Below are 1,153,433 nucleotides of genomic sequence, written 5' to 3'. Positions count from 1 at the left end.
GAGACATAATTAGCACAGTGTCATAAAATTATCAAGATACCTATGATCAGAATGAGCTGGGTATTTAATACATCCAAAGTATAATCCTCAGGTGCTTGAAACAGTAAGAATTAGGGCTTTTGATAACCATGCCAGCAACCAAGGGACAGATTTCCTACTATTATCTACAAATCCTAGCCTGTATTAGAATATGAAACTGGACTAAATGATTATATGCTTGCTATTCACTGAAGTATTCTTATCACAAGCAATTTAGACTACACTCTTCTCCAAATCATTTCATGAATGACACTTTCTGAGCTCAGAGATGTTATTATTGTTTTTCATTACCAGATTTTGATTTGCAGAAAATGTAGCCCATCAAATAGTGTCAAATGTGTAAAAAATGGATTTCCTGGAATTTTAGGAGGGTAGAGAGGCCTTTTTGTGTTCTGTTCAATTCTGTAACACCTATCTGAGAGGCTGGAAAAGATGAGACGTGCATGAGATATAGCAAAAGCCACTAATTACCATCCATAGTCATTTCACAAGAAGATTATGCTGTAAAGGAGGTAAAGTTGTAGAATAGATCGTTGTTTGTCTCAGATTAAGGAAAAATAATTGTGTGACACACTCATAAGGAAAGAATTGATAAAGATACAGATGTGAATACTAGGTTTTGGTGCACTCAGGGTACTGAACCAAAATTTAAAATGGAGGAAAATATGGTTTCTATGCATCTTGCAATATTATATTTGAAATTGTTGCAATAAAACATTGGGGATGTATTTTGACAGATTAAAAAAAAAATATGGTAATTTATTAATTCAGGCTAGCTATATACAGAAAATTATACACAATCCCCAAAACAATACTTATTAAATAAGCATAACATTTTTCTACTGAGTGGAAAAAAAAACCCTATTTATTGCCCTATTTATTATTTACTAACCATTTTACTTATACACATTCAGAATTTCTCCTGATAATCATAAAGAATATCAAGACTGTCTTTATTGATAACTTATGAGGAATTACAGAAATCACAAAGGGCTTTTGCCTATGTGAAATATTGATAATGATATTTCAGTCTTTTGGGAACTCTTACCTCTTCAATCCCTGGTAAAATGTCAATCCACAGACTACACTGAAAGAGACAGAGGCACTGTGTCCTGCCCGCAGCAGAGATTCACATTTGTCTGTGTCAAACCCTTCTGTTGGAGTTGAGAATGCATCGTTTTCTGGCTGATCCTTTCCTAGCGACTAATTCCATACAGCTCCAGATATCTTCTGAGAATACCTTGCAGCTGCTTTCAGTTGCTGTGTTTGAACCAAGCTGCCAACCCTTGCTTTCCACACAGGCACTAAGGTAGCTAAAATTTATGTTTTTTCCTATTCTCTCAGTTCATTTTAGAGGGCCAAAGTGAAACAGTGATATATATGGATATCAAAGCATTATAACCAATCTATTGATAGATCAGTATAGCTTCATATTACATACATATATAAGATCATATTATATTCCAGAATGCCATTACACTAACAACTGAAATTTCTATATATGTCATTTATAATTAATTCATTGCACAGAAAGTGTCTGTCACAAACTTACTAGGATAAAAGGATGAAAAATAGAATCTGGTGACACTGACTGGACAGTCTATTAATCTGAACTGTTTTTAGCTGCAAAAATTTTCCGAGCAATGGAAGGCATAACATTTGCAGTCACTGACAAAGATTACCCCTTTTCACTGGCATCTCTTTCTCAGCAGCACCTTTTTCTCTGTAGGTGTTAGGGGTAAATAGCAAAACATTCCAACCTAAATATTTTATATATGCCATACATCTCTGTATGATACCTCAGCCTCTTTTTTGCTCTATGTACTCTATAGTAGATTGCAAATTATAGAATTTCTACAAAAAATCTAAGGATGTGCTTCTAATTAAGCAGTTTTAAGAGTGTGCTAAGCACTTTATATGTCCTGCACATGATTCTGATCTATTTTTCCCCCCAACAGGATATTCTGAAGTGACATAAGTTAAGACAGAGAGGAACATAAATTGAAATAAAAATCAGAACAACTGGCAATACCTTTTTCCCTAAGATCACACACACTGTAGTGTAGCTGACAAGTAACTCTTATGTTACAATAGTGCAGGTTGACATATGAGCTGTAACTGCCAAAAAGGTTAATGGTTAAAAAAGAGTCATGGTGCTTAGTTTCTAATATAAGAAAATAATTTCTTAAGTGTCACTTCACTGAAATGAAGCATGGAGCTTCAAGCATACATATATATATGCACATACATATAATCCCACAAAACAGGTTTTTCCAAAAGCATTGGTAATGGGTCAGCTAGTTCACCCCATTAACATGGAAAGATTAACAAACTTATTCCTATTTTCTTTGCAAATATATTGTAGTCGATAGAGTGCCTCACTTCCCTTGTAGGAGAAAAGTAAAAATATGTTCATTGGTATAAAAAAGTGATTTAACAAAGTTTGGTAGGAAATAAAAGGATGGTTTATCACGACTGAATTGCTAGGTACACTTGATTATTTACCTTATAAAGGACAGGGTAAGACAAAACTGTCAGAGAAACACTCCACACACACTGAGTTATGGGATTCAGAAATATCTCTTTGTATTCTAAATTCCATCTCAGAGAAGAGTTTACATGCAGCTTAGTCCCAGACATGGTCAACATTTATGTCCAAAAGAACACATTCACAATCAATCTCCCACATCACTCACCTAAACTTCAAAGTTTAGTGTGCTATTAGTCACTCTTGCAGCAAGAAATCTGAGTCTTGAGGAACAGTCTTGAGAGATGTTGCTGCTCAAGACAAGATCCTGACATGCAGAAAAGCTCAACGAGCCCTGTGCTTACAAAAATGATAACGGCTGCTTTACTTTTAGTAAAGTCCAGTACTTTTAGGTACTGGAATAGACTGCCCAGAGAAGTTGTGGATGTCCCATTCCTGTGTGTGTTCAAAGCCAGGCTGGATGGGGCATTGAGCAACCTGGTCTAGTGGGAGGTGTCACTGCCCATGACAGGAGATTGGAACTGGATGAACCATAAGGTCCTTTCCAACTCAAACCATTCTTTGATTCTATGATTCTGTGATTGAATTATAGCCATATGTTAATACCACCAAGATATCTGGGTTCCCCATTCCACGCAGCTCTTGGCTACCACGTTGCCATTCATCTCCCAAACTATGTTGCTAATACATCTTCCAAAGTCCAGAGTAACCAGGATATAGCATCTCGGCTCCCACTGGTAGTATGGCTGAAGTGAGAAGAGCGGCAAGTGACTGCACAATGTCACAATGCTTGCAGTGATAGAGGTCATGCAGTTTCTCTAGCAAATGTGTTCTAATGATTAACTATTTTTATAGCTAAAAAAATATTAAATAAAATATCATGTAAGTAGTGCTCACTTCTTAACCTATTTACAGGTGACTTGGTGAAAACAGCTTATTACCTTCTCTTGGAAGGTATATTCTATATATAATGGCTATTATTTGATCTTTGTCTCCTTTTTTTTCTACATAAAATAACCTAATTTATTCAGTAAGTTAGACAATTATTCTCTGTCCTCATTTCATGCAGCTGATTATTTCCACCTTGCAAATGTCCTTGTAGAATTGAATCTCTTTTTCTGAAAGTTTCTCTATTTTCTCAAAATTATTCAGAATCCAACTTCATTGTGCTTGCAGATTCCAAAAGGTTGATGTCATCTGTAGATTTAATCAGTGTACTTGCCATTCTATCAGCCAAGCTGTTATTAAAACTGCTAAACATATCTAGAGCCATCATAGGCTCCCTTAGAATTCTACTCAGTCCACTCCTCAAGTTTCACAGTAAACCTTTAATAACCGTTCTTTTTGTACAGCTTTACAATCAAGGTTTTGCTCACCTGATAGGAATCCTATGGGGAAAATATAGTAGGCCATATCAAAAGAATTGCAAAAATCAAGCTATATGGTGTCTCCTACTTCTCACCTGCAATTGCTACATTTTTTATCTTATAAAATAGCCAGAGTGTGAATAGTTCTTGATGAAGGAAAGTTAGTGGCTGCTCATTCACCTGGTCATTCTTGGAATGATTAAAACTTGTGATTACTTGGGATTTGGAGTCATAGGGATGATACAATTAACCACATAATAAATAAACCTCATAACAAACCTCATAATAAATATATTTTTATATCTTGATGTTTTAACTTATAATATCTTCTAACTAAAAATACATTTTCCAAGTATATTTTTCAATAATATACTTCCAATACAACAGCTCTCCTACTTCATGTTAAAAAAAATTCCCGTTTAATGATATACATTACAAATATCTTTTCCAGTTTCTGCAGATTTGCTAATCTTCCACATTTCTATAGGTAACCATTAGGCTTCATTTTATAAAGTAGCTTTTCTACACAACATGTCATATTTGACTCTTAAAAGCATGTGGCTATAGTTCAATAATTCAAATTTTTACTACCAGAATTTTAAATGTAGCAAATGTACTTAGCTTACATATCTTGTCATTCTATTTTCTTCATTGGTCTTTGTATAAACCAGATAAATAAATAAATAAATAAATAAATAAACCACTAAAATATAAATAGGACATATATGTCATGTAGGCAGAATATTCAATTGCTCTTTTCAAATTTGCTCTGGCAAAATTAAAGTCTCTTTTGGAAAATACCAAGGTTTTTCAAGGGCATATTACCTCAGAAAATGTTAAGGTGGTTAGTTAAAACGTGTTAATTTTTTTAAACAGATCAGGTTTATGTTTGTTTTTTAGAGAATCAGTGTAAAAGTGACATAAAAAATATATTATAATATAATATATTTACATTTTAATGTGTATATTATAATGTAATGTATATATATAATATATATTATAATATAATGTATATATATTATAATGTAATAGATTTACATGTTTTAATGTTATATAATGTAGCTGAGGCATTGTTTCCAAGACTAAGAATTGGTGCATTTTCATTAGGAATTATTTATGGGGCTTAACTGTTTTTCACTTCAGTAATGTAACTTCTTCAGACTGGACTAAAGTCACTGGATCAATTTGCTTAAGTCTTTCATTTGGGATGGCGCAGGGAGGAAAAGGGTAAGACTGATATGGGAATTCTTTACCTTATGGTTTAATAAGTTTATTTTGTACCATAAGTGGCTAACCAAGCAAACAGTAGATAGAGTATTTATTTAATACACTTTACAAAAAAATTAGATAATTGATATATTATGTTCAGATTTATGCCAAAAAGGCATGCTGCATAACACAATAAATCTTAATATTTCATAAGAAAAATATCATTCATGAAATTGTCAAATTTCACCACTATAGAAAGAAAATTTGTGTGGCCAGAGATTGATTAGAGTTCAAGCTAGTCAGCAGTGCGAAGAACAGCTAAAAGCGCTTTTTAAAAATATGTTGACAGCAAAAGATCACAAATTAAATTGATCTTTTATTTTACGAAAAAATAACTAGGACAAAATTTTTGAACAAAATTTTAGGACTGTTACCTCACAAAAAAAGTACACAGACAAAGCAGAGAAGTTTAATTTTTTTCTTCATCTTTGTTTTAATACCATTTATTGGCCCTGAAGCCCAGTGTTGAAACACCATGACTGAGGGGACAATAAACTCTCAGTTAATTCTGAAATTGTTTGCGATTTGCTGCTCCAGCTGGATGTGTATACATCTGTGGGGCCCAATGAGATTCATCCCAGGGTACCAAAAAGACTGGCTGATGTCATCATGGGACCTCTTGTCATTATTTTTCAATAGTCTTGGGACTCTGGAGAGGTCCCAATTGACTGGAAGCTATGAAATAGTGTCCCAGTTTTAAGAAGGAAGACTATGGCAATTACAGGCCTATCAGTCTCATTTCAGTGTCTAGTAAAATTATGGAGAAGGTTATTTTGAGAATTAAAATCCACTTGAGAAACAACACAGCAGTTGGTCACAGACTGAATGAAAGTCCTCCTTAACCTACTCAGTTTTAGGACAAAGTTACCAATTTAAGTGACCAAGGGAAGCCAGCTGATGTGTTCTGGGGGTTTTATTTGTTTTAACAAAGCTTTTGATGCTGTCTCTCACAATATGCTTCTGGGCAAAATGTCCAGTTCACAACTCGACAAGTCTGTAGCATTTTGGGTGAGCAATTGGCTGATGGGTCAGGCTCAAAGGGTTATAGTAAATGATGCTGCATGAGGCAGACAGCCAGCTACCAAAGGGGTTCCCCAGGACTAAGATTCAGGGATAGTGCCTTTCAAAGCTTTTGTAAGTGACCCAGACACAGGAATTGAATACACAGTACATAAGTCTGATGATGATACTATGTTTGGGGGAACTGCAGAATTTGTCATGGATAGTGAGGTCTTAGAGAGAGAGCTGGGTAGACTAGAGAGCTAATCTAGCACTAAACATATGAAATTTACCAAGAGCAATACTGGATTTTTCACCTCGGATGAGGTAATTCTAATTATATGTACAAATTTTAGAATTAGAAGCTGAAGAACAGCCCTGCAGAAAAAAAATCTGGGGTTTTCAATGGATGTCAAGTTCAGAAGTAGACAGCTGTATGCCCTGTCACCCAAAAAGGCCAACCATATCTAGTGCATAAAGGACAGCATCTCCAGCCAGCTGAAGGAGGTGATTGTTCACTCTGCTCTGTGCTGCTGCAGCCTCACCTCAAGTAGTGGGTGCAGATTTGTAGTACTTCAAAATAGGAAGGAAATCAAACTATTAGAGTGTGTCCAGAAGAGGGAGACGAGCATGATAAAAGGCCTCAAAAGCAAGATTTATGAGGAGCAGCTGAATTCACTTGTTCTTTTCCAGCTTGGAGAAGGGAAAGCTGAGGAGGGACTTCATTGCAGAGTACAGATTCCCCAAGGGGGAAAAACATAGGGAGAGGTGCTGGTCTTCTCTCCCTGGTGACCAGCAGTAGTACATGGGGAAATTAAATTAAGCTGCTTCAGGGGAAGTGCTGGACATTAGAAAAAGATTCTTCACTGATAGAGTGTTCAGCCACTGGAACAGGGTCCCCATGATCACAGTTCAAGGAGCATCTGGATGATGCTCTTAGTCATGTGGCTTATTTTTAGGTAGTCATGTATGGAGTGGTGATTTGGACTCGGTGATCCTTCTGAGTCAATTTCAGGTTTAGATAGTACTGACTGATTCAACTTGAAATTTTTTAAGCAACAGTTTCAGATCACAATATAATTAAAGAAAATCAAGAACTCACTGTGCATAATGTGTATTCCATAAGTCATCTTATTGATAAGGTCCTCAATTTCATTACACGTAGCACCCCACTGCATTATTGCCTGCACCCCAAAAGTCTAACACAAGGGCATTATTTGCTTTTTTAATGTTCCACTCCTCAGGAATTTGCAACAATATATACCCTTCAAAATTTCCTTAGTATTTCCTGTCTTCATCTGAACTCTACACCAAAATGAGTTCTGTAATTGGATTTTCACTGGTGTCTTACTTTCCCTTTCCCTTCCCTTTCCTTTCCCTTTTCTAATTTCCCTAATCATGCCCTCGTTTAACCCCAGCTACCAACTAACCAAGCTGAGCACAGCCACTCACTCCCCCACCAATGGGCTCTGGGAGACAATTGGATAGGTAGAACTGAAAAACACATGGGTTGAGATAAAGCCCATTTAATTGGGAAAGCAAAAGTCATACACACAAATAAAGTGAAACAAAGAATTTAGTCACTGCTTCCGAGAGGCAGGAAGGTATTCAGCCATCTTCAGGAGAGCATGGCCCCATCACACGTAACAGTGACTTGGGAAGACAAACACCAACATTCCAAATGTCTCCCCCTTCCTCCTCCTTCCCCCATCTTGATATACTGAGCATGATTTCATGTGGTCTGGAATATCCTTTTTATCAGTTTGGGTCACCTGGCTCTTTCTCCTCCCAAACTTTAGTGTACCCCAAGTCTCCTCATCAACAAGGCAGCTGGAGAATCAGAAAAGGCTTTGACTGTGTTTAAGCCCTGCCCAGCAATAACAAAACATCTCTATATTACCAACCCTGTGTTTAATGGTAATACAAAACCTAGCCCTATATCAGCTTTGGGAAGAAAATTAACTATATACAGGGAAACTGTTAAAAAAAAAAAAGTTCTATTAGATGGTCTGCTTTTTAGTAAAAATTGGCCATTTATTTGCTAAACCTCTCAGAGACCCTCACTGTACCTCTCAGAGACCCTCACTGTACATTTGAGACCAGAACCAGCCCCTGAATACAGGCACAGGGAAAAGGATTAACTGAAGAGGTGCAAACCTCTGCACTGGTCTGTGGCAAATAATAGAATGTCTGAAAAAATGCAGTGGGTGTGAGTCATGATGGATAGTACCCTTTAAATTTTCTGCATGACAACCACTTTGCATTATAACCTAAATTAAGTTACAATAAGAAAGTTGAATTATTTCAAATTATCAGTCATTTCACTGTTCATTAAGGAAGCAGCTAGTTACATCCTCATTCTCAGTAAAATTTTGATTTTTGATCAGTATAATTTTTGACAGTTTATTTGTATTGAGAATTTTTTTGCACCAGGGCTTTGTGGTACATTTTTTACCATTCAACCAGGTTACAAAACCTTTCTGAATTATATGAGAGCTATCTTCAAGATTAAAAAGGAAACAAAATTTCAACCCTTTTCTTGAATATTACTAGTGCAGTCTTGGTAACATAAATAATGTCCATCAATTGATTCTTCAAGGTCTTCTTCCTGCTTCTTAGCTTTTTTTCCTTTGGCCACCAGCCCCTTTTAACAGTATATTTCTTATTATCATAAGAAAACACCAAAACTTATGACATCTGAGACACTAAGTGCCTGAGATTTCCAATATGTGCTAAACTCTTTGAAAACAGGAAATATTAATGCAATTGTTAAATCTTGTGAACCTCTTCAGGCATTCTGACATGTTCTAAAATTAAAGATATGGAGAAGATAACGAAAGACTGAGGACTATAATGACTGGAATAGACTGTGATGAAAAACATTTTTTAAATGAGCTGACTTAGACAACTCTGATTATATAGGATTATTCATTGTGAGCCAAAGTATCATAACGTGTTCAAAAAATAATGCACTACATTTAAAAAGTAACATTTTAAGCACTTCATAACTAAATGTAGAGGATAACTTGTGGACTGTAAATCATAAAGGATTAATTTTGTCATATCTCACGGGCATCTATTTGAAGCATTGAAAATGCTCTTTAACATGCTCTTCAGAAGTCAGTACAAAAAAAAAAATTAAAAGTCTAGAGTCACAAGAGATTCTATTGACTCATTTCCCGCTGGCCAAAATATGTCATTGTCTGAGCATCACTGAAATTCCACTATTACTATGTACTTGACAGAACAACTACCGAAAAATTAAAGCGTGCACTATACTATACACAGATATTTGATATTACCAAAGCTGAATGTTCTTTTTCTGTTCAATAATTCCTAACTTAAAAAAAAAAAAAAAAAATAGGAAACATTAAAATAGTAAAAAAAGGTGCTAACTTGCCTGCTATATTTTTCAAAAATAATTAGCATTTTAATACACATATATATATTTGCTGTTGTCTGACAGTGCCTAGATTCCAATTGTAATATAACTTTATTGCATAAAAAAACCTATTACATGAAATCTATTTCATACACTTGAAGAGTCATATAATCTCTGAGACTGAAAGGAACCTTTGGACATTCTTTAGTCCAAAAACAATGCTTAAACAGTTGGTTCCAGCAGGTTACCCAGGGAGGGCTGTGTCCAGTTGTGGTTTTAGTATCTAAGTGCAGACTCACCCCAAATTCTTTGGGGTGGTTTGACCATTCCTACAATATAAATAAATAAATAAATAAATAAATAGGTATTTTCCTGTGTTTAGACTGAATTCCATATGTTTTAATTTGTGCCCATTGATGAGAACCCCTCAAGCCTTCTCCACGCTGAGCAGGTCCGGCTTTCTCAGCCTATATTCAACTTTAAAATGCTTCAGTCCCTTCATAATTTTAATATCCTTTTGATGGACTTATTCCAGTCAATTCATGAGTCTCTTGCACTGGGGAGTCCAGATATGGACTAAGACCTCCATATGTGTCTCCACAGTGCTGAGCAGAGGAGGATCACATCATTCAAACCTTCAGACACAGCTTACCCTTATGCAGCCCAGCATGCTTTTGACCTCCTTTGCCATGAAAGGCACATTGCTGGCTCATGGTCAGCTTCTTGTTTGCCAGGATTCCCAACTTCTATTCTGCGGAGCTGCTTTCCAGCCAGTTAACCTCTAGTCTTTGTTAGTGCCTTGGATTATTCCTCTGCAGGATTAAAACTTTGCATTTTCCTGCATTGAATTTTGTGAGATTACTGGCCCAATTGCCCAGCCTGTCCAGGCTAATCTGTCTGGTACATCAATTGTATTTCCCAATTTTGTATCATCTGAAAACCTACCAAGGGTGCATTTAGTCCAAACTTCTAGGCCATTTAGCAAGATTTTAAGCAGTATTTCACCCAGTATCAGCACATGGAGTACACCACTGGTGACTGGCCTCCAGATGGTGTTTGTGCAACTAATCACAACCCTCTGGACCGAACTAGTTTTCAGGCCAGTCTCTAATGTCAAAAGTCTTACTAAAATTTATTAAACAAAATTAGATTATACTGTAGTTCTTGGATATGTGAAAACCTGTGACTATAAATATAAACATGTTAGGCTATCATGTCATCCGAAGTCATACTGAAAAGGAAAAAAGAAAAACCATCAGGATATGCTTAAACCAAGTTAAATTGCTTCTTTGACAAACCTTTTAAAAGCAATGCTAACAAAAGTTAGATAAAGCTAAGTTATGCCACATTTACATGAATTAGAAGTGACTGATAAGCTCTGGTACTCACTAGGCAGTGATAATCACTCATCTGAGCTTATTTTACAACCTATAAGATAATGTCTTCTAATATCTCCATCAAAACAAAAATGTTCTATGATGTGTTCTTTTTAAAACTCAGCAAATTAGATTTAGAACATTTATAATGTACATATCTGGAGAAATATTTGCACCTGATATTTCATATTATTACCAAATTAGATTTTGTTATAGATCTTCTTTACTTTCTGAAAGGTATACTCCATTTCAGCGCACCAGAAGTCTAAAAAATTAAATCTTTGGGATTCTCTTTTCTCAGACACCATCTGTCAGTGAAGCTATTCATTCAGTATGAATGTTTTGGGTTTTTTTTTTTTTATTTTTATTTTTATTGTTGTTGTTCCACTATGCTTTGAATTAAATAATTCATTTTAAAATAAATGTTTGGTTCACCTGAATTTTTCATAGCCATGTATAATGGAATGCACAGATTTTGGTATTCAGTATTACTTCTCCTTTAGCAATTCTTGTATACTTTCAGCTGTTTTTATAAAACAATAGATTCCACAATTTTTGAGCAGGGATGCATTGAAACATGATATATTGCTAAGTAATTAAGTTTTCATTGAAAGCTAAGATTGGAACTTTAGTGAAAAGCAAGCATTAAGAATAGAGAATTTTAGACACAATCTGCTTAACTTTTGATGACTTAAATATTTAGACTTATAGAACAGTAATCAGAAACAGGCCAGATTTTGCAGATATATTTATATATTAGTAGGCTGTGCATGTGTATATTTGGGTTGGTATCTGTTGTGGAACAGCCCAGTAGGCACTTAAGTACCACACAGCCACTCTCTCACATCCGCCCCCAGGGAGGATGGGGAAGAGAATCAGAAGGATGGAAGTGCAAAAACCTTTGGGTTGAGATAAATACAGTTTAATCGGGAAAGCAAAAGTCATGCATATAAGCAAAGGCAAATAAGGAATTAATTCACCTCTTCCCATGGGCCATCAGGTGTTCAGCCATACCCAGGAAAGCAAGGTTTCACCATGTCACTTGGGAAGAAAAACACCATCATTCCAAATTTCCTCCCTTCCTCCTCCTTTTGACCAACCTTTATTGTCAAATATGACATTATATGACATGGAATGTCCCTTTGGTCAATTTAGGTCACCTGTCAAGATGTGTTGCCTCTCAAGTTCTTGTGTGCCTCCAGTTGCTTGATTTTGGGTTCGTGTGAGGAACAGAAAAAATCTTGATGTTGTGCAATAGCTGATAAAATATCCTTATCAGCACTATTTTGGTCACAAATATAAAAGAGCATTGCAACAACTTCTATGAAGAAAATTAACTCTATTCCAGCAAAATCAGTACAGCATTCTAAGCTACATTTTTTTTTTTTGTAGCTCTTTATTTACTTTCTATATTCACTATTTAACAATCACAGGAGATCTGGGTGGTTTGAATCTGTAGTAATAGTGACATGGGAGCACACATTATCTAAATCCTTCCATTTATAAAAGCAAAAAAGCTTCCTGTTACTCTATGTGCTGTGTTAATCTGATAATTCTAATCCTTATTAATGATTATAAGGCAAACTACTGCAACAAATCTTACAAGGCAAAAACCTTCCCCTTCAAGAATTGAATAGCCCTCAAAAACACAGTCCTCTTCAAAGACCCCTTACTAAAATAATTATTTCTCCATCTGCAGCATGTGCAGAGAAGCCTATGCAGGAGCAGACTTCCTTCAAGAAATTGTGTTGCATGGAAAAGACCCATATCAGAGCAGTTCATGAAGGACAGCATCCTGTGGGAGAAACCTGATGCTGGAGCAGGGGAAGGCTGTTAGACTAAAGAAGTGGCAGAGAGAAAGCATTATGAACTGACTGCAGCTCCATTTTCTATCCACCTTGGCTGCATGATCAGAGGGAGTAGAACAGTCAGGAGTGAAGCTGAACCTGGAAAAAAACAGGAGTTGAGGTGGGAGGGGAGAGGGAGGGTGTTTTTGTTTTTCACTGTCTTACTCTATTACAAATAGAAGTCAATACATTAAACTTTTTTCCCTGTGTCTAGCTTGTTTTGTCCATGGCAGTAACTGGCAAATTATCTCCCTGAGTTTATCTCATCTTATGAGCTCTTCCATCATATTTTCTCCCTCTGTTCTGTTGAAGAGTGTAAGAGTGAGAAAGCAGCTTGGTGGGACCAGGCAGCCAGCTAAGGTCAACCCACCACACACTGAGGATCTATCCAGTTCTTATAATTCATGAGCAATGCAGACATTTACCAAGATAAAGAGATAAAAACAAAACAGTTGTTGCTAATGTGTGCTAAATGAAGGGCCTTACTGAGTACAACTAGAAGGATGAACAGCAAAGATGCCCATAGACCAGTCTGTCATAATATACTTCATTTATACAGCTATTCTGAATTTGAATTTTAATATGGTTCACTAACCATATTAAAGTTCTCCCTATATATCAGATACAGAAATTCTGACAGATAACACTACTCATAGGAGTAAAATTGCTTAGTGAGTTTTACTAGATACTACTTCTAAGTATAAATTATTACTTTTAATAGGAAAGCCTATTTTTGTTTTTGAAGATAGATTTCCTGTCTTCATCTCTGATGGTTTTCTGTCAATCTATAAAACCCTAAAAAATGTGATTAATGCTAGAAATGTAGTTTCTTTTTATTTTAGTTCCTTTGAAAATTAAACCAACCCAAAGAACATCAAAACTGAGCAAAAGCAGATGCATGTGAGAATTCTGCTGATTAACCTGGGTAATAAAACTAGTAATAAGCCAAAAGCAGGATGCATACTGATTGAGGATCTCAACAAATGGTCAACATTTTCTGAATTCTTATTTTCACTTGCGAAATTTGGACAATTGTCTGTCATTACTGCTTTTGTCAGCTTCCTGTCTGGTACCTCATTCTGGTCTCAAAGCCCTGTTCTTGCCTCTGCTCCACTGAATATCCAGTACAGCACACTAGAGTCACCATCTACAGCTAGCAGATAGGCAGGTAGCCATCAGCTGCTCTGTCTGCTCAAATGGCCATCTGGCTTCTCTGTTTCCAGATTCTGAAAAACACTGAACCTTATATTTTCCTGCAGAAAACAAAGACAGTGGAATTGTTTGAACTGGGAGCTGTATTTCTCAAGAAGATTACATGGAGAAAACATAAGGACAAAAAGAAATATACAAGACAAGAGGTGGCAAAATATGAAAGACAAAATGGCTATCCAAATAGGAATGAGGTCCAAGATTTCATGGGAGCAGCAACATGATGTTTCTTTACATATTGGTTTCTTCAAAACAATTTTAGTGTGGATATTAGTCAAGATTTCAAAGGTAAAATTCATTAAGATTTTTATATAACACACTCAAAATATCTGAAAGACAACAAAGCCCACAGGCAGAGCAGGCAACAGAAAGGATGAAGAAAAAAAATCACACTTTTGCTGTCCAATACTGGGCTCTGTTTCTGTATGAGCTACATTGATTCACTGCTGTCTCTGCCCAATTTCATGGTTCATTGTCCTTGCTAAAAGAAGACTAGTTTCAACTTCATTGTCCTATACAAAAGAATAGTCCATCCTTCCAAAGATAACAAATGGCCATTAGGCCTTACTGCGAGTACCAGCACTACAGGCACTGGCAGGTGCACTGTGGTGGAGTGATTCAAATTGTTACAGTCATCCTCTAACGGGTAGTTGTTAAATATATATTTAGTATCATTGTCAATCCTAGCTCTCTCCAGCAAATGATAAGCAGACTTAGCCTAAAAGCAAGACAACATTTTTTTATAGTTTCTCCTCTCTCTGTTTCTATTCTACCATTACATCTGCTATACGATGTATATTTTGTGCTAGAGAAATTATTGGTTTAGAAAAAGTGCAACATTTGGTTAGTTGAGATTGGGTCACCAAGGCATAATCATTATGACCATCATAAAACAGAAGAGAGTCGAGGACAGAGCATTTGAAAGAGTTCCAGTTATACCAGCAAGAACTGAATTTCTTGGATTATTTAAAGTACAGGAAAATGGACAGAACGCTGTAGTCTGGAAAGACCCTTTTCCTCTCTTGTTTGTAAAAAAAACATAGGCAGTATTAGAGAATTGAAGCAATGTTGTAAAGAAGAAATTAGAGTGTACCTGTATGAGACGCACATGAACCTGTCCCCAAATAAATGTATTCTTTCAATGAATAATCTGTTCCTTTCTGAGCAGTTTGCATAGGAATTTACAATGTGACTAATTGCCTTTTGGAAGATATTCTGGTAGTTTCCTGTATCCTAAAAAAACTCCTCAGGCTATAGAAGATGGTATCATCTCTCCCACCTTCTCATCTGTCATCTAATATAATTAAATAATTTTTAACAAAATAAGTATCATATTTTTACATGAACAGCAAAAAAAGAAAAAAAAAAAGCAGAAGAATAATGTCAATTGTTTTTTTGAGGGGAGAAGAAAATAAAATTCTTTTCAGTAAAAATTGAACAGTTTTTCAATATCAGATTCTTACACTGAGGTATCATTTTTTTCATTGTACTCTATATATTGGCAGCAAATATTTGGTGTCCTAAGATTAGAAAAAGGTTACTCCACCCTAAAAAGATATAGAAAATATAGAATAATAAGGAGACTGCTTCTTCTTGACTTCTACAGAAAGTGAAATTGCAATGTTTTTAAACTCAGTAGTGCTAGACGTTATTGCCTGGCAACAACTTTACATGGAAAATGCATTGTGTTTCATAGAATTCTAATTTTAAAAAAGGTTCCTGATTCTCTCCTTCTGGGCAGGTATTTTTTCCTGAAAAAGAAAGCAGATCCAGTCTATAGCACATCAAAATTAAATCTCTGGTTTCAAGAAAAAAGAAACAAACATGCAAACTAATTTAATTATTAAATGTGTAAACAAGGAAAATAAAGATAATTACTCCATATTTTAAAATAACCAGTTGAGAGACAAATTCTCTATTTCCTTACTTATTGCTTTGCATACTTGATAATACCAGTAAAACCAGAAGACATTCATTCTTCTTCTGGGGAGCTCCAAAAACCAGCTGATGGAGTGGAATTTGAGGTAGAACTCCTCAGATGTGAATTTATTTGCTTGGGAAATGGAATGTGACCTCAGTCAAATATTTGACCTCAGTCAAATATTTTCATGAAAAATTAATGAAAGACTTGACTTGGGATAGAGAAAGAATCATATTCATGTACCTCTGTATTTCATGTGATTAAGTAAGTTTTAGTAAGGCTTCAGAAGTAAAATAGAAGAAGGAAATGTACACACCATTGAGAGGAATTTAGATGCCCCTGGAAAACTATTGACATTTTTTTAGGAAGCATCTTTGACACATATTCGGTAGTTTGGGGAAGAAAGGGAGATGGGATAAAAATATACACTCATAAAAAGTGCCAAGACTATATTCTGATCCACAAGTCCAGAAAAAACTTGCACCCATATTCTTAATACTCCCAAACCATGCTCAGATTCCTTTGGAAGGGTGCAAGTCACCCAAGGCTGTATAAGAAACGAGCCTAAATACTGATCTCTCAGGATTAAGATGCAGCCTTACCCCAAGTCTTTGCACTGCTTAACTAATTAGGATGAAAACTTAGAGCTTACTTACCCTTCATCAATGTGATGATGTCTTTTTAAAATGTGTCCACATAACACCAGAAATGGATGATCTGAATCAAAAATAACAATTCAACATGGAGATTGCTTTTAAAATCTCACTTTAGGCAAGGGAAATATTTTAAGTGGGAAGATATTAATAAGAAAGGTGGTAAAGAGAAAAGATAAGTGAACCACAGCTCAGATAAGTCTCAGAATTAATATTAACATTAAAAACCTTATGTGATAGCTCAAAAAATTAAATATTACATGGGTTTTTTTTCTCTCATCTCTAAGGATATATCAGCAAAATTATTATAAACAGTGAGGTGTATAATGCACTGACTTGCTGCTGTATAGTACTGATACTCATATATATTCTCTTAAAAAGAAAGATCTGCTCCTAAACAAATGAAATAGAGTTTAAAAGAATCCAGCCCATGTGAGGTGATTTCAGTGTCAGCAGATAAGTGGAAGCTTCAGACTAGCCCTGCCTTAGCCTCAGGATTTGGCAACAGTTTAAATTTAAGGCATCACTCTGATCCACAAGTTCTAATAATGACAGCTCAGGTCTATTTCTAAAAATGAAATCGTTTTTAAACAGACAAAAGACAACAGGTAAAAGATCTTAATCAGAATAACTTCTCAGTATAAAACTAAAGAGCTACTAGCAGATTGCAGCATAATATAAAACAGAGAACTTTATCAAGGGATATAGCTATATTAAAGTTAACAAAATAAATAGTATTGATTAGGTGTCAAATGTAATTTACTGCTGAAATGACAATAATGTGCACAAATTCCTTCACTTAATCCCTGGGCAGTAACCATGAAGCATCCCTAGTCATGGAAGAAACTCCACATGGGAAAATGTGCATGTTGCTGCTTTGTGAAAGTTTGGTGTGATGTATATAGTTGTAAATTGAGGCATCTGTCAGTCAGAAATCTGACTTCTCTTCCCAGATCTCACACTTCTACAAAACTTCATTGGCAGCTGGGAGATGCCAGACCAGCATTAACCCCATGGTATCAACATAACTCACTACTAGACAGCTTGGCCTGCTTGAGTTACCAGACAGGTTAACTAACAACAGGTAAATTCTTGTGGGGGGTGAGATTCCCTGCTACATCCAGTCCCTGAACAAATGCAGATCTTATCTAGCAATAGAAATTAAGATTATGTAAGGAATTCTAGAATGACAATCTTATTCTGTAAGGATACACAGTACAAGGGAAAGGAGCAGGTAACTACACAGCAATTGGGAAAGTACTGAAAAAAATTTGGAAAAATGTTGTAATATGATAACCACTTTGAATTTGTAATTGAACAACTTATTCTGACTTTGTCCTCTTTTATGTTAATTCTTTCACAAATACTTAAAGAAGACGTAATTTTCTCCATATGCTTAGTTAAGCAGTCCTTCAATATCAAATTTACACTACTCTTTATTAGAATGTACCAATTACTTGCCTTAGAATCATTATTATATTATTATGCCATGAATAAAATAGTACTTAAAATTTTAACTACTTTCAGCTTTGGTTTCCATTTTTTGGTCTAAGAAACTAAAGTATATATGGCTGGAGTATAATTTTAAGAAGAAATTATATTAATAAAGTTGTCCTGCTGCTGTTATTTTCATTATATGTACATCCCTACTGAAATAATCACATTATTAAAAGAAATTACCTGTAGCTATCTATTCAGTCTATTAACATTCTGACATTATATATCTATGTTCAAATATAAGACCAACTAATAAAGAGATTAAAATTTCTCCAAGTTTAAAGTTTCTAGATTGGGTAATAGTGAACATTAATTTTGACTTACCGAGGCAATGATACAAGCTTGCAATTGGGTACAAAGTGCACAGACCTGCATAAGAGAAAAAAATTGTTCACTTATCTGTGGGTAAGGAAGGGATAATTTAATCTACTTTATAGACAGTTTTCTCTTTCTGTAACTGAGCACATAGTGAACCATAGAACTTTCAGTCACTGGGTGGAAGGACTAGTAAACTGTGAGGAAGATTAAGATAGGATGCTTTCAAAGATGAGATTAGATAAATATCAGGCAGAAATTTATAGCCAGTATTTTTGAGTGAAGAAAAATAATTATTAAAAACATTCAAACATCAAATAATCAACCAATTCTTGAAGGAAAAATTTTGCACAAATTAGATAGCCTAGGTTCATGTAACATACATGAAAAAGGTCTAATGGGAAGTAATAGTGAATAAATTATTTCTTTCAAGAAGAGACTTTATCTTTTCTTGTTTAGCACAACAAACAAATGCTGAGATGAGACAAATAATTTCTATGAAATCTGATCAAGTTCATGTATTTCTCACTACAGAAAGTGGGGATCTTATCAATACATGTAAATACCTAAAGAAAGGGAGTAAGAAGAAGTTGCCAGACTCTTTCTGCGGTTTCAGTGACAGGACAAGGGGAATGGGCACAAACTCAAACACAGGAGGGGCAGTCTAAACATAAGCAAATAACTTTTGAACTGTGATGATGACTGGGGATTGGAACAAGTTGCCCAGAGAAGGAAACTTATTCCTCAGAGAGTTTCAAAAATCATCTAGCCATGACCCTGCATAATGTGTTCTAGGTGGCCCTACTTGAGCAGAGGGATTGGGCAAGATGACCTCCAGAGGTTCCTCTCAACCTCAACCATGTTGTGATTTTGTGATAAGTTTCTAGGATGAAAAGCAACTATATAAAATATTAAAAAATAAATATTAATACTATTATTACAATAGAAGGATTGTGATGAGAAATGCAGATTGAAAGCAGTTCTCTACCAAAAAAAAAAAAAAAAAAACAACCCAAAACAAAACAGGGAGAAGTAAATTCTGGAATGATCTTCTGTACTGATAAGTACAAGCAAACTACGTACATTAATTTAAAAGAGAAAGAATTTCTTTCTTTAGGAAAGAAAATATATTATAAAAAAAGACTATTCTTTGGTTTAGAATTAAGATATCCAATATAGAATTAGCATCAATGGAATCTTTTTATTTTAGTCATAGTACCTGAAACCATGAAAGCAGGTTGTAAAAGACTAGCCATTGGTCACAGCGAGCATGAGTTCAGAAGGGGAAAGTCCTGCTTGAAAAACTCAATTTCCTTTTGCTACCCGCTCAAGGAAATACAATAGAAGAGAACAAAGCAGCACTCAGTACTGATGTACTGGATTACTTAATTTCTAGACTTAAGAATACTTCTTGTTAATAAAGTTTAATAAGCGTACTAAACTCTATTTTAAATTAATGCAGATAATTTGCTTGCACAGCTTTCTGCGGGGTACTGCTTTGTGCTCTTCTATTATATTTCCTTGACTGTAAAAGACACAGGACAACCCATTGTTTTTCCAAATAGCATATGTAATACTGAGTCTTACACTAAATGAGATAAGTTTGTTAAAAATGAAGTATCTCTGTCCAGTCTTGATATTCATATAGGAGTTTCTGTTGCACCAAAGCCTGTTGATATTGCACCATCCACACTTTTTTTTTTTGTTTGTTTCTTCCTGATCAAGAAGTTGGAGAATAAAGTTCCTTCTGGATAAGGGAAATACTGAGCAATCAACATTAAAATGATGCAATATAGTCTTACAGCTGTATAGAATTTACTGTGTTTCAGGAATGCAAAACTTACTTTGTGTTTATCTATCAAAGCACAAACTACTTTGTATCTATCAAAGATTACTTTGGATCCATCAAAGCTTGCTATGTATCTATCTATCAAAGCACAACTAGGCTCAATTTTAAATGGGAGTTATGTCATACAATTTTTAAGTATAAGGCATTAATGTTATTCAGCAAGTATCACAGTTTAGTGAACAACACAATGTCTGTGGAATGCTATCATCTAATGAATATAAAGCCAATATTGACTTACAGCTCATTGAGCTCATTGGTATTTGTCCATGGGTCATTGACGGTAAAACATTTTACGTCTACTATGATTATGTTTTGATACATATTTATACCCAACAGTTTATTGTTACAATTATATAGAAGATTTAAAATTACCCTGAATTTAAAGCAGCCATGTTAAGAAAATTCACCTTAAAGTGATATTCTCATAAAAGTCTTACAGCAGGAAGCTGGTATTATCCAATTACTGCATTGCTCCAGAAAATAGAAAATCCATCTTTTAATCAATACTTTTTTAATTGACTAAGCAAAGCTTAAAACTGATTGGACTGCTGTTAAAACCTCTGGGTGATGGACCATACTTTGCTGGATCAGCCTTTCACATATATTAAAACAGCTCCACAAAAGGCTAAAGTCTTCTGGTTCTCATTTGTTTCTCAAAGACTTTTTATAAGCCAAATTAATGTCCTTGAATATGAGGACTTATATGTGCATTGATGCTCTATTTCTAGTTGGAAAACACATTTCTGTAGAGGAAAACTTTAGCTATTCATTTATTTATTTATTTGATAGGATTTTATATCACTAAATCAGGAATATCTATTAGTTACAGTACAGTTAGGTACAAAATTCAGCCCAAACTTCAATAAGGTACAGAAAAACAAAAAGGCTACCTTCAAAATCTAATCCAAAGAAAGTGTAATGGCCTTAGGAATTGAAAACCTCTTTGATATGTAGAAAGAAATAATAAAATTATTTCAATGATGAAAACTCTTTTTTGTGTTTCTTTACCTGTTTTATGAATCAACAATACCCTGTTTTACAGGGAGACGTAGGTCTAGCCTATCAACTACCAAATGACAGAATGAAAAATACTTTCATCTCAAAAGCTGTGCTTTCAAGCTTTGAAAGGGTAACAATAGGTAAAGCTTTAGCTGTGAAAGGCCTCACTTTGTTACAGTAAAGTGACTCATTCAGTACAAATGGAATTGGAAGGAGAAAATTGGCCAATCCATTTAACTCCATCAAAAAATAAAAAAAAAGGCCTGATATCTCTGAAACATCCTCATAGTTCTTACCATAGAATTAAGACAAAAAAATTGTTGATTGAAATAAAGAAAAAATTGCTTGTTCTTTCTCTAGCTGAATAGAGTTGTTGTGAAAGTTATATCTTCATAATTAAAAGTATGGGATCTGAATTAAATTCTCCTAAATTTAATTGTTCCACTTAGATATTTAACTAAAATCCCTAATCTTAGCTGGTTTGAATATAAGTTTGGTATACATCCTTGTGTATCTTGTTTCTTCTCCTGAGATTTAGATAAAAGTAAGGTCAACATTCTCCACAGAAGCCCTCTTTTTAAAGGTTTATTCTTACAGCAAAAACACCACTAAGCTAAAACTTGGCTCAAAAGTTTTCAGTCCAGATAGGAAATTATTTTTTAGAATCTTAGCTATCACTGCTGTGGGTTTTTTTAGTCTAGAAAAAAAAGGCTAAGAAGGTATCTTATCATTATGTATAAATATCTCTAAGGCAGGTGCCAAGAGGATGGTGCCAGACACTTTTCAGTGGTGCCCAGTGACAGGATGAGGAAAAATGGCCATAAACTAAAACGTAAGAATATCTCCCTCAACATGAGGAAGAACTTCTTCACATCAAGGGTGGCAGAGCACTGAACAGGCTGCCCAGGAAGGCTCTGGAGTGTCCCTGTCTGGAGGCATTCAAAACCCACCTGGAGGTGTTCTGTGTCACTTGCTCAGGTGACCCCGCCTTGCCGGGGAGTTTGGACTGGATGATTTCCAGCGGTCCCTTCCAACCCCAACAGCTCTGTCATTCTGTGACTGCATAATCAAAGTCATTATTTTTTTTTAATGCTTAAATCCACATAGCAGAAAGAAATAGTTGTTTCAATAAACTCTATATATGCAAGGCCTCATTCTATACAGCTGCATTTTTAATGTTATAAAATAAGTTTTAACTAATAATAAGCTAACATTGGCATGGTGGCCAGTAAGTACATATCACTGATCATCGGTTAAGAATTCTTTTTCTTCCATCTATTTTAAAATGCACTTAAGTTTGCTTTGAAAGTAGATAATCAATACAATTAAATATTGAAATTAATGATGAAACTGCATAAAACAATCTTCATATTATATCAAAATTTGTCTCTGTAGTTATATTTATATTTCTATCCTTAAAGTTTTTAATTCAAACATGTAAATATATTTTATATTTATCTTTCTTAAGATCTTTATAATTAGAAAAAATATCATTTATTCAATACTGCAAACTGCATGATATACACAAAGTGATGGTGTGTACATATTTAAAGTTCTAAATTGATTGATTGATATTAGCCTGCTTTTGACCACAGATTTCTAAATCAAGCACTGGATTGCACAAACCTAATAAAAGACTGAGTTAAGCAACGAACATTTTTTGCCTAATGAGTAATTGGAAACAAGAGATGCAACTGTGTGATAATAAAATAGTGTGATAATCTCCAAATTAACACCATATTCACCATTTCTTCTGCATTAAATAACTGATGAATTTGTTACTAAATTGTTGAATGGTATAATTTGTCTATTACTTGCCATTTTTGCTTGGGTATGGTTTATAATAGGTCAAAACAGCTTAATTCAAGTAAAGCATTTTTAATGAGTATAATAAAAATTTAGTTTGGTTTTCTTTTATTTAGATGTAAGAAAAGAAGAATGTTATTATATTATCTAAAAAAAAATCTAATTACTTTTAAGTAACATGGTATGTCATGAAGTTCTTACATTTTGACCTCCCCAAAAGTAACAAACTTTCATTAATGGTAATTTATAAACATAGTGACAAAAAGTAAAGGAACTCATGTAGAAAATGCACTCTAAATATAGAATTTGCATTCCCACTCCTACTCAGGGTACCCCAGGAGACTTGTAATAAATAATATCAAAATATCTAGTCAGCAGGATTGTTTTAATATGATTGAAATGGTAATGATAAATGTATTTAAAAAATGATAGGCAGCTAACTTTAAACTCAAAAGTCAGATCACTGTAGTCAACAGGAAAGAAATGTGGACCTGTTTTGCTGTTCAGATGTCACAGGAAGGATATAAGACATGTAAAAACAATGAGTGTTTGACTTTGTTTCTGTTTGTGTGTAGGGGGGTTTCCTTTCTTTTTTTTTCACATTAACTTCAATGTCAATTATGGAATGTGCTAATACATGGAATAGTGGTGGAATGACTGAAATCAAGACTTTCTGATTTTTTTCTGCAGGACAAATTCTTCACACAGTAATGTAGCAGCTGAGTTCCTCTCCCATATATCTCTTTTTATTGTATTCTCTCATTATGAATAGTTTTAATTTGGATTGTATCAGGATTAGAGCTAACCAAGTACCAGTTTTCTGTCCTTTAAATATCTTCTCCATTTTTCTGATGTTTCTGGTTTCTTTAAGTGTGTATTAAAAATGCTTTTCTCAAGTTAGCTTTTAAAAGCTCAAATATAGAATATGTGCCACCTGTCCACACAGAATATTTTGCAGTCTAAAAGGTTTCCCTGTATTCTGGAATGTTTCCTGGTAATCAGTCTATGCTTTCCTTTGATTAAGATTATCCAGTTCATACCTAAACCACTGTTATGTTTGTAGCCAGTCTTCTTTCATCAATTATAGTGAGCTTCCAGAGTGGTCATATAATGTCAGAACGGATATGTACCTCACCAAACAAAACCAAGATTTCTAAACTTCAACATATGGAGGGAGGTTGTTTGTTTGTTTTCTTTGTTTTGTTCTTATATATTCTCACTGCATTACAGAAAGAATAACAAATGTAACTGAAATCATCTGTGTTTAATCTAAGCTATTTTATGAACTGACTCAAAGCAAGTAAATGTAAACTTAATTTATGCATATAGACAAGGTCAGGAGTTGACATTGAATTCAAGCATGTCCAGATTACTCTTTACAAAGCAGAATGTAATTTTTCATTTGTCTGCAAACTAAGGTGATTCTGTTCAACACTGTGGCCCTATAGCACTTAATAAAACTATTTAGTAGTTCCTAAAAATGAAAGTTTATGTGCAGAGAGGTATTGAGGTTGTGGGAGGGGACTTGGGAAACTGTCCCCCCGAATTACCCTGGGAGGTGACAGGTGTGTAGTTCCCCGCCTCCCCTGTTATCAATCACTATGTCTGTCATCCCTTGGTTCTAGAAAATTCTTTGTTCTTTATACCTCCATTGGTTCCTTCCCTGAAGCCGCTCTTTCCCCTTACCCTCATTGGTTATAACCCTGTCACTCGACCCTGACTCTGCCCCCGAAGCCTTCCTTCACTGAACGCTTCATGCCTGGACCCTCCCTCTCTTGTCCCAGTTATAATCCCGATTCCGCCCCCTGTTCGGCGCTCTCAGAGCGAGCGAGCTCCCGGAGAGGTTGTTTTCCCTTCGCTCCCTGAATTGCTGTTCCTCAATAAACCCTCCTGGAATTAAAGCCGCCTGTGAGTCGTCCCGCCTTCATAGAGGAAGATTTCATTACGCTATCCGGCTTCCGAGGACTCGGCTCTCTGACAAGCAGAGTGGTCAGAGACCAAGAAGCCCTCAACTGGCGCCCGAACAGACTGGCCCCTCTCAGGAGTCAGCCGCAGAGCGTCTCCTCGGCTCCCTCGGCTCTGTGATCCGGCTGCCCGAGGACTAAAAGCGCCGTTCGCCGCCAGTTCCACGAGCGGCTGCTCTTCGTTGAAGAAGATCGCCTACCTCGCGGGCTGCAGACACCTCGTCCTGGTTCGACTTCGAGTTTGGGAGCAGACTCCGAACGGGACGAGATCTGCAGTGCTTCCTCTCCCCTCAGAGGCTTTTTCGTTTTGACAGCGGTCTTCTTTGTGGTGAGTTCCTGGTGCCCTGTCTGGCACCCGACCCTGTCTCTTTTCCTTTTCGTTTCTCTCTTTGTCTCTTTGGGGATTTCCTTTTTTCTGCAGTGAGAATGGGCAATCGCCTGTCTCCTGCCCGGCGGGATTTTTACCTCCACGTTAAATCCTCCCTTGTTTCGGGGAACATTTCTTTTAAAAAGAGGGACCTTAAGGCTTTTGTTAATCTTATTTTCGATAACTTCCCTGACACCTCCAGGGATGATTTTTCTTCTCTTATTTTCTGGGGAAATATTGGGAAACTGTTATACGCATTACAAGTAAAGGGGAATTTTTCTGTGGGGCATTTTTTTCCACTTTTTCATTCTATTTACACTTTATTTAAACAAAAGGGTGAGAGTTGGGTCCCCGGTTCTCCTAACCCTCATTCCGCCCCCCCCACTCCTAACCCGGTTTCCCCTAAGGGTGGGTCGGGCAGCAGATCCTGCCATAACCAGGCACAGGGCTGCCACCGTCTCCCTGCTGCTCCCCGCCCCACTCTGTCCTCTCCTCGTCCTGGGACTGGCCATCCCAGTGCGAGTCTTTCCTCTCCCCAAAGCCCTCAAACCCCTGTACCCAGTTTAAAACCATGTTATTCGATTCCTGATCTCTGTCACCACACCTCACAAAATGGCGCCGGCCACATGGCCGAGCAGCCCGCCACCGAGGGACAAAATGGCGCCTCCTCTCCACCTCCTCACTCCCTTCGGGCCCCTGCCAGTCCCCCTCAGGCTCCACCTCCGTCGAGTGCCGCCCCTGCGTCGGGTCCCGCCCCTACCACCGCGTCGATTGTTACGTCGTCGGGACCCGCCCCTCCAGCCCCCATGGCCACACCCCTGGGTGGGCCCCCGGTGGGAGGGACCGGCCTGCAGGAAGGCCACGCCCCTGTGGGAGGGAACCCCCTGCCGGAAGGCCACGCCCCTGTGGGAGGGAACCCCCTGCCGGAAGGCCACACCCCGGTGGGTGAGCCTGGCCACGCCTCCCCTCAGGCCTCTTCTGGTTCCCAGTCCACCGGAACCGGAAGTCGGCCTGGCCGGAAGCAGGCCATCTTGGCCTGCCGGGCTTCATGCCACCGAAGCCCACCGGCCAAGGGGAAGGTCCGAGCCCTTGCCCGTCCTGCCTCATCCTCCGATGAGGATGAGGACAGCGACAGCCCCCGGCCCACACCTAGGCCGGGAGGTGGGTGGGCCCGGATCAGGGCAGAGGCAATTAAGGATGGGGATTTAGAATTCGCAAGAGATCTGGGGCCGTTCGCAGCACCTGTGGTGAGGACCAGGGGGCAGCGGCCACACTGGGAGCAACTCCCATATGTGGAGATTAAAGAACTGAGGAAGGCTGCCAAAGACTATGGTCGAGACTCTCCTTTCTTTAAGAATGTATTAGACCTCACTTTCTCGGGCCATACAGTGGTCCAGCATGACGTTAAATATATTGCCAAGTCCCTGCTCACTCCCACCGAGCTTTTATTGTGGGACATTCAATGGAGAAAGCTCCTCAAGCCTCTTCTGAAAAAACACAATTTAGCAGAGGCAATTGGAGAGGGAGAGGAAGCCATAGAAGCCCTGGCAGGGGAGGGGGAGTTCAGCCAGCCAGAGGACCAAATACTGTTACTCACGGAGGTCCTAGATGACATCAAGGAGGCTGGCCGAGCGGCACTGTTAAAAATCCCCGATGGGAAAACCCCGCTCCAGAACTTTTCAGCTATTACCCAGGGCCCAGAGGAATCTTTCATAAAATTCGTGGACCGGCTGAGGGAGGCCATCGACCGGCAGATAGACCATCCTGCAGCGAGGGAAGAGCTCCTGAGAAAGATGGCCATGACCAACGCGACAGCCGAGACAAAGAAGATATTAAGGACTTTACCTCAAGACCCCGAACCCACCATCGCACAGATGGTGGAGGCCTGCACGAAAGCCGCCTCCACCGAGACCACTGTCGCCCTTGCAGTAAGTAAGGGGATTGGGGAGGCGATGTTGACGATGAACACCATCCGGTGCTTCGGGTGTGGCCAGATGGGCCACATACAAGCCAACTGCCCATACTGGCCCCCGGAGCAACCACACTACTCGTACACACCCTCCCCAAGACCAATACCCAGGAACCCGATGCCCTACCATCAGCAGGCGGGAAACGGGTCGCGGAGCGCGGGGAGGGGCCGCGCAAGGACAACAAGTGGCCCCTCACAGCGCCCAGGCCTCCCCACCATCCGGGAGGACCGGTGGCCCAGCGGACAGTTCCGGAGGATTGGCGGAGCCACGACGACGGGCTCCGCCTCTTCCGTAGAACCCGCAACTTAAATTCAGACACTCACCGGGTCCTCAAAAGCTCCATCACTGTGACTCTCCAGGATGAGGACCTGGTGAGAGTTCCCGCTGGGTTCCTGGAACCCCCTTACCGTAATTGTGAGGTAACAGTGTTAATACTCGGAGATTGCAGGCTCACACCCGACCGTGTTACCGTCGTTCCTGAAGTGGTGTGTTTTCAGCCGGGGTCCGAGGTCACCGTCTCGGTCGTCTGCCATCAACCACCTTGCACCATCACCAAGGGGCTCCCCTTCGCTGCCATGTACTTCCTCGACGTGGCCGACCTCACCGATCCACCAGTACAGGACTATTTCGCTGGACATGACTCCGGGGAAGACAATTTTGTCTTCCTCACACAAAATGTTTGCAAATCCAGACCAATGATTGAGACTGTTTTATCGCTTCAGGGAAAGTCCATCAAACTGGACCTGATGGCAGACACCGGGGCAGACGTCACCATCATACCCCGGTCAAAGTGGCCCCGCGACTGGGAGTTGGTGCCCCCTTGTGGCACAATCTCCGGAGTGGGAGGAGCTGTCAACTCCATGCGCAGCAAACACCTGGTAAGTGTGGAGGGCCCTGAGGGACAGATTGCCACCATTCGGCCTTTTGTTGTTTCATCTAACATCATGTTATTAGGCAGGGACGTTTTGTCCCAATGGGGTGCCCGCCTCGATATCCCTAGCCCTGCATGGGATTTTTAGTATGGGCCACTGCGGAGCGCACCTCCCCACCGCTGAATTGGAAGACCGATGTTCCAGTGTGGGTGGACCAGTGGCCCCTTGTGGAGGAGAAATTAAAAGCGCTCCATGAATTAGTAGAGGAGCAGGTCCGCCTGGGGCATTTAATACCCTCCACCAGCCCCTGGAACACTCCTGTCTTTGTTATTAAAAAACCTGGCAAAGACAAATGGCGCCTGCTCCAAGACCTGCGCAGGGTCAATGAGGTAATCGAGGACATGGGCCCCCTGCAGCCTGGCCTTCCCTCACCCTCCATGCTTCCCCGGGATTGGCAGCTCGCAGTCATTGACATCAAGGACTGCTTTTTCAACATCCCATTGTATCCCGGAGATGCCCCCAGATTCGCGTTCTCCGTCCCTTCCATCAATAGGGCGGAGCCTTATAAGAGGTACCAATGGGCCACTTTGCCCCAGGGAATGAAAAATTCTCCAGTGCTCTGCCAAACTTTTGTGGCCCAGGTGCTTTCGCCGATCAGGAAGCTGTTCCCTGAAGCGATCATCCTGCATTATATGGATGATGTCTTGATCTGCGCTGAAACACAAGCTTATCTGCAGATCACACTTTCCAAGACTGTTAAGGCCATTAAAGCTGCAGGGTTTGAAATTGCCGAAGAAAAGATCCAGCTGTCAGCGCCATGGAAGTATTTGGGCTTTCACATTACGGGAAGGACTGTCGCGCCCCAATCTGTCACTGTCAAAGACGACCCACGGACCCTGCGGGATCTCCAGCAGATCTGCGGTACCATCACGTGGATCCGACCTCTCCTGGGACTCACCACGGAGGAGCTGGCGCCGCTCTTCAACCTGCTACGAGGAGATGGTGACCTAGCTTCCCCTCGCGAGCTAACACCTGCCGCCAAAGGAGCCCTGGAGAGAGTCGCCGAGGCCATACGATCCCGTCAGGCCCACCGTGTGGATCGGCTCCTTCCCGTCACCCTTGCCATACTGGGTAAGTGCCCAAACTTCCATGGTCTGCTTTTTCAATGGGACGCTGGGCGGAAGGACCCACTCCTTATCATTGAGTGGTTGTTTCTCCCGCACCAGCCAGCGAAAACTATTTCAACTCCTGCAGAGTTGATGGCTAGGATAATAATAAAGGCCAGACAACGCCTCCGGACCCTCGCAGGGTGTGACCCGGCGTGCATTTACCTACCTCTTAATTTGGAACAATTGGAATCCCTGCTTCAGACAAACGAAAGTTTGCAAATTGCTTTAGACAGTTACCCTGGACAGATTTCCATTCATTACCCTAAACATAAAATATTCAAAGACACGTTATATTTGGCCCCAAAGTCATTCAAAAATAAAACACCTATTAAAGGTGCTCTCACGGTGTTCACCGATGGGTCGGGAAAATCCCACAAATCGGTGATCACTTGGAAGGACCCGGAGAGTCAGAAGTGGGAGTCTGACATCCAACTGGTTGAGGGTTCCCCCCAGATCGCAGAACTTGCTGCGGTCGTGAGAGCATTCAAAAAATTTCAGCAACCTTTCAATCTGGTAACAGATTCGGCTTATGTTGCCGGGATAGCAGAACGGGCAGAACACGCCCTGCTCAAAGAAGTTCAAAACAAACAGTTATTCGATTTGCTCACGGAATTAATCTGGCTGATCTCCCACCGAGAGCAACTCTATTATATTATGCACGTCCGGGCTCACACAGACCTGCCAGGAGCTATTGCAGAGGGGAACCGGATGGCCGACCTCCTTGCAATGACATCTCATTACTCTGCACCTGCACTTTCATTAACCTTACCAGACATCTTTGAACAGGCAAGGCTCAGCCATGCGTTTTTCCATCAAAATGCACCTGCCCTTGCCCGACAATTTAAAATATCAAAAGAACAAGCCAAAGCCATACTAGCCACATGCCCAAGCTGTCAGTCCTTCGCCCTTCCACCGCTGCCAACGGGGATAAACCCCCGAGGGTTGGCAGCATTGGAGCTGTGGCAAACAGACATCACTCACTATAATCCTTTTGGCCGCCTGAAATACCTGCATGTGTCCATAGACACATTTTCTGGGGCCGTGTTCGCGTCACTCCACACTGGTGAAAAAACAAAAGATATCATCAAACATCTATTCATGGCATTTGCCACATTAGGAGTCCCAAAAGCCATCAAAACGGACAATGGGCCTGGATTCACCTCGACAAGATTCGCACAATTTCTACAACAATGGGGAATTGCCCATTCCACCGGCATTCCCCATAACCCCACAGGACAGGCAATAGTGGAACGCTCCCACAAAGAGTTAAAAAGGCTGCTAGAACAACAACACGATTCGGCTCTGGCCATGACACCAGTTGAAAGATTATGCAAGGCACTTTATGTTCTTAATTTCTTAAATTGTTCTGACCGGGAGCCGAATCCCCCTGCACTCAGACACTTTTGCAATAACACCAGGGCAGTTTTGAAAGAGCGTCCGCCAGTCCTCATCAGAGACCCAGAATCAAAAATCATCTCAGGGCCGTACCCTCTGATAACGTGGGGGAGAGGGTACACTTGTGTTTCCACAGCCCAGGGTCCCAAATGGATTCCTGGAAAATACGTCAAACCGTACCTGGAGAGCACTACCACGGACCCCCCAGCGAGGAGCAACCCAGCGACCCCATCACAATCACCACCAGATAATGCAGTGGCGTGGCGACGGAGAAAAAAGAAGAGGACCGGAAGACCACCCAACATCGTCTCCCAGGTCCTCATCACAAGGACATACCTACCTCTGCAAGACTTAACAACTTCCGCCACCCCATCCCCTCCTGTGCCGTTCCCTCTACCCTCATACCTAACCCGTCATCCCTTTACCCCTCCGTCCTGAAATTTATTTTTATTTTAACCCAAAAGGGGGAGCTGGGGGAGGGGAGGGAACCAAATGTATGTTGGTAATATTGTTTTGTTTAATTTTAGTACTAGGATGGCTGCCAGAACATCATTCACCCAAAAGAAACAACAGAAGATGTCCCACTGCGCCCAGCTGGTTGCAGCCACGCTTTCCATCCTCCTGTGGCTGCATGTAGCAGATGGCTGGGTGGTACCACAGCCGAAAGAAAACGTCTGGATCACGCTGGCAAAGTCCTTGCAGCAGGATAACCTATGTCTGGCCATGGGCAACGTGGACAATCCCCTGTCCACTTGCCTGGTAGGGGTCCCCTTGGTAGCTGATGATTGGCCGGTATCCAATTCCGACCTGCTCCGAACCACGGGTAGGAGGCCTAACCCGGTCGATACTTGGGATGAGTGGACCAAAATTTTGCCCAACAGCAAAGAGGAACCCCAAGAATTGGACTTACTGGGGTCCTCCACAGCTAGATATTGTGTCAAATTCTATTATAGGAGGCCAAGTCAAAATTGGCACGGAATTGACTTGGCCAAAGACACATACCGGAAAGATGTAACACCTATCAGTAAAAAATATAACAGCCAAACCTGGTGCAATTATACTAGCCAGGTGATTTCGGTTTCATCCACTCATCCCAAGACATTGCCCAGGGGGATGTTTCTTATCTGTGGGGACAGAGTATGGTCGGGAATTCCATCTCGGCTCCAGGGAGGCCCATGCAGCCTTGGCAAGCTTGCTACCCTCACTCCAAACAGAACTCAAATTCTGGATTGGAAAAAAGAGAGACAATTGGCACGCACCAAAAGATCATATGCTCAATTCGACGAAAATTGTGACTCCGAAATTTACGATTGGGGAAAAACAAAGAGGGTCGCTGTATCCATCTTTTTACCATGGTATGCAGCAGCTAAGGCCCTCGGTGAGCTTTCTCACCTGGAGTATTGGATAAGTAAGCATGCCAACGCCTCGTCTGCCGCCCTCTCCGATCTTCTGGCAGACCAGCAAACCACCAGGCAAGCCACATTACAAAACAGAGCGGCTATTGATTTCCTGCTGCTCGCCCATGGCCACAGCTGCGAGGACTTCGAAGGATTGTGTTGCTTCAATTTAACATCACAGAGCACTTCCATCCAAGCCAACATCCAGCGGATCCGGACCGAAGTACAGGACATCAAAACGGAAACTTCGGCTGTGGACCCCGTCCACAAACTATTGATGCAGTGGGGCATTCCCGGGTGGGCAGCCTCCATTTTAAAAGGACTCTTTTGGATTTTCATAATTGTCCTTCTCATTTCAGTTGCCTTAACCATCTTCAAAAAGACGCTTACCAAGACTTTGGCAAATATTTATTTAATTAACAAGAACGGGGGAGATGTGGGAGGGGACTTGGGAAACTGTCCCCCCGAATTACCCTGGGAGGTGACAGGTGTGTAGTTCCCCGCCTCCCCTGTTATCAATCAGTATGTCTGTCATCCCTTGGTTCTAGAAAATTCTTTGTTCTTTATACCTCCATTGGTTCCTTCCCTGAAGCCGCTCTTTCCCCTTACCCTCATTGGTTATAACCCTGCCACTCGACCCTGACTCTGCCCCCGAAGCCTTCCTTCACTGAACGCTTCATGCCTGGACCCTCCCTCTCTTGTCCCAGTTATAATCCCGATTCCGCCCCCTGTTCGGCGCTCTCAGAGCGAGCTCCCTCCCGGAGAGGTTGTTTTCCCTTCGCTCCCTGAATTGCTGTTCCTCAATAAACCCTCCTGGAATTAAAGCCGCCTGTGAGTCGTCCCGCCTTCATAGAGGAAGATTTCATTACGCTATCCGGCTTCCGAGGACTCGGCTCTCTGACAAGCAGAGTGGTCAGAGACCAAGAAGCCCTCAGAGGTAGAGCAGAAAAGGAAATTAAATAAAGATGATATTAATATATTACTAGTATTTTATTTACGTTACTGTTGTTGCTTTTAGGAGTACCTGGAGATCTTAACAAATTGTACTACATACACATGTTATAGTTGAATAATATGAAACAAAAATACGCAGAATGTTGGTATTTTTGTCTGGATTGAAAACATGTATTGAAGATAAAAAAAAAACAAAGAAAGTGATAGTAATGACACACCAAATCTAGCAGTCCTTACCCTGATTAAATGAAATAAAAGTCATAATTAAAAAAAAAATCAAAATTTCAATCTGATCCACTGGCCTCACAGTGGACACTGTCATTCTGTGAGTTTGACACAGTTTGTCATTTCATGAGTCTGACTGATAACTGTTGCCGTCTGCATTGCTGACAGAAGTATTGAACTATTGAATTGTTTCTTCTTAATTAACATTCATACAGATACAGGTTGAAACTTCTGTGCCAGTCTAAGATAGAATAAAGAACTTTACAATAACACAAATTAGTTTGCAGGATATTTTTATCCAGAAAGAAGCAAATATTACTCCAAAGAATTTAGAAGTTTCTCAATTATACAGTTTCCTGTTACCAATGAGTGTGCTACTTTAAGTCAATATAATAAACAGGTTGTTTGTTAACACTTGATATATATTTTATTTTACAATATGTAAAATATGTAATATAAAAGAAGTATTATTAAAGACAAGGAATGATGCCAAAAAACACATAAATTGGGGCTAAATTAATCTGTGATGACTTGGCAGTCCAGACACATTTGTCTAATCATATTTGTCTAATCACATGAGATACCCAAAACACTGTACCTGACCTTCAGGTTCTGCTTCAGGTTCTGCTTCCCAAGGGAACACTTATCCCATCAGTTCCAAGTCATGTCTGTTAGATTTCCTAGTATCTCTAATATCATATAATATTCAAAGTACCTATTAAGATTGACATTTGGGTATATGAATCAAGCTTGTTCTGTAGCCTGCACAAAAATTCTTGGGCAGAGTGCTAAGTGAACTTTTGGCTTCCTGTTATCATTGTGTGACCATTGTGACCATTGTGTGTCATCCACGGTGGGCTGTTCCCTCATGTACTCAGCTGTTGAAAGAGAGATGTCATTTGTATATCTTCTTATCAATGTGTGTAAATACATGTGGGAGGAGGTAAAAAAGATGCATCCAGACTGTATCCAGAGTTATTCAGTGACAGGACAACACACTGTGGTCACATATGGAAATACATTCCATTTAAGCATAAGAAACTGTAAGGAGGATCAAACACAAGACCAGATTGCACAAACAAGTTGTGGAGGTTTCATTAATGAAGATACAGTCCTGAGCAACCTATGGTAGCTGACCATGATTGAACAGGAATGTTAAACTAGATAATATCCTGGTATTCCTCTCAAACTTAGAGGTTCTGTGATTTTTTTTCCATTAATAGTCAATCTCTGTCAAAATTGTTAAACTTTTAACAGGTACAGTTTCCCAGAGTAAATACAGCTTGGTAACCCATGGCTTGAAACATCATGTCCTTCTGTTTTAAGCTACTCTCCTTCTGGCTTGTTCTAATGTGCATTCAGTCTTGTGTTGCAAAAAAATAATGGAAAATCAATCCCTGTCCTCTTTGTCCTCTTGCCCATAATTTGCACACTCCTATAAACCTCTGTCAGCTTCTCCTTTGCTCATATTTTACTCATAATGAAGAGTCTGAATTTATTTAGCTGTGGCTTAATCATTCCTTCTCAGATGGGTTTCATGCACTGCCTTTATTTCTGTTCTTCTGAAGCTTTCTGTTTTAATACACTTTTTTTTTTGACATATAGTTGAAATATAGAAATCCAGTATATACATCATATCTTGACCTAATTGTTTAGTCTAGTATAGGAGTTGTCTATTACTTTTAAAAATTCTTAACAGTATAATCATATGCTTGTTATCTACTCCTACTAAATACTGAACAAATGTTCATATGGAACAATTTACCTTAACCCCCAGATTTCAGATTGAGTCACAATGATCATAATTTTTTATGCAATGTGATATATTTATTTATTTCTATATTTTGGTTTAATGGATTTCTTACCCACCAGCATTGTAAGAACTTTTCATTATTATTCACAGACTGTCTTTGTACTTTCTAAAATGCATAACACAATGACTTCAGAAAATTTGTCATTTTACTGTTGTCAAAGGTCACATAAGCATATCTGGCCAGGTTGTTGGGGATCTTCCCTGTGAACTCTGACCACTATGAAAATTGATAATTTATCTTTACATTCTATTTTCTATCTCCTAACCATGCAAGGTTTTCTGTTTTCATCTAAAAATGTTCTATTTCCCTGTCAAAAGATGTTTGGTCATTAGGTTTGACCCCTATTCACAAATCTGACTGTTTGACAAGGTATGTAAGGCAAGAGATAATTTTCAAAAAGCCATGCTGATTTCTTCTACTATTCTATATTTGTGCACAGTTCTTCATCTTCCAAATTGCCTAGTATGTATTAGTCTTATAGAACTGTATGTCATTGCATGTCTTACCAAATGTTTCCTCCCAGGAATTGTTCTTGTATCTGTATAGTACATTTCCTACATATTAAGAAAGAAATATTATTAATACCATAACTGCAGCAAGCAAACTGCAGAAGAACTACAATTAAATAAAGTTTAATATGTAGCATGAGATTATTAGGTGAAGCAGAATCTTAATGGAACTTTCAGGAGCCTCAGTGGAGAAATATAATTTGAATGACCACACAGACTCCAAGTTACATTTGTAAGATATTTTTTTCTAGTGGAGAAGTGTTTCACAGATATCCTATTTTTTCAAATATCTAATAGTTTGCAATATGCAAGGTATTATTATTTAAAGATAAATGAATCATCACTACTGAATATTAAAATGCACATTTTCGTCTGTGATATCAAGGTAAATCACAGACCATCACTCTGGACCAGTTTTGCTCTAGTCTTTTTGAAAGCAAAGCCAAGTTAATCTGTACTCTACAAGCAGAAGGACAAAAAAGAAACCAGTCTTGACACACAGGGTAGCATATGTTAAGTGTCCTGATTCTTTAGAAAGAAATGCACTCCCTCCAGTAGGTTTTAAGCTATAGGTGTAATTGAATCTTGGGATTCAATTTTTTATGAAATGACAGAACAAGATTTCAGCTGTTTGGTGTGTTGCTGAATTTCTTGAATTTTTTAGTGGACTATGTAGCAATTCAAAATCTAAACCTTGTTAATATTTCCTTACATTTGACTAACCACTCTTAGAACTGTTGTGCACCAAGGTCCTTATCAAGATTGAAACCTGATTCTTCCATGTACTATGTTAATATGCAATTAAATGCACTTAATCTCAAATAGGTAGTCATATAAAGATGAAAGATAGTAGACAGATGGGAAACTGAATCTTAAATAATTGAAGAGAAGCTTTTGGCTCCTGTATTTTGGGCTAGGTACAAACCAAACACCTATATGCAATAAATCCCACTTTGCTTTAGTGTCACTGAAATCATGTAAAGCAGCTGTCCCAAAACTGTGTGACGCCTATGAAGAAAGTTAAACTGAGTATATGCACTGCTGTTTGCCTCTGACTATTACTTGCCTGGTTATTTATTTTGGGCGTAAGCTGGATATACCAGAACAGCCTTTCCAACAGACTTTTCCTTTCATAGGAATTGAGGTTTGCCCATATAAAAGAGAAAATGAAATGGAAATTTTGAATTTCAAATGTAGGGTCAGAACACGATTAGAGACCATCAGAACATGACTGGAGAACAAACACTTTTAAATTTAGCTTGATAATAGTCTAGATTTCAACAGTTTAGATACAACCATTGCAAGTTTAACTTTTGGATTGCTGTAATTTAGTGCTTTGTCTTAAAAACTCAATATTGCCTGTCCATAGCTTATTAAAGTTATTGTTTCCAATATGACAAATTCTTACCACAAATTTTCTGATTATCTGTTATATGCTGGTTTGGGTTGTTGGTTTTGGGTTTTGGTTGTTTTTCTTGTTTGTTGGGGTTTTTTGGTAGTTTTTGTTTTGTTTTTGTCCTTGTTTTTTATTTTTTTTATCAACTTAACAATAAGATTGCTTCCTGTTAGCTTGCTTGTTAGCCATTCAAAGTACCAAGTGACCACTGAAAACAGGTGCAATAGTTGAAATTTTCAGTTTGGTAGAAAAACTGAAGTAAATACACCATGCTACCTACTTATGGAAAGAAAATTATTAAAATATTATTTCAGTGAAATGTAAGTCTCATTTAATTTGGGGGTTATTTAAAATATATATGTTTTGTTCATTAGGTTATTTAAAAACAAAATGTAAAATTAATTCAAAGGTATCGAAATGCTTTGGTACTTATTGAATGAAGCTCTATTTTGAATTTACAAAAAAAAGCCCAGGTAAATACTCATTAAGTAACCCTATCCTTAGAAATAATGTCTTGCACATTATACTAGAGCTATTGACTAGAATGATCATATGTGAAGGAAGTCAAATATATTTCTCTATGCCTGAGGAACAATTTATGTTTTAGTTCACTATGAAGCCAGAGCAATTCAATTGACAGTAGATCAGAATTTGGCGCTTAGTTTGGGCATTTTCAACCCCTGGTGGCATTTTTTATTTTTCATTACAATTCTGATGAAAAATTTAATTTGAGAAAGTAATTAATTTGCTTGTTCCCTTGCCATCTGAATCTGTCATGGCTCAGCATATTCATCACAAGGGGTCAAGCATGGGTAATGAAGCAGTTACGAGCTCTCTGGCAACTACTGTGTTACAGCATTGTTACTGAAATGTAGCCCAATCCTCTCATTACAGTTTTCTATATTAGGGCACTGAATTTTTTCAGAGCCTCTGTCTAAGCTGGATCATCACAACCATCATCATCATTCTCAATACCACTACAAAGATTTTTCCTCAAATCAAGCTATGAAACTTTACTTTGTTTACATGTCAATAGATGGTCTTTGCCTCAAAGGGCATTGAGGTAAAGGGCAGAATAAAAAGTAGTTAATCTACTGAGGGTATACTGAGGCATATTCAGTTTCAACTTTCTGTTGTTTCAGAACCATTCCATCTTTTAATAATCAAGATAATTTAAAGATAATCTTCGCTTGTCTCCCTGAATAAGTTAGTTAAAAGAAACTTTTATTCTGCAGAAGTGTTAAGCAGAGAAAGACAAAAGCAGGAGATATTTTTCTTGAGATTGTCTCTCTAAGAAAAATGCTTCACAATTATCATCTCTGACATGAGGACAGTACAATGGCAGTAAAGTTTTTATTCCCTAATCCTAATACTCTTCTGAATGTTGTTTTCCTGTCATAAATGTTTTGAGAGAGGTGATATGTTTACAGAGATTTTGTAGTCTAATGTTTATAAATACTACGTATGTAGTTGTATTACAGCATTTATTAGAATTCAAATTTCCATTAGCATTTCTATACTCCACAAATTGCCACATTTTAAAATTAAGATCTTCCATCCTCCTGTATTATTATTATCTTTGACGGGAAAAGACTGTTTGAAAGACCGAGGTCATATTCAGTGCATTAAATGATACAGCATCTGACTTAACAGTTTTACTTATCCTTTTGTGAATAGTGAAATATTCATTGTGTAAGGGTTACAATGTGACAATTTTACATTAATGATGGTTGTAATAATGGCTTTATTTCATTAATTGTTTATCAAGGTATAATTGATTTAATTTCATATTGTGAATATGGTAATGTGTTTTAATTTGGCAATAACTAGTATTCTGTTAAGGCAATCAAGATGCTTAAAGGATTTTTTTAGCAGTTTCATTATCTTTTTCCTTGCATAATATAAATAAAATATACCTCAGAAAATAAATAATTATCTAATACAATTTTTCACTGAGTTTACTGACAAGCTATTGTTCATTTCAATGAAGGCAAAAGGTGTAAAGCATTGCCTTTTTTGCCTACATCTCATTCTTCAAAATCTTACTGTCAGAGACTGAAATATTATAGTTTATGACTTAAACATTTGTATTAAGGACTTTTAAAACTGTATTACAAAAGCTGCAAAGACCACCATACCTTGAATACGTCTCCTGACTGAGGCCCTACGTCTTTCACTGATTAAGACAAAGTAGCAGCTCAGATCTGGGGACATTCACAAGGGACAAGCTTAGCACCTTCAGGGAGATGTCAGCCCCAGGGCTACCAGCTGCCAGGCTGGAACAGACCCTAGAACCAAAGGGTGTGGAGAGAGGCTTTGGGGGTGTGTTGGAAAACCTCTGGTCAGAGACAGTGACCTCCCATCCTCCACTGTGCAGAAGAATCCAGCTGAGGGGCCTCTCATCCCAGGAAAAGCTTATCCACAGCAGAGGGGTGACATGGCCCATCAAAGGGCCCCCAAAGGGGTCCCCAGACCCTGCACCAGGACTCTGCAGATGATGCAACAAATCCTTAGTGTTGCAAGGGACACTGTCAAACAGGGGCCCTGCAAGGGAGGCACCTGGGCATTCTCACCTGCCCAAAGCAAGTATTAATCCATGAAATTCTGTACTCTTTGGCATGGCCCAGTGTGGTGTGTGGCACCCTGGTGCTGTGGGGCATCCTCACCACCAAGAAAACCAGATGGAGAGGAGCAATGAGACATTGCTGGGACACTCGGATGGGTGACATGCTTCCACCTAACCCCTGTCACTCTCTCCCTGTCCCCCCATCCCCACAACACTTCTTTTTCTATTTCTTTCTTTCTTTTCTCTTCCTTTCTCTTTGCCTCTTTTACTGTAAAATAAAATATATCAATCTTTTGGCACCGACATCTGGCCTCATTTGGTTTAACCACATTATTTGCATATATTTTGAACCTTCTAAGTTCTTTCCATTTTATATACAGTGACTTAATTTTCTTTCTCTTCTGGGTTTAAACTGGATTGTAACAACTATCCTCCAAATAAGCAGTTTGATTAGGAGTTATGGTTATCTGTCATGACAGTGTAGTATTTCCCTGTTCTTGATGAATATCCCTTTTTTTCCCTGATGCTTCAACTACACTATTAGCTTCCTCAGACAGCTGCAATAACTAGTCTCCTTCAATGAAGGATTCCTAAAGGAGAGAGATTCTGAGTTTCTCTTCTTCTGGGAAACTGATTTTATAATGGTGAATGTGTCAGACATAATTAAGATGAATGATTGTGTATCCAACTAAATGAATCTTATTGTTGTAAATTTGACATTTTTCCTATACTGTTCATGAGCTTAATAAGAACACACCAAATGCACATCTTAGCAGGAGTCAGAGGCAGGATAAAGTACACAACACTGTTAAATAACTGCTGAAATTGCAGAAGTCTGAATTCCTCCTTCAAACATAATCCTTTCAGTATTTTCAACACAAATGTTGCAGGAGCAAATTTCATGTTTTAATATGTAAATGTGATTTATATAAGAAATTTTGTCAGATTTCCTCATTCATTGAAGGTAGAAAAAAATAGTACATAGGCTACAATGTACTGAGTATCTCATATTTGAATCATTTTAGAGATTAGTGAATAAGACAAAAATAAGGCCCACTACTATTCTTAATCTTGTCTTTCTACCACCTTGTCCCAACAATCTTTAAACTCTTCTCATGGTTGGTTCGGGTTTTTTGTGAGGGTTTTTGGGTTTTTTTTAAGAAATAGCAGCTAATCGAGGACATTACAACAGGCTTCTCAGTAATTTAGCTTCCAAATGAATTTCAAATTCTGATGAAGATGATCACATACTCATTCTTTCAGAAGAAAACCCAAAAAACCTAAAAAAACTACAAAAAATACTTTAATGCATACCATCAGTTAGGTTGTTATCAATTATTTACAAGCAATACAAAATTTAATTTATGTCTCAGTGTACTGTAAAAAGAGAAGACATCCACATGTCTTGCCAAATTTACTGGCAGAATCTTTATTTATATTACGTATGGCTGTGACTAATTATTTCATAATAAGATGTGAGCAGCAACTATCAGTCTACAACATCCAAGGGTCCAAGACAAGATAGTGTTATCTTTTGATACTCTGACTTTTGGTAAAAAAATCAAAGCTGTTACAGAGAGAAGAAAGACAACAAAGAACAAATACCCAATGCATTTAAAGCAGAACACACATAATAAATTCAGATATCATATAGAATTGCAAGCCAATGAAGCAAATAACAAATAAGCAAATTGGTAAAGCAAGCAGCCACTCCCTGTGACCAAATGGGTCACTCTTCATTACCAGTCCTGTCACTATTAGAACAGGTAAAATCCTGAAATCCTGTAAACCTAGTAAATATTTCTACTTTTACTCAGTATCAGTCTCAAGATTCCTGTGTGCCAGGCCAATTATTCCCTTCCTTCCCAGCCTCAAAGGTTCTAGACACTTGACCAAACAAGTGTTGTTGATGACCCCATTAAAGAACAAAGAAGCATAACAACACACTATAAAATCAAGCAGCAACTTCTTAGTCCTAAGTGGTGATCTTGGATGGATAGGGGATATCTTTGGCATACCTTTCATGAAATTATAGACTTTTCAGTTCTCAGAGAAGCAAGGAGGGGAGTGAGCAGAACTGCCACCTTGGACTTCTGAAGGGCAACCTTTTATTTGTTTAGGAACGTGGCCGACAGAGGCCCTGGAAGACAGTCCTGAAGGGCAAAGGAGAGCAGGAAGGCTGGACATTCTTCAAGAAGAAAATCCTGAAGTTGGAAGAACAGGCCACTGCCATGTTCCAAAAGATGAGTCAGTGGGATACACCAGCCTGGCTGAACAGAGAGCTTTGCCTGGAACTTGGGGGAAAAAGAAAGAGGTTATGATCCTTGCATGAAGGAGCAGGCAGCTCAGAAGGATGTTGTGAGGTTATGCAGGGAGAAAATAATTAGAATGACCAATGCCCAAGTAGAACTCTGCCATAAAAGACAATAAAAATGTTTCTATAAATATATCAGCAAGAAAAGGAGGGCTAAGGAGAAACTCCATCCTTTATTGGATGCATAGGGAGACAGAGTGACAAAGGATGAGGAAGATGCAGAAATATTTAATAGTTTTTGTGCCTCAGTCTATAATAGTAAGACCTAAGAACTGTCTCTAGGTCAGCCCCCTAAGCTGAAGAACAGGGATGAGGAACAGAATGAATCCCCCACATCAGAGGGCAAAAGGTCAGTGAGCTGCTACTTAGACACAAGTAAGCCTATGGGGTCAGAAGGAATTCACCCAAGGGTACTGAGGGAGATGGTGGAAGTTCTCACCAAGCCACTTCCAAATATGTGTCAACACTCCTGACCAAACAGGTAGGTCCAAACTGATTGGAGGTTAGCAAATATTATGTCCATTCACAAAATAGATTGGAAGGAGGATCTGGGGAACTAGGCTACAGGCAGCCAGCCTGCCCTCAGTGCCAGGGAACATTATGGAACAGATCATCTCAAGTGCAGACACATGTGTGTGTGATCATATAAATTTTGTGGTATGTTTGGACTGGTACCTTTGTCTTTTAGACAAAGGTTAAAATTTTAATGTAACCAGTGGCAATATGTCATTTGACAATATGCCCTCCTGTAAGCTCCAACAGGACTCTGCTGTCCTGGAAGTGTTTTTCTTAAAGTATGGCAACTGATTTCCAGCATATAATTGGGAAGCATAACAATGACTTACATTGCAATTTGTAGTAAATGCAGTTCAATACAAAGGTTAGTTATACAGACCTGTACAACTAAAGTTATGATAGAAACAATATAAGACAAAATTGTATGCTATTGTGGTCCTGTTCCCTGGAACTTAACATAGCACAAGACATGAACAAGTGAAAACAGGGTTAAAATTAGAAAAAGAATACTTTTATCAGCTGTCATCAGTGAAAAAGAAAAAATAATTTAGTATATATCATTCAGTGTATCTTCCTCTCCCTACCTTAACAAAAGGACATCATGATTTGCTTGCTTAGTAACCATTAGAATTTTCAACATTAGAAACAGAAGAAAAATTTCTATAAGGCAAGTATTTTTAGAAAGTGTGGAATTTCAGGGTACCACTTCTGCTATAAAAAATTATCTTTAAAACGGTCTTTAAAAATATCTCACACTCAAGTATGACCAACACACTCAAGAGTGAATAATTGGAGAAATGGATCTCCACAATCAGTACCTGAATTCCACTCTTTGAAGGGAGGTCACTGTTCCCCTATACATGGCAGTGGTGAAGCCACACTTTGAGTGTAGGAAGGATCTTGAGATGTTGGAGCATGTGCAGAGGAGGGCAATGAGGCTGGTGAGGGCCTTGGAACACAAACCCTGTGAGCAATGACTGAGGGAGGTGGGGTCATTTAGCCTGGAGAAAAAGAGACTCAGAGGTGACCTTATCACCCTCTACAATTTCCTGAAAGGTGGTTACAGTCAGGTGGGGATTGGTCTCTTTCTCCAGGCAGCAACTGACAGAATAAGAGGACACAGTCTTAAGTTGTGCCAAGGAAAATATAGGAAAAAGATTTTTCAAGAAAGAGTGATAAAGTATTGGAATGGTCTGTCCAGTCACCATCCCTGGATGTGTTTAAAAAAAGACTGGGTGTGTCACTTAATGCCATGGTTTAGTTGAGGTGTTAGGGCATGGGTTGGACTCAATGATCTTGAAGGTCTCTTCCAACCTAGTTATTCTGTGATTTTAAATGCCAAAATGTTCATTTTTCCTAATTAAATCCAAGCAGAATTTCTTCAAAAATAATCACGAAAGTTAGAGGAGAGTAATGAGTCAGCATTTACCAGATGACCTGTTGTACATGCACGGGTTGTCAGTCATCGCCTGTGGTCTCAGGGAGGTTACTGAAGTCAGCCTTTGTCTCCGTGTAGGATTCCATGACTCTGATGTTTCACATTGGATCATTGTTTGATATAGACCATTAAATGATACCAACTCATGTCTTGACCATAGAATTTTTTGGCATTGATTTTTTTTCAATATCTATTGTTAGGTTGAAGTAGTCATGCCAACATAATTTTAGACTTTGTCCAGTGATCAGGAAGAAAAGAAATGTACAGAGATCTCCTAACCTAATTATTTTTTCTAGTGGATATAACTCAGAATGTGACTTAGACAGTAACAGGCTTTTCTGCTAAAGTCAAAGGCTCTAGTTTCACTTCCTGCAAAAAATTCAGCTAGGATCAGAGTTGCATTCATAAAAAGTACCTCAGAATTAGCATACTGCTTAATACTGAAAGCTTTTGCAGCTAAATAATATTGGTAGATGACAATATAAAATATTTATAATCAACTGTCATCTTGATTTCAGTGGGACAACTCACATCAAATAGATCTTGTAAGTGTTTAGGATGAGCCCCAGGCTCTGTCTCTAAACTTTTGTTAGGCATAATCAGTGTCTTACACGCAGAAACATTAAGAGGCTTTTCAACTGCCGTAATATGTGCAGTAGCATACATTATTTTTTAAATCTTGTTTCTAAGAATTATATTAAAAAATAAGGAAACATTGAAAAGTTAAAGTTTAAATACTCATTGAACAGATTGCTCAAGGTGTTTATGGGATCCCCTTAACTGAAGGATATTAAGAGTAGAAAATACAATTTTACTCTGGAGTAGGAGGACAGATTACCTAATTTCTTGAGGTCCTTTCAAGAGAAAATCCAGATGATTTGCAAAAAAGCGAAGTATTTCTTCTTTCTCTGTGGTGCTGCAAACCTTCAGTCTGTGGGACGTTGAGGAGAATAATGTCTCTTGGTCATCAAATTGTCATAAAGAAACAAACAACTATCATCTGGAATTTAATTGCAGACTGCTTCGTCCCTGCAGCAGGAAAGAAACACAAAATTAATTTAAATTCTGAATGAAAACCGATTCGCTATCCCAGTGCTGAGCTTTGGACCCATACTTATTCTTGAAAGAAACTTTCACGTTGCAACCTGTCCCCTAGAAAGGGTATAAGCAGATTGAGGATATACTATATGATGGTTCTATAAGGCTTTGTAAAGGATCAGGTAAGTATTTCATTATATCTGAAATCATATGTATGGAGATGGATGATTAGGAATTAGGATATGTACAAAGTGTGTCAATTATGGTCATTATAAGGGGAAATGCTTCTGAAATTGATTGGGCCATGACCAAATAGCATATGTCCAAAAGGTTTAAGGAAATAAGCAGAGAAATTGAAGAAGCTTTGGCAGACATTTTTATGTACTTCTGCTTTTCAAAATAGATCAAGTGAAATCTGAGATGACTGGAGAGCAGCCAGCATTATGCCATTATTTTAAAATGGCCTAAGGAGAGACAAGGGAGGTAAATACTCACTTACTCATTGGAATTCTCAGAGGATATGGCCTCTGAGACAACCTAGAAAAGGGAGATGCACATCACATGAACTTTCAGAAAGCATTCAGCAAAATTCTGCATTGTAGGTAGCCTCAGTTGCAAAGTCAAGAAACTAATTAAGAGCAGACATATTAAGTTGAATTGACTAAATCATCTGTAATAAATGCATGCTGAGAGTAGAAAATAAAGTTAATGGGGACATTTTTTATAAAGTCAGCTGCTTAAAAACCAAATGTATAAATGAGATGTAACACAGATAGACTACTAACTGTACTCCTCCATCCAAGGAGTCTTTCCAAAGGAAGTGTCTTGCTTGAGATTGACTCGTTAATGTAGATCCATTGAACTCTGACATGTTTGTAGTACTATTGTACTACTCTCTGCTGTCAGAACTTCCTCCAACATACTGCACTTCTTCACTTTAACATGAGTGAATTTTCATGTTCATGCAAACATCTTCCTGTCATCCTCAGAAAATATTTACTCTTTATATGCACCACGGGAAACTGCAGCATAAGGTTCCCACACTGTCCTTTGAGACAGAGGGTAAAAAACATAAATTCTGTGTCTATACCATTCAGTCCATGACAACTTTATTGATATTACTAGCAATGGAACGATTTTATATGTGAGGGCTGTGCCACAGGCTGAGATCACAAGTTGAACAAATATTCATATTCCATTGAATTGTTATAAGTCACAACCTTTGGTAACAAGTCAAGATAGATATCTATTTGTAGGAAAGAAAGAACTGGCTCTGATCCTGACTAGTAATTCCCTGAGCCATCCAGTCCAACGATTGTTAGTTATGTTTCTATACTGCTTTTAAAGATGGAAGAGATGAAGAAAAAACTGCAGAGGGATATGTCAAAAGCTTTTATACCTTGAGTTGGCATCACCAGTCTTCCCTATCAAATATACTGCCAACAAAGCAAGGAATTTATTATTTATTCAACCTTTTCCATAACATTAATGAAGGATTGTATAAAATATTCCTTATCACTTTTAATATTAATATGGGAATTAGTTTGGGTTATTTTACGAGGCTAATACAGTCCAAAAAGAGTAAGACATATTTAAAAAAAAAAAAAAAGAATTTCTTTTAAAGTTTTGTTTTAATGAGCAAGTGGAGGATATCCTCAGCAGTGTCTTTTTTCCCACACAGATGGCTCAAGACTGATCCAACCCACCCACTGCAGGGCACAGATGACCTTGGGATGTCTCAGGGAAAATGCATTCAAGAAAGAGTTTAAAACATTTAATAGAGGGAGGATGGAACAAAAAATATAAAAAACAACCCTGAAGACACCAAAGTCTGAGAAGGAAGAGAATAACACACCTGCAGCTTGTAGGGAGGTCCATGGTGGAGAAGATATCCATACACATGGAGCATCCTGCACCAGTGAAGTTAGATACTCCTGAAAGGCTGTGGAAAATAGAGAGCTCACTGGACAAGACTTGAGGATGAAGTGGCAGAGAGGAGTTGTTACTGATGGCTAGTTATATGTCAGTTGGGGTGGGACTGGAAGTAGAGGAGTAGGGAATGAACAGGGTGGAAATGTTCTTTGCTTGATGTTATCCAAATCTATTTTAAGTTACAAGAAGCTAAATTAAGTCTCCCAAATCTGAGACTACTTTGCCTGTGACATTAATTGGTAAGTGATCTCCCTATCTTTCCTATCCCAAGGTCTTGCATCTTATTTTCTCCCCAGTACTCTTTAAGACAGCACCTGGATATAGGTTTGGCAGCCAGCCAAGGTTGGCCTACAACATACCTATGTAGCTTAATGGGATCTTCCTTTACTGAGAGAAGCAACTCCAACCACATGAATAGGCAGAAGCAATGACTCTGAAACATTTCTATCTCTTTTCATTGTCTCTAGATGGAGCTAGGATTAAACAATCCATTTATCAAGTCTAGGGTTAGGTAAGATGAATTCTGTTGTGGTTGGCAAAACAAAAGTTTGAAAGGAAACAGAAATTACTAAAAATAATTGTTTCAGATTTACCTGATTAGATATGGTGTTATTTTCCTGTATCTGACAAACGTCATCAGATTAAGTTAATTAAGAAAACTGTGATAGGTATTGCACAGAGAAGTGTTAAAAGCAATAAACCATCAGATAAGACATCTTCAGTCAGAGAACATATGCCACATACTAGACTTTTGTGAACCTTGATCAACACCTAAAAGGTAACAGGCAGCAAGGAACTGCTTTAAATTAAGAGCAGCTTCTACTATTTCCAATGGAGAGATGTCAGATACAGGAATTCATGTGTAAAACAGAAGATTCTGTTTAAAATAGAAAATACAAGTGCACATCTCTTTCATCTTCTTTGTCATTAACTTCTTTCACTAAACATGGGTATTTTAGGAGTCTCATGTCACTACCCATGTAGTGATTTATGTATTGTCCATCAATGTTCCAACAGCATAAATGAGAAAGACCATAAAAATATTGTGTTATTTTAATTTCCTTCCCATCATTCATTTAAAAGGTTTTCTCTGGGGATCATTTGCAATATTTTCTGACCTACAGTTGTGATATCTACCTGCTTCCTTCTAATTAACAGACATGGCCCTGTCTTTTGCACCCAGTATTTCCCTGAAGATCAATTCCCCAGCCCTGAACTTTCCTAATAGAAAATCCTAACTCAGTAGTGTTACAATACAAAAATAAATACAGTGGAAGAATTGAATATGACTTTGCAAAACAGCCCACATTTCCATAGCTGCTGATATTGGCAGCTTCTAAGTTCTGACTATAAAAAACCCATTTCTATTAAAAGGGTGTATTTGAGGTATTTGACCCCAAAGAACTAGAATAACAGTAACTTCCTTCTTTTCATTTTTTATTCAAGGTACTAATAATGTTTATTTAAAACTCATTCATAAACTTGAGCTTTATGTACACAATAGCAAAAAAAAAAAAAAAAAAAAAACAAACAAAAAAACACAGCAAAGGAAAACTTCTTTTCATTTGTATATATATATATATATATATATATATATATATATATATATATAGTAAACCATTAACTCCCAAATGGTAATCTTTCATTGCTTGATTCTTGAAAATGTGTCTGAATTTCATGTGCATGTACTCTACAGAATTATTGCCCTTGATAAAACTTTACTCAATTTTAATTTTGATAAGTTATTGAATATTAAAATTAAAGTAATGGCCTAATGATGGCATCTTTATTGAAATGGAAGTAGTGGATGAAAAAATTAATTAGAAGAAAGCAAATACTACAGGAATTTATGTCAGGTATTCCTTTTGCTTTCAGCTGTGAAAGAAAAAATAGATACATGATTGCAATGTTGAAATGTTTAAGAAGAACCAGTAAAGGGACTAATTATAACATAAAACAAATATTGCAAATATTTAATAACTTATAAGTTACATTAAGACATATTCTAAAAAAATACACTTCTAAGCATTGCTTTCAGTTTTGGTTTTTAGTTTGTTTAGTTTGTTTGCCATTGTGATTATTCTTAATACATAGTAATCTTCGATTTTAAAGGATGCAGAAGATAGCTAGATTTGAGGTTTGTGGTGTTTTTTTCCCTTTCCTTTTTCAAGTAGAATTTGAAAGCTACACCTCAAGGTTATTTCTCACTTAGCTTTTTCCTAACATGAAAATAAGAATAATTTTAATGTTTCCATTTATTTTCTTTGAAGAATATTCATTTATACTAGCACAGAATTACCAGAAAATTCTCCATCCAGACCAATTAGAAAGACTTCTGAATAATGATAAGCTTTTAATAGTGCCTTTTCCAGCCCCCTTTCAGTCTTAAAGTACAGCTTTCTTGTAGCCTCACTGTCCTTGAATGTTTTCAGTTGGAGTTTTAACTTCTTTGTTTTTTTCAACAGCAGGTATAAGGGTCATTCTACAACAACGTAAAAGGTCCATGTGCACTATAAAGAACTTCTGTATCCTATTAACCTCCATGAACTGAGAGAACACTCCATGAGGCAATTAGGATATCAAGGTAAGTCAGCAGCCAGCTGAGGCTTATGTTTTTGAGGATGTTTTTCATTCAGGATTTATAGGAAAAGAAATTGATCTAATCCTTGTTTCAGGAAGCAACTAAAGACTTATGGACTCACACTGAAAACTAAACTCAAGAAAGCCTATAAGATGTCCAATTAACCATTGAATATTTTTACTATTTTGTCTCCAGTGAAGAAGTGAAACAATTCCTCCTTTATTTATACACTTAAAACTTTCAAAAAACAAATTAAAGCTCTAAAAGTTTGCCTCAAAAGACTGCACTAAAGGAAGACCACAGGACAACACATAAAAAGTAATTTATGTAGAGTATACATAAATTTGTATATATACTTTGTTTCATTTGTTCAAAATGTCTAGTAAGGTTAGTGATATGCTGTGTTAAAAGTACATTGATATTCTTAATATCTTACAAAATAAGCACTTCTTACATAGCTATAAAGTACAAAAAACAAACAAATAACTCTCCAAAAACCCAGTCATAGGTATTTCTAGCCCTTGTGTAGGTAGACTTAATTTTGTTCCAGACCTTGCTTAGTCTTTAATAACTGAGTTTTAGACAGCTAAGTGTTCATGCAGTTATTTCACTAAGGTATGATTTTTTCCAAAATTTATTTTTTCTTCTTATTGCTTCTATTACTGTCATCGTCACCTCTCCTATGATCTTTAATAAATCTTATCTTCAGCATACCTTGGGAGTCTGCTTAAGTAACCCTGAATGCCATGGGCATGGCCAGCTCATCATCTCAATGTGAAGCTGAATATCCCACTGACAATATGTTACATGTCAGATGTGAATGACAGAGGAAGCTGGAGATAGAGCTGTTGTCTGTTTCAAGCCTTTCCACTTTTGCTCTAGTTCAGCAGTTCAAATGTTTGGCTCATTATCTCCTAGTCACACTTGGCTTCTCCATACTACATCTGCCTCTGCAAAATGTTCACATACCTTGAAAGAAGTCTCACTCTTTATGTAAACAAACAACAAATAAAAGTATTGGCATGCAAGTAATAAAATGGGAAGTTAAAGAATTCAGTCATCCAGCAGCTTGAATCTAAAGATTACTTTCAGATGTTTTTCTTATGCATAATTAATGTCATACATATCTTCTTAGATGAGATTTTTACCACAAATTTTCATTTTTTTCATCTGTCTCCCATGATCTTGCTGCAGTTAATATGTGGAAAACTTCTTATTCTTACCATTATTTGTTGTTTTTAAAATTCAGGTTGCAAGCACCTGGTTGGCTGAATGAATGTTAAAGGGATTAATTGTATTTGTTAATCATGTCCTAGTAGAATATAGACCGCATGTTTCACAGACTGCTACAGAACAACACTTAATTCTTTACTTTTTTTTAACAAAATTTTGACAAAAAAATTAAGAAGTTTTCTTGACTTCCAAGTACAGGTTTCTGAAACATGGATATCATATTAAAATACCACTTCATAATACACCTGTCCTACACTAGGAACACTTTATGTAACTTCATCAAAATGAACATTTAATTCATATCTTTGTGAGCGCTCTTTTATTTTGTAAGCACAGCTATCCAACAACATTCTGAGGCCAAATAAGCTTTATAAAGGAAAATCATCCATGCCCACTTAAGATCAGCAATATAGAAGAAAATTTATCTAAGCAGAAAATAGAAAAAGAGAAAGGAATGCTACAATATTGTGGTCTCTGAGAAAAGAAGAAATAGACAGACACAAAATGCTAAATAGTATGGAAGAAAGAGAAATCCATCTAGAAAACTCTGAGAAAAATTGGAGAAATATCCCTGTTAAGCCTAATAAGTTGCTTTTAAAATTAATCCTTCTTTCACAGGAGAATTTAAGCTTCAAATTGAGAAATATTTTAAATTGCTCTGATATTTACAGGGAAAAAGTTTACACATTTTTTAAACCAACCAAAGGAACAAAAACCAGCTGTCTTTATTTTATGTGCAGTACAGAGTTGAGAGGCTAATAATTGAAAATAAACATTATTAAGAACACAACAAATTAAAATAAAGCCAAAGCCAAATCCAAAGTGTTCAAACTTAAAAGAGGAAATGATGACTAAAATATTTGAGGGTGTGTGGTAATAGATCTTATGTTTACAGGGATGGCTGGGGTTTCCTGAAGACAAATATAATATTATCAAGGGTCTATATTGCAGAAGGATGGATTTTTTTTCCTATTTCTTTTTTAACAGTTTCTATGTTCCATGATTTTAAAAGTGGAAGGTATTAGAAAAAATGAAGTTCTTCAGAGGCAAAGGAAGATTGATTCTGCTGGGAAAAAAATATGTCCCAGGGGAAAAAATTACCAAAAGTAGCAAGATATTGCCAAGTGAAAGGATCACAGCAATAGAAAAAGCAAGTCACTTGCATCTATGGATATTGCTAAGAGGAGCAGAGAAAAGGCACTTAAGTCATGAAAGTGATAGAAAACTGGAAATTAAGTCTTAATAGCAGATCTTTTGCAATTTCATGATCTCAGGATGGTATGAGTAGATGGAGACCCTGAAAACTTTATATCTTCTCTTTCAATCAAAAAAAGTATGATCTGAGTCATTACATGTCTGTATGTTTGATTTCAGTAAGACTTTGACTCCTGGGCTATTAAAAAGACTTTGAAGAAGATAAGACACAGAGGGATACAGAAATGGAGAAAATGTGTAGCACAAGTTTTAAAATGTGAATTATGACAATTATTATAACAACTCTTCCATAAAGTCATTGTTATATGGGGAAGAAAAAAAAAGTGATAAACCAAATCCACCTGAATTTCAGTATGAAATTGAGCTCTCAGTGTGCCCCTGTGAACAGGAGTGTCAAAGCTTTTGTGGGGTGCATAAGGAAGAGTGTGGCCAACAGGTTGAGGGAGGTGATCTTCTCCCTCTAAATGGACTTAGTGAGGCTACATCTGGAGACCATATAAATTCCAGTCTTCACAGTCTATCAAAAACAAAAAGCTGCTAGAGAGGGTCTACTGGAGAGCCATAAAGGTGATAAGGAATCTGGAGTACATTTCCTATGAGGAAAGATTTTGGGTCCTCTTTAACCTGGAAAAGAGAAGACTGAAATCAGATTTCATCAAGATATATATAAATACTTCAAAAGTGAGTGCCAAGAGGAAGATGACTGACTCTTTTCAACACTAGCGCATAAACTAAAACACAAGAAGATCCAACTCAAGATGCAGAAGGACTTTATATTGAGGGTGGCAGAGCACTGAATAGGCTGCCCACAGAGATTGTGGAGTGTCCCTCTCTGGAGACATTCAAAATCCACCAGGAGGTGTTCCTGTGCCACTTGCTGTAGGTGACCCTGCCTTGGCAAGGGTGCTGGACCAGATGATCTCCAGAGATCTCATCCAAACCTAACAGTTCTGTGATTTGGTGATTCAGCCAGAAGTTTAATGTGGCACAACACTGGAAATATTACAAGGGGGAAATACAGAGATTAATAGAGGAATTATAATCTTGCAATAGAGAGGATGCAAATAGGAAAAACTAAAGCAGAAAAGTATCAGATTGGCTACCAACAAATCAAAGATCAGCTGATATCATTAGTGATATTGGCATGGATATTAGAAACATAATAATGAAGTTTGCCAAATACACTATGTTGGAAACATCATCAAGCAGTGCATAGAAATAATATAGAAAGAACCTGATTACCTTGATAATCATGGTAGTAAAAATTGAATTAGATATGGGTAATACAGATATAGTCACACACTTTGTGGTTAACATACAAAACTTTTTGTCAGTAGAATTGTCAACTGAAAATTGAAAAGGAAGAGGACAAGAGTTTTAATATGGGATGTCTAGAACTGCCAGCACTTTTGATTTGTGAAAGAGAAATACAAGTGTAAGGTGCATCAGCTCATACATTTTTCAGTGTGATTAAGGAAATATGACTTCTATCAAGTATCATCAGGATACAGTCTTGGTAAACCAGGTTTGAGAATAAAGAAGTCAAAAGGAATCAAGCAGAGGAAAGAGATAATGTAATAATGAGAGCATAAGTAGTAGATCAGAAATATGCAGGTTTTTACCAAATCTCTAAAATGAATTCCAGTCAAACCAAGTGTATTGAATAAGCTTCAATTGAAAGAGTTTTTTAGAATGCACTCTGTAAACACCTCCAAGTCTCCACCTAGGAAAGCACCTTTTCAATTTACTTCATTTTGCTTTATATTTACTATGAAAAGAAAGCCAGAGAAGTATGTCAATAAGATAGGTAATGAGTTTATGAGTTTATGAGCAGAGCCATAAAGAAGATCTGTTGGGGAAAACTCATCTCAAGTGAGTTTATAGGTCTAAAATTATTCCTTTGCTAAAATTATTCAAAATGCTAAGCAATGCATTATTAACTATATTCTGCTGGGTGCTACATAAAAACATTCTTCAAGTAGAAATAGTGTTGCCCACAACACACCAGCCTGTAAATTTGCAACCAGCCTTGTGAATGTTTATATAATTTGGGAAACATGAATCCATGTTGCAATGAGTGAGTTATTATTTTCTTTTTCTGATTTAGCTAAAAAAATTTTGTATTAAAAATAAAGGTGGAAATAAATTGAGTTGAGATGGTTTAATCTGATGGGATCATCAAGACATCAAAAAAATTATGGGAGTAGAACACAAGTCAGAATTCAGTATTTTGCTAAATCTTCCAAGTGTTAGAAAAAGTCAAGTAGTCTCAGTGCTGGGTTTTTCTGGAAAACCAGATAGATTAAAGTGATAGTCTCCTGATTGAAAGTGTGGAGCATATCTAGCTTGTTTAGGTGCTGTTTTATCTGCTTAGATCCTTAAAACAATTGAAAACTGTTGAGGGAATAAGGTAACACTGTGGGAAAATTATTTTCTATTTTGTTTCATTCTGTCAAAATAGTTCTATATCAGCTACCAGAATCAGGATCTTTGATCTATACTTCTGGTCTAAACAGAAATAGAGCATTGAACAAAGCATTCAAGCCAAAGTCGAATATTTATTAAAAGAAATAGGGTGAAATTAGGGAAAAAATTGAATGATACACTTTTCTTGATGTCCCCAAGCAAATATGTTATCAAGGAGATTTTTTAACACACTTAAAAAAAACAAACAAAAAAAACAAACAAGAAACAAACAAAACCAAAAATAAACAAAACCAAACAAAAACTCCGAACAAACAAACAAACAAAAACAGGAAGAGCAAGAATGTGTACAGGATTCTGTTGATTTGACCCTTTGTTTTATGTCTTCTCTATCTTTTGTGTTAAATAATAGCCATAGATTTATTTTGAAAACACCAATGCACATTTTTGATGTATAATTTTAATGTATAATGTATAATGTATAATGTATAATGTATAATGTATAATGTATAATGTATAATGTATAATGTATAATGTATAATGTATAAAGCAGATGACAAGAGCAATACGTTGACCAATAACTAAGAGGTGGCCTGAGGGATGTCAGTTAAAGGTAAAATCTTGGACATGGCAACTCCTCTGCCAGTTACTTCTAAGAATGAGCTTGAGTTGTTTGAGAAGTGGAAGAACAGAACAGGAAGAATAAGCATGCTAGATTATTGGGTTTTTTAACAGTCTTATGACCCAAGATTAATTCATATCCAGTAGTTAAAATTCTGCAGTTACATATTGTAACACATGTATTTCAAATTGGTCATCTGATTGAAAGTACATGGTTCATCTCTGAAATAGTCAGGATAGTTTCTGTATATATAGTGATATTTCCACCTGAAAGCAGAGACCTAAATTGTATTAATCCAATGGTAAAATCAGTTATTTTTAACTTGAATACAAAAAGACTATAGAGTGCTAGACTACAATATATTTTATATTCAGTCATATGAGTCCAGGTGCTATGGACCTGTGTGTTCAAGTATTGTAGATTTCAATTCAAACCTTTATTCAGTCATACTTCTTGGTTGATACTGTGAAGAGATTTGCTCTTAAATCTAAGAATCCCTGCCTCAGCTCTTTATATAAAACAGTATAATTGATATTTTATTTACTAATTCTGGTGTGGCAACTTAAAAAAAAATAACTAGTCATATTTTTAATGTCTGCTAATATTGGAATGGATTTAGCAATGCAATGGTTATAATCTTGGAATAAGTATATGTCTACTGTTCCATTTAACATATTTGTATGAATACAAATAGAAGCAGCAATAAAGCATACACATTTTTATGATACATTGATGGTTTATGCATTTAAAGCACTACAGAAAGTTGAAAAATGCTTCTATGCATTGTTCATTTTTTCCATTATTTCAATACGATGAACACTGGATTTTCTTGTAGTAGCACTTACTTGAAACAGCCCATGATACTGTTTTTTATCCTTTTGCCTTTCACCTGAAATGCTGCTGGTGCCAGTATTGCTTCAAGCTCTTTAAAAGTAATGGTTAAGGGCCAGAAGTGCAAAGACAAGGACAAAACACCGTTGCTTCAGGGCTCTATTCAATTCTCTTTAATCAGGCAGAGTTGCCATTGAAATCAGTGACAGCTCTGCTTGAATAAGAAGGGTTGGATAGGGATTTCAGGAGTATGAGTGTGTAATTTAACAATCTGCCCTACATGGCAGGAAAGGACTAGCAAAGGAAGAACAAACAGATTTTCCCAGTTCAAAAACACTTTATATTCCTTTTGTGTGGAATTTTTAAAAAGCTGTAAGTTTTTTCAAGAAACACATTATTTTCTCTCCTACTCCTCTGTAAACATATAAACAACTGAGCTAAAATCCCTCCTTCCTATCCCTGTACATCTCTTCCAGTATCATGCCCACTTTTGTACAGGTGATCTTTCGCATCTAAGAAACTTTCCTATCATGGCCAAAAAGAGAATAAAGAACATAGGTGCACTAACAACATGACCCAATGCAACCTAGGTACTCTCATAATGTACCCCATTGTTTAAAAATCTTTAAAAATCTTTATTCTTAGCAGAAAAGTGAAAAAAGTCTGCAATATATTTTGAAATTGGAGAATTTTCCCCACCAGACTGCTTTGAAAGCCACTGAGTCATGACTTAGGTCACTTCTTTAGAAGACAATTAGTACCATGGGAATAAAATGCCAATTATTTGTTGTCAGAAAATAAAGAAAAATGGCAACTTGGTGCTTTTCTGACTTTAAAATATACATTTGTGATATCCTTTTATTTTCTCAGATATAAATTTTGGCAGAAAATATGGTAACTGTAAATCACTGCGAAACAGCCTCAAGTGTGAATTTCCATGCTGCTAAATATATTGTCCTCATTTACTGACATGAAGAGTCACTTGGCAGTCTCTGGTGGAATAGAATTATAGATTATGCAATTCTTAATCAGCTGTGTAATTCACAAGCTTTCCTCACCCAATTGTACCAGTTCAATTTAGGTCATTAAAACTGCCACAAGGCAGCTTTCCTCCTCTGGCACTGACTGTCTGGAAAGACATGATTTTCCAGCAGTACAAGTCAGCAGTCACCTGCTGAGAGAGCTGGGGTGGCTTTTAAAAGCTGGTTCAGCACAAGAAGAAAAACAGAGCTGACACTAACTATAGTTGTTAGAAAGTCAAGTACTGGGCTTTTAAACATCTTAGAAAACCAAACTGGAATGGAGAAGAAAGAAATAAAATAGGAGAATTAAACAAATTTAACAAATGGAGAAAAAATAAGCCTAGCAAAGATAACAGAAGAGAGAAAAATTAAAAGAACACAATTAGAAAAGAATGCTCAAACATTAACTCCCTATAGGAAGCTTTTGAAAAATAAACTTACAAAAAATAACTGCTCATACTTAAAAAAGAGTTCTGCTCATACCTAAAAAAGCTTAAAGTAATGAGTAATACTTCTCAATTAAAATGGATATTTTAGGTTTGACATTGTATGGAATTGATCTCTCTCCATTGAAATCATATTAATTTATTTGCTAACATTGGCCTATATTGGATGTAGTCTCAAAAAAGCACAGAACCAGAATAGTTTGACCAGAAAAAAAAAAAGCAAACCAAAAAACCACCAGAACAATAGATGAGTAAATGATTATAAATACTAATTATTTATATATACTTACGTGAATTTTTGAAGGATGCATTTGTGCTATTCACACACATTGTGTCAAAGCAATGTGTGGTGGCAAAATAGTAACTTTACACTGTATAAATAGATAGAACCTATTTTACCAAAGACCCCACACACAATATGCTAGAATTTTGCTTGAAAGCACATGTATAGAAACAAAGCACATGATAATATCCATGAGTACTGGGCATTAATCTGAGCTGACATTTTTTATCTAGGCAGGCTAAAAATATTAGTAAATATGAACAGCTTATTTGGGATGAAACAAGGAGGAACTGGTTACCATGGATGGTGGCAGAAGGGAGAGGAAGAGAAATTTATGTTTCAAAATTCAGCCTCTGAATTTAAAGCAAAACTCCTACATATCAAAGGTAATGGATGAATTCATAATTGGTCTACATTTAATTTTTTGCTAATTATTTCATAATAAGCTCTAGAAAAAATATCTTGCAAATCAATCTACTAGAATTATTTTTTAAAACAGGAACTAGGTCAAACAAATGGTTTGTGGGACACTGGTTTTCTGTGAGCAAGTTGTCCTGCCTCAAGGCTGGTATCTTAATTGCATCTGAACATTGTAGTAGTTTTCCAAGATGGAAAAAGTATGCAGCTCTTGAGAGCTCCTCTGAAGCACAACAAACTAGAATAATGTTAATTAGTAAAAGTAAAATGGATCTAAAGAGAGAATGGAATTTTTTTAATCTGATGCTGAGGATTTGTGTTAAACAGAAATAGGCAAAGATGGGATGAAGGTAGCAAAGTTGAAATAATCAGCTCTAGTGTTAGCTGTTTCAGAGGAAGAAAGAGTGAAAAATCTGGTGGATTCTTAGTTTCTGGGTCATTCTCATGTACATGCTTGAATATATAAATAATAGTTTATTCAATTCTCTGGCTTTAGCACAAGGGCATTCAGAAATAGCATGGTGTCGGTATAGAGTAAAATATCTAAGAAAAATGCATTGCATTTTTACGTAGTCTTACACTTGAAGTCAGAAATATAACAAAAGGGTTAGACTTCAAGGAGGAACTTTATCAGAGATAAATTGGTGATGGTATAATTTCTGCTGATAAGACAAAGATGCCAAGATGAAGAATATTCCAATATTTCACACTTTAAAATGTACAGACTTCTAAAGCTTCTACATGGTTTTCTTTTTCTTCCATTCTGAATAATTTGGACTTTTGGTTTGGATGAAAAAAGAAAAGCAGTTCTGGAACCAAGATACAATTTATCTGTTTCAGATTGTGAAAGTTCCTGCCTCAAGTGACCTATATTCAAACTTTGTTTTTGGCTTGGCACACACCTAGTTCTATCAACAGATTTTCAGAAGATGGTGGCTAGTTATTGCAAAGTGTTTATGTTCCAGAGTCAAGTTTCATTATCCAAAGGGAAACTCTAACTGCAACAGCCATACTGTGTCAGAACAAAGGCCCTTCTTGACACTGTCATATGCACTGGCTGATACAAATTGTCACACTAGGAAGAGCCTCTTTGGTGCCACACTTTGGCTTTCCTATAGTTGCCATCTCCAACAGTACAATACTCACTCTCTTCCCTTTCTTTCAGTTACCCTTGAGATTATTTTGCTTCCCCAATTCTATTTTTATGCTCTTCATTTGGGAACAGAAGACATTCAAATACTTTTCAGTGAAATGATTGTGTGATGCTGATTGGCATGAGTAAAAACTCTGGCCATTAGGAGTCAGACTGTCCAGGGTGCTCAGCCTAATCCCCCATGTACCTGTTTTTTGGCAGAGGGATGACAGCTTATTTTTGTCCTCTTGTAGTCATGGTTTGCCCAGCCATAAGGGAAAACCAACAGGAACAATGGTAGATGAAGTTGTCTAAGTTAATAAAACAGCTCTATAACAAAGAAGTCTGCTCTGGTCCTGTTTTCCTTTTTTTTTTTTTTTTTTTTAACTGTTTATGGTCTACCACCAAGATATCCACAGTAATCATTTAAATCTTTATCAGACTTCTATCACCTTCCGAAAGTTCAGAGACTGTCTGCATCCAGCCTTTATGGAGGAAAACTTCTGAAAATCTACAGTAGCTTTTTCATTCAAGAATGCTGAAGGCCAACATGCAAGTAAAACTGTAAAGTTACAATTCCCTAATCATCCAGCAGACTTGGAAATGTACAGCACCTCTTTGATGTTTGCAGACAATGTGCTAAACTGAAAAGAATGGGCTGAAGTACCCAAAGGAATTCAGGGTATTTATAGAGTGTTTTCTTTGCTATCTTATTTGTAATTCATTCTGCTTCATCTAGGGAATCAGTAAACATAGATTTGCTTCAATAGCCTAAAGAGAATAGAAGCTTCCCAAAGATGAGTTCTTTTATTTAGAAAAAAGTGCAATTGTAAGATCTATATGCTGTCACATCTCACAGAATCACCATAATAGCATTTTGATTGCAATAGAAAAAAAAAAAAAAACCTAATTACAATGTAGAAAATATTAAACCCAAACTTTAATAAATAACAGTGTTTAATGTAAGGGGATTCTTGGGTGATGCTATTTCTCAATACATTCAACTATTTCAAGTATATACTTGAATTTTTCTTGGCAATTAGATATTAACAATATATATAAATAGAAAAAAATATCCATAGAAGCGTGCAGCAGTATCTTGCATAACTAGCAGACTGCACTGAAGTCTATATATTTCAAATTTGCCTCATAAATGGGCAATTAACATTTATTGTAACCAAATTTATTGTTCCACAAAAGGCCTGAAGTTTGCTTACTAACAATCCTATCAATAGCAGGAGTTTATCAGGTGAAGTCATGACGTCTTCACCAGTTGTGTCTTGTAACACAAGGAGAAATTTGCTGTGAAAGGAATTAATTTGGATTCTAAAGACCAATAAACTTAAACTATTCATGAGGTAAAAATATTTATCTTGATGTCATGGTTTAATCCTTCTGACAGCTAAACACCACCCAGCTACTTATTCACTCTCCCACAGAATGATGGGGAAGAGAATTAAAAGGATAAAATGAGGAAACTCATGGGTTAAGATAAAGACACTTTCACAGGGAAAGTAGGAGCTGTATGCCCAAGCAAAGCAAAACAAGGAATTCTTTCACAAGATCCCATGGACAGGCAGATAGATGTTCAGCCATCTCCAGGAAAGCAGGACTCCATCACATGTAACTGTGAATTTCGTAGACAAATGACATCACTCCAAGGTCTCCTCACTCTTCTGAGCACAACTCCATATGGTGTGGGATACCCCTTTGGTCAGTTTGGTTCAGCTGTCCCTGCTGTGTCCCCTTTTTATGGACTGTAAGGGCTGACATCCTACACAACACATGATTAAGGCAAACTGGCACAAGACAGGGCTCTGATTGCAAACCATACAGTTCTCTCTGGTTATATCTAAGACTATTAAAAGCAAAAAGCAACCAGTAAGTCAAGAGAACTGCAGTACAGAAAAATGTGGCATTGATTCAATGGCCACAAGTAATATTTGGTTTGCTTTGTTTTAATTACTCAAAAATATATGAACTTAAACTTTCTGAAGCTCAAAGCAGGGACATAATTTTATGTATGCAATATAGAATGATAAAACTTGCTGGCAGTTGGATGTGCTCATTAGGAATTATAAGTCAGCGGCACTACTTTCAAAAACAGAAAACTGTTAATATGCAGACTTCAGCTGAAGGAATAAATCAAATAAATCAAATATTTAGCTTGATACATGTAGTCATTTTTCTATCCATGCAGTATATTTTCAGATCACAGCTTCTTTGGATTTATTAATTATTCGAATATATTCCCCTTATGAATGCCTTATGAAATTGTGTATTATATGAAGTACAAATAAAGAATCATAAGCCAGGCATATCTGATTCATAGCTACTCTATGTGTCTGAAATCCTTTGTCAAGAGAGCTGTCCTAACTCATTAATTCAAAAAGAGGTTAATAGGGAAAACAGCATCAATAAGCCAGCAAAATCCCTTTTACACTTTTCTAGAATGATCAACACCTCTGAACAATGTAATTCATTGTGAACAAAGATTGTCAGCCTACTGATGTCAAAGGCTAGGCTAAGAGAGGAAAATATCCACAAAACAACCAATGGATTAGAAACTTATATGAGTATCTGGGCACATAGAAATAATCCAGTGAAACAGATTTAATGCTTTGAATTTAAATTATCCTATTGAAAGTTATATAATTTAGATTAATATTAGAGAAATGGCAGCTGGGAAGGTAACAAAGTTAGATCTCCTATCTGTGTAATTTACTTGCATTTACAAAGCTCTCAGTCTGCACTTTACTTATAATTGGTCACTCATATTCGCTATCTAGGACACTTTCCTTGTGCTTCCTGTAAAATTATCTACTGATAAGTCAAGCATTCAGAAGCTTAATGCTGTGACAGCCAGGCTTGTATTTTCTGTTTTGCATAAGGCATTGCAGACTCCTGTCTTCAGAGATTTCTTACTTTTGAACAAACCACAGTTCAAAGTGAAATAATTTGAAATTGTAAATAAATACACCTTTAATCCACAGGTAAATTTAATTTGGTAACTACCCTGAAGTATCAATCAATAGCATTTTATCCCATTGATGATGGGACAAAATGATATATAGTTTGAAGCAGGGTTATCTGTCAAGTTACTTCATTGGGATTTCTGTGAAAAAATAAGGGGTGCCAAACATTTCAAAGTGGTCTCAGCAGGGAAGTTTGAGATTTTTGCATTAAGTGCTTGTAATATAATTCCATTATTTTCATGTAAAATGACTAATGTTAGTTAATTAAGGAATGTCCTGCACCCTTCCTTCTGCACTTTGCTTCTCTCTATGTAACTACAGTATGATGAGTAAAACTGCTGTAGCAAAGTTTGCTTTCATGATGGATCAAGATCTTTCACAGAAACCAGATTCTTCAACTGTAGAGATTCTGGTATACAATCCCTGTGCCTGAAGAAAATTATTTCCTGCATATCACCCCCTACACAAGTTGATCTGTTGTGACTGCCTTTTCTTATTAGTAATCTACATTTAAGTAGTATGTTCTCTCAACATCTGGAAAAATGTAAATTACCCTATTAAGAAAGGGAGAACAGAGACCAAACCTGGTCTGGATTAGAAACAAAAGACCTCAACTACTTACATTTATTTAATAAATGTTTGTATTTAAAGGTATTAATTTAATTTTTAATAATCTCCTATTTATTTTATTAAAGAAAAGTTCAATTACTGAACTACCTACTTGCCAATTACAGATTTAGTGTTCTAACAGTTAAGAGGACATAAGAGAATGTTGAACATTTGCATATAATTTTTTATTTCATAATGCTAATTTCATACAAGAAAATTATCCTTACCAGACATTAATACAAATATAAAGACACTTTTAGCCTACATTAAAATTTTAAGTGTTTATCTATTTCATTGGTAAGAGAGAAAGCTGTTTATGAACAGTCTGCATTACACTAATTAAGGCACTTAGAGATAATACAGAAAAACACTTCCTCTTTGGAAAAAGAAATTGTCTTCCTAAAAAAATTGTCTCTATTTACTGAAAAAAAAAAAGTTACTTAAAATGAACAGAACCAGCATTTCTCATTATAGACATTGTAGGGTAGTAAGCATGAACCATAACAAAAGGGTATTTTGTACACGTGTTCTTGTTGGTGCACTGAAGCAAATCAAAAGGAGCCTAAAGAATACTTACCAAATGGATAAGTCTTATGTAATGAAACACTGATAATTAAAATAGAGATTAAGCAAAAGAAATTAGCTGTAACACTTGCAAAATGCTCCCCAGGAAAGTACACTTCAGGACAAACTCTGTAGCCATCTTATGATCTGGGCAGGACCCTTGATTCAGAGAAATGACTTTGAAAGCGGAGAATGTTGGGGATGAGGCATCTAATGAGATTGCAGAGTATGCATTTTAAATCCCTTCCATGTTTCGTTTAACTACAACTGTGACAGGCTGTCTTGGAGTAAAAAATACAGGTCTGGAAACAAAGACCCTTTTCTAGACAGACAGAAATTGAAAAGAAAATACAGACTGCACAGCAAGTCTGTGACTTGGAAGTACTCTGAGAACATCCTGTGGCAAGCACTCCTGGAATTATTTCAGAGGGAAATAGTAACCCCTTCTCTGCTCATGGACATGTTTGAGTCATCCTAGATATATTTTGTGATACATCATGAATTACATTTTGTCAGAAGTGTAAGTTTGAAAATACCTCTGAAAGAGAAACCTACTTCACAGACTATAGCCATGAGCTATCTTGGTTTTGTTCCCTGATTGCATGACTTTAAACCTATAACAACATTTCTGTTACACTCTACAGAAGCTCCACGAGTAAAGTTGAAAACAGTAGGTCCATGAGTAGACTGCTGCACTGAAATCAGGTATCTGTACATGGTTGCTCTGTTGTCAGAACTGTTCAGTGGGTAAACAAACACATGCAAAAATAATGAATTCGATTTGATTATGCAAAGAATTGTGCCTGACTTCTACTCTGCTGTTTCATCTAAATGAGATCCTCCTGGGTTTAGTGATCATTACATTTTCAAACTGAAATGTGTATCTGTGTTTAAATGACAAAGTTAGCATTTGGAAAGATTTACCAACATTAATTACAAATGTGCGTGCACAACACTGCAATGCAGTAAATTTGAGCAAGTAAAAAAGAGAGAATGGTTCTGAATTAAAATATATTTTTGTAAAAATTTATAATTTTGACATTCTTTAAGAAGGAATACTGTTTCATTGTGCCTTGGCTTTATTAAAAAAAAGATTTTTTTATTAGTCTCAAGTTTCAGACTTCTAAAATAACTTCATTTCATCTTTTTTTTTTTTTTTATTTTCAAAAAAACCCACAGAACAGTTAGGGAGCTTTGCAAGCAGTTCTTCTTCAGTCCCTATTAAAAATATATGTGAGATCAGAAACCCTCAGCTACTATCAGCTTTATAGCCTGGAATCAAATGAGCCTCTACTAATTTTTTATGAAGGATCCTCTTCTGTGATGCCAAGTCCCTCATGATTTCAGGAGCTTCTGAAACACATGGTACTAGTCCAAAAGGCATCACAGGCACAAAGGTAAAAACAAGGACCTTAAGACCCCCCTTGGGAGCCTCAGCCTTATAGACTGTATTATGTGGATCAAGAGGCTTCTCTAGTACCCATGAATATCCCTGGTGATTTTGTGCTGTCTTAAGCCAAAGCCTTTAAACTGATTCTTTTCCACTTAACAATTACAAAAATTTGACAGTAAGAAAACCCCCACAATCTCTGCAAATTTGGTGAGAAAAACACCTTTGTCTTTTGTTCCCTGTGTGTTGGACTAGACCCAAACTAAGTCAAGTTACACAGACAAATCAGTTTCTGTTAAAAACATCAACATAGCCACCAAAAGCCTTAAAGATTATACTCATTACATTCTAGCTGGGTACAAGCCTCAGCCTTACTTTCAAAATTGTCAAAAGACTGTTATTCCCAAATATACATGTTTAAGAAACAAATTTACAAGACTGTAAATCTGGAATCATTGCATAGATTATTTACTTTATTTCACAGCAGGTTATTTTTTTCAACAAATATAATAGGTCTTATTCTTATAATGATGCTTTAAGTAAGTTGCCAACATGTAATTTAGTAGCCACTCATTATTTGCTAAAATTTAATTGATTGGACTAATGAAGAACCAGTAGTCCAACAATGTTTTTATCTGTATGATTCTTTTCCATATATGTTCTTCCATTTCTTGCCTTTTCATTGTGTATTTCTTTGCTGTGACTTGTGAGAGTCAGACTAATATTTTCAAGATGCAAACTAATAGTCAAATGACAAACAACTTATTTATTTTATCTTCTAAATTGAGATTATGCCATTATTAGAGATTATTTTCTGTGTTAGACGTATCAAATACAATATTCATGTCTTCAGCATGCTGTTTGTTTATCTGGGAAAGAATCTGGGAATTCATTTTTACTTAATGGCTTGTTCCCTCGATCATAGCAGTATATCACACACATATTTTGTTCATGCAGAACAATTCATGCATGAGACTGGACAATGGGCATAAAGGCCTGTGCAGCTGGCAGCTGAATTAAACCTCTGCATAGAAATGGGGTAACAACACTTAAGGTCTTGCAAATTATGCAATCTGCAAAATGCTGAAGAAAGGAACCTTCTGGTTGTAAGTTTATCAAACCATTCTCTCACCAAGACTTACTGTCTTATATTCTTTCCTTCTGTGCAGTTACAAAGCAATCTCTTCTAATCGTAGGACTTACAATGGACCCCAGTCTTTTGGCACTAGTAATTACTTCTGTAGACTAAAACTGGATTAATTTCTTTTTTTTTTTTTTTTTGAGGAGAAAAATCACTTTTGAAAAAAATCACTTACAAAAAAAACAACCAAAAAAGCAAGAACAAAACACCCAACCCAAAACCTCTGCAAACCTGATGCTCCCGAGAGTAATAATTGCAATTAAACATGTATACAAAAAGAGCAACAAAACTTTGGGAATAAAGGCTTCTATTTTCTTATTAATTTTTATTAGCAGAAAGCTACATAAGGCCTTAGGATGGAAAATGAATTGTACAAAATTGAAAGTATAGTTATAATAAACTTCAATATTTTAAATATTCTTGCCACCATGTGAATTTGTTCCCTAACACATTCTACCATCAACAACTGCTTGATTAAAGGAAATACAAATGTTTCAAACAAGCACAAAAGGTCAGAATTGCAAAATGTGAGCTAGGCACTTAATTTTGTGTTGACAGGTGTTAAGTGCTTAAACACTTGTGTGGATCTGAGTCTTAATTTTTGCATAGCACTCTACATTTTCAGAAAGTATGCCTCTGAATCTTCACATCCTTAACCCACAAAATACATGTATAATTCTCACTTCATACAGAGCGCAAAAAATTACAGGTAGGTAGCAGGTAGAGAATCAATACTCAAAACCTACTTATGCCTTACTAAGCCCATATTCTCCCATGTTACCCAAATTTCTTGTAATTGAAAGATAAAATGATAAGAAGTTGCAAACAGAATGATAATATCATCACTGCTTCAACAAATATTTAAGCACTACAGACTTGCACATTAACATATTTCACAATGTGTCTAATGAAACTTAGGAGTTAGAAGACAAATGGAGTGTTTTATTTCTAAGTGAATTACCTTTGATTTGGTTTATGTTTTATTTTGCCTGTCTGGCACTCAGCTTTAAAAGTCTCTCTTTGTGTTTTTTTTTTTTTTTTTCTTTTGTGTGTGTGATTATAATTGCAGCCAGGTTTTTTTTATCTGAGTCTGTATTGCAATTCAATTTACAGTTCCTAACAGAAAGGGGTGAGTTTTCTCAGTGACTAAGTAAAGATGCTGATGGATATGATTGCTTCTGGAGAGACGGGGAGATGTGATTCTGGGAATATAGTTCTGTTTGTTTCTAAGCTAGGGGAGTTATGATCAAGAAAGCTCAGCACATGAACTATAGTTATGAATAAAATAGTTTTGATCATGTTTATGAGGAGTTTTGTCTAAGACTTAGAGCACCAACGGAGAGAATCTCATAAAGTAGGAAACCAAGTTAATTGAAACAAAGAAAATTAAAGTCTTCCTTGAACAATACTAGGAACTGGAAATGGCATTTCCAGACCCCAAGAGATTTGCCTGACCTACAGTTCAGAGCAGAATGGTAGTAGACTACCTAGCATAGATATCAGGATAACTACAGCTGTAACTAAACTGAGGTTGGTAAAGGTTTCAAAACCTGACTGAATAGTGAGTAAATCATGCCCAGTCCTGTAGCGCTGTATACATATTTTTAGAGGTCACCAAGATATGTGGCTTCAGTTCAGCACTGTTAAGTTGGTGTTACACTGATTTTATTGCCCTGACTGCAGTAAGGGTATGCATGACCGTTTTTGTCATATAAATGCCTAGTTTTTTTCTGATACTTGGGTTATTGGGTTCAAACTATGCAGCATATACAGCATCATTAAATGACTGAGCAAAAATTTTCTGAGAAAATATCAGCCAAATCATCCACATTTTTAGATCCTTTTGAATATTGCATCAATTAGGCTGAAAATATAGAACTGCAGTCTTATTTTTTCTTTTTCCCAACCATAACAAAAATGCTGATCTAAAGAAGGAAAAGGGATGATCTGTGCATGACAGAAACTTTTAACAAAGATAAAGTCTTATTGCCAAATTACACTTCACAAAGAGAGCTGGGTTTGGGTTTTTTTTAAGTGATAGAATTAACAATTACAGGGCAAATTGCAGATTTCCTGATAGTTTTGTCTGTATTAAGAGACTATTTTGATTGCTTCACACACTAGTGTCTTACAGTATTTCTAGTGTAGGACAGTCCAACAACAGCAGAGTTTCTGCAGGGTGAAGTGACTGCAAGGGGAAAGTGTCAGGACAGGGAAAAAAATAGTAGTCATGCAGTCTACCATTTCACTGTGTAGACAAAATGTAATTTTTGAGCAGTAACAATCAGCATATCTAGAAGGCTATAGAAGTAATCCAATAGTTTTCTTAAGTGGATTAAAAGTAATTTAAATACCTCCTCAATGCCAAAGAATATGTTGACCCAAAGTCTTCTTTCTGGCAGTGATCAGTAACAGATGCTATGGGGAAAAAAATGGTGGAGCACAAGTACAAAAATTTCCTCAATTTTCAAATGTCCATCCTAACTAAATTGTGAAAATCATAACATCCTGCAATTAGAAATGTCATTAACTAAATTTTGAATTGCAAAACTTTCTGAACTAGTCTATGTGTATAATAACCTTACTTGATAAGACTGGTCATGTCTTATCATCTAGTGCTTGCCTAACTTCTCTTATAGTTCGGACATGACACTGTGAAAAACATACAAGGTGTCCCAATCCCAAGGGCAAACAATTTATGGCATATTCTTAGCTTATATCAAACCCACTTTGGTAGGACAGAAGCAACTCATAGAGGAAATTTTTCTAGGCATTGGTTTTGAAAGCACATTGGCTGTGAAATTACCAAGACTTTTGGACATAACATAGGACAAATTTTGCAATAATTGTGTAGTGTATTTTGAAGTTGTAAGAGACTGAAGAGCTACAGTATTTCCCCCCATCACATATACACCTACCCAGGTTTTTAGCTTGGCAACTAAGTAAACCAATCAAGTCAAATAACACATTTATTGCATGACTATAATAGAAATGGTGTTTCTTTCTATGTTAATTATATCTCAAACACACATCAGTGTTAGAACATTGATCAGAATGTGGCTGTGAGTACTTTAAGTTCATCCTTTATAACTTTACCAAGTTTTGTTTCAATTGTGAATTTATAATGCTGAAAGTCCAAGATGCTGAATACCTGTGTAAAGTAATGCATATGTCTACCCATCTGCAATGCACCAGCGAAGAGAAAATCTCTAACTTATTTCAGAATCTTCTGCAAAATATTTACTAAATTAGGGACCATAAGCCTTTTGGTCAATGGCTAAGATTCTTTACTTTAAAAAATTGAAGGTTTTAGTGGTACTTTTTCATATTTTATTCAGAAAATAAAATAAAACATTATATGCTCAGTAAAAGCTGCATATTGTAAAGCAAAACTTACTATGTAATATACTCACATAGGAATGATTCACATAGGAACGATTAGATCAAAGAAGCAAAAATGGTTCAATAATTTGACCTTTCAGTCATTTGAATTACCATCCTTCTGCCACAAAAGCCAGTATTTCTTGCACTGGAAATTAATGGAGGAAGCAGATGATCAACCTTCCTATATTCATGAGTACTGCAGTTTAGAAAGAACCCAGTGTTCCTTGGGGCAAATTAGTTGTTGCTGGCAATATGTGCTGCTGCTGTTGGTACAAAGGGCAAGGTAATGCAGTAATATTTTACTAGTGTCAGATGGTGCTGTGCAGTAAGAGGCTAGGGCAATTTAACGCAATGCCATTTATTTATAATGGAAGCCTGAATCTCCATCCACTGAGCTATAAACTTGCATTTTGTTGGATATAGTCTATTTCCCTAGATCACTGAAGCTATTAAAACCTGAAGACTAAGTTATTGATATGGAAACCTGTTGCTGAGCTGTTTAGATCTATCTAGTTTTCTAGCACATATATTTTGGAAGTCCTAGATATTTGTTTCTTTTTCAGGCTTTATGGTATACTTAAGCTTGTCACATAGTCACTGTTTATCTTATAGATGATGCAATAGGAAATATAGCTTAAATAGCCAAATGGAGCAGAAGTTCTTACATAGTATAAGCTGACTTATCTTCAAAATCAGCATATCGTCACTAACCCTTAATATTTCAAGAAAATGGTCAGGTATAATTTTACTAGAAAAATCTTCACTGTCATACTTGTGTTCTTGTCTTGGACATTGACATATAATTGTCATCACTGAGTTGAACATTTAATATAAAGTAATATCTAAAAACAATGAAAAAGACAGTAAAAATTTGTTCTTGCACTTTGTAATAATTTAGGCTATGCAACACATGTAGTGTTATCTCTCTCTTCAATACACATTGCTACATTATCCAAAGAAGATGAATTCAGATTTCTGGTTTGATAGGTCTAATATACTCATGCTCACTGGATGATTAACGATGATTACGATAAATCATATCCTGATGTGGTTGGCTAACAGAGTTCTTTTATGTCTCACCAGAATCTTAGCAATACCTACTACTTTTACAATTTTCTTTCTCACTGCCAAGGATACTCTTCTATCAGGTCAATTTTTTCCACATTTTTTAAATTCAAGGCAGGGGACACTGATTTAAAACTGCCTAAATATATCTGTGGAATTACATCTGTTTTTATCAGATAAGACCTTGTCTAATGTGCAGTGATATTTCCAAGGGTGATTACCACCTGTGAATTAAGAATGTATATTCCATTAATGAAGCACTGTGTTCCTGCAAGGAGAATTTGGGGTAGCTATGTTTTAAATACCCTCTTAATTGTTCACAAGAATTACAGTAATAATGGCATTGACAAAAAGAAAATCAGATTGAAGTGTTATTATATCCAATAGGGAAGTAAAAGGACTAGTGAGGCTTTTCATCTACTAGTTAGTAACTATCAATTCAATATTAATGGTCCCTGAAAGGTACTGTGTCTGTACTAACCAAGTTTTTCAGCTTTCTACTTCTTTTCTCATATATATTTTAACTCCATCCGCTGTGTTATAAATCATAAAATTTAGCAAAGCCACCGAAAGAGTACACAGACTTCAATCCAATAACATCCAAGCTGTGAACTGGACTGCATGATCATCATGCTCTGCACCTTTCCAATACTAACAAAGCTTAAAGACTTTCTGGTTTTAATCTGGCAGTTTCCTTGGTTTAATTTCTGAATTTAAACTCAACTCTCCAAAAGGGGTAGTGGTGAAACTCCTGGGTTTTGTACTCGATTAGCTGAAGAAAAAAGATATGCCATCACCCTATCAAAAGAGTTGAGATGAGAGATCCCATACCTTTGACAGAAGAGGATGAAGCCAGCATCCCCAGGGGTCTGTTAAAATGAAGTCATTACAACTCTGGTTAATTTAGGCCATCAGGTGATCATATATGCTCAGAGCATAGGGCAAGGTGGAGAAAAAGCACAAAGGAGCAGGGCTCAGTCTGGTGAGATACTTCCTTCTGCTGAGTGAAGAAGGCTTCAGTATTTTCTAGCATCATGAGAAGGATGTCTCAGTGGTCACAGCCAAAATGCCAGGATTCCTGCCTCTTAAGTCTCTAGACACAATGTGAGATATGACTTAGGAAATTATGTCATCAGGGCAGACCTACTTTGTATTCAGACCTCTGAAAATCAAAGGAGCTTTACCTCTGCAACTATACGATAAGACATAAATTATGCAAATAAAAATTATTCAGCATTCACTCAGAAAAATAAAATTAAAAAAAATCCCAGTTATATTCACACACACTTATTTGATACATTTCTACAGATGAAAGCCTGTAGGTAGCACATTCCCACAGGATCAAGAAATTAAAGCCATTTCTGTTCATGCTTAACTGAAAATAAATCAGTACATGCATTCTTAATTTTATTGGCAGAATGTAATAATGGTATAATCTTAAAATTTATAACATGTAATAATGCCAACTATTTAATAATAAACATCACAAATAAACTGGCATTATAAAGACCAGAGACAGATGTATTCTATCAAATTTCCTTTAGTGTACAAAGAAAGATGTTAATAAAGAAGGAAAAAAACCCTCCCAGTTTAAAATCAATGCCTGTCCAATTTTGTAAAATGGGATCCCCCAGTACTTTGTTACCTTATGCATTAAGTCACTCTAAAAGATTACAGTGCTTTTTGAAAAGTTTCAAGGGCACAGTGAAGAAGAATTAAATTATCAAGTAATGTTACTGCTTGCTCTTGTATTTACATTTATCCTGGATGAAGTTAATTTATTGTGGGGGAGGGGACAAAGAGAACCATACATCACATTAATGCAAAGTCCATGAAAAATTTGTCCTTCATGCTATGACTGGACACTGTCAAACAAGGTTTACAGCATTTTTATCTGTAGCTAAGAAAAGCTGTAGTATTTAGCTATCTCAGTTGCCACTAGATACTTTCCTTTGATTATATTTATGAGGAAAAGATGTAAAACAATTCATCTGTTATAAAGAAATAACCTCTAAAGCATAACCTCCAGAATCTGCATATTGACTCTCTCATGTTTCCCCAAGTGGTGAAACAGAACCAAGAACACCCAGAGGCAGTTGCTGCAGTTCCTGTGTATGGGACTTGAGGAAAATCAAGATTATGAGTTCATGGTCCATAATATTGTTTTGGTTCCATTTACATTATGTACATACAAATTCCCATGTGAAATCTGTGAAAAATTAGATTTAAAATAGACTGCAGTCATGAATAAAGAGCTATCAGTGAAATCCTGTAGAATAGGTACCCAGACTGAGATTGAAGTCTCACTAGTATAGAAGAGACCACTGTAGAACAGACCATTGGACAATAAGGTAATGACAAATCCATTATGCTTTGTTTTTGCAAAAAAGAGGTAATTTAAATTCAATTTGAAGTAAATTTCATGTGTGAAAGCTTAATCTTATTTTCACTCATACTCTAAGTATTGTAAAAGGTTATTGCATTACAATTCTAAGTATTGTAAAAAAAAGCCTAGAGTAGAAGCCTTGTTCAGGACAATGTATATTGTATTCTAAAACACATGAATAATCATCATTATTTGTCTTTTTGAAATTAAAGAAGTATTTTAAAGATAATGCTTACAATCTCCAGTAGTCTGAAAAGAACCAAATCAAAATTAAACTAGAGGTGAAAAACAAAAACCCAAAATCAACTCTTTGAATGAATAATAAAGTGCACAGTAATAGTTTATTCTTCCTCTAGCCACAGTATTTTCCACTGTTTTTTTGTTTTTTTTTTTTCCAGCCGTATTTCCATCTCTATCATTTCATCTCAATTTCTCTGTCTGTTTCAAAGGCAGGGATGCTGTTTTATGCCTACTGCAACACAGAACTCACAGCCATATGGATTGTCCCACAGAGACCCCTATGGGCTCCTAGAAAAGCTTTGCAACCCACATACGGTCCTTTTAAAGGTATTTTGCTCCTTTCTAGATTCATAAATCTCATAGGTAATATGATAAGATCCAAAAAAAATTTTTCTAATGGCTGCCACAGATCATAAATTAATATAAACAGACCAACTCATGAACAGCCTGTTTATTAAGAAATACAGAATCAGTATTATCAGTGCATCTACTAATGCATCTGGAAGCTTTTTTCCCTTCTAGTAGGGCAAATATAGTAGCAACAGTGAAAACATTTAGACATTATGCACTGGATAATTTTTTCTGGCCAGAATTATGACATTGCTCTAAGCAAAAACTATTAAAATGTGGGAAAAGGCCCAAAACTATTCAATATATCTTGTGAAAACACTCTGTGGAACACATAGTTTTAAAAGGTTTTTTCATTAAGATGGGATCAACTTTTATTGAAGTACCAATGCTTAGTGCACTTTTATATCTAAATTTTATTATTAACATCACCTTTGAAAATGCAGTGTGCAAATGTAGGCAAATATTGAAATGGGCAGTATAGGGAACTGCTCAAGAAGTTGGTAATTAGTGTTAGAACTTGACAGAACCCGGGACATGTGAAATTTAGTTGGTCCTCTCTTACCTTTACTTACCTTACTGGTGAGAGACAATTGATATCATCTTTTGAGGAATTGCATACTTCTCTTGCTAATTCCTTTCAGGTTGCTTCTCAAGTCAGCATTTGGCTTCCTGCTCTGTGATGTATCCTGCAACTTTTATCCCTGTTTAACAAACTTTGTGAACAGATTGTAGATATTCTGTGTGCAATTAGGCTTTTTAAAATCAAACCAAATCAAAATTGTGCCATTATATTCCGTGCTGCAAAGGTTTTCACAATTATTCAGTAAACTGTAAGAAATAACACAGTATTGATTTATTATCAGTTTAAATACTAATTATTTACCTGTAGATTACCAGAAACCTAACTATGAAAGTCAAACCAAGCTGATATGCAGGAGTCTTGTTTAAAAGATGCTGGAGCAATTCTGTGGGAAGCAACAATAATCATGCCTTGTCCTTCTGAACAGACACAGCATACACATAGAAACATACATCACAGTTTTGGTTTTTCTCATCCTGCAGCGGTAGTAAAACCATAGTTATATTAGAGGAGTACAGACTTCTTGAAGAACACCCACTTTCTCATTCCTCTTGGACCAGTTTTATTATTCTAAGTGTAAGCTGTGGCATCAAGAAATTCTGTTGCTGCAAGAGCAAATTCACCATATCTTCAAATCTTTTTATGGATTTAGATCTACCATAAATTCAGAAGATTCAGTCCACGTTCTGAATTTAATTTAAATGTAACAGTACCAGTGAAATTTTGGCTTGATATTTTTGCTGTCAAACACCTTCCAGCAAAGTCCTGATTTTCTCTATATCACTTCAGGCCCAGCACTGTTCTTTCATGGGCTATGTGCAGAATTAGTTAATGGACTGTACTCACTACTATCAAGAGACTATCTCCTTATAGAAGTGAATGTTTAGAGAGTCTTGTCATTAAAATACTGGATAGATTATACAACAGTGTATTGTAATACTGAAAATACTACATAATATACAACAATGTTTCCCATACTTACCTGCCATAAAATGTGTATGTTTGTATGTAATTTCCTGTTCACTTCCCATTGGATTTTAAAATTATGCTTTTCTGTTTGCTTCTTCATATGTGTTGAGAAGGGAAAAAATAAGCAGATCTTTTTATTCCATACCAGAAAAGCAGGGTTTTTTAGACTTCCATTCTGTAACACCAAATTATCCCCCATCTCTGTAATTTGAGACCTCAAATTGCAAGAAGCCTATGCATTAATTTATTAGCTGAAAAATTGTCTCTGAATCTCACTTAATGGCTTGAATTAATTTCTAATTACTCTTCAGAAAGGGGTAAGTTCAGATTAAATTTCAATTTTTGTAACAGATTGTTTTGGTCTGTTAATAATGCAAGAATGCTCTCTGAAAAGAAGATATAAACAATTATTGCATTGCAATAAAATTGTAAAAAACTTGTAAATATACTTCACTGTTTCCAACATATGACAAGGAGATCATGTAAGGATCTACAATATAAGATTTCAGACACTGTATTAGCAACTAAAACAAAAATAGGAACTTATTTTTCTCATAAGCATATGGTATAATTCCATCTGGCATATCTAACCTGTCTGAGAATTATAACGTCCTGTTTTTCAAATTTGTTAAGTCTTTACTAGCAACATTGGTAAAATTTCTATGTTTGCAGTGCAATTGACAAGTCTGAATTTATGTGTGAATCATGTGAAGAGTCACATGAAGTGATTTTTTCAGACATATTGTAGGTAAGAGTTTCAAAATATAACTTACACTTCTCCATAAAAAAGAGATAGATGGTTGATTATAAAAATCCATATATGATTATGCAGTCAAAGCGAGTTCTTATATATTGATGCAAAACACCAAAAAACTTGCAATATTTTTTTTCATTCTCATTTGTTATGAAGACAAGTTAACTGCAGCCAACAGAATATCAGTCCTTCAGTTTGGTGCATTGTGCACTTCCATCAGAAATGAGAACACACACATTAGCACATGTTTCAGGGCAGCGTCATTGGGTCTTTTACCAATAAGTGGTAAATTGTCCCACCTATGTGTTTTTCTCCACTAAATTAAACCATTTTGAATCCCTTGTGATATACTTTTCATTGCATAGATAAACCAACCATAGTGACACTAAATACTATCAGAGTAACAATGGAATAATTCTGGATGGGTTTATGCTGTGCATAATGCTATATGTAGAAAGGTTGCAATAATTAGGTCAGGTAAAAGGAAGAAAACATCAGAACGTTTAGATTGACTTAATAATTTATTCTGAATTTCTTCTATTCTCATTATTTTCCACATCTGAATAGGACTAACATGTAAGTTTTTGATATATAATCTTAGTGTATTGTTCAGAAATACACATAGCTAAATAATTTCTACTCTTGTCATTGAGTGAGAATATAAACCAAGTAGAGGAAACACATCCTCATTGGTTTACTGTTGTACATCAAATAATGCTGATGAATTTAATGGAAAGCATGAAAATTGCTATTAAAAAATACTATGAGGAAATATATCTTTATCTGAGGAAGCGATATTGTGTGACTGTTACGGCCACACATCTCTACTAAGAATGTCACAACCTCCATTGTGACAAAAATATAAGCTGCAAGTCCATGCATGCTGGAAGGATTTATTTGTAAAACATAGGTGAATAAGCTTTAAGGAATCCCCCAGGTATCCAAAGTCTCCGCATTGATACAGTAACAGATACATTACTTTTTAAAAGTGGCTGTTGAAAGTGACCTGAGCTGCCCTGGGCATTAGATATCCACATGTAAACACCTGAATGATTCACAAGGTGTGTGCAATGCCCAGACAACCTCCTGTACTCATAAGTTCTGTTGCAAATATACCAATTTTAAAATCTAAAATAATTCTGTACAATTGCCTGAAATTTGTCTTTATAAGCTGTAGGCCTCATAACACAAATAAATCAATTCCACCATTCCTTTAGCTAAATATTTGCCACCCTTTTTTGATTTTGAAGCAGTTTGATTAATGAAAGTGAATGCTAGACATGATAAGCTAGACAATCCCAAATTTCTCACTGAAAGTAAAAAAAAGAGCAGAGGCTTTAGAGGATTTCTTTTTTCTTTGATGCTTCTACTTTTTGCACAACTATGTAACTATTTTTTTTTTTTCCACAGCGTACACAGAACCTAGATGTATTTCATCCCTGCTATGGAACAAAGCAGTTCTTAAACACCCCATTTATCTTGCCAACTTTAAACCACTTCACTATAAAATACTCTGTCAAAAACATAGGATTTATACTCCAGTTTGCTGTCTATACTACAATTCTAATTTTATTCAGAATGTGATACCTTTATAAAGATACTAACTAAAGAAAAAGAATACAGTCTAGTTTCAGACTGAAAAAATTTCTCTAGCTCTTCTAATCATAGACAGGCTCTCTTTAAACCTGATATCTTTTTTTTTCCCAGGGTATGAAGGGTGACATATGATAAAAATTACAGCATAAGAACCGAGAATTAATGATGTATCTACCAGCCCTGTTCCAAGTCCAGTTATTGCACTTATCTTGGATATATTTAATCATTGAACTAATTATGAAGACCTTTATAAGTCTGTCTTACCAGATACGTAAGGACAGCAGGCTTTTTTCTATTAGCTTAGTGTTTACTGTAAAGAAATTACTTTTTTTTATTTTTTGCCATGTGTCCTTTTAAGTTAATGCTCATTTTTATTTATATATATATATCTTAATTCACATACAATCATTAGGAAACATTTTCTGTTTCCCTGGCATGAATTGAGTTTAATTCCTCTTGCATTAATAGATTTTTGGTATAAGTACTGTGGTGGCACAAAGAACAACATTTTGCTCAGTGACACTGTGCAGATGCTTTCAAATCTCTTCCTGTGTGAAACCAGGACAAAGGCAGAGCATTCAGCCTGCATTTGGGAGTGGAAAAATTTTGTGGTTTCTCCAGGAGATAACGTTTTAGTGCTACAGTTGAACCCACACTCCTGACTCATTTTTATGGCAGTACAGAGCTTAAAAGTGAGGAGACAACACAATAAAAATATCCAAAATATTATATGGAATATGACATGTACAAAGACTAGCCTTTGAAGATTTATTTACAAAAGAAACAGACACAAAGTTTTATTCCAAAAGAGGTGTAATTTTTTTGTTGGCCATTTTTGTGATACAAAAAGAAAGTCAAATCTAATAGGAATATCAAATCTTCCTCCAAAGCTGAAAAGTAGCAAGTTATCAGAAGACAGAAAAAGGCCCTTGAATAATTGTAAAGCAGCTACCTGCTCCACAGAGTGTTGCTCTCTTGAGGTTTTAAAATGGTAGTGAGAAATGCAACTCGTGCCAAAGAACAAGATTATGAATTTGAATTGAAATATTAAAGTTCTTGTAGAATATATATTATTGAATGTAAAATAACAATAACTTAAATAACTAAATAACTTAGTTACTGCAAACATCTACACTAGCTTTAGGATTATTCTGGTATTGTTGCTTATTCGAAAAATGCTTATGTTGCTTATGCTCATAGGATGGTGAGAAATAAAATCTAAAACACCCTAACCCCCCTCCCTTCTCCCCAGCCTCAGCGCCACTCACTTCACACCTACTCTCCACCCCTGAACAGTGCAGGGGGACAGGGAATGGGGTTGAACTCAGTTCATAACTGCTTCCCTCACTGCTCCTTCCCTCACTGCTCCTTCCCTCACACTTTCTCCCAGCTCTGACATGGGCTCCTCATGGACCACAGCTCCTTCAGGAGATCTCTGTGTGCTCCAGCATGGGGTCCTCCACAGGCTGCAGTGTGGATCTGTTAGCCATGGTCTTCTTCCCATGCTGCAGAGGAATCTCTGCTCCAGTATGGCATTACTTTTCCCTTTTTTCACAATTTTCTGCCAAGATGCCCCCACCTGGGCTGTGGGTTCAGCTATGCCCAGCACCAAATGGGTTGGAGCTGCCTGGAACTGGCTGTGCCCAGCACCAGGGAACCTGCACCCAGTACTGCCCTCAAAAACTTGACCAATTTCTTCCAATTTTAGGAATTTTTTTTTAAAGACTCCTACTTAATAAGAAACAGCTTTAAATCTGTCCCTGCCATCAGAGGATCTGCCAGGAATCTTACTGAAATTAAGGAGGGCTTAAGCACTTAAATATACACATAAAGCTGCTTCATAAAAGCTACTTAGGTTTTGACTACCACAAAAAAAAGTGTTATGTTCATTATGGTCAGCAAAGAAATTACATGAAACCATGCATGTTTCCTGCAAGTATCCCAATGGACACTTTATTTACCAAGGTTCTTCATCCCATCAGCCAAGTCATGATTGTGATTGAGAAGATGAAGTCAGGGAATTATGTGAATCCCTTAGATACACAAACTAATCTGAAAGTTCTTGGTTTTGCTGATTAATTCTAAAAATGGATCATTACATGCCATTTTTTTATTACAAACATAAAGTATAATGTTGACCTGTCATCAGAGATGAAGAAATATTTTAAGTACAACTGGACAATCACATGCTCCCTGGAAGTATTTTCTTCTTCTGACAAGTTTTCATTATGCTTTATGGCTTTAATTAGAGACAAAATATAAGAAAATATTTCAACTGTCTCAGATACTAGACAAAAGTAATATACTTTTCCCAACAATATGAGCTAACCTCTATATTGAAAGTGCCACTGGAGTGTATGATAGTACTCCTTGGACAGTCTGTGCTTCTATTTAAACAGTATAGTGTGGATTGTCACTGCTTTTCTGGATGTATGTCTTGTATTGTGGAGCAATAACCAACAACATTTTATATGGTAGATTACAAAAAAAAGTCTGAATTGTTTTGGGTGAACTTTATTCTTTTATAACAGTAGAAATCACAAAACACTAATTAAAAATAAATTTATTATAAATACTTTTAACCTGTGTTTTCTTAGAGAAATACCTCCAACTTGTGGAGACGGGGTAGTTACGGGTACAGGTAGTTTCAGTTAGAACAAGAACATGTATAAATATCTAGAAGAGCTAGTTAAAACTTCAGATACAATAGTCTTTCTCTTTAAAAAATAATTGGTCTACAGGAGTTTCTCACATTGTTAATTGTCTGGTAGCTAAGGTGAAAACATCAACAGGGCCAAAGGACTCTCTGCAATGAACACTTCAGCCTTTTGCAGCTCTCCTCAGGCTGTACCTTCAGAATAATACAACAAACTGCCATAGTCCAAGTGACCTGGATGCTGGATAGGCTCAGCCACTTATAATTGCTCTTTTTCAGCTGGAGGGCTTGGCTCATTTTTTTGCTAGGAAACATTTAGTTATTTGTGTGGCAGATTTTCTGTGGAAATTAGCTGTCGGATGATCTGGACTATGTAGCTCAGACATAAAGAGACAGAGTGTTAAAAAAAAAAAAAATAATTTTTGTGTTCTGGACACTGGGCAACTTTTGCATGGACAATGAGAATCAGTAACAGGACAGTGAGTTGCTCCGCAGATGGAAACAGAAATCTCTTTTGCATGCATTCTACCAGTAATGTCTTCAGCTGGATCACATACGTCTTCTGAAATTTTTATTCTGCTCAGTTTGTAAATTCTAGTTGGTCCCTGGTTCTGCATGGTTGCTCCAGTTATTTGCCATCTTAACTACACATAAAATCTCTCTTAACTCTCTTCCCTATATACAAAAGGCTGCCCTGCATGACTACTTCTACATCTGCTGCAACAGTCTCTATTGACCATTTTAAAGTGTCTTGTCTAAGTACAATTTTGATAAATCTACAGCAGGAAACACCCAAGGGAACTTCCTGAAGGGCCAGATTCTCCACTTGGGGTTTTAATCAACATGTTTGAGTAGATGAAATTAGTACAGCCAGAGCAGAAACTGCCTGAGGGAAATACTCCAAAAGCCTTCTTGAGGCCACTTTGAAACCTTTTACAACATTTGCTCAAATACTTTGTTGTGAAGGATGGAGTATCTCAGTCATTCAACTTGCCTCGTGTTCAATGAGTTGTCTCTGCAGAAAAGCGCCTGGGGAAATTTCTCACTCCCCAAGGAATTAATGATCCAAGTTAACTGGATGTGTAAGAGATACCACTCAGATATCCTGCAATGTAATAACTATACCATATAAACTCTATTTTATACCTTTAACTTAAAGTCTGTAGTGCTTCCCATATTTGCAATACCTCATAATATAGACTTGAAATGGCATACATATTTTAAGTTGGTTTATATACTAGATTATAAGTACTTCTCAAGCAGAAATAGAAATAAGGATGTTCAGAATTATTTCTCTACTGCATCTCCCAGAAGAATTTATCTTCCAGTTGTAGAAGATTCCTAAAGTCCCCTAAAGCCATACCTCAACAGAGGCTATATGAAGACTTTTTGCCCAAAAACAGATATAGGAGACTTTGCAAGGAGCAATGGACATTAAAGCAGCTTTATCTCATACTTTACTTCCAGCAAACTTGGTACATGCATATATATCTACAGGAACTAGTCATAACACTGCAGGTCTTTTACTTCATGTATTTTATTGAAAAGAACTGCTGCATACTGAAAACAAATTTGAGACATTTTAGTCCCAGTGCTAGTCAGGTACATAAACAAATACATAAAGTATGGAACAAACAATTGAATTCTCTTTGTTAGCATGAAGAACTCTTAGATCATGTCTAAGAAATTCTCTCTTCTGTTTTTTTTTTTTTAATTTGTTTTTATTTTCCCCAGGTTGGAAGTAGTTTTGAATTCTAAATTCAAATGCTTTGTCTGTCCCTAGTGATCTCTGTTGTCTATCTCCACAAAGAAGGTGGATCCAAGCTGACTATTAAGAACAATCTTCCACATAAGATTCACACCTGTGGGAATCCATACAACAGTCCCAGAGACTATTTAATGGCTGAATATATACAGAAGTTAAAATTAAAGAAAGTGAGTTTTCAGAAGGCTGATAAATCAGCCCAGTTTTAAATTTTCCTGGACTAGAAGTCATTAATAATACCCTTCCTGCTAGTGGCTATTTCTTAGTATGAGTCATTATATTTATCAGTATGAATTCAAAGCAGTCTGTCCTTAGCAATCACAGCTGACATCAGCTGCAAAAAATGCAGTACCAAGGACTTGATGCCACCTAATTAGCACTGATGGCAGCAGTCCTGGATATTCTTAGTCTCCATGGTAAAGGTAAGATGGATCTCCAGTGGATCTCTTCTCCCTACCCACCAAATTCTGGATCTTTCATAAGTCCAGGGAATTCTCACCCCCCAGCCTCAACTCCATTCTAGTAACTGCCTGATCCTTGGGGAATATTACTTTTCCAGGTTTTGGCAGGTTCTTTATCCTGTGTTCATCTGCTACTGCTGCTTTTCCTAGAGCAAAAAGAAATATTCTCGCAGTTCAGTAGGTTACATTTCTTCAATGAGCACTTATTATCCATTGGTGTGTTAATAGCTCTGGGGATGCTGCCCTCAACCAGTGCTCATATTTTCAAGGTCTTTGCTATTAATGGGCATTTAAACTATGCATCATAACAAGAGAGACCTGGCATCAAGTCCATGTCAACCATTTCTCATAAAAATTTGATATTCAGCCTCACAAGCCAGAGCTAGAATTTCACACTGTTTGCATCAGACATAATAAGGCCCATGGCCTGCAGTGGTAGTAACTTTTTACTGGATTATTAGGTAAAAAATGTTCACACAGTTATGCTATATTAATATGTTCCTGTTTGGGTTCAAAAAAAGCTACAATTAAAGTCTGCTTTTTGTGCTTCTTTCTACATTTATAGTTGCAGCATGCATCTGCTTTAGCTACAGATGTTTTATTAACTAATATAATTGTAGCACCAGGGACTGAAACCTACACAGGGCCAGGCAGTTTTAATAAATTTATAGCTGGATGAGTTCCCTTAGGAAAAGGAGCAACTTCCCTCTGTTTACCAGATTGGGATCCCTGACATGTATTGATGACATACTTTGGAAAAAAGTTGATCTAATTTCATATGCCTACAGAAAATCCTCCAAAAAATCAAGTTTTGATCCAAAACCCAGCACTTACTTCCAGCTTCTTCTAAACCTTTATTAAACCTTTATCTTCAACTGCCTTCTGCCTCTCCTGTTACGTCCTATTAGGCAGAAGAGCCATCAGACTCATCTTTGTACCCATTACTTGGCTTCAAGGAACATTCCTGAGTCCTCTGCCACAATTCAGTGCCATATCCAGGGTTCATACTTTACATACCCTTTTGTGACTGAGACTGTCAGTAGCTATTGAAGAAGAGAGTAATAAGCTGCTATTCTTAGATTTTGAGCTACACATACTGCATGACAGTTATGTCACCTAATTTTCAAGTATTCACTGGTTGTATCCAAGCTTTTCTCAGCCTCATATATTTAAAACTCTGTGGAATGGCTTAACAGTGTGCAGCTGCTTAGGAAAAAAATCCAAAACATCTATTTAGGGTTCTAAAAATAAGCATTTAAATGTACCTAATTACAAAGTACTAGAAACCCCACAGTATTGCAGCTATGTAACCCTGAAGCCAACAGAAATCCCCCTCTGCAGGTTAACTTAAATTCCCTCATCTGATCAGTGAGACACAAAGTATATATTGGCTCTTGAACTCTTTCTTCTGGCTTACTTACAGACCCTTTCTCTCTCTGATTTCTACATTCCAGCAAAATGACAGCCTCTCTTTCATACCCAAGTTTGAGAACATTTTTAGACATGGACTTAATTGCCTCATCACTGCATCACTGTATATAATACTTAATTTTTCTTGGTTTTACAAAGGGGATTAATGAATTAAGGATTTGTCTTCAGGAGAAGATGTCCCCCATGCTGACTTCCCAATAGACAGAAATTATTGTCTGATAACTTTTAAGGCAAGGGTCCAGGATCTGGAATCCAGTTTCTCTGAATTCAATCACACCCTGCTCTTAGTGGTCTTGGTTTCCCTGGGAAGTTTACATATCAAGAGGGACAATTAAGCTCTTAAAAGTATCTAATTGTCTTCATAAAACACACCAGGACCTGAACCACCTTATTTCATCACCCACTTGGCTAAGCTGGTGTGTTGACATTGCAATACTAAATAAAGTAGGAGGTACTAATTTTATGAATAATATCATTAAACAAGATACATGATCCCAGTAAATGCAACAACTGTAAGAAGGAATAAGCTGCAAGCAGTCTTCCCAGTAATCAAACAATGGTATGTTGCATGTTTTCCTTTGCTGATCAATTGATAGTCCATCATTATTACCTCCTATTAAGCGCTAAATAGGGGTATCTTACTCACTGTCTTATCTATACTCTCCACTAAATAAAATACCTTGGTCGTATTTTGCTAATTATGTGTGTATAAAAATTATCTTGGCTTAGTGTTGGAGTTCAGGAGATAGGTCAGAAATTCAAGAGGAACGATGATAATGCTCAGTAAAGGTAACCAAGTTAATTTTGGATATAATCACAGTCTTTTTAGTATTCACAGAGATCTAATGTCAACGTTTAGTTCACACCAGATGAAAATAAATGGATTTCAGTTAGCTTCTCAGATGCCAATCTAATCAAACAATGTAGAAAATATAAGTGACATATGTAGCAGAGCATAGAAGTATTTCTGCAGTTTATGTAGCAGATTTCAGGTGTAAAACATCAATGATTAAAGCACTCCATCATTTATTTACTCACTACAAAGCAACTGGGTTAGGTTTTATGCAAAGTAAAGGCAGACATTCCTTTTAAATTACTCTTATGGGAGTTAAGTATCACTCGATAATGACAGTAGGGAAAAAAATCTGCTAACAAAATTCAGCTGCAATTTAAACAATTCAATTATCCTTTACAATAGCTGGGACAAGACCAAGTGCTAATGGGTTCTAAATGAGAAGGTGACTTTTTCTCACTGGCTTTGTTGGTAATTTTCTGTTGCTCTTTGCACTTTGTCACTGTTAAGGGAAACTGAGGTTGATTGATGGAAAGTATTTCAGAGTTTAGGCAAAAAGGAGAGTATCTAGAATTTCAGGTCACAAGCTACCAGTCATGTAAAGTGGCACTGGATGATCTAGCCATTACTGGTTGTATTTGAGCTGGGCTATTCACACAGACATCAAACTTGGGCTCTGGAGCCCTGCATTCATATAGTTATCTTTATTGCCTGGTGGATCTGGTTTATTATTTTCTCCAGACCACTTCAGTTTGACTGATAAATGGGTGTAGGTTCCCAGCATGACCACACCGTGGTGGTTTCCATTTGAATATTCACAGCATTCTCTGGTGTTCCAGTCTGGTTAAGACTACCTCAGCCTATTGATGACTGATGGCCCTCATAGGATACCCTTCTGACTATTAAATTATATAGGATCAGTAAGCAAGTAGATAGGAGGGCCATTCAAGCTCATTTTTATTCATATTTACTACACATTACACTTTATTTTCATACTGCAGTAGTAACTCACTCAGGAACTGCTGGGAAAAGCAGCAGCATAAATTTTAATTTCTGGGGTTGATTTCTGGTGTTAAAATAATTTAAAAAGAAACTGTCACTGCAAGTATGTGATGAACAATGAAATCTTATATTTGAATCAGTTTCCTTTTTTCCTTGTGTATTGCAAACAAAGAAGTGTAAGTCTTCCTGTAGGGATTGCTTGCTTACATATTTTTGTATGTTATCATTGTGATAATTCTACATTAAATCATTCCTCTTGAAGAAGAGATCCCTGTTTTATAGCCTCATATTTTATAGCTTCTATTCATGATATTAATATATTTTTGGATTTCATGATTTTGAACTATTGTAGTTTGAAAAGAATAATTTTCATCTTAAACCTTTTCTGCTTGTTTTCATGTTAAAACCCTTCTGCTTTTTCTGATTCCACAGAAATTCTGCTTCTAATTTTTTTTACATTAAATGTTTTTTATTTGTATAGTTACCCCTGTATTTCACTCTTTCCAAGCCATTCCCATATTCCCTCAAAAGATCCTGGTTTAATTTGATTTGAGCTTTAATTCAGTCACTGTACAAAGACAATTTCTAAAGGCAGGAAAATCATGTCCTAAAAATCAAGTCTTATGGGAGATCTATAAAATGACAGTCATCTTCTTAAAATATCACAGACTTATTTTGCCAAATATATCAGTAATGAATACTTTTCTTCAATCTTTAAGCATGCTACCCAATTTCATATTTTTCTTTTAAGCCATTCATAGAATCTACTGACTGAATTATATTTCTGCTAGCTTGTCATTCAGTTATAGTACAGAAAATTTATTATTGTATCTGTGCAGTCCATTTGCTTTCTTGCTTATGCAATATAACTTTTGATGTTTTTAATACATAATTATATATACATCAGGGATTCAGTTGGGATATTGAATATATATATATATATACACACACATTATTTAGAAGTGACTGCTTCTAAAAAAGTGAGGCTAGGATTATACAGATGGGTTACTACAAAGCAAAGCTGATAAAGTATGTCTATAGTCTGAGTTATAATGGTTCCCACAAAGTAATTAAATAATTGTGATGGTGTCAGATTACTGACAGCAGCCTTCTCTTCCTTCCTTTTTTTTTTTTTTTTTTTTGTTCTCTCTGATTTACCCCAAGGCTGTACAATTACTGATCTATTCTTTCGTTGCCAATCATTAGCTAGTTCTTATTAACAACTTTTTGCACAATACAATAATGTAGATGTCACAGTGTTACACAATCCTTGTTACTGCATTTCTCCCTGCAGATTTCTTAGATTGAAATGGGCGTCGAAGTAATTTAGGCTATGGCAGCAATTAAATGGAAGGGGTGATTGTGAAGAGGTAAGTGAGTAACTTAAGGTCAGACTTACTAAATCTTAACTAAATACCCAAATAGAGAGGAAATTCAGGCACAACTCAACTTGTATTTCTGTCCTTTCCTAATTACCTTTGTATTGAATATTAATATTTTCATATGTAAGACCCAAAAAATCATTATCAAATATACATATACACTTATACATCTTTCTTTGTGTGGGTGTGTATTAAAATTTTTTATGTGCTTCTATATATGCCTGTTTCCTTTGTCAAGTTAAATTCTTCTAGTCTTCAGTGAGATACCATTCAATATTTTCACCAGTAATCTGGTAGAATAACTGAAGACTGTTCTTATTAATTATTCCACAAAATTTAAGCCAACACGGGTAGCCAGTGTGTTGCCAGATTGAAATAAAGTTAAAAAGAATTTTGAAAATTTGAACAAACAATTACATTAAATTCAACACAAGCAAGCTCCAAGAGATTAATAATTTGCATAATCTTGTTTCAAAGGCATCTGGCTAGTTAATAGGTCTGCGTAAAATCTTGTAGCGGTTCAAGTATGTAGTAGATCATGACCTGAACATGAGTCAAAATGCTGCCAAAGAAACCCTAACCAAACAACCCAAAAAAACCTGAAAAAAAACCCCACCCAAAACAAACAAACAAACAAACAAAAACAAAAAAAAAACTAAAAACAAAAACAAGAAAACACCACCCAGATATTATCATAGATATAGAGAAAGTGGCATTTTCTGTAAGATGCATTTCATTGTTTTTTCCTTCTATTACCTCTAAGGCCCCAAGGCAGAAACATTAGGTGGAGAGAGTATAGTGGAGAGCAATGGGAGTGCTTGGTGTAGAATATTGGTCTATATGAGGTCTAGAAACCATGACCTATGAGAAAAAAAATTGAAAAAATTAGAATTGTTTAGCCAGAAGACTTAGGTGGATGGAGATAGTCTTGAAAAATATAAAAGTCTGCTATTGGAAAGAAAGGAATATTTTATTTTTGACCACGGGGGATAGAATAAATAACAATTGGCTTCAGTCTTAAAAATGTATGAATTCACATTTAGAAAAACAGTGTTTCATGGTAATATTAATGAAGCTTCCTGTGAGACTGTGGCATCACCTCACTTTTTTTTCTTGTGACCTGAACTAACATCTCTTAAAAAGTACTGAGGGATCGTTGCTCCTATCTGGGATATTTAAAATATTAGGTGACCTACTGCACTTCATTCCAGCATTCTGAATAAATTATTATAAGATTTTTTATATTTTTTTAGGTTATTTCTGTTTATGCAGTAGATATAACATACAGAGATGTTCTAAGTAGAGCTGCAAAACCTTCCAAAAGTACTGCTGTGAGATGGGTAAATGGCAGCAGTATCTAGATGTTTTTTGCCAGATCAATATGTGTGAGCTTACTTTTGTCATAGCTCTTAAAAATCAAAACCATCAGGTTGCATTCAGAAGTCTGGATAGTTCACAACTTGATGCACAGCACTAGAGCATGTAAAACTTTAAACAAAATAGATTTTATGGGAAAGAAACATCAAGTCAATCCTTCCCTATATTATGAATTCTCAAGCCTTTTGGAACTTGTGGAAAACTCCAGAAGCCTTTGAGCCAGGCTTACATGGCTCCAGTTAAGTCCCTTCTGTGTTGTTCATGTCAAAATCCATTGAACTGCTGACTGCAGCTGGCTTGATATACTGAGCTGCTTATTTCTGGGAATTTTATGCATTTTCCAGTTTCAAATTTTAATGAAATATCTATGCCTTAACACAGGAGAAAACAATAAAGTAAATGGTGCTGATTCTCATACTGTTTACATCAGTTCGTGTTTGAATTAACTTCACAAATGTCAGTGGAATTTTTTCTTGATTACACTAATGAAACCAACAGAATCAGGCATGCTTATAACAACAAAATAAATATATGTTTATTTTTTAAAAAATACTTCATCTCCAAATGCTTTAAATACATAGCTAAACACCAACTTAATAGCAAACAGCATTGTTCTCCCGAGCTGTGGCTCAATTTTCTCACTCTGATTAGCTAGCAATTTGTACAATTACACCTAAATGGATGCAATGCTGATTTCACTGCTTATTTTATTACAGCACTAAAGCAGGTACAGACCTATCTGCAATGCTTGTTTACAGTACTTCTCATAAACAATTTTTTACATACTCTATTAAAATTTCCCAGCTTGATTAGCTACCAATCTGCACTAAAACACTCAAGTTAAAATGAAAAGCTAATTGCTCTGAGTTGCTCAGATCATTTTCATGCAACAGGATTTATTTGAGCTAATGAAGCTCCAGAATGGGATGGCTTCTATCTCACAGCCTTTTTCTGCTTTTCTATAAAATGCATAAAAACTGTCAATATGAGGAAGTTTTTTAGACCTGTAAGGTAACCAATTAATCTGATGATACCCTTTAAGTCTGTGAAAAACACACTGAAATCAGTGGAATTCTAGAAACTCTAACTAAAATTGTATTTCAGAACTAATTATTTAAAGAAATATATGTAGTTAAAGAAAAAATATCATTTTCCAATTCCAGCTTATTAGGTAGTTCATCCTACCAAAATTAATTTAATTCTGATGCAAATCAGGCTTGGGTTTTTTTTGTTTTTACAAAAGGGCAAGGAAATTTGGGAATTCTAAAACAAGAGCTCATGAATATAATTTCTAAATAATATAGTTGCAGTAGCTTGAAATATCACCTGATATTTTGCTGATTTTTTTTTGCTACAACACAAGCTTATTTTCACTACATAATAGTTATTTCTTTTCTCTGCCTTTTCTGATGTGCAATATTCTGCTATGTGCAACATATTTCTCCTGCACTGTTTCATATTGGTTCAAGAAAGAGGAACATAAGCCTGTCATCAACCCCAGCCCGATTCATAGCTTGAAAAGGCAAGGTTTCTGATCCTGGGAAGGCAGAGGCTGGAAAAACACAGAAATCAGATCTTGGACAAATACTCTGATTACTGAGAAACCGTGCTAAAACCTTTTTCTTGTCAGTCTTTCAACACACAAGTCTATTTGTGAATCCACAGCCTAAACCCTACAAAAGTCAAGTTAGTTTCCTAAACATTTCAGCTTGCCAGATGCAGAGTATTGATGTAATGATATAGAACACAAACCAAGTCCAAAAACATCAAAGTGCTGATCTACCTCTGAAAAGCTCTGCAAGGGAAAGAGGAGGCCACCATTTATGGGGTACAATATTTTCCTGAGAAGTGTGAGATCTGAAATCCATAATCTTCTTGGGCCAATAAAGTTAAATTACAATAACTGCTTAAAAACTCAGCTGTTAATTGTAGCTACATTCTACTTCTTCTACTGGAGATAGAATGATACAGATCAAAGTTTCTATTAATCAGGCCCAGTAAAAACATGAAAGAAATTGACTTTTGTTCTGAATCTGGCTGGGAAGGTGCTACTTTCCTTCATGGAAGCCCTTATGGTGCTGTGGTTTGAATCTATGATCAAAAGTTGCTAATGCACCAGTACTTTGGTTACTGCTGAGTAGCAGCACAGCATCAAGGCTGTTTTTGCTTCTCACAGTGCCCCTACCCCTCCAATAAAACCCACTGAAGGTATGTTTTTTCTTCCTTTTTCTCACTGCTTCCTGAGCTTGGGGACTGGGGAGGGGAAACTAGCAGACTTGGGAGGAGACACAGATGGAGCAGCTGACCCCAGCTTACCAAAGGTATATCCCATATGATATCAAGCTCTACAAAAAAAGCTGGGAGAAAAGAAGGAAGGGAGTGGTATTTGGAGTGGTAGCTTTTGTCTTCCCAAAAAAATGTTATATATGTTGAAGCCCTGGTTTTCTAGAGATGGCTGAACACCGGCCTGCTCAGGGCAACTATTCAATGAATTCTTTATTTTGCTTTGCTTGCATATGAAGCTTTTGTTTTTCCTTTAAAACTGTTGTTATGTCAAGACACAAAATTTTTCTCACTTTTGTTCTTCTGTTTCTTCTTCCCCATCCTGTTGGAGCAGAGGTGTATGGACTGCTCTGTGGGGCCTTAGCTGCTAACTGGGATCAACACACAACTTTTGAAGCCAGCTCAGGAAAGCTGAGCTGAATTTGAGAAACATAAAATAGTTTAACATAGTGATGTGAAAAAGATACATTCCTTAAGAATCACACAGATCCCTGGTGGTGTTTCAAGTCCAATAGAAAAGAAAACAGGATAGTTATAGCAAAAAATTGAAGAGTTGTAGCCTATGGGCTGGATATCAATTGGTTCTCTAAAAAAACTTTTACCAGGCAAACAAAAGTTGCTCTTCAAATAGAAAGGCCAGAGTTTTTTTCACTGATTTATTCATAAGTAGAATATGTCCCTGATATGTTAAAGTCACTGGCAAAAAGCAGATAAAAATTCACGAGTGAACTTTGTCAGAACTGGAATACAGAAGTTATCCTCTTAACATTGTTAGGGATATTTCTTAGAAAACTAGATGGAATGCATGTATCAGAAAAGAGACATTCTTTGATAAGTAGGTGATAACTAAGTGTTATGTGATAAGTGATGTGTTCATTAAGAGTTCATTGAACTCAGTAATGTTACTTTTATTTTGGCAGGAATAATACTATCAGTAACCAAATACTTATTATAACAACTGAACCCTAGAAAAAAATTCACATATTAAATTACTGTCAGTTTACAGTTTATTTTGAATTCAAAAATATCTTACTCCTCTCAGACAGATGAAATGTCAGTGGCTTTCCAAAGTGTTAAAGCTTTTCAAAAGAAATATTGTGATGACATTAGAAATTAATGTGATAAGCAAGCAGTTGCAGCAAATATCATCTTGTTAAAATGTCAGCAGTAGGCAAGAAAGACAAACTACACATTCTAACATGAATTTGTATCCAGAAGGAATCTTTACAGTGTAAAAATATTACAGAATAAATATTTTGAAGCAAAATATATTAAATTCTATTTAGAACCTTTACTTTTATTTTTCTGTCAGGATTTTTTACTCATATTAAAAGATGGTTACTCTTTTAAAACTTCGTATTCAAATTAAATAATGACAAATAAGTAAAAACTGGTTACAGATGCTGTGATAAAGAACAATATTGCAAGAAATGGGCTATTGCCTTTAGCATGGAGGATATCAAATTAGATATTCTAATTGTCCCTCCAACCTCAAAATCCTCATGATTATATAAACCTCAAAGAAAGCATAAAATGACCTTAAAGATCCCATGTGTGATATAGTTGAGGTTGTTTCAGGAAGCACACAGGCATGAAAGCAGTGGAAGATGATATTTTCTCAAATATTTTATCACAGAGAAAGCAACAAAATCAATCTGCCAGTTTTATGAAAATTGAGTCAGATGTAAGCACAATGCAATAATACTAAGACTCTAAATGTCAATAAGAAAAGCTAAAGAAGAAAAGAACATAAATAGAGAACTTGAGTCTCTGTCACAATACCTGATGTACTCATATAGGGATTTCAACTCCTTCAAATCTGAGCTTTGGTCACCAACTGTTGACTTAAGAATTGGAAAACAAATGCATGAATCATCCCCCTTCATATCTGTATACCAGGGACTTTTTTCACATATTAAAAAAATTATAATGAGAATAATTAATATCATTGAAGATTATTGAAGATTTTTTAATTTTTTGTTTCCACTTAGAAAGAGATTCTGTGAAAATATGTCTGTAACAATAGAACAAACATTTAACAGGGAAGAGTAGCAAAAGTCGTGTGCATCAAAAGCAAGCTCAGTCATATAGCACACATTCAAAAGCAGTGTTTTATCTGAGAATAGGCCTTTTCATTGTGGTATATTCCACCAAGTAAGTCAAAGTTTGTAAATGACTAAGAAAAAATATCACTTTTTATATTAATAACTCAAATAGTATAAAAGACTATATACACATGCTTTTGGGCTATTTCAGCACCCCAAGATGGAAACAGTATTATTCTAGAATCTGCAGTGCCTTTGAAGAATAAAGATCCAATTTATTCTTCAAACAGAACAAATCCAGAAGGAATACAAATCAATGCAGTTTTCTTATTAAAAAAAAAAAAAAAAAAAAAAAAGCTGTAGTCTCTGCAAGGGCTTTTCTACTTGTTTGTTTTTCATATGCCATCTCAGAATAATGCCTCTTATTTTAATAGTTTATAACATATTCAGAGACAGGGAGTACTTAATCTTCTTTTGACTATTTCACCCTGCCTGAGAGGGTGTCCACACTGCAAACAAATTAAAAGATGTGGTTTTAACTTTCAATGTCTTTTCTGCATTACATACTTTAAGCTGAATAAGGAAAAAATATTATTTCAAGCTTATAGTATTCTCAAGTATAATGAAAGAATACAAATATGGAAAAGATATTTTAAATTAACTCTAGCCATCAACCCCAGTGGATAATTCCTTAGTGAACATTTTCTCATTGTTTGTCCATTTTAATTCAAATAGTCCAAAACAAAATGAGTTTTAAATAGAATAGAGATAGTATAAAAATGTAGAGTTGTCTTCTTTTCTTAATATACACTATTGCATGGTAAAATATGTCTTCATGTATTTCAGAGGCAGTTATCTACAAAATGTGATGATTAAGAATATTTAAAAATGAAAGGAATAATGTGGAAAAGCATATCCATGTGCAGAGTATTCTGATACCACTGAGAAATCCAGCTGATCAAAATGGTTCTTATGCTACTTGATTCTCTTGCCCTTGTTTGAGTTTAATTTATAACTTTTCCCAAATCTACAAAGATTTTTTTCTCAGAACCTGTCTACCATTTACTTAGGAGATCATCAGCTGAAACTTTCTATGCATTTGCACCTAGACACTTATGTGGAGTTACATTATACTCTGATTGGGGTGCATCTTTTTGGGAAATGGTATGCCAATTCATAAAATTATAGTGTTCCTGACAATTTTATTTAGAAATAGGTCACTGAAAAACACTATGAAATGCAATGTGTGTGGTAATAAGATATATCAGAGACTTCTTGACATGATTCAGTGCACCATGAACATGGAACATAAGTCTCTTGATGTTTATCTGATATTAAATGTCACTGAATACGACTGATGTTGGAATATTAAAAATTACTATGGAAATGAACACTTATGAAAGAACTTGTCACATTCACAGAATCACAGGTTCACAAAATCACAGAATTTTTAAGGCTGAAAGAGACCACAGTGGGTCATGAGATCCAGCTTCCCTGCTCAAGCAGGGTTGTCCCAGAGCACATGGCACCAGATTATGTCCAGACAGTTCTTGAGTATCTCCAACAAGTGAGACTCCACAGCCTCTCTGGGCAATCTGGTCCACTGCTCAGTCACCCTCACAGCAAAGTTCTTCCTCATATTCAGGTGGAACTTCCTGTGCATCAGTTTCTGCCCTTTGTCTCTTCTCTCCTATTGGTTGGCACCACCAAGAAGAGCCTGGAAACCTCCTATGGATACCTTCCCTTCAGATACTGATAGACATTGATGATGTCCCCTTTTAGCCACCTCTTCTCAAGGCTGACCAGGCCCAGCTCCCTCAACCTTTAGTCATAAGAGAGATGCTCCAATCCCTTAAATGTCTTTGTTGCCCTCCCCTGGACCTGCTCCAGGAGCTCCATGTCCCTCTTCTACTGAGGAGTCCAGAACTGGACACTGCACTCAAGCTGTGGCCTCAGCAGGGCTGAGTAGAGGGGCAGGATCACATCTCTAGACCTGCTGACAATGTTCTTCTAATGCACTCCAGGACATCATTGGCCTTCTTGGCTACAAGGGCAATTCTGGCTCATGGAAAGCTTGTGGTCCACTAGGACCCCCAGGTCCTTCTCCTCAGAGTATCAGCCTGTGCTGGTGCGTGTGTTTATTCCTTCCCAGGTGCAGGACCCTGCACTTTCCTCTGTTGATTTTCAGACAGTTCTCTGCCCATCTCTTCAACCTGTCCTTGTCCTCCTGAAGGGTTGCACAGCCCTCTGGGGTATCAGCCACTCCTCTCAGCTTTGTGTCATCAGTGAACTTGCTGAGGTGTTCTCTGCTCCTTCATCTAAATCATTGAGAAATAACTGAAACAATACTCTTCTTTTAAAAAGAAGAGAGGAGAAGTTAGGAGTGGTCTTGTATTGTAATAAATCTGCTGTGCATGGATTGATACAACTACTATAGATCAAAGCCGTTTCTTTTGACATTCAATTCACTATATTTGTATTCATTTCATATTTACAGTTTTCTGATTATAATTCATATTTATAGTCCACTAGTCTATAGGTTTCATACTGGCAGGAAAGAATTGTATAAGAAAGCTTTTTGAAATCTGGACAACTGAAAATCTGGCAAGAGAGTAGAGTCATTATGGATTTTGCAAAATTGTGTTACCCAAATGGTATTCTCAAAACAACCAGCAGTAATTGACAGTACTGGCTTGCTGAGACTTTAATAGTAGCTTTGCTAGATTCCAAGTGCCCATATGCCAAATTTTTCAACCTTTTTAAAAGAAAAAAATATTTCTAGTCAACATTATACAACAAATAAATAAACTAAGCATTCCATAAGTAAATCACAGGAAGGTTAACTGATGATATTCCATTTATTGTTTTACTTTTTAAATTACTTTTTTCAGTATATTTTATACAATCAGAAAGAAATACTATATTTTCCTGATTTACAGCATTTCTGATGAGCAGATTTCTCAACAGTACAATATGTAGAAACACTCTTTCAGAATCAGAAAACTTCTATTATCCTCAGCTTAATCATTAACAGAACAAAACCAGTATAGCTGGGCAAGTCAGCAGACGTAGTTCTTGAATACAACCATTTTATAACCAGAGATGTAAACCAGGTGTTGGAAGAAGATTTTGATGGCAATTTAACATCTCAAGTTCCTATGAATTTTTTTACCTTCCTAATACTGTTTACCTGTCTCTCTCTCCAAAGGCACTATGATTGAGATTTCTCTCATCTAACATGTATATGTTTATACTGTAAGGTCATATTTCAAAATTAGCCATGTTAGAATCCTTTCCCAGTTAGTAAACAAACAAACAAACAAATAACAACAAAAAGTTGACAAAATCGTTTTTATCTCTGCTTTTGAATAACATGAGTTTTCACTTGATTTTTTTTTTTTTTTGATTTTTTTTTTTTTTTTTTGCTGGCTCTCTCTCCACTGACATAATATGAGTTTTGTGAGACTAGCTCATGCATGGAAATGTCTGCTTTTGGTCAGAATAGTATGTCCTCCCTTGATCCAAAAAACTGTAGTTTCTACATATCTAGATCCAATAGTGCTTTCAGCAATCAGTTAAAAATATATGACCATCCTTCCTCTCCAGGTTCAACAGCTCATTTTCCCTGATCCTAATAGGTGCTCCTAGTTGCAACTTTCCTTAGCAATGTGCTGCTAATCTCTGTGTGGAGAATACAGGATACTCTGTGTGGAAGACCTTCAAGAGAAGGTCACATGTTCTGTGAATACAGAAGATGGAACACAAGTAGATGGCAGAGTAAGGAAAGTGGTTATTTTATTCATAACTTTAAATGTGTTTGAGAATAGTAAATAAATAGATTATCTTTGTTTCAAAAAATAGTTTCAATTATTGATTTTGATCTATTTTGTTATAACTCTTTATGGAGTTTCTTCTTAGCAAATTTTATAGAAATTCTGGAGAGGAAGTCTTCATGAGAATAATAAATTATGTACAATAATTTTAATAATTGCAATATGACAATCACAAAGCAGTTTGGGTTGGAGGGGCCTTTCAGAGATCATGTAGTCCAACCCCTATGGTATAGACAGGGGCATATTGCATTAGACCAGGTTGTTTAATGACCCATTCATCCTGGCTATGAACACTTGCGGGGATGGGGCATCCACAGATTCCCTGGGCGACCTGTTCCAGTGACTCACCTTGTCATAAAAAATTTCTTACTATCTAAATATATATATAAATATATCCTCCTTCAATTTAAAACTGTTGCCATTTGTCCTGTCACTACAGTCCTTGGTAAAAACATTCTTTCTTTTGATTGCCCAGCATATATTTAAAGATAAGATCTCCCCATAACCTTCTCTTATGGAGGCTGAACAACCCCAGCTGCGAGACTTTCCTCATAGGAGATTTATTCCAATCTTCTAGCAATTTTTGTGGCCTTCATCTGGACCCATTCTCACAAGTCAAAGTCATTCTAGTACTGAGGATTCCTCAGCTGAACTGAGAGGAAGAGTCAACACCCTGAATTCTGCTGGTCTCACTTCCTTTGATGCAGCCCAGGATACAGCTGGCTGTCTGGGCTGCATCAGATATTGGCCAGATTTTCATCCACCAGTACCCCAAGTCCTCTGTGGGGATGCTCTCAATCCATTCAGCACTCAGCTTGTATTCATACTGGGGGTTGCCCCAGCCCAGAGGCAGAACCTTGCATTTGGCCATGTCAAAATCCATGAGGTTTACATGGGTCCACTCCTCAATCCTGTAGAATTACCTCATCAGTCTTCAAATTTCAAGAAACCAGGAGATAATTTTTTTATTTGAACAATATTGCCTAAAAACATGAGACCTAATGATAATAACAACTTCCAAATATTTTTAATTGTCCTGTGATATTATTTTCATGTTTTTCTTACTTTTTCTCTATCCAGGGGGGCAAGAAATTATTTCCTATTTCTTTTTACATAAAGCTCAGCTTTTTGCATTTTTATACAATGGCTGCAGCCATCAGCAAATGTAACTTTAGCAATATGAGAAATTATTAGCAGTGACAACATCAAATTAGACAGACTGGAGAATAAGCAATGCAAACCATTTTGTTAAATAGATACATGACTCAGTAATGACTGATGGCTTGGAGAAAAGAAAAATCTGGACAGAAAAGTCATCCAGAAACTGCCTAAGGACAAAGGTTTTAATTTCCCAGTCAGTTGCATACCCAACTAAGTTGGTTTGCTCAGGTAGCTTAAATGAAGTTAATGGAACTGTTAGTGGAAGATATAGCTGTCTGCAAGACTGGGGCCAGAGAGGGCAATTCTATTTTCTCTAATAGACAAGGGGAAAACAATTTTATGACACAAGCAGGAACTTGTTCAGAAAATAAGTGGGGCAGACTAATCTTCAGTTGCCACCAATTAAAGTATTATAAAGCATGTTGCAAGACTGGATTTATTTCCCTCTTTGCTTTTTGCAAATATTCTTTAGTTATTATTTAAGTTTTTTAAATGCCAAGCTCAGACATCTCAGTCATGGTAATTGTTGCAGAAAGGCATAAGGAGATTCAGTTTAAAGAGTGTACAGACCTATAAACTGGAGAATGAAACAGAAGAAAAAAAAAGTACAAACGTATGAGCTGATATAAAATTTCTACAACCTGCATTTAATAGATTAAAACCAGTATGTGACCGTCTGATTGAAAAAAAAAATTCTATTGGAATAATTTATTAACAGTATTTAGAATTTCAGAACTGATGCTGGAAATAGTTTGTTGCAGAATAAGCTGTAAAAACATAAGATTAATTTATATCAAATACTTTTTTTTTTTTTCCCAGAAAATTTATAAAGGAAAACCTTAGAAGAGCATTTATAAATAATTTCCCCATTGGTCACTAAAGCTGAGTCAATTCTATCAATATCTTCTGGTTTCACTTTCCAGAGAGAAAAGTGTATACATCTCACTAAATTCATTCATTATGAATGATGAGCCTCAAAACCTAAGGCTTGGAGGTAGAAGGTATGAGTAGCTAGTGCCATCTTTTACAGACTCTTCTGCTTCCTAGGAGGACTTCTGCAGCCCAGCAGTGCTGATCTCCAACAGAAATTGAATTTTGCTGAGGGGGAATAAAACATTTTTCTAAATTAAGAACCACAGAAAGGGTGAGTGTTATATTCATAGTGTCTGAGTCCTGTCCTGGTGAAAGTACATTCTGCTGTGGCAAGAGTGGATTCGTTCTTACTGGGTCTGAAGCCTGGAAAACTAAAGCAGCTGTTCCTGCTTATCACAGAGATAAAGTTGTGCAGTGTACATAACTTCACCAGTGCTGAGATGCAGCATGAGGACATATAATTGCCACTTAAGTGCTGTGCAATTGACTGCTGTGGGTGCGTTTAGTGGGAGCTGGGGAGTGCTTCTCACTGTAGGTTACTCACCAAGCATGAACAGCAGTTCAGGATGAACACCCTCCAGGTGTTACTCCCTAACACTGCAGTGACAATGTGTCAGTGTTTCTATATTCACCCATAAAACTGATCATTTGTCTGCAGACCCAGAAGTATTTTTGAAATATTTCCTGTAGGACAGATGGGCACAACATTTATGTCCAAATTAAAAAAAAAATGAGAAGATGCACCAGAGTGAAATCTGGATTTCTGAGAGTTTTGGAGAATAAAACTCCCCTAAAGCTATAAATCATTTGAGAAAATCTTGACTCATGCCTTTTTTTCCATGAATCCCAAGCAGAATCCTGGGCTTTGACACACTTAAATTCTCTAATGCTCCCTGACTTCCAGGGTCCCTCTTGGCCTTTCCAGCTGTTCACTGATTATCCTCAATGCTTGACTGCTTCTCTCAACTACTCACCCTCATCCTTTGTGACAGACCCTCTGTCTTTGATGCTGTGATTTTTTGCCATGTCTTTTTTCACCTTTGTACCTTTCTCACCATGCATAGTCTCAAGGACTAAACTTCTCTCTCAGATTCTATCAGCAGGGATTTAAGATTTGGCTTCAAAGAAAATTATGTTCAGATGAAGCTGATGCATCACTTAAGCTCTTAACAGCCTAAAACTTAGATATGTGTAAAACTATTTTCCCCCACACCACCAGATGATGCTTTTAGTAAGCACTAAAATGGCCAAGCTTAATAGGCAATGTAAGTAAAGCAGCAGAAATTATATGCTTTTGTTTCAAAGTTCCATGCAACAGTGACAGGTTAATCTTTAATGTGTTGTCCAAAAAACATCAAACTCTTATAGAAGGTATATCTTCTACTGGTTACAAAATTCTTTTCTTTCATTCTTTTGAAAGCTTCTGGAAGCCAGGAAAGAAATCAATATCTCCCTTTCTTAAATCCATTCTTTCCAAATTGTCTAAATTTTCATGATCAGGCTGCTTCCTCTGCTCAGCCTTCAAATATTGATAAGTGAAATCTGCCCCACAAAATAGTTATTACTGGGTAACCAGACTGGACCTAAGGTTACCTTAAAAATACCACGGGGAATTTGGTTTGTTTTTTCAGGAAAAGATAAGTAATTGTAACATTGTTTACTGTGCAAGGTGCCATGTCCAATCAATGTCAAAGGGAATTTTTAGGGTTGCTACAGGAAAGAAGGATTGCTTTCACTTCAGTATCCTCATAGCTGCTAGCTACAAGCTCGGTTTATTTCCCTTGTAAGTAAATACTTTATCAGTGAATGAAATTTCTTCATAAAAGACACAGAAAGGGTTTTTTTTTCCTAAACCTACTTTAGCTCTTGGGAAAATGAGCAACTTCTCTAAACATCTAATTGCCTGTGTCCTGACGAACTATTCTTGTATCTGCTAAACTTCACTCAAACTTTTTCCTGTGCCTTAGATGATGGCTACTGCTTGTGTTTGTGAGAACAAATGAAGTCCTCCACAGTATTCCTTTTTTATTTTTCTTCAACTGGGAGCAACTGGGAGATGTTTGGAGTACTATATTACATATGTAATTTGTACTGTACACAGGAATATAGATTATAACAGTGACTCCCTCTCAACCAGTTTTTTTAGAACTAACTATTTATTTCTTAAAAAGCAACACTATTGAGAGTAATTTTTATGTTTGGAACCTGATAGTATAGTGCAGTAAATTTAATCTTTGTGTCCAAAAATTCCTGCTGCTGCCATGGGAATTGTTAATATACCATGTTATCCAATGTCAGCAGTAGTAAAGAAAGGACCTCACAGAGTAAATCCTTAATTTAAATTTTCAGTCTCTAGAGATTTAAACTCTGACAGACATCTTGGGAAAATAAGCTATCCCTGAGCATGTTGAGCACGCAACAGGTTCTCCTCATCCTGACACCTTGCACCTTCTGTAACACATGCAATTATCATCAGAGATTTACTCCTCCAAGCAACACAAATGGATTTTTTTTTTCTCACTGATTGTTTTTTAAGCTTAATTTATCCACTGATACATGACTGTCATTATAGAGCATGTCAATTAGATTGCAGTTCCTTTTTAATAGGGACATATTCCTTTTGTAATATTTCAGGTTGTCTAAGATCAGAAGCTGCCCTTATTTTAGCCTAGAGGCTCCTTTATGTAGTAGATCTCGCTCTTTAAAAAGGCCACATTAATGTATGGTTATAGATTTATTTATTCTTAAGAATTTTAGCTTACAAGATTAGCTTACAAAGAACAAAAATAAAGACAAGTATGTCATCCAAGGTACTTCAAGAAAACAGATAATTAGCATAATGGTAGAGAAACATCATATTTTTAAAATGGAATGTTCTGTAATTGTTAAGAGTAGATAAGATATTTATTCTACTACAGTGTAGAATTTCTGATTCATAATGATTTGGTTCACTTTATTTCACTGCCTTGGGTCCTATAAAATAGCATCACATGTTGCTCAAATGGACCATTTTAAGATAATTACATATTGGGAGAACTTTTGGCAAAAGAAGCATTGTAAACCATTGCTAAGTCCTCAGGAAGGTCAAAAACACTGATGAAGATATGATTCTTGCCTGATCTCCAGTTTCTGTCTCAACTGCACACAGATGTAGAGAGATTTAGTCTTCAGATTCACCCTTTCTTTTCTCAGCTTCTTCCCAACATTTGTTTTAGAAGATCATCTTGACTGAGCTAGCCTCAAAAATCATTCTTGTTTTTTCTATCTTATGTCGACTTCCATCAGCCCACAGTCTTTAGTGTAGTTCTAGGCCTTAGTATCTTCTCTAATCCATGCACTTGACATTTCTCCTCTGTTCTCCAATCTCATCCCTATCTAAAGAGATGCTCCCAATTTCCATTGATAATTTGATTGTGTCTTCTTATAGAATAACTTATCTTGCTTAGGTTTTCCTCTGTGATATTCTTCCTCATTTATTTGGCTGTGTTGTAAACATTGAAATTAATTATGAAACAATATTTACCTGTGCATCCCCCATCTACTTTATGTCAAGATTTATAAAAGATTCCACTCATTCTTTTATATATTCAAACATAACAACATAACAGGGTAAAAAAAAAAAAAGTCCAAACCAAAGAAAGTCCAGAGTTTACAACATTTACTTGAGTTATAAATATTAATTGTCTTTGATAATATTTTTTTTCATTTAAATTTCACAATACAATCTGAATGATGAAGCAAGCAAGGTATAAACAAAGGAGAGTAGTACAACTCTTAATTCTGATAGCTAAGGGAAAGTAAAAACAAAAGATACATCAGTTTCTTCAGATAACTGTGGACTGTTACTCCATAATGTTTTGCTCAGTTCTGTGGATGTAGAAATATATCATGTCTAAACTCAGTGTTTCTTCTTCCATCATGGGGTTTGTGTCCAGCCTTGAAAAGAAATTAAATATGGGAATGTAATCAAAAATTGAAAAGGGAAAAGGCAAATCTTTAGTCCCCAGTTCCACATACCTCTTTTACCATGAGCTCATATAATCAGACATTGCTTTTGCTGCCTCCCTGCATTGCAACAGGCTACAGGTGACCCTTCATGGAGGTGAAGACCCCACAGACTCTGGAGACCTCTACAGTAATCTAGTGCTAGATAATTCTTTGTTTCCTTCCAAAAATAAAAAAAAAGAGAGAAAAATGAGAAAGTTCTTTCTGAAAGACTTAAAAACATACACCAAATAACTTCAAAATTAAGAATAAGTACTACAATTAATTATAATTTGTAAAATTGTGTGTATGACAAAGATTGTGATGTCAGCACAATGACTTAGTGGTACCAACACAGCTTACACTCTTATGAAAGTTCACTTCCTCAGATATAAGAATTTATTGGGGAGTTTAAAGTAATTGAAAACAGATATGCACATGCCCACATAGCCACAAACATGCATGCACATGCATATAGCCATTCCCTTCACTTACCTGTCTATTCCTGTTTTCTGAAGAAGCACTGGCTTACATCTTGTCATGGGAGGAAGAAAACAAAACGTTTAGAGGTGATGTGAGTCTTAAGTGACTTATCAGCAATGACAGCAGTATGTGTAAAGAACATTACTGTGCACCTGCAAACAAGTTTAGGTTTAGCTGTTAGTGGAGTAAAAAGGAAAGAGGGAGGCTGCAGCTCAGTGGCCTGCCAAATACAAGGCACATGTACAACTAGCAAAAAGGAGCCAAGCATGGTTGACCTACTTTATATCTGATCTGCTTTAATGCTCTCTTATATCCAGTTCTTGAAAGTATTAAAAGTATTCAGGGCCCTGAGTGCCTTCCCTACAGCCCCCAGGGTTCAGTTGCTTGAACTCAGAGAAATCTTTGATGATTCTTCCTTCTGCCTGTGAGAAATCCCAGCAGTGACTTTACCCACTGCACCTGGGAGAGGCTTTTACCCCTAGGCTCTCACCCTTGATATTCCTCTGGTATCCCAATCCTGTGCCTCCTTGACTCTGACCCAGAGCCCAGCTTGCAGGTGGCTTTGTGACTTTTTGGCTTGATGTTGGACTTGCCTCATCCCTAGGGATCTACCTGATGTTCTGGACTCTTGGCTGAACTAAATAATCACTGCAGATCTCCTTCCCTGTGTCCATCCCATGTGTCCCCTGCACCACTGCCACTGCCTGCCACCCCATCATCTACCCTGGTAAAAGCTGCCTGCTCTTGCTGCATCTTGGCATTTGTAATAGCTGACTAGCAAGTGCAACCACTTAGAGAGCAGAAATGTCCTATAAATTCCAGGTGGAAGGTTAATAATAAATAAGCACAATAAAAATAACCCTGTCTAATATATGGAGAGAACTAGATGACTTGAACTCCTCTGTGCCTACTCTGTAATGGGTGGCTGCCTGGTCAGCAGGAAGGAGGTTGGAGTGGTTTCACCTTCTTTTTGCTTCTACTTGTTGTACTGCCTAAACAAAGAAGCCTGAGTGATGGGGCTAGCACAGATATGATCTGGAGTCCCTGAAGGAGATTAGAAGGACCCCAGAATCATTTGCCATTGCCCAGTCTGTGAACAGCTGAGCTCTGAAACAGTTAGCAAACAGAGGTCCTTGCAAGCTGCTGAAAGGAGCAGCAACAGCTTTTATATTAGAAAGGCCATATGCTGCTATGCATGGCACATTCTGCATCATGCATTTATCTAACATTCAGAAAAAAATCTGAGATTTGGCAACCCCAAAATTTGGGGTATTGAAGAGCTTGTGATTAGAGAAATTAAATTAATTTTAAAAGAAAAATCTTTCTTTTGGGGAAAAAAAAGAGAAAAGCAAAAAAAAAGAAAAATAAAAGGAGTGTGTAAGTGTAGGACACTAAGTGGCTGAATTGTCTCATTATGGCTTGATCCTGCTGTATACAACTATTTGATTCTCAGGGAATTCCCTGCGTTCTCTGAACTCAAAGACTTTCAACTTGTCAGTCTTCTGCCAGCATACTGACCTGAGTTGTGTAATCTGAATATGGGCATTGGTCTTCATTTAGCTGAGATCACTGCCTGTGATCTCCACTGTTACAAAGTCACAGCGAAGAGTTCAGAGAGAGTGACAATCAACACTATGTTCAGTCTAAAATAAGAGAAAGTATGAAAGAACTCTCATAATGGGAAAAGAGTAGAGAAATATAGATAGGTGAAGCCTAAAGGGAAGGCTTTTTAGTTTCTATATTGTGTTCAGAGCCTCTTTTTGGGAGAGAAGAGAATTTTTTCTGCCTTTGGACAATGTTACAATGCTGAGTTATTAAAAAGAAAATGTAATCATTCTCATGGTGGTGATTCTGCCTAGCGGGCTGACAGGTTGAGTACACATATATAATACAGTCTCTGAAAAATAATCCATCTGATGTCAGGTCACATGAATGAGTCATGACTTCTTATCAGTGTGTCTGAATATTTATAGAAGAAAAAAAGGTTTATGCTATATGGTACCGTGGTCTGTGTCATATAAGCTTATGAACCTAATAAACAACCTAATATTCTCATTGCTGTGCATATCTAATTTTACACACCATGTACATATTATGTTATACACTAAAGATAACATTCTATTGCCTTGCTTTAGGTACAAGTTTTGTTGTAGCCTGAAACAGATCTGTAGGAAATCTGAATGTCACTTTCTTTACTCCAGCAGTAATCATAAATTATTTCATGTCAAATATCTTGAGTGTCCTCTGTGGGTTTCATTTCATTATTTGGCTGTGTATATACCTGCTGCAAAAGCAGTGTTCAGTTACCTGGGGTCATTTTCATTCATAGGTATTTCGTAGACCTGTCATTTATAAATACCTAGGGTCCTTGTATGCTCAAGCATAAACTGTTCATTATAGCTTCAATCATTTCACACTTACTGAAGTCAGTAAAACACTTTAAAAAAAATATTTTCTAACAAAAAAGTACACCACTTAAACTTATTTATAATCTCTTTTTAAACATTCAAATAAGCACTCAGTGCCTGAATTAAATATAGCTCTTGTAAAGCTTCAGAGATTTTCAGACGTCTTCATATGAAAACCAGAAAATTCTTAGTTCAATTTTATTTATGCAGAAGCTCCTATACTTGCCTTTGAGATTTTAAATCATAATCTACTAAATTATGTTCAGAAAGAGCCACTCAAAGAGAAGATTAAAGAAATCAGCTCCATCAAAAATTCCACCAAATCCTACCATTTTTCCAGTGCTAAAAGAAAATAAATTCTGAAAATCAAATAGGCTGAGGAAAATATTTAATGGACTTAGGGGAGAGATGTTCAGTTCTTGTTTGTGAAACCTATCCAAAATTCTCAGATGTTATATCACTGTTCCAGGTCTTGTTATTTGCTTTAAAAATAAAAAGAAAACCTGCACCTTCAAGCAAAAGATCATTTAAGTAGAAAAATCTATGAACAATAGTATGTGTTAAGCTTTAGACATACTGACTACAAGATATCTTAAAACACACACCCTTGTGGACTTTCCACAAATGTCTAAACAGATTATTTAAAAGGAAATAAAAAATCCCCATATTTTTATATTATAGTCATGTCTTCCTCTGGCTTAAGATAAACATTTCATGTTATACAGGTTTTATCCATGACCAGCTGCTGATAACAGCTTATTCAACCTCCCCATGCATATCATTAACCTTTTTCTCACATAAGGTGTTATCTGTAACATAAAAATTCGGGATTTATGTTTTTGTTTTAGTTTTCTTTTTCTTTTATGTGGAATGACCATGGCTAAGACATATGATCATTTATGACTTCAAAGATTCACCTGGTAAATAATTTTGTTTTTATAAGGACTATTTTAGGACATCTCATTCCTTCCACAGTAACAGATTTTGCTTATCTGTTATCATCTTCTTTCTTACTACCATAAACAAGATGCTTATCTTCTTCAAATGTCAAACTTAATGCTGCTTCAATACATGTGTCCAAACCCTGTGTTTGGATGGGAAACAATAAATTAAAGTCTGGATTTCTAAACACCATTTTTAGCATAATTTTCTTTCATCTGTGAAAGCCATTTCATAGCTCATTGCTCTGTATTTTATTTTCTTTGCTTTGGAGGATTTCCATTGAGTTTTTAATTTTAGAAAATAGAAAATGGGTGTGTAAAATTGAACACATTTTTTGTATTATTATATTAATCATAAGGAAGACTTTATATCTTGACTTTTTCTGTGATGGGGGTCAATCACAGACTGTCTTAATTCCTCTTGATCATGGCCCATCACAACTCACATAGTGATTTTCTTTCAGTTCAGGTGATATTTTTCTAGATGTTCAGTTTGCCATTGACTCTACAGAATTAACAGGCAGATGTTCGTAATATTTTTTCAAGGCTTTATGCAATATGATAATAATAAAAGAGATTGTTGCAAAGTCTTTAACACCTACTGCAAAAGTACAAAATGGTATAACCTCTTATAGGTTCCTAGAAATCCAAATAGAATTATTTGTAAAGGAGTTGAAAGGAGGGGAAAATTCTGTTTAAAGACAATTAATGTGAAAAAAAATCTGTAAACCACAGAGACTGTGTCTATTATATGTCTAGCAGCAATTGCTAAAAGGTGAAAAATTTGTTTATGTTCGTAGTCAAGATATCAGATGTGCTTGTCTGACAAAATGCGTGTGTTCCACTTTCAGGCTTGGTCTCCCTCACTGACATGAAATAAAATGAAATATGATTACTATTTTTTGAAAATGTCTCAAGGCATTTCTTAACTCTGTGTGTTATAATTTGAAAAACTTTGGCATGGTTTTTTAAATTTTCCGCTATTATTTTACTTTGCCTGCATCTCTTCTGTGTTCTGTATCTCATTGTGTCCACATTTTTATTGTAAAAGCAGGTACCACAGTCAGATTAAGATCCTAGAAAACAAGTTAACCTTACTGAAGTCTGTCTGAGCAAGGTGGGTGTATTTGGAACACAAATTAAGAGTGTGGGTCAAAATAAAGTATAACCTGTAATGATTAAATTAATACTGTTAGATTAATATCTGTAATTTAAACAGAAAGACTGAACATTAATAATAACAAACACATTTTCCTCTAGCGCTGAATACTATGAAACAGTAGAATCGTATATGTGCAGGACAAAGAATACGTCATTGAGGGTAGAAATTATTAAATTCTCTTTCACTGACATGAGGTCATTATTTATAACTGGGCATGCAAAAGAAATGAGTATGTTTAAACATCTGTGAATCCTCATATACCTATATGCACCTATTTGTATAGGTGCATTCCAAAATGGACCGATCTCCAGTCACAGCCTTCTCTCTGACTTCTGAATCCCTGAGTTTGCCTCTAGGACCATTTGAATCCTTCTTTGTTCTCTCTCCTAGTCAAAAAGCATAATTGTTTTCTGCAGGAAGGACCTTTACAGTTCTAATTCATGGCTTAACAATCACATTTTAGATGACTCCCATCACAAGCAGAAGAAACAGTTCAATTGTTCTAAGAACAAGAACTGAAGCTACTTTCAGACTCTTCTGAAGTAAACAGAAAGACAAAGAAATCTTCTGAGTCTTACAGGAATTAGGTAGGAAAATGCATTTGTTCTGTTTAGCTCCCTCTCAAGGGCAGTGCTTTCTCCAACTTCTCCTTTGATTGTAAGCTACAATTAATGTTGTTCACCCTACACATTTATACCTGTACAGAAAGAAAATTCAAGGATACCACATCAATAGCAGTTGCTTTCCAATTTACCAATAAAATAACATTTTTTCATTCCTAATTAGAATTGTTTGAAATTGAAACTTCAGTTACTTCTGTTCTCCAGTGTTTTAGATCTCAGTTAAGAGCTTGATTCTGGCTATTCCTTGCTCCTTGACTGATAGTCTTCACTAGGTAGTGTTAAGGCCAGAGGAACAGCAATTTCTTTGCAACTTTGGATCAAGTTCAATTTCTATAAAACACATTAGGATTATGATGGTCTTCTTGAGTCCATTGCTACTGTTAGGGTCTTCCAGACTGTGTTACCATGTATGCATTGCTGAACAAAATAAAAGAGGATAAGGTATCAGATAGAGACCTAAAATATCAATAATTTTTGTTGGTAGAGGGGTTAGTTTGGGGTAATTATTGTTCCTGTTGTTGTAGGGTGGATTGTTGTTGTTATTACTATTATTATTACTATCATTATTTCCTTTAAAATGTATTCTTTTTCATATTATGACTTTATGTCAGTAATTACGAAATCTAAAGAAAGAAAAGCCACAACAAAGACATCTATTGGATGCTGGTGGCTATACCATGTTCAGAATTTATTTAATATATATGTTAGACCTAGGCACTAAAATTAAATATTCCACTTGAAAGTTGCATTGTCTAAAATACCAGATTAAAAGACCAGATATTTCTGGATTTGTATGCTATTGAGAGGATCATTATTTCATTCCTGTCACTTCTTGCTACTTTATATGTTGCTACAACAATGTGGAACCTGATTTAGGAAAAGTTGTTCAACACTGTTCAGAAAAATATCTCACTAGAAGACAGTCTGAATTGAGAAATAGGCTTAGATTTCTCCTGTAGGGACAGCTGTTTACTAGCTGAACTTCATAAATCTCTGCTCTTTTCATGGGTTTCTAGCCATGCTCCACCCTAATAATTGGTTTCTAAGTAAAACTGTTCAGGAGTTTATATTACAACTGTTCCTGAAGACTGTTTTCAGGAAGAAAACTCTGTATTTCCTCTTCCTATAGTTTCTTATCTATGCAAGAAAATTTGTGTTTTCGGGAAATGGCTGTAATTTGTCTCTCAACTGACTGCAATTACCTGAAGTTTGACTGTATCTCTTAAACAAGAAGACTGCAATTATTTATTTTGACATTATCCCTCTTGTTCTGCTAAATATATCACCTTTTATCATATGTTCTTGTTAATATTTTCCTCACAGAAAGCAACCTGCATATATAAATGTATTTTCTTTCTTTGATGCTTGAAGCTGGGTTTTATATATATTGAAACTGGTGAGAATACTGACTGCCTGTCACTGAGGCTAAAAGCAGAGAGGAAAGCTTATAGAAACCATGGCTAACTTTGAAATGCTGAATGCTATCTGCTGAAACTGTTCCTGTGTGCAAAAATAATGACATAAGAACAAAGGACACACATTGATAGACAGGCTGGATATGAGCACATGTGGATTTGAATAATATCCTGAGAAAAGACCTTTGGGTTGAATGCTGGCAAGAACATGTCTTGGAATCTGAGCAAAGAAATAGTCTCCAGATATTTGATTCTTCTTATGTAAAAAGAAACAGGACTGTGTTGATATTTTTTGAAAAATTATCAAAAGCCTACCTACTTTTAGTAATTTCTTCCCAAAACAGAAGCAATGGAAAGAGCCAGAGGTGAAGATTACCACTTGAATGTAGACATAAGAATTCTTGAGGATAAATCCTATTATTCTTGCTCAGAGGGTTTGTTGTTTTTGGGGTTTGGTTTGGTTTGTTTGTTTGTTCCTTTGTTTGGGTTTTTTCATATGGATTATTTTTAACTGTTTTTAGTAGTTAATTCCATTTACCAAAGGCACATTTAAGTACTGATTAAAAGCAGATATGCAGAAAATATCATGCTAACCAATTGTCAATGTCCTCATGATCACTACAGAAGTCTAAAGGAACTGCAACTGAAAGGTGTCTATCAGTTTTTAGTGTACCTTCAACCTCAAAGACTGATGTTTTGTCCAAGATCAAAACAATAAACAAGGATCAAAGCTGCAAGGCACACATAAGAGGCATGAGGATAAAAAAATTATTGCAACTTTAACTAAGGTCTTATATTTATAATGCTCTTAATCTGAAACAAGTGAACTTAGACTCTGTATTTCAGAATAAAGCTCCATAAGGCAATGCCAAAATCCTATTTCTGATTATGCAAACAGATTGACAGCTTTGTATGAGACAGAAATAATTTTAGAAAGTGTTTCTTGTGTATGTTTGACTATTCTGTGCATCCAGTATCAGTTGGACTGATTTGAGCTGCAAATCTGACAATTTTAAAGTGCGTACAACTGACTTAGAAATTATGGATGCCTCTCAGATGCCTTATTGTTATTCTTTAGGTAGTTTAACTTCATGGATATTATTTTTGCTACCTCAAAAAAAACCCAAAAAAACCCCCAAAAAACCGAAAACAAAAAACCAGAGAATTATAGGGATTTTGTAGCAAGCACTCAGAAGTTAATAGAATATTTAAGAGCAGGAAAAAAAAATATCTCCTATTAGAAACAAGTTCAAGTCAGATAGCTGATCAACAGGAAAAGATTACTGATTTCTTTGGGTATGTGTTTTGCCTCTGTGCTATTTAAGAGCACCATAGTATATCCCAGACTTACAACAGAAAAATATTCCAGAATAACATTTTTGAATTTTAACAATAGATTGTAAAACATAGGCCACATTTGGCATGAAAAAAAATATATATATTTAAGTAGAATTATTGTGTCAGTCTACTATCCAACTAATTTAATCCAAAACTTTCTGTCTAGACTATGATGAATGGACAGTAAGGGAGGCATTAAGGACATTAAAGGTGCAAGCTTACATTTTGAAAGGCAGGAGATTCAGTCTGCCATATTAGAAATTGGACTAGTTATTGCATATACTTTGTAAAATACAATATCAGAACAGAAAAATTCAGTGTAGATGTATTAAGAAATATTTAATAGCTGAAGTTTGTCATGGTTATATGGACATAGGAGTGGCCAGCAAGACTTGTTCACCGTTTATAGTCTGATATCTCCAGTGCTTAAGTGGAGAGTGGAGCCTATGGTGGCCTGAATGAAGTAACACCATTGCTAAGTGCTGCTGAGCTGGACATGCTAGAGGCTCGGGATGAACCAGAATTCAAGACAGGAAAGTCTTGGACTTTGACACTATGGACACTGACAATTCATTCCTCTCCATTCCTCTATCAGCAGGGTGATGGCTACAGTTTGACTTTATGTGGAACTGACTGCCCCAGGGATGGAAATACAGTCCCACTACTTGCCATGGACTGATCCAGACTGCACCGGGAAAAAGTGAGGCTGTGGAAGACTTTCACTATGTACATAACATCATTGTATGGGGGAACATAGCAGAGGAAGAAAATTATTTTTTTGAGAAAAGAGAAAAGATAATCCACGTCCTCCTGAAAGCTATTCTGTCATAAAGAAAAAGTAAAGGTAAGATTAAGGGATCTGCCCAGAAAATTTAGTTTTTGGCAGCAAAATGACAAGGTGGATGTCATCATATTCCAGTGGTTAACAAAATTACAGCTATATTCCCACCAACCACAAGAAGTAAACACGAGCTTTCCTAGGCACCATGGGATTTTGGAGAATGCATATCCCAGAGAACAGACAGATTGTAAGCCTTTACCTTTTGAAACAAAAAACAACAAGCTTTTGAACAAATTAAACAGGAGATTGCCCATGAAGTAGCTTTGGGCAAGTCAGAACATGATGTGATGGAAGGCACTCTACATGGGAGCAGGGGAGAATGCAAAAAGTACCCAGGAAGACTTGAGGAGAGCCACTGGGGTACTGGAGTTTGGGATACAAAGGATATGAGGCCTGTTAAACACCGACTGAAAGAGAGTTCTTATCACCTTATGAAGGAAGCTTCAGAAGTGATTGGCATGAAAGCAAAGCTTCTCCTGGCACCTTGACTGTCAGGGGAAAGTCCCTTATACACATCATGCCATCATGTCATGTGGAGAAAGTGGATCCCTCTGATCACACAGTGAGCTCAAATAGGGATTCCCAATCACCCAGGGCTCTTGGAGATCATCACAAATTAACCTGCAGGTGAGAATTTTGTACTACCATCAAAAGAGGATGAGGAGCAAATGACAAATGCTGAGGAGACCCCACCATATAATCAGGTGCTTGAAAATGAAAAGCAGATTTTCCTCTTTACTGACAGTTACAGCTATATCATAGGAACAAATCAAAATTAAGAGCTGCTTTATGGAGTCCTATGTGGTGAGTCTCAGGAGCTGTTGGGGCACAAGGTGAATCCAGTCAGGTCACAGCTGGCTTTAGATATCAGTGAATGAGAAAAATGGCCAACACTCTACCTCTACACTGACTCCTGGATGGTGGCAAATGCTTTCTGGGTTTGGCCAGACTGATGGAAGAAGGCCAGTTGGCAACACAGAAGAAAAAGCCATCTGGGCTGTTGAATTGTGTCAAGACATCCCTGCCTGGATAGAGAAGTTGACTGTGAAAGTACATAATGTAGATGCACATGTACATTGTCCAAGAGTTGGGCTCCTGAAGAGAACAGCAACAATGGACAGGTGGATCAAGCTGCCAAGATTAAAGTGTCTCAGATGGATCTGGACTGGCAACACAAGGGTGAGTTATTTCTGGCTCAGTGGGCCCATGATTTCTCAGATCTTCAGGGAAGAGATTCAATATACAGATGGGCTCATGACTGAGGGATGCATTTGACCATGAACTCTATCTCCCAGTTTATTCATAAGTGTGAAACCTGTGTTGCAATCAAGCATGTGGGTGAAGACCCTTTGATATGGGGGACAATGGTCAAAACAAATATGGGGAAGCCTGCCAGATTGATTACATCACACTCCTGCAAACCTGCCAAGGCAAGTGTTACCTGCTGACCATGGTGGATGGCTGGAGACGTACCCTGTGTGTCACACCACTACTTCTAACACCAGCCTGGGCCTTGAAAAGCAAATCCAGCACCCAAAAAAACCCCAAAGTTGGACAATGGGACCCATTTCAAAACAGACTCATAGATATTTGGTTCAAAGAGCACAGTATTGAGTGGGTGTATCATATTCCAAATCATATTCACCAGGCACTGAAAATAGAATGGTGCAATGGACCATTAGAAAGCACGTTTAAAGCAATGGGTTCTTCAGCCATTGGAATATACATTTAGTGAATTGGGATCTACATTTACTGGTTAGTTCACACTAGATGCTTTACCAATCAAGCTGGACCTGCCCAATCAAAACCCCTCCGTACCACAGAAGGAGATAAAGTCCCTATGGCATATACTAGAAGAGTGTTAGGATGACAGTTTAGATTAGTCTTGGCTAAAGCAAGGGCAAACTCATCCATGGCACTGTTTTTACTCAAGGACTGGGGTGCACTTGGTGGGTAATACAGAGGGACAGGGAAACATTATGCATAACTCATGGGAATTTGATTTTTGGTTGAGAACAGTCTGAAATCTTTAACTGAATATGTGATATCAGTTACTAAATAACACTGCCATTGTATGCCATCAATATAATGGACAATTAGTATGGACTGCTCCAGTTACACCAGTCATGGACTAAATGAATTCAACAAATATCTTGGGTGGATTGCCAGTAACTATTGAAAAAATACTTGTGCTTGTGTATAATTATATGTCTCTGCATCTATATCTATCTATATCTATATCTATATCATCTATATCTATATCTATATCTATATCTATATCTATATCATCTATCTATATCATCTATATCTATATCTATATCTATATCTATATCTATATCTATACCATCTATATCTATATCTATACCATCTATATCTATATCTATGTGTGTGTGTGTGTGTGTGAGTTTGTGTAGTTGAATGGTATAAGATCTGGACATGACCTTGATGGTATAGAAAAAGGAGTGGATAATATCATGGTTATAGAGAAAAGGAGTGGAGTTTCTAGCACTGTTTAATTTCATACTATCCACATCATGGCAGGGGCATGGTTTAAGCAGGAAGAAGATGGAGTTGGAAGCAGAAGGGGCACTGCCTTTCAGGGCTTAAGGGATGGGGTGTTCAGGTTTCAGGGTCAAAGCTAGTCCCTCTCTGCCACTGGCAGTCCCTTTCCCATTCCTCTGAGCTGCAGCTTTCCAGCTTTGGTGCTAAAAGACAGCTTTGGCAAGCCCAAGATGCTGCTCTGAGGGAAAACAAAAGAGAGCAGGCAAGGAGCAGAGCCCAGGTGAACCATGTGGACCCCAAGGTGCAGCTGAGATGACCACAGCAGATCTGCAGGTGGTGACCAAGCTACATCGGAACTGCCAAGCACTCCAGCCCCACTCCTGTAAAGTCAGTCCCAGGAAAGGTTCCACTGACTGCCTTCAGAACCCTGTCAGGTCCCATCAAGTTTTGTCTTGTCCCTGTATTTCCATTGTGTTTGGGCTGGGGATTGGGAGAGGGAAGTTAAACCATGAGCCTCCCTGGCTTACTGCCTCTGCTTTTCTATATACAACATGGATTAGCTGAAAGCCAGTGGCTTTTTTTCACTTTTGTCTGGGAAAACCACACCTGGAGTTGTCTTTGGGAAATGTTTTCCTTTGCTGAGTGGTGAATATTCTTTTTTGAGTAAAACATTTTCTTGCATTAATAATTGCTGTGGTTATCGTGATTTTTCCAAAAATAATGATTCCAACTTACAGTCTCTCCTAGTGTTTATTCCACTATAAGAAGGGGTGGAGCGACATATTGAGTGGCTTAATTCTCCCACTGGATTTTAAGCAATCCATGTGTTAAAATGTGTATGATAGAGGAGAAAATTTGAGCAATACAGAAATTAAATTTGTGACTCTTATATGTTTTAATTTGCCAGTTAACTACTATGTATTTTTCAGCTCTGCAACTGATACTAACTTTTAGGAAAACCTATAAACCATGGTTTAACAGAATAAAAGAAAGTACTTTCATGTCTTTTGTTGTTCTTTCTTTCCCTTAGTTCCTTCTGTGCTTCCTCTGCCCGTTTGTATCAAGCTAAATTTTTTCTTCCCTTTCATTTAGATCACCCCACCAGGCTACCTCAGGCTGTCTGTCTGATGTGTTTCATTGTGTTTTTCTCCTCCTTCTTTTCCCATGAAGCCAGGCTTGACTTCTACTCCATTTCTTTTACATTAATAAGTTCACTGTGGTTTTTAGGTCATGGTTCTACTTTTGTGGCTCATAGTTCCTAAATTTTAGTTTCCCTAGCCTGTATATTTTCTTGATTAAAGTGCTCCAAAAGATGGCTTTCTAAATACTTCTTCAGGTAAAACCATAAATAATAGAATTAATTTTAATTGTATGATCAAGATGTGTGCATATTATATATGTGAGATTGTGCTGTCTTATGGATGCTGCTTGTCTTTTCACTGTGGTTCCAAAATCTCTGAACAATACTGATTCTTCCACAGGACAGATTGGCATCTTCCTACATCTATCACTGATACTATTAGCATCTTCTTCCTTTGAATCTATTTAAATTTAAGCAATGCAGATATTCATACATTTTCTAAGGAAATAGAAAATTGAAATAGAAAATTGACCAGAAAATATTAATTTATTGTTGTATTACAGTGAGAATACCTCAGCCCCAGAAACTAACCCTACCTTCATTTCAAAGTTTAGTATAACACATGAGAATAACTCAAAATGGAGACCTCCCTTACCTCCTAAGCTAAGCATGTATTTTCAGCTGGTTAAATTTCATTTTCCTTAGCTTGTGAGGATATGCTGTATCAAGTTGTGTGCTGAAAAAGCAATCAGAAGAGCAGGTGATGCAGCACAACTGGAGAGCCACATGGGGTTACATGATAAGAGAGGTTTTTAAAAGACACATGCAACCAAGTAATACGTCTTCTACAGGGATCTTTTCAGCACAGACCTTTCCCTGAAAAGCACTGCCACAGATGCTGTGCAAAGCCCTGGTTTCTTGTCCATCCCGTGACCCGTGTGCAAGGAGCAGCTGGTTACCACATTAACACACCACCAACTAACAGTCTGGCAAGTGAAATCTTGAAAAAGGAGAAAGGCCAAGGTACAACACTAGAAATACATGAGGCAATTATGAGAAGGGGCTCAACACTGTGCATCTTACAATCAGTGCATGCAGTTTGACAGGTTTTGCATTTTTGCCAGTATCACAGCTCAGTGCTCATTTCTCTGAGCAGCTGCAAAATTTGGGAAGCTTCCAGCTCACAGGAAATTCTAGATTTTTTTCTTATTTGTTCATTTTGGGCTGATTCAGAACAAAAACCCTTTAAAAAAATCTGGAAAGTGTAATGCTGCTTTTTAGCCAGCTCTGCTTTATGAACTACTACATGGCAGTATGGTACACCAATTACTGACACTCAGTTTGGCTTGAAAGTGGAATCTAAGTGCTTATAGCTATAAATGTCACTCTCAGGAAACACTGCCCAAATAAACTTATACAAACATGAACTACCCAGACCATCCACTCAATATTCATAAATTTTAATATTCTCTTCCCAATTAAAAAAATAAATAAATTGTCAAGTACCACCAAAAAAAAAAAAAGAAAAAATCTCATATTTAAAATAATGCTCCTAATCTCTTTTATGAAAGAGACAAATCTACACCTGCAAATTCAGCTTTTCTGTAAATTGATATTTTTTAAGTAAAATAAAATATTTTATTTAGCATAGATTAATTCTTTAGGTCATAGAGAAATCTAAAGCAGAAATGGAAAGTTGTCATCTTAAAATTTTTCAGGATTTTCACTGGCACATTTATCTGCAATGCAATGCTTGAAAAGCTATGGAAGAGTAGAAATACTCAACACTTCTCATATACAGGATAAATTCAGTGTACTTCATTATAATTTTAAACCAGCTTAGTTTACTATCCTTCTGAAGTCTCAGTCAGTTTGTAACACCTATGTCATATATTAATATGAGAAATCTCAAAACCCCACAGTGTTATAGCCCCAAATAACCACAACTACCACAGCACTTCTATAAAACATTGAAACTGTCAAGAGATTTTGACATGCTCACAAGAACTGAAGCAGTCAGTCATTTTCAACACAGCACCGTGAATACTGAACTGAAACAACATTTCTGAGGGCATGTCCTACAATGGAAGGGAGACTCTCTGAATGGCTGAGGCTGGAGAGCATCTCTGGAGAGCGCCTAATCCAAGCCTTTTACTCAAGTATGGTCGGGTACAGCCCAGGATCATGTCTGGTTGAGTTTTGAGAATGTACACAGAGGGTGACCCCTCAGCCTTTCAGAAGAACCTGTTCCAGTGTTCAGCCACAGTTATAGAAAGCTTTTTTGTCTTATGTTTAATGAGAATTTATATATTTCAATTTGTAGCCACTGGACACCTGTGAGTTTATCTCTTTCTTCTTTATTCCTCCCATCAGTTATTTTTACACATTTATAATGTTCCCCTGAACCCTCTTTTCTCCAGGATGAATAGTCCCATCTCTACACTCCTATGGCAGCTACTCCAGACCTTCAATGTTTAATCCAGTTTGCTGGATTCATTCTACTCCCTTGGACTTTCATTTCATACCTCCCTTGTATGGGTGGGTTTAGCACTCCAGATGTGTCTCACAAGTCTTGAGCAGAGGTAAAGGATCACTCCTTCAATCTGCAGGCAACAATCTTAAAAAGGGGTGTCACAGTTACATGTTTACTTTGTTTGGAAGCTTCTACTGATTCATTTGTTGTAAAGATGTCCCTATAGCAGAAGTTTTCAGCATCAATTTATATAAATGATTTTCATTAACTGTAAAACAAAAATCAATGCAGATGAAAAATAGGACCAAATACATTGCGAATAAACCAAACAAACATGATTTTGTTCAAGTTTGGGCTGAGACCTTGAAAACTCAGGTCTCTATGCAGACCTTTCCAATCTCTCTACTCTGCCTACTTTATTTAAGCTTTAAAAAAAAATTACCTTTGATCTTGTTTAAGAATAGAAAATTTAAATTGAATCATTAAGGTAAAATTTCATCATTCTCTTTTCATCAACTGAAGTTGTTTCTTCTACAGTCATTAAGGCATCTGAAATCTGCTCAGCAGTTCCCCTGTTCTACTGGATAATGACCCCAGAGTGTTCACATCACTAGAAAATAAAGAATCAAATACATGTGAGTCCCACTACAGCCATAATACAATGGCCACTTCTCACTCCTGATATTATCCTGGTCCCACTCCCAAGTGTGCACATGATCTCAATAATCTCCTGACTTGCTGTGGCTAAATCCAGCTGTTACATCACCAAACATACATCCCAGGTGCAAAGCAACAGGGAAGCAGAGGTGAGATGCGAGTTGTCTTTTAAACTGCCACTCAGCCATCCTATGTACAGCTTGCTTGCACTAGAACTGCTTACAATGCTTACAATGCTAGACACAGATTTGCATAACATTAAATAGCAAACATGGGACGGGGTGCTGACCCTGTCTCAGCTGTACTGAACGTAAAGACCATTTCACTCTGTTGCCAAATCAATCAGTTTTGCTTATGATGAAAGTTTTACCTAATCTGCCTTCAAAAAAAACCATTTTTCCTCTTAGAATAATAGAATCAGATAAATGTTAGGACTGGAAGGGACCTTAAAAACCATCAACTTCAAAATGTCCCTTGCCACTTTTCATTAGATCAGTTTACTGAGCGTCCCACCCAACCCAGTCTTGAAAATTTACAGGAATGGGGCATTCTGTTCCAGTGTCTTATCAACCTCATAGCAAAGAACTTCTTCCCAATATCTAAACCTACTGTCCTTAAGTCTAATATCTGAATTGTTTCCTGAAATCACCAGCTTTGTGATCTATAGCAGTTAAGGCTGCAAGCAAAAATACTAAGAGTTTTAGGAATAATAAAAAATCCAAAACATTAAGATATACTACACTGGTTTAGCTCTTTTTATAGCAAGATCTTGTATGTAGTTCTCTTCTTTCTATCTCAAAAGTAAACTCAAGAAAGTACAAAGAAAGATTACAGAGATGATCAACATCTTGATTAAGTTTTGATTAAATAAATTAAGATGAATTGTTCTGCAAAAAAAAAAATTGAAAGGTATTTATGAAAGGTTACCATACCATCATGGATGCAACTAAAAAAAAACTGAATAGGGAGTAACTACTTATTCTCTAAGGATGTCCTAGGGAAGGGGGACATTTTAAAAGAAAACAAAGAGATCCTTTATTCACACCTGATTGACAAGAAAAAAAATCACCATAAAATATAAAGGATAAAAGTACATATAGAAAAATGACCGTATTGGAATTTCATGTAACAGCAACAACAAATTAAAAATTATAATTTAATGTTGCATCAAAACATCAGCTCAGAAATCCCCAGATCTATTAGATGGGCAATGTGAGAATTATCAATGTTCCTGTAATCACTTCACAGGTTTCAAGTACACAAACCACTGTCAGAAATAGGAATATAAGATAGAATATATTTGGTACCTTCTTGAAATATCATATATTAAAAGGAAGGGACAAATGTTGTGGCTGGAACAAAGGTAATGACATGAAAATATGTGGTTTGTGTCCCCTTTGCTTGTGCTTTGCCAAACAGGCCTTGGAGAATGACTGTATGAAAACATTTTTTTCCATTTTTTTGGCATGTGTTGCTATCAAACTCTGATCAAAATTGAAGCTTTGTGGAACACTTGATCAATAAAATACTCAAAGCTGTTGTTACCAAAGAATTTGTCTTCTACTCTACTATATTTTGTTTCAATATTACAGTGAAAAAATGATTTATAAAGCATGAGCAATGTATTGGTAATGCAACCAACACTGTTTACTTGAACAAAGCACAGAGATTTTGGGTTGATTATACAATAAAAAGCAGAAGTTGCACTCAAAAAATAGAAATTCGGAAAGTAGATACTGAAAATATATCTGAGATCATGGTTATTTTTCAAACTGACATGCAAAGATCTCTGGGGCTTTTATCATCTATGGAAGCCAAGAAACCAGCTGAATAGTATTGCACTGTCACAGTGCTGCCCTCATAGCAGGTTATGTTTGAGATTTCACAGGTAAGCCAACAGAGTAGCACTTCAGACAACATGTAAAAGTGCCTGTGAGCCTACCTAAGCTCACTACTCCAAAACCCGCTAGAACAGATTACCTGAAAAGACCATGACTCTCCGTGAATGAAGATTTTTATTTTATATTATAATAAAATTACATTTTACTTACATTGTGATATAGGGAGGGCCTGTATTGCAATTTACAATCCCTTCTAAACCTATTTTTCCATGACTAGTCTTATCTGTGATTTGCTGACATCCATAAGTAGCCTTTTCTGAGACTCAGGCAAAGAAAAGGGAACTCATGCTCCATGTTTACAGCTTTTATCACCTGAAATACATAAGATATTAGTAATTCCTTTGAATGTCTAAGAAATTTTTGTAACATAAAAAGTACTTTGGAAAATAATTTCTTGACTGAAGTTTGAAAAATTCATGCCATGACTGTAATACATTTTATTGTGTATAAGTGTGACTTGTAAAAAATGGAAAAGCCAAATCACACTAATTATAGCCAATAAACTTGGATTATGAAAGATATTATTGAACATTCTTTTGAAAATTACTACTTCTTCAATGTTTTAAGAAAAGTAGGTTCATAATGTTATCTTATGTACGAATTTTCAGCACTGTTATAAACACTAATTTAAAAAAAAAAAATCAAAGGCTAATATTGATAGTGGTTTACTTGATCAAATGACTTCCAGAATCTGATTAGACATTTTGTGAAAAAAAAGAAGCAAGAAAAAATACTGGTTTATTTTATAAATTTTTCATTAATTGCTTTTCATTTCCTTTGAGAGTACTCATTTGTTCCTATTCTGCAAGAATAAATATCCAATTTGCCTCTCGGTATTTTTGTTATTTTGTGTAGTAGTACTGTCATCTCCCATTGTATACATAAAATAAACAGTCTCACTTTTTTATGAGTTGTAGAGTAATAACATTAAAACGTTATTTGCTTTTATTTCAAAATTCCATATAAGTACTTTCATATACCATCTTAGGACAACTTAAATTTGCTCTAGCACAAGGCCAGATTTTTTTTTATTTCCTTTCCTCAAAGCAGCTTTCCATAACCATATGGTGCTACAATTCAAAAGGCAGTAAATTGGGTAAAGAGACAGAAAAAACACACAGGTCTGAAACTGAGTATTCAACACAATAAACCTAATTGGTGGAAGTTAAATGAAGCAGTACTCTTGTTGTTGGTTGGTAGAAGTATTTTTTTCTTTAGAATTTTGGTATTATTCTTTGGAGTTATTATTTCATTTTCTAATATTTCAAAATCAGGGTGAAAAAAGTATTTTCACTAGGCATGATTTTACTTAGTCAGGAAAGCAGCCCCCCATTGCCTTTAAATAGACCTATTGGTTCTATTGCATGTTTCTTTTAAAAAAAAATTTAAATCCCAGAAATATTGATAAACCCTCTCAGCATTTTCAGTGCACTATAATTAAGTGTCTAAGTTCTCATTTTTCATTTGCTAAATAAAAAAAATATTTTTTTTTTATTGTGCTTGCAGTAAAAAAATTAATTGAACACCAGAAGAGCTTGCAGGTGCATATTATATATTTGACAAAGTCTAACTACACAGAAGAAGAAACCAGAAATTATATTGATTTTCTATAGAATGGTAAGACTGTTACTTTTTCATTTGAAGGTTTTGCTTTTCCACAAAAAAAAAAACACAACAAAGGAAATCCATCACATAAGAAATGTTTATCATAAAACAGCATATAATAAAAAATTAATCATTTCACAGCTAAAACAGCTAAACCATATGTCATCCTACTGCTTATAACGGAAATAAACATGTTAGGTACTTTAAAAAAGACAATTAAAGAGAAATAAATCCACATGTGTGAAATTATTAATCCTTTTTTTCTATACTGTATATCCTTTCTCTGCTTGAATTTGTAGTTGAAAATCAAAAAGAGGCTCCCAAAGTATTTAGCACCAGAATTCACCAGAACACTGAATATTAATTTTAACACCTCTAGTGTATTTCCCAGAGAAGCACTTTCTCATGATAAAGGTTTCACTAAGCTAAGGTACAGTGTCAGTGGAAAAAGAGAAGTAACATGACTCTCATGTTGGATGCCTGAGATACAAACACATGGGAGGCTGAGGATCAAGTTCTTATCCTGCTCAATTCAAAACAAGTCAAAACTCCTCACATACAAGGGGACAAGAGCACTCACCTCATGCTGAAAGTCCTGTATTTGCCCTGAATACCAATCTACTATAGTGCTCCACAAAGACTTCTGTTTTCCTTCCAGCAGAGAACAAAAGCAGATGTCAAAATCTCAGAAGTCACCAGGTAACAGAATAGTCATTGTGCCATCAGCTGCATAGGGAACAGATTTTCAAAGTCAAAAAGTGGGACACCTTATGCCATCTCCTTTTATAGTCATGAAACTCTTATGTGTTTGGTCTTCTGGCTTTTTGAGTTGGTGTAGAAAATCTCCTTCACAGCACGAAAGGCATCACAGAAATCTTAGCTCTACTACTTTTCTGTTATGGGAATAGTCATTTATAAAAACATACAAAGTTATTTTCATACTATAGCACAAGTAGCTTTATCAAACCCAGGAGTTTAGGAAACCAGTTTGTAAGCTAAACTTTGTCCTCTACCTGTTGCTTGGTCATGAGTCCTGTGGAACAGCATTTTTTTGTATTATTTTTTCATATCACTTTTTTCATAAACCCCCCAAAATTATTTTAAACTTTATTAGAGTAAATTTTCTGCATTATTTCAATTTTAAGAAATGTAAGAAAGTCAAAATATGTTTAAGTTTAAAGTTGTACATTTACAGGAAAATTTAAGGAAAAAAAAAGCAAAGAACAAAATATAAAAAGAAAAAAAGCACTGAAATGCTGCACACTAACTTGTTTTTAGAATTAGAGAACATACTGCAATTCATGCTGATATGTTTACAGACTTTTCTGTAAAACTCAGTGGCATCTGCTGAATTCTTGTAAAGATTTTGAAATCTACACTCAACAACATTTTTATCTTTAATTACACCTTTTTCACACAGAATCTATATATACCTCTATCATGTATACATACAATTTCACATACATATAGAATGTTAATTGCTCCAAAAAATGTTGTACTTTTTTGTAAGACATTTTTATACAGTCCATCAGATCAGTTGCAAATGCAATTACAAAGCAATGAGATATTTCTTTTGAGGGTTTTTATAATATTTATGAGGGATTATATAATTTGAGAGAAAAACAATGCTTGAAAAACTATGAATACTTTCCTGCCTATTCTATGTAAGTAATAAATGTTAACTACATTTTAAAATAGTGTTTTGCAATTCAGAGTTCTCTTGGACAGTTTTGAATATGAGTTGATTTTTGCCTAAAATTTAATGAGCTACATATGTACAAGGCAACTTTATGACCTTTTGCTTCTGTAACAGCTTTGTGATCTATAGCAAGCTTTAATACTTCATTCCCATGATTGTTTATTAATATTACACTCATTTTAACCTAAGTGCATATCTCAATGCTCATGCCATATGCACACAAGTGAGATAAGGTGCTTTGAGTCACCATCCCTGGAGGTATTGACATGGCACTTAGGGACATGTTTTAGAGATAGAGTTGGCAATGCTAGTCGAATGATTGAACTTGATGAACTTAAGGGTCTTTTACAGCCTTAATGACTCCATAATTCTATGATTCTCCGGGCAAAATCACCTCATATTAAGAAAGAAAGGGAACAAAATAAATGTGATCTCTTCAAGATTCTACAGTTATTGCCCTATTTCTTTTAAAAATATAGGAAATCCAATGAGCTTTCACACTTTCTGCAGAAGACCCAGAAAAGCTTAATGCTATTGTAACTAAATTGCTGTGTAAAACTTATTTTTATGCTGTTGATGCACATATTTATTCCTATTATTGAGTCACTACATGAAGAGTTATACCATGCTGTAACTGTGTATATCAACACTAAAGAAATTGTGCTGATCTTCAAGACACTCCTTATGTGTCTTGTCTTTACCTGTGAAAAGGTCTATAGTGAAGAAATCTTCTGAAGGAGAACCTTCTGACAAGCAAAAAAATTCTCTTAATTGTTAGAATTATCAAATTTAATTGAAACAGGATTTCAGATCAGGAGTTATTCTATACCAATATCTGGAAATGCACTCACTTTTGTTCACCTGAATCTAAAGTCATAAAATCCAGCTAAGTATGTAAGAGTGACAAAAGAATAAGAGAGGGATGGACTAAAAATAAAATCAATCAAAGCAGTAAAAACTAAGATTTTACAGAATTCTAGTATCAAACACTTAAAAAAGAAATGGACCTGAAAAATCTATGTCTTCTACAGAAATTCTTGTAATTTCTTAGAGAAGTGTAGAAATGGATATTATTGGATTTTAGGTAAGGCAGACTACATCACAGATGAAACTGAGATAGTTGATTTCAGAACCTTCAAAGTAATAAATAATTCTTTGAGGACTCAAATCCCAAGACCAGATAAAAAGTGCATAGAGTGAGTGAATACACATATATATAAAAATACTTGCAAAGATTCACATTTCTAGCAGGTAAACATATACAAAGTAGAGGCATTATTTTGAACTCTCTGGGTCTATGACAGGTTGCATCAGATATCTTTTCTATATTTGATTGGTATTGTTTAGATTGATATTATTTTTTCCAATGCAGAATAATGATTAATTTGAGCAGAGAACACACACCCATTATTTTCCTTAGTTTTGTGCAGAATTTCCATCACTTTTGATGGAAAAATACTTAATAAATTAATTTCTTAATACATAGGCAGATGGATGTGTGGATGGATGGGTAGATGCATACTTCTATATTCAGATGTGTGTGTTTTCGTAAAATAAAACATAATACAAGTCTTGCAATAGAAAGGTTCACTTAACATATGTTACATGTGAAAGTTACATATGAAAGAGGATCTTATCTAAGAATTATATTCAACTCAATAAATGGGGCTCTGATGAAAACATATAAATAGGTCCTTCTAAAATTTTCCAATCTCATGTTATTTTTAGTGAAAAATTGAAAAAGTGTGATCATATTTGAAAACACATATTTTGCTAAGATTTTAAGTAGCATATGGAATTTATGTGGGTCTTTTTTATACTTAATAAAAAGCAGTAGTTTTTTTTAAGAATAGTGAACATATCTTTAAGGAAAATGTACTGGAATTCTATTTTTAGGGAGACTGCCAGTATTTGGTATTATGGTTTTTTTAATAAATACGTTCAATTATTTTTTTATCAAGTCATATCTGATTCAAAAACTATTTAGGTCTGAAGAAATTACAGTAAATTGATCTTTCCTTTCCCCTTTTTATGTATGATGGGTATAAAGTTCAGCATCATAGGTTTTAGAAGTTCATCTTAAGTCAAGTACTTCATTAAAACTGTCAACCTGTTCAGGAATGAGTAATAGTTTACTCTAACTCCGGATTTTAGTAAAAAAATCGAACAATTTATAAGTTGGAATAATTTTTATAATCCTCTCTGTGTAACATGTCCATATAAAAGGTCTAAAGCTTTAAGACATAGTAAAAGAAAATATGTATAGTTATGGACTATTACCACTTGTACTTAAGCTTCATATGTTCAGTTTCAGTTAATAACTACCTATGTATTCTTTTTTTTTTAATTTAAGACACAAGAATTAGCAGAACTGCTAGGATAGTGACATGCCCTCTTCCATAACTATATTGCTCACTGGTAATTTTTTAATGTTCCCAAGAATTTATCAATTACTTATCTCAATTTCTTATCTGTTCAAAGTCCTCTGAGCGACCCAAAAAAAAAAAAAAAAAAAAAAAAATTCACTGTTAGGGTGGTCAGGCATTGGAATAGGTTGCCCAGGGACATGGTGGAGTCGCCATCCCTCGAGGTGCTCAGGAGGTGTCCGGATCTGGTGCTGGGTGATGTGGTTCAGTGGTTTAGGAGTTTCAGTGGCACTGTTGGCTAGACAGTCAGACTGGATGATTTTAAAGTTCTCTTCCACCTTTGATGATTTTATGATCCTACAGTTCTATTATATTTATCCAGTATTTATAGGAAGAACTTATGTTTTCTGATGGTGATTATGAAAGGTTTTGTCAACATTCATATGCTTGTGGAGATTGTACAAATATCAGATAAGTAATTTCAGTATTTCAGCATTTTTTCCCCTCATAAATGCATATACACCATTTTTTACAGGTTAAATAGGTGTTCCAGATCCCCTTTGACAGGATGTAGAACTCAGACCTAAAATGTATTAGTTTTTTTTATTATAACTTGACAGAACCCAGGCCCGACTCAGGGGTTCCGTATGGTGGAAAACTCCCTCCTCCAACCCGTGCTTCCAAAGAAAGGCTCAGCAGTCTCTTGTTGTTCAGTCTCAAGGCAGTTTATTATAAGCTATCTAGAAGATTGTCTTCTCAGGCTGCTGTGGTTTGCTCAGCAGCTCAGGCAAAGGCACACACACACCCTGACCCCTCTCTGACTCCCGACTGCTTCTCTCTCCCCACCCCTGGCTGCTGCTATCTTTTATATGGTACATTACGTGATAAATGTTTACAGTTTTTCCCCAATACCTACTACCTGTATTAAATGGTGCTTTTCTACTCTAAACCAATCTGTGAGTGCCAACATCACCAAAAACATGTAGGTAAAGAAGAAAGAGGAAGGACAGGACTGGCCAAATATCCCTCCATCTTAAAACCTCTGACCCCCATGTACAAAGTAAACCCCCCCATATACAGGTGTTAAAACCCCCCTGTACAACACTAAAAAATTCTTCCCTCTACTTTGTAACTACTGCTACTATAATATCTAAACTTTTGTGACTTGTTCTTCCTGCAAAATTGGTAAATCATTCCATGGCTCAAACTCAAAATCACAGCTGTTTCCAGCTGCCTGCCAGGGTCTCAAATGCTTCTGACCAGAGCCTGGAACCTCCAAAAATGTCTGAGGGACATTTTGAGTCCCAACAATAACTGTACAAATTATTTGGAATATTAGACAGAAATCTAAATGATATAAAAATTTGAACAAAAATAATCTTAGGCACTCCAGGTTTTTTAGTTCCCACATCTACATTTTATCACATCAAATTCAGGCATTTAATCTAGATTACTCACCTCTAGCTGATTACTCTCACCTCTAGGTAATGGGAATTCCATCTGCAGGTTAAATATGTTTCACAAAACTTGGCATCCTTTGAGGTTGTTACTATTCAGACAATGAACTCTTAATAATAAATAATGATATCACACCTATTTAGATATTTTGGAAAATTCATACTGTCGTGCCATTGAAACAAAGAGGAAGACAGACTTATCATAATGTAACAAAAGTCTACTGTTATGCATTTACATAGAGCATGTTGGATTCCTGGGGATTTTCCGCAGGAATATTTTCCATAATTTCTAAATACAAATGTCCCTGATACTTATCACTGTTTCTGTCTCATCTTTAACAAATATCACATAACCATATGCATCAAAGACAGTTTTAGAATTGAACTGCTTTAATAAAGTAGCAGTTAATAAATCCACATTTTCAAACAGTGAGCTAAAATGCTTGGTAAAAGAGATAATTACTCAAAAGCTACAATCATGTCTGTGGTTATGCTGGATATGAAAACTCATTTTCCTTAAGTTAGTAGTAATACCTATTTGTGTTGGTTTTGGCTGGGATAGAGGTTTTTTTCGCAGTAGCTGGAATGGGGCTGTGTTTTGGATTTGTGCTGGAAACAGTGTTAATAACAGAGATATTTTAGTCATTGCTGAGCAGTGCTTGGACAGAGTCAACCCACCAGCAAGGAGGCAGGAGGTGCACAAGGACTCAGGAGGAGACAGAGGCAGGACAGGTGACCCCAAATACCAAAGGGACAACCCATATTGTATGGGGTCATGCTCAGCATATGAAGCTAAGGAAAGAAGGAGGCGGGATTGGAAGGTGTTTCTCTTCCCAAGCCATTGTTATATGTGAGGGAGCCCCTCTTTCCTGCACATAACTGAACACCTGTCTGCTGATGGAAAGTGGTGAATGAATTCCTTGTTTTGTTTTGCTCCCATGCAAAGTTTTTGCAAATAGACTGTCAACCCATCAAGTTTTCTCACTTCTCATCTTCTGATTCTCTCCCTCATCTCACTCCCTCTCCCCACTCATGAGGGGGATGAGTGGGCACTTTTGTGGGGCTTAGTTGCAGGCTGGGGTTAAACCACAACAATATATTGGTTTGCAAATCTTCTACTCTTCTTCCCAAGGCTTGAAAATACCATTGACAGTAATATCAAAGCAGACTAAAACATTTTCTGCTTTTTCTTCATTTTCTTCAATTACTTCAGAAGACAGAGTAGGAAGAACTGTGAGGATGAGGCAGAAGATAGGTGTATTATCTGTGAGTAAAGGAGGAAATTTCTGTGTGGACCAGCAGAGCATAGGATCATTTGCTTGTTTATTTTTAACATGTTAGAAGGTATTGGTTTCAAATTGACTAAATCTTTCTTTGTTCATGGATCATTGACTGGGTAGATTGTAACAGCTCCGTTGGAACCATTATGGTACGTCATTTCAATACAGCCACTAAGAGTGTGTATGCATCCTCTCTGTTTCAACTCCACCAAAAATATCATTGAAATCATTGCCTATGTGCTGAGCATATTGTTTTTAAAGTTTCATATAATAGTTAGTTATTTTTTTAAATATCATAAGCAGTTAGACTATGCTGTAAATGAACTGTTAAAAATATATGTTCTAAAAACCAAAAATAATGGTATAAATTTAAAAAGATCCCTCTATAAGTAAAACAAAAATATTCTAGAAAACTTTTTAAAATCTTATTATATAAAAAAAAATAAAAACAAAATATTTCCAAAGTAGAAACACATCCTCAGACTACAGACTTTACCAGGATTTGTGGGTATGGAGCCAGTTGTCATTAGCATGCTGAGCACTCTATAGCTCTGTACTGTTTCCTAAACCTGAAAATAAAGTCATGATCAGATTCAACAGAGGAAGCTTAAAGTACATGCGAGAGACTTTAGAGTTGATAAGCATTTGGGAAATATCAAAAAAGGAGAATCTCAGGTAGAATTAATGCCCCACTTTAAAGCAGTGAAGGTTGTCCTCCAAAGAAGATATTTCAGTCTAAAATAGGGAAACAATATGTGCAAATCATAATGCATGTAATGATCATTTCCAATTTCAGATTTCAGGTTTCTCTTTGAAAACATCTACCCCAGTAAATTTTTCTAAGGGAAACTGGTCTAAGTTATATCACAGTCTAGCAAACTTCATGTTTTGTTAGAAAAATAAATTACAGTCCATAACTTTAATTAATATTCTCAAGTTTCAACACATGCTATTGTATGATCCTTTCATTATGATTGGGTTCAAATTCTTTATCTCATCCTAAGAAAAAGAAGGTGAAGGAAAGAGCATTCCAGAAAATATATAGTAATTTTCCTGTCCTGCATCTGTTGATTCTTCAGCTTCAGGATTCTGATTCCTAACTGACAAATACATCCAGTACAAAAAGAGACTGTGAAATTATGTTTTAAATTGCAAATGAATGTTTTCTCATAATATATGACAGCAAATAATGGAATCATATAATCAATGGCTTGGGTTGGAAGGGACCTTAATGGTCATATACTTCCAAACCCCTTGCTATGGACAGGGATGCCTTCCACTAGTTCAGGTTACTCAGAGCTCCATCCAACCTGGCCTTAAACACTTCCACACAGGCATAGTGTAATCAGTTATAGGTATAGGTAAGGCAGCCACAGGTATAGGTAAGGTAGCCACAGGATCTCTGGGAAACCTTTCCAGCATCTCACCATCTTCACAGGAGGAGAGGAATTTCCTAATATATAGGTGAGGAGTATTAGGAAATTAGGAATTTCCTAATATTTAGTCTAAACCTACTTTCTTTCTTTTTAAAGCCATTTCCCCTTTTCCTATTACTACATGCCTTTGTAAAAAGTCCTGCTCCATCTTTCTTGTCAGCCCTGTTTAGGTAGCGAAACGCCTCAATTAGGTCACCCCAAAGTCTTTTTTTCTCCAGGCTGAATAACCCCATCTCTCTCAGCCTTTCCTCACTCCAGCTCTCTTTGTTGCCCTGCTGTGGAATTGCTCTAAAATGTCCATGTTCTTCTTATATTGTGGGCACCAGAAGTGGTTGCTGTACTACAGGTGGGGTCTCTCCAGGGTGGAGTGGAGGGACAGAATCACCTCCCTCAACCTGCTGGCCATGCCATTTTTGATGCAGCCCAGGATGTATTTGACTTTCTGAAGAACAAGTACACATTGCTGGCTTATGTTGAGCTTCTCATGAACCAACACACCCAATTCCTTCTCCTCAGAGCTGCTGTAAATCCATTCTACACCCAGCTTGCAGCTGTTCTTGGCATTTCACTAATCAACATGAAGGACCATCTACTTGATTTTGTTGAACTTCATGAAGTTCACACAAGCCTGACTCTCAAGATTGCCAAGGTTCCTCTGGATGGTATCCCTTTCCTCTGGAGTGTCAGCCACACCACTCAGCTGGGCATTGCTGGCAAACTTGCTGTGGGTGCTCTCCCCCTGCCCATGCCACCAACAAAGATGATAAAAAGGGCCAGACCCAAAACCAGCCTCAAGGAAGGATGCCTTTCACTTACCTCTTGGACTTCAAGCCATTGACCTCAAGCCTTTGAGTGTGATCTACCAGCCAACTCCTAAAAACTGACTGTATTGTCTTCAATGAGGCTGAAATATAGATTTAGGGAAAAATATATTATTTCAAATTTCACAAGATTTTAAAAACAAAGTACCTCACCCCAAACACAATTCAAATTTGACTTTGAAATAGTTCATAATTTCCATCAGCTGTCTCCTTTTTTTACACCTCATAAGAATTGACTTTGTGATGTGTTTCTGAACTGCATATTTTTAAAAAATCATGTATTTTTTTTACTGATTAGAAAAAAATCTCTGAATAAAAGCTGAGTCAAAAAACCAGCAAGTGGCATAAGTGTTGTATGACCTCTCTGCTGCTTCTCTTCCTCTTGAACTTCCGAGTCCTGCAGTCTTTTGCTAAACAAAGGCAACCCCATTAGACTCATAATCAAAAGGGTTAACGGGGTACAAAATGTTATGCTCCAAAAAACTCCCAAAATCTAAAACTGCCGGGCTTTTACTTATCTAGAATTTAGAACACCATAAATGCGGCTGCGTTTCTGAAGCTATTACAGATAAAACTTCCAATATTCCTTTGAGAGTATTGCATTATTTCTGCTAGGTCTTAGAGCAGAAGCCCAGAGTCATATATCATCTCTGAATATGACATCTCTCTGACCAACAAGTCACTTAACAAAATCTTCCAGCTGGTCAGCAGTAGTATATGTAAAGAGAGCAGCAAATCCCAGGGGGAAACAGATCCTTCAGTCCCCCTTTTCTCTTGTCTAAGGAGCATAGATTGCCTGGAAAACAGTTTTCAGGCATCTATAATTGAATGTGAAATGAACTTCCTCTTTAATGAGGAGTAATATTACTGCCCAGGCAGCAGAAGTTAGTGCTCTGCTCCACGTCTCAAAATATTTCATTAATATTAACCAAGGTTTCTTACTCTCCCCAGGCACTAATGCTGTAGCAGAGAAGAAAGATGCAAATAAGTCTCACAGTCACCCAACTAATCACTGGAATAATGAGTGCAGGGATAACGAGTACATAGAAGTTATGTTTGTCAGGTGAGGGAAATAGGTCTTTCCCAGCAGGAAAAAAGCTTTGGTTACTGTGGTTGCAGGTAAAATCCTTTTGTACAGTGTTTTAGCTTTAAAAGTGTACTTTTCTATTGTTGGCTTTTGCACTTTTAAAAGCAAAAATAATTCCAAATAGTAAGAAGACATTATTATTACAAATTTTGCATTAGAGGATATAAACAATTAAAATCCTTTGTCATGGCCTGCCAAAGAATTCTGTTCAATGATAGATTATAAAAATTTCAAAATTAAATTTGATTGTAAATAGAAATACATATAAAGAAGACAGAAGTGCCATGAAGAGTGTATTGAAGGGCAACTGATCTCTCAGGGCCAGCAGAAGACCATAATTTCTAATGTAGCTGTGCAATTTAGTCAACATGAGGCTAAGACATCCTTAAGCTTGTAGAACTCAAGTACAAAACTACCATATGTAATTCATGCCATCTTTTGAATATTTCCACTCTAACCTTTGCATGTAACAATATGGATGAAAATGGAAAGGCCCAGCATGAGACCTGAGATGTATCTATCCATAGCATATGGCTTTATGTAAAGTATATATTGCTTGTGACGTGAATGTGAACATACATATACCAAAATCTGAGTATAACAGACTAATGTTTACTTCATCCTAGTCATAGAGGGCTTATTTTCTTTGGTATTGTTACCTAATAACTAACACTATTCCAGAAGGCTTGTCTGGAGTCTCATATGTAAGGATTTTAAAAATTACTTTATTTTACCCAGTTTGCTTGCCTTGGAGAAAGGAAATGGGGAACCTGCACAGCAGCTGGCCTGATTAATGGATTATTTCCAAACATGGGGGTTCTTAAGTCATTGTGAAGTTTGGCAATACTTTATAAAGATTGGTAACAAGTTATAGACTCCTACCCACAATTCCCATCTTTCAGGAGAACATACTCGATTTGCAAATAAGGAGAAAGGAAATAATTTATTACCAAAATATTCTTCAAAATTGATTAGCACATATGTTAGACTTTTCTGCCAGTTATTGTGGACCAAGAATATAAAACTAAGAGACTCTTGGGTAGAGAAGGAACAGCAGAAGGCTCTGCTAATTTTGCATCTCATTTAGGAATGGTTGCATGTCTCCCACTGCTGTAGCTGTTCCCCACCGTTCCTTTGACTCTCTGATTCCTTCTATACCCCTGAAATTCCTTCTCTTTGTCATGTTTTAGGCATATTTTCATCATTGCTTCTCCAATGGACTTCTAGGAGCTACCTAGCAGCAAGTCACCCCTGCATGACTCTGCCAATCTTCGAGGTGTATGTCTGAAAACCTTCCTACTGGAACATATATGACAAAATAATTTGTTAAAAGACAATTAGAAATGATAAATATTTAAGAATTAAAGGACATAATTTTTATCTTAAAGATATATACATTAGCAGCTTGGTCACTGCTGTAATGCCTAAAAACTAATATCTTCCCTCAGCATCTGAATTACCAGCCTTGAGTCACATGCAGAGGCATGAAGCCCATAACAACTAGAAAAGAACAATGCTGTGCTGGAATTCAAGAGTGAGGAAGAGTGTAAAGGAAAACTAGGTGCCACTCTTCTCCTTGCAGTACTTCTTCCCTCACCTTACATTTTTAACACAGAAGCAAAAAAATACATTGTCTGACTCATTCTTTTAAAGAGTCTCTCACCTGGGGAGAGGGCTGGAGGGTTGGGACACTAACTCACTTCTCCACACAAACCTACATACAAGGTTCAGTATGATGCACACTGCTCAAGCTATGCTCTCTTTCTGCAAGGTAAAATAGCTCAGTTTTCAGCAGGTCTGAAAATGTTCCAAATTTCTGAGTAGGCTGTTATCTGGAGACTGAACTATTCTCCAGAGAGTAAGGAAATATAGATTTATTTGCATATAAGATTTCAGCCATGAAAACATTTTATTTTTTCCCCTTGCCCTTTTATTCAGATTATCATTTGAATATCTCTTCCTCTCTGAACTAGCATCCTTGCCCTGTTTCAAACTACAAAATCTTTGCTCTATTCTATGCATAACATGAAACTATTTTTCCAACACCCTTAACAGCTTTTAATCTATTATTTATTATTAAACCACATAATTTTATTATTTATAGCTTTTCTTGTAAAGTGTCTTGGGATGCATTTTTATGAAGTGCTATTCAAAATAAAATTGTATTGCACTAAAGAACAGTTCTCATTTATTTTTTAATAATTATTTGATCTTGCCTTGATTTACTGAGTCACTAAGGCATCTTATTCCTGATGATTTAAGGGATGCTATGAAGTTAAAACTCATATAAACTCACATCCTCAGCTAATGTAATCGGCAAAGTTCCAATGCAATCAATGGAGGTCTGCCAATTCACACTAGTTCTGTCCTACCACAGTTTGTAAAAATCTCTTCTCGTCTATTTTAAATGACATTCTAGATGCCAAATAATTTCTTTTAATCTACATTGCTTGTCACTATATAGAGTTTATTTTTTCCATTTCATCTTACTTAGACAGGTAAATCAGACTGGTTTATTTCTAAAAGCCTTTCAGTTCTGCCTCTGATATAATACTATAACTTTGAAAGGTTTTTCACTGCTAACTCTGCAGGGAAATGCAATAAAATTGAAGCTATATGTTTTGAAAATTTTATGGAAATGCTTTTGTCAAATCATTGTCACCAAGAACTTCCTTATTAATATAACATTATAGTGATCATTTTTAAACACTGTAAGAAGAATATAAAATAATATATACATATGAAAACTTGAATTTTCAAGTGAATCGATTATTTTTGGTGCCTCCATTGTCAGACACACTACTAAGAAATCACAGACACCTGAATCATTAAGATTGGTGCTCACCAAAGTTGCTGTCCCTGTTTTCCTCAGCTCACACTCACCTATTCCTGTCAAAAGTAAAAGATAAAGCTATTGGGGAAGCTTGGGGAAAATTATTTATTGCCAAATCAGAGTAGGGCATGAGAAAAAAAATCAGATCTTAAAGCCACTTTTGCCCTACCTGTCGTGATTTACTCTACTTCATCCCCACTTCATCAGCACAAGGGCACAGTGTAGAAGCCCAGAAGATAAGGGGTTAATGTGTATATGTGTATGCCTCAGTACAATAGCCAGATAGACATGGAGCCAACCAAGGACTGTTGGCAAGAACACCTGCAAGAAAAAAATGGATATGGCTGAAGAGAGCCATATGGAGGTAGGAAAGGACTTTTATGGGACAAATATCATTGTTCTGGCTCTTGGAGAAAAGCTCAAGCACAGGAATTAAGCTGAAAAGCAGACATGAACTTTTGAGCAAAGACTGACCCAGCGGAGGTTGGGGGGAGGGGGGGAGGGGGCGGAGGAAATCAATAATCAATAGCACCAAAGATCCCCAAAGCCCTCCAACCCATTTCCAGAAAGGTCTAGAACCATGCATGATAAATAATTTGCATAGAAAATAATAGAGAAAGTAAGCTTCAGGGCGGAGGAATTTATCTATAAAAACGTAGCCTCACAATGCATGGTCAGCCCCTCCCAGGACCATGGATACCCCATCAGTTGGATCAATGCTGGAGCCAGAACTGGTCTTCCTCTTTTCCTTTCCCATTCCTTTCACTGTCCCTCTATTTGGTCTCTCTCTTCTCTTGCATGCTACTCCTTATTCAAAACCCAGCGCCATGTGTTTATGTTATAAGATAAGGAACTAACTTACCAAGTTAACATTCCATGCCAAGTATATAATTCACTAATAAAATATTGTAAGTTTTTGCAGACCTTCTGACTTATATTTTTCTATTCCTTCCCACTGCTACAGCATGGGTCTCTTCCACAGGGCTCTTGCCTTCAGGAAAACTTCTCAGCATGGTTCCCCCATGGGGTCAAAAGTCCTAACCAGTCTGCTCCAGGACAGACTTCCCACAGGATCACAACTTGGGCATCCACCTGCTCTAGTGTGTAGCCCTCCATGGGCTGCCTCACTCTGGTCTTCACCACAGACTGCAGAGGACTCTGCTCTAGTGCCTGGAGCATCTCTTTCCCCTCCTTCTTCACTGTCCTAGGTGTCTGAAGAGAAGTTTTTCTCATATATTCGCACTCCTTACTTCTAGTACAGTTGCACAGGTGTTTTTCTTGCTTCCTAAATATGTTATCCCACTGTTGCTGATGAGCTCAGCCTTTGCTGGCAGTGGGTCCAGCTGATATTGGCTTTATCAGACACAGAGAAAGCCTCTAACAGATTCTCACAGAAAGCAACCTGTAACTCCTCCACTACCAAAATCTTGCTATATAAATGTAAGTAAAAATTCCTTATTAGTTAAGTTGCTTCCTGGTAATCATTATTTTCAGACCTTTTATTATACTGAATTACCACAGTCAAATATAATGGAAATTCCTGGTTCAATTTAATATAAAGCAGGAAAGAAACAAAATTGTACCATATATCTTCAGATTAGCATTAATACAAAGATCTAAAAGCTGCTTACTAAATTGAAGGCATATTGTTGCCTTACATTTTGTCATGGTTTAGCTCCACCAGGAAACTGAGCTCCACACAGCTGGTTCTTGTGTGCCTCTGGTGGGATGAGAGAGAGATCAGAAGGGTAAAAGTGAGAAAACTCATGGGTGGAGATAAAGACAGTCTAACAGGTAAAGCTAAAGCCATTGCATGCAGGCAAAACAAAACAGGGAATTCATTCACCACTTCCCATGAGCAAGGAGGAATTCAGACACCTCCAGGAAAACAGGACTCCCTCACTGCCCTGGTTACAGAGAAAAGGCAGTGGAGCTTTTAATGCTGTTTATTCCACTCATGTCGTTGCTGAGAGGTCTGATTTCAGTGGGAAATGCCAGGGCCAGAAACGAGAAGTTTGTCATTCTTGCTTAGGCCACTGCAGTGCAATGAACTACCCTCTCAAACCCCAGTGCTTGGGGTTTGAAGTGTACTTGGGCCCTTCTGCTGCCAGCTAGCTTTATTGGAACTTCCTATTTTTCATCCAGAGCACTGCTATGAAGTTATGGAGTTAAAGCAGACAGTTACGGGTGTCAGAGAGCTGGAGGTGGTAGCTCAAGCAATCATAGAGGACTGAGCTCAGCCAGCAGCTGCAGAGCCCCTTTATTTGGATGTATAGGTTTTGTTTTCTCACAGATTTTCATTGGTTTTGAGCTTGAGGGGGTGGATGGGGGAAAGCATTAATCCAGAGAAGCTCTCCCCACCATATTGCCCCTATTTGGAGACCACACTAGAAACTGTCTTCAAGTGCCTTGCTCTGTTCCCAGTGGTGAATGCCCTTTTGTGCATAGGGCACCTTCTTTTTCTGTACTTTTTGCTATGCTTTGTGTACTTACTGCTGTGGTTACTTTGATTTTAGTACAATTTTTATTTTCCATTTATAAACTCTCTTTAATTTCCCTCCATTATCAGAAGAGGTGAGGGGGTGGGAGTAGCATATTGGAGTTTATTTCCTAGCTGATTGTTAAAACCATCACAATCACATATAATGGCAACTTGTGAAGACAAATTCCATCACTCTGCATGTCCTCCCTTTCCTTTTCCCTCCAGCTTTATGTGCTGAACGTGACTCCATGTAGTATGGGATGTCCCTTTGGTATTTGTGTTCAGCTGTTCTGGCTGTGTCATCTCCCAAGTCTTGTGCACCCGCCGACTCCTCACTGATGGCATGAGGAGCTGAAAAGGCATTGACATTGTGCTTGCAACAATGAAAACGCTCCTGTGTTATCAACTCTGTTTCCAGCACAAATCCAAACCTTAGCCCATTCTAGCTGCTACAAAGAAATTTAACTCTTTCCTAGCCAAAACCAGCAGAAATGGTTATTACTTTTCCATAGAATTGTAAAAAAAATATTTTGACAATTTTAATCAATTACTTCCCAAGTTTGATTTTTTTTTTTTAAACAAGAGTAATCTTCAGCTGGAAATGTTATCAATACTGAATTCTTTATTTTACTGCTTTTGTGGGAATGATTAGTTACTGCTACTATTTTGACAAGCACTTTTCAGTGGCTAATATAAAATTTAAAAGTCTGGTAAAAATTTCACTAGATCATTTTTCAAGTAATAAAACCAGCAGACAACAGAAACATCAATGAAACCAGGAGATCCTTTTGGTCTTACAAATTCAGCAAGAAAGATGTATTTTAACTTCTACTTGTCCTTGTTTCAGTTGGAAGAGTTAATTTTCCTTCTAGTAGCTGGTACAGTGCTGTGTTTTGAATTCAGTATGAGAATAATGTTGATAAAAGACTGATGTTTTGCCTTTTGCAGAGTACTGCTTGCTATAAAGGAAGAACTTTTCAGTGTCTCATGCTCTGCCAGTGAAGACATGCAAATGAAGCCAGTGTGGAGCACCGCCAGGACCTGAACAAGCCAAAGGGCTATTCCATACCACAGAACGTCATGTTCTGTGTATAAACTGGGAAGAGCTGGCCAGGAAAGGCCAATCACTGTTCAGGACAGGCTGGGCATTTGTCAGAGGGTGGTAAGCAATTCTATTGTGCATCACTTGTTTTGCTTGGGGCTTATAGCTTTCTTTTTTTTAACAGTTCTTAGCTTAGCAGACAGGTTTTACCTTTTGCCCATTCTCCTCCCCATCCAACTAGGGTAGAGGGGTGAGCAAGCAACTGCTTGGTACCCAGTTGATGTATGGAGTTGAGTAATGAACATATTTACTTTATAGCATACTAGTGCATTTGATATTGATATTAAATTTAAGATTGTGAGCAATTCTAGTCATAACAAAACTGGGTGAACTACTAACATAGTGCATTTCAGAAACTAGCAGATTATAATGGCTGAGCTAGTCACCCTTATAGTAAAAGTAAATAAATAGGTACTGCTGTCATGCACTTTAACTAATCAAAAGCAGAAGTTTGAAATGGATCTAAAATTTCCAGTCACAACAAAAGACGAGCTCAGCTGTTAGCATCCAAGATTCAGTTCAAGATTAAAATACTTATATTTAGGTTTCTATGTTAAATTGTCTAATGACATACAAGTTGTCAAGGCTTACATCATAGACAACAGAGATCTAGTAAATGCAAGTGATGAATCCAAGAGCTAATTAGTAATATGATGTTTGTTTTAGGATCTTTTTCATTGTGAGCCGAACTGCTCTCCAGTCTATTGGCGAAGCCTTTACTGACTGATATGAAAGCTTAGTTAACAAAAATATGACTACCCACTGCCACACAGGTAGTTACATACTCAGTACTTTATCTCAGATTGTATCTTGCACCTTGGCATAAGATTCAGTTACCTGGAGACGGATGTTCCCCGTCATTAAAGCACCCTCAAATATGCATTTTGCCACTATTTCTGGGTTGCAGGAAGTAACACAGGACTTGTGGAGTACTGAGACAGAGAGCAGCATCTGGAAGCCATAAAGATACCCAGTGGCATCTCAAAAGGCACTAGACATTTGGGTTTAGGCAAACTCTTAACTACATGAAAAATCTCTGTTTATTATTGATATCCCTATACTGTTGGACGAGGACTTCTAAAATCAAATAATATAATGAAAAATCTAAGTCCCCAGGCTATGGGGCTATGGAATGGGTTAACTTGCATATCTCAGAATTGAGCCTTCAGTATTATGAAAATGGTTTTATGTGTATATATATATATATATGCATATATATGTATATGTATACATGTATATAATATAAATGATGGCTAAGCTGCTGCTGTCTGTGTACAAGAGACTGAAGAAAATGAATAACTGTAGATTAACGCTGTGTCAGTCAGCCACACACACAAAACCTAGCATATTAGGGAGTTTTTTTCCTCATGTATATCACAGCATATAATTTCTGTATTTGAAATAAGTTTATATCTCATCAACCAAGTCAAACATATTTTAGCTCTTCTGCCTCTAGAGATGAAGCTAATTATAATTTCTAGAGGGGCGCAATAATGGAAAATCAAATAAAACTTGCACTGCTAGTATATTTCAGAGTTGCATATACAAAATTCATAGTGGACTGGCACAGAGTCAATTACTGGGCTGCATAAGCAAAGTGCCCTGTTACATTGGGTATAAGGCAGAAATTTTTCACTCTAGGGTCTGTATCTGTCTTTTCCTAAAGTGCTGAAAAATGATTAACAGATTACAAGGATTTTAAGGGGTTTCTGTACAGTAGCATAACTTTGAAAGTAATCTTGAAGCATGCATACATATATATATAAATATATATATACTATAGACAAAGTTACTTAGAAACTTAGAGCTAAGCATACTCTATGATAGTGTCTAAAACTGTGATACTTAAAACTGAATGTCCTGATTATAAAGATGTTTATCTAACAAAAATATGGATGAGAAAGTGTGTTTCTTGTCAAGTTTGGCCTCTACTATTCTGATTTCCATAAAGCAATTCTCTTTCAATATTTTCTACAAATAAAAAGATGCAAGATGAAACCCTTGTAGATGTGTTTGCTACCTTTCAATCAGATAACCCAGGAATCAATTACTATAAATATATCAAGGTAAATTAAATTTGACAGACTTTTAGTGGGACTAATTTTTTTTTTTAGGTAACTATCTCATGATGAGTTCTTTGCTACTGGGGAAGACTATAACTTGTACATGGACAAATTAAAAAAAAAATTAAAGATTCAGTCACACATTTGACTGGATCATAGAATCATAGAATACTTTGGGTTGGAATGGATCTTTAAAGGTAATCTAGTCCATCAATATACTTTTAATTTTTCCCACTGAATGTGTTCTTTTTTGTGTGAAGTAATTAAATAATCTTTCAGCCACATAAGGAGAACAAGGGTGAATTATTTCTTATTTATTTAGAACATCTAGCTGGCAGACAGAGCAATGGGTCCCAGTCCCTGCCACATGGACAGGCTAAGCAGTGGGAAGGCTCTTTGTGGACAGGATAGAGGCAAACACCCTGGTGCTCAGAATTTAACACCCACCTATCCAGTTTGGCATGGTTTAGATCTAGAGAGCACCTCAGTGATAATTTTAAAGTTTTATAATTTGGATTGAAAAGTTTCATCTGTACCACATAGGTCCATCTACCTCTCTTCCCCCTTTCCCCCCTCTGTCTGTCTAAACTATTTAAAAAGTAAAATTTTTCATTTAGCCAATCTTCATCACATTGATAGATATCACCACTGTAGCTAATAACAGTAAGACTTCCACTTATCTCTGAAAGAACTCTAAGCACAAAGACATAAATTTTGCCTAAAGTGACCCCAAGGTTGTCTGCAGCTTGAAATCTTAAAACAATTTTGAAAAAAAAATTAGTGTCTACCAGTTCCTACCTAATCCTTGATTAAAGCAGAAGATATAAACAGATACAGGTGGAAGCAGCATTAACACAAAATTAGTTCAGTCCAATCAATTCCTTTGCTGTGCACATAAAATGAATCCATGGTGACAAGACACTTGTTCAAAAGGTATCTCTGAAACTGACTAAAAATGTCAAGTAAACAAACAAAGCTATTTGTAAGGAGTAATGTAAAGTTTATTACTTAAAGGAAAAAATGTAAGGAGCAAAGGGCCACAGTCTACATTCAGCAATATCAGAATAAAGCCAGAGTAATTATGTCAACTTTACATGTGCTAAACTCTACTGAACTAATAACTATACTCTTCATTTCCTTATTCCAAAAATTCTAGCAATCCTTTCATGTATGCCACTTGGAGCACTGAAACACTGGCACTCCCTCAAAGGTCATTTCCAGGAACACTTCTTTTCATCCTGGAAGACTGAGCTACTTCAATGGCTCTGAGTCTGCCCATCGGTGATCCAGAGATGGAATGAGCTACACAAAATTCCATTGCACCCTATCTCACACATGGCTCACCTTCAAAAAAGTGAAATACTCATAATCATAGTGGAGATAGGATGGATGACATTAAAGTGTAGCTCCCAGTCCCATAGGCAGGCCATGATATTTTTGTCCCTCCCAAAAAAGAAAACATATATACTACAACAACTTTTTTTTCAACTATTTTCCAAAGTTTTAATAAGGGTACATTGCCTCTCACTTTCTTCAAAAAGGTATGTTTCCAGGGAAAAAGCATGATTTTTTCCAAGTCATCTGTACATCAAACAACTGAGTGTGCAAAATATTATTTGTTTACTTAGTAGAAAATTGTTTATTAATCAAAAGAAAACTTGTTTAGAAATTTCTCCATCTCCACTGTAGATTTACAGTCATCTGATAACAAGGGAAACAAAGCTAACTTAGACAAAGTTTTAATTATAACAACATTGTAAAACCCCCCACATATTTCATTAATGATGGTAATTGAAACAGTGTTTACTTTGCTCTCACTGTAATTGCACTTCTAAATCCCAAGGAGCCACAGTCATTTGGTTTGTGAAGATGTGTTTTAATAGCAAGAGAATGTAATGTCAGAAAATAGAATAATAAATATGACTTTAGATGCATAAGCCATGCTTAGAGAGCTGCCCAATTGTAGGTTTAGGCTGAGTGCTACCAAATAAACTACGCTGAAACTAACTGATTCCACCAACAGCTTATTTTAAGGACAAGTTATCTATTCTTGTATGACAGTGAGTATATTCTTTGCAATTTTGCCATAAAGTCATTTGTTAGTAATATGTTTTACACAATTTTCTGCTCCTAAAAAACTCTGATTCCAACACCACTATTATTTTCAAGATACTTATAGTTAAAGGTAATGCCATTTTCCAACGTGACTTCAAGGGTTTTTCTGTTAAGATGTTAATAAAAAATATATGTAGACGACATTTATGATTACAGAAATTCATGCCCTATTTACAGAGACTTTGAGAAGATAGTATATAAGTACATAAGGTTCAAAACTGGGGTTTTGGCTCCTCAGTCTATAATACATTTGATGCTTTGGAATCCAGTTGCTGCTTCAGACTGTAATTCAGCAAGACATAATGGAAACAGCTTTATACACTAAAGTTCATTGCAACTTTCTATACACTTAAGTATGTCTCAAAGGCTGGAATTGAAAAATGAAAGAGCTAGCTATGGAATGGAGACTTAAAAAAACCTGATGACTGTAATACTCAATGGAACACTGTTTTCTTCAGACCTCTTAATCATAATTACCCCAGGATTGCAGACCTAGTCCTACTCTTAAGTGTCAATATTTTATTGACATGTAATGGAAATCCAATCAGGTCCTAAATCTGTTGCTTAGGAGATTGGCTGGCCAATAAACAGTTTTATGGAAAACAGAGCAAAGGGATTTTCAGAGACCTAAAATACTGCCTTTCAGCATAGCACATTTTTTACTGGTTTCTGAAGGGGACTGAATCTCCAGCAAATAAAATACATAATTCTTAAAAAAGAGTGACAAATTCATGCATGGATGAAACTTAAAAGGGAGAGAACTATATTTCTTTGCTTAGTAGCTTAGTGACTGTCTCCCATATGGTTTTCTTTACGGTCATTCCCTTTTTCTTCCTTTTCAGTTCAACTAGAATATGAACTCTCAAACAAAACTCCTTCTGTTCAGATTTTCTAGATAGTAATTTTCATCCCTCTTTTTTTTTTCCTTTTAACAAAAAATATTATATTACAGGCATTCTGGCTTCTGAAGCAGCCAAATTCCAGTGAACATATGCTATACAGTACATTTAACTCAGAGTTTCTTAAAATAAGTTGAAGTTTTTGCTTTTTCTTCTGTAAAAAGCTTTCAAATATTCAGTGCTTCCAGATCTTTTTATTTTATAAAAAACAAATCATATACTTATAACATTATTCTTGCAGAAGTGGTTTCATCTTTACAGTATAAGGAACCTTCGAGCAAAAATGATGTAAACATAAAAAGATGAAGGAGCTGGAATATCTTGTCTTTTGTTTGTTTTTCCTCATGATAAATTATAAAAGAAAGGAGTATAAACTAAAACAATGTATATTCATTTGCTGATGCGCTACCAAAAAAATAATATATATTATAAATATACTTTAGTTTTGTAATATTTATTAATTCATAACAGCTTAAATTTCTTCCCGTTGCTGCTTAGGAAGTATTAGAGTAGATATTAAATTTAAAGAAGAAGAAAGACCAGCCCAACCTGACACTCAACTAATACTTTAGAAGTTATTTTCCAGTAAAGAAACATTATGCCTTTATGAGACGCCAGTTTTATTGTTTTCCCTCAGCAAGCATTCTGTCTGTTAGGCAGATACATGCACATATGTGCTCACAAAGTTGGTTCATCAGGTCACAGGTTCTAAATTTTCCAAATATATCAACAGGAGTTAGGAGTGTTAAAGCAGAGAGTTAGGAGTATTAACAGTTTTGTGTCAAGAGGTGAGGAAAATTCCATCAAAAATGGGGAGGAGTGAGGAGGGAAGACCTTATGGTGACCTCTCAGTATGTAAAGGGGGCTTACAAGGAAAATGGGGACAAATTTGCAATAAATTATATTAATAAATTTATTCCCCAAATCGAGCCTGTTTTGTCTGTGATGATAAATGGTGAGTGATCTCTCCTTGTCCTTTAGTCAGGCCATGAGCCTTTTGTTATATTTTCTCTTCCCTATCCAGCTGAGATGGGGAGTGATAGAGTGGTCTTGGTGGGCACCTGGCATCCAACCAGGAATAACCCACCACTTGATCAACTGATTCTAAACCTTCATTAGTAGTGATTGAAATTTGCATAAATTTGATTTCTTATGCTCAATGACAATACAATATTTCCTGAATACAAATTTCAAAAGACAATATTTTTCACTCCTAATGTATTGCTATTAAATTAAATCCATAATGAAATGGAATATGAGTTATGCTACCAAATCAATGTGAAAAGGGCCCAGAAAACAAAAAGGGTATGAAGACGGAAGACTGACAGGTTTGATGGCCTGACTGACATGTATTTTATTCCGAAGTTACTGCTTGCAATATCACCTGGATGTAATAGAAAATTATTCTCAAAATAGAAAGTGCATATAGTATAAATCAGTGTAAATTTTGTGGTTTCATTACATTGTTCTATACTTCAGGAACTGTACTAGTGAAATGAATGGAATTATTTGCCTAATCAAATTTTCTACAGCTGAACTATTTCAGCTGAACTATTAAGAAGATTTTAAAAGAAAAAAGAAAAATATAACTTGTAAATATAATGTATATATCAAATACACTCTTATCCAAGAAAGAATCACAAAGTACTTTACCAAAAAGCAGTCCAAAGGTTTATTAAAATACTATGTATTATTTCAGCAGCATTAATCTCATTCCATTTGCCTTGACCTTGAGAGAATTGTTTGAATTCTTGTCAAATAGGGTCATAATTCTGCATTCATGTGTAACATTAAAAATTTAGATTACAAATGTATAGTTGTAATACAGACAGGTAGATAGTAAAAAAAATCTCTGTGAAGAAGAAAGAAAGTTTTGTGGTTTAGTTAAAAATGTTGAGTTTTGCAAACATTTTCCATTTCCACACTTCCATCTGATGTGCAACTGACTCTTTGCTCTCTACAACTATACGTAGGAAGAGTACTAGACTACAGGAAGACTATCAATAACTGGTTTTTAGCCTTATGATTCATCTTCCAAAATAATTTTCAGATTTTAAATTGTTCATATAGGTGCAATGCAGATTGAAGGGTGCAAATTGCAAAGTATAAATGAAAGTAAGCATCTACTCTATAACAGAGACTGCTTCAAGCCATTATCTCTGCCATATCAATGAGAAATATTGTGTTTTCCAAACCTGTGTTGAGAAGCTGTATCAGTTGTGTAAGATGTACTCACCACCACTGCAATGCTTCTGATTCTACACTCAAAAGACCTATCTGAGAAGGGAGAACACAAAGATTATAGAGCAAATACAGATTTAAAAATGTTCATTATGATGGTCACTGAAATCTGCTGTTGTTTAGAATGGTGTTGAGAGATTGTGATACTAAATATAGAGACTGTTTTCACTCCTTCCCTAGCAACTTCCCCTGCTCATGCCTCTTCAGGAAAGGACTTATGAAATCAAGTAATAACAATACAGGGAGTGCTCCATAGGAACCCAACTGACTAATGAAGTAAAGTGCTTTTTTCAGGTAAGTGTTGAGAACGAGAAATTGATACACTGATACAGAGAAAAAGAAAGAAAAGCTTTTGTTCTTTCTGAAGCATGAAGATGTTTACTCTAGAGTTTTGTTTGCTTAACCTGCTAAGTGACTCATTGCAGCAGAGTTGAGCCCTTCACCTTAAATCATCTGCAGTGTAATAGAGTGTAAGAATTAATAGCTGGGTGCTGTGATCAAAAGTGCTACTTTTCTCTATAGTGCCTGTATAAAAAAGTGTTTTACAAGAATAGGGTTTAAAATAGCTGAAATTTTCACGTCATAAAGTCTCTGTATGTGTTTGCAGAGTACCCTAAGCACAATAGGCAGAGGATATTCCGTTATTGTTTGAATAAGAGCTCTTGACAAAGAAGAGGAAAGAATATAGAGGAAGGAAAGGTAAAACCATAATATAATCCTAATCTGTATGTTCTAAACAACAAATCAAGAAATTTTCTTTTTTAAAGACTCTGTCTATTTCCAAAAATAATAAAGAGGCCTAACTGAAAGTTTTGTTTTAAATTTAATTTTTAATTTCTGTGTTTTTTCCAGGAATTAAGTACTTCATACCTATACAACACATATGAATACATATACGAATTTGTTACTTTGTGTACAGACATATATTACAGGGAAAAACTAATATCATTCTCATATCATTTTATGAGAAGTCAGCAAAAAGTGGAGTTATTAATAATTTATGAGCATATATCTAGGAATTATATACTTCCTCATATTTACTTGATTATATATGTACAGTAGGAAAAGTATAAACAATAATAATGCCATTGAAACTACTAAATCATCTACAATTTAAAAAATCATCTGTTTATCATGAAGGCTTGACATAGAATATCACAATCAGGAACTGAACTGTCCAGGAGAAATATCCAAAATTTGTTTCCCTAGATAGCTGAGACATCTTCTTAAATTTCTATACCTGTTCCACAAAAAATTACCTTTGTTTTCATTATCTATGATTGTCTAAAATAGCTTAATAGTTTAAAATAAGTTTTTTTCTGGTTATCTGATTTTTTTTCTGATTGAGATAAGTTTTTCTGTTGGAGGACATATATTTGCTGAAGAGCCCGTGAAGAACTGAACAGATGAGCAATGAGAACAGGTGTAATTAATAGACCCACAAAAAGGAAGATTGTAGCAGTGTATTAAATTTTTAGAGACACAGAAACTTACAGACATGTACCTGTACAGTTGTAATTCGGAGTTCCTATCTCACACCTGAAATCTATCAACTCCTGTTTCTCTCTAGAAGGGACTGACAATGCAATCTTGCCTTTATTATTTCAGGTTGACACACATTACTGATGACCCGTAGCTACCCTGCTCTTAAGATACTACCAAACTGGCAGTCCATGACTGTCTTTTCTACTATTCTGGGCTCAAGTGTCAAAATGCTGGCAGTGGCAGGGGTGGAGAGCTTGTGCTGGAGCAGTGGCAAAGCAAGAAGAGGAAGTGATGGATAGGAGCTATTATGAACTCACCACAACCCACAGTGCAAACCCTTCAGTTCTGTGTGATGGAGGGACAAGCCAGAAATGAGCCTGGGAAGAGGCGAGTAAGAAGTAGGTTTTGACTTTAGCGTGATCCTATTTTATATTATCATTGATATATATTCGAACAGGCAATAAATAAAATGAATTTGCCCAAGTCAAGAAGGCTTTTCCCATGACAGTAACTGGTAAGTAATCTCTCTGTTCTTAGGTTGACCAAAAAACTTTCTTCCATCTCATTTTCTCCTCCTATCCTGTTTGAGGAGGGGGAGTGAGCAAGCAGCTGGTTGAGCACCTGAAATTAACAGTTAGCACACCAAAACTGCCCAGATACCAGAAGCTGTGAATGGTTGATGCAGATACCAAGTCAGAGAAGTGGTGCTATGGGAATCACAGTTACTTCCTGGGATTATTCTGTGATTACAGGATGCCTAATGAATAGTCGTGCTCCGAGGGAAATGCTGTCATTTTCTATGATGTGTGACTTCTCCACTTGACTTGAAGATCCACTCTCTCATTTCTTCTTCTTGTCTCTTAGCACTGAGACCCTACAACCTCCCTAGCCAGTTATCTAGGTACTTGATAAATTTATGCTAATACTAAACAAAATAATATTTTTAAAAGAAGTATATTTTTTCTTGTTCTACCATTAGTAATCATAAAGTATACTTCATCACTGTGATATTTCCTTTACATTTCACTTAGTATTTCAAACCAAATGTTACTGTTGCCTCAGTTTCTTCTTTCCCTTGATATCTTTATTTCACATCCCTAATAATTTATATTCCTGTCCTCTAAAGTGTCTCCTATTAGTCCTTTTTTCTTTTAAGTCTACTGCCCAATCCTAGAGGCAGTATGCCAGATGTCTTCCATGCCAAACAAAGCATCATAATTACCTTCTGTGTCTTACAAGCATTATTCTGCTTAATAAAGCAGAAGTTGTAGGAAAAGGTAAGATGTTTTATTAGCCCCGTGAATGTAATTTAGATTATCACAGCTGCAATAATGTCATTATGCACTTTTGTAATTCACTGCAGCATTTTCGTCTATAAAGGAATTATTCCTCATTTATTTGTGCAAATCATAAATAATGCAATTAATTTACAGTAAGTTTGCAATCCATGAAACACACAGATTTTTTCTGCCTTAAGACCATCTGCCTAGTCCTCCCTTTTATTTTACCATTGTATTGTGCATTTTTTCCCTTTCATTGCTTTTTATGTTTTTGGCTTTTGTAAGTGTTTTTAGTCTTCCCCTCTCACCTCCAGCTGTATTACTCTTTCATACTAATCCTTGTTTTCTCCTTATTTACAGATCATTAAGAGGTCCTAATGTACCATTTAGTTTCTAATTACCCTTCTTCCATGTCAACACACTTTTGTAAGTTTTCAAGTTTCTGAAACATATTTATACTTTATTAATCTGTAGTATTTGCTGATGTATTTCTTCTAGATCACTTCCAGGTAAATTATCTTCAAATTATAGTCTAATCTGGTCTGCCTTTTATTTCAGCTAATTATTCTACTTTCTGAAGAAAAATGATCTCACACAAAGTAGAAGAACTCATTGGATAATCTTTTATTATTGATATTGTCAAATTTTAGGAAGCCAGTGTACGTCCTTGGGTTGTCATCCATAGCAAATAAAGGGAGTTTAGTTAGCAATATGCCTTCTGGTTCATGTATATGGTGCATAACCATAGTGGACTAAAATGTGTTCAATTCCATTCCTTTGGGGCTATATTACTTTCCTTACAAAGATCCGTAAGTAGCAGATTTTGTACTTTGCAACCTAAAGTAAAATAAATAAATAAATTAAAGAACGTTTGCAAATATTTTAGAATATCAACTCCAGCAAAGTTTTGTTCCCAGAAGCATTTTAAGGATTTAAGAGGGAATTCGAAAGAAAGAAATAAGGAAAAACAAGCTTTAAATGAAGATTTAGATGGAACCTTGACTATGCAACCATCATGCCATCTTCCATAAAAAAAAGGATATTGAACCTTTACTGTTTGTACTGTACCCTAATTAAGGTAACCCCTTATATCCCTTTTATTCTACAATTCTATTTCCAGTTATTCTAACATAAATTATGGGGAAGAATATATTCTCACACAAGTCTGAATGAAGGTGGATTCCACTGTAATTTTACTGTGTCCCCAATATCCCAGTAAATATTTTTTGTAGTTTTCAAACTATCAGTGAAATTTCACTGAATTATTTTCAGACATTCCATCTGTTAAAGACTTTATTTGACTTTAGTTATTTAAAGGCTACAGAAGATTTCTGTCTTCTCATTGAATCTAGTATTTACAAGAGTCCTTCTGTGATCTCCCGCATTCACGTTCACTTATCCAGTCTCTGTTGGAATGTTTTTTATATTTCTGTATTAGTACTAAGTTAAAAAGTCAGTGGGTCTGGCAAGCTTTCCAGGTATAGACAAGACATTGCAAACTTCATCAGAATGACAATATCTGTTTATTATTTACCAGCTTAGAAATAGACTCCTCTGTGGCCTACTAGAGATAGTCACGATCAATTTATTGATTGTTATTTGGAAGCTACTTTCCCCAATAAAGCATGAGTGATCCCAAGCATAAATTTACTTCTATTTTCAACCCCAATGGGGGGAAAAAACCCACCACAACTCCACATGGTTATATTGCTCCTTCAATGTGAAGCATGGTGTATCCTAGTTAAAGAACACTAATCGTTCTGACAGTTACTGTGGATATTTTGCCAAACCTTAAGTCTGTTCAAAGCTGGGTGCAGTTATTGGGTGCAGATATTGTTTTGCATTGCAAATACTTAAATCATCCATGTCTGCAACTTTAAGTTTTAGTAGTTTTGTTCTGGCAGCACTCTTAAACTTCTGGGCTCAGCTGTAAATGCACTTGGAGAAAATATATTTACAAGTTTTTTTGAATGGCTCATAATTGAGATGTCTATTTTTTTTCCTCTTGGAATAATTTAGCTGTAATTTTGTACCAACCAATCTATTTTGATATTTATTCTATTTTAATACATCTTAAGAGTTTCTTATATCTGAAAAATAATTAGTGTTGTACATTTGCAATTTTTTTTAGAATGTTCAATCTGTTATGGATTTTTCCTAGTCTAAGAACAGTTTCTCACACTTGAAACTTTAGTTAGAGTTTCTCATTTTTAAAATTGAGATTTTTCTTTAATAAAATTATTTTTTCAGAGATGCTTAGAAATAAATACAAATGACTACATTTGCTGTATTAAAATTAACTTTATATTAGATAACTGTCACGGTTTGACACTGGCACTATGCCAGCGCTTTTGTGAAAATGTAACTTATCAATTGAATGCTGTGAAACGCAATTGAGAACAGAGTAAAGCAGGCCAAACTTACTAAAAAGGGGAAAACTTTATTATAATACTACTACTACTACTATAAAAGAAAAAGGGAAGAGAAAAAAACACACACAAAATTCAAAATGAAACTTTTCAAAACATTCCTCTTTTCACTACCTAACTCTGACAAAACCACAGCGAGACACATTTGGACCATTAATCAAGTCTTCACCCTTCCACATAATCAATACTGAGTCCATCAGGGGAGAGAGGAGTTTTCTTTGCACTATAGACTCCCAGGAAACACAGCTGCCACCTCGTGTGTTTCCATGTCGCACATGGCACCGCCTAAACACACCAGCCAGTGTGACACTCTCCTCTCCATGTCACAGTGCTCTCACCACCATGCATGGACAGACACTGCTTATAGGGCTCCTTTAAGGATGCTTTGCCAAGGACAAACAGGAACAATAGTTTAGTGTCTTATTTTGGGACTACAGTGCCCCCCATTTTCCCCTGGGGCCGAGGGTCCAAGAACAGAGATCGCCTTCTCTATTTCTTTGCAGATGGAGGGCATCTTCATACCTTCTTCTGCTTTTCTCTGTTCATTCCTGAACTGGTAGTTGCTGGAGGAGTTTCTTGGCTTACTATTGCATCCCCCTAAAATGCAGTCTCTCTTGGAGAAAGGATTGGTTCAATCTATGGCTGACAAAAAGAGTCCAGCCAAAAGCCACTCCATCATCTCCCCACAACATTCTTTCCCTAACATCTGAGGTCCCAGGCTGTCCCTCTTTCCTTCAAATTGAGGAGGAGCAATATTTCACAAAGCCTTCATTTCACAGGAAAGGGTTAAAATTCCCGGACTCCCTGGACAGCTGAAATCTCGGCTCAGGACTCTGTCTCCCATCTCCCACGCTGGGCATCTTCCCCCCCACTTCTCCTTCTCCTCTGCCGGCAAACTCCCAGGTGTCTGCAGGCTCTCTGTCTCTTTCCCTTTAGGCTGGGGGGGTAAACAAAGACATCTCAGACATTCTCCACCCTTCTGTCCGCAGGAGCTGGCCCAGCTCGGTTCCTGATCCTTCACCCCCTGGCCTACCTCCCCAGGCCACATGGCTTTCCCCTCTCCCACCCAGCTCACTGCTGGGCACGGGAGGTTTGCACCCTCCAATGACCGGAACCAAAGAGAGCGAGTTCTCCTGGGAATTCTGCTTTTAACCCCTCTGTGTTCTCAGAGGCACGTCCACCTTCAATTGGTTATTCTAAGTGTCAGTATCTGAACTTGACCCCTGACTGGAATGACTTCTTCCTTCCAAAAAATTATTTTTCTGTGTCAAACCATGACAATAACACATAGCTCAAGTAATATGATAATTTAAAATTAAAATACTGCTAAATAATTTATTTATATATGATTTAATATAAATATTGCACATCATTTTCCAGCGAATGGAAGTGCAGCTTGCCATCTTGTTCAGTTGTGATTATTCTGCTATTCCATTCAAAATAGCAGCTACATGGATATGAATATATTAAGCTTAAAGATATTTATATGAACTTATTTAATCTAATGTATATCTTAAAGCATATGTTGAAGAAATACACTATTTTTGAAGTTTTTAAAATTTTTTTAGTCTCACTCTTAGCAGATGAAAGGTTTTTGGATGCTTCACTTCCATTGTTTTAAAGGTAAATATCTGCTGTTGAAATTCCCTGGTTTCTGGTGACTTAATTTTCAAATTTTTATTTGTTTTTTTATTTATCTTCTAATATATGTATTGTGGTGAGCAGCCAGTCTTAATTTCTAATTGATAAACCAAACCAAAAAGCATTAGAATTTTCAGTCCTCATCTTTTTATACAAAGAGGAGGACATGTAGCATATCAGGGTTTTTCTATTATATATATTTATATTTTATATGTTTTTTATTATATATTAACCATAGAAAACTCTGTTTTCCTTTTTATTTATTTTTTTTATTTTTTTAAATTTTCAGTATAGAGATGTCTTGATTGATTTCAGTATAGAGAAAGCTATTCACTAGCTAGGGTCTTTTTAAATTCAATTTTTTAAGAAACTTCTCATACTGCAAAATTATCATCACTAACTCAACATACCTCAGTGTCCTGACACTTTAATTAAGAATAAGTCCATCTTCTATGATTATCTGTTTTTCTGTTAGCTGATATTATTTTACTGAGGCCAGCAGAAGCAACACTATTCACTAGATTAAGATCAAACACTCATTTCATGTTTGAAAAATTAATTCTATAAAATAATTCCATATGCAGGTACAGCTTCAATCCATTTTTCCTTTATTGGCTATCTTGATCTTCTACTCTTATAAAAGAGTATTTTGTACTTCTCTCATTTTATTTATTTGTTTGTTTATTTGGTTCTGTTTTCTGAAGGCAGCTTTTGAACCTGTGGGATATTTATCTCTGTCCATTACTTTGCTGCTCTTGGCTACTTTCTTCAAAATCTGGGAAACAGCAGGTTAGGAGCCCTTAATGATACAAACATTCTCTCCTGAAAATTCTGAACTATTGCACTCTCTGAAAGACTTCAAATTAATAAATTGCCTTGATAAAGGGCTAAGGAATATCTGTTGTCTGAATTTTACCTGACAAGGAGCTGAACTTCAATTCAAGGAAAAACAAGGTAAACCTTAATTTTGCCTTGTTCCAGGTTAGAGAATAATGGGAGCTGGACATTTATCTGGCAGAGATTGTTTCCCTTCCAACCTGCTTTGATGTCTGAGCTTCCTGGGGCTCTTAGAGCAGAGATGAAAATAAAGGCTAACTGCTCTCATTTCTTCCTCTGCAAAAAGAGAGGATCCCCACCATCAGAGGAGCATAACTCAAAGCAGAGTTAACAGCAGGGGCTGTGCTGGGAGCACCAAGACACTTCAGCATCTCCTGCATGCATCCTCCATTCAAGGAGTGCTTTTCACACAATCCTTCTGGTAACACATACAATCCTTTTCCAGTGATGTGTAAACACTGTAACACAGCTGTAAATTCAGAATGATGCCTGTGCAATGAGAATAATGATTTAATTTTCAAAGAATGTTTCATACTAGCATGATCTATTGGTATTTAATACAAAATTGTATTAACCTTAGTAAAAGTGGGATTATTCTCAAATTTGCTGCTTCAAATTTGCATAAAGAAAAATTTTATCTGGTAAGTTTGACATAAAGCAAAATAGACTTTTCATAAACAAAATATCTTAATTTTGAGTCACTACTTCTGTCATTAATAAATATTTAAGTGAAGAAAATTCAAAAATTGTACTTTTTCATAACATATTGGATTCCATACAATTTGGGATATATAAGAATTAACATATAAATATATCTAGTCCTGCCAAGAAACAGAGATTTATAAACATAGTCACAGTGAGAAGTAATACAATGAGAGTTAAAATTGTAACTCTGACTCACTAAAACTGATCTGTGGAGCAGAGGTTTTTCTATTGAGGCTTATTCTTTAGAAGAGAAAAGAAAATTAAGATATTGATAATGTCCACTATAAATATTCAGTCACACTTTTCTGTCTTACTTTAGAGATCTCTTATTGCCTAAACCCAGAGACCTAATCCTTTTTCAAGGTAATGGATTTTGTAAGCACTCTTCTCTTTTACCTTAGTTACAGAAAACAAATTTCAGCCTCCTATTCAATTGCCACAAAATCATATTGCCATATTTCACAAATAAATACACCAAAACAAAACCCACACTGAAAATGTAACACAAATCATCCATAAAATACCCCAGCTGGGTTTTCTTCCACTGAACAACTCAGATAGTAATGCCTGTATTTTATATAAACACCACGTGCAAAGAGAGCAGACCACCTATCATGCACAACTGAGCTACAGTGGACTTGCAGTGGACTTTTACCTTTGCAAGAGCACTTTTCACTGACATCATGACTCCATGCTTTCTGTTTCTCCGTTGAGACATCTCTCTCACTTAGACGTTGGATTACTTAATTGACAACATAAGTCTGAGAGGTATTTTCAGTACACAGCAAAATTTGCCTTTAAGTAAGTGAGAGCACAAGACATAGGAACTCTCACTCAGCTAAGGTTTAACACCGCTATTTCTTTCTCAGTCCTAAAATATTTCATGGAGTACAGAATTATCCAACAATAGAAAATGACCTTCAAATACCCAGTAGCGCTTTCCTTCCTGTCCAAAACTGGTATGATTTAACCAGTAGTCTACAGTCTGTTCTTTGTGTTTGCTCTCTGACAAGATGTATTTGCATTTCTTGTGGCATATTGACATAGTTTTATATTCAGTTGGAATAAATGGAGGTTATTAAGAAAGGCAGCAGTTAGGAAAGGGTACTTTGGTCATGAAATATACTATGTATTTGCTGCTTTTCAGTGAGAGAAATATTTGTCTACCAACTTCTGAATAAAGGTTTTAGCAAGCAGATCATAATATAAAAATGCATATTCATGCATAAATTTTTCTATTAACAAAAAATATATTACCACTGTACTAGTAAACCAAATTTTATCAGTGTGTATGAGACAGATGGTTTAAGAGATTTACCCAGTTAAGAATACTTTGCTCACTGATAACAGTGCTGTGTGATGAATATGTGACACACCTATTATGAGGATGAATTAAAGATTCTTCAGTTTACACATAATAGGAGGTTGTATGAGGAAGAAGAAATCTCAGGTGTAAACTAAGCAGCAGTGATAATGTTGGTGGAATGAGACAGTGTCAGAGGACATAGCCACTTGAAGCACTTTTCAAGTAACACTGGATCTCTTCTTCAGTAGTTGTACTGGAGAAAATAAATCAACAGCAATATAGTTACAAAATTAAAATATTAATTCATACCATGACTCTTTGGCCATGCAGAGCTGACGTGGGAGTACTGGGATTTCTGTGATATAAAAGGAGCTGTGGTATAAACTACAGAGATGTGGGTCCTTAAGAGCGCTGAGGATGAATCTCAAACACCTACTGGACCATCTCAGTCACCTGCCCCACCTCTCCCATATTCCCTCAGTCAGTGAAATTAAACTCACAACCATTCCTATAAAGATTCATGCTCTCTTTGAATAGTAAAAGAAATGCAGAAATAGAAGAAGACAATGCAAGACAAAATCAAATAGACAAGACCAAGTAAACACAAACATACATGTGCCTGGATACTGCCTTTGTGCTGTGCTTGACAGAGTTTATGGACAAAGCAGATTTTAAAATACTTGCCTTAAATTTAACATCTCTTATTTTCTTCCTGGATAGTCACTGACAGTTGCATGTGTACCCTGATTTAAGGACGAAACTCATACATAGACATGTACTGGCTCACCAGGCTGTGACCCTGCCAGCCTCAGGCAGCCCACCTTCCCTAGGAGGGACCACCTGGTCCCCAGCTGCTACTCCAGAAGGTCACAGATTTGACACAGGTGTCCTGTCTGCCAATGACACCTGAATGCCTAAGGTGCCCTTAGCTACCTCAGACAGCATTTACTCATTTTCACTCAAAAGTGAAAAGTTAGGCCTAACAACATATAGAAGTTGGTTTCCTATATCCATAGTAATAAACACAAACATGGATTATTTATAAATTTAAATAGGATTATGAGCTTCACCCTGCTAGGTATAAACCACAAACATGTTTTAAACTACAGATTAAATTATGCAAAATTATTTCCAGTGGAAATATTTTCTGCCTCCAAATCCCTTTGATTGACAATGTTTACCTCCAGCTTTCATATTGTTCATCTGGAACATTCTCTAAAGGAAACTTAAATCTTTAGAAAATTGCAAAAAAGGACACTAAGTTCAAAGAGTTTTTAAAATTAAGACTTTGGACAACCATAAGTCAATAAATGATGCTAACAAGTTAGAGAAGACATTTCGTAATATGGGTTTGGTCTTGGTAAGGATAAACAACAAGTGAGCCTATCCATTCCTGTATGTACAACATAAACCCATAGCAAAAGAGAAAAATGTCTATTGGAAATCCAATACAATATGCTTAATTTATTATAGATTTACTTTTATATTTGTAGCTGTTATATCTATAAAAATGCATGTAAAGTGTATGATCAATTAGCATAAGTGTTTACCATCATGTTTCCAGTCATAAAAAATAAAGTTTTCAGAAGAGTATAACTTCATTGTTGTTGCAGAAGTACTTCTGCAAACATACAAAGAAATGCTAAAGTGTGGTAGCAAATCCTGTATCTTACCATTTATATCCTGTCAATGTAGAAAAATAACAGTATTTTTCTTTAGAACTCTTGGTTTATCAAGAGCATATTAATTGCTCTTTTCAGAAAAAGGGAGCATTTGCATATCTACGGCAAGTTGTCAGTTTAAGACGTATCAAGGGAAGCTGTGTGAGTCATACCATGTCAAAGAACAAAGCACAAAGTAAGTTTAAGTAAATGCTGCAACCTGACATTCTATGTCAGAAGCAGATACATTATTACCAAGGTAATCCAATCTATGACAACTTCATTATCTAAAATTTTCTGTGTTGAAAAGACACGTTTGCTATGGTTTGCAAAGGTCTCTTATAATCTGAAAGCCTCTGCTTCATAAGGGCAATATTGTAAGTGATTTACATGCCATGCTCAGAGCTGCCCTTGTATGGATGGAGTAGAATTTTCTTTTCACAAACAAACTAGCTACAACAAGATAGTAAGATAAAACACTGAGATATCATAAATTTGTCATACATAGAAAAATATCAATATCAACAATACAACAGTGGGAAAGATAGGTTTGTTGTTTTTTTTTTTTAAACTGAACAATTGTGCATAGTCAAATGTGCTCAGTCTAGCATTAATAAAACAAGAAAAGATTTACCCAGTCTTTTCTGAGGTGTTTAGCTTTGCTGTTTTAAGTACCTACAACCTGTTTGAAGAGCCTCTAAGGCATCTGAAATTTGTCTAGAAATCTAAAATCTTAGTAACTTACTGTCTTTCTTAGGCTCCTAATTCAGCCACCTAGGTAGATGTTTAAGCCCTTACTAATCTCTTGTACTTGCTGGTTGTGCAGGAAGTCTTTCTAATAGCAAATTTACTAAAATTTACTAAGGTGATAAACTGTAGGATATAGGAACAACCTTACTCAAACACATGGCATTTGTCATAATTCCAAGAAAAATGCCCTTCTGTATATCTTTAAACACTTTATTTTGAGATGGTGGGTGCTGAGTACATAGTAAATTTAACATTTACAATTAATGTATCCAGGTCAAAATCTATATTTTTGAGGTTTAAAAAAACCACAAAAACTTGTGCCTGGGGAAGATAATGGAGAAGCTCCTCCTAGAAGCTGTGCTTTGGCACATGGAGGGCAGGGAGGTGATTTGGGACAGCCACTATGGCCCGATCAACCCAGTGGCCTTCTGTGATGGAGTGACTGCATCGGTGGACAAGGGAAGGGCTGCAGACGTCATTTATCTGGATTTCTGTAAAGCCTTTGATGTGGATCCCCACCAGATCCTTCCTTCTAAATTTGCAACAGAAGGATTTGATGGGGACACTGTTAGGTGGACAAGGAATTGGCTGGATAAATCCAGATAGCTGTTCATGGTTCAGAGTCCCAATCGACACTGGTGACATGTGGGGTCTCTCGGGGAATCCATTTTGGAACTGGTGTTATTTAATATTTTCAATAATATTGGAACACTTAGTGATATTAGATATAGATGAAAGGATCAAGCACACCATCAGAAAAAATGCAGATGGCACCAAGTGTCAAACTGAAAAAGAGCAGGCTAAGATTAGATGTTAGAAAGAATTTTTTTTTCTGTGAGGATGGTGAGGCACTGGAACAGGTTGAAGTTGTGGAAGCCCCATCCCTGGAAGTGTTCAAGGCCAGTTTGGATGGGACTTTGAGCAGCCTGGTCTAGTGGAAGGTGTCCCTGCCCATAGCAGAGGGTTGGAGCTAGATGATCTTCAAGGTCCCTTCCAACTCAAATAATTTAGATTCTATGATAATCCCACAACCATATCTGGTCATAATACTTATCAGCTTGCTTTGGACCATTCTTAAAATTCTATGCATTTCAGAAAGAAAACTCCTAGGAACCTGAAACATTCACAAAATCTCTTTTTGGAAATGAAATTTGAAGACAATTGTCCTCTCAGAAAAAACTTGACTTGAGAAAGACAACAGTCTTCCTACCTTTGATTGTTTGTTTGCATGTGTTTAAATTGGTTCAACAGATTATGTGGATTATATACTTTTATTTGTTATTTTGCCCATTTTAGTATAAATTGCCAGAAAATTGGTTTTTTGAGAGCACTACTGGTTGTGGGAAGACCTGTGTGAATCTAACAATATAAATCAAGCCAAAGGACAGTACACGCAGCTAAGTACACATCTTAGAAAATTTTGACTCTATGATCACAAAAAGTTTAGAAATTGCAGCATGGACAAATCATTGAAAGTTAAATTGTTTAAGTGTAGTGCTTCCCAAGTCTGTAGAACTTAGCATTAGCCAGAGAAATACAGCAAACAAGGTACTGCTCAGGAGCTCTGCAGTGTCTGGTTTAACAGCACTGGAGTTCCTTGGAAAAGGGAAAGACTCATAAGGGGATAAAGCTATCTTTGTTTTTTTTTATTTTTTTAGATTTTTTTTTTTTAATTTGAGATACACAGAGGTGCAAATTACAATTAATTTCTTTTGTTCACTATTTAGGCTACTGTCAGGTTCTTGATCCCATTGTTATGACTAGCAATGCACATGGCTCATATCCCAGGGCAGACTGCACTGTTGTATTCATACTCCTTTTTAACAGTTTAAAAATTAACTGACTCTTTTATCTGGGTACATTTTGTACATGCATCTATATCCTGTACAAACTGGTTGTCCTGTTGAGTGATGCTTACTCCCACTGACGTCTGCTGTGATAAGATGGAATGAGTCACACTAGGTGTTCGTAAAGGTTAACAAGTAATATATTCAGAGCTGTAGATAAATCACGATGCCCTTCTATGTGGCAGATGCTACAAAGAAAATTGCTGAGAAATGCCTAAAAGTAGGTAAATAAATAGGTAGAATCAGTGGCTTCAAAATAAATTTAAAGGTGCACATTCAGAGAGCTAAGCATTAGCCCTGCACGAAATAGTAACAAAATGTACTCTGAATGTTATTTCATTGTTAAAAATCTGGATTCACCATAGATAAAAACCACTTTTTTACAATCCTGTCTCTGTGTGCTGCCAGTGTTAAATGTGGTTCACATCCTGATTTTGCAGCTTTAACACCTGTCTGATCTGCACCCTCCCTAGAGGATTTTCTAGCCAAGACAAATCAGCATAACAGTTCTGCTCTAGCTCCCTGCCCCTCTGCTACGAGAGTCAAAGAGACAGTCAAAATACACTGGTGGGGTTTCTTTCTTTTTTTCCTTCTTCCTCTCTTTACTTCTATATCAAAAAAGCCAAGGAAACCATTGATCATCCCATGAAGGACTTGGTAACTCAGTACATGATATCTGTCTTCTGAAACACTACTACAGAAAGTTTTTAGCACAGTTTTGAGAATTTTACTTTGGCCAATTTTCAGAAGGCATAGAAATATATTGGTCTTGCTGCAGTCATTACAGATGACTGCATCAAATCCAAATAAAGATATTATCAAGCCAAATACTAGTTCTTACTATTTTATTCTGTCAAAAAAATGTTTTCCTCTAGTTTCTTCAAGTATGTTGCTCAATTTCCTTCCTAAAAAATTCATATAGTTCTGCCACTAGAGTAAAAGTTGATTTGTTCTGTCCTTGTGTTATCTGTATTCATTAATTAAGTAGTAGCGCTGACTCTCCTCCATTCTTCCTTGACATGGGAGTAAAAGATATATAATCACAGCTCTGGATTCTCTATGCTGATGTAATGGCCCATAGAAAATCATTGCAAATTACTAGGCATCTGTCCGGCAAAGTAAGGTCATCAGTAAATTCTGAAGGAGGAAAATTTTACTCCACACTCATATATGCTAATGCCAATATACTAAATATCTAGTGCTTTGTTATTTCCTGTGTCTAGAAAAGTCCCTGTGCAGTCTATGCGAGTATTCTATCATTCTGTGGATGTACCTATCACTGAGACTCTCTAAAATTGTTTTTCAGAGGCACCCATTTCCTCTACTGACTGGATGGGGAGTCTAAGGTGCTATAAATCAGAATGTTTAGCTAAACTGCCATGAATCAGAATGCCAAGACAGCAATCCATTCATTAGACATTGTAATATTTGCTTCAGGTGAAAATTCTGCATTTCAAAATGCATATTACTTATACTGAATATAAAAGCTTTTACCTATACTGTTATAATGTTGTTTATTGCAATATTTTATTATCTAGGGTTTCCATTCAACTACTAAGTCCCAGGATTCAAACATACATAAAACTATTTTAATCTTGACAAACTGAAACATTGCTAAACATATGATTTTCAGAAAAATTTAAAAAACGGAAATATATGGAGAGGGAAAAGTTTCAATGGTCTAACTCCATCATCACCAGCTCATCAACTTATGTCTTATTGCAGGTCTTGGTCATGGATTTCTCTGTACTTGTACTTCAAGACTCAATTCTCAATAAAAATCACTACCATTCCTGCTAATTTTGACATCATTGCTCGCTCTGTTTTGTTTTTTCTTCAGTTCCAAGGAGATGGAGCAACAGAATGCCTCACTGCTTTGCCTCTGAGGGACAGATTCTAGGCAGACAAAACCTAAATCACATAAAATTTTTAATTTGCAACAGCTTATGGATAGTATCTATTAATGTGCCTGAAAATATTAAAAAGTATTCCATTTTTTATATGAGCTTTTGGTGATGCAATCTTTCCCTTTACGTAAAACTCACAAATATATATTTTAATTCATAATATTATTATGTACCCATAATAATGATAACACAAAAATTAAAATAAAATCCTTCAGAACCCCACAGTCTTATATACCTCATGTACCTTGTGGCAAAGAAGACATTAATGTTACAATGATTTCTATGAATATTCATAAAAAGAAATTGAATAACTTTAAAATATAGTCAGCAGGCTTTGACCTTCCTTTTATTAAGGCAGTGACCATACTTCAATATTATTTAATTACTCCATTTTTAAACCTTTCTAAAAAGCATATTTTCTGCTTTGAGTAATGGTGTACAAAAGCAATCCACCTCAGCAGTTAAACATTTTAAGTGAAACAATCAATTTGAATGACAATCTGTTATTCATCCATAAAATGTGTTAACTAATGAAAAATAGACATTTCTCCACAATATTACAGTCACACATTTCAGTGAGAGACTTAAAACAACTGGGACTTCACAACCTTTTGATACAATTAGATATGTCTATGGCTAAATCAGTAGTAAAGTGTTTGAAGTCTATCAGGGTTGAGTGAAATAGCTACATAACTAGAAGCTATGAATAAAATGAAAGAAGACAAAGACTTAATCACTAGTCAATTCCTTTGTGGGTAGAGGGAAAAGAGTCTAGTTATTTGACAGCTTTTATTTATCCAAAGGCCAGAATTAAGAAATATACATTTTACAGAAGCATTCTTTCAATATATCAGGGAACCTACTCCTTCATATATTTGTGTCACAAAGCAGCATTCATAAAACATGGGCCATGATAATGAAAATGGAGAAGAAAAATATTTTGTGTAAAGGCAGATTCAGAATCAATTTCCTGTTCCAGGAAACAATTTTACCATATTTGATTTAGAACTGGATAAACAAACTCCATCCCCAGTGCTCCATCAGCGAGTGCTATAGCACAGCCATTTTGAAAGTTACAAAATCACTATTTTTAGAAGGTTCTTATAAAAACAAAAATATCCAGATTTGATATAATTTTATGTAATAAAAAGCTTTCAGTGTCATAATGTTTTAAAAGTGCTTTTTTAGAGACACTTTATAGTTTTACTTATTATTCTGAGAGACAAGTCAGGTACTGAAAGAAACAAATAGCATGGACCTGTATGAAACAGCATATCAACATACCTGTAAAAACTTTTGTGAACCCAACAGCTTTACTAGCAATGCACTGATGGGCCATTACTGGTAGAAATAAAGCACCTGTGAAGACTGCTTCTCCTTTAGGCAAGGGAGCAGCAGCCAAGCAACAGGATGAGGCAAGTGCTGCAGACTGGAAAATAATTTTTTCCTAGGTTCAGGCAGTGTGTAGCTCAGTGTGGGAGCCAAGGACTGGGAATTGACTTGAAAATCAACCACCTTGTAAAAGAACAAGAATTTTAACTTCTAATGGCTAAGAGTGAGGAGATGTTTACTTCATCTTTTTGTATTAAAGAGCTCTTGGCCTGGTCATCTGCACTGTGGTGACCAGGGACATGAAGTATTGTTGCCATCACTGCTAATTACACAGGTCAACTCAGTGCAGTTGAGTACTCAAAGCTAATGTTGGATGTGCTTGAGAATGCAATGTTAATGGTTAATAATGAGAACAAAAGATTTGCATGAAATGTGTTGCTAATTAGTACCAATCTAGAAAAGCTTTATTTTACCATTACAGTCATTATTTATAATGTTTTAAAATATACCCATTACAGTGAAATCTGATTCCTAACTTAATTTCTTTTAAGTGTACGTGTATGTATGTGTGCATATACAACAAATGGTTTCATCCCTAAAAGTAAGATGCATTGATAGAGAAATGAATGAAGGCAGGTCCATGGTAATGAAGGAAAGTTCCTACATGATGACAGGTGAGCGAGCACAAAGGAAAACTCTATTTTCATGTATATGAAAGAAAAATTATTGTAATTCTCATGGTTATCTTTGATTTCAATAACACTTGGATCAGTCATGAAATCAGTTGTGCAGCTCTTCTGCAGAAAAAGGCTGTCATAATTTCAAATTATTTCTAAATTAATTTCTTCAAATAAGCCAGGATTTTGTTAATACTTGAAGGGTATTGTGCATAGGAACCATATCTATTCATGAGGGAACAGAATCGTTATTGACAGACTTCAGCTACTGTAAACCTGTGCATGTTCACTGATTTCAGAGCAGCTGTGCCTGTTCACTATGGTTATGAATAGGGCCTAATGACTATAGGACTATTCCTGGGCCAAGAATTTGGTAAGGAGCAAAGATATGCCTGAACATAAATGGTTCAACAGAATTAAAATGCTTAACTTTTGCACTGCGCTTTCTAATGTATTTTGTCTGTTTTATGATTATCATTTCTAACTGACCATACCCAAGTAGTTTTACCCACAAAGGAATTGACTTTCTCATTCTCCTAATACTACCCTGAAACAATTTATGTTGAAGACCTTCAGATCAGAAATGGGTTTATTTTTGCAAGAAAAGAATTTATCAAAGTCATAAAATATAAAAATTATATATAATGTATAAATTATAGCAGACTTAAGACGTTCCATTGTTTAGTTTTTAATCAACATTTTTTTTATTATAAATTCTATATCTTCAACACCTTATATTGTTCTATAGTTAAACACTTAATAAAAAGATAAATTATATTTTCTACTTCTCCCATATCCAGGGAATATATTATTCTCCCAAATAAAGATGCCAAGTTATCTTGGTATTATCTATCTTCTAAAAGATGGCTTTTACTTTTCATTAATTTATATTTCTTGAATTTATACTTCCTAATTGATTTCAAAGGTTTCTATGTCTTGCATATTAAACATAGGTTCCTCTTTCTGAGGGTTATGTTTTTCTTTCTATTAATTAAAGTACAATGTTTATTATTTTACAGGTATACTTATACTACAAATTTGATAAATCAGTTACTCATCAAACTTTAAAATTGTGCCAGTTTTTCATTATTCTGCAGTGACAGTCAATAAATGTCTTGATCAGACCACATTAAACTCTGACTTCTGTTTCCTCCTCAGATGTGGTAATTCCCATTTCTATTCTGACAATGCCATTAGCCATTCTGTCTCTGCCCCTGGATACACTTTGGTCTTACTGAAAGTGGTACAAAGTTTTAATAATTTGATTATTTGCAACTTGAGTAATTTTAATCTCCTTCCAAAATTCTTTTGGTCTCAAGCTTGTGTCTTACCTTTTTATATCCATGTCTTAAAGAACTTAAACTCTCCAACATCTCTAAAGAGTAACTCACCCCTGCTAAGATAACCAGTGATATGACTCTTGGAGGAACCTACCTTTGTCTGTAAATTATTGTGAAAACCTTACTACTGCTTAATTTAACTATTAGTTGACATAAATTTATTCATAGGGATTGACTGTTTAATTAACAAATAAAAACATGGAGAATAACTGTTTACTTATAAATTTCCAGTTCTTCTTACTATAGTTGTAGTCCCAGGTATCACGGACCCCATCCAGTTGCCACTGGATTCAGTGACAAATTTTTTTAGTCAACTTCACTAGGTAGCAAATTGAGATGGAAAATAGGTATAAATTTCCCAGTGTTTCAAGTAGATTGCTACACATTCAAGGATCAAAATAGCAGAAAAAATCTCTTCAGAGTGGGACATTATTCATTACTTGAAGTAACAATTCCCTGCTGAATTTCACATGGCTCTACATAGCTACTTAGAAGATTGAATCATACATTTTGAACAAAGAATATTAATTTCTCTTTTGTCATTCATATTTTATAGAATAGTTTAGTTGCTGACAGAAAAAGTGTTTGGGGAGTAGTATAGGAACAGTAGAAGGATTTACAATTATTAACCCTATGAATTGCATTTCTAGCGTAGCCATCACTAAAAGTTGACATCACAAGTGGCACTAGGAAAATGTTACTTTTCACAGAAAAGAGTGATCACAATGCACAATTATAGAATTATTTGACCAGAAGTTGAGATTGCTTGTGCTATGGCTTGATTTGGTATTTGAATCTGAATCAGAAGGGTTCAGACTTGACAAAGAATCAATAGTATAGAAATTATTATATCTTTCCACCTAACATTTTGACCCAACATTGCAGAAGGAGGAGAATGAGGTATGTTGTTCTGGTCCATACATTGTGATTCTAGGAAAGAAGACTTTCTCAAAAAACAACCTCCACTGTAGGCCAAAAATTTGTTATTATCTGATCATTGTGATCTACTGGACAGATACATTATGGGTTAATTAATGACTATTTGTATACATTCCACTTGGAGCAGTACTCAAGAAAAACAGTGATCAGAATTAAAGGAGCTTACCATATAATCTTTTCAGGAGCTAAATTAACACTTACATAAGCCTCAGTTTTCAGCACAACTATTTCAGCACAATTACAGTAGAGAGGTTTGGAACAAGATCAGTAGAAGACAACACAAAATAGGTCAGCAGGACTAAACCAGCCCATTGTTATATTCCTTCTCCTCTGCCCAGCTCTAAAGTGTGAAGTTCAAACAGGTTTCCAGCTGGTGGAGAAAGAAGCTTCCCTTTAAGTGTTACATCTCTTAGATCCATCTCCTATGACTGTTAGAGGAACAATACATTCATCTCACCCACCCTAAAGGAAAAATAAAGAAATGCAAATAGGGCATTTGTTTTCTACTGCTGTTATTTTTCAGCACTTTTACATGTATAGATAGGATTTGTCTCATTAACTCATGGTCTTTGCTTTCTCATTAATATTTTCAACTCTTGAAAACTATATTCATTGATAGATTTCCTCAAAGGTTTACACAAAATATTTACTGGAACATCTGGATCTAAGGTAACTATTGCTTGAAAACAGCAATTTAGAATATTAACAGGCAATGGCAAAAGTATGAAATTAACTAGACATTAATGTGTACCTGCCACTTCATGTACCATTAATATTCTTCTGTGTATGCTTTAACTGAAAAATGTATGAGATTTTAGGCTATGAAAATTGAAAAGCACAGTAGATAAAAACCACAATTGGATAAATATGTGAGTATGAATTCATCCTACAGTTAATGCTAGAAAGTGAACATGAGGCATCAAAATGTTGACTATAGCAAATAGATATTAAATTCCATTTTATTTTATTCTTGGCACTTATCTAGCAGCCTCCCAAGAAGTTATCTTGCTTGTGCTGATGTAAAACTACTCTGCAACAGTCATAACTATAAAAACTGTAAGTGTAATCAAACTAAATAAAGAATAGCAAATCAAAAATAAAACATAAACAAAACACCATAAAATGATATGACTGTGTGTCATAAAAAACACATGGTATATATGCAAGCAGTCGCTGCAACAAATAGTATTATAGATGTCAATACATCTATAGTTTATAATTATCCAAAAGCCAGTACAAGTAATAATATTCTTTAAAAATTCATAAGTAAACATTTCACCTGAACAAAAAAACAACAGGAAAAAATCAATTTTCTTTGGCTTCAGGAGAGTCAGAACTTCATTTAAGAGCAAATAAATTAGATCTATTTCTATAAATAATAATTTTAACACATTTCACACATATTGAAGCAGATAGACTCATTGGTTTTCTTGACTTCACATGCCTGGTGACAGATAAAACTTAGAGGAAACAAAGGAAAAAATAATCCCAGCACAGATTATGACTATGTTAAAGACTAGAAAGCATTCATAGTTTTCTGATAAGTCTGTGCTAAATAGTAGAGCATTTCTTGTCCCATGCAGTGTATTTCAGGTATTTATTTATTTATTGCAGAAAATATTAGTACTTGTATGATTTATTCAGATACCATGGAGAAAAATAAATTCCAGTTTCTATATAGTGTTCATAGTAGCTCTGCTGGAATCTGGCATTTTTTACAATGCTGTTGTAACACCAGCATTGCAGACACCAGTCTTCAAGGATGAACAAAAGGAATTTATTTTTTCAAATCTCTCTCTATATATATACATATATATATATATATATATATATTTATTTATTTATTTATTTATTTATTTAGAAGTATAATGGTAGGCATAATGTGAAGGACACATGCATATAGACACACACACACACCTTGGCACATTCTTCTAGCCAAAAAATACTTTTGCAAGCAAATTCTGGTAAATCCATGTTATGCAACTAACTGAGGTAATCAAGGTACTCAACATCTTAAAATTGTGCCTATTGCTTCCAGAAATGATTTTCTGATTTCATTAACTTTTAGAATTAGTACTTATCTTTGACTTTCAATAGACTACAAGCTCTGTACCATGCATATAAATGTTCAGTCTGTCTGTTTAATCATTCCGTTTCAGTATTTTGCATGATGCCATATGTTCCTGTGACTAAACAATCTGCAGTTTCTATTCTGCTGGCTTTTATTTTTGAGATCTCTGGGATTTAAAATTTCTCTACCAGAAGTCCCATTCCCTCCTTACTCTGATCTGCCTCTTAGCTTTACGATCAACAATCCGTTTTATATTCCCTAAAAGAGAACATGGATGGTGTCATTTCTTCACATGATGATGTTAATTACTGTCATCCCATCACACTCATTTTTTCATAACAAAAACTGTAGAGACACATCAAATTAACTTCTTCCTCATCTGTATGCCTATTCCAAAGCCAAGAAGCTTATAAAATTTCTAAATTACCTCATCTTTGTATAAATAAATTTAAAGTATTTCAAAGAGAATGATTGAAATTTAGAATACCCTTCTTGTCCTCATAAAATTTACATCTATTTATCTCCTTCCTGGATTTTGTTTTTATTAAAATTATATGATGGTTGTATTGACCCTGGGTAGGTGCCAGGTGGACACTTCCCTCCTCAGCTGGGTGGAGGAGAGAATAATATGAGAGAAGTCTGGTGATGCAAGACAAGGACAGGAAGAGACCACTCACCAGCTACAATTATGGACAACACAGACTCAGCCTGGGAAAATTAGTTTAACTTACTTCTAATCCACTCAGAGTAGGGAATGAAAAATAAAAACCAAATCCTAAAAAAGTCCTTCTTCCCAGGCTTAACCTCACTCCTGAATCCTCTTCTGCCAGCAGTTCAGCAGTACAGGGAATGGGGGCTCTGGTCAATTCATCACACATTTTCTCTGTTGCTCTTTCCCCTGCAGGAGGACTCCTCACACTCTTCCCCTGCCACAGGAGACAGTACTGCATAAAATTCCTCAACATGAGTTCTTCCACAAGCTACAGTTCTTCATTAGGTGGTCCGTCATGGGCCCCTCCCATGGGCTGCATTCCTTCAGGAACAGAGTGCTCCAGCATATGACCCTCACTGAGTCAACACTTCTCACCAGCAGGAGCTGCTCTCTCCACAGGACCACAGGTTCTGCCAGGAACCTGCTCCAGTATGGGCTTCACATATGGTCAGTGTTCTTCAGGGTTCCATGCTCTGGTGTGGAATCCTCCAGGGGCTGTAGAGAGATTGCTCCACCATGGACCTCCATGGGCTGCAGGGGCACACCAGTCCCATCATGGTCTTTACCACAGCCTGCAAGGGAATCTCTTCTCCTGCATCTGAAACACTTCCTTCACTGACCTTGGGGTCTGCAGAGCTGTGTTCTCTTGTATTCTCACTTCTCTTTTTGCCTGCAGCTGCCCAATTGGGTTTCTCTCCTCCTTCTTGACTATCTTATTCCAGAAGAGTTACCACCATCACCGATGGACTAAATATTGGCCAGCAGTGGGTCGGTCTTGGAGCCAGCTGGTGTTGGCTCTATGACACACAGGGGAAGCTTCTAGCAGCTTCTTACAGCAGCCACACCTATAGCCCCCTCACTACCTGAGCCTTGTCACATAAAGACAATATGTATGATCACTTTAAGGAATTATAAAGCCACACAACTGTAAACAGGTTACAATCAAGTATTAATTATGTCAGAAATAGGTGTGGCACTTTAAAAATATAGAAAACACTAACAAGAAATATGTACAACAGCAACAGAGATGGCAATTTTTCTTCATACTAAGCCTGAAATGGAAAATAATTGAAAGAAATTGGACACCACTGTCTTACTGCTGTTAAAAGGCATCATTACTAATTCAAGGCATCCATAGGTTAATGACAGGTTATAGAAGCTTTCACCTATACCAGTCTTGATTCAGGCAGGAAATCAAGCTGGCTCTCAGAAATAGAAAGACACAGGGGGAGAGATGTGTAAATAAGCAGACAGCATTGAATCATTTTAGTTAGCATGTCAGGAGCAAAACAAAATGTACCTGAACTCTGTTTTGTGTTATAATGCACTTAAGGCAGAGACTACTGCCAGTTGTGACTACCACAGCAACTAGTAAGTACCTGCATTTCTTGAAAGAAAATGCATCTTAGTGATGAATTTGCTTGTCAAGTTGATAAGTTTTTCTTCAGGAGCATTCCACAGTGAAGTGGGACACCTCAGTACACTGGAGTGGGTCCTGAAATCAGAAAGCCCCAGGAGAGTGCAGGGACCTCCTAGGAGCTGGTAGCTTACACAACAAATGATGGGTGGTGGCAGAGGCAGCTCCCTTCTGAGGGGTATGAGGGCACATGCCTGGCAGCCTGACACACTCTCCAGAGGTGAGTGCTGCTTGCTGTGTGTTCATACCAGGGATGTCACTGAGAGAACACCAAGCCTTGTGCATTTCACTATTCCAGGCCACTGTTGCTCCATTTGGGCACCAGTGATAGACAGGAGCAGCCTGAAGAGGACCAGGAAGGATTAGAGAGTCCTTGGACAGAGAGTAAGGATTCCTGGAGCACAAGTTTGTTTTTTTTTTGTTGTTCAGGCTGGAAAAGAGTGGGCTCCAGGAAGACATTATTGCAGCAGTACCTAAAGGATGACTACAGGAAAGAAGAAGAGTGACTTTTCAGGAGGGCAAGCGGTGACAGGACAAGGGGGAATGGTTTTAAACTGAAAGAGAGTCAGTTTGGATTAGATATTAGAAAAAATGCTTTACTCAGAGCTGGTGAGACACTGGAACAGTTTGCCCAGAGAAGCTGTTACTGTCCTACCCCAGAAGTATTTAAGGCCAGTTTGAGTAACCTGGTCTATGGAAGGTGTCCTTGTCCATGGCAGAGGTTTGGAAATTTCAGGTCACTTCCACCTCAAGATATTCTATGATTCTATAATTCTGTGATTATTGAAAATACTTCCAAAAATATCTTCCCTCATAGATGTTTTTTTATGATTTATAGTTTTATGCAGATAAAATTAGAGGCAGGTTTATGGACCCTAAAAGGAAACAATTTCTTCATGTTCAAAAGTATCTTACTCACCAAGGGCAAAATTTACACATTTTCTTTTATGATGAAAATCAAGAACACATTATACTGGCAGTTTCTAAGGCTCATTAGACCAACTAATATGATGCTTTTCTAAATTAACACAGATTATTTCTCAATATATTTTTCTAACATTTTAACAAACTTTTTTGGTTTTCATTGTTCTATGAAATCAGCTCCTGCTTTCTGTCAATGCTTAATTCATCAACAATGTTTTCTTAAGTGTATCTTTAGTCCCCATGTCAGATTTAACAGCTTCACTTAGTGTTTTAGTTAAATTCCATGCTCAGCTACTTTGCCATTTATAGTTTCATCTGCTTCCATCTGCTCTGAATAAAGTTGCAGTAAATCTGGCCTCTTGCCTTTTCTGTCAATTTTTAAGTGAAAAAACATCTAGAGGGCAGGAGCCCCAGATTTGGAAGGCTTAGTGGAAATCCTTACTCCTTCACAGTCCTGTGTTATGCTGAATAAAACACAAACAGCCCATTAAGGGCTTAGGACCCTTAAGCTTTATTATATCTGGAGAGGACTGAGGAAAGGAAGAAAAGAACTTGTAAAAGAAATTCTGTGAGAACAGAAGATTATTTTTTACCCATGATTACAGAATTATTCACTAATTTTAGATATCTTAACCTTTCTCCAGTTGGCTTCAGTTACAGTAACAGGTGTTCCTCTCTTTGATTCATCACATACTAAAAGTTTTGAACTTACAGGTGCAACTAACTTTTGAAAAATTCAATTGAATTTTCTGAAAATTGAAATTCAAAGAAATATAAGAAAATATTTATTATTGATTCCTCTAAGAACATATACAAAACACTCTTGTCTTGAGCCAGCTTAGGGAATTATGAAAGAAGGTGAGAGCTCATTTAAATATGTATTTAATCAAGAATGGGAATCACTAAGATCTCAGGATGAAAGAGAGAAAGAATAGAGGGAAATGTCTGCCTTCAAGTATGAAACTTTTTTTTATTGAATGTTTGTATTAGTTCTCCTTCCTTTCTATACTGCACTGAGGGGGAGTGATGAAGCATCTGTGTGGTGCTTTGCTGTCTAATCACAGCAACATTAAGAAAAACAAAAAAAAGGCCACATACTGAACAGATCTATTTTACAGAGTAAATACCAGAAAACAGACAATTAAAAAGTCACCACAATGTCTTCTTGATGCAATATAGTTTGGGAGCAGGACACATAGAATAATAAAGTATTTGTCTTACTGATCATTAAGTGGCACAAGGTCAGGCAACATGAATACTAACTTTGAAATAGTACTTTCATTTAGTTGTAAGCTCCTAAATTTCCCCTCATCCAGTAGAGATCTGTTGCAAGCCAGAATTGGTTTTATATTAGAAAAGTGGATGAGTCATTACAGTGATAACATGAGAAGCTGAACTATGCCTGAAAAGCATTATGCAGCCTCTTTAAGGAGGCTGTTGAAACAGTTAACAAACAACATAACAATTTACCAGTATAAAACTCATAAAACATCACCTAATAGAGGAACAGCTTCCACCAGGGAAAGCTGGCAAGAGGAATTGGATATGAGATGCTGTGATTCAAGTAAGCACCAGAAAATTCTATTCTCCTCCAGTTTCTGAAATTCCTTTGTGCATGGCACATGGAAAACTTAAACAGCACATGGTTCCACATCCAAACCTTCTATTTTTGTCTCAAAATCACATATATAAGCTAGCCATACTTCATATTGGGCTATGTCAGTCCTAGTGATGCACCTTTGCTTTTCCTTGAAATAATCCTAAGAAGAGAGAGGCTTCTGTTCATTCTGGTAGGTCCCCAATGGTGGACAATAAAAGCATGACACTTGCGGAGTACAAAACACATCCACTTCATAATATACACAAAATTATTCACTGAGCAGCTTTATTTTCCCACTTTTTAATTAATACCTTCCTTACACAGAAAACAGAGATAATTATGCATAAGCTTTCCAGAAATGAGATCCCATTTAGTATTAAGAAAAAGTAACATGAAATTACTAAGGGTACAAGAGAGAGAAGAGAATAAAAAACAATACAAAGACCTCAATAAACAAAAAACAAAAAAAAAGTGGAAATTAATTTCTGAAAAAAATATGCGTGGGCATTGAAATGTGGGAAAATAGGCTTATGTATTGAGTTTGCATGGCTTTGGTAACAGGGGGAACTAGAAGAGTGACTTCTGTAAAAAGCTGCCAGAAGCTTCCTCCATGTCCAGCAGAGCCAATGTCAGCCAGCTCCAGGACAGATGTGATGCTGGCCAAGGCTGGGCAAATTAGAAATGGTGTTAACACCTCTGTAATAACATGCTTTAGAAGGAAAAAAGGTATTGCACAGATTTAATTACAGCCAAAGAAGTGTGGGGTGATAATATGTGAGAGGAGCAGCTCTGCAGACTCCAAGGTCAGTGCAGAGGGAGAGGCAGGAGATGCTCCAGGTGCCAGAGCAGAGATTCCCCTGCAGCCCCTAGTGCAGACCATGGTGAGGCAACTGTGCCCCTGCAATACATGGAGGGCCATGGGGATGCAGAGACACACCTGCAGCCCTTGGAGGAGCCCCACACCAGAGCAAGTGGATGCCTGAGAGGAGGCTGTGACCCCATGGGAGGCCTGTGCTGGAGCAGGCTCCTGGCAGGGACCTGTGTACCCATGGAGGGAGGAGCCCATGCTGGAGCAGTTTTTCTGGTAGGACCTGGTACCTTGTGGGAAACTCACACTGGAGCAGGCTGTGCTTGAAGGGCTGCACCCCATGGAAGAGTGACCCACACTGAAGCAGGCTGTGAACTGTTGCCCATGGGGTGGACTCATGGTGTTGAGTCTGTGTTGCCCCTGACAGTACTCAGTGAAATTCAGCACTTTCTCTGTCAACACAGGAAACTTTTGTTGTGTTTTCTCTTCTCTGCCTACTTGTGGAGGGGAGTGATAGAGCAGCTTTGGTGAGTGCCTGGCATCAGACAGGGTCAACCCACTACAGCTTAAAACCTCAAATACTAAATTCCTTATACACAGTAGTGGAGAAACTTAAAACAAATATGAGGTAGCACTACAGACCACTAGAAAAAATTGTATTAGATACCTGAATCCTACAGGAAAGGCATTTGAACTATTAGGCTTGGAATAGGTGAAGAAAAAATGCTCCTCTCCATCCCTTTTGGAAGCGGAATATGCTTTTTTCTCTTATGCATCTGAAAGATGGGATTTCAGAGAATAAAAGTGTTCATAACTGTGATTAAAAACTCTTCTTATATGATGTGCTATAATGAAATAAAGCAAAGTGTGCAACTGAAACAGCTTGTAACTCAGCGCATTTCTTACATAGAGGCAAAAGAATGAAGGTTATATAAGATTCCTTTTAAAAGATGAATGGGAGAATTTAAATACTGCAAACACATTATTAAATACTGTTGACTGCTCCAATTTTTGAGGAGTCTTTCTTACTGCAAGCTACAGAACACGCCAAAGCATGTTTGTGTCCCTTGCTTGTCCCATCTGGATCCCAGAGAAATCATTCAAAGATGCAAAAAGGAAAACAAGAGATTGAGTGCTTTGAACAGGGGGACATTGTGCTTCTCAAAAGTTAGAATTTTAAGATTTCTAAAACTAGTGTAGAAAAATTCTGTGAAGTTTCAGCCTCCAGATATGTTTTCAGCCACACTGAATCAATCTCTGCTAGCACCACTTTAATGAATCCTAACTAAGCAATGCTCTGGGGCTTTGTTTCACAGCTGAGAACACTGGTGCTTTGCTCACCTCATCTCTGGGAGGTTTCAATTGAGTACAGCAACCTGCAAACAAAACATTTGGATTAATCTTTGAGGAGACTAATTTTTTATGATGATTTTCTTTATAGACCTGTCATTTAGGCTTTTTTCACAATCTTTCTCACAGATTGCAAAAGATAAGTAGAAGAAATCAGCTAAATGTTTATTCATAGAACTAGAGTGGGATTTTTTTAATCTCAGTAGGCACATCATAAGCTAGAAGAAAAGTATCTACTTTTAAATTGGATGGCACTGAGGAAATAAATTTCAGAGAGCATGAAGATACCAAAGAACAAAGATTTTTTTTAAAGGCTGATTTTTTTTAAAGAAAAAAAGAGTAACCTGTGGAAGAGAAAAAATAAAAATCACAAAAGCTAACTTTATAAATAGTATTTCTATTTAGTCAATTTTTATAAGGAATGGCATAGATTTTTAGTAAAAATAATAAATTTGAAGAAAAGAATTGTAACAAGCAAAGGCTGATCTCTGCATACAGTAAGAGGTAAATTGGTTTACCTGTGATAGGTATAACTCTAAGAAGGAAACAAACACATGCAATCTTCAATTAGCATAACATTTTACATGTTTTCACATGTAGTGGTAGCTATCCAGAAAAGAGGGTGACATTAAACTACAAATGTTCTGTTTTGACATCTTGCTGTAGCATTGGCTCCAGGCAGCTATTAGCCTTTAAATGACCCAAGATTGACAGGTGTTTTCAGTCAGTGTTTTTTAAATTTTTAAATTTGATACATTTATATGTATAATCTGTTTCTTGCTGTTGAATATACAATAGATCAAATTTAGGTCATAATTCTTAACTGTAGCCATCTACAGAAATTAAATTCAAAGGAAAAATGAACATGGTGAGAACTAATTATCACTTAGAATTATTTGAATGACTGGATATTTTTCACATGTTATTTGTTTGATTTTCTGTTGGCATCACTAAATAAACTTTAGCCACAGAGAAAGACAAAGCTCCTGATCCAAAAACAAATTTCACAAGCTTTGACATGCTTTTCAAAGTGAAATGTGCACACCTGATGAAAAATATTCATACCGACAAGTGAATAGTTGACACTGAGGAAAATACATCCAGGTATCTTGAAGGATCATCATGAAGAAATGCACAAATTTATTTTGACAGAAAATAATGTGTCTCAGAATTGAACACTGAACAAATGAAGGAATATTTAGCCTCCATTCTAGCTATATGCAGCTATAGCTATGTGAAAAACTTACCCAGTATTTGCTGCCATGGTAGGTGGCACACTTTTAGCCAGTTGTGTTAGATGCTTTCAGTCACAGTCAAAAAGAAAATAAAGGAAAAGCAAAAATTAAGACAAATTTAATGAAACAGATATATAGATAAAGTGCAATGATATCTCAGAAGAGGCAAGATTGAAGATAATGTTTAAAAAGTAGAAAATTATTCAATGTCTTGTGGCAGAAAAGGAAGCAGTTCAGAGAAATAAAACAATGGAACTGAAAAGGTGATATCAATGAGTAAAATGCCAGGAGTGCATAAAAAAGGTAAGTGGTTATGGGACAAAGTTTATTAAGTGAGATCAGAAAAATAGATCATGATTCTGGAAATAAATTATATACTCTTTCTTGAGAGGTTAGAAATTATAAGAAACCTGAAAAAATGGTCAGAAAACAGCACTGATGTAGTTTCAGGCTTTAAGTGATCAATCACCTGGACTTGGCAAACTAGATTTGCTGAAATTTCTTAAAAAGTGCTTTTAAGAAAAAGTTACATTGATATATTCAGGAAGGAGGTCTATAGTGGGGGATGCTATTGCACTGGAAATAAAATGTCAGAGAAAAATATACTCAAATACCTTAAAAATTAAAGTGGATGAATGGGAAATATGTGCTAGATAATGATCTAAACTTCAAGGGTGCACTGAAGCTACTCATTATTGTCTACAAGCTAAAGTAGTCTGTGCTTTTATAGACAGAGACAAGGTTAGTGCTGCTGGAGGAAAAAAGAAAGTAATGACAGTGAGTGGCAATTATGAATGAAGGAGTAGAAGAGACAGAGTTTGACACCATAAATATTATTTTGCAACAATATTGGCTGTTAGAAACACTAATAGAAGGGAGAAGTAAATGCAACATGTTGTTTTCACAGACATGTCACTACAATTATGACCTTCAAACTGTTGTTTGCCACTTGGCACAATGTCTCTTTAAAAATAAATTGAAGGATTGGCCATTGTTTAATTCAACATTTCCTTAATTTAGCAGCTCTTGTCTCCAAATGAATATTATTTTCTCATAATATGCACACATATAAAAGCAAACACACATACAGATGGCATGTAATTTTGTGATGTTCCTTGTATCATAACAGTCATTGTCAAAACTCTTCTTAACACAGGGTATTATAATTACTTGATTATCCTGTTAAATTTTTGAAGATTTTTGATACTGCTTCAGGAGTGTTCCAAGCAATTAACTATTTTTGTTTTCAGCACAAAAGAGTCTTAATTCTACTTTCATGCTATTCATTCATCTGTACTGCTTGTAATATTTGTTAATTCTTTTTTGTCTAAAAATAAGAATGTGACTAAAAAAAAGATGAACAAGAGATAAATATATTGAAATAAGTATTTTAAGATGAATGTATAACCTGAATCAATCACAAACATTTCTTCACAGAAGTGTGATTATAGTATTGAAGCACAATGTATTAATTTCAACAGAAATTGAATTAGGGAAAGTTACATTGTAGAGCTGCAAAAAGAATTTCTGAACAAAACCAGATTAGGAGGGTCAAAACAGCCAGTATCCTACTGCTGAGGATTTAGCAGTAGTCTGATGAAGTACAGGGGAACAAAACAGCTAAATCCATTTTTGGCTTAATGTGGACAAGGAGCATGAATTTGAACCTTTTATATCTAAAATTATTATTCCAGAAATGTGATATTTTTTGTTATGATTAGGTTCACCCCACAGAAATAAAAGCATTACAATTAATTCAAGATGGAAAAATATATTTCATGCTAGGGCATATAAAATATTTTGCACCATCTGTCAGATCCCACAGCTTGTTTACTACAGTTTTGTGGTTGTTGTTGTCTGAAGTCTACCTACCTTATTGGCATTTTTTCCTTGTTTGAAATGAAAGGTTTGTGGTCCATCTCCTACATGTATTTTCTTGCTTACATTTGCTCTTTCCTGTACAAAGCAAAATGGTCTGTGAAAACTTTTTTATTAGAAATTCAAATAAAATTAAACTCTGACACCACATACCAAGCAAGGATGTTGGTAAAGACTCTAACCTGTCATCCTGAGGTTCAAATTTCAAAAGCTGTAATTCTTAGGAAGCTCCTGTTGGTCTTGTAATGTTCTTGGTTTCCCAAATGCTTATTTGCATGGATAAATATACAATCTGATGCTCAGACTCTATCAAAAGATAAAAAGCCATCCATGCCTCCAAAATAATGTAAATTCGATATTATTTAGGATTTCCATTGTTTTGGGTTTTTTTTATTTCACCAGAAGAACTAGGATTTAAAATTTAAGTAATCTCTAATATGTCTCAGAAATACTTTTATTCATTGTGAGGCAGAAAATAGTATCAGGGGCTGTGTTCCACAGAGGCTACACCTACACCAGCAGGGTGTGCAACCTGCCAAAAGTGACTTTGAATGTATTTAGGTTTTGCACATGCTTTGAAATTATGAATGTCCAAAATGTAAAGCACATCACAATTTTTATGACACTAAAATCATTAGAATTTCTAGTCCTGACAGCGTGTTAATACTTGTAAAGATCTTGAATTATGTTTTTCTTCTTTTTTTTAAGGATGCTCTTTAAATATGTAGGTATATATATTCTGGCAGAAACATACCACCAAAATGCATCTATAAATATATAACAATGATATGATAAATGTGTCACATGCTCTTCCTATTTAGTCTGCAGAAGAAAAGCTTTAAGATGTGAATCTTGCTTTACGAGGGGAACAGCTGCAGTGAATGTTTTCCCTACAGATTGTACCACTTAACTAAAGAAATCACAGTAAAAGAAAAAGAATGTGTTAGTTATGCTGCATGGAAATAACATAATAATAAAATCACAACACATACAACTATTGTGTTTAAGTATGGGGAACTCTCCATCTCTTTCTTCCTATGGAATACTAGAATGAGAAACAAAATTGGAGGAAAGTGATGTGATCTTTATTCCTTTTTGAGAATTTGTTTTTGATTCAGCATAGCTGCAAAAAGATTGGAAAAATGGATAAATCTGGAAATAGGTGTAATTTAAGGTCTAACCTATACCATTCTGTGATTGGGCAAACTTAAATATTCCAGTATGCCCTACCAGCATATCTGTTACATTTTTCCAGTGACTAACTATATACATATGGTACGTGTAACTTTTCAAAGTATTGTGAGCACTGCTAGGTGTGATAGGCTTGTGCTTAAACTGGGAATCATCAAATTTTGGTTATATTCCTATGCCACTAGCTTCCTGCCAGACCTAGGAGAACTCTATTAACCTTTAATTGACTCTGTCACACAGCCTGAGAAATCAGGACAATATATTTGGCTCTCTTTATAATGCACTTTGACATCAGTAAGAGGAAAAAAAGCAGGGCAGGTGCAAGACTGTTCTGTGTCTCAGAACTATCATAAATGCAAACAGCTCCAGGGACACACAAGGGAAGATACGTGACTGCTCTGTTTACTTCAGCTAAGCATTTTTCAAAACATTTGCCAATTTCTAATTATGTACTCATATGAAATATGACTGAGAGAAAACTCATAGGGTTATTCAGTCAAACTGTTCTGCCCCAGTCAGGATCAGCTGACATTTTAGCTTACAGCTTTCTGTCTTTTTTTTTTTTCCCCGGTAGACACAGAGAATTTATTACCATTCAGTATTTTGGCAGAATGATCAAAAAAGGAGCCAGCAACAAACAACTTTTTGTTAATGATATTTTGTAATTATTAAAATTATTCTCTTGCTGAAAAAAAAAGACAGGTCATTTTTCCTCAGAGTCTTGCATCAATTCTTTCATGTCCTGTGAACTTCTTTAGCAAGATGCTTAATTTACATAAATAATGAGGTAGTCCTGATATAGGTAAAATATTCTTTCCTGTTGCTTAGTATAATTTTTAAACGTAATATTTTTTTTCTGTTAAAGGACAATATTACCATTAACTCATGCAGTAAATGTAAATTAATTTCTTTAATTAATTCTTAATTAATTTCTTTACCTCCATGTCTCTTCTTTTTTTTTTTTTTCAATTTTGTATATATTGGTTTATCATGGGAAACAAAGCATTATATCTTGGCATATTTTTTCAAGTATTTAGGTGCATTATAGTCTGGTGTGATTCCTTTTGAGATTTTATACTGTCTGTACAAAAAAACAGCAGTATTTTCATGTATAGACTAGCAATGTTACTTATTTAATATTAATTGTTTCTAAGCTCAGTGATTAATCAAGTATTATATCTTAAAAAGACTAATTTGTCCTAAACTTTCATAATCTGATTTACTATTTACTTCACATCCTGTTTATCATCCTGATGCTGACCAGTTTTCCTGGAGAAAGGGGTGAAAACAAGAGTGAATGATCACTTTATTACATACTCTGAATTTTTAAATTATTATAGTAATACAACAAATGATATAACAAAATATTAAATTATAATGTCTAGGAATTCAAACTGAAACTTTATTAATCTGTTCTCTCCAGTCTGCTGTTTCTAGAGAACTTTTAATGAAAATCTCAGTTAAGAACACTAGCACAGGTGAAACATCTGTTGCTGATTAAAATAACCTTTATGAAATTCATAATAATTTTCAAATACATGGCCATAAATATCTACAGTTATGTCAGTACTTGTGGACTAGTACAAATCCCAAACTGTTGGAACAGATTTCACAAAGACAATAAAAAATAATCTTTTATCTTGTAAAAAATAAAGCACTTACTAAACCGTGTGCACCATGGCACTATTTCAAAGTATTGAAAAAAAATTATTTTGCTGCACATCAGCATTGGTAAATATTAATAAATTTTCATCACATGAAGGGAATCTGAAGCAAATGTTCTAATGTGAGTCACCTGCAGAATTCAGAAATGAAATCAATGATCTCAGAGGATGCCATCTCTAACTGTTAGGTCATCCTCACACTATAAATATTTCTGTTTCATATGCAAAAAAATTATGCAACAATTAACATTCCAAAAAAGTAACCAAAGTAAAGACAAGTTACAGGAAAGATTATTCTGTTCTTATATCTATGTATAATGCTAATTATGTAAAAGTGCTATGCAAAAAAAAAAAAAAAAAAAAAACCACAAAACTTAACTAGACTGTATTATTTTTTCCACTTCAGTTAGGAAAAAATCCCCATAATTTCATGACTAGTTACCACAGATAATGTTTTTTTTTTTTCCAAAGCATTTTCAGGGGTTGTCCTGATGTCTTCTCTTAATGTTGATTACTTAATGCATACTTTGCATGTGCTAGCAAAAAACTGAATGACCTAATCAGAATTATTTAACTAGATTTCTTTCCACAGAGTTGGAAAATGTGGAATTTGGACAAATTGTTATTATTATGAGCAGACTGTTAACAGGGTAAGTATTGTTTACATAAACAGAAATTTTACAACTGTCTGTTCAATGAGCTGAAAAGAAGCACTAAGCTATTGAAGAAAATTTATGTGCTGACATTAGTAACTGCAGGAACTTGCTTTTGAAAGTTTCCCTCATAATAGGTAACCTGAAAGAATCTTGAAGATATAGGGATTAATTCTACTGAAATCTGTTACAGCTCTAGCTGTGCAAAATTATTGAACACATAAAAGAGCACCACTAGCAGTTTTTTTCTTCTTTCATCTCATTGCTGGTCAATTGTTCATACTCAGGAAGAATCCCAAGCATTTCACTCTTTAATTTAGTTAATATCTTAATCAAATATTCTAGGCTCAGATTTCCTGTGAGCACCTCTTCTTTACCCTTCAGGCAAAGTGCTCAGCAATGGGAGACACGTCCTAAGACTGTTATAAATGATACAGCCATGTCCCAAATTCAAAAAAAATGAACAATCCAGGCTAGTCATTCAGAAACTTTTTGATCCAAGAAGGCACTCTGGTCTCTCCAGTCCATTTGCTGGCAGCCAGGCACAAGCACCCACCAGCCTATGGTCCCATGCCTGTTGCTGGCACTCAGACCCCTTCCCACAGACACTCTTTTTAACACTTTTCTGCATCCCATAATATGTCCTTGTAGTAGATAGGGACAGGCGAACGGAAGATTTCGGGATGTGATGGAAAGAAAGACCCCCATCCCCCTCTCACCCTGCAACATGTTATCCATTACCCCAAAGAATGTAACCACACCTAACCCAGTAGTTTTCCACTCCTGACTAACCCTAGAGACCCTGCCAACCCCCCCTGACGTAGCAGAGTCCCCCAAGACTATTTAAACCCATGAGATAAGATAATAAAGGCTTTCAACCGTCCACCACATTGGTGTCCAGCGCGTGTTGTTAGCCCGAGTGGCCCAGGGGAGACTGGGCTGCCGTGCTGTTCCTTGAAACCAGGTCGCTGTTGTCTTCCATAAAGGCAACATAACTGGTGCCGAAGCCCGGGAAAGATTACTCGGGTTGCGGGTGTCGCCTGGACAAGAGCAGCGGCCAGACCGGTGAGACCGTGTTCTCGGCAAGGGAGACGTCCCAGGAACCCGCGATCGTCATGGACGCCACTGCCAGGGTCGTAAGTGAGGTTCATAAGCAATGGGGAATTGAGTGTAAGCTCAAAGACTTTTATCTTGCTATAGCAAGGCTGCTTGAGCTTGGGGCAATTGAACGCCCTGTGGATGTTTTGCATCTGGAGATATGGGAAAAATGCACAGCCGCGCTGGCCGAGGACACGAAATCCTCAGGCAGCGGCAAATGCCTTAAGGCGTGGGGAAAAGTAGAGAAAGCCCTGCGCAGAGCAATAGAAGAGCAGGAGACATGGAGCGCAGCGCGTACGTGTTTATTGGTTACACCCAAGCTAGGCGTAGGAGCGGCAACGCAAACTACCCCTGAGGACGATCCGCCCGGGAGCGGGGATCCGGGGGGGCCCGGCGCGTCGCCCCCCTCCCCGGGCCGGGGCCCAGGGCCCCCCGCAGAAACCTCCCAAAAATCCGCGGCTTCCCCATCCGCCCCGCCACTGCCGGTCAGTGACCCGCTGCCGGAGGTGCAGCAGCGCGCAGAGCTCTGTCGGCGGGGACTGGCGGGGGAAGCCAGAGGCGCGGGAGCCACGGCTCGGGAGGAGATCCTACCCATGCCGCCCCCGTACCCCTTTGAAAATGGCGCCGGCAGCCAAGGGGAGGGGCGGGACGCGGGCAGTCTCGGCGCGAAGAGCCCAGAGGCGCGGAGTTTTGCTAATACGCGTGTGCGGGAGAAAGAGGAGGAGAGCGGCAGAGGGATCGGAGCCGATCGGCAGCCGCGCCTGACGCCGCTACCATGTAAGGGAGAAACCCACCCCTGCAGGAGGCAGGGCGAGCCCGGGGGGCGGCAGCGGCGCCACCCCCGGGGGGAGGAGCGGGGTCGGAGCCGCGCAAAACGGCACCGAGCCCTGGAAGTGCGCTGGCATTCGACTTCCGACTCGGAGTCCAGCAGCAGCCCCGCCAGCTCGGAAGAGCTGCCGGGAGCCGGCTGGGACTCTAAGACGAAGGGAACGGAGCCAACGCAATTTAAATCAAAAACGAATAAAGCTTTAAGCTGCACCGAAAAGCAGCCACAATACAAATCAGCCCAGTTTACCGACTGGGGAGAAATAAAAATAGCCTGCGCTGAGCTGTCCCCAGCTGGCATGGCAGCCCGCCACGGCGCCTCCACCCCAAACACGCCCGAGAGGAGCCTGTTGGGGCTGCGGGAGGAAGGGGCATCTGGCCAAGGAATGCAGGTCCCAGCTCCAGGGAAACGGGAGAGGGAGGGGGCGTGCGGGCCACACTCAGCCCCCTCCCACCGCGAATGCAAGGCGGCCCATCTATGCCAACCCCCAGTGGGGCGGGGCGCCCTTATACCCCATACCCACACAGGAGACAGCCAGCTTCGTACCCTCACCAGCGAATTTCGCAACCCAGCCTGCGGTACCTTCGTACCCACTACCACCGCAAGCAGCGCCCGTGCCGCGGGGTCAGCAGGGGACGCCCCAGAACGGGACCCCTGGGTGGCCCTGGACATGAAAATAGGGAAGGAGCCCCTGGTGCTATGGGGGACGTGCCACCTTTATGGCAGTCAGGACCCCCATGTCATAGAGCTTCAGTTTTGGGCAGACACAAGAGCAGACTGCTCGATTTTTCCCCAAGCGCTGTGGCCCCGACACTGGCAATGCAAAGAAGTCCCCCCAGTGAACGGAGTGGGAGGGCCATCCCGAGCTTGGAAAAGCACCCAATTAGTAGCCATAACGCTTCATACAAAAAAGGGACCAGAACAAACAGTAGCAATCCACCCCTACATTTTGCAAAACTCTCCACCCCTGATAGGAAGGGACATCCTTGCTATGTTAGGAGTCAAGATTACAAATTTATAATAAGGACCACTGCCGTACACCCACTGCTGCCAATCAAACTGACTTGGAAATCACCAGACCCCGTATGGGTCGAGCAGTGGCCCCTGTCAAAGCCTCGAATGGCAGCCTTGCTGGAACTAGTCGACCTCGAGCTGCAAAAAGGTCACATAGAACCCTCCACCAGCCCGTGGAACACCCCTGTGTTTATATGCTAGAAGCTACCTTTCTAACCCCAAACGAAACCAAACTGAACCTGACTAACTCCTGTTGGCTTTGTTATAATGTTAAACCCCCTTTCTACAAAGGCATTGCTTTAGACACCCCCTTCAGTTACTCCACAGCCAGTGCACCCCCACCAGTGCAGATGGGACACTCCCCACAGAGGAATCACCCTGAGTCAAATCACAAGACAAAGCAAGTATTTTAGCAATGCAACTTTAGCAAAGCAGAAAGGCAACTTCTGCACTAAAGTTGTCAAGCCCAACAGCAAAACCAATAAGTAGGTAGTCCCATCCGCATCTGGGATGTGAGTTTGCCAGCGATCCGGAGTGAATCCTTGTGTGTTCCTTGCCAAATTTAATGACTCTATTGACTTCTGTGTCCAAGTTCTGATTGTTCCTAGGGTCCTGTACCACTCAGATGAAGAAGTGTACCACCTTTTCGAAGAACCTGACAGACTGCAGAAAAGAGAAATAATCACAGGTATAACTATCGCAATGCTGCTCGGCCTGGGAGCAGCTGGTACAGCCACAGGTGTCTCAGCCATCGCAACCCAACAGCATGGACTCTCCCAGCTGCAAATGACCATCGATGAAGACCTGCAGAGGATTGAGAAATCCATCTCCTATCTAGAGAAATCAGTCTCTTCGCTTTCAGAAGTAGTTTTACAGAATAGGCGAGGACTGGACCTCTTGTTCATGCAACAAGGAGGACTGTGTGCAGCTTTGAAAGAGGAATGCTGCTTTTATGCAGATCATACAGAAGTTGTTAAAGACTCCATGGCAGAACTCCGAGATAGACTGGCTCAGAGAAAGAGAGACAGGGAAACCCAGCAGAGCTGGTTCGAATCCTGGTTCAATCAATCACCTTGGCTCACCACCTTAATTTCCGCCCTGGTAGGTCCACTGGCAATACTGCTTTTAACTGTTACCATAGGACCATGCCTGCTGAACAAGCTAGTCTCGTTTGTTCAGGCCCGTCTAGAACGGGCGAACATTCTGTTTGTGGGCCAGCAACAAATGCTGTAAACCAAAAACTGCGAACACAGTCAGCTGCAAAAGCCTTCAAAACTCACCTTGCGAGAATTACTCAGGTTTACCAAACCCCTTTTTTCCTTACCAAATTACAAGTTTGTACCTCACTCCAGTGCCTATATCTACGACTACCTCATTTTATTTATGAAAAGGAAGGGGGAGATGTAGTAGATAGGGACAGGCGAACTGAAGATTTCGGGATGTGATGGAAAGAAAGACCCCCATCCCCCTATCACCCTGCAACATGTTATCCATTACCCCAAATAATGTAACCACACCTAATCCAGTAGTTTTCCACTCCTGACTAACCCTAGAGACCCTACCAACCCCTCCTGATGTAGTAGAGTCCCCCAAGACTATTTAAACCCATGAGATAAGATAATAAACGCTTTTGACCGTCCACCACACTGGTGCCTGCGTGTGTCGTTAGCCCGAGTGGCCCAGGGGAGACTGGGATGCCGTGCTGTTCCTTGCGACCAGGTCGCTGTTGTCTTCCATGAAGGCAACAGTCCTATGCTCCAGCATTGATTCATTGTGATGGGTGTCACATGAGGACTCATCACAATGAATCAATGCTGGAGCACCTTTTGGACTCAATGGGGTGACTGCCTAGGTATATAGAACACATTATGGGATGCAGGGGAAGAGCATTTGCAGATTGCTCAAGACTCATAAGGTGATATTTAGGGAAGAGCCAAAAGTATTAAAGGGAATCCAGATGATCTGTGTAGGAACAAGATTAGGAAAACATAAGGATATGGAGACAAAAAAGTCTAGCTGCATGTAAAAAGCTTCCTGCTCAAAATATTTTTTCTGACCGTACCATGCATTTACTCAGCACAGATTTTGGTTATTTCATTCTGCAAGAAAGACTTCCTCTTCTGTGTACCTGTCTGTGGGATAGTCTGGATGCCAGCCATAGGTGTGGGACCACAGGTCAGAGGGTGCATTGGCCTGGGTGTCAGAAATTGGACTGGAGAGACCAAACTGAGTGAAACCCAAGTGCCAGTCCTGGTGTGGGACTTGGGTTAGAGGCCCATGTGTCCACAGTGCAGCGCCTGGAGTTACCCTTGATGTAGGAATGTGTGTGATCACGAGCAAAAATTCAGTCAGACAAGCCAGCAAGCAGGTGACTTCAGGGATAGGGATGGAAGAGGTATCTCCACAAGTGAGACCCTAGGAGGAAATGGGACTTTCCCAGATTTTGGGAAAGCAGAGGAGTGCCAGGAGTTTCTAGAGAGACTATAGGATCTTGAATCTCTAGGGGCAAGACCTGCTGGTGTGTGTGTCTTCAAGGGTGAGAATCTAGGGAACTTGGTACCGGGTAGCATAGGAGTCCCATCCAGCTTGGGTGTTCGAGTGTGATCATGTGTGTATTGAGTGACATGGTCTGCAGCAGCAGCCACAGAGGGGCTGTAGTGTCAGGGGCTTGTATGCCCAGGTGTGAGAAATCAGGGAGATTGGGATCCAGGCACAGCTGCTGGACAAACAGTGTCAGAGCCCAGCTTCTGAGGAAGGTCCATGTTACATGTATGTAGGTACATATTTGTATTCATGTGCCTAAATATATTTTCACTAGCAAACCTCCACCCTCCTCAGCTAGAGATGGGGGCAGTATAATGCTGTTTCTGCTCTGTGTTTGTGGGAGTGCTCTGTGTATCTGTGGTCTGTGTGGAAAACTCTGTGCTCTGTGTGTGTGTGAGTGTGTTTCACCGATGGCATGGAGCTGTAACAGCCTCAGCAGCTTCTTGGTCTGTTGGACCCAGAATGATGTATTTTTCTGTAATAATAACCTTTTTCAAAAAGAGAATTTTTGGGCATATTCTCCATGGTATCCTATTCACTATGCTTTACTCAATACTTCCTGTTAGATTTGTTTTTTTAGATCTCAAATCTGCATCTGAGACTGCTATAATTTAAAATTCCTCTCTTTGGCTGACATACATTTTGAAGGTGACCTACCCCAACAGTTGCCCCACTAATGAGTAAATAGGTTTAACACACCTTGCACACTTACGTTGTTTATCATATATTGAATATGAAGTTTGTTTTCTTTCATGACAGGATGATTTTGCAGATTCAAGTTTTACAGATTCAAGTTTATGATCCACTATAATCCCTGGAAAGGCAGGAAATTAATTTTTTCACAACCATTTGTTTTTCTTCCCACTTATGCTCTTAATTATATCTGTCTAAATGTAGTTCCTCGCACTCGTCTCTGTTGAACTGCATCTGGCTTTTTTTCCAGACCATTTCTTCGGTTTGTCAAGATCATTTTTGATTCTTATCCTATCCTCCAGTATGCCTACAGTCCCTCCCAGATATGTGTTCTCTGAAAATTTAATCATATGCTCTTGATTACATCATCCCTGTTGTTAATGAAAAAAAATGAATTAAACTCCACTCTGTACATCTTTTCATTCTGTAGTGAACTACAAATAATTCTCTGGGCACAGGTTTCCAAACATTGTTTAAGGTTTCTGTAGAAGAGACAACAAAAATCTACTTCTTTACCTCGATTGTTAAAAAAATTAAAAAATAAAAAAAAAAAGGAAAGAGAAAATAAGACATTATAGCAGTTAAAAGCATACTAAATTCCTAAATTCCCTGGGCCACTGATCTTGTGATGTAAAAAAAATTAGGTGAGTTGGACCATATTTCTTTATTTCAAGCTCAAATTAATTTCTCTGTCCATTATCTTTCAGAAGCTTGATGTAGTTTATTAATTCTGAAACTTTTCTTTGTCAGTATAAACCTCTATGCCTCTCCTATACACACTTCTTTCCCACAAGTTCTATGACACTACTGCACTGCCTTTCCTTATACTTCAAGGCAGAATATATGTCAGACAGATATATATTACTAAATTTATAAGGGTATAAGAGAATAACATTTTATCTACAAGTTTTGAAGGTGTCCAAACTCTTAATACAGAGAAAATAGAGGTCCCCCCCACCCTCCTCAGTTAGATTCAATTACACATACAAGTGTCTAGTATCATTTGAGGTCATGCAGTGTCTCCAAGACAGCCCCTGGAGATATAACACCAGATCAGTGCGAGCCCCATGTCCTCATTAGCTAGTCTGAAAACCACAAGTGGTGCTAGAGGCTTGAATTTGAGCAACCAAAATGCATTTTGTATTCTATTGACCACAGTGGGAATTTCGGATTAGCAATATCTGTTGCTATTTGAGATGTTGCAGGGTATTCTTACCCTGATTCAAGTTCCCTGTTTCAAAACAATGTTTGGTGTGAGTACATGAGGGTATTTTAATCCAGTACCTGGCATACCTTTAAACATCTATATAACAAATCTGAATTTAAGAGTTCTAATTTCAAACTGATATGCAGTCATAGGTCATTTTTGAGATGACAGTGAATTGCCCTGAGATGTTTTCAAAATTGTGGAGTTATGTAAATCATCACTAGTATAAATTTCCTACTGATGCCTAGATTCAGTTGAAATCTATAGTCTTTGGTGAGATTAACTATCTACTGCCTCTTAGATACTTCTAGGTGTGCTGACTGGCCTCCAGTTGTTTCTCCAGGAGGATTTGTGTCATAACTGCTTCAGTTCACAGAGTTCTGTGAAGCTATCACAGATATCCTAGTTAATAAAAAAACCCATTACATTCTATAGTTCAGTAATGGAACAGGTTCTCTTATTCTGCCTTCACCGGCACTGACTACCCTAGTAAGTAGCTCAAGCTAACATTTTGGGGAAGACAGAAGAAAAAAATGTATTAAACATTTTGTCCTCCTTGGTGTCATCTGTTTACAATCCACCCTCCCCAGTGAACAGTAGACCAACAATTCCATACTAATCCCCCTACAAAGTTCATTTCAATTTTTGATGACTCATAGTATTTGCATCTTGTTTTCTGTCTTAGCCTTTCCAACCCAAACCTCTTCATGTTTGTGCTACTTTTCTATGAACCTGATGGATTCTTGTTTTTACTTTCTGTAAGACTTCTGCTTAGGTTTGAGATTAATGAAGAACTTAAGGCTTAGTTGCATTTCTCTCCTACCTATGCTTTCCTGCCTTCTTCCATTATCAAGACAATTTTATTTAATGGTTTCTTTTACAGATTTGTAAAACATGTCTTTTTAAAATATCTTTTTTTCATTAAATTAGGTCAAACTAATTAGTTATAACTAATTTGAAGCAGTGTTAACAGTTTAATATATTACTTTAAATACTTCTCATTTACTTCATTCATGCAATGGTGCAGATCTTGTCTGTACTAGAGTGAAAATTGAAATAGTCTCTCAGATTTGTTTCTCTGGAAGTCAATACTCCCATATTGTATTCACGAAGTCTGAGGAAGAAAAGGCTTTTGCAGATGCATAGAATTATAGAATAACGGAGTAATTGAATAACAGAATTGCTAAGGTTGGAAAATACCTGTAAGATTATCAAGGTCATTCATCAACCTAACACCATCACTATGTCCTCAATACTATATCCACATGCTTTTTTAAGCATTCCAGGGATGGTGACTCTGCCACTTTCCTGAGCAAAGGGAAGCAATACTCTTTATGAAGACATGGGTTAAGACATTAAATACAAATTCTTCTAACAGGTAATGCCCTCCAATGACTGAAAGCCAGAACTACTTCAGTAAACAGGAAATAAATATTGCATTGTACGATTGATCCCATGACAACTCCCAGAGGGCTTCATCTGTCTCAGTGAAAAGATGGATATTGAGGGTTATTAAATCAAGTCACGCTGATCAACAATTATGTCATTAAAACATCTTAAAAGTGCCTAAGGGTACCAGGAGATAACAAACCATAACTGGCCTCATTGTTTGCAGTCCAAGACTACTTTATTTGCCTAAATTCCACAATGAAATGAATTATCTCTACATGTTTCTTTCCAGTCATAACTTCCTCTTTTAGGAAGTTAATCTGGGGTTCAATATGAGGTTAATATAGCTAAAAACCCCAGTTATGCTAACATCTACATGCACACTGTCTCCCAGCTCATACTATTGCCAACTGAGATACAGGGCTTAAATTATTCTCTAAAGGCAGGTCTCTCCTGTAATTAGAGATACAGTGGGCTATGCTGCCTGGCATTCATGTGTCATGACAGTAAGATCTTTTGTCAATAACCTTTCGTAGGCATTTTTTCTAAACTGCCAACACACACAGATACTGGGATGCTTTTGGTAATTTCAAGTGGTAATATTTAGCCAACTGAACTGAAGCCTTACTGGCTGCAACTTGGATAAAGAATAGCTCAAGCAAGTATATGAAATAAATGAAATTTTGATGTCAAAAAACAGCATTATTATTTTTCCATGAGATGGCTTATTCCCATTTTTCTACAAAACATAAACCAGTTTCAAGTTCAAGAGAAAAACTGTTAAGTTTATTCTTTCTACATCACTTTTAGAATACCTTAGACTTGATATGTTTGATTTGGAAGCCAAGTCAAACATATCAAGTTTTCTCCTTTTTTTTAAGCTCTACTTCTTTCCAACACCTCTCAGCTCTCTTGCAACATCGATTTGTTCAATATAGCCCTTTTTCATATACAATATTTTCCTCTTCTCTTAAAATGAACTACTAAATCACACAGCACCCTATAGCTTGTCATCAAGAAAGTATCTTTCAGTGGCAAGTGGTCAAGCTGAATTAAATGCATTTCTACACTCAGTGAATTACAAGTCTTTTGGGATTACATTTTAAGAGGTTCTGTTATTTTGCAGTTCATAGAAATGCATCAAGTAACTTTATTTAAACAAAAATAATTTCAGTACTGGACAATAGAATGAATTTTAGCAGAGTTGCAAATACGCCCCCGTGTATAAAAAAATAACTTCTTGATGCATTGGGAAGAATGAGCATTTATTTTTCTGACTGTGTGTACATGTTTACATTTAGTAATTAGCCAGGAAACATAAGAAACCATTAGTTCTTTTGCAAGGTTTGTTGTCTGGTTGCTCATAAAATACAAACACATTTGTTTCTCATTCTTGACACTGAAAAATGTCTGTTGGCTTTTCAGCCAGTATGTCATTTTGCCTTTTGAGGTTGCATAATATGAGATGATACACATTTTAAGTGTCCTTCATCAAGCCAAGTGCTACATATCCTTCCCAATATTTGTTCCTCCAATTTTATGCTTCAGTACCATGTTAACCCTTCACTACTTATGTTAGTTTTTCTGAGTATCTTCTGCCAGTTCTGCACTTAGACATGAAACACATTCACTGACTTTTTCCTTTATAATTTTTGTTGTTTCATCATCTATTGCAGGAATGTTTCATCAATCCACTTCAATAAGGGAAATATGTAATCTCAAACTATGTGACAACTAGAAAATACTGAAATTTTGATTAATAGGCCTGGAAATCTATAAACTAGTGAGCCTTACTGAAATGACCCACTTTAATTTGCTATCTATTCCTATTATTAATAGGAATCCATGTGAAAGTAGTCTAATTTAGTCTCTGGCTAAATTTGTAATGCTCCCATTCTTCAATTAATTTGGAAGATTTAAAATGCATCTTCATAGCAAAAATGCCTCCCAAATATATCTCATGAATACTTATTTTGTGTTTTGGTGCCAGCCCTGCAATAATCAAGGACATTTGATAGTGATGATGGATATTTTAAAACAATACACATTTAGAAATAATTGAATTCTTATAAATAGGTCTGTTTGACTGGTTGATGGAGCCAAGACTCAAAAATGATCATTTAGGGGAAACTATTATTTTCCTGACAAAGAGAAAAATAGAATTGTAATCTTAAACCCACAAGATCATATCTTCCTGTTGTTCTCTGTTAAGACAAGACTTCAGCAACATCTCCTCATCCTTCCCTCACCTGAGAGCCTTTTTCCATCATCACCTGGTCTCTCACATACCAAAATACTGACAACTATGATTCTCCCTTTTGTCTCTTTCCTATACTTCCACCAGTGAGAAACATGACTCACTCTACTTTTTAGAGTTTACCTGTCAGATTCTCTCCAGAAACACCTCAGGGCAAACACTAATTCCTGCTCTCTGAATAATCCTGATGCCTTACTGCAGCACACAGCCAAGGCAAAGAAACCAGAAGGAAACTAAAAACAGCCAAGGTACCATTCAGGCCCCCAAATACAAGCTTCACTCCCTAGGACCTGTTCATAAACCTTTATGGAATCTGGGGTATCTGCAAGGGATTTCTGCATAGGAAGTATGACCTGCAGGAAACATCTTCTGGAAAATGGAAGGCTAGACGGAATTTTACATTGAAAAAAAAGCTCCTAAAAGTCTATATTTGATGGAATCTCCTTCTGCTTTCCAAGATATTTCTATCTAGGCATCAACTGATCTTGGCCAGGCATACCTAAATTCTTATCTACTTCCCACAGGATATCCTCTGTGACTCCACACTCCTCTTCCAATCCCCCTTAACAATTGCTCACATTTTCAGTACTAAGTAAAGCTTAGAAGAGGTTTTAACTTATTATTATTTGTTATTATTTGACTTATTATTATTAATTTTGTTGCCAGACAGAACATTGTAAGTAGATGAAACAAGTTATATAGAAAAGAGAAGTAGGTGGCAAAACAATTAGCAATGTTAAGCAAAGAAATGGAAGCTTAAATTTGTAATTTATAGAACCAGTATCAGATAATAGTGATCTCTTGACATTCCAACTTGCTACATTTGAAATATATATATAAATATATATAGCTATATTGTCCATAACATTACAAAATGCCTGAGATTGCTTGAAAATACAGGGAAGTTTTCATTCTCACAATCAGTCAGAGTCCACCTGGACCTAGGGAAGCTCAGTATGCCGAAACATAGGGTAATTTTGGATAACATGATTCAGTGTCAGACCAACAGTACTTAAGCTACAACTCCAGGCTAAGTAACCTAGCTCCTACTGAAAGATGGATAATCTTTTTTTTTTTTTTTTTTTTTTGTGTTAACCATTGAATAGTATGTAATCCCAGGGAGGCAATGCATCCATAACATACCGTACTGGTACACTAAAAGAGGCAGAATATGTTCTGTTTATACTACTGGCCTAAATGTCTGAAATGCTTGATTTAATTTTTTACTGTAATAGTTATGTGAATTCCAATAAGTTATTCACTTATTTTTTTGTCACTGCTCTTTATATAGAAAATGATGGAGTAGTTATTCATAGCTATAGTTATCTCTAATTATAGAAATCCTTACACCCTATAACAGTACTTTCTGTATTTCCTACAAATGTATGAAATCTCTAGAACAAATACTGCTTCAGCTTTACCTAAGTACCACTCATGGAAGAATGAGGAGTGCAGGCGAAGGGGGATTGTAGTCAATACATTAACACTGCTTTCCAATGCTTTTTTTGTTCATGCTTTTCCCATTCTGCAGTGTGAGGTTCCACAGGCCACAGTTCTTTCATCAGATGCACACATGCTGCAGTGTATGGTCATCCACAAGCTGCAGAGTGCATATCTGCTCACCATGGTCTCTCCATGGGCTGCAGGGGAGTCTCTTCTCCTTCACCTGGAGCACCTCCTCCCCTCCTTCTTCCCTCCCCTTGGTGTACCTTCTGCTGTTTCTTTTTGTCCTTTCCTCCTCCCTCAGTGATGTTTCCCCAACTTTCTTCAATACATTTTCCCCAAGGCACCACCACCTTGGCGGCTGGGCTCAGCAGTGCCCTGCCGTGGGTGGGTTGGAGCTGGAAATTGTCTGTGTGAGTAACTGCTGAAAGAAATGTGGCCCATGTAGAGACCATGCTGGAGAGGGGGGGAAAGCATGAAAAGTACTGGAGATTACCTGCTATGGACTCTGTTCCCCCTCCCTCTCCACTGCTTTGGATGGATGGAAGAGGAAGAGTCATCAATGAAACAATGAAGTTGAGCCAGGAAAAAGGTGAGAGGGGAGAGTAATTTAGACTTTTTTTCTTACCATCCAACTCTATTTTAATTGACAATAAATTAGATCAGTATTCTCAAACTGAGTCTCTTTTGGCCCATGTTGGTACTTTATAAGTGATCTGTCTTTATCTGAAGTCACAATATACTGCATCTTATTTTTCCTTACTTCTTCTGCCCTGTTGAGGACAGAAAGTAAGATTTGCTGGGTGGGGATCTGACACCCAGCCAAAGTCAACCAGAAGAAAAAGATTTTTTTTTTTTCAATTCTCTTTTACAGAACAGTTCTAAGTACTAATAGGAACACATTTACCTTTTTTACTCACATTTCCTGGAGCTTATCTCTCGTGTGGTTTGGGGTTTTTTAAATTACTCTTCACTTCTCTCTGGGGTGGTAATATTGATGCCTTGCATCTGTTGGGGTAGAGACCAATGAGTCATCAGTGTCCCTTGTCCTTCACCAAGGATGACTATAATGCTTGTTGTTTTTCTTTCCCTTTCCAGGCTGTAGTTCAATTTAATATTTGCTAATCTGCTTTAGACCTTGGTGTTTCTTGATTGGTCAACAAGTTCACATTATACTCAAATATGCTAAATATGGTACAAGCTATTTCCTATTTGTTTTCCATTGCAGCCTGGCTCACTGGGACCCTGAGTCCAGTCTGGCAGGGGGAACATGGCAAAAATAGAGGGATGGAAACAATGGACTTACCTGAAAAAAAACAACTTGAATAGCAAAATAACAAATGCAGAAACCACATTATCTGAGGAGCAAGATCCAAAGACTGGGGGGCGTGGCAAACATAACAATATATTTGGGTATTCTGAAGGTAGGGGTCCAATCACGAACATGAATTCAGAACACGACCTTATATGTGACAGGTTCCAAACCAACTGAGAACAAGAACCAGAGACATGACCGAATAGAGAATAGTTCCATTAACATACTAACTCCCATGACCACACTCCTCTCACCATGACCTGACAAGATATCTCCCTTTCAGTATCCTGCTTTCTGTGGTCTTAGGTTGGTTCCTCCTGTATATGCCACCGAGGTTAGCCACTATTCATCCTAGCTGGTTGTGTTCCTACAGTTCTCCTTGCTACTCTTCAAACTGTTTTTGTCTAGTTATGAACTTCTCTAACTGACTGCTGGTTAATTGTTTATAAGGATGGGGTTATGACCAGTATCAAGCCTATGAACCATGTATTAATGTCCCATGCCTGTACTCCCTTATGCTGCACCTATTTTTCCACTTCTCTGGACCTCTGCTTTTATAAGAGGCATATATTTCTCCACACTACATTATCAAGTGACAGTCATAAATTTTTGATTTATAAAGAATAACTGCTTGTTACTGTTATCTGTATAAAAATAATGGTGTATCAAACAGAGATAAGCAAAAGTAACACCACTTAGACATAGACTCCTGATCACAAGAGAAGTAAGTTGCTGCTACAGCAAAACCAGGTAAGATAAAAACTCCAGACAGGTCAAGACAAGTTCAGAGTGAGCCTCACAAGCATCAGTCCTGAGGTCCTCAAAGTTAGGACTAAGCATGTGGCTTAACTTCACTCACAATCTCTCTCCCTTCTGTCCCCCAGCAGTGCAGGGAGATGGGGTACGGGGTACAGGGCTTGTGGTGGGTTCATCACAAACCTCTGCTGCTCCTTCCTTTGCTGGCGGACTACTTGTCACACTCTTCTCCTGCTCCAGTGTAGAGGTCCCTCCTGCACGAGACAGTCTTCCACAATATCTATAACACAACTCCTTCCCACAGGCTATAGCTCTTCACAGATTGCTCCATCATGGGATGCAGTACTTCAGGAGCAGAGTCCCCAGTGTGGTCACAAATCCTGCCAGCCAACCTTCTCTAGCATTGGTATCACAGTCTCCTTCACCCATCCACCTGCTCTGGCCTGAAGCCTTCCAGGTTGATCTCAGCTTCACTGTGGCCATCCAGGGGCTGCACGGGCACAGCTGCTTCACCATGGTCTGCACTACTGGCTGCAGGGAAATGTCAGCTCTGGCACTTGGAGCACCTCCTCCCCTCCTTCTGCACTGACCTTGGGGGTTGCAGAGTTGCTGCTTTTGCATATTGTCACTCCTCTCCTTTGACTTCTGCTGGTGTTGTAGCAGGGTTTTTTCCCCTTCTTGACTACATTATCCCAGAAATGCTGTCACCATCACTGATGGGCTTGGCCTTGGCCAGCAGCAGGTCCATCTTGGAGCTGGCTGGCATTGAATCTGTTAGATATGGGGAAAGCTTCTAGCAGCTTCTCACAGAACCACTCCTGTTACTTCTTCACTACAAAAATCATGTAGAAAGGGGCACAACAAATATATCAGAGGTGCACAACTGAAACTTTTGTCCTTACATTATTAGAACGATCTATGTCAGATAATAGATATTTATCACTTTGATACATGTGATGGCTGATTATGCAACTACCATGCAACTACAAAAAGGAACATAATTATTTCTCAAAAAATAAACTCTTATTTTTTATTCCAGAGTAGCTTTATATAGGGTTGTTGGCTTTTGATTGATTGTTCAGGTATTTGTACAAACTAATAAAATGACTATGCTTTTTATCTCATTAATGAGAGAGGACACAAGTGGAGAAAATAAAGTTTTTATTACCAAATGAATAGCACAGCAGGGTATGACTTGATAAATAGAACATTTCATTTTACCTCATGGGCCTTACTATCACAGTCCACATCTCCTGAGTAATTTAATGAACACTGATGGTTGAACCAGTGCCAGTTTTAATACTCAACATTTTAATCAGCTAGGAAAATAAGTTGTAACCGAGCAACACTTGAATAGCACTTCAGTGTGTAAAGGAATATGTTGCAGAGAATGATGCTTGTTAGTCTGGATGAATTAGAGAAATTGCTACCTCTGCTGGATGTAACTAGTTGGACACTGGGGGTTATTTTTTCCCCTGAACCAGGCATTTGAATTTTGCTCTTTATAATCTAACCAGGTTTATTCTTCTGTTGACCTGGTCACCCTCCATCTGTATTTTTTTTCCATTATTTTCTTACTAAGTGTTGACTTTATTTCTGCCATCCAATGTAGGTCTGGAATTGCAAGCATCACATTCATAGGTGTATATATGTCCACTGGCGTGCATGTTTATTACCTGCAATTATCCAGTTTGTAAGTGTCACAATGGCAGAAACAAAAGCCCAGTCCAAGAATGCCTATTCAACAGGAGACCTTCTTCTAAAGAAATGGGGGGAGTTGTTATGTTTGCCTCATACTCTTAGTTTCCTACAACTTGAGCTCACAGTGTCTATCCTTTCAGGGATAAGTTGAAGAAAGATGATTTCATTTTTATCTGTTGAATATTTCCAGTTCCTGCTGTGTACCCAGCTGCTGGATGGTTATATACCTATAGAGAAGTTAGGGCAGGGTGTGTGTGGCTGAGGTTGATAGATCTATTCCTAATTACAAGAAGTGGAAATAGCAAAAGAACTAAAGTATTGAAAGTCAGTGGACTTCCAGAAAATTAGACAGTAGATTTTAGTATTCTGTTCTCATCCATTCATTCAGTCCAATAATGAAAATTGTCATCAGCATGGCCTAGAGCCTGTTTAATTTGGCATAAGCATTTTACAAAAGACTGCCCTACTTTTCCTCCTTCTTGTTTTAGAGAATAATATGAAAGGAAAAAAAAAAAAAAAAAAGAACAGTGAAATGTTCTTTTTCTCTTTCCAAGCAGGAAATGAACAGAATCAATTTACACAGCTATTTTCTACTTTATTCCTTAGTCACCGCAAAAAAGAGGAGGAATGAGTATGCAAAGTGGAAGAGAGAGTTTTCATTTAAATTAAGTTAAAGGGATTATGGCAAATCTATCTATATTTGTAATGGGAAATTCATAGGACCACATTTGCTATTTAATGATAAAATAGCAATTGGGATCAAGTTTTTCCTGATGGAAAGAACAAATGCTTTCCAGGTAATCATGTACTTGCTTGTAATTTTCACACATCTCACATTTTAATCCTAAATATTTGCATTGATGAAATATTCACTCAATAATTGTTGTGATTTCTTTCATAGCTACTTTTAATAATTATTTCTTATGCATTGCAAAATTGTTGGAATGGCATATTCGGACACCTTCCTGACACCTGTAATACCATGTAATTCCTTTGTAAAGACTATGCAACCTTAGTAACTAATTCTAGAAATGCATTAAAAGAAGTTTAAAATGCATGTCATATTCACAATAGGTATTCCACAAACGCCCTTTTTGTGTAACATTGAAACTTCCACACCTATAGTAATTGTACTGTACTATTGTGCTGGCATAATCCATTATATATCTCTTCTGAATTTTCTCCTCCACTGCTTCCTCCTACCCTATTATTTGTCACTTTATTTAATTTCTATGTTTGATACAGTGTCTATTGTTCTAACGGATTGTTTCTAATAGGCTTCAGTGAGTGTTGGGTTGCACTTTGGGTCTTTCTGTCTGTACAAAAATACATATGACAAGTTTATCTGTAAATTAGTTACTTCAGAAAAAAATATTTTAAAACCTAAAATTAAAATACTTGTATTACATGCATAAATGATCATATACTCCTTATTCAGTTGCTAATATATTAGTCAAAGAAAATAGTCCTTTTTTTTGAGTATTTTCTTTGTAAATTTCAATAAGATTTAAAATATTTTAATTTATTTATTTGTTTATCAGCACTTTTAAGGGTGCATTTAACAGGAATTCTGCTGTTGATTTACCTGTACTAAAATGCTTAACTTAAAAATCTGTCAATTTCTTTAAGATACTGTATTATAGAGAATATACCATTGCTCCTCATGGTCTGATGTTTAATACCCCAGAAACTAGTATTAGCTCATTAATATTATAGGTTTTCCAATTGTTCCAGCTTTTCTCTTGAAAATCTCATGTTTAGCTAAAGTATATGTCTTGGAAAATTCTATTTTGGTAGAGAGACAGCCCACCACTTCGATAAGTTCTCCATACTTTTAGTATTTGTTAAAAAAATACCTAAATTCATTGTTTTGTTTTGTTTTAGTGAGCATTCCTAGATTGTTTTATGTCTTACTCAAGGAAAAAAAATGTCCTTTTGCACCTACATCTACTTGTATACTTGTAAAGATACTGATCATTGCAATTAACTTTGTCTTGGGTAGGCAACAAGAATTCATACCAGGAATACTCCAAAATAAGCCTCTTCAGATCAAACATAAAAACAAAACCACACCTGTGATTATCTTTTTTATCATTAACAGTATTCCTAAACTTATTCCTACTGTCTGGTCATTTTTTAAATTTCATCAAGTCTGCTTAACCAAATTTATTTCATTCAAAGCCCTATCACTCAATTTAGCACAACCTACATCCTGGTATATTTGGGGTTGTTGTTTATTTGTTTTAAACTATTATCTAAAATATTGGGCTGTATTTCAGCTGATCATCTGGTTTGTCCTTTCTTGGTACTTATTCAAAGATTGGAAGCTTTCCAGTACTGTAGATGAATTTTTTTAAGATATATTAAAAATTGATCTTGACAGGAAGATGTTTATGTAAATTACCAGGACCTGTCAATGTATAACTACAATGCTTTTTCCCAAGTTAATAGTTGTCTAGAAAGTACATCATTATGTCTTAGATATTATGAACAAGTAAACCAGTAATACATAATTGCTTTCTTGTGATCCCCATTCTGCTTTAATTATATCATTGTTGTTTATTTTTATATTTTACTGTAAACAATTTTTTTACTGGAAATAAATTTTATTCAGTGACTGTCTAATTTAAAACTTAACTGAAGAACACAAATTTTACCACAATACAAATAATAAATAATTACACAGCAAGCAAAAAAATAGAACTCAATTTCAAATAAGAGGTTCTTGCAGTGTGACTTGTAGGTACCTATGCCCCTGAACTTTTAAATGCCTTTTGTGATAATATTCATGTAGTCACTCAGGCAGATATCTGGATATTATTATTTTATTTCTAACACATCCATTAAAGGCAAACATTAAAGAAATATGAAGAACTATATAAAAGAATTTTCCAAATATGTTCTAAAAAGATTCTGGTGTACTTCAAGAAATTATAGTTTTCAAGCGTAGAAAGGTATTGCTGAGGTAGGTATCTCCTGATTGTCTATCTAGTGATCACAACAAAAAAGATTGTGTACAATTAATGTAGTGAGACAATCTCTTATTTCTGACCTGACACATTATTTTAGTAGTAACTAGGAAAGAATGAGAGGGAAGGAAGGAAGGAAGGAAGGAAGGAAGGAAGGAAGGAAGGAAGGAAGGAAGGAAGGAAGGAAGGAAGGAAGGAAGGAAGGAAGAGTTGATATGATGGGGTAATCTTAGTCAAAAGCAATCACATGTTTTGTTCCAAAATTTTATATAGCTGGCAGAGCAAAATGCCGGTAAATATTATTTTATGAAAATACATTGTGGTAAGCACTGTAAGTGATTTATCTTGAGAGAGAAAGCATGGAAGACAGATCAACAGAGAATATTGTAAAATTCCTTGCAGATTCTTTGTCTGATATAATTTGTAAGTTTTTTACTAAAATATTAAACCTTTTTATCTTTGAAGATTAAAGACGGCCAAATTAGATTCTGGCACAAAGACTTGTAGAAGAATTAGATAACTTTGTTATTGTAATGAGGTCAGAAATAATATTTATTGGGCTTTGTGAATTGCTAATTTAATTCTTGAGAGCAATTTGCATTCAAGGACACTCTACAGTTCCATTTTTAGTGAAAACAATATTTTATTATCTTTATTTAAAATACTGCTTGCAAAATATACAGCTAGTTGGCTTGCAAACAACAACCCTCACTGGGGTTACCTACCAGCTGTCAGGCACGAGTGAGGGAAGTTGATCAGTAACCTGGAAACAAAACACCATAATGTTCCTGTGAGAACTTATCATTAAGCCTAATTTTGAAAGTATTTTTGGCTATAAAACTGCTGGACAAGTAAAACACAAGCCTATCATTGAAACATGGTATCTGCATTATTTCTTCTACAATATAAGCAGTGTTCACTTGGCTATCAAGATTTTGAAATGAACATACATCCGCTTGTCCCATAACTATAAACAAACAAGTAATTGTGAAGGTTTTTTCAAATTAACATGGAGATAAGAGATCTTTTCTTCCAATGTATTAAACTGGAAAATTTCTTGGCTGTCTCCTCCCAAAAACCTCAGAGCTAGTAACCATCATGAAAATATGGCCTAAGAACTAGAAATATTAATCCAGAATGACAAAATGAATGCTACCTTTTGCGACTAAAGTCTAAGAAAGATAATCTAAACCATGTTTAATGGCACAAACTACTTGAGTTAGACAACTTAATGAGACTTTTCAGATGCTAGATCCTCAAAAATTACAGAGAATGAGAATTATCAATAAACAAGCATTATTTTCTCTCTCTCTCATAATTAATTGAAGTCAGTAAAACCTAAATTGGTTGAAAACAATAGAAAATATGATACCAAAACCACAAAAATACTTAAGCAAGTAAGGTTTGCTATATGATAAGGGATGGACTTTTAACTTATATGGTTATAGACCAGCTGGTGATCAATTGTTTTAAAAATAAGAGGCTAAATGAAACATCAGATCCATGAATCACAAGTGAGAAAACCACTTAAAGATGCTTATTTTACTGGGAATCCAGTCTTACTTTCTAAATTACGTCTCCCAGGCACAGAGATTCAGCTGTGTAAACACCTAGCAACAGGTGCTTAACAGGCACTAAGGCATCTGAAACATATCAGGTGTTTAGTTCCCAGAGGGGCTAGAGGGTGTAAATCAAGTTCTGCAGGAAGATCAGGGCTCTACGGCATGGCAGCTGGGGGTCAGGCAGGATAAAGTTAGTGCTTAGACACCTCTGTGTTTTCTCTAGTATTTTGCTTTTCCTATTTAAACACATCAGATGATGGTTTCTCAGCTGGATTATCAGCTAATGGAGAACTTCTGCAATTCAGTCTGATTTTACAATCTATGTGTTTTTTTCTTTTCCTATATTCTTACATTTTACCATTTCAGAATAAGTTTTATCCTGTTGTTTGTCCTAGACTGGATTGGATTGAAAAGACTATAAGCAATTGAAAATACCTTTCATGACAGCTGAAGGAGCCAAAAAAACTGGAAAATATAGGTACTCCTTTACCACATTAACTTCTGCACTTTTTAGGGAGAATTTTTACTTCCCGGTCTAAGCATATTTTCACATTATTATGTGTCTCTGTGTCACAGCCTCATTCTGGTGAAATCTACTTCAACCCTTTCCTTCAGGCACGCAGGTTATAATATTCTCTTTGACCTCAGATTTTAGTTAGAGAACAGTGTACATAACCAGGTCAACTGGGATACTTTTGGTGATTTAAGCTTTTTTTCCTCAAAAGACTTTTGTCACGCTGTAGCACAGGTCTTCTTTTTCTTATTTTGTTTTCTTCTGCTATCTCTCTATAAAGTGCAATTTCATTTAATTCAAAATGTTCTAACTGATTGCTAAAGTTTTGGCTTTCATATTTTCTAGATTCTGTACTGAATTAGTATGTAACTCTGAACTTCATATAATATTTTGGCAAATTATCTTCACAGTTTAGTTAGACAAAACAATCCTTTTCCAGCCTGAGAACCAAGGACACTGTTGCAGCTCTGGGCCCAAAAAGTTTAAACAATGGCAAATTGAGGAGAGCAATCTGGGAGGATGGGACTTCATAACCTGAAGCTGTAATTGGACAATTGACCCCAATAGATAAATGGACCAAAACTTCTAAAAGTGTGAAAACTTTTGATTGGTAATGCACCTTGTGTCCACCTTGGGTCCATCTTGGGCGGAGCCCTGGCCAGGCTCTTGTGCTGGCCAAGGTGTGTACTTTAAAGTCTTTTCTATAAATACCTACTTATTCCTTTAACTCTGTCCAGCCTCTGTTCCAAGTGGCCTCTTTAGGCATTAAAACAAGTTCTCACACAGATAAACAGCATGTGTAATTTATCTAAATAATACAGAACAATGCTTCATTTTACATGTATTCTAACTATTTTTTTTCCATAATTTTACTCCAGTAAATCTGCATATATAATCTAATAAAATGTTTCTACTGACCACCTTTAACTTATCCAATATGCTACAAGAATTATATGGATTTTGTGCCTTTTTTTTTTTCTGAACCACAAATTGTATATGAGGAATAGAAAAAAACAGCTCTAAAGAAAAAAAAAAATAAAGGTGATCTGTGCTGGTTTTGACTGCAATGGAGCACATTTTCTCTATATCAGATGGTAAGGGGCTGTGTTCTGGATATGTGCTGGAAACCATGTTGATAACACGGGGATGTTTTATCTATTACTGAGCAGTGCTCTCAAAGCATCAAAGCCTTTTCTGCCTCTCACTACACCCCACCAGTGAGGGGGCTGGGAGTTATGCTCAGCTTATAAAGGTGGAGGAAGAAAAGGAAGAGGGCCACATTGAGAGTGATGGCAAGTAACTGTGCATGTATAATAAAATTCTGCTTTCCTGGAAAATGGCTGAACTCTTGCCTGCCAATGAGAATTCTTAATGTAATTTCTTTCTTTCTTTCTTTCTTTTTTTTTTTTTTTTAAGCTTAAGTGCAGTTTTTGTTTTCCTTCTGAAATTTTCTTCATCTTGATTCATGAGTTCTCTCACTTTACCCCTCTGGTTCCCTCCCCCATCACACTGTGTGGGAATAAGGGAGTAGTTGTGTGGGGTTTAGGTGCCTTCCAAAGTTAACCCACAACATGATTTTTAAAAGATGGAGTGGAGTTCAAGCAATGCCAGAACTTTTGATTTATTTATCAAGAGCTTTTTACCAGAGATCTACAGAGAGTGAAAACAGGGGGAATAAACAGAGTTTCAGAACAACTCTCTGATGGATTTACTTTTATATGTCCTAGTGCCAGTGGGTGGAGGAAGAAACACCTTAAAGGAAGGGAGAAATCCAGAAGGAAACTGCTCTTTTTTGGAAGGGAGAAATAAGCCTCCTTTACTTAATGTCTAAGAAAAGTCCAGAAACTTTCTGAAGAAAAAATTAAATTGCAGTTAATCTGCATTGCCCCTTTCACAGAAAAAAACCATGACTTTCCTTTAAAAAGTTTTGTAGAAGCAGTGTGAATGGTCTCATAATGTTATCACAGTAATTTCCAAACTGTTGAATACAAGGCTTCAAGCACCAGTTCTTGGACCATAGTCCAAATGGCTTATACTAGACACTATATGATGAATAAAATACTTCCCTGGGCAGCCTCTTCTACAGCAGTAGAAACAGTGGAGTTATCTTTTCTAAAACCAAATCTAAACCTCCCCTGGTGCAACTTGAGGCCATTTCTTCTTCTTTTATCACTTTTTAATAGGGAGAAGAGATCCCCAGCTGCCCACAACATCCTTCCAGGTAGTTGTAGAGAGCAATAGAGCTCCAAACCTTTTCTGTAGGCTAAATCCCAGTTCCCTCAGCCGCACCTCACAAGACTTAGGCTCTGAAACCTTTTACAGCTTTGTTACTCTTCTCTAGACTTGTGCCAGCACCTCAACATCTTTCTGCCAGTGAGGGGTCCAGAGCTGGACACGGGAGGTATAACCTCACCAGTGCCAAGCACAGAGGGACAATCCCCACCCTGGTCCTGCTGGCCAGATCATTGCTGCTACAGGCCAGGATGCCATTGGCCTTCTTGGTCACTTGGGCATTCTGCTTATGGTAATTTTTGTTCCTATGCTTTTTCAGTTCAAATTTCTTGAAACAGCATGAAAATTGTGTTTGCTACAGGCAACAGATCTATGTTTTTATACCACAATAAAATGTACATGCTGGGTGCTCCAGCAGGTGTTACAGGGTTAGTATAGCAGCACTATCGAAGAAAGGAGCAATGAAACTAGCTCAGGCTAGTGCTAGCTTTCCTTTTTATTTTTTGCCTTTTATCTCCTTCTTTTTTTTTTTTTTTTTTTTTTTTTTTTTTTTTTTTTTTGTTAAGACCAAATGCAGAAACATCACTAGTTCTTGTCTGTCAGAAAGCTAATTGTAATGATCTGTAGAACAGCTGGGAACAAGCTGACAATTAAGCAGGATGGACAGACAGGTGTTCAGTGTCTGAGTTTACTGCCTGGTGAATATAATTGTCACTGTAGACATCTACCATCTCTCTCTAGATGATCTCTGTACAGATCTACCTCTATCAAAATCAGCGATGTGGCACCTGCCACCTCGATGGAACATACCTGCAGGGAGGGGCGGGGGAGGGTATGTAGACATAATTTAAATAGTACATTTTGTATATGAATACCCTTTTCATAGAGTCTGAAACTACAAAAATGTTGCAATTTAGTCTGTACACACTGTACCTGTCATTTTTCAATAGATTTGTACCTACTGATGTAAGATATGTCCAACTTAATCATCTGGAGCTGCTGGTGCCAAGGTGCACTTTGTTGCCATGTGATTGCTGAAATACAGAAACCTTTCCATATGGCTATCACTTAGCAACTTGCTTGGAAGTACTTCCCATTAACCCCGGGGGACAGCAGGGCTAGGAAATATTTTAGGACTTTCATCTTTTTTTCAGGTGGCTATCAGTGACAGCTTTAGATAGGAGAGTGTTCCCAGGAAAGCTTTTTCATTCAAGAGCTTGACATTTTTTTGCTCTTCCCTTAACAAAAAAATGCACTCTTGCAAGCCGTAGGCTATGTTTATTTATGCTATAGCACCCCTGGGCTACACAGCCAGCGTAGCAAATTTATGTCACATGTGTAAGTGAACATGAGGATCTTCACTAACATTGTAACAGGAATTTTTCACTCAGAATGGCAAGCTTGTTTAAAATGTGTACTATGACTTCTTTTCACTGTTAACTACTCATCTGTCATTAACTTTCACACAAAAGGATGGAGAATTGGAGAAACATATTTAAGCAGATTTGGTCACACAGACTTTTAATGAAAGCACATTCTAAGTGGTAAGGAAACACCTCAATTTTATTAAAGCAAAATTCAAATGCCTCTCTGTGATGGTGAAGGTGTAATAAGCAAAGTTATATTAATTTTCCACATACCAGAAGAACAAAACATATTTAAAAAAACCTGTTAATAATTATTCAATGGTGATTTTTAAAGTGTTGAGTTAAATAGCCCTACAGGGAAGGTTTTGTCTACTTACTGTAGAAGCTTTGCTGTATTTTTTTGTAAATATGGGTATGATCATATGACTGAATATGGTTATATTTCCATGGCTTAACAAGCTACTGCCTGAGACAGATGACCACATTCTTGATCTTAATCAGTGGCAATTATAAGTTACATTTATTAGCCTCCATTGTATTTAATTTCATAGTGTAAGATTAAAAGAAGTCTTGAGATTTTAAATGCATATGTAATACAATGAAGAAAAAGAAAAGGCATCTTATGAAAGAGGTAAAGCCATTTACTGTGCTAAGATGAATAGCCAGCTTAAAAATCTACATTTTACATCGAACAATAGCTTTTGCTTATTAAAACTGTTAAAAATATTTAATCAACATGTCTTTAGAAAGCTTGGAAAATTAGAGTGTTCTATTTTTAAGTAAGATTCATATGTGAAAGTGGGTCTAAACTTTGAAAAGGATTTATTTTACTTCCATGAGTAGTACATGACATTTTTAATGGGGTTATATACCTTCAGGAATATAGAAGAATTAGAGAATGGCAAAAATAGCATGTGATTGTTCTATTATTTTCTCCAAAAATAATAGAACATTATAGAATAGATTATTCAACAGAATAATCTAATGTAATATGTGATAATGAGAGATAAAAAATGTCTCTCATGATTACTTTTAATGAAAAGTATTCCATGGTAACATACACAGAAACTATGAAAAAGCATGGCTATGAAAGCATCCCTTGACTACATATTTAACTGAAACCAGAGAAAACCCCTCCCTTCCAGCTTCAAACATCTACTCAAAGAGATAAGATTTTCTCCAGTAAGTGGTGAATAACTACTAGAATTTTAAAAAGCAATATCTAAGGCAAATATGTAGTTGTATATATTATTTATGAAAATATTTTATCTGCCATTTAGGGATCTGTTAGTACAATGATTGTAGAACATGGGAAGGAAGTAATCATTTCTCCTGGAGGCTTTTCTATCAGGATCACTAAAACTTTAAACACAATTTGAAAGACCTTCGCTTTGCAGAAAATGTTCTCAACTATTTTAATGAAAAGAGCTTTAGCCATAAAGAGTTTACGGCACTTATTATGTCTGTGACGTGCATGGAAATTCTATGTTTTATTTTTACTTTAAAATTGCCATTGATCAACAGTATTTTCAACATACTGTGGCACATTCAATGAAAAGTCAGGGACATGAATAAGGAGAGACAATAGGACATGTAATTTGAAGGAAAAGTTATCTGTGTGAAAGGAAGTTCTTATTAAACCAGGAGGCTATGGCCTCACTCTACTTGCATTAGCCCTTTTAGCTTCTGATACACATTTTCAAATCACATTCCGTTCTCACTTCTGTACAAGCGCACCGTCAAATGGTGTGCTTGTACACTAGGGTATGCAATTACAGGGAACACATGTAATGAGTTAAAGACCTTTGTACAGAAGCAGGGCTTTGATCTTATTGGGATAGGGGAAACACGGTGAGATAGCACCCGTGACTAGTGTTGCAATGGAGGGATATGGTCTCTTTATGAATGACAATATCTGGTTCTCAAAGGGGAATTTTTACCAGCCTGTTATCTGCTGGAGGGGCAACGCAGCTGGACATAAGCAGTCCAGTTGGTTTCAGGAATGCATCAATGACAACTTTCTCCTCCAAGCTGAGCCAATGAGGAGAGGTGGTCTGCTCGTTCTCATATTGCCAACAATGAGGAACTTGTTGGGTTGTGAAGATCAAAGGCAACCCTTGCTTCAATGATCATGATAAGGCTCCTTAGGGCAGAGATGAGGTGAAAAGCAAGATCATAACTGTGAACTTCAGGAGAGCAGATTTTGGCTTCTTCAGAGATCTGCTTGTCAGAGTCCTGTGGGAGCACCTGGAGGGAAGGGGGACTCATGAGAGCTATCTAGGTTACTATTCAAGGATTACCTCATCCAAGCTCAAGTATTCTATTCTAAAAATATGGTCAGGCAAAAAATGTCAGAATGCCTGTCTGGATGAAAAAGATCACAGAGAAAGGTTGGAGTGAGAAAGATGTCAGTGAATACTTTAGCCAACTGAAAGGCTCAAGTCAGTTTCACTTAAATCCTTGTGAAGGTGATGGAACAGCTAATCCTGGAAGCCATTTCCAGGTGCATTAAAGACAATGAAATCATCAGGGGTGTCAGGAGTATGCTAAGGGAAAATCATCGTGTGTCAACTTGTTGAAATTCCACAATTAAATGACCAGCCTGGTAGACGAGGGGAGAGTAGTGAATATTATCTGCCTGGACTTCAGGAAGACCTTTAACACAATCTCCCGTAAGATCCTTATATACAAGATGTTGCTGTATGGACAGGGTAAGCAGAAAGAGAAGTGAGTTATTAACTGCTCGAATGGCCAAGTTCAGAGCATGGTGATCAGTGACAGAAAGTGTCACTGGGGTCCAATTAATAACAGTGGACCTCTGGGGTCAATTCTGGCTCAATTTTTTTTCAAAATCTTAATTATCTGGATGAAGGGGCAGAGTGTACCCTCAGCAATTTGGAGGATGGCACAAAAATGGGAGGACTGGATGATATGCCAGAGGGTTCTGCTGCCATCCAGAGGAATCTCAACAGGTTGGAGAAATGGGCTGACATGAACCTCATAAATTTTGACAAGAAAAAGCACAAAATTCTGCACCCAGGGTTGAGCAATTTCCTGCCACCCAGTTGGAATTCAGCCTTCCAGAAAAAGACCCAGGAATCCTGGCAGACACCAAATTGAATGTGAGCCAGCATTGTGCCCTTGCAGCAAAGAAGGTTACCCTAGTCTGAATTAGGCAAAGTATTGGCAGCAGGTACAGGGAGGCAATTCTTACCCTCTGTTAATTGGTGAGGCCTCTCTTGGAGTGCTGTGACCAGTTTCAAGCTCTTCAATACGAGACCAAACAAGGGGTCACAAAGATGACTAAGGTACTGGAACCTCTCACCAGTGACAAAATACTGAAAGATCTGGCACTGTTCAGCCTAAACAGAGAAGGATCAGAGGTATCTTATCAATGTATATGAATGGCTAAAGTGAAGGCACAAAGTGGGTGAAGCCAGGCTCTTTTCAGTGGTGCCCAGTGATAAGACAAGAGGCAGTAGGTACAAACTGGACCTGATGTCTAGACATCAGAGAATACTTTATCACTGTGAGGGTAGCTGAGAAATAGCACAGATTGCCTAGGGAGGCTGTGGAATATATTCAAAAGACATCTGGACATCATTGCTCTGGGCAACTAGCTCTGGTCCCACTAGATCAATCTGGGCAGCTGGACCAGATGACTTCCAGAGGTATTTCCAACACCAACCAGTTTGTAGTTCTGTGATAATTCCTTCTTCACTCATTCTACCTATTTATATAACACTACTGTCTCACACCTCAGAGACCCAAGCCTGGACACAAACTTGGATCATGACAGCTGGTAGAATACCTGGTGGCTTTTCAAAAAACTCTTTGTAGATACTTTTTTGCTGGATACTAATTTTTTGTAGATACTAATTTGCTGGACATTTGTCATTTGGTAAGTTAAAGCAGCACATATTCTGCTTTCTCAAATACTTCACTAGGTCCTAACAATGGATAACCCTAACAATGGATAACATCTATAGAGATGCTCTTGGCAGTACATATCTGTATCTCCGTGCCAAGTACACAGTGATCTAGTGGCTCACCTGAACTTCTCCAGCCAGTTCCTCTTTAACCTATCAATCAAAAAACTCAGATTGTTCTTAATGGGGGCATACCCATTTCCTCTTAGCAAAATAATCCATCTTCTCTCATTTACTAAATTTATAGCTTCACCATAAATCAGCACAATGCAGGCACTTGTTTTCTTTTTTTTCTTTAAAGCAGATGGATTTTTGCTATAATGACTTGCAACACAGACTTGTGTTTTTTGTTTTTAATTTCTGTTCCATTCCTTGGTATTCCTGCCGGGTGTTCCTTCATCCTGCAAGAGTTCTGAAAACAAGACAGCAAAAAGGTAACATGTGCAGTTCCACAGGGCACTAGAGATTACAAAGAATTCCTGCTTTATACTTCAACATAGGCAGGCAGTTTTATACTGGTAAAAACCCATGAGATGGTTTTCCACTTTTGGAAGCATGAAGATATACTCAATAGTCACAATTTGGAAGAAACATTTACAGCTGGCCATGTATTATTGGCAATGTATTATTGTCATTACATCTAATATTTCTAGTACCTCTCAGACTGTACCTTTCCTTGCAAATATTCTGGGATTTGAGCCTTACAACATCCTCATAAATCATGCAAATATCTCATTTGAAAAATGAACAACCTTAGGCACAAAGCTCTCAAATGATTTGCCCAAAGTCACACAACAAGTTAGTATCAGGGAATAAAATCTAGGAATATTGATTCTCAATTCGGTATTCTAGCCACTAAACTCACTCTTTCATTTTGATGCACCCAAACTCAAACACACTAAGACTGTTGACCTGATTAAATTTGAAAACACTCATGATAGATTTATCTTCTTCTTTATGCATAACTTTGCTCTTTCTGTGTGCATATACAAAACATCTCCTACCTTTCTGTTTATTAGCAATGCATTTATGTCCTAATATGCTACTTTTGCCAACATTAATGTTGTTGCTATCATGCTGGCATGGTAGTGTGGAGGAAGGGTTTTAGAAAGGCCTTGGGAATGGGAAACTGAGGGAAAAGATACATTTATGTATGCCCCGTTGTTTCTGGGGGGCTTCGCTTCAGCATTCCTCTGTAGACCCCCTTCTCCCCACCCCTGAGCAGTTCCCATTGGACCCGGGCCCTGGGGCGGTTCTGATGTGCCTAAGCTGGACAGTATCCCCATTGTTTAGACCTTATCTCTTATTTTTGCTGTATAAAACTGTATCTGGGCAATAGCCCAGGGCCTTTGGTCCCTGCAACGCTTCAGGCAATACAATCTCTCTGGACAAGCATACCATTGGTCTCTCTTGGTCTCTTAATCTCGACTCCTAGCAGCGACTGAGGCAGTGCTGCAGCTCGGACCGTGCTGACCCAGCCGCTGCCTGGTGAGCCCAGGGCAGCGGGACCACGGAAAACCCCGGCCCCGGAGGGGACAGCTAGCCGGAGGGTCCCGGGGGGCCGGGGAGGGACGGGGGACAGCAGTGAGGAACCCCCGAAAGCCGCATAATGTTACATAAAATTTGTTGCCAGTAGAGTCCTTTTGTGAAACGCATTCTATTAAGCATGAGAAGAATAGTGTGTCCAATCTTTTAAAGCATATAAATTAGCCACAGATATAGTTTAATTTCTGAGGGCCATTTGCTCACCACAAATATAACCCCATATTTAATGCTTCTATGTTTGCTGTGGAAAGAACCATGCCACACTTGTCTCAGTAGTAATAGCATATCACTGTGTATATTCAGATAATTATTATTTTGGAGGCATTTATTTGCTTCCTAGACATTTAAAATTATGTTCTTTGTCTTTCAACAATAAAATAGCAGGCTTATTCTTATCAGTCATTACTGATGCTTGAACAAAGAGATTTTTAGGATCAAAGTCACCAGAGACAGCCTATTGGAGAACACTAGCAAAAGCCAAGTTTATTGACACACCTAAATAGATAGAAAGACAATATTACCATTTTTCTACTGAGCTGAAGTTTAGGAATAGTTTCAACAAGATTTTCTGAGACTACCTTTTTCCCTTGCTAAGCAGCTAATATACAATCTGACTGGTTCACAAAATGCATGTCTGAGTTAGCAGTGATCTATTTTCTACAGTATCCCACCACTAGAAACAGCTAGTTTCGCCTCAACTACAGCAGAAGGAATTGGCTGCTTGAAAAAGCAGTAGAGATTATACAAGTAATTAAATCACATCTTTTTTGGTCAGATCTTTTTTCAGATCAGAGCACAAGTGGCTCAGTCCTGTGTAGTTTCTAACTTCTCACAACACCTGTGGCATAGTAAAAAATGTGTCACCTTTTTTCACATTAAAAATCTTAAGAAATTGCTGGCCATAAAATAATACACTTTGAACTAGACTAATACATGTGGCAAATTGATTTTTTTTTTTTTTTTCAGTTTTTCATTATATTGTTTTTCATTTAGTTTCCATTTATTCTATTCCCACATGGGTGAAAGACAGGGAATAAGAAGGTAATTCTCTGCAAAATTAAACCTTTTTTTCTTTTCTTTAACTTTAAGGTTTTTATGCTTTCTTTTAACTTCCTTTTACTGAGAATTTAATGTAAATGCTAACTAGGTTTATTTTTTACCATAAACCAGAAGCACACATTACCAAATTACCTCAACAGTAATTTTAATTGTTTCCCTCCTTCTATCATCTACTTCTTTGTTTCCAGGCATTTGTGACTTATCACTCATAACCTCAGGAGACTATTGTTCTTTCTTAATTCCAAGGATACTTTTATCACAGAAAATGTGCTGGTGAGCATGGTTCCTGTATTTAGGAAACTGTGATCTTTAAACTTCTAATTTACCACTAATTTTCACAGCTATCTTACTGCAAAGATTTTGCATTCTTCATCAGTAAAACTCAAGAAGAAAAAAAATGAACTTTTTCTCTTTTTTTAAAATTTGACCTAGAATAAACTCAGATTTGGCAGGAGAAACCTGTTACATTTTCATTGGTCTTACAGTTATGTGGTAAAATGTTGTTAACTTTCTGCCTTTCAGAGATGGCTATTGAGGCATTTAGGGACAAATCCCGAGAAAGCAAGTGTTAACAATTTAGAGACAAATCCTGAGAAAGCAGGTGTTAACAATCATGTATGCCAGCAGATGCCTTCTCTGTTTCATTAATGTTGCCAGCTGCAGAAGAACTTCACCAAAGGGAATCTGGGGAATTTACACTGAGAGGTGCATAATTTAAGTTTGCCACTGATTATTCCTTATGTGTGTAAGGTCAACATATAAAGTGTTTGGATAAGGGATTGTGAGATGTGGGCCACAGAACCCAGGACTATTATCCCTTAAGCACTATAGAAAGAGAAATATTGCAAGATTGGTAAACCTTCAATTCTCTTTAAATTCTCATCCTAACATAGTTAAGAGAGGATCTGTAGTTTTACTTAAGGTTGTTATTTTGTCCTTCATTTCTGTAAAATCCTACTGCATCCTGTCAGAAATAAAATATGAAACGTTTTGAGTAAGATATCCTAATACAAATTTCTATTATTTCCCAGTGCAGCATAAACATGTATGTCTGTATAGATTAAATTGTCTCACATTTTCTCCTTTCTTTACAGGGTGTGGAGAAAGTTGAAACTTAAACCTCTGAAACCAAGGGAATAAAACCTGAAGGAAATCACAGAATCAGTTGGGTTGGAAGAGACCTCAGTGGATCATGTGGACCAACCTCCTTGCTCAAGCAGGGTCATCCTAGAGTACATGGCACAGCATCGTGTCTGGATGAGGTAGGAAACCCCACAATCTCTCTGGACAATCTGTTTCAGTGTTCTATCACTCCTACAGTAAAGAAGCTCTTCCTCACATTCAGGTTGAACAACCTGTACATCAACTTCTGGTCATTGCCTTTGGTTGTATTGTTTGGCACCACCAAGAAGAGCCTGGAAATGGTCTTATGACACCCTCCCTTTAGATTCTTATGCACTTTTATGAGTTCATGTGAATAGAGATAACTGGAATATGAACAGTGTATTTTCTGCAAAACAGGCAGAAATCATCCTCAGCCATGCCTACGTCTTCTTGCTAAACCTCACTAAGATATGTCAGATTCTCTTGACCCAGGGTTAGTTGCCACTGATTACTGGTGTTTGCAGTTTCCTCCCATAAGTGTTTTAAGTTAGATGACAAACAGGCTTAAAACTTCCAGGTCTACTTTATGGTGTGGTCAGAGTAACCGAGCACACTAGGCTTTTTTGACCATAAAAATTATAAGGCTTTGAACTCTTCCTTAACATTTCCCAGAGCAGCTCTCTTCTTCATTTTCCTAGCATATCTCCACAGCATAGGGAATGCTATAATGTTATGATCTCCCAGAGGACATCCTACTCTAATGATCAAAGAAGGAAAAAATCAGAGGAAAATGTTAGAAACCATATGAAGAGTATGAAAATTAGTTAAGAAGTATAAAGTATTTAAAAGATTCCACTGCACTAGCACTGCTGTCAGTTCTATTTTTTACTTTGTTGAAAAGTTATATTTCTATAATCTGCCACAGGGAGTCATTAGGACATCACCAGATCTCTGCCTATTCACTTCCTCAATGATAAATGAGGCTTTCCCTCATTGTTCTTCTCTAAAGTTATCTCTACATGTTTGCTGACATATTCTACAAGGCAAATAACCTTTTTCCAAATAATGTTGGCAAAACCAGTATTACAGGAAGAATGGTGTTAATCAACACATAATCAACACTTATTAAATAAATTTGAAGGTTTCAGCCAATTTATTTTCTTACTGAAGAGATCTCAATAAATTAACACCACAGAAAAAAATGGCAAGGATTTATTGTAGAATTGCTATTGTATCTTATATCATTACTGCTTTTATCTATGAAACATTCAAATAAGGCTCAAAGTCCATACTGATTACATTTCTGAAATTCTGTGAGACTAAAATGGACTGACTAAAGATTTTAAACTCCTAGGTAACTAAATATTAAAGTCCTGTCTCATGATAACCAGTACAGTTATTTCAAGACTTGACAGAGGTTTTGACATTTTACAGAACCAGAAGGTAGAGAATCTATGTGATACAATGAATGTAAAATTAAAATAAGTATCCTAAAATAGCATTAATATAATTTCTATTAATGTTTTTCATATGTCTGGGGAATAATAAAACCAGATGTGTTTCCTGATAGATTTCCACCTATCTGTTCCACTTCCCCATCTTTTTTATTGGCAGATGCCCTGGTTCTCTCAGGATCAGAGGGTAAGACCTAATTTCTGATTCAGTCATCTGCCAGTTAGGTGCCAGCATACCACCCATGTTGGCATGGTGTCTGAACTCAAGTATTAGGCAGCCAGACTTATCTGATGCATGTCCTGTTGGAAGCCGTGCCCTTGAGCAGAATGGAAGGTCCCTGGAGCAGGGACAGACTGCACAGTGGAAGCATTCTATTCTCCCTGAGGAGCAGCAAAAGTTTTTCACAGTTTTGAAAAGCAAAATCAATCCATTTTATGAAGACAAATACATAGAAAGCACACTTCCCATGAAAATAATTTATGTAAAAAACTCTTCATCAGTTTACTATGGGTGATTTCTGAAGAGAAAAACTGTTTTTCCTTGTTATGACGCTAATATAAAAATGCAGACTTTAAAAAAAACAAACAAAAAAACCTAACAAAACCTAAAAAATGTAGGGTTTATGATAATTTATTGGTGACAACAACCTTATCAAGAAGATTTTGCATAAAAAAATAAATTATGAAGCTAGAGAACCTGCATGGAGAGCTAAGCCTATTTGAAGCATTCTGGACAGTAGCCCTTTGAAAAACTCATCTAAAAAGGAGGCTGTTGCTAGGATACTATGGCTGCTGTCATCAGCATAATGTGGAGGCATATATATATGTGTGTGTGTGTTTTGTGTGTTTATATATATATATATATATATATACATATAATTTTTTTTTAATGAGAGATCTTGCCCAATGAGCAGCACAGACTATAAGTAATGTTTTCAAACCTACCTGGCATATTAAAGATTGAATAGAACATTCAATTTCACGCTGAAAAGACAAAGTGGAGTTAGTCTTCAAAGTGAAGCCCATCAAAAAATGCCACAAGAAACAGCCACAATGCTTGTTAGCTGCTTAAATACAAGAACACAGACACATGGCTCAGAAGTGAGCTGGGAACAGAAGCCAGAGAAACTAAAGAAAAAGACTGAACAGATGTTGCTGCTAAAGTGAGGGAAGTGTGTAGACATTTCATTTTGCTGGAATCAAAGACAACTAAAACCATAAGGACCAAAAATGACCATAAATTGGTGCTGAATTAGTCTTCTGATTGGGAATGGCTAGTTAGCTGAAATGATCAAAACAGACAATCAAAAGAGTATATGGAAAGTATACAAATCTGAAGCCAAATTAGGTTTATGGGCAAAATTATGACTCTGTTAAGACAGCACAATATCTCCTCAAGTAGAAGACACCATTAGATAATGTCCAATACATTTTCATGTCAAAGAAATTGTCCAAGGCTCTCCAGGCTGTTCAGGTATGTATGCTATCTATTTCAGTGCAGTTTTGCCTCTGAGAGTCCAGGCCTTAAGTCAGAGCAGAACAGTTCACTAAGAAAATCAGCTTGCATGACAAATTTTGTACTCTGCCTCAGGAAGAGTGCAAAGGTATTCTCTCCTAATTAAAATATGAATGCTGTCATCTGATAATCCTCCTTGTGAGAAATAACAAGCTCACTAATTAAATGTGCAATTTCTTGACATTTAAACAGGTCAATTCTCTTTTCCATGTGTCTGATCACTTATTTGAGGTGCTACTTTCAGGCATGTTTATTATACTAACCCGAATTATTAACCAGCATAACAGACCCTTCTAAACCAGAAAGGTAAGTAATGTAGTTTTGTCCTTTTGCTCAAGTGAAGTTATTTTAATATAGAAAATATTTATAATTAAATAGAGGATAGATATTTCACTTTTTTCCTCATCATCTCTCTGGGCTTCCTGTGTATGTCTTATGATGTCTGTCTTTCATAAGGTTATATTTTTGTTTGGCTTTAATGAATAAAATGTTATTGCATAAAACGCAAAAACTCAAACACAGCTCAACTTTAATTTAGTGATATAATTTCTAAAAAGGGTGCTATTGTAGATAAATTGCTAGTTGGGGTATGGAAAGACTGGAAGACCTGTGGGCACAAATTTTTATTTTTAAGAGCTATGTGACTTCCACAACTGTAATACCTGAAAACAGATCTTGATTTTTAGTGCAATAGCGAGAATATGATAAATCATATTTTATGTGTAAGTTTCAACAAGTCAGTCTAAAATTACCTTTTCTTTTTCACAAAAAATTCAAATCTTCTTGAAATTTCATTTATTCTGAATGGGATTGAAGAGTTCAAGTTTTCAAATATTCTGCAAATTGAAATTTTAAAAGCATTCTCTTTTGAAAAAAGCAAACCCAAGTGAATTTACCAAGCTATTAATCACAGAATCATAGCATAAGATGAATTGGAAGAGGCCCTCAAGGATCAAGTCCAACACCTGTCTCTGGACAGCACCATCCCCAGGACTCACACCATGTGCCTGAGTGCATTGTCCAAACACTTGAACTCAGGTAGATTTGATGCCATGACTATACCCCTGGTTCAGCCTGTTTCAGTGCCCAGCTACCCTCTGGGTGAAGACTCTCTCTCCAGTATCCAACCTAAACTTTCCCTGACACAGCTTCAGGACACTCCCTTGGATCCTGTCTCTGGTCACCACAGAGAAGAGATCAGTGCCTGGCCCTGGTCTTCCCCTCATGAGGAAGTTCTAACTGCAATGAGGTCTCCCCTCTGTCTTAATGAAATATAAACTCCTTATTTCATAAAGTTATTAAGATGTATGAAAACGTTGTATGAGTTACAGATTTAAATATTTTGAAGTAGGGAATAGCCTTTCTCACCAGATTTCTAAAGACAATCTGGCATTTATTACCATCTGCTTTGTTCTTCAGCAGTATGAATTTAATTTATGTGATCCTTCTGCTGAAAAACAAATTCATGCCCTTCATTGCTTTGACTGTCATGGCTTGGATTTTTTTGTCTATTTTTTTCATAAGTGAGATGTCTGCCAGGGGGTTGACCTGTTATCTTTATGCTGCAATTTATGAAGAGGTTGCAGTAGTCAACTGTTTGTTGTCCTACTGCAGGGACACGGAGTAGGCAACATTTCTATTATGTAGCATTGTAGTTCTCAGACAAGGATGGTAATTGCAATTAAGGACAGTTTGAGTTCATATACCATGTTATTAACTGAAGCAGTAAGAAACAGATATACTGCCTGCTCAGGACAGAGAGGCAATAACCTCATACACTGAAGCAGTGGGAAATGGCAAAACATGTCAGAGCTCTCAGAAATTGTAATTTTCTGTGTGTAACTAAGGTCGACAGTTGACTTGTATAATGAGGAATGAATTACTCAGAATAAAAGTAGTGCTTTATCTTGATTTTTGATCGTTCTTATTTTAATATGAGATAAAAAAGTGAACACTTTAGCATCTGTGATATATTTTATTTTTTTATCTTTTCTGTCTTAAACTACCCAAACCCTAGGTATTCTGCTTTAAAGCCTTAAATTTATCTTAAACTTTTAAGGTATGAAAAGGTTTTAATTTTATAGGTCTTTCTCCATAAATTGGTGACTCCAGAAAGATTTAACAACAGCCTAAAGCAGCTACTGAAATTGGGCAGGACAAACCCAGTAGGTAACTGAACACTGAATTACACTTAGGTCTCTTTTCAACTAGGCTTCAGTAAGAATATTGGCAACTGAATTGACAAATTCAATTGCCAAAACTACACTTAGTGCCATTTGAGGTTTCCTAAATTGTCTGTCTGCACACAGATGATATATATACCATTTGACAGGGGTAAAGACCTAATTTAGGTATCAATATTGAATTGAATCCTTCTCCTGTACTTCTGATGGCTGAAGTTAAATGAAAGACAATACAGTTGTCTTCTAAAGCTAGTTGGTACTGCAATATCCTAGGGTCTCCAAGATATCTGCATCAGACTGTCAGGTATGCACAGGCCAACTCAAATTTCGGGCCAATAGCTGAAAAGCTCAAAAGAAATGTCTTGCAAAGAAGTCTTAAACAGAATTGTAAACCACCATAAATCACCTCAAATGATGCTGTCTCTAAACTACCACATGAAAAAAATATAAATATTGGTAGAAGGAGAAATGAAAATGGTGTGTTTATTATGCTGCAATTATTAAAATATTACATTTACTCTACTTGGTTTCAATAAGATGAAAGCCTGGAAGAACTACAGATTTGGAAAATAATTATTTCTTCTTAGATACCATTTGTAGTTTCAAATTTCCCTTTTTGACCTATATATTTTAGAATAAGGATTTATTGAAATCTCAGCTTTGATAGATTACAAGTGTTCCTTATGTGTTACACTGAAAATCATGACAAGGTTGTGTCATGTTACCTTACATAAAAATTCATCTTTTTCAAAATCCATAATAAGCAAAATATGTTGCTAAACTATATATATATCAATCCACTCTCCTTTATATCTAGAAAATCTTATTTTGTACAGGGTAAAAAACAATGATTTATATATATCTCAGAATGGTCACTCATTCCAGTATTTAATTTAATTTTTTAATGATAAATATTGCTATCTGAAACTTCTCATCACTGAAGAAAAATTACCAGAAAAGGAAGAGGCCTAGGACCTGTGTGAAATACATGGGTTATTATTAGCTAAGAAGACACAGACTTAAAGCTGTTAATATGCTATGGAATGCACAGGAGTGCATCCTTCCTGGACCCTGTTGGCCACGCTCCTGCTATGAAGCACAGTCTGTTGACAGGTAATGATGAGAAATGTGGTCTTTAAGATAACTGTGATTCAGCACACTGACTATTTGAAAAATAAATTGGATACAGAACTGACATGATGGTAATATACATTGGCCATTTGTTGGAATATGCAAAGGAACTGTATTAAAAACTAAGATAAAAATAAAAATAGTCTCAAAATTAGAGATAGACTCTACATGCATAGAATCATAGAATAGTTTGAGTTGGAAGGGACATTTTAAAGATAATAAAGTCTTTTTTAATCACTAAGTTCCATTTTTAAATCTTGATTTGTAATTGTCAAAGGTTTAAGATTAGAAACAATTAATTTTGTAGGATTAATTTTGAGCCAGGCATTGGTAATAAATAATTAGCTTTTGTGAAAATTAAATATACACAAACTACATAAATATACCTCCCTAAGTGCATTGTTTTTACTTATAACTTATGGTCTTTTTTCATCCTGTGACACTTCTTACTTTCTCTGCAGATCAGCCAAAGCCTAGTAATAATGAAAGCACCTTTCAGTCACTAGAGTAACACAAAACATTGCTGACACCTCTGGACCATGCTACATTGCGTAGAAGAGCACGTTCAGAGATGCATAAAACAGACACACTGCACACAAATTCTTCTAGGAAGTTAGCTCTAACTCTTCAGTGATGAACTGACATTCATCTGTGGCACCTCAAATAAAGGGATTCAAATACCTTATTCCCAGAAAAACAGCTACTGTCCCTGTTTATTTCTCATTTAGTAAAACAATAGAAAATTAACTGAAAGAAATTTAACAATGTGAGCAAGATCACACTCTATTGTGCTACCAGCCATCAGGTAATGCCAGACATTGCTTGCTAACCAATACCCCAATTTAAATGTCACACTCACCAGAATGCTGATATACAAAAAATATCAGTTTAGTTGTTAGTTGGGCTGTTTGTGCACTAGAAAGGAGAACAGGAATTGAGCGATGTAAATGAAAGTGTGCACAGCTGCAGTGATTCCCATCTCCCAGATGAAAAGAAGTCAGGCAGTGCTGTGCCAGGACTATGATTCCAGTAACAGAAATCTATTTTTTATGAGACTAAAGCCGTTCTCCATTTACTCATTATTGTCAGTATTCCAACATTGCTGATACTCACACACTTTACTATCATTAAACAAGATGCCAGAGCAGTGTTTAGAGGGAGCATCCAACATACAAAAAACACTCTATATGTGGACAATTCCTGAGCTTTCTAGCTGGAGGGTTGGAAGGTGCTGGGGCAGAGGGATTCCTTCCCTCAAAGGAATGCATGGGTGCACAGTACTGCCTCCAGTGGGCTGCAGAGCTCATTTTGGTGCTAGCCTTGGTAGGGCTGCTGCTGCTGCACTGAGAAAAGGGGGAAGCATGACTCAGAGAGATCGTGTCTAGTTACAAAATTCAGTGAGGAATGGACACCCCACAGTCAGAGCTGCCCCTCTATGCAGCAGTTCTCTAAGTGTGTGTGCATGAACACATGGGTTTGTATAGGCTGGGAAACTGTTCAGAACTGTAAAACACCTTTATGAGTTCTGATGCAATATGCAGATTTGCCAATGGATAAAAGATTTAAAAATAAAACATGTTTGGCAAGTTCCAGTTCCTGCTTGCCAACTTGGAAAGGAGAAGAGTGATCAGGGTAAAGTAATTAAACATTTTTAGTCTTCCTTTTCCATGTTATTGTCCTCATTTTATTGCTCACTGTTAAGCTAGCCTAAATATTGCTTCAAAGCATGAGCTCTGAGGTCCTCCCCTCCTTGCACTCACACGCAGGGTTCTCAGCCACAGTCTCTAGTCACCGCTTGTGAGTAATCACAGACTGGCACAACTACCACTAAACACAACAGAGCACAAATCTGGTTAGCAGAAAGCACTGCACTTTATAGCCTTTAGCTCAGCAATAAGATGTTTTTGAGATTCCTCCTTGTACAGTGCATTGTAATGGGTTTTGTGATTAACAAGCACTACTGCCAATGGAGTCAGACACCAGAGCAAAACATTTCCCTGCTCTTGCCAAGCAACAAATTTAGGGCCCAATTCAGCTTGAGTACAGCCAGTTTCCTTGCTACAGGAGCTGGCCATGATTTTTACTGAAATAAGCCCTTTGCTTTTAGAATGCAGATGAGCATTCAAGACAACCTAATTAAAAACAGCAATGATTTTTTTCCATTGCTGTTTGCTTCTGCTTGACATGATTTAATGTCAGATAGCTCTGAGCATCAGAGCTTTTCTAGATGTATGGCTGCAGCAAAGGATTCTTCATCCATCCCAGGAACAGTGTACCTTCTGCTAGATGACTTTATATTTTTTTTAATTCTAAAAATGTAAATCACTTCTTCCAAGATGATGTTCCTCTCCTATTAAGCTACTACTTTCTCAAATATTCATGTTGGCTTCCTAGCATAATAATAAAATCACCTCTTAGCCTCTACAAGATATTTTTATAGTCAGTTTGTTTGGGCATCGTTAGCCTGGCACAAAAATACTCTGCAAGCAAAATATGGATAACTCACAGGTATAAAGGAATTATTTATTGGCTAGGACACATAAAAGACAGCTGGTATTTAGTGAACTGTGAGGTTAAGCACAGGTGTGCTCACATTCCAGTACAGCAGCTGGGAAGCCTTCACCAGGCAGGCAGGTGCTGCTGAGGAGTGAGGGGTTGGTGGCCACGGCCCCCGAGAGCCACCATGGGAGCAGAGCTGCTCCTGCCTCTTACTTGGTCAGCACTGATGGATGAACCCCAACCTGGCAGCTCCTGACTGTCCCTGCCAAGACCAGCCTCCAGCTACCTTCATTTCTTTTCCTTAAGGTGTTAGCATTTCATGTCGATGTTTTCTCTGCTGAGTCCTTGTTCTCCTAGCTATCACACACCAGCAATCCTACCACTCTCTATTATTTTTTACTTTTCTTAGCCCAGTACAGACTGTCTCATAGCTCTGGCTCAGCAGTCTGAGTCAAGGTTACGCAGCCTGAGTGAACCAAAGCTGGACTCCCTACTTGAGCAGCTAAAACCCCAGCAGTGGGGGGCTACAGAGAGAGGGCAACACTCTGCCATGGCATCATATGTGATTCTTGGACACTCTTTTATTCCCCTCACTCCTCATTCCTGATTACTTCCCTGAGCCTTCTGACTTCAGTCCCTGCTTTTCTCCTCCAGTATGGAATTCTGGAAGAACAAATATGTCTACTAGCTTCCTTCAATCAGTCTTCAATTTTGTAATGCTTACTATTCAAAGTTGCCATCTACTATTGTATGTTGGCTGTCCAGTACCAATTTGCAATCTACTATTCATAGAAACAATGTTGGGCACAAGTTTCTTACTGTAGGGTTTTTTACGATACTCTTTCAGTAGGAAAAGGATATGAATCTGGACCTTTTCCCCAATGAGTGAGCAGAATTTTAGCCAAGGAAATATGTTTTCTTCTCCTTTAATCCTCTTCACAGCAAAATTTAAGAGGAACACCCAGGAAACACACCATATGCTTGAGAATATGCCATCATATACTTTGTGAGCCCTGTAGCTGCTGCTGCCCTTTAGCCATTAAAACTGCTAACAGCAGTGTTTCTAGGTAGCCAGATCATGTTTATCACAGTACGTAAATCCTGTGTGTCCAAACTGATCATGAAGTACAGCAGTCATTTCTCTGGAGCTTTCTGCAACCTTCAGCAAGTCACCAAATTCCTCTTTCCTGGGCAGGGAAAAGAAAAAAAAATCATTTAAACACAAATGATATATTTACTTACACGATAAATGGGGATCTGTGCTTGAATCTAGTTGTAGGATAACTTCCAAACTGTGTTGTGGAGTCAGCCAAGATATAACATATATTCAGACAGGGTAATATTGATCTGAAGTGGTTCACTGTGAATCCAGAAAATTGTGGCTCACTTCCAGCATTTCAAACATAGAACTACATAGGAAAAATACAACTTCTATTCAGATGCTTAATATAAGTCTAAAAATTTTCTGGACAGAAACTATATCAAAATCAATCAACTGATTTACTATTTTTCCTCAATTTCACAATATTGTCTCTGTGAAGTCTTTTACAGAATGCAAAAAGAGAAGAAAAGACATATACAATGGGAACATTAAGCTGAATTTATGACACAAATGAATGCACAGTGCATAAACATCAATCCTGATCTGACTGTTTTGCTCATCTAAGCAGAACAAAGCAGTCAGTAACACCTTTCAGGAACTATATCCATCGAATAATATAGCACACAGTTATCCCTAGGGTCTAATCTGAAGGTCATCTCCATCTGACTCAAGACACAAAATCCACATTTTTTGCATCCATTACTTTGGACCCACACTAGACTGATCCACAATCTGTTTTTCAAAGTCCTTTTAGGACTGAGCCTTCTTTCTCTGTCCTCACTTGCTCTAATCACAAGCAAAGGAAAAAGAAATAAAAGTTTTTTAAAGGCTAGAAATTATGGACCAAGAAATTGCAGAATCACCATTGCTGGATTTTCTGTAGCTATGACTTTCAATATATGGATGAATTTTATACACAGCAGGAGGGGCCAATAGACACCTCTCTTTAGCATTTGGACATTCTACATACTGCTTACTGCTGAATTTGGGGTACAGCCACCTGTTGGGGACTAGACTAAGGTAGGTTTTCATACCCAAGATAAGCAGTTATAGGCATAAACATAAATTTATTAGTAAACTTAACATTCAATATAGATGTAACTACACCCACACAGATATGTATCTTGTATTGGAGAATTGGATACAGTCTTGTATTGGAGAAGAGTTTCTTCTACAGCATATTCATTTAAACAACCTACTATTTTGTTCCCAAACTACTTGTAAATTTAACCCAAATTTCATGCATAATTTTAGGTGGAAGAAATAAGAATTTATAACATTCTGGAGGACTGAATGCTGAAAGCTCTAACATTATGTTCTCTGTTTATTCTATGAGAAGTGCATACCTTGAATAGTAGCAAATAATTTCAGTTTCTTTTTCCAACTGAGGGAATCCAAAACCACAGCTCATACTAGTTATATGAATACCTTAAATATCAACTGGTTGTTCAGTCATTGATCAGTGCAGAAAGATGAACCAGAAGTTCGTTAAGTGTGCTCACAAGGAATCTATTCTACCATTAGATGGCTTCCTCAGGCATTGAAGTAAAAACTCGTCTTCGGAAAATATTTTGAGATATATGGCAAATATTAACCTATAGCCTGGAACTTTGAAAATTTACCTTGAGCTCCAAGTTGCATTAAATAGTTAATTATTTCAGATACTCAGAGGAAGCAGGTTCTTGTTTGGAACTACTCACTACAAGTTAAGAGATTAAAGAAGCTGTTCTGCATAATTTGGTTCTGCATCAATAATTTGGTTTGTGTGTATTAATTTCAGTGTTAGTGCCAAATCTAGTAATAAATTCAAATCTTGATTTCATCATTTCAAAAGAAAATATTAATACCTAATTTTATTCTTAAATAAAAGTTTGGCATTTTGTTGTTAGAAATTCAACAGGAATAAGAGAATTCTTGGGGTTTTTAAATATATATTCTGCCAAAATATTCCATACATGCATGTATTTTAGGTTAATATATGACAATGAAATAAATCAAAATTTGAGCAGTACTGGTTTATTATTTCATTGCTGTGTGAAGAGCTGATGAAATTGAACTGTTGTGTACCATGACATTTTGCCTGCACAATGCAGTAACCACTTTATGGAAAATAAGTTGAGAATCTCATTACTTGACCAAGATTTATGATGGAACTTGTAAATGTATTTGCTTTCAATAAATCTGACAGAGATTGACCACCATCCTTGTTAACATTTTGATAGACATCCTCTTTTAATGTCACCTAATTACAAAACAGCCAGAGCAATGTGGCACTAAGATAAAAATTCAGTCTAGAAATAGTAATAACTGCCAGATTTAACTCATATATTTATTTTCTGGAGATCAGAAATAGCCCTTCTCTTTTCTGACATGCATATTAGAAAAGCTACTCAAAAAAGATCTGAACATTTTCTAAATTCTAGAATCCATCTCATTTTTTTTTTTCTGAAGTATTCCTAAAGTGTCTACTTCCATTATGTCAGTGTGAAGAGCTCCCCTGCCTGTCTCCAAAGGAAATCATATGCTTCCCGTTACTGGGTGATGCAGATCCGTGTGGTCTGCAAGGGAGCAATTCCTGGCACAGGGAAAAATAAGCTCAGGTGATATATTACCTGTAATGTAAAATATTGTATTCATTGTATATTCTGGAGATCAATCTATTTTACTTCATTTCCTCAAAATCCTTTTTCTCATTTTGTTTCAAAGTATAAAGTTGTTGTTGGAGCATACCCTCATTTCTCATTGTGGTTATTCTCTCTGTTGCTGGGATTGGTGCACAAAGATCAAAGCCATGGAATTTCCTTTGGAATTTAACTTTTTTCATAGAAAATTCTCAGTTTTATCAATACTGAGGATGCAGACATAGACAAAATTCCAAACTGGTAAACCAGATAATAAATGCTGCATAATAAATTTATTTTGGCAAGTGCCCAACAAAGCAGTGTTAAGAGAAAGTTAAATACATTTCAGCAATGTACAAAAGGTTTCTAAACAAACACCCTTTAAAATGCACTTCAGTAGCACATGTTTAAAATCCCTTATGCATCAGTTCACAGGGGAAACAGATCACTTCAATAACTGACAAGTGTTTCTTCAGGGGGAAGTTTAATTCAGATGTTTCAATTTCTTTATTCGAATGCTACAGTCATGTCTACCATGGCTCACATAGACAGAGTGATTCAGGAGTCACGCAGGTGAATACAGAAGTAATAAAATATGAGAAGTTTAAAAATGCAAAAAAATATAGAAACAAACACAGCTATTTTTGACTAAACAATATATTATGAAATTTATTTTTTAAAAAATACTTTCATATCCTCTGCTGTTTAGGGGCTGTTTTTACATTAGTCTGAAATTCATCTGTGCCATCAAGTTCCACTGGATTCTCATATTTTCATCTTAGTTAAACTCATATCACATGAATATTTTTATGCAAGTTTAAATCTTGTTTCATCAGGACAGACTCAGATTGCTAACTGAACCATGATTAATCATGTATCTAATTGCATTTCATAACATAGTGCATAGATGAAGCACCAGTGTTTTGGGGACTTTGTTCTCATCCACCATAAGTTACTTTTCTGTCTCCTTTCTGACATCTATTTTCCACAGTCTCAGGTTCAGAAAAAAAATTCTTTAATATTTTGTGGTGCGTTGACCTTGGACAGTTGCCAGGCACCCACCAAGCTACTCTATCGCTTTTCCTCCTTAACAGGACAGAGGGAAAATGACAAACACAGGATGGAAATAAGGAAGATCACTTACCAATTGTAAAAAAGTTGGGGAAAACGGACTGGACTTGGGAAAATTGAATTTATTGCCAAGAAGAATAAAATAATAGGGAATAAGAACAAATTAAAAAAAAAACCAACATATTTTCCCCACCTTTGCTTTCATCCCAGGCTCAGCTTCAATCCCAACTCTTTTAACTCCTGCACCTCAAGTGGTGCAGTAGAATGGGGAAAATGGTCAGTTACAGTCAGTTCACAACACTCCTTCTATGCTGTTCCTTCCTCCTCACTCTCTTTCCTTGCTCCATCATAAGGGCTTACCCATTGGAGACAGTGATTCATGAACTTCTCCAACATTAGTCCTTCCCACAGGCTGACTGGTCCAGTGGGGTCCTGCTGTGGAGTGCTGTCCTCAGTCACAGGTCTGACAGCAAACTTGCTCCTGTGTGGTGTCCTCCCCATGGGCTGCAGTTCCTGTCAGGAGGGCAAGCAAAGGCCCTTCATGACTCACAGCTGCTTTTAAGGGTTATTCACCTGCACTGATGTGGGGTTGTCTAAAGGCAGCAGGTGGCTATTTGCTCCATTGTGGATATCCATGGGATGCAAGGAATGTCACTATACTCTCTGCACACTGTAGGAGAATCTCTGGTTGCATGCCTGAACTACCTTCACCCTCTCTTTCTGCAATGACCTTGGGGCCTACAGAGTTGTTTCTCTTACATATTCTCACTTCTCTATCCCAGCTTCTAATGGGATTTTTCTCTTTCTTAAATATGCTACCACAGAAGTGCTCCCACTGCTTCTGATGGGCTCAGCTTTACTTAGTGGTGGGTTATCAGTTTCTCAAGGTTGAGATTGAAAGCACTTGAGATGGTGTTTCATGTTTGGACTCAGGCGTTTATTATTTATTACCTTTGTTACAGTTTCATCGCTGTGAGTTTGGCAGCTTTTTCATTAGCAAGGCACAAAATGGCTAACTAACTCTTTTTACAAGGTCTTTTAAAACTAAACGATCCAATTAAGAAAGGACACCTAGATTATTTTCCTTTTTAACCCAATAGCTCATCCCCTGAATTTCACAATGTGGTCTTTTCTATCCAAGCTTAAAACATCACCCAAACCTGTGAAGAAAAAGGAAGAAGGTGAAGAAGAACAATTTTCCTCCACCCTAAAACCTCCATCTTGCTTCATATCTATTTCTATATTCTAAAATCCCAAACTCCAAGTTTTCCACCCTGTGATATTACAGACTTCTAACCAACTATGCACCTGTAATCCCAGTGCTATTAACCAATTTTAAAAGCCTGTTCCATGACCTCAGGTCAAATGCAGTGTTCTCTTGTGGTTCTGTGCATTTAAGCACAGAAAGTTTAAAATTCTCATCATCCAGGATTCCAACAGCCTGTCTGTTTTGGAGCCAGCTGGATCCCTCTCTGACATAAGGGCAGCTCCTGATATTTCCTCACAAAGGCTGCTCACACAGCTGCCAGCTACCAAAACTTTGCCACACAGATCTAATTTGTTTTTTCAGTTTGTTTCACCTTATATAGTAAGGCAGTAGAATGAAAAAAATAAACAAACAAAACAAAACCACACAAAACTTTAGAAATATCTAAAATGCACATATTCATTGATGGCAATACTAGACAGTGCTATTTTTTCATGCAGCCTGACTACTAGTAAAAATGGTCATTTAATTTCATCCTTTGCTATGAAAACTCACATCTAGATATTGCTTAAAATTGATCTGTTTACAACTCAAACTTAACAGCTTTTTCTTTAATCACTGTACTTAACCATACTTAACTATTCACTGTGACTTCTGACAGGAAAGTTCTCAGATTCCTCTGCAAGCATGAGGAACATTTCCCATCTTGAGGAATCTAAAGCTCTTCTGTAGCTGCCATACTGCAGACAGGATTCATCTCACTTAACTTCAGCTGACTAGTCTGGTCCTGGGCAGAGACAGGAGATTGCAGGCAGGGGTTAATGTCTGAGATGCCATGTGCTTCATATACTTCTCCTTATTTTATTAAATAATCTGGGAGAATAAAATTACTGAGATTAAATCAATACTATGGATGGGGAAAAGCTTTCCTCAGTGGTAAGTGAACACTAACAAATCAGTGGTCCTTAAATTAATTTAAATCTTCCAGAAAATAGTATATTGCAAATGTATAGACCTTCATACGTTATCGTAACAGACTTCACATCAATGTCTAATGGTAAGGCAAAAATATTTTTAGCCTTATAAAAGGCTAATTTGCAAATATGAGTATACTTACAATTTAAGAGGGCCAAACAGTATTGCAGTAGATACATAGAGCAAACAGTCTGTGAAATACACATGGACAGGACTGCCCCAAAACACTACTGGAGTTACTGTTGACTATAAAAAAATTGGCTTTTTCAGTTAACATTTTTGCACTGTAAAAGTTTAAACATAAACCAGTAGGACTTCAGGTCTGTGGAAGCTGGATGTCTACTATGTGTTTTTTAGACGTGCTAGAACCTAATGTCAGCATGGATCTACTGTGTGTTTGATCGCTAAAACCCCTTAAGAGTATTAGACATAATTCCACAATTCATCTAATCTGTGCTGAAGTTTAATGTAAAGCCTGTTATGTTCAAAACATCCATCTTTTTGCAGTGCTTTGCATTTTAAAGTTAGCACTTCTATCTAACATGCAGTATAAGTAAGAAAGTTGAAATATGCAAGTGTACAGGTCATTTGCAAAGTATTTATACTAGAATATACTAACTGTTCAAAAGACAGAAACCTACTTTCTGAGATTTTACCCTTATTATGACCACAGACACTATAAAGATTTCCTTGGTATACTGCTTTTACCATTTAGGTTAAAGTTTAAAGACTAAAATCAACAAAACTATTTAGATAGCTAAATGAGCAGAGGTTATGTGCTAAAGGGGTACTCATATTTAAATATCTTGCAGATGAGACTATACCCACAATTACAACAGAAAACAATTTCCCTGGTCCCCTGAAGCTTAGAGTTGCTTTCAAAAAATGCAATTTTTGTTCCTCTTTCAAATAATCTATCTGCCTACTGAGAGGGGTATTAACTATCTCAAGACAGTCCCATTCTCCTTAGCCCTAATTATCATTTCCTATCTTCTTTCTCTAGAATTTAACCAGCTAAAACAACTCTCAGAACAAAATACTGCAGAGGCAAACTGTTTGTAATGATTTTAATGATCGCTCCCCATGCTTGCCATTTTGCTGTGAAAGCCATCATGGTAGATGCCCCCGAAGCTGCCTGATGAGGTGTTTCTGCAGGGCTTGAACTCTTTCAGTATAGAATCAGTCCCACATCGGACTCTCACAAGTTATTTATGAAAACAGTAGACAATTCAAATATAGAGTATTCTCTTCTTTTCAAGAAAACAACAGAAAACTGTGGACATTTTAGCTGAGGTACCATCAGTACCCCATGAGAGGCTATAATGTTGGAGAGGCTCCAGACTAAGAATATGGAAAGGTGTTCTTGAAAGTTCTAGCAAAAAAAGGGAAGGTGATCAGTGCACAATTACTCGTGTCCATTTTTAATGGCTTTCCCAGATTATTTTCTTTTTTTCATTTGCGTAAAATATTTAAATGAACTTATTTTCACACAGCTAATCTTCAGTTTTAAAAAAAAGTGATCAGGACAATTTTGAAAATATTTTGTTTGAAACTAAGTTAACACTGGAATTCCTCGGTCTATTTAAACTTGTCATCTTCAATTGTTCATAGTGACAGATTTCCTAATGCTCACCAGGCACTCATGCATTTTATGTTTGTTGGAGTGTGCATCTTGTAATGTTCACAGCTTCACTGATTCAATCATTCCTATTTTTGCTACTGATTTGGAAAGACTCACAGTATGAGGGAGAACAACAGGAGTGAATTGGTGATGCTGATTTCATCCAAGCATTTATCAAGATTCATAAATATACAGAAAGCCTAATTCACCATTTTCTTGGAAGTGATTTAATTTTCATCATTCTCTTATCTTATAGAAGAATCCTTTTATTTTCATAGAGCGTAGACTCAAAAAAAAAAAAAAAAGGCAAAAGAAATAAAAATAATACCAGTCTCTAAGGTCTAGATAAGCATCTGCTCAAGCTGTTCAACTTTGTCTAAATTGTTTCATACCTCTATTTCACAGAGACTTCAAAGACACCCTTTGCCTCACCCATTCAGTGAATACATAACCCCTTCTAAGAAGCAAAACAATTTCATCCAACAAAACACATGAGCTTCCAAACAGCATAAGAACTAAATAACCATTGAGAGTGACTAACCCAAATTTCAAGTCCAGAGTTTTTCAGTCCTTTTCAGTTTGTTTACCTGCATAAATTTCCCAAAGGAGATGTGGATCCTTTCAGAAATATCACGTCTGTAGACTTCTGCAGCGTACGGGAAGTTTGCATTATATTTGCTGGGGGTTTTTTTGCTGAAAACCACTGGGGTCTGCAGAGCAAAGGCTGAAAATCCCTGTTCTGGTCTAAATCAGGCATAGCAGAGATGTGAGTATGCACTTCGCCATTTACACTCCAGGGTCTTCCTCATCAAATGTTTTCACAGAAGATGCCTTATGAGGACAAGATTGTGAATCGAAGGCTGAATGGGTGGGAGGAAACTGTGATTTATGCATCAAACAAGAGGCAAGCTCCTTCCACTTTTATTTTCCTAAAAAAATTCTAAAGGCTGTAATTTCATATGATTTATGATAGGAAACTTTTAACACATTCATAGAATCCTATTTTGCATTCAATCTAGTTATGACCTTGTCACACAATTTTATTTGTTGAGAACTTAGAAACTCTGAGATCTCCAGAGACAAGAAATACATGGGCCACATTGTGGTCACAATGTAATTTAAAATATTTCTGGACATTCTTGGAACTCTCTTGCAATTTAAAAAAAAATATTTATTTATTCTACTTACAGAATTTGGGTTTTGGGGAAAAGGGATAGAAATACAGATTAGGTTAGGAAGCACATAGAAAAGTGATGGCTGAAAATAATGCAAATAAATAAAGACATCCAAACCTCATCAGTACATTTTATCATCATTTTATTCAAATCCTGACTTTAAATTAAAACAAATTGAGACTTTTTCACTTAAGATGCTTATACCTATCCTTCTTTCACCTAAAAGCATACAAATTCTTTCTTTACTGCATGCTACACATAAACATATGGGCCATATTTTGGAATGGAGCTATGAAGAAAATATTTTGCTGCTATTAACACAAATATGAAAGGAGACTATAGTGACGTGACAGCTGTTGGTGTATTACCTACCTAGAGGGCTCTCTGAAGTGTTTATTTTTCACCATTGCCCATTTGGTTCTTTCAGAATTTAGGTGAAATATAAGATTATAGAGCTCTCCAACATGCACTCACAAATCATGGAAGGTATTTTTATCTAAGTGTCTAATATAAGAGTAAGTTTCTTTCATACACATGAAACAGCACTAACATGGCCTACTAACTGTACAAAGCTCAACAGAAATAAATCTGATCAACTCCTCAGATAGCTCAAACCTCCAAATATGCTGACAGTACTAGAACAACAAATCAACAAAAGTTTAATAAATAATGCTACTAATATACAATGGAAGAACAAGTGATGATAACGTTATACCTGTCCCATGCATAATGCATATACATACTAAATTAGTAATTTTAAAATGAAAACCAATAGACTATGTTCTCTTATTTAAGAAAGTTTAAGTGAAAGGGTAAAAATATATCTTAAATTAAACTAGAGTGTTTAAAAAGTAAGCTTAGTATTCCAGGGAGCTCAGACAATATATTTTCCTCTGTATTCTTTTAGAGCATAAATCTTTAGGAGAGTTAAATGTAAAACAGCCTTTAAGGGAGCAGGACTCAGTCAATGAGATAAAGAGGCAAGTAGCTCACAAACAGGAGAGCAGTTAAAAGTAAAGATTCATCAGGGATCTTACCTAATGAAGACAGAAAAGACCTTGGAGTACCTGGAGTAGCTGCTATTTGAGATTTTCAAGGACAGGCTAGTTAGTGTCAGCATTTGTCAACAATGACTGAGATACAAATTATTCTCCTTTTTTATGAAGGTTGCATTAGTTTGTCTCCCACAGCCCCTTCCAGACCTCTTTTAGTAGGAATGCATGAATTTGGATTGGAAAATTACCTAAGAGCCTTCATAAAAATGCTGAAAACTGTGTTTGTTCTGCATCTGTTCCTGCACAGCACAAAGTATTGGAGCACTTGAGAGCTTGATTTCACACCCATTTCTCAGCAGATCTCAAGAGAAAAGGTCAGGAAACTAGTTGAAGTTCTCTGATCCCGGACCACCACCAATGTACAAGATAGGACTGAGTTTCTAGATCCAAGTTATGCATTGGCCTTGAGAGAGTATGCAAAAGCAGCATCATAGGGTGGAACATCCCTCCTCTTTAGTGGTTCTTGCACAAGATATTGTCCCTGGCATTCTCTGTCCCTGGCAGAGGGACGCAAAAGGTAGGAGAAGTAAACTACATTACCCACTACTCGGATCTTTCCTATGAATGAGAATAAACTCTTTCTGTTCCTTAATGTTTATTTTAATTTATATTTACTTTAGAACAACATCCCCATTTCTAGCCTCATTTTCCCCAGGTATTTGAATATTTATGAAGCTATATAAACAAGAGTATATGGAGATTGAATATTCCTTTATAAAAACTCAGTGGTAGGATTTACAGAATATTTGTACTTTTCATGACTGATGTTGAAAATTGAAAATATAATTTTCACAGAAGGCTTATGTGGCTCCTGAAAAACCTGTCAGTTTTATATTTTACATTTGGGGGGGGGCGGGGGGGGCGGCGGAAAGGAGCAAGAAAGAAAGAGAGAAAGCAAGAAAAGCAAGATGTATGGAAAAATGCACTAGGTACTTTGTGAGACAGCAGTTAGCACTTGCCCTTTCCCAAGCACTTCTCCTGCTGTTTGAGAAGCAGAGCCTGCACTGTGTAACAAGTCACAGTGTACACAGTTACAACAATCACCATCAGTGTCAGATGTTTTACCATGACAGCCTTACGCATCCTTTTGTGCCATCCTTGTTAGGAATAATCCGTCAGTACAGCACTGCATGGAACAGCTATGTGTATGGCAACAACACTATGATTTCATTTCTTTTTTTCCTGTGTGTCAGGCCATTAAATATCTACAGCTTCCCTGCAACTTACCCTCCAGTTCTCTATAGCACTAGGTAAAGAGTTCTGCTGCCATTAATTCTCAGAGTTGCTGCTGGCAGAAATTAAAGGACACAAATCATGTTCACTCTTGAGCTGCTCATTCAGTGCTGATACAATCCTAACAACAGGGTAAGTTCCCCTGTAGTTAGGACTCAGGAATTTTTGCACTATGCTACCACTTAGTCTTTTCCTAATAACACTGCTGAAAATTTGGCATGAGATTTGTTCATGCAGATGCAGCCACAGAGACCTTGCTTTTGTGCTTCATTATTGCTATTTTCCTTAATTCAAAAATAATTCATTCTAGATTGAACATAAATGTTTTATTCTTTGACTATGAAAACAATGAGATGACAATCCAAGACTAATCACATTTTCAGTAACAATAACTGAAATGGTTTACTCAGCATGCATACATTTTAAAAGACAGTTTCGTAACTGCATTTTACTAGAGGGCAGTAAAACCTTCTGCTTCGCTGAGCAAATCCTGTGTCCAAATCTTCATTTACATCCCTGTGTGGGCTGTTACACTGTAAACTTGGATCTGAGTGCATTTTCCTCCCACCTTCTTCTTCTTGCAGCCATTAAGTTTATTTCAAGAATAACACTGCAATCGACATTAAGCTAGAAGCACTATTGCTACGTGTGGGCATCTTCTGTTTTCTTGCAGTCCTAGTTAATCTATGTACAGAAATGCATTTTTTTATTTTGGTGATAGTTTCTGGACTTTTTTGTTCTGAGCATCTTTGTATTGAAATACCATTCAAACAAACTAGTTTTATTTATGAAAGCAAAAATATCTGTGAGCCTGCTCTAAATATCATAGATTATGGACAGGCATCAGCTTTTTTTCTGCACCATATGATGTAGTTAAAGAAATGGGGAAGCCCCTTTTCACACAGGCATCTTACTTCTATTTGCATTTTGCTTCTAAACTGCTAGGCAGTTGTATTCAAATACAGATTTTCTGATTAAGTGGCTTGTAATATGCTCCCCACATGAATGAGGCATCCTCAGTTATGCATAAAAATCTTCTATTGTTCGGGTATTTTTCCCATTATGCAATACCAGTGTTGAAATTCCAATGTAGCTGTATTAATTAGCAGAAAAACAAACCAGTTTTATTATCAAGAAAGATGTATTTTGGAAGCAGTTGGTTACTTAGCAACAACTTCAGGTATTAAAACTTCTTTTACTAACAAGCAGGGGAAAAAAAAGGATATTGCTCACTACAGTACATTAGATCAGCATGCTTTGTGTAAAGGATTTTAACAGTCAAGAGATGTGACTGTGTTTAAGATTCCTTTTTCCAGTCACTAGTTCATTGTCAGCAGCATCTACAGAGCAGCTTTATGTGCATTCAGAGACAGCCAGGAAATTAGTTCTGCATGACTGACTCAGCACTGTAGCACTGAGAAACACTCTCACCCATTTCCTTAAACAATTGTTTATATCTTGGGTGATAACAATGTTAAATATCAAAATTCTAGATGAAAAAGCTCAGATGCTTTATTTGCATTAAAGGTAAAGAAGTATTAGCACTAGTAAAGTGAAGTCCTAGCTTATTTCTGGCCTTACTAGACTTTTTTTGCAATTATTATTGAAAGTTCAGAATGATTCCTGGTAGCTTGTTTAGTATTTTCTTTGATGTTAAATGGAACTGATAAAAAAAATGCCAGCTAACTAAAATCAAATGAAAGTAATAGTGCCTTATCAAAGTGAAGAATCTAAAATGAAATAAAATCCTTAAATCAAAAATATCTATTAGACTTTTCATGATAGAAAAACAAGTCAGATCTCATGAAGACCTATATGCATTGAGAATTCAGATAATTCAAGATAAATCAAGGACTTAGGGTTCATATTATAGATATTCAGTTGTTTCTTTATGAGTTGAGTTAAGTCGAGTTGTTTCTTTTACCCAAGCTGCTTGGGACTCCCCAATGATGGGCATTTAGACATCTGCCCAAAGATAAGCACTGAAAGTTCCAAGCAGTAGTTTGGCAAATTTGAACAGGCCCTGGGAAGGCATTTTGCTGCCCTCCAAATGCAATATGAAATAGTCTGGTCTCTAAGAAAACACTGAGAACAGAGTGCAAGCAGCATATTGCCTCTTTACCCAGATGAATTTATGAAGACACATGATGTACTCAGCATTCACAGTATTGAAGCCTTCCCTGGAAATATGAACTATAACCTTGATTTCTGAGCACTATCAGGGCTTACACACTTTTTTAAAGACACATCCAGAAGAAACCTTCCATTTTCCACTACCAGGAAGTAGAGGCTTTCAAACCTTATGAAATTCCAGAGCTAAGTAGCAGCTGAGTGGTTTCTCAGCAGCACCATTTTGGATTTAGGCAATACATTCCCTCTAAGGCCTGCTGAAAGAGCATGAACCCTTTTATTGTATCCTAATAATTTCTGATTTCTTTCTAGTTATGAAGTTAATTTGAAAATACTGTCTGTCAGCATTTAGTGTTGCTCTTGTCTTAAAATGGAGAGCTCTTCAACCAGAGGTTTGCTTTCTAAGTTTCCACAATGTGTTATTGGATAGGGCTAAAGGACCTCTAAAAGCAGTGTGTTTTCCAGTAAATCTCCCGATTGCTAACACAGTTTGGCTTCAGCCATATGCAGAATATTTTTCAATTTGTTTCTTGGCTAAAGCAAAAAGTCAGCTCTTATTTATGGATTTATCTATTCAGTTGGGTACATTTGTTTCCTGTAGCAACGTGCACTGTTTATTATTAAAGAATGAAAGAATATTGCTTTCTGTTGTGATAATTTTGCATTTTCTTTGATGTCTGATAAGAGAGTATTTTTTCTTATTAACCTCTGGGACAACAAGACAATTTCATGCTGTCAGTAAAATACTGACAAGACTGGGCTCAGAGTTTCCTTTTTTGTATTAAAAAAATAAAAGCAAAATAAAATAAATCTCTGATCCATAAATATAGATTTCATGAAACATAAAAAACATTTCATATTGGTTATATGCAGGGAAGAAAGATAATGGCACATTAGTTTGTCTTTTTAATGCATTTTCCTACAATAGGTAGCGGAGTAACTTCAGTTTTCAGTCTTGAATGGGTTAGTAAGGAATTCCTAAGTGATGGAATAAGAGTGATATATGAAGGATAAATAAATGTTGTAATGTAAGAAAGATGTGTTATGTGACAGGAGCAAAGATATAAGCTTGAAATCTATATCATTCTGCCCAACCCAAAACATCTCCTCTGAAATGTGTCTGCAATGTGCTTTCATTCAGCAAAGACATATCACTACAACCAATGTGACCACCCTCACAGTTACTGTAAGTAAATGTACCTATCCAGGAGCCTGTCAATAAAAAGCCAGATGGAGTAATAAAAACTTTGTCAGATCATCATATTAAACATTAAAGCTGAAAACTGTGGACCGTGCATGGTTCATTAAGATCATGCATGCTATATAATTCCCCTGAAACTGACATCCTTTGAAAGCTTAAAAAAACCCAAAAAAACTCTGACATAAAATACAGCTTACTGTAAACAGTACTGCATATATCTCAGAACCCTCATTTCAATTTGGAAGAAAAATAGAAGTTGTTCATGAGTTTTATCACCAATCAGTAAAACATCATATTTAAATAAATTAAATTCTCAACTTAGCACCCTAGTGTAAAATCAAATTAACGAGCCAGTAATGTGCTCTGAAAGAAGATAGGTCAACAGTATCCTAAGCTGCATTAGGAAGAACATTGCCAGCAATCTTTTACCTCTGCTCAGCACCTCACTCACATCTGGAGTAATGGGTCCAGTCCTAGAGTTCCTGTACAACAGAGATGCATGCATAATAAAGCAAATCTAGTAAAGGATCACAGGAATGATCAAGGATTGGAACACCTGATGTGTGAGTGGATACTCAAGGAACTGGAACTGTTCAGCCTTCAGAAAAGAAGTCTTAATGGGGAATCTCATCAAATAAATACTTGTTTGGGAACAAGTGGAGATGAAAGAACAAGAATATTTTCCATGGTACCCATTGACAGAACAAGGGGCACTGGGCACACACTGAAATACAAGAATTTTTTATTTTCCAAAGTTGGTTTAATTCTAGAATAGGTTTCTGTCATGGTTTGACACTGGCACAATGCCAGTGCCCCCATGAAAATGTGATCCCTCCCTTGAATGCTGTGAAGTGGAATCTAGAATAGAGCAAAGCAGGCCCAAGCTTAATAACAGAAAAAAAAACTTTATTAAACTACTACTACAAAAGAAAAGAGAAAACTAAAGAAGGGAAAAAAAAAAACCACACAAAGATCAAATGAAAACCTTGCAAAACATTCCTCCCCCCACCACCCAACTCCAACAAACCACAGTGAGACACAATCTGGACCCCAATTAGGTTTCCACCCTCCAAACAACCGATACTCAGCCCATCGAGGGAACAGAGTCTCTCCTGTGCCACAGACCCCCCAAGAAACACAGCTCCACATCCTGTGTTTCCATGTCACACATGGCACCGCCCGGAGAAAAGTTTGCCATGGTGACCTTTCTCCTTTCCATGGACAGTGCTCTCACCACCAATGCATGGATGGACAGACTGCTTTTAGGATTTTTCCTTTCAAGGATGCCCTGAGGGGAGGGGAGAAAACAACAGTTCAGTTTTTCATTGTTTGGGACCACAGTGCCCCCCATTTTCCCCTGGGGCCGAGGGCTCAAGAACAGAGATCTTCTTCTCTTCTCCTTCTTTGAGGACAGGGGGCACCACCACAAACCCCCTAACTTTCTCTGTTCGCTCCATTTCTGTCTTTTCCCAGCTGAAGCAGGTCTCTCGGCTCACTGGCATCCTCCCAAAATACAGTCCCTCTTGGAGGAGAAGATTGGTTCAGGTTGTGGCTAACATGGAAAAGTCCAGCCAAAAGCCACTCCTTGTCCCCCTCCCATCTAGAATTCCTCCTTCTAACATCCCAGGGTCCAAGATGTCCCTCTTCCTCTCTTTCAAACCGAGGAGGGGAAGAAAAAATTCACAAGCTTTCATTTCTCAAGGAAGGGTTAAAAGTCTGAACTCCCAGGATGGCTCGATGCCCGGACATCCAGCAACTCCCACACAACTGGGCACCTTGCAGTTCCCCCTCTGCTCCTCCTTCCTCGTGGTGGAATTGCTGACAGAACTGCCGTTGTCTCTTTCTCTCTCCCTCTCGGGAGAGAAACTCTGGGGGGGAATGGAGACATCCCAGATTTCTTCCACCCTTCCATCTGCAGGGGCCAGCCCGGTTCCAGTCCTTCCACCACCCTTGGGGCCTACCTTTATCAGGCCATAGGGCTTCCCCTCCCCCACCCAGCTCGTTGCTGGGCAGGGGAGAGTTTTGCACTGCACGCTGACCGGAACCAAAGAGAGCGAGTTCCCCTGGGAATTCTGCTTTTAACCCCTCTGTGTTCTCAGAGGCGTGTCTACTTTCAATTGGTCAATATCTAAATTGACCTCTTCCTTCCGGAAAAAATTCTCTTTCCGTGTCAAACCACGACAGTTTCCCAGAGAGGTCTTGGGGTCTTCATCCTTTGAGATATTCAGAACAACTGAATACTAACAGAGCAATCTTGTTACAGCTGACCCTGGCTGTATGTGGAGTGGTTGCACTAGGTGATTGACCTGTTATTTGATGCAGATGGTCACCTCAGAAACAGGGACAGAGGTGAGCTGTTCAACGCTTTCTTTCCCTTCACTCTTCATCACCAGTGATGGGCTATGGGGGTCCCAGAGACCTGAGCTGAGGAACCATTGATGCCCCAGGTTTTAACTTTTATATTTTTCAGATACTATTCTGCTTTAGAGTGTAAGTCTAGGCTTCATATGGATAGTAAGCTCTCTTCACAGGATGGGTAGACAAAACAACTCCTTTTCTAACTGGGGACCCAAGGACAACCAATCCAGATCTCAGGTCCAGGAGCATAAACAACAGTGGACTGAAAAGAGAAAACAAGAAGAATGGGACTTAATGGGCTAAAGCTGTAATTGGACAATCAGCTCCAATATGCTAATGGACCAAAACTTATAAAAGTGTGAGACCCCATGACCTGTTGTCCATTTTGTGGCCATTTTGGGTTGTGCTGCCTAAGGTGGCTCTATTGAGGCTTCTTAGTAAATACCTACGTTATTCTTTAGCTCCATCTAGTCTCTGCTCTAGGTCAGCCTTCACAAGGCATCACCATGGCTGTGAGAATGATAAAATCCCAGTCACACCTGAACTTTTTCAGGAACTACTACTCTAGGTGTATCTCTATGAGTCTATGGTGCCCAATGGGATTCATCTCAGAAGACTCAAAGCTCTGGTTTATGTCATCGCAAGGCCTCTCTCAATGATTTTTGAACTGTTTTGGGTAATCTGAAGAGGTTTTAGTTGAGAGAATGGCCTGAACCTCTGTCATGGAAGGTTTAGGTTAAATGTCAGGAAAAGATTCTGCACCCAGAGGTTGGACACTGGAACAGGTTCCCTAGAAAAACAGTCATGGCATCAAAACTACCTGAGTTCAAGAAGCATTTGGACAATATTTAGTCACATGGCTTGATTCCTGGGGCTGTTCTATGCAGACTGGATGACCCTTGTGCATTCTTTCCAACCCAGGATATTCTATGATTCTATAATATCCAAAGATGCTACAGGGCTCATTGGAGACAGGTTTTTGCCAGAAAGTGTTGTAATAAGACAAAGGATAATGGTTCTAAACAAATATAGGGTAGATTCAGACTAGACAGAAGGAAGAGGGTGATGAGGGTGGTGAAACACTGGAACAGTTTTATTAAAGAGGTGGTAAATGCCCCATTGCCAGAATATCCAAAGTTAAGTTTGTATGAGGATCTGAGCACCTCAGTGTAGTTGCAGATATCTCTGCTAATTGCAAGATCATTTGACTTGGTGGCTTTTAAAAGTTCTTTCCAAACCAAACTATTTATGATTTTATGATTCCATGAGTCTGTGAAAAGGGAACCTCAGTTTAGGGTTGAATCTAGAATTCACCATCAATTTAAAAGTTACTGATACAAACACACATGTAAACAATATACCATATGAATGATGTCGCTGAAGCACTAATTTTACTAACCCAAGGAGTTGTTCTTCCATACAGTAATTACAGGAATTTATTGTCTGGGTGATATTTAAACCTTAGTCTTCCTGCTTTAATTTATATTAACAGAATAATTAATAAAATATTTGATATTATTTTATATTAATATAGAGTGATTATACTTTCTAGTTCTATTTAGTTATGAACTGATGCTGCAAAATTTAGGGTGACCTGAGGTTGCATTTGTATATACCATTATATAAAAGTGTAGTAGTTCATAGCATTATTCTTAATCCTTAAAGGCATTATTTTAATATCAGTACTTATTTTGCAGTGTGCAGGGGATGCAAGTTACCTCTTCATATTCAGAAATAGAAAGTTTTCTAAAGACATACAGAATAAAACCTCAGGCACAGGAAGGTATGCCCTTTGGTATGCTTGGCCTAGAGCGGGTGAGCAAAAGAAACATTTCAGAAAGCAAGAAGAAAAGCAAAGAGATGGAGAAGTTAGCAAAGTTCCCTATTTTTATCCAGTTCACCCAGTTGTGCAGTAAGGGGTCATACAGTGCAGTAACCTGATTCAAAGCCTTGGTCCAGACCATGATTCAATCTGTAAGTTTGGAAGCCTATATAGAGGTATATAAATATTTGACAAGATGAAAATTTATGGGAAGACACAAGTTACTCAAAGGCTAACACTCAAACCACTTATTTTTGGGGGAGGACGGGTATAATCAACATCTAAGGATCCAAAACTCAGGCTTACCAGGTATCACAAGAACCAGCTATCACAAGAACTACTGTGGGAGTCATTAGTCAAGCAATAATAGCGGATCAAGTGGAAGGAAATAGGATTTGTAATATCTCTGAGTGTGGGCCAGATGGGAAGCTGAATGAATTCAAATCCAGGAAAAAACCCCAAGCAGCTTGACTACACCACAAATAATGGTAGACAATGATCCTGAAATGTTTTTGAAACATAAAATGCTTTGGGTTGCAAGGCATCTCTCTAAGTCATTTTGTCTATATGCTTCTTAAAGTAAGATCATGAACAAAGTTAGGTCAGGCAGTTCAGGGCCCTGTCGAGTCAAGCTTTGAATATCTCCAAGGATGGACTTCTCACAGCCTGTCTGTGAAAACTGCTCTAATGCTTAATCACCCTCACTATGATTTTTGACTTTTTTTCTTTATGTATCCCGCTGGATGGTCTTTTGTTGCAATTTGTGTCTGTTGCCTCTTGTTCTTTCACTGTGAATGGTTGTCAGAAGTCTGGTTATGTCTTTTTTATAAACCCCTTTAACTTTTAGTAGTCTGCAATTAGATTTTCTTGATCTTTTCTTCTCTGACCTGAAAAACTCCTATTCAGTTTTCTTCACCTCCTGCATCATATGCTCCATTTCCTAATTGTCTTCCTAACCAAATATTGGACTTTCTGAAGCTTGTCAATCTCTTCTTTGTATAGGAAGAAACGATACTGGGAAGAGTAACATATAAATGCCCTAAAGTGTCACAGAGAAAGGAATAATTGACTCACTGACTCCACTGCTACTCAAACAGCATGCAGTTAGCTTCCATTGGTGCAGATGTTTTGTCCACCAGGGCTGCACAATCCTTTTCTGCAGTGCATCTTCCTGGCTGGGAGGTTGTAATGTTCCATGAGTTTATTCCATCTCAGATAGCAGAACTTTTTGTCTTTCCTGAATTACTGAGTTTCTGTTGGACTCTGTCTCTAGCATGTCAAGGTTTCTGTGAAAGGAAATTCTGCCATCCAGTGTATCAAGCAGTCCTCCCAGTCTGAGGCCTCACATCAACATTGTGATGAAATATTCTGTCCCCTAAGCAGACCAGATTAAGATCTTAAGTAGCATGAACTTCAGTATTACCCAAGAAACATCATTCACAATTAGTTGCCAGTTTCAAACCATTAACCTTAATGGTACATCAAATTTTTCACATTTAAAATTTGCCCATCTAGTACATATCCCCCTAGCTTGGATTCAATGATGCTATGGGCAACATTGTCAAAGTCTAGACACTACGAAAACAAACGTCATTCAATGATCTCCCTAGTGACAGCCATCTTCTCAGAGAGGGCACCATCATTGATACAGGAGTGTGCCCGTACTTGACCAATGCTAATTGTTCCAGACCACCTTCTTGACCTTTATGTGTCTTGAACTGGCTTCTAAGAGGATTTTCTTAATAATGTCCCAGGGACTGAGGGTAAAACAAGATAGCAAGGACTTCAGAAACTCTTCTGTGTCCTTCATTAGTGAAAAACCATCCAATCCATCCAACATGCCAAAATTGTTCTTTGGTTCTCCTTTTGTTTCTGATGTAGCTTTAAGAACCTCATATTCTCCTTTATAACTTATTTTCCTTCCTGTCTCCATTTGTAACTCCATCTGAATTTTTATCTTTCAGATCCATTTCAGCATGTTCAGAGGATCATTGTATATCCCTCCCTGGTATTCCAATCATACTTCCATTTTCCATATCTACTTCCATCTCCTTTTACATAGGCAAGTATATCCTGTGGTTGATGATAATATTTCAGACTAGCTTTTGGACAGCAAGATCTCAGATTATGGATCTTCTTTATAGCAGTCATGAGAAGTATGATGTCTTGCCTATCTCTCACTGCACTTGTGATTCTAGATTGCTTTTGTTCTCTGAAGAACTTCCAAACAAATGGAACAGAACACATAATTCCCTCTCAAAACACATTTACAGCTAGGCTGAAGAATCTAACTTTACCTGCAGTCACTGTAAAATTAAAAGAACAATCAGATCTTTCTCCTGGCAATTCTGACATAATATCCTTTTTAACTTTGTAACAGATGTGCTTTAAACATATCACAGGAAAAAAGAAACAAAATTTCCCAGACAAAGTTTCATTTCCCTTCATCATCACTGAGAAACAGCTGGAATGCAGATAACGTATACTTTGGTTTTCTATACACACTCATTATGGTTAATGACCTAGTCAGTACAATTTTTAACTTCATCTATACCTTACGAATGTCTAGCCAAGTCTTCATTTTCTCATCATTTCCTAAAATATCTTCTGTCTCTTTCACTTGCAAAAAAATTCTTATCTGGTCAAAGAAATATCATTTTGGGAAAACAGTCCTGTTTAGTTCCATTCTGATAAAAATATTTAGTTTAAATAAATAAGGACATTTCAATACAAGGAAGCTGAAGCTTATATATACAAGACAATTTAAATTACCTGCTTTCTTCACATCATTAGTCTCACCTCAATATTATTGTCAGGGAGCAATGATTCAAGGGGTAAGGAACAGAATTGTGAGACGCATATTGAAATAGTCATGCTCTCCCAGACAAGAGGCAGAGACACCTTCAGGTTTGTGATGTTTCCAACTTATAGATTTTTGAACAAACATGACCATTAATTCTACGGAATAAAGTTTTTCTGATTCCCTTCCAGGTCCTTTGAGACAATTTATAGCTGCAGGGAGTACTGAAGGAAAAATTCAGTGAACTGTCCAAATGCATAATTGAAACTTCATAACCATAAGATTTTGCACAGCATCACAATGGTGGTGAGATATTTTACCCCTTGGCTCTTAAGTGCTTCACTGGCTTAGATTTTATAGAATGCAAATGTTGAAAAAATGGTAAATAGAAGGAGTTGCAATTACTGTTATAGGAAGTTCAATGTTTTGACAAGGATCCAGAAGTAGCAAAATGGATATATATATAAGACCAAGAAAGTTCAGATTTAAATATCAGAAAGTTGATCTGGAAGTAATACAGAGGTCAAGAAAAGTCCTATAATCTTATACTCAGAAAGACTCTATCTTGAAAGACCAAAAGGAAAGTGAGATGCAGTCAAACAATGAAAATGAATGAGGTACATTCCTCTGAAAATGGAAGAACAGACTAATTAGAATTGAGTGTAATGATGTTTGACTTCCATACAGACTGGTTGTTCTCTGTCATAAACCAGCCAAGACTGAAATGAACAAATTAAGATGTTTTACTATAGGAAGCACTGTGGGATAGTGTAGATTAGAAAATCTGAAAATCACCATTAAATTTTTAAATAATAACAATAATAACAATAGCAATAATAATAAATTAAAAATAAATTGGAAATTAAATATTGTCATCTTTTAAAAATACACAGATAGGTAGGATTAGCTTTAAATTTGAGTATCCTAACCAAATCAAGTATTCTGAATATTTATTCAACAAAACCATATGACTTAGGTTTTATGAAAATTCAATAGTCACATTCAAAATAGCCAACAAGATCATTCCAAAGCTCATATGAATATAATAAATGGCATTCTCTCTAATGGTTCAATAAACTAGCTTGAAAAGGCTAGTTTAGCAGTTGGCTAATCTCAGCCAAAAAATTAAGAAGATTAAAATTGTTTCTTCAGAAGAAATTTGAAAGAAGCTAATAGATAACTATATATCTGTGATTCTTGTGACACGTCAAAGTAAAAAAGTAAAAAATGCAAAAGTAGGTAGTGACCAAATTATTAAGTATGGGATCCTTGTCTGTTATTCAAAAGCGAATCAATGATTTACTAAATCAGATTCAGAGACAAGATGTCTAAGTAAGTGTCTGAAGGATCAGACAAGCACGGAATGGTTTAGCAAAAGAAAAACTGAGCTACAAGGTATGTGCATTAAAAGAAAGAATATAGACTATGAGATAGTGATGAATTTTTGTACCAATTTACTATCAGCTGATCATTTTAACCATACATGTCCCACACATTTTTCAATTATTTTACTCACACGCCAAAATTGCATTTTTATGATAATACTGATGTATTCCACAGGAGTATTGAATATAAACTTAAATTGAATGTTTTCCCTTGGAAAAATAATTAAACTTCTTATTCATTTTAGAGCATACCATGCTGCATTTTAATTTGGAAAGAAAAAAGGATAACAGCAAATTACACTATTAACCAAAGTAGTGTTAATAGTTTTGAAATGAAAAAGATAAGAGTTCATTGATTGTGAGCAATTAGTCTATAACAGCAGGTGGCATGAGATTTCATTTCTTTGAAGAATTCCTATTTTTTTTTTTTTTGCCTTCAAAGGATTTAGTTTTTTATGTTTAAATGAATTAAAAAAGAATCCTGAAGTGCCATAGCATGTACACACATAATCTTACAGTAAACCTTTGCCCTTTTCCCCCATCTGGATTCCACTTCCTCCATGACCTTGACTGCATACAGCTTTTAGCTTGTATGGTTTCCAGGGAAGCCAATTTATTCTTCCTGAAACCCTTCAAGCTCACTCACACCCAGGTATATTCTTGGACCTGAACTCCCAAATAGATGAGCCAAGAGTTGCCAAGATCACATGTGGATACCTACAGTGGGTGGTGGGTTGTGGTCTGACCTTGGATGGCTGCAGACCTCCACCTCTTCTCTGTCAATCCCTCCCCTCCTCAGCAGGAGAGTGGAGAGGAAGTCAGGTGGAAAGCTCATATGTTGAAATAAGGCCAGGGAGACCATTCACCAATTGCCATCACAGGCAAAACAAACTCAGCTTGGGGAAAACTAATTTAATTTCTTACCCATTACAAAAGGGTAGGATAGTGAGAAACAAAGACAAAAACCAAACTATCTTTCCCTCACTCCCACCTCGTCCTTCTTATTATCTCACTTTGGCATTTGCTCTCTGTTTCTCACTTCTTCTGTTCCTTCCTCTTCCCTCCGTGAAGTTTTCATCTCTCCTAAACACCTTTTCTCCAAGGTGTTCCCACTGTGCTCAGCTAAGCAGTAGGAGCTGGCTGGAACAAGCTATGTCCAGCGCAGGGAAGCCCTGGCATCTCTTCACAGACACCCCACTGGCAGCACCAGCACACCTGTACCCTCTACATCTCCAGAATAAAGGCCAACTGAAATGTACCTAAATTTTGTTCCAGAATTTCTGAGGTCCAAGTGGAGAGCAAGGGCTTCCCCACCCTTCTCTGTCTGACTGCAATAGGCTTTGCTTTTACACTCAGCATTTACGCTCAGGTAGCGGTCGCACACTCCTCACCAGATGTTTCTGCAGCACAAGGCAGATGCTGTGTGGGTCTGACTGTGCAGGAGTTAATTTTCTCCACAGCAGCTCTCACTGTACTGTGCCTTGCATTGGTAGCTGGAAGGGTGTTGATTACACACCAGCGTTCTGGCCACTGCTGAATAATGCTCCCTCAGCATCAGCACTGTCCAACATTCCACCCCTTCAACAGTGAGCTGGGGACAGGCAAGAGGTTGGGGAGGGATACAACTAAGAGAGCAGACCCAAATTGACTAAAGGGATATTTCATACCATGGGACATTGGCTTAGAAATAAAAGCTAAGAGGAGGAGGAAGGGAAGGCATTCATTATTTATGCTTGCCTTCTGGAGTAACTACGGCACATGATGAAGCCCTGCTTCCCAGGAAGTAGCTAAACACAGCTTGTTGATGGGAAGTAAAGAATAAAAGTTTGGGATTTTTTTTTTCTCTGAATGTGCATGTTCAACCTTTCACTTTCGCTTTAGTAAATTGCCTTGTCTCAATCTATGAGCTGTTTTCCATGTTATTTTCTCTCCTCTATCGAGCTGAGAAGTGGGGGATGAGAGAGTGGGGGTTGTGTAGTGGGTTGGTGCTGGCTGAATGCCAGGCACCCACCAAAGCCTCCCTATCACTCCCCTTTACAGCTGGACATGGGAGAGAAAATATAATGAAAGTTTCATGAGTTGAGATAAAGACAAGGAGAGATCACAAACCAAACACTGTCACAGGCAAAACAGACTCAATTCAGGAATATGAATTGAATTTATTACTAACAAAATCAGAGCAGGACAATAAGAAGTAAAAGCAAATCTTAAAATCAATTTCTCCCTATCCTTCTCTCCTTCCCAGCTCTGCTTTCTCATTCCCAGTGGCGCAGGTAGACAGGGAAAGGGGGTTACAGTCAGTTTATTGCACATTGTTCCTCCTATTTCTGGGAGAGGAATACTTCCTCTACTCCACTGTGGGGTCCCTCCCATGAGAGAGAGTCCTGTAAACTCCTCAATCACAAGTCCACCCCACAGGCAACCATTCTCTAGGAACTGCTGTAACCTGGGTCTCTCTTCCATGGGATGAAGTCCTTCAGGCACAGCCTGGCCAGAGTGGGTCCATGACAGGGTCACAAGTTCCATCAAGAAACCTGCTCCAGCACGGGCTTCCCTGTCCATAGGTGTGCAGTCCCTGCCAGGAGCCTGCTCCAGCATGGGTTTCCCATGGGTTCACTGCCTCCTCTCAATCATTCATCTGCCCCAGAATGTCCCCCCTGTGGGTTGCAGAAGGATCTCTGCATCCCCATGGCCCTCCAAGGGCTGCAGGGGCACAGCTGCCTCACCATGGGCTGCACCAGGGGTTGCAGGCGAAACTCAGCTCTGGCATCTGGACCACCTCCTGCCCTTTCTTCTGCACTGACTTTGCTGTCTGCAGAGATGTTCCTCCCTCATATTCTCATCCCGCTTTTCTCTGCCCACCATTAAATCTGTGCAATAACTTTTGTTTCCTTCTTAAATATACTATCTGAGAGACATTACAACTATCCTGATTGGCTCAGCCTTGGCCAGAGCAGGATCTATGCTGGACCTGGCTGGAATTGGCTGTGCTAGGCATGAAGAGAACCGTCTGGCAGCTTCTAGCAAAAGACATCTCTGCAGCCCCCACACTTTGAAAACTTGCCCAGTGCAACCCATCAAGATCAACCTACAACCAGAGCACCCGCAAAGACTGTAAAGCTGCTTTGGAATTCTGTTATTTTAATTATCCAGTCTTTACTTTGTGAGATATTTTGACAAAATGTATTTGTTTTTCCTAAGGCTTCCTACAGCACTACTGTTATCCTATTCACCTGTGACATTCTGAGCTCTGCATACTGCTGTCTTTGAGTCCAGCACATACACAAGCTGCAGGAGTAGCAGAACTGATGTGCTCTCTTGCTATGTATAGTTTAATAGCTATGCTAGCAGGATGTAGGAAAATTCTGACAAACACACTGAATATTTTCTGCTTTGAAATAATTAAGAAGAATTAATTAATGCTTACAGCAAGAACATGTCATGACTTCCAATATGCAAACTGGAACACTTGAAACATGAAAGCTGAACCAAGGAGCAAGAACCACCACACGTGGTCACTTCTCCTAGAGAGGCATTTATTTGATACTCATCTCTATCAAATTCCTCAAGATATTTTAATGCTTGAACATTTCAAATGCTTCTTCCTGATCCTTGCTCCTTACAGAACTTGAAAATGTAAATAAAATTTTGCTGCATTCTTCTGTGTGGCAAGACAACATCTAATAGTTTTTTTGGTTCATCTCAGCAAGACAAATTAATTCTGCATTTTCACTACAAGTTGGACAGAAAAAAGTCTTCTTTAACACAAAATCATGCCTCTTTACATATCGTCACCAGTTGTAATACTCTGTCAATATCTCATGCAGTTGAGTCTGGAGTCCAAGCATACACACATTGGACATAAAGATTTTACATGGAGGCAGTTAGGAGGAAGAAAATAATAAAACAAAGGTTACAGGTGAATTATAAGATTTTAAGAGATATATGCCTGAGCATAACAACACTGTGTCAATAGTGAGAAGAATTACAGATGTACTGCAGTGGCTGGGAAAGAAAATTAGCTTCCTTAGGATCTAATCTGAGTACACTTGTTTGTTCTACCAGAGCTGTGTTATAAATATATTCTGAAGAGTGCCAATCACTTGTAAAGCAATCTCAGAGTGATATGCATTCAATTACAAAGCAATGTCTTGGTGTGAAATCTGGAAGGCCTTTAAGTAATTTTAAACTGGAGTATATAAATATCTACACAGCATTTTGTAGACAGAATCCTGTAGAATACCCTGAGAAAGCATTACCTTAATGACCCCATAGATGTTCTGATTTTCTAATTTGTGTAGCAGTCATCTGATAAGTGTACATAACTAGAGAGCTGTAACAAATAAATTTACTTTACCTGTTATATTTAGTAACAGCCTCTCAGACCTGCAAATATTCATTTCCATATTCTTTTGTGCTTATGAAATATTTTTCACAGTATTTCAAGGACTGTATTTGCAAATTAAGTATCTAGATCTAATCTACATTATTCCAGTGCAATTTTTTTTTTTTCACTTTTTTTGTACTAACAGCAGCATTCAAACACTTATAGAACTGTTACACTTTAACCAGTGATCATGGTCCCTAAACTTTTATAGTAAAACTGAGAAACACAGACATGGTTCGGAAAATCCAAGTAATGGCACTATGTGTGCACTTAACCAAAAATTTTCTTTCTCTTTTTGTACAGCTACATGGCTGGAAGCTTCTTCAGACTTGCACATTTCTTTGTTGTTGCAATGGCCATTGCTGGATGACAGTCCACTGCTTTTACAACTAGCAAGCAGTGGTATGCAGCAGGAGTGGGTTGGTAGAGCTAAACAGCTGGGGCTGTGGACCTGATATTAATTAAATACATGCTTCAGAGATGATTACTCGAAAAACTGCTTTGGTCCCATGAATCAGATACTTCTAAGCAGCCTGGGTGCCTGAGATAGGCACACCAGGAGCCTAACCCAACACAGCCAGCTTAATTTCATCACTTCTACACAGGGCACGTGCTCTGTGACACCAACAGATGCCCCTATGACACCAATGATATTACAGAATGGGAGCTAAGACTGGTTTCAAAAATACTTCTCCAATTTTAACTAAAATTATGATGTGAATATATCCTGTCAGAGATTCCTCACACAGTGTTTTGGGCTTCTTTTTGTTTTCTGTCACAATATAAAACACATAGTCACCACTGGCTTCTGCATTTAGTTTCTTGGAAATGTAACAATAGTTAAGGAACAAGATTCTTTTTACAAAAGAATATCCAAAATTACTTTGTTATAAGAGCTTGCTAGACTGTAAACAATTCTGAAAAAAAAAAAAAAAAAAACAATAAAAAGTAATATTAGGTGAAGTCATGTCCAAGCATATCTAAGTTTAGCACAAAAATTTTTCATGGCCCCTATGTCAAAATAATCCTCATTCTAACCTGTGCTGCTGAAACTCAAAGACTGCAATAGTGTTAGCACTGCTTGAGGGAAACATTAACAAGTGCATTCTGCCTCTAATACTCCTTCAAAGACCTTGTGAAGGAATTTTCTGTGAAATTGTGAAGTTGATCTGGAAGGGGCAGGAGATGTGCCATACAACCTTAATAAAACCTGAACTACAATTCTAGTCTGGCCAGTGTTTCCAGGTGTAAGTGAAGGGTAAGATTTGCCTCTGAAGTAATAAAATATGATGGAAAGTTACTTCATATGTCAAATGCTAGATGATGAAAGCAAAGAAGACAACAAAAGAGGAGAGGTGGGTTGGTTTGTTTATTAGTTTACATTCTATGTAAACAGAAAGAAAGGATTTTTCACATTCATTCCACAGGAATTATCAGCTCAGTTTTCAGTTATCAGCTCATATTTTTCAGATTTAAAGTAAAAGCAACAGGATTTCCTCAAATCAATAAATATAAAGAAATATATGGAAAGTAAAAAGTGTCTTAAAATTCAACATATTAAGATCCCTTTGACCTATTGGTATCTTATACTACTACATATGTGGACATACATAGCTATTAAAATACAATCAAGTACTAGAGAATTATATAATATTTTGTTCCTGTATTACAGCTTAATGACTGTAAGATGTGCCCTTTCAAAAATGTTTTGGAGTTCAAAAGCTTCAAACCCATTCCACTACTCCCCAGACTCTTTCTGTTTCATATGTAATTCTAAGTTCAATACAGTTCTAAATTCAATACAGTTCAGTTCAGTTCAATTGAAGGTTCAGTTCTAAGTCAATACAGGAATGACTTAGGGGAACAAGACCTTTCCTTGTCTTTGGAAAGAACCCAGTAGACCTGTAATAAACACCTAATCTTCACCAGGGCTGGTGTGAGATTGTGCCTTGCTTGAAAGATGCTGCATAATTCTTAATTCTGCTCTCCCATGAGTCATAATTCCTGTGTTTCCCATGTCACACAATAAAACACTTTACTATAAATGAAAACCTCTAGTAGCTGTCCAGCATAGAATTTTTGTTTTCCATTATTAATTGTCAATTTTAAAGATAATTTAAAAATTTTAAATATGCCATTTACTCAGTAAATAGTAGGAGTTGCAAAATGTGTGTAAGTTCTTTCATGTTTGTGGTTATTTATCTAGCTTAGCCATTTAGCTTAAGGGATATGGTTAATTTTGAAAAGGAGTGAGTTAGCAGTAGGCTAAATAGCTTTTAATGTTTTGCCTACATATATCTATACAGGAAAAAAATTGTCAAAAATGAAGTATAATATACAAGCCTCTTTCATTTTACATGTAGATGCAAGATTTCATTCTGAATTGCACAATATTTTTAAACTGTTAACTATAATTCCTTTCCATTCTTATAGGATAATGAAGAGTAATAAAAAAGAGAGTTCTATGAAATATTTTAATTTATGCACATTTTAGAACCAATTTGGTAAATGAGAAACAGCAAGGCATCTTTTTCAACAACTCCAGGGCAAGTTTGATGCTGTTCATCCTTAGCATTACAATTTAACACTTGATCTCTCCAACTTTCTTGTCATTTTACTGTTTTGTGTATGTACATAATCTAAGTAGTCTTGCTTTTTTTTTTCCCACTGATGCCGTTAGTCATGGCAATGAACTTATCCATGACACTAACGCCATAACATTTTCAACTTTGTTACTATAATTCCAAGTGTATCTGGGTGGAAATGTGCTAAAAATTACCACAGTTAAATTTTTTTCATTTACAACCCTTATTAATGTTTATAGGTAGTTTTTAACAGGTGGTTTCTATGGTACCAAAAATATACAAAGTGTTTCCCAGTCAAGTATCAATTGCTAAATCGTGTCTCTATGATGCATCACTATACACATTAAAATAAGTTGGCAGAATTATGAAAGAACAGATATGAACACCTATGTACAACTCTATTGTTTCTATGAAATGCTTTTTAAATACATTTTCATGACATTTGTCTACCCTTTAAAATAATCTAGAATTAAGATTTTCTTTTAAAGAAAACCTCAAAGGCTTGGTATTTATTTGAGTAAATGGTTTTTCTTAATAAAGCCAAACTTCTAATTATACCTATGCAGATTAATGATAAAAGAGGACAATATGAACATATTACCATCACAAAATTAGTTATACAAACTGCAGTTCCTACCAGGTTATTTGAAAAATCGAATAGTTCTAAAATTGCATTTGCAGCCTGTTCAAAATAGCACTAAAGGATTGTTAAATTGTATTCTTTACATGTGGATTTACAATGTGGGGGTTGAAACTGCTGTGACTATGATCATATCTTGAATTCATTAAAGACTTGATTAAAGAATAATTAGACATCATGGTGAAGACTATTATTATTTAGATTTTTGGATTGTTTTCATCTTCCAATGAAGAGGTGATTTTCCATAATGCCATATTATCCTGCATACCATTATTAATAGTATTTGGTCAAAGGTGTATGTTACAAGAGATTATATTACATGTATTCACACATTACACTGGTTCAACTCACTTCAGAAATTATTTTTCAGTTTCAGCTGTTTTTAGAATGCATCATCTCTTTTTCAACAACAAAGTAAAATCTTCTGGATGCTATGATAAATGGATAGCTGTAACAAAAGGTTAACAAATGTGAGATCCTTTTCATAAATCTCCTGATTTCCATGACATGTAAAAACATGAAAAAATCAATGGGTCAGAGAAAAGGGTCCTTTTTGTGTCCATTTAGCCTAGACTGCCAATCACCAAAGTTCTTTTCAGGGAACCAGTGAACCTGCAAATCTGTTTTTTTTTAGAAAATCAGCAATCATCCTGGATGTTTTTCTGTGTATAGTTTTCCTGCTTTGTGCAATATTGCATTAAAACTGCTTAAATGGCCACCTTCTACTGCTGGTCCTTCTCTAATGAAAGGAACAAGACTGGCTTCAGACAGTGGTGGACTCTATTGCCTGCAGTACAGTTTTAAAACCTCAGTGGAAACATACAGTGCAACTTCAAAGTTCTGAAATGGCAGAATCACAAAATCATTTAGATTGGAGAGACCTCTAATAACATCACATCCAATCTATGACTGATTACCAACTAGCCAACTAGCCCATAGTACTACATGGCATGTTAGCTGTTTCCTGAACACCTCCAGGGATGGTGACTCTACCACCTCCCTGGGCAGACCATTCCATTGTTTAACTACTCTTTCAGTGAAGAAATTTGTCCAGCCTGGCCCTTCCCTGGCTCAGCTTGAGGCTCTGTACTGTCACTTATTGCTTAGGATAAGAGACTAATTTCCTCTCCAGCTACACCCTCCTTTTAGGTAATTGTAGAGAACAATAAGGTCTGCCCAAGCCTTTTCCTTTCATCCTGTATGAACAACCCCAGATCCCTCAGTCACTCCTCACAGGACTCACCCTCTATTCACCAGCTCTATTGTCCTTCTCTGGACTTGCTCCAACCCCTCAATGTTTTTTATGCAGTGAGGGGCCTGGAACTGGACACGGGATTTGTGTTGTCACCAGTGCCATGTACAGAGGGACAATCCCAGCCCATTGTTGCTGGCCAGGACAGGATGTCATTGGTTTTCCTGGCCACTGGGCCACGTTCAGCTGCTCTCAACCAGCACCCTCAGGTCCTTTTCCACCAGGCCTCTTTACAGTCACTCTTGTCCCAGCCTGTAGTGCTGCATGGCATTGTTGTAGCCAAACTGCAGGACTTGTCACTTGGCCTTGTTGAATCTCAGGTCCTCATGCTGTCATGTCCCTGCAGTCAGAATTTCAACAGAAATGATACTGGAGAATTAAAGGATATTGGAAGTCTAGATACTGAAACAGCAAAAGAGAGATGTACAAAACCCAGTGTTTATGGCACCTAGATAAGAAAACTAAGAAGATCTCTGTGATGGTACATGCAGTGTATTAAAGAGAAGAAAATTAAGGAGAATAAATGACAGCCCACACCCTGAACAGGATGAGCAAAGGTATAAAGAGAGACAAAAGGTTCACAAAGGTACAGAGAGAAAGCAAAGCTAATCAAAATGATGCATAAATTTTGAGAGGGTTATGAAAGAATAAAACAATTTACAGAATAAAAAATATATTGAGGTCAACTCCTAAGGGATATAAAAAAAGATATCAAAAACTATCAAGGCTGCCAACATAGGAAAAAGCTGAGAGCCATGGTAATGACTCAGTATGCTCACTACCCTCCATGATATCACAGGAAATCCTGGCCAGGCGACCTCAGTACATGCCTGTTAATCCTTGAATATTGGACAGACTATTTGGGCAAACACATGCTCTACTAGTTATGAGAATGTGCGGATGAGCATGAAATTATAATAAAAACACAATTCCCTCATACAATAACTCATGAGAAACTTGTAGCAAGAAGTCAGCATTATTATCACTTAAAAGGTCTCAAGATGCAAGAAATAAGAAGGTGTAATCCCCTGGAACTAATGGAAATGCAGCAATATTTAACCTGATATTTTGCTACTGACTGCAAGGCCACAACCACAAGATCCCATAAATGAGTGTCTGTGGTGGGTAGATCCTGGCTGGATGCCATGTGCCCACCCAAGTCATTCTTATCATTCCCCTTTCTCAAATGAACTAAGGGAAAAAAATTAAAAGAGCCTCACAGATTGTGATAAGAGTAGGAAGAGATCACTGAGCTGTTACTGCCCAGGCAAAACCAGGACTTGGAGAAATTAATTTATTACCAGTCACATCAGAGCAGGGTAATGAGAAATAAAACCAAGTCTTAAAACACATTCTCCTCACCTGTCCCTTCTTCCCAAGCTCAACTTTGCTCCTGACTTTTCAGGGAATGGGCATTGTGGTCAATTCATAATACATTGTCTCTACCTTACCCTTCTCCTCTGAGAAAGAACTCTTCACACCCTTCACCTCCTGCAGTGTGATGTTTCTCCAATGGGAAACAGTCTATGAACTTCTTCAATATGAGTCCTTTCTGTGGGCTGCAGTTATTCACAAACTGCTCCAGTCTGTGTCCCTTCCACTGGGTGCAGTCCTTCAGGCACAGCCTGTTCCAGTGTGGGTTCACTGCAGGGTCACAAGTCCTGTCCAGCAAAATTACTCCAGCATGGAGTCCTCTTTCCATAGGTGCTGCCAGGAGCCTGCTCCAGCATGGGTTTTCCATGGGGTTACAGGGTCTGTTGGGCATCCATCTGCTCTGGCATGGGGATCTCCACAGGCCACAGGTGGATCTTTGCATCCCTGTGGCCTCCAAGGGCTGCAGGGCACAGCTGCCTCACTATGGGCTGCCCCAGGGCTGCAGGGGAATCTCTGCTCTGGCACCTGGAGCACCTCCTGCCCCTCCCTCTGCACTGACCTTGGGGTCTGCAGAGCTGTTCCTCCCATATATTCTTACTCCTGTCTCTGGCTGTAATTGCTCCCACGCAATAACTTTTTTCCTTGTCTTAAATACATTACCCCAGAAGTGCTAACACCTTTGCTGATGGACTTGACTTTGAACAGAGATGGGTTCATATTGGATCTGGCTGGCATTGGCTCTATTTGACATGAAGGGACCCTCTAGCAGCTTCTCACAGAAGCCACTCCTGTATCTTCCCACTACCAGAGCCTTGCCAACCCACCATATATTGTTTAAAGAAAGCCTAGACTTTTTCCATAGGGAAAGAATAATATCAATATGTAAAAATAGGAAAGAGTAGTTCTTTTCACTGCGTCCAAAAGAATTTGTAAAATTACTCATATGACAGAAAAATCAGACATGGTGCACCGAAAGTTTCATCAACTGACCATATCTGCATGCTATTTTTAAACAGTTTCTTTTTCAGTATTCAAAAGTTCTAGTATTTGGTTTTATTTTCTTATGAATCTATATAAAGTGTTTGGCACTTCAGAACAGCAAGGGCACAAATCGACTATGATTTCTTAAAAGGAACAAATGCTTCGCTACTATTTTAATGTTTTGATTAAGAACTTGTGTTTCTGTGTTATTTATTTAAAGCAAGAAAAACAATAAACACCTGCATATAAATGCCTTTCTGACCCGGAAAAAGCTAATTTTTAATTTTCACAAAACATCTCAAATGAAAATTAAATTAGTATCATATAAATAAGCATTATTCTTATATTTTACATGAACAAGGAATGGAGAATGTCTTACATTTTGACTGTTACTCCTGATACTTGATATCTTCAGACAGCTATGGATAGCCTATGTAAACATATAAAGAAGCAGTAGGACCAGTTTTGTTTCAGATGAAGGGGTCTTACACAATGATCTGTCTAATAGAATTGATGTACTTTTGAGGAGCTCCATAAAGGAGAATGTCAACAATTAAAGGTCTAGCTGCAGTGTTGTAATATGAACAAAAAGACAAATACATGCAAATAAATATTTTTAAGTGAAAAAGGGGGCAAGAATATTATACTCTAGGAGTAAGTCTCATCAACATATTGTGAGAGAGAAAATGCTTCTACAAGCATATCTTTGCCAGTACCTAGGAAAAAAGCACAAAATTCATTTATTTTTCCCTAGATTAAGGAAATAGAGTACATAAATATTGAGATCCAGGAATATGGTCGAATCTTGCATATATTAAAGCTTTCCTGAAATTTAAAAAAAAAAAAAAAGTAATAAAAGTCAAAGGTGGAGGTATTATAGTCAGTTAAACTTACACTGCAATAGAAAAACCAGAATTTCTTCAAGTGGCACAAAGCCGACAGAAATAATAAAAACATTACCTTTATCAGCCATCTGATGGTTTCCTTTATAGAAAGAGATAAGGACAGGAGAGATGTTTGCTGCTTCTAATACTTCATTGATTTCAAGTCACAAAGTATGCTTGTACCAGAGGTACAAGATGTTGTTGACCTCATCCTGCATCTGCAACTTAAACTGGAGTCAAGCAATGGGTGTCTATGGACCTCTTTAATGCATTTCCACTGAAAGTATTTTTTCCTTCAGATAATAGAATGTATGGAGATATGAGCAACTTCACAACAGCATTTTTCTCCCAGACACATGCAGGCAACCAACAAAGTACAACTATCATCTGAACAAAGCACATTTTCCTTCCTTTCTTCTAAAATTACAACCATTCATAATCACAGAGCTGGTAAGTTCAAAATATAAAAGAAATATTACATTATTTAAGCTATCCTTTTCCCAGCTCTAGACAGTGATTTTTTTCCTTTTTTTTGTTTTCATTGAAAAAAATATTTTTGTTTTAAAGTTTCAAGTGTAAGTGACATTACCATGAGAAAATAATTTGTCTTTCAGTCTAAATTTTCATTTTCTTAATTTCCCACTTTCATATTTATTTATAATTTGTGTTGTTATTTAATTTGTGTTGTGTTTTAAAATTTTTTCTATGAATTTACAAGTTGCAGACAAATAAGATGTATTTCTTCACAGCTGCCTTAAAAAAAATCCTGAACCAAATTAGTCAGTTTTGTAACAAAGTATTATTTGGCAAAGCTGTTAAATAGCAATGAACTTAAAACTATACAAAGGACTATTTCTTCAGAGTCAAGGCCTGACTGCTACAAGGCTTAATTTTTACTTTTCTTTGGTTATGAATCAAAACTTTTTGTACCTCTCTGCAAAGACTGTGTGGTTGCAGCAAATGGAGGCTTTATCAATGCATTATGAATTATATATGTTAAGATTTTTCCATTCATCTAGAACCTTCCTTTTCAAAAAACTTGGGGGAAAAATGATGATTTTATTTGATCAGAACATAGCTTATATACAAACTATTGATCCATTACATTCTTTCAGGCTCTGCAAGGCAAGGGAGTCTCTATCATCTGCATTTTCCATGGCAAATTTCTTAAAAAGCACATTATTTGACAAAAGGTAAGTGAATCGCACATAAAAATGTGTCCTTGTGATATCTTCTGAAAGAGGCAGATCTGGAACCAATTTATTGAGTGTAAATTACTGACAATTTTGCTTTGAATAACAAAATGCATCAGAGATTTCTGAGATATGTAGCTATTGGGAGCTGTCTGAGGATTTTTATATATGAGGATTTTTCTATGATTCTTTAACACATCTTTCAACTTAATCAGATACAAAACATGCAAAACCTAGCATTCAGGGAAATTATGTGTATTTGTCACACTTCCTGAAGGACTTTGGGCTCCATGAAGCAATGAATGGATCACACTGAACCATGAATGCAGTTTGTTCATCTGTAACAGAAAAAACATGGATATTTGCCACAAAAATGTTTCAAAATCCCAGAACAATAAATAATTCTAATGGAATTTAGTTTAAGTTATTCACTGAAATTATTAATATTCACTTTATTTTCCAGAACAAAGTAAGATAGCATGAGTTGTGTGTATATGAATAGGACTGTAACAGGCAGAATTGGTAAACTGTACTGCTGAATCATTATGCATTTCCTAATTGTAACAATTCAAAATCTCAGATGAAATATCAAAAGCCTTATGTGCTAAATGCCTGGTAGAAAAAAATATACTGATGGACTTCTTTCATCCTTGTAGCCCACACTGGGCATTGTTTATCACCGATTATAATTATAATCATATGCTGGTAAAAAACCAATTTAATTTAGCAGTACACATATTTTGAAAAAAAATATTGCAAATGTTTTTAAAATAGAATTTAATTGTGAGTATTTGTATGCACTGATTTGAACAAACATAAGAGGCAAGGCAAGAAAACAAAAGAAAAGGAGACATTTAGAACAAAAATAACAACAAAAAACTCTGCAAGATCAGCCCTCAGATGCTGCAAATAAGTAAACCCTGCTAAATAATTATCTGAGTCACTAATTTGTTGAAAAAATATAGCTCTTTTCAACTTGTCAGTGAATCCAACATTACCTCCCTTGGGCAGCCATCAGGTCTTAGCAGGTCAAAAGTACATCATGCAACAAATGAGAAACCAGCCATAATTTTGTAAAGCATACCAAATCCACTTGCTTATTTTGCCAAATTTAACAGTTAACAAAGTTAATCAGGTTTGCACTAAGAAAGAAGTTTTCAAGGGCTTATGTTAAAAGTTAACATGTAACAAACTGAATTGTATCAAATGTATCCTATTTTAAAAACACAAGAGCCTGAAATAACCTCAAAGACTTAAAATTGTTGTCCCTGTTAATTAAAATATGAGATCTAGTTTCTTTAAGAAACTCTCTGGCCTACTGAAAATACAATTATCTTGTTTGTTTTAACTTCGTCACTTCTACGTAGAAATCAAACTATTGGCTGCCCATGGGCAGTGAACACTGAGTAGTATCAGATGAGCAGACCAAGCTCTGTGACCATGCCCAAGGAACTGGAGGAGACCATGAGTAACCTCAGAGATGAGCTGCTAAGAGGAAGGATTGTCAGAGCCCAGCTAAAATCAGAGCTTTAACAAAACAGACACAGAGAAATCCCAGCTGCTGTAGAAATGGGATGGGGAGGTAATGGGGTGGGAACTCTATTTTTCCAGAAATCACACATTTCAAAAAGTAGGATATTTTGTGAATTTGGGGTTAAGTCATGAAACCTGAATTATAAAAATGTGTTATTTATGAATCCTTATATTAATATCACAGGCATTTTATCATATTATTTTGTCTTTTCACCTGGAATAATATTGAGTTCAGGAATTTAAATTGTGCTGCCGCCAGTAGGAAAGAATAATTAAAACTACAGAACTGAAAACTACATTGCTTCTGCAAATTTGTGTGGAGTTCAGAGCTCAACATGGGCCTGGATCCAGAAGCTCTGCCTCTTACACAAGCATGTAATTTCTGCAAAAGTAAGAAATTCATTGCTTCCAGTTACCAATTACTTTGGTACTTATAAGCCTCATGCATCCCTCTTAGACAGGATTTTACCAATGTGAAAGCAGATGTCTTGGCTCTCATCTCCTTCTGATTGCATTGGTAGCCAATTCCTGCTGAGTTTGGAGCCACACCTGCCTTTTTTTTTTTTTTTTTTTTTTTTTTTTCTGCATGCCCAGAAGATAATTCACTATTTGATCAAACCAGGCCAAAATTACTATAAAATTATCCCAAAACAAATTATGTATCAGAGCTTTTTTGTTTTTTATGAAGTAACTATACCATGACACTCTTCTTTCCTTAATTTATGAGACTGAAGTACAGAGGATGGGCTATGCAGTCTTAGATAACCTGTTGTTCATCTCAACTGGTTAAACAATGCCATCCAGGTGGTAAGTAGGGGGCCTCACTCCTGCTCTTAAAACTCTGTGTAATCATAATGACAATGCAGACATCAGAACACCCTAAAAATAGTGCTCACATCTTCAAAAGTGGTTAGGCAACCCTAGTCCTGTCTCCACTCTAAAATAATTAAAATAAGAGCAAGGGGAAAAGGGAAAGAGTTTTATTTTTTACCTGTGAGGTGTAAATATTTTCTTACTCATGTATTCTACCTGCATATTTAATTTAAAAGCTATATATTTTTATGTGTGAGCTGGGCTGTGGGGCAAAGAAAGGACTTAAAACAGTCACAGCTAATTAGAGATCCAGCAAAGTCTTTGTGTGTTGATCACCACACTTGCAACAGTTTGGGGAGAGGCTACAGATTTTTATTACAGCAGTTGAAGAATAGTTAACCATTGATTCAACAGAGAGAAGACTGCTGATTAGGGAACTGTAAAAATATTTGCTGACAGAATTTTTAGATTTTATGGGAAGGACTGAGGTGATTCTTTACTTTTCAAAATCTCATATATGCAGTTGACATATAGCACATATAAATAAGAGCTGTTTTTTAAAGGCTGAATCACATCCTTAAAAAAACTGACAAATTGTGCTTGTATATGTGTTCATAAACACACACACACAAACACATACACCTGTGAAGTCTATGTTTTAGATCCATGTAGAAATTATATATGAATGGACAGATAGATAGATAGATAGATAGATAGATAGATAGATAGATAGATAGATTAGATAGATAGAAAAACAGAGCGGAGAGGAGAGCAGACTGTGGAAAAAGAATTGATCAACTTGGTTTATCATGGTTTATCTCACCTCATTTCAGCCATCTAAAACATAGATCCAAAGTAGCTCACCATAGGCTGCTCCTACGGTGAATGGCCAAAAAAAGGAAGGGAGACATCCAGTTCTAGGACTTGTATGTAAGGGAGACATGGTGAAAAAAGAAGTGTGGGTAGGTGATACCAGACACCCAATTTTGCCTGGAGTTCTCCAGGGTGGTTCCCACCCTCTATATTGCCAGAATCATTTATTATCTAGGTTTCATTGTCATGTTTTCTGAACACACCAAATATTAACCTGTTTAATAAAATTTGCCTTGAAAACTATTATCAGCCATTTATCAGGCTTTTACCTATACAGCAGGACTTTTGCAGGACATTCTCAAATGCTGAACCACTGAACAATGCCTGCGCTATGACAGTGGGTTAAGCTGGCATGCAAGAAGAAAAAATTGTAGTAGTTTTATGACCACTGCCTTAGCAGCTCCTTGTCTCATTGCACACACCTTCAGCCTCTCTACCAGAATGGGCTGCTCCCAGAATGGATGAAGGCCTCCATCTTTCAGCTCCCAGAGCGTTCTCCCTTCATCTTCCTGTCAGCTTGTCTCCCTAAGCAGTTTGTAACAACTGACCTTCAATTTCCTAGAAATCAAAACATATAAGGGTATTTGCTAAGTGTTGTATCGCTTTGAAGACTATCTCTGTCAAACCAAAGTTTGCACCTTGTCAAAACCAGAACCGCTGACACTAAGAAATTGCAATACTGTCCTTCACTTAATGTCTTGGGAATGCTGACAGGGATGGATTGTGCACTTTGTTTACTTATTTATTTATTTTTGCTTATTTTGCACATAGCTTCCTATTAAGTTAATCAGCCAAATACTACAGGGACTGTTCATAATTCACCACAGATATAGAGAAATAGGATTTCAGTGACCAAGGCAAGAATAATATGAAATGTCAACAAAAATGCAATGTCCAAGAAATTTTGATCAGTATTTTAGATTAAACATTAATACATAGTAACTTCATATCTGTCATAACTTTCAGTGTACTTCTAAGCCTCTCATAAAAAGTGAGCTTATAAAAATCCCACTTAACCTCCTCAAAAATCCAATTTTGCAATTCTTTCATTATTATAGATGTTTATTAATAGGGTAACCTGATAGAAAAAATGCTGAGTGACTTTTACCAGTTCTTATCCCCTCAAGTACTACTAATCCCCTCAAATATTGCTATATTTTGTGTCCTACAAAAATCCCTTCTACATCTCACCAGGGGTCATAACAGAGATTCAAAATTATGCAAACTTATATACATAATTAATCATAATCAGTATTTTGAACTGGCTTGTTAATTTATGTTTTTTTGCTAATTTAACTGTGCATTAATTTTGTCATGCAATATTTTCATGGGCTTTCTTAATAACCATGTACCAGATGGTGTTCCCTTAAAACTACCCATTTTAAACCACTTACATTTAATATTTTCAAAGGTAAATTTAGTTATATCAAATTTTACCTTGAAAAATGGCTTGCAAAATATATTAAAGTAGTGCAAATAGATAAATTAGCAAAAAGACATGAGTGAGAGCTCTGCAAAAAAGCTGAGTGTTTGTGTACTTAAACCAAAACTTATCCTTTATGTAGAAGGCAGCAAAGACTTTGATGTCTTATTTGTTTTAACTGTATGCTGTAACTTTCCCATATTCATGGATTTTCATAGTGCATTTTATTTTCCAACTCACTCACTGTTTTCATCTGTTTCAGATCAAATGGCAATCACCTAGTACAGAAGACAAGGACTAGCTGTTCCCTTGTAACAGTTCCTTATGAAGGGCAGGCAATAACAAAACAAAACAAAATTTAAAAAAAAAGCAAAATTTACAATCAAAATCAAGAGTATAGGTTCAGAAAGAAAACAGAAAACAACTCTGATAATGTTAATATTATTCACAATGCTTTCATGCTGAAGGCACTTTAAACTATGCTTAACTTTATGTACCAAACGAATAACTTTATTATGTTGTGAAAAATTACTCCCATGAATAAAATCTAATGTGCATAAAGGTATAAAGAGGTCAGGGTATTCATTTTCTTTCTATTACAGATAATTTTAATTTTCTTGAATGTCATCTATGAACACATCCCAGCTTTTCTGCATCCATTGTCATGGTTCTGCACTAAAAGCACCACAGGTTGTCACTGAAGAATAGAGTAAGAAAAAGGTTCTCTGTTCTCATTTTTATTATTTATTTTATTTTCTCCTTAGTTAACTTGGCAAAGTAATTCGACATCTTTGTGTCTATGGAATATAGTTACTGGAACATCTTTTGAAACACTTCAAACCTATAGTTGAAAAAGGTATACTTATTCAATGTAGTATCATAAATACATTACATGAGAATAGAGTAAAATGGAAAAAAGGAAAAACTATTTAAAAATAAACAGATCCAAGGGTGGTGGGTATAAAATAATGCAAGTTTGCCTCATTTTGCTTCATTCACAGTGTCTGGATGTTTTCTACCTCATGAAATTGAACTTCAGTGATTTGCTTTCACTCCCCATCCCTCATTCCTATGAAAGAGATAATCATAACACAAAATAAAACAGAGAACGAAGTAACATGTACATTGGCAATGGACGTGCCAAACACGGGAACATACAAGATGTGCCAAATACTGGAAAAATAAGGAAAAAGAACATTTAATTCAAATTGAATGGCAGCCCTCAGAGAAAGCGGGTGCATATATTCATTCAAGAAACCTTGTCCATTGTGTTTCATCCCTATCCGTGCATAATCAGGGTTTTATACAGAAGAGTAAATTATCTGGGTTGTCTGTGACTATGTGATGGTATGCTTTAACCACTTCCAAAAGTCAACCCCATAAGGTGTGTTCTATTCAGGCCTCCATGATCAAACCAGCATATCCCAAGCACATCCAGAGCTTAGAAAACAAGGAGTCTTCAGACATTATACCTCTCCCATAAGCTCTCACAGCACACCTGTAAAAACCTGATCTGGGATATATCTGAGAGATCAATTCTGTATCACTGCATGGGAGATGCTGTTTAATTTTGAACCAGCATCTTTGACACCATTTGGAAACAAAGGAAAAGACCTGGGCTTGCAAGTTTTGAGTTTCCCTTCCCACTGTCTTCTAAAGGCCTGTTGGTGGTGATGTCTGAAATCAAAGGTAAGCTTTATCTAGAGACTGTAGATTCATCTCACTTGAGCTCTGGAATACTAGTTCACTCTCTACTCTTACACCTTTCATGACTAAGACACACTAAAATCTCCTGTGGTTACCTTCATTTAAATAAAGACTAGAAAGCTGCTCAATTTACAGACACCCAGAGACACACCACAGGCCATGCAGAGGAAATAGTGATGAGGCAGAAAGTCCTTTACTGGACTGGTCATGTGAATGAAGTGTGTGTCCATATATGGTCTTAGATATGCAGGAAGCAAAAGATTTAAATGAAGGCCTTCCTTCATGGTGTCAGTTTAGGAGACAGTATTGTATATTGGGTTTTTTTTTCCAAGGGTATTCAAATACAGTACAGTAAAATACCTTCACTGTGACTCATAGAGCTCATGGCCAAAGAACTAAGGGCTACTGGGATCGAGTGTTCAGCTTCTCAGTGCCCTATGATTCTTCACAGCAGCTGCTCAAGGCATTATGCAGAGGGCTCCACCAACTCATCCAGCTTCAACTCTGGAGCACTGACTGCTAAGTCAGCAGGAAGATGAAGATTGAAAGAAAGTCAGCATAATCAAAAGACAGGTTTCTCACTAGGAACCCCTTGAATTAATCTGTAGAACTGGTGTATCACCCTAAGGTTATAGAAAACCAACCAAAGATGAAATAACTAATCTGCTCCTGAAGGTAATGCTGCAAACCAAGACAGGATTTGTCCATTCAGATTTTTTACACAAAAAGAAAACTTCACAGAGTTGCCTTAAACTTTCTTTAGGAAAAAACACAAGCAAACAATTAAAATCTTTCCCCTGTGCTTAAAGATAATTTTTTGAATTTGTGGATTTTACCTCACAGTGTGTCCTGTAGCTTTGTTCCTCACCTATTATAGGGCTGGGCCTCTGAAAAGTTCACTCTGACATTGGTCCAAGACAAATCTGTAAAAGTGCATATCGGGAATGTTTACCTGAGGCAGAATGCAATCCACATCCACCTACTAATTAATACAGGGTGTTGAAGACTAACTATGGTACTGTTCAGTCCAAAGACAATTCTTGTTAATTCCCATTCCTTTGAATGAGACAGAGTGAAAAATCTGACAGGGCAGAAATCCATTTGGATTTAGGTGAAATGTACTGCTTTGAGCTTGATAACATAAGTGAAATATGCTGTTTAGTCTAGTAACTGCAGCACTAGCAAAGTCATCTTACACGGAAGACACATAAAGCTGAAAGTCAAGAATATTTTTTTTTCCCTCCATGCCATAGAATCATAAACAATGGAAACATTCAGGGTGGAAAAGTATGGAACAAGAACCTGGCCATTGTCCTGGAAGATGGCCTGGTTGATTTGCTGAATGGGAAGGGAAAGAGGGGCCAATAAACAAAATCCTGGTGCTGCAGAGTTTTCTATAAGATCCTCTTTTTGCTGTACATAGAAGGTACATGGGTATCTTTGGCACTGCATTCAAAAATGCTAAAGAGAGGAACATTGTTATAAGACAGGGCATCTGCAGTTGCAGGGAATACTTAAGAAGTCAAACAGTGCTGTGATCAGAGTAGGGTAAATATTTAGTAGTTGCCAAGACTGTTAATCCAGTGCTTTCCAGATAATTTAATTTTACGTAAGTATAGGAAATTCTTTAAAAATGTTTGTGTGTTCATCAGTGCATTATAAGCTGTTGCTATAAAATACACTACAACAATTTCCTTTAGTTTTATTTCTGACTAAAGACACCTGTGCTGTTTAGCCTTGTATGTCTTCAAGTCAAACGGTGAAGGACAATAATTAGAATTTTGTGTCATGGGCTGAATGTGCAATGTTCTCAATGGCAAAATGCTGCTGTAAGAAAAATAACTCTGACATACCTGCTTAGGTGAAATATCTCTGAACTACTTCATTTCCCTTCTCATTTCATGCAATTGTGCCTGTTTCCCTCTTCACTTATTTCTCCATCTGATTTGTCAGGAAACATAAAAACTGTGTATGTTTCACAGTCATCTTGTTACTCCAAACTCTCAGATTTTACATTTATGCTCACCTTATTACCAACCAGCTGGAATAAAAAGCAAGTAAGCAAGTGTTTTAACTTAAAACACAGTAAGTTAAGATAAAAATGGGGAAAATGCTTTCCTTAAAATGAAAAAGAAAGTCGTTGACCTGTTGGATTGACTCCATAGGAGAGACACTAAGTTTATGACAGGACTGGAATACCATTCTTATAAGGAAAGGCTGAGAGAGCTGGGGTTGTCATGGAGAAAAAAAGGCTTTGGGGAGACCTTATTGCAGTTTTCCAGTACCTTGAGGGGGCTTGAAAAAGAGGGAGTGACTTTTATACAGCAGATAGTGACATGACAAGGGGCAATAGTTCTAAACTGTAAGAGGGCAGGTTTAGATTAGATGTTAGGAAGAAACTCTTTACTCAGAGGGGGTGAGGCATTGGAACTGGTTGATTAGAGAAGTTCTGGACTCCCCATCCCTGGAAGTATTCAAGCCCAGGCTAAACAGGTCTTTGAGTAACCTGGTCTGGTGGAAGGTTCACCTAATAGTAGAAGAATTAGCGATTTTATTGTTTAAAAATGCATGTGATTAATAACTGAGCTTTACAATTTTTTTAATTTTGAGCCAATAGCAACAGATCAGATTTCTTACATGTTAAAATAAACTTGCCTCTATTCCTCTTTCTTTGTATCAACTACAATTTTAAACTCTTCTAATTAATATCCTGTGTCCAAAAATACAACAGGGAGAAAAATCCACATGAACATTTTAAAAATATGTTTTCACAAGAGACATGGTTTCTATATTAAAACCACAGAGGTAGTAGAACTTCAGTGCAAAAGTTCAACTTCATAATTAATGCCAGTTGGTAACTCACAAGACATGCCACCTACATCTTTATTTCAAAGTGCTCAGCAGCAGTTACTGTATTAAAGTTAACTGCTCAATGGCGTTTTCCATAATAAAGATCAGAATGAAGAAAATGTACATATTCAGATCCATAGAGTTAATTAATCAATAATCAATTTAGACAAGTACTCATTAATGTATCACAAACCAAACCTTTTAAACAACAACAACAACAAAAAAAAATTATGATGAAGTTCTATCAGTTACATTTAAAGTGTGAGGATTATTACTAATTATTGAATACATAGTTAACGAGCCTGACCTTTGCAGACTGTGCCCCTTGTTCTGCTCTCAAGTGTACATTTCCAACTGTGGCCATGTACGTGAGTGCAGAGTTTTATTATATCCCATATCTATATTTAAATTTCATTCTAGCATGGTAAAAATCACTTCTACACCACTTCTTAAGTTTTAACAAGACATATCCCTGGCCTCAAAGGGTTCATAGCTTTAAAGAAACTTGTTAAGACATGTTGGAAGACAAAAACTCAAGAAAGGAGACAAAGGCAGAAGAGCACTGTATTAAGGAAGACAAGCAGAGAGAAGGAGAACCTAGAATATCATCTCTGCTTTAAACAGAACAGCAGTCAAAAAAAAAACCAACAAAACATTGACTCCTGCAAGTCCTTCTACAGCACCAGTTGGTAGGGTAGGTATCAGAACCCTTCACATGAACTGGTATGTGAATTCCTGACTTTAAATGTGACACATACCTCCTGAATTCAGTAGTGTTTTTGAAGACCTTAAATCATAAAAATTCCTTCTCCCAGGTATGTGGCCAATGGCCAGTTACAATACTTTTGAGTTTTGGTAATTTACAAGCAGGACTGCAGTAGCAAATTGTTTCCAGGCATGGAGGATCCCAGAGCACAGACTGGACTGTCTGTAGGTTCCAAGCCTGTGGCTGGCAGCAGCTAGGTACAGGAACGAGGAGGTGGTTTTCAGCCATGTACCATTGCCATGCTGGAGGAGCAGGGCTGCAAGCACTCCAGCAACACAGAGATCCTGCCTGAGCATCAGCACTCCCCTGGGTTTCTGCCAGGCATAAAGCTGGCATGCAGCACCCTGCCTACATCTGTCTCCTTCCTGGGGGCAGGAGGAGTCAGAACACAGCCTACCCTTAGACATGCAGACATGCATCTTGCAGGAAGGTATGAGAGTGTGACCTCACTGCTGCAGTGATGCCTTAGTCCAACTTAGTGTGGGGTCACTGGTGGGAAGTGAAGATGGAAACAGGGTCAGAAAAACTATATGCTGCTTGAGGAAAAAGACATGGAGACAGATGTGGACATTCTTACGATTGCTTACTAGGACTTGGGAGGATATGTCCTCACCCCCAGACTGAAAGGACTGGATCTTGCATCAGAGACCTTCCTTGATGGGTTCAAAGGCATAACTTAAGTGCGTCTTGTTACAAATAGTAAGTCTCTAGCAGAGAAACTTTATAAAAGGTCTGACTTCCATTCAAATTAGACACAAAAGCAGATTTAGGGAAAGGGATACCCAAAGAAACTGGGAAGTCAAACAGAGAATTAACTTTACCAGCCCACTATGAGAGATAGCAGAAATAAGGTTTATCTCACACAGCTTCAGACATTTACATCAGAACAGGGAAAATAAAAGCTATCAGGATGTGAATCAGCCAACTTACTTCTAAAATCCACAGCAAGATTCAATGGAACACATTATTAGAATAATTTGTTTCTATTTGTTGACCATACCAGGGGAATAAGCAGCCTCTATACATATCTGCATTTAAGATGTCATCCATCTATCTGCATTTTAGCAGTCCATCCAAAATTGCGTAGATGGATTCCAATGCATATGATTTCAATGATTCCAATCCCATTAATGAGACAGTTTTCTGTGGAATGGTGGGGAAAAAAGCACTGAGAAATACTTCCATCTTGCAGGAACTGTCAAGGAAGGAATGTTGTTCTTCACTGTCAGATATTCTTGGTAACTTAAGAAAGTTCCTGTTTAAATAAGCAATATCCTAGAACTTTTATCTGTATTTCCAATAGCTGAAACAATACTTTGTGAATCAAATTCAAAGAGCAACAATAGATGATAAAATTATAATATGTAAAATAGTGTAACAATATTGATGCTCATAGGAAGCCAGTAGCACAGGAACAAGAGAAGCACGAGAAGAAATACTGAATATATAGAAGAGAAAAAAGATATAGACATACATGGTTGAGAGAGAAAAATGAGTGCAAGAACTATATAAGAAAAAAGATTAGGCAAGGCTGCATAAATGGGATGAAAGTATTGTATTAAATATATGAAGAGAGAAGACAGAGGAGGCATATAAAAGACAGGAAGGAAAGAAATTAGAACAGCTTCTTGTCAGTATATTTGAATATCATGTTTTAGTAGTTTCATCACTAAATATTTCTCAGTCTCTTTCTCTCACATATTTAAGATAGGTATAAAATAGACATATGTTCATATCTAAGCATTTCACTGGAAACAGGCTACTGTTTTTCTTTAACCGTGTGTCACTTTTTAATATACAGCACAGTGTAGTGTTTGAAACTACAGCCATTTGTTGGATTCCCTTCTGCAAGGTAATCTACTTATTATTAAAAGCCTGGTATTTAATATACAAAATATAAAGCACAGTCAAAAATAAAATATTAATAAACAAAAAATAAGTTTATGAATAATCACATTATAAATACCTTTACCAAACGTTTTTGAAGCTGAGTCGCTCTGTGTGAAGGTGACACCCTCTAAAATTAATTAAATGTATAGTTAAGGCAGTTTTAAGGAACCTATACTGAGACATCCATTCACTACTTGATTCAAGCACAAAAACGACTTTATCAATTATGACTCTCAGGACCAGAATCCATACTGATTAATTCACCATAGATCTGCTGACTTCAGTGACACTACTTACATTTACTGTGATAACAGTCAGCAATGTTCAGCAAGAACAGAACAATAAATCATTCACCAGAAATTTTTAGTTATATCACTTTAATAAAAGGTCTAGGATTCACTGGTTAACAAGAGTGAAATAACAGATTCAAGTGTTCATACAGGAAGGGAGAAAGGCAGAAGAGAGAAAGGCAAATGAGAAAAAGAAAGAGAGGAATAAAGGAGGAAAATATTTCAGTGCAATCAGACACTATTTGGCAAGAGAGGACTGAGAATATTGCCAGAATTTATGAAAGACAAAAACCTATGGCTCTTAGCAGAAGGTCTAATACATTTGGAATAGATGCCCTATACTGTGTTTGGGTTAATTCCTTTTATTTATTGGCCTTTTTGGATTCAGTGATAGATAGCTATATAAATTAGTACATCTCTGTAATTTCCTTTCACTCACTCACCCACAGTCATTAATCTTTCAAAACAACAACATAAACCTACCCTCCAAATACTCCTTCCTTGTGCCTGACAAATTGGGAACTACTTTTCTTGCAATCTCTCATATTTTGTATAGTGTTGTCAAAATGTGTCTCTTCAGAATGATGACAACCACATGTAGCTCCTAATAGTAATACCCCACATTTTCACAGAATATTTCAGTAATATAAATGTGTTTTTCTCCTCTCACTCCAGTTTGATCCCAGAGCACATATCAAGAGCATGATTCCATTCTCACATGTTTTACACTGATATCAGGCCATGGATATGAGCTGAGCTACTGCCAACATACAACCCTCTAACTCAGTAAACTTAGCTATTCCTCTAAAATTCCATGCTGGAAGACTAATACAGTGACCTGAAACACATATTTTAAAACATCCAAAAAGCTGCATTTCTTAAAATTTGAATGATACATTCACATGTGTTTTCCTCAAGCAGTTGAGCTTCACAGCACCTCCTTGCAGAAGTGTGGGCCATGAACCCCTTATTGACACTTGTATGAGAAGCCCTCACCACATCAGTAAGCAGCATTTGTCATTCATATCTTTGGCTGTTGTGGAGCCTTCCCGTTCTGAGGAGGCTGTAATCTGATTTCAAAATTCCTCCCATGCTGTCAGAATCTGTGGTATTTAAATGATCCCAACATTGTAGAAAGTCTCTGTCTTTCAATCCCGCTGCCAAAGAACTCATAATTCGTCTGTGCTGGTTTTCAAGGTTGTTTATTCCTGCTTATCTCTAACATGTTCTGCTGCCCTGCCGCAGGTCTGTCCTGCAGGGCAGCGTGTGGGGCTCTCCCCTCAGTGGGATGTTACAAACATTATATACCAGAAACTACGTGTGCTATATTTACAATAATGTGCCAATATCTATCACCTACGTTGAACAGTGTGTCCCCAGTCTAAACCAATAGAAAAATGCCAACACTACAGTGAAACATGGAGAGCATGAAGAAGAGAAAGGACAAGGCACGCCCAACTTCCTCCATCTTGTTCCCTTTGAACCCCTTCTCTAGAATCCTAAAATTCTACTTTTGCACCCATGCCACACTCATTATTACTTATATCAAACACTCAGAGCTTGTAATTCATCCTGTAAGATTGAAAACTCTTTTCCATGGACAGAGATCACAGACAGTGTCTCTTGGGGCTCTGTCCAGGGGGGTTCCTGACCCCCTGCCAGGGTCCCAGGCCTTCCAGGGCAGCCAGAGGGATGCCCTGGATTCCCACACCATGGGACACCTGATATAAAACCCCACAGCCCTGGGTCTGCTCCCTCTCTCTCCTCTCTGCTCTCAGCTTGGGGCTCTCTGGGCTCTGCTGAGGCTCCCAGGCTTCTGCCCCCCTGCTGCCCCCAGAACAGGGTTGGGGGCAGGGGAATAAAATGAACTCCCCTGCTAAACAACAGAGACTTGTCTGTTCTCCCTGTCACTGTTGGACCCTCCCTGAATCACGATCATCACTGTAGCCACACGCTGCTATAGGCTGTTACTGTCTGATGCTTCCTTTTTTTCAGATATTTTAATAATTTTTACAATACAATGTCAAAAAAAAAAAAAAACAAAAACAACCTGAGTGTTTCAGTAAAAAAAGTGTGTTTGACATATACATACACTTTTAAACAGACTACTTCAAAGAAACAATTTACTCTGGATGCCCACCATGCAGCTAAGGAAATGATTTGGTTAAGAGAGCACTTTTTTTTCTCCTCCCAAGTACTCTCTTCCAAAATTATAAAGTATATATTTTATCCCAATTCTAAAAAATTTGTTTAGCTTAAGATAAGCCTTGCCCATCCAATCAAATTTTAGATACTAGACAATTTTAGAATAGGACATAGCTTCTTCCTCCTTTAAGACATGAGGAATTGCAGATAATATGTTTACAAAACGAATTGTGTTTAGATAGAGAAAAAAGACCTTGAGAATTTTGTCCCTAGGTCTCAGCTTGATCTGAATCTGGACTATATCCTCAAATTTTTAAAGATGAGCACTCACTTGAGGCAATTATGGGTGCTCAGCCAAAGTTTTAAAACTGAAATAGATGTCTTTACATTCTGAAAAATAATGTTCAGTCCTCGCTTCCAAATTTCAACCATTTCAGGATCTCTAGAAAAAAAAATCTCAGATTTTCACCCCTGAAAATCTACCTCTCCAGTCACTATCAAAATATCCAAAAAGAGTGAAGATCAAAATGGTTGTACTACCCTAAAGTTTTATTCAGCCCCATATTCCATTTCAGTAGTGACTATAAATGCTGAAGGAGGCTTAAGATTCTCCCCTAATACATTCCCAACTTCTAATTATTTTCAGCACAGGGGAATTCCTGAAGTGGATCTGATTTTGCACACTTATTGACAACCCCCACCATCATTGAATTTCTCCTTCATATGCTTGTCCAGTTTGTCCCTGAGTCCACAAAAAATTGTATTTTATTTTTTATTATTTACAACATCCTTGGCAAGGAGTTTCAAAGGTCAGTTACTTGCTTCATGAGCAACTCTTCTGTTTTGAGCATGACTCCTTCCAGCTTTCTATGATGCCTGCTATTCTTTTGCTGGACAGCAAATTATCAATCCGGCCTATCTTTCTTTGCCAATCTTGACTCTGTAGTACCATAGTCTCATAATATGTCCCTTTCTATTTCCCAGGGTGAAGCTTCAACTAATCTTTGAATGATCTTTTCATAAAAATACTGGGTATTTGAAAAAATATCATCTGTAAAAAATATCATCTGTAAAAACTCATCGTATTAATTTATTTTTTTCTAAAAATGTAAACATTTGGATCAAAAAGTATGCAGGGGAGGACTGTGCTGAAACTTATATTCCTATTCTTTAGTACAGAATTTGGAAGGCTTAGCTAGGATGCAGCTTTTTGTTACATTAATTTTTTTGGGGAATAGCTATGTGCCTCAGAAAGACATAATTCTTAGTGAGGGGCAACATAAAGCCCCAGATAACTGGGAATATTGCTACAAAGGATATACTTGAAACCTCCCAAAAATTAATTTCAAACTATCACTTCTGGATGCACAGGATACACAGTTCTGATTCCTCTCAAATCAAGCTCACAGAAACTTTATTTTAAAGATACAGGCAGGCCATACTTGGTCAGCAGCAATAAAGCAGTAATGGTGCCACCAACTATTTGTACTTCCCCTCACCAGAACCAAAGACATAAGAGAATAAAGAGCCACTTGGATTCTGATCCTAGTTTAAAAAATTCTTTCTGTGTTTCATGCTGAATAGACATTGTGGACTGGGTGTCCCTGAATGAGGCTTAAGAGGAATAACAAAAGCTGTTGTTAGCCTTAAACAAATGCTGCTGTCCTTTTTGCTGGCTTAGAAAGTTATAACAAGGAAAAACCTCAGGTTTCAAACTCTCAAAAAATGAATTGTAACCCAAGATTTCCACTAAGAACTTATTAAACAAGATTCTGGATGGGTATCTTCATCAACATCTTAAAACACATCACAACTGAACTTGTTAGGGGACAAGCAGCATAATTTGTGCATTCCTATGCTAGTTCTGATTGGAGTAGAGCTAATTTTATTCATAATAGTAGTAAAGTGTTCGGCTGTGTTTTGGATTTGTGCTTTAAACAGTGTTGATATTTTCATTATTGATGGACACAGCTTGCACACAGCTTTTCTGCTCCTCACCCCACTCCATCAGAGCAGAGATTGGGGCTGCTCAAGGAGCTGAGGGGACACTGCTAGGACAGCTGAGCCCAGCTGACCAAAGGGACATTCCATACCATATGGGGTCATGCTCAGTAAATAAAGCTTAGGGAAGCAGAAGAAAGGGGGAAACATATCACTTTGATGGCATTTGTCTTTCCAAGCAACCATTACACCTGATGGAGCCCTGCTTTGCTGGAGACAGCTGAACCCCTGCTGGCCCATGGCAAGTTGTGAATGAATTCCTGGGTTTGCTTTCCTTGCGTGTGCAGACCTTGCTTTGTCGATTATTATCTCAACCCATGAGCTTTCTCATTTTTACTCTTCTGATTCTTTCCCCAGCATGACTGAGGAAGGAGTGAGCGAGTGGTTATTGGGGCTTAGCTGCCAGGTAGGGTTAAACCAACACCATTCTAAACACTAAACTCTTACAGCAGAAAGTTAAACTCTAAGCAGGTTTATCAGTCCTTCATTTTCATTAATGCCGGGAAAAACTCAACACAAGACATCATCTTTTAATACTGCCCTTTGTGATTAGTGGTGTTAATGACACACAAAGTACATAAAATTACTATTCTCTAGCCTACATAAGCAAAATGAGGGGCATTAAAGACAGATTCAGTATTAACTCTGAATTTCATTCCTTTTAGTAGAGTAAGCCAAAAGGACACAGGATTTGTATGTTTTTCTGTATTCATCACAGTTCAATTTGATTAATGACTAGGTAATATTTTAGAGTACATTAATAACATTGGAGATGAAAGTGCATTTTAAAAATATTTGTACTCTTCCCAGTATAAAGAGGATTTCAGTGCATTTAGATAATTAACATGAAAACTGTGGCCTTATTTTTATTTTGATCTTTGCATAAATATTCTCCAATTAATTTTTAAAAGTTTCTTATCTAGCCCACATGTAGGGACTGCAATGAGTTTCTCATAACTTTACCAGTACAGCCAGTTAGAATTTCACCACTCGACTATGTGTATACAAGAAAGAGCAGCAAGTTTATTATCAAATGACAGCAATTATATAAGCAAGACATTAAGTATTGAAAATATTTATTTCATGGATTGAAAGGCTAGAAGTTTTTTTTCAAACACCTAATATGTGGGAACTCAAAATGTCTCTCAGACATTTTTAGAGGTTCCAGGCCTTGGTCAGAAGCATTCTAGACCCTGGCAGACAGCTGAAAAACAACTGTGATTTTGAGTTTGAGCCATGGAATGAATTACCAACTTTGGAGGTGGAACTAGCAGTCACAAAAGGTTAGATAGTATAGTAAAAGTAGTTACAAAGTAGAGGGGAAATTTTTTTAGTACTGTACAGGGGGGTTTTAACACATGTACAGGGGGGTTTTCACTTTGTACGTGGGGGTCAGAAGTTCTAAGATGGAGGAAAGTGGGCTGATCCTGTTCTTCCTCCTTCTTCTTCCTTACCTCCATGTTCTTGGTGATGTTGGCACTCACAGATTGGTTTAGAATAGAAAAACACTTGGCAACGTAGGTAGTAGGTATTGGGGAATAATTGTAAACATGTTATACGTAATATATCTTATAAAAGATAGCAGCAACCCTGGGCGGAGAGAGAGACGAAGAAGACAGCAGATAGAGAGGATGTCAGTGTGTGTGTGCCTCTACCCAGGCCACTGATCAAATAGCTGCAGTCCAAGAACATAATCTGTTAGATAACTAGCAATAAACTGCCTTGAGACCGAACAGCTAAGCCTGCGGAGTTTTTCTTTGGAAGCACGGGTTGGAGGAGGAATTTCACCACCACATGAGGCCCCAAAGCAAGGCTGGGGTTCTCACACTAATAAACAGAGGCAAAGAACACCAAGTAATCTACAAATGTTACTGGTAATAAAAATACTTCTGAGTATCCTTTTAAAATGCAACCCAAGAAGCACAAATCCAGGAAATGTGCCATAGAATGACATCTGGTAAAAATTAAAGAACTTAAAATATTTATGCAAAATAAAAAATTAAATGTAAAATAAGTGAAATAGAAGGCTTTCCAATAGAAGAAGGCTTTATGATATAATTTTTTTTAAAACTTACAATGCCTTGTAAACTGCCCCAGAATAACAGAAGGAACCAGTTCTGTGAGGAATTTTGCTTTGTACATAAAAGATTCTATAAATTCCAGTGTGAAAAAACCCTCTAAGTGAAGAGGGCTGTACTTGAGAATGGAAACCCCAAGCATAAAGACACATGTCAAAAAATGGAAGTCTTAACTAAGATACTAAGGGTGCAACACAGAAAAAGTATAAAAAAGCAATAATATGTAGCAAAACAGGATAATAATAAATTTTATGCAACCCTATTACAAACAAATCAGATATGTATATGGCAAAGATTAAAAATATAGTTTCTCAGAACTATAGGAAATTGGTTCTTGAAACAGCACATAATCGAAAGAAAACTATTTTAAGAAATGAATGTCACCTTGTAAGATATGAGACAGCCTTAAATCAATGAGCTCAGCTTGATAAACTGGACACCATTATTAAAACAGAGTTGAGACATATTTTTAGACTGCAACAGCAATAAGCAGAAAGAAGTCAAGGATTAAGGATATCCAAACTAATATGTAAAGTGGTCTTAAAATAATGAGGTTAAACACATGTAACAAGATGTAAGATATATAAAAAATGTCACAACACTAACCTTTGGACAGACGCCTTCAATAGAATGTATCTTAGTCAAAATTTGGCATTTGCATTCATTCCTAAACCAAGAATATTTCCATTGATAAATGCACATATGTCGGAGGGGAGGAGATAAACAAGGAAGCTAAGTTGCAAACCAGTGGACTGAAAGTATTTGAGATGCTACTTGAGCAGGGAATTGTCATAATCTGAAAAGGCAGCTTTCAGGAAATGAGGGAAATTATCGTGGACTGTAATAGCAAAGAGGTAAAAAGGGAAAAAGTAGATAGCAAAGGTAACTCAAAAAATATGAAGTTAAAAATATAAAAACAAATTAAAAGAACCTCCTTAAATATATCAAAAGCTAGAAACTCTTAAGAGCAATTATGTCTTCTGGGAACTTCAGAGAACAGAGACAGCAATTAAGAAGAAGGACATTGCTAGGAGCACAGAAGATTTATTTGCATCAGTCTTTACAATAGAGAATGTTAGGGAATATCTACTCTTGGGTAATAAAAATCAGGTACTATCAGATGAAGAGGTGCTGGAACAAATCAATCATTTGAAAAGCAGGAAGCCACCAAGACTGAAAATCCTGAACAAGTAGTTGAGCTATGCAATCTCTAATTGAAACACAACTCCTTTACTGGAAGGTTAGAGAATAGCAAATATTTCACATACATCATAAAAGGAGTTTACAATGATTCAGGAAATCAAATATTCATAAATCTTACATTCTGTACCTAACAAATTAAAAATAACAAAACAAAAGACTCACAAAACCATGAGATGATAGATCTGTGCAGAGGATGATGATACCTCACCCATCTGCTAGAATGTTTTCCACACATCAGTGAATTACTGAAGTGGTCAATGGAGAACCAACAGACATCATTTATTTAAACTTGCTTGACAAAGTTTCTCATGGGATATTGATAAAAAGAATAGACATGGACAGAAAACAGAAGATCTCTGTTCAGTGTAGCAGCTCCGAGAAGAAGCAAAATATTAAAATGAATCAAGAAGAGATGATAAAGAAAAAAAGTGTTATAAAAATCAGAGCTGCAGCCTGGTCTGAACTGATGTGTGCAGTGCTGATTTCTACATCTTAGAAAGATATCAGGAAACTGTGAAGTGTTTAAGAGAAAAGGAACAAGAATTATAGAAGCAGGGTTTTGTGGAAACAGAGTGAAATATCTTAAAATAATATTAAATAGAGGCATGGCAAAATATGACATAAGTGCTAGAAGTAAGTCAGAATCTCACTTCTCCCTGCATTGATACAAGAATATGGTGACATATGAATATGTTGAATTAGCAATTCTAACAGAACATCAGTTTTCACTTAGTATTTATGCTGTGAGACTCATAATTTGATAATGCTGAGATAGAAAATAATTGAAGATTGAAAACAATTAGGTGCTTATATAGAAAACAAGAATGCAAGGAGTTAAACTAGCTAAATGAGTATTGCAGGGGAACTTGAAATTATTTGGAGCCTTAAAAAGAGCTCTGCATACTGGAGAGTAGGTGAAATTTTTTTGAAGCCAGACTATCAAAAGCAGTCATATTCTGGGTTTTCTGCACCTTCCTCAGGAACCTTCAAGAGCCATATGTGGTAGGATGCTGTACAGGCCTTACAAGTGATTTAGACCCCTTCTGCCCATGCTCTTAATGTCACCTATTGCATGAATTCAATATTAATTATTTATTAATCCAATAAATTAAATAACTGGCCCAGTTATTTAATTTATTGGATTGAATAACAACATCAAAATAATTAAAGCTAGTAGCAGAATTTAAAATTACTTGTGAAAACCTTTGCTGAACAAGCCATACAAATAATGAAAACAAACAAGCAAATAAATCACTGACTTTTTCAACTTGAAAATTGACAACCAACCAAAGGTTTGATTGAATTTGGCAGGTGACATTATTGATGAAAAATCAACTTCCCAAAAGTAAATTAGTATTTTTGCCAACAAAATTTTAAAATTTCAAACAAGAACATTTTATTCACTCATGCCTCCAGATATGCTATATATTCTTGAGCACCATCTACTGGTGCTGCATTATTAATTAGCTATTTATGAATATATGAATCACTTCTCTAATAAAATTAATTAGAATTGTATAATCTTTCCAAGTATATTTAAAATTGAGAAGGCAGAACATATCCTGTTATTTATTAAATTAATCTTTCCTCTTAATAACAGAGAGAAAACTAATACTGGTGAAATTCACTTAGAATCTGAAATTAATAGAGAAATGCATTAAATGGTTTGTAACATCCTGGACCAGAAAACAAGTGCAAGTCCGTGAATATTTTTTTTCCAATTTGCATTTGTTCTCAATCTGTTGGAGCTACAAAATAATTTTCTTCTCTTCTTATTTAGGTATTTAGTGAATTTTATAATACCTGTAATATGGCCAGCATCTTCCATTTTATTTCTTTGCTTCACATCAATTTACATAACATTTCTTTTGAAGTGGTCACAGCAGCTTTGGATTTAACATTTTTCCTGACTTGGAGCTGGGAAATACAGCTTGGTGTTCTACAGAAGAATATGTAATGCAGAGTAGAAAGTCTATTCTTACCAAAGGGGATTTTGAAGGGCCTTGCATATCTGCGAAAAGTGGGATGTGGGAAACAGACCAGGGGCACTTCTACATAAGCCAAGAGGCTCAGTGTAACTATCCCTCAACTCTTATCTGTAAATTGAGTCCATAAGAACATTTTCCTTTCTCGTGTACATAGAAGGACATGTCTAGATGTAATTCTGGAGTCAGTTAAACACGATTATTATGATTATGATGATAATAATAATAATGAATGAAGTCCTTGTTGAAAACAGTTTTAAGATTTTTTTTTTTTTTATTAAATGTGTGCCTTCAGTACTGGAGATAGACAGTCTCATTTGCTCAAAGGAGTGACACTGCAGGCTGCAACAGTGACCTTTACCTAAAAAGAGTCCCCGTAAGAGTGGTTAGTGGTTTAGTAAGAGAACAGTCCATGCTCCAAAGCCACTTGCTTTAAACTGTGGTCTTCCTTTCCAAATTTGCACCTAAACTGTCAGTGATAATTCCAATTGTATTGAATTTTGTGCTATGTTCACTAAAATCTGGACTGAAATCATCTCACTGCTGTCACCAAGATACTGAAGATCTCAAAGTACTTCTGCAGATCTGGGGGAAAAAACTCAACTAAACAAGCCCTTTAATTTATTCCACCCAACATATTAAATTGGGTAAGCCTCATTTTTTCTCATTAATACAGACATTACTTAAAAACACTACTTTCCTCCCTCTTTCCTTGTTTGGATCAATACCAACTTATCAGTAACAATTGCATTGAGTCTAGAAAGTAGCACTATAAATTTAGCATTCACTATGTTGTGCCTATCCCTACAACACTACTACTGAGCAACATAACACTTCTTTCAGTGCCTTGATACTTTCTTTGTAGTACAGATGGCACCACGTGCACCATGCAGGGCTGACAGCCCTCCCATGAAACACTGTGGGATTGCATTAATGCATTTACCTAGGTTTTAACAGAGGTACTCAAACAAGATTGATCTGCTCAATATTTCCAAATTATGTGCATAGGTTCATTTGCATCTGCCCTTCAGGCTGTGTAGCTTAGGAATAAATGCACACACAAAATAGGACCATTCCAAACACAAGTGATCTGCACGCCCAAATTAAACAAACATCTTGTCACATTTCTACCTATTTATATTTTGCAGACTTTAACATATCCTGACTCTCACTTCTAGATTATCAAAATAACATATATACATACAAAAGAACATATTTTCTTTTCTCTCAAATGATGCATGACACCTGGCAAACAATTTTTTTTTCTCAAATTGGCTTCAATTCCAGTAGAAAAACACCTGCAAGTGGATTGCAGATATTTGTTTACTCAGAAAAATGGTATAGCTTATTTTAGTTCCAGTCATTAAAACCTTATTCATGCAAGGCTAATCACACAAATCTTATGAAGATATTTTCAGAGTGCTCTGTGCATTCATCCCATCCCACCCTGTCCCATCGCTCCCCACCTTTCTACCCCTCAGCTGCCATAGTTAACCTAAGCATGACCTGTGCAACGCCCACCCTTTCCTTCGTTTTGTGGACAAGAGGTTAAGGAGCCTTCCATCCCAGACTCCTCTCCAGCATTGCCATATCTTCACAAAACTGAAAAGTTCAAGTTAATCACTGGATTGGAATACCTAGGAGATGTCTAAAGACAATTACTTACCATACATTGTGTATTTATTATTTTTTAATTTCCACTCACAATTAAAGGAGCTACAACTTGCCAATGCCATAGAAAACACATAAGAGTCCATTCAAGTTGTTTTATTTTGTGACTTACCTTACAGTTCTTCATTTAATGTAAATGAGATGAAAAAATTATTCAAATATTGCTTTGTATGTACACCTTTGATTTGTTCTGCTCATATCACCCTGTCAATGAACAGAAGTTCCCTTTAAGTACTTTAAGCAACATGATGATCACCCACAGGTAGTATGTAACGTCACCAAATTTGAGAGACTTTGATTACCTCTGAGCTAGTAACAGTTCAGTTTTCATTGCATTGAAATAGAACATGAACATTTCTCACATTTTCCTTGCTTTGGGTAGATATTTTTTATTTTGACAACAGGGATATAACATATTTATGAGTGTAAAAGCTAGCAGGGATGTGGTTTACACCTTATACCTATGGAAAATACAGTAAAAAGATATAACCGTGTTTTGGTTTACTTTGGTCCAAAGTGGTTTGTGACCAGCAATACCTCCGATCACAATTTGTGCAGCATTGTAATTGTAATCAAAAAAGCTCTGTGTTTCTGGAATTCAAACCTTGCAGGGGCTAGAACAGGACTGCAAGGGAGAAAACTGCTTGCTTTAAAGATTGATTGGTTTGGATGTTGTCCAGAAATTTAAACTTTCATTTCATCAGGATGGGAGGTCATGTCCAAAGCCACAAAGTCACAATTCATATGAACTTTGAGGGCTTGGAGTGGCTGTATTGCCCCACAAACTTGCAAGGGCCTTGTGCTCTCTGCAGAATGGCAGCAGTGGGAGCACACGACATCCAGGCTGAGAGCTGCTGAATGACAGCAGCATTTATTAAAATGTCATCTCCTAATTTTCACGCCGGATATCTGTTGTTGTGCAGACTGCCCCGATATCTCACGCCAGCGGGAAGAACCAGAGGACAACCCAAGTCGACCTGGGGAGCAGGAGGGACACAGCGGGAGGGGAGGGCAAAGAAAAGCATACTCAACCATAACCAGATGTACCAAAAAAAAAAAAAAAAAAAAAAAATAAAATAAAATAAAAAAACCGGAAAAGGGGAGCGCCCTGCTTATGGCAAAGCTTTTTTCATGAACCTTCCCCGTCTGACCCCACCCGCCGCCGACGGTGGCACTTCAGCCGCTGTCGCCTCGCAAACTCCGCTCTCAGCCGGGGCAGCGTCGCTCCCGCACTGGGCACCGCGCCGGGCGAGCCCCGCCGGCGCTCCATCCCTCATCCATCCCTCTCCGTGCGAAGAGGGCGGCCGGCGGCAGCCGAGGGAATGGATGCGGCTGCGATCGGGCACTGCCTTATCTCTGGCGGGGAACAAACGCGGCGTTAATTGCAGCCGCGTTGAGAAAATTGCTATTGTTTCTAGTCAGAGGCGGGCGGCAGTTTGAGAGGGTTTATCCCGGGAGCCCTGTATCAGTTAATCTGCATCGCGGGGCCGAGCCGACAGCTCCCGGGGCTGCGGCGAGGGGGAGGTTGTGCTTTGGAAGAAAAAACAAGAGGAAGGAGATCAAGTGCAGCTTCCCGCCCCGGCGCCACCGTTTCCCTCGCTGCCCGCCCGCGGGTTCTTCCTACGCCGGGGCGCAGCGGCCCCGCGCTGGGAGCGGCGGCCAGGGAGCCGCGCCGGGAGCAGCGCGCGGCGCTCCCGGGCCGCGCCTGGCGCCCCGCACCGCGGGCGCGGCTGTCGGGGCCGGGGGGCGCCGCGGACGCGCGCGGAGCGGGGCGCAGGCGCGCGCACGCAGGCGCGCCCCCCCCACTCCCCCAGCGGGCGGCCGGGGGCGCGCACGGGCGCGCGCTCCCGGCGCGGCTCCCACGGAGGCGGGCGGGCTCCGCGCGCGCGGGCGCGCAGACGGGCGCGCGCGCACGCACGGGCGGGCAGAGCCGCACGCAGCGGCACAGACGCGCTCCCGCTCCCGGGGCCGCCGCCGCTCCCGGGGCCGCCGCCGCTCCCGGGGCCGCCGCCGCCGCCGTGCTCCCTGCGCGCCCGGCGCTCGCTCCGCTCCCCGACATCGGCAGCCGAGGACCCCCCGCCGCTGTCCGGCCTTTAGTGCCTGGGGGGGAGGAGGAGGAGGAGGGAAGGAGGAATAAATCTATTAGTAATAACAACAACAACAACAACAACAAAACCCACCAACAAATCCGCACTAGCGCCTTAGTCCTTCTCTCAGACCGTCGACTGCCTGGCATCGCCGTGCATCGGGCTGCTGTGCTGAGACTTTGTTTCAAGTAAAAAAAAAAAAAAAGAAAAAAAAGAAAAAAAAAAAGAACCAAAAAAAAACAACAAAAAACCAAACAAAAAAAACCTTCGCTCGCTCAGCCACTTCCATTTTTTTCCCCTGCAGTCTCGCTGGTTTGAGGTGGTTGTTTTTTGGTTTTTTTGGGGTTTTTTTCTGTTTTCTTTCCCTTCATGTGGTTGGATTTGGTGGATCCGGAGCTAAAGCCGATTTTTTTTCCTCAGTGGGGTGTGCGAGTGGCGTGCGGGGATTTTCTCGCTGCGTTTTTTATCTTCTGCTGCTTTTTTAAATCTTGGTTTTCAACCTGAGCCGGGAAAAATGGGAAACGGTGCTTCCGTCAGAAGGGGAATCTCTCCATCACTGTTGTTGGGACGTGTGCCTGTGGTGCTAGTGTTTTAGAGAAATAGCCTGACAGCTTTCGGAGTGGAAGGTAAGGGTGCCCGGGGCATTTCCATTTCCCATTTCCAGGGATTACGACTGGAGAGCTTTCAGTTTGGGATTCCGGGGAGGAGGCGGCGGAGGAGGGGGACAGGCTGTTGCTGAAGGATAGAGAGAGAGACAGCACATACGAAATGATCTCCGCATTTACTTCAGCGCTGCAGTTTAAAAGTTAGAGAAGTCCGTTTTGCGACGGGTCTGCTTCCCTGAGAGTAATTTCCAGCGAGACCGAGAAAACCTGAGGTTTGTGCACGATTGGGGTAATTTGTATTGGGGGTGGGGGGAATTGTTAGGTTAATAGGAAGTTAAAATAAGAGAAGTCAGTGGGTCTTCTGTTGGGGGGAAAAAAAAATAAATGGAGTGATGGCGCCGTCTATGTTCGGCTAAACTACAGTGTCACCTAGAAAATCAGTTCGGGGAATATCCAAACTAAATGCCCGTTTCTTTTCAGCAGAAGAGAATTCTCCCCCTTCCCAAACAGGCAACCTTAAGCCTCTGTGGCCATCCTTTAACTCTCTCCTCCATGGAAAAGGATGATCTTTTTTATCTGTGTGTCTTAATCCTTCCAGCGAGCAGGTTCACTCTGCATCTAGCAATGCTGCAAGCTGACTGAACGCTGCCGGCACACTCAGTTCGTGTGTGTGTGCATGTGTGCGTGTGTAATGCACACAGGGAGAGAGGGATTAAGACAGTGTTCTGTTGCAGTAGCCGTGCATGAACAAATGCACAACTAAAATGAGGGCTTTACATTTCTTCATAGAAAACAGCCTAGCACTGCAGAGGTCTTTATTTTTCTAGTACAGATATTACATAGGATGGAAAAAGTCAGAGGCTTTTTTCCTTTTAAAACAGAAAAGCAAATAAGCTCCCCTTCTACTTTCCGGATTATAAAATTAATCCTTTTTCATGGGTGGAATTCTTAATTTAGACACTTATTGTCACATTGGCTTTCAACGCCTACACCATCCTGAATAACACTGCGCAGAACTGCATTGCCTGCAAAGTGCTTCAGCAAAGGGAAAATTGTTTCCAGAATTCCCAATAAGTTTATCTTTTTAAAAACCTTAAATGCTGTACCAGCCCTGTTTGGAGAAGGAGAACCATGTTGTTCATTGAGACGGATGCTTAGAAAGGAGAAAATCTGACCATGTGGATAGACCCAGCAGCAGCTCTTCTCTTTTTTTTTTTTTTTTTTTTTTTTAAACCTCTGCTATAAAGAGGGTTAGAGTTGGTGCTGCCTTTTGCCCATTTCAGGATTCAGAGTTTGCATTATAATCTAGGAGATGCAGAAATCTCTTCAAGGGAGCTTAATCCGGTGACTTGCTATGTGTTACGCAATGGGAACAGAAGATGCCTTGCTGTTTGGTGAGGAGATGAAAAGCTAGGCAAAGACACACATCAAAACTCAGTAACAGTGCCTTTGTGTATGTGTGCCCCTGCTTACAGAGCAACAGTGGAAGAGACTGCAATCTAGAGAGTTTTGAAATTAGGTTGGTATCACTTCTTTCTGCTTACATTTAAGAGCAGAGAGTGAAAAACTACTCATTTGTAAGAGATAAGCAACTTTTCAAAGGTTAATGCTGAAAACCTTCAACCTAAAATTTTTGGGATATCATTATGGTGGTAAATGTAACTCAGGTTCACCCTATGAACCCAGGCCACTGTTAAAAGAAACAGAGAATGTGGAGACTCTGAGGGTTGGCAGGTGCAGTAAAACAGCTTTATTTGGACATACTAGCAGAGAAAATGTAATATTTTCTTTCATTGTTCAAGTGCAGGGCTGCAAAACACAAGAGCTAATCAGACAGTGCAAGTAATTCATAATCAGAGGGCAAGTGCAGTCCAATAGGTGCAGAGATCATGCTGTAGCATGGCCAGTACATAGAGCTACTGATTGTAATACTAATACGGAGATCCATTTTTTTAATATCCTTAGAGGCTAAAGCACATTGAAATTATTATCTAAAAAGCTGGCATTTAGTGGTTGTGTCAGATTAGCAGTAGTTATATCCATCTGTCTTTGTTTCTTTCTTCAATACTGTCAAAAGTGTATTATGACATTAATCTCAGTATTTGCTGCTTTTTTAGAGACCTCAATATACCAGACAGCCAGGGTGAAGACATGTAGGCATATGGGAGATAATGTTCTATCTATAACAAATAGTAATTGGAGAATTTTTAAATTATAGCTGTAATAATTCAGTTACTTCTCAGACTTAAGAGAAAAATAATATATAACAAATTCTACCAGATTTCTTGTTCGATTCTGGTGAAATTCTGCAGGTGCATATCTTATATGAACGTACATAACTATAGCAGATTAATTATTTACTTTTTGAATAAATAAATAAATAAAATCTTCTCTTGATCTGTCAGGTAAGGCATCTAGGTTTTTACTTAAGTTGAACAGTTCTAGTCCACGCCATGATGACTAAATCCTAGAGAGGAGAAGACATTCCTATTAATAATCTAATAGATGTTGAGTTTTAATTTGTCTGTGGAAGACGTGTCTGTGGCGATGGCCACGTGATGGCGCTGTGCACACAGCAGCAACGCCGGCCCTTGCGTTATAAAATAAAAATTACCTGCCCTTCTTTCTGAAAGGGGCTCTAACTGCAAGCTTGAAAACAGCTGGCTCGAATATTGGAAGGAGTTTGGTGTTCTATGCCTGAAGAATTCTACTTGCATTTTTATTTCATTTCATCTCCTGCAGGCCAAATGACATAGGATGAAGGCTGTTCGTAATTTGCTGATTTATATATTTTCCACCTATCTACTGGTTATGTTTGGATTTAATGCTGCCCAAGACTTCTGGTGTTCCACGTTGGTGAAGGGGGTCATTTATGGATCGTATTCTGTAAGTGAAATGTTTCCTAAAAACTTCACAAACTGCACTTGGACGCTGGAAAATCCAGATCCAACCAAATATAGTATTTACCTGAAATTTTCCAAAAAGGACTTCAGCTGCTCCAACTTTTCCCTCTTGGCTTATCAGTTTGATCATTTTTCTCATGAAAAAATAAAGGATCTTTTAAAAAATAATCATTCTATAATGCAGCTCTGCAACTCCAAGAATGCTTTTGTATTTCTGCAGTATGATAAGAATTTTATTCAGATACGTCGTGTCTATCCTATCAACTTCCCAGGATTACACAAAAAAGAAGAAGACCAAAAATCCTTCTTTGAATTTTTGGTATTGAACAAGGTGAGCCCTAGCCAGTTTGGGTGCCATGTGTTATGCACTTGGTTGGAGAGCTGCTTGAAATCTGAAAATGGGAGAACCGAGTCCTGTGGGATCATGTATACAAAATGCACCTGCCCTCAGCATTTGGGAGAATGGGGAATAGACGACCAGTCCCTGGTGTTGCTCAATAATGTGGTGCTGCCCCTCAACGAGCAGACGGAAGGCTGCCTGACCCAGGAGCTGCAAACCACCCAGGTCTGCAATCTCACCAGAGAAGCCAAACGGCCGCCAAAAGAAGGTAGGTGCTTCTTGGAGGGGGGGCTGAATGCCATGCCAATGTGTAAGTCCTGCTGCCAGCTCTCCTTAATACTCACATTCGTTTCAGTTGCTCTCCACTCTGGCTCTCCTCTAGATGAGGCAAAAGGGCTGGAGAAGATGCACACTCCCTTAAGGGCTGCATTTTCATTTCCACACCAGCCTAACCTACAGCAAATAGTTCTGCTGAGTACTGTTGAAACTCCTCACAAGTAGGATCCATCTGTTTTAAGGCCTCACTTACAGTAATGCCCACAGGTGGTGAGCCAGAAATCACTCTCCCCCTCACCGTCTCTTTACAGCAACCACCCAACTGCAAAACCTTGGCCTTCTTGATATGATCTCTTGACTTTGCAAGGAATATATTTCCAAAGGCATGCAGGCATCCTAACCAAAAGACCAAGAAATTTACCATGTTCAGGATACCTGGTCCCTGGGCCAGACCTCAGCAACCTACAAATTAAGCAAGAGCAAATGCAATTCCTAAGGGTGAAGCCTCTGCCTGAGATGCTTGGAGAGGCAAGGCATTGCACAGGCAGAACATGCTGGTTTAACCTCCTGGGAGCTCTGGGAAGGGGCCAGTGGCTGCTCCTGCACCCATTCCCCAGGCAGTCCCAGCTCCCAGAGATGAAGGCTCAGAATCTCATTGCAGTATGAGCATGGAGGGGGTTGATGTGTCATTCCCAGCAGCTGCTTCAGTCCCAGCTGCTGCTTCATGTCCCCGCTGGAAAAAGGAGAGGGGGCTGTTGTGGAAAGGTGGGAAGTCAGGGGTCTAGCTGTTAGCATGGCAGCCTTCCACCTAGTCCCTCTGCTACATACATAAAACAGGATGGTTTAGCCTGACAACTTGGGGAGGTTGGGGCAGGAGGGTGATTTTTAGATGGATTTTGATGGGCTGTGATGCAGGGAAAGCACGGGTTGAGCATACATGGGGGCTCTGGATACAGGCTCTTGGCGAGGGGGTCCTTCAGAACTGCCATGCGGGAATGGGGGGAGGGTAAGGATAAATCATCGAGTCTGGGGTATTGCATTTTAATGCAGGAAATGTTCCCTCTCTCCTTGTTTTTTGCATAGCCACAAAGCTCTCAGTCTGTGGCGAAGCAGTGCCAAGCTCCCAGCCCCCCTAATAGAAGTTGCTTTGTGGAGGAATGTAACATTGACACGTTGTTAGGAGACGATTTTCTTTAAGGGCAGCCAAGCCCCAGTGCTGTGGGAGAAGAAAAGCTGAACCTGCTCCAGCTGCCGCGGTGCCAGCGGCCAAGGGCAGGGCCGGGGGAGGGGAAGGCTGGCGAGCGGGACGCTTGGAGCGTCCGGCGGCTCCGCGCTCCCCCGCCAGCCAGCAGCAGCCCGGGATCACAGCGGTTCTGACGGGCGGGGAGGCCCGGCTGCCGCAAAAGTCCCCTAGAGAAGCTCGTTCAGTGGCAGGGATGGTACTTAACATCCTTCAGAGCTAAGTAGCGCCCAGGGAGGCGGAGGCAGCCCCGGCCGCAGCAAGCGGAGCCCCGGGCGCTGCGCGGGTGCGGGGGGCTCGCACCGCCCGTCCGCGGCCGCTGCGCTGGGTGGGAGGCGCCGCCTCGCCCCCCCGGCCTCCGCCTGCGAGCCACGGGAACCGCGGCAGCCGAGCCCCAGGGGAGAGCACCAGCTCCGCGGAGCGGAACAGCGCAGGATGCGCGGTCGCGGTGCGCGGTCCAGCCGGCCCCAGCGGCGCGGGGCGCGGCCGCCGGGGCGGAGCGGCGCGCCCGTCCTGCCTCCCGGCGGATTCCCGACCCCCGGCTCCGGCTCCCTCGGGGGCTGGGGCGAGGCAGCGCCCGCACACTGGCTGCGCCGGCTGCCGGGGGCCCTCACATCTTTCCCCAGAATGCACCAAATTCCAAGAGGATAAGTGTATCCAGGCTAAAGCATCTGTTTCGGAAACATAGTTGAAAGGACGGAGGAAGCTTAGGGCAAGAATTTCTTTGGTTTTTATCTTCCCTTAAATTTTGAAACATGTTTCCAGCATATTTTGCTTCCAGTTTCAGACATATTTTAATTCTTGTCCCTACTCTTGAGTTTTCCTGCAGATAAGCTTGAGAAATGACATTGTTAGAGAGGGTGGAAATTTTATTTGGTAGGTGGAAGGTTTGATTTGTTTGTTTTTCACTCTATTTAGTGTTTTTTTTTTTATTGATGTACAATTTTTACACTATTAGAACTTCAATTAATGCACTTTGAAATTTTTCATCAGATTTTTACTCAAAGTTACAACCAGTTTGCAAATTAAGCCTTACAGTACTTCTCAGTTAGCAGTAAGGTTATTGTTTTTCACTCAGTGTCAAAAGTATTTTTTCCCTTTCCTCAGACGGCTAAAAATCTGCAAGGGAGGTGTGTTTAGTCTTTGTTTTTATAGATACAGTTCCATTCATTAAACACATCAGTCAAGTGTATCTGTTTGTAAAAAGCTGGCTTGTGGTTCCGCTCAAGGCCTTATTGAGGGATCAAAACTAGAGTATTCTTGCTACAAATATGAAGCAGTTCATCACATCTGTCAGCGAACATTAAGGCAAGAAATACAAATTTTGTTTTCACAGACAATCTAGTTCAAGTTAGATTGGCACAGATAGCATAAATAAGGTAGACTAATAACTAAGAAATGGTTGTCAGGATTCATATTGGCAACTGAAAGTACAGTTTTGCTAGTGTAAATTGAGTTTTAAGGGAAATGGAGTTTACTACTGAGACAGTGCTCTAGATTTTGTAAGACTGTATTTTATGAATTTGTGCATTATTTTGAGGTTTGGTACTGACGTTGCCTAGAACTGACTTTTGGAAAGGAATTGCAAAGACCTGACAGCTTTCTAAGTATTATGCAAACCTTCCCATCCATCAGATTTGCTTTCATCAAGCCTGACTGTATGAAGTGTAAAATCTTTTCCCAAAACTATTTTCAGTCACATTTTAGAACCCTTATGTAAATAGAGAGCATTAAGATTAAAGCCAACTGTTTCTATTTTGAGCCTCTGAAGACTTTACAATTTTGAATATGATAACGGGCTTAGGAAAATGGATGAAAGTGGATATTTTTCCTTTTTAAGTAGTGTTGCATTTTACAAAAGATGTGACAAGTATACAATGGATCATTGTGTTTCTAAATGTGCTGAAGTGTTGAACAATGAAAGGATCTAGGTCAAAAAAGTAGGAGCTGTAACTATTGCTTTTTAATAAAATGGTTTGGAAATATGTAGTTTATTCAGCATTTTTTCTGTAGGAAGATCATCTTTGGTGTCATTGATTACAGCAATATTGAAAATCACTATGGTTTTACTTAGACACAATTTCCTTGTATCTAGATCCCTTTCTGTGGCCTTACATTTGAGATGCTTACCCTGGATCAAAGCACTGGCAAATAGATATCAATGAGTACTTTGGTAGGCTCCAAAATTTAAGGCCTGTAGGAAATTTGTCCTCTTGATTGTCAGTGCTGTGACTGAAGTACGTCATGAAGTTTCTGTCAATAAGACAGGACTCAGTTCCAAGTCTAGTAGACAGGTAAAGACTTTGTATGTAGTCAATCCAAGAGAAAACCCATTATTGTGGCCATAATATTATTGTGGCGTTTTGTAACAGTTACTTAGACAGAAACTACACAGAGTTTCCTGTTGTGTTTACTGCCAAATCTGACAGGGTTCCTCCTAAAAGAATTGAAAGAATTTTTGATCTGTTATTACATCCAGGAGGAGAAGATAAGGGATGTTCACATTTAATAAATCTCAGCATTTGGAGCTCCAGGCTTAATCTTGTATTTTATGTTCAGATGGTCTAAAATAATTTTAGCAGGGATATTTTATAACGCTAGAAATGTAGCATTGGTCTACTTTGTCAGAAATTCTCAGAGCTCACTGTGTACCAGCATGTCAGTATTCAGCAACTGATTTTTTTTTCCTGATTCCAAGTCTGACAACACAGAGATCTTAACAGAGAATTAGTGTAATAGATGTGTCTTTAAAATAATAGTTTATGTCACACTGTTGAATAATAATAAGATGTAGGATGCAGATAGTTTTGTAGAACCTTCATTACATGTATTCATTTATTTATATGCCATTCCATGAATGCCTACTTCCTGTTGCACACATTTGAGATTAATTCATAATATTCATCACATACCCAGAGGTTACTAGCTCAATGAGTAGGCTGGACATCCCTAGTCAGGAAGTCATAGTCAGTAATAACATGTCATATCATGGCTCCATCACAGGATTTAAACTGTTAAATCAGTGTAGGATTTGTCTAGTAAGATAAAAAATTACAAAATGGAGTCTAACAACCATATACTTTGACAGGAATAGTTAATATTTCGTATGAAACAACTATTTGAAACTAAAGTAAAATTTAGAAAATCAAAAATAAATAGAACAGTTGTCCAAAATATTGAATGAGTACAGTAACATACTTGAAAGAGGCTTAATAATTTTTAAATTCTTCATTGCAGTGGCCCTTTTATTCATGAGTTCAAGGGAACTAAGGGAAAAACACACTTTTGAATTTTGAATGAAGAGTATTTTTCATTATGTTTTACAAAATATGTTTTAAAAACTTAAAACTTATATGCTGAAATAAGTGGTTACCATACAGGTTATGAGCAATTTTAAGCAGTTTTGTTATTACACTGTAATGAGCAGTTTGATCTCTGTGACAATCTAGACCATAAAGAAAAGCAATTTCACTTTAAGTATTTTTTTTTTTTTTACATAAATATTGTTCCTGCTAAAATGCTCATGGCCAAAAACATCATAGAAACATTAACAGAATCAGTTAAAGAGATTATGTTTGTGAGTCTGGTTCCCCATGGAAGGAAATATTTTTAAATATCTTATGGTTTCCCATGTGCTACATAATATGCCCTATTTTGACTTACTTTGCTAGAATAAAATGATCACCCTAAAACTTTATATTTTTAGTACATATTTGAGCCATTCTGAACCACTCATAATAGGGTGCTTTATCACAGTCATGCAAGTTTTATTTCAAATTCTTTTTTTGAAGCAGTGCACTGTAGAAAAAGCAGTTTTGATCAACACCTCCTTTAATAAGCCTTAGCTTTGTTTTATATTATCATACGTGATTATCACTAATGACTGTATTTTAGTTTGTGCTATATTGATTCTTTCCACCTGATTTAGTTCAGTAAACTACGAAGATTCATGTTTTGGCATAAAGTTTGGGAATTTGTGTGCAAAAGTAATCAGCACTTCATGTATGTGTATGGAATTCAGTGGGATTTGGGTCAATCCATAAGTGAATTGTCTGATGCTATGAAAAAGGAAAATACCCAGACCATTTCCTTTATGATACAAAAAAGCCTATATCAATGGCTTTGCTTCCAGTTATTTAAATACTTTATTAGTAAATGTACTTCTCTCTCTTTAGGTGGTTAAGTTCTTTGCTATCACAGATTTTATCAGTATTTTGTTCAGCACTTCTCACTCACTAATGAGATGGCACAATATTTTTTGGGAAAAATCTGCTGGCATCAGTCTAATATTTTCCTTAGGAGGAATCACAGGTGTCCTGTATAGGATTTGAATAGCTGTTTTTCATCAACTCAACTTCTTGTTTAAAACATTCATGGCTTCAGTTGAATAGTATGTTATAACCCAAACCAGAATTTTGGTTTCTCAACTGTCATTTTTGCTTGAATTAAACCTCTGTTTGTGAATATTATTGCACTCAGACATTGGAAGACCTGCTCTCCACTGGGTATAAATGATGCTACAAACCACCACTCTAAGAAATACAGGAAATAAAAGCCAGTGATAAAGAATGGGCAAGGTATAGAAAGAAATGAAGTGTTCAGAATGAAAGTCAAAGCAAGTATCCAAATTATGAAGAGAATTCAAACTGTCTTGCTGCTGTCTCCAGTGAACAAGTGTTTGATAATACTGAGTTCTATACCATCAGATGTTTCACACCAGTCATGCCTTCTTTGTTGGTCTTTCATACCAGTAAGATGTGCCTTTTGTCTTCAAATTCTTCCAATTACCCTTTGTCTGGGTGAAAAAGGTCCACAATATCTTTACTGTATTTTGGACCTTGCCATCTGATTTTCATGTGCTTTTGACAAATATGGAAGTCTTCTAGTAGAGAGCAGCTATTAGCAGAAGTTGATGTACATTATGCTTATGGGTGGATTTCAGTTGTGAAGTCTTAGTAACATTCCATGGAATTATATTATGACATAACACATTTTTTATTATTATGCAGTGGTTTATTCCTGCATATTTCTATTTTATGCATTTATATAATACAGTGATTATATGATGTTTTACATTCAATCTGTTCTCCTGTGCTCTTTTTAAAGCAATTTATCCTCTTCTGTTCAAATCTGTCCATATTGCTGTTTTGTTTAGTTTTCTGCTTGCAAAAGCATGGAAAAATCTGCTTTGTCTGTGGGTATTTTCTGAGGAATTTTCAGAGAAGACTTTCTTTTTCTCTTCTTAGGGAATTAAACTTGTAAAGTTTATTCAGTTGTGTTTTATCAAAGGATTCCAACTCAAAGTTGTTGTAGCACTCAAATTGGAGTTTAGTTGTTCATTTATAAATATGCAGTAATTGTAATAAAACAAAGGTCACTGCAGAATTCCATTGAGCATTATTTGCATTCACTGTTAACAAGAAATATAAAATGCTCTTTAGGACAGAGAAAGTTGTACATTATATAAAATACAAATTTACAAATTATGCATCCCCGATTTATGAATATTTCAGAGGTTCAGCCCTTTCTGATGTTAGTTTAATCTCAAGGGGAAGACAGTCAATTTTTTCAAAGTCATTCTTGGTTTTGTTAATCTTTTAGAGAAGGTATAAATAAAATTTTTGTCAAATTACTGACACAGTTTTCTGATGGACTAGCCACCATCAGAATTAATAAGCACAATCAATAGTAACAGGGTACAAGATCCATGTTGTTACTTTGCTCTGCAAAGGCCAAGTTATTGTCCTTACCCAAGACAAATTCACCATTCCATCAATATAATTTGGTCTAAATGCAGATTAGATTAGACATGACAAAAAAGGTGCAAAATAGTAATAACGTATTTGTACTACCAAAAGCAAATTACTTCATAATTTTTATTTATAAATTCTTTTTTTCTTCCCTGTAATTTTACTTTTGAAACCATCCTTGACATTTAGTAGAACAAAGAAGATATACTTTCAAGAAAGCTCACTTATGTAAATTCTTGCTGCATTTCTTTCAGTTTCAGCTGGTTAGTTGTCTCTGTGTGCTTTATTTCAGTTTCATTTTCATCATCTGGAGGGGAAAAAAGCCATATGATGCACTCAAATTAGTATTTCTTTGATGGTGTTAAAAATGCATGCAGCTGAAATTTGGAAGCAAGCTATTTTCAGTAATTAAGGCCAAATTTTATTTATATCTTCTAGAAATGGCAGAAACCACAACAAAAATATAAAATTTGAATAGCATCCATTTTCTGGTAGCTCAATAGAAAATTGGTGACAATGGGCTGAACGTCACCCACTTCTGGGCAATTTTTGCTAATTTGCTCTCTTTAATTCTTTGGGCGGTGTGAAACATTTTGGGAGCTGACTGGTACCTGTTGTTCTTCACGTACTGCTAGCTCATTTGTCAGTTATGTAGGGATTCACCTACAATATGATTATTATAATTATGTAGGAATACACATACATTACTTGTGTTAAATAGGAATTTGTTAACCCTTTTCACTTTCTGAGGTATGCTATAACATGTTGCTTGTGAGAATCTAAGGGCCCATTGTGGCTTTACTGCTTTCCCTTCACTGAGTTATTCTAGTACACCAGCCAAGTAGAAAATTATTCACCTTAGTTTTTTTAGATGTATGATCTTCATGTTGGGCAAGTGTGCTATAATGGCCCAGCTAAGCTTCCTTTGGAACCTAGAAGTGGCACAAAAAAGAGACGGGGAGAAGCAGCAACCCTGGTTCAGTGCAGTTTAAATTTGCTTAGGTAAAAATGTCTGTCAAAAACTGGTCGATACATGTTACCCTTGCCTGCTCTTTTGCACAGGTTGGCAGCCAATTAAATAATACTGTGTTTCTAGGCCGTTGCACTGTGTTTGATTACAGTATTACTGGCAGATCCTTCAAAATAGAGTCCAAGATACATGTTTATCCAGGGCTTCCCACTGACGATTGAAGAATGGTGCAGATCGCTAGGAAAGTGGGCACAGAGTGCTTGGGGATAAGTCAGCATAGCCTTTGCAGCTCATTCTACAGTACTGCAGTTAGAAAGGGTTTAAATTACAGATTAGAAAATCAGAGAATCTAATTCATGCTGTCCATTGATTATGAGAAACAATAGTGCTTCATGCAAGACTACTTTTTCTAGAAAGGATTTGGGAAAATCTTAAGTCTGAGCATTTCATGTCAACTATTTCTTTGAATCCTAAATGGTTTACTTTTTTAAAAAATTTTTTTTTAATAGTGTTTGCTTCTCTGTCCTATTCTTTTCATTCCCTTCTGTACCATACAAATGGAAGATTTGAATTGTCTGCAAAGCTGGGCACTTTAGCTTGAACTCTAACAAGTTGTGTTTTTATCCTTGGGAGTGTTTTGTTTGTTCTGCGGCATTGGCCAATACCTGCAGTAATTGGCAAACATACAGATGCTCTGTACTGGTGTGTTTGAAGGTTGATAGATGTACTTCATACTGACAAAGGAGAAGAGGGAAGATGTTCAGCACTGCAGGTATAATGTGCACAGCCTTTGTGTATGTACACAGCCTTGTCCAGCTGGTCTGTCTGCATCAAATGTCTAGGAATTCACTAATAATAGAAACATATCATAAAGTTTCACTCTCCTTGGAAGAGAGGGATGTGCCAAGGCTGGAATATTAGCCAATCCCAGAAACTGATAAAATTGTGAGAGTTGTGTATGGGGCCATAGGGCTTCAGTGGATTATGCTATTATTTAGGTTCAGAAATGCCATAGATACTGGTAATACATCTTGAAGCAGATTTTTACTCAGAAAAGTTTGATGATTATTGTCCTGGGAGAGTTTAATGTACCTAAAAATAATTGGAGCCTGCTCTGGAACCACTGTATTCCTGTCTTGTAAATGAATTTTCAATTATGTATTCACTGAATTTTTAATATTTTCATGAAAATTGGAGCAGCTTCATAATTGGGAAAAATCAATAATATTCCTATTCCTTGACCAGACAGAACCTTCTGAGAGGCAGAGCCAGGTTGCTCCAAGTGCTGCAATTGTTTATAGGACATTCAGGTCTGGGTTGACAGTTCATACACTATAAAAGGAAGGTGCCCCTATAAAAGGAGGATGCCACCTCTGGTTGTGTCTTGTGAAAAGGTTGGTCAAGCCGGTATGATCTAAGACCACCTTTTGGAATCGCTCTGCTCAGGAGTCTGCTACTTGTCACTGTGAGACAACACCCAGACCCTTGTGCGCACCTTGCTCAGGTTGCCTCGAGGCTCTTAAACACCAGTGGGTGTGGGCTGCCCTGGGATGAACATTTTGGAGGTCCTCAGTTTCCATGTGGGTCTTGAAAGTGGTGATGAGGTGTATAAACTTATTTGATTTCTTTTGTTAATGCTTTTGATGTTCCTTTCCCGTGGTCTTGTGATAATAGTACTGCCTTGCCTTCTGGTAATATTATGAGGATAAGTGCATCAAAGTTTTGCTTGGCAATCAGTGTCACAATGTTACTTAGTGTATATAGATTATGCTGTTACTACTAAACCTGAAAGTTTTTATTTCCCCTCATAGTTCTGATGAAAACAAATCCATGTTTTCCCTGAGTATTTTCTGGTGGTTGAAATGAATGTGTGAGTTTATTGGTTGCTTGGCAGATGAAACAGATGAAGAGAATTAAGGGCTTTGACATTTATCTTCTATTTCATGTTTTTAAGCTTTTGCATAATGGATTTTTGTCCATGTGAAATCTGAACTGTTGCAAAAAATAGGTTTTAGTCTGGTAACGTTGTATGTACAGTAACTTTACAATAACTGAATTTCTGGAATAAATAAGACATGACAGGGTATCCAAGTGTGCCAGGATGTAGCATCTAAATATTTTTCAGACATTACTAAATTCCTACATTTGTGTTTGCTTGTATATAAATAAATTCATTGAATCAACATCCTTATTCATGTAAATGGTATTTAATTAGAAGCAGGTTTGCTGGTAAATGCTCTCAATTGGATATGTGGGTTCCTGAAATATGTCTAATCAATATTAGAACAGGAAGCCATTATTTTATTATTAAAAATATTTTCTCTAAATATTATTAGAAATTAATCTCATCAACAAAAATAAATTGCAATCAAACAAATCAATATCAATAAATATCAATAATAACAATTAATTTGCTATATATGGACTGCCTTCCATAAGTTCAATAAATATTTTTTGCTTCTGTTACCCTGGAACTCAGTTTTGTCTAGTTTCCAGTTTTGCATGGCTTTAGATGAATATCAGTTTATTATTCATTAGCTCCAGGATCCCCAGAGCCATTTTTACCTTTCACTGGCTCTTCCAGACCTGCACTGCACCCACTGTCTCCTTCTTGGAGACCTCTGCTCTCAAATCATGTTCTTTTCCAGTACTGTGCTCCTCTGCACTGCACTGTTATTCTGGGGTAAAATACAGAACAACTGTTTGTTCTATAATATGAATATGACTCTACCAAGATAAGCAAAAGTTAAATAAATCAGGCAATAGCTGTCTGGTCATTAAACAAGCTGAATAAAGCTCCAGGAAGAACAAAACAAGTTCAGACAATACTTGACATGTCCTGAGGCCTTTTAATGACATTGCAATGCTGTATATATTGCTGTACAGGGCTAAACTAAAATAAATTTAGAATAATGAAGAATGGCAGTGGTTATGGTCATTGTACTTTTTTTTCCCCATTTCTGTTGAATGTGTCCAGAAGCTGCCATGGAATTTGTTGCAATATTTTCTCATTCTAAAACTTGCATCATTTTTTTTTTGCTAGATGAAAAGAAAAAAGTAGTGTCATATTATTGATTTGTATTTGACAAATGGTATCATACTAGATACATATGGATAAAAACAAGAATTTCTTTAGGAAAAGTTGGCTGATGTTTGACTATGACTTACAACTGCTGTAGAAATATATGCTTTTTGCTTCTTCTTTTTGTGTAAATTTGGGCTTGTATTTATCTCTAGAATACATGTCTGAGCACAAAGTTGACAGTCATTTGAGATGACAGCCACTGTTAGGGAGTTCATCCTAAGAAGAGGGCATTAAATTATGAAGTATTGGAAGATTATATTTATTACAATATGAACTTTGGAAGAATATATTCCCCTAAAGGATGTTAGGATACATAGTAGAAGTTATCAAAAATAAAACAGAATGATAATCTTAATAGAATTTTTAATTTACTCAGATGTCATGAAGTGAGAACTCTAAAACAAGCACACAAGATGTTTTGGCTCTCCACAGAAAAATTTTATAGCAATTATTAGGTTTCAGAGATTACTAACTGCCATTTAAAAAAATCCTGAGTATCTCGCAGTAATGCTGTGGCATAATTTCAAATTATTTTTTATATATCTAAGGTTTGTTTTCTATTGTGTGTCTACTTCAACCAGATGGGTATATAAAATCATGGAAAATAACTTTACATTAAAATAAATGTGGATATTTTCAAGATCTGGTTTCTATTATTATTTGGGTTAGGACTTATCTCAAAAGATGGAAGTTGTTTGGCTAGCAGAACAGAATGCTGTGAATTGCATAGCTCTATTAACATAAGTCCTTGTTACATGTCTGAGACCAAACAAGGATTTAGAAATTTTCTCCAATCTTCATCATATCTCAGTTATCATTACAAGTCCTGAGCTTATGCGTCATGACTGCTTACAGTCTTTGTATATTTTAAAGGCAAATAATAAAATGTGATCTTTTTTTTGGCAAATTAGGGAGAATCACTGTTGTAGTCTGAAGTCTATGCAGATATTTACATGGAGAAAATCAGATTTCAAATTAACTTAAAAGATAAAAATTTAGAAGTTATTTTTTGTTTTATGTGGATTAATTCAAAATGCATAAATAAATTAAACTGGTGAATTGACAGAGGGTAGACTGGAGATTTCTTTACGAAAAATACTGGAGGTGCAAAAACTCTTTTATTGAAAGACAATATTGTGATATGACACCAAGATTGTGTCTGGCATTGTGATACAGTCGGGAATTCTGCCATTTCAGGACAGGGATCCTTTTGGCATGCAGTTAAAAAGGCTCCTGGTATTCTTCTTTGTTCCTTTGGCAGACACACATTGCTCATGGTAGCAGTGATGTGCTGGCGAAGACACAAAGTGCTGTGTTGATCAGAGAATACATTATGTGCATGCTAACTTGAAGGATGATCACACACTGTTCCTCTCATAAGACAGACCCTCAGGCCACAAAGTCCATTTCAGTATATTTGTTATTTGTAACTTGTAGTTATCTGTTAGAAATTGTCACATTGCCCCTGTGGAGCTAAATAGTAAGCATGCTTCTTGGTTTGCAGCTCCTAACATGAGGTTTATACATACTTAAGCTAACCTTGAAATTATACTGGCTCTAAGCATGGTTTTTGATTTTTTTTCCTTTTGGTCACCCTGTGCTTTGTCTTGTGTCTAGGTTGTTAGCTCTTTACATTGCTCTTTCAGCTAAACTCTCAGATTTCTCAGAAGCTTGCACTTTCACAGAGCTCCAGTCTTATTAGTGCTCTAAGCATACAGTTTATCACATCTGGGGCGTAAAACAGGTGAAGTAAACAAACACAGAAGCTTCACAGAAATTTCAAATGAATAAACCCTGAAAACAAAACAAAAAACTCTTGTTTCAGCTAGCCTGAGAAGTGCACAAGCTTGAGCAAGGTAATTTAATCCCCTGTATTTAATCCCCTGCTTTTTCCTCATCACTCCAGTCACACAACTAGTTGAAGCCACTGAAGAGTCCAGTATTCCCAGTTGTAGTTTGCCCATGATTCCTCTGTGTTCTCAGCAAATCTATTCCTTTTCTCCCATTGCCCTGTGCCATCTGCTTCCACTGGTTTTTTCCATTGGTTTTATGCACAAAAAAGGTTTCAGTCACAAAAGGCAGGATATACCTTCTAGCCCATGCCTCATTCATTTCTGCAAGGCCTATTACTACTCTAATGGTAGAGAGTAGTCAGGCAACCAAATTACAGTGGGCTAAGCAGGGATGTGAATTAAACGTGTATGTGTCCCACAGCCTAGTGTTCCCTCGGTCAGGAATCACTTTAACCTCCACTACATAGTGTGTTCCCTTTGAGTTGCTTCTGCTGACCCCATAAATCTTGCTTTCTTATGTCTTGTACTTATGTACTGTAGTTTCATAGGAATTCCAGAAAATACTGACAATTAACATGAGCCCTTTGCTTGCTAGTGAGAGCCATATCCCAGAAAAACCAAGGGCTTAAGTTTCATTAGGCTACGTACAACCACAAACATGCAACTCTTCCTCCCTAAGAGATACTTTAAGTAGCATATTTATATATGAAGGGTGTATTCCATCTTCTGTGACTCTGTATCTTTCTAAGAAAGCAAAAAGTCTTTGGGATCGGCTTGATATTCTCTCAGCTATGTAGCATTGCCCAAGAGCATGTGGAGGTTTGGTCAACAGCAGGTCATGTGGGTTTTTCTGTCACACTGCAGATTCATGTTCACCAAGGTTTCTGACCAAGCTCACAGAGGGAACAAAGTTCAGTGCTCAGTCCTGGAAGCCTTTATTTAGGCCACTGGAAACAGGAGCTAATTTCAGATCATATGCACCTCTTGCTTGAAATGCAGCTTTCAATTCTGCTCAACTCTCTTTTAGCAGGTATCTAGCTCATGTGGAAATATTGTGAGTTAATCCATTTGCAGTAGCATTGAAGATTTTAACGATGTTGCTTGTCAGGCCTTGCTTGTGTTAGTATTTAATGTCTTCTGATGTCAGTAAGATTGAAGGAAAGAAGGATAGTCATGAAGTCTTTCATGTTCTTTGGTTTTGGGTGCTTATCAGCTTAAGCACAAGAACTGCTAGGAAGAACCACACGCTCCCATAGACTGAAATTCACAGTGGAATTTCTAGATTTTTTTATAGCAATCATTAATTTCTGTGTTGATATAGAAGCATAGTTACAAGCTTGTTAGTCATTAGTGTAAGTCAAAGGTACAGGTGTTGTTTAATCAAGGTCTTATTTTTCTTACTGCAGTTGTTTCACTATCACAAGTAATTACTACATTTTTAATAAATCTTTCATAGGTAAATTCACTGGAGTCTACTCAAATCTGACAATACCTTATCTAAATGACGTAAGTCTCTGAAATCACATTAATTATAAACAGCATGGAAATACTTTCATTTGTGAGTAAAAATGGGAAACAAATGACACGATTAAAACAAATAGTTCAATGTATGTTGTACATTTTGTTTTAGTTATTTTAATTTTTTTATAATAAAATTTTAAATTTAATTTATTTTTACATTTTTAAAAATTATTTATAATAAAATTATTTATAATTTAAAATTATTTATAATAAAATTCACTGTAAGTTCAGACAAATTGAAATAGTTGTCTACATAGAGACATCATTTACAATTTCATTTGGAGGACCTGGGTGATGAGAGGCCATTAAAAACAGTGCTTTTTTACTATAGAATAATATCTATGATTCTTCAAGCCCATTTTGGGCAATAACCAAAATAGAAATTCTTTAGATTGCCCCCTGGATTTTTATGAGATTGACTCTGCTTGGTTTGAGGATTATGGAATGTTAAATACTGTTAGGAGAGAGTAATCCATGTGGGCTGGTTGTCACCTCTGCCAAAGAAACAGATGGACTGATGACCTTTTCAGGGCAATGTTACATCTATGTGCTTTTGACTGGCAGTGGTGCTAGGAGACCTCTTGTTCTGGGAGCTGTCTTTATTCAGTTAATCTTCATTTTTATTACTGAATAGCTGCTTGTTTTTTATTCAAGAAAATGTTCTAAATTCCTCCTCCCTTTTTTTAGTCACCCTGTCTCTGACACATTGCCACACATAAAGTGAACATTTAGTAGCATCAAGGTGAACATTTAGTAGCATCAAGCTTGAAATCTGGCCAGATATCATACATAAATGTCTTTGTCTACACAGGTATCCCCTACAAGCATATCTGTTTCCCAAGAAATTTAATTTCTGTGTACACCACTGATCAGTCACATGATAAGCACAGCCACACAGAACTAGTTGTATAGTTCTAACAATTATTTGTTCCATTAATGTACAAATCCATGGTAACCTGTAAAAAAATCAATGCCCACTCACTGAGAAATATGCAATTGAAATGTTTAAACATATTTTCCAATGCCATTAAACTAAATTTACTTTCCCCAGAATTTGTTGTCAGTCTTACTCCTTTATATGTGCATTAGATGATTTCCTATATTTTTGCCTAAATTGTTGAAAGTCAATTTGTGCCTCCACCAATAAGTCTAGAAAGTTTATGAGAACAACAGGATCATGGTATTTGAGGCTACCTTCAAGCATTTCAGTGTTTTATAAAAATAAATTTTAAAAGTGCTGGTCTTCTTTTCAGCAGTTCTATTTCTCCATTTAGAAAAATAAAATATTTGTAAATGTAAGAGTTTTACTTTTAAGGAGTTTTTTTTTCTTTTTTTTTTTCTTTTCTCTTTTCCTTTCTTTTCTTTTCTTGTTTTGTTTCATTTTATGGGGTGTTGTTTTTTGGGGGTATTCTGGAGGGATTTGGATTGGGATTTTTTGGGGGACTTTCTGGGTGGTTTTGTTTGTTTGGTTGGTTGGTTTTTTTTTTTTTTTTTTTTTTTTGATTATACTCTGAATGGATATAAAGCATAGTTAAAATTGGGTAACTTCTGGAAAACATTGGTAAATCAGGTTGGAAGCTTGAATCATTTACAACATCAGCTGGGTGAGAACAGTTAGCTGGACATTTTCTATTGCAAGTGAGCATGTAGAACTGATGGCAATCCCTGGAAGATCACTTAAGAGTCCATATTCATGATTTTGTTATATTTTAGCATTTCCTCTGTTGTGATGTGGTGCACAGGATTCAGGTATTGAGCACTCACAGAGGAGAAGAGTTCAAGTTTTCCAGTATATGGCTGAGATATTTTAATATATGAATATATTAATATATTCATATATGAATGCATATTAAGATTTTGGGATTCTTTAATGTTTGAGAGTAGTTCACTGTATTCATATTAACAGATGAGATAATAAACTGAAGAAATCTTAAGATTGGTACCTTAAGGCTAAAATTTTATTTGTTGACCTATTTAGTGAATAGATTTTAAAAATGCTTTTGAAATTATCTGAAATAGACTCATAGGTAAATTTAGGTTTGAACAGTTCTGTTAGTCATGTAGTTGAATCCATTGATCAGGGTGAAGCTAATTGGGTTATATATTTTGTTTCAGTCTTCTCTTGAGTTCATAGTTGCTTTGATCCCCAATAGTTTGTATGTATGTCAGGATTCAGCAAATAACCAAACCCATAATCAAATCTAGTGTGCATGTTGTCAATGAATTTTGTTATTTCTGTCAGTCACTGTAATGCTTCATGGGTTTTTTCAGTTATTATTGATCATGCTTCAGGTTGTAGTATTCTAACTCCTAAAAAATTGGCCTAAACCACAATGACAGTGTGCAGAATGGCCAAAATAGTTAATCTGAAGAACAGCTAATAAAAATTCCAGAGACAGTTTTCCAAAAATAATTATTGCTATCCTTAATGTATGAATTTTTGAAACTGTTCGGTATTTAGCAAGTCAGGCTCAGTAACACCAAGAGGTTGCATAAAAAAAAAAAAAAAAATAGTTTCTCTCTCATCATTCTCACAAAGTGAGGCATGTTTGTGTGCCTTCCCTTTTGCTTGTGATATGTCACAGCTGTACTGTGCTGTTGCTAGCTTCTGGCACTGAAAGACAAGATAAGTGATCACTATTGAATAGTGTTCTGGAAAGGAGAAAGAGAAGAGGCAGCCAGACAAAAATATTCGAAGTTAAAGCTTGTAGGGCAAAGATAAGGCAGTAAAAAAAGAGAAATGGATTAATGCTAGCCAAAGGGGTTAAGATAATAAGGATTTTCTAGCAACATCATGGGGAAAAACAAATGCCAAAAAGACTGAAAGGGCTGATAATAATCTTATTTAAAATATCTAGTTAAAAACCTTCCTTTTAGAAATGAGGAATTAAGGATTAAGATTTTAGAACAATAAAAAAGTAAGGAAGAATTGACAAGTAAGAAATAGGGTCATGTGAAAAATCTGAATATACAGGAATACAGTGTTACAGGGCATGTTTATTATAGACTAATGAAGTAAATAAATAAAACAGGATAGTATAACCATCTTTTAATATTTAACAAAAAATTAGTTAACTTCAGTGTTCTACGAATCAAATTTCTAAATTAGTAAAACTATTAAAAGACCCTGAAAGGATACCACTGTGTGGAAGTAACAAAATGTTATTAATGGAATTCTGTTTTTACTTAATTCTAATACTATAAACATTACACAGCTTTTTGCGGGTGGGAGTTGTAAAATGGGTAAACTAAAGTATTAAATGAGAAGTTATGGATATTACTCATATTTCTATAAAATTTAATTCATGTTGGCTTAGGTTTTAACACATTAAAAAGTGGGCTGGAGTCTATATGAAAACTATAAATTAATATTAATAGTGTACTGAAATATGCATAAATTCATATTTGAACTTATATCTTCTGTCGTGATTTAGCAAAGAAAATAATGTAATTGATAAAACTTGGGAGTTTAGCAATGTTTTAGGAGGAAATGCAAATACTGTTTGGGACTGTGAAAAAAAAGGCTTTATATCTGTTAGAAACATGGGGAAGACATATGATAATATAATTCATAATACTATAAAATACTGTAGTACTCTGTCTTAGAAATAAATTGAAATAAAATGTGAAGGGAACATTGTGAAAGCACTCTAGTAGTGAATGGTACTTGGAGGTAATTACAGAGAGGAAGAGATGTCAAAAGTGATTTGGAACTCATAACAAAAGGTCCTTATGTAAGCAAAGAGTGAAAAGGTCTAGCTAAATTTATTGTTGTTTGTGAACTGGATGTATATTTACAAGTCTTTATTTTTAATAGAATCACAGAATAATATAATATAGTAAAGTTTCATTCAACACTTCTCGGTTTGTCCTAATCCTAAGCATTATTGCTACACATTTTTACTCAATAAATAAGCTTACCAAATTATCTCACTATTAATATAGATGTATATCAATAAAATTGATAATGTGTCTCAGAGGCTATAATATATATATTATCTATATTATACATTCCATTCAAACCTCTATGATCAGCTAGTAAAGAATTACATGATTTCATAAATAAATATCTTAATGAAAGGAAATTTCTGTCCTCTGAACATGAAGTAATTAAAATATTGTAGGCACAGTAGGCTAATTTAATTCCTAAATTTATCTGATATTTTTCATTATAGGATCATAGAATGGCTTGGGTTGAAAGAGATCTTAAAGATCATCTGGTTCCATCCCTCCCACCAAGGACAGGGACACCTTACACTAGACCAGCTTGTTTAGGGCCCCTCAGCACTTCCCAGGGTGAGCATCCACAAATTCTCTAGAGAGGCTGTTCCAGTGCTTGGGTACCCTCTGAGGTATTATTATATATTATTATTTCTTCCTAATATAAAATCTAAATCTCTCTCCTTCTAGTCTAAAGCCATTCCTACTTGTCCTGTTACTATCTGCTGGTGTAAAAAGTTGCTCTTCCCTTTAAGTAATTGTGGAAGGCCACAATTTGTCAAGTCTTTGTGGAACCTTCTCTGTTCAAGGCTGAACAAGTTCAGTTTTCTCAGCCTGTTTTAGTCAGAGAGGTGCTCCATTCTTCTGATCATCTTTGTGACCCTCCTCTGGGCTTGCTCCTGTGCATGCTGTGCTGAGGACCCCGGAGCTGGACACAGCACAGCGGGTGAGGTCCCATCAGGATGGAGTAGAGGAGCTGATTCACCTCTCTCAGCCTGCTGGTTCCTCCTCATTCAGTGCAGCCCAGGATGCAGATAATGACATCTCAGTGACAGATAAGGATGATCAATGAATGATGGAAGGACCAGTGGGCATGAATGACACAAACCTCAGTGTGGGTAGGAAGACTTAATTACTCATGAGATGGCAAATTGGACCAACCTTCACCATTGCCCCAGGGTGAGCCTTTCTGTTTGTTGAATTATGTGAGTATTAAATTGTCATTTATTTCAAAATAGAAAAACAGCTCAAGAACTGTATATTTCACTGCTTACAGCAAGACAGAAAGGAGCCTAACTTGTTTATCCAGAGTCTCTGTCGTAAGATAGACTCTATCCTAACTACCTCCAGAAAACGTTCTGGGCCTGCAAAACAAGCCTAGCCTTTCCAGGGATGTCTGTTTTCTCATTTAAAAAGCAGCTTACATCAACCTGGAGGGATTCTTACGGGGTCACACGATACTCAGAAATCCAGGGTATTTTTGCAGGACTTTTTTCTCTGCTATTCAATCAGCCTCCAGCACTTTTTCTTGTTTTTCTTCTCAATTTCTCATTGCAGGATTGATTCCTTGAAGACTAGAGAAGAATATACTCTGGGGAAAGTCTGCAATGATTTCCTATGTCACCCCTAGATTGTCTTAGGGCTAAATACACCAAGCATGTCACGCTAAAGCAAAGAATTAATTCACTGAGACCAAGATATTGGTAAAAAGGATTAGACAGATACAGGAATAAAAGAGAACATCCTCAGTTATACAAGAGAGAAATTTAATTCATTTCTTATGGCGCAGAATAAATTACTTTTTAGATATTTGGAAAAGACTTGTCTGTTTTGGATTTCTTCAGCCATCATAAGACTTGACTTAGATTTAAAGTGTCTTTAGCAGGTATATTCTTATATATTCCAAAACTCAATGTTAAAGAAAACTTAGGATTCTGACATATGTCAGCTGAGTTGTATTGAAATCTAGAAGTCTTGCTTTCTTAGTATATAGAAAGTTCAGTTCTCTAACACATTTAATTCCTTGGCAAGATGCTTCTTGTAAGAGAATACTAAATTAGGTATACCCTTTTCAGGGTATATCTACATACATCCAACATGGTATTTCCTAGGCCCCTATGAACACATGTACAGTGGGGCTGTATTTGAAGACAGAAGAAATCTTTACTAGAAAAAGCATTACAATAGATTACAGTCAAGTATTTGTTCACAAAAATCTGCCTTAAAAATTATACTTACTTTTTCCCACAAGGGAATGCCCTTTATAAGGACACAATGGCTTCAGAAATGAAATGGATATAAAAGATGGAAGTACAAGTCCTGGAAACACTTTGATATTTTAAGAGCACAGAGAGCTGCTTTCTGTGGGAAAACTTAACTTTTCTGTTATTCTTGCAGTCATTCAAAAGACCTGCATATTTTTCAGTTCTTATACACAAGAAATAAACAAACACTACTAGTTTTCTTAAAAAAAAAAAAAAACTGAAAGGAAACAGAAACAACAAAACAAAATTGGAGTCTTTTGCACGGTAGTTTGCTGGGGAGATATAAAAATAAACTTTATGCCTGAAGGAATGTGTTAGACTTTGAAAAATGTCAAGAAAATTACTTTTTCCCCCTTTTTTTTCCCCCAACATGCTGTGTTCTTTACAGAAGAACCATATAGAAAGTTCTTAATTTAAGAGAAAATAAATATTTCTGAAAGATTGGCAACAGATAAATGCCAGGTCTCATCTTTTTAGAAGATGTCATTGAAAAAACCTTTCCAAAGTATACTTTATATTGAGTATCTCATTTACATCTGTAACTCGTTAGACTAGCAGAGAAATACTTAAACACCATTTTGTGTATTTTCTTGGTTTTCATAAGACAAGTTACATTGTATTGGTTGCTCTTTGTTTATTCTTTGAGAAGGAAAATTTGAAAACAAAAATCATGGACTTTAATACAAAATATATATGCATATATATAAAAAAAAATCCAGCATTATATTTGAGAAAAAGGAATACAATTGTTCTTTTCTAGACTTAGATATTATTAAGTAAGAGCTTTTTTTTTTTTTCCTGTTTATCATGGTGGTTGTTCATAAATAGAATTCCACTTTTACATTGTTGATTTATTCTCAAATAAAATCCTGCCTTGAGTTCTTGAGATAAAATGATCAGTTACGTTTCTTCAATGATTTATCTGCAGTAAAATCCTTCCTTTCACTTTAGAGTCTGTCAGAGTCATAAAACCAACAGAGTAACAGACTTTCATACTTCAACAGGCTCAAGGCTTAAGGTGAAATGTTTTATATATATACATATATATAGTTCAATCTGAAAACATCAGTAGAGTTATTAATTTTTAACAGTTATTTCAGCATCTAGAATATAAACCTCCTGTAAAGGTCTGATTTTTGTCTATACTATTCATGATATTCAGTTCAAGAGAAGCAGGCTTTGAAACAGAGCTGAAATCTAACATTAGGTTTTATACAAGAGAATATAGATAGGCTTCGTTGCCTTTTTATTAAAGAACATATATTAAAAACACAGTAAATAAAATTAATCATCAGATTGCACAAAAACTCTAAGCTTACATAATACAATTCTGCTAACATTTTATTTTTGACAATAGTTTTTTATCAAATCTGTTGTTAAATAAATATATATCAAATGCCATCATTGCATTGATTCATAAAAAATTTATGGTAAAATTTCCATAAGCTTATGAATATATTTTTTTTTCTGAAAGGTTTTTCAACCTCCAGAAGTATTATATAACACTTTTTTGAATAAATCCCAATCCTGATGTAAACGGCGTTTTACTATTTCTTTTCCCTGTGAAGACAATGATAGTGGGATTTCATGCACTAATGTACCAGTAAATTTAGCTTCTTACAGATAATATTTATTAGCACAACTCAGGAAATGCTTTTTAATGAGCAAGTTATGCAGGTAAGTTTCACACTCCCTTCTCAAAGCAAGCTTTTGACCCTCAGGATTTTATTAAATGCACTATTTTTTAAATACTGCATTATTATTTCTATTATTTCTATTATTTTTTAATCTTTGATTTGATCCATTTGCCAATCAATGACTGCTTACATAACTAACATATATTTTTTTTGTTCCTTACTTGAAAGAGTTTTAAAACTGTTCAAAAAATAAAATCAAATAATTTAATCAAATCATTTAAAACCCATATGTGAGAATGTGTGAATCGCAGTATATGTGTAGAAGCCTATTTTCATTTCACAATCCAAATCTTCATTTTTGTGTTTGTACAACTTGTCTTTGAAAATCCTGAGACATGAATTTTCACAGCTGTCATTCAGAGTCTCTCTGACTCTGTCTTTTAAATAACCAGTTAGAAGAAAATCTTCAGGTTACCCTTGAGTCTGGTAGAAGTAAATTGCACTATGCCTTACTTTCTTTGGTATCTTGAATCCTTAGAGAGCTAGTGAAAGCAGCCCTTCTTTCTCTACTCTTGCTCCTATGAAATTCTCCTAGTCATTCTGTATAGCCCTCAAAGGCTCTAGACTTCTCGTAAGTTTGTTTCAATTTTTGCTGTTAAAGCTATTTTCTTTTATAAACAGAGTTTACATAAAGGGGAAAGACAGTAACTCTCTACTCCAATAACTGTGCAACTTACTTGCAGCAAAAAACATTAGCAATTTAGGGATGTGAATGTGATCTCCCATATTATCTGGGAGTACTGCAGTCAAACAAATTCTGTATTGTCTGTCTTTTATGGGAAATCTGTGGATGTTTAAGTAAGTCTGTCCTCGCCTCGTGCACAAGATAGGAAAAAAAAAAAAAGTTTTATTTTTGAGTTGGTTCCTTGTCTACACAATGCTCTGAATTCAGATTATGATTGCATTCTATTAAGTGACATTTCTCAGAAAGTTTATCTAATCAGTTCAAACTGACACAGTCAATCTATGTTCAGTATAACAGGTCTTGATTGTCGAAGATCTCTCAGATGCTGTATGTAGAGTTCAGAGTGAGAATAGAAAATAAGAAGGGTATTAAAATGCTTATGTTCTGAATTCCTGTACTTTTTTATTTGCTGGTTGGTTTCTAAACAGAATATCCAGTCATGTTATGAGGTGAAATATTTTATCCCTCTATCCTACTTATATTTCCTAGGGATTGGAGGAGAGAGATGTTTATGGCCTATCAGAACAAACTGTGCTTATTTCCTTTAAATGGTCATGTCTGCAGTTCTGATGTATCAGTTATTGTTATACAAAGGTGAGGTCTCACTGCACCAAAGAGCAACACAACTTTGAAGGGACTCTGTACTAGGAGAAGTGTGTCTGGAGTGTTTATGTTTTTACAAAAGATAATGTATCTTCTATGTCTGAAATTTAGTACTTTTTGTTGTATAACCTGATGTGCTTTCAGGTTGTGATGTACCTTAGTGAGTTGGTTTAAACTGAATTGTACAAAATAAATTGGGAAGACCTTGAGAAGTCACTGTATCTTTCCTCTTTCCCCCAAAAAAAATTCTGAACCTGATCTAAAACGTTCCTGAGAGATGTCCATCTAACCCATTTTTTAGATACTACCAGGAGCTAAGACTTGTCAGCTACTACATACCTGTTCTTAATAAAAGTTTTGGCTTGATTTTGTTTTTTAAAATATTTTTCTTATTAACCAGTTCTTCTATTGCTGTGAATATAAATATTCTATTATTGTGAATATAAATAAAAAATTACTTCCTTCTTCTTGATAAGTTTCTTTTATGTAACTGAAGCCTATAAACACCCTAGATATGAAAAAATGTGTTTAAATAAATCCTTCCATCCATAACTCTTCCATTTTCTAGGCTAATTATCTCCAATCTCTTTGGCATTTCCATAAAGATCACTCACTACAGCTTTATAATTCCTGTTTTTCTCTTCTGGATTGTCTCCAAATAAACCACTTTCTGCAAGAGCAATTCTCAAAGCAAGATGCAGAGATTAACCACCTGCTAGTTCAAACAGATTACTCCTCATGTCTTTCAGATTAAACAGATGACAAGTATTACATTAAGTTGAGAACTACTGCATATTGCTGTGTCTGGTTTAGTAAAAATTCCAAAGACCTCCAGATTTTCTCATAAGAACTGCTGCCTCATAAGTTGCTCCTCAAATGTCTTTGTAGGTCTTAAGAACATTGTAGTTGCTTTTATATGTCCCAAGAAATTTGGGAATTCTCATTGTTTCCTACCATCTGAGAGTTATTGCATGTAATATTTAGTGTTATCCACGTTATTAAAATATTAGTTGAACCAGAGCCCAAACAGAACACTGCAACATTCTGCTTAATAAATCTTTCTGCTCTGGAAGTGATACTGTAAGTGATGCCACTACTTCTAAGTACCTTTTCATTATGTTTGGCATTTGTTTTATCACATTTCTTTTATCATGTTAGTTTTATCTGGACCCTTTTCTTTCTTCTGCTAACTTACAGAATAGTAGAATGGTTTTGGTTGGAAGGAACCATTACCTATCATTTAGTTCCAACACCTGGCCAGACACCTTCAAACAAACCAGGTTGTTCAAGCCCCAGCCAGTCTGGCCTTGAACGATTGCAGAGATGTAACATCCACAGTGTCTTTGGAAACCTGTTCCAGTGTCTCACCACCCTCATAAGAAAAAATTTCTTCCTTATGTACAATCTGAATCTGCACTCTTTAAACAACTTAAAATGGTGGCCTCTTGTCCTGTCACTACAGGCCTTGGTAAAAAATCCCTCAGTCTTTCTTATAAGCCCCTGCCTCTAAGATCTGAAAGACCATAATAAGGTCTCTCTAGTGCCTGATCTTGTTTAGGCTGAGCAACCTCACCTCTCACAGCCTTCCTTCACAGGAGAGGTGTCCCAGATATCTGATCATCTTTTCAGCCTTCCTCTAAATATGCTTTAACAGATCCATGTCTTTTGTTTGCTGGGGGCTGCATAGCTGGACACAGTGCTCTGTGTGGGGTATTATAAGATCAGAGTAGAGGGGGAAATAGCCTCCCTCAGCCTGCTGGCCATGCATGAGTTTATGCATCCTAGGGTGTAATTGGTTTCCTAGATTGCAGGTGCCCACTGCTGTTTCACATAGAATTTTTCATTCAACAGTATCACCACATCATCCTGTGCAGGGCTGCTCTCAGTCCAGTCATCCCCCAGTCTGTAATGACATTGGGCATTGCCTTGACCCAGGTGCAGGTCCTTGCACTTGGCCCTGTTAAATTTCATAAGGTTCACATGGACTCACTCCTCAAGCCTGTCAAGATCCCCCAAGCTTCCCATTACTGAATAAATTGCACCCCTGAGATAGCCACAAACATGCTGAGAGAGTGCATTAGGAGCCACAGGCTGTGTCATTAATGAAGATACCACACCTGGTTCCTTTATAGACCACGGGAAGACATCACTTGTTATTGATCTCTATTTAGACATTGAGCCATGACTGCAAATACCAAATAGTTTTGAATACCAAGTTGGTTTTTCTTGCATGGAATGAAGGTCACTGTTTGGTGGGGTTTTTTTGTTTTTTCTTTGTTGCTGTAGATGTTGAAGACAACTCTGTTAATACATAGACTTATAGACTGGTTTGGGTTGGTAGGGACCTTAAAGATAATCTAGTTCTAAACCCCTTTTGTGGGCAGGGACACCTCCAACTTGCTTAGGGCCCATGCAGCCTGGCCTTAAACACTTGCAGGGATGGGGCATCCACAAATTCTCTGGGTAAACTTTTCCAGTGCCTCACCATCCTCACAGTAAAGAATTTATTCATAATAGCTAACCTAAACCTACTCAGTTTACAGCCATTGCACGTTGTCCTGTCACTCCCTACATGTTTGGTTGAGGTTTTTTTTGGCCATTCCTAATTGTAGTCAAACACTTGGAAAGATGTCTAAATTCCTCATTCTTACTGTTAATGTTATCAAAAAACAGTATGCAGAGCATCTTTTTTTTTATTTCTTGAGATTAACAGTATGCAATTTAATAATGTAATGTGAACTTTAAAAGAGGAGCAATAATCCTTATTAGTTGTCTATTTTTATGTAATGGATATCTATTTGTCATAGTATCCTGTTGATAAGTAATAATTAAGAGGTGATTTATTTATTAACAGTTTTACAGCCCTGAATATACTGCAATTTATGTTTTGCTGAAGCTTTTGATGTTAATTCCCATTTTCGGTTAAGTACATTATACCATAATTTAGAAGCTGTTATTGTATAGGATGTTTGTTGACCCTCTGCACTAGAATGTTATTGTACCTGAGTTGCTCTCCCATAGGAGAAAAATACAGTTGCACTGTCACAGAGCAGAAGCAGTGCAATATGATTTCAGGCACATCCACATGAATGGATGAGGGGGATCCTGAGCTTCTCTAGTTATACTCTAAACTGTATGGATATGAGCCATCTCTGATCCAAAACCAATGTGCTCATATGAGTGAATTTCTGTGCCTTTTTGTGAAGCCCTTTTGCTGGAATGTGCCATTTTTCTGATGCGACTGAATTACTTCTGGCCCAAAAAGGGCCCATGCCTGACAATGTGGAGTATGAATGGAGTTCTGTCTGCACCCATCTGTACAAACAAGACCTTAGGTAATGAACCACATACATCAAGTACCTAACTGGGAGCAGAGCAAATAATTTCCTGGTGTGTAATAAGCACAAAGTAGTTAATTGATTCCTATGAACAAAAATGAAACTTGAGAACAATGTGAGGTTTTCCAATTTCACTCAAAGAATACATTTTTGCTTATATTTGTTAGAAAATATTTTTTAATCAGGCTGCATAGATATTCAGAATATAATCAAACATGATTTTTTTTCTCCACTGATATTCCTGGGCATGGTTATGATGAGCATTTGACTCTGCTTTTTTGTTCAAGTAAGCTGTTCAGGATTGATTTCTTTATATATATGAGCTAGAGTGGAAGAAGGGGAAAATATTGGTATTTTTAAGTGCTCCTACTTGTGATACGAAATACAAAGCAATTTCTCTAACTTGCAGTTTTGATCATCACTGTATCTTGTTCTAGTAAGGATAGTTAACAATGCTGACAACTGAAATACCTATCGATCTCCATTTGGACATTGAGCCATGACTGCAAATACCAAAGAGTTTTGAACTATAGTTGTGAACAAATAGTTTTGAACTACTATATTTAACAACTTAAAGAATTCAGTGATTTGAAGGCACTTTGGTAATTCTTTCGCCCTTATCTCCTAGCATAGAGTACTGTCTTCAGCTCTGAGGCCCCCAACAAGGGCATAGACCTTTTGAAACAATTCCAGACGAGGGCCAGAGCACCTCTCCTGTGAGGAAAGGCTGGGAGAGTTGGGACTGTTCAGCCTGGAGAAGAGAAGACTTCAGGGAGATCTTAGAGCAGCCTCCCAGTACCTAGAGGGACCCTACAAGAGGGATGAAGAGGGACTTTTTAGAAGGGTGTGTGATGATAGGACAAGGGATAAGGGCTTTAAACTGAAAGAAGGTAGCTTTATATGAGATCTGAGGAAGAATTTCTTTGCTGTAAGGGTGCTGAGACACTGGCATGGGTTTCCAAGAAAAGTAAAGGATGCCTAATCCCTAGGAGTGTTCAAGGCCAGGTTGGATGGTGTCCTGAGAAACCTGGTCTAGGGGAAGATGTCCCTGCCCATGGCAGTGAGTAAAAAACCAGGAAATTGTGCCACCAGTCTGGTGGCCAGGCAATATCATTGGACTGGATGGGACGGATTATGCAATGTAACAATATTGAAGGTTTGTTTCTTGAGACCAGCTGAGACCAGCTTTTGTTCCTGGTGCCCACCATGCCAGCAAAGACTCTTGAGGTTTTTTATTGGATATGGGGAGCATATTAATACTTAGTTTGCTGGCATATTAAATCTGATCTATCTTTGGTATCTATTAGGCAATAAGTAACTATACTTTAAATCTGTATCTATCCTCCATACCATGGTTAAAGATGTCTGACCAGGACAATACAAACAAGGATTATGACACAATCTCAGGAACAAAAATCCCTACAAAGATTAGTCAACAAAAAAAAGTAAATATAATGGCTTTCATCTGCTACCATATATAAATGAGGTAACAAGTACTTTTTTCCTAGGCCTCACCTATGATTTTTACATAACATAGCAAGTTATTAAAGTTGCTTTTCTTTATTAATTTCTAATTATAACAAAATTATATTTGCAACATTATTTGTGTTATTTGTGGACCATTTAACTGAATTTATGAAAAGGACTGAAAACATCTGTCTTTCAGTCACTGCAATCTTTTCAGCCTACTTGATGAAAATAATGCTATAGTTAAATTGTTATTACTTTGTAGTTTGTACAGCATGTTGAAGGTTTTACGGAAAGTGAATTATCAATTTACTAAATGAGAAAAATTCAGAAATAAACCCCAGATTTTAAAAGTTTCATAAATTCAATTTAGTTTTTTATGTTAATTAAAAAAATAAAACACCACCAAGAAGAAGAGAACCCTGGCACTCTTTCAAGAACTCATACACAGAAAAAGAAATATGTAAAAAAATGAGAGAATCAGTGGAAGAAGTCAAAACCAGCTCTGGTGGCTTGTGCTTCATCAGGAGAGTCTGTCTCCTCATCAGGTGATCTGACAAGCATGTCAGCAGCTCACTAAAAATATCCATGGCACAAATGGGTGGGAATAAGTTCATAGCAAGACAGAAACTGATGGGCAAAATGCCACTGATGTTTAGTAGCACTGCTTTACAAGTTTAAAAAAAATCCCACTTTAAGCCTAAAATACCGATTTGGTGCAATTTACCTTATGTGAGTATCTGTTCAATAGTTTGGGAACAAGCGTTTACATAACTGTCATCTTTTCCAACCTGGTCTGCAAAATAAAAGAAAGAAGATGTCTCTATTTCATTGCTTATTCCAGTCTGGTTTGTGTTGTCTCTTTACTGGCAAATAACAAACTTAAACATTTTTCTAATACCTAAATTCACATTCTTTCTCTTGTTTATATATTAAAAGGGACATTTTCAGAAAATTCTTTCTATTACTAGAAGTATCAAAAATCCTGTCATGAAATACACTCAACGTTGTGTGTGAAAGCAAAGCATCTTAATGTATTCAGCAGAGCTATTCTTCAATAGCTTGATGACCAGAGCTGTGTCTTGGTGGAGCTTTTAACCTTGTGTCACTGTCACTTCTGTCACCATCATGGGCCCCTGATTCCTCAGCAGATTATCCCTGCTCTCCACTCCTGAATTTAATTTCTGGTAAACTAGGAGCACTTTAGATGAGGAGCTGCGTAAATGTTCGTTTAAGTTTTCCTGGAATAAATATTAAAATTGACAAGTTTATGCTGACTGTACTGGGCAGGATGATCCAGACAGCTGAGTGGTTGCTTGAGGATCTGGATGACAACTGGGAACAGTTTAATGGATGTTGACATTATTGCTTCCATCGCTTTTTTGCCACCTGCACTGCACAGATACTGGACTGCCCGTCAGTCAGTGATGAACTGTCACATCTTCCATCATGGCATTATATGCTGTGCCACTCCTGTAAGCCAGAGGTTCAGGATGTGAATGCTGGAAAAGCGTGGAGACCCCATAAAAATGTGAGGTGAAACCTCACCAGTCACTGTGAGCTAAGCTGTCCCTGATGGCCATACAGTCCTCAGTCCTGATCAGCACAGAAAAGAGTCATTCTAGACTAGAGAAAGGTGTTTTGGAGGTCAAATGAGTATTTCCGCCTTGCTTATTCATCACAGAAATAGAGACTAATGGGGTGACTTTCACAGGAGCCATTTTATCTCTTAAGAAGTTTTTAAGATATGCAAAATGGAAATCAGAAGTTAAACTATTGCTAGACTTTAATGTGAATTTAGAAACCTCATTGATAAATCTATAAATTATGAGAAAATAACAAAATATATGCAGATTTTCAAGAACTATTTATGTGAATTATTTTATCTACTACATCTAATAATTTTTATAAATTGCCATGTACTCAGAGTAAAGCCATTGGGAGGTTTAATTTTCTTTAAAAGCACAAGAGTCAATAGAAAAACTGCAGTGTCAGTAAATTTTACTTGAAAATCCTTTCAGGAGATACGATTGTAGAGAAACTAAGCAAAACTAATGGAAGATTTGGGATGGGTAAGAATGTTAGTTATATGACTCAATTTGGTAAAGTATAGTCATACAAAGAAAATGTTCAGTGATCAAATGTATTGTTGTGACTATTCAGTCTGTTCTAAGATTAATTTATATGGTGTCAGTAATTTCCATTCATTGAAAAGACAGGCCAGTCTCACACAGTCTGAGCTTTAAACTGTGATTCCTCAGGTTCTGTAAAAATTTGGTGCTTCTTTTCTGTATTACTAAAGAAATAAGGCATAGCAGTAACATATCAGATGCTGAACTGCAGTAATCATTAACAGACATTGAGTTTTTAATAGTGTCCTCTTTACAGAATAAAATGCAGTTATGTGAAAGATTTTAACCTCTTTTTATACTGCTGTTTTCTTCCCTTTATTGGCTTTAGATTACCCATAGGCTGTTCCGGGATAATTTTTAATCTTCTATTTTCTCTTATGGAAAAGCAGTGTAGCAGTTTATAATACTGTGGACTTAATTAGAAAGATGCGTTTTATTGGGGAACTTTTATTCCTATTAACAGTGACAGAGTAACAGAAGGTGGTATTTTAAAATTAGTATTTCTGTAAAGGTTGAGTTGCAGATAGTCTTCTGAATTTATGTAGAAATGTAAATGGATGTATAAAAAAGACTTGAATCCATGCCAGAAATTGAGTGGCTTTTGTGATATTCCTGGCAATTCTTCCTAGTATATGGCTGCTAGGCTTGAAAGAGCTAAAGAGGAACAGGCAGTAGTTGGGTGATTTATGTACTTTTAGATTTTATCACAACAACAGAAGCTTCTATCAAATAAGTAAACAGATATAAGAGCATGAAATTGGGAAAAAAAGCAAACCAGAAATGATAACTTAGCGTCAAGAGCTTACTGGCAATGCCTCCATTAACTGAGGTTACCATTTCCTTACAAGAGATGTTATTTATAATTAGATTTACATATTTTAACTGAAAGAAATCCCAACTAAAATGTTTCCATAAGTAACATCCAAAATCCTAAGGGGAGTGAAATGTTCCCATTACCTTTGATGGCAGTTGCACATTCTCCTGTCTCTCCAAAAGCATTGGCTAATTTATCATTTACTTGCTTTTCCTCTGAATTCTGCTTTCTGATTAAGTACAGTGTTTTATTTAGGAATGAGATTGAGCACACTATAAGAAAACTGAGAAAATCAATTTTTGTGAAGAGTGATCTACAAGGTAATTATTATGCCTAGAGCAAATCTGGATATACAGTAAATTTAATCTGAAAGTACATTGTGTACCTATATCATTATTAAATAAAATATTCTTGGTATTACAATATTAGTAATCACTATTGAAGTCTCTAATCCTAAATATCTGCTATCTTTACAATAAGTAACATTTTAAAATAGATTATTTTTTAGGGCTTTTCCTAAGAGCTGAGAGGAGAGGAGGTGTATCTTTTTATACACAAGAGCAAACAAAAGATGGTTCCATTAAGGTAGCCAGTGGGTCCACTTAAACATGAACTAAACATTACCATCTTGGTATTGTGGAGGTTGTGTGTTGATGTGACTGCTAGCTGGACTGTAAAAAAAAAATCAAAGAAACATTAAAACTACATTCTCTAACTGTTACTGAACTTTTCTTGTCTTTATGTGCTATGTAAGAACTGTAGGATTTTAACTTTCCTGTTGTGAGGTGAGCAGCAAAGACCAATGTAAGGCAAATCTATCAAAAAATAGGAACATAGAGAAGGAAGGGTAAAGAAGAAGGAGTGAGCAGTGGGCTGTACAATGCTTTGAGATCATCAGCCTATTTGCTAGAGATCACAAAAAGATAAGGGATGAATTGTATGTAATCTTATGTGATGGGCTGTCTCCAGGAGACTCCCCAGATGTATTTCTCAGTGAGCATGGGAAGCTTACAGCTAATGTAAAACAAACTGAAGGTGCATCATCAAAAATGAAAGTTTCTTCTTGTCTCCAGCTTACATTGTAAATCTCAACTCATCAATTGTTGAACCACTGAATGAAGAATAAAGAGAAGACTCATTTATTGTAGAACTTGTCAGTATAGAACAAGAAAGATGAATTAAGAGCTACCTCTAGGCAGGAAAGAGAGAGACCACTTATACCAATTATTGACATTTAGTGGCAAGGGCTCCCTGTGTGTCCAGCATGAGAATATCAGATTATCCTAATAGACACCACTTAGGATATTTTAACTTCTGGAATGCTGTTACTGTAAATTTCCTTTGACTGCATATATGGCCACAGCAACTAATTGTTTATTAACTGTAAACCCTGTAAGTGTAGGAATTTTGTCCTTCTGCCAGAGCTCAAGGGAGCTCTGGAGGTGGGTAGCAAAAAGGTTTAGTGAAAGGTCAGTGGGAAAGTTTTGAAATAATTGCTCTTGAGATAGGAAATACATAATACTGATGTGAGAGTGATGATGAATCTGTGCTACAGAATTTATTTTTTTTTAATTTGCCAAGGAGAATATGGGGAAATAATGGCTTTGGGAAGCATACATGCAATAATTAGTTGGAATTTAACAGTGTGTTTTCTAGTTCAAAGTGTAGACATATCCTCTGTAATACAAGATTTGGTTACAAAACTCTGTCTACCAGCTTGAGGAATGGTTTGTGATCGGAGGCTTGAACTCTGCTAGTCCAGGTATTACATATGTAATACATTTTTCTCAGCCATTCAAACGAAGCCATTACGTCAAATGTGCAGTTCCATTCCAGGCAGAGGTGATTCAATAACTTGGCTTAGGCAGGAAGAGAGAACCAAGCTAGTTGAATAAGTACTTGGACAGTTAGTAGACACATGAATATGTGCTTTGGGAGGAGTAACCTGGAATCTTGAAAAGGGAACTCAGGTGACATCTTATTGCTCTCTACAACTACCTGGTAGGAGGTTGTAGTGAGATGGAGGTCAGTCTCTTCTCTCAGATTACAACCGATAGGACAAGAGGAAACAGTTTCAAGTTGAATCAGGGAAGGTATAAATTAAATACCAGAAAAAAATTATTAATGAAAAAGCTTGTAAAGCACTGGAACAGGCTACACAAGGAAGTGGTTCTGTCACCATCCGTGAAGGAATTTGGAAGACACGTAGGTGTTGCATCCTAGGTACGTGGTTTAATGATGAACTTTGCAGTGCTGGTGTAACGGTTAAACTCAATGATCTTAGAGGTCTTTTCTAACTCAAATGATGCTATGATTGTATGCTGCTACATTTCTATGGAATTCTAGTTTAGTTTGCTGCATCCTAATTTGATCTGTATCTACTTGGAACAGAAAAAATCCCCACCAAACCTGAAGCTTATAGTAAGGGTTACCACCACAAAAAAAAAAAAAAAAAAAAAAAAAAAAAAAAAAGTTTCAGAGTTATGAAAAAAAGTAAGATATAAGGCTTTATGCTTTAACACTTTGGCTAACTGTTGGGTAAAGGGGACCAGGAAGATGTGAATATTGCAAGCTTCTGACACTTTCATTCTGATTGTTGGACTAAAGGGATACTTACACATGTCACAGAAACTTTCTCCTACTCTCTGATACTTTATTCCAAAGAAACACCAAGGTGTTAGACATGCAGTGACCTGTTTATGGTCAGATCATCTGGCATTACTTTCAGAGTCATGATCATGCTTTTGCTGCTTTTCTTTTGATTCCTTCAGATTCTGAGAACAGTTTTACTAAGGCAGAGCATGCCACTGTCCCTTCACAAAAGTAAGCAGACAGAAAGATCTTACCTGCCACTTTATTATTATCCTCTGTCAGTGCTCCAGAGATGAACAGTGTATTAAGCAGCTGAATGTGTCAAATGCATGTGAGCTCCCAACTTGTAAAACCCCATGTTCCTCTTTTGGGTCCTTTGCAGAATCTCACCCCTTCCTATGAAACTATGATTTCACGCTCCTGATGTGACAGACTGTGATGGTGTGAGGCTGCAGAGACGGTGTTTGTTCCTTCTGTATTTGTTCCTCTCAAATTCTTTAAGTAGCTGAGAGTTAAATAGAGTATCAAACATTAGATGTTGCAATGCCATGATAGTCTCCAGACAGCAGGGAAGCTGTGGGAATACAAGGCAGCATGCTTGTAATTCACAATAGGAGACTACGTTTTCTCTTTTGATTGTCATCTTCAGGAAAAAAATGGATAAGGGATCTCTCTGGTTGACAATTGCCACTTGCTGGCAGGCAGGGACAGAAACCTTCTCCTTCTGGAATAGAAAACACTTTTGTAGACTCAAATACAGCTTGCATTCACTGAGGTATTCTAAAACAATATTCCCACTAGATGTACTCTTGTCCTTATATTTAGTGTTTCAATAACAAGTACATGTGAAATGGTTATACTAGAATTTATTTCTATAATAAAATTAGGTATGTTTTTTTAAACTGATTAGCTTCTAGGCAAGGGTATGATTAGGAGGTACTTCAAACCCATTACAGTTTTCACATCACATCTGATATTTAGCCATCACATTTATACTGTATTCTCATTTTTTTTCTTAATTCAAAAGCTTCCATTATCTTCACCAGTTTAGGAATTTACAAAGCCTCTTCCCCTAAGGAGCATATTGTTGCGTTGCACTTTTTAATAAACCCTGCTTACAACAGGTTGGGTTTTTTTTTTAAAGGATAATTTTTTACATTTGCAAACCAATGTAAAGGACCTCCTTAGCTAATAATTATAATGATTATTTTGTTATGAAGTTATTAAGAATGTGTGCTCTCTAGGGGTATTCTAATTTTGTGTGTGACAGATTTTCATATTTATGTTTAAATTTCTTTTGATGGCATTCATTTCTTCTTAGCATTTTGTGTCTGTTTACTTTCTTAGTTTCTAATTATTTCCACTATATTTTTTTTCAGTGTGGCCTACATATGTTTATTTTCCTTGCTTTAATCTTTATACTGTTTGATGAGTTGCAACATCTAGCATTACATAAAGTTATATTATTTACATATGATAAAAGCTTATGTGATGAAAGAATATCAGAGATTAATCCTTGATCTTCATGATTAAAAATAACTGCACTTATATGAATGATGAGATCTTAAACACTTACGAATTATATACTGAGATAAAATAATATCCTGTAAAATTTTTTTCTATTATTAATTTTAATAAAAGTTTCCTGACCTCTGAATTCTAATACTGTATGTCTCATGAAAAGTAGCTGAGCATATTAAATCTACAATAGTAAATATAATTTTTTATAAAGTTCATATAAATGGTGTCTTAGGATATGAAATAGATCCTGTGAATAAAAAAAAAAAATATTTTTCTGCAGAAGGCAATATCAAAATAATATGTTCATAACAGTTCCTTAACGAAGAACATGGGACCTAAACTCTTGATAACTGGTTTAATTATTTTAAAAAAGTGAAGTTACTGACAGTATTTATACTCACATAGCACCTAGTGACACTGTTGATCCTATGCAAGGATCACTACTGTCAAATTTTCCATTTCCTCATCCTTATTCAAACTGGTAATATTTTTGTTTCACTTCATGCATTTGAATGTTTTTGTAATGCATATGCATTTTAACCATAAAGATAAGTATGAGAGCATACTGGATTTCTTTTCACTTAGTACTTTATAAACAGTATTTTAATTATCTGTGGACTTTTAACTAATTTTAAAAAGCTTCATAGCATTAGTTTTTAATTTGAAGGAAAAGTCCTTTAACATGTGACTAGATGGAGATGGATTAAAGGTACCCATACTAACTACACTTCTAATTAGCTGGGTTCACCTGTCCTTCAGTGGCACTGAGGCACCTCAGTGAGAACTGTGCTTTTGAGGTTTGCACTTATGAGCTATTGAAAGTTCTTCCCAGCTGTAGAAACATTATTTTCTTTTGGAAGGACTCCCATAAATCATCATGAGCTAAATTTACAGTGCTGCTGTACTGTGACACAAGAAGACATTTTGCATGGTAGCAGTGTAACTTCCCTTGAAAGGGGAGGCATGTAGCAGTGATCTCTAGTGCAGCAGGCCAGTGGCTATCAGTGCAAGGGCATGGCAGGCTATTGTTCCACATTTCTTTATCTTTCCTGGTTTGTATTTTGCTCTTGAGTAGAGAACTTGGCAGCAATCCATACTCCCTTGTGTGCTGGCTAGGACTGCTGCAATTCTGCATTTCATTTGCAGAGGCCTTAGAAAAAGAGGAAACTCCTTTATTCCCTTCCTACTTGAGGTTGCTTGAATGTTGGCTGGCTTCCAAATACACAAAATTAGTCGTGGTTATTGTTTAACTAATGAAGTTGACCAGACACCATGTAGCACTTCATATGTATTTGTGGTTTGGGATAATGCTTGAAGTCATCTTTACTGCAATACAACATAAATGCTATCTAATTTTACTCATATTCAGAGTACATATTTTCTTTAGGTGAGTGATCATTTAAGATGAGGGCAAAGTTGAATTGGGACTATTAGACCTGAAAGAAGTAGTACCTGACTCCAGTCCAAAAGCACTAACCCACTGCACAATAGAAAACGGGCAGGGTAGGACACCTGCCACCTCCGCACTACTGGTAAGCCTGTTTTTATGAGCTGGAACTTGCTGCAGAGTTTTTAGAACTGCATTCTGTATGTTTAGGTTCATAAGGAAATAAAACACATCAATAGAGGAAATCTGGAAGGATTAGGGAATTTGTCCTAAATGGAACTTCTTTAGTGTCTACTGTGCTCAAATCCATGGAATTTTCAGTACCTTTCTGCTTTGTTGAGTGTAGGTACATTTAGGGTGTTAAAAACAATTAAATGCAGTGAACTGTTCATGATAGAGTCTATTAACTTTCCAAATAAAGATATATCCACTGAACGTAGAACAAAACTAATTTTTTCTTGGTGTGTCTGATTAGTTCTGTCTTTGATTTGCTCTGCTTTTGACTTTTGCTTTATGCTCCATGAAGGAGACAATCTGGCTGCTTTAATAGCTTTTACTTTCTTTTAAAATTGTTTAATTTCAAGTGTAGCAGAGAGTATAAAAATATTTTAATTGACTCTATTTCAGCACTGTCCAAATATATTGTTCAGTGATTGAAAATAAAAGAAGAATTATTTTTCTGACCTTTTGAGAAGTGAAAATTAATGTTGTTGATTCTGGAAAAATGTGATAGCATTATGGCATGTTGCCTCTTGCTCTAAATATGCTCAAGCCTTCTGCTGTGCTTCAGATTTGATACAAGTTTGTAGACAACTGTGTGCATTTTGTCAGATAAGCAGGTTTGATGGGTGGGTATAATTGATTGGAAGGGCTACAGAGCTAATGACCAAGGATGCCATATGTAACTCTGACACTTCTGCCAACTCTGGCAGTTCTCACATTCTATATGTTCTATGTATGATATTTAATGGGATTGTTTAAAAAAAAAAACACCAAAAATATTACTTGCCATTGTTAATCTGTAATGCTTCAGATGCCTTAGTTTTCAAACATGCAACTGCAGACATCTCAGACGGATACATAAAAACCATTGTAAAGTTGTGTAATGTTTATAACACCGTATTTCACCGACTAAAAGTTGAATTTATGACCATTTTTAATACTGTAAGTAACTATTATATAGCTAATGCTGAAGCTGGGATATTCCATGATCGCAAGATTTCAAACCTATTTTATAAGCAATAAACGTTGTCCATTTTTTACATTTTAGTGTGGTAGCACTTTTTAATTTATTTTGGTTGCACATTTGAGTGTTGGTATTTCAGACTAGGAAAAAAAAAAAGAAGAAAACCTGTGCTATTGTTTTTCCTAAAATAGTGTATTTTTAGGATCTGCCCAGATGATTAGAGTATCAGGCATCATCCCTACAAACAGACTTCAGATAGGATAGCCAAGAATAAAAGAAAAACCATGTACATTATGCAATGTGTGTCTAGATTTTGTAATTTTCTTGGGGCAGAAATAAGATTCCAGCTATAACATGTAACAGATACTTTGTCTATTTTACTATAGGACCCCATACCACAGTATGACATGGCAATCCCATAAGTATTTGGAAGAAAGGGTGTTACTGCTCAGGGACAGCAAATCACCTCATTTAAAACTGTAGGTAGAACAGACAAAATTATAGCTAACTCTGGGTGCTCTTCCCAAGTTTCATTTTGGATTCTTTGGATTTTTTAATAAAAGAAATATCCAAATTACATATTCATTATATCTTAGCTTTTCACAGTGGGTACCTGTAGAGTAAGTGGTAAAAGTCTCCCACAGCATGTTCATTTTTAATGAGAACAAAGCACTTACACTGTGTATCACAATCAGAACACTTGTCATTCTATAACAGGACAACTACCAGCTGAGCTGTTCTCACAGAGTACCTCTTTCCTTTGGGCTAAGAGGTAAGTTGTACAAATCACTTGTCAGATCTTGGCTATGCCCTGTATACAAATTGTGATCTAGAAAACAGCAATATCATCAAGTTGGTGTTCATCTTGCCCACTATTTAAGGTTGTCTGTGTAGAAATTAGGGTTCTTGTATCAGTTTTCAGGCAAAAATCACTTTGGCTTCTCTTTCATATATGGATTGTTATTGAGTGCTTATTATGACTGCAACAAGCTCATACTTTTAATGCATGATCAAGACTAGCTTTTCACTCATCTAAATTGATATAGTTCTCCTGATATAGTAGAACAAGTTTATATAAGATGAAAAATCAAAATTTAAGGAGTTTTGTAAGATTGTGGAGTCACAAAGGATGAGACACAGCTGTGTAGCACTGTAGCACCTAACTTGTAACCTGCTGATATCTAAATCTATGCTACTATAATACAAAGAATTCCTGTAGAATGGATCAGAGTTTGGTGTCTCAGAAAAGGGTTTGGAAAAAGCATCATGCTGAGCAGTGAGACTGAATTAGCCAGTAGGAAATGCTGAACACAGAAATACATCTTAAATTAGATATCTCTTTGAGATTTAAGCATCTTACTCAGCACTACTAGGAAGCATTACCATGCTCTGGGGATTTCAGTCCTGAGTTGTTTCCTGACCTAAGTGTTTCTTCAATATATTGCATACACAAATACATAAATAAATAGTCTTAATACTTTCTTTCTGGGAGCTAATGGCATGACTTCCCATTTTTCTTCAATAGTATAATGTTTAGCTTGTTCCAGTGTAAAATTAAAAAACATGCTCCTATATTCGAGGAGAATGGCCTAATGATCAGGTATGGATGTGTCTGGGGTGGGGCTGAATTGTTTGTTCAGTACCCCTTCTGATAAAGCTGTTGCACTTTACATAAAGGGATTAAAGAACTGATGGTTCAAGAAAAAAATTCAGTAGTGTTTCAGAAGATTTGCAATCTGAGAAGACCTTTCAGTCATCTGAATGAACCAGAATTTCATTACTTTAGGTTTAAAGATCTATGATGATATTACTGTATTGTATAAGTAGTAGTGTAAATGCCAGTATTTTTCAATATCTGCTTTTACTCTTTATATAATAAAATCTGTATAATATCTAAAGAAGAAAAACTATCCTATAATATTTCTAAACCCATTTTCCATTTTCTCTATTTTAATGAGTGCAATACAAATCTTTTTACTATAGACTTTGGACAAAACCCCCTCATCTCTTGCATCCCAAGCATGTAGAATTGTTCTGCACATCCTCTTTTTTAATGTATTGTACATCAGCAGTAGGTAATTAAAACTTCTGCAGTCATTTTCTTAGCACCACTTTGATTTACTCACAGAAAGAAGTTTACAAAATGACCACAGGAAAGCAGTTTTCTGCTGAAGGCAATAGAATGAGAGTTAATAGATCTGTCACAGAAATCCTATGTAAAGACATATTGAATACTCTTTTCCCTTTTTCGTCCTGACCGCTAAATTGGATGCTTGCTGAAAATCTGCAACAATAAATGCTCAGACAATTAAGGAGCTGCTGTATTCTCAAGAGGTCATAATGTCCAGGTAACTTATGCAAACAGATGTTGGAAAGAAAGAAAGAAAAAACCTTCTCTATATGAAAGACTCTTCCTTATATGCCTTCTAATACACTTTCCATCATGAATGTCATTCTTCCAGAGTTTAGAAATACAAAAATTTGGAACATTAACATTATGAAGATTATTCTAGAAGAGTTCAGCCTTGATTTGCCTCAGTAATAAACCTTGATAGTTAACAACATAGTTTTTTTTTGACATGAGAGCTGTGCTGTGTCATTCTGCCACCTGACTGGTGGTCATGGCTGTGCCAAGGTCATTGATGTTTTGTGTTTTGGTTGAGCTGGTGTTTTCCTGCTGCTTCTTTAAACATGGAGAACTCAGAGCTGTTACTTTGCTATAGCAGTTTTATCTGGAGGACCCATGATTTTCTCATTATAGTTGAAGACATCATATAAGCAAGCCTAAAACCAAAATAAAGTTGTTACCTTGTTTAGCTTTAATTTCCTTTTTAATATTGGTAAAAATATTGTTCTAAAGACACAGTTGTTATGACAAATATAATTTAAAATGGAAGATATTTTCAGCCATTTAGGAGTGAGTAGACCAAACAAAATTATTACCATTTTCTGTGTCATTACTTTCTCACTTATCAAATGGGGCATAATGCACTAATGCAGGAATCTTAAGGGTCCTTACCCAGACAAAATTCCATTAAATATAGTGGAATTGTTTCTATGTAGGAAGTGCGTGAATCTTTTAGATGACCTTAAAGCTAAAACCATTTGATGGACCTTATATCACTGCTCATAGAACAAAATTACAACATGGGTTTTCAAAACTATCATTTCGCAAAACCTTTTTTGTTTGTTTTTGAGGACATATGATTTTCAGCAATTACCTGTGTTGTTTAATTTTAAGGCATTTTTCTACACATGGTATCTGTTATAGCCATGTAGAATGTGATTTTTAAAGAGAAAATATTCTTACTCTTAATCTGTTACTCATGCAATAACGTACTTTTTGTTTGTGTGGTTTATTCCTCCCATGATATTTGAGCAATGTAATAGCTCAAATTTTAGGAGATTAGAAAGATGATCCTTGAGCTAGGTAGAACTAATCTCAGTATGAGAAATTAAAGAAATGCTGGAGGAAAATATGGTTATCAATTACCATATTTTAGCACACATTTTCGCAATACAATTTGGTTCAACATATTTTAAGCAGACTGTGTCAAATAGGTTTTTTTTGCACTAATGTTAATTATGTATGATTATTTGCGTATACCAAAAATGCACTGATTTTTAACACATTTGTATAATTTAAGGAATAAGATATATCTATTAAAAGGAAGTATCCATTTTTCATCAGTTTTGTAGTTTAAGAAGCAGACATTGATTGCAACTTATTATAATTATATTATTAAGAATTTAGCTACAAATTCTAATGAATTTTGAGAAGGCATTGTATCTTTGTAAAGATAGGATTCTTATAAAATATGTTTTAGTATATATTACTGTAACAATCAGAATTCAGCCAGCAAACAAGGTAATGTTTATAGTCCTCTCAAAGTAAGAAATATTTTCGGTTGTCTTTTTAGTATAGAGAGTGGTTTTACTTTGAAAAGTTAATCCTATTTCTTTAGCTTCATGAAACATCCCTGGATCAGTGTTCTGACAAAACAGCCATCTTACAACATGAAAATAATTTCTTTCAAATAGCTTCTTTCCTTTTTGTCCTTGTTGGCTATAGTCTTGGGAAAAAAAATGTCTAGTGGGGTCACTGTTTCAAAGTATGGAAGACTCCTTTCAAAAGAAGTAATACAACTCTTCAATTACATTTTTCTGTGTGTAGAGAAACTTCATTATGAAAGTGGTAGTCAGGTCAAACCTCTTCTGTCATCCTGTCAGTCATTAGGATATATTGTGCTTTCAAAAACAGCTACACTAAACCAGCTACTGAATCTTTATATAAGAGCAGACTGTGGCAAATCAATGAAAATAACAAAATTCATTTTATTCTACCAAATTAACAGAAAGAAAACAATATCTCTTAGATTATATTAATTTGTTTGATATAAAACTTCCATTTATTTTTGTTTTGCTGATTCATAAACTAGCTGAGGATTGATTCCATGTAATTAACATCTCATGTTCATTTGTTTTAATTTATGGCAGCTTCATAAATATAGAGTGTTTGCAAAAGATGTGCTTAAAAATTATTTCTTTTAATTAGCTGCTGATGGCTTGCACCCTGTTCACTTTTTTAATGGTATTCCCAGCTCAGGATTTAATTTGTAGAACAGATGGAATTAGTGACAAAAGTAACATTTGGAACATATTTCAATTTAATTTTGCTCACCCCAGAAGTAAGTTTTATTCCTACATATTTATAAATTGGATCATTTCCCCTATTGCTTACCAAGAAAAGTCAGATGTTGCTTTTATTTAAGCTGCCCTTTCTTGAGAGAAATGCAATACTGATAATTCAATTAGGTTGTTTTTTTCAGAAACCATAGTATAGCTTCTGTGGTCTGCACTGGGGCCATAACTTAGAGGAAATGAGTTTCCAATGAGATCCCTACTTACATCTGCCTTTACTGAAACTCCAGCAGCAATAAATCCTATACTTCATATTAAGCTTTCTGTTTGCTGCTTATCCATTCACTGGATTTGAAAACCTCTCATGCCTTTCCTTCCTCTTCTGGTCCAGACAGGGACTCTGAGGTAGCAGCAGGTTAAGAATGTTCCTGAGAAATGTTAACCAGGCTTCTGTGGCATCCTGCCTCCTGCCAACACTATGGCAAGAGCAACCTTCATGCATGATTTGTGGAGTTATGGCTCACTGGTCATAGAATGACCATTCCTGCCGCGAGGACTGGGAGGAGAGAGCAGCTGTTGCAAATCAGGCCTCCTGCATAGCATTAAAATGCCAGCTGGAAGTTGCACTTTAGTTTTTTTTTTGTTGTTGTTGTTGTTGTTTTTGTTTTTTTTTTTTTTAAAAGAGGCAAGTGTTATTCTTGGTCTCAGTAGCAATAAGCTGGTTGTAATTTGTAATGTATCTCCTTTTTTTAAACAGTTTTTACTTCTGACTATCTATTGAAATTATGGCATAAAAATACATACACACATGCATACACACACAAAAAAAAGGGTATAAATTCTCTTAACCTCTTACAGCTTAGCTCCTGTTTCCAGATCTTCTCTAGAAGAAGGCAAGGGTTGAATTGTTTACCTTAAACAGAGGAGCTACACTTACAGTCAGATTATTGATATTAATTTCTGTTTTTGTAGTTGAAGTGAGCCGTGTAGTGATCTTTTTCCTTTTGCCACTGTTACTTATAGGATGGAAGCAATAAACAGGTATGCCCAGCTTGTAAGTGAGGGCTGGCTTTTCCAAGTTGTTCCTTAGGATGCAGGGAGGGAGAAAGAGAGAAGCAGCACTGAGTGCAAATACAATGAAAATTCATAAAATCCTAGAATCCTAGAATGGTTAGGTTTGGAAGTGACCTTAAAGATCATCTAGTTCCAAGATCCCTGCTATGGGCATGGGATGACTCTCACTAGATTGAGTTGCTCAAAGCCTCATCCAACCTGGCCTTGAACACTTCCAGGGATGGGGCATCCACAACTTCTCTGGAAAACCTGTTCCAAAGTCTCACCACCCTCCAAGTAAGCAATTTCTACCTAATACCTAATCTAAACCTGCCCTCTTCAGTTTAGAGCCCTTGCCCCTTTTTCTGTCACTATCTGCCCAGTTGCTCTCCCCTTTTCATAAGCTCTCTTAAGGTACAGGAAAGCCATCATAAGGTCTCCCCAAAGCTTTCTCTACTCCAAGTTGAACAACCTCATCTTTCTCAGCCTGTCTTTGCTCTACTCTTTGAATGTTCTTCGTGACCCTCCTTTGGACCTGCTCCAACAGATCCACATCTTTCTTGTGCTGAGGTTCTGGATGCAGCACTCCAGGTAGGGTCAGGACACTCAGATATCATAATAAAAGAGGGGATGTGCTAAATTTTGGCATGCCGCTGTTTTCCCCCACTGATTGATCTGCAAGCAGTTTTAGCAGTAGCCACAATGACAGCGTGCCAAGTCCCTGACAGCTGGTGGCTGGTGGCTGGTGGCTGACTTCTGCCAGTCTGAAACATCTCAGAGCCATGTGGTATATTTCTGCAAGAAAAACAAAACAGAACAAAACCCCGAGCAGCAGAATACTGCTTACATTTGCATTGCTCTGTCTGAAGCACCGTTTTGACCACCGCTGATGTCACTGCAGCAACAGTCACAGTTTCCATGGCAGTAAATATTACAGCTAATATTGTTAAAAATCTCATACAAAGGGAGAGACTTTAAAAAGGCTGTAATACATCTGCAGGATTCCCACTTGGTACAGTTGATGGTTTTACTTGCTTGTTTTTGCTTGTTTTCTTCAGAAAAAGGAGATGATATGGTGATTTGGTGCTTTGAGTGCTGCATAGCTACATTCAGAACTAGTGTATGCTAAGACAAAAAAAAAAGGAAAAAAAATGAAAATCTTTCATAGATTAATTAATTATTTATAAGCTCAAAGTCTTTTCTTAGGAATCAGCTGTATATAGAGACAAGAATTTATTATTAGCCTAACTGGAAAGAGAACATTCACATTGAAATACCCCAAACAGCGATTTTTTTCTAACTATAATCAAGTGGGTTCAGTACCCAAGTAACATAGTACAACTCTACTAGGAATAATACTCTCAAAATTATTGTTTAATTAGTCTTGTGAATATCTACCCCTTCTCTGTGCTGCTATGATGGTCCTTCTGGGAAACAAGGTGAAGAGCATCAGTGCTGCTGGAGAGAGAGGGCAGAGTGCCTTAGGGGGCTAGATCTTTCCCAGGAGGAGATCTGAAGACCCTTACATTCCAGCCCTGCATTCATCTGTATCTCTTATGTTCCCCTGTCAGAGCCTGCAGACACAAAGGATCTGTTGTTTGTCAGGCAGTTACCATACCACTATAATTATGTATGGTATCATGGTAGAATTGACAGCTTTTTTTTCAGGTGAGAAATACTGCTGGACAGCTGTAAATCAAAACCACGGGATATTGGCAGCAAGTAGAGAAATGAGTGTGACAACCCTTTGCAGTTTTGACATTTGACATTTTTGCCAGATTTACCCCATTCTGATTATTACTCTGGACAATTTAAGCTTGTTTTTGTAGGTTATGGATATATCTGATCCACTGCATTGCCTTTTCTTGCTAAGCAAATAAAAGGTATTCACATCATGTGCTCTTTAATTTTAGGTATTCTGAATTGCTCTCCTACAGGCACTTCTTTCTTGCTAGATGACAGTGCAGGGAATTCAAATTCCTAATTTCTCTTATACAGTCTGCAGTGAGCCAGGCAAATGCCCCTTTCTGTCCTCTTACAAGTGATTCATGCAGTTTGATAGTTTTTGAGGTAACATTGCTGAAACCTTATCACTTTTTTCAAAGAAGTTCTTGAGAATTCATTTATTACATGACAATCCTGTACAATGTTAAATCCTGACACTGCAGCCAAATAGTGTTATGGGCCTATGCATAGTTCAGTGACTTTATAATGAATTGGAAAGTGAATAAAAAATAAAAGTGAATAAAAAATAATAAAAGTTCATATTCATAGATGCAGTTTACAAACTGGAATGAAATTACTTAAATATTGGTTACTTTTATTTCTTTATGAATCTGTAACTCAAAAATGGAATTGGTAGTCTGGGGCAGAATATAGGTGTTTAGACTGTTTCAGCAGTTTGGAGACTACCACAATGAAAGTAACTTTCTAGTGTGACACATGAACTAGTAAGTTGCTGTAGCCTGTTTTTGGGGAAACAGCAAAATTACCTTAAAACAATTTTAAATAGATTACTTAGTTGAAATGTGTAGAATTTGTTCCTGTGGTTTCAGAATTAGAAGATATATGAAATTTTGTATAAGTAGCAGAAGAGGCCAATAGATGTCCAAAATATTCTTAAAAGAAATACTCTGAAATGAAGGGGGAGGGGGGGAAATAAGATGATAGATAAGAGAAGATTGCTAAAAATAAAATCTGGACACTGTTTCTGACAACATGAAAAAGATAACACCTCTTGTAATGATGTCACCTTGGGGAAACGATGCATCAGTATGCAATGTCTAACAAACTGTGGAGGAGACATTCATCCAAGAGAAATGTCATGCCCAAAGGTGCTGCAATTCTGACAGGCTGAGAAAATATTGTTAGTCAGACAGGAATGCTCACTGTTGTGGAGAAATAAACTTCTTAGTTTCTTTTCTTTATACATAATATATAATATTAAAAGTATGTAAATATTTACAATTATATGCATTTTTATTACTAATTGTTATTCCCAATTATGGTTGGAAGAAAAATTATGTTAATTGCTGAGATGCAGTTGTAGTGTCCTGGTAGATTACTGCTATTCATAAAGGTAAATGAGGTTTTGCTTTAAGCAGGCAGGAGAAAGGTGAGAGTCAACATTCTTTAGTCAGACTACGTGTCTTTACTGAAAACCATGCCACAAAGTTTTTAACATAAGCAGTGGGTCTGCACTTGTTTTGTTGTAACAACTACTTTCAGCTATTCACAAAACAAACTTTTTTGACAGTTTTTTTTTCTTATAAGAGTTTTGAAAAGGTCAAAGCTTTTTGACCTTTTCAAAATGAAAGACCTCACTTTTTTTCACCAACAAGTGACATTTTGAGAAATAAGCTAATCCTAGTGAAACAATTGTTTTAAAGGTCATAACCAAATGACCTAGACCAAATTTAAAAATAAAATGTTTTCTGAAAATTTTAAATGTTTTCTCTTTTACATTCTGTTAAAAGACAGGAAATATATTTGAAATATTTGAACCATTCACAGGATGACAAGAGAATTCATTTTCCAGTTGCACTGTAATACGTGGAAGATTCAGGTTTTAGACATGTTAAATATTTATTGTTTTTCCACCCAGGGAGACAGATTATATCAAGTTACTCAGGGATTTTTACATCTGAGCTTTTAGTATCTCCTGAGGTATATCTCTGCCACACATCTGGATACAGTGTTTGCTCACACTCGTGATGAATTTGTACATAAAGTTAGAATCGTCTGTGTTTCCTATGAAGTAGACCAGAGAGAGTCGAAAGTTGTTCATCTTGGAGAAGAAAATACTCAGGGGAGACATTTTTGTAGCCTTTCAATATATAAAAGGGTCTTGTAAGAAAGATAAAGTCTTGTTACCAAGGCCTGTAGAGGCAGGACAAAGAACAATGGTTTTAAACTGAAAAAGTATAGATTTAGATTGGATAAAATGAAGACATTTTTGATTATGAGAGTGGTGAGATGCTGGTTTTCCACAGAAATTTCCCAGAGAAGTGACAAATTCCTTTGGGACAGGTTGCCTAAGGAAGTTTTAGACGTCCCTTCCATGGAAGTGTTCAAGGCCAGGTTGGATGGGACTTTTGAATAACCTGATCTGATGAAAGGCATCCTTGACTATGGTAGGGGATTTGAAGTAGATGATCTTTGAAGATCCCTGCCAAGCCAAACCATTGTAGAAATCTATGATTCTGTGTTGCAAACTGTGTCTATTTTCGCTCATACTGCTGACCACCTCTGTCTTTGCTGTTGCCCATAAACATTTTAAGAGTTAACTCTGACCCACCCAAATGGGTGTATGCCTTACTGTCAATCCCAGAGATGCATCCAGCTGAATTTGGTACTTATAACTGCACCCTTATGAAGTCAATGCTCCAGCCAGTTTCTTTTTACCCCATTATCTAGTCCACATTTGAGTCTGTGGCTGTAGTGTTATTATGGGAGACAGTGTCAAAGGATGCCTTGTTAATATTAATGGACATGCTGTGAACTCCCATCCATGTATCATGGATCACATGATACAGTCTGTATCCAGTAGCATGATAGAATATTGTATTTCTTGCAGTAGTTTTAAAAGCATGGGGCTGCACTGAAATACCTTGGTGGAAGGCAATTCAAGCTTTTCTATGTAAATCTTTATAGCTCATTTCAGTTCTCCAAAATATATTTTTTAAATTAAATTCTTTTATAAAGGACCTCAAAGAAATAACCTTTTGATATTTAATTCAGATGCTTCTGAGAATAAGTGAACATTGGAATTATAATGAAAGTTTGTAAATTTTTGAGATATGTATTAATTTTATAACTGAATTTTTAAAGGAGAACAAAATATGTTTCTACTGCACTGAGATCTAACATATTACAAGAACTGTAGCAAGAATTTTAGTGTTCAGAGCAGTTTAACTCCACGTCTATATGGCTTTTGTGTTAGACCCCATTAGTGTCAGTGTTAATCATGATCCCAGTAAAAAATGGACTTAGGCTCTCTAAGGTCCACTTACAGCTCCACTTCTTGGAGCTAACAAAGTAAGGAAAAAGGTAATAGATAACCTCACGGTCCTTCCCATGTGAGAACTCCAAGGTGTAGAGTGTCATAGGATGCATTGCTGGTCAGGGCACAGCTCACAGATGTTTGCCAGCTTTGCAGTCTTTGTTGGTCTTCTGGCCTTTTCTTAGAGAAAGACTCTTCTGTTCACAGCTTCTACCATGAAAGAAATGGACTTTTGCGTAAGAACTTGCAGGTTCACTTTAAGGCAAAGACAAGATCACAGAAGTGAAGTAATCACCAGTACTAAGTGTGAGCTGCCTGCAGCCTCTGTTACAACCAGTCCTCTAAATTTATCCTGCAGATACAGAAAAGTAACACAACAGAAGCCTGAGGCCCTGCTGTCCATGCAATGTAGCACTGGAGAGCACAGCCTGTAACATGTATTACTAATTCCCCAGTGGATGATAGTCTTCTGAGTAGCCTCACTTTGTCTCCTATACTCCATTTCATGTTCTTTGGGTGGCTTCCAGCCTGCTGTGAAATAGGTGTCCTTCTTCCAAAAGCAGAAGAAGCACCAATTGCAGCTGAAGTACAGACAATGTACACTCTTCATCCCTCTCCTTAGATAATACTCTCATGTCATCTTATATTTGTCTTGTCTTTATGTGAAATGATAAATAAATGATAAATAAATCCAGAACAGGGTGGTTTTTGCCTGTATGGAGAAGGAATGAGCACCAAATGAATGTCCCAACTGCTTTTGTCACTTTGCTGCCTGTAGAGAGAGGAGTGTATGGCTTCTCTAAAGAATAGTGTTGAGATGAGAAAAAAATTAATTGGAAAAGTTCTGTCATTTTCTAATCTCCAACACTGGGGTGCTTACCAAGAATTCCAATAAACAGACACAGGTGAAATTCAATAAAGTAGACAAAGTGTGGGCTAAATTTTTATTCTTCTTGCAGTACTTGCAGTAATCTGCTCCTGTCAGAGTACCCACGTAAATTACAGTATATGTAGGGAATAGAAGAAGGAATAGTTGGAATCAAGTTTAGTAGGTAGCAGGTTTATTTGTCTATCTTCTCTTTTGCACCTTCCAATACACTTTTTTTTCCCAGTAATTAACTTCCGTGAGTATTTAATTTAATTCTTTCAGCATCAGCCTTTCTGGATTATTGTTTTTCCAATATTTATTCTCTGTATGATGGCAGTCCTGGCTTGTGCAACTGTCCTTAAGGGCATTTCAGTTTTTCTTACTTTTTTTGTAGTGCTTTATAGCCAAGTGCTACATGTTTGATTAAAGTGGCAGTTTGGTCTGACTCATTTATGGACTTTATGTGCATTTTACTCCAAGTGCTATGACTGAAAGCTTTTAATGATGGGCAGAAAGCTGAGAGGGGGTTCTCTATTTGTTTTGAAGTGTAAGGATTAAATTTATTCCTAATGAAGCACACAAATTTTAAGTGAGATTGATCAGTAAATACTGCATTATTTGCATCCAAATTAATGGATTTTTCATGTTGGTGCCATTGTTACCTAGTAAGAACAGTGGAATAAACTATGCTGAAAATGCAAAATCACATAAAGTATTTCATCTTCCATCCTTATGGTTCTGATATCTTATAATGCCATAAATTCCTGTCAGTGTTACTTACGAGGAAGAAATCAAGGACAGGATCGGGCTGTAGCAGTAGAATGTAGCTGCAGAAACAGCAGCATGACAAAGGCCAGCTTGAGATTCAGCAGATCACAGACTCTCCTTAGCTGTTTTTGTTGACAAATATCCTGTGTTCACACTAGAGTGAAAGCTGGTCCTTTCCATACTGTGACCCTGTAGACAGCAATCCCCCTCTGGAAAAAAAAGGTGAATTGTTAGTCTATCTCTGCAGTAGATCTTCGGAATCAAGAACACTGTGCTCAAATAAAAAAAGGCTCTAATTCTCATATAAACAGTGGCAAATGAGAAAGAATTCTGAAGAAGGAACTAGAAATGTCTGTGAGAACAGGGAAGAATTTTAGCTGTTCAACTCAATAGATACACATTAAAAGCTCGCCCTCATCACACTATGTACTTATTCTTGCTTGTTCAACTCTCACATTATATAACAAGTTTTTTAACATATTTGTGAATTTCTGATTTTATCTACCGTCTAAAAAGCCTTTCTATTGTGTAATAAATGCTGAGAATGGTCTGAAAAAAATGCTGCTTAGTTTGTGAAGGAGCAAAATCACATCTGCATATTAAGTCCAGAGGCTTAAAGTAATGACTTGGCCTTTGGTGGACAAATGTTGAATGACTGAATCATTGCCCCTTAAGTTAAATAGAGAAATACTGCAGATGTAGCTTTTGCCAGTTATGGCTTTCAGATACTCCTTGGGACTCCTGTGCCTCCAAATGCAATTGTCAATTGACCCAGAAATATCATGGCTGTTTATATAATTAGGTGGTTCACTCATGATGGTATAACTGCCACCAAATACAATAGCAAACAAAACTATTTCATTTAGTCTGCAGTTTTAGCAAAGGATCATTAGCATTTAGCAAGGGAGCAGCATATGAGAGTAGGGGGATTTTTACTTATCCAGAGATTTTTTTCCATGACATCCTCTTACAAAAGATGTATGAGCCAAGCAATATTTTGGACAGACCTCAAAGCAGAGCTTTTAGAAGTGTACAACTTAGATACCATGAAGTTCAAGGCCAGGTTGTATAAGGCCTTGAGCAACTTGGTGTAGTGGGAGCCGTCCCTGCCCCTTGCAAGGGGAGCTGGGACTAGATGATTTTTAAGGTCCCACTCCAACCCTTTAATATTGTACGATTTTATGAGTCTGTTTCTCTTGACTTCAAAGTTTGTTTGAAATCAGAGAGAAAAGAACATATCTTCTGTGAGAAAAATACTGAAAATATCTTCTGACAATTTGAAACATTCAATGTACTTTGATCTTGGTTAAAAATCTGGGCAGAAGGTAATTAAAATAAAATTGAAAAGTTTGGTTTCAAAAAATGCTTAAAAAAGAATATTTCAGAATTTTTAGTTTGTCTTTTTCTGGAAAAAATTGCAGTGACATTGCAAATCATGATTATTGTTCAGAGAATTACTTATTAAGTAGGGTAATCCTGACTGCCTTATAAAGCAAATGCAGGTAAAGGAATATTATGAAGACATAGAAAAAAAGTTGCTTCTTTATCTACTCACAATTGAAAATATAATTAATATAAAGGAAAAAATATAGAGTAGGGAATGAGATTATAAAAAAATTTAAGTAATCCTTCTAGAGGATGGCAAAGCTCGTGTACACTGAAGTGCTTCCTAATCAAATATAGAACATCAGTCTTAAAGGTGTATGTGAAAAGAAGCTGCCAGTTTTTGCTGAACATGAAATCTGAGCTAGATACAATCTGCAACTTATGTTCAGAACAAATATTCCAGTTTCTCCCATATCACCCAGGGAATAGTCTGTCATCAGAATTTATACATGTAATTATAAAAAATATTATTGATCAGCTGTGCTCTCAAACAAGACAATACTGATGAGGTATCTGTGTCAAGTGGACAGGGAAGGTAAACTAAATATATCAGAAATACAGGGGACTTTCACGGTTATACAATGTTGAATAACTGGAGCTTGTGACATCAAGGAGGACCAGCACTGGTAGTTGCGAATATTGATATTTGAAAACTTTACTAAAGATGATGACATGTCTTTGAATACTGACTGTGTTTTGTATTACTTCTATTTTGTGTATTGTTCATGCTTTCATGTTGTTTTTCATATCTAAATTTGGGTGTTATTTTTTTAAGGAGAGTTATAAGGAGTTTTAAGGAGAAAGTATTATATGAAATATGCTATAAAACTGAAAGACTTTGAGAAATAGCAGGATTAATTAATAGCCTAATTCTGATTTGTGATGGGAAGATCTATCAAAATTAATAGCACTTTTATGTTTGTTAGAGGATTTTCTAGCTAAAGATAATATATTACAGAATTACTCATGTGGACTTTTCAAAATGAAGATCAACAGAATAGCACTGGACTCTTTCTCCAGGCTCCACTGGCTGTACCAGATTCCCAAGGGCTATAATCTGAGTTTAGATGCATTACTCAAAACTAGATACTTGCATTTACATATTCGAATTTGAAGCTGAATCCTACACAAAGTGCTGAGAAATTCTAACTCCTTTTTTTATGTTTTAAATATTACAATACATTTACTCTTCCAGTGTGGGATGCAGCCTTGCTGTTCTGCTTTGTGGTAGACTTAAATCAGGCATATTTTGAAGTAGCTTCTAAAAGAAAAAAATGCCTTCTGATGGATATGAGGAAGGGATTTTTGTCCCATTCCAATTTTTAGAGATTTTTTAGCAATGAATATGGATCAAGGTTTTCCTTTTATATTTTATTAGTTTTTTGTCAAGTCTACTTTTGCAGTTCTCAGCTGTCTGAAATGACTCAAACAGAATGGCCCCTTACACAAAATAATTATTTCCTGGGTCTATGAATAGCGGGACACAGACCCTGAACAGGACTTTGACTTCAGGAGGAACTAGCACAAAGAGACTGCAAAAGTGGCATGTCTGAGACAATCCATTTTGCAAAGCACAAGGTAGTGCAGTTAAACTCTACTGTTTTGGACTAAATGGAATCTTTTGAAGAAGCTTGTCTCCATTTCTGAGTATGAGGTGCAGTAATTACAAACTAAGAACGAGTGTATCAGCATGTGAAATATTATTGCTGGGTCAGGAAAATAAGGCAAAATCCAGTATAACAAGGGCCTTTTTCTCTGCATCATGACATCTTGTCATCTCACCTTTGCTATGCTCAGGTATTTTAAGATGAAATATGTTGTAACAGTGGAATAGCTCTACCTATGTTTTGCATTTCAGCTTGTGGTATTTCATCATCTTTATTGACTCCTGCACTTATCCAACCCATCCTCCTAGTCATGAGATACACTGATCAAAACACAATCTTGAACTACCACCAAGAAAAGAGATAACTCAAAATTGTTAAATAGGAATTCAGGTGTTCTCTTCATAGAAGCTTACTGAGTTTGTGCATAAATTTTAGGGACATGCATTGTCCTCTTAGTAATTTAAACTCTTTATTTATTTTTGTTAGGAGGATATTTTCATGTATGGCTTGGTTTCTTTTCTACAGTAAGAGCATGGTGAGAACTATGTTCAGTTTAATGGTATTCAGCCAAAGTGCAACAGACTTAATCAGGGGGTAGTGAGCATCAAGTGTTTTAATTAATTAGAAAATAGGTATCTAACTGTTGATGCTGCCACTTTTGCTCCCTAAAGCACACTACCTGCACATTTTCTGCTGTGGTATCTCAGAAGTGGGAGGGAAAAGTGCATGCTGGTTTTACAATAATTAATCAAAATCTAGTAAGAAACACAGCTTATGCTGACTAACATGATGAGTAGCAATGGTCTGCTAAGTATCCCAAACCACTGTTAAAATCTCAAGATACACTATTCTGTTTATATATACTATAAAATATAATATAAAATATAATTTAAAATATATAATTCTGCTATATATTCTGATACAATATTCTGTTAATAGAATACAGTGAAATAACATCCAGGGAGAGAAACATTAAATTATTTTAAATAGGCAAAATTGAACTACAGCTTTACTACATTTGTAATTATGTTTATCAAAGAAAAGAAAAATCTGTTGGAAGAAAACACTGGTATATAGCCTATCAAAGAAACCCTTCTGAGCCTGACTGAAGAAACTGCATTTCAGTGACCCTCAGAATGCTGCCAAGGTCATCCAGTCATCCAGCCCTTTGCTTCTGTGCTACAGCCATTCATGCAAATTAAAGTTGCCTGCAGGCCTGCTGCAACTTGCAATATGCACTTAGCTCTTCAAAGAGTTCTGAATATGTGCGAGTAGATTATTTGGGTTAACTTTCTTTTCCAGTTCTTCTTTTATTTGTCAGTTTAGGATTCTTGTTACCTCTACCCTTCTTCATCTCATGCTATACATCCAATTTACACATTTTACAAGAAAGAGTGACTTTTTTTGATGTAAAGTGAGATATAGTCAAGGGGGAGAATTACATCAAGGGAGAAAGAAAGCCTGGAGAAAGCACTAGGATGTGGCTGCCACAAAAACCTAACATGAATTCTACTTTTTTTGCTTGAGCAGTTTCAGTGTTTGTTGTTGCTCTCATAATTTTGTTATCACTGCAAGCAGCAATGTAAGCAGCATTCTGAATTTCACTTGTTATGAGCTATGTTATAATTGTGTTGTTGCTCATTTGTGGCTGCATAGTGACTGAAACAGATGTGGCTCTTTGGGGTGAGCGGTGCTTAGGGGCTTATCTCTTTGCAATTGCTCATAGTGCTGATGAATTCAAAAGAGATAGTTCAATGTTATGGCAAAAAAAAAAAATCTTAAACAAGAGTGAGGACAAAGAAAAAAAATATAGCTCTGTGTGCTGGGGCTATCTACTTGATACATACTCTTTACTCTTTTATCTGTTTGTGTATTCGTTTCATTATGTCCCTGTATAGCTTCACATGTGGCAGAAAGCATCATAGGAGTTGCATTTCACAATGGAGCTGTGAGGCAGCCGAGCTCAGCCTTTTGTGTCATTTCATGGAAATTTGGGGGCTGCTTGTCAATGCATTAAACAAATCCTACCTTTCAGAGAGGGCCTGGTAAACTTAAGGGCACTCTGAGCTTTTTTAGCAGTGAATGTGCTTTCATTTTCGGCTGAATCATACAACTATAAGGACTTCCAAAGAAAAAAATCACTCTTCATCATCATTGCTTTTCCCCTTTCTTGAAAAGCTGGAAAACAAAACTGTATGAATGAACGTACCAAAGAACGGCCAAAACCAGATACATACAGTTAAAAAAACAAACTCTTGGATGGAGTTGAAGTTTATACAACCTTAAGTCTCTTGTGAGAGAAGAGGATTAATTTGATTTGGGACATCTGCTTAGAGCTTATTCTTTAGCTCATCCATCCAGACTTAGTATCTCAGGGCATCATAAGATGGAGTCTCCTTCAGTTTCTCATTTGAGACCATGATAAAAGCATTACTTGGAGCCCTGTTTCCTTTGAAATTATTTTCCTGCTTCTGATAGTTGATGCAAAGACATTTCTGAAAATATGATAAGCTGTTCCTGTGGTACTTTGCCCAAGTAATTTCCAGTGATTCTTGGCATGGCTTTATGTAAAGTGATCACTACTTACAAACATAGTCAAGAAAATGCCAGCATAACTTCACAATCTGAGCATAGATTCTGGGGTTTTTTTGTCAGTGTTTTGGAAACAAGCTCTTTTGCCTTTGCCAAGCAAGCAGGCAGCCCCTAAAGCCTGGAAACAAGTGACTGGTTCCCTCCCTGCTTCTCCTCTTGAAACTTAAGGCTTCAGGTAGCCTCCTCTCCTGACATTGTACCAAAAATTAACTTGATATCTGTCTGCTTGTAATACAAACTGTAGCTAATAATGATCCTGGAAGAAAGGGTATTCTTTTTTTTTTTTTGCCTGTATTCCTCTCTCCTTTTTAACCTCAGGTATTGCCAAACTCTAAATGAGTTGAAAAAATAGTTATTAAAAGTAAAAAGTATTGATTAGGCAAAACTAGGTTTCTCAGACAATAACATTGATTTAATTTCTTTAAATTTAAAAAGTAATTTAAAAATTTCTTCAAGTCACAAAGGAAGGCAAGTTAAATCGTTTGACCTGATATACCTGAAATGTTTTAGTTTAGATCAGTTGGTCCATTATTTAATCTTGTTTGAACAAGTATCTCATGAAAACTAGAGCTGGGGTGCCTTCCATCCCAGGACTTTATATGTCAAAATCCTCCATAGTTTTTGAGCTGGTTGAATCGCATCTGTGCATTTGTGGCAGGATATGTTTGTGACGTATCACAATTGCACTTCTTTTCCAAATATGCTGAGATCAGAGCCATAAATGGTTCACAGACTGCTTCTGCATCATTGTTAGTAACTTGCTGGCTCTTACTCTTTGTTGGAAGAAGTCTGAAGACCATTAATGGCATGAAAGAGATCTAAGGGGTTTGAGAGTTTTGAGTCTACACTAGGTAAAATGCAATGTTTTGAATTGGGAAAAAAATAATTTAAAAATATCAAAGTGGGATACTTTATAATATTCATACTGTCATTAAAAAAAAAAACAGGAAAATTTTTTATATTAAACAAAATATCAGACTGCCAGGATTTCTTACAGGATGGCAGTTTTTACTCTGTAAATTCCAATTTCAGCTCAACTTGCTGATACTAAATAAATCCAATCTTGGGAATAATATTGAACTACTAAGAATTTAATTATTGTGATTGATGCAGGCTTTTTTGGTCAATGGTGTTATACACAACACTTGAAATTCTTTCAGACAATACTTAAATCCACTGAAGCTTACATTTGCTATTGCTGATTGATGCCAAAAATACTGCAAATTGAAAAAAAAAACGTTTGTTTGTTTTGGAGTGTTTTTTTCTTTTTGTTTTATTGATCTCCCTGTCTTGGTGAGTATGCTTAGGTGACCAAATAGAGCCACTATTCATCCAAGTCTCTAGTCCTACAAATGCAACAAGGTCTGAATAGCTGGTATCTACTGCATTACTGCTAGTCTGTATAAATAATGCAGAAGACACTGTCTTCTTTAAAAAAAGAAATGACTTGACTGTTTCAATTCATGGCTTCAGCTTAAGAAAATCATATGCAGCAAGGTGTGCAAAGCCTTCACTTTAATATCTTTGGTTTTCAGTTTTTAGAGAAGGATGACACTACATACTCCACTACTGCAAGATGGAGAGACAATTGCTCTGGCCTGGGAGGCCATGTTAGGCTAAAAAAGGCCAGCAACAATACTTCTTCTTCACTAATGTAGTTCTAACAACAAGCTCATATAGACAGTCTGTTTAAAATAAATGTAACTTCACATTTTTGATTAAATGACAATTTTGTACTTTTAGGCCATAAATTTTATCTTTTAAATTTTGAGGCTTTCTTGTAGCCGTGGTTAATATTTACCTGCTTTGTAGACTTCAGCACACCTTGTAATTTAGCAACCTCCCTGGACCTATGCATGCATTATCACTGATTCACAAAATTTAATGGGTCTTTCCTATAAAGGTACAAAAACCTTTTAGGTTGTTTTTATTCTACACTCATACTGACGGATCAAGCACAATACACCCACAGCCTTTCTACACAGAGTATTTGGCTTACCATGAAAGGCAGAAAAACAAAAAAAAAAAACAAGCCACAAAGCTAGAGCAGTGCAGTGAGGGGGAGTGCTGGAGCAGCCCGGAAGAGAACTCTGTCAAATACGTGCTTCCCACACTCAGTCTGCTGCACCCATTCTGCTCCTTGCACAGGGAGAGGTGGCACAGCTATGGCCAGGAGGAGGAATGGTAATGCAAAGGAAAAGTATCTTAGTACAGTATGATAGAAGAAGGAAATATAACCAAAATGCTTTATGTTAAATATTAAGCAGTGTGCAAAACCAAATGGAAACAATGGACAGTACCTTTTTTCTAGTCTGTAAACATCCATACATTCCTGCTCTGAGGATACTCTACTCATGCATTAGTGCATTTGTGACAGAGTTACCTAGTAGTGCTTTTCAGTTGTTCCCATGTTGCCTAGGGTACTAAATGAGTCCTGCAGGATTATTCTTTGCTGTTTCATTGAGTTTCCTTTGTGAGGGAAAACTGCCCATACTCCACAAGGCAAAATACAAAGGCAAAATACAATCGTTCAGAAAGAAAAATAAGGCAAAAAAAAAAAAAAAAAAAAAAAAAAAAGCTTGATATGTAGGAAGCAAATTATGTAATCCATTTCTGCCATCTAATTTGAAGCTTTTAGAAATAAAAAAAAATAAAAATTGCTCATATAGCTAGTTATAATCAACAGTTTCTGCAACAAAATGGCCACACACTTCCAAACCTATGGGCTGATTATTGTAAGAGTGCCCATTAATGCTTTCAGATAAGAACTCCTTTAGTTTCTGGCCATATTTTTTTTAATAGGAACCGGTAAATTAACTTGAGAGAGAGAACAGTGAGTGCAGGTAGCTGGTTTCCATCTTCCTTAGGTGCATAATTGAATAAACACTCACACATTTAGCAAATAGCAGTGCTGGAGCCGAGAGGGTCTAAGTACAGAAATATGGGATGATTTGTAGAAAACATAACATTGATTTGTAAGATGTAACTGTACAAGCTAAGGGAACAAAGAGTGGGGGAAAGAGGGAGATGAACTTTCAGGCATACTGTAAGTGAAGATTGGTCCTATAAGCTCAACCTAATTAGATCGATCAGTGAGAAAGTTAACATGTACTTACATAATCATTTTAGTGTAGATTCGGTAGACAGTTTTGAATAGGGTCCCTAAATCATCTCCACTTAGAGTGCTTAATCCATGGCAAGGAATGAGCTCATAGCTTACACCATGTAGTCTTGCAGACAAAAAGAAAACCAGAAGATGAACTGTAGGAATTTAGGGCCTTCCATTTTCTGGACCATACTAAAACAAGTCCAAAGTAATCTTTAAAATGTATATAGTGTAGACACTGAGTCCATTGCATTATTTTTTTTAATAGATCAGCTTCTACTAAACTTCTTTGCAAGACAGATACAAATTTACATTTAAGTAGCTTGTTCCCATAATTTATTTTAGTTTTAAACTTACAGCTTCTGCTTCCAGACACAGCTTACATGTCTTCAAATCTCCTAAATTTAGGGTGAAAATAGTTTGCATAATAATCATCATCATCATCTGCCTATAAACCTTGCTTGCATTTTTGATTGCTAAAAAGGCATTCTTAGAAATGCTACTGGAAGTCAGTGGTGGAGGGGTTAAATATGTACTTTCACTAAAATATTGGCATTCTTCACTCTGTTCTGAGATATGCCAAGGTAAAGAAATGTGTGAATTATCTTTCACTAGCATGAAACTAGCAAGAAAAAAGAAGATAATATGTTCAAAAAATCAGTTTCACAAGATTTGGAATCACAAGCTCTGAAAATCTTAACAGAAACCAAATGGTTTCTTTGTGGTGCTACTACAGTACAAGAATTTAGATTGCATGGGTATTATGCTGTTTCTTCTGTAACATGCTTGAATTTCTTTACAGTTTAACCTTCACATTGACTTTTGGGGATATTGAAACAATTATAGTTTTTATATCATGTGCTTTATCTTAAGTTTTTGATATGCATTTGCAGCTGTAATTTTTTTTTTTTTCTCAGAGAAAGATAACGAAGGTTATAGCAGAACTGAAAAAAGAACAATTTTCATGAAGGACATATATTAGTGTGGACTAAGGGCATAATTGAAGTTGTTTTTGATGTAGTTGGAAACAGCTGAGTCTGAGACTGCTGTATGCACATGAAAGCTCTGTTTCTTACAGTTGTGCTTACTACAGCACTTCTCATTTCAGCCCTGAAGTACTGGCATATCTGAAGTACTGAGATGTCTGAATTTTGCAGCAGAGACAGAAACAGAATGAAAATTCAGTGGACATGGGATTCTGAGGTCATAGATCTCACTGCAAAAAAAAAAAAAAAGGGGGGGGGGACTGTAAGGGAAAATGTGCATTTTCCTAAAGCTTGCCTTTGCTTCGGTATTGGTAAATTGGAAATATTAATTGGAAATATTAAAATATTTTAAAATTCTTTGAAAGTATTCAAAGTAAGTATGAGGGAGTAGATACTATTGTGAATAGTTCTTTTCACATAATGTGGGCATTCTAACAAAACTGGCATAGGGAACAGCATTTGAAAAACTAGTCTGAAAGAGGAATCTAATCTTAAATTAGTTTTAATATACAAATGCACAGAAAGGCAAGAATGAAAATCCAGGATGGATGAGTAACCAAGACTAGTCAGGCATCAGCTTCCCTCCCACTATGTACAAATGACAGGAGTCCGTGCTGGGAGAAGTTATGTTTATGGAGACAGATGGCATGGAAGTATGGAAAGTGCCTCATTGCAGAGAGTTATGGTAGCATCAGGTGCAATTGAAACAAGTCAAAGAAGGATTTTGCCAAAATTTTACGTGGAAAAGATGTGGGATCAGAGAATGTCCTCAGTCCTAGAATATAAAAATTATTAAATACTCTAGACAGGAAAACATCTAGATACAACATCAAAGTCAAAGCAGAAGCAATAAGCCTCCATCAGATCAATAGGGCAATCCAGTGTGAATCCTCAAGGATGAATTTGAATGGGATACAATTTTAAAAAATCTATCAATTAAATTTAAAAAGGGGAAAACAAGCAATCAAACAATCAAACAATAAATGCTTTCTTACAGTAACAACCAAGCAGTAATTATCAAATTCTAGAGAACCCTAATGGGGAATGAATCCTAAAGAGCAGAGATTGAAGAGAACTCATGAATTCCATATGTAAAGTACAATAAATCAACTCTATACAAGCAGAAATAAGAAGCCATTTTCAGAGTAAATTGCTCTGTCCTGGAAAATCTGTGATTTGATGTCCATGAAAGACCATTACTGTAGAATCAGAAAATAATGTTACCCCATATTGACTAATCATTATGGTGGTTGTAAAACAACTGCACAGCAAATTATAGATCTAGAAACAACTGAAGGTACCGACATGGACATGGCTGTCAGTGTCTGCTTTATATATTGATGATAATCTTGTGTGACCTTTGCAGAGAGGGAATATTTATATCCTGTGGAGTCATAAATCTGGCACCTGACATTTAGTTTTTGCACATAGAGCTGGATGAAATGTTCAGTACACTGATGTCTTTGCAATGCTATTTTGTCACTACAGATGGCTCTGCACAAGCACAGAGGGAGAGAAAAATTCTAGTATCTTTATGAGGATATCAACATCCATCCAGGAGAGGTTCAGTGGGATGAAAACATTTTAACTACAATCCTTCATGTACATGTCATAAGCTGTGACAGTGAGGCAGAAAACAGCCAAGGATGGTAATACTTATAAAGAAGGAAGAACGAAGAACTAAAATTAGAGAACCTTTCTTTTTAGAATACTAGGATGTGGCATCCCATTTATCAGAATGAAGAAAGTGAACTCTAATGGGTTAGGGCAGATAAAATAATTCCTGCCTCAGAAGTGGAAGTAGAGAGCAACAGTATAGACATATTATGACACTTGTCTAAATTTTGGCCTCATTTGTGGGCAGGAGAATGTAAGTCAGTATCCAAGAAAGAATATAAAATAACAGACCCCAGTAGTGCAGCATGGAGCATTTGGAACTGCAAGACAAGTGGGTGATCCATGATCCTGTTATATTCCTGCTCTGAGCTCCTGAAGAGGTGAAAAGATAGAAAGAATACTGATGGCAGGAAAGTTAAAAGAGTAGCCAGATGTTTGTGGGAGTGTACTTTTTAGCAAGACTCAGTTGTTCTGTGGCTGTTGCCAAATATAGAAAAAGCTTTTGGCTTAATCATTCAGAATGAAGTGGTACTACCAGCTTAGCAGTGGTTATCCTGCTGTTAAAATTGAACTCTCAAATTACAAATGTTCATTAGTGAGAACTATGAGCAAAGCCTCCAAACTCTTGACATAGTATTTTGCTATATCTCAATGCTGGGAGGTTTAGAATCAAAGAACCATATCATGATAGCCTTTGTCTTTATGATAGCTCTACATCTTGGACATTCCCGGACAATGGTAAACTGCTGAAAAGGTTACTGTGCATCATCCTGATTTAATCAATTTTTCAGTTTTAAAAAATAAGCAATAATAACTCCAAATAGTTATTGAGTGACATGACTGATTAGCACAGCAGGCATAAGTCATGTAGAGCAGAATATACAAAAAGCATATTATATTTTTGGAACACAGAGCTGTACCTCTGGGATATCTTAATCAGGAGCTACTGCAAAAGCATTTATGTCCCATTGGGATTTGCAGTTTCTGCTAATAGATTCAAGGCTAGGATTAATCTGTGCAACAGTTTTTCATAGATTAAAAAAAAAAAACCAAACAAAAAAAACAGAAGAAGAAGAAGCAAGATTTATAGCAGTCGACTTGGAGAAAGGAAAACCAGGAAATGGAAAATATATTAGAGATTCAAAGGGATCTGCTACAGCTAAATATTTTAGGAAACTGTACACCAGATCTAGGCAATAACCAATAGAAACACAGAAGTGATTGAAAACAGTCTGCCAAGATTTGGGTTTTTTAGGGTCAGAGGTGGTATTGGCATATGATGTATAGACAAAATAATCACTGCGAGTCCATCACCATATTGCTTTGGTCCTCATAGATTAGTTCTGATGTAAATTCTGCAAATTTGGAAGATTATGAAATGTTACCAAATAGTAATGTTGCATGCAGTCAGAAATAGTACAGCAGAAATTCACATAAAAGTAAACTGAGATGAAAAAAAAAATTCATAAACATTATTTAGCCTGTATTTTTCTTTATTGGGTGGAAAATAGAACATGGGGAATGGATGCCAGTAAAGTCAGATGAAAAAACACTCAGGTTTCTGAAGGGAAAGTATTTGGAGGAAGGTCAAAAGTCAAAGTGTGAGCACAGCAGGAACAAAAATAATTCAGTAATTTAGTGATAACTTTGCCAAATTTTGGGGGAAGTGTTGGGAAGTTTTAAGATTATTCACCTGTGATTGTTTCTGGAAGTTCAAGGAATGAAGCACTTATACTGTAGTTCTGACTCATCTTAAACTCTGTTGAATATGTGATCATCTTACATGTGGTTAAAAAAAAACAAAACAAAGCAAAACAAAAAATATTTAAAAATTTTAAATGTTTAAAGTTTCTAATTGTCAAATAGAAATTGTCAACTTGCAAACTACCAAGCATTTCAGGCTTTTACAGGCAGCAGAAAGGGTTTAGCAAATGGTAGCAATTGGTTTTAATGCCTTAAGGCAGTCTGTAGGGAAATAACTAGTGTACTCTGAGGTGTTTGTCATAGGTTATTTAATAATGACAAAATGTTGTCAGTCACATAAAAAAAATGAATTTATTTTCTTAGGGAACATCTTATCCTGGGTTATGGATATAGGTGTTTCCGAACTATAACTTATTTATGGGGAAATGTCTCCTTGGGCTTTGGGGGATTTTTAAATCTATCAGCAGCATCATCATCCTAATAATTTATTTTAAAATTTCCAGAGAACATTTTATAATTCAAAATCAATTACAGAGAATTTAAAAAGTTGTGTTTTTTTAAAATATGTTGAAGGTACATAATCCAAAAAATATCAATTAAGACATAAAATGCTAATGTTTGTACATAGCATTATTGAAGAAGTGTTTTTTGCCATCTAGATAAATTGCAACTGTACAGAATATTTTATTAATGTACAAGAGAACTGAAGCCTTGTTGTGACACACTTTTCTTCTTTCTTTGTCCTCCAATTAAATGAGCATTTACATTTTAAATCATGGCCCGATACAGTCTAAATGGACAAATGCAGCAGAAGCACTTTTAATTAATGCCTGCATTTATTAGTGAGTTTTAACTAAAATCCACTGCAATTTGTAAAAATTATTATAAATCAATTGAGTGTATACTCTGCATTTACCAGAATGAAAATACACTTAACTTTCAGTGACCAATTTTTAAAACAGTTTGTTCTACTTTAAAGCCCAGTGTTATGGACATTTTCAACCTATTGCCTCATTAACTCTATTCATATTAAAATACCACTCCATTTCAAATGAGAAGATAATTATAATACCTTGAAGCAAATGAGATGTTATTGCAATAATTAAATCTGAAATGAGATGCAGATAGTTTGGACCTGCTGCTTTGCTGGCTCTTTAGTACTAAATACTGTTTCCATCAGTCACACTGAATTAAAATATTGCATGCCAATAGCAATATAATACCTGATAGATTAAATGTGCTTTTGCAGGCTGAGAGTTTATTAATGACTGGATTCTCCGCTCACCATTTACAATACATTTCTTATTTTCCTATGTAGCTTTTCAGTTGTATACTCCCTTTCTGCATAGAAGAGGGAAAAGAAGAAGGATTCTCAAAGTTCAGCCTCTTTCTTTAATTTCTATAATCATGGTGAAGCCCCTTTGCCTTAATAGCTGAGAATGTAGAAAAAGTCAAGGAGAAAGTCACTTACTATAGAATGTTCCCACTGTACTGTCTCAAGACTGAACATACTAATCATGTCTAGCTGAGGAAGAAGTTTTTATTGCCTTTTTTTTCCCCAGCTCTTAGAGACAGCAATGTGGGGTTCAGAGTCAGGGCCATTGCTATGGAAAAACAGTAATCTAAAAATTTTACAATCAATTACTCTCATGAACTATAAATTTGTCAGTTCATTTTGTCCATATTCTGTCTGTGTACAGCTTCTGGTTCCAGGAAAGGAAGCAACAGGAGATATTTTGCAGTTGAACTTGAGGAGGAAATTTATCTTCAGGAAAAACTGCAGCCACTCTTTTTTATCCTTTTTTTTAATACAGCATTCAGTTAAAATAAAATTTACAGACAGGCAAGTTATATTCTGTACATTAGTTGTTGATTGTAATTTTAATGCTACTGATCAGCATTAATAAAGACATGATCTAATTTTACCATCTTATTTCACACATAGCCTCATAAATGCAATATTTTTAAATGAAAATCCTACAAGCTGTAATACTAAGCACTGCAGCGGTTTGCCAATAGATAATCTTAACCTTATTTTTAAGACTAGATTTTTTTAACTTGTAGCACATATAAAACAGACACATAGAATAGAAAAAACCCAAGAGTATTTAATGTTTCTTGTTTTGTATATACCCTATTGCTGGATGTCTTTCAGCATTATCGTCTGATGCTGAGAGCATTGTTGTTTACATAAAAGGTTAAACAAACAAACAAACAAGAAACCCTGCAAAAAAAGCCCTGCAAAAAAAGCCCTGCAAACAAAACAGAATTAAAAAAAAAAAAAAAAAAAACAAAAAAAAAACCAACCAAACAAAAAAAATTACAAGGAGAGATTAAACGGACAATGCAAAAGGGGATTTTCACAACATGATTTCCATTTCTCAGAAGGCTGTTACCTTAACAAAAGATGTGATTTTCCCCAGAGGCAGTTTGCCATAAAATCAATGTTTGTAAAAGTTTTATTCCATTTTATGAATCTCAATTCATGGCAGAACTGTGACTATGCAGGTGGTATAGAAATCACATGTATTACATTTGTACAGCTTTAACTAATAGGCAATCTGGTAACTATCAAAGTGGAATTCATATCAGGTAGGCAAGTGCAGCATGTCTGAGTTCCCTGGTGGCACAGCATAAATGCCACACATTGAGACATCACAGAGAATTAGCTTTCATGTTAGAAGCCAGTTGCTCTAGGTTTAAGGCTGTATCCAGGCGATCCAAACACCCCCTGCTCAGCAGTGCCTAACCTGGGTAGTGCTTAGAAGTCATTTTGTGCCTTTCTGCTTGGCGATAAAAGCGCCTGCGGTTGGTCTGCAGCAGAGCTCTGCTCCTGCTAAAACAGAGCACCAGTGCCAGGCACAGCCACACATTCTCCTTCCACCCCAGGTGTACCAGCTCCAGGAGATGGGTAGAGGACAGCTGTTCTCCTTGGCTTCCCAACATGATGAGACTCCTCTTAAAATCCACCTGCAACTGGTTTCATGTTGCAAGTAGATTCAGAGAGAAAGGAGTTAACTCTGCCCGTGCTAAAGCAAAAGGATAAAATGTACAGTGATTGAAGGACTCCAGGGCTGAAGCAACATCTGAGAAGAAATCTGATCATGGCAGCAAGGAGCTGCTTGTGCTGTGATTTCCTCCCGCCCTGGAGAGCAAGAATGATTTCTAGAGTGACTCCAGCATTACTGAAATGAGGAGGACAGGAGAAAGCACAAGACTGTATGTCAGGTGATTTAGGACGTGTTTGGAAAGATCCACAGACCATTCTGTCTTCTGCTGCTTTTGATGTCTGTGAATATTTGTTTAGGGAATCCCACTTTTATTTCTGTTTACATGTGGGAAATTGTAATTGTTCTAATCAAAGCCAAGTGCAGGCAGTGACATGTGCCAGTTACATGGGAATATGTGCTTAGATGCCATTTGTTTTATTCTTTGTAATAATTTTACAGATCATCTTCTGATCTCTTCAGGACTAATGACATATATATGATAGATTATCACAGTACTGCACAAGGCTACAGACTTTGTTTCCTTGTCTCCATTTTTACTGTGCAAGTCTCATATTCCTTTCACCATGTTGCTACAGGTTTAACAAAAAAAAAAAAAAACAAAAAAAAAAAAAACAAAACTCCAACAAAACAAAACCTCTAAAGAAGCAAACAAAAACCCCAAACAAAAACAAAAAAAAAAAAAATAGGAGAAAGAACAAAAGAAGGCTCTTGTATGCCTAAAACCTTAGAATCCCTCGGTGGAAAGTTAGTGCAGTGGATTTACTCCTGAGTAGACAGAGACACCTTTTCTCAGCACTAGGTCAGGCACACAAACAAGGAGGAATACAAGCAGATCAAACACCTGCAGTCAGCAGTTTTACTGGCTGGTGCAGGAGAGTTTTCTCCACAGTGTTTTTTTTTCAATAAACCCTTGTGAAGCTGTTAGCACTCCCTTACCACTTTTGGAGATGCTCAGCAGGTGGCTCTGAAAGCTCAAACACACTTCACAGTTTCAGTGTCTGAGTGATTTTGCAATTTCAAACATGCAGGAAACCTTTCATTAGATTTAACTGTTTTTAGAAATAGGGTCAGCATAAATATTTCTTTCACTAGCTGGAGAGCTTAATTGGAGAATCCTTAAAGGAATAAATACATAACAGACTGAAAGAACTCTCTGAAGTCAAGTGTCATTATTTTATCCTGTGATACAGTGTGTATTGAAATTTCAGACTTTAGGGTGCAGGTAAAATTACAGGACTCTCCCAGGGAGCTTGTACTCCTTTATTTGCAGTATCTGAATAATTTGTATTGATTGGAAAGGAGTGGTAGAAAACCTCTGCAGGTTTTCTTTTGTTTCAGATATCTTTGAAACTGCTTCTTTTTGGACCTTAAAAATCTCAAGACATCAAACATAGAGGCCTGACACCTTTTTGAATACAGACTGAAATAAATGTGTTTGCAGTGAAAAATCAAACTTCAGTTTCTTTTAGCATTTTTTATCTACATTATTTATATTTAAAATAAAATATGAATGTTTAAATTGTTTTATAATTTTAATTCTGCCTAAAGGAGAACATTTGAAAAATTACGTCTTCTGAGTTTATTTCTTAAAGCTGTTTCTATGCCCAAACATAGGTAGAAAGCATAAAGGAATAAAAGCACACTTTCCTAAACTGCAAAACTGATAATGAATATTAAAAGCTGAAAGCACACAAAACATTATTTTTACAGTATATTTTTCATAATTTCAGTCTAGCATGCAGTAGGAAAATGAAGATCAGAATTAAGTTCCTAAAGGAGTTCTGGGTGGGATAATTGGTCTTTTAGTGAGAAATGGTTATGATAATAAGGCATCTTGCATTTATTCGGATGTGCCACACATCATGAAAGTTTTGATAATTCATGTACCTATTTATGTTATTTCTTTAACTCACAGTTGCCTCATCTGTGCCATTTCCAAAATTTATGTCTTAAACAGCACATGAATTAGAATCACAGAGTGCTCCCTCAGTCAAAAATCAAGTGTAAATTATTATTACTTTATAAAATAGGGTTTAAATATGTTATCATATGCCTGATACTCTCAGAAAGTAACCAGAAGGGCCTCTTAATTTTAAACCAGGCTTCCCTGTTCCTCCTTCCTCCTCCTTTTAATTCTGGCATCCTTATATTACTCAGCAGGCCGAGAGATGCTACAATAAAATGAAATTTCAAAGTAAGTTACATTAGGACTGAAATGTACTAGTTATCCATGGCAGGGAGGGTTCTTGGACTGAGTTTGACATCCTAGACTGTATCTACGTAGTGGCATGAATGCTGTCACCCAGACTTTTCCAGAGAAAATAATTGTCCCAGATCTGAATGTGCAAACAAGTAAGGATTTATGTAGTGTGAGTGACAGCAACATTAAATCTGCATTGCAGAAGTGTAAAGACTAACTTCACAGTATGGAGACACCTAACAGAGACTTACTGAGTCATTTCATAGACTTCCTGAGGCTCAGTATGTATTTTATAAGACTGTTGAGTATTCACAATGTCAAATTTCATTTTAAATATTTTTTAAATTTTTGGAAATTAGTAACCATTTTTTCTGTTGTGATTTTTAAATTAACAGAGTTTTTTTACTTTGAGTTCCAAATGAAGCTTCATGGCTGCAAAAAACATGGCAAAAATGTTACTCAGAATTTAATGCCTCAGGATACCCCAGGAGGCAAGAAAGATCCAAATTTTTTGCTTACAAGTTTGAAATGTTTAATATTTCCTGTTAAGCATCTTTACCTTTTGAAAGCTATCAGGATGAAACAGCAGTCCATAGTGTTTTTCATGGAGTTTTTTTGTTTGTTTGTTTGCTTGTTTTGTAATATTTTTTTCCCCCTAAGATGAAAACAGTAATTCATATAATTCATATGTTCTGTATATATGAGAAAATAAACCAACAGCTAAAAAAGAAAATCTTTTTTCTTTTCAAATATCAAATGCCTGTTGGCCATTGGTAATTGATTACTTTATTCCAGTCTCAGTCCTTTCTACTTAAGTCTTCTTTCACTAGCTAGTTCATCAACTGGTTTTTACTGTCACCTTTTCTTCTTGTTGCAGTCTGGTTTTTGTAGCTGAACCTCTTACTGTTCAGGATATGGCCACTTTTTTGTTTGTTTTTAGTTCTGAGACCAATAAAAGCATATTAAGGTTAATGAATGCAAAAATTCTCCAGCAGTTTCCAGAGATGAGAATGTCAGAGGTTCCAATTGGGTATGCTCCCTAGTAACGGAGACATAATAACATTCAGAATAAAATAATCTGAGGTTGAAGTCAGTAATGATAAATTCATTGCAGTGCTTTAAAGTGCAATTTTCTTCTTTCCACTAGCCTAGATTTCTTTCCTTTCTTCATCCTCCAGTTATTTGTACTTCGCTATTCATTAGTAAATCGTGACAGTACCAGTTCTTATTGCTACCTTTGTATTAATGTGATTTGAAGTTACTGCCATCTCTAAACAGATTGCTCTGGAACCTCATAATACGGAAATACTGAAATCTCAATGGCCATAGTTTCTTGCATGGTTTGAATGAATCAGATTATACCAGCTCCCTGGCCTCTATTTGCAGAAATACAGTAGCATTTTGAATAATATAAATTAGTAGGTTTTTTTTTCCGGGAGGATCCACTGAAGCAGTGCTGTAGCAATGTCGTTTTGTGGAATATGCATTGATGAGTTTAGAATTATTAGGTTTGGTCAAAAGCTTCATTTGAAAACAAAGCTTTCTTAATTGTCCTAGAAAAGGTACTCCATCTCTGTCTAGATATGTCTGATGCCACTATCCCTGCTTTCTATGCCCTAATATTTAAGAATTAATATTACTTAATTCTCAGAAATGTAGTTTTCTAATTAAAATTAGAGAGCAGTAAAGTAACCGTCCAGAAAGGCAGGAATCAGAGAGGCTGAGTTATATGCCTTAATGTATTTTTGTGTCCTGCTGGAAAAACTGTAGTGGTGTAAAACCTGTTCAACAATCTCAGAAGGATTTACATGATAAAACTACTGAAGGCTGCCTACCTACCAGGTTATTGGTGCCACCACATGGTAACAGATTTACACTGGGGTACTTTTTCTTTCCTTGTGTCGTGCACCCTTTACTCGAAGTTTGCAGTGTTAGTGTTCAGTGGTGCAGCATCACAGTCATCTGTAGACCAAAGTCCTGAAATTTGGAAAGCCTTTTTATATCGATCTAAGCCTTTAACCTTATATATGGCTGCTGGAACAGGAATGAAAAATACTAATGTTTGTGTTAGTATAATCCATGAAAACAGCGTTTTCCTAAATGCATAGTCCATTACATTCCTAGCCAAGCTGGAAAAAGAATTAAGTGGGGCTTCTCCTCCTGTGACATTCTAGAAGACCCCTTTCAAGACTAAAATGAAATTAAGCTTAAGATGTGCACAATTAAGTGGCCATATTTCACTATTTAAAAAGGAAAAATTCTGGTTTTACTTTGCACAAGCATTTCAGTATGGAAAAATAAAGGCTTGCTTTTACTGGCCTTATTTTTCTTTTGCCTCACTGTCAACAGCTGCACTGTACCTTTTGTTGTTTGTTTGTTTGACTATAAATACACTGTGAAGACATATGCCTCAGAGTAAAGATCTGTCATTAATTGTCTAATTTCACTCATGTTTATACATTAATCTCACTTAAACAAATGATGCATGGAAGGATTTTCTTTCATTTTACTTACAGGCTGTTCCTGTTATGGATGGTAGGAGGCACATTCCATTTTGTCTTCCTGTTGTCCAGGCTGACAGCATTCTATATCTAACTTTCTAGCAAACACCTTTTTTTAGATTCCTGGTAATTTATTTTGCTACATACAGTTTTAATTTATTAGAGATGGAATGGATGAACAAAGGAAATATTTTTGAAAAAGTAATTAGAGTCTTAATAGCTTAAACTAGGAAAGAAAAATTTAGTTACTGACATTTTTATTTTCTTAAAATGAAGAATAGAAAAGTCAGCTGGTTATGACAAAATCTGTTCTTCATTATTTGAGGTATTTTCAAGGTAGACTAATTAATCTACCCCTGATCTATTGCCACTCAAGTATGATACCCTAACCTTGAGCTAGAAGAAATTTTAAGCACGAAAAAATTATCGTACCATCTCAGAGTAGGGAAAAGAAATTGAATGGAATTCCATATAAAAGGCTGTATAAAAGGCTGTATAAAAGGTTCTGTTGGTCCAGAACCAGGTCAATGCCATATAGCTTTCCACCTCTTTATGACTTGGGGGCACAGAAAAGGCACATCTGATTTTGAACATCTCTTGAATCCCCTGGCCTTATGTGAGCCAGTCTGGATCTTTTACCACAACTCAAGTAATTGTCAAATACAGTCATTTGAAGTAACAAGAAAAAACAAAATGTCTTACTGTGTTTTATCAATATAATTTAATGGATAAGATTGCTTTTGTCTGGTTGAGAGGCACACCTGAATAGACAGAGTTACATTTATTTGATTTAGCTTTTCTGTGTCATTTGTAGCAGTTTGACAGCAGTGTCAGTCCACGCTGACAAGCACATGGGGCTTCAAGAATACAAGAGTTGCAATAAAAGCATCAGGGTTGCCTCAACTAGCAACTAGTTCTGACAGGGTTGCTAGTTGTGGCTGTCAGAAGAAAATATCTGACTTGGTAGTATTTAGAAGTGATGATGTTTGATTTGAATTCTCAAGAATCTGGATTATGAGAATAAACAACAATAATGGCAGTGCAAATCCACAGTACATAATACTGAACTATGATGCATATAAATTTGTAGCTGCATTATTACTATTTCACCAAAAATGTTCCTGGGAAACATTCAAGGTTATCCTAGATGGGGCTCAGGAGCCTGATCTAGTTGAAGATGTCCTTGTCTAGAGGTGGAGAGTTGGACTAGTTGACCATTGAAGATCTCTTCCATCCCAAACTATTCTATGATTCTATAATTCTATGTTATCTTTGTTGTTAAGAATCTCTTCAGAAATAAAACAACTTAGTGAATTCTAAGGGGAAGAAATTTCATCATACAGTCACAGTTTTGTTGCTTTTCCATAGCCATGATAAGTGGTTGGCTCTGGAGCTTATTCCCAAGAAAATCATTAAGATGTAACCCACCACTAAGAGCTCTGAGTATTTACATAGCATCATTGGTTTTTCCTCTGTATAATCCTTCAGTTAAAGGTCAGCTAGGTATGAACTACAAAGTCTTTAAACTGTCCCTTTCCCCAAAACATTTATTTTTCTTTCTCCATACTTGCAAAGAGGAAAAATGTTTCATAATGTTGTTAGTCAGTATTTATTATAGCTATATCCACAGTATTCTTGGTGTCTTTCAAATTAATGAAAGATCTTTTCCTTTCAATCACAAAAGAAGAAGGATTATTAATGAAAGGCAAATTTTTCTTAATGCATGCAATTTAATCTGAATACAAATATGACATTTTCTCAGCTACCGTCTTGTATTTTCTGCACAATACTATGACTCAGGATTAAAATTATTTTAGTCTTTCAGATACATTTCTTTATATTGATATGTTTACATTTCTGTAAGGGTAATCATTATTCTGCTTCATAACAGCTGGTATTGGGATTACAACATTATATTTTTTTCTTTCTAAATTAGTGACACCTTTAAACTTAATTTCATGCAAATACACATGTTTGCTGGGAATAAATTACAGGAATGAGTAGCTAGGTGAATAATCATCTCACTGGTACTCATTTGCAACATATCCTTTGTTTTCTTTTGGTTTTTCTTCCTTTTTATTTCTTCATCTATTAAACTATCTTGACCATTGAATCTTCTTACTTTTGGTCTGATTTCTCTCCTGTCTCTCTGCAGTGGGGTTGAGAGGGAGTGAAAAATCAGATGTGCCATTAATTTTAGGCTATGTGTTCCATCTAGCTTCATATAAACAGAAAATACAGAAGTATACCAAAGATGTGAAGAGATTTCCAAGTTGTTAAAAACAAACACAAAAAAAAAACCCAAACAAACCCAAACCACAAAATAAACAAAATGCTCCAAACAAAACCCCACAGCCTCCCTCCTCAAAAGCACTGAATGATAAAGGGACTAGATTTTTAGTAAATAGCAATTTTCATCAGAGCATAGCAACTGCTTGTCATCACAATTTCTAAAAATTATGACAGATGTTTGGACATCTTAATGTAGGCTTCCTATAGCATGGCTACTTTTAAGTATTTGAAAGAATGTATGAAAGAAAGTAAGTGCAAGTATTTTTCTATTATATGGAATTAAGGAATGGAGAATGAGATTCATCTCTTCAGTTCAAAAATCTGGCGTGATCCTCTGAACCCTGTTTATTGTCAATGTCTTACAGAAGAAAAGTAAATTTATAGAACCATAGAACAATCCAGGTTGGAAAGGACATCAAAAGATATCTGGTCCAACCTTTAATTTTAATGTGCCATTAATTCTGTAGTAAAGATTAATTGCACCTTAAAACAGCCTAATTTTCTTCCTTGCTTGTGAAGAAGGTCCAGGTTGGAGAGTTGAGATACAAAACACTTACTCATGTGGCTTGGGTGAATGAAATACTCAGATTTATATTGTGCCTGTGTGGAGTCATTGTTTTGTGAATATTTTTTTGTTAGCTACAAAGAGTAGTTTCTTCTTTACCTGTTCCCACATTCCTGTTTTCTGAAATAGGTCTTCCATTTTTATATACTTCCTTTTGGATTTCTAGATTTGCTTCAGCTAGAATCTACCAAATATATTATTTAGGAAGAATATTTTTAGCCTACTAAAATGCTCAATACATTGTTATTATTGAATAAAACATATTAAAAAGAAGATATAACTTTTCTTATTCAAGAGCACATTAATATAAAGTTTAAGGCATGACTAACAAGCCAAGTGACATCATAATAACTATAAAGCAGGTTGCTATCTCATTCAGAGTTCTTCAGGTGTGACTTGGTTAATTTGATGTGTCACAACTGCATTACTGGACCAACTGGAGATGTAAAAGATGGTGTTACAGATGATACTTTCTGTTAGGATGTTTAAAGAATAAAGTAAATTTAGTGGAATCAAAAGCACCTTAAAATAAAGAACAGTTTAAGACATTGATAATAATATTTGAACTATGAAACCTTTTTTTGAAACCAATTGCAGAGAAAAATAAATGTCCAGTATAAAAGATAAGGGAATAAGGATTTTTTTTTCACATTATTGTCAGTCCAAATCAAATCAAGATGCTAGAAAAGATAATTAGTGCAGAGCATAAGTTCAGATGTTTACTTTTGAAAATGCTTAAACAGTGAGGAAATCAATCCATCTGAGCCTCTGATGTTAAAAATCCATTGCTTCATTGAATTTTTCCCCGATTAAGTTGTGAGATCAATTTACAGAAACTTCAGAGCAATAACTACTCAGGGTTTTAGCTTAACTGCAAATATCCCAAATTAAAAATACTATGTGACTGTTTATACTTTGACAACTCACATAAAAAACAATACTTTTATATTTTGGATTGTGTCTAACAGTACTTTTCTAAATCCCCTCCAAATTTAAAAGACATTGTGAGGTAAATATAGAAGATAAATTGTAGGTACACCCTTCGTGATAATTGGGAGTGGAGCTGTGGCAGAGCCTCATCCCCAGTGGGCTACAGCTGTGAGAAGCAGGTGAGCAGCACTGAAAGCAATGAGACAGGGAGTGCCCAGGTGCACTGACCAAGCACCAAAGGGAGCAGAGGGCACACAGGTGCAATGCAAGAACATCAGGGGTATAAAAGGCTGGGCTGAAGAAAACAAAAGGCAGATACTTGCAGCCTTCTGGTGTGGTGTTATTCTGTAAGGGTGAATGCTTAAAGCTTTCTGAGTTCATATGTTCATACTCTGTGTTTCACAGTCTTGTCTGTGCAATATGCTGTGCTAATAAGTATGTAAGTAGAATTTATTGTTTGAGAATTTGCTTAACAATTTACAGCATTTAAAGATAGCTAAAAAGACTAAAGATATAAAAAGTTGGAAAAAGGGAAGGTTGCTATTATCTCTTTATTGTTTTTATTTTCATGTTATCTTCTAACTTAAAATTTCTTCTTGATACTGATTTCAATTGGAATGTATGCTTAGTGTCCAATGGAAGAAACCAAGCTGCTATTCCACCACAGTATGTTTGACTCAACTGTGATATGATCACAGTGAATGTACTACAGCTGTGCACAATATCCTGAAACATAGGCTAGAGGAGTCAGTTTTTCATTAGACTTCTGTTCTGAGATTCCTGTGCTATTTTTATAGTACAATGGATGGTGGCAAATGCTTTTTCCTTTATGTTGCATACATATGAATTTGGTTTTGTGCAACTTAAAGATAACTACTGGAGTGTGAGATGGTGTATCAGGCTTTGTATCTGAAGGCAAAAGTTACTGAGGTCAGAAGATGCAGAGGACACTCTACTACCCATGCATCACGTGGTCTCCTTGTTCATCTTTATAACACTTGTTGGAGCTCTTCTTTTATGAACTTTGAGGGACAGCTCCTTCCTAGGCCTGTTTCTATGCCATCAAGGGTAGCAGGGGCCATTCTCTGATGCCAAGGCTGACTGGTAGGGCACTGCCCATGTTCATGTAAGTCTCTTCCTCTGCAAAACCTATCAGTTGCATCAACACTTTGCAATGAGAATGCTTGTTCAGTTGAGACAGACTGTTCTTTGGCTTGAACCAAAACAATACCAGGCTTGGTGCTGTCAGTAGGACAGCACGGATGATTGTGACAACGTGGATAATCATGGAGATGGGGTTTTTTAGATGGAACCTTTTCTGATGGTTCGGTTTAGTTCATTATTTCAGATACCCTCTAAGAGTCCAGTGTAACCCCAGTTCTTTACATAGCATTGGCCACTCCTCTGCTGACTTGTGGCACCTTTTTTCATTGTGATTAGCATCTTTCAAATTAAGAGAAATCATTGCTACTGACAGCATTAAACCCAACAACTATCAAGTTCAAAGCACAGATTTTTCTTTCTCCTACTGAATTAGACAGGCTCAAGACTTACTTTTGTTGCCATGGTCTTTTACTGAATAATGGAGGTAATGAATATGGATTCATGTCAGTGTAAGCTATATCATGTCAACTAGATAAGAATCTTCTTAAGTCACATTAAAAAAGTCGTGCTTGTACCATGCATCATTAACAAGATTTCTAATTGTGGGTTGACTGTATGCTATGTTTTTAATTGGTTCAAATACAAAATTACTGGTTTACATAGTTGCCCTTAGTACTATTATTTTCTTATACCATAAGATGTAAATTTCTCTCTTAAACATAAATAATGAAAATTAAGTCTACTTGCAGTGATAGGCTAAGTTCTTTGTTATGCTTTTCTAAATGTTATTCTGCTTGGGGCATAGGTCTGAAACTCAGCTATTCACTACCATATAGGTATTAAATTAGATAATCAGTAGATAGTCTTAGTCTTTCATGCTTTATTGGTACATGCTGACCATCAGATGCGGAAATTAACAACGTTAGTATCCTTTTTTTATGGGCACAAGTATTGAGGCTTGTATGGCTATTTCTTCCTCAAAAAAGAGACATGACTTATGAATGAAGGTCAGCAATTACCCCCTTCACTAATCTTCTCCGTGACCTGAAATTCAAACACTTCCCCCCTCTCCTGTTCTTTTGACTTTCTAATCAACTAAAGATATGATATCACTCTCTAATCCTTTCTATTATCTATATCTCAATTCTTTCATCAGGTTTCCTTTGCCCAGCATGTAGTTTTTTTTCATTGGCTGTAGTACAGCAGATAGAATATTTGTTTTGGCATTTAGAATAAAAAAATCTGTGATGATAATATGAATATTTGATCTTGGATTACAGTCTTGTTCTGCAGCTTGTATTGACGTTAACTGACTTGCAATCTACTGAAAAATTGCTGACAGGTTCAAAATCCAAGATATCAGCCTATCTGGCCCATTTTTAGGGGTATGAACTGTATGGATCCCTAGATTTGATTGATACATCCATTCCATTAAAAAAAAGCTTCTCCCAGGCCTTTTTTTGTTCTGTATTAAATGTTGAAAAAATGTATAACCTTCCTGAGAATAGAAGATGCAAACATTGTGTCATCCCTTGGTGATTACTCCTACCCACTTGATTCAGATGCAGCCGGCTTGTTTTACACCATGGGTTTGTGTTAGGTACTTAAAAAAATTGAAAATGTTGGCTTAATCTTCAATTATAGACAGACCCCAGGGCATCTAGATCCGTAAGTCAGGCTTGAATCAAATGGATCTGGCTTGAGAAAACTGGAAAACCAAGTGTTGTTTATTTGTATGTTTGAGTAAACTTGTCCCTCACTTCAGTGGGATGGGCTTACTTGTGGAGATTGATGAATAGCGCCTAAATAAAATCTACAGTTGTAATGCTTTTGGATTTGTTCTCAGATTGCCTAGATTTAAACCACTGAATGAGGTAAACAGAATACCTTGTTTTGTAACTCCAAGTCAAATAATATAATATATAGCTGAAATGCCAGCTAAATTAGATACCGACTAATTTTTTCAGGGAATGTTTCAAAAAAAGAATGTAAGATTTGGTCCACAAGGTTGACATTGCTCTATTAAGACAGGCTAATATTTGGATTCAAAAGAAAAATATAGGTTCATGTGAAATTAATAAGTAATTCTGTTTCTCCTGACTTTAAAATTATGAGAAAAACAGTTCTTGCCTGACTGAGCATTTGTTCAAGCAATAATTTTAAAAGGCGTGTCTAGGTTACAATTCCATTCAGCCCTTATTGGTTTACCTTTAAATTACCCTGCAATTCAGGAGTTAAGGAAAGTTTTAATAGCTGCTGTGGTCTGCACTACAGTGCTGCCTGACACCCTTGGTAGAAAAAGCTGAGGTAATGAGATCTCATGCAGTAGAAATCACTTGCTTTGAGCTATTATTTCTTTTTTTTTTTCTTTGAAAAATCATACTGACAGTTTGACTCAATAGGTCAACTTGATGTGGAACTAGCTTTTCACCAAAGATCTGAAAATTCCATAAATGGCGATGAATTGGACCTCAAACTTTGCCTGTTATACCCAAAATATGTGGTCATATAGCTGAACAAGAAGAAAATCAGTACAAGTTGTGATATAATGAAGTTCTTTATAAAGAACTTAAACTTTTTTTTATGGAAAAACTCTTTTTAGGCTGATTTGGATGTTTCTCAGCAAGTGGGGACCACTAGCTGAAAAAAATTAATCAAAGCAGTGAGTCATGTGGAGCACTCATTTTCTCTGATTCAATCTTGGTCACTCTGAGAATAAATATTAGAGGTAGTAATGTTAACTAGGCAAGGGATACATAGCAACCTGTAGACTTGAATAAGAATTTAATGTGCCATGTTTTTTGTGTTATTAGTGGCTAAAACAAAAATATTTGCATTTTTCAGCTCCATTACCTTTCTTGTTCACAGAATAAAAAAGCTGTGTGAACATTCAGACTTGTCCTGTGATTTACTACCTGTGGATCAGATTCCCAGATATTTCTGTCACTATCAGTTTATTCATAAATTTCTCTGCTCTACAAATTGTCAGAGCCTTTTCTCATATGACAAGATTTCAAGTAAATTAGAATTTTAAACATCTCAGTAACCAAATAACTGTTTGTAAGCTTTAGTAGCAACTATATATTGTCCAGTATTTTGCTAGTATAAAAGATGTTTCTGTGGACAGTGACTATGCTACTTTATTTGTTCAGGGTGGGGAGGAGGAAAACTGCCCCTCTATTTAGGAAACCATTATAGAAATACAGGAAGATGCTTCTGTTTTAGGTATTTAAAATGCAGGTATTGTATATATAATTTTCCAGGAAGCTGGATATGCTAAAAAAAATGGCAGGCCTTTCTCCTGATTTTTTTTTTTTCCACAGAGTTTCTGTTGTTGCTGTTATTTTTGTGTTTTGGTTTTGTAGGGCTTTTTAAATGCACTTTTATTGATTAATTTTCAGTGTTTTCTGTACTGTACTGGTTCCTCTTTCTTCCTTTCTCCTTTTTAGTAATGTTGTTGGCCTCCACTTTAATTCTGAAATGAGTGGGAACTCTTATTTTAAGAAGGTTTTTCAATAGCAAAGTGTCTTTATATGGTTTCAGTCACTCAACTATTCAGGTGTAGTAACAGATCTGCATGCTGTTTTCTTTAGACATGTTCTGCTTTTGCATTTCTAGTGTCTTATTTTTAATCTGTATGAAATAAACCAATCCAAACCAAAGTCCAGAAGTTCTAAACTTCTGCATGCAGATTTGCTTTGAGTCTATGATTTCAGACCATGCTATCCAAAACTATTTGAGAATGACACATGAATAAACATGAATTGAGATCTTCCTTAAACATTTTAGATGTGAAAGTTTAGGAGCCTACTGGCAAAATTGGCAAAAAACTGAGCAGTGTAAGCACTGGGATTGTGCACAGATGCCTCTCCAACCATCCCATTCCATTCATCACTTTTGGAAATGGATCACTGGAATATTCAGCAATGTGAAGTCTGTCTCCAATCTGTTAAATTAAAATGTTGTGATAGTACTGTGAAGACTGCAATCAGGGAAGTAGATTAAGCACCACTGGAAGTATGCACCTATCTATCCTACTCCTGAGATCAACAATCAGCATTTATGTATCTTGGATATGCCATGATCTTTCTCATAAGTCAACAATCTTTCTTACTTGTGGTTCAGAAACCACATAATATTTTTGTAATTGTGACAGAACAAAACAAAACTGGGCATGGCACCTTTGAGTAATTCAGATTTACTAAAGAACACAATTCTGGCCATAATCACAAATATGAAGCTAAACTCAGTACAAGATTGTATAGATCAAGATGAGAAAAATACCAAATGGGGAAAGACAAGGCATAACATGCTGCAGAGACAAAAAAAAAAAAAAAAAAAAACCCACAAAGTTATCAAAAGGTAAAATCATATCTTCAGATAGTGTGAGGGATAGGATCTATGTTGCTGATTTAGCTTTGAATCACTAGCCTTCACCTCAATAATCTCCTGAGGATTCAATGTCATGTCAAGAATGCATTTGAATAACATTTAAAACATTATATAGTTCCTGTCATCCTAAGACTGTGGAGAGAAGAATCTGCAAACAGCAATCATCTCATAGAGAAAAAAATTCCCTGAAGACACTGGGAGCTTAAAGAAGAAAGAAATTTAGGGTGGGAAGCCAAGTTGAAGCTGAGGCTGCACTAACAGAAGCAGACACTGAAGGAACTGCTATACACACCTTGGAAATCATTGATGTCAAGTTATTTTCTTTTTATTCTTTCCCCTTGAACATGCTTGTCACCTACCAACTACCTATTCATTCTGATGGAGAAGCTTGTTATCCCAAACCAACATCTCATTAGACATTCTACTTTTTCTTCTTTTCTTCTCTATTCCTTTCATCTTCCTCTTTGAAGTCTTTCAGAAACATGGAGTAATTTTGGTCAAAAAGCACCTGTGAAGGTTGTTCATTACATACACACACACACTCCTGCTCCAGTACTCCAACTTTTAATTAAGTCTGTCCTCAAAAATGATCTTTGTTGAATAGTCCACACCTAGTGACTAGCAGTACCCTGAACTTTCCTGTCTCAGAGGAAATTGTGTTATGTTTAAAAGGTGAGTATCCATGTGACAATGTGTGCCTATGTTTCTTTTGCTTTTTATAATTTCATTTAACAATTGCTACACAATTTTCTCAAATTGTTCAGTAAGAAGCATATTCAATAGACCAAAATTTGATTAGTCTACATTAGACTTTGTCACATCTTTCAAAGCTTGTAAAAATCTTAAAAGATCAATATTTGCTGATAAACTTGCAGAAGGCTGTAGTGTCAATTTTAACACTAAAAGCTACATTTTTTTAAAAATTGCATTTTTCATTTTTACTTGGTGCTGTTTTTATTGGTGCTGTTGTACTCAAATTTGTGAAGGGCTGTAGTGCTGGGTAAGTCTTTTAAAATGTTAGACTTAATGTTTTAGAGCATGTAATATATCTTGAAAGGTTGTGCCTTTCGCCTATTTAGCTGTGATAGTCAAGGATAAAAGTAGTATTACAGAAGTATCACAATTGACTGTAGTTATCACTGCAAGAAAGTAACATAGTCTTTTGTAGAAGCTTCTGTATGCTTTACAGAAATATTGTGTTTATGACTAGTCAAAATTCCTGCCAAGAATTATTTAAAATGTAATAAAGCATATACATGAGAGTCATGAGTAGTAAACACAAATATGTTTACTCAGTGTTACATTAAACTGAGTGTTGTATCAACCTAGTTTCTCTCAGTTGAATGATGTGTTTGCAGATCAAAAGTTAATATGTATATACAATTTTCATAATGACTGAAACCTAAGAGATTCATCCACTGATCAAGCTAGTGGTCAGCTCCAGGAGGAATTCCCTGAAAGTGATCTGCAACAGGAATGAAGGATAGGCATCTACCTGTGTAGCTGCAGAAGAGAACTTTTGCAGTTCCCATTCTTCCTGTCAAAAAAATCTGCATGCTGCTCAGTGCTCAGTCCATTATATTTGTTGGTATTTAAAGCTAACCTTGGTGTATGTATGTTTCTTTTCCAGAAAATAGTGTCTTTGAAGAGCTTAAGATTTTGCCCCATATATTTTTACTGTCATTGAAAATATTGTCTGTCCCTACCAGCACAGACCTGAGATAAGCAAAAGCCTTTGCAAAGGAGTTTAAGAAAGTTAATTGGCTTCTACCTTTATTCTAGGCAGGTCTATATCTTCTGCCTTTAACAAAAGACATGAGTATTATGAGGCAGGAAATTGAGTATTTAAAAGAATACTGGAAGAATTATTACTGACTGGGGTGAAAATATTTTATGTCAGCAATGGTTTCTGCAAGTGAAGAGGAATATAGTCAGTGGGAGAAAAGAGGAGAGAGGGAGCAGTAACAATCTTTTGCATAACAGAAGGAAGGGCACGTAAGCCCTTCTGATAGTCCAAGTTCTACATTATTCTTCAGAATTGTGTGAGGAAAAAGTGACGTTTCTCTCAAACTGGGAAGTAGATAGATGTGGCTGGTTTAACTCTCAAGAAAACTGTAGGATTGATGAAGGCAGGTAAGTGAATGAACAGTTCTGTCCAACAGCAGATGTCTAATGAACTGGCTTGCTTCTTACACTCTAATAACCTGATGCTGGATTTAGGCAAAAGGAGCACTTTACAATAGCTGCTGTGTTTTTTTTGTGTATAATGAAGAGGATACTCCCTTTCCCCTGAACCATCATACAAAGTGAGAGCAAGAAAGGTCTATGCAATTTAGGCCAGTCATGGATGGGTTGTGGGCTGATGACAGTCCTTAATGGAGAGGATTGATGATTTGCTCTGCACAAGTTATTGCTTGCTAACCCCTAGAATTAAGTTAATAAGGTTGTGAACTTGGCTAAACCACATCTGGATATGGTGCCTGTACTTTGTGTGTCAGGCTCAGTGATTAAGTTGCCTCTAGCATTTCATAGATTTGGAGAGCCTTTCATTTTCAGCTGTTCTGTTTTCCATCAGCTGCTACAGAGTGATGCGTCTCAATGTGAAACTTGCAATGTGCTGTCTAATTAATGAATGCATGATAACCATGTATTTATTACTGTTATTTATAAGTAAAAGATTGATGAGTGGAATTCGGTAGTGATGCAGAAACACAGTGCCAGGCTTCAGTCCCAGTAAGATCTATGGCATATGCAGCGTTTCAAACATCTATGCTTTTGGTCTAGAAATTCAGTTGTTAAAACACTTGGCTATCTGGTTTTTCCTAGCATGGTGATTATCCCCCATAGTGAATGAGGAGCATTACATATTTATAAACTTTCTCCAATTGAAAATATGGAAAAAAATACTATGAAAAGAACTTCATGATTCAGAAAAATACAGCTTTAATTTATTTGAGTTGCATTTCATACTGGATTTCTACCTTTCATACTAGATTTCTGCATTTTAAATGTTTAATAATGTGTATTTTTACATATATATGTTTTTACTGGGACACTGTCATAGCTCTTTTTTGACTGCTGACAAAAGGAAATTAATCAAATATAATGTGTGTTTGTGAAAGGAAATGTCTACTTGTCCAATATATGCAAATACAGCCTACTTTAACTTAGATGTTCACTCAATTATAGTTCTTCAGCTGCCTTCCTATTCTAAAGTATCACATATACAAGAATGGCTGTTCACATACACAAGAATGCCTGTGTACCTGATAGAACAACGTTGGAGCAGGCAAGTGTGTAAGAAACTGAACTCTCCACTGCAGACCTCCTACTCCAACTCCAGAGAGCCACACCTTCTTCCAGTCTCCCAGGTCATGCATGGGGGACTGACACAAAGCTATATTCTGAATGCAAAATTGTAGGGCTCTGGTAAATCAACAAGGAAATCAAATTCCCAGATGGAGGAAATAGGATGAAGAACATCCTCCTTGTAGCACCATCCCAACAGAGCCAAAAGGCGTAAAGGGTTTGTGCTTCTCTGACTTGATGCCAGCACTGAGTGCTGCTTCAGCAACATCCTGTGCACTGCCAGTGAAAACTTCTGTAATTCATTCCTGACTTATTGCTGCAGTTCATAACAAGATGCTGTTCTCCTAATCCAAATGTGCTAGTTAATAAATTTTAGCCACAATTATATTTATTTAAAGCCCTGCACAAACAGGAAAAAAAAAAAACTTTTGTAACTTGTACTCCAGTGGCTTTCTTGTAAAATAATTACTTAAAACATATTTCTTTGTACTACATACAAAAATAATTACAGCTCATACATGCATTTTGAAAAACCTATCCACTTTAAAAAAAAAAAAAAATGGGGAAAAATGTGATTATCATGTAAAAAAAATGAAATTCTGTTTTCCATTATATATCATATCATGGCTGTTGCTATTGTTTATCTAAATAAAAAGAAAATACACTAATTCACCTTCTCTTTTCCTCCTACTCCAGCTGTCAGGTGACAAGCAATTGGGCCTTTTAAATTTTTTTGTAGTATCATAACATATTATAGAAATCTCTGAAAGTTTGTATTGTGTTAGTAGTTATAAATAGTCCAAGTCATTTTATGCCATCAAATCTGAGGAGTAAGCCAAGACAGACATATTAGTCTTCTTTGACTCTTTTGTAAAGCTTCTTGTTTAACGTGAAAATCTCAAGGACATGCATCCCCAGGGGTGGTTGTCTTATGCTCCAGTAATGGAGATTAAATTTGTGGTAGTTAGCTAGCTAGCTCTTTTTCTAACAAGGAAACTAAAATTCATTAAAAACTAATTAGGAATGTATAGGAGGTTAATACTCCATGTTAAGCCTTATTAATGTGAGATAAGTAATTCATAAAGTATCAAAGGACTGCAATGGACAGAATTAAGAAGAATTATACCACCAAAAACTACATTAAAGCAACATTAAGGGTCTTGTTTCAGCTTGAAAAACCCAGGAAATTCAGAGTGAAAGCTGAATCTCTGATGCCAGCTCACTTTTTTTATGCTGAGGTAATGCCCATGATGGTACTCCATTAAGAAGACTCAGAGTACATCATTAGACATTCCTTTTCTACCATTGAAGCTTCAGTATTAATTAAAAGAGAAATAAATCTTAAAGAATATAGATTATTGACCAAATGGTTTCACATACTTAGGATGCTTTACATGCAAATTGTTGGCTAGATCTGAGAAATGTTTCTTCAGATCATGCTGTTACAGCTGGTTTCCAAGGCACAGTGACTTGCAGTTTTAGCAGTCAAAAGGGCTATTAGGCTGTAATACTTATTTTCTAAAGTACAGTGTTTTGAATGTCACAAATTTCTAAATGAAAAAATTATTTTCATTTGTTTTGGCTTTTTTCATAAGTTTCTTTCAGTTTGACTTGACAGAAAGAAACAATTGAAACTGAAAAATATTTTACGAAATCTTACAATTTTGTGTATATAAAATAATCTTCATTGTGGTGTTCCAACTTCTACCCCTATCCAGCCCCATTCCAACTTCATCATTGCAGCTGCAGTGAAGGTATGTATGCTACTGTCCCCCCACCCCAAGCACTTCTGCCCCTTTTTAAATCACAGTAAGTGCTGATGTAAATGTCAGCCACAGTCCCATCCACTAAAGCACTTAACTAGAAAATCTTGTACAAGATTTCTTCAGCAATGTAAGAATTACTGAAATGACATTTGGGTGAAGGATTAGAAACTGGCATTTGTGGCATCCTATGCTTAGTGAAACCTTGTAGAGTGGGAGGAGATTGAAGAGGAACAGGGAAAAGAAACTATGTGTGTAGCAAACCCTTGCATATGTTCCTTACCATTCCAGTAGCAAATCGCAAAAAAGGAAAGTAGACAAATCCCAGTGATTTTTTTGACCCCAGCAAAAGGATTTTTAGATCTTAGACAGTCAAAAGAACTGCTCGCTTCTGCATGTGGCTAGAAATGCCAGGGAAAGCTGGCCTTCTGTAGCCTATATCATGACTAACATCTGAGGGGATATTTCTCCCAGGCACCTGTCTCCATTACAAATCAAGTACAAGCAATAGATTGTTAATTGAAATGAATTAGCATTTGTACATTTTGCTGTAAAAGTGAATTTTAAAGCTGATTTGAGTGATAAGAAAGTAAGAAGATTTGACAACTTAAACACTTAAGAAATACTAATACCTTACATTTTTACGTGCTTTTTATCCCAAAGGAGCTCTAAGTGCTTTATAAGCTATGTAGATGAATTACTTCAGGCATTGCTGAAATGCAGCCACCTCTCTCAGCAGAAAATGGGACTGGCTGTAGAGCACACAGCTTTATGATGCAGTATTGCTAAACAGGCAGAGGAGGATGCTGAGGCTCAGAATTATTTCAGCTCTTCTCTTTCTACTCAGATTAGAACATCTCTCATGTGTCTGCTTTTGATTCCATCTTTTAAAAAATAAAGTTCAAGGCAATTGTTTGGACACCAAAAATGATGGCTGGGCCAATAGATGAGTGCATGCCTTAAGAGGGTAATTCAAAACTGTATTTCATGAAGACCATAAGTCACAGCTGCCTGTGGAGGTATGCTCTTTGTACCAGAGAACATACATTAAATTCTCTGAACTTGTTGAAACAGAGCCTCAAGTATAGACAGTTCTGAGCTCTCTGAAAATTCTTGCACAGCTAAAGATCCTTGAGGAAGTTGTGTAGCTATTTTGATATCATATAGACAGATGAAATAAGGTTTCTTGGGGAGATTTCTGCTATTCAAAATCCTTTTCTTTGTACTGTAAAGCATTTTAGGTTTTCTTTATGTACATTGCTTAACTTTACCTGTATATATTTCAGTATATTGACAATAAGCTGTGTGAAAAATAGAAAAAGTAGTTGTCTCAGACTTAAAAGTATGGAAATCAAAATCCTACCATTATTGGTTAAAATTAGCACATTTATAGCAATTCTAACATGAAAAATGTTAGAATTATAAAATAAAGAAATGGGAATTCTTTTGCCACTGAATAGAAAAAAAAATTGATTCAGTGAATTCAAAGTGGACAAATGGATTTATTTTTCGAAATAAACATTTGACAAATTTGTCTCCTGTTACTGCAGAGATAACATCCATATGGTTTATATTAGTAATAATAAATTCACCACACCCTGTTACTTGCCTGATGTTGAACTGAAGTTCTCTCAGTGTTTAATAGAAATTCAGAAGTAATCTGCATGTTCATTTTGCATAACTTTTGCAGAGTAAAGGGCTATAGTATTTACTTGTTGCTCCTCGACAGAATCTAATAATTAGCTGCATAACTAGAGAATGCTTTGGAGGGGAAAAAGCAAAACAAAGCAAACAAAAAACCTAAACAAATACATCCTCATTTACTAATTTAATAATCAGGATATAAAAGCCCACTTCATCACATTGTGAGGTGATAAACTACAACTTCTGTTCCAGACATTCATCTAATTTCTAGAAAAAGTTTGTCTCTCATGACCTTCAAAGACCAGAGACTTCTACTTTATCCTTTTATAGAGCATGGTTGAGTAATATTTTAGGTGTCATTCCTCAATATTTTCACCTGAAGTCATTTTGTGACATTTCTCTAAACCCTGACTTATCTTTCGATATTTTTCAGCAGATCAGACCTCAGAGTAGCATACAGTGTACCAGATATGAGATTACTAACTATGCATACAGTAGTCTCTTCTCTCTGTTTATTGCCTTAGCTCTTTCAGCTTCAGTTTCACACAAAGTGATGCATTTGACACAAACAGATAAGCACATAAAACATATGCACAAACTTCTCTTTGCAATAATTGTTTTTCTCATCTTTTAGATACTGCAAACCAAGGCAAGGAGCAAATCTCAGTTTTACAAACAAGGGAGGCGCTGTTACAGTGAGCTCATGAGCACTCCACTCCCCCTTCCCCGGGACCCTGTGACTCTGATCAAGATATCCCTGGACCCCTCCTTCCTGCCCCAACAGGGTTGGTGGAGAGCCAGGGAAACCCACCCTGTCCAAAGTCTATATAGATCCCTGACATTTCCTGTTCGTCCTCTTTTGCCCCACTCTCCATTTGGACACCACAGAATAAAGAGAGCTGAACCAACATATCTCAGGGTAAGAGCCTCTTTTGGAAATCTTTGCCATCTCCTGATATTCCTCCCTCACAGCCTCAGAGTTCTGGGCTAGCCTGATATTCAGGGAGCTGTGCGAGGGGGGGAACGTCAAGGCGCTTGATTAACAACCTGCCTAAACCTTTAGGTTCTCCTGCAGAACTTGGCTGACATTTTTTCATTGTAGGACAGAGCTGTCACAACAAAAAGAGAGTATATTCCCCTTTTCCTCAGCTACATGTGTAGAGACTTGTCTTGAGGAATGGCTGAAATGACACAGCATTTTAAGAAGTCTCTTGAAACCTATTAGGTTGGTATTCCTGGAATATGGTAGGATTGTCTGTGGCATATGCAAAGTCAGACCTCATTCCAAATACATTTTTTCCTCAAGAAGCAACAAATAGTTAAAGCAGCTGATCACACTGAACAGTTCATCATCTGTATCCACTTAATATCAGAAGATTTGTAGGCAGAGGTGATCCTAAACTTGTAGATTTGAGCACAAAATGTATATTTGAATTTTTATTCTATCCTAAAAGGAACAGTTTATCCACATAAATCTTATCAAGTTTGTTTAAATTCTGGGTTTTTTTTTTTTTTTTGGTGGAATATCCAAGTAAAAAAACACCAATTATAGTTTTATTATTTTCATTAATTTCTACTAAAAAAGTACAGAAACTGGACAAAGAAAATGCAATTACCTATGAGAGCATAAGCTCCTTTGTTTCTGTTTTTTTGTCCCATTTACAAGCAGACTTGTAAAATATACTGTGGTACATCCACTGGGCACACCACTGCCCATCTACCTGAGAAACACATGAGGCAAAATACATTTAAAATGTGCTTCAAGTCCAAAACAGAGGGCTAGTTTACAGAAATATAAAGAAGCCACAGAATCACAAAATATGCTGTGTTGGAAGGGACCCATCAGGATCACTGAGTTCAACTCCTTTCCCTGCATCAGATGCTTAAGGATTCAGACAAACACGTTTGTCAGACATTCCTCAGCAGCAGTGTAGAAATTCAGAATGTTCATGGATATTTTTCAATCCTGTTTTGGTTGATCTTCATTTTCAAATGCCTCAATAACTTTGAAAACCAATTCCAGAATAAGTAAAGCTATCGTGTTAATAAAATAGAAATTTAGGAAGATTTCTTCTCCAGACTTTACTAAGTACCCAGTAGACACATTCCAGTCATTGAAATGAAAGATTTTTAGAGAGAGAATAATATGAGAAGAATATTTCAAATAAAACTTAATCTCTCCCTTGGCTCACAGAAAGCAGACAAATCAATACTTTTCTCAATTTTAAGTAAGATATACACCTCAAATTAGGTAGAACGACACACTGGGTCTTTGAAATTCTTCAAAGAGCATCATAAGATGGAATAAATATACTTTCAGGGAAAAAATGCACAACTTAAATTCTTCTGTTTTTAATGTAGAAGTCTTTACCAAAGTCACATTCTCAGGAAAAACTAAGCTGTCTCAAGAATTATTGGCTAGATGAAGACTTTGAAATTAATTTTCTGTCATGACATTCACACAGAGTATTGTGTGGGGGTGAGTGGTTCTTACTGCAAAGGGTGTTGGCAGAGCCTTGACTGTCTCATTTAAGTGCCTCTGCATCAAGGACTTTTGGTAACCCTGTCATCAAGTTGCTTTCTCTCTTATATGAAATATATCACCATTCAGTGCAACAACTCAAGTTCCAAGTCTAATGTGATTTCTTTGACATATCTATAACTAAAATTTGCACAAAATTTGAACTACACTGCAGAATTCCATGAGTGTATATCTCTAGAAATTTTTATTGGGGGCTTTCTGGTATTCATTCTAAGCTGTACTAAAGGTTCTTTTGTGCAAGGTGTGATATGCTTAGAAGTTGCTTCCTGTTTGAATGGGAATCAGTACTGATTAAGGAGGACTTAAAGTAGAAGTTGGATAAACTCAGCTTGAGGAGTTGACCGGTTAGCCAAAATATTTCACATAAAATTACCTGACATGAAGAAAGGCAGTGAAAATCTTGCATTTCTGGCAAAAGAGAAACTTCTCTATTTTCCTGGTCTTTTCTCCACTCCTGACATGCACTTTCCATCTGCTCTGTAGCTCTTCAGGCTCCTCTGGAGCTAGTTTTGTTCACTATTCTGGAAGAAAACTAAACCATCAGGAAAAGAATGACAGCTTTCTTTGAATTCTGTGAATTGAAGTAGCAAACGATGGGCTTCAGTGAAAACCAAGGCTAGTGTGAGGGAGGAGGTCTGGCAGGAGGACCAGGAGCAGAGCAGGAGGAACAGGGCTTAGTTACTGTATCAGTTTTATTTTTCTCTTCAAATACAGTCAAAGAAGAGGATAGAACAGCTGTGGTGTTGATTTATTTGGGCAAGTCAACTCTTTAACCAGGCACAGGAATACCCACTTGTACAACCTCGACTAGTTTTAGGGCATACATAGATTCCAAGTTGCAGTACCTTTTTTATTTTTTTTTAAATTATTTTCTTAAGCATTCTGCCTAAGTCCAAATTTAGCTTGCACTCACTATTTGGGTCTTGACCTTTGCTCTATTTATACCTCCCCTGAATTATAGTATAACAAAATGTAAATAGTGCAGAGGCCATTACAAGATGACAGAACAGTTCCAAATGTTTAGAAGGCATCCCCTAGCCTAGAACATGGGATTTTCTGTTGACAACTGACTGAGCAGTTCCTTCATCCTATCTATTAGATGGCTGCTGGGGGACCTAGTCACTGATCACCTGGGAGTTCCCTGTGTGAGCAAGATTGCCTTTAATTCTGAAATACTCAGTTGGATCTCTGGGTACAGGAACATACAGTTTTGGGTATATAAAGCTCAGCCTAGCATCTCCCACACTTTTAAACCCTTTTCTTAGAACTACAGGGAAGTTCAGAGCCTTTTAAGTAATGCTTTATCATTAATTTGAGTACCGTGTAGAGCTTCTAAGACCAGGATTGCTTTTACTTGAGAAAAAAGCAGAAGAGGACACAGAGCAGCAGAAAACCGAGTGTGCCTCAGTGTAGTGCCTAGAGCAGCCCAGAAGGCACCCAGACAGCCCTTTGGAGGATCAGCACAACCCTCCAGAGTGCCCTAGCTCAGTCTTTTCCCTGCAAGGTGAGATAAAAAGATAATTTCTCCCTCTACACTGAGGAAGAAAAAGAGTTGCTTCTTATCTCTGTAGACACTTGCTACATCAGATCCCTCAACTTGAGGCATAAGGGCAAATTACTGTTCCCTTATAATGATCCAATCTCCTTCAGCACGACTCCCCGATCAGCTTTCATCAAATGATAACGGGCACCTGACAGATGCTGGTTTCCAGGCAACCCCTGTGCTCATCAGCCAGCTCTCCTGGTTGAGGCTTCCTCATTATCCCAGCTGGTGACATTGCAGTGGCCTGACACCCAAGTCAGGACCTTCCCTTTGTTAGCCCTCTAGGAGGCTGTGTATTAATTTTAGTCCAAACTGGAGAGCAGGCGACATGAGGAAGGACTGATTTAGCAATCCAGGCAGAAACTGCTGCTTGCTACAGGGTGCTGTCTGCAGGCTGCTCTTCACCATGGCCAAGGTAAGAGTAAGTGGAACTTACAATCTTCCTGATTGTACAGTCCAGTTTTGGTGCCAGTTCTGTTTTAAAATAAAGCCTCAATTAAACCTATATGCAGTTAAAGAGGTAAGCATATGTTTATGCAGCTGACCTCCACATTTGTCACCTTTGGTACCTGGAATCACTCTTTGCCTGAAGTACTTTTCTCAAAAACAATTATCATATTTGGAAGACTCCAGGGATAGACAATGTTATTTATATTAGATTAGGGAGTAATTTGAATTAAGAATAATTGATGCAAAAAAGCAATAGAAAACCTGATTTAAAAATCACTAATAATCCATGTGACTCATGGATCTACAGACATTGTGTTTTGTTTAGCTTGGTATCAGGGAAATTATGTGGCAGGCTGGAAGACCATTTTTGGGTCGCTAGTTGTCTGATATTTATAAATGTATGAATTTTGCACAGGACTGTGTTGTCTCAGCCTGATCATCTCCATATCCATTCACCCTCTCAACTGAAAGAAGCTAACAAGCACCACTTGCAAAGGATTTGCATGTGATTAGTGAAAACCTGCTTCCTGAGGCCTGAGACCACAACCAGAGTTCACAACTGAACTGCCTTCTAATAAGCAATAACTTCTGATTATTACTCATGAAACCACCAGTCCAGTCAAATCTGGGAAATCTGAGTGGAGAATTAGTTTTTTGGTTTTTTTTTTTTTTTTTTTTCAGGCACAAAATTAGGCAAACTAATTCATTAAAGTGAAAAAGCTCATAATTCAGAAAAGCATACATGAAGAATTGAAACAAAGTCTAATAAGGGAGTTCTGATATAAGCAAAGCCAAGGGGGAGGAGAGAGCAAGTTTCAATTCTTCCTTTCAGCTCTGCCAGTTTAACAAAGACCACTTTATCCATGATTGTGGGGATGGGGCTGAGCTTTAGCTGCTGATTTTTTCAACTGAGTCTGAAACTTGTGCCAGCAAATGCTTCTTTTTCACAAGAAAAGTGGCTCCCAGTATTATATATGCATATTTGGAAGATTGCCAAAGCATTAGATGTCTATGAACAGATAATAAAGAAAATGTCTGTATACACTACCAACTGTAGATCTCTGTCCGTTCTTTAACTTTTGCATTTATTTTAGGGAAGGCAGAAGAGTAAGCTGAATTGTTCCCACTGCCAGTTAACCACTTTCTTAGAAAGTTATTTTCTTGTTAAGACAAACTTGTTCTCTCTTGTTTGCAGACAGCTAAACAGCTAAACCTCAGACATGTAGGGTGGTGCAAAAATTGAGAGATGGGATGAGTGGGAGAAAGGGAAAGATGGTGAATTTGGATCCTCGTCCAAATGGTGTTCATTATATAAAACAAGGACAAAAAGGAAGCTGAAAAATGCAGCTTCAGTTTTAGCATACTCACTTGTTTGTCTTTAACAAGGGAGAGCGTTTCAGGCTTTTTCTTCTCCCGTCTCAGTAATTTTTATGCATATAAACAGTTCTTGTGAAAATGCCTAAGTGCACTGTATTCCCACAGGTATCTTCAGATTTATGAATAATGTGATTAATAAATCACTCCACAGAGATAAGGCAGTGTTTTCTTAGCAACATAAAAAATATTAAAATGAAAAGTAAATAAGGAAAGCAACATATTGTAGAATCATAGAATAATTTGGGATGGAAGGGGCCCTTAAAAGTCAGCTAGTCCAATCCCCATGCCACAAGCAGGGATGTCATCAATTCAGTTAGTGGCTCAGAGCCCTGTCTAGCCTGACCTTGAATATTTCTGGGGATGAGGCATAAACCACCTCTCTGGGCAACCTGTTCCCATGTTTCATCATCCTCATTGTGAAATGTTTCTTCATACATCTAATCTAAATCTACTCTCTTCGGGTTTGAAGCCATTACCCCTTTTCCTATTGCAACAGGCCCTGCTAAAACATTTATCCTCATCTGTCTTATACACCTCCTTTAAGTACTGAAAGACTGCATGATAGAAGTAGTATCGAAATGTAATTTTTTCTGTTTATTATTTTGGTCCAAATGGAACTTTGATTTATAGTATATGTCTATTTTTTTAGGAAAAAGTTTTAAATGTTTGGCATTACTATAGTCTTTTTCACTCTTTATTGGAGTATAAATAGTCAAATAAGACATCCTGACAAAGCTATTACTTATTTATTATACCTTGTATTTGTATTTGATTTGTCATCATATTGATATAGCTACAAACACAATGAAGCATAACAAAAATATGTGAGACAAAAACTGTTCTCAAATTTAGTGACCCAGTGCCATTAATTTTGACATTAACATTGCACTGTTTTGTTTCCACAATTGCTTACCTGTTTATAAAGCAATAATTTAGATTTCTCTAAAGAATAGATTTAACATGTGAAAAAATTACCACATGTAGCTGTAAAACCTCCCACAAGGATTTTGTATGATTATACAACTTTAGATAAAGAAGGAAAGGATTGGAAGACATTATGAGAATCCTGTGTTGTTAGGCAACTAGATTGTATTTGTTGTTTCTTTCTGTTATTTTATCTCTCTTTTTTTAAATTAACATGGTTGTTCTAAGAATGAGCTGGTACCTTTGTTTACCTACCTATACATTTTTCTTATCTTGAAAATTAGGTCACTATGCTATATGCTATATAGAAATGCTATCGAAAAACTCTATAAGCTGATTGAAGGAGTACTCAGGTTTAAAAAAAGAAAAAAAAAAAAAAAACCTTGAAGATACATAGATTAAGTATTAAATTGCAAAATTAAAGCAAAATAACTCACTCCAGCTCTGTTGTGTGAAATGACAGAGAATAGAATTGCTGAGCACATCTAGTTGCTGTCTCTCTCATCAGCCATCTGAGATAACAAGCTGTAACTTCTGATTGAGTAAAATACAGAAAGTAACGATCCCTAGGTAGAATTTTGATTTTTTTGAAGATATTTATTTCTGTATTGTACAACATGAAAAAAAAAAAAGATCGAGTATTGGATTATTGTAAGACACAAATCTGTATGTGTGATTACTGAGACAATCCCTCAGTGAGATAAAATTGAAAAAAAAAATTAAAATTGGCACCTACAGTTATTAAATATCCATCTTATAATGAGGAAGGTCACTTCAAAAACAGAGAGCATATTTTCCTAAAATTCAGTTCTGTGTTACAACTGGGAAGAAACCAGAGGTAAAACAGCAAACTATACCCCTTAAAAAAAAAAAATAAAAGGAAAGGAAAGATAAAATATCAGGAGTGCAGTGTCAGGGGAAAACAGCTGTTACTTTTACTTAAAAGTCTTTTGTCTGCTTGTCTATTGCCTTGGATTTTTTGTATTTGTTCCTCCTTTCTCCACCATGTGTAAGGCATCACAGAAGGAAAACAAAGACACACTGTAGGTCTTTTCATTCAAAGTCATAGAAGGCAAAGGTAAGGTATTTCTTTTGATAAGGGAAATACAGTGTGTATAGCTGGACATGCAGAAAAAGTATGCTGCCTTTTAGCATGAAAATGTTGCAGACAGGACATCTGTCAAATATAGGAAACATTCCACATGACACATTTTAAGTGTCTTCATGAGCAGGTTCACAAACCTCCAAAATCTTGATTATGTCTGTTTGAAGATGGCATCCTTGGGTGCATTCCTCCCCTTTATCTATCCTGCTATCAGTCATTGATTCTTACCCATTATTTTTTTAAAATATGACAAAATAGAAATATGTGATATATGACTCTATAAATTGCAGCTTTTTCCCCTGATGTCTCAGGTTTGGCTGGGGCAGTGTTAATATTCTGCCCAGTAGCTGGTACAAGGCCATGGTTTGGATACAATGACAATGATGTTGATAATGAGCTGATAGTGCGCAGTTGTTGCTAAGTTGTGCTTGCTCTAAGTCAAGGACTTTTCATCTCCCAAGCTCTGCCATCAAGGCTGTGCTTGAGAGGCTGGGAGGGAGATTGAACAGCCAACCAAATCAGCCAAAGGGATATTGTATAGCTTGGAATGTCACGGCCAGTGTATAAACTGGGGGGAGCTGGCCAGGAGGCACTGGCCACTGCCTGGGAACGGGCTGGGCATCAGTCAAAGGGCAATGAGCAGTTGTCTTGTGCATCACTTGTCCTTAGTGGGTTTTATTTATTTCTTTCTCTTTGTTACTCCCCTTTTCATTATTACTATACATTATTATTATTATCATTATTATAGCTTATTTCAATTATTAAACTGTTCTTATGTCAAATCATGTGTCTGGAGGTTTTTTTCCAATTTTTATCCCCATCCCACTGGTGAGGGCAGGGGGTGAGCAAGCAGCTGCATGAGACATAGTTGCCAGCTGGAGTTAAACCATGACACTTGATTAGAAAAGAATACAAAAAAAAAAATTATTAGCAGAAGATTGAAACCAGAAGATTCTAGTGCATATATATGCACATGTTTTCTATATTTTAACAGCATATTTATGAGTTATCCTGAATATTCATTCTCCAGAAGTAAAAAATCCCTTTAGAACTAGACCAAAAGGATGCTGCAAGCTGCTAACTGACTAAGAATCAGGCAACATGACTTTCTGAACTGTTTTATTCATGTCACTTACATGGAGAATCATTGATTTTATAGTTTTCATTCATCCTTTTTCCTTCCAGAAATACAGATGTTTTCTATCACTAAAACCTATAGATAAAATTATTTTCAAATGGTTTCAAAACCACCAGCATATAAGACATGAGTAATGTTTTATTCTTCAAGAGCAGTACAATACCTCTTTTTTCATACAAGATTTTAAAAATATGAAAATAGGAACACAAATTGCTTAAATCTAGACAGAAGGCTGGAAGTCAAGCTCTTAAGTCCTTGTAAAATTAGAAGATTGTACTCATTAGGTTCTTGAATTTTGAACTGATTGAAATATTCAGTGGTATGAGAAACAAGTTGGTTTCTGATTGCAGGAATTTTGCCTACAACTGGAGAAAATCCTAAATTAAAGATATATATCACATTCGTGGAATAGCATCTGCACCAAGGTTCAATTATGCAACTTAACTGGCCTCTTTCAGGACTTCTAGAAGTATTTATTTTGAAACAGTTTTTTGGACAGATTGATTAGAATCAAGAGTACCTCCATAAACTGCCAATTTCTAATATACTTCCTAGGAGTGTGCAACATTTCTGTATCTGAGCAATTACGGATTCTATTCACAATGATTGGACTTTTCAATCAGTCAAAGGGACTTTATAATTCTGCTGTATTTGAATCTTATGGAGATATTCTCAATCATAAACCACTAGAGATACCTAAATTTAGCCTGATGAATTCCATTCCAAGAGAATCAGTGCTATTACATAAACCCACAGGTTTGTCTGTGAAGAGGTAAGGACCTTAAGCTTTCAGTCAGAAATTCTGTTCAGTTTTCATATAAATTCGCTTCTTTTGCTGAATGTTTGGTGCTAGAGATTTTAGAATCGATCTATGTTACTTTTAATGCAAGCCTTTGACACCTGCTTGGGATTATATGTCATTTAATGCCAGCTCCACACTGAAGCATAGTGAAAAAGAATAACAGGTAACATGTAAAAATTTCTTGAAGATGTAGCTGATAACTTTAAGTTTGCACATTATCATTCAGTTCCTGGAGGATGAAAGAAGATAGAACTTGCATTTAATGTTCTGTCTGAAGTGTATTCCCATCATGTAATGTATTTGGACATTTTGCTCAATAATTCTTAGAAAGGTTGCAATTCACAACTAAATCCTGGTATCAGTTTTTGAAGATTGAATGGAGACTATAGCAAGGGCTTACCTTGCTCTACTGGGTGATCTTGCAGCTTAAAAATATCCAAGCACAAAGTGAAATGCCTACCTTCATATGGTAATAATGTAGGTTTTGATATGATCATCTCTAATATATTTCATTCTTTCACTATCATATTCACTAAACACTGTATCTTTCTCTTGTTTCCTTTTTTTTTTCATTCAATTCAAACAATATATGTTGCTATGAAAAAAATTTGTGTTTTTCATTTTTCACTCTGTCTGCTAATCCTCTTGTTTTGGATAGTGTCCAATATTTATTTCTGAGTAGAAATAATTGAGTTTTGAAGCTTTACATTGCTTTAGCTTGGTGACAATTTTTTATTTGGTCTTTGTTGCTTATCAGTACAATTTCTGAGAAAGATAAGTAAATGCTAACATATTTCAGCTGTGGCATTTTAATGGTAGAAGTTCAGTGTAAAAGATTACATTTGGTAAATATTTTTTCCTAATTAAAGAAAAAAGTGCTCTCTGTTCTTTCTGTTATTAAAAATATTATGATTGTACCCCCAAAGTAGTGCTCTTCCTCTGCACTAGTTTAGAGAAAGATCTAGTTTGGTTCAGAGGTACAAATAGATTCTCAGACAACACTGTAGCTCAAATTCAACCCTGTTCTTCTTTCTCCAAGACGCAGTATTGCTCTTTAATTCAGTAAATAACTGAGTCTGATGGCTTTCTGTTTCTGTCTTATTCTTCAAACACAATAATCTATGTGTGCATATTACCTAGGATTAGAAAACTGTCCTATCAATGCTAATGCAAGCAAGGGCAGCATGTTTTCAGTTACCTTACAGTTTCAGGAGAAATTTTGTCTGCCCTTGCAATACCGATGTCTTACTTCATTTCTAAGTAAAAGCACAAAAATAGTTTTATAACACATTAGGTTTTATATGTTTATGTCAGGGAATAGCTACAGTTTTAATTACGTGTATGCCACTGCACTTTTCATTTAATTCAAAAATTCTTTAGTGTCACTTAAAACTAACTTCCATTCAATTAAGATTTTACTTCTTCTGACAAGAATTGCACTCCTCGTGCAGATCCCTGCTCCTATTTTTGAGCATTTGTTGGTCACATCATCAATCTGGAGATAGAAATATATCCTGCATTTATTCCTTTGCACACTGTAGAAGAAAGACAAAAGCAAATTGTTCTTGGCAGCTGTAGTTTCAGGAAACAGAGGTTTTTGTAATGTTACATATTTATAATGATGTGTCAGCTGGCCAGAGCGTCTGTTAGTCATGTTCATTTTTGTGATTTGATCCTACTGTCACAAAAAAGTACAGAAAAGCTCATATTGATTGAGAAGGAGTTAACTTGCTGCTGTAATGACACTTCTGGCTAAATGGCTGTGGTTAAATTATCAGAAGTAATTGGAAAGAATGAAGGAGGAAAAAAACCCATGAAAAAACATGATCCAATGAGGCAATGAGAGCTCTCCTGCAAAGTGTATCTGCCATTTTTAAGAGTTACCCTCACTCAATGCCAAAGCTCCCAGAGGTCCATTGATTTCCTCATGAATTTCAATAGTTTCTAATCACAAAGAAATTATTCAGCTTGCCTCTGTGACTAACATAAGTATGTAGGAATAAGATTAAAGCACTATATACACTGATAAAACCCAGTCAAATTTTTAAATTGCTCTTGGACCTGTAAACTAATAAGATATAGTGACCCACTTAAGCAGCTCATATGAGAAATAATCCTGCATAAAGTCAGCAAAACCTCCCTTTCTTTGCTGAGATCATAGTTGTAGTGTGCTAAGCCTGCTTTTTTTCAGCAGCACTGTCTTCTTTAAATGCATGGTTTGGAGGTGTATTTTACAGAACCTATGGAGTTAAATCACCTAGTTTACCAGCTTTGAAAATGTTTCACTGAAAGATTTGACTGTATTTGGACAGTTTATTTTTAAATGCTGAACAAACTATATATATTTTTTTAAAAGATATGATTGCACACATGAGTCAATACAACTTCAAAACACAAGAAGAATGGATTAGGAACTTTCTGTATTTAGGATAAATGAAATATATGGTTGGTGCAAATACCAAAGACAAATGAATTTTCATGTAAAATCCAAATTTTTTTCCAATATTTACTACTTTGTACCAGGGAAACTATAGCCATGGAACTGTTATGCCTGTCATTAATACATACTGCAAAAATCCACAATGAGCTGGATTTATGGCCAGAATATGGGTATAACTGTGAAAATTATCAGTTTTACAGTACGATGGTTTGAGACAAAATGAAGAAAAAAAAAAAGGTGTTGCATAGGTAAAAAAGCCCCAAGACATGACTGTCAGGTGAAATAAACCCTACTTTTCTCCTTCTATAGCCAAAGCTTGTAGGAAGTCTGGGATTAATTGCCAAGGTAATTTTTTTCTGAATGCTGATGCAGGTAAATGCTGTAGCAATGGAATACAAACAGATGCTAAATCTGTTTAAGGATGTGCAGCAAAAGTGATTGCTGAAGGCCTGAAGTTTGCACAGATTTCATAGAGATGATAGGTAGAAGCCCAAAGAGCACATGCCAGCTAGTCAGGAGTTGCAGTAGCTATCAGTAAGACCTCAGTCTTTACAGTGGACAAATGAGTGACAATGAAGTGACAGATGAGCACTGGGGGTTGTATCTGTAGGACAGATCAAATGGTCCCTCAATGAATTTGAGATGGTGACAGGATCTTGGTTTTGAGGAGCATTTGGAAAAGGAAAAGGGGAAATCTCCATAAGTGATTTAGGTGCATAAAGTAAGCACTGTAGTATCTCAGCTTGCCAGTAAGAAAGAATCTGTCCTCTATTCATATAGTAAAAATCATCTGAAAGAAAATGTCCACAAAGGCCTTCTAAATGCAGCAATGCTTTCCAGATGCTAAATTACAAGCTGAGATAACCCAAAAACTGCACAAGGATTTTAAAGACTTGTGAAATATATGCAACTTCTTTAAAGTTCATTAAAGAGGTAACACATGAGATAAACTGCTGATGTTTCTAGAACACACATAACCTCTCAAAAGTTGTATCTTGTTCTGCAGTATATGATTTGGCAACACCTTCTTGAAACAATGTTTTAAGGGTTATATCTTTTACTTGGCACATAGAGAATAAAGCATGAAAATTCCATTAACAATAATAGAAGCTGTGTGTCTAATTTCCCATTAACAGTTCTGATTAGTGTACACTTTTTAGTGCTAAGGCATGGGTTTAGCCTCCTCATTCTTTAATTACAAAATGCTCTCCAAACCTATAAAACCTTTACACCTATTAAGTGTCGTATTTTTAAAAATAATTCACACATAGATTATGCAATTTAGAATTTTTTTCCCTTGACTGGCATTAAATTATGGCTTTAGGTAATTCAAGTGGATAACATAAAGACTGATTTAGAAGGTGGCTGTGTATCAAAGCTTTGGTTTCCCTTCTTACACCTTAAGCACAAATTAATTTGCTATAATATGTTTTCTCCTATTTTCCTAAATTTTTTTTAATAATTTAAAATTCTGTTTCATATGACACAAAGACTAACATCTTTGAAGGGCAATTGTAAACCTCAATGTGTACAGAGAGGCATACATGTATGATATCTATATCCCCTTCAGCTATGTGTTTCAAAAATACTTATCTCATTTGGAAGAGGAAGGAGTACTTACAGATCTAATACAGTCTCACTTAGTCACCTATTATTTATGAGATCGCTTTAGGCAAGTGTTTTCAGACATGCCTACCTAGAGTTAGTCATAATTTTTGTATGTAGGCAATTTGACAGCAGCCTTGCTTAGATAAGTGACTGCAGTCTTCATTGCATGTATTGCATTAGATGCAGGGGAAAGTAGTAATTGTTTTGTCAAAAATGCTTGCACATGGGCTTTAGCCTTCTGTGTTCTATAGGGCCATTTATACATTTAAATATTCCTGAAAATGCCACTTTGCTTGTTAAGTGAATTCCAGAGATGATTACAAACATTTGAAATTGGAACTCCCATTTCATAATACTGACCTAATTTTTACAGCTTATAATTTTAATACTGATGTGTGAAATAGTGAAGATTATGAAATGGAGAACATCCAGTTGAAAGTTAACCAGTCAATAACAATATAAATGATGGTACTGAGCTTTCCTAAGAGAAGGGGTACATAATACTGAATGCCTTATTTTTATAACATCCACCAATATCTTTTCAGATAGGAAGCTGAGAAAGGAATTAATGTGTCAAAAGGTTATGTTTTGCAGCTGATAAAGCAACAAAGCATTTCTTCCTGGGTCAAGCTTAGCCTATATAGTAGAGAAAATTGCACTGACCTTTTATCTGTATTGACAAAGTTTTCGTTCAACAGAACTGATTTCTGACTTTTATACTTGAAAAAGTTGTATACTTCGACACCTTGGCAATCAGACCTTTTCAGCCCTGACAAAATACACAGGTAACTGGGGGAGATGTTAGAAACTCGCTTTGAAGATCAACAAAGAAAGGCACTTCAGAGAATACTGACAGGTTTCTAAGGTTTTTATACTGCTGTGGTTTTATTCCAATTGTTCTTCTCAACACTTTTTTGTCTTATTTCAAAAATGGGCATAAATATAATAGGTTTATCAAGGTTTATGTACAACTTTGAAATCTGAAGTGGATCTGATTTTCTTTTTAGGGTCTGTATGGAAATGCCTAAACATTAGTGTTTCTTATTCCTTAGATTTCTTTCTCAGGTTTTCAGATATTCTAAATGTATCAAAAGCATAATTAAATTGTGAACCAGAACAGCCAGATACTATCATCCATCAACTTGTCAGTGGATACCAAGCAGAAGTATAATCTATTTTATGTGCTGCTACCTTGTCTCTTGTCAGTCCAGTGCCTACATACCCTATATTACTCAGCAGATAAAACCCTTGATTTTACGATACCACATAATCCTTTCTATATACTTTGAAAATACATTTTAATAGTATGTGGATTGTTTGGCTTCCAAACAGTAATTAGTATATGTCAACATAGGTACTGGATTAATATCTAGGAAGCTCTATTTCTGCCTTCATCTCTTATTCACATTGGTACTTTAGATATAGAGCTGAACTACTGAATATTTCAGCTTCCCATCTTTAAAAAAGGAGAATAATTTTGGAAAACATTTGCTGCAGTAATTTAGTGTCTTTGGATTGGATCTGCCATAGAAGTACTAGATATTGGGCATGGTTTCACCTCATGAAAATGAGACTGGGCAAGCAATTTCTAAGAATATTGTTTTAAGTAAAGTGCTAAACTATAGCTAAATTATAGCAATGGAGACTTCTGAAATGTAGAAAAGTTTTTGGTCATTTAAGTGGAATTTTTTCCTTAGTCTGTCCTATCTCGGTCAAACAGTAATTGCTGCTGAGTTGCTTAAAGTCTGGGAGCAAAATCCAAGCTGTTCTCCTGATTCCCTTGTTTGATATGTTGACAAATTCATTTGGGAAAAAAAAGAAATGTTTTTATTATGTTAATATTAATTATCTCAAACGACTGTCATAATTCTGACATTTGTCTGGGCTTAGATCATTTAATACTTATGTCCATAGTTACTGGTTGATGAAGAATACTCTAGGTTGAAACTTAACTTGATATGGCAAATTGTATTAAAAAACATTTTATTAATCTAGGACTTTTAAAAAGTCAGATCCTCAGCATAAGAATATTATGTAAATCAGGTCAATTTTTTCCAAGCAGTGAAAACTAATGTCAGAAAATACATATTTTAGCATAAATTATTTAGTGAAAAGTTCAGTTCTTTTATAGTAGTGTGCCTGAAGCATTCGAATATGGGCATTTTGTCTGGTCATCATTAACACATGCCATAAGAGATTTCACTTCCTTCCAGACATTATTTTCAAGACTTTTTCCATTCAACATGGATTTTTTAGCAACACAACTTTTCTTCCATTATTCTCTCTGTCAATATTCATATATATTCTTGCAACTTGTATCAAACATGTGTAAAACATTGGCAATTGCATTTTAAAGTGTTTTTAAATTGTTTGGAAATTTTAATATTTGTTGTAAAAGCACTGTAAGTTGTAAAAGCACTGTAAGTCTTTATAGAAGAAGAGGAGGATCACTGAAGATTGCAGAAAAATTGTCTGTTCTTTCTACTGTTTCCAAGAGGAAACAGTCTTGCATATTCCAACTTCTTTCTTTCTTAAAAATATGAAATTAAGAATTACATTTTTATTTTCTCCATGCAAGTAGAGAAAACATAAAAAAGTAAGCTTTGAAATTCTAAACTGCGTACATACTTGTATCTGGGAAGTTATTTTTAGTTACAGCTGAAAAATTCAAATGACAATTTTAGCCTACCAGCAAACTTTAAAAATAAAGCTATGAGGAGGGGAAAAAAATCCTTAAATTCTTTAAAGTTTTGTACATAAGGAAAAGAAATCCTCCCAAACCAAAACCAATTAACAAATTAACATCATGTATGCATTACAGGAGGGCAGGAATAGACCATATAAAGTCATCTAGTTTATTTCTGTACTCCATGGTAGAGTCTGATAAGACACTTACTCTTGACAGGCAATTCCTGAACTTGTCCTTTATGATGACACCATCACCACCACAATCCTTTCTTAAGTGTTCATGGGTAATATATTTCAATGCTACCCAACTCTAGTTTAACTTTTTTTTTTTTTAATCCTCACTGCCACTCAATTTCCTATTATTGTAGCTGTTCCTTCTTCTATCACCTCTGGACATAGAAAAAAATATAATATTTTAGATCCTTGAAAGAATTTTTTACATCCTTGAGCATTACTATCCTATGTTCCTCTTTTTGCAGATGAGCAAATTCAGTTGTTTCAGACTTGGTTAGCAGATAAAACATTTGGTCTGATAATTCTTATTATAATCTTTTTCTTGAATTGCAGTGCCTAAAACTGTCCTACATTTCAGGTCTTACCCATCTTGAGACTATCAACAAGATGAATTCCTGTGTTGTGCAATTCATGCATTCCTGTCTAACCAAACCAGTATGGTGTGTGCATTCTTCACAGAAGTGTGATATTTTTCACCCAGGAGAATACCTACTTAGCAGTTTCTTTTACTATGTCTTGTGGTGACATGGTTGATTTTTCCATTTAGATCTTGCATTTCTCTCTTTTGAATGCATTCCTCTCTTTTAGAAAATTCTTCCAACTTTCAGTGTACTCTTGAGGTCTAATCCTGTCTTCCAGTGTATCTGAAATACCTGTGCACCTGGTTTCCATCTGCTGACTTAATAGGAACTTTAAATTTCCCATTATAAATGTGGTTATTGCTAATAGTTTTAAAAGTAGACCTAAGCTGACACCAAAGCATGTTAGCAAGCCTATGATAAATCCTTCCACATGCATAACAGAACGCTGATAATTAGTGAATATGGTTATCTTGTCAGCTTTATATCTACCTATACAGCTCCCTTAATTTTTTGTCTCTTTCCTATTAAAATTTGATTTATTCATATTCTATAAACACTTTTTTTAAATGAGCATCTGTTATTTAATTAAATCATTACCTTAATTATTCTTCATTTGCATGCCAGCATCCAAATCATCAGATTAATCACTGCTGTCTTCTTGACAAAGTCTCTGATTATGTCCCACTCTTTCTCATTTCTGGGTCCATTTCCTAGCACATGTACCTTTTACTTTAAAGACTGAGGGGACAATACAGCATATTATAAGGGTAGTATGGAACTGTAGAATCGCTATCATAGAAAAGCTGTCTGGAAGGGACCCCCAAAGATCACCTCATGTACCTGCTCCAGGCAGGAGCATCCCTGCACTAGGTCAGATGAGTCACAGCTTTATCTACCTAGAGATAAAGGTAGATAAGGCTTGGAAGCCACCAAAGATTAAGGTTCCACAGCCTTTCTGGCTGTCTGTTCCATGTTTCCGTGTAAATGTGTACTTATGGGGCTGTCTGTAACCTCCTGATGTCCAGCCTGAGACCCCTAGGCATCAAATTTTTGGCATTTTCCCCCTGGCACCAAAATAAATTTGGCTTCAGCAGCCTCGTTTTTATGTTTTGGAAAGTCATAGGTAACTATCTCTGGAAGTACTTGCATTTTTGCTAGCAGGAATGACACACCAAAATAAAAACAATTACATTTCTATATGCTACAACAGAATTGTATTGCAAAACCCTCTAAATAGACATTTTATAGTTTAGGTGTCCCTCCCATTGTATAAACCCAAAATACATGACAAACTAAACAATATTTCTGTTCCTTCCTGGACAAAGAGATAATGAAAAGCTAGGTCAAAAAATAATAATATTAAAAAATAATTGACTTCACTGAAAAATTATGCTTAAATTTCTGACTTTTTATTAAAAAGTCTTTATTTTAAATTGAATTCTCTTTCAGATGTCAGAGTACGTTTTTTAAAGTAGGAGCAGATTAATTGTAATTTCATAAACATATATAAGACTCTGCCAGTATATCTGTGGCTAAGCCATAAAAAGATTGAAGTAAAATAATGCAGTATTTAGATCTCTTATATTCAGGTTTCTGCAATTGTGATAAAAACATCACAAAATACATTATGATAAATAGCACAGGGGATTTTATTTGGCTATAGTACTGAAGTTTAAGAGTGTATATCTGCAAGCTTAAAATTAAAATCTAAAAATAAAGCTAGTAGGATATTAATATTTATATTGAACTTAATGGCAGAAAAAAATGCTCTGAGCAAATTTCCAGCTTAAACATTGATGTAGTAAAATGCCTTCAAGGTAGGATCTCAGAGAGTACTTTGAGTCCATGCTTAATGATATTAAATGTAAAAAAATTGTGTACAAACCTGTAAAAAGATAAAAATCCTGAAGTGTAATGTTGCTCTCTGTGTGATGTAAATCAGAAGAGCAGTAGACATAATTCAGTTTAAAAAGAGTGAACAAAAAGCAGAACAACTGTTTTAAGTTAGATGATAAATATTTTTGTTAGATTTTGCAGAAATGTTACTCTTACTTTGTTTTTCAAATATAATATGTAAAATAAAATATTATTTCAAATTTTCACTTACTTTTGTGTTTCTCTAAATACTTTATATGCTGTCTAAATGCAGAAGGACCACTTCACTTTGAGGATAAGATGATGGTGAAGCAAAATATTTTTCAAGAACACACAGCTATGGTATGCAATGTGAAGTGTAAAATATTTAAATTATATTATGAGAAAGATACTGATGATGGCTATTTTAAATTTAGAAAGCTGCTACAAAATCTCTGACCACATTAAAAATTATGTAGAGCAAATGGAAAGCCATTGTGAAAAATTACAGAGAAGGAGCCGAAATTTGGTCATGGTAGATGGAGCTAAATGAATGAAGCTTGAGTTCTAAAGTCTGATGATAGTGTTTAGTTGAAGTGAAATGAGTAATAAATCACACCTTCTTAGAGTGAGAGTAATTAATCATTGTAATGGTTTATTGAACAAAGTAGTAAATTCATCACTTGGAGTCTTTACCAATAAAACAATTTATTTCTAAAACTATCCACCAAGATGCTGAGCTTGATAGTATTTACTTATGTAGTAGAGTATTTCCCACTGATGCAAAATTTATGAATTAGAAATGTGTTGTGTAAAAGGTAAGTCTAAATGACTCTAGGGGATTTCCATTTCAATTCTGTTATTCCGAGTGGTTTCATCTGATATTAAGATAAAGGTAAAAAGCTGGAGGGTAGTGGGACTGGTGGTTATCACTTACTTGAGTCTTTTCTCTACGCTTACTTATGGACATTCAAGTATTTTATTGTTTTATATGTTGCATTATTTATGTACATTGTTTTTCCATGATGATTATATTCATTTCTTACATTCTTGTGAATGTCCAGACAGTAAATCATCTAACTGGTGTACCTCCCGTTTCGGTGTCCATATAGTCTTTGTCCTTTTCTTGTGTTTCAGTTCAATGATATCTCTGTCTTCCTGGCATAATTTGATAAGATCTGTCATTGCACTTTGTGTGCTTGCTTTGGAGTATGACTCAATTCTTTCATGCCTTGTGAATTAGATAAATGTTTTTATGATTGTACTGGGTCATGGATAACACTGTTTTCACTCCATGAAGGATTCTGGCAACTTCCTGTATGATTTAGAATGAAAATTTGAGATACTGATATTTTACCATATTTTATCTCAGATATTTTTTTCAATTTAGAGCTGTGACAAATCCTGCTAATTTTCTGTCATGAAAGTTCATATATACATTCAGAGTGGCTGCTCATTTGCCTTGTCATGCAAATGCAAAATTTTATATTTTAACTCTGACAGATGTTGAAGATCCCTTACTTCCTCAAGCCTGCAGCCTGAATAATTTAAGCCAAGTACACAAAGTGCAGCAACAGATCCTATCAACCACTTGGTTGAAGCAGAGTTCTGCATGATCAGTCCTTGTGGGGACCCAAAAATATTTCATGGTAGAATTGCTTTTTCACATAAAAAAAATCTTGTCACATAGTCCTTTGCTATTCTTCTTTCCTCCTGCTTTTCTTTTGTTCTTCTGTTCTTCTGTTCTTTTTATTATCCAATCCTACTGACTTATTTTTTTTGTCCAGATTTCTCCTCTGCAGTGTACCCTGTCTTCAAATAAGAAAATCATAAGATAGAGCCCTAAGAAATAACACTTGAAAATAACCTGAGATTTTCTCACACCCTAGTGGCCGTTCAAACACAAAATAGTGCTGAGAGCCCCTGTCAGATGTGATCCTGGCTTTGTGATGAAACAAACAATTCTAATTTCCCTTTGACACCTCTGGGTCAGAAGGCCCTGGTCACAGAATATCAGCAAATGGCACAGACAATCCTCTGTAGCTGAAAGAATTTTTCTATCTGAGTCATTGACAATAAGTCAGGAGTAAATGGACTCAGCTCAATTTCCCACATCTTCTAATGCAGGATACTTCATTATCCAAATTAATCTTGTTCTATAGCACAGGATGGATATAGATATATAGATGGATCTTACTAAGGGAGAATATCAATCTCTTACAGAAAGGTGCCTGTTAGCCTCAGCAAGAGTCATACTGGGCTAAATAAGCCATGTTCTTTGCCTTATCTTCCCACACACTGCTTTCCCAACAACCTTAAGTTATTGGTATTCTCCACTAGAGTAATGTGGATTTTCTTCCCTTTTTAAGGTTCCATATATCCACCTGTCATGAGCTTGTAGTTATAATTTCTATCCTGAAGTGTAAAAAGGTACTGGTTTACTTGTCCCAATAGCAATACATACCTGTTATTTTTTTTCCATCAAACTCCTTCAGCTAAGATGGTTGTTCACAATTCTCAAAGTCATAGACCAAGTATGGGCTGAAGTCTGTAATGAAATGTAGAGGAAGAAAATAATTTAGCTATCTTTTTGTATTTCCAGCTATGGCTATGGCTTTCTGAAACATGTTTTGAAGGCTGGTGTTTGTGTAGCAGATACTCAGAGCTCTTTCAGCCTTGAGTTGTGTCTGTCGATGGCATACAGAGCCGATGCAGTTCTTGATAAATTGATCCTGTAGTTGTGACTTACATAAAAAATTAAAAATAGTAATTATGGAGTAAGAAACTTCATAGTTACTGAACATATGGGAAGTACTGCTGGGAATTTCAAAAAGCTGTGGGATGGTGGTGGCCAAAAGACAGAAAAAGCATTGTATTCACCTGCTACACTGCAAGATATGTTGTTCATGTGTTGATTAACTTCTCATAATCTTTTTCCCATTCTGCTAGAGTTCTGGTTAGAATTTCTCTCTTCCATCCTGCATTTGAGCAAAAACTGAAGTGGTAGTTTCAAGTGTCTGTATGCCTCCAGAAAAGGAGGGGTTTGGACAAATCTACCTATCAATCACACATCCCAGTGAATTCTAGTAACTGGTCAATAATCTTGCTTTAGATAACATCAGTCCCCAGCTTATTCTTTTCCAATGTATTTGTAAATGCTGAGTTGAAAATTCATACTGTGTTCTGAGTTTGGAAAAAAAAGATTGGCATTATTTTACATTAATACTGTGCACCTGAATTCTTCAGACAGCTTCCAAACAACAATGTATTAATTCCTGTTGTAATATTAAAAGCTTAAATGTTAAGGTCGGATTCTGCAAGTCTATCTGATATGTCTTCAGCAAGCAATCAGATGGTCATTGCAGGATTGTAGGACCTGGCCTACAGTTACAAAACATCTCTATTGAGCAATGATACTGTTAAGAGTTATTTGGAAATATTGCTAAGGATATTAATATCTAATTATACTAAACTGATTTGTAATTAACTCCACAGGAGCACAAGAATAATGCTTGCAGAATTAATTAGGACAACATTAAGTAGAAGACATTTTTCTTTCTTATTTGTTTGGTTTTAGAAATCAATGTAGTTATTTTGGAAGGTTTTACTGGTTTTATGTCTTTTTGAGTTTCACAGGCATGCAGGCTCCTATGTAAGAAATTATTTTCTTCTTTTAATCTACTCATTTTACATATGCTCCAATTCGGAACCAAACAAGTATAAGGATTGCAAGTCAGGATTTAATCTTCACCTTAATTAAAGATTCTCCTAGTCCCTCAATAAATGTCCCTTAATTTGTCCTATGTAAGATAATGACCATTTAGGACCTTGGCAAGCTTAACGGGTTTTTTGAGCTGTTCTTTTGGGCTACTTAGCTTGATATAAATGCAGTTAGGCATGACCTCATTTACCTCTCATGGAAATAGATAATAGTGGCAAGATGTCAGTACTTTATTTAGCTGTTTTAATGCCAAGTTTTACTTCTTTTTTTCCTCTTCACTGCTGACCTTCAGGATATGCTGCAAAGCCCTACCTGTTTGCCAAGTTTCCCATAAGGGTTGAAGAAAGAATATTCAAGAAAGGAGTGGGAAGGATTTCCATTCCTTGGAAAGTTAGGAAGGGCCTAATTGGTGTTGTCTCACCTCCTTAGCTGCAGCTGGAGGGATCACAGCACACAGAAGAGGATAGATATTTAAGAGTCACTTCAAGACACTGCTGTTTTTTAAGTCCCTTATTAGCTTGTATAGTTTTTCTCAGGCCCCATGAATTTCAAGGGATGTGCACAGATGCTCTTGTTGTCTTCCAGAACCACAAATAAATTCTCAGTTTAGTGTTGCTAAGTTGCAGCTGTACAGAGAAAATAGCTGTAGAGTATCCCAAGGTCTTTGCCCCATGATGAATTTACATACACTTCATTTTGTAAAATGTGTTTTAACACCTGTTCATTAACTCAAGTCATTTCAATACAGTCTTTCCTGTAAAAATTACTTATCTGTATTACTATAGTACACAAAAGCCTAATCTTCATAGGTCCTCACTGGAATCAGTTCTTCAAGTACTAAGTTAGGTGTAATCCTCACATGACAGATTTCCCTCTCAAATAAAAAAAAAAATTTATTTAACTATGAAAATCTCTTCTGCTATCTAAGCAGGAATCCTCTCTATGTTTCTTTGCTATTTGGCAGCAGACTTTTTGTTCACACTTCTGTGCTTGAGAGATGCACAGATCAGATGTTTTCTTCATCTCTGCTTTCATTGATAGGAAAGAGAGGAGTTGTTTCCAGGCTCCACAGCTTTGCACTGAGGTACAGCTGCCTCAAGCTAATTTTGGCTGTTTAGAAAGACTTTGTCCATTTTTTGTTAAAAGCTCCTGATATTTAAACTATTATCTCTATAGTCCCAGGCTTCTTGGCTCCTTTTCTTCTGTAGAAGAGGTAGCTGTTAAATCTGGTTTTAATGCAAATTGCTCAGCAAGAAGAAGGAAACCCATAAAAAGTGGAGTAGACCAGATAAAGTGTGATTGTTGTGTCAAATCTTTTCATGAGCTTTTGAACGTCTTTCTAGCCTGCTGGCTTCAGCCCTTCTTATGGAGAACTTAATCATTGGTACTTTTAAGAAACTGTTTCTAGCATACAACCATATTTCCCTTCTTCTCAAGGGTACTTTCATTTCCAAGCCCCAGTTAGGAAATCGCACAAACTGTCTCGAATACAATGGTAGTAGCAGGTAGCAAAGTCGTTTACTTTTGGCAACTTTTAGCATAACTTTCACCACAGATTTCAAATTATACCTCAAATGCAAGGTGGTAGCATTTGCCATTCACAGATGTCAGGCATTCTGAAGTAGGTTGGATATAACTGTCCATAGCAGCCTGCAGCAGGGAGTTCTCAGAGTACAGCTTTGCTCAGTTTGCTAATACAGTTTGCTGACTACATAAGATACATGAACCAGCTAATGTAGTACATTTGTATGTTCCCCAGAACTAAAGCTTTGAGATGCTAGATATAACACCTAAAAAGAATAATTGTTTTCCATAATCAAATCCTCATTTATTCCTCCATTAACAAAATCACTGCTTGCATGACATTGCATTGCATGATCTATTAATGAGGTTAAGAGTGTGATAGAGATAAGTGTGTACAGATATAAATTTGTGTACATTCCAGACACATCCGTGTGTGAGAATACATATACATAGATGAAGGTTCACTCTATGTATGAAGGTAGAAGGTGGGAGCAGAGGAGGTACAGAACTTTCCCAGGAGCCCCCCACTGTGCTGCCCATCTGCAGTACCTGACAACTGCATCACCTCCAGAGAAGACATTTGGCCTAGATTAGAGATGAGCACCTAGTCCAGGGTGAGGCCACAAAGATAACTGAGGGCCTGAAGCACCTTGCCTGTGAGGGAAGGCTGAGACATCTGGAACTGTTCAGTCTGAAGATGAGAAGGCTCAGGGAGAACCTAACCAATTTATAAATATGTCTAAAGGGAGGGTGCACAGAAGACAGAGCCAGGATTCCTCAGTGGTGAATGGTGGCAGGACCAGAGGCAGTGAGTACAAACTGAAACACAGGAGGTTTCCTGTGAGAGTCAGGAAATGTTTTTTGTCTGGGAGGGAGGCAGAGACACAGATTGTCCAAAGAGGCTGTGGATTCTCCCTCCGTGTAGGCCATCTGGAGATGGTCCTGGGCAACTGTTTGATCTGTAAGGTTGGACTGGGCTCACCTCCAGGAGTCCTGTCCAGCCTAAATCATGTATGATTTCTGTTGTCTGGACTAAAGCTAAATTTTAGCAGAGTAATTGTTAAATGGAAGGCTGATTCTTCAGGTAACATATTTTGAGTTGAGTGCAACCATTCACATGTCTGTCCTTTACATAGTTTTATTTTTAATGTTTGTATATATTTTATTAATGTTTGTAAATAGTTGTTGTGTCAGAACCCCAGTGGTGGTGGTGCAGGTTGCACTATCTGAGGTAATTTTGACCAGTTCTAGTTCTGCAAGTGGTCTCACTTCTGATCAGAGCATAATAACTTAGAACATTATAGAAATTAGACATTGTGTGGTATTGGGAAGACCACTTTTGGTGCTTAGGTTATCAAGCTGAAGGTTGTTTCAAAGATAACTGTATTTTGCACTGCTCTTAGTGGTGCTGGCATGGAGTGGGTTTGATCACTAATTAATTTTTTTCTGGCTGTTATGCTATATGATGTCCCCTTTTGTTTTTCTGGACTGCTTTAATCTTTTGTCCTTGCCAAAGTTACTTCTTTTGCTTACCTTCTCTAAGATAGCTGTTGTCTTACTTGGAATTATTTTACCCTGCAAATCTAAAAATAGCTTGAAAAATGTTTGGAGGAGATTTGAGATCTGCAATGAGTAGCAAATTGCAGGATAGATGCTCTGTGGCCTATTTCCAGTTTAAAATGCTATTGCACAGTTGCATAACTGAAGAGCTGAACTCAATTCACTTGTCCAGTTTCCTCTGAGGCCTATGCTGATACACTGATACAGGAAAAGAAACCTACACTTTTTAATATCCTAGTAATATTAATGAACCAAAGGAAAAAAAAAAAAAAAAGATTATAGCAAGAACTTTGAAATAAAGCTAAAATTAAATTTTAAGCATCATTCTTCAAGTTTCAGTCAATAAATTGGTTAGAAAAATATAGAAACCATTCTATTATTGCAGCAGCTGTGAAGTTTGACAATTTTTTTTGTCATTTTATGGTAGTCAGATTACAGTGTGGTAGCTGAAATTAATCAGCTATAATTCATGAAGAGTAGGATCAGATCTGAGTGATATGTCACTGACATATCACTCAGTAGTTACATGGAAGAAAAAAGTGTAAGCAAAATATTTGGAATATGTATAAGCTAATTTTTCAATTAATAAAAAAAATGTATTTTTGCTCTCTGATAATTACCCCAATTTGAAAAAAAATAATCTTTAGGCCTCTAGCAGAAGTCCTTTGCTGTTTTTCTTTCTTTTTCAATCCCTTTACTCTGTATGTTTTTATCACTTTCATGTATTTTTTGAATTACTCTTTTTTTTTGGTAAATGTTTCCACAATTTCAACTAGGTCCTCTGTGGCTCCTCTTCCTCTATTCCCATTGCTTCTTGCTTTCCACTGTTATTGCTGAAACCCATGCTTTGCAGACAGCAGTCTGCATTGTTAAGGTTCTCTGTAGCACTTGTGCTCAATCTTTTTTTAATAAAACAACTTCTTCCAAAATGCCTTTTTTTAAACCAAGATTCAAGTCATACTGGTAAAAGTGAAGCCAAGGGACACGGGGTCAAGAAGAGGGCTAATAGAGTTTTAAGTTATTTTCTGCAGTGTTAAGAGAAGGGTTGGTGCTTTAGAGAAGAGTATATAATCAGAGACATTTGCTTGTGGCTGCTGGAGATGTGAAAGTTAAAACAGAGGTTGACAGGAAAAAGGAAGTATGATATTGCCTGCAGTCTGTAAGTGCAAGTATTTTTCTTCACAAGAGTTGGAGACACTACTCTAAAAGCTTATCTGATAATGGCTACTGTCAGCTGCAAACTATCCATTTACAAGCACCTCTTATCTGGTCTAAGGTAATTCTTAACATTCAGGTTTCTGAGCACTTTGTTCTCTGTGTTGCCATTTCTTAGGTGCCAAAGTATGAATTATCTGATTATGGATTTAAAAAGTGATGGGACTGGGGAGGGAGAGAAGGGTAAAGACTGAAACCAGATGGAGTAAATTGTTATTATATACTATAAACCTGGTCAGATTTATTGAAGGCCCACTCAGCAACGTCAATGACAAATTCTGAGAAATTTCATTTAATATGTTTTTAATCTATAAATGCCATTGCTAATCTGTGCTAGAATTCCTGCTCTCCAAGGATGTAACTACTTCCTTAAACCTCTCATGTATTCTTTATTTCAAATGTTTGATTCCTTAAGTTATTTTCTAAATTTTGAAACTGATAGCTGTTTATTTATCTCAGCCTGATCTGCCAGCAAACTGTGAGTTTATTCTGCTTCCTTAACCTTTCCCTCATGGCCCTCTTGGAGTTGATGTGGTAACAGCACCCTCAGGCTCCTTAATAAAATTGCAGCACCTTACCTCTAAATCAGGAAAAAATATTATTTTGGGGGAAAATTGATTGTTTGCTTAATTTGTACCTTAAAATAACAGCACTTTTATATCTGTTGATATTTTCTCAGTAATTACAGAACAAAACAAAACATAAAAAACTAAAAAGCCCACATTTTCTGATCCAGCAAGAAATTACAGCAAATTTTAAGATCTACTTGGAGAAAACAACTAATCAAATATGCATTTTAAGTTAACAGCAGAAAATATTTTGTCTTTGTCCTCTTTATTAGTTTATTATTTCATTGAGGAAAATAACTAGTTTAAGAATAGCTTGTTGTTTAAGTACTTTCATTTCCTTGACTATGTATGTGCCAGTAAATGAGAGAAAAAGAGAACACTCTCTGACTGGCTCGTAAAGCACAGCTTAAATCTAAAGTTGGTTTTACCACCCAAAATGGAGCAGTCACATCTAAATTGACTGTTGGAAATGAACCTTATCCCACAGTGACATTCAAGCCTTGCTCTGGACTCTGGACCGAACTGGTCTTCCAGATGATCCAAGCTACATCTTTGCTAGAGATGTAAAAGCAGGGACAGCTGAATTACAGAGTTTGAGCCCTGGTTAGGTTATTGGTGCAGACATGGATTCTATTGCACACAGAGCTTTTAGCAGGGACAACTGCAAATACGTATCTTCCTCTTTTTTTCAGTACTTTTTTTTCCTTCCAAACTGGTGCAGCAGTGATATGAAAGCAATTCCTTACAGTATTAGTTGTCTAAGGCCTGTTTCAGAACACCATCATTATAAATTAATGTTATGGATGCCATAAGAAGACTTAATACATTTAATCTGAAAGGGTATCCTGATTCTCTTAAAAATGAATGTATCCATCATTGTTCTGACAGTACAAAGCTATATTACAGCCTAAGTGATAACTTCTCACAGTACCTTTTTGTGCATGCTTCTCAGGTATGGATTGCAAATGTGAAATCAGAGCACTGTTTGTCTGGCTGGTATGCAGTATTGTCATGATCAAAATTCCTGCTGGGCTGCAGAGAAGTACTTGTACAGTGATATGCTTATTTTTTTCCATATAGTGATTTTCTGAGGTACAAAGAAATTTCTTAGGTCTTTGTCCATATGTCTGAGGACCAAAAATAGTGCTTAATAGAATTGTTTTCTGAACAGAATGTATAATCTAACCAGAAAATGTCTTACCTTGCTGTTTCTGAACCTTAGTACACTTTTTCAAAACCATTAGATGGCTTGAGAACTCATATACAGCTGTAGCAAATTGCTTTAACCTCTGCTTTTTAGAGAGTGTGTTCACCCCAAAATCCCAAATCATAAATACAGGATGAGTGAGAAGAAAACCAAAGAGTAGCTAATCTGTTGAAGGGAGGATGATTACTGTGTGAACAAAGGGTTGGAAGGAACCTTGAGACTGTCAAATTCAATCGCTATCTCCAAGCAAGGCCAGCTTCAAAGCTACATCAGATTGTTCAGGGTCTTATCCTGTCAACTTTCCACACTCTTCCAGACCTGATGTTCCACAGCATCTCTGATCCATCTGTTTTAAGGCTTTCCAGATGTATGTCAGACGCTGGAATAACTCAGAGTTATTCAGATACTAATATAGATATTTCTTTGTGAAACAAGAGAGGCAAATTCTGTCTCTAAATATCCTTTAACTGACAAATAGGAGAATGATGTACTCAGATATAAAAAAAGAAAAGTTGTGATACGCTTTGTTTTTAATTGAAAAAAATAAACATTCTCATAGGGAAAGAAATTTTCATTGTGATACACTTAAAACATAGGGAATTATATTCATACCTATGCACAAAGATTATTTGTTTATATTTCTCTTCATTAGAATAAGGCAGGTAATTAAAAAAGAAGAGCACTGCTTTCAAAGAGAATATAATGTTAAATTTCTCTCTTTTAACATTTTTTGAAAGAGAAAGTATAAAAGGCCTTTTTTACTCCTTATGCTGTTACTATAAAACAGCGTTAATGAAGAAAAAAACAGATATATTTTTATAAAGCATTCCACACTACCTTCTAGACTCAGGCAGTAATGCTCATGCTAGCAGATTCTGTATAAACAGGTTGAAGAAAAATTATGAGAAAAGTTTTAGCTTACTGTAATTTTCACATACAGTCAAAATTACATTGAACAATTTACCCTTGTAATAAAATTTCAGTAAAATTAAGGCATAAATTGAAATTGAGTATCTCTTTTGTTTATTTAAACTTTATATGAAAATTCCTATGCCATATACATTGTATTGTTAACATCTTCAAATACTTCTTTGCATGTTGAATACACTCTAACACTTGGTATTTCTGTAAAATATTCAATGCTAATTTTAATGGGTTTTTTGTCATATATGCATATGCATCTGCAATATATATAATAATATATTACTATATATATTCTGAAGGCAAGTTCAGAATAGCAAAAGGGGTTTTTGGGATTGGGGTTTTTTTCTCCTGCTTAGAGCAGAACATTGCAAGTCCATTTGTGTTCCTCTTTGCTTTCTCTGGGACGTAACATGCTCAATTTTAGGATGGACCTGCAGAAAGAATCTATTGTAAAAGAATTCATGCTGTCCTTCATATCTCTTTTTTATGATCAATTGTAACTAGTGGTTGATGAAACTGATTTTATTTAAATAAAAAGAACCTCTTTATGAAATTGACCATAAGTGAAAGCTGAGGCAAAAATGTGTTGGAAGTAGTACTGCTCCATGTCTTTAATTAGAATGGAACACAAAAGTTCTATTATATTTGTCCAAAGTACAAAAAAACATGGGAAAAAATTTACTTTACAGAAGGTCAAGGTATAAAAACTATAGTAAGTGCCAAGAAGAACACTGAAGAAATAGCTGTGTTTAAAAGCCGTAAAATGCTGACCTTCAGAAAGAATCGTGGCAGATGATGCTTTTATTTAAAACAAAAGGCTTCATCTTTTTATGAATATGATGCATTATCATAATCAGCATCAGTTAGCAGCCTTCACTGACAAATATTATTTTTGACATTTCTAGACTTAGCCTAGTTTCAACACATAAAGTAAAGACCTTGCCCTTCACTGCCTTTGGAAGAACAAAATACCCAAGGAAAAGTATGTGTGATAAGTTATTTAATAAAAAAATGGATTAACTTTGAATGTACTTCCTCTTAAAGCAGGTTTTTTTTTTTTAATCATTTTTTGTTATAGCCACTGCAGTTATGTCCCATGTTTGGCTGGGATAGAGTTAATTTCTTTTCAGTAGCTTGTACAGTGCTGTGTTTTGGATTCAGTATGAGCATAATGCTGATAACACACTGATGTTTTGGTTGCTGCTAAGTAGTGTTTATCCTAAGCCAAGGACATTTCTTCTGTCTCATGCTCTGCCAGTGAGGAGATGAAAAAAAAAGCCATCAGGGAGCAAAGCCAGGACAGGTGACCCAAACTGGTTAAAGAGATATTCTGCACCATAGAACATGGGGAAGTAACACAGAAGGGAGGCTGATGGGGATGCAAGGAAAGGGTCTGGCATTAGTCAGCAGATGTTGAGCAATTGTGTTGTGTGTCACTTTTTTTTCCCCACTGATTTTAATCTTCTTTTCATTATCATTACTATTATTAGGTTTACTTTTGTTTCAATTATTTCACTGTTCTTATCCCACTTAAAAGTTTTACTTCTGATTCTTTTCCCCATTCCACTGGTATGGGGGAGGTAATTGGACAGTTGTGTGATTCTCAGGTGCTGTTTGGGGTGAAGTTGTGACAGTTGTTATCATTTGGTGTTATTACCACAGCAATCCACACCAACATTCCATGTAAAGACCAGGTCTGTCTTACAGTTCTGTAAGCTGAGGTCAGTCAACTAATGGGCTTTAGGATACATTTTTGTCTGCATTGCAGTTCAGGTCTGACTATGTGTCATATGCAAACTGCAGCTGATCATTTTGATTTCTGTAACAGCACATGCTTAGTCCTTCAGAGTTTCTACTGTCCCTTGGTTTTATACAGGTCAAGGCAGGTGTCTCTATCTTTTTAAGTCTGCCAGCTCCCAATTTGTAGTCCAGTCACGCTCTTCCCCAGTTGGATGACAGTGTTAAAATGTAAAAAGTGAAATACCAAAGATAGAGTTCAGGTTGCTCTGCCCACTCAGACAAAAAGGCAGTAATGAAAGCTGACGGATCTGTGCCTTTCCTTTTTCATGTAAGCAGTAATTGAGTATCTCAGCTGATAAATTGAATAGAATTTCACTTCTCTGCCTTTCTTTGGCTATCCTCTTAATATGGGTAATTTGTACTACAAAAGATGGATACAGTCTGAGTATTGCAAAGTTATAACCATTTACTTATGACAAAGATGTCATAAATTCTTTCTTCTTCATCCGCTTGCTGCTACCTCTCTATTTCCAAAGCCATAAATGCGAGCAGAATCTTGTACCATATTGGTTCTTGCAACTTCATTAGCAAATATTGTACAGTTACTAGGTTGGGTTGTTAGAGGTGATTTTGCTGGATACAGTAAGAGAATATTAAGAGAAATTTTTTTTTTTTTTTGTCCTAAGGAGCTAGAAAATACCAAAAATGCATGTAGCCACATTCATAGGTTAATTAACAAAATTTTCTCTGGCCTTAAAAACACACTAAACACACTATGTTTTCCTGACCAAATTCCACTACTTTCCTGGTGTGATGTCAAAGAGATGTAGAGAAAGATTTCATACTCACCACAGATGTACAAATCCATTTATTTATCTGCTAACTTGTGTAGAACTTTTTCAGAACATCCTGGACTTTCAATGAGAGAGGGAGAAATGTTCACTCGGGGAAAAAATTTGTATTGGAAATTGTACACAGAATCTGTTAAGTTCTAACTAAAAAATCCCTGCAGTCCCTTACCAGACTGTGGAAGCAAAGATATGTCTTTATCTTCTCTCATGGTACATACTTTATCACAACAACACGATGAGCAGGACTCTTCACAGTGGTAAATGGCAACTTCAGTTCTCATTTCCTTTATGTTTCACATGATGACATTACACAAAAAGATTGTCAGGCCTGTGTAGAATATAGCATCACTCAAACATACACAGACTTCTCCAGACAGCATAAATTACAAATTAACCTCAGACACACAGTCATGTCTTTTTCAATCTCTTGCCTACTTCTAAAGGGAAAAAGAAAAGTGTAATTAGACAAAGATTTATTTCCCCAAAATAAGTTGATTGTAGCCTATATCACTCTAGTGATGCAGGTTGTGGCATGGCTCCAGAAGGAACTGTACAAATGTGGAAGAGGAAACTGTAATCATTGTAGCACAAAAAGAAGATTGGGGCAGGATGCAATGCACAAACATGAATATGAATGAAACATGAATGTTTGTCAAACTTCACTGCCAAGTCCAATATCTCTTTAAGCCATGTTCCCAGAGTCTTACAACATTTAAGACTTCTCCAAATGGCTCTTGGGTTTCAGGCATATTCCCTGACACCTCAATATGGAAGCTTTTGTAATCTTGAAAAATTAGCTGGTATGGGTTCAAGACTGTCTGGGAGCTGAGTACAAACCTGATGGATAGGGGCCAATCTTTCTATCAAACTTTAAATGTCTGAAGACAGAAGTACTTGCCCTTTCTTGCACAAAGACACAAAAATTCCTTTTTTTCATTATTTTATCCCGCTAAATTCTGTTGCTAGATAAGAATGGTTTGAACTGAAATAGTGTAAAAGGGACCACCCTGTCAGACAAAGTGACAAGAAATGACATGGAACAGCTGCTCTAATGGATGTGTTAGGTGGATTTTGCACTGTAGAGGTAGCATAAAATTATCATTCATTTCCAAAGTAAAATATCTGAACTACCTTTTGAATGGCTTGCTGATCAGCAGACTATTTCAGAGAGCACAAGCTCACAGAATATAAATACAGCCAGGAAACCACATACATACTTTTTTCAGTTTCTCAGAACTTCTCTTTCAGAAAGATGCTGCTAGTCATTTCTGTTTATTGTTCTCCCTGTTTCTAGATGTTCAGTTTGCCAGATGAACATAATTACTGACAGAAATTACAATAATTTGAAAGTAAAATTGAATTACTGTTACCATCCTCTTCCAAACTGTATCTGAAAAGATTTAGAAGGGTTCCGATTTCAGACCACTGTACCATTATCACAGAAAATCCCATATTCCTCCTTCTTGAACTTTTTCTTTGATATTCCACCTTCCATACATAATAGTTTCCATTGACAGGTCAATCTGTTTATTCATAAATATGATTATACTGCTTTCACCATTAAGGAATAGAAAATTGTGCATTCTGGGCTAACTCAGTTCTAGTATCTGCCAAATGTCCATCTTCCCTGAAAACCAGCTGGCTTCTGCTAGGTGCAGGACTCCCTTACAATGAGAGTCTGATGATGCCATATCTTATTATCATCTGAATATCTGGTCACAAAGGATGAGTAATAAATAATTTCCAGACAGAGTACTCATCTTTTCACTTCTTGATCTCTATAGCCTTCTCTATGTAAAATGAATTTGTGTTCACTGTATCTTAAGGATGATGGTTGGAATTAATACATTATGAAAAGGTGTTCCTATAGATAATATGCAGTTTTGGAATGAAAACTAATGTGGCACATTCCTCCAAAATATAACCTGATTGAGCTAGCAGATTTCTCTGGTGGACATTTGTATCAATGATTCCTACAGTGAATAAGATGAAGTTCCATCAGCATATCCCTACCTATGAACCAAGGACACAGCTGAAATTTACAGATATCTTATAGAGTACAATAACTACAATTTTAAAAAATTTTCACATATCTACAAAATAATTTATACCTGTGTTTTAAAGAAAGAAGCCACAAATTCAACAAAATGGATCAAATAAAAATTAAGACCTGTAGTTCCATTCTGTTTTCTTTTACTGTCACTTACAATCTTTCCCTAAATATGGACTATCTCCAGCTGCTGTCCAGTTAGGAAAATGTCCTTTTTTCTTCCATTTAATGTAGCATCAGCACACTAAGTGAAGTCATAGTAAAATGACTACAAATACTATGAAACAGAAAACATGTAAAAAACAGTACTATAAGAAGCTGAGTTTGGCTGTACTGATATGACTTTACATCAGCGCCCTATGAGTAAGGATCCTGACTGCTGAAGGTTTCCTAATATGAAAACTTTGATCCCTGGCTCTTGTTCTAGTCTTTGGCACTCAGCTTAGCACAACCATGACTGTAATCAAGGTTAGAGCTACAAAACCTCCGTTTTCAAAATTACTAACAAAGGACAAATGTTTTACTGAGGTACTTAACATTGGCAGTAAGAAAATGGTTACAAGGTTGAAACATAAAACAGATGCAGTTGCCAAAGCAGGTATTTTGTTGCATTTTACATTGGTTTAGATGCTATATCTGGACTCACACTTTCTTTGCAACCTTGTATACACGTGCACAAATAAATATGTAAATTTATATATAAAAATATGTATTTTTTAAATATGCTCTAGATTTGCTGTGGAGCAATGGTTCATGTAAACAGAGTGCACAGTGTATGTGCAAAGTAATAGATACACAGTAATTGAGGCAGGTTCTCTGTTGCTGCATAGACAAATCCATAGGTGACTCTCATATAATCAGCTTTGGTCTTATTATAGACATTGATTTTATTCTAGTTTTCAATTTTTGAACACAGTTTGGGTGAATAATAAAGTACATTTATTTATTTTAAAATAAAATCCTCTTCAAGAAATAGCATATTAGGCCTTATGTTCAAGTACAGATCCAATGCAGAGGCACTCCTAAAGAAAGGTAAACAGTAGAACAGCAGGTCTCTTTTGTAGCAATAAGATGTAAATGGTTACACTGATACTTTAAAGAAAACGCTTCATGCTGAACTGCTACAAATTTGAGAGCTGACTGTGTCACCCTGATTCTTAAGATTTTCTAAAGCCTTCTGAGTTTACATTCTGTTAGAAAACTTTCCCACACATTTTCTATAAACAACATATTGTTTTGTATTCCTTCGTGGGGGTGGAGGAAGTTGATGTACTGGTGGTTTGGCCAATGTCTTTGGAGAAGTGGCCCATTCACTCTCCAATCCACTGTCACCTTTGGAAAAGTATAAAAGTTGGAGTCAGAAAATAAACCTTCTTCTTTTTTACCTTGCCATCGCAGTGGCTCCTGTTGTGCTTTCTCGTGTCCTATAGTGACATGACAGCAAATGGAGATTTCCCCATATGTTTTGGTTTTTCTTAAGAGAATATGAAAAGCTTCTCTTTTTTTACTTTTATTCCTTGCAGAATCTTCATTGTGTAGCTCTTAGGATACAGAGGAAGACACGGCATTCTTGTTCTATCTATTTTCATTAGTAACAGAGCTATTTGCTTTTGACTGGCTTCTGCCTATTCCTTCCTTGAGACTTAAAAAAATATTGCCATATTCTTGCTTTCCAGTGCTAGAATTAGATTCTCATGCTTCTGCTTTCCTGGGAATCCTTTGTGGGATTTTGCAGTTGCAAAAAGATTCTTGTTCTTAAAGGTGTTTCACCTTTAAGCCCAACAAGCCTCTAATACAATGGTTCCCATGTAAGTTCTCTACTGCACAATATGGCCATGATTTTCCCCTTAATTTCCATCAGGGGAAAACCAGGCTTGTGGATCAAGCCTGGTTACAGGCAGGGGGTGATACCTGGACTTTTTACCCTGCAGTTTCCAAAGTGTTCAGGTTCGTAATATTGGTTCCAGTAGCTTAATTCTAAGCTTTGAAGTGGAACAAACAGTAATACAGACCACCACATAAAAAATTCTCAGTCAAATTAAATTGAAGTGTTCCAACCTGAAAACTGGAAAAGCAGATATGTTGTTGCAGATGTGTTATGAAAGACTAAACACAGGAGAAGAATGTCAGAACAGCCACCATTTCCAGATTCTGCTTCATGTTAGGATATAAACATTAGAAAGCTGTCATACTCTAAGATACTTTTAATCTTGTAATTACATGTCAAATTAAGGGGTTAAGAAGATAAACCTTTCTATTTGGATTGTCTTTTTTCTTCTTTTCTGAAAGTAATTTTCCATATTGGAAATTACTCATTCATGGGTCCAGGGCAAAGTAAATATAAATGTTTTGAAGCCAAGACAGTGAGTTAAATATGTCCTATAATTAACTTTGTTTTATTAATGTTTCACTTATTTTAAAGCATTTAGATTCACAGAAGTAATATCACTGTATAATTAAAATAAATTATATACATACTTGAAATAACAGGAGGGAAATCAATCTTCCACTGCAACTGCATCTCAGCTTGGAAAACACAAAACCATGGACCTGTGGCCCTGCACACTTGGCACTTGAGTGAGGATGCTCACATCTTTGAGTGCAAGCAGAGGTATGGTGACAGGGTTAAGGACTATAAATTCGCCTTGAGTAGGAGTTCAAGCTGACTGAAAACAATGACCTTTCACTAATGATAAAGATATCTCTCTTTAAATAGCTTGTTTAATATAATGCATGTTGCATGTGTACAAAGTAAGTATACAATAGATAGACAATCCAGAACTACAAAAACATAATTACTGTATTTTTGTTGTCTTTACCTATAGTTTATAGCAAGTAATTCAAATTAAAATCCTGTTCTGAAAGTGGTTGAACCAATTTTTTTCCACAGTAGTTGTCAAAAGACAGTAAAACTTAGTGGTTAAAAATATTTAGTGAGTGTCAATGTAGTACATACCAGTATTCCAATAATTTAAGTTCTGCTTTGATTAGACTTCTCTTCTTCATACTGACAATAATTAAATTCTTAAAGTGAGGATATATTAAACATAAGTAGCCTTTAGCAAAACTAGAGAAGAGGTGATGACTTCAGGTAGGTGAGTAGTTAATCAGAAAAACATAGGATTGTACACTTTAGATGGATTAGGGGAAAACAATATGAGAGAAAAATGTCAATTCCTAAGTCATAAAGTTATATAACCAGTAGAATGTGTACTTGTGTGATCCTAGAAGTGGAATATGCACAGAAAGAGAGGTCCATCTGAAAACAATAGGTGTTTGTAATGTATCCACAGGATATAGTTTATTCATTTTGCCATCATCCTCTAATATTTTTTGAGGATTTTCTCTCCTTCCTTCAAATGGAAAGATACTGCAGTCTGAGAAGTCTTTAATCTTGTGATTACATGTCAAATTAAGGGGATGAGAAGGTAAGCCTTTCTACTTTGGATTGTCTCTTTTCTCCTTTTCTGAAATGAATTTTTCATATCAGAAATTATTCATTCATGTGTCCAGGGCAAAGCAAATGTAAATGCCTTGGAGATAAGACAATTAGTTAAATACTCCCCTATAAAAATCACTCCATGTTATGAGAACTTATTGTAAAGTATGGTAATAACCTACCTTTCATGTGTGATGTTGAAAATATTATAGTGACACTACTATAGAATCTCTATAGGATAGGAAATGTTTATGTTTAGCTAAAGCATAATGCACATTCCCTGTAGCAGAAGAAATAAAAAAATCACTACAGTCTTTTACAGAAACAGATAGATTTGCACAGTTCACACATTTAATACATTTCCTGTATAAATTACTTGAACGTTAAATGATTGTTTTGAATTCTTAAACAATTGCTAAAGATAATCAACATGAGATGTTCTTTTGAAATATCAGGCAGACCTGTAGTGTTTGGGTCTGGATTTACCTACACAGGAAATTACGTCTGTCCATTTTGAAGTGGAATTTGTCATCTATTTTTCATCAAGGCCTTATCATTTCTGTTTTGCTGATAGTATTCTTCTGAAAGGGCTAGGGAAGAAAAATAAATTAATTATGTTAATTTGGTACTTAAATCCTACAGCAACTGTGGGATCAATGTAGTTGGTCTGATACAGCTATGTACCAGTGCTTTCTAACCCATTCAGTCATAGGCTTGTGTTATATTCTTTGTTTAACCATATAACCCTTTGTTCTCAGGCTTTAAAGACAGTACTATAGAAAATTATATAAATTATTGTCTTCTGATGGAAAGTTACTTAATTGGTTATGTTGTCTTTCACTACCTATATATAAAATGCGATAATGAAGTCTTCAGCAAATCTGGAAGCATTCATATTTGTGCGGTGTTTAGTGATCTTAGGCCTTTAGTTTTGCTTAAGGGGTATTATTAGGGAGAGAATTTTTACTTTTTGTAGGCCTCCAACACTAAAGGTTAACAATCCATGTAACACAGGAACATATTTGATGACCGAGCACCAGGAGCATGAACACTGATTCTGACTCAAGAAATTAAAGTTGTCTCTGTATATAGGCTAGAATTATAGCCTTGCTACTTGAAACAGATAATTTATCTTAAATAATGTGCAAAATATCTAAAAGTAATGTTATAGTTTTGTTGGAAAAGCCACTTCCTGTTTGACACAGTCCTTTGCATCAGAATCTGCATTCTTGACACATAAGGACAGTCTCTTATCTTAAAGTAGTAATTGTTTAGAGACAGAAATTATTAGAAGAATGATTTTTTCAAAAGAAATTTCATCACTCTACACTATAACATAATTCTATAATATTTACTATCTTCATAATTTGATTTTTTTTGTGTGTGTGGAATACTATTTTTTTCCAGGAGATATTTTTTTTTAAGTAGAAACATACTAAGATTATGAAGACATTCTTAAATTGCAACTGAGAATAAAAGTTTATAGTAAAAATTATTGTAAATTCCTTAAATTAAAAGTAAGCATTTCAGATATAGGAAGTATATTAAAGTTAAATACATTAACACATAGAAATTTCTTCATGATTCACTTTTCTCTTTAGAAGAGGGAAGATTCAGCTAAATGAGTCACTTTTCATCTACATACACAAGATATATCTTGTCCGTGTTGTAATGCAGTACAGATGCACAACAACTGTCTAGACATCCACCAGCCCATCAATAGGAGAATATTGAGAGCAGCAGAGCCCAGGTCTCTGATTTGTCTCCTCAGTAAATGAGAAGGGAATCATTGAAACCTGTGGGGAATCTGAAAAGAAAATACTATGGATTTCTGTCTAACATTATTGATGGAAGTTAAATGTCTGCTCAGGACCATAATCAAGCTCAGGAGGTGACAAAATATTTGTGTGAGCTGTTTAACTGGAAGTGAGGTGAAAAGGAATCCTGTTGTGAAAACATGGGCTGTTCAGGGATGCAGATTGGGCAAATACCTGGTTCTTGAGAAAAGGAAAGAGGGACTGGGAATCACAGAATGCTTTTAAAAATTAACCCTCTCTAGTAGGGGTGCCCTGTAATTGCTTTTTTTCCATCCACATATCTTGCATCAGTTGTAAAAGGTTTTAACTCAGGGATAAAGAAGCTCATCAAAATGAACCTATCCATGGAAGCACAGCTGAATTTTTCAACTTCAGTAATTTAAGCAACATTTCCTATATTATACTAGTTTCTTTTTTCCTTTTTTTATTTCTTTTTTTTTTTTTTTTTTAATAAAAGTATTTCAGTTTGAGAGTTCAAGTCTTAACATCGTAATTTTTTGGTCCTTAGGACTGATTGCCTTATAGGAAAGATTGGAATTAAAGGCTCCTTTCTGATTTGTAAGTTTTTTAAAAGCTGATGGTTTACTTTCAGCCAGATGGGACTGCCTCTCCTCCATGACTGAACCAGATGTTGATTTGCATTAAGTTTTTGGCAAAGAGTTCATATATTTTTTTACTGACTGATTAATTTGCATAGCAGCCTCATTAATAATGTATAGTCTCACTGCAGTAAATAACTGTGGCCATCTTTTCTTTATAATTAATTCATATAGCTCATCACTGTCCTAGATAAATGTACCAATACCTATAGGTAAACTAAGTGTTAATGCTATTTGTGATCTTCTAAAATCAGACTATAAGAGCTTTGATCAGTTATTTTAATCCTCTAGAAACTAAAATTCGAGTTTCAGATTCAAAAGGAAAACATGCACCTGCCTGAGAGGAACCCAGGACTAGAATTGCATTACTTAGAAAGGGAGAAATCAGATGCATAGTATAATTTTCAGTCTTAATATTCTCATTTATTGTGTTCTCCAAGACAACTACAGGATGGCATTTTTCCAGTGAAGTTCTGCAGAACTGAGACTGAACAATGCTGTTTACTAGGCTGAAAATCCATTATGAGCCAGCTGGAGGAGCGTGGATAGGCCATAGTTGCCCCCAGGCATTCAGATCATCTGCTGGTCATCAAATATGAAATTGACTTGAATGTTGGGCTTGGGAAGAGGCTCTGGAATGTAGCAGATCTTGAAATGTTCATTTACCTCAAGAATTGAGCTTATACATGTATTTCAGTTTTGGAGGACACAAGTCTGCCTTGGAATCTTGCCAAAGATATATCATGTCAAAGATAGATTTTTTTTAATATATTCTTTTTAAAGAATAAGGCTTTTCTTATTTGATGCAAGGCCTACATTACTAGGTGTTGTTATGCTTCATAACACTTGGAAAGGAAACAGTTTTAGTTCTTTCTAAACTAGAGTTATTGAAATTATTTTAAATAATATATTTATCTCCCTGGATATATCCACATATCAGGGAAGACTTTTTTTACAGCCCCTGTAGTCCTGAGCTCTTTTTTATTCAGGTCAGATTGCAATGCTTGCAATTTTTTTCTAAGTTTGTTTCTCCCTTCCTGAGAAAGCCTAGGAGAGCGGGAGTGTGTACTGATGTCTCATCCCATCATTTAATTGGAACATGGCTAGTGAAGTCAATGGAGATATCAGAACTGGGAAATATGCACAGATTTTGTCTAACTGCAATCAGTAGTCCCTCATGTTGGATCAGCTGGAAACAATTACTTGCCACAGTTTGGGGCTTGCAAAATGTCTTTGTGACCAGGTACTCCAAAATTGGAAGTCTGGGTATAGTTTATGCTACAGTGGTCATTCACTAGAAAAAAATAAAGGCTGTATTACTCATCTAATAAACCTGACACACAACTCACATGAAAGATATTGTCCGTGAAACCCTCCTACACTATCAGATTCACAGGAAATTAAATAGAAGAGTAAATTATGATTTTGCTTGCAGCATGTGTCAATGTGCTGCCCATGAGCTGGCCAGGTTGGTAATTGCTGCTATAATGGGAGGTAGTTTCCTGCATTTCAGGGAATAACAAAGGTTGTTTTCTTCTTTCTGCAAACTGTTAAAATATTGGCTCTCACTAGCATACAGTTCAGATTGAACTTGGCTCCTTACATGATTCCAGCAATATCCTTTTAGTAAAGGGCTATAACTAGCAGCTTCTTTCAATCTGAGAAACTGGAAGCTCAGTTTTTAATTATATTAGTGCTTTATTGCTATTAAAATATTTGATCTCTTCAAATTAGTCAATTGCCCCTTTTTATCAGTTTCTGTATCTAAAGACTGGAAACATTCGCTTTACAGGAATGTTTAGGTATGTCATTAATTAGCCAACTCTGAAATGTAAGCATGGATTCTCCTGTGCCCATCTCCAACAGTTTAATAATTCCTTCAGAGAAATAAAAATTGCATTATTCAAGCTGCGGGACAAATTCAGATTTGCAGATGTTCCCATATTAGAGTTTAGTAAAGACTCCATGAATAACACTTCTATTCTTGTGAAAAATGCATATGGAACTGCAATAAATTTTCCCATAACTTGGCTTCATTTCACGTAACACATACCCATTTTACATATGATATACAATTCTGGTGTCTAGGTGTATTATTAAATATTAATCCACAGATTAAAATATTAACACATTTCTTTTTATGCATATCTTAGCACTGAAGGTGCTTTGTTCATAACACACAATGAGAAAATGTAGATAAAACAAATTTGTATAAAAAATAGATTACATAGGCTACTTCAGATAGAGATTTTCAACTGGGTCTTGTGTCTTCTTGATTTTTTTCACTGAATTTATTGAAATTCAATAGTATAAAATATAATAACTGTAAGGGTTTTAGTTTAGCTTTTTTTGTTTCTTTGTTTTCTGGTTTTTGAGAGGGGTGTTGAGGTTTGGGTTTTTGGTTTTTTTGTGGGGGAGGCTTTGGAGAAGCTTTTTTTTAAGTGAATTACATGGTAATTACTGGTATCATAACTATATATTCTAGTGGGAGCACTGTAATTTTACTTTTCAGATAGCCTTATATTTCCAGCTCAGGAAGGTATTGCTAAATGCTAACTTTATAATTGATACTTTTTTAATGGATCTACTAGTTGCAATTTTCCTCCTTCTGTATAAAGTATTTGAAAAATAGCTGGAATTGTAAACCAATAGTGAAGACCTCTTAATTGCCAGTTTTGTTGTTTTGAGGGTTTTTTTTTAATAATGTCTTATTTGTGTGACATGGACAATAGTCATATTTGATGAGAGAAAAATAAATAATTTGATTCATTATGGTAGTCTTTCCTCTAAACAATTAACAAAAAAAACCTTGAAAATACTTTATAATGGCACTCAGTAAAAAGTTGCAAGTGATATTTGGATTATATGGAAGGAAATATTTACATATAAAATTACTTAGGTGAAGTGATGAAACTAGAATTAATTTCAAATCTGGTCTCTGATACATTGTATCTCAAGTTTTGCTGTAGTTTGGGGTAATGTATTATGAGAAAAAAATTATTTTGTCATATGGTTCACAAATGAATCACACCAGACCTATCAGGAATTACTTTTCAATTGAGTTAAATAAATATACTTAAGCCTTCCTCATAACTGAGAGGTACTGATATTTTTTTAATAAAATCTCAAATACAGATATAATCCACTTGTGATCAGGCCACTGCCAAAAAAGGAACCGTGACTTTTTTTTTCTAAGTAGCCTGCTCTGCCCATAATGCTCTCTGTGCATATTTCAGTAGCAGAATATCTCTCCTCCCCCGTTTTTTTTTTTTTTCCTTTTAAGAGGTCTCTTGCCTGCAGCATTGCACACAGAAACAATGCAAGTTGTCAAAAATTAGATAACCAATTTACTTGGAAAACAAATTAATGCTTTTCTCATCTGACACTAATTTTTTTGGAATTGTGTCTCAAGTGGAAAATGTTGGCTTTGAGTGCAGAACAATGACAGTTACTTCTTTAGACTCAACAGGCTGAAATGCCAGGACTGGGAAGCCATGTCCCCAAGTGTGACTGGAATATAAAGTGACAACCTTGGTGGGGTGTTTTACTCTCACTGTTCAGTCCTCTGTGGGAAAGAGTGAACAAAGTCATCAGGATTAAAATTTGTAGTGCATTAACAAAATGCAACAATGAAGAAATCCGTATTTCCATAAATGTTTGCATGTTGCTTCATAGAACCTTGGACATACTCATTAGACTGTCACTGATATTTTGTGGTAGGTCTCCAATTTGCATGAAGACACTTCTTATTCATGAGTGAGTAGCTACTGGTAAACTCTGTCACGTAGCAGCCAGACTAATCTGTAATTGGTTTATTTTCTGTTGTCTGTTGTCCTGTGACTAGTTCAGCAGCAGTGGGAATGGGACAGATTTTCTCTGCTGTAGTTGCCTCTGCTAGATAGATAATATTTATGATGGAAATGTGCATTCAAATCTTTATTTATTAAGCATCTTCATCTGCAAAAATGTTTTATGTATTTTTTAGTTTAGCCCTTAAAATCTCATTTTTACACAGACTGGATTTTTCAATACCAAATGCTACTCCAGATTTTACTGTCACATCCTTTTTTTATGAATACTGGCAGTATTTCTGGTACTTCTTAGTAATGTTAATGATTATTGTATTTCAGATGGCAAAACTGAAAGTAGAAAGTTTCATGTAGCAAAGAGAAAAAAAGGAAGAACTTAAAATTTGTATTTATAACATCATCTGACTGCTTTTATGTAGGTAAAGGGTAACTCACACTCTAGGTAAACAACCTGGTCCTTGGGAGTGTTACTCTGCATGTAATGCTGTCCCAGCTTTGGCTGCTAATGGCTCTGCTCATCCACAGCACATTGGGCAGCAAAGTCAGTGAGGGTGGCTGTCAGAGGAACCACTGAAGGACTTTTGGATTTAATTTGGGGAGCCAACTTAGCATGTAAATAAGAGAATGGCAGGAAGATTCTCTGCAAAATTATTGCAATTTGATTAACTTATTACCTTAACACAGTCATTAAAACTGTAGCATAATCCATGTATCATCACAAAGTTTAAGAAAACTCCTAGGGACTTTTAAAATACTAAAATAGCATGTAGTTTCATATAGTGATTATTTTGAAGTTCCTTAGAGCACTGTGTAATTGCAAAGCATATAAAATTAATTTTGGATAAAATGGTAATTAATCTGCAGCAGATTCAATTTGATCTATGTAAAACTAAACTAGTGTCTTTTTGGTTGTTTTTTTTTTTTCGTTGTAGTTTATTTGAAAAATACATTGTTTATAGTCATCTGTAAACTATAGGTGATTCACAGAAAATATCCAATAGAAAAAAAAGTTATCCAAACAAATGAAGTTGGTATTTCTCTTTGTAGTCAATAGCTTATAGGTTAGAAAAATTGTTCTTTCCTTGCCAATGGTTTTAACACATCTTGGTTCTTACAGAATTACAGTAACAGAGTAGGAAAAGCTATGTGACACTGTAAATATTATTACTGTCTAATATGCTTTCAATAAAACAGTGACATATACATCTTTGTAAACATAATAATCTATAACATATGTCAGTTGTCTATGTGCTAGAATTTAGCATAACACACTTGAGGCCTCCAGCGGGCTTTATGGATGATATGTGGTTTGCTTTCCTCAACACAAAATGAATCACAAGGTGAATCAGACCCTAAAAGTGCATGTTTCTCTTCACTGATTATAAAATTAGTCAAGTCGGGTAGCTCATTTATAAATATCGACTTTCTATAGGTAGTCCACATGTAATCAGATGATTCTTACTCTTGTTTCAAGTAATACATAGGTGAAAGTGCCAACATACTCAATAGGTGGATCAGACAGTTTTTCATTACTGGGATGTTTGCTCAGTAAATTACTCTAGACATTAAGAAAAGTCTCAACTAGAAAAGAGTTCAAATCTATGAGTTTAAGCAGTTTGGGATTTGGATGGCTTGCTGCTATCACTTTCTTGATTTGTTGTTTGTCAGTGTTTCTTCTTGTTTTCTGGGAACCCTCAGGCGCAGTAACTGCCTTGTAATTTTTTAATGTTTTTATTTAAATGTAGCTAAGTAAAAAAGGACGAAGCCTGCAGCCACATCTCCAGTAGAGCTCACTATTTCTTAGAAACCTGTGTGCTTCATTAAAGTTGAATTTCACCTTACAATGCACAAGTGCTTAAGGGTTTGTCATTGTATTTGCAGCAGCAGTGTGTTATAATTGGAACTAATGAGCCAAACAAACTATTCTTAACTCTTCAAAATGACAGACTAAGACACTTCTTTGGAAATTGGGCAGAGGGAGGTGGTAATTGTTAGTTTTCATGCATACCACAGTGAATATCAATGAAGAAAAAAATAATTCTGTAATATATATGAAGGCATTTATTTCAAGTGTGATTAGCATCAAGGCAAGCTGGGATATAGACAGCATTGGAAATGGAATGCTTGTATTGGTCCCTGCAACAGGCTGCACAGCAAAACAAGTGATGATGAACTTCTCTAATATGGCATTCAGACTTCCCTTTGAAACATGATCATGTGAGAGAAAAGAATTAACTTCATCAATTGAAATACTAGACCCCTAAGGAGATTTGCTGTTTAAAATTGGTTTTTACTGGTTAGTGTTTACTGTTTTTACTGGCTACCGGTTATTAAATGCCAGGTGTCAACATGGCCTATTCAGAAACAGTTAATTTAGTTCGTTTCAGGCATTTTTCAATCTTAGCCTCTTTTACAAGTAATCATGTACTTGAGCACTATATTAAAATTGGATTTTCCTACTACTAACCAGGTAGTCAGAAAAGGAGAAGGTGCCCTCTCACCAGATCCTTTAATTCCTCGCCCTCTGTGCAGAATGCACTCAGTCCTTCTGTTAGCTCCACTGGGAACTGTGGACAGGAGGACAACTAGAGGTGAAGATAGCAGGAAAATGAGGGCAGGAAGTGGAACTTTTTTGTAACTTTTAACCTATTTTTTAATTATCTTCCAGATTTCTTTAAAATTATGCTTTTTGTCTTTGTCTTAGCAGACTCTTTTATTATAGAAGACATAGAGCCCATATTCACAGCATTCATATATTTAACTATCTATATATTGAACTATTTATTAAACACAATCTGGAACTGTAAAATACTTTTTAAAAACAAAGCTGAATGTAGTTTGTTTCACTAGTGTATAGAGTATTCTAGAGGTTACAGGCAAGCTTGGGACACAGGAGAGCTTCATTTCCCTCATCTAAATATTTTGTTATTTTACTGTTTTGCAAGTTCTGTTTTTTTAAGCCACTGTTTAAGAGTTATGGTGATACTTCATGTGTTCTGGACTCACAACTTACTATATGCAAAGTGGAATAGCCTCAGCAGTAATGGGATGATTCCTTTTTTTCCCTCTGCCTACCTCCCACCCTGACCACCCATTAATGTATGGCTATTGTGTAAAATGCTTTTATAGAAGATAAGAGTAAAATTCCCTCTGACAGGTGTGGGAAGGAAAGCTTCTGAAACTGTCTATTGTAACTGAGACCTTTAACTCTTCAAATCCCACTCTGCATATAAGTTTCATTAGAAAAACAGAATACGATAGGTCTGCTCTGGTAGAGTTTAAGAGATTGAAGCCTTTCTACAAACACAGTAGAGAATAATACATTTTGTGACACCTGATAGGACTTAGTCTAAGGTCAGTGCTTCACTTGTTAGTAAATTCCAAAGTAGAAATTCAGGTGCCATGAGAGCTTTGATTTGGGAAACATAGAGCTCTGCAGATTTCAGACATGAGTAGGCAGCAGCAAATTAGATATTTCAGGCATCTGTGTTTTGTATTTCAGTTCCTAAATCCTGGTTATGTCCCACTTTAGATACCTATGCCCTTATTTCAATGTCATCTATAAAACCCAGATCTCAGAGGTATAGCTCTGTTAGAGCATTAGTCTCTCACTTGTGCAGTAGAAATTCACCATCTATTTTTAAGTACCACAGTTCTAGGATGCTAAATCTTATTGAAAAGCATAGGACTTAAATTCTTAAATACTCTCATGTTCCATAAAAAGAAAGTTTAATTGTGCAAGAAAGTTGGTGTATTTTACATTTTTAGATATCCCACTGGTTAATAGAATCAGATCATTTCAACTGAATTAGATATCCAGAATCCCTGTTCAATGCCTCACAGGGGAGAGCACCTGGGGAAAGGCATGTTTATGTTATGGTTTTGTCCTTCAGATTTCCAGTGTAGAAATACCTAGCTTGGGTACTGAAACAATCCACTGTACAGCATGTTGTGCAGACTAATGTACCTTGAGAATATAAGCTCCCTGCAGTAGGAAGCATTTAAAATGGACTTTGATTTCTTCACACAGGACTGTCAGACTCTGCAGTAAAGCCAGATACTGACAATGGGCCTGATGAAACACAACGTATTTCTGAGTAAGGAGCTGATTGAACCACTCTATAGAAAACACCATGAAAGGAAGTGGGGATAAACTCTGCCCTTTGAAGGTCAGAGTAAGGCATGTGACTCTGCTCAGGGCTTTTGGATTATGCATGAAAGCCAGATCACATCTTTCCTGGGAAAGAGATAGTTGATACCTGTTGTACCCAGTGGTAAAAGATGGCAGTTTTCAAATGGTTCACTGGTGTGATTTCAAACAGGTTTGCAGCCACCAAGCAGCTAAACTTTTCAGTTCTATGAGGGTCATCTTTTTTCAGTCCCTGTCATTTTTATATCTGTTTCTTCTTGCACAATTAACTATTCATTGAAGTAAAACTTTGATCCTGATTTCCATTCCCCCCAGCTGTGCAGTTTAACAGGTGGATAAGAGAGTCAGTCAGCAGCATGATATTAAGTCTTGCAGCAGGGAATGTGTTTCAGAAGGTTATCACTACTTGCCTCTTTTACCCATGTTTTCTCACTAGGCATTCCAAGTTACCCCCTTTCAGCTTTTCCTTGGCAACTCTTGCATGGCTGGGCTGCAGATAGGACAGTGGAGGCCTCCAAAACCTGGCACTATTACTGCCTCTAATTTTAGCACTGATGTACTTTCCAATGCAGTCCCAAAAAGGTTACATTATGGTAAAGGAGAATGGGGAAGTGAAAATGGTTGCAGAGCAGGGCTGGAGAATTCACAGAAGAAGGGGAGTTGAAACCCCTTAAACTATGCTGACCATGAAAGTATGGAGCCTAATAATGTAGGATTAAATCAAGAAGGAGTCCCTGCTGCCTTGCATTTTGGCTCTATTAATGGTAAAAATATAGTGAGTCCATACTAAAAAGTCACAACTGTTCAACAGCATCAGTATAGTTAAAATAGTGCAAGGTTTCCGTGCACACCAGCCCTAAAAATGTATAGTCTTGTTCATTTAACATGGTCCTTACAAAACCACTGTCCAGATTCAAAAATCCTTGCCGTAGGCAGTCCTGACAGACTGACCAGGAACTGAATGCATATGGAAAATGAATTGACTTCTTACTACAAGGAGTTGTTTCTCCAGGGTCAAGATTCGAAACACATTAGTGGAGAACTATATGTTCCCACTGTTCAGGCAGAATTTTTCTGTAGATGAATAAGAAGACTTAGCTGCCCAAGGCTGTCACTTCAGCAATTTTTTGTGAAATAAAAAGAAAAAAAATCTCGACACTGAGCCTTCTAACCTTAATGGTGTTCCCTTCCAGATATATGAACTGATTTTCCTTTTTTTTTGCCAATAGCTGAAAGCTTTATTGGTATTAGCATAGGCAATGAAATTGAAAGCTGGGCTTCCATGATAGGATTTTATTATAATGTTTTGTTATTGCTCCCCAATGAGCATCTATAAACAGTGCATTCAAAAGTGTATACTTCTTGTCAATAAATCTTACAGATGTAATGGATACAGTTCAGCCAAGAGGAATGTAAAGTTCTGCATCTTTGCAGGACTCATCATCTATTTAGTGCAAGAAAGTAAACAACTATATAGGTAGAAGTTCTACAGGAAAATATCTTGGATTCAGAGTGGAAGGCAAATTCTGTGTGACTCAATGTTATTAAGCTGCTGCAAACAAGGCAAATATCCTACTGGGATTTGTCAACTGGAATATAACCTCTAGGAGTAATTCTTCTATCCTGCTTAATGCAGAAGTAAGGTTTCAGCTCAAGTACTCCATCAAGCTTCAGGAAAGACATAAAGCAATTACAGAGTCCAGCGAAAAGCCATGAAACTGGCCCTAGGTCTGGTAATTTATGGCTGCCAAGGAAGGCATTTGAGGTTGTTAAGTCTTGGGAAAAAAAGGGGAGAAGATATCATAGTAGTCTTTGAATAAGTAAATAGGTGCTATGATGAGAAAAGAGATATACTGCTCTCAAATAACAGGCTTCAAGGGCAGCACAGGACACTGGGAAAACCATTCTAAAGGAAAGAGTGATTGAGTTTTGAATGGAGTGCAGTGATGTAGAATTTCTGTTACTTGATGCTTTTAAGAAAAGGTTAGACAAATACCTGTCAGGAATTATTTAGGTCACTAGGATAGACAGAAAAATTACTTTTTCAGTTGCTTTTTATGACTGTGTTCTATTTTTCTCTAAGTAGATATGTGACTTCCATTTTTCACTTGATAGATTCTTTGGCTATACACATCAAGAAAAAAAAAAATAAACTACTACAGTTCTTATACCAGGAACAAACACATACATTTCTGACTTACGGTATTAAATAACAAATGGAAATCTCACAATAACTGTCAGGTCTGTTGAATAGTTAATAAGGTGAGAAAAACCATACACAAATGAGTCATTCTGTATGCACCAGAAGTCTGGGAAGGCAGAGAGGGTTCTTAGAATACCAAGAACATAAACTTAATTACTGGCATTTCATTAAATCTGAAAGAATATTTTTATTGAATGTTTGATAAAATCAATTTTCTAATAATGAAAAATTAAGAGGATAAGTAAAAGGAATCAAAGACAAAAAACATGATACAGTTATAACTGAAAACTTCAAAAGGATTTTTATAATGAGAAAGAACAATTATTTACCATTTGTTTAAAAAAATATTTGGAAAAATCTTTACAGGATTATAGTCCCTGGAAAATTAAAAATTAAAATAAAAATACAAGCTGAATACAAAGCTAAAATACTGAAATTGTCTGCAATGTGAAGGTCAAGTCCTAGTACTGTACAATGCAGGAGACTGAATGAATGTACTGTTATGTATAACAATGCATTCTTACATATCATCAGCAATGGGGGTAAGAGAAGAATAATATTTCCTAATTTGTAATCTTGAACTCTTCACTGAAATATTTAGGCTTTTTTTTTTTTTTTTTGTTAGGGCTGAAACAATTAGTTTTTTTATTTTAATCCTGGGAAAAAAATAAATACAGCTCATCACTATGAAACTGAATATCACCCTTGGGGTATAACCTTTGACAGTTTGATTATATCCTATTTTATTTGCTCTCACAACACTTTGTACTGAACTAAAAATCTGAGCAAGTCATAAAGGAAACACTCAAGTATAAACAAAGATCTATTTCATCTTTCATTTACTGAGAGCTATGAGGCAGTGTTTATGAATGAGGGTTAAGCTGTGCATGAGAAAGTAGTCCATACCTAAGCAGCCTATTTCATGTGTATCAAATAACAGAAGCAAGGAGGAAGGATCCTTGTGTCACGCCCCAAAGAAGGCTGATTGTCAGACATCTGTCTGGGATGGTTGTCTTCTTGATCAGAGCCCAGCTGTCTCAACACTTAATGAATGTCTCCAACACACTTGATTCTGCTTATGTAATATGTATATTTATATGTATATAGAAATATTTATTTTTGTAGCAATGACCTAACTCCTCGGGCATGCCTGGAAGAGGGTAAATACTCATGTTTTAAACCCATTACATAAGCCTTTGCAGCTAACATAAATTTAAGTAGCAACTGATTTTAGCATATGCAGTCAAAGTATTTAGAATACAGTAGCCAGTCACCGTGACTGTCTGTATTAGTAAACTCTAACGATCAGGCTCTGCTCTGACCCTGAGGGAATGTGGCACAAGAGTTTTCATTCATTGGCTAAGTGTTCTTCCCTTCAAAACCTGGACCAATGGCAAAAGAATTAGGAAATCCCATTAAGCATCAGCCACTGAGACTGAGGAGCTTGTAACCCTGCTTAGGTGTATGGGAGCGGGAGCCACAGACCAAAGGGCAGCATGAAAATATTCCAATTAGAGCAGCAGTAAACTACATGCATATTAGCTCAGCTTCCCCACTGTCTGTCCCCTCTCCAATGAAATTTTTGAGAAATGGATGTACTTGGTGGAGAAAATACAGCAAGCAGAGTTGCTCGTGGGGGGAGGATAGATGTTTATGGGTTTGGCTTAGTTTTCTGTGCTCTTCTTCTTCCCAGTACTTAGAAGAGTAATCACCAATTTTTGTTGGTTAGCAATTGATAAACTGAAGTGCTGGTGCCTAGTTTCCCCTTAATAACCTATGTTATTCCTACAGCCCTGCCCAGGAGGGGACTGGGATTGCTCTGGTCAAAGACATGTCAAGCACTGCCTGGGCAGTTCACAGGCACAGGACAGTACTTGATCGTGTGCTTTGGCCCTTTCTGCTTGATTAGGACAGCCTCCAGTAAATCCTGGTAGCTGCAAATCCTGTAGCATTATCTAACACATTTGTATCTTGGGAGTACCTTTATATCTAGAACAAATTTACTGTAGTGGAGTAACTGTTTTTATCCCACTTGTCCTTTGCCTTAGTTGCTTTAGATGCAGTTTTATCCAGAAAGATATCTGGAACTGACAAGTGAGACCACAGCCCTGTATTAGACCTAGTGAGCAATATGGCAGATTCAGCTATGTGTGGTGTGCAAATTCCCAGGCGTCAACAGGCAAAGGAAGAACTATGGACTGAATTTTCCACAGCTACAGGGAACTCTAGAAGAAAAAGTCTATTTCATTCCTGACCTTTAAGGACATAAGTAAGAGATACATTTTCACCAACAATTCCAGAATGTTTTGTCCTTTTTCAGGACAAGCAGTAGTTACAACTCAGTGGAGATCTACTGTAGGCATTTCTGTTAAACAAGAAATATTCAAGACACCCTAAAACCATAACAATGCAAACCTTTCAAGCACTGTGATATTTTAGTAATTTTCAAGATAATTTCTTAAGTAATTCCTATGGATAGTTCTTATTTCTTTACTGATAATATATTGCTGACTTATTTTAAATTGAGAACTTCCAGTGTTGCTCTCTTCCCACCACTTCCCAGTTTTTGAGACTTCTCAAAAATTTCTACGTTACCTGCTTGACTGGAATTTCTTTTTTGTATTTATCCTTCTTATAACACTAGTGTCTCCCTAACACCATTACAGAAAACAAAATTCTTCTATGCATACAAAGTCTAAAAATAGTAATAGTCTAGTTTAAATTGTTAAATGCACTGTTGCCAGTTTCAGCCCTTTTCCTGGCATTATGTTCATCCTTCCACTCATCTTCTGCATCTTACAGCCAGTACTTCTAGCAGGGTGTCTGTGTAAAGAGAGTAACTTGTCATTTGCTGTTGGCTTCTGAGCGATCCTCCTCCGACCAAAAAAATGTCTGTAGGAGAAAACCCAGTTTCAGGTAAGTCAAGAGGAGTTCAGACAGGGCAAGACCAAGGCCTTGTAAACTCAGTACAAAGCTTATGGTCTCATACTAGTGATAGAAGGACTGTGTTTCAGGAGTACAAGGTAACAGTGAAAGTGTCCTCACCACAGGTGTCCGATTTTCTGTCAGAGAAAAATTATCAGATATGGTGACAGCTTTCTTTTCTAATCTCAACAGCCCCATTTCAATTCATCCTTTGTACTGAATTTGTGTCTTCTAACTTCTTTCTAGCTCTGTTATTCCTTGATTCATCCCCAGCTCTGTTCATTCCTTAACATTTAAGATAATCTCAAATAATAGTAATAATAATAATAATAGTTATAACATTAATAACAAAAGCAACAACAATTAAAAAAATAATAATATAAAGCTCCTCCCTAGTAGCCATATGCATGTGAAAATTGGAAATAAGTGTATTCCATTATTATTTTTAATCAATTTTTTATTGCTGGCAACCATACTAACGAGGTAGAGAATTAACTATGAGTGTAAGGTAATATTTCTCACAAACATGCTAACATAAAGTGCTGCAGCTAGTAAATTAAATTTCTAAAATACTTGATTGGAACAAGGCACCTGAAATCCAGCTTTCATTTTTATGATTGCAGATTTTATCTCAGAAATGGTTTTAAAATTGTTATTGAGCAATTGTGCTCAGATGGCTCTGTCTGGTGGTCGTATGGGCTTTTAAGCTGCAGGGTTTTTTCCCAACACCTCCATAAAATCTTGTAGGAGTTTTGGGAACAAGGAACAGTATAAATTAACAAAACCTTTTGCACATACTAAAAACTACATTTAGTTCTGGATTTCTTTTCAGTATCCTTCGTAAACATCAGCTGTCATCCTATTAACACTCTGAAACTTTACGAAGTGTTAAATTAACAGCGGGTCAGATTCTGCAGTAAGGACACCACCAGAGCCTCCACACAGAAACTAAACCAATCCTTAGCAGACCCGCTGTCACTCAGACTGAACTCGTGCCACTGGAGTTGTGAAGCCGTGACACCGGAGCACTGGGATGCTCTGAAACTGAAGCGAGGCTAGCAAGAGAAACATCTAGAAACCACTAGAGAACGATGATTTAGCTCGTATTAAAAAATCCAGTTGTGATTTTTTTCAGGCCATAACCCTCTAATTATGAAACAGCAGACAGGATTTTCCTCTGCCACAGTTACAGCCACGAGTGCTCCAAAAGCAGTGGGAGGGAGGATGGCACTTTTCCCCAGGCGGGGAGGCGGGGCAGGCGGTCAGTCCCGGCCGCTGCCCTCGGGCAGGCGGCGGTGCGCGATCGCCCGGCTCCGACTAGCGGCGGCCGGGCTGGGCAGCGCCGCGCTGCGGGAGCGCTGCGGGGATGGATGGGATGGATGGAGAGCTGCGGGAACGGGAGCGCTGCGGGGATGGATGGGATGGATGGGAGAGCTGCGGGAACGGGAGCGCTGGATGGGAGCGCTGTGGGAACGGGAGCGCTGCGGAGATGGATGGGAGCGCTGCGGGAACGGGAGCGCTGGATGGGAGCGCTGCGGGAACGGGAGCGCTGCGGGGATGGATGGGATGGATGGGAGCGCTGCGGGGATGGATGGGAGCGCTGCGGGAACGGGAGCGCTGGATGGGAGCGCTGCGGTGCGGGAGCGCTGCGGTTCCGCCCGCTGTCGCGGCTCCAGGTTTGCGGCAGAGCTGGTGACGGCTGCTTGCTAAGGCGCCAAGAAACCCCTTGTCTGCCCGAATCCTCCGTGGGCAGGTTGTGGTTTGTTTGGTTGGGTTTCTTGGTTTGTTTGTTTGTTGGGTTTTTTTTTGTTTTGTTTTGTTTTTTTTATCAAAGTGCTTTGAGTGGCTCGATAGATGGATCCCACAGAAGTGTTTTAGATCATGTGCTATCCCCGATCATTTAGTTTGCATTATTTATTATTTCTTAAACTGATTTCTAAGCCATGTGGCGCAGTTGCACTCCCTGGTTGGATCATCCAAGCTTTCCAAATAGGCAAGGGACCCCTCTATTTTTAATTGAACTGAATGTTCTTAATCAGTTAATGAGTTTATTGTGCAAATAATAAAAGACATCTTCAATATACCAGCATACTAGTGCAAATACTCCTACATATACCGGTTTGCAGAGATTTTTTTTGTAACTATGAATATTCTATTGAAGAAAAGTTGTTTACTGAATATTCATGAAGAGCTGGAGGAAAAAGAGGTCATGAATATGGACAAGTCTAATTTGGCGGGGTTTCTTCCCAAAGAAATAGGGAAGCATTTAGTTTTGCTGTTGTCATGCAGCTCTATTTTATTCCTTTATCATGACATTCACATTTAATTCAGCAATGATGAAGTTTGCTGGAAAGCTGAATCTTAGGTTTTACTTTTTTTTATTAAATTATCTGTGTTTCTCTATCTGGACTCAGCTGTTATATGTATAACACTATGATATCTTTTTGAGGAAGCATGTACAATTGTCCATAGTTTCTTCAGTCTCTGAGACAGTTATTTAGACAATTTTTTTTTAATTGCATATAATTCCTTGTTCTTTAAACATGTTCACTCTTCCTATGAAAGATACAAGGGAAAATTTTGATCAGAACTTTGTCCCTTTTTCTTAAAAATCAACTTTCATCAGGCTATAGTTGGGGAAAAAAACCCAACAAAACAAACAAAAAACCAAACAAACCAGTTTAAAAGATTTTCTTGGGGTTTTAATTTCCTGACAGTTAATGTAAATAACCTTCACTTTACTTTCAGAAAAAGTTCTTAATTTTTCTTTCCTTTAAAAATTACAATAATATGCACGTTTACAGACAACTACAACATATAATACTATGGAAAACTTGGAACAACATAAATATCCAACTGATTTAAAACCAGAATATAGTATGTAGAGATACAGTGATAGAAAGGAATGAGTTAAAATTACTGTGTGCAGTAGTGAAGATTATCCCAATCATCCTTGGGCATAACAGGACTTGAATGTTTTGCAAATTCTTGAGTACAGATATTTCAAATAATAGGTAAAACATTTAAATCTATAAATTATGTCATTATTTACATCACCAAGTCCTACTCACTTTCCATGGCTACTGGATGCCTATGTGTGATTTTTAAAATGTCTGCCTATCTGTTTAATTATTTTTATCAATTAAGGTTGTAATTTGTGGATGTTTCTTCAGCTTCTTGCCATGTTGACTGATGTCTGAATGTGTATAATCCATGTCATACCATATGTTCCTTGCTAGCTCCTATTAGGCAGAACAATTTTTTCTTTCTAACCAGGTTTTTGCTGGTACATGTTTCAGGAGAAAACAGAAAAGTACACTGGGTCTGTTTCTCCACTGTTCTGCTCCTTGTATCTTTTTCTCATAAACATGGCAAGTGAGTATGGATTGGCAGTGAACAGAGAATTCTTGTTTGCATGCCTTCTATGCTCACTTTGTCCAGGTGGAAATAGTTTAGAAAGTATTAAGCTGTTGAAAGATCAGTCCTGTGAGGATCCACTAGCTTCAAGGGGACTGCTCCTGAATTGCAAGCACAAACCACTATCATTGCTGAGTCCATTGAAGATCTTTATGCATCTTTATGCCACTTTATGACTCAATTCCTGCACATTTTTCCAGGCAGCACGTAGTCTTTTTGTGACCATAAAATAGAAACAATTGAAGCCACAAGATGTATACCTACCTGCCAGTGGAGCTTGTTGTGGATAAATGAGTGTGCTGGAGAAGCATATTAGGAAGAGAGCAGTTTTAGGAAGTTTGCAGTTCTATTAGTCCAGAGTCCTTTTTGTCAGAGGAATAATTTGTGTAGTTCCCAGTTTTAGCACGTTTATATAAGAATGGAAAAGGAGAATATGAAAATTGTCTCAGAGGTTCTGGTTTTATTTTTATTTGTCTGGTGAAGACTAACAGTATCTTTATTTGTTGATATAGTGTCTGCTACAGCTAGTTTCTAAATTAAATTTACTTGATGGGTTCTGTTTTTAGTTGTATAATGGTACTTTTGATCAGAGATACAAAAAGATAATACACATGATAATTTTGATTGGTGAAATATATGAGGCACTTCCAAATGTTTTTCAAGCACTGTTTGAAGAAAAAAGAAAAAAAGCCACAAACATATTAGCAGCACTAATTAGTAGTGGGGAGCCTTGGATTTTCCAGGGTGGAAAACATTTTTAACATTTGTTCAGAAGCTTCAAAGCTCGATTTTAAGTGCTCAGCTCATGGTGATAGGAACTGAAGGTTGACAGTGACAAGGAGTAAACAATATTTACATAGCAAAAACTATTTGACAACTAATTTATAAATACTGCAAATGAGAGGGAAAGCTCATAGCACTTTTAAAGCAAGATCTCCTTCAGAATTTAGTTATTTTTTTTTTCTTCCAGTAGTCTATGAAGACCATTTTATACTGTTCTTTCATATAAATATTATTTCATATGTGCTTTATGTGAAAAGCAAACTTAGGTATTGAACAGTAATGCAGATCCACATTTAGTAATTGTTAGTACCAAAAGTTGCTAAGGACATGTTCTACATCTGTCTGCAAGCAGACCCCCCACAGATTTTGATTAAAAATCCAGTGCTATGGTACCAAATCTCACTAAAAGATCTACAATGAAGACCAAAGAGGGCAACATTGCTATGTTTTAGCAATTGCTTTGGCTGACTGAAGGCAAAATAACCCTGAAGTGGGGGAGTTAGTTCTTGATCATTCAAGCTAATATTCATTCAACACCTGAAGAAAGATCCTCTACGAATTTTTCAGAAGTAATTTAAATTCCCAGCTTTAGAGTTACAGAGCTTTGCAGTTTGCACATTAAGAATTATTGTAGAACAACTATCAATCTAAATAACATAAGCATTCCAAAAGATCATACTTGGTGCTGATCCAAAACACACTCAAGATATTATACAGAAGCTGTCTAAAAATCCCCAGTCTAACTAGTCTGGCATAAAAGATCATCATTCCAAATCAATAACTACATCTATACTCTTAAAATCAGCCTGACTCAAGAGTGCACTTTGAAACAATAGCAACATTAGCACATCAAAACCAGGCACTTAAAGGTAGATTTGACAATAACTCCATCGCTGGTGATGAATAAAATACAAAATACCAGGGCTGCCTTTCTGCTGCCTCTGAGTTAACAGGTATGTTTGATGCCATCTCAGACAATGACCTGCTACGCTTGGTCACTGGTCTGAGTTTCACTGGCATCCTTAGGCTAGTGTGTACTCTAGTATTTACTCTATTTCCAGTGCTGCTCCACTAAATCAGAATTACTCAGAGAGCTATAAAGTGAATCTTACATGTACATTGCTAATGATTAATTATTAATCAAGTGGTTTGTGATGGTGCCTAGGGACAACTGAGATTCAAGCCCCATTATGTAAGGCACTGTGCAGTTATTCAAGAAGGCTGTAGATGGATTTTCCCTTTTAAAACCAGCTGTGCTTTTACCACATTCAGGCTGGTTCCACTTTTTACCCTATACACATCCTTACAAGTTCAACACATTTGAACTTCTAAATTTGTTTTGTTTGGCTTCATCTACTTGTTTCCTGAAGCCCTGAAGGGGGAGAGGTGGTGTTGCAAGATGCAGCTTCATCCTACCTGAGAATTGTTAAAGTACAAAATTCTGATTCATTTGAAATCGGGTATTTTAGGGTAGTTCTAAGCAGCCAGCTTCTCCTCTGCTAGTGAACTTTTTAAACAATAAAAAGTTGTAAACTGAAGTCTGTTAGATTTACTCCTTTGCAGTGCACATCAGCAGCTGGTATTGTTGTCGGCAGGAGAGATGCTTCCACAAAAGATACCATGCTCAATACATTTTTGGCAGAGTCAGGTGGCCATCATGAGTCACTAAGGAACCTGCTGTAAATCAGTCTGTTATATTGGCATTCTCAATTATGTATGAAATCCAGATTTCACTTTCTTATATTACTGGGTTTTGGCAGGTACTCTATCAACAGGTGTGATTATCCATGATAGGGAGCATGCAGTGATGATGGGCAAAAGCTTGCACAAGTCCTTAAAAGGACTATTTTTGAAGAGGGTGAGAGATTTAATGGTTAGCAGTAGTTTCTTGTTAGAATCAGACTTCTTCCTTCTACTCTTACTCTTCCCACTCAACCAGAATCTGAAAAATAAGATAAAAACTGCTGGAAGACTGATGTTATTTTCATGAAATATGGTAGGAACAGTTTCATAACAGAACAAGTGAGAAATAAAAGCCACATTCCAGCTGGCAGGAGGAAAAAAGGTGGATGAGAAGGGAGGGTGACTGGGCTTCATAAGGAAATATTAAATGGAAAGAGGAGAGGAAAATAAGAAATGAATAATGTGTAAAATGTCAGAGGGAAGCTCAGAACCATAGAATACTGAAAAAGGACTGAGAAAGTTAAGGGAGGAATGGAGAGGTGAAACAGATAGTGGTGAAGGGTTTTCTTCCTAGTGATAGCGCAATTAATTCAACAGAACCTCAGAAGTTAAAGCAAAATTAGGTGTTCAGAAGTAGAAGATAATCAGCAAATACACTTCACACAAAGCTATTCAAAGTTAAGGAAAAAATGTAAAAGAGCAACAAAAACTTTTGGGAAATTATACCTAAATAGGGTTTGATTACCATCTATATGTAAAACAGTAATGGATTTAGAAACTGGTTATGTTTTGAAGATCTGTCATAATTCTTAACTTAAACTAACATAGCAGATAAGAGAAACTCTTACATTCTTGTTCACCACTGTGGAAATGTTTCCTTTCTAAACAGATCATTCACTGGCATCCAAGCAGTCACCTTTCATTGCTTGACACCTATATCCCCCGGGAAGGGTTTGATGAACTTGTAAACAAGCACTGTGCTTTGAAGTTGAGATGAGTATGAGGGTAGACAGCAGACATCACATATGTGCACTGGCTGTAGGACTTCAGAATAGGATTCCTGTCCAAAAACGTGAGTGACTCTTTGCAAAGTTGTGCCACTTGTACTTTTGCTTTCAACTACATCAGCAGTTGAAAAAAGACCCAAACGAAATCAACCAGAAATTTACACAATGAAGGGGGGGTCGGGGTCTGAACTCCTCTGAGAATATGTTGATTCATGTCTATTGCGTGAATCAGTAGGTAATCAAATGGAGAAAGGCAAAAGTTAGTCCACATGCTTCGGTGACTTCAGTTCCTGTGCTATTTGCATACTGCAGGTTTTTATGATGCTCATGCCAAGGTTTTTTGTTCTGAAACAGTATTGAAGTGAAATGAGATTAGACTTCTTTGTAATGTTTCCAATGTTCTCCATGATCAGAATAACTTCCCTCATGGTTTCTTTTTCTTGCTTTAGGTTATGGTTGAATTAGTAAGATAAAAGACATGATACTTTTGAAAAGTTAATTGAAGTTTAATGAAGTTCAGAAGTTTCAAGCTAAACTGAAATGATATGCAGAATTTTCTGCTTGCTTTGTATTTTGTTTTGAATTGCTTATCATTCAGGAATAGGTGACTACCTGAACAAGGTATTTGGGTAATGCCCATGGCAGATATAATAAGCAGAGAAATTTTTGACATTAGAAAATTACTCTTATGTTAGCCTTCCCTACTCTGTCATTCTCTACTTAGTTGCCAGGGACCACGGTCTATGTCCACATTCTATGATATCATGTGATTCTGGGACTATGAAGAAGAAAGAACATTTCTTCCCTCTCTCATTTAACAGTACTTAATACTTAACTAAATTTCTATCTGCTACCAAATACTCAAAGTTATATTCCAAAAATGCAAACATCTACTTTCACGGTTAGAAGACCCAACTGAGTAAATATTCATATTCTTATAAAGACTCTTTTAAAGATATTGTTATTTTGGTAGTTTTTCAAGGCCCTGCTATGAGGTAACCAATTCTGGCAGTCTTTTTGATACATTTAATGGTGAGATGTAAAATATTTAGGTAAATATATGGATTGTTTTCAGAATGGTAAATAAAAAGGAAACATCTTAAAGGAAAAACCATATATTTTAGGATTTTCCTAATAGCTTTCTTTGCATGCTTTCACAAAAACCTTACTCTTTAAAAACTTTCAAGTGAAATAAGATGATGCTGTATATGTTGTCAGTAACTTGTTCCAGTTGGACTTCTTCCAGCTCAAGAGGAATTCAAGTCACAGAGTTTCAGTGTTGTTCCCAGCGCCAGTATGTGGTTACAGAGTTTAATTTGGTTTATTAAACCAAATAACTTTTCTCCACACAAACATCTTTGCAAATCTCCTCTGGAAATTTGAGCACCATTGTACACTACTGGAGTAAGCTTTTCTGCCTTAACTTGGAATGAAGTCCAGTCAATTGAAGAATTATTTCTTAGAATTATTTGGGGTAGAAATCAGTGAGGCAACTGAAAGATGTCCAAAGCAAATTCCCCAAATGATTCTTTCATCAAATTGCACAAGAAGCAGTTTCAACTAAAACACTTGAAAGCATTTTTTTCCTCCATGGACAACTTGGAAATTTGTTGCTGTCCATTATGACTTTGAATCAAGTCAGACTTTGAAATCTCCAGAGTAGTACTGTGAGATGAAAAGGTTTCATCTTACCAGAAACATTTCCTGGATCACTGAGCCATTGCCATGTCTTCTGAGGCTGTACGTCTGTTAATCCTATGTGAAATAAAATTTCCGTCCTTGACACAGCTCTGTCCAGCAGCAGATCTGGGTTCTGTCTCATTTCTAATAAAATGTGGTCAGGAATTTTAAAGAGTGGTTAATCTTTCAGGTCCCTGCTTGATACCAAAAAGGCTATAAACTAGGAGGAAAACATAAAAAAGAATGAGACAAAGGGTGAATAGGCTAGTATTGTAGTGAGCTATCACCTTTATGCTGTTAGTTTGGATGAGAGATTGGTGTTCTTCTGTTTCTGCTGCTGAGAGTATTCTGAATGGTAACGGGTTTGGTCCCTGAGGGACAGAGTAGAGCAGCTGAGACAACATTAAATCCAGCAGATGAAGGTACAGTAAATGCCACAGGCAGTATTCAATTTTGTGTGTTAGCAGCAAGGGATAGACATTTAAGAAGTGGAGAAATGGCAACCTTGTGTGATGGGATGTGATGGGAAAACATTGCATTTGTCCTGAATTGGCCTCTTATGCAATTAACTATTCTTTCTGTTGTTTCTTCTTTGTGATGGAAATGGCTAATGAGAAGAAGAAAATTAATTGACAGTATAAATGTGTTCCCCAAAAAACATAATTAGAAAGGTACCATATGACACTTGAAAGAAGTGTGTGAAATACATCCACAGAAATCAGAGAAAAGCTCATAGTTATTTCTAAGCAGCTGGAGGACATCTCTCCTAAGCCAGAAGGAGGGTTACAGAGTAAGGCTACAAGATTCCTTATAAATCTATCACAGTATGCACAGTCCAGATTTTACAGAAAAAAAGCTTTTGGGATAACATCTCTAATTGCAGTGTAGCAGAGGATGCTTACTTTTTAGTTTTGCTTTGTTTTCTTCAGTCCTCAATTATCTGTAGGAACTTGAAACACCTCAAATCCACAGTGGCTATCATGAGAAGGATCAAATCAGAACTTTTTCAATTGTACTTTGCCCAAAGAAGAGATTAAGCTTTCTTATTTCTTCCATTAAATATGTCTACATGCCATCACACTCTGAAATCTGTGTTCTGTGATCTATGCTAATGGCTGTGATGCATGCAGAAGTACCCAGATAATTCTTCCTGAGCACCCCTAGTATGAGAATCAGTAGAGTAACATTCATAAAGCATCCTAACTACTTAGTCTTCCAGAGGCAGAATTTCTTTAATTAAATCTGGACTCTCCCTACAGTATGTGTGTGCAGCTGTGCTGTCGTGTGCCAGCTCACTGAGCTGGGCTGCTGCTAGACTGAGGATTTGGATAGTGCACACTGTTACTGAGTGTAGAAATTCCTGCCCTGCACAGCATTATCAAATGATAGTTACTAAGAATCTTGAAAGAAGTTCTGGCCAAATGTAAACAATGGGAGATATTGCCATTGACAATAATAATGACCATCATGTATAATGAAAACTTTTTTCTTATCTAGAGCAATTGCTAAAAAGTTTGTTGTTCTAGAAAGCATCAGGTAACATTAATTTCTCTGAATATTGTTTAAAATCTGCTTTTTTTTTTCCCTTGGTTGCTAAAATCTATTTTTCTTTATTGAGTGAATCTGTCCAAACTATGGGAATTTGAAAGCAGATTCCACTTCCTGTGTCCAGATTTGTCCTCTGTCTACAACCAATCCCCTCTGGGATGGGAAGCAGACATCCAGGCCAGAAGGAAGCACAAAGGCTTTCCAGACAGGAACTGTCAGAGGCTGGAGTATTCCTTGGGTATCCTGCCATGCCTACCTTATCATCAGTCATGTCAACAGCAATGTGGACTGGTCCCATCAATTACCTGAAAGGATGATATCTAAACCTACTGCTTTCTTTTGGTGAGGATATATAAATAAATAAATAAACAATGCAAAAATAAAATAAAATAAAATAAATAAAAATAAAATGCAAATTCAGTGGTACATCAAGGACACCAGGGTATTCACATACAGAATGGCAGTCCTGTAGAGGCTGTCATCACTGTAGTGATCTAATAGAGGTATAGTTATACCAAAATATTAACATTTTCTCCTAATGAACAAAGTTTTTCATAACTTTTAATTAAAATTCTTTGTTTGACGTTGGTTGTCTTCATGACAAATCTTTTTAGTGAATTAACTATTGTTTTGATTTCAAAGTATTTATTGGAAATAACTTGCTAAAATCAAAGAAAATAATGAAGCATAACAAGTGAAAATTTATATCAGCCTTTCTTCATACAAACTTAAATTCAAATTTCATTGTAGACCACAGTTAAATAAATCTGGATACTTTTATTCCTGAACTCAATTTTTAAATATCAGAAAACTGACAATGAAAGTGGTAAAATTTGATGTATTTGACAAAGTCTTCAATACCAATGCAAGTGGTTAATTACTGGTCACAATTAAAAAAAACCCAAACAGCTCAACAGCTTATTTTTCTTCCATTAGATTTTATTTGCCTTGCACATAGTCAAGTGTCTCACTGGGAAATAGAAGGACATTGACATATAGGGATTGGTAGAGACTGGGAAAATACTACTGTGAATGTCAATTCTTGTCTAAAATGTATTCTCAGCAGTAGATACATCAGGGATTTGTAGGGATGGTATTAAAACAATGTAAAAAAAGGGGTCGGGGAGGTTTCTTCAGTGCAAAACCTCAGAGTTGTATTTTTTTTTCTAACTTCATTAGTTGGTGTAATAGGAGATATTGCCTCTATCTGCAGGACGTGCATTTCTTTTATTCTAAAATCAGGAGGGATACAATGGTACATGAACCTCGCACCTTCAGGCTTCTCATCCATTCATTTCCTCCAAACGCAGAGCCTAGTTTTCTCCAAACACACAGAATCCAGTGATTATATAATTAATATTTCTATAACTCTATTCCAAACTATTTCCAGGTAATCCTGCACACGGGAATAATCACAAATGCATTTTGTACATGTCATACAGGCAGCAGCTGCTGTGTTGCAGATTACTTCCATGTTGAACATTCGGGAAGCTTTTTCCAAATGCTCGTTTTTGCTGGTTTGGGTTGTTTTCTTTCTGGCCGTACTTCGGTTTAGCCTTCAGGTGGCAGCATTTGAGAACAGTTGTTGTGGGCTGGCCTCCATCTAGAATGCTATCTGTGGGCAAGAATTATAAATAGATAGGACCAGGCATGTAGGTGCTCTGCTCAATATGCAATTCGCACCAAATACACAGCAAAGCTTATACAGAACCGTTCAAAATGTTAAAAAATATGCTTGTACATGACTATTTTGTTCTTAACACTTCTGCTCTTTCATACAATATTTCTACCAATGCATGTATATACATAGTTTTTGAAAATGCTTTGAATCAAAATGGATTTTTTTTCCAATTTACTAAATGTGAAATCCTTTATCGTACTCCTCCCTCCCTTCCTTCCTCACTTCCTTCCTCCCTCCCTCCCTCTCTCTCTCCCTTCCTTTTCTCTTTTTTTTTTTCCCTAAAAAGCAATTATGTTCTAAGAAAGAAATGAGGAAAAAAAGGGTCTTGAATTTAGCCTGCATTTTGGTTATCTTTCAGTCTCTTTAGGATGCCAAAATCACACTTTCTTGAATATGCTGTGATCAAAAGGATATTTTTTAAATATACACAAAACTTTTCTCTATTTTAATTCACTGAAAACTAAATGAACAGTGTGTATCTCATGTTGGGTAGTGTATTTCTTATATCTACAAGATTTATTTATAATTTCTCATATGCGTTGTATATCAGGGCAATAGGTACTCAGAAAAGATCCAACCTTGGCTTTATGGAAATTAGGATGTTCATGTGTGGTGGACAGCTATGGTGGGATAGGCAGAGTACTGCTACATTTGATTCAACAGATATAATCTCTAATAAATGTAAGAGAGAAATTTTGTGTCTCTACACTAGTAGAAGATAACTTATATTTCAGTACTTATACTTCTTCCTAATATATATCCTAAATCTGACTTGCTCTGAACTTAAATCCATTAAACTGCTTCTTGGTCACAACATAACCATGCAGTATTCAAATAAATTACATTTGCAAATAATTCTTCAAATGCTGAAAGTCAGAAACCTGACTATGTGATTGTGATATAGTCTACATAGGCTTTAACAAATTAATCAGCTACCTGTCTCTATGTCAGAATTTGTTGACTGAACTACACTCACAAAGGAAAAAAAAATATAACAAGATTTTGAGGATCTGTTTCACAATGTGTAGAACATCTAGAACATCACTGGCCAAATAGTAGAACTTTTCTGAGGAGAGCTATATGTCTATTCTATGTAGGAACAGGAGAAGATGAGAGCTAGGTCAATCTGTGTAGGGGAGAAAAAAAAAAAAAAAGAAAAAAGTCCACCTGGTAATTTTGAGATAGTATTGTTTCAATCTGTTCTGTTGATATGCTTTGACTCAAAAGAGAAAGGCTAAAAACAGACTTGGTTTCATCATAACCTTTGCCTAGTTAATATTTTCTATCTTGGTGGCTTTGTTTTGCAGGGTTGTGTTGAAAGGATCAGAAAATAAATTTTGTGACCATTGCAAAATAATGATTAATACATTTAAAATTTGATTCCTTTTTCTTTCTCCTAACTCTTATTCTCCATTCTACATGGGAACCTGCTACTGAAACAAAAGGAATGTTAGAGATAAGCATTCAGCTTTGTATTCTTTTGAGAACCATATCAAAATGCTGCAGCAGTTTGATCACAAAAAAAACATGAGGTTGCATGGAAGAAAAATAAATCAGACATAGGCAGGTTTCCCACTAGCTATTGGATGTCTGCCTGTTTATGCTTTGCAAATCATAGAAATTTAAGTCTGTCATTTAGATGTCCACATCTAAATGTACCATTATAAAACATTAAAAAAAAAACAGATGCCTTGTTGGAATAAATAAGGACTGCATGCAGTGAGATAGGGAGGCAGATTCCAGATTTGTCTTTGTGGGAATACCATAACAAATTCAGCATCAGCTGAAGGTGTGACCCTGAAATAAAGTACTTATTCTACTTTGTGGACAGGTCTTATTCACAGTTAGAATGGCTTTAATTCTTTTTAGCTTAATTTACCAAGTAAGCTAAAATGAATTAGGGCCATTTTAATTCTGAATGAATAATTTAGTCCACCAATTTAAGTGAAATGCTTTGGTAGTTATTCATGAGCTAACCCAAGCCTAGCAACTAGACTGTTTAATGGGCAGTGGCTTTAGGCAGCAAGAGACAGAGTGTACTTGTCCCTTTCATTTGCATTTGCAACCACAAAAAGCAATCTAAATGAAGTTGAAAAGTTATCTCTTCTGAATTATATTTTTCCAACCAGTGGTTAATATATGATATCGCAAGTATGTACTTAATTAACCAAGTCTAACATGCATTGAGAAACCTGCTATCCACAAATGAATACTTTTTACAGGTTTAAGACCCAATATTTTACACCATTAAATATAGTGCTTCACTTTCTCTCTAATTTCATACTCAGTATCAGCATATATCTTTACTACAAGAGAACACATAATTGTATACTTAGCTGGGATGGTAAATCAGATGGAGTTATGTGGAGTAGTAAGACAAGGAAGAACAGAGCTGCAAACATACTTCCTTCCTTCCTTCCTTCCTTCCTTCCTTCCTTCCTTCCTTCCTTCCTTCCTTCCTTCCTTCCTTCCTTCCTTCCTTCCTTCCTTCCTTCCTTCCTTCCTTCCTTCTTCCAACAACAACATGGAATCTTTTTACCCACTTGGTCACACTGAGTTGCACACAAAAGATCAATATGCATATTAGTTGTTGTTTTCCCTTTAATTTAGATGATACCTGATCAGAGAATGAGATTGACATTGATGACTTCATTGTCATGTACAATATGCAGTGACATAGAAGTGACAATAAAGACAGTAACATCAGGTAAAGATGGGAAACTTTCCTATGAAGTAGTAAAGGTTGCTATAAGAATGCAGTTGCAGTATTTGCATTTCTCTTGATGATAATTTATACACATTTATAACACTGTCAGTCAGGTCTGACATCACTGGAATAAATGTAGCTATGCTGACAAGTGCAATACAGGGCCACGCATAATGGGTTAATGTCATTATGTTTATTATGATATCTTAGTTTTTATTACTTTTGTGGAAAGTATCCTAGAATCTACTTGTGCAAAGCACAGAATTATTCAGTAGGCTTAAGGAATTTGTCCTGAAAATTTATGTGTTTATAGGTAAATATCTGCCAGGTCTGAAGCAATACTTATGTAAATAAAGCCATGATTCAGCTGTTGAAGTCTTAAATATGTTTCTGCCATGATTTTAGTGGAAGATACAGTAGTGTGAAAGACATTTGCAGTACATGAAGGAAAAATAACTCACATTTTTTTCAAGGCAAGGGAATGTTCTGTGCTCATCACCTACACAGCTGCCATTCTGTAGTAGTTGTTAATTTGACTATCAGCTCTGGCTCACATTGTGGCAAGTATATTTCGAATAGTCTTAAATAATTAATATACTTAATGATCTGTAACATCATGTTCTTAAAATCAAAATTCTGATCTGATATACCTTTGGAAAAAGGTGTTTAATTTATTCTGAACGTCATCTTAGGCATATTTCTCTGTAATACTACAATAAAATTGACTATGATCATGGAGGAAGCATTGTGAAGAAGAAAAAAATAGATTAAATTTCTCATAGATTTAGTCTATTTTTACAAAACACATGTACTTTGAAGTAATATGAACTGCTTACGTGGTTTCCCAAATATAAACACACTGTGGTTTTTAGTGAGGTATGAACAAGCAAATGCACATAGAGGGTCACAAAAAGACAACCTAAAGAAAACTCAAAAATATATATGGTCTTTGTAAACTCACAATATTTCTCCCATTACATTGTTCCTTTTTCTTTTAGTCATCTTGGTACAATCATCTTGACTAAGTCAAGAGAAAAGAGAAGATAAAGAGCTATGGAGCTGTCAGTGTTTCATTCCAACTAACTTAATTTATTCACTTTAACTCGCCGATATGGGGCAAGATCACTGCAAATTTAACATAAAAAGATTTGCATTTCTTTTAGCATTTCAAAATCATCCTCAATGACCACCTTTTTATACCTCCTTGGCTGCTTCATAAGAATTTCCTGTTCTCGACTTTTGTCATCTCACTTTTTTTGCTCTATACCAATTGAGCAGGAAATATTAAAAAAATTCAATTCTTTCCATCTGAGATGTGCTTTTTCTCATAGGTTTTTTATGACCATGTGTATGTGCTTCAGTATGTGAATATTTTACTTACTGGGCAACTGAAAGGAAAGCTGCAGCTCTAACTTTTCTCTGCTGACTGCTTTTCTATTTCTGGCTATTATTTTTTTTTCTGGCTACATTACTGTGTCACCATCACTCTTTAGCATATGAAGGATTTATCTTAATTGAATAAGCAGGACTGTTTAATAGACATAAAAATAAAATAAAATAAAATAAAGTAAAATAAAAAATAAAATAAAATAAAATAAAATAAAATAAAATCAAATCAAATCAAATCAAATCAAATCTGGTTTCCAGAAAGAATCCCCTGAAAATGTACTATAGATACAGGATGTATTGATATTAGTGGAAATCTAGGGCTCTTTAAAATGCGTGGCTATATGGCTTTTGATAGTTTAGAAAAAAATTTCCCATTGTTGAGATCTATGTATTGTGTGCTAAACACAAACGTGAAGCTTTCCTTTCCTTTTCTGAGGCCTAATGAAGTTAGGTGGGCAAATAAGTAACTATCAGGTCCTTTCCCTAAAAGGAAGTTGCAGAAAGTCTTTATGGAAATGGAATTGACAGATCAATAATCAATTTTGCCTTAGTGTCTCATGGGGGTGTGTCTTAATTCTTTTTTATAGATTGCTAGATGAATAACACTTATCATTGGCATTGAAAAGGCTGCCACTGTTAGTGTAACATTTCTGTTATAAGTAGTAACTTGGGTCAGAACTATATTTCATGAATTCTAGCAAGGAAGACTATGCACTAAAAAATAATATACTTTCATTCCTTCCTTTCCCTCATATTGATACTGAACATTGCTTTTCCTCTTCTCCTTACATGATCAAAGTAGTCAGTAAATATGCAATTGGTCTTTTCTGCATTTGCTGCTGTAGTGCAGTGCCATTTTCCATTCTATTCAAATAGCCTGTGCATTCCAATTGGCTCATTTCTTGCATTTTGGCAGTCATCTAGCAGAAAAAAAAATAGTTAATACTGTTTAACACACTGTGATAACTTCATGTTTAGACTTTGTATGACCACTCCTATGAAAAATAATTTTGGTATTTTTCATGTGAGAGTTTTTAATTACAGGATAATGAATAATTTCAAACTAATACTTTATTCTAATCCTGACCTTTATCTTAGCTAGTGCAGTTGTTTAAAAGACCTTCACTTAAAAAAAATGTTTCAAAGCAGAATATAGAATATGTAAACAATGAAATATTACAGTACTGGCACGGATATTAGAGAAAACGTCTAAAAAAATCTGAAAAAAAAGGAGTTTTATGTGGCTCCTTTTTTCTTCAAACTTTCTATAGTTTGTCAGCCAAGTTTCAATAACCCAAAGTGTCTATCTGGACATGTTTCTGAAACACATTACATATTTCACAACAAAAATGGTAGAAATAACTGTTTTATTGTGGAGTTTTAAATACTTTTACTTTTGCAGGTACAGACCTTCACTTACTTTACATGTTGTTGATAAATAGATGCATTTAAATTAAATTAAACACAACTTGAGCCACCAACAGGTCTTAAAGCAGCATGATTAACCTTGGGTTTCCACAATGCTCAGTAACACATCTGAGTCTTTTCAGTATTTCAGGAGGAATAAATATACAGCCACAGCTGAAAAAAAACAAGTAATTCTAAAAATGGAGCAGTCTTTTTGGATTATTTGAGTATCTTGGTGTACTTTGCTCTACTAATCTAATCTAGCCCCTTGCTTGTAAATGTGCCTGAGAATTCTGCGAAATTAATAGGTTAATAGAGTGATTTAAGTTAATTAATGTTAATGCAGTGTGATGCTGGTACATGAAGTGGCAGGAAGAGATTTTAGGTGTATAAACAGCAAGTTAGGGGGCTGATAGAATCTGAGCTGGAGGATGTGAAGTGTTTTCATGGCCATAACTGGTAACAAGTAAAACTGTGTATGGCTCAGAGGCTCTTACTTATAACAGAAAACTGACAACTGGAGTGGATGCAGAGAAAAGTCTCTGAAATTAAGTGATTACAGAAAACTGTAACAATAAAGAATGAAACAAATATCAATGGGAGTGAAAGTAAAACTGAGGAATTCAAATGTTAAAATAGGGTTTTCCATTTGCTGGGCAACAATTTTCTGATGAAATAATCACATGAGTACATGTCTTAAATTTATTAAAGGAAAGATTTTTAAATGACACAGACAAATCTCAAACACTACTGCTGAGATGATTGTCTTCTAAAAGAGTGAATAATAAAGACATAAGTAGAAGAAAACAGGCCACCTCTTGTTTTTAAGGAAAAGCCCAAACAAAACTCAATTTTTTTAAAAAAGTCTTTATTTGTCTTTCTTTTTCTGCGGTCCAGCTTCTCTGCTGTGTTCTATATTTCTAAATTAATATTCCCCTGTGTTTGTTGACTTATAGCAAACAGCACTGAACAGCTTTATGTTTTGTCCTTCCTAATACCCAAGGGCCACTGCAGTGGCAGCTTTCTGCAGATGTGAGCATTACTGGAGGAGGGCTTCTCTGTTGTCCTGGTGCAGGAGCTATCCAGGCTGCTTTGACAGCCACACTGACTGCCTTAAGAGAAGACAGGACATTGCTCCCATTTTCACATCAGATCAGATCTGCCTCCCTAACTTTGGTCATCTTAGTCCAAGTGAGATTGCTCTTATTCACAAGCGTGACAGTGCTCTCCTGCTAAGCTTGGGTAATCTTGCTGTCTCTAGGTGAAAACAACTGGATTCACCAAACTCTCTGTAACTAGGAGTACAAGCTCATATTCACAGTTTGTGGACTCAATGATTGAAGATGAAAACATCTTATTATGGTTCTACAGTGGCATGCACAGATCTCCAGAACCTTGCTGTGCTACAATTGATCAGACTTAGAATAAGATATCTACCGCTGGCTCTCTAACAAGCACCCCACAGGCCTCATCTGTCACTTGTTATTTATATCAAAGTGACCTTAGAATGATGTACAAGCAGAAGATGCTTAGGGAACATGATATTGATGATCAAGGAAAATGTCCTACCAGGCTGTCAGTGGCCTTGGAACAAGCTTCTTGAGGGCAGCCTGGCACTCAGCCTTCAGTCTCAGCATGCAGTGCACTGCACTAAGTCCCGTGGCTCCTCAGGATCACAGGTCAGCTCTGCACTGAAGTCACCAAAGGAAGCAGGAGCTGTGGAGACAAACCTGCACTATTCACACATCCTGTTATAAAGCCATTCCAAAAACAGTATGCAGAGAGATCCCACTGAAAGGGTTATGAAGATGCAGAGCACCTGATTAGAAGCAAAAACTTGAAGAACCGAATTGCTATTTTTCCATCAACCAGGTCAGAAGAAAGATGCCATATTTAATTTGATGGGCTTTATTCTTTAATTAACATGTTGAGTGATCATGCTTTATAGCCTAATAGCTTAGGTTTCTTGAGGGATTAAAATATGTGTCTATATGTCTGCTTTCAGTTCATTGCATCAGTTCTGAACAGTAGCAGAATATTTATGAACTCCTACAAACCTTACAGTCAGCTGAAGCTCCTTTTTCCTAATGAGAACTGCAGCTGACAAGCAGCAGCCTCAATAGCTTGCATATGATAAGAATTCACAGCCATGAAACAGAATGCCAGATCTGAAGGTGAATAAGATGACTGGTTTTAGGTACTCACTTTCCTGGTGGCTCTGTTTATTCATTCTTAGCACGTGCAGAAATTACCAACAACTTCTCCATCAGTGCATGATTATATAGAATAGGAACTGCAAAGAGATACATAGGTTTCAAAGATTCTTAGCTACTATTTCCTACTTGGTATAAATTTAGAATTGTTAATTTTTTAACAACATTATGGGGTGGGATGAACAGGTTTGAAGCTGCTTATCATTAGGTTATTGTCTTTAACATTTTATTCCTCTACCGGTTCAATATAATTATGATTCTTGAATTGCATCCCACATAATTATAATTATTTTGTTTAGTTTTTCACTAAGTAAAGTTGATATTATTTTTTATTATGAAGAACCCTAAGGTAGGAAGTAATATTTTACTTTTACTGTAAATCCTAGTGTGTTTGAGTAGTTGCAATAAATTTTTATAATATGTATTTTTCCAAATTTATTCACTGAAATAATTTCTGGAATAACTGAGTTTTTGCTTCATGACACAAATATATTTGGGGCTGACTTAAATGTATAGCTGAGAAGGGGCTTTTCTTTTAGTTAGAATTAAAATTCAAATTGTAGCTATAATACAAATAACACAAATAAAGCTATTTCAACTTTTTCAAAATGCTCTTCTTCTTGCTTTCTCCTTTCTTCCCTTTTGTCTGAAATTCTTAGCTTAGTTTAGATTAACCAGCAATTCTGGCCTTGAAACAGCTTTTTCTTATGAAATAAGTTCTTTATATGAAAAATATCACTTACTGCCCAGTGGAATTCCCTATTGATACAGTCTCTCCAGAATTAGATTTATTGTTTACCTGTTTCTTTACTATATCATGTTAAAATGAATCAATATAATCACATGCAATTTTCTTGTGACATTTTAAAGAGAGGTTATTTAGCTTAGAGACAATAGCAAACAATGATTAAATGAGTGTGTATATATATAACATACTAAATTTTTAGTTAAAACCAGAGCAGTTAAAAACCAGTACCATTCATCTTATATACCTTGAGGATGCTCTGAGTGAAGTTCATGAACAGCCAATGAAAACAGAAGCCCTGATGATTGTTACTGCCTTCCTCAACCTTATAATCTTCCTGGGCTGAGCAGAGTCAGACTGGCCCTGATCAGACATGTAAGCATATGTGAATCCTTTGCTTCTGGAGAGACGTGGCTTCAGGGGTTTTTTTGTTAGTTGGTTGATAGGTTGGGGGTTTTGGGGGTTTTTTTTGGCTTGGGTTTTTATTTTTTCCTTTTTTTTCCCTTTCCTTTCTTTTTCTTCATCCATTTTTCTGCTTGGCTGATTTTCTTCTTTAGATGTGGCTTAGTTAATAATAGGACTGCTACTTTTTCCTGATGTTCTGAAGCCTGCAGAAATCTCCTTTCTCCTATACCAAATTCTGTATCCAACAAGTAAATTTCTTTTTTCAAAATTTCCAAGATCTGTAAGAGGATCTACTCCTTGCAAAGGTAAGGAGAGAAACCAAAAGGAACTCTATGCCAACAATTTCTGTCTTAAATGAGTGATATTTATGCAGACTGTTTGCAAATTAGTCATAAACATTCCCTGGATCCTCAATTTATAAGTCTTTTAACTCAGAATTCCTAAACTATGTTTTGACTACCAGGGTTAGGTAATTAAATAACCATGGAAATAATGCATCTCTCCAACAGTTAGTCTCAAGTCTGGATCTACAGCTAGTTTTTGAAACTGGTGTGTGATTTAAAATTTGCTTCAACTATAAATACAAGATAAGGGATTTATCCTTCCTTACACAAAAAAAAAAAAAAAAAAAGGAGTTGACTCTAATATCAGGTGGTTTAAGTTTTATTGATGTACTTTGAATAGCATCTTCTTTTCAGATTAAAATTTGTGTGTTTCTCTATTGCTACAGGCATTTGTTCAGAAGAGCACCAATTATCCAGTGGTTCCATATAATAATTTTACTCTGCACAAATGTTTCACTATTTTTAATAAATTCTTGCTCTTTTAGCAAGCTGCCCATGCTGTGCCATGGAAATGTTTAAAAGATGTAGTGGCTGATATTCCTAACTGCAGTTTAGTACATACCCAGTGAATACAACTGTAACATGTCAAGTCAGTAACAGTGATGGGTCTTGGAATATTAAGAGAACAGCAAAAAGAAAAACATTGTCCCTACTGGCACTTTTTCTCCTGGATTATTGCACTGTCTCATTTTTAATACTGTGAATAATTTATTGTGATTACATTTTTAAAAACTGCTACTTAGAGGCAAATCCAAGCTGACCTCATCATGAATAAGGATTTAGTGAAATCACTCTCTAACTAGCTGCAATTGTTCCTGTAATCTAAAGCATTAAATAGTATGGATATGAAGAAGAATCCTCATGATCTAGCAGAACATAGAGTTAGAAGCTAGAAAATCATTATTATGGGTCTGGCAGTCCTGTGTTCTGCTCAAAACCAGATAAATTAATCTGTCTGGAGCCAGTTTTGCTCACACAGCAGTTACATGCACATTTAATTCTGTTATTTCATTACTTTTGATTTACACTGGTGGAGGTCAAAGTATTGTAATTTGTAGGTAATGTTACTCTAATGTATTAAAACCACAACATGAAGTAGAATAAAATAGACAAGTCTATTATTTTGATAGTAAGAAATCATTGACATGCACCATAAAGTGATCAAAATTATATTTGTGCTAACTTCCATTACCAGTAGAGGGTAACAGTAACGACTTATTTTTGGACAAAATCTGTTATATAAAAAATTGCGTTGTCATGTCTTTTGGGAACCTGTAATGATTTTTGAAAAGCATAAATTGCATGAAAGGACAAAATGGAAACATCTGTTCTATGGTCCAAATTCTATACATGTGCAGTTATATGGTATTAAGCCCTTTTCCCAGAGGTAGACATTGTGCACCCAGGCTATCCTTTGGAGATGTTCTACATATATTAGCATGTGGGCATTGGTATAACCATATCTTGCATCAATGGGTTCTGCTGTCATTCTGGGAAATAAACTTCTCTGACTGCCAATGTAAGTACCTTGAGTCCAGAGTCAGTTCTGGCACAGAGCACTGCAGTTCAGTCAGGCTTTGCAGACCTACTGCTGCATTACTTTCAAAACCTTCATTAAAACTAATGGCACGTTACTTTTTTAACCTAGGATTCCTTAAACAGATTTTAGTTGAGTTTCCTACTTACATATCAAACAAATAATGATTTTTAAAAACCAAAAATGTATTTCATAATACTTTAGTTTTTAGAATTACTTCATTTACTTTGAGATGTGAATTAATATCAAGTTGAAGTAACATTTTAAAGAAAAACAGATGAATCTTAAATATATCTGGGAAAATATAAAAAAAAATTCCACCAGATCAACACAAAATGAGCAACCTGTATTAGGTCTAAAGCTGGGATTTTTTTCTGGTCTTTTGAGAACTGCTACCTTATGAGCTTCAACATAAACATTTCAGCCTACTTAACATGCTCATGCTCTTGACTGAATGTTGCATAATTTTTGTGGTCAAGATAGTGGGTTTTTGTCTGATTTTTCTGGACTTATGATCTCCTCTTCCTTATTATGTTTTTGAAGTTACCTGTTAATCACTTAATTGAATATGAAATATATCTAATCTCTTGATTATGGTAGTAGTGTTGGAGCCATTGTACATACATATAATTCTGCTGTTGGTAGGACAGTCAAAAAAGTCTCTAGTGAGCATAATTTAATATATTGATTCAGAATTTTTTAATGTAAATATTCCACTCTACATGCCTACAGTAGACTTCTTTCTGGTAATGAAACAATTAGGAGATTTTCAGAGACCAAACACAAAAGAGACAGAGGCCTAATTTTAGACAAATTAGATTTTTTTTTTAATTTGAAAATAGCTTTGTATAAAAGCTGTTTTATTGAGCTTTGAAGTGAACCCATTCTTTTCTAGCCCTTTCTAGGCAGTAGAGTAGAGGTATTTTGAGAGATTTATAGGCTATCTGTGGGCAGATGTGTAATCAGCACTGTGGATTATTCAAAAAGATGTTTCTAGTTAGGAGCAGTAGGATGAGATTCAAGTCATAAGCCTCTCTTAGAGAGCCTTGATACACATCCCAGTTACAGGTCTCTAGCTGTTAATGGAAAGTCTGTGTGCTCTAAGTAAAACATAACAAGCTGCAGACTTCTCCAAAATGTATAAGGTTTTTTTATGTCCGTATGCACTAGGTCATTTTCAGAATGCATTTATTTAAGTTACAGTCAGAGATTCCTGAGTAATGAGTATTGCAAACTCTATAGTTCTAAGTCCAGAACTAAACACCTTCACTGAAAAAAATCCCTGCTTGCAATCTCCAGGTATTCATGTATCTTGACTGTTGGCATAATTTCTGCAAATGATGGTCCATGGTGAGCTAAGAAAGCTTTGAGGTAGCCACATTGCATGTTATGCTGACAAGCTGAAATGAATTATGTAAGATGTATCCTGTGTAGCCATCATGAAATAGACACTTCTAAAAGATCCTTATTTTTGACATGTGTAAGAGAAACAGTATAGAGTACACTTCAGTTAATCATTGTGGAGGTCAAAAGGTATAGATTGCTACAATAATATTTGTAGGACATGCATGAGAATTTTAAGTGATTCAAGTGTGTAACATCACACCAGAATATGGGAATAATAAGAATCAGTTAGTTTGATGCTCATTGATGAAAGACAAGCATGCTCTTCCATCTCTGAAGATGTACCACTTCAGTAGTGTCATCTCCATGATTTTCCCTGTGAGTATCAATGTTGTGTCAACTAGATTGTGTTTTTAATTTAATCAGTGAAGTGGCCCAGAAGGCATTTTGCTATGACAGAGTAGAAATCTCTGACATGGCTGAAAAACAACATTTTAAAAAGTTTATTTAAAAATATGTATGTTGTAAAAGCCAGCATTATAGGATGTCAGAGTAATCTATGTAATTGGTAGACCAGTAGGGCATCATTACTGCAGTCTCACTAATTCTAATGTATTCATCTGCTCAATCCAGTAAAGTTATTCCTGTGTTAAGAGTAGTACACTGTGATCAGATGGATTATGCTTGTGGAAGACATCTGCTCCTAGGTCAAACCTTCTGCTCCTTTTTTTCTATTATTATTTTATATTATGACATAGGGTATTTATTCTGGTGTTAAGTAGGTGAGAAATCCTGCACCTCCATTGTTCTTTAATGCAGGCTTCATTATGAACTTCTGCGAGAGGTGTTTGAGAAACTGTGCTTTGTTTAGCTCAGATCTGAAACTGAACAGTTAGTTTGCTTTTATAGAAACATTACATGGGCAATACCTGTAAAATAAGCCATGGTATTCTCTGACACCGGTTCATAGAGCTAAGAAGGACATGTTAGCAGATGCACTGAGATACTTTTTTCAAGTGTGGGTTATGCAGTAAGAGTGAAGGAGAACATTGGGTTTTAGCCTCAGTGAAATATTTGACTCCTTAAAAACATTAAATGAATTGCTGGGTCTGACTGTGAAATCATAATCTCAGAGACATAGAAAAGTGCTTTTATTAAAGCCAGTGCAAACATCTAATATATTTCCAAAAAATCCCAAAATATCTAGGTCAAAGAGATTTTCATTTATAGTTTTTGGTTAGATGTATTGTGTGCTTTCCTACTTAAAATCCTGTGCATGTATTTCTGAAGGAAGGATTTAGATTTATTTCAAGATTCAGTTTAGTTATTTAGCATTGAAACAGACTCTCTAGGGAAGTGATAGAGTCACCATCTCTGGAAGTGTTCAAAAAATGTGTGGATATGAGCACTTGAGGACATGGTGTAGAGGTGAACATCATAGTGGTGCTGTGGTGATGGTTGGATTAGGTAATCTTAGAGGTCTTTTCTGATCTTAACAATTCTATGATTGTGAAAATTTTATCTGAGGTTTGAATTTGAATCACTGGGTTTCCTTTCATTTGTGTTGTCTTTTCCCACTAAGGTTATTCTGTTGACTAGAGAAGAGTTATTTATGACTCATATTTAGAACAACAGGTGTCCCACAGGAGTTCAGAGAGGACTTATGACACCATAAAATACCTTTTAGGAGGTTCCAGGTCTGTTTTGGAAAGTATTGCAACACCCTTTCTATCAGGGCAGTGTGCCATACACAGATCTCCTATGATGAGCTGCATGGAACAATATATTTGAAACTGCATGTGTGTGTTAATTAACCTGCAAGTGACAGTCAGCAAGGGCACTTACCCTTGTGAACTAGTTATGTAAACCTTTTAACTCAGAGTAGTAGGTCTCTGGTTTTGGTAAACACCTCCTAGTACACCTTCTCAGCCTACAAACTTTAGTCTGCCATTTTACAACAGCCAAGGCTCTTGTCCTTTACTTTTATTTTTCTCTTCTCTGCATAAAATTTAGCAGCCATCCATGATGTCTGTATACAAAACAGCCAGCTTTGTGGTATCACAAATGATAAAAATGTAATGTGCAAAATTCACATCCAGCAACACTTCTTTCATTTTTTATTATTTTCTCATAAAAACAATTTAGGAGACTTAAACAAGGACAAGAAAATGCTCTTTAAAAGGCATGCAATATAATTTAGCTTCACCTAGAAGCTTTGTCATTCTGAAAAAAAATCTACACTCAGTTTAACTCTTCTTAGTGATTACAGTTTGCAGTACCTGTTATTTAAAATATTGATACTTGTTTCTTCTCTTCATGCACTTTTAGAACCTTTCACAGAGTGTAAACTTCCCTGTCAAAAATTCATAGATAATTCATCTCATATTTTAATCGTGTTTCTATCATTTAGAAGAGATTAGGCAACCATCTACAGAAATGTCTGTGCTAAATAGTTGCAGAGCAAGGAAAGAGTCTAGATGTCCTTGTGAGTACTGCTTTCTACAGTTTCCTTATTTTCTAGAACAGAAAATAAGAATTATTGAATTAAAGAATAGCTTAGGAAATTACAGTTTATTCTCAGTCATCGTCTCTTGACTTTTAATTGTACAGAACAATAAAGAGGCACATACAAACAAGCCTGTGTGTAATAACCACATAGCTTGCTGCAAGAAAAAGTGTTCATATAAAAATGATGCCATTCTGAAATAACTCCTCCACTAGCTAACTATATCAGTAATTCAATTAATTAAATATATGGCAAAAGCAAAATACTTAATGCAGAAGTAAAATAGTATGAAACATAAAGAAAAAATGAAGATACTGAAGAATTATTATTATACCATGATTTAAATTTTTAAAGGCTACACATGAATAAGTTATTGTAGTAGAAACATTCAAACGATGAAAGTACAAGAGAATGCATTAAAAGTGTTTCATTTTAAAAAGTAAAAATTTATAAAGGTAAACCCCTGTGCTTTCATTTTTTAATATGTTATTACATCTATGAATCTTTTGAGAAAAATATGGAATATGAGAGAATAACATACTGCTCAATTTACATGCTTTAAATGTTAAACTTGAAAATGTAAAGTGCTTTTTATCAGTATTGGTAATTTTATTTGAACACAACCATTTTGGGATGGATTACTAGGGAAGTATTTGAATGGGAAAAACGTGAACTACAGAGCACTGTAACACTACTACTACCTACCTGGTCATGATAATTACAAATATCAGATTTGGTAGATATAAAAAGGGATGAAGCTGCAGTTTAGGCTTCCATCCACTCCTCCTTTTCCTCTTTGCTTAGTTATAATTCTGCAAAATTCTGTGAAAACACACTACCTTCTGTGGTGACATTTTACATTGATTTTGAACAGGTATGAGTCACTTCACTAGATTTTTATGCTTAGTTTCTCCTGCCTAGGTGTATGGTGATGAGCAACTGAGGCCAGGAAGGCAAGTAATAGAGTTTGCATGGCTTCAACATTCTCTGCAAATTGAAAAATAAGAAATATTAAATCTTTATGATTTTCTTCACTGATTAAATCTGTAACCATAAATAAACAGGTTCAGATCCCACTAAAGATAATGGCTGCCCAAGAGAGTCACTGCAGAGATGCACAGAGAGACATCAGATTGCATTGCCATGAGAAAGTCTAGCTCCTTGGGATTTGCGCTATAGTTTATATTTTAATTCAGCAATATTTCATCTCTTACGTCATTAAAAATACCTGCAGTGGTATTAATCCAAAGTTATGTCCTAGGAGTAAATGGGTCTCCCTAGAGATGAATATAAACTAATTGCCTTTGTACAATATGTTGACTGTTCAGAATACATAATTATTTTCCCTAATTTTTTGAGAGATGTACATATATGTATTAGGATAGCTCTGTCTATGAGAGAAAAGAAATCTTGTATCTAATTTCTTACAAATGTTTACCTTTTACTTGATAAAATACAATAATTTAGTACAATTCTAAAAATATACAAATATCTATTTGTTTTAGTACAAATGCTTTTGCCTTTCCTATTTCCATTATCATAAAATCCTTTCCATGTTTTCATGAGTACTAGCATATTTTTCTCACTGTTTTCATTAATACAGCTCCGTTCGGATCTTAATTCACTCTAGTGAAAGAAATTATTCCATTCAGTTTGATCAAAGTTCTTCTATACTGTTTTGGAGAGCCAAAAGGGGACTTTTTATGGGACCAGGATCTATGTAGGAATAAGCAAAGTCTGTTTTAAGAACGTTTTCCACATTCACTAAGAAGAGGTTCCCATGGAAATCTAATTCAGCTGATAGTTACGTTACCCTTTTGGCAACTTGCCTGCCTCATGAGGAAATATCATTTTCAGGGGTTCCCATAGAAAGCTATAGCTTAAATCTGTGCTGCAGACGGTATTCACTGATGCCCTGAAGCTGTGTCCTGCCAATGCAGCATTAGAGAACAAACACTTCCTTGTGGGGCCTGGCTACCCTGCTACAGTGAGAATGCTCCTCAGATTTGCTTCTGTCATAGGGCTTACTGTAAGGGAATAAAAAAACAACAAACAGACAAAAAAAAAAATCAAGAAGGGGGAAAAAAAGCCCTGCAACTAGTATTTTATTCAGTTTGGGTGTTTTGTTGGGGTTTTAGTAATCTTCAGACCTACAAAAGAATAACTAAAAATAAAGAAGAAAACAAAAACCCCTCAGTCCTTTGAATGTAGTGATATTTATTATATATATATTATATATATGAGAGATAATTTTATAGTGAAAATGAAACAGAAAGTCACAGTTTAAGTAAATGGAAGATTGTGCTTCTAAGTCAACACATATTCTGCCATCTAGTGACCAGAAGAAATTGTACTGACCAGTTGCCAATGTGATGAGGAACCCCAAGTACTGCTACTGCTGTGAATCTGTGTGGGAGAACCTCTAAAATGCGCATAAAAAAATGTGCAGAAAACTTTTTTCAAGCTCCTGGAAGTCAGAAATAGATCAGATCTACTGAAATTAGTTAATATTGCAGACCATAATTTGATTTAAACAAACGGATTCTTTATATATTTCTGTAGTCTTTCTTCCTTTCCCCCTCTCCTCCTCCCCCTTCACCTGGGACTTACATCAGCATTTTGCATAATTTCTGGGAAAAAACATTTGTGTGTTAGCACAGAGAGGATGCCATGCTACTGCATATGAGACAGTTTGCATTATTGCATATTCTGGCTGCAAGACCTATTCAGTTCATTCAGTAGTCAAGAGTAAATGAAAACCTTTGTTTGGCTAGTTACAGTTCAGGAGTGGGTAGGGTAGTATGAGTCACACTGCTGGAGTGTTGTGGGTGAAAGAAAATTACAGCCACTTTGGGGAGTCAAATGCCTCTTTTTGCTTTTAAGGTTCTGAAAAGCTTTCAGGATGCTGCTCTTACTTTCCAGGCAGTTCTGTACAAGGTGATGACACTCAGCAACTCTCAGAAGTTCCTTGACATTGTACATGTCCTAAGGGGGTAATCCTAGAGGCCTAGAGGCCTCAGAATCACTTTTTTTTTTTTTTTTTTTTTTTTTTTTAGTTCATTTATGATGTCATCCCCAACTTCTATGATGAAAAAGGCTTTTTATATTAATGCTAGTGTGTCCTGCACCATAAATAGCACAATTTATAGTAGATGGTACACCATACTGTCCTGTGAAGTTCCCATGAAATGAGATAAAAAATAGCCATAAAAGCCAGACCAACACGGTTTATAATGCCATCTGATGAATGGATATATATGTAACAAATATATATTACAAATATCATAAAACAGCCTAGGCATATAATCTGATATTTACCTTAATGTTAAAGAATATCCACTTGTCAAAAAGCAAAGACTAGTCTTGGTAAGTAGAACCTTGCAAAACTGGTAGTTTTCTTTTGTATTTCTCAGTTGTCCTAGTTTTTGTACACTGTTAACAGATTCTTTTCTTCTTTATTCCTACAGAGAGCACACGGCACCTCTCTCCTCTTCTATAAATGCATACCTACACTGACCGCAAGATATTTGCTTCTCCTTTAAAAACTAAAAAGGTTACTCAATAGTAATAAAAATTCACATAACATAACAACATAATATAGCATAACAATAAAGGTAAAAACAATGGGACTAGTGATACGAGATGTAAATAATACCAAACTGTAAACTTTAGAATTGCAATATTTTATTCTGTCCAAGAAGGCATGGAACTATATTATATGCCTCAGCTTATATGTAAAATGAAATCATGGAATCAGATAATCATTTAGGTTAAAAAAGCCTTCCAAGATCATCAACCTTTGACTAAACTCCACCCCACCAACTAAACCTTAGCACTAAGTGCCATGTCCAATCATTTTTGACCACTTCCAGAGATGGTGACTCCACCACCTCCCTGGGCAGTCTGTTCCAATGCTTAACCAAATGATATGTCACATCCTTATTAAAATGTATGCATCACTAAAATACTTTGAAGTATTTAACCATTATGAGCAGCTGAGGAGCAATGAAATAGGCATCCTATTGCATTGATCCCTTGTACTTCCATAGCCACTAAAGGACCACTGACAGCAGAATAAATTATTTTATCAGATACCTAAACCTCAGGTTTTCTACCACAAGTGTTTGGAATGTGTTATGATTTGTTTTAAGTCTTGGTCTGGTTAAAATGATTCAAGGTTCCCCATAATGCTCTTTTTATTTACATTTTGAGATATTTATGGGTTTTATCTTCATGCTGTGTAGATTATAGCATTAACAATGTAATAAAAAGGCTTAAAACCCTTGCAAGTTTCCAGGCCTAACTTAGAGTCACACTGTCAATTTCTGAATTAGACCATGCACCTATTTGTTGCTGAAAGGATTTGCTTTCCTCCTATATTAAATGAAACAATATAAATAATATCAATGTTAGAGATAAAAGCAGAGAAGAACTATGCTGTTTCACCCATATAAAATTTAGGACACATATCACCAAAAAAATTCTCTTCAGAAACCAATGTCTACAAAAATACCTTCTTCTGGGTTAGAAAACTTATTTTCAGCAGCAAGAACTAGGTAAGAGTGAGAATGAGAAAAATTAATTTACTCAGAATATCAATTCAAATAGCCAATATTATATCTAGATATCAGGTCTTGAATCATGCTGACTTGACCTTGCAGGATGCCTCTATGCCAGATACTGCCTACATTAGGATGGCTCTTATCACCTTTCCCACACAAACCGATTCTTGAAATTTCTGTGCCATTTAGTCATACTCTAGTCTGACTTGGGTTAAAACGCTTTTCCAGCCCAGAAAGCATTTAGATACTGCTTCTCTGTAAAGTATTAAGAGAAAAAAAAAACCTGCATACTGGGTTTGCCTTCTGTGTTTATTTACCTAGGATCTGAAAATGAAAGAGTTTCATTCTATTTGGTATTTATTGTAAACTTAAGCAAGATATATTAAAAATGTTTCATAAAAATGCATTACTCTTAAGTTTCTTAGATTAAACAATTTTGCAACCATTTTTTGTACTTATACACAGGCAGTGGACATTTCTGATCCTGTTACAAAAATGCACTTGACCCTTTTTTTTCTTCTCTCACGAGACCTAAATTTTAATGAGGCCTCACCCATGCCAGTACATTGCATTTCCTGGTACTGCTTTTGTTCTCATGTGGCATTTGGTAAAATACTTCAGCTGAATATGAAAATAAGAGCATTGCATAGGTCTAGTTCCATTTTTTGACAAAATTTATAAAAATTTTTTTTATCTGGATAATGGAAAAAAATCTTTAATATATACTTGCTATATAAATGCTTAGTATATGAAAAGCAGATTAGCTAAAAAGTGTATCTTAAAAACCATCCGCAATAGCTGAAGTGAATTGAAAATGTGTTGTTGTTTAAGTGGAAAAATGAAAAAAACGAGGCATTATAATCATGCTCAGTGGTGTTTGTAACTCCATCGTTATGACTGGAGTTGCATCGGGTATTATCCACAAAGCAGAGAATTGATCTCCCAGACATCCCTTTGCCTCTTCACCAGCAGTCTCTGTTCTGCCGGACACTGCATGTGCCCACACCCAGCACATGATGCTGCAGGGCTGGGACCAGAACATTCACCACCTCCCTGTATGCCTCTGGAAAGCCTTCCTCTAGCAAAGGTCTCCCATTATTGAACTCTGTAACTGAAAAAGTAGAACTAAGTCTCCTGCAAGAATGGTGCCATACCCTCTAAATTGCCTGACAAGCAGAGATCATGCAGGCAGCAAACTCAGAGTAAACATGGCTTGCTGTGACAGCCTCTTTGGGGGAAGAGCTATGTAAAGTCTCCTGCCATGACCATGCTATTAATTACAGTTTAAATGTGTCATCTGTAGTGCACTGTGTAAAAATTGTAAAAATATTCTAATCACAATTTGTATTAGAATATTAATTGTAACAGGAGATTTTCCACAGAATAAAGAGCTATCTTAAATCAGAGGAGCTGTAGAAGAGGAGTATTTTATATGTATATATACACATACATATATATATTATATATTTGCATGTATATATATATAATGATCTTATATTTATTTCTGAGATGTATTAAAATGTTGAATGTTTAATCCTCAAAATATATTTTATTAATTATGTTTTCAAATATTCTCTTTAACATGTGAACTGCATTGCTGTTCTCAAATGAATAATTAAATTTATATTTTAAGTGGTGCCACTAATGAATACTTACAAAAAGAAACGCTAATTTGGAGAAATACATTAATAGTTTACTAGAAAGGAAAAAATCTCCTGATTGACCCCTTAAAAATAAGTTTACCTTTTTTTTTAATAGAAATTTTAATGTCTTTAATGATTTATCAAGACAATATGTTTGAAAATAATATTTATTAGGGATATTTACGTCTCATAAATTGTTTTGTTGTTGTTGAGGCAGAAAGGTAAGTTTTATTATCTTCATGCCTTTACAATTTGGGGAGATTTTTGAATTTTGCATTTGCTAGGTAACCTTCCAGCAGAAAGGTATTTTTTAATGTTTGTATTCCTTGTGTTTCAGACACCTTCTGCCTCATCAGAAACTTTATGTGATTGTAGTTGAAGTAGTTTCAATGTTAACCCACATTTCCCAGCAGACGCTTCCTGAATTAGAGTCCCAGTTTTTGGGTTTTTTTAACAGCATATTTAGCACTGAGCTGCAGACAGCTGTGTGTGCCTGGGAGGATCATAGGGAACTGTGCTGAAGACACAGCAGTCCCCCTCGAAGTGCAAAAGACTTTCTGCATTTCATTACAAAAAATGAAAAGTAGAGCTAAGGTAGCAGTCTAGGAAGTCTGCACAGGACAAGAGAGGGAAAATTACACCAGTGATAACAGGATAAACAACTAAAGCACTCATCTCCCACACTCTGGTGCTTGATGTCACTGATTTTTCATAGGTTTTCCCTATTAAAACCAATGTGGAGAATAAGATACAATCTATAATCTTTTTAACTTGGAGGTTTCAGGAAGGAAGCAGATCACAAGCGCTTGTTCTGCTGTATTCAGCCTAAAAATTAAACAGCTCATTGGCTAAATTATTATAATTTCCCATTGCCACCATTCCCAAAGATGACTTTTTTATCTCTGTTGAAGATTCATCAGCATGAAAGATGAGTGCAGAAGTAGAAGTTCTCTAGAGGAGCATCAGGCTCTGCCACAGAACAGCAATGTCTAACACTGTCACAGTCATTTTCTGGTGTGGTTTGCACGGATTTAAAATAAGGGAATAGAATCTCTGCATTTGAATAACTGTTTTTGTCCCATGTCATATAGCTGATTTATAGAATGTGTCACTACATTGAATGTTGGTTCATAAAATAAAATCATATTGGAAAATCTGCAGACATAAATTTAAGTAATTATGGAAAGCTGAGTGTAGCAAAGTTAAGTTGATGTTAATTGCCATGATCACTTGCCTGACTCTTGCCAGCAACTTCCAGGTATGTTTAGGAACATATTGCATGAGACAGTATGTGACTTTTGAGAAATGTCTACACACAAGCTTTCATATACCTTTATTCTGTCTTTAGAATTTGGAATGATGGGAGATCATACAATTAAAAGTCAGCGACCTCGATCTGTTCATGAGAAAAGGGTCCCTCAGGAACAAGCTGATGCTGCTAAATTTATGGCACAAACTGGTAATACATCAGTTACATTTTTTCTATTTACTGTTGTTAATTTTAGCAAGACCACTGCATGTTTCCATAATCTTTTGCTGCATATTTGTCAGTTTTCTAAGCTGATACTTTTTTTGAATCATTTATTTTTTTTTTTCACCAGTTAAAGTCCATAAATAAAGTAGCTAAGAATTAGGTAGATCATGCAAAAACATGCACTGTGAATGTGAATGGTGAATCATTTAGTGTAAAGGTTAATTTCTTTAGTAGTAAAAGCCGTCTCACATGTACAAAACACAGGACAGCTCACTGTGACATGTTAAATTTTTTCCAAAGATGTTAAGAACATGCTTCAGAATTTCTTTATAAATAGACTGTCTAATCCCAGCTTTAGACTTTTATCAGATTGATTAATTACTGGGGTGACTTTAATGTGCATACGTTCAGCATTTACTATCTTTGGCCCAGCACGATGCTCTGTTCTCTAGTTTCCAGATTCATAATTGCTAAATGAAATTGGCCGTAAGTAGTTTTTAATTGAATGTGCAAATTATCTAACAGTTTTTAATCTAAAACATATTTTCTAATTTTGTTGGAGCAACTTCATCTTCTTTATCTAAAGATACCAAGATGATACTGGAAACCTGGAACCAAAGTAATTAAAAAAAAAAAAAAAAGCCTGATTAGCCTGTTTACCAACAGTTACCACAGCTGTCTTTGAGGTGAATGATAAAATTTTAGTGGTGAGTTGAATTAAGCTCTCATACACCAAAACTACTGCCCATTTTAACTTCAGTAATGATCCATATATATGTTGGTAAAAGCTAACTCTTTATTGGTACCCTACACACTTCATTCCAGTAAGTTACTTAGTTGACAATCTTGTGCCCCATAATTTTTGTATGGATTTGAAACAACTTCCTCTGTATCCCATAGTAACTAACCTAGAATATACGCCTGCATCAGTCGTAGATAATGCTTCCAGTTTTTATGCACTTCAGTAAAAGAGCTATAATTGCTTCTAGTTATGTTGCATGTTGACTTCCTTAGTGGTAGGATGCTTTATTTAACAGATTTGCAGAAATTGATATATTAAACAATCTAAGTACATGTATAACCAATCAGTGTAGATCTGTTTGATAACAAATTTAGAATAGGAAAAAGTCTGTTTCCTTCATATTAATCTATATGATTGCTTTTATGGCTAACTCCCAGGTACTACTGTAGTGGAAAAGGGAGCGTAGAATTCTCTAGGACTCCATGCAGTTTTTGCTTAGGAAAGTAGAACTTATCACTTACATACCTAGCTCAGACATATTATGCTAGTTGCTTACTACATAGAATAACACCTTTGCTTTTATGCTGCTTCTTGAATTCATACAATTACTCAAAAAAATCAGTAAAATTATCTGTTTTGTTATTTTCCCATATAAATCCTTAAAACTTTAATAATATCGTGCAAGTCTTCTATTTGATAGTTTTTTGTCATGCATCGCAGTGCATCTATTCTGGGTGTTACAGAGCTGCATTACAAGTGCAGCACTTATACCATCACCTTCCAATACATTGTGTGTGTGGAGTGGGAGATGAGCGTTCAAAATTAAACAGGATTGGTTTGCAAGGTCCTGTTCTGAAAGCATGTGAGATGTATAAGCATATAAATTTAGATGCCAAAATTTGGGGAAATATATATTTTCCATGATGCAGCTTAATACATTTTAAGTAATACTTGTGCTCTTTCTGGACATACTAATTTTCATCTCTTCATTTTGTTTTTCCTTTGTAGTGCTCATTGCATATTTTCTTCACCTGTAATGCATTCATTTTTCTTGCAATAAAATGATTGTGATATCTTCCTAAACTGATTCTTAAGGTTCTTTTTCTAACATATCTATTTCATTAATTTATCCACTAAGAAATATTATTAACAATTGGTTACTGAGTTTATCGGGTTTTATATTTTAAGCCTTGATATTTTGTTTTGTGTAATAATAAAACAGATACAAAAGTGCAACAAAATGTTTGTATGTTTTCAAAAGGCAGAGAGATAGGAATAGAGAAATGTCCTGGAAAAGATTTATGAAAAGCATTTAATACTGTTCAAATCGTGGACTTAATCCATTAAATATTGCTGGGAATGGAATAGTTTTAAAATGCAGTATTAAAATATGCATTTTTCTGGTTTTGGAGAGTATTATGAAGCAGTAAAAACATTTCTTAAAAAATACTGTGTGAATAATTTCTTGTTCTATATTTGTCATTTTATGTGTTTGGACTGATCCTTCCCTTAGGTGTTATGGGATTTAGAGAGTATAATGCAGGTAAGTTTTACACAGATCAATGAGGCCTTCCATACAGTAAGTTATGTTTCCTCTTATGTGTCAAGCATCAGGGGAGAATAAGAGTTTGGTAGCCTGCTAAGATATAATTTGAGATTATAGATTTAATATGATTGATATAAAAATTTAAGAGTTCTCAAATAACAGAAAACAAGAAGGTAAATAAAAAGTAGCCCTTTCAAAATTTTCAGAATTTCAGAAAAGAAAATGAATGGATAAGAGAAAAGCAAACAATGGAAGATATATTTGCAGATCATACACTCAACCTAGATTTATTCTAGAAAATATAGCAGTCTTTATGTGCTGAAATGAAAATGGTAAATTAACAATTATATCTATGTTAAGATATTTCCCTTCTTTTAAATCTTTTAAAATATGTAATAATCCTCCTAAAAGCAGTATAAAACACTTCGAAAATTAAAAATTACAAAAAAATAATAATTTTATAAAAGGAAGCAAAGCAGCTGGTGAGATAAGTGTGATTTTTATTTTGTCTTCATTTTGCTCTTTTTGTTCTGTACATCATGTTAATACGGAGGATCTGCCTCCAGCAAATGCTTAAGCCTTCTTTACATGTGATGACATATATTGAGATTATGCTTTTTTGTAAATGAAAGTACATATATTCTCAGAACTTCTAATAATTAATACCAATTTCAAAATTCACTCAATACATTTACACAACAGTCTGAAAACAGCCTAATCATCATGCTGCTGCTATTTTCCATCATATTCCAAGGGTTAAGAGCAACATTTTTATCAATTTAATATAGCAAAAAAAAAAAATTTTAAATTTTGATTTCTGTATTTTATTAGTTGTGTACTGTCAACATGTCAGTGTTTAATAATGGATGGTTTACATTGAGTATATTTAACTGTTTTACATAATGAGGAACATCTTGAGAAACAGAGTTTAGACTTTTTCTGCTGCTTGACCTTTTATCTAAGCCATTTTAACAAAGTCAAACTTCAAACATGTAGGAAAAGACAAAAAGTATTAGCCTAGAAATCCACAGTAATACAAGTCTTTTTACCATGCATGTAGGCTTATCATACATATTTTGTGATTGTTAATGTCTACATACATATTAAATATATTTAGCATGTTATCATCTAACCTGAACATAAGCCATCTAACTACCTAATCAAAGTGCTAAATTCATGTCACAAGAACTATTAAAATAATAATCAGTGATTTTTTTGTCTTTTTTTTCACCTAACAAATAAAGAACTACAAAAAACACTGCTGAATTTTTGTGTGTAGAAAGGTCATAATTGTGTGGTTTTCCATAGAAATTTTTAGAATTGCATAAAATCTTATTAAAAACAGAGGGATTTGTGTGCTAATTATAATGCATTTTGTCTTTTTACTGAATAAGGATCACTTTTTTTTTTTTTTAAAGCATTGAATAGCCTCAGAATTGAATCTTAGAAGTCTAGCAGAAACAATCATTTTGCAAAGGTTTTGTGATTGACCTCTGGGGAAAAAAAAAAAAAAAACACAACCAAAAGCAAGACAGCTTGGAGAGAAGCACAGATACTTGCTATAGAGCACAGTTTGAAGAAATAGTATGTCCTTTACTGCATTCTTGGAAGTTAGCACCAGAATATTCCTGCTTTGCAGACAGTCCCTCAACTGTGATCAGTATCAGAACTTTTGGAAGACTAGAAGTGCACTGAGATAACTGAAATTTCAAGCAAGCTCTTCAAGTCTGCAGGTTTTATCATGCCACTGATTTTAAAACAGAAAGTCCCATTTGTTTCAAAAAGGACTTACTCTTAAAAGTCAAGTATGCAGTAAGGGTTTCAGCTGCCATTTTACATTACATGCTGAATTTTAATGGAAGAAGCTAAACATCAATGAACAATTATTTACTCAAATTGTTCAGTGAGGTACATTCACATTATTTTTGCATTTGCTTTCTAAGAATACTCAAGGGCTCTATTTTTCTGAACAGGAATTCCTTTGGGAAAGGAATTACAGAATTGTGTGTATAGCTGTTCATGAGAATTGAATTCAAGCATTCTTTCCAGAGCATCCATGCAAAAAAACTTTATGCATTACTTGCTTTCAAAAAATAAATATTTAATATTCTATTTCTCAAAAATTAAGGAAGATTTCCTCTTTTCTAATATACTTATATATTTATTGATATTAATAAATCGCATCTGACAATTTTGAACTTAGTAGTATATATTACGTGCAATAACAAGGTCTGGCACACCCAAGAATTCAGCATACCTGTAGGTCGAAAGCAAGAAGTAAATTTATGCAGCAAATTATGAAAGTTTCCATCCCACATTTCAGGTTAAAGTTTAATAAATAAAATGCTTTTTTTTTGTCAGGGAACTTCATTCAAATGCTATATGACTCTGCTAAAGAAAATGTAAGACATTAGGGGCTGGTTTGTCTGGGTTTTTTTTCATTGGAATTCCATTACTGGTACGGCTCCTTAAACTGTTACTAAGCCTTAATTCTAGAGGGATAAGTATAAATATCAAAGACAAATCCTTTGCTATTTTGTAAAAAGAGTTGTCTGTGTTCTTACAGAATCCTGAGTGTAGTGTTGTTTCTGAAGTGTTGAAGGGCAGTAGTTCTCATAAAGTTGTAAATTATGCTAAGACATCAAAGTGTTCCCCTCTGACAGACATTATGTGATTGCAGCATTGTAGGTGTCCTTGTTTTCTATCCATTGCACATTTTCACAGCTGCTTTACTCCATAAACCTTTCATTTTTTTTTTTTTGGTGCGGTACCTTTTTCTTTGATTTATAAGAGTGGACGATAATGAGCTTCAGCCAAAAAAACTCAAAACCTGTGTCATTAATACTTATATCTATATTCATGTTTGTTTGTTGTCTTGAATACAGGTGAATCTGGTGTTGAAGAGTGGGCCCAGTGGAGTACGTGTTCAGTTACTTGTGGTCAAGGGTCGCAGGTGCGAACCAGAACTTGTGTATCACCTTACGGGACACACTGCAGCGGCCCTTTAAGAGAATCAAGGGTTTGCAATAACACTGCCCTCTGTCCAGGTAGTGTTAGCAGCCAATAAATAAAATTGTGGATGTTTTTGAACTGTATAATGATAAGAATTTGAAACTATATATTTTTATTATTTATTGTTATTAACATGGATTTCATAGGGGCATTTCAATTAAAGCAGAAAATTGTAATTCTATTCACCTGTGAATGTAGGTTATTATTTTTATTTTCAGAACAGTCAAGATATGGAACAAGAGCACCTTTTTACTGACAGTTTCATATTTTTTTTTCTTAAAGTCTATATTCTCTAATTTTCACTCAGAAAAGAGAAGGTACCATGAGTACAATGACAAACTAGGGAAGAAATCCGGATAATGAATACATTAAGGAGCAGAGACTAATTAAGAGGGTGGGTTAACATAGATTATTTGACAATGCAATTGTTTTCCCATTTAGAATACTCTCCTTTAGGCAATGGGCAGACAATATTCTATGCACAGTTATGTCTTCATGGACTTCCATTTACATTGTTCTGGCAAGAAAGGGCAACAGCTACATATCAAAGCAAAAAAGATCATACAAAAGTAACTTTCTTACATCTGACACACGGTAAAGGTCATCAGTGTCTTGCATCACAGTTTTCCTACTCCTTTTGTCTGAGAGATCTGGACATCGTTGGAGTTCAGTAGTAGTTCTACACTAACGAGAAGAGACAGGCATATTCAAGTTAGTTGCTGAAAGGGCATATCTCTCTTTAGACTCTACCTGTAGATCTGATTAATCTATGATGGGAAGCAAGAGGGAAGGCATATGCCTCATGACTACATTATTTCATTATTTTTCCTCTGCTGTGAATGAAATGCAAAAAAAAAAAAAAAAATACTATATACCACCCTTCAGATGGTATATAGTACAAATTCAGTACAAATTCCTCAGGTCTGTAACATTTGATCTCAAGACGGTGGTGAGCCATCTTCAGCTTCTGGGGAATCTCAGTACATTTTTGAAGTAAACTGTATTGTCACACACAGAGAACTTTTGGACTTTATCTCAATGAACAGTAATATATAGAATTAAACTCATATTGTTACTGTATGTTGAAAAATAGCCAGTGGGAAGTGCATGTGATCCCATCAGAGTTTGTGTATGAGCATTATAAGCATTTAGGAAGCTTATGTAATGAAAATCAGCTTACAAGATTGTCTCTAGATGATGCATGATACAGCAACAGAATTGCTTTCAACACCTGATATTTTCTATTGTGCTTAAGTTAATCAATTCACATGAAATTTTCTAATATTTCAGACTAGAAATGCCTAGTTAGAGCTGAATTTTAATATTTCAGAAGTGTTAAAACTTTACACATGGAAGTGTTTCCATACAAAAATGGCAGGTATTTCTAAAGCATTTAGAGTAGCTTAGATTGTGCCAGAGGTGGGAAATACTGCAAAAGAACTCTCAAGTACAAAAATGAAGTGAAAGAGGAGAACTGTAAAAGAAATGAACAAACATTGCAAACAATCAAAGACAGATTTAAATATTCATTTGAAACTATGTGAAGAATGAACATGAAAACACAGTCCACCTCTCACCATGAGTTCTGCCTGACTTCTTGCTAATTAGTATTAACTAAGAGGAAAGAGGATTAAATCTCCTATTTTTTAGAATTTTATCTTCATTATATCCAGAAAGGGATATTAAGTTTTCATACAAAAAAAAGGCAAAACAAAACAAAAAAATCCAAGCAACGCAAAAGCCAAGGTAATTAATTTGCTGTAAAATTTAAACCGAAAAAATTAATTCTTAGATATATTATGGTCAAACAAATTTTTAACAATGCTCACTCCAAAACAGTGCTCCATATTTCTCAGGTCACAAAGGAGCTGTTTCCTTATATCCTCACATTTCAGGATACAGCTTTTGTTTCCAGATACCCAGATGTCCTCATTCTATGTATCATTCTGTGTATCATTACATATCCTGACTCAAAAAGTTGCAGAGTTCATAGAATTATCCCTGGTCCATCCACTAAAATAAAATAAAAAAAAAAAAATCTGTATACTAGTGTATTTAAAACAGACATTTGACAAAATGATTAGTAAAAGGGTGGGGGACATTATGAGAGCTGGAATGTTTCCTAATTAAAAAGTTGCTCCTTCAACATAAGAAAATATGCAGGGTGACCTTATGTACTTCATGCAGCTATCCATAGGGCTTTAAAGGAACCTTGCAAATACTAATGCAAAGCTTTCAGACTATTTTGTCTATTGCCTTTAGATATTCTTTATATATACTTTACCATATTTTATGTGCTGCCCAAGATACTCACTGGAATGTTAGAGAACATATTTCTCTGTGATATCAGTGTCCTCGAAAATTTGGAAAATGGGATTTACCATCTTCATATATATGTATGTATTGGAATAGGTATTTCAATTTCAAAATAGTACTACTGATAGTTTGAGCAAAATAATGACGAAACCACTTTTTGCGTAATTTATTTCAGACCAATACTATTCTAGAGAAGTGCAGCATAGTAGACAACAAAGCATAGCTCAGGTAATCTTTATTGTCATTGGTTCTTTTGTGAGTGGAGACACCTCAAGATCCATTAGTGCAGTGTTACTGATTCATTTCAGTTTAGTGAATAATTTTTAACAGCTAAAACTGCTAAAACTTAAGGGGAAAGAACATGGGATTTCCATGCCTGCAGATCATTGCAGCTTCTGTTTCTCCTTCCCCTATTGCCTTGAACACCTTTTGCCACAAAATCTAACTAGCTTAGCATTTTCAGGCTTAAGGGTAAAACAAGACATGGAAGGAGCAGGAATACACTATGCCATTTCAAACACTTGTATTCTCAAACACTTTGGCTAGTGTTATTTGCTAATATAGTTTTACTTACCTCCCTTTTTTCTCTCCCTGAACTTATTGCAACAGAGCCTGACAAAAAGCATCTTCTTTAGACACCCCCTTTAAGCGGTGAAAGGCCACAATAAGGTCTCTATGGAGACTTCTTTTCCAGGCAGAACAATCCAAACTCTTCTATCCTGTCTTCATAGGAGAGGATGTTCTATCCCTCTGATCATCTCTGTTCCAGTGCTGTGGACCTGCTCCAACAGCTTCATGTCTTTCTATGCTGAGGATCCCAGAGTAGGATGTGCTCCAGGTGGGGTCCCACCAGAGTGGAGTAGAGGGCATAATCTCCTCCCTCACCCTGCTGACTATGATACTTTTGAGGCAGTTCAGGATGTACTTGGCTTTCTGGTTTGCAAATGCACAGTGCTGGCTCAGGTCCAACATCTCACTGACAAGCAGCCTGAAGTCCTTCTTTGCGGGGCTGCTCTCAATACTTTTATCTCCCATCCTGTGCTGCTCCTAAGCCTTGTTGAACCTAATAGCATTCACACGGGCCTGCTTCTACAGCTTGTCCAGATCCCTTTGGGTAACATCCTGTCCCTCAGGTTTGTCAATCACACCACTCATCCTGGCATTGTCTGCAGACTTGCTGAGGGTGTGCTCAATCCCACTGTCTGTGTCATTGATGAAGATATTAAACAGTACTGGAACTACCTGCACCACGACGATGGCCATATTTTTTTCAGTATCTGTTCAATTTAAAACTGAACAAATCAAAAGCATTTAAACCCCAATAAAAATCTCACAAAATATGTTTGTAGGATGAAGGCCAGCATGGCCTAACGCCTCCTTCCACTTCACAGCAGTTGTGTGTTGTGAACACTGTGGGTGTTCACTTCAACATGATTAGGTTCACAGAGTGGCAGAGAGATGGGAAAGATGCTTTGCAGTAATGCAAACTTGTTGTGCTAGCAATGTTTTTGACAGAGAAGCTGTCAATAATCTGAATATTTTTGTCCCAAATAATGAATCTTGCATCTGAAACTGTGTTATAGAAAACAGTAACTCCTCTGCGGGCCAGCTCTCCATCTGGTGTAATTTGGCATAGCTCATCTGGCTATAACTCATCAGATGCTATAGGGGATAGGGGATTCTTTTGCATTTAGAAAATAGTGTTAAAGAAAGAGAATGTAAATAAAATACCATAAAAAAAAAAATCAGGGGTAAGAAACTTTAAATTAAGATGTTCTTTTAAAGATAATCTGGATAATTCTGTGCAATTCTGTAATGTGTTGTTTTAGTCTAATGCCTATTCCCTCTTTGATTTTATTATTGGACTACTAGTTTCAGACATAAAAGTCTATAAATGCAATAAGGTGCTGTGAAAGTTTTACTTAATGAGATAAAAATTGTCATGGAAGATGATTTTTGGCACAGCTTAATTTAAACCACAAACAGATAGAGACTGCTTTCAGTCCACTCAAAATAAAACATTTTGTTTTGCCTTATGTTTAGTTCCAAAATCACGTAGGCATTGTTCTCTGTTGCTGCTAGCATGCAGTCAGCTCTTGCCTGAAGAAATACACATCCTCTTGGATAAAGACAGTACCTTTAAAGAGCCATTCAGCACATAGTTTTTAGTTCTCAAAGAAAGACAACTAACCTAGAACATTTTGACAATATGGAATCAAAATTCCAAATTAAGCAATAGGCTTAAACTTGTATGTGCCCTGAAAAACCTCACTGTATGTCTACATAGAGGCAAGACCTTTTCAATTTATTATTTTTCTCAAGAATAATCTTTTTAGAATTTGGATTAATTTTGTTTAGCTAAGTTTCATACTTTTTAAAAATCTTGTTGCATCTAAACATTTTAATCAACTGTTGTGGTATCAGGAGATGAAATTATGTAATTTTTATTGCTGGTTATTGTTTGGAATCTGATCTGACAAACTGTTTTCTCATTAATTTTGCTTATATGATAAAAAACTGGGAATCAGAGATGTGTCTGGATTCATAATCTAATATCTTGCCAATGAGAAAAAAATATTTTGATAATATAGCTGAATCAAAACAGCTGTAGAAATGTAGTACTTGTTGAGAACAGATGGAACTAAAAGAGTTATGGGCAGGTATAGTCAAAAATTTACTATTTTTAGAAGGGCAAGACTTTCTGGTTTTGACAAAAATGTCAAAATTAATCAAGGTTTCTAAACTAACTAGATTAAAATCTGTCACTTTAACATTAATTTGAACTGTTCCTGAGGGTTATTTTTTTTAAATATAATGCAGATGGAAATGATATTTAGAGTAATATAATAAGAATGTAGGATGTGGTCTTTTTCACCATTTTTACATGACCAAATGAAAACCTTTCATTGATTGAGCTGTTATCCAGTGCGTTAAAATCTTCCCTGAATAAAGTTTGACATTTTCTGTCCGATACAATTTCTCAGAAGTTAACTAACAAACTTTTTATCTCAACATAATGTCTGAAATGACAATTTTTCTTATTTTAAATGAAAGGCAATAGAACTTACCTACTTGCTGAATTCCCCTTGATCTTACTGATGAATTTGTGATAATGTGCCAGGGAGCTGAATGTCCTTCCACAGCCTTGCAACTGAATTTCACCTCAGGAAATGTTATTCTGATTCCTGCAAGAAAAGGGTTGTATTTGTAGAAACTGGGCAGGGGATATGTGCCTTCAGGGCAAAGGAAACCTATATATGAGAAGTTCTTTCGCAGTGGTGAAAAAAAGTGAGGACAAAATAGAAAATCTATTTTTTCTGTAATGTTGTGAATCATTACTACTGATGCACTCAGATATTATACACAGTTTGCCCCTCCAGACACCCTTCAAACAGACAGGGCTTCAGAAACAGAATTATGTGATACTGAGTGAGATGTTCATTCTGGATACTAAGTCTTTGGATTTCTCTTGAATGCTTAACATTACTGCAGTTCTCATCATTAAATTCCTGTTCTGACATTGCCTAATTTAAATTTGTGCAACTGCTCTTATTAAAGAAGAAAAATAGGTAAAGTTTGCCTTGAAGTATTATTCAATTTATATAGAACTGTTTTACGAATGTATGTGTAAAGAACTTTATGAAAATTTCACTGAATTCTTCCGTAAAGGGGTTGCTACAGTATGTAAGCTCACATAGATATTGTATATAAGTTTCTCCTGTAGTAGAAAATGCTTAAAGCATAGAATGAGTCATCTTCTATGATTCCTTATACTAATGTTATAAAATATTTGCATATAAAAAGAGTAGTATAAGTTTGTAATTTATTGTGAACTCTGAGGATATTTGCGGTTTGCTGAATGACTGCTTTTCTGAGAGTAAGCATGTATTACTGTCTGTTAAATTAATGAATATGTTCATGTAAGGAAATGGTATATATCTCTTTTACTTATGTGGTCTTGGAATTTTTGATGACAATAACAAAGCACATCTGCCACCATATTTCCACCAGAATTTAAACAATTGAAAATACTTTAAGATTGCTGCCCCAATTTCTGATATTGACATTTTAATTAATTACTGCATTTATTCCTATAATTTCACAAGAAAGCTTAATTTTTATTGCTTCTAGATTTTAGAGTTGCCTTGATACAGAAAATATATGCTCGATTTTCACAAAAGCTAAACTCCTGAAAATCAGGGCTATTAAACATATCAAGTCCAAGACCAAAGGTGTCATTAACTAACTTCTGAAAAGGAAAGACATCTTGTGAAAAACAGCCAAAGAAGAGAAACTGTGATAGTGAGATTAGTTTCAAGATTAGACAATAATGTTTCAAAGTATATTTTTAAATATACTTTAGAGAAAATATTATTAAATTAAATTAACTAAGTTTTAAGAAGTATGTGTTTTCCTATGATAAAGCTTATCTGTGAACTGATTTCCTTGAAGGTGGCAAAATAACTCCTATTTAAAATATTGATTTTGTTTATTTTGAAATCCTTTTGTTACTTGTGTGTCTGTTTCTGGTTAAATTCTGTATGGTTTGTTGCAGTACATGGCGTTTGGGAGGAATGGTCACCTTGGAGTTTGTGTTCATTCACATGTGGTCGAGGCCAAAGAACTAGGACAAGGTCATGTATACCTCCCCAGTATGGGGGAAGATCATGTGATGGACCTGAAACACAGCACAAACCTTGCAATATTGCACTCTGCCCTGGTGAGCTCATGCAGCAACTCTCTGCTTTGTTACAGTGCATTTAATGTGGATTGTTTGTGATTTCCTTTATAGCCCTTTGTACATTATCCAAAGTGATTATCTTGAGGAATATTGTTCAGAATTCTGACTGTAGTGGTTAAAGCATATAGTCAGGATGGTAACTGTTCAAGACAGATGCAAACAGTATTTAGTTTCTTTGAGGTAGTCTCTCTGTAGGGCACAGTATGTTGTGTAGCAAGTCTTGATTCAGGCTGGGTCTCAGAGAACCAAAAGGCTAACAACGTCCTGAGCGTGGCTGAAAGACAGACATTCAGAGGTCACATAGTTCGTGTTCCCCATATCTGTACGAATTACAGAATACAAAATACAGTTAACAAATTAGAGTTTTCTTAGAGGTTCACTGTAATTATTTATTCATCACATGGCAAACATATTTGTGAAACCATAATCTTTAAATTGCTAATTTATCCAAAATATATATTATTTACGTGTGTTCAGACAGAAAGGCTCACACAAGCTAGGGCATTAATTGAATACCCATCTAGTTCTTGTAGTACAGATTTAGTTATGTGCTATACCAATTTCAAAAGATTGCCACTAACCAAATAAACAATGCATGGGCTTCATGTTAAACTGTTCATCTACTAAAATTAAAGATTACTAAAAAAAAGTGTTCTTTCAAAACTGATTTTCAACATTTTGCCTTTAGATTGTGATTTTTTAGACCAACTTTTTCAAAATGCATGGATATATATAATGCATCCTGCTAGCTTCAATATTGTGAAGAAATACAAAACTGATTACATCTAATCTGTCAAAAAATTATTTGAGAACTCGAGATTTTAAACCGTCATTTGTACCTAAATGTCTTTTAGAAGCATTTCTATACTGTTACATTTAAAAGTAGCACTGTAAACTTTGCTCAATATTAAGTTTTGCTGCAATTTGCATTTTCAATTTATTAAGGGAATCTTAATGTATAATTCTCTATTTTTAAGGGTATTTCTGAAATAGAAAACTCACATGCTCTTTTCTCCTAAAGATAAATAAGAAACATGTATGAAATATATATGAGAAGCCACAGAATGAGTTTTCTCCAAAGACAGTATAATAATTGATTTGATCTTTCCTACCCTAAAGAATACTATATACCAATGAATAAAAACTGAAGAGGGTGCATTGAAATGTAATTTCCATAATGTTTTCCTCTTCACGTAAACTTTCATGATTAATGAGTGGAACTAGCATCCATGTTTGTAAAGATTTCCATTTTCTTCTGAATAAATTATCAGGGCGCAGCTTCATAGCTTCAGAGGCATCTGCATTGAGAAGTGGTTCACAACCAGGCATTACATGGAATATTTAATACAGAACTTCAGGGAAAAGCCTTGGGAAAATCTCTTCCTTTAATTCACTGGTGCTGAGATCCTGGGCCCAGGATCTGGATAGTATCTTTGAAATGTTCTGTTGTTAATGTCTGATATGAGCAAAATAGTTTACCTCCATTATTCACTGAACCCATATGCACCCATACAGAACAGTAGGTTTAATCACTAACTTTAAGATTCTTCTTTCTATTCTAGATATTAACATCATCAGCTTAGGGAGCAACTCCCCTTTAGAAGAATCCTGAAAACAGGGTTTGGCAAGTGCACCAAGTGAAATTCCTTGTTTGGAGTGATGGTGCTTATATAGCACTAGTAGTTGTAGAACCAGGTTTTTAAGGATGAATATTTATCAAAATTATATTAGAACCTACATTTTGAGATTATATTTAACTGCAGGGGCAATGAGGAACTGATGATTGCCACAATCTCTGTGAATGCAGGATCCTGAATTAGCACAATTAGTCATAACACATTTCATAATGCTTGCCTGTTTTTAAACATACTGCCTAGTCCTACTATTATTGACCATATAATTTTTAACTTGTATGGAAGCATAATTGCTTTATGTTTTTTCATTACCTTGGTTTTTGATATTTTCATTTACCTCAAAAAGCTTTCTGATCTACAATGTTATTAATAACAGTCATTAACCTTTACTCAGAATATTCATTCAAACTCAAGTGCATGGGCTAATACAAATTACTAAATACAGAGCCATTTCCACCATTTTCATTTTGTTTAGACATTTAACTTTCAAATTCAGAAAGAAGATTATGCAATATGCAAACACAACAGCAGATCTCATAAGGAAGGAAGGAAGGCAGGCAGTTTCTGTCCTGCTACATTTTATCTCAAAAGAATGTTGAAGATCTAGGATCGTTTCCCTCATAAGGAGGATGAATGATAAAAATATATTCAGCATTGTGAATACAGAGAAGACAGACTGTCCGTGAGGCAAAGCGGTAACTCCCGTTCTCCCATTTAAATAAAGGCTTCCAGTTTCACCATCAGGACCTATTAATAACGTGATAATCCGACCTATCTGAACTATCACTGCAGCTCTTATAAATTACTTCAGAGGACCCAGGGTTTACTTACATTATACAAGAACGGCTCTTACTATTGTCTAAAAATACCAGTCTTTTTTATAAGGGCTTGTTTTTAATAAGACCCTTCAAACAGCATGTGACTGAAATAATTAGTTGTCCTTTTTATATCAGTGTACAATTAGATGGGACGCTCTTGAGGCAAAAGGAAGACAGTTTTATATTAGCTTAAAGCAGCTGATAACGTTGGTTTCTGTGTTTGATTGCCGCAAGTCAGGCCGGGCCCAGCCTGAGGGCTGTGGTCACCGGCCTGGCTCCGGTGGTAACTCTGCTGTGTCCATCTCTTTTGTGGCCGCCGCGGCAGTGGACGGACAGTGGCAGGAGTGGAGCTCGTGGAGCCAGTGCTCGGTGACCTGCTCCAATGGCACCCAGCAGCGAAGCAGGCAGTGCACGGCGGCGGCGCACGGCGGCTCGGAGTGCAGAGGGCCCTGGGCCGAGAGCCGGGAGTGCTTCAACCCCGAGTGCACCGGTGAGTGGGCGGCGGGCGGCGCCGGGCACCGCGGCACGGCCCGGCTGCACCGCGGGGCAGAGCTCCGGCCACGGCGAGGCCTGGACAGAAGTCACTGACTACAAGTGTCATGCCAGCCTAAGAGTCAGAACTTCTTCACATCGAGGGTGGCAGAGCACTGAACAGGCTGCCCAGGAGGGCTCTGGAGTGTCCCTGTCTGGAGGCATTCAAAACCCACCTGGAGGTGTTCTGTGTCACTTGCTCCAGGTGACCCCGCCTTGCCGGGGAGTTTGGACTGGATGATTTCCAGCGGTCCCTTCCAACCCCAACAGCTCTGTCATTCTGTGATCCCTGGGACCTCATTTTGATTTACTTGATGAAAAAAAAAAACTGAAAAAAAATCCCTAAAAGGGTGCAATAAGACTGCACATTAGCTTTTTGGTTTTAATGCTCTTTGAAGGGCATTCAGCACATATTTTTGAAGCCTAAAGCACTTAAGTTTTTCATGAACCCAGAAAGTAAATATATATGAACCGATTCTCTTTTGGCCTCAGACTACTTCATGATCCTCTGACTGTACAAAAGCAGCCTTTCAGTGTGTGTAGATTCTATATGGATTTACCTTTAAGCCTCATTTGCTCTGCCAGAGCATGTAAAAATCAAGATCTTAAAATACCACATGCAAAAATGTTTTTACTTAGTTTCTTTTAAGGGTACTTAGGCATATTGTAAATATATATTGTTACTGTACAGCAGCACTATACAAATAAATTTTTAAAAAGAGTAATTCTTCATTATGACTGTCATCATATCACCACTGTAATTGTATTTTTTCCAAACAGCAAATGGCCAGTGGAACCAGTGGGGCCACTGGAGTGGCTGTTCCAAATCCTGTGACGGTGGCTGGGAGAGGCGGATAAGGATCTGTCAAGGCGCTGCTGTGACTGGGCAGCAGTGTGAAGGAACCGGAGAGGAAGTCAGACGGTGCAGTGAACAGAGGTGTCCTGGTGAGATGAAAATATAATTGCTGTTATCATTTACACTGCAATAGGGCTTACTTTAATGGGCGTCTTTAGGAAAGACAAGATCAATGCCTATAGAGTAACAGCCATAAAGAGCAGTATCTGGCCTTGCTTTAGACAAGTCATTCCTGGTTTTCTCAGTAGATTTCTGTTTATGCAGCTAGATGCAAATGAGCCCTATTAGACATATAAGCAATGTATCAAGTTTTGAGTGAAGCAAAATATCATAGTAAAAATTGATTGCCTAGGAATGCCTATAGTATTTGGAGCACAAACAATTTCCTACAGAAAAACTCTTTGAATGTATGGTATCTGAGAATATCAGGTCTGGTTTTGTAATTTGGAATTCATTTTGTTCAGTGTACAAGTGACATCTCTAATACATTTGGGGTAAATTCCAGTACAGTAAAAACAAGAGATAAAGTGAGCCTTACCATGGTGTACAGAGTGAATGAATGAATGAATATATGAGCCACATTTTAGAAAAAGGAAAGTAATTGAAAGACACATCTTTCTATTATTAAGCATTAATATAATGCTTAAATATCACTTTTTTAATATAATGCTTTGTATCACTCTTTACTTTGCCCTCCCAACAGATTTAAGTCTTTCCCACTAAAAGCTAATAAAAGTGTACTTTTGAGCTTCTTCAAAAATGAAGAATAAAGAAGATAGGTGAATCAGATAGTATTTATTGTAAACACACATTTCCTAAAGTAAAATAATACATTGTTGGATAGGTGAAAGATAAAAAAATAAGTAGTTTGTTAGTAGAATAGGATGTTTTAGCCACCCACTCGGGAAATTATGTAATCTGAACTGCAAGCCAAGAAGCAGCAGAAAATCAATCTAGCAATCTCACTTCTGGACATTTTTGCTGCCTGTGTTCTCTCGTGGTCAGAGAAGGACTTAAATGGAAGGGATGCTTTGGGTCAGGAAATGAGAAATTTATCAGATGTGAATTTTATGTCATCAAGCCCATATATTTCATAGGCAGCATATTTATCCCTTGACAGACATCAAGGAAACGTTTTCAAGGTATTTGCAGTACAGGAGAACTATTAGTCTCATTGCATTCGAAGAACAACAAAAAGACTATTTGTAGTTAGAAAGTTATAACACTACACTGTAGAAGTTAACTGAATCTAACTTGCTTTTTAAATGATCTGTTTAATTTTAATAAAAATTTCATTATTTGAAAAGCAGTACAAAATAGTATTTGCATTGAATTCCTAAGCAAACTAATTTCCATAGGTAATGCAGGCTTCCTCTAAAAAGCACAACACTAATAGGAGATTAATATGAATCTTCTCAATAAACAGTCAGATGAACTAGATGCTGCTTATAAAACCCTTCTTGAAATAATTTGCATTTGTATATTTAAAAGTAAAGCCATACTGCTGCAGTCCAATTTTCAAAGGTTGCCACCTGCTGTTAATAAAATATTTTACAGATGTATTTACAAGTCAAATGCACACAGAGCTTTATTTGCCATTTGGTGAATTTGTTTATTTACTTGATTAATTTCAGATTAGATTTAGTGTGCTTATAGAAACTCTAACCTAAAGCACCTTTTAACAAGCTATGCTTGTGTAAACTATTAGACATGAATTATAGATTTATTTGCCTCTAGACTGACATTTACTGAAGAATCTCAGATTTAAATGTGGATAATTTACCAAAATTTTATAAAATTATGTACAGATTTACATTATATAAACAAGAAGTAAAATTGGAAAGTACTATAAAGAGTTGTTAAAAGTATAAGCAAATTTCATTATTTTTATGCATTTCTTCCTAGCCCTGAAATAGCTTAAAAAAGCTACTTTTGTCTCACTGGTTTCTTGTTCCATGTAAGCCACTGAAAAATATGAGAAAACTTAAATGTTGATCCTTTTTCTTGTATTATCATTGCTTTGCATAAAACAAGATCCTCAGGTGTGTAGAACCATGTAATATTTTTGTTAAGGGTATGAAGCTGCACCTGCTTGTATTACCCTAAAATCTATAGACTTACAAAAAGTTAAATTATAGCTACTTTAAACGGTCTAAGCAAAAGGCTAATAAAGCCTTTTTCTGTTAGAGTTACTGATGTCAATAAGATGCTTTGCAGAGTGCTTACTTGATAACTGAAAATCTTGCCTGGACATTCTGTAGTTTAAGCTCTGCATTATCTGAGTATTATGTGAAGTTCTCTTCATAGTTTCTCAGTGATTCCCTTCAAGTGGCTGGGGCATAGACTGAATTGCTTTCAGCAGCATTAAGAGAGGCAGACTCAGAAGTGCTGTCTGTGAGGTGAGGGTGCGAAGTGATGCAGAGTCCCCAGGCAGCTGCAAAGGAGAGCTGCTTTATTGCAAAAACCTGGTCTATTTAAGCAATTAACCAGTTATCAGCTACGTAGATTACAATCATAATAAATATAATTTAACCAACCACCATACACCACAATGTGAACACAATGTGGTTACATAACTTGTTTTTCTACCTCTAATTCAGCTGAGTCACTTTCCCATAATCCTTTTCTGCTTAGCCAAAGTAGCAGACCTGAGCCATGATTTTACAAGGCCTCCACTATGTAAGCTTTTACCTATATGCAACAACTGTCTGAAAATTGGATTCTCAAAAAGCTTGGTTTCTGAACAAATTTTGTGCATCTTTCTTTGTGATTTGTGTATATCACAGCTATGAATTATAAAACTGTTGTTTTTTCCTTCCATTGTGTAATATTATAGGAATGAAAAACAAAGATTAAATACATTTTGGGTTCAGTTATTGATGCTTTGTTGCGTCTCAAATGTCTAAAGTTAAACTTCGCTCCTAATAGGTCAGCACTACTCTGCACTCAAAACATTTTTCTGTGAAAGGACGACTTCAGAAAATCGGAAACAAATCAGAGAAAGTAAAAAATGCTTCTATATTTGGTAAACTTCTAGTCACTCAGGAGTCACAGCAGAAAACTTACACAAGATGAATGAACATTTTGTCTGTCCCATAAGAATAATGGAGACAGCTAGATAACAAAAGAAAATGCATAGCAAGATGATCAAAAACTTGTAGAAGAATGTGTAAGAGAAATAAGGTAATTTCCACCAAATGCATCAGTGAAAATGAAGAGGTGGGAGTACCAAAACCAAAGTGCATCACTGTAAATTTATTTCTATAAAAATAGGGCTGTGTTCTTTTGACAGCCAGAAGAATATATCATGTTTCAACAATACAGTATTGGTTTTGAGAAATAGCTAATTCCCTAATACTTAAATCTTTATTAACACTATACTTGTTTCCAATATTAATGCTTCACCTGGATTTCACTCAAAAAAGATTCTCAGCATTTTTCTTATAATTATATTTTCAGTAGTATAAAGCCTAATATGGAGCACTTTAGACCAAAGTATAACTGAAAACAATGCCAGACTACCTTGTTAGTTAACACAAAGACAAGAGTGCACAACAACCAAAGACTAGCTAATCATTTCCCACCGATGGTAGTTTTTTTTCACAGCAATATTAAATAGATAAGATAGAATAGGAGAAGGGAGAAGATTCAAATAATTCAATTTATACTCAGCTAAATAATAAAATAAAAGCTCTGGGGAGTTGGGTTTTTTTTTTTTTTGGTTGGTTGGCTGTTTTTTTTTTGTCTCTGATTGCAACACTATTCTATAAGACATCCAAAAGCTTTTTTTCTATTGCCTTTGTTTAAGATAATTTTGCCTGGGGCATTGAATTAGGATTCAAGATAGGAGCTGTAGTTCTACCATCATTTGAGCTACTGTGTGCTATAGGCTAGCTTGTCTCACCCTTTTGTTACCCTTTCCCATGTTTGTTATCTGCTTGTGTAGATGGCAAACTCTGTGAGGCTACATGTGTCTCTTGCATGTGTCTCTTCTCTCTTGCTTTGTATGTTGTCCTGAGCTTCCACAGATCCCAGTTGGGTAGATTGCCTCTGGGAGATGCACGTCTTCTCTCCAGTAATGTCAGAAGAAGACTGTGCTTCTAGACAGTTGGCTTTGTTGAATATTTGTGCTCAGGTAGGATGAATTCAGGCCTATCATTGCAGGTAATGTGGTACATTTGAATGCATGCTCTGTGTGGGAAGATGCTGGGGATTCACATCAAGAGTGAAAGAGGTCTGCCTTTTATTTGCCAATGATAGCAATTTTTACCTCAGCATTTGCTATTTGCTTCTAAATTCTAGTAGTTCTCTATTATTTTGTAGAGCAAACTCATATTTATCTGTGGGTGTGTTATGAATTAATTGTGCCATAGTTACAGAAATACTTGAACTGGTTCTGAGGATCAACAAGGCTTTTAAACTCAGATATAGTACCACTCCACTGTGCCTGTAATGCTTCCATGAGCGACATGGGTTGCAGCCTCACAGATGCTTTAATGTGGGCGGTTGCCTGATGAGTAAGCTCTGCCAGATAGGTTTTATCTTTGAGAAGAAGGAGTTTGTTTTTATCTGCAGCATTCCTTGATCCTTGTATGAGGCATTAAAGGCCAAGACTCAGCCAGAGACCAGGAAAAGGTCTTTGCCTGGGCTAAGCAAAACTTCTTCCAAGTTCCAGCTGCTCCCACACCTCTTTCCTGATGACTGAAGGTCTTGGGAGTGCCTTTTACTTTTGAACACAACACACAAGTGCATTGTTTATCTCCAGCACGAGGTAAAGTTTCCATATAATCTTGAGTTATGAAAACTTAATTCAAGAGCACACTAGTACCCTTCCAAATAGATAGGAAATCTCTGCTATTACCTGAGGCTTGCAAATGTAAAAGATAAAATATGTTGTATTTGAAGTGTGCCTATAGATATATGTATACATTTTTTAAGCAAAAAACTCACATGTAACATTCAGTATGTGGAGAAAAGAGTTTTAGTTCTGAGAATCAGCACCTAAAGTGGTGATTAGTGAACACAACACATTTGAAATGGCCACAGCTGCATAACAAATATAGTTCTCAGAGAGCTCTAAGCTCCAGCAAATTTATGTAATTTATAATATAACCTCCTTATTATGTTAATTTACGCTCCTCAAAACAGAACATTTCTTTTGTTTATAAGGTCATAATAGAATGGTAATTGCTTTTGCTTATGTCACCAGATGGCTTATGTTTACCAAAATCTGTTTTTTCCCAGTGTAACTCTGTCCTGATGCATTCACTCTGTGGGCATATCTGAAGCAGGGCTAGTATTCTACATTATGACTATAACTGACTTTCTTTGGGTTTTGCCATTAATGGATCTCTTGCATTTTTAGCAGCACCAACTGTCTTGATTTACGATTCAGGAATGCTGATGGTGAGGCAAATTTAGCAAGCAATTTTTCTGCCCAACTGTGATTCATATTAGTATTACTGAGCCATCTGCTAGGTATTCTTTGTCCTCTACAAAGAGAGGGTACAGCTTTGTGCAAAAGTCTACTCAGTTCCCTTGCTCACACTTCCGTCAGCAGACGTACAAAACAGGGAAGATGGACGATTTTATGGGTTAGATAATGGGATGGGCAAAATCTGTAGTCTGTTCCTGCCTCTGCTAGAGATTTCCCATGCAACCATGAGTGAATCATTGAATTGCTTTCTGCCTTATCACACCATCTGCTAGAATGAATTTCCTTTCTCTTTTCTTTTTTCTTGTTTTGTAACCACTTTGCTGTAATACAGCAGGGTTACTTTTTTTTTTTTTTTTCTGGTAAGAATAATATATAATAATAAACAATTCCTGATTTTCTGCCCTGAACTTGGAGTGAATTAGGTTTCATTAACTAACATGTCAGTGATGTGAGTTGTGAGATAGCTTCAGCCAGATGTTTTCTGTGCTAATCTAATTTGCTCAAAAATCATAAACTGGAATATACACTAACATACAGAGAGCAAGAGGAATCTGCTGTTGTGACCATGTGAAAATAAAACATGAAGCATTTGCTGAAGTTTATTTTTCCCCATGCAGTTCTGTTAGTACAAAATTGTGACAATAATTTTCCCTTTAAATGGTATTGCAATAACCAGTAAAAGGTTATTTTGCTTCATAGACACTCAGTCCCACATTATTGACTATACTTTCTTAATTACCAGCTTGTACTGAAACACATTTCAAAGAAATAACCTGGTTTTATAATAACCTTCAGAATACACAACTCTCATTTAGCACCTTCAGCACATTTAATGTTTCAACTGTCTTTTCAGAACTGATTTTTTCACATAAAGATTCAATTTTAGAAAAAAAATCTTTACAAATTTTAGTTAAAGATTAGCATTGTAACTTATCACAGTTTAAGTCTCATCATCTTCTGATAGTTTCTTAGTGTTATTGATCAAAATAGAGCAACAATGAAAGAGTAAAACCAGTTCATATTGTAACTACAACTTAAAAAAGTGCTTGCTTGATGGGAAGAATAAAGCCATGGTTTGTATGAAATAAATACCATCACTAAGACAGATATGCAAAATATCAGGCTTCTCATTTTTTTACTTCAAACTGAAAATTAACCCAAGTTATGTTAATATACACATTTCAGGAAAAAGTAGGATGAAATGGAGCACTTATTTTTATGATATAAAATATGTTAATGTTTCTATTTAAATTCTCATTTATAAATGACAGCGCCTTATGAAATATGTCCTGAAGACTATTTGATGTCAATGGTCTGGAAAAGGACCCCAGCTGGGGACATGGCATTCAATCGATGTCCTCTCAATGCCACAGGTACAGTACTACTTTGAAATCTTGATGATAAAAAAGGGGAGAAATATTTTGCTTTGTATCCTAGATAAATTATTGCTAGACCCATGTAAATATGCATATATGTGAATATATCTGTATAAACCTCACATATTTACTTATGCATATTTACTTATGCATATGCATGAAAATATGCACGTACATATGATATCTCTTACAGCTTACATATATGCATGGGTCTGTGGTGTATGTACATTTATCTGTATATATACATATGTATATATGTACATATGAGCATTATAACCACAAAGAAGAAGCTGACAAGAAATCAATTTGACTGGATCTATCAGGCAAAGTGATGAAAATGAGGGAGAACATAAAAATCTTTTTAATTAAGGAAACACTGCTAAAAAGCAATCAAGTAAACATTGAAATGTGTTTCAGGATCTTATACTACTCTCTATATACCGATGATCATTACATGAAATTATTTCTGTGTGTGCCTTTAAAATAGCATAGAACATAGATTAAATAAGTTTATTCTTTCCAGTTCCTCTCACTTATATAAATATTTTCTGTCTTCTTTGTGTCTTACAGGCACCACTAGCAGACGCTGCTCTCTCAGTGTTCATGGAGTGGCCTTTTGGGAGCATCCAAGCTTTGCTAGATGCATATCAAACGAGTACAGACACTTGCAGCATTCAGTAGGTGCAAAGTCAGCTTTAGTACTTGCTCTGTTTATTCATTACTAATCACTGGCGTAAAAAGAAACTTGCTTATTTACTCTTAGGTTTCTGTTAAGCAATACCAAGAGGAAAACAGATCTGAGAAAGAATTAATTTATGGTAATGGATATTATTTTGATCTTGTATAATGCTGGTGTTTGTGAAATAAGCCTTGTCTTACTGTAGAATTGAAAAAATGAATCAGATTCCCTTCTTTCATGTCCACTGTGTGAAATTTTTATAGGGATCAGAGGCAAAACATATTTTAGTTTATTAGAAAATGAGATGTGAATAAATGAGATTTACTGGAAGAGCAACATGCTGAGAATTCTGTAATACTGTGTATTCTTTAATTGCAGAGTATGAAGCCAGGAATGTTTCTTTTTGCTCTCAAATTTAGAACTTCACATTCAAATGTAACAATAGGAAATGATTATAGGGTAAATCGCAGTGTCTTGGAAAAGGAAAAGTAACTCTAGATGAAGAAATACTATGTGAATTTTTTTTTAAAAGCCTGACAAAAAGTTTATTTGCAAAGCATTGGCATTATACAATTATGTACTGCCTAAACATGTTTATATGGATAGATGTAATACATAATGTATATTGCTTCATAAATATGTTACCATGGTATATATTAGGTATATTAGTTACCCTCTATGTCCCTAGTTGAAGCATTCAGCCAGGTTAATACTATAGTGGGAAATGAGCCTTTGAAGATTCTCATGGACAATGGATTTTCTCTGCGTGATATATTCTACTGACATTCTTATTACTCTGCATCCTTTTCCAAAGGCCACTGCTCTGTTTATCATTCAGCAGAGGCACACTAATACAACTCTGTGCTTCATCACTTCCCAACTTCTCAACCAAGTGCAACACTTCTGTAACACGTTTAAAATTCTTCGGTGGCTTGAAAAGCAGTAGCCTGGCTGCTGTTCCTCAAATCTGGATTGCTACTTAGAGGAGATTTTGATTAATTCCTTTGAGTTGCATTTTTGTTTTGTTAGACCAAATTTATTTGAGACCCGGGATTCAGTTTCAGGGTAGGCCAAAGCAAGAATTATTTTTAAAACAGGACAGAATAGATTGTCAAAGGAATTTTCCCCAATACACAGAAGCTTCTATTTTACACAGCTGCCTGCATGTTCACCTCTCCCTTTAGTGTTAATGCTCAAAAACATATTAAGTTGGCTGTAATAGTTTTGGTAATTTACTCTATTGCAACAATTTCATTTGTTAGGTCTATATTAATTTGCAGCTCAAACTATGCAAAATGCTGTTTCATGCTATTCAGTGGTTTGACTTACCTGGCTTTGGTAGGCACTGGTAATTTTTCAAGAGCCAGAGGTCTGACTTGTTGAACAAAAGACATTTCTTACATAGAGCAGATTTATCTTTTTTTTTCCCTATATTTCCTTTTTGGAAATATTAATTATAAATAAATTACACTGTGAAACATTCTTTCTGCCAAAGAGCATTTAAAGATTGGTAATGCTTCTTTAAAATTACAGAAACACCTAAACATATCTTTTTGCTGCACAAAATTTAAGTCTAGCTAGTGTGCATACAAATTAGAGAAGTGGACTTCTTTCACACTTGGGAGCTGTTCGCAAAGAAAATTGGTCTGTCTTACATCTTTCTGCTTCTCAAAGTGAACAACGCAGCATATTTAAAGAATCAGAGAAAATGGAGGTAAAGACCTGTAAGGTCATTGCCCTGCAAATGTAGGCTTGTTCCCCCACGATACATATGTCAGTTCCATAAATCCCTGAAAATAGGGCTTTATAAGGAAGCTGCTGACAGACGGTGTTGCTATAATAAATATGTGTGCTTATGAAAGCATGTATGTGTTGTCTCAGTGTGCTTAACTTACCAATAAAGTTATTTTACCAATGCAGACCAGGAATAGAGCAGGGTATCACTCAGTTCTCTGAATATTCCCATAAAATTTGAGCTGAATCTCTTTCATTTATTATCTGAAATATATAAAAGAAAATGAGATGTGCTGTCTTCTAAAAAATTATGTTCCTGAAGCTGATACAAAGCATTTGATATACATAAATACAATATTTAATACATTAAAGCATAGAATACAGACAAGTCACCGTCTTTTTGCCCTCCAATCAAGCTGCATATAATCTAGAACCAGAAATCACATAGTAAAATTCACTTGATGTTGTACCTAGGAAAATATTATATAAAGACAAGTATTCAGTATGATGGGAGCCAGAGAAGATTTCCATGGTCATAGACCCTGCTAACCTGGCTACACAGGTGCTGTACTGTAAACTTTTATACTAGTAAATAAACTTAAGCTTAAAAGTCCTTGTAGTCATCTGCACAGTTTAACAGTGTATGTGTTAGTATGCTCCCTGACCATTTCAGACCACACCAGTGAGCACTCTCCCAAACAATGGCTACCATCTTTTAGAGGATAGCGTAGCAGAGAGGCCATTGTCAGCAGGCAATAAAAACATGATTTTCTGGGACAGAGGAGGGATAGAGAGTTTAATGTGAGGAAACCAAAATTCTATGCTATATATAGTGTACAATTTTACCACATAACCACAGGTGATTGACCCCTGAAGACCGTTTCCTTACTGTATATAACTACTGTAAATTCACTGCCTCATGCACAAAGCTTCTTGTATTTTTACAGTTTTCTCTATTACTTACCTGGAATTGGCATGGCACAAATTTCAACCCTTAATAAGCAGTATTAAAGAAGCTGAACCCCAGCTAGTGCTGTGTGTTCTTCATCTTGACTCAAGACTTGTACTGAGACCAACATGGTTGCTTTGGAAATCATGCTAGAATGGCACCATATTTTAATCTTAAAATCCATTTGAACGTCTATTTGTAAAGATGGAGAGTCATTAAAGCTAAAAATACACCCATAATGCTAAGTCACTTACAGAATGTGCCAGACAGAATTACTGCCTCTACTGCATGCCCTGGTGCTTCAGATGTAGGTTATGGCACCTCAGAGGAAAATGGGGTTGAGTTACATTGTCTGGACTTGTGGACCACTTTTCAATGCATATATCAATATTATGCTTAATATTCTATTGCAACAGTTTCAGAATAATTCCAAGTCTTAAATTAATATATCTCTTCAATATATTTTTAAGATGAGTCTGTAGTACCTCTACATTTTTTGTTGATGGAGAACTGAGACCGCTTGAGCAGGAAATTTATCTCAAGTCTTCTGAATTAGTGCCAAGCCACTTTTCCTTCTTAATGTTACATCTCCATGGGACAACAGAAAATCCCTGGCATAGTAAAAATATAACAAACACAGAGCCTTTAAAGAGACCATGCACTTGAACATGATTAAATAATAGAGAAGTATGGTTTGACTTGTGGAGATCAACACTCAGTTTATTTCTTTCAAGGGCAGCTTGTCCTACATGATAGGAGTTTGATAAAAAGCAGTTTAAGAGAATTATGAATGTCAGCTGTGCTACAAATGTACAGCCTGTACTTCTGTTACGTTATTTTACCTTGTGCGCTATGGTACAGGTTCCTTTTAAAACTAGGGATGACAATTAGATCTCTTTGAATAACAGAACCAATTAGTCATGAACGATTTATCCTACATTTGGTACAAATCAATCATCAAATGAATTCAACAAATACTGTTTGACCAGCTTTTACAGCTGGTTGACTAATAAAAAAAAAATATTCACTAAACATATTAAAGGAAAAAAATTCCCAAATCCATGAAATAAACCTTTAGAAAATTATTTGCTTAGCTGCAATTATAATATTTAAAGAACCTAGTTAGGATTATTCTCCCTAAAGCACTATTAGTGGAAAATTCAGAGTGATAAATAGGCATACTTTGCCTCCTGGACCTAGAGGACCAAGCAGGAACTTGATGAGCATAAAAAGAAACATCACAGATCATCTACCAGATTTTGTTCTGGTTTTCTTGCATTGTCCTAATGTATTTGCACTGTCTGCAGCTTTGCATTAAGAAAATGTTCTTAGTCAAGCATGGTGTCTTGACTCTGTTACCAGTCATTGTAGCTGAGAAGAATGTTTTGCCCAATTATATGCAATTTTTAAAATGTATTCTTGAGAAAGAGGGGATTATAACAAGAAATTCTTCCAAGTATCTTTTTTATTGTGGATGGAAATGAAGTAGAGTGAAAAGGTTTAGTAAACTCTAGTGGCAGCAGATATCCTTTTTTCAGTTCCTATTGGAAAGTTCTTAATCACATACTGATCACCAGAGTTTTGTTAATAGTGAGGAATTTTATTCCTTTCTTTAATTCCATATTAAATTCTCAGAATTTGGAGGATTTTCCCTTCCTGTGGAATAGGCATAATTTGGGTTTTCAGATCATTTTACCAAATCAGTTACTGCTATAGCAGAAGTTATGGACCTTTCTGAAGCCTGTTCTCTCTTTCTACCCTTGGCATATAGTTTCATTTTCTGAAAACTGAACTACTTCAGTCTAGCTAACATATTTTAATCTCTTTAAAGTGCATCTGTTGCTAGCTTAATGGACTGTTATATGTAGAAAGGAAAATTAGATGATGATCTAATGACCCAAACTTAGTCTGTATAATATTATGAAGTACGTTCCTCATTGCTCATTATCTTCTTTTGATCTGGAAGCTAAAAATTATGTGCCTAATTATTTCACATAGAATTGTGTACATTACCCAATACTTGGCTAGTCTAGACTAATGTTTTCTGAGTTGTGGTTTGAAGGTTTTTTTACTTTATTTGGATAAATAGGGTAAAACCTTTCCTGAGACTTAGAAATTTATTTGTACTGTATTTATGAGTGACTGCAGGACAAGAATAGAATCAGTGATTACGACCCCACAGGCCTACTTCAGATAGTATCCAAGAAAAAAATATACTGAAATGAAAGTATATTTTGCTTTCATAATTTCTTGAAGTCTATCAAATTTGGTATGGTACAAGCAATACGACTTAGAAGCAAGACTTCAGAATTAGGAATACCCTACATTATCATGCTTCCAAGAAGCATAGATAAAAAATTCTTCATTATTCTTTATATAGTCTATGGATAATAGCCACCTAAATTAGAAAAAAAAACCACAGCAAAATAAACAAAACAAAACTAAACTAAACAAGAAACTACTCACCTCATCCCCAGCTGTCCAAAATCTAAAAAAACAGAAAAGACTTGAATGGGGACTAATGGAAAAAATGAAAATGAGATTAAAATAGGTAGGTGTGGATGAGCAATGAGATTTCACCTTTTATGAGCTTTCTAGGAATTGAAAATTGAAGCTTTTCTGACCATTTTTAATGAAAACCATTAATACATAAAATCTTACCATGAACTATTAGAAATTGATTTTGTGAAAATTGAGGAAATACTTGAATTCACAGGTTATTTTTATTTTCTACTGTGTTATGCACTCAAACTAAGCAATAGGATTCATTGAATTGCCAAAAAAAAAAAAAAAAAGATAATTTTTTAAGGGATCATCTTAAAAAGTGTTGGTAATGAATAATTGTCTTGCCATACACTGAAATAGCCCTTTTGCCTTAAGTGAGTTTTCCTCTACATGTCCTTTGTATGCTCTAGTTTGGAAGAGATTTGAACTACACTCAAAAATAATGATGAAGACTAATGCCTGCTAGCAAGAAACTTTGTTCCTGAAAGACATCTTCAGTAGTATCAGAAAATCTCTACTAATACAGATCATTTTATAAACCTGTGTAGCACAGTTTTCTAACCTAGATGATGAAATTATGTTTTTAGTTGCTGTGATAAAAATAAGGCAATATTTCAATAGAATCATAGAATGGTTTGGGTTGCAAAGGATTTTAAAAAACATCTCATTCCATTCTCCCTGCCACAGGCAGGGCACATTTCCACCCCTCAAAGCCCAATCCAACCTGGCCTTGAGCAACTTCAGGGACAGGGAATCCACAACTTCACCAGGCAACTTGTTCACATTCACCACATTCACAGTAAAAAATTTCTCCCTAATTTCTAATCTAAATCTACCTTCTTTCAGTTTGAAGACGGTTCCCCATGTCCTGTCACTACATGTTCTCGTAAAAAGGTACTGGAAGGCTCCTATAATATCTTTATAGAGCCTTCTCTCCCGCTGAATAATCCCAACTCTCTTAGCCATTCCTCTCAGAAGTGGTGCCCTGTCTCTCTAATCATCGCCGTAGCCCTTCTCTGGACTCACTCCAACAGGGCTATGCCCTTCTTATGTTGAGAGTCTCAGAACACAGTGCCACTTTTAGTGATATAACACCCAATATAAAATGCATTCATGCAAAATGGTCTACTTTTTATCAGAAAGTTGAAAAACTAAAATATCTCTTAACTCTTGAGAGTTAGGAAGGAAAAATCTACATATGAATTATCACATGGATGTCAAAATATTAGCACTTATAAAGGAGCATGGGAACTTATGCAGGTGAATCTTTACATGCCAAACGAATAATATAGCCATAAAAATGCATTTCTGCTGCTTCTGCTCATACTATAATTTTGTTTTAACTTTTTCCACAGCAACGTTACTCATGATTTTGCAAGTGCTTGGCTAAAATATAATTTGATAAAAAGAGCTTTGAGGTGAATAACAATTTGCTCAGCTAGAGCTCATTAGAGATGATTTTGTTTTTCCAAATTATATTACAAGGGCAGCGTATCAGTCTGTCCACGTACTCCTCACTGAAATGTCTGCTGTACTCTGAGGTATGAAAGGCTTCCTCCTAAAAAAATTACTGCTCCTTTTTTTGCTAGTTAACTGCTTCATTTCTTTTTATATAGCCACAGAGCAAAGCAGCCAGGCTTAGTTTTATAGATTTGAATGCAGAGGCAAAAAACAACATTTTTGTTCTTCCTCAGTCTATACTTATATTGATATATGCCAGCTATTTCTCGTCACCTTCACAGATTTTGATAGGCAGGGGCGTCAGTAAATGATATGCTTTTCTTTCCTTGACTCCCTTGTAAGGCCAGAATATGCAGCTCTGTTTTGTCACTTCTGTTATCTAGTCTGGAGGATGACAAACTTTTCTCTCATCAGAGAGCAACTGATCAAGAGATTGTGACAGACAACAGTTTTCTCCTGTCTCACTAACATTTTCCCATTCTGCACAGGAGAAGGTTAAAACTTAAGGGGAAAAAACCTAATGACTTTGGTATCACTGTTGACTTGATGGTGAGGGCACTCTGCAGCTACCTGAAAGAAAGTCTCTTCTCCTAGGCAACAAGTGACAGGATAAGAGGAAATTACCTCAAGTTGCACCAGGGAATCTTTAGACTAGATATTAGGATTCTTCCTAGGAAGGGTTCTTCCTGGAAAAGATTGTCAAGCCCCAAACCCTGGAGATATTTAAAAGCCATGTAGATGTGGCACTTGGGGAAATGGTTTAGTGGTGGATTTGGCAGCGCTGCTGAGATAACAGTTGGACTTAATGATATTAAAGGTCCTTTCCAACCTAATAATTCTAAATAATAAATAATTCTATGATTATGTGATTTTGCCAACATATATATATGCACCTCAGTCTTAGAGACACTATAGAGTAGAAAACATTTGTCTGCTTTTCTGCACAAGCACATCACACAATTCAACCTGGGGAATTCCTTTTCTTCCTTTCTGCTTTTGAATAGCTGTTTTTTTTAATAGCCAACCAATCCTAATTGTTAAATTAAAATGTAAGTCCCCACTGTCATTTCAGGGTCCATAATAATTTTTCAGTATCTGGACCATACACATTTACCAAAGATTAATAAGTGTGTTAAATGAAATATGCTCCTGTGTTTGCTGCTACTGCTGTGTCTTCTGCAGTAGTGAGCAGCTGAGTGTTCCCTGAGCACACTGATATTCCTAACCAACCAACACTGCAGCCACAAATAAACATCATTAAGGTGTGGTCAGAGGTTAAACAATAGAAAGCCATTTAAGAGCTTGGTAAAGAAAGATCTCATCTTATTTTCCCTTAAGGTCTACCAGAACTGCTGAAACCTTCACTCCAATTGAACGTGGCACTATGAATGTGGCACTAGCTGTGAAATGACTGCAGGAGTTTGGCTTGGCAGCAGGAATCAAAGAAGTGGTCAGAGAATCCTACAATTATTCCCTTGCCTTTTGTCCACTACTTCATTTGCTGCATTCCTCTACCACGGTTTAATAAGTATATGAGCATCAAAGGATTTTTCTCTTGCCTCTTACTTTATGCAGCACACCCATGCAGAAATTAGGGCTCCCAAATAATGCTAATTTCCTTGAAAAAAACTTCTTGGTTATTCCTCCAAATAAAAGTGAATGTCATGGAAATAACTGTATGGAAGCAAAATGAAATAAGTATTTAATTTGAAAATCAAATATGCATTTAAATTTAGGCATTTGTCAGAGCTTTATGGTTTAGGGGCATATACTTACAAGGATGACCATGTAGCATAAAAAATGAAAGACAGCTCATTTGTAGTACATCCTTTTGTGACCTGTAGCCTCAGCCATTCAGTCACTCTGGAGAACCAGGAGACTTTACCCCAAGCAATGTTATGTCTGTCATAAACTACAAACAACCCTCTCAGAGTCGTCATTCTCTTTTTCCTCTCAACTCTTGCTCTTGTCAGGTTGCATTATACATAGATAACACAAATCTTGAAGACATGCCCTCTGGTTAAAAACAGAAACAACAGTAACAACAAGATCTCTCACACAACATGCCAACGTGAGCAGGATTTAATCACAGATAATTGGAGCACTTAAGAGCACTATTTAATAAAATAATAATACAAGCCTTGGTCAACAAACATAAAAATAAGAAAAAAAATGTGATCTGTTCAATGATTATTCATTCCTAATCCTGAGACTCATTTGTTATTCTACTGAGATCAGTCTTATCTATTAAAAATATCCATTAAAATGTTTTGTTGGATCCTTGCGCAAATCAAAATATTGACAATGTGTAATTATTTCTCTCTGTTACCTATTTAGTGGCTATAGCTCCAGGATTACAATTTACTATATTGATGATGATGATGATGATGATGATGATGATGATGATGATGATTACAGTGATGATGATGTTGATTAAAAAAAGGAATTACATAATGGGCTAAAGTGGGAAAAAATCTCTTGAATAACACCGTAGGAGTCTGTAAAAGAGGGCAGAGAATAAAAGGTACAGAAAGAGTGAAGCATTCCTCTGAGCTGTTCACATTCTTCTAAAAACATTTTGGGCCTCCACACATACTAGATTTTTTTTTTCAAAGATTCTTCAATAAACCTGATCACATGTGGAAGAACACATGCAATTTCATCTGTGCAAATATTCAGTTTGCCTGAGATTAATGTGTAAAATAGGAAAGGATTTTGTGTAACTAATCCACCTTCTTTTCTCTAAAGCCAAAGTCCTATTTTAGGGAACATTTTGCTTAAAAATATTTGGAAGTATATTACAGTGGAATGACTGTTTCAATATAATGAAGTAATCCTAATTTTTCTTCCATCTATATACATTTAAAATAAATTCCCTAAAGCATTAGATTGTAGTGGTTTCAGCTAAGTGCACAGAGGCACAGATTCATGCACAGTTTCTGCAAAAACTTGGTTCAGAGGATTGAACACCATGATTGTATAAATGCAGGAAGGCTGAAGTTCAATTTCAGAGCACTCCTTAAACTTTGGCTTTTCTGGTTGGGATAAATTACCGGAGGCTTTAGTTGGGGTTTCAGAACATTTGCGGGGATGTGTTGCAGAATTACAGAACTTAAAGGAAATTCATGAGATCATCCAGCTCAAACTTGTGTCTTATCAGAATCAGCTATACTTGTATTACTTCCAGCTTTTTATTTTTCTTGGCTGTTATCAATATCTTGGCTGTCTCCAGTATGGAAGGCTGCATAATGTGTTCGGGTAAACTCTACATAATTTCCTTTGCAGTTATAAAATTTTCCTTAATTTATATCCTTGATCTTACTTGTCACAATGTTTACAAATTACTTTTTCTCTTTATTTTTGTACACAAAGGGAATATATTATTGCCTTCTTCTTTGCACAACATGTTTATTTAATAGTGTGTTATCATGATTGAAAATGAGATTACTAACTAATTTCACTGATAAAATAGTGGAAAATTACTTTGTATTGCTTGAGACACTTCCTTAGTAAATTACTGAATATATAGAAAACATCTCTTGCATGACGTTAGGTTATAAAAATTTGAATGCATACCTGAAGATGCATAGCCCTTTCTTTAGACCTTACTCACTTTCTTTTAATATATGGATCAAATTATATTCTCAAACACTAAACAGCCTGAAAATAGACAAACAGATTTTAAATAATTTATTATATTGAGGGAAAATAAATTTCTGTGCCAAAACAGTTAGGACTGTCTATTGATTAATAATCTATTGATTATCAGAAAAAAAAACAGCCTGTAATGAAGATTTTATCAAATGTGAACAACTTTCTTACAATGACATCACATTACAGGTGTGGTGTGAATTTTCTTACAATTTCTACATCTAAAGAATACTATATATTACAAAATATTAGTCTTGGGTTCTGAAGTTGAAAAGCAAAGTGATTTGCAGATTATGAGTAATTTCAGGATGTATTTGTATTTCAAATGAACTTTCCTCACTTCTTTGTAGGGCTTACTAATTTGGGTTCTTATAGTTCCCCCTACCATAAAATATATTAATGACATCATTAGTAATAACTGGCCATGAATCCAATATCATCCTAAAAAATAATGAAAAATGGTTGATGGTGTAGTTACTCTTCAAATTAATAATTCTTTTCAGTCTTTTATAAGTTTCTTGAGGGTTTGTTGTTTTCTGTCCTTTTAAACTACATCTAGTCTACAGTGATTACTATGCAGTAATAAATTGTACTCCAGTGACGACGGCTTAGGAGATCTGACATTGTAAAGAGGCATTTTTATATCATACTTTCTGATAAATTGAGGGACAAAGGCAGCTGGACCCTGAGTCAAAGTCCAGTTAAACATTTCAGTAATTTTTCAAGTATGCAGCCACACAGTGCAGGCTGATAGCGGCTGGGCTGACAACTGGTGTCAGTTTAACAGCTGCTTCATTTCACTGTCTCTCGGCTCATAAACTTTATTTTTAATGAGCTTGCCTGTAGGACCACTAAAAAATGACCTTCACACAGGGCCTAGAGTGGTGACCAAAATAGCTTTCTTGGGCAGTGCGTAATATCACAGTGACTGTAGCAGAGAAAATAAGCAGGATGGTGAGAAAGACATTATTTTAACTACTGATGACAATATTCTGTATTTTCATGAAGAAACATTATTTGATAGCTGTTCAATGATTCACTGCCTTCAACTTACACTAATCTGAAAATCTTCAGTGGCTTTAATGGTATTGTGCCATTTTACATCAACTGAGTGAATGGCCTGTGATTTTAAAGTTGTGTTTAGGCGTTGTAAGCTGTCTTACAACATGAAAATACATTACATATTAAACAGAAAATAAAGAGGCTGTTAATTTTCCCCTGCACATTGTTCACTGGTCTTAGAAAAAAATTCTCTTAATTAATTCTAATTTTCACCACATGTTTTAGCTAAACACCTTGCAACCTTCTGTCTTGCTGTGCTGTTTCTAAGGATATGCTGCTTGTCTAACTCAAGGCAGTGTGGGCCTGGAGAGGTAGTGAAGGATTGGGGAAAGGGACTGCCATGTTGAAGCTTGAGAGGACGAAAAGAAAGGTGCTCTTGGAGCTGCATATGAGTAGTGTATATGAAGGAGAAAGGATCCTTGGGTTGGGAAATTGAGCTTTCTGGGTATGCCATTTAACAAAAAAAGAGTTCCAAACTGAGCTGTGGGTTTTAAGAGTCAGTGAATTCTGAGATACATCACAATCTTGGCTACTTTTGAAGCAAGTGTAATCACTTAGTCCTGTGACATTGTGGGCACTTGCTAGACCTTTTTATCATTATGCCCAAAGAGCAACAAAAGTGTCTTCCTGAAAGGACTAAAGGCCATACTACAGCTCCCACTGCTGCTAGAGATCTGACACAAAAACAGAGCCTTACTTGTTTGAAAGTGTAGAAACCAGTCAAAAGTAGGATCATTTCAATTTATTACTTGCATTCCAAAAGCAGCTGAGGCCAAGACTTCTGTGAAAAAAACCAAAACCATCAACAACAGCCTCTCCCATCTTTAAAATGTGAATTTAAAGTTTGCATGGAAGACTTTAAATTCACAAAACATGGAAAAACAAATGGGAGGTGAGCATACAGATGAAGCAGAAGGAACCAAAATAATGCACTACAAAATAACTTGCTGACTAGTTCAACAGCCTTCCTACCAGTGTTTATACAAGTGTAACAGCACAGCAGAGATTTTATGAGGACTGATCAATTGCTGTTATTACTAATATTAAAAGAACATGTTTTTTCTCTCTTAAACCCTGCCTTCAAGTTGTGTGATGCCTTTCCCACAGTACATTCTGAGGCACATGTTAGATTTGGGAGTTCAGCTATATGGACAGCCTCTTATTTCTTTTGTGCTTGACTAAAGGTACATTTAGTATTGTTAATCCTCAAAATCTGGAAATATGTTCTGGTGTAAGGAAGAGGTGGATAAGTTACAACAAAAGTTCTTCTCTTTAGTGTTACTGTGCTGGCTGATGCTCTTTTCGCCAGCTTCTGAGACGCAATGTGTAAGCAGATGAGACAAATGACAACATTTCACAAGAAAATTTTTGAAGCAAAAATGCACAAATCAAATTCATGCTTGCTTTTGCTTGTCCCAAAGAAAGTAGGTCATAATGTTGTGTGTACAATACCAGATTCCTGAATTTACAGAACTGAATTTCCTTCCATTCTCACACCTTTTTCTTGAGTATTATTTTCCTACACAATTATGTCCAAAATCTTTTTCTAAAAGGAACAGAAACTGCATGAAATTATTTCTGGAAGCAAGCTTCTTGACTGATTACATATTGCAGTATTCTGAAGACCGAGGGAGGTATTTCTGCTGAAATATTTGTTTAAAAATGCCACCAACCAAACAAAACAATTAATGGTCTTAGTTCTCACTGATTTTTTTCTAAATATTAATAATACTATTATGCTTGTACCTCTGTACTCATCGTATAGAATAGATTCACTCCCTGTCCAAGATGCAGCAGGCAGTCTTAAGTATTTATAGGGTTTTGTCAGGGCATTGGTGGTCCATAAAAATCCCCAGCTGCTCTTAAAGATGATTTAAGGCCATGGAGGAAGCGTGAAGCAGCCACTTTGTCCAGCCCCAGTTTTGTTACATATATCTAGTTTATCTGATAACTGATTGAGAACCAAAATATGAACCAACATCCTGAAAAAAACCCCATGCTGCTTAGAATTAGTATGTCAGAGGATGATTACATTTTTAAAGTTTATTTCATAGGAGCTGATTTGAACCCTTTTAAACACTTTTATTATATAGTGTATCCTTATGTATTATTTTATATAATGAAAGCCTGCACATTGACACAAATTGTCTGGAGACATCTGGAAGTGGCACAAAATATCTTTACACTCCTCCTTCCACATCAGCACCCTATTATCAAAGAATCATCAAGTTCGGAAGAGACTTTCAATATCATCTAGTTCAACTGTATTTACATTAGTAATTTTTCCCTCTATATGTCAGTAATAAGACAAGTTTAAAAGCAATTGAAGATACATTTTTGAAGACCATGACAACCCTTTTGTTGCCAGTTGCATAGTATTTTCAGCCCTCCTGCTTAGAATGAGGTCTGTGTTGGGTAAGTCTATCTAAAAAACCTTTAAACTCAGGATATTTTATGATTCTATGATATTCTAATTTTCAATTCAGAAGAACTTGTGCTTTTATGCTTAAATTATAATGTATATTTGAAAATAGGTTGTTTAACTCGTGCTCTTTCTTTTAGCCTTGTCTGGCCTTTTCCTAGCTTTGTGATACTCTATGCATCTTCCTGGGATGCTGAGTCAGCTTTGAGAATTAACCAGATCCACAAGTTCAGTTCTTATCAGGAGGGTACTTCTGGCATATTTGTTTTGGATCACTAGCCCTGAACACAGCTGCTGGGAGAACTACTGCTAAAGTATGCTCTTTTGGCAGATACACAGGAGCTATTCATAATTTAATTTGCATTTCTTGGAAATAGCAAACAGGATTGTTCCAAGTTAACACCTTTGTGCTAGCACTACAGAAGAGTGCATCATAACCAGCTTCCAACTAAACCACCTCTCTTGCACTGACTAGCCAAACTGGGCTGGCAGAGGTGAAAGGTCTACTCTCCTATAGTAAATCAGATTATAACAAGTACTGCTTTAGCATTTATTCCATTCAGAGGTCTCAGTTGTTAAATGAGGGGCAGCTGTGGTTGTACAGATGTTCTTCTGAGGCAGGGCAGTTCCTTGCTGTGTCATGACAACAAATTAAAGCTTCAGTCCAGCCCATGGCGTTTCAAGAAGCAAATGTGTGAAACACAAGAAATTCAGAAGCTTTCAGTATAAAATCAATAATGCTCTGATAAAAATAATATTTCTATCACCATAGACTACTATTTTGTCTTATCTTTAACAGGACATTTTTTTTACTAATTTTAACATTTAATATTTTCACTCTGTTTAGAATTTATCATACATTTTTCTGAGTATATAGGTTCTGATAATAGGATTTTTTTTTCTTTTGGTATAGATTAAAGAGCATCTTGCCAAGGGTCAGAGGATGTTGGCTGGTGATGGCATGTCCCAGGTAACCAAGACACTATTGGATTTAACGCAGAGGAAAAATTTTTATGCTGGGGACCTTCTAATTTCCGTGGAAATTCTCAGAAATGTTACAGACACATTTAAAAGAGCAAGTTATATCCCTGCGTCTGATGGGGTGCAGGTAAGAGAAACATTGTAAAAGTAATGTTTCAATTGATGGAGTTTATGTCTGTATGTTGCATTATACTGCATGGCAGTTGGTTTGCCCACAGAGGCAAGGGAAGGCTTCCACATGATAGACATAAGCATTCTTCACATAAAGCTAAGATCCAAGTGTAAAGTCAGAAGCAGGCTCAGCAACATTTAATAAGAAAAATATCAAAACCAGTGCAGTGGATGAAATATGTAAAATACTTGCTTTGTGGCATTTCAGAGTCTTTGTCATTCAAGGTTCAGTCTGACTGATAGGAGGTGCTGGTATGTTTTGGCACTAGCATTTAGCTGGTGTTCTTTTTTCCAGTTCATTTCAGTTCAAAAGCTATTCACCAAGTTATGTAATTCTGGCATTGCTTCTTCATTTCATATAAATAAAGGTCATTAAAAGTGCACAGGAGTGATGGATAGTGCATTTCATATAAAGTTTCTATTTTACATGTTATATTAACTCTTCTTGTGCAAGAGGACAGATAAAATACTGTCAGTGATAAAACAAATGCAATTATTTCTATATAATGGGCTGCTCAACTCTTACTCAGGACTTCTAGATAAATATATTGGTTTCATCTTATATATGAAAATTTTAGACACATTTCAAAGATTGTAGATTACTGACAAAGAATAATAAGAGGGCAGGTGTGTATAATATTTATGAACAGGAGAACTTAATTATCATTCATAAATTCCTAATGAAGTTATTAATGCAGGTCATGTATTTGTGTAAAGGTAAGCATAAATTATACATACACGTTGGAATAGATGCATGCAGATGAAGGGAGATACCTTGGAAAAGGCATTTTTTCACAGTTAAGTTTTCAAGATTTGCTATTATATTTTCACTTTTCTAGTTTTTCTAAGCACAATTAACTTCCACAGTAAAACCGATATTTCTTGTGTTGGCCTGTAGCCAGCTGAATTTTTTTTTTAAAACAACGCTTTTCTTAAGAGTATGTTTGCTGAACAATCCTTTTTTTTTATTGAATGAGAGATGGTATCTAGTCAGTAATAATTTTACTGTTAAGCAGGATGTTATTAACTGGAAATTTTCATGCAATCAATGGTCTGATAGCCCAGTGTGACTTCTTCATGGCTCACAGGCACTACAAAGTCTTTATTAGAACCAGTCTTGAGAAACTGCTTGATACAAGTGATTTTGTCCATGGGTCTAGCAGATCAGGTCATTGGCAGTTTACCTACATTAGAGAGAATTTGATTCTTTTCCCACTGTTGATAGTGCCAAAAGTTTTGTTTCAGTTTGCAATTTAGAGCTCTTTCCAAAATTCTAATAGCATTCTGGCAGAATTTGACAATGTTATTATATATTTTAATAAGAATTTAAAGAAATAATTTAGAACCAAGAAATTTAAAATATAAAAAGTAGTAAGTCAAATTCTGAAAGATTTCTCAAACCAAAGAAAATAACTGTATTTCAGCATTTGCATGCCTAAATACAAGGAGTTCTTTAATTCCAGTTGAAAAAGACACTTAAAATTCAAGTCAGACAAAATAAAAGTACCAAAAAAACCCACAAAAAGCCACCAAAAAACCTAAACAAACAAACAAAAAAAACCCAAACATCAAGCCAAGGTAAAATTTAAAAAAAAACCCAACAGACAATATTCAGCAAAGTAAGTGAAATCAGACTAAAGCATGTGTTTGGCCCAGGGGATATATTAAGAAAGGTTCTTTTTACTGGCTTCTGGTGATATAAAGTGACATTCTGGCTCAGTAACAAAAGTTTAAAATTTACTATTAATTTCTAAAAAGCATGTTTCCACATGTAAACATATGTCATATTCTACCATACTCTGCAGTATTGTATTTATTTTTAATTTTCATTAGGACATACTTTCTAGCTCATTGTCAAAGTGATTAACAAAAAGATAAAAATTAAAATTGCATGAAAATTCTTCTTTATGTAGAATCTCTGTGTGGTGTTCTAATGCCATTAAATTTTTTAACTAGATAAAGAGTAGAATTTCTTAGGTGATGGATTTTAATTTTAAAGAAATAATCAGAAAAGCATGAGTGAGGTTTAAAGTCCCTAAAAGCCATAATTTATCATTTTGTGTGATGCTGGAAAAGTAGGCTATGATGAATTATGGACCAACAGTATTTTTTATTTACAAAACAACACTTGAATTATGACTGAGAAAGAAAAAGTCTATATGTCTGAATATATTTGTATCTTTACACTCCATCCATCTAGATAATCCTTCAAATGCCTACAATATCTGGTTTATATTCAATATTAATATTCATGAATAGTTCAAGAGTTGTGATTCAGAGACTCTGTATCAAAATGAACGAACCGAAAAGTGAGATCAAATTTGAAATTTTCCAGCTAATTATCCAAAATTAAGGTGCTGCTCCCTGTTATGCTGCATTGAAAATGCCACTTCTTTAGGCAGACAATAGCAAGAGCAAAATAAAGCTTTTAAGGTATGCATATTTAGTGCCAAGTTATTTATTACATGACTCCTTTTACTTTTTGCATCTTTTAACTGTTTTTTGCAACGATATCTATGTTTACTTGCACATACTATACAATATCAGTAACAAAAATAACCATTTATAAACAAGAAGGTGTCCTGCATCAGTGACTTAAAATAACAGTACAGTCACAGAAATTATTGCAAGACATGTCATTCAATTCTTCTGCAAGCCAGGTTTTTCATTTAATATGGGAATTCTTTAAAATACCCTCTGCAGGTACACTGAGGCCATGAGATGGACACTGTACTTATGTGAGAATGATTCTACCAGGAAGAAAATACAAATTTTAAATAAGCAAAATGAAAGTAACATTTTGGATTATCCAGAAGTGGTCTAAAAGTGCTTGAACTTCCTTCTAAGGACAGGAAGGCAGGAAAGTAACTACATTTCAGATAGAATGGCAAAGCGAGTTGTACAATCCCCTGATGCAGCAAACAGGAAAAAAAGGTTTCTCCCCAAAGAAGTTAGAGCCGTATAATCCCTTTTATATTAGCCATAGGGACCATTGATGTGAGTCAGGGTTTAACAGGATTGTCCAATCCTTTTTCCCTCCACCTTCCTCTTCCCGCACTCACATTCACTATGCTGACGTCCAAAAGTGGAGGTGACTTAAGGCTATCCAATACTTCCTTCTAGGGAGGAATTCTCTAACTGTATAAAAGGATTTATTGCAACTTTATGCCTGCAGAGAGGGTCAAAGAATTTGGACTGTAACAGAGAACTGCAGCCATTGTATTACAGAAGAAAAAATTGAAAGGAAGGAAATTAAATTAGGAAAATGTTGTTGTCCATTCCCAGCTGTAACTGTCATGATCATCAAAAAAGCCTGGGCAAAAATAAAGGACTTCAAAATTTGGTTCTGGCTGTCCCAACATTTTTTATAGTGACCAGTTCGGTAATATGCCAGCCTGGCTATGAAAGAAAGAAGCTTGATTCTACAGGGAGGTCCAGTGTTCATTACAGTAATTCCCTCCCATCACATCCATAATGCTTCTAAAATTTAGCCTCCACACCTGTCAATCATTTTACTAAAGGACAGTGCTGTTTCTTTCATGATTAATGCAATAAACAAGAGAGTAGACAAAGTAGGACAAAGACTTTTTAACCCTTCTTCCCCTGTCACATTTTTTTAGATGCATTCCATATTTGTTCATTACTGAAGCAGCAAATCCATCTGCTCATCTCCATTTAATTCACAAAGCACTGATACTGCTTTGAAAATTTGCTTGGACTGAAAAACCTGCACACATCTCACCCTGCAGTGCTACCATAAATATGGCACCAACCAAGGTTAGAAATAAAGAAAAAAAAGAGCTCAAAAAGAAATATATTCTTATTAGAAGAAATATATTCTTATTGCTAAGTTCATACACCTAATTTATACCTTTTTGGCAAGAGCAGAAACACATATAAGTTATTGCTCATCTTTTGTTTGTGCTTGAGTCCAGCATTATTTATAAACTTTTCCACATGTATTTCTGTCAATTATTGGTAATTTTAATGCTTTTTGTAACTAAAATATATATGAAATTTAATTAATACATAACAATATTAGCAAACCCATGTAATATATCATCTGCAAGAAACATTTTAAACTCCTGAGGGCTCTTCATGCAATCTAGGCAACTCTCAGATAGATCTCATTAGACAGACATGGATACTTTTGCAATTAAGGCTTAGACTGCAGGGGAATCAGTGTCTGCAGTGTAATGCAAAACTACCTTCAAAACAACTCTCTAATATGATAAATTATCCAACACTGAGTTCCATGCTGCTGCAGCTAGACTGCTACTGATGCCCTAATAAGTTAAAGTTAAAATTTCCATCAGTTGCATTTCTACAATATTGCACTGGAAGAGTTGAGAACTACCATATTTAGAAAAGTGTTTTCATAAAGGCAAAATCTTCATAAGGCTGACTGACTAGTAATAGTCTTCACCACATTATACTGCCCTACAGTAAGTGTGATTATAGTGCCATGAAACTGGCATGCTTTGACCAATATAGATTATTTTATTTGGGGGACCAGTGAAGACATACATTTTTCATAGATGAAGTTGCATTTACAGAATTGTGATTTGCCAACCTTGTTAAACTGGCAAATCCTTTGTAATAAATACCAAATGTAACTCATTGTATTGTGCTTTATTTTGCTATAGAATGTCTGAAAGGGATTAAATGTATTCTATGTATATAAGTATGTAACTATATCTATTCTTCCTATTTGTAACGTGACTGGAGTATTGTTGCAAATTGGATCAAATGATGAAACATTTTTCTTTTATGTCCTATCATTAATCCCCATCTTGTCCAAATGCTTACTTATAATTTTCACAGGAGTTTGCTAGCTATTTTGTTTCTATTCATTAAGTTTGTTGTGTTACTGAAGCTTGTGGATATTATGCTAGTGACCTCAGTGAGAGAAGAGTTGTGGCCTCATTAATGAGCAGGATTACTTTGTCCAAATCCTGCAAACTTTGTCATGTCTAGAATAAATCTGGTCAAGTTAAAGAAATTTTTATCCATGCAAATTTTGTAGTTAGCATAGTTAGCTTCCTAATGGTTAGGCAAAGATAGATCCTCTTGCTTGTCAAGTGCTTAGTGTTGGGACCAGGTTAGACTGGTAAAATGTTATAAAAAATAGTTTTCACAAGTTTTCTTAAATTTTGCATCCTAAATTGTTTTACTTATATAGTTGTGAGACACCTAAAATATTGGTGATATCTTTATTGTCTTTTTAAGCATACCCACAATAGACTAATGTTGGAAGTTTGTCTGGTTTCATTCATTGTGCAGTTGAATCCTCTGTACTTTCATGAATAGTGAGTTAAAGTTGCTTCTTAAACCTTATTTAAGGCCTGTTTATATCCCAAAATGGGTAAAAAGTAAGTGTAGGTGAGGTGATGACCAGTAATCTGAGTTCCAGCAAGGTCATGTTGTTGGCATTCCTGTTAAAGTTTTTTAGAAATTGTGAGGAACTTAATTGCACTCTTCAGCTAAGGTTACTGAAAACTACATATATCTTTTATGAAGGAACAGAAAAAATATAATTGGCAGGCTGTAGACAAAATTGTCATTCCACACAAAATGTGATACAGAGAGAGAACAGACTGCACAAATTCTTACCTTTTAAGGATGAAGAAGTTGGGAATACATATTGCTATAGAGCAGACAAAATTAGAAAGGAGATTTCTCCACAAACATCTGGAGAAAAGTGAATTTTTAAATGTATGATTTGTATCTAACTGTCCTGCATTTTTTTCCCATATACTTAAATGAATAGGAGAATCAGAAAAAGAAGTTAACAGCTTAGGTTCAAAGAAACTGAAATTGCTTATTCCTTTTAAGTTGAAATTCCTAAAAGGACAGAGGCAAGTGTGACATATAAAAGTAAGAAACATCTGATTTGAAACTGTATTGACTAATGAAATGTCATTGAATGCCCTATATATGGTTATAAAGGATCATTTTCTCATTTTGAATGGAAACTGAAGACTTGAGACTGGCGCTTTCTTAAATGTACTTTGGTTTTTTGCAAAAGCTGTAGTTCTCCAGTTTCTGGAATGAGAGCAATTTGTGAATAGAACACCTTCACATTTAAAAGTTTAGCAAATTTTAAATGGTTCTTGTTTCATACAAAGGGGTACTACAGAACCCAATTATATACACAAGAATTAAAAAATTACCATAAAATATGTGCCCTCTTATCAGTCTAATCTACTATTTTGCTATGTCATCTCTTCCACTGACATAAAATAGGCTGCAGAACTGCATCTGTAATAGGGAAAGGAAAGCTTTCTTAATATCAGATAAAGGATGTGACAGTTCATATATTTGAAAGCATTTTACTTAGTCTTTCACTTAATTGATTTTTCAGAACTTCTTTCAAATCATAAGTAATCTCTTAGATGAAGAAAACAAAGAGAAATGGGAAGATGCGCAACAGGTAAGATTTGACAAAATTTAATATATGATTTCAGAAATCATGTTAAAGATGCACTCTGTTGTGGTTGAAAGGAAGTCCTAAGTGATAGACTATCTGGGGGAAAAATTGGTCCTTTACAAAAAGGGGCAATTCCAGGACCCACCAGCTAATTCCTTATATTGAAATTATATTTAAAATATAAGTTGCTTCTTTTGATAAAAACAGATTTTTATTAACATTCCATGGGATTATTCACTATGTCTTTGCTTTGGACATTGTAATGAAGTACATACAAAGGCTGAAAAATGTTACTGAGGGCTGGCTGCAATGCTGCTTTTGTTAAACATGACACGTCAGCCCTCACCCAAAGACCTCATACAATACCCCTAAACAACTTATAGAAGCGCAAACAGTAGACCTTTCATATAAGGTTGTATTTAGAAGAACGGTTGTGATCCTCAGTACTGAAATTTTCTGGTCTAGAAATTTTTATAACAGGAAAGTCTAGCAAAAATCATGAATGTATGACAAAAGAGTTAAAATTCAAATAACCCCCCTTTTCTTTTTGCTTGGATACGATAATTTCCTACATGGAAACTTCTTATGCCAAGAAATTACTGGACAATGTTAAGATTTGTGTTCATGAACGTGACCAAAATACTGTCAGGTTTATTCAGGTACAAATAACATTGACAGTGGGGATGAACATAGTTATGTAAAGAGGAAAATTTTTGGGGGGATGCTCAAAGGCAGGGAAACATTTATAAAGAAGGATTAAACAAAGCAAGATATTTCAGTATGGAAAAGAGTCAAGTGCACTTATTTGCAATAGAAGCTTTTAAAATCAGGAGTGGTTTGGAGAATGTGATGCAGGAATACCTAATCTACTCACTTGTGATTCTTGTAAAATAACTAAAGGACATCAAAATAGTGGCAGATTCAGAATGAATACAGGAGATACTTTTTCTGTAGAAGGCTACCTTTCAGAACTTCTTGCAACTGAAAGGACACAAGTTAAAAATGTAAATAGACAAATTTATGAAAGAAAAAACATGGTTTTGCACAAGGCAGTCTTTGGCAAAAAAGGCTGGGCAAGTATCACTGTTTTCCTGCCCTCTTATACTCTTCCTTATACATCAGCTTTTTGCCACTGTCAAAAGCAAGAAAACAGCTTACATAGATCTTTGCTCTACTCTTGTGCAGTCATTGTGACTGTGTTCTATAGATACTTGAACTTTGTTCACTTTTCATGTCATTCCTAATAAATCACAAGGTACTTAAAGATCTTTGAAGCTATTTACCCTCGGTTCTGTAAGTTCATGTTTATGATATCACTAAGAAATGGAAGATCAGGACTTTTCATCACTAATTCAAACCTTGAAGTAGGCACATGACACTGCAGCTGACCCAACACAATTCAGCTGGGAATAATATTTTTTCTTTTCCTGTTTTTCTGTTCCTCTCTAGAAGAGCCAGATACAAAAATAGACAAAGTGGGTCATTTTCTTCAGCAGTGATGGATAGAAGCAGCAAAATCACATACATGTGGGCAGTTTCCATAAACAACACCAAGATAAGGAAACCAATTTTAAGCAATTGTTTTAGCCTCACTAATAAACAGACATGATATCACTCCTATGTTATCAACCTTGTCTTCTACCTCTGTCTTGCCTGCTTACCCATGCCATGTCAGCCATCTGAGATTCGGGGATGACAGAACTTAAGAGGAAAATCTGAGAATGTGGAGACAAAGAGGCAACAGTAAATCTCCAGTTCCCTCTTATCACTGCTGCTCATAGAAGAAGTTGTGTTCAAAAATAGAGAGGGAACAAGTTGTTTCTACTTTTCCATAGCTCCTTCTCTCTGCCTAGTAAATCATTGTGCCACAGATCTAGGTACAGCAGAAACCCAAAAGAACCAAGATGATCTGAACACAGGAGTAGTGGGGTCATAGGTTCCTGGTTGCAAAGCTAGGGGATTCACTAAATCTTAGACGACCGGGATATGACCCCCGCCCCCACCCCAATGCCCCTACTCTAATTAATGTTCTTGTACAGTTACATAAGCATACTCAAAGAAACTTTGGAAGCAAGTAGCTCTTCATAACAGCTTGGAGGAGTGAGCAGGTACTGGTGAATAAAGGTGATCCTGTTTCTGGTTCAGCCACTGAGCTTAATTTTCTGTAATAAAACATTGCAAATCTAGGTGCAGTCTGACCAACCTTTTTGCCAGCTTGCATAGTTTTCTTAAACTCCACAGCTACTATTAGCATAGATCTCTTAGCCTGTTTTCTAGATTATTTGCTGGAAAGAAAATCTTACTCGCTGTCAGCAAATTGCTGACTTTCAATCAAGTATACAGCTGCAATGCTTCAGCACATCTGTTTTTCTAGCTGAAATGCCAACAGTTGATAACCATTAATTATAGGTTATATAGCATTCAGATAAGCAGCACTCACTTTAATATTTGCCTTTTTTTAAGAGCTGATGTAAAGCATTGCACACAGGAAGCCATTTCAATCCACAATGTGTAAGTTTATACTGGAGTTTCAAAACATGGCATATTTTTCATCAAGATCTGCTGGCATCCTATTGATTAACCAGTACTTCAGATACATAAAAACCCAGAGTACCTGCTCAACTGAGTGCTCAACAGTTTATTACTATACAATTTTATATGTAAAAACAAAGGCTTAAAAAATCCGACTGAAATTTTTCCTTAGTACTTAATCTGTGAGTGTGTGTGCTTTGAATGAGATGCATGCAAAAACCACACTTAACTACCTTAGTAATACATCATCAGGATAATGGACTTTAAGTCTCTGTCACCTGAAGTAGCATTTGTCACCTGTTAGAATCATAACTGTCACAACAAATTTATCTTCAAAACAGTATTACTGCCCTACCTTTTATGAAAAGATCCATATAGAAAACAATGCACCTTGTGAAATTCACTATTCTGAACCTAGCAACTATGGATCTAGATAGAGCAAGATGAAGATGGAGTGCAGCATGCTGGAATTTGTAGTCTCTGTAGGCTTTTTTTAGAGTCTGCAGTCCCAGTAGTGGAAAGGATGGTTTGAATATTCTTATAAAGTGAAATTTGGACATTTCACTGATATGAAGAAAAAAACACCATGAACAGATCATCCTTTTTTTTTTTCTATTGCAAGACACTCTGTTACTGAAAATTTTCTTGTTTACAACAGGCAATAAAAAACAATTTTTTTCCTTTTTTTATGTATGTGATATGAATAGAACTTCTAGTCTTATTAATAACTGTTATGATCTCTAATGCTGTTTTGTTGATTAATCATTATTGTTGTATATTAAAGAAAATGTAGTAGAAAATATTAGTAGCTTACAGATTTGCAAATAAACTGTATTTTTTGAAAATGTGTTTTTATAATTTAAAAAGCCAAGTTGAGAGGCTACATTAGCAATGCCAAGGCTACTGCAATTTATTTTAGTTTACTCTGTCCAGTTCTGGGCTCCACAGTACAAGACAAAGTAATGGAATGAGCCCAGAAAAATTACCATGAAGTTGTTTAGAGGATTAGAGCATTAGATACGCAAGGATAGGCTGAAATAGCTGACACTATTTTGCTTGGAGACATGACAATATTAAAAGTTCTTGAATGGGAAAACAGTAAAGAAGACTGAGCCAAGTCTCAGTGGTGTCTATTAACAGAATAAAAAACAAGGGGCAAAAATTAAAATACAGAAAATGCCATTAATGTATAAGAAAAACTGTTTGGCAGTTGGAGTGGTTGAATACTAGAACATGTTGTGCAGACCAGCTCTGGGGTCATCTTCCTGGGAGACATTCAGAATCCAACTGTGTGTGTTTCTGGGAAACTTGCTAGAACTGATCTTGCTTTGCACAGAGGCTTGAGCTGGACGATTTCCACTGACCCCTTCTAACCTCCAATATTCTATGATTCTACTATTCCATATCAGCAACAAAAATTAAAATTTAACTTACTTACATGTTGACTAATACAGCAAAGGTTATCATACTGGCAAGGCCACAGTAAGATTTGCATTACTGTTTGCATCAGTAGTTCTGAAGTTACTGAAAATATTTTCTGAGGAAGGAAAAATATTTTAATTAGAGTTGTTCTGTAATATGAAATGCTTTAACCATTAATGGAAGTAATGGCCACTAAGTGTTTGAGAAGTGCAGTGACTTAGTGGAAACATTTTCCATAGTTCCAGTGCACAGTTGATTTCACATTACTTTTTGGGAAGTGTCTGTTTATATGAGGATTTAATAGAAAAATGGTTGTTTTACAGTAACAGAAAGTGTTTAGCATTGACGCACGGGAAGAGTTGTTTGACTGTTACTTCTCAATTTGCTTTTGATGGCATTTAGATTTTATTTAAATTTGAAGCTGTAGACATTTTGATATTATAGTAAATGTCATGTCTGACCTTCCTTTGTTAGATCTATCCAGGTTCAGTGGAATTAATGCAGGTGATTGAAGATTTTATACACATTGTTGGAATGGGAATGATGGACTTTCAGAATTCATACCTAATGACTGGAAATGTAGGTAAGAAATAGAAATTTTTTCTATCAAATTTATGACCTAGTGAAAATCAGAAGTTCCAAGTATGTACTACAGAGTTGCTGCTTCTATCACATTCCAGATTGGGCTCCTCCTCCTCCACCAGATTGTCTATTGCTTGTTTATACTCTCTGGTTTAGCACATGCAGAATGGCTTACCTGCTGTATTTCTCCATAATTATATCTCAAGATCTAAATGCAAAGTTTTAGAACCAAAATTAAGAAAATACTCACCAGAATACTATGAACTGTAGGTGAAATTTCGAGTGTTTTCAGGATACATAGTGTTTCAAATGCTACTTCATGAAATGGTGCTGAATTAAAATTAATACACTTAATAGCTTGAGAAGTGTTTATTTTGTTTACATTGTCTTTTAGTATTCCATTCTCATACAGAATATTAAAATTATATTATAAAAATTATACAAGTATTAAATGGTGCTTACAAAATTTTATTAAATAATAACTATTTTAAAATACTAAATAATAAAAATATTAAAAGTATAATATAACAAATCTTTTAATATTCCATTCTTCTCTCAAAGAACAGTCTTTCCACATGTTATGGTGTGAGTATCAGTACAGATAAACAATAATTTTTAAAAATATACATTAGGTGCCAAAATAATTAAAGCGTAAAATTTCTTTTGTTAGTTTTATTATGTGTGACATTTTCAAAATTATGCTCAGATTCATTTTTTAAACTTCATTTTTGCCACTGGAGAGTTGCCAGGTAATAGTGATATAACAGCAAACATCAAATATAAAAAGGCCTGGCAACTCAATTATATTTATTAGTAGTCATAAATGAGCTGGAATGTGAAAGCATTTTTTTTAAAAATTGAACTAAAAAAATTACTTTGAAAAGCTATTCTCTAATTGTTTTGTCTTTGTTTAGTACCTTTGTTATTCAATTAAATTGCTGTAGCTGCATTTTTATAGTGCCAGGAAGTATTAGGAAGTTGTATGTACGGAATAAATCCAAAATATGTGTTTGTCTGATAACAAAACTTCTGGTGTCAATACATTTTTTTCCGATTTTAAGTTAGCATCTTACTGTGCATATATGTCAGTCAGTTATTCAGCAAGTCATTAGAAGGAGTAAGAAAATATGGTCATTTTGAAATTATGTAGTGGAATAAAGCAGGGAAAATGTTGGATTGTCCCTATTGAATATTTAGCTTGCTGCTCTATAATAATAAATATTTATTATTGTTCTCCAATTCATATTACAGAGTGATAGTACTGTAAACACAAGTCCTTATAAGGCACAACCTTGTACTGGTGACATGTCAAAGAACTCCCCAGAAAGAACTCTGGCAGTCTTAAAAATGTTCAAAACATTGCAGTAGGGTTTTAACCAGTGATTTATTATTTTTGTGGTACTACTCTTTGTGCTGTAATACCACTTAAACCTTCTTCCAGTTTTCAGTCCTTCATTATGCTAGACCCTGCACAAATCTATAAAGGAAAGTATCTTTTCTGAAATGTCTGTTCCATGACATTTTTCTGACTAAATTAAAATATTAACTTATTTAAAGTTCACAGTCTGTGCTGCTTGGCATGTTGTAGTACATTCTAATATGTTTGTCCTCTGAAAAATGTGAAAAAATATCAAATAGGAAAATGCATTCAGATTAAGAAGATGAATTAAAACAATCTGTGTCTCTATATATTCATGGCTTCACATGGGAAACAGCAACAACATTTCAATTGAATCAGAAACTTTGCTGTGCACTGGCTGGTTCAGATAACTGCAGAATCTTTACAGTCTTTCTTTTAATTATCTTCCTCTTCCCACGTATAAGATATTTTTAGGCACTCAGGAGATCTGTTCATAACTATAAAACCATCAAAGAAATAGAAAAACAATAAGAAATAAGTGATGAAAACTGGAAATTAATTTATAGGTTTAATCTGACTACCTAGCCCTGTGCCTTGATATATTGGCATGAGTTTATCCTCCCTATGCTAGGTCAGCCATCAAAAAAGGACAGGGTCACTGTGGTGCAAATCATTGATCAGAATACTTGAGCTCAGGTGACATGATGAGATAGAGACAGAAGACTGTTCTCAGCAAGGAGTAATTTCTTATTTTCACTAACATGAAAGGTATGTATCTGGAATAATTCAGTTTTAGTATATTTGTCCTCAGGGCATTGGCATAACTGTCTGACTGCCTATGTACTTGGGTTTTAGGGAATATTTATGTTGATAACTCAACTGAAAAGAATAAACTATGCAGTTTTTGACTGGTCAGCAATTATTCTATACCAACAAGAGCTTATAAATATGTGAAGTCTTATCTATAACAATATTCTTTTAAGTCGAGAAACACATTTAATGCAGAAAGCAGATATTGTGCATAAATTAGACCCAAATTTTACCTAAATTCATCTTTAAACAGAAAAATCCAGTAGTTTGTAGAATAAAATCATAGAACGGTTTGGGTTAGAAGATACATTTTCAACTCACTGGTTGCTCAGAGCCCCCATGGCATGTGGCTGAATGTTTCCAGGGATGGGGTATCTTCTACCACCTCTCTGGGAAACCAGTTTCAGTGTTTACCTACCCTTATTGCAAAAAACTTTTTCTTTATATCTAGTCTAAGTTTATCCTGTTTGGTTTAAAACCATCACACCTTGTCCTACAGCAATGGCCCATGCTAAAAAGTTGGTTGAAAAGTTGCAATAAGGTTTACCTGAAGCCTTCTCTTCTCCAGGCTGAAGAACCCAAACACTCTCAACCTCATAGCAACAGTGCTCCAGCCCCCTGATCATTTTCCTGACCCTCATCTGGACCCACTCAAACGGATTCATGTCCTTCCTGTACTGGGAACCCCAGAGCTGGCTGCAGCACTGCACGTGGGGTCTCACCAGAGTTAAGGGGCAGGATCACCTCCCTCACCCTGCTGGCTGTGCTGCTCTTGATGCAGCTCAGGATATAACTGGCTTTCTGAGCTGCAAGCCTTCAGGTCTAGCTTTGATCTTCCAGTATCTCCAAGTCCTTCTCCTCAGGGCTGGTCTCAATCAGCCTGTGTTGATGCCAGGGGTCAGGTAGCAGCAACCCACATGCAGCACCTTGCACTAGGACTAGTTGAACCTCTTGAGGTTCCCATGGGCCCAGTTCTTGAGCTTTTCCAGATGCCATCATTCAGGTGTGTCAACCACACTACTCAGCTTGGTGCCTTCTATAGACTTGCTGGGGACACAGCAAGTGTCCTTTGTTATTGATGGAGATGTTAAACAGTACTTGTCCCAGCACAAACTCCTGAGGGACACCACTTGTCAAATATCCATCATGATGATACTGAGCCATGAACAACTACCCTCTGGATGTGACCAACCAAATTCTAATCCATCAAAGAGTACACCCATCAAAAGAGAAGGGCATTATTGGGGCCATGTCAAAGGTTTTACGTAACTCCAGAGGGCATTCATAGCTCTTGCCTTGTCCACTGATGCAATCACTACATCACAGAAGACCACTAAGTTGGTTAGGCAAGACTTGCCCAAGGAGAAGCTGTGTTACTGTCTTTAATTACCTCCCTGTCTTCCATTTGCCTTAGAATATTTTCTATGAGGTTTCCAGGCACAGATGTGAGGCTGACAGGGGTCCTATTGAATCAATAGTAATTTACCATAAAATATTCTCTCAGCATCTTCACATGCTTTAAATGCTTTTTGCTGTGTTTTCATTTTCAAATCATTTTAAAGTTCAGAAAAAATAATCTAAATATGAACTAAATATGAGCTACATATGAACTGCTACTTCTTGTCAGAGAAAAATAATCCAATTTTGTTGCAAATTTCACAGTAACACAGTGAGTTCTTGGTTTCCTTCTACTAGTTTCAGTTTACAAGTTCGTTGCTAATTTAATGACATTTGAAATTTAATAGTAGTTGATGTAAAATTTCAGCACCTAATTTTGTTCCACAGATATGCTAATCTCCTAAGATTTTGCACAGAGGGGATTTTATTTTCTCTTTCTTTCATGACACTAAAACAAGTAGTTGTGGCTTAAAAAGTTACTAAATGGCCATGCTGCAATGACTTTCCATTGCACATTCTCGATTCATGACAAATGGGAAGGGATGAAAGGTACATTAACTACACAATAGGCTATCACAAGCCACATTATAATACATTTGAAAATAGCTAAGAGAACCAAAAGGACAGTTGCTATGCCCCTGTTAAACTTTTCATTGTGATGGCTTTTAACGCAAATTTTTCATTTCTTCTGAACAAAACAACAAAGTCTGGTTTGAAATCCAGATAATGCAACATCTGTACTTTATTGTGGAAGCTCAGTCAATTCAAATGCATTTCCATTAAAGCAAGGCCCATCTTCTATTAGCTTTTCTCTCAACAATAGTGAATATACTACAAAAAACTTAACAAAACTTAAGTTTTTTTGTTGTAAAAGCAACCATTTACTTTGTTTATGCATGGTGGGGACAGATGGTATTTGTTTTATCATTGCACTCTGTATTATATTCCTTTAAGAAATGATTAGGTGAAATAAAAGGAGGTATAAGCCTCCTTCCTCATCCTGCTCTTTTTCTTCTTTCTCTTATTCTTCTTCTTCCACCTCCTCCTCCTCCAGACCAGCTGAGCAGCCACACAAAAATGATAGTGTGAACAAACAGAAGCTTTTCCTATCACTCAGTGTCCCTGAATTCACTGAAAGCACAGACCCACACGCAAGGATACAACATGCAGTGGGACAAAAGCTTTTAAACCATGTTACCATTCTCTGTTAACCGATAGCTTTCAGTTTTGTCTGTTTTAAAGATAATTTCTTGATTTTAGATTAAAGAATTAACCTTGGCTTTTAATAGCCTTTTGAATTTTTCTCTGAACACTAAAGACCTGAGCAGATCATCCCAGTGCTTTGGCTGATTTGAGTTCTCATCACAGTGAACCATTAAGAGTTTTGAAGATATGTAATAAAAGGTGGGTGAACTGCTATTAAGAAATGTTCAAACTTTGACTTAAAAAGGAAATTTCTAACTGGAAGACTGGAGTGCTACAGGCATAGCTATCTTTAAAGATACAGGCGGAAGCTGGAACTGGAAATAGGGAGCAGTATTAGGGGATACATATTTCTGTGGCAGATTCAGATACTTTCGTAAGGGAAAATTTTCCCAGTGTTGTCAAATAAATTTCCTTAAGAGCAGCAGCCAAAATAAATAGTTAAAGGGCATTCTGTTGTCAAAAATCAAGCTTACAGCTCTAAGATGATATTAATAAAAACCCAAATAATCTTGACAAGCAATATGTTGTCATAGGTGTTATTTAGAACAGAAAGAAAAAAACAAATGAGAATTTTCAGCATGCAAAAAGCCACTTTCTGTTAATGTTCATTTTATGAATATGGATGTTTCAATGATCAGTAGCTTTATAAAATGTGCAGCTATCACAAAGTTACTTAGACTGGTCAAAGGCAGGAAAGATTGAAGATTTCCAGGAGGTACATCAAAATGAAAAGGAGAGGATATACACTGCCAGATTAAATTCAGTTTTGACAGAGCATTTAAGAGGGAGTAGATCAAGCCATTCAGAGAAAATTACAGCATTAGTGTGCCAAACTAGCAGAACTAGCAGTCTAAAGAAAATACAGATTTTTTTTTTTTTCAATTTTCAGTAGCAATCATTTGCAACACTCTTTTCAATTGAGATTATATGGCGTGGATTCATTTTACTTACTTTAAGTATCACAAAATTTGCCAAAGTCACCCTAAGCTTCCTTTAAAATCAAGGGAGAGTACTGCTCAGGAGAGCAGCTCATATCATCTCAGACATCTAAAATAAGGGCATGGATTGCCTTGTGGAAGTTCTGCCACTGGCTGTAAAGGTAGCCTAGTGACTAGCTCATGTTTCAATGATTCAAGTCATCTAAAGCATATAAAAGTGCTTTTTTGTCAGTTAATAAAACCTATAAACACAGAGATGTTCAGAGCTGAATGATAAAAAAAACCAAAACAAAATAATAAAAATAAATAAAGCATAATAATTAAAAATCAGATTGAGAGTTGGATTTATTAGAACAGATATTTGAGAACAGATTGTTAAAAAGGACTGCATGTACACAACTGAAGAGTGAATACAAAGTGAAACTAGGCTGACATCTCTGCTTAATCTTGCTCACAGGAAAAAACAAAAGATTCCCAACTCTATTGTAGCACATTTAATTCTGAATAAGCATTAAGTCAAGGTCCAAGAAGGTACAAAATAGAAACAAGTAGATGTGTGTCTACATGGTAAATGCAGCTAGCTATAATATTATATGAAAAAATGAAGAGGTGTAAACCATATTTCCATGCACAAATCAACTTTTAACAGCCTGTTATCTCTCAGCTTAAAAATGGCTGCTGTGACACTGGTACTCTGATGAGTAATCTGATTTAGTATAATAATTAACATTTCATTTAACACTTGAAACTGAGCTGCTTATATAAGTTTTATAAACATTGGCAGAAAACAAAGTCTGATTTCTGCCTTCACAGACAGTCTAGGATGCCATATGGCAGAAGATGTTTTGAAAGTATCCATTCTCTACTTTCTTTGCATACCTTATTGCTACACCTTCAATCTCCCATTACATTAAATTTCAGGAAAACACAAAAGAATCCTGCAAGCATATGGAGTGTATCTTAAATTTTTTCCAGTCCTAGCTAGAGACACTTAGAAATGTTTGTGACCATAGCAGCTTTCAGAAAATATACCTACTCTAGCTATAAGATATGAGCAAGTGTACACCTGCTAAGCTTTGGGAATGCTAAAAATAAGCAAACTGGATTGCTGTCTGTTATTGTGTCACCTTATCCCAGGCTAAGACTTTCACATCTTGTAAATTGTATATTTATACTTTCTAGATACTTGTTCACATTACATGATTTGTTTACTTATCTGAATGGCATCTGCCTTAGTCTGCTTATCTTTTTTTGTATTAGAATTAGTGATGTGTGTCTTCAATGCAGCTCTAGATCCTCTGACTCATATATCAAAAATGTCATGCTGGTCTGACATATATCAAGAGAATGAATTTATTTAAAATTTGGAAAGGGTCTTTTTTCAAATATGTTAAAGAAAACAGAAAAAAAAGTCACAGCCTTGATATTAATTTGTACAAATTTATAAAGAAAAATTTTCAGCCAGGAAACAAGTATTTCAATAAATGTATACACAGATACTCAGAATTCATTTGTAATTAAATTACTTCTTTTTCTGAGTCTGTGTAGTGCTAAAGCACAGTGTGGATTTTAAAGTGGGTGTTTATGGTTAATAAAAGTTCAGCTGCTAATATTTCAACATTTTCTCTTAATAGAAAGAAAGTTGCACCTATCACACAAATAAAAATTCAGATCCTATAGAGTGGCCTCAAAAAAGCCCTTCAGATTTCTCTCCTGTTTCGTTCAAGTTATTCCAGAGTACTCCATGTTTTCACAAAGGAAAAGTTCACCTTTAAGCAACTGCATGAATTGTACTTGCTACTTTAAGAAGGCAAACAGGAATCATTCCTTGCAGTGTGTCATACTTCATATATAAATATATAAACATTGTCAAGGAATCATCCAGGGAATAGGCCAGGTTAGCAAAAAATCCTCACAAGCAGAATTCATGCTTTTCTCCTTGTCCTGTGGTGCATGTTGGTCACACCCTTGTTCTTGGATTGCAAACATGGTGGTCGAAGAAGTTCCACGTTCTGTCTTCTGCCATATATTCTTTTCATTCATCAATGACTTTGGCTCCTGGTTGTCATGCTCTGTTTCACACTCAGATGTATCCCATCACTCTTTCCAGCCCCAAACCTCTGTGCTGTTGATTGAGCAGATGTTCTACTTATGTGAAAGGGAACACCTATCACTTTTTTTTTTTCAGTTCTCAAAAAATCCTTCAAGTCCTAGGATTTACACACTGCCAGTATCACTCTTCTGTTTCTACATTTGTTACTTGCTCAAGCCATATGTAATAATCCATAGCTGAAGGTTTCCAGAAGAGAAAAAATAGATAAAAGAATAGGGAAACTGCAGAAAAAGGTCAATTGCAAATTTTTATACTCTTAATACTTCTGCTCTATATATATTCATATCATTTCCTTTGCAGCAGTCTCAGCAATTCCTTGATCAGATCAATATGTTGGCTTTCAGAAGATTCAAGCTTTCTCCACTGATTAAAGGGGAAGGACTTCATGCACACTTTGAAGGTCTAGCTCATTGCAGCATCTGACTTAATGCCTGAAGTAAATGCTCAAGAGCTCATATTTCTTTCTCGTATAAAATAAGCTTATTAAATGATTCACATTCCCCGAAAACTTGCTGTGAACAGTGCATAAAAGAGTAGATTTTCTCACTCTTTTCTAAACCTGCATACTCCATGATCCTGAGAAAATACAATTCTGTTACTTAAGACTGAAAATTACAAATATGAAGAGAATGTCTATCAGTCTTCAAAAACTGGCATAAAAACCTAACTTGACTCCCTAACTATACTCTTAGTAATATTCATAATTCTGTGGTTAATTTTGCATATAGTTTATTAAGTAACCTTAAAGATAAAGCTGAAGAAATTAACCATTCAGTATTTTTAAATGGGTGCCATGGAAACCATAATAATTGAAAGTGTTTACCTTCTCTACCCTATATTAAGTGGAGTAAAACATTCTAAACAAATGGAAGCTATGAAAAATGCTGACATACAGACTCTTGTCTCATTAAAAAATATCTCCAACTGAAACAGAAAGTAGTATCTACAGCCTATTTCTGGAAATTCCTTTTTACAGTATTTATGTATCTCATATTGTTGTATCATTTCTAAATTTCTGCATCTGTAAACTCCTTTCTGAATCATTCTATTTCTTCAAATGAGCAATTAAAAGCTGTTGTTTTCTAAAGATATCAATTTGTACGACAGGCCATTTTTTAACTGTTACATTTAACTATTGACCTGAGAAATTAAATACCTGACCTTATGCACTCCTTTGCCTCAGACAGTGGACCTTCAGGTGACTTCCAACAATTTCCAAGTAGAATTAGGTTTAAAGGGATAGAAATTAAGCATCCATGGTGGTAATTTTACATTAATGTAGTAATGGAGTCAATGCATACCCCAGAGAGTTTGTTTCATAGTAAGGTAGTGCCAAGTGGCAACAATCACATTCAGTGAAGTGTAGTGTCAAGATATTCCAAACCAGACATTCCTTCCTTAAACAGGAGTACCACAGTCCAATAACAAGATGCAGTTCTGCATGGATTTATGATTCATTCTGGGATTTTTTGGCCCTGAGAGAGTTACCACAAGACTGTCCAGCCATCATCTGATAGTACACCAGCTAGAGATGGTGTGGCTAAGTACTACAAATAGCAAAGTTCAGGCCCAGTTTTAATGATTTCTACAGCATTTTGTTACTCACTCACTACTGAAAATGAAAGAAGGGAAATTAAATAGAATTAAAGTAAACCTGCCAAAATTGTAAGTCAGTTAAAATAGGAGTAAAGCCAGCTATTATCTCTGCCTAATACTTGCACTGTGTCAGAAACAGGTCTATTAACAAAAGCTCCATTATGAATATGGAGTTAACATGGTTTATACCAAGCTAATGATATGGCATCCTGCCAAAGCTCTTTTTCATTTTCTGGCCTTTCAAGGGCAAGGAAAGAAAAAAAAACAAGAAAAAACGCAAATCTCCAAACAAATAAAGAATAAAACACCCCCACTCTCCCCCCCCAAAATAAATTAAACCCCCCCAATAAAAACACCAACAAAAAAAAAATATAAAGGGGCCAAAAAGCAAACAAAAAATCAACTGACCAAGCAATAAAACAGAAAAAGGAGGGAAAAAACTTTCATCCATAATATTAGACAAATCAACCTGCTGTATTGAAAAAGTATTATTTCCTAGATGGTGACTGAAGTTTTTAATTCCAAATAGTGGTAAAGATCTGCCTTTTTCAAATTGCATAGCCTGAAGGTAGCATAACAATTGAGGCAACAAACAGGAGAAAAATATATAATTTTTCAAATCAGTTTCATGAGGGTATTAGTGGACTAATAATATCAGAGAAAAGTATTTTTATGGTAATAATTATTTTGGCAGTGAGACTGTCAGATATTAAGGTCAAGCTTCAAAGCCACATAAACATGCAGATGTAATTCTGAGTAATTGTATTTCTGTAAGTATAATTTTTTATTTCTCTTTTTAATATGGAGAGTTGGACTTCAGTGTATAGAGCTAAGATACTGCATATATTCTGCTATAAGGTCAGACTGTATAATACTGACAGAGCTAAATGTCAGTAAGATCAGTTCAAAGCATCCCAAAGGGTCCATGTACTGGGTGGGCTAAAATCACATTCTAACGTATATTTTGTGCCTTGTGATTTTTGAACCCATGGGTTCATCTGTTTTGCAGTGTAAGTTTTTCTTTCCCTTGACTTTTAGGACCCCATTTGTTGCTGTCTCTGAAGGCAGAGATAAAGAATCTTTGATAAGATTTGTGATAAAAATCAGAGGTTCGTTCTACTAGAGATTAATATACCTTTTAAGTTTTGGGGTTTTTTCCGTGCTCTAAGTCTCCATTACAGTAGGAAGGAGACAGAGAAAGAACTTTTCCTTATTCAAAATATGTAGTACAGCTCTGTGGCCTGCAGTGATTTAATGGCACTAGATGCATGCACAAATACTTAAGTCACCTGCACTGGTGCCAAATAGCTTGATATTGTTGTGATTTTGTTTAACTGTTTTTGTTTTTTTTTTTTTTGGGGGGGGGGGGGTTGGGTTTGTTTGTTTTTTGGTTTTTGGTTTTGGTTTGGTTTTTTTTTTTTTTTGAGGGGGGGGTTTTCAAGCAAACAGTCATGAAGGCATGTAATCAGCCCTAGGCAGCATTATTCTGTAAATCTTCTACTAATATAGGTTGGGAAATGGCCTTCTAGAAAAGATATTTGATCTCATTGCTTGAATGATTTTTCATATAATCTGTGGTTCAATGCTTATGCTGTTATTTAATGACTATTATTTTGTGGATATTTTTTCTAACCTATAAGATGTTCCACTTACATCTAGTTATTTTAATTATTAGCAGGGTTAGCTATATGCTGGTTTTTTTGTAACTCATTGCTACTAAAATCTTGTGTCTTCATGCTATGTACTGTCACTCAGTAGTCAAGTATTTTGAAATGAGATAGATTTCAAGAACAACTATGGGGAAACAGTATATTGGTACAGTCACTTCTCCAGAAAATCCTGTTTGGGGTCCTGATGTTGAGGAGCATAACTAGAATGTGAGCTGATATCAAAGGCAAGTACTTGGAAACCCATCCATACGTGTACAAATTGTGCCCCTTGGTGAAACGTATTTCCCCTACACTGGCACCAAAATCTCACCTCCAATAAAACAGAGGAATGAAAAGATACTAGCCTGCCCAAGGGAAGGAAGTGTGGGACAGTCATCAGGATGATTGGATCTTCAGTGATTTGCAGGCAGGCAGGCTGCTGCATCTGCACACACAAGACTTCTCCTGTTTGTCAGTGAAACATTCATCAAAAATATAGCAAGCTTATCCCCTCCTTTCTCATTTTAACCTAAAGGGAATATAATATGTTCATAAAGATTAAAGGGAATGTCTCATTTTGCCATTAGGTATCTTAGATTGTTCATTGCAGAAGCATGGAATGAATGTTTTTAATGCTCATTTAGCTTTGAAAATTGCATCACTATCTAGGCAATGAAAAATAATGGTCTCCATTCACAGTCAACAATGCACAAAGAAAAGTTAATTTCAGCAAAATGAATGCCATTTAGCATTGCCAAATTGAACTTATACCTGTTTCTTGGATGAATAGTTCCACTACTGGAAGACATGGCTGGTGATTTTATACTGCATCATCTATTTAACATTTGTGGTTGTACTTAGAAATAATTTTCAGAAGTTAAAATTATACATACCCAAAACTCTTGTAAAGTTAAGTCACAGAGACTGCACGTCAACAAGGCAAGGCATTCAAATATGGGCCAACTTCTTCTACTTAGAAATCGTATTCAACAGCAAAGCTCAGAGGATTTTGAAGTGTTTATGTATATACTGGTTTTAATTTCATTTGACAAGATATTAGATGTAGTTGGCTGATTGTATGAGTTGGGTCTTTGAAAGTACTTAAAGAATGCATTTAAGAATTTTCTTTCAAAGATGGGAAAATGAGTAGGCAAGTAAATGTGTAGGAATTTGATAATTCTTGTTTCTTGTAGGCATTTGTTAGAATATTTTTTTAGGTTCATAATTTTGTTATTCTTTAAATTCTCTAACAGCATATTTACTCATGAGCTTTTTAATACACGATTTGACAGATGCTCTGTCTAGAGAGCTACATGCACATTTTCAATGGCTTTCTTCCCTATAGATGCAATTTTTATTGATACCACTAGCTGCTGTATCCAAATTTTTACCTGTTACTCAGCATTAATCTGCACTGTCAGTGGTTTTACAAAAGTTTAAAGTCTTTTCTAGCTATGCCTGGATGTAAAATGAGATTGTTTAACCTGAGCCTTTTATCTTATTTTTTATTTTTTTTTAATTTAGTGCTTCACATAAATATAGCTAGACCATTCACTAAATAAACTTCAAATTATGTTACCTTACAGCTGTGTCAGACAATTATCAGAAGCTGTCAGACTAGAACCTAGAAATTGTTAAATTACCAAAATACTGTTTTGTTTCTTCTCAGTATTTGAACATCTTGGTGGTACAGAACATTAGGACTAAGTATTTATATTGTTGTTTGACTCTTTCATGTTGAAATAGTTTCATTTAGTAGAATTATATAAACAGAAAGGTTTTTTCATTAAGATCCATTCTATAATATATTGAGGTTTGGACTGAAGGAGAAAATTATTCTGTAGTTGGTGGCTAGGATTTTCCCAGGAATGTAAGAAAAACAGAGCCAAGCTACTATTCAAGTGAGGTTTCTTTGTTCTCAGTTTAATTATTTGGACCCATGTTGAATTGATCTGTTGCAGAAAGAGCTGAAAGTGAAAAAAGGCATAATATAAAAATTCTATAAAGATAACCTAAATGTAGTGCATCATTATTAAAAAGTTCAAGGATTTGCTTTTTAAAACATACTTGTAAATTTTATTTAAAGGCTTCCATTCCCCCCCTTATCCTATCTTGTGTATAATTCCCAATATTTTATACCTCTGTTGAATAATAAAACTTGTTTATTCCTATTAATGTACTTAAATGAGCTGCTTCACTTTATTGATTTTACTTCTGTTACGTCTACTAAATTCTGATCTACTCTATTTTTAATGTGTATAGAACCACAGAAAGGTTGGTGTTGGAAAAGACCTGTAAAATCATTGAGTCCAACCATTAACATAACATCACCATGTTCACCACTAAACTATGTCTTCTAGTGCCACATCTACACATCTTTAAATAAGTCCAGGGATGGGTTCTTCACCACTTCCCTGGGCAGAATGTTCCAGTGCTTCTGAACCCTTTCATTCCATTTTTTTTTCCTCCTGTCTAAATTAAACATCCCCTGGCATAACTTGAGGCCATCTTCCCTTGTCTTACAACCACTTACTTAAGAGTTGATAATGACTCCCACCTGGCTACAGCCTCCTTTCAGGTAGTTTTAAAGCATGATAAAGCCCCCCCAAGCCTCCTGTTCTCCAGGCTAAACAGCCCTCAGCCACTCCTCATAAGCAGTGTCCTCCAGACCCTTCACCAGCTCCATTGCCCTTCTCTGGACTCACTCCAACACCTCAATGTTCTTCCTGCAGTGGGGGGCCCAGAACTGGACACAGCACTCAAGGTGCAGCCCCACCAGTGCCAAGCACAGAAGGAGTCACTTCCTGGTCCTGCTGGCCACACTATTGCTGATACAGGCCAGGATGCCATTGGCCTTCTTGGCCACTGGGGCACACTCTGGCTTATTTTCAGTCACTGTTGTCCAGCACCCCAAGGTTATTTTCCACCAGTCAGGTTTTCAGCCACTCTGCCTCAGCCTGTAGCACTTTCTGGAATTGTTGTGACCCAAGTACAAGACTTTGCACTTCATCTTATTGAACCTCATACCATTTTAATCTGCCCATCAGTCTACATTGTCCAGATCCCTGTGCAGAACTTTCTTACTCTCCAGCTTCCAGCAGCCACACCTCAGTATCATTTGTAAACTGGCTGAAGGTGCACTCAATTCCCTCACCCAGATCATGGATAAAGACATTAAACAGGACCCACCCCAGTGCTGAGCCCTCGGGAACTCCCCTACTGACTGGCTGCTGCCTGGATGTGACTTCATTCACCACCATTCTCTGGGCTCAGTTCTTAACCCAGTGAAAAGTGCCCCTGTCCCAGCCATGGCAACCAGCCTCTCTGGGAGAGTGCCAAGGGTGACTTAGCCAAAGGCTTTACTTCATCCACTAAGCAAGCCACCTGGTCATAGAAGGTAACCAGAGCAGTCAAGCAGAACCTGTTTTTCCTCAATCCATTCTGGTTCTGCCTGATCCCCTTGTTGTCCAGCACATACCACATGTTGGTACTGAAAAGGATCTGCTCAATCAAGACCTTACCTGGCGTGGAAGTCAAGCTGACAGGCCTGTAGTTCTCTGGATCCTCTTTCTAACTCCCTTTTGCAGATGTGGTTGTTTGTGTAAGTTTTGGAGAAAAAATTATTCTGTGTCCAATTAATTTCTTTCTCTAAGAACTGGAACCAGTATGTTGTCACAGCACATGCACTGAATGATGACTTTGAGCACCTTTTGAAAATAGTTCATTGCCCTACAAATATCCCTTTGTAATAAACTTAATGTAACTGTAGAACACAGATTTTTAAATCATAAAGGTTTCATTAATAACCACAATTTACATCAGGATTGGTCCAGATTATGCTGGCCACATCTTTGCTTTTTGAAAAAAGGGACTGCTTTGAAATATTATCAAATAACTGAGCATCCTTACACTGACCCCTAACTTTGTTTGTTTTTTGTTCAGTTTGGAAATTTTATTATGAGTGTTTGCCACTAGAGTGCAGTCATTTTAGCTTCCAATAAAGCACCATTTAGATGTTTTGGGATTAGAGACAGAAAACCTATTTACTACATAAAAAATATTCCATAAAAGCAAAAGCACTGAAAAAACAACACAGAGCAAAGACAGGAAAATAACTAAAGGGGAAAAAATGCAATTTTCTTTCCAGGATCCTGTGAAATACTGTTTGCTAGGTAACAATATTATAATCAGGATATGGTGGGGAAGAAGGATCCTATATAAGATGCATGTTTTGATTGTCCAGTTCTCCACTGTATGATTTGCAGTAGGAAAGCCATCTTGACTACAGATTATAATAGAAATACTTTTGGAAGGCAAGAAATGTTTTGTTTTTTCTGGCTATCTCCTAGATCTAGCTGTGGAGATAATTACAGTTACCTCAAATACAGTGTGGCAGCAATAACAGAACTGGACTCAGTGTAGAATACTTGAGACTGAATAATACTGCAAGACCAAATGTGTAGATTATTTTTAAAAAGTAATTTGCAAACATTTTCACTAAATTTATAGTCTCTCTGGTATAGACATTCAGTCATTCTTTTGTAGAACTGCCAGGTACAGAAAATTAGTTGTAGCCATTTTGTTGTATTGGTGGGTTGCAAAAACTGTTGATCAATAGAAAACAAAAAAAGAACTCCATCCCTTCTTCTTATTTAATGTTCATGACACTGCTTTTAGAAAAATTCACCATGTTTCTTTATGTAATAACATGTACAAACTCCTCCTTTCTAATTTAGATAATAGGTATAATTGTATTTATCGGAATATCACACAATGTAGAATCACATTTTAACTTTACAGAGCATCTATCTACAGGCACTATTTCTAAAATATAACGGATAGTTCACTGAAGCAGTATAGTTTGGGGGACTGCTATTCTGAATAAATATTTCAAAAACATACTGCAATGAACAGCACGAGAAATTGAAGAAAGAACAATAGCACTAATTGCTACATTTAGCTTGAAATAACTGTAGCAGAAAATAGGTTGCAGGTAGGATATAGTGCCAAAGAGAGAGCAGAGTCCCATCAGGTGCTTGTGTTAGTAATGCAAGTGTCATGGAGCCAGGCACAATGGTGGCTCCTTAAGACTGTATCTGTCATGCCTCAGGAAAATCTGAAATGTTTTCTTAATCACAGTAATTTCTACACATTAACTGTCCAAAGTGGTCATTCTCTACTGCATGTAAAAGTAAAACTGGAGGCATGCTAAGGGCTGAATCCAAATAGACATTTTTTAAGATGTAGAAACCTCTCTGCTGCCAGGTATAATGCTATGATATATATTGAATTGATTATTTTAAGCATATATTCTGTTTAATTTTGGCATTGAGCTCAGTAATAATGTGTGTTTTAAGTATTCATCAGTACAAGTAAGGGTTAATCCAGTATTCTTATAAGCAGTTTAAACTCACTGTACATCAAAATTCAGATGATTTTTTAAAACCCTGAGAAGGCAACACAAGCAACCCTGATTAAGTATCTCTTTCTCTGTCAACTGCACTCAAAATGAATGAAAATGTAAGACACCTGAATTCTGACAAAGGAAACGTAATGGTGTAACATCTGACTTAGCTGACTAGTTGACTGTTTGTTTCCATTTCTTTCTTAGATGCTTGGATTTTTTTTGATTCCTCCTCCCACAACTCTGATAAACAAGAAAAGCCTCTCATCTGGGGGGAGTGGGAGGGAAGAGTGGGGGATGCTGGAGATGGGATGACCAGAATTAGGTAACAAGAGCTGAGCACAAGGTCCACATGCCATAAGTGATTCATGTGATTGCGTTATAACAGCTCATAATAACCAAGCTCTGTCATAGGCCAAATTTTCTAGTTAGATCTTTTTTAAAGCATCTCCTCATTGTGCAGTTGTTTTATTGGAATGACCATAATAACACTGAGATATTTCTCCCGAGTTATTAAAGTTAATTTAGAATTCAACAATGTGAACAAGTAAATCAAACTCAGTCTAATTAGTATTACTTACTGCTTAGATTGGATAGCGTCTATATGTCCCAGTGAGGTACTGGGTTTTGTTCTGCCATGCATGATGTAAACAATCTAAATAAAGCATGCGTGCATTATCCTTAAAATTATATTTCACAGTGCCCCAGTACAACCTTTTACAATCCCTTGAGCAAATCTTAATCCAGTTTATGTCCTCCATGGAGAATATTCAAGATGAATTAGACATGCCTCCAAAATACAAAGACCTAGTTATGAACTCCTGTGAGGTAGGTTAAAATCATGGCCTCAACATGAAACTGAGACACAGGAGATCTCTGTTTCTAACAGTTCTGTTTCATATTTTCTGTGCAACTCTGCTCAAGCCTATCTAGAAGGCATTTAGTATTCCAGCATTTGCTTATTAGCTGCTGGTTCAGGGAGAAGCAAGAGTAGGCTGCTCTGTGAGAGAAAACAGGAGACAGCAGGGTGTACACACTGGCCTCACTGGCAAAGGCCAGGTCCCACAGCATCCAGACAAGAAGAGCAGACAAAGTCTGTGATGGTAGCCAGACCCAGCTAATATTCCATATCAGCAGAAAGCCCAAAATGATGAGGCAGATCTGACATCAAGCCAAGAAGTCAAATCAAAGCATCAGGGTCAGGATATGGTCCAGTGGTGCTCCGGAAAGCTACCTTACAGTGATAAGGTAGGTCCAAGGTCATTAAATCTTGATATGGAATCTGCAGGTCAAGGTTCAGATAATCAAAATACATAGCCACGCACAGCCACAGCAGATTCAGCTTAAGTGCAACTCTGAGTGAAGGGGCTGTAGGGGCCCACTTCTCACAGCCCTGTAATTTTAGTCTGATCTAAGCCACAAAGTTGCATAAATTCACAGCTGATTTGAGTACCTGCAGTTTAAGCTGTAGAGGTGGGTGTGGGGGTGTGTGTGTGTACTGGGGATGTGCTGGTACTGACAGCTTCAGCATCATGTTGAATGCCAAACTCAGAATGGTAGATATCACTAGAGAATTAGTCTGATGCTGACCAGGAAATGCTAAGCTTGTGACTAAATTCTGTGTCCTAAATTACCAGTGTCAAGAATTTACTAAAGCACTAATTTGAGACATCATACAGTTATCTGGGATTAATTAAACAATCTTGCCTTCCTTCTGAACCCTTGATTTATATATTATGTCAGTGTTCAAATGAATATTCAAAACGGGAGTTGGTCTTCCTTTCCTCCTGCATAAGTTTTGATGGTAATAGCCTTGAATCCTAATGGATATTTTCAACCAAGGTAAGACAGGTATGGTTTGTAATGCCTTCGGATGGGGACCCTATGTTCAGAAGGAGACCTAATTGCATGCAGATCTTTCTGCTTCAAGTGTTCAAAACATAAACTCAGTATTCTAACAAGCAATGTTAGAATTGTAAGTCTTTCTCTGACTTGGCCAGGTTTTAAAATAGAAAGCAACTGCAGATGCATATAAAGAAGGGACCAATTTGGTTAGTAAACATACCTAAAGGCTTGAGCTTTTTGAGGATCTTATCTGTCTAATTTCTCAACCCTAATGGAGCTGAAGTGTAAAGAAAGCACTGTTTTCTGCTTCTGGAAAGAAAAATGGATAAACATACATTCCTGGTGGACTGCTGTAAAAACAGGAGCCAGCTGCAAGCATTTCCTCCATATCCACTGTTTGCAGGATATGGCTTTTAATTGATCTTTCCTGTTCAGGATTTCAGCTGCTTTCATACTAGTAATCTCTGTATTTCTATGCCAGAGTAATTTACAATTCTCTCAGTTTTAATTTTGCTGTAGTGTTATCTGAAAATTCTTTACTATGCCGTTCTCTATGATTATGAAAAAGCTGTTCAAAAATGAAATATAGTAGAGATTTGATTTTAGTTTCCTACAAAAAGCTGTGATTACAAACATATATTGATTCCCATGATTTATTTTTTCCCCCTCTGTGTGTGGCCTTTCTACACCAAATTTTCTATCTCCATGCCTGTAAATTTACTTCTTACATAATCTCTCAATGTCCTGAATAACTTAGTTCACATCTTAATAGATTTCTGAATGATAAGTTTAGTTATGATTTCCTTAGAGGTATAGCCATCTCTTCTTTGCTTCAGTTTACTGCTTTTGGGAAGCAATCATTCTACTCTGCTCTACATCACCCCAAGCAATGTAATGTTCATAGAATATTTTTATCAATTCTTTGCTAATGATTTTCGTATCTGCTTGCCTCTTTACTGATTTCTTGTCCTGTCAAGTCCTCCCCATCTTTTTTTAATGGTTTTTATTGGATATCTAACCATGAGTAAGCTTGATAAATACACATGTAAATGATCTCTCAGTCTAACTTTTCTTCTTTCTTTCTTCTCTGCTTCATCATCATTTCTATCTTCTGAGCTCACTACCTTAACATTGCCTTCAGTCTCACTCACTTTGCTCTTGTTATCAGCTAGAATCATCAGCACAGGCACTTTATCAAGTCAACTTAGTAACTGAAAAATGTTTAGCTTCTACACCTTACCTGCCCAGTCAATCAAATATTGTGTTGTAGGTGACCTTGCGCCCTCAGTATTGCCCATGGTTTTTCAGCCTTATGTCTGTAAATTAAAACTTAAATGTACTGTAAATCATGCACTTAAATGCCAGTTCATTCTATCTCCTGTATCAGTCTCCATCTTCTGTCTTGCTTTATGCTGTCTTTCTTTTCTTTAAGAAGTATTTTATGGCCAGATATGAGAGGCTGCCTGAGACCACAGTTATAGTAGCATAAATGCACAGTAATACTAAGAGGAGTGAAAACAAATAAAGCTCCTTCAGAAACAGAGTACCTTTGATGTGGCTCTGGGTCTATTTGGCTGCTCATCTTCATCTTCTTCAAAATAATGCCCAGAAGGTGGAGTTGTCTTCTAATTGAGGAAGTACAGCTTCCTACCATATGTTTGAAGCATTTTTCTAAATTATCACATATTTCAGGAAGTATTCAATTTATCATGAGAATACGTTTTCTTTTATCTGCTCATAAAAATAATGTTTACATTTTCATTAGTTCAATTGGGTTTTCTTCAAACTTGTTATTCGGATTAGCAGATTCATTTTGTTCTTTACATTCCACATGTGCTAGCTCCAAATTGCCATATTAAACTTACAATGTGCATTATTAATTAGTAAATAGTAAAACATTATTTTAAATTATTAAAAGAATACTAAATAGTAAAAAAATATTACAAATTACAAAAATACTGAGCTTCAACTTCTCCCACCCCCTGCCCCCAGGGAAAATGCAAAAATAATACCTGGAACATATAGAAATTCTCTGATGCTGTAGATGTTTCCATGAACTAGCTTTCTTGTACTATAATTAAATAAATAAATAAAACTATAATATTTTTCATTATTGTTTTTAACAAAGATGTATTGTCTATAACAACAATTTTAATGGTCTAATTATTGTTTGAACTTTTAATTTTTGTATTTTATTTCCATACCTGGAACAAAGCTATCATAATGAATGTGCAATCAGAAATCACTTGTGAGACTGCATATGCATATGTGATGTTTCATGAGTCTATGAAATTTGTATATTCTTAAGTTTTTCCTCAAATAAAGAATTTGGTCCTGAGCAACAAAAGTACACACAACCAAAAGAAAACATTTGCCTGCTGCCTGCGATTTTTTTTTTTTAATTATGTAAGTAGCAGAAAAAGATCTGAGTTTTTATTAAATGCATCCTGATTATTGCCTTAAACCATGCAACTTTCTAAGTTGTCCTATATATCATAGCAATAATATAATGGCAATGGGTAATATTTTCCCCGCTGCACTGTCTATAGAAAACAGAAGGGAAATATTCAGAGATCACTGTTAAGGTAGGTTCTTGATTAACCACTGCATTATTCTTAGCCTTCAAACAGTGAGTCTATTTAAGGCAGAATTTGCTTGACAGCGAAGGAAGGATTCATGCAAAGTTCATCCTTGATCAGTGAAAATATCTCTGAAGTGTCTATTTCAGCTTTTGCCTGTACTGGTACTGTGTCTTGCTACCCAAAGCTTGAACAGTGAGATGTAGCTTCTTTGGTCTGATGAGCTTCAGGAATGTAAGTGCACAGCAGGCTTCTAGGGACATCCCTGTCTTGTCTGCACATGGAGCAGTAGGTTCTAATTTAAGTATTTATCACTTCTGTATGGATAGCCGTGAGAAGTAGTAGATCTGTTAAGTTATATTTTCTTAGGAGCTTTTTTCTGAACATAGTTTGATGCTGGTTCATTGTGAGGAGATTTCATTAATATTATTTACAGAAAGAAAATTGCTGTGTTGTTTTTCTCATGTTCATGTAAGAAGATGCCACTTCACCACAGTCCTTCTGTTATACATAAGCTTGTAGGTGGTAAGAAGTGAGTTTATCTTTGGACTGAGAGAAGGATTTTAATCAAGCCTGCTCACATGGAGAGTTCTGTTGCAAATCTGGAGATGCACAAATGACTCTCCTTTAAATGGGGGTTTTACCATTTGTGTTTGATGCAAATTTTCTTTATCCCATCTCTTTATCTCTAAATATCTCTATCATTTTAAAATTACAGGATTTAAGTGGATAGAGAAAGTCTGTCATAATGTTCATAATGTTCTTCAATATGTCCATCTCACTCTTCATTGATGATCTAGACAAGACTTTGCTCCACATGTATCCAACATGGGCTTACTTAAATAAGCTTCCTTATTCTATAAAAAAAAACAAAGGTTTTACATTTAAGGTCAAAAGAATAATTCTAGAATGTATATTTTTCTAACTGACTCTTCTTAACAGAGATGTTTTGCAGAAGTGCTCAGTGTTCAGATTTTCAACACAAAACCCTTTAATATTCTTTGTTAAAATTCTTTCTTCTTCATATTTTGTTAAAATAATCTGTGGCAATAGCAGTACTATTTTACCCAGAACAGATTTAGCAAGAGCTGTTCCAGAAGGGCAGTAAAACATTGTCTGTTTTTAAAAATATAAATGTGTGAAGTGATGAAGCCAAGTTCACTAAATGCTGAATAATATATACCTAGTATACCATCAATGTTTTGCAGCGTGGCAGAGTGGCAGAAATGCTGCAACCTTCTCTGAAGCATCTCCTTCAGAAGCCGCTCAGAGTAAGGCCGTGAGAACAGCCATTTCAAGTCCATGCAGACACACAGGTCACAGAGAGCTCAGGGGAGGAAAGACAGGAAGGGTCTTTGCCTGATACACTCCAGCGAGGGGTTTATTGCACTCACCACACTGGAGACCAGAGACCACAGACAAAACCATGTGGTCTGCACACCGTCAGTATGGGGTCAGTGACCAATGACCTGAGGGCACAGGGGTGGGCAAAGGGCAGGGCAATGGGCAGCAGCCTTTAGGGGGGATGAGGGATGAATAATTGAGGTGAGTAGTGTCAACTGGCCAGTGGGGGAGGCAATCTGATGTGGATTGGCAGTAGTTCTGCAGAGCATCATGAGTTAAGTCTTCTCTATCAGCTTAGGTGGGGAAAACTCATTATATAGTCTTCCCTGAGCAGGAGGAGTCAGAGGATTCCACATCAATGAGCAAGTCAAAATAGGATAAGAAAATAGCAAATGAGACTGCTAATATGCACAGTCATTCTCTGTTGTCTGTAACTGAAATGCAATCAAATTCTGTATTGTGAGTTATTGAAAATTAGAGACCAATGTGGTTATTGTGCTGTTAAAGCACAACACACCCAGAATACTATCACTTATAAGAAAGCAGAGTCAGAACTGGTATTGCAGCTAAGGGGATAAATCTGTAGCAACCTGTAGATCAGGTCTATAGCTTCCCCTGTGAGGGGAAGAGGAGGGGCATGTGCTGCACTCTTCTCTCTGATGAGCAGTGACAGGAATCAAGAAATGGCAAAAGCTGTGTTGGTGGGGTTTAGGTTGAATATTAGGAAAAGGTTCTTCACTCTTGAGTGTGGATGGGTACTGGAAAAGGCTCCCCAGAGAAATGATCACAGCACCAAGCCTGACAGAGTTCAAGAAGCATTAGGACAAAGCTCTCAGGCACATGGTGTGACTATTGGGGTAGATGTCCTTTGCATGTTGTATCTCTATTGTGAGAGCTGAAGTTGCATTTAGTGCCTGAGAAAACATCCAGTTGTTTTTCTGTCATGCCTTTTGGTGAATCTGATTTTCTGTTCAAATTGATTATTATTCAAGGGTCTAATTCTGAAATTTTACCAGTTTTTGTTGGAGGCTAATGGATGAATACTAAAGACAAGGGGAAAATTATTCATGACACTTACTTGACTGTTTTTTTTTGTTGTTGTTGTTTAGCAACCTAGATCAAGCAGAGAGCTACTAGAAGTTGCATTAGGCACCTTATAACTCATTCAGGGTTATAAGGATCAAGGCAATACATTTCAGCTTTTCTTTTCTAGGCCACGATCTAAAAAAACTATTCATACAGGAACTACACTAATTTTTCACTGCAAGTTTTCTTTACACATTAATTAACCACTTTTGTGCTGTTCCAAATAATCTGCTTATATAGCATTCACATATTATTGTGTGTAACCAGGTCATTTTTGTAGTGATGGAAAACTGTCTATTCTCACCAGCTTGGCATTAATCAGTAGCAACAATATTTTGTATTGGTTATGTATGATCAGTTAGTAGTTTCCAATTCATAAATTTTCAGTAGAGCAGTATCAAACAGATGTCTGCAATTGCAACACAAAAATTAAATAAAGGGAAAATAAATATTTATAAAGAATATTAAGATTGAATCCATTACAGTTCAAATCAAAATTGATTAGACTAGACTACTTACATGAATTCTTCTGAATCAATAATTACTATGGAATCATCAAATATGTATGTATACTTATGTGTAATTGAACTACTGTCTTGTAGCTTCTACCAAAGTACATCAACAAATACTGAAAGAAGCCTCCTGTCTCAGGCTTCTAATACCCGGAGCTCAACCTGCACCTTGCACTGCAGATGTGCACAGTGAGCAGTGGTACTAAACCACAGAATGATACAATTATAGAATATGCTGAGTTGGAACAGACCCATATTGAGTCCATCTCCTGGCCCTGTGCAGGACAACCCCAAGAATCACACCATGTGCCTGAGAGCTTTGTCCAAATGCTTGTTGAACCCTGTCAGGCTTGGTGCTGTGATCACTTCCCTGGGGAGCCTGTTCCAGTACCCAAACACTCTCTGGGTAAAAACCTTTTTCTGATATTCAACCTAAACCTCCCCTGACACAACTTCAGGCCATTCCCTTGGGTCCTGTCACTGGTCACCAGAGTAAAGAGATCAGTACCTACCCTTCCACTTCCCCTCATGAGGATGTTGAAAACCGCAGTAAGGTCTCCCCTTGGTCTCCTCCACGCTGAACCGACCTCAGCTGTTCCTCATACAGCTTCCCCTCTTGACTCTTGACTATCCTCCTCACCGTCCTTTGAACACTCTCTAATAGCTTAATGTCTTTCTCATGTTGTGGTGCCCAAAAGAGCAGGCATGACTCATAGAAATTGCCAGGATAAAAATAAATAATAAAGAGTATTTTCCATACTGAAAGAGTTTAATTTAACATGACACATGAAGATTTTCCTTAGCTTCTGCTTAGGTAATTTTAATTTTAGATGTCTTCTTTTTTCTATTTTTTCATCTTTTTTTTTTCCCACTTTGCATTTTTTATTCATATTTATATTCTCTTTGAATATTTTTCCAGTAGTACACAATTTGTGTGTTTGTATTAACAAGCAAAAATGCTCATACCACAGTGCCTAAAGGTATCCTTGTTTTCCAAATGTCCCACCTCATGAATTTAGGACATGATGATTTGGTATGTCAATTTGAAATAATAATAATAATAATAATGAAAATAATAAACCAAACCTGTGAGAAACCTTTGCTTTTTTCAAATGAGAAGACATAGTCCTTGTGTTGGAGTTGCAGAACTGAATCATTTGTGTTCCAGAATTTGAAGCCTTGTTTTCTAGTACAAACCTAACATAAAAGAATATGATGACATGCAAAGTGAATGATGTCTTACAATCTGTGTATAAGAACCTTGTATTTGAGTTTCTGACATATGAGTGATCCAGCACGTGGGTCATTCCCCTCTAAAAGGTTTGTTAACTTTCAGTTCAGAATAAATAATTATTTTATGTGGCAGATTAAAACTGAGATAGAGAGCCTAATTTCACAATTATCCAGCTGAATGCTGGACATTCTGTCCAGAAGGATTCTGTAAATGACAGTATCAAGAGCTTGACCCAAATCCAAGAAGATCCCATCTACTGGCTTCCTTTGATCAGCTAGGTGGGTTACTTTGTCATAAAAGGAGATCAGGCTTGATAAGCAAGGCTTTTGTTTGATTGTAAGTAAAAAAACTTTTCTGAACCATGAATGGGAATATATAGGACCATAGAATCTTTTAAGTTGGAAAAGAGCTTCAAAGATCATTGAGTCCAGCTGTAAACCCAACACTGCCCAATGAACACATATATTTCTGTTTTTTCCATATAAGCTGTAAGTCAAAGTTTTAGGTTTTATGCTTTGTTTTTGTTATTCATCACCTAAACAATAACAAATATTTTGGAATTTTTGGTTCTGAGCATTGTTTAGGTGCCATGATAAATGGCCCTATTTAAAATACAGAGAGAGACAGAGTACAGAAACTACTATCCTAGACCCTCACCATTTATCCAGTCCTAAAGTGGTTTTCTGTTTTGCAGAGTAAATTCCATTGAATACCATTGATTTCCTATTTCAATAAAGGGAACTGTCATCCAAAAGGGGGATGAAATATTAAGGCTCTACTATCTAATTAGATAGATAGCTAGATAGGTTGATGCAGCAATAAATACTGTGGAAATAAAAAACCACCCCAGTATTGTCTTATACAGACTGTATTTAATTTTGAAAACTAAATAACTGTTAATTTTATATATTGGGAAAATAAAATTATTTTTAAATTTTAAGAACTATTGGAAAAAATCCATTTTTACAATGTTAATATATTCTGTATAACCACTGATTGCATGTGAAAGCACACAATCCATTTTATGTCCCAGTAGTTCTGAGACACCTCAACTCTATTCCCTCCACACAACACCTAAAAATTCACAAGACTAAGCAGCCCCTTAGTTCTGGGAATGGATTTGGCAATTGCAACCTGGAGGGGATTGTAACTGCCATTATAAAGCCCTGATAGTTTTATAATGGAAAGTGTGAAACAACATGTGATTCTGTATACATAACCAGTCTGATTTGAAAATAAGAGTTAGTTATTAAGGAATATATTTGTAGAGTTAATATTGTTAACTTTGTAATTTTACTCTTCTTTGGATTTAAATTACAGCTTTCTTTCAAATAAAAAATTCTGATGAGACACCTAATGGTTTTCTGCTTTAATTTTGCTGTTCTGCTTGTTTTTACAGATGTCCTTCACTGTATTTATGTTTAACTCCTTTGCAGAGTCCTTGCAGTGAAATCATTATGCAGATCAAAGTATAGTCCTAATCTCCAAGCTCTTCCACCTACACTAGCCTCTGCAGAAATTTATTAGGAAGGGCATTGCACAGGAAATATCTATACACACGGCTTACATTAACAACGGAGCCAGGCTCATAATGTGGTGTTTGTCATCTCTCTGACTCTATGTAGACACTTGCAGCCCTGTCAATTACTTTAAAGTAGTTTGAGTCTTACTAGACACTGACTGTGTTGCCATGGAGTTGTACAGATTTCACAGCAAAGCTGAAACTGATTTCCAGGTGATAGTTGAGTTAGAAAACAGGGAAAAAACCAGAATGAGTAAACTGAATTCCGAACTGACTATTATTCAATTTGACACCTATTTCTTCTGTCTTGATATATCTGTTATAGACATAACACTGATGTTGTTTGGGAATTGAGGCTTTTTAGGTGGAAGAAATATAATAAGAGTTCAGAATGGAGATTATTATTTCAAGAAAAAGAAATTAGGTGCTAGACTGCTTTACTTGTATGAAAAACAAGGTCTATATGAAAACAACAAGGTCTTTTAATATGTTAATCTCCTTAATGGACCTATCCTGAAATTGTGCCTGTATAGAGGATAAAAGCTCTTTTATTGCTTCATTAGTCTGTATCTGGAAGTTATGTTTCCCAAAGCAATTTTAAGCATCCTCTTACTTTTATTGTTGCATTTGATCATTTTAGAATTTGCTCTGAAGACACAACAATGTCCTTATGTATGAATTTCAGGGTATAAGCTGGTACATTCAATAATCCCTGTTACGAAATTTAATCAGAATCTGACTGACAAATGCTATGATCAATACCACGCAATTAATCCATAGTAGAACTGCATAATAAACAGAAGATTAGAGTTTCTGAGCCAGTTAATGTCCTATGAATTCCTGATTTACTTGAAATTTGTCATTAAAAGTTTTGTTATGGTGTACTGTTGTCACTCTATGATGTTTTAACATATGAAAGACAATTTTAAATTTATATGATTTTATGACTTCTCTTACTAGTGGCTAGCATTCAGAAGCTTCCTGCTGCATCTGTTTTAACTGACATCAATTTCCCCATGAAAGGAAGAAAAGGAATGGTTGATTGGGCACGAAACTCAGAAGACAGAGTTGTCATTCCAAAAAATATCTTCACTCCTATGTCAACAGGTAAAAAAGCATATCAGCATGTTAATTTTCTATTAGCTTTAGCAAGGCAACTGTGACTCTTGTCTCATGTTGGGAGAGACTTTTCTCATAATATGGGAGTAGTTCTTTTATTCCTCTTCAAAAGAAATACCTATAGCATATATATATAGTGTAAATATATCTTCAAAAGAAGTACCTATAAAGTTTATCTTAGAGAGAAATGAATGGGCTTAATTTCAGCACCTTGAACAAATAGTGCTGCATAAATCCTAGACATTATTTTCTACACCAAAGAAACAATGCTTTACTTAGTTACTGTGTGCGAGATTTAATCTCTTTGATATGAGGTGAGCTGAAGTGCAGCTTGCTGAATCCCCTGAAGCTGCTGTGTTCCAGCAGTCGTTCCAACATAACTCTTACCAAAGAAAGCTCAGCAGGCAAATTAGACTAACTTCAGGTACAATTTATTAAATATCATTGCAGTGCAGATCTCTGACACTAGAAAATTTACAGACATTCTTTGAGAATGTTTAATTATAAATATAAATGGACTAGAATGGATGTCAGCATACAGTGACGGATTTTTTGAAAATGGGATTTTTGATGGTTTAAATCTCTTGATATGCTCCTGACAGTGATACATTTTTATGACAGGCTTCTAGGAGTTAATTCAAAATTATGATGGTTTATTTAAAATTAAACTTTTATTGCAAAGATAAATGATATTCAGAGGTTTTTGTGCTGATGAAAGCTTGGGAAAAAGAGGATTAAAATTGTTTTCTTTACTTGTTTTCAGAACTAGATGAATCAACTGTATTTGTACTTGGAGCAGTGCTATACAAAAATTTAGAACTCATTTTGCCCACTTTGAGGTAAGAAATTTCATAAACACAATATGAATTAAACTATTTCAGGATAATAAATATAGTACAGGCCAGAAAAAAAAAACAGTCAAGACTATTTGCATATTAGTACTGCTGGATATTTCTTCGTTATATTTATAATGTATATGCATGTATTAATCTTTCCTTCATGCTTAGTTAGTTGTATGACAGAAGTAGCCTTTTCATCAAATTGCCTTCACTTATATTTTATGTAATCTATATTAAAGTTAATTACAGAAATGTTTTATCAGAAGTGTATGCAGTGATGTACATTAATGCTTAGGCCGCTTGTGCTTCAACCTACTGTTGTCCAGTTACTACAAATGGTCTTGTAATGACATCATAACTTGATATACTAAAGTTGTCTGCTGTACTTTACAGAAGTCTCTAGCAATAGTTTTCTAAATATTTTTTTCTCTGCAAATTGTATTCAGAGTGATCGGCTGTGCTGTAGAGAAGATGTTTCTTGTTTTAGAAACAAGACATGCATGTGCTGAACAGCTGGAGTATATAACTTTTGTGGGTCATACACATGCAAAAAGATATAGGAAGGCCTCTTGTTTCACTGTTTCCTTTCTGTACTTGTCAAAAGACAATTTGGAAATAAATATGATAATTTCATGGTCCATTTATTCTATATTATTATATATGATCCTGGTCTTTTTATGCCCTTTTACAATAAAAGAAGCATATGCAGATTGTGCCACAATAGGTGTTAATGAATTCACAATAATCAAAAAAGATAGTAATAAGGAAGCCACCAGATCACTTTTTCCTACTCTACTTAGCCAAAATGTCAGGATTTGAAACAAAGAATGGAAAAGCAACAGGTTTTTGCCACAATCGATCTGAAAAAAAAAAAGCTAATTCTTAAGAAAATTTAAAAACTACTTCCTAGCAAAGTTTCAATGTGCTGTTCATTGAGGAGCTATAATTTAGGGACAGAAATGTCTCTGAAGTAGAGCACAATTTGAACAGTGATGTCCTGACAAGACTCCTGGAAGCCTGAAAGTGCTGGCAAGGGCCATCTGTGCTTAAGGCATGATATAAATGACAGCTCATGCATTTCTGAAGTGTCACTAAGCACTTCCCATTTGTTGTACCAGTTTCTGAAATTCGCCAGGAAGGAAGAGATGTTTGTAAAAGATTTTTTTTTTTACCCCATACTCAAAGAACCATGACAATTGGCTTATTGGAGATAGTTCTTTTTGGTAGACCTTAGGAAAAATCTGCCAATCCTAGGAAAGCATCAATACAGCCATGTGCTTTTCAGATCTTTACATTGTTATCTTCAGTCTATGATCATGCCTTTATAGCTTTCATGTGTCAATAGTTTTAATTTACAGAAAAAAAGGTGTAAACTTTAAATTCTGAATATTTGCTTATATGAAAAGTCTTTCAGGGCTCTTATTTCATCCATTATGAAAGTGAGGTTGATATGCCTTACTGGATTTTTCCTAAAAACAATACCATACCAAGTAGTGGGAGCAAGGGCAGAACAGGGATATGAAGTATAACAATGTAAATGGATTATGAATGCTTTCTGGTTCCCAAATTTTTTACTTTTGTCTGTTCTGTTTTCAGCTGATTACTGATGTACACCGCAAATTTAACCACTTCTCTGTACAGGTTTTGTGACTTACTTTGCCCAAATGGTCTAATAATCTATGGATATCTATTAATAAATGAAGTCTTTAGAAATTCAAAAACAGCTGAGGGAGCTGGGTTTGTTTAGCCTGGAGAAAAGGAGGCTCAGGGGTTCGCTTTTCATTCTCTATATCTCCCTGAATGGAGTTTGTAGCCAGGTAGGGGTTGAGCTCTTCTCATTGGCAGTTAGCACCAGGACAAGAGGAAAAGGTGTGAAGCTCTGCCATGGGAGGTTCAGGTTGGACATCAGAAAGAATTTCTTCACTGAAAGGGTTCTTAAACATTGGAATGGACTTCCCAGGGAGGTGTTGGAGTCCCTAGCCCTGGATGTATTCAAGAAATGACTGGAGGTGGCACTTAGTGCTATGGTCTAGTTAACCAAGTGGTGACCAATCAAAAGTTGGATTTGATGATCTTAGGTGTCCTTCCAACCAAGTAATTCTGTCATTCTGGTGGTTAGGTGATTCTGTGATTCTGTAACTTGAAACTGGAAAAAAAGCTGCAGCTGTGATTAGTGCTGCATTTGTTGAGTTCTTATACTCTGTGAAAATTCTAACTGACATGCAGGTTTTAAAGTGATACTTATTATGGTCTGTTTTTATTATTTTAAACTTGTTTGGGTACATGAATGAAGGTTCCTATATATCTCAAGAGGTTCATTCTAGTCTGCCTGCATTTTGCAAGGAAAAAAATATCATCTTACACAGGTTTATATAAGCTACTCTTTGTCTTAATCTTGCTTAACTGTAATAAATATTATTGTAATAACCATATTAGTGCTGAACAGTGAAACGCTTCACTGCATTACTGTTGTCTATGGAGCAAACACTGTAAGATGTGAAGGAACATAACATCATTTATTTTTTATATGATGCCTAGAAGTGCACAACACAGGAATTTAAAATACATTCTGGATGAGTATCTTATGTGATGATTTTCTAAGTACAATGGCAGTTAAATATATAGCAAGGGTGAGAATAAAGATGAAAAAAATTAAACCAAGGTAAAATAAGTAAAATGTTTTCATGATGGAGTTCAAAGGCTACATCATATATACCTGATAACCTAATAATAAAGGTGATTTCTACCAGCTGAAGTTAGATGTCTAGAAAGCTTTACCAGCTCCCATGTGATTTCAGTTCCTGGCTTTACATAAGTTAGGGTGGGAATAAAGAAAATATTTGGTTGTAGTTTCCAGTAGAATAAAGATGACATGCATTCCAATACATTCCTTAATTTTATCACTCAGAGGTATGCAAACTTCTGCATCATCACAAGAACTGCTTTTTAAAAATAAACAAACAAATTTTAAAAATATCTCAGTATATCATTAGAGAAAATCTTCCAAAGTACTTAACCACAGAATCCCAATCTGCTACATCACAGGTGTTCTGTGAGTAAAATGAGGATTTAATTATCTAGAGCAGCTTATACAATATATTTCACAAAATACAAAATGAGATGCATTTTACCATATGTGTTTAATTTTTCTTAGTTTTACTAGCATTTTCTTAGTTTATTAGAGTCTACTGGAAATAACTAAATACAGTGTGAGATGGGAACTTGCTACCACATTAATATAAAAGTTTTTGGACTTGTGTTTAATCCTACTGGTACATGAACATTCAGAGAATTTTGCCATGAGTATTTAAACAAGAGTTTAGGGAAACAAAAGGAAAAGGTTCTTCCTTATAAAAATAGAAGAATGGGTCTTTTTCCATGCACAAGTAAATAAACTTAATCTATTTCCTAATATATGTTTCTGCATTGCACTGTTCTTGTCATGTCTTAAGGGTTTTTTCATAGCAGATATTGAAATAGCAAATATTTCCAGAACTCTAGACTGAGTATTATTTCCATAGCTCTTGCACCCCTGAGCACATTTATGTTATTGTTAGGTTCACAGAAAATTGATTCTCAGTACAATACTCATCTAAGAGATATTATCTATAATTTCTCTCTTGAGCACTCTGAAGGAATACATTGCATATTGCCATAATGTAAGATAGGTTTTAACTTTTACTGTAAGAAATAAGAACAAATAAAGAATCAATGATTTTACTGTATCAAGTGGTTTGGGTTTTTTTCCATCACTAAAAAACAGCCACCATAAATTTCCTTCTAAAATTTTCTTCACTGAAATGTTCTTTGCCTCCATTTGAAACATTGTTTCTAACCCTGAACTTCAGGTGCTCTACAACCAAAAAGGCCCTTCAATTTCTTTGGGTCAGCTTTGTTACACTAAGGATGTTCTTCAGACAGGCTTTTATTGCATCACATTACAGATTTAGTGTCCATAATTTTTCTGTAATGCATTCAACTTTTACACATTGATCAATAACTTTGATCATGATGCATTCTTGAGATAACAACATGCCTTATTCATTAGTTCATTTTTCTTTAGTAACAGATTCATTCTAAAAAGAGAAGACATGAATTTCATACCACATAGAATCAATATGATTTCTCTTATATAAAAGAATATGCTCAAAATGTGTACAGTGATAGGAAAACAGCTTAATAAAACACTAAAATAACTCTTTTATTAACATTATTATTAACTCATTAGTATAAAAGTTTTTGGGCTTGTGTCCAAAGAAAAGAAAAAATCTTTAGAACACCACCTCTGAAAGCATTTCTTGACCTTTTACTCCATCACTTTGCTATCTTGAATCTTCAAGAATTTGTTCAGCCATAGTTTAGAAATTTAGTAGATTGTCCTTGAATAATTTATTTCAAAACTTAGCCCTGATAAGCATCTTTCTGGACAGTCAGCTGAGCACCATCCAGTAAAACTTAATTTCTCATTAAAGTTGAATTTTAGATGAGTTTTGATGAAGGAGAAGGAGCTAATGGTGATGTCACTCTGCACTATAAAAAAGCTGTAATATAATGCACTTGCCTGAGAAGTGTGAGATGGATCATTCCCATTCTGTGTCATTCACACCCATTCTGTGTCATTCACAACATAAGAGAGACTGAAACTAAAGTGTCCAAGGACATTTTGTAAAATCTGATTACTTAAATAAATATTCTCAAATAATTTGAGAATAAGTATTCTCAAAACTAGGCTGTTGTTTACAAAAAATATCTTCAACAGAGACAGCAATGGCATTGCACTGGTGGTTTTGAGGTTTTTTTCAAATTTTTTAAATTGTTTTGACTACAAAGCTTTGTGCTTTTATTTAGAGGCATCTTAATATGCTGTGTGAGTTCAGAATATACTTTAGAATATACTTGACAGATTGTATTCTTCCAGGGTCTGTCCAAGCAGTTAAATATGAAATATGCAAGTAGGCATTCAGCCCAGACAGGACAGCAATGAGGGATGCAGTTTTCATTTCACAGTGTAATAGGCAGTTATATTTATTTTCTTGTGAAACAGTCTGCTAGGGGCTCTTGAGAATGTAGTGGGATTGGTAGAGTTTTAATGAGACTGAGGTAAAATGAATGTACTGAAGTTACAAACTAGGTACTTAGATGTTCTTTCAGATCTTACCCTAGAACTGTCAGAACTGTACCAAAATGAGATAGACCAAAGAAAACATTTTCAATCACAAAGACTGACTGTAAAAGAGTATTGAATTAGCAGTATTTACAATAGTTTGCATGAATTTCCAAAACTGATGTAATCTCTGAATAAATAGTAAGTGTCATTTTCTCTTATCGTGATGTATTAGAGAAATAAAGTTTTTATTTATTGGGTTTGGGAGGGATTGGTTCTATTTCAATAATTACAGATATTCAGCTACTGTAATTCTACAGAATGCACTGCAGATTAGCTAAACTTTAAATTTTAACCTGATAGATAATTTTTTGTCAATAGTGTGTGAGATTTTAAAGTTTAACCAAAGCCAAGAAATAGGAATTAAGTAAAATAGAAAGTCAGTTCCATTATATTTACATTATATTATTTGGCTCAGTAAAATTGGACTAGAACGCATACCTTTCCCCAGAAGTACAATTTCATTCCTTGTGGTGAATGAAATGCCTGCTGAGCTAAGTTTCTATTACTGTAGCCATGGCAATTCCTTTTTCAATGATCCAGCAAAATGGAATTCTCTCCTAAATACAAACTCCCTAGAGAAAATAAGCAATTAAACAACAGAACAAAAGAATATTTATACTGTCTATTATAATTACATCTAAACTGTTTAGTTTCTTCTTTGATAACATCCTTTAATAATATTTCTGTGAGGTGTGGAAAGCAGTTTTACACACAATGTAAATACCATAATGATCACCAGAAACAGTCAAGCTGATAACTGATGGTCATTCTAGACCTGATGGCATCATATGAAGCAAGGATCTCAGACATTAACATGTTAACATGTCTTTATGGCTATACTAGCATAAGCTTGGCATTACTAGGTCTGGCCTGGAAACGTTGCTATGATACATAGTGATCCACATTTTGCATGAAAAAAGAAATTGATGATGAATTTAAAAAATTGACAGCAAGTTATTATTCTGTATAACCTAGTGCAATAACGTAAGACCAAATCTAATCTCGCATATGAGAAAAAATTCATTTGTTTTGGAAGAATTTCAGTCAGGGCACAATTGTAGTTTAAATTCTAAACAGTATTTAGGTGCTGAAGTTGTCCAATCATATACCAAATACAATTTTCTTAGGATTGGAAAAAGGTATGTTTTCTTCATGAGCACAGAATCAACAGAACTGCACAGTCTCACATTGCACTCATCCATCTTCACAATCCTACCTTTAAGAGTCAGAAAAAAACCCCAGCACAGCACTTTGGAAGAAAAATCACTGTCATTTATAAAATGTATCTAGTAGGTCTGTGTTGAAACAAGTAGGTGAGACACACTCAAACATGCATAGAATGTTTGTGTCATCAATGCATTCTTCTAATTAATGAATAGTAATTTAAGTAATTGCACTTCTTTCATCAGTGGTGCTTTCCAACTGTATTCAACATGTTGAATACAGTTGGAAATAAGTGTATTCACTACTTTCAAACAAATTATATTCTCCCTTAATATTTGTCAACTAAAGTCACAGAAAATACCTGATGAAATCTTTAGGTGTAGTATTAGAAGTCTCATTTAACCTTATAGACACTTAAATTTTCCACTTTTGCATTTTCTTCCAGGAATTTTACAGTTGTTAATTCAAAAATCATTGTTGTTACTATACGACCTGAGCCTAAAACTACAGATTCTTTCCTGGAGATAGAACTGGCCCACCTGTCTAATGTAAGTACAAGGATGGTTGATATGCTTTCTAGTTTATTTGCTAGATCACATGAGAGAAAATAAGTGGTGTTGTTTTAAATATCAGTTAATAAAAAGCTGTTTAACTTCTAAAATTTAAGCGCAGGAACAGTGTAACAATCTTTGAAAGGAATGTGTACTTGTTCCATGCATGCATATACACAAAACAAAATTAATTGTTGTTTTGTGAATGTGGAGGGTTTTTGTTAAATAGCAATTTCTAGTGAATAGTTTCCATTAAATGCATTCATGATTACAATTTAAAATGTATTATTGTACTGACTACTTAACCTTTTGCTCTCTGCATAGGTCATAGAGCTACAATAGTTCTGCAGGTCCTTTCTTCCTTTCTTTCATTATTTTATAGAAGCCAGTTTTTACTTAACTCATTGTAGCAGACTACAAAAATGCTTGGGTTCCAATTTAGCTTACAGTCCTCATAAATGTCTGAGATATTTTTGTGCAACCATTTAAATTCTATACTTTTCAGGCTTTAATCTCACATTGAAAAGGTTATAAATATGAAAAAAAAAAAGGACTTTATTTCCAAATATATGGAGATATAAATATTTTTGTCTTTCTGTTTTTAGCAGTCTCCCAGTGCTCACAGGGAGAATAAAATATATCTTTTGTGGAAAATTTTTGTCATATACAATACTGGGAAAATAATGTTGAATAGCAAGCATGGGGCTAATTTATGTGAAGGCACAATATATAAACTCTCTCTGTTTATGTTATTAAGGGGTAGAGTTTGCTTTGAATAAAGTCATAAAGAGTCAGTTAGAAGAGACAGTTACTCAAGATTTTGAAAACATATTATTATGCAAGAATCTTTAAAGCTGTAATTTTTAAGATAAAACCAGTTACTCAAGTCCGCAACTCCACAGATCATATAGATAAAATTCCAAACGTTTTAGTCAGTAGCAAAATTGAAGTAGTGAGTCTGGTCAAAAGTATGAAGAAAGCTTTTTGAACTCCAGATATGTCATTAATATTTTACTCAAGGCTAGAAAAAAATATTTTACTGTCAATGGTCATTATGCTCTTCCATACAGTTCCCAGAAAAATATCAATACAAAGAACACCTCAATTAAAGTTTGGCAGAAAGAAAGGAACAGAAGAACATAAACTGAGCTGACTCCTTCCCTTTTGACAACATTAAAAGTGTGTTCATGAGGAATTGTGTCAATTTAGGGCTTTATGATTCTCTGTTTCAATTTATTTATAAGATGATTTAGGACACGTAGATATCATCTTCTGTTTTATTTTCTTTCAAACCTAAATTACATTGTCTATATTAAGAAAAAATCTCAGTCTCTAACATAACTTTTGTTTCTGTCAGGTATTTCACTGATAATATTACAAAACATTTCCTGAAGTAAACACAAATTAATCCTACACATCAGGGAAAAAATCAATCACCTTTGAAATAGATTACTTGTTATGATTTTACTAAGATCATTATTAGGAAGAATTTATGGTAATTTTCAATGCTAGATTTTATGATCAATTATTTTAACAATGATTGAGGGGCTATTACACAAATTGCAGAATGATATTTATATTTTGAAAATGAAATCACTACTTGAACAAGTAACAGGTACAGTGGCATGTGAGATAACAATTAAGAGAAAAATTCTGATTAATTTGATCACATCCAAGAAAAGAAGGTTTAAAGTTATATAATAAAATAATGCTAGTAAGCAATGTATCAGCATTGAAAATATTTCTAGACCAAACAGAAGCTAATAAAACAAGCACAACACAGGCAAGAATAGATTAATAAAAGCTTGAACTGCTCACCCCAGAGGGTGAAATTCTACAAAATTCTTAGAGAGAACTTTTTTTTCATTTTTTTTTATCAGTCCCTTTGATTAATTCACAGAGCAAGTTTTTGCCAAGTTTGAAAGACTTGTAAATTAAACTTCATTGTTACAAAAGATCAAATTAGGGACACTATGATTGTCACCTTGCTTTGGCAATCTTCAGTAACAGAATTAACAGAATATTAATTAATATTTTATGAGCTCGTGTCTTGACAAAGCAAAAAAGATCATAACCTTTCCAATACATATCAGGTAATTTCTCTTTTTTTTTTTTTTTTTTTGTTTGTTTGTTTTGTTTTGTTTTGTTTAGTATTTGTCCTATAATACAATCCAGAGAAGCATCAAGTGCTTGGATCAAATTTTCATATATACTGTATTTGTGTAGGATCTCAATCCATCTGAATATATAAGTTTGATTGGCAGATACAATGACAATATATTGCTCCAGAAAATCTGTGAATATGAAATCAGTTATATAATTTTAATATCTTTAAACATGTTGTCACTTGTGTTCAAGATTTGGCCTTGATAATGGAACTTTGGCTTAAAGACATAAGGCTGTAGGTGCACAGAAATAATATTTTGCAAAGTTGAGTATTCCTTTAGACTGAATCTAATTCTTTGCTGTAATTTTCTCAGCTGAAAGGATTTATTTGATTTCCATAGAATGAGCTTTATGTACATACAGCAATTTAAAACCACTGTTAAAATATCTTTAAAATATCTTTAATACTTGAACATTATATATTAATGACTCACAGATTAAACATTGTCCATTAAATAAATTATTAAAGAGAAAATATGTTCTCTTTAATCTGTTTTTTCTAACGTCTCAATGTTATATTTTTTCTTTCCAAACCTTTGTTCTTACAAATGCTGTTCATTTATTCAGAACAGTTTGTTTGCAAATTGATTTAATGATGATGTTTTAATCATTTGTAGAACATGCCTACTAGTACATAGGAGTATATCCACAGAGTTATTCTTTCACCTCCTTATCTACTGACTTTTAAGTAGATGAGATATGAAAAAAGATGGGAAAATTGAGAATTTAAAAAGAGTTAATATGTCTAATTAAAATCAGGCTTAAAATACCAATTTATTCAAAATTTATAATAATGTCTTCATTTTTTTATCCAGTCTGTTAAAAAACTGGAGGATTATCTTTTGGAGGAAGTTCAAACTACAATTGCATGTGCTGTTTGAAATATATTGCATGGTATTTGGATTTGTAGATAAATACAAATGTAACAGCTGACCAGAGTGGAATATGGGTTGCAGTTCATCATTGCTCAGTTGGTTAGAGCACTGTGCTAATAACAAATACCACCAAGGCTGTGGGTTCAATCTTTATATGACCATTCTCTTAAGAGTTGGGCTTGATGATCCTTGTGGACCTTTTTCAATTCAGAATATTCTGTGATCTGTGATTTAGAGAACATGATATTTGGTCTTATAAACTGTGAACATGTGGAGGAATAGTGGCCACATTTTTCCAGTAGATTAATTAAAGGGACACCAAAGCAATCTTTTAAAAAAATGCATATCTCAAACAGAATCCTATTTACTCTAGGGAGAATAAGAACTCTCACCTTCTGACAGCACAGAAGTTTACTCCAGGGCTACTAGAATAACGGGCCAGCAGTAGCATAGGACAGGAAGCTTTCAATGTGACTGAAAACCCTGGCTCCAAAACACAGTTGTCACTGTGCTGGATAGCTGTCAAAGTTGCCAATCACATCTTGAAAGTTGAGTTTTATATGCCAGACAGAGATACATGCACATACACAGTCACACACATATGCCCATTTTTGAGATACCCCAGTAATGTACTGTAGGGTATAAGTCAGGGCTCCAGCAGTTGAAAACACGAACCAACACAGCAGCTGCTTCCTTAGCTGCAGCTGAGGATTTAGCTGGTAAGAGCACTGCCCCCACAGTCAGCCATGGCTGTTGGGGGCAGCTCTACAACAGCAGTGTAGCATTGCCAAGAGGTACCCCAAAAAGGCTGTGAAAAAGGGAGAAACAGATTAAAGGCAAAGAAGAAAATAGAGAAACAAGTTCTTTGTAGTCCCCGCAGTGCTTGAAGGGTATTTGATCAAGTATCAAAAGAGGAAGAAGTTCTGAAAGGGTGCTGTGCCTTTGCAAACTGCCGCTTGTGGTGGAACAAACCCTCCCACAAGACTTTCTTGTGGAACAGGAGTAATATTTATCCTGCTTTCCATGTTTCTGCCTAATCTGTCACTAATGACTGCAATGGCCAGACAAACTCTTTCTTTTCCTTTGAATACATTTCAAGGACAGCAAAGTGTGTGATCTGACAGCAATTTTATCATGTTTCAGTTGTCTGCAAAAGTTTTTATTCCCCTCTGTTTTGGTGATTTCTTTATAATGGACATTTTTTGCTGAAAATGTTTTTTTATTAATTCTGTTTGCATTGTGGGAATAGCAAGCATGAACTGTATGTATTATGTCCACTGCTGGGAAAGACAAGTCTTAGATCTGAGAGATGCAGAGCCTTACTATGTTGCAGCTATAGCAGTACTTTCTTAATATATATATAGCTGTATCATATTTTAAGTAAAACTTCTTCACCAAGACTTACTCTACAAATTAATACTCTTTATAAAATTACATTTTAAAGAAAATTTAATTCTGAACTGATATTCTTTTGTTCCTAATTCTTATCCTTCTATCTCTTCGTCAGTCAATGTGTCTGAAAGCTCCTGGCAAGTGATGCAGCACCTGGTCTCTGAATCCCAATTGCCCTATTATCAACTGCTTTGTCCTGTGTCCTCTTCCCCTTCCTCTTCTTTATATTATAAATACTTTAGGGGATGGCACATCCTTTATTTATGTTTGTATAGTGCTATGTAAATATAAAGTGCCACAAGTATATGTTGGTTTTAAATATTTATATTCTACTCATAAAATTCAATGCAGTCAGCAAAATACTGAAGTAGAAGTTCAAAAATTCCCAAAATGCCTCTCTTACAAGCACCTCCAGAAGAACCTTTTTTATCTTTGACAAAGAGGTAGATGGAATAATTTAAATATTTAATAGATTTTTACTTTACAGGTTGCCATATTTTTCTATAAATAAATATTTTTTGAGAATAAAATATTAAGGTGTGCTTGGTTTATATGAAAGTACCTTTATATCTACTGGCATTGATATCCAAAAATAGTGAACTCCACCTGTTTCTTCAAATCACTTATGATTTTTAAAAAGTATATTTTTATTCTATATATTGTATATTTTTTATGTAGTTCTGACTCCTGGGAACATCTAATGCTTATGGTGAACAGGAATATAGTTTAGCCCTTTGGGGTTCTTCTAAATTAATCTGAGTGAATTTTAATTTTGTCTCTACACTTCCTAGGCAACAAAATAAACTTGTATAATTTTATAGATTTTTCAGTTTCCCAAAAAGTTTTCCATTGTTCAGTGAATTGTAATAAAACCCTAGATTCCCCTTCTGTTCTAAATCAAATCAGAAATCTTCCACGGAGTTTGAAGAGACAGGAGCCAGTATTGTAAAATTCAACCACAAACAAAAAAAAACCTATATTTTGAGCAAAACCTCTGCTGATTGAGGACCTAATTAACAAAACCTTTGGATACTGAATGTGGGGCCTGTGACCAACCTCAAGATATTTTGCCCAACATATGGTTAAAGTTTTTAAAGCCATTACTGATTTTGACTTCCAAGTTCCTAAGGGAAGAGTCAAGTCTCTTAAGGGATTAACTATTATCTCATATTTTACTTCCACTAGGATACACCAAATAGACAACTTTATGCTTTCCTTATCTAAGCAGAGAATTCACATATACTCTGCTCTGAGGTTTAAGTGCCTTCAAAATATCCTATAGGAATTAACCTTAAGCTTTTGCCATTTCAGTGGCACCAATTCATCAGAGTATGAGGATAATCTTGTAGGAGAACCCAAACAAATTTTTAGGTCAAGCATGACATATATTTTTGCATATGGGTAACTAATAGATCTGTTTGTTTTCTTCTTAGGGCACATTGAATCCCTACTGTGTGCTGTGGGATGATTCAAGAATGTAAGTGACAGATGTTTGCTTCTATTGCTATAGCTAAAATATTACCAAGTACCAATATTTAAATAGTTGGTCAGTAAACGAGTTGATACAAGAGCAGAGAAAGTGAACCTTTGACAGACTGGAAGTACTGGGTTCTCCAGTCACTTGGCTTCCTTTTTGCAGATATAGAGACTGAAATATTACAATATCTCACCAGAAAGAGACTACTCACATAGTAATTTTCATCTGCTTTTTCAAGGTTAAAATTAGAATGGCTAAGGACTGTATTTCCTTCATGGTGGTTGCTGGGCAACAAGCAAGTGGGTAAACAATGAGACAAATAACTAAGGAAGACTCCCATTTCTGTTACTGCATGGAGAAATACAATTTTCAAGTGTGATCCCTGCAGCAATCTTCATTTTACTTGGTTCAAATTTTCATTTAAATTTATTAAAATAATAGCTACATACTAAGCAGTGAAATCTTAGACTTCTACATTTTTTAGTGTTTCGCTTCTATAGCAAAAAAAAATTATAATATTTCTGTAAGAAAGCAAACTGGTAAAATCCAGTTGTGGTTTAAAATTAATTCTAAATTTGTGTAGTTGTAATTTCCTGTATTAATCTTTCACAGTAAATCTCCCATTAAAGTCAAGGTGAACTTTGCATCAATGCAGATTGTTTCAAGATGAATCCCTATATGGTTACCGTGTTATTGTTTTTTAAAGATGATATTGTACTTCTTCTCAAGGTATATTATATATGTCTTATAATACAGACTTATCTACAGTGTTAGAAATTGCATGATTTTTGTGATTTTGTGACTGCTTTTATCCTTGAGCTTGGATTTACATCGGCACACTGGTGGCTGAGAAACATTATAGTACAGAAATGTGAAACTTTGGATATGATACTAGAATCTTTCCAAATACAAGTAGTACCATGGTCTGTGCCTCTGCAAAAGAATCATAATAACATTATTTGTCAGTAACATCATAGCATTCAATTTCCATTAAATATGTGGAATGAAGCACATACTTCATTTTATGCATTATTAGGAGCACATAAAAAAGCAAAATATTTGAACCACATTCTTTGTTTTTCTCTTCACAGTATTTTGCTTATACAGAAGTCATACAGTGCTTTGTTTATAATATAGGTTGCTTTATAATATGGGTTGCTTTCAGTACTGTGTATTTAGACCACATGCTCTGATTTCACTGTTCCAGTCCAGAATATCAAAGGCATATTTGAGTGTAATTAGAGTACTAAAAAACAAACCCCAAAACCATGCTACATACTTAACAATGTCATTAAACTATTTTATTCAGGTATTTGGGATTAATGTGTGAAGTAGTTGCAAACAAATGCATTTTGTCCTTGACACTTGTTTTTCATTTCTCTTAGTATTTTTTGTGCTACGTACAGGTGCTTTCAATATGATTCAGAAAAGTATTGAAAAGAAATTGAAAAGAAAAGAATTGAAAAGTAAAATTGTGAACCATCTAAAATTAACATAAAGCTGACATAAAATAGTCTGAGGTTTTTAAGGGAGAAACATGTGCTTTTGTGTTCTGAAGGATATCTTTTCTAGACATATTATTTAATAGTAGCTATTGAATATGTTGGAAAATGTGAAGACTGGGGGTATTCTTGGAGATGTGTCCATCTTTTAAAGTTATATGAGCCCTAAAATATTCCCAATAAGATGTAATGCAGCAAAGTCTGTATGGACACCACTGTCACTTATTTTGAAAATGTATAGGTGATATTTTTTGACAATGTGACATTATCTTGTATCAGAATGTCCAACATCAAGAGCAAACTTCAACTTTTTTCATCCATCCCTTTGGAGAATATCTCTACTCCTAGCTTATTCAAAATTTATTTTTGTATTTTTTATTATTTTGTTTCTTTTTTCATTTGGGCCATTATTTGTATTTGTATTTGGTCAGGAATATTTCAGAATTTGTACATTGACATTGTAAATTATGAAAGCTCTATAACACTGAATCAGTTTCTAACATTTATAAATCTAAACAAATAAATATGTAGAGGACTATACAATTGGTTAGGTGCTCATGATTATGTTGGGTTCTTGACGACTTGGTTTTCTTTTATTTTTCTACTTTTTCTAAGTCTCAGGAATTAGTTATCTTCACCAGCAGGCAACTGGATTTGATGGATTAATAGCCTAATTCACATTGCAAATCCTACAGAGCTGTGATGCACTCATGTCCTTCCAAATGGGATAATTTTTGCATAAGCAGGACTTGGCAGGCATTTTGGAATAAACCCAACAAAAAGTAGTCTTTTTTAGATGAGGATGCTTAACTAATCAATAGACTGTCATGAGTCGGGTGTTTTAAATTAAGTGGTTTTCAGATGAAATCTGTGTTTGCTTTTATCATTGGTATCCAGCCAGTAGCAACCTCTAATGGGTTTTTCCACCTTTTTAGCCACTTCTCCCACACCTTTATCTGCATTGGAAATTCACGTTTGGTAAATGATACTCACTCCACTGATCTTGTCACTTTAATACTTCTCTGGCAACAAGGAAAGCTTTATCTACCTGGATTTTGGACGTGCTTTTCAGGAGATTGAATAATGATTACAGTTCTCTGACTTCCATCCTTGAAGAAAGGTCTGGATCTCTGTGCTCTTTAATCACACCAGATCATCAAACTTATTCTACTGCCATTGATATCTGTGACAATTTTGTCATCCTAACTTTGGAAAAAGTATTTTTAGTCCATTCTTTCTATGACATTTGGTGATTCATCCCTCTGATTATGTTTTATAAGGCTTCCCATTTATCAAGCTGGCAGCCTTGTGCCCCTTCTGTAGGCATCTAGTCAAATGTGTGTACAATATAGAGATAGTAGAACTAAAGAACAAAATAATATGTCATATATTAAACTCAATCCAATAATGCAACATTTTATTTCAGTTTATTATCCCAAAATATAGAGCACATCTCTCTGTGGTGATTGAAACCAGGTTTTTATGATTTCTGGTGCTTCCTTTGACACTTCCAGCTTCCCTACATGAAGCTGGTAGCATCAGTTGTGTGTGAGTGGTGATTTTTCCCACTCAGAAATGAGTGATAACTTCACCTACTCATTTCAAAAAATGTATTCAGATGTTGCCTTCAGTAAAATCACATGATCCTGAATGCTTCTTCATCTAGTTCATAGGAAAATTCTTGGAATATTTTTACTTAACATTCTAAGGAGAAACAATTCAGTTCCTTAAATCAACCAACCAAAAAATTCAGAAAGAGTTGTGTCTTTTCTCTTTGCATTATCTAGCATGAGCAAAAAATTCCCCACTGTCAGGAACTGTTTGTGATACATTAGTTCAAGAATCTCAGTCAGCAAAGAGAAGGAAAAGGAGTTGGTCAGGTACTTTCCTACCCTACAGAAGTGATTTTAAAGATTGTAAGATGAAACCAAACTTGAAAGCTTTTCTTTTGTCTTTCCTAGCTTTCTGGAAAGGAAAACAAGAAAGGCTAGGGAGACAGCAAAAACAGTCTCAACCAATAGCTGGGTCACCTGTCCTGGCTGTGTCTCCAAGCACTCCCAGCCTCCCCACCAGCAGGGCAGCATGAAAAGCAGAAAAGTCCTTGGCTCTGTGTAAGCTCTGCTCAGCAGTAACAAAAACACCTCTCTGTTATCAACTCTATGTTCAGCACAAATCCAAAACAGAACCCCATAGTAGCCACTGTGAAGACAATCAAGTCTATCCCAGTCAAAAGGAGCACTGGATGAGGAAGGGGTTTCAGTATTCTGAAGCTCTCTCTGCCAGTTGCTGCAAAAGGGTGTTATAGCAGTATGACAGCATTTTATTTGACCATATGTCTGCTCATAATAGTTTGTGTCTGCTGACTATACAGTTGGAAGAAATACAATGCAATTAGCTGGAATTTTTAATACTGCAAGAATTTTGACCTGGTTCAGTTTCAGATTAGGACAAGTGGTTTAGATTTTCTACCCTTAAGCTGTATAAAAGTATGAATACCCATATATGCAAAATTACAAAATGCATACATTTATGTAACTTTATGATTACACTCTAGACATATTGTAGCATCCTCCATTAAAGAGGGTTAAAAAAAAAAAATTACTTTTTTTTTTTCCAATTATCCCCTACAGCTTTTAGTTATTTTTCTCCCATTGTCCCTGGATACAAGTCTAGAGAAATAGTCCATTAAAGGAATTCTTCAATACCAATAAATGAGAGTCTGCCAGCTAATTGTGATTTTCTGCAACTCAGCTTTACAATATAAACTTGTGTGCATGCCAGCAACTTATGCATTTTGTTGCCTAGTGGTAAAATTTACAGGGAACACCAATCTGCTGTGTCTCTTTCCTCTCCACTTTCAGTTTTAAAATTAGCACAATGGACCACTAAAGGTTTGGGGGTTTTTGTTTGGGTTTTTTTTTGTTGTTTTTTTTTAATTATTTTTTTGTCCTAGCCTTGCAAACCATTGAAAATATGTTCAAGACAACTCTTTATAAATTTTATCATACTGTGTCAAACTAATCATCAAATCATCAGAACATCCTAAGGCAGAAATTTTCTTCTGAAAATACTAGTAGTAACTTCTCCTTACATTGTATTACTTCACAGTCATATTACTTTATTCCCCAGAAAGATACTGAGGAAATTGAATATAGTTGGCAGTACATGCCAGATAAAGCTTTGCTTCTTCCATTGACTTCTGTCAGTTTCGTTGGTCCAGCTTTACAGTCAGATTTTACTCCTGGCACATTTTTCAAGGCAGAAAAATCTCTTTCTATGTTAGTTTCTATGTTCATTAATGAACTTAAATACTTCCTGGAATGCCTATTTTTATGAAGAAATTTCCATACTGTAACCTGTGTAACAGCACACTACACATTGTATTCCTGATAGTCCTGCATAAAGACTTGGAAGACTTTACAGAATCATGTTGTTTTTTATTAAAACAGTATGGGATAAAAAACCTGATCCAAACTCCTTTGCAGACAACAAAAAGCCTTTGACTGATTTGAATCAGATCAGATCAAGTGGAGGACCATGCAAGCCATGCAAGACCTAAATTTAAAAAATTTCAAATTCACAAACTGCTAAGATTATACTGTAATGCAGAAAATTAATTCTGAAATATTGTACAATATAATGGAGTTTCTTTATGCTGAAAAAGAGTCAGACCAAAATTTTCTTTGCTTAAGTCACACAAAATGAATCAGTATATATGGGAGGAATTTATAATTTAGTACTTTTTTTATAACACTGCTCTTCACTAACACCTACACGGCCATGAACAGAGCTTACATGGTATACTGAGACTTATAACAAAAAAAAAGAAATCAAATTAATTCCTCCTAATATGTTCGCTTTTAATTTTTTTTAATTTTACTGGGTGATTAATCAACTCCATTTGTTGAGAATTCAATTTCTATTTATTGCTGTTATGTAAATGTAGATTTTTCACAAACTAAAAATAGTGGTTTCTTGTAATATCAGGCAATTTAAATTCTGGAATGTAACTAAAAGGAGCCAGTGATTGTATCTACATAATCAAATTTAGAAATTATATTGGACTTTTGACAGATTTTTAGTATATAATGAGGACAAAAGATAATTGAGCAGTTTGAATAAACTTCATTACAAAAAATTATCAGTCATAATTTGTTTTTGTATCTAGGTTTCCAGAAAAATTCATATATCTTACTAAATCAAATAAAATGCAGTTGTTTTTTTTCTTAATAAAACTTCCCCAAGAAATGCAAAAAAATGGGATCTTGAAATCCACCATGGTGCTGGTCTTGAGCTGACTTACAGGAGAAAACAATGTATACCAAATAGAATAAAGCTTACGAAAGTACAAAATAGCACAATTGTAACTGCTAAAGTTTAGCAACCTTTCTCATTTATGTCATGTACCTCCTAAAGGTTTTTAGACATGCAAATTTAAAAGCAATTTAACACAGAAGTTCATACCATCCTCCCTGGTTTACAGCTAGGGGAAACTAGACCATGATGAAAGCAAAGCTGTTCATCCAAGTTCACTCATTGAACCCTGGTAAAGTTTCAAATTCCTAAGTGACACTGTTCCCTACCTATTTTCAAAGCCAATATTATTCTCCTGCCATAAAGCAGATCTCTGAAGTTTAAATAGTTTTATAATGCTATTTCTCTTTATTTTTTCCTTGTTCATTCTGATGATCTCATGACTGCTGTCTGTTTTGGAGAATTTAGCTGTTTATCCCACAGAAGTAATGCAGAAGCACTAAAGGTCCTTGTATTATACCATCCTTAAATAAAAATAAAGCCTGCTTGTGCCACCAAAGAAGTTGAATAATCTGGGGAATCCTTGCTTGTCCATGTGCGAAAAGCTGTGCACCTATTCCTTTGAAAATAGGGGTACAGGTCATGTGCATAAAGTAGCTTGTAAGTAAATCATATTATTTGTTACTTTTAAATTTATATGCAGTCAGTACAGAAAAAAACCCCAAACTACAATTGCTATAAATATAGCTAGTTTTAGTACTATGATAAGGAGAATATAATACAATATAATACAATGTATTTTTTAGCACTTGCAGATTGTAGGTTTGCTTGTGTTTACTTGAAAATGTGTACATCTAATTCTTCTGAATTAATATGTTTTCCCTCTGGTAAATCAAGCATCAATTACTTCAATGTAATTCACTGAAGTCTGATCTGTCTTACTACAACTGTTTTTTTGGCAAAATTACCTTAAATAGATATTTGAAATTGTGCTTTCAAATTCATCTTAGAGGTCATCTTCCAACTCTATCAGTTGTTCTTGAACTGTCAACATTGAAATTGTGTCTCTGCCTGATAAAACTGTAAAATTGCATCAAAACAAGTCAAACACGTGTCCAGTGTAAATCTGCCGTATATTATCAATCACTATCACAAGTATACATGTTCTGATGCTGTATCAGCATCTCACTGACCTCTCAGGTGTCTTCACACATAATTAATCTTTTGCTGAATCTCTGAGCCAAAGTTGAGTAAGGTGAGCAGATTCAGTTAAATCTCTTCCTGGGCCAGTCACTAGAGGGAAGCAAAGACCTTCACGTGCCTGTTCATGACGTCAGTCAATGTGTTTGTCCTCACTGACAAAATCTGGTCAGTAATCAATCTAAAAATTTTAAAAAGGCTTATTTGGTAAAAAATAACTCTTAAAAAAAAATAAAAAAGAGTTCTGTATGGTTTATTTCCATAGGCCATTGTCATTAAAATATAGAGGGTTTTTTGTGAGTCATGTTTTCAGAATTTGAATCTAGACAAGAAATTCAAGGCAGAGTGGATAAAGAAGACAGGTTTAAGACTTTAAGGCTTTGAAGTGTCCCAATATTCAGAAAAATACATTGAAATATTAGTAAAGTAGTAGCTATGCACTTGCATCATGTTGCAAAATCTAAGATAAAATATCCTTGACATCTTTTTGTTGATTCTCTCTTAGTTATCCATGCTTCCAGTCAATTTTTTTTCCTGTAGTAAATCTCATATAAGCAGTTTTTCCATATATACCAGATAAACAGATCAAAACAACATCAAGTCATTAGACTACTTCATCATGTACTCTGTCTCAGCATGGAGAAAGCATAATGTGTGTATATATCAACTCATATTTACCTTACAATTTATGACAGATTACATATGGAGGAGGTTTACCATATACTATATTTTTACTGTAGTTAATTCAACCCAGTTCTACTTAGTGAGGATGAAACTCAACTTATCATTCTCTCCCATGAGGTAGGCTGGTTTAATTCTTTTAAAACAGAAACATCCAAGGGCAATATTGCATTTGATAAAGTGGCCTTTGATTAAAGGAATATATCTGATATGAATTGAATTAGCCATAAAACTGAAATTACCAGAAACAAGGATAAAAATGATGTTTGTGGTTTTGTCACTTACAATTCTAAATTATTTAAAGATTACAGGGACAATATTTGTACAACTTAACACTTCATTTGGATAGAAGATCTTTTATTAAGCTTAAGATATGCAGGGTGGCCAGACCTTAATAAGAATAATACAAATGTATATCAGGATTTAAGCGAGTTTAAATTGAAGGTAATATGCTAGATGAAGAGCTCCAAGCAAAGTAATTTCACAGAAAAACCAAAACTGTTGTGTTGAATAGCTGCTAGATTATGGCTAAATAGATTTTTAGCTGAAAGCATAGTGTAGTTGTGATGGTTTTTTAATGTTATCATCATCTTCTCTAATAATGTAGAGTAAGAGAAATTTCCTGTGTAGCTAGTTAACAAAATGTAATATACATGTACATTCAAGTGCATGTGCTGGGGATAGCATTCTGCAATTGTGCTATTATTCAAAGTAATAGCGTATATAATATAATTCTAAATTTCACAGTCTATAGTTATAATTCTTGATGCTACATATCCTAATGATGCAATTTCTAGTGGTTGTCTTTTCTATCTACCTCTAATTATGGAAGCAAAGCAAAATATCTGTGCATGTAACAAAGACACACACCAAAATGCCTTCATGTGACTGTCAGTTCATGACTTAGCATGGATATGATCCTGATGTCAAGTTTACTAATAGATCCTTAGATGGCCCAGGTTTAGAAATGGATTTGGAAAATAGAACTAGAATTGTACTGCAGGTATTGACACAAATCCAGGAGTTGTTGCATCAACATGAATGGCAATGATTAAGGGATTGCATATACTGACATGCAGAGCAATAGAGAGCTAGAAAAATAAGATCACTGCTTATAATGAATCTGATATATTTCTATGAATGGCCTGTAAAGAGTATATTATTTTGACCAGATTTAAAACCAAATCCTTTAGGTTTATACTTAGTCACAATTTCTATTTTGACTAAATAATAGAGCTATTAAATGTCTTTTTTAAATGTTGGCATGTACCTCTTTGATATCTGCTCAGTTTTAGTGGCTGTTCACAAAAATAAACTATGGTTTTAATACATCAAAATAGCTTAAAAGGTAAATATATAAAGTATGAGGTAATAACACAAACAAAAAATGCTTAAAACAAAAAAGTTATTTCATTTAAGCAACTTCCAATTGCATTTAGTGCCCAACTGCAATATAGTGCCCTTTCTCTACTAGCAATATAGCTAGTAGAGAAATTCTTAAGAAAGCAAAAGTCAGCAGCATTTAGGAAGCAGTCTAATCTCTTTTTAAGCAGTTTATACTCTAAAAGAATGTACAGGAGAAAGCTGATATCTCTTTCTATGCACATCACGTCTTCAGCCCATTCTTCCCTTCCCTCCCACTTTTTCTTTTAAGTGGACAGTCAAACATCTGATGTTTTAGGTACACAACTTGTGTGTGTGCTTACACACATACTTCTTCATTCCATGTACATGCAGAGATTAAAATCTTTGAGGAATAAAGCATGTAAAAATATTTACCACCACCCCCTCAAGTACAATTAAAAGCATTAAACATCCATTTATTTATTTTATTATACAGCAAAGCATGCTCTGTATGCTGCAATGCATATTTATCTGATGCCAGGTTCTACATCAGATAAATATAATGTCAATATATCTCAATGTAATTTATATTGGAGAACATATACTGAACTTAGATAACAAACACCTCTTCTATATTGCCTCTGCTTTGTTGCAAATGCAAGAGAAAAGTGATGCTAAATCTACAAAACCACCTATTTTCCTCTCTTTGGCTATCATGTATCAATCATCAATCTGTCTTTCCTTACTTACTTTGCCTGTACAGTTGATGTTTAGAATATGTTTTTATTTTTCATCTGAAGCAGACTATTCTGCCCTCATTAGACATGACATTCTTTTCCTGTGAGGTTTTTCTAGTAGATAGAAAAATTTTCATCACAGTCAAGGAAATATATGGATTTCTAAATATCATAGTGAGTAAGTGCTTCAGCCAAAATTAGAGAACAAGGTGCTCTTAGGTCCACAACCCTATGACCTAGCCACAGGAATTGCCCATCTTTCTTTAGTCTAGACTATGTCTAGCATTTGTGAAAGGACCCATGTATTCCTGGCTTGATTCTCACTTTCCTGCAAAAACAGAAGCATCTCTTGTGTGTCCTTTTAAAGAACCATGAAAGACTAGTGTGTAGATGCACAGCTATCTAAGAATGATGATACAAGACGAAATCCCAGACAAAAGCCATGTTAATCTCTGGGAAACACAGAAGTTGCTTGTTCAGACAATTTTAGGGAAGAGCCAGGGAGAAATGGGAGTGAGGTGAGAAGGCATTTGCTGACACATTCTGCTGTGTATGGAGTTTCTATAGATACTGGGCATTTTATTTTAGAGATACCCTTCTGTTACAACTTTTTTGTGCCACTGCCAGCTCAAACTATTATCCAAATGTCACTTTATAGCCTGTACAACAAATGTTCCTTTTGGTTTGACTAGACCTTTACATTTTCAGTTTACTTTGATTAATTAAATTGTTTCTGAGAAAATATATATCATAAAACCAAGGAAGACTCAGGTCAATGTTCTGGGGAAGTGAATAATTTTTTTATATTATTTATATTAGATTTTAAGTATAGGTTATCAGTGGTCAACTTTAAAGCTGATGTTTTTAAATAATTTTTCTTCTGAATTTCTTTTCTGTTTAGTTTTGTGTAAGAGAAGGTATTTTCTGGATATGTTAATGTGTTTGGGACTTAGATCTAAGGGCTAATATTAAAGGCTCAATTTAGATAGCTTAATACAGTCATGTAGAACAATTTCAGGATATATGTATAGAAGAAGATAAAAGGAGAAGATAAAAGAAAGCAGGGGAAGGCACCAGGACTTCAAAGCTTTCAAGCAGGGGAAGGCACAGGAAGTACTTCTCTAGTAGTACTGTATATATGAAATTTAATCAATTGCTAACAGCAGAATTAACTACATAATTGAGAAAGTGAAATCACTCAGATGTTTATAGCTGCAAATGCCACTGTCATGGGGTACTATATACAGGTAAATTGTCCTCTAGGCCCTATAGACTATACTGGCGAGATATTCTTTGACTACTGGAAACTTAAAAATTTTACATACCTATGGGTACTTATGTTTATAAGCATTAATACCAGACTGAATTTTGCACTATATATCAATTTCTACCTCAGCATGTGCATTTTCAAATTATGTCATTGGGGTAAACACATACTTAATAAAGAGATAAGGATGACCATTTGTAAAATAACCCATGGTCAAAGTCTGTGTGGAGTACTAGGGATTCTCCCAGCTTTTTCTTTCCAGAAGATAGCCTTGACCATCAGACTACAAATAATGATCTCATAAAGCTGTGTAAAAATAATAAGCATAATTTAAAATATGGAATATATTCTATTGACATTGAACTCACAAAATTAGATATAGAAGAAAGAGGTTCAGAAAAAAATTAACCTGTTATGTCATTAGTTTTTAGAGATTGGCATTTTCCAACTTTGTGAATTCATTGTTAAGGACATAGTAACTTTACGTAACCAGTAAGTTTATGAAGGAAACATCCTCCAAAGGCAACACACAAATTAACTGTAGCTTGTCAGAGGACAGGCAATGCATTCAGTAAAGTTAATATTGGAAATATGAAATCAATTTGATAGGCATTTTTTAATAAAGCAAAAGGAGAAATGAGTCCTCATAAGGAATAAGACATGCTCTGAAACATAATGTCTAATTTCTAAAACATAGTTTGTACTGAGAATCAGGATGTAATAAAATAATGCTTTGCCTTCTCTCCACACTTGGCTAAGATACTAAAAATGTATATTTGTGACCCTTCAAGGCTGATTATAGCATTTTTGTATAGTAGCATTTTTGAGGCATTTTCTCCCCTGTTTACAAACCTATTTATGAAGTGAAAGAATTTTAATGTATTATCAGCCTTCCATCATGTTATCACAGTTAACAAGCAGAGATTACAATGAAGTTGGATAAGTGGTACACAATCAATCCATTATCATTATAACAGCTGTTAACTGAAATGGTCTGATATTCACCATAATCTTGCATGACACATTCAAAATGTGGCATTTTGAATGCCACAATTGATATTGAACAAATTGTCTGGTATGTGTTTAAAAGCAGTGTAGCTCCTATATTCTGCATTACTGAAGTGAGAACAAGCCTAGGATTTCATATATGTGACACTTTGGTGGGGTTTTGTCCTGTTGGATTTTTTTTTTTTTTTAACTGCAACACAATGTTTTTGTGGTTTTAGGTAGTTTTTCAGAATTTTTTTTCAGGTTTTAATTTATGTCATAATGTACCATTTATGACTTTATACAGGCAAAGATTTACTCAGGCTAAATATTCTGGCAATACAGTTCCTCTGCTATGATGATCTGACTTTTGTGAAGCAAAAAATCAAGTCTGATTCTGCATAGTGACACAAATAAAGAATACAAGTTTCCCATGATTTTTTAGTACCAGTTATATCTCAATGGTTTTGATTGCCTCTCAAATCAGTTCCTAGAGGCCAAAACCTGAGAAATAACCTTGTTAACCTTTCTTAATTGAAGTGTACTCTAAAACATAAAAGCTGTAGCTAAATGGCTGACATCACACTCCCCTTTCCCCTACACACTGCTATGGTACTGTTGTTTTGTCAAGTGAATTGAAATTAATTTTATAAGACAGCACTCACACCTACTAGCAGAATCCTGTTTGGTGCAAACATCCTGGTTACAGGGATTACCTATGTCAGCAAACACTAACATAGGTAATCCCTGACAAGGACTACATAGCAAGAAAACTAATTAACAATGAAACATTACCAGATGCACTATAAAACGCCTTTAATGAATTGTGTCTTATAAATATTCCAAAACAGATTTTCTCTAACATGCACTGAGTAATTTCTATCATGTTTGGGTTTTGCTTGCTCTCAGTTTTCACTTAAACCTCATATTTTAGTTTCTTCTTCAGTATACTATACAGGGCATAAATTCTGATCATCATTAAATCACATTTTGATTACATTTTATGCATTCTTTCCAGAAGGATGTGTAAAAATAATGAAATTTTAGTCTGAGGGATATTTTGCCCTTTACAATAATGTAATCAGTGAAACGTGTGGAAACTCCCAGGCAGTTAGTTGAATGGTAAAAGGCAATGAATAACATAAGGATCATATTTCTTTCCAGAGAGAAAAATGTTCTTCTTAACAAATAATTCAATATTTACTTATTTTGCTCTGGTACATACAATCAGGTAACTTAGAAATATCTATCTAAAGTTTTTTTTTTATGTAAGCCTATGTGCTTTTTTCCTCAATCTTCTGGGATAGTAACATATAAAGTAATTTTTTAGTTCTGAAGATAATGTTCCTTGTGTTTTCAACTTGCTCTCCATCTGGGTGAAAATGTTAGAATTTTTTACAGTATGTCAATGACACTTGCAACTTTTTTCCACCAACTATGAGAAGAGCAGATTAGCCTCCACTGCTCATTTTTAATGAAAAAATGTAAATCAAAACCATAATATAGGAGAATTCTATATAGCAGATATTCCAATTAGTTATGTAAGTAGGTTCATTTTCTTCAGTCTAAGTTTAATTTGATATCTGCACAGTAAATGAGCTTGTCTGTCAAATTATTGGCACTGATTGTCTACCTAAGTTTAAGTTCCTGCTTTGTTGAACTGAAAGTTCCTTTATCTGTGGGAAGAAAACTTCAGTAGGTTGTTCAAGGCCACAGTACTACCATAGCTAAATTTTAAAAGAAAGAAAATAGATAAATTTAATACCAAGTGTACTCCTGTCTTAAAAAGCATTTCTCAGGTAAGAACAGAGAACAGTGATGCTATCCAAAAGTTTGGTAATTTAAGTAGACATATAGAGATAGGTTAATTTTTTATTTTATTATAACTGAGATATGCCTATACAGGAACAAAATATTTGTATTACTGACCATCTGACCATTGAAGTCTTCATCTTCTGTTTTAATTGTACACTTCCTTCCTCAATAAAACTCCAGGCAAGACATCTAGAAGCCCTTGAACAAAATTTAAATTAATCAATTCATACAGGAGAGAATTTAATACACAGAAACCCTTTGTCCAAATAAGGGCAAAAGAAATACAGCACTTTTCTTAAAAGAGTCTGCATCAGAATGGCACTATGAAGTGTCATAGCTTCTCTCAGTAACTTTAATTTAACTTTGGATGGGTTTATGACTAAAAACAAACAAACAACAAACAGCTAGTTCTCACTGTAAAACCTCAGTCAGAGAGCTGAAAGTTCAGTGGTGCCCTTTCTGCCAATCAATAATTCTTCCCATTGCAGTGAAGTCATAGAACTGATAAAGAACTGCACACCATAAGATGATTCCTCATGTACTGAAGCTGCACACTTTCTTTAGTTCACTCTCCCCAGCTGTAAGAGGTCTCTGTTGGTAAAAGAGGTACTGCTGCTGCTAAGATGAAACTGCTATGCTAGCCCATGTCAGTACCATTTTAAAAAGCAAAATAATTGCCACTTTACAAATGAGAACTCTGAAGCCCAAATATGCTTGTTTAACTTCAGCAGTGGTGACACAGTAAGAATTCAGAGGGAGACATTGAAACCACGGCTTCTGAGTCCATGTGAACTCTCAGGGGTTCTGTAGTGTCAAATATACATAAGAAATCCTTGAAGCAGGATTCCCAAACTTTCCAGAGAAGAGACATCATCATTAGTTTAGTATAGTCGGCCTATTTGTCATTTTATGGTCCTATGAATAATATGTTTATATATGATATATATGCAGACTGCAGCACAGTGCAACAGGTTGTAAAAAGTGAACTTGTGAACAAGTGAACAAGTGAGCTTGTGAACTGCTTCTGTCTGATTGAGGACCTAATATCCAGGTCTCCCCTATATGAAGTAACAGGTGTTTGAGACAACACTGCTTGTATCTTTCTGGCAGCCTTATTTAAAAGGGAATGAGCCAGTTATCTGTATGATGCTGTTATCTGTGAATGGAAAGTGGTTTCAGGTGTCAATCCCTGTAGGCATTAACTAAGTGGAATTCTTAACATTTCACTTTGCAGTTTTTCAATTGATTTATTTATCTGTGTTTTATTCAAAGCTGCATCAAATGCTGTCCTCCAGCACCTAACTCTCCCTATTCACTATTAAAAGAAACTTAAACACCTAACTCTCAGGTTTGTAAATTATATTTTCAGTGCCATGATTACCATGTTATTTAAACGCATAGGTCTTTAACATCTACCCCACAGCAACAGTTTCCTGGCTAGAATCAGTCCAAATCTGATGCAAATCAAGCATTTTCCTGCTAGGCATTTGTTGCCTTCTAAAAATCAGATGAAACTCGAAGAGATTCTGATGTATTAGTTCAGTAAGAAATAATTCTCTTATGTGACTTTCCCATTTCACAGTTTCTCTTATAACCCACATCTCACCAAAATATTCAATTAAGACTGATTAAACACATATCCTTATCTGAAATCTACAGGGGGACAATGTTCAAGATCATCTCTAAGCTTGTACAATTGAAGTTGTCTTCAACATGGGATTGGAAATTTTGACATGGTTTGTTACAAATTAACCTAGAAGTATTTAATTCTTCTGTAATATATCCTCAAACCTTCTAGATTCTCCCACATGTGTACATAGAGATGCAAACTTCCAGAGGAAATTTTTTGGTTTATATATTCTGTTGTTTTCCTATTCTGTGTGGTTTTGAAAGTAAAGAGGAAAACCCTCCCTTTGAGAAGTGAAAATACTAAAACCAAGATGATTCTAGTGGTGTTGTTTAGTTTGGAGGATGGTTTTTTTCAATTTTTAGCCTTACTTGTATGCATAAAAACAGCAACAAGTATATGTGACTAATGGCAACATTTCAGTGTTGGACTTGTGATGAACTGCAAAATAACACTTACCAAGAAGCATCCCACATTTTGCTATTTCTAGTTTCCTTGATTTTCCCATCCAGTGATCTGTAACACGGATCACAATATTTCACGTATCACTACAGATGCCAGCTATCTCCAAAGACATCTAGATGCAAGGGAAAAATAATAATTATAAACTTTTTCTACACCTTGTCACTGCAGTGTACTGCCATGTGGAGTGGATATATTCTACACAACCTTCAGCTGCTGGCTTGGATACTGGTAGCTGCCTAATTGTGATAGAAACAGCTCAGCACAGGCAGGATAGACTTCTCTGATTCTGTAAAGTTATTTCGGGAGCCATTATTTTTTGAGAAAAAACACTGCAATAGTATGGCAAAGGAACACTTTCTTAGACTAAAATAAAAATAAATATACTTTTTGGGGCCAAATTGATTTTTTAACTATAAATGCTTATGATATAAGTTTAAGACCATGATATGTGATTAATATTAAGTACACATTCCAAGAAAATAATTTCAGTATTTAACACTGAAAGAATAGCAACTTTTAGCTTGCTAAGTACTGGTCAAATAACTTACTGACTTGCTTCTGTGTGCTTATGTGTGCAAACATCCACTCATGTTGGACATTTGGTATCTGTCTGGTTGGGCTTTTTCTTTTTTTGGTCTCCCAGTCAGGAAGTCAGTGGTCCTGGTCAGTGTTTAAATGCAGGAGTGAGACTTGCCAAGGGAACAATCTGTAGATGCTGCATGTGGACAATGAAACTGCGTGCCTTCCTTTAGTCTTTGATCCAGAGCAGAAGAAATGGAAGCAGTTTTATAGGAAGCTGATGTGAATTAGGAGCCAAAAGTTAGAAATTTATTATACTGAAAGGTTTTTCTCTGTCTTCAACATAAAATCAGTGAAAATGTTGAGCAAATATTTTCCAGAGTATCAACAGTGACTTCAAAGAGAAATTTGGAAGTTAAAAAAAAAGTTACTTTAATATTGGAGTTTATTTCTATAGTCACATTGTGGACACTCAAAAAAACCTCTGAAGTAACCCTTAAGTGGAATTGGACAGATGAGGTTTTATAGAGAGGGACTTTCAGGCAGGAAAATGTAGAAAACTTCTTGAGTCAGCAGTTCTGTAAGAAGTAATGTGTTAAAGTTCATTGTTAGTACTAAATATACTTTCACTTTTTCTGATCAGCACAAGTTCCTGTAAGCAATTTTTTTCCTGATATTTCAAATCATGTTGCATTTCTTAAATCTTCCCATATAATTTCAAGAAAATTATGTTATCTCTGCCATAAAACACACTCAGATCTGCTCATTTTTCTAGATGTATATTTTAGCCTGCAATACTCCAGCAATTTTTATAATTTAATTTTGCAGTTTGACTGAAATTCATAACCTATAAAAAATACAGCTAGACATATATAAAATGAGCATTTTCATAGGCCACTTCTTTCCCCTATATTGTATATGGACTAAATCTGATTCATTCATTAGAAATATAAAATGGTTGTGCCACCATATAATCTAATAGGTTATGAAAATAATATTCTTCTCTCTACTTGTACATTCAAGGAAGGATCACAAAAATCCAAGCAAAGACTGTAATTCAAATAGCTACGTGTAATTTTCTTTTTCTGTCTAAAGTTTGTATTTCTCACTTTCTTAACTTTTCTGTAGTAACTTTTTAGCTTACATCTTCCTTATATTTACTCACAGAATATGGATACTTATTTTTATTCTTTGTCTTTTTTTTTTTTTTGTAACGCTGTGAGAATTCAAGTCGTTGAACTATGTTTCTGATCTAGTTTAAGCATGTGTTAATGTAAACCAGACAGTGCTGAACATCAGTGCCCTGATGCTGAGAACAAATATTCTCTGGTTCCTATTATTAAAGAGTTATTTGATTCTGAAATGTTCCAGAAGCTATAGTAAACTCTGTCCATTTATTATCTGAGAAAATTATATTATTAATCTATCAGATTTTCTTGTTGATAAACAATTTATTAATCTGAATGTCACTTCCTCTGAAATATATAAATACATAATGAAATACACTGTTCCCTTTTGCAAGTCTACATTATGTCTTTTTGTTATGGTGGGTAAAAGACACCACCACGAAAACATTTGGCTGAAAGTTTCATATAGTTCTGAGTGATTCCAATAGCTGAATTTATTCTCCTAACTAGGACTTTTTGGGGTTGTCAATCATACTGGAATGTCTCGTCTTTTCCTATTATTATGCTATTTATAAACTCAGTATAGAAATTGAAAATGACTGGACAAAATACTTCATCATGCTGGTAGGCTTGGAGTTTGTTATTGAGAGAGAGCATTGCAGGAAGATAACTAACTGCAGAAATGTCACTGTAACTTAAAAGATCTTGAGTAGACCTATAACATAAAGGAAGAAAGTGCATAATTCCCAACTCAGAAGGGTAGAGTTAAATAAATATAACTATTTCTATAAATGATGGAATGTCTAAGGTATCCAGTACGTATTTTTGAGTCAAGGAATACTCACCATTTATAAATGGAGAAATTATTAAATCAGATATCTATGTAGCCATAGCATCATTTCTCTCCTAATATTTTATTCTATTCCCACTCAACCATACTCTCCAAATGCCAAACCCTCAGATACAGAGATGAGATGTAAATCTATTACATAACAGGAGTGTGAAAGAAATGGATGGAAGCCTTTAATGTGATGTACTCTGAAAAAGTGTCAGCTCTCCATGCTTCATAGACCAGTATCTGGACTCTACAACCAAAGTGAAAATTGTTAGCAGAAAAATGCAAATAAGTTGGATTATTCTGCAGTTTTCTTCTCCTCTTTTTTTTCTTATTAATTTTAGTTCTAAGTCTGTTTACAAGAGTACTAGAAGCACTTGACTTAGGAAATATCCATTTGAACATCAGTAAGTTGTGACTTGGGTGACTTCCATCTACATTGTAGAAAACCTGTGCATTACATGTGCATGCTGGGAAAGTCAAATAATCTATATGTTGACCATCCCTTCTCCATTACTACCTAAGTGCATTTAAACCAATTTCCAAACACACAGGCATTTTTTCTCTACTTAGCAGGCAAGTAAAGGCAGAATCCAGATTTGTCTGGTTGTATCCTATGCTGTAACACTTTGAATTGAACAGCAGACCTTTATACTGCCTCCTTCCCCCAAAACCTCTCCATGTGTACAAATCCACAGGCAGCACATGACTGAAAATTCATTACCTAAAGGCAATAATTCAAAAATTTGTCTTTTCTAGCTCTTGTGAAAACTTCCAGTACTGTGGCTATCTCCTCTGGTGGATGTTCTGGTACTTACAATACTGCCTCTGGCGCTGTCTGTTACAGAATTACTCAGCCAGTATTATGCTTCCATGTACCACTTTCTTTTCACTTACTACCCTTTGAATTTTACAAGTACATACAATAGCTTGTAATTAAATATACACCTATTCCAAAGTGAAACCAAAGAAATTTTTTCATTGGGACAAATATTCAGCTTTCACTTTTTATTTTCTTCATACACTTTTATGCAAATATGCATGCCACAAACCTTCAAGTGTTACAACAGTCCTAATATTAAATTATAACATATATATTTCTGTTGCAAGTGAAATGAGTTTTGAATAATTTTGAATCTAGATGTTCTGAGTCTCTTTAATAGTGGACTTCTATGATAAATTATTTTTAAACTTTCAATATTTCTTCCTAAACTTAATTTCAAATGTAAGAAATTTCACCACACTTAAAACTTAATTTATTTATTACATTAAATGTTTGCAGGGGATATAAGAACTTTTCACATTACCCATGTTGAGGTGAAACTTCAAGATGGACTGATTTGGATTTTAAGGTCATATGCAATAGCATAATCCAGTTTACTTTCAGTTAACTGTTCTTCAGAAATACAGATACATCTTTGACCCACCTAACATTTGTTTTACTGCAGTAAGTTGCTAACAAGTTTCCCTTTTACATGGTTCATTAATTAATATTTTTTCACATCTGAAGTACTTAAACCCAGAAAAAATTAAATGTACTACAGTTGTCTTTACAAAATAATGCAAGAGAGAGTGGAAATTCAAAGTACCACTGAGAGTCTAATTGCAACACTGTAATGATGTTTTCTCACTGTGTGTCTAGCAGGACTGGACAGGGCTTCCTGGATCACTGCAAGCAGCTTTGGCAAGCAATCACATCGTAAGATTTGGTTATAAAAGCTCCATCACAAAGCCTGTTAGACTGTGACTTGTCCATGTGCCAGTTATCCAGGTTAAACCGCTCTTTTCCATCTTTAGTCTACTGGTGAACGCACCTGCTGTTCTCAGTATCTCTCAGTCTTTCTTTTGCAAGATTTAGCAAATTCTTTCAGAATAGATAGTCAGGGCCTAGAAAATTGAGTAACCCTTTCTTCACACACTTTCAATCTGAATTCATGTTCACGAGCATGAGTGACAAAAGTAGGGCACATGGATTCAATATTACACTTTAATGATGTGGAGGAGCACAAAGAATTAAGTGGTAATCCATCTGAGTCAAAATTTATATGGAAAAAGCTGGTAAAGGATCTTCTAATAAAATAGAATTAGATATGTCAGATTTGACCTTCGATGAGGCTATTTTAAAGTTAGCATGGAGATAAATATGACTTAGAACTGTACTGCACAAATGGTGGAACCTCATTATTTCAACACTTCAGAGCTTATAGAAATTTTTATATTCATGAACTAAATGCTGTGTGTTGCCATTTCAAAAGTTGATTTTGACAAGCAATAAACACACTGATTGCAAAACAGCTACCTACATGAAATAACTTTAGATTTAGTGATCATAAATTGACTTTAAAAAAGTAAATAGAGACACTCTTTAATTCTTAAAGGTTCTCCAGCTGATACTGAAGATACGGAAAATTTTTACTGGATCCAAAAGATGATTCACATGTGCAGATTTAAGTGAAAAATTTTCTCTGGGAGAAACCTTGCATGAGAGGCTTCTGGAATAGCTGTTTTACTTCTGCTGAGGGTACAAACACTGAAATGCAAAGAGTTGAGTATTAAAGGTGTTGAAATACCTCTTGTCCTTCCATTTCCACAGGAAGCATCTCTACAGAAGACTAATATCTATATAAAAGAGACAGGAAATACTACAAACATAAGTGACATGGGTTTATGCAGAAATTGCTCTTTTTTTTTTTTATTTGTTGACTAGTCTTCCATAATAATGCTTGCCTTAATGAGTTTTAATAGATATGGAGCAGCAGTCTCATCTGCTATAATAAAGTCTAACTTGAAATCTCCCAAGTAACACCGGATCAAATCAGATGGGAGTGCGACCTGTAAACTCTGTGCTGAATATGTCTGAAGTGTAATCAAATATGTGTGAACTTCAGCACTGTGTGGTTTCAGTATTCATTTCCGAGTACATTTGGCAGCTCATTAATTGTGTATCATTAAGACAACATTCAAAAGAGTATTATAGTGGTCATGATATGTCTGGATATTAATAGAGGAAAACCAGTAGTCATAAAATTAGTGTTTTTCACAGGCATAAAAATCACAGAAATGCTTTATAATTTTAACACTTTTCTTTCCAGTAGCTTAATCAGGGACTCCAGAGTTCTCTGTAGGTATGGAAGAAAAAACACCCTCAAACAAATCAATCCAAATGTGTATTTTAGCAGACCTTTTAACATACTCATCTTTGCTTCCTGTGACAAATGGACCTTTCAGATTGACCAAACTGACCTCAGTTTGGAGGAAATGGTGGTTATACTGATTTCCTCTCTGCTCGAGTATGTACCTGGATGTACTTGGATGTGTCCCATCTCCAGCTAGTTGGGTCACTTCCTGCAGACTTCGCATATGTGAGTGACTATGCTTCCACCACAAGAGGATCTACCCAGAAACAGACTTATAAATGTTTTTAACACAGGGAAAACTTCAGCAGGGTCTGAGAATGAGACAAACAGGCACATATCCATAAAAATAATATTTTTGTGGTTTAGTTGTTTCATTTTCCCCCTGCCCCTGCACAAATCTTGCTGGGTGACTCCTGCTGCTGTTGTGCACTCGTGCCTCTAGGTGGAACTGAAGGGATTGAGAATTGTTGTAGGACCTGTACAATCACACATCCAGTGTTTCACAAGTATGATGATCTCTCCCTTGAAGAGTTTCTGCCTATACAGCTAAGTTCTATTGTTGGAAGAGAAATAAACAAATAAATCAAACGGCTTGGCCTGAGTATAAAAACAGAAATTCATTAAGCAATCATTGACTCATTTCTTCAGTAGTCATCAGTGGCAACTCCTCCTGAAAATTATGGCAGTTTTGTGTCACTTCCTAGAGCTTATTTCTCTTGAAGTCCTATTAAATCCTCAGCATGTATGCATTTTTTTAAAATTTAAATTAAATAGATGGGGTTTTTCCTACATAATTTTCCATGATTTAGAGCTACACTCTTAAATAAACTGCAGGAGAATGGCAGTTAATTCTAAAGTATGTGGACTGAGTATTTTATCTCTCTCAGCTTTTTTCACCTTCAATGAGGATTTAAATTTCGTCTAGAGAAACATTAGTGGTATAGATACCTATTAACATAAGCAAAGTAATGCTTATGTTACTATTCTCAAAATATTTGAGAGCTACTAAAGTAATTCTTATTACTGTTACTCATTTCTTAATTAAAAATAAGCAGAGCTATATCCAGATTTAGAGCATTATATTTTTATTTCCAGTTACAATGAGAAAATTCCAGTAACCATCATCTGCTGGTCTTCTGAAGCAATCTAGTGAATTATTTAAAATTTCTGCATAGTTGTCTACAGGAGAGATTTTTATGGTTTTTTTCCTATTGCATAATTTGTTGTGAGAAAGTGACAGAAAGAAAGATGGCTTAACTTTGTCTACTTGATAGGATACATTTATATTCTACATTGTTCATGGAAGTGAAATTTACTTCCTAGCCATTTTTTCTATCCTTTTTTATTATTCACTTTCCACAAAATCTAAGATAACAAATTCTTGGTGCATAATTTTGTGTAGCATCTACAATGTGATAAGAAGGATTATACAGTCTCATTTATAGTCTCCCTCAACTGTGGTAAAGACATTCAGGGTTATTCTGCTGCTTATACTCTGTGGTGCTTTACCAGTGGCACTTCTTTTATTTCTGATTGAGTGGGTCATAAATCAACTGTTCTATCATGTGTCTGAGATTTTTCTAATAATATGTCATGAGTGGGAGGTGGAGAATAGGTGTGGGAGTAGAAGGAAAAAGTCCCTAAGTTTTTTTGGTGTTTTGGGTTTTTTTTTCTGAAACCAGAAGGAGTGTTATTAACTACAGTGTGCTGAGATGAGTCCCTTACTCCTTCAGTTCACAGATATTAAAACCTGTTTGTCTGCATGTCCTAGAGATTCTCAGTTGTTAGGTGAAACCTATCTGAGTTACAATAGATTTAATTCTTCCTCCTTATTCATTAGCTCAGAAAAGTCAGTAATGGTCAGTCGTGGTGAGGTTTAAAACTCTGTTCTCCACTCCTAATTTCCCCAAATGGGAAGTGGCATTTCTATGTCACTGTTACTTTTTATGGGCATCTTTCCACTGCAATCAGGATCTTGAAAGTGTGACATTGGCCACTTGTATCAAAAACAGCCTGCACTGAGCATTTTGAGGCACTTTAACTGCCTGGGTTATTCTTAAGCAGTTGAACAATACTAGCAGTTGTGTTAGACTCATAAGCTAGGATAAGATAATGGCTGGAATAAGCTGCTATTTCAGAGGTGCAAAGCAGATATATTCTGATAATTCTCACTGAATCATAGAATGGAGACATATCACATGCTGAGTTGGGAAGGACCCACCAGGATCACTGAGTCCAGCTCCTGGCCCTGCACAGGACACCTGAAGAATCACACCATGGGCATGACAACATTGTCCAAATACTTCATGAACTCTGTCAGGCTGGTGCTGTGACCAGCTTCCTGGGGAGCCTCTTCCAGCGCCCAACCACACTTTGGGTGAAGAACTTTTCCCTGATAGCCAACCTAAACCTCCTCTGACTCAGCTTCATGCCACGTCCTTGAGTCCTGTCACTGATAGCAAGAGTGAGAAGATCAGTACCTGCCTCTCTGCTTCCTCTCATGGAGATATTGAAGACTGCAATTGTAATCTTGTTTGGAAATTATATTTCAAGCTGCAATTCTAATTTAGTCCTTCTTCTCTGATAAATGCTCACTGTTCTGGTGTTCCAGATCCTGTGTCTAAAAATGCAATTCACAGCTTCATCCCAGTTACTTACACCACTCAGCACTAAGACAACAGAACCAGAATGCTGAAAAAATAGCTATTCTTTTCTCTCAGTTTCTATTTCTCTCTCTCTGCCACAATAATTGTGTGAGATTCTATAGACATAAAAATACAAAATATATCTTCCTTGCCACAAAAAGTAGATACATACTCTTTGCAGTGATTCAGACAGGAGTCATCTTAGATTATTTGGGTTTCTTATATTAAGCCTGAAGTCTTGAAAACTGACATTTTTTTAAGGTCCCATGACTTTTCAGGAAATAATTCACTGTGTATTCATCAGCTGACTGCCAGCTTCCCTCCTGAGGATCCCTAGAATCATGACTACCCTCCCTGTCCAGAAAACAATAAATGCTCTGTGTTATTATTTAGAAGATACTGTTGTGTATCTAGAAAGAAAACCAGGTTAATTAATTTTGGAATACCAGAGAAATCACAAAAAAAATACCCAAACCCTTTATATCCCAATAAAATGAAAGTACTTTAAAAGTCAGTCTGGAATTAGAAAAAGTGTGTTTGTGTTATGTGTGAATATGTGAGTGTATTTCACCCTTTTGACTCAGATCCATAAAATGCACATATATTCAGTCTGCTTTAAAACTACTTTATTTTTTTTTCTTGAATCCAGATATTAAAACCAACATAAATGATGCATTGCATTGACCTTCTCCTTATTATTTATTATGTTCTATTTATGTCAGGAACAAAAAAATAAGCATCATGTCCAAGGACATCATGATAATTATCCGTAAGAAATTTTCCAATGACTTCTTGCACTTATGAGTTTCTAATATTTCCCTTTCATCACTGAAGCCTAGTAAACTTATTATTTCTGTATCATCTAAACCATTCTTCAGCATATGAAATGCATGAGGCAGATTTTGTCTTTTTCTATTGCTTTGCTTACCTTTCTGAGAGACTGATTTGTTTCCAACAACATTAATGTTTGCAAAGTTTGCCCTCACTGCTGCCTCATGTTTGAGACTTTCATCAGCAAGGTGAAAGCACAGGCAGGGTTCTGCTCATGGTGTCAGGGTGCAGCAGGAGCCAGCAGCTCCCTGGAGCTGTGGTCCAGGAGCAGCAAAGTGTCCCCAAGGGTAGGGTCTGGCAGCCAGGGCCCATCCCACTGCCCAAGCCAGGAGCAGGCAGCCCCAGCTGTGGGCATCAGCACCTTCATGGGGACAAGGATGTGAGCTCAGAGGAGAGCCCAGGTCATCATGGCCAGGCAGGGCAGGGCTCAGAGGGGCTGGTCACCAGCCCTGGTGTGGTGTCACTGAAGCAGGGGCTGATGGCCCAGGGGAGGTGATGGGGGCAGGTGGGGGGAACCCCAGGACTGTAGCAGGGCAGGGACATGATGTCCTGGCAATGCCCTTGGGGCCCTGGTTCTTACCACATCTTTTCCTCAGATATGGTTTCTTTCCAGCAAAGGGAGAAGTCAGTCCTTCAGAAATGGGAATTAATATCTCCACAAACTGCAATAGCTGACAAGGACTCAGGAGAAAGGTCTGCTGACCTCCAGTTCAGCCTCCAACTCTCTAGAAGTTCTCAGGTGCTTGTACAGGGGCAGGAGGGAAAAGTTGCACAGATAAGTACAAAAAGTAATACAATGTGGGAAGGAATTAGCTCTTAGAGCATATCTAAGCATTATGGGACACAGGTAGTCCCATAATTTTAAAACTGATTGATTTTAAAACTATATTCTAGTTTCTGATGTAATACCAAGTTTTCATTTGTTTACAGCTTTGTCTAAGTATGACTGGACTGGTTATTACGTGTATATCAGTTATTGTTCTCTGCCTAAAATGTAAAGGGGGTAAAATTTAACCTAAATTATCATTCATTTCTTTATGTAGGATTAACAGGAGTTGTTTGTTTGTTTGTTTGTTTTTCCTTGTATCTAAACTTAGTTCATTGAAAAGATTTAGGTCTCGCATGCTATGGCATAGGATATGTAGTGTCAAACACATGCATGTAGGCAGCTCAGTGAAAACATGCTGTATGAAGACAAGATAAGAATTTGGGAAAAATAACAGAACACATTATGTTGAGTTTTATCAGTGTTTGCTAAATTTATTGAAGATCAACTCTGTCCTAAGCATTAATAGTGTTCTTAACATTATTTCTGAAAGCATCAAAATATTGGTGTGGAACTTGGCTGTAGAAAATCAACAGAGGAAAACTCCTGTGTCTTGATGCACAGGGGAAAAACAGTCTAGTTTCAACGCCTGAGAGTGAAGAGGAAGACTTGGGGGTGTGTAAAGAAGGAATATTGGCATGATGAGTGGGAGAGAAAGAGATATTGGTGAGAGAAACAAAGTGGGCAGATTTTAAACAGTAGAGGGGGAAGGAGTAAAAGGTGTTTAAAGAAGGGAGACTGCAACAGAAGTGGGGACAAGAAGAAATGAAAAACAAGTGCACTGAAAATACACTGTGAAAAGGCTCTGACTACTGGTATTGAGTCCACTCAGAACTTGGGGAGAAAAAAAAGCCCTGATTCCTAAGCTTCAGAGGATTGTCAGTAAAACATAAGGGGATTTTAAACAGAAGGTTGAGAAGTCTTCCTTGTTTATCTGTTAAACCTACAAACCTCCATAAAACCAAAAAATTCTAGGATAAAAGAACTAGTATTCATGTGACCACTTAAGTTCTAGACAGTTGGAAAACGAAAATATGGAACTGTAAGACACCTGTTTCTCTCAATATGTACACATCCACTGAAAATTAATCAAGATGTTTAGAACATCACTTCCCCCAGGAATTGGAGAGTTCATTTTTACTCAGACTATCCTAGAGAAAAGTCTGAAATCCTTAAAGGCTTCATGAACTTACAGAGCTAGAAGTCCAGTTAATGAAAGTGTTCAAAAGATTATAAATAGAAAACAAAGAAACTCAAGAGTCTCTGCAGAGAATATAGAACATTGTCTGCTGATTGCCAAGGGGAGCAGTAAGTGCTACCAAGGAGCTAGGTAAGGGTTGTGGCCAGAAATACTTTCAATGGGCAAAAAAGTGATTATAGAAAATATCACACCATTTCAGCAGAGAAAAGCATGGCTTCATATCTAAGAGAGTTGAAGGTTGCTATGGAAAACAGGATTCTTATCCTCCCTCTGTCCTCCCTGTGCTGAGTCATTTCAATCAAAGCCTTCACAGGTGGTGCTTCTTGTATGGTCCTCAACCATTGCTCATTGCAACTCATTCTCTGGTCCAAATCTTTGAAATAATTGACTCTTACTCTTTCTTGCCACTCGTGTTCCAAAAGTCATGCTTAGTATGATTAATTATCATTATTAAGTATTTATTGCAGAATTTCCTACAGACTAGTAGAGGCTCCATTGCATTAAGAATAAAAAAAGTGATAAAATTATCTCTCTAGAGATTGTCACTATCTGAATACCTAAGACAGGCAGACCACAAGAGGTGAGACAACCAGGACAGAGTGGTGAAGAATAATTTGATCAAGGTCATTTAATGGCAGGTCTGGAATTAGATGCTGTCAGAATCACAGGAATTCTGAAGCTAGAAGTCATTTGTTTAAAAAGATTGCCATGCATTTAAACAAAATTATCTGTAATGGAAGCCTGTCACTGTGATGTGAGTAAAATAATTTATTATGCAAGAACCATATAGATAATTTACAACAGTTCTTCTGTGCCTTTAATGTATAGTAACTGTAATCATGGAATTGCTTCTGAAATCTCTTTTATGCTTCTTGGCACTCCATATGGTAGTTGGATACTGCAGAAAAAAATATCCTCCAGGAATCATTGAGCCAGGCTTTAAGCCAGGCAATCTCCTCTAACAGTTTCAGAGCAAGCCATACTATAAAAATGTAAATGTGGTGGCAATACCTCTTCTTCACACCATTTTTCAAAAGGTAAATGTAAGTGTTGTTCAAACCACAGTGCAGCTTGAGAGCATTTGTGAAGGACATAAAAAATCTGAGTTACTTTGCGTAGGTGGCTTTACACACCTGTTACTGTGAAGGCTCTCTGATTCAGACATTTATCATCAAACAACATCAGTAGAAAGACTTCCAGTAACTGCAGCTCTGCACAGGTTTTTTTCCTCTTTTTCTACTCCCATTCTCTTTTACACATCTTTAGTTGCAAGGACTTAGGCATTCCCCCTTCTTAAGCATTTGGATAAACATTACCCACCAAGAGGTGTGGTTCTCTGTTCACTGAAATAAGTGAAGCAGATTCCAACAAACAAGGAACAGGTGAGATCACTAAATACACTAGCAAACACTGAAAAATTATATGCTTAGCACAATCCAGAAAAGGAGAAAAGAGGAAAGGGATATCCAAAGGAAGGCAAGAAAGAGAAATTGAGAATAGAAAAGAGAAGACAGACTATTGAACAAGAGTAAATAGAAGGGGAGAAAAAAAAGAGCAGGACTACCAGCCCTTCCCAAAACATTTAAGAAGAAATGAGTCAACAGGGTATGAAAACTAAAAGGACTGTTATCCCAGAAATTAGAAATGGGGAGTGGGAGCCTTGCAGGAAGAAGGTGGTAAAAGAAACTAAATTCTCCTTTTTCAAATCTCCAGTTTATTAATTTGAATGAGTTTTGCCTGAGTAAAGTCAGTGCTTTTTTTCTTTCCACAGCACCCTATCACATAAACTTAAAATGTAATGGTATTACCTGGCCAGGTCAAAGCTTAAGGTTTTTGCCTGTACCCTGTGCTATCCCTGATCCTCTTCCTTCCCTGTCCCTCACCCTTCTTCTGGACTTATTTCTGAATTCCTCTTGGATGCTTACAAAAATTTTTATTGTGTATAACTATGTGCCAAATGAAGATTTTTTTAAACTTCTCATTCTGTACTTAATCACTTCTTAATATCATTGGTACACATCTTTAAGAGAAATTGAGATAACCTTAAAATAAAGAATACAAAACAAATTACAATCATAGTCATCAACATACATCCATTTAAAATAACCCATTTATTTCCTTGTTGTCAAGCTATCTAATTTGGTTTAATTTCCTAATAGAGGCATATACTGGGAAGGCTATAGCTTTCATATATGCTGTAGTTAGTTTCAGCTAAAATTCAAATTCACAGAGCTCAGAAAGAAATTAGTGTGAGGGAGGGAGGGAGCAGGTATCTATTTAAAAGGTTTTCTAACAGTATGACCTCTGTTGAAACAAAAGGTTCTGAGGATCACAAGCTATTCCAATGGTATGGCCCTGCTTAGTTTTTGTTCTGTAACCAAGGAAACTGCCAAGGAATAAGGCTTACTTAAGCAGACTTCTGCTCAGGATTTACTAAACCATTTTTGGGGTACAGTCTGTTTCAGCAGGCAGTAGCCCTTCTAAGTTCACAGCTGTTTCCAGGAGCGTTTCTCAAGTGTGTTTCCAGCCCATGTCCTGCACACAAGGCCAGGTAGGGCCCTGCACACATTTGTTCATGGCTAACTCTGCTCCTCATTGTGAAAACCTCATGAATCCCAGAAATGATCTGTGGAGCAAGGACTAGATTCCCAGTCTGGATTATCAAGGTGCTCAGGCACTACATTATGCAGAGATACCTCCAAAACCAAGCACAGGTGCTGATTCAAGAACTTGTGTACTTTATCCAGCTGAGATATGTGCAGCCTTCACCACTGAGACTCAACCTGGATTTTTCTCAGAAACTGGATGTCCAGAATCTGTCTCAAAATTTCTTTTTTAACTTCTGAGGCCTTAAGGTAGCTATTTTTTCTTGCAGAGAGTACTAAATATAGTACTCTATATTAAGTCACTGTAAGGATGCACTTCTTGGACACTTCAGGTATTTTGAAAGCTGCAGAGCAGAGATGAAGTGTTGGGAATGTTTTTTTAATTGTTATATGCTACAATGTCACTTCATAATTCTGAAATCAGTTTTTGTCTCATTTAAAAATAATCAGTTGCTTTTAAGCTGAACTTTGTTACTAATTCATTTAGTAATTTGTTTTCCTAATTTATTTTGTACTTACATACATAAATTTATTTGAAATATTACCCTTTAGTGTGAAATATTTCTTTTGAAATGTACGTCACCATATATTTTTTCAGAAATTTTCACCACAGAAGTCCAAAAAAACTCGTAGCACTGGTACTTTTGCCCAGATTTAATGAAATTTTGTTTAATTGTAAATTAAGTAGGGGAATTGTTGAGTAATAGAAAGTATACCTGGAAAAAAAATTAGTCGTTTTTTTGTTTGTTTTTTTTTAATAAGTACCCTGGTCCATCTGTGGGCATAATTCTGCTTCATTCTTTTAAGTTTCCTTATGCTTTTGAAGGAGTGTATTTTTTTCCACATACAGGTATTGAAAATGTATATATTGGGAAGCACTTCTGTAAGTTACATCTATAGTAAAATGCACAGCAGTGAAAAAGAAGTAAAAGAAATCTGTAGAATAATGTAGAGTTTCAGGTCAGTTTCCAGCATATCAATTTCACTCAAGTCTGCAAGTTCAGTGACTTCTTGTGCCTAATAGAGGGTCTAATAAATATTCTTACAGAGAAAGTGGCTATTTTCTTTTAATTTTAAAATGAATTTCTAATGATCTTTAAATTTCTGCAGATTATAGTATCATAAGTGTTTATGTTCTTGTTAAGTAAAAGGCATATGAAAATTCCAAAAATAGACAGGACTCAGTAGAATTCAGTTAATGATTTATTGCACTGGGGTAAATATTCAGTTATAGTTCTGCTGTCATAGTCCTTAAGGCATGCTAGAGGGATTCTGTGTCACTACAATACCTTTAATGCTTTTCCTTTTATAACCGTAATTCCAGTGATATTCCCCTGAATCAAGTGAGTCCTGATGTAACAGACTTGTAATTTTGTTTCAAATAATATTTGGCCACTAATGTATGTAACAAAAGCACATTTTATTATTTAAATATTCTAGCAAACATTTTTGGTAGTTCTTAGGACTAGCTTTTAATTTGTATATCCAATCAAAACAGGTTTGATGGTAAGTACATGTCTGAATGTTGAACAAAGAGATTCTCTACATAAGTAAAGTTGGGGCTGTTTTAAAATATTCTTTTATCCATATGTGGCTGTTTTAAAATATTCTTTTATCCATGTGACTAAGTTTTAAACAGTCTACAAATCTCTACCTGAGCTATATAACTACCTGGCTGGTTAGAAAACTATTTTGATCAATTTTATGTTAATTATAGCACTTATATATATTTATTCAATGGTTTATGCTTACAAGTTGCACAAAATCATGTTCTAAAAATGCCTGCAGGAACAAATTTGAAGTCAGTAGTTAAGGATTAGCAATAAATATTTTTCTAACATTGCAAAGTTCATTTCAAACTTTGGACATCTCATGCATGTGTTACAAATTGAAAGAAACAACTACAGACATATTTGGAAGTGCAGTAAATATAGAAAGATGGAAGTAGCTGTTGTTGAAACAAGTAACAGAGTATCAAACATCAAAGATAAATTGATGTATGCTTCAGCAAACCTAACTTTCTTTCAGAGTACGTGGTATGGACCTAACAGTGCCACATTCTTCTCTGATTTAAATTTGTGCAAGTGTCTCAAATCAATTGGACATGCTTGCAATACAAAAATCTCAAGCCCAACAGTTTCCAACTGTTTAGTTCTATTCTTCCACAAAGAAGAAAAAGGAATGGAGAGCTATATTTGCACAATATGTTTTCAGTTGAGAAGTGTAAAGAAATGTCATTCATTATAGGGAATCAGCTGTGCGAGGACTGGGTTGACAGCATAGCATTCATATATCAGCTGCTTACAAATTAAAAAGGGCAGAGATAACCAATTTCTCCTATTTGAGAAGTTTTCTAATTGCAAAGTAATCTATATTTTGAGACCTGTTAATAGGCAGAAATAATAGTTATTAAGGAAGGGGTCAAGATACTAAGTAGAGAGCTGGTTCAATGTCAGTTCCAGTGAAAAGATTTGGAACAATTTTGCACTGTCTGGTGGTACAGTTAGCTAGGAACAACATAAAACAGTAGAACTTACTAAGATTGTGAAATTTAATTACAAAAGCTGCAGTGTAAAAAGTCTTATTTTGTTTCTGTTGAATAAGAGTTTGCATCTACAGTTACAGTCAGCTTGGGAAACAAGATCAGCTGCCTTTCACTTTGGCAGGGAAGAGTTCAGTATCAAAAGGATTTTCTTCTAGCTCAAAATTTTTATTTGTGGATCAAATCATACCTAATCATTAGATAGATATTCATTTGAGAGCTAATCCAAAATGCCACAAATTTGATTGTTCTCACACCCTAAAAAAGTATTTGAGCCAGCTATTGAGTCAAAGTCATGCTCCCAATATGTGTAATATAGTTAAATATATGTTTTAGAAACAATTGGCATATTCACATCTTATTTATGCACAAATTGATGGCTAAATGGATAATGATGCACAAAACTAGATGGGAATATAAAATATAATCAAGTTTCAATTTGTATTTGAATGATGTATACTTACATTTATATTGTATTATTTTTGCCTAGATAGTGAGTCAGATATCAGTGAAAATGATTAGCAGAGTGTTTTTAAAAGAAAAATATTGAGGGGAAAAAGGCATTAGAGAAAAGACAAAATTAATAATACCTTAAAAAAACAAAAAGCACATTTTAAAAAACCTGTTATCACAGAAAATGTATGCTGTGATTTATTATGCTAATAATTATGCTAATGCTGAAATATATATATATATTTGATATATAAAATATTTTTATTTATAATGGGAACTAAATACCAGAAAAGGAATAGCATTTTGTGTACAAGTAATACTGATATGAGAATGAATGACTACAGGAAGGTCATTAGCATTTAAGACTGACAATTAAGCCTTCACAAAATTAAATTCATAAAAGCACAGAATCTTGTTAGTTGAAAGAGACCTCAGTAGGTCATCTAGTTCAACACCCTGCTCCAATGAGTCCACTTAAAGCAGGTTGCTCATGTCCTGTCAAGTTCTGAATAGTCACAAGGCTGGAAACTTTACAGCCTTTCTCAGCAACCTGGTCCAATGCTTGGTTACCCTCATGTTCTGGAAGAGCTGTCAAATTTTAGAGATTATGTGGCAATTAAGGGTGAAATTTGGCATATTTATTCTCAATCGAGTGTTGATGTATTTATAAATAGGATCCAGTATGCATAGATTAATGTCCAGTATATCACCTCTGACCTTGCATCCCACATACCTGTGGAAGAAGGCCCTCTAACAGCTCTGTTCATAAAGATTTTGATGATATACTCCAAGCACAAGCAAGGACATGCTTTCTTTTAGACTAAAAGAATTACTAACTTCAGTAAGTCTACAAATGTTCATGTCTAAAAACTTATAGATGAAGGAAAATGTATGGAGTAGATTGAAAAAAATAAATGTACTTTCAGTATTTCCTGAAAAGAAAAGATTGATACTGGCAACTATGATGCCATAAATATTATCTGAGTGCCTTGTAAAGCAATGAAATATATATTCCATCATTAATAGCTGGGACAAAACAGCCATAAACAGTAGGCAGTGAGAAATTAGAATTCATCAGTCAAACATCATTGCTTATTTTGATGCAATTACAAAATTAATGGGCAATGGTAATGAAGTAGATCATATACATTTGGATTCTAGTGAGGCATTTGATATGGCATCTTCAGAATTTCCAGTTTTAAAATATGATTCAATACTGCCTTCAATAAGATCATAACCATGCGGGCTGTAAACTGCCTAAATGAGTACATAAACCAGAAATACTGAACAGCAGCATATTAGGAAAAGGAATCTAAAAGTTGGCATTTGTTAGCAGGAGTTGGCAAGAGTTATTTTTGTTTAATGTCTACATTAGTAGTCTGAAAGAAAAAGAAAAGAGCACACTAATGAAATCTGAAGATGCTATTAAATTTGAAGGACTGTGCAGATAATTAAAGAAAAAAAAATTAATAGGAACTTGAGAAATGACAGATGAAGTAAATCTGAAAAATTCTATTCATCTTAGAAATATGAAAGCCTGTTCCCCTTGAGGTAAGATTCTGGAGCATTGATATGTTGGAAGATATTGGTATTTATTAGTAAGAAGGTAAATTCAGAAAATTCCATGCGGTATTACCATTGGTACCTATAACTGTGATTTTATGGGACAGTAACAATAGTTCATCCAAATGTGCATGAAAACAAGCTTCAATTCAGGTGGGGAAGCTAGGCTGGAAGACATATTGTTAAATGAGATGCATGCACAGGAAAGGGTAAATAAGGAAGCTAAGACAAATAATGTGCAAGCAGTGACTAAAACAGATCAGAGTTCAGCTGGTTCGCTGAAAAGCTAAAAAATTATAGAACATACTTAGGACAAACTTACTACATTTTGTATATTTTCCAGTGATGAAAGCATCCCTTGAATGGATATTGCCTGGGACGTTTTATTGTTCTTAGAAAACATGGGATCTCAAAAAGGCAGATACAACTATGAAACTATGAATCCAGTATGAATATTGTGCTTAAATAAATTTAAATATCTCCCATCAGCAAGGGGAGTAAAGTAAAAGAATAACATGTGTGATATTAAGTAATGCAAGAAATAAAAAAAAATAAAAATTAAAAGGCAAAATCTGCATTACAGCAAACTGCAGTTCCTGCTGGGTCTCTAGTAAAGTTCTTTCTAAAATGTCATCTCAGAGTCTGTGTCGCGACGTTTACCTGCCCCGGCCCCGGGGCACATGGCACAGCCGCGTGAGGCCGCGGGGCCGCCCCGCGAGCGGCACCTCGGGGAGAACCCTCTGCCCCGATGTGCTGAGAGCTGCTCGTGGCAACTGTGCACACTGAGAGGAGGTGCAGGGATGAGAGAGGACACCTGTATGCCAGCCCAAAGAGTCTTTTATTTCCCCAGCTGGGGCAAAAAAGGTGCCCTCTGGGTGGATGCGGTGACAAATGCCAAAGAAATCAATGATTACAGCAACTTAAATAGGGGGTGGGCAGAGAGGGGTGCAAACCTGTCTTTCCCAGTGGGGATAAACCAGAGAGGGACACAACAACCTATGATAACATAACAGGGGTAGGTACAAGGTCAGGAGACAAATAGAAAAGCTAAGCTGGAGTGATTGATACAAAACTTTCTGGAAGAAACTGGGGGTGGTTACAGGATTGATAGCCAAATGGGTATAAACAAACAGACTGATGGAACCAAATAAGGAGAAAACAGGGAGAGGTGAGATGATTGATATATAACTGGGTAGCCAAGTGGCGGGAACTTTTGGGGTAGGGGGACACATGGGGGAGCATAAGACTAACTAACATTGATGAAACCAACTGGCTAAATCAACCCACACTGCAACACTGTGTGTGTGCTCTTGTCTTTTCAAGATTCCTTAAATCTTGTTCCAGGCAGCCTGTTGTCTGAGCTTTCACACTTTCTGTCACACTTTTAGAAAATATAGCTGTGTATATTCAAATGCTGCTGGACAATAAATGATCTTTCTCTTCAGAGACTCTCTTGCCACTTTGATGGCTAAGACAAAGCAAGCAGTTACATTTCTGCCAGCTATTCTGCCCCATCCTCAGAAAGAAACATAGCTGAGAAAAAAAAAAAATTAATCGAGGTCCATCCATCCAAATTATGAGCCTACTCTCATCTGCATTTTCTACAGAATTATACTGTGTCATTGACTCAGAAGTATGCATGACATTCAGCCAGATACTTAGAATCATCCCTCTCCCTTGCAAGTACAAATAATCTCAAATTTACTCAGTGGATAATACTAGGAGAAACTTTTGAAACATCTTCCATTCCCATTTTGATATCTATTTTAACACTCAAAATCTTGTTGTAGGCAAAAGGGGACAAACATATATAAAGCTAAAGGGTTAATCTAACTGAAATTTTAGCAGGTTTATCAAAAGACAAAAATCTTTCATTAGTACAGCTACAGTACTACCAACAATAACAAACCAAATTAATGCAGAAAAACTTCATTAGTAATGCAGATAAAAATGTTGTACAAAAATCCTTACTATCTTTTTTCTGGTATTGGACTCCCTGTACAATATTCCTATGTCCTAAGCTGGTGCTGTCTGTTTCCTCAAGCAGAACAGGGGGACGGGTTACAGTGAGATATCAGCATTCTGGGGCATTGCCGCACTCCCGCCCCAAATCCCTTTTCTCTCAGCCCCGGCTAGCTCTTCTCTGGGGCGAGGGCGGGCGATGGAGGCACCCTCCGCCGCTCCCAGCTGGGGTTTGGAGAGTGCCTTTGTGGGTTCCGGGCAGCGCTAGCAAGCCTCGCGGTGGTAAATGAAGAGCGGATCCTGCTGGGGGCTAAGTCCGAGTTTATTGTAGCCCAACGGGGCCAAATATCCTAGAACGGTGCCAGCCAACAGGAACAAGCACAAGGTGCTTGCACTGGCTTATAAACTGTAAGGGAGGGGTATCCAACGACTAATGGGGATAGGGATAGGGGGTGGCTCCGGGATGGGGGGATATGGTGGGGTCCAATGGGGGAAGGATATGGGGGGAGTCCCAGGTCCTCGCCCAATCACCCGGTGCCCTGAGTAGAAGCTTCTGGATGGATGGGAAGGGGCACCGAGTGATAGACAAGGCACCCGGGGGGGATAAAATGCCTCTTTCAGGGTGATGGATAGATACTGGGAAGGCAGGAAGGGAGGACAAGGCGGGAAAACTGGGGATAAACCAAGTTGTACACGGGGGTACAAAGGAATAAACCGATACATAATACAGGGATAATAAAACATACAAATAACGCAACTCCACAGGGCATCAACAGGAGAAGTGCAATGTTCAGGAAGGAAGCTGCTGCTTCCTTGGTGTTGAGTATGCTTGGTTTTATTTTTATTTGTGTTTTAACACAGTCTGCTCCCATGCCTTTCCTTTTTTTTGGTTCCCAGTCAGTTACCTCTGTTACCTCCACTGCTGGCTTTGCTTGATTACAAAGCCACAAGTATGTAGTGACCAGTATTGACTGTGATTGGTTGTGTTTGTGTTTCATGGTTGTATTAACTGCAATTTCTAATGCACTGCAGCCAGGATCACCAGGTAGATACTGCTTGTTTGCTCTGCCTGACACACTAAATGACAGCACTTCCTGGAGAGCTTTCTTAACTTTGCATAAGATATAGTAACTGATATTATGCTGTCACTAAGTTCCATAAATGTATCTGCTTCATAAATATAAAAAACCTGATGCTTTATGAAACTGCTTTATAAAATCCACATCATAAAGAACAGTAAGCTGTCACTTTATTAAGGAAAAAACACTAAAGGCAAAAGAAAAATTGAGACATTACTGGCCTGTGGGTGTAGAGATGTTTCTATCCATCTTATTCAGTCAGTTTAACGGTACTATCTAAAAGGAAAGCAACTTTCATGAGCTCTGAAAACAACCATGTTTTCTCATCTGACACTCCTAAGTATCATTTATGATCTGGTGCTTCACAGGACTTGACTCTTCACTGCTTTTTTTTGAATCACATGCACTATCTATTGGACATTTGGATTCTTAAAATACAAATTGTGAATTTCAAAAATGAAAGAGGAAGCTAAATGGCCACATATACCATCTCATTCTTGTCCATCCATCATATGTCTCTAAAATTTTCTTATATTAGCCTTATTTTAACTCCTAGATACACATTAGTCAAAAGGAGTAATTCAAGAACATATATTATTTCTGTGGGGTTTTTTATTTAATATTGGATTTAATATCTTTCTGTTTCTCTTGTAATTATTGTAGCATAGTTGCAAGTGACAATAGCTAGGAATCTAATATATGAGTACGAGAGACTTATCATCTGTGGCAAGAACTGTGGCTTTAGGATAATAAACAGATATGGTTCAATGAAATTTTAAATAAAGAAAAATTTTCTAGTTTTAATTTTCAGCTAAAAAAGCCCAATGATCTTTTCAAAAGTATATATTTTCCTTGACACTTTTATATGATTGAAGGAAACCCATTGGGGAAAATTATTGAAATTAAGGAATTGTAACAAAAAATACAAGGATAAAAGAAGACAACTACCTGAATAGCTTCTTGTAGTGGAAGAAGCCTTAAGAACATTAATTTCTTCCTAATATAAACTTTCTTCCTCAAAGTCAGTCACACTGTGTCTAGCAGCCCTCTTTCTGTCTATAAATGGCTGAATTGCATGGAAAGCTTACTTAAGAGTCTTTGTGTTTGTACTCAATCAGAATCCATTGGATCTGAATCAGTCCTTTAATTAATAAACTCAGCACAAATTGAATGCATATATTGCCTCTTCCTTACAACATTCTTAGGAGTGTTCTCCTAGGAGGATGTTGTAAAATTTTAGAAATTTATTTTTCTTGCTTGTTCTACATGCTTCATGCTTCCAGCTATCAAATAATGGAGTGTAATAATGAAGCCTCCAAACAGAGCACTGGACTTTCTAAGCATCTCAATATGATTAAAAGAAATAGAGTTATTGCTTATAAGAAAGTAAAATCTTACATACAAAGAGGGGGGAAATGTAATTAGTTTACTTTAAATTCATATCAGTGTAAGAAAATCACAAAATAATTGGTCTCTCTGTTTCAAGAGATAGTCTTCCCAAAAAAAAAAAAATATTTTGTCATAAAGCATTTTTGGTGCTGCTGAACATAAATTTTCTCCCAAAAACTGTTTGAAGATTATATTATATCCCATGTGCTTCTGACCACTGTTCTGAAAATATTTTGAAAGAGTTGGGGAACACAAAAACACCTTCAGAATGGATTTGTTGCTTTCACTGATAAGAAGAATGGAACATTTTTTAGGTAAATAGCAGTTGGTGTAATGCACACAGATAGGTTTGAATTTTTATTGACAACTGACTTCTGTACTAAATGAAAATGAGCTGGAATATCCAAAGCATTTACATATCATCTTCACTATAGTAACTGTGATTTGTAGGACACTGGAAATAAAAAAGAGTAAAAGATAAGACACAAAAGTAAAATGCTACCCAAATGTATAAAGGTGAGATTTCCTCAGTAAAAAGACTTGAAATATTCACAGTTTCCTTTACAGGACATAGGAAACCATAGCACATGTAAACAATCATCCACATTTGCTGTATGAAGATACAGAAACTGAGAAGACATTTAAATTAAAACCAACTAAAAGACATGGATTTTTCCATAAATCTGAATAGGTTAGATTACTTTAACTGCAAATTCAAACATTATAGAAAAGTTTAAAATATATTTAATAATGATACATACCTGAAAAGTGAAGGTAAAGTTGTCCTAGGAAAAAAAGAATAGCAGTGAAGAACTACCAAAAAATAAAATTCCAATGAAAAATATTATATAAAAAAGGTAGCAAAACACTAGTGGTATCAGTAATTTTTTTTAATATATTGGGAGCCTAAGCAGTAAGATGCAAGAACTGAATTGCAACTTTCTTTATAATAAATATGTAAGAAATGTTATGAGTGAATGATAATGGTAATGTAATAGTGGGGTTTCTTATTTCCTTAAAGTATAAAATAGGGTGGGTTAAGTTTGATTCAAAATGTAGCATAGGGCCTCTATGAAATTAACTTTAATGCCTGAATAGTAAGAATATGACATTAAAGTTATACTGTCAATTAACTGAGTGAGATGGTGGCAGTGGCTCTGGAGCACTGTGAATAACTAGAAATACTGCAAAGGCAGAAAACATAATAATGGAAGATGAGTAGGCACTTAATGAAATTATCAGATAAGAGGTTTAAAATAAACAAAGCACTTTTTCACTTAGTATGTAATTAAATTGTGGAGCTGAATGTGCTGGATGTTCTAGAAGCCAAAAATTGAAATTAATTCCAAAACCTCCTAGGCATGTTCACTGATGTCAGGTCTATAAATGCTATTAAGTTCAGTGGATTCAAAAGGAACCTCCAGGTCAGGAAGCCCCCAAGTCCCTGACATCTCAAAGGGTATCAAGAGATATATCACCATAGGCTTGTTTCTGTGCTGTCTTCCATATCAGAAAGGATGCTGAGCTAAATTAGACTTTTTCTGCTCTACTGTGTAGAGTCATGTTCTTACAAGTGTTGTAAAATATTCATTTCAGAGTGATTTGTCTATATCATTTGATTTTTTTCTTTCACTTCAAAATTACTTTGTCTTAATAACAAACAAATAGATTTTAGTGGGGGGTTCCCACTATGATATAGTGACTCTTACTTGACCCTAATGGCATGAAAGCATTTTTAAAAAGCTGACTCTTTGATAATTTAATTGTTGAGAGCAATGGTAGTTTTAATTTGGAGGAAGGGAAGTTAGTCTGCAATATTTTAACCACTTAGCCCTGTCTGTACAACCAATGTAGCAAATGCCCACACCACCACCGCATTCTTGGTGGTGGTGAAGCAGGTTTTGGTGTTAGGGGTCCTCCATACTTCTTCCAGACTTAAAAAAAAATTATTGAGGCAAGGGTTGTCCCCCATTATTGTCCATTCTTCCAACAAGAGAGTAACTATCAAGCATAAAAAATATCTTCTGAACCCAAATGAACTATTTATGTTAATTGTAGCTTCGGAGTTCAGTTCACTGGTGTGCTCTGGCTGTGCTGCATTGTCTCAGCAATGGAGAACATCTGTAAGCCCAGCTGCATTGTACAGTCAGATCTGTGCAAAGCAGGTGGAGTGAGTCTCATGTGGTTTGCCCTGAGTAGCAACCATTTGCATTTTTAAAATGCTGAAGAGCAACTTCAGCTTTTCGAATGTAGATGCTGCATTTGGTTCCAAACCACTGCAGTACTGAAGTACACTTATTTCCACGTCACATCCAGGCAAAGTTGTTGGCCTTATGCTCAGGGATGAATGGAAACCACTCTGTTTTTTAAAGATATCCAATGACCTCGAGGAGCGATCGCTCTAAATTTTATCTCCTCAAAACATGTAACAGCAAATGGACTCCTGCTATCCAGTCCTACGCATTTCAGGAAGTGACAGATCTTGGAGCTGCCTCCACAATGGTATGAAGCAGCCTAGGAAATTCCTAACTAGCTCCTCTGCTTATGAGTGTAATTATTACAGGGGGAAGGTAACTGTTGGGCACAATGATGTGAGCAAGTAAGACCTTCTGCTGTTAAATTTGTCAGCACAGTTACACTAAATGCACACATCACTGGAGTTGCCTCAACTGTAATTTTTTTTTTTTTTTTTTTTTTTTTTTTGTCAGAGAATATAGTGAATTATCTTGAAATCATGTTAAATTTAACTGATGCTGGTTTAAGTTTTCCCAAAGTTATTGAAGGATAATGCAAAATCAAGACAAATCCTGACAAATTCTGTCAATCTTAAAAATACATCTCCTAGTAAATATTTGTCAAAGTAACAATTTAGGAATGGATACAACATTTACAGCAATATTTTTTGATAACTAGATTGTTGCAAATAATGAGGGGTTAACAAGTATAACCACTTGTTGCTGCAGAACTATTTATAGTGTATTTCAGCAAAAAGCATTTCCTTGGTGTTCAAAGTACAAGGAGCAGGCAGAATGCTTACAACACTTCTCTTGCTGTGTTCTCTTTGAAACCCCATGTAGGTTTCTAAGTTAGTAATCAGTAGCTCTTGTAGAAGGAGATGGCAAAGATCTTCCAGCTGCATAGGACCAGAAAAATTGTTTCATACTCATAATTTATGTTAATTGTTTCTTATGTAGCCCTGCATAGGGATATCAGAAAGATCGAATGTTTCATTCCGGTCACAGTGTGGTTATAACTAGTAAATTAAGTGTGGTCCCAAAGGTAAGAAAGTTACAGTAAACATATTCTGCTCACAGAAGAAAAAAGTCTGAATGCAAGAAAATTTGGATAAAGTGCAGTAGCAGTGCCTACAATTAAAGACAGGTTATGCTGTCTTCCTGTTAAAAAAAAAAAAAAACAGATCACAAAAGGCCAAAATACAACTTGTGTGAATTTATCAGTACAAGTTTGTATCTTTAGATATTGATATCTTTAAACTGTGCTATTTCCCTGTTGACAAAAAGTGAAATAGCTTACTCTTTTTGCTTTTATATGAAGGAACCCTTTGTGTCCTCTGTGGAGTGTACATAACTGCCAGAAATTTGTATTCTGCTGCACTGAGTTTGAATTCTGTAGACTCACAGAAGTGAAAGAGCCACTTTTTCAGTGGATGAAATTGCAGCCATTCATGGTAAAATGATACCAAATTACAATTTGCTGATAAATGCATCTTAATGTTCCATAGATGTATCACAAAATTATTGTGTATCAGTGCTTTTCTACTTTGAGGTGTTGAACTGCAATGTCAAGCTATCAGGCCATAACTATTTAGTCATATTGTTTCACTCTGTTTCATACTATCTTTCTAGTGGAGGAAAAAGTCTTACAAGTCTCACCATGATTTAAGCCAACCACAACAAAAAAAGTATGTAAATGGTGTACCATGAAGGAAAACATGCTGCTGGGAAGTAACAACCACATTTGGATTTTGGATAAACAGGCTTTGTGGGTGATCTAACCCAGCAATCTGCTTCCCAAAAGCTCTACATCACAACTACACAATGGGGAATTGAATTGGGACCATGAATGTGTCTTGAGGATGGAGAAAGGGGAGAGAGCTAGTTATATAAATGGTAAGGGCAAAAAGATGTGTTTGAAACTATAAACAACTCTTACTGAACTGAATTAATGAAAGTGAGAAGATGATCTGAGTGTCAGTATTGGTACAGCTCTGTTTCATACCTATAATTAGAGATTCATGGGAGAATAGATTATAAACCTCCCTCCTTTAACATGGGAAATTATCCAACTTCTGATTTCTAGGTAAAAGTGCTGGTGAAACATGCCTGTTCTGTTTCATTGACTGTTGATGTCTTTTGCTTCAGCCTGAGGCACTAAGAGGTTTTGCACCAAAATCCTCTTTCAGAAGAGTAGGAAAATCTGTTGAGAAGTAGGGCATTCAGATTCCTCCAGAAATACAGAGGAATAGGACCCTAGGCTTTATGTACCCTATGGCCATGCTTTAAGCCAGGGGATAGGGAAAAAAAAAGAACTACAACTCTTTGACTATAATTTTTGTGAATTTTCTCTGCAATACTTTTTCCAGACACATCTGCCCAGCAAATTCAACCTGCATTTACAAATAGTTTCAGGATATTTTTACAGGCACTGCAACATAAAAAGAAAGAAAAAAAAGTTCATATTAATCTAAGTTCATATCTCCAAGCATAATTAATCACAACCTATCTTTCTAATTGTTTCACAAAACTGTGCAGTAGTGGCCGCAGGAGAAAAGTCTACTTCAAGTTAATTGAGTGTTTGCATAGCATTTGGTGTTCTAAGGCTTTTACTTTGTTAGGTATAATTTTGGTCAGCTCACTATTAGAAAAGTATAGCTGGAGATGATCCAAGAAGCCTCAATATAGTTAATACAAAGATATAAAGACTAAAATGAAAAGGTAGTGAACAGCATGTGAACTTTTTTTTTTTCCAAAATCTCTCAGTTTACTGTATTTCTATTTTGATCACCTCTTTCTGTTCCTCACTAACAACCCTGTTTTATATAAATCACTGTTCATCTTTAGTGGGAACCTTGTTTACATTGGAGAGAGACTGTACATTATAGATCTACTGAATCTATCCTAAACAGCAGTTTTCATTTTCCTTTATTATGTTACTTTGAAATGACTTCTGTTTCCCCATAAACATTCCCTGTGACCATTTCTTTACTTCTGCTAATGCTGAGCTTGTCCAATGACTCCATCACCTCTAAGCTATTGATCTGTCTGATGTCTAATTCAACCTGCTTGCAGTTATCTGGAGTGCTCCAAAGATAGATCAAAGATTCATTACCTACTTCTCTGACACAAAATGTCTGGAAGAATAACACTTTTCCTCAGTCAACAAACAATTCTTGGAGTTTTTTTAATATTTTTTTTTTAATTATAAGAAATTTATTCACTTAAGTAGCAAAATGGTGGCAAAATACATGCAAAAAACGACTTATATAAATAGAATTCTCCTTGATTAGGCCATGGCTCAATAGGATATCCTGTTAACTTCTCTAGCTAGGTTTGATACTTAAAATGAAGTTGAGTCACATTTAAACAAAAGCTAACTGGAGTCATAATAAAAAAAAAAAGGAATATATATATATATATATATAAGATTTTATTTTAAAAATTAACTCTTATTTTTATGAGTAGTGAACTATTTGTACTTCAGCACACATTTTCATTACACTAACATATATAAATGGATGCTTACAGACACAAATGGAAAAGTTGCTGCTGACTGCTGTTCAGTCTTCTTCAGCTCTTCTTGCCTTGTACTACAATACATTTGTAAGTTAAATTTAAAACAGCCTTGAGATAGATAGGCAGAATTTGTGCTTGCATTTCAGAAGTTTAAGTCAAAAGAATTATTGAAAATCCATATTGTATATCTGCACTAAAAATGAGGAAAATTTAATTATTCTTAATTTATTCCTTCAGAATTGTGTTTAGGAAATACTAGACAAATTAGAAGCACAACAGAAGTAGCAATCAGCATCTCCAACATGGTGAAGTACAAGTCTCAGGTCACTCAAAAGCCAACAGAAATGGAGTTTGTGAAGAAGGTCTGAGTACCTAATTTGTTGTAGGGCTAGTCTGGTGGTCAAAGACCTGATTCTGGTTTACAGATGTTACTATCACTGACTTCAGAGAGGTCAGGCCAGTGTTTTTGTAGTCAAACTCGCTGTACTTTTAAAATTAATTGAATTATACTGTAACTTTGACAAAACTCTACCTTCATCTTTAACTACTTCTATTGTATTCTTATTATTCTATTCTATTAGTACCGGATTTGTAATGCATGTTGTGCTTCTTAGAATGATCTTAAGCACACAGAAATAGTATGTGTTATAAAGAAAACGGGTGTTTTTGTGTAGGAGCTAAGGGGAAACAACTCAGGGGGAAAAGGTGAGTCATTGGAATGTAGGTCAGTAGAAATAAAAGCACAACAGTGGCAGACAGACAGGACAAAAGGAAAAGAGAGGGTGGGTGAAGCTGAAAGCAGACTCAGAGAAAGACAATAGGCTGGACTGGCTCCAGGCGCAGCATGGAAAACAACAAACATAATGCTGACAAGATACACTGTAATGTGTGCTAGAGGCAAGGCTGAGAACCTGGCTCTGTGGGAGAAGTGTTTTATACTGTAATTAACTGGGAAGTATTCAGGAAAAGAAAATATTCAAACAAAGTGTGAACTTCTGTGCAAAACAGACTCTGCTGGCTAGACACCTAAATTAACATCTTGTCTGTAATGTTAAACCTATCAATTTAATTACTTTAAGACATTGAACATTGATGGTATTTTTTCTCTCTTATACTGTAATATTTTGGAAGCAGGACTATTTTTCTTGTTCAAGAACCAAGAGTTTCTTGGGTAATATATTAAAGAGATGTTCTAAGTATGTACTTTTATTCTTTGTATACATTGTACAAAAGGTCACAGACAGAAGACATAGCTTTGAAATGAAGGTGACTCAAAGTACATGAGGAGACATTTCCAGATTGATGGGGTAGAAGTGAAGGCTTCTGCACCTACTTAGAGATGAGATATGTAGAAAGGACAGGCCTGGAGAAGAAGTGTTAATTGAATGAATGGCAGAGGGAGAGAAAAACAAGTTCAGAGTTAGCCATTATTGGTAGAAACAGCAATTAGAAAGTTTCAGTTAGAAACTGAAATTAGGAAAAAGAATCAAAACAATACAGTTATAAACTTTGGCCTAATTTTAAGCCTTTGCCATTTTGAAAATGTAATATATACACATAAGAGAAATTTAATGTTTGGGTTTTTTTTAATGTAACTTTGTTAGTGAACTATACAGTTTCTCAAAAGTGAAAAGTCCACAGTTCATTGTGCCTATCAGGTTCTTCATTAATGTACTCCAGTGCTGTTCTGAATGTGTTTTCTCCAGCAACATGAAAACTGAAGCCAGCATTACCATTCCAGTTTTGGTCTTTCTCTGTGATATTGATTATCACAGGAATTCACTATTGAATGCAGTGAATGCTTGTTCACGGTGTGTTATTCCTGTCTCTGCTTCCTCTGGAGCTTGTACTTTTGCAGGTGTTATGGATAGATTGCACTGGTAGCAGAGTTGCCAAGCAAAGAGGTCAATTGGCTGGGAACACACTTTAGATTCTGAGTAATACGAATATGCTGGGAAAATAGCTTCTCTTTCTGTACCAAAGCTTTATCAACTCTGATACAAAAATAATGTTAACCTCACTTGCAAAATTATTTTCAGATATACAGTTGTACAACTCTTAAGTTTTCTCTCATTTTAGTGACTTTGGTGATGTGTACATTAATTTGAATAAAAACCTATTTATTAGTTACAAACTAGCTCCATTCAGTGATCAGTTTTTTCAGCTCAATTTTGTTCTCTGGCCTACTTTATCTGCTTTGTCCGTTATTTTTCCCAACTATTTCTCTCACAATCAGTAAAGGAAAAAGAAACTTAGTTGAAAAAGTTGCAAAGTCAGTGTGACCTGAATGAATGTGGTATTCAGAGCTACTCATATGCAGATATGGCAGAAAAGAGGAGAGCTTTCAAAATTTTCCTAATTGATGGGGCAAAGAAAACAGGAACTCCAAAGAAATTGCCTAAAGAACAGTTAGCTGTTGAGGCTCAAAAGAGATGAAAAAGCTGTAGATATTGACCTTCTTTTTGAGATCCTCAAGAAAGATCAATAATATTGAGATCACACAGTGAAAGAAAAAAAAACTTCAGATAGCTATGAAAAAACTTCAGAATCACATGATAGATCATAAAAAACCTGTAAAATATGTGATCTGAGCAGAGTGAGGACTGAAATTGAAGTTTAGAAATCATCAGTGAATCTATGTTGTAAAAGCTAGTCAGGGAACAGGGTGGATGATCATTGTATTTGCATAAGAAGAGGTTAGAGATTATGAGGTCAAATATGTATGGTTTCGAAAACTAGGAAAATAGTGACAGTTTAACACAGAGAGAAAATCATAGAGAGGAGGATAGAAAAGTAGACTGATCTACTGATTCTATATATAATACAAATGATGATAAGCACACCTATAAATATGGAAAACTAAGCTATCAGCTGTATTCACAGATACCCATGTGGTTTTTGTGTCCACCTGAAATGTTTACTCACTCCTTTGTATTATGAATGTTGCTTTTCACAAACAGCTTCACTGTGTCTTTGGTTTTGCCAAAGAAGAAACTCTTAGATTTGCTTTTTTTTTTAAAGATTGAAAGTCTTCCATAAAAAAAGTGGAGCACTTCAGTGCCTCAGGATGGCTCTACAACATACTCACTGATTTGAAGTTATTGCAGCAGTTCACTTTCTCTAATACATGTCTTTCTTGTAAATGGTAGGAATTCTGGGCTTGCAAATGAGAAAATATTTTTAAATTATTGGCGTGCTTCATATTTTTAGGAGACCTTCATTCCTCCAAATTAGAATTCCAATTTGTGAAGCGCTCCAGTAACTTTAAATTGCTGTGTACTCTAAATCCAAATTCTAAACTTTCCAAAGTGAAGACCGTATAAAACTGCTGAAATAATTCTGAATTAAATTACAGATACATGACTAGAATTTAAATTTAGTTTCATTTTAAATCCTTAATTTAAAAAAATCCTGATCTGAACCAACTACATAAATATAAACTCATATGTTCAGTTTCTGATGCTCATGAATTTTTCACAGTCATGTTAAAAACTTTAATTATTGTGAATGTCAAAGTATTTTTGGGACAAGCTGAATTCTTTAATATCTTTTTTAAAAGGATGGTTTCTTCATTTTCTGTCACACAATATGTACTACTTTCAGGTTATTAAGTTTTTCTATATATTTTTCTATATATGGCCCAGGAAAACTCATCTGTAGTTACCACTGACAGAACCATGTGATGATCTCCTGTGGTAGGCTGGGAAAGCCAGAGGCAGGAGCTGATCAGTATTTGGGGAGCCAGCTCTTCCCCCAGTTCTTCCTTTTATCTTGCACAGCAGCAGGAATGTATATTGAAGCTTTTCTTTTAAGGCTTTACAATGCAAGGTTTAGTCATGTATATGCCTGATTTTTGCTGTCCATCCACAACCTATCCCGAGTTATGAAGGGCTAATACATAGTGCACCAGTTTTTATACATAAAACAAATATAAAGTCAGAGAAAACAGTTTTTTTGCTATTCAGATAAAATCTGCTGGATGTTCAGCCCTATTATGCATATTTTTTGTACAAAACCGTTGACCCAGAATTTTCTGGACATTTGCAAAGCAGAGTGTGGAGAAGCATTCCATGCAAACACAAAAATTTATGCATAGCACTTCTATAATTTCATATAAAACCATTTAAATGCTCAGAAATTTGAGGGGGAAAAAAGTGAAATCTGAATGCACACTTTGTTGAATTGATGAGTTGGCATTTGAGTTTGCCATATACACACATGATTTTCCCCATAAATGTGTCAAATTGCCCAAAGTTTCATTTGACTACAAGCATATTATCATCACAGAAAAATGCAAACAAGTATATGACCTTCTTTATATTTAAAATAAAGAACCATTTATTCCTCCTTAGCCTGCTAAAGAGGTATAAGGGATCTCAGCATGGATTTTGACATTGATTTTTTTAAAGAAGGGCCACACTTACTGGTACATTCTGTCTCACAGTGCTCTATTGATGCCAATCACCTTAATCAGTTGAATAAACTCAATTCATGCCTGCTGTGCATATCCAAAGAGGCCCAAACAAGCAAAGCAAATCACACCAGTTAAACTGGCTCAATATATTACAAATAATATTAAAAAGACATTAGGTTTAAGAGCTAAGCAACTAGAATCAAAATTGAGGAGATATGCAGGTATCCTGGTATTGAGTTTTATTTGACCCTGCCTAAAAATGGATTTCTGTGTCTTCTCTTAACCAGAAGTAGCTGAAAGATAGATTCTTCATTCTTCTGTTAAAGCTTTTTTTACATCCATATATACTTTCCATTACCTTTAAAAGAGTATGTTAACATAAACACCAAAAGTTCAGACTTTTAATCTGAATAAGGGATGCAAATGTAGTGAAATATTTTAATCTTATAGAATAGGGTAAAGCCCCTTTCTCAGCTGTCTGCCCTTCCTTTCAAGCCTAAATTCCATGTAGCTCTGAACTGCCTGAGGCTGATTTAAGACTCTGGATGACAAAAATTGGTGTAAAGATATTTGTTGCAATGCCAAAGATCATACAGGCTCTTGTTATGGATAAATTCTAAGAATATCCACGCATATGAATATTTGTACGGTTTTCATGGAAAGTTCATGGTCTAGTTTGACTACATAGGATCAATACTTCATGTACTCAGTGCCCAGCAACATTTCTTCACACCAAAGGAAACTCCAAAATGCTCACAGTTTATCCTGCAAGTGGAGATGGCTCTCTTTTTGCATGACATCTGTAAGCCGATAAAATTAATTACCTCACAACTTCCTTTGTTCCTCTTCTCTTTTCTGGGGTGTCCAGTTTCAGTCAATCACATTACTGCCTTTGTCTGCTGGCTTTAACCTGCAGTCTTAACAGTTAAGCATCACTTTATAGCTGTGGATTTGACCCAGAGAATCTTCCTTATGAGATCCTGAACCCGTTGCCATTCTTATCACCAGGAAAAGAAGGGCAGTGCAGTGATGTATTGTTTTAAACTCTCCTACTCCACTGACCTGCCTGTGGGAGTCCCAAGCCCAGCTGCAAGTTGGCTTTCTGCCACCATCAGCTCTGTTTGAACAGGAAAGCCTGCTTTTAACACAGAAAATCAATGCAGTGGGCAATGGGATGTGAGAAATTATATGCAAGCAGTATAGCTACTTTAGGATTCATTTTTTCCCTATGTTTTCCAGCCATTTTTTCATAATCCCAGTTATAAAGAGAACTGCTAAAAAAAGGAACTAATCAGATGCATAGCAGGAGAAACAACTGCTCACAGTAAAAATATTTGCTCCTAAAAAATGTTCATAGAAGTTTTCATTTTGGAATATTGGTTAAATTCATTTTTCTATGAAAATATAAAAGAATTTAAGGAAAATCAATAACATCATAACTAGAGAATTTGGGGCCAATTTGGGCTAATATTGAGGAATTTTAGGTCTTAAATACCCATACTTTAGAAAGAAAAATATTTCCTCTGTCTTGCTGACAAAAAAGAAATCACTTAATATACCTAAAAATTTCTCGTCTAGAAAGATCCAGGGGGAACCTTACATATTCAGTAAGCTTTATGTGAGAATGACAAAAACTCGTTACATGAAAAATACATGTTGCATTTCTTCGTAGCAGACCATCTGAACATACAATTCTTATTCTGACATGTATGATGAGAACCTATAATCAGCTGGCCTCCTTTCATCTAGAGATAAGTGATTACTTTTATTGACTTGTTTGGGGGCTTTTTTAGAAATTTGTTTCACATGTAAAGAGATAGAAAGCTGGAAATGAAGACTGTGTAAATTTTATGCAAACTTTCAGTCTGCCTTGAATTCCAGACCCTATTGATAGAAACATTGATTTTCAAATTTTAGACTAAAATTCTTCATATTTTGGCTGGTTTAATTCTTTTGACTAGGAATGATTTGAAAAAGTAAGCTCTGCTTTTTGTTAAAACTATTGGTTGAGTAAGCAAAACTCAACAGTTCTTCCTTGTCTTTCATATTCAGATAAAACACAAAACCAGAAAACATTAACCTGGCTTCAGACTTTACTGAAATCTCTTCAAAGAGATCTATCAGAAACTATCTTTTGGAGACACTCTTCACTGTATGTCCACTGGAATTTCATCTGAGTTTTATGCTATCTACTAATATTAATCTAATTGTTGTGTAAAAATCATTTTAATAACACTGAAACTCTCCAAATAAGTTCAAAAACATGATCCAAAAGTCTCTATCTGCAACTACATAAAATTAAAAGATACTCTGAAAATTATGCCAAAATAGTTCTTGAATTTAATTTCAGTTTCTTCAGTTCAAAATTGCCAGCGGTTATTCTGATTATTGTTATTGGGTGTTTACAATGTTGGTTTGGAACTCTAGTGCTACACACTTGCCATTGTGATGTATAAAAAGACACATATGATTTTAATGCTATGAGATCTGATTCTTGGTCCTCAGTGTTGCAGAATTCTCTATAGTGAGCTCACAATGACAGATTCAGAAAAGAATGAGGATTTTAAATGGTGTCTGTTCCTCCTAGGCATCATATATTTCTGAGGCATTAAATTGTACAAAATTTCTAAATGTCCAAACCTTGTAATCAGCTTGGCATGCAGGCAACACAGATGAGAAGGAATATTAAGGGCTAATTTTATGACATCAATCTGTCTGTCATCAGCGTACAAATGAAATTTAGGCCAACACTGACAGATCAGATTATTAAAGAAAATGAGGTACAGATTAAAAATCAGGGCCTTGAGAGGAGAAACCTGTGTGACACCTGCAGAGAATTTTTTGTGGAACTGATCAAGCCACAGGAGGTAAGACACTCATTTGTATAGAATTAAGTAGAACCACGAAGTAACACTTCAAAGCACCTCTTAAAAAGAACTGAATATCTACTTATGTGAAAGACAACTATTAAATGTTGGAAGCTAGCTAGAAAAAATTCTGCTTAGATTCTCAAGGAACTACTGGTGACTGTAATGATGAAAGCTTGGTAATGTATTGTGATCTGAAACCAAACTCATCCTAAAAGAACAAGTGCCTATCAGAAGGCAAACAGAACTATCAGTTCAAGAGAATTATTTAAAAAAAACCTGACATTTTCAAATAAACTATCTCATTATAACAGAAATAAAAGTTAAAATTAATTTTAGGGTCCTATACAAATTTTTAAGTGACTGAAATGTGTATGAATAAGTTTTCTTGAAGCAAAGTTAGGATATTAACACATAGAATCATAGAATCGTTTAGATTGCAAATGACCTCCAAGATCATTGGGTCCAATCATTAATGTAATAGTGGCAAATCCAATGTTGAATCATGTCCCTAAGTGCCACATCTACACATCTTTTAAATACCTCAGGGATACTGTCTTAACCACTTCCCTTGGCAGCCCATGCTCCCTAAGCCTGGCAATCCTTTCTGTGAAGAAATTTTTCTTAATATCCAATCTAAACCTCTCCTAATGCAATTTGAGCCTATTTCCTCTGACCCTGTCACTTGTTACTTGGGGAAAGAGATGGGATCCCACCACACTATACCTTCCTTTCAGGCACTTGTAGAGAACAATAAGGACAATCACTCCCTAGTCCTGCTGGCCTCATGATTTCTGGTCTATCAAATTGACAACTGTTTTTCTGAGATGACCTGACAGTGAATAATTCCTTGCTTCTGAAACCATTTAGTTTAATCATCACATTGAGTACAAGGTATAGGAAAAACATGAAGCGTAATGAGTACATGATCACCTTCTATTTTGAAGAGGAAAAAGTACTAAATCCTAGCCAGAAAAATAGAGCACATCTGAGAGCATGTTACTTTGTTACTAAGAAAATCAAAGCAATTTGTCACAGGTGCTAGAAAGCACTCCCAGGTTACCTTCAAGTTTTTACAACAGTAGCAGAGGAATCAATCTGTGTAAGTGTGTGCCCAAAAGTGAAAGCATTTTCCCATGCTGTAATTAGTATAATGCCTGATAAATATCCAGTGGTTACACATTGATAATAGATAACAAAGGGCTGATTATTGAACCCTGGGCATGCCTCAAATCTGACTCCACATGGATGATTAAAAGTTGTGTGTAGGATGTTAAATCCATTAGAAGCATTCAAGTGTAATAAAAGTAATTACCAGACATGTTTCAGGAGTAGAAAACAAAATTTCACGGTGTGTAATATCAAATGTTGCAGTAAACTTACAGAGAAAGGAAAGAAAAGGAAAACCCTTGCCACAATTTGTCAGCAGACTATTTTTCATTTTTTGTCTGCTAGGAGGAACTTCAAGACAGACTTGAAATAATCTTCACCAGCTTTGCTCCAATTGAGCAAAACCAGAACAAGTGCCTCATACTTTGCCTCAATTTAGGCAAAAGTTAGAGAAATTGAAATTAATTTGTCAAACAAACAAATAAAACAAAACAACCCAAAACAACCCTACACTAAACCCAAAAACTACAGGAGAAAACAAAGCAAAACCCAAATCAGCCAAAAGGGGGGAAACTATTGTCTCATAATGTGATTCATAATAGTCAATGCAGTGGTAAGAGACATGGCTACATCAGACAGTATGAAATACTGAAGAAGCGTACCTGGAATATTTTTCTTTTCAGTATTGTGTACATAAGTAGAAATAGATATAGAGAATCAGACATCTCAATGAAGATTAATTCAATACTTTGCAGATGTTGATGACATTACATGTTTACGAAAAATTGTCTAGTTTCTTTCATTAAGGAGGATCAATGAGGTACACATCTATTATCTATTATATTATGGATTGTTATGATGGCCTTTTATATGATGAACTCTGTGATGGCCTTCAAGAATATTTGCTTTTTAAGCTATAATTCTATCCTCATTTTCCTTCTGAATGCCTGGAGCTTCCTTTTCAAAGAAAAGTTTCAACCAGAACCACTTTTACTGTTGCTGAAGTTGAATCATTCTGGAAAAAAAAATAGATTTTATAGGAGAAGAGGGATAAAATTACATAAATTATGTTTCTGTAGACAAATTGATTTCCAAGAAAACAGAATCAGGGGAAAATTCTAGATTCTGGGCATGTCTGCACCATGTTCACATTCTGGATATCTTCTGTATCAGCAATTCTGACATAGTCCTGAAAGCAGGCCACAGTCCAAGACTGTTTCACATTGCAAGAATGGGGCATACCTGTGTTTCTACAGACAGTCATAATCTACTTTATTTACTGGTTCCATAATTCTGTTGTTCTGTCTGTGGTTCATTTCAGCCTGAAATGTGCCTAGGGCTCCACTTGCAGCCTGGAGAGTGAGGTACTAACTCACTGAGGGGTAAATCAGTCCCCTCACAGAGGAAAAATCTGAGAAATTTCTCTTGCCTTCATAATACGCATAGATGTTTTAAAACTTTTTTCCCTTCCTCCCCTGTACTAATGCCAGTGCAAATATTTCAGGGCACATCCCTCACACCCACCAAAACTGTGACTTTCTGTGCCTGACTTTCCTCCTGTGCTAAAAAGATTAGCACAACATAAATACACAGTGCCTACCCAGTGGTCCTGAGTCATCCACAGCCCATCCCAACCAAAAAGCTTTAGATCTGCCACAGCAAACTGAGAGTGCTAAGCATTCTCCAATCATTCTCAACAGGCTAAGCCAGAGATGCCTAGTATCTACACATCCCACCAAGTTTTAGAAAGGAGAAAAGAGAAATTTCCTGCTGGTCATCTCACCTACATTAAGAAAGCAGCTCTTTTCTATTAATGCTGAAGTTATCTGTGGGATTCATTGTTTATAGGATCATGATAGAGACATGTTTTTATAGACCTGCCTTAAACCAGAGTTCAGGATAGATATGTAGAATATGAGTGATAGAGAAAATCTTTCCTAAATGAAGAAAAATAAATCTTACTACAAATAACTTCTTCAATTTCACTGGGGTCAACTTACAGAATGCATTGAGAAATTATCATTGTGCTCTTAGTATGCAAATCTGTAAGGATTTTTTTTAGTCGCCTTGAGTGATAGCACCCTATCCTGCTGCTTGGCCAAGTTTTCAAAGAAAGTATGAAAGAATCAAACAGAACTTGAATGTTTCCTGTGATATGGGGCGGGGGGCAGGGGGGAATACTGTGATTAGTATAATTAATTAATGGACATTTGTAATCCATTCTTGCAATACCATAGGAAAAGACATCTCAAGGTCCTTCCCTGTTCAGTGTATTGTATTAATTTTCATAACATTGCTCATTGTACTGGATAATACAGCTTTTCCTAAAGCTGGTTAATAAGGATCACAGCCTCTTCAGAAAGGTGCAGAAGCTTTTCTTTTGCCCTCAATGGACTAAGACAAAAAATGAGAAAAAATCTTATTCTTGTTATACATGTCCCTTGTCTACTTGTACTTGGATTATGGTACAGCACTTTGACCTCAGAGAGCATCAGGAGAGGGTAGGTCCACAAGGGAAGGTGGGGCTGGCAGCAAAACCACTGAGGAGAGGTGCAGGTTCAGCAATAGCCCACTGATCACCTTGCAGTGATGGGACAGGTGTGAGAGCAAGCTGGGAAGTCAAGGCAGCAAGGTGAGGTCAGGACTGGCATGGTGGAAGGCCAAGCACATCATAACAACAGGATAACACAGAAATGAACCAAGGGCAGAGGCCTGGGCTTCAGCACAGCCCCTGAGACAGCAGGTGAAGTGTGTCCTGGGAGGTCCTGCTTTTCACACCTTTTGTCTTATGGCAGAGGTGTTTTTGCAGCAGTCAAAAGTCACACAGTTCTGGCAGAACAGAAGTGACCTTGAGCACAGGAAGCCAGGCTTCTGGGAAGTGTTGTAGGGTAAAAGGTCACAGAGGAGGTTTTTAGAAAAACACAGTTATAAATTCACCAGAATAATCAAAGCCTATTAGCAAAATTAGGGCGCTCTGACACTTGTTAAGAAAATACAACTTTTACAAAAGTGTCCTTTCTAATTGCCAGTCACTTGCGCATTGTTTTTTTAATTATTTATATGTAATACAATACAGTATTAGCATATATCTTTTTTGGTCCATAAAGTTTCTATTTAATTCAACAAGAGTTGCTTGCAGAGGCCAGTGATTAAAAGAAAAAAGTTTTTTTTCAGAATTATAAACTGTGCAATATAGAGCCTTATCTACTTTCCTGGAGATGATATGGCTTGTCAACTCTAAATAATTTCACAGAGAACATTGTACATCACAAGAGGTTATTGTGGAAGAAAATTAGGCATTTGGTCACTGACCTACTTCATGATTCAGTTTCACAGACTGAGTTTAACTCTGTGGAGGAAAGAGCTTTGCTAATACTGTTTGATATTAAGATTTTATATTAAGATTTGATATTAAGATTTTACAAATCTTATTGTTTTTCAATATGATGAATACAATGCTTAACAAGGGAACTTTTCCACAGAAAATCAATTTTCTGTAATACTATTGTGTTCCTGTATAGAACAATAAAACACTGAAAAAATACTTGTTATCACTGATTTGACTATGGTATGCTTTATACCTTGGATTTCTCAGTGTGTCAACTAATTAGCTTCACAAATTACTAAGAAAATTCAACTGTTTCCTACTGGTTGTTATAAACATATAAAATAGCTTAAAAATGAAATATGATTTTTTAAATATTACAACTTTACTTCCCTTTTTTGTGAGTCATGATACTCTGGTTTATGTTCCATATTATATTCCTGTTGAAGCCCTGTTCAGACACTTAAGCCAAATGCTTAAAACATGTTCAATTTGATTGTAAAGTATGTATCCAGATGATAGTACGTGTTTCATATAAGTGTAGAGATTAAGGCTTTAACTGGCAAATGGGGAGCCTGTCCACCCCAGAGATTAGGCTGTTTCACTTTTTCTGTTCTGAGCCAGAATGCCACAGTAATTTCAATTCCTAAATGAGGCAGTTTAAATACACCCCTCAGTCAATTACACAATGCCAGCCCTTCAAAGTCAGGGCAAGTGGCTGTACAAATGTTTCCTTCCTCTTCTCCCCAGCACACGCACACAGAAGTCCGTATACGACCTTGAACATACACACATTGCAAACCTGTTCAAAAACCATCAAAGCCAGCTGAAACACTTCTGCTTACTTCAGCTGGTTTTGGATCTTACATTTGCATTTGTAAAACTGCTCAGCTCAGTTCTGAAATCTAATAGGTCACATCTGTGCAAATTCTGAGACAAGCATACAACAATTAAAAAAATAAAGTCATACAGCTTTCTAAGCCACGAGGATAAACTGCCAGATTTTACCTTGTCCAGTTCCCAAGTTTGTGCTCAAATATACCAGCTTCAGCACAGTCCTATTATGGTCATTGGTAGTGGAAGGCACTTCAGCACTTTCAGGGGTGCAGCTCCCTTTAGAAGAAATCACTGGCTTGTAGCAGATATTGAAGGATGTTACTCAAGAAATCATTTACCTTTGCCTCTGACCCATTCCCAATAGAATGTTCTGTAGGCTTAAAAACTTGAGATTATGGCAATTCCACAGCTCCCCAAGACAGTGTGACCAAGGTCTCATTGTGTCTACAGCTGGGAAGTTTTCCTTAGGAACTCCTACTTCCGTCTAAGCACCTTTTTCCAGTCTCTGGCAGAAAAGAGCAGGACAGTACTTTCTCCTCCTGGTAACCTCTTATGTATGAGAAAACTGTTGTTGTGTTCACTCTCAGGTTTTCTTTTTTTCTCAATTGAATATGCCAGTTGTTATAGTTTTTCTCAGGTCATGTTTTCTGGATCTTTTATCTTGTTTGTTCGTCACTTCTGTGCTCTCTCAAATTGTTTTGCCTTTTCATCAAGCGCTGTGTCTTAAATTGGACATTGCCCTGATGCTTGGTTTCAGTAGAGGATTAAACTATCAAAAATATTCTCTATGCACATATATATTTCTATTTTCATTGGACTTGCAAAGAAAGGGGAATATTTAATGTCTCACATTTCTTGGGACACTAAGCAGAATAGAAGACAGTAAGACCAAATATCAGATCACAGAGTTTATCAACAATATATAGCCAAATACCAGGTAGGTCTACTTGGGCATCGTAACATTCCAGTAATCCAATTCATGCTGCTGTTGCTTGTCTTTCAAGAGTTAATTTCTTCTGCATATCCTCCAAACACTCTATCTGTTGGATTTTACACATCTTTTAGTCAGATGAGTTTGAAATCTTTGTAGTTAGCTATTTTTCATGTTAGTCTTGTGCTAAAATACCTACTACCTTGTGACACAGAAGAGAAGGTGGGAAGAAATAGATCTTTTCTTAGCTCTAAATTTCTAAAATATGTTACAGGAAATGAGTGCAAAAATGATGTAGCTTTCATATGTTGCAGAGTTGACTCATAAGCTGAAGAAAAGTGGTTAAGAAATATGATCAAACAATGTTTTAGTGACCTGTTACTCTAATGAGATTCCAACAAGGAACTGCAGAGATGAAAGATAAGCTGGAAAGAGAAGCAATTGTGGTTGATAGTGAATACAAAATGAAATACAGTATGTTGCTGTAACTTCATAGCTAGAGTCATAAATATATACACATTCTGTTTGTGTGTGCATGAGCTTTCTACACAATTCCCTTGGGAGTTAATGAAGAATTTGCTTTTCCAAAATAAAGCTTTGGTATTTTTATATACTGTCTTTTCTTTCATGAAGCAACCTCTTTTCATTTACACAAAAGAAAAAATGTACAGTTAAAATGATTATTTTTGTTTTCTATGTATAATGCATGGTGTGCATTTTTGAAAGGACCCAAAGCTGGTAAAACAAAAAATGTAGGAGTCACACAATAGCTGGAGGCCTCTTCCTTTCATTAATGTGATGGTTTGTCACAGAAAGCAGACAGTGCTTACATTACACGCATTTATGGCTATGTTTGATAAGTTGCCTCATGGACACAGAAGCAACATATCCAGAAAAACCTTCACAAAACCCTAGCATGACCTTTGCAGGTTCTGACAGCAATTTCACAAGAAATCTCTAAACATGAGTACAGATAAAGAAGCAAACTGTGTGCTGACTACACTAGGACATACATAAATTCATATATAAATTCTGTGAAACAATCCACAGAATTAGCAAACAATCAGGTTGCTGCTGTCATTTGCATTTCAGCTTTCGAAAGCACCATTTCATTGTATACATGGTGGCATTAGAACCAGATTCTTCATAGACTTAAACATGTAAAGATGGGACTATCTACATGTATAACATTGCATAGACAACTGTGTGAATGCTTAGATTTTCAGTTATATGAACAGTGATGTTTCCTGTATATCAAGGTTTCCCTTCTCAATTCAAAGCAAGAAAAATACTATGTAAACAATTTAATTTCAAGGAAAAAACAGGATTTAATGGCAGACTATTTTTGAAGCATTAATGAAATCTAATGTTGCAGCTTGTTTTTTAGTATTTACATTTATCTCTAAAGCAATTTTTACAAAGTTGATTAAAAGACTACATCAACTGATATTTAAATCAGAAATTAGGTATTTTGAGGAAAATACTGTTCTTATAAGCACACCTGGTTTTGGTGATTTGAGAGAACATTCTATTAATATAATTTTACTATTTTTTCTCATTAACTTCTATGCTATTGGAAACATAAATTGGTATTAACCCATAATTTGATATTCATTTTTCAAAATCTCTTAAATATTTATTCCTTATATCCAAGACCATTTTCCCTCATGTTCTTAACCCATTCTTCACTTTTGCAATCAACTTTCATATACACCACATTTTCTACAGGTTTGAGCAAAACTTAAATTACCATCTTGCAGGTAGTGCTGGATTTGTCCTTCATCGTGAAGCAGTTCACATGCATCACTGTTAAATGAGGATAAGATATTTGAAAACCAGTTAATTTGCTGAGGGAGGTACATAAACATGCTGAACACAGAAATCACAAAGATGTTAAAGGAAAGTTTACAGAACTTTTAATTAAAGTGCCATCTGCTATGTACAGACATAAAAGAATTTCTTGGACAGAATACACAGAGAAGCATTATGCAATCAGCTTTGCTTCTTCCTGACACCCATCTCAAGTAGTGCAGTGTGTCTTTTCCTCAGAGCTGCTCCAGGCCATGGTCTTTCTTGAGTTGCATTGCCATCTTTGTATACCTAGCTGTACTCTGTCAGTAATGCCTCCCTTTCATGCCACTGTTCTGAGTTAACACTATGATTATCACAAGAGCAGCCTGCATGAATAATACTTTTTCCTCAGATGTAAGCATTCATTTTTTTAATGGATTCTTCCATGGAACTCTCTCTACTCAAACCATGTCATGTATCATGTCAGCATTGGAACTTTACATGAGTTTCACATGATTTCACTTATGGAAGAACTGCAGCATCCAGGTAGAAAGGAGAGCAGCACGATCTCTCTTGCCACCTACAGACTTCTGCCAGGACTTGAACCAGCATTTCTCCCAGTAAATGTACATTTCCCAATGCCATTGAACAGTAATGACTGACAATTAAGCAAGACAATGTTAACATGAACTTTGCTTAACAAAGAAACATTTTTTGCATCTACTAGCAAATATTTAATTGCCTATTGATATTGTCAACCAATAAATAAGGTGGGGTGTCCTTTCCTGGATGTTCAGCACAAGTCATACTAACAATCTTGTATAGGTAGTCTGGACTTCAAGTGACTTCTCTTAGGAACTGAAGCATTTGAGAAACATCAAGACAAATAATTCTAGATCATGGAAATGACAAGGTTGGGATGTATTATCAGTAATTTTTCTTTTAGAAATTGGTCAGGAGGGGCTGACAAGTTAAACAAATTACATTACATGTACAGAGGGGCCTTTAAAACATGTTTTGATAGAGAGGCATATTTCAGTGATTTTCATTATTATTTACAATCAAGTTGGAATTGATTGCTAATTCTACAAATTGTTGTAAAAAGCTATTAAATTAACATAAATCTATTTACAATATTTGCTGCACTCTGGGTTTAATCATTAACAATTATTTATATTATTAATAGAAAGTATAGTATTACTATAAAGATAATTTATTTGAATTTACATTTTTTAAAGGTCATCAGGATTAAAATTCAAGAATTATCTGCTCTGATTATCAAGTAGAGCAGCATAGTATTTTGTCATCTAGTATATGTGACCACTGATCCTTACTTTTGAATTTTAATTCATTGATATTTTGTGATTCTAAGATGGAAATATCTGCGATTTCACATGAAACTTGAGCATATTAATACCTTTGGCTATATGAGCAAATCTGAAATCACTGGTATATGAAGTCATAGACATATTTAAATATTATGCTGATCTGTGGGCTCAGAGAAGTAATGGATTATGGTATTTTTGAATTTGATTTCCTACACTAAAAATCAGAATTTTACTCACAGAAAGTTATTCCAGAATAAAAACTGATGAAGTGAAAAACAACCTAGAGTTTGAAGACAGTAAGTTCAGTAGAAGTGGAATTAATTCTATTTAAAATCTATTAATTTTGGTTTTTTAAATAGTCAACTAAGTTAAAAACTGGAAATTTGTGAAACACAGAAAAATGGAGCTGTCAAATATTTGACATCTTCAAGTGATTTAATTAATATATTTCTGAACCAGAATTTTAAAAAAATTATCAAGAAGTACTAGTTCTAGTATTCTTATAATTCTTTTACAGAAATCTGCAGGAAATTATAGTTTGCATTGTAATACATTTTAGTATTAATTAATATAGCATAGAAAATGAAGGATGGTTTAATTTAACTAATAGTCCAATCATTTTAATTAGTTTAACATTAGATGGTCTGAAAGATAAAAAGATATTAGATATTAAAACACAAGAAAAGTTCCAGCTAAGGTCATTGTTTCTGTATTTCTGACCTTGAGTGAGTGTTTCATTCCTCCATTTTTCCAAAAGTGCTAGCATATTTGTTTCTAGCATATAACCTTTAGAACAAGTTACTCTTTAAAGCATTTACTAGCGCTATTTTCATACACACCCACCTGTAAAACTTGATATCTTACTCATTGAAAGCATAGGGCAAGGAAGAGCAATAAAAATTTTCTGAGGTAAGTTACAAGTGGTTTTCTATTCCTATAAAATAACTCCTCCATACATTTTCTTTAAAATGTCATGACTTCAAAGTTTGATAGCTGACAGGACTGCAGGGTTAGAAGCAAGGTCTCTGAGTCCAATTGCAAAGCTGAGGATTTTTCCCTTTATAAGTTATTGCCTCTAGCCCTGCAGGACTAGTAGGTATTGGACTTAAAAGCAGTGACATTTTTAAATACAGAGTAGAAGCTACTGGCTTGGGATAAAAACTTGACCATTCTAAGGGTCAGGAGGTATAATTTTATAGAGAAAAAGGCAATTCTGTGAAGAAAAGTAGCAAATATTTTTATAAGTGCTTAAAAGTTAAGCTCGTGCACAGAATAAAAAGTAAGCCATCAATAGTAAAAGTAGACCTTATGAAATATATTGAAATCAGACAAGATATAATAACAAATATCCCTACTGCAGCATCTATTTTGGATTTCTTATACACATATGTATATATACACAAATACATATCTCAATAGAATACTGTAATACATTTCAGGATGTGAATGTACTTGTAAAATCCCAAGTCTACACAATAAATTTAAGGACATAAGATATTCTCTCTTACATGAGATAAAACATTAATTCAAAGCAATAAAGATTAAATTCTGTTCAATGTCCACTTTGTGGTGCCAAGAAATTAAATGTAAGTTTAGAATGTCATAACACCTCAACTTTATCTTCAGACACAGCTAACATACTGCTGTCTCAGCACTATGTTTTGGGTTTAATATTCCTATAGAATCATAGAATTAGTAAGGTTGGAAAAGACCTCTAAAATCATCATATTCAATTATCAAGCCATCACTGCCAAGTCCACCACTACACATGTCCCTAAATGCCATGTCTACAAATAATTTAAGTAACTCCAGGAAGCGTGAATCCATCATTTCATTGGGCATCCTATTAGGCTTAACTAGCCTAATCTTTCCTAGTGTCAAATCTGAACCTCCCCTGGTGCAACTTCACACCATTTCCTCTTGTCCTGCCTTGTTACTGGGGAAAATAAACTGACTCCCACTTCACAACACCCTCCTTTCAGGGAACTGTAGAGACCATCTCCTTTTTCCAGGCTAAACAACCACAGCTTCCCCAGCCACTCCTCACAGCACTTGTGCTCCAGACTCTTCACCAGCTCTGTTACCCTTCTCTGGACTCACTCCATCTCTTCAATGTCCTTCTGGTAGTCAGGGACCCAGAACTGCACAGGACTTGATGCCAGTCCTCACCACTGCCAAGTACAGAGGGACAATCACTGCCCTGGTCCTGCTGGCCACACTATTGCTCATACAGGCCAGGATGCCACTAGCCTTCTTGGCCATCCAGGCACTCTGCTAGGTCATGTTCACCTGCTGTCAAGCAGCAGCCCCAGGTCCCTTTCTGCTGAGCAGCTTTCCAGGCACTCTACCCCAGGCTTGTAGCGCTGTTTTGTTGTAAGTAAAGTGCAGGATTTGGAACTTTGCCTTGTTGAACCACATGCTATCATTCTCAGCCCAGTCTGTCAAGATCTCTCTGTACAGCCTTCCCACCCTCCAGCAGATCAACACTCCCACCCAAATTGGTGTCATCTGTGAACTAATTGAGTTCAATTTCCTCACTCAGAACAGATAAAGATTTCAAACAGGCCCAGCCCCAATACTGAGAACTGAGAAACTACTAGTGACCATCTGCAAACAGGATTTGACTCCATTGACCACCACTCTCTGGGCCCAGCCATCCAGCATTTATGTAGCAAACAGTCCATCCATCCAAGCCATAAGTAGCTCATTTCTTCAAGAAAATCCCATTGGAGATGTTGTCAATCAATGTTTACTAATGTTGGGAAAACTGCATCTGTAGCCTTTCTCTTATCCACTAGGCAGGTCACCTGGTTGCAGTTGATCAGGTTGTTTAGGCAGCACCTGACTTTCCTAACTCCATGTTGGCTGGGTCTCATCCCCTGGTTGCCCTGTATGTGCTGTGGATGGCCCTCAGGATGATCTGCTCCATGACCTTCCCCAGCATCAAGGCCATGTTAACAGGCCTGTAGTTTTCTATATCCTCCTTCTGGTTTACCTTGTAGATGGAAGTAACATTTGCCAACTTCCAGTCAGTTGACACTGCCCTGGTTAACCAGGAGTGATGGTAAATAATTGTAAGTATATTTATGAACATTTTGTCACCAGCTCGCTCAGTACCCTTTAGTGGATTCCATCTGTTGCTGATGAGTTTTTAAGTCATCTTTTACAACAGTAGACAGCTTAAGTTCTACTTTGGCTTTGGCCCTTCTAATTTTCTCCTTATACAACCTCATGGCATCCTTGTAGTCTTCCTGTGTTGCCCACCCCTTCTTTCAAAGGTGATACACTCCCTTTTTTGCCCTGAGTTCCAGCCAAAGCTCTCTGTTCAAACAGAGCAGTCTTTTGCTCCAGTTTGTCTTTTGGCATATGGTAATGGCCTGCTGCTTCACCTCTAAGATTTCCTTCTTGAGGAAGGAAATCTGTCTGGTCTCGTCTACCTGGACTCCTTTTCCCTTCAGGACTTTGCTGATGCTTCCAAGCTAGGTAACCATTGTCCATGCTGTTGTTTAGTTCCACTTGCAAAGCCTCACACTGTTAGGCCAGGGTACCTGAAAAATCACAGAGGAAATGTGCCTGCTGTTCTAGACATTGAGTAGCTATGCTCAGCCAGGGCAAAAGTGGACAGGGAATCCTCCATATTGTGCATCCTGTCTGCCTGTCAGGCCTGTCACAGGGAAAACAGGGTGAAATTCCAATGGTGTCTCTCTCTCTTTCATGCTCTGTCAGTAATCAAAAGAGTTCTTCTACCTGGGTGCACCTCCCCAGGGGTGTGTTCACCCCTCCCTTCTGCAGAGTACACCCTGCAGCTGACTCCTGAGTGTCAGCATGTTCCTTGGAGCATCGTGGGCAGCTGCATCAGTCATGCTGGGTGCAGAGCTTAGAGAGGCTGTAACTTTCTGCCAGGTGGATGCCACTGCTTCCTGCTTGAGCTTGCAGGGTTTCTGTGCCCTTCCCACATACCCTGCACTGACTGCCATGCCATGCCCTGACTAGTAGTGCTCCCTGAGGGATTCTTTTTTGGGGGTGACTTGCTCACTGTTGATTCTGGCCCTGCCAAGGTCTTGTCAACCACCGCCTCACAAGCTGCGGGCTCCTGGCAGCTCTTTTAGCTCCCCTGATGTTCCCCTGGTTTGGGAAACCCCACTGTGCACCAGTGCCATTTGTGCCAGCAGTGGATCTGCTCACCTCAACAACTTACATGCAATGTGAAACAAGCGGCAAACTGAAATGTGATTCATTTGAAAGCAAATTCTTTAAGCCAGGAATAATAATTTAAGAGTAAGCTGGGCTGAATAGGTAAAAAATTACTCTGGCCCCAGGATCCTGCCTGCTACAGAGCTTGTTAAAAAATGCCTAGATGAGTACTTAATAGCAAGATATTTATTTAGTAGCTATTCCCCTGGTATGCATCTTAAATTCCAACAGGTTTGGGATGTACAATCAGATTTTTATCTTTGTGTGCTGTAGCCTTAAAAAATTTTTTTGTCTGTGACTTTATCTAATTGTTCTTTCAGTTCACATAATCTTCTGTCATTTATAACGTCCTGTGGTGACAATTTCTATCATTTAACTATGCCCTGTGAGGGAAAAAAAAGTACCTCCTATTGTTTGAAATATACAATCTAATAACTTCATTTAATGTCTTTAGATCATATCTTGCAAGGAATAACAATCATTTCTGTTCACTTCTACCATGGCACTCTTACAAACATTATAAGAGCTCCCTCAACCACCTCCTACCCAGACTGGAGGGACTTACCTTAGAGAAGCTGCTCCGTGGTCTCCAGAGATCCCTCTAGTTCCACTAGATCTGTTAGAGTTAGGAAGACATCAGAACTGCATACTGCATTCAAAATATGGGCATACCGCAGACTTTTTTAGAGTGGCATAGTCATATTTTCTGTTTTGCTATTTCCAAACCCCTGCTGGAAACTAATATAACTGAAGAACACATCATGCACTTGACATACTCCAGCATCTTTGAATTAAAATATACGCGTGAGTTTTCTCCAATGCATAGTCAATAGAAAGATGTTTGCTTATATGTAATTTTAGATATCATTTAGCTGTCTGAGAGATCAAAATATAGTGCCAGGTTCTGATGTGAGTTATACTGAGGATATTCCATTGAAGTTGACAGGTCCAATCAATATACAGCATGCACAGAGATGAGGTGGATTCATGACATTTCCTGAATACTACATGCATAGACAATAATTGCAACTGCTCTCATTATGTAATTTCCAGGAGATTTATTCTAGCTAATACATTTCATGTGCTATGTAGTCTGTGTATAATTCAGATCAAGTAGTGTAATCCAAATTAATTGTATTCTCTTTTATTGCACTTTAAAAACATCAAGTAGTGTGAGAAGATAACAGAATGTAAATTACTTCAAAATGTTAGAAGGCTCTAGCAGTTTCTCTTTACAATATTATGTCTGACTGAAGGGAGAGGCATTTCAGATTTGGAGATTTCAGCTAATGCATGCTACATCTGTGTGACACACCCCAGAGAGACAGATTGAGATATTCCTTACATGCCAATGAGAGCAAAAAGCTGCAACATTAACTAAATAATTTTACTGTATATATTTTAGATACATGTATTTTCAACATCATAAGTTATACAGTGTTATAAACATCAAAAGTGCTGCAAGCATCTTTACCTCTGTGTGAAAACAGAAGGAAATAAGTATTTGGTTGTATTTATTTTGAATCTAGAAGAAATTTACCTTCATATTTTGGTATTGGCCTTCAGTCCTTGAGCTGATCTTTGCCTTATGTTGAGATTTAGTATGACACTCTCTGTCTCTGTTTCAAGGCTTTCAGATGAAAGCTACATAATCATTAGGAGATAATCCCATTGTTACAACTCTTGTAACAACTCTTGCTACAACTGTAGAGTATTGGTGCTGCTTCACATCAGGAAAATACACACAAACAAAAAATTTCTGAGATGAAAGTAGATAGGCTAGTAATCTTTACTTATTTGTTCAGGCACTTTCTTGGCACATACTTAAGGCACATACTCCCCAACACCTCCTCTATTCCCTTTTTTTAGACTGTGAAAAAAAGCACTTGTCCAATCTCTTAAACAATTTATTCAGTTTTTAATGCCAGCAGTCACATTTGTCTAAACATTCTAGCTGGCATGTGACTAGCTGAAATGTATTACCAGAGGAGTAAGAGGACTTAAATTCTCTATTATTCAGTGCAGTAATTTTTTCTGAGACTTCCAGATATGTTGTTGTTACAAATGTAGATTATCTGCTGCATTGTGAATGCATCAAACATATTGTACATGTGCAAATTAAATTTGAAGCATGCCCACAGAATCTACTTGTGGGTCTGTGGACCACAGTGACCTCCTCTGCAGCACATGCCCTTTTACTATTGAGTGGCCACAATTCCTAGAGCTCGCTGTTCAGACGTGGCAGAGTGCAGACCATCACTCTTTCCAGAGAGTCTGTTTTCATGTTTTGTGCAGTGTGATGCATGTATCCTTCTTCTGTGCACTCCTAGCCAAAACCTCAGTGAAACACTTTAAGTATTATCTCCAGAGATTATCATCATCAGCTGGCTTTTTTTTAGGCAATGCTACCATTATCTACAGGTATGAAAAACATTGGTTAGCTGTAATTTATCTTTCTGAGCAGTTGGTTGGTACATACAAACACACAGGAAGATTCAAATGAGCAGTACCTCACATGGAGTCCAAACAGACTACATTCACACTATTTTTAGTTTGAAAGCTGAGCAGACACATAAATAAGTCCCAAGGTGATATACCTGACTAAAAGACAAGAATATCAGTGCTAAGACTAACTTAGAGGCTAAAAAATTCACTAAAAAGTGTCTCTTGTATTTTCTTTTACTTTTAACAAGAGAACCTCCATTTCCTAAATCTGTACTTGACTTTGTTTGACTCTAACCATAGTGATTTTCTTATGTCTTAAAATAAAACTGAAAATTGTTAAGACAAAAAAGACACATTACTTTATAGTGATATAGAAGTTAGCTCTGTGAATTACAGTTTTCAATATACATCTTACATCTACGAGCTTAGCAACATCTGGATTGTTTCATTTCAGTTTTTAACCAGATCATAAAATCTATAAAAAAGATTTCTGTTTAGCTGTATTGCATTACATTTTTTCATATATTTAAAAATATTATGTAATATTAAAAAATATTACTTTTTTTTTTTTTCATTTTGGGCATATACAAAGTCATCGTATCTCAACTGCTTGCTCAGATTTGTTGAGTTGCCCCATTTTAATTAAGTTTCAGTTATTATATGAGATAGGGAGATACTCACTACTCAATCTCTAATGGGCTTTGCCAGACCTCCTCTCCATTGTGCAACTCTGGAGAATCCAGACAATCTTTTGTGCTTTATATTAAGATGTTTTGGCCATCAAGTCTTTATTCTGACATGCTCAGAAGAACCTCACCATCAACTCTCATCAAGATACTTAAGCAGGTCATCTCTCTGTCAGTCTTGACAGTGGCCTTTATTAACAGTCAATTGGCTGATGCATAAAACATGGACAGCACATGTATGAATCCCTATACTGTAGGCTTTTGTCTGGTAGTTCAATGACTAGAAAGCTCACCTAAGATGGGACAGACCCAAGGTGGGAGTCTCATCATTGCAAGATTCAGGAGCATTTAGAGAGGAGAGAATCTCTGTGCTACAGGAATGAAATCTCCATGCTATAAGAATGAAATCATTAGCCTGTAGGGCATTTTGGAGTAAGGAGGCTAGTCTAATTCCCTCTATTCACCAGTAATCTTATTCTTCCTATTATAACTAAATATTGACTATCTGAAAGAGAAAGACTACTCTGTTTTACATTCTATAATTAAGGTTTTCACAGAAGAAAAAATACCTAAGCGAAGATGTAAAGCATCAATCCTTACAACCCCTTGTCCCTGGCTTATTACTATGTGTCGGATCTCAGTCAAGAGCCAATAGCAAGCTACATGCCTTTTTCCTACTGAGGTATTTGTATCAAATGTGTTTTTAATGTGCAGCCTGATAACTAGTAAAAGATTTGGTGCAGATTCAGCTAAGATGTGTGCTGACTCACCAAAGAGAGGATAAGGAGATAAGGATTACTGTTATTGAAGCAGTTGTTAATTGGCTAGTCAGGTACAAACGATAAGATCTGATCTAAAAAAGAGACACCTCTAAGGAAGAAAAAGAATACTTAATTAAAAGGGGTGGTCAGATAATCTCCCAAATAAGAAAAAAATCAATGCATTTGAAGAAAAACAGATTAGATCTGTTTAGGCTTCTGGGAAGGACTTAAAAAAAAAAAAAAGGATTGGTTATAAAAAGCAAGTGTCTTACACAAGAGAAAGGACATAACCTGAGGCCTAACATGTAGAGAAAATAGAACTCTTTGTAAACCAAATTATTAAGAAATTTTGCAGACTAATGGCTTGATAAAAGGGGAGACATAATGTCCATGTCAGTAGAGTAAATGTCAGTTTTATTTTATTTCTTTTTTCCTTATAAACATTTGTGTCCTATTTTTTGATTAGTTGTTTTTTTTATCTCAATTTGGCTTAAGTTAAGTTTGTTTTTGAAGTATAAGGAGACAGAAAAAGGTCTTTACTTCTTTAAAATTGTACACTAGGGCAATAATTTATCTCCAGTCACCATAGCCCACGGCATGTTCTTCAAAGAACCCATGGATAACAGTTGTAGGATATGCAGTAGGATTGTGTAAGAGCAGCAGGTGGTATCACAAGATACAGGGGAGGAGATGCTGACAACTATGAGGGTTCTTAGTCATACAGCTAAGATATGAAGGAACAAATATGAAACCTGAGGATCTTCAGAGAACATGTAATACTGAAATTTGAATGCTTAATCTGCAGAGTAAGTAACATGGAATGTGGCAGGAACTGGAATGAAGGTGCCAAACCCTGTCTCCTTCCACTATGGCTGCAAAGTCCATGCATTGCTTTATCTTCTGGTCCTATGCATAATTTTACTTCAACAAGAAGGTGTGAGCATACTCTTACTCCAGAATATGCTGTAGTTTGGGTTTAGGTCATCTGCTGCCAATCCTTAACCTTTCAACACCCCTCAAAACAGCATGAAATTGAACTCACATCATCTCAGAACCATTGAGCTGTGAGATAAAAAGGAAACTCTCCACTGTCTGTCTTTGAGGTGAACCTAACTCAAGATTTTGAAAGGTAGTATGTAAACATCTAGCCTCAAAGAAGAGCTCAGCTCTCATGTGCATCACCACAGCAATGAGCATCATTTCAGTGTCTGACTGCTTAACATATTTGCTTCTCCCATTCTTATTATGTATCTTATTTTTTTTCCTACATTATGGTCAGTAACTCTGAAGCCTGATCCAAAGCATGCTTTGAAGAGGTTGGATGTGTAATGGTTTAAGTTTTGTCTGCCCATATAATGTAGGATAGCATAGGATGTTGTAACAGTAACACTGATAGAATCTCAATCTCTTCTCTTTCCCTCAATTGTTTCACACCTGTTCCTCTCCCTGCTAGTCATGTTGGCCTTGAAACTTGAACTAATGATACTGGGCTTTATTGCTGGTATTTTGGAAGAAACATTAGGAATAGATACCAAATTTTGACATTCTTAATTTCCAGGATAAACCTTTGAGCCCCTTACCCTTCCCAGCCTCTGGCCATAGGCAGCTTACTTTTTGCTAGGGGTCCATGTGAATAATAGTACAGTACGAAAATTTTTTTATATTGATCAATTGGAAAGCAGCACATGGCAATTTTTCCTTAGTTCACCATAAAGCTACATACATATCTGTAGTCTAAACAAAAGAACAGGAAAGATTTTACTGATTTTGTGAGGAGTGTGTTGCATTAAGAGTGCAGTAATTGGGTGGAAAATAAACCCTTCTACTTTCCAACTAGTCCTCAGAGACCAAAGGAGATAGGTGCAGCTGGGCTTAATTTCTGATTATAACCAATTCAGCCCTCTAAGTCTGATTGCATTCAATGAGATCTCAGATGTAGCAGTCCTGTGGGTATCATTCTCAATTGCAGATTCATCAATTGTGTGGTTTACCAGTTCAGCACTATAAATCCGGTCCAGGTCAATATAAACTTCCATGTACACAGATTCACAAATAATGTGGTTTACTTGCAAAACACTAAGTCTGATAATGAAGTTTAATAGGAACTTTCATGTACACAGATTACAAATAGTATGGTTTGTCAATTTGACACAATAAGTCTGTTTCAGTTTGATAAGAACTTTGCTTCACATAGTTTCTAAGAACTCAACATGATTTCCTAGACAAGATAGGAAGGGACAAGATAACCTGGGAGGGAAGTAGGGCCTCTTGTCTGCACCCGTCATTCTGGAGGTCCATGAAGAAAGAAGACATACTTCTCAAAAATTCTAAATAGACACCAACATCCTTTGGCATTATCCACACAGTACTTCAATTGCACTCTCTGAGACCATTTATACAGCCAGACAGAGATAAAGCTACAGAAAGTGATTGGTTTCCCTCCAAGTTTTTGATACACCAATACTCATGTTTTTAGGAGATTTTCTCTATAATTTTGAGAAAGGGGGGAAATGGTCTTGTTCAAATTCAATCCACTAGGCTTGTCAAGACACAGAAACAGAGCTGAAGAACTGTTGTTTATCCAGTGTGGTTGAAAACCATGAATGAATCCCATAACTCAAATAATGATTAATCTGTGTAGCAGCAGTAGTACAGAGGACAACGAATCGAGAACTATGCCATAGGATACATACTTTTAGTATTTGTTTCATCTGGTTTTGTCATATAATTTATTTAGAATTTCTTTTCATTTTACACATTGATACACTTGCAGTATGCAATTAGAAGGGCAGCTATTGATTACAGCACAGTTCAAATATACTCTGTGCTAGATCATACCCTAAACTGTATGGACAGGGAAATATAGGAATTCATAAAATATTATCACAAGCATTAATACTCACTTCCATAATTCTCCCTTTGATGAATCATTTATTTATTGCAGCCAAACAGATAACCAAGTCAATTTTTAATCCTTCCCATGGAACTTTCTTTAATTTGTACATTATTAGAAAGTTAATCTAACAATGTATGCTTATAACTACAGTGTCTGTTACAAATCCTACTTTATATGGTTTAATATCTCTAGTTTAAATCATATTAAAATAAAACTTGATTTTCAGCCCAGATGCATGTTTTTTTTACAAAACAATTATTTATATAGGATTTACTTTTAATATAAAGAGCAGCAAGAAAATTAAATTTTCAAAGATTTCTGTTTTCTTTGACAAAAAAGATATTCACAAGTATGTCTTTGAGAAAATTAAACAATTCAATGTCTGAATTGAAAAAGTGGCTTTAGTCTTTGGGAAAATGAACTCCCTATAGTATTCTGGTTGGAAATCCAGTTGCTGGATATTCACCACCCAGTTTGTTCTTCTGATACCACACAAATGCAGACATCCTTTTTGGGACTTTTGCAGTATTTTAGACATGCAGTCTTAAGGCAGTTGGCTTTTTCAGTTTTATTTCTTTTTCATTTCCACAATTTCATGGGGTTTTTTGGGGTTTCTTTTTAGTTCTATGAGGGGAAAGAAACCCCTAAGTCATAATGATCCAATTTTAATAGTATTAACAATTTTATGGTAAACAACACTTTTTTAAACTGCAGTTTTATTTGTGACATTATTAAGGCAAGTGTGTTCATATCCACATATTCTTGGTCTTATTTTTTTCTCTTTTTCCTTTATATTACTTTTTTTTATTATTATTTTAGGAAAGACTGTGGCAATAAACCAGATGTTGCCACATACTGCTGATAGGAATAAGACTGATCACAGGAGAAATTGTGCATGCTAAGAGTTAGGTCATGTCTCAGATGTATGAACATGCTCAAGTGAAAGGCGACTCCTGCAGCTGAGCCTTCTCTATGACTTCCCTGGGATTTTAGGTCCAGGTGTAAAGAAGCAAGCAGGTGTGGGAAGGACTTCATCTTCACTAATGTGCCAGCTAGAACATCTGAAAAGGCACAGTGGTATTTATAACCTGCTATTCATAAGGGTCACAAACTTTTTTCTTGCTTTTTATTAGCTAAAAAATTCTGATGTTTGCATTTTCCATGTGCTTCCTATCATTATATGTCATTATTTTTCTGAGAATGGAGTTCCAATACCAAACTCTGTCCCAAAGGAAAAACAGCATCTAGTCAACAGAAAAAAAATTATAGAGATGTACACAAGAATTAAGAAGAATTAAAATCATCTCAGCATAAAAAATATTATAACTCTTAAATTCTGTGTAGTTTGCTTTCTACAAACTGTAATTAAATACTTAAATAACAGCTTCTTGCTATTATTTAAGTAATATAGCAAAAACCTTTCTTATCCTAATTTAACCAGTTATCAATCAGCAAAATATTATTAGAGTAGGCTGCTATCATAGATGTATAGCAAGATGTTAATTCTTTGTTCGTGGTGATCAAAACACAGGCAACTACTTGGATTACTACTTGCTAGTCTGGGGAAAAGTGCTTAAGTGTCAGCTTCCTTTGTCTCACAGAATCTCCATAAAAATGTTAAAATCTTTCATTTGAAATATATTTCTTCAAAATACACTAATAAAGTAGACAGCGTATGGTATGAGGTGAAGTCCTTTATTAAGTGAGTGTGTCTGATAACAAAGTCAAAACTGATTTTTTGTGTATCAGGAAGTTAAAGTAAACAAAGCAATGCAATTAGTAACTTATGTATATTATTAATTATATTAAAAAATATGAAGTGGTTAATAAACCATGTCACGAGACCAAGACAAATAAAGGAAACAGTTTCTAGAATATAAAATGTGGCCTGATTGTCATTCTCAGATAGGCAGTTGTGTCGTAAGTAAAATTTGTTTTAAAAAGATGGTTCTGTCTTAAAACAACATTTCCATATCTGAGATAGTAATACAGGTTTTCTTCAGTACTGAGCATAGTTATGCAATACTGCGTAATACATTTTGTGAGTAAAACTCACTTTTTTTTTCCTTCCATATAATTCACTAGTAAAATAATTTTCTGTATATCATTTGGCCATCATTTTTGTTGCATAGAACTAGGAAGTTCACCTTAAACTCTGAAATGGTACTGAAAAGACACTCCCATATTCCACTAGCTGCAAGACTCCTTGGTGAAGGGCACACTAACAGATAAGTGTTGGAGCTGAGGATGTTCTTGGTCTACATGCCATATTAGCCACAGATCCGTAGGCTCAATTTACATCCTAGTTAGACTTTTCCCCATATTTCCCTGATTTCTCTGCTTTTTTCCCTGCCTCAACTGCAGGATGACACAAGATCTGCAATGTTGAATCTATACTCCTTGGGAATTCCTTTGCTTCTGTCATGGGACTTCTGCCAGGTTGATTAAATCATCTGTATCTCAGTAGAAGAGTACAAAACTTGCCAATAATGGGCATGAACCTACATCTATATTTGCAAGATATTTTCAATTTGATAATTTCCCTTGCTATAAATAGAACATGTTAATAGTACCTGTCACTCCTTTATAGCTTTATGCATTACAAGAAAGATCCACAGGAATAATAGGTGCCCTTTTGCATATTCATATGACAAGCCTAAATATTAGACACATAGTCAAAGAAGATCACACTGAAAAGGAATGAAGCTTCTAAGTATGAGATAGATTCTGGTTAGACCAGAAGAGTTTCAAGAGGGACAGATCATAGATGGTGTACTTCATAAAAAGCATTGTATTGAGATATACTAAATGCAATATATCCATTTTTATTCCATATTTCCATTCTTTATTTACTTACACCTAAAACCAAATTGTTCCTTATGTCAGCAAGTCAAAATTACCAGCATCTCTGAGGGAATTTGTAATCATGCATTTGCTGTTCTGCTGGCATACGCCTCATGCCACAAATTGCAGTTATACTTTTCTTCTGGTCCTTCTCATTACTCAATCTCTTTACTCAATCTCTTTCATGGACTTACTGTAACATTCTGTGCAGCTTCTGTTAGCCGTAATTTCAACAGACTACAAATATATTTATTAATGAGGCTTTTTTTTTCTCTTTCACTGCAGTGATTAGAAGAGAGAGAAGGAACTTATTTAATGAATTTTGAATTTTGCAACATATAAAAACAATGCTGCTAAGCAAGAAATTGAAGTGTATAACAGAAAAAATTAACAATAAAATGTAAAAACTGTCCATATTACACTGAATTGGCTTCTGCCATGATGTTGTATTTTGGAGTCCAATTAGACTTCTTTGTTCATTTCAGACTGCTTTTGGAAATTCTACAAAATTTTCAATAGTACTGAAAAATTTTTGCAAAATATGTATTGAATTGTGGTTCAGTTACTCCATAACTGGAAATTTCTATTTGTGCAAGTGACTTGAAGAACTGAATGAACCAGTGTAAATCTGCTGGCCTGCCCATGATTTATAATACCTTAAATATAATTATAATTTTAACAGAGGCTTTTTTTTAAACTAAACTGGTGTCTGTGATTTTATAATTAGAACTTCTTTAACTCTTGTGCATTGGACACCATCTGCAGAGATTTAGTGCTAACTGGATGTACTGTGCATCCAATAATTTTCAGGATAGGGTGAATTCAATTTATTAAATCTTATTCTCAGAATGGATAATACCACCCTTTTGTTTTTAAATATGTCAATTTCTCTTAAGCTATTAATCCTTAATATTTAATCAGCAAAGATAAACACATTTCATTTGGCCTTAACTGTGTGCCACAATAAGAGAAGAGACAAGGAAGCAAATAAATTGTTTAAGTTATCCAGAAGATAATGCTTTTGAGTTTAAAATATGTACCTCTATTTTTCAAAGTGGATGTTGATTTAGGCTGTGGCTCTCTGAAAAACACAATTTGCAAGGGAAAGCTAATAAACTGCTTTAGTGGCTTGAAGAATTGGTGATTTTCTCTCAGTTGTTTCCCTCAGTCACTGTTTGTTTTGTTTATTACAGGATTCTGTTTCGAAGACAATAATGTATAAGGGTTACATCTGGTGTGTTCAAAAACTAGTGGCACAAAATGCTGAGATGGCCTGGGGTGAACTGCACTCCGAGAGCAGGCTTTGGGATAACAAATTGCCTTTGCATGAGGGTCCTGGCATATAGAATGACATACAGAGGTGTGTTGTCAAGGCAGAAGAGGTGAAACAAGAGTGGTCACAGGGACTGGAAATTTTTATTCCCCTTCCTGCTTTCTTCGACCTTCATTTTTCTTTTTTTTTTAAAGTCATTTAGTGACCTGAGGTGAAATGGACAGGAATTGACAGCGCACATGCTGCTGCTGGCAGCCGAGTCACTGCAGTTGCTCCTTGGACGTGAAAGGAGGGGAAAAAAGATGAAAGAAACCCAGTTGTTCTCTAAATATAACACATGTAAAGATAATATGTTTGCTTCAGTTGAAACCGACCCCTTTTTCTGTAGAAAATATTTCCCCCTCCCCACTGCAGTTCAGGAAACAGGAGAGATGTTTTTTTGTCTCTCCCTCTCCTTCTCCTTGCTTGCACAAAGAAAACGTGGGTTGATACCATTTTTATTGTTCTGCTGGGGTGGGTTTCAGACCTCGCATTAGCATATTGAATGTCTAATTGAATTCGGGGGCTGTGTTAATCATCGTGTTTTGTTTAGGGGTGGTTAGTGAAAGGTGCCACCAAACGATTGCTTTGGCTTGCGGTTAGCTTGGTGCTGCCACCCCAAGAAAAAGACTTGAGAAAGGGGAGGGAGCCAGGGAAAGGCGAGTTGGCTGAGTGATGTCTGGAGGGCGAACTCGTGTGTCTCTTTGGTGATGTGTGCTGCTGTACTGAGATCCACCCCTCTGCTCGAGCTAAGGCAAGAGTTGGAGGCATCTGATGCTGCCGTTTCCAGGGTGAAATTTCTAAGGCTGCTAGCTAAAAACAACAACCAAAAAAAATCCCAAATCCTCAGCAAAAATAGCAGTCAGAACAGAAGATCCGGCATCTCCCGGTCCAACTGGCATAACCCAGGCAGACGTTTGAGAACCACATGCTTTTAACCTAGCCACACACACGAAAGGGAGGGGGGGCGGGGAGTGGAGAAAGAAACGGACCAAAAAAGACACTGAAACTACAGAGCATCACATTTCTCACAAAAGGCCAGAAACACTGCCGGTAGGAAAAGGGAAAAAAAGAAAAAAAAAAAAAAAAGAAAAAAAAAAAAAAAAAAGAAAGAGAGAGAGAGAGAGAGAGAGAGAGAGAGAGAAACAAAGCCTCCCCCTCTTCCCCGATGAGTTTTTCGCAGTGCTCTGGTGAGCTCGGAGGTGGCTGGCAGCGCAGGGGGCGGCTGCTGCCGCGGCTGGCGGGGCTCCGCGCAGCAGCGCCGGGCGCTCAGCACCGCCGCCCGGACAGCTCCGCGCCCGCCCTGCCCCGCAGCCAGTCCCGCCGCTGGCCGGACTCCGGCGCGCTCCTCGGCCCCGCGGCATTGTCTCCTCACGGAACCGGCCCACAGCGTAATTACCCCCTTTCCCCCACCCCCTCCTCTCTCTCTCCTTTGCAGGAACGACTCTTTGGGAACCTGGTCCACCCAGGGATGTAAAACTGTGCTTACCGATGCATCCCATACGAAATGCTTATGTGATCGTCTCTCTACCTTCGCCATTTTGGCTCAGCAACCTAGAGAAATAGTAAGTAACAAAGAGGGGGGGAAAAATCCAGTTTTAATGCAAAAGGGAATGCGGGGGGGACTGCGGGGGGAGGGGGGAGCTGGTCCAGCTTTCTTCTCAGGTATATTGCAGACGTTGCATTGAGGAATTGTTTAATATTGCAGGTAGTCAAATGTTAGTCTCCTGGTGTCTTCAGTGTCTCAGATAAATGAATTCCAGATTCTGTGATACAACTAAATCCTAGTGAAATTTACATGCTCTCGAACTCTATAATTTTTTTAGAGAAAGCCTTGTAATTGTTGTGCAAATGTGTAGAAAACTTTTGTATTGAACAATTAAAGGAACGTACATGTCTCTATTATTGCTCTTGGTAGGAAAGCCCTAGATACTGTAGTTAAACAGATTGCAGATCTGCATTGGACATTTTCAGCACAGATTTTCTATGTAGTCTGTTGATATGATGTAAAAAAAATAATCAAGTTTTCATGAGAAAGATGGGACATTAAGTGTATGAGCAGACATTCCCAATATTATTGAGTATAAAAATAGCTGAAAAGCAAATATTTGTGAAGTTATCTTGCTAAGGCATGATTTCATTTTCCTGGTTTTGGAAACATATGAACAGACTCTTTTTAATAGCAAAGTAAATCCATTTGGAAAAAAAAAAAAAGTGATTGAAATAAAATGCTACTTTCTTCCTGAGATCTGGCCTAAAAGTATATCTGTCTTATATCCTAATTGGGTGACAAAAGATATCTTGATAAATGTAATTTAAAATATATCCCTGAAGCATAAAATACATTTAGGTAAACTAGGGATGATATCCTTTAAAACTTTTAGATCTAAATTTTTTCCATATTTATTAGAAAAACCCATGTCTATTTCAGAACATGAGCACATATATTTACAGAGGAAAAAACTGACCTGATAATGTGAGGATAATAGTTTCCCTTTCAGCAGGGAAAGATAGTTTATTTTCAAGGTCATTAATTTATTTTCATTTTTATTAACACACAGAGTAAAAGTGAAATAATTCTGAATTTGTAGCTTTCTTTATAAAGGCTTATGATACTGTTGTCATAGATATCCTGCCATTCCTTCTAGGCAAGGCCCAAGGAAATTAAGCAAGTGAGGATAGTGGATTGAAGTCAAAGTTATTAAAAGTCAGAAAGTTTGGTCATTCTGCAACAAGCATGTGTCAAATTATGGGACAAATTACTGGATGATCTTCAATATATTAGAGTGAAACCAAGCTGTATGTTTAATGCACAATTATAAATATTGCTACTTCTGAAGAGAAGTATATCTTTTAATTGGTGTTAACTGGAGAGTCATTTAAACTTGTGCTAACATCATAGTCTCCTGTTACACTGTAATATTACTAGTTATTTTTCAAAGTATCATACAGGTATTACAAGGCATTTTAAAGCTCAGAGGACTCTGAGGAATGTATTAAGCAGATCTCACAGTTATGTAGGGATCAGTTTTGATTTCGTCTTCATAGCTAATATCACTGAAGCTGTCTGTGATAGTTTATCTGCTTTTAATTTTGCCCTTTTTGCTTTTTTTTTCATTTGACTTGTTGATTTAAGTGCTGGAGAATTTTTTTTTGTTCATGGTTGCCTGTTGTAATTTACAGATCATGGAATCATCTGGTACACCCTCAGTGACCTTAATAGTAGGCAGTGGTCTTTCCTGTTTGGCCTTGATCACTCTAGCAGTTGTCTATGCAGCATTATGGAGGTATGTAATGTGTTTAGAAAGCTAAATGTAAATGCATTATATTTTTTTGAATTGCAGTTTAAAGAGAGCATTAGAGCCCACATTAATTGTTTGGAAAGTGAGGAAAAAAAATAAGAGGAAAACGTAATGCATGCTTGGATGTATTTGTTGATGTGATTGATCAGTTTTTCTGTTTTGGCCTGCTGATGATGGTATAGCCCACTCTTCTCTTTCTCCACTTCAGTGGGAAGGGTGTTCCTCTTTCGGTGGGGTATTCATGGTGCTAAATGAAGAATTCTTGTATATGGTATATTTCATGTGAGGATTCTGGACTATACCTTTAGCTGCTTTTCTCCAATTTACATTTTTAAACATTTTATAAATAAAATAATATTGAAGTGGCACATTTAGGGAGGTTCAGTCAACTGATTTTGAGTTCGTTCACATCAGTTTTAAGTTTGAATAAAGACCATAAAATTAAATAGTCTTAAATAGTGTGATGGTACATCCCAGTGATAGATTCTATCCTGAGTATGCAATATTAAAATACTATATTGACTTAAAAGTGCAATAAATACGTACAGTGTAAATTAATCTGAGAAGTAATGAGAAATAGCATAATGTCTTAGTGCAGAAGAAACAGAAAAATAAGGTGAAAAGTCATGCAAAGTAATAAATGGTTTTAAAAAGTGAACATGGATTCTCGTTTCACTTTTTGCAATAATTAAAGTAAAATAGGTTCTTATGAAAGTAATAAGAAACAAGAGGATGAAACAATAAATTCTTGAGTAATATAAAATCAACTTATAGAATTTTGCTTTTAGAAACAGCTTGATATTTTTACACCACTTTCTCACCCCATCACTCTTATGACTCTCAGGATTAGAAATATATATATAATTATTAAGAATATCCAGTTACATAAGTTATGATAAAAGACTATAAAAATTATCAGTTCTTGTCTGTCAAAACTAAGAATGAGAGCATTTCAGGATATAATTCCCATCTGAAGAATTAGAGTGTTATTTTTGCACTCCCTAATATATTTAGCACTTGGATAGGAATACTGTCATGCTCAGTGTAACTGGTCTACTCCATTATTTAAATTAGATACAAGGAAGAAATTCTTTACTGAGAGGGTAGTGAGGCTTTGGAACAGGTTGTCCATAGAAGTTGTGGGTTCCCCATCCCTGGAAGTGTTGAAAGCCAATTTGGATGGGATTTTGAGCAACCTGGTTCAGTGGACTGTGTCCCTGCCTATGGCAGGGGCTTGTAAGTAGATGATTTACGTTCTCTTCCAACCCAAGCAATTCTGTGATTCTATGATTCTGTGAACTTGTAAGTGGAGATAAAATGTGATGTGTTGTGGCTTAAGTCAATGCCGTGAACTTCTGTTGCACTCTATTTACTCAACCACTAAGGTCCTTTGTGATCCATGGGCACTCAGTGTTGGGAATTGGCCCAGTGAATCAATAGTCAACAAGTTAGAAAGTAGCAGTGTGGTCTCTGTGTGAACAAGGGCACTGGACTTGTATTTGTTTGAAAATGCATAGAACTAGCCTTAAGAATGTTGCTATATGTTAAGGAAGAGTGTGGATTGTAGTATTAAGGTTGTTAAGTCTAACTAAAAAGATGTAATGCTCTATCTCTTGATATGCGAGCAAAAAGGACTATAATTAATTTCATGTCTAAAGCTCAGCATTTCTTGTGGGTTCAACAGCTTCTTTTATTACTTCCTCAGAGTCAGCTATGGGTGTACATCTCAGGAGGAGACAGCAATATTAACTGAACTCCAGTGAGAAGCATATAGTATTGGTCGTAGAATATATAAAGATCAGGTCTTCAGAGGAACTGACCACCCTTAACTTTCATTTATTTTAGTAGACAGCATTTACTGTTAACAGCTCTAAAATCAGGTCAGAAAGGTACTTCAGTTGTAAGCATAATCATTCTCTTTTTGTGCTGTAGCATATAGAAAGGCTGTATACAGGAAAATCAGAACACTTGCATTTTGAAATCAAATATGTGATAAGACTTTTTGACTTTTTAATCTTAAACATATTTGTAAAATGAATACAATATTTTTGCAAGGGTGACTGTGATGTTTGCTGCTATAATTTAATCTTTCTGTACATTTGGATATTTTTTGGCATTCAGTCTTATGAGGATATTACAGTACTTTTGCAACATCAAGATTAATGTTATCCTTATCCCAATAACATGTTTCAAAATTCACTGCCATAGTATCATCCACCAACCTGCATCTTATTTATGCATCATGGATCAAGTCTTCTGTTTATATAAATCATCATATTTTTGCTGAAGTTAGTAATTATGAGTGGTCTATGCCAGCTGTGTATATTCCCAGGGACAAGCAGAGAGCATAAGAAGTTCCTGACATGAATGCATGTAAGCCCATTATTATCAATATGGTATTAGAACCATGTTGCCAGCTGTTTTGAAAAGAATCATTGGTAGATTATTTTTTAAATATATCAAGATACTAAGAGGAAATTGAGGAATATCTATCAAAATATCAAAATATCGTTTTCATGTTTATATTGTAATAGCTCTCTAATATTCTTTCTGAGCACCTGAAAGGGAACACCTCTCTTTCAGAGTATCTACAATGTTTAATGCAAGAACTAAATCAAGGTTTTGTGTGACATACTAGTTGTTTTTTCTTTTAGAAAATTTGTACCTTATTTTTTTTTTAAACAGGTACATCAGATCTGAGAGGTCCATAATTCTAATCAATTTCTGCCTGTCAATTATCTCATCAAATATCCTTATCCTGGTCGGACAAACTCAGACACATAACAAGGTATGAGATGGATTGCATTAAATTTTCCCATAAAGATTAATATAATTGTTTTATTTGTTTTTAGCTTAAAATAATTACATCCATTTAGTCCTACACTCATAAGACTTGGTGGTTTTGGTAAAATATTAGGAGACAAGGGAAAATATTTAACATCTTGCACAGTCTTTATTTCCTTTCCAAAACTCCGTTTTGGTATTGTTCCCTCTAGATAAGCTGTGTTCTCTGTGGTAGACTTGGGTGTTTTATAACTAAATTTCAAAGCAAAAAAGTTCAAAGGCTCAACATCAAAAGCACAAATTCTGGTTCATTATAATAGTTGTAATAGGATTGCGCTACAGTGTTTTTGTCTTTTTATTAACACACTGATACTTGAAAGGCAAGTAGAAATTGCTTAGAGGTTGGAGTACGATTCTTGAAAATATGCAGAAACAGACATCATAACAAGCCATAGAACAGTTAGATCTCTGACTGATGTAGCTATAAGAAAGTAATAACCCTGGATACCCTACTTAGTGATGTATTGCTGATTTAATAATCTGTTCTCTGAACATCACTGTCATTTGTGCCTCTCCTGTAGAACAACGGGCTTGCCAGTGTTTTGAGGAATCACCCAGTGCCTGGTGATGCTAGGCAGCTTTCACAAGTGTCAATAAGTGGTTGCTTAAAATTGACCATAACTACAGGATTGCTTGGAATAGAAAATTGTGTTTAATTGGTTAACTGGGCATATGTGATAGAATGGAATGAAGTTTGGAGCAAGCAAGTAAAGTAGTTCTTTTTCCTACCATATTAAACTGCTTAATGCACTGTTCATCTTAATTTTTCTAATATCAAATGAAATAATGTTCATTATCTGCTGTAGGAACTGATGTTTCTACAGCACACCTGTAATTAATTATTTCTTCTTTATAAATAAGTGCTTAGCAGTTTAGCTGCCAGTATTCTCATAAATTCAATGCAAAACACTTAGCTGTGCTTTGTAAAACATATCTAAACCAAGCATAGTCATTTTCAGCACCTATGGTAGCAAAAATATTGAAGTCAAGATATTAATATGCTTTTAAAATTTAGACAGTGTGTAGAGGTACAAATAAACAAAATATAGATTTCCAGAAGAAACCCATGTAACTCTCACAAATTTTATTCAGGGGGGAAAAAAGCAATGTGCTAACAACCTGAATATATCAGAGTAGAGAATTAATCCTCCCTGGAATGCCATACTTAGTCATAATACTATTTTATGCTTTTCAGGAATAGATATGGTTCAGTAGCTGCAAGTTCCTGTGTACATTGCCACTGTAGAATCAGAGTTTGGGGGCATCAGAACAACTGTGTTGGGTAACACATTGCCTAGGTATGCTGGCAGCCTCTTTCTGATACTTGATCCAGGGAGCTATGAACTAAAACACACCCTTAATCCAGTTCCTTTCTATTAATCTTAATCTCTTTGAGCTCCCTCACTTCTGCTTCCTGAACTTCTCAAAATACAGACATATTACATTGAGATATTTCTGAGACCAACAGATCCAAAACTGCATATATCAACTGAAATAATTAACAGAAAAAACATATCACAAGGTTTATATTTTTAATATGCAGTCTGAAAAATTACTGTAAAATAACACTTCTTGCTACACTTGTATTCTTTTTTGAGTCCACATCTTGTTTTGATACATCTACCAACCAGGAACTTCTAGCTAGGGAGCACCTCTAACAGATCAAAGGCAAAATACATCTGTTATATCTAGCAAGACATCCCTTATTACAAACCAAAATTATTTTTAGCACAATGTTGACTGATACATGAATATGTTGTAGCTCCAAGAGGCTGGCCTGTCAATGCAGCATCAACAAAAAATGGCCAGCTAACACCACTGTTTAGTGAAGATTTATTCAAATAAAAGCAATCATATATGGGTATGACTTCACTGTGTTTGTAAGTAGGGATGTGAATAGGCATCAGATGTATTTGAATTCAAGTTCTGATTTTTTTCGTTTTCAAGATCATATATGATCCCAAGAAGTGTTTGATTTTTAGTCCATACATCTAAATTATGTTTTCATTTTGCTGAGCTGGAAACTTAAATCCATACATGAAAACTTTAGAAAGAGAATCAGGTCCTGACCTATGATTTAAGATTAAAAACATCTTAGATTTGTTTCTGAGATTTTATTATTTACTGGAAGTGAAACCATATGAGTTTTTAGTGTTTGAAAATTTTGGGAGAAATCTTGGGACTATTTTATTAAGACAATATAATAACCAAGTCAGCAAAAATTGTTTGATGAATAAGTACTGAATTAGTATTTTATGGCAAGAAGAGGAGCTCATTTTTCTTAATGTATTGGAGAAGATTTGAGAAACATAATATGCCAAGTTTGAGTTTGCTGTGTTCCATTCTCATTCTTCTGTTTACACTATTCTTATATTATTGGGGCAGCTAGTTAACATCCACATGATGATGTTAATTCACAGTGCTGAAGCATATCCCTTTTTTCTGTGCTTTAGTTTTGCTCTGAATTTAAATTGATTGTAGTTCTATATTTGTGTCTATTTCCTTTTTGAGTAGGTCCTTGTAAATGTCATCAAAGCTGAATTCAAGTTTAAAGTTGAACAGTATGTAAATTAAGCAGACCAAAGATTTATTATAGCAAACAGCATATTGTTGATTTGTTTGCAGTTTGTGGTTTCCTTTGTCTGTATTAAACACTTCACAAACTACTTCTATTAACTTCAGAGCTATTCAATCTCCAAGAAATTTCTGTGGCTTGTTTTAATTACACCCATTGACAGCTATGACATAGAAAAAACCACTGAGTGTCTTGGTTTAGATAAGCACAGGTTTTTGTTATTTTCTTTCTGGTTTAAAAAAAAATCATAGATATTCTAGAATGTTATGTTTAGCTCTGCTTTCTGAAAGCTGAGTATATCATTGATGTTTTTGCAAAAGCTTCTTTTAATGAAAGATAAGTGAGTTTGAACATTGCTTTCTCTTTCGTTCAACTAAGTTCTTTCAGTAAAAAAGGATCACCTCCCATGGTCACAAATGGACAAAATATTTACTGAGGACATATAGAAAGGATTTATATTCTTTAATACTTCAAAATATTTTTCATTTCTTATATTACCTGTATTTTTTTGTCCAGTTTAAGTAACCTGAGGATGCCAACAGTAGAACAGAGGTCTAGGTCATGGGTCATTTCAGCTTGTTTTAGAGTAGTTCATGAGGGAAGTCATGGAGGGGAGTAAGGTTTCTCTTGTAAGGTTTGGATTGGGATAGCAAAAAGCCTTTTGTCAACAGAAAAACTTTCCGCTTTTGCTCCTTCTTAGCAAAACATATTGTGCATTTTGTTGAAGGACACAGCTGAGAAATGTTCTGCTTTTCTCATTATGTTTCCCTTAACCTTTGAAAACACAGAACTTTATTCAAAGTTTTCGTAATGTTTCAAACTGTGTAAAAGATTTCTGTTCTGTCAGATCCTGTTTTGAAATACAGGTCACTGAAGGTTGAAATTACTAAAATATTATCAAATTAATTATGTTTCTTGTTCAAATATAGTTGGTGTTATACTGTGCATGAGAAGCATATTAATTTACTTTAGTATTTCTTTCTGTCTCATTTTCTTTCCACTGTTAAATGTTAGTCACATAATCATATTTAAACTTGACTATATGCAATTTCTACACTTTAATAAGTGAATTTAGTTTTAACTCTGAAATTAAGTCTCCTGAGTTAAGCAAGGGTAAAACCTCTCATTTATAACCTAATTGCTCAAATATCTGTTATTTCACAAAACCTATGAGATGTCCCTAACATCTACAAAAGCATTAATTTATACATTATACTTACTTCAAAGTAAAAATATTTACTTTGAAAAGACTGACAGGTTTTTTAGGAAATATCTATCAATGATTTGTAGCTTTCAGTATATCATAACTCTTGCTATCTTATGTTTCCTAATGTTCTTCTTGCCATCAAGAAAAATGGCTGTATTTCTTCTGTATGTGAGCCCTTAATATTTAAGCTATAAACTTTTACTATGCTCCTGATCTCATTTAATGAATAGATTCTCTGCTGCCATAAGTTATTGATTAATATTATGTGTAATTTTTTCATAAATTCTCTTTCCTTTTATACCAGTTCAGAAAATATCTTGGTTTGTTCACAGTTTTGCCTAACAAAAACACATTGGCTTTTTGATATAAACAATTCCTGTATATCTATTTTTCCTGTGAAGTAAACAAAACCAAATACATTTGGAAAAAAAACCAATAAAATTCCTTATACATATGAGAAAAAGTTAACTATTTTCTATATAATCTGATACTGGCTATAATTAAGGGTTCATTGCTGATGTTTGGGTCATTTGTGAGAAAGTTTCTTATTTTTAAATATTTTTTAAAACATTATTTTAAAAATGCTGTGAGATATTTTGCGAGCCATAGTCAGATTTCTGTGTACCTACTATGGAAAGAACAGGAAAGATGTTAATGCAAGATTTAGTAAACCTGATATTCAGTATCAATCATATTTAATTGCAATATCCAGTTTATTATGCTTACTATTGTATTTTGAAATTAATCCCTTAGACCATACCTTAAAGGATATGAAAAAGGCCTGTCCTGATCACCATAACATAAACTGTCAGTGACCTGACATTGTAAACAAGCAAAATCCCATAAAAATGTGTAGATAATAAGATTAGAATGTTCACTAAATAGACTGACTGGACAAAAATAGCCCACTTTTAGCTTTTTTTTAATAGAGGTGTTAAGTTGAAAGAAGCAAGTAGAAGTGGAAAGGAGCTGAGAAGACAAGCATCCCATTCCCATAGTGCTCTGAAGTAGCTGACTGCAAAACTAGGGCTCCCTCAGGTTTTGAGAGACGGTGGGTGGTGGGATCCCCTGAGAAACCTGCAAATATTCAGGTGATAATAATGCTGCCTCTAACCATGTGCCTCTTGCCCCATATCTGCCACTGATTTACAGATGCAGGCATCGTGGCAATATATCTCCTAGGAAACAGCGGGGGAGACCTCAGAGCAGATGGAATGAACAGAGAAATGATGCTAACACAGCACTAAGGTTGTTTTAGAAAATCAATGAGGAAGTAGGGAATTCAGTATGTCAAGCAGTAGCACTCCATATTTCAAGTCTTTCTGTAGAACTTCAAGGGAATACCCTCCATTTAAGAAGCTAAAGCCTGGGAAAATATATCCTTCCATTTTTGTCAGTGTCTGACTTCCAAATTAACATCTCTGCTGATTGTCATCTTTTTTGGTGTGTGTAACAGCTTGTTGAACAGCTGACCCAGAGAGTTTCTGGTATGGGTTATCCATCCCAGAAACACACCAGTAAATAGGTCAGAAGTCAGAGTGCACTACACCACACACATCTATCTGTCTGCTGTGTGTTTTGAAACTCAGAAACAACCAAAGGGAGAAAAGCAAATTTAGCTGAATAACTATTACAAAAGTAGGTCTGTTTAAGCAACGCTGTTTTACCATGCCAAATTCTGACAAAACCTGTTAACATCAGTTGAATTAACTACCTGCTTTTAGATTCTCAAGAGAACCTCTGGGAGCAGATCTTTCTTACCCAAGATCACTAAACATTGTCATTCATGTTACTGTTACCTGCCTCAGAGGAGAAGGTAACATTCTTCTCAAAAGTGCCTGTCAGACTGTTTCTCAAAATACATCAACTTTATCATTCAGTTTGCTGTATCTAAACAAAACAGACATTTTGATTGTAAGCAGGTTACAGGGAAGAAATTGGTTAGATTTTAGGAGCTTGTGTTCTCTGTCTCTTATCCCCAGAACCTTTTAAAAAGCTTTTAGAACTAATTTAGAATCCCAGAATTGTTAAGGTTGGAAAATGTATTCAACTTCATTCTCAAGGCAAGGTCAGCTTTTAGGTCAAAATGGGTTGTTCAGGACTTTATATAATAGTAAAGTCTAGAAAACCTCCAGGCATGGTAACATCACATCTTCCTTGGGAAGCTTGATCCACAGCTTGACTGTCCTCACAGTCAAAATGTGTTTCCATATATCTGGTATGCACCTCCTCTTGTTTCTTTATGCCCATTGTCATCCCACTACACATCACTGTGAAGAACTTGACTTCATCTTGTCAGTGACCTTTCTATAGGTACTGACAGGATGCTTTAAGATGCTGTTAGCTTGGACTTTCCTGAGGTAATTCTCCGTTTTCCTACTCTTCCCAGAATTGTGTGGTTCCTCCTTGATCTTCATGATCTGTTTAGAGTAGTTTTTTCCTCTTCTTGAATTCACCCCCACAGCTCTAAGGAAAATAGCTCATTCTCCAACAAACACATTTATGAATTATTTCAGACAATCTGTTGATGACTCAAGCAGCTATTTTTGGGCTTTGCACCTTTTTCACACCTTTCTTTGCCTATTCTTTGAATTTCAATAGAAATAGAAAGGCAGTCAATGGGAAATAGAACAATCAACAAACAGTTAAATGTTCATGTCTTTCACTTGCATGATCTTACTTTTAAGAAAGAGGAAACAATAGACAATTCTAAGCAATAGTAAAAGTTATTTTTTAAATGGATTTACCATGGCAATTAACATCACAAGACTAAAGGATTTAATTAAGAATGATAAGAACAGCAACGTCAAAACCAAGTTACTTGGTTATTTTCATTATAATACAAATTTGAACTTCTGATGGATTTTCAGATGTGAATTACTCTTTCTAAGAATCTAGGCATAGAAAACCTTTGTCACGTAAACCTAAACAGATACAGAAACACAGTAAGATTTTTTTTTTAATAGATAACTGGTATAATAATACATCAAAAATCACAGCTCTGAGATAAATGCAATGTAAATCTTCTGCCCTACAACAGTAATTATTACATCATTACTCTTTCTGTATAACAGAATGAAACAATAGAAAACAAAGTCACTTTTAAAGGACTATCATTTAGCAAATAATAGAGTAAATTTGCAAAAGATTGTGTACTTATTGCAGTGATTTTTATTTATACATTACTAGAACTCCCTGTTGGGTCTGCATATTTTTAGGAACATATGGTATGCTTTAACCTTGACATGAACTATGAAGTTCATTTGTACAGTTTCGCATTTTTTCTTCCTTTTATTTTCCTGTGTCACAGATTTTAGGCCCTATGTCTTGCAATCACACCAATGAGAGCATTTTGTCAGAAAATGACTATTGGATTGATCTGATTCTCTGACTGGTCTGATCAGAGTTTCATTCTCATTTCCACTTTCTGTCTTTTCTTTAAGGTGATGTTAAGTGAAATTTCATGGGAAGTGGGACAAGCAGTATGCAAATCTCTGTTCTAGACTGATGCTAATAATAAGATGGAAAGACAAGGATGATCACATGAATTCTGACCTTTCCTGCTTTTTATTTCTGAGAAAGAAATGGTGGTCACTGTGTGCCCAAGTCAATGAAGTCAGCATTCAGCAAGTGTGATCTGAGCATATTTATGACATGAGAAATGCCAGTGCTAGTAGACTGTCTGGATTACAGCAGGGTTTTGTCATGAGAGGGATGCTTAGCTTGTCAAATAAAGGGACTCCTAGGTATGACCAGGGACCCAAAATTATGTACCTAGAGATCCTCTTGATGCTAATATAAAAGGCATGTAATGTGTCTAATTTTAGACTGCTGTTGAAACATGACCTTTTTATACTTGTTTTCATGGACGTACATGCTTATTTTGTTGAATCTCAGTGAGTCATACCATAGACATTAAGCCTGGTACTGACAAATTTGACAGTAAATGTGCTCTGGTATTTTTCTCTTCTAATGGTTTTGTCAAAATTCATATCAAACTGACATTTTGGATGAATAAGTAGGTATTTTGTGGAATTTAATAGAAAGTTATGTTCAGAATAATTGTTGAAAGGAAACTGTAAAGGTAAACCTACAAAACATGCATTTGGCTATAATCATGGACAGTTTTAATGAATGTAATTGTGAGATTTCCAGAACCCTGCAGGGAAGTGTACATGTTTGTAATAAAAAGGCCTCAAGCTGTTAAAACTGATAGAATTCCTGTAATGTCAAGAAAGTTCAGTATGCACTAGACTTCTAGGTTTAAAAACAGGATGGAAAACATGTTAGTATCTCTCTCCCCTGAAGAAAATGGAAATATATCTGGCACAAGGAGTCCAGCAGTTGGAAGGAAGTATGAATAAGGTTGGCACAAAATGTTATTCCATTAGTAAGTGATTACATATCTGTCTCTAATTAGTGGCGTGGCATATAATTTGTGCTCTGTGTTCTCCATTTCATGAAAAATTGCAATTGCAATCTATCACATATTTGCTAAATAATTTCCTTAAGCTAGAAATCTAAATGGATGTATTATTATTTAAATACCACTTAAAGTTAGGTGAAAGATTAGAAAGAGAATGGCTTTCTTAACAAGCTTAGCTGAGCCATACAGGACAACAAAACCTCAAGTGTCAATGTATAGCTATTGAAACTTGGGGTTTAAAAAGATGGGATTAATTGTAAAGCTATTGTTATTTGCATTTAGATATTACACTTCTTATATTTAAGAGGGCTTTTAAGTCTCTGTCGTTTACTGTATATTCTCTTATGTCAAATCAATCAGAATTCATGCTTGAGTGTTAGCAATTTAGTTACTGCTATAAAACCTGAATTTTGACACTGCTTATCTTTTAAAGTAAATACAGAATAGTAATAACATTTTACTAAACTGTATGATCAGAGAAGGCATTGCAGTTGAACTACAATGGAAGAAAAATGGTGTTGCTAGGAATAATTGTTAGACCTAGGTATCGAGGTTATATTAATGATGGACAAGAGCTGTTGTTAGACTCAGTTTGTCTCTTGTAGCTATTCAGAAACCACAGTTGATAAAATCACTGCAGAAACAAATGCATGAGACTTAAACTGATCAAGTGTTTGCTTCCATCCACTTCTAAAGGATTCTTCCTTTTGAAGAGAAGATTCAGCAATAATACCTAACACTAGTAAAAACATAATCTAGAGAGGTTTTAAAATATTAATGAGAAGACTCAATCAGAGTCCATGAATACCTAAAGAATGTAGCTGTCCTCGTTAAATATTAGGCATTAAACAATCAAACATATATTTTTAACTGTAGGAAATTTCCTGCTCATTGTAAACAGGAAGTGTTCAAAACTTTGAGTTGTGGCATTAATCCCAGTGCACACATTTTTCCAGTAGCAATTGCAAAGCCTGAAATGAATCAGAACTAAGCCAAATTGTGTTGCCTTGCAGTTGCCATGGCTAGGAGCATGCACACAAATTATTGATACAGCTCATATGACACTTGTTATGCTATGATGACTTCATTATGTGTTGGAGCCTCTGGAGATCTCAGTTCATTGAAGTTTCAGTATTTCAGTTGATAAATAGGTAATGATGAGCAAAGCATAGCCAAAGAAACAAATCGAGGGTTTTTTTTTGTCAAAGGAGCACTTTACAGAATTGCCATTCAAAACATGGGTATGCTACAGTCAGGGTAAGTGGACCTTCATATCTGTCAGTGACACTTTCCTAGTGTTAAATAATAATAACTCAGATGGGCATTTCTAATCTCATCTCATTGTCTTTCTGCTCTCTATATTTAAACCTGTCATCATGTGTCATCTAGAAGAACTGGTTTAGGGCACTTGGATTCACTTGTCTTCCTTAGAAACTGATGGGCAGAAATCTGCTAGTGTGCTACAAAAGCTCAAACTTCTGGAATGAATTTATCTAAATGGCATTGAAAGCTGGGGAATAAGGAATGGATGATTATGAATGCACAAAACAAGTAGCCCTCCAGTGCAGTCCCTAGCTTCCTTCTCCAAACTTCTTGTTAGGCTCATATGTACGATACTCCCCTGTGGCAGTCTGGTTCTCTCACCATGGCCTGCAAGAGGCTTTTGTTTTCTGTAGTTTCTAAAATATGAGAATAGTTCTACAATAAAACATTAGCCAGACTGCTCTAAACCTGTAAGTATCAGCTGGTTTAGAGATGCTGCTTCATGTTCAGAGGATGGCACTGATTTTAGTTAGCTCTGCAGGCAGAGTTATCAGATCTGTGCAGGTCACAGAGCATAAGGGAATTCCCTGCAGAGGACCAGAGAGAATACAAATAAACTTTCCAGATGTAATTTGGCTATATCATGTCATCCAGACTGTGATGGACATGGATATATTCTGCAATATTTTGTAGGAGACATCCCTGCTAAGAATAAATCTAAAATGTAACATTTTATACTTGCTAATTTTAGCTGCCAAGATGGATCTGAGAGACATAAAACATTAATTATTAATTATTGTTGTTGATAACAATAGACCTATCATTAAACTCTGAGAATATTTCCAACATCAACAAATTTTCCATTTGATTTATTAATGGATATAAACATTTTTATTTTTCCCTCTGGTCAGAACCTTAACTTATTTTATAGGAAAAAGCTTGAGTAGATGTATCAGCCTTGCACTCTTTTCTCAATGTCAGCACACTGAGGTCTGCCAGCTCTCCTGTAGAAACAGAGTGAGGACCTGTTCAGCTATACTAAGACTGTTTCCTCTCCATTAATGAGGATTTTGACCATAGAAATGTTGATTAGCACAGATAAACAGTGGATGTTAGGAAGAAGGCTGGATGTGAAACCCTGAGAGATAAAATGGAGCAAAAAAGATGCTCCGTTTGCACTTAGCAGTGAGGGTAGAGTCACCTACAGGGAAAAGCTGTACTAGAAGCAGTAGTGCTGTGAAAGGGACAAACTTTGTTTTTATTGATTACAGTCACACATGAGTAGAACCAAAGAATTAATTTTTTTTTTTTTTGCATTAGCAGAGGCTTCCGACTGGTCTGGAAGTGTCACCCACTGAGCACTCCACATGTAGAGCAGATTACAGTGGTTAAATATTTAGGCCTCAAAAGCTGATATACCAGTGAAACACATAGCAAAGAAGAAAAGTCACAATCTCTACTCTATGAACTTATGCATGCAAATATCAGTATTGTGATAAAAACCAACATTTTGTAATTCAGGGGCTTCTACACAGACTTTTCCACTTTCAAATAAAGAAGACAGCTTACAGGATACTATCTTTACCTTCTGATCATTTAGGATTTTTCAGCATTTAAATTTCACTATTGAACAATTTTGTGATGACAGTAATGCACAGGAACTCATTAGTAGGGGAGGCATTATCCAGCTACAGTACCCAAATCTCTAATGGCTCTGGCCAGCTAGGCATTTCTTGCTGAGGAGCCCACCATCTTCATGGACTGTTATAGGGTTTCTCTGTTGCTCCAGCCTGGAATCTGACAGAAAATACCTTTTAGGGGTTTACAAGTTAAAAGTTATGAATGGCAAGTTAGAAGGCCACAGGTATGGTCACAATGAGTTGAGTGCATTTCTTACTTTCCCTAAGATACACCCTGCTCTTAGATATTCTCTGATTTTAGTGTATTCCACATGGATAGCTCTGTGCCAAATAAAACTTCATCTCCTCCTGCTGAGGCACTGTTTTGTTTTTTTTTTCTTCTGCAGATAATTTTCTGCAGTACATATTGTTTTAAATGAGAACTGTTTGCATCCCATATACATTAAATTTTTAATACAAGACTCAGTGAGACATAGAGCCAGAGGTTAGTCATGTGGTTAGCCATGCAGTTGATGACTTAAAATAAATGAATAGATTATATTTCCTTTAAAATGTTTAATAAGACATAATTTGTATATAATGAAATGCCTGTGCTCAGTCAATGATAATTTTGCTACTTAGGAACAATCTCAAGTCACACACACTCAAAACAATACAGAAGCATTTGCTTTCCATCTAAAGCTGTATGGTAAATATTCATGTTTCTTTGAGCTTTATGGGACATGTTGCATTTTGCTTAATTTTTTATGGTTATTTACCTTTCAAAATAACAGAATCTAAATTGGAACAGAGCTCAAAGCATTTCAGAAAAAAAAATGTTTATATATGCTAATGACTTCTAATTAGGAAGAAAAATACTAGAAACTAAGATAATGTGTTACTAGCAATACAGTTACTGTGTGATTGTGTATGCAGTGCCTTCCAGGCCCTAGAGAGTTTGAGTGGAGAAGGGCTGACCAACATACTCAGTAGACAAGCCACCCATTCCTCTCCTCTTGAGCAACAAGGAAAAGTCCTTTTTGTGAAAACAGAGCTGTGGTACTTCTGACTCTGTGGAGAAGGGAGTCACAGCAAGATTATTTTATTTCTTAGTTAGTTAGTTTCCTAGTCTGAAAAATGCAGGTAACTGATGAGCATGGTGATGATGCTACATTGCCAAGTGGATTTGATAATCTCAGAGGTCCAACTGTAACAATTCTATGATTTTATGATTATTGGGCAGGAGCAAGTGTATAATGTCTTTTACTGGCTATCAGAAAGGAGAAGAGAGAACTTTTAAGCCAGACTGTCTTGGTAGCAACCAAGTACTCCTTTACATTCCCTCTGCTCTGGAGCATGATCCTAGTTTTAAAGGCTGCATTTTCCATTCTTACTGACTCCTTGCAAGGAGTGTTCATAGTGAGTGGAGATTTCTCTTTTAGGCTTGCATGTGGAAAAAATAATCTGTTTTCAAGTTTCAGACTAAAAAAGAAAAAAATATCACTGCATAGTCTCCAATTTCATCAGTTGTAGTTTCTTTTTCTTCTCTTCAGTTATTTTATCTTCATTCTTCATTAATTGCTTGCCTTGCTTTTATGATTTGTGATCTTATGCTTTTGGTATGGCTTTTCTCATCCACTTCATTGTTCATGACAGTTCTTTGTCATCCAACATGATGACCAAAGCCAATATTTGGGAATTCATGGACTTCTATACAGGGCTTCTCCATTTTCAAATAGAAAGACAGTTTTCAGGGTACCAGCTTTACCTTCTGATCATATAGGTTTTCTTCAGCATTTGTATTTCACTGGAGAAAATTTTTCTGGTAGTAGTGAGGAACTGTAACTCATAAGAAAGAGAAGCAGCATCCAGCTATAGTATTCAAGTCTTTAGTGGCTCTAGCCAGCTGTTGCTTCTCTTTCGACCGCCACTTTGCTCTCGGGGGTTACTCGCCGCTGTCCCCCGTCCCTCCCCGGCCCCCCGGGACCCTCCGGCTAGCTGTCCCCTCCAGGGGCCGGGGTTTTCCGCGGTCCCGCTGCCCTGGGCTCACCAGGCAGCGTGTGGGTTAGCACGGTCCGAGCTGCGGTGCTGCCTCAGTCGCCGCAAGGGTTCGAGATAAAGAGACCAAGAGAGACCAATGGTATGCTTGTCCAGAGAGATTGTATTGCCTGAAGCATTGCAGTGACCAAAGGCCCTGGGCTATTGCCCAGATACAGTTTTATACAGCAAAATTAAGAGATAAGGTCTTAAACAATAGAGACAGTGTTCAGCTAAGGCACATCAGAACCACCCCAGGGGCCAGGTCCAATGGGAACTGCTCAGGGGTGGGGAGAAGGGGGTCTACAGAGGAATGCTGAAGCGGGACTTTCCCGAAACAGTGGAGCATACATAAATGTATCTTTTCCCTCAGTTTCTCATTCCCAAAGCCTTTCTAAAACAATGGGGCATACATGAATGTATCCTTTTCCTCAGTTTACCATTCCCAAGGCCTTTCTAAAACCTTCCTCCACGCTACCATGCCAGCATGACTGCAACAATTCCCCGCTTTTCAATTACTAAGATGAACGATGCCTTGGGAGAAGGTAAACTGTGGCTCTTAAACTGCAGTGTCTTTCTGCTTGTCGTCTTCCCACCAATCGCTTTCCGTGGCGGCAGCAGCGATGAAAACCGGCGCAGAAGCCTTCGGCTTCGAGGTGATGACCTTGGAGACGATCCGCTTCAGAATTCCAAATGCTAACAGAACTAAAAACAATGCAACTAGAAAGTAAAAGATGTCTTTTAAAAGAGACACTGCCCACCCAGAAAGGTCCCAGTCTTTGAACAGATTTTTAAACCAATCCTCATTTTCTTGCTTCACATTCCCAATGAGGCTTCTCATTTCCTGAATGGACGAGTGGACACTCTGTCCTTTAGATGACAGATCAAAACAACACAACCCATCAAATTCTTTACATCCATGACCATGTGCCAACAGCAGGAAATCAATAGCTGCCCTATTTTGGAGGGTAGCCTTCCTGGTTATTTCCTCATCTTCTAGGAGGTCACTCAGGGCTGCTGATGTTAAATTTGCCTGCTTGGTCACCCAGCATTCTAGATTGCCTAATTCACTCAATGCTTTGGCTGCTGCAACCCATGGTAAAAACACAGAGACAGCAACTCTTTTGGATTTTGCCCAATGATAAATTTCTGCATCACAATGTTCATCAAATTGGCTTGCACTCCGCTTAGTAATTTTTTTCCCACTTTTTGCTTGCCCAATTGGAATTTGGGTCATGTTGGGGGAAGCAAGGGTCAGATGCCCAAAAGTACATGGACCTCCAATAAGACGAGATGGGATTCCTGGGTATGCTCTGTCCCCACAGATAAGAAACATTCCCTTGTCCAGCTTGCGTGGACGGAAATCAGTGGTGGATGCAAATTTCAGCTTGTAGACAGCTGTGCACCATTGACCTGCTCTGAATTCTACCTTGTACTGTTTAACATGCTCATATAATTTTACTTCTTTGGTTGGGGAAAAATCAAATTGAATGCAAAATTCAGCTTTTGCAGAGCCTAGGAGTTCTAATTCCTGGGGCTCCCCCTCAGCAGTGGGCAAATGTGAAACCCACCCTTGCCACAAAATGAGGGGATTTCCCACTTGTGTTTCAACTTGTCCTGCACCTTTAGGTATTTTATTTTCGTTCACCTGCTTTTGCAAACGGACCAGACCAATTGGAAACTCGTCCTCCTTACTTGGAACCCCTATTAAACATGTGGACATCGGATTTTCTGCTGAGGCAGTGGACAAACACATATGATCCTGTTGCAAGGCTTGGGCTAGCGTGACCCACACATTTTTCTTGGGCTGTGGAACAATCCATGCATCCACCGTGGAAGGGTAGATGACCATTCCCTGGAACCAAACGATGAGCAGGAATGTGGAAATTGACATTCTGCTAGTCTGAAAGAAAGATAAAATCATACAACAAAGTGAACTAACTCTGAAAAAGATACAATTTGCTCTGCCAGTATAAAGGAAAATGATTCTCCCCCCTCCCGCCTTCCCCCCTTGTCGAGGAGGCCCTTCAGATCCTGGAGTCCTGGGGGTTGCTGCTCCTGAAGCAACCACCCTTTCCCGTGGCTTTATCACTGAGTCCTCTGTCATCAGCATAGCTTTCCTGGTGCACTCCTTGATGAGCTGATCGAGTGTGGGGGGAGGCGATGATGGAAGAGATAGGATGATTCGCTGACAGACTTCATTTGCATTTGTGGTGACCAGTTCTAATGTAAGTTGGTCTTGGAGCTCTGGATTTTGCACCCTTTTTTCCACAGAGGCTCGCACTCGATCCACAAAATCCATGAATGGTTCTGAAACAGACTGCTTTAAAGCGGTATATGAGACAATAGGGTCTTTAGAAGGCATGTTAAAAAATGCACGTTCTGCTGCATCCCTGGACAGGTCTAACACTGCTCTGGGAATGCCTGCTGCTTGCTTTTCAGCTTGGCTCCAATCACCCTCACCCACTAGATGTTCTAAAGTGATTTCCTCATCCTCTATATCTGTGGAAAGGCTTGGACTTTGCAGAATCTCTGGGAGGAGATCTGCTGCAAGTCTTTTCCACGTTCTTTCCCACAATCTAAACTCTGACTGAGGGAGCAAGCAACTGAAAAGACGTTTCAAATCAGCGGGGACAAATGTTTTGGAGCATATAGTAGCTTTCAAAATGCTCTTAAAAAATTCACTTCTTTCCCCAAACTCACGCTTCGTTTTGCAAAGTTCCCTAATACTATCATACGAAAGGGGCTTCCATTTGGCGTTCTGTCCCCTGGCATTATAAATCACAGGGGCTAAGAACGCAGGCTTGGTCTCTCTGAGCACTTCCCGGCTGACAGCCTGGGCGCTGCCGTTGCCAGAGAGACCGGGAGAGGGAGGGGGAGGAGGGCCGGCTTGTGAGGGAGTGGCCGCAGCCGGCGGGGCTGCGTGGAGCGGGGCAGGGACAGGGACAGGGGGTGGTGATGGAACTGCGAGAGGAGGAGCTGAGGGCTGGACCGGGGGCTGGAATGTGGGCTGGATCGCCGCAAGGGAGGAGGGGTTGGGGTCAGGGACAGGCGGAGGGGGGAATGCGAGGGCTGGGGGCATGTTCTGGGCTGGCACAGGGAGCAGGGAATGCGGGGATGGAGAAGGGAAAACCGCGTGGCCACCTCCATCTTGTGGGGGCTGCACGGGGGGGGGAATGGGGGGTGCAAAGCATGGGTTTTCAGCTGCGGGAGCAAAAGCAGGAGGAGGAGAAGGGTTAGAAACTAAATCTACATCTGCACAGTTAGTTTTCTCACCGCAGGGGGTGCGGGGGGGCACCGGGGACGCGACAGGGCGCTTTTCTGCTCCTTGGGCGCCCTGAGTGTCCGCACTCTCTTTCACAACATCGTAAACGACCAAAAACATTCTCATAAAACCTTCTTTCACTGAGGGATCTCCTGCCTTTGTCCTTTCACTCAGCACTGCACCAACACGCTTCCAAAATCGTCTTTCTTTCGCTACTTGCTCTGTTATCTCCGGAAAACTTACTGATAACCATCTGACAAACTCTTTTACAAGGCTCTTAGGAAATTTGACACCTGCACTCAGCAGGGGCTCCTGAACTTGTTTATAAATCTCTTTCTGCTGTGTAGTCAGCCTAACACCCATGGCTGGCTTCACAGCAAATCTCAACCAATTACTGCAGCAAACCCAAAGTTCTAAAGCTACGACGGAGACTCCCGTCACGCCTGCGCGCCGGCGTGTCCCCCCACGGGCACACAGGAGCCGATGTCTCCTGGCCGGGCCCCTGCCCCCCAGTACCGAGACTCACCCACCGCCGTCCTTTAGACACCACTGCAGCAACGGTTCCCGAACCCCGGGCGGTCTCCCGGGTGTGGAGAGGTGCCGTCCGACCCGTGACGACCTCGCCGGACAGAAATCGGCGTCTGTCTCCACGGCAACAGTCCCGCTGGGCTGTGTGGAGAGGCAAATGCCTCACACCACCAGCGTGATCCCAGAGCTTCTCCCCGCGGAGCCGACAGCCTGCGTAGCGATTTATTCACACCGCTCTCCGCTCTGCAGCTCGCGGTGACACTGCGGTGTCTGGAAAAGCTCCTAGCCAGTGCACTGTTCACGACGGCTGCGGCAGGCTTGCTCAGACCAGTGCAAAGCCCCACGTTGGGCGCCACTTGTTGCTTCTCTTTCGACCGCCACTTTGCTCTCGGGGGTTACTCGCCGCTGTCCCCCGTCCCTCCCCGGCCCCCCGGGACCCTCCGGCTAGCTGTCCCCTCCAGGGGCCGGGGTTTTCCGCGGTCCCGCTGCCCTGGGCTCACCAGGCAGCGTGTGGGTTAGCACGGTCCGAGCTGCGGCGCTGCCTCAGTCGCCGCAAGGGTTCGAGATAAAGAGACCAAGAGAGACCAATGGTATGCTTGTCCAGAGAGATTGTATTGCCTGAAGCATTGCAGTGACCAAAGGCCCTGGGCTATTGCCCAGATACAGTTTTATACAGCAAAATTAAGAGATAAGGTCTTAAACAATAGAGACAGTGTTCAGCTAAGGCACATCAGAACCACCCCAGGGGCCAGGTCCAATGGGAACTGCTCAGGGGTGGGGAGAAGGGGGTCTACAGAGGAATGCTGAAGCGGGACTTTCCCGAAACAGTGGAGCATACATAAATGTATCTTTTCCCTCAGTTTCTCATTCCCAAAGCCTTTCTAAAACAATGGGGCATACATGAATGTATCCTTTTCCTCAGTTTACCATTCCCAAGGCCTTTCTAAAACCTTCCTCCACGCTACCATGCCAGCATGACTGCAACAGCCAGCTGGGCATGTTTTGCTTCCAGATTATTTCTTATAGAAGAGCTTATCACATTCCTGGACTGTTGGAGGCTCCAACCTGGACACTGACAGAAGCAACTTCCTTAAGATTGACATACTTGTAGAAGGAAAGTTCTTTCTTTCTATTTCCGTCCCCTTTTTCTGCCTCTCTTTAATTTTCTAAGTTAAAAGGCAGAGATCTTCCTATTCACTTGGTCCCTCTACATTTCTTGTCCAATTTTTCACTTGACTGTCAATCTTCTCAACAGATAATTTTTTTAGAGTAATGGCTATCCTCTTCTGTTGTTGCCTTCAAATTATCAAATTCCCTTTCTCAGTGAGGATAAGTTGAACATTTCAAGCTCAGTTATAAAAACTGAATGCCTTATAGATAGAAAAATGAGAATTAAAGTGTGGTTATGAGATGTGATATCTCAGTAAGACTCTTATGATGTGCCAGTGAGACATATATTGTGTGCAAGGAGTTCTCCATTGCAGTGCTTCTCACATGAAATGTTTTGTTTTTCTTTCTGTTACTGAGCTATAGTTTAAAAGGCTGTGGGGAGCAGAGCTTATATTACGATTTATATTTAATATAGAACTATAGTATATAATGATGTCATATATAGTATATTTTGCATATTGTGGAATTGATTAAGGAGGCTTCCACTCAAAATAAAGTAGCCCTGGCTGGGGGTTATATTCTAAGCCAGACAGCAATCTAATGCATCACTGAACTCTTGCAGCCCCATGGCACAGAGTAGGACTGAGAAACTGCCTCATGCACAGGTACAAAATAACCCAATGATGTAAGAGCCTCTTCTGAAGTCCCTTCAGGAAACCATCCATTCTGGCATGTGACTGTCCTGTTCCTGTATGGCTTTATGCTATCATAGGAAATCACACTGTATAGCATTTTTTTCTTTAGTAAGCTGACCATCCTTGCCGTACTTCAAATACTTCAAGTACTCTGTTATGTTCTAAAGTAGGCCATTCTTTGCTTAATTTATGGCTAATACTACCTTTTAAAAATCAAATCTACTTTTACAACATTTTGAGGGTTTTTTTTCAACCTGTTAACAGAATGAAACTTTTTAAAGAGACAAAACTTAACTCAGTAAATGAAGAAAGATCATTTATTAAACACACACTTTCCAGGTTGATCTTAGGCCTTTTTTTATCTCTCTGTTATCAGAGATTGAGAACATCAGATTTGTGCTCAGACCATGATGTCACATCCTGTTTCCCTTTTAAAATCAATGTTAAACTATGGGCTGGTTGAAGAATATTGAACTGCACTGGATGTTAACTTATACCTGCAGCCAGTAAAGCCTTGCAAAATGGCAGGAGAGGTGTAACAGCAGAACTACTTGAAAACCATCACAATCACACACATCAGTATGAATCACTACATAAGTGGAAGATTGTGAAAATCAATTCTGAAGTCTTATTCAAATCCTTTGCATTCCTTTCAAAATGCAAACAGGCCATAAAGCCTCTGCTGCCTAGTTAAGTAGTTGGTTTACAATTCCTTTGTTTCAAGAGTTCAGCACAAAGTAGTTCGAATGCACTAGCAAATATATCCTTCTTCATTTTTTCTAGCAGCATGTCAAGGAGTAATAGAATAGGTGCTGTTCCCTTAGTTTCTCTAATTCCAAATATGGGATTTGTTCCCTCCCAGCTCTCATTTAGGGGCAGATTTTCCATACAGTGCTTTCTAAGATGCACAATAGCCCCAGATTGTAATAAGGGCTGTGTAACATGAAATCCTGCAGAGCTTTGAAATTTAGCTTAAAAACCCTGCAGTGCTTTAGAAATGATGGCTATTTATTTAGCGATATGTTGGAGCAAGAGTGGTAAAAGGCCCAGGAGTTTCACAAATATTTCTGGGACAGGATTAAGGTGTTCCAGATAGGACCCATTCAAGGAACACCATTTTGTATTGACTATGCCTGCCAAATAGCAGTTTACCATACATTTACTATACTTTTACAAACTGTCATAAAAACCTAACTGTGGCAGATCCAACACAGAAGCAAAATTTATATTTGCATTGTATTAACTTGTTTTCCTGTGGGATGCTCTTCTTTGTAATACATATAGCAATCTCTTTTGTTTCTTAATTATTTTTAAGCCATCTTTTCTTATGGGACGGTTTTCTGTACACTGAATTAGAGTGGATTTGAAATTAATAGATCTAACCATTTGTACAAAGCTATAGTAAGCAGAACATTGAATCAACAGAATGTGATAGTCAATCGCACCTACAGCTGAATCAGACCATAATTGTGAAGTGAATACTTGCCCCACCAAAGCTCTGGGACCTGTGAGAAAGTTCATTTCAAGATAGTTCTTTTGTTGCAATGATTGTGACAGGCTAAAAAAGCTAAAGTAACCATTATTACCCAGCTAAGTGAACCAATTAGTTTTTAAGTCATTCTTCCTGAGCAGTAATTCAGTCCTCATACTTAACACCCTTACAAAAATTTTGTATGTTTCTTTCAAAAGGCTAAATATTTCATATTTCCATTATTATTTTAAAAATAATTATTTTATTGTTGTTTTAGATTTTCAGAGAATATTCAATGCATCTCTTGAAAATACAGAATTCCAGAGCAGTTTGGAATAAATTCTAAAAAGCAAAAACTCCATTAAATCCTGTGGAATTTTCTTTGTGCATGTATATGTGTGTATGTGTGTGCCTGTACACTGACACGTGTAGTGCTTTCCAAATAGGAATCCATCATATAATATTTTTTTTTTAATACACAACTTTCTTTGGTTATGGTGGGATCTTCAGGTGTGGATGAGAGTAGAATACAATTCATTACTGACTAGATCAAACAGACACAGAACCCTGAAGTCAAAATGCAACACTGATCCATTTCCATTATGAGCAAATGATGAGAACAAAGACAACGTGCCAGATATATATAATAATTCACAAAAATATCTGAACAAAGGGATATGGGGAACCTCCTATATATGCTGTTGAATCAAAAGGCAATATGCCTTATTTTTATTTTTTCCTTTGTTTGAAGATATACTTGAAAATTATTAAAATTGCTAATTTCTTTTGAAATCAAAGCAAAATAAAATGTTTAATATTGCAATATTCTAATGCATATGAATTCATAATATTATTTATATATTCCTTCAGTCTTATATGAGGTTAGTATCAACCAAATAGAAGAATTCAATCAAAAATAAGTCTTCCTTAGTTCAGAAATATTTCAGAGTTAAAAATAATGTTTAGAATATTAAAGAGGATGACAGTGGCAGGTGAAGGCTTTTATTCTAACAGCACATTTGATATCTTTCTACATATTTGACACCTGGTTCTCTATATCACATGTTCTCCTATATAATTTGTCTCACATTCATGGAATTTTAGTTTTTGTTAGACGTATCAAAAATTTTTATGGCTACAAGAAACTGTGAACAGGCTACAGATCCGTGAGCAAGCAGCTTGAATTGATCTTATTTTGCCCAGTGATGCACAGTGCTTTTCAGTGATCTGAGAATCGAGGCATGTCTTATGTTAAGTAGTCATGACATTATATCCAGATTAATTTATTACTCTTTCTACTAAATTTTTCTGTGAACAATCACAATACTGACAAGGCTGCCATATTCACATTTTTAAGCAGCTAATGGAGCTGATTTGCCTAAAGATTCCCAGGGTACAGTGGGTGTTCCAATCCTTTCACAAAAAGAAATTACAAGTTGGGCTCTCTTAAGTGACTGTGTCACTTTCTTTATGCCTCTAGATTTCTCCATCTCAGCAGAAGAAACTTTAGTATAGATTTGCAATCTAATACTGAACTGATTTAAGCTTGCAGCTTTTTTGTCACTGTTCTTGCCATGTATAAGCACTAGTTCATGTAACATAGAGAACTTTAGCCCGGTTTTCAGCACCTTCTCTGTCTTTAGGATAGGAAGAACTATTTATTAATCTAACTATAGAGTTTAGTATGGTGTTTAGCATTTAACTTGGCTTTTCTTAATGAGATAGTATTCATAACTTACTCTTTTCTTGAAAATACTAATATGCAAGCACACTAGTCATGAAATTCATCTATGTTGTGGCAGCTTAACTTATAGTAGCAGAAGATACCACAGATGCATAGACAAGGGGCTTTAAAATTGTTTGTATTTTAATTATTAAGCACATTCCACAGGGTACATCCCCAATGATATGTGTGAAATATCATTTGAACTTCAGTAGTCTAGACTAAAGGAAGTTAGTGAAAATTCTGTGCCAACTCTAGTACCTTCATGACTTTTCCTTTCTGGAGGACTGAAACACTTGAGGTTACTACCTTTAATTAAATTTTTTTAAGAATATATATATTTTTTCTTATATCTCATGACTTCCAGGTTACAATTTCATAATTGCTTCAAAATGTACCTCCTCTGTAGAGTGGAACTGCTGAGCATTTTCTTGCCTCCCAACCCATGTATGACACAGAAACCAGATATTCCCCCAAGCACCAGCCCTGAAGGGCTTATCCTGTTCTGTGTTCTGAAAGCACACCAAAACTATAGTGACAGAGCAAACCTCCCAAGAAAAGATACCCACCACTGCTTTTTCTTTCTCCCTTGAAGTGAAGGGATAAATTTAAATTTTCCCACTGTCAAGTTTTGTACTACAGGTATTCATGTTAAAATATAGTTAGGAGTCTCCTGCTTTTCTGAAACCAGCGGAAGGTAGAAGAACTCAGGGCTAATTTATACAAAGCAGCATCTGTGGAATTCAAATGCTAAGTGGAGATAATTTAAATTTTAAAAACTGTTTTTCTCTTCTGATCTTGTGTGAAACCAAACTGCCTGTCAGTAACACCTTCTTAAACAAGGATTATAACATATCAAGCATTTATGCATGGAAGTGTTGATATTAATTATCTTTCCATAACAGGAATGTGCTGTTGGTTGATTGTAATAGGATTTAATCATATTTAGACAGTTCTCAATCTTACCTAAATACACATCAGGTACACTCCTTCAGCAACAGTTAGGCTGCTCCTTGGTCAAAGATTTGTACATAACCCCACTGCTCCCAGTGATGGAGTGCTGCATCCAGGAATGCCCTGGGATTGGTGCACAGCACTGCTCCCTGGCACATGGAGGAAATAACTGTACGTATCCCATTTTTCATGCCAGCTGGTCTGTGTGCTCATCAGTGTTATTTCCTAAGACTGGTTTCTATACACATTTTGTTACAAAATATGACTGTTGAAATGGTGCATTTAACATATATGTTGCATTTGTTTAGATTCTTAACCGCAGTGTCAAGTTTCCTTTAAATGAAAAAGAAATCAAGCTGATAAAGTTGTTGACATTCAGATTCTTTCTAAATTTTTGTCATTACTGTCTTTCTCTTGTGATTATATACTCTGAGATAAAGAAATATACTTTTAAAATGTGAACTTTCACAGTTTTAAGCCAGAGCTTTTATAGATTTCCAATCACCTAAATAGTTGAGAAGTAGCATTTAATTTGCAGAAAGACAAATCTTGGCTACGGCCTATACAATTAAGCAAATGAAAGCTGTTAGCCTTATTTAGCCTTATTTTCATATATTCCATAGCATGAAAGACAACATTTTTTTCATTTTGGTATATTCTCACACCCATTCCAGTGTTGCAGGCAAGATTATAGCAGATTTTGAGATGTTTGTAATGGATTTATTACATTTAATGAGCATGCAATATATGGTTCCTCAGCCTTGGCTGACATTTTGAAATTAGGCTTCCAGCAGTGAAATCTTGTCAGGGATGGGTTTTAGATTACTCAAGCTTTCAGGATTAGAGCTTTTTGTACATAATGTCAAGTACAGTCGTCTGTTAAATGCTAAATGAGCATACCATTGTTAATACAGTAACAACACAGAGAATAGACTCTAGAGGGTCTAAGTTTTTGCTGACTCTGAACTTTATTATGATCTGCACTCATAGTTTGGTTCTTGAATGTGTGAAGATAAGGAGGAGAAAGATCTCTGTAGAGTTTTTAGAAGTGTATTTTAAACTGGTTTTGTGTACATTACATTAGAACAAGTTATCCGAGTTATCAAAAACCCAAAATATAATTTTAATTTAAATTTCCATTAGATTGTCTACCATGTATAAATATCCCCTTTATATAGTAGAAACATATTTGTACATAAGTGAACTCTATTATACTTTAAAAAAAAATGACTTCTTAATAGTTCTGTCTTGCATAAGAATTTAAAATTATGACCAACCTGAAAAAAAGCTGTTTTAGAGCAACAGACATACACACATAAAATGCCATGTGCATAATGTTTTCTCATGTTATGCACATTAATTTGTACTTAGTAAATTTCATGACTGTCTAAAATCCCATATCTTTTGTAACTATAAAGCAGTGTTTGAGCCAGCTATGTTATTTCAGGCCCAGATCTGCAGCAAGAATGTAGGTGGTAATTCAGTAATATGGAAGTTCTTAGTCAGAAAAGCCATAGAAGCTAATGCCATCTGTGCCCTTACATAAGATGGCTAGACTCCACTGCTCAAAGTGTATAAATTATTGGGAGTCCTGAAAAAATGTGTGCACTGATATCAGTGTGCTGAGTCAGCAATGTCTAAACTGGAAAATGAGAAAACATTGAGGAGGGGTTTGCAGGTCACCACTGCAAGCTGAGCACTCCTACTTGCTCTAAAATCACAGAGACTCTTTCCAAGTGCAGGTCAGTCCTCCCACTTTGTGGGGGGAGCAAGACACACATGTTTATTTCTGTCCCTGGCTCTCAACTTGCCTTGTCACGACTGTGTGCAAGTCTTAATTTCTAATTAGACAAAACATGTTTTTTCAACCTAACCATTCATCTTTAATTTAATTGGTAACTCCACCAACCCATCACTCATAATTTATTAGCTTTCCTTTTTGACTGATTAATTCCTCAGTACAGTAGAAAATAATTGATGGTTTAAGTATTTTGCTACTGTTCAATATTTCTTATTTTGAAGGTAAATATCCTCAGAATCTATCACTTTTTATCCTGTGACAACATTTTAATCCATTGAAATCTTTTCATTTCCTTGACTCTTTCTGTATGATCTCACTAGTTACCAACCAATGTAAATTTTTTTTCCTGTTTTTTACACCTTTTGATGGCAACATATTTTCAGCAATACACATCTTCTACTTTTGTATGTATGATCACTTTTCTTTAAAATGGAACATTTTTTGTGCTGTGAGTGGCTCAAGAGGCAAGACCAGAGTGCTTCATGAGTGCCTTACTTTGAGTGTGAGTTTTGAACAAATTATAGTGCATTTTATGGCAATTATTGACTTTTTGGTACCTCTTAGTATTGATGGAAACTGCAGAGTTAAAGCCTTAGAGAAGACAATTAGCCTATTTGGAAAATATAGTTTAAAGTCTTAAGAAAATTAAAAAGTATATTAAAGGAGGTGATAATTTCTGAACAGAAGGTCTTTAAGATCTCAACGCAGGCTTTCCTGGATCATAATTCATCCATTACTGGAAATTTGTATTAGCACAAAATTAATCAGAAATTGACAATGAACTCCAGCTCATTCTATCTCCTTTTCTTTAGCTGCATTCTCAGATATCTGAGAAAAATTGTTTTCCCTACCTCCTTTGCAGAGAGCTAACAAGTTCCCTGCCAAGGTGAGATAGCAAGGCTTGGTTAGTATCTAAGATAGTCTCCCAGGAGTCACAGCAGCATGAAACAGTCACCCTCTTGCAAGACAAATTAACAAGAAAAGTTGTTTGTTTTAAGCCATTAAAGTTCATGAGAGAAAAGTAAAACTAGAAAACCATCTTGTAGGTAGCACAGTATTATATGTCTTGTTTTATATTTATACATTGATTTCTAGTTTTCCTGCACTCTCAGTTGATCAGTAAAAATATCAATCATCGTGTTCTTTGAGGCTTCCAGTATCCTTTCCAGGTATAAAAATAATGAAGATTAAAACATTCTGACATTTAAAGGGGGAAACTCTGAAAGGATCTGTTTCTCAAAATCAAAATTATTCAGTTACTGCCAGAATATTTTCCATAAATGTCAAGTTTATTCTAAAATATCTTGAAGATAAATCTTAGCATAAACTACTGAAATTGTAAGAAGAATATTGCTTTACTGCAAATCTTCACAGATGTTTATGACTAAATCAGATCAATGGCAACATGTTCCTTTCAGGACAGTCTCCAGTATCTTCTACATATCTTGAAAACCCTACTGAGTCTCCAGCAATTGATTAAGCTTCTGCTTCAGCATTTATTTGCATTCATCCCTTGTAGCATATAGGCTAACACAATAATAGAGAGAAGCTATTAATTTTTACCTAACTGAGCAAAATGGAAAGCCTGAACGTTACAAAGTCACAGCCAGATACCATAATATTTCAGAATGGACTTGTGCAATGACAGTTGTCATTATCCACCTCTGTATATGCAGCACGGTCTCTCAGTTTGTCTAATTCAGCATTAAAATGGCAGGAGATACCTTCCTTTTCCATCCTATCAAACACTATTAGAACATGATGCAACAAGTGTGACTTTAATACATCACTAGTTTCTCTCACTCAGTTTTTTCCCCCACTTTCACCCTTTGTCAAGTCAAACAGGAAACTCGTTTAGTGACCTGCCCTGATGAGTAGAGACACTATACAAAGCCATGTTGAAATGCCTATTTAGTGATTTACAGATTTATTGCTAGTATATATCCTGCTACTCTGCTGCAATAAAGTAGCTTTTCAAGTTCCATTCTGAAAATACCCTTTTTCAGTCTTCCCCACTGAGAAGAGTCCCAGATGGGAAATACGCCCTGAAGATACATAGCTACAGGCTGAGGATAAGGCCACAATCCTAGCAGAGGAAGAGCAGTTTGTCTGAGAGAGCCTGCTTCACAGAGCCTCCAGGGAATAGGGAGCCTTCTCAGACCCAAATGCAATAAAATTCCCCATTCTAGCACTAAAATACCTCTAAAAAGGTACTTTTTAAAGTTACTGGCTAAGTCTGCTGGTAAATGAAGTTTGGAAACTCCTCCCTGTTATGCCTGGATCATTAGCAGTGTCTTGCTTTAAGGGAAGAATGCATAGCAAGCTTCTGGTAGTCTGTCTGCTACACTCGATTACACTCCATCAACTGCTGGCAAATTTTTTTACAGCTGCTCTCTCTCTCTCTCAATTTTCTCTTTGATCGACTGGCAAAGACTTATTGCAACAGAAGCATATTGAGGCTTGCACAGTAAACTGCATAACAAATCTCTCTGAATGAACACCAGGCACTGACAATTTATTGAAGCCTTAAGGTTATTTTTTCTTCAAAATTAATTTATTATACATTATATAGCTTAATGATGAGATCCCACTATCAGTTGGCTGTGCTTTTTTCATATACCAAACTCATCCTTTCCAATGTAGAGGATGACAGTTTATTTTCACATACTTCCAGACTAATGACAGCGACTCAGAGAGAAACATCTGCCCATAATGGGAATATTGTGTTCTCTTGCATACCTACAGATCCCTGCTTATAACAGTCTTTGTCCTTATCTTGACAGTATTGTACAAGCTTTTCCATTTCAAGAATCAGACTTGCAGTTTTCTTTCTGCTTGCCCACACATGCTGAGCAAGTAATATCCTTTGTATCTCTGTCATTACAGAAATTCACATCACTCACATAAGTAACATAGAAGTAAAAACCTGTACACTCTTTTGAAAATTAAGATGTAAAAATATCTTCCAGGCTTGTTTTACTAGCTCAGGTTTTATCTGGTGAGGGAAACGTAAGCTTCATAGCTCACTATTTATAAAATCTGAAGAGTGAGTGTGAGTTTTCACAGAGGGAGGGAGGCAGCAAAATTTTTGTTCTTTATACTTGCAAAAGACATAATCAGTAAATATTTTAATTATTTGATCATAGCTGCCCCTGAAGTTCTCTATTGTTAAGTACTTCTTAGAGTCATCAGTTGAATGGTAGGACTAAGTGAAGGACCTTACAGGACCAAAATTTAGCATGTGAAATATTATTTATCCTTCTTATACAGGTCTGAACACTATTCCCCCACCTTCCTGAATGTTTCTACAAGAGGTTTCTACCTGTTCACATATACTTGGCTGAGTTGCTGTGTGATATCAATATGAAGTATTGAATTTTTTCTCTTCTCATTTGCCCATTTTTCTTATAGAATATGATTTACATCATTTCCTGAAGACCTCAATTAAAAATCTTGTATAGACTGTTGTATAAAATACCACGACTCATCAATAAGGAAACTTTTTTTTTAATATTTGAAAGTCTTTAAGTATTTCATTATAATTCCATATCACTTAAGAGTTCAACAAGGACAGCTTTTGGAAAAAACATTAAAATCTGATTCTTGTATTTGTATAGATTTGTCAATTAACCTGCACAAATAGAGAAAGAAGCAATTTAACCTCAGAACTGTATAAACAATTCATTAGACAAAAGCCTATTTATATCTGTGAAGTTTTCTACTATCTTATGCAAGTTCTCTAACATGAAGCAAGGTCAGGGCTCCATTATGCATTCTTCCTGTTTTTGATCAATATAAGCACATCACATATATTAGCATTTAAGCCACAAGGCAAGCCAGACAACCAAAACCAGATGAACAGAAGTGTCCTAAATTCCTACCTAAGCACCTTTCAATTATCATAATAATTTAAAGAAGTTTAATATGGCATGATCCCAGAATGGCAGAATCACAGAATCACAGAATACACTGAGTCAGAAGGGATCCACAAGGATCATTGACTCCAGCTTCTGGCCTTGCACAGGACAATCCCCAGGAGTCATACCACATGCCCAAGACCATTGTCCAAATGCATCTTGAGCTGTCAGGCTGGTGCTGTGACCACTTCCCTGGGGAGCCTATTCCGGTGCCATCACTGCCTACCTTTAGAGAAAGGTAAAAAACCTTTCTCTAAAATCAAACATAACCTAACCCCCCACTGATAAAACTTCAGGCAATTCCATTGGGTCGTGTCACTGGTCACCAGAGAGAAGAGATCAGTGCCAGCCCCTCCTCTTCCCCTCACAAGGAAGTTGTAACTGCAGCGAGGTCTGCCTCAGTCTCCTCTTGTCCAGGCTGAACAGACCAAGTGACCTCAGTCACTCCTCATATGGGCTCCTCAAGGCCCTTCACCATCTTCATTGACCTCATTTGGACACTTCTTTAACAGCTTAATGTCTTTCTTATACTGTGGCACTCAAGCATTTCAAATGAAGGTGGAGAAGATGGTGTAAAGTGGGTGGAGCATTAATACAGAATGAGTACCAAACCCCCTGACTAGCTGCTGTGGCACCCAGTGCAATGATGTGTTATCCATCATTCATGAAATCTGGTTTCTGGAGAAAATGCAATAACACACATAGAACAAGTAGGAGCTAGCAGCAGAATTTGCAAACCTCAGGCTTTTTAGGTCAGAATTCTGGAATTACAGGGTACTGTCCTTCTTTAGTGATTACTAAAGACGTAATTGATTATGGTCACATCTGTAAAGTAAAATATAAGGGTTTTTTTTATATGGCATAAATCGCAAATCCATCTTTCCAGAATGAAGGTTTAGATAAATATACCCTTTTTTATACTGTTTCCCTTTCTGATTAAGAATCTGAGAGTTCCATAAGGAATACTAAGTATGTTTTTTTTCTTTTGCTTTATGACAGAGAAGTATGCAGGGGCAAATGAAGCTAAAAGGACAATAGAGGAGAGAAGGAGAATATCAGTATTGAAGAATCTGTTCAGAGGAGATTGATAGCTGTAACAGAAATTAAGGAAAGAATAGAACAGCAATTGTTAAATAAAATCTAGAAAGATTAAAAGAAAATAATTTTAAAATAGAAAAAAAGCCCCATAAGTTCAATTAAAAAGTTCATATTGATGTAAAAGGTACATAGAATTATATTAGTGCCTTAAACTGTTGTTAAACCCCTGGGAATATACAAGTATCAAAATTGTGGAAAGCAAGACATCAATTTTTATTGTCTTCAAGACAAGCCTTTAGTTTTCTTTATGTAGTGGAGAATAGAGAATATAAAATTCTAGACATAAGAGATATAAATACAAAGTGAAGCAGCAGTGAAACTGTGTTTGCATAAAATAGCCAGTAACAATAACAATAATAGCCAGTGACTTTGACCAGTGAACATTTTGGTGTTGAGCAAGCCACCTTGCCCCTTGTTTGTAATAAATAGGATGCTTTCCATTGCTTTTGTAACAGCAGAGAACAATACAATTTGAAATGTGAAGGCGCTGGACCAGCAAAATCAGCTAATGTAGAAGAGGAAGAAACAATGTTCTTGTTTTTCTTCTGACACAACTATCATCCATCCACCAATATGAGAAATTAGTTTGTAGCAAACACCCACATCTTACACACACACCCTCTAGAAAGAAGGGGATTTACATGTTTCATAAAGGAGTTTTCCAAAGGGGAGACAAAATTATTACAGGTGTTTAGGCATCTGGAGGTGCATCAGTGAAAAGTTCAGCCTATAGATGCAGGCTTGGTCATCTCATCTCTACTTTGACTTGCTTACTGGCTTGTTTGTTGTGAGCTGCTACTGCTACTAGCCATCCATATAGAGAGCAGTTTTCAAACAAGGAGAACACTGCAGAGTTTAAGACTGTTTTACACACAACACTTTACATAAGGATTTAATAGCAGTTCTTCAGATTTTTGTTTGACACCATGTTGACCATAATTTGCATTTAAAATTATTTTACTTGTGTTGAATCATCACCTGTACAAACAATATTTATTTTTTAATATTGATGCTTCTGTGATGACTATAGCTTTTTTCCTATTAGATTAACTAATCTTTTCCTGCTTTCCTTATTTTTTTTGTTTCATCTACAATGAATAAAAAGAATAATTTATCCCTAATATTTTAATAGGAAAGGTGAAAGTGCTTTTGCATAATATTCCAGTTGAATTGTTCTGCACTAGTACAGTAATACATCTTGAATAGCATCAGCAGTTAAGAAGGGCAATAAACTGAAAGAATCTGGACTGTGAGGTTTGATATATTCCAAATCCCTATTTAATTCTGTAGTAATCTCACACAACAGTGCAGGGATGAAAGAAAGATCTTGTTTAAAAAATTAGGATCTGCCACGTGCATTGTGGACATTCAAAACATTTTAGTTGAAAGTGCTACACTATGAATAATTTGAGTTATTTAGAAGAATTAAATAAAAGGCTTGACTGTTTACTGCCAAAGTCTCCATGTAACCATTTATTGCTGTTCAAAGTGGATCTAAGTGCCACAAAATGAGAACAGTATTCCCACTTCTAAGTCATATTAGTGAGAGTTAAGAAATATACATATATGTGTATATATATATATAGATATATAAATACAGAGGCATTTAGTGCTTATTCATGAAGACAAAGGATAAGTACAAAGACGTGCAATGGCCAGAGAAGTTCAAATAGTAGAAACTTTAAAAAGATTACAGCTATAGTTGAACCACATATGTGTAATACAAAGTCAAGGTAAGGGAAGAAGTACAAATGTTACTATTGCTGAATCTGGAAAAACTGAAAAGAATGCAAGTCTTTTACTGCAAAAACTATCTATTGTAAATAGTATGGAAGTAAAATATAAATTATTTCCTGACAGCATGTATCTGGAAGAGGACAAAGCAAGCTGTCTATCTTTGTAATGTTTTCCATGAAGATACTAGTGATAATTAATACAAGTATTCGTTTGGTCTTTGTCTTAAAATTCCATAAAATCCTCTGACTTAAAGAAAGATATGTAGTTCTCATAATTCATTGTCTGGGAGATTCATATTCATCACTCTATTTGTCCTTACAGTACTTGTGGAGGGAAATATTATTTTTCTCACTTCACAAATACAGGGGAGAGAGGGGCTGTCAGTAATATTTCATATAATAAGTACCCAGACATGTTTGAGCAAAAATAAATGATAGAAAACTTTCTGAAAATTTTGGCTTCTAAATTAAGCCTTGAGGCAGTAGAAGTATTAATCAAATGTTTTCAGAAAGATAAAAGATCCATGTTTTGTTTCAAGGGTTTCAGAGACTTTGGTTTTGTCTATACATCTGCAATCAATTCAATGAGACAGGAACTCTTCTCTGGCTCTTTCCATAAAAGCTCTTGCATTCCAGAAGAAGCAAAGTGTATCCATGCAGCCTTTTGGCCTGTGCTGTTCAGTGGAGTGTGATGAGTGTCACACAGAGTGGTATTGCTTGGCAGAGACAATGGCAAAGATCATGCCAGCATTCCAGCAGTATGGATACTCACCTGTCAGGTACTGGAACCCATAGCTTATCCATCTTTAGCTTGTTAGTCTAGTCATGGTCTGCATTTTGGAAATATTGATTGACTTGATTTGTGTGCATGTGATGAAGTCTTGAAACTGTAATCAAATTGGTGTATCTAGCAAAGTCACTGCTACAGGAATTTTCCTATGTTCTTTGTAGGAAAACCAAACCAAAACAAACAAACTCCCCCCCCCCCCAAAAAAAAAAAAAGTCCAAAATTAAAGTCTAAAATAACAGCACTAAAAACTCTCCACACCCCTCACCAGAGAGTTTTCTAGAATCTGACAAGGTATATTTTTTTTGTTTGCTTATTTCCATCCCATTATTCTCCTAGTGTCTGAACTCAATAAGAACAAGCTACTATATAGGTTATAGTTCTTATTGTGCTGACTCTGCTTGATCCAGATGTCTCTCAAATTTTGGGAGAAATCTCTTCTTGAAGTACAATATGGATTAGATAGTGCTGTCTATTCAATATTTTGCCATCAGTTGTGTGCAATCAATTAAATCTTCCCAAAACAATAGTAAGTTTGTTAAATGCTGACTTCACTAATATTTCGTTCTGTGGCAGAATTTGGCAGGTTTCTTGCAAGTCTAGTCCATTAGTTATTCATCTCTTAATTTGCTGAAATTAACTGTCAGATACTGGGATTGTTTCCAAGAGAAGGTCAATGTAGACCTGAAAATCCTTCTTTAATGCCTTTTCTCCTTGTGTTGGCAGCTGTTTAATTTAAGCAGTGGATAGTGGCCACTGTCATAAATGTTTTTGCCTTTGCATTCAGTGTTTAAAAAAATCAAAATCTTGAAGTCTGATGTACAATGTGATGCAAAGATTTTGAACCAGAGAATTCCACTGAGCATTCAACTTTTTCTTCATTACAATGTGATAGGGGAAAAAAAAAGACTACTAGTGTCTCCATTTCCACTTCCATCGATCCTTTTCTGAAAAGACTTTTCACATGGCCATAACTCTTTATTGGTTTTCTTCCAATTACTTTGTGTTTGTTTATGGCACACTGATTACAAGATGCTGTACCAAACATTGCTTTTGTTATAGAAAAACCGTAAAAAATATAGTCTTAGAATGGTTTTTTATTTCATCTTTTTCTGTAACTTTTTAAAGTCATGTGTGTGACTCTATAAATGTAAGAATTAAAAATAGTTTTTAAAAGTTTCTCCCTTTATTAATCATATCCAGATACAGATCTTATATTAGAAACACCCTTGATAGTAAAGGTTTTTCTAAAGTTGTCTGAATTTTCTATTTATTTATGTCATATTTATGAATTTCCCAATTCATATTTCTAGTCAGCGATACCCATTTTTTGGACTTCAAATCTGTATTTACTAATATACCATATTTTTGAACATCTCTGCTGTAAATGCACATATTCTGGTCATATATTTGGATATTTAGAACTGCAGATGAAGCTGTGTCTGAGGCATAACCAGTTCTGCTAACAGAGAGTGTCAAGCAGTGCAATTAGACAGTCTGAGTGACGGTTCTAGAGGTGCTCAGGTGGTGAAGGTCTGTGACCAACACCCATTAGATACACAGCTTCATGACAAGGGCTTTCCTGCAGGTATACAGCAATTCTTTAGCTGGGTGGATTTGCCAGGAACTTACACTAACGTCCAACTGTGGGAACGCTTTGGTCACTGATATTCAATTTAATGCCCAGTGAGATACAGACAGCAAATGGTTTTGTCTGCGTGTCCTTATAAATGCACAACTTCCCTGACAGGCTTTAGTTAATTCTTCACAGTTGTGACTTTCTCTTTTCCTCAATATTGCCTGATAAAATCCCTCTTTTGCTGCTAACATGTAAACTATGTTGCTATTTTTTAAGGCTTCGTGAGACCTCACTTTTCCTGGTGTGAGATCTGGGTCTAAATAAAGCTGTGCTGGCAAACTAGCATCTCTGATGCTATCAGCTATCTTGTCTTTTATTAGTGTCTGCTTTTAACATTCTGTTTTTGCAGGGTTCAGCAAGACTGAACTGCCATAGCTAAAACCTGTTTCTATTTTTTTCCCTCTCTTACTCCTGGAACCCTCCAATAGATTTAGCATTATCAATTTTTTTTTTTTTTTTTTGGCCTAGCCTATTAATATGAAAAGTCCCTTGTATTTTGTTGTATCCTTTTCTTCCATTGAATCTCTGGGAAAGGACATATAGGGTCCTTAGCAATGTCACTTGTGTCATGGATGAGAACTTTTGCCTGTTATTGCCAATTATGTTACAAGCCCCTCATGCTGCTCATGTCTCTAGACAGAGCAAGGCCCTCACAGTAGCCTTTGTCACACAGACATTTGTAACTTTGGCTTCATTACTGCAGAGAGATGGAGTTGAGTTTCTTCCAGAAGTTTCCTCTTTTCCTCTTAATTCACCCTTGCACCAGTGTTGTAAGGTTTCTTTTTCTATATTCCTCCTTTGGACAACAAGCTTCTTTCCACTCCTTGTGTCACTGTGGGTGGCCACATATAACAAAGATGCCTAATATTGGAGCTTCAGCTGAAAAAATCTCAAATGTGAACATTCTTTCTAATGTGGACATTCTTTCTGCTTACTGTCTTCATCCTTCTGCAGGCTGGAGTCCTCTCCTCTAAAAAAAATTGCACAGACCACTGCCCAGCCCATTGTTTCATCTGTGGATACAAAGACACAACTCCTTTCTAGTAGTCAAATTTTCCGACACCAGAAATAACAGTCAAAACAAATCTCTTGAGCAGACAGTATAGGCAACAGCTGTGGATCAGGGTGAGCTTTGCACTCAAACCCATCTGTACCTGGCAGCAGTTCTAACCCAGGCCCAGCTGTGAAGGTCAGATGAGCCTTGCAAACCTCCCTTCACCAGATTTCAACCCCACAGGCACAGGGGAAGAAGTGTCTGCCAGTATTATGGCTTTGGAATTTCCTATGGTGAACAATCCCCTTGCCAGTACAAAGAGGCACACAGAGAGCAAAGATCTGGCCCATTCAATTTCAGTTGCCCTAGGAAGATTACTTCTTCAAAATTTATGACCATGTTTTGGCAGATATAATTCCATTAATTCTAGTGGCTTTGTTAACACATCATAGCACATTTCTCAGATCCTTCACCTCTAGAAAAAGTGATGTATAAGTATGCCTGTCATATCAATTTCAAAACAGGGACTAGAAAATGGGGTTACAACAAGGTGAAACAGTCCAATAGCTGGGATAAACTAAACAAGTGCAAGGCTTGCTTGGTCCTGTTTAATGGGGTTAAGCCACAAGAGGAGTGGAAGCAGTGCAGCTACTATTCTCAGTTGTGCATTTTTATTAGAAACTTATACAGTCCTTTTATTTTTTTTATTTGTGTAATAATTTCTTTCTGAAGACATCAGTTTCCAAAGCATTCCTTTCCTAAAAACCTACTTTAAAAATTAAATACAAATCAATATATATTTTTAAAATAGAAAAATGCATCAAGAAGTGTGTCATTCACATTCAAGAAAGACCAGACAATGATGCTTGTATCAAAATTGAGTGTTAAACTCAATATTTATGTTAACAGAAATTTATCCTAAATTAATGTTCTTATCATCAGTTTGTTCTTTTCCTAAAATTAAAGGAACAAAACCAAAACCAAAAAAATCAAACCCAAAGGAAAAAAACCCACCCAAACAAACTCAAACTTACAAATAGCTTTGACTGGCTAAAAATATGCAATAAGACTATGAAAGATAAATATCACCAGCCCTCAATTTCAAAAATGATACTTATATTTTCAACTCACAAAAATAAACCAAACCCCAAAATATAAACAGATACAGCCTTTCATTTTAAAAGAAGAGAATTTATAGAATTTTCAGGAAGTGCCTATAAAACAAAATAGCTATAAAAAGCCAAATTTCTTGGCCTGTCTTCTGTTACTAGGCTTTGAATCAAGTAATTAAATGCAAATTTTCAGATAGCCATGCAGATTCAAAATAAACTTGGAGATCCTTCATTGACTTCTTACTTTTTATGACTTCTTGCCTTTTTATGACTCTGAGCATCTTCCTGAGGCTGTCTACTTCAGTCAGATAGAAGAGTAGAAGGCAAAAGGACAATATAAACAATATGTGAAGCTATTTTTATGGTGTCTGAATCGATCTCTATAGCAACATTTTTTAACCTATTTATTTTTTTTTTTAATCTCTGTCACTCTCTTCCCCTTCTTGCATTATTCTATTGAGTGACAAATATTGATAAAAATATAAATACAATGTCCACATAATTGTTGAGTTTGGAAGAATAGACACTTGTTTGCTTTGTATTTGACCTTTTGCTTAAACAGATATTTCAAAGATTGCACTAAACTTCTTTCCTGGTCTTTGAGAAAAAAAATTCTAGGAAAAAAGAAAGAGACATTCAACTTGCAATCCAATTATTCCAAATATGCATAGATGTAAAAATGTTTGAGTTAGTGTTTGAAGAGGGTGGTGTATGTGTCATCATCACTGTTTTTTAGTTGAAGGAGACAAATACAGGCAGGAAAATAAAATAGTTTTCCAAGGTCATCCAACTAGATAGCAGTTTCAATTACTGTAGTAGCAGATTTACACAGTCTCAGTACATTAACAAGTGGTTTCTGATATTACACTTTGTACCTAAGCTATCCCTATTTGGCAGGCTTTTATATCTGGCTCACTATATTCTTGCCTTTCCCTTCTGCTATTGTATGAAAAATACCCACAAACAAGCAGGAAATAGGACTATACCCCAAGAACTGCCAAAATGACTGCCTCAAAAGGCTGGTAAATTCACAGAGAAAAATATATCTTTATGAAAGTGGAGAAAATTTGTTTTTGAAAATCCTATTTAGCTATACTAAGTCAAAGTTTCATGTGAGAATAGGTCTGAAACATGGTTTTTATTGGAGGAAGAAAAGCTTAAACTGAAGAGTGATGGTTGTAATGATGTGGGGATGACAGTCCTGTGTAGTATTGGAGTGAAAGCGGCTAGTGCTGGTCTGGACTACCTGGAGAAGAGTTTTACTGAGGATCTGGACCTTGGTGAAACAGACAGTAGAGGAGTGCTTATTTTCACTGTGTAGATGAAAGGAATTTTCTTCACACTCCAAGAATTCTTATACCTCATGAAGTGACCTGATTTTTAAAAAAAAAGTCTGGTATAAATTTGTTACCTGCCAGCTTTAGAACATAAGAACAGCAGTATGAGCTCAGCTCAGTGATCTACCTTATGCACTGTGCTGTCTACATTAACCAGACATACAGGAAAGACATGAGTGAAAGACATACAGAAACAGAGCATGAGTGATCCTATCTCTGATATCACTTCATGACTTTTTGCAGTCAGTAATTTAAAGATTTTCTGAGCCAGGACTCCATCCAAAGCATCCATCAGTCAGGCTATTCTCTAATCCACTTTAAACTCACTTATCGCTTTGGCTACCTTCAAATCCTAAAGCAGCGATTCCACATTTCAATTTTTGTTGTGTATCAATGACATGAAAATAAAATAATAGGTTGAGCATCCTAGTTCTAACACTTAAAATTTTATTTGAATGCAAATGACATTATTTGTATCCTGAGCAGAGTTGTTTGTCTTTACAGTCACTCTCAATAACTGGAAATAAATTTTAAAAAGCACCACAGATGAGACTGATTCATGTGTATCCAGCACTCAGACAAAATTGCAGATGATCGGCTGCATCCTGTTGGCTGTTATGTTTCATGCAAAACCCAGATCGCTGTGATAGAAGCCAAAGTGTCATCATTTCAGCTTCATCAGAATGTGCTTATATTTTTAAGCACCAGCAATTTTCTCACAAACTATAAACTCTGCAATTTATTTAATTGAAAATTTAATATTGGATAGTTTTTGAAACTCTAAGAGGAAGTTTTGAAATGTATTGGTTGTAGTTTACTGAGATCAATTGCATAATTAAAATGGGTATTCTCACCAGAAAAGCTTTTTTTTAAAAAAAGAATGTCAGTAATACCAACCAGTCCTTTCATATCACATATAGACAGCAAACTGTCTTACAATTGGCCAACTAAATGTAGAATAAAATAATAAAATAATAAAAAAATAGTTTTTAAAAATTTAATTGCTAAAATTAGCAAAGTTATTTACAGGAGGCGGGGGGGGGAAAGCCACTAAATAGCCACTTCATCTGGATGAAGTTTATTTAACAGTAGTTCTAAAGTAATTACTAGCAAGCACTTACCATAAAGCCATCACTGCATTACCACCTTCAAGGGCTGAAAACAATTTATCTTTAGAAACTACATTGCTAGCATGGATTGAGAAGGTAATATTAATGAAGGAAAGAATGAGGAAATAACAGCACACTTAAAGCTGACTAGAACTAAAATCAATGACAAGAAGCAGCCAGACACACATGAGTAATTTATTAAGCAGTGATAGATTTGGGTAAGTAACACTGCAAAATCAGTCCTTCTTCAGATATGTGGGGTGAGGACAAATTGGCAGTTTTGTGAACTAAGCAATTCTGTTTGCCCTTTGACTAATATGTAAAACTGAAGTTCAAGAAATGCACTTGCTCTTTTCCTATCTGACTTTCACTGATGTATTTATGTCAAAAGCTAAATTAAATACCCTGGGGTAAAGACACTACTAGAATTAAACTTCTGTCAAGACATTGCCCTGAGTGATTATGTTATTGGCAATCATGTCTACCAGGTGTCCTGGAATGCTGGGTCCTGCACCAACAGAGAGGGAGAGCACCAAGGCCTCCTCTCTCAAGGAGGCTGCAGCCTGACTCGGGCACAGAGCATACACAGTTCAGAACACTGAAGTGAAAGCAATAAAGGTGTAGGCAGGCTTGTGTAAGTCCATCCTCTCTGGTAAAATATATGTTCATTCATATTCACAGTAATCTCATACACATTATTAGAGACTACAAATCACCTTCTTATAAAACATTAATATCTCTGTGTGTTTAAGTGGCCACTATTCTGCTGAATGGAGCAGCAGATTAAATAGCTGAAATAACTATGGGAATCTCAGCCCATCTTCTTTCATATGATACAAGAATAAAATACCTTTTAAACAAATGTTCATAAGGAGGAATTTGTACACTGTCTGCTTCTTCTTGTCACTGCTTAGATGTCTACTGCTCAGAAATTTATATTGTTTTTAATTTATATTAAACTGATCCTGTAGACTTTCTGGTTTCCTCCTGCTTCCTGAAATATGGAAACACTGTAAGTCTTTTATTGTGGCAGGCATCTTTAATGGCAAGTTCTTCAAATTCTTTGGCAAGCATTATCTAAGAGCATAGATAATGCCCTCCTGAAGAAAGCTATCATGTTGCTAGGCACTAGTTCTCTGTAGATCATCTTGCTGAAATCTCTATGCACTCTCTCCATAAATTTTTTCCTTCCTCATTTGGAAACCTCTTTTGTTCCCAGAAGGAAGCTCATGATCTTAGACTCCCTGGGAGTTACACAAAAGTTAAACCAGTAGATATGAAGCCTTGCAGAGAGCTTTGGGACCTCACAAGGCTCCTTATAGTGACTTCCATAGGGAGAATGTATTTAGAACATACAGGAGGAAGAACCTTCTTCCTACTGGTATCTATGAGGAACCAGTGCTATCCTAAAAGTAATGATGCCCCAAATTCATCCTTCAGATTGTGCTGACATATTACTTTACATCATAAGTACAGACTAATTCAGCTAAGCCATTTCTATGGCTCTATGAGAAGAAGCAGACGGAAGTGGAATACAGACATGAAAACCAGATTAAATAAAAAGACTGCTATTTCCCTTATTCAAGAAACCTGCTTTGAAGTAATATGAGAGCAGCTTTTATTAGTTACCACTTCTGCTGCATATGAGTGTTCTACAAAACCATTTAATTCTTTGTTCCTTTAAAACAACCAGGTTGTCATAGTGTTCTTCTTTAATAATCACAACGCTACAAATTTTTAAAATCATGCTAAAGAAATCACTGTGAAAGTTTCCCCACTTCTTTGTCATAAATATTAAATCTTTTATCCTACTGGTTTAACACAGCAGATAAAAAGAATTGAATGAATGTAATACCACACAGAATTTCCTCCTTTCTGGAAGACAATGTATTAACAGCATAAATGGCTTCACCTTTTATAAGAAAAAAAATTCTTAACATTTTTATATCTTGTACAAGCAATGAATATAAACTAATGTCAAAATATTAGCTGACTTTTTAACCTATTGTTCTCCTTCCCATTCTCAATCAAACTTCCATATACATGTGTGGCCACAGTCTCTCTAGTTGTGGATACTGTTGCTTTTATCTTTCAGCTTCCATGAATTATTTCATTTGATTCCAGTAGCCATGGTAAAAAATTACAAAAAACTGCCTCCTTTGATTTTCTCAGTGTGCGAAGGTATCCATAGCTCTACAATCTGCCATCTATGTGAAAATCGCTGATTTCATTAATATCATTAGAAACACATAATTACTCAATATTTTCCCTCTTCTGTATTTAGAGGAACTCTAAGTTTATAACCTATTTTAGCTATGTTTTATATTAAATAAATCCCTCTATTAGAATTTCTTTCTTCCAGATGCAATTTAATCCTGAGGATGAGGCAGCTTCATTGCCATTATGTGTATCTCTGCATGAACAGAAAATGAATGATCTCCGAAACAACCCATGGCTAATGTATTAAAGGCATTAGAAATTAATATCATTACCATAAGAGGAATTAATGTGATTCATGATGTTATTGTATAATAAGTTTGCATTGACACGGTCAGTTCCCCAAAGTGGAGATTCTGTTCTTTCCTCTCACTCTGTGTTCACTCTCACATACACAGGTTGACAAGATCTGATACAGGGCTGTAAAGCAGTCTCCTCTGTCTTCTGTCTGCTGAAAATATTGTTTTGCAACGCATTATCCATCCAAAGGTCGCTCTACCTCCACTTGCTTTTCTAGTGTGATAATGTGCTATGATTTTAAAGCTGCAGGGAAAGAATATATATTTCTGGAAAAAAATTAATTGGGTTTTCAGCTAAAAGAAACAGTAGAAATAGTTGAAAGACATATATACATACTTGTGTCCCATAAACAATTTTCAGAAGCATTTGCAGTAATTTTTTTTAAAGCGCCTGTTTGTATGTGCATGTCTACATGTTCTGTGAACATGTTCAAAAGCATCTGTTCCCCTTTGTTAATAAGCATGTGCGGGGACACATGCACACACACACTGCATTTGGGTTCTCTTTTAGGTTTCTGTACTGGGTTTGTCTGAGGTGGACATGAATCCTGTATGGTATTGTGGTTAGGATTTCTGAATAAAAATGGTGTTGCTAACACACTGATATTTAAGCTATTGCTGAGTAGTGATTACACAGCATCAAGACCTTCACTGTTTCTCAGCTGCCCTGGCAGTGAGTTGACTAAGGTGAACAAGAATTTGAAAGGAGGGAACAGAGCCAGCCTGAACAGGACATCTGACCCCAAATGACCAAGGGTTATCCCTTACTGTATGACATGTTCAGCAATACAACCAACACTGGTCCAAGCTGTTGCTTGGAGACTGGCTGGGCAACAGTCTGCTGGTGGGAGGTGGTGAGTGACTGCCTCTGCATCACTTGGTGCAGGCTTTTTTCCCCTTCACTTATTAAACCATCTTTATCTCGACCCACAGGTTTTTCTCACTTTTGCTGTTCTGATTCTCTTCCCCATGTTGCTGGGGGAGTGATCAAGTGACTGGGTAGGTGCTTAGCTGCTGGCCCAGGTCAGCCCATCACATTTGCTCAAGCCCACTTCATGTTTCACTGGGTAAGAGAACAAAGTCAAAGTGTTCTACATGCAGCTGTAGGTGGGCATGACCCCAAGCGCTGGTATGAAGTCATCCATACTCTGGAATAATTAGCATGCCTCCTGGCATGGTTTTATCCCACACTAGGTAGTATTATCCCAGTCAATTCCCCAAGCTAGGGACAGTTGGAATTGGCAAGGGACCAGTTTGGATGTGGCCACCTTATTTTGGAGTAGAAAGAAATTTACAAATGTAGACATTTTCTGTACCATTTCAGCTGGATGCAGGATGAGTGAATGCTTTCTTACCCATTTTGTTAGCAAGTACAAATAGATGTAACCATAGCATATATTTTTTAAAATTTCTTTATATGTTATTTTGGAAAAATAAGCAGAAAACTTTAGATTTCCACAATAATGTAGATACTGTCTCCCTTTCCTGGATTCTTTCTATTTTGGACTTAAACTACTTCTTTCAAAAAGACCATTCCTTACTGTGTAGATACTGCTAATCCTAAAAGACATTGTCCTTGGAGGAAAAATGAGCATGCTTGAAGTTGAAGATACTCTTAGGGGCAAAATTATCCACTTCATGCTATTATTCTTACATTAGGACTTTGATATACGTATACACTATGATTAAAAAAAAAAAAAAAAAAAAAAACAACCAGAAAATAATTAAGGTAGGTGACATATGGCACTGTTGTAATAGCATTGCAAAGCTAGCAATATGCAGAGAAGGAATCTTTGCTGACACCAGTATCCCAGACAGGAAGATAGACTGTTTTCATATGGCAGGATTATAATCATCACAGTCAGACTAACTGAAAGGCAACTGCAGGCTTTGTTGTTGAACTTCTCATTCTAGGCATCATTTTGATTGCTAAGGATACCCCCTAAAATTACAGCAATTTTATTGTTAGCAAATAACATCAACATCTAAAATAGAGCAAACAGATGATCTGATTTAAGAGTAGAGATACTCAAGTGATAGCAACATTTTCTTAGAGGAAAAGATTCTTTTACAAGAATGTGTTGCACTGCGGGGCAACACAAGGCAGTATTTTCTGTCTACCTAGTGGTGGCTTTTCCTGGTAATTTGTTTTGCCAGGACATTAGTTTGCACTGGCTGCATTTGGATCCTCATGTAGGAATCTGAAGTCTCACATATCAGTATCCATTCCACTACCCTCTTAGGTTAACGCCTTCTTTTCAAGGAAGCTCCTCCAATTCCTTGTCTTTGTCTGTCCCTGGACACCTCCTGTTTTTTCTCAGAACTCTGTAGGGAGATCCCTCTCAACTGTGCCGTGAACCACTCTTTTCTTTGCTGACATTGCTGACTCATGTGTAACCCTTGTGCTTAGCTCAGCCACCTCTTCATTACCAATCCTGGCTCGTTGCCTCTAGCTGCTCACACAGCCCCCATCATAAACTTTTAAATAAATTAAAGTTGGGAAGACTCAGGATCTTTGGAACATGGGTTGCTCATCACACTAATTGACTACTGGCTCTTGTATTCTCCATTCTTCTCCAAACAGGTATAGCCATATAGCTAATGCAAACAAATATTTCTTACTACTTAATATTACTTGCAACAACTCAAAGAGAGATTTTAAAAGCTGAATATCTTTAGCTAGTAAGCTGAAATTATTATATAGCACATCATATATTACAGCAAAACAGCTTTTTCTTCACTTTTAATGCAGTTGTCTTATTATTATCTCTTCAAATCTGCCAAGAGCATTTCTATTCATTTAAGAGAGCACACTACACATTCCATAATTTAAAATTAAAGCAATATGGAATTTTCAGAGCTCAAAAACAGCTCCTGAGAAACAACTGTCCTGAAAACCAAAGTGTAATAACATCAGTGAAGCTTTTTTATTACTGATCCATAATCTATACTTTAATTTGCATAGTTCCCAAGTAAGTAGAAGTCTTTCTGACAGCCCAGTAAAAGCATTCTGACAGCTAGCAGGCATTCTCTTTTCTCCTCTGAGTCACACCTAGTTGCAGAGACTTTTCAGGCCAAACTGTGCATGCATCCATATGAATCCAGTCCCTTCTGTTCACACTGCACCTTCAGTTCTACTTCTATATTGCCATTACACACAATGATTTTCAAGAAATAATTTTTCAATGATTTTCAGAGACCAGGTTGTTTTTTTCTTACCCATCAGTTCAAAAAACAAATCTATATTTTACCCACAAATTTATATTTTATCCTTCTTTAAATAAGAATTCTTTCAGAGTTAGTAATGCAAAACTTCACAGAGCTATTTTTACAGAGCAATTTTTCAAGATAGAATCAGTTTCAAATTAATTTTTTAATTCTCATTCCTCAATAGCTCAGTAATGAAGAAGTTGTTTCAAGAAAGCATACCAGTGATTTTGACTTTTTTACCTAAAGTGAGCATCATCACTTTGAGTTCAAGAGTGTTGTTAAAAAAAAACCCAAAAAACAAAAAAAAACCAAAAAAATCCCACCACCAACAAAAAGAAGACAATTAGAAAAGGGTCTTCTCTGACACAGGGAAGCATCATTATTACAGCACTGCAATAGCATTTTGAGACTAATTAGACAGGAAGGAATTGAAATAAAATTATATACATTTATTTTATGCTTTAGAGTTTTAAAGGGCGTCTTATTTTCTTTTATATCTGCCTGTAAACCTCTTGTTCTGAGCTTCACAAACTTCGAAACACACTTATTTGAGGTCACAGTTAAAATATTAAGTATTTTGTCCTGACAGAGCTGTTTACCTTATGTTTAACATCAAAGTCAACACAATATATTCATGATGTGAAGTAGGCCATATTCACTTACCAGAAAAAATGCTCATCCAATACTTTGTAAACATTTAAAGCACTTAAGATAAGAAGCGAGATCACAAGCCTCTACTCATGCACATTTCATCCCTCATTCTATAGGTGTAACACCCAGTATAAAGCCCACTTAAATTAATGGGAGTCTTTCCACTGACTTCTGAATTAATCCTGCAAACAAGTAGAGGATTCTATTCCTTCATCTCCTGCCTGCCCAGGAAAATACACATCTTCACAGCACAAAGGCAGAAGGGAAAGAGATTCTGTTGCCAGGTTTTGTAATCGAAGAAATTAAATTGCCTCTGAGTAACCTGTTCTGTGATACTGCTTGTGCAGAACTCATTTGCTTAAATATAACCTGGCAATAACAATCCAAACCAGGCAGAGGACTAAAATGAGTACGAGTGTAAGGAAATTGTATGAGAATTGTCTTCCACCTGGCTTTCAATTTACTGTAGGCATGTCACCAAGAAAGCAATTCTGAGTTAAACAATACAAGCCTGAGCTTTGTACTGACAATCTCCAGAGAATGCTGCAAACAACATGGAATGAATTTTACTGTCTTGTATATTAGTCATAGCTCAGCATAATATGAATTATTCAGCTGGACTTCTCATCTCTATCCAATCTAGTCACTAAAATGAGACACAAATATTTCTATAGCCCTAAGGCAAATTAACACAAGACAGCTTCCATCCCTTACACCTGAGCCCTCCAGGTCAGGAGGACACTGAGTGCAAGCTGACCATCAGGAAGGGTTCCTGGCCCAGGCTCTCTTTCCATCTCTGTGTGGGCCTGGGCTGGGAGAACAATTTTTGGCCCAGGTCAAAACTAATTTATGCACATACCAGCGCATAAAGCATACCTTTACAGTTACTAGTGTAGGCATTCTGCCACATGACAGAGTGAGAAAGGTTTGCACATGCAACTAGAAACTTTAATGAATTCTTTTTTACTTCAAAAGACAGGAGACTCTCTCTTCACATCTAGAGAATTAGAATTATTTTGTACTATGTGTATTACAAGATCTGGAGATGAATAGTGGCTAGCAGAGGAACTATTTTGAATAAAACCCAGCAGTTCTCCATAGACATAACTGATGCTGCAGTACAAAACTTATGCTGCTATGCTGTACAAAACTTAAATGCAGAGATTGTTGATATGAGTGATAGAGGTGACAGCTACCAAGGGAGAACTTTGAAGAAAAGTAACTGCAAAGGGCAGAAGTTAAAAAGAAGGCTCCATAGACTTCCAGTGGATCACACATAAACAGCGCTTCTATTGAACTATGCACCTGGGAAAAATAGGAGACATTCTGACTAGTCTTCATAAGTAAGTGTGAAAAGAGATTGTATGCTTTACTGATAGAGGTGTCATTTTTAGAAATACCTTTGAGATAAATCTTGGTAAAAGAGGAGCAGGAACTGAATTTGTTAGTAAAATCTGGAGAAACTTTAGGAGAAAATAGTAAGAAGGATATCAAAAGTGTATGTGGAAAGCACAAATGCAGAGAAAAATTACAATTTGACATGTAAGTTTACTTCCAGATACACTTATACTGTTGCATACTTATACTGGTGCAGTAGGATCACTGTGGTTATCTTGTCAGATAAAAGGACAGATTCCAGAAGAGAAGAAAAACCTTAAAGTAGCTAAACAAATTATATTGTGCCCTAAGACTGGGCACATGAAATGGTCTCAAAGTTTAGCAACTATTGTGATAATTTGCATATGGTACCAAAAAGAAAAGAAAAATAAAGAAAAATGAAATTTAATATTGGTATACGTTTGCTGTGAGATTACCATGCTGTTGATACAGATGGCAGTGTAATTGTAAACTAAATCAAAGGAAATGCAGAAAGAGCTGGGTCATTTACAGCCAGCTTATATGCTATTTATCAGAATCTGGAAAGTCATCATGCTTGTTGTGGGTAAACAAAATGATTGAGTAGAAGGACAAAAAAATGGAGTGCCCTTAGTTATCACTCTATCTTTGTAGGGCAGATCACCTAATTACTCAAAGATTACTGCTGTTGCACAGCAAAAATATCTTGCTTTAAAAATCCAAGTAAAGGCTCCCATTCATGTTGTCTTGTACTGCATATAGAATCCATCTGTATAATAATTAACTGTGCATATCTCATCACACAAATGCAAGTCAAGTGATAATAATTCTGGGCTATCATGTCAGATATCAGAAGAAAATATAGTGAATTTAAACCACTTGAGTCTTCAACACCAGAAAAAAACTTTTAGAAGATCACTAAGTTTTTCTTTGTGTTAAGTAAAATAAACAGTTTCATAGATGTTGGTTGAAAACACAAATAACATTATTTCAGAACAATTATTTGTACTATATTGCTATTTTCAATATCAGTATATCATATTTCCGGAGTTCTTTGCTAAAACAAGTGGAGTTAGCAGTACAGTCTGTCAAAAGAAAAGAATGTGGGTTTTTTAAAATGGTATCTTCAAAGATTTATGGTGTCAGCAACATTAATGATCCTGGAAGAGAAACCTGAAAAACTTCAGCTGTGATTTCTGAGACCTTTAAGATCCTAAGAGTTTCAAATATGTTTCCAACTGATGAAACAGCCTCTCTTGCCATATTTTTTCTCAATGAAAATATGTCTCTCTTCCAGAAAACCACTCCTAAAAGTTTTTACTTATTTTTCCCACAGTCTCTGAATGTCTATCTGTTTTAATATGTCACTTTACTCTATAAATCAGTGTTTAATCCATCATTCAATATTATCTGACCAATATACTGTATCCCTCTATTCTGGCAGTCTGCTACTCCTGAGGCAAAGATACTGCTTTGTCCAAATAATTTTAAAAATAGGTGATAACAAAAAAGTAAAATTCAGAATAATAAGCAGTATCTTATTTTATGAATTTACATTTTTTATTTAAGAAAGGAAAGATACATTGCTTGAGAGTAGATGGCTTAAGAGTGACTAAAAAAAATATACTAATTTTGTCATAGAATTATGTTTCTGCTTTTTACTATGTCGTTTGCATTGTCTTTGTTTTGTTTGCTCTTTGTTTCATGTATTCATTATTCTGGTACTTAGGTGTTCTTTGTGAACCCAGCATGATCAGAACATCATAAGAATAGCAACCATTTAATTTATCTCCTTAGGCTTATCTTTGCAGAGAGAAGTCAAAGACAAGATTCCAATCTCTAAGAAATTCTATTATTTAAATGCTTTTCTACTACCTCGTATTTCTTCTTCATTAAATAATCTGAGTGAATTTTAGCCCTGTTCATTTTGCTACCACCAATACAGATTTTATTTTTTATGTTCATCTTCAAATAGCTTTGATTTTTTTATACTGTTTATCGGAATCCAGGGAAAGTCAACAAGCTTGTTGAAGGGAAAAGAACTGGTTTCAGGGCCAGAAAACAAATCAGGTGTTCTTACTTAACTTTCTTTGCCTTTGTGTGAAAGATCTATAGCAGAAGACTCTGCTATTAAAAAAACAAACAAACTCATATTTTTCTATTTAAAAATACCATTGTTCATTTTAAAAAAAGCCAAAACAAAACAGTCAAATGCTTAAAGAATGTTGATAAATACTTATTTTGTGGTTACATTTATGACCATCTTTTGCTGATCATAAAAATTGATGTATTCTCTACTTCACTCGTAATTATTATATTAAAGTATTAATCATTAGAAAATGTATCTTTGAATTTCCATTGTTTTTAGATTTCTCAGCTGTGCTTCAGTACACTCATTTGAAGTAGGTGTCTTAAAAGTATGACAGAAGGAAATAATTTGATGCCTGATGTGTGTCTTGCTTTCAGTAGTATATTGTTTATTAAAAGGGATGAATGGTCTTACTTAGATATTCCAGGTAGTTTAACATCTGAGACTCAATTAAAGTCCATGAAATCATGCATTCTGAAGACAGAAAACCTCCTTCCTCTCACTTATGAGTAAATATGGGGAGCCAAGAACAAAAGCAATGGGAGGAAGGGGAGGTTAGAGTAAGTTTACTTAATTTCAAAAGCGTGAAGAAATAGTGAACAAATTAAATTAAAATTAATTTTGTTGCAGGTTGACAGGTCCTCAGCACAGGTAATTAATTCAGTGAGTTTTAATAAACTAGAATTAGAAGCAAATGAGAAACATCTCATCCTAAAGCAGTGGGGAAGAAGTTGTGTACCATTATCTCTTGGTGCAGGCAGGCTGACACACTGCAGCTTTCTGTGAGTGATGGCCACAAGGCTTGAGTGATGCTGCTGCATGTGCAGGAAGGTGAGGGGAGGTGGTGGTCCCTGGCCAAGGAAGAAGAGGAGAGGAAGGAGCAATTGGCCGTAGTCCATAACTTGGTGAGAAAGAAAAAATGCTAATGTATACTTTCTAAAATCAGATATATTCAATGGCTTATTTTATAACAACCTCTGGTGAAAATGGATTTTCTTTCTATTTGGAACTTGACTTCCCAGATACATTGCTTTCCCAGACAGAATAGCATTAGTTCCTTATTTATTTATCAAAGGGGAAGAATAAGGAAGTACATAAAAGCCTGATTTCCAGTGGGGTATTGGACAACTGAGCCCATGGCTATGCCTGGGAGGGGGCAGTTTTCTTTGCCAGGACTGCTTCTCTTGCAGGGAAGGAAGCTGAGTTCACTGTGAGCACTGCCTGCACATGGACCTGTCAGCACAATCCCACAGTGGTTGTTTGGTGACGTTTGCAGGCTGATTTGCATATTTCTGATGGCATGTGATGCAAATGCGCAGTTTTATCAGTGGTACAGACTTGCCATAGTTGTTCATTAAAGACCCGTCTGCTGCTCCGAAGAGTTAGATATAATCAGCAGTCATACACTCCAGCTAGAGTGCAGATCGCTTCTCATAAAATTTGCTTCAGTCTTTTCATTTTCTGCTCAACATTATCATTAACATTTTCATCACTGTTCTTTCTTCCACAGTAGCCATGTGCACATTTGTCTCAGATAATCATCATCTTATCTTTTTTTTCAATATAGAGGATAAATTATGAATTAAATCCTACAGTGGGCACTCAAGTCAACCATAAGACTTAGCAGTGTTTTCACCAAAAAGATCAGGATTGTTTATATTTACATTATTTATAAAGGAAATATTATATTCACTTTTTTTTTCAGGGTCTGTTTTTACCTATGCAGTTCCTCCATAAAAGATTCTGTACTGTTCCTCAAAAGTCATTTTATTGTCAAATTCTTGCTCTGACAGAACTATCTAGCTTTTGCAAGAACATTGATAGGAAAACAAATTAAAATTGAATAGTAGGAATTATAACATATGAACCAGCTAGTTAAAGAAAGGGCATTTATGAATTTTCTACTGTATTTATTGTGTGTTTCACTGCAGAACTTTCATTTTAAATAAGTCGGGTTTGGGTTATTTATTTCATATACAGGAAACTATTAGTCATACTTGAACTGGATGGATTTTATGAATCCATATACCTTAGGGACATCTAGACATAAGAAATAATGGCAAGGCTAGGATGGAATACCTACTGCCTTTTCATGATCTATTGGGGGTTTTTTTCAAGTTTACATCACTTGTTTTTTATTTTGGTTTTTTTTTTTTTTTTAATTAACAAGGGTTCTCTTGTATATAATTATACAGAACCCCTTTCCTCTAGATATAAATAAACAAATTGACTCAGGGTTTGAAGATGAGGTGTTTGTCACATTTGTAAATTCAAAGCAAGAAAGCATTACATTTTGACTCTTCAAGTGCATAAATTTTTGAAAGTTCAGAGGTTGATGTCAGCTAATGCTAATGTCAGCTGGTATCAGCTATTTATTTAAGATAAATGTAGGAGTTAACCAGCACAACTGATATCAGATAAGAATCTGGAAAAATTAACACCACAGAAAACTCAACCTAAAATTCCAAAACTTGAATCAGCAACATATACAAGCACCTATATATAAGTAGGAATGTGCATATTCTCACCCTTAATAATTTGCTCAGCTGGTATTTTAGTAAAAACTCTTGACTAGCCTTAACACTAGGCTAAGCATAAGGTAGCTATTAGATGTGTATGATGCAAAAAGAAATAATCATAAAGTAATGTCTACATCTTTCATTTTTATATGAATTTACCTCATTGATGTTGGCAATGTGAACTGTTCTTCCTTTTAATCTTAACATGATTTTGACACTTTAAATTGTGCTAAGGATAAATTGTGCTAATGATATTCTCAGCATTACTGGTGTGCTCTTGGTTCTGGGGTACTATGCAGACTGCATTTTATAGCCTGCTACTGGCATTTTAAGCAACAGAGTGGAGCACAGATCATTTATGCCAAGAAGCTCATTTATGCAAGCTACAATGTCAAGTTTAATTAAGGGCTACAGTGACAAAAGAAAGCCAACTGCATGTGCTCAAAATACTTTTCAGATGACAAATGAGTGATACCCATAAAAACAATATCCAGGGCAATTGTTAAGGTTATGATACTTAAACCTGCCTAAAAATATCTAAAGCAGTATATTCCAAGAGGTTAACATTCTATAAAATTTAAATTTAAAAAATTAAAAAAATCAACTTTTACATTTTATCATCAGTGTCTTTCTTCATGGAGGGAAATAAAATGTAACTGGTAATTAGGAGCATTTATATCCCCACATTTTCTCTGTTCAGCTCTATGTGATTTTATAATCAGTAATTTTGTAACTGGCTTACCAGAATGGCTTTATTATGGTCCCTGGTCAAAGTAAATGTGTAGAGAAAAATCTGCTTGTATGATTTATGTTTTTGTTCCTGCTCAGAACACTCAGTGTTTAGGAAAACAAGTCAAAACCTCTTCTGCCTAATCCTCATCAAAATTTCTCTCCTTTTCTCTTGCTCTTTGTGGCCACCACATCATAAAGGGAGAAAAGGGGAGTTGATGCTAAGGATAAAGGTCAAGTTGATAGAATATGACAACTCTTTGAATTGAAAACAAAAATGAGTGTCCCTAAGTATTCAGCATGAGCTTCTCTTTGCTCCCTGCAGGGCATCTGCACCACAACCACCGCATTTTTACACTTCTTCTTCTTAGCTTCATTCTGTTGGGTTTTGACAGAAGCGTGGCAGTCATATATGGCTGTTACTGGAAAAATTAGGACACGACTCATAAGGAAGCGTTTCCTGTGCCTTGGATGGGGTAAGTCAGTAAAATTAACTTCCTAAGAGTCATTGAATGAAGCATTTAATGCAGTGGCAATGTCAAGAATATAATCATTTACTTTGGTAAAATTGAAAGATAATAGACAGCATGTTACTAAAAGGAATACTATGTTAGAAGCCTTTCCACTGTATCTCAAGCTCAAGGTATGCTGGTGTATATTGTAGCATTCTTTTCTAAATATGTTTTAACAAAATTTTAGAAGATTTTCAGCAAGGTAGTGTAATACCAAGAAATCAAAACAAAATACGAAAGAAACATTCTCTGAATATTCATGAAACCCCTTTCTACTTAAGACCTGTCAAATGTACCAGTAATTTAGCTGCATCAAAGCAGTACACCGTGGGCAGAAAAAGTGTCCTCCTCTCTGCCAGTGCTTCAGAAAAACAAATCCTACAACAGCAATGTGCTTCATTAAATAATTCATTCCATGTAAAATTGCCCATTTTGCATTAGCTTGTCCTGTTATTTTATTCCAGGCAGAACAGCAATATTTTACTCAGCATCTGCTGATTATCATTGTTTTCTTGTTGTTTTTTTTTCCAGGACTGCCAGCATTAGTGGTTGCAATATCAATAGGCTTTACCAAGACAAAAGGATATGGAACAGCTCACTAGTAAGTCAATCTGAAATGATAAACTATGTTTTTAGTTACCAAGATTATCATACCCATCAGGAACTGCATAGCACACTCTAAAGGCTCTACAGGTATCCACTCACACCTGGAATTGCCCTGAGAGTCACTGAGTGAACAAAGAGAAAACAGCATGTCAGTCTTGGACTGAGGTCAGCAAAGCACCAGGAATCCCAGATTTCATTTGAGATTTTGAAATAGTAAACTCTTAAGAAGCACTGAGCATTAGGTCCACATAAACACCTAACACTTATATAGATTTACAAAAGAGAATGTTAAATGTCCTGGGTAGCCTCTGCCAAACTTTAAACATGTCCAAAATGGTACTGGCAAGAGTCTCTTTGGCACCCAGGTTTCTGCACACCAGGCAGGTATCTCTACTTTAAAGCCCCTCAGCAGCTTGGAGCCAAAGCCCTTCAAACATCGCAAAACAATTCTCCCATCCACCCCCTCTCTCCTGGACATCCTGATCCAGCCCATTTCCTGGACTGTGCTGTATTTGAGATAGAAAGGAGGAAAATTTGTGTGCTTTATTTACATTAAACTAATTCAGTACCTGTTTAGCCACCTGGCTAGTTCCAGTGTGTATTTAGCACCCTGGAAAATTAACTCCTCAAAGAGGCTTCCCTTTGATCTTCTGATGAAGAAGCAGCTGAGCCTTCCTCCTGCCCGTGGAACACTCCAACCACCATTATGTATGCAAGAGTGTGTTTCCCTTGGTCAGCCTGTTTGGAGCTCTCCTCACGTTGCCTAAGAAATTGAGTGTGCATCTGGACAGAAAGAGGAAATATGACTCTGTAGACTGGTAATGAGGGCATTCATCAGTGATGTGGATGAGTTAGGTCAAGTCCTCACTTCAATGAATATTTAATTATTCTCCTTAGCATCATCACTGAGTGAGATCAGGATTTCCCCTCCCTTCCCTGTATGTCTCACCATCTTGGCACTCCAGCTCTGGTTGGGTAAGAACACAAAACCAAAATTTCCTCCTGAATTCTGGCTCCAGTCACTAAGGTCTGTAGTTATAAACTCTGACAATGTGCACCTTGAGTTTTTTAATGAGGAATGTCTAATGTAACTAAAATGCTTAATTGCACTTAGAGCTGGCAAGTGCAGCAGTGGTCTTAGCCCCCTTTTCAGTGTTATATTGAGAACCTACCCCTTTGAATTATTTTTTAGCTATGTACTCATCTTGCTGCCTTTTTTTATTATTTAGTCTTTGAACCACAACTGGAAAACCATTTAGGCTGTGAGAATTACAGATCACTAAATAAGGATGTCCAGACCCCCACTGGGGCTGTAGCTCTGTCCCTTGCAGGATTAATCCCATTAAATTTGTTCTACTGAAATCATTCATGTGTGAGTGCTTGCTTTAGTTAACATTTCTTCCTGCTTTCTTCCTGGACTGAATGCATTTTTAAAAGAGGATATTCTGAAATATTCAGACAAAGCAACAAATCATTCATTAAGAATAACCTGGAAAGTAAAAATAGCAGATCTCTGTACACGTAACAGCTCTTCTACCAGGATCCAAATCCAGCTGACATGGTACTATGGGAGAAAAGACCAAATGAAGGCATACAAGGGACAAAGAGAACCATAATTCAGCTTTCTCATCTTATTTGCAAAAATATTTTCCTGGCATTTGACACCAGAATTACATAAGGAAAACAGTGAAGACAAGGAATGGAGATTCCTCCTCCATCACCAGCTGATGTGCTGTCCCACTCCAGAAGGCAGCAAAGAATTGTGTCTCATGACAGCTGTTGGGCAGTGTAAAAGCAGAGCTCCTGTCCTGCTCCTCCTACCATAACTAAAGCACTTGTGTAAGTTTTTTAATTGCTTACACTATATTTTGCCTAATTGGTTGCAGTCAATTACACACGTGCTGCTATCAGAAACACACCTTGTGGCAAACTATTCATGATCTTGGAAGATGCTCATTTTGAAAATGAAGCTTTTAAATGAAGAATATTAAAAGTTAAAATTAGGGAATTTATTCCCATTCCATAGTCCCACTCATGAAGATATTTATGGAAAAGGAGAAGGTCCAAGAATCTTTAGAGTACCTCTCACTTCTATATGTTATATATGATGAGTGTTTGAATTGTCCGCACTGGAGCCATTTCCTCAGTCTCTGATTTCTGTCTTTTTTTCCTGAGTCCTAATTATTAGACAGTTATATTTCTGTATTTTTAAAACTACATAAGAGAAATATTTCACCCAGACAGTTGTAGTGATAGAGATACAGGGATAGAGATAGAGGCTGAAGGGATTTCCTAAAATAATTTAAAAACCTACAGAGACAAGTTTTTAGAATTTCAGGTTATCTGGAAAAGATGAGTGTGTCTGAAAGCTTAATAGCTTTTCCAGCCATTTCTCTAATAAATATTGTTGCTGTCTCTTTTCAGACAATCAGAGCTGTGATAGCATCACTACTAAACCTTACAGTTAATAAACCTGCATGAAATGCTCATGTTAACATACAATGTGGATGAATTCCAGGAATTTATTACATCAGCAAAAATTAAAATTATTTCATAGTCAGACTCTTGCCATGCTCTCTTAAGAGAAGAAATCAATCTCCTGGAGAGTATCAAACATCTCACAAAATGTACAGGACACAGGAGCAAGTGTACAGATGCTTCATCACTCAGCAAAACTTTATGATCATGTGACATGGTCACATAAAGCCACCAATGGCTGCTCTTAACACTAATCAATTTATATAGCCTTCTGCTACATGCACATCAGGGAGAAGGAAGAGAACATGAGAACAAAATAAAAACAGCTATAAAACACAGAGAAAAAAACCTAGCAGAGCAAAGAGGAGAAAGAAAAAATAGTACAAAATCAACAAGCATTGCCTCATGGTGTAGGAAGGCACCTGAAAATCTATCTGCACTTAGTCTCCAACAGAAGAAGATGGAGGAAAATTTAATTTCAGTCATGAGCTAGGAAATGCTGAGTATATTGCAATAATGAGATCACACACTGGTGAAAATCCAGACTGTTGAAAGTTCAGCTTGTGTAAAAACAAGATTAAGTGTAAAAAGGACAACCTCTACATTTATTTCCAGCTCTGCCTTTAAACGGAAATAACTTCTGAACAGCCATTTTACTTGATAACATGGAAAAGGGAGGAAAAAATTCTTCCTTTGTCTCAAAGTGTTTTATGGTAGAAACTCTTTTTTATTTTTTATTTAGGAAAAACTGTTCTTGCCCTTTTTTCAGCACAGGTATCTGAAGTTATGTTCAAACTGCAATACATCAACTATTTTTATGAACTGCTGTTTCTGTCTCCCATGAACATGAACATTTTAATTGCAAGTCTTAATTACTCAAAGTGGTTATGTTCATTAAGTTTAAAAGTTCACACTGGTAAGGAAGTGCACTGTGAATGCATTTCCCCCTCTCAGAAGTCTGTGTTCCCAGACTGGCAATAATAACTAAGCTTTTGAAAAAATAGTAAGAAAAACTGCATAAAATTTTGAAAGCATTTTTCTTTGACATTGCAAAAATAAATTGAACATTAGTGTTGTAGGTGGTTTTTGAAGTAGGATGTAAAATAGCTTGGCATGTCCTACCTTTTTAACTGTGAAGCAGATAGGAACTATTTGCATCCATTTATCATTCCAGAATTTAGCACACTGGTGCTGTTGCATTCATGTGACAATTTTCACATGGCTTCATTGCAATGGAAAATGCTTTTGTTCCTTGCACTGAGAATACCAGCCCTAACAGACCATTAATATTATGAGGTGCTTGTATTTATTCTACTTGGTTTTGGAAAGTACAAAAGCATTACTGGAAAATAAAGAAGATATGCGTGATTCTGATGTGAATGTTTCTGGATATGAAATCCAAGTAAATTATTTGAATGTATACACTGGAATTTTCTTATATGTAGGTGTGATCATGCATTCAAATAAACATGCTGTTCTTTGAATGTGTAATCACTGGGAAAATAGCCCAGCTGCATTTACTTCAGTGTTTGAAGCTACTGTTCTTTTGCAGATATGAAAAGCTTTATATCATAGTATATCAGATATTTAGAATTTGACTCTGTAGGTGCTCTGTGTTTGGAAATCTGATGGTTTTCAGTGAAAGCCCTGATGCAGAATGACAAACTCTTTGAGATTAGAAGGTTTCGATAAAATACAGTTTTCAGATGCTTTAAAATATACATTTAATATGTTTGCAAAATATTAGAGGGAATAGAGAACAGATCATATATCACATATTATTTTTCTCTAATGAAGATATTGTCTTTAAGGTATAGTTCTAATAGCAATTATTAAATGACAGGATATGTAGAAACCTGGTTTTCTTCTGAAGTTATGTATTATGGGTACTTGATCATTTCATCCCTTTAAGTATAGAACTATCAGATATGGTAAGTTAGAAATGGTAAGCTATTTGGCAGGACCTGTCCAGTTAACTCATTACACATGATTAGAGGAGATTTAATAAATATTTGCAAACTTACTTTCTATTGTGCTCTTTATACACTTTGGCCATTTCAGTTTATGTATAACTCACATTAAAGATTTTAAAACGTTAACCACTGGTATTGGAAACATCTTTCACTTCTATCTTTCACTATCTCTACTTCTTCATATCAACAAAGCAATTATTTTTTGTATGAATCTCATACATCAGAAAAAATATGCTATATATAATTATTAAGTCTCTCTTGACCATGTGTTATACTTATTTTTAATTTGTGTTAGCTCTTCTCTAATGTTCTTTCCAGCTGCTGGCTATCTCTGGAAGGAGGGCTACTTTATGCTTTCGTTGGACCTGCAGCTGCTGTTGTCTTGGTAAACATTAATATAATTCCCACTATTTTTGTATGAAATTATAAAAAGTGCTATGTCCACTATAAAAGCCTAGATATACAGCAACATTGCATTTTTCTGTAAATACTGAGATCATTTATGTTTAACATACCTTCAGTATTTTGAATTCACGATTCATTTGATTATATCACTTCTTTATACCAATTATCTCTCCATGTTTACACAGTAAGCTGTGAAAGAATAATGTACTGATTAGTGGCACAGAAAACGAAAACTTGTTACAGGCATCACTGAGTTATTATCAGCAGCATCTGCAATTGCCACTGCCTTGTGAAACTCAGTGACAGTCTTGATAGAGTGCTGCTTGGCAGTGGATTGCTGTGCCAGCAAAAGCAACAGAAGGAGTGGAACCTGCCAGCAAGTTCTCCATGGCTACTGTTTTTGAAGGCAAAGAAAAAATTCTCATAGCTGGGAAATGTTACTCATTTGTATATTGATCTTCCACATCTCTGGACATGCATTTAGGTGTAGGATTTATTTCTGCCTAATTGTAGCTATCTGCAATGTAGATTTCTGCATCTAAGTCAGTTATCCCAGCCATATTTCATTGTCAGTGAAGAAAAATACATACTTTTAGAGATTAAACCATCAGAAGTATTTCAGCTGTCTACTTCAGGGTAAGATGAATTACACTCTACCTGTGCCATCAACTATCACACATCTGCTCTGCAGCCTGTATGGATTTTTTACAACAATTTATTTAGCATTTTTCCCTTACAGATTTTGAATCTAATTCCTCTTCCCACTCCAGAAATTTTATACTGTGATAACTCTATCAGAGCTGGCTATTTCTGGTTTTCTCTTTTAAAAGAGAATCAGTCTTATTAGTCATCACAGATAAAGCTATTCATCTACGTGAATTTTCCTGAAAAGGATGTTTACTACTCCCATAGAGTTTGTCTCATCATTGCCTGGAGTCAAGCCAGAATCCTTTTGTACAACTCACAGTCCCTGTCATGGTAGAGGAGCCAAGGATGTTTACAAAAAGCCAGTTATAATTTTCACATGGAAGTAACTGTATGTTCTCTGTTTAATTGGCAAGTCTTTGTTCGGAGATGTTGGAAGTTCATAGTCGCAGTTTGCCCTACCATTAGCTGGTAGCTGTGGAAAGGAGCTGTTCCATGCAGCCACTTAAGCCTAAGTGTTCGAAGCCAAAGAATTATATAACACCAGCTGAAAAATGTTAATGCTGAAAATAAAGTTGAAAAAGAATTGTCAGGGCAGACTAGCAACAATTAGGTATTTTGGCACATGTTTTGAAAAACCAGTTTGAAAGGAAGAAAGGATTTTCCTTCTTTAATAAATAAAAAAGGAACATTAATTTAATAGATTCAAAAATTGGTATTACCTATTTGTAGGGCCATGCAGAGACAGGTTAATAGAGTTCAGTTCAATAATACAAATGGATAATAAAAGCCATTAAGTTGTCCATTAAATGCCATTAATATGTCCATTAAGTGCCAAAGTCCAACAGCTAAAACATCTGAATATTTTTAGGTTAGCTCTTCAACCCATGTATGTGATCATAGCACCATTTACTTTAGTGGAGCTAAGCAGACATCCCAGGAATTATCTGGTCCACAAAACCAGTAAAGTGCAGCCAAACAAGGCTCAAAACTGACATTTTGTTGAATGACATAGACAGTGCTTTAGGTGCAGGAAGATATGGAAAACCACAGACAGGTTCTGCATAAGTGGGAACACCCACATGGGCCATAAATGTTTAAAAAGGAACATGCTCTGACTAGCTCTTTCCTGTGCAGAGAAATCAAATTGCAGTAGTTTTCCTACATAATATTAAAGTTATATTACTCGAGCTTCTGGCCATCAGACATGTACACATATACAGCTTGATACCAGGCATAATTCAAGGTCCCAAAACGAACCTGTTGCAGTGTGTGTATTTGTCACCTTTTTGTCACAGCCTTTTCATGTGTTCAGGGACATTGCTACACAACTTTTGAAGAAATGATCAGAAATGTAAGAGAAGGCATTTTGCTGGCCTGTAATACAATACAATCAGGATGCAATATTTTATTTTAGGCACTGAAAGGTCAACTGTTTGTTTTCTGTTTGACAGGTCAACATGGTGATTGGCATTTTGGTATTTAATAAACTTGTTTCCAGAGATGGAATCCTAGATAAAAAACTCAAACACAGAGCGGGGTAAGCAACAACTGGGTTATTTGAAAGCATATTAAAATCTTATCACCAGTTTTCAATTACAGATATTCAACAAAAATTCTTTTGATTATGCTGTGAACTTTTATATCAGTGTAATAGTGTTTCTAACAGATTCCATTAATCTCAAAAGCTGCTGTTGCATTATCCTGAGGGAATGCAACTAAACAAACTAAATATAATAAAACACAAGTACAACAGTATTAAGTTAACAAGAATGAGGATTTACAAATCTGAGCAGAGGTTTCACAAGGTGATTACATGTGTAAAGCTGTTGCAGTTAGGATAACAGTTTTGTGAATTGTGTGTACTGAAGGAACTGACTATTTTTGTCTAGCTGTCAAATTTAATTAATATAGCAAGAAATGTAATTCATTTGTGTTAATAGTTTTAAAATGTATTTTGCAGTAATATACCCCTTACATACATAAATGTTATTCTGCCTTTTTAACTACATTAAGAATTTGCCTTTGTTCTTACAACCACATAACATCTACATAGGTATATTTTCTAAATTAGTGTCAAAGTAAAAAAAATTCCCCTGGTTTAGGAGTTGAAAAAGAAAAAACAAAAAAAGGTAAATGTGTCTTATTGATTATTTACTTGTATTTACACAAAAATTCTGTTTATTATCAAGAGAATAAAAGATTATGACAGTGGTGGTATCAGAAACTGTTCTACAGTGGGTGACTATGAAGTACTGCAGCAGCACACCTAGATTCATTGCATATTGGAGAAAAATATTTCACAACTGCATCATCACCTTCCTAATGCTTATGAAAGTGCATTTAAACTTTGACTAATGATTTTTTTACAGTTGTATTTTCTAGTATTATATTTTAGGCCAGGTTGTAGTTTAACTTCACCAATATCTGCATTTCTAACAATGATAAATGATAATATTTTCATTCTTCTGTGCATTACTGCTATGGGCAAATTTATTGCAGATTCACTTTTAATTATTTTAAAATTACACTATTACATGTAACTAACGGTAGCATTCCTAATAAGTTTGATGAGTACACTTATAATAAATACTTTAGCTGGTGTGATTTCCATTTCATATTAATGCAATCAAGTGTTTCTGGTTTTCAGTGATTCCACCATCGTTTTGACAAACATGTACCAAACCCTGTAATTTTATTTCTTCTGTTTTCATCTGTTTTCATTAGAAAGTATTAATTTCATAACCTTATTTTTGTCTATATTGCTCCATCAACATTCTGAACTCTGTAATAACACTAGTGAAATCTAGAATATTATAAAACTACCCAAATTATTTCAAAAGTAGTAATGACTTAGTAATCACCAAGTCAAATTCACATATGCTCTAATTTCAGTGATATAATGAGATGGAACAACCACAGGTTTGGTTTTGTAAATTTTGTGGGGATATTCAACTTAGATTTAACTGCTTTACTTTTTTTTTCCCCAGCTACTCAGTTGTAGGCTATAGAAATCTATTTTCTTATACTTTATTTTCTTGATGAAACAAATAACTTGCTTTCTAACTGTGTGACTTAGTAAAGAAATATTTTATTGTAAAATAATCTATATTTAAAATAAATAGATAGAGAATCACAGATTATTCTGTTAGAAATAACTGCTGTTTTGGGAAAGGATGTAAATACCCTAATGAGAAACAATCTTCTGTGATATTATGAGATGGTGGCTTAGCAGTAGCATTCCTTGATACTACTTGGCAGATGACATCTCTTGAGTCATTCTTTGGGGCATAGAAATTGGTTCATCATTTGATCTCCTCTAGAAAGGTGATTGTTACTCATACCTCGAGTATCTTCTGCCAGCCATGCTCCAGAAGGGAACTTCATTCTTCCTGGCAAACATTGAACTTATATTTGTCAAAAGTTCATTCAAAAAGTTCAGTCCTAGTATTTAAAACAAGTGAATGGGTCAAAATATACTAATTCCATATGCTTTTTATCACCTTAATAAGCTATGGAGAATCAACAAGTGGGAGAAAATATGATAATGGATCTCAATCACAACCTCAATCCTTTTCCTGGTAAAAGAGGAAGCATACAGAAATGCCCAGGCTGAAAACTTACATTTGGTTTATACACACATTAAGTTCTATTATTATTTGCAAGGTCCAGAGCAATTTTGTAGTGGTAAAGAGAATAATGCAGTCTAATAATGCTGAAGCACTGCAAGGAAAAGACAGAAAGTACTTTCACAAGCTTAATTTATACTTACCCAAGGCATTTCTCTAGTTTGTTCTTTTATCTATAATTGCTACCAACCAATGTGGATTCATGGAGTTATTTTCTCACCCCAAAATCATCTTATAAAAGGTCTTGGTTCTCACCATTTTCTTACAGAAGAAGTTGTCTTTATATGGGGAATATACTTTGCACTTTTGAATGGAAATTTTGATTTGGTTTTTCAAAGTGGAAAACACTGTCATTCAATGTTTTTTTGGACAGTATGTTGAAAGTCTTGTGAGTGCTGGGATGGCAATAGCAAAGAGTTCAGTTGGATGAAACATCTGGGAAAAAACCCAAAATGTTACTTATCTTCACCATGTTGACCACTTTTCAGCTGGGAATGATTAAAACATCCTTCCTGTCAGCTATGTCACATCTTATTCAGCTATGGTTTCTCCAATTTCTGATAGCAGAAAGAGAAGGAATAGGAAAAATATTTATTTAGTTGATTCAAGAAGCTGAATGCATGCTGTATGGAAAACTTAAATTTCAGGTTTTGTCCTTTAACTCTTCTGACAGGTGCAGAGGTATAATTGCCTATACAAAATGCTTTGGGCTTAATGCTTGTGTACTGTGTTTTATTAAAAGGCAAAACAGGTCACCCTTTTTTTATTACCAACTGATACTTATTTCATCAGATTCCATACATTTCAAGCCCTGTATTCAGACCTTCATATGACATAAATAAAACCATTCCAGATAGTAGTGGGCCATGCAGGTCACTAGTAAAAATCTGTACAGTATGGACATACTAATTTGAGGCTTGAATAAGTTTTGCAGGTTTCTTTCCCTGTTAATGTTCTGTAATGGTCCATACTTCACACTTCTCTTTTAAGTGACTTGTGCTCTTTCTCAAGCATGTTTGTATGCAAGAGTCTTTCATCAGGTCTGAATAGAGGGATTTCTCTTTGTGTGTCTATCCTAGCACGTGCTTATGTTCACTTCAGTGTACTGAGCAGTTTTTGATCACATTTGGGGCCTTTTTTAGATTAAGTGGAAGAAATAGATTTTGCATGAAATTAAGCCCCATAGCATTAACATGTAAAGTTAACAATAATGAAAAGTACAAAATACAGTTTTGCAATAATTTAGAGCATTCATCTTGAATAAGTCTACTTACTTTTTCTGCATGACGTCATATTTAAAAGCTAAATTTCAGAAGCAACGTTTTCTGGTGACAATTCAATATTTTGTTCTTTTTGTGGGTGTTCTGTTTGTTTGCAGTCAGATGAGTGAGCCTCATAGCGGTTTGACGCTCAAATGTGCCAAGTGTGGAGTAGTTTCAACAACAGCTTTGTCAGCCACCACCGCCAGTAATGCCATGTTAGTCCTGATCATTTACATCTTCTTGTTACAAATCTTATACAGTGCATGTGAGACAATAGTTTGATGATGACAACTGTGTTTGCTAACACTGTATAAAGTGCTAAGCACATTTAAATACTTTTTTTAAAAATTGCAAATGTGTTTATTAACTGAATAGAGGATATTCTTTAGAACATAAAGTACAACTGTTATATTCTTGTCTATGATTTTCAAGTTAAATTGATAAAGTCACATCCTTAAATATGTTTTATTTAATAGTGAGCTTTTAATATTTTTTTTTTTTTCAATATGCTGCTTTTCTCTTTTTTTCAATAGGGCATCCCTTTGGAGCTCCTGTGTGGTGTTGCCACTTCTAGCACTGACTTGGATGTCTGCAGTTCTGGCCATGACAGACAAAAGATCAATATTATTTCAGATACTTTTTGCAGTATTTGATTCATTACAAGGCTTTGTTATTGTCATGGTCCATTGTATTCTCCGAAGGGAGGTGAGAAATGGCTTCCCAGTTTTCCAAAGGGCTGTGCTCCTGTTAATCTCTCAACTGCTTTTTAATGTTATATACAGCTTGCTCTGCAGAAATATATTTCATGGAAAGAGAAAAATAATTTATGGTGAGATGTATAGGAACAAGTGAAATAGAAAAAGAGAAAAAGGGGAAGAGAGTGGGAAGATAAATTAATTACAAGTGCAAAATATCAGTATAATACTTTGCCAACTTAATTGGAGGTGTCTTTTAATCAATCCCAAGTAAAGTTGATTTCTAAGTGTTAGTCTTTCCCAATGCGTACAGGAAAAGATTAACCTGAATGCCCTTCTGAAGAGCTATAGATTTTTATACTCTCTAAAACAGGATCACACATTTTTTCAGCTTATACTGTCCCTGAAAGAGGGCACAACAAAATGATGTTATGTTGGTGAAGATCTACCATTTCAGATCTACAAACTCAGGTACATACTAAAGTTATGGAGACAGCAAGGATGAAGACAGATGAGTGCTGTGAGAACTGCAAGGACTAGCAATACCCTGGCCTGCCCTTCACAGCTCAGTGCCACCTGCCACAGGATTCATCACTGAAATCTGATGGCAAAGCTCCTACACAAGTGCTCTTTAATCTGGCTCTGGTGACAGCTTCTCTAACCTGCCTAACCTGCTAACTAACCCCACATTTTATTGAGATGGGTTTGAGAGCAGTAGTGTAAAGCTTTGTTAGCAGGTCTGTGGTTATGGGGTCCTCCATCAAAAATGAGCAGGTGGAGCTGGACAGGAGAGTAGTTCCTGGTCCATGGGCATACCTATGTGCTAGTCATTTTTCAGCTTCAAAATATTTACCACACCAGTAAACCAGATTATAATGTCCAGCATATTTCCCAGATGGACAAGAGTTATTTGAAAACCTCAGGACTAAAAAAATAACCAAGGAAGATGTTTCAATAAAGGTTTCAATATCAATGCTGAGTGAGGAATCTCACACAGTGGTTTCCATTTTCACCACTGATACCCTTTAAACACTGAAATTCAGTATATTAATGAAAAATAATTATGAGTGACATAATTTATTCAATTTTTTCAGCATTGTATCACTTTGCATGAGATTTATATCACTATCCTTCACAGTATGCATATGTGATTATCTTATCAAATAATGAAGTATTAAATTTTTAAAGAAAAAAATCAGTATCTTGCAGAAATTAGCACCTTACAATGTGCTAATTCTTTCTCACTTTAATCACTCTGTTAGGAGCAATGAAATTTAGTATTCATTTGTTTATTAGCTCTCATATTGGAAGGGGCTTACCTAATTTAATACCTCTTTTTTATTTATTCCTTTGTTCAAGATAAAAATATGTGCAGAATAAGATATAGTACTCAAGAAAAATCTATTTTATGTAGAATAAAATAGATTTTTATGCAATCACCTTATTTTCTTCAGCAATTTATTTCCTGATATGATTTACACCTGGGAAAAGAGGGTAGTCTCATCTGTAAATCTGAAAGCACTCATTTCATATATTCTTTTAGTATAATAGTAAGACACTGCAGCTATTTTCAGTACAAAAGGATAGTGTTTTCTTACTGGTTTTCCTCTCTGTGAAATGTTGGTATCCATTGGGATTTATTAATTAGCCCTAGAAACGGGCCTACCACCTTCCTGTTACTGTCTAGGGAATAATTTTTATTTTAAAATAAAATTTGGCTCAAGGTTGAGTGTGAAACATTCAAACCTAAAGCAGTATGAACAACATTATCTTTCACAGAGTCATAGATTATTGTCAGTAGGAAGAGACCCATAAGGATCATTGAGTACAACTCCCTGCTCCTCAAAAAACTGCCTAAAACTAAACCATATGACTAAGAGTTGTCCAGATACTCCTCAAACTCTGACCATGGCTTGGAGCCATGACCAAGTATGTTCCAGTGACTGACCAGCCTCAGGGCAAAGAACCTTTTTCTAATGTCCAATCTGAATTCCCCTATTCATTTCTTGTTCTGATGTTGTATTTCCATTTCCTTCTGTCATAGTTCCTTTTTCTTGTGTCTTTTGTAAGGATCCAGAAAGGCTGAAACATATACCTCATTATCAGTCATTGATTTTGTCAAAAAAATACCAAAATCTATGAGAAATTCTTAATACAACTCAGCATTGCACAGTATAAAAGAAAATTTAAAAAAAATAATAAAGCAGCAGTTAAACTTGTATCAGTGCAGTAATGCAGAAGCTGATTTGGAAAAAAAATGTATTTTGACTGTTGATGAAAGATTAAAATCAACAGACATCTTCCAATAATGCCCTAAGCCTTGAATTAAAAATGGATTTCCTATTCTAATGGCAGCTCTTTGCTGCAAATGCTTCATTCCCAGGGAATGCTTCAATAATGCTGAACGTCTCATAGAAACATTCTTGTCTGACCATACTCACAGGTAGGACTGTGGTGATTGAGGTAGAATTAGTCTTTTCTATATGTAAAGTCAATTTTCAAATTCGTAGCATACCTTGACTGGAACCACTTTTAGCTCACTCTTTCTAATGTAAGCAATATACAAAAATATTGGATTACATGTTTCTAGAGGAATCTTTTCTTTAGGTCTATGTGTAGGAAATCAGCTAGTTATAGTTTATTTTGTTCACTGCTTGTTTAGCAAATCACACACACACACACACACACACACACACACACACACATATATATAAAATAGCTGCAAAGAATCATTGTTCTGTTTAACAACTAACAGAAGTTGCTCCAGCAAGTCAGTCTCAGGAGTTACACATTGCAGTTCTAACATGGAAATTCTAGAAGAAAGGCATTTTATAAGGCAGATAAAAAATCTATTTACATGGTGTTTTTGAATAAATGAGAAAACTTCCTAGTGAGGCCCAGAAAGCACCAAGGTTTGATAAGGTTCTGACTTATCAAAATGGAGGAGGCATTTCTGCTTCAGCCATGATAACTTAGGCAGAAGTAAATGTACAGAGACAACTTATACACTAATCAGTAGATTATCTCCAGCCAAAATGATGAAAGTGGTGTTGGTGGAAGACAAAGATGCCTAGGTATATTACTGATTGAACTCTATTTGACAGAATACATTTAATCTTCTTTAGTCCTCCAGATTTAAATTGCAAACTGGTCAAATCATTGAGGAATTAATTAAGGCAATATTTTTCATATGGGAATTTTTTTTCATAGAAATTTCTTCAAAAAGCACTAAGAAGTAAAAGTTTATGCACTTGAATCAATTTTAATTTCAAACTTATTTGGTTCAGTTTGCAGCAGAAAAGTCATAGTTTTCTACTACACAGAAAGAGATGTAAGTCCAGAAAGTTATGTTTCAGTCTGACTGGAGTCTGGCTTTCCAGCTCCAGGCACCCTCAGGTGAGTACAGGCCAGGAGAGTGGTCCTCATGTAGAGTGGGCAATTCCATCTTTGCACTGCACACGGTGCCTCCCAGCTGAAAGAATAGTCTGGTACTTTTGGTTGTCTGCAAAAGCATTTAGCTCCACCAGTGACTGTCAAAGAAATCCTGCCAGATTATTTGTCACTCTTGATGACAGCTAGAAAGCTATCTCAGTTATAGCCTATAAGAGTGATCTAATATTTATAGCCAGCACAGGCAAAACAATAATTCTGACTGTAAGGGGGAAAAAAATTTGGGGAGGAATATAACTCCACAAAGAGGACAGCTCTGTTTTACTATGCCTTTATTGTCATTACATCACAAAGAGACAGACTCCTACAATTATATATAAAGGTCCCTTTTTTTCTTTTAGTTGTATTGAGATAAATGATGGAAATATTTGTTACTTTCTCTAACACACTTTTGTGACAGGGGCTTCATTAGGAAGCCAGGGATTTTGCACCAAATAAGATATGCTACTGGAAGAGGACTAAGTGATGTGCAATCTATTTCTGTCCACCAGCAATTCAGTATCTTTTGGAAAGACATTAAATCTTTCTATACTTCTATGTCCTAACTTCTAAAAAGAATATGATACTTTTAAGCATAAGACCTATCATAGACTATTTGGAAATTTTGGAAGAAAAATGCAAAGTAGCTAGATATTATTGCTTCATTTTGCCTTCTTAGCCCAGAGACCCTAAATATGTTCTTTTTTGTTCCTCACCTTGCTGTTTAAATACCTAATTGGACTTTGGAAGATGGTGATGAATATGTCACAGAATGATACAGGGGGCCAGCGTTGAAGCTTATCTATCTCAGCAAAATAGTTTGCCTGATCTGCTTGAACACAAGGCACTTTAAAGCTGATTTGAATCACATTTAGTAAATTATGTTACTGGTGATGGGAGAAACCCACATGTAGTTTTTTTCTTTAGCTGTGCTCTACAGAGTAGAGAGCATTTGGATTAAATTCATCGTTGGCGTCTAGAGCCCACATTTCAGAATTGCAGGAGAAAAATGAAAAGTACATGAGTAGGGCAAGGGTAAGTTATAAAAGCTTGGAGCTGGTTACTGTTGCTAAGGAAACTACTTCCCTAGTATCCGCACGTTCATCACATCTGTCTCTCCCTCTGTGCCCAGCTCTTTTACAAAGGGAAAGAAAATCTTGTAACTTTATGTTAAAAGGCAGGGGGAAAAACCAATATTATGCTTCAAAGTAAAATGTAAAGACAGCACAGTCTTTACATACTCAAACAACAATTTTGAACAAGCGGTTTAGAAGAGTAAGGTGGTATTTAGAAAGTTCAACCATTTTGATTCTGACTTGGGTGAGGACATCTAGAAATTGCAACATATGTCAGTACCCTGGATAATGCTACATTTTTCGTTCTGTTAACATGTTCAGATCATATGCTGCTTGCACTTCAGAAGCATTGTAAGAAACATGCACATTTAAGAGAATCCTAAAATCAAGATTCATTGTTTTAATGTAGAAGGTACTGAAAGTATGACATGAGATTCCAGAGATCTCTAGAGCTATTAGAACTGGGGAACCTCCATGACTAGAGTCCCAAAAATTAGGAGGCCCACTGTACAGTACAGTGAGATAAGCAGTATGTTCTGAAGTAACAATGATTTGGGGTCAAGCATCATGTGCCTGGAGATGAGATTCAGCACAGCTGAAGGAGGCATTTTTTATTATATTTTTTGTCAAATCACTGTGCCAGTACTTATCCAAGAGTATAAAATTCTGAAGTGTGACCTAACTTCAGCATTGATAAAGTGAGAGAAGACTTGGATTAAATTTGCAGCAACTGGGAGATGCCAAATTAAATTAACATCAAAAACATGGAAAACCAAAGCAAGTGTAGTGACCTAAAATCACAGTCTGATTTTCAATACAGCACACTTTCAATTGCAATGTGTGGTAAGTCTTGGTGTTTTGAAATCAATCCAAACCTTCCCACCTTGCTTGATTTTTCTTTATATTTTTGGCTCCCTCCACCTGCAACAGCCACTTATCAAGACTGCAATGCACTCCTATTCATTTAAGGGTTGAGCCCTTTAAAAAAATGTTTTTTATTTAGAATTTTTGTAAATTTCATTTTTGCTTTTGTGATAGCTTCTAAACAACTCACTTTAGAATATGATACATTTAAAGGGGACAGCTTCTCACCAGCAATAATTGATGAATTATCCTCTTCTGCTGTTCACAAAATGTCCATGAGTAGAAGACAATTTTATCCCTTTTAATTATTCTGAATAAGATATCAAGTAGTTTTTTACAGATAATAAATGGAATGTAGTTTTTTATAGGCATTTCATTCATAGTACTTTCATATTTGAACAAGAAATTGGATCACCCAACCAATTTCCTGTTTCCCAAGTCACATCTTGCTTTTGTACTTTCAAGAAATCTGTATGCAAAAAGTCTACTTTTCTTCATGTGCTCACATTGAAGATATTTCTCTCATCTGGAAAATTTTACTCCTAGAAGAGATGCATTAGATCCCCTGTACATGGAGCTAAAGATTATTATTAGAATCAGTAATATCTTTCAAATAGACTTATTCTTTAAAGTGCAATTATGAGGTTACAATAATTGTTAAGAACTGATTTCAATAACTGGCTGATAACAATAATTGTAAAGAACTGTCTTTCAAGAATCATACATTTATCAAGATACACTTTATCTTGCAATGGTTAGCAGTATATCTATTAATCTTGTTATCAGATGACTACCAAAGTGAGTAAGACGAAGCCAAGTACTATCACCAAGACAAGTGTGGATTAAATACCATATAATCACTGTCCAGTAGTTAATTCTGGCCATACATAAAACCAATTCTGTGATCTCAATGTGATAGACTGACAAATTTATAGCAGCCACAAGTATAACAAATGTATGAAATGACAGAAATAGGCATTTATGTTTATTGCCTCTGATTTATGAAGTGGGCTAAAGAAAAGTCATGCATCATGTTCCATATGATTTAATTTAATCTCTACTAGGAGTCTATGATGTTACACAAGAATCAGTATATTTTTTTCACAGGTTCAAGATGCATTCAGATGTCGGCTAAGAAATTGCCAGGATCCAATTAATGCAGATTCTTCAAGTTCTTTTCCTAATGGACATGCTCAAATCATGGTTAGCTTTTGTTTTTTTTTTTTTTTTCTTTGACTATGAATTTAGTGTTTCTAACAGAAAGAAAAACTTACTGTATTGTATGTGGCAAGATTGCATAGCTGAAATGTTAACATCTAGGCAAAAGACTGTTTAGGTTATCATCTCTTTGCTTAAGTATCTTAGCTAGTTTTAATTTATTGGTGTGATTATTTAGTGGAGCACAATGAGTTAGTATCTTCTACCAGTGTTCTTTAGGACAAAAGAATCTTACATAAGAGAATAAAAAATAATTTAATAATTTAATATTGCGACTTTTTCTAGTATTGCTGTGAAGAGTACTGATGTATTTCCCTTCATGAGGTCTTGAAAAATGTTCTCAAACAAGATAAGGAGAAAGTGCTAGACATTCTACAGGGGGAATCTATTTAGTGTGTTAAATTAAGAGATAGTGAATTTTGCTAATATTATTAGATAATGTATTAACACAACGTAGTGGTCTCTTCACTTTGAACAGTTTGTCATTGACTATAATGAGGTCAGAATGAGGCCCTAAAGACATGCAAGGCTCAGCAAGAATGCAAGGTACAGCAAGCAGATGCCCTTCAAAATGAGGACTCAAAAAATAATTTATTATTTGGACTTCCCAAGCAAGAAAGAGATCAGTTTTACTGAACTTTTAGCATGGAATAAATTCTTGTGAAAATAAAAATAAAAAGTAAATAAATTCTCTAACAGAATAAATTGTTTTGTTGAACTAGGAGAAATGTGCTTTGATTTCCAACTGTTAAAATTATTTCTTGTTCTAACAATAAATTTTTGCATAATGAAATAAATAATAGTTGTTTTCAGGGAGTACAAAAATTTTATATTACTACATTAATAGAAAGAAATTACATAATTTTTCATAACATAAGCACTTCATTTACACAAATTAATGAAGTTTCAAACAGGATGGACTATTTGAATTACACTTATTCACAGTAATTTGTATTGCAGGCTATTTTTAATACATTTTTTCATAACATTATCTTTAAAATCTTCCTTAAAGAAGATCTTTTGGGAAGATATAGAAGTTATTCTTCCATATACCTTAAAAAGTATACACTGTATCATTTTATTAAAATTATATTCTCTGCTTCCACCTATTTTATTTTTTCTGGTCAGGCAGCATACTTTGAAAACCACCCAGTTATACTTTAGGAAACTTTGTAAAGCTCTGCTGTTGTAAAACAATACACTTCACCTTCTCAGCAACAAGAAACCACTTTTACAGGCTATGACCCTGTAAGTAGGACATTTTGGAAGTGCCAGTTGGCAAAAAGGTATTGTGGTTTATTTTTGAATTATTAATGGCTGTTCTGTTTCACTGTTTTTTGTTACAGACTGATTTTGAGAAGGATGTAGACATTGCTTGTCGGTCAGGTAAGAACATTGAGAGAGTATTTAGCCAACAAAATAGTCTTGTACAAGTTCCTTGTGAAGTGAAAACCAGAAAAATATTGGGGTTTAGCTGTTTATAGGAAATATTTATTAATTTAAACAAAAGAAAATGTGAAAAATTATGTCACTTTGTGAATACATTTATTTAATTGTGTTACTGAGGCCATTAACTATAATTGAACATTTGGAAAGTAGTCAGAGGTGTGACTGTGTATTACAAAGCAAATAGTTGTGGAAAGAAGATAATGCATTAAGCTTTCTTTCCCTGGTACACAAGCAAACATGAAAACATCATTGTACTTTAACAACGAAAAAATAGTGTATCTTGACAGCTGTGTATATGAAGGATGCACCAATTTGCATTCATTTTAAAGAGGGTATGGCTTTTAGGACTCTAAGTAAAATCAACAATAGTTTAAGCAAATTAAGTTTTATTCCACTTTAATGAGAAAAGTTGCAGGACATTAAAGGTATTTCAATACTGTGATCTTTAATCAGTTGGCTATGTTTGTTTTCATATATTAAAGACAACACATTTGAGCTATTTATTTGCCAACCTAGGTTAAATAATGCAGTATAAAATTAAACACTATTTAAACTCTACAGAATTTTTAAATCTAGGAAATATTTCCAAAGGACAGTTTCTCCTAGGGAAACAGTTTTGCCTAAACACCCTCAATAAAGGTTTTCAATAAAGGGAAAGAGAGAGCGTGTCCTCTCTATGGGGTGAGTCAGAGCGGAAGCCTGATTTAGCTGTTCTGCATCAGCCACCTGAAGGACACCCTCTCTTCACTGGCTAAATGTGGAGCCAAGAAAGCTGATCTCATTAAGATGAAGTTTGAGTTTCCAGTCACCCACCTTTAAAAAACTGCCAGTTGAGTTTCTTGGTATATAGACTTAGTTCTCTAGACCCTACAGATCAGTTTTATATATTTTGGAGGAAACAGCATAGTGCATTGCAACACAAATGCCTGTGTGTCACCATCCAATGCAGACAAAAATCCAGCATTGATCCATGTAGTTTCCACTTCTGTGATAACATAGCTCTGCAGTAGAGTGCCTTGTCAGAGGCATCCTAAAGGAGATTGACTCTGAATGGAGTTAATGAACAGGCTTTACCCGATAAGCATTTGAACTCACTTTCTGATAAAGAAAAATTTAAGGATAGATCACTGTTTGAAATGCCTGAACAAGTGTCACTGGAAACAATGAAGCAGACACTGAATTCAGGTATTTTTGCACAGTTGTTTAGAAGCAAATTGTTCTTTCCATAATGGAAAAAAATGAGAGTTAGTTTAATGTGAGGAAGGAGAATCAGCTGTCTTATGAGGTGCTTGCTATGGAAAAAGGCAGTGAACTGACAGGTGAGTACCGGGAGATCTGGGTCATCAGAGCCCTTGGGCAACCAGAAGAGATGCAAATGTAATACCTAGACACTTGAAGCTGTCTTTCTGTCTCAGCCCATGAGCTGTGTTTTGTTGGATAAAATAGCACTGGTGTGAATGAAAGTATTTTCATCCAGGACCAGAAAATCCTTGCAGCCAGCTGGAATAAGCCCAGTAATTGGTTACTTTAATTGTTTTCTACCCTTTTTCTTTCATTACAGATGTTGGATTATAGACTTACTCTTTTTTTGTTTGGTTGGTTGATTGGTTGGTTTTTTGCTAAGATGAATAATTGTGATTGAATAGATACTTTGCTTTTGCAGCCATTTTCCAATGCTTCTGAAAATTTTGGATTTTGTGAGAGGATTAGTAACTTTTACATGTAAACCTCACCCAAAAAAAAAATCGCTGAATGTTGCTACAAGTCTGACCAGGAAGGCCTATGCCTAGAGCAAAAGTAGATTATGACTCTGCTATAAAACATGTTTATATTCTTTATAACCTTTCCAGATGCAGTAAAATATTCTTTCTGATATCAATGGAATTTCTTCGCAATGTGGTGATTCTTTTGTCACTTTTATTTAAAACATAATTTAACAGAGAAGAATTTTTAAAAGTCAGTGAAAGGGAACATCTAGGAGTTTAGGAACACATGCTCATAGTTATAATCTTATGGTAGGTCATTACAATAGATTGACAAAATGATTCTTCCTTACAATCTGTTTGACATTTTCCAGAAGGTTATGTGGAGTTAATAATGGCAGTAGGGATGTCATAGTGTATTTTTTTGGAAAACCCTTAATGAGTTCCACATTGCAGGCTTGTGCTTAAGCTCTAAGTCACCTAAAATCTATAGAAGTCAGTAGGAACAAATTAAATGTTTTTAATTCATATAAATGACTGAAGCTAGTCAGAGATGTGTGTCAGTTACACACAATAGATTAAAAGAACAAAAAAACCCAAAACCACGGAAAAGCTTTTACAAAAGCAATATTTATAAAATGAAACTTAATAAGTGGAAAGAAAATATTTTAGAAGATGCACTGGTAAAGGAAGCACTGCTAGATAAAGCCACAAGAAAAAGCAGTGTTAGGTTGATATGGTTTCATTCTGTAAGAATCCTATTCTCTGACCCACAGTTCTGCATAAAGACATTGGACCTTGCAGAGCAGCCACTATAACAGGAACACTTTCTAGAATTTCACTAAATGATGAAGAGGAGGAAAAGGGACCAAACCCAGAAGGAATGAGCTATTCAACCTTGCCTGGAAACATCATCTCCAAAGTCATCATCCAGCAACCAACAGGTCTCCACATGCCTATGAGTATGAGTGAACTGGCCAATCAGTGCTTGAAAAAAGACAACAGCGAGCTGCGGAGGACTGTGTATTTATGCACTGACGATAATTTGAGAGGTGCAGATATGGACATAGTCCATCCTCAAGAACGGATGATAGAGAGCGACTATATAGTCATGCCCCGGGGCTCAGTAAATACCCAGCCATCACTGAAAGATGAAAGCAAAATGAATATAGGCATGGATACCTTGCCTCATGAAAGGCTTTTGCACTACAAAGTTAATCCCGAGTTCAATATGAATCCCTCTGTAATGGACCAATTTAATATCAATTTAGACCAGCATCTTCCCACACAAGAACATATGCAGAGTTTGCCATTTGAGCCCCGCACAGCAGTGAAGAATTTCATTGCCTCAGAGCTGGATGACAATGCAGGATTATCAAGAAGTGAAACTGGATCCACAATATCAATGAGCTCTTTAGAGGTCAGTGGTGCACAAACAAATTGCATGCGCTGTCGTTCTAATTTTATGATAAGACAATAAATTGTGTCTTGTGTCTAAGGGGTGAAGCTAATGTTTTAATTCAGTATAAATTATTGTTTGGGATCATACACTGCTGTTCATATTTCTCTTATTATCAGAAGTGTTTATACCTAGAAAACAAGACTAAAGTTTCAGAGCCAGTCTGTATGAAACAATATAGTTCTGGAGATTTAACATTCCACACGACTGCCGAGGATTTCGTGACCTACCAGGTAAAGTACACTGGAAAATTCTGTGTTGCTATGAGAAGAAAAACTATTCCTGCAAGATACAAGTGCTAATCATTGGCCCTACCTGCAAGCACATGCAGTTGAAAATATTTGCCATTTTATTGCTGACAATCATATCCGTCTCAGATATGATAGGTCTGATTCTGCTCTCATTGGTGTAAATCTTGGATTCTTCCATCCAATAATTCACCGTTTACTGATTTAGTTTTGTTTGCATGTGCATGCAGGCATTGGTACAACTGATGTGTGCAATAGGTACAGGTGGGCTTCGTGTGGAGTATCACAGATTTGAGACAGATTGCAAAAGTGAACTGAAAAGCCTTTAAAAGGCTTTCAGTTATTGCTACAATCTGTCTGTGTGTTTTAAGTAATTTCAAAGTGAAACTGATTGAAATAAATGATTAAGATCTGAGCATAAAACACTGCCATTCTTATTAAGCTTTTACCTGTGAAAGCCAGGAGTGAGCTGGAGTTAATTTCATACTTGGACCAACTTAAGAACTGGGAATACATTTAACCAGCACGTCAAATGTTGTGAAACATGACATTCTGTGGGACAGAGAAAGACAAATGAGAAAAGCATGGTACTCACTCATTCTCTGAAAGTTACGCATGGAAAAAAATTCTACTTTATGTGCAAACTTGAAGCCATTAGCTATTACTCTACAATGTTTAGACCTGTTTGTGTAGGGAAACAGAGTCTCAGCCTTATTTTTCAATTTTTAGATGCAGCTGTAGCTGATTCTTCATAAATGGTGGATTCTTATGGATGTTTCTTTTAAAATGGAGTTGAAGTTTTATGAAGTTTAATGAAGAGTTTGGGCAGAAGATCAGAATTAACATTCTTTTTAAGAGATACCTTTACAGGCTTTGAATGCAAAACATTTTCCATGCTGTTTATATTGTGTGTGTACTACCATGAATTTTTGCAAGAGTTGATTTAACTTAAAAATTAATAGGAAATTAAGTGTGTGGATCTGCAAGGAATCAAAAAATATCCATATTTTGGTTGCCATTAAGATGAATACATATAATCTTGAACAAATTTTAAAATTTTTTTCTAAAAGATAGTTTAAGTTCTTGCCCTTTCAGTTCTCAGATAGACAGGCTCTTTCAAAGCAAGTCTGCATTGTTAAAGAAATTACTGTCCGCAGTTCAGGTATGTTAGTTAATAGATCTTAGGTGGTCCATGGGAGTTCTCAAATTTAATGCAACCCCAGAAGCAGAATAGTTAAGGTCACCTTCCAGTATTCTGTCCCACCTATCTACAACACTGTCTTTCAGATAATTTTTGCCAGATATAGAGGCTTAAATCCAGTCCAGTTAATATTAGAGATATGGATATGTGAGGAAGATTCATAATTCTTAAAGAAGATGGACATATATGCCATCAAACTTCCACTCTAAATAAATTTCCGGTGATACCTCTTTTCCTCCATTGTTGACAAAGTTCATCTAGGATACCTTAAAAAAAAAAAGCAGATCTTAGTTTAGTTGTAAAAATTGTGACAATAGTTACTTCATTGTACACAAAATTATTGTTCTTGACACCACTTTGGAATATAAGCCTGAAAATCGATCAGTATCATGTACTGCTCCTTTAAAGTTATTTTTCTAACTGTATTTGTATCATATATTAACTTTACCTCTAAGATGGGACGTAGACACGGAATCTCAGTCACCATTCTGTATATCATTTTTATGCTCAGGAGAGAGTACTAAGTATGTAGTAGAAAATGCAATAAAAATATTACAAGATAGTAAATATGTAGTCTCTCCTAACTTGGGAAGCATACTAGGTTTAGCGGGCTGTATTTGGTCTAGAAAGACAGTGATGTTTGTAAGCCTCGTGAAACACAGCATAATCCCATGTATTAGGAAAAGAGCACAGATATTAGGGCAGGTCAGAAATGAAAGAAACTCTTTTGGCTTTTGTGTCTGCCTTTGTGATTCCCAACATTACTTGATGAGGATGTGCTTCACCGAACTGAAGATAAGGATGTGCTACACTGAATTGAAGATAGGAACATGAAAGAAAATTGTATGTAGAAGAAAGTCAGAGTCTCAAGCAGATCCTGATAAGCAGATCCAGCCAGATAAAGAATGTAATTGTGTTTTTACTATGCAGTTGTGTAAGAAGCAAGGGTTGAGGTAAAGCCCAATTTTTTTTGGAAGATTGCAAGACTTTTCAAAAGACAAGGCTTTGTCAGACATGGAACAGCAAAACCTGCAGCAGGACCTTCAAGATCACCCTGCCGACCTCTTTCCTGACAGAGCCTGACTAGACCAGTTCTAAAGAAGATCCTGAGCATATGAAAGCTTCTCCCTCCTATCAGCTTGTAGTCAGAACATAGATACAGTATCAGCACAAAAAATTGATATCCTGACTTCTAACAATGAAGGGAGTATCCACCACCCCCCACCATTAAATATCTAAATGTAGACATTTCCCTTCTGAAATGGAGAAAGAGCTCTTCACATTTGGCTCCCCTACAGAGTCAATTGAGACAAATAGCCATTTTTAGGCCACTTTTAGACATCTGCTCCAGGATGAAGTAAATTACATGCCTCAGTGCATGTGTCTCTTTTCAGATTCCATAGAGGAAGCCAGAATGAGTAGTTCAAATACAAGCATCAAAAATGCTAATGTCCTAGATTTAGTCAGATGCATCCTACTCTTTGTCACAAACTTTCTTCTAAAACTTTTATATGTATTTTTTTTTTCTGAAGGAAGTGTTTAGATGTGAACAATTAAATGCTTTACTATGTCTGGAGGAATTTTAGTTTGCAAAAGATAGTTTGAGAATGCCATAATATTTACATACAAGTATTGCCCAGATAAGTATAAATTTAAGGATGTGCAGATTCGCAATGTGCAAATCTGTGATTTTTATTTTTTATTTGGTATGCACCCAGCACTACTTATGTGATTATAGGCACAGGCAGGCATATTAGCACAACATAGAGTTTCTGAGGAGGACTAATCAAACATCTGGTTAATCTCCTGAACATTCCTTATCTACATGGATTAAAACTGGCTTTGCTACCTTGGCATCAAAGTGGCTTGTAGTATGCTCCTTCAGTTCAAAGTGTTTTGATTTTAATGAAGAGAACACTCAATACAATCTTTTGGAATGGTTTTTGTTTTGAAAATTTACACTGAGTGTTGTGCTCATTAAAATGAAATTACTTTGAAGTGAAGTATTGCATTCCCAGACACTTAGATGCAGAGGAAAGTTAGGAGGTTTAAATGTAGAGGAAGAAGCTGATCTGGGAAACATATCTACAGGAAAAGTAATTAATCTCTTTTTATTGGGCAAAAAAAATGTATGAAGAAGCAGATACCTGTGAAGAGACTTGCATTTTACCTTTGTTGAAGAAGAATGAGTGGTTCTTTGAAGGGAGCTTTGGTTAGTGGAGTGTGAGCAAAAAATGGTAAAGAGCTGAAAGAAGACAAAGACTATTAAAATGATAAAATTAAGAATATGTAAATACAGGAAATATAAACATTTATTAAGGGGGGTGGAATTGGGGAAATGTTATGCGCTTTATAAGAACAGGAAGGAAAAGACTTCACAAATTATTTGTCATGTAAAGAACTAGAATTCTCTTTCCAGTTTATTTATTTTAGTTTCCAGTTTATTTATTTATTTCCAGTTTATTTATTCCAGTTTATTATCTTTTTATTTTTCTGCCTCCGATTCTGCTGAGAGATCTTTATGTGTAGAAAGTTGATTGTGTCACCAAAATAATCCTTCAGTATTCATTTATGAGAGCTCTTAAAACATTCAAAGACAGTCAGCTCTGTAAGTCCTTGGCCAAATTATTGACAGGGGACTTAAGGAAGAAAATACTGTTACAAGTGAGAAAATACAGGGATATGTTTAAGATAGTGAAGTGCAAAGAAAAGTTAAAGATAGGTAAAGATAAAGGGCAGGAAAAAGACATTAAAAAAAAAAGGTGGGAAATATGACAGCAATGGAGAAAAAACAAAATGAGGTATTAGGAAGAATGAGATAAAAACAGCAGGGAAAGAACAAGGCATAAAATAATAATAATAAAGTCCCCAGACCAGGAAAAGAGGAGGGGAATACAAAGTTAAAAAAATCAATCTCATCAATAAAGTACCAGGGCATCAGGCAGGAAAAAAAAGCAAAATATTGTGAAGTCATTTTGATTTATGACATGAGAAGTAAAAAAAAGAGAGAACAGAAACAGAGAGATGAGCACCACAGAAATTTCTTCTTTATCATGTTTCCACATTGCACATATTTTCAGGCATTCTATATCTCAGATTTCTATCCCTCCCATTCCTCATTTCATTCTTCAATAAGCTGTGGAGACAGCTCTTGCCAATTTTGTGACTCTCAGTAAAATGAAGTCTAGCCCTATAACAACCCTCTCTTTCTTTCACTGAGTGAGTAGGTCCCAGAGTCCTCTGGCTTTAGAAATTGATGCAGCTTATTTTCAGGTTATCTTACAGAAATGGGGGTAGAATGAGGCAGAGTTTATTGTAGCAACTGAAGATGTGAAGAACTGAAATTTTAGTCAGTCCTGTAAAATGCAGCATATATTGCAGACTTTATATTATCATTGTCTATTTAACAAGTGCTACATTTTCCATCAAAGCATTCAGAAACACAAAGCAAGTAGTCTTAGTTGATTGAGTAAATAAATATGCAGGCTTCCCTATAAAAACAGGGTGCAGCAGGCCACAATAATTTGTCAAAATACTTTTAAAGTGGGAACTTTGAAATTATGTTTATGCTGTGTATTGGCATGCTAAATTTGCTAGCATGTTTTAAAGACTTAAAATTCTTACATTAAATTCTTTTTTTTCATGAAAATTTCCTGGCCTTATGTCTAGCTCATGTTATGAACTAGTAGCCAACAATCTTGTATTCATAAACTAGAGTGTTTTTCAGTTATATATAAACAAAAGGCATTTAAAATCAAAAACATCTCTCCATGTTTCACCTTTATATCTCTGAGGGCCAAACAAGATTTTTCTTTACTTTTGTTCTGGGAAAAAATCCTCCTCAGGCTAAGATCTTTTGTGTCAAATCTCTTCTCAGAGCAAATTATAAACTGCTGATAATAAGACTTTATATTAATGGAAGAAGGGTTATAGCCCTCTCTATAATATGGTATCTCTGGTTTCAATTATGCTTTCCACAATGGAATATATCTTTAGGAGTATCTGATGTAATTAATCAGATAGTGGTGTAATGCAGAGTAGAATAAGGAGAAAAACAGGCATTTGTCATTTTACAGACATGGAGAGGGATTTTATTAGTCTTTTAGTAGGAGCAGCTCTTTCCTGGTGCCAGCGGATTAGCGTGTGCTGGTGTATGGAAATTATTTTTCAAAATTCTATTTTTGTCCCTCAGCAGAGTTCAAAGTTGTTCTGGAATTACACAGAAAAGCTATACATGATTAGCACAAAGTAAAATTGATTTTAAATGAATTACTACCACAAATCTCTTCACAGAGTTTTATTTTGGCTCTGGCATGAAGGGTACAGGGTTTTTTCTACACAAAATGGGTTTTATCAATAAAGATTGAAGAGTCATAGAAATCAGAGATGGAAAAATTCTTGTCAGGTCATCTTTTTTATCAATGCAAGAACACTCTCAATATGTTTCTCTAAACATAGTCAAACTTCACTTTTAAGACTAGAGTGAATGGCTTCCACTGTTTCCCTCAGCAATTACTGCATAGTTACATAAACTTAATTTTTTCCCAATACCAAGTCTGATTTTTTCCAGGTTTTCCCCATATTAGTTTTGTTTATCAGTGTTCATATCCTTCTAAGGTTTCTGTACAAGCTTCTTCCAGAGACAAAATTACACAAATCTTCATAATGCTTTTATCCCTTCCTCCTAAAAGAACTTTTTGCTGCTGCTCTCCTCTGAAATTTCCCCAGTTTATGGGTATGATTTGGCTTCTTATAGTGTAGAGCAGCAATGAAGAACTGTCTGGAGTTGACAAAGAGGTCCATCACACCCGTGCCTGCTTAAATTGATCCCTTTTTTATAATATTTGTAACTGTACATGGGTTGAAGCCTACCCATACCCTCTCTTTTTTCAGAATTACACCAGCTAACTCCCAGCCACTGGCTAATTGCATGGATCTTCAGTTTTTTTATACATTCCCTTTATTACTGACTCTTGCAGTTCTCCAGCGTTTGGGGCTCTTCAGCTTGGAGAACAGATGAGTGAGGAGTGAATAGGAAACTAGTATTCATATCTCCTATAATATCAAAAAGAGGAACATCAAATGAAAAGTCAAAGGCATAAACAACATAATTTCCTTTGTCATGTTTTTACATATTTAAATTGTGGAATTCACTACCATAGTACATTTTAGATTTACGAAAAAGCTCCTCCCAAGGAAATTCTGAAACTACTGAAAACTTATGAAATATATTGTGGTAGAAATGTGATTTTATACTTGCCCTTCTCTTTATCATTCCTGAAACATCATAACGTAACCTGGTCAAATACAAAATACTAAATGAGGCAAACCATAGATAATATCCTTTACAGTTTCTTGTTAATTGTATTCTTTTAGCATTAATACTCAAGTGAATCTCCAACTGATCCTTGGGAAAAACCCAACAACTTCCAGTGTAATTTTTGTGTTGCTAAAATAATTCTCAGTTTTGCAGGTGCATAAAGGGAAAAGCTTTTTGAAAAGAAACATGACCAGTTCAGCAGCTCATTTGACACAAAGAAATTTCCCCCCTTACTCTACTCAGTTGCCTTTTGTCAGTTTAATGTGTAGAATGAGATAGATGCTTGATTTCTGAAAGCATTTAGGTATGTGTGAAAAGCTCCATTTTCTTCAGTCAAAAGAGACATAACAAACTTCATATAAGAAAAAAATACATGCAGTCACAAGTAATGCAATTATTTTAATGGCTCTTATATATCATATAGAAACTATAACAATTGAGTAAAATTTCAACTTCCAATTGAGACTGAAGGGAAACTCCTTCATCCTTGTATGTTTCCCAAAGACTTCATGCTTCTGGATATGTTCACTCTCTCAAATAATAACACAGCTGTCATCTCAGGACAATGATTTAGCAGCCAGGAGGACCTGGTCATGTACCTAGTGGTGTCAGTGACAACACTGCAGATAACTTTCCATGGTTCAGGATCACATTCATAACCAGCATCGTTTGGTTTTCAAAACTTGCAGAACTTTGCTGTTCCTGCGGCAGTTAGATACAGTGGATGTTTTATGCTCGAGCAGCACTTGTGCTCTATTTCATTTTATGCAGCCACACAAAAAACGTGAAGCACAAGCACAGAACACCTGTTCCTTACTACATAAGTTTAAAATAAATATTCTTGTTGAGCCCTAAAAAATCCTCACTGAAAAAAACCTGTGGTATACAACCTGTTTGGTCATCACTGGTGCAAAATTGCAATACTTGCCTCTCTCTGACAGTAGCACAACTGAATATTTTGCAGCCTTTTAGATATGTATTTTCACCATGTAAACAGTGAGAGAGTTGTCTATCTACTAATAGACAAAACCTAATAATCCAGCTATGCCAGGAATATTTTCAACACAGTCAAGCACACTTAAAGCAATATACAAGTGTTTCAATTTTACAAATCACAGTACCTAGCCAACTGAATCTGTTCTCCTAATTTGCTATATTTTTACTTAGAATTCAATGGTATCAGGTTTATTACCAAATTCTAACTTAAAAATAGCTTTTTCAAACATTTTCAAAGTTACTCCTGTATACTTCACTGCAATATCTATTGTACATGTTTCTTATTTTGTAACCACTGAGCCTTCTCAGTGGTAGATGTGGTCTAATTGTACCTTAAAAGTAGATCATTCCTCATCACAAATGCATAGATTCTCTTTAAATCAGGCCCTGATGACTAAAGATAGCTTCTCCAAAGCTTGTTTTGTTGGTTGTTTTAACTTGGACTGTTCTTTTATAGAGCCTCAGAGCCCTTTAGGCATCAGAGTGTCGACAGTGTTGCAGTAATATTTCTTATATTATTGTGGATTGGAGCATTAAAATTTTACTACAAAACCAGACAACGTGTCACAAACTGGTATAATCAAGGGCTCAGAGGCCAAACATCTTCCACTTTTTACAGCTGGAAGACTTGTAAAATAATTCCTTTCCATTTCAGGAAAACAAAGCAGCTTACTAAAACCTGTAGGTTTGTTAAATCAAATAAAATCAAAATCAGAAACATTCTTCCTCTTGACTTAGTGAGTTTGATTCTTCTTTACTGAAGAAATTAAGTGTGGTGTGAAAAGGTTCCTTCACCATGACTTAAAGCCATCAAACCCTATCATAAAAATTAGGGTTAAACTTTTTGGGTTTGGGACTACTTTTATCTTCTTTAACCCTGCTTCCTGAAGATGGATGTATCTTTTTCTTCATTCTCAAGTTTTTTTCATTCTTTTCAGTTCTCCTAGCTTCTTCTTTCTACATCTCTTTAATCTATTGCAAGCCATTTAATTTCCAACTCTTAAAAAATATTTTTATCCCTTCTTTAAAATATTCCTGTTTCTTTTTTATATAGTTTGACTTTATAACTGATTTCTTCATGGATCTAAAAAATTCTGTGCTAAATTATTTGTAACATGTCTAAGCAATCATATTCTGTTGCATTTTATACAAGTAATTACTTCACTAGTAAATCATTCTTGCTTTATATCAGATGCTTTGAATCAGATTTGTCATAAGTTTAAAACAAAGTCATTGCTTTCTCCATTCAGATTGTCATTGCAAAGAAACAAGCTGAAGCTATGGCTTCGGCTTGGTTTTGCTGTCATTTATTCCATTAAAATCAATGGAGTTGTACCAATGTACGATTGATGTAGGAAAGAATCAATTTCTGTAAACCTATAAAAAGTCTAAATCATAGATATGTATAGGTATCTGTGTAAAAATGTATAAATATTATGATAATTTCAAATACCACAGAAAGTATATAAATATTTTATACACCAACAGGTTCAATTGCATGCAAATAACATGCACATTATGCATCCCAGTGAAATGCATTCTGGTTTATTTCAGAGAAAATATGATTATACTGGTCTAATAAACTATGCAAAGTCACACATTACTCTTAAATTATCAAGATCAAAATCCCTATCTCCTTACAAAATACATAATATATACCTGATAGGAAAAAAATAATGTTATTTAGATTCATTAATATGACTTGAATAGTCCCCTTGTTAATAAAACCTCTTTTTTCTTTTTTTTTACTGCTTAATAGAGAAGAAAATCACGTTATTCGGACCTTGACTTTGAAGTAAGTTTTACTGAATTATTCCTGAATATTAAAAGTATTTTCCTAAAAGTAAATGTGAAGTGTTCATTTTAGTAGATTTTAGCCTTCTGGCATAGTAAATGCAATAGGGTTGTCCAATTGATACTGTACAGAACATGATGAAAAATTCATTAAAACTACTTTGGTGCAACTTGTTTGCAAAATATTCTGAGATCAGGCTGTCATATTCCAATATTAACCATCATTATTTCAGTTTTTAAATTCTTTGCCTTTTCATTTTCATCTGGGTTTGGTTTTTTTGATATTTTTTTCCTCTTTTTTTTGGCTGGCTATCTACTTACTGAAAAACCGTGACACTTTTATAGGACAGGTTAAATCACAGCAGAAGTTTGCCTTGCTCAAGGGATTTTCAATAATTTCTTTTATCCTTCTTCAATACTACTTTACTGAAATACGACTTTCACATCCAAGTAGTGATTATAAATGTGTCAAATTTTGAATGATGTAGTGCTGTGGATGTCAAAGCTTATGGATCACATGCTATATAAAAAATTAAGTTCACGTAAGGTTCTTTAGGTTGGATATGCATAATTTCTGACTTAGATCCTGTCGAGTGAGAAGGTTTAGTTGTGTTCATTAATGACCATTTTGTTCTCAGTCAATACAATTAAGTCTCTTAGAGATTTGTTTGAATTTTTTTTCACTGATTTCTACCAGAAGGAATACAGCAGTTAGTTTTCAAGGGGCTGTTCATAATTTGAAATTTTCACATAGGGCATCTACTCATGCATAAAAGCAGTTTGATATAATTCACTTTGTGTGTCTCCAAAGAAACTGAACGATTATATTTGTATGGAACCTACAGACATTGGGCTAAAATTTGAAAGATTGTTCAGCACATATCAACCATAACATCAAAAATTCCCCTGTTTGCAATTACCCTAAATACACTTTAGGATAAATACATAGAAAGGAAGAAGAAATACATGAAACAATAGCAAAATTCTGATGAGCAAGAAACTCTAATATTAAATTCAATCATAAGTTTTATAACTGTAGTGATATAAAGAATTCTAAACTTTACTGGTTTTGTCATTGAAAAGTAGAAATATTACAATATGAGCATTCTCTGTGGCAACAGATAGTAAAACATTCTTCATGTCACTCAGGAACATAATCCAACACCAAATAAACACCAACAATGCCGTACACATTCTGCCCTCAAGAAAGAGGATTTCTCATTACATATTTTCTCTTGACTCACATGGTTTCACAGGCTCACAGAATGGGTCATGTTGGAAGGGACCACAGAATGGGCCATGTGTCCAACCTCAAATACAACTAGCAGGGTCATCCTAGAGCACATGGCACGGGATTGTGCCCAGGTGATTCTTGAATAGCTTCAGTGAGGGAAGCTCCACACCTCTCTGGGCAGTCTGTGCCAGTGCAAGGTCACTTGCACAGCATCCTCATATTCAGGTGGAACTTCCTGTGCATCGGTTTTTGCCCTTTAACTCTTGACCTGTTGCTTGACACCTCTGGGAAGGGCCTGGAAACCTCCTCAACACCATTTTTGGATACTGATAGACAGTGATAAGGTCCACTCTTAGTTATCTGTTTTCAAGGCTGATCAGGCCAAATTCCTTCAATCTTTCCTCAAAAGATAGATGCTCCAATCCCTTAATCATCTTTTTTGCCCCTCCCCGGACATGCTCCAGGAGCTCCATGTCCCTCTTCTACTGAGGAGCCCAGAACTGGACACAGCACTCCAGGTGTGGCCTCACCAGGGCTGAGTAGAGGGGCAGGATCACATCTCTTGACCTGCTGACAATGTTCTAATGCACTCCAGGACACCATTGGCCTTCTGGGCCACAAGGGCACTGCTGGCTCATGGTTCTTCTTCCATGTTGTCCATGGACACCCAGGTTCTTCTCTGCAGAGCTGCTTTCCAGCCAGTCAGCACCCAGCCTGCCCTGGTGCAGGGGATTATTCTTCTCCAGGTGCAGGACCCTGCACTTTCCTCTGTTGAGTTTCAAACAGTTCTTTGCCCATCTCTCCAACATGTCCTGGTCCTTCTGAAGGGCTACACAGCCCTCTGGGGTATCAGCCACTCCTCCCAGCTGTGTGTTGTTTATTTACACCTTTTTGTTTACTTGTTTGCAATACTGTTGTTCCAAGGCCTAGTATTTTTAGAATTACTATTAAACTGCAGGAATTTGTTTTTTCTTTGTAAAAAGGAAAGGATGGGGCCACTGGGGTGCTAGAGTGTTGAGGAACTGAGAGCATCAGCAATACTGTGCCAGTTGCTACTGTGTTTTACAAGTATTAATGCAGACTAACCCCACCTCACCCCCAATTTTATGATTTTTCTGCTTAAGTCTGTAGGCTTTCCTGTATCATTACACATAGTATGGCTGTATAAGGTAAAATAAAATAAAAAAGACAAAAAATGTGAAGATAATGTGGTGTGGCCAAAATGCTGCTCTTTGGATTCCCCAAAGCAGCCTGACTGCAAAATTGAATACAGTCTGGATGTAAGATCAAGCCAAAGGGATTGAACATACTACTTAAATGTTTAACACATTCACTGCTTTGTCTGTGTCCAGTGCCAGCTGGCACTCTCTGAGACAATGCCCTTCCATATTTCTGAGGATTCCAAATCATAAAATGACATGGATGTGGTTCTGAAGATAACAAATGTTAAGTATGCAGTGTGGACAAGGGTGGGAAAAGTTTGGCTACCTCTGTCCTTTTCCTTTTAACACTTTCTCTGCAGTCTCTACACTCTCAAACTTTCACGTGTCTCTATAGACATTCAAGGCAGATACTCCAACTATGTCTATCTCAATAACTTAGACATTTGAGGAAATATTCCTGGGTGCCAGAAATGCCAGATTTTAAATGGATTTGTTTTTAGAAAGACCATCACTATTTTGGTCTGCACCACCCTTGTCTTTTCAAGAAGTTCTTGGGTGTCATTAAGGAACTCAGTTCAATCTGGGTACTATTCACAATAGACAATTTGCTTTTAGACTAAGGGAATTTAATAGAGTTTAGTATTCATGGAGAACATTCCATATTAGTTGTTGCCAAAGAATTGTCTTGGACATGTTTGACTTATTACTATATACTTACTCATGGTTTCATACTTAAAAAATAAAATAATTCTAGTGGCTTCCAATGGAACATTCACCTTAATATAAATAATTTGAAAGAAAACTAATAAAAATGCATTATAAAATAACATGAGAAATGCCATTTTTCTCCAAGAGCCACAGAAGAAAGACAAAGCCAGCTGCTATGCAATGTGAACACAACTAGACTAAGACTACATAACATCACAAAATACTCTCTGTCTTTGTTATCCCTAATACATCAAAAATACATATGTTGTTTTAAGGGCCTTTGAAATGGATTATAAATAACAAAACTTCTGTATCTGTGTGGGTTCTGTTATAGAAAATGTGTTTCAGTCAAAAAAAAGGCAGAGAGAAAAGGATGACATCAAAACTGTCATGCACTTACCATAGATATCAAGGTGGTTAGAGAGGGGGGGTATCAAAACTGGGCACCTGTATCTATTTTTCCCTTTTTAAATAGCTTACCATTACATTCTTAAATTATCCTTTCATGTAGGAAAGAAAAAAAATAATGACAGAGTGTAATAAACAGGGCTTAGTCTGTCAGCAGGAAGTATTTCTGCTACATAATATACTGTCCACAGTTAGATTTTGTAAAACACTGACCAATCTAGTTGAACTTTGAAGTTTGCTAAATGAACAGTCAACATGAAACAACTTTACAGCTCTTTTCTTGCTATTAATAAAGATAAGTTTGGACTCATTCATGCAGTCTGGTGTCCAAAACATGAGCAAAATTATAGGGCTGGACATTTTGGATCCTCAATGCCACAGGCTGTGCTAACCCCAGCTAAGTGCCCTCCAACTCCTGTCATTTTTCTCTACAGCTGGACAGGTAGATTTTCATTAAGTCTTAGCACTAACAGTTAGCTGTCAGATCAAATAAAGTTCATTGTAATTATGTTGAACAGAAATACAGATGCTGTAGAAATTCCCAGGAGGGCTTTATAATAGGTGAACACTGGCAGTTACAAAAACATACAGGAGAGCTAAACAGTACTATTGGCATGCATTTTAGGATTCAAAATGTTCAAAATTTTATGTTCTTTGAGAGAGTCTGACTTTTGGATTTCCCCAGCTACCCCACTCTCTCATTTCTATCAGCCATTCATTGGATCTACTCTGTTAACAGTATTTATGCCAAATAATTCAGAAAATGCCTCATTACCTTGATCCCCAGGATTCAAGGCATCTCCAGATCTGAGGGAGAGCAAGGATACACAGAACAAGTGCGAATACTAGACTGTCTTCTTTCCTTTCCACAGATCAGTAGACTTGCACCAACATGTCTATTGATAATGCTAAAGTGATCACTGGTTGCTGGAGCTGCATTCTGTCAGAATTTCATCTGCCATAGCTACTTATTATAATACTACTACAACTCACAAAAGTTTAAAATCATTCTCTTACTAACTTGAAGACATAACTTTAAAGCAAAGGTAAAAGAATTATGCCTGCAGGTAAAAATTATTTCTTGTTCCCAAGTTTGGCAACTGATCATACCTATAACATCTTGAAACAACAGCATGTTTCAATTAGAGGGCTGGGAAGGCATTTCCCCATCTGTTCTTTCGACTTAGCTGCTTTGTTCAAGATTTGAGAGAGAACATTTTTAACTGCAACAATGAAGAAAATCTCCAAGGCAAATTAAATTACTTGGTAACGGCGATGATGATGATGACTATGTTGTTATTTATGAGACTGACCACAAATCACAGAATCACTGAATAGCTTAGGTTGAAAGGGGCCTTAAAAGTCATCTAGAGCTAAGCCCAAGCCACTGGCAGGAAGACCTTCCACTAGACCAGGCTGAGCCTCATCCAACCAGGCCTTTAACACTTCCAGTAATGGGGTATCCACAGCTTCTCTGTCTACCTGTTCCAGTGTCTCATCACCTTCTTCACAAAAGTCTTTTTTCTATATCTAATTCAAACCTACCCTCTTTCAGCTTAAAGCCATCACCACTTTTCCTGTCACTATATATTCTTGTAAAAAGTCCTTCTCCAGCTTCCTTGCAGGCCTCCCTTAGGTACTGCAAGGCTGCTGTAAGATCTCCCTGAAGCATTCTCATTTCTGTTAGAGATGAACACCCTCAGTTCTCTCAGTCTGAATTCACAGGAGAGGTCCTGCAGCCCTCTGATCATCTTTGTCACCCTCCACTACACTCACTCCAACATGGACCTTATGTTGGGAACCCCAAAGTTTAATACAGTACTGCAGGTGGCATATCATTAAATATTTGTATTTGTCTTGAGTTAGAGTTCAGATAAAGCCCTATCATAAATAAAAAAGGGAGCTGGGTACAGAGTTACATTTTAAGCTTTCCCCATCTTGCTGACAGCCATCCGCATTCTGAATCCTTCTCTTCAAAATACACAGTCTATCTGATTTAAGAGTGGGAGTAGAAATGTGGAAGGGGTGTTGATTCAGCTTGACCCCCTTTAGGGTGTGGGGCACAAGAGTTATGGAACCTTCAGGAGACACCACAAGAAGATGTGTGTCTGCAGCCTGGTGGCTGACTGGTGTTTCTGGCAGGGATGCAACATCAATGGGCAACTGTGCAGCTGTACCTGAAGAAAAAAGGGCAGCACAAGTTCAGTTTCCATCCTTTTCACATCCTGATGCTGCTACAATCATCCTAGTATTAGTGGTTAAGATCTCCAGCTTTGTATTGTTAAAACTTAGTATTTCTAAGATTAATAAAGGGGTGTAGTCCACATTGCCCATTTAATAGAGAAAACAGAATAACAGGCTAAAATACTTTGTAGGTTTTTTTTCTCATAAAATAGAATGAGTTACCCAACAGAGCATATTTTCTAGAAAGGAGATAACCAAAAATTTAAAAGAAGTCTAGAAATTGAGAGTTAAAGTTGGAAATTTAAGTTGCTGTACCTTCAGTTCAGATTGTTCTCTATAAGCAACAGGGAGGGAGTGGGTGTCAGTAGGTAGGAAGTATGGAGTGGAAGCCAGGAAAACACAAAGTAACCAAAAGATCCATGGGTACATGTTCATAACAGTCATGCTGCTATTAAGTATAAAATGTAAAGATTTTTTTTCTGGCAGACTTCCCGGTGCAAGTATTTTATTTCTCCTCCCACCTGCTTCTCCTCAGGAATAATGTAATGAACTGAGTAAGACATTTGCATTATTCATGTTTGCTATTTAATGACATCTTGGGTACATGAATTAAGGAAAAGATATCAGAAAGTAGCATTCTCTATATTCCCAGCTTTCTACTAAAAAGTTTCCAAATGGAGATACTTGTTTCACAGTGTTACATTATTTCCTGCTTTTTAGAGCTAGTGGTTTAACCCACCAAAATTGTTTTATTCCCATGACCAGCCTCCTTTTTTAAACCAATAATAATATTTGAGATAGAACTTCTTTTTATAATTTTATGCATATGAAAATTGCTATATACTCCCATCTACCATAGCAGCAATATCTGAAAAGAATCCCTAGGAAGTCACTTAAGTAAAACTCCTCTCATAAATTTAGATAGCTATTTCTAACTAAATTACCTTTTGCAAGGAGTTTATTACCAAATACTGCAAAAGGTTTTCCCTTATTCACCCCACAACTCAACTTAATAGGTCTTTAATTTCTGATGTCTCATGTCTCTTAGTGAGACATATTGCCAAACTCCTTTCCTCAGAAGTGAGCAACTTCTCAAGCCACTGTATGGCTGTATTAAGGTTAATACAGGTATTACCTGTATTATTCTACTGCATAGCAATACAAATGCCTGGCAAAAAGAGCAGCCACATTTCAAGAAATCTCTAAAGACATAATGCAGGTGAAAGATAAAGTTGGCATTGATAAAGGAATGTTGAGAGTCATCTATAGTCACTCCATTTTAAAAGGTACTAACCTAGGCTTGATGGAAATGGTCACACTCAAGCACCACATAGATAAGCTTTAAGGATTTTGCTCACAACTCCAGGGAAAATCAGGCTTCACACAAAATTAGGACTTGCACAAAGGCCTGTGTCTTGCACCTTGTCTGTCAGCATTCCTGGTTGCTGCCCTGGTAGCAGTTCAAGTTCAAGTAATTCAAGTTCAAGCAGTTACAAAGCTTAAGAAAAGCAAAGCCAAGCCCATCCACTGTTGGACTGAGGTGAAGCATCCTCAGACCCTTCCATCCCCAAACCATCCAGACCACAGAACCATGAGACTGGTCAAACAGTAAGCAGCCTTCAGCTTGGCTCCAGAGGCTTTTCTGAATCCATAACTGAGCATTAATTCCTTTGAAAACAGCTCTGATGAGCATAGCTTGCAATCTAGGCTTGAAAACAGGCTTCACTCTCCAAGTAGCTGCCCAGGCAGATACATGGCTGAGGCCTGTGCACCAAGGTGTGATAATTGTGGGGGCCCTTTGGTGTCACCCCTCTTTCACAGGAATGCCATATAATTAGTTTCTGTATGAGAGTGCCTTCAGCATGGGCTAGAGGGAGGGCAGTTTCCAATTTCTTTGTCCATGAAATAAAATAAATAAAATTGAAAAAATGTTCCTACTATTGTTAATATGAATGAGTTCAACTGTGCTTTATGATGATCTGAATGACAAGAAGATGTCTAATTAAAAAGACATAACATTTGGAGTTTCCCATTTTGAGCCAAGATTCTGAGTTCAGCATTCTCATAAAAATTATTCCAACAGGGACCATTAAAAGTGCAGTTGCTTTCCTATAGAAATTAAAATTTAAACATCCATGCTGAAAACAGTTCTAGAAAATATTCTTCATATGCAAGAGAAATATTCTTCTGAGAAATGGCCATTACTTTCAAAATACTTCCAAGCTAACATTAGTGGCCCCTAATTTCAGCAACTCAATAGACATAGGGTTAAAACAATCTTTTGTACACAGGAGGATCATTAAACACAGCAGAGAGAATGGCCAGGGAAATTTACTTCCATTGGTCAAATATGTAGGGAAAAGATGGCCCTGCCAAATTCAATTTACTTTATTATGCTGGAAAAAGTAATGCTTCTCTTAAAAAGAAAAAAAAAAAAACAAACAAAAAAAACCACAAGAAAACAAAAAGCAATACAAAACAAAACAACCAGATTCAATTATATATATAAGCAAGTATATTCCATTTTGCAGAAGGTCATGCATACAAGAAAGAGGCATATGGAATTGTTTCAAGAGTTAAATCAGAAATTTCAGACTCTGGACAGATTTCGGGATGTACCAAAATCAGGCAGTATGGTAAGTGTCCTTCTATTATATTTAAAATATGGTGGATCCAAAACAACAGTGAAACAAAAGCCTTTTGACTCCAGTACATTTCCCAAGAATACCTCACCTTTAGGTACCTCAGAAATGAGAACCAAAGCTATTTTCAGTAATCCAACCTATGACAAGACTCATTGGATTCTACAGTTAGACCATAAGTAACTCACTAACATCATTATAGATGACAAGTAATTGAACTGTAGGGAATGCACTTCAAATCTGCATGTGCCTTCTGTGTCTAAGGGCCTTTATACTGAGAAAGCAGCTCATGATATAATTTGACCAATAAGGCTTTCCCTCTAGCTAGGCAAGGAGATAATAAATTTGGTTCTACAAACAAGTCCAGATGGATTTACCTGTATGTGCAATCATCCAGAAAACACACAAGATCTCTGTAATGCCATGTTTTTTCCAAAATAGATTTATAAATATTTACAACGGGAAAAACAATAATTAAATAATCCTGAGTTGAAGCTGCTATCATCATAATTCAAATTTATACACACGCACACTCATGCACACATGCACTACACTCTGACTACACCTGATAATGAGAGCAAGGAAATAGTTGATTCTACCTAATCAAAACAGCTAATTTAGTCTGACATATTTTTATCAGTAATATTTTGATTAGTAATAATTTTATATAATTTTATAATGTGAAACTTGTATATAAAATGGAACTGAGCTAGAATCATTGTATTCTATAATTTTTTCAGAAGAGCTGCTTTCAGACATGAAGAAGAGGTATTAAGCAGATGTGAGGCCAATGGATTTACATCTTTTACATCATCTTAATCCAGCATAAATTTAGCCCTGATTCTTTGATGAACCTTTCTCTGTGATATGTGCTATTTTGTATCAAGTTCTCATTCTCCCTTTTGAGATCAGCTGACATGTAACATTTTCATTTGTCTCCCTACTTGAGATTTGCTATTCACATAAAGCTTGAATTAATTCAAAATCTCAAAGGGAATCTCAGTAGAAGAGTTGTGTTTATTGTGTTTCACATTGGTGCTGTGCTTTTGTAAGGTCTGCTACTAAAAGCTGCCTAGAGGAATGATCTGTTTGTGAGACAGTCAGAGAATGATCCAGGTACCTAAATATAGGCATCTCAGGCTATTTTAGGCAGAGGTCTTGGTTTACAGCACAATACAGGCAGCAGTGATACAGGGCTCAAAGGAGATCTGCACCTCTCGTGAAAGATAGTTGGAGATCAAGAAGAAAGTCCAAAGGCATCTTAGACGGTGCAAAAATACTGGATTTTAGCAACTAAAACCCACCTGTCATGTTACAGCAGAAATCTCTAATTAAATTGGTCCATAAAGTCTTTTACCTTATAAAACATAGCATTAAAAAAATAAAAATCATTCAGTAGAAAATAACCACCTTTCAGTCTGTTAATCCTAATATAGGTGAGCTCATCAACCTAGGCAAGGTGGCTCTCACAGCATTATCAAGGTTTCTGTCATCTTCCATGCACCTGCCACAATTTAAAATCCAGCTGGCAGTCTCTGTTTCAAACCACTCCATATTTCAAGCAACAAACTCTTCTCTGTTACTTTCCTTTTTCTTCTCCCTCTTTTCTCCCACTATTAGAAAGATGTCTGTTGGTACTGGATCTCTCAGCCCATTCCTCACACATTGGTTCTTGTGAAAGAAAGGGCTTAGCTGGCAGCTCAGGTGAGGAGCCTGCCAAAATGTTGATTGTTCACAGAGAAAGCATCGCAGCAGTGCCGAGCACCCGCCAGCCTGGCTCCCTGCAAACCCATTCCCCTTTCCAGCTTCTGTGTCTCATGAGAGCACGTCAGCAAACAGCCTTATAAATGGAAACTGCATTATTTCATCCTTGATTTTAATTCTTCTTTCTTTGGTCTTCAGGAGAACTCAGGACCCAGCAAGGCTCCATGGGACAGTTTCAAAACCACAGGTGACTACCAACACTATACAACAATAAATGTATTAGACACAGAGGCAAAAGATGCTTTAGAACTCAGACCAGCAGAATGGGAGAAGTGTCTGAACTTGCCTTTAGATGTGCAAGAAGGTGACTTTCAAACAGAAGTTTAACAGAAACGAACTGAACAAAACAGAAACAAAGTAAAAATAATTAATAGCACTGACAATAAAAAGACTTTGGGAATCCTGACGATCCTGACACTCCTGTCTGAACATTGCAACTACTTTTGTCAGGCTCTTCCTGTGCCAAATGTCAGTGGTTTTTTTCGTACAGTATATTCCCACTAGTGCAGCTAGTGGAGAACCAGGTGTACAATTCTTACCATCGTGTGTTGTAAGTACCCGTGGAATGGATTTGTAAGGTAATCTTTATAGATAAACCTCAAGCAACGATTCATGTTGTAACAGCTTCATTTGGTTTAGTTTTCAAAAAACTTCACCATGAAGCACAATGTATATATTTATGCAGTTTTTAAAGTTTATAACAGTCTGTTTGGCCATTACTACACTTTTTACTTTATAATATAAAAGCAAAGTTTTTGTCATTAAATGAATGTCTGTTGAGCTACATTCTTCATTGCTTTAAATGCAATAAAGTAATAATCTCACTTTTATATGAATAATATATTTCACATCTTTATTATTGCAGTTTTCTCTGGAAAGCTCAGAATAGCTTTCTCTGCTGCAGCTGTGTATAAAATATTTAAAATGTTGTATGGTGTAAATAAACCTTTGTCTACATATCAGTTTCCTAGTGCATTTTATTCTATATTGTTTCTCCTAAATTTGAATATTTATACAATTTTCTATAAAACACAAGTATTGAATATGTATTTGCAGTTTTAATAGCATGTTGTATGTAGCTTCTGCAAAAAGTTCATATTAGTAGGCTTCTAGCCATTCTGCATTTTCTTAGGTTTTTTTTTCCCGACAATGTACAATATAAATTGGACTTGTCAGAATACTATTACAATTTTTCTGTCCTATAAGGATTTTTGTCTATTTTTAGAAAGACAGATAATGGAAAATAAGTTAAGTTTCAATGCACAGCACCCAAAGAAAACACTGACTTGAAATCATTATATCTTGTGCATGGTGTTCTTGCTGCATAACACAAAATAATCTCAAGATAAAAAAGTTCCTAAGCATTTTAGTTTTATAAAATACCACCAAAACAATTAACCAAACCCAAGAAAACTGAGTCAGTTTCATCATGAATCACAAGTAGAATATGATTGTTCTTTGTATTGAAAATACAGTTAAACTTTTAGGAATAGGAATCTCCTATTCCATGCATAGAATCAAAACCACATCTTCAAAAATCTCATCTACAGCATAGCTGTGGGGGACATAGTTGGAAGGATATCTCAAATCTTCTGATGTCATAGTTCTAGGAAAAAGTTTCAAAAACTATTTTGGTTCCTGCTGTATAAAAGTGAATATCCTGCAGCCTACTAGCTGGAGGGATCTTAGAGAGGAAGAAAACATGACCACCAATCTGCTTAGGAAGAAAAAAGATAAGAATAGAGGCTTGTCAGTGAGAACTTAACCCAGAGAATTGGAAGAGGAAGATCAGCATCCATCTGTTAAGAGAAAAGTACTTAGGATCAACCTTGGGACCAATCTTCAGAAAGTGTTTCAGTTTGGCAATCATTTCTCCAGGCCATAAGGTATTTAAGTCACAAAAAGGAGCCTGTCTTTGCCTGCTTTGAGTGAGCACCTCATGCTGAGTGAAAACTTCTGTAATCTCATGCCTCAGGGACTATATCTTTAAACAAGTAAGAAATAACTAGCCATCAGCCTGGTACCAGGTCCAGTAACTGGCTTAGGTGCCTGGAGGTTAGATTATGTACTACTATCACCCTGCATAAGTTTGCCAACAACTTACTTAAATTGGGCAGGAGTGTTGCTTTGCTGGAGGGCAGGAAGGCTCTGCAGAGGGATGTGGACAGGCTGGATCCATGGGCAGAGGCCAATGCTGTGAGGTTCAACAAAGCCAAGTGCCAAGTCCTGCACTTGGGTCACAACAATGCCCTGCAATCCTTCAGGCTGGGGGCAAAGTGGCCAAAAAGCAACCCAGGAAAAAGGACCTGGGGGTGCTGGTTGACAGCAACTGAACATGAGCCAGCTGTGCCCAGGTGGCCAAGAAGGCCAATGGCATCCTGGCCCAAATCAGCAATGGTGTGGCCAGCAGGACCAGGGCTGTGATTCTTCCCAGCACTGGTGAGGCTGTACCTTGAGTGCTGTGTCCAGTTCTCTGCCCCTCAATTCAGGAAGGATGTTGAGATGCTGGATCATGTCCAGAGAGGGGCAACAAGGCTGGTGAAGGGTCTACAGAGTAAGTCCTGTGATGGGGCATCTGAGGGAGCTGGGGTTGTTTAGCCTGGAGAAAATGAGGCTCAAGGGAGATTTTATCCCTCTCTACAGCTCCCTGACAGGAGGCTGTAGCCAGGTGGGGATCAGTCTCTTCTCCCAGGCAACCAGTGGCAGGATGCAGAAGTGGACTTGACGCCCTTGCATCACGGGAGGTTTAGGTTGGACATCAAGAAGAATTTCTTCACAAAAAGGGTGGTTAGGTATTGGACTGACCTGCCCATGGATGTAGTGGAGTCTCCATCTCTGGAGGTGTTCAAGGAGCAACTAGATTTGTCACTTAGTGCTGTGGTTTAGTTGACAAGGTAGTGTTCAGTCAAGGTTGGACTTGATGATCTTGGAGGTCTTTTCCAACCTTAATGTTTCTGTGATTCTATCATTCTACACTGTGATACATCAGTCAAACAGAACTGGCTGTTTTTCAAGAGGCTGATGCAGAAGGAGGCAGATGGTAAGGCTGGCTATGCAGCCTCCTAACTTTTCAGATCAGATAGTGCACCAAAAACCTCTCACTACATACAACAGAAACTGCACATTTCTGAAGGATTTCATTCCACATGGTAAGAAGTCTCAGGGTATGTGTTACAAAATTTATAATTTTTGAGCCCAAATGAGGAAGCTTAGACCCCTGAATCCAGATATAAGCCTTAGCATCCTCCTTGACTGATCTAAACATAATACAAATCTTGAACACCTTGGTATTTCAATAACTGTAATGCAGAAATTATTTGTATAAGCTTTATATGACCTCACTCATGTTCAATGGTGGTCTAGTTACAACTGTAGAACGCTTAGGGTAGGCTGCAAACTTACCCAGGAAACATGGTAAATCAGTTTACACTCAATAGGCTGCTGACCCAGTTGCACTGTTATTAATAACCCAGTGGATTCAGGTTTAGCATTAGCCTGGGTGTTTGTGTATCACACAGCAGTCACAGATGTGCTTTCAGATGTGCAACATTCAGTGCCTCTTTATTTAGAGTTTGTGCTCCTCTGAGCAGAAAATGCTAGGCATTTTTATTTTCTTATATATTTCATATTTAGAAATTAAAAGTATGCTGAAACCCAGTATATTTGTCTACTGATCTGACTGCTTCCTCTTAACAGAGTTTGTTTTCCATAAGCAAGATGCCACTCATACTTGCAGTTTCTGCTCAATGTCTCTGAAGTGATGCATGTCAGACTGAGCCCAGCAGGAGAGTACAAACTTTTATGCACTGGCTTTAATGTTGATAAAGCACTGAGCAGATGTTTGGCATTTTGTTATATGCAAACAAGAATTAAGTCAGGACTCCCTAAATCATACTAGACACAGACATGACAGGGGGCCCTGCATCTGCTTACCAGTTAGTGCCACTCAGCATGGCCTGGCTGGGGTCCAGCTGCAGCTACAGAAAGGTTCAGGTGTTTGAAGGTGGTTCAGGTGCTTGAGGGCTCAGCCAATGTTCCTGTCACTAGCACTGGAGGAGACTGAGGCAGCTGAGCTCAGCCCAGAGTTTACCCAGAAGCAACTCAAAATATATATTCCCTAGATGTATATACAAGAGGCAAAAATCTTTTTTATTGAAGGCTTCGTTTTCTCAACAGTTTAAATACACATTAACAGTTGTATAAAACCCTATTCTGTTCCTTTGTCTCCTTCTTGATGCGTATTCAGGGAAAGACTTTTTTTCTGGCAAGTTAATGCTAAACAAAATATGGCCTGGATTTTTCAGTGTAGGGAAGCCGTGCATACAGGAAATCTAGCTGAGCAGCCAAAGATCACTCAGACAAGAGTTCAAGATGTCCAAGATTTCAAGGCTGTGTAAAGGGGTTTTGTGATCATACCAAAATTATTTGCAACACGGGCCTTTGCCAAAGTGATATTATTTAACCCAGAAACTTGGAGATAAACTATGAATTAGTCACTATTAAACTCTAGAAACTCTAGAACTCTCTTCAGCTCTAGAATATCTCTTGGAGATAAGAAGGGAGGAGAGTATAAGTAACGCTACAAGGGGTGAGAGTGCTGCCATTCTGATGCACCTTTGGAGTACCAGTGGTTTAATGTTGGCATATACGTAATGCTAATGACTGTGTGTAATGTAGATTTAGGACAAAAGACAAAAAGCTAGAGATCTTTTCCATTTAATTAACTACTGAGTCTGAGTTCTTCTCAAGCAATGTATCAGTGCTCTTGGAAGTGTTGTCCTGACACTCATCTAATATTGTTTTACACAGGATTAAACTGGGATAATTTCTTTTAAAAACAAACAAAACTAAACAATGAAGCAAAAAACATCCAAGCCCCAAGATGCATCAGGAGAAATGCTCTCTGATGCTTTGGCTTGTCTCTGTTTCCCGTAGTTGGCAGACCAGGTTTAACAAAAGGCCTGCTTCCCGCTTGGAAGCATCCATCACAGCATCAGGTATGCTTTCCATTGGGCTATAGGAGGGGATCTAGAAATCTGTTGGCAATCAGCAGATGGAGACATGCACTGATAGCAGACTCTCAGTTCCTCAGGTGTTAGCTCAAGGCTGTGCTGCATCTCTGGATAAGGCACCAGAAGCATTTTGTAGGAGCAAACTTTATTTCCCTCTCTCAAAAAAGTGTCATAGAGCTCACCTGTGCAATCAAACCTCTTCTCATGTGCTGAAGGAGGAATCCAGAGAGATACCCAGTTGAATATGTGCTTGGGGAGCTGTGATTCATTTCTAGCTGGGTCTCAAACAGTGCAATGCTGTAGTCTTTTCTACTTATATTTTTAGAAACATCTTTTTTGTAAGGAAAGCATAAGTGGTCTCACTAAGAGAAATTCAATTACTGATAAGATAGGCATGAATACCAACACTAGCACTCCCACTGAAGTGTTTTGTCCATTAATTACAATTGTAAGATAAAGTAAGAGCCACTTATCTGGTTTTGACAAAATTGCCTCTTAAACTGCATTGGACCATCCTGTGGCACTGAGTTACTCCAATTAACTATACTACAGGACTTATCCTCTTGTTCTTCTCTGGTGTAATTTTATACCTCATTACTTCTTATGAGGAACAGTTAATAATGAACCAATTCAACTTCCTCCCTCAACTATATAAGTTACTGCTATTGGCCCCACACATGCCTCTTTTTTCAGGATTACAAACCCATGCTCAGTTAGTTCCCATGTAGAAATACAAGTCTGCTAAAGTTCTTAAATGAGTTCAGTAAATCCATAACTCATTATTCTGTTTGTTTCATGTAGAAAAAGGAAAAACTCTATTAGGAAGCTTCTAAAATTCCTTTTTATTCAGTGGGAAACACAAAACCTTAGAAATATTTAAACATTCATTTTTGTTATCTAACCATTTAATAGAAAAGATATCACCATCTCTTTGAGCAAGAAACGAGCACCAGCAGCTTCTCTTAATTCTCTTCATGAGTACACTGATTTTTTTTTTTTTTTTTTTTTCTGCTGCTCCTTCTCCCTGGTGATGTGAAGACTGACTTTCTTTCCTAAGTTACACAGTTGCACCAAAACTGACAGAGAGATCTCTCCACTGACTAGGTGACAGTCCAAAAGGGAGCAAGGGCTATGTGAATCCTTTCAGATGGAGTAGTAGCTGTTTCCCACAGCCTGGAAGTGTGCTGAATTCTCAATTTTTATTTCCATTTTGGTGAACCTCCTTCCTCTAGCTGTGTGTTGAGGGGGATGCCCATCACTTCCTGACTCTCTTTTTGAAAACATAGAATGGGCATCTAAGACTAAGGGCTTGGGATCTGCTGCTCATGTCTGCTCATCCCTGTGACTTAAGGTCCTCAATAGAGGTGAGACTAGATGGCTCTAGTCTGAATGTTTGTTTTCTTGTTGATTATCTTGTGCAGCTGTTGGGAAGCTCAGCTGGAGATGTTTACTTTGTATACCTTGTATAAGCAGATAATGTGCCTTGTTCAACATATGGAGGCAAGCATAGGAAACAGGCATCTAAATCTTACGACCATCAAAAAATCCCAGTACTTTTGTGGATCAAATCCTTAAGAATTGAAATACTTTAAAAATCTGGTTCTCAGAATCCAGTTTTAAGAACAGCAAAAACTATTCCTTTTACCAGTTGAATGATTTATTGAATCATGTCCCTAAATTATTGATTTAGGAAATTGCAAAAGATGATTCCTGAAGGACCTCATAGTATTAAAAAAAGAAAAAAAAAAAAAAAAACAAAACAAAACTGGAATTGATTAGTATGTATGTATGTAGATGTTCAATTTCTTATTTGGTGTCTCCTTGGACCTAACCATTTATTCCATGTTCTTTTCAAGGAATATGTATCAGGAAAAGATTTTCAGAGCTCTTTTTAGTAATTAGGTTCCTAAATCAAGCAGGAATTATCTGTGGTTTGTAAAGACAGATAGGCAAAATCCTTTCTATCTAATTTAGAATTCTAACCAAAACATTGTCCTGACAAAATTTCAAACACAGAACTCTGCAGGGCAATCTCACTCTGCCTATTGTAGCTATCCAGGTCATTTTTGCAACCTACAGAAAAAGGGAAGCACCTCTGAACCCCAGCTAGACTCAGCCAGTTCTCTAAGTACAGATTGATTGCACAAAGAATTTAAAAGCCTCATGAGGGCAATAAAATTCTTCTAAATTAAGCACCAGATTTAGTAGGATTTAGACATCAACTTGTGAGCTAAAGTCTAAACTCCCATTATAATCACTGAAGAACAGGTCAATACAGTCAATGGAGTCTAAAAGCCAATCCAGCTTTCCCTTTACTAGAAGAAGGATGCAGTTAATGTGAGATGGCCCATATTTTGTGAAACATTTACATGGGGACTGCACACTGACACGAAAACTTCACCCCACATCTAAAATGATACTAGTTTTAACATGGGAATCCCACTACAGGGGAAGATTTTCTCAGATGCTCCAGGATATCCTGCTTCCAGCTATTAATTCAGGGAGGTTTGGGATTATGGGTACCATGTCAGATCTCCCAACTTCCTATAAATGTCAGAGCTACCCTCACTATCACACAGTGCCACTATTTAATCAGAATCTACCTTGCCTGCCCCTCTTCTGAACATTTGTGTCAGTTCAAATAGAGGATTCAATTTCTCTATAATTTTATTTTTACACCTCTAAATCCTGTATGTGGATTATCCAGATTCTCATCCTCCTGAGAGGGAAAGGACCACAGCCCAGGACAACTTAAACTGCCAAGTATCAGTAGACTGTAAAAAAGCACATTCTGGAAGATTAAATATGGGTCAAGCAGGCATGACAGAGTTATGGAGCCAGGAAAATTACAGTGTTATGCTTTGAGCTGATGCTAGATATCAGCCCCAAATGGTGTGCTAGAATATGAATACTTGCCTGGTGCTGCAATCTTGATTTTTCACTCCATTAGAATCTCCTAACAATTGGGCAACAGTCAAGCTACCTTTCTTTGGGCTCTAGCCCCCTGATGCTCTTATTTCTGCTTACACAGAGGCCAGACTTGAGACGACAAGTGTGTTTAACAGGGGTCCTGTGATGCCTTCCTGAAACTCAGAAGGTGGTGGTTCAAACCTTTCTCAGATGAGTAGGCTGGAGAAGCTTTCCAGCTTCCTCATACTGTCTTCTGACCAGTAAATAATTATGCAAAGAAGGAAACACAATCCCCACCTCAGAGCAGATAAAGCCCCTAGCAGTTAGTGGGTAGACTCAGGCCATGACATCTGAGAAAAAATTACACACTATAATTGACAGAAAAACATAAGGATGATTCCTCAGTGGCTCCCTTAACCAATTAGTTTAAAACCAACCAGTTCTCAAGGGAGATTACACAGAAGTAGAAAGGAAAATCTCTTACACCATAAAAATACCTCTAATTACTATTGCATGAGAAAGGAGGGAATAGTGTTTTGTATTTCAGTCCAAACCTAATCTGTGCCACAAATGGTGACTTTCAGGTTTATATGGAAAATATATTTTTAAAAATTCATTATCTCTCAACTAAGAAAATAAGAGAATATTATAAACTTTTAAAACATGCTTAATTCTTGGTCTGAAATAACTGCACATAATTTCATCATACGTAATTTCAAAAAAAAAAAAAAGTTCCAAATCATCTGTCTCAGCACCATGTTATAGCATGATGGCTATCTTTTGGGGGCTGTGCTGGTTTTGGCTGGGGTAGTTAACTTTCCTCACAGTGACTGGCATGAGACTGTGTTTTAGATTTGTGCTGAACACAGGGTTGATTAATTATAGAGATGTTTTTTGTTATTGCTGAGCAGAGACAGAGCCAAGGCCTTTTCTGCTTTTCATACTGCCAGGCTGGCGAGAAAGTTGGGGCTGCATGGGGGGTTGGGAGGGGACACAGCCCAGACAGGTGACCTAAACTGACCTAAGGGATATTCCAGACCCTGTGGCATCATGCACAGTGTATACAGTGGGTGGGAGAAGGAGGAAGGTTGGAGCGAGGACGTTTGTTTTCCCAAGTCACTGTTACTTGTGATGCAGCCCTGCTCTCCTGGAGATGGCTGAACACCTGCCTGCCCTTGGGAAGCAGTGAATTCATTCCTGATTTTACTTCCCTCATGTGCATGGCTTTTGCTTTCCCTCTTAAATTGTCTTTATCTCAACCAATGATCTCTCCTGGATCCTACTGGTGGAGGAGTGAGAGAGCAGCTGTGCAGTGCTTGGCAGCTGGCTGGTGTTAAACTACAACAGGGACAATTATCCAGGCAATTAAAAGGTATTACAACATGTAAATATATTCAAAGTTAAAAGATACTAACTTTGACCTGAATTTTTTTTTTTTTAAAGCTCATCACAAAGACATGTATTAAATTAAAAGAAGATTTTAAGTAATTATTTTTATTTACTTTCCAATAGTCACTTAGTATCCTATGTTCCTCTAAAACTGTGATGGCAGTAAAGAAATTTATTAATTTGGGTAAGGGAAAGAAAGATCATTCTTTTTGCAGTAATTAATATTTGCGTAGCAGGAGGTCCCCTATTTTAATAAAGAGCCCTCTTAGAGGATGACAGCCTTCCAAGTATGCATCAGAACTTCTTAAGAACTTAATGCAAAAAGTCTTCAAAAGTTAGGAAAAAAACATGATTATTCATCTTGTTTGGAATGAGTTCCCAAGACAGGATCCAGGTTTTGCATCTAAATAGGAGGTTGAAACCTCTGTTAGACAACCATTTCTTCCATTTTCAGTACACCTAAAATCCCAAAGCACTGGAGAACTTTGGAAACCTCCGAAGATCTGAAGACACCACAGAGTTTACAATAAGTATGGAAATCAATAACACATTTTGTATGGATTATTATCTGGTAAGTACTTGGCTACAAAACCCTGGGTTCTCAGGTCATTTTGAAATTTTGTGTTCAGAACATTTTCCTCCTCTCTTGACCAGCTCTATGGCATTGTATTAGCAAGCAAATACATAAGCAGATAACCTTTTGGAGAGGGGTAATTTTCTAAATCTAGTGCTTAGAGATTTTTTTTCTCAAGATATGTAATCTGATTTTGAATAATTTGTAATTGTAAAAGGCATCAACCAAAGGTTTCTTAGTGAAGAAAAATAAAAAAAAAAAAAAGCCCAGGATGCTGATGTACATCTCTTCTGCACAGTGCTTTTGGCCCATCCCTCCAATTTTTCTGCATGGCAGCCCTGCTTGGACATACCAACTACTTGCCATATGTCTGCCAACCTGGTAAGAATGCATTACCTTGCACCTTTGACAAATTGGACAGGTCTCAAAAGAGACCCCTGCAGTGCTGCATTTACAATCTGCCTCTAAACCCACAAACTCTCTGAGTTCAACAATTTTTTTACCCACCTGGTTTCCCATCCATTTACTGCCATCCTCTGGCATTTTAACTTGGGTAGAATTATAGAATCATAGAATGTCCTGGTCTGGAAGGGACCATAAGATCATCAAGTTCCAACACCCCTTCCTTGGGCAGGGTTGCCTTCCACTAGACCAGATTGCTCAAATCTAATCACTACCAAAACAATCAGCTCCTACAGCTGTCACATCTTCAAACCATTTCACTTCTGCAAGGATGGATCTCCTGAGATAATATTTGGAATTTAACAGACTGCAGCTCACACATTGCTTGAAGACCCACTGAACATGTAAAAATACTGAACAAGTGAGATTATTTGAGGAAACCTGTCTAATTGCAAGTATGTATTTCACATAATTTAATAGTTGTTGCCATACCAGCTGTTCAATCAGGAAATGCTTGTCAGCTTTGAGTCCACATTCAACTTTATCATACAGACTAAAGACAACAGGATGTATTTATCTCACTTTAATCACTATGTTTTGTCTACTTGTGACCTGTACCGTGACTTAGATATCAATCCTAGTATTTTATAGGGTAAATATTGGTACAATTATAACTTTTATTAAATTTCCAGATTTTCCCCCAAATAGATGATTGGGTTTAATATTGTTAACACCACTGACTAAGAAAGATATATTTTTTATATTTTTGAAAGTGAATACTAATAAATTTTACATTCTTCCAAAATATCTATTTCAAAATATGCTAACCACGTATTAAAAGATAATGATAAAAAACTGTATGAATAATATTTCAGTATGATAATATATTAATTTTCAAATATGAGTAATGAATATTTTTTAATCTTATTTTTACACAATAATCGTGTTTTGTTATTAGAAGTTAGATTGCTGTGGGAAATGCCAAGGCTGGGCAAGGAAAGTTTTTGCTTGGGGTCCCCAGAGCTTATTCCAGGATGGAGAAGGTGTGCACTTCAGATGATGCTCTATCCACCACTCCCATCAAAACCTGTGTAGGTCTAGGCACAGGAACAAGCCAGCTGCTCAGCCATCCTTTCCCTTGTCTGACAGCAGAGGACAGCACACAGTGTGTTTTTGTATCCCAGCAGGTTGCGAGGCCCAGGCAGTGAAGAAAGGCCAAGGCAGAAGCTATGTCACACAGAAGAGATGGCCCAGCAGCAACAGACCTGTCAGTCACCAGGACGTTGCTTGTTCATTTTTCCAGAAACAGACTCTTTCTCCCAGCTCCTGAGAAGCTGTACACTGCCACCCTCTCATACTGAAACTTCACTAGGAATACAGCCAGATGTGTGCCCAGGAGGTGCTTGTCAACATGTCCTTCTCCACCTGTGCTGAAGTTCTTTCATCACCAGATCGAAATTCCTGCCCTTAGTGTGGCCTAAATCCATGTCCTTCTGCTGGCCCATGTAGAAGTGAGGCAATTAGCAGCACTAAGATGTGAGAAGAGAAAAAATCCCAGTACCAACATATCCTACCACTGTGCATCCCATTCTTCTGACCCTGAGGGGAGGTGACTGGATACCCTTGCTGCACTCCAGCATGAAGATCCTGTTAGTGCTAGTCTTACTACAAAGCACGAGAGAAGTGAAGTCTCTAATCTCCACTCATCTCTCAGGCCTAAAACTGCTGAAGGGTTCACATTACCCTCTGCCTGGCACCATTTGGGATGTGCAGCACACATCTGGGATGTGCAGCAGCAAATTGATGGTTGTACCTCTGCCACTGACCTTCCTGCCAAATCTTCTTGACAGCAGTACTGATTGTCTAGATGTAAGAAGGATGGGAAAACAAAGTGAACTGTCTTTGCCATTTAGTGAAAAAAAGGAGTCAAATATCCCATCCTTCTTTTTAAAGAATTAAGAATGATGGAATCACTAAGAGCTTTGTTGTGGACTCTTACTTGCTGGCCTGCTGCCTGAAGAAAAGTATTGAAAAGATTAAGGGATCTACAAGAGAAAAAGGAGAGTCTAAAATAGATTGAGGACTTAAGTAAGTCTGTTTAAATGGCTTTTTTATCTCAAGAGCCTCTCTAAAAAATCTTTAGCAACTCAGGCCATCAAAGAAATTTCACAATGATCAGAAATTAAATTACTACAATTCACTGATTTCCTAGTTCACGAAGTGACTACTGCAAAGTGTACTAGCATTTCAAAGGGATGCCTCATCTCAGCAGCTGTTTTTTGTGTCCCAGATGTCTATTTGCCCTCTCTGTGAACTGACACACTGTGGTGTGCTAGTTAGTTCCACTTCTACTTCAAAGCTCATAAAATCACCCCACAGTTCTCTCCAGGATGTGACTGTTTATGAAACACCAGTCAGCAACCCTGACTGCAACCAGCAGCACCTATTTTTGAAGCCAGCAGGCTTCACATCCACAGCATCAGAGTCAAATATGAAAACTGAATTAACCTGCATAAGAAGAAGAAGGCAGCGAGTTCTCCTTGCCAGGGAATGCTTCAGCTTTATTTCAGCCATTTTGTCATCTGTGTCACCATAGATGGGCACAAACAAGAAAAATATGTGCCTTATTGCTTAAGGCATTCTGGACAGGCAGGAAGGCTGGTGAAGAATTTGTTTTGGTGACAGCTGGAGGGGCCTAGAGGGCTGTCAGCTCTAATACAGTCAGATTGAGAATTAATTCCCACATGCAAGATGCAGATACAAGCATCAAAATTTGGAACCCATTTAATCAGGGGAGCAGCAGTGTCTGCTCTGGTCAGCAGGGGATGTGTCATTTGCTCTGAAATACACAGGTTCAGGGTTTTCACTTCAGCAAAGTATTCTTGTAGATGCATAAGCTGACTGTTTCAAGTTCCTGAGTATTGGAAAATCCTTCTCTTTTACAGAAGAACCGTAACATTTTTTTCTCAAAAAACCCAGAAAGATTGCAAATCAAATTACTTGAACTGCAGGTAGATCATCTTACCTGAAGAGATAAGCAAATTAGGACATATTTTGTTCTTCCTAATACCAGATAGATCTGGAATAAATCCATAGGTTTCATCAGAGCTATCTCTTATTTGTACAAGTGTAAACAAAGCAAGAAAAGTCTAGTTAGCTCTTTTCCCATGTAGTGTATACAGAGATTTGCACATTTGATGTGTATGTAATTTGTTCAATCTCTCTTTATGTGTAATGCTCTCACATAAATCAGGAAAATACATCTATGCATTTGTTTTCTTTTTCCTGTTTTAAAGGAAGACTCTGGCAAGTTGAGCTCCAGTTATCATTACTGACATCCCAAATACCATATGAAACTTTCCAGATGCTTTGAGAATTTCAGTTTTGTTTGGAACAAACAACTTATAAAAGCTTCCCTTTCAGGCAATATAAAAAAATAATTATATTACCTGCACTTAGGGTTCTGAAAATTTAAACAACTACTTGTTATATTTTCATAATTGCAGTGTTTCCTAGATACATTGTGTCACAGATACACATCTGTGTAGTCTTTTATTGTATGCATTCAGTCTGTCTTTAAAATCCAGAAGTGGAGAAATAGCACCTCCTGCCTAGCAAAGCTATTATTTTAAGTGTCAAGCATTAGGCTTTTCAAGACAGGTGAACCTATAGTAAGCAAGAACAATTTTATGTGGAAAGTCTGATCCTGAATACAGTCACTCAGATCTCAACTGGTTAGATTTTCAAGATCAGAGAAAAGGCAGACAAAACCCAGCTTTTCACCTGAACTCTACATTTGAGACATCTTTCCTTGAATCAAACTTGCTCTATGCCAAATTTGGATGATTTTAGCTCAAACTGAGGTTCTCCTTGAGAGGCCAGATGAGTGCATGTGTAATCTGAAAAGTTGTAAGGGAGTATATAAGGGGCTCCTCTTGTTCTGCAGAAGAATCACAGAGCAGAAGTTAACCCTACAAGCCTCCTACAAGCCTATCAGTGTACTGGAGTAGACTGATACTGCAGGTCTGAGATGTTCTGAGGAGGGGATAGTTTCACTTCCTTCATACTAATTTTGGCAGATTCTTTAATTTCCTAGGGTAAGTCTGACCAACTTGAAACTATGCCATCCTAACAGATTGGTACAAGCATGAGGACAGGAGACAATGTACAATAGGCGTATGAAATGTGCCAAGATATGAAATTGTTTTCTGCCTAAAGCTTCCATACTTCTTACAGATAGGGCAAATGCTCAGGAATTGCAGTAAAATTTGAAAAATTTAAAATAAAAAAAATTAAAAATAGAATGTAACAAAATTAACTTCCACAGCTGCTGGAGGCTTTCCTTGACCTTTACATGTATTTGTGAGCATACTTCTTTGCAGAAATACATTAGGGAAGATACTAAAATGTGCTTTCCTACCTCTTCCATGTCTGACAACGATTTCATTATTGTCTTCATTATTCCATACTCTCACGAATAAGGAAGAGATGCTGATTTTCAATGGCTAAGAAATGCATCACTTTTCATCTATAAAATTAAAATTCAACTTTGTCCTTACTGAGTTGGTCTTTTGAAAGAAATTCATTAGTGCATGACCAATGGAATTAAAAAAAGAAATGCATCTGTGCAGGAACAATTTTGCTCCACAAATAACTCCAGAAAGTCAGATTCCTGTACACTGACATCAGGGCTCTTCATTTGGCTCTTCACCAAATCAAGTTATAAAAAAGAGCATGAAGCATCCCACAAACAGCTACTTCCAGACTGCTGCAAGCAAAACTGTGAACACCAGGCAAGACACAATCCTCACTGCTGCCATGCAAGACACTACTTCTGAAATTCTCCTGCATTTTTCTTTGCCATGCTAGTAAATCATCAGGGTGTTTTTAGCAGTAAACACATCTACTCTGCCTTTAAAAATTACAGTTTTGCACTCTTGCAATAAATTTCACTTAAATATATGCAAAATAAAATATTTACTTTCAACATCATTCTCAAAATGTATTTGATTTGTCTGCTTGGCTTTGAATGTTGTTGTGTTTTTTTCAATAAAAGTGGACCGAGGTAAAATTGAAGACTTCAAGAAATCAGACTCATATAATGAAAAGCAATTTACCATTCTGCCTGGAGAGAGAGGTTTTCAGTGTGTCCTTCCTGCAATGACTTATGGATTAGAAGTATAGAGAATCTTAAGAAAGAGAAAAAGGAAAAATAAAAAAAAAACAACCAAGTGAAAATTAATATAATAAGGTGTAGGCTGAGAATAGCACATACAGACAAGAAAACAAATGAGTAGTTCTGCCAGGGAGATAACAGAAAATAAAAATAAAGTGGTCCTGGGCCAGGCACTCTGCAAGATAATATGATAAAAGTTATAGTAGAGGAGCTACACAACAGAGCAAGACATGGATGCAAAAATAATAGAGATGAGGTCGAAGTACAGATATTGTCAGTCACAGATAGAGCTGAGAAGGACTAGGATCCAGCATAAGTGACAATGCTTGGTTCCCCTGGTTGCTGTTGCAACTCATATCTGAAATCCCCATGACACATATTTCTCCACATCTTAAAATTATTAAAAGCAGATGACATTCCAAGAAAACCATGAATTTTTATAAAATATTTCATTAAAAGAAAAAAAAAATATTAAAAAAAATAAAATGTTATATAAATGTATTACATCAATTCCAAAACCTGCTATGAAATCACATGACTGCCAGGTGGGAAAGAGACAACCTAATGTTTGCACTGAGGGATCCACAGCATGAAGTTCACAATCTCAGGGTCCAGAGGAACTCTCTGGTGATTCAGCATTCAATTACTATAAATGTGTGCACTTCCCACAGCCTGAGCATGTACAGAAATGACTTCCTACTTCTAATGCTACCCTTGGCACTTACCTTGGTTAAGCTAACATTAAAAGTGTACCCGTGCTTACTGCATCCTCTGGGCCTGCTGTTATATTGTGAGTTCATACTGTGTTCAGCTGTTCCCTGCATAAAGACTTAAAAACTTTCAAATGGGCAATCGAAGACCTTGGTTCCTAAAATCTCTGCAGGCTTATCTGCTCAATCCTGGTAACTGTGAGTGCACTCTTTAGCAACAAATAGTCAGTCCTTTTCAATATCCAGCCCTCATCTCAGGTGATGCTCAGGCACAAGTCACCTGAAATAACAGCAGCCCCAGAGCTGAATAAAGTAACTCACATTCTGCTGGGTTGATCCAGAAATTACTTGCTGCTATGCAAATAAGCCAAAGAGGGAGCAAAAAAAGATCAAAGTGAGATTTTGCAAATATGTGGAAAGTCACTTCCTTCAGCCTCTCATACCAAAAGCAGTACTGTTTGCTGAGGGCTGCTCTTGACCTGCCTCCCAAACTCACAGCAATAGGAACATATTGCTATGAGGCTACAGAAACATTGGTCTAATTCAAAACTTTTCAGAAATAAGTCTGTAGTAGTCATGGGGATGAAGATAATGAAAGATAACAATGGTTATGAAGATAAAAAAAGTCATTAACAACCTTGAAAAACATTTCTATCACCCTCTGAATCCCAGGGCTGTGAATAATCCGTGTGGAGTGTGCACATTAATTGCAGGTATAGGGGAAATTACTTGCCTCACAATTGTTATGCAGCATCCCTCTTGAACCAGAGGGCACCAAAACCAGGCACTTGAAACTTAGCACTATACAGCATAATTCAATACAATTTAATAATTAGTCCCTTTCAGCAAAACAGCTACCTGAGCTCCCTGATAGCTAATACTCATGACACATTAATTCCTGTTAAATTGACTTATTTTGGATGACCCCGACTATCTTCCAATACCAGGGGTTTAGAAGGCTTAGACTGATGTTCACCTATCTGAATTATATTTTTCAGTGCCATTTTCTCCAGCCTGCAGAAAAAGGCACTTTTGGTAAGCTTAAAGCAATACAATACTTCTTAACAAATCTGCTGGGGCTGATTTGTTTAACAGCACTCATTTTAGATGGATGTGCTGAATCTACACACAATTTGTGAGTGATGTGATTTCTGACAGCTATGACTATTAGTGCCCTTGAATTCTTTGGGAACACAAGTCAGGGTAGTAGGTTGATATTACTGAATACAGTGTTTTGAAAATGTGGCTTGCTGCTGAGACATGCACATGAAGGAAGTAATCTACGTGGAATTAAGGAAAAGAAACCCCAGCCTTTTTTTTATGTACACAGAACAGAGAAAAAGGCACTTCAAATTACTTTATTTTCAACAAATTTTCCACATCCCACAAGAGAAAACTGACTCCTTGAGTACAGATCCATCATTTAATCATATTCCAAATCTGTTTCCCATGTACTTGCTTTTACTCTTCTGAGTGCAAAAACTTAGAAGACTGTACTTTGAAAACCTTTGCAAAGGTGAGGTGAGAGGGGGCACTAAGGTGAAAAGATGCTCTCCCATGATATAGCAGTTCATATTGCAGGTTACATTTGCGGGAGCATGGCTTGTAAGGGAAATTATATTCCTTCTCCTCAGCAATGGTGAAATGCATCTGAAGAAGTTTCTAGTGCCTAGTTTTGGTCCCTCACAGCTCCAGAGGAATGTGGAGAAAGCAGAGAGGGTTTCTAAGACATTCAGAAGTCTAGGAGAAAATGGAGAAAGTCTCCAAGACATTCAGAGTTCTAGGGCACATTACCTACCTCTATGGAAGAAGATGACTTCCAGAAATCCTATCCTGCCAACATTCCCTTCAATCTCACATAAGTATAATCCATGATGCTTCTGAATTGCAAGAGGTTCTTGAGAAAATTGGGCAGTGTAGGACAGGGAGGATAGTTTCATTTTTTGATAGATAAACAAGGGCTTATAAAGATGAGAGTGTAATAAATGTTGAGTAGAATCAAAAGACACTTTGAAAAGCATTTGGGATTAAAGCTTTAACCCCTAGGTGTTTAAAAAATGGTAAGGAATTCTATAAAGTCATAAGTCAAATGCATTCTATGAGCAATAAAAGTGCAAAGGTATCATCAAAAAGCTGGAAATCATCTCAGGGAAAATCAAAATGTACTCCAAGAAATTTAAAGAGAGAGAGAGACGTTCTTTACAAAGATGCACAAAAAATAACACAGCTCTGTTTTGTAAATATGAAAGTTAATGAAGAGTTGAAGTGGGAAATGGAAAGAAGCAGTAGTAGAAAAGAGCGACTTCTTCACAATGTTCGTCTTTGCATTTCTTTTTAATGGAATCTTTGATCAAAATACAAGTAGGTAATTAAAGTGCTCTTTGCTTCACACAGGTCTGAAGATTTCTGACATTTTAGTCAAAATGTTAACTCAAACCCTTCTGGGTGAAAAAGGAAGTTCCTCTGGCCATGTATGCAATGTCTTTCTGAACACTAATTTTAAAGCCAAACTTGCATTTATATTATGTTTATAGGTGCCTATCTACTTCTGGACTAAACAAAGAAGCGAGGGTTGAAGAGATACCACACCTGAACCAAGCACTATGATTTCCACTACATTCCCCTGAGTTTTTAAATCTTTTTAGAAATAATAGAAGGCAACTGTAATTCATGAAGGGAGATAAGTCATAGTACAGAATGATTTGCTGCAGTAAGTATGCTAAAAAAGTTCTTAATACATCTATAAGAGACATGAGCCTTTGACAACACCTGATACCATAGCTGTTGTGGTAGCACATATATTTTACAAAATTTAAGGAGATAAGAGAATCCACAGGTTTGCATCTCCAATTTATATCTGAAGCCAGTAACATTCAGAAAACCCTTCCATTTTTTCCAAATCAGAGAATTTTCATAGATCTAACATAATTTTAAAAATATTTTACTTTTTTATTTTATACTGAATTATGATTAAAAATTTTTAGTAGCACATCTTCAACAGGATTGTTGCAATTTTTTCAAACCAATAGAAAAAATAATTAAAAATATACAAAGTTCAGTGAACATGAAGTTTCCCACTAATTTATCCATTAATAAAAAGTTAGTTATTTTGCTTTGGACAAAGATAATATCTTCAATAATATTAATAATAATATTCACAAGCCAGAAGTTATATAGTTTCACTGTTAGGTTCGCCTGTCATAAAATCATCGCAATATGAAGGAAATCTACATTTTTGGTAATGCAAGTACTTGGTTTTACCTCAATACCTTTTTCATATGTCAACACCCAGAATCTTCTCAGCAGACTCCCAAAACCTCTACAGTCCATTTCTATTCTTTTTAATCAATTCTGATCTAGCCTAAGATGGCAAATGAGCCATTCAAGTACTTTTTCTTATTTTTTTTAAGGAAAATAGTTACTGCTTCTCCTATATGGAACAGAATTGGAACATCCATTTAGTATGACCGGTTTTAATTCTCATTTCCATTCCCTCATCAAGATGTAAAACCATTAGATAATGACCTCACAACAATAAATTTAGAAAGAGCTATTAAAAATTTGCCTTCTAACTACCTAAATGAATGTTATGCTAGTCATATCTCCAAAGGTTTATTTAGTTATTCTGTCAAAACAAGAAGATCAACTTGATCTCTTCAAAAACAAGAACACTGTTACAGAAGAGAAAGTTTGGTTGGGAGCACAGTCAACTAATGACTCCTTAAGTAGACCCTGAGCTGGCAAAGTAATAAGAGAAATATCACCATGAGTTGCAAACTCTTACATTTCAGGTAATATGAATTACCTTTGAAAATGTTATCTTGCCATCTAATCTCGAATCTATTGAAATAAGTTTGATTTGTTTGCTGCAGAGTGGAATGCAGCTCTTTTCTGTATCCTAGACCTTTTCAGGATTTCTAGGAAGATGTACAGAGATATTGTAATGAAACAAATAATACACTAAACTGTTCCTTAAACTCTCATAGTAGAAGAAACTAGTACCTGAGTCCACTTATTAAAAACAGCAATTAAATGAGCTCAGGCAGTACTAGTTTTCAAACAGTAAGACAAAAACCTCTAAGTACCTGCTATGTATTCAGGTAAATATGAATAGATGTGAATCACCATAATGCTGTTTTGTTTGCAGCTGTTTTCCATGCTATAATGGCCCAGGAAAATTATTTCCACACAAAATGTTTTAGTCTCAGCATGCATTTTCTCATCAAATTAAATTCAGTATTGGGAAATGGTGAATATCTGATCCACTCTACTATGGCACAAGCCATTTGTGAACTATTAGCCAGATAATCACTTTTTCAGGAAATTTTATGTAAAATAGCACACTTTTAAACTGTCTGTGAAGATGAAGAAGGTGTAGCACTCCATACCAATGAATGATAGGGGAAGTTTGGGAGAATTGTTAATACTGGGCAAGAACGACTGGCAGTTAAGCCTCACTTAAATGACTGTCTGGAGGAGCTAATGGTCTGAGGCAATGTTCACTGCTCAGACAGTCATTAAGTATAAGAATCTACCTGACCTGGAGGTCATTACTGCTTACATTAATTACTGCAATGATGAATACTCCATGCAACTCTACCACATCTCCCTAAAGTCATTTCTGCATCAAAACCTCCCTCAGGTTTCAGATCTATGGTGACATGTGGCAGCCAGGAACAGCATGTATAAACACATTTATTTGAATGAAGATAAAACACTAAATGTTTGAACTGATCAGAACCACCAACTAGCTGTCAGACTCAGCCTGTAATTTTGTAATGACCCTAAGCATCCCTTTCCACAGTCACTTATTATTAGCCGTAGAACTCCCATACTTAGACTGTTCAAGAATTACTGTGTGTGCATAAGCCTTTGCACTTGCCCAGCCTAAACAGCTTTTTAACCAGATATAGATCTGCTAGGAGCTACATTAAGGTGAAAAGGCTTGGTGCTTACTTGAAATGAAACACATCAGGAATAATTTTAATAACTATTGCTTATCTGACAGTAGAAGCTGTGAATAAACCTGCAACTCATGCATCTACAATACCTGCACCCCATGTGAGATCTCTGCTCTGAAAATATTTGAGTTCTCATAAATATACAAGCAAAGAATGGCAATAAAATAAAGGCAGCATTTAAAAATTTGACCTAAAGAGATATGCTCAATGCAGGGTCTAAGGTAAGAGAGACCTGAAGCCCATGTAACCTGCAGGGACTTACCCAATAGCTCACAATGCTGTTGGACTCAGAGGAGAATAACACTACTCAAAACCTCTTTATGAAACACCACGGTCATGGTCAGGGGTCTTTCTGATTTGCATTGTATTTTGAGTTGCTTACAGTATTGCTCCTCAGGTAGAAGTTCATGTCCTGGGTTCAGGTTCATATCATGGGTTCAAGTCCTCATGTCCTTAGTCACTTGTGGGCACCAATTATTTGCTTAGTACCACTGGCTGAAGTCAGAGAGACTACTCTAGTGAGCAGCTGCTCCCCAGGACACAGCAGGGCTGACAGCCTGGCTCTGGAGGGTACATAGCTCAACCCTTTGCAACAGCTCACTCCTTTTTTACAATGCAGAGCATGGCAGTAATACCATATAAAACAGAAAATAAGGTCTGTTTTCCCTCAGATTAGTTAAAACCATTTGTGCTTTTGGATTCTGACACACCAGAACTAAAGAGTATAAAGATAACCATCATCAATACATTAATTTTGAGAGTTTTCATTTGTCTGTTTCTAAGTCTGCAGCTGTCAATGCAAACAAGGTCTCTTTATTGGATATAATAGATCAAGTGGACAGCTTCTGCAAGAAAATACATGAAAGAATGTGAAAGCCTCATCAAAGGATCATTAATAAAAGGATGAATATTCTTTCAATATATCCGTGCTTTTATAGTGGTCTTATGCACTGCTTGCTGCATGTAGCCTAATGCAAAAATTCTTGACATGTTGTATTATAAATTGTTATAAACATCTCTAGTGCTATTGGTAATACCTCAATAATACCTGAGGTATTACTGTAGTCTTTCAAAAGTGCTACAAGACTTAAGGGTTTGACTTTTTATGACCACGGTGACTTTTACAGGAATATAACAAAGTGTTTTAAGTGGACTTTTGAATGCTTAGTAATTCAACAGCAACCGTTTTTTTCTGTACAGCACTAGCAAACAACTGAGGTTTTAAAAGACACAGAGGGAAAGAGTATGTTTTGATAAAAAGCATAAAAGGAATCAGTAGCAATAGCATCTAATACTTTGCAGGAAAATGGCCTAAGTGGACCATTAACTTTTTTTGTCTGATTTCATGCAAATAAAAAAGCAGTACTGTCTAGTCAGATTAATTTTTCATGCTTTGCCCAGAAAAAAACAATAGCTTTAATAAAGAACAGCTTTAACTCCTTGAAGACCTCCAGACCTGTCATTCTTAGACAAAGTGGGAAAATAAAGACTTTTTCTTGACCTTTCTGCTTTAAAATATGACAGTGTGCCTTACATTTTAAATTAAGGAGGAACTAGGATACACTTAAGAAATATATGTTCCTAAATCTAAATAACTTGCTTAAATTTTTTGTTTGTTGATGTAAGAAATTCATGTCAGATGAGCAATATGTAGATTCAGTACACAGTGCTTTTTTTTTTGTAAGGTAGAAAATTAAGATATGTTAATATAAGCCCTAGCAGGTAAGTCCAAGTGTAAGAATAGAAGCTTTAAGGCACAGAGAGAAGAAATTAGACAAAGTAAGTGAAAGAAAATGACAGAGCAATGTATCTAAAACTGCATATTGGTTCCAGGGACTTGAAAGAATGTCATGTCAGATAGTATCAGACAGCAGACAAAATGCCTGGAGGATGAGAATAAAATAGTCAGGGTCAGACAAGCAAAGATTATCCCTATCATGTTATGTTCAAGCAGTAGGAGAACCTGAGCCTGGCTAGAAAGCGAAGGGTGAGCTGGAGCAGGAGCTACATGTGTTAACCTGACACTTCTTAAGATTTTGTGCTAGATGCCTGGGTGAGAGCATAACATTGAAGGAAAAAACAAAAGGCTGTCTGGAAAGAAATTTCTGAAATACAAGCTGCAAGAAAAAAAAAATCTTAAGACCTTCAGATAAGACTAAAGAACAAATATAAGTGTGTTTGAGAGCTTTGTCACATAGTTCTGCCTCAGACTCAGCAACACAATTGAGACAAATCCAATAAGAATTCCTTTTCTTTTGTTCCACAAAGTTATTTGAAATGTCACACACCTTGGAGGGCTAGCTGGCTTGGAATAAGAAAAACTTCATTTGTTATAACCTTTCAAAACACTAACTATTCAGCTAGAAAAACATGCTAGGTGACTTGACCTGTCTACTAATGCTTCTATAATTAATACTCTTATTCTATTATATTTAACAAGGTCTGTAAAAATAACATATATGTATATTATTTTAAGATCTTTTACATTTTATTCAAGATCAAAGAGCTTTGGATTTTATCAACATAAGCATTTCTCATCATTTTTAAATTAAAATTATTTGTAAATATTATAAGCTAACTATAGGTGTCCATTCTTTAATATTGCCATCCATGTTTGTTTACAAAATATAGAGGTTATGCAAAGAGGATTCTGGCACGTTTAGAAGGATTTTGTAGGTAAGTGTTATTTCACAGTTATGGCATGTCATATCTTTTTCTTCATTTTTGTCATATGTTTCCATCTTATTCTTTTGCACAGAATAGAGTAATATGTATGCCTGGGCTTAACAGTGGTGGTTTCTGAACTGCCCATCAGGCACAATGCTCTGAGAAGACAAGAAGGTTCAGTTTTACTTGTGAGTTTCTGAGTAAGAACCTAAAGAATATCTTTAACTCAGGCAAGTGAAATCTCAGGACTGTCATTGAGGATGTCATTGAAAGATTTGTCCTCAGAGAATGCCCAAATATCTGACCTCGTTTTCCTGTAAGCAGAGGTCTTCCTACTGCACCCTTTATTTTTGTTCCTTCTCATACTACATTCTGCTAGAACTTAGTTTCAGAGATCCAAATGCTATTGGTGTTCCCAGAGAAAACATAATAAGAAGTAAATCTCCCTGAATACAGTAGCTAGCACAGGGTCCACCCTCACAGGTGTAGTTTAAATTCTTTAGTTATACTTTAAGTTCCACAGGAATAATTTTCAAATATAGGCTGCCCACAGAAGGAAGACATATTTAATTTTCTAGGCATATCTCTAGTGTTTCAAAAGGATGTTTAGAATTTGAAACAAAATCCTTATTACCTCAGCTGTACATTTCTAGGTTTATTGTGCTAGATTAATCTACATACTTCCATTGTCTCACAGTGGTTCAATCAACAAAGATACTTTATATTGGCAAACCCAGGACCAGCTGGAACCCAATTCCCGGCTATTTAATATCAAAACAAACACTGATTTTTTTGATAAGTCTGAGTGAGGCATTAATCAGTGTGGATAACTCTTACCCTCTTGTACAGCCACCACTCTTCCACTAGACCTGTTCTCTGGTTTTCCACTTCCTTCCCCTTAGGATATAACCTCATTTTAGCATAACTACTCATACCATTCATTATATATATTAAGAGCCTCTGTGGTTATTTCTACATTTCATGTCTACCATACCCTGTCTCTCAACTCTCAATAAGGTTCACAGTAAGAAGAGTGAGAGCAGTAAGAGCAGAGCTTTTCTGCCATGAGTCAGGAAGGTATGGCAGATGGTGCACTAAAGTGCTAATTAAACGGCTGCTTTGTCTGTGATTTTTCCTGTTGCTCACCTCCTGATGTTAAGAGCTGAGAAATAATAGAAGGGGTTAATGAGACAGAAACTTATCCAGGTGGTCAAAACTTCACTGCAGCTCCTGACCACTAGGTGCCATCTAAGCAGTCAACAGCACAAGGGATGAGATTGACTGCTATCATTGCATGCCACCAGCACTACAGAGCACTGCAGCCTGCTGCAGGACTCACAAGTCCTTGCAAAATGTACACAGCTGAGGCAGGCTGAGGTAGCATAGTGTCAGCAGAAGAGGAAAAGGCAGAGGTACTTCATGCCTTCTTTGTCTTAGTCGTTAAGACCAAAACCAGTTACCCTCAGGATATTCAGCTCCCAGTTAGTGGCTGGGAGATTGGAGAAGGTGCCATAATGCAGAAGAAAATGCCTAGTATGCTAACTGGACACCCACAGGTCTACAGGTCCAGATGAGATTCACTTGACAGTAGTGAGCAAGATGGCAAAAGAGCCAAGCCACTTTCAAGCACTTAGCAATAGTCCTGATTCACCAGAGAAATCCCAGTAATCTGGAAATTAGGAAATGAAATAGCATCTACAAGAAAGGTGGGAAATATTATCCAGAGTACTGTCAGCTTAACTTCAGTACCATGTAAGGCCATAGGGCAGATCACCCTGAGTGCCATCACAGCATGTGCAGGACAACCAGGGGATCATGCCCAGCCTCTCACTTCAAAAAGGACACTGAGGTGCTGGAGCAAACACAGAGAAAGCCAACAAAACTGGTGAAGGGTCTCCAGCACAAGTCCATGAGGAGCACCTGAGAGAGCTGGGGGTGTTTAACCTGGAGAAGAGAAAGCCTAGGGAGAACTTCTCCTTTCTAACTGAGGGGGTTGTGGTGAGGTAGGGATCTTCTCTTCCACCATGTCTCAAGTGAAAGGATGAGAAAAAATGGCCTAAAGTTATGCCAGGAGAGGTTCAGATTTGATATTAGAAAAAGGAATTTTCACTGAAAGAGTGATTTGGCCTTGGAATAAGTTGCTAAAGGAAGTGGTGGAATCATCACCTCAGGCAATGTTCAAGAGGTGTCTGTATGTGGCACTTGGAGATATGGTTTAGGAGTGATTATGGTTGTGCTGGGTTGATGGTTGAACTGGATGGTATTGAAGGACTCTTTCAGTTTTGATGATTTCTGTGATTTTGTTATGTTGAAGGAGAAATGTTGCCAAGCAGACATAGCTAAACACAACCAAGGGGAGAAATTATAGTAGTGCTACAGCTTAAAGAAGAGGGACAAAACCAGTATTCTACAGTCCCCACTGCTTCCTACTTTTTCCTAGGGTAAAACAAACTGCCCTAGATTAATTGCTCACATCTAGATCTTTGCTATCTACTACAGTTTTAATACATTCACTTTTTCAGAAATAGCAGTTACCCACAGGTAGCCCCAGCTTCCAACTTTCCAAGCAGAAGTACTTGCACCTCCAGCAGCTGTTTGCACCTCCCAACAAGGAAACATAAAAGATAATTTTATCCTCTTTACTGTGTCCTTACTAAAACCTTACACTGTCACATAGGAGTCCTGTGATGGTTGTTCTGTCATCAGTTTATGCCAAATAAATGTGATGCAAAGCTGTTATTCTTTCTTCTCAGACCTTACTTCAATCCATTTTTCTTTCACAAAGGAGAATCCCACTCCTTTTCCAATATTGTGACACCTACAAAAATTCATAGTATCCTCTGGTACCTTGACAGTCCTACTTTTCCTTCTAACCAATGTCATTTTCCTGCTTTTGTATTTATACCCATCTGCTTCCTATTTCCTCATGCTTACACTGAATATGTGCTGGACAAGGGATGATTTATTTGTTCTGCATTTAAACAGTGCATGGAGTTGAAGTAGATCCTCTGGTTAATGATTACAGCACCTAGAGGCAATGGCAATATAAATAAATTAAACAATGTTAATAACCTTAGTCATTTAATTCTACAGATTGAACGATATCCAAAGATCATACACTACCTCTGTTTTATTTCTGGGAATATTTACAGGGATAAAGACGCAGAATGTTAAAAGCCCATGTGCAAACCAACAAATATCCAGACTGAAACAATACTTGCAAGCATATTTACATCAATCTCTGGTGGATTCAATAAGAATCCAATACTTGGGAGGTCATCAGTCATTGTAAACCATTCCAAACAAACTTTTATATGTATCCTTGTTCCACAAACAATGCCCTGATCCTGGTTTTAATCTATATCCACTTACTTTTGTTTCATATGCAGTTACACTGGGGCCAGTAAGTGAAAGTCTGCCTGAGAGTCAGCAGGAATAAAGCCAAGATTATTCTAGGTACTTACAGAAGCTGATGGATGTCTGGGTAATTTTGAAAATATCTCTAATATCATACCTATTTTTTTGGCTCCTAAATTCCTTAGAAAACACTATTAATAATTATCTTGATTGGCTTTGAGGAAATTAGTCAGTATTTGTATTTGGAATGAATTTTTAAAGACATTAGGGTACAATTAGGGCATTAGGGTAGAATATAATGGATAAATCCAATATTAAGCAAATGGAGAGGATCCAGTATAGAGCTACTGAGATAGTCAAAGGTTGAGAGTACATGGCCTGCAAGGACAAGTGGAAAGAGCTGGGCTTATTTAATTCAACAGAAAACTGGGCAAGAGGGGGTTTAACTATCTGCCTATGACTACATTAAACACTTACTGAAGTTCTGGAGCTAAAGTGATATAAAGTTTGGCAACCACCACAAGTTGTGGTTTAGGAAGTTCAAATTAAATAATAGATGGGGGGAAAATTTCATTAGAAGATAAATTTGGTATTGACTACTCTTTTCTGGAGAGGTTATGGACTCTGTGCTTACAGGTTTTCAGGGCTTGATTAGACAAAGCTATGGCAAACCTGTTCTATGTCAGGTAGGTGAACAAACTCAAGGTTTTCAGAGGTCATTTCCAAACAATATTTCTACAGTTCTGCAATTCTGTGATGCAAATTTTTTACAGCATCAAGACAGTGGACATTTTAAAAATGTCAATGTCTTTATAAAGCATAATTTTGTTCCTTAGTTGATCATCTGTAAAATGAATACCATACCTCCCTATTTTCCAAAGGGACTAGTTAGGGGATGGTTCCCAGGGGAACTATCTGGATGAATAAATGATGTCTGTCATCTCCTACAGTTAAGAATGCCAGAGTAAATGAAAAAAAATTCAATAAAAATATGTGACAAAGGCCTATGCTGGTCTAAACTGCTGTAACTACTGACTGAAACAATAATGCATTAATTTACTCCAGCTGAGCTACCAACCCATTTTGTTTATTCGGCCAAATGAGAAACTGTTAAGTTGAATGCTGCTCAGTATGAATTATTAAATCAAGAAGTTTTGCACGCAAAGTATCGGCTGTTTGAAAAATAATGTTTGCCTCAATTTAGGATCACCACTGGGGAAACTTTAGAGAGTTGTGAAAGACTCCAGAAGAGCTGTGTTTAAAGGACTATTCTTACTGAAGGCTAGTTATGGTAACAGGCTGCTAAGGACTAAATGCTTTTCAGGAAGGAGACCATTTCTCACATTCTGTTAGAAGCATAGCAAAAATTAATACCTGAAAATTCTAAGCTATTATATTCCTTCAAAACCATTTCTATTTCAAAACTGCAATCTCTTATGCAAATCTGAAGGACAAATAAAGGACCCTCACTATACTTAACTGGCCTCTGTGTTTGTCAGAAAAAAACCTTGCACAGTCAAGCAAGGCACCATAAATTGAAACGATTTTCAAACACACTTTCCAGGAGATGGAAGAAAAGTTCATAAAAAGGTCAAGACTGCAGTCATCAAAGTAGTGGAATCAGTGCTTGAGGAGAGAACTACCATTTGCAGGGAATGGAAGTGTGCCAGATAAAGAAGCTGCTGCCCAGACTTCTTCAACCCTTCCACAAGAAGAGGGCTAATTTCTTAAAGAGCCATTAGAGAATTATGCTGTCTCCTCGAAAATGGGGCATCACTCAAGAAATCACTTACAAGGAAAGAGGAAATCTTTTCTCAGAAGCCAGGTCAACTTCACAGATAGAGTCTGGTAGAGATATTGAATGTGATTAGCACTGTAAAAGGGCTCAGATTAAATTAAGTAACTCCTTATTTCAGTAGAAAGCCAGCTGAGCTTTGAAGAAAGGGCAGATGATTAATTTAATAGGGTAAAAGATACTGTTAGGACTGGTCAGTAATTAATTAAATTGGAGACCAGTGTTCAGGTAAAAGAGTGAGTAAAATCCAATAGGTTTAAGAGTATGTACCAGTGAATTAGGGACAGGCAGTTTGAACAAACACCCATACTGTCACAGATAAGCCCCATTTGCTAGATGATCTTTGAAAGCTGGTACAGCCCATGAAACAGGAGGTGGCAACACTTTTACCCATAAGTAAATATAATCTGGAACCCCCTGAGAAAAAATACTAGAAATAGAGGCTCTTCTTTAACTTGGCAGCCAGTCACTAGTGGTGTCCCCCAAGGATTAGTGATGTCCCCAGTCCTGTTTAATGTCATTATTGATTATCTGGGTGATATCTGAGTTTGCCATTAGCAAATTTCCAGATAACAAGAAGTTGGGGAAGAGTGTTCATCTGCTGAAGAGTAGGAGGGCTCTGCACAGGGACCTGGAATGGCTGGATTGATTGGCCCAATCCAAGGATATGAGGTTTAACAAGACCAAGTTTTGGGTACTGCACTTTGGCCACAACAATGCCCTGAAGCACTGCAGGCTAGGGACAGGGTGGCTGGACAACAGGTAGACAAAACGGGACCTGGGCGTGCTGGTTGACAGCAGCGGAACATGAGCCAGCTGTGCCCAGGTGGCCAAGAAGGCCAATGGCATCCTGGCCCAAATCAGCAATGGTGTGGCCAGCAGGACCAGGGCTGTGATTCTTCTCAGCACTGGTGAGGCTGTACCTTGAGTGCAGTGTCCAGTTCTCTTCCCCTCAATTCAGAAAGGATGTTGAGATGCTGAAATGTGTCCAGAAAAGGGCAGCAAGGCTGGTGAAGGGTCTACAGAGTAAGTCCTGTGAGGAGCAGCTGAGGGAGCTGGGGTTGTTCAGTCTGGAGAAAAGGAGATTCAGGGGAGATCTTACCCCTCTCTACAACTCCCTGAAAGGAGGCTGCAGCCATGTGGGGATCAGTCTCTTCTCTCAAGCAGCCAGGAACAGGATAAGAGGACACAGTCTTAAACTGCCACAGTGGAGGTTTAGTTTGTATATAAGGAAGAAATCCTTCACAGAACAGATGACTGGAGACTGGAATGGTCTGCCCAGGGAAAAGGTGAAGTCACAATCCCTGGAGAGGTTTAAAGGTAGACCAGATGTAGCATTTAGTGCCATGGTCTAACTGACAAGCTGATGTTCGGCCATAGGTAAGACTTGGTGATCTCAAAGGTCTTCTCCAACCTAGCTGATTCTGTGATTCTGTGAATAATAATAATAATAAAATATGTTCACAGCACAAGGAATACAGAATAATAGTAACATTAACAAAGAAAAAATGAAGAAATAAAAACCTCTGTTAGCTACAATTCTTCTTCATATCAAACTAAGAAAATACAGCCTGACTCTTTGCAGGCCACACAACTCTGTCCTCTTAGCACCCCAGCAACAAGGAGGAAAAAAAAGAGGGGAGCACAAGCAGAGCGTGGCTGTGCTGTTGAATTGACAAGCCCATACTGACAGCTTCCCCCAGGGTGCTGTGAATGTTTCTACAGGGACAGCTACAACTACCCTCACATTCACACTGCCCTTGTTACAGATATCAAGCCATAGCTACTTTGGGCTTACTGCCCAGAGAACACTCCTGCATCCAGCTGGGCTTGCTGCTTTCAGCTCATGTCTGACCCAGCTGAACACCACACTGACTACAGCACTGTCTACCACACCCTTATGAATATACTCAGTATAACTGTGATTGTTCTTTTTTCCCTTAATATATAACCTCATCCTCTGTTTGAATTTTCTTGTTTTTCCCCTGCAGAAACTAACAAAATTACATTCTCAGATTATTTTCATGGTGGTCAGCAAAAAATCTGATGTACCTGGACTGTAATAGAAACTGTTTACTAGGAGATATCATGATTTAAAAAACAAGGCTATCTACTGTATGCACTGAGTGAGGAAAATGTCCTGGGTAAAACAGTGTACATTTATGTGGGTGAAGGCTATCTTCATCTATATCCATCAGAGGTATTTTGGCATTTCCAGATTTTTGAAAGATTGATTTTGAAGCCATGAAAATACATTTTTAATGTATTTTTTTTTATCTTTCCTTATGAAGCCTTTTCTGTCATATAAGTCAAGAAGAAAACTATTATGTAATGCAAAAAACGCATGCAGCTTGAAGTGGACAACTGATTGCAGTAGCCGGTTAGCATAATTTCAGATTTTGTCTGTACTAGTAAATAGAATAGACACTAATCCTAGGAGTTCTTCCTCCATACTTCATACCCATAAATTGTTAGGACTGCCTCTGACATAGTTTCTTTTGGGCCAGGTAGTCTTGCCACCAGCTTGTTCAACAATACAGAAGCTAATTATTTCCTCTTCACAAGGAGGTTTCACCTGAAGTAACATTTTTCCTCACATTTCTCCTTTTTACTCCAGGTCCACTAGGTTTCTCAATCCAGTCTCTCAGCTCAGTCTCAATATTCACTGCTACCTCCAAGCTCACCCCCTAGCTCTCCCTAGTGTCAATATCCCAGCTGATGACAGCTGACACAATGCAAGGCTAGAGAAGCTGCTGACTGTGTTGAGTGCTGCAAATGCAGGGTGAAAACTCTTGAAGCCCAGTCAGGAATGCTGCCCACAGCTGACAATGCAGCCTTCATCATAAACCAGCCCACGGGATTTTCATATACCAGATACCAGCTCTGTAAGCAGCTCCTTTAGAAACTGCACAAAGTGTTATCTGCCACATAAAACTGGGAATAAAGAAACATCTATAAACCTGAGTGTTTTCAGTTCTTGACATTGCTAGTTTTCAAATGAAAATGGGGGAAATTCAGACTACATAGCAAAGTTTTTATTCAGGTCTGCTGTCATATTGAGAATATCCTCCTCATTTTCACTGATGATACTTTCATCAGCAAATTAACAGTTGGAGGGGTGAAAGGTGCACAGAGCTGTACTTGCTCCACTCACATGTGCTCCCATGCAACTATTATGATAGTTGTACACAGGCTGATGAAAATGTTATCCAGTATAATCTGAAAGTAATGTAAAAATGCAAGAGCATTTAATTGTGTCTCCATTTTTAACCCAGAGTGGAAAAGAGAGAAGTGTCCCTATCTACCTGTTTCCAAATGTATTAAAGAATTCTTATGAGGTCTTTTGATAAATGTTATTCAATTTATGAAAGCTTAGAAAATTGATGGACAGTAAAATAACAGTTATATTTAATGAGAAATTCAGTTCAACCATTTTAAGTAATTGGGATACCACTGTCATTTCTTGGATGGAAGAATTCCTTTTGGTTTTCAGGTTGTCAGAAGCTCTGGTAATAGATACAACATTTCTCTGAGTACAGAAGGCAGTACAGAAACATTTCTATCTACTCCTGCAGGAGACTGATGTGACAAGGAGAGGTTGAGTGTCACAGTGGGGACAAAACGGAATTACTACATAAAACTGTGTATCTATAAATGTAATTTCTAATAAAGACTAGGATTATGTGGAGTGCTGTCTTCATCTCAGGGGGATTCATAGGAATAAGTAAGATACCAGCATTGTAAATGCCTCTTTTGGCAATTGCAATAGCTACTGTAGCTCTGGCAGTAACTCACATGAAGTTTTTAACTTAAAAGTCACTTTTATTGGTTGATGGAGTACAGGCCAGAAAAGCTGTATTTTCTTTCTCTTCAGAAAGCACTGAGGGATCTTTAAATTTCCACTTGAATAACCACCAGAATTGGGCACAAACCTCATTTTGGCTCTTTTCTTATGTCTTTTCTAAGTAGGTCATTTTCTCATAAGTCTTTTGAAAACTGTTATCTGAAGCATGTCCCGATAACACAGTTGATGCCAATTATGCACTCTCTGCCCTCTCCTCAGCAATTCTGTTCATTTACTAATTTGTTCTGAGGTGGCTAATGCATTGTACCCTTAATGCCTGAGAGACACAGCAGTGGTCTGTACACTGCTGAGGATTCTATTCCACTCTATTCAAGACCTCCTTCTTCAGCTGAGACACCATCTGGGCCACCCACCATATCTAGATTTAAGAGCTCCCTCAAGACCAAGAACAGAACATTTCTAACAAGGAGGTGACAGATGAGTTTTAAAAAAACCCAACAACCTAATTAAAAAAAAAAACAACAAAACACCTACACAAATTCTTTCAATTATTTATCTTAAAGACTTTTAAGAAACAAACACAATGTATGCAACAGGCAGAGATGACAGTTCTTGGCATTGACACAGCCCAAAGAGGTAGAGAGTGTCAGACCAACACATGTAGCAACCCTAGGCTGCAGCAGATTTAAACTGGCATTTGAAGAGAAGGGCACAGTATTTGGCACTTAAAATATCTTAGCAAGGGGGAGAAGAAAATAGGGGACCAGAAATGGGAAGGACATTCTATTCTGTTATGTCTTCAAATCTGACCAAAAATGCAGTAAACTCTGAAATTAACCATTTTAGCTATCATGAGATGACAGCTGCCACCCTTTAAAAACTGGTAACTGCTAGGTAAAATGACCATAGACATTATGTCACACAAGCTGTCTCCAAGTAAGAGAACAGAAGTTATCCCACAGCACATCATCAATCTCAGTGATACCAGTAGTGAAACCAACCCCAGAATCAGCATTACACAAGCAGGAGCCAGTCAGGCTTGACACAGCTGAGCTGCCTGAAAGCAGTGGTCATTGGTTCCACAGAAGTGCCTATCCCATTCTTGCTATTCCAGAATTTAGTACCAGCCACCAGTGCACAGGGTGACAAAAGTAATGCTGGTCAAGGCTGAAGCTTCTACTCCCTTGATTTCTCTGATAAGCGAGACAGGAAACATAGACTCCCAGACTGCCAGATTTTGGAAGTTGTTTTGTTGAGAAAAATATACGTGCCGTGTACTTTCTCTGGAAAACTGACAGTATTAAAGTGGTTGATATAAATGTGATTCCTTGTTCCTAACAGATTTTGTTCAAAGCAACCTCAAACCTTCACCCACTGAACAGATGGGTTACTGGGTTCACTTGTACTTGAGGAAGGGTACTAATAAGCTGGTCTTGCCAGACTGGCCAGAGATGTTTTGGGCTATGTCCATTTGAGCAAAGCAGTGAAGTCTCTGCAGGCACTCATATGCATCAATGCCAGTATCAGCACCTCTGCTGGTGTCCTGAAGCCTGTCATCTTGGACATACTGCCCTATTTCCACATCTATTTTCCAGCCCTCTGCTAGCTGCTTTGCTGCAAGCTGTGGAACCACAGCACTGAGCTCTGCTGTGCAGTGCTGATGCAACCTTAGAAACTCTGAGCTCAGAACAAGAAGGGCAAGCAGGGATCAGGATACTGAACTTGACTTAGCAGTAGGAGTAGCCTCTAGGCCCAACACAGATAACATACATTGCTGAATACACAGAGCTCTGTATCTATGAGAAATTCCTGAATACTGGTGTCCAATTAATTGTACTACCACAGGTGACATTCAGTAAAAAACTTAGGATGGTTTTAGAAGACCTGCTGACCTCAGCCCTCAGGGTTCCAGCCACCCAGGCACAGCTGAAAGCTTTAATCACAGACAGAAACATCATGACTAAAGCCTAAAGCCAGAGGGAATATCAGAGGAGGAAACAAATGGGCTATGACATTTAAATATTATAACCAAAATGCCACAGAAGAGAAAGGAAACTCAGTTAGGGATCCACTGTTTAACAGATCTAAGTTTGATTAACTAGCCTAGCAATTGGTAAGAGTATCTTCTCTTCCTGTTTCTCAAGAGTGGTACTGCATACATTTTCACTACATTCAGTGTGGAAAGTATTCTATAATATCTGTTCATATATCAAAAAATTCCTTAGAAAGCATTGCTAAGCCAAACATTTACTGAGATAACTAATGGAACATGGCATTGACTTAGAGGTATTTAGTGTCTTTAAATGGAAAATCTCTTTTTTTTCACTTTCACATATTGATGCAGTAGCTACCAACACATGAATGTAAAGACAGTTGGTAATTTTTTTCCTGTATGAGAGATCATATAGAAAAAAATGTAAATTTGTATCAGTACCTAAATAATGAATCATATCAAAATACTAAATATCAATTTCAAGAATTAAAAAAAGTGTGATTTAAAATGTCTCTGCCTTGTAGTACAAAATGGATTGCTATAATTAATTATCTGAAATCAAATACATAATTTGTACACTTCTTGAAATCATACAACCTGTCATGCAGTTTTTTTGATCATTTCCCAAAAGATAATTACTGCATTTTTAATAGCTACCATGCTTTTGTTAGAGTTGCCCCATTGTACTCCTGAGGTGATAATCTTGCAGGGGAAAAGAGAGAAGCCATTGCTATGTGTTGTGTTCTTGCACATCCAAAGCTATCGGTGCAAGCACAGCAGCAGCTTACATCCCGTGGTGTAAATCTGGCACCATCATTAAAGTACACACAGTTATGAATTGGCATTAGAGTAAGCAGGATTTGGGCACAATGCATATTCCTTTTTATTAAAACTCTAAAGCAATTTGAAAGCCGTCAGGTAAGGTGTACTAAAAGAAATGTAAAGTATATTAACAGTTATCGATGTGCAAACTTTCATAATTAGAAAGTCTGAGTATAAGCTGCAAAGGACTATGGAAAGGGAATACTGGATCCTGGGAGAGACATAGCACAAGCCAGTTCAAATGCTGGGGAATGAAAACATGCTTTGTACTCCCACACCTGCTCTAACACACCTGGCTCAGCTCAGACACCCTCGGTGGCTGTATACATCTAAACTGGAGCTGAAAATCTTTAGCCATGTATCAATTTAAAGCATGTGATGACTGACTTGTGATCTCAAAGGTGCACTGACAATGAGATATGGCCTCTGTTTTCATGTTTATTCAAATAGTGTGAAGATTCAAACACATCAAATTTACAGAGCATAGAACAATCCCTACACTGTCTCACTCCTGCTATGCTCTTGCCATCCTAAGCAGTGGAGATGGATACAGGTCACTCAAGCACATCCAGCTAATGGCTCCCAGCTCCCTCTCAAGTCCACACAAGTGTGTGAGTGAACAAGTGCAGGGATCACTGCACTTTGGGTTATGCAAATGCTCAAACCCAAATCTTCCTATTTGTGTCACTTCATATTTACCACAGGAAACTATTTCTTGTAAATGTTTAGGGATGAACATTAATCATATTTTCTGGCCAGAGCAACTGCCTGAATGGAGTAGTAACAATTTTTTTATTCTATCTTGCTTTTCCCCTTCACTTTTCCCCCTTACATTCTACTATTTCTTTTCTTTTGTTGTACTATCACTCTCATTGTGAAGTTCATTCCACCCTCTCCTATCAGTAATTTTGGGGTTTTGTCACTCTTTTTTCCAGCTGCTTCCCAGAGCTGCCAGCTAGGTTGGCTCTGTCACTCATCTGCAGATCCCTTGTCAATTCCATGGATTCCAGCAGTCCCTTCAGCTGTGTGTCATGTTGCTAAGCAACATGCTTATCGGTAGGGCTTTTTATTATTGTTATTGTTGTTATTGTTAGGAAAGGTAAACTTTTTGTTATATTGCAACCATTTTAAACACACTTTCATTACATAATTTGCTTCAGTTCAAAATACAGGAAAATATTGCTCAGGAGAGTGAAGGAGCAAAGCAAATGAATCCCACTGTGGTACAGAGATAATGTGAAGTTTGTCTGCATGGGTACTGCTACACAAAAAAAAAAAAAGACAGCTATAACAACACAGGCTTATGTTTTGTCACTTGAAAAGCCCTGCATAAAGAACTTCACCCTGATACTGTCGTCATATTCTTTGCCAAGTGACTGGAGGGGGACGGATTGACATCAGTTTTAGAAGCTAAGGAAACAGTGGGAATATTAATGTTCTAATTAAAAGAAAGGAATCTTGCATGCCCAGTGAAGCTTCTCTGTAGACCAGGCCCTTGAAAGGAAGTTGCAACAGATGGGTACTAAAAAGATTTCATTATTATTGTTGTTGTTGTTATTTCATTTCCTATATGATTAGATCAAAGAAGTTAACTCCATTTCAAAAATGTTAACTTTACAATAAGCAGTTATTTATACTGGGAAAGGCTAACAAGACAAAGACTTGTGAACTTGTTTTTTAATCTGGTCCTTTAGAGGCTTTCTGTGTAACATTAGGTAAGTGATTGATGCTCTTTTCTTGCTTCTCCTCATCTAAACTTTAGGTGTTTCCTTTCTAGCTCTTAGGATTCACTACAGGAGAGTCAACTAGCATTTCCAAAAATATAGAGTTCTTTCAGTGGAAAGTGCTACATAAACACATATTGATATTTTAAAGAAATAGTAGTTCCTACAGAAATATTTTCTGACTCATACATGGCTCTTTTGCTCTCCACTTGAAAGGTTATTTTTGGTACTGTTTCAGCCCTCCCCCAGGTGAATGACTGAAATAATCCAAGCATGCACAAGGATTTTATGTTTATGAGAGATGCTAGGTTGAAAGGTACAAAGATGGAAGCAAGCTAACCACAGAGGAGATCCAAAGTTAGTGTTAAAGAGGCATGAAGCCAGTGATTATGCTTAACAGACAATGCTGCTCCTAATCTCAACACAGTAGTTTTCCCCCCATGTTTGTATAATTATGTCTCTTAATCCAGACATTTAGACACCTCATTCAAATGTAAGGTCTTAGGCATCTCTAAGGGACTGTTTCTCTGCTTAGATTTAGGCATGTAAGAAGGAGGAAGGATGAAGATTACAGTCTGTCAAACAGGATTTATTTCTTCGATGAGAAAAATATATTTCAACAAATATTAAAGGAATTCCCTCGCTGTCAAGAAGTTAAAAGACCAGAAAAAAAAGAACAATAACAAGTGATGCAGAAAATATTTATATTCTGGGCTTCACTCTTCCCAAAATGAGTTTGTTGAGGTTTAACAAAATTAAATTTAACAACCAGCAGGAAAGAAAGCCAAAAAACAAGGTTCAATATTTAGTAAATAAATGTATTCAATTCAGCAGGGTCATATGATATTCACCAAAAGCACTAGGGAAAATGAATTAGGACAAAACATTTTCATCCCTTTGGATTTAAGAATATTATCGTAAGTCAACCTAGTTTTAACCACAAAAGTCCCAAAGGACTTGAAGTAGGAAACTTTGAAAATGGGAAGGTGTGGGGTGTGTGGGCAGAGGGCCTAAGGGAAGGATACAGAGAATTACAGACTTCAATTCCCAGAAAGATTCTGGAACCAACTCTTAACCAATCAATTCAAAAGCAGCAGAAGACAGTAAAATGATAAAAGACAGCTCACTTGACTGTGTTAAGAAATGATGATGTCAAACCTACCTAATGTCCTTGTCTGCCAATATAATTGGCATAATGGATTAAAGGGAAGCAGTAGATGTAATGTATCTTGCTTTAGCAAGGACTTAGAAACTATCTGGAGACACATTTTTCTGAAAAGGCTGAAGAAATATTACCTGGATCGATTGTTTTCACACCTTAAATACAAACAGCAGTGCTGCACAGGCCACTGCAAGGAATGCTCAGCAGCAGCTGCCGGGCACCAAAAGCAGTGGGTGTGACACGTGGCACTTCAGGCTTAGCTGCAAGAGCAGGGTGAGAAAGAAGATGTGGCTAGAAGATGGCCAGAGGGGTTTAAGTGAGTGAAATAAAGGGGAATGGGAAGTGAAGTGGGATAAAAGGAAACAGGGGGAGTGAAAAATATGGGTAGGATCTCAATTTAATAACTCACCTAGAGGAGCAGGAGAGGCACCAAGATGGTCAAGCTGGAGAGGCAGAGATGGTCAGTAGATTCTAGGTTAGAAATCTGCACAGGTAAATTAGGAATCTACACTGGTAAATTAGAGTTTGCATAAATGCATTTTTGTTTGGGCAGCAATAGTGAACAGTAAATACATTGTAACATTGTCCTGTACCTACATTTTCAAGATATTTGGAATTTGTACTGGAGCTAGTGCACTATTGCTCTGTCAGAGCTGCCCACAGTCCAGAAAACTCGGACAAATGTATAAAAACAGAAATTTCAAAGGCAAAAAATATCCTGACTGTTATGATAAACTCTTTAATGGATGCAGAGAATGAAATGCCACATAGGAATGTTGTAGAAATGCTTCCTTTCAAAGCTTCTGATGCCTCTGATAGTCATCTCTGAATTAATCCTTATGCTGCTTGGAAAGAGAGGACTATGCTGCATAATCCTGTGAGGTCTTCTCCAGTCCTGCATTTCCATGGGGACATCCTTTTATTGGCAGTTTGAGATGTGGCACTGCACTGTCTGGGTGAGGTCTAATAAAAAAAAGAACAATCCTGCCACTAAACCCCAGACTTGCAGGAGACATGCAAGCTGAAAAAGTGGACCTCTGTTCCTCACAGCCCCATCTGAAAAATTCTGAAGAATTCTACCTATTATCTGCCCTCCTTTCCTATTCTAAAAATTTAAAGAGCGAAAGGGAAAAAATTATATTTGAGGAGTTAAAAATGTTGGTGAGAGCTTTAACAGTCAAATAAAAATATAGCCATTACTATTATCCTAGTTTCAGGAATACTAACACTTATTGTCCAAGTTGAGTTTAAAAAAGCCCATTTAATACCCCTTAAATTGTTATACAGGGAAGTGTGCAAATACAGACCCCTTTTCCTGGATGGGTATCATGCTTGTCCTTCCAACATAGTTTGGTGAATGCAGACTGACGGCTTCCTGCCCCTTGAGCAGCAGAGGCAGGAGACATTACAAGAAACCACCAGCACCCTGCCATCCTCAGTGGGAGGAGGCTGATGCCCGTGGTGGGGTTTTTCCCCTTAGTCCTGGCCTTGCTTGTTTTCCCCCTCCCAGCCTGCCAGCTGGGGTTTGGCAGTGTCCCCAGGCCCCCAGTCCCACACACACAGAGGGCAATGGTTTGCCAGGCCGTGGCTGCGGAGGGGCTGCCCCAGAGCTGAAGCTGGACACAGCAGCCACCAGCACCAGCTCAGAGTCTTAACCAGCAGCACCCAGCCCAGGCCCCTGCACTTATCAAAGCAGGCAAAACAATCCCAACTCATAAAATTGTACCTAGTTTACTAGGTAAACAGTTGCAACATACATAAACTTTTATCTAGTGATTCAGAGACGCAGATAAACAAATAAAAGTCAATGTACCAGTGGAAACAATTTTCTTCTCCTTTCCCCAGGCTCAGCTTCAGCCCAAAACTTCTCCTCGCTTCAGCATTTCTCCTCCACCCTTAATCATCCCATCTCTCTTATTTTCAGGATGCTTGTACTCCTGCTCTCCAAGCCCTTGGCTGAGGAGATGGATAGAACAGGAGGTTGGATGTAATGGCTTCTCTCTGCCCCTCCTTTCTTCTTACTCCTTTTCTTCTGACTGCCCCTCTACTCATCCAGAGCTTACCCATGACTGGACCCCTTCAGGATTGTCCTTGGCACTGGCATGGGCCACCCATGGCCAGAGAACCTCAAAGGCACCCTTGCTCCATCACCAAGCACTCCTTTCCATGAGTGAAACTCCAGCTGTGTCCCCAGCAAGTGTCCCCATCTGCACCTCTCCTGTGTGGCTCAGATGTGTCCTCATATAACTCCTCGGGTGAATTCACAGCTATCTCTTCCTCTGTCAGCTCCCACCCTTTCTTGGACACATCCAAGGATCACGCTGCTCCAGCTGGCTGCAGTTTTGGGGCGCTGTGTGTTGTTTCAAGCTGTGGCCAAGCCGTATTATGGAATTATGGAACTAGCTATGATCTCCCCAGGCACACACTCCACCAGGTATGCTGGATGCAATCTTTAATAGGAAAATTAATGTTCAAGACAAACCAACATGTCACAAGAAAAAAGAAATGGGCTTCAGGAGACATCAGGGGCTGTGAATTGACATAAAGATAGGAAAAGGGTCCCCCATGTGGGCCCCCTGAACTTGCTCTAAACATAGAAATCAAGTGGCTCGCAGACAAAATTGCATAATATTTCAGCTCTGAAGCACTGAGGACTGAAAATGAGGCTAAGGGTGGTTAAGAGTGACAGAGCAAAGTTCCATTAATAATCTGGAATTTATTTTTTTTTCTCTTTGTTGAAGTTTTGTGAGACATTCCACTGCTACAATCAAGACTTTCTTCAAATATTGCAGATATTTGGCATGATATTTTTAATTAGTCAGTCTTTATATACTGAGCAGAACAACCACTTGAAACTGGCACGGTATAGCTTATTTTTTGAAAAAAAAATTTGCTAATAATGCCCATATACATTCTTTAAAAGAAAATTAATCCTTTAGAATAGTAAAAAATAGTAAAAGTCTATATAATTAGGAGAAATGGAATCCAATTAGGTGGGAAAAAAATCAAGGAATCAGCAAATATCTCTGACACTGACATCTATTTGGCTGGGGAATGACATCTGAAGGAAAATGGTGTGCACTCCATCTTTATTCACTTTGAATTTAAATTACCAGAATTTGAATGACTGCTCAATATAAAACAACCCTGCATAGAGTGTGAGTTACAGCATTACTTCATCTAACTTGTATTTGTATATCATATTCCTTGAAATCAGAAAAGAGAGTTTATCACATAAAGCATAAAAGTCATTATTTATATTCTCAATATAGATTAGACTGCAGCCAGAAAGAAATAGTTATAGATATCTACAGTGATTTAGGGCCTTTTTTGCATTGATTTATTGATGGCTGCTCAAGATTTCAACTGCTCTAAAAGATGCAAATTTTCACCCAAGATTGCAGTTATTGCTTTCAAATCACCAGATATGTTCCATCAATGTTTATGGATATTGCCTTCATAAGAATTAAAAAAAAAAATCACAATGTAGGCATTGAATCCAAAGCTACGTTAGTGAATACCTTCCTTATGGCATACACTGAAATGATCATTTGCTATTTCTATAAATTAAAGCTGTGTCAGTCAATCATTTTTTTTAAATTACTGCCTCCAACCTGCTGGCAATTCTTTAGAAATGGGTGGCTTCAGCCACTCACAAGGGACAATCTGTGCTCACTATCTCACCAATTTATTCTCACCCACAGCCAATGAGGCAAATGATTTTCCTGCTGGGCTGATGACCTCCGATTGTGCTGTTCCTACATTTTCACTCGCCTGGCCTCACAATAGGCAACGGTCTGATGCAGATGCTGTCAAGATAAGGAATCCAGATAAGATTCCGAATTTGTTTTGAAAAACAAAACTCAAGGATATTTAAAAGTGGGATAATAGGAACAAACATACGCTTTTAAAGTGTTGTTGAAGAACGGAGAGTAATTATTAAATTAGACAATATAGTCTTCAAGGGTCATTTCCTTCTCGGCTAACACAGGCAGGCTGGATCCCAGCATCACAGAAGATGCTCATTTGTCCCTGCAGGCTGGAGTGGCTTCCCTCTCCTTGCTCCTGCTTTGCTTCTGTTCAGACCTGTCGGAGGGAAGGGAAGGGAAGGGAAGGGAAGGGAAGGGAAGGGAAGGGAAGGGAAGGGAAGGGAAGGGAAGGGAAGGGAAGGGAAGGGAAGGGAAGGGAAGGGAAGGGAAGGGAAGGGAAGGGAAGGGAAGGGAAGGGAAGGGAAGGGAAGGGAAGGGAAGGGAAGGGAAGGGAAGGGAAGGGAAGGGAAGGGAAGGGAAGGGAAGGGAAGGGAAGGGAAGGGAAGGGAAGGGAAGGGAAGGGAAGGGAAGGGAAGGGAAGGGAAGGGAATCTATATCATCAATCAATTAGTTTTGTAAAATTCAATACTGACCACCAGAAGTTCCATTTTATATTTCCCATAGCCTCATCTGAGCAGAGGAAGGACATTATGGTTGTAAGCTCATGGAGAAAAACAAAGTTATTTGAAAGACATTACCAACAGTAAAATCCCTTCTTGATTTGAAAATGAGGATTTATTTCCACTAAGAATACCCTTAATTTTATCTAGAGATCATTGTGCAGAATCTGGGGCAAATGTAACATACCTCTGTAAGAAAGACCTTGAAATCTAAAGACAAATATATAAGTTAACAGGCTGCAGTTAGAAATCTGTTATAATTAAGAGCTGGTTGAGGAAGACAGTTCATGTTTATAGGCTAAGACTTATCTTGAAACACCTTGGAAAATATGCCATATGCATCAAATGGCAGTAGAAATAATGGTATGTTTACTTACAAAAAGCCTCTGGTTCTCAGGGACTTATTGGGCACTTCAGAAGAAAAGAACAGAACGTTTTTATATAACCACAGTAAATTATCATCTTTATTGTTCCACCAGCATTTTTCCTTCCTTTACCTGATCTTAATCCACACTGTGCATTAATTAATCACCATTATATAAAACTTAAATCACATTGCAGAGTACTTAGGATTCAGCCCATTGGTTAGTAATTAACCTACCTTGCCTTTAGCCATAAACCTTTACATCGCAGCTCTGCTTTTGATATATGAATCAACAAGTCTGAAAGTCTTAAACTCTGTTCAGATTAATAGCTGACCAAATATAAGATAGATTTTTCCATTTAAAGACACCTTTTACTCTTTAAAACTTACTGCTTTCTCAAAGGTAGGTTAATGTGACACACAACTGTGACTTAAGGTACCATGAAATTTAAGATGTCATACATGAATGACAGTGATAGTATTCCTATTGATTTGACACCACTTGCAAGTTGGTATGTTCTGTATATTCCTGCCAGGAAAGCTCTGTAGGTTTCTGCTGATCTGTTAGGGTAGTTCAAGATAACCATCTGCATCTCCTATTTGCCTCTGTGGGTACAACTTTTCAGTGTAAGAAAGAACAGGGCACCGACCACATGCACTACATGCTTTCATGTAAATGGGACTCATGTTCTCACTCACAGTGTCTCAGCCATCCCCTGGACACTGAGCACCTCTGGGAGCACCTTTGGGCCTTTCAGGGTATAGGCATTACTGAGACCAAGTAAGGTTCAGGTTGGACCACTTCCATTCTTGTAAATGGAATTTTATATTGGCTATTGCCTTGCCACAAATCTGGTAACTGCATTTGCACTGTTCCTCCTTAGACTATGACAGAGCTCCTACCAGGCTCTTGCTTTTTACTTCCTTTCCAGAAACCTCTCACTTCTATTAGCACAAGAAGTTCTTCCTTGCTTCTTTCCTTTTCAACATAGGGCTGACCTTCCCTAAGAAGGCTGAGCCATTTTTACTGTTGACTTACACTCACTCTGTAGACTGGGCAGCGTGCAAGCAGCACCTGACTGATTTTCATAAGGCAGTGTTGATGGAAGCAGAGCTGCATATGGAACTACTGGCAGCTGATTTCAGGAATAATCATACCTGTTTATGAAGTAGGAGCCAGAACTGAAATGGAAATTGTATTTTCTTTGGGCCACTCTTTTTTTGTCCCCTCCCTTTGTAGCAGAATAGGAATCTGGTCTTTGGAAGCACTGGCTAAAAAAAAAAAAGGTGAGGAAGAAAAGAGAGGGAAGGAGAGAAGAAGAAAGGGAGAGGGAAAGGAGAGATGGAGAGAAAGGATTAGGGAAAAGAAGTGGAACTTCAGCTCAAAACATTAGCTAGATGTCACAGTAGCAACCCCTAAACAAAGGAAAAATCAAAGTATAATCACCAATCTTATCATTATATTTATGAAACAAGAAAGTATGGGAACCTAACTGGATCTGGATGAAATGCCTCTCTCTTTCTTTATTAGTCAAATTTCAGAAAGATATCTGTAGCCCATTCAAATTACTAAAATTTGAATTGCATTTAATTCCCAGTTGATTACAAGCAATTGATTTGGTTTCATCATAAGGAAATTACTAAGATTAATTGGGTAAAAAAAGCATATGGAAAGACTTCTTGGCTCCTGCACAAAAACTGGGGGGAAATAAGGACATAACAGCCTGTAAGAAGTTACTGTCTTATCGGTTATTATTTTTCTCCTAAAGGGAAATATTTTAGGGAAAAAATAACTGCTTACATAACTAGGGACATTTCCACAAAATCAGAATGACCTTAAATCAAGACCATGCTTAAGATTATTTGTTTAACTATGTCCCTTTAAAAGAAAAAAAAATCTCATGCTATGAAATAGGAGCTCATTAGATCATTGCTTAAATCAGCTCTTTTGGACTCTTTATTGATATTTTTTACCTCCCACAGCCTCATTAGCAGACTGGCAAGGTTCTTGCTTATTTTTCTCATTCCTTGTGGAATACATAGATTTCAGATAATTTTTATCCTTATTTTCTATGCTGGAATTAATTTTTTTTCCACACACTTGAAAAGCTAGAAAAATGGATCACCTCAGATTACATTTAAAATAATTACCTTCAGTATGATTAATAAAAGAGTACATTACTGACATGTGGAGGTGGTTTTATTTATTTGATATTCTTTGTCTGACCAGCAGTAGCATAATAGCAGGAATATTAAAAAGCAACAGGGAACTGACATCATCCTACTTTCACAGGACAAGTATTTTTATGGAAAAAGAGGAAAGTTTCCCTGAAGAGAAAGCATGTTCTTGGCAAGGCCTTGAGCTGTGACTCAGGGTATCAAAAGTCATTTTCCCATTCTACCACAGATTTTCTCCATTATCTTGCACAAGATTGCTTAAGCTGGGCAAAATATCTTCCTTCCTTTGACTGCTGTCATGACTATTTATCACATGCTCCTCAAGGGAAAAACTATTTCATCTCTCTGCACATCTCTGCAGGGAAGGACTAAGCTGCCAGGGAGGCACCCACAGCTCGTAGTGCTCCCTCACCTATCACAAGGGGAACACAATGTCCAGAATGCTCACTACAGGGTGTTGTGGTAGATTTTGGAGCTGAGTCCATACAGATTCCTGATAGTTGGAGCACTTAACCAACAAACCGATGAGAATTACAGAGACATTATTGTTCTCTATATTGTGACACATTAGTCTAATATATTTTTCCAAAATGCCAACTGGAAAAAATAACAATGATTAGTTATTAAGAAGCTATGCATAATTATATAAATATTTAGTTAGCTATGCATACATATTTGCTTCTCAAATGCAAGCTTATTTTTGCTGTTAATTTCACAAGTTGAAATGAATGATTGCTTGCTCTAAAAATTAAGCTTTACTTCAGTATTTTTCAATTTGAGTTAAAGAATACAAACACACACAGTTAAACAAGTAGTCAGAAATGCTACTTTTGCTTGATCTTTTTATAGTGCCCAGTAAAGGTGATGTCTTTAAAAAACATATGGAATTTCACAGGACACAGGATATTCTAAATCTGAAACTGAAAAATAAGCTTAGGAAAAGTAGTTCTAGCTTAAAAGCCTTTTTTATTTTTTTGGTAAAGGTTAACCTCTGTTCTACTCCCTGTACTCTAACAGTACACGATTCAAAAAGGCAAAGTGTGATTAGACATCAGAGTGAAAAAACACCTACCTTTACATGCATACACAACTGCCTACAAGTACACAAGGTGTCCAAGTTCCTACTATGGTCAAGGAACATCTATCCAGTAGAGTCAGTGGTGACTCAGGATTAATTCAAATCACTTAGACATCTGAATTTGTTCAGATAAATTGCATTTTAAACTTTGTTAGCTGTACTGATTAGGTTTCCAATAATCTGGATGGAATCCTGACTTTTTTATCTCCAGTTGACTACTCACACACAGTGTGTGTTCTGTTAGTGAAAGCTGGTGTCTTGCAATCACCTGGAAACCACCAAACAGTTTTAGTAGCCTTGTAATAAGCAGCACTGCAAGGCTCTGCTTCATGGGTGAGCTGCACCTGTCATAGCTGCTTATGTTTTGAAAAAGTTAAACCTGTAGTTACACCTCTAGGGCTAATGAAGCCTTGAAATGGTTGATTTAATTGTTGATGGCTCAGAGGCAATGTCTACACACAGAAAACAGAATAGTGCCCTTAAAATCCTACCCCGTGTTTTGAAAAATGATTATCCAAGAGAAAATAAGGATTCAGTATTGCAGCCATGATCAAACATGCAACATCATAACACAAGTCTTGTGCAAAAGGTGTCAGATGTCTCATCTCAGCCTCTCCTCCCTGACTGATACTTTATCCAAGTTGCTAGCATGAGCACAGTACGGTCCCTACCTGGCTGGCTGCCAAATGTGCCTCCATCATCCCTGGACAATGTCCTCAGTATTTAGTCTCAGGCTGGCACGGTGATAGAAAGCTGAGTGTCAGTAGAACATCAAAATCACTGCAGTTTTTTCCACATTGTTACCTATCCTTGTGGCCCAACAGGGAGATGGGATGTCCAGCAAACAGCTTGGTAGAAATGGGCAAATTATAAATGAAACTGCTGGGGACATTAATAAACTGTGCTGTGAGAAAAGCATCACTAGCCGTGTAAAATGATTTTAATACTGTCAATAATAAACTGTCCATACACTCTGCAACTTCCACATGAAACATCCTCAGCCAATCTCCAAACAAGACAACGTAAGTTGAAATACTTCAGGGATGTAGGAAATTGAGAGGTACTTCTCATTCTTGTGTGAGTTTTGCCACTGCTTTTCATGAGATCATGAAGGCCCAGTAATCAGGTGGACACGAAGGAAAGCATTGAATATCAAGTTTAAGGATTAAAGAGCCTAGAAGACAAATCTAATAATTGTTTCTTACAACTTGATGTTTTCCTTGGCATGCTTACAGAATTACTGTGGTCTCCTACTGAACATTCAAAGCTTGAGCACTTCCCATCTGTTGCTGATAGCTGGGGTCCCAACTGTTCACATTTTCAGGAGTGTGCCAAAGCACTGAGTCACTCCTTTATTGTCTCCAGCATACTGTTTTCAGAAGTGTTTAGGACACTCAGTCTCACAAAGTCGCTGGTGAGGCAAATTCTTGATACTGGTGAAGATTTTAAAAGGGAAGTTTGTGCAGGGCTTTTTGTGGTTATTTATCTTTGTAGGAAGAGATAGGGCTATGTCTTAGTCAGGTTCATAAAAGTTATGTTTCCATTCTTTACAATTAATTTATTTAATCTTGCCAAGCAACTAGTCATAAGTTTACCTTCTCATTTTACTCATTTGTTTGCAGGAAATGGTCTTTTAGGACTATCATGGAATATTACAAATTGTCATTTATATTAATTATATGTTTATGATACCAACAAATGTTATTCAGTACATTACTCAGCCTCTTACAGTATTTTTTGGGTCTGTTTATTATAGTACTCCTGAAAGTCTACTTTCTTTCAAACTGGCACTTAGTAACATGTCCCTCACCTAAAGTGTACCTGCAAGATCAAATATTCAATACAGAGACATATAATCCAAGGAAAAATATAAAACTTTTTTTTAATATTCAATATCACCCATATCATTAAAACCTCAAAAATAATGTGCATCAAAGTCAGATATATATGATGGGATAAAACTAGAAGCATCTTTCAAGAAATCTTTCTTCATTTTAAAAAGAGATTGGAATCTATTCCCTTGTAATCCAGGTCAGGTTAACACTACTCAGTGCATAGACATAAGAAACATTTCACTTGCTTTCATCTGTGAAGGGTGATGCAAAGATCCCTGCACCAAGGAAGAAAAAGTCTGTCATCCTATATGGTACATTTTAAATATAATAAGGACATACAACCAAGATCTGAAGATAGAATAAACCGTCTGACACTTTTTCCAAATCAACAGGCAGTCTCAGCTTGGATATCCATTATACAAAAAAAAGAAATACAGGGTTTCTAGATCCCAGCTGGCTCTTGTAGCACCAATTTGGATTTGCCTTTACTGCTCTTCGGAAGGTTAGCCTATACCTATAACCTTGAATAGTGGTGTTGGAATACCTGATTTTCAGAATATTTATGTCTCATTACCAGTGCACAAACTTCAGTCTTTAATTAAGCAAACACAGTTGTGCTTTTTTTGTAACTCAAGAACTGGGACACTTAGTAGTACAGAAGATCTGAAGTTATTGCATAACTCCAGCTATTGACCTATCATCATACAACTCATTCTTCTCACCATACAATTTTACAAGAAAAATTCAATTTTACATGAAAATATGAAACATTCTAGGTAGTCTGGTAAAGGCTATCAAGTATGATTTCTTTTGACTGTGAAGCTTTCCCAATCATTACAGTCAAATGAACTGTTCCATCCATGTAACATGGTCCTCAGATCTTGAAGTACTTACAAATTTATTATTTTATGCGAATAATAGCATTGTAGCCAATAATTTTATCAGAAATATGCCATTATGCACATCTGTAGGATTGGTTGCAAACCCTACAAGCAATCCTACTCTTCTCCAAAATACTCTATGGCAATCAGAATTTGTGCCAATAGCTTCATGCCTGCCACAGTCCTTTGCCTCAGACAATGTGCCATGTGTCCTTGTTTGACAATTTCTGTCTGAAATTATATGATTGTGGCCTTCCTGTCTCCCATTTTTATCAAGATACATCTAGCCCATACAATGCACAAGAACTCATATGACAGAAAAAATAAAAACCAACATAACCATCCAGACACACAGGACTAGAATGGTAAAGATGCAACAATGTGGTGAGCAACGACACTGGGCATGTACTGTAAAGCAGTTACAGCATAAGGGGAATAGCATATGGAGCAGGCAAGATTTTAAAATTAACACCTATCCATCCCCTGAGGTGTAGGACTTGGGAGGTCAAAGGCTGCTTCCATATGTTTCAGGGAAAATAATAATTTAACTTCTTGACATTACCATATTTCTTTTGCATCTCTATGCCATCAACTAAAGTTGAGTGAAAATTACTGATAAGGCCAAGAAATAGAGCATTACCCTGAATAACACACCATAATTTTGGTACTATCTGCCACTTCCCAAGGGAAAAAAAAAAAGTTTAATCTATGTTACCTTAGTTACTTTGACTTAGTTTTCTAAATAAAGTAGTAAATACCCTTCTGCAGATTCTTCTTTGTCTCTCAGCAGTGATGCCAAAATGAGTTTTGCTTTTATATTTCCTTCATACATATTTGTAACTTGGTAGACTACTGTTGTATAGTTATATAGCTCCTTGGTAACTCCAGTACTTTTCCTATCCTGACAGGCAGAAAATCACAAAACACATTCCAAAGGCTCCTCTGCTGTCTTGCCTCCTCTGGGAACCAAGGTAAAAACCAGCTTCTTGAGATACTTTCTCTTAAAGTACAGCTAGTAGCAAGGAAGGAGGGGTTCCAGAAGAGGTGGAACCAAGGGAGGGGGAATTACCTCTGTACTTGTGTTTCTAATTGGGAATTCTTTTCATTTATGCCTATTTGATACACTCATAAAACTGTACTCACCCTATGTGGGGCAGGCACTTTTCCATATCTGGCCCTGGAGGCCTCCAATTAATGAACAGATTTTATATTACCTCCTATACTAATATTGTCTCAGAAGTGTGTTGTTTTATTTCTAGGTCGTTATGGTCTTTAGGGCATATTTCTATGTGTGATTCAAAATTACATGGCAGGAATTTTGCTAGGACCTTGCACTAAAATGCTGTTGATGCTCAGTCTTTGAGCAAATGGGGACACAGCCTAAGTCTTCAGGGTGAGATGCCTTCCCAAGCAAAGAGTGAGAACAGGGGAATGAGGAAACAGGGAAGTCTGCCATCCAGAGGTGAGAGAGAAGGGCTCCCAACCAATGGGAATGGGAGCCTCTGTTCCATACCACAGAGGGGCCAGCACCCTGCGTTTTAGTTAATCGGGTACTTTCAATTGCTCATAATCCATCAAGACCTTCAGCTGGTATGTGAGCATAGCACCGTCGGATTCAGAGACAACACAATTTATCCAGCTAAGGACCTGGCTTAAATTCAACTGAAAGGGAGTTTTAAACATGTCCTCTGATGATACAACTGCATAACATATAACTAGAAGAGCCAATTCCTTTGCTCTAAATTGAAATTGTGCTTCTACATGGCAGAGAGAGAACACTGCCTTTGCTCCAGGACAAATACAGACCTGGATGCAGAATTTTAATTCTAACTTGTTTCTTACAAATTTCTGGGTTTGGAGGTCATGTCTAATTACCAGCTTCATGCGCATGTAAGGGAGAGGTATTTTAGCTTAATTAGTATAAATAATTCCAGATACACAAAAAGGCAAAACCCAAAAATGTCTCATAAGAAAGCATTCTTTGTGCCATGTGTTTCTGTGCACCAAATTGATTTTCAGTCCACACAACCTCTTTCATTTTTCTAATTATGAACCTCAGTCTAATTTGGAGCAAACATAAACAGCAGGTGAAGATGCGAAAAGGGCACTTGCTTCTGACAAGCATTGTGAATTTCCCTTTTATTTTTAATACTGAACCATAATCTGCACAGATGATAAGGTAATTAAAGCATAATGGATGTAGGGTAAATTATAATGACTTATATGGTTTAGGAGAAAGATGCTTCAGAGTAATGTATTAATGCCTGAGAACAGAAAATAGTCATTATGCATTACCAGGCCACTGACAGATGGCTACAAATTATAAACTGTTGAAGAATTGTTAAACTGAATCAGACATAGTGATCTTCATAAAAGAACCAACAAGCAAATTCTTTACCATAATTAAAACAAGGGCAAACTTGTGACTTAAGCAGCAAGATGTGATTGTCTAGGCGTGGGGAAAAATTCATTTTTTGTCAAAACACTGAATCTCTTCCTAAATATGATCCTCAGTATACTCAAGAATATACTGATTGCTTTAGGTTAATCCCTGTCATGGTGGCCATTAAATTTCAAATTCGTTTTAAACTGCCATCCATTTCTTAAACTCTACAATGTCTCAGAGCAAACAGCCTGTGACAAACCAGCAGTGCATGAGACAAAACATGGGGACAGCCCTTGTGTGTCATGCTAGCACTGCTGTTGCTCTCTAAACCCTTGTGCCGACTGAGAGGTGTCCATATGCAATTCTGAAGCCATCTTCTGAGAGGAGGCTTGTAGAATAAGCACACAAGACTTCAGTTTAGCAAACCTAATGGTGGAATAAAGGCTTGGGAAGTGGACAAGGGAGTCAATGCATCTGTTCAATGATACTCATTTAAAAACTGTGGCTAAACGAAGAGCTCCACTAAATGGTTTCAGATATGCATAATTGAGCCTAATAGATGTTTCAGTGTTTTATTAGTAATTCTTAGAGTAGAACTCCACTGTAATGTCATATTACAGTCTTCATTTTATAATCTTGTCTAGTAAAATTTAGCTGGCAATTCTATTTCATTTTTTTCCTTTGGCACCTTGTTTAGATTTTCATCTTAAGTAGAACTTTAAGATACACTTTGGCAGAAATCTTCCTCACACAGAACATCCCATTTAAAAATTAATACCTTGCTGGCTCTGCTAATCAAACCTGGAAGAGTTTACATTAGTGTTTTAAAACCAGAGTGCATGGCTCATTAAAACACAGCTTCACCGAGCTTAAAAGAGAGGTGAATGCAAATGGGTGCAAGGGAGACTGAGCTGCTATTACTTTTACTTCTTCTCTACTCCTGCAGAATCGGATTCATTTACACTGCAACCTTTAAACCTGACCTTTTTAATTTGGCCCACTACATGTAATAACAAAGTTATCTCTGCTGGTTTATATGTTCCCATGCTAAAGGAGAATACAAGAGACTCAAGTACCATTTTTAAAATTAATGCTATTCTGCTTTGTTTCACACCATCCTGCTAGACTCTGAACAAGTAAATTCTAAAACTCTAGTGCAAGCCGTGATCCAATTTAAAAAATGGTATAAAACAAGGCTGTAATATACCTAGTCTAAGAGATACAGATCATATACTAGAGAATATTATGAAGATATAAATTCCCCCACTTAAACTTCAGCAGATCATTTCTGAATTTGGCTCGTAAGTCCAGAAATATCACTCCTAATATATAGATCTATGATAGTACTTTCACCACTGTAGATTATCATGTTTCTTCACAACATGAAACTCCAGTCTACAGATGTTAAAGCTGAAATAACTGTTCTTTGCAAGCATCCTGTTGGCAGCAAAAGGCTCAGCTAAATTACCTCAAGATTGCCTATGATAAAAACTCAGCACAAACCATGACTATGGAGGACTCTGGTTTACCTTTGTCAGTGGAGTTATCTGCTACACAGTCCTTGTCCATCCTGCAAGCATTCCACCCCTTTTAGGCAGCATTCAACTTCCTAAACAAGGAGCTGGATCAGATCAAGTCACCTGTACACTGTTCAGCCCCTCAGAGCTGTCTCCACATTCAGTCCATCACCATCCTGTCGCTGCTTTGGCTATACCGATTTACTTACAAGACCAAGGATGCTCCTTCACATTAGAAGGAGACTCTTCCTGTGCTGTGCCCAACTAGAATGGGGTTAGGCAGGGCTCACACAACATCAATTACACCAGTTGGATTTGTCACTGACAGTGCAGAGTAAAGTTATTGCAAACACTGCAGCAATCAAGAACCTAATTTACTGCTCAGTGTCTAGATCTGTCTACCTATTTTACCTTAACATGTTCTAGCAGAAAGAATTCACAATAATCAGGAGAACTAATGATAGAAAAACTCTTAAAAACAACTTCATTTTGCATAGTTTTTCATTTTAATTTGTCTACCAAATGTGTTAATATAAGAATTATATTATTAATTATGGAAATTGTCTTCACCAAGCTGCTGCCAACACATTAATTTGTTGCCATGTCGATATTCCCTTTGCAATTCCCCATATGCAAACAATTCTTGCAAAATCAAACACAAATATATTGGTTTTATTTGTCTTTGACTAAAGTTGCCAGCTTATTCTAGAAGACAAGGTGACTTATATTTCAGCATACTTAGTATGCAACTCACATCGGGTGTGGTTCTCAGGTCTGCATTTTCCCTGCCTGCATTTCTGTAAAGACTTGGGTTTCTCATTTAAACTTCCTGACTCTATTGGGCAAATTGCGATATAGAGCCTTTGCCAGATGAACATTTTATTATTTTGATAACGAGCATGAACAAAAACTACTTTATTACTCCAAAGGGAAACCAAATGTTTTACAAAACTTTCTAAACCTTACCCAACTGAACTTCAAATGGGATTTGTGCCATCTGTGGCTAGTGGAGAGTTCCCTCTCCAGTGAAAACTGCCTACTTTAATGCTCCAGCGACTTTGATCCTCTTTCTTTCCATAAAAGAAGTGCCAATAGTTTGTGCTGCCATCCAGAAGGATCCAAACAGGCAGGAGAAATGGGCAGAGATCACCACATGAAGAGCAAAGGGAGATACAAAATCCTCCAGCTGGGAAGAAACAATCCCTGGCACCAGTGTACACTAGGGAACTGCCAGCAGGAAAACCACTTTGCAGGAAGGGTTCTGGAGGGCATGTGGACACCTTACTGAACACAAGCCAGCAATGCACCCTTGTGGCAAAGAAGGCTGGTGGCACCTGAGAGACATTAGGAGGAGTGCTACCAGCGGGTCCTTGGAGGCAATCCTTCCACTCCACTCAGCACAGGTGAGTGTGTCCAGTTGTGGGCTGCTCTTCATGTGAGAGATACAATGGAAAGTCTAGCAAAGGTTGTAAAGATGATGTAGGGACTGGAGGATCTCCTCTGTGAGGAAAAGCACAGAGCTGTGCATGTTCAGCCTGGAGAAGAGCAGCCTCAGCAGGGAATCCCATCAGTGAATATGAATGCCTGAAGGGAGAGTGTACAGATGATGAGCCAGGCTCTTTTCTGTGGTGCTCAGAGACAGGACCAGAGGCAATAGGCACAAACTGAAACACGGGGGGTACTGTCTGGACATAAGAAGAGATTTTCCTGTGAGAGTGACCAAGCAGGTTGCCCAATGAGGTTGTGTCATCTCCTCATACTTGGAGATGTTCAAGTGATCTGCATACTGTTCTGGGCAAGCAGCTGTAAGGGAAGCTGCTTGAGCAGAGATGTTGGACCAGATGACCTCCAGAGCTCTCTTCCAACCTCAGCCATCCTATGATTCTGTGAAAAAAAAGTCTCAGTAACCTCTTCCCTCACTGCTCAGAATTCAAACTGGCTTTCCACATGCGGTCATCACAAATTGATGAAGAGGTAAGATTAACAGAGCTTTTGCAGAACATCAGGTTCTGATTACAGCTACTAAACATAAGAAAATATTATTAAAGGAGGTATGAGATTAAACTGTGTGGTGGATTAGCCTTGGCTAAGCCTATCTTCCACCCAGCTTCTCACCCTCCTTCTTCCCTTCCAGTCAGCACAACTGGGGAGAAAATAAGGACATCAAAAAACACCCTTCGCCTAACCCCTTGCCCCACATTCCCAGGCTGAGTCTACATCTACAGTTACCTCCTTTCCTCTCAAATTTTCCACCTTTCCTTCACCCTGAACCACACAGGGATAGAGAATGATGTTTGGGGTCTGACCCTAACAGCTCCTCTTAGCTACTCTTTCCTCATCACTCTTTTCTCTGTTCCAGTGTGGGCTTTGCATGGGTTGCAGCTGTTTTAGGCCATATCCACCTGCTTTGGCAAGGGGCTGCAGCTTGGATAACTGCTCTGACACAGAGCATCTCCTCTTCCTCTGACCTCGTGGTTCCTCCTCCTTTCCCTGGGGTACTTTTTGCCCTTTCTTAAGTAAGCTTTCCTCAAGGCATCAACACCTTGGCTGCAGGATTAATCATGCCCAGCAGCTCCAGTCTTTCCTCACAAGGGCCCCAACAGAGCCCCTACTGCTGCCAGTGTGGCCTAATTTACATAATTTTAGATTTTACTCCTTTTCACCTCCAACTTTTCAATTATTGTTTTCATCAGAATTACTACTAAAGTGTGGCACACTGTTGAATCCAGACATCAAGGTTTGTAGCTGTCTGGTTCTTTTGTTTCTCCTTTCTTTAACAATAGAAGTTCAAAAGCATAAAAGATACAGTTATGGAATAGCTGTAAGCAACAAGGGACAGAAATAGCATTTACAAGGGGGCAGTCTTACACAGCTCAGACATCTGTCATGGTACTATCTTAAGAAGCTAGGACAGACTGTCAGTGTGTAAGCCCAGAGCATCAGCACTGTGAACAGAACACAACAGAATGCTTTGGGTGGGAAGGGACCTCACAGACTGTCTAGTCCCAACCCCCCTACCATGGGCAGGGGCACCTTCCACTAGACCAGGTTGCTCAAAGCCCCATCCAACCTGGCCTTGAACACTTTCAGGGATGAGGCATCCACAACTTCTTTGAGCAACCTGTTCTAGTTCACTACCTTCCTCCCAGTAAAGAATTTCTTCTTAATATCTCACCTAAACCTACCCTTATTATTAGAATACTCTTCTAAGTGTACAAGTGAGTCAGAAATAATCCTTTGGAGAAAAAACAACCCATTAGAAATGAATGTTATTTAACAGTATAACACAGGAGGAGAAAGGATGGTTCTCTGTTGCAGGAAGAGATTAATCCTTTAGAAATTGACAGCTATAATTACTAGTTTCACTTCATAGTAGTCTTGTAAAAGTCAATAGAACTATTTGCAGAGGAAAATGAGCAAGTTTTGTTATTAAATCTCATTTGATTGTTCAGGTGTCACTTTTTTTTATATCCATCAGTGTAATTTTTTCCACCCAAAATGCAGAATTCCAGGGCTCAGAACATTCTACCAGTTACCACAGTGATTAATCTGGTCTAGCAAGATTAACAATGAAGATAAATCAGTAAATTAAATTATCTCTTTTCAGCTTAATCCCTTTTTATTTGGTCACATAAACTGTTGATTGAAGACTGCACCAAAATACATGTACTTTATGAACTTAATATCATGTAGATCAAGAAAAATGGATGGAGGTTCTTTTATACACCATATATATATATATATGTGTATATATGATTTCTGATGTTCATTACATATTTCAAATAAGCATACTAAAGACCTCTTTATGTGTCTATAGGTCTCTCTGTTAATTTCATGGTGAATGTAGCTAGGCCTTCTCCCACACAGAGGGAACTGTGAAACCAGGTAGGATACACAGCTCTGCCACACTTGGAGACACGAGGATTCCAGTACTTGCATCAGTGATAGAACTTCTAGGGCAGAGAATTGAATTCCTTTTCTCAGCCCCTAACAGTCCAGCAGTGAGACATTCTCCAAGGAGACTGGATTGATAAGAGATGGAACTGAAATAGTTTTCCTGGAGAAAGTAGAACCAAGTCTTCAACATGTAATACACAAAGGAGGAAACCTAGCTAAGTCATTCTCTGCCATAAAGCAGACAAATCTTTACATTATTTGATTTTCAGTATTTGGCAGCAGCTCTCTTCAGAACACAGTTTCCAAGTCAGTGAAGTTTCCAGGAGAGGTAATTTAAGATACATAGAACTACATTGAAAATCTTGAGGATAGAAGAAAACACACCCTATATATGGAACTGAGGGTTTTTAAATAGGCTAGAAGGGGCAAACAAGGAGATAATTTTGGATGCTATCATTATTATAAAGGGCTGTGTCAATCCTATTGCAGAAAATATAAGGATCAGGTGATAACACTTGTTGGCAGGACCATCTGGTAGTATCCCTGGAACCACCCTAGGACAGACCCTCAGGGGCAGCACTGGCCAGTGCTTCTCATCAGGCCCAGTGTTCTTAGCAGCATCTTGGTATCTCACCTTCCTGTACTGTGAGCAAAGCTCACAGATAACCAGGCCTTTTCCCTTGTGTGACCTGCTGCAAGCACAGGTGAGGCTTCGAGACTCTACAGCAATTTCAGTGGCCTCCTGTCCAGCCTGACTCCCTATAAGCACCCAGCTGTCAAATTAAAACTTCCGTATGAGTTCTGGATTCCACTGAAAATTTCCCTAGAGGAAGGGCATTATCACTACCTGTGATTAAAACTTGCATTTTGAGGTGACAGGAACTGAACTGTTCATGTTAGAAACATAGTCTTCAGTTTTTATGTTATGGATATCACTTTTTGATATATATTGAACTACCATACATTTTGAACTACCTAAGCAGTGCTTGTGCTTTTCAAGCCAGTCTTGATGGCATTTAAATCAGACAAGGCAATAAACATTGCTGCCAAACAAGAGACTGGCCAGAAGTATAAGCTTAGATCAGCAAAACTTGAATTAATCACAAATATGTGGCTCACTTCCAAGTCTACTAGTAAAAAGCTAACTAGTGAATAATTTAAAATGGAGAGAAAGAAGGAGAACAGGATCAGTGTTGCTGACTTAAGCCCTGGGCTGGGGTTAGGGACTGCTGCCTCCCCAGCTCTAGCTTTAGCCCTGGAGATGGCCCTGCTGGGGAGGAGGTGACACACGCTCAGCCCCTGTCCCCCAGGCACTGCCTGACAAACCACAGCCATTTGTGTGTGGCTGGGGGCCACTGCTGGGCTGCAGTTGGCAGCTCAGGAGAAGGAAACCACTGAGGAGAAGAAAGCCCCACCATGACTACCAGTCTCCTCCTGCTGAGGACAGCAGGATGCTGGCACTCTGTCACAGCATGTTCTGCCCCTCTGCTCCAGGAGGCAGGAAGCTGTCAGCCTGCATTGGCCAAGCTGCATTGGAAGGATAAGCATGATACCAAGCAAAAAGATCTACATTTGTAAGCTTTTATTATGTAAGTATGTTGAAGAAGCATTTTTTAAACTTTTTCAATCACTGTGGACAATGAGTGTTGGTATTCCTGCAGCTGGACTAATAATACATGTCTGGTGCATTTTGGTTATACTTTTAAAGTATTCACCAGAATAACACTAAATTTTAAGTTCCATGTACATATATATGCATGTATAACATTTTCTCTTTTGGCAAAAAAGAAAAATAAATTTGAGTGCATCATCTGCTACTTCTTGCTTGGGGGAGTTTTTTGTTAGCTTTTTGGCCTTTCTAAAGGATCTTATTTCATCTTCCTGACTGCTTCTGTGAAAAACACCTTCATGAGGGCAGTGGTCTATTACAGGGACCAGACAGAAAGACCTGAGTCTAAATAAATTACCTGTAACTACTTGGAAAGGGTCCAAAATTGGACTGAGATCATGTCTGCGTTCAACATAAATTCACCCTAACTGTCAGAGTAGTACTTCTCCATAGTACTTTTAATCCCTGGGGTTTCCAAGGCACTTTACCTATGAAATCTGTGTGCTAATTATTCATTAAATTCTGGATTCATTTTATTGCTCTTTGATGCACCGTATTTATTCTACAAGACACAGCAACAGTTTGGGTACAGAACTGGGGTGAAGAAGTAAATTGTTAATTACACTGTAAGTGAATCATAAGGCAGAACATAGTTACATGGCTGAATGTATTTTCCAGCTTAAAAAACTGCACCTTCAGCAATATAATGCCTGTGAAATTGTCCCATATATCAATTTGTTAATAAAAAACTGTGTTCTAATGAATCACTGTGACTTTTTACACTACATTGTACTTGATAGCCATAAAGCACTTAAGGGCTGTGACCTACCAGTAAAACCCCACAATGAAAATAATCTTTCCCTTAGATAAATTCATAATGAAACTCTTCTATTTTGACATTTTGAAATAATTTTGATACCTGGAATTGGGAACAAACTGAAACTTTCTCAGAGGCCACAAATTTCCATTACAGAGACAAATTTTCAAGAACTGTAATGAGTCCTTGGCATTTAATACAACTGCATTTTAGTATGATTAGACATGATCTGGAAGAAGAAAAGTATCATTTTCCCCTCCTCAGCTGGAAGAAAAATGACAAAGGAGAAAGCTGCAGAAGAAGCCCACAATGCCAGCTTTGTCGGGGAAAATTTACATCTCTACAGTTTTAAAGGAAAAGGCTTTCTGCATTCTTCCATTTCTGATTTTCATGTCTGAATTGGAAATTTGCCTGAAGGACTGATCCTCGACAGAATTATTGTCAGGGAGGTCAGCTGTAAATTTCAATCAGTCAGTACACGGCATGAGGAAAACATTGTCAGGAGTATTTTCCTGCAACTTGGCATCAAATATAAACACAATGTATGGCTCTAAGCATAAATCTTCAAATGATAATTTACCCTGAAAATTTATAATTTTTAATTCTAATTACAGTGCAAAATCTCCACTGATAGAGTTGCTTTTCTCTAGTGTGGAGAAAACTTTGGCCACACTTACTGGAGCCAATGAACATCTCAGAAAAGAGAAAGCAAACATTATTTTATTACAGATATTAAAGACTAGGAATTACTGGGATAATGACTTGATAAGCTATAAATTAAGAGTAACCATGATTATAGACATAAGAATTATACTGTACATCCATATAAATTATATCTAAAATAAGACTAAATTACAACATTTGTATCCCATTTTTGGTGTTGCCAGTTCATATATTTTAATCATGGGGCTTTATCTTAAAACTTTAGATTTGTTACTGTCTGAAGACACCAGAACGTTACTACCAATTTAAATTAAGTTTAAAAAAAAAAAAACCAAGGGAAAAACAAAACAAAACAGATCAATCAAATAAAAAGAAAAGAACAAACAAAACCACAACAACAACAAAAACAAACAAAAACCCAAACAAAAAAAAAAAAAAAAAAGAAAAAAAACAAAAAAACCAAGCCAAACAAACTGAACCAAACAAACAACAAACACACTTTACATTCCTGACCCTTCTGCTTACAGGAGGAGCTTGAAAATGTGCCTCAAAGGCAGAAGGATCAAAAAGGATATTGTCAGAGAGCATGGCATTCTGACACGTCTAAATGTAGCATCATAAGTACTTCAATACCAACCTCATGTCATAATTTTCTGAGTCCTGACATGGGTGAGTCCTATTCTGCTTTCTGCAAGTTTCCAGACACCCTCAGTGCCAAGCACTGTGTGTGCTGGCTGAGCTGGGACCTTGGTTCAACCATGTAGGGTCATCCCCATGTCCCTTTGAGAAGACACAACTTCAACAGGAGAGTGGACTTGACAATTCTGGTTTAAGTTGAGTGAGAAATTGTTACCAAACTTCCTAGCACAGGCCCCCATGACGGCAGCAGTATATCCCTCTGACCCCTGTAACCCTGAGGATACAGTCATCATCTTTTAGCTGCTCATGCACATCCTCACTCAAAGACTGAAAGGACAGCAGCTGAAAGCAGCTCAGGCAGAAAGCCAAAGGCAGCACACATAAATCCTCATAGGCTCTAACACAGCCCTCCCATTGCAAGGCAGCTCAGAATCGGGTTCACACAAGGTCTGGATGTCAGTGTTTGAAAGAATTTCTCAGAGTTTTCATGTGGGTTCCCATGGTACTGTACAGTGAACTTCAGTCCTGCTCTGCTGACATAAACTCAAGTCTTATGTTAGCAGGATAAGCAAATTATTTTCATTTCTACTTAGCACTTAAGACAAAAATAACTTCTGTTGTTCATTCTGTCCTCTGGCTACAAAAGTCTTGTCTTAGTGGTTTGAGGATTCAGAAAACATGAACTAAAATGGAAAGACTCTTGCTATTACAATAAAAGGTCTTTTACATTCTCTGTTGTTTTCTAAGAAATAATCAGCTATTACTGGATGCATACAAGAGCTAGAACAAAAGCTCCAACTTAAGTTTCTCTATACCAGCAAAAAATGTGCAGACAGGATGGAAAAAAAGGAGATACTTTCTTTAAGGATCATCTTCCTCCTTCAGGGCTGGGGACATAGAGGGGACTCTGCAGTATTGGGGCAGGGTCGTCAGCAGGCAAATGTCTTGAAAGGAAATTATGCCCTTTCTTCCACTATGCACCTTCTGTAGACACAAAACCTTATTAAGACACAATTAAAATATATAACTATTAGTAGTAAAAATAAATCTAGAGAAAGGAAAAAAAAATTATTAAGCCTGTTAACAAGTGTATTCCTGCCAACAACATATTTCTATGGAAAGCATACACTGCAGGGTATGTAGGTTCTCCCAGACCATCCTGCCCTACACTACCTGTGTGTTCCCTGAGTGCATGGCCCAGGGCTGCTCAGGAGAAAGACACATATTATCTCTTCCCTCCTTATGGTTCCCATTTTAAACAGGCTCCAGCAGCAGAATACCTTTTTCTTCCCCAGGTACTTCAAGGCGGAAGTGGGGGAGGAGTTATTGTTTTTGTTTATTTCTTTTTTTCCTTTAAGAAAAATAAAAAGGAGGCTTTTCCATTACCAGGAAACACAAAGAAGGGGAAGAGCTGGTGCTTCTCCCACCAGGATGAGTTAGTGGGGAGACAGTTCCCAAATAATTAGTCTCATGCTGGATTCCAGCCTCAGGACATCTTTTAAGTGGAACAGGGGTCCATTTATTACAGCAGGGTGCTATGGATTTCTAGTGACAATATTGCTATATGCAATACTTGAATTAGGAACTAGAAATAAATTAAACTGCTTCACCCTTTGTGTGACAGAGTTCATGAAAAATCACTGAAAAAGCTATTACAAAGCAGGAAAATTTTTCTGAAGAATGCTTTCCTCGTGCTTGCAAGGTGAAAGCAGGCTTGGTAACAAAATAATACTTGTATTATTTTCTTATTGCTAAGGGGCTCAATCATTAACATTGTTCTAATAAAGTCCACTTCAAACATCTCCTAATAGCCTCCTAATAAACCCATTAAGGGACTAATTTATAACAGTGCCATTTTGCCACTCTGCCAAGTGGAAACAGAAGACAAAAAATTTCAGTGAATAACAGGAAAAATCTGCAGCACTGACTCCTTTTTTTTTTGCCTTTGCATCACTGTAAAGATGACTTAATGTATTTTGAATGAGGTTAATTTTAAACAATGTTTTCTCTTCTTCTTACCTTAAGTGCTAAGTGATTGTGGCAAAGTTAAATGCTAAAGGATGAGATGAGGTTTTGCTGTTAACTTATACCACAGTATTCAGGCAGTCAGGGGTGCATGGGCTGTGATTTACTCTTAAAGGGACACCTGAAAAATGATTCATTCTAATCAAATAGGGCTTGGAGAAAGGAATCATACCTACTCTGTTCATTCCTCCTTTAACAGTAAGTAAACCAATCAGATAGAAAACAGAGATCTGGCAGAATATATCTACATTGAAAAGTAGCTTTTTGCAACAGGATAGGTTGTTAGAATCCCTACAATTCAAATTTATAGAATTTTAGCTATTTGGTGTTGAGAACATACTTGTCCCCAGTACCAGACTTTTGAAGGTTTTGATTCAGTCTGCTTCTGATGTGGCCAACAGAGTAAACACTTCCTCATGGCTGGAGCACACCTTAGACTTCATTTCTGTTAACACAGGCTAAAACTTCTTGACAGTGCAACTCCAAGTCTGGTAAGTAGGAACGTTACACATTTGGATTCACTTACAAAGTCTGTTCTTTGTTTGAACTCAAGCACTAATATAGTTGCTGCCTTTGAGTCTCCCAAATAAGAGGTTCTGGCATGCATGGGAATTTCTTGGCCATCTCCATGGCATAACCAAGGCTACTTTCTCTTTGGAATCTAGTCTTTCTACCACAGTGGGATTAAGGGTTATTAAAAAAATCATGCTTGCAGAGATTACAGGTGGGTTTCTGCATCTGTGCAACACATTATGTTCCTGAAAGAGAATTTACAGCCAGATCAACAGGATTGCAATGCACAGGTGTGAAAAAATAGTTCTATCCAGGGTTTTGGAAATCTAAGAAGTTATTTAGACAATGAAAGAAATAAATTGAATATTTAAATGTCTGGCATTAATACTGTTTTGGGAAAAGTATAAGTTGTGAAGAAGATATAGCTGAGAAATTTGTCATTGCAAAGTTTAAAGAAACAATTAGACTGTAAACACAATTTCAATGATTTTTTTTTAAATATAAGAAAACATAAAGACAAAGAAAACATTTCAGAAATTAGGTGAAATGTTCCAAAGTTGGGGAAAAAATTGTGTCATCTGTAGTGTTTCTACACTGTCTGTTCTGAAAAAAACTGATTGTATTTTTTAAGACTACCTTAAGAACTTTCTACCTGCCTTTTTTTTTTTTTATTTCTAAGATAATAATTTCTAAGATAATAATAATAATCAAAACAAAATGAAAAAGGCTGTCCACACTCAAGGATTTAAGAATAAGGGATCTCTTTATTGGACCAAAGTGAAAAACAGACCAGCGTCCATTTCTACCTGAAATATTTTTTTTCTGCACCAAAGGCCTCAGCTTTCAGTAATAGGTTATTTAAATTACAAAAAAGCAATTAAATATTTTTACTTCTACAGTTTTACATTGCCTGTCATTTCCTATTTCTGTCCATACCACTCACCTCCTACATGCTGCATATCTTGCTTTTGAATCCTCCTGAAAATCTCCAATTAATTTATTCATTGTTGGTAGTACTGTATATATCTTCAGGTTTAAAATGCATGAAGACTTAAAATTTAATTTGAATTTGCCTTAATCTAGTCATCTTTGGATCTCATAATCAAGCTACAGAGTAAATATATAATAAAATTTTCTGTAGCTTCACTAGAGGGTTAATCTTGACTGCAGCAGTGTTGTCTTACAGAGAATATTATTTTTCTCTGAGAAGACTCCTACACTTGTGTCCATCAGTAATGCCCCTTCTTCCTTTCTCTCTTCCCTAATACTGTCACACAAGTCATGGTATCTTTGAGAACCTCTTTTCATGCACAGCTGCTACAGAAGTTGGGTTATATAGCACAGGATTTGTTGCAGAAACATACTTCCCTGACATGCCTGCAAAAATAAAGAATATAAATCCGAGGTTACCACATTTGAGTTTCAAGCATTTTCATGTAATTCATCCATTTCTTTTTATCCATAAGAAACTGTGATATTTGACTACAGGCCATCAAGAATAAAAAGAGGAAATATCTCTGAAGCAGAAGATAGATAAGATGACCCCTCAAGTCTTCTTCCAGCATACATTCTGTGGTCATGCATTCAGTTTTGCACTGAATACTCAGTTCTGGAAAAATTGCTATTATTGTGATTTTATCAATAAATGTCCATGGGAAGATTCATTATTAGTCAATTATGATTCTGTGATTCAGTAATCAACAACTTGTGTTCTTAACAGTTGCAGGGGGATAGGTCAGAATTTTTTTTGTTCTTTAGAAGGTTTTTGAAAGAGGAAGCCAAAATTACCACATTTTATTGAATAGCTTATTTTGGCCCTTTTTTCAGAGATATATTGCCTAGATTAATAGCTTTAAAAGAGTCTACTTACAAATATGAAAAAATATACATTTGCAAATATTTCTTCTTGACCTCAATTATACAGTATTTCATTTGGAATTTATGAACATTTTATACATCAAGGTTTTGTTCATGTGAAGACTTAAGAAAAGTCTCGAAGCTTACATTTGTTCATTAAAAGAATAAAAGGGGAAAAGAACAAAGCTATATTAAAAAATTTTATCACCATGGTAACTAACCACAAGCCAATTTTGTAACCAAATTTAACTATGAGGACAGAATAGATCATTGCCTCTATATCATTTAATCAGAGATTAAGAAAACCCCTAATAAATTATTTCTCACTAAACAATAATTACCTGAATACAGAATTCTTTAAAAAGTCATAAAAAGATATAGTTTCAGACACGTTTATATGATATCATCAAACATTTTCAGACAAGTACCTTTGTTTCAAAACTTTTAGAGGCTATTGGGAAAGAAGAAAATGTGAAATTAATGATTACTTTGCTTTCAAAAAAGAGTGTAATGTCCAAAGGCTAACTACCTGTGCTGTTGAAAATATTCCCCCAAAGTTTTTTAGAGAGGATCAAAATTGTACTCAATGTTCTGGACTGAGAAAAAAGTAAATGTGTTTGATTGGCAGAAGTGCACAATGAGTGATGAGCTGCTCACCTTGCCTACGCACCACCTACCCATACTCCAAATGCATGAGAATTTACAGGGGACGTAAATCTTTTAAAATGCTACAGACTGTGAACACCTCAGATCAGTAAAGGGACAAAATAGATCCATCAGACTAATTACTATCAGCAGGCAAGAAAGAAACATCAGATTAATTTCTTTGTCCATTTAGAATTTGACCTTTCAGCTGAAGCTACCAAGATTTCCATCTAATGGCAGTTTTGGTGGCAGCTTCTGTGACATGCCCATCCATCTACAGCCTTCCACCACTTACATCTTCCCAATAACTGAATGCTCATTTCATTATTAGAACCTGGCTTGCACTGAGCAACACATTTTTATGAGTTAACATGTATGCAGCCCTCACAGAAAGCCTGGACTTCTCTCCTTCACTATAATATATTGCCTGCTGTCCTGTACTTTATGGAGCAAAATATTAATGTGCAGTATAACAAATTCCCCACCTAAATAACTTAGTTTAGTGATCATCACTTCATGGCATACTGCAAATGTCCCTATTCCTTTCTGAAGATTTAATCTGCTACTTAGTATGCAGAGTCTCTTTTCTAGTTCTGGTATGGACAAAGCTATTCTGAATGAAAATAGGTGTTTTTGTGAGGTTTTAATTTTTTTTTGTTTGGTTTGGGGTTTTTTGTGTGTTCTTTGTTTTTGGGATTTTGTTTGTTTGTTTGTGGGGGTTTTGTTTGTTTTTTGCTTTTTATACTTTTTTGTATGGTCCCATCAGGCCTAATAGAACAGAAATAAGTTACATATCTTACATTACAACAAATATGCATTACTTTTAACTCCCAATAAGAGCCCATAAAAACATTTCTCAATAGCACTGTCAGAAAGTTTTCTTTCAATATTTCCAAATAACTAGCTAATTATACACTATGTCAGATGCTGGACCTTCTTTTCCCTCAGGCTCATTATAAGATTTCCTTCATTTTAACTTCATGTTACTTCTTATGTGGTCAGACACCATTTCCACTTACCAATGAATATTTCAGTATTTTATATTAAGTGTTCATTGGAGCAGGAAAACAAATGATGCTGTTTTGCTTCCGTAGCAGGTAGCCTAACTACTGGCCTCTACATACACAGCCTTTTCTGCTTTCTGTCTTTCACTTAATGAATTTTTAAGTAGTGTGTACAAAGTGGATTCATTACAAGACAATAGAACTTAAAGACTGGTGGAAAAACTTCATAGTACTTGATTCTTAAATCAATGGTCTCTAAAAGAAGAAGTGGGGGGAAGATATACACAATGCCATTAAATGACATCTAAATGTGTATTGTGACTTTTGTGTTCCAAAAGCAAATGTCTGTCTTGTCAATTCTGCCAGTACTGTTACATGATAGAAACAAAGTGATTTGAAGGTACCAGAGTTTAGGCAATAATGAGTAATATTTAGTTGCAGAGTCAGGTTCAGTGGCTGCAAGCCTAATGGAGATTCTGTGAACATTAGTGGGAGCTAAATGCTGCACTGAAGCACTTGGAGGAGAATGCAAAAATGTTCATCATTTTTTTAATGTATCCACAACAGGGTTTCCAGACTCCACAGGATTTATCTGATTGCTTCAGAGACAGCAAATAGTTTTCTGTTTCTTAAATGACCTTAGCATGAAAGTCATCCTTAGAAGCTCTGTGGAATTAATTTTTTACATTTTGCTCATTCTTTTATGGGTGGTTTCCAACTCTAGATGAAGTGCAAATGAGTGAGGACTAAGGAAATATACTGAGTTCTTGAATGAAAAATAATTTTCTCTGGGTTTAATTATTTCTAATTTTGATGACAAAAGTAACATCAAGTGAAGCATGTTAATAATTCAAAATCATTTACTGAGAATGTGCTGTCATAATTCACATCCATGCAATCCATGAAACAATGCCAGCATCATCTCAGTTTAAGATAGCAAGTAATTTTAGCTCAGCATTTCAGAGGTTGTATTACAATCTCCAAGAAGCAATAAACACCTTGAAGGAAATTTCATTGAGATTTTGTTCTGAAAAAGGGCAAAATAAAATAAAGCTCTGAGAAGACAGGCTCATTGAGGTATCAGTGACATTATGAAAAGGAAGATATGAATTTGTTCTCTCACTGCAGCCTCACCTTAGTGAATAAGAATAAAACAACACAGGCAGGATGGGAAACACTCCAATTTTCCTTATCACACAGCTGAAACATAGGGCTGGGAGAGAAAGACTACCCTGAATCAAACCTACCTGCATATTATAAGGGACTGTATAATATGAAGACAGTAGGTTGAGTAAACATGGTTGGTTTTACAAACAAAAGAGGAAACACCCATGACTTCACCACACAAACCTACTCACACAGGACTGAGTAACTGATAGTTATGCCAAAACCCTACTTGGTTGCCTAAGTACCGTAAGGATAACAACTATGGAGAGCTAAAACTTCATGGACAGATTATTCTGGAAAAAACTTCACATATTTGAAACAAATCTGCAAGAAGAAACATTTCAAACAGATCTGCAAGAAGCCAGTCCAGCTTTACCCTATTTATTGCCAAGAGGCAAGCCTTTTAAGTAGTCGAAGACAATGAACACCTTATTCTCTGCCTCTGCACAAAACCAGTCGCTTGGGAAGCATCTTTGCATCAACAGAAAAGATGGCACTAGTAATGAAAGAGGTAAAAGAGCTCCAATAGAGCACACTCATATAGTAAAGCAGTTCAATAGGAAATTGACCTTTTCCTCATTGAACAACAGAGACAGCAAGAATGTGCATCCCAAATGCAGATATATGGCATTTAATGCCATTCATCTTTAAGAGGAAAAGGGGAAAAAAAAGACACATGGCATACAATTTCTCCCTAGAAATCAAAAAGAACAGGGTCTGGAAAGGAAGTTGGAGGTCTAAGCAAGCACAAAGGAAGTGAAGAGAGATGGTCATCAAGCAAGTTCAGTTCTCAGCTGCTGTATGAAAAGGATTAAATGGCATCTCTTCAGCTCAGAGCAGCCATGCCTAGAACACCTGATTAGCCTGGCTGGAACAAACAGCATCCAAAAAGAGAAGTGATAAGGAAGAAGTCCTGCAGAAAAGAACTCGACACTGCATGCTCTATTCTTTCTTTTCTTGGATGCAGAGGCAGACTTGCCCTGTGAGAAATTTGACAAAATATAAAGGGCAACCTCTCCATGCTCAGGTAAAGTAGTAAAACATTTACTATGACATGAGTTCCTCTACTTCTGGCAGTCAAAGACCAGATCAATATCAGACTTCCATTGTAAGTAGCTCTAAGAATATGGCTCTTCTTTTAGAACACCATACATTTTAATTTTAAAAATTACACTTGTGGGTTATACCTGCTGTTTTAGGCTGAAGACATTAATGGATTTGTAAAGTTAATACTGAAGTTATGAACTACTTTAAAAATGGTGCAGCCATCTTCTAAAATGTTCATCCAAGTAATGTCTTTATTTATTGCTGTTGGTTAAGTTCTATAGTTCCTAAATTATTAAATCCTACAATTCTAAATTATTCCTTTGTCTAAATCACAGCCTAAAAGCCATTTTAATGTTCTCACATAAGTTTTAGGTGATCTTTCTCATACTCTTTCCTATTCAGATATGGTCTAATAGAGCATCCAAAAAGTAAGCAAACAACCCTCATAGAAAAAAATATTTATTACAGCTTTTTTTTTTATATTTCTGTACAGATAGGAAAAATTTCTATTTTAGTTTTCAAAAAATATACTTAGTTGAAAGGAATTTTCTTTCTGTCACCTTCCTTATCTGCACTATCCAGGTATTCCTAAAATTTTACACACATGCAGACAAGCAAAGAAATTTTTTCTTTTTTATGTCAGTAAACAAAATGGTAAGACAGAAAAAGGAGATGAAGGAGGACTTATGACATGAGCTAAAAGGATGTGCAAACACTTCAGATCTTTCTGCTTTTGTACTTGTGAATAGGAATGGCTCTTAATGCTAGACTCTAAGTTGATGAGTTAGGGGACAAAGAGGAAGCATTCCAAGGTTGATAGCTTATAGTGATGGCATTACCTTTCTTCCTCGGGATAGCTCCAGTTGTGTGCCAGGGCTTGAATCTTCCCTCTAATTACTTCCTGACCCAGTGAACAAAACACATTGGTCACACATCCAAATCTTTCATGCTGTGATTTACTCTTCTTTGCAGCACTATGCTGGGCCATTAGACAAATCATCCATAGCACTCTCTGAGACCATGAGTCAATGAGTTGGAGTACTGCCAATTCACAAAAGTCCTGCTAAAACTAGCTGTTAAAAGTAATTCACCAGAGGTCCTGAATTTCTAAAATTATCGGAACCAGACTTTAAAGGTTCCACATAATTTGCAACGGCCTTTGCTACCCTTTGGAAAGCAATTTTAAAAATTACACTTTTTAAATAACCCTTTTAAAAAATGCCTGCTACAAATAAGGTATCTCCCTTTTCATGGGCCCCCAGCAGCCAGGAGAGCCAACCCTGTCCTGGGGGCATCAGGCTCAGCATCTCCAGCCGGGAAAGGGAGGGCATTGTCCTGCTCTGCTCTGCACTGGGGCGGCCTCACCTCGAGTGCTGGGGGCAGGTTTGGGCACCACAATGTAAGAAGACATTAAACTATTAGAGAGTGTCCAAGGAGGGCAACAAGGATGGTGAAGGGCCTTGAGGGGAGGTCATACAAGAAGGGTATGAGGGCACTGGGTCTGTTCAGCCTGGAGAAGAGGAGATTGAGGAGAGATCTCATTGCAGTTACAACTTCCTTGTGAGGGGAAGAGGAGCAGCCAACACTGATCTCTTCAGTAACCAGTGACAGGACCCAAGGGAATGGTCTGAAGTTGTGTCAGGGAAGATTTAGGTAGGATATCAAGAAAAGGGTCTTCATGAAGGGGGTGGCCAGGTGCTGGAACAGGCTCCCCAGGGCAGTGGCCACAGCCCCAAGCCTGGCAGAGCTCAAGAAGCGTTTGGACAGTGCACTCAGGCACAGAGTGTGGCTCTTGGGAATGGTCCTGCACAGGGTCAGAAGTTGGAGTCAATAATCCTTGTGAGTCCTTTCCAACTCAGCATATTCTGTGATTCATGACAAAAGTTACCATTTTTACTTGCAAACAAGACCATCTGCAACTCTAGATATAGCTAACCTTCACTTTTTTTGGCCTGTTTCATTGCCACTGGGGCAGGGAAGGAGACATGCCTGCATAATCTACTAAGGCTATAAAAGGAAATCTTGGTTCATTTACTGTGGCTTGATCCCTGCAAGTGTTCAAATAGTCTTTTGAAAAGAGAACTGATGAATTTGTTATACACATACCACTTATTGCAATCAAAAAAAAAAAAAAAAAAAAAGAATCCAGGCCTCCTAAAGTCTCATGTGGTATTCAGTAAAAGAGATTAATTCTCCAAAGTCAATACTATTCTTAACATTCAGAAGTTCTGCAATGATGTAGATACGAAGTATGGCTGTAGGCACAAAGAGCCAAATCTGTGATAGAAAAGCAAAACTAGGCTATTCTTTTTTTTTAATCTAAGCAGTAGTTTAGACTGAAATTATATTCTCAATAGAATTTAAATCAGTATTCAGGTGAAATTCTTCAGCACAACTATAGTGCTTTCACACATGGCATCTAAGGAGATGTTACAAATAGATTTTTGCAAGGTACCACATTTTTGTATCACTTCTTCTGAATACCTTAAAAACCCAACTGTATCATTAATACCTCAGTCTAAAGCCTAAGATAATCTTTAACAATGACGGATATAAAGAAGGGAAGAAAAAAGTATTTAAAAAACAAATGTGTCATTTAGTAATGAGCAAACATATGGGGACTTCTGCTTAATTTCTACTTGAAAATACAAGTCCCCACAGTGTGAGACTGAGCAATATTGGAGCAGAAAACATCTGTCTGTGCTACAGGTATCCCAGGCGATGTACATCATGATTGAACTCCATTATTGCTGACATTTAAAAGCCATTAAAGAGAGTGTTTTCATTCTTACCACTTACAGTCAACTATTGGCAAAGTCTAGTTAGGGTGAAGAGTACAAATTTGGAACAAGATGAGGACAGGAAGGTTGTAAGGGCATTCGGGCCAACATGAAGCATTTGTAATGGCTAACAGAAACATGAATATGTCTATATGTATGTGTAAAGGCTATTACAGGCACACACAGGCATTGTGGCACTTGTCGTGATCACTCCACAGCGACCCATGGGTTCCTCACTTATTTCATCATGGTTAGTAAGAGAAGATTGACTTTGAGTGTGAAGATGTTAGAACCTAAGGAGACTGTATCTTTAATTGATGACAAAATGTGAGACTGAACAGATGATGAATCAAGCCAAAAGTGAGAACTGACAGAATGTGAGCAGACAAAAGAAAGGCGTTTTCAAGAGCTTTACTGCAATGTAGAAAAGGGTAGGATACATTAAAAAAGTAATTTCCAGCTTGTGTCTACTGTCTCTAGTCTTGCCACTGGGCATCACTGGAAAGAGCCTCCCTCTGCCCTCTTTTGCAGCCTCCCTGTAGATATTTCTATATATTGATGAGATCCTCCTGAGCCTTCTCTTCTCCCAGCTCTGTCAGTCCTTTCTCATATGAAAAGCATCCCAGTCTCTTACAGATTTCTGTGGGCCTTTAGCCATGTGGCCACTTGAATCATTAGTGTTTCAGTTTTCCTCTACTCTTTTGCAAATACCAGGATCTTTGTCTCTATATATTTTTGAAAACTGAAGATTTTAAGCCAGTGAAATTGCTACACTATTTTCCTGTTAGAAGATCAAGAAAAATTATCTTCAATTACAGATGTGCTGATGATTCTTGTGATGTACACCAGCCCTTCCCAAACAGATTTGAAATTGGCTAGAGAATACAATTATCCCACACTCTTCATACTTCAGAGCCTGTCCAAAGCCCAGTGTATACATAGGAGCTCAAGTACATTTGATTTCCTGATTCTATGAGGAGGAGCTGGGGTTTACTTTTGCATCTAGAAACTGAAGCACAAACAGCTGCTGGGAGTTGCGTTTCATTTGCAGCACATTCCTGCACAAACTCCGTGTAGAATAATGTTACATGACATTTTAAGATCAATGTTAATCTTTGAATCAGAGCAGAGCCTTCAGGAAAAGAACTGACACTCAGGAGACACAAAAGCCAGGCTTATATTCTCTTTTCCTAGTAATAATTTTGTATTGTCATTACACTTCTTAAGAGAAATGAAGCTGGCCTGTTTTCCTGACCCTTCAGACAATATTTTCTGGAGTCAAAACATTTGTTTTCTTCCTCTTTAAATAAAATGGGATTACAAAAAGAAGTGAAAGGTTTTTAGAATTATAAAGTAGTCTTCTGCTGCTCATGAATTCCTACAGTAACAGGAACTGAGCACATTTGACATATTTTCAGTATAATGTATTTCACTTGAGAGCAAAAATTTTAGTTATAACATCCCTTGAAACAAAGCAACTAACACTAGCCTTCACAGTGAATCATCATAGGGCAATAAGGAAAATGTAATGGGAATTTTATTAGTCATTCTGCACAAATACATCAAATGGCTCAAGGAAGACAAAATATAAAGAAGGTGCTGTGTATATGCCATTGGCTTGAAAGCAATATTGGATCTTCATTTGCAGTGATAAAACTCCATACAAATAGAAGAAATTATGACAAGTACTGTTTTTCACCCCTCATCACTTTAGCAACTCAGAACAGAGTTAAATTGCTCTGCAGCACTGAGCAGCATTTGAGACATAGGAATGGTCAGGCTGCTAGCAAAACAGGCTTTGTTTTATCTGGTGTTTGATTTCTGCATTGTTGGTCCTGACCCTTCAGTAAATTATGCTCTGAAATTAGTGCTGGGAGCTTCAACGAAAGGATGTGGCCACTCATCTGTTTCTTCACAAACTAGCAAAATCCTTAATGGTGCAGTACAGAGAATTAAGGCATTATATGCAAGCATTCCATCACCCAGTACCTGGTATGGATTTACACAGGCTTGAATTACATACTTTAGAACCCTGCAAAGCGAATAGGGGAAGTAAGTTAAGAGTGGAATACACAGCTGGATTGCTTTCTAATTAGGATCAAGGCAGGTATCCATAAGTAGTGACAAAGTCAATCATATACAATATATAATTTTTTCCTGAAATTTTAGGGTACCTGAAGGAAACAGTTTTAGAACCTGACACACTCTAAGACATATAAAAAGATTTTAGCCACAGCAACCTAGGGCAAAAGAAAAATTTTTTGTGTCAGCATCATAAGGTAATAAATTAATTCAGGCAGGACACAGCAGACATGGTGTCAGTTCTTTCCTCAGACTTCTCCCACCTCCAGCAATTCTCCTCTCAGCTGTTCTCTAAGCACAGCACAACTGTGTAACTGGGGAAGGGCAAAGGGAGAAGCACTTTTTGTCCATCCTGTTAGCAGTAAGACACCACAAAGCAAGAAGCTACAATACAGAAAGCTAAAAAAAAAAAACCTGCTAAAAGGCTCCTGTAAGCCTCACACATTCTCTCTGATCCCAGAGAATCTCAGAACAGTTCAAGCACTGTCCCACCCCACATGTGGAACGGCCAAGACAAGCTTTACTGCCAGCACGTTTTATCACGCAGCATTGCACAGTACATTCTATTGAAAGCCAGGTAAATATACTTGCACCAACACCAGCCCCTTTAAGGCTTTCACAGGTATCAGACCTCTCAGAAATTAGCATGTCACTTTTATCATTAATTTCAGAAATAAATGATGCAGATAGACTACTATTCCAATTTGGACCTGAAGTACATGATCATTTGCATTTGTGACTTAAAGAGCCCAGATTACTCCCCTGTGCTGTGGCCGTGCTGTGCCATACTTGCAGAGCACCAAGGCTATCTCTGCTCCTCATGCTGCTCCCCACTGAGCAGGCTGGGGGTGAGGCAGGAATCCAGGAGGAGACAGGACAGCTGACCCCAACCGACCAAAGGGATATTCCATACGATATGACATTGGTATTAACAATAAAAACCTGGCCAAAGAGAAGGAGGTAGCAGGAATCAGGACACTCCTGGTTATGGCTTTTTTCTTTTCAAGTAACCATTACACATGATGGAGCTCTGCTGTCCATGAAATGCCTGAACATCTGCCCGCTGATAGGAAAAAGTGAATAAATTCCTTATTTTGCTTTGCTGTGCAGATTGTTTCACTCTTTAAATTGTATTTAACTCAAGCCACAAGTTTTCCTGGTTTTGCTCTTCTCCCCTCCATCCTGCTGTGGAGGGGAGGGGAGAGGGGGAAGAAAGACAGCAGGCAACTGGGTGGGTGCTCAGCTGCTGACCCTGCTCAGCCCACTGAGGCTAGGCCAGAAAGACTGGTATTTACCATCAGTAGCTATGGGCACTACTGAAACAAAAGAATGTACACCTTTTTGTACACCTCTCCTTCAATAGCTATTGGCTTTGATACAGCTGAGTAACTTCAGATAGCAGAGGCTGAAACGCTGACTGAGACTGCCACCAGCCTGAAAGAGAGCACACAACTGGGGTAGCTGAGGACAAGGCTACAGTGACAGTAAGACCAAAAGGAAAGCCAAACCCAAATCTTCCAGGTAAGGTCTTCACCTACAGTCATACCCAATCGATATCATCATGCATCTTTCTCCAATTACTATTAGTCATGTCTAAGAAGTAGATGAATCTGTCTAGGCTGTAAACCAATTAAATATCAAACAGCTACATCGGATTGGCATTGTGTCCAAACCAATAAAACTAAAGGATGTGAAGGGAAGGAAAAGAAAAATCAAAAACCTGAGCCCTTCACCATGATATAGCGACTACTTTAGAGCACCAAACCATGAAGACCAGACAAGTCAAGGTTTTGGGGTTTTTTAATACCTATTGAAAAATTCTGAAGTGCTCAACATAGTGATACTTTAGTATCTAGATCTCCATTATGGAAACAATACACTACAATACAGATTCTTCAACAATGTCTTAGAGTAAAAAAATAGTGGACTACCTCTTCCAAGCTAGAGAAAAGAAAAATGTTTTTTTTATAGTTCATTCATATAAATTAGAAGTTAGTTGAAAAGGTAACAGTAAAAGGTAAACTTGTACACAAGTGGCTGTGGAATGATACCAATGCATCTTTAGTTAGGCAACAAAAGAAGAGCACAGATTTTAAGAACATAGCTTTCAAGATAAATTTGCTGGCTAGGATAGCTAGGAGACAAGGATAGGGTGGGGTGGAAGGAGATTTTTCCAGTTACTACAGAATGATAGCAAAAACACAGGTAGAAAAAAAAATAATCCTTTAGCAGACAAAGGATGAAAAATCATGAGCTGTTCAGCAGCCTGAAACTTGAAAAAAACCAGTACATGAAATAAAAATAGGTTCAAATTACCAAATGTAGAAGACTCAAATGACAAAGTCTGGGATAAAGTGAGAGACACATTTCTTGATAATAATCACAAAAAAATTTCAGTACATGAGAGTCACTAGAGGAAGTGCAAAGAAAGTGAAAAGAGAAAGGAGACAAGAATTCTGTGTGGAAAAGGAGAGGGAAGGCAAATCCCAGCTGAATCAGTGGATATTGCGATGTTTTAGAAAGTATTAGACATTATTATCATCTCTGAGTTTTAAAAATTATGGCCTAGAAAAATATTTGGTGTGACCCACACTACAGCTCTCACCGTGTTCTTTACATTTCTTTTGCATTAGAACTGATGAAAATCAGGGGCCTGAAGAAATTCCAGAAAAGATGGAAAGTGTCATTATCTGCCTTTCACAGGGGTACAACAAGGAGTCAAAAAAAAAAAAAATACCTTGAACTCAAGTCCCAAGAAAAGACTGGAACATACAGTCAAGCCTATATTCAAGCAATGCACAGACAGGGAAGATTAATATTTAACCTGTCAAGAGTAAGTCATTGAATCAGTTGCATTTTCTTCCACAGCATTTTTCTGTACTTTTATTGTATACTTGGTTCTATGGATAACATCTTGCTATCTTAACTGAATAGCTCTTACTATCAGTGTTCTAATGTAAAAACAGGAACATGAGTGCTAATTAACAGGGGAGGGGAAGGGAGGGGGATGGTATACCTCTTAAGTGCAGCACATTATCACATTTTGACTTGCTCTACATTATTTGCTTAACTTTCAGAAATTCTGTCACAAAACAGCCTGTTTCCATGAGTAATTTTTTTGTCACTGAAACTGATTTACAGCTTTTCAAAGATTTATTTTTGCCCCAATTTATCTTGGCAGTCACCAGCAGTGGATATTCAGCCTTGCTTTTCCTTCTTAAAGATAAATCAGTGGAAGTCACAGTTGCAATCTTTTCTTCATTTGCTTCTAGAAAATATCTGGAAAAATGATAAATTTCTTGTTGAATAAAGCAGTAAAATGGGACATTAACATTAAATGGGCCACTTCTTTCTATAGTGTGAATTCAACCTCTGAAACATGCATAACCTATACACATATAAATGCTTTAAATCCCCATGAAAATACCACTAGGCTATAAAATATAGTCCAACTAACAATTATTGTCCAATCTCTTTTTGTCATGGTTTGACACTGGCCCAGCACCAGGCACCCACAAGAGATGCTTGCTCACCCTCTCCTGCCAAGCTGGGCAACAGAGAGAAACTCACTTCATGAGTGAGATAAGGACCATGAGAAATATTTCAAGGGCAAAACAGGTTCAACTTTAGTTGCAAAGTGAAATTTATTACTAACAGAGAGTCAGAGGAGGATAATGAGAAGTAAAATAAGCCCTTATAACACTTTCTTCCCCCCAGCCCCTCCCTCCTTCCTACCGACAGTGCAGGAAGACAGGGCATGGGGGATGGTCAGTTCATCACAGAGATTTTCTTCTGCTGCTCTGTGAGAAGAGTCCTTCCCCTGTGAGGCTGTGGGGTCCCTCCCACGGGAGGCAGCTCTCTGTAAGTTCTCCAGCATGGTCCATGAGCAGCAGCCAGATCTCACCTGCTGCAAACATGAGTCCCTCCCACGGACACACAGTCCTCCCAAACCTGCTGTGACATGGGTCTATCCTCCATGGGGTGCAGTCCTCCAAGGACAGGCTGCTCCAGCCTGGAAACAAAGGCCCTCTCTCTCCACTGGGTCTCCCACTGGACCACAGCCTCCTCTAGGCATCCACCTGCTCTGGCATGGGCACCTCCCCCACAGGCTGCGGGTGGATCTCTGCATCCCCTGTGCATCCCCTGGGCTGCGGGGGCACAGCTGCCTCACCATGGTCTCACCACAGCCTGCAGAGGAATCTCGGCTCTGGAGCATCTCCTCCCCTCCTTCTCCACTGGCCTTGGTGTCACAATGTTGTTCACCTCACATGTTGTCACCTTCTCCTCTTCTGACTAGAAGCAAAACCTATGACTTTTGTTTTGATTGTCTTCTTAAATATGTAATCACAGAGGCATTCCCAACCTTTCTCATTGGCTCAGCTTTGACCAGTAGCACATCCGTCTTCAGTCATCAGGGATTTGCTCTGCCTGATGTGGTGGGAAGCTTCCAGCAGCTTCCTACAGGAGCCATCTTTGTGGCTCTGCTGCTACCAAAAACCAGGCCATGCCAAACCAATACACATTTACACTCTCACCTGTAAGGAGTAACAGAAAAGAGAGAGACTACCAGGAAATCTTAAACAGCAGGTTAGAAGCATTGTTCATGAAGAAGAGACCTTCACAAGACAGATGTTAGTTAGAGATACAGGCTGTGTGCTGTGCTGGTTAACATGTTTGCAAGACTGCCTTTAACAGCACAAGCATTTGGAAGCATAATGCAGGATTTTGCAGTACTTTGCAACAGGCACCTTTCTTCTAAAAAAAGCATAAGAACAGGTTAGACATAGAACATCCGTGAAAAACTACATAACTTTCCTAAACAACATATTCCAAAAGTTCACAATTCTTGCCAAAGAGTTCACAGTTCTAGAACACTTATTCTAGAAGTTAATCCAGCCTGTGCCTCCAAGTCATGTCTTGACACCTAATCATTCCTGTTACCCTCGTCCCAAGAATTTTATCTGATTTGCTCTCAGGCTTCTTAAAGGCTGTACCAGAGCAGCAGGATGTATTCCTCCTGGTCAAGTCTTAACATTTTTAAGTGGAAAAATGATTTCACAGTTCTTGAAGGTCAGCTACCCAGTTATGTGTTCCCATAAATTTTTTGCGGACTGAAAAAAACTGTAGCCACAAACCGTACTTGTTCATCTTGTAATGCACAGTAATTTTCAGAGAAATTTCTAAGCTAGACCTAGTAGCCATTTGTTCTTTATTTTGGCTCTGGTCACATCAACCATTCTTGTCATTTCTCAGAACTCCTAAAAATTTCATTGTCTGGTCACATCAACCATTCTTGTCATTTCTCAGAACTCCTAAAAATTCTTTTTTTTTTTTTTTTTACTCCACAGCACTTGCATTCCTCCTCTAACTTAAACTATTTGCAGGTTTATTATATCTATTCTATAGTTCATCATCTTGGTCCAATTATAATGTTACTATAGTATAACACTGAATACAAGGAAGATGAAAATACCCAACCTAACACATTTTCCTGGGTTTATTAATGATCAGTTAATACTTTTTGAGTGCAGTTCTCCAATCACTTCTGCATTTAGGCTCTAAGAGGTTCCCTGAGATTGCTTATCAAAACACTATCAGGACTGTCAAAATACCTTTCCCTGTCCACAGTGCCCATACATTTCTCAGGGTAGGAAACTGATTTCAGTAAATCTATGGCAACTATTACTTATGTGCTGGCAAGCTTAGAGGTACCTATCAACTATTCAACTATTTTTTTCTTAGAAGCTGATGGGGCTGGCTTTTTCTGAATACTATTTTCAGCTCTACAAGTGAAAGAAACACTCAACTTGCTCTTTTTTTCAATGTCATGACACATCACCACTGACTTACCCAAAGGAGCTGAGAGAGTCTGACATTTTGTCAGCCTTTTTTGGGCGGGAGGGGAGGTGGGACAGCTTTTGGGCAGGCAGCAGCAGAGGAATCTGGTCCATTTTAGAACAAATTCAACAGGCTTAACCCAAGTGGTAGTATTTTACTGAAGTACCTTCTTAGTATGTCCCATCTTTATACAAGGCTAAATTTTACCTTTTCATCATTAGATTAAGTCTTTTAGGCACCAGCACTCAGGAGTCAGCTAACTGACCCTTTCAGTGAAGACTGGCTCAACAAAACTGTAGTAAATCCTCTGATGGCCTTAGGCAATGTATGTTGAGATTCCTGAGTTACAGAGGAGTCCTTCCCCATTTTCTGATGTTCACAGGATTATCTTTTACTGTAATCAAAGCCCTTCCCTTTTAGTTTTGTCTCAAAGATGATTCTGAGCTCCCCCTTTAGGCATGTAATTGAGCCTGACTTATTCCATAATGAGTTCTGAGCTCACCTGCTCAAGCAGTGCAAACACACTAGAATTCTAAGGAACTGGCAGGCAATGACAAGTCAGCTCATCCATCTCATCAGCTCCTTGTGGACCCTCAAGGATCAAGTGTGCACTGCAGTGCTTCAGCACAACTCAAAAAGCCCTTTGTGGTGACCTGTCAAAAAAACCTGGCTTCTCTCTCTGCAAGTGACAGCTGTTCACTAGTCCATGCAAATCTGTTGCTCTCTGGATACCTGAACAGCATGGAAGGGATATGGGCATAGCCAAGGCATTGGCAGAGATCTGCTGCATCTTTGGGTGAAAAATGTCATGTTATCAACTTGCCATTTAGATCATGTTTATTTCAAGTCATCATATGGCAAAACATCCCAAAAATATTAAACAAAGAAAAGTAAAAAAGACACCATATATTAGCAATACAAATTATGTAAGACAACAGAATGATGACAGGCAGAGATAGAGAGAGAAGGGGTAAGAAAATAAACCCTTGGCAACCAGATTTCCCTAGGACATAGGTCTCCCTTGGCTAGTGTGGCTAAGACAGCATCACATCCACCTTAATATCCAAGCCTGCTATCCTGATACAGACGTTTATCTTTGTCTGGTGGAACACCTTAGTTGTCCTTCTGGAGTCTTACACAGATGGAAAACCTTTCTTCAGGAGCCTTCCAATGTGATCACTTGCTGGCTGTCCTGAGGACAGTCACTATCCTTCCCCAGATCATCACCCCACTCCACTCACGCTGTAGCTCTCCCTCCTTCCTGCTCCCTAGCTTCTCTTTATTTTTGAAATTACACTAGCAAAGTCAGGGAGCTCACAAACAGATTAAGCAAGCACTGCATGCTGCAAGAATATACAGAGACAGTCCCTTTTGGCAGCATGACTCAATTTCATATTCACCCTATTGTTTCCTTACATAAGGGACAATTTATGATTATTCTTAATAGAAATAGGTAGTTTCACTTCTGCATATATACTTTTGTATTTCACTAGTTAAAAAATTGATTCAAGAGTAAGTACTCTTTTTCATAACTGCCACTTCTGAGAATTCTGTATAAATACAACATAATTTACATTAAACTTCATATACTACACCAAACTATGCATTTTATTAATGTTACAGAAGTGTCCACATGATGCTTCACATTCTTATCTCTGGGACAAGATGAGATATAATGGAAGTTATTTTAATACCTTGGCACAACCACTCCCACCATAGGAACTTTTAAAAATTAAACTCCATTGCTGTAGAAGAGCATTTTTTATCACTAAGAACTAACCACATGAACATATAAGATGCAAACAATATGACTTATTATTTGCTCTTGGAGGAGAACAACTCTACAGCAAAGAACTAGAAGTGCTTTAAGGATAGTTAAAAACTGGCTATGACTTGCTGGAGCTGGGCAACTTCAGAGAGAATCTGACAAACTCCTGTGTGAAGCACATTAGAGAGTTTTATTTTTTCCTTCATATTGATGACTGCCACTGTAGATGACTGCAGAGCAGGATCCTTTTCAGCACAGCAGGAACAAGAGCAGCTAGCTGAATCCATTACAGTATGGAGAACAGCTCTCATCCATGCAATTTAACAGTCCAGGCAAATATGTAAAGTTTTATAACTGCAATGTTATAAAACTCACACAGGAGCACTACAGATTTAGGAGTACTGGCATATTTCAAAAAATAATGATGCTGTATGAGCTGTGATGAAATGTAAGGGAACTTTTTAAAAGTACATCTGTTAACTAGCAGCATAATCTTTGCAGTTAAAAAGCTCAGGATCTGCAAAAGACTCATCAGGAATGGTTTTGGAAAGAGTCCAAACAATACACAGAGAGCAACAATAGGGCATAAGGTACAGCCAGAACATATAGTTTCTTTTATCCGTGACTTAGGAGAATTCAACTAGATTATTTAAATGAAGCTCCAAAACTACTTGAGGATAAATTTTGCAATGTTATTACATAAAATGAGTGGATTCCTCAAGGCACTTAAAGATCATTTGCCCACAGGACTGAAGTCCTGAAAAACCATTTTAAAATATAGACTGAAAAACAAATGGAAAATCTTACATCAAAAAGCTTAAAAAATTGTTATTGGAGAATAGTGAGTTAAGTTTTACATTTAATTTAAGTGGAATAGGTAAATCTAAATAAGGCCTGTCAGAAACACATGGAATAAGACTAAAAGTAACACTATCAGGAGTGATATGCTACATTTTTTTTATGAGATGAGCTATTCAATTCAAAATATCCCCATCGTATCAGACACCTCAGAGTTGCTGCTACAAAGATTTTTTTCAGGCACTGGCCTAAAACAGGACACTAATATGAAAACATTTCTATTTCAGTACATTCCTTAAGACAGAAATCCACATGCATGAAGAGCAGCCCTTCTCCACATTATTCATCCAGCCCAATGATAGATTTGCCAAATCTGAATGACGTACTTATCCCTGTGTCTTTGGCATGGGACCTGGGAGCCTTACTGGGAACTGTGAACACACATCCAGCAAGCCTGTCAAAACAGGGCCTGTTCACACATTGCTAAGAGGATGAGACAGAACCATCCTCACATGATTTCTACCGTGGCACCGGAAATCTGTGGAAACAGTTGAAAGGCATTAAAACAGCTCCTTGCTCCACTGTAGGAGGATGCCAGCTTGTCAGGATGCTGATCTTGAGATTTTTCTGAAACAAAAAATAGACATGCTTCATCTGCAGAAGACAGGACTCCTTTTGGTAGGACACGTATTTCTACTGTTACCACTTGGAACTGTCACCATTTGTCTGCTCAGCAAGCCTTGTGCATGAATGCTGGTTCCACACACCTCACGTGGTAGCACTAGTCCCACATAATGAAAAACCTTTTGTTCAGCAGGACAACATAGCTGGATGAGCAGTGAATGTACTTTTCAGTGGAACTATGTTACAATACAGCTTTTTTTTGAGCCTGGAGGACCAATCTAGCTACTCTTGGAATGCCTCCAAGACCAGAAAAATTATAATTTGGTGCCAGCCAGGTGTGCCACTCTCTAGTCAGACCACCACTGCCACCCTTGCCTTGTGGACACACCACAGAGCAATTTGTTATAGAAGCTGCTGCTTCTGCTTCCTTTTTTGATGCCAAGAGAAGTCTGCAATACATCCAACTAAACAGCAGGGACAAAGTTCTCCTGAGGATTCAAACAAAAGCTTGTTTCACCCAAATTGAGGACAGTGTAATGATCTAGCAGTACTGGGTAGGTATTGCAGCCAGCCTGAACAGAGTGTATTATCTGTATTTCAAACACATCAGATATTAGGATATCTGTAGAGGAGGACATCTCTGAATATACAAGGGACCTTAACTACAGATTATCTAGAAAATTTGGTAACCCAAACCATGAACTAAGTTTCAAAAATACCTGGAATAAATTTGTTCAAATTAAATGGCTCAGTTTTCAGATAGGACTTGCTCAGACTAAATTCTGCCCACACGTTTTAATCTACCTTTGCTATGAATGTGAAAGAACTAAAGTGGAAGGTCTAATCATCCAGGATCAACACCCACTCAGCTTCTACCAAATGTTCTTCTTTGCCACATTCCAAAATAGGTGATATAACTCTTGAGATCTAACTCATCAAGAATATGATTCTATGATTCCATGAAGAGAATCACATAATGGTTTGGATTAGAACAGAACTTAAATGTCATCTAGAGTCTAACCTCCGTTGTAATGAGCAGGGAATAACTTCAACTAGATCACCTGTCCAGTGATGGACTAGAGAAATCCAATTCTCTGTCAGCAGTGAAAATCTTCCTATAGACCAAAATTTAGACACCTACAGACCAGGTTTAGGTCCTGCACACCTGTAAGCAGCAAGCTCTTGTCTCAGCACACAGCTTTGCTTTACACCATCCTGCAGCATAAATACTCCCCACAATGCAGATCAGCCTAGACTGAAGCAGCACTGACCTGTTAGATAGCAGACTGTCTGAAGTATGGATCTCTGTGGTGTAAGCTTTAAATGCTGTGGATCTATGATATGCGAGAGTCTTTTCTCTCAACTTTTGTCTTCTCCATGAACAACTGCTTCCTAGAGCTCTCAGCCCCTTCCAGAATATTGTCAGGTACCATCTGGATAACTTCTGAAGCAGGAGAGCACAGGACTAAGAGTCTGAAATTAAAAAGTCTCCATAAAAAGACCCCATTTTCTATTATTAAGTCTCTTAACTCTATGCTCAAAGATAGTTCAGGAAAGATTACAATAATCTACAATCAGTTCTGACAGTACCCTTCTGCTGCCTATCAGAACCAGCAGACCAAGTAAGTCTGAAACCTGTTCAACAATTACTGAATTAGTCAAATATTACCTTTTAAGAATGCAATTTCAAATACCTAAAACTGATAGCATTTTAAACTCCATTCATTAAAAGTATGTTTTTAATATATTTAATTACTTCATGAACAGAAAGGAGAACAGTTGGATTTATATTTTCCCTAAGTACTTCAAGCACAAAGCAGCATGTTCCAAATCCCCTAGGATCTGAAACCCTTGATGTTTTCAGCAGGAGCTCCACTCAACATTTCTGAAAAATCATACCCTAGAATATTCTGATATCAGTCTCTGCACAACTAAAAAGGCATTATATTTCTAGGAAGGAAAATTAATTAAAAAAATTTCTTTGATACAAATTTCTGAAAAAATAAACTAGCTGCCTCATAGCTTGGAAAATGAGGAAACCTCTAGAGTTTATATTTTCCAGTTATTTTTTTTTTTTCTCCATGCACTAGAAAGATACATCCATTGTTAAGAAAATAACTTCTATGTTTAAAAAAAAAAGCTATTCTAGATTCAGGACTTTGCACCTCAAGATAGAACAAAATATTTTTTAAAATATACTGAAGTTTTCTTCATTAGCCCATTCCAAAAGTACATTCCATGCAAATCAGATATATTTGTCAACAGCATCTTAAAATTTTTATTTGGAAAGATTGCAAAGGTAGCATACAATAATTATGTAGATTTGCACTTTTCTAACTTAAAAGTTTAAAGAAGACTAAGTAAAACTCAGTATTCAAAAACATGTAGATGTGGTACTTAGGGACATGGTTTACTGGTGGACTTGGCAGCATTAGATTTACTGTTGGATCTGATAATCTTACAAGACTTCTCCAAGTTTTCTAAATGATTCTATAATTCTGAACTTAGGATGCAAATGGTACCTTTAACTTATGTACTAAATGCCAGAATCAAATATATTTAAGTCCCAGGACACTCTTTCAAAAGCCTAATGTAGTGATAAGTCCACAGGCTGTAAGTTTGGGAAGGGGCTTATGTGTGTGAGAAATACCACAGTCATTCACACCAAGTCCTTGTTGTCCTGACTCTGAAGTACTCTTGGCTGAAAAAATACTTACCACAAGTGGTAATATCAAATGTCATGATTAATGTTTAGGCAGTTTAGCAGAACCAGAGGTATTAACTCAAATCTATATTTTATTTCCTTGCAGGAATTTCAGTAGGAACTACACACTTGTTCAGCTTCACATCTGCTTAGAATGTCTCATAATCTCCATTTATATGCAAGACTTTTGGATTCTCATGATAATGATTTTGAAATTGTCCTTCAAAAATGCTCAAAAAAAATTAAGCTGTTTTATTTTATAGGCAACCTGCATTATTTCTGTGTGAAAAAACACAGATGTTTATAACATACAAAATAAGGATTTACCATCAATACAGGAGGATCACAAAACTTTCTACTTACTAGTCCTCTATAAATCCAAATTCTTCTGTCTGACCTCCTAAATACACTACACTTCTAGAGGTAAATCTGGAAGACAGCTGTAAATACAGCTCATTAAATGTGCTTAAATTGTCTGTTTATTTAAAAGAAATATCCCTCTTTAGAGCTATAAATTTGACTGAAGTGCTATCACTCATCCAACCTCTGAATAGAAGGAAGTTAAAAATAGTCCAGCTTCCAGAGAATTTCTGTAAAAACCACATCTCACTAAAGCTGAAGAATTTCTGATCCATTTAATTATCCAGAATTGGCAAGTGTCTTAATTTAGAAGCAGAATTTGGTTTAGAGTATTAATAGAAAATTATGTCTTGCCACAATCAAAACAAGGCTTTTACTTCTTTTGGGAAGTACATTCAAAATACACCTTTGTAGAAGAGATAGTGATTCTCAATTTAATTTCTTTGCTTTGCTGCAAGAAAAATGACCTTTAAGAAGGTTACAAGAGAATAGATCTATACAAATGTAGGAATTACTTTAATATGAACTATAATCTTTAACCTAAGATCCTGAAAAATGTTACAGCCTGAGTTTTTCAAATTATTTTGATAATTTTAGAAAGGGATAAATCTTTTTTCCTTTGATTTATCTCAGAAGCAAGGCTTTATTTTCCTGCCCATGCCCAGAACTGTATGAGCACAGTCACAAGTCTGCTTACTTACTGGAAAAAAGTTACCTTCTACACTTCATCAGTTATCTCAAACACTTCAACTGTACCTCTGCTATACACAACAGCATTTAGCATTATTTTAGGATAAACCACATAATAGTTTCTACAAGGGGTAATGCTTTTCCAAGCTCTGTCAACACAAGTTTGAGTTGGCCTACAAAGCCAAATAACAGCTGAAAACCCAAGAAATACAGCAATAGAAGACATCTCAAAGAAACTGCATAGTTATGTCTACACTGATTATTCAGAAGCAAATCATAAGCATTGAAAAGGTTTATTAGCTTTCAGCTTAAATAGTCAAATTCTCTGAACAAGCAATTACCATCCTTTGCAGCATGACTCTCACACAGGTACACTCTACCCAGAAACATTAAAATTTTCAGTGCAAAAATCTCAAGCCTACCCTGCAATCCTGAAAATTAAAGCAGAAATCCCTGAAATTAAAGCAGAAAACACAGTTAGCAGATATTTCTTTTCACGTTTACCAGGAAAGGCTTTTCACTTGTTTCTGACAATCAGCAGGATATCTGCAGCACACTTTCAGCTTCAGGTATGGAACAAGCAAATGATTACAGGCTTTATCATACTTATGACCTAGAACTCTGGATAAACTAGCAATCACTGTAGTCCAAGTAGCAAGATGAGGAACTACTTGGCACATGTTGCTGAATTCTATCCAACATACTCCTAGTGATCTTAGTTTATTTGACATGTCAGCAAAATTTACATCTCTCTAGTTTCTAAATGGTTGTGAGCCTCCAACATGGTAGAATCTAACTCAAGAAGTGCAACAACAAAGGTAACTTAAGGCAGGTCTGACAATAACAGTACAGAAGTTTTGAAATTTCACAATTCAGAGATGGATTTGAAATATTACTCATTTAAAGAAAGCAGTGAAAAAATTCCCATGCCTTTTAGTGACTTTAGTCCAGAAAACAAATCTCTGAAGAATCAGTTGAAGATAATAAATGTTTGCTTGCAAGGTAGAACACAATTGTAACATGTCTGCAAAGTTTAAATTAGCTCCCAAAACTGCAGAAAACTGGACTATCATTTCATATTTAACAGCTAAATGAGGTGAGATGTGCTGCTATAGCAGCACTGTAATTTTGCGGATGAAAAGTAATTAATTGTTCTATCTGCAAGCATTTAAGACTGCACAAGAGACAACTAGAATGAAAATATACTGGAAATTCTTGAAAGTTCCTGCAAGTATTGATCAAAGCCAAGTATTTTAAGTCACAGCTGTCTTAAACTTCACTGCTAGTTTTCTTGACTTGGTGATAATGGATGCAGAAAAACAGAGTTCACACAGTAAACTTCTTCTAGTTTAACACCTCTAGGAAAACACCTCTAGTTCATTTTAAAGGCACAGTACAGCTAAAGTCGTCAAGTTTCCATCATATGAAGTATTTAGAAATGAATTCTTGACTGCATATTCATTACAATTACATTAGTGCATGGAAAATCTTTTAAAACCTTGTCAGTCAAATGGTTCATTGAACTCCTGAAAAATTTTAGTAAGGATGTGGCAGGTGATGAATAATTTTGATTATGAATGCTGGCAGTTATTTACTGCTTCTATGACAGAGAGTGACAGCAAGATGTCTGAAGTAACTTTTGAACTCTTCTAGAGAAGCCTGCTTCTTGATAGTTGCAATTAACAATGGTCTGCTTATAAATCTGATTAACACCTGGATTAAAAAAACCCTCATACTTAGTGAGTCCTCCAATTAAAAAAAAAACAAAGTCACCATTTCAAAGGCAGATTGTTGTATTACTGTACATAGATTATTTAGACAGGAAACAGAACTGGACTGGGGAGAAATGAATTGAAATTAAGGAAATGCTAGAAACAGGAGAGATCTATAACAAAATGTACCTAGGCACTGGCCAGGCATCTTGGCCAGTGATCCTCTAGGCCTGCACACAGCACAAAGCAACTGCATGGCACCTTCCTAACAATCTTCCCCAGATGAACAGGGATTTCCCCAGGGCAAAGTTAGGGCAAAACAGATATAACTTTGTAAAACTGTGTTACAAACAAACCTGTAAGAGGAAGTGACAATTTTTGGTTAAAACTGCAGATGACAAATGAATAAAGCCCACAAAGAAAGGACATCTGAGCCATTAACTTTATTTAAATTAGCTCATATAAGTTTTCCACCAGGGCATCTGCAAGTAAGTATACTCCAAGTTCTTGCTATGCTCTGGATGCAGCTTCCAGACAGTCAACATCACATTCTACCTTCTGTTTGAATTACTTGAACTTCTTATAACTAATTCCTTGCAAGTTTCCCCAGTTGTCATATTTAAATAATGTTCAGCTAATTCTAGTCAGACAGCTAGTCAAATTTCAGTACATACTCTCAGTGTTTGAATACATTTCTCTTTCAAATGACACATTAGTAGCAAACAGACTGATAGATATCAGCTGAGCAGACCTGACTGCATATTTTCAGCTTATGAGCCACCTACAACAGCAAGAGATGGACTCAATGATCCATATGCATCCCCCTTCCAACTCATATTATTCTGTGTGTGATTCTTACACATTGCCACATCAATATTTGTATTGCTGAAGCAGTTGGCACAGAAGGTTTGTTAAAAGACATCAGTTTTTTTTGTTCCTATAGTCCAAACACCAGTTCTGTGTTCCTGCATGAACTACACAACTCACTAAGACCTCCTCCAATCCTGAAACTAAATTAGAATTCAGAAGTTCCTGAGAACCTGCTGTTCTGAAATACTGCAGAAATAGGCAGATTGTTCTTGAAATAACTTTAGTGTTTGCAAACATGAAAGTAGGATATAATATTAATAACTACCCTACATTCTAAAAGCCATTTAACAATTAGTCTCATAAAAAAGACTACCTAATAACCTTTCCATATGCTTGCATAGACTATAATGTCCCTCAGGTAGCAAGCTTAAAAAACTTGTCCTTGTAAACATCTTCTCTTTCAGAGTCTGTCAAAGGATATATGAAGATTTTTTTCATCCTTAGATATATAACTCAGAAACTATATAGCGAAAATAGCATTAATTTACAAAGACAACACAAATGACAAAAATATTTCTGAACTGTGTTTATATAAACATATTGGTTTGTAAACAAATTGACAATATTTACTTTAAATATTGAAAGAACTTCAAACTAGACAATTTGCATTGAAGAGAAAAATAAGTTAAAAATTAACCACATCTTAATTATTCCATTGGTTATGACTAGATCAGGCACCTGGAAGTTTCAGAACAGAACTGTACTAAGACATTGCAACAGTGCTGAATATAGTAATTTCACTAGGATTTCCTCGGAGAGAGCAAGAGCCACCTCATAGTTACCTAAGGATTTCCATGGTAACTTAGTTGAGATCAGAGTATGAAAATTACTTATTTTTCAAAGACTGGAAACTCACCATTTAAATTATATTTTTGGCATACTTTAATGGACAGTCTCTTGTTAGCTCTAGTTTTATATAGAAATACCAGCAAAACAAATGCAAAAGTTAAGTCAAGTCCGTCTAAGAGTGTAAACTTCATCCAAATCTTTCCTGCACTATTTGCACTGTTTTGCAGGATTTTAGTTATATTTATGAATAAAAAAGTCCTACGAGTTAAACATTAAAGTATTTAAGAAAATCTAAAAAAAAAAAAAAAAAGAAAAAGCATTGTAAATTACAAAATACATAATTACAAGTTACAACAGTTCATCAAATTATACATCATAAGTTTACACATATGGTTAATCATAAAACAGTATTTTCTATATATTAAAGTTAGCTTCAACATTTGTTCTCATTTAACAGTGATACTCAGTGACATTCAGGTTTTTTTATCGCTTTAAGGGAGTACACTCATTTCTTTTATTTTTACAGGTGCAAAGATGCTTGTCTGGATATGAGCTCCACATAGGCATGACTCTCAACATAATTTTACATTTTTCATTTTGAAGGCAAAAGGCTGTCAATGGTAATACACAGACAGTTCATCATCACTCATATCTGAATCGTCATCATCTACTTCACCTTCAATGACTGATTTCTTGCCTTTGCAGCATGAAACAATTAATCCAATTAAAAAGACCTGCAAATTTAAAGTAGAAAGTGTTACTGTTATTCAGTTCAGCGGCATATAAGGGTTATATAAGTAAAACAAATTGTAGTGTGGGGATGCAAATGATGCAAGGACAACTACTATAAATTACCCAACTCAATTCAGAGATCTCCGAAATGCAAGTACTTACTGCAATGAATGCCCAGTTCCCAAAGTAATAAGCTGCACTGAAGAACCAAAATTTATGAAGAAAGAGGTACGTCCGAGTGACAATACACTGATCTAAATTGAAAGGAAATAGTACTGATTAATGCAGAACAAAAAAAAAAAATCAGCTAAATATCATATAGTAGGATCATATTTTAGCAATATTTAACTCTGCAGAACAATTATACTCTATTACATCTAATTTACTCTCCTACCAAGGAGAAGGAGAAGAATTTACTGTACTACCGAGAACGTATACAAAAGGGACACTTGTTATGGGAGAGTGACTGTGACAGGTAACACAAAGCTACAAGTTATATATGTAACCCTATTACTACTGGGATCAATTTCTCAAGCAGGTGTGTAAATTATTAACTAGAATCTGTCCAAAAGGGAACTCATTTCCCATTTGATATAAACCACAGCCATACAAAGCAGGTTCTGGATTAAAACACATTTCAGGATTACAAAAAGCTGTGTACTGGGCCTTCTGCAACCCAGATAACAGAAGCCTTATTTGTACACAAGACTTGACCATACTGGTTAAACCTTAATCCTCTAACAACAAGAATATTGAAGTAGGATTTTCTGATGTGACTATATTTTTCTTCATTTCTAACTAGTAGATTTTAAAATTAAGAATCAAATTTCCAAGGAATTTTCAACAAGCAGATAAAGAGCATAAAGGCTTGTATAGAACACTGAACCTGTGGCGTTCAAGGGGTCAGGCTAGAGGATGGCCAGCAGGACACACAAGCCAGTTCATTAATCTCTCAAATGCAAGGAAGGGCATGTGCCAAGTTCATGCTAAGGTAAAATATTATTTCCTGGTTGGTCTTTTTTGGTTTTTTATGCTTCAAACCCCACCTAAAGCCCACTTCAGAGCAGGAACTGGTGTACAAACATGTTGAACACCAGAGAAAGTAAGCAACCCAGAAACTGCCTGTTTGTCCCTCAGTTGGGACCCCAGGTTGGAAATATTCCCCAGGTGCAGTTGAAATAAAGATCTGCCTTCTAAAGCTGTGAGTGATACACTATTTACATAGTTACATAGCTCACTTTTAGCAGCCATCTAAGAAATGCTGGTGAAGTGAAGCTACTTCAAGCTCACTTTTAGCAGCCATCTAAGAAATGCTGGTGAAGTGAAGCTACTTCAGAACTGCAGATAATATTGTCAATACCATCTGCAGCTCTCCAGCTGGTTACTTGAATTAAAAAACAACTGAAAGACTTTCAGATGGCACTTTATAATAATTGGATTAAATAGATGATGATAAATATTTTGGAATAGCTTGACCTTGCGAGAATATTTCTATGCAACATTACAAGAGCAGATAACTAAATTTTAGCTATTGTTTCTGAACAAATGTTACTTAATAGGCTGACATGACATTTTTCATCAACTGATTCTTCCATATGACTCAATTTAGAATAAGTTATAATGAATAGCCTGAATTAAGATAGCTACTTGCTATCCAGAATGATCAATGTGAATACTAGAGGTATCTTGATTATGTAGAACAAAAGTACACATGGAAAGCCACCAAGCCTTCAAAAGAAACCTGCCACCATTTAAAAAATGCAACGTATTCTATGTATCAAGGAACAAAGCTAAACAGCCAGGATTCAAGACAAAACAATTTTTAAAATAAAGAATGACAAGTACTAATAGTCATTACTACCAGAAGAGTCAACTATTTTTTTTGAGTCCACTAATGAATTTTTCATTATGGTAAGAAATAGTTACACTTAATGTACTATTTTAAAATTTAGGCTTCTTCAGGAAGTGAATTAACTAGTTTATGATTAATTACAATGACAATTCAGTTCAAAGCCAAATATTAAAGCCTAAAACATGATTTTGTGCACTGAAAACTCAAATTATGAGAACTTATTGGTGAAGATTGTTTTTTATGCAGCTATAAACACAGTGATCTTTCACAAAAGCACATAGAAGGAAATAAGTTTCTTAGGAAAGAGTCACAAATTGTCGTGAACAATGTAATTTATAAGCACTGGCATTATTTGAAAATCAATACTGTACACTTGTTTTACCTCTTCATTGATCAACTAGACAATGAATCAGATTATACCCTCTGCACATCCATAGATCAAACTGGGGAGAAATAAAGAGGTCCAACACACTAGATGGTCAGATTTAAGAAAGGGTTATTTTCAAGCCCCTTGAAACAGTCCTCAAAGTTGAACAGAGACAGAAGCCCTGCATCTGGAACAAAGTGACACCATGCAATAGCACAGGCTCAGGGCTGGCTAGATAAAATTCAACTGTGCAGAAAGTGACCTCATCTCCCAGTAGACAAACAGAACACGTAGTTACTAGTGTTCATCTAGAACTCAGAAATGTAACTGAATATCAGGCTTCACTATCTGGAATACAGCAAAAGTGCACAAAACTGAACAGTTCTTCCACTGTGACAAACTGCATGTGCAATGGTGCCATTTTGGGCTGCCCAGTACAAAAGCAGCACTGACTTATTGAAGCACATCTAGTGGAGAACCACTGCAACAGCTTAGAGCACACAGCTGCCAATTAAGATGTGTTCTTTCAGCTTGAAGTAAAGATGTTAGCACATGTGTCTTACTGCTGCCTCAGCTATCTAGTGAGGGCTTACAAAGTATTGAGATTCCTCCTAGACCTGCATAACAACAGAACAACAGATGACAGAGCTGCAGCAAGAAATACACCTATTAAATAGGAGAGGCAATCAGCATAGGTAACCATTGAAGCAGGCTGTCCCTCAGAAATTCAAAGCTGGATGGACATGAGCAACCTGCTCTACTTGCCCCTTTCTGGGGGACTGGACCAGACTACCTCTTCAATTCTGTGTATGCTCAAAATCATTACATGAAGGTAGATATTGACACCACACAAATCTAAATAACAATGATATTTTTGGATGGAAAACGCCAAAGTGAGAATGTTATCCAAAGACAGATGAAGTCAATGTCCCCCTGTTTCAAGCAGTAACTAAGTTTTACTTCAGATACACTCAAAACTACTTCTAAAGAAAAAGTTGCATCCTCACTGTGCTTGAACACCTAAGCACTGCAAAATTTCAGACCCTAGAAGTATTGAAGGCATAGCTTCAGGTATCCAAGAATACTTCTTTCATATAGCCTTGCTGCCAATGAATCAAAATCTGCAATGCAAAAAGCAGCTGCTGTTTGAAGCTTATAGGTATGGCTTTGGTGACAGACCAACTTGTTGAGACAACGCAAGCTTCAGGAGTTTCTACAGGAGGATATTAACAGGTACATTAAAATTTTCCCCATTTTGTACCTATCATCTCACAACTTAACATCTTGGTCAGTATTTCATAGTGTTCAGGTTACTCCAGTGCTTCCAAAGTCGACAGAAGTTTGTTAAAAATTGTATTTCACATATCACTTCCACATTTCTCTGGAAACAGTTTTGTGGAATAGCAGCAACAGCTGTCCCAGCCACAAATACAGGATTTTTTTATTTTCTTGTTGGCTAAACAGCAAGAAGTGACTACATTCTTAATTGCCCCTTAGTCATTAGTTTCTACAAGTGTTTTTTAATATAGTATATGAACATATCCCCACTCACTCCATATTCTTATCTGCTGCAATATATATATATATATATATATACACACACACACACACATATACATATACATACAGAATTAACAGTAGCCTCATTCAGCTGTTGGAGCCTTTCTTTGCACTTGACAATCCAGCCCCTCCACTGCTGCTACTTCTCTGGTTTCACAGACTAAAATTAATCACCTAAACAAAGCTTTTACAACTTTTGTTGTGGCATTCCATACCAGTTATCTTTCTCTTACCTAACTTATCCCAGAAACTGCTTAAATTTCAATTCATCGTTCATTCAACTTTCACAATAATGCAAGCATTAAACAGCTTGAGCACCACTTGCTTCAAGGTTAACTCTGCCATTAAATTACACCTTTGATCCCATATCAGACTGAAAAGCATATTGGAACACATACTACTCACATATAGCAGAGATCTGAAAATAATTCCCAACTGGTTATATGTAGCTACATTAACTCCCCAGAGATGTGAATCACTAAGCTTCCAACACTTCAAGCTGATGGCACTTTGAAGTACTACAGAGCACAACAGAAGCATGAGTATCAAATCACTCAGATGTTTCAGATGTTAAACAGCAGTTTGCAGTTATCTAAAATCTAGGTCTAACATACAAGCAAAAAAAAGCTGCCTGCTATTTCATCCCAGTTATCTGGCTTTGGTGCAGGCTTTTTTATTTTTGCTTAGCTGGAAATGGTAATGGCACCTAAATGGCACCTAAAGTAGACCTGTAGGACTCCAAAAGTCTAGCCAGATAAAGTCTAGTCCAAAAAGCTACCTTTTGGAATCAAACCCCAACAAAGGAAAAGATTTAGCAGGCTTAAGTAGAGCCAGAAACCTGGAAACCAGGAACTAATGAGGAGCCTGGAAAATCTATTTGGGACAAATTATTTAGAAAGAAAACTCTGGTGTTTTTTCAGTGCTTCAAGCTACAGGTACATTTGGTATGATACTTCTCATGGTCCATCTGCAAATCAAACACAACTTGATATAAAACTAGACAGACAAAAATTATGCAATCAATGTGAATTGGTCTGCTTTTATAACAAATACATCTGATTTTGTAACAAAAATTATAAGACTGAATAACCAATAGATATTTCCAGTTATTTTACAGTACGTGAGCAACTGCAGCAGGCACAAAATTTCTTGACGATAATTACTCATTATGAATGTTTATATTAAGTGGCTTGAGAATTTTCAAGTCCCATCAGTGCTAGCAGGGCTTTATAGCATAAGGAGGCTTCTATTAAGATCTTCCAAGATTCTGTGCTGAAAGAAGAAAAAAAACCACTAATCAAAGTTTCTTAATGTCAAATAATAAAAATAATGTCCTGTTGAGTGAAGTAGGTGTTACATTTCTTCCCCAAAAGCCAAATTTAAATGAAGTGACATGTAGGAACAGGATTTGCATTTATGTATGAATGAAGGATTTAGTTGTGGAAAGAAGATTCTGTATCTTACAACTACAAACAAACTTTAGCTAAACATAGCAAAAGTTTTCACTACTTCCCTCTATACATTCAGAGAGCCTGTCAGTCCTTTTTTGGCCATTTTAGATTTGGAGTTCATCCTAGCACAGTTATGGCATTATAATGCAAAATTTCACCCAGCTCTAAGGTTTCTATTTCACTTCGGTTACAGAGATTCTGTGAGGGTGCCAAGATCTGCATGTATTAACTAGGTGAAGAACATTTAAGGAGATTTGAAGAGCTAAACCTGATAATCTCAGTTTTTATAAGTTTAAAGGATGACTTGATTTTAATGTTTATTAAGTACTCTCAAGTGAGGAAAATACTAATGCTACAAGTGCATGTATAAAGTGAAAAGGTACAGCATTAACCAGAAGCTAAATCTGAAGCCGCTTTAATTCCAAAGAGAATGCCCAGTTTCTGCAGGGAAGCAATAAACCGCTGGATCAGCCTGCTGATGGAAAGAGTATTCTCAGTGCTTTTGTGGAAAGGAGATATCCTTTGAAACATTGTGTACAACTCAAGTTAATTACAAGCACTGGCCACATGGGTTTAAGGACAAACCGTAATGGTACTTCACACCTTTGAATTGCCACCTCAAACTTGAAGGTCTTCAAGAGGCATTTTCTGAGTCTCCCTTGAAAACCTTATTTTAACACAACTAGAGGCAAACAATTACTTTAAAGATATAGCGAGTGATAAACATCAAAGGACACACTCTAGGGATGAACAGAGATGTAAAACTCTACAAAGAAAGCAACAGACAGCATAACCTACTATTTTCATTCTTATCAAAACCTCTTCCTTTGGGAAAAATAATTGTGGGAATTGACATATCTAGACCTGCATATCAGTGAACAATGTATTGCTAAAAAGATATTTACAGCACACTTAGCTGTTCATATTGTTGACAGGTGACAAACAGGGCTTTCTGTGCTCAGACATGCACTACTGTGCTTTTCTATATGGAGTTCTTATGGTTATAGAGGACTTCAAAAGTTTTAGGTATAAGTACAGATTCAGGGTAAAGTACTAGTGAGGTCATTCACAAAGCAACAGGAAAATGGAACGTACCCACTATAATCCTTACTTTGTTAAGCATTTTGTATCTTTTCAAATTAATTAATTTAAAACAATAGTTTGGAAGTGATAACCTACATTCATACATCTCTTCATACAAAATTACTAATACTGAGGGTTCTGAGCAACTTGCTTGTGGTTTCCCTTTCCATGCCTCCTGCATTTCCCTAGAAGAGAAATGCCTGTTTTGGCATTTGTATTTGGGCCTCCTTTCCAGGCTGAGTAATGTCTATATCTAGTCTTTATTCAAGCAAAAATAAAGCCTGAGGTCCTGAACATTTTGACTTCTAGCTAATAAGAGTGTCTTAGAAAAAAAATCTCATTTCTAAAGCTTTGAAATTACTTCATCTGTGCCACCTTCTTTCTCACTTCACATGTAGTTCCAGGTCAGCACAAGTCTATGAAAAAGGCCTAGCAGGAAGACTTTACCCAGCATGTAAGAGGCCTTGGGCAAGGCTCATTTCCTCAATGAAGGAAAAGAATCCAAGGGGGATTCAGAGCAAGTTATGCATTTAAAGTAAGTAATGCTTTTAAACTAGATCTTTTAATCTAGAAAGAGGCAGATCATGTTTATCAGATCTCATAGTTCAGGCTTGCAGCTGAGTCATTGCTCATTTACATTAAATCCCATTAACTTGTTAAGCTAAACCTATACCAAATTTTCAACACATTAGTCCAGCTGCAAGAGTTTTAATCAAATAATTGAACTTCTTTGCTTTACCTTATACTCAACTGAGTTGTGGACCCAACATTTCAGCTGTCATTAGCCTTGAAAACAGTCATCAAATTATATTTTTGCCCAACTCTATTGAACACTGAAAACTAAAGCTTATTTTGGCTATAACAAATATAACTCGTAACAAAAATAACTTGCTGCCCCCAAAAGACTACTTAAAAAGCCTTTTAAGTTAACTAGAACACAAACCTTTTGTGCAAGATGTTTAATTAAAAAAAAGTACTTTGACTTAAAAGATGTACCCTACTGTATTATTTTTTGTCTTCTATTCTGTTTCACGTAGTTACACTATTATGGCCCTTATCTGAGTATAAAACAGATTTACCGCCTGCATATCAGGAGTAAACAGAGACAAGCTTTGCTGAATGAAAGCAGATAACAATGCTACTATATATATATAAAAAACTATAAATCCTCAATAATGTGTTTTCTGTAAGATTGCATTTTAACTGCCTTGTGTTTCTCCAGGAAGTGAAATTGTCCTTTGGACCAAGCAACATTTGTTTGAAACAAATCTACAGGAAACACTGCCCAATGCAGCCTGAAGTATTAGCTACAGCTTGATCAGGTCTCTTCTACCATCTCAGAAAGAAAAAAATAATTTACTTAGTAACAGGAAATAGAGATCATATCTCCCAACATCTGAGCATTCAATAAGACAGCAGATGACTATAAGCTTATCTATCATCACAGCCATTAAAAGGTCATTGCTTGTTTTAAGGAAAAACACCTGTTAGAATTAAATCAGTTGAAGTGGAACAAAATTAATTGAGGAGACAAATCAATGTTTGCATTTAGTTACAGTTCACTGGTTTACACAAAACCCTAGTACCAAAGAAGGCAATTCAAACTGCAAGTACTTGACCAACCTTCCTTTATCTTAGTTATTTGCATCTCTTTTTGCCCATGTCTAATATCCTTAAAAACAAGAGAAATTGTATTTAAATGTTTAGTTCCTACCTTTGAAATAAACCTGCCTTGTCAAGATGCTCTGTCTGATCACAGAAAAGAGCAGCATCTATTTCTCATTAGTTTTGTTACCAGCTGTTAAAAATTGCAGGTATTCCAAGGTAAGGATTACATCTCCAGTTTCTAAAACTGACTGGATTAAACAATCATTGAAGTGTTATGACTGATGCAACTTTTAAGTTGATTGTTACAAAACAAACTTCTTTCAGTTATAAAAACACATGAATGGCCTGAATGTATTATCTACTGTTAACACAACACCACTTAAGCCTTTTGATCACACTGATATTCACATTTTAGAAATATCCATCCATCTTAGCTCAGCACAGGACAGCATATCAACCTCTTCTCCACCTCTTTGCTATTAAGAAAGGAGACTGATTCAGAGATAGCCACTGCAACAACATGATGATGATGACAAACCACAGCCATCATTTAACAGATCAATTAGTGTTCAACCCATCAGAAGACTAGTTTTAAGCATCAGCATATTATTTCCATTGATAAAAGTAAACTAATAAAGAAAATCATGTGAAGTAGTAAAAGTATTCAAAAAATATAGTATGGGTGAAATTGAGTACATTTATTTAAATCCAATCCCACATTCTATAATTAAGCAAAGTCTGAGGAAATCAAACTATTTTAATTTCTCTCACAAAGGTCAAGCTAACCAGCTTATCAATGCCAGTGAGCTTTCAGCAGATACTGGCCAAGTCAAGAAGCTGTTTACAAGAAAAAAAGATCTGTACAATTTGGTCAAAAGTGATCTCTTTTTTAAAGGCAACACATTTGCTGTTCTACATTTTGCCAGAGTTTCTATTTTTAATTACAAAAAACAGGACAGCTTAAACATTATTTGAACAGTTATATTTGCCAAAATATCTAAATACTTGAAACTGCATTAAGTCTAAAAGCAGCCATCAAAAAATGGATTAATGATTTGAAGTATGGGAGAAAACAGGGGGTAAAAAAAAAAAAATCACCCTTGGGAAATGCTATGAACCACCAGGAACAACTAACACATACACTAAATTTGAAGATAAGTATAAATACAAGGCAACTGCCCTGCAGAAGAGACCTGCCTTGACAGACTCAGAACAAAGAACTAATGGTCCAGTTACCTCTACTACTACCAAAATAAATTAACTTTAATATTTTACAAGAACAAAAGTAGAGAAAAACTGAGTAGCTATTAAGAACTTCAAGAAACAGTCAAAAAATCAGGTGTTACAGAATACTGATAAGAGGAGAACACAGGACAACTATTTATCTTTTTTATGGATCAAATAACACTGTAAAGCATTTTCGTAAGGATAGAAATGCACACAGAATACAATTGCTGCTCATACAGAGGAGCTAAATTTGGCCAGAGTAAAAACAATTGAAGGCTTGGGTTCAAAAAAGTCTGGACCATTCTGAAGGCTATAAATTTTATGCTGAGATCAGTGTTAGCAATCAATACGATAGTACTCTTTAAGGTCACAATCAGTATCGCAATGGCTTCTGCAATTCAAACTGTGAAAAAACTGTATATATGCAGAGGGAAAAGAAGTGTAAAGGAAGACTGCAAAAAATAAAACCAGCATGATTTCAATTAGCTTGGTTTTTTAATGAAACCAGGCTCAAAGTTATTCACAGCCTTACTCAAGTTTCATAAAGGAATAAGCAGTAAAAATGTTACTAGTCTCTGTCAAAAAGAAAAAAAATCAACATAAAGGCCTGCAGCATTATCTATCTGCTTGCTAGTCACTACTCAACTCCATAATAACCATAAGACATCTTCTGCCCAAATAACAGTCAAAAAGGGGGCATTTAGTAATGCAGCGGAGAAAATTTATCGTTTCCTATAATTTCCAGCCTAACTCTAAGAGAATTAGAGAGAAATACTCTAAGATTTCTAGTTCTACTGGTATTGTTGCTCATAGAGGAGCCCACATTTACATCTCATTAAAAATTATGTTAATTCTCTTATCTGTAAGTTTCCACTGAGACTCAAGTTCCGTCTGAGAATCTCAAGGTCTGAGAAGCTCAGACCTTTGTTCTCTTGAGTATCTTAAACAAATACAATACTTACTTGTCTGCATGTCTGTACAATAAACAGAGGGAAGTGCACTTTCAATGCACCAGCTGGGGTTTATTTTTAAGATCTTCTACATACACATTAAAGCAAATGTGAGATTTTAAAGTTAACTGGAATGCTTTATTACCCATGGTTTCTACTAAAAATAGTTATTACTTCAAATGAATAAAGTAAGCTAACTATACATAAAAGCTTCATTTTAGGCAAATGAAAGCCATGAAGACATAGACATAGCTGCTTACCACAGCTGAGCATGCACCTATCACATTGGAAATACAAGGGACAAATTCATCTTACCTTCAGGTGCATCTGCATCACAGTCTTTAGACACAAGTGTCACATTCCTTGGCTGGCCATCAACTGTCTTATTACTCTGCATTATAAATAGAGAAAATTAGTACACTAGTCTACCAGAAGTGGTCTTCCATAGACAATGCAGAAACCAAACATATTTTCCAGTGAATTAACTTCAAAAAACCTTAAATCTCTTAAACTATTCATAAGTATTATTTTTGAACAGCATAAACACAGTAAGCTGTGAGCAGTAAAACAAATCATCTCTAAGTATGATTTCATTAACAAAACAATTAATAGCTTGTGTTCTTTTTGAAAGCTTGTGAAAAATATACTTGAGCTCTAGAATTAAAAATTTTAACTGTGCATAAAATTAATTTGAAAATCAACTTTGGTGATGAAGACACCACAGAAGTGTTAGAATTCATAATGATAATGAATACAGTTTACTTCTGGTCTAAAAGCCAGATGGTAGCATGCAACATACTTGGACTGCCAGAATGGAAGAAAAATTATGCTTAAGTGAACTATTGAAAATCCAAATGTACCTGCTTAAATGTCCCAAATATTTGGAAAAATGATCCTTTCAGGGAACATGAACTCTGTGTTCCACATTTTTGAACAATCAGTGAATAATTTTAGCAGAGTCCAATGTAAATCCTTTGCACTACAGTGATTTTTAATACCCTGATTCACTTTAAAGGGTCACATAGCTACTTGTACTTACTTGCACCCTCCTAAACGGAAAATCCTCTAAAGGAATCAGTAAGAGTCAACACCTTTTCTTCAGACTGAAAGAAGTTCCTTAAAACATACCAGCAATCAGTACAAGCTGGCACATTAAACTAAGCTCTAACTTCTCTGAGGAAGTTTATCAATATTAAGCAAATTCAGCTTTCACTTTGAACAGTCAAGAGAAACAATTAAATGTCTATCCAAAAAAACAGCAATTTGTACATGCAGTTAATTTTGTTTTGTGCAAGGCCATGAAAGTGGGGAGACTGCCTTAAAAATGGATCTAAAACAAATATGACTTAGTCACAGGGATCACAAACAAAATAGAATGGGTAGACAATCAACAGGATAAGAACAGAACACATGACATTTCAATCATTTAGTGTACATTTAGCAGTTTCCCATCTCCAGAATGTATTCCACCTGGCTGTCACTATTCCAGCTTACACGGCTCAGTCACAGCAAGCATTTTTTTCAAAAGAACAGTATCATACCTTGTAAAATTCTATGGTGTACACCAAAACCACAAAACAATCACAACATAGCCATTTCAAAGTTTTGTCTTCCTTATCTTCATTCACTTTACTATATTAACATAATTTTAAACACAATAGCTAGACCTGTGGGCTTTCTTTGACAACATCTATGCTTTTTCCCAGGTCTTATATCACTGTTCTCCATGAACATTCCTATAATTTCAGACATTTTTAGTACAAGTATTACCAGAGTAGCCTTCAGTTATCCCATCTACTCCAAAGCTGAAAGCAGGATGCCTCAAGGCCAAGGATGATGAAACTATGGACAGTAACTCAGTATGTATGCTTCAAGAGCTGAACACATTTTGGACACTTCAGAAAATAGGGTTAGGATACAGCCTGTTACACCTATATGATTAGTTTTCTTCTTATGTTAAGGATCAAGAACTTGAAAATATCTGCTTCCACACTTAGCCATCCAAGGGATGATACTTCTGGATTCCTGCTGCTGACAATGGAGACACTCTGGGTCCTGCAATTTAGCTCCACTCCTCCAAATTATCTATGGGATGACTGAAGAAAGAAAGTGATCATTGCTGTTCTGGTCCCCAATCAGGGAAAGGTATCCATGTTGCTTATGGCAAGTACTGGCTTTTTAATTCCTGTCTGGGTCAACCAAGTCTTAAAGGTCCACTGGGTACAAATATCAGCAGGCAGTGGTCTTTCTTTCAGACAAAGGCAAAATAGCCCTTGACCTTATTGAACAGAAATAGGAATTATACCTCAAGTACAGGCAAAGTTATGCCTTTACTAGAAAGTCAAGAAGGTGACCTGGATATAGATACAATTATTTCTTTGTGAAAGGTTTTAAAAAGACTCATTGCTGATTAATAAATAAGACAAATTGCTTCAAGAGGTGAAATTAAGCTACCCTTGATGTCTGAAGAGCTATGAAAGTTGAGCAAATTACTACAGAGGGATTCAGTTTGTATGGGCACAATATCCAGAAGAAATTTTCAAATGTTTCCTACAGACACCACAGCTGAAGACATTTTTGATGAATTGGGGTCACATACTTTAAATACACCAGTGCTCAGAGTTAATAAAGCAAGTAGCCCAGGTTTAGTTAATGTTAATTGCCTCACAAAAGCTCCACTTTCAAATATATATATTCAGTTAAAAGGAAAAGTTACCAGCACCTTCTAATTAAAAGCTCTTGCCAAGAGTAACAGTTTCCAAAGCAAACAGTCCAAAATTCATATAGGAACCTAACCTATCCCATCCATAACTATAGATTCTGATAACAATTTATTCTGACACATTACTGGATTTGGGATTACTGTAGAGCAAAGCAGAGGGGGGAAGTGTTCCTTTTACACAGTCTATGAGCCACTAGACTGTCAAACTGCCATACATCCACTAATGCTTTCCTGGAATAATGCTCATTTATTGCTTGGTTCTTACACACTGTTGGTTTTCAGTGGTGTTATTCTAAAGGATTAAATCAACAACAGTGTGAGAGCACAATGAAAACTTTGCCTGTCAAAGTGAGCTGGTGCATAGGGTTCTCATCATCAGGAAGCTTGCTATGTATAAGTTCACTTGCCTTGCTCCTGGTTATGTTCCTGGAAAATCCTAAATCCATAATCACCAATTCCATAAGTCTAAAGAACATCTTCATTAGTACCTCCACAGAAAAATACCTTGCTTCTCTTCATTCCCAGACTCCATCTCTCCTCACTTCAAAATATCAAAATTTAACATCCAACTTCCAAGATAGTCAGACAGAAAATACTTCTGGTACATTCTGAAATACTCAGAAAGGATGTTTTCAGAAAACATTGTACCTTTTTGGTATGCCAGAGAAGCCCAGATGTAATTTACCAGCATCTTTGCATCTCATGTTATTTTAACAATAAAACCAGTTTCTACTCAAATTAGATTATGCACTTTAAACACTGCTCTTTGAAATGAGACATAAGCTGAAGACCCAGGATGCCTATCTGGACCAGAACATCTTGTAATCCTTTAAACAGAGAGCTGCAGCTTTACTCAGCCATTCTAGCTAATCCTTCTTGCAATGCTGGCCAGGATTACATTGCAATAGCTGCAAGAATGACAAGAGCCTTCCTACTGCTGTGCTCTATTCTCTTGACCCTTTTTTCTCAGAAATTATTAATTTATCTTCAGATAATTTTTGTCATAAATAGCTAACATACAAGTGTTTGTTAAGTCTCAATCCTTCTGCCTCCCTTAACAGACACACATTTTATTTAATTCATAAAGCAAAACAAGCAGCTAGCTACAGCTTTTATTATTTGTTTTTCTCTTCAAATATTCCATGCTATCTACAAACTTTATCACAAAGTTCTAGGTAAACACACCTAAACTGACTTTCATCTTAGCTTCATGCTACTATTACCCTAATTCTGACAAGTTGAGCCAATGCGCACCTAAGCATGTTTATTTTCTGTTAAGTATATTTAGCATAAAATCTCAAAAGCCATTCCACATTCTAAATACCAAATATTCATATTCCCTACAGTGAGTATATTACTGTGACTGGATTGGTATCAGGATGACCAATTGCCCATTACCAGATCATTAAAACGTAAAGACAGCAGTAAAGTAGCATTTGCTGAGAGCTCCACTTCCTGCAGTGACAATCCTATCACACCCACACAGTTAAGTTCTCTAGCCTATTTAACACTAGTCCAATTTAAATTTCTCCATGTAATCCTTTTGGCCCCAAGAATTCTGTATCCACTGTTTAAACTAAGAGAACTGATAGTAATACATTACAAAAAATACTCATTTTTTGCAGCTGAAGGAAGTCAGGTGTTTTGTTTGTAAAGCAGGTGTGTTCTCCTCCCACAAGAACATCCTCACAGAGAATTACAGAGAGATTCCAGAAGCTCAAAGCAGCATCCAATCAAATCAATCTCATTTAAATCTTTTTTCGACCACTCCAGCTCAACTGTTTTGTCTTTGTGACATTTAAACTCAAACAGCACACCAAGGAATCTTGACTTCACTGTGCCTGAATAAGCAACCAGCTCATGACCTGGTTAGCTGTCTACATTTGCAAGATCAGATCCAATGAAGTCTACTGCTGTAAGATACCAGACCTTAATAAACAGCCATCCATGAAACCTCTCAAGATGCTTCTGATATCTAACCTTGAACTTCCCCACAAATACGCAGGCTGCCACTCAAACTAAGATGCAATACAATAATTTAATTCTTCAGGTACAGAAGATGAGAGACTTAAAAACTCAAAACCTTGAAATACACAAAAGTGCAATAACAAAAGCAGAGATTAAATTTTAATTGCTTCATTCTGTAGAATATTTTACAGTGCAAGAACTGCATGGAGTTTCATGAAGTTGGACAGTCCAAGGTGCCTGAAATGTGATTAATCTGCATACACTTAGCTCCAGTCAGTTTATTATTTTCTACTGTACCAAGTTATCTTTGTCATAATAAATATCATGTGGAACAATACTGATTTCATTCTCTACTCAGCCTTACACATTCAAAATAAACCTCCCTGCAGTCACTCAGCAGCCTAAGCAGACCAGTACAAAATCCAATGGAAGATAACAACTGTCTTTTCAGAAGGAGTAAAACAAACCTCAGCTTCACACTAAGTCTAGAAATGACCCAGAAATTCATTTGCATAATACATAGTGAAATCAGTTTCTGGCTTGTATATTACCAATAGACCAACTAGTATTTTAAAAACTGCTTATCAAAGCCTCTTCAAAAACTGAAAATGCATCTGACTTTCAATGTTTCTGTAAACAGTACATTTTTAATGCAGAAAATTTAAACAAAAAAAAAAGCACCTCACCTGTACCAGGTATTTCTGGCTTCCATACATTACATACTGTGGGGCAAGACTGTAAATCATGTAACTTGTATGAAGAACTATCAACAGAAGTATCATACAGAGAAATAAGAGTGCTTGAGGTCGAGTTTTTCCTCGTCTGATTTTATAAAGCTACAATCAGAAAAACAAATATTAACACAATGAAATAGTTATTTTTTCTGAAGGCATTCAAAAACATCTTTAGTTGAAATAACTTTTAATTCTACTGACAGAAAGTGGGAGGTTGCTTAAATTATCTTCTGGCAACTTAATTCCAGTGGTTCAAAGTAGGTTTTCAGGTGTATTTACCTAAATTTCAAAGCACAGCTATTTAACCAAATTAAGTTCTATTTGTATTAATGGCCCAAAAGTCTGATAAATTGGTAAAATTAAACACCTTCCAAAAGCAGTGCAAATGGTACAATAGGCTTTTAACACTCATTAGGCATACAGACAATGCTATTGGCAACACCCCATATTTATGAAGCAATACAAAAAATCTTAAATATATTCAAGAGCACATTTTTTTAATATCTGAGTATTAGAAACTAAACTCTTAAATTACCCTTGTCCAGAAGAACCATATTCCCATATTTCGAATCCCTGCCATTGAAGTGAAGATAAAGTACATAACAATGGTTGTGATAAGAATATAATCAAGTGGAAAAACCTAAAACAAGAACACACATAGTTAAAAAGACAAGGAAAAAAGCTCTTCTCCCACTCAAAACTAAGTAGCTTCTATAGCTTAGATCTGAGGTAGAGTCCCATTTTAAAGCTTTACATAGCTGACTCCAAATATAGCTAACATAGCTTGCTGCTAATAGAGCTTAGACAATTAGTTTGGAAAAGCATTAAGCATTTTTATTAATTTAAGACATGTTTTAATTTTGAAGGGTTATGTGTTTCAGACGAAGAAATACTTATTTTAAATACGCCCACAGAATGACAAGTCCACAGTGACAACAATTATTTTAGGACTATTTTTCTGATCATACTCACATACAAAACTCATATTTACATTAATAAAAGCTTGAGATAATATTGCAGCTGAACACTACTTTTCTCAGTGAACTATAAGCTTAGATGTTCAATAGTTCTGAAAGCCATGGGGAAGCAATACACTGTGCTGACCCATTATACCAACAATATAGGAATACCTCAACTGGGAGGGGAATAAAGCACTAGCGTAATATTAAAGCTTTTCTTTTCCTCAGTTTACTCCTCATATACTCAAATTCGTATGTGAACTTGGTGCCTTTCAGCTCCACTGAAATTAACTGATACATGTTTTTCATTGGGTTTGCTTCCAAGACTAATGCCTTACTATAATATAGCCAATGTTGCATATTTTTCAATGTGCAATATATTAAAAAGTGGGAAGCTACATTTACTTCACTAAAAAGGCCTAAGCTATCCAGAACACCAACTAGAATGTATGTAGAACATGGAACAAAGTTACTTTTATTCTGTGCACAGTAACTACAACTGCTGTCCATTCTCTGTTGCCACTGTATTCTCATCACATCAAAATCAGTTTCAAGCACCACCTTCCTTGCCCAAATTAGATTCCCTTCACCCAAGATTTTCATATCAGCACTAGAAACTAAAAATAAGGAAGTTGCTTTACTTCTATTGAACACATTTAAACAATGTTGTTATAATTAATTATTTGAGGAGAAGTTTAAAAGGAAATGGAAGAACATCTTTATATATGTACATCACCACTTCTTTACTTACTCTTTGAAGAACTGGTAACAGCATATTCAATGGGTTGGTCAGATTAGTTCCCAGAATTATAAATCCTGAGTCGAAGCCAGCTGAATGCAGAGCTTTGTCCAAACTGCAGTAATTAGAAACACTGGGTAAGTACTGTGGCTCTCACAGAGCCTTGTCTTTAATTTTAAACGGGCAACTCAAAAGAAAAAAAAAAAACAAAACAGAACCAATCCCAGAGAGTGACAGCTGTCTAACATCTATACAGACACATGCTTTACCACACTCACTGCACTTATTCTATGGAAGATATATTGATTTCTCCATCTCCTCAGCATTTTTGCTTTTCCCTAGTTTAGATCATAATGTTTATTTTCCCAGTTTAACATATCAAAAACGCTAATATTTGAGACCTTTGGTTAGTGTCAATCCACATTGAAATCTACCAGATTTGCAGCTGGCTATGTTGCTTTTGACACCATAAAACCATTCCAATGTAATGCACATCAAAATGGATTAAACATGTCATTTACTGCAAGATTAAGCACCTGTTACCCAGCCAAAGAAGTACCTGCAATAAGATTCATTCAAGCAAGCAGAATACCTCTATAATCTGAATTAAAACTTCCTGAACATATATGCCTAATTTCTCCACTGAATCAGAATGGTTTCCCACCTGAAACATGTTATTTCTTCAGTTTGTTTTGGTACATTTTGCTCCATTTCAATATATACTATTATAATGAGAAGTGCAGCTGTATTGACAGAAATGTAACATTGAAAAGGAGGCTGAGAAAAACCATCCATATTTTTATATAAGAGCAGAAACTAGGTAGTTTAAATGGTCAAGGAAAATGCTGAAATGCACTTACTTTGACAATAACAGAGAGACAGTGAAGAGCAATGCCACAATGATGAAGAATACTCCCCACACAATCTACAAGTAAAAATTTAAAACAATTTAACTGAAAGTGTTTGCAGTTGATCCAAGAAGTGAACACTTGCCTTCCTTTCAATAACAAACTAATGATCATGGAGCACTTAAGAGCTTAAATACACTTGAAACAGTAACTTTTTGGTAAATACTTGAGAGAAGTACTCACAAAACTTTTACCGTGTTAAACACATCACATGCTCCAGTGTAATACATAAATATCCCAATGTCAAAAGTGACATTAAGAGATGATACATTACATTTAATGAAAACAGCATTTAGCAGAATTTACAACCTGTATTCTCTGTATTATGTGGAAAACCTTAACTATGTACATGCATTTATGTTTAATTGAAGAAATTAGAGATTGGTGCCTTGACCACCCCACCTGTGTGCTCACATTCCAACAGAAGGCAACCTGTGCATGGCTTACAAGGAACATCTCACCCTTCCTAAGTAAAAACTCCCTTCTGTAGCACTATTGTGAAACACACAATGACAAAGACACTCGGGAGAGATGAAAAACTCAACCAAGCCCAAATTCCAGCTCTTCATTAAAACACAATAAAGTGTTTTTATCAATACCATCCAAACACAGCACTTGAGCCAGGAATTGATTCTCCAAGCTGTCTGAACCACAACACCTCCTATTGTGTTTCTCAGGTGATCAGCTAGTTCAGGAAACTAATCTTCCTCCTTCTGACAGGTTTTCACCCTCACCATCTTTTCCCTGGGGAGTTTAGGGGATGATACACAAGAGATCCCAGATAGGAAACACATCCAGTTACAGTTCCAACAGTTTCACTGTATTTTCTTAGAAACCCTAGTCATGGAATGCAATCAGATAAGTGCACTGAACTTCCCAAAACAACATTTTCAGATTGCTAGACCTGAGACCTAGGTAGAGTTATTTAAAAATTCTCTGCAGGTACACAATGCATGGTCTTCCACATGAGTGAGGGAGTTTCAGAGTTTTTATTAGCCTTAAAACTTGGCACACAATCATCATGAAAATGTTAAGAACATCTGCTCATTAAAGACTCTCAGAGATATAATCGTATTATTGTTCATTAAATTCTGAAGATAAACTTCCATCTGCGAACTCTAGCACAATATTAGAATATCACTTACAGAAAGACTCAAATTATGTAGGTCTTATTAGACATATTTAGAGATCAACATCAAGGTAAGTATTAAATTTTGCATTTCCACATAATTAGATGTGGAAATGCAAATTTTACCTCTCCACAGCAAACTCCTACTAGGTATTAGCTGTATGAGAAATAGATATGCAAAACCAATAGAGGCCAAGAGTCTGAATCTTGTAATTCTCCACTACCTTCTGCCAGCTATGGCCACTAGACACATTATTTGTACCTCCTCTGGAACATGCCTGTATTCTGAAGTGACATCTAACATACAGAAATGTTAGGGTTAGGGGTTTGCCTCCTATCCCTGCTCCCAGATCAGTCAAGCTAAGCTATTTCATCTGTGGATAACTCTGAAGTGTTACTAAGATAACAATGGAATTTCAGACCTAATTTACTCGGAGCAGAAACAATCCACAAACAGTTGGTACTTGTTTGAAAGACCTCAAAAATAACTTCCAAAAATTGTTAATATTGACCCTGTAGACAAGACACCAGGTTCAGCAAAAGAGGTACTGCTCCAGACAATGGAGCAAGACATTTCTACCCCAGCCTGTTAAGAGGACTATGCTGGAGCAGATAACCACACTTAGACTATGGAGACCCCAGATCAGAACAAGAGGATATTTTCTAAAGGAAGCTGCAGCCCACAGAGATCCCACATGTGATTCTGAGAGGAACTACAGTTCATGGAGTTCACTAACACTGGAACAGAAATGAAGTATGAAGAGGAAGCAACAGCAGAATAGAAGTGTTATGGACTGATGGCAACTCCTTATTCCCCTCTCAAAAGGAGTTGAGTCTTGGAAAGAGTAGGTATCCCTGCTCATGGAGATCTCAAAACAGGGCAGTTGATTTCCTTATATTACCTTAGGCATTTCCAGTTTGCTCCCAACAGCTGTGAAAGTACACCATAAAAATACAGATGCAATACTGCCAAGTTATTTTTGTTGAGCAGACTTCCATGCTTCATATCCTATAGTCTTGTTCACATATAGAATACATATTCCAGAGTATGTTCAATGTACTATGTACTCTGGAGTTTGTTTTCCCTAAAAAGTTTTTTAAAAATTCCTACAATATACTACATTTCTCTTGTTGCTTAGAGTATCAGATGAAAGTGTTAAGAATCCATAAAAAAGGAAACATCACATTTTGTAGAAAGAAATTAAGACTAATTCAGTATTACTCAACAGTCTCACATTGGCCAATATTCAATACCCTGGAATCTTAAGATGTGCAGTTTTTGACTGAATTGAAAAACTAACAGCTTCATCTTTGAGCTAGCTTTGAGTAAAATAATCATCAAATGAGGCTTTTGACTTAAAGAAAAATGTTTTGCCATCAACAACAAATCACAAATTAATAGACACTTAGCAGTAATAAGCCAGTTAAAGCAAGAGCATTTGAACACACTATACAAAGACAATATGATAATAGAAGTTTGAATGTAGATACTATGCTAACACCATAAAAGACCTTGAAGATTAAGTGCAATTCCGGAACCTATTTTGTTCTGTTACTCCCAATAAGAGCCTGCAACTCCCATAAATTGACCATCCCAAATACAAAGCAGAAAAAGGATTCTCTATCTAGTACTTGCTTCACAGGAAATGGAATTTTTCTTGAAGTCCGAGAAGCAGCCACATAACTGAACAGTTAATATCCAAATTAAAGTCACTGAAGGTGAAAATGTTGTCAAACAGTAAGCAAAACTCCTACATACTTTCTGCACTTCTACATTGACCACAAGTACTACATATGGATAGCAAACAGATTTTTGCCTTTTCTTAAAGCCCAACTGAACAATTCACAAGTTATTATCTGCAAAGACATACCAAAGGTGCTTCAAGCAACACTAACAGTTCTGCGAGAGTTAACATGTAATTAAGTGATAGACATTACCACCTTCACAGGACAGCTCTAGTCAAAGTAAACAAGTTCTCTGACATGCTTCATAGCACACCCATAGTCTAAGAAAAATCTGTCAGGAAAAATTATCCACCTGCAACTCTGCTTTAGTCTGTGATTCATGAGTCAACAATTCACAGTGACTGTCACAGTAACTGAGCGAATACAAAGCTTTCAAACCACAAAAACAAGGAGACACTGGAATACCATCCAGACTGTAGGTGATAAACTGTAACTAATGTAATTGTATGCCTTCCTGTGAGAACACAATGAAATGTTCATGTCCCAGAGACAAAATATGGCAAACATATTTCTCAAATTTGAGCTTTATGTGAAAAATTGTAGAAGCTTAATACTTAACACACAAGCTGTATTAAGTATTTTTAAATCAAAAGAAAGCCTCCAAACCGTTAACATGAATAGTTAGGGATATTTGTCCTTTCAAGGAAAGAGCTCAGTCTCTATTTGTAATGTATCATAGCAAGATAACTCCACTAAGAATTGCACACAGAAAGCTTTTGTTCAATGGCAATTTCAGCCTGTCACCTTCAGCACTCAGCATTAACAGTAGCAATGACAGAAGAAATTGTTTACAACCCACAACCCCAGCTTTTCCAAAAGCAGCCTATAGTTGAAAGTAATGCAGAAATGTCTTCCTACATCCAGTTGGCAAGAAATACTTTATTTGGCAATACTTTTCATAAAAGTACTAGTCTTCAAAGCCTACTGAAAATCAAAATCCTAAGATCAAAGAGACCAAGATAAAAGCTTTACCCTAGTAACCATCTCCTTCACATTGGTTAAGTATCATGACATTAAGTTCTATTCAGCTAGCTTACTATTTATCAAGTAATTCCTTGGCAAGATGCTTGTTCTAAATACATATATTAAAGTGTCATTTCTGCTGGACACATGTAATTTAGATTAACCTAAGCTAACAGACAGCTATAGAATTCTTCCTTCTCTTCTCATTTTCATATGTTTGATAAAAAAGTAAGATATTCAGATTTTCTATGGCAGTAGCACTAAAGTAAATCAGCAAGGATTTGTTCATTTTTAATCTTAATCAGAGCTGAGACAAAGTAGAAAGTTTTCCAACAGCTCAGAGTTCACTATATTGCGCAGTACTGGAGTAAATTTATAAAAAAGCAGTTGATATTCAGGGTGGTAATTGATAAACTTGAACTGTGATTTATGTGGGGAAAAGGAAGTTTGAAGTTACATCAGTGTAAGTATCAAAGAGTGAGAAGTTTTACCTTTAGAGGTCGAATAGCTTCACAAGCTTTTGTCCACCAGCTTTTCTCAATAGACTCCAGATGCCTCTCTCTCCTTCGAAGTGTCCTTAATCTCTCTTCTAGTTGTTGTAAAGTCCGTCTATCCCTCGATGACAGAGGACGACCATCTCTGCACTGGTTACAAAAAGAGTGTAAAAGATCAAGAGTCACCAAATAAGAAAATAGACTTGACAGCTACCTAAATTATTTACACCAACTCTAAATAATTTCTAGTATATAATTCACACATGTATAATTTCTATGAATATCAAGAAGCTAAAGCACAAAAGTCACAAGCTGCAACAAGAGGAATTCCTATTTGGTGGCAGAAACCACTTTTCACAATAAAAATTTTCATAAACTTTTAACAGGGTGGATAGTCTCCATGGCTAGAAAAGGTTTAAAAGCACAGTCATCTAAATAACCTGAAAAAGGTTCATATTTTGTGTGGAGGGTTGAATACTGATTTTCAGGTCATTTCACGTTAATTTCCATGATTAAGCCTATATATCCAACTCAGCACTCCGTATTTCCCACATTCCACTTGATACTCAGCTATGTTACTTGAGCAAGAAATATAGGTCAAATAAGAAGTAAAATCACCCCAAGAACTAGTTGAATGTACCAGATAGTTTGATTATTATGTTTAAGAATGTATTTTAATTTTGAGCCTTTACACTGAGCAGGACCCACTATACTCTGCTGTAAAGTGAGTAGCATATCCACACTCGGTTATTTGCTATAAGCAAAAGCAACAAAATGGATATAAGGGAGCTAAACCAAAATTGTTTCTAACATTGATGCTTGCGTATCACAAACTCATATTTGGGGAAAAAAGATTCTTTTATAGTAGGAAATGCACTAAAACTGTATTTTAAAGCCTTGAAATTCCTTATTAATTTTCCTCATTTTAAAGGATCCTTCCTACAAATATCAGTTTTTATCACTGAAATTAAAAAAAATTAAATTTCTCAAAAAGACTATGACCACATTATAGGCATACATAACACTTAAACTGGAGATCACAATGTACTTTTAATAGGAACACATGCACTATACTGTATAGCACCTCTGTGACTTAAAAAGGACTTTTTGACAACAGTTCAAGCTCCCAATCTCAAAGTTCAACCTTCAATTATTTAAGACTAATAAAATAAATCTACCAGATATACTAACAGTACAAAAACATACTACATATTGAAGCTCAGTAGCATACCTTCATACTTTAGTTTTTACTGTATAGTAGTCTCAGTAACACTTTCTTCACAACTTAATGCACATATAACTGAAGATCTAAAACTTCCATTACAAAATGAGGCAGAATCCATAAACCAAGATCATATTAAAATATAAACATAAATTAAGAACTTCCTACTTTTTGAACCTAAAGTTTCATCAGCTGAACAGTAAGACCAGTTGTACGCAAATTACCATAATCCAACAAGGTCTTCTGTAATAAGTAATGATCCATTTGTCACAACTTTCTCATACTGATTCCAGTAAGGGATGCCTCTGTTGCTGTAGTACTTTGTGCAAAACCAAAACATGATAATTTAAACAGACTACTTTTTAGATTTCTTTAGTCAACAAAATATCTTGAACACTGAAGATGCCTACACTGTAGAGGTAAGCCAAGTACCAAAGGAAGATTGTTGGAACTGCTTCAACATCTGAGGTCTACAATCACAGAGCCCAGAACAGCATGAACAGCACAGATGGACTGACAGGATGGAAGCGAGGCACCTCAATGTCACTTTTTCCAATAAAGGCTGTAAAAACACTGGATTCTGTTTCTGGTAGAAGACTAAGTGAGGTTAATATCTACAAAGCATCTCTTCCATCCAAGCAAGCCTGGAGAATCTTGAGTTTAATTTGTTAACACTTACTAGCTAAACAGAAATAACTACTGCTGCAAGACTAACAAAGAATGCAATCACTGCTACACGAGTGACCACACATGTTTCAAAGTAACTCAAATAACTGCAAGTTCTTAATTTCTGACTTGCTGTTCTTTCTGGAACAGACTCTAAAGCATGACCATGAACTAGTAAGCAAGGAAAACAATCATCAAGGAAGTGAGAACAATGAAGACTTTACCTTTGATTTAATCCTCAATAAATGTTGTTCCACTTCTTCAATATCTTCAGTGTTCTCCAAACGTTCGTAAGATGCACTGGTAGTGCCCTTGATCAAGTTTAGAGGCAAAGCTGACATACCATAAGCCTTAAATAAAAAGGAAACACATACTCAATTTTTCTGCCATATATTTTAATGTGATAAGGCTGCTCTATGTTGTAGCTATGAGGTAGCACAACTAGGTGTTTTTTTATCCCATCTCTAACTAAGGCATCCAATTCCTTTCCCCTTTTGAGCAAAACATAATCATGCTACTCAAATTCCAGCATCCCACATCATTCCAGTGGTACTTAAGTGTCTCATGACCACTCAGACATGAATTAAGATGTCACATAAGCACAGTACACTGATGAGTTATCAAACTAGCCCTTGTTTTTTGTAAATCACATAGCTTCCAGAAACCTTAACTTTCCCATTTTAGATCAAAATCAACATTTTGTGCAATACAGAAGTTTATAGAAATTGAACATTAGTAGTTTTAGAAGCGAAGTACATGCAATTTCTTTGCAGCCAGTAGTCTTCAAGTTGCTTTTGAATAAAATTGAGTTGAAACTACCTAATTTAGTAAAACTAAAATTCTGCAGAAAAAAAAGGCAGCAAAAGCTCTGTGAAGAACTGAACTCTGTTACATTCCAAGACTGCTTAGACACCCAGTCACATTCATAAATTTTGTCAGAATTTATTCCTCATTACAAATTCTATGTAATTCAAAGTGTTTTGCCAGCTTCTACATCAACAGTACACCCAGATTTTTTCAAAATGAAGTCCATAAGCTTTCCATTAACATAGAAAAACATATTTGAGGCAAGGTAAACAAGAAAATTATACTACTTTCTCTCTGTTACCCTATGATTCTCATGGCTCAAGGCCAAGACTAGAAGTTACTCCAGGCAGTTTAGAGACATTAGCCATAAGCTTGTAATTTGTTTATTGTGGATGATATGTTGCTCTTAGCACAGAGTTCAGCAGGCAAGTTCTTTTCTCCCTCAGCAATTAACACATACAATTTTACTAGTCTTTGTTATCTGAACACTTGCTAACTTCAGATAAAGAATTGTTTAGGTTGAAAAAGACCTCTAAGATTACCCAGTTCAACCAGTAAACTAACACTGCAAAGTCCACCACTAAACCATGTCCCTAAGAACCATGTCTACAAGTCTTTTCAATACTTCCAGAAGTTTGAAGAGCAGTTTTCTAGATGCTCACAGAAATACCACTCCCTCCTTCAAGGACAGCTTTATATTTCCTACTGAGAATAGATCTAACACAAATGCTAGTGTGTTAAAAATGTCACCATACATGCTGTCATATGGGTTTTCTGTACACAAGACAAGATTTGACCTGCTTAGAAACCTACTTTGACGTACTGAAGTCTCATGCACTAAACCCAGAGCAAGGCACTGTCTGTTTTTTGATTGTATTTTTGAATATGCTATAACTTAGTCTAATGGGAGAGCTGACACACATTTTATACACAGTCAGAGTCCGGGCTATCTCTTTTTAGATTGTTAAGCCACTTTGCCACCCACAAGGCTGCAGATATTGTCTACCTAGATTTCAGCAAAGCCTTCAACACCATATCCCATAGCATTCTCTTTGAAAAGCCAGTTCTGCCTTGGACAGGAGCACTCTTTGCTGGGTTAAGAACTGACTAGATGGCCAGGCCCTGAGAGTGGTGAATGGTCCTGCATCCAGCTGGCAGCCAGTGGTGTCCACCAGGGATTTGTGCTGTCCCCAGTTCTATGTCTTTATTAATGATCTGGGTGAGGAGGGCTAGTCTACCATTAGCAAATTTACAGATGACAACTAGCCGGGGGAGAGCATTCTTCTGCTAGAGGGTAGGAAAGCACTGCAGAGGGACCTGGAAAGGCTGGATTGATGGGCCCAATCAAATGATACCAGGTTCCAGGTCCTGCACTTTGGCCACAACAAACCCCTGCAGTGCTACAGGCTGGGCCCAGAGTGATTGGACAGTGGCCAGGCAGAAAGGGACCTGGGGGTACTGATGGACAGCTGAACAGGAGCCAGTGTGTGCCCAAGTGGCCCAGAAAGCCAATGGCATCCTGGCCTGCATCAGCAACAGTGTGGCCAGCAGGACCAGGGCTGTGATTCTTCCCCAGTACTCGGCAGTACCTTGAGTGCTGTGTCCAGTTCTGGGCCCCCAGTTTAGGAAGGATGCTGAGGTGCTGGAGCAAGTCTTGGGAAGGGCAACAAGGCTGGTGAAGGGTCTGGAACATAGGCCTGATGAGGAGCATCTGAGGGAGCTGGGGTTGTTAGCCTGGAGAAAAGGAGATTCATGGGAGACCTTATTATCTCCCTCTACAACTCCATGAAAGGAGGCTGTAGCCAGGTTGGCCTCTTCTCCCAGGCCACCAGTGACAGGACAAGAGTACACTGTCAAACTACACCAGGAGAGGTTTAGTTTGGGCACAAGGAAGAAGTTCTTCACAGAAAGAATGACTGGGCCTTGGAACGGGCTGCCCAGGGAGGTGGTGGAGTGACCATGCCTGGTGGTGTTTAAGGAAAGACCAGATGTGGCACTTAGTGCCATGGTGTAGGTCAACAAGGCAGTGTCAGAGCATAGGTTAGACATGATCTCAAAGGTCTTGTCCAACCTAGCTGATTCTGTGATTCTGTAGAAAGCACTTTCCCACAATCTCTTCTCTAGGCCAAACAAAAAATTTGTTCAGCTTTTTTTTATGGATTGCTCTCCGCAACTTTGTAATCATGTCCACAAGCTTTCATTGGGGCCTCTATAGTTTACCCATTTCATGACTTAGGTGACCAAAAACAGAGGATTTCCAGATGTGGCTTTGGAAGTACCAATTACAATGGGAATGTCTATGCTCTTGCTGAGGCAAGCCCTGGACACTATTTCTGCTGCAAGACACACTGCTCTATCATAATCACCTTGCTGCCCACTAGGACTTCCAGGTAATTTCCAGCAGAACCATCTCCCAGCTGATCAGATCCCAGTACTAACTGTTACTTGCAATAAACCCATTGCAAGAAACTACCTTAATATCTACTAAACCTGACAATTCTCCCATCTGTCAATGTCTGTACAGTGGCTCTGTTCTGTTTTACCTACTTCTCCCAGTCTGACATATTTCTCAAACTATATAACCACTCAACCCCATCACCCAGATAATTTGTGAGGACTAAATAGTATTTGGCCCATATTGACCCCAACAAGCTCACTCAGGTCAGCTAGAAGCATAACTACAAAATTCAGGGGACATGTGAACACCATACAACATTGTCAACTAGAAGGTAGGTTGCAACTTATCTGAGGTCCCTCTCTGGAACACAAAACACTTCTAGCCAGTGCCAGTGTGCAGGACCATGTAAGATTACTATGACAATGTGCCTAAACAACTTTACAAACCAGAGCTTAGAAGTAATTCAATTTTAACATCTGAGGTTTCCACCTGTTCTTCAAACAGCTAACATATCAATTAACATAGCAAGTATTCACTCTATGAAACAGTTAAGAAATAAAATCCAGGGCTTTAAAGCTTAGTCTAAGTATCTACAAAGAAAACTACAACTCTCAAAGTGATGTATTGTTTTGCTGGTTTTGAAAATGTGAACTACATACTTGAACATCAAACTTGCTCCAGTGACAAAGGCTGTCTAAGGTCCTTCCCCAAACACAAAAGATGCTAATAGATGATTATGCAAGTAAGGCTCCTATCATCAGTGTAAAAAGAGGACACATTGGTCCTTCAAGATAACAATATACAGAATGAAGGACAGAAAAATGAGTCATCTCATGTGATGTGTCACAGGTCTGAACAGAAGCTGTATTAGTTCATTTTCAGGGCTGCATTTCCCTTCAGGCTGATAAAGAAGTTCAAAGATGCCCTGGACAAAGTTTTAATCCCCTGGTTAGTACAAGTGTTAAATTATTCAAGGGCTATTATTTTAGGCATCTGCAACTCAACAAGCAAAAAGTGCATTGAGGATAGCAAAGGAAAACAGACCAAAGATGTACACTGCAGCCAAGAGAGGGATTAGTCCTAAAACAAACTGTGGGTTCAAAGTTTGGAATATTAATCAAAACATATAAAAAAGAACCTTTAAAGCAGTTAATACAAGTTAATTTATGTACATGAATTTATATAAAACAAGTAATTAATTTTTGACATATTTATACCACTGAATCAACAGATTCCATGACTTTTTTTAGACAATTTTTTGGTCTAGAATTGTTACATCAAATAAGAGACACTGTACCAAAGAGTAAAACCAGACATCCAAATGTAATAGTCAATTACAGTATACATGCAGTTTTGTAACATAGATTCTTCAAAATGAACTGAATCTGGTACTAAACATTAAGTGTTCAGGCTGGTATATGATAACAAATGTTGCAAGCATAGGTCTCTAAGGCCTTAGGTTCTATCTCTGCTTTTGCTTGGATGCCAGATCAGCTTCATTGAAACCACATTTTTAAGTAGAAAAAAAAATCTAAATTTATAGTTAAGTTTATTTATAGTTAAACCAACTTATTTTAGAGATGTCACTCTTCTCTTGAATCACCGCAAGTGCTCAACACAAGAGATAACCACTATCTTTTAGCTTAAAGGCTGGAAAGCCAAATCCTAAGAGCTCACTACCTATTAACTACAAGTTAGAAGCATTATCCATGAGCAGCTGTCTTGTTCTCATTTGAGTTTCTGTCCACAGGCATCTCTGGATAGCTGAAGTTTTTACTTCTAGACTTTTTGAAGCATAAGACCTTCTATTCTAAAGGATAAGAAGAAAAACACAGAACAACTTACTGCAACAGAAAACCCAGCTTCCCAACCCTATTAGAACAGTCTAAACAAAGCTTTTGAGACTCCTATCTTATTTTTTACTCAAGGAAGCAGTAGTTCAGTCCGACAGTTTCTGAAAATAAATCCATCTAGAGCAGGAGCCTGTAACTCCCATGAATGCAACAAATAGATCAGTACCTTTATGTAGTACCAATTGACACTGAGGAGCAGGAAGAAACATGCTCTACCTGTTCTCTGAGCATGCCACTGAACTCCATGCTCCAGACAGAGCATTAAATACCTTATGAGAAACTACATAAGCATTGTGTCTAATTTGCTTAATCTCCACTTCTGCTGGGTCCCTTTCCTTCTCATCCTGCAGCAGATTCAGCCACTCTTGTGTCATTAACAGTTAGGGTTTAGAAGGAAGAGTTGCTGTTCTAATTCGTAGTGTCTTGCAGACTCAGCATGTTACAACACTCGAGACTTGCTATACTCACATAACCTATGGCCAGATAATGGAAGTCTTCCTTATTAGTTGCTTGCTATGCTGATAATAGTCACTCAGAAATAGAAGGCAGAACATAAGTAAAGCTGCAACAAGCTGTAAAATCATGTTTTACTGAAGTTGTTACATCAAGCAACTATTTCAGGGATAAACTCTTGAGTATTAAAAATATCCAGAAAGATTTTCCACTGGAAACCATATCCTCTAGTGTAAGATTTCTAAATTGCACAAACTATGAAAGAATATCACCTAAAGGGAGCATTAAGGTAGGAACACCTAATCAACCACATCAGCCATAAGTACATAGATCAGCTGAGAGGAAGACAGGAAACCCCATTAAAACTAAATACAGTAAATTACTTTAAAATACAGTTAAATTACTTTAAGCTGAACACCTACCACTAAAAGCCTGAAACCATTGGGCATTATAATTTAAGTGGAAGTTGTTTCACTTTCTAATCTGCTATGTTCAGCTAATAAGATATGATCAAATTATTAACCTGTAGCCCAAACAAGATAATCTCTCCTTGTTAGAGGAAGCACAGAACAAGTAAATTTTTTCTCATCAGCTTGGTGCATAACCAGAACTAAAAATGAAGATTGTTTAACAGCTTTTTCTGAAGAAATGAACTTGTGATTTCAATAAATTATCAAGAAGTACTTGTGTAGCATATCAGAAACACTTCCTACTCCATTTATTATTAGGGGTCTATATATCATGCAAGTGGCTTTAAAGTGGTTATCACAAGATATTTATCCAGTCTTGGGCAAGAAATGTAGAAATAAACATTGACAAACATTTCTTGCACAGCAGTGCCCTCTAGCGAAGTCACAAAAAAAAGCCAAGTTAAAGAGAACTCTGATAACCACCATATAAAAGGCATCAGAAATGTTCTCAGCTTTAAAGATAAAAATATTCAAATTCCTATTTTCTTATAACAGCTTATTTCAATACCTCACCTCAAAGTGTGACCATGAAAGACAAAATGCTCAGTTCTACCAACTAGACTGACAAAATTGCATCTATTCAATTTAGAAACAGCTGAACTATTTCAATATATGCAGTATTTAAGAAATACAGTCAAGTATGAGAAAATTTTCTTCAATACAGACGCTCCAGTTAAAAATCCCCTCCATTTAAATAATTATCTGAGTATAGACAATGCTTTTATATAATAGTAGCCTAATTAGATTTTATTTGAATTATGCTCGAACCACAAGGGAAGTCACAGGACACCTTTTACCCTTCACAAAAATTGACACAATTCAGTTGCTTATATTGAACAGTTTCCTATGGATACAAGGCATTCTTGCCAGCATTGCTTCCAACTGAGCCCATTGGTCAGTCCAATTAAACAGCCTCAGGGGAGGTGCACTTTCAGGTGTCACACCAGCACAAGCAACACTGAATTTGTCTAAGAGGGACTCCACTTGGATTGAAACTGTACATTCTCTGTGCAGTTTGACTGTACAGTTATCCTGAAAAGTAATATGACCTCCCAAGGACTTATCACCTGCTTTCTTCTAAAGCCATGTCTCCTATCTCTGACTACCTATTCATACTACCATTCAGTTCATATATCTTCCCTTAAATTATGAGGGATAAAAGAGAAAACCTAATAAAAGCATCTGAAGATGGCAGACTCCCATTGACAGTTAGCTATAAAAAAAAAAATCTAAAAAACTCATGCCATGCAGCCTCAAAAGTCATTCAACATATTATCTGGTGAAACTCCATTTTTTGTGGGAAGTTTTAGCACTCAGTCTTCAGTTGTTATGAGAGAACATAACTTTTGAATAACATTGTTATAAAAACATCTCAAAGCATGGAGCAGATTTACAAAACAGAACAGGTAGGTTCACTATGCCAATCCTTGTATGATCTGCAGTATTCAACATGAATCTTGCACTAAGCACCTGTTTCATCATTTCTCTGTCCTTAATCCCTACAGAAGCCTGTTATACATTCACCTCCATTTCTCACAATAGTGTTTTCTCTCCACCATACAGACTCATTATTTGTCAGTATTTAAGTGGACAAAAAAAAAGCTGTCATGGTTTCTAAGATACAGAAGCCAAATACAACAGGCTCTATACTACAGCTGTTCTGCTCGACACTGAACTTGTGCCTGCTGGACAAAACATCTGTAAAAGAGTTAACTCTGCTTCAGTTACACCACTGACCATAATTATTTTACCTAGCTGTCATCTATACTGCTCAATCAGGCATAGAAAGGTATTAACAACCAAAAGATTAATCTACTTTCCAATTCTAAAATTTTAAAGTACAAAACTCTAATTTATCCACCAGTTTAATATCTGCAGTTCTACAACAGGGTAGTACAAATCAAGTGGTTAAAACAACCACCAAACTGGTTTGTTCTTTTGGTTGTTTATTATTTCATAGTGAAGTGAACATAATGAATGAATTACATTTCTATTTCAGAATTGGCACTGAAGTGATTAAACAATAATACCATGAATGCTCCTAACATCTCAATTTCTCAATAAGTGTTTGACATCTGCTTAAAAGAATAACACTAGTGAATGAGTGCTTTTAAGATTAGACAGATTTTAAAAGGTTTTAAGCTCTTTGGTTGTAAATAATGTCAACTGTGGAAAAGTAACTTATAATCAAGACAAAAATTAGGTGTGAAAAGGTCATTACACTTATGAGTAGACAAGCTAAGCTTTCTAACATTTCTTCTTTCAGGACAGAAAAAATTAGCATTTTATAGTTCCATAAGAAATCAAATAATGCTTATTAAATGTTTGAAAAAATTACAAAGCAAATTATAATCATCCTTCAAGGACATGCTAAGTGAGATGCACAACATCACTCAAAAATTAATCTGCCTATCATTGTATGAGCAACTCTTTATTCTGTCTCAAACTCAAATAGCAATCTCAAGCTGACTACAACTATTTTTTTAATACCTAAGGCCATGTAGAACCATTTCAGTGCAAAACACATTAATGAAAGAATAGATACAAACTACATCATCTGTGAAACTGCTTCAAACTCTTCCCCCAGCCAAAACCAGCATAGCACTGCAGGCCTGATTTATCATTTTCTTGTTACTATTCCATACTTAGAGACAAGGAAAGCTTTCAGTATAAATCACCAAGGTTATAGATTTGCAGAGACCCCCTGAAGATCACCTATTCACATGTCTTACAAAACAATTTTAAGTATCAAGCATTGTATTTCAGTACTATGCATTACATAATGCCAAAAAAGTAGACTTTGATAAAGCTTGACAAAAAAAGCAACTACCAATTAAGGATTATGTTGAGAATTGAGACACATCAAGACACAGGTCTAAGTAATGTTGTTCATTTAAACATAGTATGTACTTGAGAAAATGAAATATGTTTATGCTCTTGCCAGTAATATTAATGCATCAAGTGAACATTTGTAGACTTCATCTACATTATTCACCTACACTATTTTATTTTTTCCCCTTAAAAAGTTAAAAATTTAGCTTACACAAGTTGCATCTTTCTCGTCCCTTCCTAGTCTTCCAAATAGTCAATTAAAATCAAGAAAAGATTATTCTTCAATGTATTCAGCAGGGAAATGCAACAGTCAGTCAAAAGAAACATAACTGCAGCTTTTATGTTTTTACATCTATTTACAAAAGGAAACAACTTTGCTTTTTGTCCAACCAAGTTGCAAAGTTACAAAATAAAGGAAAAAGAAATTTGCATTACTTAGATTAAGAATAGGTATTAAAAGTTTGGTTGTTCCCTTACTCCGAATTGGCAGTCTCCCTTTCACTAACCCAATGAGCTTCTGAAAATTGCCACCTATCAAAGTACTTCACAGTTATTACTATCTTCTGACAGAATAATCTTGCACAAGCTAGCAGTTATTAAAACAAAACTAACTTTTTTTGACATTGTGTCGTTTTTCAGAGTGCCCAGTGCACTTTTTGAAACACTACCTGTACTGAGGTGAATAAATCATAGTAAGAATCTAATAAATATTTTCTTTTTTTTTCCCCACAAATTAACAGCTGTGATGGAATAAATAGTTGTCCAACATGAGCTAAATAAGGTTCTAACAGTAAAACCAGTATTGTAGAAAAAATTAATCCAATAAAGAACCAATCATATTGTCAGTCATTGTCACCTCAACTGTTTCATAGGCTAGACCCAAGCTTAAATAGAAGACATCTCACACCATGAGGTGTTGCAGATGATAGATAAATATGATTGTTCATAAATAATACAGTCAGGATGAGACCAGCTCTCCCAGCTAGCCAGATGACACCCCTGCCTTTGGATGGGTCCTGGGGTGAAATGGACTGTTCCATCCCACCCCCCAAAAGATGTGTGGTTCACCCCACACCTCTATCTCTCCCTTCAAACATCAAATTGTCTGTAACCCCCTTGGCCCATGCCTTATTCCAACCCACCTAGAAGCCCCTTGATAAGCTCTCTTGGAACCTCTTCCCCTCTCTTGGAACCTCCTTTTGTCTCTCCCCTCCCCCACCCTCTCAGGCCCGGCCACGTGCTGTGCCTGGGAGCACGAGGCAGGACCTTCCTGCACCCCCAATAAACATCTTTCCCCAAGAGCAAACTTCAGAGATAGCTGCCTCCATTCATCCACACCATGCAAGGAGCGTGCTATTTTCCTCAATGGGGTACAACACAGTGGGACCCATTGGTACCACTGTAAACCCTGCAGATCCACAAAGCAGAATGCCTGAGGTTTGGAGGGACTCTGGAGGTCAACCAGTCCAAAACCTCTGCCCAAGCATGGTCTCCAAGAGCTGCTTATCCAGGACTATGTACATATGGCTCCTGAGTATTTCCAAGGAGAAGTCTCCACAATCTCTCTAAGCAACCTGTGCCAGTGGTCAGACACCTTCACAGTGTTTCAGCTTGTGCCCTCTGCCTCTGGTCCCATTCCTAAGTACCAGTGAACACAGCCCAGCTTCCTTCTCTTCATACTGTTCCTTCAGATGTTTGTACATATTGGTAAGACTTCCCCTAAGTCGTCTTTTTGTGTTGGCTGACAGTCCTAGCTCCCAGCCCTTCTTCATAAGAGGAAAGTGCCTTGATTATCTTTGCAGGCCTTCACCAGTTCCCCTTCTATAGCACCATCTTTCTAGTACGGAGAAGACCAGAACTCCAGATATGGCTTCACCAAAGCTGAGAATAAAGGCACAGTCATGAACAACCTGCTGGCAATACTACTCCTAGTGCACTTCAGGATACCTTCTCTGCAGCAAGAGGACATTCCTGGCTCACAGTTAACTTGGTGTCCACCCGAACTCCCAGGTCCTTCTCAGAGCTGCTTTTCTCCTGAGTAGTCCCCTTGGATATGCGCATATTTATACCTCCTCAGCTTTGCATGCTTCCTTGCTGAATTTGATTATGTTCCTGTCAGCCCATTTCCCCAGCCTAGCAAGGTCCTTCTGGATAGCTCCAATATAAACTCCAGAGGGTATTCTCCCAGCTCTGTATCAAGTTTGCTGAGGGCTATCCCCCATCATCCTGATCATTAAGGAAAAAGTTGAACAGGACTGGAACCAGTATCAATCCCTGGCATATTCCACAAGTGGCTGCCCTCCAACTAGACCTCATGCCACTGATCACCATCCAGTGGGTCTAGATATTCGGTCAATTTTAAATTCACTTGACTATCTGCTCATCCAGCCCTTATTTCACAAGACTTTCTATGAGGATCTTTTGGGAGAGGCTCAATGTGAACTAGATGTACATTTTCCAAACATGGTGAAGCCACATCACCAACAACGTATGTTAGCCTGTTACAGCAGTATAGTGTGAAGAGCTGAAGGCTGACATGGGAAGTATTACTCTGAAAATAGCTTAGCTCAAAAGTGTTCTTCAGAATAAACTTTTTGAAGCTTCAGAATTAAATGCTATGGAGATCTGTCCATAAACTTGCTTCCAGAATTTTGAATTATGTTTAAAAATTTACTGCAGAAATATGAATAAGATCTAGAAGCAGCAATAACTTAAAATGTTACATACAGTTAGAAAGAAGTCATGCTGTTGAAAAACACTCTGGTTGAGTATGCATCTAATTGATTTTTTGGTTTCTTTGGTCCTAACCTGTATGCTTGCTACAGTCAAAGCTTTTTGGAAATTTAGACAATTCAGTTCTGTGCCCACATCTTAAAAAGTAAGTACCTTAGGAAGAATAACTGCTCATTGGAATGACCACAAAAAAAAAAAAAAAAAAAAAAAAAAAAAAAAAAAAAAACAAGAACCAAAAAAACCCAACCAAACAAACAAAATGCCCAAAGCTAAAAAAGCAAAAGTTTACAGGGCACATGTAAGGAAGCAACTTGAGAATTTACTGTTATGGACTTTTTAATAAGGTGAGACACTTGTCAAATACAACAAAGATGTCTGCTTTAATTCATTGTTACATACTACTGCCAAAATGTCTAGCCTCATGTAGACACCTCTGATCTGGCTTTGCAATCAAGTGGTAAAGAAGCTCTTTTTCCTGTAGAACGCCAACACTACTGGAAAAAGAATCTCACTCAAAAATCACACAGCTCACAGCCATTCATCTTTATAGCCTAGAGAAATCACTGTTTCCATATTCTGCAGGACTGTCCCAAATATCACCACATGGGAAACTAAACAGAACAAACCAATTTATGTTCCATTTAAAGTATGGAGTTAAAATCCTCTAAATATTCCTTTTATTTATGGAGTATTAAACTTCCTTGCAGCTCATCTTCTCATTTGAATGACATGGTGTTAAGAAATACCATAAAGCATTTACTTTGCTCCTTTAGTCAAATATTAGCTCTTGATTCCGGAAGATATTTCCTAGCAAGCATAAAACTTGAATTAAAATCTAATTCTTTTAAATAATTATTGCTTTTTAATTGGTACCAAGTACATACATAATCTTCTGTATTAAGTTATCAATGCAAATAGTTGTGAATTTTCTCACTGACCTTTTTTTCAAAAAGCAACTTTTGCACTAACTCCTTAAGCTGGTAATTTCCATGCTATTACCCTCCCCAGTGATTTAATTTAAGGGATTAGAAGATGCTTTCAGGATCAGTATTTATTACTAATACCTCCCAAAGCTTTTAACTAGTATTTCACAGAAATCGAGGAGATCAGGAACTTTTCATACCAAAGAAGTTTTATTTCTTTGGCAATTTCAGTTTTAGCAGTGTATTTCATCCTACCCCATTCAGATGCTGGGGAAAAGCTCGCAACTCAAAAGCAAAACTCTGCATTTTTCCTCAAACTGTATGACAAGCTCTTCTCTGTATGTATCACTTGATCAAATTTTCTGTGATTTTGATGTTTGAAGCCATAGAAAATAGAACCCAGCAATCTAATATAATGACAACCCCACTGAACTGTAGCATTACCTACGTATGTATCACGGCCAGTAACGCAAGTGCTCAGCTATCTGCAAATCTGGTCCAGCATGATGCTTCCATTTATGTTGTCCCTCAACTGTCACCTTCACCCCAAATCCCAACATATCAAATGCTAAAACACAGTATGATCCGATAAGAATTCTGTTCTTCATTCCATTAACAGCTCACCATGTACTTCAGAGTAATGCCTCAAACCAATCAGGGCCTTGAAAGGCCCCAAACACTGGACTGATGCTTAAAAAATAGGTTTTAACTAGATTAGTCCATGGAGTACATTTGTTAGTTCCATAATTTAAACTGCAGCCATTTACAATCTCAATAGCACCACCCTGCTGTATCTCTCCTCCTGTGGAAGCAGGAGGATATGCTTTCCTGAAGGAAGGCTAGGCACACACACATGCTGAAGTGAGCTTTTGCTCTCTATTTCTACTCAAATTCAAGGCTATCTGCTGACAGTGCAAAAGCCTTTTCCTCCCAACTTCTCACATTATTGTATATTACCACAACACAAATTCAATTTTAAAACATCCATAATCTAATTCTTCATGCTGAAGGCCACAAAAACCAGTACTGTTAACATACATTTGACTAATTGTAGAATGGATAAATTGCACTGCCAGGGACTTTAATAAAATCACTTGATTCATCTCTTTCATAGTTCCATCCATAAATAACATTTTAAGATGAAATTGGTCAACTCCAGTCATAGCACTCCTATTTATTTTTATTGTTTTGCGTTATAGTAGGCATTCAATATAAAACCATTTTTAATTGGGTATGAAGGGATTTGCTAACATATTACTTATTACAATACAACCTTTATTAGATAAGCATTTAGCACAGATTTTTTCTTTAGAGTGAATGAGTAATAGAAGACCAGATATACCTGTTCTCCATTTCCCTTTAACAACAGAATAGCAAACTTTGGCACTGAAACAGGCTGAGGATATGCAAAAGTCAGGGGAAAATCAAAAATTTTCAGTTACATCTATACTACAAATCCTCAACTCTTCAATGTGTAAACCACATATCTGAGATCACCACCATTCAGAGACACAGGAACTCTGGTACCACACATGGTGTCCCCATTATTCTTTTTTTCCATCACCTACTAAGCATTTGTGGAAAATTTTGAAATAGGTGTCTTTGTTCTTGTGTCCACTCTTACATAACAATATTCTCTTTCTGTGTGTAAAATCAACAACTAACACCAATGATCGAAGACTGGTTTGATGACCAAACACAACGATCTCCCACCTTTAGAAAAAGACAAAAACAATTCGATAGGCAGCAGAAGGCTGCCTGAAAAACAGACATGTCTGAACTCATGTCTGTCTCATCTAGAGGTGATTTTTTTATAAAAGGTTAATACAGCAAAAAACCAAAACACCCCATAATTCAAAGACATGGTAAACTACCACAATAAAACAGCCACTCCTTCCAGAATCGTGTTCTCCTACTCTGAAGTACAGCAAGTGGAGTAACCCAAACTAGCAAAGACAGACTACATTCTGAGCCAACCTCTCCCTGAACTTTAGGCAAGTGCAACAGGCCAAAAACTTTTCATTACTGAAGCAATTTTTGCCACTGGGATCAGTCCAGCCCATGCTGCTGCAGGTGAAAATAGGTTAAATGTGGAAGCCTGACCATCACTGCTGGTGAGAAAGGTGTTTTGAATGCTCTAGAGCACAAAGAGAACACTGTTCCATCTTGGAGAACAGACCTTCTAATAGGTGTTTTTCACTGTCTGTGACACATTTGTACCTCAGTCCACTCATATATCAAAGCCAGCTCACTGTTTCAGCCTAAGAGTCTACAACTGCCTGCAAACAATGACAAAAAACTCACATCAGACATAGATAACAACCCACTCCTGTGTGAGCTCATGCCCAAACTTCTATAAAATAGCTCCTCCATTTCTCCCACCCTCCTTAACACCTACTGTAAAACAGAACAGATAGTTCCAGAAGGATGAAATACAGCAGTTAAAAATAAAGGAAATCAATATCACACTTCAGGCATTTGCATAGACAGCTCAGTTGAAGTTTACAAAGCAACAAATTAGCCCAAAAGTCTTAGTAATTAAGGCATTCAGATAAGAGTTCTCATGCCTGATGTTTCACCTCATCATTCAGTATTTGTATAAGTTGTAAATACAGTGACACTAAAGCAACAATATTGAAGATTTAGGCATTGTCTTCATCTGAGAAAACACAGACAACACAGGACACTGAAGTTATTGAACATGGATTTCCAGGTTCTACATATTTCCAGGTTCAGCTAGCGTTGAGGAGAGAAGCACACTGTGATACTCAGCTAAATGGTGCCTATAACCAGAATGGGTTCAAAAATAAGTAGGCAGTAACACTGGAAGTAGGAAATATGAACAGTAAATTGAAAAAATTGCAAGAATCACATAATCATTAAGGTTGGAAAAGACCTCCAAGATCATCAAGCCCAACTTTGATGGAATACCACCGTGCCCACTAAACCATATCACAAAGCACCACATCTGCTAAGGTTTTTGTTGTAAATTGTTTACATTTCAGTCAATAATAAAGTTGCTTTTTTTTCATAATCTCACATTTTAGATGTTTACTAACAGTTCTAAAAACCATACTTCATTGTTTGAACAAAAAACTGATACTCTCCCAGCCAAGGAGTTTTCTCTTCTCCTAGTATCATGGCTAATAACACTATATGTGCTCACCAGCAATCTGAACAAGAAATTAATCTTTTATTCCATAATTAAGGGAAACTAATTAAAATCTGGCACATTATTACAGGCTAAGTGGAGGTCTAGATCTTTTTTGACCATCACATGATCTAGATGTCAGCAAGCTAGCCTGAATAATTTAATGACCCATGCCACTTTAAGAAAAGGCTTAAAGTAATAAAATTTACCATCTTGGTAAGGTTAAAGCACTTTGTCAGTGAGGCTGAGAGCAATTCAGCTCACCTAAAATACCCACGAGTTGATCCACCCAGTTGCTCTCCTGTCTACTATACAGACCCTATGGCCACTAAGCAGTCAGGGTTCTGACAGATCTGTGAACCTGTACTGAACTGCCTTCCACAATTCTGCTCTAACTTAAACCAGCTGGAGAGACAGAAAATCATTAGCTATACTTGTTACTCATTTAAGAGTCTAAAGGCAGTATTTCATAAGCACCTGACCCCCTTTACTTCTTTCTTAAGTCCTTTTCCAAGTTTTATACATTTATAGTTTGCCTGAAACAGACACCACCTTAGGTACCTATGCTTCAAAATAATTTACTACATAAGTTATTCCTACAAAGGCACTGAGAATTCACTAGCAAAGCTACATGGGAAGAACTATGTTAGAGCCAGGTTTCAATGGAAGAAAACATTATATTAGCAAGGACACGAACTTAAAGATAAAAGCCTGTCAGAAAACCAGTAATTTCTGAGAAACTTTAAAGCTTTGTCTGTCATCAGCCAGTTATCTTAAGCTTTTAAGCTTCTTCTTTGTTGCAAAATTTTACCTTGACAACAAATTTAAACATGTAGCATTACAAACACACTGATTATTCACTGAAAGAAGAAACAGAACAAATTGGGAAAGCAAATGACCACGAAAATTAAATGTCAGCCAAAATCAGTTAAAACAGTTCCTTTTCTTTGTATGTAAAAGCAAGAGTCAAGCAGTTAAACTAACATAACCTTCATCATACCATTTACAATTGGTCACAGAATGAGCTCTTCCAAATCCCTCTCAGAAAGAATTGCAGTACTTGAGCTCCATATCAACTCTAGGTTATGCCACAGTTCAATGAATGAAAAAAGTGCAACATTTAATTCTCTGTATCAGGGTGGAGAAAAAGGCTTAAGAGCAAGTAAAGTCAGTGACTGTGTTACAAGTCATAAGTAATGTGGCATCCCCTTGCATAAACACATCAAAATTGAGTCTGTTCTCTGCTTAGTACTAAAACAGTGGTCCTTAAATTTGCAGCATAAGGTTAGAATTTAGGATGAATATTTCAAACCATTAAAATCCAGACCTAAAGACACTGCTGAATCTTTTTTGGATGGCAAGTTTTCCACACAGGTAGAGCCAGTGATAACCACAAGTATCATGAAGGTAAAAATCTGAAAATGTTGCATAACTTACTGTGTAAGTGATAGCTGCCAACATTCCAATCACAGTCAAGGAGCTAATGGAAAATGAAAGTGCAGTCAAGCCATCTGCAAAAAAAAAAAAAAAAAAAAAAAGAATCTGTTGAAAATACAGTAGATGTATAAGAACATTTCTTCCTAAATTAGTTTCCAGAATATATTTAAGTTCCTGAGAAAGATGAAAAAGATTAAAACATAGTTACCAGTTACAATTCAAATGAAAAACTTACCTAAAAGAGCTTTTTGACCACAGCAGATCTTTATCCCGAACTGCAGGATCCAGGACTGACTTTTGTTGTTTTCACAAGCTCACAGAAGTTACATTGACCCAAATGGTTGAAAAGACACTAAAGAACTTTCTCCCACAACTGTCTAATAACTCTTCAAGACTTATTTCTGGCCTCCCCAGGGTGCTGTGGTAACTTGCACAACATTAATGTACATTCTGGTTTAGCATAATCCAGAATCAGACAAGCATGGATCCTTTAACCAATCAAAAAAATCCTCAGCTTCGCTCAATGTATATACAGAGCAACAAACTGGAAAAAGTTCAAGGGACTATAGAATTACTGTAGCCTCATAACTGTAGTAATTTAAAGAGATAGTAAGAGTGACCAAATAAAAAGGCATTTAACTCCCTAAAACCTTCCACATAATTCTTCAGAACAGGTCTGTCCCTACCACACAAGGCATCACAAGTGGTTTGGTTACTTAGTAACATTGAAACTTAAGTAAATTACAGAAATTAATCTTCAGCAAACAATTCCACATTTGTTCTCAGTCATAACCCAAGTTCACTGTTTTCCCTCATGTCCTCCCCTCTAGTTAATTCAAGAACTTACAGTAACTTTTATTTCTACTCACACAAATACACCAGCCTGTTTCCATTCATTAGCTCGTTTCCATTCTTACTGAACACAGCACTAAGTCGCAAACTGAGAAATCATAACCTCCCTATGAGAAGCTGCACCACTCTTCTGACCAACCCTACAGGCCTCCTTCCAAAACCACCAAAAACTAACAGAATAGCACAACCAAATCCAACTTCACTGCTCAAATATCTCCTTTACTATTTTTGCTAGATAATATCAAACAACTTTGCTAGAGCTAAAAGCAATACACTCCTGTGTTTCAATTACTACACCTGTGTTTAAAACTTACTAAAAAAAAAAGGAGAAACCCCACAAAAATAAACTTAGCACTATTTTCCCTTTAGTAGCTGTGAAAATTTGAGTTGTTTTTGAAGTTTAGGGAGAAAAAAAAAGTCCACGAGTGGCCCCTATTTGTAACATAACACACAACGTACTTACATACCATATTTGATGATCCTCCTGTACAAGTATTTGAAACCAACATTCAATATCCACTTTAGAAGTCTGAACTGTGCTCAATGCAACATTAAGAAACTAACTGGCTGAAAAATTGATAATTGTATACCAGAAGTATATTTTGCCTCAGTGGATGAGTTTGCATTCCTTTCATAGCCCCACAACCAACTACCAAGTGATGATTGGATATTTGTTCTACGTCTCAAGATCTTTGTATTTCTTGGGCCACTACAGACAAAGGAAAAGGGTAAAGTCATATAAAAACAGGACAATAGGTACAAGTAAAGACAATGGGCAAGCATTTTGTCCTTACTTCTCTAGCACCTGGAACACAAAAAGAACCTTTTGCAGAGTTGCTGTCCATGGAATAGCTCTATGAAAATACAAGGGACCTCTGTATGGGAGTCTTGGGAGGCAGCAATCTGAAGATAAGGCAGCAGCATGCCCTACCAGCATGGAAGTCCCATGGCATCCCAGGCTGTACCAACAGCAGCATGTCCATCTATTAAAGAAGGGACCATACAGTGCAACCAGTTCTGAGGCCTCTGCTACAGGTTAAGACTGATAAATCTGAGCAAGCTAAGGGAAGAACTACATTGGTTGGAAGCTGAGCAAATGCTGAGCAGAGCAGCTGAGGGAGTCAGGCTTGTTTGGCCTGGAACAGAGGTTTGGAGACACCCAATACAGCCTGTCTGCTTAGCAAACAGGTGGAGCCCAGGTTCTTCAGTAGTGCCTAGCTGTCAAGTGTGAGACAACTGGGTGACAGCAAGGATACCCACAACAGGTAAAAGGAGAGATTTTTCCACAATGAGCTCTCCAACCTTGGCGGGTTTTGAAGAGCTAGGTGATGAACCCCTGAGCAACCCAGTCTGATGTTACAGCTTTGTTCTTGGTGCAGACTTGAATAGATGACCTGAGGTCTCTTTAATCTGAATTACCCTATGAAATTACAAGTCTCAAGAGAATAATGCTAGAAAACAAAAATCAGACTTTCACATCCCAACCCAGCATCTTAATCAGTTTACTTTCCTAGAAATAACCATAGACTATACTGTATTTCATAGCCAAGATAGAGCCCAATACTTTGTTACACTCATATCAAAGTCACCTAGAAAAATTAGTTTACACCTCAGCTCAACCGTTATCACAACCTGTATAAACACTTTAAGCAGCAATTTTTCCTGAGCTGTTATAATCTTTGCAAAGCAAGAGAAACACCAACAAGCAGATAGCCACAACATTCAATAAACTATGGATTTGTCCTCCTCATCTCCTACACCTACAAGCACAGATTACAGCACAGAGCATATTATGATTAAAGACCCTGCAAGGACATCAAAGCAAACAAGAAGGGCTTTGAGTATTTAAGTGTCAAAAGGAAGAAGAGGCAAAATAAGGGATTGTTGATGAGTGGATCAGGGGACCTGGTGAGACAGGACTTTTCCATGACAAGTTAGAGCTACTGAATGCCTTCTTTGCCTTAGGTTTTTACTAGCAAGACTGTACATATAAAGTTGATGGGCCCTGAAGGGATTAGCCAGCTCTGTTAGTGTATGGTATATGTCATTGCAGGGAACTTTTACTCAGTACATTATTCCTAGAATAATGCAGAATATGACTAAAGGCTTGTATGATTATATCCTAAAACATTCACACAGAAGCCAATACTCTAATGCACATCAAGAAAGAAACAAAGTAATGGAGTACTTATGCATTGGGATGAATGTTTGTCAAACAACTTTTAGTTACCCTATTTTGAATACATTTCAAAAGTGACATCAAGTCTGTCTTAGCTCACCTGTAAAACACTTCCTTCACACCTTTACCCTTAAAACATACCCTGAGCTAAGCACATGAGCTACATCACCTAAGCGTTAAATACTATTCCACAGTTTGGCATTCTCAACAGCTCTTTACAGCCCTAAAATACAACAAATGCAAACAACAATTTTAGAAGAGGTCAGTACTGTAAGAGCAAAGGGAAGAAGTTGTAACACCCACAGGACTTTCCAGTCTAAATAGACAGAACCACTCATCTCATTTTTACAGTGAACAGCAGTACTGCATTTCATCAGGTAAATGATTGAAGACTGTCACAACATGATACACACTCACCATACCCTGAAAGTCAGTGACTTCAGCTTCCAAGCAGCACTTAAGAGCTGAGTTAAGTGAAGACTATGGAAGAAAGCATCCTCCTCTCCCCACCATAAATGTCAGCAGACATAACACTGGAGTACCTGCTGTCAAATGGGGACTTGTATTTAAAGTACAGAGAGATATGCTGGCAGTATCTGCTTTCACAATAGTCCTAATTTTTGTATTTCTCTGAACAAGAAGTATTATTGTAAAGACTTACTGTAGGTAAGCAGTCAGAGAAAAGTTAGAAAACTCCCACCAATGAAGTTAATTATCTTGTTCAGTCAATGAATGAGTGGCAGAGGTTAGTAGAGTAGCAACTCGTGCAAAGCTCAGAACAAATCTCAAACTTACGACTACTTCCAAATTCTTCAAACAGGAGCTTCACTTTTTCCCACTCTGTGGAATTCTTCTTGTTGGGAATATCCAAAGGAACAAAAGCACTGTAATACAGAAAAAATATCTTTCTTACCCTAATTGGTGAAAAATAAGAAGAATTCTACTTCCAAATTAAGAAAATAGAAACCCATTCATTCCTGAAGAAAAGGAAGTGTTTCATTTTGTTCACATTATCTTCAAATGCTGCACTTAGATCAGCAGAGTACATGCATGTGTGTGTACAGTCAGGTCTGAGGTCAATGAAAAAGTGATTTTCTATTTGTCCATCCTAAAAGACACGAGGACTCCACACTCAAATATAATTAAAAGACATTAATATGATTTACTATCCTGATTTGACTCATATACAGAGGAGCAAATAAACTTTAAGCAGCAATTGAGACAAATTCTTGTATAAATACACACTTCTGAAAGACAAAATAAAAGAATGATTTCTCAAACAAGCATTGCAATATAAAGGGAACTGTTTATCTTTCATTATTACAACTAAACACATCTTCTCCATTCCAGTCTTTGTTCTGTAGTTGGCCCAGAGAACTGAGATCCAGAGAAGTTCATTAAGATTTTTTTGTTCTTCCAATAAGCACACTAGAAAAGAATGCTCAGAGAATGATGTCAGGTAAAACAGTCCCCTAGCTGAAAGCTTCTTGTTGTCGGGGTCACCATCTAAAGTCAAATCATAAGAATAACTCTTTACCACCTGTACGGACAAAACAGCTGAATTTGTAATAGCTGGAAAAGCAGTGCCTCCATACCAAAAAAACACTGAAACCGTAGATTTGAGACATGAAATAGAATGTCTACAAGTCACAGGGAAGACAGATTTTAAGAGAAACATTTTAGGCAAACAATGAAAGAACTCAAACTTAATTCCATAAAGAATGTTCACAAGTATCATTTGGACTTGTATGACAAATTGATATAATTAGTACCACATAATTAGACCCCTGCTTGAAGTCCCAAACAAATACATATATTCCAGGAGCAGTCTCAAAGTCCAAAGTATATTATTTTGTTTCAAAGGTTAAGGCTAAACCAACTGTGTGCACATATAATCATCACATCAAAACCAAACTGATACTCTGCCAAAAAAAAAAAATCAACATTTTAAGTCATTATTTGAATTTCTAAGGATAATGTCTTGACTGTGCAAGAGGCAGACTGAGGGCTAGCATTTGCTTAAGCTGACATGGTTGTTGACTTAGGATTTATGCCTCTAGTAGTAATTCTTTCTGTACAACAGCATCCAGACAAAATGAAGACACAGGTATTAAAATCAAGTTAGGCAACATTTCTACTTACAAATGATAAAAAGAAGTAACTGCAGGTTTATTTGCTAAAAATGGTTAAAGGAGACAGAATATAGCTCAAGTCCTTTTTATTTTCGCACAACTACAGATTTGCTATTTGTGGACCACACGCAGGGAACAAACAAGATGGAAGAACATTTTATGATATTTATAACTTGCTTGCTTTCTTTTTCCCCTGAGAAAATAGTCTCAGAAAAAAAAAAAAAGAATCCTACCTACAACCAGCATGTCAAAGGACACTAATCAGAGCAGAGGCTACTGAATGCATTATACTCTTCAATTAGTACTCAGATAAACTTTGACTGAAGGAGATGGACATCTGATTCTGCTCCTGCTCAAGTTCCATAGGCCCCAGAAAGGAACACAGGAGTTATAAATGCAGGTAATGCTAGCAAACAATACAGCTCAGCTCTGATGTCTGATACTTGGAGTTCTGGACACGAATCAAATTATTAACTGTGGTAATTTTAAGAATAGAAGCAAATAGCTATGCTGTTCAAAACACATCCTGGGTAAATTATGATTAAAATCTAGATCAATATCTAGACTGCAGAACAAAAAGTACATGCAAGACAAGCAGTTTAAAACTATTCACTCTCAGCAGGGCTAATACACAAGTGTAGATAGATAAAGTTTGATCCTTAAATCAAGAGTGCCATTAACTGTCATCCTTAGGAAATTATTTTTCAACATACCAGATTTAGACTCATTTCCTTAAGTGAGTTCTGCTGTAATATAATTTGCATAACTATTTATAGGATAATTAGATATATTCATAGCTTTTTAAGAGCTAACAGTTCTAGAAAATTTAAGGTACCCAGTTTAATTCTAAACACTGACAGCCAGAGAAGCATGCATTTTGGAACCAAATGTTCATTACCCTGAAACCCAGCCTTTTTTTCATACTAGACTGCTTCAGGGCTCCTTAATGTAGATTACAGTATGTCAAGCTCCTTGACAAGCACATGACACTCAGAAGCAGTAGAGGGAAAGTGCCTAACTTATAGGAAGGGAAAAGTATAAGTAAAAACTAGTTCAGAGCATCCCAGTATAAATTTGCCCTATACTCTGCTTTTCATGGTACTCTGCATCAAGTTATTTGTGTGCAGAGGATTTAAGTATTTCAGACATGCAGTTTTGCCAGACAACTGTTTTGTAACAGACAAGTAAGAGGTACAAACACTACTCTTTATAACAATTTGGACAATAACATCCTGCTCACTGAGCTGTTTTATCAAGTCAGGAAAACCTCCAAGACTATGTGGCACAAAACAATTTGTTTCCCAAAATAGTCACAACCATCTCTAGTGGAGGAAGGGCAACATCCCAGTAAGAAAAAGACACTCAAACTCTGAGCTTAATATAGCTTTTATAATTCATTTGAGGACAGATGACCAGGAAAGAGGCAAAAACTTGCTTATGTAGACCTTTAAAACTATTTAATGATAAATTATTTACTGACCACTTTTAATCATACAGATTACTTCCTAAACCAATCAAATGGAGGCTGTCTGACTGAGACACTAGTGAGGTAAGCACAGGAAGAAAGACTATTCACTAGGCACTCACCAGGAAATATTCCTACCCCTCCTCACTCTCAACCTGTGTGCAGAAGCACTCTAGTCCATTAAGCCTAGACACCTACAGTAAAACCCAGTACATAAAATTCCAGTCTATTTTAACATTACTCTGATCCTAACCACCAGTGTGAGAATCCTCTACTACTTCAAGACTAGTCTTCACTACCACATTCAGTCAAACCACTCAGAAACTTCAGCTCCAATGTGTTTATCTCTTTCTGATCACACTGGACTTCTGTGGCCACTCTCTGCCCCTGCTATGAAAAAAGCTGACTAAGAGAAGTAACTTCAGAAAAATCATACACATAAACACTGAGATATATGCTATTTCATTTATACAAAACAATACTGGAAATAGAATTCACATTTTTCTTCAGCATAGTCACCTCAGTTGCCTCTAAAACAGAGCCTTTTCTCCTTGAAGGGAGTCTTGCAGTTTCACTGAAAAGGGCAATACACATACTGGGAGGGAGGAATGAACATGCTTACACCTACTGAGGATTCAGCTGACACTTACTAGAGACACCATCAAGATTTCTAAACTGGATGTGTTTTGTATAGTATTCTATATATGTATTGTATAGATAAATGTATCTATACCTACAATGTGAGCTGACAGAAATAGCTTTTGCCATAAATTTTAGTAATATTTCTAGACAATGATTAAGGTAATAAACTCCTACAATATCTTATAAGAGCAAATACCTTACTTTCATTTAAAAGGACAAGACACTTGATAGAAGCATACCTTTTAACTTTTATCAAAACTGAAACACTATTCCAGTAAGATGGTATAAAACTGAAGTGTTAATTTCACTTTAGTTTCTACTTCACACTCCAGTACTTTGATATGGATCATTTTAGCACACATTTTGCAATTTTCACCAACTTGATTGCTGCAGTCAAAGTGCTAAAAAGTTTATGAAACATATCAGAAAGATTCAGTACTGGTGTGCATGTCATGCTTAATGGTGATCTGAAATCCATTTTCTGTGACTACTTTGAGATTCAGAACAACAGTACTTGCTACAAACAGATTACTCACTTCAGTAACATTTGCCTTTTAAACAGATGCCAGCAAAAGCATACATACAAGGCACAATTAAGTCAAATATAACATCACACTACACTTACATTCTTCAGACAACATTTCTGTTCAGGAAAGTATAAGCATATAACATCAAATAATTTTCCTAAGAAGCTGTTTTGCAATGTCCATTTCAGGAAAAGGACTTCAGAAAAGCAAAAAACTATTTGATAAACATAGATAAGGACAAATTTTTTACTACCTGTTGTACACTGAAGTATTAATGTAGTTGTGTCAAAGCCACCACATCCTTGATACCAATTCACACTGCAGGTTCAGTCAGCTTGGAAGCACAAGCATCCCCACAATTAAGAAAATAATTTTATCTTCCAGTAAAACTCTTACTTTTCAGGCACATAATTCTCAGGATACTTAAACCCTATTAGTGATTAAGCTGATGTTGATTATACAGATCGAGCATATCATAATTTACCTCTTAGAAGCACAGAACTCTGATAAACAAATCTCGCATAGAACAGTGCTCAATACAAATACTTACCCAATTAACAGAAGAACTGCACAAATTGTGATGAATCCCAGAGTGTATTTGAGTGCAGTTTTAACCTGCTGAATATTAAAGACAAAGATAATACATTGACAAAAAATTAATAAAAAGGGATTTGTGCAAACTATGAAGAACTATACTTAGCATAACAAGTATTCTACAAAAAAAACTCCATAATGAGCATGACTAGTTAGATATCTAAGTTATAAGCACACATTCTTGAAGCATCCCATAGCTTGAGAACTGTCAACAAAGAATTCTATTTTCATCATAAGCTATGCATTTGAGCAGCTGTGGCTGGAAGCCTGCATATATTCAGTGCAAATACACTCAAAGAAAATACTACTAATACTTTCTATCACGGCTATTATTAAAAGTCTTCTTATGTTAAGGTTACAACTAAACAGAAGGGAAAACAATCATGATTAATTGATTAGAAGCTTCTTCAGAGAAGTATTTTCATTTGAAATGTAGCACCTTACTGGCATGCAGTTACTGTATTCCCTGGAAGATCTCAAGCCAGTGTATTACAAAATTAAACACTTTTGTAATGCACTGGCTTGTAAACAAGTTTTTGTTAGCTTCAGGTAAATGACTACTGCCTACTTCAAGAAAAAAGCAAACACTAAAGTAGAAAGACACGAAATTTAAGTACCTATTTCAGAATCAGATCCATCTTCCTATTCTCTACTTTAAAAGCTGTCACTATATATGGCTTTTATTCCATGGAGTCTCCCATAAGAAGTTTTAACTTCCTGTGTATGACATCTTCCTCAAAAGATTTTTTTTAGAAAGTTTAAAGACTTCATGAAGATGCAGACATTAATTACTTATCTCACTAAAGTTTCATTTCATGTGAAACCTCTGTGCTTAGACTAGATGATGTCAGACTATGTCTCTAAGAGCTGCTCCAGGATTTTTATGAAACTATAGTAATAGACTTTATATATTACAATGTTAATGCCATTTCTAAGTTAAAAAAAAACATTTTTGGTTTCATATTTTGGCTATATTAATTTGTCATTTCATTGCTTGGTGCATTTGCTAGAGTAAACTTACTGAGCATGTGTTGCCATCATCTTCTTCCTTCTCCTCATAATAGAAATAGACAAAGGGAATCCACAGAAAGACACAGAACAGAATGATCGAGTACAGAGCTAGGAGGAAGAATTAAATTAAGACAGTTACATTGGCAATTCATTTACTACACAGTAATTCAAAGGAAATAATAAAACATTCATTTCCTCTCATTCTAGCTTTTAATTTCAGGCATTGAAAACTTAGTAAGATTCACCAACTAACATACAAACTATTACTGTTTTGTGAACTGCAAAGGATTTTAAAGTGAACCCTTTCAGACTAAGGATTTCAGCTCCATCTTCAATTCAGCAATAACAAAAGACTAAAAGTAATCAACTGTATGCAAGTGATATATAATACTAACACACTACCTTAAAGCATAGTGAATAAAAGCAAGCTAAGCCACCCAATAGATTGTTGCTCAAAAAATGCATATCACATGGAATTAATTTAAAGCTATTTTCATCACTAGACTCAGTATCAGATTATCCTATTTAAAATAAGTACATCATGGGTGAAAGACATGGTTGTTATTGACCTCAATTCACAAAACAAAACAAGCTGTAGCAATGTAGTATCATCAATTCATGGTCCCTTTTTAAAAGAAGAACTAATTGGAGAATGCAAAAGGTATGTAACCACATAGCTACTAAACCAAGACAATCTTACTATCCTGACACTTTGATGCACAGGTGATCATAAGAAAATAAAAGGTTTAACATGTCTTAACAAATACTGTCAAGTTCTGAAGACATTAAGACAGCTGGCCAAAATCAATTGGAGTGACTAGCCAATGGTATGAAAAGAAAAGACCAATTTCAGGTAGAGAATTTCCAGTTTAAATCTTCAGCTCTCTGTATTTTAAGTTGAACATGCTTTAGGACATGATTATTTAGTAGAAATCCTTTAGTACACCATATTATACTATGAACATTGCAGAAGTCCATTAGGCAATTAAAAACTGAAGCAGCATGTTACAGTATTTGCAACCTGCAAGAAAAGTATCCTGGAATAGTTTATTAAGCGTTCAAAATGTCAGAAGTGCTAAACAATCAAGACTGCTTGTGCTGGAACAAAATTGCACCTTTAGGGAATTAATAAAAGTACTCAGGACCACATAAGTCCTGTAATCTTCATGTTTGCCTCATTTTACGTGACTAATCAACACCTTTCCATATACACATATATATGCAATTAAAGCCTTTCCATAAATACAATCATTCCCAACTTAAGTTTGTGACCTCTTATCTTGGCTAGTGCACTCCTCATAGTGCTCACCTGCCCCAAAGAAATCTACCTCAGTATTTTTTTCCTGAAGTTGCTATAGAAGCCAAATAAAGTATCAACACAAAATCTAAATATGAATCACAAATTATATGTAAATAGAATTCATTCTTTGGAAAAATATTTCAAAGTGTTAAAGGTATCTACTCTTTAGCTTGAGTTAGTATGGCAATGCAAGAAGAGAAAAATTCTCAGTTCATGAACTCTCTCATTTGCCAAGAGCAAATTCAGTGCTCTTGAAACCTCAAACTCAAAAAAGAAGCCTTCCTAGATATTCTACAGCAGTAGTCATACTAGTTGACTATTGTGAATACGTGTGACTTTCAATTTATGTTCTAGCACATTGCTCCCAGAAAAATTACCCTAATCAGGAAAGTGTTTCTGTAGATCAACTCCACAGTATTTGTCAAGCACAGCTCCAGATGTCTCATAGTACTGAGAAGGGCTTCCTCTAGAACTAGACCATAAAAACATGAAGTCATATTTAACTTGCACTTAGTTCCTAGAAGCCCAAATTCTTGCGTTGATGACTTGGTGTCAATGACTTATCAAACATTTGCAGTAAGCAGACAAAACTCCAAGTAAAAATCATCCAAGTAATACCACTTGCCCTTTTGGATAAATTCTTACTCTAAAAACTTCAACCTAAGAATCACTATACTTTTGCTGACTTAAAAAGGAAATGGAAAATCTAAAGCTTAGCATAGAACTCAAAGCACACTTGAAGAGACCCCATAAAATTTAGCACACAGTCCTTGCCACACTGTAGCTGGGAGTCATCTAACACATGTAGGTCAAGATCTTGGTCTCTCTCACAAGAAGGTTAGAATCTATCAATAATACCCTTTTCACTATACACAAAATTTCATCAAAGGACACTGAACATCAAGGTGGCTCCAACAGGTAGTATTTACTCACTAGAAGAACTACACAACACCTCCAGGTTACTGTAAATTGTTTCAACCTCGTTCTTTGAGATACAAAGCAAACTGTGTTGGACAGTTTTCAATTATAACACTTTCTGAAAAGAGTTTTCCCTCCAAACTGACATGCTTATTTAGAGCATTTGCCAACCACTGATCATTGTTCAATCACTAAAGTACTGTGAGGCATGTTCTATTACATTTAAGTTTAGAAATAGTAACATACTAAGCCACTATGGCTTCAAGGCATTATTTGACTCATTTCCTAAGAAAAGCTTTTAGGCTGCTAAAATCCCACTTCAAGATACAGAGAGGTACCTCATTTACCATTCTACCAACACAAACTCGTTCTGTTTTTGTATTAGTCTAGCCAAGAAACCAGGTGGGTATGAGAAACAGAACACTTTTCATGGGGGCTAACAACTATGAAAAAAAGCAAAAAAGCTTTTCTATATTTAGTTACAGCTTTATCAGTAGAAAGCAATGCAAGTAGCAAAATGATTAATATTCTAAAAACAGTTAAATTCCAGTCTCCAAATTCTTGCCATAATTACAAGTAACCTGGATTGAAGGACAATGACCTAAGTGTACCAATTCTTAATACCATAAATTGTCAATACACCTACACAAGTCAAGTAGGATCTATATAGGTATCTCCCCATTTTCAGGAGACAAGAAAATATGGGTATTCATGCTCTTAAGTACAAAAGGGTACTATCCAGAAGTGAAGGTACTTCACTTCTGCTCATCCTGTCTGTTGAAAAATAAAAAGCCACAATCAAATATTTTCTTAGGAAGATAGCAAAAAAAGTGGAATAATATTACAATGGAAGAGTGCTGAACTTTCTCCTCAGCAGTTATGTCACTATGCTGCAACAGCAGCAGTGCACTAGATGATGTAGGAGAGGCATTGTGTTCTATATATGATTTTTGGAGACTTCTGAAAAACAAGTTACTGTTATTGTTCACTTCAACACAGCTCTAGTTACAAAACCAGTTATGCAAAGGTGTATCTACTCAAATTAAGATGACAAGAGAAAAAAATTTAAAACCATGTTTAAATCTCTACCACCATCTGGAGGATATGCTATGAAATAAGACATTTTCCTACAGTATTTCAAGTAGACCTGTACAGTACAGAAAGGCCTAAAACAAAGGTGATTTTCCCAATTTAAGTTTAAATATTTTTCAAAAATTAGTTCAAGATTGACCAAAACATTCAGCTAACCCAAAACACCTTACAGAAATTAATCTGTCTCACAAATCTATAGCAAAAGTCCACAGAAGAACTTGATTATTCCACCTTATGAGCTGTGAAATATTTGGTCTGTTAAATAAGACTGTTAAACTACAAAGAAAAGAAATCAAATACGAATCAATTCCACTATTATAAAGTGAAGACTCTGTGTTAAAAGTTCCTTTTTAAAAATTGAAGTCTTCTTACTACTTTTGACGTTATTCATTTTTATGCTGAGTCAAGCCAATTCTAGTTTGTCACTATCACTGGCATGCAATAATTAATCTGTAATTTAACAAAGTAAGTCCACTATTTTAAATCATTTCCTGATCTAAAAAATATTTTCAAAAGAACCACAATAATCTAAAAGAAAAAAATTCAAGTCTTTGGAAATGTGGCCAAAAGTAGGCAACCACCTCTGAGTTTGCACTATTAACTGAAACAAACATTTCACCCAAACTGTGCTGAGCACATTTTTATATTCACTACATATATTCAGTAGTAGTAAAACCTCTCACAAGTTTCATAAGGACCACTAAAAAACTGATATAAGACTACACAGAGGTTTGCTGAACAGTTATTTTATTTCAGTGACTTTTTAAAATATTAGTTCTATTCAGGATTACTACTTTTGAATCAACTCCTTTATGCTCCTCCACAGTAACTGTTACTTGGAACACAGTAGATGCTTAATCTGAACACTTAAAAGTGTTGCACTCACTGTTGCATTAACTTTATACATGGTGTAATATACATATATATATACAAGTTTCACACTGTTGCATATGTTAGGTGCTACAAAGGTTACAGCAGAACCATGCGTTTTTCCTTAATGGACCACTAAATACACACACAGGAAATATGTGAACCACAGATTATACAACAGAAACCTTAGCCTTTTCAGGAACTGCCTTCAGGATGTTTGCATTACTAGGGGACTCTTGAACAAGAGAAAAAATATTCTCTTAAGAGCACTAAGACTCATGTTTAACCAAAAAGGGATAACCCAATATGACCTCTAAAACTTCATTACTTCACTTAAAAGTCCTATTATTTGAAAAAAAAAAAAAAAGCTAAAATACTTACTGTAATACCCATAAAGTACAGTGTCTTCTATTTGTCTTGAAACATTAGCATCAGCCCAAACCTAGCAAAAAAGGACAGAAGCATTATTATCAAATGTTGTAAAAAACTACATGAGAATCAACCACTCAAAGACACAAATAGAGGGAGAGTGTTAAAAATGCTACTTCTAAAGAATTCCATACTAGACTGCTGCCAACTATGAAAACCACTGGGCGAACAGGAATAAGCAGAGAACGGTTTCACAAAAGGAAGGTTTTAGACCCAAATGAACATTAAGTAGTTTTGGCAGCTCCCATAGAGGTTCTGCTAATTCCCAGAGTATCTTTATAAGAGTCTCTGAAGATAATCATAGAATGGTCTGGGTTGAAAGGGATCTTCAAGGGATCACCTAGTCCATCCATCCTGACACAGGCAGGAACACCAGGTTGCTCAAAGCTCCATTCAACCTGACCTTGGAATGCTTCTGGTGATAGGCATCCACAACTCCTCTAGGAATCCTGTTCCAGAGAACCATCAATGTCACGAACTTATTCTTTATAGCTAATTCTACATTCTCCATTTAAAGCTGTTGCATCTTCTTCTGCATCTACAGGCCCTGGTCAAAATTGTTTCTACATCTTTCTTATAAGCTGTCACTATACAGAAAGGCTGTAACACCTCCACAGTACCTTCTCTTCTCCATGCACAACCACCCCAGCTCTTTCAGACTGTCTTCACAGGAGACGTGTTCCAGATCTGATGGTTTTTGTGGCCTTGTTTTAACAGCTTTCTTGTGCCATGGCCACACAGTTGGAAAAAGTACACAATGACAACACTTCCATCACAGAATAGCTTTGTTTAAAATTTGCACATACAGATGCAACAATATTTAGGCATAAAAAAAACTTTTTATTATGCTCAGTTATATATAATTCATTAACTTTTATTTTTATTAGTTATTACATCAGTTTAAGCTATCATCTGCTATTTCAGAAGTACAAGACTTCACTTTTTTGTTTGACGAAGACTTGAATTACATGAATATTCAACTTGGAAATATCTAATTTTACAAGTCAAGTTCCAAGAGCACTTATATCCCTGATATGAACAAAAGCAGAAGTAACTGCACTACTCAGTCCTGGGGAATGATCCAGAGACTAGAAGCAATGAAAGTCAAACTGCAACTCTTAACTATGCTGGAAACTGCAGTCAGCCAGATGGCTGAAATCAAGTTCTTGTGCCCATTCCCTCTCCTCCAAGAGAGGAACTACTGGTTTAAGGAAGGTAATTATTTTATGACAATCGTTGGCAGACAAACTCAGGGACTGAATACAATGGTCCAATGCTGCCAGTATAGCTTAAACATATTTCAGAATTGTTCTAGTTTTGTGGGATCCAATCTATATGTGGTCAAGAGCAAGAAAGTAGTTACCCACAAGCAGAATTTTTTAAAAGCTAGAGAACACACTAACATAACTGAATTGGTGAAAAAAAAAATGCAGTACTGTCAAAGCCTTTTTCCTTTCTGTAACCAGGCTTTGTTTCTTCAAACTGATAAGATCAATCCCTTTTAGTTGTAAAGACACACACACTAACAGGGAGATATGAAAATGCAAATAAGCACACTACTTAAACATTGCTCCCATACAACATAAAGACACTTTGGCATTTGGTTTAGCAGTTCTCTCAGAATTGCATAAAGTAATCTGGCATATGGGCTTGATGACATATCAAGAACACATTTTCTATTACCTCAGAAAATCAGCACCAGTTTCCTTTTTCTTACTATATTAAGACTTCCAGTAGGTCAGTTTACATTAAGATTTTAAAATTCACTGTATGAACTAAATTAGATTATCATCCAGCCGGAATTTGAGCAGAACAGTACACATCCATTTTGACATCTAATGAGCAAAAAATAAAAATGAAAAATATTTTAGCAGAAGGGGCAGAAGCAACACCTGAAGTATCTGTGAGGTACAGAATAAGTTCAGTTTGTGAAGACTGCCAGGCTAACACCCAACAGCATTTTGAAAAAGAAATTTCTAGACATTTGGATTAAAATACACCACAAAAGAATTGATTACAATAAGTAAGGAACAGATACATTTAAGTTGCCACATGTTAAATATTAAGAAAATGCTTTCTTTAATCAAGCCTAAGGGAAAACCAAAACTGAAATGGACTGTGCATTACTTGATTCCAAGTAGCTACCAGAAAAAAGATCTGTCCTATGAGCAATGGAAACATTTAAAATGCACAAAAACCAAGAACAAGCAAGAAAAGCAGCAGTGAGACCCAGAGTTTAAGAGGCACACCCACTGTATAGAAGAGGTAGCTAGTAATAAATACAACACGGCTTAGCTGCCCAAGAACTGCTTCTCCTTCAGCTACAGAAAAGCACTTTTAACCCAATACAGATGTAGAACTTCAAACATTGCAATTGCTTTTTATTTTGCTTTTCAAATTAAGGTGCATACAGGATCCGAGTATTATACTAGGAAACATACACTACACCATATTAAAATAGTGAGCTGCTACATTACACTAAACAAACTCAAATTGCAAATGTGTGCATTTCACCATTACTTACATCTGCCTCAGAATATAAACTTTGCATTACTCTGCATAAGAAGGATTTGTAATGCAAGCAAATTCAATGGTATATCATAATTATTATGTCAGCTTTCAGTCAGCTGCTGAAGCCCCACATTTAAACAAACTAAAAAGCAAAATTCTAACTGGCAAATTATCCATATGCACACACCATCAGCAACTCAAAGGCAGTAACCAGTTCATCTGAGCTGTTTCAAAGGCTAGTGAGAGCAGCACTGCCTTGTCAAAAGCAAGTGCTGCTACCTAATGAGTATCAGAGCTCTGACAGTCTTAGCATCTCTGGCGACATACTAAGCTGCCAGGTATAAGAATTTACTCAACTAGCACATCAGGACTCAGCTGAGAACTCATCTGGACAGCATCCTAGAGCTAGTCTTTTTCTTTTCCATTAATTACAACCCAAGCTTACAGTATATACAGCAAATGGCTTAGAAGCACAATAGATTAGGGAGGTGAAAACTCATACTGCCTTCAACAAACAGTTTAAGGTGTGAAAATGGAACCATAAATTCTCTTAGGACCTGCAGAAATCAGGCATTCTGCACTGTTATGCTGTTCTTCATTTTGTTCCATGCAGTTTAGCAAACATGTAGCACCTTTAAAATACCTGTACCAATGCATTGAACTGAGAGACAAGGGAAACCACAAATTGCAATGATACATGCTATGAGCATGATGATCCAGATTAAACTATTATGCTTGAGTATTTTGTAACCTAGATCACATTAATAAAACATGTAAAAAGTACATATGCTAGTAAAACGTTGCTATGTAAGTAAAGATGTAAAAAGCAGCTTAAGACACTTAAAGCTTACCTAAATGCTAAATCCAAAGCAAAGCTCCCTTAGAAGATTAATTTTATAATCAAATTCATGGAAAATTAGTTACAATGAGCACTTGCTCCTACATTAATCATTGAGTAGTCTTTCTTCTCCCAGCAACTCTGTCCAGTTAGTGACTCATGTTAACATATTTTAACAGAACAGTATTATTCAAAATATACCAATAACTTCCCCACATAAAACCATTGTAAATTAATCTGACTTTCCACAGTTTTTGGTGAGGAACAGCCATGAATTTCATTCTTTTTTCATTAAATTTGACATTTTTACTGTCACTGCTGTAAGACTTTCATGAGTACCCAGGGAAGCTAGCTCCCATTATCTACAAATGTCCCTTAAAGCTTAAAGTTATGCAACATTACAGGTCTCAGTATTTGTGATGTTTCATCAAATGTAGATGAAGCACTCATTCTGCTTAGCCTCTCCCAAAGCTTAGGCAACAAAAGGAAGATGCAGTATGAAAGACTGGAGTCATAGCATGGTTAGTTATGAAGAAATTTCCTATCCAGATCTCAGATCTTCCAGCCTGTTACCTCCAAAATGGGACAGCACAAGGATTTTGACTACCAGTCGGAAAGTAGCATCCAGAAACATGCACATCTCAGCCCCATCTGCCTAGCAACAATGTTTTGGCCAAGTATTATTGCCTCATAAGTAGTAATTCTTACTCAGGAAGACGGCATGGTCTCAGTCAATAATAACTTCTCCATTAGCACCTTTCTGAAAATAAAAACCCTGGACATTTCTAGTGGTTTTGTATTCTGAACAGCTACATAATGAGTTGTTCCCCTCTTACCCTCCCAAGATGCAAAAAAACTTTAAATGGTCTGCAAAAAGTACCTCCCATTAAGCAGATGCTACTATTTGAATCATTAAGAGGACAACTGGCTTTTAACAGCTCATGCAGACACCCAAGGCTTGTGAGCATTCAATCTTAACCAGACTGAAAGAAATGCAGCTGGCTTTTAACTTAATATAGTAGCAAGAATTCATACATTTCAAAGAGAAAATGAAAGGTTTCATCACCTTCCCTGCCTTCTGCTAAAACAGTAGGAAAATGACAGTACAATGGATGCGAACACCCTTGTTTCAAGCAGTCTTCCTGCTGCAGGACTGCATCAGCTATGCTTTAAATATTTATGAGACTTGTAGGTCAAACTCAGAAAACTTGGGTTCCAGCAGCAACATTACGTTTTTAAGCTATGGCAAGGTTTTCTTTTCCTATGTGTTAGTTGTAAGTTTTCAGATCAAACAGATCAGATGCAACTGGAATCATTCGAAGTTCTTTGAAATAAACTAAAGCACTGACATTGCTCACAGTCAAAACCTTCAAGCTGCAGTGGTTCTGTTGAACATTATCAGGACTTCACTTGCAAGGTAATACTCAAGTTTTTTATTATCATTAAACCAAAATCCTCCTTTCCTACTTAACAGTACGAGGAATCAAAGTAATCCCACCCTCCAGAAAAGGTATTACAGTGAATTCTACTATGCAAAACTTACCAATACCAAACCTGCTCAATTCACTGAGTATAAAAACTTTAAGATAATATTTGGTAAGTTTTAAAATATGGGGAGATACACCATTATGTGCTAAATGCTACAAGCCACTTTTACCATAAATGATAATTTGTAGTAATTGAAAGATGTATGAACAGTATCTTAACAGTCCTGTTGAAATGAACAAAGCCTCAAGGTAACAAAGGCTGACTGAGACATAGCATACAGCCCTTGTCAAGGAAGGCACTTCAGAATACATCATGGAAAAGGGCTACACAACACTTTAAAGTGAATTCCTCCAGGAAGAAACATAATATTCACAAGCTTCAGAAAAAGATACTCTGCTTGGGTATTACAGTTTAGTCAATCTTTGTAGCCAGGACATACCATCTTCCCTTGTCACAGAACACACACAAAATTCACAATGAGAACATTGAACCATCAAAGCCTTCAATTTAACCTCTGCTGTTAGTGTAACGTGATTCTCCAGGTTTGCTACAAGCTTATTCACCTTGTATACCCTCAGCTATATTTACAAGTTGACAGTAGGGTCAGATACATTAAAAAATGAACTGAAAGTTCACATATAGTACCTCTTTCAAGTTGAGCACCCTTGTTTCTCATAACTTTTAACATTGATACCAGGAATTACAGCTGGGAAGTAGAAGAAAAAATTTTTTACTTAGAATCTGGGAAGTGCCACTACTCTTTTGGCATCAGCTCTGAAATCATCCGGTTGGAGTTTTTTTATTAACTACTAATTTATCTATAGAGAATAGCATCCACATCTGCTACCTGGATCTCCCTCAAAAAGTCACCAAGATTAAAGACTTAACTTACTCTGCCCATCCAAAGACACAAAGGTTTCTTGCCAGTCACAGTCCTTCAGACCCCAGCATCATTTATAGGATCTTGGAAGTGTTGGGCTTGAAAGAACGGTCCTGTAATCTTCAGGAAATATTCTAAACACAATTCAGTCTAGCCTACTTGCGAAGCAATGGCAGGAAAGAAGGGCAGTTTAAAAGCTTTAACAACTCATGAAGACCACAGAATAATACAAAATACTAAATTGAAAGGGACCATCAGGATCCATCAGGACCACCACTCCCAGTCCTGTGCAGGACATCTTGTGCCTCATTTTAAGATGTTGTCAGCCTCCTACCTCAGCATTAGCCCTGAACTGAAATTACTGAATCCATAAAGCTGTTTTTACCTATAGGTTTGTAGGTGCTGACTGATTTCAAATTCACTCAACTTAGAAGGCCAAATTACTATTTCTATACTATAATTTCAACACCTATGTTTGGATCAAATGCATTAATGTCAGTAGATCTCATGTTATTTCTGCAAAGCTGGAAACTCAATTCAGCTGAGACTTAAAAGACACAGAAGAATGCTTCTTTAAGGCAATATGGAGCAACTGTATTTCAACAAGCCATGAGAAGTATCTACAAACATTAGGATCTAAGCAGGACAAAGAAGCCTCAAAAGCATAGGCAAAAAAGTACTTGACAAAAAGTCTTTATCACAAGCATGAAGGTTTGCTCTCATTACAATTTTTAAATAGCATCTACCCACCGCCCCATATATCACAGTATGTGTCCATTAACAAGGAGATCAGTTAATGAAAAACAGCATTATAAGTAGTTTTTCTTCTAGTAATTGTATTTCCTTAACTAAATTTGTAGTGACTGCATAACCACCTTTGATGACCTGTTCTCACAGGTTTGTTTCTAATCAGGCAAAGTATACATTAGCAAAAAGGTGTCCTTTGCAACAGTGAATTCTGCTTAGTCCCCCCAATGTGCATTTTTCAGCTGGACCCCATTGCATCATGGTTATTTCTCTAGATACTTAGGCTCAATGTATTTAAGACTATTATTTTCATTGAATTGCTAGAACCCTGACATATGAAAGTTCTCTTCCATCTTCTATAATGACTTTAATTCCAAACAAGCAAGATCTAAAAAACACAAACTTCTCAGAATAACATTGAGCAACAGCTTAATTTATTAACCCTGAGCAATAAAGATGACAAAAAACACATCACAGCTCAATTCTAAAGGTTTCTCATTACTTGCATTTATATAAGCACCAACCAAAAAGCACTGCACTAGCTGCAAGCTAGTTTTGAAGCATTACACAGATCTGGCAAGACCTATATCTTCCTTTGGAAGTAGGGCTGGAAGGGAATACAGTCCGGTGTGCAGGCATTCACCCTTCTCCCACTCCATCATTTGTTTCAGGATCATAACTTTTACAAGAGATCCAGTTAACCTCCAAACCCAAGTAAGTTGCTACTCAAATTAACTACATGCTCCAGTATGACTTCTTGTTACACACAATGTCCCCACAAAGACGCAGAGCCAATACCTTCAAGAATTCTTCTTGAAAATTCAAGTAATATTTGAAGCATTGGGAAGATCTCTTCCAGAAATACTTAAGAGCAGATGACAGCAAACACTCATCTAATTAGGAACTCATTTTGCATAGCAACCCCCTACAGTTTATAAATGCAGTAATTCAGCTAAGGCTTTATCAGCCAAATAGAGATATTACTACTGCATTCCCCTCTGCCAAGAGTTTCTGCAGCTTTCAAAACGCTTGTTAATTCAGGCTTTACATTGCAGGTAGATTACCACAATAAATCTTTAAATGTTCCAGTACTAATTTTTCTTGCTGACAGAAAAGACAATTAAAATAATCCTAAATTACAAAGGGGCAATACAGTCTATTTTTGAACAAAAGGCAACAAATTTTATTCTACAATGCCCCATCATGATGAACTAAAAAGCAACACTTAAGCCATTTGTTTATATCTTCGGGACAGTACATTCACTCTTATGCACAAGAGAAGGAACAAGCACTTGGAAAAGAGTAGAACATCTGAGAACGCATAGAAGCCAAAACTAAAATCTAGTTCAAATACAAGATATGAGTGCTTTATGCACAGTACTTGTATGCAGTTTTGAGAAAACTCATGTCACTAAAACAGGTATTAGCACTGGTTTCAGACACTTTCACAACCCAGGAGCATCCTTTTGCAACACAAGTGCTTGTTCTGAAGAGGCAATTAACATTTTTTAAAGTCCATACCTTAAATGTACCATTTTGGTTTTTCATGTATGAGACCAAAAATATGTCCACTGGCAGGAGTGCTGATGTGATAAGAGCAACGGCCAAGGCAAAAATTGCTGTTATGGTAGAAATCACTTCACTTTCCCGCCGACTCTGATACTTGCGCACATAAATCCAGCAGAAAATTAAAATGGCCTGAAATACACGGGGAAAAATACTTAGGAGTTGTATATAGCAGTGTTAGCAAGTAGGTACTGATGTTAGACCCTGTACGTACGACTGGTATAGCATACCTTTCACCTTAACACTCGGCACCAGGGTTATACTGACCACACAAAAGTCACTCGCCCTTAAGAGCTGCCCGAGCAACACGGCCAGCGCTCACACCCGGAGCACGCGGAAACACGAGCAGCGCGGCTCGCCGGGCAGAAGGACCCGGCAGCCCCCGCTCCCCGCTCCCCGCTCTGCCCCGCGGCCCCACCGCCGAGGCTCCCGCGGGAGCCGCGGGGCAGCACTCGCGGCGGGGCAGGCTCGGGGGCACGGGCGAGGAGACCGGCCGGGACGCCCAGCACCGGAACAGCGAGCGGCCGAAAAGGACAGCAGCCGGCTCAGGGGAGGGGAGGCGTGAGGGCGCGCCGCAGGGCGGGAGAGCCGTCTCTCACCAGCAGCGCCAGGCCGAAGAGGCACCAGCCCGTCAGCAGGTCGGACGCCGCCGCCGCCATCTTCGCCTCCGTCAGCGGGAGCGCGGCCGGCCCGGCGAGGCGGCGCTTAAGGCGGGGCGGGCTCGCGTCACCGCGGCAACCGCCCGCGCGCCTGACGCCGCGCGGCGCCTGCGCTGCCGGCGGGAGAGCGGCGATTGCCGGGGCGGAAGTGACGGGAGCCGGCGGCCCCGGCCCGCGGCACAGCGCAGCCAACGGGGGCAGGGAGGGGGAATCGGGGCCATGAAGAGCTGTGCGCTCCTCTTGCTCCCGAGAAGGGTTTGCCTGTCCTTCCCTCCTGGGGCCGGGAGGCTGAGACAGGCCAGCTCTCGGTCTTGACCGAGGGACAGCGGGAGGGGGGGAAGGGGGTTTGAGGAAAGGCAAAAGGTGCGCTAAGAAGTATCAAGCACTTTCAGTCCTTTTGGTTTTGCTTCTTGCTGTAAAAGTACCTAAAGCAGGCGTGCGGGCGGTGCCGGCGGGCCGGGGCCGTCCCGCGGGGCTGCGGGGAGGATGTGCGGGAGCCCCGCACCTCGGTGCTCCCGAATAGTGCCGAACTTCGGCAGCATCGCGGCCCGGTGGGAAGCCTCGCTTCGGGACGCCTGCCCGGTGCCCGGCAGCCGTGGCCGGGAGGGGTGCGGGGCTAGGCGGTGCCTTGCGCAGCTCGCTCCCACGACTGGATTTGGTGGCACGGGGAGTGGGAGACCCTCATCTGCAAGGTGCTACCGCGTATCTTAGTCTCTACTTTGCTCTAAGTGCTGCATGCATGCAGTCATGGAGCCATCACGTGGGGAGAGACTTAAAGTGGCCGATTCCGACCGTCCACCCGGCACTTGCCGCTCTAACCCCTAAACCACGAAAGCGCATCACCCAGCACCACATCCGGACACGTCGTGGTGCATCCCCAGGGATGGGGACTCCACCACCTCCCTGGACAGCTTATTCCAATGCCTCACCACCCTAACAGTGAAATTTTTCCCCATATCTAATCTGAATCTCCCCCGTGTCAGTTCCGGGCTGTAAGTTTGGGTACAAAGGGGTTTGCCTGCCTGCAGGAGTGCCCAGGGACAGCCCGGGGCTCTGTCTGGAGCGGGGGCTGCGGTGCCGGGTGTCTGCTGGGTGCGCAGGCAGCTCAGGGCTGGAAATGTCTAAGAGCCTTGCTCGTTCCTCAGCCTTGGTACAAGGGACCCAGAGACCTAAGCAGGCAGGGGTGGCCACATTCATGTCCTGAAACAGATTCGTTTCCTATGTTTCCATTTGCTGTGATAACAAGTGTACTCGTGCCAAGAAAGATGAGATTGAAATTCAGACTCTCTTGTTTGTAGCCTTGTGAGAAGAGACTGATTTGAGCAGGGCGAGCTCAGCCTGGGAGGAATGTACTTCCAGGTGCTGTGAGGTCAGTCAGGGTGATGGGAACTCCTGGTATCAACAGTGTTCATGAACCAAATGTGAGGTCAAGGTAAGTGGAAGGACTCCTTGTGGGCTCATAGCCTTGAGAGATCTGTTGATGAAAGGGCAGTGAAGAGCCTTACCCAGACTGGATTTTTCCCCTGCTAAGACTTTGTATGGGGGACCACTTATATGGGACAATAGTGTATGGTGGTGCTTGCAAGATGTATCTAGGGCATTTTAGACATGTGCTCAGTTGGACAAGTTCTGATGTGGTGGAATAGCTTTGTTACAAAGTGGCTGATAAGTTTTCTGGGCTTCAGTTTGTTCAGTGTTGTGACAGCATTCACAAGCTATGAGTGGGGTGACTGGGGCAGCAGGAGTTCGGATAGGCTTGCAGCTTTTGCAAGAAAGAGTCCTGTGTTTGGGAGGACAGGAGAATTGGAAGCTTTGGCTCAGAGAAGCAGATGCATGCTGTATTTCTTAATTTGTTTCCAGGGCAGTGTGAAAGGCACTGGTATGTGGCAGCATTCATTAAACAAGTGATAATGCAGCTGACGAGGGCTCTGGAGAGCTTGCAAACCTTGCAGGTAGCTACCTGCAGGAGCTGTGCTGACTCATGGAGGGAAATGCTGCTTGCAGGGGCAAATACCTGTGCCATATATTAGGTTACTGTGAGAACAGTGCAAGTGGCAGCAAAATGAAGTGAATATTCACAAGGTGCTTGGATGGTTGGTTATGGGTGCAGTTTTTTAGGTGAGCTTGTAGCATTGCAAGGAAGGGTCTGCTGGTGGAGAAGTGGTATTTTTTGGGAGGCTCATTCTGGAGGGGCAGGTGTTTGTGCCGTGTCTTGTTTGGTGTGATGGAAGGCACAGTAAGCAGGTGGCTGTGCAGTGGCAATGAGCTAAGTGCATAGTTCATGACAATCCAGGTGACCTTGTAGTTTGATAAGAAAAGCAGCAGATACTATAAAACTATAATTAGTTACAGGTCAGTAAGCAGATTGTGTATGTCATTTTAGTTGTTGGAGGTTTAGATTTTTTTTTTTGTATATTTTACTATTAATGATTGTGTATTATCTCTATCACAGAAAATATTTTCCTGGATGTCATTACTATTAAATATTTATGTTGTAATTCAAAATTGCCTAAGAACCCATGAAGAATTAAAACCCTCGAAGAACTACATTAAAATATACTATTCCCAAGAGGGAAGGGAAGTAACTTGCCCTTGGAGTATATAAAGTTTTTATGTTTTGTACAGCACACCTTTACCAATAAAATATTGATATACCAAACTTGTAACTCTTTAAGAATTAACGCTGCTGTTAAGATTAAAAAAAAAAAAAAAAAGAAATAGCTCTATACTACCACAGTTCTTTTTGCTTTGACTCAAATGGTAACATGAATATTTAACTTGAGATAGTGAATAAGACTTAAGTGTACTTCAGCATGACCAAAAAAAAATCTTTTTAATTCTAAACAGCTGAATTAATATTGTTTAAAAAAGATTTTTTAAAATCACACAATATTATAGAGTTTCCACTAACAGAAAAATCCAATCTTTGAGTCTTTTGCTAAAATCTTCCTATATTTTTGCAGTAAATGCTAATAATAAAGAAATTCTTATAATTCTGTCAGATCTATTCTTTTTTGGTAAATATGGTTGATAACCTAGTTTTAGTTGGGTAGTGGGCAAGGTTTTCAAGGTTTCAGTAAAAAGTGTCACGTCCCTGTGTGTAAAACGATTGCTGTAATTCATTGTTTAAAGGAAGAACTTCGGTTTTTATTGGAATAGAAGTAATGCTTTTAAGTACAGTGCAGGCAAAATTGAAGTTTTTCTTATGTTACCACTATGGTATCTGAATGTGTTTGTTTTTTTTTCAATACCATGTCACCACTAGCATTCTCAATGTTTTTGCTTATTCCATAAATTCAGGGTTTATAAATTCAAATTATTTTATCCTTATTTCAATAAAATTACCAAATTTTTATCTGAGGAGTTATCTACAAACAAAACTTAGAGGATCAATTTAATTTTTTTTACCATTGGGTGGGACACTGCAGATGTCAACTACACCAAAAAAAACCCTCCGTTTAATGGCAAAGTTAGTGTTTTTTCTTTAAATGTTCAAGTAATGACCTTTTTCCGTACACATTGTGCCAACAAAAGTGCTATAAACGTAAGTCTTAAAAATTGTATTCAGTTGATGCGTTGGCTCTAGTGAGGAGGTGGAAATTTCACCCATTGTTACTGTTCTGTAACATGCCTGTATTCACACAGCTCTTTACGTAAAAGGGTGCTCATGGATAAATTGGAGATCAGATTCCTGAGTACTTACATTGTCTATTGACAGCACTTTGCTTGAAGATACATTGGTTAGATGTTTCTTGGCATATCAGTGTCACTGTTGAGTCAGGGATGGAAAGAAAGACTCCAGTCTTCAGAAGGTGAAAGAAGGCATTTAATAGAAAGTAGTGTGTCTTTTATAACTCAACTTGATAAGCTGAGACTTGATTGGTCTCAAAGTGAAAACCTCTCACACATTGGTGAACTATGAATAGCACACTCTGGAGAATCATATCTATAAACAACATGAGCAGAAAGAGAGATAATAATTGTTTTAATCATTTTCTTTAAGTTTCCCAGGCTCAGCCTGGGAGAAATTATCTCCTTTCTTTGACTGAACTGAGAATATCCACATATCAGGGCTGTGTTTGTGTTTCTCAGTTACTGTAGACAGTTTCTAGGGTGGCTGGATGTAGTGTCCCAAGTCTACCTGCATTTTACTCAATTGCAGTGTTATGTCATGGAGTGAAAATGAGCAAGGACAGAACAAAATTTCATAAGGCAGTGGGTCAGTAAGACTAATCAATGTGAGACCATGGGTCAAGAAATAAGAAATGAGACAACTGGTCACTACCACAGAATATTTCCACCCTATACTAATAGAAGAGCAGGTGAGAAGAACAAATGTACTTTTTTCTGCAGAAATTTAGTGCTTGAGAGAAGGTAGATGGTTGTGGTATGAGCCAGCTAGTGAAGTAGCATCATTAATACCAAAGTTATTGATCAACTACAAGCTGAAAGCTAGTGTGGTGGCACACTGAGTGCATGGGATCCTCATAATCAGCAGTGCTAGTGTTGGCTGCAGTGCTGTGCACCAGTGCTGTGTTTCCAACAGCCAGGTTAAGCTAGCGTGGTGTATAGAAAGATCTCAGTAGTTGTCCCTCTTGTGCTGTTCTCTCCTACACTTCAGTAGTGGATGTACCTCTTTTTGTGCCTACACATAGAAATTTGTATTGTGCTCTTTCACACTTCTTTGCTCTTGCTAATAAAAGCTTTTCATCAGGATGCCATCATGTGCAGCAAGATCAGTGAATGCACTAAAGAGTGGTAGTGGATAGAAGGACTTGTGTAGGGAATCATGTATGGAGTCAAGAGTGAGAAGAATTCAAAAAGTGATTTCTGTAAAGGTTTTCTGGGCATGTTTGTAGCAGGGGTTGATAACTGCAAGCTAATAATGAACTGTCTCTTTAAAAATTTGTACTGTACATAAAAAAACGGGGAGGATTTTAGCAAGTCATTGAGATACTGTGTGAATGAAAATAGAATAAGTCTGAAGAGAATGCTATTTATGTATTCCTCAACAAAACCTTATAGGCATTGTGGTGGTAGTAATCAGTGTGAAAAAATAAAGAATTATATCACCAGACTTCCCTAAACACCATTCTCCTTTCCCACGCAGGATGGGTTATACAATTCCAAAAAAAAAAAAAAAAAAAGGATTACAATAATTTTGTGTTATAAAGTACATAATTTTAAAATAAACTTTAATTATATTGTTTACAAAATAAAATCTTTGCCTAAACAGAACCATTATAGTAATTCTTACGTATATAGGAAATTAATCCAAACTATAGAAAATGTCTTAGGTGCTATTTAATAACTTGTGGAATTTACTTTTACTAAAGTATTCATATGGTAAAAAGACAGAAAAAGAAGATGATCGGTATTATAGAAATTAAAGTATATGAAACAAGACACCATCTTCATTTTGACGAGGACAAGGGATTAGAATCATGCTTGAGCTGGATAGTGTACATACCAACAGGGAGCAGGTGCTCCTTCTCGCTTGACTGAGCTGCTCGTGTCACCACTTGATAATCCCCCAAGTTTGAAGGGGGCTGGAAGTGTGTGGCCTAATGGCAATGCCATAATTTAAAGTTCCCTTATTAACTCTACTTTTTTTTTCTCATGTTAAAAGAGAAGATAGTGAAACTGGGTTTAGCAATATTTGACAAAACATATTATGTTCTTATACTTGAAGTTGTAATTATTCTTTATATTATGTGGCTGAATCCAGTAAAACCTGTAAACCTGATGGCACAGAACACATTTGACTTAGTACTCTCTAAGTACACACAATTAACCATTGCGAATAGTAGCAAATTTCTTTTAAGTGCTTCAACTTCTGTGAATAAAATTGACTGCAACTTCTTGAAATGTCTTTTGTTTGATGTGATGCTGTAGTTCATTTACCACTTCTGCAGACCAAGCTAGATTTCTGAGACTGGTGTGTCATGCACCTCTCTTCCATCACTGTACTTCAGTGCTTACTTAGTCTTACTTAACCAGTAGCACAGCTTTAGATTTCTTCATAAATGCCATTTATAGTTAATTTTCACTCTGTGAGTTTGATTTGCTGCTGTACCCACAAACTTGGGTGTCATTTATTGCTATTTTAATATAGAAAGAACAAAGTGATGCCATTTTCATATCTTTGCTGCTTGTATTGTTTCCTTATCCTAAAATTTTACCTTGTTTCACAGTCCTTAGTCATGACTATGTTTTCAGATTTCTTTGATTTAGTGCAGTCTATATTTCTTTTTCACCAAGAGAAACCTCATTTTCCCTTTAAACATTTTAAATATCAGTAGTTTATACTTATATAAAAATATTAGTGGTTTTATCAGTGACTCAACATTTACATTAAAATAGGGACTCAACATTTACATTAAAATTTCAGTTTGACTTCTACTTGGTTTAAATTATCTCAGTTCTTATTTTGGGTAAAGATAGGGAAGAAAACAGTTTTCAAAAGAAGTAATGATGTCATGATGAGGAAAATAAATGGTTCCATTGGTTTGAGAATAAGGTTTTCTCAATATTTAGTGGAACTGAGGGAAAAAAATGCATGAAGTGGGTAGACATAAAGTGGTAGTCTCCCCAGCATACACATCAGCACTGGCACACGTTTTTTTGAGTGGCCCAAGTCAAAGGCTGAGTCACCATTTTTGGAGCCTAAAGATAGGCTTTCTTTAGTATCAGTTCACTTTTTCTGTTTATTTAGCATGTCCTTTTCAACAACAGTTTTATAATAAATTCAATAAAATAATTTATATAAATAATTTTTATAACTTTGTGTAATCAATATATATATTAGTTGAAGTACTTAAAATGCAGACCAGTCCCTAAAACTTGTGACTTTCTAACGTGTAAAGAAAAAGCTGTCATAGTTTGGGACTAGTAAACTCTTAATGAAAGCCCAGAACTGTCACAAGGTGGAGAGCAATAGCTAATCTGTGCACTAAGATGTGTGTGTATTTTCTTGTTGTGGTACTATTGAACAAGCGTAAACGGGTTTTTTCTTTAAGTTTTTATTTATTTTGGAATAGAGGTCATCCTTCTAGAGATCACAACATGCAAATAAAAATAAGTTGAGTCAGAAATTTTGAATTAATCAATGGAACAATGGAAAAATTTAGAGTGGTTTTCTTTTCATGAATTACTAACAACTGCATGGTAATGTTTATGGAGGTTCTTTTTTTTTTATTCTTGGTTCCTTGGTTTGCTTACTTGAACAAAACCAGAATTTTAAAATAGGAGTCTGAAGGCAGAAGAGGTGATTAATTTTTCCAGGACATAGAGAGTGTAGGTTATTTTCTTTAAGAAGGGCTGTAAAAACAATTGAAGCCTTCAAGGCTTTCATTTTTTTTTTTTCTGAACTCAATAATTAAAAGCTTTTCTGAATGTAAATTATAGTTCTGCATGAAGTGTTAAGAACAAAAGTAATGTGAATATCCACCACAGAAGTGTGTGAACATTCCCACAACAAAAATGAGTGTGAATTTTTTTTTTTCCCCATGAAACTTTCAGCCTGCAGTTTTCAGAGGAAAAAAAAAGAATACCACAGCGTTTTTATCACAGCACTAATCAAACAATGAACTGACTCCTTTATCATATTAGAACACCTACAGTACTGTTTTCTGCATGTTTGTCTGAAATTATTAAAGATACTGCTAGTCTTTTGTACATGGGAAAACTGGAACCAAGGCATAAACTTGGAAGGAAAATATTTGGAGATCTTCCCAGGATGCACTGAAGAAATACAATGGAAAGTAAGCAAAAGAGTAGATTAAATTCTGACCTGCTTAATTTAATGGAAAAGCTGTCACTAGGTTTAGCTAAGTATTGATACTGCTGGGAAAGGCATAGTGTAATCATCATTATGCTCCATGGACAGTGAGCTGCTTTGATGTCAGTGTCAAAAAGTTACACAGAATTTTTGATAGTTCAGGGAATGACAAGTATGAGCAAAGTAAGGAGTACCTTCTTGTGCAAAGAAAAAAGTAAGTCATTTGGAATCACCACCTTGGAAAATATGCTGCTCAAGGAGAAGTGATAGAATTTTAAAGGTTCTGACTGGCACAAAGCACAGAGAATAGAAAACAATTAGCCATGTTCCTATAAAAAAAAATGTGCACAAAATATATCAACAATCAGCAGACTTAAAAAGAGAGTGCTTCATAAAATTTAAACAAAAAGATACTCTTAACATAAGATGATTTGAATACCAAGTATGCATGTGTTAAAATTTAATAGAGAAATTCATGGATGAGAGGTCTGTCAAGCAGTATTAAGCACTAGTACAGGGAAGCAGCTTCCAGCTCAGAAGGCCCCTAAGCAGGGGACTGCCAGAACAAACAGGATTTGTAAGGGAAGATTGTTAAGCTTTCCCTGTTTTCTAAAAGGTTTGCTGTTGACATTAAAATGTCAGTATAGGAAGCCATACGGTCTTTCAGTCATTTCACTTACTATCTCTCAGATAGTTCAGCTCAGTATGCCTGTTCTAGGACATCAACAAAGGCTGGGGTTTGTCAGTTTGATGGAGTTAGATGGTAATCTTCATGATAAAGGTGAATTTCTTCTGGCTCAGAAGACTGATTCAAAGCCATCTACATTATTTAAACCCAACATATGGACTGCATAAAGAATACTGGGCATCAAGAGCTGTCTAGCAGCATAGAAGAGGTTATTTTTATAATGAACAGTACAAACAGGTGAGCCTCATCTCTCAAAATAGCCCTTAAGCCCAGGAGAACAAGAAGTTGCCTGTTATTTCAAAACAGGGAAAAAAGTAGGCTTAATGCTTCCATATGTAAAGAGACATTTGATGAATCTAATTTTCTCAGTTCAAGAAACAGACTGATAAACTGGAGTGGGTTCAGGGGAGGGTCATCAGGGTGTTGGACTGTGTAGTACTTGTTTTGTGTGGAGAGGGGAGGAAGCTGGGCTTGTTCAGCCCAAAGAAGAGGTGGCAGTGGGACCTGAACAGCAGACTGGCAGGGAGGCTGGCCAGACAATGGAGTCAGTGGGGTACAGTAGGAGAAGTGACAGTGGACATACATTAAAATAGGAGGATCTGACTGAATATACAGGCAAACAAGGTGTAACGATAATTAACCAGAGGAGGGAATAGCCCGGATAGGATTTGCAACATCTATTCTTAAAGGTTTATAAAATTTGACTGATAAAACCTTGAGCAAGCTGGTCTGTATTCACTGTGACCCTATTCTGAGCATGAGGTTGGATGAGAAATGTGCTGAGAGCAATTTCTAACCTGAACACATAGTGATTAATGCCACTGCCACATCAACTATATTTAGATAGAAGATAATATTTTGGAGAATGAAAAGGAAATCATTATCCTCAGCAATTACACAGGAGTTGGATAGCAGGGCAGTAGCACAAAGAAATATCCTAGAGAACAAGAATGGCATGGGATTATAGCTGCTGACTGTGAAGATTTATCATTAAGAACTTTTTGATCAATAGTGGCCTAGTAGTAGTTACCTCTGTAATTCTGACTTCACAGAAGAGCAAAATATTCTATTTTCTGCCATTTCTGTCCTATCTAAAATGTATGCTCCATAATGATGTGGATCATTTATCTCTTAGTTTTCAGTGAATATGGATGCAAACAAACACTGCCTGTAACCTGAGACAAAAACTTTAAATACATGGAGTCAAAATAACTGATTCTGGCACTGGAACAGGTTTCCTAGAGAAGTTGTGGATGCCACAATGCTGGCAGTGCTCAAGACCAGGTTGGATGGAGCTTTGAGCAACCTGATCTAGTGCAAGGTGTCTCTGTTCATGGCAGGATGATGGGAGCTAGATGACCTCTAAGGTTCCTTCACACCTAAACCATTCTATGATTCTAAATCAGCTGTGCAGAGTCAGGCATGTGTATGTGCATAGTGAGGAGCAATCTCAGAGTCTCGATTCAGTATTGAAAGTTTTGGCTTGTATAATGTTTATTCCACAAGACCTAAAGGAATTCTAAGGTTTAAAACTACCACTAAGACTTAATGTTGCCTGTACCCTGTAAAGGAAACAGCAGAGACGGATGAATGTTACAGTAATACTTTTCCTTCTATGTTTTTGACAAGGACTTAGTTTAATGTACTCTTCTTGTTTCATTATTTCCTGCAGGCAAACTGCTTTTCTCTTTAGGTTGCAGTTGAATAATCATTGAAGGATATAAGGGAAACAGACGATATTAATAGAAGAAGAGTGATATAGAAACTCACAATTTTTTAATCGGTGACTCAAATAAATAATTTAAAATCACTCTAGAATCAGGAAGCGCTGCGATTTCAGGTGTAAGAATCCCGTTAAAGTGGCAGAAGCCTTGCTGGGCGAGTCGGGGCATCTTCCGCTCTCGTCCAGCAGAGGGCGCGCGCGGTGCAGGTCTCGAGCCGGACCCGGTGAGCGTCACTCGGAGACATTTCCCATTTCCGCACAAGCTTTAGCGCAGCAAGAACTTCGGGACTTGGTGCGTAATAGATGAACTATTTATCTTTCTAAAGTTAACTATATAGCAGTTTTAAATCCAGTTTTTCAAAACTGAAATGGATTGTTCCAAATCTCGCTTTTTTTGTCAAGCTCTGTCACTATTGATGGCACCATTGCTTTCCAAAGCATTCAAGACTATGATTCAGTGCCATCATAAAAATTTCCATTACTGTAGATATGCACAGCTAGAGCTTACCTAAACTCTGCTATTTCTTCACTATAAATTCAAGAAATAATTATTTTCTATTAATGTATGACCAACTTACCTAAAATGTTCTTCCCGATATTTGTACCTATAGCATTTTCATTATGAACTCTGATTAACCTGGTAATTCAAGAACAGATGGAAAATCATAATAAGTATGGTCCTGTTGATCTTTTCATCTTCATCTTCCAGTTTCTGTTGGTCTCTTATTTGTTACATGACAGACATACCAATAGGAGTTTGTACAATCCTCTATCTCTTCTTCATATTGGCAGATCCCAGTGATTGTTCTCCCTCCCTTATTCCAGCAACTATTTTGCTTTGTCACAGAAGTGTTCAGTTCATTTGCCGGATTCTGTCCCTATTTTTTTGGTACAAAAAAAAGTGATACAGATAGTATTTTTCAGTGCAAAACACTAGAAATGTACATATTTTTTGTGAAATGATGCATGGCAGGTATTCACTTAAATGATTATGTGCCACTAAAATTGGACTGGTTTTGTAAGTAAAGCAGGTCTGCAAACAGGGTCTCAGCACACATGAGAGAAAGCAGCTCTGAATGATAGTAGCATACTATCCTACTTGATAGTAGTGACTAATCAAATATTTTTGAAAAATAAGCAGTTACAAGTTAGATGAGGCATTGCTAAGCAACTTCAAAATTTGTTTCAATCCTGCTTTTCCCATTCCAGTTTTCCAGCTGTCAGAAAAATAATGCTCTCAACATGTACTTAGAACATTCCCTTAAAATTTGGAGATGGCTGGCTTGCTGCAAAACTATCACATTACTGCGAGATAAACATCATTAAACTGAGTGCAAGGCTTTGCTTTCCTCGGCTAGAAAACATTGTGAACAGCTTGCTGTTGACGTGAAAATGATTGAGTAGGAAATAATGGTATGTCCATTTTTGTAGGGCAGTTAAGATTGCCCAGGAAAAAGGTGATACAGTGAAATCAAATATAAGGTTTTATTTATGGGAGCAAATACTGCAGGGTTAACCTTACTGAGCAGCATACAGCATTTTGGGAAGTTGAAACTTTTTAAGGGAGGTAACAATAGTTTCACACACACTGGGATGGCTTAAAAAAAGTTGGGATTTAACAGAAAGAAATGGTAAGTAGCAGTAGTGTAGCTGCGTTGCTGCTTTATATGGTATTGATCGTGTAACTCTGCCATTGTGTTAGCTTCCACTGTCCAAGCATTCTGCTTGCTAATTGATGTCTATGAGCAGGAATGGTTCCAGAAAAAGAATCAAACCAACCAAACAAAAAGCCCACCTACCACAAAACCACAGTGCTTTGTAGCAAAAAAAACAGATGAAATAAAACAAAAGCTCCTCAATCCTTCTTTGTTATTCAGAAAGAGTTGAGAATGGTCTAAGTTTGTACACAGAAATAAGATTTCTGATATCATAACACTATTTAACAGATAAAGGCATATCATAATCAAAGCAAGCAGTCTCTTTCTGATATATTTATTTCTTAATTGTGCTCCCTTCAAGGATGACAGGAAGCATTTGCCATACTTTCTGTTTAGAGTGAAATCCTGGCTTCACTGAGGTGTCCACCACTCCTAACTCACAGCTAATAGCTGCTAAGGGGAGGTCATAGAAGGCAGGTGTGACATTCTGGCCCAAATTAGTTTTATGCCAAATAATGCACTGACTTAGTGAATTCAAAATTTCAGTCTAAGTAAAAAAACCTACCAAACTTCCCATGGTCAGCAGCAAAACAGAGGTGTTTTATTTGCACTGACTTTCTAGTTCTCTCTTGCTCATTCTTTCCAGTGAGATCCTAGAGTGGAGGTATATAGCAGTGGCATCCTACAGGCAGCACAGGAGAGAACAACTATGTGCTAAATACGCAAATCTCACAGCAGAAGACAACGTCATTAATGGAACTGGGATCAGTACTGTGGGAGAAATTTTATTTCAGGAAAAACAGCAAGAAAAGGAATGCCAAATTTATTTTTACATAAGGATGTTTTTAATATTTTAAAAAATATTTTTGTTTTTAAATTAACCATGTTAACATTATTAAGTGTTATGTAAGCAGAAATTAAGTTGATGAAGCTATTTTCAGGGGGGGTTCTCATTGTACTATTTTAATAATGAAGGGTATTTCTTCTATTTTAATTTTTTCCTGACTTGTGTTCTTGTTCTTAATGCCAGTAGGTTTTCTGTAAATCATTGTCAAATGCACTTCTCAACTGTCAAAGTTATGAAGACATTTTAATACATATTTTAACTTCAGAGAAAAGAAGCTGAAATATAGGGGAAGATGGGGAAACTATGGTTCCGCATAATTATGGATTAAATATTTCTTAAGGCATCAAAAGCATACCCCTTGGCTGCATCAGAAAAGTGAAATCCAATCCTTAATTAAGTCTGGTTTATAGGGTTTTTTTTTTTGTCCAGGCCCACTTACACATCTGGAATGAACCATATAATGATGCTTCACTCTTGTCTCCATTTACTAATAAACAGAAAAACTTACAGGACTCTAAAATTGAAAACATCTTAAAAAAGAACTGCCTTGCATAGTATTCTATGCTGAAAGAGGTTGAATAAATCTGATTGCATCAAGATTAGCTTGTGTTTCATTAACAAAGAGATGAAAAGGTATCTAGCCTAACCCATTTGGCTAACCTTTATCAAAGGATACCCTAGTATCTTAATTTTCACTTCTGTTTCTTTCTTTTTCTCTTATGGCCTCAGCTCCTGACTGTCAAACTGGTAAATAATTCAAAGATAGAGTAGGAAATCAGTAAATTATTCGATGCTTTATATTTTAGATATCTTAGTTTAATAGGTGAGCAGTGACAGCCTCCCATGTGCTAAATGTCATCCTGCCTTCTGCCCCATTTCCTTGTATAGTTTTCCTTGCCTCATCTCTCCAGTCTAGAGAGAGCTGTCATCATGCAGGCAAGACAGAGGACTGGGGAGTTTGATGGAACAGTTTTTGAACTCAAGGTGATGGCAGTGACATAGACTGAGAAGTATTTAATTCTTCTGAATAAACTTCTGACACAAGAAATTACAGTAAGGTAGGGATCTGAGCAGTTATGACTAGCTCTCAGTAGTGCCTGGATCTAAAATGCAAGTGGAGAATGCTCTTTTACAAATTTTAATCTTTAATACTCTGATAAAATTACAGAAGTGGAAGTCCTCCACTGAAAATACTACTTAATTTTTTATCGTCTCCTAGATAATAAAGTTAGATTATATTTAAAAAGGATATGCACCTTTGCTATAGGCCAAGGTAAGTCTGTGCTAATGAAACTCTTGAGGAGATCTGCTCCAAAAGTAAATGGAAGGCCTTTATGTAGATGTAACTGGAGATTCTTATTTAATCACGTCTTCTGCAGGCAATGCTTGTGGAATATTCATTTAAGTCCTCTGTACATAGAATATGACTCAGTTTATTAGTATCAGTCCAATTTACTTTGTGAAAAATGTACATAATTATAAAAATGTGTTGCAGAAGTATAGCTCATTTTTATAGTTAACTTTCAGCCACAAAGAGTATAAATATTTCTACATAAGACTACCTTATATAAAGATATCTAAAATCATAAAGTTTTTTTAAACTGCTTGAAAGTCCATAGATTATATAAAACCTTTAGTCACACCCAGATTCAGTTCAGAAACTAAGGTGTCATGTTGAATTTAAGAACACTGTCACTCTAAAATCAAGAGAGATACTTATAAAGAACAATTAACCCCAAATCTGTATTTTCCAAGGGAAATTATACCTTTAGTTTACATATCTCAGGTGCCTCACATGACTTGCATTCAGGTTTCAGCCCACTTGTTTGCTTACACGTGTAGACAGAGGCATAGCTCACTTCTACAATTCCCTTGGCCTGAACTAACTGATAATGTTTAAAGCTAGATTTAAACTTGTGATTAAACTACTTTTTGTTTATTAACTCTGTGGTCTTTGCACCACAGGAGCACAGAAAATCAAGTGAATGTGTGTGTAATCCTTTGTCTTGCTGTAATTCAGAAGTACGCTTGGATGTAGACAGCTTCTTTCTTTGTGCACGAGTAAGACTTCTCCAGAGGTTTGCTGTATCCCAGGCAGACATGAGATACACTCAGACTCCCACTGATTTATGTAGCAAAGCTCAGTACTAGGGAGGACTCTGAAGGAGGCTTGCCAGATTTGTCATTTGGAACCAGGCTAGTCTAATTTGGCAGTCAAACACAGGATCTGATTGCAAGAAGTAATTCTGTGGGAATGATAAACCCTGTGTAACAACAAATGTGTGCCTCATTTTTGGTTATGTATTGTTCTTCTTACAGACCTTCTGTGGTTAGAGGTTTTTTTGGTTTTGCTTGTTTGATTTGTTTTTTTCTTTTTTTTTTCCCACTCCTACCATCAGGCTTAGTGTATTCTGTTTTAAGCTACTCTTTTTTTTTTTTTTTTTTTCTCATTTTATTCTTCAGGTGCCAAATTATCTCTTGAAGTAAACTTTAAAGTTCCCTAAAGACCAGTGAAGTATCTGTAACTTATTAACAGTTCCTTAAATAAGTAACCCCTATTCTAAGTCCTGGGAAATGGAACAATATTGAAATAGGAGAAATAAGCACAATGTCACTGATGAATCTTTGAGCAACTCAGTCCTAGAACAGTTTGTGCATTCTTACTTTTTAGCAAATCTGACCTTTTAGTTTAAACACACCAACCAGAATTACTTCTTCACAAATAGGTTTGAAAGCATGTCAAGCTATGATTATTCATACTAAAAAAAAATTGGACAATTTTAATACAAAAAAATATGTTTCTTTGTGAAAAGTGTCTTCCCTGTGTAGAAGACCAGAAGATAAAGAGCTGATGTGTATGTCTCATGCACTGATAAGGGTGGAGCCAACCCAGGATTGTTGGAAATAATATACTGTGAGAAAGAACAAGATATGGCTGGAGAAGAGGTGGGGGTGGGGCATATGGAGGTGAGGCAGCACTTTTCTGGGGAAAATGTCCTTGTTTCGGCTCCTGGAAATACATACCATGTAGTACAGCACTGGCACTGGAATGAGGTGAAGAAGCTGGCATGGACTGTAAGGGAGGATCAAAACCACCCAAAGTTACCTGAAGCCCTACAACCCATTTCCAGAAAGGCCTAGAACAATGAATTGCACATGCTAACTGATTTACTTAGAAAGAAAAAATCTTAACTCCAGGGCTACAAGGGCAACAAAAAAGTATCTCCACGAAGTCTTGGAGCGTCAGCTGGGTCAACACTGGAGCCAGGACTGGTGATCCCTACTTCCTTTCCTTCCTTTCCTTCCTTTCCTTCCTATCATGTTCTTACCCTAGGAGGTCAGGATGTGAAAATGTTTGTCATGTAAAAATATAATCTCACTAAACAGTTGCAGGATGCCAGTCTAAACTGTTTGAACATCGGTGGTTCCAGTGTTAATAATTGGTTCCAACACAATTAGTCCATGGCTAAGTTTACTAATAAGATTTAGCTGGATTCCCCTTACCAGGAAAGGGAAGAAACCAAAGCAGTTTGTAGCAACTCCAGGCTTCATCAAAATGGCATGTTCATGCTAAATCACTTGGCCTTGCTTCAAAATTAAATTTCTCCATTGTGTACAAACCAGTTCTGACATGCCAAAAAGAAACAATTTAAAGATTGAGGCAAATAGTACTCTTGATACATTACATGGCTACATTTGTTTTAAGAACCTTCCATTTATTTAAATAGTGGCCTTTCTAGGAGGTAGCTTCCTAGTAAACAGGAAAATTTATTTGAATTGCAGTGCATAAACACACAAATAGTCATGCAAACATGGTCTGATAGGACTTTGGGCTGTCATCTTCTATTAGTGCTGAAATCTTCAGCTCCCAAAAATACATAAATACACAGAGTGATACAGGATGTTGACTTGCAATATGTATAGGTCAGCAGGCTGGTTTAGAGGGCACATGACAGCCAGATCTTTTTTTTTCCTTTTCCATGTACTTCAGTCTTACTTCTAGCTGCAGTCTTTTAGACACTATTGAATTCAGGGTTCTTTTACATCAGAGACCATAACTAGATCACTCTAGGCTTACACATCAAGCTTGCATAAATCAACAAAACTACTTTCTTAAAAGTATAATGGTTAAACCCTGAGAACATTACTCCTAGATGCAAGACAAATAAAGTATATGAATGCAGAGATACAGATTAAATATGCACTTATTATGACCTTTTAGATTATTGTGCCTATTTATTCAGCAATAAATGTAAATAAAATACTTGTCATTTTAATATTTCATTTTTATGTTGCTTAACAGCACTGAAATAGCATAATAATAAATAGATCTGCATGAATTTAGAATCCTGGATGGGCAAATATAATTGTAGCTACTATGCTGATAAAACTGATGGTCACTATATATCAGTATGGCATATGCAAATTTAAAGAAGTTACTTTCTGAAACTATGAAACTCCTTATAACTGGACCTAAAAATTGATTATTTATTATAGTGGTATTCAATTTTTAAATACTATTAGGGCAAATTAGCTGGCTAGAAAGTACATAACAGTAAGAGACACTGGCTAACACTGAGACTTGAGAACTCTTGGACATGTTTGTTACAATTTAAAATCTATGCTTCATCATGTTGAAATTAAAAGAAAACAGGCACAGAGTATTCTCTGAGCTGAAATAATGCTACCCATTAAGCCTGCAGGTCTTACACAGCCTAGTCTATTTGTACGATCTTAAACTTTGCAGATACCTATTTTTTGCTCTTCACCTTCCTTTTTCTAATATTTGCATTATATAAATTTTAAATTAACACATTTTACTAATTTATAGATGCTTTAAGACTGTGTGTAGGATTTTACCACATTCATATAGAAATATTGGGCAAAAAGCTATACGTCCCAGCAAAGCTGCCTAAAACCTGGCTATGACCTTTTCATTATGTGTAATGACTTTTAAAGACACATGGATACTTCAATTTAAAACAAGCCAGAAGATGTTCTTTGACTTGTTTTGGAAAGTCACCTTTCAGCTCTTGTCTTCCTTAATCAGATGTCTGGCAACTTTTTTCTTGTGCAATACAAAAGCCACCAAAATGTATGTATTTTCTGCTTTACAGGTAGGGCAGATTCTATTTGAAGGCAAGAAGAAGAAGAAGAACTGTGGTGAACTTTAATTTTTTTTATTGTGTATGTCTTTGGTTCATGAAACAATAAAGTTGTGGTAAGCTGTTTAGGATAAGGCTACGTATATATATACATATATATATACACGTATATATATATATACATATATATATATATACACATATATACACACACATGCACACAAATATATATATATATATATATATATATATATATATATATATATATATATATATATATATATATATATATATGTATTTATCCATAGGAAGAAAAAGGAAACTCTGCCTTTCACAAGATCAGGAACATACTAATGCTATTAATCTTAGCATTGTTTCTCTAAGCCTGGACTGATATTTTACTGATTTCTACCAATCCAGAAGTTATTCCAGAAGTTAGCATTTGAATTTTTGAACTAACACTTTAAAGAGTAGTATATACTGAAAAATGTATTTTTCTGGAATAACAATGAATACTGTTCAAAGCATATGATACAGATTTTGGCATGTTTGCAACTGGCAAATATAAGCAATATATGATGACATTGATTTTAAGACTAAACATTGTGAATTAATTTTTTTGAGATTGGGTTTATCACTGGCATTGGAATTCAAGATAAAGAATGTATCTTTTTTTTCTTTTTTTTTTTTTTGGTGGTTGCTGTACCATTAAATTTACTACCCATTGGTTATTTTAGGACATGTTGTAAAGTGTCAAGGAGCTGAGAAAATGCCTGAGCTAAGACAACAAAAACTATGATGATAAATTTTGGCCCCTCTACTGAAAATCTGAGTGCTGCTTAACTATGCAGTAGAAGTAACAGTTGGGTTTTTTCTTTTTGTCTCCCATAGCAGAAATGAAGTGACATCCAGCTTTTCTGTTGGCTTTGCTGCTTAGGAGTGCTTAGTATGTGTGCACATGCATATAAATAATTCCCTCCTTATGTAGTTTTTGCCAAAGTGCCCTCATTTGAGTGACATTTTTGCTCCATTTACATCAATGTTAAAATTTCCATTAACTTCCCTAGGGCTGGGATTCCACCTGTTTTGTCTAAGTTCATCACAGTTCACCATGTATTTAAAAGCATTTATATTTTAATTGCTTCAGTGGAATGCAATTGTCGTGACCGGCAAATCTTGCAGAGGGCAGAAAGGATCATCTGGCAAGGAACAATGCCACATAAGGGCTTACTCAACAGAACAGAAATACTGAGCGCTACATTCAGCAAGAAATTGCGTGGTAAGGGGCATTACAAATTAATCTCCTTTTACAAAACTTTTTTCAAGTAGGATACTGCTGCTGCTTTTAAAGAGTTTTGTCCAAGTTTACAGCTTCATTCCTGCATATGTGTTGTTGTAAGCAACAGTTTAAAATGTGGGTCTAACAAGATGGAGACAAATCTGTTAACACCACACAGAGAGCAAATTATGCAACTTGGCTGGTTTGGATGTCTAATCATGACAAAAAAAAGTAACAAAGGGTGAAAGTGAGTGTTAGCAATAAAGAAAAGTTTTCTACAAAAAAGTCAGTGCTTTAGCCCCCCAATTCTCTCACCTTTTCCCTCTGCATCTTGCCTGCAACTGCAGCTGTAGTAAAAGCTGTTCAGTGGAGCAGTTTCGCCTTGGCACAGGAGATGGAACGTTCTCTGCATGTCTGTGCTAAGTATGGCTTCAAACCTAAACTTCTCTACTTTCTGCTTCTTGGTGTATTTTCCTTGACTCTTTCCTGGATCCAGGTCTAATTCTGTCTTCTGCGTGCTTTAGCTAAACTCTGAGATAGATGGAAAAATATGTTGCTGCAAAGACAAGATGGGATATCATCCATTGGCTGCTGCTGCTTCAGCTTATCAGTTTTTTCAGTACTTCCCAAATTTAAAGCAGATAAGACAATGTATAGACATTTTCTCTGGAGTGCATCAGTAACTGCAGGTGAGGAAGTGTTTGGGATTCCTATGATGTTACTGGGAACAACAGATGTGTCACCAGTTGTGGCTTTGTTTCCTATATTATGGGAGGCAGAGAGAAACCATGTTTTGGAGGTCATGACAGAGGTTTTTAAACAGTAAGGTTTTTCTTTTTTCCAATTTTCATGTCACTAGTCATTCAAACTATTTTTAATAATGTGAACAGTGTTGTCCATAAATACGTATGACGGCAGTCCCTAATGTGGTGCTTCTCAACTAGTATAAATCCCTGTAATTCCTTTCATTTATGCAAACTGGAATAATCCTGTTAGGTTGAAGATCTGGCCCAGAGTACAGGAAGTGTATGTCTTAGTCAGGGAACATAGTAGCAGTTTCTAATTCTTCTACTTACTGCTTTCATGGAGATGTGAAGTGCTTTCTAAAGTTGACATGGTCCAAATAAGGTATTTAGTTTTCTATTTGTAGTGTCAATATTTTGCAAGGGGAGCAACATCCTTGCTTCACAGGAAATAAAGACTGTATTTGGGTCTGGACCTTGAAGCATTACTGAAATTATAAGAGGCAGAAATATTTCTTTAAAGGATAAACTGATTGTTTGTGCAAACTCTTATGCAATTAAAATGCTTAGCTACTTCAGAGCTTATATTTGATTGAAATTAATGAGACTGTTTATATTCATGTAAAGTAGATGAATCCAGGTATTTAGGACATGTAAAATGAAGTAAAAAAAAAAATTAGAATTTTGTAGCTTGAAAGAGCAATGAGAAATGCAGTTCTTCTCAAATTTAAATAAAAAAGAAGATGATGCCTTTTATTATGGGCAGAGCTTTTACAAAGGGTCTTTCAACTGAGGATCTAACAACCCTTAAACATAGAATTAGGGCTCAACATTGAGGCCTTTATCAAATGAACAGTCTGAAAAAGAATGCTCCGATGATTTGTCAGCTGTGGGATTTGGCTCCTGCACCTCACCCTGAGAGGTAAGACAGCTTTACTTTCTATAATTTTCAGAATGAGCAAGCAAGAAGTGTGACTTGCCTAAAGTTACACCACAAGCCTGTGGCAAAGCCGTGGAATAAAACACCCCAGCAGATGTGTACGTAAGCTGCAATTTCATCTTTCTCTCATGATTCTAAGTTGGGAAGAACAACAACTGTTTTGAAATTCAAACCAGGAAGATAATCATGTCTTTCCATGTGATTTGTTGGTTATCCTGGCTAGTTATCCTGATTGAAATGAGGAAACACTGAGGAAACAAAATCTGCTGAGTGGGTGGGAGGATTTTGGGTATGGGAGCTGGGGGTAGAAGAAAGTTTACCCTATATATTTTCTGATCTGAAGATCAATTTGCTAAACTGATATTAAACTGATAAATTTTCAGATGACCACCTTCCTTTTTTTCTCCCATCAGAATAATTCAACTAGAAAAAGGGAAAATATGTCCTGGATATAAATAAATAAATAAATAAATATAGAAATTATATACATAAGGTCTTCTCTCTGTGTTCTCTATATCTGTTTCTAGCTGGTTTACTTTTCTCTGTCCTATCTGGTTCACATCTTTAAAGTGCAATACAGAAAACTGCCACAAGCACACTTGGAGAACCTGACAAAAGTGCATTTTGGCAAATTCAGCTAAGAGCCAGTGGCAGTGCTTAGTCTCACCATTTCATCACTGACAGATGATATTACAAGTGCAAGAACATTCAGGTTTGTAAACAATAGATTTTAAAAGGCAAGACAAATTTCTGTAATTCACTGTGCATTATGGCATCAGTGCCATAAATAGGTGTACTCTCTTGGTTGCTTGCATGGTTGATTTTTAAATTTGTGATTAAGTATATAAAAGTATATAAAGTATGCTTACATTTAAAAGATAAAAGCTAGTTTCTGCCAATGTAATAATGTACATAAGTGGTTCTTCACAGCTAGAAAACAGATACTCTTTCATTCATGTATTCATACCATGGCTGTCTAATTTATGGAACTGTTGAGAGGGTGCTTTTAGAGAGGTAGGGGGAAGGAGAAAAAAAACACAAACAGTTTTTACATTATTACCTGACTTGGGATGTACACGTATAATTATGTAAAATCTGTGCTGGGTGGCTGTTTGTTCTTTCTTGCAGAGTATTCTGCGCTCACTGAGTGGGAGGGTCACACTGTGAGACTAATAAGGACAGAGCTGCATCCCCCTCTACCACTCTTTGGAGACTCACTCCAGCAACTCCTCGGCACTACAGCAGCTTTGTACAGGCATTTTCAGTGCTTCTGGGGGACACACCAATAAAAAAAATAAAGGTAAGCCACTCACCATTTGTAGTCAGTTATCTAAACATATTACGTGTGCACACTCACACACACTACACTAAGCCGGCTTGTTTTGTGGTGTTTTTGTTCAGGGGTTTTTGGTTTTGAGGTCCAACATTGTCATTTAAGCTTATCATTGCTAATATTAACTATGTCTTATATAAACATTATCTATACCGTAAGTTTTTAACGTACTGCATGCAATCAGCCTGTGCTATAGTATTCTGCTCATGATTGTGTAAATACGCTGTATATGCTAGTGGTTGACTATAGGTGCATGCCAAGATATGCAAATAAAAACAGCCCTGCTAAATGAGCAGTGATTCACAAAACTGATTAAACTGTTGCGAATTGCCACTATGCTGATTGTGCATATATTTACATGTAAAAACCTACCTCGCAATTCGCACGCGTGCCGGGCGGCCTGCGCGCAGTTGGTGGGAGCGCGCTGGTGAGCGAGCGGCGGCAGGGCGGGCAGCGCGCTGGGGAGGGGGCACGGCGCCGGCCGCGGCGCTCGGCCGGAGCGCGGGGGCGCCGCGGGCCCATCCCGGCCCGACGGCCGATCGCCGCCCCGGCCCGCGGCCGCCCCTCACCTGCCGCCCCGGCGCAGGTGCCCCGCGGCACCGGGGCTGCCCCGCTCCGCCCGGGGCTGCGGAGGGAGCGGCGGCGGGCGCCCGCCCCTCGCTCGCTCTCCGGGCGCACCGGGCTCCCGGCGCCGCCGGCAGGGCCGGGGGCCGGGCGAGGCGCGGAGCCGGGACCGGAGAGCGGCTCCGGCCGCGGGGCGGGGGCGCTGCCCGGCGCCAGCCCCGCCGCGCCGGGCGCTGCCCGCCTGCCTTCCCGCCCGGCTGTTGAACGCTCCCTCCGGGAACGCGGCTCGATCCAAGGGAAGCGAGGCTGCCGGCACTGCCGCGTTAGCGTCCGTGCTGCCGAGGGCTCGGGTCGCTCCGGTGCGCGGCTGTGCGAGGGAGCGGCGCCTCCTGGAGCGGCCGGCGGGAGGGGACCCGAGCCCGGAGGTGCGGCGGCAGTGACCGGGTGGCGGTGTTGGTGATCAGAGCCCTTCAGAAAACCAGAGCTCCGGAGCGGCAGCCCTACTGAATTCCCGATGCCTGCTTGTAAAGCAGGTGCAGGAAATGAAATTATAATTTATTTGAACATGCATTCGCTTTGCTGCTGGTGGGAAGACTAGAAAAGTTAATCGTGATGTAGTTGCTATCAGTACGTTACAGAATAGCTTTGATGATGAATAAGGTGCCTTGCGAAAATAATTATAAAAATTGCATCTTAGATATGCGATTTCCTTTTCTTACAGAAGATGTGACTAGAAAAATAGTAGACATTTCCTGTGTTTCATTAAATTAGTGTGTATTTATACATTGCAGTTGGCTTGGAAATAAGCTTTTGTCTTCTAATGAGAGTACCAGTTTATGTTGTTGAAGCCTGTACTTTTGTGAGATTTAAACTAAAAATTCAATATAGGCTGCTCTAGACACTTTGCAAGGTGAAGAAACATTGTATTTTGGTTTCTTTTGTGGATGAATTAAAACAATTGCATGTTGCCTTTGTTCCATTTGTAGACTACTTCAGCAGTCACTGTAAGTGTTGTGATACCAAACAGTTTAGCTAATGTTGAATGAATGAATGTTGAAAAGTCATTTGGGGAGAAGTGTAAAAGACAATTAGTAACTACTAATGAAATGAACATTCAGTGCCTTTGCAGTAAATATCTCCAAGTTAGTATTTCTAAGGTGTTACTTCTGAGTTTATAATAAAGAACTAAAAAGGAGTATACTGATCATTTCTTTCCAAACTGGCATAAATCTTTTTTTGTAGAGCCTTAAACAGATAAATTATACATTTGCATATGACTAGCAATTTCCTCTTCACAGTTAAGAAGTTCTTGTTTGTAGTATTCTGACAAGGTGATAAGAATAATACAAGTGAGAAGAATAATACAAGATTGTTCTGAATATGCTTATTTTTTTGTTTCAGATTTATAGCTGTTTGTTCGCATGTGTCCAGGAGGAGATGAAGTACATTGGATCCTGCATAGTTTGGCTTTGTATGGCAGTCTTCCTCCTTCCTGTTTCTACTTCTGTGGCTGTCAGTGACCAGACAGGTACTTCCATTTTTCATGCCCATCACAGACCAAAGGCGTAAATCTCAGTACTGAAAATTTTTTAGCACATAACAAGAGCACATAGAAAATAAACAATATGAACAGATACAATTATACAAGGTTGTTTTAAATCTCTTTTCTGAAATGAACTAAGTTTGAAGCAGCTCCAGAGCAGCCTTTCTGCTTCCTGTGCATGGAAGATTCATGTTTGGTGGTAATTGTAGTTCCTAGGAGTATCATACAAAGCAAGATTATAAATCAGAGTTTGCAAAACTTTTGTGAACAAAATAATGTGGCTTCATTACAGCAGAGCAGTTATCACATTGACCTAAACAATCTAATGCTCATGTTAACTGCATCTATACTTAATCCTAAACTGGGTCATATGTTTCACACAGAGTGAAAAAAAATCCCTTTTTCCTAAGAAAATGGGGGAAAGAAATAGGAGGATATTGTTTAACTTAAAAGCTGTTACCTGTCTTCTGCAAATTTTCTAATATTTCTCTATTTTCCTCTTTTTCTTACTTCCACATGTTATCTAGTGTTCTCACTTAAACTCTACATTAACCCTCCAGAATGTGGTAAATTCTGTCTGAAAGACACAACATATGTGCTTGTCAAATATGGAGCATCAGTTTTCTAGAATTTCTCAGCAAGTAGTTCAACTTATTATAATTTTCATACACCTATTAGCAAGGAAAACATGTTTATTGCTCTTTAAATTGAGTTGTTTTTTTTTTTCTTAAAAATAAAATTAACTCTTGGTAACATTGTTCCTTTCCAGAAATCTTATTAAAGATACTAAAAACTACAAACACACAACAACTTTGAATATTAGCAACTCGTTTGTAACTCAGGCCCAAGGAATTTAAAAGTCCATGACTAGGAAAATAATCGTTTTACTACCCCTGGAAAATATAAGCAGTAATAATGAATAAATAATAAGTGTAATGTGTGGGCTCTGAGGTAATAATAATGCATCGTGAAGAGCCAGAATTTAAGTCAAAGTCTTTTCCCCTTATATTTTTAGGGCAGTGAGGCTAAGTGCTCTGCTGATGAATTATTCTTAACCCCTCTGAGAGAGCAAGCCTACATCATTGCTGTGAAATCATTCTGTCTGAAAAAAGAAAAATAGGTTTTATTCTGTCATTGCTAGGTAGTGGGTTGCAGAAGTTTTTAAAGTGCTAAAATGGTGCAAGTACAGAAGGTTCCTTAGCAATATAGATTTAAAAATGTTAAAATTCCAGGAAGTGTTGCTTCTTTTCTTTTATATTTTTTTTCATTATGAAATGATGCCTTAGTAAATGTTGGGCCAGCCACAGAAGATGTGGCAGATACACAGAACTGTGAATAAACAGTTTATCTGAACTGTGTATTGCGTTCTGTTAGAAGTTTGTAGCTAAGCAGCCAATGGTAAAGTTGCAGTTTTCCTTAGCATGATTGCCACAAATAGATCAAATATGGGTCCAATTGAGCTGCTAGGAAGAAAAGGAGAGGTTGAACCTCTCCTGTGAATAACTGAGGGTGTGCACTTGAAAGAGGCTTCTTTAGTTTGTGGAGTTACAGGCAGATGGTGAGGAATAACAAGCTGCTAGCTGCCAGCTTGAGCAGCTCTGCCAACAGCAGGTGTGTGAGTTAAGCCCAGATATAAACTCCAGTTGATAAGAGAAAAGAGACTCTACTAGACTTTGTAGGGATGGTTACCGTTGTAAAAAGAAATGCGAGTTATAGACCAGAAAGCAGGAGTTGGGAAAGAATGGACTCAGGAGCAGAGCAGTGGTAAAAGTGGTACAGATCCTTCTGCCAGCCGTTTGTTGCTTTGCTCTGTTCAGCTGAACCAAACCCTCCGTGCAGCAAAGTTGTCTTGTTCCATTTTGTAATTTGTATGCAGGTGAATCTGTTACAAATTTGAAATCTGCTTGCTTCATGGAGAGAGCAATATCTAAAGGTTTTGGGGTTTATTTTTCCTATCTTGCATTCAGTTGTTCTTTCTGGGGCCTTTGTTCCCTCCCATGTACAAGTTCTGTTTAAATCAGCATCTGTGCTTCAATATCTGCCTAGACAATCTTTCTGGTTTTCTTCCTTCAACAGCATTTATTTCTCTGGGCTAATATTGAAGCTTTTCCAGCAATGCGTGTTTAGGTGGAATCTGAGATTAGTTTATTACATCTTAAAATTTCTCACCTACTTGAATCTAAAGGAATGGCCTCAAATACATAGAAAAGTGTAGACTAGAATTAATTTGAGGATAGTGAAAGAAAGACATGTTTTAGGGGAAGGATTGACTTGTGTGCATATGTAAGGGAAAGCTTTCTGAGCAGGCATGCTGAATATACTTTGACTTATTCATTGGGCCAATATTGTAGTAAATAAATACCAGTGTTGACAGAAGAGTCAGAGGCTGAGAGGGTATGCTGGATCTTCTTGGAGCAGTCATCCTTAGGCTCTGAGGTGCCAGTAAGCATTAGATTCACATAGAGGATTTCTTTCAGTTCTCATGTTTTGATATGATTAGTGTTCATTAGAAGGAAGCACTCTCTTCTCATGATGGAGTATAGCAAATCTGAGGGGAGGGATTTCAGGAGTTTTCCACAGGCACATTTTTGATCTCATTGCAAGCATACTTTCTTCATGTTGTCAACTTATTGGGAATATTGGGTTTGAGTGTGGACGTTAGCTCATCCTGTAGTGATACATGAAGTTCAAATTTTATCATTCCTGACAGCTTTATATTAAGAATATTACTATTCTGTCTCATTCCAGATCATTGCTTCTTTTTCAACTTTCTTTTACAATTAGAGCTTTTTAAAGCCACTTGCTGATCCATGAAAAGTGTAGTATAAACAAAGTGCTATCAGGGACTATCAAGCATGGTGAATTTTCCTTGTCTTTTGATATGGAATGTGCTGTGAAAAGTATTGGTTATGGATTGTGATTTTAGATAGACACTTTAGCCCAAATACAGTGAGTGATTTCAAGTATACAAATCAGTTCAGCTTTTTGATTTTAATCTTTTAGTGCAGCTAGATACTTCTCCAGATCAATATAATGACCCTACAGTATCTGTCATATACAATGTCTTCATATTCCTGATATTCCCATCTGACCTGGCCTTGAATGTTTCCAGGGATGGGTCATCTGCCACCTCTCTGGGCAACCTATTCCAGTGTTTCACTGCCATTGTTGTAAAGTCTAGTCTAAATCTAACTTATTTTATTTAAAACCGTTACTCCTTGTCCTGTCACAACAGGTCCTGATAAAAAGTCTTTACCCATCTTTCTTACAGGGCAACTGGCTAGAATGCTGGAGTAAGGTCCTCCTGGAGCCTTTTCTTCTCCAGGCTGAAAACCCTAATTCTCAGGAGAGCTGCCCCAGTTCTCTGATTTTTTTTTTTTTTTAATTTTTTTTTTTTTTTTGTGTGACCTTCTTTTGCATCTATTCCAGCAGGTCCACATCTTTCTTGTTTTGGAGCCCTTTCTTGTGTTGGAGTTGGATGCAGTAGTGAGGGTGGGGGTTTTTCATGAGAGCTGATGGGCAGAATCCCTTCTCTTGATCTGCTAGCCATGCTTCTTTAGATGTAGCCCAGGATATGACTGACTTTCTGGGATGTGAGCATGCATTGTTGGTTGATCTCCATATTTTCATCCATCAGTCCTCTCAAAGCCTTCTTGTCAGGGTTGCTCTCAATTCCTTCAACTCCCAGCCTGTTTTGATACTGAGCATTGCCCTGACCCTTGTGCAGCATCTCACGAGGTTGTTGAACCTCACAAGATTCCCATGAGCCCAATCTCAAGCTTGTCCAGGTCCCTCTGGATGACATCCTGTCCTTCAAGTGTGTCATCTTAGTGTCATCTACAAATGTGCTGAGGGTGCACTCAATCCCTTCATCTATGTCATTAATTAATTAAATAGCATTGATCCCAAATGGGACACTACTTACCACTGATTTCCATCTGGACATTGAGGAGCTGACCATTCCCCTCTAGATATGACTGTCCAAACAATTCGTCATTCTCTAAGCAGTCCACACATCAAATCCCAGCCTCTACAATTCAGAAAGATTGTGGGGACCATGTCAAAGGCCTTGCAGAAATCTGGATGACATCAACTTGTCCATTCCTTTGTCCACTGATGCAGTCAATCCATAGCCACTCAATGGCTCACAAGGTCACTGAGTGAGTCATGCAAGACTTGCCCTTGGTGAAGTGGCACTGGTTGTCCCATGTAATATGAAGTCCTGCTTGTTACTACTTACTCTTCTTCATGGGAGGATGTAGTTCTCCAGGGAGCCTAGCTTGAGTATCCTAATCCTTGAGATCTGTTGCTTGAATTTGTTATTTCTGCCTGCCAATGTTGCTACGTTACTTCATAACCATCTAAATAGTCACCAGACTTGAAGCTGACTTCTTTACTATATCATGTTTTCGTCATTCTTCCCACCCTTGTCTTAATTGACATATACATTGTAATGTAATATAATCTTCTTTACAGAGTAAAATAACAGAATACAAAAACATCACATCTTCTTTCCTGGTGCCTATATACTTGAGGCTACAGATATGTAAGAAATCTGAATTCTTGACCTTGAAAAGAAGCCAGCTGGATCTGCTTATCTTCATTAGGAATATGTGGTGGACTCACTGGATATCATTGCTGATATTTGCAAGTGTGTGGCTAGCTCTGAAGGAGTTGCCTATGTGTGTTTATGAAGCCTGATCCAGTAAGAGTATGAGAAAAATCTTGGGTAATATGTGTTTCTGCCTGAAGCTTGAATCAACACAGGATATGGGTATACATTAGGTTGGGCTTTGCTGTTTGACCATATTCATTGAGATGGTCATGGCAGTTTCAGTGCCTTTGCAATGTGCATGTCAGTGGTGGTAGATGGCAGCTAAAAACTTCACCTGAATGTGAAGTTTAATTATAAACATGGGTACTCATGAAGTGAATCTAGCCATTACAGGTTTCATTAATCTGCAGAAGCCAAGACTGCCCATTAGAAGTTACAGTTCCCACTCAGGAAGTGCACACAAGAGAAGTCTGTAAGAGGGAGACTGAAGCACATGCCATAGTCTCTTCTGTCCGCATTTGAATGGAATGGAAAGCTGAGCACAGTGCCTAGATGGAAGCTGCAGTGTGCTTCAACAGGTGTCCTGAGCATTCCAGGAATTTGGAACGTGCATGTTGCAACGATATGTTTAGATGCAATGCCTTTTTTTTTTCTTTTTTTTTTTTTTCATTATGTTATTAGAAAACAAAAAAAATTTCTTACTAATCTTAGCAGTGAGAGAGAAGACAAGGATCTATGATGTACCTGCTTGGTCTGAATAAATTAATATTTTCAAGATTATTGGATTGATTTTATATCAATAAGCTCATAGCTAGAACTCATTGATTTATAAAGACCAAGGCCAAATTTTTTGCATAGGTAGACTCATTGATTTAAAGATGTTAACTTGACCTATGATACCACTGGTTTAATATGAATTTTTTTAGTTCAGTCCACACAGATATGCAGTCCACACATGTGCAGAGTAATCTAGTGTATGAATGTAAGCTTCTTCTTACTTTCATGAATTTTATAGTAATGTATTTTAACAGGCCAGATAGGTTCATGGTTTCCCACTGGATTAACAGTAAGGGTTTATCTTGTTCTTTTTCTTTCCTTAATATCTTCATGTAGACCTTGTCGTTCAGCTTCCAACATGTTGAATGGGCAAATTGCCTGTTTTGTCTCAGGCTAAAGAAAATTTAAGGATCTGCTAGCAGTCTAAAAATCGTGGAAGAGGTTAACTATACAAGCTGTAACTGCAGAAAGAATTTTCATCACTCTATAATAATGAAAGTTGTCAGTCCTGGTATGGAGAGAGTTTGGTCTTGTTATTTGAGAGTTTTCCCCTAGCTCTATGGTAAAAGGAATAGTGCTGAACTGAAGGAGTGCACCAGCAGCATGCAGTAGAAGATTCACTGTAACTCTTTCAGTCTATCTGAGGATGCGGAATACAAATAAATAACTAACACTTAAATGGCCTGTCTATGCTGTGACTGTTATGCCACTGATAAAAATAGGTCCAGTCTGTGGCATGTGAGGAATCATTGCTATCATCTGGATAACGCAAAAATTAAGGCTTGAGTCTTTATTTAGACTTAGAAGAAAATGGCTGTGGGGAATAAACTCAAACTTTCTAGTCTTTCACTGCTTATGTAAGCTAATGCTGAAAAAAAAAGCACACTTGTGTCCCAGGCTCTCTACAGCTTACATCAGTTTAGGGTAAAATCAGCAATAAATGCTCTTTGTCTGTTCTTCTAAGTACTATCAAGAATTTAACCAAAAAGAGAATCTGCCTTGAAATTTATTGAATATTTTTGAAAAAGCCCTTTAGAAAACATGTAGATTTAAGAAAAAACATCTGTCCATATATGTCTGACATTCTTCTGTGACTTCAGCCATAAATGGCTTCCTTTACACCAGGTTATTTCTTACAGCTATAGCTATGTAAATGTTCCCTAACAACATTCATTGATTTAGAGTGGCTGTGTATAGAATTCTGTACTTTAATAATCTGTATTTGATTGAAAGTTGAGGTTTGTAAACTAAAGGGCACCTAAGGTGAGCCTGTTTCTGTCCCATGTGTGTATATATCAACTGGTGTATTGAAATTGCTATGTTACTGTGTAGTTCCAGCAAATGCTTTTCTCACTGTATAAAACTTCCTGCTAACCAAGAATGATGAAAGATTTCACTTCAGAGTTTTCAACATGAATATTCTTTACAGTTCAGCGTCTTTTCTGGGGAATGGGAATTTACAGAGTTGTCATGCATACATTTAATCTCATTTACTATGAAACTCTATCTGTACAGGGAAAAACATGCATATCCATGTATTTATGGATCTATGTGAGGGGAAAAAAAATGTATTCTCTAAGACCCTTAGAAGTAAATTAATTTATCTGTGATGTTACTTGTAGTAGTCAATTGTTATTTTACATGCGAAGCACATGGAAATTAATGAATCTTAAAAAAAAAAAGGTATTTTGCCTGGTCTATTCTTTAAATATTTGACATAACTTACATTAACCATATTATCAGGAAGTGTCTTTATGTCTGTATTAGATGATATAATTTCACTTTTGCTAGTTATTTCCAATTAGCCATTCTTGGTCCAGATGAAATACTAAAATATATTTAATAACATTTAAGAGTTTTGAAGGATAATATGCTTTCTACATGACTACAGAATGAATGACAAATTTCATGTGCCTTAAGGTTACAAATATGGCTATTTTTAATAACAATGTTTGGTCTGGATGCTCTCATGAAACATTCAAATACAGATGATCTCCAGGTTAATGTTAGGACATTCCTTATTTTTTTCATTGAACTAATGGTTCAGAAAGTGCCTTGACCTTCACTGTTCAGCAGCTTCAGATACACTTTGGACATCTTCTCAGTTGCATCAGCTCACAAATCTCTGTGCTTGATAAATTGACAGGCCAAATATCATAACTTGGCATCTTTAATGTGCTAGGTTTTTTTTAGAATTTAGCAGGGCTATTTGCAAAACTTGTTAAATAGCAAGCCTTATTTCTGACCCCTGCACAAAAGTGATATTTTCCTGTATTTCCTTCTTAAAAGTGGGCATTCCTGTATATCTATTAAAAAAGAGCATAAAGGACTTAATGCAAGTAAGAAGTAATAATAATTAATATTGCATATTAATAATTATCTTATCTAAGGGTTCATGTAGATTTAACTTCAGTTTACCATGTTCCAAATTTTAGAACATTCTGTTTGCTTACCAAAATACTTTGGTCCAGACTTACTCTCCTACTTAATTTTTGTGCTTTTTTTCCCCCAAAATACAATATTGTTTCATATTCATGAATGGGGGAAAGTATTTTCTAGTAATACAGTGAGAAATACTAAAAAAACTTGGAACAGATATTACTGCTTTATAGAGTGTTGTAAATGGAAACAGCATGGTAAAATAATTTAATTGTTTTCTTCTGGCTATATTGTTTATATGAACTTTAACCACAAACAGTTGAATTAAAATGTGATGCAAAATCTATTTGCTTATATATTGGAAGTGTAGTATAAAATCTGCTCTTGTTTAAATTTTGTAATTTGGTTTATTGCAGCTTTTCATATCCTAAAGCAACAAAGAGAAACATTCCTGTCAATATTACCATAACTGCTATGATAGTTCTTTCAATTCCTCTTAGTTTGATAATATTTTACCATAGATGCTAAACTGTGTTCTCTTGAAGGTGCTGTGTGTCCTTTAATGAAAACAGCTGCCCATCATCTCAAACAAATCAACAGAGACAGTCGTGGTGTATCAGGTAAATGACCAAGCTAATATGGATATCTGTATTAATTAGCTGGTAATGATTCCTGGATGTAATTATAGTCTGACTGAAGCTGGCTTTCAAACTGAAAGATTAGGACAGAATTCCATCCCCAGGCACCAAAAGCTGCTGCTGCTCCCAGGAAGGTGGCATTAAAATCAGAACATGTTTTTCCTCGAAAGTGTTGGTTCAAGTTTGGCAGCCACACTAATTTCCATGGTTTTTTCCAATCACCCTGCATTCTTGTCAATTCAGATGAAAAAAGGCAAATTAATTTTTCAGGTTTTAAAGTCATCTACCAAGTGACTTTTGTATGAATAGTTCTAATAAAATGAATATTGAAAGTTTCTCTGACTTAAAGTTCTACTTTTCAGAATAGCTTGTCAGTCTATATTCTAGAAATGCTAATATGTTTGTATTCAAGTATGCTAAAATAATTATTTACTTATGGTTTTTAAATTTCATTATAATTGTATCATATTGTGTTCTATTTTACAGGGTTTGATCTGGCAGAAAGCTTTTCTTTAAGGCAAACATCTTGTGGTGGGGAAAAGATTTGCTTTAAACTGGGAAGTGCACCTCTCATTAGAGATACAAGGTAAGATCCTATTTTCATGCTTAGCTTTTAAAAGATAGAGCTCAGACTCAATGCTACTAATTAACTGAATCACTGAACATATATCCAAAGAATGCCCCAGAAAGCAGTATGGCTGTGTTTAGACTTTTTAAAGGTTTTTTTCTGTGGGAAGCATTTTGATTTTAGTGTGCTTTCCTTCTGGAATCTGAGAATACCTAGATAGTAAGTTAATTGTGAATAGCACTTTCTCAAATAATGATTCTAATACTGAAAATTCTACTGTTAATGCATTAATATTTATAAACCAAAGGAAACATATAACTTTCACGGTATGACAGGAAGTATTATACTAATCTCCCCACAGTGAAGTTGTCTGTTCTCTCTCTCACTACTGCTGGCAAGATTAAAAAGAGAGAGAGTATCACCATTTACTTGAATGTTATTTTTTTTATTTTCCCTGTATTCACATTTTGTCTCTGAGCAGCAACAGAGTAGTGGGCACTCAGTGTAGAGGAGAAAGTAGGCAAAATCCTGTTCTGGCACAGGGTGGGATGAAAAGCAGAGACTGCATGAAAAATCAAAAGGACAGTGAAAGAGAGAAAGGCACAATTGGATTGGATGGACTTCAGTTTGCATAGGGACAAGGAAATGTCAAGAAGCAGTTAGGAATGTAGTTTCAAGTTCCCTGAGCTCAGTGGAGAGAGAGGATCATCTCAGAGCTTCTTGGTTGAGATGTGCTCTGAGTCATGGGACTGTGGTTTCTGTACAGCGTGTTCCTGCGATGATGAGAGAAGCAACTGTATTCCCATGTCTTCAGGTTGGGTATTTTCTGTTGCAAGAGGTCAGGCTCCAGCTTGCCTAGTAAAAAAGCACACCTGGTCCTTGGACTTCCCCTTTGCTTGGATCCTGGGCATAGCACAGAGGGCCTGTGAGTAGCATGAGGCCAGGGGGAAGGAAGAAGAGAGTTGGAGGCACCCAGACACAAAACAAAGGGGTCTTTGTGAGAGGAGTGTGACTATGGAAAAAATTTATCTAGCAATTCAGAACAATTAGGTTCTCAGAGTTTTTCTGATATATTAGATAGTGTAAGTGAAAAATTTTATGCTTGTGTAATTCTGCAAAATTAAACTAATAACTTTTTTTTTAAATACAATGGATGGTAGCTATTGAAGGAAAATTAAAATTGACTGGGCAAAATAACTTGACACAAAGAGTGCTCTTCCTTTGTTAGACCTTTCCAGTATTGGCCAGATTGTCTTTAGAAGATTAACAGGAGATAGTAGGTACCACCCATAAATGTCTTTACTAAAATTATTTTGAGACATTTTTAGTAAGAAAACTTCCCTTTAATAAAATAATTTTCCCTTTTTTTTACAAGCTTTTTTTCCAATTTATGGGAATTTGAGAGAACCATGAGACCATAGAAAGGTAGAAAATCAAGGCAATAAAAAAAGTGGAGCAATTTTACTTTAGCAATAAGAAGTAATGCTAAGAAATGTATCTTACAAACTCTTTTTTTTGAAACTGTGAGAAAATCAGTGCCAAATTGGAGCAGAGAGGAGCTAGAAATTGCAAAAGGGTTAATTATTTAAAACTCATATTACATTGAATTAAAATTATTGATTTAAAGCAATGATTTCTAAGAATTTCTGACTGGTTTCAGAAGTGGTCTGAGAGGTCATGTTGACGTTGAAAAACATAAAGCTTTTTTTCATGGTTTTATTTAGTAGGCCTGAATACGAATGTCTTTTTTTCTTCTTCTTCTTTTGAAAACAGTTTATTAATGAAGGCAATAAAAATGGGAACTTCACACCATGGCTGAAAGCTGTGAGCTAACAAAGCCCTAACTGTCAGCTATTGCCAGGAAATTCACAACAGTTGTTTTGCTTGGGTTTGTTTGGGGTTTTTTGGGTTTTTTTTTTTTTTTTGGTTTTTGTTTTTGTTTTTTTGGGTTTTTTTGTGCTATGTATTTTTTGCTATATTTTATGTCATCAGCTTTTTGAAAGGAGAGAAAAATTACTAGCTAGTTTTTCCTCGTTGTCAATGTAACTTGGGCAGGGGCTAAGGAGCTTCAGTAAGGATTAAACCTGGAAATGTGGTGGCTTGGCTTTTGTGGTCTCCTGGTTCTCATATTCCTCAGTGTCCCTGTTATTTTCTTCTGTGCATCCTCATTAAAGAAAAAAAACTAAAGAGAAAATCTTTCTAGTTTTCCCTAGAAATATGCATCTCTAATGGATGAAAAATTTAGCTGGATGTAGCCACTGAGATGATGATTAATAAAATGCATATCAATGCTAATATATGAATAAAGTTAGGCAGAAAATTAATATCATGTTATTGATGATAACAAGGTACAAGATAAGATTTTCAGTCAGCTTGCAGTGCAAGTAAGTAGTACCTCATACATATATCTTCCTGAACAATACAAGGGTTAAAAGTATTTTCAATAACATTCAAGCACTGCAGAATTTCTAAAATTAAATCGTTGTTATTCAGGGCAATAATCTTGCTCGTCCTTTATTAACCTTTCTTCACACAAATGCATGTCATTAAAAGATGAATTCTATTCTTAATTATTTCAGTTTGTTGAATATAAAATGACTTTCTGATATTAGGAGAACACTTAGGACAAATAGATTTTTAAAATTTTGTTTTTAGTGTGTTGCTTTTTAAACTCTTCTGAAGTTTTATGATTTTTTTCTAAAATAAGGGCAGATGGCAGTGAGGAGCATAAGTTCAGGTTTTGGGTTTTTACATGGTAGGGTTACAATAAAGGATAGTCAGAAACTTGGGTATCCGTCATCATAACCTTACAATTTACTATCTCAGTTACCCATGTACAATATCTTTTAATTAATTATTTTTATTTAAACCTGCTTCTCTTACATTATGTTGCATTGTGTGGTTCCAGACTCTTTGTGTTATTAGATGGCTTTAGGGATCATTCTACCTCAGAAAATATTTCAGTAGACGTGGTGTACAGTAAGCAGCAGAACAGTGTTTGTTATCCATCCTGCAGGAAATTGAGAGTATCTGATTAAGCTGACTAGCAAGTATCAAGTAACTGGCACATCTCCTCTTGCATTTCATTCATTCAGTTGTAGTGTGGGTAATAGAAATCTATGCTGTGCCATTTTTCTTCTCTGATGCCATTTTGGTTTTTTCAATGGACCTGGAGTAGTGTTTCACCTATTTATATGTTGTAAATAATTTACAATGCACCGTCAGCTTGGGAAATTGATTCTGTTTATTTATGTTGGACTTCAGCTGTAGGTCTTTATCTCTTTTTGTGATGCAGTTCTGTATGTATTTTGTCTTGTGATAGCAGATGGATAGCTCTTATGCTTTATGTAAATGACTGTAAAATATTAATGTAATGCCAGTAATACTTTCCTTATTAAAACTGTGAATTGCTTATTGAAGTTCTTTGTGAACTTTAACACAAGTTATTCCTGGGGAAAGCAGTGTAACAGAGCTTTTGAGTTATAAACTCATAGCAAAGTACTTCTAGGCATACAGTCTAATTATATAGTCATAATCACACCACAGAGTCATAGAATAACAGTAACTATATAATGGTTTGGTTTTATCTCAACAAATACCTTATAGAGTCATATTTCTTTTCCAGACTTCAACATGTACTGCCCATGTAGTGTATTCCAGAATAGCACAAAGTTTGCTGACAAAGGAGAACAGGGCTCTGTGCTGGTAGTGCTCCTTTAGACCTGCCAGCAGTATTCAGTACTTCTGGACATGAAGCCTTTTAGGCTAATCTTTGTTCTTCAGTTGCCTTAGAGTAAATAGCCTTATGATGAATTAATTTCACTGTCTTTCTCTAAAGATGCATCAGACACCAGTTGTTCCTCATTTGCACTTTTCTGGGGTGCTGGTTTTTTTCCTCATTCGCACTTTTCTGGGGTGCTGGGCTGTTTTTCGTCTTCTGAAAGCACCAATAAAGGAGATAATAAGCTGATTTTGACTGAGTTTCAGAATGTTTTTGAAATTAATGTTCATGATTAGCAAATCTTCATGGCACAGTCACAGCTTTCTTATTTTGTAGTTTGTTTGGCTTGACAAACCATATTAATTTACTGAGGAGATTATCATAGCTGGCTGTTAAATGATCTGAGTTACAGCAGTTGGGATTACTCTCACGACTCTTTTAGGAATTCTGCCCCTTTCATTGTAAGATACTACGAAAGAGCTTGGATTTTTACTGTATTTGGACTACAAGCTCCACCAGCAAAGTTGTTACTCACTGCTGCCAGAAGAGCTGTGGCTTGGGCCATATTTCAGAGAAAGTGTTTCACCTCCTTGGGATGTCTATTTACTGGAGGAAGAAATACTGTTCCCACTTGCCTCAGTAAATTCCAGGCAGGAGGATTCTTTCTGCAAAGAACACAAATTGGTGATGAATAATATTTATGTGGGATTTTCTGTTTGTTTTTAGTGGTAACCTTTTTAATTGCAAAAAAAAAAGTGGAGGGAATTCCATTTTCCTAGAGCAGAGCTGGCATCAAGTGAGGGGGTTTCTGTGCTCCCTGTTAAAAGCCTTTTCATAGCTAGCAATTTTCTTTCTCAAAGCCACCTATCTCTACATGATTTTGTAACCATTTGCTTTGGTGTCTGTATCTGCTGAGACCACTCTCTTCACCAAACTAAAAAATACTGGCTTCCTTTCATAAACTTCCGCTCTCCATGAAGGTCCTCATGGGCGTGATTTATTATTATTTTTGTACATGGCATTTGTTTTGAACTGCAGAATTAGTTTCAACAGTCTTTTTGAAAAACGTTTTAGGAAGTTTTATACCTATTTCTTATAAATGGTATAGAATAGATACATGTGATAACCACTGGTTTCCAAAACAATTCACTGAAGACTTTTAAAGTATGACTGAAAATGGCAATGAGGTGTTATCCCAGTTTTGAGACAGTAGTTACAATTATTCAAACCAGCTTTTATCTGTGCTCACACAAAGTCCTGCTAGCTTTTGGTCTGTTAAAATATTAGATGGTTATGCAAGAAAACACCTCTCCTTTACTACATCACGTATTTATTTGAGGTCATTTCAGCAGTTGGAGCCAACAATGCTAAGACTGAAATGTCTGGTATTTTGGTTGCAGGGTATTTGTAAGAAAAAGGTCTTGCCTTTGGAATTTGCTTCCTGAGTGTGGGAGCCTGAATGTAGTACAAATTCTGATGTTTCTTCAGGTCTTTTAAAGTAATGGATCAGAAGCTGTAGGGATTTACACTTTCTTTTATAATGAAATGGTGGTTTTTGTGTTTATTTCCAGAAATTTAAATATTTAATCTATTTTAGAAATTAAAAAAAAGGAAAAGACAGTGATTATTGTTGAAAGAAGAAATTGGTGTTGTACCCACCTCAAAAATACCAGTTATTTAATTTCACAACTAAGGAGAAGAATGGGGCTTCTTACCATGTAAAATGACAGACCAATGCTTCTTTTAAAGAATAATTACCTGTCTGTGTCTTTCTGCATTTTGGGGCTTGTTTCTACCTGAAAATTTACAAGAAATATGGCAATTTTTATAAAATTCAACATACAGCTATTAATGGATTCAATATTCAACATTCAGGTATTAATGGATTTTGATGTCCATATTGAGTTTGAATCATCCTACATTTAACATGTAATTTACTATGCAAAAAGAATTGGGAAAACAAAGGTAAAGACAGAGGTGATGGAGGGGAAGAGTACATTTAAAACTGTATAGCACTTACATTAAAAGCACACTGTGAGGGAGCAGAGAGTTAGAAAATCTTTTTTAATCAAGCTTCTGACTGTAACAAATTAGAATTCTTTGATCTGTAGTGTCTTCCCCTGAGACTGGAGCACTTAGTGGAGCAGTGTCATACCAGCTGAACTGGTAAAATACTGTTGGATGAAGCAGACTTCATCCTTTCCCTTTTATTTCGTAGTGATTATATTCTTGCTGTAAAGCACTTGCAAATAAAGGGAAGAGGCTTTTTGTGAGGTGTGTACTTGAAGGGCACTGCTCCACAACAAGAGTGTGCAGGAGACAAGCTGTGTTCTTGTGGAATCCCATGTGCCTCATAGCAGGCAATAAACAAATCCAAATAAACAAAGCCAAAAATATTATTTGGAAGAAAATAAAAATAGGAGCTTCCTTTCACAGCACTCATCTCTCAGCCTCGTCTCACATCAGCATCAGCCTCTGTTCAGCAAGGCTGGCAGCTGATCCCTGTGGCTGTGTCACCTCAGGAACAAGATGGACTGCCCCCAACCCCAGAAGCACTGCCTTTAGCTAAAACAAACCCTGAAACTCTACCTCGAGTAGAGTTAACCTTAATGGTTTAACCTGCCCTGTGGAAAACAATCCAAGTGTTCCGATTAAAACAACAGCATCTGCAATTTCACTTTTGCTATGTATTCCTGTAGGGAATTCCTTTCTATTTTCATCTGATATGGATGCCAAAACTATTTTTCAGTTTTCTTGTTTAAGATAGCATAGATTTTCATAGATACTACAATTGCAAGACAAAGTTGTTGGGTTCTTAGAATTCTAGATTCAGCAGGAGAAATTTACCTAGATGCTTCTCAATGATCCTTGTTCAAAACCTTGGACACAAATTCTGAAGAAGGTTGTTCAATTTGCCAGTACATTAACTGAAGGAGCCTTAAGTAATTCTAGAGTGTGGGAACTTTCAGAAAAGTTTACACGCCTCTTACTACCTGCCAAATATGCAAATTTTTAAAATCTTTGCAGTGTTTTCTTGGTTTATCTTGGCCACCTTTTTTGAAGCACTATCTGTCAAAAAGGAGTACAAGGAGGATGCAGATATAAGTCTTTAACAAGGTCTGCATTTGACAGTCTTAGAACAGAAGTGCGGTTGCAAAATCGGTATAGATGAGGTTTTCTGGAAATGCAGAATAGCTGTGGGTATCTACAGCCATGCTGTATGCAAGGCCCCAGAATTCAATGGTGAGTACTGGGCATAATGCACGCAGCTGAGGATACGCTGTAGCCCCATTATGCTGTATATAGAGACTGAAAGATCATTTCTCAGTTTTGCTGATTGAGCTGAGAGGATTCAAGTGTCTTTATAAAATGCATATAATTTTTCTAGCTGAAGCAATGGTGTCACATGCTTCAAAAGTAATTTATCAGCCATTAGGAAAAAAACCAAAATGCCAAACAACCATGTAATAAATCAGATCTTTCTTTTTCTGGCTTTTGTGATTTAACACTGTGTAATCTAGTTTGCTTTAGCTATGCTGTCAGGCATTTCTCCTCTTAACTAAAGTTGCACTGACAAAAATATGTTTGTGTTGATATATCTGTGCTTATACTGGGGCTTTTTGTTTAAACATCTCGTAGAGATACCATACCCTTCCCCCACCTTGCCTCTGAGTTTTTAGGTTTTATATCTAAAAATAGTTCATGGTCTGTCTCACAGTGAAACTGTCTGGTGTTTTTTTCATTACCCTGATTTTCATTTATTTTCATTTGGTTCTGAAAGATTTTTGGCCTCTAGCATTTCTATGTGGTTAGCTCTTTGCAGTTTTTATCATCATGCTGTAAAGTTTTTTTTTGTTTGTTTCTGGAAATAAATTGACAAAATTTTAAAAATACTTCTTTGATTTTAAATGGACGGTATGGTCCCTGCTCTGCGTTTTTCACTTAGAGGTCTGGGTATCAATTTGAGTTCAGTCCTAAGTGTACAGAGTTTGCTGATTGCAGTCTTGCCTGTCTCAAGTGAATATTTGTCATGCCACAAACTCATTTCAAAACTTGGAATGATTTAATAAACTTCAACTTGAGGAACGATCTGTAATCTATACAAACAAGATGTACAGATATTGGTATATTAACAGAACCACATGCAAGAGATCATGTTATTTTTGGATTTAGTTAGTGTGACTAGTTCCAGTATCTCAAAATTCTATTTAAAAAAAAAAGCCTAAAAATACTCTGGGATTGGGCATTAGAATTTAGGCTTTGAATAACTTATTGATTACTGTTCCTAATATGGCATTGTGCTTCTAGTTTTCATAGGAAAATTCATGTATCTTTTATTTTAGGGATTAGACTACTAATTATTTATACACATAAAATTAAAAATATTAAGTTTGAAGTTCTTGATAAACTTTGATTTACCTCTTTGACTAAGTTTTATTTGTGAACTCTGCTGGGAGTTCTGCTTAGATTAGATATTAGGAACTTTTTTTTACTGAAAGTTTTGTAAAGCATTGAAACAGACTGCCCAGGGATGTGGCAAAAGCCTTCTCCCTGGACGTGTACAAAGGCATATGGATATGGCACTTAAGAACATGGTTTATTGTGGACACAGTGGTGGTGCTAGGTTGGACTTGATGATCTTGAGGGTTTTTTCCAGCCTTAACAATTCCGTAAGTCTATGATTCTGTGAGAGTTTGGTAAGAAATGTGTATGCTTATAATCTGTGGTGAGCAGTATTGATTTACGCAAATACTTTTGAGTGCATATCCCAAAAATATCCATTGATTAAGGCATGTGGGGTTTGCTTTGACCACTCCTGAGAAGTGACAACACAAATAACATTATTGAGGGGCCATGACTCTACACACCTTTTTTTCCTGTTACTGGATCTGTCTCTTACATGAGCAGTTCAGAATGCTAGGTGACTGCCAGTTTAAATTAATCTATGAAATTATACAAAAAGTATAATAGCATTCACCAAGAGTGTATATAATAACAGGATCTGATTGCCAAGGCTGCAGGGAAAAAATGCCATTCTAGCCCAATTTTTGCGCTGAGGACACTCCGTGGTGGATGCACTTTCAAGTACAGCATGTGCAATTGCAGCATGAAATTCCTGCTCTTGCTCAGGATGGACATCTAGCAGTGACTTGTACAAAATTAGATAATGCTCACTCATTTTATGGGTAAAAGTGGTATTTGGAAACAGGGGGATTTGGGATGTGAATCTTCTCTTGCAGTAGTTTGACTTTTTTAATATCTCCTCGAGATTAAGTTGCTGAGAATTAGAATGTTATGCATATGGCATTATATTCTAATATGAACTGTGAACAATATATGATAAGGACAGTAACTAATAAGTTAATCATATGGACACAGACACTGAAAGAAAATGTGATACAAAAGGACTAAATATAAAATCTAAGTTCTAGCAGGACTTTAGTAATGAGGCTGTATATGATGACTTGAAGGTCTGAAAAGGAAATGCCATCAAATATCTGTTAAGTCAAAAAGGAGCATAAATGTTGACATTATTTCTTTTTTATTAGGCTATTTTTCTTTCCAGAGAACTTTTTTTAAAATTTAGAAAGAGATAAATAATTGCATTACTGTTAGCATGTGGAGACAGATACACTATGCTACCAGGAAATTACATAAGCTTAAAATTGGTTTGTTGTGAAAGTGTTAGGAGGACTAAAAAAACACTTTGTGATTCAAGATAGCTGATATGATTTCATGGAAAGGAAAATCATGACTCATTAACCAATTAGAGTTCTTGAAAGATCAAAGAGTTATAACATAGCCTTGCTTCTTTTTTTCTCCTTAAAAATAAGAATTCATATTATGCCTAAGAATACATTTCTTACAGCATCCTAACTTTTTTAATCACAATTAAGTGTCATCTTTTTAAAAAGCTTATGCTGACTATGTTCTAACACACAGATAAATGTGTACTCCTACCCAGCCGGCTCTAGGTGATCCTGTGTGAGCAGGGAGCTTGGAACAGATGACCTTCAGAAGTTCCTTCCAACCTCAGCCATTCTGGCATTCTATGATTGTATTATAAGCTATTCTGTAAATAGTTTCTCTTCCTTAAGAATATAGTTTCCCATAATATTTGGTATGTAATTCCACTGTCAACCATGCAGATCATAGGGTAAGAGTGAATTCATCCAAATGTAGGTTTTGTAATGGAGTAATGAGGGAACCAAGTACTTCCTTTTTAAAATTTCCAAAATATTTTTTTCATCTCATGGCATGCTTAAATGTTACAATTTTATTTAATGAAAAATGATGATGATAATAGCAATATTTTTTTTACTGTTGTTACTTTTCTACTTTTTTGCCTACTAGTCTCATACATATGCTAGGTAATATAGTGTTCTTAGAATTTTCATCAGCAGTACAGATTCTAATCTCAGTTTTACTGTTGAAAAAGGTGATCATTGTTCATTCAATTTCTGTTATTTTGCATGAAAATTACATGGATGATTTCACGTCAAGTTGTTGTTGTTGATGCATTGGTTTAATGCAAAGCTTTTCTGCTGTGGAGCAGTGAGCTTTCCTCAGTGTTTTGAGGAAAGTTTGTGAATTCCTGCCATATCAAGCTTCCTTGCTTGGTTACAGACTTAGCCCAATTCCCCAGTCCGAGAAGGGCTCCCGGTCATATTCAGTGTTCTTTCAAGTTGGGTTTGATGTTTCATTTCTTTTGATGAAGCTTGGAATTTACCTAAATAAAATGTTTATTGACTTATCCATATCACTGCTTGAGGTATCCTCTCAACAACTCTGTCTTGAGCCAGATGCAAGACCGCATCTCTCATTTATAACTTTGGTTTTTGTTTCTCTCCTAGCACTTTAAAGGGAATACCTGGACCTCCCGAGCTGGATCTGATAGTAACAGGGTTAGCAAATCACAGGTCTTTGGTCCATTCTGTTAAATATAGTTATGACTCAGCAGATAGCAATGTGGGTATTTTTAAACTGCGTTTATTTTTAACCCCACTTAATCTGTAACTTAGAAAAACTAACATTGTTAGAGAAAATGTGAGAGCTCTAGGCTAAGCTGTACATACTCTTGGTTTGGTTTTTTTGTTTTTGTTTGGTTGGTTTTGGTTTTTTGAACTGGACATTAGTTATAGAGTCTAAGTCCTGAGACTTAATAAAAATAATTTCTAGTCTCTGAAAATGCTAGTAAGTTCTTCTGATGTGGTGCAAATAAGGTTCTTGATCATTTCCTTTCCATACTGATTCACTTAAAATTTGTGAATGTTCACAGTTTTTATATACTGTAAAAGAGCACCTTATTTATCTAATTATCCTTCTAAGTGTAAGCAGAGCACCAGGCTTAAATATGCACAGGCTAGTCGTGCTATGTGTAGGGGGTGTTAAAGCAAAAGCATGTTCTCTCTGTAGCTTCACTCTTGCAGCTGACAGCTACTTTTTCAGGTCTGACCCTGCTATCTGGTGTCATTAACCTTCCTTCTTACTCAGATCTCTTCTGTTGGTACTCAATCTTCACTACTTGCACCTTCTTTTTTGGGGAGATCAACTGGAGCCAAGGCAGGTAGATACACCCATTTATAAGAGAGTTGTAGGCTCTAGTGCCTTTGGTCTTGCCTGTGCTGTTTTTCTCAAGCACTTCTGCCTGCTTGAAACTTCAGCCAGGAATGAGTTTGTTTATTTATAGGCAGTCCTGCATGCTGAAGAGGAGGAGGCTAGTTATCCAGACAATTATTTAGGGTTAGCAAAAAAAAAAACACCCCTTAGTTTGGTGCAGCTGCACTCCAAACAGCTCCTAGCTCTCCCTTTCCACTGCCACCCGTGCTGTTAGGTTCACTGTGAGTGCTCAGCATTTTCCTAAGAGGGATGCTGCCCTGTGAGGTGGTTTGCCCTTTACCATCAGCCAGGGTTGTCTAGGACGTGGCAGAATAGACCCGGGGAGGAAAGGGAGAGCCTTTCCAAGTTCCAAGTGTAATCAGCAGTTCACTTTGCTAGTACTTGTTCCTTTGGTTCATTGTAAAAAGCTACCAGACATTTGGGATGGGGTTAAAGGGAGACTAAACAGGAAGAAATTGAGTGTTCTATGGAAACAACATTTTTAAGTTGGGTAGCATGATGTCATGCAGGAACACACAAGGTGCCTTCCAAAACCCCAGTGTGAGAAGTAAAAGGGTGTGAGTGTCTCAGCATGAGGCTCTGCTGGAGCTGAGTCACCCTCCTCTGTATCAAGCTATGGAGACCATTGTGCAATCAGTTAGTGTCTCTATGTATCTGTAGAAATGTCTGAGGACAAATGGATGCTTAGATTTCTTCCTCCTACAGGGAAGATTATATGGATATATAAGCAAAGTAATTCCTGATGTCATCCCTCCTTTCCATAGTATGAAGTGCATTTTCTCTCTGTCTTCATGCCCTCCAATGGACAAATTGTCTGTTGTAGTTTGAATTTTCTTTATTTTTCCAGATAACAGCAACTACTTAAATATACAAATATTTAATACTGTACATATAGGTCTTGCTTCCTACAATAGGATAGGAAGCATATAAAAATGTATGCAGAGCATTTTTCTCTTTCAGTTGCCTGCCATAGGTAACCATAATTTTTTTCATTAACATCATCAGGTTTCTTGAGCAGCTGAATAATTTCATTCCACTGTAGATAATCATATTTAGCATAAGAACTTAATATCTCATTGACTTAAGAGTCTGACAAATAACAGACTAATAACTAGACCTGTTGTGTTTGTTCAGTTTCTGGGAGCTAACTGGAAGGATCATGTGAGATAGAAAACAGCTCCTAAAATGTCAAAATAAAAATATGGGTAGATGTTGAAAGAAATATCCAAAGTTCCTCTTAAACTATTTAAAATTTCATCCTCTTCTCTTGATGGTTGCTATCCACAGCTTGCTTTTAGGATGTTGAGAACAGAGAAGTGGCATTTTTGCATGATCTCTAAAGGCCAAATATCTTGATTCAATTCTTGAATGAGCTGAAGACAATTTAAATCTCTGTCATTCTCTTAAGCACGTCCTAGTTTTACATTTTTTAATAGAGACTTTATCTTTGGAGACAATCACAAACCACTGAAGAAAAGGACAGATCATCACACTTCTCTGGATTCTGCCATTAATCTCCAAAGAGAAAATTTTGTTCTGTTGGGTTTTTTTTTTGTGTATGCTGCTTGTGAGAAATGTCAGACTCTAAGTTAATTTTTCTTTAGGGGCAGTTGATTTACTAGTGTGGTTCTGAGTAAGAAAAGCACTGAAGGTTTCTGGGATGAAGGTTTCATGCTGAACAATAAGACCACGTTTTCATGAGTGCAGGATGGTTTCAGTCCCTATAGTGAATCACAGAAGTAGAAACCTATTACAAAACTGGAGATGGGGGATGCACGTGTCTGAAGTTCTACATGTCAGTACTAAAGGGAAAGCAGAATGAGGTATATATCTAGAAAGAGCATAATTCTCAACAGGAAATTATTGGAGTTCAAAATAGATTATTTTCTCTCATTTATTTTTATATTTTCAGTGTAAATGGATGTTGCCGCTACTTACACTGAACACAGATCTCGTGTTTGGAGTGTTTCTTTTGCTTAGATGGCCAGCGAACAAACAAATTGAGAGATGGGGAACAAAAAAAGAAAAACATGGGTCGCTAGTTTTTTCACACAGGTGAAAACATTTCCTCTCCATCTGCTTTCCCTGAATCATGGAATTGGACAACACTCTTTTTTTTTTTTATATCCCTCTGCCCCATGCTGCTCAAACTAGCAAGTGTGTAACTTCATCAAAAATGCTGAAAGCTGCCTTCCACAACATAAGACTCCAAAATTCTTTGTTGACCTGAAATTTCTAAAAGCATCATCAAAATTCAGCAGAATTCTACTTAGGAAAAAGAGAAAAAAAAATGTTGTATTTCCTATATCTGTTATTATATATTACTGCTTTTAATTGTCTTGTTCTTTTTATTGCTGATTTTTTCCCCCAGAAATTTAAAATACACAGAAATAGGCTAAACTTGGAAAGCAGACAGTTATTGTGATATCTTTAAAATGAAAGGAAGATTCACCTTTGACTTCTTTAGGGCCAGGAGTTCACCAATAATTCCTGTAAATAAGGATACAGAATACTACAAACCCTGGGGTAAAAGTACCTTTCACAGGCATCATGGTTTTGGTATTTCTGTGCCTCTTTCAAACCAATATTTTTTCAAATGCGCTTTAAAATTTTGATATCAATACAATTGACTTTCACTCCAAAATTCCTGAACAACCTGTACATTAAGAGTCAGCTAATCTATACCTGTTCTGTAAATGAAAGCAGTGACATGCCGAAGTATATGAAATATTAGGTAAATCCCTCTTCTCAATGTTAAAATAATCTGCAGCTTTTCTTTCAGCAGTGCATTTCATGAGTGGGTTGAGCTCTCCCTAAGTAATTAATAACTCTTAAGCTGTCTGAATAGTTTCCCTTGAGTTGCATCATATAATGTGTCGTATGAAAACAACTTGAGGCCTAATGTAACATGAAACTATACAGTGCATCTTAAAGTGATTTGAGGAAGATGGATGGGAAGGAAATGATTTCTTATTCTGACAGAAAAGACAGCTGTTCTTAGCTTTTATTTGAAAAGAATTTGAAGTATATTTTCTAGTCAGGGATTGGTAAATTGTTCTAGTTAGTTGATTCCTGTTCTCCTGTTGTATCAATCAAGTTAGGTAAAAAACTGAGAATTAAAAATATACCAGTTTGTTGTAAAAATATGAATAATAATGTGGAGATTTTTTGTATTTGGTCCATCTGAGCTTTACTTTTTTATTCATAACAGATCTGAGTTTAAACCCTTTGCAAACATGAAAAAGTTGACACTTCAGTGTCTCCATCAATGAAGTATGAAATAAATCATTACCCAACACAGGAAAGTTTTTTAAACTAACTCCTTGAGCTCTGGTCACCAAATTATTGTAACATTGTCATGTTACAAGTGACATATACCAGGTAATTGTATATGTCAGCTGGAAAAGATATCTCTTGCCATAAACTCAAAACATCTCTCACTTCACTCTCAGGAAATGCAAGTTGGCTCATCTTTCTCTTCTTGGAAGATATACAGCAAGCTGGAGGCTTCATTGATACTTGTAAATACGGAAGTTTATCATATACTGTAGTGTATTCTCATTCGATATGGAACAATTGGAGTTCATAGGATTCAAAAATAGATACTGCTTTTCCATTAGTGCTTTTTTTAAAAATAAAAACAAAAGGTAAATAAAGGATTGCCTTACTAAATTTGATATGGGTAACTCAATGCTGCTTTACAAAGATAGAACTCAAACTGTTTATAGCATAGTGAATACACAGTTAATTCATTCATAATTACTTCTTTTAGTATGCTAGCACTAGAAGTTCCAGCTGGTATCTGCATTTCAGAACTTTTGAGGAAACAAATTAATAAAGAAAATACTTTACCAAAAATCATTCTATACTTAATCTTTATAAACAGTGGAAGGTATGCACAAATATAGTGGTAATATTCATGCAACATTCTTATAACTGCTCTTCTGGTAACTTCATAATGTACAGCCATAGTATACACCTGTTTTTAGGAAAAATTATGGCTACATTTGGTGCAGTAAAAAAGAAGAGAATGCAGAAAAGCCTTTGCAATTCTATGTATACATATGCTTTGACAGAGTGGCACACAGTTGTTGCAAGAACATGTGTGTTTGTTACCATTCTGGCTGCATCTGCCTCATGTTTCAACCAGTGAAACATTAAGACCTGAATGTATGGATTTGTAACATATCTATGTACAATCTAAAACCTTGTATTGCTGGGAATGTTCCTGCTGGCTATTGATGGTCTTCTCAATTTGCCAGCTGAGGCCTCTGTAATTTGCAGTACATCTCAGTCCAGCAGACCAGGGTGGTGTAAATTCAAACCTCTCTATTCAGTTCATGTGCTTCAATTCCTGCTATTGTTTTCAGTAGTTTCCACCAAGTGTGTGCTTTGCTTTGAGAACACAGCACTCCATTTGTCAACTTGAATTTTTTATTATATACTACTGACAATACGGATAGAGGGAGAGAATCAAACTGTCGAAATTCCACCTAAAGTATAATTTAATCAGACTCTGGGCGCCTGAGTCTGAGAATAATTCAAATTGCCCACTCTCAAGCACCACCCAACCCCTAGTGGCACCTAAAATGAATAATTTTGTACAACTGATTTCCCCTGGCATCTGGGCATAAATTCCAGGCATGCTTAGAAGCACCATGGCTTAAGCAGACAGGCATGTAACTCCCACCCAAGTTCCATTGTGACTGAAAGATGTGTGTAGAGATGCCAGAAAGTTGCCCATGTCCCTAGGGGCACCTAAACCATTGACTGTGCTTCAATTACACACAGTAAGCTTGGACAGCATTGGATTCAACACAAACCACAGCAGTCAAGAGTGTTTTGAGTGTGGAAGAGGAAGAGAGCACCTTTTTAATAGCCTTAAAAGTTTGAGTAGTCATGTGGGAAGGATGCCTGGTTTGGTAAGGAAATTAAACAAGCATGTGAGAACTTAACTGTTGTTCCACTGAGAAGGATATTTGCTTTCCATGGAGAGTCAGATATTTTGCTCCCAACTCTGATGATGTAATCTTGTTCAGACACTGTTGTCCAAAAAGGCATCTGGTTGAGAGATCAGATGTCAAGGATACTCTCATCCGCTTGTCTGTGTTAATTTGTAAGTTTTTTTGTCTTTATGGATAAATTCGCCCACTTATCAGTTGCTACCCATATTTCTGTAACATCATAACTTGCTTAAAACCTATCTTCTCTCTTACTGCTTTTGGTGAGACATCATGATTTACTACCTTAAGTTCATGCTCTCTGTTTGTGCTGTTTGTACATCTGTAAACATTGAGGTGAGCTTGGTAGGTTTCCTTCACCCTTTCTGTCTCTTATTGTTTTTATACTGTGTCATGTGGAAAGGTTAAATACTCTGTGTTGAAGTACTTTTTGGGTTGTGGATGTGTGGAACAACTTGCTTTTGAATTTTTTATTAGTGTTTAATGTTGTTCCTTTATTGTTTTCACCTTCTACATAATAGCTCATAAGGTTTCTCAGGTTTTAAATGTTTGTAGATGTGATCAGATGAAGCAGTATAGTAAACATTCAAAGAACTTCTGAATTTCAAATTCAGTATTCAATGAAAATTTGGTTTGGCTTTTCTCATGTTCCAATGTGAGGTTTTATGTTAAATTTTTCTTTTTGGTGTTTTATTTTTCTCATCAAATATAATTATATTTAATTTTTAAAACATATACATACTCTACCTATTTTTGAGGATTTTTAACTGATTTAATACAGTAGAAGATGCCATGGCAATAATACTTAAATATCACTGAAGTATGTTATTAGTCATCTGTATCTAAGTCACTTCAATGCTCAATGCATGCTTTTATATTCTTTTACAGTCACTTTAAGCCATTCAGGGAGCAAGAGCATAGGGAAAATTCTATATGGTAGCAGATAGCCTGCTGGTTTTCTGGATATTTCATCCCATTATTTTGTTCTTTTTCATGTTCACCATCTAGGTAGAAGGGTTGACTGTCAAGTGTATACTTTAAAGTATCTGTTAACAATTTTTTGGTCAGTAGAGAATTTCATATAGGCACCAATGATAACTCTTGTCAAAATAAAGATACTGCTTCTGTTAGGTTATATTTCTGGTACATGGTAGTTGTATATTAAATTTGTGCTGTTTGTTGGCCAGATACTGGAATAAGTTTCCCAAAAAAGTTGTGGAATAATTTTCTTTCTAGATACTTCCAAAACTCAGCAGGACAGGACTTACAGTAACCTGATAAAATTTTCAGGTTGTCCCTACTTTAAGCCCAGGGTTAAATCCTCCAGAAGTACTTTCCTACCTAAGTTATTTTTGGAATCTAACTGAATTTATCCTTTGTCCAATTCTGTTTAAATCTTGCCTCTTTAGTTGACTTCACTGAAATTCCTTAGGAATTAATTTGATGTTGTCTGCTTTTTTCACTTCTCTCAATGCAGTTTTCTTTGTCAGCTCGAAGGTAAGGGAAGTTAGAGTGAACTCCTGCTGGTTTTTGTAATGCTGGCCCATACCCTAGCTCTTCTCTTATTTCCTGAACGATTTGGTAAATAGTTAAGGAAGGTGAATTTATATTACATGTACTCACACAACCAAGCTTATTTGAGAAAATTCTGCAAGAAACACAATTTTAGAAGACTTAATACTGTCATACATCTAGATGGCTGTGAAAGTGTTAGGAAGGCATGCAGTGAAAAGTGATGGAGTTGGTGGGTGGGTGTGGGTGTGTAGAAAATAGTGCCACCTTGCCCAAAGACTGCTTCTGCTTGACTTCCAGGCCTACAGTAAAAATCATGGTTTCCCCTCTTTTCATTTGATGAAGACAGTTACTGATAATTTCTTTTCCACAGTTGTCTGTCCTTTGTCCATTAATGTGAATTCTCCGGTGTCCCCAGTATGGAACCTAGCTGGGAATGTTAACTGATTTTGGAGAGCTAATCAAATGCTCCCATCCACATCAGGTGCCAGATATCCTGTCTAGCTTACAGCTGTAAGCCTGAGATACCATCTCAGCCTGACTGGAGTGCAGGAAATCATAGGGCCGATCCCACGTCCAGATAGCTTATTGTTCTGCAGTCACACACTCATTCCCAGTGAAGGTATTTTTTTTATATAAATCATGAAACATGTTCTTTATGCTATATTTGAAATAAAAAGTATGAAATCTAGGTCTAAGTACAGCCAAGCCTATTCTCTTTTGCCTTGCCTTTTGACATTCCAACATCTATAGCTGTACACCAGCATATAGGTCCACTAACAATGTGGGACAGCAGCCAATTTCGTTTGAGGATAAAACAGGAATCAGCTGTGGGAAATAAGCCAAAGAAGTGTGATTCCCACGTGAGGGACTTAAATAGGTGCTAGTCCATAAAGAAGCTCTTTGGCAGGATTTAGAGCAGGCTTCTCTGCACAGGAGGCATTTTTCCTGAGCTCCTAAACACAACAATGTCCAGGAGGGTTGTGGGGCTATTGTTTCATCAGCTGTAGTGCTCTGCTCTTTCTTTGCCCCCACCTTTGTTGTTTGTTTTATTTTGTTTTGTTTTTAAGAAAAGCTTTATAATACATTGCTGTATAATTGTAATCCCATCAGTATTTTTTTTAGAATTAAACCATTTGCTTCATGTGACTGTGGGAAATAAAATGAAGGAATTTTTTCTGCTGCGTGGGGGGTCAGGTTTCCTGAACTCTGATCCAGGGAATGCTTTTTGCACCATGGCTAGCTGATTGCAAGCAGCAATGTGAATGCTTTTGCTACTGCTGTGTTGTGTAGAGATCTCTGGTTATAATTTTCTCACTTCTGTCTTAGAAAAGAAATAATTTGAAATGCAGAACTTCAAATTAAAAAAGTTGATTGTACCAACCTAATTTATTTATTACATAATTAGTGTATATTTAATAGTTACCAAAGTCTGTAGAGTTGAGGTACAGATTTCATTTTTTGTGAAATAAAAACTTTTCAAATGGTTCATGGAAGTGGTATTGAGGTGCATTCTGTGATAGGTCAGACTTTTTTGGAGGCATTGACGCATCTTAGGTGAGAAAGTAATAACAAAATCAAACAATAGTAAATCATTTGTTCTAAAATACATTCCTTATTTTTTTCAAGCTTGCTTAAGTCCAACTGTTCTGATGTTCAAGATGTCCGAGTCATTGCCCATGGAGGTCACTGGATCAAATCCCTGCTCAAAGCAGGACGAACTTGAAAGTTAGATAAGGTTATTATGAGCCCTATCCAGCTGTGTTTTGAAAGTCTCCAAGGATGGAGATTATTCCACAAATCCTCTACAAAACTTATTCAAGTATCCCAAGCAATAAACTGGGAAAGGACATATTTTAAAATACTTCCATGGGGGACATTCACTTTGCATCATTTCTTTTTAGGCTCCGATTTGTATTAATCACACATTTTAAAAAAAATAGAACAGAAACTAATTAAAAAACTTCCAGTCATTTATTCTTATAAAAAGATTAAATTGTACTTTTGAGAAGAAACACTTCTGAATGATGAGGTCTGTGAATATGTATGAGTGGGAGCAAGTGTTTGGCTTCTTGTTTTCACCAGGTATTATTTCTGTTCATTCCTTTTAAGCAGTGCTTGTTTATATAAGAATAACAAAAAATCTTTTTCCTCCCTCTTGTTCCAGGCAAGTATTTCCAAATGGGCTTCCTGAAGAATACTCTCTGGTTGCTACATTCCGTGTACGGCGAAATACCAAGAAAGAGCGTTGGTATATATGGCAAGTTTTAAATCAGTATGACACACCTGAGGTTAGAGTCATCTTTGATTTATTTCCTCAAAAAGTTTCTTTTTTCCTGCATGTAATATGGCACATGTAATAATGGATGTTCCATTAATGGATTTAGCTAAAGTTTATATGAAATAGACAGACTGCTCCAAATTAACTTATAATTTGTGGCAGGAATGACAGAAATTTAGCAAAATCTATTCAGTTTAGACTGCAAAATAGAATAAATGCATGCTTTGATTTATAGCTGATATGTATGTACCAAGTTCCATTGAAGAATGCTTCATAACATGATTCTTGCCCAGTGTATGTATTTAAAATATTTTTGTTATATATAGTTTATTTATTTGCTTCTTTCTTATAATTTTTAAATAACCACTGATTTTATTTTGTCTTGCTTTCAGATCTCTGTCCTCCTGGATGGTACAAAAAAGGTGGTGGAGTATATGACCAAATCCTCTCAGGGAAATATACTGCACTACACTTTTAAGAGTCGAGAAATTTATCCGTTGTTTGATCGGCAGTGGCATAAGCTTGGTATTAGCGTGCAGTCAGGGATCATTTCCCTCTATTTGGATTGTAATTTAATTGAGAGAAAGCAGACTGATGAAAAATTCACCATTGACTTGCAGGGAAGGACACTGATTGCTTCTCGTGCTGCAGATGATAAGCCTGTAGATGTGAGTAGAATGAAAGGAAAAACAGATAACTTGAAGTAATGTTTTAGCCATGCTTTTACTAACACAGTTGTAAAGAATCACATAGATAAAATGTTCAAACCCAGTCATTATTTTTGAGTGTGTATTCTTAATTTGAAGTCCTTAAGTGTTTTTCTCTAAACATTATTCAGTGATGTAGCATCTGCTAAGAAAAAGCTGTTGCCAAAGTAACTGCATAGAACTCATTCCTGGTTTAAGGAGTCTGTTTTTCTGTATTTAATTGGGAAAAAGAGACACCTAATTACCACTGATATATAATTTCTATGTTTAAAGGTAACTTGCAGTCCTAATTATTTTCTTTCATTTTTGGTAAGATTTATTTGTAGATTTGTATCAGTCATCTGTTGCGCTTTGATTTTGATAAAGGGAGGACACAAAATAATCAAGAATTACTTCTGAATTGATGTCTTCAAGGGTAATTCAGCTATGTAGAAACAGGGGCACATTGTTCACAATTGTCTCTCCCTTACCCAAAAGGGAAGGATTAGGAAGTGACCAGAGGTTGTTTCCTGCAGCCTTTGGTGCAAGAATTACACAAGGAAACATCATAATATTCTGGGCTATTTTGTGTCCCAGGGATGCTCTCTTCTGTTTCCTCATGCAGGGAGGAAAGTAATTTGAAAGCAAGTAATTTGAAAGCACAGCAAGTAATTTGAAATCTTCAGGAAGTCTTAGTTGGTTTTAAGTACAGTGACATGCAGATACCAAGTTTAGAGCATCTGCCTTGGGGATTTTAGTGACCATCAGAAAGCTTCAGCCATGTTATGTACGCTGTAGGGGTTCCAGAGGAAAATAGCACATTATAACTGCAAGCTAACATTGCAGGAGGAGACATTTTTGTGGGGCACTAAGTACTTTGGCCAGGACTCAGATCTCTTATTTCATGGAGCCAAGCTCATTCTTTGTTTTATTTTCTAAGACTTGAGTTTAACATTATTTGAAATGTGTCTACTGTCTTCTCATTTCCAACTGCAGCAGAAAAAGCATGTTTTTTCTGCTGGTTGCATGGTATGGACTGGATAATTAAGAGTGGAAGTTGTCAGTTGGGATTTCCAAGTTTGCAGGAAAACATGGGCTTAAAGCTGATGAAGGCAGCAGAGCAGATCCAATTACAGTGGTCACTTTTCTCAATACCAAGTGCAAGAGGGAGATTAAGAGGATATAAAACTGATGCAGAAAGAGAAATATGAGGACAAGACTAGCTAGTTAGAATTTTACTTACTTCTCATCATTTCAATCCACCCTGAGTCTCTGAAGCGAAAGCCTTATATACAGAATTTGTGATTTTTGCTCTTCAGGTGATTTAGTGGCAATGTCCAGGAAAAGTTCTGCCCAAAGGAATAGATGCATGTGATAGAGAGTTTATAAAATCTTTTTTTTTATTTTCCTGCAGAGGAAAGTTACATTCCTGAAGAGAAGTTTTGCAGAGGATGTCTAGAAGGCTAAAATGCCTGTGTAATATAGCAAATCAATAGAGATGGATGCAATTTAAATGAAAATAAATGAAATCTAAAATGTGATTTACATCAAAGTAATAAACTGCATAATTTGTTCCTTAAATGAGGAGCCATATAATTGTTTTGGATTTTCCTTTCTCTAGCATTTCAGAAATATGCAGTGTTTCAAAGAGAAGGTTTACTAGCCCAAGATAAGAAAAAGCTGCCACAATGCATAATTTTTTACACCTCATATTAATTTCTTTTTTATTCCTTAATAGATTGAACTTCACCACATAGCAGTTTATTGTAATTCACAACTTGCAACAGAAGATACATGTTGTGAAATATCTGCAGACTTGGTAAGTTATCTGTTAGAATTCAAATGTTAATACAAAAGAACTTGCTTTATTGTTTCTTGCTAAAGAAAATTTCAACAGAGGTGATAGTTTAATTACCTCCTAAAAATGAATTCCATATCTGCAGTCAAGATACATAGTTTTTTGCTGCCTAAATAAATGGTACAGTGGAACATCAGCAAAAGGCACTAGGTGCTGCTAGTGCTTTTTAAATGCATTCCTTAACATTTTTTGTCTAATTAGTAACTGAAGAAGCCTCAGAGAGTAGGAAAGAAATCACTGTGATGGCTTGAGAATGGTTTCCAACAACAGAGGCCATTTCAGTAACAGTTGCGTCTTGTGAAGCTTTACAGATGATCTAAGCAAAGCCCATGAAAGAGTCTGCATGACAGTGGAACAGAAGGAAAATAGGATGGTGTTGACTTTTCTTCATTTTAGTACACTAAAATGGAGGAATGGGTGTTTAATAACTGGAAAGTTGTAGTGGTAGGTTGATGGTTGGACTTGATCCTACAGGTCTGTTCCAACATTGATGATTCTATGAAATACTTTCTTCTTTAGAATGCATATGCTGATGTGTATATATTATTTAACATGAGGAAAAACATTCATTTAAAGAGTTTACTTTTCCCTCTTGTTTTGATAGACAAGAATCAGTGTGAACTGGAAGACAGCAGAACCATAGCTTGAAGTTGTAGATGTAATTATTTTGCTCAATCTAACCCATTAAAAACAAAAAAAAAAAAAAACAAAAAAAAAAAAAAAACAAAATAAAAACCAACCAAAACACAAATAGCCTCATAAAGACATTGTGTTTAATTATTGACCTGCTAGTTGTAAGTAGTCTGTAAGATCAGACTCCTCTGAAACAGTGGATAGTGCCATCACCACCAAGGTTGTAGTCAGCAAAAAAAAAACCCCAGAGCATGTAGGAGGACTGATTGATTACATCTACAAAGAGATAGGGGAAAGTGTACCTGAATGAGAGAGAAAAATCTGCCCAAGAACCAAAGAGCACAAGACTGCTTGGTGCCCAGACTCACGAAAGAAACATAGTCTAATTTCAGGGGGGAAATTTCAGTTTTAACAGTGATTAATAGTTCAACTATATTTCTAAATATATCCTTGATAGTAATGCAGACTTTCTCTTGAATACACAACCTTACTCAAAATGGAATGAATGAAATTTCTCTATGTTCCACTTTGTGCTTGGAAATAGAATTTATTGAGTAATTACGACACAATAGTAAAACAAAACAAGAACAAAACAAACCCGAATTATATATGAACACAAAAAAGCTCAACAATAGGCTTTATCAATAGTATGTAGATATTCATGCATCTATGTAGCTGAAAGCACCACCAGTTTTGTTTGTATGTCTTATGTTTAAGATGTAAGAAATAGTGGACTACTTGTTAATGACTTTCATATTAAAACTAGCATTACATTTTCTGACTTTTTTTTTTTCACAACTTCCTTACCCACTATAACAGCTACATTTTGAGTAATTTAACGGAAGGAATTTATACTTGGATACAAAGTTCTATGCTAAGCAGAAAATCCTGTGGGAATTTCTCTGACAGAAGGCTCAAGAAAAAACTTCATTACATCTTAATGAGACTTAGACTTACTGAGATTTAGCAGATTCTGTTGGCTTGTCCTGTAGTATTTCTTCAGGTTGACTCAGTTCTTAGAGTCACAGACAGGTAAATCTTGGCTTCAGGGCTTTTTTGCTTGTTTCCAAACTATCTATGCCAGAAGTATTTAACTACCCCCCAAAAAAAAAGTTTTTCTTAGCACTCCCTTTTTTTTTTTTTGTTTCTCTTAGGGGCAGGGCAGAGAAGAGATTGAGACTATGCAGTACTATCTTTTTTCTTTCTCCCCATGGACATTTTCTGTTTCACTACTTCTAATTTTGGGAGATTTTATTCCTCTTTATTCCTCTGTAATTTGGAAGAACGAAGTGGGACAGTCATATCAGTTTTAACTGGCATCAATTTTAGTACAGAAGGATCTCAATATCTAGAATTCATTTTTTACAGCTTTTTTCTCTGTTTGGAAATTGTCACTTTCTGTATATGGTTTGTACAGGAATATTAAAACAGAAGATAATGTAAAACAAGTGGTTGGATGGGGTATTTACCTGTTAACCAAAGTGGACCAAAAACCAGAAAATCTTTTCTTTTTTAGTGCCCCCATGAGGAGAGGTTACTAGCTACAACTTCGTCACCAGTGTCTGTTCATGCCAGCAAAATATACACGCTTCCAGGGATGCAGCAAGAATCTACACAGAGATGCTACTGCATTCCAAATAAAGTATAAGTTTTTGTGTTGCTATTTAGTGCATCATACTGTTTAATCCTGTTGGATATAAAAACAGTTGAGTTGGGGTTTTTTTTTTACTTTTTTTTTTTTGCAGTCATGAAAAAATCTTACTGGTTTGTAGTATTGTAACATACTTACATTGTATTTCCCAGTTAAGAAACAGTACATTTTGGATTTAATTTAAAATTTAATGTCAAGTTAGAGATGTCAGTAAGGTTTAATTGTTTGAATATACACCCAAAAAAGTACCATGGTAAAACTAAGAATTATATTTAGGCATCATATTTAGTATAAATATTTTTACTTGAGAATGAATTATATTCTACATAATGTTTGTTTTAATTTAATACTTCTCCTGGGTGTTGCACTATATTTATTGAGTCATTTGCTTTTTTAGGCATTTGGGACAAAGACAGGAAACCTAACCAAATACATTTTAGATCTGCTTTGTTGACATTTTTATTTCTTTTAAAATCAGGGAGAAGCAGGATTGCCAGGAGTAGCTGGTTTGCCAGGCCACAAAGGAGAGAAAGGTGAAAAGGTAAAATATCACTTGAATTCTCTTTTTCAAGCCTTGTCATTGGCTTATCTTTCTGAAATAGGAATTATATGGATTCTGTTATTCCTGAAAGGAATCTGCCTGAACACAGAGTAGATCCTTTATCAGTCAGTGTCTGGCTCTGTGTGTGAGCTCCCTGCCAGGCATCTTACAGCTTCCCCACTTTGGGGTCACCTCATCAATTCTGGAGCACAGTTTACCTGCCTGGGAAGTACATTCCTCCCCAGCCCTGTCACTATGCCCTATACAGAAGGTATATATATAATATGACAAGAATTTTTCCATATCACATGTAAACATCACTGCTGATGGACACAATACTGTGTGGTGGAATCATCTTTGCAATCATCAGTAGGAGGATATGAAATATGACCTCTGTATATTCTTTGACAACACTCATACCTGAAACTGTTAATTGTGAAGAGAGAAGAATCTGACATTGGCAAGTGTCTAGGACAGGCCAGTTGGTCCTTTCCTTGGGCCTTTTCTGAATTTTCCTGTAATGCTATTATTATTTCCTGTAATTATATTATTATGCTATGTAGCTTGGAATTTCCTAATAATATAGGTCAACATAACAGATGATTTCCTTTCACACTCCATTCCTTAAGTTTTGTTGGGGGAATTAAGGAGGAATTTTGTTGGAGGAATTTTGTTGCTGAATTAAGACATGTCTGGGAATGTGTTTTCCATGTGCTATTAGAGGGGGCAAATTGAATAAACTATTGAAAATCTGCCACAAAGACAGTGAGGTAGGAATTGAGTTCAGAGAATGCAGTGTGTGAGGAAGATGCCTAGACTGTCCTAATCCAGAGGTTAGATGGAGGTATCATAACCCAACATCCTACCTTGCAGTACACCATTTAGTATGTGATTAAATTGTTTGGTAAGACAGCCAGGGCTGTTCCTGTAACTGTAGTATGTGGCTGAAAAGGGTCCAGTTCTATGAAGCCTTAACTAGACAGCTGGTTAAAATGAAAAACATTCCTGGACAGTATATTACCCCCCACCACAATTCCTCGCCTCCCGTATATATTTCACCTTTGACACAAGCTGTATTTTTAGGTGAAAAAAAAAGTTCAGTCACATTAGTTTTTATAGTCCAGATGAACCTAGAGGGACTGCTGTCAGTTTTCAGGCCTAATCACAAAGTTTTGATCTGGAGTGTATTAAGTAATTGTCAGTTTTTAGTTTTGCTTATGCTATCAGCATAGGGAGTTTCCTAGCATTTGTTTGGAAAACAGTTCTGCTCCTGACCTGATCCATTTAGATCATTACTGCTACTAAATTGGGAAAACAGACTTCACAAGTGTGATTTTTTTTTTTTTTTTTTTTTTTTTTTTTTTTTTTTTTTGCTATTTAATGTCCCAGCCAATTAGCAGTATTTACCATGCTAGGCATAATGCCTCTAAACAAAGCATGTAAGGTTCTGTTCTCCCACTTGTTTTACAAAAAGAGCCTCATTGCATGGATTCTCTGTGCATGGAACTATCTGAGAGTCAATGAACCCTGCTGCACCCAGAAGTTTAACCTAAAGAGGGTATATTGACATTTATAAATGTCCTTTCACAAAATTAAATGAATTAGCAGCTTAAAGTCAGGGGTAGTACACCAAACAGGCAGAAAGTTACTTAATTTGAACTTTTCTTATAATTGACCAGTACTTGTTACTTCCTAGCTTTGCAGTGGGTGGTTTTTTTTTCTTTTTTGGGGGATGGGGAAGGGGGGTTAGATGGAAGTCACAGTATGACTGTGATCAGGATTGGCTCACTGACCTTTGGGAGCAAACAAATCTTGTGTTAAATACTGCCTGCCATGATGGAGCTGAAAGCAACATTCTCTGAGATTTTAATACCATTTTTCTCATTGACTCTGCATTTACGCAAGTTTTCAGTAACACTCATTCTCAATGACGGCCTTGTTATATCAATAATTAGACCTGAAGAGGCAGAAAAGCTCCAGAACATTCCAGACATGTAGGATACATGACTTATTGTCAGATTATGTAAAGGAAATTAACAGACTCTGGCCGAGTGTCTTGTATTATATTATACACAAAATAGGCAGCTTCTTGATAACTTTGCTGGCCAGTTATGAAAAAAACAGGTCTTCTCTGAGTTGTGTGTGCTTCCTAAGCACATGTTTCCTCTTTTGCTTGTGCTCAGCTTCTTATTTTATTTTTTCTTTTGTTTCTAAATCATATTAGTATAGGCATCCAACTAACTATATTTAAATGTCTTTGCCATTGCAGTATCTAAGTGAAATGTTAATTTTTTACCTTCTTTAATGACAAATTTCTATTTCTGTTGATATCATCTCCTTTTCAGCACAATAGTTCTTATTCTTTTATTTTGCTTTATCTCATTCCAATTTCCCATTCACCTTAATTAATTGTATGATTGAATTTGCATCTTTTTTGTTGCTATGGGATTGACAAGGAAGTCTCTACTGACAGAGATTGATATTAGGCTATATTCAAGCCCCTCAAAATTGCCCTTCTCTTCAGTTTAACATCATTGTTCCCTAAGGTCAGACTATTCAGGAACATCTAAGCTATCACCAGTGTAAAGTATGATAACTTAGAAGAAATTTTAGACAATTTGAATTTAATTATTAGCCTATATCCACTCCATTCTTGTACTCTTGGCTCATCTTAGCACCTCTGAACAGAGGTACTTTGGTCTGAGCCAGAATTCAAAGTATATTGCAGGCCCAAAGGACTGGAGTGCCATATTTAAACTGGAACAAGCATTCATGCAAATATTGATATATCCCTGGCAAGCTGTGCATCTGAATGCACAGTATCATCATTGATCCAAATTATGCCATTTGTATGAATGACCTTCCTGTTTGTATACCTGGCCTTCCATTATGACTTCATGAGGACAGTTCTTCACTCAAAACTCTTATCTCGCATCCTTTGGGCATGAAATAGTTGATTTCTTCTGCAGGATATTTTTGCTCTGAGATCAGTTTCTGCAGCAAGGAACACCTCTTATTCTTTAATTTCTCAGCTATTAAAATTGAAAAAATTGCCTGGACAAACTTTGTTTGCTACTTACTAAGTGTACAATTTGGACTATCCCTAAATAATATTCTCTATTATTCTCATGACAGCTCAATTATTAGTACAGTGTATTTCACAAGTTGCAAATGGACACAAATCAGGTGGAAGTCTCCTGTGATTTTAACATATTTTGATATCTGCTGTGGAGTTGGGTTTTCTCTTCTGCTGATCTCTGTGAGATGTTTACTGTGTTTTCTATTTGGTTGCAATTTGTACTACTTCAACATCATACTACTCAGAATCTTACAAACATATTTGTTGTTAGCAAATGTCTTTTGATAATGTTGTAAAAATCCTGTTTTGTCCTCAGTAGGTAGAAATTCTTCAGAAAGACAGAATATGGGTGACCATAATTGGAGTGATTGCATATATGCTGAATATACAAACTGATTTTCTCTCTCAAGGAGGCTAAGAAAATAATTGTGTTTTCTGCTTTTATTTCTTTTAAGCAGACTGAGTGCCCATGAAATATTTAAAATTGAGATCTAACATAACTAAGTATTTGTAAATAACATTAAATCAATGCTAGCTGTATTAATAGGTCATTGGTTAATACTGAAAGTGAAGTAGGGACCAAAAAGCCAGAGGCAGATTGCTTTCAAATATTAAAATGCCTGTTGATGCACACCATGGAGAAATTTATTGCTATTCAACTTCATTACTTTAAATTTTACTTAAGAAAAAAGACATTTGAAAGGCTATTTTGGGATTGGTAGAGATAGGTTTATGCAATATATTACTGCACTAGGAAAATATTTGTAATATAATGATATGAAAAAAGATCTCCTGGAGAGCAAATGGAGTGTCTGAACTGTTCTTTCTGCCTATTTTCCTTGCTAGTCTTTCTTTCCTGCTACTCTGACTTTCCTCTTAAAATCCAGTCGACTTGATTCCACCTAAAGCACATCTATTGTACTATGCAGCCTTGAGAATGGTTCCAGTCTTTGTTGCTGAGGTTATTGATAGGGAACTAGAAGCTGGAATTCAAGAAAAAGAAGAAAAATGAGCAAAACATGGCTGGCTGTCAGTTATGACAAAGTCAGGAATTGCCAGTATACTTAGTAGAATAAAATCTTAAAATAAGCAGAATGAAAGACTTCATGTTTCATGAAACACTAAGAATTTATGGATAGTCACACTTATGTTTTACCATATAATCGCCCATGTTATCAAATTAAAAAGGGAAAATATCATTAGCAATGCAACAATTTTTTTCTTATAAAAAATTCTGAAATGTGACTTGTCTTTGTTACCATATTTGCCATTCCAGTACTCATCTCAGTCCTGAGTTTGTCTTCCTGAGGAGTGGAGATGGTGGCAGCAAGTCCTCACCACTCTGAGGTGCTCAGAGGTGTGGGGAAGGTCACGCTTCCCAGTGGGGCCATTCCAGAGCTGAAACAGGAGCAGGGGAGCCAGCAGTCACTGGCACTGGTGCAGTAGTTAAACCAGTGACACCCAGCTCAGGCCTTGGTGAGGCTGAGCTCCAGCACTGATGGGACAGAACACAGCTGGGGGCTTCTGCTGGGAGTAGCAGGGATAATACTTCCTCGTCTATATACTCTCTGGAGGTCCCGCAGTATCAGGGAAACCCTGGAGTGATGCTGCCTTTGGGATGAGTTTTCTTTCTCCTAACATGTTCTCTGAATGTGAATTCATTTTTTGCTAATAGACAATTTTGTTTTCTGTTTGTTTGGGGGTTTTGTTTTTTGTTTGTTTGTTTTGTTTTGTTTTTTGTTTTGTTTTTTGTTAACCTGGATATTTCTGGTCATGTTGTGTCCTGGTTTTATTTGGGACAGAGTTCATTTTATTCACAGTAGCCAGTATGAGGATGTGTTTTGGATTTGTGTTAGAAACAGGGTTGATAACACAGGGTTGTTTTCATTATTGCCAAGCAGTGCTTGCACAGTTCAAGGCCTTTTCTGCTCCCTACTCCACCCTACCAGCAAGGGGCTGGGAGTGCACAAGGAGCTGGGAGAGCACCCAGCCTGGACAGGTGACCCCAGCTACCAAAGGAATATTCCATATCCTAGACATGGTGCCATGATCAGTGTATAAAGAAGTACATAAAGCAGTGGGAAGAAGGAGGAAGCAGGAGGACATGTGGAGTGTCACCATTTATCTTCCCAAGTCACCACTATATGTGATGGAGCTCTGCTTTCCTGGGGATGGCTGAGCACCGGCCCTCCCACAAGAAGCTCAGTTGAAAAGGACTTTCACTATCACCCTTAGTAAATCCTGACAGTACATTTACAGCTCATGGTTCTACCTTTGGCTGTTGTTGCACTGTGTGTACCTCATAACCTATAAATTCCAGCCTTGTACTACTACTGTTCACCACCTTACAAAGCTGTTTACCCAGCAACTTATCTTTCACTTCTGTGCAAGACTCTAAGGCCTAAAGAAGGAAAAGAAAATACCATTAAAAATATAAAAATATTGAAAATGCATTTCCTATATTTCTTGTTTTAGTCTGTGGCACTGTTACTATGAATATTATTAGATATCTATAGTGTCAGATACTAATATTCATAAAAGCATGAAAAACTACCACCTTTCCTCATGTACTTATTAAAATCACAACTAGAAGATAGAAGCATAACTTGCAGATCTAATTTGCAGTGGAAAATAATTGTCTTCAAGTTGGGGAGTCTGTCTGCAGTTAGTGGAACAGAAGTGTAAACATACCTTGGTTAATTGGCTAGTAAGTTATACAGGCTAAAGCTTTCCTGGCATGTAGCAGGCTGTGTAAATTTAGACTACACAATGTATAAAAATACACCACTGAAGGTAACAAAGTGGTACTGGTCTATTAAAATACTGGCAAGTGGCAGAAGGGAACAGAGGATGCATAGATAAGAGAATGACTCTGGGTGATGAGATAAGGTAACTTTTACCTCTCACAGTGCCAGTGGATTCATGCTATTCACACATACAGGATTCAGGATTTTGCTCTATTTTTGAGACAGAGCTGTTTAATATCTTTATCCATGGTCTGAGTGAGGGTTCAAGTGCCTGCTCAATGAGAACAAGTCCTATAAGGAGTGACTGAGGGAGCTGAGGGTATTTAGGCTGGAGAAAAGAATTCTCAGGTGTGACCTTAATGTTCTCTACAAGTGCCTGAAAGGAGGTTGTAGGCAGGTGGGAGTCAGGCAGACAGCCAATGACAGGACAAGAAGAAATGGCCTCAAGCTGCGTGACAGAAGGTTCAAGCTGGACATCAGGAAGAATTTCTTCATTGAGCAGGTGGTCAGTCCTTGGAATGAGTTGCCCAGGGAAGTGGTGGAGTCACTCTCCCTGGAGGCATTCAAGAAACAACTGGACATGGCACTCAGTGCTATGGTTTCATTGACATGGTGGTGTTCAGGCAAAGGTTGGACTTGATCTTTGAGGGGTTTTATAACCTTTATGATTCTGATACGACTCTTGTTGTGGACTTCTGGCCAAACTTACTGCTCAACTTCAGAAAGGCTAATAATTCTTTCTCAACTTCAGAAAGGTTAATAACTTCATTTCAGACCAGAGTTGTAATGTTATTCTTGCTAGAGAATGTTCTTTTCTTGGTATAAGTAGGCACACCTAATGTTTCATTTTGTTTTAAAATGAACAATACAAGGTTTCAGTGCTTTTGTTGTATTCCTCTGGAATCCACATTATTTTTATTTTAAATTTTCTAAACCTTACACTTTACATTATTTAGCAACATTTCTGTCATTTTTAAGACTTATGGTTCAATTTACAGCTGCTAGGATTTTCCATAACTTTCCTGACCAGTCAGTCATTTTTCTCTCAAAACTAAAATTTTCATATAGATTGCTTATGATTTGGGGTTTGGTTTCTCTAAAGGGGTAAAAGGGAGGGAGAGAGAAATTTAAACAATGCCTTTCAAAAATATTGAGAGCACATGGATTTGTACAATGTCACCATGTTACATGGTGAGCTTTCTCAGTGCAGAACTGGAAATGCACCCTCTTGGTTTCCATCTTCTATTGCAATGAATTCCTTTAAAATTAACAGATTTGCTTTTATAGAAATGTGGCTATGCAAGTATTTGTCTGATAAAGTACTTAATTGATGTTATAGGTGTTTAAAATGCATTTATTTTGCTAATTTTAGTGTTACATGTAAGGCATCCTCCCCCACAGTGGTTGCATTACTAAAAATTAGGTAGAAGATGCTTTTCTATTGAGTCTGATGTGACCTGAGTAGTTGTTGTTAACCTCAGAAGTCTGTAGAGCTTCTAATTGATCAATTTTTTTTGTAGGGTGAGATGGGTGTGAAAGGACCAGACGGTGTTGCAGGTCTGCCTGGTGAAAAGGTATGTTTGTGTTTGTTGAGTTGTGATTTAACTCATGGGAAGTGTTCACTATGTCAGTGGCTTCTCTGCAGTTGTGTACAGAAATGGGAGGATAGAACATGTCTGTTAGAACCTTAATGTCTTACCTGCACGGCCGTGTTTTTGTAGCACACTGAAAAAGCTGTTCAGATCAATAGTATTCTCTGCAGATGTGCATGTTTGGTGGGGTTTTTCCCAAGAGGGGGTTATACACAGAGCTAAAGGAAACTACTTGTTCCACCTGCTCAATTTGTGGTCTGCAAGCTTAGATAAGAGCTCTTCTGCACTCAGCTGTAAGCTTGGTAGAGCTTGAGATAAACACCACTGACTTCTTAATCAAGAATAGTCATGGCTAAGAAGGCATGCCAGCCTACTGGTGTATTCAAGGATAAGATTCACTTAATTTCAGAATATTAGTGTACCAAATAAGACAATTGTATGCACTTATTGGGTTTGGTGCTACTTACCTGTATTAGACGAAGTTATAAGTCTAACATCTAGAATCTTCAGTATAGAGACAACCCTCATAACACTGAGGAAACAGCCTGTTGTTGTCAGGCTTAAAATCCATTAAAATCTGGATTTACATGACATAAAACTGTGAATTTGTCTTTTATTTTTACTTACTATTTCTGTCTCAAATTGTGTTTTTTTTTTAAAAAATGGGAAGATGTATATTAGCAAAGTTAAGAGTAAAAATCAGGGTATTTGTTGCTGATGTTAAGTTATATTGGTAGGCAAATGGAGAACAGGCTGCAAAGATGTTCAAAGGAATTTGCAACATTGAAGAACTGAATTGCCAAGTGGTATGTAAAATTCAGAGAAAGCAATAGGCAAGTGATGCAGATGAAGAGGAAAACAAAAGAAGCATTATGCATTTCATGCCAGACTGGACTATCTACTACTGTTCAGGAAGTGATTTGGAATTACAGAGCAAGGAAAACATGGACTCACTGTTTGGCACTAGTCAAATTACTAGGAAGAGAATAGAGAACAAAGCAAAAGACTTTTAATACCACCATTTTATACAGTTCCGGTTCTCACATCTCAGTGTGAATCTTATAATACCAGAAAAGATTCAGAGGTGTCAAGAGTGATGAAGAGTGCCAGACATCTTCCAATTTAAGTGTGACAATGTGGACTTCAATCTGAAAAAGGCACAATTAAGAAAAAACCTATCATGTTCTGTTCTCTGTACAGTCCTGAATGGAGCAGAAAATATTAATAGGGATTTATTTATTTATTTTATTCTTCATTGTGTGAATTAGACCTATCTGATAGCAGGTTCAAAAAGGATAGAAAGAAAAGATAGGCTCATTCTTCCTGCTCCAATATTACAGTTTGAACACTACTACAGAACTTGAAAAGTCTGAAAATGTATTAGAAAATTAGTGAAGTAAAATTCCACTGAGTGTGTCAGTCTGCTTGTACTTCAAGAAGCTGGAATCTGGGAAAGCCACAGGAGGAGTCTTTATGGCTGCCCTGTTATATTTTTCTGTAGACCTGTGTTGTTGCCATAATTGTAGTCCTGTAATTGATTGGAGAAACTTTTGTTTTGATCCAGATAGACAGTGTTTTACTTTACCGTGCTCCTAGATGTGAATTAATGGAAAGAGTTATTGTAAAGTGTTGTAGATTGAGATTGATCTAGAATGAAGCTGTGTTTTCCCTTGGCTCTTTCCATAGCTCCTACTCTGATGTTATCTTGCTATAAACTTACCAGGCTATGTTACGTTTCCAGTCCAAGTTATTATTATTACAGTTTCCATGGTTAATATTGTTTGGGTTTTTTTGCTAAGCGCCTTGCAAATTCATTGTCAGGCCAAATCCCAAAGCTCCTGTTAGTTTACATGAAGCTCAACAGTCAGATCTTATTTAATATCCAGACATTGTACTTTTTCTGAACATTACAAGTCTTTCAATTCAGCCTATATAAAATACGAATGCCAAATGAACTGCAAATTAAAAATGAACTACCATGAAATACAAAGCTGTCAAAGCTTAAAACTTCTAAAATAAAAAAAAAGAAAGCCAAGTATTTTGTACATGCGTAGCTAGATGAAGAAGCTGAGACCCAGCTATCCAGCTTCTGCTCGCCAGAGTAGTCATGCTTGTGTGGAGTAGTGCAGTGCTGTGTACATTGGCTCCTTTCTGCAGCTAGAATTAATATTTTCCTCATGTTGTAAAGGTGCTAACATGTTCTCTCCCAGGTGATGCATCAAGAAACAAGAATATATACATTTGTAGAATCTTTTATTTTTGTGCTCCCTGAAGTGTGGTGTTCCAGATGCTGACATTGTACATAGAGTTAAAGATAATGAAGTGGGGAAGCAGCACCAAACCTGTCTGAGTTGAGGAAGCATTTGGACAAAACACCCCCAGGTGCAGGGTGGCATTCTTGGAGTGTTCTGTGCAAGGCCAGGAATTGGACTTGAAGATTCTGATGAGTCCTTGCAACTCAGCATATTCTATGATAAAAATACCCTAAATGCTGTTGTTTGCAAAGGCATCTCCTACATTTCAGGGTGTTGAGGTGCAGACTGTGCAGTGCTAGGAGGGCATTCTGAGGAGCTACTGCTGTTTATGTATCTCAAATACTTCAGCATGTTATCTATTGTTGGAGATGTTAAATTGCTTAGTATGGATTTTCTTATGTTTTTGCACTGTGTATTTCTGAGCTTTGCACAGGTATGCCCCTGAGTCAATAGCTAGAAACAAGAAGAAGGAAAAATAAATTATACTTTTTAAAAATTTAAGTGAAGATTGAGGCTTCAGAGAACAGAGATGCTTTTGATAATACTCCTAAAACCTATCCACTGCAGTATTCCTTTGCTTATACTTCATTCCCTGGGAAAAGGTACTGAAGCAATAGATTTTACTCATGTTTTTATGCACAAGCAACAATATCAATTCATTTGACCTATTTTAGATGTTTACCGTAGAATGAGATAAACTTGGCTGTTGAAAATCCTGTTTCTTTAGACTGATTATCTCAAATATACCTGATATAGTGAACACAAAACTTAGAATAATACTATACAATGGACTTTATTACTTCAGAGAATCTTAACAGGAGAATCTCCCAGAATGGTGCTTGATGCTCATATCCTTAATTTTCAAGATGTGGGTGAATGGTGAGACATCTGTGAGTCTTTATATATGGCTTTGACTTTCAAAGATCTTAAGTCTGAAAATTGTTCAGTCTGTCTTCATATGTGACACTTTGCCTTCTGTCACTTTCAAGACATACTGTCACTGACAACGTGATTTCCCATTCACTAAATGCTGCAGTGGTTTTGTCACAGTCTGCTGGCTGATAGGTGCACAAGTAAGTGGTGTAGACTTCTAGGAGGCTCTTGCCAGTTAATAGGTTGGATCTGCTGAAGGCTAATACAGAGAACAGAGTTTAAGGCTTGGTGACTCTAGGGTAACATAAGAATAGCCTTAACACCCTAAAGAAACCAGAGGAATGTTCTGGCCACAATTCAGCAGTTTTGTGGATTTTTCTGATGCAGTTCTTGTAAGCTGCCAATGTAAAAAATGAGGTTTTCATCGACTGGTGGCACACCACAAGATGCCTGTTGTCTCATCTGCCTTTGGGTTAAAAGAGGTCAGTGTCATGGTGCTTATGACCAATCTACAGAGTCAGGAATCTAACACAGGCACTGCAGAGCCCTACCTCAGGCCCCAAAGTCACAACACAGTAGATAGCACCATTACATATGTGACTGTCTATTTAATGTCCATCTATCTAGTTTCTTCTCCCCATCCTTTCTCAGGACACTGTCTTAAGAGATTTTTCTTTTAAATAGTAAAACCTACTTGGGGCAACAGGATAAACTCTTGAGATTATCTGAGGAAATAGTTCTGAGGCATTTGTTTATAATTTTAAAATCAGAGGGTAGTAGTCTTCCCTTGGAGGGAAATTTGCTTCCTTTGTAGACTATCAGAAGAGATGGAATACAGTGGCACGATCCCTTTCCTGCAATCAGGACTGATTTGTTGCTCAGCCTTCTAGGCACTCTTCTTCAATGTATCTGTCAAACTATGATACAAGAACAACTGGAAGTTGTGGTTAAGCAGACTCCCTATATATATATGAGACCTTAGGCTCTGTCGTTCTGGCAATGTTCAGCAAAGGCTGTGAGTACAGAAGAAATGTGTTGAAAAAGCACTGTGTTAGCCTACTTTTTGGTGATCAGCAAGTGAAACTGCCTCTGGATACACTGTGGGCAATACACTTCTAAAGCCATTTAATGTAATGGGATTGTAGCCAGAGTGCTAGTTATGGCATGAGAAATTAAATCTGTCCCTGAAGTGGAGGTTTGAGGTGACTGGACTGCTTTAAGATATAATATGACAGTCACCTATCTGCTCCAGAAATCAACTAATCCTGATCTAGCAGTGAGACTCATTATGGCAACAAAAACTGATTGCTCAGCCATTAAGAATGGCCTTTACCTATCTCTGCTGTGTACAGGGTCACATCACTGGTGTAACCCGAGCAAGGTCAATACATCACTATAAAGTATTTTTTATAGAGTTTAATGATTTTTCTAGTGTTCCTGTACTACTGAAATGGAGAGGAAGCACTTTTGTTGGTGTGACTCACAGGCTTCTCCCTAACTGAAGTCATAATGTCATCTTACTTCCATACAAGTTGAATGTGTGCAGGTCCTTTCCATAGCACCCACTGGGGGATTGTTACAGACCTCCATGACGTGTGTTTTGTGTTGGGTCTCTGGACAAAGTATATCATGTGATGGATCCTTCCACTACTTACAGGGGGGCTTATAAAAAAAGAGAGAGCTACCTTTTACAAGGGCAGATAATGATAGGACAAGGGGGGATGGGTTTAAACTGAAATATGAGAGTTCTAGATAGCATGTCAGGAAGAAATTCTTTACTCAGAGGGTGACAAGGCACTGGAACAGGTTGCCCAGAGAAGCTGTAAATGCCCCATTCCTGGAAGTGTTAAAGGTCAGGTTGCATGGGGTCCTGAGCAACCTGGTCTAATGGGTGGCATCCCTGCCCATGACAGAGGGGTAGGAGCTAGATGATTTTCAAGATCTGTTTCAGCCCAAGCCTTTCTATGATTCTATGATCTTCCCAATAGGGTGTATTTCCAGGCTTTCCATACAGTCTGACAGCACTTTGAACCATGATTAGAAGATCAAGTCCTCAAGCCTTCAAAATGTGTTAGACATTTTCTGAGGATAGGGGGGGAAAAAATATTCCACCAACCGTCTGATCCCAGTGTTCTCACTTACAGGAAGCTCATTTTTTACTTTCCTTCATAGCTTTTTGTAAACTTGAACAAGCTGGGTTTAATTTTCCTCTGTATAGTCGAGACTTTATTTTCCCTGCACTTCTTGTGACACTGATCCAAATAAGTTAAATCCTTTCCTTCTCTTTGCTTCTGGCTCCATAATGCCATGGCAACGAAGCTCCAAATTGAAAGTTTATTTAAGTTCTGGATGCTAAGTGATGGAGTCCTGTTTGGGTTACAGGGTTATTTTTTGCTGGTCTGTGATGCCTTGACAGGTGGTGAATTTCTCAAGCATTTTGGCATATACATTTTAGGGGGTAGACAATCTCCGTGTACTTGAACTTTAGCAGGAGAGTTCCTGGCTCTGAGAGATAAGCTTCCACCTGTGGCAGGTACTTTGTTACAAAGTATTAATCCTTTTGGGGAGCTGAGGACCTTATGGTTCCCTCCAAGTAAGTACCTGAGAGGAGATTGTAGTGAGTGTTGGCTTCTTCTCCCAGGTAACAAGAGACAGAGTAAGAGGAAATGGCCTCAAGTCACATATGGGGATGTTCAGATTTCATACTAGGAAATTTTTCGCCAAAAGTGTGATCAGGCACTGGAGTAGGCTGTCCAAGGAAGTGGTTTGAGACAATATCCCTCTGTGTTCCAAAAATGTGGCATTTGGTGACATGGTTTAGTGGTGGAGATATCAATGTTAGTTAATGGTTGGACTCAATCCTAGAGGTATTCTTCAACCTTAAGGATTCTGTGGCTTATGTGTGTTATGAGTTCTGACAACATGATGATGGCAATACGGCTCAAAGGACTCAAAGACTTAAAGGACTCAATGCTTTTCTGACTTTTCTATTATGAAAATATTTTTCTTCTTTATTAGTGACTACATTCTGAAAAATGAAATTGACGTAGGCAGTAAGGTAATTAGAAAATTCAGATTTAACTAATTAAACTGGATTTGTCCATTCTCCTTTATCCAAACCTCTAGAGTAATTGCTTGCTCATGATACAATTAATAGTGATGGAAACCACAAGCTTCACTTTGTGAAATACTTGTGACAACATTCACTTTGAATATTTGACTTTCAAATTGCTTAACTTTATTGTCTTAATTTTTCACATAGATTTTTTGCAATCTATATTATGAACACTATTCTAAAATATTAAATACATTGAGTAAGCTTTTTAGAATAGCTGGTCTTGCATGTAAGCTTGAAGCAATGAGATATTCAATGGTGTGCATTTGCTACTACACTCTATAAATGCTCTTGCAGTATATTAATAAAATAGTTTAGACTAAAAAGATAAAGAAATGCTTATGTAAATTAAAAAGTGTTTATTTCTACCCAATTTAAATTTATATTCAGTATATTTACCAAATTAAACTGGTTTTGTCCATTCCCCTTTATCCAGACCTCTCTAGTAGTTACTTTCTTATGATTCATAGTATAAAATTCACAGTATACAACTCATAGTGACAGAGATTGTGTAAAATCACATGTAAAATGTGATGGAGATTGACGTCAGACCAGAAGAAAAAAAAAGTATACATTTCAAGAGCTCTACCAACTGTATGAGTGCTATTTGTACTTTGAGAATTGAAAATGAGATTTACACGAAATGAGTTTTACATGAAATTATTCAGCAGGCATCTGTAAAAAGATTACTTCATTTTTTTCAAGCACATGTATTTGTGATGATAAGCCAACAAAATGTACATGAAATCACATATTTTGTGAGCTAGAAGATAATAGTACTGGTATAAATAAAGCTGCTTGTAGTGTTGTTTTTCTTAATTTAACTGTGTCCTATGGTTATCTGGAACTTCAGTTTTCTTAAGTCCAATACCTGTGCTGTCTTCAGTTTTAGCTGACTTGGAAACCAGACACTGATGATTTCAGTTCTGATAAATTTGATTATCATTTTGGAATAGGGTTCTCTTTATATTTGGAACAGGTAAGGAAATAATTAGTAAAAGGCTACTCAAAATGTGATATAGATACCGTTTGTGGTATAAATGCTATCAAGACAGCTTCATGAACAGTCCACTTTGCATTGCCTGGTGGGAAGAGTTCTCCTTTCCCTTAGTGGTACCTGAGAAAATGAGTTTGAAAACAGCTACATTATAAGATTTTTTTCAGTATAAAATGTAGCTTAGAAATGTCCTGTGCTTTGTTTTCCAATATGATTTAATTTGTATACATAAACTTAAAATTTTGAAAAAAAAACCAACATAATTCCATGCTAGTGTAGCATGTGACTTCAAATTGCTTTCAGAGATGTTTTTAATACAGGTCTCCATCCTGAGTTACTACAGGGTCAAGGCTTCAGGGCTAGCTGCATCATGAAATCCACAACTGGAAACTTGTTAAATGTACATGCAAATAAAAACCTCATCATGAACATCCTTGTGACTATTGATCTGCTTTGTCCATTGTTCCAGCTAAACCTTATAAACTAGAATTTTCCAGGGCACATTTGACTTTGCAGAAGAGCCATGGATATTTGGCCTCTTGTGCCAGTTCAGCATATGCTTCTGGAGCATTAATCACTCATGTAAGTGTACAAATCTGTGGAGACATTGGTGTTGAGTTTTCAGTAATGCAGTCTTTTCCTAGCAGCTGTCTTGAAAGATCTCTGGACATACTGCCTTCCACATTTCATGTCCTGTACAGATCTTTGACAGGGATCAGGATACTTCTGAAGTAGCTCATCAGCATCTTTGAGAAAACTTGCAAAATGCATGTGGAGCACTGGATAGGTACTGCTTAAACCCATCTTACTCAGTTTATCTGTCTTTTATTCAGTGCTATCCAATTTATGAGCTCCCATCACTGCTAATCAGTTATATTTCAATATTCTGAGATCATGTATGGACATAAATTGTGTTAGTTATTCAACTTTTGAAAAATATTTGTGCTTCTTTGCTCTGGAGTCTCTAACATAAACAAAATAACGTAATCAGTAACAGAGGAAAAATATTCGACATCAGAAATCTTTTCAAAGTAAGGGTTGTGAGCTGTAAGAATGTGGTACAGTTAGAAGCTTTCTTACCACTGAGTTTAAAGCTTTCAGCTTGAGAATTGCTGATGAGGGCTGGTAAATCAGACAATTGGATGCCATCTATTACAGCAACAAATTCTCTACCAGTTTTGTATTCTTTTTGTGTTTTCAGTGATATCTTGGTGTAAAATTAGTATACATCTGATTTTAAGCAATGGATGCATATGAAAATAGTAGGTCCCGATATATTTGTGATAGGTATGATTAAAAATAAAATAAATTATCTTACTTGGAAATTACACTTTAGATCATTATGTTTTCCAAAACTTGTTTCATTGCTTCAGCAAGTATGGTTCTTGCCTGCTTGCTCTTGCTCTCTCTTTAGCATTACAAGAAAGTGTTTTGAATAGCCTTTGATCATAAATTTGATTCCAGAGAGCTGTCTGCTGTGCTGACTTATTTTTGCCTTATTAGGTGATTTTTGCAGTTCATAACTCCAGGAACTGTTGAGCTCCCGGTTTTTCAATTCCTAAAGCTAAACGACAGCAGTTCAGTTCAGTTTAGTTCTCCAGAGAAAGCTCTGTGGAATCAAATTACCTGGCGTACAGTGACACTGCTTGGGTGATAGTTCCATTCTGGAGGGAAGGGTGCTGGCGACTGCTGTAGGTGTTGGTGAGAAAAGACTTCATTTTTAATGAAAGAATCATTGCTTTTGAGGGAAAGAAAATATGCTTCAGTCCCATCTGAGGAAAGTTACAGCATTGTCTTCTGTGCTCTCATGGGTTCCCTCAAAATCAGATTAGTATGTCTCAGTAGAACAGAAGTACAAATGTGATTTTGGAGCCAGACATTGCTTGTATTGCTTGGCATCAAAGCTGTGTTCTCCTGCAGGCAAGTGACGCTGGTGAGATAAGAGTGGGAGGTATATATACCCTCTGGGATCTGCATTGCAACTGCAATAACCAGCAGAGCGTGCCTCGTCCTGGGGGCCTGGAGTGCAGCAGCTGCCTTTGTGATGTGATGCGAGGTGTGGCCAAAGCAACCAAAGGTCACCATTCATTTTCGAGGGCTCTGGGATACAGGGAGCAAAGCAGAGCATGGCATAGTGCCATGCAGGGCAGGCCTTTGTTAGCCCCTTATATAACGTGGAAGTAAAACATAATGCAGTTGTTAAATAATGCAGTCATTAAATGCAGCCCTTTGTTCCTTAATCAGAGTCATGAATACTCTAGCTGAGTCTGTTTGGCTCTGGGGTTCTTAACTGTGTTTGAAAAGTTTCAGTCAGGACCTTATAGAGCTTAAAAGGGCAAGGGGAGGCTTGAGGATCCTTCTTCAATTGTTCATAAATTGTATTTATTGGATTCTTTCTGGAAGGTTTCTGTGTCACATAGATTTTAATCTTGTGTGTTTTTTCTCTTCATTTTTTGAGGGCGAGAGAAAGTAGGTTTTGAAACTGATATTCTGAACATTCCACATCTCATCAGAATGCAGAGCTTAAAGTACCCATTATTGCACTGTAAAAGTTGGCAGCCGTGTGTTGCAGGAAATGGGCTAACTGGGGAGGAACGAACTTTCTCACTGTACTGCCACATTGTACATCTTGTCTGACACATTTTGCTTAGTTTTGTCTTCTTTTAAGGCACTAGGTATTGAACGTCACAGAATATTCGATTTTTTGATCTGATGAATCATTGATTTCTATTAGGATAATGATGGATAACTTGTATTTTTGTGCTTCTTTTAAACTATATACAAGAGTATTTTCTGCCTGGATAATAACTTCTATTATGAGTAGAACATTTTTTTTTTTTAATTTTTTGTTTTATACAATAAAAAATTTATACATAGTACAAATTATACAGAGGTTGTACATAATACTGTTGGCTGCAGTTACCTGTGGCCTGTTAACTCTCCTTTGCCCCTTTTTTAGTGGGGAGTTACACTATTAAAATTTAAATAAATGCAGCTCATGTACATTTTTAATGTCAACGACTATATTTCTTGTCTCCAAACACACTAAAATGGTAGCACAGTTTTTATATTCCAAATTCAATGTAAATTGCTTTTTTAAATTCACAGGTACCAAATTGTTGGAAATAAAAATTCCATTTTATTATATAGTAAAATCGTTCACAGGTATTGCAAACCAGAATGTATTTTTGTTTTTTTAGTTCTCACTGCTAGCCCGTATTTATAAACACCTAAGATCCATACTGCATGTTTCAAGTCTAAACCGATTAAATTAATGTGACACGCTGAGACTGGGCCAAGACTTGTCTAATCAGCAGTCAGCACTGTTTCTCTGGCATGAGGCTCCCAAAAATAGAAACACAAGAAGTCAAACAAGTAAGTGGAAGGGCACTAAAAGAAAAAGTGCTGCTAATTCCACTGTTGACTTTTTGTCTAATGGATTCTTGTTCCCAGGCCACACTAAGTAAAGCAACTGGCACAGGGTGTGCTCCTGCAGATGGCTCAGCAGTGACACACGTGGCCCAGCTGGGTGACAGGTGTTTGGTTTGTGTTTAACAAGTACCTCACACAAGACAGACTTTTATTTTTTTTTTACAGATACTGAGAAGCTAATCAGATAATGCTTTTTCTTCAGAATTAACATCCCTTTCACTATGCTCCCTTTCTATTTTGTATGACAGCTCTGATTGTCTCACACACATGAAAAAAACATGATGTTACTTTGAAATAAGACTCTACATAGGAGAAATTATTTCATAATTAACTTCTTTTAATAGTTGTAACCTTTAGTTAGTTGTTACCTTTACACATGGAAGATTCACAGCATATTATTTGTAGCTATTGACAATAGTATCTCAAGAAATAATTATTTAGCTGTCCACCTTGCAGAATGAAAATTCACTTTAAAAGTATGAATGGAAGGAGAGTGCTAGGCTTCTGGGCTGTGGCCATATACTCTGTGTTGGTATGCCTTCCAATAACATAACAAGGTTTTGGGACTTTCTCAGACAAAGTAGCAGAAACCTGGAGTAAAATAAATTCCCTGTCCAGTGGAGCATAGAGTATTGATAGAGGTGCGCCCAAGGCCATGAGGGAAGAGCAAAGGTGGGAAACTATTTAACAGATGGGAATTGTCTACAATGTGGACAATGCTATTCCTTAATGAATTTTTGAAGCTTTGTTGTAAGCTGCATTACTGCACATTGCATAATTGGAGCAAGATTGTCTCAGTGGCAGCCTGGGGGGTGGGAAGGGATTGGTTTTGTTTTGATGAGAAGAAGGCATTTGTTAGTCAGTGCTATGATAGTAGCTCTGCTAGCAAAGGCAGCAATGAAAATAGAAGAGTAGCAGGATGATTTTGCCAATCACCTTTGATTAATGGGAACCTAAGTGGGTAGTAGAATATGTAATGTAAGAGTGGCTGTGGCCATTTTGTCTTCCCCACCCCATTTCTCCATCCTTTGGTCTGAACATTTTTGTCTTCTGGTATAAAATCTATGAGTTGGAAAAAAGGTAATACTTCAGGATCTATTAAGAAAACTGTGTGACTCTCTGTGGTGACAGGGTTATACTGCCAGTGCAGTATAACCACTCTGTCAGTTTGTCACACTGTACTGACAATACTTCTGCTGAACGAGAATTGGAAAGGAATGCAGAGAGTAGTGTTGATTCTCTAAATAAACATTAGGCTTTAATGAGAGGATGGTTAAAAACTCATGCAAAAACTTGTGTCCCTCGAATAGCAGACAAGTTGCTTTCTGTTAGGCAACCTAGATGAAGTATGCAGAGTAGGCTAATAAGCTTCAAAGAGGTTAAGAAAAGGCCTGAAAGGGAAAATTACAACTCTACTAGGCTGAGATGCCATCATTACCCATAGAGGTGGTCAGAACTTGTGAAAATGAAGACTTACCTTTAGGGACCAGCTCCTGGGCTCCCATGTTGACAGTAGATCTCCTGATCCCAGACTCCCAAGTTAGTCTAGATGAGTTTGAGTACTAGATATGTGGTTATCCTCTTAATCTGTCTCCAAAACACAGTAAATGTCAAAAGCATTGTTTTGGAAGTAAGGAGAGGCATTTATTGGAAAGGCTTAAAAATCTTATGTGTAGGTGGAGACCTGGAAACTGTACTTTGAACTGCTTTATTTATCAGTGGTTGAAAAGAGATTTGTGGCTATAAGCACACTAACAATATGGCATTTCAGGAAAAGTACTGATGTGATTTAGTTCTTAGATTAGAAATTTCAGTCTATATGCAGTTCTATTTGTTTCTGATTTGGCCTAAATGATTACTTTTTCTACTGCTTTTTTGCATTTCATATCTGTGTGGTTAAACATTGAAGTTAGTATTTAATGGTCTATGGGTCTGACTTTTTTAGCATAAACTTACATTTGTACCAGCTGAGATCTGACTTCTGAATCTTCAGATTATGGGACTAGATACTGATGATGATGATGATGATGATGATGATAATAGTTCTCTTATAAAGAATAGCTTTTGAGATGTAAAAGGTTGACCTGTGCTGTTTACATTCCTAATATAAACCTGGAGTTCCAACTATTATGTTGAATATAATAGTCATAATACATTATATTATTTTTGAAATACCTCAGCAATGTGTTCATATCGAATAATACTTTTTAACATACATTTAGCATTATTACATTTCAAATATTATTTGAGCAAGGCCAATTAGATTACTTTCCAGTTCTGTTGAAACTTTAATAGGATTTGGATTTGCTTTAACACTATGTTATGGTTGGATTAGCAGTAAATTAATAGATGGTGTGTAGGTCAGGCAATTTTCCTTTTGACAGAGCTGCTGTAAGGGAAAAAACATAGTTGCAGTAAACTATCAGTTGTCCATAAGTATAATATCACTTCAAACTTTTTTAAACTGTATTGCCTCAGGTAATGGAAAAACTCAACTGGCTAGACTTAATTTTTAAACTGTTCATCTATAAGAACTTTTAAGTCTTTGAGAATGTTTTTCAGCCAGAAGCCTATTTGCATGTTCTCACTACTCTACAGGAAATGTTCTTGTGAATTTTATTTGGTTTTTTTTTAATGTTCTGTGTATGATGTTGTAGGTCAAATGAACTGTATTGTTATCCAGCCCATGTTTAATTTGTGTCTGCACTGTATTTTTAAGTTGTCACCTCTTCAATGACATGCAATAGCAGTGAATACCATTTGTAATTGCCAAAGGCAGAAAGACCTGATGATAACAGAGGCTCTGCTTCTGCTGATACTTTTTTGATGGCACAGAAGCCATTCCTTGACATGCGTCCCAAATACTTCAGTCTGTTTATTACCAAAATAAAAAATGGGGGGAAAAAAAGGCAGTATACCCGGCTGTAGCTGTGCTTGTCAATAAATGGAGTGGTCCTTTCATGTTTGGTTTTCAGAGCACTTCTCTGATTTCATCTTCTGGGTGGAAATACTCTGTGGGGGAAAATATAGGAACAAACTTTTGACTTATGTATGTACGTTATGCATGAAAATATGTTTTATGTATTTGATTATAGATATTGTGTGATTTGCATGGTTTTTGAGACATGTTTATATCAAGAAAAAAAAAAACAAAAAAAACAATGCCAACTAAAGAGATCACAGTAAGGAGTAAGGAGCCCTGTGGCAATGTTCTCTGATGCTCTGAGGCTGCTTACAACTGATTCTTTAGTCTGAATATAAAGCATCAAAACCTAGATTTTCAAGTGACATTTAATTTAGAGTATATTAACATCGAATTGACTGAATGAATAGACAAGTTGGTCTTGTCCCAAAGATGGGTAAAAGGAAGGGATGGGAATGAGGAGGACTGGCACCTTCTGAACTCAGTCTATGTTATAATATGCAAATAAGATTAGTAGGGTTATTGCCATTTGCCTTTCTCTTGAGCAGTTACTTAACACGAGCCCTCTGACATGCCCTGACCCCCTTGGCCAAACATTGGTGCATCTGCTCCCCTGGAGCTACTGTGGAAGCAGGACAGAGCAAAGGAAACAAACTATTTACCTGTCACAAGCCCTTCTTCATCGGGTTATTTTAAGGGAAGATCTTACTCTTGCTCACATGGATCAAGTTTGGAACAAGAACTCAGGAAGTGCTGCTAGCTCAGCAGTAACCAAGAGGGAATGAAAGGCTTGGTAGATGCAGTGAAGCCAAATTGTCATTATGTTCAGCAGAAACTTCTTGACACGACTAATCCAGGAAATTCACGGAGCAAATTTTAATAAATATATTTTGAATACATTTTTACATAACTTATATTCTATTGGATGATCCTAACCATTAACATGAGCCTGTTTAAATAAACAAGGAGATATTCCAGTAGGCTAAGAAAGGTGTCATATAATGGACTATAATTGATGTGAGATTTTCATCTGTTCAAGGCAATGCTCTGCCCCTGCTGGTGGCTGTGCACTGTCTGGGTACGTGCTCCACGGGGGAGGATGCTGCTCAAGCCCACTGACAGTAAATTGTTGAACATTCCGCTCCATTTCTGCAACTCTAAAAATAGTTGTCCTCATTTTAAAACACCAGGCTATTAGATTATTCCCAGGGTCTGGCATACTTAGACTAATGGAAGGCACATATCCATAAATTATCAAAACACTTAAGTAGTGTTTTAACGTGCTGATTTTGCTTCAGTTAAGAAGAGTTTCCTTGCTAGTAACCCTGGAGTATCAAACCTATTTAGTAAATAAAGCTACTGGCAGTGCCCCAGTAAATTTAAAAATAAAAATGTTAAGTTTTCATATTGAGAACAGAGAAGCATTTGATTGCTTCTTGGTGGTTTGTTTTTTTTTTTTTTTTTTTTTTTTTGGGGGGGGTGTTTCTTTATTTTTTTTTAATTTCATAGAACCATGTCTGAAAAATGCTTAAAATATTTTACAGTAATTGTTTCTCTTTCCCAGCCTTGAAGAGAATCTCATGAAGTTCCAGTATGTTTGCCATTATAAATCTTGTTAGTGCCTAAAATAGTCCAAATAGCAAAATGCTATTCCAAGTGATTGATAAAAGTTTCTTTCAACACATGTTTTTTTTTGGTTCCATTTCTTTTGCTCTCTTTTTTTTTTTTCTTGTGTGTGTGTTTATATAATATGATTCCTAATTCATCTTTTGCTCCGATATTATTTCACAGTACAGGTAATAAGGCTCCTGATAAAGTTCATATGCTTGTATGTTAAGATAGCCACTCCTTTTATTTTTTCAATTTTTCAGTCTGCAAGTCCTTTATTTGGAACGGAAAATAGCTAAATGTGGAAATCAAGGTATACAAACTGATGTAAATCCCTTCTAAGAATGATGGTATATATACACATACAAAGCATCTTACTCTACCGTCAAAATTCTTCTCTAATTTTATAAGCTGTTGCAGTGCAATTATAAACTGAAAAACTCAATAAATTATAAGTATATTAAGGACCAAGTATATAAATATATTACATATTTCCAAAACAGTTAAAGCAATCGCAACATCAATCGTTTTAGATTTAATAAGAATCAATACTGATGATATTGATGTCAAAGTGTATTTTTGCATTGTAGTGTTAAAGAAATAGTAATCCGTAGAGCACTGATTAAACAATGCAAGACAAAAGACCTTGTCTTTGTAAAAAAAAGCTGTGATTGTGTTTTGGGGGTGTTTTTCTAGTTTACAGTGATCCAGTATAGGAGGGAAGATGAAATTTTATTATCTGGTAGCAGAATATGAAGATTTTTTCACAATCCATCCTGTAAATCTAGAGAAAATGAAGGGCTAATGATTACTTGTAATGAGTATTTAGACTTTTCCCCCAGTATGCTACCATGTATTGTTACAGACAGGAGCTGGAAAGAAGAACTCCACTGTACCATACGTGGAGTTACAAAAATTGCATTTTAGCAAGCTGTTTTAAATTTTATTTTAATTTTTGTATGTCATCAGGGCTTTGTATTTATTTGCTTAATTATTTATATCATTCTGATGAATAATCATTCTTTTATTGGCTCTTTGTTTTTAAGAGGGCCTGCAGTTTTTCTTTTGTCTTTGTTCTTTTTGTGTCTGTGAGGCATTTGTCTCCTACTTGGCTTGGAATTGAGCAAGGGAACTTTCAAAACTTTCTTTGGTTGGTGAATTTTGGCATGGACAAAAACCTCAACTGGGTGATTTACAAGTTACTAGGCCCAACTTCTGTCAAGAACATCAAATCCATGAACGGAATGGAGAAAGGATTTAATTTTAGATTCTTTTAATAAGACTTCTAAGCTCCTATTAGAAGCCATACGAGCAGAAATGAATTCTACCAGAATTCAGCTCAGTAACTATAGTTTAATTATGACAAAAAGTTAAATGTATTCATGGTGGTACATTTCATGAATCTGTAAATGGAGGGTGGTTCTTAGCTTTGAGTGGCAGAGCCAGGTTCTCACTAGGTCTGTAATTATTTAATACACCTTAGTAAGAAAGAATGGAAAAGGCAATTACTGCAATTTTTAATATTTTAATTCCAAATGAGATACTACTAGGCTTTTAGCTATATCTTTTCCTTGTAAAGCTATATATTAAATGCAGAATTGAATTGTCTAGCCCTCAACTCAAAGTTCTTGATTTATGGTTTTCTTTTGTTCAAATACTCCTATTCAAATATTGAGGAGAAAGTTTACTGTGTTGCTCAGCTTGAATAGTTGCCTTTTAAAAACATTTTTGATTAACAAGGCGTTTGGTTTTACTTGTGCTCGGTTTCTGTACGTAACATTTAAGCATTTGTTCCCTGAATGGAATTTGCAAATTCAAATCAGATCCTTAATTTCCATGGTCAGTGTAAGGAGAAAGTCATTTGGGAGCCAGGGGTGACAGTCAACTGTACAGATGGCGTACTTTGCTCTTGTTTTAAAACATCGGTTAGAGGGCACAGTAAATTAGCCCTCTATAAAACATATAAAACATTCACTTGGGAAGTAGGGCAAGCCTGCCAGTTTGCAGAGGTTCAAAATTTGCCTTTCTTCGTGCTGAGTAAGTTAGGCACTTGGAGATGAAGGAAAGATCTGAAATGGCCCTTTGAGCAGAGCCTAGAAACCAGCAGTCAGCCTTTTGCATACAGCTCCCTGTTGGACCTAATGGTTTGAGGGTAGGTCCCTGTGTGCTCAGTTGCCTGAGAGGTACCGGGCAGACAGTGGAAGCCGTGGGACACTTGTTGGGGTTTTAGCATGCAAATGCCTTCTGGACTGTCTTCTTCAGAATTTGGCCTGAAATGAAGATTGAGAAAGCTTTTTGTGTGATCAAAATTCTCTAAATTTTGTTGTCCAGTTGTCTGAAGCAACCTATGGCTGTATCTGCTACAGAATTAGGTAACCTGTAATTGTTAATGGCCTATTATTTTGAAAGTGAAAAACATATTAACCAAATACAAGGTAGGAGATAAATAACCCTAGAAATAATTCAGCTATTCCATAGAAAAGGAACGAGAAACAATACATGTCCAGATGCCTTTTTCTCTTAATTTGAGTTAGATCTGTAAAATGATGTCTCTCTGTACAGTTTGTTTCAGGGGGAAACTGGCTGAGTAGGTGCTCCTGGCAAACCCAGTACTACTGGCTCCAAGATAGAAGAGAAACCAAAAAAATACTCCCCAAAAAATAAAAAAAACCTTTCATTCTAATCATTTGCAGTTTCAACATCCTTTTTGCCAGCTGTCCAGTATCTACATAACTGGTACTTGAATTACATATCCAGTTTCTGAGTTATATAATGTGACAGAGGAACTTCAGTATTGACTTCTCTTTCAAAAAATAAAGGACATGGGGGGCTGGGGTACAAACCTGCCCCACAATATTATTTTGCATTAAGACCAGTTGCCTAATTCTTCAAACTGTACAGGTCTTTTCAATTACAAGATTACAGACTCAAAAAATTTAAATTTGAGAGTTTTGAGATCTCAGCAAAATGAGAGGAGGAGCAACACTTCTTCCACTTTTCCATTTTAATCTTTTGCTTCTTTCCAGAAGTGGAATATTGTAGGAAGGCCAGAACTTGCAAAAAGAGACATGTTTATTATGGACTGTGCTGGTAATACTTGTTAAAATTGCCTCTTTTCATGGTCAGATTTTTTGTTGATTGCAGGTGCTTTTAATGGCAAATATTTGGAATTAAATCTTAAAGCCTGTCCAGCTAATTCCTTTTAGAAAATTGTAGGGGAAATAGTTCTGCTGCTTCAACAAATTAAGAGACCACACAAAAAATTCCTAATTATTTTGTTATTATTAAAATTCTGAGAAAATGTTCTGCTACATGACCTTGGTGCAATTTGTGTATCTTTAGGGCAGACACTTCCTGTAATATAGCACAAGGGGAGGGAAGGAAGGAAGGAAGGAAGGAAGAAGCTTATTTTCTGCAGATAAGGTAGCCAGCATTTTGTTCGGTAGCAAGATTACCACAGTCTATCAGTTTCTACATTCAAAGCCAGGATCCCACTGACTTGTACTGCAGACATATTTAAAACACTAAAAATCAGATCAGCAATACTGCAGTGATATCAGGACAAGCAATCAATGATTGTCCATGAAAACTTGAAATGTTTTGCCTAACTTAATATGAGAATTTTGCTGCACAAAGGAGAATTTAAATTAGCCATACATGTGATACTTTTTAAATTTAACTTTTTTATTTCTGCAGCATTTGAATTATTTGAAGTTACGAGTGGCTAATACTGTTATATTTTTTATACTGTCAAGTGGAAATTTCCTAAAATTTATCTACATTTTGCTGACTTTGTTTCTTATTTTCTCTATTTTGGATTTTTTTTAAATTTAAATATGTGAAAAAAAAAAAAAATAAAGACCTGGGCTATTTCTGAACCATAAGGCATTGTTGATCACTAACATTGGTACAGGCAATAACTGACTTGTGGAACAGCAGCACTGATGAAAATAATGGGGATGTAGACATGAGACTCAATTATGAGCTAACAGCATTCCCCTACTGGAATAAAATAAACCACATATTGGACTATATAATTAGAATTGCACCTAGCAGATCAGGGGGTGATATTTTCACTTCTTTGCTTGGGTGTGCTGCTGGTATGCTGGTATACTGAGTCATGTTTGAGGGAGTCCTCTAACCTCACTTCCACAAGAGATGTGGAGAAACCAGAGAGGGTCCAGCAGGGAATTAATTTATGTTCAGGGGACTAGAAAACAAGAGATCTGAGGAGAGTTTCAAGGAGAAAAAAATTTTGAGTTTGGCAAAGAGGAAGCCAAGGAATGATTGAAGCTGTCCTGCAAATCTGAGGAGCCCAGCTGGTTAATCTTGGAGGACAGCTACCTAAACCCCAAGAGCACTCCATGTTGTTATGCAGGGAGTTGAGTGGGTATGGCAGAGGGCCAGCATGGATGAACAAGATGCTTCTGGCTGACCTCAGACAGAAAAGAAAGTAAGCAGTGGAAGCACGGGTGAGCTACCCAGTAGGAACATAGAGACACTGCCAGAGCATGTGGTGATGAAGTTAAGAAACTAGAAACTCATCTAGAATTAAAACTAGTAAGAGAGTTTTAAGGGCAGCATGGAGGGCTTCTATTAACTGTATCCATAGCAAAAACAAAACTGAAGAAAAGGTTGACCTGCTGCTTAATGGGTGGGGGATGTGGAAAAGGCTGAGAGTATCCAATTTTTTTTCACCTTGGTTTTTTCCCTAATAAGTTTTGCCCTCAGGCCTCCCAGTTATGCATGTTAGCAGAGAGTGTGATGATGAACCACTGGCCACAGTAGACAGTGTTAAGGAGCACTTAAGCTACTTGGGTGCTTGCACAATACCAAACATTATGCATCCAGGAGTGATGTGAGTTCAGGGTTGCCCTCTGTCATTACCAAAAAGTTATGATTACTAGGGAAGGTCACTGATGACTAGAAACAAGCCAACCTCATCCATCTTCAAGAAGGATCCATTGAACTGCAGGCCAGTCACCTCCACCTCTGTCCCTGGAAAAATTGTGTAGCAAATCCTGGAAGCTGTGTCTGAACAGAGGAAGGACTAAAAGGTCACTGCAAACATCCAGCATGGATTTACCAAGGATATATCACATTGACCAACCTGATTACCTACTCTGAAAAAATGACTGTCAGTGTGGATTAGGGAGGAGCAGTGGATGTTGTATAGCTTGGTTCCAGCCAGGCTTTTGGCCTGGTGTTCAGACACATAATTGCACTAGAATCTGTGGGGTTCTAACTGGATAAATGAACAGCAGAGTGGGTGGAAGATTTGGGTCAAAGGTGGAATGATGTTAACCAGTCTGACTGCTGCCTCATAATAATGTCAATTGCCATGAGGCAATACTGGATATTATTTAATGTCCTTATTAATAACATGCATGATAGGGAAGTTCGTGGATGCTATCAAATTCAGAGAAGTAGTCAGTGCACTAGAAGGTAGAGAAGGAACAATACTGAGAAATGAGCTGTCACAGAGCTCTTAAAGTTAAGCAAAGGAAAACACGTGGGCCTGCCTCTGAGAAGTCATGTCTGCCTGCCTCATGTCACAGTACAGGTCAGGTGCCAAATTTCTAGAAAGCAGCTCTACAGAAAGGGAGTTGGAAGTTCACTAACAAGTAAAGGATGCCCTTTGTTTGCATAAGGCCAAAGGCATATTGGGCTGCCTTAGCAGGTGCAAGTCCAGAAGACCAGGAAGAGTGATTGGTGAGTGCTTGTGTGACCACATGTGGAGTTCTGCATCCACTTTGGAGCTCCCTGGAGAGGGCAAAGAGCAGCTCCTTGGAGTGAGTCCAGCTGAGCTCCACCAAGACGGCCAGGGCTTAAAGCCCATGATGTAAGAGGGGAGGCTGAGGGACATGGGCTTGTTCAGCCTTAAGGTGAGAGGATTTGGAAAGTGGGGTGTGGTGGGTGATGTGCAGACTCATTGCTGTCTGTAAATACTGGGTAGGTGTGGAAAAGCCAGAGTCAGACTCCTGTCAGAGAGGCAATGAATACAACCTAAAACTAGAGAAATGTTGACTCTATCTTAGTATAATTTTCATGTAATGAATTTGGGATTGTGTAAAAACACAAATGAGAAAGTTAAACGAAGAAAACAGTTCCACAAATTTTTTAGAGTGTTTTTTAGAGTGTCCAGCTGTTGGGAAGAATGGGAATCATAGAACAACTCAGGTTGGAAGGGGCTTCAAAAGAATATGACACAATTTTTCGTAAAAAAAGGAAACTAGATTAACTGAACATAAATCATATATATTTGCAAATTGTTTAAGGAATTAGCCTCTTATTTTTAGGTGAGGACATACGAAAGTTTATTTCACTAGATACCATTTTCTATGCTTGTTCTTGGGCTTACTTCTAAAATTGAGCTGTTGATTGTATAAGCCACCCCCTCTAAAAGAAAAAAGTGAAAGGCAGCCACTGTAGGAAGTGATGAAAAGTCCAGAACTATTTGATAATTTATACTTCTTCACACCTCCAAATCTTTAAATTCAATTCCCAGATGTGTAGTACATGATCAGTACAAGATACGTTGCTTGAAAGTTTTGACAAAATTCTGCTACAAATTTTGCAAGTTACAGCCAGCTGTTCTAGTTAACCTCACTTAAACCTTAGACTTCTATTTAAGGAGATTACACTTTCTGAAGGCTGAAAGCATGTTTAGACATTGCTCTATTTTTTTTTTTAAGGAACTTTAAAAACACCATCAGCTTTCATTTAGATATTTTCCACTCTTTTTGTCTACAGAATGTATAAAAATCGTGTGTGTTGTACTGAGGCCATGAGACAGAATTCTGGAGACTGGAAAAGACATGCAAACTATGTCCTTCTAGATGATTTGAGGGAAAAGTAAAAAGTTTTCATTTTTTTAATTAGGTAGTTTTTGTGCTGTCTGTATATAATTTTGCCCATCTGTCTTCTGTATGTCTCACAAAACATGCAAGTATACATTAATAAAAACCTAGAGCAGGTGATATTTTTGTGTAATATAGACAGACTGCAGATTGCATTTGATGAAGATGTTAACATAGTAACATTGTACACAGTGATCCTTTTCTGAGCTAAAAGTTAGGAAAATCAGAGCTGGAAAGAGTGTTATAATAGGCCTTTTTATTGAAATACCATCAAACAAAGAATTCAATCTGCTGAAATAACCTGAGCTTGAGTTGATAGTTTAAAACTCAACCTTCTGTGTTTTCTCTTTCTTTCTTTTTGTTTGTTTTTAATACTTGGGTAATTTGATATGCTTTTCAAAGTGAAATAAATTATTTTTCATAAATCATATCTGTATATTTTTTCAGTTGATCTGGGTAGGAGACCTTCACAGTTGACTAGTTATATTTAAAAATTAAAATGAAGGTATTAATAGGAATAAATGTATTAAAATTGGTTCTGCAGAAGAATAGAAGTACTTTAATAAGCAGATCTAGAGTCAATAAATAGTTCAGAATTTTAAATCTGAGAAAATCCCTTAGGATGAATGGAAAAATAAATTACTCTTATTAACTGAAAAGAACTATGGAAAGTCATATTATATTTTGTAGACATTTCACACCTTTTTGAATGAGAGACAATCAGCATCCAAATTACTTCATTTTTGTCTCATAATAAAAGTTCAGTGCAGTAAAATTATTTTTAAAAATACAATTACTTGAACAATGTTCGTTTGAGATTTGTATTTTATCCTTTTGTGTTCCAGGGTGAACGTGGCTTTCCAGGTAATAAAGGTGAAGAAGGTGAAAAGGTAAATTGCTCTGTCCATGTAATTTATTGGTTTAACTTCTTGGTTTAACAATATGGTATATGGCCAACCAGGTAGAGCTTTGTTCTGACTGTCTACCTTAACCCTTTAATTAATAAAATTCTTAAATTTTTGACATATAAATGCTTAAGAATGAGAAGTTCTTTATGCATTTGTTGAGTGCTATCGGGGCTTCATTTAGATTTTTTCCTCTAAGAAAATTTTTGGAGGAACCAACAGAGCCTCTTCGGTGGCATGAAATAGTTCAATAGCTTGTTCAATAAAATGGGAGCTAAACTGGCCTCGTGGAAGGCTGTCCTGGCTGATAGAATGCCAGCATTGGGCAGCATCAGATGATGCCACCCAGTCTTCTTGTGTTACTTTTGACAAGTAAGTCTTCCTAGGTCATCAAAGGCAAAAAAACTTGTGTTAAGGGACAAGTGGAAGGAAGAGCTGGACACTAGCTTGTCTAATAGGAATTAAAGTAACAGTGGTGATACTTTATGGTTGTAACTTCAGTGTCTGTTTAGTGGTTTCTCACTAATTTTGTCTGGTCTGGATTAGGCAACCTGAAATAAGAATATTTTCTTAAAACAGGTAGTTTCTCTGTGCTTCAGCCCACTGTCTAAAAAAGGGTGCAGAAGAGCATTTCTGCTGAATTTATATATCATAAAGATGAAGAATGACAGAAGCTGCTTTTCTGGCAATATTCAGACTGATGAAAATAGAGAGTAGGCGGCAGCTTCTGAATTTAAAAAGGTGTAATATATTTGTGAGTTAGGCTGCTTTGGACATGGATATATTCACTCACCCACCATACCTCTTCAGAAGTGTCAGACAGCTTTCCAGTGTTCATATTTTACAGAAAGCATGCTATGGATTAACAGAATTGAAACAGATTTTAAATGTGGAGTTTTTTTTAGGAAGAAGTATCCCAGTAACCAAGAAGGAAGAAGGATCAGAAGTAAAAACTAGCATCCATAGCAACTAACATATATAATGTGAGGATTCAGCCTCTGAAAAAACCCACTTGTTAAGCTTTAGTGTTTCTAACTCCAATGACAGATCTTATTTCCTTGGTAGTATCATCATTCATCAGTTTTGAAGGGTTTGTGGATTTTTTTTTCTTTTTTTTTTTTTCCTCCCCATAATTGCTCTGCAGCTGTGCTGTGCTCTCCTCAAGTTTTATGTATAAATTGTGTTTGAGCACAAGCATAAGGTTCCAGCTGTTGCTGCCACTCTCTTTGCTTTATTTCCCTTATTTTAAAGCAGAAATAAAATGGCCCAACCACTGGTAGTCACATTTTTCTGATGTGGAAGCTAAACAGCATGCTTAGACCATTTTTTTTCTTTCTGTCTCATAAATTCAGATGATAATTAAGAGGTCCCATTTAAAAATCCTTCCAGTATTTATTATTATGTTTACTATTATTACTTATTAATGCTGCATTCAACTGCCCTTCAAATCAAAGGAAATAAGAGTGGAAGGTTCTTTGTTTACCAGTGATCACTCAAAAATAATTTGGGCTAGTCTCATCAGCAGCTACACATGATATTTGTGTGGGAAGCATGTGTTTGAAAGCTATGGGAAGTAGGTCCTTAGCAGTTATTCAGTTCAGCTTTAATTCAAATAATTATTTAAGAATAGCAATGTAGAGTTTCAGCTACTAAACTGCAGTATAAAAAATTATCAACACATTTGCATTTTAACATAGCAGCACAAAATGAAACAGTTATACTACTTCGTGTGTAACACACATGATTACAAAGCTTGAAATGGAAATTTTTCCTATTACCAAAAATTCTGCCAAATATTGCACATTAAGGAACAAAATTTTTGCACACACTATTTTGCATATCGCCTAGGGTGGGGCACAGCTACCTCAGTGCAGGGTATTTGCCATTCCAGTCTCCCTGCAGAAGTACATGGAAATGAGCCATCCTCTACTTTTGGTTTAGTGACCCTATCATTTCTTAGGATTGAATACTTGATACCAACTCAGCCTTATACCTCGTTTCATCAAATGAAAATAGTTGTTTTTTTGTATTAGGGTCTGCTTTGGCAGGGCAAGCCTTGTGGACACCACAGAGGCGGAGACAACTGAGGTGACAGCATGTGATCATTTGTACATTACAGTTATGGGAAGCAGCTATAATGTAAATTATTGAGGGAGATTCCTTTATGCTGTTTAAGGGTTTCTCTGCCACACTTGGTTCTTCTTGAGGAATCCAAAAGTCTTGTTTTGCTTTTGGTCATGGCTGAACTTGGTTCTCTCTTAGAAAATGCAGTAGTGGTATGGGAAGTACAGACTGTGAAGGTGTTATGTTACAAGTTTTCCCTCCAAGGGAAATATACTCTCACTGTGAATTTATTTTAATTCTCCTTTGTATTCTGTTTTCTTTGTGTCTCATAATGACACTCTTATATGATAGTATTATAACTGCAACAAAAACATTGGTTTACCCTTTTATAGCATGACTGAAAAAGTATATGCTGAGAGAAGTTTTAATTGGTTTGCTGCCAAGTAGGCAAACTAATCATGGGGATGTGTTCTCCTTCTAATACTGCTTCAAATTTTAATTTTACAGTATGGGATAGAAAATATGACTATTACATTTCATGATGATAGGAAGTCAGAAGGTACTGATAATAACTAGAAAAAAGCTTTAAAATACAGAATGTTCTTGGTAAATCAAAGATGTAGCCTGAAAATAAAAATGAAATTGCAACTGAAAGACTAAGATGTTCCAAAGGAAGTATTGTCTGCAACACTAATTAAAAAATCCTATTAAAAAGTGATATTTGGTGTTGGCATGGCTTCAATTTTACAGATTTTGAAGTGCAAGTGCTGGGAATGACTGGTGCTCAGGAATACAGAACCTTTGAGCAAGGACTGCATGATTTGCTCTTAGTGTAGAGTCAGTTGAAAATATGTGAACAGTCTTCAAATACATAACATTGCTGCAAAGGAGGAAAGAAATGGTCTGTGTGTGTGTCTGTAGTGCATGCTGGGCAGTGGGCTGGAAATGCAGCAAGGAAGATGCTGTGTAGCCATTAGGAAAGGGTTTTTAATTTTAACACTATTTATTACAGAAGTCATTTCCTCTTGCAGTGGTATGCAGTTTTTATCCTGGTAACACAAAAGAGAATAAACTAAAGACTTGCTACATGAAAACACATGACATAAGATTATCTTAAATGACTGCAATTTTCACTTAATAGCATCAAAATTATGCAAGGTGTCCCTTACATTTATTTCAAATTCAATAAGCACAGGGAACAGCAAGAACATTTCTTTTTGAACATACATACTTGTTTGTTTTTAATGTCCAGTTAATCATTTTCTGTGATAGGACTGTAAAGCTCTGGAACAAGTTGCCCAAAGTGGTTTTCTAGAAGCAAGTTTTCTCAGAGATTTTCAAGGCAAGCCCTGAGCAATCTGGCCTGATTACCAGATTTGGGTCTGGATTTCAAGATCTCAGACCTATCTTGAAACTTGCAGAGGTTAAAATCTTATTTATTATTACTTATTCTGATACTAGAAGTATGTACATAACTTGGTGGTTGGAACAGACCCAGTGCCTGTTAGCTAGGTGGAAAAAGTCCTATGACCTAACACTACCTTATTAACTGGACCATGGCAGTAAGTACCACATCCAGTCTTTTTTTAAACACTTCCCAGGACAGTGACTTTACCACCTCTCTAGACAGCCCATTCCAATGCCCAGTCACTCCTTCACTTCTGTGAAGTACTTGTCTAATGCCCACATTAAATACCCAAATTAGACAAATAACCTCTAAGATACCTTTTTCCTTTTTTAAATCTGCAAATAATTCTCTTTCCTCCTGGTTATTGCTTCCTTTGGTCACTCAAGTTGGTACTCTTTAACCAGGTCTCCCACTTTTTCTGTTGTCTATATTTCTGGTTAGAATATGTATTTTCCTTAGTACACTTTACAGATATGATTCTTTCTGTAAATGAGCTAGAACACTAAGAATTCAGTTTTCTGGGACACATGAAATGTGAACTCCATATATAATTTTCAATAACATTTAGCAGTCATTATATGTGGAACAAATCTGAATTTTATTTGAAATAGTGATGATGGAAAAGCCAACACATTTACACGTTGATTATATCTGGGCAAACATTACTTGATTGTCACTAATAGATATTAGTCATTTTACAGACCTGGGAATCCTAAATTATTTCCTTTGCTTAGTTTAGCTATTTCAAAATGCTGGTATAAAATCCCTCTTTGTGTTGTAAGTCAGAGAGGCAAGGTGTGCTGTTATATAACAAAATCACAGGACTAGCTGATATCTCAGAAGACTCAGAGGACTTTTTCCTTCATAAAGCATATTCCCTTTCTTTCACACTTGAAGTAGAGGATTTTAAAACTGGATGTCATTGGACCTGAGCTATGTTGCAGTTTGTGTGTTGTGATATGCACTTGTAAACACTTGATCTCTGGTAAAGTTAGTATTTTGCTGTAATTCTGTGATTAATATTTCTCAGTAAAATTATATTAATTAAAAAGTTACATGTATTTGAATAAGGGAAACTTTGAGAATAAAACTATATTGATATTTATTATTCCAGAGTTTCATCCTTTTTACATTACACATTGTGTGTCTTAATTGTGATTTCACCTGTTTATACATATGAGAAGAGAGGAGGAGTCTGGGGCTTGTCCAGCCTAAATGTAGAAAAAAAATTCATTTGCCCAATTTTCTTCTAAACGCAGGATGTTCTTTGTATATATTTACTATTTTCTGAAGTACAATTTGAATTATCCCAGGAAATAGGGCTTCATCTATTTCCTTTAGAAGACAATTCCTAATAGATCTTAGTGTCAAGAAGATTTCCTGGAGGTTCAACATTTTCTACTTCATCCTATCACACCTAATAAAATACTCCTCTATCTACCTTCTATCCAACCAGAACACAGAGTGCTATAAACTTCCAGGGTGTCCCCAGGTGTAGTCTTTTTTTCAGTCTTCAATATGCTTTTCTTAAATATGCATAAGGAAATGAAGAAAGAATCACCTTTCCTAGATCTAACATGCTGGTTTGAAGGTAGTCATTATTTAGCGTTTCTAGTATTTTAATGTCTGTATCATAAATTTCAGTGGTAAAAACCAGACGACTCAAGTACTGGGGAAGCTTCCAATTTACTTGAAAAATAGAAGCTGTTTTGCGTATATGGAAGACAAAGGTTTATAATTATAAATACTAAAAAAACTACAATTAAAAGAAGCAGTTAGTAACACTGTGTATTAGTAGAGTGCTTTTATTTATGAGATGTAGATTCTACTAGAAATGCTTCACTCTGAGCAAAAGGCTAGAAGAGTAAATTCCATAAACTGCAAATCTTCTTGTATCCACAGGCACTACCTGGTCCTAATGTCTTTGGAGTAATGGAAGAATGTGCAATTTGCATTATAGTCCTGTTCTCTTGCTTGTTTGGATGTGAGTGGAGTTTGTGCCACTGTACTTAAAATTTGTCTCTTACCTGTGTTAACTGAGTGCAGATACTTTATTGGGTCAGGGAGATGAATATTTGAAATCCTTGAAATCCTGTTTCATGCAGGTAAGACTGAATGCTTTAGCAGCTGGATATAAATGTAAACAGAGATTTTTCATATTTGTCTCCTAATGCTATAAAGAGAAATATACAAGTTTTCTCTTTCTCATCTTGTAACAATTTAGTCACCTCTTCGCCCCTTCTTTTATTTCTCTCCCTGAAATAATGCAGGCACGTTGGCATCCTAGTAAACTAAGACTACCAGGGTGTATCAGGTAGTTCTGTGATACTTGGCTTGATCTGTTCATATTCCTGTTGTTTAATGCTCTTGCCCTTTGAAACAGGCTTAATCAAAAGTGTCTGTTGGAAATAATCCCTAGCTTTTGAACTGTGCCTGGGAATTATATGAGGAAATGCTAATTGGATTAATTGAAATGTCTGAAAAAACCTTCACAGCTGGGGTCTATCAATTAAATGGTATAGATGACCAAGTTCCAACTCCCAAGATCTGTCACTGTTTAATTTACTTACACATGCCCATTTGGTCAGATTAAAGGTTCATCAGGCTCAGCATCCTGTTCTAATGATAACCTGAAGTGGTGCTCTGGGGACAAGTGTAAGGACAAAGTAAGTAAGTATAGTACTCTTCCAGACTTCAATGATTTGAGACTGCATCTCAGCAGATGTGTTTTCAGTGAATTTAGTAGTTTCCAATTGATTTTTCTTCCACTAGAAAGTACAGTTTTCTCCTGGATTCATGTAAACTTTGAGCATCTGCAATATCCTGTGGTGAGGAATTACACTGTTTATCTTTGTGCTTGAAGAAACACTTCCTTTTGTTTATTTGAAACGTGCTTCCTCTTAATTTGATTGTGTCTCCTACTTCTTTCAGAAGGTTCCTGTTCTCCTTTTCAGTATCAATCGAGAATCAATAAGCTTCTATTACACATTCCTGAGCTGTCTCTTTCAAATTGAAGAATATCAATTAGTGTCTCCCACTATGAAATATGTTCTGTATTATCCTTACTAGTTGCTTCTGTTCCAGTATTTAAAGATGGAAAAGACAAGAACTTCAGTCTGTGTAATATCACAGTGAAATTCTTTGGTTTATTCTCTGTACCTTCTTGTCTCCCCACAGGCACTTTTCTATCCTCTCTTTAGCTTTGAGTTGGGTCTCAAGATCTCATTCTTGATCCTTTTGAACTAGTCATTAATAGTCACTCCATTTAGGAAGTTGTGTTTGTATTCACAGGTGTTATTGCTACATAGGGGATAAAAGGATTTTACAATCTTCATAATTTGATTTATATCTACACTGAAATTCATTTGTCCTATTGCCATGTAATTTCATCTCATAATGACTCTATTGAGTTTTTCATAGTTCATCATCATCTGTTTTATCCTTTATAATTTGTTGTTTTGACTAGATTGTTGTGTTCTTCAAAACAGTTTTCTTTGAGTGTAAACACTTCAAGTCTTACTGAGAAAAAGATTAGCGGAAAACTGATTTTTGTAATATGTAAATGCTGGTGTGGACTCTCACCCTCTTTCTGCCTTGGTCTAGAAATGTAATATTTGACAGGTGTGGAGGGCTTTTGGCATTAGAAAGGTATCTTTATCTTAAACTCTGAAAATGGTAATTTGCATATATTGAATACAATTGTTCAAAAGCAACTTGAGCCTGACAGAGTTCAGACCTCTGATGATCCCTGTGAGTCCTTTCCAACTCAGTATATTCTGTGGTTCCGTAATTTACTTTGGACCACAAAGCTCTCCAAATTCCAATTGCACCCACAATGTAGGAAGCTTCTTGCATGGTAGGCCCAGATGTGGATTTCTGGGCAAGAGAGCTCACGTGTTACTCTGCAAAAACAGCCATGCCTGTTCTGATGAGCTATCTGGGGTATCAGAAGCATTGCAGCTTCCTTAGGGGGCATTCTGTTGAGATATGAGGTTTAACAACAATGTGAGCAAAGTGCTGAGTCCTTTGGATGTACTGCTTCCAGTAATGGTGCCTTCTGTGCCACTTTTGGAGATTTCTGTGAAGACAATCCAGAGATGGATGACTGGATGTTATTACAGCTGTAATAACATCCATTTCTCTAGAAAGCACTTGCTAGTTTGAAAATAAGACTGTAAGCTTTTTGACTGGTAGCTAATATATGGTAATTAATTTAAAATTAATGTAAAAATTCTTACTTGTAACACATGGTGCACATTTAGCAACTGAGAACTGTTGTAGAGGATTATTCTTTATAAAAAAGGCTGTACTGACAGGCATCTAATGAGAAGAAGAAATAGGATAATCTAATAAACGGTATTGATGCTGCAATATTTGAAAATAACATTTAACATAAATTGCATACATGCTTATGAAGCCTTGTAGCTCCTGTTTAGCCTGATACTTTGAGACCTCTTTAAAAATTCTTTTATTTAATATTTATAAAATAGGCATGAATGCAATGATGTGAATTTGTAGATGAAATTACAGAATCATGGAATGGTTCGATTTGGAAGGAGCCTTAAAGCTCATTTAGTTCCAATCTTCCTGCCACAGGCAGTGACATCTACTATACCAGGTTGCTCAAAGCCCCATTCAAACTGGCTTGGACACTTGCAGGGATTGGGCAACTTCTCTGGGCAGCCTGTTCCAGTCCCTCATTACCCTGACAGTAAACAATTTCTTTCTTTAATTTAATCTAAGTCTATCCTCTTTTTCTTAGCAAATTTAAGTCAATGGGCTCTGTATGTAAGCTTTTGCAACTTTGAGTGAGAATTGTTTTCAGTGAGGAAAAGGATTAGAATTCATGATGAAAGAAGAAAAAAATAGTTACAGATATTGGTCACTGTAGAAGAGGAGTTGACAGAAATGTTTTCATCAATATACTAAAAACAGAACTCAGTGTGTGCATATGAGGAGGGGAATCTTTCTCCAGCCACAAAGACAAATGTGGATGTTGCTACTGAAAAGTCAGCAATATACATCTTAAAGTATATTTAAGTTCCAAAGCACTTTTTTCCCCTCCACTTAGCAGTAGTTAATGTTTATTAACGTAATACTGTCAGTGATAAAAATGGTCTTCCTCCCAAACCTCCTCCTTTCCAGTTGCTTCTTCCTATCCCCAGTGTCCCTGTGCACTGCTATTGCAATTGTTTGTGTGATTCCTAGTAAAATAAACAAGTCAGGGAACTGTTTAGACAAAAAAAGTGCTTCTGTTTACTGGGTTTATATCCCAGCACATTCTGTTTCTCCAGACTGGTATGTGGCTATTCTTCAGCAACCAATGTAATTCAGAAGAATAGGCCTATTTAAGTGACTAAAAGGTTCTGCAGACCTATACAGATGACTTTTGGGGTTGGAGAACAACAGTATAATTCTTTTTGGATGAAGCTACACTGAAAGATGTACTTTGGGAACAAGCCTAAGGTGCTGCAATTTCTAATGGCTCTTGAATTCATGAAACCAGACTAGAGCTACTTCAGTGTAGGTTTGGAATAACTCCAACAAAATACAGTGTTAACATCTAGTAGTCTGTGCCATTTTCTCCATAAATCATCTCTTTTGTGCTACACTCTATGCTCATCTGGACATAAATTGAAAAATATTTTGAAGAAGACCTGGCATAAGATGGCATGGAAGTCAAGGGTATTAAGACTGTTATAAAGGACCTGCACAAAAGTTCAAGAATGATAAATTGTACAGAAGGATGTGCTAATGTAGCTAACCCAGTCAGCAGCTTTATGATGCTACTTTTTACAGTATGCATATTTATCACCTTTGTATATTGTTAAATTTTAGTTTAAGAGGCCAAAGAATTGGATTAGAAGAGCAGCTAATTTGCAACACTTGCTAAGACTTTCTGTCACAGCAGGTCAAAAGTAGGTGAAGACTGAGTTTTCCTAGATGCCTACAGGGAACATATCTCTGATCTTGGTATGCTGAGGCCAGTATATATTGTGCACAGATAAAGAAAAAAACTTTATCCTGGTAGCCTGTTAAGTTTTATGTACCTATTGAAGGCTAGCAGTAAGTTAAACTCCTGTTGTCAGTAGCTGGCCAGTGGATACAGTTCAGATTTTGCAGGATGGCCTTTCTAAAGATAATTCTTCCCATTCAGCAGCAGAATATTGTCCTGCCTATTTACTCTAGACCCATTGGTTTTTCACCCTTCACAGTGGTTTAACTAGAAGAGAAATGTAATTTTTTTCTATGGATGGTATCCATAGAACCTATATGGGCTAATTGTATGGACAGTTGCCAGGAAAGTGGGAGCTGCTTATTACAATCCTCTCAAAAAGGGAGAAAACTTCCTGAATTAAATCTCTGTTTACTAAGTTTTGCACAAAAGGCAGAAATTTTATATTTTTCTAATTACATTTTGAATTGACCTTAGTGAAGTCTGACTGAGCAAGGTGGGTGTATTTTGAACAGATCAAGTCTCCACCTCAGATAAATATCCATTAGGAGACTGAACATACCATGTCTTTTTATCAGGGTTTTTGTTAACTCTATTGAAACACCAGTTTCCTCTTATAAAGTGTGGATTTCTATGACCTTAATAAACTACTTACTGTAGTCTAAGAAAATAGAGATAACTGATACTGCTGTCTGTGTAGTCCTGATGAAGATGGTTAACAGCCACAGCTACAGACAAGGCTAATATTCTGGTTGTCACATGACACAAATAAAGCTAGAGGTGCAGCCTTTGGCAGAAAAGATGTAGCAGCCCATCAGCCTGTGCAAACACTCGATGTGGCTTTAACAATCTGCAGAACATCTTTTAGGTATAAATAACAATAGTGATGCTCTGCCAAAACCATGAAAGCATGTGTGTCTAAAAAATACTACTCTTCTGTGAAAGCAATACTATTTGTCAGCTGATGTCAAGAACAGATTGGCTTTCAGTTGCCTTAGGAGACAAGCCCTGAAAAGAAACTAGTTTATTCCTCCTACGGAAAAATCTTCATTCAACACTAACACCAACCCGGTATAAACAGAAACCTCCCCACTAAAAGGCAGATAGAATTTTAAACAATTGTAGCTGCAAGTCAAATCCATTTCTAGTATTTACTTAAGAAATGGAAAAATCATCTGCTCATTAAATGAGACGGTTTTTTTCTTTTTGAGGTTTTAATCTATTGATAGATACACAAGATACCTAAGGTTGAAATTACTGGGAAGATGAGTGAGGGGAAACAGAGCCAAATTCAGCTATTAGTTTTCTTCTTGAATAATATAAGAAAAAAACTGTAATAGCTCAGGGATTTGTGCAAGCTGAGACATGTATTATGATTCCCTTGTGTTAGGCAATGTACAAAGACAGAATGGACCATTTATTTAATCCAAGGATTATTATAACTAAAATGTAACATTTAAGACAGAAGATGGATACCTGCAAAACAACCAGACCTGACTGGCTAATTCAGCAATTGATAATACAAAGGAATATTTAGTTGAAGGGTGTGGTTATTGCATGAAAATAGATGGTATGACCTTGTGTAAGCCTTGCACTGCCAAACTGTGCACTGAGTTTTACATTCAGATGTCCTGATATTTAAGTATGTGTGCATGAGAACCATCAAAGGAGAAGATAAATGGTGACTGGAGTTTTAACTATGACAATCCTAATGGGTAGGTGAGAACAGGATGAGGGAGTATTTGTGAAAATAGCCGGGATCAAAGTGGATGCTGTGTAGAGGGAGAAAAAACATTTTGCCTGTGGTGTGGATGTGGATTGTATCTGAGAGACTCACTTAAAGATAATTCCAGTTCTTGCTGACCAACAGAATCAGTGTTTTTTACAGTGATAAAAAGAGGAAGCTTCCTCGAGTAAAAAATGTTGAAAGTGATATTTAAAACAATTTAAACATAGATTAGATATGAGGTACTGGAAAGTTAAGACATGCTCTTGGCGAGGAGTAAAGTCTGGATGTAACTGATGACTCACAGAAATGATTGTTGATTTTATATTTGCAATGAGATTAGCCAGAGATGCTGTAGAAGGAGAGGAAGACTGGACCATGAGTATTCCCTTTATGGCCTCTGCATGGAAAGATGCATGTATGAGTTGTCTGACTGAATTCAGGAGTCTTTGTCGTTTGGAAAGCCTTTTGCTTTTGGATTATGAGGAAAGGTATAGCACAATAAATTATATGCAGTACATCCGTTTTTAAACTGAAATGGTATTCTGTGTGTAGAATTTATTGTAGAATTCAGCCAGATGGAGTGAGTAAAGAATAGAATATCCATTACTATTCAGAATGATGGGGTGGGTTTTTTTTAGTTTTTAAAACATATTCAGGGTCTTTCTGGGGAGTTAGACTACTGTTTATACCCACTAAAGTTTTTGCACAGAAGTACCAAGCAGGATTTGAACATGAAGATCACCATGAAAAAGCTTTGTGAATCTTCCTTATAAACATATTTTGCTAGACTGATGATACTTCCTGAAGAGTGTATTAATATATTCAAGTGAATGTTAAGAATACATATTATCTAGCAAACTGAAAGTCTGCTTTCAGATAGCTCATACTTTAGGTTGTATTTTTCTGATTTCTATGAATAAAGCTTTAATATTGGGTTAAGAACTTTTCTATCAAGTTAGGTCTGGGAATAGATGATCAAATAATTACCATAATGCATGGAGTTTTGATTGTTGATTTTGTTAATATTTTTCTCCTTGACACTGAAAGTTTTAAAGGAAAAGAAAAAAGAAATTGAAATGGTCATGACAGCATGAGCCATAGCAAGATAGCATACAAAGCAAAATTTGCAAAATGCAGTCTAAATTTCATGTGGCGGAAAGAAAAGTAGTGTGAGCATTTTAAGCATGATTAAGACTTTATGTTGGGATGTTTATTATTGAAAAACAAACAAAATGTGAGATTGTGATTAGATTTGCATATATTGTAGCAAGGAAGAATTAGCAAAACTCTCAGTATTTTTCTTCTTATGCTGCCTGATATCTATTACCCAGAAGGATCAATTTGTGTCTTTATATTTCTTTTATCTTAACAACTCTCTTAGATGAAAACGTGTTCTGTGTATCTTATCTTTTCGACTTATCACAGTACATCAGAATCCCTTTTATTATTCATTTAATTAATGATCTTTAATGATCTTTAATGTCTCTGGTCAGCAGTGGGAAATGTTAGGCAATCTCTTAGATTTCCACAGGATAGGGTTATACTGAAGATAGTAACCAAGAAGAGATTCAGTAAGGAACACATTAAGAGATCATAGGAATCTTCACCTGTGTTTTCAATAAGGCATTACTGGTAGCCTTGCTGTGGCATTTTCTAGATGTGAAATAATAGAATCGGACGTTATTTAAGACTTGGTTCTCAATCATAGTTCTGTAGCTTATATTATAAGAGTTTTTAATAGGACTGTGACTGAGGACACTTTATTACCTGTCAAGGTGCCGTGGAATTTTTAGACTGTTTTAGAAATCAGTGTTTGTGGATGCTGCCATGGGAGTTGAACTTTCATAAAGAATGTATGAGAAAGAAATGTATGCCTAAGCTACCTGAGTGAATATGGATACAGTTCTTCAATCCAAAGAGATTGCTAGCTCTTCAGAATATGTTTATCAGTGTACTCCTGTTTTACCTGTGTTATTTGGTTTAATTTTTATTTTGCTGCTCTTTGTCTCTGAACTCATTCAATCATTGTGCTTGGCAATAATGGCACATGGACAGAGCAAACATCTCAGTCATATTGTTATTCTTTATATTGTTGGCATTTGTATTAATGTTTGTCTGTCTTTCAACACCTTCATGATAAAAGGAGACATTGTTAAATGAGAGAGTTTTGACTCCTTAAGACAGGTACCTTCAAACACTGTAATCTTTACTCAGCAAGGACATCATCCTAAAAAAAGTTAAAACTATTTTGATATGTGACTTTGACACATTTTTTAAGAGAGAGTGATCATAGCAGAACCCTGGAGCAGTGGGGAGGAGTGGGGAGGAAATGTAACCTGAAATTGTGTTCAGGGTTATATCTGCCTCACTCACAGGAAGACACACATACAATGGAGCATCGTCAAGTCTGCTTAGAGCATTCTCAAGCAAAATCTACAGTTAAGGCAAATTAATTCTAATCTTAGATCATTACCGTACTTCTCTGCCTTTTTAACACAAATTCCACACCTTGATGTCCCACTTCTAACATTTTTTCCCATATTTGAGATCCATCAGCATGTCCTGTGTTCATTCTTTCCTTCTAACTATTTTTCACACTTTCTGTCATTCTAGTTTGAAGAGCAGAAAAATATGGTGCCCTGAACTAGCTGTTATTTCTTACTTTTCTCATCAGTGGCAAGTAATCCAGAATAGTTGGGTTTTTTTTTAGCTTGCATTTGACAAATGGAGAATGGAGTTTAGCCTTTTAAAAATGTTTTTGTATTTTTTTTCTTTTTCATTTTGCATTTCTATTTTCATTTTGCATTTTAAGGTTTTTCTACAGAATAAAAGTGGATGGCTGCCTCATTCCTGCTGACAAAATGAGGCAGTTCATTGGTGCAGCTTTGGAGCCTTGGGCTGGCCTGGATTCAGATTGTCCTGTGCCTAAGGTTTTGCCTTTAGTTGAGGTGGTGATTTGCCTTTATGTGGCCTCTCTGGATAGAAATGCTTAGAGCTTACTTAGGAGTGTGACATGTGACACCAAACAGTAGTTAGCCATTGTGAATATTTTCAGTATTGCTCAGTCTATGTAAAAAAAAGCAGGATGGAAAGATCTTTCTCCCGACATGGTATCCAGTATGTTCAGGCACAACACTTTTTAAGACTCTTTCACAAGACAGCAAAGGCACAGTTTGGAATCAGCTGATTTTTAGTCATTGTTTCTTGATAAGTGTGTCTAGTGAGCTGTCTGATTTCTTTAAAGCTTTGGGATCACCTGATTTATTGGTTTGTCTGAGAATCCTAAATATAGGGGCTTGGGAAGACACAGGCTTCAAGGTGACATCCTTCCTGATCATCTCTGTTGATTTTTGTTTTCCATAATAGAAGTGTATTTCTGCAATGTATTATGCTGTCCCCTTCTGATCCTGCTTAGGAAATACTCCCATGTTACAGGTTACAGCCTGTTTGGAAATGAGCTTCATGTGTTACTCTTATGTTTCCTTGTATAGTACCTGCCAGTCTGGACTGAGTCAAAATCATTAGTTTGCCTTGTTTTCCACACCTTTTAAATGGTTCAATCTCTCAGCAGTCCTGAGGTGCTTCACCCTGTGTATTGCCACTTTCCTAAAGCATACTATCCCATATTTTGTGGAAGATTTATCCCATATACTGTGGAAGGTCAAGCAGTAAGAATATTATAGGGGTGGAGCTCTTCATAACCCCAGCTCTTCAGACATCTATCAGAAAATCAGAAAGAAACAAAGGTTGGGTTTTTTAACTGTAGATGTAAATTTTTTTCATTCATAACTTACTCAAAAAAAATCAACAAGCATTATTATGAGCTGAGATCAGTTTAAAAGAAGCTATGGAGAAGTGGTCACAAGAAAATAAAATTAATGTAGAACATTCTGCTGAGCCAGAGCTGTAACATAACAGGAACATAAGTATTAAAAAATTACAAGTCATAACTGTCTTAAAGATATGAAGGTAAAATCATGGAGTTTCAGAGGCTTAAAATTATAATGTGTCCACACTGATTTAGTGGAATTATATAGCTTGTGTACTCTGGAGAGTAATTGAGCAAGTGTTAATTAACAATGGCACTTTAAAATTTTTCCAAAAACTGACACCAGAAATTCCTTATTTGTATTATTAACAGGGCAGTGTTGCAGAAAAGTCTTTATCTTTTTAGTTCAATTTTTAGGTTGTGATGTATTATATTTCCAAATATATTACTTTGCCATTCTAACATGGGGGGAATAGTGTGCAAGGAAAATGAGGCAATCTTAAAGCAGACAAGTGAGTTGGACGCTGGTACTCTTATTCTGCAGAGGCTGTGCAGGTACCCCTGGCCCTAAATAAAGAATGCTATAACTGAATTTAGTGCATCCACTGTTACACACAGCAGACAGAGCCCCTCCCAGCAGTTGTTCTGGAGCAACCCCATCCGCTTGTTCCACCAGGGTAATGGAATGCAGAATTCACCCAAAGAAATACAAATATTTCAGTGTTACATCGGGTTAGTTTTAGTTAACTAATAAAAAAGGCTTGATGCTTTCAGAGTTTTGTCATCCTATTTTTGCAATAAATAGTCTTTAATTGTCTCATCTGAATGTAATATAAGCAGGCAGGAGCACTTCATATAAAGTGACATTAATGCATTTTTCTCTCTTTTTGTTATTCTATAAGGTACAAAGTCACAATGTTGATTATTAACAGCTTCCTCTACACTGCAGAGTAGCTTCAGCAACTCTGCAAATTGGCTAGACTTGAAGCTGTAAATTATGCAGTATAGTGTGCTTCATAAAGACAGAAATTAATATGACTTGGCTCAGTTCTTGTGAGAATAAATTGTAAAAATTGGACCCCTGTTTGGTTTGAGTTCTGGCTTCATAGAGAACATCGTATGGACATTCCATATGATAGGCTTGGCAAGTACAAATTGTGTACTCCATTAAAAATTGGTATGTTCATGTAAATTTGCTCGCCTGGCAGAAAGCCAGAGGCTCTGCAGAGGTCCAAGGCTCATTAACAGGGGGTGTTTTTTATCATTTTGTCAAAGAAACTGAGAAACATTTTATATCCAAATATTGTGTAAATCATAAGGAATGGGGGGTTTCTTTCCTCCCTGCACTCACCAGCTATGCTTGTATGTGTCTAGAGCTGCCTGGTGGCATTTTGAAGTTACTGTCTGCCTGCTGGAGAGGAAAAGGCACGTTCACCAACATGTACTGCTCATCTCACAGCCAGGCAAATGATAAGTGGGTCTGAGAGGACAGGCATCTTTTATTTGGGCTCTCTGTTCAGCTTTTTATGGCAGTGTAGGTGTTGCATAAAAAATTATGACAAGATAGTTTTACCTTAGGTCTCCACCTATACATCAAGGCATTTAAAGGATGCTACTACTTCTGAAGGAAATCTGTACATATTTGTATCATTTTTCTTAAAGTATGAAAGCAGATACACAAGCCATAGGAAAAAAAAAGAAAACCTGCTCCATAAATTGGAATGATTTGTAAATATTCTAGAAATATATTCAGATAAGGAAATATTATGTCAAATATATGAATTTACCTTTATAACTGTTGCAAGATTGCAGCAGTGTAACTGATGCTAGTTGAAATATTCTGAAAGCAGTATTAAATGTTCAGTATGTCACAGTGATGAAAAGTATAATGTCATTTTTGCAGTTCTAAAAGTTTAAGTGAGCTATTTAAAAAGAACAGTACACCTGAGATTTCTGCTGGGTTATTTTTTTAAACTGACAGTGAAAGAAAATTACTTTCTCAGCCAGCACCTTAATCCATAGAACAAAGAGGATTCTATAGCTTAAACACACTAAAATACTAGGTGTTAAATTCCTGTAGCTGTTTGGTGTTATTTGAACTTTGCAGTAAACCTCCACCAGATTTATCTGGTGGAGGTTTTTTTTGACCAGTAAGAAAGGGAATACTTGAGGGAAAACCTTAACTGTATAATTTAAACTAACATGTAGCATTACGTTTCTTATCAACAAGATGCATTAAAATGGAAAAAGTGAATCAGCAAAGCCATCTTGGGAGTGGGATTATTAAATTCGCAGTTTGCTGCTGCTAATTTGTTAGTAGGCTTCAGTTGTTCAACAAAGCTCATGCACTCACTTTGCAAAACTGATTATTAGATGAAATGCCCTCTCTCATTGCCACGGGAGAAATAGCTCTGAATCAGGGCTGTGTCACAAATGCAGTTAGCTGAATAATCTCAGCTCAATGCCATTTACCTAACAGAATTATGAAGATGATGCTGATATAATGAATAGGCTTTGCTCAAACAAATGTAGTCCCCTGGAGATAATGGAAATTCAGTGAAGAGCCCTTTGGTTTTTTTTGTTTATATGAAGAGCCTGGACTCTAATTAAGTCAGTCCTTGCACTACTATGAGAAGTATGTTACTTTATGGCTACTTATTATGATTTGACAAACTTCATTTGAGGGACAGAGATTCATTTATGGAGCTCTTCAAGCTTGTTGCTTCTGGAAGGTATTTTCTCTTAAATTATGCTTCTTTAGCATGTGTATTTTATTTGCTTTGATAAAATATGTCTTAACTAGAATAACATAGTTGTTAGAGTTAATATGAAACTGAATTCTTTCATGTATTCTACACAGATTATTGTGTTTTGTAGTCAGTGTTTCATGAGCAAACTCAGGAACCAGATATAGTCAATTTTGAAGGAAACTTCCTGCCATTTTTTTTCTTTTGATTAATGATGATGTGCATATTCATACTTATAAGAATTTTAAGAACAGACTTTTTTTCCATTTTTCAAATGCAAATACTGAATAATATACCATTATGGGTCAAAGACAAATGATAATACTGAGGACTTTGTAAATAAACATTTACTTTAAGCATCTGATAACAAAACTGAATCTCAGAATGAAAAAAAAATGCAATATTAAGATTATGATTTTCAATACAAAACTTTTCCCTGGTGTAAATTTCTGTTTCACTAAAATATTCTTGAAACACTACAAGAAACAAGAATGTTCTTCTGTGGTGAGTCTTTATGGATGTTCAATGACACAATGAAGTACAGAGAACTATACCTATCAGAGTGCTAGACATTTTTCAGGGACATCTATTTGGAAACAATTTCTGTTGGAATGTAAGAAATAGTTTTGGTTGTGAATTCAGAAATGTACATGTAGAACAGACCAGAATGATAAAATAGTTTTGCTGTTAAAAGCATTGTGGGTTAGTATTTGTCATGAATATATATAATAAAATAAATATTAATTCTTTTAGGGTGAAAAAGGAGATAAAGGAGAACCAGGACCAGAAGGCCTTCCTGGAACAGAGGTAAATGGAACAATAATGAAAGAGTCAAGTTTGAAACTTCTGGATGAGTGGTTAAGAAATGCAATTCAGACTTTGTGTAAGCAGTGATGGATTTAGAAACTGGATCTCCCTGGAGATAAAGTTTGCTTTATACCCCCTTGTCCTTCTCACTCTTGCCCTTGATGGGGGTTACCCTGACTTTAGGTTTTAATGCTGGATACTCTTGCAAAGTATTGCTGTTGAAGACAGAGAGCATCTCCCAGATGGGGAATGACTGACATTAGGACTAGAATCCAGATACAGGACTTGGAAAAAACATTCAGTAATACTTTTTAAAGCATCTTTTCTGAAAGAATAAAAAGGTCAGCATTTAACACAAATATACTATGGCAGTGTGGCTGGGGCTACTGAAAATGCAGTAACACAGGCTACAAAATTATGACACGTTTTACATTACCTGGCTTTTTATGCACACAAAAAATATTTTTCCTGTTTTAGGTAATTATAATTTAATGCTGGGTAAATGAGGCTACTTTTAAGTAATAGTGGATATCCTTCAAGTGAGTCCTACATGCACTAAGCTGAAACTACATTTAGGTATTTGTAGAGGTATTCTCTTGTAGCCTGTCTGTCTGTAAAGGTGAACCGTATGAACTCTCATACATACATATATGCTGACAGCATGGAAAAAACACATCTGTGTTTCTTTCCATAGCTCTGGTGACATTTCTGTCTTGGTCTTACATGATCTTCTTTACTACATGAGATCTTGTTCCATCAACCTTTTAGGAAGAGTAAGGTATACCAAGTATCTGATTAACTCTAGGACATACTTACCATAGTGGCACTGTGAAAGTGAAAAATACTGAACACTTATATTTTTAAACATTTACTGAACTGTTGCAATGTGTCAGTAGATGGTAGATTATTATTAAGGGAACTGTCATTAAAACATTAAAATGGAAGTTAAACTGCATATGGCAGTATAGCATTGTATTATCTGAAATCATATATCATTCCTTTTTGCAACACTTAGATAAAATGCTTTGAACTCAATTATCACTTTGTATGGAGTTATCAGTCCTTAAATTTACAGGACTGTGTATCATTGACTCCTAGTTTCTATCAGGGTCTCTAACTTGCTCTGCAAGCAGAAATGTAACATCTGATATTTCTGCAATAATCAAGTTAATCTACTTACATTGGTGTAATCTGCACTGCTGTATAAAAACAGCCTGAAAACACTTAAAGCTGGTGGCATTGCCTTCTGGCAGGTGTTGCCTCTGCCTGGGGGAGTGAGGGTTTCCATCCTCACAAGAACTAGAAGATGATGACTGAACATTTTTTCTTGAACAAATGATAGAAACATATTTGAATGTATTTTAATCAAAATCATAAAAGTAGGTGTCACAAAAACTTTTGCTTGCTGTTGCTAACTTGTGTTTTCTTAGCTGTACAGAAAGTTCTTGCTAGAAAGAAGTAGCATGACAGAGGGGAAGCCAGACCTAGTTTGGAGACTAGGCTGTAGTGATGATATACCTAGAAAGTTTTAATTTCCTCTTCTCTCACTCGTGCTTACTGGCTCAGTTAATCTCATTGGGAACCAGGTTTCGAGGCGGGAACTGTGAATATGTCTAAATGTTTCACACATCTCCCAGTTTATCTCTCCAGTAATCTGAGCCAAGTTCTACTATGCTGTGTCCCAGCCTGGGATATTATTCAAAATACATCTGACAACATGAATACTTGCTATAAATACTACTACTGTGGTTGCCATTGTTTTTAGTTTCCTAAGGAGTAGTTATAAATAACTTAATATATTACTAATATAGCCCTCCTGTAGTACACGCTCATGTCTCTAAGCATGGTATTTGCTTTTATAGGTTGAACAGTCAGTTTGCTTGAATAGTATCTCTTTCATCCCTTGAGACTCTTTTAGCCACTTGACATAAAATGCAGGTGCCATATTGCTGCGACTAAAATCCTGTAATTTTTTTTAGATGTTGTTTCCCTTCACCATTCTTTTCGATATTTTGTTTTACATTGGGTGTGAGACCTATTTGCTTTTGTAACTGAGAAGTTATGAGTTGTCTGGTCTAGTGGACAAGGTGGTTATCAGTGAGAGGTTGGACTCGATGATTTTAGAAGTCATTCCCAAGCTTAATGATTCTGTGATTCTCTAATAATTCTGTCATTTGTATCACTGTATCACTGTAACAAATGGAGCTTCATAGACACACTATCTGAAAAAAAAATGATAAAAACACTCATAGCCTGTGTGGAATAAGGACAAATTTGCAATGTGTATATATCTGTTGAATATGTTCTCTGTTATATCCTTATGTCTGCCTGTTGATCTGAAGTGAAAAGAAGATCTTTACCACTGAAACTTTTAGACTTTTTTTGAGTCATGTTGTTTTCTTGATCACTGGTGCAGGTAGGAATGAATGCCATGGGATACTGCCAATTACTATTTTCTGACTTAAATTAAATCCTTTGGCAAAAGTAAGTCAAAACAGCAAGTTTTATTATATCTGTCAGCATGTGTCATGCATAGCTGGTGGAGGAATAGTGTCTTTCTTGTAAGTGGGAAAAAAAAAAAGTAAAACAAATCTGAAATTAAAATCTAGGATGTATATTAAACCAAGTGTTTTACTGGTTATTTTTATTTCTCTTACTGGGGGAAGTAATGCCATAAGTGACTTTTCTAAAACTTTCCTACATAAAATTTTATTCTTTATGCACCTGGGATAGGATGGACCTCTTAAGTTCAGTAAGCAATAAAAGAATCCCAGGTTTTCAATGGAAAGATGGAAACCATAAGAGACCTTTTTATTTTGATGCTTGTTGGAAAAGGTAATCAGAAGTATGATAATTTTTAAAGGGATCCTGCGTCTTGTTATAATAGCAATAGTTGTTTATCTTCACACCCTCAGGACCTGCCTGTCTAATCTTGCACTGTCTTAGTATTAGCATTGCAATACTAAGAGTCCAGTGAATTCTAGTACTATACCAGTTTGAAGTTTTTGGAATTCCATTAATGAGAAAACAGCAGTATCAGCATTTAAAAGTACCTGAGACGTAAACTGAGAGAAAGTATATTGTTTGGAGCTATGAAAAAACTTTGCTAAATTAGAAAAGTTATCTCAGCATATCCAGGTTGGCATTGTACAACTGACTTTGAAGCTATTGTTGACTTAGATTTTAAGGTTGCTCTGTGAAGGAAATGCTCTTAGTGGTTAGAGTATTCCCAAGCTCTGTTACTCAGTAGAGATAATTGATCTGATCTGTAATAATGGAGCTGCACATTGTTGGTTAGAGTGTTGGGTTGTGTATGTATTTCCAGTATAGTAGATAATATACATTGAACCAGATTACTCTAATGAAGGCCACAGGATTGCAAATAACAAATTACATTTTCCCCAGAAGGTATATTTTAGAGTTGTAAACCTGTTGTCCTGAATACATGATTGCAGTCTGACTGCATTTTCTATTGTCACGTGCGCAGCACAGTTTATGCTGTGCAAATAGATGCAATTCCTGTAGGCAACATTTGGCTCCTGCAAGGAGCTGCTGGAGTCTTCTGGTTTGGGTCCAGCTGATCTTTGCAATTTTTCATTGAGAACAGTACCTGGTGTCAGCTGGTGGTATATTTTACCTGTTTTATCTGTTTTTCATTCATTCCACCAGAAGTACTGTTGTCAACCCCTCCAAACAAAAACACTGCCTCTAATTTAATCTTTCCCTCATTGACCTCAGTTCACACTCTTACTGATATTTGTGATATACTTGTTCCAGTAATTTCTCTGTTGTTGGAAATTGCATTAAAGTTATCAGTCTTATTTTATGTATGTATATAGAACATTTCTCATTTTTGCTGTTTCCAGTATTGTTATCTTGTTAGCTTTGAATTTGTCTTCTATATACATATTTTAATGCTTACTTTACATTTTGGTTTCCATAGAGGAGCCATATTGTAAATTTATCATGACCTATAAAAAGACCAAGCTGTAGTCCTTTTAGAGGAGAAAATGCTTCAGCTTAAGGCTGTTCATGAACTCACAAATGTATATTATTATATTGGTCCGAAAAAGCTAGAATTAGACAGGGATAGAATTCAATACCCAATTAATTTACTCTCTGTTATAAGAACTGCTGAAATTTCTAATCTGTACCTGAATTTCTGGCAAAATTGGTAAAATATTCCTTAGATCAATAGAAATTCATGTGTTTTCAGAGCTGACTTTATTCTCCTAAAATATTGAAGAAAATGAGCTTTTCTAACTTAAGGCTTGGTCTAAAATCATCCAAATTGTATCTGTTTAGATAACCACATTAATTTTACTGCAGCATCCTGTTCTGGTCTTTGCCAGAGACAGGATACCCTACTGTACTGTGCTAAAAGCAGATTTGACTTGGCACAGGAATTCTTTCTTCTTATGGCATTTCAGAGACAGTGAGCCAGCAGCTAAACCTCTCAGCAGCTTCACAAAGGTCACTGTAGGGAAGGATAGGCATGGTGCATTCCCAGATGTGCTTTTTGCAAGCATTCACTATGTCTGAAATTTACTAAGATTATAATATTTTTAAATGCATAAATAATGTGTAGGCAAACTAGAAATTCTCATAATGAGTCTGTAACATTGGATCCTTTAAAATTCTCCTTCAAACACTATAAAGTTTCCTGTAAAGCATGTAGTTTCCTCTTGTCCTTTTTATTTGAGGTCAATTGCTATGGCCATCATCTCTGCAGTAGCTCTCAGACTGCACACCTCACTGAGGTGCCCTTGCAGATAAAAGTTTTAAACACAGCAATTAGGAAAAAATAAGGTTTGTAGTTTGAAAGTGCGTGGCTCAGGCTCAGCATCTTTCATCTGCAGTTGCATTTTCTATTCAGTAGAGACACACAGATATATGTCACCATCTGTGAGTTGCACATTTTTTTTGCCTTATCTTTTATCTTCTGTAAACATACAGCCTAAGAGCTAATTCCTAAACTCATAACTATTGTTCCACGGCTGATTTGCTATTACTGATTTTGAACCAAATCCATACAGTTTGCATACCTGAAAAATCCTTAAAATGGCTTTAAGAGTATGGATTGGTTGTGTTTTATGCAGTCTTTCAGAAGGAGGCTGAAAGTAAAATGTAACAAATGGAGGCAATATTAAAGCTATGTCATAAATATGCAGATTGTAAAAAGAAAGCAATTTTTTGGCTTGGTTTTTGAATCCATCTGCCTATTACATTTTTTAAGTTCAAACAGCAAAACTACTTCTGATTTAACTATTACATATTTGGCAAGCCTAATAAAGAACAAATCAAAGCTAAATCAGGGGTATTTACAACAACCACAAATTTAATCCAAAGTGGGTACTTAAATGCTCATATAGTTCTAAATGATGTTCCTTCCAGATGGTGAATTAATGTAATTTTAGCAGGAAGTGAAGTTGCACAAATACGCAGTATTTAGAACACTCATTGATTTCATGTTTCTGTACCCACCAAGGCACAGATGTTAGTCACCATTTTCGTGCCAGTTGTCTCCATCTTCCTAATAATTGCAAACTGAGGAAGAGAGTTTGCAGGGACAAAAAAGGGAGTTGGGAAGAACTTTAGTTTGTAAGCCCTAGTTCAGATGTAAATTAATTTTTTCTACCCTTGACCTATTTAACCTCTAGAATAATAAAGATGGTGGTCTGTTTGTGGAGCATCTTATTATGATTATGATTGGGTCTCATATTGCCTCCATTGTTGCCATTTCATTTTTAAGTAAAATCTTTTAACTTGTAGAGGTGTCTCTGACTTTCAATATACACAGTCTCTCATGCCACTAAAGCAGTAGTCAGAGGGAAGGCACAAGACAAATCTCTTGACTTAAATAAAAATGAATTTCTGGTAGGTTGGTCCAGCATGATAATTAAGTTCATTCATTGCTGTAGAATGGCTTGAATTTGCTAGGCATATTTTGAAACCATTCATTTTTCCATGTGTTTTGCAGCAAGGAGAAGACAACAAAGATTGTGTGCTGGGTACTATAGATATTTTATGGGGATTTTTTGGGTGCTTCTGGTGAGGACTTCTTAGTGGAAGAGTTGTATAAGAGATATTGTAGAGGGTAGATTCAGATAGGTGTAAGTAGGAAACACTATATAATGAAAACAATGAACACTGGAAAAGGTTTCTCAGAGAGGCTGTAGATATCCCATCCCTGCAAACATTAATGGGTTGGATAGGCTCGGAGCAGCCTGATCCAGCTGGCAATGTCCCTGTTTGCTGCAGGGGAGGTTGAACCAGGTGATCTTGAGAGGTCCCTTCCAACCCAAACTACTCTGATCCTGTGATGTGAAATGGCTGTGTATGCAAAGTGTAGGCAGTACTAATTGCTTGTCCTGTTGAAGGCAGAACTAAAGAAGGAGGTGTGAAGGAAATAGATTATTTCTCTAACTGCCTTTGTGAATACCAGTGAAAATGAGTGTTGGAAGGTGTGCAGCAGCTCTGAGCTGTACCTTCCTGGAGCTCATCAGTTCAGCACTGCTACTTGAAACATAAAATCTGCAGTTCTCTGACCACCTCTGCCTCTTTTCCAATTTTAGCAGAGTTCAAGTGAATGTACTAGCACTCTCTCTAATGTTCTATTTTATCTTTTTTGGCCATGCAAGACTGCAAAAGAACTTTGCATTTCTACTCAGTACTTACCATAATGGGGCACAATAAAGTAGATGGCTTCGTATGTTTAATTATGTGTTGAAGACACATGTGGTTTTTGATAGATATGTGTCTGTTCACAAAATAATGAAAATAAAGAATTTTGAGATAGCACTAATAACATGATAGAATTTTAAGGTCTATTTGTTGAGTCTATACTACTTCACAGCGCTACAAGATTTTGTCCCAGAATTTTTCACAGATGACAACAAATATGCATTTCTCTTTTTGCCCAGGGACTAAAAGGCGACCCTGGTAGTCCTGGTGCAGATGGTCCAAAAGGAGAAAAGGTACCTTTTTAAATCTATTAAGTTGTATGTATATGTAAGTGTGCATGATATTCCTCAGTTTTGAACACGTTGCAGTAACTGTGTGTGGCAAACACCCACTGCTGCCATTTGTGCAACTTAAGGGTTAAAGTTACAGGTTAAAGCACAGGCTAACTGTAATGCAAAAGACACCATTACAATGAATTTTAAAAGGAGTTCTGAGCAGGAGGCTAAATTTGGTGTTCTGAATTGCTCTCTGGGTGCACTAATTTGCTCCCATGAACTAAGCCTGAAGGTCTCAGATGTGATTTGTACCTCGATGACCTAATTCTGTGAATATTCACAGTCAGATTTCTTTACATATGTGAGCTGTCACGCTGCCTTCAGCAGCCACCTTGTGCATGTAAGCTGCAGCTTGTAACTTGACATATGGAAATGTGTTTTGAAGGATTGCTTTTTTAAGCTATGATTCATTTATGCAGAGGCCTGGTGCTTTCTTTTCCCTTTAACCTGTGGTAAACTGTGTATATCTCTGCCATTGCTGGAGAAGAATATCACTTTATTCACATATTTCCATAATCAACATGCTTGATGATTGCAGTGAAATCACTTCTGCAGTGCTGCATGTTCTCTAAAAGGTCTAGAGGTTAAATATGTATAACTAAAGAGATTGTTGATTTACTTCCTCTCCTGTTTTAACTAGGGAGATGCAGGACCTCCAGGACCAGCCACCTTAAGTGTGAGTACATGTAAAGAAAAACAACCAAAAGAAAATCTCTAAGAAATGCTGCATGTTTTTAACTAATTTGCAATGTGAATACTCCCACTAATAAATCTAAAAGTCAAGTCCCTTTCTTCATAGTGCCTCTGCATTTTTTATATGAATTGTGAAGGGAATTCTATTAAAATAAAAAAATAAGCAGGTTTGAAACATCTTGCTCCTTCCAAATTCTAACAAGGATATTATCTTGTTTATTAGAGGTATAAATAGTACAGACTTGTTCAAGTGAAAGAATTCCTTTGTTATTTTAGAGAAAAGCATTTTTCAGTAAAAGCTTGCAAAAATGCTCAATGCTTTTAGGGTATGGTATTCTGGCTAGATACTACTGTATGGATGGTGGAAAATATTCCTAATTTCCTTGCAGTCCAGGCCCCAAGCATGTACAAAGCCTGAAGAAAACACTCCAGGGCATGCCTTGTTTACTTCATAAAAGTAATAAATCCTGTATGAAGTCTATGAATTCTAGTGGTTTTGCTCAAGAACTGAGATGAAAAATCCTTCCCTTCAGAACAGTCTATTTGGGCAAAAACAATTCAAAATGGTGCAAAAGAGTGTGGCAAAAATTAAAAAGAAAAAAAAAGAGAGAAAATCTTCCAAATTCCAGGCTGTACTTTCACAACATCAATAGCTCTTCTCCCAGATGCAGTATTATGAGCCACATCTATACTATTCATATTACCCATATAATCCTAAATAAACTTCAAAACAACTGTTATTCATAGCATAAATGATTATACATTGTGTTTTCCCTCCCTTAATTTCCAACACTGTAGCAGCAGGATCTCCATTAGAACTACAAACATTGAAGACCCATAACATAGAGATAAATTCCACTCTTCAGGTGTCAAAAATAAGTTGCCATGTTTTAGAATACTTGTTTTTTTGATTATGAATTTTAATATCCTGTATCTGTATTTCCTGGGAAGAAGCTAGTGTTTTGTCCCAAGATCAGTGACTTTTTGCTGCAGTTCATATCTTGCTGGAGGTAAACAGGTCCCTTTATCTCCTTTAGTTCTTGAGTATACAAACTGTGTTAAGAAGAGTTAATATTTTATTAAAATATTATTAGTAACCTGAAATTGTACTGTAGTAGATGCATTGGAGTATGTCTTGATTTAGATAGATTCTTACAGGACTTGAAGGGATCATAGGAATAGGAATCAGACATGTCTGAAGATAAGACAGGAAAAAACCTGAGGATATCTATTTTGTGTGTGTTCTAAGACCATAGAACAGTCTTTTTGAGAAATTTTTATGTAAATGATTGGGAAATTAGTATATCTGTTCTGATAGAAGTACCTGGATATGTTAAGTCTCTTTTTTTTTAATGTGTTCCTTGTCTTAAGTTGTGGACACTTAGCTTTCCTAAGAATCACACTCAGAGGTCAGTAGTATGATATCAAGAATCAGAGAATATGCTGAGCTGGAAGGGACCCACAGGTTGGAAGGGATTGTCAAGTCCAACTCCCTGCCCTGCACAAGACCATCCCCAAGAGTCACACTACATGCCTGAGAGTATTGTCTAAATGTTTCTTGAACTTTATCAGATTGGTGCTGTCCCCACTTCCCTGTGGAGCCTGTTCTAATGCTCAACCACCCTCTGGGTGAAGAATCTTTTTCTGATGCCCAAACTAAACCTCCCCTGACCCAGCTTCAGACCATTCCCTTGGGTCCTGTCACTTATCACCAGAAAGAGGAGATCAGTGCCTGCCCCTCCTCTTCCCCTCATTTGGAAGTTGTAACTGCAGTGAGGTTTCTCCTCAGTTTCTTCCAGGCTGAACAGACCAAGTGACCTCAGCTGCTCTTCCCTGCAAGGGCCTTTTTTCTCCTTGTGGCCCTCACTTGGACATCTCTAGGAACTTAACATTTTTTTATATTGCATTTCTTTGATTACAGAATGCTTTGGAAATGTTTCAGTTCATTGATTCCAGCACAACAAGGTGTCTGTGTGGTACATTTACTGATGGTCTCCTTTACACTTTTTAAAAGAAAAGGTTTAACTTTTAGGAAAGCAGACAGTCTTCAGAGGGATGTTAGTAACTGATGTAGACAAGAGTGAGTGTTATGGGTTTAGCAGTTTGAAGACAGATTACAGCAGAGTGGGAATACATGGCTCAGCAGGAAGGCTTTCTCTCTTGGCCACTGTAAATCGTGTGTTTCTCTTGGCAAGAGCTAAAAGAAGATTAATTACATGAGTGATGGTGGCTAAGGGAAAATTCTGTTTTCAGAGTAGTTTTATTTGTGTGACTTCTGTGTGGCTGTGATTCTTGAGATATATAATCATGAAAGGAAGATTCATATCATGCTGTGAATAAATAGTAGGTCAGATAATATCACAGTTCATATGTCACTTAATGAGAACTTACTATGTCAGAACCATTCATGCTGTTATAGCCAAAATATGATGTAAGTGTTTCATTTATGAGTCCTGTTAAAGTTTTAAAATGTTCCATTCATTTGGGATGAAGGCATAATATCATAAATTTATTCTCTGCTTCTAGTAATTGTTATTTTTTTCCTAGTGTGAAAATTATTTATTTTTATCTAAAAGATAAATGAATTTTGCTGGGGGGCAGGGAGAGAAGTGAAAATGATGACACACTGTTAGAACTAAGTCCTAAGTATGACTTTTGGGCAGTAAGGAAGGGAATATTAAAAGGGACCAGGTTTTGCTCAAACTAGACAACTGGGCCTGGGTCATCAACCTTCTGTCCCAGTGCAATTGCACACAGGTGGTAAATGATGGCATCATACAGAGCTCTACTGCCTTGTGCAATTTTCCATTCCTGTGTGTTTCCATAGATATCATACATCTGTGGAGTAAGCTGAATGAGGTCTATCATATATTCTTATTTCTGTATAAAGTAGACCATCAGTAGTGTTGTTCGGGGTCAGAATGTTCTCCCCATACACAGATCTGTACCATGCTTCCATCCTTAGCACAGGGAGGGTGAAGGCTGCAAAAGACTGAGGTTGCTTCACTGCAGCAGCTGGTTGATCCAGGGAGAATTGCCTGTAGGTAATCTATACAAGTATGTAAGAGCATGCAGTAGAAATTCTTGGGGGTTTTTTATTTTTGTTTTTTTGGGGGGGGGGTTTTTTTGTCTGTGCTACTGACATCTGCAAAAGTCTAAAAAGATGTCAGTGACTCTGTGTCTAAAAGTGTTTGTGCAACCCTTATGAGCAGGAATTCCACACAGCTCAGAAGTATGAGCAACATAGGAACATGAGAAAATACAGAAGAGAATGACGGGATTGGTACTTGGAGGGAAAAATATATTTTTAAGTGTCCAACTGACAGACACAGCCATTATAGTATGGAATGAGGGAAACTTCAAGGCAGTATGTATGGCAGAATTCATAAATACCCAACAGCTGTAGCAACCTATTAGGTAGATGAGCATATGCTAAACTGCAAAACAGGCAAAACAATAGCACTACTTTTTAAGATGCAAAAATTATTTTATGAGTTTGAAATTGAAATTTTATAGCTCAGAAAGTGCATCTGAAAAATAAATTAGAGCTCTGGATCTTCCTGTCTGATGCAAGTTAACAAAATTTCACACTGTAATCCTAACAGTATTAACATTTAACAAAACTTCTTACTTGTAGCAATAGCAGAGAATTCAGAAAGAGATGGGATTAGAATCCCATGTGGTTTTGTGCATTTATTTAAGGTACATACATAAGTCTTGTTAATACAATTTTATCAATCATACATGAAGAATTAGAGAAAAGAAACAGCATTGTAATGCAAAATATGATAATCTGTAAGAAGAAATATGTCATAAATTTTATAGGATTTACATAGAAGCCTACTGAAATTAGCCATTTCAGTAATTCTAAGTATATTTGTTTGACTCAGGCATTATTCATGCAAATACATTTTATTGTAAATTTGACATATATATGGGTATATTTGAGCCCTTTTATTAAGGATGCAAAGTTTTCCTGTGTTTCTGTGAATCAGTTAACACTCCCTAAGTCCAGGTATATGTATGTATTTTTCTTATCATTTATGGTGGTAGTTTTATGGGAGTAGTCCAAAATCATGACTGATTCTCAGCCTTTTTTTGTACTGTCTCTAATTTCTCTGCTATGTTCTGAATTGCTCTGTAAGTAGTAGATGTCTCTTTAGTACCTTTCAGGTGTCTTATGAATAAATGCTGTGATTATATTTTGAACTTTTCTCCTGTATTACATGCACTTTATGAAGCAATATGGGAGATGTTTAAGGCTTAAGTTCCCTGATAAATTGTACTGTAGCTGATGAACCTTGAGAGAGTAAAAAGGAGGGATTGTATTGCTCTGTAGTGTGGTTTTGCCAAGATGTGGGATTTAGAGGCAGAAGCTGGGGACTGTGTTCTGCAGGGTCACAGCTGGCTCCGCAGCTTGCCTGATCTGGTATCCCCAGCTTAAGCCTGTGCGTGCTGTGTCAGAAGAGTGACAGGTGAGGGAAGGTAGCACAGCCATCTCTTGTAAAATATACGATAACTATTCCTCTCGACACTCGATACGCTGCTTTTAGTTCCTGGGGAAAATGAGCGTCCGTCCGTACGTTCCTGCGAACCTATCCCTTTCAGGAGTTATAAAATAGTCACCCAGATGGCACCAAGTGTTTACTCAGAAGCGAAGGCTTAAGTCAGTCACAGACAGAAGTCCCCAGGACTTGCTTACTAAACAGATATTTGGAATGTTGGCTCCTAGGTCTGGTTAAACCGATCCGAAGGAAGCCGGTGCACAAGTGCCGTGTGGAGGCGGCTGTGGGAGGAAGTTGCAGATTCAGGTCTGGGCAAGCTCCACTGTAACTTATGGCTCTCCCCTTCCTAAACAAACATCAGCTACAGATTGCACAGCTTTCTCCTCAGTTATTCATCAGAAGCCAAAAAAATGGACACACATTCTCCAGTAGTAAGCAACTCAATATTACCTTCTCTTTCTTTCCACATCATGATGTGAAGGAAAGTAATCCTACTTAATTAAAGAAAGTATAGAATGTAAATTGAATTTTCATTCTAAATCTCTTATTTTCACAAGTATACTTTAAGGAAAATCTGAATTTTATCTGAGCTTTTTTAATGCAGGTGTATTGATTTCCTGGAAATACTAAACTGTTCAGTTGTTTTTCATTAAATATAGTGATCACTTAAGTTCCACAATATACCTTACAAATATTCTCTTCTTCAAAAAGCATTTTTTAATTATGGGAGCAGGTTCTATTAAGATTATCCCTTTGTTAAAATAGAAGATGATTTAGCAGTTACAGTGCAGTTTTTATCTTCTTTATGCAGTAATACTGATAGTAAAGGCACAAGTGAAGATTGAAGTCTTAACCTTACTTTTAATTTGTTTTTTACCCTGATAAATTGGCATGAATGTGATTTCTATGTCCTTCATTAGAATCATGATTTGAAAATTGTCCCATATGCAGTACACATCAATGTAATTAATAATTTTGATTTAGTCCTCAGGATTTTGATTATACTTTTTTGCTTAGCAAATAAACTTATGTTTAATAAAAGTACTAGGTTCATGAATGTAAACTTGTGTGAAATTACCCTTCCAATTTCCCTTTCAAATTATTGTCTCTGAAGGAAAGTACATTTCAAGGTTAGTCAACAGAGAGAGCTAAAGAAATGGCCAAACCCAAAGAATGATGACATCAGTGAGGAATATATTTTCTGTTTGCTCCAGTAATAAATGATCAAGAAAATGTAGCTTGTCATGTTTTCTGGCAGACTGAAATACTTCTGCTAAATGCTGTCTCCTTTTCTCTAGAAGAAAATGGATTGAAAGCAGTTTAGCAAGAAAAGTGGTATAACAACAGATCAGTATGGTCACTGCAGTAACTTTAAGGGCTCAAGCAGGTGTAGAAATCTTTCCAGTTGCTGTCTCAAGGTAACTTTTGTAATGATGTCACTGAGATCAGGTAGTGTTTGAAAATGCTTAAGATAGAGCTAGTCTAATTTCCCTCATAAATGGTAATACAACAGGAAATTAGTAATCCTTCTGTGATTTCCCTGTGCCGTTTTTCCCATTGTAATATATTTGTAACAGTGAGGCGTGTCTGCAAGCTCTGCAGGCTTCCGTGTGGGTGGTGATGGACAATCTTTTGGACAAGAAGAGGAAACTATGGTAATTGTATTTTAAGATTTCCCCCTTCCTCACCCTCCTGTTTGGGGTTCAAGATAGGACAGCATCACATAAACTGCCTTGAAGACACCTGAGAAACCAACACTTTGGCCATCTTGACTGGAGGGAAGTTATTAATATTTCAGTTCCTTTGCTTGCTGAGTGTGATAGTCTGTTTTTACCTGAGAGGAAGTCATTCATTTACACTCAATATGTAAAGGCCAAACACGAAAATATTCTCAAAATAAGGTAGAAGGATCACAATGACCTGCACAGTAAAACTTACTCTCTACAAACACCTCCAGATTAAGTGGATACCTTTAAGACCTATTGAACTGCATCTTGCTGCATCCTGTCTGGGATGCTGTGCCACTCTTACATCAGTGCAGCCACAGCAGTACCATCCATCCCACAAGCAGTGTTTGGGTGGCTGGAGAGTGCTCCTTGAGTCAGTCATGCTGCAGTTCTTCACCCATTGTGTTATGTCAGGAATTTGGAAATCTGTGGTTACTTTCTACCTGACTCCTGATTACCATGACTCCATGATGCTCTACTTGTGGAGTTTACAGAGGGATCATTTAAAATGTAGTTCAATAATGTGACAGCTTTTTCTTTATCCTGAACAAGGACTGTGTTTTAAAGAACTACATCAATCACATGCAATAGGAACTGCGTGGCAGTCTGCTTTTTTAAATATTTCAGTGGTGGTGTTGTATAAGTGGAACTATACCTTTCTGTTTATAAACATAATGTTTTGAAATTGCTTGGCAAAATCATGTATGTTACAGTAGAGTCTTTTTGAAGTAGCAAATTTTATAATTCTAAAAGCTTCCATATTAAAATGATTAAAAAATTACCTATTCTTACATTATCACAAGGCATTTCTGCATACCTAATTTAGACTTTTTCTCTATCTTTATTTAACTCATCTCACTAAATTACATACATTTTCTCCCTGTCTAATAGCATTTATTCTGTAAAAATTGAGGTCATGTGTTTGCTGGAATTCATAGTGAGGAAAGTAGTGAAAGTAGTGGGTGAAAATAGTTTGTGTATAGAGCAGACAAACCAGTCTATAAATTAAATAAATTTTGTGGTTTAATTAGACCTCCATTATTATTGCTAACATTTGTATTATATTTAATTTTTGTTGAGAATGAAATGTATTCCAGCTCAGAATGTATTCCAGCAACGCTACCTACAAGTACATAGGGCAGCAGTCTACCCTTCTGCCTCAAAAACTATCAGCTATGTTTTGAAGCAACTTTCAGAATCCCAAAAATATATGTACTTGTCTAATATTTTGCTCTCTTGACATCAACCATAATCTTCTGTGAGAAGTAACATGGATAATAGCTTTAAGTAACCTCACTATTTCACTTTAGCTGGGTTTTTTCCTTTTTTTTTTTACATTATTTTTTTCACCATGGGGTCACGATAAAAACTTTGATTTTCTGAGAGTATGTTCTTAGGCACTTTCTCTGAGTTATTACATTTATGAACAATGCCTCCACCATATCTCTGCAGATGCTTGTTGTGATGTATCTGGTATTTAAAAATGCTTTTGTACCTGCAGAGTCACATGACAGCCCTTCTACAGTAAGTGGCTTCTGATAGTACCACACTCATACACTTCAAATTAACAGCTTTTGAAACAAAACAGCTTAACTGGCAGAACTGATTACTGATTTTTCTGTAACTTCCTAATATATTTTTCTTCTACTGTCTTACTAGTTTTTATCTCCTGATACTTTCAAAAAATATTGGCTCTTAAAGTACTAAAATGTTATTCAATACAAATTCTTTTAAAAACTCACTTATTCTATTGCAGCATTTTTTAAACTTGTTGTTTTTTCCTAGTTTCTATCAACTTAGATTAAGTTTTGATGATATTTCATTTAAATATTTGTCTGCATGTTTTTCACAGTGTGGTTCCTTTTTCTGTTCTATGTTCAAACCAGAATATTTTCCCTTGTCAATCCTTCCCTTTATGATTTACCTCTTATAAAGGGATTCACAAGTTTCTGCTCTTCATTTACAAGATTTTGTACAACCCTCTTGTGCCTACCAGTGCACCATGTATCATCTCACTTCATAGCCACCCTCACTCATTGTAGATGAGATGTAGACTCTCTAAGTTGCAGTTGCACTTAAGAATGTCTCCATTTTACTGGCTTTTCCCCAAGCTACGTGGTAATGTTTGAGATATTTCCACTTCATGTTTCTCAAGCTCCTTCAGGTACATTGTTCCAAGGGGCTTGCTTGGTCCATGACAGGAACAAGCTTTATAGACTCTGTATGTTGTTTTAATTCACTCTTCCAAGAAGTAGGTAGAGATCTGCCACTTTTCAGCCTCAAAGGTGGCCTCGCAAAGTCAGGAAAAGCCCATGTGTGTTAGGTCACCTCGAAGAATGCATCATATTTTCCTGCCAGCCTGATGTCACACAAATAGGCTGTTTTTATACCTCACAGTGCCTTGTGCTGTTCGTAGACATTGTTCTGCTCATTTCCAGAGCCATGCTTTTGCCAGTTCAAATATATCAGAGTGACAGTGACACATAGTGAATTATTTCAATTGCCTTGCAATACTTGAAGGGCACCCATAAGAAAAGTGAGGACAGAATTTAGCTAAGCCTGTTGAGAGGACAAGGGATAAAACTGAAGGAGGTATTAAACTGAAGGAGGGTCAATTTAGATTAGATAAAAGAACAAGTTTTTTTACAATGAGGGTGATGAAACACTGGAACAGATTGCCCATAGAGTTGGTGATGCTCCATACCTGAAAACATTCAAGTCCAGATTGGTTACGACTCTGAGAAACCATTATGTGTTTCTATGATCTTAATGGCTTCGGCTGTTGTTTACCTGGGAGTTTGTACTTGTAGAATAGATTGTCTTCTGACGTAAATGTTTTGAACACAAACCACAGCATATCCCATATACCACTGGTAGACAGAGAGATGGATGGATGGATGGATGGATGGATGGATGGATGGATGGATGGATAGATATAGATAGATAGATAGATAGATAGATAGATAGATAGATAGATAGATAGAGGTATGCATATTCAGTCTATATTCCATCCCTTTATCTGTGGTGGTGGGCTCCTCCGACCTACTATGCTATCCATGGCTGGAGGGAGCCAAATCTGATCTTTGATCTCCAAAGGAAGATCTCCAGAAATTAAATAGGAATGCGACCTAAATAGATATTACAAACATGTATTTCTATTCATTGCCAAGTTCTATAGGAGTTCAATGGTAGATGTTTTATTCCTCCGTTTAGACAGAATACACTGTAGAATGTTTCTTTTTTTTATTTCTCCCACAGGTTTCTTCTGCAGTTATTTTTTCATGATCTCTTTCAGTGAATGTTGAGCAAAGATAGCATTGCTACGTCATTACTTTGGCCAAGTTACTACAGTTTTAGAGCTGTGTTAGTTAACATGGCCTCTGTTGTCCTATCAATTTTTAAACGGAAGATCCCACTGAGGTTGGTGTGAACTTTTACCTCAGTTTCAATATCAGGATGTGGCTCCTTGTACAGGGGAGTCCTCCCTGCCTAGTTACCAATTGTACACAGCTCTCCTCCCTTTCCTTGAAGATAAATCTCCTTATCTGGTTCCTTTTTCTTGACAATAATATTGTAAAGAGAAGAAAAAGAATAAAAGTACTCCTTGGATAAAAAATGTTGGCTATTAATTATCACTATTGTGCAGTTGCATTCTTGTGTAATTCTTGTCCCCTTGGAGCCTTATTATACAGATATGTGAGGCTAAGTATTTCCTCTCCATAAAACGGACATTACAGGTTTTCATCTCATTCCCTTGCATAAAGTTGTCACTAAAATTAACCAAACAAAATTCCATCTCTTCCTGAATTCTCAGAATTTCTTCACAGAATTAGAATATTGTGAACAATTAGACAGAACACAACAAGTTCCACACTACCTAGATGAGAAAGTAAAGAAGCTTTACAGAGATCACATTGATGTGCTGCTTTATGGGTTTGTATATGCATAAGCTACATACCTTGCCCTGTAATTAACTTACCATTATATTATTTTTTGGACACATATTCTCATGCATATTTTAGTTCCATAAACTTATGGTGAAATACGGAAAGGTTGTGTATCAGTTTTGTAAAAGATCCTACACCTTATCCTGTTTACATTATAAACTGAAATGATAGGAGAAATATCCTATAATTAAATACTGCCTGAGATATATTTTTAGCTTCAGTATTTGAAAGTGGAGAAATGGTAGCAGTGAAAAAGCTCTTGAAGTGATCTATTATTTTTAAAATTGAAGTCAGACTACATTCTAATCAACTTAAAACTTTACTTGAAGATATAATGAGCTAGTAGCTTTGGAATGCCTACTTACTTTCTCAAGTTTATATTGAGAATTAGAGATCCTAAATGAACTTCTTAAATTCATTTCTAGAAATCTGCATACTTTAAAAAAATCATGATTTTCAGGATGCCTCAGTTGGTCCTTATTGGTTCAATAAATATGTGTAATTGATTCTAAGTAAAGTGTTTGAATTTGACTAAAGATACAATTCATGCTGAAGCAATACATAAAGCTGAGAAATTTTAAAGATTTTAAAATTTTAATATTTCAAATTCTTAAATAAACAAAATGTAAGTTCTCTAACTGTGTGACATCTCTCTCTAAAAGTATGCAATATAACATGCAAGGCTTTTTTTTTAATTATACAATGCAGAACTGTTACATATTCTTTGCTCATTACATTGAAAATTATTTCACATTTCTTGTTGCTATAATGGAAATTGCATTGCTTCCTCAAAGTAATTTTTTTATATTGTGTTCCAAGGTGACTCATGGAAAAAGCGGGGAGTGAGGGGAATGACTGTTTAAGTTGTTCTGAGATGTTATTTGAAGGCTTTATGATTATATTGTACAATAATCAGATATAAAATTAAAGCCCCAAAGCATCAGAAGTGGTCTGTGATTCGGTCTCTGACTGAAAAAGGCAGATCCTTGCACTGAATTCAGACAGAAGGCTCACAGGTCAAGGGTATATTCAAAACATTCAAAGCTCTGGTGCCTGTTCAGGGGAGACAGGGAGAGAGAAAAGAGACACTAAAGTGTTTTGAAAAGCCAAGCCAGAACTGCAGAGGAAGAAGCACAGGGCTGGTTCTTAGGATCCAGAGAGCATAAGGCCTTCTGCTATATTTAGTTCCCTTTCCTTGCCTTCCCCTCCCCCTTCAGTGCCTATATTTGAATTTGAGTTGTAGAGTACGTTGTCTATCATTTAAAATAACTTTTTTTGTCAATTTTTTACGGCATCCTAACTTAACAAGATAAATCACTTTTCAATTAATATTGTACTTAAATATAGCTGTGCTTAATTAGTGCTGACTTACTTCCTCTTTTCCAAAGGATACAGCCTTTATATGATGGAATGTGATTAATAATTATTGTTTGGACTTTTTTTTTCACCTTAATATAACATTGAAGGAGTTGTTAGGAATAGACAATTCTTATTATTAGAAATAAATACTTGTCTTGCTATCTGGATCTTTGGTCTAGTCTTACATTCTATAGAAAAATAGAGAATGAGAATAGCACTGAATGTTATAATTATTTAATGTTTGTATTTTAAGGGTTTGCTGGAGGGTCCCCAAGGTCCACCTGGCAAAGAAGGTCAAAGGGTGAGTAAACTTGGTGAGCAACTGGTCAGTGTGCTAACAGCTTGATGTGTGACTTCTGCCTAAACACTAATAAAAAATGGTAAGGTAGCAGCTGAGTATGAGGCTTGCTGACAACAAGCTGAGCCTTGACACTTGAGGTTTCTCTTCAGTTGAAGGAGATTTAACAATTTCAACCATCTAAAGTGTTTTCATGACTGGCAGAACAGATGTATTGTACTGTGTTTAGTGCAGTATGTTTCTGGTGTAATTTTAACTGAAAAAATATTAAAACTTTTCAGTTTTCCTTTTTTGGCAGGGGTGAACTATACTTTGAAACATCTAAGCTATATAAAGATATGCATTTAGAGTCATTATCTAAAATATTAGCAGAAACCAGTTGTACTGACCCATTATGCAAGTGTCAGTGCTTATGTGTACAACATATATGTACAAAAGATACTATATGGTACTGGGGGGGGGTGGGGGAGTGGGGAGGGGACAGACAGAATTTGCCAAATACATTAAATAAACCTTTGGTCATTTAGAATTTCAATATAATTAAGTAATTGACTGACTGGTTTCTCCATGTTCTGTTTTTACTTTCCCTGACTTATTGAATTTGATAATTCATTAGAGGAGATAACAAATACTTATGATTGTGGTATCACAAGAATTAATTCACTGTTATAAATTTATAATCTAGTATGTTCCTAAAATTTCAGGAAGATATTGTGACTCAAGCATTTTAATATTTTTACAAATAAGTGTGTGCCCAATTTGCAGTATTGAAGCTGGGGCTCAATAATTCTTGGTTTATTTAGGCATCTTGATATTCAATATCACAGTTAAAATATCTGAAGTAAAAAGATTAAGTGTTTCTCATTATTGATCTTAGTAAACTACAGTGAATTTCTAAAGGCTAACTGAAGGATACCAATAATAGTAATAAAACTAACAGAAGACTAGCTCTTGAACAAAATGAGTAATGACACACAGGCCCCAAAGTTATGTTTTATGTTGGTTGTTAAGTTTTAAACATAGCACCAAATTCCATTTAAGCTGAACACAAAGACACAAAAGCTGAGTTTATTTCTGCTTCTCACTAAGGATTGAGAACCTGGTCAGAAAAAGCCGGTGTAGTAATGCAGAATTCAAAGCTGTGTGATGAAAATGTTAATGAAGCACATTTACTAGCATATTAACATCCTTAGTAAGAATTTTATAATTATCATTACTATTACAGTTAGCAATTAAATATATAGGGCAGTGTGAAAAGATAGTTGTATCCTCTTTTAGCATATTTTAGACTTGTTCTGTGGAGTACTGAATCTGCAAAAAGACATGTTCTTTAGGAACAGTTATAAACATTCTTGTGTTTTAGAAACTTCACTCTTGGAACTTCGTTTTTTGTGCAAAATTTCAGAGTTAACATACTGTATTATATTTAATGATGGATAAATTGCTTTGGAAATGGTGGATAAATTGATTTTCCATTTTGCAGTAGGAATTAGTAGGTTGATATTTCATCATGGACATTTTCCTACTCACACATAAAATTGAGCTGCTGTCACACTCCATCCCCTATAAAAATGAGAGCACTGATGGTTTTGTAATCTCGCCATGCACCCGGCTGCCTTGAGCCAAGCAAGGGGAGCAGCAGACTGTGGAGTCCCAGCATCTGTCTTTACCTTTCTACCAGTGAGATGCTCACAACAATACTCCTGCTGGCCACTCCCGTCCAAGCATTAACAACATTGTTGGCAGGCTTAATTCAACTCCCATGTGCTTTTGCATTTCCAATACATTTAATTACACAACAACATACCGTTTGTAACAAGATCTCTGCTCTGTTTAATGACAAACAGGACAGTGCTCATCTAATGGCTATTAAATGCTCCTTTTTATTCAATTATAGATGTCATGTTGCTCTGTTCTACTTTCAGCAGATCCTTCAAATCTTTCACATTATATGAAGTTATTGCTTTTCTCATGGGCTGTCTTTTGAAGATTAAAGCATATTATTGAGTGCGTAATTAGCTAATATTTTTTTTTTTCCAACATATTATTCAGACCTGAAAGCAATATTGTGTCCATTCTCAAGAGTGGAACTGCAACATATTAGAGGAAAAAAAGACACTCACAAACACTCAAAAGCATCTGTTAAATTTGGATGCCACATTTTGAGAGCATGAACTTTTATTTTAAGTTGCCATTCATACGTTACTTGCTATATTCAAAATTTAATCCACCTACATCTGGAGCATTTTTTAGTGTTCAACTCTTTTGAAAATTGGTCTTAGATTAATAAAGAATTGAGAGGACAATCATATAGCATGTAACTTACAAACCTCAGGATACATACACATTGAAAGAAGGAAATGAGGAGAATTAACAGTGTTCATGGTGATATTGAAGAAACATATATAGAAGGCTCCGGTTAGGGCTAGTGAGAGGTAAATAGCAATAGAAAATTAGTAGAAAAGCAAGAAAGCAAGGAAAACAGCATGCATTTGCATTTTCAGAATGTTTTAAGTGAGGTTTGTTATATTAGCCGAGATCAAAGTTTAATATTAGAACTACTAAGAAATACCAAACCCATCTCCCTCCATTCACTAAAGAGGGAACTAGGAAAATTGTACCCTTAGTGAAAGGAATACGTCTGAAACACAGTATTTCTTTTACCTCACAGGAATAATCTGCACAAAAAACTACATCATGAAAGTATATATAATAATTATTATAGAAATAGAGTAAGTGTTGCTACTGTTATAATAAACGTAAAAATAACCAAACTGTAGTTTTTGAGTTCAAAGTTATGTCAACCTTAAAATGCTTATTCACATATACATCAAATTGTCTTAGAAATGCAAATCTACATCATTACTTAATTAGATGATGTCAGTGGTTTATTTATTTCAAGTAAAAAGGGGGATCAATACATTTTTTTCAAATAAGGTGGTAACAGCTTTTTTCTGATAGATGCGCTGTAGACAGAGTTACTGGTGTCATCAGAGTCCATGTATAATTATTAAAATACTGAATATGTCACTTTATGTGTCTTTGATATATTATACTGTATATACAATATAGTAATGCACTATATTACTGCTGTATGGTCATACTGGGTTATCATCTTACTCCCACATCAAAGAGCAGTTTAGGTTCTTACTTGTTTAAATGATGGTCAGCAATGGAAATTGGTGGCAGAAGTCTGAAATATCTTCTATCCAGATATCCTAAAGAATAAAAAGATTTGCAGAAAGCAGTACACTAGTGTGATGTGTTTACAGAAATGTAGTGTGGGGAGATCAATCAGAAGGAGAGAGAAGCCCTGAAAATTCAGTTTTTGTAGCATTAAAGGACCCTGTATCAGGATGGCCAGGTTCTATTTTTTGGCTTTATTTAACAAAAAATTGCAAATTTGCTAAAAGGTTTCAAATAACGAAGTCTTGGAGAGCAATCAGTGTGATGACAAATAAAAATTTGATTCATAATTATATTATTTCTCTCACACAACTCTAGTAGCAACATGCATAAATATTTCTTATCTGAATAAACAAATGGATTAGTAGTCTAATATTTATCAAGAGTATTGGTTGTGTCTGTAAGAGTAGACTCATCAGTTCCCATTCTTTCCTCACTTGTTGTGACACCTTTCCCTCTCATCTCCATTATTTCCTCTCATTGTGACTGGCTTATGCAGGAGAGTAGCCTTTGTGAGCAATGGGTACAAAGAATGATCTTTAGACTTGTATATCTTGCTTCCTTTGCACAGCACTAAAAAGAGGGGAACAGTTTTGAGATCAAGCAAACAAATATTTTTAAATTTTGTATGTTTTACTACCATGCTTTATATACACAAAAGAAACTTCCTAGAATTTTTAGTAGCACTACAAAAAATCTTAAAAGATATTTAATGATTCATCATATATTGTCCATCCTTAATTAGACTGTTGTTCTGAAGGCCAAAGTAATTGTCATGGCAAAAGACATCATAACCTGGTTACATCACAACCTGGCCAAATTCAAAGAGCACACAGTGAACCTATTTCTGATTCTTCAATCAACCTGAGACTTATACAATACTCATTTAAAGGGCTGAAATAACATCATCAGTGAATGTAGTTAAATTTTGTGTGAGCATGTCCTTGTGTTTTTCCTTTTGCCAAGATACTCACTGCCATTCACCACTCACACTTGTTAGTCAATGTTGTGTTTTCCTGTGGCCTCAAGGAGTCCTCAGACATTTGCTCTTCTTAAAAAAGTCTAGTGTTTCCTCTTGTTCTACAAGTAATGACTTTGTATAGCATTTTTTTAGGGTTTTTGATCTTTAATGGAGTGGTTTGTGTTAGACATGAGACCTTACTCAGCAGGAGTTTTGGCTTTTAGTTCTGGTCACAGAAAGAAATGGGCCAGTAGAAACAGCTACTCATTCCTGCATGAGAAATACTAGACTACTCTGTGAGCAGGGGCTACATTCATACAAAATTTTTCAGTGTCCATCACATTGCCTTCAGGCATGTTACTGCTGCAGCAACTTGATACTATTATACAACTGCTCAGAATGACATCAGGAGCTTCAAGAGGTAGTTACACATTACTCAGAAAAGTCCCTGGTCCAATATTACTAACCCACAAACAATACTAAGATTGGGTACCAACCTAGCATTGCATGGAATTTAAACCACAGTGGACTACCATGCCATCTTCCTGGATTCTTGTGTTGTGCAGAACTGTTACTTTTCTCAGTCATCTTCCACTTTCTAGGAAGATCATCTTTTGCAGAAGATGAGCTTTTGGGGAAGGCTCAGTGGGAATCTAATCAGTGTGTAAATATCTGATGTGAGGGAATAAAGAAGAGGGAGACACATTCTCCTCAGTAATAGCTGGTGACAAGAGGCAATGGGTAAGAAATTTTGCAGAAGTCCAGTTTCCACTTCAAAGGACATCAACAACAGACTGCAAGTCTCCTTGAAGTTTTTCTTGCAGTGTTTCTTGTCAATCACACATTTCAAAATATGCATTTTATTTTACACTGAGCATGTATCTAATCCTCTATTAGACTTCAGCGACTGGGTTTTTAATGTCTTCTTTATACTGAAGAAGTATTTAGAGCTTTTCTCTACAATCAAATCACCATTGCATTAATTTTTGAAATAATTCCACTAGGGTCCTTCAGCTCCCATGCAAAGAATTTTCTGAAGTCTTCAAGTCTTTTGCCATGTTGCTGTGTATTCTTAAAAGATTCTACTACCTATAGCTTACAGGCTGCATGGAGCTTTCCAGACTGTCTATAGTATATAAAATGTAATGCAGTTTATATTTCCAAAATAATATTCCAAATGGTTTGGAAAGTAATGCTTCATTTTAGTTGGATATCTTTGTAGCAGTGATTTTCCCTGAAATTGCTGCATTTTTTGTAAATAATATTTTTTTCTGAAAATTATTCAATTTTTAAAATATAATACTGCAGTGAATTGCAAAAAATTTCTTAACATGAAGGATCAAGGCAATTTTACTAGACAGCTATGCTGTGAAATCAAGACAGGGTGATTTTGCATTCTCAGCTGGCCTCTAGAAGAGCCAGGCGCAGCATGCAGCTGAAATACTCAGCAGCCTGTGCAGCAGTTTCTGCTTCTTTACAATCCTCTTGATGCCTTCTTGAGCTCCTAGGCACTTTTTCTGGGACTTTGGCAATTTTGGGAAGCCTCTGAGGACACTGAGGATGCTTGTTGCTTCCAGGTGAGGCTAAGGCAAGGGTGGCTCTGGCAGCTTCTGACAAACTCTCTCAGCTGTCCTTGAGCAGCAGTGCCACGGCAGGCAGGTCAGGCTCCTCCTGGCCTGTGCCAGGATGAGGACTCTGAGGAGCAGTTTGTGCAGCCATGGCAGAGGCAGGCAGGAGATGCAGCAGGTGGCTCAGCAGTTTGTGCAGGAGGGCACAAAGGGCAAACCTTCTGTGTCCAGCATGCACACGCTTAGAGATGGTGGTCACAAGGCACAGGACCCAAGCGCTGCTGAAGGAGCACTGACAGCTGTTTGCTGTCAGACTTTCACACCCAGATGGAGGACACAGCTGTCTAAGTCCATAGAGACTCACACATTACAATCCTCTGCATTATTTTGAATGTTCATGGTGACTGGGAGAGGCTCCTGAAAACTGGAAAAGAGCAAAAATCATTTCTGTCTTCACAAAGGAACATACAGGGAACTACTGGCCAATAGGCTTCAATCCCTGGCAATGTGAAAGAGGAAATCTTCCTGAAAACCATTTCCAAACACATGGAAGACAAGAAGGTGATTGGGGTAGTCTGCATGGACTTAAGAAAGGAAAATTTTGCTTGACCAAATCATTGCTTTCCACTATGATATGACTAGCTAGGTGGATGAGAGGTAAGCAGTAGATGCCAACCTCAGCTTTAGCAAAGCCTTTGACATTATCTCCCATTATCTTTGTAGACAAGCTGACAAAGTTCAGGTTGGATGCATGGATGGTGAGGTGGATTGAAAACCACCATCTTAAAAACAAGGTCCAGAAATTTTTCATTAGTGGCACAATGTCCACTTGGAGAGGAGTCATTAGTGGTGTACCCCCGGGCTGCTCCTAGAGCCACTGTTCAGTGTCCTCATTAACAGCCTGGACAATGGGGCCGAATGTAGCAGAGAACTGAGGCAGAAGAAATAAAGGGCAAATCAAGTTCAACAAGAGCAAATGCAAAATTCAGCATCTTGGGAGGAATAACCCCAGATATGAGCATGGACTGGAAGCAAACTGTCTGGTAGAAAGCTTTATGTAGAACTGTTTGGACAATAAGCAGGCCATGAGCCAGCAGCAAATCCTTGTGGCATAAAACAGGGATCCCACAATATCCCAGCCTGCATTTGAAAGAGCGCTGCCGGCAGGTCAAGGGAGATATCCTTCCCTTTTGCTCAGCCCTGGTGTGACCACCTCAAGGAAGATACAGACTTCCTCAGGGGCGTCAAGGTGCAGCTGGAGAAACTTCCATGGAAGGAGACAATGACAGCTGGGACTCTTCAGCCTGGAGAAAGCTCAGTGGGAATCTCATCAGTGTGTAAATATCTAATGTGAGGGAATAAAGAAGCAGGGGACACATTCTCCTCAGTAATAGGTGGTGACAAGAGGCAATGGGTAAGAAATTAAAAAAAAACCAAAAAAACCCAAAAAAACCAAAGCCCACAAAATTCTATCTGCCCAGAGATGTTGTGGAGTCTCCATCTGTGGAGATATTCAAAAGCTGAGTAGACACAGTCCTGGACAATTGATCCTGCTTGAGGACAGGGATTATCCTAAGTGATCTTAAGACTTTCCTCCAACCCAGACAATTCAGTGTTTTTTATGTGACTAGCTCTTGCTTATTCTCAGCATAGCTAACAGCTTCATTTTTATGGATTAATACACTATTTTAAAGTCTTTTATATGTATTTAAACAGATTATTTCTCCATCATGGTGGTTTCCCTGTTTCCAGTGGTGAATCAGGTTTAAGCATTTAAAAATCTTTCTACAATATCACAGCCATATCCTTGACTCTTATATTCCTTGGGATGTTGCAGGTGTCCTGAAGTAAATATTTTTGAAAGAACTTCCTTATTTCCAATAGTTGTGTTTATAATACCAAATACTTCACTTAAGAGGAAGTTATTTTAGCATTATCTTAGTAATAAATTAAATACCTCATAAAACTAAGAATCTGTTGTCATATCTAGTATTTCAACATTGATTTCTCTAAAATTACATTTCTGGAGGGACTCTGTGAAACTGCAATATTTGCCTTATGTTAATAATCAGTCTACTCTCTAAGATTACAAGTTTTTCTAATCAAGCATGAAGAAAGTTAGTTTGACAGAGTAGAAAATCTTCCTAAATAAATAAATGTAGTGCTGTTAGGTTTTCTTAACATGATTATTTAGAGTGGCATCAAAATTAATTTAAATTCAGATTGCATTTATCTCATTTATAGAACTTAAATATTTCTTTGACATAATTTATTTTCAAGTTCAGTGAGTAAATGTTGTACTTAACCAATTATAAAACAAACCTTACACAACAATGATAATGTCTGCATTGCAGGTCAGCCTCCTGGCACAATGCAAAACATTTTCTTCACAGCTATATCTCTGGAGTTTTGGAATCTCTTTTAATCTTCTCAGTCCTTGACTTTGATGTAAGTTGTTTTTAAACAGGCAAGGCTCCAATCTTATTTCATCTTTAAGTTAGAGCTCTGTATGTTCCTTCACTCTGACATTTAACAGTCCAAAATACTTAATGTAAAACAGTTTTTCTCTCAGAAAGTCTCTACCTTGAAGTACATGTCCAGTAAATTAGGATACAGCTTAAAAATATTTATTTTTTCCACTTTAGCATTTAAAAATGGGATGAAACAGTTGTAATTTACAATGCTAAAAATAGATTTGTCAATCAGAAAAATTCTTTTTTTTTCCCCTTGTCAATTTCCACTGTAGAAATTAAAACCTAACTTTTAATGGAATGGCGGAAATGGTATAACTTTTAAGAGGCTCTTTTAGAATTTCAGACTCTTTTCCAAATACTCTATTACTAATATTTCTTTTAATGTCTGTTGCCGTGTTCTTTTGAGAGTTTTACAGTTCTTCTAAAAGTTTTCTGTGCCTTCTGATGTTTACATATTTCTACTAGAACTTTCTCACACTGTTCATAAAAACAACGATTGTTTTGCATTCTACTTTGTGGGTGGAGAGAATTGATGAACTGTTGGTTTGACCAGTGTGGTTGGAGAGGTGGCAATTTCATCCTCCAATCCACTGTCACTTTTAATATTCTATATATAGTGGAGTCAGAAAATAAAATCTCTATTTGGTTCTTTTTCTTCCCTCTTTTACATCACATGCGTCTGTGAGTTATTTCATGTCATAGTGTGACAAATGTCTTTTAGCCAAAGGTATAGAAATATGAAAGAATAAGAAATTATATCTAATAATAAAAGTTAAGGTATAAACTATCTAAATATAGTTGAAAATTATTTCTTTTGTTTTGAAATAAAATTGAACTTTTATGGATACACTTGAAAAATTGTGATGGATTTTGTCTAATCATTTTTTGGCAAAAGAGGTCATGGCATTTGACTTCTTGACATTGCTATGCCTGTTTAAGGATGTTTTTGTTTGTTAAGCACATTTCAGTTTTATGTAGCCTGGCTAGGAATCCCTTTAAGCATTTTATTAATGTCATAATAAAGAAACTAGAGATTTTGTAAATCATTCCTAAAATTATTTTGGAAACCCAAGATTGAGTGCTGGAAGGCTTCTGCATCAGTGAGGTGCTCCCTACTTACTTTTCTCCCAAAACAGAGGATTAGGCTCTGTGTGCTCTATTCTTTGTGAGCTGTGTTTCTATGAAAGGTTTTAGTGGGGTATGATGAACAGACTTGCACTTGATTTCTGCAAGCATTTTAATTTTAATTTCTTTCCTTCTGGCCTTATTTCTTATGATTTTGTTCAATTTAACATCTAATACAGAGGTTAATTTGTAATGTACTGGTTACCGTAATACATCCTCAAGGCCAAAGTTAATAGGATTGAAAAAGAAATGGTACATTCAAATCCTAACACTGTATTACTGAAGTTAACAAGGTTTCATTTTCTGCAATGTAGATTTTCAATCTAGGGGAGAGACTATCCAAACTCTTGCTATAATCTGAGTTAGTGTAGGCACTGGAATTGGCACTTGGCTGCTTGGTGGCAACTTTGGCCATCTGGAGTTCTTTAACTGCCCAGAGCTCAATGTGGCTGCGTTTAGGTACTCAAGGTGCTGACAGCCATCTGTAGGTCAGGCACAGTGAGGGGTCCTTAACTCCCCACTCACCTCCTGTTATATCTGTGCTTTTTTAAGTCTGGTTAACCAAGGATTAACCAAGAGAATCATAGTTTAGCTTGGCAAAACTATTACATAAACCTCATTAATTTTGCATAACAACTACAGTAGTTAAGCCTTTAAAGCCCAGATTTCTACTTTTCTTAGAACTACTTCTTGTTTTGAAATGTGATGATGTGTTTCAAAAAACCACTAATTAGCACTATCCCTTGAAAATTCCCATGGGTTTATTCTAAGAACGTTTACCTTCATACTAAAGTGTAGAATCTTTAAATTATTAATTCCATAAATTATGTCAGTGTTCCTACACAACTGCTTGATTTTATCCTTAAATAATCTGCAGCTTATTTTTAAACACTAGTATTAGAGATCTTACTCCTCTAAAGTTAGAGATGTGAATAGATGGATATGGCATGGTACTGCAGAGGGTTACAATGCAGATTTTGAATTCTTGCACTGTGTGCTGGACCTGCAGCAGTGCCCAGGGTCAGCAGTCAGAACCAGAGCACAAATCCTGTGGGAGGATGACCAGAGCCTCTCTTCTGAACAGCTTTCCATCTCATGTCAGGCAAAGTTCATCAAGTCATTTCAATTCACAGAATGGGTGAAGGAAAAGAGAAATAAAGAATGCAGCTTACCACATACTTCAGCTAGGCACTCAGCTGGGTTTCCTGAAGCATGTAATCTCTCATTTGCTTTATTTTTAGTATTTTATCTTATTTTGCCCCTAACCAAGCAGTTGATATTTGAATGATTTGTCATTTGAATGATCTAGCTGAAGTCTGTCCTTTGGGAAAGAGGAAAGTAGCCTGCTGTACACATCAGTCAGGGCAGGAGTCAAGGGAGCAGCATCCAATATCAATAACATTTAGAAAACTTTTTATTACATTGATTGGCAGCAAAAATATATGCAGCACAAAGCAAATAACCAGCAACTGTTTTGGTCTTCTTCAGGTATTCTAAGTAGCATTAGACAACTTGTTGACACCACATATCGTTTTTAAGTGAATGTAGGTGGTATTGCATTTTTTATTTAGTTAAAGGAACAATATGATCCTAGGACATTTATTTCTATTTTGAGTGGTCTTATAACCTCAATATTTGCTCAATGAAGCTAAATGAAGGTAGCAAGCCTCCTGTGTGGGCTACCAGCCCTCTGCACAGCAGAGTGGCAATAAATACGGCTCTCATGGGGCTACCAAGACCCACAGCTGAGCAGGAGATGGGAACTTTGACTCTCTGCTAAGCCCATTCTATAAACCAGAGAGGGCACTGAGATGTTTTTCACTTCTTTCTTGCCAGAAGGATGACTCAAAATCAAAATGTAAATATTTAGTCATGGTCTGGCTCATGGTCTGCCCAAGGCAGCATCATAATGGGCTTGTCAAAAACATTCTTCTAATTGTTTTAATTACCCTGAACAAAAACATAAACCAATTTTTTCTACTTACACTCTTACTATAGTATATATATATTTTTTTCCCCTGCTGATCCTGAGAAGTCAGCAGAAAGTATTCCTAATATTGAAGTCTCTGTATCTGAAAGGTATTGCTGAAAGGTAGTGGCCTTTCATACATTTCTGTATTAAATTTAAAATACCAGACAGTTTACAAAGGTGCTTGGAGGCAAAAAAGGGACTTTTATTACTCTACAAAAAGCTTATGCCTCATACTGATCTGTGTGGTTTTGCATGCAACATTGCAAAATGGCTAATAATATAATGATGGGATAAAAAGTGGGGCAAATGTTTCACTGGGTATGTGTTCTAGTAATTAATAAATGATGGTAAAAATAACTATCCCCAATTTTTTTTTTATAACTGGATTTTTTTTTCAGAAAGTTCATCAAGTTTTGTCTTTGTTATGTCATAAATCACATTTTAGTTCATCTTGTAAACAGAGATAAAATTGCCTTCCCAACATATTCCATGTTTTCCTGTGTAATTAACACCTCATTCACAGTTGTGTCTGCCAATCAAAGCCCTGTCTTCTTCCTCCTGACACTTCCTTGATACTTTGTTTAGACGGCTGTGACTTTAAGTGTCACCCTCAGGATATTTTAGATAAGTTCAAACAGGAAAAGGAGGGTGCTTCAAGAAGTCAACACTGTAGATGATTATAACTTGGAGGGACTATTTTAAAAGTATGGAGTAATTTATCTTCGTTTATTACATTATTACCTCTCAGTCTGTTTTTCCTACTTTCTAAGGGAAGTTTACTGTTTCTTTTTTTTTTTTTTAAGTCAGGAAATATCAGTGTCCACCTGTGTTTCCGAAGCAGAGGTCAGTCCAAAAGTACAGATGTAGCTATCCACAGCTCCCTTTGCTCGTGCATGTGTGGCCAGGCGAGCTTCTCAGTTGCTCAGTGAGCAGCATCAGTGAGCTGACCAAAGTCAAAACCTACTCCACGTTAGCCCAGCTGAGCCCCCAGCCCTAGCTGGTCCTGGGGCTGCAGGGAGAGTGTTACCAGCACAGCAGAGGACGTGCTGACGGTGGGTAGTAAGGGCCAGTAGAGCCTTGAGCCTAGTCTAAGCACCTAGTACTGTATTTTGGTTCTAAAAATTTACCCTTAGCTGCAGCAGTTACAGCCCTGCATGTGCAAGTACTGGTGGGATTAAACAGCTCAGCACATAACATATGTCTCAGCTAGTTAAGACCCAGGAATCTGATGCTCCAAACATGCTGAGGTGGTTTTGTTTCCTGCTGACTGGCTGAGGACGTTCATAAAATCATGGTGGCAGTGTACATGTTGTATGGCACAGCCCAATGGCTGAAACACATCCACACAATCTTTGTTCTTTCTTCAGCTTGAAGGGATTGAGATACCTACTACTCTCAGGAGAGTCCCTGGCTTCTAGGCAAGAGGTTTCCCTGGAGAGCTGCAGGATGTGAGAGGGATTTTCCACCCTTACTGATATCCCCTCAGTATAGATCAAGATTAATGAAAAGCACATCATGAGAGAGCTTTCCTACAGATCAGGGCTCTCACCTGGAAAGAGCAAAACTGGATTACACTTTCTGTTCCTGAGAATACTTCTGCAGTCTATGTGACACTCTTATTTAACAAACTACAGAAGCATGCTTAGAAGTAGCGAGCATAGCTTGCAGAAATATCCCTAGGTGTTAATTGTGAACCATCAGCCAGAATTTTATTTTTTTCACTTTTTAAGCCAAGTTTTTACCAGGACACCCCCCCCCCCTAATGTTCAACATTAATTTACATTTGCCATATGCAAGGGAAAAGTTTACTCTTAATGGATACAGCACTTTTTTCTTTGGCCTTTTCACCTAGATATTAGTTGTTCTCAGCTGTTGTTTCCAAAAAATGTGCATCAGATTTCAGCTTGGCAATAAGGATGTTAATTCCTGTAAATTACTTCCATTTTTATGTTGATCTTCCTAAAAAAAAGCATATGTGAAAACAGTTGTTCAAGCAAATCTGTACTAAAAAATTGTAATAGTTACATATGCATGTGTTTTTTAGAAACTGAGTGCAAAATCTCCCTTAAGTAGACTTTTATGGACTTTATGTTTTATTGCAAATGATTTTGCATGTGCATTATATATACACAGATGGTAGTAATTGCACAAAGAAGGTGAACTGTTTTTGCAAATAAATCTCTGGCTTTTGTGCTCATTATCACATCCCAGAGAAGAAGGTACATATATTTTCTAATTGGGTTATATTGCACATATGTACATCCCAAGCTCTGCTGTGTTCATACAAATATCATTTCTTTACACCTCATCAAGGTACTTTGTAATAATCCTATCAATATGCACCATATGTAATAACCACATCAATATGCGATATTTGAGACAAAATTTTAAAATGTCACCACGATGGAGATGCAAATATAGTTTGTTAGAACTATTAAAAGCAATCCTAAAACTACTCATATTAGATAGTATTGCAGTCACTGATATAGAGTGTTAATTTTGAATGGATTTTGTTGAGGTTTTTTTGCTAATACATAAGGCAACAAATCTTTTCTTAGAATTCTTATTCCAAATTAGTCCCTAACCACAGCATTTATAAATGTCTGTTGTAATTTTTTTGTTTCCAGGGGAGACGAGGCAAACCAGGCCTTCCAGGAAAACCGGGGCCACCAGGACCTCCTGTGAGTAACGAATGAGGGGAATGGGAAATTTTCACTCTGTCCTTGGACTTTGTTAACTCTTTTATAGCAGGTTACCAGATGATAATTATAGTTCAAAATAATTGATCTGTGTGTACGCTGCTGTATCAAACACCTACTACTGGTAGCCTTTTGTTGCAGCATAAATAAAAGAAGTGGGTCTGCAAGTAGGAGGGACTACACAGGAGGGAAAGAACAAGGTGGAAACTTCAGCAGAGGAAGCAGAAATCGGCATTTCAAAGAAAGACTGGCCATGTATGCTAGCTGTGAATATTGTGCTTTCATTCCCTTTGCAAAATGCATGATGCTTCGTAGAAGAAGGGATAATTTCTGTCTCAGAGGGGTAATTTAAAAGATGAAGGACTCTGTGAAGCATGTGCCAACTGTCTGAATGATGGGGAGGATTATACCCAGCACTGGAATGAGCACTCAGCTGTAGTTCAAATGAGTTGACTGAAGAATTAAAAAGATTAAGAAATACATGACTTTATGAAAGGATTTGTAATATGAAGAACTAAAGGGTTTAGCTCAGATCTAAGAGGTTTGGGATTTTCTTTTTCTTCTCTATTAAAAATAAAAATAAAGGATTTAAAATTCAAGTCAGGCATGAATGTACATTAGTCTTCAATGAAAGCAGCCCTTTTTTGTTAGAAGACAGTCATATTTGTAAAATTCTCTGTGCATTGTATTATAAAAATGCTGTCATGCACAAATGCAAAACAGCTATTTGTGGATTAAGTAAACTTCTGCTGCTTTACATTCTTAATATAAAACAAAAAACTTATAATTCCTTCTTTTGCTTACCTGGATAAAGGCTAGTGGTTTATGCATCTGAACACTTGATTCAAATGTTTCAACCTGGTCTTACATGTAGAGAGAAGAGAATAATGCACTGCTGCACAGGATACAATGACTAAAATGAAACAGATGTCATCTACCCTCATCCAAAACAAAAGCTGCATACATTTCATAAATAATTTTTTTCTTGAAAAACGTGTTTAGAAAGAGGCATTTATGGTGGAATTCATTTATCCTGCATAAAACCAGTTTAAAATCCCTCCTTTTCACTCTTGTCCCCTGCATACAATCATATTGAAGCCTTGCTTGTTTGAGTCTTCTGCACAGTCCTAATGCTGAAATGATATTGCAGATTGCAGGAGGCCAAACAGATGAATACAAGTGCCAAATATAACCTTTAAAGGATAAAAAAGCAAACTATAGCAGAGGTCAATGTTAGACCTAATCTACTTAGCTTTTTGTGAGCTAGTGAAAAGCTGTTTCTGCGTTACAGATTTCTGCCAGCCTAGATTTGCTGGCAGGTCAGGCTTGTGAAGATGTATGGTCCTTGACACATATACCAGAAATCTTGAGAGGAAGCTAAGTTGTGTTTCTATTACTGAGATTTATCTCAGATTTTCTTGCAGCAAGTGGAAAACTCAACTTTGTCAGCATGGCAATGTCACTACAAGGAACTCTGTATTGGGTAATAGCCTAGTACTACATACAGAAAAGCATTCCTTAAACAGCCACGGCCTAAATATTGGTTTAAAGTATTTGTTTCTGGTGTAACTCTCTTGATGCACTCCTCGCTTTGAATACAGCTATACCACCATCTTGTGTTCCTCTTCCATGGCTGAGAAGATAACACATAAAAAAGGAATACTCTAAAAGCAGCAATGCCTGCTAACATGCATGGGCAGGATCCCCATACTTCAAGTGCCACAGCTTATATACACTAAAAAAACTTTAACAGGATCCATCATTCTCCTCACTTTTTCAAGGCTCAAACTATATTCAGTTTTGCTGTGCTTCCAGTTACCTTTCTTCCCTAATAATAAGCAGCTGCTTCATGCACATGGATGCATTGTTAGCTCTTACTCTGGCTTTTCCAAAGTGCAACAGAACAGTCACACCTGCAGGGTGATTGCTGGCATAACTTTGGCCTACACAGGGTACAAAATAGTTAACAGATTGAATATGTAAAAATTAGACTCTCCAGTATAAAAAAGTTTGTGTTTTGGCTGCTGTTTAAAAAAAAAAAAAAAAAAAAAAAAAGTTTTTTATTGTTTTTGAGGAAAAGAGATTCAGTCATTAATTGTTAGGGCAGCTACAGCATGCACTGTGTGTTTGAAATTAATAAATTTACCTAATTTATTTATCATTTTATGCCATGGTGTTGAGTATTTCATTTAGATATTAGTCAAGTGCTCAGTACTGACAAAAAAAAAAAAAAAAAAAAAAAAAACCACATAAAAACTGTGATAAGAAAATACAATACTCAAAGTATTTATTATAAAGGACAGTCCTAATAACAATGTGCACATGTAGGGATTTGTGGAGAAAAGACTGGGGTAAAATTAAAGAAAACTGGAAAGTTACAAAAATTGAAGTCAGCATACATGCTGTGGTTTCATGTGACTGAAGTGTAAAAGCACCTGCTAACAGTCAAAAATCTACTTGTAGCATGGCAGCATTTAAGACTGTTCTAATCTTCTTTAGATATCTCATCTTTTTACTTTTTTTTTCCCTAACCTAATTTCTGGGGATTGTTTTTAAAGTAAAATTAATGCTTGGTGTGAGTTTCTAGTCCCTTAACATCATCTGCATAGCTTTGGTTAAAAACGTTTTTCACTGTCAGAAACATAGATTGATTGGCATCTGGTAATGAAACTACTCAGTTAAAGTGGGATTTTCTATGAAATTTCTCCCAGATATCCTTTCTTTCGTGTCATTTTTTTCCTTATGCTTTTTTTTTTTCCCTCTTTGGAACAAATCCTGTGCTCACAAAAGGCAAAGAGTCAATAAGGATTTTTATTGATCAGCTATAAAAAATATTTTTGTAAACTTATGGAATATATTCTTCCTTTGTATTTGTGTAAAGTCTATTACATATTATAGATTTTTAATGTGTTCGTTGATTCTCTTCTGGTTCAGAATTGGTAGGATACATCCTTGCTGTAGTTTTTGAGTGCTGTTATCTCAGTACAGGAGAGCCGAGATTTGTGCTCACACCCATCTCAATCCAGCGGGTAGCAATTTGTGCTGAATACAAGAATCCAAGTAGAGCAGTAGCTCCCTCTAGTGCTTTTTGACCTTTTCTCTACTTTGCAAGCTCCTGGATAGCAGTAAAAATCTTCTGTTAAACACACTATTCACTTTGTTCTCACAAGCATTCTGAAAATTATGATTGTAAAATCAGTATCTCTGTACCCTTCAAATATATTTTATGTATTTGCCTACTTTCATTTTCTTCTAAAGTCTTCTGAAAGAGAGACTGTCACATTCTGTTACCCTGCTCAGCATGGCTCTTCACTGAAATTGAAATGCTGATTTTATGAAACAAAAAGAATTACTATGATAATAGGATGCTTTAAGGTTGTAGGAATTGCATTTTGATCAGACTGCAGAACTGAGCTGATTGCTCTCTTCTGCTATAGCTGCTGACTAAAAGTCTATAGAGTTCAGCAACTTGGATGGGGTCCCTGATGTCTGTCACTGCTGAGGTTGGGGGTTTACTAATTATTTATTTTTACCTTTAAATGAATCAGCAGGTAAAGCTATTTACATAGATGGGCTAGAGAACAGAAAAAAAGGAGTTTTTCTCATTTCTCCAGTGAGGGTTAACTTTATCTTTACTGTCCTGATTTTCTCTGTCTCTACTGGAACTGTTATGACTGGAGCAATTCCATTTCTTAATAGTTCCCATTTTAGTGAGTTAGCTTGTTTTTAAAATCAGGAGTGCTAAGCTAGAGTTGTGCTACAGACTTGCACCAGTATTAAAAAAATTCTTCCGGATGAGTCTGATTTTTGTCCAGTTATTCTTTAGCTGAAGTGAAACGTTATTAGCACAGGTTTGTAAAGGTTAGAAGCATGAGGACTGCCTGTTCTGGCCAAACACAACCTTGTCCAATCTACCTGTGGCAGAGATGGAGAGAAACTGAGCATGTGTTAAATCACAGGCTAGTAAACTGTAATCACAATTATTCATTCTTTAAACTGATACATCCAAAGCTAAGCTATTGTTTTCACCCAATAGATGTAATTGATTCATTTCACAATTGCTATAACTTTTGAAGTTCATCATTCAGTTTATCATTTACCTTTGCAAGAGGCTGAACTTCCTATTTTTTATCTTCTCAAGTATTTTGTTTGGAAGATGAGCTTTGTGTTATTCGCTAGTTTTAAATTAAAATAGGGTTTCATTTTCGCCTGCATTGCATGTGATGCAGTAGAGGAGTTCGCTTGAACTTCTTCATTTAATTACATACACATTTGGTGTTGTAATTCAATACATATGTCAGTGCCCCCACACTAGTTATCTTAAGTAGCCAGCAGTTCACTTTGAGGAAATTTCATTTCCTCTGCCTTAGGAAATATTGTCATTCCTCTACCAACATTTTGGGAGTGAGTGAATGTTATCGCATAATTACAATAAAGAAAAAATCAAAGTGATGATAGGTGAAAATTGTCAGTAGCATTTCTGGTTTTCCTGGATTTTCAGCTGCTTCTTAGAATAATATTGGAAACATTTACATTATAGTGTGGGAATGGCTGGCAAAGGTTGGTCTTATTGCTTGTTTCTATGCATTAAGTTTTTTTATCCATATCAAAATGTAATTTATTTATTGTGTCCTATTGTGGCAGACATCATGTTTTCATCATTCTTTCCATTTGCTCTTCGGAATAGTTATGCAATATTGTGCATCTGCCCTGATGAGTTTCATGATGTTCTGCATTAAAATAAACAGAAAAACAATGTCTTATTTTAATTGACAGGCATTAAAATGAAATACAGGGATAAAGTAACTGCACTGAGTCACTTGTAGGCTGTGTTCTCTGAATTGGCCTCTTTTTGAGATGCAACCAATGCAATTTACTTGTTACCCATTTTATGCATGGACTGTGAGATTGGGTAGATTTTTTCAACAGTCTCATCTTTGCAGAAATGCAGGTGAACTATAAAAGTTAAGGGAGGAAAATATGTTGTAAGCCCCAGTAATTTCACAGTTTGGAGCTATTTCCCTTTAAGCACCTGTGTTTCTATTCCTGCCTTGTCTGTAGAAATAACATCTGAAACCTGTTTGCAATTTTGGAAAACAATCAGGACACATTTTCAGTTCTTTTTTTATTCATACAACTCTACTCTGTGTGCTTCACTTCTCTTAATTACACAACTTGATATTAGAAAAAAAAGGAAACCCTGCTCAAGTGAGCTTCAAAGTGGCAGATGTGCAAAGTTCTCATTCAAAAGCTAGAAACTGCTGGTACAATAATTCTTCAACTGTTGTTAATTTCATTGCTTCTTCACTTTAAAACCAATGTTGCTGGGGTTTTTTAGTCTGTAGAGACTTCAGAGTAGATTGTGCAACTATATTAATGAAACTGTGGAAGAAAACTGTGGTTTAGGAAAAAAAGTCTTTATTAAAGACTGTTGTTATACATTTGTTTTGCTAGTTTTTTATTGTAGAAAAAATTATGGAAATATAAAATTATTACATCTATGTCAATTTTTGGAAAATGAAAATACTAAACTGGTAACTCAAAGGCTGTGGCATAGTCAAGAATGCAACCCAAATACCTAAAGTTCTCCTTGACTGTCTTAGTAATGAGACATTCTGGGGATTTTTAAGGATATTTGTTTTTCAAAACTATGTCAATATACTTTTCATCCTGACAAAAATTATTTATGTACAAATAATATCTGAGGGTTTGGGGCTGATGACAGATACATCATTAAGTTTCTCCTGAGTTGTGTGACTGCAGCAGTTTCAGTTGTGGAAAATCTGTAAAAGAAGTATGGTACATGATGTCAAATGCAAAGGGAGAAAAAGTTCTTATTTTGGACTCCTTGCAGGATTTCAGAATTCTCTAGGAATCCTGAGTTCAGGGATTCAACACAGCAGGTTTACAGTGTCAACATTGAGATGTCTAGGCAGTGTCATCATACTTCAGTCCCAGTTCTAGATTGCCAGCTTTATTATGGATATCAAAGTAAAAATTCTGCCATTAACTTCAGAAATCAGACTGGAGTGAGATCTTAGTGAAAACATCATGATCATATTGATCTTATTATTAACATAAATTTGAAGTGATAATTCACTTTGAAATAACAGGAATGCACTTTTGTCTCTTCCAATGTAGGGAAGAAGGAGGGAGTGAAACACATGAGATGTTTCATGTGGCCTCCAGGTTTTCCTAGTATCCACACTAAGACAAAAACTGCAGAGGGTAAATTGTAATTATAAAAAGTCCCAGAGGAGTGCTCTTGTGCCCTGTCTATATTACATCTGGGTAAATCAGGCAAAATCATTTACTTTAATATATTGTAATCTTATTAGTACAGTTAAATGTTTCTTACAGCCATCATGAGTGGTTGTTTTTCATATTTTCATTATTCATATTTTCATATTTTCATTATGTGAAAGCTTCAACTCAAAGAGACTAAATATGGAAATTTAATTGAGTCTTAGTTCGTAAGAACTGGCTGTACTTTCTGTGTTCTGCTCCATCTACCAAACTTAAAAATCTCATTGAGGGAATGCTTTTTGGCAGAGTATGCCTAAAAATGGGGGGATTTAATGTTCAAACATGTTTTTTCCCAAGCACATTTTTCAGTGTTTCTGTCCTAAATGTTCATTTGGTCAGGAAGTTCCTTTTTCAGTGTTGAATTTCTTGATGAAACGTGTGTTTAAGTAAAAACTTACAATGCTAATAAAATTAGAAATTTAGTATTCTGGAGAATTCTGGCTTTCCTCAGTTTCACTTACTGTACTCTCAGGTTAAAAACTTAGCTGTTCACTGACACTGGGAGCCACTTCTACATTAAAACTTGTGCTTTGAGTTGGTGGAAAGAGTTTTAAAATGCTGCAGAACAAGAATGTTGTTCATACCAGAAGGGACTTGTATTAAAATTTATACGGATTTCATTTCTGCCTTCTCTGACTGACCAATTCACTTGAAAATAAGTTGCTGGCTTTCAAAATTCAGAGATTTGAAAATTACCTTTCTTCTTTCTCTGTGCCATAAAAAAGAAATAATGAAGCTACAGAAGATAACTTACTGTACACTCAAAAAAAAAAAAAAAAAAAAAAAAAACAGAAACCTTTTACATCTCCACTGCTCTCTAAAAAAGATTTACAGACATAATGATGCATATTTTTCCATATAGGGCCCATCTGGACTAAAAGGAATCCTGGATTCATTGAACAAACATTATAATGAGGTATGGAAATTTGATTTGGTATCTGTGTGGATTTATGACTAAGTAGTATCTAAGTTAGAAATTGCTACAGTTTTGATTTCTGTTGGCCACATTCCAGTTTAATTCAAAAGGAACTTTCTCTCCTGCCCACTTTCTGCATCCCTTTGCAAGCTCCAGTTCACACTCCAGTTACATGCTTGCTGTGTCCTCTGTCTTGCTGCCATGTGTCTTGCCTCCCATCCATCTTCTACTTATTTGTTTTTGATTGGTAAAACTCAGAAAGAAAATGTGTGGACCACCTTGCTGTTAGTGTGAAGCACCACCTCCCCATTTCTAAACCTAATTGCTTCAAACTGTACTTGATGTTTTTTTCTTTACCAACTCTGTCATGATTCTAAGAGTAAAATAGAAAGACAAGGAGGCATAATTTTGAAAGGATCTGCCAGCAGTCCATGAGAATTGTCCTTATTATTAGTATTATGGACTAATAAAAATATTGTGTCAATTATAAAAGCTCCTGCAGTTAAAAGAACTTAAAGGACTAAAAATGTTCAAATTGCATAGGACTGTGTTCAGCTTGACAGAGCTTTTACATTCTTACTGCAGGTCTTTCAAGTCATTTAAGCTGTGGTAGTGTCTGCCTTTGTATGAAAATAGAGAAGTTTGCTTAACTGATTTGGGAGTATGTAACCTCTCTGATGAGAAAACATTCAAAATTCAAGATGCGCTATTGCAGCATTATTTCCCTAGTACAGTAGTTAATGTGTGTATCACAACTTAAGTCATGCAGGTCAAGCCTGGAGGGAATTAATTTATTTTAATATTAGAATGCATTAACTGTACATGAATAGAATGCACATGTATTCAGGTAATTTTCTAATTTAACATTCCCAGATGAGTGCTAAAATCTTTCCTTGAACAGGGATTGTGGTGTTAAATTCATGTCAACCATACCTTTCCAGCTGCTTTTATCACTGAAGTGATTTCTCTGATATTAACTATGATATTTAATCCATCCCAAATCAGTATATCATCTTAGAAGCATGTCTTAGGAATTAAGCATAGAGCATTTTTTTATGCCTAGAGAGTTTGTTTCTGTATTTGGTCTCTTGCTTCACATATATATGTTGAAGTTTTATATATTTTGGGTTTCACGTTTGGTTTCCTTACCAGTTTCTTTTTCCTGCCAAAGAGCTGTCACTGATACCAACACAGTTTCCTCTATTGATACCATATTTTTTGTAATTCATTCCCCACCTCTGCCTTATCAGTCTCTTTAATCCTGTTAGTCCCCTTAAGGTTAATTCTGAAAGAGGAAATACAAACAGTGATGAACTCCGGGAAATGGCACACATCTGTCTCCAAAAATCATGTTTCTTATAATTAGAAGGCTCTAAGTATTCTTAAGGTGGCTAATATTTCCTAATTTACAAACTTCTGGAAAAAATGTAGACAAGCTGGTACGAGTCTATAAATTAATTATCTTTCAAATCCTGGATAGCTTATCAACTTTCTTCTTCCTTCAGCTGTCTAGTTTGAAGATTTTAATGACTCTGTCATAAGCAATTAATTGTTCAACAAGCAAATGCTGGTTTATTCCAGATGAAAGAGGAGCTGGCTTTCTGATTCAAGTAGAAGGTTCTAAATATGAAAACTTTCATTTAAAGTTGACTCCTAGAGTCAAGTCTCCAATAACAAAGGTATTAATTCCTATACATTTTAGGATGGGATTGAGGTATTCCCATCAAGGACAAGGCAAAGGGGTCTTCAAATAAAAGAACAGGTTCTCTGCTTTGCCTTTGATTCACTTAGGTAGATGTATGCACCAATAACTTTTCTTTTCTCCATGCTATTACATATTATGACAGAAGCTGATTTTTGTCCCCAGCACCTTGGAGACATCAAGCAGTCTTTCTCATTCCAGCATTGAACTTGCTGTGTGCCTCAGTTGTCATTGGTGAAATGATATTTGAGTGATATTCTGAGGTTTCTGAGGTTCCTTACAGCACAGGGAATGGTGATGTCATCTTCCATCATTTTATCCATATTCTCAAGGATGTCACAAGGTCTTCTTTCAGTTTGGTGTTTAGAATGTTTAGCTATTGACCACATTTTAGTTGTTATAACTATTTTCACACCTTTTTTTTTATTTTCCTTGAGAATATTAGTATGACTTCTTTGTGTTGGTATTTCTGGGAATCATGAGAAACCGATACAAAGAAATGTAGTGGCTCTTAAGACCCATCATAATTAACAATGTTTTTCCTGTTTCTCTAATTTCTCTGTTCCTTATGAGATTATTTGCAATTTTCCTGATTGCTGTATGGTAATTTCTGATTGCTGTAATAAGTATTGGTAATTGCACAATATATTTAAATAATTTATTGCAACCAGGATTTTTCTGGGTCAGCATCAATCACTTTATCAGAGGGATTTTTAAGGAGGCTAGAGTGCAAGCCTTTAAAAGCATAATTTACTTGAATCATGTATACAGTGAAAGAGCACTATAAATACAATTGCTGATTGCAGCAGCAAATTGTGCTGAACAGCAAACCAAGATCAGCAGTCTTTATTTAATGAAGGTGAGAGGAACCTGTCTAGGATAAGTAGTAGCATTGATCCTTAATGGGGTGGGAGACAGTACTGGAGCATTGCTTCCCTCATTCTTCCTGTGTTTTTACAGGTGATTGTTTTTCTATTTCTTCTTGTTATGTCTTTTGCATTTTCAGCATGAATCAGATGCTTTGCATGTGTTCAATAAACGCATTTTGTTATCTTCTTTTGCCAAGAAAATGGTTCTGCCCTGTAGGTTACATTCATTCCTTCAGAGATGAATAAATGATGCCTCATGATTTGTATTTATATACTCTCAGGCCTGTGTTATCTTTACTTGGGTTTTCAAGGCCTCTGTTTGGCATCCTTCTTTTTTACCAGTTTGCCATACGTAGGTATAAGGTCATTTAGCCAAACTTGCTTCTAAGTATCTTTGGAAAGGACATGTAAACCAGTTTAATAAAAAATGTTCTCCAGTACATAAGAATAAAAAATTAAACCAAAACAAAAGAAATTGACACTACAACACAATCTTGTCAGGAAATGTTTCAGAATAATTATAATTTGTAGTAATTTTAGATTATTATGGGATAATTCAGTCTTAACTTTTTAAGGTTTTTTTTGTGTGTGTGTGTGTGTGTATGTGTATTTTACTTGCATTTGGTTTTAAAGGGGAAATTACCTTCAAAAATTCAAATAACATAAGGGTAGTTATTTGGTCTAAAAGTCTTTTTCTTTTCTTTTGTTCCATATATGAAAAAAAAAAAAAAAAAGCACAACTCAGTATAAATCATAATTTGTAGTGTACTCATGGTAACAGACACCTGGATTCTCAGTCCAGTAGTAGCCAACTGCTTCTCATCAGTACTCAGGTATCTGAGTGTCTGCATCTTCTTCTGAAGGTGATTTTGATAATTAGTGTACTCAGTGTTGCAAGCCTTAAACACCTAAATCCATCAGGAAATTAGCATTTCTAAAATAATTATTGATTTTTTTTTTTCCAATTTATATTCAGTTACCATCTTCTGAAAATATTAACATAGTGTAAATGGCACATTTATTCATTGTGATATTTTCCCATTTTAGAGCTATGGAAACTGGGATATGGCAAGTGGAGTTGGCTTACTCAGGGTTCCTGCTCACCCAGTAGCATCTGTTCTGTGATTGGGATTCCCTGGGTCTTAACCGGAGCTCATTTTTCAGGGTTATTGGGGTTTTGTTTCTTTTTCCATTGTCATTGCAAAGAAACATCTTCCCCTTAGGAAGTCTGACTTTATGAAAGGGAAACCATATGCTTTGTGTTTTATTGTGTTTTTACCTTGTACAGAGAATAAATAAATGCAATGCAATAACAGCTGAGCAAGTATAGAACCTGAACTTTCTAGTCCTTAAGTCTGTCTTCTTTGAGAAGCAATGTGAGGAGCCTGTTCCCTCTCCTTTGTCTTACTACTGTAGTAAACTTAAATTAGCTCTAGTTTTTTACATTTCATGGTGCTCAAAAGTAAAAAGCTTGTTGTTCTTCTTCATAAAAGTGGGGGGTTTTCTTTTTTTTGAACATTCTTGAGAAATGTATTGTAACAATGAGCATAAAAATATGTTCTTTGTGTTGAACTTAAAAATCATAGATTTACATAGCAATAGTCAATAGACATTTTATGCTTTTGTTCATTTTCTGCAAGTGTGGCAGGAGTACTGCATAGGCATTTAATATTATTCCCTTTTTAGTAAATTAGGACTTCTGAATTTACAACTGGTTAGTTACAATAAATTGCTACTGTAAATAAATTGTTACTGGAAGTAAATAGTGGCGTTTTCTGATCTTTATGGTGATATTTCTTTCCAGAGTGATGCAAGACTACTAAGAGAACTTGGGACCCTTGGACTTAAAGGCCAGAAAGGAGACATTGTAAGAATTTGGAATGAATGGAGAAGTTTCAAAGTGCCTACCCAACCTCTCCCTGCCGCCCTCCACACAGTGGATTTTATTTGATTTATCCCAATGGACTTTGAAGGAATAGATTTTTGAGATGACTGGCACTTTGATCTGTGTAGACCAATATCCAACTCATCATGCTATACTGCAGTGGCAGCAGGATAACTCCTCTAGTATAAATAGAAAGGAGAAATGCTGAAAGAATTATGTATGGTTTCTATAATGCCATCTGAAAAGTCAAATAGCTGTCCTGCCAGTTACGTGGGAAAGACTGAAAAAGTTGAAATTCAGAAAATATTTTGGATAGTAAATAATGAATATTTAAAGCAGTTACTCTGTAACAATGAGGCTTTCTATACCAAAAATACTCATAGACAACCTCTAAAAATTACATGCAAGTCTAATTCTGAATCAACACCATATGGCACTATATTGTTTATAGTTATCTGTTCTATATAAACAGCTCACTGATATTTTAAAACTTGCATGCCTTTCTAACTTTCAAGAGAAGAGACAAGTGCTCTGGATATGTGACAGAATGGACAACATTTTATTGACAAGCATGCAGATCTTCTATAGAAAACAGTAATTTAAATTCACTTGCAGATGTTTAAGCTTGATTTCCATTGTAACAACTGTTAAGATTTTGTGGCCCACATACAACAAAATACAGTTAAAGAAGAGGAGGGAGTTATTTACATTTGCCAGAATACAAAGATTTTAAATATCATTAATTTTGTTAAAAGGGTCAAAAAGGAGACTTGGGAATGACTGGTGCAAAAGGAGAAAAGGTGAGTTAATTCCTCTACTTCTGAGCTCATGTATTTACTAGAAGTTGACACAATGTACTGATTATGAATGAAATCCTGCAAAATGTACAGGAGATCAACAAAAAAATGCTTGTGTATGGAAAAAGCTGTCAGTCTCTAAATATTCTTTGTACTTTATTCAAGCCATTCCTTGAGAGGGTATTTACATAGGCAAGTAAATTTCCCTGCTCTACCAGCTCACAAAGTCCTTAGCTTTAAAAATATTCAGACATTTACTTAATACCAGTTTAAATTTATTTTTATATAAGTTTATGACCAGAGGCTGCCTCATTAATTAGGTGCCAGTCATAGTTTTTCAAGTTGTGAATGTATAGATCTTCTATATCTAGATGAAAAAACAAGAAGCTTTAAATTATTAAAATTTACAAACTAGCATTCTAATTTAGTATATTTTAGTTTAAGCATATATTTTTCAGTATTATTTGGGAAGTATTATTTGGGAACAGACTTGTATTTTACTTTTCTAGGAACGTATGTTATACATAGTTCTACTGATTAATAGGTGTTTCCCCATTCGCTGTGAGGCTTCTTGATTTCTTTGTTCATACCTATAAAAATAGTTTTCATGCAGGCAGAAACAGTGTTTTTACTCCCTTGATATAACATATTTATGATTTTTTGTCTTATAAAGCATCTGTGCTTCAGAATTTTTCAGATTTGGACTCTTGATTACTCTCTTTAGTTTATGTTCCTGACCCTTGTTTGTGCTCCTGCTTGAAAGGATCATGGATGTCATGGTCTTGGCATTAAATCAACATCATCTTTCAAGTAAACTTTGTAGTATATATATTTGTATTTTAGACAGGTTTTAAATAGCCACATTTTCCAGGACTCTTCAGCAAAACCAGACATATATGCTTTTTATCATTTTAAATAAATCTGTTAACCTATTTTCTACTTTTCCCTAGGGAGAGCCTTCTGTAAAAGGGGACAAAGGAGACCCAGTAAGTATAGCATGTTTTGAACTGCTGTGAATAATGTCCACTTGAGATTACTGTCATACCATATTCATTCTGTAATTCTTTTCTTTGTAGACATTTGTTAGATGCAGGGATTACATGGGATAGCATATGTATTGTCTCCTTACATGTGCACCAAGGTCTCCCAGGTTATAAATAAAAAACAAAGGTGTCCTGTTTTCATGAACTGAGTTTAGAGCACATGCTTTCTTTATTCCCTTTAAGTTCTTTCTTTCAGCTTTTCAACAAAGTTTTATGTGGTGTGAACTGTACTGTTTTGATGCCATCAGTGTGGCATTTAACATCAGGCTGTTCTCGTACAGCCATTTTCTTATTTTGAGGCAGATTTTCAGAACACTCATTCTGTAAGGGTCTCTTTGCTTATGTTACATATTTGTAATTAATTACTATTCTCTCTTATGATACTTGACAAAAGCTAGTTATGATTTTTAATATAAAGCTCAAGGTTGCTGAGATATTTGTGGTTAAGGTATTATAATAATCAGAATAAGTCCTACTGTAATAAAGTGTGGGTTTAGAGGTGAATAATGGGTACCAGAAGAGATGTGAAGAATAGACTGGAAATGCTCTTCAGGAAATGTAGTGTTTTCAAACACTTTTCCTTTAATTGGGAAAACTTGCAAAAAAATTAGGTTGCTATGTCTTTCAGAGTTTGCAAAAGGCATCAGAAATTATTTCATATTTTCTCAATATTTAAGTTTGCAAACTGTATTGCAATATTTTAAGGTAGCAAACTGAACTTTTATTTGATCCTACCTAAATTTGTAACTTCTTACAGTTGTATTTACTATTTTCAGGGAGAGACTGGACTGGAGGGATCAAAAGGAAATAAGGTATTTTTGGACTTGTGTATACTACGTTACCAGTATACATAGATGATGCTGAGAGATACAGCAGTAAACTTGGGATTTTTTCTTTTCTCAAACAAAATAATTAGGGTGAAATTGGAGATCCTGGACCACCTGGTCTTATTGGAAATCCAGGATCAAAGGTAAGTGAATGCTATTTCATCCAATAACAATTGCATTCTATATAGAAGAGGAATCTGAAGCTATCAACTCTTTAGCTACTATTAATAGGCAAAGAAAGCATTTATCAAAAGTTTGTGCTTGGATCAAGCCAAACATAACATTTAGGTTTTACATAAAATTTACATTTTACATTCAGTTCTTGCTCTCAGTGTCACACAGAAAGGAATATTCATACAACACTCAGGTGTTATTTTGTCACTTGAGAATATAAGCACTCGTTTTGCAATTAGAAATCCACTGGTAGCTGGGTGCATTCTCTTTATGCCTTGGTGAGGCAAGGAGCAACCACTACCAGTACTTGAGTAGCTCCTTTGTTTAAGCCTGTGAGGCAACAGGTAATGTTAAGGCAGTTATGGCCTGGCTTTGAGTCTGTCCTCATAGGAAAATCTCAGGAAGTATGGACTGGATGAGTGGACACTGAGGTGGATTTGGAGCTGGCTGAACAGCAGATACCAAAGGCTCATAATGATGGCACAGGGTCTAGTTGGAGTCCTGTCACTGGTGTTGTCCATCAGGGTTCAGTCTTGTTTAATTGGTTCATCAAAGACTTGGGTGAAGGAGCAGAGACCTCCTCAGCAAATTCCCTACAACACAAAATCTGGTAGGAGCAACCAATACCCCAGAGTGCACCCTTTCAGAGGGATCATGACAGGTTTGAGAGATGGGCAGAGAACTGTCTGAAACTCAGCAAAGTGCAGAGTCCTGCACCTGGAGAGGAATAACCATAGGGGACAACTTGCTGGAAAGCAGCTCTTTGGAGAAGGACCAGCAGATCCTGATGAGCCAGGTGGGCTCCACCATGAGCCAGCAGCGCCCTTGTGGGCAAGAAGGCGAATGGTGTCCTGGGGTGCATTAGGAAAAGCATGGTCAGCTGGGTGAAGCGAGTGATCTTGCCCTTCTACTCAGCCCTGGTGTGGCCACATCTGGAGTTCTGTGTCCAGTTCTGGGCTCCTCAGTACAGGAGGGACATGGAGTTTCTGGAGCAGGTCCAGTGGAGACCAAGGATGACTAAGGGATTGAAGCATCTCTTTTACAAGGAAAGGCTGAGGGAGCTGGGCCTGTTTAACCTAGAGAAAAGTCAACTGGAAGGAGACCTCATCACTGTCTATCAGTATCTAAACAGTGGTGTTGAGATTTCCAGGCCCTTCCCACTGGTGCCAAGCAATAGGACAAGAAGCAATGGGCAGAAACTGATGCACAGGAAGTTCCACCTGAACATGAGGAAGAACTTCCTTACTGTGTGGGTGACTGAGCAATGAACAAATTGCCCAGGGAGGTTGCAGAATCTCCCTCACTGGAAGAAACTGCAATGTACAGGAATGATCCTGCTTGCAAAGGAAGGCTGAACCAGATAACCCATTCTACAGTGTGGCTTCTAACTTCCCTACAATTTTGTGAGTCTGTGAAGAAAGAAACTGAAGTACAAACATTCTTGAGGATCTCTCGTGACGCCTTGAATTGTATCAAACACAGTTAGATTTAGAAACTATTTAATCCAACTGCGACCCAACAATATTCATTGCTGGATAGTGTCTGAATTTTAGATCATGAAAAGAGGGCCCAGTGAGAATGGATGTGGCTATAGAAGCCTCAAAATTGTTGTTGTACAAATGATTCTTGAAATCTTGATCTGTTCTTTTTTTAATGTCTTTCCCTTTAGGTATTCCCTTTGTACGTACATGTATTTGCTTTAGATATGTACTTTGGATTTCGTACATATCAGTCCACAGGACTTACTGAACTAAATCTTAGAGTAAGGGAGAATGAGCAAACTCTGTACTTTTTACTCCATGTGGAAAATAATTCTTAATGCCTGATGTTTTAATATATTTATATATAGGAATGCTTTTCACCATATTACAGTAGTTGATTGACTTTTACCTCAGGTGCGTATTATATCATTTCACAGGGACTGCAAGGCCCTCCAGGACCTGTTGGACCCAGGGGACTGCCAGGAGAAGCTGTATGTATTGTGCCATTTCTTCAGCTGTAGCTGTGGTGCATGAGCAGTTAGCCAGTGAAGCAGTGCCACAGAACTTACCATAGCTGCTCTTTTTTTGGGTGGCACTGTAGCTATCAAGTGTTGAAGCACAGTAGTATGGGATACCTCCCTCAACAGGCCATTATCTTGAGTTTCAGTACACCATCTATAACATACTTCTGACACTGTTTGACAGCCTGGAGTGGATATTGGGGTGACAGACATGAGAGCTTTCACCCTTCTTGATTGTCTCTCCCTTGTTCCCCTGTTAGTGTTATGTTCGTTGGGTGCTGGCTTCCAGCCTGGAGCTTGGCTGGGATGGTTAAGCAAGAAGTTCTCTTGGTTTGTGTTATGCATCTTCTCACAGTTACCAGGCCCAGATGTTACTGGGCAAGGCTCCCAGAGATGCAGTGTGCTTGTGGGTGTGAAACTGGTGGGTTGGGAGTGCCAAGGAGTGGTACTTCTCAGCAGAGTTGGTATGTCCTGTAGTCATTGTGGTTTTGGGTGCCCCACATTCAGGTCTGCCAGCTGATTGGGCAAGGCCATGGGGAGACCCTCCTTCATGGGGATTTTAGTGCCCCTGTAACAATTATGCCACTGGGCAGCAGCCTGATGGGTCTCCTGGCTGTTTGGGATTTCTCAAACTGGTAGGCACATACCCCAAGATCCATCATGCTTGTAACCTTTGTGCCTCTGTGAAGACCAAGGGTAAAATGTCAATCCAGTCTGGATTCTCTAGGAAACACCTTAAACTATTAATCACCATTATATTAAACTTGAAAGTGCCCTGGGTATTTGATTTGACAGCCACATATAGCAGAAGCCTCTCCTGGGGCAGTGGCTGCCTGTCTCCCTTGCAAATTATGGCACAATCCCTCTTTCAGTCTGCCTAATTCCCTGTGTTTCAGTTCACAACACTAGTGGTGTCACATAACCTAGCAAGTGGCACCTACCCCCTCTTCTTGGTTCTTGTACCTCCCTTCTTCTGTAAACCATAAAATGGTTTTTAAATAGCATTTTGGAGGTAAGAGCGGTTAGATCTGAGAAGTGGATCAAGAAAAGCAGACAATAAAAAGCTTAGCTTTAGCCTAGTAGTTCAGCCACTCAAAAAGGACTCGGATTTCAATAATTGTTCTGTGTGTGTGGTTTTGGTCTTCATCTTTTTCTTACCAGCAGGAACATCTAGAAGCTGGTGTGCTGCATTTTGTCTTCGGACTTTCCATACATACATACATACATACATTGTGGAAGAAGATTCATATTTTGAATAGACTTTTAAGCCATATACCTATTAATATTAAAATACCCTTCTGAGTGGTACAGAATTAGCAGACCTTTTTTTGGTGACCTATTAAAAATCTTAGGGATATAAGCAGGTTGACACATAGCATACAACATCTTCAGCTCTTGACAAGGGAAAAAATAACTAGTATTTAAATTTGCATGTAGTAATTTTATACTGTTACTTGTTGACCATTTTATTATCTTTTTCCTACTCAGTTGAGGCATGTTTTTTCAGTGGTGTCTGATTTACCTACCATCTATTGAAAAGTTTGCAAGCCTTATCTGCTGTGCTTCTTTTTATGTATAAATCACCAATCCTACTGTGAAAGATAACAAATACTCATTTCTCTCTTGCTTGTGTTGCCATCATCCCTCTTGAGTTCATAGTTGCTGCTTTTGATAGTGCTGTTCTGATGGATCTTTAATCAAGAGAACATTATAAACAGACAAATACTAATTATATGTTAGTCCTAAATCTCAATGATCCTGAAGACTCCTATCTGTGCACACAATTCTAGTATGTAAAAACATAAATTTAAATGTATTATAGACACATTGTCCTTAGCTATAAGCTCCTTGGTTTTTTATCTTCTAAAGTTGAAACATTATAGATTAAAAAATATAATCATTCATTTTATGCAGTATGACAACAATTATGAAAGTTTGAAAAATCGTTTTACATTATTTTACATCATCAAAGAGTCATCTAGCAGATAAGAATTACTTATTTTCCTAAGAAACCACTTGAGCTTGGTCCAGCCAAAAAAAATAATTTGGGAAATCCTTAGAAAAGAAGAGAGAGAAGAGAGGCTGTATGTATTTATGCCAGTGTCAAAAGTGGATAGGGTAGGCCATGATCTTAGTAAGCATAAATTTTCATTTCCATCATGATTTTGTGTTGGTATAAGCAGAATATTCTTCATTAGGGTACTTTCTTTCTTATGCTTTTAGTTTGGATGACTGGGTGAAATGAGTAGCTGTCTCTATTAAGTATAGAATGCAGCAGAGAAAGCAAACACAGCTGCTGAGCATTCACTACTGGCACGAAAATGTTGTCATCTGTCATATGTCAATGTGCACAAAACTGTGTTTTACACTGAGAAGAAAAATTAAAACAATGTGTGTTTCCTTGTCTTTTTCTTAGGGAGTTCATTTTTCAGTCCAGCTTATGTTTCATACTTAGATTTTACTGTTCCGTTTCGGCAATTTTATACTTACTGTTAAAATTACTGGTATTCTTAACAAAATGGTTGACTAAATAGTTGGTTGAATAACATTGAAGAGTCATGGAAAAAAGTTTTCTGTAGTTGTTGCAGTATTGTGAGAGAACCCAATTAAGCCTTACTGGTTTAATAGTTTCTATTTAGATTTTAATATTTTTAATTTATCTTCATTTCTCTGCATTTAGAAAAATCCTTCATGAAAAGGACAAGGGAAAATAAGTTAAAATCAAAATGTGAAAGATGAGATTTAGACAAAAGAGAGGATGAAACATACTTTATTTACTGATAACGTTTGACTGTCTATTACATATCTAAAACATTTAAAGGGATTTGTTGGATTAACTATTGTGAAGGAGAAGGAATTAATTGAGGCTTTTAAGATACCAGTTTGAATAATTAACTACTACAGGAAATCATGCAGCCCTCTATGGGCAAAAAAGATGACACTTACTTAAAATTCAAATTTTTATGTGCTACTTCTTTCCTAGAAAAACCAGTTGATTTTCAAGACTTAGAACTACTTTGAAATAGAACAATTAAACCTTTTGATCTCTGCCATTCTCCCATTATAGGGTCCAAAAATAATCTTTATTATTACAGTTTAATTTAAAGAAAAATTATTTATATATTTAAAGTAAGGAAGCATTCATTAACTTGCAGTCGTTAACATTTGGGATCAATACTAATGCACAATAAACATTACAGTGAAAACTAATTTTCATCTGTATTTTTATATAACCATTAAGGGAGTAGCTATAAAAACATACCATTATATTTGTATTAATTCCAGGGCTTACCAGGAGATCCTGGGGTACCAGGAAACCCAGGAATTAAAGGAGACAAGGTACGTTTAAAGTGTTTTTAATTAAACTTGATATGTTAAAGCATTTTAAATTTTCACTTCAAGAGTAACCTTCCATTCTTCTGTAGTGCATCTGTGTGGCTGCTGTGTGAAGTGATTTTAAAATGTACCAGCAGCAACCCCCTGTGTCTTGGAGAAGAGACATCTCTGCATTTGGAGATAGTTCAGGCCAGTTTGGCAACCCAGTTGCTCTTTAGATGAATAATTTAAGTAATATTTCAAAGAGATTGGACTGTGCCCTTGCATTAAATCTGTGCTGTGCAGAAATGTCACTTCAGGTCCTGACTACAGAACAACCTTTTCAGGGTAGTGTCCTACCCAGACTAATGTGTAAAATCCCACTTCACAGTCAGACATTTTCTTCTTGGCAGAGCTCTAGGGCAGCTACACTGGCTCAGATGTAAGCTAAGGCTGGATCTCCTTAGGACATTGTATTTTGCTGTGTAGAAATCCCTTAGTTAGAATTCAGCTGCATCAGCATGAGCTAAAAATTATGTGTCTATATACTGAATGTAAAGAAGGAGAAAAAAGATATCCAGGTGTGCTCTGAGCTGTGTGATGTGTTGTGGTATTTATACATTGTGAGGTACAAGGGAAAGCAGTAAACTCCAGTCTGAAGAAGTGAGATGAATGAAAGAAAGGCAAAGAAAATAACTGGAACAAGGACAAAAATGTACTTATATTGCAAAATGGGAAGTGGTGGATTCAGAAAGAATCACAGAGGATGTTGCAGGAACCTGTAAGAGACAAGAGGACAGCATAACAAAAGGCACAATTTTACTGCATAAGCAGCAGAGTTTAGCGAGAGGGAACAAGAGACACTGCATGTGTTGAAAGAACAGCAGTGTAAAGAGGAATACACTGAAGATCCCAGGTTTAGCACTAGTGGTTGATAGCTGGGGAGAGACAGCTGTTGTTTCAGCTGTTGCTGTGAATTAGTTGGCAGGGTTTAATGACAACTTGCATATTAGGAGCCTGGGGAACAAGAAATGTAGATGAGATGCATTGCAAGCATGGAAAACCAAGAGAATGCTAGTTATTATTAATGGTTATGTGATCCATGTCTCCAATTCTGTAACTTTTTGAAGGAAAATATGAGGGTATTTTTTCTTCTCTATATCTTCTCAAAGTACTGGCACTTTCTATGATAAACTTGATAATATTTAGGGTTTTTTTCATAGGGGAAAATTCTCACATTTCAATTAGTGATTCAAATTTATTTTGTAGGGTGACCCTGGTGGAATTATGGGACCACCTGGACATCCAGGTCCAAAAGGTGATATGGGGCCTCCTGGACCAAGTCTGCCTGGAACACCAGTAAGTCCATAATCTGAAAATACTTTCCTGACTTTATTTTCTGCAGAGGAAACTGGGAAATAATTCTCATTGTGCAATGAAAGAAATCACAGAATGGTTTGTGTTGGAAAATACTTTAAAGATCATCTAGTTCCAACCCCCTACTATAGGCAGGGACATCTCCCACTAGAGCAGGTTACTCAAAGCCCCATCCAACCTGGCCTTGAACACTTCCAGAGATGGGGCATTCAAAACTTGTCTCAGCAGCCTGTTCCAGTGCCTCCACTCTCACTGTAAATAATTTCTTCCTAATACCTAATCTAAGCTTAGTCACTTCCAGTTTAAAGCCACAGAGCAAGTATTTTTTATTGTAATTTCAAAATCAAAATATATTTCACAGTGGTATTATAAGTGCACTAAAATACAGAAATAGTGTAAGTCTACTAGTCTATTAGTGTAGTCTAGAAATAGTATATCACATATGATCCTAGTGATACTGGCACTAACAAGGAGGATATGTACACTTGTCACAGTTTATTTCTAAGGGCTGGCTAATTTTAGCCATTAAATTAATCTAGTATCTTGGATTTCAAAACATAATTTGTTTTTTTTTTCTTGGTTTTTTCGTGTTTTGTTTTGGATTTCTTTTAGGGTCCAACTGGTGTTCCTGGAAACCCAGGTCCAAGAGGGCCAAAGGTATGACAAATGCATTATTTCTGTTTCTAAAAATATTTTAAAAGATAAAATGATAGTTTACATTTTCAGAGCTGTTGTGATAGAAAACCTTCTACTTTTCACAGGGAGAAAGAGGCCTACCTGGTGTACAGGGAGCACCTGGGGAGATGGGGCCCCCTGGAATAGGCATTCAAGGATCACCAGTAAGTAAACCAGCACCCAGAATTTGGGCTTCTCACTGTTCATCCCTGAGGAACTGCAATAGGCAAACAGAGCATCATGAAAAGCCATGAACTCTATCTGGCCTGACTCCCAGCTCCCAGTTTGCTTCAAGGGTTGCTGTGCTATTTAAATTCCAACGTGTAGCAAGTTGACACAGACATCCAAAGGATTCATAGTAAATAATCTGTACAGCAAAAACTGTTTCAGTAATTCAGCTTGTTTCCTGAGTTTCTTTCTTTTTAATGCCTTTAAATAAAGCCACCAGCAGTGCCTTCAAAGTATTCAGTAAAAAAATTTGCTGATGTTGATGGTGTGCCTGGTGGGTGGTACATGCTACTGCAGGAGTTTTACTCCAGTGACTGAGGCAATCTCTCTTCAGTCAACCAATGTGTATTCAGTTTATGGACAGTGCTCTGGTATAAAAAAGGAAATATCTGTAAAAGGTGACTACGTATTCACCCTGAATGTCTTAATCTAAAATAATAACACTTAAAGATAATCTTTTCTGTTACAGTATTTTCAAATCTGAATTTTAAAAATTACCCATATATACCTAAATTATCTGGTTTTTTTCAAGTGCTGATTAGATTTTCTAGTAAATCTTCTTGCTAAATACCAAGTTTCACCATAGATCAATAATTTTTGGAAATGCTTGCCCTAAAAATGGGCATTCACAAAGTCCAGAGGTCTCTAACTCTGGCAAAATTATGTGTGGATTTAAAGACAAACCTTAAAGCAAGACTTTCTCAACGTGAAAACTGCATAAATATTCTACATTCAGCATTTTTTAATGAAGTTCATCTCCCTTATCCCAGAAAGTGTAGCTACTGATTATTTGGAGTTTTCTTGCAGGGTCCTATAGGTCCAACTGGATCAGCAGGTGTGCAGGTAGGGTATAAGTTTTCTCTTTAATACAAAAAACATTAATTTAGTTTAAGAATTTTGCAGGAAAAGTATTCTTATATTCTAAATGACCTTTTGTTCTATCAGGGCCCTAGGGGACCTCCAGGATTGCCAGGAGCTCCAGGTACCCCTGGTATTAATGTAAGTAACAGTTTTTTGTATATACAAGAAAAAGTAATGTGTACCTCATCAATGATTTAAGGCCATTAAGTTTTACATTTGTTTCTAGGGCACTCCAGGAAGAGATGGAAAGCCAGGACTACCAGGCCCTCCAGGTGATCCTGTACGTATGCAGGGAAAACTTCTGCATTTGCTTTGGTGCAAATATATTAAATTTACATGAGGTGAGATAGCATATCAAGCCTATAAGAACCAGTGATATGAAGATAAATTAAAAATACTTAGTTGGGAAAGACAGGAAAACAGCCATGATATGTACGTGGCCTTAATAAAACTGAGACTGTCTTCATGATGTTTCTTTAAGCAAGAAAAAATGCTTAAAATTAGTTACCATGTAGTTAATGCTTACCAAAATCATGGATCTGTGTGTCACTTAGCAGATTATTTTCAAGCTTGGAAAGAGAGGTCTCTCCCATGCTCAGTTCTTGTCAGTGATTTAATTTGATTTGGGTAAGTAGATAAAACTCTGCAGCTGGAGTGGGAAAGATTGCTTGCTTTTTGAAGATGTAATCAAAATTCAGAGGCTGTCTGAAGTCAACAAGATTTAACTTGAGACAGATGAGAATAAAGTGCTTAATAAGGAAAACCAAAATCCATAAGTAGAATAAGTCTGGAAGGCACAGCACATTGTAAACTAAATGGAAGTAAAATATTTGATGCTGCTATTAAACAGACAGGTCTAAATGGTAAAACTCACAAACAGGGTAATTATTGCCTTTTGCTCTTCTCTTTGGAAAGAACATTTTTTCCAGGAAGATGTAGCAAGCAGGAGCAAATCTGGAGAATTAAGGCTGTTTTAACACTTTCAAAATCCCGGCATAAATCATACACTTATTGAGAGAGCAGCACACAGATGTGTGGCCCTGCAGAGTGTGTTTGCAGTCAGGCTGGACTTGCCTTGCACTCAAGCAGGGAAGCTGTGTGGCACACAGCTGGCTTGCTCTCGTGCATGTGTGCCCTCTGCAGCTGGGGTTCCACACTGAGGGTTCAGGGTTCTGTGCCATGCATTGTTAGAGCAGCTAAAATAAGAACATTAGAAAAGAGGGGAGACTGGGGAAATTACAGTTCTAGTCCAGTGGGAAGAACAACGGGTGATATGGTAATAGCCTGCCTAGCTGAAAAATATCAGAAGGAGAAGGGTGAAAAGTCAGGCCATGTAGGTTTTTGGTTTGGATCTTGTCACAGGTTTTTAAGAGCAGCTGATCCTGTCTATGTAGTTTACCTCTGTGAGAGGATAGACTCACACCTTACATAACTCTGTCCTCAAGTTGTGCCAGGTGGTGTTGTCTCACCCTAAAAAACAACTGGGCATGCTTTCAAGGGTGGTTATGCTACCCTATTGATGGTGTGCTGATTATATTTCTGGTTAATTATATTCAGCAGTGCGTCTCTTGAGCTGATCTTTGACACTCATTGTTATTAACTGGCAGTCTTTGGTTAAAAAAAGTGCTTATATTTTAGTTTTCTTCTTCAAGATGGAAAGAATTGAAACAGGGTGAATAAAAAGTTACCTTATTTTGAATGTCAGATTTTATAGTATGCCCAGGATTTATATGATTTTATATTTAGCAATTGCCAGACAAAATGAGAATTAGTAATTGGAGAGTCTGTGAATTAAGTTGATGACAACCAGGGCAATGAGTTTTTAACAGGTAGTCTTTAAATATAAATTAAATGGCAGGTCTTGGAAGTCTGGGATCTGTTTCAGTACAGTATAGATCCACGGACTGTTTTTTAAATGGCTCAGCTTTAGTATTGGTAGCAGTTTAGTGGTGGCACCAAGGAGTCATGCACTAATTATTAATATTTAAAAGCAGGTAAAAATACTACATATGTTGCTTTTGTTGCTGTAACTGGATTATTTCCAGTATCTGAGCTAATTTATTGAAGTTAGCTTTGGCATCTCCAGAATTTGTGCTACAGTTGACAGTAGAGTCAAATTCTAGGAGAAAGGAGGAAGAAAATAATTGAAGATTATCAGGTAAGAATACAAGAAATTCCAGTAGCATTAAGCTGTCACTGATGTGCTGCAAAAACAATATTAGTATGTTCAGAAGTTATGCTGTTGTCATGGTTTGAGATATTTCATTGCATTTATAATTAAGAATTACAATCGATAGGTTGAATAGGCTGTGATATTTAACTATATCTGAAAACCAGTTTTTTCTTTTTAGTTTTCATTAAAAAGTAGATTGAATCAACATATATATATATAATCAGCTCTATGTGTAGTAATATAAAGTTTAGAAGGAATGAAAACACATCAAAATTTAAAAATTTGTAAAATATTAACTGCAGATGCCTTTGTTAATTTCAGGTTGCACTTCCACTTGTGGGAGATATGGGTGCTATACTGAAGGTAAATTTTTCAGAGATTAAATGGGATTCTTTTGCTATAAACATGCTTTTTAAACATGCACTTGAGAGCTTCTGTAGGTTCAGTTCTGACTTACAGGGCTAGTCTAAAATAGTATTGTGAATTTTTTTTTGTTTTCTTTTAAAAAATACTCAAGAAATGTGTTTTACAGAAATTTTACAAAAAAAGTGTTTGAACAGCAAGTGAGGTAGTAGCCAGCAAGTGCCTGTTCAGCACATCCAGCCCACAGTAATTGTTACAAATATACCCAGTTCTCCACTTTACTTTGTAGCATTAATTTCAGTAATATACCAAATGGGGGAAATAGTCTAGAATTTCTAAGATATTATTTTGAAAAATAATGAAATTTGGAGGGTTCTGCAATATTCTGAAATGAAAATTGTGCTCAGGAGTATTCCAATATGAAAAGCACACATCATGTCTACTGTCCTTTATTAATACATATACTTAGGGTTTATTGACTTTCTCATTTCCAAATCTGATTTATTTTAGGTCTTTCTTTTTGTTTGTAATTGTACTGGTTTTTCTGCTGTACATGCTCTTCTTGTCAGGGCTCTCTCTCTTACTGCTTCTTTATGCCTCATTCTTCATTTCTCAGTGTTTTGCAGTTAGCACTTCTATATGACTGCAATTTAGCTGGCAAATGCTTCTCTCAGCAATGCAGGGGTCATTTACTTTTAAATAACTACAGATTTGAAGCTGGGGAGAGTAACAAGTAGCCTTCATCTCTAACTAATCCTTGAAAGTAAGATGCTCAAACCTAAACACAGGTGTGTCTGGGACTATCCAAAGTAAAGCTAAAAATGTGTTAGCATGATTTGAGTAGAGAGTGTGAGATGAGGAGGAAAACAAGGGAGTCTCTCTGAACAAGGATATGGTTTAGAAGAGAGCAAGGACTGAAGAGAAGCTTTGGGGTAAAATGGAGGCCTGGTCAGAAAGGCAGGAAGGAAACAGTGTGCATAGACTGGTCTGCATGGATCAGATCTCTGTCATAAAGATATTTATTTGTCACTTTGTCTTCTGTCTGCTCCACAGGGTGATCCTGGCACAAGAGGTCCTCCAGGCATTCCTGGAAGAGAAGGACCAAAAGTAAGTTTTGAAGAGTGTACTTTTCATTGCTTTGTTTCTTGTTAAAAGCAAAAGGACAGATTCTTACCTTTGCGAGACATGACTTTTTTGTCTCATCCATATCCCTGTGGCATTGGGCAACCTAAAAGCTTAAAAGTGCAAATGATTTTTATGTTTCAAGCCTTTTCACATGTCAGTTTGCCTTTTGTCTAGGTTGAGTGAGCAAAATAGCCTGAGCTGAGTCCCAGGCCCAGGTAGCTTTTCTGTGTCATACCTGCATTAAAGCTGTCTCAGATCTGACTGCCCAGCAGTGCTTTGATATCTGTAGACTCATTTTAGGTGAGTCAGTCACAGAGAATCCTGCAGTGAAGAGGCAAACGTCTCATGTGTCCCTCAAGCGTGCGACACAGCTGAGCACCCTGTGCCTTTGCACCCTGCTCCCATGGAAGCAGCACAGCCATTTCCCTGGGACTTGAAGTGTCACTGGCATCCATCAAAATCCCACTTCATTGGAATCAGATAAAAAGCCACATGGCTTGAGATACAGATATCTCCTACCATCAGGACTAATTCCACGGAAGTCAACTTTCTCCATTTCAGCAAGCATTCAAACTCCTGGTGTTAATGTCTCCATCTTAAGGTCTTTTGAGTATTTTGCCTCCTAGGAACAAACCACTCATTTCCTTTCACCTTGCTGGGAGGTTTATTTGAAATCTTTCAGATAGTTTTGAGCCTCTACTTTATGTTTTAGGCACTATGGCTCTAAGGACATCATGCTAGCATTTATTGAATGTATATAATGTACCCTACAAGCATGAAATTCATTGTTCTCTAATAGAAAATATTTGTTTTGAATATTATGTTTTCATAGGGAAGCAAAGGTGAACGTGGATTTCCTGGGCTTGTGGGGGAAAAGGGTGATGAGGTAAAATTTCTTCATTTCTACATTCTTATCTGAACCTGTGTAAAGGCCTAGACTGAAAATGAAATGAACAGAATGTTATTTAGGTCTTTAAAACTGCTGAGATAGTAATGTATGGCTATAAATAGCCCTTGATTCTGATTTTTCAATAGGATTTAATATTATAATTAAGTTAAATAACATTGATTTGATTTTTATTAGTGAATTTTTGCTCATTTGTATATTTTAAATCCTCACATACATTTAAGTGCTAATCTTTAAGGATATAGGATACAGAAATAAATAGGCTAATGCCAAATATTTTCAGAAAATACTTCATGTCTATAACATATTTGCTTTCATTTTGTTAGTTCCCCTTTAGACTTCACTTTGGAAAACTTTCCATTAAGCAAATAATCTGATGGGAACAGTAATAGCAGCAACTACTATTCAATGGAAACTGAAAAATATTTGAATAGGCTGAATTTAAAGTATTTACAATATTTTGCATATTTTATCACATTCTTAGAGTTATTTTTATGTCTTTATAGAGAAGAGAAAAAAAGCCAAGTGACTTGTGGTGCCAAATCCAAAATAGCTGCTATAGCTTTATTTTCAACTGAAATATTTGCAGTTAACATTTCAAGAGTGATATCAGTGCAAAAAAAAAAAAAAAAATCACCACAGCAGAAGCTATTAAGTAAATTAATCTGGATAAATTAATGTATTTCTTAGTGGCCTTAGCCAACTGAGGAGTTAAAATAAGTAGTCCATTAAAAAGTATGTGGTGAGCATTTTGAAACTCCAAAATACTTAACTGGGATTAAACACATGCTACTCTCTTTTAATTTAAGAGTGATGGTTACAAGACACAGCACTTAGAAAATACAAAAGGAATTTAGAGTGTATTTATTGAAGGGTTTGTAATTCTTTATAAGCATGTCACATTTCTTCGGCACTAAGGCCATGATAACTTTAGAATTTTTAAAGAGTAGTAGAATAAGTGAATAGCTTTCCCAAAAAAAGGGATCCTTGGCTTACAAATCTACAGTTATATAGGGAAATAAAAGATGCAGCTCCTGCTACTGTTTTGCCCCAGAATGTAGCATGCTGTCAGTCGAAAGTATCATACTTATTTTTTCTTTGGTTTTGTGTGATATATAGAGTACATTACATATATTTTTCATATATATTACATATATATTTGGTTTTACATTAGATATAGAGTTCACACCTCATGTGCCTCCTGAGGTAGAATTCAGAACATATTCCCTAAAAGGATGGGACAGCCAAATGCAAATTTTATTCAGAATTTTACTTAAAAATAAATGGGAAAGTAACACATACTTTGTGTGCCATATAGGATATCTCTAGCAGTCAGCCCTAGGAGGAATGAGGCATTAACAAAACAATTTTGACAATTCAAATACTATTATACATAAATAAGATATTGCAGGGAATTAAGAAGGTAATAAGGTAACAGCAAGTTTATGACTGGCAGATTTTTTAAAGGAGTCTAGAGATAATTCATTGTATATTTTTCATTAATGCTGTGTTTATAAGTTCATTATTCATATGTTTCTTCACCTTTTGAGAGCTGGTGAACTGCCTTAGCTGTGATATTTTCAGTGTTTTGCAGCAGCTTTTGATAATGACATGGTGAAGGTGCAAGTGTTTTCAGAAACATGTATGAAAACATTTTAAAAGTAACTTCTTTTACAAATTTCAATATTTTTATTTTGATCATTTTTTTAGAATGGGGAGAAATGGGAAGAAAGAGAAGCCTACCTGAAGCCCTTTGAAATATGCTCATTAACTTCCATATGCTCTCCAATCACCCTTTAATCTTTGTTGAACTTGTTATCTTCATTTTCAAAGCACTTTTTTTTTTTCAGGGGAGGTTTTTTTAATGTCAGTAGTAAAATTACAGAAGATATTCCTTTGGTTTCGTATTAATTTTTCATATAAATCTACCATCAGAGTAAAGGAGTTCAAAAGGAACAGACAGCACATTAGCAGTTACCTTGCCACTTTGAAAAGCTGCAGAGGTGGATCAATGTTTTCTGTGTGTAGGAGCAAGAAAGAAAAATCAATGTCTCTCCATCTCTACATTTTTGCTGATTTATTTCTCTCCAAAGTTTTGCCCTCAGTTTCTCCCTGAGAGCACCAGTTTCAGGGTTCCTGACCTCTGTGGCTTTCTAGACTGCATGGAATGGCTCCTTAGACATTTCTTCTTAACTATTGCATTTCAAATGAGAAATACGCCTTTTTCTAAGGGGATTTTATCGGAGGATGGACAGATGAAATTAATCATTGCTTGGAAGAATCTATTTCTCTTTGTGGATTATAGGGAGAACCAGGAGTGTTAGCTCTCATTAGTACATCACTTTTGCATGTCTAAAATTGCACTCGAGCCTGGTGTGGCAGAGGAAGGATGCTCAGTGACATACAGGCTTGTCTCAAATCCCACCTCTGTCTGCTGTAGTGAGTTGCACAGCTGTGTGTTTAGTAAGTGGATACTGGAATCCATTGATTTTCAGACAATCAAATTGAATGCAAGCAGGAAAGTGGATCATTACATTCTATGTAAAATGTCATGTTCAATTACCAAAAAGCCAAACCAAAAATGAGGCAGAAAGTACCATTTCATTTAGATAGCATCAGGTAATATTGAGAAGCCTGATTAAACGTCTTAGAAAAAAAAGAAGGAAAAAAGCCTTTTAATAAAAGAAAATAGAAAATTAATCTCTTAGGAAAAGCTTGAAATGTGTTCTTATCTGCACAACTAAAGACAAAACTATTTACAAAATACAGGTTAAAAATGTGAAAGGTTGAATGACAAATGGTGTTTATCACTGAAGAAAGAAGTTGCCTCTAACCTGGTTCACTGATAACCTGGTTCTCTTCCTTACCTGGTGGGGTGTTTAATTTTTTTTTTTTTTTTTTTTTTTTTTTTTTTTTTGCTATCAAAAATAATGCCTAAATTTTAGAAGAAAATGCACTGTAATGCAGGTAAAGTACTGCTGGACATTCTGAATATAAGTATTTTTGAAGTACAAGTGGGAGAGGAACTAGACATGTGCTCTTTTAATCTCCAGGGTCTTCAAGGTGCTCCTGGACTGCCAGGTATATCAGGACCCAGTGGCCCATCCGTAAGTGTGTGGTATCACCTGTGATCTAATTTAGTTCTGTAGGGTTTGCTATAACTGCCTAGATCTAGTCCTTTCTTTTATCTTTTAGGAGAGTAATAATAAATTCCTACCCATTCTGGCTCTAGTGTAGTAAACTATACTGCTGTTGATGTTACTGAAAATACCATAATTGTCTGGACTCAAAGTTTATGGAACTTAAATAGATTTTAAGTTTTGACATTACTAGAGAATCTGTGAGGTTACATGATATATGATGTGCAAACTTGCAGTGAAATGTGTATTTTTACCCAAGTTAGAGTCATGTTAGTAATAAAATCTAAAAATAATTCCAGTTAGTCATTCTGGAAAAAAAAAACAGTGCAAAAACAAAGCAATTACTTGGTTTCACAATTCAAAACCAAAGAATGAGAAAAAGCTAACAACATTTAAAGTCACTGAAATTTATCATTAAAATTGTTGGTGTTACTGGGAGAAGTCCTCTTTGAAACGTTTTCAAATATTCTTTTCTACATATGGGAATGACATTAGTTAGTACAATCATTATCTGTTCCTCGGTTTCATGACAATACTAATACTTCTTTCAAAAATTGTAGCACATTTAAGAAGTTTAATGTGGAATACATAAATTGGTGTCTAGCAATACAATGTGATTCTCGGCCGGATCAAGATGTGCCAGTTAGGGTCACCACATTTAATTTTCCAAGGTGAAAATGCAACAGTGAACACAAGTCTTACCCTTCAAAGGACTTGTTAGGAAGACACTGCTGTTGTATCAAAGAGAAGAGAAATATTTAAACCTGAAGGAGAACTATAATTAGGCACCAAAAAGCATGTTTTAAGAACTTAGTGACACTGCAAAAATATTGTGTGTCATTTTTTTCCTAACTTATACAAACAATTCTGTGCTGTGCAGGGAGTTCCAGGAAGACCTGGACATCCCGGTCCAGCTGGAGCAAAAGGAGAAAAGGTATTCCTTCTTTTTATTCTTGCTAGAGGTCTGTAAAGGTTTTGCAATCCCATTACACTGTGTTTTGGGGTCTTTTAAATAAGTGCAAGAGTGTAACAAGAATGTGGCACACATTTCAGATTTTGATTTGTGTTTCACTGCAAGTACTTTCCCTAAGCAGTGCTGTGCATATGGGTTTATGTTTTGAATTGCAGCCCCTGTGGTATATTTAAGTTGCAGAGGATTTTCTTTAGGCGTAACACATTATGTAAGGTTTAAGAAAGTGAAAATATGTTTCTGACCTAGAATATGACTAGTGACTTCTTGCTGTGCTTCCCATTCTTTTACCAATATTATATTCAAAAGTAGTTGTACAAGCACTGAAAGTTATTGGGTGTTAGTTAATCTGAAAAAATATGTAAGCTTCCTTTATACTTAATTTACACTCTCTTTGCACTACTTTTTTCAAAATTTTATGTGTTCTTTTATCAGGAGCTTGATATTATCCGTTATAACTAAGAGGTCAAATTCATTTCTTGGATACCTCAGATCAGAGCAATATAGCAGAAACAAACTGCTGCAAAATACTTTCTGGGACAAGTTCTACATTTTATGTATGAATATAGCTTTTCTTTCAGTAGTACTCTGGAATTTTCCAGGCATAGCACTGCCACATCCATATGTGGGATTCTAATTCCCTACCAAACTTTGATATGAGTAAGAAAGAAAACTATTTTGTAAAGCTCTGAAATTATTTCAGTATAAAATTTGAATGAGAGTTGTCTCCTTGCAGATCATGGTAACAAAAATTTACCTCACTTATTTCCTTTTTATCTAACTGAATGCAAAACACAAAACATTGATGGTTCCTTGTTCACAATTCACATACAAGTGGGAATGAGAAGCCCCTGCTCTGCAGCTCATGTCTCCTCATTCTAAAAGTGCAAAAGTCACATGGCTGAAGAGTAATGAAGTAAACTGAAATAAAGCCCCAGTAAATTTCTCCTCTGTCCTTCATCTGGGACACACTTGAGAATTGATTACATAATGTGCTTTCTAAAATAATAGGATTTTAATTTCCCATGAAGCTCTTCAAATCACTCTTGGGAGGCTGATAATTTCTAACAATTAGCAGGGCCATTTGGAAATTATCCTAGTATAAATGTTTAGTAAGAACTATATTTGGCATTGAGCACTTAGCTTGATTTTTGCCACCCTAGAAATTTTAGATTTGTGACTTAAGTGCATCATTGACATACATTAAATAAGATCCAACAAAGACAGTGAAAGATTCTGACAGACTTGTTCCAAATTATACAGTGAATTTATCTGAATTGTAGTGATGAGATTTTGAAAAGATGTTTGGGAAATTTTATGTTGAAACCTTTGCAGCTCTCTACTATCCACAGACCCCATGATTCTGCTGGAGAAAAGTCTCAGCAGCTATGCTCTATTTAATATAGGCAATTCAGTACACAACAGCAGAACAGGCCAGAGATACAGGTAACAATAGATGAATATTTTACAGCAAAAAAACAAAAATATATTCATTTTATCTCTTAATAAGAAAGGTTCTTTAAAAAAATCTTTATTTATATTCAATATGTTTCTAAGGTAAACTGTATTTTTGAAATTGTAGCTCTTCTTTATTTACATATGAATGATCAACTGAGGACTGGCTTTTGCAAAATAATATATAAAGCATAAAATGAATGTTAACTTTTATCATCCAGTTCCTTAGAAATTAATATTAACAACTTTTTTTTTTTTCCTCTCCCTCCTGGTACATATGAAATGTTTCCCAACCCAGGTTACCACTGTTGTTTTGCCATAAGGAAGTTACTACACATAAAGCAGCAAGTAACTAACAAAATAAAAACTAGTAAAAAGTAATGATTTATGCCTTCCCTAAAGCTAAAGCAGGAACATTGCAGGAGCATTTATTCTTGATATTACCTGCTCTTATTGTCTGTATCTCTTGTTTATTGTCATTGTGGTCATCATAGCTTGAGTGTGGAATAGATGTGGCCAGTTACAGTAAATGAGTTACATCAATCTCTTGCTGTACTAGGGTAGTGAAGGTTCTCCTGGGAAACCTGGACCACCTGGGCCTCCGGTGAGACATTTTGTTTTATATCTTGAGTTTATATTAGGAACAATATGCTTGTGGGTAAAATGTAATGTAATATAAAGAACTGCATGTTGGTCTAATAAAAATTAATATTGCAGGAAGGTAACAGTGTCCTTTTTCAAAAGGTTTCTCTACTCCATTTTTTTTTCTCACGATTCATCACTGTTAATTTCATCACTGAGTAAGTTCAGATCACTAAAGCCCTCTAAGAAACCCCACAAATTAGTTAACCTTGGTATCCAATATTATTAGAGTAAAATTGACAGCTTGGATACCTGAGATCAGAGAACCTAGGGAATCTAGTCAAAGTCCGTGGAGCTCACTAGACTCTAAATTAAGTGGAACAGTACCTAACACCAAAATTTATTCTGGAGAATTAAAATAATAAAAATGAAACTATGATGCACACTGATTTACAGGTTTCTTGGTTTATAATTTTTTAAAAAGTACCAAACTGTATTGGTGTGTATATTATGTTCTTTGAGAATCTGGACTCTTTGGCAAATTGAGAACAAAATGGATACCGCAGCTTTGCTGAACTACAGGACTTGAACAGGGCAATAGTTCTGCCTCTCTAAGTCATAAGTGACACTTACTTGATTTTTATGCTTTAAAGGGTATGCCTTACAATGAAAGAAATGGAATGAGCAGCTTATATAAACTGCAGGTATTTCTCTTTAATGTTAATTGCTTTTTTTTCAATTCCCACCCAGTTTTAGCCCAACTCAACTTTTAAACTTGCTGTTACAGGGGGGAGTGAGTGTCGCAAGTTATCCAGGTCCACCAGGACCTCCGGTAAGTGCTACCAGAAATCTCATTTCTAGTAGCTAATGACATAGAAACAGAGGAGGGTTAGTTTGCATGGATTTTGATTTTATTTTTGAAAAATTTAAATAATTATATGATTGGTATGTAGCATACATACTGTGATTTTATATTTGCCAAACACTTTAGCCCATTTTGGAGACCAGCTTGTTTTGATTAAATAATTTCATCCTAGCAAGTAAAGGCTGCAAAAATTGTACATAATTTCGTATTGGACTCTTTAGTGAAAGTATTTTTATACTAAAAATGTGTGATACTGTACTTATAGTTCATGGAGGCATAGTTTTGAAAAGGTTTTGTCGTGAACGAAATTTGGTGCCAGAAATGAGAAGCTCAGGAATTCTGATATGAGTTCAGTCACTGATTCACTACATGTCACTACAGTGCAAGAAAATGTGTAAAACTAAGTATTTTATTATGGAAGTAATATAGGGCTGGTGTCTTTTACACTGCATGCAACACCTTGCAGCTGGACACTGTTGCTTTGGTTCTGTGGAACTAAAGATGTTGTGCATTTATTTACATTCTCCTCCTTTTTAGCACCATAGGCAAGTTCTGTTTGGAGATGATTGTCTCTTTGGTAACCACAGTTATGGGCTGGCAATGAGCAACAGAGCTGTCTTTCTCTGTATTCCAGAACAGCAAAACAAACCCCAAAATATTACTAAGATTTTGTACTGAATTGATCAGCTGGGACTGGAATGAATAATGATTCTAAATGCACTGCATTAGCAAAGTATACTCAAAATGCAGTCATTAAAAAACCCATCTTATCATGTAACTGTTATTTTTTAAATGTGACTTGCTTTTTGCATTTTTTTTCAGGGTCCAAAAGGAGATCCTGGAACAGTGGTATGTATTTATTTTTTGGTTTTGATAGAGAATTCCCCAAGTAGTTTGACACATGGTACTTCTGAAGGACAATAAGAAACCCAAACCTCTCAGCAGTGACAACAAAACATGGAGTTGTAAGACGTTTTCTAAAACAGTTTAAAAATTTGTTTTCAAAAAAATTCACAAAGCTTCTTTTTATGTTTCACCATAATACGTCTTTCTGTACCAGCACCTAGCTCTGTAATTCTGTATAACATCTTTCATCAAATTTAAACCATTGAGCCAAATACTCACACAGAGCCTCTGGGAAAAGCTTAACTTGTAAATAAGTAAAATGAGGCATAACAAAATCTGTTCACCTAAAAACTGGTTAGCTGTTTTAGTTATCTCAAATTAAATAATCTGCTGTTGCTTGCCCTTCAACATTTCCCACATTGAGTAAAGAAATTCTAATGTATGCAATCTTTTAATTAAAAAAAAAATTAAAACAGGGAGACCCAGGACCAATGGGATTACCAGGACTGGAAGGACTCCCAGGGGAAAAGGTAGGACTCTTAAAAAGATGGCATGATTTCTTAGTAGCCACTAGCTACAACTAAATGTTTTCTGAAGCCTTGTTTGGTTTATTTTTCGTGTGTAAGTTAATGTTTCTGTAAGAAAAAATATTTGCATACTTATTTATATTTTCTTTTTTCCTTTAGCATGGGTGTAAATAATATACTCAGCAAACACAAAATTTCAGTTTCTGCAAAGGGAAAATTTTTGTAGAAGGCCTTGTAATATTCTTGGTAGGATACTACTATACTTGATAGTAATATAGTTAGTACATACACTGTCCTATGTATGGTTCCTGTTCCCTCTTGAATATCATCTTATGTTTACAGTGTCTCTGTCTTGTTCTGAGCCTTTTGCTTTCTAATTTTGGAGCCTGATTATGAATTTAAAGAAAAGCTTTTCATAAAAGGCTAAAAAAGTCGAGATTTTGGTATTAATTTCTAAATATAGCAAAGTACAAAACATTTAGCAGACAAGTAAAAACAAATCTGGAAATAGGTTTTCTGTCAGCAAAATCATTTTGATTTTTGCCATATCTTCTAATTTAGGAAGAAAAAAGAGTAAATTTTTTTGAAAATGAAATGGTTTTCAGCTTTTGGAATTATGCTATTAAGTTACTTCATGCAAAAGTACTTTACTGAGACTTATTTTTTTATCACAAAGAAATATAAATTAAAAGTTTCCCTCTCAATATCACTGTATATTCCTCCTACTTTCTCAGTCAGTGACAAGATCTAAGGTAGTTATACTAGATGCTTAAATTACATGAAATGGTTCTTGTTCTGGAATTCTGCAATTTACAAGCAATTAAGGATTTTAAAGATTAGTGTGATTTAAAAATGAACAAGCACAGGGAGACATTACAGGTCTAACAGAGACAAAGTGGGGACAGGAATTAAATAAAGGGAATAAGCAATGGATCAGATCATATAAACCAGCTGAGTGCATGTTTGGCCTTCTCCCAAAGTAAAAATATTGTTACCATAACTAAATTTGGTCAGAATTTCACATTTGTGGTGCAAATAAGTGAACAGAATCTCAGAGCCTGACAGTCCCAGCAGTATAGTGCATGCCAGATTTTAATTTAGAGCCATGATGCTCCTATGTGTAGCAGAATACCATCTTCTACAGACAACACTGGCTGTAATTTCATGATAATTTCATGAACTGCCTTAAGAACTTCATGTCCTCTAGGTAAAATGTCCCCTCCCTCAGCTGTGCTGACAGTAGCTGGTGGAGCTGTGCTGCAAGCCAGACTGCTGAAAGGACCAGAATAACCCTGAAAAGAAAAAAAATGTTGTAAGGGAAGTGTTAGGCATTTCTAGCTTCTAGGGGAAAACAAACAAACAGACAAAAATCTAGCTTCATAGGCAGCATATAGAGAAAATACCACAAGTCCTGGGTCTGGAATAACCACTGGGGCAGAGTGCAGGCTCCAGACTGCGTGTCCTGCCTGCTGCAGGCACTCAGTGCTCCCAGCCGCTGCTCCAGAGGCGCTGGTTGTGTTCCTCACTGGGTGTCCAGAGCAGGACAGGCTGAGCTCTGTCCTCTAAGCTGCTTCCTCCCAACACCAGGTCAGACATGCATCTTGTCATCTGTCACACTGTATGTAAGGGAGTTAAGTGTTCCTAATCAACACCAGTATCATTGTGTACCTGAACCAAAATTATGAGGATGAGGCAAACCACCATTACTTATAAGAATAGAAACCAGAAATCCTAAAATTCTTGGGTCTCTTATGCAGAACACAATGTGGCTGTAGCTATGTTTACAGAGCTTTAGTACATCTGCTCCATAACCCATAACATAAACCCATCTCAGAAAAATACTGTCCTGTTAGTATGGCTTCAACAGTGCCTGGGGTTTTCTGCCATAAATTCAGAAAAGAGGAGCCTGATTTTTTGACATTTGTAACCAATGTTACAGTAACAGAGCATAGTGTTGCAGACCAACACGTCAGCAGTGGGTAAATACTTCTGGGTAGAGTTTTACCACTTGTTGAGCTCTATCTGTCTGCTTTGGATTACAGCGCTGTTAAGAAAGATGAATTTGTCCCTGTAACTTGTCAGTTCCTGCCAAAAAAAAACACTGTCCTAGTTTAAAGCATAGATGAAGGTGGCTGTGTGCTATAAATGAGAACCCTTGCCCAGGGCCATGGCACAAGCAGAGGACATTGGCTTGTAGTAAATGGATAACTGGGTAGCAGGAAAGCAAAAACTTCTTTGAAAGGTACATCATAACTGTGGGTATGTTGATATGAAAGTGAATTACCCTGTGTAAATTTTGGTTATTGCCATGACCGCAAATTATAATTATTTGGAGAACTACAGATAAATCAGGGACTTTCCATCCCTTTTCAAGAGAGGTCTTGCGCAGGAACAAAGGGAAACATTACATGAGAGAACCTAAACAAAGGATTTTGGTTACTTGCTCAAGTCTGTATAATGAGCCAGTGGCACAGATAAATATTAGCATTTAGCCTGGCTCTTGTCCTCATTTTCAGTTCACTTCCTTGGGTTTTAATGGGAATCCATCAAGAAACTTCTAGTTTGATTTCTGTAGTTTAAACATAGATTTATCTTTTCTTTAGGGTGACCGTGGACCAGCTGGAGCACCGGGAGTGTCAGGGACACCGGTATGTATATTCTTTAAAGAAAACTCTGGTTTTAAAAGCTGAAAAACAGGTCAAGAAGGGTGCTGAGCTGTAATCTCAGTCACTGTGGAACACCAGTGCTTGGCTTATGTTTTATTCGTAGGTATGAAGATTATGGGTTTTCTCTAAATAAAGTAGAGTTTTAATAGCAGCAAGGATTCATATTGCTATTAAAATGACAATAGTGATTGGAGTGAATACATGATAAATCTGGAATTCAAAGCTGCATAAGCTTAATTAAGAAATGCGAGACTCTTCTCATTGCCTCTGTTTAATATAGATAAAGACATTTTTTGTGTTCCTGGGCATGAACAAATTTCTGAGCATCTTTCTATCACAAAGAAAAATCATGAACATTAGTTATTGCAGCCCACAGGGATCTGCATATCAATTCGATCAAACATTTGCTTTAGGGGACTGCTTTGTCAGCTATTTAGATATGATATCCAGAGAAGTTTCTGAAAGTCACAGAGGAACTTTGTTGTAGGTGAAAGTAAAAGTAACTAATAATAAATTGAAAATATAATTATTCCTAAAGGAAATGAAGATATTAGATTGCATTCACAGTTTAATAAAAAAGTTTATCCATATTTCAGGAGGCAATATGTAGTTATTTATATGCAAATAGATTTATTATTAAATTTTGGCAACTACCAATACATTCAGGAGCTGTTTAAATTATAAATATGTGTTTCATGAAATAAAGAGAAGTATGTGTCTGCACACTCCCATTTCCATTAGCCACAGATTTAGTCTATTTATGTGAGTTCCAAGAGAGAACATAATCTTAAATAGCCTCATTTCATTGGGTTTTCCTAAAAGAATTCCACATTTAAGGGGAAAAATATTTCTCTGCGTTTTATAGCAGATGTAAGAATTTCAAAGTTTGTTGTTCTGAAACAGATTTTACACTGTTAATAATAACACTGCACAGTTGTGCATGACCTATGAATTTCCCACTGGATATGTCCCAAGTTATTGGATGTTCTCTATTCAAGGTGGATACAAAATATTTAATGAGGTCCCTTCTTCACTGATGGAGTTGCATTCTGTTGACTATATTTAGTTCTAATAAAATCCACTGAGATAAAATATTTTCCCCTGAAATAAATTATTTGTTTTCTATATATTTTATGCTAAGGAGTTTTAATCAACAAAATAATAGATATGTAAGATAAATTCTTTTCAGTAGTCTAGGAGGAGTTTGAGATATATCTACATATCTTGCTGGGAAAGAATTTATCTTCTGTACCCGTCATTATTCCCTAGATAGAATAGTGGACCAATTTTCCCATATGGGAATATAAACCTCTTATTTTCACTTTGGTGTTTTGTTGAGATTTTCAGGGAAGCTTGGACTGAGATCCTGCAAGCATTACCACCAATGCCTATTTCAACACAAACCCTCAGTACTGCTGTTCCCAGTGTTGTCCCTGGTGCTGATGGGTTTGATCTCTCACTTGTACAAGTCACCTGAGGATCTTTCAGGAATATCCTCTAAGGATACTTTCAGGAAATGTAGGTTCAAGTTGTTAAAAGAAGGGCATCCTACAAAAAACAGACATTTAAAATCAGCATGATGTCATAAGAGAGGATTGTGAATTCTGGCAGAGTGAACATAAAATGGCAATAAAACTGGCCAAAAAAAGATCATGAAGAAAATTTGCAAAAGATGTTGAGTCAGTAGTAAAGTCATACACAAAAAAAAAAAATTAAAATTCAGGATGAAAAATTACCTGAAGGAAAAAACATTGATTTTACATATACACTGAAAAACTTTGCTCTGACTATGACTTCTCAAGGTGGAAATTACAACGTTGTAATAGAAAATCTCATAAAAGCATCTCAGTATTCATGAAGGGTAAAGAAAACCAAGTGACTGAGTAACATTTTAATGCACGAGCCTGTTAATTAAATATGACAAAAATCCAGTAAAATAATTCTTTTTCTTTTCTTAAAGCATTAATGAGCAACACTGTGAATATTTCTCTCATATATATTTATATATATGTACTCTCTTATTTTTGATATGGAGAAAAATTTTACTTGGCTTCCTAATAATATGAATATGTAATATTCTCTTTTTTCAGGGAAAGCCCGGATCTCCTGGGTCCCCAGGGTTGCCGGGAGAACCTGTAAGTACAGATTTGAATTCTGGATTCTTACAATAGCAAACAAATAATTCAGACACCTGATGCAAGATTTTTCATGCAGATTTATATGTGTGTTTTCTTCTTTCTTAGGGTGAAAGAGGACCTATAGGAGATATAGGCTTCCCTGGTCCAGAAGGGCCACAAGGAAAACCAGTAAGCAATTTTATACTGAATATATATTTTGTTACAAAAATATATGTTTTAGTTTATCAGAAGTTACAAAAGAAAGGACATTACATCTTGTTTTATGTTAGAGTAGATAACATGTGAGGAACACACAGAGCTGCACTGCTCAATATTAACCATCAAAAAAAAATGCTTTGTACTGTGGTGTTTTAATAGTTAATGTTACTGAGATATTGCCTTTAAAGGACTTATGAAGGTCATTTGGATCTTGTTGACATAAAGTTTCCTCTTGTACTTTTTCCAGGGGGGAGAATGTGAACCCAGAGACTCAACACAGTCAGTAAAGGATGGGGTGACAGAATAAGTTCTCAGTTTCAGTTTAGATAGAGAAGGGTGTGCTTCATGGCTGAATAAACCTTGAGACTCTTCTGTATACAGGTGATGCAATACTGCAGCTGAGGCATTTACTGTTCATTTAGGAGATGTCTGATCTTCTCTCTTTATGTAATAAAAGTGTGACAGCAGTGTAGTCAGCACTGTCTGAGCTAGCTGAAAAAAACCTAGTTTATATTCTAGAAGGGGTTCAGGAAGGGTAGTGCAGGACTCATTATCTCCCCTGAACCTTGGTGTTTTGGGGATGAGCATGAGCAGCAGACCTCTGCAGCTTGACAGCACATCTCCATGTTACACTTCTGCCTTGAAAGAAGACACAGTTTCTGTAGCTACAGCAGCAAATTAGCTCAAGGTGCCTAACCTGTGCAAAACTCCACTTTGGAGTATATGAGGAGAAAGAAATACTCCTGCTTCTCTGCTCATACAAGTCATCATTTCTCACTCAAACAGCTGTGAGTTTTCTACATGTGCAGATCCATAAATATCCCACTAAATTAAACACTGCCAGAGCATTTATCTTGCAATTATCTGGCATTGTACAATTGTTAATATACTCTGCATTATTTTGGCCCATACCATCTAGGACTCTCAGATCATGCCACACTCCAGTCTGGAGTATAATGTGGGTCTGGAGCAGTTTCCACCTATGAATGCAACCACCTTCTTTGGGGAAGGAAATAGCTTTAACCCATGAGGCCAAAACTGTGCCATACTACAAGTCCTAACAACCAAAGACTGAATCTGGATTTGTGATAGTAAGACATAATCTCTGTAAGAGCAGAAGGGTAATTTAGCACCATGGCTGATATCTAGAATAAAAGGAATCTCTCCCATGGTTGTATTATGACTAACTGCTACTGAAAAAGTGCATGTGCATGTACAAAAATATTCCAAATTTGCAAAATTTCCCTGTAATTTGTCATTTAAAGTTCTGTGATCATTATATTTGGTGCACATCTTGATGCTCTTTGTATTTCTATATTGTAGCCACACACATTGCTGCTTCTGCAGTTTCAGATCATTCACTAATACGGCACTAAACACTGAGCTTTGCCCTTTATATTTTAAAAACATGTAAACATATTAATTTTTTTTCTTAGGGAATCAATGGAAAAGATGGATTGCCAGGTCCTCCGGTAAGAAAAAATGCTTTTGTGTATTTTATTCCTCACAGAAATCACAGCTGTTAGTCCTAGGCAGTTGCTTTCCATTCTGCTAACACATGAATACACAACAAAGCTTTCAACTAATCAATTTATCTTTTTTCAAAAACTATTTTTCAGGGTGCTGTGGGGAGACCAGGAGACAGAGGACCCAAAGGAGAACGTGTAAGTCCCTATTATGATAATTTTTTTCTCTTTTTACTGAGCATATAAACACCTCATCAGCACCTATCTTATTGGCAAAATCAAGAAAATAATTCTCTGTGAACTTTAAGCAATCACCTAGACGTCTAAGAGGTTTAGTTCTATGCACCTCTTCAAGGAATTAGAGTTTATTTGGCTTCTGCATTTAGAAGAAAACCACATTTTTTAGACTTTCTAACACAGTTGGCCTGGACAGTGTAAATTGATCAATAGGCTGAAAATTGGAAAGCAGATAACCCAGTTGTGCTGTTGTCAGACTTTACAAAAGCTATGATCTTGCCCTTTCTATGTCACAAACACAAGTCATGTTTTATATAAAGCGAGCTTGGGCAGCAGGAATGACAGTGCAATGCTGACTGCTTCCCAAACTCTTCAAACATTTGTGTTCATGGTAACAAGGTCATGGTGGGCAAGAATGATTATGGGAGGTGAGATATGGTCTTCTTATAACATTCCCAAAGTCTTGATGTCCTAATTACATGGCTACCACATTTTTTTTGATTATTCAGAGAAGTATCTCCCTGTTTAATCTGGAAAAGGAGATGCTGCTTTATGACACTGAAAAGACCATGAGGGTTTAACAGTTATTACAATTATCCCTTAAAAATTAAATGTTTGCAATGTTCTGGTTTTGCCTTTAAGGACACAGGTCTGCATCTGTGGGAGAGACTGCAATGATTACAGAAAATAAAGTCAAGGTTTTCTTGCAGCCATTATTATTACTGCTGTACAGCATGTTCCTTCAGTTTGAGACAAGCTGTTGTAGTTACAGAAAAGAGTAGCATCAAAATTGGAAGGACAGAATAAAACTCTTGAGGTTTTCTTGTTCAGTATGAGAATGTCCTCATAGAATCCATTTTAAAAAAGAGTAAGCCACCTGGGCTGAAATATATCCTTTGAGTGACTAAACACTGCTGTTACTACTACTTTATAAAATGAATGACAAACTAGTTGAAAACATGTTTTATACCAACCAGTTTTCTAGTGATTTCAACAGATATATATGCTTGGTCATTTTTTGCTGTTATCTGCATACCTTGATCACAGATTGTGAACCTGCTGGAGTAGAGCAGGTAGAAACACAGGAAAACAGCAGTTCTGTGTGGACAGAATTTGGTACAAGTTAAAATACAAGAGATAGGAGGACGCTAGAAAGGAGAAAGGTGCTGCTTTATTCAGCCTTAGGTAGAGATCACAAAACACAAATGTTTTGTACAATTCATAGTGGAGAGTTTAAAGAGGAATCTAGAGGAATATATGACCTAGTTTATGAATTTTTACAAGGACCTTTTTCAAAACACAAAGAAAACACTGGAGGCAGTTAAAAATTGCATGTTTGAAAAGTTGCTTTAGTATTTGATTTGCCTCCTACACACTGGCAGCCTGTAAAACGTGGGCTGTTTAGAAGAAAAGGATCATCTTCACATTGGCATAGCACCATGATTCTAGAGAAACCTGCCTTTTTCTTTATCTCTAGTAGAAGAGCTATCTGTACCTACTCTGCAGGGTTATAAACCTGAGAACTTATATATCACGGAATCATGGAAAAGCCTGGGCTGAAAGGTACTTTTAATCATCAAGTTCCAACTACCTTGCCATGGGCCTTTCATCAGACCAGATTGCTCTAAGCCCAATCCAACCTGGCCTTAATATATTTTCAGCGTTAGGGCATCCAAAGTTCTCTGGATAATTTGTTCCAGTGCCTCACCATCCTCTTAGCAAAGAATTTCTTCCCAATATCACTTCTAAACTGACTTTTTTTCATTCTGAAGCCATTAGCTCCTTATCCTGTCACTATATATCCTTAATAAAAATTCTTCTCCAGCTTCCTCCTAGTATCTTTGGGTACTGGAAATAACTTAGATTAACTATAATTTTGTGTAAATTAAGACATAAAATAGCAGGCTTCTAAGGAAAGTTACAGGAAATGTCCTGGTGTCTTTTGCCTGTGTGAATTTGAGCACCTGAATTATACCTATGCCATAATTTATATTTCTAGATGCTTGTATAAGAGCTAAAATCTTTCTATACTCAAGTTCTGTCCTTGAAAAGAGGATAGCACAGAGTCAAGCTAATCTTTTTGTAATCGATTTCAACATTAAAAGTGCAAGAAAACAAAATACATTTTCAGAGATGAGATTCAGCCTGGAAAATCATCTTCCCTGCATGACTCAGTCTGTTTCTGAACAGGCAAGAATTTTCTTTTTAGCATTCTCAAGTGACTTTTCAGTCTTGTTCCACTATGGGCAATGGTTTTCTTTCTGCTTTTATTTTACACAGGGAGATCAGGGTATTCCAGGGGACAGAGGCCCACAGGGTGAACGAGGGAAACCTGGCCCATCAGGAGAAAAGGGGGATGTGGGTCCTGTTGGCCCTCCAGGAGACAGAGGCTATCCAGGATCACCAGGTCACCAAGGTCCCCCAGGTTCACCAGGACCCCCAGGATTTTCAGTAAGTAAATATAAATTTATCTTAGTTGCTTGTGGATTCAGTTATGAAGGTAACATGGGCTGAGCAGTGGAAATTCTACTGAGAAATAGCACAGTATTAGAAAAAACTAAGAATTTCTCTCAGATAATTTCAGTGTACATTTAAGGTGAAAAAAATAATACTCACATGATGAAGTAATTATTTTAAATTATTTTTTAAAACATTTGCTATGGATAAGATTTAATTATTTATTTATTTAGTCACTGCACATCAATATGGCTACTCAGTATAGTTAATTTTCATGTTTTCCATAAGATTAAGAGCTACAGTCTGAGTCTTTGCAACTGGGAAAGAAAAGGAGGCAGCCAAAATTGATTCTCAATAGAAGAGAAATCAGCATTTAAAAAGACAATGCAATGCTGCTTGACAGTTGTAGATATCTTGATTTGTCTGCATGAGCACAAAGGCACACACATCCATGTTATGGGTTCTTTTTAACCTCAGTCAGGTAAGGTAAAGCTCTAAAACACTTTTCCAGTGAAGTTACCAGTGCCATGGTTCTCTTCTTGTCAACAGTGCATCAGAGCAAGTAGTCACCAGGATGGATGAGAAGCTGGCAGATGCTATGCAAAAGTACAGCAGATTTTTGTCCCTGGACATCCTTACTGACTTATTCCATACTCATCACATCCTGGTCATCTTGGCAGCTGGGAGTGCTTCTCCCACTTCATGCCACTAGTGTCTTTACAATATTATAATGTATTGGCAGTAAAGTGGCCTTTGCAGTAAAATAAATAACACAAATATATTAAAACACTTATCTGTTGGTGAAAGGTTTATATTTGTAATGCTAATTTAGGCATTTCTTATTTCTGTAGCATCATAAAGTGTCCTCTGTATATTCTGTCTGATACATATCACTTTTCTTTTTCCTCATCAGGTTGATGCAATTTCACTTGAAGAAATAAAAAAATATATCAAACAAGAGGTTCTTAAGGTGTTTGAAGGTAAGAAAAGGAAATATTATACAACTAAATCTGAAATTCTGCTCTAAATTTCTTGACAGGTCATCTAACTTAGATTGGACTTAGCAAGTACCTTTTTGCTGTAGCTATGTTTAACAAGTCTACTTTAGTGATTCTGTTCAAACAATGAGAAGTTAGAGTATCTGTTAAACAGAGTATTTCCTTATGTAAAAGGTTAGCACTGAAGGGTAATCTGCTCCGAATCATAATAGCAAACAGAAGTATGTGTCATTGTAGTTACCTATATGTATCATAAATTACTGCAGATACTGCTTATCTACAATATACCATTAAGATATTGAAGTGTTGCTAAAGCACAGACCATAGATATACCTAAGTATTTTGCCCACTTAGTGGCTGACTGTCTAAATAAGAGAAAGGTTTGAGAGCCTTCAGTCACATAGGTCTAAATTGCTGTGCCACTTTCTCAGCAAATATCCCTGCTGAATTCCACAACTCCCTGCCAGACCACCATCTTCTGGCACAGTTTTAGGCAAGTACCAGATTCAGCCAAGGCCTTTGTATTATGTAAAATTTCTTAGATGAGTCCTTACTCTGAAAAGGAAATATTTCTCTTCCCCAGCATTCCTTTAGTCATGGTAGAAAAGCTGTGACTCAGATAGGTTTCTGAAACAAGATTCTTCTTGAACACCCCTTAACAGTAGCTGCTCTTCCATTGCAAAATGCATTTCTTGTGTCCTCAATATGCTTTGTTATTCTGTCATTAATATTTGTGGACAAAAGCCATCTTTTAGAGATAAAAGAAATAAATAAAGCTTGAGACTTCTTAACCTGTTCAGGCAGTTTTTCACTTTATAACGAAGCTATCATTTTGTGTATTATCACCTTTCCCCAGGGTGCTACCCCTCAGAGTTTGACCTACTATATATTTCAAGAGCAGCTCGTTGAGTGAAGTTACCTCCTTTATCCATTCAAATAGAATGGTAACAAATATTTAGTCTATTTACAAAAAGAAAGCATTATAAGGTTCCCTGCCTACAGGGAATAAAGTAGTTTTGTCTTTATAGCTATCCCATTTTCTACACCTTGCTACTGTTCACACAAATTTTTCAGTTTTGGCATTGTTTCATTTTGTTTACTTTCTATCACCTTCCTTCTTTTTTTTTTTTCTTAAATCTTAAAACTCCAGCACTGTAAATACCTGCTAAATTGTGGAATGTTTAGGGGTTTAATCTGGTATAAATGAGACAGAGCCAAGGTTAGTACCTATTTTACCTACCTCTAAGGAACACTAACATATTACCAAGGGCGCTTTATCCCACTATGAACATTTCTACTCTGAAATATCTGCAATTAATAATCTTTGCTGAGTGCTTTCAGGTTTTTTACAACTGTTTTTAGGGTTCCAGCACATTCCAAGAACAGTTCACGGTATTTAATCTCTACTTTGCAGTTTAATATGAGTTACAAATATATAAGGTAGCCCTAATTATTCTGTCTATGTGTTTTAAGTACTCCCACATCAGAAGTCATTTGAAATATTGGAATATGTTAGCAATAGAGAGTAGTAATAGAAGCTTTAATGCAAATTAATTCTCATTATTTCAAAGGGTAAAGACTCAGACATGAACCTGAGTTGGAACCAAAGGTTTCAGTGCTTATTGGAGTGCTTATTGGGCTTTGGGATTTTTTTTCCCCCTTTTTTGCTAGCAGTTGTCTTATCAGCTCTTTCTTGTGTTTAATGAAGAAAGGATGGCTCAATTTGTATCCCAGATGAAGCTGCCTGCTGCAATGCTTGCCTCCCAAGCTCATGGAAAACCAGGGCCCCCAGGAAAAGATGGGTCACCAGGACCACCAGGAAAGGATGGTTTGCCAGGGCCACCAGGAGAACGTGGAATTCAAGGTAGGGATTTCAAAATATGCTCCTTTTAGTTGTATCTTGAAATCCTTATACACTTGCTAATATTTATTAAGTAAGCCAGGATTACCTATCTAGCTTTCTAATGATTAACTTTTAAACTTATGTACTTATGTTTTTCCAGACCACATCTAAATATTAACCCATAGTAAATGTGTGGATTTTACTGATTAAAAACTCCTAATCAGTGCATTTTATTCTAATCAGTTATAAAGTTAATTATTGACAGATATCTAAATCTGACAGAACTACTGTTGCAGTTATTTTTTTTCCACAAAATACTTGAATAAGGAAGAAAAACAATGCCAATGCTCTTGCTATTTAGATTCATCTTCATATTGAGAGGCCAGCTTATTTAAGAAAGAAAATTTGATCTCCTAGTCTGACTGCTCTCAGCTCAGATCCTGAGAAAATACAGGGCAGGAAAAACTTCTTTAAGAAGCAGTGAAAACTGAAGTATTACTAAATGAATTCTTCTTATGGTGAAGGAATCTTATTTTCATTAAAAAAAAAAAAAATCAAACTAATCAGTTTTTCACTAAAGGCATCTACTATACCCCAGACTGTAATTTGTGCATTGCAATGCACCTGGACAGTATAGGACTCACATTTCTGTGAACTCTTTTACTGCAAAATTAGCTCTGAGAGATCCAGATTCATTGTAGTTGTGCTCTACTGTAGAGCCTTTCAGAGATTAAAAGGAAAAGGAGAACAGACTAGAAGGAAAAAAGAATTTATAGATGAATAATATTTTGTGGGTGGGTAACATGCAATTTGCAGTTTATCTGTAGGTAGTTCTTTATTATCTTTTGTTAGTTTGGTCTGCTCTGGAATCAGAGCAAGTCAGACTGGAATGAAGAACATGCCAGAAAAGCTGAAGATGTGTGGATCCTAAAGCTATCAGAAGAATAAGGACTTACTAACATTGATAAGCGCAAACCACTGACAGAAGCTTGAAAAATGTGATGAGCTCAGAATGAGAAGAACAAGAATAAAGGATCAAAGAAAACAATAAAAGGCTTAGAATCTTACAACACTGACTTCATCGTTACCTAAACATTCAGATCACTGCAAATAGTCACCTTCAATGTCAGTGCCAGATTGTTCAATGATGATGTATATATACTGGATAGTCTTAAACACTTCTGGGAAGAGAAATGTTGCACTAGATTTCATTTCCAGCTAGTGAGCATCAAGACTAAAAGATGATAGCTATGCTTGAAAAAAAAAATCTGCTTTTCCATACCTTATACTTAAGTAAAATAGTGCCCCATGTACACATGATTTCCATTTGTTTTACCAATACACTGAATACTTGTTTTTCATTAGTAAAAGGTAAGCTAAGTGAGAAGCCTTTAATTCTCTGATACATCAGAAGATATAAAAAATTGCACTTCCAAGGAAAGAAAACCAAAAATTTACCTTGCCTCTTTTTTATACTGCGAATAAGAGACCGTCCTGTAAGAGGTGCACACTTCCATGTACCCTTCACGCCTTCCCCAGTTGTGCCTGTGCATGTTACTGCTTTGTGCAAGAGTAAAAAGAAATTCAAATCTCTGAGCAGATTTAGAAGTATCTTTTTATATTCCAGCTATGTCTTCAGCCATAAAATACATAGCAAACAAGACTTCTTGGTGAAGCACATTAAGTGCATGTGTGGCTGGGCCCTTTAAGGTAGCATGCTGTGTGCACAAGTCCTAATACAGACTTGGTATTGACTGATAGACACTTATTATATTTGTCACTTGGGTGTAGGCCAGACTGCAAACTCCAGGGATTTGCTGTGTGCAGCAATATGTGGCAGAGTGAGTCACTTGTCCCACACAGGCAGTGAGAAGTAGATGCTTTCAGCAAGCAATTAACAGGACCTCTGTGAATATGTCCTGTTTGTGATGCTGCATGCAGAGCCTGCTAGAGCCAGATGCTACTGTGTGTCTGGAGAGGTGTTTAACTTCATTTGTGGATTCACAGGGGTCCCTCCATACACCTTGATTGTGGTGCTGGTTCCCCTGGAAACTGGTCAGGAATGAGATTCCAACAGAATCTCCTCCTGCACAGCAAACTAATAGGTAGAGGGTTAATCTCAGAAGCAAAAAAGACAGATATTAACTTTTGGACTTGTAGGCATGGTTTTCAAAAACTGTATTTAAAGAATTGCTAGACTCTCGTACATAGAGTCATTCCCTTCTAAGGAAGACCAAAATTTTTACCTGCTGGCCTTCAGCAAGGTTGTTCATAGTTTTCCTAACAATCTTCCCAGTGGTTCAGGTAGATATAATTTATAGGATGGTCTCATTAGAAATAGATAATGCAAGCAAAATAGAATTGCAACTTAAATTGTGAAACACATAACTGGTATTCAAATAGTTAATGGAAGATTTTTATAGACATATATATATATATATTCATTTCAAAAATAACCTATGCATCTGCACCTGATGCTCTGAGGCAGGATTAATGGTAAAATGTACAGCATCTCCATAAGGGAGAACAGAGAAACTTTACTCTGCATGAGTTTTAAGCTATGTTGTTATCTTCTAGAGAATTAGAGAGTGTATTTCAAGACTTTACAAGCAAGATATATAAATGCCATCCATCTGCAAAGTTTGTCCTGTGTTAGCTCAATTAACTCCTCTGACTTAACTGGATTTTTAAAATTGTAATAGTAAGGGAATTTTGGTCCATTAGATGAAATGCACCTTGTGATAATTTAACAACCCAGAGATCCTTTATGTTAATATGACTTGATTTGTTTTTCAATAGAGAAAAGATTCCATCCTAGTTTAAGTTCACACTTTCTGTCAAATTGCGGATTTTTTTTTTTTTTTTATAAGTCCTCATAATTTGTGGTAGCCTTAAGGAATCAAAAAAAAAAAAGCTCAGCTCAGAAAATTAAAATACCATGCAATGAATAGTGAAAGCTCCTTATCTTTATTGGAAATCTCTGTTGTAAAGTTTATGTCTCTTATTATAATTACTAATTTGTATGGTGGAAGCATGTAGAAACCTTGGCTGACATCAGGAACCCATTGTAGTGGATGTTGTCTATACAGTCACTCTTCTGAAACAGCTACACTGGTTTCAAGAGATACCTCCTGCAAAATGTTCTCTGCTGTGGAGGTTAAAGTTAACCTGTTTTACTTTTATTTGAAACCGAGCTGCTCCCTCTCAGCTGAGAGAGCTCTAACACACAGAAGGAACTCAGAACATGTATTGGTGGCTGGATGAGAAGGCTTCATCTTAGCACCCTCTGTTGCTTTGCAGTCTTTTTAAGAATGCAGAGTATTTGCACAGTAAAACACAGTGGACACTGGTTTCATTGTTCCCTGTGCTGGTAATCTCTTTGCCTTGTATTTGTATTAAAGAACCTCAGATTTCTCTAGATACTTGACATGTTAGTTTCAGGTGCTGCATTGTCCATGCTGATGGAAGAGGGTCTACATGATACAGGCGCAATAGCTTCTAGAGCAGTTTAAATACCTTTTACCTCCAAGTTCATGGACATGAACTTGTGTCATTTCCACATAGAGCTGAGGTTGTAGCAGTAGTGACACTTTTGACCGTGATATTCGTGGCAAGCACCAAACTGAGAGCTGAATTTCAGTTGTTATTACTCATCTATGAACAAAGGCTTATCTGTATGAAAACAAACTTGCTACATACTGCTACCAAGTGTTTACCATACTGCCCATGTTGGGTACGTGTTTGTAGTAACAGACCTTTGGGGTTGCAGAAATCATAACGCCCTGAGTGAAAGGCTCTGGTAAAACAGTTACCTTTTGAATTAAGCAGGTGCCTCTTACTAGAATTGTAATTCTACCAGAAAAATTAGATGGCATCTTATATGTGCCTTTACATTAAAAAAAAAAAAAAAAAATCTGTTTTATGTGTATGGTAATATTTCCCATTGACCGTGTATGAGTTTGTCAGAAAGAAGGTGATATTATCCTCTAGAGGTCAAATCATGCCCTGCTTCTAAGCAAAATATACCTCATTAAAAATCAAATATTTTCTGCCAGAATTACACATTACATTGTTCACATTGTTTACATGTAAGTATTTTATTAATATTCTTGCATTCTATCAAATAAAGCCTTATTGTTAGACAAGGTATTTGGGAATTTTTATATTAAACGTCAGTGCTAGCAGAACTTACCTGCCACCATGTAAAAACTACACCCTTGCATGTGTACTTGGATACAGCTAGTAATGGTTTGTCAGTACCCTGGACCATACTGCTCTTTGTCCTATTGTAGGGGTGATTTTTTCCTTATTTTCTTGTGTTCCAGTGATGTTTACAGAATCATTCAGTCTATCTCAGTCATTTTCAATTACAGTGTGTGACAGTAGTGTGTGCAGTAATATTTATCGTGGGGATTGTAAATGTGATGTATGGTACCTTTGATTTCTCTCTCTTCTCCATAAATAAAGAAATGCAAAATAAATGGTTAGTTGCAGCACTCTGTTGTAAAATTAGAGTTAACTGGGTTTGTAGTGGGAAATGCATTGTAACTGTTGACTGTAAATTTAAAGACATTGAGAAATATAAAATAAATAGGACATGTAATGGATCCTGTGGTTATATGACTGAGCTTTTCAAAAAGCAGCAATACTACAAGTTGCACAAGATTTTTCAGAACAAACCAACTTGATGTAGTTATAAATATTACTGTGGTCATTGGGGAATAAATCCAATACAAATACTTGCATATTCCTTTTTCTTAGTCTTTATAGCTTGTGTGTGTATATGCCTTGTACAATTCTGCTTAACATAACTCAGTGACCAGAATGCATGGTTAATTTGAATTTGGGTTTCTGTGAGATTCTGTTGGTTTCCTTTAGTTATGTTATGTTATGTATAGCACCTTGCATGCATTTTGTAACTTTTTTGCCTCACAGTAATTTCGTTGACATGGTGCTGAGAGGAGTAAGATGATGGATGCTCTGTTTTGAAAGCTGGAATGATTGCAGCAGACTTTCTACTGGAGTGTATAATGAGCTTGTGTGTAACAGAAAGCTTGAATGCTCTGTGTACCATTCCTACTGCAATGTGTCTGTTGTAACAACCCTGAATTGGTACCCACAGCCCTCAAAGTAATTTCCTTCTGGAATATCCTGTAAGGCAGCAATGTTGCACAGACCACAGCACACTGACAAGACAGTCTTTGCCATCCACCTGTCAGTGCCAGTTAGTCTTCATGGGACATCAGGTGGATTGACACAGCAGTGCTCTTCTCTTAATTCAAACTAAGGAACAGTTCTTCATGAGAGGAAGAACTCAATACTTTATTGTATGGCATAGGTGATGCTAAAAATATACTGGTCCCTGAAGCAGGAAGATGTTCATTCAAAATGCAACCAGAAATCAGCAAATTAATCTTAAACTTTTGTTTAAGCATCTGAAGTGCTAGGTACAGAACAGTTTTCCTTGTGAGCCATTTTGAAGTAAGGGTTTCTGGCAGGTGTCTCCTTTAAAAATGCCTTCATCTTTTCTCCTGCATAATTAAGGTATACTCTTAGCTTGAAATAATAAGGAAAATATTTTACTGATAGCAACAAGTCCTCTGCTCTAAAGTTTCCAACTAATACAACTTTTTAAAAACAGTTCAAGGAAAAAGAAGCAGGGGTTGAGCATGGGTTGCAGCACTTGAGAAAGTGGAAGCGATTTAGATAAATTCAAAACTGTGGCCTGTGAAGAAAAAGGACTCAAGTATTCAAAATATGACTAGTAATCACATCTTGTTAATGATATACAGCTATTGGGTCAAAGTAAGCTTCAAACCCACAATCTGCACAAGGTCCAGAGATGCTTCGCTCCATGTGAGGGCAGCTGTGCAACACTGGCCAGCTGGTGGGGGACATCTGATCATACAACTACCAGTTTAAAGTCTGAAAAGAGCAAGTATAAGGATTTATGCAGAACAGAGAGGCTAAAATCTGCATTTGGCTCATTAGTAGAGGAATTTCAGGTAACCTAAAATCTTGGGGAAAGGTCCAGCTAGTGAACAAAGCAGGAGAGCCCTTTGACAGATGAAGTAACAGTTACCACTAGAAATGCTCATATTTTCCAGAAGAAATTTATAAACTTAAGAGCTGTCTCAGGGGGGAAAAAAAAAAAAATCTGAAAAAGAGAACTGAGCATGTGCTTTCCCAATTATATTTTTATATTTGTCTTGGTAATTTTGTGTCAGCAAGATATACAGAAAATTGCTGCCTAAAACAAGAGGGTGCTCTTATTTTCATATCTTTATTCTGTGTAGGTTATAGAGGACAGAAAGGGGAAAGAGGCGAGCCTGGAATTGGACTGCCTGGTAATCCTGGACCACCTGGCCCTGCAGGTACAAGTCTCCAGATCTATTTCTGCTGTTGTTATTGATGAACTAACAGGCCTTTCTCCTGTTTTTAACACTGGTTTTACACTCCTGCTTTTCCTCGCGAGCTGGATCGCAGCGTGAGGTCAGCCCCACCTGCCTCCCTGTGGATGTGCTGGAGTGCAGCTGATGAAATGCAGGGCACTGCCCATGCTCTGGTGAGGACTCTGCTAATTGTAGCTTTGTTTTAGCAGCTGCTGGCCTGCCAGGCCCACCAGGAGCATCAGGCTCGCCGGGACCGCAGGGGCCGCCCGGACCCAACGGGAGGTGCAATCCGGCAGATTGCTACTACCACGTGTCGCAGACTCGCTCACGCACCAGCAGGAAATAAAAACCCTCTCCCCCAGACACTTGGGTTCACGGTCACTTTTCACTCTTTCCAATAAGTTAATTTAATTTTTGAAATATTTGGTGCATTTTTTTTTTCTTCTCTCAACACTGCATGGCGTATAGATAATTTGTAAGGCACAAAATTGAGCCTTTTTCTAGGTTATTTGCAGTGTCTTAATGATGACATGATGTCATATATTTTCCAGAGTGCATTCCATGTGTTGTTTCTCATATTTATTTTGCTTAGGACAGAAAATAGGCCCAAATAATTTTCATAAACTTCTTTTATCTTCAAACAAAAAATATTTTATTATAACTTAAGGCATTATATATGCCTCCATATGTAAGCTGGCTTTATTTTTCTTGCTGGTGGTGAATTTTAAATGGAAAAAATACATTTCTGAAGTTACAAAGCGTACTCATTCATGGCAAACACAGGACCTGAGCTGGAGCACTGGGAACTCCGTTTAGACTAAACATTGATGTCCCTCAAGGAGGCTCCAGCACACCTTCCAAAAACAGTCTGCTGTGCTCCAGGAATGCTGCCCACCACTTCACAGTCACATCCAAGATGGCAAAGAAGGAAACAAAGATGCATTTATGGTCTCCTTATCCCATCCAACAATGAGCTTCAACCTGACTGGAAAATCATCAGGTGCAGCTCCAGGAAGCGTCTCTCCTGACTGGATTTTGTCCCAGCTGGGGGCTTGTATGTTCCTTTAGTCGTGGTTACACCTACCCCAGATGTTAACGGCAGGAGGCTGCTGACAGTGTTCTGGACTGAGAGCTGGCACACGTTCTAACCATTATGTGGACTGAGTAAGGGTACTAAGGCCTGGAATCAAGCTACTCTGCATTAAGTCTGCCTACAGCAAAGGTGACCCCTTTCTTTAGAGCAGAGTCTGGTGAGTACATAGTCCAAGAATGGAACTTTACAAGTCTCTAATCTTGGTGATGGCACTGTTTCCTCTTCCTCCTGCAAAATTCACATGCTGAAATCATCTTGAAAAGAACATGGAATCTGAAAAGTGCACAACTCACAGGTCCTATTAACTGGTGACAGAAAATGTATTGAGTTCAAGAGAAATTTGGAAAAAAGTACAAAACCCTTCTAGAAAGGTGTAGTACTGAGAGCAACAGCATCCAGTTTTCAGGCATTCAGTAAAGGCTGCTGGAACAGACAATGTAAATGATGAACAAAACAGAACAATGTGTAAGTCCTGTAGAGTTCAAAGGGTTAAGCAAAAGAAAAGCTGAAGAAAATCAAACACACAGATGATCTTGAAAAGGAGTGAGTAGAGGTGGCCAGAATTTCACTTCTGATTATCAGAAAACAGATGATCTTAAGTTAGTCCTGTGGAATTTTGTACAGTGCAATAGGAAGTGAAGGTGCTACTTAGAGAACACAGACATCTATAACCTAGAACTTCAAAATGCACCTGTAGTATTAAGTCATATTGAGGGCTCGTATCCCATTGTTTGGAAGTCAGTCACATCAGGCTAATTTTGATAACTTTGTTCTTGAGCAGTACTGAGCTACCAGGGAAATATTCTCAAACTGGATGTGCTGGCTTCCAGAGAAGCTGTTGTGATACATGAATCTGGCTGACTTCTGGGTATTGCTTAAAAGCAGTTAAGGAATGACTGGTGGGAGTCTTTAGCAAAAGAAGCACATTGGCATTTGTTCTGAATAGGGTTCCTAGCGCTTGCACCGAGAGCAGAGGAGCAAGATGAGAGCAAGAGGTGACAGCATTAACTCAGGCAGCAGCTGGGGCACTCAAGACATTTCCTGAAAGGGAAATCAAACATCCCTGACATGTTCATTATATAGGTATTTGGAGGAGAGAAGGTGCTTGCTACAAAAGGATGTTAAAAGAAACACAGGGATGGCAGGCTGAGAGTAAACACCTGGGACAGGAGAGGGCAGCAGGAATGAGGACAGCAGAAAACCTGTGGCATACCATGAAACTACCTCCTGAAGGAGCTGCACTACACGCTGCAGGTGGGGACACCTTGGGGAGTCAGGGTGCTTTATCTATTGTTTGTGAGAATAGAGTCAAAAGCCCACAGGAGAACCCAGTCCTCCTCACTCCTCGGGAGGCAATGGCTGTCCCTTCTGCAGGCCAGCACATCCTCTGCTCTGCGGGCAGCGGGCGCCTGTCCCACTGGGGTGAGGGTGCATTTGGGACAAGTGGTCCTGCCGAGCTCAGCTCAACACAAGCTGCTCCCAGTGCAGAACTGCTGTGCCCATGGAGCGTGTTTTGGTTTGCTCTGTGGAGCTGATCACCCTGCAGTGCTGGTCCTCAGAGCGCCGGGGCTGTGGGAGTGCTGGCAATGGGCGGCAGCTTGAGCCCGAGCACTGAGGCACCGGCTGCTGCACGGGCCACGGAGAGCACAGCCTGGCACCAGCACATCTCGGTGTCCAAACATGGACACCAGAGGAGCAACAGCCCCACATACTGGTATCCATTCTCTGAAAGGAACTGCTGGTCAGGTATCTTGCATAAACATTTTCTTTCTTTCTTTCTTTTTCTTTTTTTTTTTTCTTTTTTGTTTTGTTACTTCTCTAGTTATTCCAATATATGTAATAATCTAAACATTTTTTACTTCATAAGTTAATTTTGAACTTCATTTTCTCTGATAATATTGAAAAGGGTGCTGTCTTGTGGTAGTACTTATGTGACTTAAAGGTTCCCAAGCAGCCCCATCCTGGAAGGCTGTACATAGACCATTGCACCGCATTGGTGGTATCTGTATATTTTGGGGCTTTTAGCTGAAACCCAGCATCTGTTATCTGCCAGATGCAATTGCTGTATTTTAATTTACTTGAACTTATTGCGAAGCTGAACACTTTTTATATTTGAAGAAGTTTTATTTTTTCATCTATGTTTCCTACAGATGCCTTTTTCTTTTTATAGGCTCAAAGAGAAAGGTCTTTCTAAAATGTATTTGAATGCTTTCAGTTGATTTGCAGGTAACTTTGGTAATTATCTTGTTGCATTATTTTTATTTTGCTAAAAGCCCATTTTAATTTTCTCATGTGAGAAAACGGGTATTTTTTTATATGAGCGATCTCAGTACCTATTTTAAGATGCCACATTCTTCACTGGGGTAGAACAGAGCTAATCCCAGCTTAACTTTACTTCACACTGGCTTGCTCCTAATTTGCATTTTTAGAATTGAAAGTGAAATGTAGCTGGAAACATGTGTCTGCATGCTTTTTAGGTTTGTCCCCTGAAATTTCTTTGCAGTTTCAGACTGATGTTGTCTTAGTTTTTGGGCAGGAGGCCAGGGAGAGAAGAGGGGATGCGTATCTATCTTGCAATTTACTTTATCAGTTTTGTATCTGTTTTGAGGAGTTCATGCTGCAGTAAGCACTGCAAGGAAATAAACACCAGCGACTCTTTTTTTTCCAGTAGCATGAGGTCTTTTATTCTGCTTTGGGTTTGTTTACATGCAACAAGACTCAGAAGTGAAATAACTTCAACAAAATGTTTTAAACCTTTTTTAAAAGCTCTTTAAGCTTTATCGTAGTTCAGGGTCAGACTTTTATATTTTATGGCAACTTGCTTTATCACCTATTAAAAATGTGTTGGCATTTTCTTTAAATAGCAATGTACAGAACTACTCAGTTTTCCTAAAGAAAGTATAGTCACTTGCTAAGAGGGAAGCTTTCCTGAGGCTGCAGCAGACTTCCTGCTGTCCACATGGTGGATTGCAAAACATCCTTTCAGTACAAAAATTACAGCCCAGGCATAACTGGCCCAGCAGAACAAGAAGTGACCCAGCCATGTGTATTCTCACAGCACAATAGTCTGTGTTTCTGATTTTGTTCTTGAGACTTACTTATTTCTATTTTCTTTCTTCAAATCTCTTCAGTTTTGCATGGTGGTATTTGCAGAAATACTGCCTTTCTTGGATAATTATTGTAAGATAATATTGCTAAGATTTTATTTGTGTTTATTATTATATTGTGTTTTATGTATGTTACAAAAGAATATGTTGTGGTGAGATATCTCATTTTCAGGCATCTTTTATGTCCCCTGCAATGAAGTTTGTCTCCAGGGGAGGAGGGACTCACCTATGGTTTAGTAAAACCTTAAACAGCATCTGATGTACAATTGGGCAGCAGTGCAGCCTGGCAATGTTTTGGGAACCAATATTCTTACCTTAGGTTGGGTCTGGTTTCAATGTTTAAAGAGCACTGGGACACAGAAACAGGATTGATTATCCATCCTTCCCTTACATTTTATGATTGTGGGTTATGACAGGTGTTAGAGATGCACAGCTTTGTTAAATAAGTGGGGGTTTTAATTAATGGATTATAACACAAAATATTTTGGGTCTTCTTTTTCACAAGGGTGAAATGTTATTCTTCATGTCTATGTACACTCATTTTTTATTCTCTTTCTTTTCCTAAAATGTTTATTTGAAAGTCTTGTAAAAAAAACCAAAACCCTGGCTAAATTAGCATTTTATAAACCTGTTTCTCCAAACAGACTACATAAAACCAGTCCTTAATCTTGCATTTTACCAATGCAGTAGAAATGCTGCTCTAATGTGAGATGTTAGAACAACAAAAGTAACTCAGAAATCAAAATGTTGCTGTTTTGGGGTGTGTTTTATTGTTTTATTGAGTTTTTCATAGTTTCTGAATGTACCAAGTCACACATATTTTTCCGGAAATCTGATATGTCCACTACAATTCAATTGTACTGGATGGATGTTTAAATCACCTCCATGCACGTAGGTGGGTGTAGGCCATGGAGAACAAGTTTAACCATGACCTTGTCATGGTTGGTATTTAAGTGGAAAATTCAAGCTTCGGGATACTGTAAGAAAACAGGGTTTTCAAATATTAATTGCTAACAAACATTACATATTCTAGACCAAAATAAGTTTTTAGCTAAAAAGGTTAGAGTCTACATGTCTTTTAGCAGTTTTCTTTCTTAGTCTGCTATTCTATAAACACATATGCATTTAATTACTAACTTCAGTTTTAATGTAAATCTGTTCTGTCTCCAGTCAGTGTTTGAAGGATTCTCAATGACACACCTTGGTGTTTTGTATTTTTTCATTTCTGGATTGTATGCAGCTGTCACTGTATGAATCACAGAACATGACGACTGGTTGCTTCCTTCTTTCCTTATACTTTTGGTTTGCAGCATTTAAGGTTCAGTTCAATGGAAACAGATTAAGTGGATGAAAAATAATTTCTACATTATTGTGTGGCCATGTACATCTGAAACAGGATGCTGGATGCAAATGGAAATATTTCACATACCTTCTGTTTGTGACTCTGTCAAAAATGTCAGCCTTTTGTTCTGTGTCAAATCACAAGAGGGAGGTTGCAACTACAAACAGGAGAAAGGAGAGGCACAAAGCCACTGCAGTGAGCTCTGGGGAGAAGTCAGGGTGGGTTGGCTAAATTTGGGGGGATTGGGTTTTGACTCCAACTGAAGTCAGGCTTGTGTTTCCTAAGCCTGATGAAATTTAGGGCTCTACAATCTGGATTAGAAAACAAACAAACAAAACCACCTAAATGCAAAACCATGGTCTTAATACGTATATAATTTATGGAAATTCATACATTATCTGAATGCAGATAATCTTCCTGCCCAACTAGGAGATAATCACTTTTATTCAAGAAACTGATTCACTGAACTTTAGGGAACTGTAGGAATTTTCATTTTTCTCTTGCTGCCTAATTCTCCCTGGAGGAAAAATGCTGATAGCATTTTAAAGGACTATAGGTAATAATTTCACCACTAACTTGATTTTCTTTCTTCCAATTTCATAGTGACTTCAGAAATTTTATTTTGTTCATTGTCTGAAGCTGCCGGGTATACTCATCCTTTTGAATGCACAGGCAGCAAGCAAAACAGAACAGGAATAACAAAAAATTGAAGGGAGGGAATAAAACTGAAGCTGTAGCAAATCACACAGGAGTAGCTTGCCCTACAAAATATAGATATTTCTTCTCTACCTGTTATCCATGAGCAGAGGAGATGCAGCAACTGCATTTTTAAGTAAAAAGGAAGCAGTAGCTATGTGGCCAAAAAAAATACAGTGATGAGCAGGTCAAGCAAACACATTTCACACAATTATCTAATCAATTTAACGTTTGCAAAAATGCAGTGTTTGTATGTGGAGCACAACTGCTGTGTTCTACAATGATGAGCTAACACTTGTCTGAAACAAAGTGTTTATTGGGAAACCTGGTTTCTTGTTCCTTCTGTTCTTCAAGTAACCTTCAAAATACTATCTGTTAACACTTTTCATATCTGAAGGAAAACAAATTTTGTTGTAGATCTGTGCTTGGCTCTGGGTGATACTAGATCATGACTAAGGTATTGAAGGACACAAAATGTAATGTAATCCTCCTTAGCCTTGGTTTCATACATCATTTAGGAGCTCCAAATAGTGCTCTAGAGCTTCTTTAACTACAGAGAATTTTGCCTTTGTGAAACATTCAAGATTTTTTGGTAGCAGTTTATACTAACTTGCTTGAACCCAGTGATGGCTGAGGCAGAAAACTTATATATAAACTCATATGTTAATTACATGTGTATATAATCTATAAATGTATAATACCTCCAACTCTTAGCTCAATATTTGGCAGGAGTGTTATGAATTCTTGCTAATAGAGTGATGGCGAATGGTGTTGATCCAGCTGGCCTCTGGTCACTAGTAGAGGTCCCCAAGGCTCAGAACTGGAGTTGGTCCTGTTCAGTGTCTTTATCAGTGACCTCAGTGAGGGGATTGAGGGCACTCTCAGTCAGTTGCACACAACACCAAGCTGGGTGAGAGTGTTGATCTGCTGGAGGATAGGAAGGCTCTGTAAACTGGGGAGTCTGGACAGGCTAGATGGATGGATGATGAGGATTGCCCTAACCCATGCGTAGGACCTTGGCCTTGGCCTTGCTGACCCTCATGAAGTTCCCATGGACTCCCTTCTCAAGCCTATCCATGTCCCATCCCTTTCCTCCAGTACAGTGATCGCACCACACAGCTTGGTATCGTTGGCAAACTTGCTGAAGGTGCACTTGATCCCATGGTCCATGGCACCAGCAAAAACATTAAACAGTGCCAGTCCCAATACGGACCCTTGAGGAACTGTCTCCACTTGGACACTGAGTCAGTGACCTCAACTCTTTTAGTGTGGCCACCCAGGTCTGTCTGTCAAATCCATGTCTCTCCAGTTTACAGACAACGATGTTGTGTAGGACAATGTCAAATTCTTTGATAGATTATATCATTCCCTCTTCTTTCCTCCATCACTACTATAACCCTGTCAGAAGGCCACCAAATTTGTTGGCAGTGTCAGGTTAATAGTCAGACTCAATGATCTTAAAGTTCTTGTCCAACTGAAAAAAGTCTATAAACTGGTTAACATTATGATTTTCATTGGGTTCCTGCATATACTGAAGTAACTGAGGAGCTAAAATATGTTTTTAGCACACTGCAGTTAAACCTCCAGAACTAGAAGTGGTGACAGAGATCATGGTGGGTAAAATATTCTCACTAGTCTTCTGTTCAATAAATCTCACAGAATTTTATGATGCTAAACCTGAAGGAGATGAGAACAAAATTTATTTGGGATTTCACCAAGATTTCAGGAGCATCTGATTAAAATTGGTGGCACACTAACAGTGGCTTGTGAAACCTCTCAGTCTCTTGGCACTGTGTATTCTAAATTTATTTTAAAATATATTTTTCTGCATTACCATAATCAATTCATCTTTATTTTAAGTTCATAATCCTGTCTTTATTTTCCAAATCTTTATTTTATTTGAATGTGCTGTTACTAAAAATTCCACCTCTGGTATATTATGATGCACAGTCTAACATTTGTCAAGTACCTCTTTTCCATTCTTGTGTAAGATTTGGAATTGAAAATTAGATTAACCTACGCATCCCATAAGGAATTACAATGGGCCTGAGGAGTTTTTCTTCAGTTTTTTAAGTTAAAACTTGTGAGTCAACTTGAAGGCAGAAAACCTGTCACAATCTTAAGATGTCCACTTTTAAAGATTCTGCATTGAATTGACTCTCAATGTTGAATTTGTTTGATTGTAATAATTCTTATTTGAGTTTTGCATATGAATATTTTTGCTCCTACATGAATTTCCTTCCATTGTGGAATTTTATGCATTTTACAGACTATATTTTCTAAAGCACTTCACAATTATATTTAAATGTGGGGGGGTTTGCTTATTATAATTCCTATGATTATGCATTACATACAGAAAACAGTATTTTCATTCTGTTATCTGGTGACATTTTTTTCTTTTCAGCAGTTTTACACACTTTATAGTCAAAATAAAAGTTTGCTGGTGAAACTACAGGGTTTTTTACTAGTGTTTTATTTGTTCCACTATCCAAGGAGTACTTTTCAGGACTCTGCCCCAAGTCAGCAAAAATTGACCTAATTCAAAAACTTTTGAAAACCCATTTATGTATTCCCAAGCCCCTCACCTTGTGTGGATTTGTTCAAGAATTAAATTCTTTGCACTTGCCAGTTTTGGTGACTTCTTATAGTATCAATATAGGAAATCAGGCTTAGTTTGAGGAAGGTTTAACTACTAATTTTTTCAATAATTCCTTTTGGAGCATACATTATACCATTATACTTTTTCCTTTAGTGTTTAATCTTACATGTTACATGCAAAATGCAATGCTCCATGGATCTTGTTATTTCTCTCTGTTGTCACATGGCACCGAGTGTTTGGAACATGATGAGATGGTTAAGGGCTAGGAGAAAAATCAGTGCTTAAAACAAATGTGCCAAAGTTTGCATAGGAGAATTTGGATGACTAAAAATTAAAAGAAAGGGAAACATCATAGGGCAGTTTCATTGTTTTCTTGAATAAAGTTCAGAGAGGTAAACTCAAACCACAAATAGTTTAATTTATATAGAGAGGAACAGAATACCCACATTGCACATTTTCTTCTAAAAACTAAGTATCTAAAAAGAAGGCAACTTGGGCCATCTAATGGTTGTCTTCTGGCTGTTCTGGCAAGCAATACTGAATGTAACCATACATGTAAAGAAATTATTTATTTGGAGGTTTGTAAACTTTTATAGGAAACATATATTTCTAGGACTTAAAATTCTGCTGACAGTGGTTACTAGCCTTTTATTTTAATGCCACATATAACAAGGCAAGCTGCAACGGGCTTCATATGGAATTACAAATGCAATACAACTTGGAGTCAAAAAACAAAGAGGTTATTCCACATGGGTTATTTATGGCAACCCTGTGATTGTACCTTTACAGATATTGGCAGCATAAATAGTGTCAGGGTGGTGGGTTTCTGTGATTGAATTGAAGAGCTGAAGGAGGCTTAGCATATTCTGGGCAAAACACACATTAAGTGACTGTGCGTGAAGAGTATGTGCTAGAATTTATTTTATAAGTATGAAAGAATAGATAAAGCTGCAGAAAATAAAATTATCCTCTTTTATTTGATGTCTCAAGACATTACTTCACTGTACATCATACATAGAAATTAAGTAGGGGAGGAGGAAAAGTCACAGAAGCTCCTTATTAAACAAACTCAAAAATAAAAATAGACAAGTACCTTTTATTTCCCCCCAAAAGGAGAAGGCAGAAGGCAGCACCTATGTATTTCTGTAAGCACCATTGTTCCAGCTGGTGTTGATAAGCACTCCTTTTGGAAAAATGTAAAACCACTGTGTTAAAAATACCTTACTGAAACCTTGGTTGAAAGGTTTGTCCGTGTCTGCATTTCTCCTTTGTGATTTCATCCTCAGCTGTCCGTGCAGGATGTAAATTGATGCCAACACATGGTTGCACTCTCAGGGCCCTTTCATGTTCTTCTCTGCTCTCTGTCCCACCTGCATCCTGCAGGACGCTGGCTCGCAGTACCCAGGAGGGCCAGGAGGGCCAGGGGGACCGGGAACCCCAGGCTGCCCGGCCACCCCCGGGGGACCTCGGTCACCGTCACGGCCTTCCCTGCCGTAGCTGGCTTTGCCCGGTTCACCTGGAAAAGTGGATGCAGGGCTAAATGCTGGCAGCATACATCTTGCATAGCAAAATTAGCAGCCTGTCCTTAAAAGCTGTATGAAGATGCTTTTTCACCGCTCTTAGGGAATTCCCAAAAGGGGTGCTAACTTACAGGACAATTTTCCTCTACCTGACACCCAATCTGCGATTCCACAGCTTCAGCAATGAAATTTCAGTCCCAGTGCTCTCCAGGTGTACAGTGCAGGTCTGCCACTGCACAAAGCTCTGCAGCGTACTCTACTCAGCCAACCCTGCTGCCACCGATACCTAGGGCATGGTAGATGCTACTTGCTACCACAGAATTTCATTAGCTCTCTGGCAAAAGAAATACCGATATTTTTTTCCCCCCACTCAGATGGAGGGGGAAATAGATGTAAAGACTGGAACTGCTGAGCACTAAAGTAGTTTATATTTCTAAGTCTTCAGTGAAGAAAGGAAAAACAGTGATTTCAGGAAGCCTTTTCCAGTGATAGATTTCTACAAAAAACACCTCTGAGTTACACAGACATCCTTGGGATCAGTAAATACTAAACTGTTTTTTTCCTTTTTCACAAGAGAACAAGTAGTTCGTCTTGCTAGATAAACACAGAAGTGTACTGTAGAAATACTGATGGAAATAACATGTTTATGTTCATTCGCTGGCCACTAGAGGCCAGCTGTGCTTCATCCATCAGCAGGAATCTCTCCTGGAGCCATGTTATATAACACTGCAATTAATTACCACAGAAATAAAATAATATCCTAAATTATGAGAGGAGACTTTGAAGGTTGCTGTGACTTCCAGTGACATAATCTGGAGGTTATGGCCTTTTTTGTTTAATTTTTATATATAATTATATGTGCATATAATATACATAAAAGATATATTGAAAGAGGCTACTTTTATTCATGTGTTTGTAACCGCCACCTTTTTTAATGCTTTCTTTACATTTTTCTAATCTTTCTTCACTGAGAAAAATTAGGAGCTGGCTTTTTGCTTTTTAGTTTTAAAGTCTGATTTCTGAATCAGCATCTATGAAGTAAAAATTACAAAGCCCTGCAGTTTTGGAGTTTATTGTTTCATGGACTCCTTTTATATTTTCAAGGCAACTTGAAATATCAATTCTGAGTAAATTTTTAGTATATATCTTCTTTATCCTCACCCTCTTATATTTACCTGGAAGACCTCTTGGTCCAGGATAACCTTTCAGTCCTCTGCCTGGAAATCCTCTTTCTCCTCTTTCTCCTGGTTCACCTAAAGCAAATTCATGAAACATTAGTTACAGTCTGCCTGGAGTATCAGTTTTAGTAAATTCCCTTTCAGAAGTGAACAGTTAATAAATAGAGAATTCAGCTGGTTGTATATATTCTTAGCATCTTTCATTGATGCCCTGACACATATCTGTGTAAAATGTTTACGATTTGATTGGGATTTTTTAGCCATTTGAGTCACACTCAGAAGCAGGTTGGGGGGAAAGAAATCACCTGCAGCTGGACAGTAAGTACCACATGAAATATGTCACAGCCCATATAGCAGGAATAGACCAAAGTCCAAGGATCTCAGGATATTTGGGATGCAGACTAAGGCTACTGGCTTCTGCAAAACTGTACCAGCCCAGTTAAGAAGTAAAAATTCTCAAGTGTTGGTCCTTGAGACAGGCAGTGCAGAGGAGAAAAAAGGTGGCTACAGATGACAGATTCTGTTGATATTCACATAAGGCTAATTTTTGCCTTCACAAAATACTTTTTTTTCCTCATATAATAATGTCATGGAGACTTTCCTTTGATACACACCCAGAGTTTTTTCAAGCCCATATTTTGCTCCAAATCTGAATCATTTTAGTAAGAGGAAGGGTTTTTTGTTGTTTAGGTTGTAAAATTCAAATTCTGTTCACTGTTATCTGTGAATCTATCTGAACTATCAGGAACTCAGAGTGAAGCACTGAGAGTTTTCAGGTTGGCCGCCATGTACCATTATAGCTCTTACACATGAGAGCATTCACTACTTCCCTTGTATCTGTAATGATATTGCAAGGTTTACTCTAAGGTAACTCAGAATCTGATGACAGATTGTGATAGCTTTTTGTCAGTTATGATAAGGATTTTTTTTAATGATAAGGTTTTTTTTGTTTTGTTTTTTTGGGGTTTTTTTGGTGTTTTGTTTTTTTTTTTTTTGAGGGGGGAGGTTAATGCTCTGTTTATTTTTTTCTTTTAATATTAACACAGTGTAGCCTGCTGTGTGTTGAATCAAATTTTGGATATCCCATACATCATCTTTGGATTTCTCTTTCTTTTTTCTTCTGCAGATGACATTAAATTGAATTAAATCAGCAACAAAGCTCCAGCAACAATGCTCTTAAGTTTTGCTTTGTTTGTATTCTGTTCCTTCTCTCAAAGATTTTCCAAATTTCACTTTCAAATAAAATTTGAATCAAAAGTAAACACCCTACTCCAGCAACAGACTAGCTTTTTGCAGAAAGACAATTTTTAAATAAGTCCTTTTTGGAAAACAAATGAAAACCACTGCTAAATAGAAACTAATATATAAATGGTTGTCATAAGACTTTGCAGAAAATTCTACCCTGTAATTCTTTGGAGGAGAATAGAACCTCTCAGTGATAAGCAGAAGATATTTACTTAGATCAAAGATTTTGTGTAAAATGTAAGTCAATTTTATTATGGATTTGTCCTTTCCAAAGAATCAATAGACTCTGGCACCTGGTGAAATGATGTTAAATGGCTTAAGTATTATATGCAAATAAAAAGGTAAATCATTATCAGTCTTTTGTAATGTGAGAAATTCAGTGTGCTTAGAAAAGTAGACTAGATTTTAGTAAAGTAATGACTGCTTACATCAGCTCTTGGGGCCATAAATCTTGCAAAAGTTAGGTCAACAGCCAGGCTGAATGGAGCACAGAGCCACTGCTGGAATCACATGTGGTGTTTGTCATCAAATGACTTCTACAATGTGAGAAAGGACAGGCATCTGCCCTGAACTAGAAGGAAGCAGCTGAGTCAGGGTCCTAATATAGATTCTCATTCTTGAAGACTTTTGAGGTTTTGTGGGGTTTTATGTGCTTAAAAGCAGATTTCTAAACAAGTCTTGGTGAAGGCAGGCCAATGAGCCCTTTAATTGCTGTGGTAACTGACACAACAGTTACAGCAAACAGTTCACATTCCTAACTCAGGATCTGACAGCGTACATCCACAACCTATAGACCAAGGAAGGGGGCAACAACAACAGCAAGACCAAAATAAACAAAAAGAAAAAAAACCAAACAAGCCCTGAAAAACCAAAACTGAGGCAGTCACCAAGTGAAAGCCAGTTAGAGAATTTCTTACCTTTAGGACCTTTACGACCAATCTCACCAGGGGGACCTTTAAGGCCAGGCAGGCCACGGGGGCCAAGCTGTCCCGGAAAACCATTTTCACCAGCAGGTCCTGGAGCACCTGGTGGCCCTGGTTGGCCAGGAAGACCTGGAGCACCAAATTCTGGCCTCCTAAGGCTGGCTGCCAGCTGAGCTAATTGTTCTGCAACGAGCAGGAGGACAGAGTTATGGAGTAAGTGAACAAGAACAAAGAGATTCCCATGATCAATGAAGAAGAATATATGTTCACTGCTACAGGAACCAACAAATTATACTACAGCCCCTTCCTTTATTATACCGCTATTTATAATGTTTATTACAGTTAAGGTATAGAAGACATTTATCCTACTTACAGAGGTTTTTTTTAATACCCTGTTGAGTACAGTAACAACTACTGAAAATTTTTAAAACATGAGCAGCAATTTCATTCTGTAAACTCTTAACATTACAGAGGCATAATAAGTTAAAAGGCATCTTCAATAGCAAGTAGTGAAAATTTTCTTTTGTGTTTAAAGGACAGCATAAATTTTTAAACTCAGTAAATTCCATGCACCCAACCATATTAGAAAAGCTTCAGATTTCTGTGTGTGTCAAGAACTCATCAAATTAGGGTTAATTTAGAGTATCTCTATATTGCTTTAATTTTAAAGTAGGTTATCTCCAGAAACATCTCTCTGCATTCCTCTTCTTTTCACCTATTTTGCACAGCTTGCTGAAGTCTAATAGCAAATACAAAAGGCTAAAAAGCTTTCAGTGAAGTTTGTACTTTTATGTCTGTAAGCACAGCAAGTGATTTGAATACAAAATGTATTTCACACAACTGCTCTGGTCTATGGCCTGCTTACCACAGCAATAGTATGGAATCAACAGGCAGTTCAATGAGGCTACAAAATAAATATAAATAAGGGACTTCCTCATGCTGTGTCCACATTCACATGTGGATTTTCCACCAGGTCCCTTGCTGAGGCCATGCAATTTATTCTGGGTAAGCATGGGGAAAATCTCGGTTGCCTCCACAGAAACGGATGATCCCAATTTAAATACACAAGAAACATCAAATAGTTTTTAGCCTATTTACCTTGCATGACTCTCATGCAAACCTGCTTAATGTGCTGATCACTTGGTTCTTTTCCCTGGGATTAAAAACAAGAGGGTTTTAATAAAACAGTTAATGTCACACATTTTATGAGCATGCTTGATTCAAAAAATGCTGTCAATAAACAGTTGTCACAGTTTAACCCCAGCTGGCAAACACCACACAGCTGCTCACACCCACAGCCCACACCCATGGAACAGGGGAAGAAGTTTAATAAATTGAAAGTAAGAAGATGCAGAGAAAGGGGTAGGAAAAAGGGGTAAAGGAAGAAGTAAATAAAATACAAAAAAGATAAGATATTGCAAGTGGTACAAATGAAGGCATTTGCTTGCCATTCCCAGAAGTTTTCCCTGGTTACATAGCTGAGTGTGATGCCATATGGTATGGGATATCCCCTTGGTCGATTATAGTCAGCTCTCCCAGCTGTGCCCCCTCCCAATTTTTTGTGCACCTCCAACCTACTCACTGATGGCACAGTGTAAGGAGCAGGAGAGCCTTTGATTCTCTGCAGTGTTCATGAGTAACTGAAACATCACAGAATGGCCTGGGTTGAAAGGGACCTTTGAAACCACCTAATTCCAACCCCCCTTCTCAGGGCCCCTTTTAACCTGGCCTTGAACTCTTCCAGGGATGGAGCCTCCACAACTTCTCTGGGTGACTTATTAGTACCTCTCCATTCTTGCAGTGAAGAATTTCTTCCTAGTATCTAATCGAAAACTATACTCTTTCTCTTTGAAACCATTACCCTTTTTCCTGCTCCCATCAGCATGCTACAATAATTATTTTCAGCACAAATCCAAAACATAACCCCATACAAGCCACTATGAAGAAGTTTAACTGTATCCCAACCAAAAACAGTCCATGAGTCACTAAGAGGTGTCCCAGCTCCTGCAAGTGCAACTATTCCAGCTGATGTCAACTTAACTAGCGAGGTAAAGTCTGAGTGATGCTCCTTTGTATCAAACACAGTTTGGTTTCATGCACACTACAGGGGTGGGGTGGGCATAAGAAAACAGAGCTGAACTGAAAGCTGGGGCCCCAAGGATGCAGCTATGGACAGCCCAGGATTGCTCTGGTGTGCACCTCTGTCTGATGAGAGGCACACTGTACTTCAGACTGCTGTGGCACTTCAGTTTGGCACATGCGCATGTAAAACAAGGAGCAGTGTGAGTGAGGGATAAAGGTTCAAAAGATACCAATGTCATGAAAACATTACTTACAGCTGGACCTTCGCTGCCAGGCAGGCCTGGGGCACCCTGCTCACCCTGCAAGCCTCGTGGTCCAGGTAAGCCACGTGGCCCTTCCATGCCAGGCAGTCCCCGACTTCCTTCAGGCCCACGGGAACCAGGGTCTCCAGGATTACCAACCTGGCAAAGAGAGGAATTTCAATAGACTGCTGTACTAGTGATATACTCATTCTGACATCAAAATGGTGACAGGAGCACAAATGCAAAGAAATTACTGCCAAAATGCAGTTTTCAATATATATATTTTTTTTATTTAATAAGCAACTGGAGTCAGTAGTTGTATGAATTTTAAGAGGTCTGTACTCTTACAGGGGAGAAGTGGAAAAATAATCTACTCCATAAAAATAAGTAAATTGGATAGTGATGTGCCTCAAGATGGCTCTCCACCCTCATGTATGTTAACATGGAACATTTCTAGACCTTAGGTTCTGCTTAAGGTATGAAAATTCCAGCTCCCTTCTCACTCCAAATGCCTTTCATGTCCTTCTCTAGAGGGTACCACGGTGTGAGCCTTTACTGTGTAGCCCCAGGCTGTTTGGGAACACGCATTTTTGCTTTGTTTACTCTGCCAGAGCCAGAGCTAGTTCTAGGGCCTATGCTGGAGTTTGCTGGCAGAGGGGAAGGAACATCCTCACACCAACTGACATTGACAAACTGCCTGAACAGATGCAATGCTGCCTTATTTCACTCAGGGAAGGGGTAGAAAGCTATCCCTGACCCTGGAGAATGAAATTATTGATGTGACTATGTCAATATGTCCACTTAAGTACACTGAGTAAACAAAGCTATAGCTTCTGCTCCAGTAATTTAACTAAGAGTTATTAAATATCATGCAGAGGGAGACCTATTCCAGCAGGCACCTCTGAATTATTGTATTGGGTTTGAGTGGCAATGTTCTGGTAGCAGGGAGTCAACAGGTGTGGCCTCCCTAAGAAGCTGCCGAAAGCTTCCTCTGTGTCCAGCAGAGCCAGCTCTGAGACAGACCTACTGGCCAATGCCAAGCCAATTACTGATGATAATAAAGCCTCTGGGATAACATATTTAAGGAGGAAAAAATTATTGCCCAGAAATAATTGCATCCAGAGAAGAGCAGGGTGAGAATAGTTGAAATGACCAATTCTAAAGACATTGAGGTCAGTGCAGAAGGCGGGGGAGGAGGTACTTCCCATTTTTTTTATTTCCCATTATCCTACTCTGACTCTGTTTGGTAACAAATCAGTTAATTTCCCCAGGTCTCTTTTGGCCATGACTGTAACAGGTGAGGGAACTCTCCCTGGCCTCTTCTCTGGGCCCATGAACTTTTTGTTGTATTTTCCTTGGCCAGCTGAGGAAGGGAGTATAGCTTTGGTATATACCTGATGTCTAGTCAAGATCAAACCATCACAGTTGCTTTCAATACAAGTTAATTTACTTCTAATAACCAATAGTAGAAATAACAAAGAAAAATATGGTACAAAAGAAGAAAAAAATTCCACCTAAAAAACCCAAAACAAGCAGGAAAAAAAAATCCTACATACTAACGACTTCCCAAATCTACTGGAAAAAAAAAAAAAAAAAAGAGAGTAACACCCTCTGAAAGAGATACTAAAGAATAAATTACTCAGCTGTGGTATCAGTTAAATCCACAAGATGGGACCATTTTGGTTCCAGCTGTGCTAATCCCAGACAGCCGGTGGCTGTCCCTGTCAGAACAAAACCCAAAGGACATCTTATGCTTTGATAGATACATTAAGAAGACAGAATAATTGCTTTTATGGACTATGCAACTGGGAAGCCATCATTCCTTTCTTCCTCAGACTGGTGAGTTATCATGTTCCCAGATAGATTACTCATTCCTGTGACGGTACTCACTGAGATGGCAAGCACCCTAGGCTCTCATCAACACAAGAGAATTTGAAAAATTTAGGTGGATATAATTTCAGATTTCTCTTCTAACCTATCTCTTCCTCATGTCCTTCTTGTATGATCTTCATCAGCAGTAAATAATCTTTAATTTTCATTTGCTTAGCCCAAAAGTTACCCAAAACACTAATAACACAAGTACAATATTTTTTTGTTATGCTCAGCCTCAGCTCCCCATAAGGAGAACTATTGGTATTTTAGTATCACAGCTCATACTTTCAGATGCTGTAACAATCCAACTCTTCAGTCATCCTGAAATAAAATAATGAATTCAGCTCTCTAGTTATTTTTTTATGTGACATACAGGATCCCACTCACCTTCCACATCAAAGTTGTCATTTTGCAGTAAAATAAAACAAAACAAAACAAAATAAAAATAAGATAAAAACACAATAAAAATAAAATAAAGGAAGCTGGGCTATAAATACTTCTAGTGTCACAGACATCACAATCCAGCTTTTTAACAGTGGCATGCAGCCACTGCACTGAGCCTCCTTTCTATCCAGCACCTACTGTACAAAGGGTGCATTCATTTTCTTGAAAAAAAATACTTTGTTGGCCAGAAAACTTCTGCTGAATGATGCTTCTCTTTTATGGAGTTAGAATCCAGGAAACTAATTCCTTTTCAAAGCTAATTCATTTTAATATTAACTGTATTCAAAATTTAAACAGAAGAAAAGCTGCTAAAACTCATTCCATTTAACTGGAATAAAGAGGTCAGCTTGTTATTTGCATTTTTCTTTCCTTAAATCAGAAAGCCATCTATATGATCTACTAGATCTCTATATTTCTGTAACAATGCTATTCGTTATACTTACAGTTCCCTTTGCTCCTGGTAGTCCCATGTCACCCTAAAAAGAAGACAAACTATATTAGAAGATAGTCTACTTACCACAGACACTACAAATGCAGTAAATATGGCACAATGATTTTTCAATATACAAAGAAATTTCATATATTTAGTTGATTTATGCAAAATTTCCCCACAAACAGCTACAATTCCTTTGAGAATTAAACCTTTATTTTGAGTGGGTTTCGTACAATTCTTTTCTCAAAAAACTTTCCATAAGGTTCAGATGAAAAAGCATGTTTGTTATAATTGGTTTTGTATTGCTTTCCTTGGAATTAGACACATGGCTCTAATCTCTCAAACACAGCTACATCACAGGACAATCTTAGATAGAAGATTTCTTGGAAACCTATAAAAGAAGCATTTTTTTAACCAGGATTTTCTAGTTTCTATGAAGTGACAGAACTATGGATAGTTCTGGTGCTGTGCTTAGTGCTTGAAAAACTGCAACAGAAACTACCTAAAGTTCTGTGAAGAAGCCAAAGCCCCTACAACTTCCTATTTCCAGCAGTCTTTCTCCTGGCTTCAAAAACAGCAAAATCCCTCCATCACCTGACTGAGAATAGCAATCCCACTATTCAGGAATTTTTAGATTTTCCTCTCAACTTTAAAACAAAAAAAAAAAACTTTCAAAATCTTGTAATTACCTGTGAAATAGATTAGCATAACACTGAAGAAACTTAGAATAATTTCTGTAAACTGTACTTTCCTAGTTCCTAAATGTCATTGGTGAAATAACTGGTTTCCAGTCAAAGGAATACGTCATATGAATACGCCATAATTGAAATAGAAATAATTGTTATCCATTTAAAACCAGACTAGCTGCAGCACACTTAAACAACCCATAATATTGCTTCCTGGGAATCTGTACAGTGATTGTAATGCTCCGTTACTGGACATCTATCTCACTAAGCCTTTCAAATCTCAGCCTGTGGGAAAAATACACTCATTTCCAGGATACAACCTGGCTACCATTCTTTGAACAGGGAGCAATTTACTTCCCTTAGAAAGATCAGTTCTGGCTTTGCTGGATGAGACCCCATGGGAGCCACTGGACCCGTGGGTTTCTTTTTTGGCAGGTAAACAAATCCTCTTTACCCAAGGATGCAGGACCCAGGCATTACCAATGTCAATTCACAAAATGCCATACTCCTGGCAATAGATAGATAGATAGATAGATAGATAGATAGATAGATGCAATATCACAGTGCCACAGCCTCTCCTCTTTTTCCTCTCTCTAACAGCCAGTTGCAAATAATATTTCCAAAGAGAAAGTCAATAAAAAATATTTCCTTTAAGTGTGAGTCATTAAGGATATTTATTAACTCTCCTCCTGTTTCACCTGAATTAAACTACTTGCCCATCGTCACTGCCTCAAACACCAAGAATTTGTGTGCCTGTGTATGCATGCATATAAATATTTTTATACATAAACACTCTTCTATATCTAGAAGATGTCTCTTCTGTATCTACATACAAACACAGACACATCCTTTTTTTTCAAGTCAGTCTGTACTACACTGTACACCTAACATAATCTGTATATTTCAGTGCTTTCCAAACAGCAGGAATTGAGTAATTAGGCAAATAGAACTGCTGTACTTTGCAAGGGCCAGTTGGTATAAAACTGAAATATGCCTTTCAGTGATGAAAACATAATGCTCGAAGCACTCCAACAATAGTTTATATTTTTAATTTAAAACAACAACTAATATTATATCAGGTAAAGGAAAAAAAGCGCCTTACTAAGTCACCCTTTTCTCCACCATCTCCTTCTGCTCCAGGTGCACCCTATATCAAAGAAAGATGTACTTCAGTCTTCAGATTTAGTCAATATTATGTAACATTTGGTACTGTGATTTTCAAGTCTCATGATCTTTAACATGACTTACCTGTTCACCCTTAGGTCCTGGTTCACCCACCGAACCCTAAAAGGTTAAAGATTAATTTTTTTTTTTAAAAAAGTCTTCAGAATTTTAAAGTTCAGGTTCTAAAGCATACTAAATGTTATTTAATCCTATAAAGCTGCAAATTTTTAAGAATTACAATGAAAGCAGTTAAATCTTTCTATGTAAGTTATGTGAGAGAGTGAAGTACTAGTATGAAACATATAATCCACTACCACACTGTACAGTACCAATTCTGACTGTCCAGTGGTACATCTCCCCTTTACATGGCAAATGCTCTTGCAGCTGCTACACGGCTGCTCTGAGAATTGCTTAGAAGCTATAAATAAATAAATCCAGTAAGTGTACCACTTTTTCTAGCACCATTATATATTCCATATTGCTATAGGCTATACTTGCCCTGCTAATGTGTGAAAAGCAGAGAGACATCTACAAGTACAATCACAATCTTGTCCTGTGTGCTGTTTAATTTCAAACATTTTTTTTTTTTCTAGAGCAAAACTATTAAGTTTTCAGAACAGTATATCATTTAGGAAAATCTTTTTGTAGTTGTATTCTGTTAGAAAAGCAGTCACACCATCCTTTTAATATTCCTTCCAGTCTGTTCAAGGACAGGCATTGCAAATGAACTATAACTGTGAGTGATAATCCTGGTGCTTGCAAAACAGACAGAGATGCAGCATTCTCTCCCATTTCAGAGATCCATTTAATTCACATAAGATATAGGCATACAGACTGGTGTAGCTTTTACAGAATTTAATAAATTCTGACATGTTCTCAATGTTCTTGAAGATGAAGAGCTAATAGTAAATTATTCACATTACATTCTGACTTTGACATACAACACTGAAAGTATTTTGTCTGAAGTGTTCTCAACATTGTTTCCCAATTACACAAAAAAAGACATTGGTTTCCATTCTAACATTATTTTGGGGGTTCTTTTTCTCCCCTTACTCTTCTTTAGAGCAATAAAATTGCCAGTAGATAAAGCTGACATAGAAAATATTGCTTTTGTGAGCCCATCCTGCAATGTTTGTATAAGCAAATATAAAAATCACAACTGAAACTACTGGAATCAATACTACATTGACTCCAAAAATTGCAATGGAGGAAATAAGGCAAGATGTCAAACTATGAAAATACTCACTTTACTGTCTATCTGTTTTGCAAAAGTCCCTCTCAAATCATACTCAAGAACTCTTTGCAAAACTGCCTGACAGCATGATCCAAAACTGTACCAGGGGCTACTTTAACTACTTAGCAGCACAAAGGATCATGTTGCAGTGCCAGTGGCACTTTGCTTGGTGCTGTTTTAACTGACTACAATAGACAGAGCCAAGTGTAGGAAATCAATTCAAAATACCTGACTCAGAAGCAGCCTAAGTGGTGAATGCTGGGGTCTGGCCATTATCTGTATCGCATGGGCACAAGCACGCCCTCAGATGCTCTGAAGCCTAAGCCATTGCTCTCATGCTGCTTTGTACTGCTCTCTCTGCTAGCCTATGCCAGCTGTGTGCCTGATGCACACAGCTCCTCACCCAAACTAGTGGCAGTCTGCTTCAGGCTCCAAAGGAGGCAAAGACCTAGGCTGTGTCCTCCTTTTCTAACCTGAGAACCCACCCAGGCACAGGGTGACATGGGGAGAATTGATCCATGTGGGCGTGGAAACAGGAACACCGACCCTGCCATTAGCACATGATACTACACTTGTAATATTCAATCATTATTATATCCATTGAACTTTGTCAGCTCTCACTTTTACATATTACTTCAGTAAAAATAATTCTGGTGGTATCTTTGGTGGTGATTTATTCTTTAAGTGGTCATCACCTGCATGTAGACAAGACGCCAACAGGTAGTACACAATATTTAACAGCTTTAGGATCAAGAATGACTACTGATATATCAAATCCATGAATTCTATTGGCTTCTGGCTGCTATTTGCATCAACCCTTACCATGCTGATAAACTACACAACAGAACTTTATAGTATCCCTGTGTACAAAATCATGAAGTCTTGAAATCAGAAAGTGAAAAAAGGATACTTCAGCCTAGAATTTACTCCTAGAAGGGGCTGACCCAAAGATTGGAGTTAACAGGCTACAGAGACTCTTATTTCCAACCTGACAAGGTTGGTTGTGTAAGAATGGTGCAGTTGCAAAAGCTGAAGGGAAGAAGAAGGATAGAGTGGCACAATGCTCTCCAGGCTTGTGACTTGGAAGAGATACTGCAGGTCAGAGCTGCTGGCAATGTTGCAGCCATGCTAAGCATGCCACAGAAAATTCACTCCAACCTCTGTGCAATTGAAAAATAGAATGTGAGTCAAGGATAGAAGTGGAGAGCTAAAAAGCATAATTCGTAGCATAACACTTTGGACTTTAAGGTGTTTGCACAGAGCATTAAACTGATCCCAGGTTTTCAAAAAAGGTCCAGGTGTAAGTTAGTGTCATCTGCCAGTTAGATACTCAGAAACCTCCTGGCTGTAGCCTGGATCTCTCCAGGTCTGTTTACAGCATCCACATTCTACTATTTATCCTAGAGATCCAGACAGTTTATATGGCAAATGAGCAAAATCAAGCACCTTTGGAGGGAGGTTGTCAGCACTGCAACAAATGATAGGTATTTTCCTTCTACCTTTGTTTCCTCAATACCTTCAATCTCCCTCTGGAGAAGTCTAAAATATGAATCATTACCAATCTAATAAAACAGACTGCTTTATGTCAATACTTACATTTGACTAGAAACATGTCCTGATCTCAGCATTAAAAGAAACCAAACAAACATGAAAAAAAGAACCTCAACAACATCAAAGACTTAGAAGATTGCTTTTAAGTACCTGAATAGTGTTTTTTAAAAAACCTGCCAAAAACAACAGACATCCCTATCCAGAAATCCTATGACATACACTAGGATACACAAGGGCAGGATTCCTCTGTTCAGCTAAGACATCCTACAGCAGTTATGCCCATGTCTGACTAACAGTCCAACAGTCCCCTGGTTGTCAGGAGGATGTAAGAGGCACTTCACAAGTGTAATTCATTTAATACTGATGTATACATGCCTCAAGTAAGGAAGACACAGTAGAGAACTTAATGTTTTTATATCAAGGATGTCAGAAGTTTGGCAAGTGAATTCCATCCTTTGCAGTCTCCTATAGCCAAGAGAAGATAAGAAACATCTCTGGCTTTATGTACTGTCTTCACTAACATATATTGAGCAAAGCACAATATATTTTGCAGTTATTGGGCCCTAGAGCCCAATCTTTCCCTCTCAACAAAGTACTTGAAGTGCTTATATCCTGTAATTCTGCATGTCTACATAGTTGTATCAATAGTTGCATTAACATGTGCATTTCCATAGCGGGTCCTAAGACATACTACTGTAGGTAAGGGTTGAAGTTGCAAAGTTCTACAGTGACCACAGACCCCCACTGACCATTTCATATCTGGCTGTGTCAATGATTTTCAGTATGACTTAAGCCTTTAAATAACTCAAATTTTAAAAACCAAAAGAATATTTACACCAGTAATCTTATTCTCTCCCTTAAGTGGCACTGTCAAGAATTTTCCTGTACATGTTTATGAGCTACAAGTAATTAATGGGCACAGAGAGCACCACTTTGAAGCAGTTAAAATATATACATACAAAACAAGAAAACAGACATTAATTCATGGAAAAACTGAACACAGTGCTCAACTTGTTGTGTTTACTCCTGATACCAAACTGCATGTATGAGTGCATTTCTTACCCGGTCACCTTTACCACCAGGAAGGCCTGGAGGACCAGGCAGTCCAGGAAGTCCAATACTCCCCTGGGGACCCTGTGAAAATAAGCCAAGGATGTAAACTTCACCAATCTTGTATAGAATGAACAAGGGTCATACCCTGAAGCAGATAGGGCAGAACCTGATTCCCAGAACAGACTTAGCTTGATGAAAGAGGATTACCTGATGCAAATTGGGCTGATCCAAAGTACAGCACTCGAAACAGAATCTTAGTAGGAATTTATTGCTGACAATCACAACAGAAATTACTTACAGGGTTTTCTACCCCCCAGTCCCTCAACGACAGACTGGTTCTCTTAAAAATCCTTCCCAAGATCTTGCACTCTGCGATTTGCACATTCCTCTGTAACAGTAGGCTCTTTCAGCCAAGACCTCCCCAGCTATGCTTCTGACTGATTCTGTGTAAATACTGCTGGAACTCTGGTAAAAGGTGGCATTCATAATGTGCTCCATTCATTAGTTTCACGTAGCTGTTAGCAGAAAGCCAGTCTCTCACTGCTCCTGTTCCCAGGAGCCCACACAGGAGTGTGCCACTCAGCTTTGCATGTCATAGGATTCATGGGTTTATCAAGTAGAAGAAAAAGTCACACACATCTCCATGTAATTTAAAGCAGTATTTTCTAATATTAGCACAGTCACAGAGGACTGAAAAAGAACCTGAACCACCACTCATTTCAATGTTATTTTCAGTTCCCTGCATAGATAAATGAGTAAGTGTAGTTCAGATGATACTATAGCTCCTTGAAAGTAAACATGAGTACTGAATATAGAAATAAACTGCTTACCAACTTCCCCGGTAAACCTGGAGGACCTGCAGGACCTGTCTCCCCTCTGCTGCCCTGGAAGCAAAAATAGAGGGACAATATTATTTCCTGGAATTCTTCTTGTGATCTGGGAATAAAGTATGGGTTTTTTTTTTCCTTAATATTAAGTGATTTACACTACTTAGCCGTTGGGTTTAATTGAAACTTCTTTTTCATGGTGCAAAAATACCATAGGCATTAAAACCAGTGAAACTTTCTGAGTAAACATTTTTAGTTGACAATGCCATATAACCTTTATTTGGCATTAAATTATTCAAGTAAATAATTTTGTTGAGTGATTAAGCAAAATTAAGTTCCCTTCATGGGATCACACCTGAGAGTTACCTGTGACAAGCACAATCACTTCACTATGACAGCTCTGGCAAGCATGCTTAACTTTAGGCTTCTGCTTAGGTTCATCACCTGAACTCCTATATGACCACATATTTAAAGCACCTGATCCCCAATGCACAAATGTGAAAAGTGAATACAGAAGTAATGCTTAACAAACTCATATAGGTTTTAAAAAAGTCTAGAGTGTTATAGGGAGAGGTAACTTTTGAAAGTCACCATTTATAATAGTGATAAGCATAAATATGTGCTTTACTGCATCTTTATACCTTCAGGCATGTTTATCCATTCAGATCATCATATTCACATTAGTGTTACAATTCCATTTCTTAATGCAGCCATTTGAATAGATACTCTGGGTAAATCTGACATTGAGCCAAACTTGCAAAGACTTTAAACAATTTTTGAGCTAAAGTACCTTTCTCAAAAGATTTTGTCTCTTATGATTAAACTTTGCAGAACAACTCAATAAGTTTTATAGCTTTACTCTCAAATGTACAGACATATCCCTGGACAGATAAATTCAAACAATGTCCCAACACAAGCTTAGGTCTCACTTATTAAACTCTTTAAATTCACTGCTATTTGCAATAAAAGAAAGATTCAACATTTAAGATCATAAAATGTCAAGAATTTAAGTTATTAGTTATTCAAGTTGATAAACTATTTTACAACTACATAGGCAATTTTAGATTAAAGCAGATTTTAGCATTCTAGTGCTGTGTGCAATGGATAATTTTAAATACAGGGGGTTTTTCATAACAAAAACAATATTATAAAATGTTGTGGCGTACTTAATAAAAGGAGATGTTAGACATGGCCTTTTACACTAGGACATAAATGCAATGACAATTTCTCACACAAGCTTAGGAAAGCTAGAACCAAACATAAACAGACTTTTCAATTAATTTCCTTCAAAATATCCTACGGTGTTAAAAATGTCCATTACTTTAAAGCACTTTCCATTTTTTTTTTTTTTTAACATAGAAAAGCGTCTAGAAAAGGAAAAATGTCTCCTAACTCACCTTCATCCTATAATGCAGAAAATGCATTAAAATTTTATTTAATTACAAAATTCTGACTACATCTCTGACCTGGAATGCTGCTATATTTCTGATGCAGGAAAGATGAAGACCACAATTATGATCAACATTAGAAACTTGTTTCTCATATCATTTTCATGAAACTCATAACAGTCATTCATGACTCGTAACAGTCATTGCTTTACAGAGATGAAACAAAAGCAGTATAATCTTCAGACAGTTAAAATCTTATAATAAACCTCTTAAGCACAGCAAAAGTTATGCTGGTCACACAAAATTCAAGAAAAACTTTCATTTTATTTCAATTGTGGAAAAAATTCTTTTGTCAAATGCACAGCCCAGCACTTTGTCTAACACAATGCTTTTCTAAGGAGGCGAAGAAGGAGGTTAGTTTACAGAAGACCAGAATACAAATGCATAGTATTTCCTTGTAAACATTGACATTATGTCTGTAAGGACAAATTATTTCAAACTGTGGGCCACCACTGAAAGATCTGCAGTGGTGTTTTAGCAAGTAAGAGAGTAACTGGAACCCAAAGAATGAAGAATCCCATCCCTAGCATAACTAGAAAGACTGAAATGCTTCCTCCAAGTTACACCAGACCAAAATGGCCCTAGGATAGGTTATATAGGAAGCTGCTTCCTCATAGTGCTGATGAAAAAAAAAGGCAACTTGAAATGTCCTCATGTAAACATTTAAAATGCAACATAATTCATGTCCTAGAAGCACCTACATTTTCCCCACAGCCTATAGGAGGGTTCTGTAACAGCTGGTTCAAGTGTTGATATCTGTTCTTGGTCAGATGAAATGTTCCTCTGTGCTGTAAATCACTATGGGCAGGAATTAGAGCAGAGGCGGTTTGGCCCTGTCTTCAGCCTACCTTCCTTCTACAGCAGCCCTCTGTGTAACAGCACATAGCTTCAGGCCACCCACAAACCAACAGGCATGCTGCACTGGTTTTAACAAAAAAGACTACCAGACTCTGCATGGTTTTATGCACTTTTGACACACTTCAGAATCTGTACTTTTCCTAGAGGTGAAACGCTTTCAGAGGGAAAGAAGTCACTCTAGTTCAGAGTGAGCTGAGGCAGGCTTGTATCCATGCTGGTGAACATTCCATGCCTCTAGGAAAAGGCACATGCAAAGGGTAAGAGTGAAATGGTAGCACAGCACTGCAATCTGAACACCACCAGGATGCAGCCCTTCCACAGATCCTGTGCTAAACTCTGGTTACCACAAAATTTGCCTTCTCTTTGTTTCAAGGCACAATGGCTGAACTGTTCAATTTGTTTAAAGATTTAATGTCTTTCTCACAGATCTGTTATATTCACCTTTTTAACCTAACATGCATAAGATGATCTTACAGTATTTACAGCTGACCTTCCTTTAACTAACCTTCAGTGAGGTTTTCATCCTCACTGAAATTTTGAAGACTTGATCTTTTTGTAGAATTCTCACTGTTACAGAATGCAATCTCATGCTAAGAGAGTTTCACTGACTTACTGATTTCTTGTTCACCAATTGAGTGGAAAAATAATAAGAATGAGAATACATTCCAGGTAATTGGCATCTCACTTGGTTGCCCAGATAATTGAAACAATAATTAGAATCACTTGAGATGTAATCCACAGCATATACTGTAATGACCCTTTACTTAATGGTTTTTACTTTAAAAAATTGTTATTAATTATAAGTAATTTGTTATATATTATTAATTATATGTCCTAGGACTGCCAAAGAGAATTAAATCTGTGTAAAGAAGAACAAACAAAGTACATTTTGGATTTTTTAAACTTCATATTCAAAGTTTTTTGCAAAATGTAACCCATTTATCAACTACATTCTTATGAGACTTAAACTTATGAAATTTTTGTCATGCAAAATCTCAAAGGAAATACTCATTTAAGTTCAAGGATTTATCCACAGAAGCATCAATGGGACTCTTTGGCCCTCAATACAGATTGAAAAGCATATAAATATGTAAACTAATATTTGATAGAGAGTAAATATACAAGTAACTTTCTCTGAGACTTTAAATGTAACTTTGCAACTTTGCCAGAGAAATAATTAAATTGTACTACTCGTGATAATGGTAAGAAGTAGATATAGCATGAAATGTTCTCTCCTCTTAACAATGCCATGCTCTGAGCAGAAGAAGCATCCCACTAGCTGTCATTCTCTTCATAAGTGATACTGTGGCCAAGTCTAGAGGGCAGAGATCTTTCATTCTACGTCTACAGTGTTAGCTGAAGTCCAAGGCAGCTTTGGAACACTAGCTCCATAACAAATCCATTTTTTTTACCCAGGTTACTGTCTACACAGCTTAGGAGAAGCCAACATTGTGATACCTACTGACATCCAGTAGGTATCATGCCCAAAATTCAAAGGAAGTTGTTGTTGGAGGAGGAGGGGTAAACAAAGAAGTATCAGACAAGAACCTGGCCATGATGTTTAGGAAGACAGGGATGGATACCAGGAGAAGTGAAGAGGCTTGGAGCTCATAAAGTTTGACTGGGATATGTAGTCTGCAAGCATGACAGAAAAAGTGCTACCCTGTACAGACCATGCTGCAGAACTGGGCAGGGTCAAAAGGTTTAGTCACATTCATCCAGAGGCTTAGGTTTACTGGATTAAAAGTACCTGCCAAGACTGATATGTGCTTTTTCCTCTTGACTCTGCTATAAACATTCTAATGTTAACCAACCCCTTTAGCTCTACCTTGAACGTAAACTATGACAGCACTTGTGGGACATGTCTGAATTTATATATAATAAGAACATTTGTTCACTAATTCCTAAACATAGCATATAAACTGAGACAAGGACATTTCATCCTACCATTAAGAGCTACAGAAAGTAGCATGTTATTTCAGTTGCAGTCATGTAAAAGGAATATAATAGAAAATCTACATTTTAGTTACTGTAACTAAACTGCATAGGGTAGCCAAAGTAACCTTTCAGCATAGGCAGGACAGAAATATCTTTAAAGACCAGAAAATTATTTAGCTGAAAGTAATTTAAGATGCTGAAAACAGCATTCTCCTCTAACTTTAGGTTGTGTGACATTTGAGAAGTAAATCCAAGGTACTCTCCAGGTTTTCTTTTTATTGTGAGGCACTTCCAGAGAGGAAGTCAGCCCAAATGAACAGGGCTCCTCAGAAGTCTCTCAGAGGGGCTATGGTATCAAATCTTAGGCAGCTGGATATCTAGTCTGTGTTGCTAATTTTGGGAAAACATGTATTGTTTCCTAATTACAAAGCAACATACATGAATACTGGCCTGCACATACATCAAGTTTGCTCAATTATCTAGACACATATTGAACTTTAAGTGATTACTTCAATACTACAAGCTCTCTGCAAAACCACAGAATGCAATACAAGCTCTAAAAATGTTAGCAATTTATAGGTTAAATAATTGAAGAAAAGCAAGGGATGAAAAAGCAGAGGCAGGGGTCAGTACTTTCTACAGAAACTAAGTTAGATTACTAAATCTCAGAAAATATAGAAGAAAATGGTTAAGCAGCTTAGGGAGCATGACTAAATTCCACTAATTAGGAATGACACTCTCACATTTGATAATTCCTTCCCTTGGCCCACCTGCCATGATGACCGACTTAGAAAGGTTTAAATCACAAATGAGTTTGGTAATTACTTGGTTGGAACAATGTGAAGCAAACATAAGGTTAACCAAGAGTGGAGTGGAGAATATGTTTCATTTAGAAATAAAATGCAAAATTTCCACATTGCTCCAGTTGTTTTTCCAGTTTATTGAACACATGAATAGCAAAAGGGTTTTTTCCCCCTACCCACTCAGTTGCAAGTTGATTTTTTTTTTAAGGAAAAGCAATAATAGACTAAAATGGTACTTTTTAAAGCAAGTTTCTCTTAGGGATCTATGTCAGAGGTGAGGAAAAAGTTTCCTAACACATGAGTTTTCTATGTGTTTTTAACTACAGCTAGTAATCTTGTTTTCAAATATTTAGTGTCTGCCAAGTGAAACAGTGAAACAGATTCACAGAAAGCCAAAATTCGAATCTTCTGTTCAGTAACAATATCTTCCAACTGCATTCCAACAGCTGTTTAACAATAAAATACACTGAAATTGCATGGTTTATGACAGAGGACTCTACAAATTATTTGGCAAACAGTACAAAAGTATAATTTGTCCCACAGAGACACTGATGATAGTGCTCTCTTGTGTAACCTTTCAAAAAAGTACACACTAGTTGAAGTGAAAAATTTTTTCTCAAAAATGTCTTTTGCGAGTAGAAAAAGATGAAAAGCCCCATGATTTTTAAATGTAACACAAATGTAGGAATGTAGGTTTTCCCTCAAGCAAATACCAGCCTGCTGGCCATATTAGCAGTCAGCCTTGTTATCTCCCCAGACCTTCCCCAGATGTCCTTTCCTCTGGAGTTCTGACCCTCCTGGAGCTGCCAGCCATGCTGTCTCACACAGTTGCAATGCAAAGAACAGGGGTAAGAGAAATAGGGCAGTGAAGAGGATTTCATGTGGCTGTTGCTGTTTAACCAATATATTAGGGGATTGCAATTCCCCATATCCTGCAAAATATCAAGGTTTTTTCTTTCTCCAAGGAATAAGCCCAACCCCTCCTGACTTCTACCTGTGTCTTCTATAGCAAGAATAAAATGAAGAAAAGGGGTACAGGAGAAAGGAAAGAACTGAAGATATTTTTATTGGCCTAGTTCTTATTTTGAGTTATCCACTTTATAACTATTTGAAGAGTAACCATAAACTCCTCATGCTTTGAAAGTGTTTGGTTGTGCAACTTTGGTCTAAAACAAGCAAGTGTTAAAGCTGAGGGAAAATTTTAAATTATGAAAGCAACAAAAGAAAAATGATATTTTAAAATTCTCTTTAGAACACTTATACTTGAATTATAATTGCTTTCTTCAACTTATTGCCAAATTGTCTAGTTTTAGAAGTTTGAAAGTCATACTACATAGAATTATTTAAACAGCAAATTATTTTTTTCCCTAGAAATAGAAGGCCAGAATCCTGAAAGCTGAAGTTCAAATGTATCTGCTACATGTACATGCTGCAGAAGAAAGAGAAATCATTCTTTATTCTGCCCTGAAAATAAATATTGACTCAGCTTAGACCAAAGCTCTCTGAAGTTCAATAGTTCAACACTGTGTCCTTCCTAAGCAAAAAAAAAAAAAAAAAAAAAAAAAAAACCCTCATCATCCCCCTTTTTTTTTTTTTTGTGTGTAGATGTAAAGTGTTCCTCAAAAAAAAAAAATAAGAAATTGAAAGTTATTCCAGTCATGAGCTGCCTGTAGTCTTAAGCTGATGAGAGCCAACATAGCTGTTATCCAAGGCTCTTTATAGCTTTAAGGGAACTACAGATGAGAAGTAGCTTACTGTTTGATGCACCACATACAAACTTACTTCATAATCAATAATTTGCTTCCTTTCTACATGTTGCATTGACTGAAAGTTTTCTTTCTATGTTTGGTTCTAATGTTTACATGTTTTCCAAAATGAGTGCACTTTGTAAACACAGAGAAAATAAAGGCAAGGAATCCAGATGTCTTGCTGGTCTCTAGAGTGATAAAAAGAAAAATCACTGTATTTAATCTGCTTTAAGTATTTCTGTTAATCTACAGGGTTACTAATAATTAACCTTGAGTGTCAACCCATGTTCCACGGACTGCTGATTTTGTAAATTCATGTTCACATTGAAAGGATTAAAAGAATAGTTCAGCAGATTACAGTGCATTATCAGAGTGGGCAATTACTTTGGTCTGATTCAATTATAATTATTGTTCCTGTCACAAGTGTGCAGTATCAGCTTAAGAACAGGGCTGAAAACCTTTTTGAGTGTATCCAATACTTTTAAATACTAAGAACAAAAATAAAGACACAAACAAAAACCTGTTTGCAAGTTGGGTGTTTGAGAGGCTGAAGATACAGGTATTCCATCCTAGTAAATTCCCTGATAATCCCCTTTCAGGGATTTCATCCTTAGGCAGCTGTGGACAGCAGCAATGCAAAGACTGTCCAAAATAAACATGATATCATGAATTAATGCATCTAGCACCTGATAGTATAAACCACAGAAAAAAAAAATCAGAAGAAAATAGAATCTGTTACTTGGCTGACTGCTGGTGTGTGTTTAGGAGATAATTCAGAGAAGATATACCTGACCCTTATAAATATATCACAGACAGTACCTCATTAAACCTTGTATGAGAATAACTTACAACTGCATGAGCAAAACTTGTGTCATTGTATTATAGCAGAAGCTCAGAAAATTCCAGAAAATCATCACCAGAGTATCAGTGGCAAGAGGGAAGCCTGGAAAAGCAATTGCTTACAGAGCTTGAAGCCTGGTTAATGTCATCAGAGTAAATATTTGTACATGAAAATTTTCTTAAAATCACTGATCCTCTCATCCGTCTCCATCCAGAAGGATTAACAGCAAAGGGAATTTAGACCAGCCTTCAAACCATGTCAGGTCCCCTCTAGAGAGAATCAGAAAGCAGTACCCAGCACTCTACAGTATCCAGTTGTTCTTTGTCCTCAAAACTGAACCTTAACAAATACCATCGGTTCACTTTTCTTAGCAGATTTATTTCCTGCAGCAAGCTACTCACCCAAAGCAATTTTTCCAGTCTTCTAAATCTTTCTAGTGTTGAGGAAAATCTCCAGGGAAAGAAATTACAACAGCAGTGTTTCCAATGAAAGATAAGTGCTATTCTTCACACCACTATCTATGTTAATAATGCCAACCAGACTGTTGCAGTGGAAGAACAGGAATTTGTTTCCAGCTTTTTGTCACAAACCACACTTATTCCCTTGTTTTGGCTTTTACTCAACATATTTAAATACAAAGACAAGAAGAATATAAACAGAGGTTAAAAATTTAACTTGTCACCAAAACCAATCATAGGACACTAGTGGACATATATTAGACTGTATTTCTCTATGTGATGATGCACATCCTCTTGGTACAGAAGGTAAAGAGGTAAAGGTTTTACCACAAAAATTAAAACTTATGATAAATAATAATTTTACCTTGTGACTATAGCTTCAGTAACCCTATTTTGAGACACTGCAATTTTACATATTCTCAATTAGAAATTTACTCCATACTTACTGGTGGTCCCCGGGGGCCTGTTGGACCTGCTTCTCCCTCTGGGCCCTGTTGACCCTGTTTTGGGGAACAAATTTGAAATGCAACAGATTTGAAAAGTGATTTTTTTTATTTTTAAAACATTTTTCTAGATCTTTTTCATAAGAGTAATGGTTTTACCTGTTTACCAGGATTTCCCATTAACCCTGGCACCCCAGGAGGACCTCTATTACCCTGTTGGACAGAAGATGAAAAATATTAGCCAAGCCAATGGTTTGCTCTTTCATTTTAAAATAACAAATTAAAATAAGTAAAGCAAAAAGGTCTAAACAAAATCAACCTGTGTTAGTTTTTTAACTTCCACCTTATTTTTGGTGTTCTTTTAACTTTGAACAAACACTTCTAATTTTTCAAAAGTCAGATTTCAGTTCCTTTGCTGTCTATCTGCTGACAAATCCTAAATAGATTTGATTGCTGCTTTCAAATCAGAGAAGTCAATACTACTCCATGTAATTTCAGATAAAAGTCATGTCTCAGTTTAGTTTTCTTTTTCAATTGCTTACAGCTAAACTCAAACATCATTGTCTGAAACATTCCATGGTCTCAATCATACAACAATTTTTTAAACTAAATTGGAATTGATGCAGCAATTTGGTGCTATCCAAATAGAGATAACAACCCCTGTGATTGAATCAGTTTAGGGTGGTTATAAATTCTATTCTTATCACGAGTTTCATTTCAAGATGTAGTGAGGTAGGCATATAAAAATCTTCCTCTAGCAATGATTTCCACAAATTTAAAAGGAAATGGCCTTTTTAAGGTATTATTTAATACCTAGAATAATGAAAACCAAGTAATGCAGCACATGAATCATGAAAATGTACAGGCCAAAGTTGAATAAAACCTGTATTTAATTTCTTCAGCCTAAGGTTTGTCTCTTAACACAAGAGAAGGCTAGTACAATTTCATAGAATACTTTAGATATTTTAGCACTTTATTTGTGCTTAAGATAAGAAAGAAAATACTCAAGACATTTTACCTTTGGGCCAGGAATGCCTTTCATACCTGGAGAGCCTGGGAAACCCTGAAAGAAAAAAATATTTACATTTATTTGTTGTTAAGGTGATTGGAAATGGTGTTTAAAAAAAAATTCTTTCTCATGCTTGAGTATTTCTAATCCTTTTATTTGATATTAGAACACTTTTATTCAATAAGAGACCAAGCTTGAATTCTTTCTGCTTACAGAGTAACAGATAAGGAGTATTATTCTTACTTCATAAATTGCAAAAGGAGCATGGATAAGTGAGGAGTTTTGACTTTTTCTGTCCTAGACTAGAAATACATGCTTCTTCCAGTATGCTGAGACTGGAGGTGCTAAGTTTTACCTTTGGACATTTTTCATTCCCTCCCCACTTCTCTGCAACGACTCATAGCAAGTATGCTTTTACTAAATCGTATTCCAAGCTTAAGAGTTCACTTAGTATTACAAATTTATGTCCAGTTCTGTTTTAAAACATCTCCATCACTGTTCCTCACAGCAATTACTCCTATAGCAAAGTGTTTTAAAGAGGTTTCCTTAAACTTTTGACAATTGGTACAGTTTTCAAATTTAGTTAATGCACGAGGATTACCTTCTGAAAGAGCCCATAAAGCACCAGTGATTCCCTGTAAGTTCCCCACAGGGAATACACTGGAGACCTCCAACCCACTCATGAGTGTGATGCATTCCAGATGTTCTGAGCCAGCAGAATATCAAAGGATGATTGTTCATGGAAGGTGTGTCAGACCAGCAGCTCAGCTTTTCCTGCTCAGTTTGGGAATAGCTGGGCCCTAGTCAATACAATGAGACCAGCCCTAATTATGGGGTCACACCACTGGATCTGCAGGGTCTCAGGTAGGAGAAACACGGGAAGAGTCACATCCTGGCCACAAATGTTTTGTGAGGCCAAGTTCCCCACAATGGCATCCTAAGGACATCTAGACTGTTGTGCAAAGGTTTTGCATACACAAAGCAGAATTTCCCCTTGCATTTACACATACTCTCCCCCTGAGCCTTTTGCTTAGATTTTCACTAGAATTACTCTAACATCAGACTCAAATCAACCAATACACAGCCTTTGTATGATTTGAACTGAGCCTGCCTTTCAAAGGTAAAATACTTGATACTTACTGGCAACCCCTGGAGCCCTGTATCACCTGGAGCTCCAGGTTTTCCTGGTTCACCCTGTAAAATATTTTAAGTTGTAATTTATGCAAATCAAACATGATGGATAATTTTATTTCTGGAACACAGAGCTGACATACTTTTGGATCTGTAGTATAGAAATGTTAAATCAATTACCCTAATAATGTGCATAAAGCCATGAGCAGCAGCCACAAATTAATGAACAAATCTAGGGCACTATCAAAGCTTATAAACATGCCAATTGTGTCTTACTTTAGCTCCAGGCATGCCAGGGATCCCTTCACGGCCATCAACTCCTGGTAAACCCTTAAAAAAAGAAAAAAAAAATTATTGTAACTTTGAAAATATTTTGCCCAAGCACTAATATACAAAGTAGAATAGAATGAAGAAAATAAATTAATTAAATATACATACAGGCTCTCCTTTAGTCCCAGGGAGGCCATTTATTCCTCTTGTACCTTGAGGACCCTAAGAATAATAACAATATTTAAAAACTAGGCTAAATAAAATTAAATGACCGATTAAAATAATATCAATGCATACTCATTCAGATACACATTATTTGGAGAGTACCAGTTACGCACTGTTCATATGCTATTAAGTAACTAATGTTTGCAAGTCAACAAGAGTCAAAATTTGTCTGTGCTCACCCTTTCTCCCTTTGGACCTGCCTCTCCTAGTGGACCTCTCTGTCCTTGATCCCCCTACAGAAAAAAAATAAAATTTTAGAAATAAAATCAGAATAAACTTCCTTCTGCTTTTCAGCTAAAACTCTAAGAAAATCAACAAGTATAATTCACATTTGGTGAAAGACGACAACTCAAGGTCACACTATATTTTAAAATTGAGTTTTTTAAAACTGCAGTTGACAGTATATTTTAAAAAACACAGCTCAAGCCATCATCACCTGAGATTTCAGGAGAGTCAAAGCAAAGAGTGTTGCACTTGTTTAACACAGAGTTACAAGCATAAATTCCAGCTATGGAAGCAGAGAACAAGGAAAAATATAAGAAAAAAAAAAAACAACTAACCGACCAAACACCCCAAACAAATAAAACACACACACAATAAAAACCTCCAATAAAAATTGCCCAAATCACCCTGTACAGGTTTTGTTCCAGTTTGACACCTGAAAAATTCCACACCACCCTAATGCACAGGAGGAAGAGGAAACAATAATATACTAAGAAGCTAAAATGTGTTCATCTACCTCAAATTCTTTGGGAACATTAAGACATTACTGACTTGCTGTCACTGTAATATCATTTATTCACCTGTGGGGAATCAATAGAATTGGATTAATCATAGGCTTCTTTGATCCAAAGCTGAAAAGTTGCACTAGCTGGAAAGAGTTTGGATAACCCACACTCTACTTACAGGTGCACCAGGAAGACCTTGGGGACCAGGATCACCATCAAGACCACGAGCTCCCTACAAAACAAATAGATAACACAAGATATTAAAGCAAACTGCTGGAGCACTAACAACTTACGTGTCCTCCTGCTTTGCTAGGAGCTACAAAATCTCTACAGATAAGAGGGCTTTATAGCTCCAATTAAATAAGGCAATCAATTTTTTCATTTATCCTGTTTTTTATGGAGATATGGAAACAAATATATTTAAATATTTTAAAATATCAGTCAAAAAACAACATTCAGATGATTCTCTAAAAAATATAGGAAGGAAGTAGATCTTTACATGCTACTTCAAAAAAAATCTGTGTCTTCTTTAATAATACTATATTCTTCACCACATAATAATAGAATAACATCAGAATATGCAGAGAAATCATCAAGTGCAGTGCTGCTATTTTTATCACTTGTTTCAAGGAAACAACGCAATCACTACCCTGTAAATAAATGTAAATGCAGAGAAAAAAATTGTTTTAAAAAAGATTTAGAGAGAACATGGAACTCTTTAGTCAAACAGATGTAGTAAATGTTTCAAGTAGACAAAACATTACAGAAAATGTAGGCAAATAACTACAAAGAATTAGAACACACAAAGACCAGAACAGCAAAGATAACAATAGCTTAGCAAATATGTCCAAGATGTTAAGAAGGATCATTCGTGAGAAGATTCATAATCAGGAGAAATTTTGATGTTGTCTCCAAAGAAAGATGATCACAAGATTTGCATGATTTGACTTCTGAAGAAGGAGACAATGGCAGTATTGCTATGTTCTACTCCTTTCAGAAATTATTGGTATATAGATTTAACAACATCACAAGACTAGAAATGTAGCACCCAGCTTTGAAATAACAGACAGAAACAATTAGACAAACAGAAGGAAAATTGTCCAGCGAAGTAAGAGCCCACAAATATTAATCCCACTGACAGCAATTTAAGACACAGCAATGTCAAAGAATGAGAAAAAGAACAAACTCTCAATAAAAACTCCTGACAATAACTGGAGTGATGATGGAAGTAAAGGCTTTAGGAAGATACAAATCACAGGAGGGAGTATTTAAGTTTTAGCTTTAATTTAAATGTCCTATAGTTTATAATTGTTATAACTTGCTATCTTGCAAACTACAGACTTGCATACATGCAAAAGTACCATAAATGCAAGGACTGGGGGAAAGTAGTGAAGAGTACATGTGCTTCATCATTTAGAAGGACTGCGCTACCTTTCTTCCTAACAAGATGTACAGTAGCTATGGAAATACAGCTGACAGGAGAGAGAAAATGCAGAAGAAATAAAGAAGAAGCTTAAATAAGCTTTTAAAACATTCAGAGTTTTACATTTTTTTCTTAATATAGGCCATTTTATAGAAAGAAAGATTAATACTCACTTTGGTACCTTTAGGTCCCATTATACCAGTTATACCTCTGATACCTAGAATGCCCTGAAATAGAAAAGTATATTCAAATTATGCTTAATTCTTCTCATCAGAACCATCCTACTTTTCAGACAGAAGACTCAAGAGTTCTAAATCCTTTCTTTACTATTATTTTACTATTTTCTTAGTACTAAAGGAGAAGTCCAACTGCTGCTGTATTAGAATTCTTAATTTATATGGTAATTTGATATTTTACTAAATTTAGAATTTTAGAAATAATAACAGAACTATCAGGTTGTATTATAAAACCACAAAAACACCATAAGGATAGAAAAAAGCCACTGATTTTTCTTCTTGGTTACCTCAGAGTTGAAGCATTCTCACCTGCAGATTGTGTGAAAGGAACACGTGATGGCCAAATTTGCAAAAGTTGTAAGTTGTTTTAAGTGAGGGATTGGACAGATGAAGGAGATTTTACAGAGTTTCAGAGGCAAAAGAGCTAGGTTTTTGAGAGTACAAGTGCTAATTTTATGTTTCCACCAAGAGGCTAAATTGAGTAGACATCCTAATGCAGCAGCACCTATCATATCTATCATCACAGCTGTCATCACTTCCCTTCAAAATAGTCTTGTGGGAAATTTGGCTCCACTGTCTTCCTCTTCCCAAGAGACTGACACTGCCTGAGATGTCTCCTCCCTGCAGAGACCAGACCCTCAGCCACAATATGCTTGTCCTGCAGCTGTGTTATTGAAAGAGCTATAGGCACTTCCCCAGAGCTTGGGCAAGCCCACTCCTTGAGCAGATTCTACACTGGCAGCCTCTACTTGCTCCTCACAAAGCGGGATGGAATCTTGCACAGAACACTTGAAGCCTTGTCAGCTTAAAAGGTGGGGAAAATAATGCAACAGACTCTACAGCAGCCCCACAAGGGAGATGAACACAGTTTAATCCTGCTTCTAAGAGAGCAGCTGGAAGTAGGCACACTGTGACATCCAACACTTTCTATCAAAAACGACATCTCTCCCAGGGTGGCTGTCTTATGCAGATCTTGTCAGTGGAATACATTGGTTGGATTGTAGGTACTGCATTGGAGACTGGATACTTAACCCATTTCATTCATTTATGTAACGAGCAGATAAGAAGATACAGCAGTCTACAGGCTCTCCATCTGTGCTTGTAAGCATTGTCTGTCCTTTTTCACACGGACTATCTATATGATATTGCTTTTTGCATATTATGAATCCTAAATTGTAATAAAAAACAATTATTTTAGAGTTTGTATGGTGACCAATTGGTGATACAGTCAAAGGTTATGAGTAATGCGTAAAAAAAAGGAAAGTCAATCTTTAATTGTTTTTTAATTCTACTGTGTTATTTCAGTGATTGAAGAACTTTACCAAATCAAGTAAAATAAATTGGTCCCCACAGGCCTTTCAGACAGCAGAAGCTGCCTCTTACACAAGTACTTTGTCTCTACCAGGGCTGCAGGGATACCTTTTCAGGATCAAGCATCAGGAGGAATGGACACTTTCCTTTATTTAGTCTGTTCTTTACCTTTTTCTAGTCATAATCCAGAGGTTTATGTTGTCGTATGTTTATGTTAATAAATAATCTTGTAATTTAGTCATGTGCATGAAGGTCTGCTCCTGTATAGCATCAAATCTGGATGGCAATGGCATTAAATAAATACTTTAACGCCTAAGAAAAAAAGCATGAGACCCCATCAGAAAATAAACCATAGAAATTAAGGTGTCATGCCTGTTTGTCATACTTAAAGTGACCTCTTTATTCTGTTCCCTAGTCCTTTTCAGTCACAGTTACCTCACAGAGAACAAACTGAAGTTGCTCACAAAAATAAAGCACAGTGATTCAGGACAAGAAAATAACTAGATATGATTGAAGGATGCTTCTTATGCAAGGCAAAAGACAAAACAACTTCATCCTCAAATCTCAACTAAGTCTGAATTTCACAGCTGATTGTGTTTCAAACACAATGAAGTCAGAGTCATCAAAATTATGAAAAGGAAGGTGAAGGGCAAAAAAATTCAATTGTTTTCACAATCCAAGCACAACACAAAATTTAGGACATTTAACAGTTTTTAAAGTTAGCCTTTCTATAGAACTATATGGAGCTTTGTGTCAAGCAATAATGTAGGTTTTGGGGGTCCTTAAAAAAATTCTACTTTGATTCATAGACAATATGGCAGAATAAAGAGAAAGGTGCATGGAAGTCCTGTAATATCTGTTTTCTTACAATAGTAAGAAAAAAATATGTCATTATGAAGAAAATTAGTAACACTTTAAAAGGAAATACTTTACTGGAGGGCCTTGAGCTCCCACTTCACCACTGGGTCCTTGGTCCCCTTCTTCACCCTGGGAAAGCAGAAGGAATACATCTGTAGCCAATCCATTCCATGCACATTGCTTTGTGACTGTATGAGGTGAATTTCTTACTTAATGTTTTCTGTCACCATGTCCTGAAAGAAATCCAAATAAAATCACACCACTTCCTCAGACAGATACTCATTCAGATTCACACTCAATATTACTCAAATGGGTAATTTTAGAAGAACCTCAGTATAAAGAATAATGATGTTTTACCCTTAATCTCTCATTCAATTTTTTTCTTGACATTTATGTCTTTAGGATTTTGTCAGGAACTGTAGTAACAGGACAAGGAATAAAGGGTACAAACTGCAAGAGGGGAGATTTATGTTATATAGTAGGAAGAAATTCTTTACTGTGAGGGTAGTGAGACACTGGAATGGGCTGCCCAGAGAGGTTGTGGATGCCCCAACCCTGGCAGTCTTCAAGGCCAAACTGGATAACGTCTTGAGAAACCTGGTCTAGTAGGAGGTGTCCCTGCACGTGGCAGAGGGGCTGGGACTAGATGATCTTTAAGGTCTATTCCAACCTCTAAATATTCTATAGTTTTATAATTTCTTGTTCTTCCAGACTAAAAGTGCAAAAAGTTTTCTCTAATGATCTTTCCTACAACAAGCATTAACTGAGGTAGTGCAAATGTGAAAATTTCTTATAAATATTTCAATATTAAAGAGGTTATATAAAAATTTTAATTCAAATTAAACACCTTGAGAGTTAACATTTCAATTTTCAAGATGAATCAGATTTGGCCTCTCTTTATGAACTTAAACTATGTCCTTTCCCTCTCAAATATGTTTATTCTTCATTTAAGTATTCATCTGTACTGCAGCTAACTTGGTAAATTAAGGGAATTATCCTGCATTTAAATATTTGAAACTCTTTCAGTTAATAAACTTAGCTTCAATTGTCCCCATAAGTTCTATAATAATTAAATTGAACACTCAAAATAAAAAGCAAGAGGAGAATGATTTGTGCATCATAATAAATAAATAGTACAGGTGAATAGAGAATAAAAAAGTGCCATTGGTTGCTCTGGAGCACTATGATATGTAGTATTGCTTCATGCATTCTGTTAAAACAATTAATAATTATAACAGAATATAATACCGTTTTTGAAAGTGAGGCTAAACTACTATTAGTTTGATTAAAACTTCAGCAGTTTTTTTCCTCTTTTTTAATTTTACCTTATAACCTTGTTTTCCTGGTTCACCAGACTCTCCTTTTGAACCTTTTTGCCCCTAAAATAAACACAAAAAAACCCCAAAATAAATGAATAAATATAAAGACTATTCAAAAGTAAAATACAGTTTTCTAAAACAGACATAGATTGCTCAGAGCTGTCTTGCTGTTTCCTCTCAAACCCCATTCACTACTCTTTCCTCACCTGTCTAGGAAACATTACATATGAAGTATGTCTGCTTCTGGATCTAACAAGGCTGCATTTCTACGCAGGTAAGTATTTCTTATGTTATGCCATAAAAATTTCCAGACACCAACAGTATTTCTAGAAACCAGCAAAGAATATATTAAAAAAAAAAAAAAATCTTAGCTAAAATGAGACTCAAAACATGTTCATTTCAATTTAGTATGTTACGGGTCTCCCAGGAAGGAAAAAAGAAGTCAAAAAGATTAAGGATCTGGAGGAATATTTAGAGTTTCTGGAGTCAGACAACAAATGATCCAGGAAGTGAATGAAGCAGTCCTTTGCATACCCTAATCCTTTCAGGACAACACATAAATTTTACAGTGAAGATTAGAGAAGCACAAGATTTCAACAACAAGAGGTTATTTTGGCAATCAAGAGTTGAACAACCACAAGCAAGCACAGTGATGCAATCTTTTTTTTAACAGTGCAATGTCCTTTCTCAAGTCAGTAATTACCCTACCCAGTACCTTGAGACATCACCTCTGGAAGGAATACTGGAAAAATGTTCTCTTACCTTCATACCCATTAAGCCAGCATGTCCTGGACGGCCAGGAGGACAAGCACTGGGACACTAGAAAAGCATTCACACAGTTATTACCACATAGGCCATATAAGATTGTCTGAGATTACTTAAATAGAAATAAAAACATGGACAATAATCTTACCAACAGGTCGCCATCTTGCAGGCCAATCGTTCCCTAAATTAAATTAAATTCATCAAAGTCAGTAATACAGAAATAACCAGACATGACTCATTAGGCAAGACAGTAATTAAACAAAACTACCATCTAAACCTGGAATGAGAAATACAATCAACCAAAGGATCACTCACATGAAAGACATCTTAACTGTAGGATTTTATTATAGAACTAGAGATCCTATCTTCTAACTTAAAACAACTTTTCAAAAAAACCCCAAAATATTTCTCTTGCTTTTAAAACTACCTCAAATATACTTTCTGTTAAATATAGAATAAATATGTCCAAACTCCATTAGTTTCCTACAGAAACCAAGGCAATTTCTATAATAACTTAGTGCCATTCAAAAGATTCAGGTCTTTACAGAGAAAATTATTTTTATAGGGAAAGCAATTTTCCCGAAAGTATTGGTAGATGACAGTTGCAATTAACTAGATATGAGTGTACAATAAGATTGACTCAGTGGGGGAAGGCCTCTTCTCATATTAAATCAAATACTTGATGGAAGCTAACAGGAGGTTTATGAGGCACAACAGAGAGAAATATTATTTCACAGCAGCAGCTGGATTCTCTGAAGCCTAGTGGGAGGGATCACACTGTTTTCAGAGAAAAGCACAGGAAAGTTTAAGGAATGAGCTCCTTAAAAATTGTCCTCCTATATGCAAAAGGATTTTTAAAAAGACAAGAGTATTTAGGTCCGTAATGTCATCAACTGGAGTGGGACTGTGACGCTTCAGAAACCTAACACAGACAGAACTTTAAGGAATAGAAGCACTATATGCCACTGTTGAAAGCTCAATTCCACTTATTTCTAAACTACTCTTCTCCAATTTACTATTAATGTTTTTTAAAATGCCCCTGCCAGTTCTCTGGCAACTTTCATGAAAACAAGAAACATGGCATAAATAAAGCATATGTATTTAGGGTCTGTCCCTGTAAAGTGGGGTGAGGAGGCTTCCAGCAGAGGACTAGTACAGCTTTTGAAAAGATATCAGCACAATGCCTTTCCCAGTGGTTTGCATTTCCCAGCCCCCAGACTGAGATGTGTCTGCCAAACTCTCCACTTTATTTCTCTGGGCAGGTAAATTGCCATAAGATAAAGGCATAACACACAACCCTCCTCCCAAGAGGTTAAAAAAGGTAGCTGTTCCCCTGGAGAGGCAAAACACTTTCTTTTATTCCTTGCAAGTAGCAGATCTGATTGCAAGAAAGACATCAGAACTCAACCCACCTGGAAGTGAGTATTTCTGTCTCACGAGCCAAATATTCTTTTCTTCTCCTAACAGAGAAAAGCTTGCCTATACTTAAGTAATACCAGCGAGACCCAACAAAGATTACATCTACAGTATTATGATTCACAGGGGAATTTAAAACCTGCGTATTTGCAGTTTACAGAAATGGGAAGGCATTATGACGGAACTTATAAAATTTGCATTTCAAACTACATTTTATAATCATCAAGAGTGGAAACTTGCTTTCTAACTGGAAGATCAAAATCTTTCTGCTATCCTAAAGTATTCAGCTGTAGAACCTGGGGAGAAGTTCTGTTCAAGCAGCAACAACACAAAATTCAGATGTTAGCACACATTAAACATAACACTTACTGGAGGACCTGGAGGTCCTGGTAGCCCTGGGGGCCCTCTTTTTCCCGGATCTCCCTTAAAAATGGTAAAATAATTTAGTTGATTGATAGTAATAATAACCAGCAGTCACATAATCAGAGCATACAGCAACAGTGAGAAATTAAGTGGCTACAGAAGGACAGACTGAGTAGGCAGTTAAAACATCAACCCACAACATGGCTCCCACAACAGAATGGGAAAACTATTTTTTTTTTTTCAGTAGAATGGCAGCCATGTTATGAATAGGAATTACAAGAAAACCAAAATATTTTTGCCTGCTTTAGAAATCTGAAACATCTGACCACAGGATTATCTATGCACTCCTCCTCTATAACTGCTATAAAGACATGAACAAAAAGAATTCTAGTAACTGGCAAAAGTAGATAGAGGAGAAATTCCTCTTGTTCTTTTTCAGAGCACAAGAGGAATTTACCAAATTAGAATTTTTTCCTGTTTGTGAAATTTTGATGCTGAGTGCTCTCATAAGTAAAGACAATGTGGAACCTCTGCAAATTATTTGTTTGAAGGTTTGTAATTAAACTGGATTTAATAATTAGACAGAGACCACCTTTTCATTTAATATTGTCATTTCAATATTACTTTTTACATTTCAGTAAGTCATAAATACAATAAATAAAATTAATATAGAAAAATTATTAAGTCTCAAAATATGAGAGCTATACAGCCATTCCTTTCCATGCACTGTATAATTACATTGTGAGACACATCATAACAATGTATTATGGAGGTTTGGGATATAAATGGATTCAGATACTGACTGCATTAATGGAGAAAGGTTCACATGCAGCTTTTGTAAAGGCATCACAGATGCAATTTCTGATTCAGTCTCTGAACTACCAACTAACTGCCAGAATGTGTGACAGTGTGACAGACAAATGCCATTTTATAAATAGCCTGTACACTTCCCTTGGTATTCATTCTTACCCTTCCTACAGACAAGACAGTGAGCTAGATGGATCATCTTCTGAAGCAAATTTGCAGTTTTTAATATTCTTTTTTAATTCATTTGTATATTTGCATTTAAAAGTAGGTTTTATTAAGAAAAATTTTAATGCTATTTCAGATTTCAAGTAGAAAAGCACCAACAGGTTTCAACTTCCATTTCAGTAAAGTGTGGTGAAACTGAGTGCACAGTTCAGTAGTAAGGTCAATTGATGGAGCCACACTTAAAGTGAGATGGAGAGGAAATACTGAATTGTCATGTTCACTGGTATGCAAATTAAAATCAGTAGTTTAAGTAGTTAAGGTTTTCATTTCCTGTATGTCTGCTTTTTGATTTCAGCTTTCCTTGAATAAGAGATGTAGAGTATGGGACACTCTGAAACATTTAATTCTAATCTGACAAGTGGCCCTGACTTTGTGCTATATGTTGTTCTTATTTCTGATGAGCTTCAAACATAATCCTTATTCTGCCAGTGATCACTGCAGAGGAAAAAGAAGTTTGAAAATGCTGTGATAGCCCAGATAGTATTTAGATGGCCCATTTTTCTTTAAGTACCTTCTAGCAATTGAATAAACCTGCATTTTCAGCAAATACAGTAGTACTTACAGGTGGACCAGCAAGACCCACTTCCCCAGGAAGTCCTGCTGCACCAGCTGGACCCTGCAACAACCAAGATAAATAGTATTTTTATACCATATAATACCTATATAACAAACATCCAAGGACTGAGAACATGTAATTCTCACAAACAAAAAACCATGCCTTCAGACACCAACATTCTTGCCCCATATACCATAGACCTACACAACACCTCAGGGTGTTGTAGCTTCAGGGCTAGCTGAAGAAAACATACATAGACATAGAACATCAGGATAAAGCCATCTCTTTTTTTCACTGAATACTTTTAATTACAGTAAAATAACTTTTCTAAATATTCCAACAGATTAATTGAACAGTATACTTATGAATTATAAAATTGATACTTACAGGTGGTCCAAGAAGCCCCTTGCCCTGTGAAATATGAAAAAAAAAAAGAGATCAGAAATATCGGGAGGGTTGCAAACCTAGTAAAGCTGTTTTCCAATAATAGAGTATTTCAGGAAAAAAATAAGGTGTAAAACAGTCCTCATTTGATTCTGCCAAATAATTTTGAAATCTTGTTTAACTACTGTTAAAAATCAATTTTATTATCAGGTAATTGGTGTCAGTAGAGAATATTAAATTACTGTTTAACTTGCCTTGCAGTATCATTACATATATTTATAAACATATTTACTCCCACAAGGGAATGAAGACATTAAAGGCTTTGTGTTTAACTAATTATCGAGTACCATGACAAACATACCTATGCTATAATAATTTCCTTCTAAAGGTGCATTTGAATTTATAATAAAAGAGAACTTTTTTCTCCACAGTGCTCCCTGAGGCCTAAATATATTGAACTTACAGTTTTTGGTAATGAGAAAGAACACAAAACTTCTGTTTACACTTTCCATCAGTGTTGTTCTGAATCATTTTAACAAGAAGTGTCCAAGATACAAATACGTTTCTGCCTATTTGGATGATATACTCCCTCTAAGAAAACAGATCCCTCCATCTTGCATTATTAAAGCAAGTAGAAAATTTTATGGAGAACAGTGTTGGTGATATGTATGAAATACTAAAATACAAAATCCCAAATATACTTAAATATTCAGGAGATTTGACATAAGACACCTGGACTGAATGTGAGTAAAATACCACAGATTATCAATCCAGTATAACACAAAGAAAATTTCAAGCATTCATCCGAATCATTCCATTTTAACCATTTGATGCACAACAGAAAGTAAGCTTGCATAACCTACATAATCCCTTTGCTATTGCTTCACACTTCCTTGCTACAATTCATCATATTACGCATATCTATATTTGACTATACAAATCAAACTATCACTGTATCACATATTCAATATTATAACATCCCCTGCCTCTAAAAGAAGGAAACCACCTGCTTGCAGGTCTCATTGGAGTACCCCTTCCTAACACACCCCCTAACAGAGGCAGGGAAGGTCAGTGATACCAAAAGAAGCAGCGACGGCTACTGAGTCCAGCCCACATTGTCCCCTCCTCTGTCCACTGCACTGCATCTCTTCACCTTCCCAGCAAAAAGCAGGGACTCTCCCCCAGCAATCAATGCCTCCTCACACAGCTGCACCACCCTTCTGGCCAGGAACTCCCTACAAGCAGACCAAGTTGTAAAGCTGAGAGCAGCTCCAGGGCCATCATCAGTAAGGACATAAACAGAGCAGTTCAGCAGTTCCTGTCCCAACCAGCCTCCCATCTTCCTTCCTCTGTCTGTGTCCTAGAGGGAAAGGCTCTCCACACAGCCTGGCATGCCCAGGTGCTTGCTGTGTGCTATGGAGGTGCTCATCTGACCCACGGAGCACACGGAGTGCACAGACCTGGCCAGCAACCCAGAGTCCACCATGCCCTGCCTCAGAGGCACCTACCCTGTCATCTGGTAAGTACCCCTGCCATCCACCACAAAGAGCCCGGTGTTTGCAAGTGTACCCTGCGCTGGACACTGTGTTTTAGTAGACCTTAAAATATTTTCAAATTCTCTGTCACTAAATACACATAGTCCTCCCCATATGCCACACGTGTAAGCCACTAGCAAAATATCAGCTCATAGAAAAGCTAGAGGGAACTAAAAGAGACAATGGACTGAAGAGTGCAATCATGCACTTAATGTAACACAGCCCCAGGTCCATCTACCATGACAGGTGAGAGACATCAGCATATTTAAATTACTTGAACAAAAATATTACTTAAATTAATCACAAGAATTCTAAGAACTTTGTAACCTTGTCCTTTAAAAGATTATCCACCAAAGAGATGAGACAAAGAGAATAAATTAAAACAAAATTATGAAGCAGGAAAAAATGTAAAAAAAGGGGATGATAACATTGTCAGGGTACATTCTGGAGAAGAAAAGGTGACAGAAGCAGAGAAGCAATAGCTGTATATAAAACTTTTTGTCCTTAATATGCAATCTTGAAGATAACCAAAAGTCCTAACTTGGCAGATAAATATCACTAGAGGAGCATGAAAAACAGTGATAATAATTTAAAACTAATTAGTGTTGTACCCAAGGCTTCTGATTTTCTGCTTGCACTGAGCATTTTAATAACTTAAACAAGAGGTTTTGTGAAAAATGAAGTCTTTGGATAACTATCCAGGGACTACTCCACTTGCAAAAAGCCGCTGACAGTATTCAAAGCAGTGCATAATTACATCTAAGCACTCAATTAATCATGTAGACAGTATGCAGATTCATAATTGTGCTCACTATGTTTCTGGTAAATGAGCTTTCATGGATCAAACCAAAGAAGTGCAAAGGTTAAACAGCTTGCTATATTTCTAGTAAGAGCTTCTCCAAAAGTCTCTGAATCTGAAAATTAGAGCAATGGCACTCCAGCACTACCATTTCTACTTGGGTTTTTTGTTTGTTTTGTTTTTACAGTAGGTGGGCCCTGTTGGGGTTCTTGTTTGTTTAGGTAGTGGGGTTGTCAGGTTTGTTGTTGTTGGTTTGGTTTTTCATTTTTGTGGATTTTTTAAGTAGGTATAATCTCACTAAAGGTCAGATGACCAGTACTGGCCATTTTGAGAATCTTCCAGTAGCTGCACAATTTCTTCAGTGGAATACAGCTATTCATCAGAGGAAAAATTGCATTTATACATGTTTTCCTAGGAGATTTATTTTGAGCATTAATCTCTCTATATGGACTCAGCATGTATGGGTTAACAACTATGGAGCTACAAAATCAATCACTAGGCTTCTTCCTAACAAGTGAGGCCTAAGGATAAATCTTAATAAGTAGAAGGGTAATGACATGACTTGACTAAGTATATCCATATTTTCTCTTCTTTTAAATAAATTGGAATTCTCTTTTCCTCATTATAAATATTCCCGTGGATTCACCTGAAAATACAAGCTTCAGTTGCTTATTAAGCAGAGGCAGAACAACTCCAAAGGCAATCCCTACTGAGGTTCACTGAAGCGTTATCACTTTAGGACTGAAAGTCTCAGGGCAAACAAAATCACTCAGCTTTGAACAATGGTCCAAAATCTCATCAGATTTATTGCTTTTACAGTCTCAAAATATGGTGACAAAAGTCCTGCTGCTCTGGAAAAGAATCAGCATTCTACCTTGACAAGTTGGTCCAGTTTCCTGCTTTCCCAAATTAACATCTCTACCTCCGAATTGAGATTAACCCTCTTTATACATGTTCTACGCAAACACTTACTCTGGAAGGTCTTAAATTAATCATTCTTGCATTCTTCTGTAAAAGGTGAGCTAAAATTATGTACGTTTTCCCCGATTTAGTTTTTCTTTGACAGGCTAAAATGCCCCAGTACTTTATCCAAGTATTTCAGTAATTCAGTTTTATTTGCCCATTTTCTCCTACCATAAAATTACAGAATGGCTTGGTTTGGAAGGGAGATTAAAGATCACCTAGTTCAAATTGCCATGAGTAGGGACACTTTCCATTAGACCCGAGTGCTCAGAGCACAATCCAACTTGGCCTTAAACACTTCCAAGGATGGAGCATCCAAATCTTCTCTGGGTAACCTGTTCCAGAGTCTAAGCACCCCCACAGCAAAGAATCTCTTCCTAGTATCTAATCTAAACCTACTCTCTTTCAGTTTAAAGCCATTTCCCCTTGTCCTGCCACCACATGCCCTTTTAAAAACCCTCTCTCCAGCTCTCTTGTAGGGTCCCTTCAGATACTGGAAGGCTGCAATTAGGTCATCCCCAAGCCATGTCTTTTCTAGGCTGAACAATCACAATATTCTCTGCCTTTCCTCATAGGATAGGTGGTCCATCCTTCCAGTCATTTTCTCCCATATCATCTGAGCAAAAACACCTGACAGAGTTTAACTACCTCTTCTTTGCATCTAGCTATTGTAATGTGCATGGCATACAACCCAGAAATTATTTCCCCATCTAGTCGACATCAAAAACAAAAAAAAAAAAAACAAGCAAGCAAACAAACAAACAAAAAAAAAAAAAAAAAAAAAAAAAGAAGAAGAAAAAGAAAAAGCCTCTAACAGAAAAATGTAAGGGGTTTCAGTCTACCTAGAACCCACCTCAATTCTGGTATTTTCTGTGACTAAATTCAACTCATATATTGAGCCTGCAGACCAGCCAGCCATTATATGACCTATTTTCCAAATTTTCGGGTGAAAATGAGCATCCATGAAAATTAAAGTGTCCACAAAGTGATTTATCTTGAGTTTGAACATGTCTATCATGTTACACCTTCAAGAATAACTTTATCATTTTCTCTTTGGCCAACTATCAAAATAATTGTTAAATATACATTTTTAATGAGAATTATTAGGAAAAGGTCAAAAATACAAATACACAAGAAGTGTTATACCGGAATACCATACCTCTTCTATTTAATTTAAATAATTTCTCCAAATTGAATCTAATTTTTCATTAAATTTTAATTATATGCATTCTTATTATAATTTATTCAAATAATCTTGTTATTTACTCATCTTCCTTGAGGTTTTTTCCTAAGCTAAATTCCTACATGCCAACCGTCATTCACTTCTTTTACCAGCAAAACTCCTAAAATTTACAATTAGTTTCAGCCCCTAAAAATGGATGTTATATCCATCTTTGTGCTAACCAGAACAGTACTCTTTGCATGTCCTTTCTGATATTTTGGCCTGTTTTCATACAGAACTGCAAATAGCACAAGGAGTCTCACAGAATTTACACTTCAATGATGCCATTTAAACACATGGCAAGAGGTTGAAAACAGGAATAACTGTAGGCTCCCATATGCAAATGACACATGGGCTCTCATCTCCACAGCATTTTCACAGAGATGGAAAAGAATGCTATAAGTCCAAAACTTGGGACTCCATCACACATGCTCCTTTCTTTTCTACAGCATACAAACCAAACATAGCCTTTCAGTAATATTTGTACACTTAGATATAAAGACAATACGGTTCCCTAAAGTACTACTTCAGTAATTTATGAGTTCTTTGAAACCCCAGAAATAGTTTTCTTTTCTTCACTACATTTCTTCACTACATTTAGTGGTAAGAAGCCTTCATAATAATACTTAAGATGTAAAAATCCTCTTTGTATACTAAATGCATTACTTACTGGAAGTCCACGAGCACCTGGCTGTCCTGGCTCCCCCTTTAAAGGATAAAAATTGAGTTTTTAAGAGGCGTTAGCATCAAGTTTTGTAAACAATATACAGGAAGATATTCTCTCACCTTTTGGAGGATATCATTTAGTAGATATAGTCTGCATGTATTATTTAATTCATTAATGCTGTGCTGGTTTCAGTTGGTGGAAAGGAAAGACTTTCTCAGTATTAAAAAGATACAGCCTCTGGCTGTATTCCCCCACCCCCTAAAACTCAAACATGCTTGTTACTCTGACTTCTGATTTATATTTCATTTGTTTAATTTATGATGAAACCAGGTTTCACTGAGCTGGTTCACGCTGCAGATTATGGTGGCACAATTGCAATACAAGATGGAAAGGGCCTCAACTTTATTGAAGATGCTCAACCTTAATGTCAACAATGTAATGCCAGCCACCATTCCTTACTGCTGGCTGTGAGAATGGAACCTTCTTCATGCTGTTTGAAAAGGGCCCAGTACATGTGTATCCCATAGGTATGTCAGGATTGTAAGACAGGCAGCAGCATCTTATTAGTCACATAGAGACAAACAAAAATGCTGCTTTGAAAAAATGCATCATTCCATTAATAATTTTGTTCCTACCTTCTGTCCTTTTGGTCCTGGGGCTCCACGTGAGCCATCAGGTCCTGTGAATCCCTTTGGAAGTGAGTTATACAATGTTAATTCAAGGGTTATGTGTTTTTCTTAATCACAACAAAAACCATTATGTAACATAGAAAAACAAGACTATTAAATTAAATTAGTAACTGCAGAAGCCTTGCAATCCAAATATTTATTTACATGTACAGATAGAACTGCACAAGTTCAAAGTGCTAGCTTCTAGTGACAAGCATCAGTGCTGTATCTTCAACAATTACATCACAATTAAATAAAGCAAGTAATTAAATCTCTCTCTTAAAAGGAGATTGATGAATTTATTTCATAGCTAAGGTTAAAAACAAAAATTGTCAGTGTTGTCCATTTCCAATAAAAGTTTCATTGACAACAGCAACATAAAACAAAAACCCAGAAAGCTGCCATGCTGGACTTCAATTTACCCTTTGAACTTGTCTATTTGGCTAAAATTATAAACTAACCATGGTATTATAACCAGGAATTCATTTGGATTTCTTATTTTTCCTTTTGTTTCCAATTTTATAGTCATCTTATATGGTTTAGAAATTTCCTGATATCCTGAAGAGTTTTTGTTTTACATTTATCTATTAGTTTTATTTTTTTGGTACACTTCCACGTTTTTGGTATGCTTCCAGCAATTCAATGTTCACACAATTGTTCCAACAATTTGATTTTGAAAGCTTACACGATCATTACAAGCAATTACTGTACAGTACCTTTTTACAGTCTATTAAACCTGACATTGAAATAATTTTTCAAATAAAATGCAATTTAAAAAGTCAGAACTTCCTCACCAATTAAACACAGAAGGTATTATAAATCTAAAACACCAATTAAAGTTTGAATGCACAGTGGAAGTAAAATAAGGTCTCCTTTTTTTTCTTCAGGTGAAAATAAAAAAGGTTCAGTATTTCAAAGGACTGTCCTCTAGCATTACATTTTCACTCATCACCTAATATGAGGGAATATACAAGTGTGAACAGATGCCAAAAGCTGAGCTGAGTTTAATGTGTTCTGTTTCATGTGATTGTGTTCCCGTTAATTTTGGCAAGGAAAATAAAATTATGCCTTAAGTGAAAATTGTGAGGCAATGACTTCTAAAGATCTGCTTATAGGGGTTGTGGGCCTGTATTTTTTTAGGAAGATGTGAAGTGGTATGAGATGTCATTCACAAAGCCCATTTCCTCTTACAATTTGAACAGTTTAATTAAAGACTCTTCCAGCTCCATGTCCACTAAATCTCTTCCCAAAAGCAAATTAAATATTAACATCTTACAGCATTGCAACCTTAAATATATACTAGGCTTTCTCATTTATATAATTTGCAATACCCTCTAACACAGTTTTATGGTATATAACATTTGTTTATGATATCTTAAATTTTTAAAGTTTTAAAAGCTTTTGTAAATTAAATATAAGCTTGTCTACCTCTTGGCATAACATCTAAGTACTAATGCAACAATTTTGCTTCATAACAAGAAGTGCTTTTTAACAGCACTCTCAAGAGAGAGAAATATGAAGTGTCCAAAAAATGTTTGAAGGCATTTTTATAGCCACAAATTTATTCAAGAGGTATGACCTAACAGGCCATCAACACTAGATAATGTTGAAAATTCAGTCTTCTCTATTATTTTTGACAGGATAGGAAGATGCATCAGCTGATCTTCCTCATGCCCTCGCAGCTCTGCCCTTCGACCAGAGGTGGCTTCCAGAGGCCACAGCATGAGTCCCACTGCCCAGTGCCTTCTCCAGGGCCAGGTGACAGCACTGACAGTCCTCATGCTTTATTTATTTATTCTTGAAGAAAACAAATAGACGGAAATTATAAAAAATCAAGTGTACTCACATCAGCTCCCGGCTCTCCAGGTAACCCAGGGGATCCTGGTTTGCCTGCATCCCCGTCTGGACCCTTCAGGATTTAAATGGACAGTTAAGCAGGTTTCACAGAGGGAAGCAGAAACAAAACTCAAAATTTCTTCTCTAGCAGAAGCAAATGAAAAGTAGCTGAAATCACTTACCGGTGGACCAGGGGGGCCCTTTGGGCCTCTCTCCCCCTACCAAGATATGAAAAAGAAGGTATTAGAATGGTCAGAACCTTTTATGGTCCTTCATGGAAATAACTGATTTACAGATTATCAGAAATAATCCTGAACTCTTATTGTAGAAAATAAATATTAAATCAACATAATTTCTATAACAGAAATCATCAGAGAAACTTCTGATGGTAATCAAGGGAACATATGTAGTGGCTTCTATCAGGGATAATGCCACAAATCCTTATCATAATTTAGTATGAGTGGGCATCACTATGTAATCCCTTTTGAGATTAGATTTATAAAACCCTTACACCCCATTAATGGCAGATAAACACAGCATATGATCCTGATTACACAAAATAAATAATCCTGAGTTTTCTATGCCAAAAATAATCTGAAAATCTGCTTCCCTCACTCACTCCAGCCTACTACAGAGCATGAGACCCATCAATTCCTTCATGTATCTGCAGCCAAATTCAAACTCCTGAAGATCATAGGCTGTCAGATAATGCAGATACAGCTCAAAGCATTTCCTACTTCCTAAGCAGGGCATGGGAAACACTTACATCAATGCCATCAATACCGGGAACTCCTGGTGGCCCTGGTGGACCTGGGGGGCCTGGCGGACCAGGGGGGCCTCTCTGACAAGGAGTAAAAAGAAGGAGCAATTAGAGCCTGGCAAACCATGGAGCCATTCTGAGAGGACCAGCACATTTGGAGGCTATGGGCTAGTCAGGAGGCCACAGCTGTGACAAGGACCTGCATTCTCACCCCATGTATATCATAGGCCCTATATCATGTTTTGACTGCCACTATGAGGACTGGCAACACTGCCCTCACCAAAGAAATGGGGAAGGTGCTAAACCCTCCTCCCTGGGCCCAGCCACCCTCCGGTGCCCACAATGCTGCCAGAGCCAGGTGGGCTCCACTCCCCATGCAGCAAGATCTGAATGCCCCACGGCAATGACAGGGTGGCAGAAATGTAAGTATCTTTGCGAATCCAACACGGAAAATCACTATACTAATTACTCTTTCTGCCAACACAAGGAGACAGTTTTCCTTAGAGTTCATACTAGCAAAGAAAATTTAAAACACCCCTGCTTCACTGACGGGCTCAGCAGTTTCCCCTGGCTCCTCGGGATTGCATTAACATCTACAGAGGCACTTTCTCAAAGCGCCGGGCTCCCGCGGGGAGGTAGCAGGCGCCGCAGCCTGTGGAAACTCAGGGAAAGGCAGCTGCAGGTCTCCGTGCCTATAATGGGGGGCTCTGTTCTCCTTGGAGTGAGCTCTGCCCGTGGCCCCACAACGGGGCTCTGTGAGCAGGAGGCTGCCCCGGGCCCTGAGCCTGGTCCCTTGGTTCCCACAGCGCTGCTTCTCTGGACATATTTCCTCCGCACAGCAGAATTCCCAGAAATATTCCGTCCGGCGGCAACTGCATGTGGAGCCCAAGCCCCGCCGGTGTTACCTGTTCTGTGCCCGCCTGGCAGGCGCGCAGGTACCACTGCCCTGCGCTCAGTTCGCATCCGCAGCGTCACCCGCAGCTGCTGGGGGGACACGGGACAAGCACCCTCGGCGGGTGTGCGCCAGGGCACGGCAGAGCAGCCTTCGTCCCTCTGCACCAGCACCCCGAGCTCCGTCCGCTCCCTCACACTTACCTCGATTCCCGTCTGGGTAACCTGCGAGGGAAGAAACATCAAAAACAGTAAAGCAGAGCCAAAGTCAGAACAAACTTACTTGAGCCAGGACGAGGCAAAGCGCCTGCAGGAAAAGCCCCAGGGGCAGGAGGCGCCGGGCCATGGATGGAGGGAGCAGCCTGAGGCTGCCGGGGCGGGCGGGCGGAAGGTGAGCGCGGCCGGAGCCCCTCCCGGCTGCGGCCCGGCCCCGGGCAGGGTCGCGGGGATTGGAGGAAGGCTGGCGGCCGGGCAGGCGAGGACGGAGTGCCAGCAGCGCCTTAACCCTTTGTCCTGCTGCTGCCGGGTCGGACACCGACCCCGCCGGCCCCGCCAGCCCCCCGCCGCCGGGCTCCTGTGCGGCGGCGATGCCGGGGGCGGCCGCGACAGCCCCTCCGGCTGCCGGGCACAGCCCCTTCGCCCGCCGGGCACAGCCCCTCCCCGCCGGGCACAGCCCCTCCGGCTGCCGGGCACAGCCCCGCAGCCTGCCCGGCACAGCCCCTCCCCGCCCGGCACAGCCCCGCACCCTGCCCGGCACAGCCCCTCCGCCCGCCCGGCACAGCCCCTCCCCGCCGGGCACAGCCCCTCCGCCCCCCCGGCACAGCCCCTCCGCCTGCCCGGCACAGCCCCGCACCCTGCCCGGCACAGCCCCTCCGCCCGCCCGGCACAGCCCCTCCCCGCCGGGCACAGCCCCTCCGCCCGCCGGGCACAGCTCCTCCGGCTGCCCGGCACAGCCCCTCCGCCCCCCCGGCACAGCCCCTCCGCCTGCCCGGCACAGCCCCTCCGGCTGCCCGGCACAGCCCCTCCGGCTGCCGGGCACAGCCCCTCCGCCCGCCGGGCACAGCTCCTCCGCCCGCCCGGCACAGCCCCTCCGCCCGCCGGGCACAGCCCCGCAGCCCGCCCGGCACAGCCCCTCCGCCCGCCCGGCACAGCCCCGCAGCCTGCCCGGCACAGCCGCCCGCCAGCAGCGGGGCAGACAGCAAGTCACGGAGGGGTTAAAATGAGGCGGTTGCTGCTGCTGCTGCTCTGGAGGGTTGGATTTCTAAAAGCACCGAATATCGGCAGGTATGGTAAAAAAGAGCATCACCGGCCAGGCAGGGGGAAAAAAAATGAGACTCCCGTGGGCTGCAGCGGCAGACGGAACAGGATGGCGCAGGACAGCACAGCACAGGGCAGGTCTCTCACCCGAGCCGGCAGCTCGCCGCAGCCTTCGCGCTGGGGTCGTAGGGGGTCGCAGTGGATCACCATCCACTGGATCTCGAACTGGCAAAGGAGAAAAGATCATATTAATTCGGGTCAATGGTCGCTCTGTCCGAATGTGTAAGAAGTGGAATACTAGCACACTATGCAGAGGATTAAACGCTAGGTATTTAATGCCAATAGCTACAGGTGGAACAGTGCTTTGTCCTGCATTCCCCCACCCCTAACTGTGGAGGTCTTTTAAAGAGGGGTCATAAACCAGCCGACGTGCTGCCACTCTTGAAATCCTCTTTATCACATCTCTACTGTCCTGTTTGCAGTCAACTCAGTTTCCAGAGTGCTGAGACTGGAACACAACAGGAGTGCCCTTGTTTCTTTTACCTGTTAATTGACACCACCATCTCTGAGCCAATTCTTTGCCTCCTTTATCCACTTGTTATTTTCAAGCCATCATAATAGTAGCCAATTGAGTGCCATAATATACATATGAAAGAACTAATTCTAATTTAATACTACAAGGCAGCCATACAATACCAACAGCCCAAACAGGAGTAAGTTGTCAACAGTATCCTCACACTAAATCCGAAACACAGCTCTGTACCAGCTATGAAAAGAAGAAAGCTAACTCTGCCTTGAGGCTATATAAAACAAAAGTTGAAACCTCTCAACTTTTTTAGAAAACTAAAAATTAAACTCTTCTGGTGGAAAAGTAGTAAAAGATGTGACTGGCTTCCCATTGATTTGGGAGAGGTGAGATAAGGGCAAATATGTTCTAGCCTTGCTGTCAAGGTATCTTTTCCCTTGCCAGTATTTCACAATGATCTTGTTGGTTATGTTAAGATGATTTAAAGGATGCCATTATTTTGAAGACATCTCATGTAGGTGTTCTACCAATATCAATAGACAGTGTTATTAAGGATTAAGTACAGTCATAAAGTTTTCAGAAATGAACCTCAAGTAATTTAGGGGTAATCATAAAGCAAAGGTATTAAAATGTAACCTTTTAAACTCAAAGGTGATGTGCTGGTTTTGCCTGAGGTAGAGTTTATTTTCATGGTAGCTGGTATGGAGCTGTGTTTTGGATTTGTGCTGGGAGCAGAGTTGATAGCACAGGGATGATTTTGTTATTGCTAAGCAGTGCTTGGACAGAGTCAAGGCTTTTTCTGCCTTTGACCCCACCCCATCAGCAAGGAGGCTGGGAGTGCAGAGGGACTTGGGAGGGGACACAGCCAGGATAGCTGATCCCACTGATCCCATACGACATCGCGCTCAGAACATAAAGTTGGGAGAAGAAGGAAAGGGCAGGGGGAGGTTGAAGTGATGCTCCTTTTTCTTCCCAAGTCACTGTTACATGTGATGGAGCCCTGCTTTCCTGGAGATGACTGAACACCTGCCTCCCATTGGAAAGTGGTGAATTAATTCCTCATTTTGCTTTGGCTGTGTGCATGGCTTGAGCTTTACCTATTAAAGTGTCTTTACTTCAATCCACAAGTTTCCTTACTTTTACTTTCTCAGTTCTCATCTCACCATGGAGTAGAGTGAGCAAGTGGCTGTGTGGGGCTTTGTTGCTATCTGGAGTTAAACTACAAAGAATGTTTAAGACCCATAGGTCAGTATTCCTGACATACATTTGTCAGGATTCCTATAGGATTTCTGTTTCCTCTTCATTTCTTAGTCAGCACAGATATAATTAACTGTGTCTGGTTGTTCACTGTTTTGTCACCTTAAATTCTACAGAAATTTCTGCAAATGCCCACCATCTTTGCACATCTCAATATCAGCCATGTAATTCAGCTGTCTTATTAGTGTTTTAGTTGAGAGAAGTGAAGGTTAGATAAAATGCAAATGAGACCTAAATATGTAGGGTAGTATTTTCAGTATAAAGTCAGTCACAGGGATGCATTTAGCAGTTCAATAGGGACTACTGCTGGCTTGGTGATGATCCAGGGGAAGTCACCCCTCCTGGGGAAGTACAACTCAGCTAAGCAATTTTTCATGTGAAGATTTTCTACGATACCTTGTCAAGGACATCTATGTTTCTTCCAAGATAGGTCTGCTGTCAACATTTGTACATATATCAAGTGACCAAGAATAAATTACATATATTTAAATGCATCTCATTCCAGAGCTATTTTAAACATGTTTTATCCATTTTTTGACATCTCTGAAATAGGTTTTTAGAGCTTCTTTCTCCTTGCATCTTTTTTTAAAACCTTTGAACATTACAGTCAGTTCCGGTGTTATTTGGCTTTCCATAGCTAAGGTTCAGCCTTCTGAATGTGAAATTTCACAGGGTGAAAAAAAACAAGATATGACTTTTTACAGTACACATACACAATCTGTTCTATGGTGTAAATTAATCCCTGTTAAACAAATATTGACAAGCAGCTTCCTCTTAGATAATTCAAGTCATGTAGTGGATAATTCAAGTCATGTAGTGGATAATTCAAGTCATGTAGCTTCCCTGAGCTAGTTAGCAGCATTAAATGTCAATTAAATTATGACCAAGATTCCCTTCTAGCAAAGTGTTTAATATTGATTATGAAAAAGACATGGTAATGCCTCTGAAATCACAGGAATTAAGGCAATTATATCATCTCACAGAAGTTATAATTTGAGCAGTAAGAAATTAATCCCCTTACCTTCCTATAAAAAACATGTAATTTAGAGATTAAATTCCTTTTCAGTTTTGAAATTATGTTAATCTTATCTTGCTTAGAGTTTATAATGGATTACATTAATTACTTTTAGATAAAAAGGTAAAACTTTAAGATATTTTATATTAAAAAAAAAATGCAGCTGTGAATCTGTGTAAAAATTTGTCCACTATAAAGCATTCCAGATATCCTGGAATAAATCTTTGTAAAGGCTGAAAGGCAAGATGCAGTTTCTAATGGAACTGTGTCTATTATTCTCCTAGGCACTCATAGTAATAACAAGCAATAAAGAATCCCTTTTAAAATTATATGTGTTACAGTGCACCTCTGAGAAGTTGACCTATTCTGCAAGATAAACAGGGCCCTCACCAGAATGCTGCAAAAAAAGAATAGGAAACACACAATTTATGTCCTTTTAAAATTCTACGACTGGAAGTAATATACTTTAACAATGCCTGGGAGTAAATTAAAGGCTGTGCCTAGGGCATATTAAATAACCAAGACTGCTGAGATATTTAAACTTACATTCAAGTAAGTTAAAGACTAGAATAGCCCCAAACATATATTTATTTAGTCAATTTAAAGAGAAATAAAGTACACAGGCTAAACCAGAAATTTCTGCAATATAAATAGACATTTAAAAATTATTAGTCCATCTGACCATGTAATTTCTTTATCATCATTTCAGAGGATATGGGCTTCCTAAATCTTCATTATTGTAATATCAAGTAGAACCACTACCATCGCCTTTTTGGGCTTCCCAGCACAGGCTATGCAACTCAGTAAAATAAGTCCTAAGTCAGTTCTGTCTAAAATAAAGTGTAATTTTAGACATCCAAACTCATTTTAAGAATATGGTGTCATGCTGACTTTCTGTCTTCCCTGATGATTTGTTCCAGTGCTTCATTATTCTTTTGGTCAAGATGCATGCATCATACTCATTTTAAAGCCTAACTCATGCAAATATTTTACTTTTTTCATAAAATATATTTCATACAACCAAATCTTCCCAGAAACACACTAAAGCAATAAAAAATATTTTGCATTATAAATGGAAAGTTATAAAAATTATTTAATTCAATTTTGTTCTTTCATCCTTAAAGGAGGTTGTCCTATAATTACCATAGATCCACACTGGTGCCTAAAGATGTACAGTCTTAAACACAGGCAAGGCAGAACATAATGACAGACACTTCCCCACCAAATGCCTGAAGAGCCCTGGGTGACCAATGCTGCTCATTTTTATACCTTGCTGAAAAGAAAAAGTCTCTGCAAAATGCAGGCTGGAGAGGAAAGAGGATAAGATTCCAAATTGCTCTTCTGCTTTTCTTCACTCTTTAATCCTGGCCAAAGGTCAGTCAAAGTACCAACAGAAGGACAAGGTGACCTTGGTACCACATCTCTCTCCTCATTTGTCAGCTGCCATTGGGAATCGCTACTTCAAGAGGCAAAGGAACCCTGCTAGTTTTTAAAGGGATGACTCTATGTCTAACTTGAGGTCAGTTTGCTCTAGCACTGAATACCAGGTGCTGTAAAATTATTAATACTGATAGATTTATCTGCACGTAATCTATCTTTCTGAAGAGGAAAACAGTATTGGCATAGAATTTTTTTCATCCTACTAACATGCATAGAATATATCTAATGTGTAATGTTTTCATCATCCCATCTATCCATTCATCCATCAGTATTGCTCCGAGCAGTTAGCAAAGCTAAGATACATATGTTAATTTGTAATATTCTAATTTCCACACTATCAGCTCCAGTTGATTATTTTTATTTACATTTTCAAAGACTAGCTCTTGCTTTCAACAGAATTAGTATAACTTTTCAACTATTTAAATTTCGTCATCCACATTGATAACAGCATGTTAGATAGATCCCTTCAGACACATGGGGCAGCTTTCTGCTGGCATTCTCATGTAAAATTGATTTCAATCCAGTACAATACAGCAACTAAACATACAGAGGTGATGAAATATTCTTTTCTTGTAATGTCTTCCCTTTCGGATTTACACAACACTGGTTAACCTGTGTCCACATTTTTTTGCAAACAGTGTGAAATATAGTTTAAAGTTGTCTCACTTCACTCTTCTACTTCAGAGTTGTAACAATACAGGGATGTCTAGGAATTTTCATTATTGAAATTTAGACATAATCTTGGTCATCTCTTAACTTACAAGGTAGAAGTACAAAATTTTTAAAAAATACAGCTAGTACTTACCTACCAAGGACTTATTTTCTGCAATTTCTGCTTTCAGAAATAATTTAAACATGCATTCCACAAAACAAAGCCCCGTATTTAATGTAAAACACTTTTTGAATAAATAAAAGATTTTGAAACTTACCGGAACTGAAATTTGAGGGTTATTTTTAAGTTTACCAAGCACAGCAAAGCCATCAGTGTTGATTTTCCCTTTCGGTTTTATGTTTAAGGACTCTATTTTAATACAGTCAATAAAAAGCGTGACACTGTTTGCTTCCACAATTATCATAAGCTTGTGCCATTGGGAGTCAAACAAGAAAGGCAAATGTAAAAATGATGCTGTTTGGTGTCTTCCATCTGCTCCTTTATAAGAAAACTCAACGCTTTTCATTTGACCATTGAGATTCACTCCAACTTGTTCTTTTCCTGAAGAATCCTGAATCTGCCAAATAGTCCAGTATTTCTGAAGTGTGGCCCCAGTCATCCGAAAGGTAGTTAGAAAGGAATATTCATCAGGCAATCCGTTGGAATATATGGCACTGTGTAGGATCAAAATACAGTACATTTGTTCTGTATTTGCTCTGAAAAGCTCCACATATCACCACAGAGTAATGAGAAACCTTTACTCAGTGGTACCATATCTCAACCGTTCATGTACCAGTGCACTTCTGCATGCTGAGCCCCAGAACAAGGTTTTGCTAATGGCAAAAGAACTGGTTCAGAAGTGTGGGTTCTTCCAATGTTTTACAATTTTTATGATAACCCTTTCTAAGAATAATGGATGGAGCAACAACTAACTCCTCTTCAGATACAGAAAGTATATCCTACAGTTGTCCTATTTCCCACTATTAGACTTACAAAGTTGGTCAGCATAGTATGACTTTACAATGACCAGGGAGAAAGTGCAGATCTGATTTGAAGACATAAGAATGTCTTTTGCAAAAGCATTTTCTTGTTCAGACTGCCAATAACCCTTTTGTTAACATATAAGCTATCACTTCAGCAGAAATCATTGACAAATATATGGTCAGAGCCCACACTCAAAGTGTATTATGTCCTGTTACATTCAACCACAAGACTACAAGTAGCAGGGAACAGATTTGACACATATAAAACATTTCATACTTAAGCAACTCCTATAAGGTGGGCTTTGGAAATAAAAAACAGGTAGCACTGGCTTGTCACAGTGCAAAACATTTTTTATTTCAAATGTATCACTGAATCTAATACAATATTTAAGAAGTAGGCCTTTCCATAATTATTCTATGGATCATAAAATGCTAGTTTCATATCCAGTCAGCATCAATACATTTTTTGCCATCTAAGAATAAGTTTTTGCCATTTAAGAATAAGTTTAAATAAATTTATTAAGCATGAAGATATGCATAGCCATTTTGTCCCAGCTTTCATTAGGCTAACTTCTCAAACAAATAGACGTCTTGAACAAAGATGATTTTTGAGTGGCAGATCAATCCTATCTCAGCAGCTATTTAAATAGGATTAGTGAATCTCAGGATCTAGGCTTTGAAGGGGGAAAAAAAAAGAAAAAAAAAAACTGTCAGCTCTCATTCTATATGCATGATGACTAATGATTTAGAAAGAGAGTACTTGCAGAAGCAATCTCCCTAGTTTGTAGTTCCAAGCTGTAGTGCAGCTGTGCTCCAGCAGGCAGCGGCACAGCCTCAGCAGATTTCAGCGAGGGCACGGCAGCCTGGCAGCGGCTGCAGCTTCATCTTAAATAAAGTACCCGCCCTGCTGATGGTTCTCCCCTTCCCCAGGAGCCTTTGCATACACTTGAGAGCTGGCTTTAAGGAAGGGGAATGTTTCGCTGGAAAGTTTAGCTCCTTATATAAGGTGTGGAGATATACAAAGTTGGAAGGGGGGGTTCTTTGCCAGTATCTTTAATCTGTATGTGCTTTGCTATAAATTGTGTCTCTTGACTGAGGATGAAGTCCTGCCCCACCTGGTTTTGTTTGATAGGATTTTATCTAATTCGTTGTGTTCTGTCATAATTTATTTTCAGTTTGCATCTTGCCCTCTCAGAAGCAAATGTCAGCTTGTGGATATTGTAGCTTTCCTTCGGTTTCAAGCACTTTGCAGTGTTTACTGTACCCTTGTGTTAGATTTCTGGCCTACACAATAAGCATATATATTCTCTTCTGCTCCAGGAAGATAATTCTTCTCCCTATTCAGACATACCTTCACTCTTATTAAGTTTATGATCCAGTTTAGCACATCCTTTATGGCTCTTTGTGTCCTTTCTCTATAATGTCTCTTTTAAAAGTATTTCAGTCTCCTCTACTGCTAAAACCTCAGCTCAGCTGGGAGATTTATCTCTTCAGTTGCTGAATCTCATTTGTTTTTGCAGAAGAGCTGCTTTTTCTACTACCACACTGAAGGTGGTATTAGGTAATCTTTAAATAGCCTCCTTGTGACATTGAGCTTTCTCTGTTAAGTTCAGTGACTCCAGGGTGGCTGATACACTGAGCCTAAAAGCAGCAGTACTAATCCCAGATCTTCTGTGAAGGGGTTTTCAGCATTTCCTTGCACTGCTAAGTTCTGTTGTCATGGCAATACTCATTAAACTGTCACATACATTCTTATCCAACCTCAGCTGACACAACTATACTGCCAAAAAAAAAAAAAAACCAAAAGAACAAAAGAAACAAAAAACCCTAGTACGTGAACATACTTTTTGATTAGAAGATTGTTTATACCAGATTGGCAAATGAATTCTTTGCACCATATTCAGCTATAGACTTAGTATTTTTCAAGACATTATATGGGTTATCCCTTTTTCAGACTTTAAAATAGGAAAGAAATATGTTCACTTTCTCAGAAGATATGCAAAGAGAAATAATGTAAGAACTTCTGACATTGGTAAGAGAAAACTAGATTTTAAGAAATGCATATCAAACTCTAAAGATAAAAATTCAGTGTACAAACATGGAAAAGTATTCCCATTTTTAAAAAACATTAATAACCAATCAGAAGAACTGCTGCCTTTAGACTAAAGACTCAGTATCAGTAGCATGACTCAACACAGTTAAGCATGACCCATCACCAGAAAGGTACTCTGCAGGGGACTCTTACTGTAAGATTTGTACCTATAATTCTACAAGAAAAGCAGAGACATATTCTCATCTCAGCTACTCCAACAGTAATGATCCTTTAGTGGTTTAATTGTATTTCAGAACATATTCCTTTCAAAGCCTGTAATCCTTATATAGGCAAAACCCTTCCAAAGTCAGCAACTGAAAATGCTAAATATTTGGAAACCATGGCAAATTTAGCATGATATTTAAATAAACAAATGTAGAGAAGCTATTCCTCCTTCTCACTGCCAAGTGAAGAGTGAAGGACGCTGTAACTTTATTGAACAGCTGATAGTTCTATGAGCACTCAAATTCTTCAAGGAAATTATTTTTAACATAGTTGTTTCCAATTCCACTGATTTATGGAAAAGAACCAATCAATTTTAAATTTAGCTTCAGGTAAATGAGCCAAGAAAGAATTTATATGGAAACATATTTGAAGGCCAAAATCCAGATTTATTTCTGACCTATTTCCTATTCACTTAAAATTGTTAAGGATATAAGCCATCAGACCTTTTTATTTAATTTAGGGTTTTTTTTCTTCAGTTTGTAAGAAAGTATTCCAGTCCTACTTTCCTTGTATACTTGTACTATTATTAACTGCTTTCGTTGTTTTATGAATACAAGGTTAGGTCATTTTTTTTTTTTTTTTATCAGATATTCAACTATTTGTCTAAATTTTTAAAGTATTGGAGGGTGGGAAGATTGAAACATTTGTAGTTCATCTAGGGGAACTTCTTAAATATGACTATTTCTTTTAAATCTTTTTAATAAATACCTAAGACTTTCACTAATCATGTATTTTGAATACTTACCAGGAAGGTTTATTTGAGATTTCAAAGCTAAGTTCTACCCAGGCTTCAATACAACCAAGGTAAGTCATCTGACAATGGTGAGGAAAGCTCTGACCCATCCCCCTGACCCAAGGATTCACCAAGAGCAGAAGACTATGTTAAAAGCTCAACTATATACCTATTCAGGTTCTACAGAGTAACTTTGTTTAATACACTTGGGTTGTTTGAGTTAATTTCTTAGGTGAGCTCCATTGCTCACTGACTTAACTTAGTCCTTGCTAAATAAAGATTTTAGAAATCTTAGCACAGCCCACTGGAGGTGGCAGTGGAAATTACTGTGGCCATTCTCATGATAATGCAGTACCATGTGCCCAGGGTTGAGGGTTCTTTCAGTCAACAAGTGGAGACATGAAACACTTGTGTCTGGAGCTGCCTAGAAACACAGCTGACCTGGCACACACCGCCTGGCAGCAACTGAACAAGCAATAACAATAAAACTTAGCTCAGCACTTTTAAAAGCATCTGTCCTAAGTCATTAACCAGAAGCCATTTTTTAGGACTCATTACCCTCAGCTGATCTTTATTCTTCAGAAACTCCCATGGCTGAGCTAATTAATTCTCTTATGACCTAATTAACTTCCTAGCTGCATTTTGTCTTTTCTATTTCAGCATCATCATCAGTGTCTGAGTGGAATAGCTTACTCACAATGTGAAAGGAAAAACACCTGAAGAACTTTGGTGGCTCAATGTAGAAAACCCAGACCTTTGAGCACATGCACTTGAGGAGCACTGCTTCACAGAAAAGCAATATCCCCAAAGGAAAAAAAGGTCAGAACATCAGCCTTTGAAATTCTCTGGATATTTCAAGTTTACTGCTAAAGCTTTACAAAATTCCTCCCTGTTTTTTTTTTGGAGTTTTGCATGTGTGTGTGTGTGACGACAGTTGCATTTGTGAAGTCAAAGGTTTAAGATTTCATACAATGCACAAAGATAATTAGCCTTTTTCCTACATATAAAAAAAACCGTATTTCTTTGTGCAAATTTTTTTTTAAGATTTCAATTAAAAATAAACACAATTGTTATCTAAATAAACAGGATTAATTTTGTACTTACTAACTGGTGGACGCTTACAACATGTACACAGATTAAATTGAAAAACTATGGGTTCACCATGTCCAGTGAAAACAGCTATATGTCGTGGCAGTTCCACACAAAGTTAGTCCACCATTATTATTACACCACACCATTACATGGAGAATACTGTATTGATACTTCAGCAGATTTTACTCTAGAAGAAACATTTATGTAAATTTATTTGATGAAGGGAGAAGCTAAGTTATGATTTGTGTGCAATCATTTCTATTCATTTTGGGATATACTTCTGGGCAAGTACACAGAGGAGCAAAAAGACCAAGCTACAACTTAGTAGCATTTTAAGGAAGCTCTGTGAGTTTTTCAAAGCATAAGCTATAGCTACATCAGAGACTGATGCTGAGCCATGCCCATCCAATTGAGCTCTCATTCCCATACGATATAGCCACTCTAAAGGGCTCTTTTGCCCTAGTATAATCATCACGTATTAGCCTAAAAAATTATTTCCCTGTTGCAAGCATGTTTGATGAAGACCCCCTCCCCAGTGCTCCCATGGCACTCGGGCTATATCAGCCATGCAGGCCGGGAAAGCCATGCTGGCCATTTTTCCCAAACTCGCTGTATTTTTTCCTCCCCCTATCCCTGGATACAGCAGGAGCGCACAGGCCGGAGGGTGACCCCCTGGGGGTGAGCTTCAGCACCGCGGGCAGGGACAGCTCCGGGAGCCGGGCCGGGCGCCTTCCCTTCCCTTCCCTTCCCTTCCCTTCCCTTCCCTTCCCTTCCCTTCCCTTCCCTTCCCTTCCCTTCCCTTCCCTTCCCTTCCCTTCCCTTCCCTTCCCTTCCCTTCCCTTCCCTTCCCTTCCCTTCCCTTCCCTTCCCTTCCCTTCCCTTCCCTTCCCTTCCCTTCCCTTCCCTTCCCTTCCCTCCCACTGAGAGGGCCGGGCTGTAAAGCAGCTCTGGAGCAGCGCAGCCAGCTCGGACTCTGTGACAGAGGAGCAGCACACTGAGGCACTGGAGTAGGGCTGGGGCTCAAACCTTAAATCCATTTCCTGGGCCCATGACCCCAATGGCAGGAGTCAGCTCAGATGCTCTAGTAAGGCAGTCAACATAAATTTGTTCAGGGGTAATTTGTGTATATCAAGCACATATTTCACTAGAACCATGTATAGCAATAATTCTAAACGCTCTTAAAAGTGAAAATATTGCTGCTTTTATCTGAGAATCTCGTTTTTAGAGAAGTGATGATCCCATTTGCTGTCTGTGACTGGATTCACACTCATACACCAGCAGTCCTGATTTGTGTCTGGGATTGAAAGTAGGTGTGTAACCAAACACTTAAGCTCTAAAGAAGCTTAATCTGGTGGCTATGAAGGTAGGAGCCAGGGAGGATTGCAGCAAGAAAAGTTGTCAGTGATAGGTGGAGTAAGACAGAAACTCTTCACAATCCAATTATTCCTAGCTGAAACAGTAGTCCAGTTAATGGTCTTGTCACTTAAATGCTAAGTTGAGGCATTCTTAATTACATAAGGTGCTGGAACAGAATCCAGAATTGAAGACTTCCAGACTAAATTTGGCAAAGACATCTCTACCCTGCTGTACTGTCTCTATTCCTCACCAGCATCAGGTCTGGCCTGTAAAGCACAAACACAATTAGATCCCAAAATCCTGACTTCTATCACAAATTCACTGTAACATGCTAAATAATAATTTTCAACTTTTATAGATTAGGTGACCATAAACCAGGAACATTCATGTACCTGTTACCTAAAGCAAACACACAATGGAAAAGAACCTTAGCTCAGAATCAGTGAGTTGTTATCCTACCACGTCTCTGCAATCCTCACATGCTCAGAAAGATCCCCTCATGTCAATATTTTAAGAAAATTTTTTTCCCTCTCCTCCTGTTACATTTTCTTTGCCTCCCTATTTCAAATCATCAGCAACTTCTGACATTACTTTCTAGAGGTGAAATCCCTTAGCATCAGCAAATCTTAAATTAGGTGATCTAGCTGGTGGGAGATCTACCACTTAAAGAATAAAATTGCAAAATATCTAGATATTAAAGCCAAACAAGGAAGGCATTACCTGGTTGGTATCCTGAAGTCTACATTGGGTCCCAATTTATAAGCTACTTGTAGAGAAGTGGATCCCACAACTCTCTCAATAATTCCTTGGGAAGCAGCTTTTTCTATTTGAAACTGAGAAATCAGGTCAAAGCCTGCAAGGAAAAAAAGATACATATCCATAATGTAACTTTCATTTTAATTTGAGAATTGTGCTGTCACAGAGCTGAATATAACCTGATATATTGTTTGAACAGCAGACTTTTCATTAAAAAGTCAGAGTGCTACTTGCCTGGTAGGTCATCTTGGCCAATCCTGATTGTTGGGCAGATATCAATTCTGTGACTGGCACCCAGAATAGCTGGTAGTCCTGCAAAAAAGGTGAATTTGCTAAGCATGTGCCTGCACATTGCCACAGATCACCTTACAGAATCAACTGAAGTAACTGTCAGATTATTATGAATTTAAAAGAGCTATAAATAATAATAATTAGGGTACATAATAATTTAAACTGTACTCAGTAAAGTAAGAGGTATAAGAAAATAATAACCTTTTTCTAGAGAACTCTAAATTAAAAACAGTAACTTGATATGCTATCTGATTTTTTTCAAGCCTTTAAATTAGAGTATTATAATAATTCTTCTCTTGCAGAGCTGTTGAGAAATAGCAACAGTTTAAGAAGGACTGCTGTGTAAGGAGGATTTGGGTGACTTTTTGTGGTTCAAGCAAACTTAAAAAAAAAAAAAAAAGGCCAGTTACCTAAGTCAACAGTCTCCCTACTCCCAAGGAAACTTAAACAAACCTCATGCCAACTAAATAAGTTGTTGTGAATCAGTTGGCATCTTTTCCATTCTCTCTGGTATTCCAAGCTTTCCCACTTTTCTCTGTGCCAGATTTGATCAGAAAATGAACATTCATGAAATGCAAGGTGGTGGCAACAAGACTTTACAGCCCTTTTTTTGTTTACCCAAATGAGAATGTAGAAGAAATTTGCTAGAGGAAACTAAATCTAAAAATCCAATTTTTCAGAATATTATTTGTCAAAAAATCTTGTCATGACCATAAGACCTAGAAGATACCCAGAATTAAGAAAGGAGTAAGGAAAAAGAAGCATTTATTTGAAGAGTTTAAGACCCATGTACAAGTCTAGTACCAAGTCAATCTGAAAAAAGTTAGCAGAGTGTGGGTAGGGAAGAATGAAGCGTGGAAGTTGGAAGGAGAAGCATTTCTAACCTACAGAGAGCCTCTTGTGTGCTGCAAAGGCTCAACCCTAAATGTGGTTTTCCTTCTGACAACATAGGCTTAAAGAGAACATTCAGGTTGACACGTTACACCTTAGAAAAGACCTCATTCTATATTCTTTGATGACACACATGGCTGACATCCAACCATTTACATTTTATGCCCAGCAAATAAAATAGAACTAGTTTATTGCCACATTAGCAGAATATCTAACTAAAAGCACTGAAAGACAGGGAAGGTTTGTGTCCTGTATTTACCATCTACATCCACATTTTAATCCTTACCTTAAAAGTACATCTAATACCAAATTTAAAGCAACACACAGAGCTCTTGCTTTTTTCCTGTTTTTCATTTATATCCTTCTATCCATTCATCCATACATCAGTGCACATAGACAGCTCTCACTTTGTCTGATGGCTAGTTACAGAGGATTTTAGTTTTGAATAAACACAGAATAATTCTTTTGACATTCAAAATTACACAAAGATAAAATGTAGATAAAATCTGTCTCCTTACTTGATTGGTGCTGGATGGTGGCTGAGATGAATGACCACAGAAAACTACACAGGTAAAAGAAAGCTGTAATTTTCCTGTAAACAGAAAGAAAACTTCAGTATGAATCTGTAGTTTCTGACAGGTTCTGTTATTAAATTTCTCCTCCAAGCCATGCATGTTAAACATGTAAAATACCACCTAAGGATCTGCTAACAGATTTGACAAGACAATTTCTTTGGCAAGATAATTTCTTTACATGACAATGTTTGATTTTTGTCTTATAATAAAACATGTCAATAAAGCTCTTTCTATTGTAGTCCACTCATATAATGCTGGCAAGGACAGCTTTCACAGTTCTAATCTCTTATTTACAGATGTCTCTAAATCCCACTTGTTCTCTTACCAGTGGCTTTTCATCTTCCCTGCTGGATTTCTTCACTTCTCTCATGTGAATACGCAGGGTATATCGTCACACTGCCTGCTTCCCTCTCATTAGTCCCACAGATGAGTGCAGCAGTGGGTGCAGACGGCAGCTCCTGCCCCACCAGGACCCTGCAGAGAGGGAGGTGCAGGCTGCTGGGCTGGTTTTAATCTTTCCAAGGGAAGGAGGTGGAGGCTGGACAGACGTGTATGTCCCAGTGGGCTTTGAGGGCGGACCTCTGGAGCCAGCTGAATATAAAGAAGCTAAGAGTGCAACTTAAAGTCTGCTTCTTTCACCAGCACAAGGGCAGGGAGATTCAGAAAATGAGTTCAGCAAAGCCAGTCTCTGAATGGTGGGATCTGCTGTTCAGCCAGGCAGAGGAAGGAATTACATGTACCAGGAGGTGTGAGGAAACTAGTGGCCCTGATATGGTGTTAAGAATAAAAGCTCTGAGCAGAAGCAAATCCCTGTCTTATAAAGAAGTTATTTCCATTTCTCACTGATTTACTCATCAGGTGACCTCAGGAGAAGCCTGTCTAGTAACCTCCAAGGCATACGCATAGGCATTGTTAAGCAGACTCCTGTTCTGTTGTCATTGATAAAGCACTCCCTTTCCAAAGAGACTATTACATATGCTCGGACACACAAAGATATTTACTCATATTTGTTCACCCAGATACAAAAAGAGAGAGAGAAACTAAAATCTGTATGTATGCAAAGATCAAGGAAAAGATAATAAAAAGCCAGAAGGTCCTCATAGGAACCACAG

The 1,153,433-nt window shown here is 36.6% G+C and overlaps 4 protein-coding genes and 4 long non-coding RNA genes across 21 annotated transcripts; 2 read left to right on the top strand and 6 right to left on the bottom strand.

Annotated features, from left to right (window-relative positions):
• Positions 1-174,427: 174,427 nt before the first annotated feature.
• On the bottom strand, positions 174,428-177,629 carry LOC110470487 (uncharacterized). Its single transcript, XR_002465424.3, has 3 exons — positions 177,545-177,629; positions 175,685-175,737; positions 174,428-174,463 (listed from the first exon to the last, which is right to left on the bottom strand). It is a non-coding gene; the product is annotated as an uncharacterized LOC110470487 (long non-coding RNA).
• Positions 177,630-223,277: 45,648 nt separating this feature from the next.
• On the bottom strand, positions 223,278-229,147 carry LOC116183434 (uncharacterized). The gene is made up of 3 exons (XR_004148071.2): positions 229,006-229,147; positions 227,520-227,672; positions 223,278-223,552 (listed from the first exon to the last, which is right to left on the bottom strand). It is a non-coding gene; the product is annotated as an uncharacterized LOC116183434 (long non-coding RNA).
• A 22,711-nt stretch (positions 229,148-251,858) lies between these two features.
• Positions 251,859-284,987, bottom strand: LOC110470486 (uncharacterized). The gene is made up of 2 exons (XR_002465423.3): positions 284,826-284,987; positions 251,859-255,325 (listed from the first exon to the last, which is right to left on the bottom strand). It is a non-coding gene; the product is annotated as an uncharacterized LOC110470486 (long non-coding RNA).
• Positions 284,988-285,160: 173 nt separating this feature from the next.
• Positions 285,161-731,772, top strand: ADGRB3 (adhesion G protein-coupled receptor B3). Of its 13 annotated transcripts, none has more exons than XM_021530136.3 (33): positions 285,161-285,358; positions 288,080-288,848; positions 462,982-463,092; positions 465,363-465,392; positions 468,281-468,442; positions 475,279-475,443; positions 478,242-478,406; positions 479,228-479,392; positions 486,012-486,113; positions 486,687-486,793; positions 501,493-501,687; positions 508,096-508,164; positions 512,590-512,698; positions 540,254-540,400; positions 541,176-541,251; positions 548,028-548,130; positions 554,000-554,043; positions 631,570-631,696; positions 633,315-633,418; positions 636,119-636,221; positions 688,076-688,226; positions 688,794-688,863; positions 693,638-693,704; positions 695,824-695,909; positions 699,377-699,475; positions 699,794-699,965; positions 706,432-706,527; positions 707,889-707,928; positions 710,471-711,114; positions 711,273-711,386; positions 720,678-720,713; positions 728,941-729,045; positions 730,954-731,772. In XM_021530136.3, exons 2-33 carry the CDS (start codon positions 288,095-288,097, stop codon positions 731,140-731,142), a joined length of 4,707 nt encoding a protein of 1,568 aa, XP_021385811.1. In that variant the 5' UTR covers positions 285,161-285,358; positions 288,080-288,094; the 3' UTR covers positions 731,143-731,772. The 13 variants fall into 13 exon arrangements, 12 of the variants coding, with proteins under 12 accessions (XP_021385811.1, XP_021385814.1, XP_021385815.1 ...); XM_021530137.3 differs by lacking the exon at positions 285,161-285,358 and adding an exon at positions 285,492-285,609; XR_002465425.3 differs by lacking the exon at positions 730,954-731,772 and having other exon boundaries at positions 711,289-711,386; positions 728,941-729,007.
• On the bottom strand, positions 649,509-651,481 carry LOC144246072 (uncharacterized). The gene is made up of 2 exons (XR_013339749.1): positions 651,100-651,481; positions 649,509-650,109 (listed from the first exon to the last, which is right to left on the bottom strand). It is a non-coding gene; the product is annotated as an uncharacterized LOC144246072 (long non-coding RNA).
• An 87,833-nt stretch (positions 731,773-819,605) lies between the features above and the next one.
• Positions 819,606-885,747, bottom strand: LMBRD1 (LMBR1 domain containing 1). Of its 2 annotated transcripts, none has more exons than XM_021530149.2 (16): positions 885,618-885,747; positions 884,974-885,150; positions 876,941-877,001; positions 872,390-872,487; positions 871,325-871,392; positions 866,804-866,892; positions 862,978-863,051; positions 846,145-846,270; positions 844,030-844,182; positions 839,653-839,717; positions 838,805-838,907; positions 837,630-837,734; positions 837,047-837,196; positions 831,986-832,061; positions 821,735-821,826; positions 819,606-821,574 (listed from the first exon to the last, which is right to left on the bottom strand). In XM_021530149.2, the coding sequence occupies exons 1-16, from the start codon at positions 885,675-885,677 to the stop codon at positions 821,455-821,457; spliced, it is 1,617 nt and encodes a 538-aa protein (XP_021385824.2). In that variant the 5' UTR covers positions 885,678-885,747; the 3' UTR covers positions 819,606-821,454. The 2 variants fall into 2 exon arrangements, with proteins under 2 accessions (XP_021385824.2, XP_021385825.2); XM_021530150.2 differs by having other exon boundaries at positions 871,325-871,389.
• A 21,359-nt stretch (positions 885,748-907,106) lies between these two features.
• On the top strand, positions 907,107-1,089,673 carry COL19A1 (collagen type XIX alpha 1 chain). The gene is made up of 51 exons (XM_077782360.1): positions 907,107-907,152; positions 907,569-907,740; positions 909,739-909,865; positions 918,137-918,211; positions 918,716-918,815; positions 938,779-938,902; positions 939,285-939,560; positions 941,317-941,397; positions 943,586-943,711; positions 944,199-944,261; positions 951,608-951,661; positions 974,588-974,632; positions 993,074-993,127; positions 1,000,051-1,000,104; positions 1,000,787-1,000,822; positions 1,012,631-1,012,678; positions 1,026,589-1,026,642; positions 1,033,829-1,033,882; positions 1,038,258-1,038,320; positions 1,039,094-1,039,138; positions 1,040,086-1,040,121; positions 1,040,955-1,040,990; positions 1,041,095-1,041,148; positions 1,043,098-1,043,151; positions 1,046,467-1,046,520; positions 1,047,766-1,047,855; positions 1,048,486-1,048,530; positions 1,048,635-1,048,712; positions 1,049,584-1,049,619; positions 1,049,722-1,049,775; positions 1,049,864-1,049,917; positions 1,052,132-1,052,173; positions 1,053,227-1,053,280; positions 1,054,131-1,054,184; positions 1,057,259-1,057,312; positions 1,058,226-1,058,279; positions 1,060,330-1,060,374; positions 1,061,006-1,061,056; positions 1,061,140-1,061,184; positions 1,062,040-1,062,066; positions 1,062,540-1,062,593; positions 1,065,194-1,065,238; positions 1,067,347-1,067,391; positions 1,067,500-1,067,562; positions 1,069,029-1,069,064; positions 1,069,212-1,069,256; positions 1,071,576-1,071,746; positions 1,072,666-1,072,732; positions 1,074,459-1,074,614; positions 1,080,890-1,080,967; positions 1,081,195-1,089,673. The coding sequence occupies exons 3-51, from the start codon at positions 909,775-909,777 to the stop codon at positions 1,081,329-1,081,331; spliced, it is 3,357 nt and encodes a 1,118-aa protein (XP_077638486.1). The 5' UTR covers positions 907,107-907,152; positions 907,569-907,740; positions 909,739-909,774; the 3' UTR covers positions 1,081,332-1,089,673.
• Positions 1,089,674-1,090,783: 1,110 nt separating this feature from the next.
• Positions 1,090,784-1,152,784, bottom strand: COL9A1 (collagen type IX alpha 1 chain). The gene is made up of 38 exons (XM_021530152.3): positions 1,152,647-1,152,784; positions 1,152,265-1,152,338; positions 1,150,799-1,150,876; positions 1,150,529-1,150,661; positions 1,143,605-1,144,001; positions 1,138,585-1,138,662; positions 1,137,385-1,137,405; positions 1,136,296-1,136,370; positions 1,135,712-1,135,747; positions 1,135,540-1,135,602; positions 1,133,661-1,133,714; positions 1,133,029-1,133,064; positions 1,127,843-1,127,866; positions 1,127,462-1,127,515; positions 1,125,874-1,125,927; positions 1,124,237-1,124,269; positions 1,124,086-1,124,142; positions 1,123,330-1,123,383; positions 1,122,080-1,122,133; positions 1,119,773-1,119,826; positions 1,118,355-1,118,408; positions 1,117,628-1,117,681; positions 1,117,392-1,117,445; positions 1,117,230-1,117,283; positions 1,116,963-1,117,016; positions 1,115,832-1,115,876; positions 1,114,973-1,115,026; positions 1,114,817-1,114,870; positions 1,106,280-1,106,333; positions 1,105,459-1,105,530; positions 1,101,696-1,101,731; positions 1,101,550-1,101,594; positions 1,099,772-1,099,804; positions 1,097,025-1,097,171; positions 1,095,787-1,095,841; positions 1,094,683-1,094,871; positions 1,092,518-1,092,595; positions 1,090,784-1,091,338 (listed from the first exon to the last, which is right to left on the bottom strand). Exons 1-38 carry the CDS (start codon positions 1,152,658-1,152,660, stop codon positions 1,091,154-1,091,156), a joined length of 2,760 nt encoding a protein of 919 aa, XP_021385827.2. The 5' UTR covers positions 1,152,661-1,152,784; the 3' UTR covers positions 1,090,784-1,091,153.
• Between the last annotated feature and the right edge of the window lie 649 nt (positions 1,152,785-1,153,433).

This window comes from Lonchura striata, chromosome 3 (genome assembly GCF_046129695.1).
Source record: "Lonchura striata isolate bLonStr1 chromosome 3, bLonStr1.mat, whole genome shotgun sequence".
In the NCBI taxonomy this organism is placed as follows: Eukaryota; Metazoa; Chordata; class Aves; order Passeriformes; family Estrildidae; genus Lonchura; species Lonchura striata.
Note: the sequence above shows the minus strand (reverse complement) of the source record. Positions and strands in the feature narration are given on the sequence as shown.

Excerpts from the sequence above, each read along its gene's own strand:
- ADGRB3 (XM_021530136.3), top strand. The coding sequence starts at position 288,095 with ATGAAGGCTGTTCGTAATTTGCTGATTTATATATTTTCCACCTATCTA. Across the intron at positions 631,697-633,314 it reads CTCAGCAACCTAGAGAAATA|ATCATGGAATCATCTGGTAC; the intron begins GTAAGTAACAAA and ends TGTAATTTACAG. Across the intron at positions 720,714-728,940 it reads ATTCGGACCTTGACTTTGAA|AAGGTCATGCATACAAGAAA; the intron begins GTAAGTTTTACT and ends TCCATTTTGCAG.
- LMBRD1 (XM_021530149.2), bottom strand. The coding sequence starts at position 885,677 with ATGGCGGCGGCGGCGTCCGACCTGCTGACGGGCTGGTGCCTCTTCGGC. Across the intron at positions 885,151-885,617 it reads TCTTCGGCCTGGCGCTGCTG|GCCATTTTAATTTTCTGCTG; the intron begins GTGAGAGACGGC and ends CGTGTATTTCAG. Across the intron at positions 821,575-821,734 it reads GGAACTGGGCATTCATTGCA|GTCTTTTTAATTGGATTAAT; the intron begins GTAAGTACTTGC and ends TTAAATTTGCAG.
- COL19A1 (XM_077782360.1), top strand. The coding sequence starts at position 909,775 with ATGAAGTACATTGGATCCTGCATAGTTTGGCTTTGTATGGCAGTCTTC. Across the intron at positions 1,058,280-1,060,329 it reads CTGGAGCAAAAGGAGAAAAG|GGTAGTGAAGGTTCTCCTGG; the intron begins GTATTCCTTCTT and ends TTGCTGTACTAG. Across the intron at positions 1,069,065-1,069,211 it reads ATGGATTGCCAGGTCCTCCG|GGTGCTGTGGGGAGACCAGG; the intron begins GTAAGAAAAAAT and ends ACTATTTTTCAG.
- COL9A1 (XM_021530152.3), bottom strand. Across the intron at positions 1,105,531-1,106,279 it reads CAGGTTTACCGGGGAAGTTG|GGTCCCCAGGGGAGTATTGG; the intron begins GTAAGCAGTTTA and ends TTATTTTCACAG. Across the intron at positions 1,097,172-1,099,771 it reads TACCAGGAGCAAAGGGAACT|GTTGGTAATCCTGGAGACCC; the intron begins GTAAGTATAACG and ends TCTCTTTGCCAG.